Source organism: Castor canadensis, chromosome 2 (genome assembly GCF_047511655.1).
Source record: "Castor canadensis chromosome 2, mCasCan1.hap1v2, whole genome shotgun sequence".
Lineage (NCBI taxonomy): Eukaryota > Metazoa > Chordata > Mammalia > Rodentia > Castoridae > Castor > Castor canadensis.
This window is the reverse complement of record NC_133387.1, coordinates 46,762,354-47,767,625: the sequence shown is the minus strand read 5'-3', so window position 1 is coordinate 47,767,625 and position 1,005,272 is coordinate 46,762,354. Positions and strand designations below refer to the sequence as shown.

General features: G+C 38.3%; 7 protein-coding genes and 4 long non-coding RNA genes across 28 annotated transcripts in view; 4 read left to right on the top strand and 7 right to left on the bottom strand.

Moving 5' to 3' along the window:
- Positions 1-1,913: 1,913 nt before the first annotated feature.
- On the bottom strand, positions 1,914-27,169 carry Pon1 (paraoxonase 1). The gene is made up of 9 exons (XM_020174803.2): positions 26,829-27,169; positions 19,939-20,009; positions 18,132-18,187; positions 17,635-17,803; positions 14,614-14,740; positions 11,492-11,692; positions 10,154-10,235; positions 5,798-5,926; positions 1,914-2,336 (listed from the first exon to the last, which is right to left on the bottom strand). Exons 1-9 carry the CDS (start codon positions 26,900-26,902, stop codon positions 2,178-2,180), a joined length of 1,068 nt encoding a protein of 355 aa, XP_020030392.1. The 5' UTR covers positions 26,903-27,169; the 3' UTR covers positions 1,914-2,177.
- Positions 27,170-43,661: 16,492 nt separating this feature from the next.
- Positions 43,662-68,939, bottom strand: LOC109693470 (serum paraoxonase/lactonase 3-like). Its single transcript, XM_074057819.1, is given in 13 exon segments — positions 43,662-43,820; positions 45,788-45,844; positions 45,846-45,917; positions 46,122-46,203; positions 47,288-47,419; positions 47,421-47,486; positions 49,397-49,523; positions 51,645-51,810; positions 57,763-57,818; positions 64,005-64,090; positions 65,768-65,906; positions 66,560-66,712; positions 68,813-68,939. Coding segments are annotated over 13 exon segments (1,422 nt in total).
- Positions 68,940-71,587: 2,648 nt separating this feature from the next.
- LOC109693469 (serum paraoxonase/arylesterase 2) lies at positions 71,588-104,376 on the bottom strand. 2 transcript variants are annotated; one of them, XM_020174804.2, is made up of 9 exons: positions 104,215-104,376; positions 94,250-94,320; positions 84,205-84,260; positions 79,463-79,628; positions 78,827-78,953; positions 76,146-76,346; positions 73,690-73,771; positions 72,806-72,934; positions 71,588-72,196 (listed from the first exon to the last, which is right to left on the bottom strand). In XM_020174804.2, exons 1-9 carry the CDS (start codon positions 104,286-104,288, stop codon positions 72,038-72,040), a joined length of 1,065 nt encoding a protein of 354 aa, XP_020030393.1. In that variant the 5' UTR covers positions 104,289-104,376; the 3' UTR covers positions 71,588-72,037. The 2 variants fall into 2 exon arrangements, with proteins under 2 accessions (XP_020030393.1, XP_073920821.1); XM_074064720.1 differs by lacking the exon at positions 104,215-104,376 and adding an exon at positions 82,483-82,573 and having other exon boundaries at positions 94,250-94,326.
- Positions 104,377-162,409: 58,033 nt separating this feature from the next.
- Positions 162,410-214,015, top strand: Asb4 (ankyrin repeat and SOCS box containing 4). The gene is made up of 5 exons (XM_020174795.2): positions 162,410-162,983; positions 171,156-171,455; positions 197,333-197,823; positions 210,603-210,716; positions 211,754-214,015. The coding sequence occupies exons 1-5, from the start codon at positions 162,785-162,787 to the stop codon at positions 211,940-211,942; spliced, it is 1,293 nt and encodes a 430-aa protein (XP_020030384.2). The 5' UTR covers positions 162,410-162,784; the 3' UTR covers positions 211,943-214,015.
- Positions 214,016-258,339: 44,324 nt separating this feature from the next.
- Pdk4 (pyruvate dehydrogenase kinase 4) lies at positions 258,340-270,275 on the bottom strand. Its single transcript, XM_020186359.2, has 11 exons — positions 269,900-270,275; positions 268,918-269,059; positions 267,665-267,736; positions 266,779-266,963; positions 266,565-266,651; positions 266,053-266,130; positions 264,222-264,298; positions 262,367-262,465; positions 262,055-262,165; positions 261,630-261,743; positions 258,340-260,498 (listed from the first exon to the last, which is right to left on the bottom strand). Exons 1-11 carry the CDS (start codon positions 270,027-270,029, stop codon positions 260,349-260,351), a joined length of 1,245 nt encoding a protein of 414 aa, XP_020041948.1. The 5' UTR covers positions 270,030-270,275; the 3' UTR covers positions 258,340-260,348.
- Positions 270,276-435,656: 165,381 nt separating this feature from the next.
- On the bottom strand, positions 435,657-457,354 carry LOC141420642 (uncharacterized). The gene is made up of 3 exons (XR_012445146.1): positions 457,233-457,354; positions 453,462-453,539; positions 435,657-435,830 (listed from the first exon to the last, which is right to left on the bottom strand). It is a non-coding gene; the product is annotated as an uncharacterized lncRNA (long non-coding RNA).
- Positions 456,520-769,346, top strand: Dync1i1 (dynein cytoplasmic 1 intermediate chain 1). 11 transcript variants are annotated; one of them, XM_074064709.1, is made up of 17 exons: positions 456,520-456,537; positions 488,249-488,365; positions 494,856-494,970; positions 497,587-497,728; positions 511,820-511,879; positions 545,776-545,891; positions 654,189-654,278; positions 661,217-661,379; positions 663,587-663,686; positions 671,009-671,134; positions 704,872-705,018; positions 709,028-709,141; positions 711,611-711,744; positions 715,237-715,381; positions 747,580-747,720; positions 751,812-751,937; positions 768,397-769,346. In XM_074064709.1, exons 2-17 carry the CDS (start codon positions 488,258-488,260, stop codon positions 768,505-768,507), a joined length of 1,938 nt encoding a protein of 645 aa, XP_073920810.1. In that variant the 5' UTR covers positions 456,520-456,537; positions 488,249-488,257; the 3' UTR covers positions 768,508-769,346. The 11 variants fall into 11 exon arrangements, with proteins under 11 accessions (XP_073920810.1, XP_073920805.1, XP_073920811.1 ...); XM_074064704.1 differs by lacking the exon at positions 456,520-456,537 and adding an exon at positions 456,877-457,010; XM_074064710.1 differs by lacking the exon at positions 456,520-456,537 and adding an exon at positions 456,931-457,010 and having other exon boundaries at positions 488,253-488,365.
- An 11,727-nt stretch (positions 769,347-781,073) lies between these two features.
- Positions 781,074-946,642, bottom strand: Slc25a13 (solute carrier family 25 member 13). 6 transcript variants are annotated; one of them, XM_074064716.1, is made up of 19 exons: positions 946,513-946,593; positions 927,783-927,836; positions 922,524-922,679; positions 916,965-917,107; positions 887,416-887,531; positions 867,863-868,002; positions 850,674-850,820; positions 848,396-848,534; positions 847,490-847,583; positions 847,199-847,283; positions 843,792-843,879; positions 843,169-843,327; positions 830,303-830,355; positions 828,875-828,955; positions 808,388-808,528; positions 792,245-792,383; positions 782,988-783,146; positions 782,811-782,901; positions 781,074-782,206 (listed from the first exon to the last, which is right to left on the bottom strand). In XM_074064716.1, the coding sequence occupies exons 4-19, from the start codon at positions 917,072-917,074 to the stop codon at positions 782,020-782,022; spliced, it is 1,929 nt and encodes a 642-aa protein (XP_073920817.1). In that variant the 5' UTR covers positions 917,075-917,107; positions 922,524-922,679; positions 927,783-927,836; positions 946,513-946,593; the 3' UTR covers positions 781,074-782,019. The 6 variants fall into 6 exon arrangements, with proteins under 6 accessions (XP_073920817.1, XP_073920815.1, XP_073920814.1 ...); XM_074064714.1 differs by lacking the exon at positions 922,524-922,679 and having other exon boundaries at positions 946,513-946,642; XM_074064713.1 differs by lacking the exons at positions 922,524-922,679; positions 946,513-946,593 and adding an exon at positions 929,904-929,971.
- Positions 946,643-951,163: 4,521 nt separating this feature from the next.
- On the bottom strand, positions 951,164-957,512 carry LOC141420640 (uncharacterized). Its single transcript, XR_012445144.1, has 3 exons — positions 957,375-957,512; positions 954,076-954,178; positions 951,164-953,143 (listed from the first exon to the last, which is right to left on the bottom strand). It is a non-coding gene; the product is annotated as an uncharacterized lncRNA (long non-coding RNA).
- Positions 956,312-968,719, top strand: LOC141420641 (uncharacterized). Its single transcript, XR_012445145.1, has 3 exons — positions 956,312-956,521; positions 964,924-965,193; positions 968,626-968,719. It is a non-coding gene; the product is annotated as an uncharacterized lncRNA (long non-coding RNA).
- Positions 968,720-1,000,475: 31,756 nt separating this feature from the next.
- Positions 1,000,476-1,005,272, top strand: part of LOC141420639 (uncharacterized) — a 147,108-nt gene continuing 142,311 nt past the window's right edge. For both annotated transcript variants that reach the window (XR_012445143.1, XR_012445142.1), the window contains exon 1: positions 1,000,476-1,000,589. This is a non-coding gene — a long non-coding RNA (uncharacterized lncRNA). The remainder of the gene's footprint in view (positions 1,000,590-1,005,272) is intronic.

Genomic DNA, 1,005,272 nt, shown 5'->3' with positions numbered 1-1,005,272 from the left:
AGAGCACAGGGTTATTTTGAACGATTTTATTTCTAAGGCATAAGATTCAGAAGACTTGGATGTAATAAATGGAGAATATTAATTTCATTCTATCTCACACACAATCTACAGCTGTGATTAATCTTTGGTCAAGGAAAATGTAGATCGGGGCACTGGAGAATAAATGAGTTAAGCCTGTTTTCCTCTTTGTTGGAGTGTGTATTAAAAAATTCCTTACCAAGGTGTGTTGCTCATTGAGTGATCGTAAATACATGCTATATGAAATTGGATAGATTGCTTTATTTGGCAGAATCTGCTTATTCTGTTAATAACAACAATATGGTCATTTTATTGAAGATGCTATGAAAGATAGCTACTCAGAAAATTCTTCTTAAAGAAAATTAAAGAGTTTTGTTTTTTTGTTTTGTTTTGTTTTTCTTAAATGCCATACTCATTGATAGTTACCAACAGTATTTCAGGGTCCAGCTTCCTGGGTTCTGAGTAGATAGAATCACTGAATAATTAATCACTTCAACAACTTGAAATAACTTGACTAAAATAACTTGAATCCTTAGGAAAGTGTTTTTGTTTATTCCTTTAAATCAGTGGTCTTAAATGGTTGGCAGTTCTCAATTTATCATTTTCCCCAAAAAGCCATACTCATATTGTACAAGTACCTTAGAAACATTATTTCTGAAATGACTGCTTTAATGTCCCTAAGAAACAATCCAGCATTGAGGTCTTATTTTCAAAACACCAAGTAAGCAATGAAAGGTAACATCTTTATGTCAGTTTACATAACCAGGTGATGAAGTCATGTTTTCTTCCTAGTTGTGTCCCTCAGAAGATAACCAAAGGCTGTTGTTGATTTCTTCTATTTAAAAATTTGTTTACTTTTCTATTTTTTTCTTGTCGCCTCCAAAAAGAAGAGAAAACAACCAAACAAACCACCTTGACACCACCTGAACAACAATACAGTCTTCGGGGGACATTTAGCATTACCTGAGTCAGTTATAGGTTTCATTCTGCGTCCCTCATTGGAGTGAGCAAACTTCCTTCTTTATCCAGCTCAATGAAACTAAAATGCACAATTTGTGCGTAGATAATAGAAATCATAATTTTCTTGGGGACAACCTCCCCAAGAATTCTAAGATTTTCCTACATGCCATTGTTACAGGAGGATTGAAATGACCAGAGTAAACAGAACATGGGGATAGTTTCATTTACTATTTCCTAAATAAAGCAGTATTATGAAAAACAGGTCACTCTAAGGGGAGGTCACTAACGGGAGGGTAAAAGAAGGAAATGAAGAAGGTGAATATGGTTGATCTACTCTGCATACATGAATGATGATACAATTTTTCAACGTGTTAAAATCACCATAAGAAGGAGACTAAGGTGGAACAGATGAACCAATTTGGGTTCTAATACATATGCACATGGAAATGTCAAAATGAAACTCCCTAGATAGCTGTCTTAAACAAAAAGACCTTTTTTTTTCAAAAATGGAAAACAGGAAGATAAAACAGGTCCTGTCTGGGAGTTCATAGCAGTGGGAGGGAGGAGGATATAAGGAAAGGGTGAAAGAGGGTGAATATGGTGAAAGTATTAGGTACTTGTGTTTGAAAATGGAAACATGAACTCTTTTTAAACTATCCCAGGAATGGGGGAGGGAGATCAAGGAGAATGATGGAGGGGGTGAATTCAAGTATGATATATTGTAAGAACTGTAAATGTTACATTGTACCCCCAGTACAACAATAATATGATAATAATTTTTAAAATGGCTTCACTAAGGAGGTGTGCCTGAAGCTGAGGGGGACTTTGTGGGACACTTGTAGTTTTCCAGTGCATGACCTGGCGTCCATTATTGAGGACTTTTTGAGGACTGGTGTGGTGACCCTCCTGTTTTCTGAACAAAAAAAGCAAGTGCGTTTCAGGGAAAGCACATACAGCTAAACATTTATTTAAGATCTGACAATTGATATATTTAGCCATTTTAATAAAGTGGGTTTCCCGTTGGTCAATGAGGTTTTCAAATATTCTGAGACAAGTTTGATAGTGTGTTCTCTGTATCTGCTCCCAACAAACAGCACTCTTAGCTGCCTGATGTCCAAACTGAATGTCAGCATTCATTGTGGCCACCTGGAATATGGCAAAGGGCTGAAATGATGGGCCGGCCCTTTCCATGACATGGGTCAGAACTCACAGTAGAGAGCTTTGTGAAACACAGTGCCAATCAACAGCTTCCCTTTGTACACAGATGCAACAGTAGAGCCCTGCAACACTGTGCCATTCTCTGCATAAACCACGGTTACTTTGGGTTCTTCTGTTAGTATGTTCTGGATTCGAAGCACCTATCAAAGAAATAACATGAGGTTGGTATTCTTTTAAAGTCACACAAATCAATGACCTTAGACATGAGGTCATTTCTCTGTAAGAAGCCATTGGAGTGAACTTTATCCAGGTCAATGAAACTAAACTCTGCAATTTGTGCCAAGATAACAGAAATCATAATTTTCAGGTGTGACAAGAGTGTTATATAAATTGTATTTTGTTCCAAAACTACTTTGTTTAAGATAACTAGTTTCCTTATTTGTAAACAGTCAGATTTGATCACATGATCTTGAACAACGGCAGAGGACACACACACCCACAGAGGCTGGCAAGATATATAAACGAGCACCACAGCCTGATGTAAAACCTGGGGAGCGGTGAGGACCACAGGAAATGCGAAATAGTGGGAAGACTGGAATAAGCTAGGAATTTCTTTTTTTTTTTTTTTTTGGTGGCACTGAGGTTTGAACTCAGGGCTTCTAGCTTGCTAGACAGGCACTATACCACTTGAGCCATACCTCTAGTCCTAAGCTAGGAATTTCAATGTTAACACTTAATTTCAAGGGGCGAGGGGACTGGTAATTGTGGTCTCAAACTCATGATCCTCTTTCTTCAGCTTCCCACGTGCTAGGCACTGCTTTTTAAATGCAGGCAATCAAGAAAAAAGAAAATTATGACCCTTCCTGCCCCCACAAAAAACCATGTGTCTGTACCACACTAATCCATTCTTCTGAGTTCAGTTACCTTCTCTAAATGTATAAGATTTCATAAGTTCAATTTCCTTCACTTAGTTGAGTAATTTGATTGCATCATTAGCAACACTGTAGCATTATGTTAAACTCACCATATGAAATAGCTAATATTTGGTCATTCTGGCTGACAAAAATAGCAATTTAATATGACTCAGCCTAAAGGAAGTGACTTACTGAGGCAGGAGACTGGGCATATCTTGAATTCTCTACTTACTACTTATTTCTCATTTACAGAATAAGATGGTAAGACTACATTATTCCTAAATTCCCTCTCAACTTGGGTAGTGACTGAAAGAAAGGATATCAATAATACAAAGTAGCAAATATGGCAGTCTAGGAAGGCCAGTACATGGGTATAAAAATGCCAATGAAAACATTCAAAATGACCTCTTTAACACAGCTAGCTCCAAAGACACATGTTTTAGGAAACTGCTGAAACGGTAACATGTAGTAGTGACTTACAAGGACGTAGTTGATGGTGCACCTTGACTTAACTAAGCCTCTTGTTCATAAAACTAAATCGCTGTACTTTGGAGGAATGCATTACATAATGGGTTATTATTACTTTTTGCTATTCCTTACCAGACACATCATTAGGAAGTTATTGTTTTTTTCCTGAGCAACAAACCAAGTCCTTGCTGTAGCAAATGACCCAAGTTCACTAAATGAACTAACAAGCAAGGACAAATACAAATTAGAATCCAACATTCTGCTCAGTTCTATATAGTGAACATCCCACAGTCTGTATTCTCCAATTCTATTAAATATACAGTTCAGCAATCGTAATAGCTAAAAACTAACAAAAGGCACAAAGGATTTCCATGAAACATGATCATAATTTCTAGTAAAGCTAGATATAGGAGATACGAGAGCCATATATAATTAGAAATGCACACTTGAGCTTTTAATACAAATGACACATTTTTTGGTCCTTTGGGTAGGTGATACTGACTTAAAAGTAAACTTTAAAAACACTCAACAGTAGACATATATGTCAAAACGCTATCATGTGTCTGATGTAAATGACAAGTACAGTTAGTACATATTGCAAACTCAGAATAGAAAAGACCAGATAAGTCATGGTAAATGTTCAAATGCCTATGGCAAAGTGGGCTTCAAATTGTTGTCACTTGTACTGCAAAATTACTTGCTAAAGGAATCTACTCCCATTTCCTGCATGGGGAAGAAAAAATATTTCTCCCTCCCCTCTCCCATTTCTTCCTACATTATCCCACTATACTAAAATAAATCCTTGCTAAAACTTCAAGAATAATTACCTGCTGAATAAAGATCATGACCAAAAAATGAGATCTGAGTGTTATAACAAAGATGAACGAAGAGGTCTTTTCAACCAAAATAACTTCCAGCAAGTGATTTATCTCTCCCTTCCACAGGGATGTCAGAAGAGGATGGCTAGTTCTGCTTCAGCTGGTCCACTGCATTGCTTTGTGCCTACACAGTCATCCCTCTGCATCTGGGGTTCCACATCTGCAAATCCAACCAACCCCAGATGGAAAATGCTTGGGAAAAATAATGTCTGAACTGAATATGTATAGACTTTTCTCTTCCTTATCATTATCATCTAATTAATACAATATAACTATTTAGATAGTATTTATATTGTAGTGAAATTACATATGTAATCTAGAGTGATTTAAAATATATAGGAGGATGTGTGTAGGTTATATGCAAATACACCATTTTATGTAAGGGACTTGAGCATCTACAGATAAGGCTGGTGGAGTGGCTCAAGTGGTAGGGTGCCTCAAGCATGAGACACTGAGATCAAACACCAGTAAGGACAAAAAAAAAAAAGGGAGCATCTATGGCTCTTGCATCCATAGGGATCCTGGAACAAATCCCCCACAGATATGAAGGGAGACTTTACTGACATGAAGGAATAGGAAGCTGAACAGGAAGGTGGGTAATGAATGGTCAAACCATAGCTGTGTGGCACCATTATGTTTTTTAAACTACTGTGACTTCCTAAGTCAGAGAGACTTTCTACTTAAATAAAGCTCTGGACATTGTCCAGAGCTGGGTCTCCTCAACCCAGCTCTGAAGACATGTGCATCACCCACATTTGTACCAAGGCCTTCTCTGAGGGGGATCCTGGGCTCTCTGCCTCTAGCAGCAGCTGTGAGAATAGAAGGACTTAGAGGGAGCCTTCCTTTCTGTGAGGTCACAGCTGGTTGGCTACAATCCCTCAACCAGAGGCCAGGTTATTCTTAGACAACCCTCTCCACACACTGCTCCCTCTTTTTACCCCAGTGTTGGGAATCCAACCCAGGGCCTCATACATGCTGTAAAGTGCTCTTCCACTGAACTGCATCCCCGCCCAACTCATTCTTGTTCTGGCTTTGGTAGCCATTTCCTGCCTACCTTGCTGATGTCCTGACACTATGGCCACATCTTTGTAGAGAGTTATTTTATTAAACTTCGCTTGAATTACCCAGTTTATTTATTTATTTTTGGGGGGTGGTTCTGGGGTTTGAATTCAGAGCCTTTCACTTGTTAGGCAGGTGCTTTACCACTTGAGCCACTCTGCCAGACCTGAATTACCCAGTTTAGATGTACTGTTTCCTGTTTAGACTCCAAACACAAAAGTCCTTCTCATTTCTGACCATTTGGATTATCCATCTGTGTCCCTCTTTCATTTGTAACAAAAGTAAGAACTATGTTTTCAGCTGAAAACAAGGTCACTGATCGGGTACATTTTTCAAACTAACCTCTGAGCCAGGCAGATTCTCTGGGTCATAGTAGAAGATCTTCCAACCATTAGGATGGCAACCAACCCAAAGGTCCCCTGTCACAGGATCCACGGAAATGTTATCCACGAGGGTGTCAAGGTCCAGGGACTTCCAAGATAAAAATGAGAGAACAAAAGGCAGAAAGTAAGGAAAAATTTAGAGTGATGCAGCATTACGTCAGGGAAAACTATCCCCTGTTCTTGGCACTACACTACTGCTTCCAAGGACACAAGAGTGCCTCATTCCCAAAGGAAACTCTGCTGGCCTTTCATTATGCTAGTATTTTGTCAGTTTCCAGGTCAGATGATAGAGGGGAGGAGATTCAGAAAGCAAAGAAAGACTGCTAAATGTTAAATGAACTCATTTGTACCAGCATCTGTGCATGAACCTAAAACTATTAAAAAAAAATTTTTAATTAAGTGCACCATAAAGCTGTCCCTTCTCAAATGGCATTTGTAAATGTTATTTTTACCAGCATTCAGAAAACAACCAGGAAATGTAGATTCGCTTCTGATGAGAATGCCAATGGAATTAGACTCTTTCACGGCTAATCAGGGGCTCTACAGCCAAAGAAGAAATGATCACCTAGCGTCTAATTTTTGCCTTGGAGTTGAGGGAAAGTTTGTTCTTTAGTTTCCTGATGATATTCAGTTCCTTGTTCTTCTGCTGTTTATCCTCTAAATATAAGTTGCAAGCTTGTGACGACTGCTCAGATTGCTGTCGAGGCTTTATACCAGGATCATAAATAACACCAACGATTCTTAATTCCACCATTCATCATCTTGGCTGCCTTCTACTGAAATAAATCCCATCTATTTGTTTACCTCTAACTCTCATCGGAGAAACAATATCTGCGGAATACCTCAGAGTCCAGCAGTCTTCAGTGCCCTGGGACCCTGTAAATAACTGGTCGTGACTCACTTCAAAGGCCAGCGGGTGGGCAGGCAGCTGCAGGGAGCCACTGCTGCCCTCTACTTCCTTCTCAAAATGAGATCTGTCCCCACATGTTCGCAAAGGGATTAGAGGGTTCAAGCAATGTGGAAGAGCCTCATTCTCACCATCACACAGAACCATCATTGCTTAGTCCGGAAACACCCGCATTAGCCACAGGAAGTAGCTGAACTGTGAGCATCCCCTGGTCAAAATCAGCTCCAGGCTTTCTCTGTCTCCCTTACTTTTATCCATGGAGCCAGCATGCTACCCTCATACATTAATTTCCTTTACTGAGGAAAATGTGTGTCCCGGGGCTATGCTACCATCTTTAAAGGGAAATAACCCTTGGTGAATTCCATGGTAGGTAGAGTGGTAGAAGGACACAGAAACCTGGGTCCCATCCATTCAGTATGTAATCACCAAGTTCCTATCATGTGCACCACTAGGAGCTCAGCTCAGCACCAGGAGAGTGCAGAGTACCCAGAAGGTATGGTTCCCACCATGGAAGAGCTCATGGTACAACAGGGAGCTGGTGCTGGGTCTAGAAGTGACCTCTGGCCTTGCAGGTACGTAGTTCTTGGCCATGATAATTTGTAGGCATGGGTGTCACTTCTTACACTCTAACAATGACAAATGAAAGATCTCCCATTCCTTGGTCAAGGAAATTTCATAAATTATTTTTTGCAAGAGAAACTGCATCCTCTGTTGACAAATATACCAATTTTTAGAACATTGAAGCTCACTCAAGTGTGATGAATTAATTGACAAGTCATACAGTCTTTTAAGGAGGAAAGGCAAATTCTTTTTTACTATAGTAACATATATGTATATATTATACATACGTGTGTTTGTATATGTATATATATCATGAAATTTGCCATTTAACTACTTTTCCTTGCATCACTCCATGACATTAAGTACATTCACAGTGTTGTTCATCCATCAACACCATTCACCTCTAGAAATTCTAATGATTGCAGAAATTTCTCTACTGAGTTGACTGTTAGGATGAGAGATGAGTATGGTCCATTACCAAAGTGAAATAAGACTCACTTTCACCTTGCTTTGGGGGGAGCAGAGCCCAGCATTCCAAATGCATATTGAATTTATTTTATTCTAGAATGATTTGACACTCAACTTACAGAAGTATCTATGGTTATAACCACAGCTGGTTTTTATTCTCTCAGCCAGTAAAAGTGTGTAAATTTTCATTTTACTTCAATTAGTACCAAACTAGCTCTGCCAATGATTTTTTTTTCATTTTTCTTTTATTATTCATATGTGCATACAAGGCTTGGTTCATTTCTTCCCCCTGCCCCCACCCCCTCCCTTACCACCCACTCCGCCCCCTCCCTTTCCCCCCCAATACCCAGCAGAAACTATTTTGCCCTTATTTCTAATTTTGTTGTAGAGAGAGTATAAGCAATAATAGGAAGGAACAAGGGTTTTTGCTGGTTGAGATAAGGATAGCTATACAGGGCATTGACTCACATTGATTTCCTGTGCGTGGGTGTTACCTTCTAGGTTAATTCTTTTTGATCTAACCTTTTCTCTAGTACCTGTTCCCCTTTTCCTATTGGCCTCAGTTGCTTTAAGGTATCTGCTTTAGTTTCTCTGCGTTAAGGGCAACAAATGCTAGCTAATTTTTTAGGTGTCTTACCTATCCTCACCCCTCCCTTGTGTGCTCTCGCTTTTATCATGTGCTCATAGTCCAATCCCCTTGTTGTGTTTGCCCTTGATCTAATGTCCACATATGAGGGAGAACATACGATTTTTGGTCTTTTGGGCCAGGCTAACCTCACTCAGAATGATGTTCTCCAATTCCATCCATTTACCAGTGAATGATAACATTTCGTTCTTCTTCATGGCTGCATAAAATTCCATTGTGTATAGATACCACATTTTCTTAATCCATTCGTCAGTGCTGGGGCATCTTGGCTGTTTCCATAACTTGGCTATTGTGAATAGTGCCGCAATAAACATGGATGTGCAGGTGCCTCTGGAGTAACAGTCTTTTGGGTATATCCCCAAGAGTGGTATTGCTGGATCAAATGGTAGATCGATGTCCATCTTTTTAAGTAGCCTCCAAATTTTTTTCCAGAGTGGTTGTACTAGTCTACATTCCCACCAACAGTGTAAGAGGGTTCCTTTTTCCCCACATCCTCGCCAACACCTGTTGTTGGTGGTGTTGCTGATGATGGCTATTCTAACAGAGGTGAGGTGGAATCTTAGTGTGGTTTTAATTTGCATTTCCTTTATTGCTAGAGATGGTGAGCATTTTTTCAGGTGTTTTCTGTCTGCCAATGATTTTTAATGTCAAACATGATGTTAGATTTGATGGTGCTTTGAGGTAATTTTCTCTGAGTGAGGCCCTTCATGACAGTACCTTGGATGTGCTGACGGGAACAGTCGTGCCATTGGCAGTGACAGTGCATCGTGCTGTGGGCGTGAGTGGAAAGAGAGCGGTGTCTTGTGGTTTCCCAGGGGCAGGGGGCTGATTTCATATGCTCCACCTTGCTCTTGGTCTCTCTTTCCTCTCCCTTGGATTTCTATTCTTTTTGACCCAAACTTTCAGCCTGGACCAGAGCTGGTGGGGCAGAAGGTGACCCCGTGATGCACAACTGACTCCATCATATTAGTTTAGTGAGTGGTCATTGAATGCCTACTAGCAGTTGGAAACTATTCTAGGAACAAATAGAAAAAAAAAATCTGTCCTGAGGGAACCTACACTCCAGTGGGGGAGACAGTTAATAAAGAGGACAAGTAAAATATGTAGTATGTTGATAATAAATGCTGAAAGCAAAAGTAAAGCTAGAAAGGAGGTAGGAAACAGGTGGGGTGGAGTAGCAGAACTGCAAGTAGATTGGGATGCAGGAAAGATGGAGCCATGGAGATCTGGAGATCTCCATGAGCAGAGGGAACAGCCTCTGTCCTGAGGCAGAGCCATGCCTGGGGACCTCCAAGAAGACCTGGAGGCAGCAGAGGTAGACTGGCTGGAAAAAAGGGCACACTGTGCGCATGGTGAGCACGTGACCTTTATGTATGTATTGTAGAGAGAGGTTCTATATTAAACACAAGTAGAGACTGGTTCTTGGCTGTTCCATCTACATAAAGGAAAAGGAGGGAGAGACAGAAAGACTCGGGACATAATCCAAACTTAAAATTCACTAGAGCAAAAAGAACCAAAGTTTCCTAGGTGAGAGGTGTTGTTTGCTGTTTCCCACTTTGCAGCTGAGTAAAACTGAACAACAAATACATAACGATACTGATGATCTTAATAAAAGAGTGAAAAATTGGTTTTCACCCACTCCAATTAGACAATCTTTTCGCCTCACTTTTAATTTCACAAATCAATTAGAATGTAATTATCACCTGCAAACTTACAATGTTAATACATCTTACCTTTAATGGAGTTAGAGTCCAATTAGTGTGCTTTTCATATACATGAATCTTATGAGCCAGCAATTCAGCTATATAGACATACCTTCAAAGAAGAAAGAGCTACATCAAAGTGCTTGAAGTAGTGCAATTCAAAAGATTACCGTAGTTGCAATAATTTGTCCTAGAGAGGAACTTTGCTCTGAGACTGGAGAATGGAACCCATCTCAAAGCACACTAAATTCTAAAGAGCTCAATGAGTTTAGAGTGCATAAAGAGGTTGAATCTCTAAGCGTTATTCCTTAAGGTGGTAAGCTGCTTATCCCCAATCAGCAAGTAAGGAATATCCCTCACACCAGCTCTTAATATCCGGGATCAAAATGCAATGCCCTTGATTTGTCAACATAATGACAAACCCCAGGTTCTGCATTTCAGAGGCTTGTGAGTTCTCTCTTGAGGAAGCTTTAGAAAAGCCCCTTGCCAATAGTCCCTTTTTTTAGGCCAGAGAAAATCTGAGAAAAGACGGCTGCTTAGCCTGGATGGAGAGAAGTCTTCCTCCCCTCTCGTCCTGAGCCTGGTCCTGACCCTGTAGATTTAGTATTCTGCCCAGTGTACAATGCCACACACCATAAAGATTCCAAGTTAGGTTAAGCACAGTGTATCCCAGGACAAAAAGATAAATTACGGCTTGATTATCTTCTGTTTTTAAGGACCAGGAGACACTCCAAATAGTTGGAAGATGTCCATGTTGCCTTTTCTAAGCCTATGCTATTAATGTTCTAATATCCTTGATGGTAGAACAGGAAGGTAGAGATGGATGGATGCATAAATCTTGCGTGTACACACATGCTATTCAAAGTGTGGTTCCCCAGACCAATGCTGGTCTCTGAATTGTTTATTACAAGACCACCATGAGATAAATCAACTACGTCATTAAGAACACTGCTGAATTAAACTGACTCTTTTTTTCAAAGTAAGACTTCGTTGATGAAGGAAGCAGTGCTTTGTTTACATTTTGGTGCAAACTCCTTATGGTGTCACAGAACAACACTACATATCACACTATTAATCTCATTATACACTCAGAAATATTCCTTCCAATCAAAGCTATTTTAGTAATACTAAATGTCCTCCCTCTTGAAATGTACTTTTATTTTCTCAAATGAAAACACAGTATTCTTTCACAAAACACGAATTTTTGATTTGATAAATTTTACCTCCTGAAAAATTAGAGAATTTTACATCTTCCCGGATTTCTTCTTGCATGTTAAATTGAAGTCACATTGCTTAAAGAAAGACTACATTCTAAAGTTGTCTAACGAGAACCTGAGTAATCCGCTGCTTTTGAAAGAGTGCACGTACTTGCCGTCAGGTGAAATGCTGATTCCATTACCAAAATCAAATCCTTCTGCCACCACTCGAACTTCATCAGGACTGTAGTAAACAGCATTTGACCATCCTACACCCAAGTACAACTCCCAGGATCGTAAGTACGGGTCAACAAAATAGAGATCGTTTGTAGCATAAAAGTGCTCTGGTCCCACAGCGATAATATCATTCACACTGCAATTCAAACACACAAATGATACATACAAGTGAAGGTGGCACACAGTACAGCACTATGAACCGGCATTCATTAATATCTACTGTTAAAGTCAAGATATGGGGTGGAGACTTCACGTTAGCTCTAATGGCAGGGAATTAATATGAAATCATCCCGCCTATCCAATTCTCAAAGATAAGAAGAGGTGACTATAGCACTGTAACATAAAAATAGCTGTACTTTAAAAGTAGTGGGGTGTGTGTGTGTGTGTGTGTGTGTGTGTGTCTAGGCCTTACATTGGTCCAGGAATCATTATCAGGGCAAGATGAACCTGTGCACACATGGAACTGACTCCTGTCAGACCAAGGCATCAGAAGGCAGTGGAAAAACATTGAACTAGAACCCTGGAGACCTGCATTTTAGTTTAAGCTTTGCTATGAGATCTAGGGGGAAAAAAAATCAATCTTTTCACATTGGGCCTCAGTTTCCTTATCTGTGAAAGGAAGCTCATATACTGGTCTACCTGCTAGCCTGAAAGTTTTGTGCTTCTAAACTGCAAAGATGTGCATGAACAAAAAAGCTCAAAAACATGATGCTTGGCTTTTTTTCCTTTCTGATTAGGATTCTCTCTCTGTTACAGAAAATGTAAGATATATGAGTCTATTTTCCTGCTTTAATAGGTACAATAGCAAACACGTAAGTGAGTCAGTCCTTGTTGATTGAGGTGACGGAAGTTCCCTGGGGCCATGATCGCAGAGAAAATTGTCTTTGCTCTGTTACAGAGTGCATAATGGGCCACGCGTCAGCTCTGACGCAGCCGGGGCTCTAGGGTGAGAGAGACCAGCATGTACAGCCTCAGTTTTCTCATCTGTAAAGAGAGGTTAAATGAGTTTTTTTCCCAAAGTCATACAGCTCATTAGTAGAAGACAATGGGCCAGAATCTTCATCTGTGGAGTCTCAAGGGAATTACAGTGAACTATGCCTATGGTGTACTTTGCAGGGAGCAAATTCAGGAACGCCTCAATCAATGGGAGTAGTATGACTAAGGAAAAGAAAGGGTTGGGGATTTAGCATTAGTCTGTACAGGCTCCAGACAGAAATCTGCAAGCCGATTTTACTCTTTTTTAAAATTCTGAAATTAGTATGCTTTGCTATCATTTTGCCTACTCTTCATAAAAATGTTGCAGAGTGGAATGGTTTAAAATCTAATGGACTCTGTATGAATCCTGACCTTGCTTGCTGTTGTCACAACGTAAGGACACAGCATGTCACTCAACTTTGGGCCCCTTCTGGGAAACTCAGTTTTCTCTCCATTCCTTGGAGTCACTCCTTACCTTGGGGTAAGGCTGAAATGAAATAATGAGTACAAAGGCTTTGGCCCCAGGCCTAGCATGCAGCAAATGACCAAAAATAATAGCTGTATGGTATTAATAAAATGCTTAAATTATGGTAGATTTATAGTAATTGGAATATTAGTGCTCTAAACAGCCACAAAATAGAAAGGAACAAATACATATGTCACTATTTCATGTGGTTTAGTGAAAGGAGTCAAACTATCAGGATGAAAATCCCACCTGCACCATTTATTGGTGTTGTCATTTGGGGCAACTTAACAAATATAGCAGGCCACGAAAAAATGTTAAATCCACAATGGGTATAATAATACCTAATTAAGAAGGTATTTGTAAAAAGTCAATAAAACAATGTTTTGAAATTGGTAAGTGCACCAAAACTCATTATTTCCAAAACCCATTGTGCTGGTGTTACTATTATTATTATCATTATCCCAGCTTCTCCATTTTATGTAAATTCTTCCTATGTTAGATCTTGGTATTCTTCACATTCTTTAAACACTCAGTGACCTCATTCTCTTTCCAAAATATATGTGTTAAATGAACGTTTGAATAAACTTTTCCACCCCAAATCTCTTCTCTGGACTTTCACTCATCCTACAGGCACAGAGGAAGGCCAAGGTTTTGCTACCTACATGGCCACTAATTAGTTGGTCAGCCATCCAATAACTCCACTACTCTTTACTCTGAGTTTCCTCATCTTCAAAATTTCCAAGTAAGAAAGGAGAGGAAGGGGCATAGCTAACACAGAGTGCATTCTAAGCACCAATTACTTTTCTAGGGGCCTGCAAAGGGTACAGATCTAGATTTACAAATAGGAAGGGGGTTGATCATGTACTTAAATTATACAAGCTGAGGTCAGGATTCTAGAAAATCATAATAATTAGGAGGTAAAAATTATTTTGGAGGATAGTGTCAGATTGTTTTCGTAACTCCATCATTAGCCTCATAGACCAATCTTCTTAGGCCAGGGAGAAAGTTCACTGTGTTGGATTGAGCCGGACTGGGGATTCTCAGGTGTTTTCTTTCCTCATCTGTTATATTGTCAAGGAGTCTAGTATGGAGCTGAGGGCTGAGGGTTTCTGCAGATCTGCTTGGGTTGTGGGCACCAGTACAGCAGTACAGGCACCTAAATCTAGTCTTAGGTGCACCAGGTTTGGGATCTTCTCTTCGATATGTGTTATGAATTCACAAGAATATCTCATTCTACTTTTGATATAAATAAAGTAAATAAGCTCCAGATGTGAAATTCATCTCTAAAGCTTGTGTGGATTTGAAATACTAAGCCTGGTCTTGGAAGAGGAGAATTTTTTCTTGGTAAAAGCTTGAATGAGATCCGAGGCCATTAGCCTCAGACCAGCATCCAACCAGCCTGAGAAATGAGAGAGGAAGAGAATGGCCTTCTCTGAGGGACTCAAGTCCTCAAAAGCTTCTGCAGAAGAACATTTGGGATGGGTTGGGGCAGAGCAGGGGTGAAGGGGGAGGTTATGATCATTATGAAGGAAAGTTGAACCTGCCCTGGCCAAAATGAAAAGCAAAATGTGGGTGCCACTGGGGGAAAACAGAAATATATATATATATATCAGTACCTAGGCAGAAGTTTGTGTCTAATGGTTTTCAGATGTAAAAGTGACTTTTCTTCTTCTTGAAATTTAAACACCTCCACCGTGGTCTTGAAATCTGGATGGTTCACCACCAGCAGGTACACCACATTATCTGAGAGGAGATGAAAAACAAAAATTGAAACATTAACAGAGCTTTCAGCTGTCAGCTCTGTCTCCCAAAAACAATTTCAGCCCACCTCCAACTAGTACTTATGATGTCAGGCAGATGGAATATTTTCATGTCTTTTTAGAGAGAAGTACATTTGTGATTGCTCTAAAGAAAAGTGGCAAAAGGAAGAACAAGTGACAGTCTAAAATTCAAAACTCCAAAGGAGGAAAACTTAAGAATGAGTATCACTGACACTAAAACTCCAAAATTGCTTGTGAGCTTTCTAATTCAAGTGTCCTCCACTCCGAGCTGTGATAAAAGGGAGAGGGAGGGGCACTGCTAACAGGTGAAGGTGAGCTCAGGTATAATTTACAGAGTGTAAGATGATAAATCCCATGAGAAGAACATTCAAGAGCTTGTAGAAATGACAGCAGCTTCTGGGAGTCAGTGGGAGTTTGGGACATGAAGGAATCCAGTCTCAGTGGCCAAGAACGTGTGATCCGAGTTAGCAGTCTTTGCCTGAAGAAGCAGTGAGTTTTGGAAATCTCTGACATGACCAAATTGCTGTTTGAAGGAAAATGATGCAATAATGTTTAGCAAGTTGAACTGAAGAGGTTTAAACCGAGAAGCCAACTTCTGATTAACCTTTGCAATCAGTAAGTGTGTGTTTTAGTTGGCATTAAGTACTATAAAGGAAGAATGAAACAGGTAAAAGGGACCAGGAGTAATGAGGTGTTTTCCTTGTGGGAGTCAGGGACGGTCTTTCTAATGAGGCAATGTTAGAGCAATGACCTAAATAAAATGAGAGCAAACCATGTGGATATCTTGGGAAAGAATATTCCAGGCTGAGGGAAGAGAGAGTGCAAAAGCCCCAAGGAGACAGGTGCATCCTTGACACATTCACTTAATGGTGAGGTTGTGATTGGAGCAGAGTGAAAAGAAGAGTGGAGAGTGGGAGGGCTGCGACCACAGAGGCAGATGGCCAGGGTCAGTCTTGTTAGGAAAGGATCTAAGATATATTTGCTAGGGGCTGTGAGCCAAGGAATAGCATGATCGGAGGTCCAGCAGTAATCCAGGCTGGTAGAGAGTAGGGAGTGAGCTAGAACAATGACACCCACAAGAAAAAGATAGGAAAGGACCTGAGAGGCACTTGACTGGAAGTATCAAAAGACCCTGGTGATGGCTGAGGAACGAGGGAGACAGCAACCAAACACAAGTGAGGATTAAAACCAGGATTCATATTTTGTGCAGCAGATTCAACTCCTAGAAACTTATTCTAAGGAAATATTCGGAGAAGATCCATGTACAAGAATGTTTATTTTGTCTCTGTTTGCGATGAGCACAAAAGTGGTAACAACCTCAATAGCTCTTAAGTGGATGAACCGTATGACGGCACTCCCACGCAGCAAAGTAGTTCAAAAGGCTCGGTCATAAAAAGGAGTCCATGATGTAGTGTTTAATACAAAAGCAATTTACAGAAGGGCTTGTGTAATACTACCCCATTTTATTTAAAAACGTATACACATATTGAACACTATATTTTCTTGGCACTCAAAAATATTTTTAAAATACAATCTAATGGTGATGGATGGGTAAGTATGAAGAGACAGTTGAAAGAGATAAATGAATGTGTGTGAGTGTGTATGTAGAAAATCATTTTTTGATATTTTGAGTTTAAACTGGTTATAGGAGAGCAACCCAAAGGGAAGTATCTAGAAATATTTAATAAGCACGTTCAGTAATGGAACTGAAGACCTTAAAAAATACCAATAATAATAATTCATATTTGGGAATATTCTCTTGGGATGTAGGCATAGTGACAGCAGTTTGAAGTTTCTGAAATAGAGAAAATAAAGAGGCAGAAATGATTGAATTGAACCTCTAGAAGAATGCTTGGGGAACCAGCAGGGAGTGACATAACAGTGAGAAAAGTAGAAAAGCCTTGGTAGGGTCAGAACTTGGACAGAAAAGTAGGAATATCACTTCTTCTTGAAGTAAGGAAGTGATCAATAATACAAAATGAGATGCAGGAAGGAAAGAAGGAGGGAGGGAAAACAAAGACGGAAGGAAGAGAGAAAGGGTGTTTGATAATATGGACATCAGCGAAGCTTTTCAAGGCAGCAATTTTATCCACCCACAATGAGGACAGTGGGAAGGAGGACTGAGTGCATCGTTGTCTGATGAGGAAATGGAGACAATGGGAATCAGGAGATGTTTTCATCGCTTGGATTTTTTTTTTTTTTTTTTACAAGTACTGCTAACCAGGTCTCCAACAGGCCAACAAAAGAAAATTCTTTGGGACCAAGTCCAGGGCATTGGGATTTTTTTATTTAACAACCCAGGTGAGGTTGAGAATTATTATAGTGAATAAGGAAATTAACAAGGAAAACAGAGAGGGAAAATGGGGTAAATGCATAAGGATGGGGACAACAAATTAGGTTGAAAGGCATCAAAATGAAGAACAGTTTGAACACAGAACAGAGTAACCAGTAGTCAGGAGAGCCCTGAAGGTAACTGGGCTGAGAGAAAGTTGACTATGTGGTCACCAATGACCTAGTTCAGAAAAACCTGTAAATATCTAGGACTTTCAAATTGTTTAAAATGGAAAGTCTGTAATGATTAGGGCATATTATTATTATTATTATTATTATAGCAATTGTAGCGATAACATGAATGTATGTTTTATAAAATTAGGCGCTGTAAAAATCTTAAATATTTTAGTACTCTCAAGCATTTAAGTGACTTTAATACTATATTTAATTAACATGGAGGTAAGCTCAAAAACTAGGAACATTCATGATCATAATATGGTCATGAGAAGAAATACTCATTCACTGGCATGTTTCTCCTTCTGAAAAATTTAGTTTTGTTGTTTAGTAAATAGTAAACATTGTTACCTTCAGCTGTGAATGTACTAATCCCATGAGGGTTAAATGAAGGCAAATCCAATTTACTTCCTGTAATTTTCAACTCAAGCACTTGTGGGTTTTCTTCATTTAGGTCCATCAGAAGTATTTTTCCAGGCTTATCAGGCTCAAAACTCTTTAGTCCAGGATATTTTAATCCCTTGAATGCATGGAGGACAAAAAGCAGGCTCATTATAAATGTTGCAAACAGATAAAGGTGGTACATGTGCTCTGGTCCAGGCCACGGTCTGGTCACAGGGCCACATGGGCTTGAGTGTTTGCCCAGGGAGAATCTGGAAGCCACAGGCTCCTAACAGACCACCCCCACAAACCCTTCCGTCACCCACAGCAATGTCCTGTGTGACCACAACACAGCTTCCAGGCTGTGTTGAAAGTGGGCATTGGTACATAGAAGACCTAAGTGAACGAGTCAAACTGCTGGTCCTAGAAAATGTTCTAGAAAACAGGAAGGGAAAGTGAACACTCACGGTGCTAAAGAAAGCCAGTCCATTGGGCAGTATATCTATGTCTTCAGAGCCTGCTTCTGCAAACAGAAGGAATATACAGAATGTTTCATATCCATTAATGAAAATCTACTTCTTCATCACTCCTAACTTGAAAATGGGGCTACATATTAGCTCTTCTTTGTTTATTTATTTATTCAAATTACTGAATGTCATTATATGGACATTTAAAAATATTAATATCATTAACAAGTATAATTAAATTTGCACTTAATATATTTGTTTAAAATTGATGGACTAGAGCTTTTTTTCTCAGTGTCTGAAACCTTTATATAAAGTTCATGGAAGGCTTAGCAAGGTGACTCATGACTATAATCCCAGATACTTGGGAGGATCATGGTTCAAGGCCAGCCCAGGCAAAAAAGTAGTAAGACCCTATCTTGCTGAGTGTGGTGGCCCTTGCTTATGGTCCCAGCTACTTGCAAGACCATATACAGGAGGATCACAGTCAATGTCTGGCCTTGGGACAAAAACATGAGCCCCTACCTGAAAAATAAACTAAAGCAAAAAAAAAAGGGCTGGGAGTGTGGCTCAAGTTATAGAGCCAGGCCCTGAGTTCAAACCCTAGTGCTGCAAATAAAGAAAGAAAGAAAGTTCATGGAAATTTACAAAATATTCAAAAGGTGTGATTATTTGGAAAGAATGCACTGTTTTTCTAAAGATTCAGCATATACTCCAAACACATAACAATACCTAATAGTTCCAAATTAATTAAACCCTTTGAAAACCACATTAGAAATATAAGCAAACAACAAATACTTGAGTTAAAACGGGGATATATTTCAAATGATCAATTAAATGTTCCTATCTTCTATTTAGTTATAAATGCATGTAAAATTTTAAATTTTCAATTAATCTAGAGACAAACAAATTATTTGGTTCTGTATTCATACTCTGAAGATGTAAGGTTTTCAAATATCAGGTGATATTTAATACGTATTTTTCTAGGAAACAATATTGTGCCTTAAGACTTCTGGCCAAGTTTAATAACGATAACTGAATGTGTCTTCTGGGCAAGCCTTCTGAATTGAGATAAATAATTCTAAGCATAAAACACAAAAACCACCACCCACCAGAAACATAATAAGAGCATGGATTTCAAACAAATTGTCTGCAAAAGCAAAGTTGGTTAGTTGAAACCAGATGGTGAGTGGAGCCATGGGACACTGCCTGTTGGTTGCCAGCAGTTGCTATTCCTCTGCCTTTTATCTTTGCTCACAGGGCCTGCTTCCCACAATGGAGGCTATAATTACTTTCCCAGCTTCCTTTGCAGCTAGGGCACCAGACTGTCCTCCAGCTCTGACTAATGAGATCTAAGGGGAAATCTGCTGAGAACTTCTAGGAAAATTTTTCCTCTCTAACATTAAGAGAAAGATGCATGAGGCAAAGCCTTGTGGTAAATTGCAAAGGCCTGTGAGAGCATTTATCAAAAAAAAAATATTCTTTACTCACTGCTTTATCTCCCTCTTTCCTCCATCTTTGGCTGTCTTCTCAGTTTATATTACATGAGATAAGGCATTGTTCTGATTGTTTTTGCTTTACTGACCAAACTAAAAAAAAAAAAAAAAAAAAAAAAAAGCTAACATATTGGCAATATGCCAAAAGTCAAAAGTCAAAGGATGTGTTATTTATAATTAACTGCTAACTCAATAATACTCTCCTTGTTCAAAGTTGTGGTTTTGAACAAAATTAAATGGTGTATTCATGAACTACATAGAGAGGTGATATACTAGCGGTTCAAATGAGACACTTCGTCCTCTCACATACGCACCAATTCCTTTAACTAAATTACAGTTAGGAAGTTCCACAGCCGTTACTTCACGGAAAGCATTAAATCTTGTTCTAGGGAAGAGAAAGGAATGAAACATATGTAAAACTACTCCAAAATTAGCAGTAAGTTGCAAAGGTAAGCAACCTACAAAGTTCACCTTAGCTGAACTTTGCCTCCTTTACAACCCCAAAGTTAGTGGTCTCTGGCATTTGCACTTCTACCCGACCAGTGGGGCCTTGGAGTACAACATGGAGTCGTGTGAGGTCTCACATGCAGAGATGGACAGATACACAAGAGAGATAGAGCGCACCCTCCAGGCTCTGCGCACTTTCACAGAACAGGAGCTACTTCATCAGCTTTTTGGGGACTCTTATGTAAAAAGTTAGGTAAGTGACATCATGGCTCCAAGGTACCCATTGATGTTGACAGCTACTGACAGATGGACTTCTTCCCAGTCTGGACTGGGCATCTGATTTCAGGTGTGGAAATTTAAAGACACAGATGTGTTTAAAGGACTTGCAACTTCAAAAAATCATACCTAGTCCATTCTGTAAAAAGGAATCACATTCACTCCACACACCTGCAAGCACATATTCACATACATGCACACATACACAGAAGCAATTTATTAAACATGAGAACATGAAGATCATGGGGAAATTATTTAAGTGAAGGACCCAGGAAAAAAGAACAGATGCAAGAAGGAAGTTCCAGAAAATTACCTGACCAAAGCTATTGATGAAACATTTGAAACAAACAGACTACAACATTAGCATAGCCAAGAGACTTAAAATAAATGTAGACTTTTTAGAAAAACGAGACAACATAGCCATCGTGAGTAATGACAATTGTCCAAGAATCCTTCAGATTCTTATTTGATAAGAATAAGCTTGGACATTCTTTTCTTGCCTGCCTGGCAACTTGGGAATCACAGAAGGGGGATGGATCAAGGGTGATTAAACACTCTGGATAAAACTCTTACTGACATTGTATAAATTATAAACATTTGGGGGCAACTTTCTTTCATTCACTCAGAAAAATTTAGATGTTCTTACTATCATGCCATGATTCTACCCTTTAAGACAGTCTGGCCTAACTGGCTAGGAGTGGGGCCCAGTAACCTGCTTTGTAATAGCACCTCAGTCTGTCCCAATGCACAACCAGAGTAGAAAGCCACCAGTTTGGGGCTAGAGATACAGAGATGAGCAAATAGATGAGGAAGGCCTGGCTTGCAAGAGACTGTGGCCCCCTGGACGATAGGCATGAATTTAGAAAGGAGGCTTCAAAAGAAAGTTGGGATCTGCCCCATCACCTGGGGATCTAGAAGGTATTCAAAAAAGGGTAATCTGACATTGTAATCACAAAAATCTGTAATACAGAAGTAAAAGAAGTGAGAGAGCAGGAGTTTACAAACTTTTTAGCATGACACCATGTGAGGAAAAGCATTTTACATGATGCAGACACCCAGCACACCACATACACACACACACACACAAACACACACGTGCACGCACATACCTGAAACAAAGTTCACAAGTTCACAAAGTAATACTCACTCTAATCCATGTGATGATTTTTTTTTCAGTGCTGGGACTGGAACCCCAAACCTTGTATGTGCATGATAAGCACTTTACCTCTGACCTATATCCCCAGTCCCAAGAGATACATTTGTAACTTTTGTGTTCAATTCTACTTTGTTTATTTAAAAATGTTAGATTGGTTTACTAAAGTGACTTTGTGGCTGACCATTTGGAAGAATACTGGTCTGGGGAAAATGCAGTGAATATTCATAGACTATCCCCAAGGAAGTCAAAGGGACAGGAACAAGATGTTAAGGTGAAGGTCACAACCAACATCAATATAAAGAGTGACATGGGAGAAGGGAGTCAAAGATGTGAAGTCACTGACTGGGCCAAACTTCATGAAAAACTGCCAAGAATAGCCAAATTTGCTTTTTTTAGACTCAAAACCATATGGGAAAAATAAGCGTGCTGCCTAGTTCATGAGGTTCATTAAATGTGATGAGTTCACAGAGGACAGACAAAGGCAGAACTACTCAGCACGTATTTTGACATGGGCTTCTCTCTCATGGAAGATAATCTCTAACCTGGGAATGTTAGAATAATCCAAGTTAATGGAACTCCTGGGTAGGCAAACAGGCATTAAATCTGTACCCAGTTTCTTTGGGTTTCGATTTGTGGCCCAAACCAGTCATATCTGAGCAGAAATCATAGTTCAGATACTGTGCATACCCTCATTTAGCCTTCAAATACCTCCCTAATGTCTTATTTTCTCTCTTTACAGATGACTAAGATTAAGTGGCTTTCCAAGGCCACATAGTTATGAAGTGACTAAGCTGGGATTGGAACTCAAGTATAAGTGCTAATCCACATTCAACCCTCTACCAATGCAAAATTTACACGTAACACTGCTGAGAAGCTGGAAGAAGCACTTGAAGATACCCCCGCTTCTGTTACTATGTCAAGTTCATATTTCTCTAACCTAGTTACAAATTATCAGAAAATATCTTATCAAGGGATTACGTGTGTTCAAATATTTCAGATCTAAGATATGAGGTTCAATGTCTAAGATATGTCTCTAATTAACAAGGTTCTGAACTCTTTCCGGAAATCACACAACCTTTGCTACGAACTGTTCTGTGTGAATACTTGCTGACTCCCTGCCAAAGGAAGTGAAGGGTCAGCTAAATATTCAGAGACCCAACCTGGAACTCTGGGACCCAGTCATTTTTCCGCTGCTACACGATTGTCATTCATTCACTGTTCCTTTCTGAGGCCTCCTGTGTGCCAATCCCTGTGTCAAGGGTTCTCACACATACTTCCACATTTAATCTCCTTACCTACATTCGAAACAAAGATTCATATTTACCTTGTTTTATAGAGGACACACAGAGAAGCCAAATCATTTATATGTGGTTAATAATTTAAAAGGGTAGAGTTGGAATGTGAAATTAGGTGTCACAATACCTAGCGCTCTTGATAACCCTTTCTATTTGCCTATGCTGTTCCCTCTACTTCAAATGCCCTTTGCCACCTTACCCAACTGATAAGGAGACCTTCCCAGCTTTCCAGATCTTCTGTGGTGTGAGTACTCACTCCTTTGTTCATCCTTATTATCTTCTCATACACATCCATCAAGTTCCTTGCCATATTGTTTTAAGGTTATCACTTTGGGCTCTTGTTGCTGTCTATAAACTCTGAGATTGGTGAGTGAATACATCCTAGTAATCCCTACAGCTTCCAGCATGAACACAGCACTTTCAGAGGTGGAGACTTGGCAGATCACTGCTGAATTGTTTTGTGGTATTACTAGGCTAGTGCATCAGAATGAGAAGATGGAATGAGTGTATTGATAGAGAAGACTGGAGGGCTAGAGAGTTATTTGTCCTTAGCCTAGGGTTTTGATGAGTCATGATGATATGCAAGTGCTCTGGTTTGTATACATATATGAAGTGTCTCATGAGAGGTTCATGTGTGGAAGACTTGGTGTCCAGTGCAATGTTCAAAGGTGGGGTTTTGGGCAAGTGACTGGATCATTGGGTGGTTGCTGATCTAGTCAGTGGATCAATCCACTGATGGATTAATAATTTAATAGATTATTGGAAAGAAGTAGAAACTGGAAGGTGAGGCTGAGGAATTGGATCACCACCTCCTGAGGGTGGTGTGGGGAGGGGTGGGAGGGAGCATGTTAGTCCCTGACTTTTCCTCTGGTTGCCTTTCTGCTTGCTCACCATGATGTGAGCAACCTCCTCTATCATGTTTACATCTCCATGATGTCTGGCAATGGAGCCAGCCAGCCATGGACTGAAACCATGAACCAAAATAAATCTTTCCTCCTCCAAGTTGTTTCCTGCAAGTGTTTGTCACAGTGATGAAAAGTCTTAGCACATCAAGTATCATTCATTAGAATACTTAAGTGGAATTTTGAGATCACATATGGCAATTATAAAAGCTAATGATTGTGGAGCACCTATTATATGCCTGTTTTTATATATATCCTACTGTAATCTGTGCTATTATCCCATAATTTTCAGTTGGAGAAACAAGCTGGAACTTTTCTTGGAGTAAAGTGATGAAATGACTTGAAAGTTGCAGAAACCAGGTAGTCAGGAATTTACCACCAGTTTCATTTAGGTATGCTACCTAGATGAGCATGAGGTGACAAAAATCCATTGAGAGACTAAAGCTAGCTTTGCAGCTTCCTTCTAAAGAAGGGAAACAATTGTCTCTGATGTGGACTAAGCAGGGAGTTAGGAAACCAAGAATCACATCCTAGACTGCTGACTTTAACGGAATAGCTTGTAACATACAGAAGGATCTTGCTGGCCTGCAGCCCCTGAAGCCCACAGAAAATAACAGCCCCAATCTGACCATCCAGGACCAAAAACCGCCCCCTGCCTGACAAGTCTCTGAGAGTTAATGACACATTAGCCAGTTTGCCAGGACTGACCATGCTTATCTCTGCAGACCTCAGTGAAAGCTTGAGGTCTTGGAACCCCCAGTACAGTGGTCCCTCTTGAGTCTGTCCACCCACCCTCCTACTGAGGTGCACTTTTGCTGGCTTTTGCTTTGCTCTGCATAAATAAACCTGCCCCACACTCACATTGAAGCAGCAGTAGCAGCAATTCCCTGTGCTCAGCTGTCTGCTGCTGCTCTGTGTCCTAATGAACTTACTTTTCTTGGGAAATACTGTTACCAAACTGAGGCACCAAAAATCCCTAGCAGTCTCACCCATTATGATGGGGGGACCTGCAGGGCCCCCACATTCCAAATGTGCAGCTGACACTGTTTTTATTGTCCTAGGCATTCCTGGGCTTGTGCAGTACGTATGTGCAAGGCTGTATGCAACTGACTACAATGAGGGACCAAAGCTTTCTCAGTTTGTTCCTCTATGCTGCACCCATATCAGAAGCTCAGGAAATCCCTGAAGGCACCCCTTGTATGCTTCTGCAAGACTCCCCCCAGCATGAGCCCATATAACTTCCTGTAAACCTGACCCCATGCACACACATATCTCTGTTTCTTCTCTGGGGGTTTGGCTTGCCGCTGAGGCATGCCACCAGACATCGTTGCTTTCCTTTCCTCCTGTGGGCAGATTCATGATCTTCCTGAGATTGTGGTGTCTTAGTGCCAAGATGGGGATAAAGGTCATTGATTGAGCCTGTAGAATCTCTTGCTCTGGTTCAAATATGGCTGAGTGCAAGATGTGGACGTCCCTTACAGAGCAGCATACAAACTCCCAGAGGAACTTGTTCAGTAATGATCGATTCAATAGAATGTGGGACCTGAGATGCTGTACATGCAGAGAGCTCCTAGGTACCACTCATAGCCAGGCCACAGACCCCTTTGAGTAGTAAGGCTCAACAGCTTCTGGGTAGTGGGTGCAATTTCCTTCCATTGCCCTGTCTGAGCTATTCCAGGAAGCTCTGCACTTATTCTCTATCCATCTATCCGTCCATCTATCTATCCATCTATCTATCTATCTATCCACCCATCCATCCATCTATCTATCTATCTATCTATCTATCTATCTATCTATCTATCTATCTATCTACTATAGCACCAAACAATTTTATGATTAATGAAACTTACAAACTAATTTTTCCCATCATTTAAAAGTCTAAATTGATAATTGTGTTTTTCTAATACTTTTCTGGTATTTTATGATTTCAAAAATAACAACTTGATGGGGGAGGCATGGCTCCAGAGGCCTGCCTAGCAAGTGCAAAGCCCTGAGTTCAAGCACCAGTACTGAAAAAAAAATAATAATAATTTGAAGAAAAAACACAATTATTTGTAAAAACCTAGTCTGAATGTAAGCTTCTAAGTAACCCATATGATCACATAAATTTTTTAAATCCCAATGATCTGTTTTATTAATATTTTACTTCAGAGTAAAAAATTAATATTATTGAGTAAGGCTTTTAGACTAGACTTTTGTCTCTAGACTTTGATCTGCTATAAAAGTTATCATGAAAAGTCTAATACATTTTAAATTCATCCCTTACTCTCCCCCACAGGACCCCTGTATCACTCTAGTGGGGAACAGGGAACTAACATTTACTGACTTTTTACTTTATCGTAAGCCTGGTATTAGTTGCTTCCTATATGAGTATGCATTTCCATTTCCAGTTTACTGAAGCAGCGAAGGTTAGAAATGCAAAGTGATTTGCCCAAGATCCCACACTCAAGAGAAAGCTAAAACCCAGGTGCCAGCACAAGGGTCCTTCCTCTCTGCCCGGCACTCACTGAAGCCCGTAGCCACCTGAGGGAACATTTGTTCCTACTTGCTCTGGTCCACAGGTAGGTATTCTGTCTGCTTGTCGGGATTCCATGACTTGGTCATGATGACTCAGCCTAATCTGGAGGGTCCTCAAACAGATTCTCCAAGCCAGGAAGGTTGTGCCAGTGCAGGGAGCTAAGTCTGGGGGTCTCCTTTCCCTAATTTACAAAAACAATCAGCCCCCTTGCTCTGGGCTGCTATTTGTATGTGGCAGGGAGGGGCTGGGGGGAGCAGCGGGGTGGGGAGGTGGGGGGGTGAGGTGGTTTGTTAGCCAGTTTGAGAAGTGAATCTGCAGTCAAAGCACACACATCTTCCTGACAGGTTAGTTTGTGTACCCTTACTGTATGGCCACTAGCATGGCTGACAAATGACTTCCCCCTCTGGCAGACCACCACAAGTGCATATTTCTGAGTGGTACATGAAAGGTGGACATTTGTGAAGCTCCTGTGAGGTGTATACCCAAGCACAGGCATGTATATTTTCTGTGAAGAGCCTGGACCCTGCTTTGGGAGTGGAGGTGCTCCTGGCTTTAGCAAGAGTGAGGAGGATCAGGGCTGCACTGCAACCCTCACCCCAACCCAACTTACTGGTTGGAAGACCTGTGACTGATGAAGATTGCTAGTGCCAGTCCCACGAGAGTCAGCACCGTCAACTTCTCCATAGCTGGCAGCGATGGCTGGGAACCTCTTCCTGTCTGCAGCAGATCAGCTCCAACAGCCCCAAGACTGGCTGAGAGTTAGCTTGGGTCAGGTCAGTCTGGACAAGAGCTCCACCACTGGTCATCAAGGGCCACCGCCCAGAGCTGTGCACAGATAGCCTGGCACCTCTTTTTGCACTCTCAGGCTTTAAAGAGAGATAATCAAACAGGTGCCTAGACCAGTCAAGAAGAGGAGATCAAACAGGTAGAAGGAAATACAGAACTGTGGGAAAGGAGAGCCAATCTGCTGAGTGTGTGCCAAAAAGGGCTTGCCTAATCCTGGGTTCATAGGGTTTCAATAACCAGATCATGATGACTCAGCCAAGAGAGGCACGGAAGAGAGCTGTGGTTGAAACACCCAAGATGCAACTGTCCTCACTAGGACACCATGTCATCTTCTATCATCTGGATTTCAAACATCTCAGGGCCATTTTTTACCTTACAGTTCACTTAGGTATACCACTCCCCTGTTCATTTATTCCCTTGGTTGGCTAATGTTTATTAAGTATCAGCTATGTGAGAGACAGGAGTCTTCCTTATATTCCAGTGGAGGTAGTTAGTAAAGGCATCAGCCAACCCTATCACTATGGTGTGTGTAATGCCATGGGTGTTACATATATGTTCTATAGATGTGCATATATACTATGGAGAAAGCTGAAGCAGGAAAGAGAGACAGGGAGTGCTATATGTGACAGTTAAGCCTGGGGCAGTCAGAAAGCCCTCACTGATGAGAGGACCCAGCAAACTGAAGCAGGAGCCTGTGCACACCCATGTCGCTCCTCTCCAGTTACTCTGTGAATGAGTGTTTCCTGCTTCAATATATGTCACTCCACCCGACTCCTTCTGTGGCCCTTTCCTCCTTAAGTCTTTTGGTCCTTGTTATACCTTCTGTTTTCTGCAACATCCATTTCTTCCTCTTTTCTGGACCATTCCCATCAGATACCAGTATGCTTTAGTGATTACTCATAGTTTTTTGGGGAAACCCTCTTGATCTCACATTCTAACCACTGCTCCATATCTCTGTTCTTCCTGGAATACTTACTTTTAAATCTTGGACTTCCCTCTGTAATATAGCTGACCACCAGCTAAGTGTCCAAGTGAGAGGCTGAGAATTCATGAAGGGGAAAGTAACCAGCTAAGGTCAGCCTTCTAGCTTTCTCCATCAAGGAAGCAGACATGAATGAAGCCTTCTTGAACCATGCAGACCAGACCACTCATCAACTGGATAGCACTTAGGCTCCCTGGCTGACACCATGCAGAGCAGAAGGATCTACTTGAGACAGCAGGATCACAGAATCCAAGAGAAGACAGTGTTTGAGAAAAGGGAGTGGTGTCCTATGTCTAAGGTGATTATGAGCTAAGTGCAATTCAGACAGAGAAGAAACCACTGAATTTGATAGCATAGATGTAATGGATGATTTACTTCGAGAAAATCCTGTAATCGAGTAAAAGGAACGCAAGCCATATTAGAATGCCCTAAAAAGAGAATGGACAACTGGAGATATTCCTCCCCAAGTCATTTTCTTGTGCTCAGAAACAATAGTTGAGGAAGTTTGGAGGGCTTAGCAAGATGCCTGGTTGACATTGCCACGGGTATATCTAATGGCCTCCTCAAACTATATGTAAAACAGAACCTTTGATCCCCTGTACCAACTAGTCATGTCCCCCCAAATTCTGTTTTCTAGAAGTAAGTACTAACTCCAGTACACTTTCAGAAAGACAAAAATAAAACTCCTCCTCATAAGAGGAAGCATATGGAAGAACTTGTGCCCATATCCTGAAAACCACCACAACTCTGAAATATATCTCTTATCATCCCCACACTCTTCATTACCACTGCCATCCCTGTGGCCCAGGCAGCCATGGTCTCCAAGCTAGAACAACCCCTGTATTGTTCTTTTCCTAATCTTTTATTACACCCACTCCCTTCTCCTCAGCCTAGTCCCAGTAATCTTTTAAAAATGTAAATCAGATTATATCATTTCTCTGCTTAAATTTCTCCCTCCCGTGGCTTCACATTTTTCTTTCTTATCACAGCCTAAAAGGTCCCTTTAAGACATGACCTATACTTAACGACCTGACCTAATTTCTTATCATTCACTTAGCACAATGTTGCAACATCAGCTTTATTGCCATTCTGTGCACAGGCCGAGCTTATTGCACTTTACTGATGTCACCTCTGCTGCTCTTTGGCAAGAACACTCTGACTCTCCTCTCAATTTTTCCCTGTTTGTCCCTTGCATTTCTTTTTCTTTTTATTGAGGTCTTAGCTTAAATAGCACTTCTAAAGTCCCACCATTGGAAACATGTTCTGTATATATACCTATATGTGACAATGCTTATATTTGTATCTACCTTCTACATATGACAGAAAACATGTGACTTTTGTCTTTCTCAACCTGACTTACTTCACTTAACATGATGTTCTCCAGTTCCATCCATTTGCCTGCAAATGACAAAACTTCGTTCTTCTTTATGGCTGAATAATATTCCATGTATGTATGTATTCATCAATTGTGGAGCTTCTGGGCTATTTCCATAGCTTTGCTATTGTGAATAATACTGCAATAAACATGGGCGTTCATGTGTTTTTATTGTTTCCTGATTTAGATTCCTTTGGATATATGCCTAGGAATGGTATTGCTGGATCCTATTTTTAGTTTTTTGTGGAACTGCTTTCCATAGGGTTGTACTAATTTATATTCCCACCAGTAGTGTAAAGAGCTCCTTCTCACGCCCCTAACATCCTCACCAACATTTGTTGTTTTTGTTCTTGATGATAGCCATTCTGACAAGAGTGAGATGGAATTTTAATGTGTTGTTGGGTTTTTTTTTTTTCCAGTGGCATTGGGGTTTGAACTCAGGCTTCATGCTTGCTAAGAAAGTGTTCTTACTCCTTGAGCCACTCTTGGCTTGCATTTCTTTTATGGCCGAGGATGTTGGGCATTTCTTCATGTGTTTTTGGCCATTTGGAATCCTTCCTTTGAAAAAATTCCATTCAGTTCATTGTCCCTTTCTTCATTGATTCTTTGAGAGTTCAGTTTTTTGAGCCCCCTGTAAGTCACTTGGATCTTATTCAAAGCACAACGCCATTGTATAAGTCACCCAGAAATTATACAACATATGAATCTCCTTTCCAATTTATTAGTGCTTCTCTATGAGACCTTATAGCAGTAATTTTTAGCTTTTTCTGAAGGTTCCCAGCTAACTCTGAGACTCTGAAGAATGCAGTTACCCCACTCCTGGGTCCATACATACACACAACACTCCTACTCCAGTGGGGGATTTCCCACACCAAACCCTGAAGCCCATCTCATGACTGACCAGGTCAGCCATTAGGAGTCTTTGTCCAGAAGAAAAGTGAAAATTCTTGAATAATGAGTGATATCCAGGATGCTGCCTATTATTCTGAAATGGTCTGCTCTCTCTGGAACTCTTGCTCTGGGCTTTAGTTCTCACTTGTTCATTTGTCTGAAACACTGTTTCTTCATAACTTTTCTTTTTCCCATTCTTGACGTTACCAACTCTTACGTGCTCCTTTGGAGGAAAGGTGCCACTTTGGCCTATTTCAGAGGAGTTAAAATGTGCAAACAAGAGTATGAGTTCATGGAATATGAAAATTTTAAATGTATGGGAAATTGTGGAGATGTTTTAAACTTAGCATTTCTTTTTATCACCACAAATTTATAACCCAATTATTTTTTGGTGGTATTGGTCTTTGAACTCATGGCCTCACACTTGCTAGGCAGGCACTTTACCACTTCAGCCACTCTGCCAGCTCATAACCCAATATTTTTTAAAAACATATCATCTTCACTTTTATAATATCTCCCTTATTTCTTTTTATCCTTATTTACTTTCCTTTCTCAGTCCATATGTGCTAAGTATTTATTTGTATATATTCAAATGTTAGTCCCCAGACATATTTTAGTAAAAAGCACATGTACTGATTCTTTAATTTTTGCACAAGAAACCTAATTCATTGAGTAGTCAGCAAAACTGTCAGTGAGTAGGTAGACAGCCAGGGCCAAACGTGCCAAATGGAATTCTATATGAAGGCAGAAGGGCTGATTTGCTGGCTCCAGATAGTATTGTCTACAGTGGATGTTGACAGTAGTTGCAATGTTATCAAGTGTCTGAAACTGAAATTCTAATGTCCTAAGAGTCAATAATACCATTCTGCATGTTAACTATAGTAAAAGTAGAATTTAGTAGCTATAGTAAATATAGAATATTATTTAAATAATAGTCTATTAAAAATTGAACTTTAAATATTGAATTCATGGCCATTTCCTGAAATTCTATAGTACTAAAAATCACAACTATAAAATGGAGATAATTCCTGTGGGTTTATTTTATGAAACAAAAGAAAATATTTGTGAAATCAACTTGTGAGAAATAAAGCAACTCAAATGAAAAACATAAAGTTCTGCCAACATCCAGAAGTTAGTTTATAAAGTGCTTTTACCTTACATCTTCCACATCCTAGTAAAGATAGGACCAGAGTTATTATCCTCATTTTACATAAAGTCATCCGGTCAAAAAGTGTAGGAGTTCCAAGTTTTTATGTCAAGACTTGGTGTAAAATATATGCACCTAGCATAGACCCTCAAATTATGTAAAGCAAAAGTAATTTAACTATATCACATCACTTAAGTTATCTAAGTTGATATCTCAAAAAAAAAAAGCAAGAAAATACAAAGAAAGCAGGAGGATGGCAATAATAACGATAACACCAGCAGCCAATGAATAGAATAGAACGCCATTGTACGGAACGTTATTCAGTCATAAAAAGTATAAAATTCTAGTTCATGTCACAACATGGATTCATCTTGAAATCATTATGATAAATGAAAAAATCCAGATGCAAAAAGCAACATATTCTAGGATTCCATTTACATGAAATAGCTAGAATGAGCAAATCAACAGAGACGGTATTACAAGGGGCTGGAGAGAGGAAAATTGGGAGTGACAACTTAAAGATTATGAGTTTCCTTTTGGGGTGATGAAAATATTCTGGCACAAGACTGCACTATGCACATACTAAAATTTATTGAACTGTATACTGTAAAATGGTAAAGTAGGAATTCTTAACTTACCAAAACATACACAAGAAGAAACAAAAAACTCAATATTTTTATATTTACTAAAAAAATTTAATCCCTAATTTAAAACCCTCACTAAAAGAAATCTTCAGTCCCAGGTAGCTTCACTCTAGTAAATTCTTCCAAATATTTAAGGGAGGCAAAATGCTAAATTTTGCATTTACTTTTCCAGAGAATAGAATAAGAAGGAATATCTCTTAACTCTTGCTAGACCAATATAACCTTGACAACAAACCTGACAAGTTGGTTACAAAAAAAGAGAAATGAAGGCCAATCTTTACCATGAGCCTGGACACTAAGATCTTGAGAACCATGTTAGTCAATAGAATCTACAATATAGAACAAGATGAAAGCATCATAACCAAGTGAGGAATAAGCTCAATATTCTAGTTGGTTTCAAGTCTTAAATCAATCATATAATTAACAGAATAAAGGGAAAAAGTAACATGATCATCTCAATACCCTGCAAAAAGGTAGCTTTAAAAAATTGACACTTTTTATAACCAAAATGTTTATTTGTGCACATGTAATTTTCAGCACACATCATTCCTGTGAATATAAATGGCCTTCTCTAGAATTTGTTTCTGAACAGTTTATTTTCCAAGATCTCCAGTTTATAGACAATCTTCAGACTCAGTACAGAAACCACTCTAGTGGTTTTTCTCTAGTGGAAACTGCTGGCAGTCCACAGAATGCTCCATCTGCAGTTAATTTAGGTTCTTCTTCTTCATGAAATCAATGGTATTCTTGGTTTATGTGTCTTAGTTAGTTGTGAGAAACCACAGAGTTCCTCTGGGCTGCAAAGCCTGGAGTTTGTGGAACATGATGCTGTGATAAGTATCATTTCATCATTTCCCAGAGTCATCCCTGATGGACTAGGCCTTTCCTGCTATGTGTGAGATGGTGTATGAGACAGAGCTGGTAAACTTTTCCATTATGGGCTCTGCTCCTACTTAAGAACACTTCTCTTGGCTTTTCTCAGTTGGACAGCTTACCTTTTGAAGAATAATTATGGTATTTTACATCTCCAATCTATCACTTTTTTGAACAATTACATTGCATGGTAAATTTTTTGACAAAAAGTGAGTGATTTGTTTTCCTGCTCTAGACAATTACTGCAGTACTGTAACAAACAACAAATCACAGCACATTACTAACACTGAGGGTGCACACAGGTCTTAATTCTCTGATGCAACATCATTTGTGTGCAGTGTTTTCAAACTCTGCCAATTCATAATAAATGCACATGGAGTTTTATAAAATACTCAAGCCTGAGCTTCAACTGGAGACCCAGTGCTCACTCTTCTAGTTTGTATTCCTGCCCTGCAGAGGCAGAAAGTAGAAGCTGTATTTCCTAGATTCTCCAAGAGGCAGAGTACATGTAAGTTATCAGGGCCTGAGCAAAACTAAAACTTGGAACTAATTTTTAAATTTTTTTTATTATTAGCATCTAATATTTATATAGGGGGGAATACCCTGTGATATTTACATATCATTCTCCCTCCCCCTTCTTAGAAAAATTTCAATAAGTTTCATTATTCTGTTTTCATACAGGGATACATACTACATAATAATTCATATTTGCCCTTCTTCACTCTCTGCGTTTACCACCTCCCATCCCCATCCCAGGACAGACCTGTTTTACTTTCCTGTTCTTCATTTTTTTAAATGTATATTGATTGTTCAAGGAGGTTTCATCTTGGTATTTCACTCTGTTACTTACTCTTTCCCCTCAGTACCCTATTCCCCTGTTATTTAACAGCTAAGGAAAGAGGCAGTGTTCTAAGCATCTGTTTGGCTGGGGTGGACCATGACTGCAAGAGTACCTCTGGAGCCTACAGTTTTTGTGGTTCCTTGATCTTCAGATCTTACCTATCAGGGCTGCAACTATTTATACTCCCTATCCATGATTTATGAGGTTCCCTGTGTTCCCATCTCCCCATTGACATTTAGCAGCATCAAGCCTTTTAATTTTTGCTAGTGTAATAGATATAAAGCAATTCAAAAGTGCTGTTTTAATTGGCACTTCTCTATTACTAAGAAATCTTAGCATCTTTCTTGTGCTCCATTTGTCCCCTTCTGTAAATTGCTTCTCAACATTTGCCTGTTGTTTCTTGGGGTTACTATCCCACTTTGTCATTTCCAAGAGTTTCTAATATATTCCACTTATTAATACCTTGTCATCTTCACATTGCAAATCGTCATCATTCTGATATTCATCTATTCTCTTGGTCTATCAGATTTTTTACTGAATGGAAATCCTTACTTTTGATGATTCAAATTCATCTTTTTTTTGTTTTAGGGTTTATGCTTTTTAAATTTCGACTCACAAGTCTTTTCCAACTCATGGGTCATAAAAACAGTATCCTACATTGTCTTCTATTTACTCTAAGGATTACCTTTCACCTTTAGCAGTTTAACCCATCTGCAGTCCATGATGCTCAGCTAATGTTTGATGGCATGTAGTTTCATTTCCTTCCACAGAGTGAATCCATTCTTCCAATGCTGTCTCCTAAACAAAACACCCTTCCCTACTTATCAGTGTTGCTAACTTTACTTACATTATTGCCCCATGCATAAGCATATCATTTTCTAGGATTTCAATTCTGTTCCATTAGTCTAATTTTTATTGCACAGTAATAAAAAACAGTATATAAAGAAATAAAAGAGTACACTTTTATTACAAGGTCTACCACTGCCCTTTACTTATTTATTTAAAGTCAATTTTGCTCTCCCATGTGCATAAAAATATACTGCAAAATGCATTACATATACCTGAGAGTATGTAATACACACACATATATATTTATGTATTTAATTATATAGTTATAGGAAGATTATATATAAGATTAAGTATAATCTTCACACCATTTGATTGTTATTTGTCTGTTATAATATTAGCATATAGTTATATAGGAAGATTAAAAACAAGCATCAGTGCAAACCATGATCCAGGACAAGAGATAATACTGCCACTGCTAGTGATACAGCTGAGGACTAGAATACTCGCCTAGCGGTCACAAGGCTCTGGGTTAAATTCCCTAGCACTTTCTTCTCCCTGCCTCACAAAAAGAGGGAATGGGAGAGAGAGAGAGAGAGAGAGAGAGAGAGAGAGAGAGAGTGAGAGAAAGAGAGAGAGAGAGAGAGAATGTATTTCCACCAGCCCAGAACCCAGAAGTTCCCCTTATATTTTCCTCTGTGCACAATCTCCACTTCTCCTAGAGGCAACCATCATCCAAATTCTTATGGTAATCATAACTATGTCTAGTTTAACCACTCATGCATGCAACCTCAAACCACACTATTTAATTTTACCTCTTGTGGAATTTTCTCCAAATAAAATCATGTATTCATTTTTCACTTTCTTTAGCTGAACATGATTGGTGAAGTTCATCCACATTCTTGCATGTAGTAAGTGTATACTTATGGTATACACTGTGTACAGTATTTCCTTGTATGGCTTTACTACAAATGATGTATCCATTTCAACACTTATGAATGCTTAGTTGTTTCTAGTTTTTTAGTTTCTAGTTTTTCTTATTACTCTCAAACTCAACTTCCTTGGTGGTTATAGAATTTTAAAGATTTCCAAACACTTTTTGAGTCAGTTTTAGGATATGTGGTAAAAAGAACTAGCTGGCTACCAATATCCAGCTTTCCTGGGCACAAGTTTATGCAGCCAAATTAAATTTTCCAGCCTCTTCCAATTCAGTGTAATCATAAGGCTGTGCTCTTACCAATAGAATGCTAATGGAAGTAGTTTGTGCTATTTCCAGGTAGGGACAGAAGATATTTGATGTGTCTCCTCACACTCTCTCCTTTTCATGCTGGAATCCAGTGCAAAGTTGAGCTAGTTTTGAGCACAAAGATAATGACAATGCCTACAGAATATGCAACTGAATGGAAAGCTCTTTATCCCCTAAAGAACCACAGGATCAGAATTTTCCTACTGAGCTGGAATAGTCGTCTAAGATCTCTTATGTGAAAGATATAACTATTCTTTAAAATTAGACACTGTTCTAGGTTTTTCATACATTAACTCTTTTAATCTCTTACCAACCCTAGATGGTTATTAGCTCAATTTTAAAGATTAAAAATTTGTTATAAACAAAATAGTAGTCATTCTTATTACCTTAAATTTATAGAAATCTGAGGCTCAGAGAAGTCCATAGTTGCACAGTTAGTTAAGTGACAGATCTAGGATCCAAGCCAAGAAAGTTGGTCTTCCCTATCTGCCCTCTTACCTCTTGTGATGTATATCTTTCTTCAAGATAGTATATTTGGAAGTCTCTGTTTCAACCACTTGTTGTAACCTTAAAAAAAAAATAGACATTTGAACCAAGAAGTGGGGTTCTATGAAACCTTAAATATGTGGTTAGACTAGAGTTATGAGAACAGATATGACACATAGGCTGCACAACTGGGGAGTACATTATGGATTACATTATGAAATGTAATCTCAAAAAAATATTTAGTGAAACCATTTCCTGCAGTAACTTGACAGGTTGATCATTTACCCAGAATGTTGGTGTAGACTGGCTATTGCTTGATGTTTTTAGCAAAGTCTAGCAAGAAAGTCATGTGCTCAGGTAAGAACTAGTGTGCATAGAGTAAGAAGCTATAGAGAATGTCTAGAAATTTGGTACTGTATCTCAAGAGCAGAAAGGAAGAGAGTTAGAGCTCATAGCCTCTCCTGATGCCTCCCAATTAGGAAAAGCCAGGGAATGCAGCACTGTAGAAAATTGTGGTTAAGGTGTTTGCTTCCTTGTACTCATTAATTGGGATGGCCTTAAAGGAGACAGCATTTATGTGAGGAAGCAAGAAAAGAATCATAAAAACCAGGATGTAAAGTTAGCTTTAAAATTATGCTCTGAAATGAAATCTGGGTCCCCTTGCTGGCACATGACATTGACTGGAAGCAAACAGATGCAGAAGCCTATTGAATTTCAAAGGTACTTATATTTCAAAAGCAACTAGAAACCTGGCCCAAAATTGTCCTCAGACTCCCAAAACTGACACCTGTAAGAAGAAGGCAATTAAAATTACATAGTCTTTCCAAGACCCAATTCAGGTGTGTCCTTAAGGCATAATGGACTAGGAAGAATTCCCAAGGGCAACATTTGGAATCCTAGAGGACTTGGAAAAGTATACCACTCCAGCACAGGAAACCATTTCAATCCCTCCCCAGTGGAATAATCTCACTGCCATGTACCCATTCTTTCTTTCCTTTACTAGAACTGATTGTCATAGCTATTCTGGTCCCACCTTATCATTGTAATTTGGATTTGTTGGGGTAGTGATTTTATTTTCTAGGTTTCCACAAGCAGCCATATATGGAACTAACATAAAAAAGCATCACTGAGAGGTCTTGTCCTTTGAGTTGGACACAGGAATTACATGGGGCTCTGGGTTCTATCCTCTTACTTCTTGGTGAGGTGAGGGAGTCATGTGTGGGAGAAGGATGTAAGTATATACTTGGTGGGCAAATAGTAGACTGTATTACATATTCACTAAAATTTATTCTCTTTCTCCTTGAACTTGCGTCTCTCGAGTCATATAATATTAACCCAGTTCTCTAGTTAGGTACTGCTATGTGATTAGCTCTGCCCATTGGAAAGAAACAAAAATGATGAGTACCATTTCTGATTCTGACCGTTAAGACATTGGATATTTCCCTTTCTATCCTCTGCCTTATCTCTCCTTGCATTTTGATGGCACACAGACATGAGGGCCTCCTGGCTTTCACCATGTACATAACTGCAATCACCTACAGAATGGTGCAGCAACATGAGGAAGAGTTACTCTAAGTGACTCTCCATTGCTCTGTGTTCTAAGGCTTTATGGACTCCACAGAAAGCTCCCTTGTCTGCTGGCTTCCTGTTGGTAGGGTAGGAGAGTTAAGTGAAGGTATCTATTCTCCCCACTCCCTCTTTTGTGAGGGGTCACATATTGGCTGCATCCTTAACCAATGGTCACAGCATCTATTGGGAGTCTCCACTGAAGTCACTGCTTCCACCCTTGTTCTTTAAAACCCAGGAATGGAAAGAGCTGCTGATCTCACCCTACTTCCTTTCACCCACCCTATTTTTTTTTCCTGTTACTATTCATATGTGCATACAAGGCTTGGATCATTTCTCCCCCCTGCCCCCACCCCCTCCCTTACCACCCACTCCACCCCCTCCCGCTCCCCCCCTCAATACCCAGCAGAAACTATTTTGCCCTTATTTCTAATTTTGTTGTAGAGGGAGTATAAGCAATAATAGGAAGGAACAAGGGGTTTTGCTGGTTGAGATAAGGATAGCTATACAGGGCATTGACTCACATTGATTTCCTGTGTGTGGGTGTTACCTTCTAGGTTAATTCTTCTTGATCTAACCTTTTCTCTAGTTCCTGGTCCCCTTCTCCTATTGCCCTCAGTTGCTTTTAAGGTATCTGCTTTAGTTTCTCTGCATTAAGGGCAACAAATGCTAGGTAATTTTTTAGGTGTCTTACCTATCCTCACCCCTCCCTTGTGTGCTCTCGCTTTTATCATGTGCTCATAGTCCAATCCCCTTGTTGTGTTTGCCCTTGATCTAATGTCCACATATGAGGGAGAACATACGATTTTTGGTCTTTTGGGCCAGGCTAACCTCACTCAGAATGATGTTCTCCAATTCCATCCATTTACCAGCGAATGATAACATTTCGTTCTTCTTCATGGCTACATAAAATTCCATTGTGTATAGATACCACATTTTCTTAATCCATTTGTCAGTGGTGTCACCCACCCTATTACTAGCACTGGAATACTGTACTATGTCTTGTTAGTTACCCCAACAGTCCTACCCTTATGTCAAGAGTCCCTTTCTAGAACTTCCTTCCATGGCCCTTTTGAGTGTGGCTTCTCTCTTCTGCAGTACCTGACAAGTAGAGTTTCTGGCTCCATCTTTGATCTTATCAAGAGGAGTTCCCTGCTAACTCCCTTAAGAACTATTAAGAACTGTTAAATAGCCTGGGTGCTGGTGGTTCATGCCTGTAATCTGAGCTACTTGGGAGGCTGAGATCTGAAAGATTGCAGTTCAAGGACAGCCCAGTGAAATACATCCCAAGACCCCATCTCTAAAATAACCAGAACAAAATGGACTGGAGGTGTGGCTCAGGTGATACAGCACCTGCTTTGCAAGTATGAAGTCCTGAGTTCAAGGCCCAGTCCCACCCAAAAAAAAGAAAGAAAGAAAGAACTATTAAATAAAACAGAAATAAGCATTTATTTATTTATTTATTATTTTTGCAGTACTGGGCAGTGAACCCAGAGCCTGCGCTCTACCACTTGAACCATGTCCCCAGAACTATTGTTTTTATTTTGCTTTTGAGATAGGGTCTTACGAACTTTGCCCAGACTGGCCTTGAACTAATGCCTCTGCCTCCAGAGTAACTGAGATTACAGGCATGTACTACCATACCTGGCTCATCCATGCTTATTTATGGTACTGAATTTTTTGTTCTGTTTGTTATAGTGTTTTAGCCTTACCCTAACTTAATAAAAATTATATTTTTTCTAGCTTGCTCATTTCATAAAACTTTTTAATTTTTGGCATAAAGTGGTTCAACTTCTCTTTCCTTTTATCTCTCTAGTGTTTAGAAATAAAACCTGCATGTTTTATTTCTTCTTTGTGACAGATATTTGAGGCATTCTTTTTCTTGCTCATCTCATCAGAGTTTATTAGTTGTTATTCTTGAGGAATGACCTTTTAGCTATTGTTGAATCTTTCTGTCACATTTTGTTTCAATAGTTGTTCTACTTATCTCTAACAAATAACCAACCCCCAAACAGCATCTTGAAACAATCAAAAGGTTTTATGATGAACAGTTTCTAGGAGCTCAGCTTCAGCTGTCACACATTATCATTTCTAGACTGTTCTCTTTATTACACGGGTTATCCATCTTTGATGTGGGAGGGAATGATACAAGGGTGTGAGCACCAGAGGTTAGAATCAACAGGGACCTCTTGAAGCTGTCTGCCACGTTAGTTTTACTCTTATCTTTAGTATTTTCCTTCTTGAATTTTCTTTGGACTGATTTTGCGGTTCTTTTCTATTAGCAAAAGAATGCATGCTTGACTCTTTAATGTTGGACTTTCTTTTTTTCTAATATATGCAGTTAAAAGCACAAATTTTGTTGGAGTTTAATTTAGCTGCGTCCTGCAAGACTTCATCTGTAGAAAGGCTGGAGTCATGGCTTAAGCAATGGTGCACCTCCCCAGCAAGCGTGAGCCACTGAAAATGCCACGAGGGTCAAAACAATAAAAAAGAAAGGAAAGAAGAAAGACTGCATCTGTAGGAGAATTTTTATTGTTCCATTAAATTCACATTCTAATTTCCATTTTTTCTTTGTTGACTCATGGTTATTTAGAAATGTTACATATTTCCAAGTACATGGGAATTTAATAGAATTTTTAGAGAATTGAGACTAAACTTAATTGCATTGGCATCAGACAATAATACTGTCACCAAGACTTATTTTATGGCTCAGTATAGAGTCAATTTTTATAGATGTTCCTTGTGAGTTTAAAAGAATATATGGCTTCAATTGCTTGGTAAGAGTTTCTATCCATCTGCATTAGATCAAGTTTGCTAATTATGTGTTTTACATTTCTTTCCCTTTATCTTTTTTTTTAATTGCTGATAGTACCAATACACAACAAATACAAGTTAAAATCAGCCATTTTGATAATTTATTTATATTTTTATTCCTATAGTTCTGTAAATTCTTACTTTATGTAAGGTTTTGTATTAGAAACAGGGCTAGGGGCATGGATCAAGTGGCAGAATGCCTGCCTACCAAGCAGGAGACCCTGAGTTTAAACTCCAGTATCACCAAACAAACAAACAAACAAACAAAAAACACCAAAAACCAAACCAAAACAAAACACTGCACACACTTAAAAGTCACTGTATCTTCTGATACAGTGTATCCATGGCAATACTTGTCCTTGTAAGTTTGGCTTCCACATCTCATTTAGATTTTTCCATCTTCAATTTCTCTGTTATGAATGTTTATGTTGAGTATGCACTCCATGAACTAGCTTCCATTTCACCTATTATCGCTTCAGAACTGCCTCATGTCCTGTTAAATTCATCCATTAAGATTTGTTCCTTCCTTCCTCCCTCACTTCCTTCTGTTCTTCCTTCCTCCCTCCCTCCCTCCCTCTTTCCTTCCTTCATTTCCCTTCTTCCCTTCCTCTTTCCTTCTTTCCTTCCTTCCTCCCTCTTTTCCTCCCTCATTCTACCATTGCTTTGTTTTGGGTTTTGTCCTCAGGGCCTTTGATACAATCTCACACTGCTTCCTGAAAATTGACCTCAAAAGCTGGAGAATGAATCCAGGTTGCTTTCCAATAATTCACAATAAGCACCCTCATTTGTGATATCTGACCAAGGTTCTCAATTTTTCACCTTCAAGAGGTACATTAGTAGGCTTTGAGTGACTGTCCTAAGGCATTTGTCTTGAGTCCTCAATGTTTTAGAAGTCAGCCTTTCCAGTGGACAAACATCTTTTGGGTGCTTTTCATGAAAGCAAATAGTGAAAAATATTTCCCTCAGATTGCAAGGGTCTCTGTGGCTATACATTTGAACAATTTTCAAGCCAATGTACCTCAAGACGTTTCTTAATTATCCATTAAGTTTTATGTTTCAATTACTTTAGTCAGTCTGATATTTTCCAAAGCTATCAGGTCAGTTCTTACAGTTTACTGTTCCCTGAATTTAAGCTCATCTTTTATTTCGTTAAACCTTGCTAGTGTAGTTGTCTAAACTCTGCTTTATCATCTCAGTATCTAGCAAGCCTATTTCTGCTGTCATTTGTTTCCTCTGGTTCTTGTTTATGTTACTCTATTTCTTGGTTTATTTTTCATGAGCTCCTGCTCATTTTCCTTGAGAAATTATTTATAGGGGTTTCATAGGACCTAGCACAAAACCCAGGGAGTACATGTGTTTGTTTTTGCCAGGCATATAGATGTAGTATCAACCTGTCATGATTTCACACTAAATTCACAGCTAGACATTTTTTAAATTAGTGTATAAAAACTTAAAAACTGAATACATTTATGTGGTACCATTTAACGTTCAAGTCAGGGTAAAAATACCTTCTCAAACTTCTAACTTCTCAAAATCATTTCTCCTAGCTTTTTGAAATACAATGCAAATTTTGAGCACAAATTTCCACTGATTGGTCAAATAAAAAAAATGAAAACCGACAAACTGTGTGAAGTTGAGAGTAGAGGGATGGCTAGAGGCTGGGAGAGCAGTGGCGAGGGAGGGACATTGAGAGGTGAATCAACGGGTACTAGATGACAGTTCGATAGGAGCAAGAAGTTCCAATGTGCTGTGGCTCAGAAGATAGACTGTAGATCTTCTAAAAAGTGCATCGTATTTCAAAAAGCTAGCAAAACGATTTTGATTCTGCTGTAGTTTGGCAAAGTTCGTCTAATCCCATAGGTGTGAGGGTTAGGGACAAAATTAACTTTATTACATTCTTCAAAATGGGTCATACTGTATATATGCCCTTAATTTTACTCTCTCTCTCTCTCTTTCTCTTTCTCTCCCCCACTCCTTCTCTCTTTGTATGAATCTTCCTGGTGGCTATATTTTTTGAAACTTAAAATATGGTAATTGATTATAATATTCTTCTGGGCCATTCCTTCCTAATGCAACAAAAACTATAAAGTGTTACTGTCTAAATCAGAAAGGGTAACACGGGCTTTAAAAAAGGAGAATTTTCCGTGCTATGAAACTTTTCAGTCAAACTTCCCTTTAACTGAGCAATGTTCTTTAGGATATAAAAATGTTTCTTCAATTCTCCATTCCCAAAAAAAGAAAGGGAGAGAGAAAAAAAAAATCAACCAACCACTCTTTAATAGAAATCACAAAAAGAAGCTTGGGTGCACTGATTCTCATTAATGATTTGCTGAAGATAGTCTTGGCCTTTGACCAAGACTGTTGTTTATTCTTGTCAAACTGAGATTGGGTTGGTCTTTAAGATAGGACTTTAGATCAGAACCATGGTATTCATTTCAGATTTGTTAATGTCAAGTCTATAGGCAGTTGCATAATGAATGTTTGTTGAGTTAACCAGTAGGGAAGTTGAAAATAGTGGAAAATAACTGTCCCCAAACCCTACCTCATAGTGTAGAGGCAAGGAGATTAGCAGTGCTAGATAAAGGTACAGATACAAATAAGTCTGTAGCAAAAGAACACATTAGCTGTGCCCTGCTTCAGAGTAGCTGGCAAGACTTCTCTCTGTCAGATTTCCCAGAACCCAATACCCTGTGTTGTTATGTGCTACACAGTTACCAAGGAGCTTCAGCTGAGCTGGAAACCCCAGTGGCCATAGCCCACTCATTTTACTATAAAAAGAATATTGGGATACTCAAGAAAGAATGAAAGAGTTTGGCTTGGAGTGGGGTGGGCACTAGCTTGACGTAAGATTTGTGGATACTATGTGACTCTCTGCACCTTTGTTTCTAGCCACAAAAAAGCCAGATACAATTATATTTGTATTTATTACTTGCTTGCAGTTCCAGTTATCATACAGTTATAAGTTTACTTTTACAAAACAGGCAGACATTTTGGAATTTGTGATGTCTAGGGCACACAGCACACAGCTGTGTGAAACACGCTGCCTATGAGCCTTTTCTCATGGAACACAGAAGCCACGGTGCTGCCTTGAAGCACAGACCTGCCATTGGCATAGACTGTCCTCACTCTGTGCTTATCAGACAAAACATTTTCAATACGTGTTATCTGCAAAGGAAGGTCACTTGTTAGTGTACTATGTAAGATATCTAGGGATGTTTTCCTTCCCAAGTATTCCAGAGCAAATATCTTTTTTTTAGAAATCAGTTAAGCTAAAATATGTATATTTAAGTCATTTTTCCTGATTTAATTATAAGTGTCTTTATATCTATGCACTAAAATGGGCTGGTTATTAGACATTAGCCAAATTCCTCACTAGAGAGCTTAAATAATTTTGATAGTTCAGGCATCCTCTATCAGGATCCAGAGAACACTCTTGTCTAATTCCTGAGCTGACAGTAGTCCTCATCTATGGGGATGAAACTGCCTTTGATGAGCCTACAGCATGAAGAGGGGATCCCAGGGCAAAATGATGGAGTGGCTCAAGTGGTAGAGGACCTGTCTAGCAAGTGTGAGGTCCTGAGTTCAAACCCCAGTATTGTCAAAAAAAATCAGAGTTACACTTAAATTCACTAGTTTTTTAAAACTTATTCTTAAACTCGATGCCATAGAAAATGCAATGATTTATGCTACTCTTTTTTTTTAATTTTTATTGTTTTATTATTCATATGTGCATACAATGCTTGGGTCATTTCTCCCCCCTGCCCCCACCCCCTCCCTTACCACCCACTCCGTCCCCTCACCCTCCCCCCCAACCCCCTCGATACCCGGCAGAAACTATTTTGCCCTTATCTCTAATTTTGTTGAAGAGAGAGTATAAGCAATAACAGGAAGGAACAAGGGTTTTTGCTAGTTGAGATAAGGATAGCTATACAGGGAGCTGACTCACATTAATTTCCTGTGCATGTGTATTACCTTCTAGGTTAATTCTTCTTGATCTAACCTTTTCTCTAGTTCCTGGTCCCCTTCTCCTATTGGCCTCAGTTGCTTTTAAGGTATCTGCTTTAGTTTCTCTGTGTTGAGGGCAACAAATGCTACCTAATTTTTTTAGATGTCTTACCTATCCTCACCCCTCCCTTGTGTGCTCTTGTTTTTATCATGTGCTGAAAGTCCAATCCCCTTGTTGTGTTTGCCCTTGATAAAATGTCCACATTTGAGGGAGAACATACGATTTTTGGTCTTTTGGGCCAGGCTAACCTCACTCAGAATGATGTTCTCCAATTCCATCCATTTACCAGCAAATGATAACATTTCGTTCTTCTTCATGGCTGCATAAAATTCCATTGTGTATAAATACCACATTTTCTTGATCCATTCATCAGTAGTGGGCATCTTGGCTGTTTCCATAACTTGGCTATTGTGAATAGTGCCGCAATAAACATGGGTGTGTAGGTGCCTCTGGAGTAACCTGTGTCACAGTCTTTTGGGTATATCCCCAAGAGTGGTATTGCTGGATCAAATGGTAGATCAATGTTTAGCTTTTTAAGTATATGCTACTCTTTTTAAAGCCATAGAAAATTCAATGGCTTATGTTATTGTTGTAGAAGATATACTTTCAAATAACACAAATAAAATCTTTAAAGGAAGACATATCCTAACACCATCAGATCTATTAAAACCTGCAGGAAAAAATTCATTTAGTTTTGAGACCATAGTCATTCAAACACTTTTATTTGAGCTTCATGTTAGAGAGGGCAAAAGAAGATGGTTCCATATGTGTCCCTGTCTTTGCATAAACACAGGACTGGCTGAGAGCCCACTTTCTGGGTGGAAATACAGTAAGGTGATCTGAGTCAATATGACTGGTCAAGCTCATGTTTTGCTATTACTCCCAACAGCAAATAAAGTCCTTAAGGCATAGCTTCTGGCACTGATGTTACATTGGCACGTGGTGGCCTAAAATGATTAAAGAAATATATCTCCCTTTCCTACCAAAATCTGTACTATTTTCATATGTAGAATTTGTTCAGTTCTGGAGCATCAGATGTGACCCACCTAAATCCCCTCACGTCATCTCAGCAAATTGTTTATTCTTACAGCTTTGCCTGTGAGCTCAGAGAAGTATAAGCACTCACTTCTGACCCTGGCGGATCCTCAGGATTATAGAACACTAGCTTCATGGCATTAGGATGGGCATCCTGCCAAAATATCTCCTGGGGCAGGATCAACACTCAGGTTATCAGGTGTGGTATTCAACTATATTACCTTCCAACAAAGAGAAAGTAGTGAAGACTTTGTCTCATCAGCATTCCCTATCCTCCCCACCTCCCACCAGCTCTTCCTGCATTTGAAACTGGCATTTTTAGGGGGCTTTGTGACTGTGCTTTAAAACTGTAAGCATAATCTCACCAGTACTGCTATAACATAGTCATAGTCCCTTTATTCAAGGGCAAGCTGGGGTACTTTTACCTTCAGTTGAGTTAAATCCCAGTTATCATGTATTTTCATTATGTGAATGGATGCTTCTGCTACATCAGCTAAATAGACAAACCTTCGAAGTAAGTAACATTTACACATAAGCAAGTAGTAATGAAATATGACACTAACTCTTACTCTGGAAAAGAGCTATAAACATTCATCCTCAGGTTAAGTACCACTGTGATGCCTTTCTAAAATACTATAAAATAAGATATTATAAAAGAATGTAATGGAGTGCTATTTTTAATATTCTTGGAATATTCTGAACATATTTTGAATATGAGACAGGACTACAAAGTAACAAAGTTGATGTTTTCAATGACATACAAGCTCAATCTCATTAGTAGTTAAATTTTTTCTGTGAATTGAATGGTGATAAACACAACCTCTTTGAAGGCTAAAAAAGTGTATACCTCCAAAAATCTAGTGATTGAAAAGAAGTAGCAGGTGACCATGAAGCTTAACCACAATCATTTTTTTTAAAGAGGAAGAATACCTAGAAGTATTTTCCACAAGGATCACCTCTGTTCATTATCTCAGATTTACATGTTAAAAAATTCATGGTACTTCTCTTTTAAAAAAACCTTCAATTCTTAAACATTTATGAGCATTTTCTTATAACTTCATGCTGCTTAAAATAATCTCCTGTCATAAACCAGTTAAGTCTGAAACTTACACAATCCCAATGCTCCATCTAAGGGAGACATCTCTCTCTCTAATGAGAGCTTTTGGATAACTAAACTTAATGTAAATGTTTAAATAATTTCTAGCCCCATAAGAGCAGAAATAATGCACATTGATCATTCTGATTAGTGTATTTTTAGATTCATGTAAAAATTTGGGACAAGGATTTTGTTTTTTGTTTTTGGTGGGACTGGGATTTGAACTCAAGGGCTTGAGATTGCTAAGCAAGCTCTCAACCTCTTGAGCCATTCCACCAGCCCAAGATCTATGTTTTTTGAGTTGAATTCCTTCTCTAATGAATGGAACCTGAAGCACCAGAGAACAAATGGTTTGTTCAAGATCACACTCTGGTGACATCTGATTTCTCTAGTCATATAGTGACTACTTTAGCCTAGGGAAGTAATTATCCTTTAAAGGAAGGGTACAACAAAATGTCAAGGGTAAAGGACAGAAAAAATTACAAAAGAGCATACTTTTGGTCTGGGGAGACTGTGATTTCATTGGCAGAATTAAATCCTTCGACCACTACTTTGACCTCTTTTGGGCTGTAGAAAAGAACGTAAGTCCAGCAACGTTCTAAGAAAGTCAGGAAGTGTCCAGGGGAAGGTGGTAAAATAGTGGTCTCTTGTGGCATAGAGTTGCTCTAGTCCAACAACTACAATGTCATGCAGACTAAAGAAAGAGAGAAAATCCATGGGGTATTTGAATATCCTGAGAATTGTCCAATTCATTAATAGCTACATGGATTAGTACATTCATCAATTTATAAAAGTAGACCTGAATTTCCATGGATTAATGAATCTCACAGAAATTTCATGATTTTACATTGCCCATGATAGATTTTCTTCTAGCCATTATTTATTCTTTTCTCACTCTTCCTTTCTACAGAATTCAGTAAAAAGAAATGAAAATGCAAATAATCCTCAAGCTCCAACATCTTTTGACATGCAAATGTTAATAGTGGTTATCTGTGGTAGTCATAATAATTATGGTTCTTCTCCATTACAAATTAGACTTCTTCCCCCTGAAGTTAGGCACACAGATGTGACTCAATTTGACCAATGAAGTGGAATGTATGTAGCTTCCGGATGGAGGACTTTAATGTTTCCATTGTGGTCCTTCTGGGGACCTAACTGAGAACAATACGATGTATGTGTCTGCCCTCTTATAAGGAAACCAGACATACCCTATGTCCTTAAGACTTCATCTTTAATTATTTCTGCAATGAATTTGTTTCCATGTAAGGTAAGATTCTGAGGTATATGGGGTAGGAATTTCAGCATATCATTTTTTGTAGAATATAACTCAACAAATAACATTCCCCCTTCCCTGTTTCAGGCTGGTTCTGACTTTTGCTTCATGGGATTGAACTCCCTTATAAAGTGGTGACATATCAGGTTTTCTCTTGAGCTGTGCTTTCCAGAAAACTCTTCCTATGAAGAGATATGCTATTGTATTTGATTGTCTCAGTCTACCAGTTAGGTAAGATCAGATCAATGAGAGAATACTCATTTTACTGAGAAAACTGAGGCACAGATTAAGTGACTTCTCCACAGTTTCCAACAACTCTGTGCAAATCCTGGTCCACCATGGTTTTGGAATCCAGTACCACACGTTATGAAAAAGGTTCAATAACTTCAGTGTCTCTTATTTCTTCTGCCCTCAGCTTTGTTGCCCTCAACTTCTATAGGGAGAAATTCACAGGGAATATTGAAAAAGAACAAAGGAGATGAACTTGCTTCCTTTTTTTTCCCTGTTCTTCTAGCCCATGGAAAGTCAACGTCCTGTTTTGAAACCAACCCTTAAATGTTGAGCCTATTTTATAAAAGATCAGTTCTTCGTTGTTTTCCAAAGGCTTGAAATAGGCAGCTATCCACCAAAAGAAAATGTTTTCTGAATGCAGTAAGTAGGATATTCACCATTGCATTTGAGAGCTCAGCTTTGAATTCAGATGGCTCTGTTTACATAATGGTTGTGCCAGGTGCAAATTGTGTGACTTGGGCAAGTTACTTAGCTCAAAACTTCTCTAAGACTGTTTACTCATGCCTATTACTAAAAGCTGTGATAAGAGTCAAGTTAAACTAAGCATTCTGGCACATAGTCAACACTTAATAAATAAATGTAATTTTTGGAAATGCCCATGGGCTTTTATGAAACCCTACTTTAGAGGATTTGATGCAAAAAAAAAAAAATGGCCCATCTGGTGTTTGGTTATAACACCCAGTAGGTGAGGCTCACTGAATACACCTACCAAGACAGGGGAAAGGGAGTGGGTGTTTAAAGAGAGCCCAATAGTAGGTATTGAGTTGCTTTGGTAGAAGGTGGAATTAGAGCTGGGAATCTAATTGAACACCTTTGTGGGATTAAAATGCTTTCAAAAAGTTGGAAAATATAGGGATATTCAATACTGAACACAGCAATTTCTAGTGAGGTGCTGGGTACTGTCACCATAGGAATCTTTAGAAAGCTTTCAAAACAATGCAAACAAAACAAAAGTTAAAGAAAGCCTGCTGAACTAAGAAAACAAAGCACACAGCAGAGGTGCAAAATAAATAGAAGTACACAATACTTTAATTCCATACCTTTCAAAAAGTTCACGTTTTATGGTTTTCAGGTGTACGAGTGAACATTTCTGTTCATCAAATTTAAATATCTCCACAGTGAACTTCATGTGGGGATGATTCACTGCATAAAGATACACAGTATGGTCTAAATGGGAAAAAGGTAGAATTTCTGAGAAGTTTACTTCTCTTACAACCAAATATTACACTGTTTTAAAACTTCATCACCTCCAAGTGTTTTGGTTTGGTTTGGTTTTGAGATAGGGTATCGCCATGTTGCCCAGCTTGGTCTTGGTCCCTGAGTAGCTGGGACTATAGACAAACACCACTGTGCCTAATGCAAGGGTTTTCTTCATACGTATTGCATTTGGCCCTCACAGTTCACCAGCTAGGCAATTCAGAATTACCAAAGCTCAAATGGGGAATGACTAAGCAATGTCATCACTACCAAGGTAGAGCTGCGGCAGGTATTTGCACAGTGAGGTTTGGCCTCACCTGCATATCCTCTCTAACAGAAAGATAGAAATTACGATGTAAACATAGGTGTGCTTTCCCCCAGATAGCCCTTCAGTAAGTGGATATAAGCAAACAAAACTTTGCTGAGAAATTCTGTGCGTGACAATTATTTACATTAAAACATAAGTTTAAGAAATGTCAGGGCAGTGTAAATACCTTAAAAAAGCAACATTTCCCAAATAGATAATGAACTTTTGACACAAATTAAGTACCTGAGGTTGCAATAACAACATTTAGTGAGCCCAATGGACATGGAATGTAAATATGCATGCAAAAGAAAACAAACTAGCTAATTCCAGGTGTTACTAACCACAAGAAAGTTTGCCTGACTGTTTGCGTACTGGCATGGGAACTGCTGTTCCCTACCCATGGAGGGTAGGACCTGGCCTCTACAGAGTACCGTTTCCTGACTGAGCAACAGCTCAGATCTGCTGAGCCCTGGAGTTTTAAAGAGACCTTCTCCATCTTCCCACTGTGGGATTTGCTCTGTGTTCATTGACCCTACACACATCCTGATGTACTTACAAAGCATGTGACAGAACAAGCCCCAGCCCCAGCTTGCAAAGTTTATAATTAGGTCCCTGAGACACACTGGCTATTTTATGCAAATTAAGGGAAGGTGCTCGCTAGAAGGTAACTTCCTTCCTTCCTAACCTCCCTCTCTCCTTCCCTCTTTCCTTTTTTCTTCTCTCTCTCTCTCTCCTTTCCCCCTCCTTTCTTTTTTTTTATTTACACAGCATTTCACTACATAGCCCAGACTGACCTCAAACTCATGATCTTCCTGCCTCAGCCTCCTGAGTGCTGTGATTACAGGTGTATGCCACCACATCTGCCTCTTGTCCACTTTTAAATTAGGTTTCATCTATTTTTAAATTAGTCTTTGTTGTTGAGTTGTAAGAAGTACTCACAAGTACTTCATCACATATATTATTTGGTATATATTCTCTCATTCTTTGGATCTTTTTACTTTCTTGATGGTGTTTTTGAAGGTAAAACTTTGAATTTTCATGAGTCCAATTTACCAATTTTCCCCTTCATGTTAAGATTTACTTTTTATTTTGGTACCTGTGATTGAAGTTGGGGACTTGCACCTGCTAGCCTGGTGCTCTACTACTTGAGGCATGCCATGGTTCCAGCTCTTTTTGCTTTAGCTATTTTTTGGATAGGGTATCACTTTTATGCCCAGGCAGCCTGTACTATTTGTACTTCCTTTTTATTTATTATTATAATTATTTATTATCCTCTTATTTATACTTCCTTCCTAGCTGGGAACACGTGATAGCACCACACCCAACTTTTATTGGTTGAGATGGGGCCAGGGGGTGTCTCACTAACTTTTTGCCCAGGCTGGCCTTGAACTGTAATCCTCCAGATCCCTGCCTCCTGAGTAGCTCGGTCGGATTAAAGATATAAGGTACTGTGTATGGCTAATGTTAAACTTTTTAACAACACAATTATTTTCAAAGGAGCTTTAGTTTACATGTTAGATTTCTGAGAACAGTATTCAAACAGGTTGTGTTAAAAGAAAATGGACAGGAAAAAAAGGAGGAGGCCGTATAGGGCCTCCAATACTAGTCTTCCTTCTCTAATGCAAATTTAAACAATATTTTGTATGAATATTTTTACAAATATTGTACACATTTTCATGGTAAAATAGCATTCGCTCTCTTTCTTTAACATAGACGTTGAGTAGTAGAGATAAATGGTTTCTGTTTCCTTCATTTCCCCTTATCCTTAATCATTGAGGTTTTGCCTTTGCCAGTGAAAGTACTGATTTCATGCGGATTAAATATTTCTTTGTCAAATCCATTACTGAATGTCAGTGCTTGTGGTCTTGGGTTTTGTTCATTCAGATCCATCAAGAAGATTTTTCCTGGCTCACCTGGAGCAAAGTTTGGCAAGCCTGAATATTTTAATCCCTTCAAAAACAGAGAATAAGTATGCATACATATACATATCAAAATAACATTTTCATATGGAAGCTAAAATCTCAATGCCAAACAAAAGTGTTCTGAGTTCAACATTTCATTTAGATTTCTGGGGTTTTCAGTTCTGTTAGCTTTTACCATTATCTGATCTGGTGGGGTGGGGTTACCAATGTCATTAAGCTGTCATTGGCTATGAAAGCTTGATGTTCAACATAAGGAAGCATTTTTTTAAATTAGAAAGAGTTAATCCAAGCCCAGTGTTGTGGTACGCACCTGTAAAGCCAGCTACTCCAGAGGAAGACACAGGAGGAGGTGATATGAGGCCAGTCTGGGCAAAGTTAGCTTGAGACCTATCTTAAAAATAATGGTGTGGTGGAGAGCTTGCTTAGCAAGCTCGAAGCCTCAGTTCAATCCCTAGTATTGAAGAAAAAAAAAAGGAGCTATGCCAAAAATTGTACTACAAAAGACCACATGTGTTACTTTGTGTGCATCTCTTGGCCTACCTGTGCCTTAGGTTTCTCGTCTATAAAATGAAGGTGTTGAAATGTCTGATTGCTAAGATTCTTTCCAGGCCTGAGATCCTATAATTTCCTTTCTTCAAATCATAACAAAGGTGTGTGTGGTTTAATTTTATTGCTCCCGTGCCTATACTGATTATATACTGGCAAATTCTCTGACTCTACTAAGTCAGCTAAGAACTAACATAAAGGTGCCAGTGTCATAGTGAACTATTTCTGATCTGCTTTGCTCGTAAAGGTATATCTAAAACTTCTGGCATGAATACTTTTTTTCCGACTTGCAAAAAGCTCATTCCAATAACTTGGACAATGACCCTTTCTTCTAGTAAGATGAGGCGTGCATCAATCAACAATAGGCATCCTTGATGTATTGGGCCTTTGCTACATCCCAGTTCATCGTCAAACCTTGAGTTTGGCTTATTCTACACCAAGTACAAAATGATCTGTTTCCTTCTCACATCCCTTCCCCACCATTCTGATATGTAGCAGCATTGACAACTTTGTATCTTGTCCTGAACACTTATCTCAATTTAAATTTGCTCCTTCCTACTCTATCCTTTCTCCCTGTCCATCTTCCTGATCTTTCTTATACACACACACACACCACACCACACCCCCTTGGTCCTTTTACTGCCTCCACTCACTTAATAATTTGTGAACATCCTCACCCTACATCTTCAAGCTTTTCTCAAAACAGTTCTCCTATGCTTGAACCTTGTTCCCCAGTGTTGTCTGAGGGTGGCTTTTGAAGCCATCAGAGGAGTGTTGCTTTCTTTTTAATTCCCCTTAGACACCACTCTTGGAGGAGGGATTGGCAGCTCCTAGCCACCAGCTTCTGCTTCTAGACCAAATTCATTCCCACCAAGTGTGGAGCTGTCTGTAAGGAACTCATGCTCTTTGCTTCTTTATTACCCTCTTTGCCCAAATCTATCTCTTCTAAAGGGATGTCTAAAATCTCATGGAAAAACTCTCCTACAAAGACATAATCCCAACTTCAAGCAGACATTCAATACTGTTCCCTGAAATTTTCTTCATTCTCATAGGTAATCTATTCTATTTATCCAAGTATTTATTCTAAATTTATCTTGTCTTGGAGTCCATACCTCGTTCCTCTCCTTTGAGAATGGATAGTTTTATATCCTACCTCTCTGAGAAGCCCATACCATTTAACATACATTTCCTCTGGTTGCTTTCTCTCTGATTAATTCTTCAGTTTTACCCATTCTCCTCCTTTCTCCCTCTTTTCTCAAGGAATAAATACCCCTCTTTTGTTATCACATAAACTTTTTTATCCATTTTTTTCTGGTTCCTTATTCTCTAGGGCCTATCCTTATAAATGACATCCTTTCTTTCTTGCTGTATTACTCATTTTTCACCAATGGCCTCTTCATTTGCCTGACTTTACTTCAAATCTCTCTAACTTCCCTTTACCATTAAACTCGTCAAAAACATCACCTGATCTTGTTACCTGATTTATTCCAGCTCCCAATGCCTTGAAATCAGCATTGCATTTCTACTAGGTCACAGAAACACTTCTACAGAGGTCATGCCAGTGGTCTCCAAAATGTCTTATTTGATAAGCCTTCTGAGGCACTCAACACTACAGTAGGCATCCTTCTTTCATGTCAAAAAGTCCACAGTAGAGTTGCAAGATAGAAGCTCTGTTTCCACTCCTGCCTCTTGGATGTCTTCCTTCTATCCTCATCATTCTCTCTTGCTCAGTAACCTTTCCTTACAGTCCTTATCCGTAAGTCTTCAGGGGTTGCTTCTATACTGATGACTTTCCAATATGCACAGTTACCTTTAACCTATGTCTGGTGATCTAGCTTGCATTGCCAACTTCTTCCTAAGGTCAGCTCAAAATTAATTCGTCAAAACCAAAGTCAACATCCTCCTTTCAAATCATCCCTCTTGTGGATATTTAGTCTTCTCTATTAAGTGCCTGACTATTCTCACAATACCAGGCCAGAAAATTCAGTCTTCAGGTCTACTTTTTCCCTGTAGCCAATCACCAAGTCCAGAAGTTCAAAGAATGACAGCACTGGAAAACAAATTGTGAGGGGCACTAGGTCCCATGCTTCCCTTTCATGTGAGGAAACTGAACTACAGAGAAACAATTTGCCTAGATCATTCATTGTTCAGACACATCATAAAGCAGAGTGCGAAAGTGGAGAGCACTGCACAGGAAGATGACTCAGGGCCGTACATGTCCAAGTACCTTGGTAATGTGGGGATGGATAAAGGCACTGGTAGATAGGTGAAAGATTGGATGCTCTAGAAATGCAAAAGATTTGACAGAGCCAAGGGTGAGGCATTGCAAACAAACTTGGCTTAGATTAAGTGTGCTAATAATGAATGTACCACTTGTGGAAAATGGCCTATGTTCTGCTCAAGGCAGTTAAGTTAAAATTAGTGGTAGTAATCCTGCTGTGTGTCAGTGACAAAAGGCAATTCTCTTCATATCATTCACCAATGAAAAGGGTGGCAATCATACACAAGTGCAGGAATCTTATCTTCTCTAGCAGATTGCAGATATGTTTGAATAATCACTGGCAACATCCACCTTCCTCACCAGCACATACCTTCTGTAAATATTTGATAACCCACATATGCCAAGTATTGTGTTTGCTGGGAATGTTAATGAACACTCCAAAATCCTGCCTTCAAAGAACTTGAGTCCGGTGATGCAACAAGCAAGCACTTCAGTTATATAACAGTCTAACACAGGGGGTGGGGGTGGGGGCCATAGAAGAGGCACATCACCTAGCAAGACTGCTAGGGAGTCTCCTGAGGAAGTGAAGAGCAACCACAGTGAGGCCTTACAGAGAAGTAGGAGTTAGCTGGCAAAGTGTGAGGAAGAATGCAATCTTTTTTTTTTAGTTTCTTTTATTCATATGTGCGTACAATGTTTGGGTCATTTCTCCTCCCTTCCCCCCATCCCCTCCCTTTCCTCCTACCCCCTCTCTCTCCCCCTACCTCCTCGCTACCAGGCAGAAACTTTTTTGCTCTTGTCTCTAATTTTGTTGAAGAGAGAGTATAAGCAATAATAGGAAGGACCAAGGGTTTTTGCTAGTTGAGATAAGGATAGCTATACAAGGAGTTGACTCACATTGCTTTCCTGTGCATGTGTGTTACCTTCGAGGTTAATTCTTCTTGATCTAACCTTTTCTCTAGTTCCTGGTCCCCTTCTCCTATTGGCCTCTGTTGCTTTCAAGTTTCTGCATTAGTTCCTTTGCATTGAGGACATCAGATGCTATCTTGTTTTTTGGGGGGTTTCTTGCCTATCCTCATACCTCCCTGTGTGCTCTTGCCTCATCATGTGATCAAAGTCCAATCCCCTTGTTGTGTTTGCCCTTGATCTAAAGTCCACATATGAGGGAGAACATATGATTTTTGGTCTTCTGGGCCTGGCTAACCTCGCTCAGGATGATGTTCTCCTGTTCCATCCATTTACCTGCAAATGATAAGATTTCATTCTTCTTCATGGCTGAGTAGTATTCCATTTTGTGTAAATACCACATTTTCTTAATCCATTCATCAATAGTGGGGCATGTTGGCTATTTCCATACCTTGGCTATTGTGAATAGTGCTGCAATAAACATGGGTGTGCAAGTGCCTTTGGAGTAACCTGTGTCGCATTCATTTGGGTATATCCCCAAGAGTGGTATTGCTGGATCATATGGCAGATCTATGTTTAGATTTTTAAGAAGCCTCCAAATTTTTTTACAGAGTGGTTGTACTAGTTTACATTCCCACCAGCAGTGGACTAGGGTTCCTTTTTCCCCACATCCTCACCAACACCTGTTGTTGGTGGTGTTTCTAATGATGGCTATTCTAACAGGGGTGAGGTGGAATCTTAGAGTGATTTTGATTTGCATTTCCTTAATGGCTACAGATGGTGAGCATTTTTTCATGTGTTTTTTGGCCATTTGAATTTGGAAGGATGCAATCTTGCCGACAAAAAGAAACCTGCCAACTCCCAAGATGGGAAGAAGATATCCTTTTGGTTCCTCTAAGCAGACTAAAATACCTATTGGACAGAATTATGGTTTAAATCTGCAGTTTCTAAACATCTTCTAGGGTAGCAAGAAAGGCTAACAGGAGAGATCAAGGGGAATAAGGTCTTGAATGTGGAAAGAATAGAAATAAGTAAAGAATATAATCTTTGGCCTGTAAGTCTAAGTTCTTAGTTTACAAAAAGAGACTTATTATTCAGAACTTCATGTTAGCATTTCTCATGCAATATTTGTGATGAAAATGTTTTTTTTTGTTTAAGAATAACTCTGAACTTCTAATGTTTCCAGTGAAAACATACTGTACATATGATAAATATTATTTCCTAACATCAAAGATATTTCCTAACTCTAGTATAATCATTTTTGAAGATCTATTTCATATTAACACTGAAAATCTAACTTGACAGTACAGAATTTAAGTCAACAAAGAAAATGCTTTTATAGACAGGTTTATTTTTATCTTTGATTTTGGAGGAAAAGTAGAGAAATAGAATCCAACTCATATATACTGCTACCAACTGTTTAAATCCAAATGAGACCTTCACTGCTCTACTATGTATACTTAAGAACTTGGAAATTCAGGCCATGGTTAGTATAGCTGCCTTTTTTGGCCCAAAATATTTACATTTAAAGTTCAAGTTCTTTGGTAGTATTTTAATGGCCAAAATGGAATTTTCTAGAAACAAAAATTCATTCACATTATAAATGTAATAAATACACATTTTAAGAATCTTAGACCCTGTTCCAATGTACAACTAATTTAACAAATGCATGCTACTTTCCAGCATTTCACAAATACACATTCTTTTGTTTATTGAATTTTAGTTCCCGGCATAGCTTCATCATCACCTTAAATTTTGTAAAGGTGGTACTGAGAACAACATGCAGGCTCTTTTCTAATTCTCTTTGAAAGACATGGACAGAATGGCAGAAAGCCCAAGATGGAAAGTGATCAGGGTTTTGAATGCAGTAATATGGTTAACATTTGTTCCACTAACATTTGCAGAACTCCAAACACAGGCCTGGCAAGAAGAATACTAGTTAGTGAGAAGATGACTACCAGAAGCTGAGACCCAGTCTAACATGGCAGTGATGGACGTGGATGGCAATAGGACAGATCTGGAGACCACAACCTGGGAGTCAAATGGAAATCAATATACATTTATTGAGACCCTTTGAGTAGGCAGCTGACCACAGGGAGCTGCCCACTATGGGGTAGTCAAGTCTGGGCCTTCCTGTAGTGTTTTAATTAGCCCTTCAGATTCCCATTTGGGCTTTTTTAGTTGACCAGTCTAGCCCAGAGGTGGAAATAAAATGTAGGGGTCCATCTGGCAGCCCTAGTTGGCAACATTAATGCACTGTCTATACAGCTATTGATGTGAGATCAGAGCAGCATGGAAAATACTCACACTGGAGATAAAAGCCAGCCCACTAGGAAGTATATCAATATCTTCAGAGCCAGTTTCTGCAAAACAAAAAATCAGAATGATGCATATGTGGAGGCTTAAAAAATAAATTTAACAGTCCAAACTTTAAACTTCTTTTGGAAATGATGTTGACTTTTTCAACCACTTACTTGGGAAACTCTTTTAATTTTCAGGAATCCCACAGGCCTGCTCCCTTAGAAGAACACCTGAGTCAGACTCCTTAAATACTAAAATCTTTTTTTTAGAACTCCATTTTCAGGAGAAAAAGGCAAATAACTATAAAAATAAATTCATATCTTAGATTTATTCTTTAATAAAAATTTCCAGGGCATGTTCGGAGAGATTAAGCTTTATTCTTCTTAAAAGGCTGTTCTACAGAATGAGTGGTAAAATCAAAGTCTCCTTGTCTCAAGCATTCCCCCTCCTTCAACTTGTTGACTTCTAGAAACCTAGCATTACATAATCATATTGGGAAATTATTGAATAATCATTCTCTTTGATAAAAGCAATCAGTCTTAATTAAGATGGACTATTGAGCATAAATGAATTTGAAAGAGTTGAATCAGATGTCTTCCTCATTGAGAGCTGGCATAGAGTCTTTTTCTGTGGAAAGAGGCATATAAATAAAGTTTGAGAACGAGATGAAAGGGGAGCTGTTGTGGCTTCTAGGAAGCAGACAGATTTCCTTCAGATATGGTCCCAAGCAAGCAAGACTGACATAGAAAGCAATGGTTGTCTAGTGTGGTGAACTATATTCTATAAATATCAGCATCACTAGGTACCATGGCCACATTCTCTTCTTAAAATGTGATGTTCACGGTCCTCCATCAAGAGGTAAGGTCTATATTCTCTCCTTTGAAGCTGAGTGGATTTTTGTAATTGCCTTGACTAACAGAATGTGGTAACTATAATGCCACATGACAGCCAAGGCTAAGTGTCATAGACATAGCTGTCCTTGGTGTACTCTCAATCTTCAGTCTCAATCTCTCTCTCTACCTTCTTCTCCCTCCTCCTCTCATGCCCCTTGGGAGTCCTGAACTGAAATGTGAGTAGTCTAGCTACCCAGCCTACAGAGGAGAGAATGTGGAGGGACCACATGAAGTTGAGAGAGATGCCAAAGGATGCCCAGATGGTTGTAGTTCCCAGCCTTTGAGTACCTTTGCTGATGCAAATGGTACAGATGAACTGTCTCCACTGAGCCTACCAAAATTCCAAAGTCATAAGCAAAATTCTTGGTTTTTTTGTAGTTATTGTTGCTGTTGTTTGTTTGAGACAAGGTATGTCTGCCAGCCCAAGCTGGCCTTGAACTTGGAATCTTTCTGACTCAGCCTTCCAAGTCCTGGGATTATAGGCTGTGCCCCCACACTTGGCCCAGTATTTTAAGTACCTAAATTTGAGGGTGGTTTGTTATACAGCCATAGTAATTTGAACATGTGCGAAAATGGTTACCTGGGGAAATGGGTTACTAGGTTGTCACTAGGCAATTGGGGGAGGATAAGGAAGAATGTAGAAAAGAAAAGTGGGACAAAGACAAAGAAAATGCAAATTTGAGTCATCAGAATGGTGAGCATAGGCACTGAGAACTAGAGAACAGAGAAAGATTTGATTTATTCACTATACTAAAGGCAGAAACCAACTCCCAACTAGAAATGGTGAAAACTAAATTAACCATAACTTTCCATATCCTAAGTATTCTGGTTATTGGGATTTGCCTATATGTGGTACCTTGGTGGGCTGAAAGAATTAGTGCTATTTCCATATGGGATGAAATAGATACTGGGAGAATCCAACAAATGGAATAAAGCAATTTTAAAAATCACAGGTTGCTTAGTTTTCTGGTGTTTTCCCTGTCTTTCCAAACACTATTTGGTTCCCTTTTTTAAACTACATTTCCTCCCTACCACTGATCTGAACAAGGATACTCTCCAGACTCACTCTGTCCTTGGCTATTCTTGTAGCAGAGCATTCTTTCCACCTGTGTGATTCACTCCAGTCCTATAGCTTCAACTTGTTCCCACATGAGCTCTACATCAAGCCCAAACCAAGTTCCACACTTCTATAATCACTGGTGTTTTGAACATTTCTACCTTTTTGTTCCCATTTGTCATATTTGACAGTTCTAAACTGACCTGGACTTTTTCTCCCTTGAATCTGCTCCATTTTGTATATTTCAATGTCAGTGAAATAGAGAAAACATTGGTATCTTCCAGCTGCAAGTACCAAAAGCAGGAAACTTGAGCTATTTTTGATGCTTACCTTTTCCTTAACCCCTAAATTCACTGGCCACCATTCACTCAAGCTCTATAAACTCTTTCTGGGTTTCCTCAGTAGTTTCCCAACAGTACAATTTTTCTCCCCTACACCTATTCTCTGTGCCCTTACAGGCATCTTTAAAAATTGTAACATTGACCTTGGCATTCCCTTGCTAAAAATCTTCCATCAGCCCTCTAGACCTGGTATATAACTCCTGTGCATCTTGGCCTGGATCCAAAACCCTCCCCACCCAAAACTATTCCCACAGTAACAGTTCTTGTGAATCCTACCCTCCACTCTACATTTCAGCCTTTCTGTGGCACCTCTGTGAGTCACTTGTACATTGAGCCAGAGTCATTCACCTGCATGCCTGGGTAAAGGCTGGTCTTTCTTCCTGACACACCTGGCCCTTTCCCACACCACTGACCAAGATCACAGGCTCTTAGAATGAGCATGTGATCGATTCCCTCAGCCTTTCCAAACTCTCCTGGTTTCAGCATTTATTTTATGCATGATTATGGTCATCTGTGGCTACCTCCCCCTTGGCATTTTTCACACAGGGCAGGTGCCCTATTTTCACTTGTTAATTTCCTAGTAGACAGAAGGTTTCCCGGGAAGAGCAAGGATTGGTTTTAATTCAGTGGTATATTCTTGCACTCAATACAATACCTGTGTTTCATTGTGGAAGCTGTCAATAAAAGTTAGTTGGCTCAATAAGTAAAAAACACATTTACTTTTTTGAACTTTGTTTCATTTTGAAGTTAAACTATGATAAGTGAATATTAATTTCTGAGTACAGATGTTTCCTAACTTATGATGGTTCCACTTATGAATTTTTTTAGCTTTACAATGGTCCAAAAGTGATATAAATTCAGTAGAAAGTTGATTCTGAATTTTGAATTCTGATCTGCCTTCTGAAGAGAAGCATGTTTTTTAACCTGTTAACCCTAGCATGACTTGGTCTACCTTCGTCCCTAATCATTTCATCTTTTTCTATAAGCATCCTCCGATAGGGTGACCAGAAGTTTAGTGCCACTTAATTTTTCATTGTTATTTCATATCTTGGAGAGAAGGTTTCTACTTGCCAGTTAAGAAAACAAATGGAATCCATTGTGGAGTAACAGCAAATCTTGGAGACAGGGAAAGTTATAAGAAAGAAAGATGGAAGGGAAGTTAGGTATCTACCAAAAGCAAAGACTGCCGACTTGATAATTTTGCCCACAGAAAGCCCTACTAGTTGCTATTCGTATTTCGAGTGCAACTTTGATTAGATGCCAAGAGCATCTAAAACAATTTTTGGCCTTCACAGCCTTAGAAAGAAGGTAAACTTAACACAAAAAGAACTATGATGTGTGATTTTGGAGAGAAGAATATTTCACCTTTCACTCTTTACTCCAAGAAGGAATATTGAGGAAGAAAAACATAAAAAAGAGTTTCTTCCGCTAACAAAATGAACCTCAAAGGTCTTATCTTGAAGAAAACAGAAAAAGAATTTCCCTCCAATCTGTTCCTGCCTATAACACTCTATTTGAAGTTCTTTTGTGGCCCTCCATTGCTTCAGAAAACCTTCAATCATCAAATAGTTGGGTATTATGAATACTACCTTGTCAGCTGTTTTTATTTAAATTTCTAGCCTGCCTTGGTCTTATCCAACTAAACTATGTGAATATTCTGATTTCTGTTGTCTGCCATAATACAATTCTGGAGCTTCTGTAATTAAAATACATTGTTGGTAAGTAAGACAGACAGTGTTACACAATAGGGAGTGAAAAGGCTCAAAGAAAACCATCCTAGTTCCCAATCTATGCCTGCCACTCTGCACCATCGGGCAATCAACTCCATTCTTCCATGTGTCAATTAGCAAAGCACAGATAGCAGTACCTGCTTTCTGTAGATCGGTGATGAGGATAATGTAGATACTCACAGACACCATGCCTTTGGTAAGGCAGCATTTTAGTTTAGAAATATATTGATATTGTCCTCTTGATAAATGACCTTTGACCGCACTAATGTTAGTTTATTTCTTCAAACATGAACTGTAAATATGCCAAGAGTCATAAGAAGCAACATGGCATTTGTAATTCTGCTCTTAGCCAGTTTCTCTTTAAAATATTTGGATAATCAGAACGTTAATCTATGACTTACCACATTAACTCTAGTTTTTAGCTTCTCAAATTTAGTTGAGTTATACAATTTAAGAGTAAGACTAACCCTTAGCTATCATGAAGTCTAATTACTTGCCATATATCTCATCTCTTGAGAGATATATGTGCAGTAAGTATGGATATTACCCCTCAGGTCAGAAAACAAGTAATGAATATCACATTTCTTTATTTTTTAAATCAAATTAAATCTGACTCTGATCTTCCCTCCATCATGAGGCTGAGGGGAAATTCGAGTCATTACTGTCTCCTTGTTAGGATTGTACAATAATCCTAAGTGCTAAGTCTTAAAATCAAGCAGAATGTTTAATTACTCACTGCCAGACCTATGTACTCCCTTTAATTTTGACAATCCTGCCACCTCCATGTCATATACAAGGTCTCTGCTCAGGCTGGGACACATAGGACCCAAGGCCAGCCTCCCTACAAACATTTTGTAACCTTCCTTCTGAGGTCTTGCTTCTCCCCTAGGATGCTGTCAGGCAGAGGTGCCAGGGTCCCTGCTATTCAAAGGAATTCATGCATTCTCAGCCCTTCCTGTCAAAATCCTTTGATAGCTCAGGGAGAGGGTGAGGATTGTCTTCTGTTCCTTCTGCTTTCAGATGGCAGTCCAAGCCACCTTGAAGTCTATGCAACACTAGGCCCAGGCAACTCTTTTGTACAAGTGGACAGGGGAAGAAAGTAGAAAACTAAAACCAAAAGGGCTCTTTTTTTGTTTTTAAATATATATAGAAAGAAAAACAAAGCATGGATTTCATATCACAAAATAAACTTCCTTGTCACACACCAATAAAAAAGTCACAGTCCTTGACCCTAGGGAATTTACAATCTGACAGTGAAAAAGAGAACATTGCTAGTTTCAAAATAAAGCGTGTGGCGGGCGCTGAGAGTGAGTCAGTGTTTCAGAGCATGGTGAGAGATGGCAGGAAAGATGACTGTATGGCTGACTTCAGTAAACAGAGGTGGAGGAAGAGGTGGAGAGAATTTCATAAGCAAAGCTGAGAAAGTGATAGAATCCATTCCCAGGATGGTGAACAGAATCCAGCCTATTTTTACTTTATTTTCTAATAGCAGTGTCAGAAAGAATTGGAGGCTTGGAGCCCAAGCAAACCCTGTGTCAATGATGAGTAGGTGAGATCAGCTCTGTGGGGGGCACAAAGGAGACGATGCCTTCAAGTCTTTGTGGAGGAAGCAGGAGAGATGAAAGGGAAACAAAGCATCCCTGGATTTTGAACCCTGGAGGATGAAGCACCAAATGCAGAAGCCTAGCAGAGCTGGCTATGGATGAGGGAACGAGGGAGGAAATGACAGAGATAGGAAGCAGACTTCAGCTAAGGCAGAGTCTAAGGCTAAGCGACCTTTTAAATGATGGGAAAGAAGGCCTCAGTTTGAGAGCTTGGGAATCTGACTGTGGATTTTAGGTAATATTTTAAAAACACATCTAAGTTCTGTGATGTTCTTCAGGGTAAGTACAAAGTTAAGTTCCTCTTGATTCTTGCTGACAAATATTGAAGGAAGTAACATTCTTGAGGCCAAGAATGTTAAGGAAAGGGAGCTGAATAAAAGGAAAAGAAGGAGGGAAGGCAACGAGAAAGAAAGGAGAGAGAGAGAGAGAGAGAGAGAGAGAGAGAGAGAGAGAGAGAGAGGGAGAGACAGAACAAAACTCAGGTAACAGAAGACAGGGAAGAGAGTGAACTATCACAGAAAAGGGGAAGGAGGAGAAGTTGGCAAGGAAACAGCCAGAGCACAGCCAGTGACATTCTTCAGGTGATGGGGATAAGTCATTAAGAAATGAGCCTCAGCAATTACCAAAGATGCCAGCCTTTGGGGCCCCCGGGATAACTTCCATGGGTAGCCTGGGTAAAGTGGATGAGGTAGAAGTCATAGTAGAAGGTCTAAAAAGTAACAGAGAATGAAATCATTTGGCACAATCGATTAGGTAGATGGTGACCAAGAAATTGTGCTGGCCCCTCTTGATACTATCACATACATACCGAGTCCCTCAATAAGATGGCAGTTGTAGAGTTCTATGGACACCACTTCTCAAGATACAGAGAATTTAATTTTTTCTCTGTAGAAGACAAAAAGCACAACATCCAAAATCAATGTCTGAACATTGAAGGCTTTAATCATCTTCATAACAGTTAACTCTCTTTATCCTAGTTTATGGATGGCATAAAAAAGTAGGCAACTCCTTTTATTTATATTGATTTATAAATAAATTTATAATGTGGACATTATTTGAGTAATGTGCCTATATCAGCTAACTTCACTGATTTTGCTAAAAGACTAAAACACAATTATGCACGTTGATGTCCCAATAAAAGACACTTCTTGGTTGCATGTGGTGATATATGCCTGAAATCCCAGCTCTTCAGAAAGATGGAGGTGCATCCCGAATCGTGGTCACCCTGGGCAAAGATAATGAGACCCTATCTCACAAAGGGCAGGAAGCGGGCATGGCTCAAGTGGTAGAGCACCTGCCTAGCAAGCATGAGGCTCAAAGTTCAAATTTCAGTAACAAACAAAAACAAAAACAAGAGGTGTGGGACATGGCTCCAGTGGCAAAGCACTTGCTCTTGCTAAACAGCCTACGTTCAATTCCCAAGTACCACACACACACAAAAGACACTATTTAATAGTACGAGTAATTGAGCAACATTATCAATTTAAACACACAGAATAGCATTATTTCATTTCCTATGTCCCTTTCAGCCATCATAGTCTTGTCATTTGACCCTCCCCACAAAACTGAGTTCCCAATTTCACCAGGGTTTCCAAAGAGGTAAACCCTGTATCTTTGTATTAACTTTATAAAGCTTATGCCAATTTACTTTGCAAATATATAAATTCATTAAATTAGCCACCATTTAAACAATTAGCCAAGTTATTTCTAGAACAGCATTCTTATTCCCACAGTGATAAATTCTTCTAAGTATTATATACAATTTTAAATTTTTATTAAATTCTATTCAAAAAAACTCTACATTTTGATTTATATAAAAGAAAAGGAATATGCTTTATTAGCCAGGCACCAGTGGCTCACACCTGTAATCCTAGCTACCTGCAAGGCTAAAATGGGGAGGATGGTGGTTTGAGGTCAGCCCAAGTAAATAGTTTGCAAGACCCCATCTCCAATGTAACCAGAGCAAAATGTACTGGAGGTGTGGCTCAAGTGGGTAGTATGTAAGCATGAAACTGAGTTCAAACCTCAGACGCACAAAAAAAACCCAAAAAACAAAAAAAACCCGTAACTCAGTGGAAATGTGCTTGCGCGCGCACACACACACACACACACACACACACAGAGCCAACTTAAATCTACTTTTTTATCATTTGATGATCGTCACTTGGTTGTACTGGGAGCATACAAATGATACAAACGCAACAATAACACTCTTGAGCTGAACTAGAAAGTGTTGCCTACAGGCATCAGGCAACACATTCTAGACGCGAGTCTCTGGGGAGACCAGCTTCTCCTTAGAGAATCCAACAATCAAAAAGAACCCAGAGACCATGGGAGGTAAGTGGAGTCTTCTGCCCCACTCAGCAGTGGATATCACCCCCCTAACCCAGGGCTGACTTTCCCAGAGATGGGATGGCTGTCACCACTGGAACTTCCACTTCCAAAGGTCAGATCCTTCCAAAAGGCCAGCTCCTGCCTGCTCATTTCCCTGTGGTCCAGCTCCCCTTTTGAGTTGGGGATGGGTCCTGTAACCCAGTGAACCTCAATGTTTAGCCAGGCTTAGACAATATGGGAGTCAGACACAGTCCAGTCCCTTCCTACAGATCCAGCAGTTCCAATGAACTTTTTTCACAGGCATAATGTAGAGGGCTACTGAAAAAAGCAGGATTTTTGACCCTCAGAACATAAATGTGGGTATTTCTTCCCTATGGTCTTGGGAAAGGCAAGCAGCCAGCCTGCTTTCCATGTAAGTGATTCTGCTGGGTGGAATCGAGGGATGAGGCTCCAAAGCTGCTCCTTCCCACCTGCCGGGCTGTTTGCCACTGAACTTGGACCGCAAGAGAAAGATAAGATGCCCCAGTCGAGTTGGCCACTCACCTAAATGCCAGTATCCTCTCCCTGATTAAGGCCAGACTGGCTCCCAGCTGGGCCAGCACCACTAGTTTCCCTATGGTCTCAGGGTGCCCAGGGGTGACCAGCCAGTGCTTTCTACTCCCAGGAGGGTGGCATGCAGGCTGTGGCACTGGTCATTGATCCGGGTCACCCGGCCCTGCCCCCGCCCAGGTGCTGAGGGGCCCAGGATCAAGATCACCACCTTTCTGCACAGAGTTGAAGGAAAACTTTCCTAGTGTAATTCAAGGCTGCCTTTCCACGAAAGATTTCACACCTCCCCACTCACCAAATCTCAACTTACAGAGGGTCCCGGCCCCTGGTTCAGGTCTGCAGTTCTTGGCAGCTTTGGCAGTTGGTGGACAGGTGGAGTGAGATAGCACCTTAAAGCCATGGAATTTAACCTGAGTTGCTGAGGGAGAACTGAAGAGGTGGGGAAGGGCTGGAATATTGGGAACCAAAAGCCACAGTCTGACAAGGTCACTGTGGTTTAGCAGCATTCCGACAAGGTCGGAATCTGCAGGTGCACCATGCCTCTATCATGGTGGGAAGGAACGCTGAATGGTTTCCCTTGACTGAAAAGAAGTGTATACTTAGTCAAGGACACTGGCAGTAAGAATGCCAAAACAGAAAGGTTGTAACTAGGTCAGTGTGATTTTGATGTTTAAGTCTCTTCCTCTTTTGTATGAAGCTTGCTGAGAAACATAAAAATTTGCCAGTTGGTCAACTGCCTTCTGGTCATGTGTCTTGTCATTCCCTTCCTGAGTGAGTCTTTTTTTGTGTCTCCTCTGTTCATTCTTTTCCTGAGCCCTTTTGGGTCAAGGACCTCTGCGATCCTGGCAAGTGGTGCCCCAACCAGGGACCCAAACAGAGGCTTAAGGTAAGTGTGAGGCTCAGTTCAAACCCCAGTACCGCCAAATAATAATAATGATAAAGTGATAATGTGTGAAGTGCTCAGCTCTGAGTTTGATATGTTACAGGAAGTCGATAAAAATTAACTCCTAGGTAAGAACTTCCACTTGAAATTGTAGTCTCCTGATGGGAAACGACCCTCTCCCATAGATCTTGGGAGTCATCTGGGTGAGATATGTCATAGTACTGGACAAATTGTGGGAATTGTTTCCCAAAATCCTTGGCATTGTATGATTTGAGAGAATATTGGCAATTGGTTGGATGTGGGTGGAAGGGTGATGAGGAAGAGGGAGAAATGATAGAAGGTACCCAGGTTTGGAGAAACAGAGAGGGCTGTATTCATGGACTGGGGACTAGAGAGCAGGAGTGTTACTGATTAGAAAAAGGAGGACATTGAAAGTGACTTCCACCTGATATTAGAGTTTTCTTCAAAGTGGAGTGACAAAAGTCATGTTTATCATGAGCATACTTTTAAGACCTAAACGAGGTTCATGCAAAAACATTACATTAGTCCTTTCTCAAGACAGGCCATTACCAAACAAGGCCCAGTTTTCCTGCTGCACACAATTCTAACCACTGAATCAGTTTTGTGTGAGTGTTTATTACAACATAGACAAGCATGAAGTTGGGAGGCAAGCCTGGAATCCACCTCCCCAATGACAGGGTTTAGAGTATTTATGGATAAAGAAGCAGGGTGAATATTTATTAGAAGTGAAGCAATCAGTCTGCACATGTGTAATCAATCTTCATGACTCTTCATGGAAATCACGTTCAAGTAATGGTGGCCTCAGCATAACAAGAGGATGGACTTTTCAGCCCTCTCATGTCAGGTCAGAAGATGATAGTTTCAGCAAAAGTGGCCTTGAAGACCCTGAAAAGTAACCTAGGCAACTGTTACCATGACCCATACATCAAAGGTGTTAACTACAGCAAAGCTAGTGAGAGACAAACAATATATTGCTCAGCTGACCTCCAAAATTGTGATAGTTAAGGTAAATTAAAAGCAAATAACTAAAAGCAAGTGAAGGTAGAGCGTTCATTTAGGGTTTCCCTTAATTTCAGTCTAAGAAATGTCTCTAGCACTCAATACTTTGAAGTTTATAAACGTCCATTTAACTTTTATCTCTAATCAGAAACATGATTTCCTTGTGCTCTGAAGCCCTACCAAGAATTGCAGATCTGGGAGTGTAGCTCAGTGGCAGAGCTCTTGCCTAGCATTCATGAGTCCTGAGTTTGATTCCCAGTACCACCACCTCCCAAAGAATCACTTGACTATTGATGTACAGGTATCAATGGAAAAAGTTCCATCTTTTAATACAAAGAACTCTTAGATAGTCATAACAAAAAGATCAAATCCTTAAAGGAAAAAAAGTCAAGAAAATTCACTGAAAAATAAATACAAATTCTTTAAATATCTAAAAATGTGTTTAAACTCACTTGTAATAAATAAGAGAATGAAAATTAGAACTGGATGTAATCTCAGCCCTTGGAAAGCTGAGGTTACCTAGTGAAAGCCTGTCTCAAAAATAAATAAATAAATAAATAAATAAAATAAAGCACACTGGAACAAAAGCAGGAGCAGAAAACTAAGAGAGTGCTACTGAGATTCTCCCAACCCTCCTCCTCTCACATCCAGAGATCTTTTCATGGAAAGCCTCGTCAATAGTGGAAATACAAGTAGCCAAAGGAACGTCGAAGTGGGTAGTGTGGTGACAGATGCTATTACTTCTCCATTGCTCTGCTGAAAGGACCTTCATCAGCCCAGGTGGGTTATGACCTCAACATAGAGGATTCAAATGGGGCAAATCAAAATCTAGGGAAAGGATCATCCTCAGATTAGTTGTCATGGAAAATTAATCCATGTACAAAATGAAAAAAATACTGTAACTTACATCTAATTTTCCCTATTCCCTGTATTAAGTACTCATGTTTATGTTTAATTGTTATAAGAAGGATGGGGGTTTTGTGAGAAAACAAAAAGATATTTATTATCATTGAACAGGATCTCAAATTAAATAGATAACACACACACACACACACACACACACACACACACACACACCTTATATCCACCTAGTGGTGCCATATCCCAATTGCAGTTTTGGTTGTATTGAATGATGACTTCTTAATGACCAAACTGTTCAATTCATTCAGAAAAGGATCACCATAAATAAATGCACAGTATACTTATAGTTTGTTAAAATAGATCCCTCATGGCCCAGAGTGGCCAAAATTCAGAATTGACTTTTTTTCTAAGATGTGCTTATTTCTGCATGTGCTTATTATAATCTGCCTTTATCCACATAAAATTTCTAATAAATAAAAAACATGTTTAATTTATGCCTCCCGTATTCTGGCACATTTTATGAATATAGCCTTTTTTATTGTTGTACTGGAGGTACACTGTGATATTTACAAAAGTTCTTACAATATGTCATAGTTGAATTCACCCCTCTCATTCTCCTTTATCTCTCCTCCCCCCATTCCTGGAAGTTTCAACACGTCTTATTTTTCTATTTTCATACATGAGTACATAATATTTCTACCTAATTCACCCTCCTACACCTTTTCCCTACTTCTTCCCCCCTTCCACTGGTGCCAACCCCCAGACAGGACCTGTTTTACCTTACTGTTCTCAGTCTTTGAAAAAGACATTTTTGTTTGAGTAAGATAGCTATACCGGAAGTTCCCTTGCGCCATTTCCATGTATCTATGTTATAACCCAGATTGACTCATCTCCTCTATTTTTCTCCTTTCTACCTTAGTTCCCTTCTTATGGTGATTTTAACAGGTTTAACAATTCTATATTCATTCTTGTATAGAAAGTGCGTCACCCATGTTCACCTTCTTAACTTCCTTCCTTTACCCTCCCACTCCCATTAGTGGCCTCCCCTTAGCGTGACCTGTCTTTCATAATACTGCTGTATTTGTTTTGTGTCTGTATTTCTAAATATAGCTTTTTGGACAGTCATTGTCATCATCTCCCAAAATCTAAAACATTGCCTTTGTGGTTTGGGTCCCTGGTTAAATAATACTTAATCTTACTCTATTCATCTAAGACCTAACATTTCCCTTAGATAATAGAAAGAGCAAATAACAGTAATTACTTTAGCCTGAAAGCTATCAAATTTGTTATTCACAGACTAAACTGAAAAACATAAAAATCATAAATAACAGAAATAAATACACAGGTCAAATGAACCTTTGACTTAAAACAGTCGAAGTTTAAGAATACTTCTGCAATTTACACTCAAAAGTCATAAATGATTCATTGAAAAATACTCAAACTTTCAATCTTTAAAACAATACTCTATACATTAGTGAAAATACTAATATCTAAAATGCTCATTAGTACTATGGCAGTACTTTCAGGTAGTGTTAATGGGACAGGCTCTGGTATCAGAAACAGACTGAAGTGGGTGCTTGTGGCTCACCCATGCAATCCTTGCTACTTGGAAGGTTGAGATCAGGAGGATCTCAGTTTTGGGCCAGCCTGAGCAAACAAATTTATGAAACTGCTTCTCCACAGAGAAAAGCTGGGCACGGTGTGCACCTATCATCCCAGGTATGGCAGTGAGCATAAAATAGGATTACAGTTCAGGCCAGCTGGACAAAAAGTGAGACCTATCTCTGAATAACCACAGTAAAAAAGGTGTGGCTCAAGCAGGAAGCCTTGAGTTCAAACTGCCAAAAAAAGAAAAGAATAAAAAGGATTGATACCACCCCTTACTAAGTGTGTAACTTTGAACTTCTAGGAGATGTTAACAGTGATATAAAATCAACTCCTTCTTCCTCAAGGCTACAATTAGGATTAAGTGAAATAATGAATGCAACATTTTCAGTGCAATGCTGGGCACATTGTAATTAACTGACCATATTCTAACGATGATAATGAAGATGGGGAAAAGAATAAGAAAAAAAGGAAAGTGCAGTGATAAGTTACAAGAGAAAGAGAGGCATGAAAGTCTCCAGAGCTTAATTGGTTTTACGGATGTACAGTGAATGAAAAACACTCTCCCCTGCACCCTGAGCCTAGCATGGCTGCTGCTTAACCTTGAGGCTTGGACACCTGACTCCTGGTTTCGGGTCACACTTCTGTTCAATGGGCAGGTCAGATGCCCCGCCAGCTCCAACCTTCTCTCTTCTCTTTGGCTCCCGTTCAGGAAGAGAATTGATGGACACTCCTGAAGAACTGAGAATTTGAGCTGCAGTATTCAGTTACTTAGGTTTCTTTTTTGTTGTTGCTTGTTTGTTTTCTTTCCAAACAAAGAACCCCCCTCACATCAGCTTTCAATGGAAAAATTAACACAGCCATACCTGCCTAACCCAAAGAAACCCCACAGGAAAGGGCTGGTTTCCTAATCCCCCTAAAGCACAGGCCTCATGAATTAAATATAGACGAAACTTGGATTTCAGTTAGTCTTTAATACAATGTCAACTCTTTAAAGTAAACAAAGATGTCAGCACAAAACATGGAAACACGTTATCTATCAGTAGTTCTGGACTCTCACAGTGGTCAGCATGTAGGGACTGAGGTCACGACACTCAAAGGACACACTCTCCTGTTTCAGTGGACTCATTCTGTAATTGGAAGGCAAAAGTGAGGCTTATTTTGTGCAAAGTGATCACTTTATGGAAAAGAAGCTTTCTCTCTCTGGCTTGGCACTTAAAAATAATATCCATTTTCCTTTTATGTTAAAGTGCTATAAGAACTGATGGGGCCTTTCTTTACTGAATTAACTATATATGCCATCCATTTCTGGGTCAGTATTGCTAGTTAAATTCCCTCAGAATGAGCCATTCATGGACAATTAATGGTTAAGAAGTTATTACACTTGCATACTGAAAACACGGTTTAGAGTTCACAGTACAAGGCTCTGTGGTACAGAGTGCCTACGAGCAGCATCCGGTCATACAAGGCTGCCACCGAGCTTCCCTGGAGGATGGATCCATTGTTGGCATAGACTGTGGTCACCGTAGGCTTCTCAGAGAGAATGTTCTGGATGCGAAGAATCTGTTCAGGAGATACAAAGTATTAATATGGAACCACCCTACACCCATGTCACTCAGTCTCTACAATGACACAATGATTAAGAGGATACGCTGCTGGAAACAGCACTTACCAATCTTGTTAATGCTTTAATTAAAGTACTTTCTTAAACTTTCAAAACAAGTGCTTTTTAAAACACCTAGTTGTGCCATGCCAACACAGGATTTAGTGTTATTACAGCAATTCAGCATTAATAGAAATAGGCTCACACTAATGTGCCTACGTTCCCACTATTCCAACATGAACAAAAATCCTGTCATGTGGTGAGTTGACAATAAACCATATATTTAAAAAATTGCCAGTATACTACCCAAGAAGGGCATATGTTTTTATAAAAATGCCTTCTGACTTATTCCCACCTTAATTTAATACATCAAAAGATTACTTTGTTAAAAGCATTTGTACAATGTAACATTCTGCCAATTATTGGCTTAAAGCAATTATAAACCACCACACAAGTTTACTCTATTATTGGTTGAAAAGAACTAAGAAAACATCCCTGTGACAGTTTATTGTATTATTAGCTCAAAAGGAGTTGAATAATTAAGGTTGAAAAACAAAAAATGTAAAAACCTCTGAGGCAGGAGGATTGTTGGGGTCATACACGAAGAGCTTCTGTCCGTTAGGGTGACAGCCTACCCAGATGTCCCCCGAGGAAGGATCAACAGATAAATTATCCACCAGTGTATCCAACTGCAGTACCTTCCAAATTAAAAAAAAAAAAAAAAAAAAGTGCCATAGCTAAATTACATGAGAAACTTGACTAAATAATTTAGAGCTCAACTTTCCTACCTCTGCGCGTGGCGGGGGGAGAGGGGGGACGGGGAGGGAATTACACACTTCTCCCTCCCTCCACCCTTCTAACACCAAGGTTGCTTAAAATAAATTTAATAAACTGGTTTGGAACCACTTTTCATCTTCTCTAAAAGTAAGAAAGTTGAGAGTGATAATCAGTCTCTCAAAAAAAAAAGAATTACTTTCCCCTTAAAAGATGCACAATGATCAGTTAGCTCAAGGAACTCCATCAAAGCAAGACAGGAAATTCGTAATCCACCTGAAATATGTGTTGTCAAACAGCACGAAAATAATAATGGTGTGGGACCCAATTTCTATGTTCATTTATTATTGAAAGGGCTGACGACATGCATAAATCTTCATTTGAGAAGTCATCTATTAGTCTTTTCAATTGTGAAAATTCTTATAGGAATTCATGGAATACCATCAATACTTCATGGAAAGAGCCCTAAATCTGGTGCAAATATCACTCAGCCTGCTTCTGCAAGCAGTTACATTGGATCCTGTGATCACTAGCAACAGATTTCTCATGTTGAAGTGAGGTACTATTTAAAAATTCGGAATAGTTACCCTGGCGCTCACGTGTGGTATTGTTACATGAAACAACTATGTAACGGCTAAGAACAATGGATTAGGAGCTATACATAAAAATACATCTTTACCTTTAATTGAGTTAAGTTCATGTTAGGCTGTTTTTCTAAAACGCGAACTTCATGAGCCAACGTGTCAGCAACATAGATGTACCTTTGCAGAAGGACACACTAATTAGAGCTCTTGCCCACAGAGCCTCACTAACACAGTACAAAGCATCTCCACAACTGCCAAGGAGTTAACCAATGACGCACCCTCAAGGAAGGCCTGATAAAGGTCAATTTTTACTTAAAAAGTAAGCTTGCATAATCAATTCTGTGATGCTACCACCATCATGGACCGTTTAAATTTTTAAAAAGGTTTGTAAGGTAAAATAACATAAGACATCAATTTGCATATAAAGTCCATGACATCTGCCACTGAAATGACATTAAAACAAATGCTTGGTTTCATAAGAAAAGCGTCTACATTCCATAACATAATCTGACATTTCTATCATTTACATATAGAAATATATGGTACAGAGCCTATTTCATTAAAATATTTATAATATGTATTAATGCATAATGGAGAATTTTAGGAGTGAGAGCTAAGCATCTATCCAGAACACTGTAGCTACACTTAAGGAGTGGTGAATTAACAGACTCCATGAAGACAATTTTACTTATGGAGTTGACTGTTCTGAGCAATCATATGTACGGCCTCGAACCCAGCACTGTGGCAGATATAAATGTCAAGGGGAGACAGCCTCTTCCCCACATTAGAATATAATGGTTAAATCTGCAGATAGTGGACCCATCAGGCCTGGGTTCAAATCTAGCTAGGAAACCAGCTGAACAGCATTGTACATCCATCTCTTTTTGCAATAAGAAAGTGGCACAGTAACAAACTGGTCAGTTCAATTCAACAATGACCAAGCATCCCTTTGTACCTGGTGTGCAACTGGCATGCACCACCAAAGATGAAGATAGAATTCTCAGTGCAGAAAGACAACACTGGCAAGCGTGCAAAAGATGCAACCAGGCTGAAAGCAAGTTGCCACAAAGACTCTAGCTAGAGAGCGCGACAACCTAGAGTTGACAAGGTCAGCAGGGAAGGGTAGTGGGGGAGGGGGAGAACCAAGTGATTCGCTCATGGTGGGCTAGGAACAGGGAGAGGAGTTAGAGCTAAATCCTCTAGTCATTATTATGTTTATTTTTCAGGTTGAATGTGTAGAAAGTTTTAGTTTCATGACAGAAATACTGAGAGGTAGGGAAAAAAAACAGATTTGGCTGGAGAGGTTAGATCAGGTTGGTATGTATGCATGTATGTATGTATCATACGTGTGTGCGTGTATTTATAGGCAGTACTGAGATTTGAACTCAGGGCCTTGCACTTGCTAGGCAGGCTACTCTGCTACTTGAGCCATACCTCCAGCCCTTTGTGCTTTTAGTTATTTTTTTTTAAATAGGGTCTCACTTTTATGCCCTGCCTGACTCGGACTACAGTCTTCCTATTTCTGCCTCCCATGCTGCTGGGATGTTAAGTGTGCATTATTATGCCCGGATTTTTATTGGCTGAGTTGGGGTCTTGCAAACTATTTGCCCACGCTGGCCTCAAACCACAATCCTTCTGAGTAACTAGGATTACAGGCATGAGCCACTGTGCCTGGTCTAGACACAATTTAAATTAAATGACTCTATATTTGTTTTCCTTAAACAGAAAGGAGAAATTGCACTGCAAAAATAAAGACATTTAGTTGTCAAGGAATGCCACATTTATTTCTTGTTATATTTGTGTTAGTTTAAATTGTTCAAAGTGCTATGGCAGTGGAAGAGAGAGCTAATAAAGAATTTAATAGCTTTCTAATAGGTTTCTAATAGGCATATACATAAAAATAATGATAGAATTTTTGGAAGATAATTCGGCAATATTTATTAAAGTTAACATCTAAAGCATTCATGCTGAGGAAGTGGCTCTGTTGTTACACAGAGAGTAAAGAGATGGACGTACAATGCCATTCAGTTGGTTTCCTAGATAGATTTGAACTCAGGTTCCATGAGTCCACAATCTGCAAATTTAACCATTATGTTCTAATGTTGTCTTAAGGAGTTTTTCCTTAAAAAATAACTGGTAAGTTTTGGTGGTAAATAAGATGTATAAAATGGTTTTTATGTAGAAAAAAAGTCACATGTCCTTCAACAGAGAAACGATTAAGTCAGTTTAGGATCACCCTTAACACGGACTATTACATAGTCAATAAAAATGACAGTTTCTAAAAGGAAACCTGTACATACATATGTAAATATGATCCCATTTTATGAAACTTATAAATTTAAACTTGGCAATGATACATGTCAAATTTTATACTGTATGTAAATATATACTTTTACATTCTATGTAAATACATGCATTACTATACACATATGAAATGATACAAAAATGTTAAATCTATTTTCAAATTGACAAAAAAAAAAAAAAAAGCAAAGTAAGAGTTTGGCTGGCACCACAATTTAGAAGAAATGAAGACATTCTGTAAAGTTTGTACTTTTTATCAGGTGAAATATTGATCCCATTTGCTGAATCGAATCCTTCTGCTGCCACTTTAACCTCATTTGGACTGTAGTAAATAACATTCGCCCAGTGTAAGTTCAAGTAGGTCTCCAAATACTTTAAGAAAGGGTCAGAAAAGTAGTGGTCGTTGGTGGCATAGAAGTGTGCAGGTCCAACAGCGACAATGTCATTCACGCTGAAAGAGAAACACAGCATGTAAAAGAAAAGAAAAGCCTCCGGTGGTCTGCGTACCATTAGAAGATCAGATCGAGTTGCTCTTACACACATGCTTCAATTTTTTTCCAAGATAAGCTAAAAATCTTATGAGTCTATCATTTGACAGAGAGCACTTTCATATGGTAACCAACCAGGTGACTTGAAGGCAGGTCATTTAGAAGCTCTGGCAGGATCACTGTAAAAGAAAAAAGATCTAGCCAGGAATGGTGACCCACATGTGTAATCCCAGTACTCCAGAGGTCAAAGCAGGGGGATCAAGAGTCTGAGGTCAGCCTGGGCTATATCGAGACACCGTCTCAAAAATAAAGATAAAAATAAATGAATGACTGAAAATTTGGTGTCATCAGGGCTTTTGATGCAAACAAGGTGGGGCTTAGTAACTGTAGGTCAAGCCAGAGCTGTGCACTGTGAAGAGCCCGTCTGGCCGGGGAGCTCCTTAGGCTGGCAGTAACAGTTCCCTGGCCCTGTGTACCACCCGCTGGGTTCTTCTGAGGTCCCTGGCTTAGGCATTCGTCAAACTAAGATTGACTGTTCAATTTCTACCTGCCTCACAGAACCGACATGCTGTGAAGGAGCAGATACTCAGTAAACACTTGCAGAGAGATGAATGATGAAATTGCCAGAATACAAGGCTTCAGGTGAAAGACTGATATGCTAAAAACAATTACATTTTTTACGCCAGTTAGACAAGGGTGTTATGAAATTTAAATTCCAATTATCCTACGCAAAAGTTCTGAAAGAGCCGCTTTCTCCTTTGTCAAATGAAAAATACAGCACTACAAAGAAGGTGGGTCTCCTTGTTTTGTGCAAAAGCTCCATCACAGAGAGGCTGTCTGAATGGTATTTACGCTCCTATTTATTAAGAAGTACATTTGGGGAGAAGAATTATTGGAAGTTACAAGCTTACACTCTACAGAGAGGAGCAGAGATTAAAACTATCCATCAAGTTTAAACTACAAGCAGTAGGCTAACACAAGTTGAGTTGGGAGGAGTCCTCATTTGGCCACCTTACCCACCAGCATCATGTTAGAGTAGGAGTGACCCATTCGAAACTGGAATGCTAGCAGTTCTGTAGGGCATCAGCTTGTGGCTACCATTACCCCTGACAGAGAACTTTGCAGAATTCTCATAGGAAGCACAGCCCCATGTAAAACAGGCCACTCTTCTGGGGACAGAATAGGGAGCTGCGTGCTGGGGCACCTGAGACAGGGGTGCCAAAAGGGAAAAACAGGGTTGTGATGTGTGCTCAAGATGAGCATGACAAGGATTGCTCTATACTTCAGTGTTTCCTGTTTCTTAAGAGAGTCCACAAAAGATGTCAATTATTATAAAGAGGGACATCAACTCCATACACCATGCGTGAGCTTTCTGATCTGTGAGGAAACTGCAAGTGTGTGCACGTGGCTGAGTGTCCCCTACCTAAAATGCTTGTGACCAAAAGTTTCTGATTTTTCTGGGCTTTGGAATATGTCCATGTATATAATGAGGTATCTTTTGGGAACTGGAAACAAGTCTAAATATGAAATTCGTTTAAGTTTCTTTTTTTTTTTTTCAGCAGTCCTGGGGTTGGAACTCAGGGCCTCAAACTTGCTAGCAGGCACTCCACCACCTGAGCCACTCCACCAGCCTCATTTAGGTTTCATATATATCTTATACACATAGTTGGAAGGTAATTTTATTTTTTGCTGTTACTGGGGTTTTGAACTCAGGCCCTGGCATTTGCTAGGCAAGTGTACCACTACCACTGGAGCCAAGCCTCCAGTCTGCCTTGCTTTCATTATTTTTGCATGCAATCTTGCATTTTTTGCCAGGGCCAGGCTTGAACCGTGATCTTCCTACCTTTGCCTCCTGCATGGCTGAGATTACCGGCATGAACCACCACACCCAGTTTATTTTTGAGACAGGGTTTTGCTAACTTTTTATCTGAGTCAGCCTCAAACCCTGATCCTCCTATCTCTGTTTCCTGGGTAGCTGGAATTACAGGTGTCAGCCATGGCACCTGGCTCACTGGAAGGAATTCCATATATTTCCAAAAATTCACAGCATGAAACAACTTCATGCTGTGAAATTTTCCCCTTGAGTCATGTGTTGGCATTCAAACAGTTTCAGATTGTGGAGCCTTTCAGATTTCAAATTTTTGGGTTAAAAATGTTTAACCTATCATTGCTTCTTGGCCTTTTGGCTAAGATAAGGGTAAAAAATGCTTAACCTGTATAAATACACACACACACACACACAAACTCTTGGACTAAGTATAATATATATATGTATATATTAAATTTTATGATTATATAATACATTAGATATTAGCTAATATATAATTATATATGTGTTTCTATGTAAGCATATACCTTCTGTATATGTTTTTACAGAAGGTAAGAGGCCCACCCTCCCTGGGGAATGTCTGAAAACTCCAGAATGGGCAAAAGGAGGAAATACCTTGGAAGAAGCTCATGTTTGATTGTTTTCAGGTGCAACAGAGAATTTTCTTCTTCTTCAAATTTAAAAATTTCCACTGTATTCTTGAATTCAGGATGATTTACAACAAAGAGATAAACTGTGTTATCTAAAGAATCAAAAAGACAGAGTTAATTTACAAGACATAACCCTAGGGCCTCTGGGCAGACGGTGACATTTAAATATCACCGGCAAGGAAAGGTTGAATGTACAAGCCATAGACGACCAGTCTTTGCCATCACTGTCTGTTTGGTGTTATTTCTGATCATTGGTCCCCTTGACCTTTAAAGAAGAGTGTTTCCTACTCCACAATGGAGTTCATGCATAATCTGTTTATAGATTAATTCAGAAGTATAACTCTTTTAATACAATGTTCACAGGTATGTGAAAAGGTTGTGAAATCTAAACATTCTTTTAGGTGTTAACTGAAAGAAATTTCAAAGTAACATCTCAGGTCCTGCTGGCTGAAGATGCAAGAGAGAAAGCTGTACGAAGAACACAGGAATAATTCATGAGTTAATTGTCCCTCTCTTCCTATCAATAAGATCCGAATTTATTTCCACAGTCATTTGTGAACCACTAGATGTTTCTTGACGTTGGTAGCTTGGTGGCTCTTACCCTTGTCTATGAAAGTGCTGATGCCGTGAGGATTAAATGAAGCCAAATCAAACCCTCGGCTGATTCTTAGTTCCAGCGCCCTCGGTTTTTCTTCTTCTAGATCCATCATTAAAATTCCTCCAGGCTTATCTGGGGCAAAGCTGTGGAGTCCTGGAAATTTCAGACCCTTTCCAAAACAGAGAAAAAAGTTAAAGGCTTCAGTATCTTTATGGACTACAGTGGGAACTACACATGAATGACAAGTAGACACTGGTTAAAGGATGTGGCGTAAAGCCACAAACTCAAAGAAAAGGTGGTGGCAGGAAGCCATGAACACAAAGGAAACAGAGACGATAATAGAAACAAATTGTTACTGGGAGCTGGGGAGCTGAATAATACTTGATTCTGTTGAGGTGAATCAGAAGAAGGTTGGTGGCTGAAAGACTCCAGGCAGAGTCGAGAGCAGGGTTAAGTACAAGTTTGCGTAGTAAGCATGGAAACCTTTCCCTCGAGACCAGGCCTGCCTGCACTCTGCTATGTCTCGACCAAAGAAGTCAGTCATGGTTGCCTCCTTGTCTCACACCTTACATCCAATCTACCAATAAACCCTGCTGATTTTTCCTTTATAAGGTGAACACATCCACCGCTTCCAACACGGGTTGTCCTGGTCCACATAGCCATGAGTACGGCGATAGCCTTCTAACTGGCCTTTCTGCTTCTGTCCATCACTCCCCAGTCAGTTCCCACCCCAGCACCCAGATTATGTCAGACCTCTGATCCAAACTTATGAACGGTGTCTCATCTCCCTCCGATTATAAACAAGAATTCTTACAAGGGCCTAAAGGCTGTGTACAATCAGCCCTTCTTGTCCCCCCACCCCAATGCACCCCCCCACCTCTCTTCATCCCTTCTGACCCTCTTCCTCACTTGAGTTACCCTGGTCATCCAGGCTTCCTGATGTTCAACAGGCAAGCATGGTCTCACCTCGCGGCTTTCATGCTCTGTTGTGTCTAACTAGTGATGCTCCCCCACTCCCAGAGGTAGGGATCCTGTCCTTAATTTCTTTCTATCTGTGCCAAATGTCACTTCTCAGTGAGGCCACTCCAAAACAAAATACCCATCTGCCTGGCATGTCCTGACCTCCTTACCCTGGTTTACTTTTCTCCATCACCCTCATTGCCATTTTCCTAAACCACACACACACACACACACACACACACAGGTACATCTTAATACCTGCCTGAATGCTATGCTGTATTTAGTATAGTAAGGATCTAAGACAGACACACACAAGTTGGTGAAGAAGAGGTCACTATTGTCCCTCCGGCACAACTGGTTCACCCTCTTCTCATGACTTGTGTGCTGCTCTTCTTTCTACCTGTGAGTCTCTTCCCACCATATTGGCAAGATTCATGCCTTCTCTTCTACCTGAGCACAGTCACCATCTGACCCGATTCACAACCCCAACTGAATACAAGGTGGGACTCTTGTGCTCACTCTCTACTAGATCCCAGTGCCTGGAAGAGGACTAACAAAGACTCCATCCTTCTCCCCCTTACTCATAAAGTCCTCAATGCCCATTTTCCTATGGGTCTATTAGGCGATTCTCTAGTTTGTTCTTTTGTTGCTTCATGTCTATTTCTGTGCCAATACAGCACTTTAAATTATTAGAGCTTTACAGACACATATGTTAAACACACACGACTCACAGATGTGAGAATTAACTGCTATCTTGAATGAACATTGTCATCATTGCATTTTCTACTTGGTATCTCCCGGTATGTGGGAGGCCATGGCATTTTCTATGCTCATTTTGAATCCAACTCACTGAACTCTCCTCTTTGTTCTAATAGTCGTTGGTTGAATCTCATGGATTGCTTAAAAAAACAGAATCACATTATCTGAAAATAAAGGCAGTTATGTCTTGTTTTCCTTCCTCACATTTCTTTCTTGTTGTATAAGGTTATTAAGAACTCTATTACCTACCGATGGTTGTTGTGATATTGGGCGTTTTCTTCCTGTTGTGAACATTAACAGGAATACAACTAATGTTTCATCATTAAGAATGATGTTTTACTGCTGGTTTCTGGGAATTTTCCTTCCATTTCTAGTTTACTTGGAGCTTTTAATCAGGAACAAGTATTGAATTTTATTTAATGCTCTTTTGGCACGTACTGAGAGGATCTAGGGTTTTTTTCTCTCTTAAATTAGTTACTCAATAAATTGTCCAGCTATCTATAAAACGCTGACTCATCCTTACATTCTTAAGAAAGTCTTATTGATGATAGTACATTTTATTTGAATGTATTATTGTATGCCGTTTCCTAATACAATGAGTTCATACTTTATGCAAATTTAAGGATACCATAAAGAAGACGAGTCACTTTATACACAAAACTGGACAGACTAGGAAATTCTGCTAATTGAAAAAAAGAGCCGGGTGCCTGTAATCCTAGCTACTCAGGAGGCAAAGATCAGGAGGATCGCGGTTCAAAGCTAGCCAGGGCAAATAGTTCTTCAGACCCTATCTCAAAAAACACCTAACACACACACACACACACACACACACACACACACAAAGGGCTGGTGGAGTGGCTCAAGGTTGCCTTGGTACTACCAAAAAAAAAAATTTTTAAAAAGAAAGAAAAAGACTATCTACAATTGCATACTTCCAAGGCTGCCAGGCCAGTAACAGAATAGACTGGAATGATACTATTTCCACATGGCAGTGCCTTCAGCTGCCAATAATCTCCACTCTTTATTAACATCCCCAGAATGACAGTGTAAAGTGATCAGATAATGGTGATAACTATTCACCATTATTTTAACACTTCCTATTATTTTGGATATTTTTTGCTTTTAAAATTTATTTTATTTTTAATTGTGATAAAATAAAAATAACATAAAATTTACCAGCGTTACCAGTAGTGTTAAGTGTTCACCTTGGTGAGCGGGGGAGGGGGGGGGTGACCCAAATAATGTATGCATGTGTAAGTAAATGTAAAAATAATAAAATAAAATTTAAAAAAAAAAGTATTCACCTTGTTGTTTAAATCCTTTTTATGTTCTATTCTGTCATCCAATCCCTCATCAAATATGATGTTAGTGTTGAGGTGTCCCTCAAATCCACATCTATGGAACAGGATGCGTTAGGTGAGCTACAATGCTAAGAAGGCATATCACCCCAGGATACATGGCTCCTCGTTTATACTGGGGGGTGTTTGAGGCAATGCTGAGTAAATGAAAAACAGCAGTAAAGAGGCAATGTTTCTAAATCTGGGAAAAAATAGTCATAACCAAGCACAGATAACAGAAAAAAGCAGAAAAACCTGTTGACATGGCCACAGGGTTATATGGCTATGACAGCCCCTCAGCTAAAATGGCTGTAGATTCTTACGCTTGGAAACCTTGCCCCTACCTGTTCAGATGCATTCCTATGGGGATTCAAAATCTTGAAATAGCTAAATTCTGAATTATAAAAATCTCTAAAACACACACATAGAAAAACCCAATGCAATTTCATTCTACTTTATTCAGGATTTTTGCATTTCAAGTTGTGAATAATCTTGACTAGTTCCAGTGTCTTTCACTAAGCCTTATAGACACATTTCTTAATGATCCCAGAGTCCTATTATAAGTAGGAGTTGATTCACTCTGTGTAGGCAATTAAAACTATAGTCTTTAGATATAAATATTGATGTTTCTCCCTTACTATGCTTCTTCTTTTTCCCTCAGTGGTATATTAATAACCAGCTGCTCACAGTCTTTCATATAAAAACCATCAGTAACCTAAGGAGGGTTCCAAACTTCATTCTCTTCCAAGCTGAGTTCTCTCACCTTTCTTGCAAGTCTGACAACTATTTTATTACTGTTACAGCTCTCCTCAAAAGTATATCCAAGTTTTTCACATCCTTCCTGAGTCTCAGAGTCTGAAAGTAATGGATGTGGAATGGAAGCAGAATAATTAAGAGTTAGCCTTTGGAGTCACACACTTTTTCGAGAAAGGCTGGATCCATGAAAATGCAAGACTCTTACTTCTGCCCAAGCCAGGAAAGTGGGGATCAGAAGTCCCCTCTTGTCAGGATTCCCAACAAGACTGAGCGTGGAGGCCAATATAATATAGACCAATCAGTTTTAAAGTCTTTCTATTGTACCTTCAAAAGGGGTATTATTTTTTAGCTTTCTACTTATGATATGCTATTCAACAGAAAAAAACGAAAGAAAAAGCATCAGTCTTGGTTTGGGAAAATTGGCATATTGTTAGAAATATATAGCAAATATGAATATGGAAAATTGAATATGCTTAAAACTGAGTAACAAGAGGAAGGACAGATGCTGTACTTAAAGTGATATAATGTTAGTATCTAAAATACATACACAATGACGCCTCAATCATAACACATTTTTTTTTTGGCATACAGGGCCTTGACCTTGGGGCCTCACACTTGCTAGTCAGGCACTCTGCCATTTGAGCCACTCTCTGCAGCCCTCAAATACCTTTTTACATGACCCTTTTAAAATACAGATTGTATTGGAATATTCCAGTACTATGTAATAAGGAAACAAAGAACCATAAATAAATTGGCAAAGATTCATCTGTACATTCAGAAAAGCTTAAGGAAGCTTCCAAGATCCAGGTGACCCATGTTTTTTTTCAGAACTTATTTTGGAAAGTGAGGAAATAAGTAAGTTACTGTTTCATGGGCTGAACAAACACCCTTGTGTCTCCTCCACTGCCCATGGGGAAGGAAGACAGTACTCACCACACTAAAGAAAGCCAGGCCACTGGGAAGAATGTCGATATCTTCAGCGCCAGCTTCTGTAAGTTCAAGGGGTGGGTAAATGTCATTTTCAAATTCTGTTATTTGTTACAGATAGCATAAGTTGGACTTTGTTTACCTTATCAGAGCATCTGTATCTTTAGGGACATTTCCAATTTTTTTTCCAAGGCACCATTGTCTTTAATAAGCGTCAGTCGAAAACCTTTCCTAAATTGAACTTCAGACTTTAAGTGTTAGATATTTTGTGTTTACTCAAATCAAAGTCAAGTTATCACTACATTTCCAGCTATGATACAGAAAAAGTTGACGTCTGTACTGTTATGATAAACATCCAGATGTCTGTATAAAAGTAATTGACATCAGGGGAATATTACTTTCAGAAGCAAGGCCTCATAGTTATTTAACCATGCAAATAAATATCCCTGTCCTCCTCTCTGCTCATTCAATCTGAAGCAAAAAGACATTTCTCTCATTAACAGAGATAAAACACCTGGGATTACACATTCCCTCCTTAAAAACAGTGCCTACTTGTTCTCATAAGCAAAAAAGCTATCTAGTCTTCAAATTTAGGCTTTAAATTATAGGAAAAGGAAAAACTAGCAAGAGAAAATTAATGAAGAAACCCATGCACTTAAGTCAGCTGAAGCTCCCAGCTCCAATCTCTGAGGCAGGCTACAATTACTATTGATTGCTTATCGACCATCTGCAGTATACTCCGCATAGCACTGCAAAATAATTAGACATAAGACCTTCCCGCTGGACTCTGTATAAATTCCACAGACAGGTAATAGACCCAAACACAAGAAAAGAGGAATCAAAATGGCTTAGATTAAGCCAAATCATAACACATTCTTTGAGTCTACAAAATCCAATCTTCCTCTATACGACCCCTCCAAAAGATTTCACCAAGGTGATTTCTAGGTTGTCAACACCAAACAGCATCCATCTCGCCTGCCATTTTGGTTTTGATTCATGAGTTTGCATTGAGCCAGCTGCTTTCAGTGCTGCTTGCTCTATCACAGTGCAGAAAAGCAAAACAAAATCATACCAACAACTTCACTTTGTAAAGATGACCCATGTGCCTATTCCTCAGAAGACAGATATAAACCAGCTTAATCACAGTATAGTGGAGTGGGTCAGTGGATCCCCGAAGAGCCACAAGTGGGCTTCAAAGGTTCTGCAGATTCTCTGAAATCCTATGCATTGCAAAATGGTTTTTATTTTAGGGGTGAGTGAGAGAGAGAGAGAGAGAGAGTGTGTGTGTGTGTGTGTGTGTGTGTGTGTGTGTGTGTGTGTGTGTGTGTGTGTGTGTGTGGTGTTACTAGGGTTTGAACTCCAGGCCTCACATTTGCTAAGCAGGTGCTCTTACCACTTGAGCTACTCCACCAGCCCTTATTTATGGTGAGTGTTTTCACAATAGGGTCTCGTAAACTATTTCCCTGTGCTGGATTCAAATCTCGATCCTCCTGATCTCTGCCTCCTAAGTAGTTAGGATTAAAGGCGTAAGTCACCAGTGCCTGGCTGCAAAATGTTTTTGTGTGTACAGTTAAGAAAAGCATATTGATTTATGCTTTCTATGAAAAGCATATTGACTTTTAGCAGCTTCAAAAAACAGTCTGTGATTTCCCCAAAAAGGAAGCACTAGAATCTAGTAAACACACACACACAAATTTCAGTCCACGTTTTGCTTTCCTGGCTCATGTAGTAGAAACTTGATTAAAATTTATTTTTCCTGAAAAGTATTTAGGAAAACACATTTTTTTAAATTGAAAATTAACAACATTTCTTTAGGTGGTAGAATTGAGTGATTTTCTTCTTTTTGTTTAAGCTTTTCTAAAGGCTTGGGAGTGTAGCTCAGTAGAACACATGCTTACCACATGTAAGGCCCTGTTCAATCCCAACTCTCCAAATTAATTAAAATAATATAAAATGATAAATTTTGCATGAATAATAGTGCTGTTTTTAATAATCAAGACAAAGGCAATTTTTAAAAAATATTTTCATTTCAAACTCATTGTGACTTCCTTCTGTTTAATTCCACGGTCTTGTTCCAATGAAGAAAATAAGTTTTTCTTTCTTTTTCGCAGTAGTGGAGTTTGAACTCAGGGCCTACACCTTGAGACATTCCACCAGCCCTCTTTTTTGTGATTTATTTTTTGAGACAGGGTCTCATGAACTATTTGCCCAGGCTGGATTTGAACCATGAGCCTCCTGATCGCTGCCTCCGGAGTAGCTAGGATTATAGGCTAATAAGTTTTATCTCTAGTTTACCATGGAGTATTTTCCAGATATATTCACCCATTTTCACTCTGATAGTCAATATCACAATAGTCTTTCATCATCTTATATCATCTGTTTGGTGTAATTACTCCAGGAGCAGTCACTCCTGGAGAATATTTTTTTCCTTTAATTCGAAAATAATAATTAGTAGTAATAGCTTAGCATACAGTAAGTGCATACCAAACTCTTTCTAAGTACTTTACATACATGACTCATGTAACTTCTTAACACGAAGTTAAGGACAGTGTGACATGAGAATACAAGGTGTAACGACTGGGTAAAATTTTTAAAAATCCACTAAATTTTCTTTCTCTCCCTCTCCACTGAGAAACGGCAACAACTGGAGTCCTAGTTTTGGGCCACGATGGAGGAATATGTTGAATACCGCGGCACTACTTCATCAGCTTCTGTCCCTCAGTTACCACATGGTCCAGTCATCTAACCATCGTGGGCCATTCGTTAATCGGTGGACTGTTATATAAAAGGAAAAATTGGACTGTTTTCTCTAAGCTACTGTAATTTTACAACAGCTAATCAGCCCTCACCAAACCCAACAGACTATGCAATATGTCATGTAGACTGCGGCTTTCCATGTTTTTGACTCACTACTCTGATGTGTGTTTAACTCATCATGGGGAAAGATACTGTACTGGAAAGGAAAAGAATTTCCAAGTTTACTTAACGTTTCTAAACCTCAGGTATATGCTATGAAAAGAAAAAAGGTATCTATTGCATGGTGTTTTAGTAGTGGGGTTTTTGTTTGTTTGTTTTCCTCTTTTTCCATAGGTACCTTATAGAGGACTTGATGACAAGAGTGGTACAAACTTTAATCTTTTTTTTTTTCTCTCAAGCATTAGCTATGGTAAAGATCTTGATTGCCAAGTGCATAAGATGTCAGTTAACTTAGGAGACAATTCAGTCAAAAATGTTGATTTAGTCTAGAACTCTGGATGCCAAACATTTAGAAATAAGATTTTTAAAATAGGGCCATGTGTGGTGGTGCCTGCCTGTAATTCCAAGACACAAGAGGCACAGGCAGGAGGATCACAGTCCCCAAGCAAAACTGTGAGACTCTATCTGAAAATTAAGCTAAAACAAAAAGGGAAAGGGCTAAGGGTGTGGATCAAGGTAGAGCACTTGCCCTTGTAAGCTCAGGCCAAGTTCAATCCCGAGTACTATTTAAAAAAAAAAACATTAAAGCTAACTAGCTCATGTCATTATCATTTTTATTATGTAGACACTGATATTACACTAAACCTTCAGTATGTAAAAGCTTAGCTTTCATTTGGTAGACTGGGAAGAAATTAAAAAAATACAATAATTGGCTGGCAGAGTGGCTCAAGTGGTAGAGCACCTGTGTAGAAAGTGTAAAGCCGAGTTCAAATCTTGGTACCACCAAAAAAAAAAGTAATAAACAGTGAGCTTTTCCTTTCTTTGTGTAGAAGGCACATGTCCTGCATGAATGGTAGTCAATGACTACTATTTATTAAGTAAGAAAGACATGATATGATATATGTAATGTATCTTTACGACCATTTGTGACCAAGACTTGAAAAAGTGTTCATTTCCAGAGTCAGTAAATGTAGCACTGCAGAGTGAGTGTGTGCTGAAGAGAGACAGGAGGCAAAGAAGCAAGGAGGCAAGGAGGAAGGAGTCAGCTCTTGAAGGGACTACCCTCAAGTGCATGCTTTTACTGTTTCTATATAGGAAACAGAAACAAGGTCTGTCCAGCCTTGTTGCCCACCCTAACAAGTTGTTTTGGTCTAAATGGGAATGTATGTCCAGTACACTGTTTTTCCTGTAATCAAAGACCACTAGATAAGCAATTTGTTAAAAGTATATAACACAGGTTATTATTATAACCACTTCGTATCACTAACACGCACTAAACAAATGTTCATATGGTGTGTACTAACTACAGGGCAAAAACAAAAAAGAAAAGAAAAACACAATTCTAATTAGGTCTAAAAATGTCTCTCAAATGTGCTTCTAATCACTCATCTTCTCCGCTCTGTTGCCTTCTGAAGTGCCTCAGAGGCATTACACACTTCAGGAGAGCCACAGGTGACATATTTCCTCCTTCGTTCCAATTCCAGACAGCAGCTCACACGCATCACAACATAAAGGTCACAAACACAGACAGACGCCTGTTCAGAATCCCAATGCTGCTGGGCTTGTTCTTCTCTGAGGCGCTCCATCCCTGTGAGCTGTTACAGGAATACACTTGGCACTTTGTCCTGTAATGTGTCGGCCGTGCCCTGCTGTCTACTCTGAGACTTGAATTCACAGAAGGTGGGCCTCACGGGGCCAAGGACTGTTCACTAATGTGACAATTATTAACTCAGTAGCAAAAGTTATCTGAAAGATCCATGACCCAGCCTCCCATTCTTGTCCAACAGCCCTCACAGGCCCAGTTCTGGCTCTTGATGGACCCATTCTGAGGGGCTCTTCGTGATTACTGCCACGAGGTGGGATGAAGTTACTGGGTGACTTGGGATTCCAGAACAATCTCAATTCTTCTAGAGCTGTCTGTATTGTACAGCATCGATCTAGCCAACCTGGCAATGAATACAGAGTTTGCATCCTTCTGACAAATGTCTGGGCAACTATAAGAAGGCGGAGAAGCCCCAGGACAGTCAACCACCTAAGTGGAGGAGCAAGACTAGGAAAACACAAAAAACAGCAATAAAGAGAAGGAAATAAAAAATGTAGGAAGGAGTCATGCAAAGAATGGGAGGCCAGCCACAGGTGTGTAAAGAAACCTTGAAACAGGAAGGTGATGGTTTCTTTTTGATAAAAGAGTACACCCTATCTGGAGAGGGTGTGCTTACAAATAGTTTGTGTTTTAGTGTTGCCAACTCAACAGCAATTTAGTGATGAACATCAAAATTTCAACATACACACTAATACAGCAATCTCTCTGTTCAGGATTTATTCACAGACATACAAATATAGATTTGTCTGTAGTTGCAAAAAGTCAACAATAGGACTTTATCAAAGGAGGAAGGACTCAATCAGCAAAATGAAGAGAAAACCTGCAAAATGGAAGAAACTATTTGCTAACTATTCATCTGACAAGGGGTTAGTATCCAGAGTATAAAAGGAACTCAAACAACACAATAATAACACTAACCCAATTTAAAAATGGGCACATGGTCAGAATGGACATTCGTCAAAAGTAGACATGCAAATGGCCAAGAGCTACATTTAAAAAACACGCTCAATCAGGGAAATGCAAATCAAAACTAGAGTGAGACATGATTTCTCACGCAGGTAGATTGGCTACAATTAAAAAGAAGAAAAACAAATGCTGACTAGGACACAGAGAAAGGAGCACTCTTACATGCTGTTGGTGGGAATGTAAATTAGTTCAGCAATTATGGGAAATAATATGGAGAATTGTCAAAAAGAAGAAAATGAAACAGTGTATGATCTAGCAATCCCTCTACTGGCTATATATCCAGAGGAAATGAAATTACTATATCAAAGAGACATCTGCATGCTTATTGCAACACTACTTGTAACAGCAAAGATGTAGTATCAACCAACCAAGACGTCTATCAATGGATGAGTGGATGAAAAATGTGGCATCACACCTTTGTGCTCACATTGGAACCTCATGCAGCCAGCCATAAAAAGGGATAAAATCCTGGGCCAGGTGTGGTGGTACCTGCCTGCAACCCCTGCACTCAGGTGGCTAAAGCAGGAGGATCAGGAGTTCCAGGTCAGCCTGGGCTACATAGTGAGACCTGTCTCAAAACAAAACAAACAAAAAACCCTAACAAACCACCACAAAAGTATGAAATCCTCCCATTTGGAGCAGAGAGACATACTGTATGTCCTCACTCATTTGTGGAAGCTAAAAAACTTTCAGAGAAGCTGAGACTAGAAGCGAGGTTATCAGAGGCTAAAAAGGATAGGAAGAAGAGCATGGAGAGTGTAGAAAATCATACCAAAATACAGTTGGGGGAAGTAATTCTAATGTTCTATAGCACAGTGGGATAACTAGAGTGTGTAACAAATCAATACTTTCAGTTAATTAGGGGAGAAAAGTTTGAAGGTTCCCAGAACACAGAATTAATATTTGAGGAAATTAAAATGCTAATTACCTGATGTGATTGTTACACATAGCATTCAAGTATCAAATTATCATACTAAACTCCATAGATAAGTATAAATATATGTCATCAAAAAGATCAAAATTAAAAAAGAAACCTCAAATCTAGCTGTGTGATTCAATCATGAAACAAGGTTTCATTCAATGCTCTTTATATACTGACAAAACTAAAAGAAATTAATTATATTGTGTTAGACCTCGATACTCACTGTGTATTATAAATTAATGTATGTTTTTGTAAAGTGTACAATTAGGCTGCTTTAATTAAAGTACATTGCACCACACTTTCCTTCTGTTAAAAGCATTAATCTTGTTAGTGTAAATAGTTAGGTTTGTGGTATAATTTTTTGGAATGAAGCAGCTCTATAATACCTTTAATTGATTCAGAAGCAACACAAAGGGAAGCCGGTGCAGGACCCCTTGGGACAGCATTTAGGTAGAAGTTCACTTTTTCACTTATATTATAATTTACTTGGGGAGGTTCTGGGCTGTCCCATGGAGATCATAAGAGAGTGAAAGCTCTTGACCTCTGCCCTGGCTGCAGGGTATGTCTAATCCACGGTGAACATTTCTTCATTCAAAAAATACTAGGAACCTCTGGGAGAGTAGTTGCCTAGGGACTATTATTCAGTTGAGAGGCAAGGAAACTTTAATGGATGCTACAATATAGTTGAACCTTCAGGAAACAATGCAAAGTGTAATAAGTCAGTCAAGTCACAAAAAGACAAATATGATTCTACTTCTATGAACTATGCAGAGTAGTCCAATTTATAGAGAAAGAAACAGTAGAATGGTGGTTTGCTGGGAGCCGGGAAGAAAGAATGGGAGTTACTGTCCATTTTTATTGTTTTTTTATTTTGTTTTTGGCAGTACTGGCATTTGAGCACAGGGCCTTGCATTCTACCATTTGAGCCATGTTTCCTGAGGCAGGCCTGGACTGTGTAGCTGGGATCATAGGTTCCCACTGCCACTTGTGAACTTTTTCCCTGGGCTGATCTTTTTTAATTTTTTTTTTTTTTTTTGCAGGTACTGGGGCTTAAACTCAAGGCCTACACCTTGAGCTACTTCACCAGCCCTTTTTTATGTTAGGTATTTTTTTTTTTCATTTTTCTTTTATTATTCATATGTGCATACAAGGCTTGGTTTATTTCTCCCCCCTGCCCCCACCCCCTCCCTTACCACCCACTCCACCCCCTCCCGCTCCCCCCCTCAATACCCAGCAGAAACTATTTTGCCCTTATCTCTAATTTTGTTGTAGAGAGAGTATAAGCAATAATAGGAAGGAACAAGGGGTTTTGCTGGTTGAGATAAGGATAGCTATACAGGGCATTGACTCACATTGATTTCCTGTGCGTGGGTGTTACCTTCTAGGTTAATTCTTTTTAATCTAACCTTTTCTCTAGTTCCTGGTCCCCTTTTCCTATTGGCCTCAGTTGCTTTAAGGTATTTTTGAGATAGGGGCTTGCAGAATTAATTGCCTGGGGCTGGCTTCGAACCATGATCCTCCTGATCACTGCCTCCTGGGTAGCTAGGATTACAGGCATGAGCCACTGGTGCCTGGCTCTGGGCTGACCTTAAACCACAATACCACAATCCTCCCAATCTCTGGATACCCAGCCCAGTCTGGAGTTATTGTTTAATGGGCAAAAGTGTTAGTTTTGGACACTGGAAAAGTTCTGGGTGGATAACAGCAATGGTTGCATAAAAACAAGAATATATGCTACACTACTGAACTATATACTTAAAAGCAGTTAAAATGACAAATTTTGTACATATTTTATTACAAATTTTTTAAGTCAAAGAAACAAGAGGATTATAAATAAAGTTTAAAAATCTTCAGCCTAATCTCAAAACAAAAAAGCTCTGCTATAACCCAGGTCTGCATTAAAAGGGTACTGGTAAAACAAATCATGGAAAGTAGAAGTATTAAAAACAATGAGGTAATCTACATGTGCAATGCATAGCGCTGCTTGCACTGTATTAGCAATAAAAGGAGTAAAGTGGGCTGTGAAGTACTTACACTAAGATGCCAACTGTGGAAAAAGTTGTGCATTTATATAAATACATTTGTTTATATGCACTAAAAATATCAGAGAAGGGGTTTTTACTGTGAGGGAATAGGTAGATTGTGGAGTCTTTTATTTTTCATTTCAGATGTTTCAATACTATTTGGACATATGTTTATATGAACTTTACAAAGAAAATATTGTATTGTTAAAAAAAGGTAACCCGCTGACCTAAGTTTGCAAAGCATAGTATTAAAGTGCAAAAGCTGCTCTGAAGATAGTATGTTTAATTTGACCCCATTCATGTTTTTTTTTAAGTGTGTGAGGGCTGAGGGCACGGCTCAAGTGGTGGATCACCTGCCTGCACCTTCCTACCAAGCACGAGGCCCTGAGTTCAAACCCTAGTACCGCAAAAAAGAAAAAATTGTGAATGAAAGTATTCCTAAAAACACAGAAAAGGCATGGAGCACACTCAAAACTCATTTATCAGTGTTACACACTACAAGGAATAGGATGCTTCTATGCAATCTGGATTTTAATTTTTTGCAAAATTAAACTGTCTCTCACCTGTAGATGTTGTTATGTAAGGCCTAGAAGGGACCAGTGGTAGTGTAGGTATTTGCACACTGTGGGTCTCAAGAGGATTATAAATAAAGTTTAAAAATCTTCAACCTAATCTCAAACTCATCGTTACAAGTGGAAAATATGAGGTCCAGCTTGGCCCATGTTCATACTGCAAATTCGTGGCAGAAACAGAACTAGAAACTAGTGCTTGGACTTCTCTTTGTATTTCTTATCATACCATGAACTATCTCTAAGAAAAGCCAGTATTTTTATTGTTCATTGATAACTCAACAATATTTGTGGAGAGTCTACTATGTCCCACAGACTTTGGTAGGCGGCAAAGTGTAAAAAACAGCAAGACCTGGACTCTGTCCTAGAAGCAATTGCAGAGAAGATGGAGAGGCTCTGGTGCTAGTGAAGAAATGGGACAGGGTCCCTGGTTCCAAGGCAGTGGAACAAGGTCTGTTCTTAGGAGCTCTTCCCAAGACTCAGGTCCTGTGGTACATCCTACATAGAGTCAAAGGGGCAAGGAACTCTAACTGTTCTCCCCTCTGTGGTCACAGCTAAGATAAAAACAAGAGCAAGTAGTTGGGTTTTTTCAATATGCACTAAGAAGCACCGATTTCACATTAGGGATAAGATCAGATGCTGGTTAGAGTAGGTAGCATGATAAACACTATTCCTGCCTATATGGAACGTACCTTCCTTCTGACTTCATGTCACTAGCTGACCACTACAGAACATTTTAGATGTTCTATACTGTTTCAACATAGACATCAGGAGTCATATACAACAAAGAACCCAGACTTCATAAACATAGTTCAGAGAAGTCACTATATAAGCAAGAAATCAAACACGAAACACAGCATTACACAATTAATAAATCACAGCGAGCCTGAGAAAGGAGAAATACAGGATGCATAAGATCAAAAGAGGTTTCTGTTGATTAATGTGATTTAATTGCTGAAACAGTAATTGCATGCCAAAACACTGTTAATGAGTGTTGTGATCCTGGTGGCCACAGATGGAATGTGCCCAACAAGCATTTTCTCATACGTACCAATCCCTTTAATCAGGTGGCAGTTTGGAAGGTCTATGGATTCTACTTCTCTGGAGGCTTTAAGTCGATTTCTGTTAAAGAACAAAACCAAACTGTTTACGTATTCCCGGCTTTGTTTCAGGAAAGGTCTACAGAGGTGTACAGCAATACATAAAGCAGCATAAATCTAAAACAGATGAAAGAGAAGGTAGGAACACAAGTGTAAGAACATAAATCAGGCCGGGCACTGGGCTCACTCCTATAATCCTAGCTGTTCAGGAGGCAGAGATCAGGAATATTGCAGTTCAAAGCCAGCCCAGGAGAGACCCTATCTCAAAAAAACCCATCACAAAAAAGAGCTGGTGGAGTGGTTCAAGGTGTAGGCCCTGAGTTCAAGCCCCAAAACAAACAAACAAAAAAACTCCCATAAAGCAGCACCAAAAATGAAGTTAAAACAAAAATGCAGGCCACAGAGTTCTACGTGTGGATGGGGGTTGTAAAGACAACCAGGAACTCAACAAGTTAAACTTGTATGCAAGTTCCTGTGCACAGACAGAGCAGATCATGTTTCTCACAGCTTTGGTGTGGGAAGAGAGGTCAGATGTGCAACCAGAAGCCCTGCCTTCCTACTAAAGACCAAACAATGAATCATGATGGGAAGAAGCCAAGAGAAAATGGCGTTGCTCAGAGCCTGGCACACCAAAGACACCATTATAGAAAAAGTACCATTCTCTTATTGAGGTTGGAGGTCTGGAGAACATCGACTACTTTAACAAAATCACTTGTTCCATTTTTTAAAGAAAACAAAAAAGTAGAAATAACTTGGGAGTATTGATCTCTAACAGGATAGTCTCCCCTTTCTTCTCCACCCTGGAGAGCCATAAGGAAGACTGGGCCAACACATGTGGAAATGTCTATTTTGAAGGCCACGTTCTCTTGGCTTTCTCTTCTCTTGTGTTCTCACCTTCGTTCTGTTCTCTAGAGCCATAAAGACGGCAATTGTACTTGCAGGAACTTTGTATTTTTTCAAAGTGGTTCCAATACAGCACACATTTAAGAGGCAAATAGCAATTCGCTACCTGTCCCTCTCCTATTCAAATCTCTAACAGCTTCTCACTTCCAGACACTGGCTAATGGATTCTCAGAAAAATGGAAGGCAGTCTGGGCCTCCATAATGCAGAATGACCAGTGAGTTTATGCCACCTGTACATTCTGACAATTCATACCATTTACAAAGTTTCTAAACAGATTGTAATCAGTACACCTTTGGAAACCTGAACTCAAATAGTATTACATTACTTGAAATATAGCAATAATGCAAATAAATAATATGTAAATACAATAAAAATTCAAATAAAGAAACTCAAAAGTAAAGCAATGAAAATACAGTAAATCTTACTCCTACATGTCCTAGGAATAATTTAAAAGGAAATATGTTATATTATACTTTATACATTATATTACATATATTCTATGCAGTGGTAGTAGTAATAGTAATGGTGGTGGGGATGATAAGCACAGGTGATTCAAAGGAAATCAATAATAGCTACTATTTACCACTAGTCTAAATCTGCCTATTTTAAGTGATTTACCTCAATTAAGTCACTCAATTCTTCAACTAGCCCAATGAATTGCATACCATCACCCCCAGCTTAAGAAATGATAGAACCAACTCAGACAATCAGAGGCAACTTTTCCCAAAGTTCAACTCAGTGAGGAAGAGCTGGAACAAGCTAAAACGAGAGGCAGCTGTACCAAGTGCTCTGAATCTTTCTCAGACAGGAGTGAAGTGATCTGTGTTGTTGTCTTTGCAGTAACACTGCCATGATCTTTGGTGGGTCAGTGAATCTCTACAGGTCTCAGTCTTCTTTATGGATACAATAAGGGTGAACCTAGAAGACTGCCAAGGTTGATTGTACTAACATTGTATGACTCCAGAAACACGTAGATACAAATCAATGGGTCATAACTGTGATTTGTACATCAAGTATCATGTGTTGGTTTGGATGTTAATTTTGTATAACTTATTTATTATGCTTACTGGACTATTCAAAAATAGGAATAATTGCAATTACCGTCTACCTTTCTCAAAAATAAGCTATGTGATTAAACACAATCTGTTCAAAGTAACATGTTCAGATGTGTCTGAACAGCTTACTATGGGGTATTTGTTTGTACGATATCATCTTTAGATAAGCAGACTGCCAGCTACTAAAACTGAAGGGTTACATAGGGCTGTGGATGACTTTTAGTTAATCAAATAATTTTCCCTTGGCGTTTCTTTATTTTATATATATATATATATATATACATACACACAATAGGACTTTGCTTCGATCCTTTGCAGCCCATCAAGACTTCCAAATTCCTTCTACAGACAACTGCCAGACCTTTTTTTCTGGCAGAACTATCAGTTCTCTGCTTGTTAACAGAATTCTATATTCTAAGGTGGTAGACCTGTGAGGCTAACAGAACTAAAGCCCACCCCTTTCCATCCCTTTCTCTTTTGCCCTCTCCACTGCAGGGGTGGCTGAGCCATGTGTTTTCAACCTCCTTTGTAGCTAGGTATAATCCTATGACTCAAATTTGGGGAAAAGATATTTTTGTTCCAGATAGAAAGCACAGACACAAGAAGATAGCTAGCTAGAATCGCCATCCTTCCTTCTTCACAAGTTTAACACAAATATAGTGCTGGAGATGACAGCAGCTGTTCTGCATCCTTGGTAAGGATGAGGCTGTAAAGTCAACAGCAAGTGTTAAAGCATGAAAATATAGGCAGAATCTAGTTCCTTTATGTTATCACTGACTGCAAGCAAACCAGAGTGGTCCACCTACAGAGCTTTTGTCATACAATCATACAAGAAAAACAAATCCCTATTTGTGTAAGCTATCACTAATCTGACGAATGTTACTTGCAGCTGAAAGCATTCCCAATGATTTAAGAAGTTTGGGGAAAGACCTGGCCTCACAGCACACTGGCACTGTCAGGTGTTTTCAGTGACATTTCAAAATGGGACATTCAGATCGTAATGCTTAGGGACCAAAGGTTTTATAAAGGTAATCTTTTTAGTTGATTTTCTAATGAGAAAGGAAATACTCACTTTACATTTTAACAACTTTTACATTATAGATACTCAGAACTAATTGACCATGACTATAAGTTATAAATGCTTTCATATTAAGAATGCAATTATTTCCTTACTATGTATTTTAAAATTCTCTTTAAAAGAAGCAGGCAATGAAACAGGATTTTTTTTTTATTAAATATGTTGGTAGTGCCCATTTGAAATGACTGTAAATATATTTTGACTTTCTCAGTGTACATTCTATAAAGAGACTGCAATGAGAATACTAGTTTTCAGCCCATGCCCCATTTTGTAGCATCATGTGAAGCTTCTGCTTCACCGATTGGGTTTTCTGCCATTGTACATGGAGTAGTTCCTGACTGGTGACCTTTGGCATGACTGTTTGTAAATTATTCATAAAACTGCTATGCAGAAAAGGAAAAAAAAAGTTTGGGGAATACAGAAAACTGTACAAACCTCTTTGGACTAGGAGATCAAAGACCTTAAGTATTCATGTGAAAAATGGCATAGACACAAATAAGAATGAGGTGAGAGAAGGAAAATCATTTTCCTTTTCTACAGCCTTTTGCTCCCTAACACTGTATAACCATAGCATATGAACGTTCTGGACCTCAGATGGCATGCCTGAGGCCAGGTTGCCATCAAGAAGGCATCACTAGTCAATCACAGCACTCCTTAGACGCTTGTTCCAACAACCATTACAATTTATTAAAACTGACACTCAAGATGAAACACCTGTGCCTTCTTTGCTCTAGGCTCTTTTTTCTCTTTTTCAGCACAATGCAGTTATTTTCCTTTGAGTTACAAGCCTGTGTAGACATGATATAGGAAAGAACAGACACTGGCTTCCTTTAATGGGGCAGGCATCATGCTCCAGATGATCTTACCGGGAAAAATATCAGGGTTCTTATCTGGGCCCAGTAACCCTCAAGAATTCCATGGGTAGAATTTAGGAATTCAAGAACTTGGGTGGAGAAAAATATAAATCCCTAGTTAAATCTGTAAATGAAGTTAAGTGTTTCCTTTGATGATGCATCTGGGCAAAACTCACAATGCCTACTATTAGTAATACCTGTGACTCTGTTACTAGTAAAAATTACACCTAGTGATACATTACATGTCAGTTGCGGATAACTCAAAATACCATTTATACTCATCATTGCTTTGAAATATCTACTACCAAGTATTTAGCTACCTCCAGATCTATTAAAAAAAAAAGCTCATGCTATTATATCACAAATTTGATTTTAGAATAGTTTGGTAGTGGTATTTAAGTGTGATTAGTTTCTTCTGATTTATAGTTTATGCATTTAAATATGATGCTGGAGCTGGAGATATGGCTCGGTGGTAATATTCTTGCCTAGCATGCAGGAGGCTCTGGTTTTCCATTCCCACCACTGAAAACAAAAGATATTAAGAAAGAGTCAAGGCTATTTCACCAGACTGCAAAAGGATCTATGGCACAAAAAGTTGAAGAAACCTCACTTGAATTCACTACCATAGATAACTTTTGAGCTTACATTACTATGTGCCTGACACTATGCTAAGTGCCTTAAGTGAATGAGGTCATTTATGTCTCAGAATCCCACTGTGGAGCAGGTAGTCACCCATCCTATAGATGAGGACACTGCAACCTAGAAAGGTGAAGTAATCGGTCCAGAGGTAAGGTAAATACAGGTGTGACTGAATCCAGGCTATCTGGCCACAAAGCATGGATTCTCAACAGTAATTAACATGAAATTAATACTACTTCTTTCATTCTGGAAGAAGCAGACTTACTATCTTGCCTCATGGAGAGCAGCCGAAGGACGTACTATGTAAGAGCGCCACTAAGTTTTGAGCACAACGGACACAGAGTTACTATTAGTCCTTAAACTGTGCCATATCTCACCACCTTTGAATTCATAAAACACTGATGTGGTTTTATCTTCTATGTACAAGACATATACAAACAGGCCTTTATCTTTTATATACAGACGTATGAGGCCCTTTGGAACTCACCTCTTGGGCCCTGCTAACTAGGAATGTGTGCTCAGACATGTAAACCTGGCAAGTTTGTTCAATGGCTTGGAGGCTGAGCCCAACTAGGACAAATTGTACTTGGAATCAGAAAACCTGGCTTAGAGCACTTAAGAATTACCTGTTCAATTAATGAGGTCACCTCTCCAAACTTCAGTATTTGCATGTGTAATAGAGAAAGAAAGATACATATATATAGACTGAATGAAGGCATAAAAGGAAAAGGGCATTCTTTTTTCTAAATTCAGAAATGTCCATTTTGGTTTACTGTAAGAACTTTCTACACTGTGGACACAACGACCAGCAAGAAGTAAATGATAAGGAGGATGGTGATTAAAAAGGCTGCCCCTTCTGAAGTGTTCCAAAACAGACCACAGAGCTTGTTGCTGGTGCTGTCATAAAAGATATCAGGCATTGAGCAAAATGTTTAGACAATTGTTTGGGATTTCCTGCCCACTCTGAAGTCTCCAATGCACTCATGTTTCGTGATTCATCCAAGGCTTGATCTTGCAACGAGGAGCAAATAGCCTGGGAATCCTTGCTTATTTTCTACTTTTTCCTTTAGTGCTCAAGGAGGGAGGGGAAAAAAAGGTGGGTGTGGAGCACCATCCTCCCCTTGAGAACCTTAGGCAGTCACAATTCAGAAGGAAAGAAGACAACTTTGATTATATTTATCCATCTGGGACACACTTACACAAAAAAATTATTCCTTGTTTATCTGAAATTCAAGTTGAAGTTGAAATTGAAGTGGATATCCTAAGGGACGGAAATAACTTCACTGCCCAAAGGACCATCTCTAATAATTGAAGAATTAAACAGTAAACACCAGATTAGAGCAAAAAGACAAATAAAAGGCCTCTGTCCTCCCAGTTTCCTCTGAAAAGCCTTTCCCACGGGGAGCTGGGAGCATGGGGCTTTTTAGAAAGACTCTCAAGGTTTGAAAGGCGGAATGTACTGCACTTGGACAGACAGACACATTCCTTATGATCACTGGTTTCCAATTAAATCTGAACTACAGACAGTGAATGATATGTGAGTATAACTAAATACCAAATTCCATGCTTTTATTAAAAATATAAGTATTCCATACCTAAACTAAAAACTAATAATAAGTCGTTGTTTATCTGAAATTCAAACTCAAATGGGTACCTGCATTTTTCTCTGCTAAATCTACCACCTGCCACCTACTCCCAATTCTCACATCAGCCCATTTGGAGGTTCAACTACTCAATAAAGTCTCCATCCTGTACAATCACTGCTGTCAAATCAAGTCTTTGTAAAGAAAGTTGCATCAGATGTGAAGTGCCTATAGGGGTGCATCCTATGTCAATAAGCTTATTTACCTTGCCTTAGGTTTGCAACTGTAACACTTACATTCAAAAGGACTTAAATGTAAGTGGGTAAGTTTAGTAAGAAGAGAGGAAAACTGACTGTTAATTGAGAAAACTTCAACTTTGTGGAAACACTTGTGATTTGAACATTACTGACAACTTAGAGCAAGGGAGTTTTAGTGGTCTTGCTTTTAAAACTGAGAGCTGGACAGATCATACAAAGTCATCCAACTCAAAAGTACAGACAACAAATCCCCAATAGACTAATGAGGCTGTATCAAATGAAGAATCTTCAGAACAACAGAAAGAACAAACAACAGTCAACAGACAACCTATAGAATGGAGGAAAGTGTCATAAATCTGATAAAGGGTTAATATCCTAAATACATAAGTAACTCAAATGACTCATTAGCAAAAAACAAAACAAAGAAAAAGAAAAAGTGATGTCACTGGTGGTTCACGCCTATAATCCTAGCTCCCCAGGAAGCAGAGATCAGGAGGATTGTGGTTTGAAGTCAGCCTGGGCAAATAGTTTTTGTTTAAACTTTCCCTAATTTTATTTTATTTTTATTATGTGCACACATTGTTTGGGTCATTTCTCCACCCTGCCCCCCTCCCCAACCCTCCCAGACCCTATGTCGACAAAACCCTATCACAAAAAATTGGACTGGTGGAGTGGCTCAAGGTGAAGGCCCCGAGTTCAAGCCCCAATACTACAAAAGAAAAGGAAAAGAAAAAACAAGCAGATTTTTAAAAATCCAACAATCCAATTTGAAAACAGGTAAAAGCCCAGAATGGGATTTCTCAAAAGAAGACATGCAAACAGCAATGATTTGGAAACAATAGTCAGCATTACTAGTAACCAGGCAAATGCAAATCCAAACCTCAAAGAGATAATCATCTCCCACTAGGATAACCACCATCATCAGAAAGACAAAAGAACCAGTGCTGGGTGGCTCACACCAGTAATGCTTGCTATTTAGAAGGCTGAGATAGGAAGGATCTTGGTTCAAGGCCAGCCCGAGGGAAATAGCTCACAAGACCCCATCACCAAAAGAACCAGAACAAAATGGACTAGAGTTGTGACTCAAGTGGTAGAGTGCCTACTCTACAAACAGGAAGCCCTGAGTTCTAACTCCAATTCCACTGAAAAAATTAAAAAAAAAAAAAGACAAAAGATAAAGAGCACTGGTGGGCATGTGGAGGAAAAAGAACTTTAAAAGAATTTTTTTTTTTCTGATACTGGGGATCAAATCCACAGCCTCACACATGCTAGGATAGCACCATGAAGTACACCCCAGTCCAGAAAGAGAATCTTTATTGTTGGTGGGAATGTCATTGTGAAAACAAGAACTACTGTATATGATCTAGCAATCCCACTACTGCTAAACATATAAAGGAAATGAAATCAGCATGCTGAAGGGACAGTTGCACTCCCATGTTCAACGGCAGCACCATTCACAATAAATGGATAAAGAAATGTGCTATCTACTGACAATGGAGTACTATTCAGCCATAAAAAGGAGGAAAACCTGTTATTTATTACAACATGAATGAACCTGGAAACGTCAAGTGAAATGATTCAGGCACATCAAGATAAATATTGCATGAGCTCACTCATGTAGAATTGTGAAAAAGTTGACTTTATAGAAGTTAGAGGAAGATAGTGGTCAGCAGAGACTATGGGGGAGGGGAGTAGTGATCAGAAGAGACTGGGCAAGGTGTACAGTGTTAGTTAGAAAAGAGAAGTAAGCTCTAGTGCTCTACTGCACGGTAGGGTGACCATGGTTAATAATAAAGTGTATTTCAAAGCAGGAAGAAGAAAGGATTTTGAATATTTCCACCACAAAAATATGAAAACTGTCCAAGGTGAAGGCCAGGATAATTATCCAGATTGTATCATTACACAATGCACACATGTACGGAAACATAACTTTGCATCCATAACATACACATTTGTTATATGTCAATCAAAGTAAAATTTAAAGACTTCCTATCCAATTCATGAATGTGCTGCAAGGTCATGTTGACGGGTAAGAAGTGGCTCCTACCCATTCTAACCTGCTTCCTCCACACACTAGTATTGTATGTCAGGAGAGGTTTTGTTTTCTTTTGTCCCTGGTGCTGGGGATCAAACCCAGGGCCTCTTGCATGGTAAGCAAGGGATCCACTACTGAGCTACTGCCCCCCTCCCAGACCATCAGGAGAGTTTGTAAAAATAAAATATACTGCCAGGTATGGTGGAGCATACCTGTAATCCCAACACTACAGAGACCAAGACAAGAAAATTTCGACTTCCAGGCCAGCCTGGGCTATTATATGAGTTAGAGGCTACCTAGTGTGACCCTCTAAAAAAAAAAAAAAAAAAGAAAGAAAAAAAATCGAAGTTAATTAATTAAAATAAAAACAAAAAAAAACAAGGGCTAGGTCCACCCAGACCAGCTGAATCAGAATCTCTTGGGGTGCCACTCAGGAGATCCTAAATACAGACAACCATTGCTCTGCCTTCCAGCTTCATCTCTATAATGCCAAACCGGTTATATGAGGTTCTTGTGGCACAACAAATGAAACACATGAATACTTCGCCTTTGCCGATTTTTCAATTTATAGCCTCCCCTTCATCCCTTGTCTTCACATTCCCCTCATCCCGGTCCATGTGCTCTTGTACAAACTTCCCCCACTTAGTCCCTTTGCTCACGCTGCATCTTGCTCCTGGGATGGCCTCCTCCACCCGCATATTTATTGCACTCATGCTTCAAGGCCAACGTCAAAGGACTCTTCCTTCTTCAGAGGTGTAATCTTTCCCGCTGTAAGCTTGTAGGGGAAATTTTCACCTGTCCTGAACGAGCCAATTGGCTTACTGATTTTATTTCCCTCCTTTCCTGTAATAGGGTGAAATCCTTTAGGGTGTGGTCTACAGGTGTGTAGGCGAGCACACCCTACCCAGTAGGTGCTCAGAATTTCTTCGCATAATTGGAATGGGTAATTTAGAAACCACGATGTCCAACCAGCAAGTTTTCATTGTAACTAAATTCCGAGTTGTAATTGTACCCTGGGGTTTTCTGCTCCAGGGATCCCGGGCGCACAGATAATAAGGAAGTGATGTAAGAACAGTAGCTGACTCTCGAGCGCCTTTGATCTGCAGCGCCAAGATTAGAGAGGAAGTTTCGCCACTGTGGAGGGCAGGAGGGGACAGCTACGTCACCGAAGAGGGGCTGGTTCCCGCCACAAAGGGAAGCGCACCGGTGACCAGAAATACGTCTCCATAATCAAAAGTTTCAATGCATGAGTCATCGCTTTGTTTTCAAGTACAGCATCAGGTTTGTCCTTAAGTACTTGCAGAGCACTCGCTTGTCAACCGAAGCAGAAGAAGCAAAGGCCTGCAAACTTTTCAGGAAGCGGCCGGGTGGGGGTGGGGTGGGCTCCCTCGCCGGTTGGACCGGGAGCCAAGAGAAGTTCTGCCCTCCAGCCACAGTCCCTCCGCCCGCCTCTTCCGCGGCCACCTCCACCCTGGGGACCCGCGAGGAGGGGCGCGCAGAGCTCCACCTACCTGAGCGCCAGGAACCGCTCGCCCAGCAGCGCCAGCGCGATGCCCAGCACGCTCACGGACACCAGCCGCCCCATGGCGCGGGAGCCCCCGCAGCGCCACTCGGCTCTGATCCGGCAGCACGGAGGTGGGGCGGTGCCAGCGGTCCCGGTCCTCCGCGCAGGGCCGCGCCCCGCCCTGGCCCCGCCCGCCTTTAGGGCCACGCCCCCAAGCCTGGCCACGCCCCCCAGGGCCGCAGCGGCCGCACCTTTCCTGTCCCCGGACGCGGCTCTCCCAGGCTCTGCTCCAGGCTAAAGTCAAGCTCTGTATCTTCCTGTCCTTTCCACACACCCCGCCTGCCCAAAAAAATCTGGAGCAGTGTGCGTGACTTCTCTTGTCCTTGTCCCGCAAAGACGTTTCTTACTAATCCAGTAAGAAACTTCCCATTCATGTTTTAAAGATTCATTTTTTTTAATTGAAGGAAAGGGTACTGAGATTTACTTTGTCAATATTTCAGGCTGGAATCACTAGTTTTTCTAATAGGAGGCAAAATAAAACATGTAGACTAGAAACCTAAGAACCTACACACTTTTTTATGTTAAAAAATAAGTAGATTCTCTTTTTTCTTTGAAAAATACTTATAACAGGGAGAAATAAAGAAGTATAAAATGGAAACTTAACCATTAAGATTAGGACAGTCACAATAAGTTATTTCATCTGAAATCAGCTTTAATGTTTTCCAGTGTTTTAATTGCCATCCGCCATATGGAGCCGAAGTCAAAAATAGCCAATCTTTAAACAAATGAAAATGTTTATTATTTATTTATTTCGAGACAGGATGACCCTGTGTAGCCTATGCTGGCCTGGAACTGGAGATCCTCCTGCTTCCACACGAAAATGCTGGGATTACAGATGTGCATCACCTCATCAGGCCAAACATCGGTTTTTATAAACAACTATCAAATAAAAGATGTGAATTTCTCACCTGCTCCTCACCTAAAAGAAAAGAAAAAACCCCACTCTGCTTGAGTATATTTCTGATTTAATCCTAAAGGATATGTGATTATACCACAAGGTAGATGGAGCACTAAACAGCTTTCCTTAGAAAAGCCCAGGAAGCTGAGTCTTTTTTAGGTCATATACCCATCTGACCGTTCTGATCCTACAGGAACCCTCTCAGAATAATGTTTATAAATGCATACAATAAAAAGCATTGGATTGACAAGGAAACTGATTACACTGAAATGCAATTGTCAAAGTATTTCAAAAACAGGTGTGTGCTGTAGTAATACAGTAGTATCATGTACTCTACATTATTGAACACATTAAATAACAAGATCTACCAACATTCTTTCAGATGACAATGAATGTAAATGTTATTTCAGGATACCTATAACAGCTGTATAAAATAATGAAGTTGTTACTTTCTTTAGTAACAAGGTTACAAATACTGCTAAAGCTTCTGAGATTTCTTTCCTACTTTTGTAATTGAAGAAAGTGTTAAATTTCATTTGAAATCAAGGCTATTTTTTTTAAATCTCATCCAAAATCATCAATTCCCCTGAAATTTTTGGTTTTGTTTTTTCAGCGTTGGTGATAGAACCCAGGTCCTCATCCATGCAGGCAAGCTCTCTACCACTGAGCTACATCCCCAGATCCCACTAAACAATTTATGACCCACGTGGGTTAAGAAACCTGTGAGTGTAAACATAGACATGGAATCCTCTTGACTGTGCTGTTAATCATGGGAGGCGAAGTGTCTCATAAATGCAGTCAGAACTTAGAAGGATGACCCAATTAGAGGGTCTGGCACTATTACCTAGGCTTTTTGCTTAGGTCTGAATCTTAGTTCAAGGATTCCTGGGTAGTGGGAAGTACATGAGCTATCCCCTGGTCAAAAGCCTGGCTCCAACACTCCCACATATGTCACAAAATGAAGAAATCATAGATCGTAACTAAGATTACCTAGTTGTGTTATTCTCAATGTCTGTGTCCCTTTTGCTCTTTACAAGGTGTTTTTTAAAGTCATATTCATAGCCAAGCCTGGTTTCACCTGAAATAAAAGTGTTAGAGATCTGTGTAGTTTACCTGGACTCAGGATAGCACGAAACCAGCTCTTGTCCTGACTTACCTTTCTCTGCTTGCCCACAGAAGACATCACTAACTAGATCATCACTGTGTTTCTCACCAAGCCCAGACTTGTCCTCATAATCTTGCCTAACAACACAGCGAAATAAGGACCTTGACCTAACCAGGGACAGAGTTCCGTTCAGGATGAAGCTTGTTTTCTGTGTTGGTGCTGGGTGGTCAAGAAGACAGAAGCTCTAGAGTTCAGCATTAGACGCATTTGACACAAAGAACCAGAGCTTTTGAGCCCAGCCAAACCTGCCTGCTCTCACCCAGAGAATCATATAGAAACTGTGCTTTAATTGGGCTAACATGGCCAGGGAGTTCCCCCATTACTGTGTGTGAAGATAACTGCAGCCCATCATCTTTCTGAACGCTTCCATTAAAGCAATTTCTGCTGAAAATGTCACCCCCATCTTCGACACCATGTTCTCAAAGAGAGAAATTTTCTGATTTGGAAGTCAGAAACCTATCTTCTCTGTTATAAGATTGATATATTTGTTATTAAATTTTATGTGTGACTTAGCTATCTTTTCAGATAGCTGGGATTTATAGGCAACACCAAGAGTACAATCCTGGACTCATATTGCTCCATGGGAAAGTAGTTTCAGACTACCAAATAATCAAGTTACTGAATACAAAACAAACTTGTTCTGGAATCTGTTTGTACACTGACAACTCCTATACTTGGTATGGAAAAGTGTTTCAACATAATACCTTTTAACTAGTTTATACTTAGACTAGTTCTTAAGCAAATTTCAAAAATAATAATATCTTTTATCAGTGCTTCTCAAACTGTGTGTAGTGGTTTTATAAGAAAAATAGCTATTCCTGGCTTAATACAAGAGGTGTAGTCCAGTTATGGAACCCAAGTTTAGAATGAATGAATTTTTTCAGTTGTATCAATGTATCTTTATGATGTATGGATAAATGAATTCTGAGATAATATTGAAAGGCAACATTTAAACTTCTTTGTTAACTTGTAGTGTAGAGTTCTCTGAGTCCCTAGGCTGTTTGGACAAAGGAGTGTAGACTTTGTTGCCTCTTCCTTCCAGGCGCCACTGGGCCTGCTGGGGAGAGCAAAGAACGGGTAGAAAACATGAAGAAGACAAGAGGCAGAACCTCCCCAACCTCCATCTGAGGCTGACTTTGGATAACCTGAACTCTATGGAGAAATAAAGATATGGTTCATCTTATTCTAGAAAATATGTATGCCTTTTTGATTATCCAAAAAAAAACATTGTTGGTAGTTATCTGTTCATGAAAAATATATACAACCCCTTTCAGAAGCCCTAATGAAGATGGCAAAATGAAGGGTTCACCTGGACAGTTATATCATTGAGTGTTAGACCTCATTTGACTATCAGAATTAGGAACTATAATTATCTCCTATTTACAAGTGATGAAACAGGCCAGAGATTAAGAATCTTGCCCAGGATTGTATACCTGCAAAACCATGGGACCAAGTTCTAATTAAAGAAAATTTACACTCAGACCCTATTCGCACTCTCGTTATATCTCCTGTTCATTGTCACATAAAGAGTTCTATTCCTTTGCTATCCGTAGTAAGAGCAGAGATGAATGAGCTGGCAGTAAGAGTTGTAGAAAATGATTTAATGTCAATTTACTTGAGGGCTTAAAACTGTGTTGCTTTTAATGCTTTTCTTCTACCTTCTTACATTAATTCAGTAAATATTTATTATGTTCTGTAGCTCCAAGCAGTTACTAGGAACTCAAAGAGAAAGGAGGCAGACATTTCCTGCCTTGGTGGCGGTCAGAGTCTAGTGAGAGAGAGACAGTTGGACAAACATACAACATTATGTGTCAAGGGCTAAGAACTTTGATCTTTGTCCTGTAAAGTAAAGCCACCAGACTTTTTTTTTTTTTTTTTTATAGGTCTGGAGATTGAACTGAGAAACTTGCCTGCTGGGCAAATGCTCTACCCTTGAGCTATGCCCTTGGCCCCTGCCACTAAAGACTGTTAAGGAAGGGAGAAAACTTTGTGTGGGCTGGTGTTCACTTCCCTAGTCAATTTGAGAGAACACAGAGATGTGCACAGGCAGAGGCAATAGGGAGGGAACAGAGAAGCAGATTTAAGGAATTTCTGAAGTTGAATTGGTAGCCAGTGAGACATGGAGGGAAAGGAGGAGTTGGAAGATGAATTGTTGCAAGAAGTAAATGGGGGCACACTAACTGGAATGAGAAAGAAACTGGTTAAGGTGACAGGGATGGGCCCCAGCATATTTGATGTACTTGAAGCCCAAGAGACAATTGCAGACAAGTTTCTGGTGCTCAGGTCTTGTCCAGAGATGGAGACTTAGAAAACATTAGTAGAGAGTGCTGCCAGCTGAGTAGATGATCTTTAGGAGGGTTTAAGGTTGTAACCTGACATGAAGTGGTCTACACAGAAGTCCTAAGAACTTCACAGGTGTCGTGTCTAGGAGGTAATTTGAAACATGGTAAGTGGAACAGACAACTAGAAACTGAATTGAAGCCTAGTGTGCTATTGCACACGTGTAATCCCAGCATGCAAGAAGCTGAGGCAGTAGGACTTAAGTTTGAGGCCAGTGAGACTCTGTGTCAAGAAAATGGGGTGTAGCTCAGTGGTGGAGCTTTTGCTTAGCATAGTGAGGCCCTGGATTCAATTTCCCAATACTGCAGGCCAAAAAGAAGGAAGAAGAGGAGGGGAATAAATTGAATTGAACTGTAAGAATTGTTTTAACAGAAAAAGCTGATATTGGTATAGAAGCAACCCTCTTCCCTTTCCCTTGAAACTGGATAAGTGCCCTAGAAGTTCTTCATACCAGAGTACTCCAGGTAGATACTCTCTGTCCTTGGAAAATGAAACCTATTTGCCATTTGGGGACCATATGGAAGAGGGGGTTGGGGTCAGGGTTTATGAAGAAATCTCCAAAGTCACTTGTTCTTGGCATAAGACATCCCTCTTGTAACCCATCTACTTCCATGAATAGGAGTGATGAGAACCCTGGAGCTTGCTTCTCTCCGACCTCTCTTCTTCAGTGTTTACTGCCCTTCTTGCAATCTCTGGGCAACCTCCTCAGGCCATTTGTCCTTGTCTCTGCAGTCACCAGAAGAAGCTTGGGCTCTAGTAACCCTTACTCTGCGTACTCTCTTCCCCATGTGGCTGGACACTGTCAAAAGACAAACCATAACAATTTAGTTTAAAGATGTTAATTGAGTTAGTTTCAATTCTACAATTGGGCAACTTCTCATTCCATAAAATAGAATAAGTGTTCAACATACCTCAGTGCAATAAAGGCATACCCATATTTCTTCTACGATGTGGAAGAAGACAAGCATGTCCACTCTTGTCGCTATTATTCATAGTGCTGGAATTCTTAGCCAGAGCTATCAGACAAGAGAAAGAAACAAAAGGCATCCAAATAGGGAGTCAAATTCAAATTCTCCCTGCTTGCCAACTACATGATTTTCTGTCTCTCTCTTTCTCAATCTCTCTCTCTCTCTCTTTCTCTCTCCATAGTACTAGGGTTTGAACTCAAGGATTCTCACTTACTAGGCAGGGGCGCCCTACAACTTGAGTTACTCCCCCACCTTTGGTGATGTGATTCTGTATAGGGAAAAATCTAAAGACTTCACTGAAACACTATTAGAACCTATAAATTCAGTAAAGTTGGAGGAAATACAATCAGCATATACAAATCAGTGACACTTTTCTATTCTATAACAAGACTGCTAAGAAAGAAATCATAAAAGAATCATATTGACCATAAGCTACAAAAGCAAAACAAAACAAATAAAATAAACAATTTAACCAAGAAAGTAAAAGACCTCTACAATAGAAGTACAAAACTCTAATGAAAGAAATCAAAGAGAACACAAAAACTTGGAAAGCCCTGCCACGCTCATGGATTAGAAGAATTAATGTTGTTAAAATATTCATGCTATTCAAAGAGATTTATAGATTCAATGTAATCCCCATCAAAATACCAATGGCATTCCTCACAGAATTAGAGAAAACAATTCTGAAATTCACATGGAACCACAAAAAAAGCCCAAATAACCAGAGCAATCTTGAGCAAAAATGACAAAGCCAGACTGGAGATGTCATTCAGTGGTAGAGTGCTTGTCTAGCACGTGTGAGGCCTCGGGTTCAATACCTAGTGCAACAAAAATAGTAATAATAAAAGCTATACTGAGCTACTATTTGCTGGGCATGGGGGAATCTCAGACTGAGGCAGGAGGAACACAAGTTCAAGGACAGCCTGTGCTACATAATGAAGCCCCATTTAAGGAAACAAAACAAAACAAAACATCAACCTAGAGGCATGGGCATGACACTACTTGATCTCAAAATATGGTACAAAGATGATAGTAGTCAAAAACAGTATGGTATTGCATAAAAACAGACACACAGAACAAAGAAAAAGAATTCAGTACCCACAAATAACCCACACATCTGACAGCCAAGTGATTTTCCGGAAAGTTGCTAAGAACATGCATTTTGAAAAGGACAGACTTTTCAACAAATTGTATGTGGCAGAGGGAGCAGAAGAATGAGACTAGATGCCCATCTCTCACAGTTGCAAAACTCAATTCATAATGAGCTAAAAGCATACTAAGATCTGAACCTATGAAACTACTGGAAGAAACATAGAAGAAATGCTTCAGGGCATTGCAATAGGAAAGGATTCTTTGGACAGACCCCCAAAGGCATGGAACACACAAGCAAAAGTAAACTGAAACACTTTTGCACAACAAACAATCATCAGAGCAAACAGACAAACTACAGAATGGGAGAAAGTATTTGTAAACAAAATATTTGACAAGGAGTTAGTGCCCAGAATATGTAAAGGAACACAAAAAACTCAATAGAGAAGACACAAAACAAAATGAAAACCAGAAAACAAAACAAAATAACAACAAACCCAAACCAAATAATTAAATTTAAAAATGGGCAATAGCTAGGCACCTGTACTCCTGTAATTCTAGCTACTGGGGAGACAATTCTAGTCCAGCCCAGGGAAATAGTTCTGGAGACTCTATCTCAAAAATATCCAACACAAAAAAAAGGCTAGTGGTAGAGTACCTGCCTAGCAAGCGTAAGGCCCTGAGTTCGAACTCCAGTACTACTAAAAACAAAAAAGGAGGGGGGCAGGAGATCTAAATTTATGCTTACTCAAAAGAAGACACACAAATAGCCAATAATCATATGAAAAGTGATCAACATCACTGATCTTCAGGAAATGCAAGTCAAACCACAAAGATATGTCACCTCACTCAAGTAAGAATGGCTAGTATCAAATCAGACAAAAGTTAGCAATTACTAGTGAGGATGTGGAGGAAAAAGGGCCCTGACACGCTTTTGATGAGAATGCAAATTAGCACAGTTATTTTGGAGAGCAGTATAAAAATAGAACTTACATATGTTTTATCAATCCTATTGGATATTAAAGGAAATTGTTATATTAAAAGATACATGCACTCCCATGTTCACAAAAGCCAAGAAATGGAAAGGCTTAAGGATGAATAAAGAAAATGTGGTACATATACTCAATGAAATACCATTTAGTGATGTGGCTCAAGTGGTAGAGTGCCTGCCTTGCAAGCACAAAATCCTGAACTCAAACCCCACTACTGCCAGAAAACAAAAAAGGAAAGATAGAAAAGAAAAATCATTTAGCCTCAAAAAAAGAAAAAGAAAAATCCTGTTGTTTGTGATGACATGAATGGAACTGAAGATCACTAAGTCGAGTGAAATAAGCCCGGCACAGAAAGACAAGTTCTGCATGCTCTCACTCATATATGGACTCTAAAATAAAGTTTATCTGCTAGCAGTTGAGAGTAGGATGGTGGTTACTTGAGGCTGGGGACAGTATGAGGGAAGGAAAGATGGGGAAAGATCAATAGGTAAGGTACAATTAGGAGCACAATAAAGTAACTGTAGATAACAATTTTGTGTTATGTATCTCAGGAAGCTTGAAGAAAGGACTTTGAATGTTTTCACCTAAAGTAATGACAGATGTTTGAGGAGATGTACATCTTTAATCTGACCTGACTGTCACACATATATACATGTATCAAAATATCACAGGGTACCCCATTAATATGTACAATTTTTGTTTTTATGTGTTACTTTAAAAATAAATTTAATCAAACAAGAAAAAGAATAATTGTTTTGATGAGCTGAGCAGAGGAGTTTGATTTTATAGACAGAAAAGGGCTAAAGAAAGATAAACAAAAAGATTGGTCATTCAAAGTTACCTTCAAGCTAAACATGGCAGTGCACACCAGTGTTCCCAACACTAGTGAGGTTGAGCTAGGAGGATCCTGAGTTTGACACCAATCTGGACTACATAGCAAGAGCTTGTCTCAAAAAACCAAAAACAGAAAACAAACAAAAAAGATTCTTTTATTGTAGGGTGGGAACAGAGAGACAGAACAATAGAAAAATAATCTGATTAATTAACATCAGGTTACTTTTTTGTGTAAGAATTAAGGCAGGGGACTGGGCATGGTGGCATATATTTATAATCCCAATATTCAAGAAGCTAAGGCAGGAAGATCACAAGGTCAAGGCCAGCCTGGGCTATAAGACTGAAGGAGGAAGAGGAGGAAGAGGAGGAGGAGGAGGAGTAGGAGGAGGAGGAGGAGGAGGAGGAGGAGAGAACTTCACACCAATTCAAACTGGTCTGTTAGGGAAATTTAACTATCCTTCTAATACTGATTTCTCTTGGAAGTTGGATAAACAGCATTGTTTTGGCTTTGGTGACATGGACCTTTGGCATGAGAGACTCCAGTTTTACTTTTAACCTAATCTGTTGGGAATTAGTGGAGAGACTTAGTCTAAAACAATGGCCTTCTGTAATTTTTATTTAACAGCACTGTTTTCTATCTCCCAATTCACCCCCAATTAAAAGAGCATACATCCTCTGAAACTCAGTCAATAATTAAGAAAATCCACTGTCCATTCAACATTTCTAAACATCCCCCTCACTTTTTGTCTTGAACAGGACTTCATCCTTCTGCCCACAAAGAAGAAGTTAGCGATGTCCTGAACCTGGGTGAGTCTTCCTATGGTGGGATTGGGATACTGCACAAGGCAGATTTAGGGTAGAGGCAACAAAACCACGGCAATGTCCCTCAAAGACCACTCAGACAATTAGGTTAATGCAACAACATGTATTCACACTTAAATGCACACTTACAAGGTCCAGGAGGGAGTCACTACAAGCAGTTGTTTGCACAGCAGGTAAGACTTGTGCTCCACAAAGGAGCCCCACCAAGCAGTCAGTTTGTTTGGGCTGAGATTGGCCAGAGGGAGAGCTAATATATGTCAAGAAATCTCTCACTCCAGAGGGAAAGATCTTCTGGCAAGGAGAGGCACATACAGGAGAGAGTCCCTTGATGCTAGCATACGTTTCTCATGAGCATTAGAGAAGGTGCCCTTTTTATATGTCTTCTTCCTTCAGGGTGTTCCCGTCTTATGCCATTTAGTCCTCCACTGATTGGTTACATCCAAGGGAGGGTCCATGACAGGCTGCTCTAGATTTCATCATGTCTTAGCATGAGAGTCGCCATATTGGATGCCATATTAGATGCCATTTTGGGTGTTTTTCGGCAGCTTGCCTTATCAGTCCTGTCCATATAGACGGTGTCTGGTGTTGGTGATAGCTGTTTATGTATGGTCCAGAGGTCTAGTAGCTCACTGATTCTAAACTGCACTATACCCAAAGTTCAGACAAACATTGCAGCTTGTTAAGTAAGATTTTATGTTCTCTACACTTTTGTGTACTCTCCTGACTCCTAATGCCAGGATACTTTCCCAACTCTTCTGGAGGGTGATAGCTTCCTGCTGACAGCCATTCCTTTTTATACCACACTTGCAAACTAGTTGTGATTTTGGCATCTGTATATGGAATTTCTCCATATCTAACTATTCAGTTCCCTTACCTCCTGTTCTCCAGTGACCTTGTCTCGACCTACTTTGCCATCTATCCCTATTGGTGGTATTCATTGTCTTTGCCTTTACCAGTAATCACAACACCTCCAAAATCTCAATTTTAGAGTCTCACTTTCTGATCACATCTCTTATCATTCTTGCTCATTCCATCTATTGTTCCATTGTTGAAAAGCCTTTGACCTTGCTTGGATGTGTGGCTTCTTGGTATAAATTATTGCTTCAATACATAGCACTCCATTTTATATCATGCTGCACAGTGCTGAATCTTTATAATGTGAGTTTGCATTGAAATATTTTATTCTAGTCATCCTGCAGCACCTGGGGAGATTGGTCAAGGACTGCTCCGCCTCCCTGCAGCTTGTAGATACCAAAACTTAAGGTGAGTCCATTTTCTTAGACAAAAAGGCATAGTGTTTTCATATAATCTCTGCATGTCCTCCTATATTCTTTAAATCATTGCTGAATCTTGTATTCATTAAATCATATGTATAGATACATATAATACCTAATATACTATAAATGCTACATAAATAGTTGTTAGGGTGAACAAAAGGAAGCCATGTTAGAACTGGACCCCCTTTCCTTTGACGATGGCTCACTGAAAACCCTCCACCCAGCCTTAAAGAAAAATAGACATCCACTTTTAGCCATTTACTAGAAACTTCCCACCTGGCCTAGAGGACATGACCACACTTAAGCCATTATCTCAGGAGGGTCAGAGGGCTATTGAGGATTATCCCATTCAGTGACTTTCCTGGGGCTTCTCCACCCATAAATACCCCCAGTCTGGAAGCAGCTGGGGCTCCAGATCTCTTGCTGAGGTCCCCCTCCTAAGGGCCGCTTTTCCACAATAAACACTGTGGCTGGCATATGAGCTGTCTTCCTGTCTATCCATTCCACTCCTCTTTCATTTCTAACAGTTGTCATACTGTATTGTTTAGGGAATGATAACAAGGAAAATGTCTGTTCATGTTTAATACTGACAATTTTTTCCAGATATTTTCAATCTGCAGTTGGCTGAATTCATGGATGTAGAATATACAGATATGGAGTGCCAACTGAGTGTTTATGTTAATGGGTGTGTATACGTGTGTGTGTGTGTGTGTGTGTGTGTGTGTGTGTGTGTGTATGTGAGTGTGTGTTCAACAGAGTACACTGGAAGTATATATATTTTTTCTTACATGTACTGTTACCTAGTAAGAACAAATGAAAAACTACTCTGGTAATTTGTTAAAGTAGGTGAGTGCTCCTTTGAGTACTGTTTCCTGCTATCTCTTCTTTGTTCTGGTTAACAGCTTTGACTCATACAGGCTGAGAAAAGGAGTACAAGTGACAGGTAAAGGGCCTGCCACAGAAAACAAAGGAAGAGCAACAAAGTGGCTATCTGGCTTAGAAGAAAGAGTCAAAGTCCATTCAAGAAAGCATCTGAAGAGTAGAGATCAGCAGATTGGGGGTGGGGGGAAGCAAGAGACAGTCCTTGACATTGTCAGGGACCTTCTGAACCTGACTGCAGCCTGGGAAGACAGGCCGGCATTTTAGTGAAAGGAAGTTGGAGTCAGAGAAGGGGCAGCAATGGCCAATGGGAGAGGTCAGGAGCTATCTCTACAGAAAAACTTCTAGAATAGGCCAGGAAAGTGCTCGTTCGGTTAATGCTCCCATTTTCAGGAACCCATTGCCTTTGCTAATGAACTATGTGTATACAGTACAGAGAATCAGGAGGTGTTTAGATGCTATTTTACATGCACTGTTTTAGAAGAACGGACATAAGAGTTTTTAAGAAATTCCATGTCATTTCTGACTTTCATTTATTTTTCTTACAAGCAGTCCTTTGTTATTATTATTTTTTTGTAAGCCTATAATTTTCTCCATTACTTTATACTCACAGAATCCATGGAGCTTGAACTTGCCTGGGTCTTGGGGAAAGGCAAGATCAGTTTTGCCATGGAAGTTAGGTGTGGGCCTATTTCTTATTCCAAACACCCTCTGGTTTATGTTGACATGACACTTTATGATTTCAAAATGTACTGAATTTTTACATGAAATACAATTAATTGCAAGGATTGGGGGACATGAATCCATCCTTCGAGCTCTTCATTTCTCCATGTTATGATGCACATGGCAGCCTCATAGGTGGTACCCAGACCTTGGCTTTGAGGTTCTCCTTTTCTTTAATAAGAGATTTTAAAATTTGCTCAAACAACTTCTCGTGTTTTCAATCTCTCCAAAAATTCCCTAGCATGAGATTCAGGGGCTTATATCCTTCATTCTAGCTTGCATGGAATGTCCCATTTCTGCTGTGTCTTACTTCGTGTGGTTATTCTCTCCACACTATGGCATGCAGCTCCCTTCCCTTTCTTTGATCTATCCACAAAGAACGATTAAACCATTGATGCATATGGCACTCAACATAGGGGTACATAGAGGAGTGAAGGAGTATCATACCATAACACAGTCAAATAAACAACATCAAATTTCCCATTAAATAGACTCCTTCTACCTAGTCTCATCGTATCCTCCAGTCATCTTTGTTACTGGATATTTCTCAATGGTCCTATTTCTTCCTTGCCTCCAGCTGTTCCAACATACTGTTTGGCTACTGATCCATTTCTCCAGTGCCTCTTTCTTCCTTTCTTGGTCTTCAAAGTACAAAACCAACATTCTTTCTATTTTCTTATTGTCCAGGAGAGCACTGGGGGATGTTTCTCACAAATAACTTCCTTTACTCTTATACCTGACATCCTATGTGGGAAAAGAAATTGCTTTTATTGCAGCCATCCTGGACACTGGTTTCTGGTAGGGGAGGAGAAAAAATGATCACCTGCAAGTCCTACAGAGTTCAGTTCTGCCCAGGTGTTGGGTGTCTCAACTGGACAGCCTGGTACTCTTGCTCCTCCAAGACTTAGCATGTGGGAGCAAAGGAAGTTTGGGTCAATCTTTCCATTTCTGTCTGGTTTCCAGGTCTGAGTGAGGCTATCCTGAGCTGGATGAGTTTTTACAGAAATGTCAGCAGAGTTTTGTAATCTTATCAGATGTTACTAAAACCTTATCAGGGAAAACAGTGTGTATCACTGATCTATTTCTTAATAAAAAAATTAAACCTCATAATTTTATACCCTAACAAGATTTTCTAAGCACGTTTTCAATAGATAAGCAGCTGCTTTAATTAAATATCCCTGTTCCCAAAAACTTTGTATGCAAATTCTGTTAGGTCCCTGGCATTCTTGGGGCAGGCGGAAGGTCCCAAGGCTAGCACTGAAACCAAACTCCCTGATTTATGACTGCTTGCCCAACTACCCTGTTCGTTTCTCTGCTTGAAAAACACCTGAGGAACTTCCAGTTATTCAACTAGCCAGGCATGTCGACCTGTTCCATCTGGTAATTGCAGGTAATCAGAGATCAGAGACTCTCTCCCTCTCCCATGGCTTGGCCCTTCCTATAAAGCCCACTACCCAATTCAGCCAAGCCGTTTCACTCTGAACCCAAGAGTGACAGCCCTGCAGTCTGGTTCCAATAAATCTTTCTTTTCCACACGTGGCATGGTCTTTATTACAAATTCCAGTAATGTTATTTTATTTTGTTTATTTCTTCTTCAAAACAGGATCAAAGACAATCATTTTTAAAGGAATTTGACCCAGTAGCACTAACTTTAATATTAGGATCATCCCAGTTTGGCCCAGTTTGGTAAAATCTTCTTACCCTGCATGTCAGCCTTCCCTCTGCCCTGTCTTCTCTTCTAGATTGTACCCACAGCCTACCATTTCATGCCCAATCTAGCTGCATTTCTGCCAGCAAACAAGCAAGCATCTTTTTTTTTCTTTTATTATTCATATGTGCATACAAGGCTTGGGTCATTTCTCTCCCCTGCCCCCACCCCCTCCCTTACCACCCACTCCGTCCCCTCCCTCTCCCCCCTACCCCCTCAATACCCAGCAGAAACCATTTTGCCCTTATCTCTAATTTTGTTGTAGAGAGAGTATAAACTATAATAGGAAGGAACAAGGGTTTTTGCTGGTTGAGATGAGGATAGCTATACAAGGCATTGACTCACATTGATTTTCTGTGCGTGGGTGTTACCTTCTAGGTTAATTCTTTTTGATCTAACCTTTTCTCTAGTACCTGTTCCCCTTTTCCTATTGGCCTCAGTTGCTTTTAAGGTATCTGCTTTAGTTTCTCTGTGTTAAGGGCAACAAATGCTAGCCAATTTTTTAGGTGTCTTACCTATCCTCACCCCTCCCTTGTGTGTTCTCGCTTTATCATGTGCTCAAAGTCCAATCCCATTGTTGTGTTTGCCCTTGATCTAATGTCCACATATGAGGGAGAACATATGATTTTTGGTCTTTTGGGCCAGGCTAACCTCACTCAGAATGATGTTCTCCAATTCCATCCATTTACCAGCAAATGATAACATTTCGTTCTTCTTCATGGCTGCATAAAATTCCATTGTGTATAAACACCACATTTTCTTAATCCATTCGTCAGTGGTGGGGCATCTTGGCTGTTTCCATAACTTGGCTATTGTGAATAGTGCCGCAATAAACATGGGTGTGCAGGTGCCTCTGGAGTAACAGTCTTTTGGGTATATCCCCAAGAGTGGTATTGCTGGATCAAATGGTAGATCAATGTCTAGCTTTTTAAGTAGCCTCCAAATTTTTTTCCAGAGTGGTTGTACTAGTTTACATTCCCACCAACAGTGTAAGAGGGTTCCTTTTTCTCCACATCCTCGCCAGCACCTGTTGGTGGTGGTGTTGCTGATGATGGCTATTCGAACAGGGGTGAGGTGGAATCTTAGTGTGGTTTTAATTTGCATTTCCTTTATTGCTAGAGATGGTGAGCATTTTTTCATGTGTTTTTTGGCCATTTGAATTTCTTCTTTTGAGAAGTTCTGTTTAGTTCACTTGCCCATTTCTTTATTGGTTCATTAGTTTTGGGAGAATTTAGTTTTTTAAGTTCCCTATATATATTCTGGTTATCAGTCCTTTGTCTGATGTGTAGTTGGCAAATATTTTCTCCCACTCTGTGGGTGTTCTCTTTAGTTTAGAGATCATTTCTTTTGATGAACAGAAGCTTTTTAGTTTTATGAGGTCCCATTTATCTATGCTATCTCTTAGCTGCTGTGCTGCTGGGGTTTCGTTGAGAAAGTTCTTACCTATTCCTACTAATTCCAGAGTATTTCCTACTCTTTCCTGTATCAACTTCAGAGTTTGTGGTCTGATATTAAGATCCTTGATCCATTTTGAGTTAATCTTGGTATAGGGTGATATACATGGATCTAGTTTCAGTTTTTTGCAGACTGCTAACCAGTTTTCCCAGTAGTTTTTGTTGAAGAGGCTGCTATTTCTCCATCGTATATTTTTAGCTCCTTTGTCAAAGACAAGTTGGTTATAGTTGTGTGGCTTCATATCTGGGTCCTCTATTCTGTTCCACTGGTCTTCATGTCTGTTTTTGTGCCAGTACCATGCTGTTTTTATTGCTACTGCTTTGCAATATAGTTTGAAGTCAGGTATTGTGATACCTCCTGCATTGTTCTTTTGACTGAGTATTGCCTTGGCTATTCGTGGCTTCCTGTGTTTCCATATAAATTTCACAGTAGATTTTTCAATCTCTTTAATGAATGTCATTGGAATTTTGATGGGAATTGCATTAAACATGTAGATTACTTTTGGGAGTATTGACATTTTTACTATGTTGTTCTACCAATCCATGAGCATGGGAGATCTCTCCACTTTCTATAGTCTTCCTCAATCTCTTTCTTCAGAAGTTTATAGTTTTCCTTGTAGAGGTCTTTCACATCTTTTGTTAGGTTTACACCTAGGTATTTGATTTTTTTTGAGGCTATTATAAATGGCATTGTTTTCATACTTTCATACATTCTTTTTCAGTTTGCTCATTGTTAGTGTATAGAAATGCTGATGATTTTTCTATGCTGATTTTATATCCTGCTACCTTGCTATAGCTATTGATGATGTCTAGAAGCTTCTGAGTAGAGTTTTTTGGGTCTTTAAGGTATAGGATCATGTCATCTGCAAATAGGGATATTTTGACAGTTTCTTTACCTATCTGTATTCCTTTTATTCCTTCTTCTTGCCTAATTGCTCTGGCTAGGAATTCCAGTACTATGTTGAATAGGAGTGGAGATAGTGGGCATCCTTGTCTGGTTCCTGATTTTAGAGGGAATGGTTTCAGTTTTTCTCCATTAAGTATAATGCTGGCAATAGGTTTGTCATATATAGCTTTTATAAAAACAAGCAAGCATCTTAACACTTCAAGAGGAATTCTACCTTTAGGTCTTTGAAAATGAAAAGAAATTTCTCCTGGCTTGCAAAACCTAGTCTTGTCTGGCAATAACTCCCCACTCTAGGGCCCCTTTACAAAAAGGCTTTCTTACTTCTTACATTGATTTTCTGAAATCAATGCAAGAGTTTCATTTTATCCTTTGTCATGGTATTATTATCAAACACAAATAAACTCTCAACATTAATGCCTTAATCACATCCTGTATTTTGTTTGCATCTCTAAGCTTTACCCAATGTGTAAAGCCCTCAGCAGGAAGGTAGTTAGAAGTGGTGGTGCTAGGAGGATGCCTTTCTTTCATAAAAGGACCAAGGTTGACTCCATCTCACACAGACTTGTTTTGAGACAGATAGAATTGGAAGTATGTTGACCCTGATTATTGAACCCAAAATAGGTACACACAACTTCACAAAAGACTTTTTATTTTTACCTACATAAGCAATACACAAATGTGTTAGCATTGCAAAATATGTGAAGGTTGCTGGTAAAATCAAAGATTCCCAGGCTTCTCTAGGGGAGACATTATTTCACTTTCTGTGTATTCTTTTCACATCTATTTTCTTCTCTTTCATCTTACTTATTGTCATTTTACTCTCATTTTCATAGATATTATTTTCTAACTGTAGAAACATGTGGTATTATTGAGGAGACCAGAAAACAGGAAAAAAAAAAAAAAAAGCTACTGAGACAGGTGCCATGTGACTTTTCCTAGTGGCAATTGTAAAATCTTAGCAGTCTCATCAGAGCCCTTTTCAATTGTAAATCCCCAGCAGCTGTTAGAAAGTTTTGAGGCAATGCCAACATGCCCCCTCCCTTTATCTCTCAGGTAAAAGCCCTGTGCTTAAAGCATGAATATTGAACACACCTCATACATGTCATTAAAATAACTAAAGCTAGTTTAAGTGCCCGTGAGTAAATCAAACTTGTCAATCACCCTAGCCCATCCCACAGAGACCCCTCCCAGATTCTTCCCACCCTTTGCCCTTTGAATTGATAAAAAAAAGTCCTTTTAACAAAAGATGGCAGGCCCACTTCTACCCACCTGACCAGGGGCATCACTACTTTCTCTATGATAGCTTTTCCTTACTTTCAATAAATGTTGCCACATCTTCGTGTCTTGCCTGGATTCTTTCCACTCAGGATGTGAGAACTTAGGCATCTTCTAACATGAGTTTCCAGAGACTGCCAGTCTAGTAACATCATGGTGCATGTTTACTAATCAATTTTATCAACTAATTTCTTAGTGCCTTTTAGATGAGATTTTGCCACAAAAAAAAACCACTCTCAGATGTTACCTTTAGTTTAAAGTTTCTAGTTTATTAACATTACAAGCTATGAAATTTTGTTCTTATAGTCAAGGTAGAATTTGCAAATATTATAATTATATTCATAAGACTAACAAATGTTTAACAATTACTACTTGTAAAGGTCTTTGATTCATGTTCAGCCCAAGTTATGAACACAGTTATCTGGACTTCTTTATGTCAAATTGTACTCACAAAACTTATATTTCCTTCTTAAGGTCTACAGTATCTATTTATTGGCAGTACTGGAATTTGAACTCAGGCCTTCCACTGTTATTTTATTTGACAAAATTACATATGTAATTTCAGATTTTCTTGGGGTTTCAGATGCTCACCTGCTAAAGAAAAGTTATGTCATCTCACTTTTTTTTTGTTATTTTGCTATATAATTTTGAAGTTACTTAAATCTTTCTGCCATTTGTACTCTGTTTTTTTTATATCACTTTTCCTTGGTTAGGACTTCTTTTTAAATATTTCTCCATTCATTCAAGTGTTTTTTATGTCTTTCAATAAAGTTTTGTGGTTTCCCCACAAAGGTTTAATAAATTTTAAAATTATTTTATCTCCAAGTGCTTTATGAGTTTGTTGCTTATATGAAAAAGTTGTTTAAACTATTTTTTATTTTAAATTGACACATAATAGTTATACATATTTATGGGGTACAGTGTGACATTTCCATACTTGTATACAATGTATTATGGAAAGCATCCATTTTTATTTTTTTATGTGCTTATTTTTGTTTTTTGAGACAGGGTCTTGTTATGTAGTCAGGCCTGCCTGGAACCTGAGATCCTCCTGCCTCAGACTTTTGAATGTTAGGATTACAGGTATATACCACCATCCCTGACTAAAAACATCCCTATTAAATTTTGCATTTTTTACTTTGTTCTTGCTATCATATAGAAATATTTTTAAAATGGACTTGCATCTTATTGCCTTACTGAATTCCCTTTATACTTCTGAGTTTGTTGGTTTTTGCTTTGAATTTCTGGTGAAAAGCAGTATTTCCTATAAATGAAGAGATCTTTGTCCTTCTTTCTTTAGTATTATATCTTGTCTGTTCCATTTCCTATTTTTTGAGTATTACCTAAGTCCTCCAAGATACACTGAGTAAAAGAGAAGAAATGACTTCTGAAATTCATTAAATATGGTTTAGGTTTTTGATAGTAACTTTTTGCTATCTAAAGTAACTCACTAGTTAGGGCTGGTGACTCACACCCATAATTCTAGCTACTCAGGAGGCAGAGATCAGGAGAATCAAGGTTTGAAGCCAGCTAGGCAAATAGTTCATGAGATCCTATCTTGAAAATAGCAGGGCTGGAGTGACTCAAGCAGTAGTATACCTTCCTAGCAAGCATGAGGGCCTAAGTTCAAACCCCAGTACTGCTAAAAAGAAAAAAAAAAAAAAAAAAAAAAAAAATATATATATATATATATATATATATATATATATATATATACTCACTTATACACTTAATATAGTAAGTCCATTAAAAAGAAAGTATAGGGCATGTAACCTCAGAAGTCACCACTCCTTCTTGACAAGAAGTAAAAATCTGAATGAACTGAAAAATCAACAACTCTCCTTATATCCACCAGAGAAGTAAGGTCACAGGAAAATCTGTCCCCAGAGCTAGAAAGATAGATACAAAGAATCACAATTTACTAGAGTAAAACCCAATGAACATAAATCTGCCTGGGACCCAGTACCAGGGTGGGAGAACCTGAGCTCTAACTGAGATCATCAGAGTCTCAGTGTGGACAAGTCTGACAGTTAAAAACTTCATGGGACCCAATTGTAGGGGGTCCCCACACTTTTCAAATTTTTACCCCACACTTCACGGTGAATACCAGAGGAAAAAAATCCCCTCATGCTTCTGGCAGGGGGAAGGGAAAATAAGCCATTATGAAACACATCTCTTTATAACAAGGCCTGCCCTCAGGAGTACCTACTTAACCAGAGTCCATCAGTAACTGACCTGGAGGAAGGAAATATCCAACTCCAGCCAAGTTCAGCGTTCACGGTTCACGGGCATAGACTCACCAAGAGACTGAGGCTTAGTCATAGAACTGTGAAACTCCCTTCCCTAACATCTTACCATGTGTTACTAAAGAATTATTTACTACAGCTCCTAATACCCAGCAAGGTCCTGTCCACTTTTCAACAACAAAAAATAAAAAGGACTAATAACATGAAATAATAAAAAACCAGAAAACCACACACACACACACACACACACACACAAACAAAACAGAAAAACCACACATAGTGTGTGAAGAGAGTGAGCAAATATCAAAACAGAGTCAGAGTCAGATATGGCAGACATGTTGCAATTATCAGAACAGGTTAACTCTGATGAATATGCTAAAGGCATATGGGAAAAGCAGACAACATGACAGAAAAAAAATGGATAATGTAACAGAGAGATGGGAATTCTAAAAACCAAAAAGAAACACTAGAGATCAAAAATGCTGTGTCAGAAATGAAGAATGCCTTTGATGGACTCATTAGTAGACTAGACATGGCTGGGGAAAAAAGTCAATACTTGAGGCTATAACAGTAGCAGCTATCAAAAATGCAAAAAGCAAAGAGAAAAAAGGGAGGAAGAAATGCATGAGATATCCACGTATGAAAATTGTAATGTAAGCATAATAAGAATATTAGGACTGAGGGTATAGCTCAGTGGTAGAGGGCTTACCTAGCATGCACGAAGCCCTGGGCTTTGTCCCCAGAATTGTTTAAATGACAGAAGTGAACCCAGCAGTATTTGAAACAATAATGACTGAGAATTTCTCCAAATTGGTGTCATCACAAGCTGTAAATTTAGGAAGCTCAGAGTTCACCAAATAGAATTTAAATAACAAAACAAAACATAAAAGTCTAGGCCTATCATTCAAAATTCAGAGAAACCAAAGATTAAGAAAGTAATCTTAAATGAAGCTTGAGGCAATGTGGGGGAGGGAGAAACACCTTAACTACACACGAGCAAAGATAAGAATTGCATCCAGCTTTTCCTCAGAAACCATTCAAGCAAGAAGATGAATATATAAAGTGTTGAGAACAGATCCCACAACCTAGAATTCTGTACCTTATGAAAGTATCCTTCAAAAGTAAAGGAGAAAGGCTAGAGATGCAGCTTAGTGGTAGAATGCTTGCCCCACATCCAAAATGCTATGGTTTTGATCTCCAGCACCTCTGACCCCAATAAATGAGAGGGGAGGGGTAATAGACTTTCTCAGACAATCAAAAATGTGGGAATTTGTTGCCAGTAAAAGTACCTTGCAAGAAACGTTAAAAGTTTTTCAGCAAGAAGGAAATTAACATAGGTCAGACACTCAGGCCTACTTAAAGAAATAGAATTCTTGAGGATGAAGACACCAATAAAATAAATGCTGGACAGAATGATTCTTGTACCTCTAAGAACTTCTGGCTTAACCCTTCTGTGAAAGGCCAAGAGAAATCTCTAGATACAGGCTATGAAATGTCTGGCCACTCATAAGCAGACTCTGGAAATGTACTATCTGTGTCTATCTGCCAATACCTGTCTCAGAAAATCACTGAACTAAAGGACCAGGTAAGCCCAAAGTATGCCCTGTGCAGCTTTGAATCAGCCAGGTCATCTTCTACTGCCATGGCTGCCTGATCTGACTCCAAGGACATGTACTTGTACCCACTGGCAGAAGCAAATACTCTGGATGGTCAGCAACCAGCTGCAGGACTATAAAAGGTATTATTCATTGTAGCAGCAGAATATGAGGGTGCCTGGTCATGAAAGCAGGCAGCATGGGAGGTGTTGATTGTGGTCACATTTTTGTCATGCCAGCTAGATGCCCTTGGGTTTACTTTGTCAGCTCTGTGTGCCCAGCCCCAGCTAAGCATTTGTAGTTAAAGGATGGCATCTGACCTGGCACTAGAGTCAGCTTGCCCTCTCTGTAGAGCCTGCAGCATGAAGTGTTATGGCCCTCGTGACCACCCAAATACCCAACCATTCCCTTGGCCTGAAGCCAGTGACTGGTTTGGGAGACCAAAAGTCCAGCTTCCTTACCTCAAGAAAGGATATGCTCTGAGGAACAATTTAATGGTCTGGATTTTTTCCTTGGATCAGGCTGAGACTAGAATTTCACATGAAATCACACACCCTTGCTCAATTTCTCTTTCCTTGTCCTCCTTCTTCGATTCACTCTTTTTTTAAGAAAGGAGAAATGAACATTGAATTCCAGTTTAAGTTTTACTTACAGCATCTTGCATGGTCATATTGCTTCATATTTAACCTGTTAGCATAGTAAAGTACATACATAATTTTTTAAAATAGTGAACAATTTTAATAGACGGTCATAAGATCTACTAGGTTATCTTTTTGACACAGTACCAATTTCGATTTGCAAATATTTATTTAAGAATCTACCTTTCAGGGCAGGGAGTACAGCTCAGTGGTAGAGCACTTGCCTGGCATGCTCACGGACCTGGGTTCCATCCTCAGCAGAACACAGGCATGCACACGCATACACACACAGGAAAAAAAAAGAAATAAAAAAGAATCCACTTTTATGTCCTTAAATGAGAAGACCTCAATTTTATTTCTTGGGCAGAATTTGCCTTGTTTCTTTTTGGAGCTATTAGCCTTATAAACACCCTATGTATCTTTCCTTCTTTGTAAGTCTGGATATACTTTGTATTGGATGGGAATTTGACCATGGCTTCATTTTCTTTAATGGTCATTGATCTATTTTTGCTTTTGCTTCTTTTTCTGTAAATAATAATAATAAAGTTTTTGAAAAAAAATTCCATTTGGTCAAGATTTTCAAGTTTATTGGCTTGAAATTGCTTATATTATCTTTTAACTTAAAATTTTATATACTTTATTTTTAAAAAACTATCAAGCTGGTGCCAGGGGATTGCACCTGTAATCCTAGCTACTTGGGAGGCTGAGCTCAGGAGGATAACAGTTCAAGGCCAGCCTGGCTAAATAATTCACAAGACCCCCATCTTCAAAATAACCTGAGCAAAATGGGTTGGAGATATGGCTCACATGGTAGAGTACCTGCTTTGCTAGTGTGAAGCTCTGAGTTCAAACCCAGTCCTACCCCTTTCCCCCCCAAAAAAGAAAAAATAATATGGTTTTATTCCATTTTAAAAATTGATGAAATTTACTTTTGTTATTTTTTCTTTACTAGTCTGATCAATGAGTTACTTACTTTGAAAGAATTTTTCAAACAGGTTTTTCCTTGTTGGTTAGGTCATTTTCATAATATAAATCACTACATTTTTCTCTTAGCTTTAAGATTTTTCTTTGGGTTTCTTTTAAAATTTTGTTGGCATATAATAGTTGTACAGGGATACACTGTGGTATTTTTACATGTGCTTACGACATATCTTAGTTAGATTTACCCCATCATTGTTCTCCTTCTCCCTTCCCTGCTTCTTAGAACAATTTCAATAGGTTTCATTCTTCTATTTTCATATATGGATACAAAATTCATTCATCCACCATATATACCCTCATTGTTGGCAATAATGATGCTGATAGGTTTCAGTTCTTATTGCACCCTTAAGCTTCCGTATCCCAGAGTCATGGTCCTGCCTCAAGTCTAGCTTGAATCCTCCTTCTGCCCCAACCTCCAATCAGCATGAACCATAAGATCCTAACCAATCAGATCATGCTGAGTCCCACTGAGAGGTATTTAAGCCCCTTCCTGCTTCTCTCTCTTGGCTCTCTCCCTCTCCCACCCGGCAATAAAGAATCTCTTGGCCAGATCACTCCTCTCCACGTGGTCACTTTTGGAGCCTACATTTCCAACATTTTGGTTCCATGACTCGGATGGGGGCTCCCCACTAATCCTGGTGGGACCCCCATTCCAACTCACCCCACGACCACCCTGAGGACATGACTGGCCAGGACTCATCCTCCCAATCGGCCTGCTTGCATCCAACACCGGACATTCTTTGGTGAGTCCACATACCATTCTCAGGCTCCCTTTGCAGTCTCTCCCTTCAGTGTCTCTGGGGTTTTCAAACACTCCCCCTGTTTGACTATCTCTGGGTGGCTCAGGCAGCAGAGGGATTCCCTCAGTTGTCAGGCTTGGATCCATTTTGTCGTGGGTCTCAGACACCTGTTGTCAAAAAGCCTGGGCCCAGTTGACCCATAGCCCTCTGCCATTTGGCCCAGCATGCCACTAGAACTCAGTGACAACTGATTCTCGTGGGCCTTGTGCTGTTCTCAGGTATTTGTGCTGCGCGAGGATGCTCCACAGTACATAACATCCTCCTCTCCTATTCCGGGACTGGGTCCCTCATAATGGGTGCCTCTACATCTTCTCTGCTGTCTGACTCCCCACTGAGATGCCTCCTCAATAATTTAGACACCTTGGGTTTGACTCCAGACATAAAAAAAAAAAATTTAATCCGCTTTTGCACTCAAATCTGGCCCACTTATTCTTTAGACAACCAAAATCACTGGCCCTTTTTTGGGTCTTTAAATCCCAACCTTTTACGGGACATATAACTACTGTGAGCGATCGGGACAATGGGGAGAGATTTCATTATGTCCAAGCCTTTTCATACCTCCATCTAAATCCAGCTCTCTGACTTCAAATCCTCCCTCTGTAATTTCTGTTCCCCTGCGCAGATTCTGTTAGCCTGTAAACCAGTTTCTAAATCAGCCAATTCCTCTCCAAACCTCCTCCTTCCCCATGTAAGCAGACTTCTTGCACTGCTTACTATACCTATCTCCTCCTATCTTCCTGAAAAACTTTCCCTGTCATGGAGTTAAGCAAGCCACTCCTTGCCAATTCTGGCCTTAAGGCGGTTCCAGCTCTGGGAGAACTCATGCTTTATTCGGTGACTGGAGAGTGGAGGTTTCGTTTCCTGAAAGCCTGCCAATACCAATCAATGGGAGCAACCTGGAGACACAGGTGATGGCTAATCCCTTAAGTGTGTGTCATGCCTCCAGGCTCTGCCTTCCCCTCCCTTACCTAAGACGGCAGCACACCTTTCTGCCTCCTCCATGGTCTCACCACATGTCCTTTGTCTCTGTCTGCCTTCCCCTCCCTGGGCTTACTGGGACCCTGCCTCCCATGAAAAACCTGTAGCATGGTACCTTATGACTTAAGCTATTCCAACTAGTTTGCCAGGCCTCTCAGTCTAACGTAACTTTAAGTCAGCCGCTTTACAAAAGCGCTTACAAAAAACTGCAGCTGCCATGCTCATGCTCTAACTCCACCCCCACAAGGGGAGGAGGGAAAGCAAACAGGCATACCTGTGCACAGGATGCTGTTTTCCGGACACAGCAAAAACACCTGCCATAGCTAAGAAAATCCATAGAGAGGACCCAGCACATCCTGGGCCACCAGCCACATGTGGTGATGGCTGCAGCCCACACCCACTTCCCCTAGAATAAACGCACACAGAGTACACGGGAAGGGGGGAGGGGCGACAGGCCACAGGATCAGGCCTAGGCTGTCAGGGTCACTTGTCCCAGGTGTGTGTGCAGGGAGTGGCACCTTGCACAAGTCCTGCTCCTAGCCCCACCTCACACCTCAGGGCATCAGACCCTTGTAAGTCAATTGTTAGCTCAAGGTTATAGTTCCAGAAATAACAAAATAGACATTACTGTGGTCTCCAAATTTCTCATTTAGAATTTTCTATACCTTTGGACTCAGCATAAATTTTTCCCTCTAAATATTAACACTAGTTGTCCCATATAGCACTGTTATTGGCCTGAAATGCCCTCTGATTGCCCTTCTCTAACTTTACAAATGATTTCTTTGTTGAAAAGGTAGCCTTTATTAAAGAGGCTGCCTGCTGTTAGCTAAAAGACAGGATCCTAACGTTTTGTTCTTTCTACATGGGACCTGGATCTTCCAGTCTTATGGCTGGTAGATGTTGGAAGCTTTGTACTGAGGTCCACCTCAGTATGCCTTGGGTGACCAACAGAAGTGGCCTTCACAGGGTTCCTTAAATTATAATACCATACTCCAATTAGACCTTTTCTGTAAAAGTAGCCAAGTAAACTGAGGTCCCCTATACAAATTTCTAACTTCTAAGCCAAGAAAAACGTAGTTTAACCTAGACCAGATCCCTCATTCTTCAAGCGAGGAAACTGAGGCCCAGAACAGTTCAGAGACTTGCTCTCCGGAGTGTCAGGTGTCAATGTAAAATAACAACTTTAGACAAGGATGCCCACTATCTCCACTCCTATTCAACATAGTACTGGAATTCCTAGCCAGAGCAATTAGGCAAGAAGAAGGAATAAAAGGAATACAAATAGGTAAAGAAACTGTCAAAATATCCCTATTTGCAGATGACATGATCCTATACCTTAAAGACCCAAAAAACTCTACTCAGAAGCTTCTAGACATCATCAATAGCTATAGCAAGGTAGCAGGATATAAAATCAACATAGAAAAATCATTAGCATTTCTATACACTAACAATGAGCAAACGGAAAAAGAATGTATGAAAACAATTCCATTTACAATAGCCTCAAAAAAAATCAAATACCTAGGTGTAAACCTAACAAAAGATGTGAAAGACCTCTACAAGGAAAACTATACACTTCTGAAGAAAGAGATTGAGGAAGACTATAGAAAGTGGAGAGATCTCCCATGCTCATGGATTGGTAGAATCAACATAGTAAAAATGTCTATACTCCCAAAAGTAATCTACATGTTTAATGCAATTCCCATCAAAATTCCAATGACATTCATCAAAGAGATTGAAAAATCTACTGTTAAATTTATATGGAAACACAAGAGGCCACGAATAGCCAAGGCAATACTCAGTCAAAAGAACAATGCAGGAGGTATCACAATACCTGACTTCAAACTATATTACAAAGCAATAATAATAAAAACAGCATGGTACTGGCACAAAAACAGACATGAAGACCAGTGGAACAGAATAGAGGATCCAGATATAAAGCCACACAACTATAAGCAACTTATCTTTGACAAAGGAGCTAAAAATATACGATGGAGAAATAGCAGCCTCTTCAACAAAAACTGCTGGGAAAACTGGTTAGCAGTCTGCAAAAAACTGAAACTAGATCCATGTATATCACCCTATACCAAGATTAACTCAAAATGGATCAAGGATCTTAATATCAGACCACAAACTCTTAAGTTGATAAAAGAAAGAGTAGGAAATACTCTGGAGTTAGTAGGTATAGGTAAGAACTTTCTCAATGAAACCCCAGCAGCACAGCAACTAAGAGATAGCATAGATAAATGGGACCTCATAAAACTAAAAAGCTTCTGTTCATCAAAAGAAATGGTCTCTAAACTGAAGAGAACACCCACAGAGTGGGAGAAAATATTTGCCAACTATACATCAGACAAAGGACTGATAACCAGAATATACAGGGAACTTAAAAAACTAAATTCTCCCAAAACTAATGAACCAATAAAGAAATGGGCAGGTGAACTAAACAGAACTTTCTCAAAAGAAGAAATTCAAATGGCCAGAAAACACATGAAAAAATGCTCACCATCTCTAGCAATAAAGGAAATGCAAATTAAAACCACACTAAGATTCCACCTCACCCCTGTTCGAATAGCCATCATCAGCAACACCACCAACAACAGGTGTTGGCGAGGATGCGGGGAAAAAGGAACCCTCTTACACTGTTGGTGGGAATGTAGACTAGTACAACCACTCTGGAAAAAAATTTGGAGGCTACTTAAAAAGCTGGACATCGATCTACCATTTGATCCAGCAATACCACTCTTGGGGATATACCCAAAAGACTGTTACTCCAGAGGCACCTGCACACCCACGTTTATTGCGGCACTATTCACAATAGCCAAGTTATGGAAACAGCCAAGATGCCCCAGCACTGACGAATGGATTAAGAAAATGTGGTATCTATACACAATGGAATTTTATGCAGCCATGAAGAAGAACGAAATGTTATCATTCGCTGGTAAATGGATGGAATTGGAGAACATCATTCTGAGTGAGGTTAGCCTGGCTCAAAAGACCAAAAATCGTATGTTGTCCCTCATATGTGGACATTAGATCAAGGGCAAACACAACAATGGGATTGGACTTTGAGCACACGATAAAAGCGAGAGCACACAAGGGAGGGGTGAGGATAGGTAAGACACCTAAAAAACTAGATAGCATTTGTTGCCCTCAACGCAGAGAAACTAAAGCAGATACCTTAAAAGCAACTGAGGCCAATAGGAAAAGGGGACCAGGATCTAGAGAAAAGGTGAGATCAAAAAGAATTAACCTAGAAGGTAACACCCACGCACAGGAAATCAATGTGAGTCAATGCCCTGTATAGCTATCCTTATCTCAACCAGCAAAACCCCTTGTTCCTTCCTATTATTGCTTATACTCTCTCTACAACAAAATTAGAGATAAGGGCAAAATAGTTTCTGCTGGGTATTGAGGGGGGGAGCGGGAGGGGGTGGAGTGGGTGGTAAGGGAGGGGGTGGGGGCAGGGGGGAGAAATAAACCAAGCCTTGTATGCACATATGAATAATAAAAGAAAAATGAAAAAAAAAAATAACAACTTTACTTTACAGTAACAACTTAAAAAAAAGAAAAAATACTCTTAACTTTCTACAGCATCTTAAGGAAGCTATCAGAAAACATAACACGGTGGACTCAGAGTCACAGGTGAGAGAGGTTCTCCTCAAAGATAAATTCCTAACAGTCAGCCCCAGATATTTGTAAAAAACTCAGACTGTGGCTGAATGGAAAAGTCATTGAACCAAGTAATACAGCAGCCATGTCTGTATTTATGACTATGTCTGTATGTCCGGGACCTTACTAACAGGAGAGAAAAGGATAAGAGACACCATGGCCTCATTGCTGCTCTCAGAGAGGGCCCTACCTGACTGGGTCCTGTATCATGAACTTGCTACCATGGTGGACAGGAGGGGCACTTCTGCAGAGAATGCTTAAGGGGGGACAGCCCAGGAGACAGCCCTGCCCCCAACCGGGACCCTTCCCTCTGCAAAGGTAACCACTGGAGGTCTAAGTGCCCCCATCACCAGATGGAAGACAAGGTGCCTCCTCCTATGCATTGATGGGTCCAAGCCTCCTGGCCACACTGCACTTCTTGGCATCAATGTTGAGGAGCCATAATGGCAGAAAAACAAAAGGTCATTTTCCTCCTAGACAGTGGAGCCCGTTTCTCTGTTTTACCTTTTTCTCCTGGTCCCCAGTCCAATGACAAAAGTTATCATTTGGGGCAAATCTGGCCAGCCCCTAGAATGCTAGTTTACCTGGCCTCTGGCCTGCTCTTGGGGAGACCTCCTCTTCTGTCACTTTTTCCCCATAGTACCTAAAACTCCAGTGTCCCTGCTGGGATGGGATTTACTATCTCAATTAAAAGCTCAAATTCTCCTCCCCCCAGGCAGCTATCTCTGCTGCCTGCTCCTTCAGGAACAAAGAAGATTCCACAGTGTGGACTAATGAGATAAGTGTAGGGTGAGCCAGGACGGCTCTCCCTATTCAAATAAAACTCAAAAATCCCTCACAGTTTCCACACCCAAGAACAATATCCCCTCAAGCCTGAGGGACCATGAGGCCTATGCCTATTCCTTAAAACAACAAAGGCTACTAATTAGTTGCTCCAGCCACCCCTATAATCAATTTAAAATTCTTATAAAAGTTAATTTTAAGATACAAGTTACAAAGTAAACAATTGGAAAGGATATAGATAAGTAATAAATGTAATTTTTTGAAAAGTTAAAGGAAAAATAAATGTTTTTGGATAAGAAAGGATTTTGTAAAGAAGGATTTGTCCTAAAGATTGTTCAAATAGGAAGGATAAGGACAAACCATCGAAGGGTTTAGTATGTTATATAAAGGTCTAAGTAAGTTTTAAAAGTGTATAATAAAAAACTTCGGTGTGTGATAAAGTTAAAGTTGAATATAATCCAAGAGTTGCCTAAAAGATTTTTAGGGTCATGTCAAACTAAAATCAAATCCTCTATGTCTATGAAATAACAAGGTTATCTTAATATTGTTCTGCTCTGAGTAACATCTACAAAAAACCATTACAGAGAAAGATTTTATCAAAGAAATTATTTGTGTTTTTTGCTGATCTTGTCAAGCTTTAAGTACTACTAAACCAGAGTTCATTTACATATTTGCTTATGTGTCTTAAATGACCACCTTGTAACAGTGTTATATGATACTTTATCTAAATATGGTACAAACATTCAAAAAGTTAAACGTGTCAATTTATATAAAATAATGAGCTAAAGCTCTCTTTTATCCAAGAGTGTTACATTTAAATCCTGACAGTCCCTGCCTCCCACAGGTCACCTACCTAGGTGAGGTCTTAAAGGGACAGACTCACTCCCTGAGTCATAAATGCATCAACCCAATCTTCCATTTCCCAACCCCCATACCATAAGACAGCTTACAGCTTTCCTGGCAGTTACAGGATTTTGCAGAATTTAGATCCCGAGGTATGCAGTCCCTGAACAGACACCTTTTTATGCTCCTCCTAATATTCCTATTTGGGTCTTAGATAATGTATGGCCACTCATTTCTCTCTCTGTAGTTGGAGGACTCTTGAAATTGTCTAGGGAACAACATTTCACAGTGGTTCTCCTGGCCAATGCCCATCCTAATGCCTATATTCTTGCTCTCCTTAAGCTTCCTCCCTTGTATCACACTACATGTCTGCTATTGCTAATCAAAAATTTAACCAGTTGTATCTCCAGGGACACCAACCTCTCCAAAACGCGAGGATAGTTGGCTGATACCCACCATGCAGAGGTCGGAGGATTGGCTGGAGACTCTTTATGACCTATGGCTACAAGGGACTTTCATCAACTTCAGGGAAGAGGAAATCTTCATTTTCGGAGCCTGGGTGTATGCCATCATGAGGCTCAGCACCCCAACATTGTTTGCCAACTAACCCTCCCTTCCTCTACGCCGCCCCCTGCCAGCTCGAAGAAGCCAGAGTGAAAACAATACCCCCCCTTCCTTAACAAACAAAAAAGGGAGGAATGCTGGCAATAATGGCACCAATAGGTTTCGATTCTTACTGCACCCTTAAGCTTCTGTTTTCCAGGGTCACAGTCCTGCCTCAAGTCTAGCTTGAATCCTCCTTCTGCCGCAACCTCCAATCAGCATGAACCATAAGATCCTAACCAACCAGATCATGCTGAGTCCCACTGAGGGGTATTTAAGCCCCTGCCCCTCCTGCTTCTCTCTCTTGGCTCTCTCCCTCTCCCACCTGGCAATAAAGAGTCTCTTGGCCAGATCACTCCTCTCCACGTGGTCACTTTTGGGGCCCACATTTCCAACACTCATCCCCTTTTTCCTTATGCCCATCCCCCTTCTCCCTCTGGTACTCACCTCTGGAAAAGACCTACTTTTCCTTCTTGCCCTTCATTTGTTTTGAAAGTGTTTACTGATAGTACAAGGTTCTCTGGGTTTTTAGTACAAGCCTGGGTCATAGTAATCTTGCCTTCTGACTTACAAATTTGTAGAAGACATAAATTCATAAGTTCTAATTTTATAAATATGGCTTTAGCTTCATTCTCTAAATTTTGATATCTAGTGCTTCAAATGTCTGCTAATTCTAAACATTTTATAATTTCTCTTTTGCTCCCCATTGTACCCTATGAAAATTTATTGTTTTTGTTGCTGGAGGTTGAACCCAGGACCCTGGGCTACCTGTAAAAATTTAGTTATACAAAATGGGTTAAATGTTCTTCAAGACACTTGCTTTTTGCTATTGTTTGTGTGTGTGTGTGTTTTTTTTTCTGTCTAAGGCAAATGGGAGATTGGTAATGGTGGTGTGGCTTAGACACCAACACTGGAGTGCTTGCTTGTAAAGGTAAATTAGCTACTCATTTAATGGCCTTGCAAGGAGCTCATATTGCAAAGTTCTTGTTCTCACCTTCCCCATGTTTAAATAAATTACATATTTGAGATACAACTGAAGTCCCTTATAAACTGTCTCAATTCCATTTTCCCTCCCTTCTCAAGTCAACCACTCTCTTAGTCTGTGTATATCATTCTGTGAATATATTCATAACATGTAGTGTATTGTTTTTCATTTTATCAACTATTTTTCTTAATATACATTTATTTGGTACTGAAAATTAAAACATCAGAAATTCCTTTTATGGCAACCCAAATATTTGAAAATGAGAAAATATAGTTACCTACCTAAATCATTACACTCTAACCAGTCTACCCCATGTTCTCCTCATACCCCTTCAGGTTATATTTCATTTCACAGACTTTAGATTTCTAAAACAAAGATTTGAGACCTATTGGTGCTTCTTGAGTCAAATCAAAATGTACAACTAAAGTATTCAAAATTAGTGGTATATAGCTTTCAACAGCTGCATTAAATTACCAGCAAGAAAACAGCATAAGATTTACACCTAAGTTCAAACTCCCAAGTCCCACCAAAGAGAGAGAGAGAGAGAGAGAGAGAAAATTAAGGCTAAATTGACTCTACTCTCTGTTATAATCACTGCCTATTCTAGCATTCTCAGAAGGATCCCAGCCGTGGTACAGGCAGTAACTGCAGGTGCACCTGCACACTGGATGGTCACTCTGAGCTCCTTTAATCGTGTCTCTTAGCTTCTCTCTTCCAAATCAGGAGATCTGTTGCTCAGGAGAGCTCTCATCTTGGCCAAGCATTCTCTCCTTGAGGGAAAACAAGGTCCGGACCCCTCTCTGCCTGTAGGGAGTTCATCTTGATCTCCTGTAGGATCCTTTTGCCTCTGTCCGGCCCTTGGGCTGGACCTTCTGGTAGAGGGGAATTCCTCTGACTCTCTTGGGGAATTTTCTTTATAGGCCATCTGAAAAGACTCTGGGGTCAAGGATGAGTTAAACATTTGAGAGGGCTCCATTGGCGTTGTGCTGAAGCAAAATTACTACATAATAGGTTAGAAAAAAAATGTAGTCCTGAAAGAGCCTAAAACTCTGAACTCCAACAAGTGGTGGTGAAACAAGGCGATCCATTTTACAAACTCTAAAGTAAATGTTAGTATGTTGTATCTATTTTGTAAGATTCACTCTGTATTTTTGAAGTAATACATGTAGTATAGTATTTCTTTCTATAAAGTTACTACAATGCATTGATCTACTTAGTCACTGACTTATCTTTAAGCAGATTTTATGTTTTGCTATTAGAATATGTTAGTTAATGAGGTTTTTTTTTGGAGGCACTGAGATTTGAACTCAGGACCTCATTCTTGCTAGGTAGGTGCTCTACCACATGAGCCACTCCATCAGTCCTTTTATTGTGTGTCTTTGGGTGTTTTTGAGATAGGGTCTTACTTATTGTTGGGGCTGATCTTGAATTGCTGTCCTCCTGATCTCTGCCTCCTGAGTAGCTAAGATTATAGATGTGAGCCATTACCACCTGGCCAAAATTTTTTTTCCAGGTATGCTTTTACTTTGCCAAATGTATCTAGAATATGTACTAGTATTAGAGTTTAGTTATCTCTAACTCTACTAGTTAGTGTTAAATTGCTCTCTAGAATGCTGTGCCAACTTACATTCCTGTTAGCTTGCATTCAGTTGTGTCGCCCTGCACACTCACTAATACTTAATATAATCATATTTTTCTCTTTCACAGTTCAGTAGGTGTGAAGTGTAACTAATTTTAACTCATAAACTATTTAGAATATATTCTGATTTACAAATTCATGGAGTTTAAAAAAACAATTTAATTGTTTTAAATTTTATTGCAATATGGTTGGAGATCATGATCTGTATCATGGCTAGTCTCTGAGAAAAAAATTTTTCTTTCATGGTGCTGGGGATCAAACCCAGGGCTTTGGACATACAGATCACGGGTACCACTACTCAGCTATGTCTCTAGTCCCTAGTCTCTGTGGCTGTGACACTTCTTTTGTGGGGTAGTGTAGGATCAAGTTTTGTAATGTTCATGGTTATTTGATAAGTATTTATATTTTTATCAGGTGCTGTTTTTGCTGTTTCTTATAAATTAATGATTTTACTGGATTCATTCAAGTATATATTTATATTTACATTATTTTTAATATGGTTGCCTCATCATTTTTCCTAATGGGAGTTTTGTAAAAGTCTTTTTTAACACTTGTGTTAAATAAAATTTGGATCTTCTTTTTTTTTTTGTAAATGCTTTTATTTATTTATTTGTTTGCAGTACTGGGGATCAAACCTATGGCCTCATGCATTTTTGACAAGCACTGTACATAATAAAAAGAGGTAAAGTATGAACAGAAAGAATATTTAAGTGATCTTTCAAATGATTCATGTTTGTGTGCCCTGTATTGGGGTATGGGAGTGTTTTCTGCATCTAACTAATTTGCTCTTTTAAAATTAGCTTTTTTTTTTTTTTTTTGGTAGTACTGGGATTGAACCAGTACTACCAGTTATGTGAACAAGTGCACGTAACTCCCTAATTTTCTTTTTTTATACCCCAACTGGAATTCTGCTTATCCATGGAATGATTTGTTTCAGAGTAAGGCCTTTAGTTTACCTGATTGCTGGCTGATTTACTTAAAAGAATGACTGGCTAAAATACTCTCTTGCATCTCTTGGAACATAGTATATAAATGAAATAGAATAAAATCGAAAGTTCTCATACTGGCCTGGAATGCTGTGTAGGACCAGGCAGTCTCCTGATTCTCTGGACCTTTGCCCCCCACCTCAATTCTGCAACAAAGGTTTTGGTTTTCTTGCTGTTTTCAACCTTCCAAACCTTCCAAACATATTGGTTCCTCCCCCTGCTTGCCCCATTCCTCTGGATGTTCTGTACTTTACTCAGACCCCTGTTCAAAGATCACCTTCTCATCAGAAAGATATTCCTTGTCTAGCCAAAGCTGCACCTAACATCCTCACAGACGTTGCCTTTCCTCTGCCATTTACTTCCCTTGCTTTATTTTTCTCCAAAACTTTTTGCTCTGTGATATTCTGTTTACTTTTGCATTGTCTGCCTCCATAAATTGCAATTTCCATGATAATAGAAACCTTGCCTATTTTTGGTTAACATAGTTTGCCCAGAAGTTGCAGAGTGTCTGCTACATATACGAGAGATTGACGAGATAACTGCTAAATGAAGCAATGTGGCGTTTCTAAAGTTTAGTTCTATTTACTCTATTAACCATTCTGTCGTGTGTGTATTCTTCCAAAACTTAGTGGCCATCTCTCCTGCTTCTGAATTTCCTCAATGGATGGTTGGCTGTGTGTGCATTTTTATATTTGTGATGCTCTGGCATCTATGAAATTTTATCTGTTTATTCTAAATTGCAGATGGAGGAACTGCCTCAAGTGATGCTGGGAGTGGAGTGGCTAGTTGATCCCAGATATATGGGGGAGAGGCAGAATAGGTTGCTGGTTGGGATATATCTATTACTTGGACACTCTTCATTTGTCATGAGTGTGACCATTATTCTAAGGTCCTAGTCCTTTCCAGATAAGGCCTCTATGTGTATAATGTTGACTGAAGATGGGTGCTACTCTTTCCTCCTCCCCATCTCCTTCTTCCTCTCTCTTCTTCCTCCTTCTCCTCCTTCCTCCTACTCCTCTTCCTCTTCTTCTCTTCTTCCTTCTTCTCCTTCTTTTCTCCTCCTCTTCTTCCTCTTTCTCCTCCCCTTCACTTTTCTCTTACTTCCTCCTCTTCCCCTCCCCCTCTGTCTCCTCTTCTACCTTGCTGTTCTGCCTTAGTCTCCTGAAAGCTGGAGTAACAGGCGTGTGGAGCAAGCCCAGCACAGGCTTGTGTCTTGCTTCACACAGAGGGAAGCATGGAATGCCTGACCTACTTGGCTGACCTACAACATTGCCCTAGGGCGTCCTCCTACTTCAGATATCTTTCACCTGTGTTCATGGAACAGCACCTTTTCCTTAAAAATAAAAAAAATTAAAATAGTTTAATTCACAAGATGTCACAAAAATTGTACTACAGAGAATTCCCACAAACTCTTTAGGAAATGCATGTTGGTACAAAACTCTTAACTCATGACAGACCTTATTCAAGGGGATCATGGTTCAAAGCCAGTCTGGACAAATAGTTCACAAGACCCTATTTAAAAAAACACCATCACAAAAAAGGGCTGGTGAAGTAAAATAAAAATAACTGGTACTTATTATCAGTTAGTCTTGATTCTTTCTCAGCCAGCTCTTCACACTTGGAATTTGGCTTTTGTTTGTATAGACTTGCCTAATATTTTCATCCATGGTGTGGCACTGAAGTACTTCATTCCTTTTATTGCCAAATAACACTCTGTTGTACTGACATACTATACTTTGTGCATCCATTCATCAGTTGCTGGATATTTGGGTTGTTTTCCCTTTAGTATCAGCTTTTATTTATTTATTTATTTATTTATCTATTTATTTATTAGTCATTCTGGGTTTGAACTCAAGGCTTCACTTATGTCCACTTTGGGGCTGTTGAGGGATAAGGCTGGAAAAACTTGTATGGAGGAGCAGGTCTATATAGTATTCCACTTAAATTCAAATAGCTGTCATCATGACTAAGATACAGAACTGTTCTGTCACTGCAAATAGAATCCCTCATGTTCCCCTTTCATAGTCACACACTTTACTCCCCTGTGACCCTGACAACCACTGCATCACTAGTTTGTCGCTTTGGAATGTTAGACACAGGAATCAAACAGTGTAATACCCTTAAGAGTCACTTTTTCTCCCTCAGAATAATGGTCTTGAGGTTCATTTAAGAGTGGTTGTATCTGTATTTTCTTTCTATTTACTGCTTAGGGTCCCCATAGTATGGATGCATCACTGTTTATTCACCCAGTGAAGGACATTCAGATAGTTCACAGTTAGGGACAATTGCAAATAAAACTGCTAAGAGCATTCTTTTATAGGTTTTGTGTAGGTATTTAATTTTATTCCTGTAAGACAAATGCCCAGATCACGAGTTTGGGTTTTAGAAACTAGCAAAACTGTTCCCTGTTGCTGTACCATTTCACCTTTGACCATCAATTTATGAAGATCTTGTTTCCTTACATCTTTGGTGCTTGGTACTGCCATAATTTTAACTATTCAAATGGGAATATCGTGATAGCTCATCATGGTTTTACTTACATTTCCATACTGACTAATTGTTTAGTCTTTCTTTTACTGCTGTGACAAATGAAAATGATACAAATTTATTATCTTTTAGTTCTGTAAGTCGGAGGTACAGCCCAGGTCTAAATGGACTAATCTCATGCTGTCATCAGGGCTATGGTTCTTTCTGGAGGACCCAGGGGAAATTGGCTGCCTGGCCTTCTCCAGCTTCTAGAAGCCCCCTTCTATGATCTTCAAAACCAGCAAAGTTGCATCTCTATAACCCTTTTGTTGTCATCTATCTCTGACTGTACCTGTGGAAACTTGTCAACTTTTAAGGGCTTATTTGAATAGACTGGACCCATCTTAATAATCCAGGATAATTTCCCATGTCAAGATCCTTTACCCTAATTACATATGCAGTTTCTTTTCACAAATACAAAAACACATTGATGCGCTTCAGATATTAGTAGGGAGGGAGCATTATCTCCCCCTCCAAACACTGTTGAATATCTTTTATGAACTTATTTGCCATCTACGTGTCTTCCTAGTTAAAGTGAGCATTCAAATCTGTTTTTTGTTCACTGCCAAGTTTAGCATGTCGTTTATTCTGCTTACAAATGTTTACTATATGATTAACAAATATTTTCTCCTAGTTTTTGTTTTGTCTTTTGTCTTCATACAGGAGATTTTACAGAGCAGATATCTTAAGATTTGATGTCCTACAATCAATCATTTCTTTTATGATTATCTTTTATGATTATCATGTTATAGAACTTTTCAGCTCATACCAGGTCACAGATTTTATCCCATGGTTTCTTCTTAGAGTTTTCTAGTTTCACATTTAAGTCTATAATCTATTTGTCCAGATAGTACTATTTTTGTGCTTTTACAGCAAGTGGGATTTCTACAAAACTTCCTGGCAATTTGGGGTAAAGTATAAGCATTTTTTTATAGTAAAGATTCCCTGTGCACTGCTTTGGCTACATCCCACAGAATTATATGCCATGGTAGGAAATAATACAGACTGATCCCCTGTGCACTTTAGTGTGCTGTGTCCTTGAATTGATAACATTTGGTAAATTTATAGTAAAGTATCACAATTAGGATGTTGACATTAATAAAATCCATTGACTTTATTAAATCTCCCCAGTTTTATTTGTAGTCATTTGTGTGTGTGCATGTGTGTTTGCATAAGTACTGAACCGTGATATCACTGGAAGATACACAAACCTACAAGATACTGAACAGTTCCTACATAGCACAAAGATCCCTCGTATTGTTCTCCTATTACCACACCTACCTTTCTCCTACCATCCTTTGCCTGTCCCATGGCAACTACTGATCTGTCTTCTTTTTCTCAAATCATAGCATTTCAAAAATGTCATGTAAGTGGAATAGTACAATATATAATTTTTTTGTTTTTCAACATAATTCCTTGAGGATTCATCCAAGTTGTTACATGTATTGATAGTTCATATAAATAAATAAATATATATACGTATGTGTGTATATATACACATATACATGTGCATACACATGTATATGTATATATAAATATAAATATATATTATACATAAATAATTGGCCAGTACTTTTCTATGGAAGCTATACATCAATTTGTTTAACCATTCCCCTGTTGAAAGGCATCTGGACTTACTTCTCTTTGGTGAATTTATCTACAGGTTTTTATGTGAACTTAAATACCCAATAGTATAATAGCTAGATCACATGATAGTTTCAGGTTCAGGGTTTTTTTTTTTTTTTCATTTATTCATATGTGCATACAATGTTTGGGTCACTTCTACCCCCTATCCCCCCAAGTTTAGTTTTTAAGAAACTGCAAAACTGTTTCTCAACATAGCTCTGTAATTTCCATCAGAACTGAATGAGAGATTGCATCTCTGCATCCTCACCAGCATTTTGTCATTATTTTTTTAAAAACATTTTTAGCCATTCTGACAAGTATGCAGTGATATCTCTTTGCAGGTTTCCAGAGATTTATATGTTATCTTCTCATTTTTTTCTACTTATTTTTAAGAGATTTCCCCTGAAACTACCTCTTTAAATTTGGTTCACTTAGAAACAGATTGCTGGATTTCCAAAAAAATATAATCTTTTTGTTGCCGAATTCTAGTTTGATTCTATTATAATCAGAGAACTTATTTTATATCAATTACTATAATTTGTTGGAGTTTATTTTATGACCCAAGATTTAATCTCTTGTGAATTTTCCATGCACACTTAAAAAGAATGTGCATTTAGCTATCGTTGATTGAAGAGTTCTTATGAATGAGTTAGATTTTGACTGATGACACTTTGTTTAATTTTTAAAATCATTGCTGACACTTTGTTTACTGTTTCTACCAATTTCTAGCAAAAAGAGTATTGAAGTTCTCAACTATGATTGTGGGTGTGCCTATTTTTCTTTTCATTTCTATCAGTTTTTTGCTTTATATTGTTTTTTACAGCTATGTTATCTGGCACAAACACATGTAAGATTGTTATGACCTCTTAGCGAAATTGACCTTTTTTGATCATTATGGCTGTCTCATTTATCCTAATAATTTTTGTTCTGCAGTCTACTTCATCTAATATTAACATAGCCTTTCCAATTTTCTTTTGATACGTCTTTGCATCGATATATGTTTTCCTATCCTTTTACCTTTAACCTACCTATATCATTGCATTCAAGGTGAGGTTGGTATATATTTGGTGAGGTTGGTCATGTTTCTTAAAAATAAAATCTTTTCTGCCAGTTTCTCACTTTTAATTAGTGTGTCTGGACCATTTAGATTTAAGGTAATTATTGATATTTCAGGACTTATGTCTGACACTTTTTTTTATTCCTTCTCTCTGCTTTTTATTCCCATTTCCCCTTTCCTGTCTCCTGTGGGCTCTTGAGCCTCTCTTTTGTTTGTTCTATGTTTATTTATTTAAAATGTGTCCCTTGAGTGTGCCTTTTCATGCAGTTTTTTCTTTTTACCTTCCATAATTCATGCAGTTTTTAATAACAGGTTGTTCTGTGGGCCACAATAAGAATATGTGGCTTATTGTACTCTTATTATCAAGATTTTGCCACTTCAGGGGAGAGCATATATATGGCCACCTTGTAGGTCATGTTATTCTTCATTTTATGGCACAGTTTTCTTAGATAATAATGCCTATGTACATTGAGAACAATATCAGACATGTCATGGTTTATTTGGAACTTTATTTATTTAAAATAAAAAAATTTTAACTCCTGAGGAAAAATAATCCATTGAAATTAACACATATTTTTACTCTGAAGTTTTTCTGTATTTCTGATGCTCTTAATCTTATCATTTTTTTCTGTATGAAGAATTTCCTTTACTTATTCTTTTATTCTTCTGGTACAAATTCTCTTGGCTACTTTTTATATCTTCAGACATACTGACTTTTCTTATTTCTGAGGGATACTTTCACTGGATATAGAATTTTGGGTTGACCTTTTCTTTCATACTTGAAAAATTTTGTACCTCTTCCTCTAACCTACATGATTGTTAATGAGAAAATTGTTACTATTGAATCTTTGTGACCCTTAAGGGTTTTTTCATTTTTTTCTACTTTCAAGACTTTTTCTTTTGTCTTAAATGTTCAGATTTTTTTTGAGAAAGTTTCTTGCTATATAGTCCAGGGTGGCTGCAATCTCATGATCCTCCTGACTCAGCCTTCCAAATATGGGGATTACAGGTGTGAAGGACTGTGCTCAGTTGATTTCTTTGGATTTATTCTGTTTGAGGTTTTCTCAGCTTGTTGAATTTGTTGGTTCACGCCTTTCATAAAATCTGGGAAGTTTTTAGCCATTATTTCTTCACATATCTTTCAGTCCTGCTTTCTTTCTTTCTTTTTTCTTTTTCTGGAACATTGATGACACAAATACTAGATCTTTGTTATTATCCCATTTTTGCCTATGACACAATTTGTTTTAAAATTTTATTTTCTTTCAGTTTCCTTGATTAGATAATTTCCATTAACATATCTTCAAATCGCTTGATTCTTCTTGCTGTCTATATTCTACTTTTGAGTACACTCAGTGAAGTTTTAAAATTTTAGCTAATTGTATTTTTCAGTTCCAGAATTAACATGTTGTTCTTCTTTACATCTTCTAATTTTTTGTTGACATTTTCTTTAGGGGAGGTGTGTTTTGAGATGGGGTCTCCCCATGTAGCCCAGGCTGGCCTTGAATTTGTGATCTTAATTCAGTGAAGGGACAACTCAGTCTGTCACCTAGAATAAGAAGATAGTTTTTTCCCATGAATTTATGTACATGTAAAAGGATTACAAAATATGAAAACTGAATCATTTAAAAATCATGCTTATTGAGAAAAATAAAATCACATGCAACAAAATATTAATTTCATCAAAAATGTATGCATCAGTTAATGTAGTATTTGAATAATTACAGTAGGATTATTCTGGTTTTACATATATAAAGAAATACCACAGACACAAATTGAGCTGTTGGATCGAGTGATTTATGAGAAATCAATACCAATTGATTTTGAAATCCTTGTTATGGTTGATTCCATTACAACAGTTGATATTATACAAAAGGCAGATGAGAAAGGAGAAGGAAAAGAATTTTAGTGAGAGTCCCAAGAGAAGCCCAGAAAAAAAGACAAAGAAGGGCTTCAGGGGGATTTCTAAAAAGATTTGTCAGAATTTTCAGAAGACGTGAAGATCAGAGAGCTCGCTATAACTACTGAGATAGATAAAAATAAGATCAATTTGAAAAAGCAAAGGGTTGATATATATGTTATTTTCAACTTAATCACCCAATTATAATAATTGGTATGCCTTATTATTTTGCCACTGAAATTAATATGGACAGTTTGAGGAACAAAAGTAAATTATGACAGCTGTGGAGATATAAGGATTTTAATTAAAGTGGAAAAGATGCCCTGTCACACTAGATGGTTTAGACAAATTATCCTATCTGATGAGTATGAGTGTCAGACATATGGATAAGAATTTTGTCCCTTAGTTTTAAAAAAAATAATTCTGGCAGATTTTCAACACATTTGTGAGAATCTTATTTATTTATAAGCCAATACATTGCTTATTTTATAGGTGAACTTTAATTACCTTAAACATTCTGAATTATATGTTTTGAACATAAATATGTTCATGCAACTTATAAGCAATTATGATGACTTTAGTAATGCCTAAAACATTGCTGGAGATTCTGCTAGACTTAGGTTAATAAATAAATGAAGTTGACAATTAGTAGCTAGTGAACAAATGATGCTTGAAAATGATTCCTTAACCATCTCATATATTTTGTAATTGTTATTCAGCAAACTACTCTTTCACAGATTAGATCTGTGCTTAATACAATTATCCTAAATTTGAATGCATTATATTCTGTTTCGAAACTAAAAGCTTGATTTACCTTTACAATTTCTAGCAATTATCTTTTCCTGAAACCTTTCCTCAAACCTGACTATTTTCCTAATATTTGACCATTCTCCCTCATGAGACATATCAATTTATGGAATTAAGATTCTGTTCTATTTTTTGAGAATTCATTTAAATGATTGGTACCAGAGTTTTGTGTCAAAGCTTGGAGGATATTTTATGTTACCAGTCTTGGCTTATAATGACTTCAATTTAAATGAACTAGGGAAAGGTAAGACAGTTTATGTTTACTGCCAGTGGTAAGTTATTTTCTCTATTTTAAATCCTATAAAGAACATCTAATAAAATCCTTAGTTCACTTTACAGCTGGATGTGTCTTGCCTTTAGGAATGCTGCTACATTCAAAATTTTCTGGTACAGCAGAAAATTAAATGATACCTTTGAAAAATTAGGAAAAGATTAATACTAGGTAGAAAACGTACTTGAAAGTATAGACTCTTTGCTATTCCTTTTCAAATATAACTTCATGCCTAGTTTTGCAACAGGCAGAATCATTCTTATTATAGCCGTATTTTATTCTGGGCACAGCAAAGCACAACACAGGATGACAGGGAAGACATTTATAAGGAATAACAACATGAACCATGCCCCCCCTGATATCCCTGGCCCCTGTGCTAGTTACTGAGATGTCAAAGGTCAATGTAATGCTCTCAGTCTGGTTAAGGGAAACAAATATATGAAAAAATAATTTTTACAGAATACAAAAGAGCAAAAAATGAAATCTGTCCAAACACTACGGTAGTTTTAAGGTGTCCTCCCAGGCCTGTGGTCACATTCACTTTCATAGAATTGCCAACCGAGCGCAAGTCTTCACAGATAGGATGGTGCAGTTTAATCATTACGGTAATTATTACAATTATTGAACACTTGCTGTGTACCAGGCCTTATGCCAAATATTTAATGTTCTCTGCTTTCTATGTAATTCATACAACCACCTCATGTTATAGGTGTTCTTACATATCCCCATTCAAGGGATTTGAAGTATGGAGTGTAAAAGCCAGCCAAGGCTGCCCGGTTCATCTAAGGGGGGGTACCTGTTGTATTGAGGAGTTAGGTAGAATAGGTAATAAATAACATGCAACCGAGGCCTCTTTTAATATGACAAGGTATGTATGGTGACTGATGTCTATGTAAAGATTGGGTATTTTGGGATCAGATCTAGAATTGTAGATTACTGAAGGGTGTTTTTGGGGAGGTTAAGGACGATGAAAGAAAGAAAATTAACTCCTGAGGACAGCATCCTGTTTTGTGGTAATAGTACAGCCTACTTATCCAGACTTCACCAACACAGCTTGTGTGACCTTGAGAAAGCCATTTTACCTCTCAATTCTTACTCTTCTTCATGAGAAAAATGTGGATTATTTTTTGTTAAAATACAGTAGTAAACCTTAATAAACATTAAAGTGCTTATTACTCACTTCAGGGCATGGGGCAGAGTTGGTTGGGGGATAGAGGTTAGAATTCCTCAGAAACATTGTAAAATTTTGCATGTACATGTGTGTCTATAGAACTATCAAGAAGATGAACTTATACCCATACATAAGTGTGCCAAAACATCAAATAATTTAATAAACTTGAAGTCGAAGTAAACTTGAACTCAAGCCCCCATTTTGCCTTAGATGGCAGGAAATTCAAGCACAATCATTATTGATACTCTCATAAGACCCACCCTTGTTCAATACAAGGTTCCTGAGCTTTTGGGGGGGTGGGTGGAGGGCTATAAATAGATGGGTGGATTGTGCTCTGCACAAACTCAGGGTCACCATTCACATCTCAAGAGTCTTGACCACATTCTTGGAACAGGAGGGAGGAAAAGATAGAGCATGAAACAACCCACCAATTAACATTTCAATAAATTATCTGGCCACATGCATTTTTTTTTGAAGGAAGACGGGTGTTCATATCTTTCATTAGATTTCCAAAGCAGAAGGACCTCTGATTTCATCCAGTAAAAGAGATGGGTGTCAAACGTCTGTGCTTCACAAAGCAGGAAAACATCACATTTGCATTGATTATAGACCCTTTTCATAGTGTTGACACATCTATGAGCTTTGAGTGGCCTCATTTTTTTTTAATAAATTGGGTCAGGGTGGAGTCCCCCATTCAACCTAAATGCAGATGGGGGTCATTGTGAATGAACTGCAATATACACAATAGGTAATAAATTCTGGGAAATGAATTCTGTCATCAAGCCACTATTTCACACAACAAAAACTGAGATGGGGTGTAACATTAGGACTGGAGGCAAAAAAGAGAAAAAAAAAACATCTCCAAGATAAAGAGGCAGAATTGCATTGATTGAACTAGATAGCAATGGGGTTGGGGTGGGGAGCTCTTCCTGGACAGAACAGGAAAGGGGCAGTAGTATTTCAGTAGAAAGTACTGCAACATGCACTTAGCCGAAGGAGCTTGTGGACTGCACAATGGTTTCACAAATAAATGTGATGTACCTGAATGAGATCATCATTATCAGCCTCATCTTCAAATCCAGGGGGAGAAAGAGCTTTCAGAGGAGTCATAGGAAAACACTCAGGTTAATGAAGAAAGCCTGCACTAAGTTATATCTGTCATTTCAAGTGCTCGTTACAATGATTATTTTTAACCAGCATTTAATTTTGTACAAAATTCAATTGATCAGACCTAGAGCCAAGATTAATCACTCAAGTAAGACTAGTTGTAAGTGGGTCATGATGACCAGTTAGTGAATGTCCAAGTCTCAATTTTAGCGTTGTTCTTACAAGCAGCATCCACTTTCTGCATCCTATTGTCTTTGCATGAATCTGGAAATCCTTGCTTGATGACAGTTCAATTTAGTCTTTTGTCACTTTGATTCCAGAGTTCTTTCATAATTAAAAGAAATCAGTGCTTAGAGTTTTGACATGTCACACAATCTTGCTTCCTGTATTGTTATCATTGCAGAATATAATTCATCTGTAAGATGATAGCTGAAGATTCTTCACCAGTGTGTGCACCTCATGGAGTACACAAAGTCTGTTCATGTGGAGTGGACAGCTTTAAGTTATACAATCTGTTTCTTCACTGGAAATAAGGAAGCAGTGCCTCACACAGCGTTATCAGTAATCTAAGTAAAATGTTGGCCATTGTGTTAGGATGTGGTCAGTACTGAAGTCATTTGATTCAAGGAAAAAGTACAAATGACTGATATACAGGCCATTTTATCCTGTGAGTTCCAGAATGATGGACTCAGATGAGGGAACTGAAGGCTTGAGTAGGAGAAAAGGATTGGCCAAGAGCCAATCTCTACTTTCTTCATTAGATATCTTTTGTTGTTGGGCTGACAGAGTGGCTCAAATGGTAGAGGACCTCCCTCGAAAGCATGAGGCTCTGAGTTCAAACCCTAATAGTGCCAAAAAAATTCTATTTGCTGATTGAAGGAATGATAACATTATGCCATCATAAAAAACTAATTTCCTATGTGTCAAGTAGTGATCTGTCTCCTGCAAGAGTGGCCTATGACCTACATGTGACCATATGAAATGTTAAATGTGAAAAGGAGTGAGAAAATTTGGATGAATTCCTTGTATTAAATATATTTTTGTTGGAAAATATGTATTGATTGTACTTCGCACATAACCAATTTAACTAATTAAGTTAAAAATGATATTGACCTATTTTTTCCAATCAATTGTCTATTTATATTTTTATAATTACTATATATTGTACCTTAAAGAAAAGGACTAAATCTCACAGGGCTAATTATGAGAAGTGGTGAGGTATTTCATTGTGGCTTCATTGCTCATTCATAAAAAAGAATCAGAATCATTAGAAGTAGATTCGTCACCATATAATATGTCTCATTTGGCATAAAACTGATGCTTAGAATTCAGTAAGTTTTCTTTTCCATTATATCAGTCTTATCAGATTTATATATGAAAAATACCTAACTGGTATATTTCCATATAAAAGAAGAAGGCATTATGATGTATGAATTTTAAAATAGTGGTTTCTGAGAAATTGCGCTGTGGCAGTCCTGCCTTCCTGGGGTTATTCAACAGCACTTCAGCTTATGCAATTACCACACATGCCTCCCAGACAGAGCCCAGGAGGCTCCCAGGTTGGTCACCATGGCAACAGATTCCGAATGGAGTAGTTCCATCCTAATACTCAGCATAGAGCCTCTTGGAAAAAGTTTTCTTCCTTTTTTTTTAAAAAATTTTAAACACATTCCCCTAAATTACAGATATATAATTTCTGAATATTTGCTCTAGTTTTCTTATAAGTGTAATGTGGCCAGTAACAGTCTGGGCACACATAATTTCTTGAATAACAAAGGAAATATCATGCAAAAATTTAAATAAATATTGCTTTTTCATTGGGGCATCATTTTAAAAAGAAAATAATCTTTCAGAATAAAAAAATACCTGAAGAGCTAGCCACGGGAGAAAATCAGCTTCTTTGATCTTTGTGCTGGTGTAAGAACTTTTATGCTTATTTTTAAAAGACTTAAAAAATCCATAGATATAAGCAAATAAAGTGCATTTTTCCATTAAAAATTTTTAAAGGAGTGAACAAACAAACACTTGTTGAAAAGAATGCATTCATAAATATTGTACAATATAATCTTCTTTTTCATTAATAAAGCAGTCACACAGATCTGATGGAGGTTGCCTGGCCACCCCCACCCCTCCAGGAGGCTCAATAACTGGCTGAGGCTTCGGTGACAGACAGCTCCTTTCTTGACTCCTGTTTGCTATTTGGACAGGCTTGCAGGTGTGGTGACTGACTCTAAGAAAGGCGATACTGCTGGTCCATCACATGACAGGACTTCCCAAGACCCTGCCCCATCTATTAACTCACTAGAAACTAAAGGTAGGGTTCTCGGGTTTCCATTATTAGGAAAGATATTTATATGTCTTATCGAAAATTCTTATAAACCCCACACCAAACAAGAGAGAGAAATTCACGCAATGATTCACAGTGTAATTCCCTGTTTACAATGTAAGATCAACTTTTAGCTTTTTTCTTTCAGAGCCTTTTATTCCTATTTCCATTTGCAGCCATCCTTGATACAATTTGATTTAGATCTTGATGGTTTCCTTGGTACATTTTCCTTTTTCCTGTCCTCTTTGGTTCATTTCTTAGCATTTTCTATCTATACATCCTGCATACATCCTGCTCATCCTGCACAATCACCAGCAGTCCCGTGACCTAGGGAGGACCCACTTTGCTAACACTGTTCTACAGAAAAAGAGGCATGTGGTCCCTCTAACTCCTAAGGCTTCCCCACAGAAGTCAGGGGTGGTGTTTGAGTCAGGCTGATTCCCCAGAACTTGAATGTTAGAGGTTCAGGGTTAACAGTGGTGGCAACAGTAGAGTTGACTGCCATGGGGGTAAAGATGGCAGATTAGTAACAGCTAACACTGTGATGTTCATTCTGTGTCACGGGCAATTCTAGGTATTTAATGCGTGCAAACAAAATGAGCTTTATGAGGCAGGCACTATTGTTATACACATTTCACAGATGAGAAACTGAGACAGAGAAAGATTAAATGAATTACTGTACAAGTTGCAGTAGCATTGAGTCTGTTCTTGAGTACTGTGCTATTCCATCTATTACTCAACACACAGCAGAAAATATCAGGACCAGAGGGGATGTAAGTGCCCTCAGATTTCTGGCAAGGGAAGGTAGAAGAGGGGTGCTGGGGACGGGTTTACAATGTCAACAATAAACGAGGTGTTGCTTAGCAACTCATGCCCTTTTGATTCTCCCACAATCTGTGGGTGTCCCCAGGGCTGAAAGAATCCGATAAACAAGTTTTATACCTGCATTCACATTTTCTTCCCATAGGTCTTATGAGGGTTCCAAATCAAGATGGACGGTGCCATTTTTCAGTGATACATAAAATTGGAGTAGTCACACAGGGCTCTGTACTCAGAATTTTCAAGCAAGTTTAATGATCTGTTGCCGCTATCTTGAAAGTCCTAATAACTTTTGAACAAGGAGCCCTACGTTTTCACTTTGCACTGGATCCCACAAATGATGTAGCCAGTCTGATGCGGGATCCTGGGCAATCCGCAGATACCAGTAGCTCCAATCAATAGGGGGAAAAGGTTCCATTTCCCTGCGATTCCTCTGGAACCCTCAGTGTTATAAATGTGCGGTTGTCTGTTAGTAGGCTTGCATTTTATTGCAATGTAATACTTTTCCTCACAGGAGAAGCAGTCTGTCCTCACTAATAGGGGTTTTAACAATCCTCTCCCAAGGCCCACATATGTAGCCTTAAGCAAAAAGACAAGGACAGGCTCCGAATTCAACAGTGGATTTAACTTCGGAGGGACCCTCTTTGCAGAATGATAAAGCATGGTTAACCTCAGCTGGATTTGCAGCTGGCCCCAGGAACGTTTCTGCAGGACAGGGCTCTATGTATGGAATTTCAGACCTTGGCCTCCTGGAAATGTGTACTTTGTACCTGAAAGTGTTTTCATAACTTAGACATGCTATAGTAAAAGTCAAAGTTTGCCAACAGTTGTAGAGAAAACCAAACTGCCTCAGTACTAGGAAGCCAGACTACAAGGAAGCCAGACTGATAAATCCTCCGGTCCTCTGTTTTCAAGGTCCTTCAATGCTTGAGCAGTTTGACACCAGTGGTGAGTTCCCATGGAATCACTTGCTCCCGATGCCTTTTCTGAAATGAAGGGTAATGAGTGGATTTTCACCACCAGGCAAGTCATGGTACCAGGAAGCAGAAATTCTAGGATGAGGGGGTGGGAGAGAAGCCAATTTCTCAAAGATGACAAAAAGGAAACTTTGTTCAGAGAAGTCAGAGCTTTCACATTCAAGGAGATCTGCCTGGTTATGCTGAATTAATAATAATGATGGCTAACATCTTCTAGCATTTACTATGCCCCAGACACCCTTGTAAGGGCTTTACACATGTCAATTTAGTTAATCCTCACAACAACTTAATGAGGTATGTATTATTATGATCTCCATTTTAAAGGTGAAGGGTGGGAGGCACAGAGAGGGTAAGCAGTTAAAGCCAGGAGAGCAGCTGCCTGGCTGCAGGAGCTACAGGTTTCTGGAGGACAATAACAAGCAGTGATGAGTTCCCGGTGGAGCCTGGCTGGGTGTGCAGCTGCTGAGTCTGCGTCCTGTTTGTCCTCACAATAAGCCCCCATTAATGAGGGAAGCACCATTGGTCTCCCTTGCTTTTGCAACCTGAAAGAGCCTATAGAAAACAGATCCTATTGTGAATGCTTTTGTAATCTGGAGGCTCCTTTTTAAAAAAAAAATAAGTAGAATAATCAGCCTTTTAATGTATCCATAGGGAATTCAGGAAAGAGATGAAGAAGCCGCTCCTGTTTCTGAGGCATTGGCAGTCATTGTTGGAGGGACAGAGCCCAACAGATGGGGAAGAATGGGGAGGGATTCAGGGCCTGGTATAAGCAATGCCCCCGTGGTCTCTGCCTGTAAATGGTGTGGGAAATAAGAGGGTGGGCTATTTACTCACTGCCTATCGGCTAGGTCTGAGCCAGGATGGAAAGAAGAAACTGGGTGGCTTTGGGCACATTTTTAAATCTTCAGACTTCATCTTCCTCAACTGAAAATAAAGCCATAAATTATCTCTAAGACTCTTGCCAGCTGTACCATTCCATGAATCTTGACCTATTCTGTAAAGCTAGATTTTTAAAGCGTGGCTTTTGCTGAAAGCCAGGGCATGCCCATAACTGAAGCGTCCCAGACTACAGATCACACCGTCAGGTCGACACAGTTTTCTTGACTTCAGTTTGCTCCCATGTGCATTGGTGTGGTGGACTTTATAATCTCTTACCTTTCTTGGCAATTCAACTTAATGATTGTCCTGACACTATTATCCATTTACTTATTTCTCTTGACTTTATATTTTCCTTTATTTGGTCAAATATAGGAAAACACTTAATAATATCTGTTTCTATTTTTCAAAGATACAAAATTTACCAAATGGAATAATCAGTCATCTTGCTTGTTGTCAGTAAATCTTTTTTTCTTGTGCCTTTGTTCTGGTATAACAATTGGTTTATGATTGCTGAGTGTGCAATTTAAATTGATGAAGTCTGATGAAGACTAAAGAAAAAATTAAGAAGTTGTTTATGCAGCATTAGGGATGCCATGCTTTTAACAATGAAATGGCTTTATCCCAAACAGGCACATGGTGAAGATACAAAAAAACAACTTTCTGACCATAGAAATATAGACACAATTCTAAAGGAGGTGGGATTCATGAGATACTTGTATTGAATGATTCTTAGAGTGATCTGGCTCTCTAGAACGTGGCAAATGTTCTATAGAGCCTGTAAGTATGGTCCCCAGACCAGCAACGCTGGTATTTAACAAGTTCTAAGTTTCAGGCTTTATTAGGGACGGCTCAGAAGACTGAGTTGTAATAAGCCCTCCAGTACGTGTGGGTACTGATTCTGTAATACCCTAACAGTTAAGAACTGCTACTCCAGGTTCTCAATGGAGCAAAGAAGTGTGGTGTGTTATATTCAGTAAAGTTGCAATGCAGAGTAGACTGTGTGCAGTGACTTCTCCATTGCAGGTTGAACTTAGTGTGAAGTGCTCCAGCTGCATTCAAAGCCTTCTGTATTTACAAACCCAAATCACATCTCCTATGTTCTCTTCTTACGTCTACAGTTGGTTCTTCATGGAAGTTGGATAGCCGTGCTTTCTCATGTCTCCTCTCCCTGCCCTGAGGGATCACTGCATGGCTGTGAAGGCGTAAGAGTCTTGACTAGGGGAAGATTCAAGGCCATGCATTTCTGGATGGCCTCACTGTATAAAGACATCAAGTCACTTAAGCCCTCAAATGTCTATTTATCAAAATCCTCTTAAAATACCACTTCCACTGTGAAAGCAAACCAGACAGTATGATCTCTGCCTTTTCTAGTGTCCTAGCCCCTTGCTCCCTGTGTTTTGGACTTCCCCACTTTGTATAGTCACTATTGTGCAATTTCTTTGATTTGCTTATAAGTTTTTGAGATTGGGACTGAGTCCTACTCATCTTTCGGTCCCTTACCATGCCTATCACAGTGTCCGCCACATTGTAATAAGTCAGTCAATAGTTGTTGAATTGTGCTACACAGAGGCAGGGCTTCCAGCCAAGCCCAGAGAGTCATGGAATAGCTTTTGGCCAAGTTTATTTGCTGTGTGAGCTAGGCATACATTGCATGTTTATTCCAAAATATTCCCTTGCAGGTGACAGACATTCATTCTTTGAAGATTCATAGAGAGCTCACAACCATGTTTAAAAGTGGAAATCCAGGAAAGGAGAATGGAGAAATGCAAAGACTATCTGGAGGACAAGCCCAGATCTTTTATCCCCTGAAGCCATCAAGGGGCAGCTCTAAACACCAGGAAGGGCCCCCAGGGCTGGGGAAAGAGAACAAATCTTTGATTTCACAGTTTTATCCAAGGTCTTGACTGACAGTAGCTGCTGCTGTACCCTCCATCTGTGGCTTCATGCCTTTTTAGAAGGGACTCAGGAAATCTCACTTTGGTCTTATAGGGAACATTTTCAGCCTAAGAGGAAAAGTTTGAGCATGAGAAGCAAACTTGTCTTGCTTTCCCACAGACAAAGACAGAAACTCCTAAGACAATAACGCTCAGGAAAGAATATGAAGACACACAGTCCAAAACATTGGGTTTAGTATTTCCACTGCTCTTTGTAATATCAGCATAGCAAAAACAATAAATGCACAGCCTCCTCCCTCTCCAAACGATGTTTAATTACTTTTCTATATTTGTTAGACACTCACATCTTGAAATTCATTCTGTAAAGTTATAAACCCATAGTGAACTCTTAACAGAGAAATTTACTGAAGAAAAATATGATCAGGAAAGATATGAGAGACGCGGGTTAAAACCAAACTTTTAAAATCCACATTTGTGATTTAATCTAAATCATGTTTTATCTGCACTGGCTCAATTTTCTTTCTACCTTTCCAGGAGATACTGCAGCTGTTCTTCCAGGTTCATTTTTCAAGGAAGACTGCCATCATGCGGTCTGGTGTGTTAAGACAGTGCATAAAAGAAAAATTTTGATTCTCTCTGGAATAATGCTAGGAGCTTTCAAATGTGCTTTGTTGTTTAAAACCGTACCTGTGGATTCCTTTTTGAAATAACATCCCTAAAATCTTTGCCAAAGAATGCGCAAGCTTTTGAATCCTTCAGCATCTAGTCATCACATAAAAAAATTGATCACTGATCATTTCTATCATTAGTCAAGTGTTCACAAATTTGTCCACTTTAAAGTGAGAACATCTTTCCTATGTGCATTTGGGTGCTATCTTTACTCTTATAAATCAGCTTAGGGAGAGAGATACAAAATAAGACCTATGAGAAGGGCAGCTCTGTGTTGTTCAAAAACTAAGGTTGGAATCTCTGCTTTATCAGTAATTAACTATGTCATTCTGAGCAAACACATAAGGGGTCTGGCCCCTGTACTTTCTTTCTTAAATGAGAAGTTTTGATTAACAAGAACTTGTTTTTCAGCTGTAATTCTGTGATTCTACTTGACAAGTAAACAAGTTCTTTAAAAGCAAGATTTTTTTTTTTTTCTCTTTAAGTAGATTACTTTCCTCTGCCTTTCCGGAAAGCATGCCGTCCCCTTCTCTCCATCCCCTCCCCTTCTCTTCATCCCTTCCCCCAGCCCTAACAGCTTTGTCTGCATGACTCATCATGCAAAATTTTCTCAGCAAGAACTCAGAGATTACTGTGTTCAGTTTTGCTTCAGCTCAAATAACTTTCATGCATTAGGTATCTTCACGAATATAAAATAAAGTTGATGAGTCTTGGCAATTGGTAAACAACTTATTGGCTTCTGAGAAGTAGGGATCTGAAAGAACATTCCAGAATGTTAGAAAGGACAATTCAGAGGACAGTCTGATTGTTTTTTACCACCCAAAAGGGAAAAGGCAATTTTCATCCCTAACTATACCGTCTGCTTCATAAATTTGTCAAAAATAAAAAGAGAATGCAAATGCTGTCTGGAGTACAATTGGGGGGAGGTTAATGTTCTGATGAACAAAATTATGGTAAATTGTTCCCTTGCGTTGATTTTGTGGAGGGTGTAGCAGGGGAGGGAGGGAATACAAGCGGGTGTTGATATCTAACGGGTGCAGGAAAGGCTGCGAATGCTGGTCAGTTGCTAGGAGACCTGCTGCTTGGCGCTAACGCCCCTCTGCACGCCTAGGGATGTTTTGTCTCAAGAAACCTGATCTGTCACAGTCAAAGATGTCATTGAATGTATAATCTGTCAAAATTTAGGTGGAGCAGTGCTTGGTTATTGCTGGTGTCAATCCAGCCATCCTAATATTCGCTATCGGTAAAGGGGATTTCTGAAAAGAACTCTATAGCATTGTCCTAGAGACAATATTCTCCAGAAACGCTCAGAGTAATTAGCGACAAATTCAGTTTAAAAACTCTGACACGAAGGACAGCTGGTTTGTTCACTGATACCGGCATTCCAAAGAGAGAGAGGGACACCAGTCCACAAATAGAGTTCCACGCGAAGATGAAGTCGAGTGGGACTTTGGACCCCGCCCGTCACAAAGCAATCAGTTCAGCCATTTGTGGGAAATGGTCTACAAAATTTTTGTGTACAACACGTAAGCTTCCAGTTTATAACTACTACCCAAAGTAGGAATGCAAAGAACTTGAGCGTTGGAAGCGTTTTTATGAGTTCTTCCAGCGCCCCCAACTGGTTGAAGAGAGAATCGGAACCAGTAGGTATCAAGGCAAGGTCTTCTATCTTTGCAAAATAACGTCAAGCTTTGGCAATTTCCAAGATTCTGTGTTCAGCGACGGCTGGAAAAACCCTAAGTGATGAGGAGTGAGTCTAGTAGGTCTCATTTAACTTAGAGGAAACTAAGTTACCGAAAAGTATTTTGAATTATTTGAAACACATAGCTAATTATCATCAGAGGCAGGAATGTGATCCAGGATTCCCAGTCTGATAGTCTGAAAGTTTCACTACCTTGTCTTTCTCAAAATTATGATGTTCTGTTAACCTACTGATGGTATCAATCTAGAAGTCTTTTCTAATGCACTTTGTATACATTCTTACAACCTGGAAATTGTTCTTATGGAATGGTGTGTTTAGAATGCAGAATTAATCTGTGTTGTTATGAATGAAAGTAATTGTACTATTTTGCTAAATTTCTTATGATCTTGTCATACCTCAGAATGAAGGGTGATTTGATGGCCTTTAGGAATAGCTAATCGAAATACTAATGTGGTTTGAAAACTTTAGGTTTGTCACTTTAATATTGAACATTCATAAATAAAAGATGCACTTTATTTGCTTACTTACGGGAAAAACTAAATCATCATCAATTAGTATTTTGAAGAACCTACTGTGTATTAGGCCTGGCACATAGCGGTTTTGAAGATGTTGTTCCAGGCTTAGCTTTGAGAATTAGAACTGGTTCAAGAAGTAGAAGAAATGAAATAAATAAATATCCATCAGTTCCATTCCTAAACTTTATTGAGCTCCAAACATATCTGGAAAGAGATGGAAGCATCTGGATGAAGGTGTCCTCTTGGAATCGTCTCCTCTTCTCCCCATTTTCAGGCCTCCCTTAGCCTAGAAAGCTCTTTCCCTAGATATGACCATTGGTCATTCTCACATTTCCTTTTTCATTCATTCTAGGAGACACCAGCTACCATGTTGGGAGGACGCTCAACAGCCTCATATAGAGGATTTCATGGACAGAAACCCAATAGCCAAGTGATTGAGTCACTTTGAAGGTAAATCAGCTAACTCCCAGCCTTTGAGTCTTTCAGCTGAGGCCTCAAACATTACAGAACAGAGGCAAGCTTATTGACTGTGTTCTGTCTCATCAGAGATTATTAATGATTATTGCTTTTTTAGGCCAATACATTTTGGTGTTACTTGCTATGCAGCAAACATAGTTGTGGTCCACTGCATTCAGTTCATGTATTTTAAAAAACCAAGGAGGCATTTGTGTCTCAGCAGTGATGGCCTACTGGGCAGCTCATGTAGTACACAGACCTCAGGAAAACAAGCGGCTGGGCCTTTGTGCCTGCTGCCTCGGTCATAGGTCCCCAGAGAGTATGAGAGGGGTCATATGGGCCACTTGCCACAGCATCAGTGCCTTGTCAGAAAACTCTTCATACCATTTCAAGAGCAGAGGACATTGTTCTGGACTTGTCTTGGAACACCAATAAAAAACTCATCATACAGAATGGAGACTTTATTTTTAAGAGCCAAGGAGACAGACGTTTCTGACAGGCCTGATAAGACAGTGTGAAACACGGGCCACTGTGTAATGTGGCCTCTTGGGGCTTAGGGGAATGGTGATTTGAAGCCATGCCCTGGACAGTGAGGGCCAGTCTCAAATCTGTTTTATTAGCATTAGGCATGTTATTTCCTATATGCTAAAATGACTTTGATGGGAAATTTAATTAAACTGCTATTTGTTTCTTTATTTGCAAATCATCTCTAAGTTTTTATCTTCTGTTACTAGGATAAATTAGCCAATAATTGACTTTTAGCAGAATAATAGAGATACATTTCTTAATTTGATATATTTCTCCACTGAAATTTGCTATTTTCTCAAATTATTCTGCAAAGTTTAGATTCATTTACTTTTATAGCTATGGAACAGGGTTTTCAGAAAGACAATAATTCTGCAAATCAGGCATTAGGAAAAGGAGGATTTGGATTGAGGTTGTAGCTTCATGGTACCATATGTGAAGTTCTGCATTTGATCCCTAGCACTTCCAAAAAAAAAAAAAAAAAGGGAGAGAGATTTGTTTGAAAAAAAGAAAATGAAAATGAGATTTTTGCTAAAGTACTTAAGTATATCAAGAACCATGCTTGGAAGATGCAAATCGTGGAGTTTCTTCCACAATGCAAGGATGCAAGGATGATAGTTCTTTGACCTGTGGAGCAAAGCCAACAGGTTTGTTGACAGAAAAAGGAAAATTACAGAGAAAGTAAAAAGCCCCAAATTGGATTCTTTTGGTCATGAAGGCTGGAGGGGTTAGTGGATTATAAGAGGAGATATAGTTTGACTCAGGGGTTGACACCCTATTCTCATCCCTTTTCACACTCTTTTTCCAGGGCTTAACTTTGAGGAAGTCCGAGAACACTGAAGTTAGTGGTCCAGGATTAGCGAGAATGTAGACCCCTTAGAGAATTCCAGTCCTCAGTTTAGGTCCATGCCCATTCTAGTCCTAAAAAGATGGCAAGAAGGAGACAATAAAAGGTTCCTGGTTCTTTGTGGTCCAGGATCACATACTCCAGGACCCGTGGGAGTCAGAAATCTGAACACTGTCAAATAGGACCAATTTAGTGAGGAGCCATGCTGCCACTGCCGTGGAGATGAGAAGGTCCAGTAGAAATAAGCCCATCTGAGGACTCCTTTATCTTCCTGATGTGCACTGATCTGACCACACTGGTAATTTATGGCAAAAGTCTGTTCTAATAAATGTGGATTGTTTAATAGTATTAGAGGGCAAGTAAGAACTCTTAAAGAGAGAATTTTATCCAAAGAGACTGACTACCTACCTACAGAGATGGCTAAATATTATTTGGAGTAAAGTAAACATATCAGATTGAACTAAAATTAAATTGTCCTTATCTCTGTACTTTTGCCCCTAAGATGGGGATAACCTATAAGGATTATAGGATCTATTAACTGGATATAAGCCAACTACACTGTTTCTGTATGAAATTCAATGAACTTGCGACTTTGTAACAAACTCCAGTAGACAGGAGATAGAAAAGATGCAGGGACTTCCATCCCAACTTATATCCATGAGTGTGCTAAATTCTACGTGCTCAGGGCATTGTCTCTTCAATACCTTGGATAAGTGTCTGGCATATGGTGGGTACTAACTAGGTATTTATTGAGGAAATGACAACTCCAGGTAGACTCTCAATAGAATTTCAACAAAAGCAGTATGTCACATACTGTTGGGGACCAAGCCCTAGGTTTAAGGAAGCATTTCCTTATATGCCTCTTGCTTACCTTGCTATTTTTTAAAATTATACAACTTAAAAATTTTAACAAACAAAAATTAGACATTAAGATATAAAAATTAATTAAAATAAAAAAACAAGTTAAACTACTCTGCAGTATTAGAAGTCATGATGACGGGTATCCATGGGAGGTAGGTGGGAGTTTTGATTAGATGACGATGTAGGTTGGAGCTATTCTGTGGTTTGCTCTGGATGTTAGTTATATAGGTGTGCTTGCTTGGTAAAAATTTGATGAGCTATATACCTATGACTTCTCACCTCCTTGGATTTATGTTGCACTTCAATATAATAAGTAAACACTATGTTGTAAGTTGCATCCATGCTTATATACTTAGGCAAATTCCAATAATCAAATGGTAATATCATTTTAAAATTTGGAAAATTCATGTTACTAATTATTCTTCAGAAAGTGTATATCAGTTTTGACTCCAACGGAAAATATATATAATATGATTTATTTGCCTTTTAGTTAGTACTTGCTATTGTTTTTTCTAATTTTCAATGATTGTAAAGAATGAGTGTATATTTTCCTCTCCAACTTTTTATATTGCAAGATTTCAATTTTACAGAGAAACTGAAAGAATAATATGATAGATAACCATATTCATTAGATTCACCAGCTTTTATTATTTTGTCACATTTGCTTTCTACACACACGTGTGCGCGCACACACACACACACACACACACACACACATCCTTTGAGGTTAGGAGTATAGTTCAGAGATAAAGTCATGCCTTGCTAGTACCTGGGTTTGATCCCAGCACCCCCACACCCAAGATCCCCACTCAAAAAATATATAAAATAAAATAAAATAAAGTTTTAGACAGTATGACAATTTGTCCTTTAATGCATCATCCTTTTTTTATTTTTATTTTTTTTACCTAAAACATCTCCCCCCACTACCTCAACCTGCTTTTGCACAATATTGAAATTTTTCTTTAAGTCTAGGTCACTGGAAAACCTGTTTGTTTTCAAATGTGAGTAGCCAGGCTTGACTTTGCAGGCTCATATTACAAAATTATTGTAGGTTTTCAGAAGCACGTGTATCAACAACTGAAACAAATTTTCACTTTTGGCCATTGGTTAGTCAGAGCAAGTCACTGGATCTCCAGCCAGGCACCAGATGTTTTTGCTGAGGAGAGAGAGAGAAGAAAAGAAAGCGCATTAAGAGTTTTTAAGTCTTACATTATCACTTTGATCATATAGGAAATAGTAGTGACATTTCATGCTCCTAAGTATATCAAGGGAGCCTTCCTTCATTTCGACACTATATATTACTGAATGGATCAGCTACTCTAGAACCAGTTTAAAGGACCTGAAAATGCAGTGACAGCCAAGAAGGATATTTTGAAGTTTGAAATGATCCTTATATAAATAGAACGGACCAGCATAACTTTGGGATAAAATTAGCCGACAGTTTGTGGACTCTCCAGCCTGTGCTGTTTGCTCGGTGCTGCTCTCCTGATAAATCACAAGCTTCCAGATGGAGCAGAGGATGGACGGCACTACTGCCCCTATCACTAAATCTGGAGCTTCCAAGTTAGTTAAGAGAAATTTCCTTGAGGCTCTAAAGTCAAATGACTTCGGAAAATTGGAGGCTATTTTAATCCAAAGGCAAATAGATGTGGACACAGTTTTTGAAGTTGAAGATGAGAATATGGTTTTGGCATCTTACAAACAAGGTAAAAAAAAAAACAGATAGAGGTGTAACTGTGAAAATGATAGAAAATAGATTTATTTTTTAATGCACAGTGTCTGTTACTTATTCTAAACCAGTAGCACTTATTGTTTAAGTATTTATTTTAAAATTATTTCTAATTTTTATCTTTTATTTCTTTCTAAACTAGAATGCATATGGGCTGATATATATGTCTTATATATTATATATCTATACATCTCTTTTTCTATATACATATATGTTTACTATAGACATTATATCCTTTCCTTTTCTTTCTTCACCCCTATGTTTAGAATTGGGAATCCTGGACAGTCATATTTAGTACTGCACTGTGTGCCTGTAACTTTTCTTCTGACTGTGATGACATAGAATAAAGAAAAATATCTCTAGAATGTGGTTAAACAGACTACTGAGTCCTAATGCAGACAATGTGGCTGGTTATAGATAGGCTGTTATTCTCTGTTAACAGCCACTTGAAGATGTTTCTTCTCTATGTCCATGTGGATGAAAAAGAGGGCTTTCTTCCCCAGTTGGAAGGTTAATGAATGGAGCATGCTGTGCCAAAAGCACCTTGATGGTCTTTTTTATTTTAATGAGTTTCAGGTAAGACACAAAAGCTGAACTCAGAAAACCAAAAAAGTTAACTTCTTTTCTTGGACTAGATTAGCAGATCAAAGTTGCAGAAATGCTAAATGCAGAGTATCTGCTTTAGACAAAATGAAGGGAAACAAAAAGTTATATCAGAGATTTTTTTAAATCAAGGTGTTCTTTCTGGAATCCATGCTTATCAGAAATAAATTAGCATGTTGATTCTAATTTCCCAAATCATGTAGTTAATGGAGGCACTTGAGCAGTTAGACTACAAACAAATACCCTGTTCACCATCACTTCTGTTTAAATAAAATGGGTGAGAAGTTCTTCTGTATTTCATCTAGAGAGAGAGTGTGTAATTATTTTCCATGTTTAAAATGTTTCTGTTCAGTACCACCAATTTCCAGATACAAATGCGAATGTTATTCTACACTAATTCACTCTCCTCTGATTGTCAGTTCTGAAGGGTACACAATAGTTGAGGCCAGTTACTGTGTTCATACGTGAGGGCTTTATAATAAATTGGCTTTGCTATTTTGACTGGAAGATAAAGAAGTGGTCTAGCTTTTAAAATTTGATGGGAACTCTGTTAAAAAGAAAAATGAGATGATATATAATTAGATTGCTTTATCTTATGACTTCATTTGGTGAAAGAATGTCTCAAGGCTAGCTACATTTTAAAGGTATTTTTGAAACTTATATTTGTGTCCAATGAAAAATAACTCGGGTTCAAGCCAGTGGGTAGTTTATTTGACCTGAGTCACAAAGACTGCCTTTTCTCATTTCCTGAGCAGCCAAATTACCCAGATCCTGCAAAGGTTCTGAGGTTATGAGAAAGTAACTTGGAGGTGCAGGCTCTTGGGAAGCAGTGTTTTTTCTGTTGTTTCAAATGGTGTCATCACCCTGAATGAGAAGAGAGTGTATTTTAAATTCTTGTCAAGTGAACAGACTCCGATGATCCTCATAGACCTACACTTTCATTCACGCTAATGGGTGTTTTCATAGTGTTAGGAATATGGGATGTGGCTTTCAATTAGGAGAAAGCAAATTACACAGTATGAAAAAGGAATGAAGCATTTCCAGTCTTATGCATACCAGGTAGGTATCTGCACAGAAATAATAGGGCTTGTGGTCATATCTTCAGGGTTTGTGCAGGAATCATTTGTGTGTCTGTGCCCATGAGCACACCGAAATACACTTACTCTCTGTTTAACATGAATATGAGTGTAAAACTGTCTTCTTTAGTCATAAACCCACTGGCAAGCTTCCTCTTTCTCCAAAGTTGCTGCAATTTTTTTTCACCTGCTTCCAGCTTAATTATCAATCCCCTCAAAATTAAGGTCAGGAATGGAAATAGAATCGTAATTGCTGAATGGGCAAAGTAGCTCTAACTCACAAAGAAGTTCTCAGGGGCAGCGGAGAGCTGAGTAGAATAGAACTGCTTAGTTAATTAGCGAGTTCTTTTTTGAATCATTCTCTAGGATAGGACCTATTTCTGTGTGAGGTTGAAGGATATGTGGTTGACTTATAGTTTTTGATACTTTATTAAATCAAAGCAGAACTTTTGGACATTGAACAGTGTTAAACTGCTATATGCTGCTCTTTGATTTTTTTAAAGCACATTAAAAAACTTGTACGAATAAAAAGTGAATGAGAAAAATGTATAAATTGTAAGTATGAAGCTTGATTAGGTTTCACAAAGGAAACAAGCCTGTGCAACTTGTATCCAGACAAGGAAACATTACTGTTTATTTTTAAAGGATGCAAATTTTCAGCTTTTGGTCATTTTGGGTTTCCTAAGCAAGGCAATGTACGAAACCTGTAATGGATATATTATATTTCTGCATTATATTTATCCATTCTGTAATGGATAATATATTTCTGCATACACCTTGATTAACAGTGGTACAATTAATTACAAACCATTTTTCCCTTTCTTTAAAACATACTGAAGCATTTTTTCATAGGATTTTAAAAAGTGATTAAATTTTATTTCTAGATAGAGTATGTTTAAGTCAATAAGAAAATCATTATCATTTTTGGAAAGGTAGCTCACAACTCTGCTGGGAAGGAAGTCAACTTAGGATCTGCACAGTATTCCCCAAATGCACAATCTAGTAAGTACACCAGTAATTACAATTTGACCTCACGAGCCAGTAGGAATTTTGTCAGGAAGACAGAGCAAAGTTCTTCAGTTAGAGAGTAAGGAAACTGGTTTCTGCTTCTCTCTATGGCATCCAGATCCTCTCATTCAGCAGTTTCTCTTATGGCCCAGCAGAGACAAATTTGAAGCTAACCCCTGCTCTCACCAAAAAAAAAGAGGTTAGACCCCAGAGCCATGCTCTCCCGCTGTCTGGACTTTGCCTGCACTAGCAAGGATTCTTCAGATTTGAGATCTTACTTCATTTTTCCAAGTTATTTTAAGCTTCATAATCAAATCTTCACATAAAGTCATGTTTTATTATTATTATTATTATTTTAAAAAACGCTTCTCTCACTTTGTAAAGCAAATAATAAAAATATGCCTGTTGACATTTGTGAGACTTCCCAGGGAATGGCAGGCAGAACAAGCAAAAACAAGTAAACAAAGTATCATTTACCAGAGGAGCAATTGAAAATAAGAATGACATAGAATAAACATAAATACATGAATGAAATTTTAACTACTGGATGTCTTAAGTAGTTGAGTAGTCAAGGGATGGCATGATATCAAGTTTATTCTGAGACCAGCAGACAGTTTTTAGAGTGAAAGCAAACTGGAAAGAAATCTAAGGAAGCTCAGAGGCCCTTCATGTTGGTTCCCACTGGTGGCCACGGACTGGAAACATGAACGGAAGTCCGTAAAGCCGTTTCCAAGGGCTTTTCCAAGTTCACAGTGTGATTTTTCCTCAGCTGTATGAACGCCAGCTCATGAACGATAGAAGCAAAATATCACACTCATCTTTTTGGTAGGAAATTCCCTACTCAGCAAGGTTAATCAGAGTCCTGTCATTAAGCAGTGCAATACACTTTAAGAATTTCATATATGGCCCACAGTCTCTGGTTCCTTGGTTGGGATTCATATTTTTAATTTAAATAACCAATGAATGATTTCACTTGATAACTTTCTGGCAGTTTTATCATGAAAATATGATGAAAATTTTATTTTCACTTTCCTAATAAATAATGTCTTCATCACCTAATTTTCTTTTTTACCAGAAACTTCCTGTTTTCCTATTATTATCCCAAGGTTATTTCTCCTTCCTAGTTGTTCCATTTCTTTTTCCTTTAAAGTTTTGCATTTCAAGCTAGCTACCTCGCCCATCCCCAGGGGAACTCAGAGAATGATCCTGAAAATATTAGTTATTAAAAAATAGCCAAGAATTGTGCTTCAGTCTATAATCCTTCAGGACTGTGTAAATAGGTGGGCGCAGGCAGAGCAAATGTCTGCTAATCCGGGCACGAGCAGTGTGTGTAATGTTTGGCTGTAATCACAAAGACTTCTCTGCTGTGGGATTCGTTTGACTCAGATAACATTATAGTTGATAACTTGTAGAGCCAGGGCTTTGCTGAAATGTTACTAGATTTATGTATATCTTTCCCTCTTCTACAAAAATGGCCCACACACTTTACTCCTTACCATAGTTCTCCAGCGAGGGGACTTTCCACCCAGTCACACAGTCATATTTCTTTGGTTTCAGATTTAAATTAAACAAGTACAAAGCACACATAAGAGATAAGTCTACATATTTACATAAGGATAAAACTTCTAAAATTCCTGTAAAACTTTTAGCTGCAAGCAGTTCCAACTTGGAAGTGAACTGTGCATCGCTTTCAGATCATAGATGGCTACTTAAAGATTTTTGGGAGGGCTGAGTTTGAGAGTTTGACTTTGGTCACTACCGTTTATATGATACTTTCTACTCCTTAACCTCTATCAGATTAATTATCCTCCTTTGTAAAATGAAGGCTTTGCCAAGACTGTAAGTTCCCTGCATGTTGATAATCTGTTATGTTATTTATGAAAGTGAAATTATCCAAAGCAGATTGTATATCCGGGTCTAGAGAAGGTGAAAGGTGACTGACAATGCTATAAAGTGCACGTGGGCCTGGCTGTATATGCAACTTCCCTGTGGGATTTTTGCATAGGGGAAGACTTTGTATTTTCTGTTCTTGACTTCATCTCAGTTGAGCCTGTCACTGAAGCTGGGTTCTTCTTAAAGTGCCCATCACTGTGGGCAGACTGTACACAAGGGGAGTCCTTTGAAAGACAAATACTAAGAATAAATCACATTCTAGATTTGGGAGCCCTGGGAAAAGGGTGCTGTGAGAAGAAAGGGGAGATTTAAAAAATGAATCTACCTGTTCAACTTTACTGTGCTTCTACATGCTGTGACTACTAGTGGTTGTATTTTGGGGGGCAAGTTCTGTTCTCTTGGCATATCAGTGTCAATACCAGTCTGTTAGTTAGCACAGTCTCGTCTTGGGTGTTGGGAAACCACTTTACCTCATTTTGGTCATCCATAAGGGTTGTTGTACTTATTCTCACACTTCTGCATGGTGATAGTGACCCAGGGCACCAGCCTCATTTTAAGGTGGTGATGGCATGTGGTGGCCCCTTTGCTAAGGGCTGCTCTTTTCTCTACTCAGCATAGCAGGGTTTCCTGTTCTGCTCTTGGTGGAATTATCCAGAACTGCCTCCCTCCCACATGATAACCAAAGTTCTGCAGGACTGTTGTTAGCATACCCTGAGCCATATATAGTCTGTCACCGTCTTCTTTGTCAGCTCCCCAGGAACGGCAGCTAAGGTGCCTTGTTGCCCCTAAACCACATACATGCCCACCTAGGAGAGGTGAGTTGTAGGCACAGATCCATTGTAGTGCTTGACTAAATTCCAGGACCTAGTGGTCTGTGGACCTGTTATCACCTAAGGACTATGATTATAGGACACATCAGTGAAACTGACCTCAGAGGCCAAGGATGACAGATTCATGTAATAAATAGGCAAGAGAAATTCTTTAGGTGCTATGGTGAATTTAGGAGGAAGAAAAAAACCAACAGTAAATGCATTTTCATATCAGAGATGTGACATATTATAGATGAATTCAGAATCGTCTTCCTTTCTCTGTGATCTGCAAAGCAGGCTTGGAGCTAAACCTATTTCGCTTCCACAAAGACAAAGACAGATGGAAAGTCCGTATTGCAGATATGCCGGGTCTGTGAGCTTGGACTGAGGCAGGCGACTTAGGGCTCTAGCAGGCTGAAAAAAGTGGCAGTTTTCTCATCTGGAAAATGAAAGGCTTGGACGGGATCATCTTCCCCCCCAGAGCTAACATTCCATGTTTCTTTGATTTTGTATCAAAATGGTGTTTTCTTAATCAGCTCTCTGCTGCTTCCGTCAGTAGATCGTTTTTCTTCCATTGCAGAAGCACGAGTCAGTTTCCAATCAGTTGTAGCTCAGAGCCACCTAAGCTTTGCTACTAATCAGAAGTAGCAAAATGCACCCTGGGTTTCAGATATGGAACCAGCTTCTTTCCAAGAGAGTTAGAAAAAACTGTCTTCACAGATCGCTTGTGGGGAAAAGATGAGTATTAAGATGACTAAGTATTGGTTTTAATGTGATGTATTCTTTATCAAAAAGCAGGCTGCGTAGTATATAGCAAAGATCTCTGCTTGGAACACAGACTCAATGTACACAACTAAATAGAAATGTCTAAACACAGCACACCCCTACATTGTGTGTTCATGGATCTCACACACACACACACACTATAGTCTGACTAGGATAGGATGGACTCAGGACACGTGGCTCTCTCAGGGAGAACACTTTTCACTAAACACTATCTGCCTTAGGATCTGAACTCTCAGACCAGTACTTAGACCTTTAGTCTACTGGCTGAATGCAGATTCCTACATAAATTCAGAGAATCCAAAGAAGGAATCACACTTTAAACAATCTTCAGTCTCTAACCTTAATATGAAATAAATGGAATTCTTTTGAATGGGCAAATTTGAGTACAGGAAAACATGGAAAGGGGAGAAGGCAAGATAGCCCTAGGTTTCTGAATGGATTACCAAGAGAGAGAGGGAGAGGAGAAGAAAGAGAAGGTTAAAGGGTAAGCTGTAGACCAGAAATGATCATAATATTTTAGATTTATTCTGACCCCATCCAATCAGCAAAGAACACAAATTTTACTTCTCTTGTTCTGGGCACTGCACTTTTATTAAAGTGGGTTAAGATTATGTTAGTTTTGTGGCAGTTCTATCCCACTGTTGGCTCATTTTGAGATTACTGTCAACTCAAATCCTTAGGACTTTTCTCAAATAAATGACCACTAAGCATATTCTGTTTTTACTTGCAAGTAGAATTTTTGTAGCCTAAAAGCAAGCTTTTGATTCATCCATGTTAAAATTTATTTCGTTGTTTTAGTCCTCAAGTCTCCACGAGGCTGTAAAGCTATTGCTACATCTTCATCTTGCCATCAGTATTTCATCTTCCTCTTCCTGTTTTCCATTGCCCACTCATAGTGAGGTTAAGTGCTGTGGCACGTGACTGATATTGATAGAAAGGTTTCTAAAGTCAACAAGCTATAGCTTATCAAGCAAAGCAATTGTTGGAGACTTGCAGACTAAAGGAGTAGCTCAGTATATTAAAAATTTGAGTCAGAGGAGAGGGAGAGAGAGAGACCATTCCAACAACTAATAAGAAAAATTTTCTCTTGCCTGATTATGTATAGTTGTGGGCATAGTTGAGTGTAACACATTGGGGTTTTTTTGTTTGCTTTGACTGCCAGAAAGTCCAAAGGCAAATTTGCAGTGCAATTCTCCTGTACTGGACATAGTTTATATTTTGCATACTTATCTTACTTTTGGCATCTTTTTATTTTCCTTTTTCTTTTCTTTGCCCTTGTTTACTAGATCATTCTAAAAAAGTGTTGTATTGTGTCAAGATTTGTAATTTGCCTTTTTTTCCCTTGGAAAGAGATTATGTATAAACCAGCAGGCAAGCAGATAAAACCTTTAAAAAAACTTTAAAAATACTAAACACATTCACACTTTGGACTGACAACAATAAAATAGAGGGAAAGAATTGAGATGGAATAAAATTACAAGCTTGTAACTAAGGACTTTGGGGTCATTCAAGACAAACTCTCAAGGATTGGGAGTTTAAAAAAATTCTGAAGAGTCTCATGTAACTTGCCATGTAAAATAAAGTGCATTAATACATGGAGTTCTTAAACTAAATACCTTTGAAGGTGGGGCATGGTGGCCACACCTGTTATCTCAGCACTCAAGAGACTGAGGCAGGAGAGTCATGAGTTCAAGGCCAGCTTGGGTTGGCTTCCAATAGCAGCAGCAACAACAGAACATTGGCGATTCAGAAAAATAAAATAAAAAAGGAACAAAAGAACAGGAATATAGATAAAGTAAGAAGTAGAAAATTCCTTACCAATTTAAGTACATCTAAATATGGAGACCATCAGCCCCTAGTCTAAAACCTCTGTGTCATTTCTCCCTCATTTTTGATAAATATAACCACAATCTTCACGTAACAGGGTGAAATCCTAGGCTAAAAAGTTAAACTTGCCTTCCTTTTCTTTCTCAGGTTATTGGTTGCCCAGTTATAAGTTGAAATCTTCCTGGGCAACAGGCCTGCACCTGTCAGTCTTATTTGGTCACGTGGAATGTCTTCTGGTGCTACTGGACCACAACGCCACCATCAACTGTAGGCCCAATGGCAAAACTCCTCTCCACGTTGCTTGTGAAATGGCTAACCTGGACTGCGTGAAGATCCTCTGTGACCGTGGAGCAAAGCTCAATTGCTACTCCCTAAGCGGACACACGGCTTTGCACTTCTGCACCACACCAAGTTCCATTCTCTGTGCCAAGCAACTGGTGTGGAGAGGTAAGCCTTTCCGGGTGGCTGACATTGTCATCTGCTTACATGTTCACAGTTTTGGGACTTAGTTATCTCCCCTTATCTCAGGCATTGTGATAGGAATGCCTGAGCCTTAAGCTTAGTTCAGAAGCCCTAAAATGTAGGGCCCCTGCACACACACACACACACACACACACACACACACGTATTTAACTGAGGTCATTCAGTGATGGTCACATTGGAATCTTACTATTTTTTTTTTTAGTGTAGGACATGCATTAACTTAACACATATTTATTTAGCTCCTAATATGCATCAGATAATGTGGTAAGTAAGTGAAAAAGAGGAAATACTCCTTACCTCAGAGTATATAGTCCAGCAGGAGATATAAAAATGAACAAAATACATTCTTAAATATATAATTTTAAGTGGGATGGTGATACCAAAGGGAAAACGATGAGCTGTGAGAGAGAATGTCAGAGTGAGCTATTTCAACATGTGCAAAGATTTCCCTAAGGATAGGATGAGGACGTGCAGGCTGAAAGCTTAAGAATGAGAAAGAGCTAGGGATTAAAAAGGGAGGAGTAGCTGGGCACTGGTGACTCACCTGTAATCCTAGCTACTCAGGAGGCAGAGATCAGGAGGATCAAGGTTCAGGGTCAGCCCTGGCAAATAGTTCCTAAGACCCTATCTCAAAAATACTCAACTCAAAAAACGGCTGGCAAAATGGCACAAATGGTAGAGTGTCTCCAAGCAAGCATGAGGCCCTGAGTTCAAACCTCAGTACCACCAAAACAAATGAACAAAAATAATAATAATAATAAAAAAGGAGGAGTGTGGGTGGGTCTAGTGCAAAGTGGCCAGGAGAGCTTGGATTATTAAACAAATGGCCCGAGTGGGGTGTCATGGGAGGGGAAGAGGGAAGAGGGGAGTGCCACAAGATGACATTGGATATGTTAAATCATACAGGCTTCTGGAGGCTGAACTGTGGGGTTTGAAAATGCAGATATTGGAAGGTTTTAAGCAAGGCAATGACATGGTTTAACTTTCACTCGAACTCATCATTCTGGAGTTATATAGAGAGGAGGCTGGAGGCAGGTGGACAGCAGGGGAGTTGCTGCCATGGGCTAGGTGGGAGGGGTGGGGCTGGCACTCAGGGGCAAGCTGGGTGGGAAGATTGGAAGATGGGTTTGCAATGTACATTGGATGCAGAATTGATGGGATTTGGAAATGGATTAGATGGGGGAGGGAAGGGTGAAGGAAAGAAAGCTCCAAAGATGGTTGCCAAGTCCCTAGTTTCAGAAAAGGGGCAGATAGATGGTAATGCTGCTTCTAGAAATGGAGAAACTTGAGGAAGAAGTATGTATGTGGGCGTGATTGTTAAATGAGTTTTTTTAAAAAGCCAGGTTAATAGATGTTTAAGTTACATACAGAAAGAGCCTCAGCAAAGTTCACTATTTCTTGAGGAAACATTATTTTCATGACATTTCACCATGATCATCTTAAGAAGTTCCATAATGCCTTTGGTAGTTATTCCTTCCCCCTTGGTCTCCACCAACCACTGATCTGTTTCCTGTCCCTATAGATTTGCCTTTTGCAGAATGTCACATAAATTAAGAATATAATACATAGGCTTTGAGTCTGTCTTCTCCCACTTACCATAATGCCTCTGAGGTTCATACATGTGATTGTAGTTAACCATTCCTTTTCATTGCATAGTACTATTCCATTGCATACATGCAAAGCAGTCCATACACTTCCCAGTTGAAAGGCATTTGGGATATTTCTATTTCTTGTCAATTCTGGGAAAAAAACCCATTGATATAAACATTTGCATACAGGATCTTATGTGGACATGCATTGTTTCTTTAGAATAAAGACCAAGGAGTGAGATAATGGGATATATGGTAAATTCATAAGAGACTGCCATATTGTTTTCCCAGGTGGCTAGACCATGGTATTTTCCACCAGCAATGTGTGAAATTCCAATTGCTCCCTATCCGTGTCAAAACTTGATAATGTGAGATATGAAAAAATGTTTTAGCCACCTAATAAGAATAAACTGGAGTTGCATTGTGGTTTTAATCTGCATTTCCCCAATGATGATGGTGTTGGGAATTTTTCAGGTACTCATTTGCCAGCTGTGTGCTCACTTAGGCGAAATATCTGTTCATGTCTTTTTTGATTCTCTCTCTCTTTTTTAATTGGGTTGTTTATGTTTGGGTTTTCTTATGACTGATTTAAGAGAACGTTTGCATAGTCTGGACACTCAACCTTTATCAGATATGTAGCTTGTATATATTTTTGTTTATTCTTTGGCTTTTCTTTTTCTTTTACCCAATAGTATCTTTTAAAGAGCAGAAGTATTTAATTTTGGTAAATTTGACTTATCAATGTTTTCCTCTTATGGTTTATGTTATTTGTGTCCTATCTAAGAAGTCTTTGACTATATCAGGTAAAAACATTTTCTCCTAGCAATTTTATAATTTTAGGTTTTACATGTAGAACGAAGATTCATTTTGAGTTCGTTTTTGTATACCATGTGAGGTATGTGGTAAAGTTTACCTTGTTAACAAAATATGGATGCTCAACGTTTCAGCACTGTTTGCTGAAAAGACTATTCTCTAACCACTGAACTGCTTTTGTATCTTTAGAAAGAATTGGTTGGCTACATAGGTGTGGGCTTATTTCTGGACTGTTCTATTGATCTATATATGTATTGTTTTTGTTAACGCTCCACTGACTTGACTGCTGTAGTTTTATATAAAGTCAGGTGGAGTAAGTCTTCTAAATTGGTTTTAAACATGAGAAGTTTCAGGTGCCTTTGAGACTTCAAAGTGAGAAGTTGAGAATTCTTTTTATTTAAAAGTATGAATGTCAAAAGAAAGTTCTGGACAAAAACTACAACTTTCAGAATTGTTGATCTATAGCTTGCATTTGAAGCCAATGAAATCATGTGGGTAGAGAATATTTATACCAGGTGTTATCAAACACCCAGCATTCAGGAAGCCAGGGCATGAAGATCTTGAGTTCAAGGCCGCTTTGGGGAACATAAGGATCTCTAGGTCAGCCTGGGTCACTGGGCCACATAGTGATACCCTATATCAAAAAACAAAGCAGAAGAAACCCCCAAAGAATGCACATAGAGAAGAGTGAACCTAGTGCGAAGATCTGAAGGATTCTAACATTTGGACTTTAGAGTGACAGGGAGGGGCCAGAGGAGGCGCATGAGACAGACTGATAGGAGAAGTTAGAGTGGTGCAAGTGATAGAGTGTCTGCCTAGCAACAAAAACCAGTTGGAGAAACCTAAGCATTTTTGCCAAGGAAGAGGTGCGTTCAAGAAGCAGGGAGTGGCCAGCTGTGTGCATAGCTGTCAAGGTTTAATGAGCTATTGCTTCAGTTAGGTGACAGCATTATTGCTGACAAAGAGAGTTTTGGTGAGATGGTGAAGAAGTCAGATTGGAATGGAATGAGGTGTGAACAAATGGATGATTAGAAACTAGAGATGGCATTTGTAAAAGCAGAAGACAATTGTTAAATTTGTTGGGCTGGTGGAGTGGCTCAAGTAGTAGATAGCCTGTTTAGCAAGTGGAAGGCCCTGAGTTCAAACTCCAGTACCACAAAAAAAGGAGAAAGTTTGCTTAGAAAAGTGGCATGAGAATAGCATGGTTATAGAGGAAGCTGTGGGGGCCATTGGTGATGACAGGGACTGCATGTAGGCCCAGGGAAATGATTTGTAGAAAGAAGACAATTGAAGATGCATGTGACAGGGTTATTGCAAGATTCCAATCTTTAGCAAGTTGAGATGAGACGAAATCCAGAGACCCCCAAGACACATCCTCATTTTTAATAAGTGGTCCACAGCTAACGATGGCTTTCAGTGCCAGAGCATTTATGGATTCAGTGATGGTAAGAGGGACTGCATATCTGATGGTTTTCCTCTCAAAAATATTGAGACAAAGTCATACCAAGAAAGGAAGGGGAGCAGAAAAGGGGACTCTTGATTAGAGTACGGGAGGAGTAGAAAGGTTACTGGGACAGATGGGAGAAAATAGTAGGACTGGTGGGCTCACAAAAGGTGCCAAGAGCGTCTCACACTGTGGGAATGAAGGAGAAAACATCAGCTTAGCCCAGTCTCCATCTTGCCAGCCCTAGGAGGAAGAGCCTGGCACAGGTAGGCATCACTTGGTGCTTACCAGGCTTTCTATGTGTGGCCCTCTCCCCTTCGCAATTTACTTCTTATTTTTGGATTAAGTTTTATTTTTTATTAATATTTTAAGTAGTTTAAAATTTTTAGATTAAGAAATTATGTATTTGTTAATTTTTGTTTTAAAAAATTTTTGTGGTGGAAACATTTCAGATCTACCCTCAGCAACTTCCAAGTGTACCATACAATATTATGAAGGCTAGTCTTCCTGCTATGCAGTGGATTTCAGGAACTTATTCATTCTGCATTATGGAAGCTTTACTTGCTTTTTGTACTGCTCCATGTGCCCTCCTGGAGCACAAACTGATAGGTAGCACCATCCCCTAGCCTTTCCTAGCAGGCACAGTTACTTTTCATTTCTTCTCTCTCTCTCTCTCTCTATTTGGCAGTACTGGAGTTTGAACATGCTTATAGGCAGGCACTCTACCACTTGAGCCTCTCTGTTAGTCCCCCATTTCTTTTTGTTTGCTTGTTTTGTTTTTGAGACAAGGTCTTGCAGTATGGCCTTGAACTCATGATTCTCCACCTCAACTTCTTAAGTGCTGGGATTATAGGCATGCTGCTGACTATCCCATCTCTTTTATCCCTGCCAACAGAGTGATAACCTAGAGATGAGAAGGAGTGAGAGGTAGAGGAGGTCACAGACACCCATGGGCCAACACCAATGAATTAAGCTCATTACAAAGAAGGAGAAAGAGTACAGCTCCATGAAAAATTTACTTGTTCTTTGGACACATGGCATCAAAGGCTGAATCAAGGAAGAAAAGAAGGAAAAACTTAGAGAAAGCAAAAATATTCAACTTTTGTGTGGCAAGCACCAAAGAAGTAAGGAGTGTATTTGAGACTATATGAGGAAGGTCTAATATCCTTACTACAGAAAAAAAAGTCTTAAAATTAAAAGGAAAAAAATGGGAAAGATTAAAAAAAAGAGAAAGAAAAGGCATAGGGAAGAAGAGAAGGAAAGAAAGAGAGTGAGTGAGAGAATGAGGTAGGGGAGGGGAGGGGAGGGAAAAGGAGGGGAGGGGAAGAAAGGGAAGGGAAGAGGAGGAGACAATAGGGAACAAAAGCACTAAGCATAGATACAGATATTTTAGAAGACATTGTATAAGCTACAAATACAGATATGACATATGATCTCCTTCCTTGGTAATCAGTAAAATGTCAACTAAACTGGTGGTTTCAAGCTTCCATGGATTATTATGTTAATAAGAATACAAGAGACGCTAAAGCCCATGTTTACAAATACACAGGGATGTGCTGTGACTGCTCTCATGCACTCTTTTTTGTTTTTGGTTTTTATTTTTAGGAGGTACTAGGGATTGAACTCAGCCTCCCAGTACAGCCATGCCTCCAACCCACTCTCCCCCACTCCTAATGGAAAGGAAACGGTTACAAGCTGGAGACCATCTAGATAACACATATCGAAAGCTGAAAATCTCTTCTAGGATTAGGAACTCACTCCAGGCAGGAGGATCTTTTGACCAGGGCTCTTATTTATTCAGGGCCTCAGATTCAGGTTTTAGATATTCCTTCCAAACCTGGTTACACTGAGGGTCAAAGAGGTAACTGAAGAGAGGTAACCGAAGAGAGGTAACTGAGACATTGACCACGAATTTAGGGTTGCATTCAGTCACACAATATGGAGGACACAAGAAATGAAGGGACTTTCTCCTAATTCTATAATCTTGAGAATAATACAGTTATGGCACATTTCATTTGATATTTTTTATTTGGATTTTTGTTCTGTTTTGGTTTTGGTGTTATCTGGGATGGAACTCAGGGTTTTGCCCTTGCCAGGCAATAGCTCTACCATTTAATCTGCACCCTCAGCTGTATTAGAAGTTTTGATTGATTAAGGAAATGATTTAAACATACCACCATTTAAAAACTGCATATTGATACTTTTCATTTTTAAATATATTTAGTTAGAGTCTTTAAAAAGATTTGATTTCTTTTTCTCCCCCTCAGAGTCATTGAGATTACTGAAAAATTGAAAAAGTACTTGCATATCTCATAGAAAATTTAAATCGGGTTACTTCCACACCACGCAGACATTGAAAATGATGTTGGTCTCAAAAGACCAAAAATCGTATGTTCTCCCTCATATGTGGACATTAGATCAAGGGCAAACACAACAAGGGGATTGGACTATGAGCACATGATAAAAGCGAGAGCACACAAGGGAGGGGTGAGGATAGGTAAGACACCTAAAAAACTAGCTAGCATTTGTTGCCCTTAACGCAGAGAAACTAAAGCAGATACCTTAAAGCAACTGAGGCCAATAGGAAAAGGGGACCAGGAACTAGAGAAAAGGTTAGATCAAAAAGAATTAACCTAGAAGGTAACACCCACACACAGGAAATCAATGTGAGTCAATGCCCTGTATAGCTATCCTTATCTCAACCAGCAAAACCCCTTGTTCCTTCCTATTATTGCTTATACTCTCTCTACAACAAAATTAGAGATAAGGGCAAAATAGTTTCTGCTGGGTATTGAGGGGGGGAGCGGGAGGGGGTGGAGTGGGTGGTAAGGGAGGGGGTGGGGGCAGGGGGGAGAAATGAACCAAGCCTTGTATGCACATATGAATAATAAAAGAAAAATGAAAAAAAAAAAAAAGATTAAAAAAAAAAAAAAAAAAAAAAAAAAGAAAATGATGTTGGTAACGAGTGTTTATTGAGGACCAGGCACGGTGGCACAATGCAGTAACCCCGGCTGCCTAGGAGGTAGAGATAGGAGGCCAGCCCAAATTTATGTAAAAAACAATCTAAAAAAGGACTTTTCTGGTTCAAGTGATAGAGGGCATACATGAGGCTCTACCCCCAATACTGACCGAAACAAAAGTTCATTGACACGGGCAACTTTGAAACAGCCTGTTACAGGAGAATATGAACTGCAGAGACTTATTTTTTCTAAAAATTGTATTACTATGCATATCAGAAAATAGTATCTAAATTATCAAACTTGATATCATAGCTAATACTTAACTGTACCTAAGTAATTTCAAAAAGGAAAATCTATGAAGATCCTTAATTCTAGGATAATATATATATATATATATATATATATATATATATATATATATATATATTTTATTGCATGGTACCTGGCAAATAGGAATCAATAGGAAAATAAAATAGTGAATCAGAGAATTGGGGAAACCGTGTCCCATCTTAGGCTGGAGAAATAGAAGGTAAGTTCTTGCAGGTGGGTCTCTAGTGGGAAACTCTAGACAACAGTGCATCTCGTACCCCTTCCCTTGCACCTTTTGTCCTCAGCCTCATGGGCACCTTGGCACATAGAAAGTGCTCAAATACCTGGTTCCTGATTGATTCTGGAGTGGGTCCAGCAGCTCTGAGCACCTGGATAGGACCTTCTGCTGTCTATAAGGGCAACAGCCATGATCAGGGTTAACGAAATGCTGCTCGTGGTCTGTTTTACCTTCAGTCTCTGGTGATATGACTGAGGGGGCTGAATTCTCTCTCTGGGATTATGCTGTAGTCACTTGGGGGAAGATGTCACATACATCACTGTGTGGCTGGACAGAGGGAATGAGACAGCATGCAGACAATAAAGTCAGGCTAACATTCAACTCGGGACCAGAGAAGTCCATTAGAGGACGAACCAGCAGCGTGGCAACTGAAAAGCAATGTAATTTCATTTGCTACTTAATGGGCTCTTTGTGGAAAAGGCTAATTGAGTCCAAAAAATTGCATGCAATTTTCTCTTAAAGGATTTTCCTGTTTTTTTTTTTTCAGTGTTGGCGAGTCTGCTTTGTCCCCATGCTGGATTGTGTCTGCAATTTTTCTGTTTGCCTTTCTACTTAATGCCCCCATCTCCTGGCCTTTGTTTCTTTTGGCGTTAGTATAATGGCATTCATCAGTGGAGAGGGCTTAAACGTCCTCTCCTTGCATTCTGTATTTCCCTAGGAATAAAGAGGTCAGGTTTGGCTGGCCGGTAGGCAGCATATTCTTTCTACCTATTCCCTTTCCTAAGAGCAAAATGAAAGCTGCTTGCTTTACTCTGCACGAAGCAAATCCTTGACAGTAGGGGGAAAATTTGTTACTGCAGGAAAGCCATAAAAATTCAAATGTTTTCCAGCTGAACGTAGCACGAGGGCAAGCTAAAGAAGACTGTGCCTTTTAAAATTGTCCTCTGCGACTTAGTGTGACAGTGACACAAGTCACCCGCATGTTAGGAAATTCCCCATTCAATGCAGAGAAACATAACAAAGCAAGATGTCACTGGGCCTTCATTTTAATAAAGAAATAGATATGCCTGCTGGACTTTTGCTACACGTGTTTTATTATTAGCACCAACTGCACAAATTGAATTTCCCTTTTTCTTTAAGTTGAATTACTTATTAAAATTAATATTAAAGGAAACTATATCACCGTAAAAACTGAAAACAAAAGCCACACATAGAAGGGAACAGTAACAGTAAATTGCGAGCAATGGAATTCTTGACCTCTACCTGCTCAACACATTCTTCTCTCAGATGGCAGAGAATGTCTCTAAAAAGCCTTTGCTTTCTGGTCACTGCTTTTTCTATAAGCCTTGTCTTCCCAGCCCTTCTGCCCTGAATGGAAAAATTTGAAATGAGTTTGCAGGCCGTACCTCGCACCCAGCCAGACAGCAGTTCCTCCAGCCCCACAAAGAACATCCCATGTAAAAAAATTATCCCACATTTTGCAAAACATGGACTTAAGCTGTGCTGGATAAGCCCATTGGGTTTGTGTAGTGGGGAGATTTTCAAAGCATCTCTTTTAGAATCAAGACTGAAACAAGCTTGCTGCTCTCACAATGATTCTTTAGCTCTATCCTGGAGGTCCTCACCTATACAAAGAGAAAGGATAAATAAATAATGTATGAAGAATGGAAAGAAGGAAGCAAAACTGTCTTTATTTTATACAATATGCTTGTGTACATGGAAGACTCAAGAAAATCTACCCTTAAATGTAATTGAATTTAGCAGAGGTACTGTATTTAAGATCAATATAACAAATCAATTCTATTTCTATAGATCAGGAACAAGCAGTTAGAAACTGTAGTGTAAGAAAAAGATATGTTTATTTTATCACATGATATTCAAGGCTCCTAGAAAATGTAGTCAATAAAAGAGGTGGAAGAAATACAAAATTATATGAAAGATGTTAAGAAGCTACTGTATTCATGGTTTATTATAGTACCCTAATATTCCCTCATTAGTTTGCTTCTTTAACCTGATTCATCTGATACTTAGCTACATATTGTCAAGTAAATTCCATTTACTTATGCATAAAATCTGAAAAGACTAAATAGCAGTACAGGCAGTTTTATGATAATGGATTGGTTAGTTGTAATGTAAAGATGAGGACCTAATTCCCTGCACTTGTGATCCACCCCTCAAGACCTGGTCTATCCCCTAACCTCACAATATAGTTACATTCGAGGCTTGCAGCAAGCTAGGATAACTAAGACATAACAAATGCCTTATTTCTTGCCTTTTAAAACTTTATTTCATTATTATTTTTGCTTAGTTTTCTGTGTACTCACTGCTATCTTAATCCTAAAACTTTTGCCAAAAGTTTTAAGCTTTTTTGAACTATTTAAACTCAATGAGCATTTTACCAAGTTCATTTTCTTGAAAAAGTCCTTTCTGGAGTCTTCAATAGGTACTATTGCCAGGGAAAAGCATGATGTCAGGCCAAAGCAATTCTATATTCTCATAAAATCCTGAAAAAAATCATGCTCAATTTTGGATCTATTGCTTCTTTTCAATATGAAGACAGTATGCCAGGAAGGAGGGAAGAAATCCGAAGTGTTCAGTACCACTGAGAGATCCAGTAAGTTGAGAGTTAAAATATTTCCATTAGATTTAGTGGCATGGATAGAGTTGGAGATTGTAGCAATCAGTTGAGTGCTTGCTGCAGAAATCAGAATGGAGGGATTGATAACTAAAGTGAGTTTGTTTGAGAAAGGGAACAAACCTCTAAAAAAGTATTTGTGAAGAGGAGGCAAGAGGGTAGATGAAGAGGGAAAAAGGGTTGAAAATTTTTTTCTTTTATATAATACTAAAAAAAATGGATGGAAAGTTCATTCAGGAGGCAGAGATTGAAGATTGAGGAGAAAGGAGGGTTCTGAGAAGTTTGGGGGATGAGATAGAGTAGAATCTGAAAGTGGAGAGCCCAGAGACAAAAAGGGAAAGAATGAAAGTGGATGGATGAAGTCTCCATTTGAAGGGTGTTTTCTATGTAAAGCACAAAGTGAAAAGATCTGAGAAGGAAAAGGATTAAAGACTTGAAGAAGGAAAGAGGTTTGAAATAATTATTTCAGAACCCAAGCGAATAAGTCAGGAAAAGAAACATTGGTTTGCTGAGCAGTCTAGAGGGACCAGCTGGGTTTTCACATTTGACTTGGTGATGGAGCCAGTCTTGTATACCTGTAGTGTGGTTCGTCACATGTCACCTGGCTGCTTGTGTGTAGGTACTGAGACCTTAGGTAATTGGGTTCCCTCAGGATTAGGATCACTCATGGCATATATATATATATATATATATATATATATATATATATCATGAAGAAATGGAGGGAATTAAAGATTTTGTCTGTAGAGTTACTAAAATGATGGGATGTAGAAGTGAGGGGAGGGGGGAAAGTAAGAAACATCTAATGGACAAAGAGAACACCCAGAGAGATTCTGTGAATGACTTCCCAGTATAGTTATAGTGGACTTTAAGCAAGAAAGAGACCAAGACAGAAGGTTATGGTCAGGGAAACCTATATGGGAATTAGTAGTTTTTGGAGATTGATCAGTTCCAGATAATGACTCAGTCTAGGTATGACTGTGGATGGGAGTCATCCTCAAAGGGGAGGAGAAAGTCACTGAAGAGAATGAGGTCCAGAAACTGAGATACCAGGGCGTGAGGTGGGTCATCCATGTGGCTGTTAAAAGACAGCCAGAAAAATGGCAGGGATTTGTGTACAGAAAAATAATGTGAATCAGTAGCCACAATCTTCAGAAGTTGATGAAGAGATAAATGTATTCAGGAAAGAGGTTAGGTGGTATAGCTGAAAAAGCAGAGTTCTAAAGAAGCGGGGATGTTCTTTTTATTTATTTTTCCAGGGGAATTAGGGAGTAATTGGAAGCAGCAATGGGGAGTCAGATATATGAAAAAGAACACCCAGCTATATACCGCAGGCCAGAGTTAAGCATCCTGCATCCGTTGTTTGAGCTTGGAGCAGAGCAAAGGTAGTTTGGTTGCCATGGTGACCAACGCCATGTCTCCGGGCTCATTAATCCTGTGTTCCAAACTAAGCACTTAGCAATAGCTTCTGAATAAATGCAACAAAGCTCTGCATACTGAAAAGGGCACGTTCGTGTTAAGCAGGAGAAAAAGGTTTTCAATTTCATTCATTAAACTTGAGTAAATAATTTAATATCTTTGTGCACCAGTCCTCCAAGCTAATGAATAAGGATAAATGCTTAATGGAAAATCTACCTTAATAAAGATAATAGCATCAGCTCTACATATAAAGGAAATTGATGTTGCCAGTATATATGCATACAGAGGGGAAAATAACATATATTAAGTATCTACCATGTGGATATGTCAGATACTTTAAAATAAAATGTCTCATTTAATCCTTGCACAACCATGTGATGTACATGTTATTCTCATCATTTTATCGACATGAAATCAGAAACTCAGAGAAGGTAAACATGGCTCCAGTTCACAAAGCTGGTCTCATTCCAGCAGGCTCAGTTCTATTTGGTTAGAGTTCAGGGTGATCCCACAGTGTCCCGCTGGAAATTGTATTCTGTTTACCCTTCTGAGACATTTGGCTGATTAAAACCTTAGAAGAAAAGTTTGTGCTAAGAGAAGCTTAAAAGTTGTATCGGAGTGCCATTAGGTTGAAAAAAATTCATTCCCATGAGATGTTTTTAAAGACTTTTCTTAAAAAAACAATATGAGAAAGCAGCTGAATATAGTAAAAGTGTGGTTAATTAAAGGACATGAAAAGCAGTTGATGCTTCTTTCAAAATATGTCCCTCCAAAGCAATCATTTATCCCCACTCTGTCATTTAGCATGAAGGCGTGAAGTTGTAAAGCCGACTTTCAACATGGGAGCTGCTTACTTCCCTCCCAAGTAGGATAACGCCTGTGTTTGGATTTTCTGGATTTGCTGCAATGAAGCAAATAAGTGGAGATAAGTGATTGAAGAAGACATATTAAAAATCCATTTATTCATTTTCCTTAAAATTAAACTCTTTAATTAGAAGTATTGCTGTGATCAATTCTAATTTCTGCTTCCAATAATGTGACATTGCAAGATGCAAAATGATGGGAGTAACTAGGTGCATGTTAACTATCCCTGGCCCTGAATTTAGCTGGATGAAGTTTTTGTTTTCTTTCTCAATCCACCATTAATTGTCTTGGTCTCACGCATAAGACTCTCCTGGTCGGTTTTCTCACGCTGAAGTTGTATGATGTGGTCACACATACACAGAGCAAGCAGTGATCACGGCTTTCTTTCCCTCCTGTTGGCTTTATAGCATTTCTTCTCCAACTGGCTCTCTTGACTTTAAGTTCTTCTATCAAAAGAAGGCTGAGTTTTCAGCCTTGGTGTATTATCTTGTTTTTATATCTGCCAGCGTCCAAAATCAGAAATTAAAGGGTGACATTTCCTTGGACCTGTACTACTTTATTTTTCCTATCAGCACTTCTCTAATTTTGTCTTGCTTAGAGGAGCATGGATATTACTATCTTCTCAACATTTTAAACACCAGTTAGCAAAAATATGTTAGATTTAGAAATAGAAATGTTTTCTTTGTAATCTTTGTAAGCAATAACAACGCCAGACAATCAAAACAATTTCAGAAGGGGGCTCAAGGGGCCAGATTTGGAAGCAATGATTAAATCAAACAAGAGCCCAAGGCTCTCATCTCAGTTTTCTATTTAACTAACCAAGAAAACACGTGAATCCAGAAAATAGCCAAAGGGTCAGTATGAGAGGCTCAGAAAAAAACCAAGCCTATGCCAGCTTGCTGCAAAATTCTACTAATTAGAAAGCCAGTGGGAACAGAGTAAGAGTGGGCCCTTCACTTTTTGGGGGACAAAAGATCTCCACGGCAGTCAGAAGAGGTATTAGTCAACCCGGACTGAGGGTGGATACTGCTGGAGGACCCAATGCGGAGGGAGGGGTATCCTACTGGAAGCAAATCCCCTGAGCAGAGCATCCTTGCCATTTGTTTAATTTGTGGCCTTAGAAGTCTGGCAGGCCTTGGGAACACTCTTTAATGAAGAGGGCCATAGCAACTGAAGAACTGGGTGGTAGAAGTAGGAAGTCACTTTCTCTAAGCGAAGTTGAATAAAACCTGGGTAAGGTCAGGAGAGCCCAGAGGAAATGTGGGCTGGGCTTCATAAATAATTAGTAACGACTATCAGATAGCGCTAGTGCATGCTTGGCATTTTATCCACGGTCCCATTAATCTCCATCACTATTTATGAGGTTAATACTGCGATCGCACTTGCAGATTAAAACACCCAGCGAGGCAGCTTCATTTAGTGAAACTAGATTTTGACTGTAGATGGATCTCAATGCAGAGTACCGACGTTGTCCACTGGGTGGCGCTGCTCACTTTTGCTCGCTGGAGTCCTGTCTGTAAGGTAATGTAAATTAGTTTCAGGACTGTCCTGGACTTTGCTGTGTCCTACTCAGGGAGTCTTTGTCTGCAGGGTATGCTGCACTTCCTCTGTTTCTTCCAGAACTTTCCACATGAAGGGAAAGCATAGATGCTATGTTCTGTGACACCCCATCCTTCCCTACCATCTCTGATCGGACCAGGTCTGGCCAGTGGGCTCTGTGAAAATGTGAACTCAAGTACGGTGCTTTAGAATGGAGATTCCAGAGTAGGACTTTGTGGGTTCAAATCTCCACTCTCCCGTTCACTAGTTACATAAAACAGGGAAAGATTTAGCTCCCTTGAATCCTTGAATCTCAGCCCTTACCAGCTAAATGGGACCATTGTTAATAACCTGACTTGACTTAGACTCTGGGAAGTCCATCCAGGGTTCATGGGTCATAAATGGCTCTTCTCCCCCTCCCCCCACTGGACCTGTGTAGTTTTTATTTTTGGCTAGAAATGCATTTCCTAAAGTCCACTATACTAAACACTGATTCTGGTCCTGTTAATAGGTATTACAAAGGAGAGTTCCTTGTGCAAATAAGTTTGGGGAAGCTCATGTTAAATTGGATTTTCTCACCAGAGGACTTCTCAGAATCTTGAATATTAATGTGAATTGTAAATGTGCAGGACTGGTGGAGTGGCTCAAGTGGTAGAGCACCTGCTTAGCAAGCAAGAGGCCCTGAGTTCAAGCCCCAGTATCACCAAAAAAAAAAAAAAAGAGAGAACAAAAAAACCCCAACACTGCAAAAGAATTGTAAATGTGCAAAGTTACATAGAATCTACACATTTCTTTAATCATAGAGCTTTTCCTTGAAATGCATCTTGTATATTAATATGTCACAGAGCAGACTTTGGGAAATGCTGGCTTAGGAGAATAAGGTTGGGGCTTATAGCTGGAGGGGAAACCCACATTTGGTATGGCAAGAGTTTCATGAAGCCTTGTGTAAATCAGTCTTTCTTCTAGCTTCTTACTTGAGGGTAGGTAGGCTGGCTGGAGACCCAGGGAACAGTTGCAATCAGCTGGCAGAATTACTTCTTGCTTGTTGGAAGTCAGTCTTTGTTCTCTTAAGGCCTTCAGCTGATTGGATGAGGCCCACCCACATTATGGAAGGCAATTTTTCTTCACTAACAAGCCCCCTGACTCAAAGGTGAACCTTATCCAACAAACACCTTTGCAGAAATAACTAGAAAAAAATTAATGGGTTTTGAACTTTAGATCATATGCTTGCTAGGCAAGCTCTACTGCTTCAACTATGTCCCCAAACCATTTTGCTTTTAGCTTATTTTTCAGATAGAGTCTCATGATTTTTTTCCCTGCTGGCCTTGGCCTTCTATCTCTACCTCCCCTGTAGCTGGGATTGCAGCTATGGACCATACAGCCAGCTTGTTTTTGAGATAGGGTCTCCCTAATTCCCCCCACTCCCAAGCTGGCCTTGAACCACAACCCTTTTATCTCTGCCCTCAGGTAGTTGGATTACAGGCATCATCATGCCTGACACCTAGGAAAATATTTGATCAACTACGTGGGCATGATGACCCAGCCAAGGTGACACATAAAGTTAACTATGACATCCACTGGGACCTGTGTCTCCTGCAGAACTGTAAGGTAATAAATTGGTGTTGTTTTATGCCACCAGTTTGTGGCAGTCTGTTACAGCAGTGGCAGGAGCCTGACAGTCACACTGAACCTTGTCTAGGCATTACCTTCTACTGCAGAGCTAGTCATTTTCTACTGAGGACTTGGCCATCTGTCTTGCTTTTCTCCATTTCTCTAGTTCTGCCATCACCAGAATGGACCTCACTTCAGACACAGATTAACCATCCAGACTCAGCCTCCCAGCTCCTGATCCCCACAGCCTTTACCTCACTTCTGCCACCCACCTCCATGATTGCTTCTTGACCCTATGTATTGCTCCAATATTTTCTGTTTTCATCATTCTCTCAGTTATCACTTACCAGCTGCTCATTGTCATAGTGGCACCAGTTCCTTCCTCCTCCTTTTATCCCGGGCTTTCAGGCCCTCTTAGCGTCATTTCTTTCCCTTTTTAGCCTGAGCTTGTAGTTGACTGTATTACTGTCTTACTGTCCCACCAACATTATGATTTTGCCCCAACATGGTTCCTCTGGGGTTGCCAAACCTTGGCTAAGATATTTCCTTCTACTTGCTTTTAAATTAACTATTAAAAATACACAGAGAAGTACAAAGAGTCTTGCCAGCATCAGCTATATAAACTATATATATGAACAAACTATAAACCAAAGAATAAGCAACAGTTCTAGTATTTACATCATTGAAGGGCCTGTATTGGGATGAACATTTTTCATGAGATGTTGTGTACTGTCCTGTCTTAAACAAACTAGGTAAATGGTGCCCCAAGAGTTGGAGAAAGAGGTTGATTCATGTCAAAGAAGTTTGGTGTTTTCAGGAGGCACCAACTCTCACTCCCCATAACTTCTGCATCAGTGTATATTCTTTTTACCTTCTTTATTTTCTTTTGGTGGTGCTGGGGTTTGAACGCAGGGCCTCATGCTTGCTAGGCAGGTGTCCTATCACTTGAGCTACTCTGCCAGCCCTTTGTCTGTGTTGGGTATTTTTGTGATAGGGTGTCCTGAACTATTTACCTGGGCTGGCTCTGAACTGTGGTCCTCCTGATCTCTGCCTCCTTAGTACCTAGGATTACAAGCATGAGCCAGGGAGCTGGCTCAGTGTGTATTCTTCAAGAATGGAACTCAGCCTGCAAGGTGATGTGAGTTGAGAGTAGAGAAGACAGTATTCTGTACGTTTCTTACAGACATCTCAGAGTTTTTGGAAAGTACTTTGATCCAGCTGAGAGGGAACATTTACCCTGACACGCAGGGAAGATCATTGTAAAAAACTGCCTTTCTGCCAGAAACTGACCAAAAATTTGAAGGCCTCTGCCTGATTTCATCCACAGTTTGAAGGGGACAGGGCCTCAACCAATCCTAAGCAGACAATGGGCCCAGAGGAAGCAGAAAAGCAACAGGGCTGGAGAAGTGATTTCTCTCTTCCATTTGCCGCTGAGACTGTTGTGAGCTGTGTGTAGCTGTACCTCTAGTTTCATCATTGGCAGCTCTCCACGTACTGTATCAGCAGGAAGTCCTTTTCCAAGGTCTGCCTTTCCACTGTGTATCACAACAGAGACTTAAACTGTTTGGTTTTTAAAAAGAGTGTATAGTAATTGTACCAGCGTTTCATAGTGATGTTTCCATACCTGCATGTCATGTTCTTTGATCAAATTCACTACCTCCATTACTCCTTATCCTCCTCCCCCTCCTTTTTCAAAATGATTTTAATGGGGTTTCATTATTTTATTTTCATACATGTATATAAAGTACTTTGGTCATATTCATTCCCCCCATCATCCTCTCCCATTGCCCACCCCTCTGCTGCCTTCCCCTCACAGTCCCCCTTTGCATCCATGTCATTTTAGAATTCTTTTTTTTTTAATAAGAAAAACATGGCATTTTTGCTAGTTTGAGATAAAGATAGCTATATAGGGAGATTGCTTGTGTTGTTATTCTTTCTATAAGTCACTGACATAGGAAGAACCCAGGTGTTCCCTCTGGATTAACGGATTCCTCATTCATGGTTAAGGATACCGGCTCCACCAAAGCTGGTCTTTGTCACTGTGGCTTTAGCTGCTGTTGCCACTGCAAAGGGGAGGCCACTGTTGCTGAACTAATTCCTTCTCCTGCCATTGTTTCTGCCACCTGATGCCCCACTGTTTCTGTCCATTTTGTATCATGTCACCTCCCTGTCTTACTCGTGTCCTGTGTCCATGTAGCCAGGACCATTCGTCTGTGCCTCTGGGGCTAGGCTAGGTCTCCTATAGCTTGGACACAAGAACAAACAAAATTTTGTCTCTGGGAAGAGCAAGAAGTCCTTATTCATCTTCTCCAAATTCATAGCTTTTTTCCCTTTAAACTTCCACAGGTTTGGCCTCTTTTTAGTTGAATGACAATAACAGCATTCAGTTCTTACACCATTCCAATCAGAAGATATGATCTAACTTCATGAGCTCAACAAGATTAGTGTAAAACAGCACAATAATGCTCCATTTTCCAAAGTCGGAGTTATGCAGTCTTATCGAGGATTACTTTGCTAAATTTTAATCAGTGGCTTTTGAAATTCAAAAGATAAAAAAATGAAATAACTCTAAGGTGACTGAACTCAGGGCCTGCAGCTTGTTTTCCAATAGGACATCTACAAAGATATCTTTTCTTTAAGGTTCAGTAACTTTAAAATAAAATGATAAATAAACATGGGCTCTAGGAAAAACAACTGCCTCCCAGGGGATCAGGAGCAATACGATGAGGGGTTGGCAGATAAACTTTGATATAAAAAAGATTTGCTTCAGGAGACAGAAGGAAGTAGTTTGTGACATTTGTTTCCTGTTTTCAGTAGCTTTAGAAAAACTACCGTTGGCCGTAAGTACAGAATTAGTCTGTAACACACAGAAAGTCAACTCAATTCGGCTGTGGTAGAAATCACTGGGGTTCAGCGATAACTTGTCCTCTTCCCCTCCAGCTCGTGGAAGACCACACTTTCTAGTTCCCTTGAACGTCAGCTAATGACATGTTAACAGAAGTTAAGAGTCACTTTCAGGCTTATGCAGTGACAAGCTCACGTGGAATTCTTAAAGTCTTGCTCCCTGTTGTAAAGTCACAAGACCAAGGCAGCTTGGGTTCCCGAGAAAACATATAGAGGACATTTGGTTCTCAGGATTGCCACCTATACCACTGCGTACCAGGTAGGAATGGAAAAGAAACTTCCGTTGCTTTAAGCCTCTGAGGTTTGAATGCTGTTATGACAGCATACTTAGTTTGTCCTGATTAAATCCTAGCCTAAGGAGAAATTAGAATATAATAGCAATTGAGAAAGAGCTGAATGACACAGCTAAGAGTAACACAGAGACCCAACTGGGCATCCAGTAGCTCTGAATCTTACCTAGGGTGGAGATGTGTAAGCTTTAACAGGAAATTCATGTATCAAGGTTCAGTGAGATTTTTGGTAATAGTAATGAAATTTTTTCCAGAAGTTTTAGGAATTGTAAGTGTGAGTACATTTGATGGGATATCCACAAAGGCTTTGCAGGATCATGTCAGGACAGAGTTAAAAGAAAGTCCAAGCCAGATACCTATGCCTTCAGTGAAAATGGGAGAGTCACTGGGAGTTTGTAAGATTACCGATAAGAAAAGATAAAGAATAACCTCATCGGGTGACATAAACTTTAAAGGATGAGGTACACAGGGCAAGGAAGTAATGGTTCTTGTTGATCTAGAAGAAAGTAGTTCTCAACTTCAGACCTTAGAGAATGTGAGAATTAGAGAAATGGGACCTTAAGGAAAATGGTATTTCATTTAAGATTTCATTTAAGACAAGACTATGGAAGATACAAGAAAATATATTTGCTTTAGATTGTAGACTGAAAGGTCAAAATTGAAACAAGAACAAAGCAGCCAACTGAAAATATGCTTTGGTGACAGTTAATAACAAACTTGACACTGTACAAAATTGCATCCTTGACAAAGAAGCCGACTTGAGAAACAATTCCAGAACACACAGAAAATAAAAAGCTCTGAATAGGAAAAAAGAGATCTAACCTTTGAATAGTAGATATCTCAAAAGAATGCTTACTGTTAATAATAAGTGAGACAGTGAATGCAAAACTCTTGGGGAATGCACAAAAACATCAGACTTTATTAATATTTTCATAAAGAAACACTGAAAAAGCATCCTGTCTTTTACCTGCACAAAAGCCAATACTAGCCCTTTGAACTGAGGCAGGAGTAGTTCAAGTTGATAAGACCAAGTGTAAACTCACCAGGTTGAAACTTCTCAGATAAAACAGACAGTTTTAATGAAGATTCTAAACTTCTACTTGAAATTAGTAAATTGAAAAAAATTTCTTCTCAAATCTTTAGTATTCACCCACAGAAATATTTTCTCTTTGTTCTCACACAATGAGACCATGGACTTTTCACCGTGTCTTCTTAACCATTTCTAAAAGTACAATTCTGTTTTAAAAATTTTAAATTTATTTTATTATTATCTTTTATTTCCATATTATTGATGTACTGGGGATACATTGTGACATTTATAAAAATGCTTACAACATATCTTAGTTAGCTTCATCCCTCTATCATTCTCCTTTATCTCCCCTCCCCCATTCTTGGAATAGTTTCAACAGGTCTCATTTTTCCATTTTCATACATGAGTACATAATATTTTTACCATGTTCACCCTCCTACACTCTTTCCTTATATCTTCCCCCCTCCCACTGGTACCAATGCCCAGACAAGACTTGTTTTACCTTCCTGTCCTCCATTTTAAAAAAAAAGACATTCTTGTTTGTTTAAGATGTCTATACAGAGATTTAATTATGACATTTCTGTGTATATATGTAGTATATCCCAAATTGTTCCATCCCCTCCATTTTTCTCCTTTCTACCCTAGTCCTCTTCTTATGGTGGTTTCTATATTTATTCTTGTATACAAAGTACATCAACCATAATCACCTTCTTTACTTCCTACTTTTACCCTCCCCTTCCCAATACTGCCCTCCCTTTAGTGAAATAGCGAATAATAATGAAGTCATCACACCTGTGTAGGAACAAGACACAAGGAAACACACTGAAATACTGACAACACAGGATAGGGAAAAAGGGTGAGGAAGTGCATGGAAGAAAGGAGTTTACAGTCTTAAGCACAATGCATGTACGGTATAATACAAAGGCAAAAATCCCACTGACCAACAAACAGACACTGAGACAACAACGGTCAAGGAAAAAGTATAATTCTTCAAGATTATGTTGAAAAGGAAGTTGTAAGTCGTTCCCATATTTTCATTCATGTACTTGAGAACTGGGGTTAAAAATTTATGAGCAGCTGGGTGGAGTGGCTCAAACTCCCAGATATTTGGGAATTGGAGATTCGGAGGACTGCAGTTCAAAGCCATCCTAAGCAAAAAGTTAGCAAAACCCCTATCTCAGTCAATAAGCCAGGCATCGTGTTGCATTCCTGTGATCCCAGCTATGCAGAAAGTAGTACATAGGAGGATCATGATTCAGCCAAAATGTGAGACCTATCTGAAAAATAACTGAAGAAAAAAAGGGGCTGGAGGGTATGGCTTAAGCGGTAGAGCACCTGCCTAGCAATAGCAAGCACATAGGCCCTAAGTTCAAGTTCAAACCCCAGTATTGCAAAAAAACAAAAACAAAAACAAACAAATGAAAATATACACTTTAAATGCTAGTTTTAATGTATAATGCCAATAGGAAAATAGCCTCAGGTACCTGATTTCTTAGAAAATAATCCCTGCCTAAAAAAACTTATTGGACACATGTAACTGTTAAATAGATCATGCATGATATATGGGATAGAGTCATAAAAAAATCTTGAGTGTTTTTCTAATTAAATGAATAATTATTTTAGAGGTTCTGATTTCTTCCCAGTTGTGGTGTGAAAGTCCAGGTAGGCTCAGTAAGTGTTAGGTGAGAAAAATTTGCATAGTCAGTCCAAGTCTCAAAACTCAGTCTCAATTTAAAAGTTAGATACCCAGGGCTAACTAATAATTCCTTCTCAATTTGAAAGTATGGCTCCTTCTTCCTTTTGCCTGTTGGCTTTTCTGTTTTATTTTTTAATTTTTTAAATTCATTTATTCACATGTGCATACATTGTTTGGGTCATTTCTCCCCCCCGCACCCTCCCCCATCCTCTCCCACATCCCCCTCCTCGCTTCCAGGCAGGTCCTGTTCTGCCCTTATCACTAATTTTGTTGAAGAGAAGACATAAGCACAATAAGGAAGACAAAGTGTTTTTGCTAGTTGAGTTAAGGACAGCTATACAGAGAGATTCCTAGCATTGCTTTCATGTACACATGTGTTACAACCCATGTTGATTCATCTCTAATTGATGTTGACACTGGTTCCTGATCCCCTTCTCATGTTGACTTCTGTTGCTTTAAGGTTTCTGTATTAGTTCCTCTGGAGTGGGGACATCAAATGCTTTCATGTTTTGGATTTTCTACCTATTTTTATATCTCCTGTATGTGCTCTCCCTTTGTCATGTGCTCCAAGTCCAACCACATTGCTGTATTTGATCTAGACTGGAGAAAAAGTGTACTGACTTCCTTCCTCGCCTGACACTTCTCTGTGCTTTGGGAGAGAAAAGAAGACAAGAGTTCTTACTTCTAAAGATCTAGCTTGGTCACCTTCTGCATTTGGTAGTTATCAAAAGCATTGCCACCAGACAAGCCCATAGAAATAAATTAAAATAACTGCAGTTTTGTGTTCACAAAACAAAAGGCAGTCCTTAAAACTGCTTAACAAGCATCAACTTTAGAATCATAGTTGTCTCTGTGGAGAAAGAAAGGGAGGAAATAAAAAAGAGAAGTGAGTTGGGTATTCCTGTAAAATTCTGTCTTAGAGAAAAGAAAACTGAAGTAAATATGGCAAAAATTAATATCTGTCAAATATGACATCTAAGTGTTATAATATTTTCTGTAATTTTTCTACCTGTTTGACTATTTCATAATTTGTGAAAAAACTTAGATTTGATGCTGCTGTAATAATATTTAGATGTATTAACACTATTGAGATCTAGCCTAACTCTATTTTGCATGTAAGCATAAAATACTTTTGAATTTTGTAAATACGGACACGTCTAGGAGTGAAACTATGATAAAGATCAAGGTGATGGTGGGTTTGAGCTATTCGTAGCTTCTCCAGGTTTTTTTTTTTCTCATTTGGGAATACCATTCCTTAGGGTAATGGTGCTTATGGTATTTGAATTACAAGGTGAAAAACACATATCCATCCAAATATGCATCTGTCCCGATTCTACAGAGCGGTTCAAGCAAATCACTACTGCATTACGTCATTTGGATAGCCTTTCCTGAGCAGTAACAATACTGAATTTCATACTACATCATTGGAATTTATATTACTTATAAGTCATAATTTTGCCTATACACATCAGCTAGGGCACTCTATTTATTTTTCAAAATTTATGTGTGAAGGTAGATCATATTATCTATGGATGTCACTGCAGAATAGGAAAGGAAAGGTGTGTCTTGGGGAGTTGGGAAGCACTGACCTGCAGTGCTCCTCCATCCTTCCACAAGCTCCTCCATCCTTCCACAAGCTCTTCATGAGTGGAGTGGAGAGAGAAGCTGGTTTAGGAACATGAAGTGGCGATGTGAATTCTCTGTGTCTAGCAGGTGACAATTTCTGCAGATGTAGAGATTCATTCCTACTTGCCTGCAGCTCTTAGACCTGACAGACTTCGGGGGAAGTGGATGCTTGGGACAGGACAGCACCCAGGACCTGTAGGGAGTAGCAAAGCCCAGCAGAGGGAGCCACAGTAAGGGCCGATGGTGGATGTTCCCCGGACTCTGATACCTGACTAGGGTCTATGAGATTAGCAGTCTGTTGGAGGTAATGAAAGGAGATTGTGGCAGAACAGGCAAGTGTAATATTAATGGCACTGTATTAAAGTCACTCTGTAATCCTGGCTTCAGGACACCTCCCACAACTGTCCTGTCCCTGCTGGCCAGCTTCGGCCTTTTTTCTTCCAATTCTTCTATCTCACCTGTTGGTCCCATATCTCAAAAGATATGTTGATGTCCTAAAGTCCAATACATCATCATGTGAATTTGTTTGGAAATAGGGTTGTTGCAAATCTGACTGCTTGAATAAAGACGAGGTCACACTGGAGTAGGGTGGGTCCCTAATGCAGGATAACTGGTGTTCTTATGAGAAGGTGGAGACACAGGGACAGAGAGAGTGCCATGTGAGGATGGAGGCAGAGATTAGAGTGAGAGAGAAGGAGCCCTCAGAAGGAACCAACTCTGCTGACATCTTGATTTCAGTCTTCTAGTCCCCAGAGCTGTGGGAACATAAGCTTCTATCGTTCTAAGTAATCTAGCGTGTGATACTTTATTACAGCAGCTTTTGAAAACTAATATATTGTATTTTCACATTAAAAAATTTATAAAAATTCCCAGGAATTTATGTTTCTGAGCTCTAATTTCTTGAATAAATCACAAAATCAAAAACAAGAAATAGTCAAAAGCTTTCACATTTTATATTCTATAGCAAAGTTACTTTTGAAGGCACAATTCAAGTATAAAAATAAGGAACAGGCAACCACGCCACATATCTAGTTGTACCAAGAGGTCAAGGATCAATTGTAAATGTCCAAGTCCATTAAAAAATAAAGAATGTGGTTTGTTCCAAGTTGGCCTGTAAAAATTTTATTCTGACCCTTTGATTCTCTTCCTTACTGGAAATTCTCCAGTGTCGGAAGTGACCCTGCACATGGCTTCTGGGAAGACATTCTTATTCATTTCATTTCACTCAGGAGCAAAGACCTGACCTGAAAGGAGACCTTACCCAGAAGAATTCCAGGGCAGACTACTGATGAACACAGAGCCTTTGCTTACAGTCCTGCTTTCTGCAAGTTAGGAGAACAGTCTCAGAGTGGGCAGAGCAAAGCACCCTTGGCAACTTCACTGTTGAGCTGGTTCCATATAGGATATCTGAACTCACTTGCAGGAGTATTGCCTTTCTCAAATATATTTCATATGGCCCGGTGATGCCATACATAAGGACATAAAGGAGTAATCCATGGGTATACATTTCTAAAATTTACAAACTGCAGCAGTATTTCTTTACTATTTTCTGCGTTTCATACACCAAACAAGTAATATACAGAAAAAATTTCCTGCAGAAAAATAATAACGAGGTAGAATAAGATAGTAATAAGAGATATCGAAGCCAGGCTGTCTACTTCTGAATCTTGGTTCTATTGTTAATATATTATATTTTCTCTATATTATATTACATATTTTCACTAGCTTGTTCTATTTTTGGCACATTGTTTATTTAAGTACAAATTTCTTCATCTGTAAAATTAGGATTAAAACCTGCACATCTTGTGGAGTTGCTAGAAAGATTCCATGAAGCAGCACACAAGCACTTAGCTCAGAGTTTTGCACACTGTTAAATGCCAAATAAATGCTCATTACCAAAACAACAACAAAGTCTCTTCACACTTAACTTTGAAGCTGCTATACAATTTCTTGTAGAATTGATTATAGATTTGGCTCCCAGGCCCAAATGGTTTACCCTATTAAAAAAAGAAAGCAGAGAGAGAAAGTTTTCACTTCTCGAATTAACTATTCTAGTACTTAACATTCTTTATCAGAAGAATAAAGTTCACTTTAGGATCCTGATGTGTTAAATAAGTGGGTTGGATTAAATAATTTCTAAGCAGCAAATGCACAAAAATATGTATTTTGAATATCTGTTGTCAACCAAAAATCAAAGATGATATAGTCTCTGAATTATTTTCTTTCTTGCAATAACTATTTCAATTTTATTAGCTATGCCCTTTTCAATGTAAAATATGACCTTTAGGCTAGTTTGGTAGCTACATATTGTGTGTGTGTGTGTGTGTTCACTGCATTCCAAAGAACTAGGTAACCCTAATACTGAGATTTCAGCCTTAGATCAAAGCAATTTCCATATCATTAATATTTTCCTACACAAAACTTTCAGGTTCAACTGCTTTGAAAGCAAAGAAAAACATTATTTTGTGAAACATTCAAACAATTGACTTTTAAAGCTCCTTACACAAGTTTCAAAGCTTTTGGTATAACCTTTATTTTTAATAATTTTTTTATTTTTGCTGATGTTTATTTTATTGATAAAAGCTACTTAATCATAGAAATCACTTGGTATTTCCAAATCTATGTGGAAGTTAAGAGCTGAAATTCAGCAATGCTCCAGCCATCTGCAGAATCCTTTGCTCCTTTCCCCTGAGTGCATTTGCTGGCTGTCCAGGAAGTAGAGTGAACAGAAGTGACTGTGTTGGGGGAGGGGTGGGCATAATGTATGTCAGGCAGAGGTTAAAAAAGAATCGGGGACAAAGTCCTGTGTGATGAACCTTGGGAAGAATGGGAAAAGGGATTTAAATAATTCCCTGCCTCACTTTCCCTTTATAGGTGCAAATGTGAACATGAAGACCAACAACCAGGACGAGGAGACGCCCTTGCACACGGCTGCCCACTTCGGCCTCTCAGAGCTGGTGGCCTTCTACGTGGAGCACGGGGCCATCGTGGACAGCGTGAATGCCCACATGGAGACCCCGCTGGCCATCGCTACCTACTGGGCGCTCCGCTTTAAAGAGCAGGAGTACAGCAGGGAGCACCACCTCATCTGCCGTATGCTGCTGGACCACAAGGCAGAGGTCAATGCCCGCGATGACGACTTCAAATCTCCGCTGCACAAGGCCGCCTGGAACTGTGACCACGTGCTCATGCATATGATGCTGGAAGCTGGTGCTGAAGCCAATCTCATGGATATCAACGGCTGCGCTGCCATCCAGTACGTGCTGAAGGTCACCTCCGTGCGACCTTCTGCCCAGCCTGAGATCTGCTACCAGCTGCTGCTGAACCACGGGGCAGCGCGCATATACCCGCCCCAGTTCCACAAGGTGAGGCTGCGGCCGGCTGAGTGAACGCAGATGGCAGCTTGGTCTCCAATCTCCAGGTGGCTCAAACTTGTTTGAGGCCTGAGTCCTTGCACTCAATACTTCTGATCTCTGTTCCACCTTCCATTACACATTTAACCTTGACATACCTCCTCCAAGTTCACGTCTGTTTGAAATCTGGGTCTGAGAGCTAGGAATGAGTGCAAGAGTGGGAGACAATTTTTCTCACCTTGTATGAGCACAATGACTGGTTCATTGTGTTTCCTGGGGGACGGAAGTGAGTCTTCCAGACAGGTGAAGGGGGTCTGTCAGGCACACTGTCACCTCTTCCTCTCAATCTCTCTCTCTCTCTCTCTCTCTCTAGCGGTACTGGGCATTGAACTCAGGGCATACTTACTAGGCAAAGACTTTACCACTTAAGCCATGCTTCCAGGTTTTTGCTTTTAGTTTCTTTTTCAGATAGAGTCTTGTGCTTTTCCCTGTGGGCCTAGGATGAAAATCTTCCATCTCCACCTCTCAAGCAGCTGGAATTATAAGACTGCACCACCTTGCTGTGTTGCCATCTTTCTTTGAAGCAGAACTCTACCTGCTTTGGAATGAGTTAGCTAGTAGCCACGAAAGAAAAGGCCACCCAATTTTCCAGTTTGATGAAAGCTAACATTTATTAGAGACCAGTAATTCTAGTCATTTTATAGGATGAATTAAGTATACCATAATAAGCATTTTGTGGTTTTAAAATTTATTTAATTGCTATAACAATTCTACAAGAGAAGACACTGATGCATAGAGCCTTGGCTGAGCTCCCACAGTGGTGGTCCTAGGATTCAGCCTTAGATAATTTGGTTCCAACTTTTATTATCATACTATCACACTGCATGACCTCTCCTCTGAACAATGTCGGTTGATAATCCCTATGGGCCGGCAGGGACCAGATACTAACAATAGTGCAATGGTTAAGACAAGAGTCCTACCCTCAAGTAGCTTAGAATCCAGTGGCAAAGACAAACTCACAAAGAGATCATTTTAATATGCTATGGAAATGATGAGATAGAAGACTATAGGATGCAATAGGAACAGAGAAGAGAGTGGGGCTTGCATTAGTTTAATGGTGGAAATGAATTTGGTATCCAAAAATGCATTCCACTTTGAAATAAACAAATCAGGTAACACTACCAAGAATTCCCCTCATTCTAAAAAATTAACAAGCAGAAGAATTGGAAGTGTAGATCAAGTAACTAATGCAGGGCCACAGAAGACAAATCAGCAGACATTTTAGTGAATTCCAGCTAAATTCTCCTTCCTACCTTGGTAAAATGCCAGGGACACATATGAAGTTGTGAAGAGTGGCTGAATGGCAGTGGCTCATGCCTGTAATTCTAGCTATTTGGGAATCAAAGACCAGGAGAACTGTGATTCCAGGACACCCTGGGTAAAACATCTGTGAGACCTCATCTTAATGGAATAAGTGGGTTGTGATGGCACATGCCTGCCATCTCTGTGATGGTGGGGAGATCAAAATAGAAGGAATGCAGTCCAGACCAGGTTGGGCTGAAAATGAGACTCTATCTTCAAAATAACCAGAATAAAAAGGGCTGGAAGTGTTGCTCAAATAGTAGAGTACCTGCTAGCAACCATGAAACCCTGAGTTCAAGCTCCAGTACCACGCCCCACGTCCTGCCCCCCAAGTGAAGGGTTCTCTAATTCGGGGCAAACATCAGACAACAATTAACAGAACCTTCAGGTGAATATTTGTGGGGAGCAGCCATTCCTGTTATCTTAGTAAGGAATTTTCTCTTGCTTGTCAGTATTTTAATGGAAGATTAAGTGATTTTTTTTTTTTGCTCAAAATTATATGTAAAGTTCAGAATGTCCTGGAATTTCCTAAAATTTTTATAGACAACTCCAAACAGTTCATTAATGCTCATGTGTTTGATTCAGATTGCAGTCTGTCTGACTGTAGAGCCTGAGTTTTTAGATTGAGAAGTTTTCGCTGCATTTGCTGATGACATATTACTCATGAAATGTAACTAAACCAAGAGTCTTGAAGTGGTTACATAACTTCAAGATTCCAGGGGAAAATAGTGCTCTTGTCCTATTTGTCAATATCCATAAGGCAGATTCTGTAGCACTCTCCTCCTTAGTCATTTGATTTTGATTAGATGACTTAAAAAGTTATTTAAGTCAATCCTTTGCTTCTAATTAATGACATAGAATAGCCAGCATGATATTTTACCAAAATTTTACATCTTTGTATCAGTGTGTACCTATGGCTTCTCTGTCCTTCCAAATCAAATTTTACATTTTCCCTCAATTTTTAGGTATTAGTTATATTTGCCTCTGGATCTTTGTTAAATATGTTTGGAAAGGCCAAGAGCCATGCAGAGGCTCAAATTTTATTTTCCCTGTAATTTTATAAGAAAATATGCTTCATAGATGACCTGAAATAATACCTTGTGAAATCAGCTGTGGAAAGTTCCTGCCTGGACTCAGTTGTGAATTCTCACTTTCTTTACAATTTTGAATTTTTAAATGCTTTTGGACTTGAATATTTCCATAGGAGAGTCATTGTATATACTGCAGCCTTAGAAATGAGGTTAAACTTGTGTTAAAAGTGCAGTGAGCCACAGCTTTTTAGCTATGATTTATGACTTATCTACTGATTAGGCTCCATCCATTTTCTGAATTATATACTGGCGTTCTGAACTTGGCCAAAACAGCAAATGTTAATAAGCTCTCGTGTGAATGCACAGTCCAGTAGTTTAAGTTGCATGTGAAATTGTTCCTCCTTTTAATTTTTAATCTCTGCTTTGTAATCTGCAACCCATCTGCTCTCAGTTTAGCCATGTATTTGTATGAGGAATGAAGAAGCCTGGACTTTACAGTCAAACTTGGTCCTGCTACTTACCAAAGGGACAACTGAATAATTTACTCAAATTTCCTAAGCTTCTGTTTCTTCCACTTGAAATGTGTATGCCTTGCCTGCATGCCTTGGCGATGGTATGCAAACACAGTCTTTCACCAGAAAGAAGCTAGTCCTATTTGTAGCACATAACAGAGCCCAGATGATGGCACAAAATGTTTCTTTAACTCTATATCTTAGGGTACTTTCAGACTTTGTAGGGTGTCCCTCCCTCCTTCTCCCCCCACCCCCCACCATTTCTCACCTTGACCCCTTCCTTGGTCTATAAACACCTCTCTCTGATCTACTTCCACCTCTTTTTGTCCACTCACATCTCATAATGGAAATTCTAGAAGATAATCAATCTATCTTTCTTATACAGCTTTTTATCCAGGAATAATAATAACTTATCAGGTTGTGTTGAGAATTAGATAATATTTGAGAAGTGCCTGAAGGCCATTAAACAAATGATGGATGTGACTGTTATGATCACGTATCTGCTGAACAATGGCATCAGTAGAATCAGAGTCTATTTGATCCTTAGTACTCTGCTCAGCATTGAGAGAGCTAAGATGTGCTTGAGTCACTGCGTAGAGACCAAATATTGAGTTGCTCCCTGAAGCTCACTGCTGATTGACTGGGTGAAATGAGTCTCTCTGAAAATAACTAAAAGACTTTCTCCTCATTCTCTTTGTGTCGTATTAGTGAAAATGGGCTTTATAGCATTTCTGTTCTCCAGTAAGAAATCCTGTGAGGTGTGTGTGTGGGAGGTTCCTAGGTAGTTTTTGTTGTTGTTTGTTTTTTAACAAAGGCATTCTACTAAGAGGAGGGTGAAGAACAAAGGCTTAGTGACGATGGTCATGAGTCCTACCTTGACCATTTACTCGCTGTGATTTCTGAATAAGTCCCTTCATCTCTCAGACCCCAAATTATTTATCTGAACAGTGCTCTTTAACCAGTGGAGGAGTCTCCCCCACTACCTCTACTTGGTGGCTCTCTGAGCTATAAGACATGCATATAATTATGTGTCCCCAGGAATATTTTATCCACCATTAGCATTTTCCTACTCATTTCTGTTTGCTCCTCCAAGTTCCTCTTGTTTGGACATACACAGAAGAGCTTTAAAGGAGAATTGTCTGCTGGTAGCTGACTGGTATTCTAAACATTTTTGTTGCTAACCGACAGAATGTGTAAGAGGGCTGGCCCATTTCCAAAGAAAGACTAAAGAAAAACTATTCAATTTACTATGTAGATGCTTGAAAGTGATTTAGAACAACTCTACAGCCAGACTTTCCAAAGAGAAAGTCATCTTTAGGACAGGCAAGTGACTGACTCATTTATCCAGAAGATAAAGTGATTTGTTTTTTTGTGGATGGGGAATTCAGTTTCCTTATTTACAAGGAACAAGGTCAGAGCTGAAGATGCTGTCTTCCAAGTACAAAGCAAATTTGTAGAGGGTGTATTTCACTGAAAGCCAATGTATAAATTACATAAGCGGGGGGGAAAAGAGAATTATAGGGTCTGCAATTGCTTTCGAGGGTACAAAAGGACATTTGATTTTTTTTTCTTCAAGCATAATTCAGAAGGAAGTGACACCCTAGGGAGCCAAGACTGGGCTTTTCTGTAGGGCAAGGAAGGCATTTGTTCCGGGAAGGGAACGGTGATGAACACAGGGCTGTGGAGGTAGGGATGATCTCTGCGGCTGAACAGCGCTATGTACGAAGCCCAGGACACAAGCAGTCCCTTTGACCACTAAGTATCTTATTGTACACAAACATATCAATATATCAGGCCAGAAGTAGTCTTAGGATTTCTCTACTAAAGTGGCTTAAAAGTGGCACTTGGAGTGGAAGAGTGGCAGGGAGACTTATCTTGAATTTGCTTTTTAATGTGTGGTATATTCATCTAAGCTTCTAGGGATCTGAGGGGGTGTTAAAATTCTCTCCAGTTGTCACTGCTGTAGAAAGAGCTTCTTTTGGTCCTCTCATTCTTCTGTGATGGGAGGAAAGAGTCATCAGAGACTCACAGAAAGTGAAGCTCCCCAGGTGTTTTCTGTTTTCCAGGCCACCAAAGACAAAGAGGAGGCAGTGTCTGTCCTTCTGGGATCCACAGTGGTCCATTGTTACTTGATGGTCCAGGTTTAGTTTACAGTGATAATTTAGAGTTTGCTACCTCTTAAGGGCCTTTGGTTGCTGTTGCCTGGTGAAATAATTACTGAGGCCTGAGAAGGTGTGTCCAGCTGTCTTAGTTCTAGAAGAATCCTGAAGAGCTAAGAGGCTGTCAGCCTTAGAGTTTTCTGTCAGCACAAACCTTAATAGTTAGAGCGTCAGCAAAAACTAATGACACATTGGAAGCTTTGGACTTTAAAAGACTGCAGAAGATTAAGATTTGGAACCACCTAACTTTTTTTACCTTAATGAAAACTGAGAAGTCATTTTCCTGTGACATACGGGAGGATGTCAGGTGCAAATGGAAGCACCAAGTGTGTGACTTTCGGCTCCTAAACTATGAATACATTATATTCCTGTGTGCAAGACTTGTTTTAACTCTTTCTGACTAGAAGACAGGTATAGGATTACCAGGTAAAACGGGGGTGCTGGTTCAATATGAATTTCAGATAAAGACAAGTAAATTTTAGCATAAATCCTTCTCAGGCAATATTTGGGACATGCCTACACTGAAAATTATTTGAAATTCAAATTTAATAGGGAAGCCTGCATTATTATTATTTACTAAGTCTGGCAACTGTAGCTGAGAAGTAGGTAATGGGTTGCAATGTGAGAATAACAAAGAGTTGCATCTCTTCTGCCTCCATTTTTCTGTTCTCAGAGTTCAAAAAAACTGGCAGCTAAGGAACACCTCAGGCCAGATCCCCTGGGTTGGTATATGGGGATTGCTTATTTGCACATGTTTTCGTCCCATGAAGAGCCAGTGTAGCCTGGGAAATAATGCAGAGGATAGGAGTCAGTTTTCTGAGTGAACAACTAATCTTTGTGCAGAGCCTCATGATAGCTTTCTGGCTTCTTTGTGGCCTTTGTTTTTAAAATTTCCAGAATAAGTATATTCTTGGTACAGGACTTGGACTGTCTCAAGTTTCAACTTCCTCATCTCTAAATTAGGGGGTGGATTATCTTTAGGGTCCCTTGCAACTCTAATCTTCTACGATACTATGATGGTAGTGTATGGCAAGGGTTCAAGCATTAAGGAGGTTTTGGCTTTTCTCTGTCTCTTTTGCATACATCTACTTACCTGCCATTCTCATTAGAGCTATGAAGAAAAGAGCAGCCCTGTTTGCCTCAATTTTCTAAGACCAAGGTGGTGGACAATTCCCTGCCCACCCTGACAGCCAGGAACCTAGATAAAGTCGTTCTAGCTCCCTTTCTGTAGGCTCAGCCATGTTGATCCTTAAGAGATACCAATAGCAATGGGTGAATGGTCCAACTGCCTGCTTGCCCTGCTAAGGGCTGATGCTGTAGGATTTGCTCTTTGTTTGTTTAGAACTAACTGAAAAACTCATGGTCAGCAGCACAACTTTGTGTTCTGTGACCAGAATATGTATGTGAGTGAATCTTCTCAATTAACAAAAAATTATGTTGTCGTCATTTGGAACTAGTCACTGGGCAGGATAATTCTGACGCTTCCAAGAATTTGGAACTTGCATGCATTAAGCTTGTGTTGGCTTGTGTTTTACTTCTTTTTGTTGTTGTTGTTGTTGAATGAAGTTTGTATTGTTTTCACGAGTGAGAAATCATTGTAGGCTTAAAAAAATTTTTTTTATTGTTTTATTATTCATATGTGCATACAAGGCTTGGGTCATTTCTCCCCCCGTCCCCTCCCCCTCCTCTCCCCCCCACCCCCTCGATACCCAGCAGAAACTATTTTACCCTTATTTCTAATTTTGTTGTAGAGAGAGTATAAGCAATAATAGGAAGGAACAGGGTTTTTGCTGGTTGAGATAAGGATAGCTATACAGGGAGTTGACTCACATTGATTTCCTGTGCGTGGGTGTTACCTTCTAGGTTAATTCTTTTTGATCTAACCTTTTCTCTAGTTCCTGGTCCCCTTTTCCTGTTAGCCTCAGTTGCTTTTAAGGTATCTGCTTTAGTTTCTCTGCGTTAAGGGCAACAAATGCTAGCTAATTTTTAGGTGTCTTACCTATCCTCACCCCTCCCTTGTGTGCTCTCGCTTTTATCATGTGCTCAAAGTCCAATCTCATTGTTGTGTTTGCCCTTGACCTAATGTCCACATATGAGGGAGAACATACGATTTTTGGTCTTTTGGGCCAGGCTAACCTCACTCAGAATGATGTTCTCCAATTGTTTTGCTGGGTGGAGTTACATTGTGGCATTTACAAACGTTCTTACAATATATCACATTTATCATAATTGAATTCACTCCTTCCATCATTTTCCTTTATCCCTCCCCTCCCCTCATTCCTGGAACAGTTTCAGTAGGTCTAATTTTTCCATTTACACACCTGTGCACACAGCATTTGTACTATTTGTGCTTCTTTAATGTGGGGACAAATCAAAGCAGTTATGGTCTGGAATTGGCTCAGAGTAGCTCACAAGATCTGATTGTGAAATCACAGAAATTTTGACAACTGATTATTCAATGTAGCCTTTATTAAAAATTAAATCATAAAAACTTATAACAAATAAAATATGCTAAAACCAAAGAGTAAATATTAAAAACACACCTCTAATTCTTTTTTTTTCTACATTTCCTAACTATTTTACTCTACATATCTTTGCTCTTGTTACTTACATCTATCATTTCTGTGTGATGCAAATGCTACATAATACTAAACAGGCCTTGAATTATTGTTTCCTTGGTATTTAGATATAAGAAATTAATGGAGAACATGTTTCTATGCCGATTAAACTTAAAAGTGGCCTGTGTGGTAGTACATGCTAATTTCTGTGGTGTAAACACTCCCAATCATGGAGGATTTCTAGCTACCAAGGTCTGGTTGGTATACAGATATAATAGATGCAGAAAATTCTTAAAAAAACCTTTAAAAAAATCCATTGGTCCTGCTTTATCTCATCAGATCTTGTTTCTCTTGATTCCTGCTGGAGTTTTAATGTGTTATTTAGAGGAGAACTGGCATTTCCTTTATCTCCTGTTTTCATGAGGAAAATTCTGGAAAAATAACCCACCTTCCCCATCTGTGTCTCATTCTGTTTAGCAGACTGATGAGTTGGGGGAGGAACTGAATTTGTTTGCTGAACTTTGGACCTGAGGACATCTGAATTCTTTGTTCTCCTGTGTGGCAAGCTTCTGGGCACTGGCTCTGCTCCTAGGGAGAGGCCTGCAGTTTTGTGGTATAAGATAAATTTGGGGATAGAATGTTGGAAGCTGTATGTGGCCTCATAACACTAACATATTAGATGTAATTAAGATGACAATCTTATCTCCAGTTGTTTGTCATTTTCATTTCATTTTTAAATTGGTTCTTAATTCAGATGGGAGCTTTTAAAGCCTTGCATGCTGTGATATGAAGGGCCTTAAAGACGAAGATGGGTCAGTAACAAGTGTTCCTCCATCCACTATTTGCTCCCACGGTCTGGTCCTTACCCATGTTAGTTTAACCAATCCCCCACGAGGTGGCCTAATTAAATCTGTTAATAGCCAATCTTCTTCATTTCTCTGGTCTTCACAGCCCCTGTAATAACCCAGCTCTGAACATTCTCTCCACATGATGTTTGTCACACTGATGTATCTGGCTTTCTTTTGACTTTGTAGTCCTGGAGACCAGTGTTTGAATCCTGGCTCTCCCATTTACTAGTTAAATGACCTGGAATTTAAATTTTCTTAACCTTTGGTTGGTTTTAAATTTGTGAAATGGGGATGATGATAGAACCATCCTCTTAGAGGTGTTTGAAGATTGAGCAAGTTAAATAAAGTACATAAAGATTTCACATAATCCTTGGCACCTAGTAGTCCTCAAAGAAGGATGGCTATTATTCTTATGATTTTCCCCTTGTCCTCTCTCCCACCTATCAGGATTTCTGAAGCTGGTCCTCTACCTTTTCCATTTATATCCATTTTGAGGATAACCATGCCTCGCAGCCCTAGCAGGTGCATACTTGGGTGGTACACAAATCTCCTACTCATAAATGCTGTCTATTATGCACATTTCTGATTGACGTTCAGACATTACAGATGAACTATCCTCCTGCTCATTTTCCGTCCAATCCCAAATTCATATACCCTTACAATTTCCTTGTACCTACAAGTAGCACCCTGCTTTACCCCAGATCTCAGCCTTCCAAGCTACATTCTTTATTCCCCATATTTGACTAGGATTAAGGCCCACTTACTCCTTCCCAGGACTAAGCTTGACATTGGCAGAGGAGCTGTGGGATATCCACCCCCACCCCCTGCAGTCTCTTGCTGCTCTCTGTCCTTCACGTTCTTGTTTTCTCCTTTGTGCTTTTTGCTCATGGTGCTCAAGGGGCACTTGAGGATCTTTAAGTTAGTCTTTTATTATTTACTGACTTATTTTACTCTCTGACTCTTTGAAATATCTGTGTCTTTTCGTTCAGCTAGCTTGTAAACTCCTTGAAGACAAAAAACAGGTCATAAACTTCTCACAGTTACTGTTATAGTACACAACAGTGCTCAATAAAGGCTTCCTAATGGGACGAATAGGTCGGCTATAACCCTTTCTTGTTAAGAGCGAATTGCAGCTCCTACTGACTGTCATGACCATGCCAAGGTCTTCACATGCACACTGCAGGCACACTGTCAGCCAGCTCCATCTTACTTACTTTTATCTTTAGCTCTGTCCTGACATGAGTCCTCCATTCAGTCTGAGTCTTTACCATCAATACACAGTGCGTGCACACATACACACACACATAGAAAGAGGATAGAGAGAGAGAGAAAGAGAGAACGAACACTGGGTATTAACTTGATAATACCCAGTCACAGTTTTGCCTGAGACACTTAGACATTAGGAACTCATCACCTTACAATGAAAACTGCAAGGCTAGACCACCTGGGAAGAGCTAGGAAAGAAGATGAGAAAACAATGCTATGGTGAGGTAGAGACAGACCGGGTAGTTAGCAAGAACATTTCTTTGCAGAAAATTGTCAAAATGCAAAGGTATGGCTTTCTTTTAATGGCAGGAGTAAGGGGTGGGGGGGCTTCCTCCTTATCTCATACCCCGTTGGGGGCACTTCAGGAGGACTCCTCAGAAACCTTGATGTATGTCCTCTGACTTCCAGTATATGGTACTCCCTGGAGGTGAGGGATGGGGCTGAAAAATTCCAACCCTCTAATTAAGGCTTGTTATTTCTGGTCGAAGAAAGCTTGTTATGAATAATCAAGCACAGTCCTATCATTCTGGAAATTCCAAAGGTTTTAGGAGCTCTGTACCAGGAACACAGGACAAAGACCAAACCATATATTTCACCCACAGAACCTCCTTTTGCTCTGGAGGTGTCTAGCTTTGAGGCAGGTCTGGGTTATAGAACAGAAGAATCTTATTTCAAATAAAATTTGGCGTTCCATTATTCAAATCAGCATGGACATTTTATAGTACTAAAATAACATTGGTCTTGTGTCTAGAATAACTGAAGCCTTTTTATTATTGAAAATGAGATAGAAATAGGATAGGTCCTGCTGAAGTATCATGCCAGAGGTAGAGAAGAAAGGTTCCAGGAGCGGGTTCCAGGAAAGAGAAAGAATAAAGCTGTTTTATTAAAGGTTGTCTTTGATACATACATCACAGTACTTTTCCTTCCATGTTGTTATCACATTCCTGGGTGCCATGTGTGCAGAAAGTTCTCCGTTACTGTGTGTGTGCAGGTATAGGTGTATTTGCACACCACAGCCCTTTCTGCCATCCAGGACTGAAGGTTGAACTCAGTTCCTTCAAGGAATCTTTTCTGACTACCGCAATCCACACGACTTTCCTTTAAAATTTTAAAATTATTATTATTATTATTACTTTTGCAGTACTGGGGCTTGAACTCAGGGCCTGTTACACCTTGAGCCACCCACCAGCCCTTATTTTTGTGAAGGGTTTTTCTAGATAGGGTCTCCTGATCTCTGCCTCCTGAGTAGCTAGGATTTCAGGTGTGAACCACTGGTGCCCGGCTGGTTTTATTTTGAGACAGGGTCTCACTATATAGCCAAAGCTGGCCTTAAATTCGTGATCCTCCTGCCTTAACCGCCCAAATGCTGGGATTGCATTTTCCAGCACACCTGACTGTTTTTTTTTAAACCGTATGATCTAGTACTTAAATATATGGCCCAGCCATTTATCTCCATCATTATGAAAAGCTTGTCAACAGAAACCAGTGCTTTTTACCTTTTGAGTATTTTCTTTTCTTTTTTTTCCCCCTTTGGTGCTACTGAGGGTAGAACTCAGAGCCTTGCTCAGAGCAGGTGTTTTACTGCTTGAGTCACACCCGCAGTCCTTTTTGCTGTGCTTATTTTTGAGAGAGAGTCTTGTTTTGTGCCTGGGCCGGCCTGGATTATAATCCTTCTATTTATGCTTGTAGGTAGCTGAGGTGATAGGTGGATACCCCCATGCCCAGGTTTTATTGGTTGAGATGGGGTCTTGTGAACTCTTTGCCTGGGCAGGCCTCGTGTATCCTCCCGATCTCTGCCTCCCAAGTAGCTTGGCTTGAGTCACAGCATCTGGTCACTTTTGGGTTTCTTGTATCTCTTCACACTTGCAACCTAACAAATGCTATTTGCTTGCTTGGTCAAGTGGGTCCAAACTTTATGGTCACATCCATGGTTGGATAAGTGGACAAATGGCCAACTTTGGTCTAAAATCTAAAATGAAATCTTTTTGTTTCTTGTGGGAAATTGCTTGGCCAATGGATTATGGAACAGAGTATGCTAATGAAATAGCTGAATTTTGTGCCATCTTGTATTTGTTTAGTAAAAGTTAAAATACCACCATAACCAATGCCTGTGGTAAAATACTACAGTAACCAATGCCTCTTCAGGACTGTCTCCTGTTCTCAGAAAATATTTTTGGTCAATTTGCATGTTACTTTGAAGTTTGCTTTACCTCATAGTCACCAGTAGACCTAGTAGGTCCTTGGATTATTAACATTCAACTATGTAGCTTTTTTTTTTTTTAACAGCACTGGGGATCAACCCCAGGGTGTTGTGCACCCCAGGTAAACAAGTGCTCTACCACATGAGCCATGTATATCCCCAAGTCCTTTTGTTTTTATATTATGTTTGAAACAGAGTCCCACTACCTTCATCCAGGCAGGCCTCAAACTTGTGATCTTCTTGCCTTTGCCACCTAAGTAGCCAAGATTACAGGTATGCACCACCACGCCCAGCTATCAAAAGGCTGAAACATTTGGCTTTTGATAAAAAAGTTTTCTGTGGAGCCAGGAGAGTTTTCCAGTCAGCTTGGAGTGCATCCTGAGGCCAGATCTCTCAACATTGCTTTAATTATGAGCAGGCCAAGCAATTCTTCAGATGCCTGCCTTCTTTGTGAGCACCTGGTTTTCATTGCTCATGGATGGTGAAGGAAGTTAGTTTGATTTTATGAATCTACCCATCCACCATTGGACAAGCAATGTGTTTGAGTGCTCAAAAGTGTGAGACTTCTCAAAAGCACTTCAGTGCTCCAGTGAGCCTAATAGATCTGGAAATTCATTTTTAAAATTTTTTTTTTCATTTTTGGAGATGGTGTTGACCTATGTTCCCTGGGCTGGTCTCCAACTCTTAGTCTCAAGGGATCCTCTGACCTCAGCCTCCAGAGTAGCTGAGACTATAGATGCACAGTATTACAGTATCAGGCCCTGCCGTGGTCTACAAGTTGTTGATGACTCTGAGAGCAGCATGCATGAAACATGTGTGTGCACTGAACACGTGAACTCTGTGCTTCCTCTGCAGGTGATACAGGCTTGCCATTCTTGCCCCAAAGCGATTGAGGTCGTCGTCAATGCCTATGAACACATCAGGTGGAACATAAAGTGGAGAAGAGCTATCCCTGATGATGACTTGGAGGTAAACAATCGATTCACTTCCCATGCTTTTCATTACCAAGTACTGCTAGGCTGCCATACAAGCACAGAATTTTCTAATTAAAAATGCCATCTTTGAGATGCTCTTTCAGCTTCCTTAAATATAATGAGACCAAGGGCTATCAAATGCAGGCATGAGAGTATATAGTTCTATCAAATAAATGCCATTAGGAAGTCTCTGGAGGGATTTCTCTATTTAGGGGTAGGTTGAATAAAGGTGGCAGTTTTACATTTTTTCAGTCAATTTAGATAAATGATAACATTTGGGATTGCTCATATAGCTTTTTTCGCCAAGAAATTACATTGTTTTCTGTGGACATTTCACTTACTTTAAATTTTGTGAAGTGATTATTACTAGACAGGAAGTAGAGCCTTACCAACCATTTGACTTAACATGGCAAGTCCTTAGCAGAGCCAAGTCCTTTCTATTTGTGGACTTTCAGACTTTGTCGCCTCTGTACACTTATCCTCCCCTCAAGCATTGTGCCCTTGGGTTTAGAAGCCGAAGGCCGTCTCTGACACATGAAGAGGTACCAGGCACAGAGCACAAAGTTCCCTAGGCTTACAGGTCTATGATGTAGCCATGCAATCTAGTTCTGCTATTAGCTACTTCACCTTTGAAAGTTACTTAATGGGACAACTTCACTAATCCTCTGTTCCCATTAAATATCTGAATATGTGGGGCACCCCAGGTGGATGAAGGGCATACAATAATGTCAGATTAATTGAAAATTGCTATTTTGGTTTAATCTGGTCCAGGCAGTTCATATGAGTACACTTTATCTCATTTCCTGGGTTCGGAGCTGTTCAGGATTCCTTCCCCTTTCTCCATGTGCCACTGTCCCTCCCCCCCTCCCCATCTCAAATTCACGTTTAATTCCATTTCTCTATGAGCGACCCTAGAAAGCTGCTTTTACCTGTGAAGTAGGAACCTAATGCATCATTATCGATTTTTTATTAATGTAAATAGTGTGGGGGTGGGGCTTCCTCACGATTAACCTATCTTGCCTTCCTTTTCAGAGACACTTTGATTTTTACCACTCTCTCTTCACCGTGTGCTGTAACTCTCCAAGGACCCTCATGCATTTATCGAGATGTGCCATTCGGAAAGCATTACACAACAGATGCCACAAAGCAATTCCTTTGCTTTCCCTCCCATTGTCATTGAAAAAGTACTTGCTTTTAGAGCCGGAGGGAATCATTTATTAAGCTTTATGAGACAGCAGTTCCAAATCCTAGATATTTAAGTGGACTCGCTGGGTGGACACAGTTTGCATAAATAAAACGGTCCTTGGGCTGATGATAACACTTCAGGGATTTCAAAACACTTTACAAACACTATGTCATTAATCCTAGAGTATCATGGTTAGGGGAAATAAACAAGAGATGTTAGGAATTTTCAAAGACAAGTATGTATTTAGAAGGTACTGATGTAGCAGTAGTAGCTAATGTGCATAGTGCTCTTATGAGGTGCCTGATATATTTTGTGAAACTTTTCATATATTATCTCATCTGAAATGGGACCCAAGTTTTCCTACAACCTATTTCATTCTCTACCTTATCAATAATAAGTTTACATTACTGTTCAGTTCGTAATCTAGCAGATTTTGTGAGTGACGTCTCCGCCCATGACCAGTTAGCAGTCATTACTGTCACTAGATTGCAGACTCCTATTCCCCAAACCAAGCTCCTCAACTTGTTTAGGGAAGAATGCCCATGAGTGTAGTCAAAAAAGGAGATCCTTGAGTGAAATTAGACATGAGAGAGAAAGACCAGTCCACTTAATAGTCAGGAATGGACGTTTCAGCACACACTCATTGAGCCAGGCACTGGAGATGCACAGGTAAGTCCGACGTGACTCCTGCCCTCCAGGGTCTCACCCTTTAGCCAAGGATCCAGACATACAAGCAGGTGACTGCTGTATAAAGTGACGGGACAAGAGTACAGGTGCAGACTTATTTAGTGCTTACCTTTCAAAGGTGTACTTTTGATGTGACATGTGTGGTTTTTTTCCTTGAAGCATGAACACAAAGAGTAAAGGGATTGTAGAGGTACCTCCTCCTTTTATTAGGGTAAATGCATTTAAGTTTCTTCAAATGTCTAGAAATTGCTTTGTTTTAGTATAGTTTCCAATTAGCCACTTCCCAGACTCTGAGAAAAATACTGCGTACTCAGTGACTCTCTGTACATGACAAGGAAGTCTAGAGAAGTGGGGGAAGGGAAGATTTAGTTGATTATTGTGGTCTTTTTATGTAGCAGAGTAGCATTTAAGCTGAAAGATAAGTAAATAGAAAGACTTTTTGAAAACAGTAAACGTTTGAGAAACTTGGTAAGATAGATGTGCTAATCAGACTCTCTAGTTTGTGTTTTTCAGAAAGAAAAAATGTGGAGAGTTCACCTCTGGGCCTCTGGCTTATAAGGCCAAGTTTGCTTCACGTTTTTGTTCTTGCTAATCACTTTTAGATAAACTCATTGCTCTTGGCATCACTTTTTTAGAGGCTACAGCAGAATTGTTGAAGTGCAAACGAATCTATTTGCCAGTTGTGAGCAGCTTTCTTCTATCTGTGTGGTCCTCCATCTTATTCAGCCTTGGATGCATGAGTGTTGAATAGGGACACCGTCAAATATTCCACTAGATTACCACTAGGGTGTGCTTCTAGACTGGGATTCTCTCACTCCCGGTTCTGTGTAGAGAAAACATGAGTGGATACAATCATCTTTCTAAGTATTGTTTTTACTCAGCTAATTTGGGGAAAATATTTTGTGTGGAAACAGGATCTCTATCATGGAACAGAAAGCCGAACTTGTATGAATTACTCATATAAAGCATGATCCTTCAAAGAGTAGTTTGCTTGAGGGTTGTAGACATGACTCAAGTGTAGAGTGTTTGCCTAGCAAATGGAAGCCTATGAGCTCAAACCCCAGTACTGCCAAAGGAGAAAAATGTATATATATTCACACAAAAAAGTAGTTTGCTTGAGCAAGTGGTATTAGAACATATCCCAGAATATTGGAAGGGTTGCAAGCTTCTCTCCATCTTCAGGAACATTCTGGCAGAAAAAAAAATTGTGATCCAGTGACTTAGGACAAGTAAGGTAATGTTGAGGGCAAGAGAAATTGATGTTCTTCACATGGGGAAATAAATACGTTTTTCTATTGGCTTGCTTGTGTTTAAACATCTGTATTAATCTGGCATAGAATGTGTGGCCACTTGTTTTGAATTGTTTACTTGTGGACTTACCGTGATTGTGATTTTTTTCCTCATATTTGAACTTGTATGGAGAGAACTTAAATAAAGCTCTTTTGTTTCCTTTCTTCTTTGTGAGTTGTTTATTTATCAATAAGACCATTTCCTCACACAGGGTTGACTTTTCAGCGGCGATACTGAAGAACTCTACATAGTGCATTGCTTTCTTCAGCATTTAAAAAGAAAAAGAAAATGAGGAATTGTGCATGTAAATAAGTAGTGTTTACAAAAGGAAGTAAAGGGTAAATGTGGCCAGGACACAAATAAAATGCAGGCCATTGCTACAAGAACAAGAGTGTTTTAATAATAACAAAAATGTGCTGAATCATTCTTGACCACTTCTCACCATCTCTGTCATCCTGGGGTTTTTCATTTTCCTTCATTCTCACCATTCACTCAACTCTGAGCAAAGCAACAGAGGAAATTATATTGTCATGATGGCTTTGTTACTTTCTGGGAGAACTTTTTGTAAACAGACATCTGATGTCCTGAAGAAAAAACAATCTCTTTTCTGTAAGTTACATGAGAAGTAGAAGTTTGAAGTGAGGAAAAGATCACCTGTTCAGTTTTTTCTACCTAGACACACTTGTGCTCTGCTTTTTAATTACCTAGTGTTACATCTCTACTTGTCCTTCCATTCTGAACCCAGTGGGTTCTGAGCAAAACACAGTAGCCAAAAGGTGATGGGAGGGCTGGGAAAAGTAACAAACCATTTGCCGTGAGTTATCCGAGTTGGAAAGAGACAGCTGAGCCTTATATTTTTATTACTCATCTGATTCTGAAGAACTCACAAAGTTCTAAGTTGATATACTTTCAAAACTTTTTTAAAAAGAATCTAATTCTTTGTTCATTTTCTTTGAAATGTAAACACCATAGCTAGTGCTGAAAGGAATTCTTTTTCTCTTTCTATAGGGGAATAAGCCAATACTGTTAGGTGTTCAGAGTTTTGGCTCCAGGATCTGTCTGTCTGGGTTTCTATCCTGACTCCCATCCTCATTTGACTCATAATCTAAGGAAAATGGCACACCTATTCCATGCCTTAGTTTTCTCATTTGTAACATGGGAATAATAGTGGTACCTACCTCTCAGAACTTTTATAGGATTGCTTTGAATTGTTAATATAGTAAAGCAGAACGGCATGACACATAACAGGCATTGTTATACTATTGCTGTCTTCATTACTGTCATAATCATTGTTAATTAGGGATAGGTTTCTACCAGTGGGGTAACATATCCTTAGAGTGAAGCTATGAATGTAGGAAATACCTGGACTACCTCCATTTGCTTTGGAAAGTGAAGCAAGTGAGCTCCTACTATGTGCTGGGTTCTTTGATGACAGCTGGAACTCAATGGGGACAAGACAAACCTGGTCCTCTATCTTCTTGGGCTGTTTTGAGGGGAGGAGTGGGTTTGGGAACATCACTGACGTGAGGATTAGCAAACAAGCAAATTGATTAATTTTTGAAACTGCTCCTTTTGGTAAGTGGGTGTATCAAGGAGGTGTTAATAGTGTTGGTATAGACTGTGATCAGAAGACTTCCAAATTCTTTGTGTCCCTCGGGAAGAATCCATGGCAGGACACGTGGGTGTAAATGGAGTTTATTAAAAGTTAGGAAAGGAAATACAAAGGGGAGCTTGATAGGGCGTGGGTGGAATCTGGAGGCCAGGATAGCATGCTTCTCTTTTCTAGGTGCTTTTAAAACCTGCGCTAATCTAGGAAAAGGGAGGAACCAGGTGATTCCCATCCAATCATCAGTGGTGGGGAGGGGCATGTGTGGATCTCGACCAGGTCAGGGCTGGCTCAGAGAATTTAATCAGGACTGCTATAGCTGTCCATAAACAGAAAATCTAGATTCTTACATGCTACATGGATGAATCCAGGCAGGATATGTAGATGCAGCGAGAGTGATAATAAAAGTTTATTAAAGGTGAGGGAAAAAAGTTACAATAGGCCATTATGAGCCAGGTATGAGGCAGAAGCATAGTTACAAAAGTATTTGTAAAAGGTAAAACCTGAGCAGTTCTTGGTCACTAAAATAATAGATGAGTGGGGAGGGGTCTGGGTGGCTCTCAGGCTAGGATTTGGGCTCCCTTCCGGTAAAGGTGTGAACAATCTGCATATATTTGCAATTAAAAAGAAGACAGGTGAAAGAGAGAGAGAAAGAGAGAGAGAGAGAGAATATGTTCAGTCTGAAATACAGTGTTAAGTTATTTATTTTGTTTTAAAGACCTTTTCTCTGGCCTGGCCTGCCTGAGGACTACTACACATGCAGTTCTGAGTTAAATGTGCAAGGAAGAAGAAGGGGGCTGTGACCAAGTCATTCTAAGAGTTACTTTTAGATCCAAGTACTAAAGGCTCACGCTTGTAATCACAGGTACACAGGTGCTTGGGATCCCAGTTTGAGGCTAACCCCTGGGCAAATAGTTCCCAAGATCCAAAGTCACCAAAATAAAATGGGTTGGAGTTTTGGCTCAAGTAGTAGAGTGCCTGCTTTGCAAACATGAGGCCCTGAGTTCAAACCCTGATTCCACATACACAATTCACTTTTAGTAGCTCAAGAAATCAAGAATAAAAAGGATGCACTTTTTAAAATTAGATACTATCTAATTGAGGTATTTTTCTGTCAGTCTGACATAAAATGGCTGATTAGGAATAATTTTTAAACCCTATATTTCACTTCTAAATTGCCTTATTCACATGCTTGTTCACATCTGCCACCGATGAGAAGACATTGCAAAGACTTTCTCCAAGAAGCGGTTGCTTTTTTGTCTTTTTTCTTCTCTCTCTTTTTTAGCAATACTAAGTGGATTAGCTCTGCTTAAATATCTTCTTTCCTAATTGGTTTTCTCAGATAGAGGTATGCCTCAGTGATAGTGGATAACAAGTATGTAAATACATGCTAATCCAGTCAAGGAAATAAAATAGTGATGGTACTTTGTGTTTTCTAAATTAAAGATGCACCTGGATTAGTTTTTAGTGCTAAACAAGCAGGGAAAAGCTGACAAAACTGAAAGGGGAACTGCCGGGGCCACCCTAAAGGTGGCGATGGGAGAAAGTGCCCACAAAGGAAAAAGCTGTCTTCTTCCCAGAGGACTGTGCATGAAGACGCTATCTTTGTACTCTCCCCCAGTCAATTCCCCCAAGTCCTTTAGCGCCACATCTAACCTGGAGAATCCTGGAGAGAATGCCAGAAAGAGCACCCAGACTCCGGGGAGGGGGAAAAGGGAAAGGTAACAGGACCCATAAAAGGGGAACCCCCTGAGCACTCTAGTGGACCATGAGTTTCTGAGTCCCATTTCTCACTCTCAGAAGCCTTTCCTTTCCCTCACAGTAAAGGCTTTCTCTGTCCTGCTACTTTCTTTCTTTCTTTTTTTTTTTAACTTATTACCAAGTATATTTTATTTTTTTTATATTTTTTTCCTTTTTCTTTTATTATTCATATGTGCATACAAGGCTTGGTTCATTTCTCCCCCCTGCCCCCACCCCCTCCCTTACCACCCACTCCGCCCCCTCCCTATCCCCCCCACTCAATACCCAGCAGAAACTATTTTGCCCTTATTTCTAATTTTGCTGTAGGGAGAGTATAAGCAATAATAGGAAGGAACAAGGGTTTTTGCTGGTTGAGATAAGGATAGCTATACAGGGCATTGACTCACATTGATTTCCTGTGCGTGGGTGTTACCTTCTAGGTTAATTCTTTTTGATCTAACCTTTTTTCTAGTTCCTGTTCCCCTTTTCCTATTGGCCTCAGTTGCTTTTAAGGTATCTGCTTTAATTTCTCTGCGTTGAGGGCAACAAATGCTAATTTTTTAGGTGTCTTACCTATCCTCATCCCTCCCTTGTGTGCTCTCGCTTTTATCATGTGCTCATAGTCCAATCCCCTTGTTGTGTTTACCCTTGATCTAATGTCCACATATGAGGGAAAACATATGATTTTTGGTCTTTTGGGCCAGGCTAACCTCACTCAGAATGATGTTCTCCAATTCCATCCATTTACCAGCAAATGATAACATTTCGTTCTTCTTCATGGCTGCATAGAATTCCATTGTGTATAGATACCACATTTTCTTAATCCATTCCTCAGTGGTGGGGCATCTTGGCTATTTCCATAACTTGGCTATTGTGAATAGTGCTGCAATAAACATGGGTGTGCAGGTGCCTCTGGAGTAACAGTCTTTTGGGTATATCCCCAAGAGTGGTATTACTGGATCAAATGGTAGATCGATGTCTAGCTTTTTAAGTAGCCTCCAAATTTTTTTCCAGAGTGCCTGCTACTTTCTTGTCTCCTGTCTTTTAATTCTTTAAGAGACAGAAGGAAAATGGACCCACGATAGTTGCTAGGCGGCATCAAAACAGAACTAGCATTGTGGGATTGTAAGGCAATCTGAGTTACAGGATGGGTAGACTACCAAGGCCCCAGGCACCATGTCCACAGAGACACAAAGGAACATATTCAAACTCTACCCTTTTCCAGGTTTGCGGGCATCTGAAAGTCGGTTTGGTTAATGAGCAGTTAGTACCCATTGAAATCATAATCTGAGCAGAGAAGCAGGATCTACAACCTGAGCTTTGCTCTCCCTTCTGAGCACCCATTCTCTCTGCCCATGCTCTGGGTTTTGGCAGGATGACTTCCATGCATACATCTATGGATCTCCCAAGCCCTGTGGAGGGCCTCCTCCTTCCCTAGTTAACAGGAGAGCAGCAGGTGATTAGAATCCTGCCTATCTTCTTCTCTGCTGGACCTCTTGCCAGTGACTGAATTCTTTAACAAGGCCACACCTCCAATCAGGAACCTCCCTCCTCAGCTCTGCTCTCCAGGGTAAGAGTAGCTGCCTCCTGCAGTTGATCCCTCAGACCTAGGGGTGTTCAAGGGTCCCGCTGAGTTGCCTTTGTCCCTATTCCAGATGCTGGTGTTTTCTGTGCTATCTGCACTTTGTAAGTAGTCTTTAAGTTCTCTCTGATCCTACTTCCATTTCTAGGGATCCCAACAGACACACAAACACATGTAACACTGGCAAAGCAGTGAGGGCCTGGGTGCTGGCCTAGGTGTAAGTGGAGCTGGAGAGGAAGGCAGGTAGAGGGTGCTGTGCACCAGGGAAGGCAGCCTGCAGGCAGGTGGATCTGGGACCAGATGAAGGGTACAAGAGGGGTATAGGGCAATTCAGGTTAGTAACCCCAATTGCACAAACTTGAAGGAGGCAGAGGATAAACATGTGTTGTAATAGAGAGTAGAGGATGAGGTTGGAAGGGCTGGTTGGGACCAAATGATGAAATGTCTTGAGTCATGGGGACGAAATCTTGGGAACCAGGGAATACTATCACCATCATTGAAATTATGCTATCTCAACCTTACAACTTTATGGCACTAATAACACTTATAGAGTGGCTTATCATTTTGGAGCATTTTCATGGTGCTTACCACCAGGTAAGTGCCTTGACCATTACCCTCAACTATTTTTCCATGCCTAAATAAATAAATAATTCTGAAGCTTTAAAATCGTACCCATGACACTAATTAACCCTCTTCTCATGTAGAACACTCCAACCATGGCGACTGGTTTATTCTTAAATGGAAAAAGAGATGATAACCTTGTATCTTTTAAATCTCAAAAGTTAAATACTTTTTAAAAATTGAATAAAAACAGAAATGTTCTGCAGGGCATCAGAGAGTGACAGAACGAGCAAATGTTGGGCTATAGGACTGCTATTGTTGTGGACCTGGCAGTGCTCAAGTGATGAACTGTTTACAGAAGCACAGATTTAATTGCAGTCCCTTGTGGCCCTGGCAAGTCCCAAGGCTGCTGACGTCAGATGGACAATGAAAGACTCTGAGGTTGATCCATCAGGAAAGTTTAGGCCTCAGCACATTGTTCCGAAGTAATTCTGTGGTAAAGACACAGAGACATGAAAAGTGTCTACTCCCTGGTGTTAGCACCACAGTGAAGCAAGCACAGGGCAAAACAGGACTTTGGGATTCAGTGGTCTGTGTTTTTGCCTTGATCCCACCATTTATTATCTCTGTGAACTTGAGCCAGTTTCTTAGCCAGAGTGCCAGTTCAGTTTCTTTTTTTCTTTGTTTCTTTTTCTTTTTTAGTGCTGGGAATTGAACTCAGTGCAAGCACTCTATCACTGAGCTACGTCCCCAGTCCCCCATCTCTTTTTTTTTTTTTTTTTTTGGATAATCATGATTAAATATCTGACACATAAGAATGTTTGGGGAATGGAATGAAATGACATATGTAAAACATCTCAAACAGTATCCCATATAGGGTAAAGCCCCAATAAATGCTCAGATGGTACCTGCACATCTTGGTGTGGGGTTGTGTAGAACATAATGCTGGAAGACATGAAAGAGTTTCGCAGGCTAATGACCCAACTTTTGTCTTTCATTGCACTTCAACTGTAACAGTTTTCCTCTGTACCAACTCACTCTCTGAAGCCACCTGTTCCAAACTGACTTGTTAACAGTTCTCTGCTTGTGGCAGTGTGAGCTGATGGAGGCACTGTGGAAGAAGTTTCTCCTGCCATGAGTCTGAGCCACCAAATCACTGGCAGCTCTCATTTCTAAAATATAGCAGCCCCGAAGAAAATTAAATGTCAAAGCTCAAGGAAAACAAATATTCTTTAATTTCCTGATTACAGTTTTCAAACAAATCTGCTCTACCCTTCTTTGAATGAGATCTGGGTAAAAATGAAGAAATTTTGGAAGCACAGGTTTGTGCATAGTCTGGAAGGAGCAATAACAATACCAATATTGTAGTTAGCTTCTCTCTGTGTAGTTCTGAAATAGAAAGTTTTGTTAGGAATTTCATTAATTTCTCTTCGTTCTTCCCATCTTTCTTTTTCCCTCTCCCTTCCTTTTCTGCTTCTTTCCTGGGTATTTTTTCTCTGCTTAGGTAGCATTTCTGTACTCTGCCAGAATCTTCCAAGGGACCATGAATAACTAATGAGATCAGTTTCTTCTGCACAATTCAGATGCATTTATTTTATACTTAAGCCAACATATACTAGGAAATTTCCCTCTCTAATTTTTTTGACCCTTTGTTCCCAGTTTAAAAGTTCCAATTGTGAAGAGTTCATTTTCTTTCTAGAAATAGATTACAGGTGAGAGATCAGGGCCAAACTAGAAGCAAAAATACCAGAGAGGCAGCAAAGGAGAGAAGCTTTCAAAAGGAGGCTTTTATGTTTCTACCTGCCCACTGTCATGCCAGGGAAGAGGCCCAAATATCTGACCTGGGTGACAGGTGTCCCATGCTGCTTACAGTCAGACAAGTCCACCATGGAGTTCCAAAGGTGCTTCTTTTAGGAAAAGCACAAAAGAGTTACTTCCTGAAATCTTCCTGAACAGTTGGCCATACAGACTAAAGGAGTCAGAAACAGAATTTCTCTCTACTGCTCAGTCTCTCTGAGGTTGTTTGCACCTTGAGCACAAAGGAAAATAATTTCCTTGTTGCATAGTTGATTGGAAAGTAAGTAAAAAAAAAATACATTGAGCATATTCACTGTATGCTATGGACATGGTTAATTTGTTTTATTTTTTTGTCCTGGGAACGAATCCAGCTCATGCTAGGCAAGAACTCTTCCCTGAGCTACACCCCCAATCTTGTTTTTTATAAATTATAATTATTATTCTAATCCCACCCTACTTGATTTTTCCAGCTGATTTCTAGATTTTCACCAGTGACCAATTTGTGGACCTGACACATACTAGCAAAGACTAGAAACACGTATCTAAGAAATGTGAGAGGAATGGTTGGATGTATCCATTCAGTGATATTTCATTAGTATGTGTCATCACTCACAGAAGGAAACCTGTCCGTTTGTAGATGCTGGTCACATCAAAATAAAACAAGAGAGCCTGCCACATGCTAACATTTAAGTTGGTTTTCAATCATTCTTAAGGTTTTTTGTTTTTTTTTTTCTGTATGGTCACAGGACTGTCAGACTCATTCAACAGTGCTACCTCTGTATGTATAGCTGACCTTTCAAATTTAACTATTCCATGTTGCTGGGCCTGGGGAATGGCTCAAGTGGTAGAGTGCCTGCATAGCAAGTATGAGGCCCTGAGTTCAAACCTCAATATCACCAAAACAAATTCTTCATAAATACTACATGTTGCTTAAATCGAAGTCATTCTGGGATAGCAAAAGTGTGGTGAAATGTTTTCCATATTCATGGCACACAGTATTAACTGATTAGGATAGTATCTCTTCTTGTTGAGGTCAGACCTGGCCTCAGAGTCCTCCCCACCAGTGTCTAGCCTGCCGCTGCCAACTGTGTGGAGCTGATAGGTAAGCTGAAATAAATTTGTCATTTCTTGGCTGTGTTCTCAACACTCTCACAGCATATGGTAAGCACCATGCAATAAAAAGCTGGAAGAAATTAGAAGGCAGGGGATGGTTACTGACACAGATCCTTCCTTCCTTCCTTCCTTCCTTCCTTCCATCCTTCCTTCCTTCCTTCCTTCCTTCCTTCCTTCCTTCCTTCCTTCCTTCCTTCCTTCCTTCCTTCCTTCCTTCCTTCTTTCCTTCCTTCCTTCCTTCCTTCTTTTCTTTCTTTTGAAGCATAGAATTTTAACATTTATTCAACAAATATTTTCTGAACCGGCCCCTGTACCTTATTCAAAGGTGAGTAATGGCAAAGTCCTAGCCTTCCTGGGACCCTGAGCTGAACACCTTGGATGTTCTTAAAAGTACCAGTGCCCAAACTCCACCTCCCTTTTTAAAGCCTTAATCAGCTAATTAGGCTAAGTACCTCACTCATCACATAAGGTGATATATAAATATGTAATTTGATGAATTTAATTTGATGAATTTAACCAAGATAATAATTCTAATATCTAATCAAGGTAATGAGCACATTTATTACTGCTGGCACTTTCCTTTCTGTCCCTTTCAAGGAAATCCTTACTTCCCATAGGCAACCATTGTCTTCGTCATAGGTTAGTTTTAGCCATTGTGAGTGTAGTGATATGGCTTTGAAATTTTAATTTACATTTACCTGTCATAGGTTAGCTGTACTTGAACCTCAAAGAAATTGAATTATGTAGTGTTTCTTCTTTTGTGTCTCAGTTCTTCCTCTTCACAATATTTCTGAGAGGAGGCTGGCCTTCTGCACATATCAGTAGCTTATCCTTTGTTGCATAGTTGAATTCCATTGTATGACTGTTCCATGATGTTATCTTTTTTTTTTTTCAATGTTGGGATTTGAACTGAGGACTTCTCACTTACAAAGCTCTACCATTTGAACCCCTCCTCCAGCCCCCACAACATATCTCTTGATTGTGAAGTTATTTTCAGTTTTGGATAATAGTAGAGCTAATAGCTAATTTTATATGCTATTACATATACACTATTACAGTGTACATATATTTAGTCAAACACCAATCTAGATGCTACTGTGAAACTATTTTTTTTTGGAAATGATTAACATTTACATCAGTAGATTTTTGAGTAAGGCAGATAACAGGTTGTAAAAAGAAGGTGGGCCTTATCTAATCAGTCAATGCCTTAACAGAAAAATATTGAGGTTTCTGGAGGAAGAAGGGCTCTTGACTCCAGACTGTCTTTAGATCAGGACTGAAACATTAACTCTTTCTGGGGTCTTCAGACTGTGATTTTGAGTATGGTAGCCCACGATCACCTCTTTTTCATATATATACATATATGTATATATGTTGTATACACTTATGTATTGGATAACACATGTATACACACGCACATACACAGTAAAGTACTGCATAACAATATTTTGGTCAATAATGGGCTACATATGTGACAGTAATCCCATAAGACTGTTACGGTGACTAATGACAGGTGATGTAACATCGTAGTACCAAGCAGGACTCGTACTGATGGCGTTGTGTACATAAGCCTACAACACTGCCAGCTGTGTCAGAGTAGAGCACGTACTCTGATAAGGGTAATAACAAAGTCTGCTGTACTTTTTAGCATTACTCCACAGTACACTCCTTCTACCTATAAGAAGAATGAAGTTAACATCCCCAGGCAGGTCCTTTGAGAGATGTTCCAGAAGAAGGCATTGCTATCAGAGAAGATGCTAGCTCTTTGCAGGTTATTTGCCGCTGAGGCCCTTCCAGTGGGACAAGATATGGGGGTGGAGGCGGTGACATTGATGGTCCTGCCCTGTATAGGCCTAGGGTAATGAGTGACTTTGTTTCTTAGTTTACAGCAGAAAATTTGAAAAGTAAAAAATTAAAAATTTTTAAAACTAGAGAAAAGCTTGTAGAATAAAGGTATAAAGAAAGAAAATATTCTTGTACTACTGTGCAATATGTTTTTTTATGCACAAAAGTATCTTCAATTTTAATGAGTTTCTTACATATATTATTTCAATTGCCCATCAAGCCAGCTGAGATATGAAATTTCCCTCAAAAGACACGCGGGCAAAATCCATGCATAATTACAAATGCAGTGAAATTGTTGAGGATGCTGGAGGTACAACTTCATGTTGCTAAAAGAGTCCAGCGTGGATAACAGCCCTCTGTTCACAGAAGTTTCGAGAACTGAATTTCAGTACTCAGGAGGAAATGATACACACAGAGCATGCGAGAGCACTGGCATTAGCTCGCTCAATTGCAGCCCAAATTATACTTTCTGGAGCCCAGTCTCTAACCTTTCCTGAGGTTTAACTGGTCTATTACTGCCACTGATGGGTGCAATGTGTTTTAAGATAAGTATTATTATGAAAGAGTCAAAAAAGTTTAAAAGTTTGAGGTAAAATGTTACAGTAAGCTAAGGTTAATTTATTATTGAAGAAAGAAAATTTTATTTTAATAAACTAAGTGTAGCTTAATTGAGTAGTGCGCTAAAGGCCGCAGCACTGTATGATAAGGTCCTTAGCCTTCTCTCCCACTCGCTACTCACTCAGCCAGAGTAACTTTCAGTCCTGCAAGCTGCACTCATGGTAGGTGCCCTATACAAGCTGTGTTAGTTAGCATCCATTACTGTCACAAAACACCTGAGCTGATCAACTTAAAAGGAGAATAGTTTTATTTTGGCTGATGGTTTCAGAGGTTTCAGTTCATGGTCATTTGCTCATTGCTTTGGATCTGTGGTGACACAGTACAATATGGCAGGGATGCATGGTGGAGAGGCCTAATCATCTCATGGTGGCCAGGAAGCAGAGAGAGAGGGAGATAGAGAGAGACAGAGAGAGAGAGAGAGAGAGAGAGAGAGAGAGAGAGAGCAGAAGAGGCTAGGGTTGTTCAAGGCCATGCTCCCAGTGACCTAACTTCCTTCCGGTAGGCCCCACCTCCTCAATGGTCCTCTACCTCCCAGCAACTCCACGCCAAGGCCAACCTTTTGCACATGGGCCTTTAGGGAACATCCACATTCAAGCTATAGCACAGGTGTGCCATTTTCCAAAAACCTTTTATACCATATTTTTACTGTGCTTTTAATATGTTTAGAAATTTGCTTATCGTATTCAGTACAGTAATGTGCTGCTCGAGTCTGTAACATCAGAGCAATGGGCTACATCATATAGGCTTGGTATCTGTCGGCTACACCACTAGGTTTGTATAGTTAGTTGCTGTGATGGTCACACTTGGCTTAAACTGACTGACAACTCGTTTCTCAGATTATACTTTCATTGTTAAGCAACACCCAGTCTGTTTGTCTGGAAAACCTTCACTAACACAGTGAATGATCCTGGTATAAACATTCTGGCTCAAGTCTTTTTCTGGACATGCTTTCATTTTTCTTGGCTAAATTCTCGATGTGGAATCCATAGGTCAGCTAATAGGGATATTAACATCGTAAGAGCCGTCAGACAATTTTCCGAATGTGTACATTTCCTTTTGCTTCCATAAACAATATATGGGGGTTTGGTTGCCAAAGCATTCTTGTCAATGGTGATATTAGTTTTTTAATTTAGTCATTCTGATGAGTGATGTGTTTTAAGTTATAATTTGCATTATGAAAGCTTTTCATTTGCTATGATGGTTAATCTTGGTTGTCAATTTCTTTGGATTGAGAGAAGCTTAGAAACTCAGTAAAAAACCTTTCTGCGTGTGTCTGTGAGGGTATTTGCATAGATGATTGGTGAACTACAGGGAGGACCCTCTCTGAATGTGGGTGGCACTGTCCAATATGCTGGGGGCCTAGTTGGAACAAAAAAGTGAAAAAGAGGAAGCTTGGCCACACTCTTCCTGAGTGGGTGTGGTTTTTTGTTGCTGCCATTGTCCATAGACAAATATCAGGTTCCACATCCTTCAGTCTTTGAAGGTGGACTTATACCAGTGACTCTCCAGGGAGCTCTGGGCCTCGAGCCTTAGACTGGAGCTATGTCATTGGTCCTTCTTGTTCTAAGGCTTCCAACTTCTTGGACTGAGTAGCTTCTGAGTTCCTTGGCTTTCCAGCTTCCAGAGGGACTATCCAGCCTCTGATTGTGTACAAAATAATCTAATAAATCCCTCTTTATAATTATACTTAAATTCTATTGGTTCTGTTCCTCTGGAAACTCTGACTAATACATTTGCTTACTTGTTATTTGTACATGTTTAGTGAACTGCCTGTTCAAATTGTAATCTGTACCCTTTGAATCTCAACTCCTAATATTTAGTATTCATTCAATACACAATTGTTGAATGAATGAATGGCTTACCTTCTCTCATCAATGATTATATTAAAGTGATTATTAAATACTCATAAATTACTCTGACTAATGCTTGACACAGAGTCAATACCCAACAATTAGTAGGTGCCATCTTTATTTTGTATGGGAGAAAATGAGATTGGAAAAGTTACATGACTTTATCAAGGTCACTTAGTAACTAACTGTCAAAACTGCTGGTCAAGTCTGGACCTCTCAAATCCCATAATTTATGTTTTGAGTTTTTATTTGATATTAGCAACTTGACCAATTAAATATTGGATTCACCATTAAGTGTGTTACTTCATTCATTTTCTTAACTATTATGCATTCTCTTAACTATTAATATAACAAATGTAAGGATTCCAATTACATGCTGTAACTCATTAAAGTTCTCTCTAGAACTCTATGAAGAAAGTACTATTATTTTTATTGTTTAGGCAATTTAATCACAGCACAGACAGCTTATGTAATTGCCCAAGTTCCCATCATGTAGCTAATTACAGGTGCAGGAGGGATTCAAACTCAGGTACTTGTGAGTTTCACATGGTTTTAAAGTACTAAACTGTACTGCCTCCTAGGACAAAATTAACTTTGGACATGTTGGATTTGAGGGGCTTCTGGGATAGGACAGAGAAATCTAATGGAGCGCTGACTATGGTACTCCATACCTATAATCCCAGCTACTTAGGAGGCAAAAAATTAGCAAGACCCCATCTCAACAAATAAACCAGGTGTGGTGGCTCACACATTATCCAGGCTACACAGGAGGCATGGGTAGGAGGATCACTATCTGAGATTGGCCAATGCAAAAATTCAAGACTTTGTGAAAATGGACCTAAAGTAAAAGGGCTAGAGGAGTGGTTCAAGTGGTGGAGTCTTGAGTTTCAAACTTCATATTGAGAAAACAACAGAAAAAGAAGAAAAAAAAAAAAGGAAAAGAAAAAGCAATCCAGTAGAGCAATGATATTTAGGAGAGTTACAAGAGATGTGGGCAGGGTGCAGAAAGACAGTGCAGTTGTTAAGTATAGTGCAAGACCATAATCGGAAAGATGTCTTGGGAGCAATTAGACAATGTGCTGGATATATTGTTTGGAATTCAGAAAGTTCTATGGCAGACCCTGCTTTTTATGGAACTGTCTTTTCCAGAAGCACAGGTCTGGAATGATGACGTCTTATGATCTCCAGTAGACTATCCCTAAGACACCCTACAGTACTTTGGCTGCTGTTTACTGTTGGAATCCAAGACAGGGGTCCTAGGTTGTCTGTCTATAGGTCCTAGGACCTCAGTCATTTTAATGACCCTTTAGCTACTTGCTGGAATCTCCAGAAGTCCCAACCTGGGGGCCTCGGGCCAGGCTGACTTACTCCTCCTTCTGCTCAGATTTCAGGCTTCTGATAAGGGAGTGTGAGAAGCAGGGCTGAGTCAGTGCTTCCAAGCTACATCACCAGCACTGGTGTTAATGTGTGTTATCTTAGCTCCCACAGGGTGAGTAATCATGCTGGGAGAGAGGATCTCACTCGGGAAAACAGGTGCAGGTTTCCAAAGGAGGACTCTGTGACCAAAGGTTAGATGAAGTCACATCTCTATTTACTCCTTGCTACAGAGTGTTTCTGCACCATGGTTTATAGGAACATTCAGGGTCCTAAAATTTCTCCCTGATTACATGGGCTTCATGAACATTCCAACAATGTACCTTGTCTGGAACTTGTGACTAGCCAGCTTCTAAGGATTTGCTTCCTCCTGACACTCCAGAGAGGCAGTTTGTGACACGGAGCAACTAAGCCAGGCCCTGCCTACTGACTGCACATACAAACAAACATATTTCTGAAGCCCTTTACACATTCAGCAGGGGACATGCTGTTCTCTCTGGGAAGTTGCCAGAAACTTCTGAGAGAGTCCGATCAGTGCCAAGAATAGACACCCAGGCCTCTTTATGCTCAGATGAGGACATTGTGTGGCGCTGTGTTGCCATGCCTCTCTTTGCTCCTCTGTCCTCCCAAACCAAGCTTGTAGACTGTTTGCCTGCACATCTCACCCCTTGGTTAGTTTTTAAATTGTTGCTAGAGGCCACTAGTCCTCTGGGTGACTGTACTGCTATCTAAAGCCAAATGTCAACATGTTCCTTCTACTTTCAATTATTTTGTGTCTCAGAGACTCAGACCACTTTGAGGTGGAGCCCAAGGAGAATAACCATCAATCTTTCCCATTTCACATAGGTAAGGAAGAATTTGAGTGGCTGATGACCCCTATTAGCTTTTTTGCCCTGGCTTCAGCAAGGAAGGCAAAGGTTACTTGAAATTCATCCAGAGCAGGCAAAGTTGGGAGAAGACTCAACTCTTCTCTAAGAGGCACTAGGTGTTGCTCTACCCCTTTCCAGAGTCTTCTTAGGAAGAAGAAGACTCCTTGATGCCTCCACTTTGGCTCAACTCAGTAAATATTTACTGATGTTTCTTTGTCTATAAAAATACAGGTCAGAATCAAGTACTAGTTTTAAGTAAATATTTTTAAAGTGAGTTTCAAATATTCCTCATGTTTACAGAGGGTATAGTTTCTGGTTTCAAAGGTATGTTGAATAGTTCTTCAGGTTTTGGACTTATGAAAGTATCCTCAACCAACATGCATTCACATCTTGTCAAGTACCTGAAATTCACTCCACCCATACATCCATCTGTCCATTCATCTATCCATCCACACTGGTTTAGTTTAAAGTCTCTACAGGTAACTAACCATCTTTTATATGGCTGAAGTTGAGAACACATAGCAATTGAGAGGTAGAAAATGTTGAGTTGATCCTCATTACTTACTAAACAACTGAAAATAGAAAAGCTCAGAGGAGAATGCTCTTTTTGAATGGTAAAGATTCTGCCATGGAAAAATTACACTATGCAAAGTATAGAAAGCCAAGCCCACACAGGAGAGACTCATTCAATACTGGTTTCTCCTGTGTCAGGTGCCCCGCCCGCCCCCCCCCATCACAGGGCTACATTCCAATGCAGGGAGAGAAATGGGGTATTTAAGTGAATGGTGTATCTGAGTCTGATTGAGCGAGCTGTTACCTGACATGGCTTTGGGTATCATCATCAGTCCTATGAGGATGAAACTTTGGGATGTGTATGCCAGTTCACTGTTCCCTTAGCATGACATTGACGTACGCATTTACATTATTTATTCACTCACTAAATATTTATTGAGCTCTATAATGTGCACTCATGATGTGAAAGGATGGCAATTCCCTGACCTCATGGAGTACCATTAGTTATTATTAACCTCCCACTTTTCCAAGGCATAAAGATACTTCTATTGCAGAATTGTGCACAATAGAATACCAAGTGGGATTTTTTTCCTATTGTCTCAGAATTGGCAACTTGTCTCCAAAGTTGGTACCAAACAGGTGACAATTAAGGAAGAAGTAGATATTTGGGATTTATTGAAAGGCGAATCCACTGTGACTCTAGCTGCTGATCTTGAGGGAACAATTGAACTGGAAATCTTCAGCTTCAGAAGACTTCGGTATCTTTTCCTTCCATACCTATAATTAGCCAATGCGGTACTCCAAGAGGAAGATTTGTAGAGATTAGATTTGCCTGCAAGAAGTCGAGCCTCCAATCTCATTTTTCAGTTGGATGACTATTTGGCAACGGATCTGCTGAACTGGACTTTTTGTCTACTTGAGCAATGAGAAAGAAATTTAAGGAGAGAACTCAGGGCAGAGAAAATGAGCAGTGGAGGATGGAGCATGTTCCCATATCTGGCAGGAGACACTGCACAAGTCTTCTGTAGGGCAAGTGAATATCATGAAATATACCTGGTTGAGCTGTCATGATGAAAGCCCACTCTAAACTGTGAGTCACTAAGAGAAGATACTCCAGCAGCAAAGCCTGTTGGCTAGGCTGTATAGGAATGGGAACTGGAGAGTGATTGCAAGAGGCCCACTGGAACTCATTCCCTAGGAGAGGTAGCATACAGTGAAGAGACTAAGGACTTTCTAAAGAGTCATCAGGTGTTTCTCAAGGGACACAGAGTTGGGATTCCTGCCTAGTCAAGGGTAGAGATCACAACAGCAACAGGTAAGCGAAACATTTCTATTCCCTTTTACAAATCCTCTCCCCCAGTCTCCATGTAGAAAAAAGGACACAGAAGATAAAAGGCTGGAGGAGAATCAAAAGAAGCTTCCTACCGGCTTGGGGTGGGCTATAGACATTTACACTGGAAGAGAAACTGAAGTTCACAGCTCTGGAGTATGTCTTTTACAACCTGAAATGATGAGAAAGTTGTCACCTGCTGGTGATGACATAGAGTCTTGGGACAGGAAATTCAATGAAGCATTGATGAAGCTCAAAACCAGGATGAGAGGAGAATAAAACCTGTGGGGCTTGAACCCTGTGCAGTTCACAGTGTTCAATGTTCAATGCTAACTAATGTAAAGGGCTTAGCAACCAGCCATTGCTCCACACATGCTGGATGTTATTCCTATCATCAAAGGAGAATAAATATTCAGAACACGCTCATGTGTCTCTATCATCGAAGAGCAAATGAGACACTCAAGTTGGAATTTTGGTTTAGGAGGAAGCATAATGTGCTCATTAAGCCTTCAAATTGTTGTTCCCTCCTAAGGGACATTTTTTTGGGTGCTGTTTAACCACATTCCTTTGCTACTGTAGGCATTTGTCTTTTTGACGTTTTTCTGGGCCTCCCTGCCCTCCAGGGATGGAAGAGATCAAAAGGGTCATCAAATCTCACTTCTAATCTGGCTAAGATAAAAAACAACTTAAGTACTAGAAAAATTTATTAAGAACAACATGTCTTATGCAAATGTTCAAACACAGCAATTTCTGCAGGCTTGTGACATAAAAAGGAGACCAAGAATCTTCATGTAGTGATGCAGAAGAGGTAGATCCCGGGCTTGGGAACCAAGAATGCTTTCCTGAAATGTGAAATTTAATGCATTTTTTTCCAACTGCACTTAGCGTCCTTTTGCTCAACTGTAAAATGGGGATTTTGGCAAGAACTGCTGTGAGTTATTGTAACAATTAAATAAGAGATTATGTCAAGTGCATAGCACAGTGCTAGGTACAATAGTTGATGCTCAGGAAATAGCTGTTGCCTCCTTTCCAGGGTCAGAAGACATCCCTGAGCAGAAAAGCTAAGGTGCCGTGGACCAGAAAGAAGGCAAGGGGGACCCACCAGGAATAGTCAACTGAACTTTCATTTGCACATTAGATCAAGGTTGATATTCAATTTTGTGGCATTATTAGAAGATCCATGGGAAATAACGATGACAGTATTGGAACAAAAGGAAAATGCTGTTATTTTCATATTTATTCCATAGTGTATTAATACTCATAGTTCAGTTTGGAAGTAGTAAGTAGCATTTACAACTCAGAAAAATTAAAAGTCATTGAAGCTAAGTATTTGATATATTTCACATACAAATCGTGTAAATATAAAACACTGAATAAATTTAAATTTCAAAACATAAACATGTATTATCATCCTGATCTGAATTATCAGGAGAGAAAAAGCAATAAAAAGTATATAAAATAAATTAAACATAAAGTGTAGAAAATCAATCCTGAGAATTGAAAATGAATTAAATATTTGGATTTTAAGTATTGTCTTAGAAACAAACAACGTGCATCAATGATGTTATTTTCGATGGTGTGGCTAGTTTTGGGGCAAATTCTTCAAACACTAGAAAAGCTTTTTCACATTTTACATAGAGGAATAGTAAAGAGATCAATATGAACTAAATCCTAATATCATCCTTGGAATCTTTTATTTATAAATAGCTCCATCTTTCTGTAATATAATAAAGGTTGTATCTTAGAATTTTTTAAAAATTAAGGTATAATATTTTTATGGACAGCTGTGACTTTTGTTACTTAAGACCCAATAGTCAGTTTGCTAGATGGTGGATTCTTAGCTTCACTATGAAATGGCCCTTTGTTCAAACAAAACAAAACAAATCAAGCAGACAGATGAGTTTCTATCACTAAACTTGGTTTGTCTTTGTAGTCAACGTGATCACACTGGAAGGGAGCCTTGTCTTAAAGCTGAGTCTTTGTTCCTTATAATTCTCTTTTAGGGAAGCTCTACTTCTTACCTATTCAGGGAAAGTAGAACTAGAGCGAATTTGATATGTGAAAATCTAGGTTAGTGTTTCAGTCTTCTTCACTTACCGGCCCAGAGACCTGGAGAGATTCTAAGGCTGCCGTTCTCATGTTGGGTTTAACTCTCTGGGTACTTCTCAAAGTAAAATAACTCAGCAAAAATTCAGATTTCCAGTTTTTAAGATACTGAAATAATGGTATTACACTACGTAAAATATTGGATTTCTAGTTCTTAACGCTTAATACTGTGATACATTGAAGCTCTAGATGCTGAATAATGAGACTGCAACCACTTCCTTTTAGCTCAGGAAGTTCTCCTTCATGAAAGTACTATGGTATTTAAGTACCTTTATAAAGCCTACTTTGGCTTACAATAATTGTTCAAAGGTTATCTTTAAATATGTGAATGTACCTCAAGGTGTTTCCCCTTTAGTAATTAATAACTTGCGTAAGTTCTTTATCAGTCAAGAGGTTAAGAAAAGGACTCTTGGGGTGGGGAAGGGGCTGAGGGGAAAAGATGATGAGGGCACGTAAATAATGTACAATGTAAGTCTAATTGGAATTGTCCCTACAAATCTTCCCCCACTTATAATGTATATATCCTGATAAAAATTTATAATAAAAAAAAGGAAAGGGACTCAGAGCAAGCCTGTATCTTTTTCTGAGGCTGGGCACTGGAAAGAGAACTATTTGTAAGGAGGAGAAAAATTACAGTTGTGTTGCAGGACCTAGGGAACGAGGTGCACAGACGGTATGTAGAATGATCTTGGCTCTATGAGAAAGTGTTGTCTTAGCTTGAGTTCCAGAGAAAAGAATCTGAAGTTAATCTCATGAGCACATGTGTTATTTTGAAGCGAAAGTCCAGGGAAGCAAGAGTGAAGACAAAAGCAAGGATAAGAAACAAACGAAAAGTCCTGTGACTTAGCTGTAGTCACAGGAGGTGCAAGGGCTCACTCAGTTATGAGACCATTCCCAGAGCACTCTACGACAGCCCATTCATGGAAAGAAGGGAGAGTAGCCTCCCTACTGGCCTCCTTCCATCTCCTGTTTCTCGTGCTTGTTTTACCCAATGAAGAAGTATGACCTCTCACATTTTCCTTCCAGACAGCTTCTAGGATCTGTACCTGTTGTGTTTTCTGCCATGATAACAGTGATGGGAGCCTGGCCTTTTTGCCTCAGGCTTTGGGTGGCAGGGTGAGATCACTAAAGTGTAAGATAGCGAGTCTTCAGGGTTTTACAATCATTGGGTTAGCATGAGTCAGTCAACTGACACTAGGCAACTCCTATGGAGTTAGAGCAAGCCAAATTCTGGGGAGGAAGATGAAGCTAAGTGCATTTGAGGAGGTTTAAAACAGAGGTCTGGTACAGAGAGGAAAACAGATGGTAAGAAACTAAGCATGTCTAGAGATAATGAGGTCTAGAAAAATGTGTGATTTAGTTTCATTCTAAGAGGGACTAAAACACTAGGATTTATAGGCTGACTTGATTGCAATTCAAATTTGTGCCTGTTTTGTTGTTATTTTATGGATAATCCTTTAGTTTTTACTTTCACAATAATTATTTCAACCTCCTGCCGAAATGGCACAGACCACAAAGCAAAAAGCAACCAGAGTTGCTGGCGTTCTGGATATGATTTCAGGTTTTCCGAAGATGTTTGGGCATGAAATTTGAACTTAGAACTGAAGGAAGGGGAGAAAGGCCTGTGATGCAATGGTAACAGTGGTAAGGTATATCATTGGGAGCCATTATTCTGCTTCCTGTCACAGCAGGACCAGTGGCTCCCAGGGAGCTGGTTGGCTTTGGAAATTTCTCTCAAATGACTTGTGAGCCTTGTAATGTTCTCTTCCCTCCTCCTCCTCCTCTTCCTCCTTCTTTTACTTCCTTCTCCTTCTTCCTCTTCCTCCTCCTTCTGTTTTTCCTCCCCATCTCCATATAGATATATAAATCCCTTTTGCTTAAAATAGTTGGAATGATTTCAGTTCTGAGGAAATGACATTGATATAATTTTTAAAAAAGATTTGTTGGAGAATTCATGGGGAAGGAGAAATGTATGTGTGTGTGTGTGTGTGTGTGTGTGCACGTTGATGCAGAGACAGTGTCCACAGTTATTAAATCTGATCATCTCCCTCAGCTCATGTTCATATTGACATGATGCATGAATAAACAGAACCTCAAAGGTCCTCAAATACATTTGACCTCTCAGTCATCATCAAACATTAAGAGAACCTCAACAAAGCATGTACAACAAGGACTTCAGCATTCAAAACTAAAGAAAGATGCAGTGTTTGACTTCAGACATCTGTTGGTATTTAGGGAAAATCTCCCTTCTCTCCGTATACTGGAGGGGTAAGGTGTTAGCCTGCTTCCCTATGTGTACTGCATAAGCTCTCTGTCCCTCTGGTAGAACTTGATCCCTTACTGTACCCTGTGACTTTCTGTATCCCAGCTGTGCTCTGCCTAGCAGGTGATTAAAAGCTCACATAACTATAGACAGATGTGTACCTAATTTCACACTGTATTTGGAATGCACACTGAAGGTAATGGGCTCAGATGCCTTAAAACATAGGTCTCCATGTAAAGGGTTTCTGGCCTTAACGTCAGAGACCTATCAAAGTGCTCAATAGAATGAAAGGTGTTGCTGAAGCCATTTAAAGAGTTCTGTCCTTAGAAGATATTTAGGTTTACAATAGAAATTTTTTCCCAATAATATTCAAGAGGAAAAGTCACTTGGAGATGCTATTTGATTGAGACTAAAGCTATGTGAAAAATGCAGGAAGTGATGTCTGTAGCAACCAATAATTAACATTCTAAGGACCAGACTTGATTATTTGTCATGAAAATCAAGGATAATTATTTGCAAAAATCTCGACTCACAGTAACTTCATTTTGGAGGATTTTTTTTTTCTGGGGAGTTTTCAGGAATTAAGCTCAGGGCCTTCCTTGTACATGCTATGCAAGTACCCTACTTTTCGAGCCAATAACTTCATATTGCATGGTGAAATAATTAAAAAGATAGAACTTATTTTCACATCCTTGATAATTCAAGAGTCAGAAGCATTGGAATTACCTGGGATGTTTTAGAAATTCAGGCTCAAGCCCTACCTTCATGTCTCTGTGGCATATATTCAGTTTTCCTTGTTTATAGTTAAGAGTGACAATGTGACTACATCTAACCAAAAAAGAATAAACTAGAGACTTAAAAGACAGTCTTTGTTTCCTAGTAAAAGGAACAGAGATGAAAAGTTAGCTTGCTGGATCCTGAGATTCCTTCTCTCAACCTAAGCAGATAGGATGTGTGGTGTTATGAGAGCCATCTTGAAAACAGGAATTGGTAAAAATATGGACAAAAATTCCACTTGGTGAGAGTGGGCGAGAGGAAAAGTAGGAAAAGCCAATTCTTAGTGACATGACTGAGTCACTACTCATGTCTAGGACTTTTCCCGTATTGCTATGTCCTTGTAAAGGAGGCATAGAAATAGAGGGAGGACATAGAAATAGAGGGAGGACATAGAAATAGAGGGAGGAGATGATGTGAGAGCTTGGGGACAATGCTAGCTAGAAGCAAAGACCACCTGAGACGACTGGAATACAGGAGAGAGGCATGGGATACATTCCTGCTCACAGCCCTGAAAGGATCAACTTTTCAGGCATCTTGCCTTTGGAAGTCAAGCCTTCATAGCTGTGAGACAATACATTCCCGTTATTTAAGCCACTCAGGTTGTTGTATGTTCTTCTGGCAGCTCCTGACAGTAAGACAGTGGGGGAAGACCTTCATGGTTCCGTTAAGTGACAAGTGTTTCAAAGGAGTACATGATGGAAACCAATGCTTACAAGCTTAAGTAGAGTTTAAAAAATATTAATCTTTTAAAAACAGAATCAGTGGGTATCATGAAAACAAATAAATCTGAGTGAAAGAATATATCTGCTACTCAAAATTTCAGAATTGCGTCTTCTCCTTCCTTCAGGTCCTCACCCTTGCACTGGGTTGATCATTAGGGCTTCGTGCTGTGGAACATGTTTCTCTGATGTCTAGCTCATCAGATTGTCCTGGTGAACTTGAATGTCTCTTAAATGGAAAAGTCAAAGGGCATTTTGTAAAAATGATCACACTCCCACAGCAATCTCAGAGCCTATGCAACATCTTTTGAAATTTCACTGACATTTTTCACGAAAATAGAGAAAACCTACCTATCATTTGTATGGAACCACAAAATCTCTGAATATCCAGAACAGTCTTGAATAAAAACAATGTTGGGGGAGTCGCACTACCTAATTTTAAAATGTACTACAAAGCTATAGTCATCAAAACAGCATGATACTAGACACAGTATATACAGATGGACCCTTGGAACTGAATTGAAAGTCCAGAATAAGTTTATTAATTATGGCTAATTGATCTTCAGTGGAATCCCCAAGATCACACAATGGTGAAAGGACAGGATGTTCAATAATAGATGTTTGGAAACCTATATATCCATAGACAGAAGAAATCAATTGGACCCTTATTTTACCACATATAGAAAAATCAACTCAAAATGTGCTGGAGGCTTAAGCATAAGATCTAAAACTATAAAACTACTGTAAGAAAACATACAGAAGAGTCTTTTTGGCATTTGTCTCAGCAAAAATTCTTTGGCTATGATCCAAAAGTATAGACAAAAAAAGCCCAAGGAAAAACAGATGGCATTATAACAACCCAAAAAACCTTCCTCATAGCAAAATACCAGAGTGAAGAGACCACCCAGAAAATGGGAGAAAATATCTGTAAATCATACATCAGATAGAGGTTAATATTAAAAAACATATGAAGAACTCAAGCAACATAATGACAAAAAAACCAAATAATCCAATTAGGAATATGGACAAAAAACCTGCATAGGCATTTCTCAAAATGAGTCATATGAAAGGCCAACAGGTATGTAAAAAAAGGTTCAAGATCACTTATCAAGGCTGGGATATAGCTAGGTGGTACTTCACTTGCCTAGCATGCATGAGGCCCTGGGTTTGATCCCAGCACCAAAAAAAGAAAACACAAAAAAATCACTTATCATGGTAGTGCATGGTAGTGTGGTAGTGCATGCCTGTAATCCCGGCTACTCAGGAGGCAGAGACAAGAGGATCTCTGTAACAGGCAAGCCCCACCAAAGTAGGGTAAGATCCTATCTGAAAATAAAAATAAAAATAAAAGGAGTAGGGGACATGCTCCCCAGTACCACAGAAAAAAATCACTAATCATGAGGAAAATGAAAATTAAAATCACAATAAGACATCACCTCATACCTCTAAGAATGGTTTTTATCAAAAAGATAAATGGGTAAAAGGAACCATTATACAGGTGTTGGTGAAAATGTAAATTAGTGAAGCCATTATGAAAATAGTATGGAGGTTCTCAAAAAATTAAAAACAGAACTATCATATGATCCAGCAATCCCACTTCTGGATACATACGTAAAGGAAATGAAAGCAATATGTTGAAGAGCTATCTGCACCCATATTCATTGCTGCATTTCTCATAGAAGCCAAAGTATGGAATCAAGCTAGGAGTCCATCACTGGATAAATGAATGCAAATGTGGTATGTACCCACAATGGAATACTATTCAGCCCTTAAAAGAAGGAAATCCTATGATTTGCAACACATAGTTGATCTAAAGCATGTTCTACAAAGTGAAAAGAGCCAAGCACAGAAAAACAAATACTGTATGATGTCAAATGTGGAATCCAAAACCTCAAAGAATCAGGGCATAGAATTGTGGTAACCAGGGGCCAGGACGGGCAGAGAAGGGGAGATGTAAGTCAAAGAGCACAGCTTTCTTTAGACGTGAGGAATGAAATCTAGAGCTATCATGGTGACTATCATTAATAATATTGTATTGTATATTTGCAAGTTGCTAAGAGAATAGATTTTAAATGTTCATATCACCAAAAATAATTAGTATGAGAGGTGAAGATTAATTTAATCATTTAAAATATCATGTATACCATTAATGTATACAATTTTGCATTTGCCAATTAAAAAATAAGATAATAATAAAACCCTCATATAACCCAGCTTTTCCTAGACCTCTCCTTCTGCATAAAACATGTTTAAATCTTATGTAAACTCAAATTGGACCTCCATATCTTTAGCAAAAATTTTTTTGGGAAGTGCAATAATAATTTGCAATAATTTGCCCCAAATGTATCATTTACTATAAGAAAATTCTTAGCTGGGCACCTGTCACTCACACTTGTAATCCTAGCTACTTGGAAAGCTGAGATCTGACTAGGCCATGAAAATAGTTCATGAGAACCCAACTTCAAAATAACTAGAGCAAAATGGACTGGAGGTATGACTCAAGTGATAGAGTACCTGCTTTGCAAGCATAAAGCCCTGAGTTCAAACCTCAGTCCCACCAAAATAAATTTTTTTTGTGTGTGTTCCCTTTGAAACACACAAAATGCTAGTCCTCTTAGGGCTAGAGCATTTGGCTGCAATACAAATGTGCTTATTTTCACACTACATAGGGTAGAGGAAACACTTGTGACAAGACAATCCTTAAGACAAATCTGTGTTCACTGGGCAAAATAGTTTTAAGTTGTTCTACTCTCTTCACTAAATAATCCTAGTTTCTCTAATCTTTTTTTTTATTCATATGTGCATTGAATGTTTGGGTCACTTCTCCCCCCTTCCCCCCCTCTCGCTTACCCCCCCCACCCCTTCCAACTCCCTCCCACCCCCTCGCTACCTGGCAGAAACTATTTTGCCCTTATCTCTAATTTTGTTGAAGAGAGTATAAGCAATAATAGGAAGGAACAAGGGTTTTTGCTGGTTGATAAGGATAGCTGTACAGGGCATTGACTCACATTGATTTCCTGTGCATGGGTGTTACCTTCTAGGTTAATTCTTCTTGAACTAACCTTTTCTCTAGTACCTGGTCCCCTTTTCCTATTGGCCTCAGTTGCTTTTAAGGTATCTGCTTTAGTTTCTCTGTGTTGAGGGCAACAAATGCTAGCTAATTTTTTAGGTGTCTTACCTATCCTCATACCTCCCTTGTGTGCTCTCGCTTTTATCATGTGCTCAAAGTCCAATCCCCTTGTTGTGTTTGCCCTTGAAAAAATGTCCACATATGAGGGAGAACATATGATTTTTGGTCTTTTGGGCCAGGCTAACCTCATTCGGAATGATGTTCTCCAATTCAACCATTTACCAGCGAATGATAACATTTCGTTCTTCTTCATGGCTGCATAAAATTCCATTGTGTATAGATACCACATTTTCTTAATCCATTCATCAGTGCTGGGGCATCTTGGCTGTTTCCATAACTTGGCTATTGTGAATAGTGCCGCAATAAACATGGGTGTGCAGGTGCCTCTGGAGTAACCCATCTCACAGTCTTTTGGGTATATCCCTAAGAGTGGTATTGCTGGATCAAATGGTAGATCAATGTTTAGCTTTTTAAGTAGCCTCCAAATTTTTTTCCAGAGTGGTTGTACTAGTCTACATTCCCACCAGCAGTGTAAGAGGGTTGCTTTTTCCCCACATCCTCACCAACACCTGTTGTTAGTGGTGTTGCTAATGATGGCTATTCTAACAGGGGTGAGGTGGAATCTTAGCGTGGTTTTAATTTGCATTTCCTTTATTGCTAGAGATGGTGAGCATTTTGTCATGTGTTTTTTGGCCATTTGAATTTCTCCTTTTGAGAAAGTTCTGTTTAGTTCTCTTGCCCATTTCTTTATTGGTTCATTAATTTTGGAAGAATTTAGTTTTTTAAGTTCCCTACATATTCTGCTTATCAGTCCTTTGTCTGATGTGTAGCTGGCAAATATTTTTCCCACTCTTTGGTTGTTGTCTTCAGTTTAGAGACCATTTCTTTTGTTGAGCAGAAGCTTTTTAGTTTTATGAGGTCCCATTTATCTATGCTATCTCTTAGTTACTGTGCTGCTGGGGTTCCGTTGAGAAAGTTCCTACCTATGCCTACTAATTCAAGAGTATTTCCTACTCTTTCCTGTATCAACTTTAGAGTTTGTGGTCTGATATTAAGATCCCTGATCCATTTTGAGTTAATATTGGTATAGGGTGATATACATGGATCTAGTTTCAGTTTTTTGCAGACTGCTAACCAGTTTTCCTAGCAGTTTTTGTTGAAGAGGCTGCTATTTCTCCATCGTATATTTTTAGCTCCTTTGTCAAAGATAAGTTGCTTATAGTTGTGTGGCTTCATATCTGGGTCCTCTATTCTATTCCATTGGTCTTCATGTCTGTTTTTGTGCCAGTACCATGCTGTTTCTATTGTTATTGCTTTGTAATATAGTTTGAAGTCAGGTATTGTGATACCTCCTGCATTGTTCTTTTGACTGAGTATTGCCTTGGCTATTCGTAGCCTCTTGTGTTTCCATATAAATTTAACGGTAGATTTTTCAGTCTCTTTAATGAATGTCATTGGAATTTTGATGGGAATTGCATTAAACATGTAGATTACTTTTGGGAGTATAGACATTTTTACTATGTTGATTCTACCAATCCATGAGCATGGGAGATCTCTCCACTTTCTATAGTCTTCCTCAATCTCTTTCTTCAGAAGTGTATAGTTTTCCTTGTAGAGGTCTTTCACATCTTTTGTTAAGTTTACACCTAGGTATTTGATTTTTTTTGAGGCTATTGTAAATTGAGTTGTATTCATACATTCTTTTTCGGTTTGTTCATTATTAGTGTATAGAAATGCTAATGATTTTTCTATGTTGATTTTATATCCTGCTACCTTGCTATAGCTATTGATGATGCCTAGAAGCTTTTGAGTAGAGTTTTTTGGGTCTTTAAGGTATAGGATCATGTCTTCTGCAAATAGGGATATTTTGACAGTTTCTTTACCTATTTGTATTCCTTTTATTCCTTCTTCTTGCCTAATTGCTCTGGCTAGGAATTCCAGTACTATGTTGAATAGGAGTGGAGATAGTGGGCATTCTTGAATGGTTCCTGATTTTAGAGGGAATGGTTTCAGTTTTTCTCCATGAAGTATAATGCTGGCTTTAGGTTTGTCATATATAGCTTTTATAATGTTGAGGTACTTTCCTTCTATTCCTAGTTTTCTTAGAGCTTTTATCATAAAATGATGTTGGATCTTATCAAAGGCTTTTCCTGCATCTATTGAGATGATCAAGTGGTTTTTGTCATTGCTTCTGTTAATGTGGTTTATCACGTTTATTGATTTTCGTATGTTGAACCACCCCTGCATCCCTGGGATGAAGCCTACTTGGTCGTGGTGAATGATCTTTTTGATGTGTTGTTGGATTCGGTTTGCCATTATTTTATTAAGGATTTTTGCGTCCATGTTCATTAAGGAGATTGGCCTATAGTCCTTCTTTTTGGAGGTGTCTTTGCCTGGTTTTGGGATAAGTGTAATACTGGCTTCATAAAATGTAGTAGGCAGTTTTCCTTCCCTTTCTATTTTGTGGAACAGTTTAAGGAGGGTTGGTATCAGTTCTTCTTTAAAGGTCTGATAGAATTCAGCAGAGAATCCATCAGGTCCTGGACTTTTCTTTTTGGGGAGACTCTTGATTGCTGCTTCAATTTCATTTTGTATTATAGATCTATTCAGGTGATTAGTATCCTCTTCGTTCAGTTTTGGATGATCATGTGTATCTAGAAATCTGTCCTTTTCTTTTCTTTTTTTTTTTTTTTTACAGTTTATCCATCTACTTATTTTTTTTTTCCTTTTTCTTTCATTATTCATATGTGCATACAAGGCTTGGTTCATTTCTCCCCCCTGCCCCCACCCCCTCCCTTACCACCCACTCTGCCCCCTCCCTATCCCCCCCCCTCAATACCCAGCAGAAACTATTTTGCCCTTATTTCTAATTTTGTTGTAGAGAGAGTATAAGCAATAATAGGAAGGAACAAGGGTTTTTGCTGGTTGAGATAAGGATAGCTGTACAGGGCATTGACTCACATTGATTTCCTGTGCATGGGTGTTACCTTCTAGGTTAATTCTTCTTGAACTAACCTTTTCTCTAGTACCTGGTCCCCTTTTCCTATTGGCCTCAGTTGCTTTTAAGGTATCTGCTTTAGTTTCTCTGTGTTGAGGGCAACAAATGCTAGCTAATTTTTTAGGTGTCTTACCTATCCTCACCCCTCCCTTGGGTGCTCTCGCTTTTATCATGTGCTCATAGTCCAATCCCCTTGTTGTGTTTGCCCTTGATCTAATGTCCACATATGAGGGAGAACATATGATTTTTGGTCTTTTGGGCCAGGCTAACCTCACTCAGAATGATGTTCTCCAATTCCATCCATTTACCAGCGAATGATAACATTTCATTCTTCTTCATGGCTGCATAGAATTCCATTGTGTATAGATACCACATTTTCTTGATCCATTCGTCAGTGGTGGGGCATCTTAGCTGTTTCCATAACTTGGCTATTGTGAATAGTGCCACAATAAACATGGGTGTGCAGGTGCCTCTGGAGTAACAGTCTTTTGGGTATATCCCCAAGAGTGGTATTACTGGATCAAATGGTAGATCAATGTCTAGTTTTAAGTAGCCTCCAAATTTTTTTCCAGAGTGGTCGTACTAGTCTACATTCCTACCAACAGTGTAAGAGGGTTCCTTTTTCCCCACATCCTTGCCAGCACCTGTTGTTGGTGGTGTTGCTGATGATGGCTATTCTAACAGAGGTGAGGTGGAATCTTAGCATGGTTTTAATTTGCATTTCCTTTATTGCTAGAGATGGTGAGCATTTTTTCATGTGTTTTCTGGCCATTTAAATGTCTTCTTTTGAGAAAGTTCTGTTTAGTTCACTTGCCCATTTCTTTATTGGTTCATTAGTTTTGGGAGAATTTAGTTTTTTAAGTTCCCTATATATTCTGGTTATCAGTCCTTTGTCTGATGTGTAGCTGGCAAATATTTTCTCCCACTCTGTGGGTGTCTCTTCAGTTTAGAGACCATTTCTTTTGATGAACAGAAGCTTTTTAGCTTTATGAGGTCTCATTTATCTATGCTATCTCTTAGTTGCTGTGCTTCAGGGGTTTCATTGAGAAAGTTCTTACCTCTACCTACTAACTCCAGAGTATTTCCTACTCTTTCCTGTATCAACTTAAGAGTTTGGGGTCTGATATTAAGATCCTTGATCCATTTTGAGTTAATCTTGGTATAGGGTGATATACATGGATCTAGTTTCAGTTTTTTGCAGACTGCTAACCAGTTTTCCTAGCAGTTTTTGTTGAAGAGGCTGCTATTTCTCCATCGTATATTTTTAGCTCCTTTGTCAAAGATAAGTTGCTTATAGTTGTGTGGCTTCATATCTGGGTCCTCTATTCTGTTCCATTGGTCTTCATGTCTGTTTTTGTGCCAGTACCATGCTGTTTCTATTGTTATTGCTTTGTAATATAGTTTGAAGTCAGGTATTGTGATACCTCCTGCATTGTTCTTTTGACTGAGTATTGCCTTGGCTATTCGTAGCCTCTTGTGTTTCCATATAAATTTAACGGTAGATTTTTCAGTCTCTTTAATGAATGTCATTGGAATTTTGATGGGAATTGCATTAAACATGTAGATTACTTTTGGGAGTATAGACATTTTTACTATGTTGATTCTACCAATCCATGAGCATGGGAGATCTCTCCACTTTCTATAGTCTTCCTCAATCTCTTTCTTCAGAAGTTTATAATTTTCCTTGTAGAGGTCTTTCACATCTTTTGTTAGGTTTACACCTAGGTATTTGATTTTGTTTGAGACTCTTGTAAATGGAATTGTTTTCATACATTCTTTTACCGTTTGCTCATTATTAGTGTATAGAAATGCTAATGATTTTTCTATGTTGATTTTATATCCTGCTACCTTGCTATAGCTATTGATGATGCCTAGAAGCTTTTGAGTAGAATGTTTTGGGTCTTTAAAGTATAGGATCATGTCTTCTGCAAATAGGGATATTTTGACAGTTTCTTTACCTATTTGTATTCCTTTTATTCCTTCTTCTTGCCTAATTGCTCTGGCTAGGAATTCCAGTACTATGTTGAATAGGAGTGGAGATAGTGGGCATCCTTGTCTGGTTCCTGATTTTAGAGGGAATGGTTTCAGTTTTTCTCCGTTAAGTATAATGCTGGCTGTAGGTTTGTCATATATAGCTTTTATAATGTTGAGGAACTTTCCTTCTATTCCTAGTTTTCTTAGAGCTTTTATCATGAAATGATGTTGGATCTTATCAAAGGCTTTTCCTGCATCTATTGAGATGATCAAGTGGTTTTTGTCGTTGCTTCTGTTTATGTGGTTTATTACGTTTATTGATTTTCGTATGTTGAACCACCCCTGCATCCCTGGGATGAAGCCTACTTCGTCGTGGTGAATAATCTTTTTGATGTGTTGCTGAATTCGGTTTGCCATTATTTTGTTGAGGATTTTTGCATCAATGTTCCTTAAGGAGATTGGCCTATAGCTCTCCTTTTTGGAGGTGTCTTTGTCTGGTTTTGGGATAAGTGTAATACTGGCTTCATAAAATGTGTTTGGCAGTTTTCCTTCCCTTTCTATTTCGTGGAACAGTTTAAGGAGGGTTGGTATCAGTTCTTCTTTAAAGGTCTGATAGAATTCAGCAGAGAATCCATCAGGTCCTGGACTTTTCTTTTTGGGGAGACTCTTGATTGCTGCTTCAATTTCATTTTGTGTTATAGGTCTATTCAGGTGATTAATTTCCTCTTGGTTCAGTTTTGGATGATCATATGTATCTAGAAATCTGTCCATTTCTTTTAGATTTTCAAATTTATTTGAATATAGGTTCTCAAAGTAGTCTCTGATGATTTCCTGGTCTTCCATGGTGTTTGTTGTTATCTCCCCTTTTGCATTCCTGATTCTACTGATTTGGGTTTTTTCTCTCCTCATTTCAGTCAGGTTTGCCAGGGGTCTGTTGATCTGTTTATTTTTTCTAAGAACCAACTTTTTGTTTCATTAATTCTTTGTATGTTTTTTTTGGTTTCTATTTCATTAATTTCAGCCCTTATTTTTATTTTTTCTCTCCTTCTATTTGTTTTGGGATTTGCTTGTTCTTGTTTTTCTAGGAGTTTGAGATGTATCCTTAGGTCATTGATTTGGGATCTTTCAGTCTTTTTAATATATGCACTCATGGTTATAAACTTTCCTCTCAGGACTGCCTTAGCTGTGTCCCATAGGTTCTGGTAGGTTTTCTTTTCATTTTTGTTGACTCCAGGAACTTTTTAATTTCCTCTTTTATTTCATCAATGACCCATTGTTCATTAAGCAATGAGTTATTCAGTTTCCAGCTGTTTGCATGTTTTTTGTCTTTACTTTTGTTGTTGAGTTCTAGTTTTATTGTATTGTGATCAGATAGAAAGCATGGTATAATTTCTATTTTCTTATATTTGCTGAGGCTTGCTTTGTGCCCTAGGATATGATCTATTTTGGAGAAGGTTTATGGGCTGTTGAGAAGAATGTATATTGTGTAGAAGTTGGATGAAATGTTCTGTAGACATCAAGTAGGTCCATTTGATCTATTGTATATTTTAGATCTAGGATTTGTTTATTGATTTTTTGTTTGGATGACCTATCTATTGATGATAATGAGGTGTTAAAGTCTTCCACGACCACTGTGTTGGAGATAATATATGCTTTTAGGTCTTTCAGGGTATGTTTGATTAAATTGGGTGCGTTGACATTGGGCACATATAGGTTGATAATTATTATTTCCTTTTGGTCTATTTCCCCTTTTATTAGTATGGAATGTCCTTCTTTATCTCGTTTGATCAATGTAGGTTTGAAGTCTACTTTGTCAGAGATAAGTATTGCTACTCCTGCCTGTTTTTGGGGGCCATTGGCTTGGTAAATCTTCTTCCAGCCTTTCATCCTAAGCCTATGCTTATTTCTGTCGGTGAGATGGGTAAGCAACACATTGTTGGATCTTCCTTTTTAATCCAGTTCGTCTAACGATGTCTTTTGATGGGTGAATTAAGTCCATTAACATTAAGTGTTAGTGCTGATAGGTATGTGGTGATTCCTGTCATTTAGTTGTCTTAGTTGTTTGAAGGTTTGATTGTGTGTACCTAAGTTGAGGTTACTCTACTTTCTTGCTTTTTCTTTTCCTGTAGTTTGGTGCTGCCTGTCCTTTCATGGTTATGTTGGGTTTCACTTTCTGTGTGCAGAATCCCTTGAAGAATCTTTTGTAGTGGTAGCTTTGTGGTCACATATTGTTTTAGTTTCTGCTTATCATGGAAGACTTTTATTGCTCCATCTATTTTGAATGATAGCTTTGCTGGGTAGAGTATCCTGGGGTTGAAGTTATTTTCATTCAATGCCTGGAAGATCTCACCTCATGCTCTTCTTGCTTTTAATGTTTCTGTTGAGAAGTCTTCTGTGATTTTGATGGGTTTACCTTTGTATGTTATTTGTTTTTTCTCTCTTACAGCCTTCAATATTCTTTCTCTAGTTTCTGTACTTGTTGTTTTAATGATGATATGCTGTGGGTAGTTCTATTTTGGTCTGGTCTCTTTGGTGTTCTGGAGGCTTCTTGCATCTGTATGGGAATAGATTTCTCTAAATTTGGGAAAATTTCTGTTATTATTTTGTTGAATATATTACGCATTCCCTTTGCTTGCACCTCTTCTCCTTTTCAATGCCCATGATTCTCAGGTTTGGTCTTTTGATGGAGTCAATGAGTTCTTGCATTTTCTTTTCACAGGTCTTGAGTTGTTTAATTAATAGTTCTTTGGTTTTTCCTTTAATTACCATTTCATCTTTGAGTTCTGAGATTCTGCCTTCTGTTTGTTCTGTTCTGCTGGATTGGCCTTCCGTTTTGTTTTGCAGTTCTTTTTTGTTCTTTTTTCTGAGGTTTTCCATATCCTGGGTTGTTTCGTCTTTAATGTTGTCTATTTTTGTCCTGAGTTCATTTATCTCTTTATTAATCATGTTCTTTGTTTCACTTTGGTGTTTATACAGTGCTTCTATGGTTTCTTTTATTTCTTCTTGTGCTTTTTCAAATTCTCTTTTTTTGTTTTCTTGGAATTACTTGAGTGTCTCCTGTACATTTTGGTTGACCCTATCCAGTATCATCTCTATAAAATTCTCATTGATTTTCTGTAGTATTTCTTCTTTTAGATTGTTCTTGTGGGCTTCATTGGGTTCTTCATTTTGTTGAAGTCTGGATCTGAGTATCTGTTTTCTTCATTTCCCTCTGGTTCCTGTACTAATTTTTTGCTGTGGGGAAACTGGTTTCCCTATTTTTTCTGTCTTCCCTTCATTGCCCTTGGTGTTGTTATTGTCCCTGTTCTGTGTGCAATTAAGTATTTTCTAGCTTGTAATAATAGGAATGGTGATATTTATTTATTTATTTAAAAAAAATTTTATTTTTTTATTATTCATATGTGCATACAATGCTTGGGTCATTTTCATTTCTCCCCCCTGTCCCCACCCCCTCGCTTACCACCCACTCTGTCCCCTCCTTCTCCCCCCCACCCCCTCCATACCTGGCAGAAACTAACAATGGTGATATTTAGAATGGAAGGGTGAGAGGGGATGGAAAGCAAAGAATTTAAAGAAAAAGGGAAAAACAAATAAACAAGTAGAAAAACCAAAACAAACAAACAAAAAAGTTTCAAAGATATTAACAAGAAGAGATAGTGTAGTAATCAACAGTAAGCTGAACAGGCAATAGAGACACAATGAGAGGATTGAAAAAAAATAAAAAATAAATAAATGAAAAAAAATCTCCATGTTCAAATGCAATAAAGTTTCAGTCTTAATAATTTTGGTGTTTGTCCCTCAGCTTCCAATCCTGGACATTGTGTCTCAGAAGTAGTTCTGTTGTTGTCTCATCAATGGGGAAAAAAACAAAACAAAACAACAGAAAACAAAACAAAAAAAAACACCAGAAAGTGTCCCAAGTTTAAATGCAATACAGTTTCAGTTGGTTTTTTAGCATGCAGGTTTATTTTGGTTGTTGTCTCATCAAAGGAAGAGAGAAAAAAAAGAGTCTGGAGACAGTTCTGTGAATGGCTATCTGCGGCTGTGGCTCACCTGCCCACTGCTGTCAGCCTGCTGTTGCTGGAGGCTTTATTTATGCAGATCTCAGGAGTGAGCTTTACACTCACCTGGCCTCCCCCACCACAGGCTTTGTTTACTTAAGAATTCTCATGGGCGTGACCACCACTACTACAAGCTTTCCCCTTTCCAAGCTCACTGGGGGAGGTGACACTGCACCAGCTTTCTGAGGCCTACATGTTTATTTACAGTTCACGTGGGAAGTGGGTCTTCCTCCCTCTCCTGTGGAGTTTTCCTCCCACTGCCACTTTTACAAGCTTTCCCACTCCTGGTTGCTGGGCGTGTGCCACTGCTCCTCCCTTCTCTAACCGGCTTGTTGTGAGGGATTTCCCCTCCCTCCCTCTTTGGCACTCAGGGCACCCCACCGTCTTTGCTACATATCTTTTTTGTTGTTATTGCTTATTATTCAGTTTTTTTTTCTTTTTTCCCTGGGTGGGGGTTGGTCTGTCTAGGGGGCTATGCTGATCTGGCCCAGGGTTGTCTGTGGGAGTACCAAGTGCCGCTTAGCTCACCTTGTGGTCTGCGTCTTCCCAAGCTGTCTGGGCACTGCAGTCTGGCGGCAGTGCGGGAGGCCTCCTGGTTTCTCCATTTAACGTGAAGTGGAGATGCTATGTGCAGGCTGGAGGTGTGGAGGAGTCAAAGTTTTGCCTGTTCTTGGTGGTTTTTCCTGTAAGGTGTGTCTCCAGCATCTCTCCAAGATTTTACTTTAGGAAGCACGCTTTCTGCTTCCTCCCTCTAGCTGCCATCTTGGAATCCCTCAAAGACACTTTACAGAGCTGAAAAACTGGCATCTTCTCTCCAGGCTATAGTGTATAGAAACACAGGTCTAATTTTTATAAAACACTACTTTGATCATTCAGTTCTTTAGTCAAAATCCATAATGATGTCTTACTCTGTGTGATCATGCCTATACTTTTCAAGACCCTCGATAACCTGCACCCTCTTTCTTATCCCAAACTGGATCTCTTTTCCCATAATAAACTTCACCTTACTGCCTTTCTTTCTCTGTGAATCTCAACAGTGTGTTGATGTATAAAAACACACAGGTACATACGGCATGCACATGTGTGCTCCATACATATTCTGGCACTGAAATTTCACTTAACGCTCCCCCCCTCACCCGCTGTTTGCTTATAACTTTTTCTCTTGGAATCTACTCTTTTTTTTTACAAGTTGCTAAAAGATCTGTTCTCTTCTAAGTTTCTCTAATGACTTTACATCAGTGCCCACTTTCTTACCCCTCCTACTTATTCAGTATGGTATTGTCTGGGCCTTGGCTAATGCACATTTTACAGTACTTTCTAATTTCTTATGAACACAAAGCCTGTGTTGTAATTTTTAACCTTCCTTTTCATCTCCCATGGTCCTTCCTGGTACATGAAGAAACATCATAAATAGACATTCAATCTCAATGCCCCTTTTCCACTTCTGTGTGGGGTGTGGCCACAATGACTCCCTTCAAAGGAGGGCTCCTGTATGAGGAGCCCTCGCTGCCAAAATGCCCACCAGCCACCTTCTCCTGGGTACATGCAGGTGACATGGCTCACTGGCAGCCACCACAACCATCACTGCATGTGGATCACCTTTGTATCCACACCCCCTCTCTCCAAGTCTGAATTTTGTGAGGCCAATTCCCAGGCAATGATCAATACTAAAGCAACAATTCTTCATCTCTCTTTCCTGGGTCATCCTTCAATGCAAAACCCTCTCTCATCTCGTGTTCTAGTCTTCATAACTCATCTCCTCTGACAATATCACTCCTTTTCCTTCTTTCCCAAGTTCTTTCACATGTCTTTTGGGACTCAGCCAGACACACTGGCTAAGTGAACAATTCTTTACCTTATAACATTCCTATAAACTTGGATACTTCCAGCTCACTTCTCCTGAAAGTCTCACACACATGTATCTCACATAGGGGTGTGTGGTCCATGTCTTTCTTACCTCTCCATGCCACAGCAACTCCACCCTTTCATAGAAAAGCCCTATAACTTTGCAGCTCATATGCCAAAGTCCACATTTTTTTGCCCCTGTCCACCACTCTCTTAGAAATCCCACTCTGAAGATGTTGTACAAGAGCGTCACCATAAATGCTGGCATTACATGATGCAAAATAGACCTAAAATCTTTATTCCCATTCTCAATCTATCCATTCTCCATTTCTTCCTTCTTCATTGAGCTGGTGTAAAAGCCAGAAACCTGGAAATGGTTCTTGAGACTTGGTTTCTCCTTAGCAATATATTCAGTCATTCACCAAATTATTTCAAAAGACTTTTTTGAGAATAGACACTTTAAAAATAGACATAATACATGGTACATATTTAAAGTACAAATTTAATGTTTATATAAATACCAATATAACCAAGATAATGAATGTTAACATCAGTCTTCCAAATTCCTTGTACTGCTTTGTAATCCCATCTCTTTCACCGCTTCTCCCCAGCATCCTCTCAAACATTGACCGGTGTTCTCCCACTGAAGATTAGCTTTTATTTTATAGAATTTTATGTAGTAGCACCGTAATGTATAACTTTTTTCTCTTCTATTTTTCTTCACTCATTATAAATGAGATTTATTCTTGATGTATCAGTTCTTCATTTCTCTTATTGCAGAGTATATTCTATTATATAGATACCTATTCCAAACCTTGTCTATCTATCTACCAGCTGTGCAATTATGTCAGCAGATTCCTATTCTGGGACCTCATAGGAAAACCTATTAAAAATATTCACATACAATCTTTGTTTAGATATATTGCTTTTTCTTTTCTTGGATGTCTGGGAAAACTGGAACATATGGTGGAAGTATATTTAACTTTCTAAGAAACTGCCAAGCTAGGGCTGGCAAAGGTGCTCAAGTGGTAGAGAGCTTGCCTAGCAAGTACAAAGCCCTGAATTAACCTCCAATACTGCAAAAGTAACAAAAATATTGGCCAAACTATATTTTCTAAGTGCTCATACATTTCTACCAATAGTATATGAGAGTTCCAATTGCTCCACACCCTTGCCAGTAAGTGGTATGGCTAAACCACCCTTTCTGCTTTTAGTTTTTAATTTTTTTAATTTTTAATTTTTAATTCTAAGATATCTGTAATGGAGTCCCATATACTTCATTTGTACTTCCCCAGTGACTGGTGATTTTGAGTAAGTTTTCATGAGAGTATTTGCATCCACAGATCTTCATTAATAAAGTAGCTAATCAAAAGTTTTGCCAACTTTTTTATTGGATGTTTATAATTTTATTAGGCCCAACTTACCATTTTTCTTTTACAATGGATCATGATTTTGTGACATATCTAAGAAAACTTCCCTAATCTAAGGGCGCAAATATTTTTCTTCTAGGTTTCTATAGGTTAGGTTTATATTTAGATCTTTGATCCATTTGGAGGTAATTTTTGTGTTTGTGTGATGGAAGTTTAGTGTTTTGCATGGGATATCCAATTGTACCTGATCATTTGCTGAAGAGACTGTCCCTCCTCCATCAGATTGCTTTTACACCTTTGTCAAAAATCAATTGTCTGTGTATGTGTGGGTTTATTTCTGAACTTTCCATTCTCACAAATTGATTTTTTTTTTATATCATGGTGCCCAAACCACACACTCCTGATTATCATAGCTCCATTATAAGCCTGGAAGACAGATGCTGTTAGTTCTTTGTGTCCCCCTTTTTCAAATTTGCTTTGGAGATTCTAGAACTCTTGCATTTCCTGAGGCATCATAGAATAAGCTGGTCAATTTTCCCTGGGAAGCCTACTGAGATTCTTACTAGGATTGCATTAACTCCAAAGACCAATTTGAAGAGGATTGATTTCATAAAAGATAATGAGTCTTTTGATGAACAAGCATGTTATATCTCAGGGGACTCGATGTCTCAATTATTTTTTTCACAACACTCTAAACTTCTTTGCCACTTTATTTTCCTCTTATGTCCTGGGCAACTCTACAACCACAGACTCTTTCTTTGCTAGTACTAAATCAGGAGTCAGTAAAAAGGAGCCTGGTGAAGGCACTAAGACCAGTTTTTACCTTTTAAAAAAGTTGTTAACGTAGTAAAGAAAAATCTGTGAAAGAGAGCAGATGTGTTCCATAAAGCCCAAAGTACTTCCTATCTGATTTCTTACAGAATAAAGTTTGTTGATCCTGAATCCAGACTATTGAGCACATTTTGAGAAAAGTTACACAACTGAGCAGTTGGCCTACAGCTTCTTCACTTTCCTTACTGAACCTACCATGTTCTCTTACTAGCTCACCTTCATGTATTCTGCCATTATTTCAAAGACATTCTCTGTCTTTGAACTCTCCATCTTCTCTAGAGATAAGCTTCTCAGCCAGGAATATAGTCTACCTCCATCTCATGCTGGTTTTTTCTTTTCTTTTTTATTCAGTGGAGTCACAAGGTGCCACCCACCCAAAGGGCAAGCCCAGGGCAGCTATTTCCTCTTAGTAATGGAGGATAGGTTTCTCCCTGTGCTAAAGAAAATGACCCACCTGTGCTCTGGACCTCCTCTTTTCCTGCTGTAGTGGGTGCATACTTTTGGTCTGCTACCATCCTTCCTTTTAGGGTAATACTGCCATACTATTTTGTAGTTATCTTCTTCAGTTTACATGATCCATGCCTAAGTGCATGTGTTTATAAACTCTCCTTTTTTCTTATTGATATGCTTTTGTCAATCTAATTTGCCAGTGAACCTAAGATAATAGAAAAAGATTTTCCCCCCCTCTACCACATCTACATTGGTTGATTTTGAAGAAGGCCAAAGTTGAACTACTCACTGTCTGGGAAGGTGTTGCTGTGTTTTCCTCTTGAAGGATCTTGCTGAGTTACCAACGATGGGAGGAAGTGAGGAAGATGGATATTTTCATAGTATTTTCTGCCTGGTTAGGACTTTGGGGCAGATTTTACTAGGATCTAGGTTAAAGGACAAGTCTGGAAAGTTACAGGTAACTGAACAGATAATTAATAGGCTTGCCTCCCTTGATGTTTGTGTTTGTATTTCAAGATGTAATGAGAACACTGAGTATGGAGATATTCTAAGGGTGGTGAATTCTGAGACAGCTATCTTGTATTTAGCCTGTACACATTGATTTACATTCTGATCTGTGAGAACATGGGATCCTTCTTATTCTCTCTCCCAAAGAAGAGTTATGTGCATTCTGGAGCACAGGTTTCCCTTTCTGTGTCCCAGTAACTGTCCCTTCTCTTCATGAGCTCACAGATTCTCTTGGAGAAAGTGTAAAGAGCCATCTGGCTCTCACTGTGTTACCTTGAATGGGAAAAGATTGGGTCATTGGAGCTGATGCAGTTATTACTACAAGTAAGTACAAATAGGTTGTCCTTGCCCCAAGAATTTTGTATCCATTCTTAGGATCATATGAGTAAATGTAGCTATTAAAAAAACAGTGTTAATTTCTGTGTTCACAATTAGCCTGTAATGCCTTTGTCATAGGCATCCCCATGGTTTATTATAGTATTCCCACTGTCTGACAGCATGTGGTGCTTAAGAAGTTTTTGGTGATTGCTTGGCAAATAAGTGAGTGAATTTTCTGGGCCCCTGGAGAATAGTTAAGTGCCATCAGTAGACATGAGGACTGGCCTAACAGTCCTGTACTTCTGATGGTTCCACATGTAGGTAGCACTTTCCAGTAATATTTGAAGAACTCCAGAGACCTGCAGCTGTTGGGATTGTCTTGGTGCTGATGAGGCCAATGAAAGTGTTCTTCTCTCCTGAGATTGTTTATGGGTTATTCATTTTCATGACCTCAGACATCACTCTAACTTGGTGTTGCCTTGGGTCCTTTCCTTGAGGGGCTGTTTCTACAAAGCAAAGGCTCTGAAGTATGGAGTGTCTGGGTTCCAATCCCAACTCCGTCTTTGATAGGGCCAACTTACTTCACTCCTATGTGGCTCTGCTATCCTAAGTATAGGATAATTTTACAGTTATTGTGAATATAAAAGGAGTCACTTTATATAAAAAGGTTAATATAAGCTGTGATAAAATGAGTTAATATAAAATACTTAAAAATACCTGACCCATAATAAGTTCTACATTTTTTTGCTTACTTGCTATTTAAGTTAAAAAAGGTTTCAAAGAGAGAAAAAAAAGAAAGTCTAGTAAAACCAATTTCTAGTCTAATACACGAAATAGATATTTGTGACCACTGAAAATATAGTAGAAAAATGAATGCAATGGCATTGTCTTTGGTTCAGAAATTATTTCTTAGGGCTGGTGGTCTGGCTCAAGAGGTAGAGTGCCTGTCTGCCAATCACAAGGTCTCAAGTTCAGCCCCAGGAATGCCAAGAGAAAAAAAAGGAACTGTTTCTTCAGGTTCAATAGTAAATTTCATCCCTAAAATAATTTCACTCAAATTAGTGCATGGATAGAGATCTTTAATGGAACTATATGAATAATGTAAAAATCAGAAAATCATCTGACCTGAGTCTGCACAGAATGCAAGATATATTTTTAGTTACAAAAACCATTGTCAGATATTCTAAGAAAAAAAGTAAGAAAACATTGTCTACTTTCCAACAGGCCAGGGTACTGTTTTCAAGGGCACTTGAGAGCCATGTTTTGCACTTGCTTTTGTTATCATTTGGAGGCCTGCTTTCCCAAGATGAAATATGATATTTAGAAGGCAAAGAAGCTGCTCAGGGAACAACTGAAGCCTAATTGTAACTCTAATGGCTTACACCTCTTCATCCGTTCCACAAACAATTATTAAGAGTGTGCTTTGGGCAAAGTACATGTTTGTTTATAACATGCGGTGAGCTGGCTTCTCCTCTGTGTCCAGGGAGGTGCAGCTTTCTGATGCTTGCAGAGAATCCTAAAAGAGCTAATCGATATCATGAGATAACATGTGGCACCACCATCCACCAAGCTTTTGGTTGGACAACATTACGAAAGAGACCAAGGTCTGGGTCTGGCAATGCCATTTGCCATGCTTTGACCTAAACATCTAAGCCCAGGGTCACAATGGGACAAGAGGGTGTGTCAGAGCAAATTTGTTACATTGCATGCGGGCACTGCATGACTGAAGGAACTTACTTTATTTTTATTGCTGTTAACTTATTAGTATTGGAACTTAACATAAGAATACAGTATTTAATGCTTGGATACAATTTTTGATAAAATAGCTAATATCTATATCATGTTTATTACATACCAAGCACTGGTAAAAATTCTTTACATACAATAACTTATCTTAATTCTCATTAGGAACAGGCTATAATATCATCCCTATTTCACAGTACAGAAACTGAGACAGAGAGGTCATGTAAAGTCCTGTTGCTGTTAAATGGCAGAGCTGGAATGAACACAGGCAATGTGGCTCCAGAGCTCACATGGTTGACAGCTGTGACACTTGGCTGAGGCCGACTGTTTTCATTCATCAATCAACACACACCAAATCCTTTCATTATTTAATCATATTACATTATTGTTCCAGCACATTGTACCAATTTCTGCAGTGTATTTTTCTCTCTTCTTTATTAGCATGTATTAGTTGTACAAAAGGGTTTCGTTGTGGTATTTCCATGCTTTTTGCATTGTATTTTGAACTAAACTGACAGGGGAAACATGTGGTCTTGAGATTTTAGTCAGTAGGACCATTCTGATCCTTTTGCTGTCCTAGAGCATCTCCTTGATGTCTGAGGTACCACATGCAGACATTCAAATTATCTCCAGGTGAGCTCCAACTTTCCTTTCCAACCTTATTCCCAGATCCATTCTTCAATAGCCCTCCCATTTCTCCATGTAAACGTTCTCTTTCCACCTAGACACTTTAGCCTGAAATCACCTTTCCTTCTCTAGATTTTTAAACTAATTGTTAGTACATTTTTCTAGCTACTTATATTGGGAATTTTGGCATCTCCTGTATCATTGACTTGAATTGCTATTAAAACCTTTGGCCATGATTTAACTTGTCATATATTCTTGCCTTTTGCTCTTCAAATTTTTAATAGGATTCTCAGTTCCTTGAGGGCAAAGAGCTAGTATTAAGCCTGAAATAAATGATTTAAGTTAGCTGTATGTATGTATATATTACAGCCGCTGTCCATGTGAAGGTAAATATGAATTATTCCAAGATTGAGAAGAAATGCTGTCATTAAAATAGTAAGATGAATGGCTTTGGTTTTAGAACAACAGAATAAACAGATCAATTAAGAATTGTTCCATTGCTTTTCTCTGTCTTCCCAATTCATCATCCCAGTTAAGAGTCTGTGATGTATGGCTGGCAATATGTCAGAGTCCAAGGAAACAAGAAGGAAGAATGCTCACAAAACCTAAAACTCCAACCCACATGCTTAAGAAATTTCCTTAATTATTAAATTTCTTGTGAAATATGTGGAAATTCCAATAGCCAAATTGTACAGATTTAAATTTAAATGCAGACCTTGAAAGTATAGTGGGAAAATAAAGACATTATCAAAGCTCATGCCCAGGCTACTATAATCTCAGTAATCCCTCTCTCTCTCTCTCTCTCTCTCTCTTTCTCTTTGTCTCTCTCAGCACTGGGGATTGAAAACAAGGCTTTGCACTTTCTAGGAAGCACTCTACCACTTAAGCTATACCTCCATGTCTTTTGTTTGTATTTTGTTTTGAAATAGGATCTCACTAACTTTGCCTGGGCTGATCTTCATTTCATAGCCTTCCTGCCTCTGCCTCCTGAGTAGCTGGGATTCCAGAGGTGTACCACTACCCCATTTATCTCCCTCTTTACACAAGTCATAGTTGTTGAGATCAAATGATCTTGCTATTTATAACCAAATTTGAAATTTGGGTGGAATGGTCTAGAGACAGTTTCCACAGAAATTTCACTCACTTTGTCAGCTTTGAAATTAGTATCCTTTGGGTTGCACACATTGACTTGAGTCAAAAAGATACATAGAGAGAGTTATGGTCCTCTAAGTCTTGTAATTATGGAAACATGGTTGAAGATTCTGAGCTTAGGCAGTGTACTAACTCCACCTGCCAAACCCTTGGAACCAAGGAAACTCTACAACTAACTCTGCATATGTGTGGGAGTGTGCTGGCATACCCAGGCTTTCTTTAGAGACACATGGCACAGTCCGCCCAGACAGAGGCAGAAGAATGAAGGTCATCAGGCAAAGGGATAGTGTCATTGGTGAAGGACCTCAGAACAGGTTCTTTGGGTTCCAAGGCCTTACTTTGATGGTATTTTTACTTCTAACATGGTTATTTTGACAGGATTTTAGACTTTATTTATTGCCGATTCATTCCACTAATTTCACTTTTTCTGCTTTGTTTTTGTCTCCTTTTTGTTCTACTTGCAGAACCTTACCAGTAAGAGCATTATGAAATTGAGCAAGGTTTGGAGTCTAAAGGTAAAGAAGGATTAAATTAGTATGCATTCTCATACTATGTATTAGTGAGTCATCTGCAAACAAGAAAAGGGCAATCTGAAACTTCTGAACTGCTATAAAGTACTTAACTTTTGTTTAAAAATTAAAGTTTTTAAATTGCTTTCAGTACTTTTAAAAGGTTATACCAAATATGTAGCTAGACTGTAACTGAATGTAAAGTGAGCAATCTCTTTAACTCAAATTATTCATTGTACTTTGAGGTAATTCAAGAAAAGAACTTTAAAAGACCATGTCCACTATTATAATAAAAATATTTATTATAAAAATTCTCACAGTTCTCTGTACATAACCTAGAGACAAAACACGACTCACACATTAATAATTTAAGTGGGCCTGAGCATTCAGTACTTTCCACTAGTATCCTAAAAATCTTCCACAGATGGACAAACACCAAGCAAGTCTTTCTATTTCATTCACACGATTGGTGCATTTGAGATACTAACATGTTTTTCTCTAGTATTCTAAAAAAGAGTTCACAGTGTTTGAGCTAATTAATAAATCAACTGTTTTGAATCTTTGGCAAATACAGATATTTACATGCAAAAATGGTGAGCTTAAATTTCAAAAAAAACTGAAACAAGTAACTTTTTTTTTTTTTTTTGCAAATGGTTTTGTATAATCCGTAAATACATCAGTCAAAGATCCGCCATCAAGAAAAGTCACTGTCTAGGATTTCTGATAATAAAATCAGAAAAAAATTAAATTGAAAATCAGAAATCCAAAACAAGTAGTTGAGGCTTCTATTGCCACAAGCAGAGGCACCACACTAGGTCATAACAAAATTAAATACAAATGTTAAGTTCAACATACAAACAGTCTAATTATTTTACAATGCAGAAAATGCTAGATTTTTCCTACATGTAGGTTTAAACATCAATTTCACACAGATGAATTAAATTATCTCATAAAGCCCATTCTTACAAGAGTGAAAGTCACTTAAAGAAGCCATACTGCTTTGAAAGACACCAATTCTTCCTCTTGCCAATAATTTGTACATGAAAATATAGATCTTCCATGGAATAGTTTGTGGGGAAAATAGAAAGATGCCTGCCTTCTGCTTCCTTCCTTTCCTATCTCCTTTCCTTCTTTTGTTTTTTCATTTCTCCTTTTCTAAGAGTAATTTGCATGAATGACTTGTCAACCTCCAAATTGCACCTTAATCCTCTCCAAATACCATATGCATTACCACTTTCATTCATTGGCTTTCAATCTCAATGGTGTTCACATGAAAGCATCCTGGCCTGAGAACTTCTTACTCCAAGAAGTATTTAAACTCCCATGCTCTTGAGGCATTTGATAACTAGAAATTTACTAACAGACATGTTAATATTGGAGTGTAGAGAATATCTTTTTAAGCCTAGAAAATGGATGCCTTTAGATTATCATCAATCAGGTTAGAGAACAGCCCTTCCTACTGAGTTAGGTTCTGAATATATGATTTTTTTCCCCTAACATTGATTTTTCCAATCTACTGTTTCATTTATAAACAAAGCAAGGTAAGATATACTTTTGGGGTCACTTTCGCAATTTCTCTCTAACTCCATCCCTGACTTCCTGAGTTCAGCCCATATTTAGCAATTCATCCAAAATTAGGCACCTGGCAGTAAGCATTCACTTGCTGTGTGAAGAATGAGCCGAAATGCAGCAGAGAAGAAGAGATGCACTGAGCAAAAGAGGCTTTCTTCTGAGATTTTACACAGGTTCCAAAGCCTTGGCTGCAACTTTGAATAAAATGTTTCGACTCATTGCTCTTTAAAGTGAGCAGAGTCACCATCCTTTCCTGCTGAGAGCGTATAAGTAAATGTGAAATATACATTTACTACATTTCTAACCACACAGTGTAAACTAAGTTCTAATCTTTGCCTGGCAGAAACTTGCTGGTATCGTGACAATTGATTTTCATTAAATACCAATATATTTGATGTCAACAAGAGGACTAAAATATCAGTTTGTTGAAACTGCTAACCTCTGCCTTTTCCTTACTTTGTTGAAAAGAGAGGTTTACTTCTTCAGGATTTGGCAAAATCATTACTCTACATTACAAAAAAAAAAAAAGAGCAAGCCATCTGTTAGTTCTTGTAGTTCTGCCCTGTCTTCTTCTGGAGCTCCATTCCTCGTTGGTTGAATGATTTTGTTGCTGTCGTTTGTTTCTGCAGAAACAAGAGTTCACACACAAACATTCAAGAAGCAGCACTGCCATAGGCCCACTTTGATCCCGTAAAGCCTCCCAAGTATCCCTCTTCACAAGGCCACTTTTTTCTTTGCTGCCGCCAGGTTCTTTGGTTCCCTGCTTGGGATACACCAGTCATCAGCCTCAGAACTCATTTGATAATGTTTGAAGGCTGACTTGTTGAAGACAGGGAGTTTTTCTACAGACTCAGAAGATAAAGCCTATAAAAAGAAGAGACAAAACATCAGACCAAAGAAATTATGCATGGTTACACTTGATTATTCAAAACACATATAGAGGTAAATATTTTGAATATTAAATACACTCATTTAACTGACTTGGTAATAAGAGTACACCAATGCCCACAGTGAGCTATGCACTTTATAAAACAAACTAAAACATAAATTTTATCTCCATCTATTAGAAGACGAAATAGTACATTTGCAATTATAAATTAGGGAATAGAAGTTGTGTTCAGTATTTACACAAAACCTTTGTTTGGCTATTACCTATGTCATGGAGTTGAATAGCAAAGCAATTCTTTCCAGGGGAAAAACCTCTGTATCTGTGAGAAAGTTAGAGTCCTACTCTGATACTACTAATCTACTTAGAAGGCTCTTTCTCAATACTTTGAAGACTTTTGCTCACTTCAGAAATGAATACATTAACTATTTCAGACAAAGGCCATTTGACATTTAATTCCAATGCACAAAACAAAAGCCCAGAAGCTTAATGTTTTAGTTGCTACTATCAGTAAATATATTTTCAGCTGAAATAGTTGGCAAATAATTAACACAATCAGGACAGCAATCTTAACAAATAAATCAAGGCTTTACTAGAAATAGAAAAATATGCACCAAGTTTTAAAGTTCAAACAGGAAGTGCCTCGCATCCCACTGACAGCTTGTGAGCAATCAGAGTTCCTTTTCCTGGGTTTCTAATAAGATCAGCTTAAGGCCTTGAATGTCTTGATTTCTGGTTTTTTTTGGACTTAGAACATTATTAGCATATATTACCCACAAGGTTAAATAAAACAAAAGTCCAACTAGTCTCACAGATGCCAAGAGGAGTTGCCTTAAAAATCCACACAAACATGTCCCCATTCTAAAACTTTGATAATCTGCTTCTTGGAAAACAATATTGCTTCACTTGAGGCAGATAGCATGGCCCAGTTTTCTCTTTGAAAATCTGCCATATTACATAATGTGTGTGCACACACCCAAACAGAAAATAAAATGACTTGTGGTCATTATTAACTTAGTCTGAGGAACTGATCTAGACCATAGAATTCATGCCGTAAAAGAAGAAACCATCATTTAAAAAGCAGGATTTTTATTGCAGTCAATGGATACCTTTAAGTAGATGATAGCATCCGTTCCATATCCTGACAAAGAGTAGAGATTCAGATCTCCTTGAAAGTACTTGGCATAGAGACGAGAAATTGGCAAGCCATAACCGAAACCAGCCTGGAGGAGGAAGATCAGTTGTTAGAGAAGAACAAGATGTGATCACTGCAATATGAAATGTAAGAAAGAGTTGTGCTCCTCACTGACACTGATGCCCTAGCATCCAAACAGATATCTTCTGCTTGTAATCAGAGACCGCAGCAGAACTGTTTCTTTAGTTATTTAGTTTGCTTTATGATTTTTTTTCCCTGAATATCCCTCATGCCCAATTTAACTAAACAGATGAAGGTGCCTAAATACTTCCTTATAATCTTTTCTCTACATTTAGAGCTAGGTGGCTGGGATGTACGTAGCCATATTATTGGTCTTACCAAAGGTGCATTCCGGGAGTTATCCATGACAGGTGTTGGTGCAGTGGAATATGTGTAACTAAAGAGGCGGTCGGTAATCCTGAGGGGAACACCACCTCCTCGGTCAGAAATCTGAAACAAGCCGACAGACAGTCATCAGAGGTACACATTAAAAACAATCTGCCTTTGTCTCTACAAAAATGTCTCTCCTTCATTTAAAAGTCACCTGGTCTACATGACCTTGATCAACTGCCCTAAGCAGAGCACCTTATTATTATTGACCCTTTTTAGTTCTCTCAACAGAGAACTAAAAGAAAAATAGAGAATGGTTACCTTAATTGTAAGGTCTTCATTTCCCAAGACGACAATCACCTCAACTGGTGTGAGGGAAGGACAATTTTCTTGGTGTTCAACTGTCGCCCTCATTGCATTCTGAAAACAAAACAAAACAAAAACAAAAACCAAGCATAAAGGACAATAAATAACTGTTTTTTTTTATGTTTAAAATAAAAGCAGCACAGAGGGTAATTCAGTTTCTATTTTTTAAGTGAGTGGTAAAACAGCTCTGTAAATAGCCATTTATGAATGTGTCGTACAAGATATGTAATGAAAAATATTCATTTACAATGTAATATAGCTCCTGGAAGTAATGTCTAATGGAAAAACAGTTCTGCTAGCTGTCAAGTGCTTATTTGTAATCTTAATTTAAATATAGAAATTGGCTTTTATAGTCCATTTCCTAGCTCTCCCTTTTCTCTCTTTCTATTACCTTTTATATCCAAGCACTGAAGACTATGACATAACAAATGAACAGTGAATCACTGAACCAATTTATTGGCTTTTATAAAATTTGCTGGAAAAGGTTGTTACTATTTAAAAGGATGGTCAATAATTCTAAATTAAATTTCAATTTTCATTTGATTATCTTCTTAACTTTTACTGGTAATGGCAAAGTAACTTTGTGTTGGATCATTCAATTTAAAAATAAACCAAAGTCAATGAAAAAGTATCCTTTGTTTCTTAACACAGAACAAACTAAGTTTTCAGTTTACTGGCCAGATGTTCTGCTGATAAAGCATTGGGTTATTTAACCTATTTTCCTCTCTAGCCACCTTCTATATAATACTAAGTTCTAGTCATTAGCTGAAGTGAAATTAAAATAGACCAAATGTTTATAGTTCAATCAACACATTATTGCAGTAATATTAGTATAAGTTAGGAAACAGTAAATTCTGGAGTTATATCAGAATCAGAGGCAGATTTTACTTTTTTAGGCTTTTTCCTCACCACTCCAAGGTACTCTTGGGAAGCATCACAAAGCTTCAGGTGTTTCCTAGTTTTTTTCTGGTTTATGTTCAGAGTTTTAGTATGATATTAAGATGCATGAAAAGATTGATTGATCCTTTGTATCTGGTTACCCTAGACTAGAAGCATCTCAGTTAGTTTGTTAGAAATGCAAATTCTCAGAGCTATCCAATGCAAATCTGTAAGGTGGAGCCCAAACATCTATAAGTTAGACCCTGCAGATGATTCTAGTGTGCACTGAGGGCCGAGAAGCTCTGCCCTTCAGGCTTGTTAAGCAAAATGTGGACTGTGGACCACTGACCAGTTAGCTCATTGGAAATTCACAATCTCAGGCCCAACTCCAGACCTAGTGTATCAGGTTTTACATTTTAACAAAGTCCCTGGGCAACTTGTGTGCACTTTAAAGTAAATCACTGAAGAAACTTGACTGTGCTCTGAGCATATTCTAGAGTCAGAATATGGCTGTACCACCTACGAGACTCTGAACTTGAACCTCTGAGTTTGGAGCTGGACCAGCATGTGGGTGTGGAGGTTACAAGGCCTCATTCTTTGAAACATTCACCCCATGACCTCTCTTAATGAATAAATACATGACTAGTGCTTTGCTGGACACTTGGAAAAATAAAGGGAGAACCCTCTTGACTCTAAAGCACAAGACATCATGAATTGTACCGTGCATCCTCAGACACATGTAGATGCTAGAGTGAGCTGCATGCACTTTTCAGACATTAGCTTTGTAGCTTCTTTTTGTTAGGATCACAGAAATGTTTTTGGATAAGATATTGAGGCCCCTTTTTTAGTAGGGAATGATAAAGGAAATAAAAATATAACCAGTGAATGAATTTTTAAAGACATATTCAAAATTATTATAGAGTTATCATACCTTGAATAGTTCAAACAGCATATGATGAAGGTGAGAAGGAACATACACGATGTGAATTGGTTGGCCTGGAAATTTTCCTAGAAAAATTAAATCCATTTAGAATTGGGAAACAAATATTTTGTTTCCATATCTTTTTGATCAATATTTTAGATTTAAACAGGGTTGGAATAATCCTCACTTTCCCTATTGAAAAATTTTGACCTAGAATTTTCCTACTTAAACTATAAAGAGAACTGACTTATTTTTAAAGTGCTATTGCTGCTTAGTGCTCTAGGATTATTTTTTGCAATTCTCTATAAATGTATAAAGTTGAATGAAGCATGAACCTATAAATTAAGTGTAACCTATAAATTAGATTTGTATTTTCAACACGTTTGAGAATTTCAGATTTAAAAGCATGTGTATTTTGAGATAGGAGAAAGAAATACCCGTGGTTATTGTATAACATTGAAATTAATGTTAGCTATAATTTTCAGATTTTTAATGCATGGCCAAATAACACATTTGATTTTTCCTGATTTTTCTATCATTCAAACATTAAATCTTATATACTAAACATGTTTAAACTTCACCAACAGGCTAAAGAAAATAGAGAAACAAAAACCTCTTATTCTGTGTGGAAAGGAAAATAAAAGTGTTATTCTTTGATGTCCAAGGTCCTGGCAAAGTTTGAATCAGAACACACAAGGTCTGGCACAATCTCGTCTTTATTTTATCAGACAGTTAAAGCAGTCTATCTAAAGGCATTATGCAACCTTGCTTATGTTTAGAGATATTTTTCAATCTTTCTTTTTATTCCTATTTTTAGTTTAGTATTCACTTATACTTGCATATCCCCAATCTATGAACAAGGCTATTCATAATTTGAAGAACTTGATTTTAAGTCTTGCCACTAGAAAAAATAGTTTCTGTATAAATATTGCTTAGAAAAGATGTTTACTTGGAATGGAAAAGAGAAGGCAATTCTAATTTAAGTATACTGTGTTGCTTTGAGAAGCAACTATCTTCCAGAACAGAGGAAGATAAGATAAAAATAGTACCTTGCACTCATTGTGTAATCAGTGTGAGAAGACCTTGTCTTGTCAGATACACTAAAGTTTTTTAACGTATGTTCTTCTTCCAAACAGTGGTAAATAATTATAGTACAATTTTCTTATTGTGATAGGAACATTTAACATAAGACCTACTGTGGACAGATTTTAAGTGCATGGTTTGTTAACTATAGGTAGGATGCTGTACAGCAGAGCTCTAGAATTTAATTATGTTGCATAACTGAAGCTTTATACTCCCCATCCTCACTCCTGGCCCCTGGAAACCACTTTTCTACTCTCTGCTTTTGTGAGTATGACTATCTTGGATATCTGGATATTTCATATGAGTGGAACCATGCAGTATGTGTCTTTCTGTGATTCATTTATTTCTTAAAGCATAATTTGAAGTATTTGAGTTTCCAGGTCTTCTGAACAACCTCTTTAGGATAGCTCCACTAGTTGGTTCTCCTTACTCCTCATCTCCATGTCTTTCGTATTCCATAGTAATCAATCTTTCATTCGGCATCCATCATAAGATACTGAAACCTAGGTAATATTTTAGATCCAAGTGATTTGTTCAAACAATTCTTTATGAATCATCAGTAGCAATTGAGTATACACAATTGGGCCTTTCCAGTTGAGATAGTTAATAAGAACCTTGACTTCAAAAAATTTTGTACAAATTTTAGACAACTTCAGAAGAGAAAAAAAAGAACACATTTCTGTATTTACAAAAAGTAATTATATTGGGAGAATACTGAGTTTTCAATAGATTAAAATATATTATATTTATAGCTTACCATTTACTTGTGTGAGCTTTAGTTCTGGAGATGTTAAGTAATACTGATCACAGAGCATCTTTGAACACTCAAAGGCATCTGGAAGAGAAATTTTTTCATAACAATGAAAGGAATTTATACCAAGTACAGTTCTCAAGTGATCTCAAAGTGTATATTACCATTAATCTAAAATATTCACTAGAGTATGGTTTCATGTATATAAGTGTCATTTAAATATTGTATTCAATTATTTTATTCAAGTTGTAATTATAGCAAGAGGAACATGTGCATTTTAGAGATCAAACACACTACATAAGAATATGGTACATGAGCCAGTTATGTTTAAATTTTTTATCATAATATAAATCAATGTTTACATTATTGACTCTCAAAAGCAAAGGATTTTGATGGCAATACTTATAAAATATAAACAATGTGAACATAAATTCATTCACAGAGTCACCTCAATTATAGATATGTCAATCTTGTAGCACACATTTTCAATAAGGGAAATGCAGAAATCTAGAAATTACCTTGGACCACTGCTGCCACGTCACAATTTGGATCAATGCTTCCAATGTGGCTTGGGTTTCCTCTCTTTGAATCACTGAATATAAGAACTGTTGAAAAATAAAAACAAAAAAGCATGTTGTTATAAAAATCAGGACACTAAGAATGAGTGTGACCCTCTGAGGAGTGTATTCTGCACCCGCGTCTGTATGTCATGATCATGTAGCGCTCACTTACTGTGCTGGTTCATCAGCATCCGGGTAGAAATACGGTTCATGTAAAAGCGATCCAAAAAATACTGAAGGTTTTGATTGGTGTTTGGGTCAACCGTACAGCCATCTTTATACTCTATGATACCTTGTGCCATTGTAGGGATGACGTTATGGTGTCTGTTTCGAACTTTGATGAGTGTATCTACAAAGCTAAGTCATAACATTTAGAGTTAGTGAAGGTTATGTAAGTTTCATCCACTTCTCTGCCTTAGATTGATTCAAAGAAGGCTGAAGCTCTTTTGTGGTACCCATCGAAACACATCAAATCATGATAGTTTTATTAGGGCTCTCACTACTCATTCTTCTACTACAGCAGAGGGGATACTTTCACAAGCAGATTCATCTTGTTTCTAGGTTACATTCACTCTGTGATGATGCATTTATTATAGGTGCTCATTAGCTTTCTGTTTCAAAAATAATGAAACGAAAATGATTCTAGAATGCCATTGTGAAAAAAAATCCTTGAAATTACCAGATTTAGAAAAGATTCTTATTTGGGCAGTTAGGAACTCTAGTTACTCAGAAAGTGTATCACCTCCAATGACACTAAAATCCATAAAGTTCTATAATAGTAAATTCTCCTGCAAATCTAATTGTTGGGTTAAATTTATAGTAAAAACGAATTCACTGAAAAGAACATCAAAGCCTTTATACTTGTCCATACATCAATTTTCAGTGCTATATTTCTTCACTTGTAAAAACTAAACAAGCCAAAATTTGTCACCTGTAAGGGGGTGGTAATTAATTATTCAGGGTTGGAGCTCTTTTAACTTAGGTTTAAAAAATTCTTGGGACTATGTGTGAAAATAATCAAAGTTTAAAAAAAATATATTCTCATGCATAGAGCTTACTCTGATAAAGCTTTCTGGTCATCTGGGCTTTTCTCATGGAATTCCACCAAATCCATCAGACTCTGGATATACCTGTAAAGTGTCATTTTGAAATGAATAGTCAGATGCAAATGGTTGACAATGAAGTGCCTTTTTGAAATAATTTGAAAAAGGAAATTCAACATTGTATTTAAAATTAAAATGGTAACTCCTTCAGGACATTTGAAAAGTATGTTAAAAAAGTTTAAAAGCTACAACTTTTAACCCTCAACTTTATAACTTAAAATGCTTCTTTAACTGTTCTAAGTCATTAATCAGTTTCCTGACTATTATGTTTGGCAAAATGTTTTAAATTTCTTATAGCAAAAACAATTGGGAAAAAGTATTTTTCCCAAGTAAAGAGCTCTTTACTTACTCTTTCCTATTCTATTCCTCTGTATGAGTAGAGATCTTGAATGCAGAAGTAAATACTACAGATATTATGTTTCAGATGGGAATTGAGTTGTCTTACGGGTAGGGGAGGCACATAGTTGTTGAGTCAGTAAACACAATGCTGTGCAGTCAATGGATTCCAGTGAGCTCTGTTACTGCCTGCCACAGTGCATATCTGAACCCTGTTCTCCTAAAACCTGCCTTTTGGGGTTACCTCCTTTCTCTAAACACCAGGATCCTTATTTTTAAATGAGATTATAACTGACATTTACTGAGTGTTGGCTATGTGCTGTTGTAATTATTTTTATGGATTACCTCAGACACCCCTGTGAAGCATATACTTTATTCTCCTCAATAACAGATGGAAGAATTGAAACAGAAAGGGTTGAATACACTTGCCAAGGATTCCACAGTGAGTGACAGAGGAAGAATTTGAAGCAAGAGATCATTCTGTCAGTCACTGATAAGTAACAAAGATTTGGCCCTCCCTAAATAGCAGCCATCTGAATCTATTTCTAAGCATAGGATTTCTTTTGCAATACCAAACTCCAGCTTTTATTATGTAAAGTACTTTTAAATTGCATATATTATTTTTCAAATTTCTTCTAGAAGTCAAAATTATACTGTAAAAGAATCTTCTTTTTCAGGATAAAAATGTCTATTTGTTGTTTTATAACTGCCTTAATGATAAGTTACCCTAAATTAATGTAAAAATTCTTTTCAACTTTCAAAAACATTTTCTGTTCAGATCATCTGTTTTCCAATTATGATGTTACTATGGTATAGAAAGCCATACTCAGGTAACTTAAGAACAAGAGACTTCAAAACAGTACAGTACTTACCAGCTTTTCACCAACTGCACTGAAGAAGTATTTACTAATCGATCAGGAAGGATATCAATTTCCTTCAGGATATTGGCTAGCCTCACAGGCAATTCTTGTCGCAAAAATGCAAAAGAAGTTCTTTCACATGCATTTTCTGAACCTATAATAAATGAAATTCACTTAGTTTTTGGGAAAAAGTGTATCTAAATGATATATTTAAAAATCACTATCAAATATGTATTATAAAATTGTATCTCATTCTCATTCGGGTTGCTGATAGTCGAGAATTCAGGGGCAGGTATCTTTTGTTTGTTTGTCTGTTTTGCTTCCTCCTTCTAAAAAAGGTGACCAAAAAGGAAAGTTATTAGTTTCTTTTTTTGAGGAGCACTCACTCTCAAGAGGTCAGAGCATCTCACAGTTCTTTCTATCACCAAAAGAGGGCAGAGTTAGGCAACACCGCTGTCCAGGCAGGCATGAAATGGAGCTGGAGGAGGAGGACGCGGAGGGAGGCTGCATATCCAGACCACTGGCCAACATCATCACACAGAAGCCTTTGGAACGTTCTCTAGAAAGCTTCCATAGCCAGTGTGTACCTATTTTCCGCAGTAGTGTAAATACATGGCAAACCAATGGAGAGGCAGAGGGTGCTGAAGGGAATAAAACCTATTAAGTGGAGGCTTCTTTACACGATTATGAATCCTTCCCAAGAAGTACTATGTTGTGAACGAGGGGATAAAGTTCCCAATTCATTGTGAAGTGGAGACAAAGCAAAAACTGACTCAAAGCTCTAGGCAGACAGAAGAGGAAAGATGAACTCAAACCGTTAAGCCATTCAACATCAGCAGGGTTGCAGGTGACCTCGACTCAAACTGTCAAAAAAGTAGCCACATGCAGCAAAAGGCAAGGTGGACAGGCGTGGAGGCCCTTCCTGTCCCGCTGGCCCAAAGTTATGCCAGCCCGCAGCCCTCGCGCCCCGGCCTGGACTCCCGTCCCCGCTCACCAAAGTCTAGCAGCTGCTTCATGGACAGGGGGGACGGGCTGTAGCGCGAGAACAGCTCGACCTCTCGGGGAACCAGGTTGGCACTGCTCAGAGAGCTGGCGCCGCGCATCACCAAGCGGGCCGCCTTCATCCTGACGCCCACCGGGATTGGCAGGGGCTGGGCTGGCTCGGGAGGTGAAGGCTGCTGGCAGCAGAATTTGGGACCGAGTCGGGGCCGGCAGGTGCACGGGCGGGCTCGGGGCTCCGGGCTCGGGGTGCGATCGCGGGAGTGGCAGTGAGGCCGAGGTGCAGAGGCTGGAGACTTGCGGCTCGGGACCGCCCGCTGCCTTTTATTTGTCTCCCTACACTCTCACCCCAACCCCTCCCGGGAGGAGGCCCTCGGTCTTGGAGACATGTCCTGAACTTGGGGCCACGCCAATCAGCTCGCAGAAATAACTTTGGACTCCGCCCCCGGCCGCGGTCACCAGAGTGGCCTGGCACGGTGACCGCGGAGTGGCCTGGCACTGGCGCTCGGGCCCAGGAGGGGCAAAGGGTGGGAAAGAGGCCAGCGGAGAGGAAGCTGCAGCGGACCTCAGGGCCAACGTTGACTCCAGATCCGTCTCTTGGGGCCTGGTCCCAGGTCGCGTGGGCCGGGGGCCGGCCGGGACTCGTCCTTGTTTACAATTCCGAAGCTGTCTCAATGTCACACATTCCTAACCAGAAACTGTTTCCAAGAATCGCGGCTCCGGAGAGCTCATTGGTTCTTGCTCAGAGCGGGAGTTTTACAGTAGCCAATCAGCTGCGCAGGAAAGTTTGAGCGGCCGTGCCATTGGACAGTGGAAGAGACGAACAACAGCGTTTTCCCCGCGAGCTGCTCCAACAGCAACAGCACGCCTGAGGAACTGGAAGTTCCTTTTGCTTTGCCTTGAGGAACTGCCTAAACATTTCGTTTTTCCTGTGGTGAAAAAAGCTCTCAACTCTCGTAGCTCCTTCTATTAGATTTCTGTTCATTAAAAACAAAACATAAAGGGGATCAGTAGGTTAGTGTCGCTCACCTTTTTCTCCCATAAGATAATTCATTCCCTCTATTCATCCCACTGTATGAAGTGTCCTTACTTCAATCTTTGCCTGAGGTATTCTGGTTTACTCTCAAGAGTTCCCTCACAAAGTACCTGATGCAAAAGCTCTCCCTTGATTGCTTCTCCCTCCTCCTTCTTCCAACTATGGCCTTTGTCACTAATGGGATTTCAACATATTGGAGCTATTTAGGGTCTTACATTATCCCTCCCTGATACTACTGCCTTAAAAGAGCACAGAGCAGGGACTGTATCTAACACATCTTTGTGATTTCTATCTACCTTGCTTTGCCACTACTCAGTATTTCTTAAATTAATGGCAATTGTTGAAACACATTACCCTGTGATAAAACTCCCATCCCAACGTCCTTCCCCTCTCCACTCTAAGTGGACTGGAGACCAAAACCGCAGTGTTTGGGGGAAGTTGACAATGAAGACTTGGTTACAAATGGAATAGAATGGGAACTAAGACGGTGGTTTGTTACAAAGGATCCCCTTGGCTCTCTACCCCTACATGTAATAAGCAGAATGGGAGTTCTGGAGGCCGGGGTGGTCCTAGACTGCACCATCACTCTTGCCTTCTTTCCTTAGGAGATTTCACTCAGTCACAGGACTGATTTCCAATTTCTACCTTTAGTGCAAACCCTCCCCTCAGAGAGCCAGACTCCTATATTCAATGGCCTATTTGACTTCTCCATTTCGATGTCTAGTAAGCACCAATTTTGCTTCTTTCAAATCCATCACTATTACTGGTCCTGGAAAATTCCCCAACACTTTTGTGACCTGAGTAGAGGTACCATACAAGTATTCTACCACACCCCTTTTGTCTGCCCATTGTTCACAGACCTTCTGGGATTCCTGACCTCCCTTGATGCCCGAATATTTTGCTCAGACCTATGAGAAACAGCCCTGTATGCATTCAACACTCACAATCTCCCAATGATAACAGTGGGGTGTGGTACGTTAAAGAACTTGAGGAATGATTTTAGGGTGAATGGATAGATTTCAGCAATTACACTTGGGTGAGAAAGAAAAACAAAGCAAAATAAAACACTACAATTCAAAACACAACAGCTCAAATGCTTATCTTACTGAAATAGTTGTGCCAACATGTGCAAGTTCCAAACTGCATTTTCACTTCTACATAGGTTTTGATGCCACCTTAATTTATGTTATTGTATTTGGAATCATTTATTTAATATTTGTATAACTCTGAAACAAAGATATGTGTTCAAGAAGTCAAAAGGCTAAATCAGACTCTCTTAGATGAAGCAAGCAAATTTAAAGTGGAAGTCCCCAGTTTTCCCTGGATTTCATCTTAAGAACTATGGAGTTAGAGCTGCTATAAAGGGAAAAGCCAACTTTAATTCTCCTAAACTTCCCTAGGCCAAGGAGGTTAGTGCCATCCTTATAAGGGTCTTAGGAATGTAGGGATGATGACTCTATCATATCATTTAGCTTGAGAATGACTGTAAACTGCTACAAACCAGTGCAGTAGCAGCTCTAACTGATGTTCCTGTGCTGGACATAGTGTTCTCACTAGAGCAGATTAATTGGTGATAATGTAAATTGATACAGCCATTATGGAAAACAGTATCATGGTTCCTCAAAAAATTAGAACAGAACTACATGCTCCAATAACCCCAGTTGTGGAAATATATATGAAGGAAATAAGATCAGTATGTCAAAGAGACATTTGCACTCCCCTGTTCATTGCAGCATAAGAGACAAGAAATGGAAAGAACTTGTGCCCATCAGCTGATGAATGGATAAAGAAAATATAGTACCTATGCACAATGATACTATTCATCCTTAAAAAGGAAGGAAGTCCTCTCATTTGTGACAACATGGATGACCTGAAGGCACAAAACACAAATACTTCATGATCTCACTTGTATGTGGAATCTGAAGAAGTTGAACTCATTGAAACAGTAAAATGGTGGTCACAAGAGGATGGGGCTTGATGGCAGTTGAAAAACTGTTGGCCACAGGACACAACATTTGAATTACACAGGAGGTAAAGTTCAAAAGCTCTTTTGTACAACACGAGACTTGTTATTAACTATGGTGGCTACAGTTAATAGTGTATTGTATATTTGAAAACTTAGAGAGTAGATTTTAGATGTTCTCACTACAAAAATTCATAAGCATGGAAAGTAATGCATATATTAATCACCTCCATTTAGCCATTCCACATGTATAATATTTTTAACTATCACAGGTATACTGTAAGTATATATAATTTTTGTCATTTAAAAATAATACAAAGAGAATAGAGGTTAGTGTTCAACATTTAAAAAGATGGCTCCAGATGCATGTTATAAGGTGCTAGTTTGAGGAATTTATGTTACTATTTCTACCAGCCCCTCAAAAGACTCCTTTAAGTCTCATCTCTGCTTAGCAGAGGAGGCAGACCGATACCATCTATGTGCATTGACTTAGAATGTATCTTGTTACAGGTTCTTTGAAGAACAAGATATCAGACAATTCTACCTACTGCCATTTTGTTTCTGCATTTTTTAGAATGCATGCCTGCTTCCTTACTTGTTTATCAATCTCTTCGTCTTACTCTCTCTCCACAGCCCAACTCAACTCCTTATTTCCATGATCACACCCTAGGATATGTCTTCAAAAATAATACCACCATGTCCAAATGATCAAACACAAGCATCCGACTCCCTGTAGTATCTTACTTAGATCATTGGATTCAACCATTTTCTAAAGTTCACTAACTCAGACTCACTGAGGCTTTCACTTTTCTTCACTCCTTTAAGTCTCCACTTATCCAAAGAAGATCCCATGGTTCAACACTATAATTATACCTTTGGGAAAACCTTTAACTCTCTCCATCTGTTTCACTTACTTGGCAAACCAACCCTAGTTCACTGACTCTAAATATAGAGAGTGGGTACAAATTTCATTCCACAAATGTCAAATGTGCAAGTGCTGATATTTGTTTGCCCTTGCCTTTCAGGTTAATGTCTACTTTAGGGTAAGATTTTACCGTTCTTTTTTCTCAGGGCTATACTTCTATTCCTAGGAGCTTATAAATCTCCAAGGTATTAGGGCAGGTGGCCCATCAAATTTGGTCCCAGATGGTTGAATCAAGCAAACTGCAGTGATGTTTCATTTCCTCCCAAAAGACTCATCTGCATCTGGCTCTCTCTCTCTCTGTCTCTCTGTCTGTCTGTCTGTCTCTCTCTCTCTAGCATTTAATTCTGCTGCTCTTGAAATATACTGAAGTTTAGTCTTATACTCCATCCCTCCTAGTGCTCCTTTGTGGTGACTGACACATTGGCTGCCACAACCTTCATAAGGCTGGCTCAGGCTTATGTGTCTACATCTTCCATGCAGCCATTTCTGTGCCTAATACCTTCCAGGAGTTTTGGTGCAGAGAATGTTTCAGAAGCATAATTTTTTTTTAAGATCAGGAATTGAATCTAGGACCTCACACTTGCTGGGTAGGTGCTCTACCACTTGAGCCCCACCCCTAGCCCTTTTGTATTATTATTATTAATCATCTTGTTTTTGAGATAGGGTCTTTCTAACTTTGCCTGGTCTGGCCTCAAACTCATGATCTTCCTGTCTCTGTGTTTTGAGTAGCTGGGATCACAGTTGTGCCTCTTTATGCATAGCAAAATATAGATCTTGAAGGGATTTGTAGTACAGTAAGTAATACACAACAAATCACATGAAGATTCCCACTATTACTTCTGAACCCAGATGAGGTTTTCTGCTTATAGGGGCACAGGGGGAATAAAAGTTGGAGGACAACTGGCCACAGCTTAGATGAACCCTAAAAAGGAATTAGTGGATAGACCATAGAAAACATACCTAGGAGCAGTCTGCAAAAAACTGAAACTAGATCCATGTATATCACCCTATACCAAGATTAACTCAAAATGGATCAAGGATCTTAATATCAGACCACAAACTCTTAAGTTGATACAGGAAAGAGTAGGAAATACTCTGGAGTTAGTAGGTATAGGTAAGAACTTTCTCAATGAAACCCCAGCAGCACAGTAACTAAGAGATAGCATAGATAAATGGGACCTCATAAAGCTAAAAAGCTTCTGTTCATCAAAAGAAATGGTCTCTAAACTGAAGAGAACACCCACAGAGTGGGAGAAAATATTTGCCAACTATACATCAGACAAAGGACTGATAACCAGAATATATAGGGAACTTAAAAAACTAAATTCTCCCAAAACTAATGAACCAATAAAGAAATGGGCAAGTGAACTAAGCAGAACTTTCTCAAAAGAAGAAATTCAAATGGCCAGAAGACACATGGAAAAATGCTCACCATCCCTAGCAATAAAGGAAAAGCAAATTAAAACCATGCTAAGATTCCACCTCACCCCTGTTAGAATAGCCATCATCAGCAACACCACCAACAACAGGTGTTGGTGAGGATGCGGGGGAAAAAGGAACCCTCTTACACTGTTGGTGGGAATGTAGACTAGTACAACCACTCTGGAAAAATTTTTGGAGGCTACTTAAAAAACTAGACATCGATCTACCATTTGATCCAGTAATACCACTCTTGGGGATATACCCAAAAGACTGTTACTCCAGAGGCACCTGCACACCCATGTTTATTGCAGCACTATTCACAATAGCCAAGTTATGGAAACAGCCAAGATGCCCTACCACTGACGAATGGATTAAGAAAATGTGGTATCTATACACAATGGAATTTTATGCAGCCATGAAGAAGAACGAAATGTTATCATTCGCTGGTAAATGGATGGAATTGGAGAACATCATTCTGAGTGAGGTTAGCCTGGCCCAAAAGACCAAAAATCATATGTTCTCCCTCATATGTGGACATTAGATCAAGGGCAAACACAACAAGGGGATTGGACTATGAGCACATGATAAAAGCGAGAGCACACAAGGGAGGGGTGAGGATAGGTAAGACACCTAAAAAACTAGCTAGCATTTGTTGCCCTTAACGCAGAGAAACTAAAGCAGATACCTTAAAGCAACTGAGGCCAATAGGAAAAGGGGACCAGGTACTAGAGAAAAGGTTAGATCAAAAAGAATTAACCTAGAAGGTAACACCCACGCACAGGAAATCAATGTGAGTCAATGCCCTGTATAGCTATCCTTATCTCAACCAGCAGAACCCCTTGTCCCTTGCTGTTATTGCTTATACTCTTTCTACAACAAAATTAGAAATAAGGGCAAAATAGTTTCTGCTGGGTATTCGGGGGGGGGGTGGGGGGGATAGGGAGGGGGCGGAGTGGGTGGTAAGGGAGGGGGTGGGGGCAAAGAAAAAGGAAAAAAAAATACATGAAAAAAAAAAGAAAACATACCTAGGTTTTGTGGATCTGAGACAAAGGAAAACCTACATCTTAATTCCTCAGTAAAGCAGATCTCTTAAATTCCTCCCTCTCTCCCTCCTTTCCTTCCTTCCCTCCTTTCCTTCCTTCCTTCCTTCCTTCCTTCCTTCCTTCCTTCCTTCCTTCCTTCCTTCCTTCCTTCCTTCCTTCCTTCCTTCCTTTTCTTCCTTCCATCTTACTGCCTCCACCCAAGTGCTGGGATTTCAGGCTTCCACCACCATGCCTGGTCTTAAATTTCTAAGTATTTTTGGTTTTTTCAGTAAGTTGTGGTCCCTCTTTCCAAATGGAGGAGGGGTCATGGGATCATAAGAAATGTTAAAAACATACATAATTAATGTTTTGAATTTTTTTTTTGTGGTACTGGGGTTTGAATTCAGTGCCTTCTGCTTGCTAGGCAAGCACTCTATCATTTGAGCCACTCCACCAGCCTAATATTTTGAATATTTTCTGCACAAATGTACGCATTACAAAAATATACAAGACTGTCCATAGTATTATTTTTAGATGGTAGAATTACTCATATTTACATTTGTTTCCTAAATACTTTTCCAAAAGTTAAACAATAAAGTATGTATTACTTCTTATTTACAGGAAGATAAACATTATTTCAAAAGCTGAAACAAAAATAGATGTAACAAGAGCACAGGAAGGAGAGTTTGGCAGCTGTGTGCTCAAAACAGGCGTTTGAATGAACTGGGAGGCAAATCAGGACAGGGAAATGGGTCAGCAGATCTCCTGCCTTCTATTCCAACCCTCTTAGGTCTACGCAGAGGCCTCAGGATCTGAGGAGCCTGTAATCTGCTCCTGCTCTCCCTGGTCACTCCCCCACGCTGCCTTCTGGGGACTGAAACTGAGCTACTGCTGGCTGAAACTCAGCTTCTCTTTCTCTGGCTTGTTCCTTTCCTTTGTTTGATAATCACTACCTAAATTTCCTGAGATTATCATCCAGCAGAATCTTTCTTCTCTGCTAGCCCTTCCTCATCACAAGACCCATTCAAATAGAGTTCTCTTGCTTGGATAACTGCAAGTTTTGCCTGCTTCCAGACTTGGTAGTCCTGATTGGCCACCTTGGACAATTCTTCTGATGTTCCATATAATAAAAGGGCCAGGGTCAGGCACCAGGTCATCTGGAAGACAAATTTTCAGAAGAGGAAGTATTGTGATTTCTTTGCTTAACCCATGGCAGAATTAAAAAAAAAAAAAAAACTTGTATAACATTGCACTGAATAAGCAATTCATAGTTTATTTATATACATGTCTAGCAATAAAAGGGCAGATACCCAGACCCTAGATATTACACTAAAATTTTCTGAAAATACTGATTTAAGCAGGGACATGTTAGTTAAGCAATGAATCCCTCCCTGCCCAACTGTGGCTGCCCCATAAACACATCCTTTCCTGTTTGGTCGATCTTGACCTTGGGGGTTCTTCTCAACATGTCCTCTAGATGCCCATGAATCAGTGAATTAAGTTTGGGAGACACAGCGCCCTCCTGTTCCTAGGCTTGGGTTCCAAGCAGTCCCCTAATAGGGTGTTGTGGTGTGCAGCACCCCTGTTCCCACTTTCTTCTCCATTTGGAATAGTGAGATCTGTCAATGGCAATATGAGAACGAGCCACTTAACCCATCATTTTTACCTGCAGAGGGAAAAAGGGCGGCAGAGGAGATGTCTTCTAACTCACATAGCTAGTAGGGAGCATGAGCTTTCTAAACCTGAACCTGTTTAAACAGAAATCTTTGCCACTGCTCTCCAAACATTTTTTACATTCATCTTTTTGTCTTGCTCTGTTTTGGGCTTCATGACTGTACTTTAATGTATGTAAGATTGGATTTACTTAAATTAACACAAATATGTGAAAAATAAATAAGCAAACACATATCATCTCTTGCATGAAATTTACATTAGTCTTTAAGTCACTTTAGATCTAAGAATGTCTATGTACCTTCTTGGCCTAAACCAGGTAACAGTGTGAAACTGAGTTCAGAATAAACCAAACAGATGCTGTATATTCATTGATTTGTTTCTTAAATGGCACTGACTTCCTCTCATAGGTAGTGTGGGTTGATCTTTGTCAGGGTGAAAACCATACTGTCTTCTAGTTTAACAATATCCACACAGACATACACTCCTTTCCCCCTTTAGAATTTCTGGCTTGAAGATGAACTTGAGAATCCAGCCATGCTGAGTTTGGCAACATGTTTATGTTCTTGGTTGACAAAGGAGTCCTGGCTGGACTCTTTTTTTTTTTTTTTTTTTTTGTGCTGAGCCCGGAGAGGAAGTACACATAGCAAAGACTCAGAGCTTCCCTCTTTATTCTTTTTTTCACTCTTTTTACACTAAGGGGTCTCTCACTTCTTTTTTCAACATCCAGACTCCTTAAATAAATGCCCTGGGTCTTGGAAAGGGATTGTTTTGCTTTGTTAGGACAATAATTCATAGATCTAATGTATACAAATGTAAGTAAATGCAAAAATGATACCTGTTGAAATAGTTCCAGGATTGGGGGAAGGGGGATGAAAGAGGGCAGTTGAAGGGGTGAATTCAAGTATGATATATTTGAAACATTTAAGAACCTTTATAAATACTCCAATGTACCCCCACCCAGCACAACAATAATAGAAAAAAATGGGCGTTGATTTAAAAAAAGTGAAAATAAAGTTACTTTCTGATCCACACAGTTTTCATCAGTATTGTTTTGGCAGAAAGAAACAGCCTGCTTCACAGAAGCTAAGCAACTGAGCAGCTGCCTGGCCTCTCTCCAGCCAGATTAAGTGGGTGAAAGGTTAGTCCCACACCCACAGCCTGGGCTGGGCAGTCAGCAAGGGGAAGTTTAGTAGGTGAAGGGTCACAGCAATAACTTTCCATGCATCACCTCTCAAGCATTAGTTTCTGTTCATGGAAATAAACAGATCTCAAGGGAAAAGGTCTCACAGAGCAGAGAGAGGCCGACCTATAATAGCCCATGCTTGAGCCCAACTGCGTCCACAACCTGAGATTAAGCTGCTTACCACTCCTGGCCTTTAGGAATTCTGCTGCTCTAGTGGAAAAACAGATTGTACAGTGCCTTACAGGCCACCCTGTCCTGAGTATGGCAAACAAACAGCCTATCTACTGGCCAAGTTTATACTAGGTAAATAATATACAGAATATGAAAAGGAGAAACCCTTCTAAAAAGTATACTTCATGTCACAACAAAACCCCTGTACAACTATTATAAACTAATAAAAATGTTTAAAATATAAATAAAATTCAGAATATAGTTATCATAAAAAAGATTATTAAGCAGGAAAGAGGTGAATACAAACACATGAGGAAAAAGAGAATATTTTGCAGCAATTTTAAAGAGTTTACCTCTGAATGGAGGTATTATGTAATTAATATTTTCTTCTTGTGCATTTGTGCTATATTATAAGGGTTCTAAAATAAGCATATATTTATTTTATTAAAATATATTTCAGTAAAGGAACTTTCATGTTTTTCTATACTAAAACAGTGGATCTTAATCCTCAGATGGGTCTGCATTCTTGCTGTGGACTCTGTAAATCACGGCTTTCTTTTTTCTATTTTTACTTTCTACTTTGCGGTGCTGGGATGGAACTCAGGACCTGTGAAAGCTGAACATTCTACCACTGAGCACATCCGAGCCCCAAAGCATGGCTTTCAATGACTCCAGGCTAGGAGACAGTTTCTCCAGGCTGTGGAGATGCTCTCCGTGCATGTTGTTAGATTGTGGGTTATAATTACTAGGTGGGTTATGGCCTCAGTTTAATAGATCACAAGTGATATTAAAATGAAATAGAATGAAGGAGAAAAGGTATGCTTGTGATAAGTGAGTGGTTTTTTTTTTTTTTTTTGAGTTAAAAGTTTGCTCCAGATTTATCTGTATCATAATATAAGAAGACCACTGTTCTAGATTCTAGGAAAAAAAGCTTGCTGCCTCGAGTCCCCCATAGAAACTGGTTAACTTTCTTTCTTTTTTTAAATAGGCTCTACTAGTTCCACAGGATGTTGAGGCCATGTTTGGAAAATATTCCATGTCATTGTTTTGAAAAGTGCCTTGTAAGCAATGCTTCTCCAGTGATTTCTAGACATAGTTAAATGTGAGCCTTCCCCTTTACATTAAGAAAGTAAAGAAAGGTCACGATCAACATCCCAAGATGAATAAATTCAAATGAGAAAAACATTGGATGCTCACAGGTTGCATGGAAACTTGTCCAGTGTATACTCCACTCAAAGAAAACAGTTACCTAAGAAGGAGACATGATAACCCTTCTTGCTGTGGAATTATGGGGCAAAAGACAAGCTGTCCTTGACAATGACTAGAGTCAGCCAAATGGGAGCACTGCTGCTCTGAAGAAAGGGACATTCTGCTAGAGCTTCTGAACAACAGAGTAGAGAACTGTCTAATAGCTATTAGAGAAAGAACTCAGAAATTGTAAGAGGGTAGGGACAATGGGACAATAACGGTGATGAGAGACTCTACTTGTTGGACAGTCTTTTTCCTTGTCAAATAATGTCCTTTTTCTTCTTTGTCATTTTTCTTTTGATTTTCTTTTATATGAATGCATCTGAGTTATGCTAAGCTTCCCTGGTGCTAATGGATACTATGTTTCAGTATGCAGTTGGAGAATCTATACACATCAATTTGAAAGGAAATAGGAGGCCATAGTTACTAGACATATTTATGACATCTCCAAATGACTGAGGTTTCCACATTTTCTGTCCATATTTTGACACAACCTCTCAGAAAATTCTTATTTTTCTTCTGCCTCTGCATTAAGGGAGGAAAACTAATGTAATATAGTCTGTTCTTCAGAGAAGGGTGTCTAATGGCTTAATCTGCTCATTTCAATATTTTGATTTATGAAAGAATTGCTCAAAACCAGTGAGTAAGGCCATTTGCCCTTCTTTTTTCAAGAAAGAAAGATTTGCTGTGTTCTGGCAACCAAAGAAATAATTAAGCTAATTTTTCCATGGACCTTGGAAAACACGGCAACAAATAATGGGTTTGTCCTTTAAGAAGCATTTCAACCAAACATCTTATCAGCTACAAATCCATTTAAGGCAGTTTCAGCTCAGCCATAGGCTATTTTTCTCATTAAGGTAGTGTTTAAACTATTGTATCCGATGACATAGGAGACATATCAGACAAACAACACCTGCGAGAAGAGTTGGCGAAGTATTGATTTTTCATCAGTCAAAAAGTTTGCTAAGCGGATGAAAAATAATTTGCCTTCACAGTGACATTTTCCTGAGGTCTTGCTAGTGGATGACATCACCTTTCCTTTAGCACCAAAATTTTAATTACCAGAAAAGCCAAGGACTTGTTGGTAAATTAGAGGTCATATCAGAACACGAAATTTCATTTAGGTTGGAATGAATTTTTCATCTTGTCTTCCCTCCTTCCACATGAACACAATTTGCTGTGTTCATTTTAATTCTGTTACAAACAACAGGTAGTTTAGGAGATTTTTATTAAATTTTGTATTTCTATCATGAGGTAAATTTGTTCCTTTGGCAAAAGGAAGTAGTATTTTGTTAGGGGGTAATGATAAGTTGAGGGCATAGATTTTGGGCTCTGTGTTTCTTTTGATACTTGACTGACAACCTTTGAAAAACATCATTTCATCCTTCTGCGTCTCAGTTTCCATGTCAATAAACATCAAGTGTTGTTATAGATAACATCTAAGTTGCATCTCACTTTTACACTCCCCTTGTGTGCTCATTATTAATTTCAAAGTTCTCATGAAGGATCCTGAATGTAAAGACTGCCAATAAGTTCTTTACATGAAGATGTTGACTTACTCCATCTGCTTCATTTTTTTTCTGGTTCTAGCTAGAGAAACTCAAAATGAATCCAACCCCTTAGTTATGGTTTGAATATGAAATATCTTCCACAGAAACATGTGTTGAACCCTTCGTTCCCAGTTAATGGTTATTTTGCTTATTGGTGGAAACTTTGGAAGGTGAGGGTCTACTTCTTGGAGGAAGTAAGTCTCTTGGGGCATGGCTTTGAAGATAATACCTGGTTCCCATCCCTGTCATGATTGTCTGCTTCCTGCCATACACTCCTGCCACCATGATGTTCTGTCCAAGTGTATGGAGCCAAGCAACAATGGACTGAACCCTTGAAACATGAGCCCAAATAAATATTTCCTTCTTCGAGTTGTTTTCTAAGGTATTTGTCAAAAATACCTAAGGAGAGCTTTGCCTCCCATAAAACATACCAGGACCTCTTTCTTTTTTTTTGTCTTCCTTCCTTCTTACAGTCAGGGCCAGGCATTTGATTTGGATCTAGCTCATCGAGCATTCTCTAAAGGGATTGTGAGACTTGAGTGAGTGCTGTAACAGCAAGAACATGGGTCAGGGGCTGGTCATTTATCATTATGGACAGTGGTAGTGGTGTGGGAAGCAGATGGCTCCTGGGGTGGCCCACTTGGCTTCAGACTCCCCAGTCTCAGAGTTCCCTCCATATTTACTGGACCTGATCCCCCTACCAATTGTGGGATTTGTGAACAAATTTCCCTTTTAGTCAGGCTAGTCCTAGTTAGATACCACTAGAGATTTAAAAAACAGGCCTAGAAGCTGGCAGTCAAGATGCCTGAATGAAATCCCACGCAATTTCCCCATATATTTGGAGGCTGATATCATTAAACCTGACTATTCTTTTTCTTGACTTTGCACCACTTCTCTTGGATCTTATTGCCAGACCTTTCACCACCTTGTAGACTTCAAGTAATGTTTTGCGGCAATGTTTTACTTCTCCCTGTTCTTGACACCACTCTCTAAATGGTCTGGGGTAGCTTTGAACTGGCTTTTGATGCAGCGACATTATACTTTTCGTTGAGCTTACAGTCAATTCAAACTCCAGTACTTGGTCTTTCTCCTCCACAAAACATACAGGCTTAACTAGTTGAGTTTTCAAACCCAGTAAGTTTTTTTTTTTTAACCTCATCAATCTTGCCTGTCCAGATTTTAGTGAATTCAAATTCTATCATATGACCCATCTTTAAAACACCCCTAGTTTGTGTTATGAAAACTTGAAAATTTGCTATTCATTCAAAGTTGTTTATAAATGTCAAGGACCAAACTCTTTGGATGATCCCTAAAAACTGCTTTCTGGAAGAAAATGGAATGGAACACCAATTTTGCAAGATCCAGCTAAAAAAAAAAAAAAGAACAGTATTCACAAATACATGTGGAAATGGTACATATTAAATCACCCTTTTGAGATTTGGAATGTGTATATAATAATTAAAAACTTAAGTAGAATTGAGTTAGGAACAGCATCCAGGAGTGTTATACATGAAATAATTCAGCATTTCCCAAGCTGTGCTGTACTAGGTATTCCTCACTCAAGTATATTTTATTTACTGTAGCACTTTCCGAACCATGTTTATGGTGATACCTATAGATAGAATATTCAGTTTTTCTATAATCTACTGGACCACAGAGGCTTTTCTTCCCAGAGCCTCTCTCACATCCTTGGGCATAAAGGAAATGCAAATCAAAACATTAAGATTTTTACCTCACTCAGTCAGAATGGCTATCACTAATAACACACACAACAACAAGTACTGGTGAGGCTACAGGGAGAAAGGAAGACTTATCCATTGTTGGTAGGAATGTAAATTAGCACAACCACTATGGAAAACAATATGGAGGCTCCTCAAAAAACTTAAACTAGAACTACCAGATCCAGCAATCCCACTCCTGAGCATACACACAAAGGAATGTGCACCAGGATACACTAGGGCCACCTGCACACCATGTTTATTGCAGCACTATTCACAATAGCCAAGCTTTGGAAACATGCCCCACAACTGACAAATGGATTAAGAAAATTGTGCTATATTTACACAATGGAGTGTTAGTCAGTTATAAAGAAGAATGAAGTTTGCAGGTAAATGGATGGAACTGGAGAACATCATGTTAAGCAAAGTAAGTCAGGCTCAAAAGGTCAAAGGTAGCATATTTTCCATCATATGTAGAAGCTAAACCTATTAGATAAAGGTACACATAAATACATGTATGATTTTATATACATAAATAAATATGAATATATATATGTAAAGAGAGAGAACATGGTTGCATTAGCGGATCTGTCTGAGGGACTATGGGAGGCAAGAGAATGTTAGAGAGTGAAAAATACTGCGTTCGTGTAGGATGATAATATAATACAATGCACTGTGAGGTGTTAGAAAGAGGGGAGCAGGGCAATAGAGAAAGAGTTAGTAATTGGGGATTAATCTGATTAAAACAAAATATACACCTGTCTGAAATACCAAGGCAACCCCCCCTTGTATTGTCAATATACTCAAAAAATGAAAGATGGGAAGGTAAAACAGTGGTATCAGTGGGAGGGGGAGAGCACAAGGAAAGGGTGAAGGAGGGAGAATATGCAACCTGTTGAAATTGTTTTAAGAAGGGGGAGGAAGGGAATGAGAGAGAACGTTAGAGGGGGTGAATCTAATTTATTGTAAGCACATATGTAAATGTTATAATGTATTCCCCCTATACAACTACTATATGCTAATAAACTTTTTTTTAAAAGATTGGTGGAATAAAATTGTTAAAACTATGGCAGTGACTATTTGGGGCTATGGCCATCACACCAGTTTTCTAATTTCAGATCTTGTGAGTCAATCTAATGAATGGCACACATATACTAGTAATGAGCAAACATTACCACTACTTCTTGGAAGAAATTGGGTTTTAAAAATCAACTTTATTGAGTATAAGTCAATTTTATTATTATTTACACACAATACAATGTACTCCTTTTAGGGATTATATCCTGATAAACCCATCGTAAGTTGAAAATATCATAAGTCAAAAATGCATTTAACCACCTAATCAACCAAACATCATAGCTTAGCAACGGAGTACATTGTAGGGTATTGGTGTTGACTGATCCCCCCTCGTGATTGTGTGGCCAAGAGCTGTGGCTGGTGGCTGCTGCTCAGCATTGAGAGAGAGAATTGCACCACAGATTGCTAGCCAGAGAAAGAATCAAAACTCAAAATTTGAAGTAAAGTTTCTGTTGAATTCATATCACTTTTTCACCATTGCAACATCAGAAAATTGTTAAGGTGAAACATCACAAGCTGGAGATTTTAAACACAAATATACAATACACCCAATTGAGTGTTTTAGATGTATATTATATATTTCTCCTACCTGTGGCTTATCTGTTCATTTCTCAACTGGTATTGTTTTTTGTCTTGCAGTACTAGGGTTTGAACTCAGGAGCTTGCACTTACTAGGGCAGGTACTCTACCACTTGAGCCATGCCTCTGACCCTAAACAGTGTATTTGATGAATGGAAGCTTTGAATTTTGAAGTCCAGTGGTTTCTTCAAGGCTCTTGCTTTTATTTAGCCTCTCTAAGGAATCTTTGCCTACCTTACTGAGACAAAAGAAGAGATGCATTTTCTTCTTGTATTTTTATGTTGGATCAATTCAGCCGTTTTGTTGATATTTTGTTCTCTTCCCTTCCCTCCTTCCCTTCCCTTCCCTCCTTCCCTTCCCTTCCCCTCCTCTCCCCTCCCCTCCCCTCCCCTTCCCCCTTCTCTTTTCCCTTTCCTTTCTTTTCCTTTCCTTTCCTTTCCATGGACTCATGCATTATGAGTTGACTGAAGAGCTTCTAGTTATTAAGAAGCTACCTTAGCTAAAATGACAGGGCAATGGTAAAGCCCAGAAAAGGACACAAAAGACAGTTATAACAGTGAAATCTTACGCCAGAAAAGTGTTCTGAGAGACCTTCCAAAACCACTCTGTTAATAAAGCTTGTCAAGATAACCTTGGCGATTTACAATTATCTTTGATCATCTTGTATCTTGTTTACCTGTTTTCCATGTGACCCTCACATTAGAGGTAAGCTTTTCTGTCTTGTTTGCCCATAATGAATGAAGGAACAAACCAGTAAGAGGCCAGGTTGCCATGTGGCCATACTGACACCAGTTAGGAGTTTTGGTTACCATCGCTTCAGACTCCATTAATATATAGGCAAAGAGGCAAGACCTTTGCATGGAATAGCTAAGCTTACTCCTTTGCAGGGAGTGGGGGCAACCTTTCTCTTGGGCTTCTGTGAAACTTCTATGGTCACAGTTTCTTGGGTGGGGAGGATTTAAGATAAAGGTAATGGGGGAATTATTAAGAAGATTGCTTTTTTCTGTAATTTCCTCTCTAGCTTTTTAGATGGGTAATTAGTAACATAGTATTGGTTCCGTAGATTGTTGCCTAGTAGTGTAAGCTTGATTAAAGTAGTTCTGCTGACATTCTAGAAAAAGGTTTCTTTTGTTGGTGCTTATCATTCAGCTGTTGAAAAACACACTGGGTGAAAATTGGCCTGGCAGTTCTCGGCTTAGTTGCATCTTAGACGAATACAGATTCTGCTTTGCTTAAATTGTTTTCGATTGACTGGGTAAGAATAAATTAAAGGTTCTCCTAGGTAATAGCTTCTGAATTCAATTAAAAATATCATCAGGCAGCTGTTTTCTTTTTTTTCTGTTGAAAGTACAGAAATGATTTTGAGCTACTTAATTGATTTTTTTATGAAGTTTTTTGACTGACAAGATTGAGCCTAATTCTTCCTCAACATTTTTCACTCACACCAATATAAGAATAGAGAATGGGAGTCGGAAGAAAAGTGTAATCACCCTTACGTGGTAAGACTCCCACAGTTATAACCTGAGAGGCTGGTCAATTCATCTCTTTGTCCATTTATTCAAACATTGATTTATTGATCAAACATTTATCTCTTAATTTAAGCAAGGTCACTGCACAGCATTTAATACTTATCACACTTGGGAGCTTTTGTTTACAAATGACCTTAGTTTGCTAGTCTGTAAGTTCCAAGCAGTCAGGGGTCATTGTCTGTTTCATTTAGTGCTGGAGAGTAAGTACCCAGAATGGCGGATGGTGCACAGTGGACTTTCAGTGAACATTTGATGGGAGATTGGAAGGAAGAAAGAGAGAGAACGAGGGAGGGAGTGAAAATGGAAGTTAGCAGAGCAGGAGATTACAGAGAAAGAGGAATGAAATTTCAGGCTGGAGGAAGCTGGAAGGTCACATGTCCAGAGGCCACAGTTATCCAAATGTTACTCGTTTCTCCAGTACAGTTCAAGGGGAGGTTCCATGAAAGGTCTTCCCCTTAGCTATGTAGGCAAGTCATGTTTTCTAAGCAAACGGGGCATCGTTAGGAGTCACACTATGCCATGGCAGATAAGCCTGTTTTCTTTATATCGAGAGGACAGGACCTCGACATGCTCTTCTCTAGCCAGAGTAAAGGGTCTAGACTAAAAGGAGGGGCTAGGATTCTATTCTACCTCTGCTCACATCTAGCTGGGATACTATGGGCAGCTTGCTTAGTCTCCCTGTGCCTCGGGTTCACTACCTCAAAAATGAAGCGATAATGGTGACTAAAATGTGCAACCATGGGAATGCACTTGATGAAAAGTAGATACTTGAAAATAATTTATCCTGATGCCATGAAGAAGAGTTGGGACGATTTTGTATTCTTCAACTCAAAAATGTTTTATCTAATTGACAAAAGAAGACATTGTGAAAAAAGTTAACCTCAAGCTGTACATCTTATATGATTTCATTTTTCTCTATGTCAAAACCAGTAAGCACTGGTTGAAGTAAGTGTATGATGGCTAGAAAGAGAAGTGTGAGGGACTTTGGGTGTGCCTTCAGTTCCATTTCATTATCTAGTTGATTACATGGGTGGTTATGTGTAATAATTGACCTGTATATGCTTGTACTACTTTATAGAATTTAAAATGTTCTAGGTGTGGTGGTGCATTCCTATAATCCCTGCTATGTGGAAGGCAGAGAGTTAGGAGGATAATGGTCCAAAGCTGGCACTTGGCAAAAGCAAGAAAGAAGGAAGGCTGGAGGGGTGTTGCTGATGTAGTAAAGTGCTGAGTTCAGACCCCAGTACCCCCATAATAATGTAATGCAGACAATAATGAAGAAAAAAGTCACCCATAATTCAATCACTTAGATGTAATCATTAGGGATATTTTAGTCTCTGGTTTCCAATTTTTTCTCTTTAATATATAAGTACTTCATACAGACACAAATGATAAAAAAGCACACTTATAATCACATTTCACATGTTTTATATAAAAGCATCTCACTACATAAACCTTATTATTTTATAGTCTGTTTTTAAGAATGAAAATGCCTTTGCCATTTTCCTGATTACTAAAACATGCCCGATAAAATGTAAATAATGGAGGACAAAAGGGCAATTTACCTTTATACTCACCACTCAGAGAACACTGCATCTCACAGTTTTTATGTTTATTTATTTTTTATTTATTTGGTGGCATTGGAGATTGAACTCAGGGCCTTGTACTCAGCCTCACAAATTTTTAAGCTGATATCATTCTAAGACTTGTTCTAAGTAAGTGAACAAAACAGAGGATCTCATTTTGTCCTGCCAATTTGATTCTGCAATTTACTGTAGTAAAGATGCTTTAAAAATTAGAAAGCTTTTTCTGCTCGTCCTAATGTGACTCTGCATTTTTGTTAAGCCAATGAGGCATACACCAACTTGGCTTTGCAGGTTCACCTTCCAAATTGACCAGTAGCTAGGAGTCAGATTGAAAGATTTAAATTCACGAGACACAAGTTCATATCTGGAATGTCACAAGGGCTTCTGATCTTGGAACCCAATGTTCCTTCTGCTTGGACATTTCCTTCTCTGATTACCTGCGTCTTTCCCTCTTGATTCAGGTCTCTGCTGAAAACGTCTCCCCACTGGATGCTCTTCCTCCTTGACCATTCAAAGTGGCACACACACTCCCCTGTTTTATTTTTTTCTCTTGGCACAATCGTTGCCTGGCATTATTTGAAATGTTTAGACTTTAGCTTATTAGACGGGGCCTTCATCTTGCTTTCCTGGGTCTGACACACAGCAGATGCTTAATCAGTTTTGGTTGAAGAAGTGTCTCCTCAAATGTAACACAAGTTATTGGATCACTTTTCTTGTTCCTGGGAAAGTGTGGCCAAGAGAACGAGGTTTTGGGGTCACCTTAATGGTATTACCATGAAAAATGCCCTGGGCAGTGACACATTTTTGTGCTATGGATGAGATTTTGGAGATACCTTGCTCCACCAGTTACCAACTGGAGGCTCAGGAAGCCAGAAAGTTGTTGGAGCTCCTTTTAACACTTCACAAAGCCTGATCAAAGTAGTTCTTATTTTTAATTTTTTTTTATCATTTTAATTTTTCATGATGCTGAGGACCAAACCCAGGACCTTGTGCATGCTAGGCAAGTACTCTCCCACTGAACATCCCCAGCCCACCAATTATCATTCATAGGGACGGACAACTCAAACAGATAATATAGAGTTTGCAGAACTTGTCAGGCACCAATGATTCAGTAATTTTTATCCAAGTTTCTCCTAAAAGAAATTCCTAATGATTCTGTTTATTATTCATTATTTACATCCAAACAACTGAATAACTACAGTTTATATGGTATCTGATAGATGTTGCCATGTTTCCCTGGAAAATTTAAAATATCCTGCGGTGACCTTGTGAATTTGTTGTAATAATCTGGGGTTCCTTCACACACAGTTTTAGAACCATGGAGCAGACCACAGCATCTAAAACTGTGTGGAAGACCAGGTTCTCACAATCTCTATAACTCTCAGGGAATAAGTCAGGTGACAATAGTATTTGATTTGAACTGGTGGGATTGTGCCACCAGGATTTCAGTGTTACCAATATTGTTCCCTACTGTTATTTGAGTTATGTATTCCAAGACACTAGATTCTTACTTGATCTTTTTTAGTAGTAGCTTCACAGTCCTGATATTCATTTATGTGAGTTCATGCTACTGTCATAAACTTCGTTGATAATAAGTCATTTGCAATCTGGATTAACCAGGAAAGAAATAGTGATAATACAAGCAGAACAAATTGTTGCTTGGTCCATGTGCAGAATTTGTTTTTGGTGGACAAAATCTTTTAAAGATCCACTGATATGTGGGGCATAGATGAAGTTAATATTTAAATAGGCTGGGTATAGTGGTACATACCTATAATCCCAGCTACTCAGGAGGATTGGGGTTTGAGGCAAATGCTGGGCAAAAAGTTAGTGAGACCCCATTTCAACAAAAAAGTTGGGTGTGGTGGTACGCATCTATAATCACAGCCACACAGGATGCTTAAGTAGGAGGACTGGTGCCTAGGCCGGCAAAAATCATGAGACTCTATTTCAGAAATAACTAAAGCAAAAAAGACTGCGGATTTGGCTCACGTGGTAAACTAACTACCTAGCAAGCATGATGCCCTGAGTTCAAACTCCAGGACTGCCAAAAAAAAAAATGTTGCATGTGTGGTGAAAAGTCTGTGAATAACTGCTTTAGTCTCTAACTTAAATGTGGTTGCACCTTAGTCTGATTAATGCAGTAGTCACAAACTTACTTTAGGGAGTAAAAAGGAAAAAAGACTACCTGATTTCTTTGTGGAAATTTAATTTTTTGATGAGGAGCTGAGTCAGGAGTGACATTTTGACTCTTACTCCTAGACTTTGGATTCTGGACTCCTAAAAATAAAAAAAAAGAAATCAAAACTTGGTCTTGAAAGCATGAACAAAATTGACAAAATCTAATCTATTTTGAAATCTACAAAGCATTTTGAAAATAGTGAAGACCAAAAAAATAAAAAGACACCCCGTATGTGTGGATTACAAATGGCAATACTCTCTGAATCAATTTGCAGATTCAGTGCAATTTCAATTTCTCACCTGCTTTCTTTGCAAAAGTTGATAAGCATATCTTAAAAATTTATATGGAAATTCAAGGAAACCAAAATAGCCAAAAGAATTTTGAAAAAGAACGAAGTTGGAGGATGCAGGCTTCACAACTTCCTCATAGTATAAAGCTGCAATAATCTTTTTTTTTTTTTTCATTTTTCTTTTATTATTCATATGTGCATACAAGGCTTGGTTCATTTCTCCCCCCTGCCCCCACCCCCTCCCTTACCACCCACTCCACCCCCTCCCGCTCCCCCCCCTCAATACTCAGCAGAAACTATTTTGCCCTTATCTCTAATTTTGTTGTAGAGAGAGTATAAGCAATAATAGGAAGGAACAAGGGGTTTTGCTGGTTGAGATAAGGATAGCTATACAGGGCATTGACTCACATTGATTTCCTGTGCGTGGGTGTTACCTTCTAGGTTAATTCTTTTTGATCTAACCTTTTCTCTAGTACCTGGTCCCCTTTTCCTATTGGCCTCAGTTGCTTTTAAGGTATCTGCTTTAGTTTCTCTGCGTTAAGGGCAACAAATGCTAGCTAGTTTTTTAGGTGTCTTACCTATCCTCACCCCTCCCTTGTGTGCTCTCGCTTTTATCATGTGCTCATAGTCCAATCCCCTTGTTGTGTTTACCCTTGATCTAATGTCCACATATGAGGGAGAACATACGATTTTTGGTCTTTTGGGCCAGGCTAATCTCACTCAGAATGATGTTCTCCAATTCCATCCATTTACCAGCGAATGATAACATTTCGTTCTTCTTCATGGCTGCATAGAATTCCATTGTGTATAGATACCACATTTTCTTAATCCATTCGTCAGTGCTGGGGCATCTTGGCTGTTTCCATAACTTGGCTATTGTGAATAGTGCCGCAATAAACATGGGTGTGCAGGTGCCTCTGGAGTAACAGTCTTTTGGGTATATCCCCAAGAGTGGTATTGCTGGATCAAATGGTAGATCGATGTCCAGCTTTTTAAGTAGCCTCCAAATTTTTTTCCAGAGTGGTTGTACTAGTCTACATTCCCACCAACAGTGTAAGAGGGTTCCTTTTTCCCTGCATCCTCGCCAACACCTGTTGGTGGTGGTGTTGCTGATGATGGCTAGTCTAACAGGGGTGAGGTGGAATCTTAGTATGGTTTTAATTTGCATTTCCTTTATTGCTAGAGATGGTGAGCATTTTTTCATGTGTTTTCTGACCATTTGAATTTCTTCTTTTGAGAAAGTTCTGTTTAGTTCACGTGCCCATTTCTTTATTGGTTCATTAGTTTTGGGAGAATTTAGTTTTTTAAGTTCCCTGTATATTCTGGTTATCAGACCTTTGTCTGATGTATAATTGGCAAATATTATCTCCCACTCTGTGGGTGTTCTCTTCAGTTTAGAGACCATTTCTTTTGATGAACAGAAGCTTTTTAGTTTTATGAGGTCCCATTTATCTATGCTATCTCTTAGTTGCTGTGCTGCTGAGGTTTCATTGAGAAAGTTCTTACCTATACCTACTAACTCCAGAGTATTTCCTACTCTTTCTTGTATCAACTTAAGAGTTTGTGGTCTGATATTAAGATCCTTGATCCATTTTGAGTTAATCTTGGTATAGGGTGATATACATGGATCTAGTTTCAGTTTTTTGCAGACTGCTAACCAGTTTTCCCAGCAGTTTTTGTTGAAGAGGCTGCTATTTCTCCATCGTATATTTTTAGCTCCTTTGTCAAAGATAAGTTGCTCATAGTTGTGTGGCTTCATATCTGGATCCTCTATTCTGTTCCACTGGTCTTCATGTCTGTTTTTGTGCCAGTACCATGCTGTTTTTATTGTTATTGCTTTATAATATAGTTTGAAGTTGGGTATCGTGATACCTCCTGCATTGTTCTTTTGACTGAGTATTGCCTTGGCTATTCATGGCCTCTTGTGTTTCCATATAAATTTCACAGTAGATTTTTCAGTCTCTTTAATGAATGTCATTGGAATTTTGATGGGAATTGCATTAAACATGTAGATTAATTTTGGGAGTATAGACATTTTTACTATGTTGATTCTACCAATCCATGAGCATGGGAGATCTCTCCAATTTCTATAGTCTTCCTCAATCTCTTTCTTCAGAAGTGTATAGTTTTCCTTGTAGAGGTCTTTCACATCTTTTGTTAGGTTTACACCTAGGTATTTGATTTTTTTTGAGTCTATTGTAAATGGAATTTTTTTCATACATTCTTTTTCAGTTTGCTCATTGTTAGTGTATAGAAATGCTAATGATTTTTCTATGTTGATTTTATATCCTGCTACCTTGCTATAGCTATTGATGATGTCTAGAAGCTTCTGAGTAGAGTTTTTTGGGTCTTTAAGGTATAGGATCATGTCATCTGCAAATAGCGATATTTTGACAGTTTCTTTACCTATTTGTATTCCTTTTATTCCTTCTTCTTGCCTAATTGCTCTGGCTAGGAATTCCAGTACTATGTTGAATAGGAGTGGAGATAGTGGGCATCCTTGTCTGGTTCCTGATTTTAGAGGGAATGGTTTTAATTTTTCTCCGTTAAGTATAATGCTGGCTGTAGGTTTGTCATATATAGCTTTTATAATGTTGAGGAACTTTTCTTCTATTCCTAGTTTTCTTAGAGATTTTATCATGAAATGGTGTTGGATCTTATCAAAGGCTTTTCCTGCATCTATTGAGATGATCAAGTGGTTTTTGTCTTTGCTTCTGTTAATGTGGTTTATTACGTTTATTGATTTTCATATGTTGAACCACCCCTGCATCCCTGGGATGAAGCCTACCTGGTCATGGTGAATAATCTTTTTGATGTGTTGCTGAATTCGATTTGCCATTATTTTGTTGAGAATTTTTGCATCAATGTTCATTAAGGAGATTGGCCTATAGTTCTCCTTTTTGGAGGTGTCTTTGCCTGGTTTTGGGATAAGTGTAATACTGGCTTCATAAAATGTGTTTGGCAGTTTTCCTTCCCTTTCTATTTCATGGAACAGTTTAAGGAGGATTGGTATCAGTTCTTCTTTAAAGGTCTGATAGAATTCAGCAGAGAATCCATCAGGTCCTGGACTTTTCTTTTTGGGGAGACTCTTGATTGCTGCTTCAATTTCATTTTGTGTTATAGGTCTATTCAGGTGATTAATTTCCTCTTGGTTCAGTTTTGGATGATCATATGTATCTAGAAATCTGTCCATTTCTTTTAGATTTTCAAATTTATTTGAATATAGGTTCTCAAAGTAGTCTCTGATGATTTCCTGGACTTCCATGGTGTTTGTTGTTATCTCCCCTTTTGCATTCCTAATTCTACTAATTTGGGTTTTTTCTCTCCTCATTTTAGTCAGGTTTGCCAGGGGTCTATCGATCTTGTTTATTTTTTCAAAGAACCAACTTTTTGTTTCATTAATTCTTTGTATGGTTTTTTTGGTTTCTATTTCGTTGATTTCAGCTCTTATTTTTATTATTTCTCTCCTATTTGTTTTGGGATTTGCTTGTTCTTGTTTTTCTAGGAGTTTGAGATGTATCATTAGGTCATTGATTTGGGATCTTTCAATCTTTTTAATATATGCACTCATGGCTATAAACTTTCCTCTCAAGACTGCCTTAGCTGTGTCCCATAGGTTCCGGTAGGTTGTGTTTTCATTTTCATTGACTTCTAGGAACTTTTTAATTTCCTCTTTTATTGCATCGATGATCCATTCTTCATTAAGTAATGAGTTATTTAGTTTCCAGCTGTTTGCATGTTTTTTGTCTTTACTTTTGTTGTTGAGTTCTACTTTTACTGCATTGTGATCAGATAATGACACGGTATAATTTCTATTTTCTTATTTTTGCTGAGGCTTGCTTTGTTCCCTAGGATATGATCTATTTTGTAAAAGGCTCCATGGGCTGCTGAGAAGAATGTATATTGTGTAGAGGTTGGATGAAATGTTCTGTAGACATCTACTAGGTCCATTTGATCTATTGCATATTTTAGATCTTGGATTTCTTTATTGATTTTTTGTTTGGATGACCTATCTATTGATGATAATGGGGTGTTAACGTCTCCCACAACCACTGTGTTGGCATTTTTATATGCTTTTAGGTCTTTCAGGGTATGTTTGATGAAATTGGGTGTGTTGACATTGGGTGCGTACAGATTGATGATTATTATTTCCTTTTGTTCTATTTCCCCTTTTATTAGTATGGAATGTCCTTCTTTATCTCATTTGATCAATGTAGGTTTAAAGTCTACTTTGTCAGAGATAAGTATTGCTACTCCTGCTTGTTTTCGGGGGCCATTGGCTTGGTAAATCTTCTTCCAGTCTTTCATCCTAAGCCTATGCTTATTTCTGTCGGTGAGATGGGTCTCCTGTAAGCAACAAATTGTTGGATCTTCCTTTTTAATCCATTTCATCAAGTGGTGCCTTTTGATGGGTGAATTAAGTCCATTAACATTAAGTGTTAGTACTGATAGGTATGTGGTGATTACTTTCATTTAGTTGTCTTAGTTGTTTGAAGGTTTGATTGTGTGTACCTAAGTTGAGGTTACTCTCTACTGTCTTGCTTTTTCTTTTCCTGTGGTTTGGTGCTGCCTGTCTTTTCATGGTTATGTTGGGTTTCACTTTCTGTGTGCAGAATCCCTTGAAGAATCTTTTGTAGTGGTAGCTTTGTGGTCACATATTGTTTTAGTTTCTGCTTATCATGGAAGACTTTTATTGCTCCATCTATTTTGAATGATAGTTTTGCTGGGTAGAGTATCCTGGGGTTGAAGTTATTTTCATTCAGTGCCCAGAAGATCTCACCCCATGCTCTTCTTGCTTTTAATGCTTCAGTTGAGAAGTCTGCTGTGATTTTGATGGGTTTACCTTTGTATGTTACTTGTTTTTTCTCTCTTACAGCCTTCAATATTCTTTCCTTAGTTTCTGAACTTGTTGTTTTAATGATGATATGTAGTGGAGTAGTTCTATTTTGATCTGGTCTGTTTGGTGTCCTGGAGGCCTCTTGCATTTGTATGGGAATATCTTTCTCTAGATTTGGGAAATTTTCTGTTACTATTTTGTTGAATATATTACGCATTCCCTTCGCTTGCACCTCTTCTCCTTCTTCGATGCCCATGATTCTCAAGTTTGGTCTTTTGATGGAGTCAGTGAGTTCTTGCATTTTCTTTTCACAGGTCTTGAGTTGTTTAATTAATAGTTCTTCAGTTTTTCCTTTAATTACCATTTCATCTTCAAGTTATGAGATTCTGTCTTCTGTTTGTTCTATTCTGCTGGATTGGCCTTCCGTTTTGTTTTGCAGTTCTGTTTTGTTCTTTTTTCTGAGGTTTTCCATATCCTGGCTGTTTTCTTCTTTATTGTTGTCTATTTTTGTCCTGAGTTCATTTATCCATTTATTCATTGTGTTCTCTCTTTCACTTTGGTGTTTATACAGTACTTCTATGGTTTCCTTTATTTCTTCTTTTGCTTTTTCAAATTCTCTATTTTTATTGTCTTGGAATTTCTTGAGTGTCTCCTGTACATTTTGGTTGACCCTATCCAGTATCATCTCTATAAAATTCTCATTGAGTACTTGTAGTATGTCTTCTTTTAAATTATTCTTGTGGGGTTCATTGGGTCCTTTGGCATAGTTTATCTTCATTTTGTTGAAGTCTGGATCTGAGTTTCTGTTCTCTTCATTCCCCTGTGGTTCCTGTACTAATTTTTTGCTGTGGGGAAACTGGTTTCCTTGTTTTTTCTGTCTTCCTGTCATTGTCCTTGGTGTTGTTACTGTCCCTGTACTGTGTGTAATTAAGTATTTTCTAGCTTGTAATAATAACAATGGTAATATTGAGAATGGAAGAGTGAAGCTGCAATAATCTTAAGGGTGATGTCACAAGGAAGGGCATAGAGATCAATGGACTAATTTTAAGACTCCAGTTGGATTCTGGTAGGGGTGCGAATAATTAAATGGGGGAAAGTTTAGTTGTTTCAGTAAATAATATTGGGATGACTAGTGATTTGCCTGCAAAAGAACATAGATGTGTAAGTAAAAATGGATTACAGACCTAATTGTAAGAGCAAAAATCACACCCCTCTTAGAAGGAAACATAGGCCCAAACCTTTGTCACTTGGGGTCAGTAATGGTTTCTTAAATATGGTACCAAAAGCACAAGTAATGAAAGAAAAATTAGAATAATTGGCTTCATCAAAACTGAAACTTTGGGCAGCAAAGGACACCATCATACAATGAAAAGAGAACTCACTGGGTGGGATAAAATATTTTTAAATCATTTATCTACAAAGGGACTTGTATCTGAATATGTAAATGACTCTTACAACTCAATAAGATGAGAAATGGTACAACTAAAAATGGTAGAAGAGCTGAATAGATGGGTATTCCAAGAACATATGCAAAGGGCACCCATTAGGTGGGTGCAGTGAAAAGCTAACAGCAAGTATTGGTGAGGACATGGTGTGGCCATCACAGTCTTCTGGCGGGAATGTAAAGTAGTACAGTCACTTTAGAAAACATCCTGGAAATTCTTCAAAAGGCAAAGCATCCAGTTATTTTATGATAAAGCTGTTCCATTCATAGGAAATGAAAATATATGTCACAAAAAATTTTGTAGGAATCATGCAACAGAGTTATTCACAATAGCCAAAAAATGGAATTGATCCAAACGCTTGTGAACTGATGGAAGGATGAATAATACATGTGACAATGCAATGAAATTCTTCAGCAATAGGAAAGAATGCAGTCTTTTCCGTGCCGCCGCCGAAGGTCTTGCTGTGCGGCGCCAGCCATGCGGTCCGTGTGGCAGCGCCTGCGGCCTGGTAGCCAGGCCCTTGGAGTTTATCCCTGTCATGGCTGGGGACCCCGGTGACCATGGTGTCATAAATCAATACTGCCCCTAGTGAAGGCTATGTTTCGGCTGTTTTTCTTCCTTTGCTAATGATCCCTTTCCAGCTTGGAAAGTTCACTTATGGAATTGTGAGTTGAAGGTACAACAAAATCTGTGTTGTGAAGATGTTGAAACAGTGCTGTCTAAAAATTTGGTAAAGAAGATGATTGAAGAAAACTACAAGAACCACAAAGAAGGTACCAAGAAATGCAGCATGCAGGTAACTGCAGATGAGTGTCTCAACCAAGTCCATTAGCTGTGATGTCTTTCAAAGTCCTTTGTCGCCTCAAGTAATTAGAACTTCTCGAGAAATCACATCTGTTGCTCACTCAGAAGCAATATTATTGTATAATAACTCCAAAGGGTTGGGTCCATTTCTTTTGAAGTTGCCTTTATCTCTTGAGGGGTGTGATATGCAACATTTGGAAGGAAAAAACGAATTGGTCAAGAAAACAGGAGCAGAAGCAAATGATGAAATTTAATATTTCATGTTGATAAACTAAATAAATTATGCTAACAGTAAAAAAAAAAGAAAAGAAAAGAAATGCAGGATGACCACATGTTACACACAACATGGATGAAAACATTGTATTAATTGGGTGAAGTCAGTTACAAAAGACCACACATCGTATGGTTCCATGGACTTGAGACATCTGGAATAGGCTGATCCAGAGACAGGAGTAGTCAGTGGTTACTTCAGCCTGGATTATGAGGGTATTGGCAAGTAGAACATGGTTTCTTTTGGAGTGTTGGGAACATAAAACTGGTTATGCCAATCTTCACAAAACTCTGTGAATACAATAAAATCATCACAAATTTCATAGGAATGAGTGTCATAATACACAAATAATACATTAATACAACTTTTCTTGGGCAGCACTGGGGTTTGGAATTAAGGCCTTGCACTTGCTATGTAGGAGCTCTATGAGTTGAGCCACAACTCCAGTCCTTTTTGCTTTAGTTCTTTTTAGGATAGGGTCTCCTGTTTTTGCCCATGGTCAATCTCTGACCACAATCCTCCTACTTATGCCTCCCGTGTAACTGGAACTACAGAAACATGTCACCATGCCATGGTGTAAGTAGTAAGTAGTGCTTACTGACTAAAATGGTGCTAATTTTTTGCCCTATCTGACCTCAAACAGTGATTCTCTCTATCTCCATCTCCCTAGTGGCTGGTATTATAGGAATGAAGCACTGTGCCCAACCTTATATTAATATAACTTCTATAAAGAGTCAATAATAGAGTAGTAGCTGACTGGAGGCATGACTCAAGTGGTAGAGCACCTGCCCTGCAAGTGTGAGGTCCTGAGTTCAAACCTCAGTCCCATCATTAAAAAAAAAAGGAATAGTATACTGTATTAGAAAAAAGAGGAATTTAGCAACCTGGAAGATAGACCTCAGGAAATTGCTCCATATGAGTACAGAAACATTAAGAAACACAGAAGTTGAGAAAAAATATAGTTTAAGAAGCTCTGTGATGAGTGCAGTGGACTCACACAAAAAAATACAATCAATAGGGAGAAAGAAGATTTTAAGGAGGAGGAATATGGTCAGTGTACTTTACATACGTACATGGAATAGAACAATGAAACTTGCTGTAATTGTTTTAAGAAGGGGGGAAGGACTTGAAGGAGAGAGATGGTGATGGTGAACCTAACTTAGGCACATTGTAAGCACATATGGAAATGTCACAATAAATCCCCCTGTAGAACTAATATATGCCAATAAAAATGTTTTTAAAAGATATTAAAAGAGATCATGATTAAGAATGTTCCATAATTCAACAGAAATCAAAAGCCCCAGACTGGGTGGAGGTACAGTGGCTCAATCCTGTAATCCTAGCTACTCAGGGGGCAGAGATCAGGAGGATTGAGGTTTGAGGCCATTCCTAGCAAAAAGTTCACAAGACCCCCATCTCAACCAATGACTGGGTGTGCTGGCTGACATCTGTCATTCCAGCTACACGGGGAAGCACAAATAGGAATATCACAGTCCAAGCCAGCTCAGGCATAAAAGAGATCCTGTTTCAAAGATAAACAACATAGAAAGGGCTAGTGGAGTATCATGAGTGGTAGAATAACTGCCTTGCAAGCGCAAGACTCTGAGTTCAAACCCCAATACCACACATACACACACACACACATACACAACCCCAGACTGAAGGAGTTCATGCTGAAATTACATAATAAGCAAAAAAAGCAAGCCTTGAGACTAAAAAATCATGTTGCATGTAAAGGAATATTTAGCTGATGAAACAAAGCATTGGTATAAAATAAACTCTGATCTAAAACTTTATACCCATTTCATCTACCATTGAAGAGTTAGAATAGAAACATCTCAGTCACCTAAAAATTTTACTGTTCATAGATCTTTGCTTTAAAGAACTACTAATTGATGCAATTCAACAAGAAGGAAATTGAGTTTGTAAAAAAGCTGTGGACATTAAGAAGCATGGTAAGCAAAGAGATTGTAAATGTTGATTAAAGCTGGAACTCCATGCCCTCTGTTCAGCCATCTTAGATTTCATATCGTGGTACTAAACAATGGGCTCCAACTTGCTATTGAACACATTGGGGAGCTTAGGCTATATTGAGAGTTGTTTTTTGACAAGAAATGATTAAGTTTTTGCAAATGGGACTGAAATACAGTTTGAACAAGGAAAAAAGCTATCCAGAGTATCATTTTGGTAGAATCCATTTTCTGGCTAGCTATATTTAATCTACAGTCACTGACAAATACCAAGGATTTTTTTTTTGCCTCTTTCTTCTTTCTTTTTGCAGCATGTCCAATATAGAACTTGATGCTGAGATGAAATGACCAACTGTTGGCCAGTCTTTGGAGCAGCAAGTCTCCTAAGTTACACAGTGACCCAGTTCAGAAGATACTGAAGTGAGTATGATGCTAAATGCCTCTTCAAACCATCTACCAAATTCTCAAACAAATCTCCTTGGAGAAAACTCACTCTCCTTGGGTTGAAGCAGGGCAGCATGGGATGGTGACTACTATGTACTGAACCCATGGCCTTGTGCATGCTAGGCAAGCATTCTACTACTGAGCAGCATCTCCAGCCCTTTTAAAAAATTATTTTACTTTGAGACAGGGTCTCACAAGGTAGCTTAGGGGCCTCAAACTCACAGTCTTCCTGCTTCAGCCTCCTGAGTAGTTGGGATTAGAGAATCCCACACCACACCAGGTTCATCTTAAACAAAAATAGTTTTAGGTAAGATGACTCCTTTCTTCACTGAATTCACCAAACTGCCAGATTGTTTCAGCCTGGTGTAGACAAAGCTTGTGACAGGAGGTCCGTCAATAGAAAGGCATGGGATCTGAACATGTGGGCACAGACTAGGTGAAATGTGCTAAATCACTGAGCGTGAGTCCCATTAAGTGTTTTGGAGGAAAGTAGATTTCTGTTATCTGGGGCTGATGAGGTGGGAAGGAAGCACTGTCCAGGATCATTAAGCATATTTGATGTCAGAAGAACTGGTGAGTCCCAATGCTGATTTCTTGTTCTTAAGTCCCTTCCTTTCTCCAGAACTGTCTACTCTTGGTCCTTTCTATTCTTTTTTTATTTGTGTGTGGTTATTTTGAGAGTATAAGATGACATAAATAATAGGCTTTAAGAATAATTCCAAGCCAGGATTTGGTGGCTTACACCTGTAATCCTAGCTATTTGGGAGGCTCAGACCAGAAGAATCATGGTTCCAAGTCAGCCTGTGCAGGGAATTCCTGAGACTCCATTTCAACTAATAGCCGGGAGTGGTAGAATTATCTTGTCATTCCAGTGATCCTAGGTAGCATAAAATAGGAGGATCACAGCGTAGGCTGGCCTAGGCAAAAAGCAAGATCTTATCTCTAAAATCAGCAGAACTAAAAGCACTGAAGGCATGGTGTCTGCCTAGCAAGTGTGAAGGCCTGAGTTCAAACCCCAGCACTGCCAAAAAAAAGTATAGTTCCACATTCATATAAAACTCTACCACAATATGATAAATGAGATCTAAAAAGTCAGCTGTGTAAAACATGGAGTCACCTGTTGCATGGTTAATGAAATGCAGGAAGTTCCAGGGACCAAGTGTGCCATCCATATCTCCCCAGGTTCTGCTGACATTGGACACCTGGTTTCTTCCAGTTAGCTGGCCAGATTGAGCCAGAAGAATATTCAGGATTCAAGGAACCATTTTCTCTTCCCGCTTTCCCAAGGGATTTGAGATTATTTGCTGTTCCTCTTTTGGAGTCACTATCTTTTCCTTTACCCATGTTAGCATTCCCTGACTTCGAGTGGTTTTGATCTGTGGCCACTAGCCATTGCCAATCACGTTTTATACAAATGCACTTCACAGGGAGATTTTTAACTGTATTCTTTTAGATAGGTTAAGTTACTCACCACTATATATGGAATGAACTAGAGAAAAGTTTATTCCCAGGGTTGTTTTTAAGAAAATCACTGCATTTACTGGAGGTAATAAGTTGATGCACTGTAATTCATGCTATGCAGGAAGTGGGAAGTGAAAATGACATCGTTGCTGATCGTTGGGTAGAGGGAAAGGGCGGAGAGAACACACGGAAACGAAGTAAGAATAAGAAAAAGTGGGAGAAAGGGGGTTTAGGGGACTGGTAGAATGCTATTCTCAGGCTCCTGATAGTCCTTGGATATACACTGTGTACACAAAGTCTAAATATATACTTATGACCATTGGAATCCCCAGGAAGGAGTTCTGGGTTGTGAATTGCTTATATTCAAGCCAATTAATACACATATAAGAATCTATGTGGAATGGTCTCGATTTAACAGCAACTTTTGCTTGTTTTTTTGTTTGAGATAGGGACTCACCATATGGCTCAGGATGACCCTAAACTCCCAATTCTCCTGCCTTAACCTCCTAAATGCTGGATTACAGGTATGTGCCACAAGACCCAGCAACATCAGCCTTTGAGAACAGGTCCATATAACCAATACAAAGCTTAATTTGTCTTCTAGTTGCTCTAATTCTAGAATATGTTGGAGACCTGAGACTTAAAGCCAGAAAAACCACTTCCTTAAGTCATTTTAGAAGGTAAACGAGTCCAGAATTCATGACTGGATCCTCTACTATACATCAAATAAACAGAACCCTAATGACTACCGACTTAGAACTCTTAGAATTCTTCACATGACATTGGAACTACACAGAATTTCATTTTATGGAAATAAATCCATCCTGTGGCCATTGCATGTAAGTTTTTACTTTGTTCTTAAGTAATAAAAAACATTATTTGCAGCTTTTTATCCACATGTAGTTGATATATAGAGAAAAAGCTAGTTTGAATGGTACATAAAATATTTATTATCTGGATTATTGAAACATTACCAAAGACTAGTGGTTCCTGCCTTTGTTCCAACACGATAGCATATTCTAATCAATAACAGTGGTTTTCCTAGACATGAGACTCCCTTGGGGAGTGGGCAGAGAGGGGAAGAAGAGGGGAGTCTTGTCATCTGTGAGAAGTGTATGAAAATTGTATCAGATACAGTCAACAAAGTGACTAGACACCCTACAGGATGGGAGAAAATATTTATCAACTACTCCTCTGACAGAAGGTTAATATTCAGTATACATAAGGAAAGGGGTTCAAAAGCCTTAACGATAAAAAAGTAATCTAATAGAAAATTGGCAAATGCTCTGAGTAGACACTTCTCAAAAGAAGAAATGCAAATGGCCAATAAAAATAGGAAAATATGCTCAATATCACTGACCATTCAGGGAAAAGCACATGTATGATATATTTGATACATTGTAAGAACCTCTGTAAATGTCACAATGTACCTGCACCCATCACAATGTACCCGCACAAAAATAAGGGGAAAAAACTATAATGAGGAACTATCTAGCCCTAGTTAGAATAGCTATTATCAAAAAGCCAACACAAACCAAAAAACAAATCAAAACAAAAACATAAAACAAAAAGTAACAAATGCTGGTGGGGATGTGGAGAAAAAGGAACTCTTTTTTTTATTGTTTTATTATTCATATGTGCATACAATGCTTGGGTCATTTCTCCCCCCTGCCCTACACCCTCCCTTACCACCCACTCCATCCCCTCCCTCTCCCCCCCCATCCCCTCAACACCCGGCAGAAACTATTTTGCCCTTATCTCTAATTTTGTTGCAGAGAGAGTATAAGCAATAATAGGAAGGAACAAGGGTTTTTGCTAGTTTAGATAAGGATAGCTATACAGGGAGTTGACTCACATTAATTTTCTGTGCGTGTGTGTTACATTCTAGGTTAATTCTTTCTTTAGTTCCTGGTCCTTTTTCCTATTGGCCTCAGTTGCTTTTAAGGTATCTGCTTTAGTTTCTCTGTGTTAAGGGCAACAAATGCTAGCTAGTTTTTTAGGTGTCTTACCTATCCTCACCCCTCCCTTGTGTGCTCTCGCTTTTATCATGTGCTCAAAGTCCAATCCCATTGTTGTGTTTCCCCTTGATCTAATGTCCGCATATGAGGGAGAACATACGATTTTTTGTCTTTTGGGCCAGGCTAACCTCACTCAGAATGATGTTTTCCAATTCTATCCATTTACCAGCGAATGATAACATTTCGTTCTTCTTCATGGCTGCATAAAATTCCATTGTGTATAGATACCACATTTTCTTGATCCATTCGTCAGTAGTGGGGCATCTTGGCTGTTTCCATAACTTGGCTATTGTGAATAGTGCTGCAATAAACATGGGTGTGCAGGTGCCTCTGGAGTCACCTGTGTCACAGTCTTTTGGGTATATCCCCAAGAGTGGTATTGCTGTATCATATGGTAGATCAATGTTTAGCTTTTTAAGTAGCCTCCAAATTTTTTTCCAGAGTGGTTGTACTAGTTTACATTCCCACCAACAGTGTAAAAGGGTTCCGAGAAAAAGGAGCTCTTATTCACTCTTGGTCAGACTGTAAATTAGTATTACCATTATGGAGAATGGTATGGAGGTTCTTTGAAATCTGAAATTAAATCTTATGATCCAGTTATCCTCCTTCTGTGTATATAGCCAAAAGAAATGAAATCAGCATACCAATGAGGTCCCTGTGCACCCGTACTTATTGTAGCACAGTTCACAATAGCTAAGATTTGAAATCAGCCCAGGTGTTCCCAAACAGATGAATGGATAAAGAAAATATGGAATACATAGGCAATGGAATATTATTTAAACAGTAATTAAATCCTGTCATTTGCATTAAAATGTAGAACATAATGTTAAGTGAAATAAGCCAGACTCATGTGTTTCATATGTTTTCACTTACGTGGGAGCTAAGCAAGTTGATCTAAAAGTAGAATAGTGATTGCTAAGAGATTGGAAAGGGGGTGGGGAATTGAGTGGAGTATGGGTGGTTAGGTTTGATCCGTGCACGCTGTATGCATAGATGGAAATATACTAAACTTCATTAATATGTACAACTAATGTGTTAATAAGAAATTAGGAAAGAAAACGAAGAATTTATGTTCATCTTGACATTCTGTTGTGGGTTGAATTGTGCCCCTAAAATTCAAGCACCAAGTCCTAACCTCCCTCAGGACTTCGGAATGTGATCTCAGGAAATAGGGTCTTTACTGACTGAGGTAATCAAGTCAAAATGAGATCATTAAGGTGGGCTCTAATTCAATAGTACCGATAGTCTTTCGTTTTTTTAAAGGGGAAAGTAGAAGACAGAGTGAAGATGGTGTGAAGGTCTAGGGAGAGGCCATGTACACCTAAAGATGGCCATCTGCAAGTCAAAGGGAGAAACAGCACTGCTAGTACCTCCACTTTGGACTTCTAGACTCAAGAATTAGACAATAAATGTCTGCTGTTTAAGGCACCATGTTTGCAATCCTAGCAAACTAACATATTGACCTTCCATCACTGAGAAAGACTGCGGTACAAAGCGAAGCGTGTTTCAGTTTTCGTAACACTATGTGTGGGAAACTGCTAGATGCTAGGTCATGGAATTAGTTCTTAGTGACTCAAGTCCAGGGTGAAGGCTTTACGAGAACTGGATGCAAGAAAATAATTTATTCATTCTTCCTTTAACCAAGCAATCCATTTTTATTATTAAAAGAATATAATTTCAATATTCTCATTCCAATTCTGATGGTTTTACCTACAAATTTTTACTTCTCAAGAATTTATAAGAAAAGAAAATTATACAAAATACCATCATCTTAATAAGTGCTCTGATTTTTGTGTTTCCTTCTGCTTTGGCTCTAAGTGCATCCTAATTTCCCTGGCATGTAATCATAATACAGAGGCAAATTTGAAGTTTGATTCTCTCCTATGACAATGGTTTTCAACCAGCTGCATTCTGCTTATCCCTGGTCTTTGTCAACATCTGGAGATGCTTTTGGTTGTCACATCTGGGGTGGGGGTGATATTGGCATCTTGTGGATCAAGACCAGAGATGTTGCTGAATATCCTAATACACTGGGTGGTGCCCAACCCAAGCATGGTCTGGCCCAAGATGTTAATAGTATCAAATGTAAGAAATTTGGCTTTCTAGTAACATATTATAAATGCTCTCTGTGTTATTAGCACAAGGTCTTTGTATTTTTACTTTTTTGGCTGCATTACATCCACTGAATTGATTATGAGTCACTTAACCAAAAGTATGTGGTGTGTTATTCAGATTGCGTTCAATCTTTACTATTATGAATAGTAGAAATAATGGTGCAAGTCTAGTTATATAGTTCATAAATGAATTTAGTAGTGGGATTTAAATTAAAGTTACAAATAAGTCAAATATCAATTATTTTCCTTATCAGTGAGAAACTTCTATAAGCTTCACTAAGATATACACTTTTCTTTCTAGGGAATCACTTGTATTTTTCTCACTTCTGAATGACGTCAGATTTTTCAGTTGCAGTCCAAGTCTGTTTACTTTTTTCCACAACTAAAAAATGAATAACTATCAAAATTTCCCTGCTTCATAAGGAAATTATTTGCTCATTTCTTCACTTTAGAGGTCACCTTGGCTGACTTTTCATGGCTTCAATCTTGTAATTATCACTGCTTCTTGGACCTGAATAGCCTTTCTCAGAACAGAACCAGGTAACATGCACTTGGTACAAGAACTCATCAAACTCACTCTCACCAAGGAATGAGTTGAGTTATTACAAGTGACCATGGGAGGAAACAAATGTGGGGAGTAAAACATGGTATGAAGAACCTCACCTTCACAGGCCAGATTGGAATATTAAGTATTAATAAATTAAACTTGGAGTGTTACAGACATTTGCAATGCCCTTGTCATGACTGGCTGCTGATGGTGCATCACAATTGCTTACCTTGAACTCTCCATCCAGCTCCTGTTCTCACAAACTCCCAGAAACCAGGTAGCAATAGCAGACAAGAAACCCCAAGTCTTACATTACTGAGGCATTTCAGATCCCTTCCTTCTGTTTTAAAGCATAATAAGACAAGATATGCATCAATAGCCAGAGATTCCAAGAGGGCAGGAAGAACTCTGGGAAATGACCTCAGATTCTCTCAAAATTGTCTCATGGAACTCATCAAAATAATGTCAAGTATAAAAGTAATCAGTATACTTAGTAGAAATAGATGTAAAGCTAGATCAGTTAGTTAAAAGTATGTTTGAAATGTCTGTTTGCATCAGATTTCAGCAGCAAAACCAAGTGCAAATATTTAAAATGTCTATAGGTTATTTTTTAAATGCAACCAATTAATTAGAGATTAAGTTAGTCTACATGACAGTATTTTATCTCAGGAAATGAAGAGTTAGAAGAACAAGTTTCCATGCCATATGTCTGTCTTTTCTGGATTTATTGAGGGATAGAGAATAAAGTAAACAAAAGAAAGTGAAAATCAAACTATTTATGAAATTGAATGTTGCTTCACTAAATACAGTTTTCTTAGCCTGGTTCACCCTCAAAAAAGCAAAGACTTGGTGACTGGGTATGGTGGCTCACACCTGTAATCATAGCTACTCTACAGGCAGAGATTGGGAGGGTTGTAGCTCAAGGCCAGCCATAGTGAAAATTTAATGAGATCTCATCTCAACAAACAAGACAGGTGTGATAGTTCACAACTGTAATCCCAGGTACACAGGAGGCATGGGTAAGAGGATTTTGGTCAAAGGCTGGCCTCAGGCAAAAACACAAGACAACTACCTGAAAAAAACTTAAAGCAAAAAAGAGTTGGGGACATGGCTCAAGTAATAGAACACTTGCCTAGTGTGGGCAAGGCCCTGAGTTCAACCCCTGGCAACCCCCCCCCCCACAAAAACAGCAAAAAACAAAGGCACATGTACAGGAAGTTCTTTGGTGACAGCCAAGAGCATGGGGTGAAGCACAGAAAGAGGCAAAACTGGCAGGAGTGAAGGTGGGAGTTACAGTTCTGACTTGGTCACTGTTATGGGCAACTGGGACTCTCTGTGTAGACAGAGTAACTGGGACTCTCTGATAATCAGTGTAAACAGTTCTCCAGAGTGGACCACCAGGGGATGTGAAAGAAGAGACTTATCTACCTATTCCCATCCCCTACTGGTCAAGAATCACCCTATGGAATTAACTTCCTTTGACTTCCTGGCTGCTTGGCTTGTACGAGTGTGGCAGGTCCTCAAAGGTCCTTCAAGGGAGTAGCAGAAAAGCTGAGAAAAGAAAATGACAGATAAGTGGTGAAAGTAGCATAATATAGGAATATAGTCTTAGCAGAAGAGCTGGAAACAGCAAAGTCTGTAGTGAAAGGTGACTGACTGGGAGGGGAAGAGATGGGCACAGAGGTCACTGTGTCTCATCCAACAGCTCTAGCTGACCATAGTGGACTCCAGGGTCTGGGATCAGACTCAGTGCCAAAAGCCCAGTGTGTGTGAGGTGAGCACTACGGAATCCCCTAAATTCGTCCTTCTATCTCGCCTGGGTATAGAGGGTCTCACCTGGGTAACTGAAGACTGTGACTAATGTAGCAGCCCCACATCAACCTGATTTAGCACTGAATCTTTTCTCTTATGGATTATTAAGAGATAGTAGAAAGAAGTTCTTTTGTCAGTGTTTGAGAATAAAAATCTGCCATGAATTGGATTGGTCGAGAATAACCAGTCTCTTTGGATTGAAAAGAACAAGTCGTAAGAAGCATAGCAATGAGCATTTCCAAAATAAATGTTATCAGAAGGTGAAGTGACACTGATCTTTTAAAGGAGAAAAAGAATTTGTAGATCTACAAAATCTGTAAGTCTCCGAGTCTTCTAGGATTCTGGTATCCATCCACTTCCATTAGGTCCCTGCGCCATGCGACACACTAAGCCAGCGTCTTCTCTCCCGTTGTGAGGCTCTTGGGATGGGGATGAATATATTATCCTGGTTGTTGTTTGTCACCTGTCCTAAGAGCCCCTTCTCCATTAGCTTGCCTGGTTCCCCAGGCCTGTTTTGTCATCACTTCTGTGGACTGCTGTCTCCTTTCTTCACCAGTGCTCCACATGTCACGTATGTGCACAACTGTCCCTTCTTTTACTCCCCAAGACAGCTCTACCAGAGTTGCCATTGTCACAGGATTTTAGAGGCTATTTGGGGGTCATAGAGATGCCGTAACACTGATGAAAACGCTAATAGAGTGGTAGACTCCACTATTTCCGAAGAACTTAGCCAACTTCTACACAGGGAGATTCAGCAGGAGCCATCGTTCTCTTCAGCTCCAAATGCCTCACGTTGCTAGGATCTGCGATTTCCATCTTCTCACTTCCTCATCCTTCCTAGGGGCCTAATGCTTCCATCCCCTCTGGTATTCAGGGGACAAGTCAAGAATCTCTGTTATTTTTTGAAGCAGCACCATTTAGCTTCTGCTTTTTCTCAATCTCCTTCCAGGTCACCCCAGAGGATGTTTTTAAACAGAATAAAGTAAGATATAGAACAAACTTACTCAAAGAGAAGTGGTAAATTCTGCCATTCATCCAGAACGCAGTCCCAGTACACCTGCTTTTCAAAAGGCAATTTTATTTTCTTCATATATAAAGAAAAGTCCAACTCTCCAAAATAGGTTTGGAACTAGTTTAAATTTAAAGCTCAGGCAGGATTCCAGAGAGCTTTCCAGAAGATTCCAGAGATGACCACAGAAACTGAGGCTGGTGGAAAGAAATTTTTTAAATAGGAGAATATTTAAATATATCCCCAAGCCAGAACAGAAGAAGGACATAAAGAATTCCCTCCACCTCCTCCCATAGAGTAATGGAGAGAACCAAGCACCAGAAACTCTGATTCTAATGTCTTTGCTGATCAGTCATGTGACTTAGTTAGAGATGCCATATGCAGTAAAATACATAGAATGGAACGTTTATCCAGGTAAAAAAGGGGGCAGCTAGAAGAAACACTGATTTATTAACTAATATCTCCCATTGAAAACAGAGATATTAAACCTTTTGCATTCAGATTAGAAAATCCAATGATTACCCTAAGAGTTTTCTCCCCTCTCTGACTTAAAATGGAATAAAACTCCTGTCCAGGGAGGTAAAATTTAAGGGGACTTAACTCTTCCTTTGTTGTTACTGCCCTAAAACATCCAGGTGATGTTTTTGAGAGTGCTGATGATTTTAACAAGGTTATGAGTGACAAAAAAAGAACTACCCATCCTACCAAATGTAAAACCTAAGCTCTATTTGTTTAAACCAAATCACAAACTATATCCAAAGTATAATGTAATGCTGAAATTAATTAATTAGAGCTATCGAATAAGCCCTAAGCAACTGGAAACAAATATTTGCTGTCTTTAGATGTTTCAAGTGAGAGGTAAAGTAGAGATGAAACCTGAGTTATTCTGAAACTGGATTACTCTTCCATTCAGAAGTATGATGGATTTCCTTTACAGTGACTTTGCAAGTTGACCATACTTGGAATCCTTTATAGTATGCTGAAATGACTACACACTCTTTATGTATTCAGTTTTTTAAGAAAATTGATTTTTATTCTTTTTGCACCCAGCTTGCAATCAGCATAACTAGAAACTGAGGAGCAGAAATCTCTATGAAGAGCGCGTTGCTGTCATTCTTAGCAACTAGCTAAGAGCAGCCTTGGGCCAAGGAATGTGAGTGAGGAACTGGAGCAACTGAGACTTGATGCCCATACAGCCACAAGAAAAACCTGACTTTGTTCCATCCATATGTTATTTCTTGAGCCCCCACACATCCTATAAAATACCATCTGCCAGTACCTTTGCTATCACAGGTATTTGCCCAGGTTCCAAACCTGCTTTATGTCCTAAGGCCTTAGGTCTCTGACTAGCCTTGGTCTGGACAGTACAATCGGCGGGTCTGTGGCTTCCCTCTGCTGTGCTGTCTCACAGAACTTTTCCCTCTGGTGCGCTGTAGTGCAAGGTTAAGTGATGCTCTACCTCCTCCCTTTGTACTTTGAACTTGGGTCAGCGCAGTGCACTAAATGTTCCTTTCCTAGGGGACAGAATGGTTACTTCAGGTTAGTTAGAACATGAAAGGAGCCAAAACCAACTCTGATTCTGGTCAGCTCTCCTGAAAGTCAATCCCAAAGGAAGTTGAGTAGCACATGGTAATTAAGATCAGGATTCTGAGGCTGGGTATGGTGGCTCTAAGCCTGTAATCTTAGCTTCCCAGGAGGTGCAGATTGGGAAGACTGCAGTTCAAGGCCAACCTGGGCAAAAAGTTTGCAAGACCCCATCTCAACCAATGCTCAGTGTGGTGACAATACTTCTGTTATCCCAGCTATTTGGGAAATCACAAATAGGTATATTGTGGTCCAGGCTGGCCCAGGAATAAAGCGAGACCCTATCTCCAAAGTAACCAACACAAAAAGGGATGGCAGAGTGGCTTCAAGTGGTAGCACTCCTGTGCAGCAAGTACAAGGCCCTGAACTTAACCCCTAATATGAGAGAGAGAGAGAGAGAGAGAGAGAGAGAGAGAAAGAGGGAGAGAGAGAATTCTGAATTCTGATCCAGATGCAGTGACAGATGAGATGGGGGCTTAGATGCTAGAATTTGGGCCTCTTGCTTTGGATATATGGAGATGCCTTGGCTTACAGCACTCAAGTTCCTTTGGACTGGTTGGCAGCTCAGCTTCTTCCTGCCCTCCTTACTCTTGAGTAGAAATCTGTCCTGGGTGGAAATCCCCATTTCTGAGTCACTACTGATCAACCCATTCCCCTCCTGCTTGGCACTTCCTCCTAACTTTACCATGGCCATCCCTATCTCACTATTGACTGTTGTCCCTTCTCTCTGCCCTGTCCTCAGCTCATGCCTATGGTTTGTCACTGTGGGGACACCTTCTCCCTGTCTCCAGAGTCTCTCTGACTCCTGGTCCTAGCCCTCTCTGATCTTAGTTTTTAAATATCCTTATCCAGCAATGATAACATTACATCACATTTTTTGAGAACTTCCTAAGTGTCAGTGTTAGACCCATTACCTCTAAGCCTCACTGCATCTCCAGGTGAGCCTCCTTACTTCATTTTGTAAATGCTGAAAGTCAGTCTCAGATAGACCATACTATTGAAAAGGTAGAGGAGCCAGAATCAGATGGGGTTCTGGCATCAAAACCGAAGCTCTTCCATCTCACCAAACCACCTCTTCTTGAGAACAGATGCACTATGTTATCCTGGTCCAGTACAACTATTGATTTATATTAGGGAGAAAGCCAAAATTTGAAGCAAGATTGATTCTGAAAACTTTGTTTTTTCCACTACATAAGGCTGTTTTCCACTGTGACACTTTATAAACTGTATAGTTTATAAACTGTATAGTTGCTTTGTAAACACTCAAATTTCTGCTGTAACCCGTTGAAGTGCCTCTATAATAAGATCCCTTGATACTGCATCTGAATGTTGAATTGTGGCTTTGGACACCTTCTTCCCTTCTGTTGTTCCTCCTTCTCAGCCTCCCCCTCCACTTGTTCTTGGAATGAGTCATCTTTCCATCTTCTCTTCAGCAGGCTTAGATTGTCTCTAAGGATGCTTATAGAACTGGAAAAATGCAGGCTGTAAATTATAGTGAGGAATGGAGCTATCAAGTTCTCCAGTGACTCATGTGTACTGATCAGCACCCTCTCTCTATGGGCAAATCTATGTGGGCTGTTACATTTATAAGAGAGGGGTTGGCAAAGGAAAAATTGGAACAAGAGAAATTTAATGAGATGACTGCGTGTGACAGGCTATGCTGGTATAATGCATCTATCTTTCCATTTGGAATTTTGTGGCCACCAGCCTTGAGTGTTAAAACCATTGGACCTGGGCGTACACTCCCACATGTGGTGCTATTGTAGAGTGTAGAAAGTTGTCATTGTGCTTGATATGCTTAGACAAATTTTAGGAATTTTTAAGTGACATATTCATTAAATATAAAAGTATTTATGGAAGATGTGCACAGGTAAAAAATAAGCAGAGCGATCATTCTCTTACCCAATGTCAGACAAGAAACGGAATGTTACCAAAAATTTTGACTTCTCCCATTTCTTTCTTTTTATTATTGTTGCATTGAGGATACATTGTGACATTAACAAAAGTGCTTACAATATATCATAGTTGAATTCACCCCCTGTTCTCTTTTAACCTCCTTCCCCCATTCCTGGAATAGTTTCAACAGATCTCATTTTTCCATTTACACACAGGAGTACATAACATTTCTATCACAACAGCCTCCTACATACACCCTTTCCTCATCCCCTCCCCCCTCCCACTAGTACCAACCTCCAGACAGGACCAGTTTTGCCCTCCCATTCTCTGTTTTATTTATTTATTTACTTATTTATTTATTTATATTCGTTTATTCACATGTGCATTCATTGTTTGAGTCATTGCTCTCCCCTACCCTGTTCTCTGTTTTGAAAAAAAAATTTTTTTGCTTGTTTAAGATAGCTATACAGGGTGTTTCATTGTGACATTCCATGTATAAAATAACTATGATCCAGCATGTGTGTTATAATTTCATTTCTTTTCAGAATACCACTAGCTTTCCTTGAATCTTTACACAATATATTGACTTTGGATAAATGGAATCATACTGCACTTTTTAATCAAATTTTAATCCATGCTTTGTGTAACTGAAATTCATTACATTTGAGTAGTGCATAGTAATTCACTGTATTTATCCATTCTTCAGTGGGTATTTGGGTTGTACATTCTTGGGCATTTCTCTTGGTGCCTATATGCATGTATTTCCAGGAGTGGAATTCCTGGGTCGTGAGGTATACACATTTCATTAGAAAATAAGTTATGTTCTGAAGTGGTTGACGCTGATATCATCTGTAATAGAATCCGTCATTTTCCCACATCCTTGCCTGCATGTAATATTGCCAGACTTTAATTTGCATCAGTGCTGTGGGTGTGATATTATCTCATTGTACTTTGAGTTTACATTTCATAATTTCTAATAAAACTGAGCATCTTTTCACATTTATTTCTACTTATGATTATTCTCTGTGAAGTTCTTGTTTGAGATCTTTCTCTTTTTATTGGATTGTTTTTCTTATTAATTGATTTGCAGGAGGTTTTGTTTAGTTTTTTATTTTTCCTGCCTCTATCTTGATGTTAATCTTTTGTCAGTTTCAAATGTTTAAAATCTCTTTTCCCATTTTGTGTTTTATCTTTTAATTATTTTTATATCTTTTAAATGAAATGATAGAATTTTACTTTTTTCTTTATGGATTTTGGGTTAATTTTAAGAAATTCTTCCTTGTATGGAGGCCATACAGATATTCTCTTCTATTGTTAATTTTGCCATTTTCTTGTAAGATTTTAATTTAATGGAACCAGGTTTTAAATATAGTGTATGATATGGATATACTTTTAGTTTTTTACCTGTGAATACATAAATGAGTCTGAATATTTTACTAAAAAGTATATTCTTTCTCGAAGATCTGCTGTATATCTTCTGTCATATCCCAAAGATCCACAGACTGAGAAGGTCTGTGTCTCGGTTTTCTAGTCTGATGTGACCCCTCTGTCTTAATTATTATGGTTTTATAATGCATACAATGAAGGAAGATCTTTCCTTCCCTATCTGAGACATTTTCTCTTTCATTTAAACTCCTAAATCAGATTGTCAAGTACCATAAAGTTCCTGCTTGTATTTTGAAGGGGATATCTTTGAAATTACCAGTTTTTAGAAGAATCTGTTTTTCTATAGTATCAACTCTTTTTATTTATTTATCTATATATATGACAATATATGTGTTTATTTGGATTTTGTTTATCAAGAAAGTTTTATACTTTCTTCACAAAGTTCTTTAAAATTTTGTTATAGTTTCCCCTACATATTTAATAATTTTGATGTTACTATAAGTGTCTTTTAAAGCTAGGTTTTCTGTTTGTTGAATGTTATTTTTGTATATTGAGTTTTATAGTTTGAAACTGTGCAAATTATCTTGTTAATTTAATAATATACTTGGAGCTTCTGTGGGATTCTTATACACAGACTATAACCACAACACACAATGTCACCTTTCTTTATTTTGTTCCCATCCTTATGTCCTTTATTACTTTTTCTTGTCTGATTATTGGCTAAGATCTTCAGTATAGTATTTTGCAAGGGTGCTAGCAGGTGTGCTTGTTTCATTTCTAGTCTCAAAGGAAATGCTTTCAATATTTCACCATTAAATATTATGTTTGTTTTAGGTGTCCTGCAGATACCCTTTTCTGGCTTGTGTTAATATTCTGTTTCAAATTTTTGTGTTTATGTTCATAAGCAAGATTAGTTTGCTATTTATAATTTTGTTCTCAGACTTTGCTTGATTTCATATCAAAGTTATACTATCCTAATAAAATGAACTAGGACTATTCCATTTTTCTATATGCTAAGATAACATGTAAGAGATTGAAGTTATTTTTCTTACACATTTGCAGACTTATTTCTTACTTTATTATAATTTGCTGGAAATTTTTAGCAATACTGGTTGGACTTGTTATTTTCCTGTGAAATTTTTAATTCTGATTGAATTTACATGGTTCTATAAGTGTTTACAATTTCCTATTTCTTCCTAAGTAAATTTCTGTAAGTCACATCTTTTCTAGAGATGTATTCATCTCATCTGAGTTTCCACATGTATCACACCAAGTTGTTCATAATACCATTTTATTATCTTTTTAACCTTTGAAGGATTGTTGATTTTTCTTCTTAATATTGTTTACTGGTGCCTTCACACCTTTTCAAAATCTATCTTCAGAGATGTTTGTCAGTTTTATTAGCTCTGTCAAAAAGTCTTGATATAGTCTTTCAGTCTGCTATTTTTCCAGGAATTTTTTCTACTCTCTTATGAAACCATTTCTTCTGTCAAGCAATGGCATTTGAGATTTAATATTACACTAATACTTGAAAAATCACTTTTTTCCTCATGAGTACTTTCAGTGTTTCATAAGTATAAATTTGTGTTGAATTCCACTAGGAAAAATAATTATGAAGCAGTTTATTTGAGGATTTAAGGTATTAAATGTTCCCTTGTGTATTCTTAAGTAGAAGACATTGGATGCTTATGCAAACCTTTAGTACTTTACCTCCATAAGCTTTTTCAGACAGGTCTGAACAGATTGTTTTTCAGATTCCTGGAGCAACCCCCCAGTATAAAACAGTAGCCACTAGAAAAGGATAAACAGAACTCTGGCCACTTCAACCTCGAGGCAAAGATGAAGGGTAGAATTAAGTCTCAAGTTCATAGAATCTATGTTTCCAACCTTATTTTTCATGACACTCCCTCTCTGTACTCCTGTTAGCTAAATGGAATCATAATATTGCTACTTAGGTAAAACCCAAATTTGCTTGTTTGACTTCAATTCTTTGCTGTGCCTGGAATTCTTTTCTCATATCTCTCTTACCCCAAAATATGGAAAAGTATGAGGGAGATGTATTAGGGTTTCTGCTTAGCTTGTGCTGCTCTGTCTTCAATATCCACCTTTCACTCTGTGCTCACAGTACTGGCTACTGTTGCTTTGTTTGTTATACACAGCCTCTTAGCACTTACCAGTGCTAATCTGACCAAAGCTGAGACACTCAGATCTTGTCTTTGGGTAACTTGGAATTAGAATTCAGAAATTTTAGAGTGTTTCTAATTGTTCCCCTTTGACCTAGATGGTGTAGCTTTTGGGGTGAGGATATCATTCCACTTCAATCTTGTTGGTCCCACCCATCCTTAGAAGCAGCCATTCCATAAATAGAAGTAAACACAAATGCACCAAGAAAAGCAAAGACATAAACCTGTGACTCCGAAGAGCTAAAGAGAGTAACCTCTGTTCCACTTGGCACTACATTCCTGGTTCCATTCCCTCATTAGACTCAGCTGTACTTTCCACTTTAAGTTCTAGGAGCTGCTCTTTTATTACTAATGTCAAAACCTCATTTTTCCTTATGCAAGTCAAGTAAGAGAATTTCTTACAACCAGAAGAAATGTGACAAAGATACGTCCTCCATGAAGCCACTCTCTGTTCTTCCTATTGAAAGAAAAACCTTTCCATAAATGGCTACCCAACTTTATTCTACCATTCACTTACTTAAATGCTTCTATACTGCTAATTTTTACTTTTTAAACATAGATGGTACACACTGTCTTCTTGCAAAGAAGATGAAGACTTAACTCAGTTACTGCCTTCCCCTCTCCTGTCATTCTACTTTGGTTGTATCTTAATTTTGGTTAGATCGTTGCTCAATATTCACTTTAATGTATATGTAAATATTGTAACAGCTGAGCCATGTTGCTATAGTGTGATTACTTTTCTTTTTTCTTTCCCTGAGGTTAATACTTGTCCTTTTTTGGGGAGGGGGCATAGTTTTCTGCCCATTATTAATTCAGCTACAAATTTTCTCTGACAGAACCTTAAGTCCTCTAAATATGGCAAATACATCAGCTGTTCCATAGATTCAATTTTTTTTCTCGGAGTTATTTCAATGAAACTGTTTTCCCCTCTTCCAAGGTGCATGTGTTGCCATCTGCACAATAGTTATCCTGAAACATTCCGTCACACCTTCCTGAATGTTCCTTCCTCTCTCGCCATTGGGTAATTCTTCTGTTTCCTTAGTCTTACATCATCTTTATTCTTGGTTTTCTCTCTGATGAGTTGGAAAATTATTTTCTTTAATCTCAGTATTTTAAAATTTCATGATGATTCGCCTGAATAAGGACTGCTTCATCCATTGTTCGGAATAAGTTCTTATGATCTGACTTTTAGAAGTTTTCATCTTGGGCTGGTGGAGTGGCTTAAGCGCACCTGTTTAGCAAGCGTGAGGCCTTGAGTACCACCAAAAAAAAAAAAAAAAAAAAAGAAGTAAGTAACTTTCTTACTTCTTTGAAAGTTCTTCCTCTCCTTTTTTTCAGTTCTTCCACCTTGGAATTCTGGCAAATGAAGTTTGGACCAGAGAGATTGGTCCTCCATTTCTCTTTTCTCCTTATTTCCTACTTTCTATTATTATTTTTTTCAGTGCCAGGGATTGAACTCAGGGCCTTGTATAGATTTTCTACCTCTATTTTTAAAATTTCACTTTCTGGAAGATAATCACCATGTTTATTCTCCAAGTCTTTTACTGAGTTTTAAAAACCTTTTTTCTTTCCATCTTTTTGAAATTTCCTTGGGTTCTTTGTTATACATTGAGTGTTCCCTTCTGGAGAATTCTGTTCTTATTTCATGGGTTAATATTTTACCTTAGATCTCTACTCATATTAATTATAGGTATATTTTTGTATATAGGTGTGAGGTAAAGTATTTTTTATGGTAAAGGTTTCCCTCAAATGATGATCTTATATTTATGTATTTAGGAGCAAAGCCCTAAAAAGCTTATTCATCTGTGTGAGGGTAGGGTTTGTTTAATAGTGAAGTCTATGTAGAATGGTTAATCAAGAACTCATCAGTTTTGAGGGGAAGTCATCTTAAATTTTCTCTGGGGTTAGTCATTTTTCGTAGGAAGAAATTCTCTAATTTTTCGCTGGGTTTGTGAAGTGTATGAACTTGAGTGTCCATGTTCTGGGAATCTAGTAGGCTTTCTCTGAAGACCCTTGTTTTTTGCCTTACTTACATAACATTTTTACTAATGATGTGCACATACTTTGTACCTTGTTTTCATTTTAAATTAATTTTATTTCACTATCCCAACAAATAGGCACTTTTGTATCTATGTTACAAAGCTTCTATTAATTAGTGTTTTGAGGCTGTGGTCTTCTGCTTACTCTATACTATCCCAGTATGAAAAGCAAGAAGTAATTACTTATTTTATGCCATGAACCTTTTGACAATATGAGATAAACCCCTAACCAGAAAAATATATTAAATTCATAAGGTATAACATATAAGACTATAAGAAAGCTGAATATATTCAAATATGGATATTAAAATGTTAAAACACACAGAATACATGTAATTTTAAATAAGCACACTAAATAATAAGATCTAGTGATAGTTTAATAACTACCATGGTTTTGAGGTAGAAAATAATGCAAACAACATGTTAAGATACTTGCAAAAAGTTAATAAAATCTGAAGATAACTGCAATTGCTGTTGATAAAAAGATACAAATTTTTTGCTCTATTTATAATAGAAGGAAATGCTAACTCTCAGCTAAAGGCTAATAAAAATAATAATGTATTTTCTTTCCTATCTAAGTTTATAAGTCACTGAATTATATCCAAGGATTCTTGTAAAGGATAAAGGAACTTTATTTCATTACAGATAAAACTAAAGAAAATCTTAATTTAGTATTACATTGCTCTGTGTGTGTGTGTGTGTGTGTGTGTGTGTGTTTCAGATTGAGTTTTGAGATTTTGTTCCTACTACCAAGGGCAGTTTGTGCAGCTTGAGAGAAACTGAAATTCCTTTATTTAATTTCAGGCCACATGTGCAATTGTGAGACCAGGATTCTGTCTTAATATGGTACATATTAAGAACTACTCTCAACTATTTGCAACATTATTTTTGTCAACTACCCAGGTATGTCACCCATTACAGAGGCAATTAAAAGACACGAGTGGAAACTTAGAAAATTATCTGTAAGCGTGTCTCATATTATTGGTTAAATTTTAAGGTGACATTGACTTTTTTAATGAAGACAACTTCTGCACTAAATAAATATTATTATTAACTAACACAATACTCAATATTGGCTGAAGATTTCATAATCTGAATACAGGTTTGAAGTCAGGATGGCCTTGAGTATGGTAAAGAAAAGTGGAATGAATAGAAGTGGCTACTAGGGAAGAAACAGAAATAGGTTCTTTTTGAGCGGCCTTTATGGGCAACACTCAAAGGAAAAGCTCAAATTCAGAATAGTTCACGTTTTCCAGGCAAAATTTTAGTTAAAATTGGAATACATTTTAAGTTTGTTTTGTTAAGCCACACTACAATTAATTGTGCTGTTGAGAATATTACAGAGAACGTCTCTGTAGAGTCAGCATTAAAAGCTGCAAGTGACATTAACAGATAAATAACATATTGTGTGTTTAATTTTTGTCTTCCTTTCCTTTAAACGTATGTGTGAATACATCAATTAGGAAGGTACTTTTAAGACTGTTACTTAAGGTAAGTCTTGGGTTGGGCTACCTAGCCCAACACACCAACCCTTCCAGTGGGCCTTCCACGTTTATAATTCTACTTCTTTGGACCTTGAAGGTTTTTTGTTTTGTTTTGTCTTGTTCTTCAATTTTACTATTTTGTCCAAGTTTTAAGAGCCTTAGGGCTTATATAACCATTAGAGGATTAATTACGAAAGAGCTGACCACAAGCTGAAAGAGAAAGATTCAGGATACATATTGAGAGGACTTGAACCAAAATCTCAACTGCACTACTTTCTTCAAGCTTAGTTTACTAATTTTGAGGGAGGGATTGATTATCTTGTAAGCCCTGTCTATTTCAGAGGAATATATAAAATTCTGCTGGAGATAATGTATTCTCCCTTATTCATTAATGCTTCTGTGGGAGTCAAAGAGTCAGGAAAGTGAATACAATTAAAGTGAAAGAGAATGTTAATTTTTGATACTTTTACCCATCACTGGCTCCAGAGACTATTTTGAAGCTTAAAAGTACATGAGAAATTAAAATTGTAAGTTATGTAGGAAATTTGTATCACCTTTAATTTATCTATCCATTTATCCATCTATTAACCAATCATCCAGCAGACAAATACCCAGCACCTGTCCTGTGCCAGATATTAAAAGAGCAGAGCCGACAAAAAACTGGCCATCTCCCCAGTCCAGTTTTGAGAGTTCCTGGCCTATGGATATGTTCTCCTCATTCATTCAGTTTTCTTCCACTTAACATTTCCAAACTTCTGCTTCTTCGAATGCACCAGCCCCTACTTGAAGATGCCAGGTGGTGGAAAGCCTAAGGTTTCCTCAAACCATCTAAGAGAGAATTTTTATGGAAGAATCTAGAGAATGATCTAGATTATAAATTCTTAACACATACCCAGGCATGTGTGGATGTAGTATTATCTATGATAGGTGAGGGCATCATGGAAAACAGCAGGAGTACATGACATGTGAACATGTGGCCATGTCGTGTAGGCAAGCACATCACTTGCAATGGCTGAATGGCTAAAAAACAAGGATTCGATAGTTTCCATGTCAATGCAAGAGGCTGAAGAGGCTGACACAAAGACTATAGGTTTCAAGTAGATAGAGTTGGCTATACCAAAATCAAAACTGTAGCATAATATGTCACAACTTCATACAGTTTGAAGAATGCTTTTATTGTTTTCTTCTTTTACTTCATATTACCTTTGCCTAGTCTTAAACTTCATTTGAGAAGGTAGGAAACAAAATTTAGTAAGGCAACATAGTTAATGGAACATTTTTGTCTGCATTTGCATAGTCAGACATTTTGCAAAGAGAATGATAGTAAGAAAATTTCTGTGATTTTGGGAAGTCACTTACCTCCAAATATCTATAAAATGGCCATATGCATAGCTTGGCTACCTACCTAGTCCCCTAAGTTGGGAAGGTTAAATAAAATAATGTATAAGGAGGCTCTGTGTTTTTTTTTTTAACCAAAAATATGCTATCCAAGTATCAGATATTGTTATTTTATTATTTGTTTGATTCATATTTTATGTGCTTCTCAGTTGGCTATTTAGACACTGTATGTCTTTCTCTTTCCTTTTTAGAAGCTGCTCTGTGGATTGGAAATAGATCTTCTTTTATTGATCACTGTACCTATCTAATGAAAATATAGTGCTATGTATTCTGGAAGCTCTCCCCATTATGCTGAGGACAGAGTGGCATAGCCTTGTTATAGACAGTGTCACTATTCACAGATTACCGGGGACCCAGCCCTGTCTCCTGTGTATGGGATGATTTACAGCACATGCTATAATGGGAGGTTATAATGCTGCAATCAGAGAACAGCGATCCCACTTGCATTACAGAATAGGCCATACATAATTCGGTTCACAGGATGTACCATCCTCCTTTAATGGTCTGAAAAATGTAGTAACAGAACAGCAAAAGAAAGTAATTTGGGGGGAAAAAAACCAACCTGTTAAGTGATGCATAACAATGATAGCTGCCAACTTATTCTTCATTCTCAATATACTTTTATCCTTTCTATGAGAGAAACTAACAACAGCAATATCATGCCCACTATAATGACTTTATAAAGAGATTTTATGAAATATATCTTAATCCTACAATGTCTTAATAAAGTAGAAGGATAGAGTTCCATTATAATTTTATAGACTGAGAGAATAGATTTTTTTTAAAAAAATAGGCTAAAAAGCTTTGATTACACACCTTATTAGCAGTGATTGTGAATCACGCTCAGGTCTTTGAGTCAGTGTTTTTCTATTCACCAGTAAACATCACTTAATGCACATGCAAATTCACAAACCACCTGAGTATCCATGAATTATACATATCAAAGTTCTGTTTGAGATACAGAAGATTCTAGAGTTTTTCCACTGTTGGTACAATAAACAAATAGAATCCTGGGCAAATTAAAGAAAAAATAACCATGAGCCCACACAGAAATAAAAGCATCATCATATTTATTAAAACTTATCTGTCAAATAGACGAGACTTCTGAGATACTCTAGTTGGATGTGTATCAGTTCATTGAATAAAGTATTAAAGTTGCATGCATATCTCCCAGTTGTTGCCTGATAATTCCTATTATGTATGTGGTACAAAATGTACTCATTTTATTTTTATAGGGAAGATTGCAAAAGCTTTGCACTGAACTCAAAGTACAATCTTTGTTTCCCTGGTGATAAGAGCCTCAGGTATAGGACAACTCTGCAGACTGAAGTAAACAGTTGAGCAAAGGGAGGAGAATTTTGCAGACTGAAGTAAACAGTTGAGCAAAGGGAGGAGAATTTTGCCTTCCAGTTTAGTCTTTTACTGCAGTTACTACCAAGCAATCTTGGCAAAGTCCTATTTATATTTATCCAGGAACTTTGTCCTTTGTTCCCTAAGAAATTACTCCGTTACAAGGCACAATGACCACACTCCATTTATGACATTAGAGAAGTCTTTGCAATGGTTTCTGTGCCATGCTTGTGTGATGTAAAGCAGTTCTAACAGTAGAGATATGGTTGAAGTTAAGGCTCAGGCCTTTAAAACAATTGTAAAAGAGGTTGTCATGAAAGAGTGTGTTATGCACCAAGGTACTTTGCTCTTGCTTTCACATTATGCCGAATCCACACAGCATAAGTAAGATGGGGTTTTGGCAGTTATCTAGCTAATGTGATCAATGTTAATGGACAATCTGGTTAATTTGGCTTTTAAAAGTAGATTTCAGCAACAAGAAGTAAGATGCCAAGAGAGCTCTTAAATGAATTTCCTTTAATTTTTAAGTTAAATTGTAGTTCCTGACTTTATTTTGCAATTACCCTATGATATTTCAGTAGTATTGTTATAATAATAACACTTCATTCTTAAAGAGTCCTTTGCATCCAATTAGTTCAAAGTACATTTAGGTATAAAAGTTATAAGTGTTCATTCAGCCTATGAAATGAATTTGAGCTGCAGACATTGATAAGTCTGCTACTTTCAGTGGAGTACTTCTCGCTCTTCTCTGCATTTTAATTATGATTTCTCTCTTTCTTGGCAATTTCATATGTATGAATAATATATATATATACACACATACACATACATTTGTGTATATACATGTACACATACTAGTTTTTTTATACATTTAGATGAATAAAAATTTAATATTATTTTGAAAGTATTGTTAATCTTTCATATTGGACTATGAAATTTATTTTTGTCAAAATTTTCATTCACTCATTTAAGTGTGTATTTTAGACACTACTAATTTTATGCAAAGAATTAGATTTTTAAGTTCATTCAGATGAATTTTCAAATGCACAACCCCTTTTGACCTATTAAAACATCTTATTTTGTATTGCATATATATATGTATTTTTTCAATACTAGGGTTTGAACTCAGGACTTTGCACTTGCTAAGCAGATATTCTACCACCTGAGCTACACTGTTAACCCCAACTTTTTTTTAAAAAGTTAATATTTATTTTTTATTTTTTATTATTGTTGTGTTGGGGATACATTGTGACATTTACAAAAGTTTTTACAATATATCAAATATATCATAGTTGAATTTCTCCCTCCATCATTCTCCTTTATCCTTCTTCCCCCCATTCCTGGAATAGCTTCAGCATGTCTCATTTTTTCATTTACATATATGTGTACACAGTATTTGCACCATATTCACCCTCCCACCCCTTTCCCCACATTCCTCTCCTTCTCACTGGTACCAATCTCCCCTCCAGACAGAACCTGTTCTTCCTCCTGTTCTCTGAATTTGTAAAAAACAAAATGACATTTTTGTTTGTTTAAGACAGCTGTACAGGGAGTTTCTTTTAAACAATACTTGTCCTTAGCTTCCCTCAGGAGCTATATCCACAAACTAGTACTGTGAAGATTTTTAGTCCCCATCTATACACCTAAACAGTTCAAAAATATTAAGCTATTTATTTAGTTGAATTTTAGTTTAAATCAGATCCAGATAGAAACATACATGCAAATGATCTCTAAAAGGAGATTCCTTCATTCAAGGCCTCAGAACTTATACAGTTTCTCTATAAGTGTTCTGAGGACAATTTGCAGCACACAATCAAAAATAACAAAGCTCACAGAGAACAAGGTACTATGAGCAAAAGAAAGTTGAAAATTGGCTGAAATAAAGCACAAGACAACAGAAATGAGCATTATCAGCAAGTATTTTTTGAATAGCTATGTTCTATAAATTTAATAAATAAAGAAAAAGTTTGAAATTATCATTAGCAAATAGGCAACTATAAAAAATAGCACATCAGATTTTATAAAGAAATATACCTTTTAGAAATAGAAAGCACAATAACTATTAACAACTAAAGGTACAAACTCTTAAGCTTATCAATAAAAAATAAAAATGACCAAATTAAATGGGCAAATGATCTAAACAGACACTTCCCCAAAGAAGATATGCTGATGCTGAATAAATATGAAAATACGCAAAATATCATGTGTCATAGGGAATTGAAAATTATAACAATAAGTTATTACTACACAATTATTAAAATGGTTGAATCCATTTCATGCCACAGAATGCTGAAGAGGATGTGAATCAACAGGAGCTCTATTGTTTGTGGGAATACAAAATGATACAACCATTTCAATTTGACAGTTTCTTACAAAGCTTAACATAGTCTTACAAACAACCCATTCACTCTTAAGTATTTACCCAAATGACTTAAAAACTTACACATCCACACAAAAACCTTCACACGATACTTATAGCAGCATTATTTATAATTGCAAAACTTGTAAGTAACCAAAATGTCCTTCCATAAGTGGATGGACAGACTACAGTGCTCAGACTAAAGAATATTATTCAGCAATAAGAAATGGCTGTCAAGATGTGCAAAGACATAAAAGAAGTTTAAATGCATATTGCTAAGTGAAGGAAGCCTATCTAAGAGACTCTACTGTTTGATTCCAACCACATGTCAGTTTGGAAAGGCAAACTTCTAGAGAGAGAAAAAAGATTGGTCTTTGACAGGAGGTTTGAGGTTAGGAGTCTATTGATTCTTTCTCTCTTGGGTTATACTTTTGGTGTTGTATTTTAAAAGCCATTACCATATTCAAGGTAATCTAGCTTTTCTCCTATTATCTTCTAGGAGTTTCTAATATACTTTTTATTGGATAGGAAGATGAGAACAGACTAGAGGCAATAGCTGGAGAGAAAATGACTAAGCCTTTTTCAGAAATGATGCTGAGGAAGAATATACCAGGGGAACAGAACCACTGATGGTGCATCCACTATGTCACAGTTGCAGAAGGAAGTTAGGGTGGGAGAGTGTTTTATTCAATGGTAGGAGCTGCTTTTCTTCGGTCCTTATTGTTCATTGAGAATGAAAGATTTAAAACTTCTGGTGTGCAATCCATTTACTTCCTCTGAGTGAATCTATTTATCTGATACATGGTTCCCTGAAGAATATCATGAATTATACAACTCTTGAATATAAAATGGAAATGTTTGATAACCCAAACACTCTTCCTGCTATATGAAATAAACCTGAAAAGTCTTACCCGAAACCTCGCCTGTTATTCTGGGTCAGACGTGTCTGATATGGGGAGAAAGGACCCATGGAGCTGCCTTTGGTGTCCCACATCATCTGCTTTGCCCATGTCTCTTGATTGCCTGGAATTTTTAATAAGGCTTCTTGGTGCATAAGAATGCTGTGGATCTGATTTGAAAATCTGATCTTATGTATTAACCCAATGAAATCAATAAAGGGAGTTTTAAATTAACAGCTTAGTGCTATAGTGTGCTTTATTCTGTTGAGCCATGGGGGTAACCTGAGGTGTCCTAAAATAGACAACAAATTATTAGCCCTTGGAAGTTACTCTGCAACACTGTGAGATCTGTGAATATTTCTGTGTTAACTGTGATAAAAATCAGTATGCAATACAACACAGAAAATGTCCTAGAGAAAGGCTGTAGGAGCATATGCCAAAATATTCATGTTAGTTATTCGTGGGTAGTAACATATGCAATTATATTCCCTTTTCCTTTTCTTTATCTATTTTTCCAAAATATTTTATAATTTCATGCATACTTCTTTTTTACAAATCATAAAATAAACTTTAAAAACTACAATCAATCTTGAATGGTACAAATTTATCCTAACCATATTTAAAAGTACATAGTAAAAAGACTGAAAGGAAATACACCATATGTTACTCAAGATTTTCTTGAGTGATCTGTTCATACTTTTCAATTTTCCTAAAAATTTTGTGATGAGCATGAATTTTGATGGGAGTGTGTGCCACTTAAAATAGATTTTAAGCAGAGCATTTCTCTCTTCCTCTCTGCCCCTATTTGGCCCATTTATTCCTGTAAAGTGATAGTTAATATTTAATAGTTAAGAAACAGTACAAAGTTTATACACTTTGACATTAGCAGTCAGTGATCCACATATTATTTTGGTAAGGCACCAATTTTTATTGTCTTTTTCAGGATCTCAAAAACTGCTGTTGTACAAATGTTGGTGAGGATGTGGGAATGTAAATTAGCACAACCACTATGGAGAACAATATGGAGACTCCTCAAAAAACTAAAAGCAGATCTGCCATATGATCCAGCAATTCCACTACTAGGGATATACCCGAAGCAACATAAGTCAGGAAACAACAAAGGCACCTGCGCATCCATATTTATTGCAGAATTATTCACAATAGGTGAGCTATGAAAATAGCCAAGATGCCCCAATGCTGATTAAGAAAATGTGGTATTTATATGCAATGGAATTTTATTCAGCCACAAAGAAGAATGAGAGTTTGTAATTTACAGGTAAGTGCATGGAACTGGAGAATATCATCTTAAGTCAAGTTAGCCAGGTTCAGAAAACAAAAAGCTGCATGTTTTCTCTCATCTGTGGGATATAGACCTAATACAAATATAAGCAAATTATGAAAACAGGTCAGGCTAAGGGGAGGTCACACACAAGAGAGGGAAGGTAAAAGAAAGAAGTTAAAGAGATGAATACGGTTGGTTTAATTTCTATACAAGAATGAATACACAATTTTTAAACCTGTTGAAATCTCCATAAGAAGAGGACTGAGGTAGAAAGGAGAAAAATAGAAGAGATGAACCAATTCAGGTTATAACACACATCACAAATGATTGTGCCAAGGAAACTCCCTGTATAGCTATCTTAAACAAACAAAAAAGGGATTCTCTTCTTTTACAAAATTGGAGAACAGGAGGGCAGAACAGGTCCTGTCTGGGGGATTGCTACCAGTAGTGGGGGAGGGTGTAGGAGCGTGAATATGGTGCAAATACTGTGTACACATATATTTAAATAGAAAATGATACCTGTTGAAACTATTCCAGGAACCGGGGGAGGAAGGATAATGAAAAAGATGGAGGGGGTAAATTTGAGTATCATATGTTTGATATATTATAAGAACTTCTGTAAATGCCACAATGTACTCCCAGCACAACAATAAAAAATAAAGATGTATAAATACGTGCTTATTTGCTCTTATCGCCACATATTTTATCTTAGTTGCTGAGGAAATTAGTCTCATAATTTAAGAAATGTGTTCTTCACCATAATCCTAAGACTAGACTTTTTATATACTTTATCATGGCCAGTGTTGAAAAAATATGATATTTCTGGTTTTTAGCTCCCCCAATATAAGTCACAAGCCCACTTCCTTTTCTTTTATCATGCTAAGCATTTTAGTAACTTCCTGAGAATAGCTAGTTCTTAGCTTTTTTTCTTTTTCTAAAAAAATAGCATTATCAGGAAGGGGCTTGAAGTAAGTAGAAGCATTCAGTCTAGTGGCATAGCCAGGACTCTGGACTTGAGCTCATATAAGCATGGTACTTTGCGAGTCCCACGGACATGGGCCAACCTTCATCAGTAACTTCTTGAAAAGACAACTGTGCTGCATAAATCTGTCACCATCTATCATTTAATAAATATTGATGTGTATGGGATGGAACATTCAGGAATATTCAGGAGTGAGCAAGACCAGACAATCCTGTGCTTATTAAATCTTACATTTGAGGAGTAGAAGAAGACATTAAAGAAATAGTCACAAAATTAAGTATTTATAACCTTTGTAATGCTTCAAAGAGTTCTACAGAAAGGATAGTATGGTTTAGGTTGAGAGGCAAGGAGGACCTCCTTGGCATTGGTAATGGAGTTTATTAGCTCTCTTTGATGATGTCATGTTTTCCTGATTCTTTGTTATCCTTGCAGCTTTGTGTTGACATAGATTCAGTTGGAGAAGCAAGCCCTTCTTTCCGTCTTCACAGACCGGTTTTGGTAAGTTGCAGTCTTCTCCTGTTAGGTCTTCAGGCTGATGGATTTGCTTCCAGGGTAGCTGTTGAACGGGCTTAGATCAGGATTACTTCCATGACCTTGATCCATGGAGTTGATGCTGGGATGAAGGTCTGTTTCAGGAATCCAGGCAATACACTGTTACAGGGTGGTGTGCTTCTTCTTGGTCTCTGTTGGACCACTAGGTAGGCAGGTGGGCTGACCCAAGTCTAAGGCTGATAAAGCCTGGAACCATGAAAAGGAAGAAAGACTTCTTTACAAATGACAGTTAATGAAGGCTGGAGATATGAGAGGGAGCAAAAAGAATGCTTAGGTCAGAAGGAAGAAGATAGGAGAAAACCCTGAAGAAGGAACTGTGTGGAGTATTGAAGGAACTATAGAAAGCCAGAATGGTTAAGCCAGAGAAATGGAGGACTTTGAATGGAAGACAATCCAAATGACCTGGAACTCATATACTTTGAGATGTCCATCCATGAGTAATGGAAAGTCATTCAAAGAATTTGAGCAGGGGAATAACTCCGCTAGAGAAATAAGTAAAACCAAAGGCCATCTTCAGCTTCAAAGCAGTCTGTTGACAGGGCTGAGGCCCTACAGTTTGTGTCTTTGGGGACATAACTGTATACAGTCTGTATGAACATCAGACTTAAAGTCTGAGTCTATGGAATCAAGTACTTCCTATAGCAGAGTTAAAGACCAGGCTTTGAAATTAGACTGTCCTGGGTCTGCTACTTCCTCAGTGCGTGACTCTAGGTAAGCTAAATTGGTACCGCGAGGATAATAATTTGTTGTTGTGAGAACTAGATGAATAATACATACAAGAGGTGAACATAGTGTCTGGTACACAGTAAGTGATCAGAAATAATAGCTATTATTTCCCGACTCACTGCCATTGGAATGAATAAAATCATCACACAGTGAACCTTTATGATCCTTACATAAGCTAATGCTGGATGTGTTTTTAGTGAGCTAAATTGTACTCAGTGTTTTCAGAGTAATGAGCCAAGTATATTAACCATTCTGGAAACAGATGAAGCCTGACTATTTTGACTAAATATAGAGATAATTAGAGTCTAGACTCTTTCTGTCGATAGGCTTGGGGAAGCATAATGAGAATAATCATGTCATAATAGAATAATACATAGGGCTAAAATGAGTCAGAAATTTCACAACACAGATGAAAAACAACTAATTTTATTGATGTCAGAAATGCATTATTAGTTGAAACTTCTTACAATCTTACGATGTTTGTTTCATGTTGTAACAGCTCCATAATGGTGTAATCAATTATGCCTTTCTGTTTTGCTACTGAGGCCTTTTCTTTCCTCCAAATGTAGTTTGGTAAAATTATCAAGTGTTGGATAAAACCCGACTCTGTAGTTTTACAATGTGCATTAAAAGCACTCATTCTTTGATGTAGTTGAATATAGAGATGAAAGGTCCTTGCAGAGACTTTTATTTGGAGCCAGAGAACTATTTCCTATAAAAAAAAAGTATTGACTATTTTGCCTGATAACAAGACTAAACTATATCTAAAAATCTGAAATATTCCAAAATCTGAAACTTTTTGAACACCAGAATGTTACCTCAAGTGGAAAAGTGCACACTGAAAAACTTTGCTTCAGGTATATCATTATTAAAATGTTGTGTGTAAGCCAGTCATGGTGACACACATCTATAATCCCAGCACTCAGGAGGTTGGAGCAGGAGGATCAAGAATTTAAGGCCAGCTTGGGCTACATAAAGAGACCCTATAAAATACATAAAAATGTATAAAAATTACTGCTATGGTTTGGATATAAAATGTTTCCCAAAAGGCTCATGTATTGAATGCTTGGTCCCCAGATGGTGGTGTTATTTTAGTAGTTTCTGGAAACATTGGAAGGTAGGACCTAGCTGAAGGAAGTAGACCACTGGGAGCAAACCTTGAGGGTATCTTGCCCTAAGTCTTTATTTCTCTCTGCTTCCTGGCCACCATGATGTGAACTTCTTTGTTCTACTATATCCTTTCGCCATGATGGACTGAAATCTCTAAGGCTGAAATAAAATGTATCCTTCCTCCCTTAAGTTGTTTATGTCAGGTGTTTTGTCACAGGAATGAGAAAGTTAACTAATGCAATTAGACTGTGTGTGTGTATAAGGTATATGAAAAACATTAATACATTTCACGTTTATGCTTGGGTCCCCTTCCCAAGCAATCTTATTATACATATGCAAATATACAAAGATGCAAAAAATTTGAAATCTGAAACACTTCTGACCCCAAACATTTCGGATTAGAGATACTCAACCTATATTTATACACTGTTAGCAGAACAATTCATGTTATCAGGAAAGCTCCAATATTAATGAATAATACTCATGCAAATAAGTCTATAATGCCAAAGTGTTACCTGGGGAGGAGACATGGACAGACTGAATTATCGGACGTTGGGTCAACCTTAGGATGGAGAACCAAATGTGAATGTTCTAATCCGAGGGCTCCTTTTCACATCCAGTGGTGTGGGAGAAGGACACAGCCAATGCCAAACTGTCTTATTTTATGCTTTAGAATCTGGGAAGCCCAGGGTAAAACCAAGCTGTACAGCTAATCAAACAGGTGGGAGCTGTGATCTTCAGTAGGCTAAGCATGGAAACTGATTAGTGTATGGAGCACCAGGAAGGCTTGCAAATACCACTGATCACTGCCAGTCATAGTTAATTTTTCACTAGTCCACAATAAAAATAAGAAAGATAAAGATAACATAGTGTTTTTTTTGCATAGAGTTAGTTGTTTGGGTGTTTTTATTCAGAATTTCTTTCTTTCTACTCTTTTTTTTTTTACATGGAATAGTAAGGGGTAGAAGATTTTTAAAACTTAATATTCACAGTAGTGTAAAAATTTGGTAAGATTATGTCAGCCTGCAAAGTATTTAAATATCTATTTATTTTGAAATTTAATATATTTTTATTTTCAATTGATATGCAATAATTATGCATATTTCATGGGATACAGTGTGATATATATATACATATATATATATACACTGTAATGAGCAGATTGGTGCAATTGGGATATCCATAACCTCAGATATTTCTCATTTCTTTGTAATGGAAACATTTAGAATCTTCTCCACTAGCTATTTAAAAATATTTAATTCATATTGTCAACCCTTATTACCCTATTGTGCTACAGAACATTAGGACTTATTCTCCTATTCAACTGCACACTGAATCTGTTCCCATCCTTTTTCCATCTCTCCTCACTTCTTCTCAGCCTTAAGTAACTGCTAGTTTGCTCTCTATTTCTGTGAGATAAACTTTTTTAAGTCCCACAAATAAGTGAGAACATGTGGTATTTCTCAGACTAAATTTGTAAACTAATAATCTTTACAAGTTTCCAGAGGGAAGTCTGGCTTGAGTTTAAAATAAGTCTTGTTCTGCAGGATACCATGAAGGCCAGTTTGACTTTTAACCCTGGTCTTTGAAAGATTAGCCTAATCATGGTTCTAAACCCCCCATACACCCAAGACACTGCACTTTTTAAATTATGAAGAAAGGTGTCTTAGTTTTCCTAAACTTGTTCTTCTCCAGATGCAAAACTGAAGGTTTTATCTTATGTTTAATAGCAATTTTTTTTTCAACTAATCTTGTTTTTCTTTGTTTCTGGAGAAAAATAAAGGAAGACACTGGAAAAATTTTATCTGTCCCAGAACCACTAGAATACAGCAAGACAATAAAGAGACTCCTGGTTCCTGGCCTCCCAATGTTTACGTCATCTCTGACCAAGGTTTTTTGTATATTTAACTCTTTCTTACTTATTTCTGAATTGTTCACCCTACAGGATACATCTTTGAAACTGGGTATTCGTATTACATAATACATGTTCTGAGCAAAATAGCCTTCTCTACATCAGTAGAAAACAGTCCAGAAATTTTACTTATAATCTTTAAGAAGTGAGTTAATAATATTTAATTTCCAATCAAGTCCCAAATTGCTTTTTTAGTGTTCTATGGTTGCTGGACTGGAAACGTTCATGGTCTCTTTAAGGAAATATAACATTGTTAAAAAATACTTTAATATCCTCAGACAAATGTATTATATCAAGTGATTGTAATTAAAATGCATTATTCGAGAACCTCTATTTGTTTGTGCTATATTTAACATCTTTAATTAGTAATATACTGTTATCTCTAATTGCTCTCTCAGAATTATGGTATGAGTTGAATGAAAATTATACTTGTGTACTTCATCCCTTTTTAATAGAAAAGCAATAGAAATTCAGACTTGTTTAGTTACACCCATCAGAGGTTAAATCAGGTTGTGAGAGACTTCTGATTCTAGGGGAAAAAAACAACACTAGAAAATGATAAACTCTAGACATGCTGCATAGTTGATTCAAAGAAAGCCAAGGAAGTCTCTATATTCCAAACCAGTGAGAACAGAAGACCTGAACACCAAGAGCTTGAGTTGATGCTGCAAAAAGGTCTGAGGTAATGAGTGAGGTCCTTGCTCTTGGTGAACTAGAAGTCTGGCTTTAATACCCACAAGGGGCAATGGATGAGAGATTGAGTGTGTTATGAACTGAATGTGTCTCCTACAAGATTCACATGTTAAATCCCTATCTCCAATGTGATGGTATTTTGAGGTGGATGAGATCTTTGGGAGATAAGTAAGGTGCATGAGGTCATGAGGATGGGGCGCTCGTGATGGGATTAGTGCCCTTACAAAGAATGGACTTCAGTGAGCTTGCTGTCTGCTTCTTTCTCTCACCAAGTGAGGAAACAGTAAGGCGGAAGCTGTCTACAGCTCGGAAGAGAACTCTCACAGAACAGTACTATGCTGGCACCCTTACCTTAGACATTCAATAAAGTCTTCCAGTCTGTGGTATTTTGTTATGATAGACTGAGCAGACTAATACAGGGTCCCAGTGAAGGAAAATGTTGGAACTGTTTCCCATATGGAGCAGGTGCTCTGAAAGGGTTATAGTGGGCTAATTTCAATGGACTAAGAAATAAATTTATTCCCTGGAAAAGAGAGGCAGCAGATACATTTATTTGTTTCTACCTGGGTTCTGGATGATGAAATCAAAACAAAAGATAATTTATTACTGCAGATAATTTATTACTGCAGATCTGTGCCTCAAACAGATTTAGAGCTTGAACTTAGTCTACCCAAATAAGTTAAACTATGCATCCTGAGTTGAGGAATTAATATAAACATTGTCATGTTAATCTCAGGTTCCTGCCAAAAACTAAGCACTCTGGAAAGATATTTCCAAAATGCAGGCTGGAGAGGGTCCGAGTGGGAAAAATAATAGACTAAAAAAGAAAACTCATGGTAAAATTTATTAAATTATGGAAAGAAGGCCTCACCATGAATGACAGTGAATGAAAACAGCAGAATTAAAACCTAAAACCTGAGATAATAGAATGCCGATCTGCAGAAGGTCATAAGTGATGTCTGTTTAAAATCCTTAAGACAGAAAAGAAATAAGAAAGTATATACAGTGGAAAGAAAAAGAATAGGATACAAAATATAGTAGATAAAGTCTTTACAATAGATCAATGGACAGATTAAGCAACTGAAGCAGATTTTCCATCTGAGGTCACAAGATAGAAATACAGCACTGAGAAATTGTGAGATGGAGAACAGGAAGCTAACTAAGAGTTAAGAATGTGGGTTGGTAGAATTGGAAGGTCCCCTATCCCTAAAAGGTATTTTAGAAGAATAGAATGAAAAAATTATAGGCAAAACAGTCTCAAAAGCCTGCTAAAAATGTTCAGAAATGATGAAATACATGAATTTATAGAATCAAGAACCACACAATTTCCAAGAATAAGGAAAAGGAAATCTATACCTAGATATGTTACAGTGACGCTGTAGACCTAAAACCTTAAAAGCAATCACACACAAAAGACATTTATCCAACAGAGCCACTACTACTAGACAGAATTAGAAAAAAAGACAAAACTTCTCAATAGCAAAAGGAGAAACTAGAGATTAGTGGAATGATATGTTCAAAGTGCCCAGGAAAAGAAACTGTCAATCTAGATTCTACTCAACTGAATTATTTGAGGATCCGTTTCTAGCAAAGACTGGAAACTTTCATCACGCAAAGAGCCAGGCTAAAATAAACGACTAAGTGTTGTGCTGCACAAAGACCGAAATGAGTTCCTGAAGGAGTGATAGAGAAGAAGCAGTAAGCAGTTATATTCCTACACATAAGTGTACGAGTCTAGGCATTAACAATGATGATAGTGACAAATTTGAAGATATTAAAACAAGATTTTAAAAGTATTAGAAAGCAATAGAATGTAAAAAAGACAATCACATTTGAAGGTAAAGCATCCTAAGATCCCTTTAATTGTCAAAAAGAAAGTAAAATATTGATTGGTTTAGATGTTGTTTGTCCACAGTTCATGTTAAAAATTTAAAGCTATCACTAAAAGAAGAGGAATAGAATGTATAACTTTTAAATCATGGACAGTGAGGTTGAAGAAAACTGGCAATTAAATAGAATCCTGAAAAGCAGCAGAAAAAAAAGTATGATAAATAGAATACATATGGTATTGGAAAATTAATCTAAATATTTCTGTAATTGCAATAAATGTAGTAAACTAAACTCATCAAAGGATAGAGTATCAGAATAAGATTTTTAAAATAGCCACTTTACAGCTTAAAAGAAACACTCTTTAACTATAACATAGGGAAGCTAAAAATAAAAGGAAAATTATTTTATGAAAATGATAAGCCAAAAAACCTGGTATAGCTATGATACAATAGCCTGCAATTTTAAGTAAAATTTATATATATGTATAAAAGGAAAAAAGTGCACTATATAGTGATGAGGAACAAAACAACCAAAAAGATACAAAAATTCTAAACTTAAAAATAATCTAAAGTAATAAAAAATATGAAACTGACAAATCCATAGTCACAGTATAAAAATTTAATACACTTATTTCTGTAATTAATGAACCAAGAAAATAAAAACAGAAATAGTTGAATATATTTCAGGAAAAAAATTAACAAGTTTGATTTAGTTTACTTATCCCAAATTCTATACCTAAAAGTTAAAGAATACAAATTCTTTTTAAACATATGTACATAATTTACAAAAATTGGCTAAATAATTGTTCCAGAACAAGTCTTAACCAGCACCAGTAGCCCTAGAGTCTACATCAGGTGATGACATTCTGAAACCACAGTGCAATAAACTGAAAAACAAATTGCCAAAAGGTAGTCATCCTTCCATTCAGAAATTTAAAGACATATTCTAAATAATATGTGGGTCAATGAAGAGGTTATTATGTCAAAACTATGATCTGGAGCTCAAATAATCTTTAAGCGCATTAATTACATGTATTGGGAGAAACAAACTGAAAAGGAAGAATCTATTATTCAATTTAGAAAATTAGGAGAAAAAGCGCTCATAAGCAGACAGTGGGGGAAAGATGAGCTTCCTGTACTTTGTACATTCCTATCCTGGACTTACCCCTGATTAACAGCTAGAAGCACTTCCCCGTCCCCACCCATTACGCATTGCTTAGTGGTTATGCATGAAAGCTAGATCTCTGCTTTATTAACTTCAAGACATAGTGCATCATTTGCATTGTTTACATTTTTCTTTAATGGTATTTATATTTTATATTTGTATATTTTTTTCTTTTGGCAGGACTGGGATTTGAACTCAGGGCCTTGTGCTTTGGAATTATGATCCTGTCTGTTAGGAGCTGTGTGATTGGGAACACATTGTTTGATTTCCCTGGTGAGGCCCAAGTTTCTCATTTCTAGACTAGGAACCATAATACGCAGAGTACTTTAACCATTCAAGTACTTACTGCCCAAGTTTTTATAAAGAATTAAAACGATCACAATATGAAAATACTGACTAGAGAGTTTGAGTTGGCCTCTTCATTTGAAACTCCTCCCCACCCTCAACACCTGCCCCTCACTAGCAATTTCTGCTTTGGCCAGAATCTCACTCACCATCTAATACTGAAAACGCCTTGCCACCTGCACATCCATGTTTATTGCGGCACTATTCACAATAGCCAAGTTATGGAAACAGCCAAGATGTCCCAGCACTGACGAATGGATTAAGAAAATGTGGTATCTATACACAATGGAATTTTATGCAGCCATGAAGAAGAACGAAATGTTATCATTCGCTGGTAAATGGATGGAATTGGAGAACATCATTCTGAGTGAGGTTAGCCTGGCTCAAAAAACCAAAAATCGTATGTTCTCCCTCATATGTGGACATTAGATCAAGGGCAAACACAACAAGGGGATTGGACTATGAGCACATGATAAAAGCGAGAGCACACAAGGGAGGGGTGAGGATAGGTAAGACACCTAAAAAACTAGCTAGCATTTGTTGCCCTTAACGCAGAGAAACTAAAGCAGATACCTTAAAGCAACTGAGGCCAATAGGAAAAGGGGACCAGGAACTAGAGAAAAGGTTAGATCAAAAAGAATTAACCTAGAAGGTAACACCCACGCACAGGAAATCAATGTGAGTCAATGCCCTGTATAGCTATCCTTATCTCAACCAGCAAAACCCCTTGTTCCTTCCTATTATTGCTTATACTCTCTCTACAACAAAATTAGAGATAAGGGCAAAATAGTTTCTGCTGGGTATTGAGGGGGGGAGCGGGAGGGAGTGGAGTGGGTGGTAAGGGAGGGGGTGGGGGCAGGGGGAAGAAATGAACCAAGCCTTGTATGCACATATGAATAATAAAAGAAAAATGAAAAAAAAAAAAAAAAAAAAGAAAACGCCTTGCATTTTCAGATAATGATCACTAAGAATATGATGCAGGGCTGGAGGTGTGGCTCAAGAGGCAGAGCACCTACCTAGTAAGTGCAAGGCCCCAAGTTCAAACCCCCATTCTGCCAAAAGAAAAAAATGTACATATATAAAATATAAATGTCTGTAAAGAAAAGATGCAATCAATGCAAATGATGCGTTATGTCTTGAAGTTAATAAAAGCAGGGAACTATTTGAGTCGGCGCAAAGCCATTGACAAATACTCAGCAGAGATGAAAGTGTCAACACTGTGAAAAAATCAGCTAGAGAAATGGCATGGTAAGCATTTCGATGGAGAATAATTTTCATACCAAAGTTCTGAGGAAATTCATGAACAATTCCAAAGAGTTTTTAAAAAGTCATTATTCTTTATGGTCATGTTGAAAATACAAACCCAAAGTGTAGAACATTATATTATCCACTCATGTAGTTTTCTTGGTATGTATGCATCGCTCCAAAAAAACAAACCCCATTCTATCATTCTTTTTTTATTTTAAGAGTTGGTGCAAAATTCTAGTTATAATGTGTGTGTGCTGTTGATGTAGGCTAAAAGAAATGTGTCATGTTAATCGTCTTTAAAGACAATGTTTTAATTAAACTTCCCCCAATCATATCAATTTATCATGAAGTTACTAATGAATGGTTTCCATTTCAAGAAAGACCGTTTAATTGGCCTTCTCTGGCATCAATTGCATTTAGATAGGGAGGACCTCTTGAACCTTGAGGACCTCAAGGTGATTATGAACCTTAATTGAAAGATTTTATGTAATTACCATGCAGCTGTCCCATAGCAGTCACTCAATAAGTATTAGCAGTTAACCATTCTATGAAAAATTACGGATATACAACTTTAAAAGTCCTAATTACACACTTTCAATATAATTTTCCAACATTGTTTCCCAATATTGTCCCTTGTAAATTCTACATCTTATCCAAATTAAACTCTTCTCTACCTTCCACACATCCCAACAGTTTACTTTGTGCTCTTTCTTTGCCCCAAACATCTCTGTCTGAAGGCAGCATGCACAGACTCTTCAAGGTTTAGCTTAAACACAGGTTGTTAAAAAGTCCTTTAATACTCCAAGTGGAAATAATGCCTTATTCCCTTATATTCCTCATTTCCTAGTCAAACATGTACTCTGTGATGGTACCTAAGTGTGTTTCTTTTAGGAACGGTTCTTTATGTCTTGCTTCCTTTACTAGACTGCAATCTCTGTTAAGAGAAGGACCCACATTTGAATTACTCTAATATCCTCATAGAATCTGCCATAATATTCATTCACCTACCCATTCATTCACAACAATTGTGGAAAGACAAAAATAGTTGGTCCTTAGTAATTGCGTATTCCTTGAGTGAATGAATTAGAGCAGTTTATTAAGTAGGTGTAATAGGAAGTTTTCTTTTGGTGTGTCTATTAAGATCCTTTCTGAATCATTTCTAAATGATGAGAACATACAAGATCTTGGATGTGTGCCCTTCTGGAGATGTGCTTGAGGGAGTAGCATGTGTTATTCATTATATCACATATAACCTTTTCAGGTTTACAATCAATCTTGCTTGTAAGGCTGGTGTCATTTAAAAAGTAAAGCAGTGTGCTGGAAAGAGACAATCTGAGCTGGCTACAGTCTGTGAATCCAAATACCCTATTTAAAGGTCCAAACATGAAGAAGGAGGATGTACTAAACACATCATTTTCCTTCCAAGAGATTGAAAAGGGATGGTACACTGAAGTTTGTTGGGTTTCAATGCATTGATTTTTTTGCTACCTATTTTTCTCAGGTTTGTCAGGTACTTAAGAGTCTATTTCAAGTTGCCTGCAGACTTCTTTTCTCATGTTTCTTAAAACTATTTGTGATTAAATCACCTACATTGTCTTCCAGGCTCTAATGATTCTCTTCCTGCTAAACCCTGCTTTTTTCCTTTACTATATTCTGTTTATCATGTCTTTATTTTCCACTATCCTGCTTGCTTTTGGTATCCCCATCAATTTTTCTGTTTCTTGATTCTCTGTGCATTCTCATATTTGTTCACCTCTCTATTCATTCCAGCACATAGTAGTTTTGGTACACCTTTCAGGTCAAACACTGCACTGGTGACAAGGTCCCTCCACAGAGAAATCAAAGCCTAACGGAGTGATAGGGGACTCAAAATTATAAATACATCATGAGACACTATGAGCAAGCACAGAATAACATTATGCATGTCATGTAGGCATCTCTAGTAAAATACCAAAGAGACACATTAATTATGGAGCAAAATTGATAGCTAAAGACTCTTGGAAGACATTAGAATTAAACTGGGACTTAAACAGTGGGTGAAAATAGGAATTCCAGGTATATCAAATAGAACAGCAGAATATTTAATTGAAAGATGCTCGGTGGAGAGCAGCATTTCTTAAAATGCTGTCTACGGTTCAATTGAATCGGGATCATTTAGATGATCTTTTAAACAAAGAACATATTTGGACAACAACTTCAAGCGTATTGAGCTAGAATCTCTGGAAGCAGTTAAAAATCTGTTATTAACAAGTATCCCAAGATTCATTTTAGACATAGCTAAGTTAGAAAACATATAGAGATAGGGAAGCAGTAGTGGGGCAAGAAGCAGATTGACTGGCTGACATGAATTAAAATAAAACCAAAGTAACAAGACAGCTGAGAGGCCCCCAACTACTGTTACTATTGTTTTATATCATGCATGATTTCTATTGGGGAAATGAGTGTTAACATTTAATGTGCTTACCAGGTGTGTGGTGTGGTGTTAGTTATTCTCCAAATGAAATTAAATTTATTTCTCAAAACAGTTAATTTACCTTCTGTGTTTCTGTACCTGGGCTGTTGAATACTGTAAGAGAAAACTATATGACCACACAAATTAGTTTTGAGTGCCAGTACATGGGCTTTACCCTTAAGACCTCAACATTATCTGACCATCTATATTTCTCTAGATGTCTCTTTTCATTCTTTACTACAGCTATTAGGGACTTTCTCCATTCTCAAACCTCCTACTGTACTACCTCTCTCATAATTCTTGGTAGATAAGCTCAATCCTACTTCACTGAGAGAAGTAAACCCTTAAGATAGGACCATCAACTGCCCCCTCCATCCCTACTTCAAAACAACTGTATAGGCAATGAGTTTCATTACCTACTCACTCCCCATCCAACCTGGGATCCAGAATGCTGGCAACATCAGCATCACTTGTTAGAAATGTCAAACTTCAGAGCTATCCAACTTACTGAGTCAGAGTTTGCATTTTAAAGTTTGAGAAACTCTGCTAAAAAAAAAAAAAAAGCACACCCTGTCCCTTCAAGTGCCTGGCTTCATCAAATCTCTTTGATTGTAAACCTTCTTTCTCTGCTGGGCCCTTTCAGCAACATTTGAACATTGATGTTTTTCCCATTCTAAATCAATAAACATTCGAACTATTCTTAAAAGCTTTTACTTATGTAGTCACATATGAAGCCAAATATCTTGACTTTGTTGAATTCTGTTTCTATTTTGTTCCCTTTCTTCTTTCAACTCATCTTTATAGACTATTAGCTGTTCCCCACTATCCAGTTTCCCCATTTTCCATGGCAATAATACCCTAATGTTTAGCTGAGAACTTAGCATCTAAAGTAAGGACTCCATTTTCTAGTTTCCTTTGCAGTTCTATGTGCGCATGTCTAGGACCTAGTATTGGTGGGATGCTAATGGAAGTGTTAGGTAGATCTTCTGATCTTAAAATGATAATGTGTGACTTTCTTGTTTTATTATCTCCTTTCTGCTTTTAGAATGTGAATGAGATAACTCAAATCTCAGCAGCCAACTTGGACCATGAAATGAATTTGGGAATAGAAACCATATAACATGAGAACAAGAGAGAAACCCACCTGGCAATTAAAATAATGGGATGCCATTCCAGACCAAATGGACTTCTTGGAGGACTTGAATGGGAAATATGTTATTCTTATTCAAGCAATGCTATAGCAGGATTTTAATAACAGAATTCTATCTAATAGTCTATAGCAATCTGCCATTCCTCTTCACTTCCACCACTTCTGATGCTGTTCAAGTTATCAGTGATATTTGTTGCAGCTCTTCAAGGCACACAACACTATATTTCTCTATCAATCATCTATCTATCTATATCTATCTATCTATCACCTATCTTTATCTATCTATTTAGCTATACCTATCTACCTATCACCTATCTTTATCTATCTATCTATCTATTTATCTATACCTATCTACCTATCTATCATCTATCAATCACTTATATCTATATCTATCTATCTATCTAATCTATCCCTGGGAATTGGACCAAGGGACTCATGGCATGCTAGACAAGTGTTATAGCACTGAAACACCCTCACCAGCCCTATGATACCATACCATATGGGTTTTTACACAAACTCTGTTTTGCCTCTACTTACTCCTTCAGTCAGAATTCTCAACCAAGATCCCTTTGGAGCTTTGAAAAAATGCTGACACCTGGGCCTCAATATAAGATTCTTATTTCATTGGTCAGGGATGTATTGCTGGCTGATCTAATCTTTATAAACTCCCCAGCAATTCTAAAATGCAGCCAGCATTCACAAACATATCCTTGAGTACTGCTGGGATACAGGCCACTGTAGACTTTAGAGTTCAATGTGCTCTGTACATTCACCTGACCAATGTCATGTGTTTTCAGTTTTAATTACTGTCTACACACTGGTGTCTTTCAGGCTGATGTATCTCAGATCTCTCTTGCTTTTTCATACTCATATAGATAACTGCTAATTGGACAGCTCCAATGAGTATGCCATTAGCATCTCAAGACTATCATAAGCAATTGTTTTCATTGTTTCTTCCCACCCTCCTAAAAATTCTCATTCCTCTTCTGTGCTTACTGTTTGTATGAATAGTACTACTACCCATACAGTTGTAAAGGCTAGAAATTTCAAATTCTTCTCCAATTTCCCTCATTCTCTCAGTCTCCCTGTTAAGTCAATCACTATACTTCAATTCTACATTTTCAATCTCTTCTTTTCATCTCTATTATCATTTCTGAGTTGACACCATCATTATTTCTTGCTGTATTTGTTTCTCTGTAATTTTATTCCCTTCAAATCCTTTATACACACAGCAGCTGAAGTAAACATTTGGAAATGCACATCCAGTTATGACACTCCTTTACCTAGAATCTTTCAGGGGATCCTCTTTGCTTTGGGATGGAATCCAAATGCCTTTGCCTGACCCCCCCAAATGCCTCTGCTTTACCTTGTCAAATTTAGGACTCACTGTTCTTCTCCACCCATATACTTCTGTGTAGGTACAGGGGTATGTTTTTTCTCAAATTCATGTGTCCTCTCCTTTACTCACCCCAAAGTATTTTGGGATGTCTTGCTCTCTTAACTGGTTGACCAAATAATTTGCAACTTGCCTGAGTACAGAGAACTGTGTCTTGATCACCACTGTGCACATAGATTTCTACATGATGTCTGGGGTGAAGATGGCACAACAATAAAAGTTTTTGACCACTATGTAGGTTCCAAATGTCACAGAACTTACCTTATGGTTGGCTCACTATTTATTGAATGAAAGTAGATCTTTTAATTATTTTCTAGGTAAGCTCAGAAAGCTTTCATAATTCTCTAAGCATCATTTAAAAAGTGTAACTGAAGCTGCGCTTGACCTAAGTTTGCTGGCGCAAAACCTCATGCTCTTTCCACACTAACACATCTTAGCCACACAGATGCTTTGTAAGGAGGCAATAATAAAGATGCCATTTAATGCAGGCTCCTCTAATACTTTAAAATATTTTCTAGGCTATCATTGCATTTTCTGGTTTTTTAAATTAGCCTGTGGCTTCTAACAAGTTCATCAAGCAACAGTCTGAAGCTATGTTCATCTAAAAGCAAAATATTTGGTCAATTAAATCAATTTGGTAAATAAAAAGAACTAAACAACTGAATCAATTGGAGGGACACCAATTTTCTGTTGGAATAGTTGTTGGACATCATTGGGCATAGCCTTACATGGCACAATGGTTGTCTGCTTTCCATTTGGATCTAGGATCTGAAAGTGTGACCTTTGCTGTGCTTTGCTTTCTCAAATTACATAAGACATTAGCTCTAGGTCACAAAGATGGGTGCTTATGGAAGCTGAGAAGTAAAGCAATGAATGGAAAAGTTTGTATATGAAGAATACAGTAGCCTACCATGATGATAAATGTACTCTGTGGCAATGCTGAAAAGAAATATAAGAGTTTGGGGGAGGAGAGAAGAGATGAGTATAGAAGAGGTTAACCAAAATTGAAGAGTTAAAGACCAAATTCTGGGTAAGAGAACAAAGAGGGTAGAAGAATTTCAGTGGGGACCCTGCCTCTACTGGGTTCAAGAGGAGAAAAACTGGAATCCCTCTGGTGGGACAAAGTAACTATAGCTGCCACCTTGACCTTAAGTCTGGGAGGAGTTTCTACTATAGGCTGAGGAGATGCAATGGAAAGGGTAGAAAAATCCACTACTCAGAGGAATGACTCTCATAAGTAGCTCATTTCCACATGTACGTATGAGCTGCTTGCTTGAATCACACACAGTAGTGACAATTCAGATCCAAGAAGAACAACAGTCCCAGACCAAGAAGAGTCATTGTCCCTTAGAACATGGGCAAGGAGGAGACGGAATCTAGATGCTACCCAGACAGTTTCTTTACCTAGAGGCAAAACCCTGGAAATCTGGAAGCTAAGTGCTCATAAACTATCTTTATAGCCTTCTAGAAAAATAAATAACCATTTTTTCTTTAAGTTTGATACTATGTGGTTTTCTCATGCCAGCAACTGAGGTTTCTTATAAACATGAAAAGTTGTTTGATCTTACTGAAAACAAAAGAAACAATTTTGAATTGAAAGAGAGACCATTTTACTTGTCAGATTGGCAAAAATCCAAATGTTCAAGTAATTCTGGTCAATCTGTGAAATAAACACCTCATATATTGCTGGGAAAGTATAAGTTGGTTGCAATGTTTATAAAGTGCAATGTGGGAGTATTTATTAAAATAAACAATGTAGGGACTATTGCCCTAGCAATTCCAAGTGTAGAAATGTATTCTGTGAGTGTACTTGCATATGTGAGAGACAACATGGGGATAAAGCTCATTATAGCATGGTTTGTAACAATAAGAAATGAGAATGAACCTAAATGCCCACCAAGGGAGGTTGGTTAAATAAAATAAGATACCTCCATATGGTAGAATACTCTAAAGATGCAAAAACAATCAAAATTGCTTAGTCAGATGTGTTTCATTTCTAAGATATGCTGTTTTCTAAACCAATTTTATGTTATTATTTGTATAGAAAGGAAGCAGACAGGATATGTGTGTACATACAAAAAAATATATATATAGAGAGAGAGAGAGAGGGAGAGAAAGAGAAGGAGAGAGAGAGGAGAGGATGTGCAAGAAAATAATGAGCTGAGTTGTAACATATTCAGGAAGTAGGCATGAACACTTAGTTGACAGGAGATAAGGATGGAAGGGAGCTTTGTGTGTGTGTGTGTGTGTGTGTGTGTGTGTGTGTGTGTGTGTGTGTGTATTTAACTGGATATCACATATTCTCATTTAAGAATCATAGAAATGTATCACTTATTTTAAAAATTCAATAAATCAGTTTTAAAGAAAATAGAGTCTTAACTAATTCATTAGAACTATAAATCCCTAAGCACATGCGTATTCAGCCAACTAATTGTTGCCTGAATATATTCCCCGATAAGACTTCTTCTGCCTTCTAGATTTTCTGATCTATTGAAGCTCTGAAAAATCAGAGTTCTGATGTCCTAAAAAGATATTCTGTGATTGAGGTGGCTCTTACAGGACAGATCGAGTTTTGTTACTTTCTCCCCCCTTTAAAAGCAGAAGAGATTAGAACACAGGACACATGATTGGGGAATATGACTATGGATTTCTCTTTGCTATTGATAAAGGGAAAAGTTTTCATAATTACTGATGTAAACACTACAAACAAAGCTGTTCTATGGAGAGTATGTAGGGATGATAGTGTGCTGAAGAAAGAAATACACTTGGATTTTGGCATTGTCTTCTTTACTCACAACCTTGTGAGTATGGCCAAAGACGCCTATCCTTCCTATGCCTTAGATTCCTCACTTGTAAAGTGTAAATAATATCATCATTCTTGTAAATGTTTGGCTTACTAAAATTGTCTCAGCGCTCCAATAAGACAGTGGTGTTCAACCCTTAAGGCAATCGCAGGTCTCCCAAACTCACTCCAATAGGAAATGAGTCCTCAAAAGCACAGGTAGAAAAAGACCATGGCAAACAAAGGAAAACTTTCTAGAGAACAGAACCAGAATGGCTGAGTTATACTTCTAAATAACTCTACAGTGTGATATGGGCTATGTTCCAGTTACTTCTGTTGTGTTTCCCATTTTCTGCTTTTCTAATGTAGTGTTCACTATATCTTCCTTTATCAATGAATAGTTTGTATATTGGTTGATGATGACTAATGTTATGATTTACTAATATTATGATTGCTGGAACACCCAGAAAGCCAAGCCTAGATATGACAAAAAATGTATAACAGCTAGATGTCACAGATCTGATTTAATGAAGATTAGGTTGCCTTTCCTCTAGAAATAAGGTGAGTGATTTTAATTATTTTCTGTGGAGATGAGCACTTTTGAGTTGTATGTATGGGAAGAAGGATATGCATAAATGTTGGATGTCCACTTTGGTACTCATTCATTTTCCTTATTATACAACGTTCATTTTCTCCATGAAAGTTCTAACCCTAACCTCTGACCTGTAATCTCAACCATCAGTGCACATAGTGTAGGTAAAGTTGACTCTATCCCTGGCTTGAGAAGAAGGATCTGACTCAGAATATTATAAACTCTTATACCCAATAATACAAACACAGAATCCAATTCAGGCCAATGATAAGAGGAGGATACAGTCCAGAGATGTTTTGCTTGACTTGGAGTTGTGAAGTTGCAAATCTGAAATGGCCATGGGTCACCATGTAAAAGATGTCCATGTAGCATGGAGAAAGAGAAAGAGGGAGAAACAGGGAGAGAGAGAGAGAGAGAGAGTCTTGTGATCCAAGAACATGAATGTCCAATTGTATAAATATTCCTTCTTTTTACTTCACTGTTTATTACGTTTCTAACTCTTGACAGTGAAAAAATCTCAACGAAATGAAGAGATGCTTCACCTCACTTAACATTTTGGAAATAGGGCTAGAGGCATGGCTCAAGCAGTTATAGCATCTGCCTAGTAAGCACAAAGTCCTAAATTCAAACCCCAGTACTGAAAAAAAAAAAAAAAAGAAGAAAGGAATAAAAATAAAAACACACTGACATACTAGTTTTCAGCTATCAAATGAGTATTCATTATGTTGATAAAATGTTATATTGTATAACTTTCAGAGAACTAGAAATTATCACACTTTATTGGTAAGAGTGTTAAAATGGTATAATCCAATTAGAAATGTTTGTCAAAATTATAAATGCATTTACCTTTTTCTAAACAATTTCATCTCCAGAATTTATGCTACAGATGAACTTATACATGTGAAATGAAGTTACTTATATTCATTATATCAATGCTTATAATAGCAAAACAGTCAAAATATCAATTCATCAGGACCTGGATAAATGAAAAATTATGACATGTATACAGAGAAATCTGTGAAGCTGTAAAAAAGAATAAACTATTTCTTTTTATGTTAATACAGACAAACTTTCAAGATACATTCATAGGAGAAAAATTTTAAAGTACAAGTATTTTGTGCAAAACATGTATGTAAAAATAAGAGCAGAAAAAGAAAATATCTTTTTACATTTGCTCGTATGTACATGAATATCTTGGACAAGATAGAAAAGAAAATGAGAAAAGCAATTATCCATGGGGTAGAGATGGCACATGAGATTTAGGGAATAAGAGAGGTATTTTTTATCATATATATCATATATATAATATCCTTTATTTTATTGTATTAAATTTTTTGTAACTATATAAACATAAATATTTTCTTTTTTTTTTTTTATCTTTTGCCTGAAAACTTTATTATTTTTTTTTTCATTTTTCTTTTATTATTCATATGTGCAAACAAGGCTTGGTTCATTTCTCCCCCCTGCCCCCACCCCCTCCCTTACCACCCACTCCACCCCCTCCCGCTCCCCCCCCTTCAATACCCAGCAGAAACTATTTTGCCCTTATCTCTAATTTTGTTAACATAAATATTTTCAATGCATTTTTTTTAAAGAAAATTCAATAATAATGGAGTGGGGCTCTAGAATTCTAAGTTATATATGGGGTACCGACACTGAAATGACAGATGCACAAATTGAACAAGGAGGCTTTCTTCCACCTTCTAAAACATCAGCAGAGAGGTGCTACATTTCAGCAAAGAGCTATCCTGTGGCAACAGTGCCATCTGGAGGATGCATTGAGAATCTTCTGTTTACGTTTATTTTTCAAAATCAAAGGTAGGATATGGAGAGGGTGGTAATGATTTTCCCATTGGAGTTGATTTACAAAAATGTTTTGACCATCAGTGTAGATTTATTATCATAGTCACCTGGGTACAAATGCTGTCTTTATCGTTTACTGTCTGTGTAAACAAAGGCAAAGTCAGATATTTTTTGAAAGTCATAGTTTCAAAAAAAAATGTAAAATGTGAATACTATTATCTACCTTATCATACTGTTGCCAGTATGTCAAGTGAATTTTGTCAAGTACAGAATAACAACCCTGCCCCCCATTAATGGTTTGTGATTGTGCAACACCAAGTCCCTATGCCTGCATTAACAGGAAGTGAAATCCTGAACAAGAACAAGTTTGATGGCAATGTTTGAGTTCTTGCATCCAGGCATACTTAAATTTACTATTGGCTTTCTAGTTTAAGGCCCACAAATCTGTTTTCCTAAGGCCCCACTTGTTATTGAAAAACCCCTAAACATTTCATGGTAGAATCTGCTCAACTTCACTCATAACAAAAAGTAGAAGCTAAAAAATGAGAGAGCATTTTGCACCTATTGTTTTGGCAAACAAAGAAAGAAAATGTTGAGGACATATTATGTCAGCCACACTGGGAAGAAGTAGAAATTCTCCTGTCTTATTAGTGAGAGTGTAAATATAAAAAGATCAAAAGAAGGCAAATTAGGCATATTTGTTAAAATTACAAATACATGTAAGCTTTGATCCAGTAATTATTCCTTTTTGTAATTTGTCATATGAATACACACACACATATATGTGTGTGAAAAATGAGGCATGCACAAGGTTATTTGGCACAGAGCTGTTTAAAAGAGCAAACAATAGTGCATCACTGGAATAGTGATTTCATTCGCATGGTGCAGGACTCTAAACCCATTAACAAGAAGAGGTAATTTCTTTAGAAACTGATAATGGAAATTTCCCATAATATATAGCTGTGTAGAAAAAGAAGAAACAGAGGAATATGAACAGCTTTCTATAATTTGTGTTAAAAAGGGTGGGGGAAAGAACGTATGCTCACATTTACTTCCATATACATTAACATTTCTAGAAGAAAGGACAAATCAATTGTCACAGCCAAGGCTATAGGAGAGGAAATTAGTAGGCAGCTGAAAGAGATGAAGAGAAGTCTTTTTCTGTGAAGATTTTTTTGTACATTGAAATCTGTACCTAAATAACCCATTCAAAGCCGAAATAAATTTCAGTTGGAAAAGAGTCTTAACTTGTATGTTGGAGCTATTGAATTGTAAATTCACGTATGTGTGTATGAGGGGGGTGGTCCTTAGATTGAATAATATGTTGACTGGACCCCTTTTTCTAAGATTTCTGACCTTTCCAGCCCTTGAGAGAACAGGCTGCAAATCTGAAAAGAAATATCCCATGATAACAGTGGCACCTAAAGGACAAACTGAGAGTCTTTCAGCTGTTTGTGGGTTCCCCCCCCCACCCCAAGGCAGATAGAGAAGTGGAAGGACTTTTCAGGGCATAGATGAGGAATGATGACTTTTCCCATTAGAGTTGCAAGTTATTGCAAATATATTTTCTTAGAGGCATACTAGAAGCTTAACCCTTGGGATAACTGGATTACAAATATTAGTTTTGTCGCTCATTCTTTCTTACTCTAAGCTGTGTGTCTCTAGGTAAAGGAACTTCACATTTCTGAGCCACAGTGTCTATACTTGTGAAATGTGTAATATGCCATCTGTATTGCATGTTAAAACCTTACTGTGGATTGAGACATATTTTGCTAGAGAAACTCCAAATGTGGTGAACAACAACCCTGCGATATCAAACACTTAAGATTCCAAACCCATTCCATCACTAAGTGATCTGCTGAAGAGATGGAATCTATAGAAAAGGATTTAGCCTTAAGGTGCCCAATTTTAGGGACCATGAAGTAAAAGATAAGGAATCTTTGCAGACAACTGGCCAAATCAGCCAGATTGGCTAAGGAGCTCTCTTGACTTCAGGCCAAGAGGTAATGAGACCTTGCTCTTGCTGTACTGCACATCATGGGGTTTGGTATGGACCAAAGACAACTTTTTGCTGTTTTCCAGTCTCCTTTTTACCAATTGGATGTCTTTTTTTGCAATTATTGTGTTCTTTCTCTGTAGCTTCATATATTGCATTTGTGGTTACACTGGACCCAAGGTTGCTGGGCAAAGAGGAGTCACATCACAATTTGACCAAGACCCAGAAACCCTGAACTTGGAGCAGTTTCTAGGTGAGTCTTTGTGTGAACTTTCTCTGGGAAGAAGGGAATGCAGTTTTCATGGTATCTAATTATGACTTCATTAAGCAGACAGGGGCATTCTTGGAGGGATATATGTGAATAGAAAGGTACAGGTACAGATGTTGAGCTATCAAAGGTGAGAATTATAGCAAAAACCTGTAGTGTAAATTAGTCTTCTTTATTTAATATTACTTTGATCTTTCATGGACAGCTGCAATTTTCATCTCACTAAATCCATGTAGTTTGGGTGATTTTGACTCTACTCTTTGTTCTGGAAGTGTTTTTGTGATTCAGACCTGGCCAATAAAAGACAGTATCTCCTGTTCAATTCAAGTCAGAGCAAGTCAGAACAAAGCCTCTCTACTGCTATGCAGCCATGATCATGAAAGAAAAGGAAGCTGGCTGAAGATAGGGTGAAAACAGAGAAGAGCTGGACTTAGAGTAAAAAGAGAGAATGAGTGAACGAGATACAAAGACAGAGAGAGAGAGGAAGAAGAGAGAAAGAGAGAGAGAGAAGTTGAGAAATGATAGCCAACAAATATCTTCTTGCTTGAGCCAGGACGAGTTGGGATTCTCATTTATACTAAGAAATAAAAAATAAAATTTATGCCATGTTTTTTCAATCTCGGATTTATTAACAGAAATTCCAAACACTCTGCTGGCCAAGCTGTGGGAAAATAGATAATTTCATACATGGCTGATAGGAGGATAAACTGGTGTAAGCCCTGTGAAGGGCAGTTTGGAAATATCTATAAACATGGTAAATGCATTTATATTCAGATACATTTAGATACGATCATATGCATGCAAAATGTACTATGCACAAAGTACTCATTTAATTAGTGTTACTCTTAATAGCAAAAGAATTAACTTACATGTTCATCCATAGAGAACTGAGTAGATAAATTTAGGTGCATCTATGTAGTCAGAATACTGACAGAGAGACAGAGAGACAAAGAGACAAAGAGGGAGGAGGATGGGAGAGAGAGAGGAAGAATTTTTATGTACTGATATAAAGTACAAATTTTGAAGGTATAGTGTTATATAGAATAATTAAGATAGAAATGAAATATATTAGAGTACACTGTTATGCAAAATAAAAGGCCTTTCTAGAATTTTGTATAAGCATAAAATATCTGAAAGTACAAAATAAACTAAAAACATTGCTAACCTTTGGTGTGCTCTTAGCAAAAGGAATTTTGGTGGGTTTTTTTTTTTTGTACTTTTAATTTGTTTTTGAACCATAGAAATGATTATCTATCGAAAAATAAATTAATAAAAATTTTTTAATTTCCTCATTAGTACCCAGAAGCTACACAACAATTCAAAACAGTTTGCAGACCCTGGCACTAAACCACACAGATTGGATTAGATGACTTCTTCCATCTTCTGGAATATCTGGTCTTTTCAGCCCTGAGAGCCCCCACAGAGCTGGAAATAGAAGCTGTATGATGAGGGTGGCACCTGCAGGACCAAGTGAGAATTTTTCTGCTTTTTTGTTATTCCTTTCTGACTGGCAAAGGAAAATTCAGCAGAGCATAGAGTAGGAAGAGGTGAGAATGAATTTCCACTCAGAGTTGCTAAATATGAAAGTTTTGCAAATAATAATGGAGATATTGCAAAGAAAGCTATACTTATATAAGATATACAGGAAAGACGAGTAGAGAGGTATAAGTAGACTGCTTAGGATACAAATACTGACTTTGTGACTTCCTAGCTATGTGGCTTTAGATAGTGCTATATGTAGGTGCTATGGCACCTACACTTATGAAGTGAGGATAATAAAACTTATCTCACAGGTTTGTTGCCTTCTAACTTTTGGAGGGAATTTCATAACCAGAGAAACTCCACACCTGACAGAGTACCCTGCAATTGCTCGGTGTCTGAGGTGATTCCAGGCTCCCAAATCTGCCTCAGGAAATGAAATGCCTAGCAGAAGCAGCCCATGGAAGCAGGGGCATCCTTGCCAAGAGCCTCCATGGGGCCATGGAAGATAAAGGACAAAGAGAACCTTCCAAGTGGCTGAGATTGTGTGAGCACAGAGCTCACTTCACCTCGTTGTCAAGGTTAAGGCCTTGGTGAGATGTTGGAGGCTGGGTACCCCTGTGTACTGGGTGCTGTTCTCTGTTTTTCCATATGAAAAGTTTTATTTCTGCTGTTATCATTGTACCCTATAAGTACAACATGAATTATGGTGTTCATTTAATCATAGTTTGCTGGGTTGTGAGAAGCCACGTTTGGACCTGACTAAGAATATTCATCTCCCAGAGACTCTGGACTTTGAGCAATAAGTGGTTTATTTATGAGTTACGGTTTGCATCTTAGCTCTCTTGAGGACGTGGACGAGCGCAGTTTTTTATTGAGTAGTGTAGCTCCATTACATTGGTAAGGGCATTATAGAAGATGTATGTATGGGTAGAAGGTGTTTTGTACTGCGGCTCAGGCTTGGACGAAGAAAGGTGCTTCCCTTGTTCACAGTGATACCACAAGGATGGACACACGGGTGCAACTGAGGTCACAAGAGCAAGGCTTGGCTGCTGGTCTTCACTGCACATATTGAGGATGAAAGCCTGGTGTGACCGCAGACAGTGAGAGAGACTAAGAAGAACGGAGAGAGAAAGAGACAGGGTGGTAGGGAGAGAGAGAGAGAGAGAGAGAGCTTTGGTGAGATCCTTTGAGTCCTTGCCTTAAGGTGGGTCTACAGTTGTACCCACTGACTTTTCTTTTATGTGAATCATATTTCTTTCTTGCATTAATGAACTGACTTGCATTTTAAACCACCTGTAATTAAATTTATATGAAAGGATTTTAAACCTCCTTAAAAAAAAGAGGAATGTAAAAATGAAACTACTTAAGAGATAATAGTTTTCATTTGTATTGACAGAAATCCAAACATTTGATAGTATATAGTTTGACAAACTGAGGCAGAAGGTATTCACATATAGAGTGGAGGGATTATAAATTGTTACAATAATAGTTTGGGAACTCTGGAAGAGCTACAAATGTATCTACCCTTTGTCCCAACAAGTTCATTTCTATGAATTTAGTGTGTACTGCAGGGTAGTTCCCCCTTATGTATGGTTTCACTTTTCAATGAGGTTGCAAGCAGTCAACCTCAGTCCAAAAACTATAAATGAAAAATTCCATAAATAAATACTTCATAAGTTTTAAATTGTGCATTGTTCTGACCAGCATGATGACATCTCATGTAGTCCTGCTACATCTTGCCCAGAAAGTGAATCATCCTTTTGCCAAGCACATCCACTACCTGCCCTCTAGTCATGTAGTAACCATTTCAGTTGTCAGACCATCTACTGCTTGCACCCAACCACTGGCATCCTCATGGTTTGTCAGTCCTCCTTCTGACCTACCATCGAAAGGCTGGGTAGTTAATGCTATGTCACAGTGACTGCATCATTGACTTCATTGCATCTCATCATGGGCCTTGTAGCATCTCACATCATCACAAGGAAAGGGTGAGTACAAACAAATGTTTTGAGACATAAGAAAGGGAGAGAGAGAGATAAAGGGAGAGAGAGAGAGAAAGGGAGAAAGAGAAAGGGAGAGAAGAAGAATGTTAGTTTTTATTAGAGTATATAGCAATATACTCTAACATATGTTCTTTTTTATTATTAGTTGTTTATTTTTTACTCTACCTAATTTATAAAGTAAACTTTATAGTAGGTATTCCTGTATAAAGAAAACACAGTATATATTGATTACTATCTGCAGTTTCAGGCATCCTCTGGGGGTCTTGGAACTTATCCCCTAAAGATAGTAAGACACTATTATACTTCCACAAGAGAAAGACCAATGTGCTATTTATTCACTCTTTGTGTTACTACCTCATTTCCATTCTCAATCCTCCTCTGTCATACTTTTTGCTCCAGAAGGCTGACCTCTATTGAGTATACCACACTGGATTCTCTACCATATGCCTTATTTTCAGGTTGGATTAATGGAGGGGTGGGACCCCAGAAGGAAATTGAAAGGGAGAGGAAGAGATTCCTGCTTGACAAGAGTGACACTGTAAGAGATTGTGTTTCTCTATGGCCACAGGCAATGTCAGATGGCCTCTTCCAGGACCTTCACCATAACTAGACTCTGATGACATTAATTTATCTCCATTGTCTCTGCAGAAAAAATGCTGTTAACAGATTTCTACTGTAGCTAATCCTTGGGTACAAACCATCCTGTTTGAGTTCAATAACCTGTAACCATTTGTGATGTCTCAGATTCATTAGCATATTTTTCTATGAGTCAACTTAAAATTTAGTATATGTATGTGTATTTACCTATTTAATGTTACATCTACTTAATATGTTAAGTAAATACACTTAATATTCATAAGTTTATGTGCTAGTTTGATTGGCCCACGGAATGCCCAAACATTTGATCAAACACTGTTCTGATCTGGTTTTATGAGAGTGTGTTAGCCAGTCTTATTGTTGCTGTGACCAAATACTTGAGGGAACCTACTTGAAAGAGGAAAGTTTTATTTTGGCTTATGGTTCCAGCAGCTCAGATCCATCGTGGTGGGGAGGGGAATAGCAAAGCATGGTAACTTACACCACAGCAGCCAGGAAGCAGAAAGAGAATGAATGCCTACACTGTGGGTTTTCTCCTCTCCCCTCCTTTTCTTCCACATGGACCCCCAGCCTCTGGAATGGTGCTGCCCTCATTCAAAGATGATCTGTTCCCCTACCCTTAGTTAATCATCACTGTAAACACCTCACAGACACACCAGAGCTGTGCTTTACTAATCTAGGTGCTTTTCAATCCAATCAAGTTGGCAATCAAGATTTGCTACCATAAAGAGTGTTTTGTTGAGATTACCCTTTAAATGAACAGACTAAGTAAAGAAGATTGCTGTTCATAATGTGAGTAGGCCCCATCCATTCAGTTGAAGGCCTGAATAGACAAAAAAAAAGATTGATTTGCCTCTTGGCGAAAGAGAATTCTCCTGCCTAATGGCCTCTGACCTGGGAAATCGGCTCTTTATAGTGCTATAGCATCTTGTCCATTCAGTCCACCATTCCCTTGATTTCCTTCATTGCAATCACTTCAGTTAAACCCCTTGAATATGATATGTGCTTCCTGTCAATTTTTTGACTGATACAGTCATTGGTATCAAGAATGGCCCAAAGAAATAGACTTTCAAATGGGATTCTGGGATTCTCTTATCCATTTATTTGATGAACCAACAGATAGCCTCTGCCTGGCCTAATTACAATACCAGTCATTCATAGTATTTAGCAATATGATTGCTCAATTTATCACTGGTATAAGATGCAGAACAAGTAGATGGCAAAGCATTATCAAATGATGGTGGCTCTTAATTGTTATGGAAACACAATAGTGATTACAATTTGGGGTCTAACTGCCTTAGCTTAGAAAAAAAAAAAAAAAAGGAAAAGAAAGAAGCCAAAAGACTTTAACTCCCAACTTCTGGCTCAAAGAACAAGGAAATAGTAAAAATGCCTACAAAGCAGCCTTAAAAATGCTCTTATCAAGAGTGCAGGTAGGACTGAAAATTAGGTCCAAGCATTGCCTGCAGGTACTATAGAGGAGCAACACTAGTTGAATGTCCAACCTCACCAGGTACCATGCACTCTTGAAGGTATTCATTTGTACATAAGGAGTGGGATTCTGAAACTTGTAACAGGAACATTTGGGTAACATGCCTGAGGCTGACAGTTATGAGCCCTGAAATCCCTTTGGAGATTCCTTGATTAAAAATCCCATTCCTCCCCCTTCTTTTCTAAAGAAGCTTGACTTCCCTTGCATGTAAATTTCCTTTGTTGACTTAATCTCAAGCAGTCACCTCACGAAGGGAGTTAATCAACACACATAGCCCCATAATTCTTTATTTACCTCCAGACCCATGAGCGTTCCATGCCAGTATAGACCAAAGGTTGGCTCTGAGAGGAGGAAAAGCATACTGTGGATAGTTGTGAGCTCTTGTCCTGTGTATTGGCAGGAGTTTGAGGATATGAGATGAAATGAAAGATCATATTGAGCCAAACTATTAGTATGGAGTCACTCACAGAAGATTCTTAGTTTAATGTGGAGTATGCTTAACTAAAGTCTGGGCGATGGTGTCCTACAGTCAATAAGGCTGTGATACTGACATTTTTTGAGCAAATAGTACAGGGCAGAGTTCAAAAACTTAAGGAGATGGGACTATTGACGTGAATCTATTTATACATTGATTGCATAGCCCACCTCCCTATCATAACTACCAAGAAAAATCAAAAGACATCTTAATCACCAAGGCAGTAAAAATTTCCTTAAGAAGCTCTATTTAAAAACTTAGATTTAGTGGATGTGTAACAGTGATGGGATATGCTGCCTTGGAATTGGGCCTGATTTCTAAGGGAATCATAGGATCCTGCAATGGAAGATGCCAAATGGCTCTGCTTGACTGTCAGAGGTAAAATGGGAGTGATTATTTTAATGAACCACAGAGACCCAGTGGTATTCAAGGTGTTCTGACTCATATGTCCATTAAATTGCTGTTATACTAATTGAAGCTGGTAAACAGGAAGTAGAAGGACACCTTGAGTGCATGCTAAGTGCCCAGGATCCTGTCCATTAATGAAATTTCTAGAAGTCATTAGTGTGACCATCTGTGTGAAACACAATTGCTACCCCTGGCCATATCATTACAAAGAAACAGTGACAGTGCATAGTGAGCTTTGGAATGTAGAGCCAGTTATTCCACATTTTGGCTCCATTGCTCCATTCCCTTTATTGGGTAAAACCATAAGGTCACCAGTTTGATGGGAACCTAGATCAAGAGATAATGGAGGACCGTGGCATACTGGTAAATGTTTAGTGGGTGTTATTTAGCAAAGCAAAAAGCCTGATTCGTAGCATTTGCCAAGTTCTATCATGAAAAAACTCCCATCATGGGCAATTTCAAGTCACCATGGTAGCATCAGCTGGCTCAAAAATTTCTAATTATTGAATGACTGGGTCTTGTGAGCCAGTATGAACTGTGTCCAGAATACGATGGGTCCAAGTTAAAGTATAACCCACTCTGACTCTTGGGGCTTATGATCCAGCAGGCAATAAGGATACTTATATGGTATTTTGCAAGTCCTGTCATCCCAGAACAGACACAGAGGGATTAAAATCTCTGTGGTAAATACCTACAGCCTATTTGAAAACCTGAGCACTGGCAGAAACTGAATTGCTGACGGGACTCTAGGATATGATGTGCTCATTCATAACCATTCTCTGTTTATTCAACCATTCTCTATTCTGCTGTGCCCCATTTGATCTCTAGCACATCAGACTCTCAAGAGGACATCATCTAGGATTTCAGCTGAGATTGGCCAAGGCAAGGAGATTGCAAGTCAGGAGGAGAGAGGGTTTACTTTTCTCCACTGCTTCTTGCCTGCTGTGATTTCAGCAATAGCTGCAGTTCTTACAGGTCATAGCTCATAGGACAGGAACCAACTTCTACAGCTCTAGTTCTTGTCAGCATCAGGTAACACAATTGTCTCCTTTTTCAATTTAAGACCATGGCTGGTAAACAGCCTCCTGTGGTTTTTAGCTAATCTAATCCCTGGTTATTCTCCATCTTGTTCATCTCTCTGTAAATAATAGCTTCATTATGCTTTCTTCAGTTAAACTCTTTGGGATCTACCCTCTCCTTTCTGCAGGTCTCTGAGGCAATGACTAATGTACAGAATTACTTATTGCAACTACGTTTCTAAGATACAATAGGGAGGAGTGCTCAAAAGCATATGTTTGGCAACAGAGTGACTCCACCACTCACCAGCTTTATGACCTCAGGCAAGTTACAGTGCCTCATCTGTGAGATGGAAACAACAGACCTCTCTGTACTGTGGAGAGGACTGCGTGAGTTAATGTAAACAAAACACTTAGAAACAAGCCTAGAACATTCCAAGTACAAGAAGGAAGGATTTTGTAACTTCTGGAATCTGTGAACGTGATTGGCTATCACTCCCAGGGATGGTACTGCTTCATATGACATAGTTGATCTTAAAATCTGGAGATTATGTGAGTGAGATTGATCTAATTGGAAGATCCCTAAAAGCAGAATGCTTTCTCCAGTTAATGGCAGAGAGGGAATTCAGAGAGATTTCAAGCCTGAGGAGGGGTTGACCTCCACCATAACCTTGCTGCTTCTAAGAGGGTGGGAGCATCTGAGAGGAATGAGACTACGGAACTAAGTAAATGATTGACTATTCACCTTATGAGAGACTTTGCAGTAGTTTGGAAATATAAGGAAGCTTTTATGCATTGATACAGAAAGCTCTAGTGTATATTTTTATGTGAAAACAAACCAAAGTACTGGCTTTCTTTGTTTTGTACAATAAGATGTATATTTTGGAATAAATAAGAGGCTAATAACTGAGGTAAGCTTATTTTTGGAGTCATGAAAAGAACTGGGCAGACAGGGGCTGTAGAGGAAGGAATATTGTTATATGCCTTTTTATACTTTCTGATTTTGATATCATATGAATATTCTCATTCAAAAAATTAGAAATGTTTCTTAAAAGGAAAAAACATAACCTAAATTACCTGCATATGTAATGTTCTACATACACATTTACATTATATGCACATATATATGCACTACAGAACATGTGCTTAGCTTTACCAATAGGAACTATCAGCCTCACAATTGGCTCTTCATTTCTGGTCTCTTGCAGCCCCTGAGAAACTTGAGCTAAACAGCTAGAAGGAGATATTGTATGGTTATGCTGGCACCTGCAGGACAAACTGAGAAATGTTGCTTGCTGGTTTCAGTTTTTTTCTGAGAGGTGTGCATTAGAGAGGGTGAATACCGAGTCCTCAATGGAATGGTAGGCAGAAAAGTTTAAACACTGACTAATGAATTATTGCAACCAAAGATGTATTCACACAGCCCAGGTTAGGTAGGAAGGGTGGAGTGGTGAGATAAGTAGACTTCAAAATCTTACACATTTGGCTTTGTACTTTCTCTCTGCCACTTTAGGAAAATGAACCACAGGCTCTAGAGCACTGGTTTCTTCATGTGTACATCAGCACAACCCTGACCCTTTTGCAGGCCCAGTGCACTACCTGATTAAGTATGTGTAATGTGCTGAATTTTAGGTCTGGCACACAATTGGTTTCCCTATAGCCTTTGGCCAGTGTGTCGGTGAACTTTAATGTCTCTTTCAGGGTCATTCACTCACAAGATGACAGCCCTATCACCTACTCTGTTTCAACCCAATCCCCAATTATGCATTTCAGTTTCTCTTAACTTTGCTCAAGCAAGCTCATCATCCCACAACAATTTCGTTTTCTTGTATTTCTCAAAATCAAATCAGCATAGCACCATCTTGTCACTCCTCATTGTACTCAGGATCGGGACCATTCTGTGTCTGTTTCTTTCAGGAAAGAAATTTTGTTTATATATTCCTAAAAACACCTAACCGACAATAACATGCATTTATCCATGTAACGTAACGACGTGACATTTTCTCCTCCGGGATCATTATTAAGCTTGAGCCTGACCTTTCTTCACCTTCAGAGTGTAAATGTTCTTCTGAATCTCCGTTGGCCTTGTGTATATATGCACAACACCCCATTTTCAAAGTGACATGCGCCTGTATAAGACTAAAATAAAATAGGACTTAAGTAAAAACAGAAAAAAATTCATTAGTATTCTTACACCATGAATAAATTTTAAAGATTTTGTAATTCAGTGAGAGGAATATGTACAGAATGACAAACTAGGCAAGAATGAATTTAAAAAGTAATACGTGTATTTTAATTATCCAGATATTAGAAAATATAGTTGTCTTTAAATTTAAAAGTGAAGATGAGTTGATTCTCTGTTCCCATGATGTTTAGAACAAAAGAGAGAAGTAAAAATTAGACTAGGATGGGATGATTATGATTTGAAGCAATGGAACGTCTAGAGAGAATTAGAGGAAAAATAAAAGAAAAAGAACCCTCTATTTCCAAGGGCATCGTCTGCATATCATAAATATTGGGTGACAATAATGACCCTGGGGGTTCTGGGCCTGCCAAATGATACTCTAGCAAGAGGTTTCAATAGTCTAGATGGCAGAAGTTGCAGAGAGTGACCCGTCAGGAGACTCAAATGATCTATGCTATACTGGACATATAAGATGGGCTTGACCACAAAATGAAGAATAAATAATATAGTAGTAATACACAATATTGATAATTATAAAATCAATTATAAAATAAAGAATTAAGACACCATGGTGGAGAATTAGAAACTGTATGCATATCATTCCCCTTGCTACTACTAAATTAAAGTTAAAAACAAAGGGAAGGGTGGCATTCAGATAAATAAAAGTCAGAGATAGGAGACAATCATTACTGAAATGGGTATTTATAGGATGCAACGGTAGATTACCCACCCCAAACAGAAGTTAAAGAGCTAAATCATGGAAAGATTATCCAAACATAACACTAATGAAACTAAGAGAGACAGCGTGTGTAATATACACATACAAGGCAAGTTAGTGTTCATGTGAGTATAATTAAGATTAGGACACTTATAAGGCAGAGTCACCCCGGAAAAGAAGTACAATCATGAGCGCTACTAAAAATACAGAGATGTAATGACATCCCATTTGAGATACATGATTAGAAGATCGCTAGAAGACTACTGAAAAATATGGAGCTATTGGGTTGCAGAGTGCACTTGAGAGAAATAAGCCAAAAAAGAAGAAGAAGAAGCATGACATAGCAAGAAATCTGTTAAAACAGGAAGAACTCCCAGTTCTTCTAGGCATGAAGAGAAATAGTTTAAACCCATTTTTAGAACAGGTAAACCCCATGAGACAGAATAACAGACCACAGAGCAATATGGCCTTCATGCATCCCCAAAACATTCCAACAGAGGAAGAACAGAATGGGTTATGACAAACACTACTACCCCTACTAATAACAACAATAATAATAAAATCTCAGGGAAAAGCTGAAGCACAGGTATAAAAAATCAAGAGGCCCAGGTTAGATACTTACTTAGCAATCCTTCACCTTCCCAGGTCAGATTTTTCCTACATTTCTATTAAAATGTAACTTAACAAAAAATTATGATTACATATATCAATAATCTCAGGAAAAATGTTTGAGTATGCATAAGAGATACAGAAATGTAAAATTTTAAGTATTAGGAGGAACCATGTCAACTGGAGTCCTGCCTAAACAGAATTTATGAAGTAATCTTAATTCCCAATTCTGAATGGAAAATTGGAACAGACATGTAAAAGAAAATTACAAAATGCTAGAGAAAATAAAATCAATTTAGCTGTATGTATTTATTTTGGAGAGGTGCAATCACATCAGAGTCATTCCTCACATTGGTTTGTGAAGTGTCTTATTTATTCTTTTTAATGAAGTTTATTCTTAAATGCATAATGGGATTTCTTTGGTGTTTTTAATGTGGGAGATTTATAGCTACCTTCATTTCTTTAATGTGTATAGATGAACTATTTGGATGTTCATTTTCTTCTTTTTTGCTGGTCCTGGGGTTTGAACTCAAGGCTTCACACTGGGGAGGCAGGTGCTCTACCACTTGAGCCATTTCAACAGTCCCTTTCTTTTTCACCTTAAGTCAGTTTTGGTAAGTATGTTTTTGTAGAAATTTGCCCATTTTATGTAGGTGTTCAAATTCATTGACATAAAAATTGGTTAGATGGCAGTAGTTCCTTATTGATAACTTTGTGAAATGATTATAGACTCAGTTGCAGTTGTGAAAATAGTGCAAATGGGCCTCATGTACCCTTCACACAACCTCTCTGCTAACATTTACACATGATCAAAATCAGGAAATTGGTATAATACTACTGACTAACCTACAGACTGTACTTGGATTCTACCAGTCTTTATGTGCACTTATTTTGGGAGTATATGTCCTATGAAATTGTGTCACTTTTATGGACCACAATCGAGATGTGGACCTGTTTCCACCGTTTAGAAGGCCTTCCCTCCATTGCTCTCTCATAATCTTTTCTTCTTTGTGCACTCACCTCCTTACCCGTGATGAACACTGACATGTCTCCCATCTCTGTAAGTCTGTCATTTCAGAATCGCTATATAAATGGAACCATAGCATTGGTCCTGGACACCTCCCCCATCGTGGTTTATGATACTAAACAATAAAAATAAAAGCAATGATTTCATTTGCTATCCATATTCCTTCTTTAGTTAAGTGTCAGTTTCAGTCTTTTATCCTTTTTCTAATTGATTATTTGGTTTTTACTGCTAAACTTAGAGCGTTCTTTATAAACTTTGAGTTTAAATCTATTGTTGACTGTGTGACTGCATTTGGGCTTTCCTACTCTGTAGCTTGTCTTTTTATCCCTTTCTTCATTGAGCAAAAGTTTTTAACTTTGATGAAGTCCTCTTTATGAATATTTTAATGGCTTGTGTTTTTGGTGTCATGTCTAAATAACTCTTTGCCAAGCCCTAGGTGATAAAGATATTTTCCCAAGAAAGTTCTCTTCTATTCATAGTTCTCTGAGAGTTCTATTACAAATAGTTGTTGAATTTTTTTCAATCTTATTTTCGCATGAAAGTTGTGGTTTGTTTTCTTTACCTGTTAATATGTTGAATTAACTTGATTTTTGAATTTTAAACAAGTCTTATATTCAGAAAAAAATCTGCTTAGCTGTGATACATAATTCTTTCTACTGGATATAATTTGCTAATATTTTTGTAGATATTTTTGTCTGTAGTGTTCTTATTTTGTGCTGTCCTTATCTGCTTTTGGTATGGCAGTAATACCAGCTTCATAAAATAATTTGAAATGTGCTTTCTCCTCAATTATTCTCTGAAAAAGAATGTATAGAATTAATGCTAATTTAAAAATATTTGCAAGAATTTTCTATCAATTCTCTATCAAAATAGTATGTAATTATCTTGGTCTTTATCTGGATTTTAAAATTTCTCAGTTAGTTTATTTGGTAATTATGAAACTATTCAGACTGTTTTTTATCTTTGATAAATTTTGTTAGTATGTGGTTTTTCAGGAGTTGATTTGTTTCTTCTAAGTGGTCACATTTATGTGTGTAGTTGATGGCAGTGTTGCTGTGATAATTTGAATATCTGTAGGTTTTGTAGTGCCTCCCTCTTTCATTCCTGATTCGTTTGTGTCTTCTCTCTCTTTCTCAGTTTTATTGGAGGTTTTTCAGTTCCATGATTTTTTTCAAGCAATTAACATTTTTAGTAACTATATGAAGCAATGGATTTTATTATGACCTTTTCATACTTGCATACTATCTACTTTGATCATATTCATGCCATTCTCTCTCTTGTCCTTCTCCCCTCTCCTTCTGATGTTCCTCCTTCCAATAGTTCCCATTCTGTCAAGAATTATGGTATGATTGATTGTCTCTAGGTTTTTCCATTTTATTTTGTTTACTTTTAAAATGTTTTTATTATTATATAAATGGGGTTTTATTATTATAAAATGTTTTATTTATTATATAAATTGGGTTTTATTATTGTTATACAATGGGGTTTTGTTGTGACATTTCCTTATATACATATGTTATACACTAGTTTGTTTCATCCCCTCCATTATTCTCCCTCTTTGCCCTACCCATTATTAAAATGACTTTGACAGGTTTCAGTGTTCCATATTCATACCTGTGCAGAAAGTACATCAACCATATTAAACCTTCCTTTACTCTTCCCCTCCCACTATCTACCTCCTCTTAATATGAACTGTTTCATATTCCTGCCGCTCATTGTGTCTATTCATTGTTCATTGCCTTGGTATTTTACCTGTAAATATATTGTACTTTAATCAGTCTAACAAAATTCCATTGATTTCTGTCTATTTCCTTCCTTTTTTCCTGGCCCCATACAGTCCCTTGAGACTTTGATGATACAAGCATCAGGTTTTGCAGGATTGTCTCACAGTTACTATTTTTCTATTCTCCTGAGGTTCTATTCTTTTTCTCAATTGCCTTTATGCCCATTGTCCAGATAAGATATTTTTATTGATTTATCTTCAAATTCATTGGTATTTTTCCTTTGCATTTCCATTTTCCTGTTAAGCCTATCCAACACATTTTTAATTTGGGTTTTGATTTTTCAGTTCTACATTTCCCACTTGACACTTTTTTATACTTTCTGTTTGTTCATTGGGACTTTATATTTTTCATTTATTTTATGAATTTTTCTAATTTCCTATGAAAGTATTCTTATGACAGTTGATTTAAAATCCTTGTCAGGCAATTCCAACATCCATGTCATCTTGGAGTATCCTTTCTCTTTCAGATTAAGATTTCCCTGGGTAATTTTTTATTGTTCCCTAGATATTTGTTGTAGTATCTTATGAGGCTTGGTTCCTATTTTACCTTTTTTTTTTTTAGCAGGCATCCAAGATATTTAGGACTAGCATAAATTTCCTGGCCTACTTTTGAGAGCATTAGTTCAAATGTCAATTTGCTTTCAAAGCTTACTGCCACATGCTACCCAAAAGCCCATTTGAAATGTGCCTGGTGCACTGCAGTTCAGTTTAGTTCTTTAACCTTTTACCAAGTGGAGCTTGCATGGGTCTTTTCCCCATGACTTGTGTGTACACAAATTTAAAGTGTCCATTTGTCTAGCTCTTTTCTTTCTATGTTTCTTCATTCACTCTAGCTGGGAGGAGGAGTGCTTCTTAGTTACTATAAAGCATGAGCGGACGTCTAGGCTTCCAGCTCTCTCCACACAACCTGAACTAGCTGGGGGTGGAAGGATCACTAACTCCTCACCAGATGGGGATGGAAGTCAGAGCTCTGCCCAGTTTCCGTGTTCCCTGCTGTGTCTGGTGGGCAGGGGTGTGTGGGAGGTACATTTTTTCTTTCTGCACTGTGTTTGTCTGGAATAGGGCAGGTTCTGCCAAAAGAGTGCTAGCTAGTTGGCCTCTCCTTTCCAGGTGCTTTAACTAAAAGAACAGGATTTTCCTGGAGTTTCTTTGGCCTGTGCCTGTTGGCATTTCCAGTGGCCTTCTCCAGTACCCAAGTTAGGAAATCTTAGAGAAAAAAGAAGGACCACACCACTGTATTTCCTCAAGTTCCCAAGTCCCTAGCCAGTACTCCTCCTTTTTTCCCATTTCAGATTCTTCTAATGTTTGTTTTATGTAGTCTATCCAGGGTTTTCATCTGGAATTAGTAGAAGAAACATTAATTGTATTTACTTTTCTTTATTTAGAACTGACAGCTCAGTTCTCTTAGTTATCTCTGGATAGCAGCTATCAAGCCATAATAGCTGCTGACTCCCATCCTTACAACCCTTCTGAAAATTCTGCAAAAATTGATTTATTTTATTGAATCCCTCTCTTCTTAAACTGTCCAGAAGGTTTCTGCGTTTTTCATTGACATTGACTGATATTCAGGAGACTTGGCAGTCAGGAAGTTGGTGACTATATACTAAAATACTGAGCTCAACTACAATTCCGCTGGGCGCTCCTCTCCGTGCATTTCGATGCCAGATAGTATAGTTTCTGGCCATCACAAACAGAGGAAGGTGGTCTGTGCTCCAACTTCACCCTCTACTGCTCACATCACTCCATGTGCCATGTGGAATCTGATTCACATCCAGAAGCTTAGAGTCTAAGAACTGTAGAGGATGGAGTTTGTACTTTTTAGCATTATCATTATAGTGATACCGTAGAAGACTGGGTTGATATGGAGGGATCAATCCACAGTGCCTACCACAGCCCAGCCTATTCCTGTAATGCAAGTCAACATTCATACTTACAAAGCAAAACAAAGAGAAATAGCACAATATGCTATTGTCCTTCTTTAAAAGTCCACTCTCCCTCTACACATAAAAAGCATACCCTATCTCCTAAAGGGGAGGCACAGTATATCACATTATCCATTTCTTAATAATACTTTTTATTTTTTATTTATGTGGCAATTCATTTTCAAGAATAAGGACTAAAAATAAATTGCTTGATATAATATGAAATTCAGAGAAACGAAAGAAAAACATACATGTAACTTTTAATCCTGTGTTGCCCTAGAAATCATAGCAGTTATTTCTACCTTTCTTTAGGTACTGATACCTATCCGACTCCTCTCCTTTGAGGCACGCAGAGCATTATGTCTTCCTGCTTCTTGCAGTTAAGATTACAAAAGGCAACCCAACACGTCGATAACAGTGGCCTGTGCACAGAAGGCACATATGCAAGTCTGGTCCAGAGTGCTGAGTTGCTGGAAGCTATCACTTCCTCTAACAGAGAAATGAAGGGTGCATTGTATTCTGGGTGGTGAAGCAGAGATGAAGGGACTGTGTGACAAAGTGAAGCAAGTTCCTCACTGAGTAATATCATGAATTGGAAGTAAGAAATAAACCTTTGTTGTGCTAAGTCACTGGAATGTTAAAGTTAGTTTAATTTTGGCTAATTTTAATTGATACATAGAAACATAAAATTGTGTCTATTGCTGAGGTCCCGTGTAATGTTCAGTGTATGTACACACTGTGTAATGTTCAAATTGGGTTAAACACTTAATCTCCCCAGACATTTATTACTTCTTGATGTTGAATACTTTCAGAACTTTTCTTCTAGCCTTTCGAAAGTTACAACGCATTCTCTATTCTTTAACTTAGCAGCCAAGATTGATGTTTCCCCTCCTGCCCCCCACCCCGGCCACTGGTAACCACCATTCTATTCTCAACTTCTATGAGATCAACTTTTTAAGATTCTACATGTGATATTATGCAGTTCTCATCTTTTCATCACTACCTTATTTCACTTAACTTGATAGAGTTACATCCATGTTTTTGCAAATGCCAGGATTTCATTCTTTTTATGGCTGAATAGTATTTCATTGTGTGTAAGTAACACGTTTTCTTTATCTGTTCATCAACTGATGAGTGCTTACATTGTTTCTATTTCTTGGCTCTTGTGAATAGTGCTACAATAAATATGGGAAGGCAGAGCTGTCTATTTGACATACTTATTTCATTTCCTTTATATATATATACCCAGTAGCTGCATTGCTGTATCATATGATAATTGTATTTTTAATTTTTGAGTAGTTGCAGTACTGTTTTTATAATGGTTGTTCTAATTTACATTCCCACAAAGTATACATGGGTTTCTTCAAATTCTCACCAGCACTGTTATCTTTAGTCTTTCTCCATTCTTGCTGGAGTGGGGTGATATCTCATTGTGGTTTTGATTTGCATTTCTCTGATAACTAGTAACATTGGGCTTCTTTTTCAGGTATCTATTGGCTATTTATACACCTTCCTTTGAGAAATGTCTGTTTAGATACATTACCCACTTTTATATGAGGTTAATTGTGTCTTTGCTTTTGAGTTTTTAGAATTCCTCATGTTTTCTGGATATTAACTCCTTGTCAGATATACAAATGGCAAGTATTTTTCTTCATTCCCTGTACTCCATCTATTGTTCCCTTGTCATTCCGAAGACTTAGTTTGTATAATCACATTTGTCTATTTTTTGCTTTCATTTCTCTAACAGAGAAATGAAGGTGCATTGTTTTCTGGGTAGTGAAGCAGAGATGAAGGCACTGCACTTTTGGGGTTTCCTTACCAAAATCCTTTCCCATTCTAATGTCCTGAAATATTTCACTGTTTTTTTCTAGTAGCTTCATAGTTCACTACTTAGATTTAATTCCTTAATCCATATTTATTTGATTTTTTATAACTGGTGACAGCTGGATGTCTTGCCTAGTCTTCTAGAAGCATATGGTTATTCAGTTTTTGCAATACCACTTGAAATACATTTTTATTGTCTAGATTCCTCATATGAAACAGAATGTGCAATATTTGTCTTTCTCAGTCTGGGTTATTTCAGTTAACATGATGCTGTCCAGTTCCATCCATTTTTCTGTATATTCACATATATGTGTATATACATATATGCCACATTTTCTTTATCTAACCAACAGTTGATGAGAACCTGGACTGATTCCATAGTTTGGGTATCATGAATAGTGCTGCTATAAATATGGGTGTACAGGCATCTTTATTGCATGCTGATTGACATTCCTTCAGATATATCCCCAGGAGTGGTGTAGCAGGATCATATGGTAGTTCTGCCTTTGGTTTTTGAAGATCTCCATGTTGATTTACACAGCGTTGCACTTTTACTTTCCCACCGACACTGTATAAGGACCCCTTTTCCTACACACTCATCTTTGCCAGCATTTGTTGTTGATTGTTCTCTTGATGATTGCCATTCTGGCTGGAATGAGATGGAATCTCAGAGTACTTTTGATTTGCATTTCCTTTATGGCTAAAGATATCAAACATGTGTATTTCTTCTTTTGAAAACTGTGTGTTCAATTCATTTGCTCACTTATTACTCTCAACTTTTCCCTGTTTAATACATTGTTGCCTATGAGCTTATTATATACAGCATTTACAATGTTGAGATATGTTCCTTTGATTCCTAGTTTCTTCAGCACTTTTGTCAAGAAAGGATGTTGAATTTTGTCAAGGGCTTTCTTCTGCATTTATTGAAATATTCATATTTTGTCTTTTTTCCTGCTTATGTGCTGAATACATTTATTTATTTGCATGTGTTGAACCATTGCTGCATCCTTGGAATAAAACCAACCTGATCATGATAGATGATCTTTCTAATGTGTGGTTGAATTTGGTTTGCAAGTATTTTAAGAATTTTTGCATCTATGTTCATTAGGGAAAATGGTTTATAGTTTAATTTTTTTATTGTTTCCTTATCTGGTTTTGGTATCTGGGCAATATGTTTGGTAGTTCTCTTTTCCTTTCTATTTTATGGAATATTTTGAAGAGGATTGGTGTTAGTTCTTCTTTAAAGGTCTAGTATTCAGCAGTGAACTCATCCAGTTCTGGGCTTTTCTTGTTTGGGAGATTCTTTATTACTGCTTAGATCTGATTTCTCATTATAGACGTTTATGTGGTGTATATCCTCTTAACTCAATTTGGATTCTTTTGTTTTTATTTTGTATTGTGTGCATCTAGAAGTTTAGCCATTTCTTCAAGATTTTCCAATCTATTTGAATACAGGTTTTCAATTATTCCCTAATGAACCTCATTGGTATTTGTTGAGATGTCACTTTTCTCATCTTTAATTCTACTAATTTGAGTCTTCTCCCTCTTTCTTTTGGTTAGTATGGCCAAGAGTTTGTTGATCATGTTTATCTTTTCAAAGATGTTTTGTTTCATTGATTTTCTGTATTTTTTTTAAAGTCTCTATTTCATTAATTTCTGCCCTGAACTTTTTCATTTCTTTCTACCACCACTTTTGGGTTTGGCTTGTTCTTGTGCTGAGTTATATCATTAGGTGCAGATCTCTCTAATTTTTAAGCTTAGGCACTCTTAGCTTTAAACTTTCCCTTAGCACTGCATTTATTGTTCCCCAAAGGTTCTGGTAAGTTTTGTTTTCATATTTTCATTTGATTCTAGGAAGTTTTCTTTTAAGTTCCACATTATTTCTTCAATGACCACTGATCATTCAAAAGTGAATTGCTCAGTTTCCACGTGTTTAAATATTTTCTGTAGTTTCTCTTGTTACTGATTGTTTGTTTTATTCCATGTGGTCTAATAAAATGCAGGAAGTCTGCTTTGTCAGATATCAGTATAGTTGGCTTGCTTTGGAGCTGTGTTTGTATGGAAAATCTTTTTCCATCCTTTCACTTTCAGTCTGTGTTTGTCTTTATCAGTGAAGTGTGTTTCTTATAGGCAAGAAATGGTTGAGGCTTGCTTTTAAGAAAGTCTGCCAGTCTGTGTCTTTTGATTGAAGAATTGAGACCATTGATATTTAGAATTATTATTGAAAGATATAGTAGTCCTTTCCATTTTGTTATTTTTGTAGTGTTTAACTCTAGATGACTTCTCATTTGCTCATCTATTTGTCTGGAGAGATTTATTTTTTCTTTGTGTTTTCATGGTTGTATTTTTTCTCCCTTTCTGTGTGTAGGATTCATTTAAGCATCTTCTGCAGCTCTGTTTTAGTGGTCATGAATTGTTTTGCTTATCATGGAAGGTTTTTATTTCTCCTTCAATTATGAAGGATAGCTTTGCTGGGTAATCTAATTTGCAGTTATTCTCTTTTTTTTTCAGGCTTGAAATACATCATTCCATGCCTTCCTCCTTTTAAAGTTTCTATCAAGAAATTATTCTGATAGGTTTTGCCTTTATAGATGACTTGGCACTTCTGTCTTGCAACTTTCAATAATATTTCTTTTTTCTATATAACTTACTGTTTTAACAGTAATATGCCATGGACAGGTTCTGTTCTGGTCTTACCTGTTTGGAGTCCTAAAAGCCTCCTGTACCTGTTTGGGCATCTCTTTCTCAAGGTTTGGGAAGTTTTCTGCTATTATTTATTTAATAAGTTTCCTATGCCTTCAGCTTAGACTTCTTTCCAATCTTCTATGCCCATGATTCATAGCTTTGGTCTTTTAATGGTGTTTTGGTGGCCTTGCATGTTCCTTCATAATTCTTCATTCTTTTCTCTATATCCTCATCTGAATTTTTTTTTTTTTTGGTGATACTAGGGTTTGAACTTCATGCTTGCTAGGCAGATGCCCTACCACTTAGGCAACTTGGCCAGCCCTCTTCATCTGATTTTTTAAATACATCTACCTTATCTTCAAGCCCTGACATTCTGTTTTCCATTTGTTCCAGTCTACTAGATAGGTTTTCAACTGAAGTTTTTTTTTTAAATTGAATTTATAGAGCTTTTCATTTCCAGAATTTCAATTTGCATTTTGGAGGATTTCGATGTCTATATTGAATTCCATTTCATATTTTGCATTGTATTTCCTTTTTACATTTTTTATACTTTATTTATATTATTATTGTACTAGGGATTCATTGTGACATTTACAAAATTTCTTACAATTTATCATAGTTGAATTCACCATCACCATAATTCTCCTTTATCTCTGGAATAGTTGCAACAGGTCTCATTTTTCCATATGTATACATGTGTACCACCATATTCATCCTCTGACCCCCTTTTCTTATATCTTCCCCTTCTCAGTGGTATCCACCCCCCAGAAGGGACCTGTTTTGCCTTCCTGTCTCTGTTTTTGTAAAAAAAAAAAAAAAAAAAAGGTATTTTTGTTTATTTAAGATAGCTGTACAGGGTGTTTCATTGTGAGATTTCCATGTATACATGTATTATAACCAGAATTGGTTCATCTCTGTTTTTCTCCTTTCTACCTTAAGTTCTGCTCTTAGGGTGATTTCAACAAGTTTAAAAATCTGTGTTCATTCTTGTATAAGAAGTACATCAACCACATTTGCCTTCTCAATTTCCTTCTTTTATCCTCCTTCTTTCATATGTGACCTCTCTTAACATAACCTGTTTTTCATAATATTGCTTGTATTTGTATTGGGTCTATAGTCCATATATGAGAGAAAACATGTGGCCTTTCGTTTTCTCAGCATGGCTAACCTCACTTAAGATAATGGTCTCCAGTTCCACCCATTTACCTGCAAACTACAAAAGTTCATTCTTCTTCATCGCTGAATAAAATTCCATCGTGTATAAATACCACATTTTCTTTCCTTTCATCAGTAGTGGGGCATCTTGGCTGTTTCCATAGCTTAGCTATTTTGAATAGTGCTGCAATAAACATGGGTGTGCAGGTGCCTTTATTGTAACCTGACTTACATTCTTTCAGGTATAATAAAGGCACTTGCATTCTATTTCTTATTTCATTCAGCTGTTTATTTGTATCCTCTTTGAATTCATTTAGCTGCTTATTTGTATACTTTTTTAATTCATTGGGGTGTTTATACATGTGTTCTTTCATTTCATTGATTATTCTTAGCGTATGATCTTTTTAGTTCAATATTTGAAATTTCATGCTCTTCACTATCACTTAAATCCTTTATCGTGATTGTTCACTTTTTTTTTTTTTATTTGCCTCACACTCACTAGGCAGACACTATGTAACTTGAGCCATACCCCCAGCCCTATATTCCCTTTTCTTTTTCTTTTAAGTCAATTTACATAGTTTTTTTTTTTTTTTTTTTCTGGTGGTACTGGAGGTTGAACTCTAGGCCTTGTCAGGCGTTCTACCACTTGAGCCACTCTGCCAGCACTATGTAGTTTTTTTTAATTGGCAAACAATGTACTTATTTCTTGGTACAACATGATATTTTGAAATATGACTACATTGTGCAATGACTAAACTGAGTGAATTAACCTATAAATGATCTCATATATTTATTTTTTGTGGTGAGAACACTGAAAATCTACCCTCTTGGTTATTTTCAATGTAATCCTTGTTGTTAACCACAGTCACCATGTTGTATAATCTATAGTGCTCTTGAACTTATTCCTCCAATTGAAACTTTGTCTTTTGACAAGTCTCTCCTTACTCCCCCCCCGCCCCCGCCTCCACCTCCAGCAGTCACCACTCCTCTCTGCTTCTCTAGCTTCTTTTTTTTTTTTTTTTTTCATTTTTCTTTTATTATTCATATGTGCATACAAGGCTTGGTTTATTTCTCCCCCCTGCCCCCACCCCCTCCCTTACCACCCACTCCACCCCCTCCCGCTCCCCCCCTCAATATCCAGCAGAAACTATTTTGCCCTTATCTCTAATTTTGTTGTAGAGAGAGTATAAGCAATAATAGGAAGGAACAAGGGGTTTTGCTGGTTGAGATAAGGATAGCTATACAGGGCACTGACTCACATTGATTTCCTGTGCGTGGGTGTTACCTTCTAGGTTAATTCTTTCTAATCTAACCTTTTCTCTAGTTCCTGGTCTCCTTTTCCTATTGGCCTCAGTTGCTTTAAGGTATCTGCTTTAGTTTCTCTGCATTAAGGGCAACAAATGCTAGCTAGTTTTTTAGGTGTCTTACCTATCCTCACCCCTCCCTTGTGTGCTCTCGCTTTTATCATGTGCTCATAGTCCAATCCCCTTGTTGTGTTTGCCCTTGATCTAATGTCCACATATGAGGGAGAACATACGATTTTTGGTCTTTTGAGCCAGGCTAACCTCACTCAGAATGATGTTCTCCAATTCCATCCATTTACCAGCGAATGATAACATTTCGTTCTTCTTCATGGCTGCATAAAATTCCATTGTGTATAGATACCACATTTTCTTAATCCATTCGTCAGTGCTGGGGCATCTTGGCTGTTTCCATAACTTGGCTATTGTGAATAGTGCCGCAATAAACATGGATGTGCAGGTGCCTCTGGAGTAACAGTCTTTTGGGTATATCCCCAAGAGTGGTATTGCTGGATCAAATGGTAGATCGATGTCCAGCTTTTTAAGTAGCCTCCAAATTTTTTTCCAGAGTGGTTGTACTAGTCTACATTCCCACCAACAGTGTAAGAGGGTTCCTTTTTCCCCGCATCCTCGCCAACACCTGTTGTTGGTGGTGTTGCTGATGATGGCTATTCTAACAGGGGTGAGGTGGAATCTTAGTGTGGTTTTAATTTGCATTTCCTTTATTGCTAGAGATGGTGAGCATTTTTTCATGTGTTTTCTGGCCATTTGAATTTCTTCTTTTGAGAAAGTTCTGTTTAGTTCACCTGCCCATTTCTTTATTGGTTCATTAGTTTTGGGAGAATTTAGTTTTTTAAGTTCCCTGTATATTCTGGTTATCAGTCCTTTGTCTGATGTATAGTTGGCAAATATTTTCTCCCACTCTGTGGGTGTTCTCTTCAGTTTAGAGACCATTTCTTTTGATGAACAGAAGCTTTTTAGTTTTATGAGGTCCCATTTATCTATGCTATCCCTTAGTTGCTGTGCTGCTGGGGTTTCATTGAGAAAGTTCTTACCTATACCTACTAACTCCAGAGTATTTCCTACTCTTTCTTGTATCAACTTAAGAGTTTGGGGTCTGATATTAAGATCCTTGATCCATTTTGAGTTAATCTTGGTATAGGGTGATATACATGGATCTAGTTTCAGTTTTTTGCAGACTGCTAACCAGTTTTCCCAACAGTTTTTGTTGAAGAGGCTGCTATTTCTCCATCGTATATTTTTAGCTCCTTTGTCAAAGATAAGTTGCTTATAGTTGTGTGGCTTCATATCTGGATCCTCTATTCTGTTCCACTGGTCTTCATGTCTGTTTTTGTGCCAGTACCATGCTGTTTTTATTATTATTGCTTTGTAATATAGTTTGAAGTCAGGTATTGTGATACCTCCTGCATTGTTCTTTTGACTGAGTATTGCCTTGGCTATTCGTGGCCTCTTGTGTTTCCATATAAATTTAACAGTAGATTTTTCAATCTCTTTGATGAATGTCATTGGAATTTTGATGGGAATTGCATTAAACATGTAGATTACTTTTGGGAGTATAGACATTTTTACTATGTTGATTCTACCAATCCATGAGCATGGGAGATCTCTCCACTTTCTATAGTCTTCCTCAATCTCTTTCTTCAGAAGTGTATAGTTTTCCTTGTAGAGGTCTTTCACATCTTTTGTTAGGTTTACACCTAGGTATTTGATTTTTTTTGAGGCTATTGTAAATGGAATTGTTTTCATACATTCTTTTTCTGTTTGCTCACTGTTAGTGTATAGAAATGCTAATGATTTTTCTATGTTGATTTTATATCCTGCTACCTTGCTATAGCTATTGATGATGTCTAGAAGCTTCTGAGTAGAGTTTTTTGGGTCTTTAAGGTATAGGATCATGTCGTCTGCAAATAGGGATATTTTGACAGTTTCTTTACCTATTTGTATTCCTTTTATTCCTTCTTCTTGCCTAATTGCTCTGGCTAGGAATTCCAGTACTATGTTGAATAGGAGTGGAGATAGTGGGCATCCTTGTCTGGTTCCTGATTTTAGAGGGAATGGTTTTAATTTTTCTCCGTTAAGTATAATGCTGGCTGTAGGTTTGTCATATATAGCTTTTATAATGTTGAGGAACTTTCCTTCTATTCCTAGTTTTCTTAGAGCTTTTATCATGAAATGATGTTGGATCTTATGAAAGGCTTTTTCTGCATGTATTGAGATGATCAAGTGGTTTTTGTCTTTGCTTCTGTTAATGTGGTTTATTACGTTTATTGATTTTCGTATGTTGAACCACCCCTGCATCCCTGGGATGAAGCCTACCTGGTCGTGGTGAATAATCTTTTTGATGTGTTGCTGAATTCGATTTGCCATTATTTTGTTGAGGATTTTCGCATCAATGTTCATTAAGGAGATTGGCCTATAGTTCTCCTTTTTGGAGGTGTCTTTGCCTGGTCTTGGGATAAGTGTAATACTGGCTTCATAAAATGTGTTAGGCAGTTTTCCTTCCCTTTCTATTTCGTGGAACAGTTTAAGGAGGGTTGGTATCAGTTCTTCTTTAAAGGTCTGATAGAATTCAGCAGAGAATCCATCAGGTCCTGGACTTTTCTTTTTGGGGAGACTCTTGATTGCTGCTTCAATTTCATTTTGTGTTATAGGTCTATTCAGGTGATTAATTTCCTCTTGGTTCAGTTTTGGATGATCATATGTATCTAGAAATCTGTCCATTTCTTTTAGATTTTCAAATTTATTTGAATATAGGTTCTCAAAGTAGTCTCTGATGATTTCCTGGACTTCCATGGTGTTTGTTGTTATCTCCCCTTTTGCATTCCTGATTCTACTAATTTGGGTTTTTTCTCTCCTCATTTTAGTCAGGTTTGCCAGGGGTCTATCGATCTTGTTTATTTTTTCAAAGAACCAACTTTTTGTTTCATTAATTCTTTGTATGGTTTTTTTGGTTTCTATTTCGTTGATTTCAGCTCTTATTTTTATTATTTCTCTCCTTCTATTTGTTTTGGGATTTGCTTGTTCTTGTTTTTCTAGGAGTTTGAGATGTATCATTAGGTCATTGATTTGGGATCTTTCAATCTTTTTAATATATGCACTCATGGCTATAAACTTTCCTCTCAAGACTGCCTTAGCTGTGTCCCATAGGTTCTGGTAGGTTGTGTTTTCATTTTCATTGACTTCTAGGAACTTTTTAATTTCCTCTTTTATTGCATCGATGATCCATTCTTCATTAAGTAATGAGTTATTTAGTTTCCAGCTGTTTGCATGTTTTTTGTCTTTACTTTTGTTGTTGAGTTCTACTTTTACTGCATTGTGGTCAGATAGTATGCATGGTATTATTTCTATTTTCTTATATTTGCTGAGGCTTGCTTTGTGCCCTAGGATATGATCTATTTTGGAGAAGGTTCCATGGGCTGCTGAGAAGAATGTATATTGTGTAGAGGTTGGATGAAATGTTCTGTAGACATCTACTAGGTCCACTTGATCTATTGCATATTTTAGATCTTGGATTTCTTTATTGAGTTTTTGTTTGGATGACCTATCTATTGATGATAATGGAGTGTTAAAGTCTCCCACAACCACTGTGTTGGCATTTATATATGCTTTTAGGTCTTTCAGGGTATGTTTGATGAAATTGGGTGCGTTGACATTGGGTGCATACAGATTGATGATTATTATTTCCTTTTGGTCTATTTCCCCTTTTATTAGTATGGAATGTCCTTCTTTATCTCGTTTGATCAATGTAGGTTTGAAGTCTACTTTGTCAGAGATAAGTATTGCTACTCCTGCTTGTTTTCGGGGGCCATTGGCTTGGTAAATCTTCTTCCAGCCTTTCATCCTAAGCATATGCTTATTTCTGTCGGTGAGATGAGTCTCCTGTAAGCAACAAATTGTTGGATCTTCTTTTTTAATCCATTTTGTCAAATGGTGTCTTTTGATGGGTGAATTAAGTCCATTAACATTAAGTGTTAGTACTGATAGGTATGTGGTGATTCCTGCCATTTAGGTATCTTAGTTGTTTGAAGGTTTGATTGTGTGTACCTAACTTGATGTTACTCTCTACTGTCTTGCTTTTTCTTATCCTGTGGTTTGGTGCTGCCTGCCTTTTCATGGTTAAGTTGGGTGTCACTTTCTGTGTGCAGGATCCCTTGCAGAATCTTTTGTAATGGTGGCTTTGTGGTCACATATTGTTTTAGTTTCTGCTTATCATGGAAGACTTTTATTGCTCCATCTATTTTGAATGATAGCTTTGCTGGGTAGAGTATCCTGGGGTTGAAGTTATTTTCATTCAGTGCCCGGAAGATCTCACCCCATGCTCTTCTTGCTTTTAATGTTTCTGTTGAGAAGTCTGCTGTGATTTTGATGGGTTTACCTTTGTATGTTACTTGTTTTTTCTCTCTTGCAGCCTTCAATATTCTTTCCTTAGTTTCTGAACTTGTTGTTTTAATGATGATATGTCGTGGAGTAGTTCTATTTTGATCTGGTCTGTTTGGTGTCCTGGAGGCCTCTTGCATTTGTATGGGAATATCTTTCTCTAGATTTGGGAAATTTTCCATTATTATTTTGTTGAATATATTACGCATTCCCTTCGCTTGCACCTCTTCTCCTTCTTCGATGCCCATGATTCTCAAGTTTGGTCTTTTGATGGAGTCGGTGAGTTCTTGCATTTTCTTTTCACAGGTCTTGAGTTGTTTAATTAGTAGTTCTTCAGTTTTTCCTTTAATTACCATTTCATCTTCAAGTTCTGAGATTCTGTCTTCTGTTTGTTCTATTCTGCTGGATTGGCCTTCCGTTTTGTTTTGCAGTTCTGTTTCGTTCTTTTTTCTGAGGTTTTCCATATCCTGGCTGTTTTCTTCTTTATTGTTGTCTATTTTTGTCCTGAGTTCATTTATCCATTTATTCATTGTGTTCTCTCTTTCATTTTGGTGTTTATACAGTGCTTCTATGGTTTCCTTTATTTCTTCTTTTGCTTTTTCAAATTCTCTATTTTTATTGTCTTGGAATTTCTTGAGTGTCTCCTGTACATTTTGGTTGACCCTATCCAGTATCATCTCTATAAAATTCTCATTGAGTACTTGTAGTATGTCTTCTTTTAAATTATTCTTGTAGGCTTCATTGGGTCCTTTGGCATAGTTTATCTTCATTTTGTTGGAGTCTGGCTCTGAGTTTCTGTTCTCTTCATTCCCCTCTGGTTCCTGTACTAATTTTTTGCTGTGGGGAAACTGGTTTCCTTGTTTTTTCTGTCTTCCTGTCATTGTCCTTGGTGTTGTTACTGTCCCTGTACTGTGTGTAATTAAGTATTTTCTAGCTTGTAATAATAACAATGGTAATATTGAGAATGGAAGAGTGAGCTGAGATGGAAAGCAAGAAGTTAAAGAAAAGGGGAAAACAAATATACAGACAAGAGGGAGAAAGCAGAACAAGGTATCAGACAAGAGAGTTTCAAAGGTATAAACAGGGAGTGTTAGTGTACTAATCGACAGTAAGCTGGTCCGCGTCTTCCCAAGCCGTATGGGCGCCGGCCACTGGCGGCCCGGGGGCCTCCTCAGTTCTCCGTTTAACGTGAAGTGGAGATTCTCTGCGCCGGCTGGAGATGTGGAGGAGTCAAAGTTATGCCTTTTCTCGGTGATTATGCCTGCAAAGTGTGTCTCCAGCGTCTCTCCAAGATTTCACTATAGGAGGGTCGCTTTCTGCTTCCTACCTCTAGCCGCCATCTTGGAATTCCCACTTTTTTTTTTTTTGAAGTGTCATGTTTCCTTATTTTTTCATATTTCTTGTGTTTCTGCATGGAAATTTACTCGTTGGAAGTCAAGTCATTGTTTGGAGGTTTTAATCACCTGAAGTCTTTCTCTGGGAGGACTGGTTGATGGCAGGGTATATGCACTGTTTCTCATCACCGACCTAGGGATATAACTTCACAATTACAAATTTTCAATTCAAAACCAAAGCAGGTATTTATATGAAGTAAAAAACAAGTAGCAGTATTATCTACACCACCAATAATGTTATTTATAAAAGTGATTGGCATTGTTATATGATATAGTAAGGGGTTAGGAAAAATATTATTGGTGTAGGATTTTGAAATTATGTAGTAAAAATAAGGGTGGGTGAAGGAAGGAAAAAGGAAGAAGGAAGATGGGGGAAGGGGATGAAGAATGTGGTGTGAATATAAACAAAATAATAGTGTATGAAAATATAGTTTAACTATTGCAGAGAATGATGCTATAGTCAGAGATTTCAAAATAATGGAAAAATTAATAATAATAATAATAATAAAGAGGTAGAATAAACCACCTATAGAAAATTTATAAACAAGAAATGAAAAAACAAAAGTCAGAGTGTATGCAAGCTGAGTTCCATCAGTGCAGTGGAGTTCTCCTTCAGTCTCTGCCCCTCAGTGTTCTGTCTGATTGTCTTGTTGTGTTTACTCATATATCCCCTCTGAGACTGGAATTGCCTGGGAATCCCCTCTGGGTGCAGCCTGGGTGTAGTGTTTCATAGTCAGTTAAGGTTGTGGACTAGGGGCAGCCAACTGGAGTGAGGGAGGCAGGTTCTGTGGAGTAGCAGTGATTCTCAGGGGTTGCGTGCTTTAGGAGTGGAGCAACTATGTTCCACTGCAAAGGTTCTGGTGGGTCTGGAGTTGGGAGAAAGTCAGATGGTTGAAGTAGCAGTTGCTGGTGGGTAGAGGGCTCTCTGAGCACAGTTAGGGAGTCAGAGAGAACTCTGCCAAGTGTTCCCATTCTTGAAGCCCATGCCTTGGCCTGCACAAGGGATTCAGTGGCAGCTTTGCCTTCTCCACAATGAACTTTCCTCTTTTCTACCTAGGTCAAGTTTAATGTTTCCTTTGCAAAGTGATGCACTGGTAGTTATTGTCCCTCATATATATGCTGGGCTGGGGGGTAGCTTTAGGACTGTAGCCGTTTAGCTTACTTCTGTACCCACTCTTTGCCTTTGGTGGGGGCCTGGGTTCTGGTATCTTCCTCCCAAAATAAGCAAGGCTCGATAGCCTCAAGTCAGTCCACCTTGCAGAGACTTACAAACATTTCTAAATTATATATATATATATATATATATATAATTTACATATATATATATATATATATATATATATATATATATATATATATACCTAAACTGTTGTCTTAGGGTTGTACTCAGATAGAGGGAACTTCACCAGGCTTTCTCATTCTTGTATCTACCTTTTGGCCAAGTGGGGAGGGACACAGTCACTGGTTTGCATCTGGCTGACTGGGGTAAGGCTTGCTCACCTGTACTTAGCCCTCTGGGCAGTGTTTTTCTTTTTATGGTACTGTGTGTGGGTAGCTCTTGCCATCAATACACTAGACTGGGATGATCTAGAGATGGAGATGATCAGTTCCAGCTTCTGTGGAACCACTCTGGTCTCCACCTGAGCAAAGTTGTTTGTTTCTTTTATAGATCTAAACTTCAATATTTTTATTTTCTCTAATCACTGCCTAGACTGTTGCCAGTGTCCTCCCTAGCTTACTAACTTGCCTGCCCTTTCTTGTAGCAACATACCATAGGTTGTATTTCTGGTTTGGGGAGACACAGGAATGTGGTTGGTTTTTTGCAATCTTCCATCTTCAAGTTTATTTTGTGATGGGGAAATGTAAATCCCTTTGAGTATTATGGACATTTTAATAAGATAGTTCTTCCAATATATGGATATGGGACTTCTTTCCACTTCTTTGCATTCTCTTTAATTTCCTTCATCAATGTTTTATAATTTTCATTGTAGAGATCTTTCATTTATTTGGTTAAATTTGTCCCTAAATATTGTGTGCATGCATGCATGCATGCTTCTGTGTGCATGTATGTGTATGTGTGTAACTATTGTAAATGGGATTACTGTCTTGATTTCTGTTTCAAATAATTTCCTATTGGCATATAGAAATGCTACTGATTTTGATGGATCAGTAGGATCAACATAATAAAAATGGCTATACTACTGAAAACAATCCATATGTTTAATGTAATTCCCATCAAAATCCCACAGAGATTGAAAAATCTACCCTAAAGTTCATTTGGAAACACAAGAGACCACGAATAGCCAAAGAGCAATGCTGGAGTTATCACAATACCTGACTTCAAACTATATTACAAAGCAATAGCTATAAAAACAGCATGGTAATGGCACAAAAACAGATATGAAGAGCAGTGGAACAGAATAGAGGACCCAGATATGAATCCACACAACTATACTCACCTCATTTTGACAAAAGTGCCAAAAATATACCATGGAGAAAAGACAGCCTCTTCAACAAATGTTGCTGGGAAAAGTGGTTACCTGTCTGCAAGAAACTGAAACTAGATCCATGTCTATCACCTGTACTAGTACTCAAAATGGATCAAGAACATAAATATCAGACCTGAAACTCTGAAATTACTACAGGAAGGAGCAGGAAACACTCTTGATAGGCAAAGACTTCCTCAATAGAACCCCAGCAGCCCAGCAACTAAGAGAAACAATGAATAAATGGGACTTCATAAAATTAAAAAGCTTCTGCACAACAAAAGAAATGGGCTCTAAACTGAAAAGCCACCCACAGAGTGGGAGAAAATATTTGCCAGTTACACATCAGACAAGGGACTGATAACCAGAATATAAGGGGAACTTAAGAAACTAAACTCTCCTAAAATCAATGAACCAATTAAAAAATGGGCAACTGAACTAAACAGAACTTTTTCAAAAGAAGAAATTCAAATGGTCAAAAAACACATGAAAAAATGCTCACCATCTCTGGCCATAAAGGAAATACAAATCAAAACCACACTAAGATTCCACCTCACCCTTGTTAGAATAGCCATCATCAAAAACACCACCAACAAGAGGTGTTGGTGAGGATATGGGGAAAAAGGAACCCTTATACACTGCTGATGAGAATGCAAACTGGTGCAACCACTCTGGAAAAAAAATTGGAGACTTCTTAAAAATCTAAACATAGACCTGTCATGTGATCCAGCAATCCCACTCCTGGGGATATACCCAAAGGAATGCGACATAGGTTACTCCAGAGGCACCTGCACACCCATGTTTATTGCAGCACTATTCACAATAGTTAAGTTATGGAAGCAACCAAGATGCCCCACTATTGATGAATGGACCAAGAAAATGTGGTACTTGTACACAATAGAATTTTACTCAGCCATGAAGAAGAATGAAATGTTATTATTTGCAGGTAAATGGATGGAACTGGAGAACATCATTCTGAGCGAGGTCAGCCAGGCTCAGAAGACCAAAACTTGTATGTTCTCCCTCATATGCAGACTTTAGATCTAGGGCAAATGCAGCAATGTGGTTGAACTTGGATCACATGACAAGGGGAAAGCATATACGGGAGATATAGGAATAGGTAGAAAACCCAAAACATGAAATCATTTGATATCTCCACTCCAGAGGAACTAATACAGAAACCTTAAAGCAACAGAGATTAACATGAGAAGGGGATCAGTAACCAGTGTAAAGATCAGTTAGAGATGAATCAACATGGGTTAAAGCACATGTGTACACGGAAGCAATGGTAGGAATGTTTCTGTATAGCTATCCTTAACCTAACTAGTAAAAATGCTTTGTTTTCCTTGTTATGCTTATGTCTTTTCTTCAACAAAATTAGTGATAAGGGAGGAACAGGATCTGCCTAGAAGTGAGGGGGGAGGGGACAAGGGTGGGGGAGGGGAACAGGGGGCAGAAATGACCCAAACAATGTATGCATATGTGAATAAATGAATAATTTAAAAAATTTTTAAAAGAAATGTTATTGATTTTGTATCTGCAGCTTTGCTGAATTCATTTATTAATTCTAATAATTTTTTGGATCCATATATAAATCATGTCATCTGCAAACAGTGACAACTTGAATTCTTTCCAGGTTTGGATACCTTTTATTTATTTTTTCTTCTGCCTGCTTGCTCTCACTAGTACTTCCAGAGCTGTGTTGAAGACAAATGATGAAAGTACATGCTTGTCTTGTTCAAGATATTAGAGGGAAGGCCTCCAGCTTTTCCCCATTCAGTTTAACATTAGTTGTTGGCTTATGATACATGCTCTTTATCATGTTGAGGCAGATTCCTTGTATGCCTCATTTGTTTTGCATTATTATCATGAAGAGATTTTTTTTTTGGCAGTACTCGATTTTGAACTCAGGGCCTCACATTTCCTAGGCAGGTGCTGTACTAATTGAGCCACTCTGCCAGCTTGAGACTTTTAATTTAATCAAATGACTTTTCTACATTGATTAAGTGACCATATGGTGTTGTCCTTAATTCTGTTGATGTGATGTATCATGCATCATGAAAATCATGTGATTTTCATGCACTGAATTATCCTTGCATCACTGGGATGAAGCCTACTTGATAATCTCTTAATGTGCTGTTTGATTTAGTTTGCTAGTATTTTGCATATACATTAATCATGGATATTGACTTACAGTTTTCTCTTTTTGTTGTGTCCTTGTATGGTTTTGGTATCTGTGTAATATTTACTTAGAATGTATTTGTATTTATCCTTTTCTATGTTTAAGAATAACTTAGGAAAAATGGTTTAAGTTCTTGAAATATTTGATAGAATTCATCTGTGAAGAAACAGGTCCTGGAGTTTTCTTTGGTGGGATACTTTTTATTACTAAGTTAATCTCATTGCTTTTTATTGGTCTGTGTTTTCTATGATTGAGTCTGATAAGGTGTATGTGTCTAGGAGTTTGACATCTTTTTTAGATTATCAAATTTATTGGTAATTAATTGTTCATAATAATCTAATGATCTTTAGTATTTCTGTGGTGTCAGTTGTAATGTCTCCCTTTTTGTTTTTGATTTAGTTAAAGTCTTATCTCTCTTTTTCTTGGTTAGTCTAGGTAAGGAGTTGTCTGTTTTGTTTTGTTTTGCTTGAAGAACTAGTTTTTTTCTTTGATACTTGTATTTTTAGTCTCCACATTATTTATTTCTCTTCTGACCCTTTGTTCTTTCTTTTCTACTAATTTTGGGTTTAGGTTTTTGTTTTTTCTAGTTTCTTGCAATGCAACAAAGTTTATTTTATATCTGTCTGATGGTTTTTTATTTTGAAGAAAGCTTTGCTTTTTAATTTTTATTTTTGAGTTTAGGAGAGAAATATTTTGGACTATGTCACAGAAGGCCTTTTGAGTCTCTCTACTTTTTTGATGTGACCATTGACTGCTGTAAACTTCTCTTAGCACTGATTTTGCTCTGTCCATAAGCTTTGATCTGTTGTATCACCATTTCATTTTAAGAAATGTAAATTTTTCCTTCTTGATTAATTGATTGTTCAAAAGTAATTGGTTGTTTGATTTCCATGTGTTTTTATAGCTTCCAAAGTTGTTCTTATTGATCTCCAGCTTTATTGTATTGTGGCCAGAAAAAATACTTGGTATCATTTCAATTCTTCAAATTTATTGAGACTTGTTTTGTGGCTTGTCACCTGTTCTGTCCTGGAGAATGTTTTATGTGCTGATGAGAAAAGTATATATTTGGCAGTTGTTGGTTGGAATGCTCTGTAGCTGTTGCTAGGCACAATGTTACTCTGATGTTGCATTGTTGACTTTCTGGATAGCTGATTTTTCCATTGATGCAAATAGGGTGCTAAAGTTTCCAACTATTGTGCTGGAAGCTATCTCTCTCTTTAGGTTTATTTATGATTGCTTTATATATTTGGGGGTTTGGATTGGGTACATACACATGTTCATATCCTCTTGGTCAATTAACCTCTATCATCGTGTAATGACTTCTCTTGAAGCTTTTTACTGCTTTTGATTTAAATTTCATTTTATCTGATATCAGTATGGCTTCTGCTGCTTTCTTTTGGATTCCATTTGCGTGGGATATCATATACCATCCCTTCCTTTTCAGTAGATATTTGCTCTTTGAGGTGAAGAAAGTTTTTTGTAACTAAATAGTTGGATCTTATTTTATCTTATCCATTCAGCTACTGTAGGTCTTTTAATTGAAGAATTTAATCCAATTAAATGCATGGTAATTACTGCTAGTTAAGGTACTACAACCATAATATAACTTGTTTTCAAGTTTTGTTATAGTTCATTTCTTTTTCCTCTCTTACAGTTTTCCTTTGTGGTTGAGTGAATTACCCTATTCACATTGTGTTTTGATTCCTTGATTACTGTTTTTGGTTTTCTATTATAGGCTTTGATTTGTAGTTACCACAAAGCTTATAAAAACACATCTTTTAACTACAACAAGCTATTTTGAAATAATAACAACTTAACGTGATTATAAAAACCAAGCTGGATGTTGTGGTGCTTTCTTTAATCCAAGCACTCAGGAGGATGAGGCAGGAGGATTGCAAGTTTGATGCCAGTAAGGGCTAAAAACCAAGGTCTAGGTCAGCCTGGGCTACACAGCAAGATCTTGTTTTCAAAAATAACAACAATAATAAATGAGAAGAGAAAATAAACAAACAAGAAAACTCTATAGCATTATTCTATTTTCCCCACATTTTGATTTTTTATTCCACTTTACATTTTTCTGTATTGCCTATTGCTTAACATATTAATATAGACATTATTATCTTTCAATTATTTGGTTTCTAGTCTTCATACTAAAGATATGAATGATTTATGTACCACACTTAAAATACTAAAAAATTCTGAATATGTTTGTGTAATTACTCTTAAGGATAAGTTTTATACGTTTTTATGTTTTCCTCTTACTCATTAACATCTCTTTTTTTTCAATTTTTATTTTATTCATATGTGCATACAATGTTTGGGTCATTTCTCTCCCCCTCCCCCTTTTCTCCCACTCCCCCTTACCTCCCCCTCCCTCCCTTACACCCCTTACCCATCGCTACCCAGCAGAAACTATTTTGCCCTTATCTCTAATTTTGTTGCCATTAACATCTCTTTGTTTCAATTTGAACAAGTTCTTTTAGCAATCTGGTGCTGGTGGCTCACGCCTATAACCCTAGATACTCAGGAGGCAGAGATCAGAAGGATTGCAGTTGGAAGCCAGCCCCTGGCAAGTAGTTCGGGAGACCCTATCTTGCAAAAACCCAACATATAAAAGGGTTGGTGGAGTGGCTCAAGGGGTAGGCTTTTAGTTCAAACCCCAGTACCACACACACACAAAAAAAGATAAAAACTTCTTTTAGCATGTCTTGTAGGAGAATTTTGGTGGAGTACATTCTCTCAGCTTTTATTTTTCTGCCAATCTTTATTCCTCCTTCCTTTCTAAAGGACAGCCTTGCTGATTATAGTATTCTTGGATGACAAATTTTACCCTCAGTTCTGAAAAGAATCTCATGTCACTCTGTCCTGGAATACAACTTTTCTGCTAAGAATTCTGCTATTGGGTGAATTGGGAGGGCTTTGTTGAAACCTTGGGAATTCTTACCTTTTACCTGTGAGAGCTTGATTATGTCTTGAGTACACTTGGGTCAGTTAAATTTGGTGACTTTTGACCTGCTTTTACCTGGGTATTTGTATCCTCTAGACTTGTAAATTCCTCTATTATTATATACTTGAGATGTTTTCTACCCGTTTGCATTCTCAAGTCCTTCTTGAACCCTAATACCTGAACTTTTGCTCTTTTGACTCTGTCTCAGAGTTCTTATAAGCTTTTTTCATTCCTCTTCATTTTTCTCCTCCAACAGTGATTTTCAAATAGTCTGTCTTTGAGCTCATGAATTCTTTTTTCTGTTTGATCTATCCTGCTACTGATGCTTTCTATAGCGTTTTTAACTTCATTGACTGTATTTTTCACCTAAAAGTTTTTGTTTAATTTTTTAAAATTGCTTCCACCTATTTGTTAGAATATTAAAACATTTCCCTGTGCTTTCTTCACATCCACTGTATTTTCATAAAACAGTCATTGTAAGTCCTCTATCTGAGAGTACTCCTCTACTGATTAGTGTGTGGTCAGTTTTTGGCACCTGAATTTGAGTACTACCTGGGGTCTTGTTTTCTTGAAAACTCTTGATACTTATTGGTGACTGACGGTTGGACATTGAAGGATCAGGTATTTATTCCAGTCTTCCTAACCTGGCTTTGTGCCTATCTTTCCAGAAATTCTTAGCAGACTTCTTGTAATTGCTGAGCCTATAGTTAACTTCCATTCTTTCAATATAAATAGTGTCTAAGTCTAGATATTCCAGGCATATGCTGTTGGAGTGTTGTCACTAGTTAATATTAGAAGGTAATCAAAGCTTGGGTTTGACCACAATGCACTGTTGGTATATTGTTCAGAAAGAAACAAAAGAGTACCTAGCATGAGTAGTCTGTCTCCAGAAGCTTCACCCTATAGCTAGTTTCTGGCCTGTGATCAGGTACTTCAAAATTCTGCCTGGCTGTGGGCAGAGTCACCATGAATAGTGTAGCCTCAGTATTCTATGTTACACACATGGCTTCTAAAGTCACCAAACTATGTGACACCCTGAGCCCACAGTCTGCCAAGGTCAACACCACACGAGGCATGACTAAGGCCCACACTGCTATAAAAGCTTATTGGTGGACTTGTGGCCCAAGACTGCTGTAACCAGCCACAGGTGAATGTTACTGGCATAGAAGTCCAGTAGATGGGGCTGAGAACATAACATTAGTAAACCATGACTGATTGTAAAATACATATAATATACTATTTAAAACAACTTAAAAATTAAAGCAAAAGATATCCTAAAAAATATGATAGATTGATCAAGATATAGTTCCAACAATTATCCAATTAATCCATAGGAAAGCAGGAAGAAAATAGATAAATGAAAACAAAATAAAATGGTAGATTTTAGGCTTAGTATAAATAATTCAAACAAATATACCAAATAAAAGAGAGAGATTGGCAGAGGTGATAATAAAACATGACCCAGTATAATTTATCTGCAGAAAAAAACCAACCTCACTTCAAATGTAACTATATAGACCAGTTGAAGGTAAAAGGATGAAAGCATTAAGCAAGGGAAAACAGGAGTGGCTGCATAAAGTATTCTTCATAGAAAAGAACATTAACACAGACAGAGAGAGGTATTATGATAAAATGTTCAAGTCCCCTGAAGGGGGCATAGCAGTTCTAAATGAAATGCACTGAACTATATGTGAAATAAAAGTGGATAAACTCAAAGAAGAAAGAGACAGCCGAGTGCCAATGGCTCATGCCTGTCATTCTAGCTACTTAGGAGGTAGAGATCAGGAGGATCGCGGTAAAAACTCAGCAGAATATAGACTTCAACACCATCAACTCACTGGATTTAATGGACAGTTAAGGAAAACTGCCCAACGATAGCGGAATATGTATCTTTTTCACATGCCCATAGAACACATAACAAGATAGATACTATTCAGGGTCAACAACCAAACCTTACCAAATTTAGAAGAATATGGTACTCTGCAACCACAATGGAATTAAACTAGAACCTAGAATGGAGAATAGGACAATCTCCAAATGATTATTGCTTGGAACAAACAACACAAATTAAATAGTATACATCTGAATTACCTATAGGTCAAAGAAACAAATCTAGAAGGAAAATAAAATAAAGTACTTTGAAGGAATTAAAATTAAATATACAGCATATGACATTTGTGAGAAACCATAGAAAGTAGTGCTAAAAGGAAAATTTGTAACCTTAAACGGATATAGTAAAAAAGAGAGAAAACAAAAACTTTGATTGATAGTCTAAGCTTTCACATCAAGAACCTAGCTTTTTGAAAAGAAAAGAAAGAGAGGGAGGAAGTGAAACCCAAACAAGCAGAAGGAAAAATAATAAAGATAAGAGCAGAAATCAGTCAAATTGAAAAATAATGGAGAAGACTAAACAACAGTGCTTTGGTTTGGATGTGAGACACCCCCCGCAAAGGTCCCTCTGGTGGCACTATTTTGGAAGGTTCTGGAAACTTTAGGAAGTGGGACCTAGCTGGAGGAAGTAGGTCAGTTGGGTGGGTCCTTGGGAGGTATTTTGTCCCTGGTCTCTCTCTCCCTCCCTCCCACACCCTCTCACTCTCCCTCTCTTTCCTTTCTTTCCATTATGAGGTGAGTGGCCTCTGCCACATGCCGCATGGCCATAATGTTCTGCCTCACCTCAGGCTCAGAAGCAATGTCTGCACCTTTGTAAACATCAGCCAGAATAAATCTTTCTTCCTTTAAGTATTCCTTGCTCATATTTTGTCACAGCAATGAGAAAAGTAACTGATACAAAAAGTAACAACTATTGACACACAAAACAATTTAGATGAATCTTCTGAGAATTATATAGAGTGAAAAAAGTCATCCCAAAAGTTTAAACATGGTATTATTCCACTCATATAGCATTCTTAAAATGACAAAATTTTGGAAATGAATAGCAGAGTAGACGTTAACAAGCATCAACAAGAGAATGCAGGCAGCGGGAAGTGAGTATGGCTATAAAAGGGCCCTATAAATGATCCTTTTGTGGTTGAGGGAAATACTGCATTTTTACCGCATTGGTGTCGATATCTTGATTCTTATATTGTAGCATAGTTTTGAAACCTGTTACAGTTGGAGTAAATTGTTAAATCACTATTATTTTTGTAACTACATGTGAATCAATTTTCTCAAAATAATGTTTCATTAAATATCACAACTCTCACAACTTGATAATAAATAACCTTTGCTGATCAAAAATGATTTCAAAAATTTAGCAAACACTTCAACAAAGAAGACCTATGGATGTGGAAAAATATGTGAGAAGATCTTGAGCATCATTAGTCATTTGGGGTTGGAAGAACTCAATGAAATACCTCTACATGAACACCAAATGGCTAAAATGTGAAAAACTGACAAGTGAAGAGAAGGCTACTTGGACTTTCATCATTACTGATGGGAATGCAAAATGACACTAACAGCCTTCTTTGTAATCATCAAAAACAGCCGAAATGAAAGTGGGTTTTAAGTGGGAGAGTGAATCCCTTGCTTTGGATTTTAAGCAGCAACTCCAACACAGTGACAGTAATTATGGGCAAATGTCCCTATTGGGAGTTAGGGTGAAGTAAAAGCAAAGGGATTGCACTGTTGTGTTTGAATGTCACCAGATCATAATCAGGGAGGGCAAGAAGGGGAACTTGTGACAGAGACCAGCTTTATCACGCTGGTGTACTTGGTCACCTGGATTAAGCTTAGAGCCACTTTGTGGGAATGTTGAGGCATCAGGAAAACATGAAGTTTTAAAAATGTATAGTATACCTTCAGCTTGTGACTGGATAATCAAATCATATTGCATCTATACAATGGATGTTTCTTGGCAATGAGAAAGAATGAATTTTTGTCACACATAACAGCATGAATGATCTCCAGAATGCCAAGTCAGACAAGCCTGAGTGAAAAAGACTGCACTTCTGCATGATTCCATCCAAATTACCTTCTTGGAAAAGGAAAACTCTAGGGACAGAAAAGTCAGGGCAGAGACTGGAGGTGGGAAGAAGGTTTGACCACAAAACTGGCACTAGGGAAATTTGGAGGTGACAGAACTGTTCTACATCTGGATTGAGGTGCTGGTTACCTGAGTGTAGGAATTTTTCAAAAATCCATAGAACTATATACCAAAGCAGTGAATTTTATCTCATAAAAATTACACCTCAATAAAGCAGACTTTAAGAAAATACACATAGACCATTCGCATAGGAGGCATCCCACCCTTCCCCCACATCTGGCACTAGGTTTTAGAAGGACAATGTTGGCTACTGCTCCCATCTGCAGAGTGACTAAGTTCTTAAAAATTCACCTTCTTAATTGAGGGCTTACAATGTACGGGGTCCCAGTTTTGTGCAATGGCCTTCTGTCTGATTTCCTGTCTGTGGAGGTCTGAGGTTTGCCTTCTGTTCTGATGTCCTTCTCTGCTCTCTGCAGATGCCCTGTGAGTGGTGGACAGCCTGAAAGTCCTCAGTTTCTATTTTTTTTTAGCCTTTAGACAAATCTATCTTTATTTGTAAAAAATAATATATAGCTAAAGCTAGTTTGATTTTTAAAATCAAAGTTCATTTAGTGATGGTGTACATTTTATAATAAAATTATAATAAAATACTGACATTTGATAATTTAAAGCATGATTCATGTAAAATTATGTAAAATTTAATTAGAAAATTCATAGTTCACAAAAGTACATATATTATGTTGACAGCTTAAGAACATTGACATAAATTTACTTAAGATACAGAACAAAACTCACAGTTAGGCTTGACATTCAGTGCTATAAAATCGTACACTGGATTAACTGAAATTTGTGTTAATAGGGTGCACTTGAAATAACTGATTCTGATTACCAATGTACTGGTACTTTATTGTATAGCCATGATCTATTGGTTTTACAGTGTCTAATAATCAATTATTTTACCAAAATTTAAACGACAGAGACCTCACTGAAAACACCACGGATGTGTATACTTTACAGGATACTGAAAATAAAAAGCACGAGCAGCTTCAATGCCCACGCTCACCGTACTTTACAGTTAAAATTTGTGCGAAAGTCTAGCCCTGAAGTATTTTTCCCCAAGAGAAATGCTGTAGTGTTAAAACTTTGTAAAATAAGAAAAAGATGGCAGTGAGTAAAAGTATTTTTACTGAAAATGCTGAACCCCTGCTCACTTTACTGTAAACGAGATGAAAGCTTCTACATCTGTAACATCATCTTGCCATTCAAGATTCCCAGAACGTTAAAGCTGGAACGGCATCTCTGAGTAGGGGAACCTGAAAGGACGTTCCCCTAGCAGCACGTGTCACATGATGTGAGTCAGTTAACAGTTTAAGGATGACATGCTTAGTGGCAACACGAAAAAACACAGTAAGAACCCCAAGGCCAATTATCTGCATTCAACCAAGACTTCACTTCTTCCTAGGGTTTACCATATAGAGAAAATATCCCTCAAAATGGAGTCATTTGAATCTTCATTGTTTTAATAACACACAAATGTTAGAAAGGTATACAGAGTAGCCCTACCATAAAATTAATTAATAAAAGTCCTCAGTTTCATGATTAGGCTATTCACTACTTTTTGACTTCTGAAATTTTTTGATACTTTTCTTCTTTTACTTAAACAATTTCCTGCAAATTCAGAAATTAACTTTCCCGAACTTAAAAATGTTTACTGATTTTATGTAGAATTTTCAGGTTCAATTTTTTTCTGTGAAGTAATTTCTTTCTTTTTTTACTACTATGCCATTTAGCTAGAAGCCAGAGTCCTTCCACAGTCTGTTAAATAGTATAATTGAAAAACAAACCAAAACAGGAATGCTAAACTGGTCTCTGTCCTTTACAGGTATGTAGCTCCATAAAACTGGCTCTCATTTCTACATCCAATTTTCCCACTTAGTTAAGAAAGGAAATAAGCTAAATTATCACTAACTCCTCTTCTTTTAACACATGTGCTATTTTGATACAGTAATATATTAGAACAACTGCTGCTGGTCTTGGAGTCTACAGTCATGGTTTGGTTCTGCCACTTTTTAGCTTTCTGCTTTCAGACATTGCACTTTTACTTTCTGATTCTTCACACACACACACACACACACACACACACACACACACACACACACCCCACCCATACAAGTGATAATATTTACTTCACTTGTCAAAATTAAATTAAACATTGTTTATATAATTGCTTGGCATATCAAAAGTGACTACTATGTCTTAGGAGGATCCAAGTATGTAGAATTAAGTTATCAATAACTTTCTTTGCTGTTCCAAATATCTATGATGTCACCTAAAGTCAACTGTTAAGCGGAAAAAAGAAAAAAAAAAAGAGAGAGATAAAAACAAAGGGTTTTGCTGCAATTCTAGCATGAGCTCTCTAGAGGTCTCCATTATCAAACAAATCAGTATAACTTGGGAAATTCCGAAGCTGAATCTGTCCCTCTCTTGTCAAATTCAACATTCTCCAAAAGAGACTTTCGACACTTTGAGGCTACTTTCTGGTCACATTTTCTCTTCTATCATTCAGGTTCGGAAGAGTCTCCTTTCAATACTTGTTAGCAACTTTAAACTGCTAATAAACACTATTTATAGCTATCTTATGAGGGGTTTGTTGTTTTGTTTCTTACAAAAGGTGAATTTAGTTGTTTTTCGCTCACTCCTTTATTTAAAAACCCATTAACCAGCCCCATATATTACCGTATTCTTTTCTGAATTCAGGTTATCTCTCAAAATAAACAATGAAACAAAAATTAGGAAGGGGCAAATTGTGAGGAAGAAAAAAGAAAGAAAAGCATTGAGAGGCAATGTTTTACATAAAATACATATTTCAGGCTGTCCCCACACCACACCCATATGTAATTTAAACAACTGTCTCACAAAGCAGTAGCTCTCCTTACAAAGAGAATGACCCTGTCCTATTCTATTTTATCTTTTTCAATGTGCTTTTGATACATTAATTGATTCCATGCACCACCACAAAATGCCACCCGTGAACTGAAAATGATACCTAGGCCTGGTGCAGTGGCTCAAGCCTGTAATCATAGCTTTACTCAGAAGACAGGTATTTGGAGGATTGTGGTTCAAAGCAAGTCTGAGTAAAAATTAGTGAGACCCCATCTCAACCAATGGCTGGGTGTGGTGGTACATACCTATCATCTCAGCACAAATATGAAAATTGTGGTCCAGGCTGGCCTGCACATAAAGTAAGACTCTATCTGAAATTAACCAAAGAAAAAAAGATTTGGGGTGTGGCTGAAGTGGTAGAGCACCTGCTTAGCATGGATGAGGCCCTAAGAGTGACCCTTAGTATCAAGAAAGAAAGAATGAGAGAGAGAGAGAGAGAGAGAGAGAGAGAGAGAGAGAGAGAGAGAAAGAGAGAGAGAGAGAAAGGAATGAAGGAAGGAAAGAAGGAAGGAAGGAAGGAAGGAAGGAAGAAAGGAAGGAAAGAAAGAGAAAGAAAGAAAATCTAAAGGTGATGCCAAAATCTAAAAGCAGGTAGTATGTTTAATGTGCAATATATACTGACTGGTCTGTAAACTCCATGAAGGTTATGACAAGCAAAAGTGACAAACCAATGTTACAGTGTGATTCCACCTTTTAAAGAATGTGAGTGTATACACAAACTTTAATTCATAGTGGCTGGGCAGGGTGCAGTGCTGAGCTGTGCTTTCTTTTTAGATCCAGGTTAGATCTGGCATAAGGGAACTTGTACAAGATGTGGAAGGAAGAAGCACAATAGCAGCCTTTACTCTTAGAAGATAACTATGGTCTGATGGGGTGATGGACAGTGGGTGAGAGTTCCAGGTCCACGTGATCTTTCTCAGTCTTCTTGCAGTGCTGGGGATCTTGCACATGCTAGACAAACACTCTCCCACTGAGCTACACCCCAGACCTTTCCATGAGATCTTTTTAACATCTGCCCTGATGTTCAAATGCAGCCCCAAACTGATCAAAAGGTATTTGGCTGTGGATCTATAGAGAGGTTGTTATATGGAGGTAATAGCTCCCACAGTTCTTTCCACAAGTGCACCTGACCCTATTGTGTGGGTGGATGTGTCTAGCTTCCTAGATTTTCCCACAAACCCAGGGCTTCATTGTTCCCAGCACTCTGGTTAAGGTCTTTCTCTGGAAACTGACTCCTCTTCCATATTGTTACTGTTTTACCACCTCCCATATTTTTTAAGGCCTAGTCCTACCATACATGTCTTCTTTTCATAATTATCAGCATGATTATGCTTCTCTGACTAAATCCCGAATAATACAGATAAATACAAATCAGTAGATACTAGTTACATCTGAAGAGGGGAATAAAAGTGATAGGAAGCCTTAAAGCTAATACAGACATCTTTTTTTTACAGATTTGAAATCACTTAGTTATTCAATAAGAATGTATTCATATATTACTTATATGACCAAACGAAAGAATGAGAAAAAAAAGAAAAGAAATCTTTTAAAGTACTGAAGTACATTTAGACACAGAAATATGCAAAGTAAACATAAAATCACCACTTTCCAAATATCCTAGAATGGATGTAAGTCACTTTGATATCCAGATAAGTGACTATAAAAGTTCCCTGAGGATCTGGTCCAAAGTTGATTCTGTTTTCAGCAGGCGTGGGGCAGGGCCTGGAACTCTGTATTTGAAACCATTTTGCAGGGGGTTCATGATGCTGACTCATGGATCACACTTTGAGAAGCAAAGCCCAAGGAATCTGAGGAGACAGAAAAACCAAATGCATCGCGGGAGTCCAGATTGTTTCAAAAAGGGAAATAAAGCAATACAAGTCATTTGGAGGACAACTGGAAAGTTAGAATGTGACCTAGATATTAGAAGATATTGTAAAAGCAATATTACTTTTAAGTGGGATAATGTCATTGTGGTTCCATGGAAGAATGTTCTTAGCAAAAGCATCCTGAAGTATTTAAAGTGAAGTGTGTGGTGATGTTTGCAACTTTCTCTAGCAGTAAGTTTTTTTTTAAATATATATTTAACTTAGTAATTATTTCCCTGAATAAAAATAGATGAAGAAACAGTGGCAGAGAGTATGAGTAAATGGTCCCAAATTACCAGCTGTGGAGATATATGGTGACTCTAAGTGCTAGTTTGGCAATGGCAGTTTTGAATTATTCCCAAGTTCTGTACTCCCAGAACACCATGACAGCTAAGGACTCCCTCACCCTGTAGTTCTCCAGGAAAGAATTTAGATAAGACTGTAGGTGACTTCTGTGTTGGTAGGACAAGGCCAGCTTCAGGTCCTCCAAGTTCCCACTCACTATCTTATGAACGATAGACTTGCTGAACTGTTTATTCCCACTGACCTATTTGAATAAAATGCCATTAACTTCACTAGACCAAACTTTTCTCATTCTTCTCTCTTTCCCTCATCTCCTGAACTTTCAGCTCCTGTGGTTAGTAACATTGGTATATAGAACAATTCCTCATAGCAACACAACAAAAGACATTTCCAGCTCCACTCTCCCAGCATGCCATCTGTGCCTCTCAATCCTAGTTCTTTCTAGTCTTGTTTACTCCTGCCTGTAAGTCAAAGTCCAGCCAGGGCACGATTCCAGCATTCATTCTAGAGATGGAGGCAAGAGGATTGAGAATTTGATGCCAGCCTTGGCTACATAGTGAGACTCTGTTTCAAAAATAACAAAAACAAAAACAAAGCCCATTGTGGTTGACCATAGAGATGCCTATGGCTCTTATGTCTCCTCTATCTTTGCAATAACTCCCCTCTTCCTAATGCAATAGCCTTTTAAATTAAACTCTCTGTTTACTTATGTCCAGGTGTACTTTTTATTTGATCAAAGACTAAAGTGGGGGAGAAACATGGCTCCACACAAGTAAGAAGTACACAAGAGAAGGAAGGCACAGGCAAGGTGGATCAGGGAACTTTGAAGCTAGGACACAGGAATCCTAGAAGCTGAGCACTACAAGGGAAGAGAGCCTTGGAAGGGAATGTGATTATGGCTCAGGAGCCCCTTCCGTGTAACTCTACAGTACAACCTCAAAAATTATATTGTGTTTGGTGGGACTTGATTTCATTTATCAAATGGTGATTTGCAGCAAGGTGAGCTTCTGGTTGAAATGGAAACAATGCCCATGAGCTGTGCCAATAACTTCTTAGTTAGTGAATTCTTGGAGTGCACCAGCTGCTAAATGATGAACCTCAGATACTTTATTTTAAATCCATTCATCTCTGGAAACTGGGCCTGTGATGCATATTTTACACCTGAATGAATCTTGTCTTAGAGTCTGTTAAATGATTTCACTAGAAAATGTAACTAGCAAGTGGGAATTGTTTCTCTTGAACACCCTAAGCAAAACACATCTCGATTTGCAGTGTTTCCATCAGTGTCTAGGCAACTTCTTTGTCTAGCAATTCTAACGAGAAATCCATGACCATCCATCTCAAGATAGGTCCCAAGTATAGGGCTCTTCTGCTCAGCAGACAAATAAGCTGAAAATTCTCAGTTTGTCCTGCAGGTGCCACCCTTGCCATGAGATAGAGCTTCTGAGCTCTCAGACAGTTCCTTCTTAGGACCCCAGTTGCCTGATCAGCCTCTTTGTGCAGCCTCTTTGTGCAGTCTGGATTTCAGGGTCATGATTCTCACATACAGATTTAGAGATCCCCAGATCCAATTAATTAGTTAGCATTCTTCCTTTCTTTTATATTTTTATTTTTAAGGTATTTCTTATTTAAAAATACATTTACATGGTTCTCCATAAAAATACAGATAAAACTCTCCTATCACTAACACTTCTGCCAAGTTTTTATGCCTCAAATAGAAAAGCTACTATTACTAGCTTCTTGGGGACTTTCCCTAAGTAACGTATGCATATGCAAATTAAGTATGTATTACTTTGCCATATTGTTTTATGCAGATGTTATATAAGCTGTTCTGTAGTTTCTCCACATTATTAAATCTTCTGAGCTCTTTCATTTCTAACAACTGCATGGCTGTTTAATAATTTCATGGCTGCATCATATTTCACCTAATCAGTTCTTTGTATTTTAGGCTGATTTTAGATTTTTTGCCATTAAATAATAATGATGATAAGTATTTACTATGGATCTAGCACTGTGTCTAGCATATTACATATATTAACCCACTGAATACAAACCATAACCTTAAAAAGTATGTGTTCTTATTATCACCATTTTTTTATTGTTGTATTTCTGTTGTTGTTGTTGTTCATTTATTCACATCTGCAGAAATTGTTTGTGTCATTTCTGTCCCCCTCCCCCACTCTTCCCCCCCCACCCCCGCTCAGTTCCAGGCAGGTCCTGTTCTGCCCTTATCACTGATTTTGTTGAAGAAAAGACATAAGCAAAATAAGGAAGACAAAGCGTTTTTGCTAGTTAAGGATAGCTATTCAGAGAGATTCCTACTATTGCTTTCGTGTACCCATGTGTTATGACCCATGTTGATTTAAATCTAACTGATCTTTATGTTGATTCTTGATCCTCTGCTCATGATAACCTGTAATTGTAAGGTTTCTGTATTAGTTCCTCTGGAGTGGAGATATCAAATGATTTCATGTTTTGGGTTTTCTATCTATTCTTATATCTCCCGTATGTGCTTTCCCCTTGTCTTGTGATCCAAGTCCAAAAACACTGCTCCATTTGCCCAAGATCTAAAGTCCACATATGAGGGAGAACATATGATTTTTGGTCTTCTGAGCCTGGCTGACCTCACTCAGAATGATGTTCTCCAGTTCCATCCATTTACCTGCAAATGATAACATTTCATTTTTCTTCATGGACGAGTAAAATTCCATTGTGTACAAGTACCAAATTTTCTTGATCCATTCCTCAGTAGTGGGGCATCTTGGTTGTTTCCATTACTTGGCTATTGTGAATAGCACTGCAATTCACATGGGTGTACAGGTGCCTCTGGAGTAACCTGTGTCACATTCCTTTGGGTATATCCTCAGGAGGGGGACTGCTGGATCATATGGCAGGTCTATGGTTAGATTTTTAAGTCTTCAAATTTTTTTCAGAGTGGTTGCACCAGCTTGCATTCCCACCAGCAGTGTATAAGGGTTCCTTTTTCCCCACATCCTCGCCAACACATGTTGTTGTTGTTGTTTTTGATGACACAGGTGAGGTGGAATCTTAGTGTGGTTTTAATTTTCATTTCCTTTATGGCCAGAGATGGTGAGCATTTTTTCATGTGTTTCTTGGCCATTTGAATTTCTTCTTTTGAAAAAGTTCTGTTTAGTTCAGTTGCCCATTTCTTAATTGGTTCATTGATTTTAGGAGAGTTTAGTTTCTTAAGTTCCCTGAGTATTCTGGTTATCAGTCCCTTGTTTGATGTATAACTGGCAAATATTTTCTCCCACTCTGTGGGTGGCCTTTTCAGTTTAGAGACCATTTCTTTTGTAGTGCAGAAGCTTTTTAATTTTATGAAGACCCATTTATTCATTGTTTCTCTTAGTTGCTGGGCTGCTGGGGTTCTATTGAGGAAGTCTTTGCCTAGACCTATTTGTTCCAGAGTGTTTCCTGCTCCTTCCTGTAGTAATTTCAGAGTTTCAGGTCTGATATTTATGTCCTTGATCCATTTTAAGTTGATACTAGTACTGGGTGATAGATATGGATCTAGTTTCAGTTTCTTGCAGACAGGTAACCACTTTTCCCAGCAACATTTGTTGAAGAGGCTGTCTTTTCTCCATCGTATATTTTTGGCACCTTTGTCAAAAATGAGGTGGGTGTAGTTGTGTGGGTTCATATCTGGGTCCTCTATTCTGTTCCACTGGTCTTCATGTCTGTTTTTGTGCCAGTACCATGCTGTTTTTATTGCTATTGCTTTGTAATATAGTTTGAAGTCAGGTATTGTGATACCTCCAGCATTGCTCTTTTTGCTGAGTATTGCCTTGGCTATTCGTGGTCTCTTGTGTTTCCAAATGAATTTTAGGGTAGATATTTCAATCTCTGTTATGAAAGTCATTGGGATTTTGATGGGAATTGCATTAAACATGTAGATTGCTTTTTGGCATATAGCCATTTTTTTTCATTTTTCTTTTATTATTCATATGTGCATACAAGGCTTGGTTCATTTCTCCCCCCTGCCCCCACCCCCTCCCTTACCACCCACTCCGCCCCCTCCCTCTCCCCTCCACCCCCTCAATACCCAGCAGAAACTATTTTGCCCTTATTTCTAATTTTGTTGTAGAGAGAGTATAAGCAATAATAGGAAGGAACAAGGGTTTTTGCTGGTTAAGATAAGGATAGCTATACAGGGCATTGACTCACATTGATTTCCTGTGCGTGGGTGTTACCTTCTAGGTTAATTCTTTTTGATCTAACCTTTTCTCTAGTAACTGTTCCCCTTTTCCTATTGGCCTCAGTTGCTTTTAAGGTATCTGCTTTAGTTTCTCTGCGTTAAGGGCAACAAATGCTAGCTAGTTTTTTAGGTGTCTTACCTATCCTCACCCCTCCCTTGTGTGCTCTCGCTTATATCATGTGCTCATAGTCCAATCCCCTTGTTGTGTTTGCCCTTGATCTAATGTCCACATATGAGGGAGAACATATGATTTTTGGTCTTTTGGGCCAGGCTAACCTCACTCAGAATGATGTTCTCCAATTCCATCCATTTACCAGCGAATGATAACATTTCGTTCTTCATGGCTGCATAAAATTCCATTGTGTATAGATACCACATTTTCTTAATCCATTTGTCAGTGCTGGGGCATCTTGGCTGTTTCCATAACTTGGCTATTGTGAATAGTGCCGCAATAAACATGGGTGTGCAGGTGCCTCTGGACTAACAGTCTTTTGGGTATATCCCCAAGAGTGGTATTGCTGGATCAAATGGTAGATCGATGTCCAGCTTTTTAAGTAGCCTCCAAATTTTTTTCCAGAGTGGTTGTACTAGTCTACATTCCCACCAACAGTGTAAGAAGGTTCCTTTTTCCCCGCATCCTTGCCAACACCTGTTGTTGGTGGTGTTGCTGATGATGGCTATTCTAACAGGGGTGAGGTGGAATCTTAGCGTGGTTTTAATTTGCATTTCCTTTATTGTTAGAGATGGTGAGCATGTTTTCATGTGTTTTCTGGCCATTTGAATGGCATATAGCCATTTTTACTATGTTGATTCTACCTCTCCATGGGTACAGTAGGTCTTTCCATCTTTTGTAGTCTTCCTTAATCTCTTTCTTCAGGAGTTTGTAATTCTCTTTGTAGAGGTCATTCACATCCTTTGTTAAATTTACTCCTAGGTATTTGATTTTTTTTGAGGCTATTGTGAGTGGAATTGTTTCCATGTGTTCCTTCTCAGTTTGTTCATTGTTGGTGTATAGAAAGGCTAATGATTTTTGTAGGTTAATTTTGTATCCTGCCACCTTACTGTAGCTCTTTATAATGTCTAAGAATTTTTGGGTAGAGTTTTTTGGGTCTTTAAGGTATAAGAGCATATCATCTGCAAATAAAGATATTTTGACAGTTTCTTTACCTATTTGTATTCCTTTTATTTCTTCTTCTTGCCAATTGATCTGGCTAGAAATTCCAGTACTATGTTGAGTAGGAGTGGGGGTAGTGGGCACCCTTGTCTCATTCCTGATTTTAGGGGGAATGGTTTCAGTTTTTCACCATTAAGTATGATGTTGGCTGTAGGTTTGTCATATATAGCCTTTACAATGTTGAGGTACATTCCTCTATTCCTAGTTTTCTTAGAGCTTTTATCATGAAGTGGTGTTTGATCTTGTCAAAGGCTTTTTCTGCATCTATTGAGATGATCAAGTGGTTTTTGTCTTTGCTTCTACTAATGTGCTGTATTACATTGAAAGATTTGCATATGTTGAACCACCCCTGCATCCCTGGGATGAAGCCAACTTGGTCATGGTGAATGATCTTTCTGATGTATTGTTGGATTCGGTTTGACATTATTTTATTGAGGACTTTTGCATTGATATTCATTAGGGAAATTGGCCTGTAGTTCTCCTTTTTGGAGGTGTCTTTATCTGGTTTGGGGATGAAAGTAATATTGGCTTCATAAAATGAGTTAGGCAGTGTTCCTTCCTGTTCTATTTTGTGGAACAGTTTAAGGAGAGTTGGTATTAGATTGTCTTTAAATGTCTGATAGAATTCAGCAGTGAATCTGTCAGGTTCTGGACTTTTCTTTTTTTGGGAGGCTCTTGATGGCAGCTTCAATTTCTTTTTGTGTTATAGATCTATTCAGGTGATTAATATCTTCTTGGTTGAGTTTTGGGTGGTTGTAAGTTTCTAGAAATCTGTCCATTTCTTCAAGATTTTCAAATTTATTAGAGTATAGACTCTCAAAGTAGTCTCTGATGATTTCCTGAATTTTTGTGGTGTTTGTAGTTATCTCTTCTTTTGAATTTCTGATTTTACTGATTTGGGTTTTTTCTCTCCACATTTTAGTCAGGTTTGCTAGCGGTCTGTCAATCTTATTTATTTTTTCAAAGAACCAGCTTTTTGTTTCATTGATTCTTTGTATGGTTTTTTTCGTTTCTATTTCATTGATTTCAGCCCTTATCTTAATTATTTATTTCCTTCTGTTTGTTTTGTAATTTGTTGTTATTTTTCTAGGAATTTCAGCTGTAGTGTTAGGTCATTGATATGAGATCTTTCTATCCTTTTGATATATGCAGTCATGGCTATAAACTTTCTTCTTAGGACTGCCTTTGCTATGTCCCATAGGTTCCAGTAGGTCATGTTTTCATTTTCATTAACTTCCAGGAACCTTTTAATTTCCTCTTTTATTTCATAAGTGACCCATTCGTCATTGAGTAATGTGTTATTCAGCTTCCAATTGTTTGCGTGTTTTTATTTCTCTTTTTGCTGATTTTTAGTTTTAATGCATTGTGGTCAGAGAGAATGCATGGGATTATTTCTATTTTCTTATATTTGCTGAGACTTACTTTGTGCCCTAAGATATGATCTGCAGATATGGGCTGCTGAGAAGAATGTATATTGTGCAGAAGTTGGATGAAATATTCTGTAGACATCAGCTAGGTCCATTTTATCTATGGTATGATTTAGTTCTAGGATTTCCTTACTGATTTTTTGTTTGAATGACCTATCTGTTGGTGATAGGGGGATATTAAGGTCTCCACTACCACTGTATTGGAATTTATATATGCTTCTAGGTCCTTCAGAGTATGTTTGATGAAATTGGGTGCATTGACGTTGGGTGCATATAGGTTGATAACTGTTATTTCCTTTTGGTCTATTTCCTCTTTTATTAGTATGGAGTGTCCTTCTTTATCTCATTTGATCAAAATAGGTTTGAAGTCTACTTTGTCCAAGATAAGTATTGCTATCTCTGCTTGTTTTCAGGGACCATCGGCTTGGTAAATCTTCTTCTAGCCTTTCACTCTCAGCTAGTGTTTATTTCTGTCGATGAGGTGGGTCTCCTGTAGGCAGCAGATTGTTGGATCTTCCTTTTAATCCAGTTTGCCAATCATTGTCTTTTGATGGGGGAATTTAGTCCATTAACATTCAGTGTTAGTATTTATAAATACATGGTGATCCTTGTCATGTAGTTTCTTTGTTGATTAAGAGTTTGATTATGTGTAGCTGAATCAATGCTACTCTTTGCTTTCTTGCCTTTTCTTCTCCTGTGGTTTGGTATTGCCTGCCCTTTCGTGGTTTTGTTTGCTTTCATTTTCTGTGTGCAGAATTCCTTGGAGTATCTTTTGTAGAGGTGGCTTGGTAGTCACATATTGTTTTAGTTTCTGCTTATCATGGAAGACTTTTATTGTTCTGTCTATTTTGAATGATAGTTTTGCTGGGTAGAGTATCCTAGGATTGAAGTTATTTTCATTCAGTGCTTGGAAGACCTCACTCCATACTGTTCTTGCTTTTAATGTTTCTGTTGAGAAGTCTGCTGTGATTTTGATGGGTTTACCTTTGTATGTTATTTGTTTTTTCTCTCTTACAGACTTCAATATTCTTTCTCTAGTTTCTGTACTTGTTGTTTTAATAATAATATGTTGTGGGGTAGTTCTATTTTAGTCAGGTCTGTTTGGTGTTCTGGAGGCTTCCTTATCTGAATGGGCATAGTTTTCTCTAGATTTGGGAAATTTTCTGTTATTATTTTGTTGAATATATTATGCATTGCTTTTGCTTGCACCTATTCTCTTTCTTCAATGCTCATGATTCTCAGGTTTGGTCTTTTGATGGAGTCAGTGAGTTCTTGCAATTTCTTTGCACAGGTCTTGAGTTGTTTAACTAATAGTTCTTCAGTTTTTCCTTTAATTGCCATTTCATCTTCAAGTTCTAGATTCTGTCTTCTGTTTATTCTATTGTGCTGGAATGGACTTCCATTTTGTTTTGCAGTTCTGTTTCATTCTTTTTTCTGAGGTTTTCCATACCGTGGGTTACTTCCTCTTTAATATTGTCAATTTTTGCCCTTAATTCATTTATCTTTCTGTTTATGGTGGTCTCAGTTTCAGTTTGGCATTTATTTAGGGCTTCTATGATTTCATTTATTTGCTTCTGGGTTTTCTCATATTCTTTGTTTTTGTTGTCTTGGAATTTCTTGAGTGCTTCCTGTATGTTTTGGTTGACAGTGTCTAGTAACATCTGTATGAAATTCTCATTAATTACTTGTAGGATTTCTTCTTTCAGAGTGTTCTTATGGGCTTTGATGGGTTCCTTGGTATAGTTTATCTTTGTTTTGTTGGAGTCTGGATCTGGGTATTTATTTTCTTCATGTTGCTCTAAATCCTGTACTACTTTAGTTTTGGGGGGAGATGGTTTCCTTCTTTTTTTCTTCTTCCCATATTTCCACTAGGTAACGTTTCTATCCCTGGACTATGTGTAATTTAGTATTAGCTGGGTAACAATATTAATACTAACAAAACCAGGAAAGAAGGATAAAAAAGAGAGAGAGATGGGAAAGTAAAAGGAATAGAGAGGAAAAGAGAAAAAAAATGAGAGCGATGGGGGATGATCAAACAGCAAACCAGGCAGCAAATCCCTTAAGGAAGGGAAAAAAAAAATCACCAATTTTGGAACAGTAGAATTGCAGTCTTAGTTGTTCTGCTGTTAGTTCTTTAGCATCCAGGCCTGTCTGTGTGTGTCTCTTAGGTAGGTTTGGAGCCTTCCTGTGGCAAGTGGACAGTGGGTGGGGTCCCACGGGCCTATTGGTGGAGGCCTTTACCTGAGGTGAAATAGAGGCCTTTGGAGTGTGGGCTTGGTGTGCCTGAAGGGCACAGGCTGCTGGAATGCAGATCCTGTGTGTCTGGGGATCCCTGGTTTGAAAGGCCTGGGGTGTGTGGTCCAGCAGAATGGAGATCATGCATGTGTATATCTCAGGCGTGGCAGGCCTTGGGGGCATGGACCAGCAGAGATTGTGAATGTCTGTGGATCCCCAGCCTTAAGGGCTCATCTGAGGGAGATCATGTGGGTCTGAAGGGTGGGAGTTTGGTGTAGCACAGCCCTGGCAGGGCAAAGGAGCAGGGCCGGAGGATCAGAGATCCCCATGGTGGGCTCCGCGGGCCTATGGGGTGAGGCTTTGTGTGCAGTGCCAAAAAAACAAAAAACAAAAAACAAGGGATTAGTCAGGCTGCAAGTGGTGGATCTAGTATGGCAAATAAGAGAAGACAAAATTGGTTAGCATTGCTTGGAGTATGGTTCCTGGTAATTCTTCAAGTGAAGGTGGGACTGGGAAGGAGAAGTTGTGGGGTACCTCCTACCATCACTTAGGAGAGGACAATATTGTTCTCACAGAGTGGGGATTTTCAGATCTCAGAACCCAGGTCATGGGTCTGGACATAGACATGTTAGATTGTGACAAAGAAGAGAAAAGGTAATTCTTAGTTGTAATTAGCATTTAATTCAGGAGAATCCTTAACTAAAGCAGATTGCCCTCCACAATATCATCTTTCAGTTGAAGGCCTTGACTGACCTTCCCTCCAGCAGGTAGCCTTTGGTCTCAAAAATGTAGCAGCAATTCTTACCTGAGATTTTGGACTTGCCAGCCTCCACAATTGGCTGAGTCAATTCCTTGAAATGAATTTCTGTCTATCTATCTATCTATCTATCTATCTATCTATATATATATATATATATATGACATATATGTATGTGTATGTGTATATGTGTATGTGTGTGTGTGTGTGTGTGTGTGTGTGTATGCATGCATTCTCTGGAGAAGCTGACTGGCTACAGGCTATTATTCCCCAGTGGGGGAGAGGAGTGAGATAAGAGATGGGAGTCAATGGATAAATGCTTCCTCCTTTCTTTGCATGGGCAAACAGTCCTGAGTTGCTTTTTAGATGACAATCTATATTTATTTTCTACTATTGCTATAACAAATTTCCTCAAGCCTAGTTACTAAAACAATGTTAATTTGTTATCTCACTTTCTGTACGTCACAAATCCAGGTTAGCCTGATGGGTTTCTCAGCTTTGGGTTTCACAAAACCAAAATCAAGGGTGTATGCCATCCTGCATTTCTCTCTGGATGCTTTGGGGAGAATCCCATTCCAGGTACATTTGGGTTGTTTGAAGATTCCAGTTCCTTGGGCTCTTAGGAGTGAGGTTCACATTCTCTTCTTGGCTGTCAGCTGAAGGGTTATCTTGGTGACTTGGGGCCTCTCTCCAAGTTTTGCTTATGGGCCCCGACATTTCAGAGATAGTAGAAGACTGTTTAGCCCTTCTTAAACTTGGAATCTCTGACTTCCTCTTAATCCACATCTCTCTAACCTCTTCTCTCCACTTTTCTATGTCCGAGAATACCTGTGATTAGATTAGACTCACCTGGAAAATATAAAGCAATCTCCTTATTTTATGGTCAGCTGCTTAATAACCTTAATTATGCCTGTAAAGTTTCTTTGCATTAGTACCTAGATTAGTGATGATCCACTTGCTGACACATTTTTGTATTAATTCTCTATTCTTACCTGCTCTGAAACCTCTTACTTTTGCTTCATGAGTCATGCTCCCTAAGAAAAGTACTGGTGTTTAAGCTTTGTCTCGGACTCCACATGTTGGGGAACCAGTCTACAGTGTTCACAGTGGCCTTGAAAGTGGACCCTCAGAATGAGATTCTGAAACTGTTCAATAACAAGTCAGATGGAGTTGTGCAATATGCAGTAACATGTCCTTTAATCAAGTTCTCATCAGTGGTTAGATAGAGTGAGAATCAGATTGAAAGTAAAATTATGGGTTTTTGATTATGGCACTTAAATGATACTGAAATAATGATAATCATATGAACTATGGAGAAAACGGTTTTCATTTTTAAAAATTGTACATTTTATTTTGAGATAATTGTAGATTCACATGCAGCTGTAAGAAATACAGACAGATCTTGTGTACCTTTATCCCCCAAAGGTAACATTGTCAAAAATTATAGTACAGTATCACAACCAAAATACTGGCATTGATATATGTAAGTTACAGAACACTTCTACCACCATGAGGGTCACTCATGTCGCTTTCTTACACCCACACCTATTTCTCTCCAATCTCCAGACTTCTTATCCCCTGCTACCCATTATTATTCTCTGCATTTTTATAATTTGTCATTTCAATAATATTATATAAATTAAATCATATATCATGCAAAATTTGGGACTGTTGTTCACTGAACAAAAGTATGCAGAGATTCTGCTAAGAATACTTCCTTTCCTTTTATTGAATTCTATGGTATGGAATATACTACATTTAGATTATTTTTATAGTGTGGGCAAACTACAGTTTGTTTAGACATTCACCCATCAAAGGAAATCTGAGATGTTTCTAATTTATTGTTACTGATTTTATAATGTCACTGTGGTCAGATGACATATTTAATTTTTAAGTGAAATTAGATTAAAAAGAAATTTAAAATCTCAGATGATCCCATGGAATTGATCAACCAGTCACACATAAAGGTAACTTACTTTTTTGACTTCCCCTGGTTTATTACCATTGTCTTCCGGGTCACACTCTCCAATAAGATATTGGCACATGAGCTTTTTCACAGGTTCTTCTTTTTGGTAAACCCAGGCTAGCACAGGTGTTATTGAATGTTAATCCTCTTCTGCTTATTACTCCTCAGAACTTGCTCTGTTTACTAGTGTCCATGGTCATATAAAAGCTGAAATAGAAGCTGGGAAGCTGGGGAGGAGGTTTGGACATTAGGTGACTTGTCCAGACATAAAGAACATACAGAATTATTCATGGTAAACTTATAGTCTAGTAGGAAAGGTATATGCATTTATAAAGGAGGTGAACAGCAGGCAAGATGTTTCAGAAAACTCATTCTAAGCATATTTCCAAAAGAGTTGAAATCATTATGTTAAGGAGATGGCTACACTCCCATGTTCACTGAAGCATTATTCAAAGTAGCCAAGATATGGAAACAACCTACAAGCCCATCAACAACTGAATGGATAAAGAAGTGTGGTATATGCACATACTGGAAAACTCTTCAGACCGCAAAAAAATAAAAAGGAATTTCCGTCATTTGCAATAGCCTGGATGGATCTAAAGGACATTATATTGAATGAAATAAGACAGGCACAGAAAGACAAATAGTGCATAATTTCACCTATACATTCAATCTTAAAAAACTAAACTCAGAGAAATAGGATGGTGATTCCCAGAGGCTGGAATGGAGAGTGATGGGGAAAGCAGAGATGTTAGTCACAGGGAGCAAATGTTCAGTAAGGAATAAATTCTAGTGACCCATTGCACAGTATGGTGATTATAGTTCTTAATAATGTAGTTTATATTTCAATATTTTGGAAAGAGGAGATTTTAAATGTTCACACCACAAAAATAATAAGTATTAGAGATGATGGATATATTAAGTAGTCTGATTTAGTCATTCTACATGGTATACATGTTTCATGACATCACATTTTACCCCATAAATATATACATTTATTTGTTAATTAAAAACAAAAATTTAAATATCATCCTGAGATACATGATTTAGCTATATATTAAAATTCTCTTAATTAAAGGCAGTAAAAGCAATGTTTTGAAATCCTTAAGGATAGTTACTCACCATGGTATACAAGAAATTAGGATTTTGTAAATATCATGAACTGGCAACATTTAACCAGTCAGTTGTGCTTTAAATTTAGAACATCCTAGACTTCATGTTAGGACGAGTGGTTTTATATGCTTCTTGTCAAAAACTCATGAAGACAGGAGAGATTCCAAGATGGCGGCTAGAGGGAGGAAGCAGAAAGTGAGCCTCCTACAGTGAAATCTTGGAGAGACACTGGAGACACACTTTGCAGGCATAATCACTGAGAAGAGGCATAACTTTGACCCCTCCACACCTCCAGCCGGCACAGAGAATCTCCACTTCATGTTAAACAGAGAAACCAGGAGGGCCCCCGGGCTGCCACTTGCCCGCGCTCAGATGGCTTGGGAAGACACGGACCAGGTGAGCTTCGCGGTACCACAGTACTCTCACAGACAAGCCTGGGCCAGAGCAGCATAGTCCCCTGGACAGACCGACCCCACCCAGAGAAAAAAAAAGAAACTGACTAATAAGCAATAAGAACAATAAAGACACATGGGAAAGAGGGTGGGGCACACTGAGCGCTGAAGATTGGGGGAAGGGAATCCTTCCCGGAACTATAAGTAAACAAGCCGGGCAGGCCGGAGAGCAACCAGGAGCGGGAAAGCTTGTGAGAGTGGCGGAGGGAGGAAAACACCACAGGAGAGGAGGGAAGACCCACTTCCCACGTGAGCTGTAAATAAACATGGCGGCTGGCAGGAGCAGCAGCGCTGCCCAGTAATCAGGAGCAGGAAAGCTTGTGAAAATGGCAGTGGGAGGAAAACTCCACAGGAGAGGGGGGACTGTAAAAAAACACGCAGGCCTGACAACGTGGGTGCAGTGTCACATTTCCCAGTGTTCTTGGAAAGGGGAAAGCTTGTAGCAGAGGCTCCCACACAGGAGAACTCTGAGCAAACAAAGCCTGTGGGACCAGGTGAGTGCTAAGCTCACCCCAGAGATCTGCATAAATAACTCCTCCAGCAACAGCAGGCTGACAGCAGCAGGCAGGTGAGCAACAGCCGCAGATACCATTCTCAGAACTGTCTCCAGACTCTTTTTTTTCTTTTTCTCCCTACGCATGATGAGAGAACAACAGAATTACACCTGCATGCTGAAAAACTTACTGAAACTATATTGCATTTGAACTTGGGACAGTTGGTGGGGTTTTTGTGTGTGTGTGTGTGTGTGTGTGTGTAGTTTTGTTCTACTTTATGCATCCCCTTTGATAAGACAACTACAGAACATCTGAGGCACCATCTCCAGGATTGGAGACTGAGATGGACTCCCAAATTATTAAGACAGAAACTTCATTGCATTTGAACTTGGAGGTTTTTTGGTTTTTTTGGTTTTTTTTTTTAATTTTCTATTTTTCAACTTATTTTAATTCATTTTTATATATAGTTATGTCTTTCATTTACTTATTTTTTATTTTTATTCTTAACTTTCTTTTTTACTTTTGATTTTCAATCCTTTCTCTGTCTCTCTAATGTCTGTTCAGCTTACTGTCAATTAGTACACTAACGCTCCCTGTTTATACCTTTGAAACTTTCTTGTCTGATACCTTGTTCTGTTTTCTCCTTCTTGTCTGTGTATTTGTTTTCCCCCTTTCTTTAACTTCTTCCTTTCCATCTCAGCTCACCCTTCCATTCTAAATATTACCATTGTTATTATTACAAGCTAGAATATACTTAATTGCGCAGAGTACAGGTACAGTAACAACACCAAAGACAATGACGGGAAGACAGAAAAAACTGGTTTCCCCACAGCAAAAAATTAGTACAGGAACCAGAGGGGAATGAAGAAAACAGATACTCAGATTCAGACTCCAACAAAATTAAGATAAACTATGCCAAAGGACCCAATGAGCCCCACAAGAATAATTTAAAAGAAGACATACTACAGGTACTTAATGAGAATTTTATAGAGATGATACTGGATAGGGTCAACCAAAATGTACAGGAGACACTCAAGAAATTCCAAGACAACAAAAATAGAGAATTTGAAAAAGCAGAAGAAGAAATAAAGGAAACCATAGAAGCACTGTATAAACACCAAAGTGAAACAGAGAACATGATGAATAAATGGATAAATGAACTCAGGACGAAAATAGACAACATTAAAGAGGAAACCACCCAGGATATGGAAAACCTCAGAAAAAAGAACGAAACAGAACTGCAAAACAAAATGGATGGCCAATCCAACAGAATAGAACAAACAAAAGACAGAATCTCAGCATTTGAAGAAGAAATGGTAATTAAGAAAATAGAAATTATACTGTGCATACTATCTGATCACAATGCAGTAAAAGTAGAACTCAACAACAAAAGTAAGACAAAAAACATGCAAACAGCTGGAAACTAAATAACTCATTATTTAATGAAGAATGGATCATCGATGAAATAAAAGAGGAAATTAAAAAGTTCCTGGAAGTCAATGTAAATGAAAACACAACCTACCAGAACCTATCAGACACAGCTAAGGCAGTCCTGAGAGGAAAGTTTATAGCCATGAGTGCATATATTAAAAAGATTGAAAGATCCCAAATCAATGACCTAATGATACATCTCAAACTCCTAGAAAAACAAGAACAAGCAAATCCCAAAACAAATAGAAGGAGAGAAATAATAAAAATAAGAGCTGAAATCAATGAAATAGAAACCAAAAACAACATACAAAGAATTAATGAAACAAAAAGTTGGTTCTTTGAAAAAATAAACAAGATCGATAGACCCCTGGCAAACCTGACTAAAATGAGGAGAGAAAAAACCCAAATTAGTAGAATCAGGAATGAAAAAGGGGAGATAACAACAAACTCCATGAAAGTCCAGGAAATCATCAGAGACTACTTTGAGAACCTATATTCAAATAAATTTGAAAATTTTAAAGAAATGGACAGATTTCTAGATACATATGATCATCCAAAACTGAACCAAGAGGAAATTAATCACCTGAATAGACCTATAACACAAAATGAAATTGAAGCAGCAATCAAGAGTCTCCCCAAAAAGAAAAGTCCAGGACCTGATGGATTCTCTGATGAATGCTATCAGACCTTTAAAGAAGAACTGATACCAATCCTCCTTAAACTGTTCCATGAAATAGAAAGGGAAGGAAAACTGCCAAACACATTTTATGAAGCCAGTATTACACTTATCCCAAAACCAGGCAAAGACACCTCCAAAAAGGAGAACTATAGGCCAATCTCCTTAATGAACATTGATGCAAAAATCCTCAACAAAATAATGGCAAACTGAATCCAACAACACATCAAAAAGATTATTCACCACGACCAAGTAGGCTTCATCCCAGGGATGTAGGGGTGGTTCAACATACAAAAATCAATAAATGTAATAAACCACATTAACAGAAGCAAAGACAAAAACCACTTGATCATCTCAATAGATGCAGAAAAAGCCTTTGATAAGATCCAACACCATTTCATGATAAAAGCTCTAAGAAAACTAGGAATAGAAGGAAAGTACCTCAACATTATAAAAGCTATATATGACAAACCTACAGCCAGCATTATACTTAACGGAGAAAAACTGAAACCATTCCCTCTAAAATCAGGAACCAGACAAGGATGCCCACTATCTCCACTCCTATTCAACATAGTACTGGAATTCCTAGCCAGAGCAATTAGGCAAGGAGAAGGAATAAAAGCATACAAATAGGTAAAGAAACTGTCAAAATGTCCCTATTTGCAGATGACATGATCCTATACCTTAAAGACCCAAAACACTCTACTCAGAGGTTTCTAGACATCATCAATAGCTATAGCAAGGTAGCAGGATATAAAATCAACATAGAAAAATCATTAGCATTTCTATACACTAACAATGAACAAACTGAAAAAGAATATATAAAAACAATTCCATTTACAATAGCCTCAAAAAAAAATCAAATACCTAGGTGTAAACCTAACAAAAGATGTGAAAGACCTCTACAAGGAAAACTATACACTTCTGAAGAAAGAGATTGAGGAAGACTATAGAAAGTGGAGAGATCTCTCATGCTCATGGATTGGTAGAATCAACATAGCAAAAATGTTGATACTCCCTAAAGTAATCTACATGCTTAATGCAATTCCCATCAAAATTCCAATGACATTCATTAAAGAGATTGAAAATCTACTGTGAAATTTATATGGAAACACAGGAAGCCACAAATAACCAAGGCAATACTCAATCAAAAGAACAATGCAAGAGGTATCACAATACCTGACTTCAAACTATATTACAAAGCAGTAGCAATAAAAACAGCATGGTACTGGCACAAAAACAGACATGAAGACCAGTGGAACAGAATAGAGGACCCAGATAGGAAGCCACACAACTATAACCAACTTGTCTTTGACAAAGGAGCTAAAAATATACGATGGAGAAAAGACAGTCTCTTCAACAAAAACTGCTGGGAAAACTTGTTAGCAGTCTGCAAAAAACTGAAACTAGATCCATGTATATCACCCTATACCAATATTAACTCAAAATGGATCAAGGATCTTAATATCAGACCACAAACTCTAAAGATGATACAGGAAAGAGTAGGAAATACTCTGGAATTAGTAGGTATAGGTAAGAACTTTCTCAACGAAACCACAGCAGCACAGCAACTAAGAGATAGCATAGATAAATGGGACCTTATAAAGCTAAAAAGTTTCTGTTCATCAAAAGAATGGTCTCTAAATTGAAGAGAACACCCACAGAGTGGGAGAAAATATTTGCCAACTATACATCAGACACAGGACTGATAACCAGAATATATAGGGAACTTAAAAAACTAAATTCTCCCAAAACTAATGAACCAATAAAGAAATGGGCAAGTGAACTAAACAGAACTTTCTCAAAAGAAGAAATTCAAATGGCCAGAAAACACATGAAAAAATGCTCACCATCTCTAGCAATAAAGTAAATGCAAATTAAAACCATGCTAAGATTCCAGCTCACCCCTGTTAGAATAGCCATCATCAGCAACACCACCAAAAACAGGTGTCAGCGAGGATGCAGGGAAAAAGGAACCCTCTTACACTGTTGGTGGGAATGTAAACTAGTACAACCACTCTGGAAAAAATTTGGAGGTTACTTAAAAAGCTAGACATTGATCTACCATTTAATCCAGCAATACCACTCTTGGGAATATACCCAAAAGACTGTGATACAGATTACTCCAGAGGCAGCTACACACCCATGTTTGTTGCAGTGCTATTCACAATATCCAAGTTATGGAAACAACCAAGATGCCCCAGCACTGACGAATGGATTAAGAAAATGTGGTATCTATACACAATGGAATTTTATGCAGCCATGAAGAAGAACGAAATGTTATCATTCTCTGGTAAATGGATAGAATTGAAGAACATCATTCTGAGTGAGGTTAGCCTGGCCCAAAAGACCAAAAATCATATGTTCTCCCTCATATGATCCCTCATTAGATCAAGGGCAAACACAATAATGGGATTGGGCTTTGAGCACATGATAAAAGTGAGAGCACACAAGGGAGGGGTGAGGATAGGTGAGACACCTAAAAAATTAGTTAGCATTTGTTGCCCTTAATGCAGAGAAACTAAAGCAGATACCTTAAAAGCAACGGAGGCCAATAGGAAAAGAGGACCAGGAACTAGTGAAAAGGTGAGATCAAAAAGAATTAACCTAGAAGGTAACACACACGCACAGGAAATTAATGTGAGTCAATGCCCTGTATAGCTATCCTTATCTTAACCAGCAAAAACCCTTGTTCCTTCCTATTATTGCTTATACTCTCTCTACAACAAAATTAGAGATAAGGGCAAAATAGTTTCTGCTGGGTATTTAGGGTGGTGAGGGGGAGAGGGAGGGAGCAGAGTGGGTGGTAAGGGAGGGGGTGGTGGCAGGGGGGAGAAATAACCCAAGCCTTGTATGCACATATGAATAATAAAAAAAAAACAACTCATGAAGACATGGAATAATGAGAAGGGAGATGACCATGTCTGGTGGATATGCTTCAGTCTTGGAGAGTGACTCTGGCTGTTTCTAAGGTCCAGCCACCTTTCAAGAGCAGAAAGGGAGATGAAATGTTTTGAGGTGCTGGTGTCCTCAGAAGGACTTTGGAGGAGCATGGGTGTACTACTGAAGGAGGCAAAGATGGAACTGACCTTGTAAGGGTTCGTGGTGCTGCAACTGCGTGACATATGTTGTGTCTCAACAGGGGATGAGTCCTGAGGCAGCAAAGACTTCTGACTTCAGTATATTGTGGGCCTCTCTGTCCTTTAGAGAGAGAGGTGGGAAAACACCTTTGAGCAGCCATGCTGAGCACTTGTGTTAGATACTGAACTCTCAACCTAATAATACTTTACATAAATGCCAATGTGGAAGACCTGGCATGGTATTATAACAGGTATACCCTCAAGTAAAGAAACCCACAGAAGGATCTGAAACCCATAGAATTATATGTTTAGGAAGATATGATTAAATTTTAAGGTTTATATGAATTGCAGAATCCTTTGCATTATAGACCAACATAGCACCCCTGCTAGTATTCTTACCAGTGCTAACTCGGGCATGGGTAGACAGCAATGTGTAGCAGCTCTAGAAACTGTTTCCTTGTGCTCACCATTTACTGGAAATGCAAATCCTCCCAGTTGGAGCTGTTGTTGCCAAATTGCCCTGCTAGCTTTTGAGTATGTATTGGTGACTTTGAAGTTCTCAGTTCTTCAAAGATCTCATTGTTTCCCCCTGCTAACTCCTACAATGAAGCCTATTTTATAGGCTTGAAGCTCTGAACATTCTGTTTCCTCACTCATATTTTTGGCTTTATGGGGTATACTGCTAACTAGTGTTTTGGTGTATCTTATCTATTGGTTTGAGCTATTTTAATTATTCTATGATATTATGGGTGCATTCTTAGAGATCAAAGTTTGTCACTTCCACTGTCTTCCAAGAAACTCCTCATATATATATATATATAGAGAGAGAGAGAGTAGCCTCCTTCTCATATATATATGAGAAACTCCTCATATATATATATATATATAGTAGCCTCCTCATATATATATATATAGTAGCCTTTGGAAATGTTGTATAATTCTTTTGTTACTCTATAGAATAAAATTGATTATAAATTTTGACCTTATATTTAGCAACTTTGCTAATTCCATCTATAGTAGTTCTATTAATTTGTTTATCTGTATATTCTTTTAGATAGTTTGTGTAGAAAAGCATGTCATCTATGAATTAGTTGTGTGTGTTCCTTATGCTTTTTGTATTTTCTTAATTTATGGAACTATCTGGGGACTAAAGAATAACATCAAATGGACTGGTGAGAGTGGGCAAACATTTCATGTCATAAAGTCATTTTAAATTTTAGGTGAATGTATTCAACATTCCACTGCTAAATGTAATGTTTATGTAAAACTTTCATAAATACTTCCTGTTAGATAAAAATGTTCTCTTCTATAGCTAGCTCCGTGTAAGTTTTTATCACGAATAATGTTGACTTTTTATCAGATGATTTTTCAGTACTCTTAGATGATTGCATGATTTCATACTTCATTTTTTTATGTGATAATTTACATTGTTATCTAAACATTTTACTGAGGTATTATATATAGTAAAATAAAAGAATTTTAAAAGTACAAATCAATTAGTCACAACAAATGCATAGACAATGTAATCAGCAATCTAATACTGGACCATAGGTGTTAGAGCTCTTACCTGGCAAGCCTGAGGCACTGAGTACTACCAACAACAACAAAAAATTCCATTTAGGCCCCAGAACAATGCCATTATCTAAGTTGTTTCCCCCACACATCTTTTAAAGGCATTTGTTCCCTCCATGTTCAGAACCTTATTTTGATTTCTGTTCCCATAGATAAGTATTGTATGCTCTTGAATATCATGTAAATGGAACCAAACAGAATTTCTGCTGTGTATGATTTATTTTCCCGAACATTATATTTTGAGACTTATTTATGTTGCTGCATGATTCAGTAGTTTGCTCTTTTCAATTGTCAAGTAGCATTCTATTGTATGAATAAGCCATAATTTGTTTATCTGTTCTCCTCTTGATGGGCATTTGGATTATTTCCAATGTTTTACTATTGTATATAAAACTGAAATGAATCTTCTTGTACAGTTCTTTCTGCAAATATGTGTTTTCATGTGGAGGAACAAATGCCTAGAGTGAAATTAGTGGATCATTTAGTAGGGCTATATTTAATTTTATAAAGAAATAATTTAATAGATTTTCAAAGTGATTTTACCATTTTACATTCCTGCCAGCAGTGTATGAGAAACTTGGTTACACAGATGTTATTCTTTACAGTTCTAATTACTTTAATGTATATGTAGTAACATCTCATTGTGGTTTCAATTTCATTTCCTAATGGCCAAAAATATTGAGCAGCTTACTGGATATTCACATTTTCCTTACAATGAAGCATTTGTAAGATATTTTGCCCATTTTATTGGGTTATTTGATTTATCATTGTTAATTTGTAGAACTTCATACAACCTGGAGGTAGGTCCTCTGTGAGATATATGAAGCGTAAATCATTTCTCTCATTCTGTGTCTTTACTTTTCATTATTCCACAGTATTTAGTGATGAAGATACTTTTAATTTTGCCTAAGTTCAGTTGAGAAAGACATTCTTTTGAGCTTAATGTTTTTTTCATTTTGTTAAAGAAATATTTTTTGATCCCAAGAACACAAACTATTACCCTGTAGATTTTTTTTTATTTATTTTATTCATATTTGCATACAATGTTTGGGTCATTTCTCCTGCCTTCCCCCACCCCCTCCCTTTCTCTCTGCCCTCTACCTCTCCCCCCTACCCTCTTGCTACCAGGCAGAAACTATTTTGCCCTTATCTCTAATTTTGTTGAAGAGAGAGTATAAGCAATAATAGAAAGGACCGAGGGTTTTTGCTAGTTGAGATAAGGATAGCTATACAGGGAGTTGACTCGCATTGCTTTCCTGTTCATATGTGTTATATACTAAATTAATTCTTCTCGAACTAAACGTTTCTCTAGTTCCTGGTCCCCTTCTCCTATTGGCTTCTGTTGCTTTAAAGTTTCTGCATTAGTTCCTTTGCATTGAGGACATCAAATGCTATCTTATTTTTCTGGCGTTTCTTGCCTATCCTCATACCTCCCTTGTGTGCTCTCGTCTCATCATGTGATCAAAGTCCAATCCCCTTGTTGTATTTGCCCTTGACCTAAAGTCCACATATGAGGGAGAATGTACAATTTTTGGTCTTCTGGGCCTGGCTAACCTCGCTCAGGATGATATTCTCTAGTTCCATCCATTTACCTGTAAATGATAAGATTTCATTCTTCTTCGTGGCTGAGTAGTATTCCTGTGTATAAATACCACATTTCTTAATCTATTCATCAATAGTGGGGCCTCTTGGCTGTTTCCATAACTTGGCTATTGTGAATAGTGCTGCAATAAACATGGGTGTGCAAGTGCCTTTGTATTAACCTGTGTTGCTTTCCTTTGGGTATATCCCCAGGAGTGGGATTGCTGGATCATATGGCAGGTCTATGTTTAGATTTTTAAAAAGTCTCCAAACTTTTTTCCAGAGTGGTTGTACTAGTTTGCATTCCCACCAGCAGTGTATAAGGGTTCCTTTTTCCCCACATCCTCACCAACACCTCTTGTTGGTGGTGTTTTTGATGATGGCTATTCTGACAGGGGTGAGGTGCAACCTTAGTGTGGTTTTTAATTTGCATTTTCTTAATGGCTAGGGATGGTGAGCATTTTTTCATGTGTTTCTTGGCCATTAGAATTTCTTCTTTTTAGAAAGTTCTGTTTAGTTCACTTGCCCATTTCTTTATTGGTTCATTAATTTTGGGAGAGTTTAGTTTTTTGAGTTCACTATATATTCTGGTTATCAGTCCTTTGTCTGATGTGTAGCTGGCAAATATTTTCTCCCACTCTGTGGGTGTTCTCTTCAGTTTAGAGACCATTTCTTTTGTTGAGCAGAAGCTTTTTAGTTTTATGAAGTCCCATTTATCTATGCTATCCCTTAGTTGCTGTGCTGCTGGGGTTTCATTGAGAAAGTTCTTACCTATACCTACTAACTCCAGAGTATTTCCTACTCTTTCCTGTATCAACTTTAGAGTTTGTGGTCTGATATTAAGATCCTTGATCCATTTTGAGTTAATATTGGTATAGGGTGATAAACATGGATCTAGTTTCAGTTTTTTGCAGACTGCTAACAAGTTTTCCCAGCAGTTTTTGTTGAAGAGACTGTCTTTTCTCCATCGTATATTTTTAGCTCCTTTGTCAAAGACAAGTTGGTTATAGTTGTGTGGCTTCATATCTGGGTCCTCTATTCTGTTCCACTGGTCTTCATGTCTGTTTTTGTGCCAGTACCATGCTGTTTTTATTATTATTGCTTTGTAATATAGTTTGAAGTCAGGTATTGTGATACCTCCTGCATTGTTCTTTTGACTGAGTATTGCCTTGGCTATTCGTGGCCTCTTGTGTTTCCATATAAATTTAGCAGTAGATTTTTTAATCTCTTTGATGAATGTCATTGGGATTTTGATGGGAATTGCATTAAACAAGTAGATTGCTTTTGGGAGTATCGACATTGTTACTATGTTGATTCTACCAATCCATGAGCATGGGAGTTCTCTCCACTTTCTATAGTCTTCCTCAATCTCTTTCTTCAGAAGTTTATAGTTTTCCTTGTAGAGGTCATTCACATCCTCTGTTAAGTTTACTTCTAGGTTTTTGATTTTTTTTAAGGCTTTTGTAAATGGCATTGTTTTCATATAGTCTTTTTCAGTTTGCTCATTATTAGTGTATAGCAATGCTAATGATTTTTCTATATTCACTTTATATAATGTTACCTTGCTATAGCTGGTGATGGTGTCTAGGAGCTTTTGAGTAGAGTTTTTTGGGTCTTTAAGGTATAGGATCATGTCATCTGCAAATAGGGATATTTTGACAGTTTCTTTACCTATTTGTATTCCTTTTATTCTCTCTTCTTGCCTTATTGCTCTGGCTAGGAATTCCAGTACTATGTTGAATAGGAGTGGAGATAATGAGCATCCTTGTCTAGTTCCTGATTTTAGAGGGAATGGTTTTTATTTTTCTCCATTAAGTATAATGCTGGCTGTATGTTTGTCATATATAGCTCTTATAATGTTGAGGTACTTTCCTTCTATTCCTAGTTTTCTTAGAGCTTTTATCAGGAAATGGTGTTGGATCTTATCAAAGGCTTTTTCTGCATCTACTGAGATGATCAAGTGATTTTTGTCTTTGCTTCTGTTAACGTGGTGCATTCCTGGGATGAAGCCTACTTGGTCGTGGTGAATGATCTTTTTGATGTGTTGTTGAATTTTGTTTGCCTTTATTATATTCAGGAATTTTGCATCAATGTTCATTAAGGAGATTGGCCTATAGTTCTCTTTTTTTGAGGTATCTTTGCCTGGTTTTGGAATAAATGTAATACTGGCTTCATAAAATGTGTTTGGCAGTTTTCCTTCCCTTTCTATTTCATGGAACAGTTTAAGGAGGGTTGGTATCAGTTCTTCTTTAAAGGTCTGATAGAATTCAGCAGAGAATCCATCAGGTCCTGGACTTTTCTTTTTGGGGAGACTCTTGATTGCTGCTGCAATTTCATTTTGTGTATAGATCTATTCAGGTGATTAATGTCCTCTTGGTTCAGTTTGGATGATCATAAATATCTAGAAATCTGTCCATTTCTTAAAGATTTTCAAATTTATTTGAATGTAGGTTCTCAAAGTAATCTCTGATGATTTCCTGGACTTCCATGGTGTTTGTTGTTATCTCCCCTTTTGCATTCCTAATTCTACTAATTTGGGTTTTTTCTCTCCTCATTTTAGTCAGGTTTGCCAGGGATTTATTGATTTTGTTTATTTTTTCAAAGAACCAACTTTTTGTTTCATTAATTCCTTGTATGGTTTTTTTTATTTCTATTTCATTGATTTCAGCTCTTATTTTTATTATTTCTCTTCTATTTGCTTTGGGATTTGTTTGTTCTTGTTTTTCTAGGAGTTTGAGATGTATCATTAGATCATTGATTTGAGATGTTTCAGTCTTTTTAATGTATGCACTCATGACTATAAACTTTCCTCTCAGGACTGCCTTAGCTGTGCCCGATAGGTTCTGGTAGGTTGTGTTTTCATTTTCATTGACTTCAGGAACTTTTTAATTTCCTTTCATTTCATCAATGACCCATTGTTCATTAAGCAATGAGTTGTTCAGTTTCCAGCTTTTTGCATATTTTTTGTCTTTATTTTTATTGTTGAGTTCTAGTTTTAATGCATTGTGATCAGATAGAATACATGGTATTATTTCTGTTTTCTTATATTTGCTGAGTCTTGCTTTGTGCCCTAGGATATGATCTATTTTGGAAAAGGTTCTGTGGGCTGCTGAGAAGAATGTATATTGTGTAGAAGTTGGATGAAATGTTCTGTAGACATCAACTAGGTCCATTTGATCTATTGCATATTTTAGATCTTGGATTTCTTTATTGATTTTTTGTTTGGATGACCTATCTATTGATGATAGTGGGGTGTTAAAGTCTCCTACGTCCACCGTGTTGGAGTTAGTATATGCTTTTAGGTCCTTCAGGATATGTTTGATGAAATTGGATGCATTGACATTGGGTGCATATAGGTTGATAATTGTTATTTCCTTTTTGTCTATTTCCCCTTTTGTTAGTATGGAATGTTCTTCCTTATCTTGTTTGATCAATGTAGCTTTGAAGTCTACTTTGTCCAAGATAAGTATTGCTACTCCTGCCTGTTTTGGGTGTCCATTGGCTTATTAAATCTCCTTCCAGCCTTTCATCCTAAGCCTATGCTTATTTCTGTCAATGAGATGTGTCTCCTATAATCAACAAATTGTTGGATCTTCCTTTTTAGTCCAGTTTGTCAAATGGTGCCTTTTGATGGGGGAGTTAAGTCTGTTAACATGAAGTGTTAATACTGATAGGTATGTGGTGATTCCTGTCATTTAGTTGTCTTAGTTATTTGAGGGTATGATTGTGTGTAGCTAAATCGGTATTACTCTCTACTTTCTTGCTTTTTCTTTTCCTGTAGTTTGGTGCTGACTGCCCTTTCATGGTTATGTTGGGTTTCACTTTCTGTGTGCAGAATCCCTTGAAGAATCTTTTGTAGTGGTGGCTTCGTGGTCACATATTGTTTTAGTTTCTGCTTATCATGGAAGACTTTTATTGTTCTGTCTATTTTGAATGATAGTTTTGCTGGGTAAAGTATCCTAGGATTAAAGTTATTTTCATTCAGTGCTCAGAAGACCTCACCCCAAGTTCTTCTTTCTTTTAATGCTTCTTTTGAGAAGTCTGCCGTGATTTTGATGGGTTTACCTTTGCATGTTATTTGTTTTTACTCTCTTACAGCCTTCAATATTCTTTCTTGGGTCTCTGTACTTGTTGTTTTAATGATAATATGCTGTGGGGTAGTTCTATTTTGGTCAGGTCTGTTTGGTGTTCTGGAGGCTTCCTTTACCTGTATGGGCATAGTTTTCTCTAGATTTGGGAAATTTTCTGTTATTATTTTGTTGAATATATTATGTATTCCTTTTGCTTGCACCTCTTCTCCTTCTTCAATGCCCATGATTCTCAAGTTTGGCCTTTTGATGGAGTCGGTAAGTTCTTGCATTTTCTTTTCACAGGTCTTGAGTTGTTTAACTAATAGTTCTTTGGTTTTTCCTTTAATTACCATTTCATCTTCAAGTTCTGAGATTCTGTCTTCTGCTTGTTCTAGTCTGCTGGATTGGCCTTCCATTTGGTTTTGCATTTCTGTTTTGTTCTTTTTTCTGAGATTTTCCATATCCTGAGTCCCTTCCTCTTTAATATTGTCTAATTTTGTCCTGAGTTCATTTATCTCTTTATTTATCGTGTTCTTTGTTTCACTTTGGTATTTATACAGTACTTCTATAGTTTCTTTTATTTGTTCTTGTGCTTTCTCAAATTCTCTGTTTTTGTTGCCTTGTAATTTCTTGAGTGTCTCCTGTACATTTTGGTTGACCATATCCAGTATCATCTCTATAAAATTCTCATTGATTACTTGCAGGATTTCTTCTTTCAGAGTGTTCTTGTGGGCTTCATTGGGTTCTTTGGCATAGTTTATCTTCGTTTTGTTGGAGTCTGGATCTGGGCATCTGTTTTCTTCATTTTCCCCTGGTTCCTGTACTAGTGGTCTCCCAAGCAGGTTAGGAGCTGGCATCTGGTGGTGTGGGAGCCCTCCTGGTTTCGCCATTTAACGTGGTGTGGGGATGCTATGCATGAGCTGGGGGTGTTGAGGTGTCGGAGTTTTGCCTCTTCTTGGTGGTTTTTCCTGCTAGGTGTATCCTCAGTGTCTCTCCAAGAGTTTACTTTAGGAAGCACACTTTCTGCTTCCTCCCTCTAGTCACTATGTTGGAATCTCTTCCCCTGTAGATTTTTATAAGAACTTTTTTTGTTTTTACTTCTACATTTAGAGATCCAAACCATCTTGAGTTAGTTTTTATGTTGTGAGGTATGCATAAAGATTTTTTTTTATCCACACCCATATGTTGTTGACCTAGCACCATTTTTCTTATTAAATTTCATTGATATCTTTTTAAAAATGCCATTGACATGCTTATTATAGATCAAATTCTGAATTTTCTATACTATTCCATTTCTGTGTTTTTCTATCCTCACACTACCATACCTTTTAATGAATGGCTGTTTACTAAGTATGAAAACCAGTACTATGAATCCTCTGCTACTCTTTTTCAATATTGTTTTGGCTATTCTAGGTTCTTCACATTTCCATATATATTTTAGTATCAGATTGTCAACTTCTAGGATTTAAATGGAGTTGAATAGATTAATAAATCTATTTTGAATGAATTGAGATCTTTAAAACATTGAATTTCTAACCTATGAACATGAGCTATTTCTTCTTATGACAAAATCTTCTTTAATAACTGTCACTGAGGTTATGTAGTTTTCTGTACAGAGATTTTTTAAATGTCTTTCATTAACATTATTCTTGACATTTAAATATTTTCAATGTCACTATAAATAGAATGATTTTAATTTCTTTTTCCATTTTTTATTTCTATTGCATAGGAACACAATCTATTTTTTATTTATCCCATGTGTTGAATTCACTTATTTCATATAGTAGATTTCTTTGGGTTTTCTTCATATATAATAATCTCATCTGGGGTCCTAAAAGATTTTTACCCTTTTCAAATTTAATGTCACTTTATCCTTTATTTCATTGCTAGAATATCCAGTATGATCTTGGGGGGAATGTGGGTAGAGCAGATATTCTTACACTATTCTCAATCTTAAGAAACAGTATTCAGTGTTTCACCACTGAATACTATGTAAGTCATATTTTTTTATATATGCCCATTTATCATGTTTGAGAAATTCCTGTATTTTCCCAGTTTAATCTTTTGGTTTTTTGGTACTGGGGATTGAACTCAGGGCCTTGCACTTGCTAAGAAGGTCCCATTTGAGCCACTCTCCCAGCCCTAACCTGTTTTTTAATTATAAAAAGATGCTCATAGTTGGCTTTCCTTCTTCCTTGAATGTTTTGTAGAATTGACCAATTAAATCAGCTGAACTAATATTTTTCCTTCTGAGATCATCAGTTTAATTTAAGACTTATACTAATCATGTTGTCTTGAAATTTTACATTACCTTTTATTTTTAGGTCTATAATCAATTTCTCTTATTTGTTATACATTGTGCAATAAAGTCTGGGATTAATGTTTTTCTTCAGAATAATATCTAATTGATCCAGCACAATTTTCTGTAAGCATTTTTCTTTTTCAATTAAATTACCTTGGCAATGTTGCCAAAATTAAATTGACCATCTATTTCTGGGTTTACTCCTGTTCTTTATTCTGTACCTCTGTTGTAAGGTGTAAATGCAGCAATGGCACATTTTCTTGATTACTTTATTGTCTGTCATGACCTCAAGCAGAATAAAACTCCAACACTGTTTTTTCTCCAAATGTTTTTGGTTTTTCAAGGAACTTTGCAATCTTTACAAAACATTTATTTATTTAGTCCAAGAAAATCTAATTTTTCTCTGCAAGACTTTGAAATTTTCAGTACATTCCTTTAAAATACATTTTGAAATGCATCACTGAGTATTCTAGGTTCATTGAAGCTATTTATGCAGTACCATATTTAATTTTTCTTTATTTTTCCATTATTATATAGAATTGCAGTTGACTTTGTATATTGTTCTTTTACCTGTGACCTCAGTACACTTAATTGTTAGTTGTACTGGCTTTTGCATAGATACATTAGTTGGTGACACATAGGCAGTCATGCTTTCTGTTAATAAATAATTTTTCTTTTCCAGTATCTTTGCCTTTTATTTTGCTCTTCCCTTATTGAACTAGCTAGGATCTCCAGCCTAATGTTAAGTCAGAGTGGTAATGGAAATCATCCTAACATCATGGAGAAAGCATTCATTCTTTCAGTATTGAATCTTATGTTAACTAGAGGAATTTCATACGTACCCTTTATCAGGTTAGAGAAGATTTCTTTCTATTTTTATTTTGAAAGTTTTTCAAATATTATGAATGGATGTTTAATTTTTGTGAAATGCTTTTCTGAATCTATTGTAAAGATCATATGGGATTTCTTTTATAGTCTGTTAATATGATGAATTATAATGGTTTGTTTTAAAAGGTTAAACTAATTTTCCATTTTTAAATTAAATCCTACTTATACATGGTGTATCACTCTTTTATATATTTCTATATGCAAAACTTTAAGGAGTTTTTTCTGCCTTCATAAGGGATTTTAGTTTGCAATGTTTTTTTCCTTTCATTTGGTGTTTATTGAGATAAAAGGAGAAATCAATATTCACAGAAACAGATTTATAACCAACCTTATCATATGGAATCATAATGCAGAGACTGCAGAATATTTATTTATTTAAGTGGTACTAAGGTTTGAACTTGGGGCTTTGCATTTGCTAGGCAGGCACTCTATAATTTACACAAAAACTGCAGCCTTTTTTGTCTGGTAATTTGGAAACTGGGTCTCAATTTTTGTCCAGACCAGCCTGGACTATGATTCTTCTATTTTATGCTTCCCACCACAGCTGGGATGACAGGTGCACACCACTGCATCCAGCTTTTTTCTATTGAGATGGGGTCTTAACAAACCTCTTTTTGCTTTTTCCATCCTCCAGATCTCAGCCTCCAACGTTATCTGGGATTATAGGCATGGGCCACACAGCCTGGCTCTAGTGTTTTAAAATACTACAAGTGTTTCAATCTTATAACGTATAGAGAACATTTTGCTTCTGACAGAGTCACTGCTGAACTCTTTCAGACATTTAAAGAAGAACTAATACCAACCCTCCTTAAACTGTTCCACAAAATAGAACAGAAAGGAATACTGCCTAACTCATTTTATGAAGACAATATTACTCTCATCCCAAAATGAGATAAAGACACCACCAAAAAGGAGAACTACAGGCCAATTTTCCTCATGAACATTGATGCAAAAATACTCAATAAAATGTCAAACTGAATCCAACAACACATCAGCAAGATCATTCACCACGACCAAGTTGGTTGCATCCCAGGGATGCAGGGGTGGTTCAACATACGCAAATCTATAAATGTAATACAGCACATCAATAGAAGCAAAGACAAAAACCACTTGATCATTTAAATAGATTCATAAAAATCCTTCTACAACATCCAACACCACTTCATGATAAAAGCTCTAAGAAAACTAGGAATAGAGGGAATGTACCTCAACATTGTAAAGGCTATATATGACAAACCTACAGCCAACATCATACTTAATGGTGAAAAACTGAAACCATTCCCCCTAAAATCAGAAATGAGACAAGGATGGCCACTATCCCCACTCCTACTTAACATAGTACTGGAATTTCTAGCCAGAGCAATTAGGCAAGAAGAAGAAATTAAAGGAATACAAATAGGTAAAGAAACCACCAAAATATCCTTATCTGCAGACGATGTGATCCTATACCTTAAAGACCCAAAAAACTCTATCCAAAAATTCTTAGACACCATAAACAGCTACAGTAAGGTGGCAGGATGCAAAATCAACCCAAAATCATTAGCTTTTCTATACATCAACATGAACAAACCGAGAAGGAAAACATGGAAACAATTCCATTCACAATAGCCTCAAAAAAAATCAAATACCTAGGAGTAAAGTTAACAAAGGATGTGAGTGATCGCTTCTCGGCCTTTTGGCTAAGATCAAGTGTAGGATGTGAGTGAACTCTGCAAGGAAAATTACAAACTCCTAAAGAAAGAGATCAAGGAAGACTACAGAAGATGGAAAGACCTCCCGTACTCATTGATTGGTAGAATCAACATAATAAAAATGGCTATACTACCGAAAGCAATCTACATGTTTAATGCAATTCCCATCAAAATTCCCATGACTTTCATAACAGAGATTGAAATATCTACCCTAAAATTCATTTGGAAACACAAGAGATCATGAATAGCCAAGGCAATACTCAGCAAAAAGAGCAATGCTGGAAGTATCACAATACCTGACTTCAAACTATATTACAAAGCAATAGCAATAAAAACAGCATGATACTGGCACAAAAACAGACATGAAGACCAGTGGAACAGAATAGAGGACCCAGATATGAACCCACACAACTACACCCACCTCATTTTTGACAAAGGTGCCAAAAATATACGATGGAGAAAAGACAGCCTCTTCAACAAATGTTGCTGGGAAAAGTGGTTACCTGTCTGCAAGAAACTGAAACTAGATCCATGTCTATCACCCTGTACTAGTATCAACTCAAAATGGATCAAGGACATAAATATCAGACCTGAAACTCTGAAGTTACTACAGAAAGGAGCAAGAAACACTCTGGAACAAATAGGTCTAGGCAAAGACTTCCTCAATAGAACCCCAGCAGCCCAGCAACTAAGAGAAACAATGAATAAATGGGACTTCATAAAATTAAAAAGCTTCTACACAACAAAAGAAATGGTCTCTAAACTGAAAAGGCCACCCACAGAGTGGGAGAAAATATTTGCCAGTTATACATTAGACAAGGGACTGATAACCAGAATATACAGGGAACTTAAGAAACTAAACTCTTCTAAAATCAATGAACCAATTAAGAAATGGACAACTGAAGTAAACAGAACTTTTTCAAATGAAGAAATTCAAATGGCCAAGAAACACATGAAAAAATGCTCACCATCCCTAGCAATAAAGGAAATGCAAATTAAAACCACACTAAGATTCCACCTCACCCCTATTAGAGTAGCCATCATCAAAAACACCAACAACAACATGTGTTGGCGAGGATGTGGGAAAAAAGGAACCCTAATCCACTGCTGATGGGAATGCAAGTTGGTGCAACCACTCTGAAAAAAATTTGAAGACTTCTTAAAAATCTAACCATAGACCTGCCATATGATACAGCAAGCCCACTCCTGGGGATATACCTAAAGGAATGCAACACAGGTTACTCCAGAGGCACCTGCACACCCATGCAGCACTATTTACAATAGCCAAGTTATGGAAACAACCAAGATGCCCCACTATTGATGAATGGATCAAGAAAATGTGGTACTTGTACACAATGGACTTTTACTCATCCATGAAGAAAAATAAAATCTTATCATTTGCAGGTAAATGGATGGAACTGGAGAACATCATTCTGAGCGAGGTCAGCCAGGCTCAGAAGACCAAAAATCCTATGTTCTCCCTCATATGTGGACTTTAGATCTAGGGCAAATGCAGCAATGTTGTTGGACTTGGATCACAAGACAAGGGGAGAGCACATATGGGAGATATAGGAATAGGTAGAAAACCCAACACATGAATGTGTTTGATATCCCCACTCCAGAAGAACTAATACAGAAACCTTAAAATGACAGAGGTTATCACGAGCAGAGGATCAGGAATCAACATAAAGATCAGTTAGAGTTGAAACAACATGGATCGTAACACATGAGTACACGAAAGCAATAGTAGGAATCTCTCTGTATAGCTATCCTTAACTCAACTAGCAAAAATGCTTTGTTTTCCTTATTATGCTTATGTTTTTTCTTCAACAAAATCAGTGATAAGGGTAGAACAGGACTTGCCTGAAACTGAGTGGGGTGGAAGGGGGGAAGGGGGGCAGGGTGGCGAAATGACCCGAACAATGTATGCACATAATTAAAAATAAATAAATAGAAAAATTTTAAAGAAAGAGTTTCGATTTAAACTGGAATCATTAATACAATTATTTTTACTAAAATAAGTCCTCTGGACATGTAGGAGATTTAGGTGAACTTCTTAAACATTTCTAAATGTCATAGCTTTGCAACCTCTTTTCAGATTTAGTCATTCTAATTTTTTCATCTATTAGGGCTGTTAATCACTTGCTCGGATAATCAAGCACAGAAATTTACAGATATGAAAGTGGAGTTAGATTTGTAAATGGTCAGTTTAAAATTTGAACCTAAAAGCAAATATACTTTCTTATGAATAAACTATCTTTTTGTTGTTGTGCTGGGGGGGGTACCTTATGGCATTTATAATGCCATAATATATATATATCAAATATACCACATGTATATGATAAATATTTATATTTGTATTACAAATACATTATATATTTATATGTTATATAGGTATGTTAATTAAAATTATTTAAAAATATATTATAAATATTTATATTTGATAAATATATATTAAATAGATCATAGTTGAATTCACCCCCTCTACCATTTGCAATTTTCTTTTCTTATAGAACATCACTTTAAGCCTTTTAAAAGAAAAGGTTAGACAAAGATATATCATGTAAATACTAATCAAAACAAAGCTGATATGGCTATATTAAGACCAAATAAATAATACTTCAAGAACATCTAATACTATCAGGTATAAAAGGGACATTTTGAAAAGATAAAGAAATCAATTCACAGCTGGGCTCTGGTGGCTCACGCCTGTAATCCTAGCTACTCAGGAGGCAGCAATAAGGAGGATTGCAGTTCAAACCACCCTGGGCAAATACTTAATGGGACCCTGTCTCAAAAAAACTCAACCCAAAACAGGGATGGTTAAGTGGTTCAAGTGGTAGAGCGCTTGCCTTGCAAGTGTGAGGCCCTGAGTTCAAACCCCAGTACCACCACCAAAAACAAACAAAAAAAAAAGAAATCAATTCACTAAGAAGTTATAATAATAATAATAATAATAATAATAATAATAGTAATAATGATGAGTAAGCAAGATTAATAGAGAAAGACCCCTCAAAAATTATAGTTGGAGATTACAAAATTTCTTTCTTGATAATTGATAGAACAATTATACAGAAAATCAGTAAAAAATGGAAGGCTTGATCAGCACTAACAACCAACATAACCTAATTGATATTTATATAATACTCCAACCCCAAATAGCAGAAAAGACATTAAGAGTTTATGTGGAATTCTCAAAGATACACTATATAATGGACCACAAAACAATTTTTCAGTACATTTTAAAGCATTTAAATAGTTAAGACCATCTTCTAATTTATGGATTATCCAAAAATTTAGAGCTAGATTTTATTATTCAAAAAGAGCTTCAAAATGCAAAAATGACAGTATCTCTCTGTTGGGAAACACAGAATGATAAGAACAGTGGCACCTAGGAGCTTTTCCTCTAGTATTATTTTTGGTTTTGTACAGTTGCACCAACTTTCCTTCAATCTTTGTTTATGAGAGGAACTACATAATACTTTCATTACCATATATAACTAAATTAAAGATAAAACTCAAATTGGCTTATGGTTTGCCTGCTGCTATAGGGTAACACTGAAAACCAACTACCTAAGAGTCACTCAAGAGCACCAAGTATTCCATTGTGTATGTATGTCACATTTTCGTTATCTATCGTTTTGTTTATTTTTAAATTTCATTTGATTTTTATTGGTTTAAATTTAAACATACACATATAGCTAGTGTTGACATATTAGAGACTGCACATTTAGACTACAGCCACAGTTTTAATATTTTGAAGCCAGAGAGTTTATCCAGGAAGCACCCATCCCTTCACTGGGCACCTTGTAGTCACCTTCCTTGGATCTGTTAGTCTGTTGAGGGTCACAGGTTGCTTCCATATCTTGGCTATTGTGAATAATGTTATAACAAAAGTGAGATTGAAGATATCTCTTCAACATACTGATTCATTTTGTCTGTTTAATACCCAATAATATGTTTTTAAGTCCTTAATTAATTTTGAGTTGATTTTTGCGTGTGACATGGGACTTTATTTCATTCTTCTCCATATGGATATACAGTTTTTCCCACATCATGTGTTGAGTAAACTGTCATTCTCCAACCCTCCCTTACCATGTGTTCTTGACATCCTGGTTGGAAATCGGTTGACTGTGAACACATGGATTTTTCATGGACTCCCTAGTTGTTCCTTGGTCTGTGTTCCTGTTTTTATGCTGGTACCATGCTGTTTTGGTTAACATTGTTTTGTAGTAGACTTTGAAATCAAGTAGTAAGATGCCTGAAGCTTTTTTCTTTTTTGCTTAAGATTGCATAGGCCATTGGGGAGCTTTTGTGATTCCAACATAAATTTTAGTATTATTTTTATGTGTCTCTGAAAAGTATCACTAAAAATTTTAAAGAGATTGCATTGAATCTCTAATATGGAGATTTTGGACAAAGCTAACGTATCTATGAATGGGATGTCTATCTGTTTATTTGTGTCTTCCCAATGCCTTTTTCCTTTTTTGATGAACTCAGGGCCTCATGCTTGCTAGGCAGGTACTCTACCACATGAGCCATGCTCCTCAGCCCTTTTTAACTTTACTCATTTTTCTGGTAGGGTCTTGCCTTTTTGCTAGGACTGGTCTTAGACTGCAATCCTCACACGTAGCTGGGACCACAGGCACATGCCCAGCTTATTTGGTGAAATGGGTTCTCACTAACTTTTTGCCTCATCTAGATTTCAAACTATGATCCTCCCAATCTCTGCCTCCTAAGTAACTAGGCTTACAGGCAAGAGTCATTGCTCCCAGTCTTTAATTTCTTTCATAAAAGTTTTATACCATTCAGAATATAAATCTTACTTATCCATAAGTATTTTGTTTGTTTGTTTGTTTGTTTGTAGCTAATTTAAATTGAATTGTTTTCTCGATTTTTTTTGCATAGCTTGTTGTCAGTGTTTAGAAAGGCTTCTAATTTTTGTGTATTGATTTTGTATGCTGCTTTATTTCATTTATTAATTCTAGCAAGCTGTGTGTGGTGTGTACATTTGTGTGTAATCTTTAGAATTTTCTATGTAAGATTTTGCCATTAACAAAAAGAGACAATTTAACTTCTTTTTTTTCCAATTTGAAAGCTTTTTATTATTTTGTTGCTCTTGCCTAATGGTTTAGACTAACACTTCCAGCATTTTATTAACAAGAAGTGGCAAGAGTGGACCTCCTTATCTTTTTCTTCTTTTTCTACAGAAAGGGGAGACATTACAGTATGCTTATGTATTCATTTTTAATTAAAACATAATATTTATACATCTTTATGAGGTACATTATAGTAATTTAATTCATATATACAAGGTGTGATAATCAAATCAGCATAATAAACATTTGCATCTCTTTAACCATTAATTGGTTTGTGTATTGGAAATTTTGTACTCTTCTAGTCACTTTGAAATCTATCACAGCATTCTTACATGTCATTTGAATTATTCATTAATTAAAGAAAATTTGTTGATAGAGGAGAAAGCAGGAAAATTGCTGGGGACAAGTACCTAAGTCAGCAAGAAGGAATTTCCCTGTTGCCTGTGATGTTGCCTGTGGGCAGTCAGATAAGGCCTCTGTATGTTGAGGTGCACTCCTGCATGTAATTCATTAAGAGTTTTTAATCATGAAAGGATATTGAATTTTGTCAGATGCCTTTTTCTACATCTATTATCATGTAACTTTTTCGTCTTTCATCCTATTAATCCGGTGTATCAGATTTATTGATCTTCATTTGTTAAAGCATTCTTGCACTCCATAGACAAATCTTACTTGCTCATGGTGAACTTTTCTTTTAGTATGCTGCTGCATTCGGTTTACCAGCATTTGGTTAAGAATTTTCACATCTGTGTTCATCTGAGATGTTGGCCAATAATTGTCTTTTTTATAGTGTTCTTATCTGGCTTTGGTAAGGGGGAAATGCTGGCTTCATGAAGTGTATTTGGAAATCATCTTCCTTTTCAGTTTTTCGGAAGAGTTTGAAAGATATTGGTATTACTTTTTCTTTAAATGCTTGTTAGAATTCAGGGTGAAAATTCAGATGATAGCTTTTTCCTTGTTGGAAAATTTCCTTACTCATTATTAGGCTGTTCATGCTTTCTGTTTCTTCATAAATCAGCAAGTTGTATACTTCTCGGAATTTATCTATTTCTTCCAGGTTATTTAACTTATTGGTGTAAAATTGATCTATCTATCTATCTATCTATCTATCTACCTTTGTCTCTTCATTTCTACAGAATACATTATAATATCCTTTTTAATTTCTGATTTTATTTACTTGAGTCTTCTTTCTTAGTCTAGCTAAAGATTATTAATTTTGTTTATCTTTTCAAACAAAATTACTTTAGTTTCATTGATTCTTTCTATTGTTTTTCTAGTCTCTAATTTATTTCTATATTCATCTTTATTATTTACTTCTACTGACCTACTGATTTTGGACTTAATATGCTCTTTTTTTTTTTTTTAGTTCCTCGAGGTATAATGATAACTTGTTTATTTGAGGTTTTTATTATTTTTTTTCTGTATGGGGCTTTGAACTCAGGACCTTATGCTTGCTAGGCAAGCATTCTACCATTTGAGCCAAACCCCAGCCCATTTTGCATTATTTATTTATTTATTGGTGGTACTGGGGTTTGATCTTGGGGCCTCATGCTTCTTAGGCAGGTGCTCCACCACTGGAGCTGCATTACCAGTCCACTTTAGTTATTTTTCAAGTAGGCTCTTGTTTTATGTTTGGACCCATCCTGGACTGTGATCCTACTATTCATGTCTCCCATGTAGCTATGATGACAGGCGTGTGCCAGCATGACTAGCTTTTATTGATTGAGATGGGGTTCCCACTGTTTCCCAGGCTGGCCTCTAACTTCCATCCTCCCAATCTCTGCCTTCTGAGTAGCTAAGTGTCATGAGCCACCACAAGCAGCCCAAGATCATTCTTATTTTTTTATGTAAATATTTATTGCTTAAAACTGCTTTTGGCCAGATTAGAGGGGGTTTGTGGATGATATTAAGGATTGGAGATTTAACCTAGGAGCAAAGGGAAGGTGCTGGGTGGTTTTATGTAGGACCTGTGTAAACTAAGGTTTCAGAATGTCTCTTGTGATTCCTCTTTATAAAAGGAAGGAAACAGTAGTGGGCAAAAAAGTAACCATATAAAAATTTTGTGGTTTTTTTGGTTAAAAAAAGTGAACTGTTTTTGCTGCATTCACATGTTTTGGTGTGCTATGCTTCTATTTTCATTTGTCTCAAGATTTTTAAAATTTCTTTTTTGATGTCTACTTTTACTCAGTGGTTGATCAGGAGCATATTTAATTTCCACAAAGTTGTCAGTTTTCTCAGGTTTTCCCAAGTATTGATTTCTAGTTGCATATTATTGTGGTGGAAGAAGATATTTGATATGATTTCAATGTTCTATTTTTTTGCAGTACTGGGGCTTGAACTCAGGGCCTACATCTTGAGTTACTCTACCTGCCCTTTTTTTGTGATGGGTTTTTTCAAGATAGGGTCTCACAAGCTATTTCCCTGGGCTGGCTTTGAACCATGACCCTCCTGATCTCTGCCTCCTGAGTAGCTAGGATTACAGGTGTGAGCCACTGGCACCCAGCTGATTTCAGTCTTCTTGTACTTGACAAGAACTGTTTTGTGCCCTAAAATTTGATCTACTCTGCAGAATAGTCTATGTGAGCTTGAGAAGAATGTGTGTTCTGCTATTCTCTACATCTGTTAGGTCAATTTGATGTAAAGTACAGTCCATGTACACTGTTACTGATTTTCTGTTCAGATGAGCTCCCCATTGTTGAAAGCAGGTCATTGAAGTCCACTACTATTGTAGTACTGCAGTTTGTTGCAGTATGTCTTCCTTGTCTCTATTAACATTTGCTTTGATTTTTGGGGCCACTGAAGATTGAACTCGGAGTCTTGCAGTTGCTAGAGAAGTGCTCAACCACTTGAACCACACCCTGAGTCTTTTTGCTTTTAGCTTGTTTTTCAGGTAGTGTCTCATGCTTTTGCCTGAGCAGGCCATCTTGGAATGTAATCCTCCTACCTCCACCTCTGGGTTTGCAGGCACATGCCATCATATTAGCTTATTTTTGAGATAGGTCCTACTAACTTTTGCTGGGCTGGCCTCAAATCACAATTCTAGTTCCACTTCCTGAGTAACTGGGATAATAGACATGAACCACCATACACAGCCCTAATATTTGAGAGTGCATACATACTTATAATTATTCCATTCTTTTGATGAATTGACTTATTTACCATTATAGCCATGCATTGATTAACATGAACACATTTTGAGAAATGTGTGATTAGGTGATTTCATCATTGTGCAAACATTATAGAGTGTTCTTATAATTTGTCACTTGTCACATCCTATAGACATGGTAAACACAAGATGTATGAGGCTGCTGTTGGTGTGACACGCATAATGTTTGCAGCAAACTATATTTTTATAAGTAGAAGTACATTCTAAAATAATAATAAAAGTATGGCATAGTAAATATATAAATCAGTCACAGTCACTTATTGTCATTAACAAGTATTTTATGGGAGATTCCAAGATGGCGGCTAGAGGGAGGAAGCAGAAAGCGAGACTCCTATAGTGAAATCTTGGAGAGACACTGGAGACACACTTTGCAGGCATAATCACTGAGAAAAGGCATAACTTTGACCCCTCCACACCTCCAGCCGGCGCAGAGAATCTCCACTTCACATTAAATGGAGAAACAAGGAGGGCCCCCGGGCCGCCAGTTGCTGGCGCCCAGACGGCTTGGGAAGACGCAGACCATGTGAGTTTCACAGTACCTTGGTACTACCACAGACAAGCCTGGGGCAGAGCAGCATAGCCCCCTGGACAGACTGACCTCCACCTGGGGAAAAAAGATAAACTGAATAATAAGCAATAAGATCAATAAAGACACGCTGGAAAGAGGGTGGGGCACCCTGAGCGCTGAAGATTGGGGGAAGGGAACCCTTCCCGGGACTGTAAATAAACAAGCCGGGCGTGCTGGAGAGGCTCTGGTGGGAGCGGGGGCAGGGTGCACGCCCAGCAACCAGGAGCAGGGAAGCTTGTGAGAGTGGCGGAGGGAGGAAAACTCCACAGGAGAGGAGGGAAGACCCACTTCCCACGTGAACTGTAAACAAACATGGCGGCTGGCAGGAGCAGGAGCACCGCCCAGTAATCAGGAGCAGGAAAGCTTGTGAAAGTGGCGGTGGGAGGAGAACTGCACAGGAGAGGGGGAAGACCCACCTCCCACATGAACTGTAAATAAACACACAGGTTTGACAACGCGGGTGCAGTGTCACCTTTCCCAGTGTGCTTGGAAAGGGGAAAGCTTGTAGCAGAGGCTCCCGCACAGGAGAACTCTGAACAAACAAAGCCTGTGGGACCAGGTGAGTGCTAAGCTCACCCCAGAGATCTGCATAAACAATGCCTCCAGCAACAGCAGGCTGACAGCAGCGGGCAGGCAAGCCACAGCTGCAGATACCATTCTCAGAACTGTCTCCAGACTCTTTTTTTTCTTTTTCTCCCTACCTTTGATGAGAGAACAACCGAATTACACCTGCAAGTGGAAAAACTTACTGAAACTGTATTGCATTTGAACTTGGGACACTAGGTGGGTATGTGTGTGTGTGTGTGTGTGTGTGTGTGTGTGTGTGTGTGTGTGTAGTTCTGTTCAACTTTATGCATCCCCTTTGATGAGAAAACTACAGAACAACTTCTGAGGCACCATCTCCAGGATTGGAGACTGAGACAGACACCCAAATTATTAAGACAGAAACTTCATTGCATTTGAACTTGGAGGGTTTTTTGGTTTTTTTTTTACTTTCTATTTTCCATTTTATTTTAATTTATTTTTAATATATAGATATTTCCCTCATTTACTTATTTTTTTATTTTTTTCCTATCTTAATTTTTTGGTTATTTCTGATTTTCAATCCTATCTCTGTCCCTCTAATGTCTGTTCATATTACTGTCAATTAGGACACTAACGCTCCCTGTTTATACCTTTGAAACTTTCTTGTCTGAAACCTTGTTCTGCTTTCTCCCTCTTGTCTGTGTATTTGTTTTCTCCTTTTCTTTAACTTCTTGCTTTCCATCTCAGCTCACCCTTCCATTCTAAATATTACCATTGTTAATATTACAAGCTAGTAAATACCTAATAGCACACAGAACAGGGACAGTAACAACACCAAAGACAATGATGGGAAGATAGAAAAAACACAGAAACCAGTTTCCCCACAGCAAAAAATTAGTACAGGAACCAGAGGGGAATGAAGAAAACAGAAACTCAGATCCAGACTCCAACAAAATGAAGATAAACTATGCCAAAGGACCCAATGAACCCCACAAGAATAATTTAAAAGAAGACATACTACAAGTACTCAATGAGAATTTTATAGAGATGATACTGGATAGGGTCAACCAAAATGTACAGGAGACACTTAAGAAATTCCAAGACAACAAAAATAGAGAATTTGAAAAAGCAGAAGAAGAAATAAAGGAAACCATAGAAGCACTGTATAAACACCAAAGTGAAAGACAGAACACGATGAATAAACGCAAAAATGAACTCAGGACAGAAATAGACAACATTAAAGAGGAAAACAGCCAGGATATGGAAAACCTCAGAAAAAAGAACAAAACATAACTGCAAAACAAAACGGAAGGCCAATCCAGCAGAATAGAACAAACAGAAGACAGAATCTCAGAACCTGAAGATGAAATGGTAATTAAAGGAAAAACTGAAGAACTATTAATTAAACAACTCAAGACCTGTGAAAAGAAAATGCAAGAACTCACTGACTCCATCAAAAGACCAAACTTGAGAATCATGGGCATTGAAGAAGGAGAAGAGGTGCAAGTGAAGGGAATGCATAAACTATTCAACAAAATAATAACGGAAAATTTCCCAAATGTAGAGAAAGAGATTCTCATACAGATGCAAGAGGCCTCCAGGACACCAAACAGACCAGATCAAAATAGAACTACTCCACAACATATCATTATTAAAACAAGAAGTTCAGAAACTAAGGAAAGAATATTGAAGGCTGTAAGAGAGAAAAAACAAGTAACATACAAAGGTAAACCCATCAAAATCACAGCAGACTTCTCAACAGAAACATTAAAAGCAAGAAGAGCATGGGGTGAGATCTTCTGGGCAATGAATGAAAATAACTTCAACCCCAGGATACTCTACCCAGCAAAACTATCATTCAAAATAGATGGAGCAATAAAAGTCTTCCATGATAAGCAGAAACTAAAACAATATGTGACCACAAAGCTACCACTACAAAAGATTCTTCAAGGGATTCTGCACACAGAAAGTGAAACCCAACATAACCATGAAAAGACAGGCAGCACCAAACCACAGGAAAAGAAAAAGCAAGACAGTAGAGAGTAACCTTAACTTAGGTACACACAATCAAACCTTCAAACAACTAAGATAACTAAATGAAATTAATCACCACATACCTATCAGTACTAACACTGAATGTTAATGGACATAATTCACCCATCAAAAGGCACCACTTGATGAAATGGATTAAAAAGGAAGATCCAACAATTTGTTGCTTACAGGAGACCCATCTCACCGACAGAAATAAGCATAGGCTTAGGATGAAAGACTGGAAGAAGATTTACCAAGCCAATGGCCACCGAAAACAAGCAGGAGTAGCAATACTTATCTCTGACAAAGTAGACTTTAAACCTACATTGATCAAATGAGATAAAGAAGGACATTCCATACTAATAAAAGGGGAAATAGAACAAAAGGAAATAATAATCATCAATCTGTATGCACCCAATTTCATCAAACATACCCTGAAAGACCTAAAAGCATATAAAAATGCCAACACAGTGGTTGTGGGAGACGTTAACACCCCATTATCATCAATAGATAGGTCATCCAAACAAAAAATCAATAAAGAAATCCAAGATCTAAAATATGCAATAGATCAAGTGGACCTAGTAGATGTCTACAGAACATTTCATCCAACCTCTACACAATATACATTCTTCTCAGCAGCCCATGGGGCCTTTTACAAAATAGATCATATCCTAGGGAACAAAGCAAACCTCAGCAAAAATAAGAAAATAGAAATTATACCGTGTCATTATCTGATCACAATGCAGTAAAAGTAGAACTCAACAACAAAAGTAAAGACAAAAAACATGCAAACAGCTGGAAACTAAATAACTCATTACTTAATGAAGAATGGATCATCAATGAAATAAATGAGGAAATTAAAAAGTTCCTGGAAGTCAATGAAAATGAAAACACAACCTACCGGAACCTATGGGACACAGCTAAGGCAGTCCTGAGAGGAAAGTTTATAGCCATGAGTGCATATATTAAAAAGACTAAAAGATCCCAAATCAATGACCTAATGATACATCTCAAACTCCTAGAAAAACAAGAACAAGCAAATCCCAAAACAAATAGAAGGAGAGAAATAATAAAAATAAGAGCTGAAATCAACGAAATAGAAACCAGAAAAACCATACAAAGAATTAATGAAACAAAAAGTTGGTTCTTTGAAAAAATAAACAAGATCGACAAACACCTGGCAAACCTGACTAAAATGAGGAGAGAAAGAACCTAAATAAGTAGAATCAGGAATGCAAAAGGGGAGATAACAACAAACACCATGGAAGTCCAGGAAATCATCAGAGACTACTTTGAGAACCTATATTCAAATAAATTAAAAAATCTTAAAGAAATGGACAGATTTCTAGATACATATGATCATCCAAAACTGAACCAAGAGGAAATTAATCACCTGAATAGACCTATAACACAAAATGAAATTGAAGCAGCAATCAAGAGTCTCCCCAAAAAGAAAAGTCCAGGACCTGATGGATTCTCTGATGAATTCTATCAGACCTTTAAAGAAGAACTGATACCAACCCTCCTTAAACTGTTCCACGAAATAGAAAGGGAAGGAAAACTGCCAAACACATTTTATGAAGCCAGTATTACACTTATCCCAAAACCAGGCAAAGACACCTCCAAAAAGGAGAACTATAGGCCAGTCTCCTTAATGAACATTGATGCAAAAATCCTCAACAAAATAATGGCAAACCGAATCCAACAACACATCAAAAAGATTATTCACCACGACCAAGTAGGCTTCATCCCAGGGATGCAGGGGTGGTTTAACATACGAAATCAATAAATGTGATAAAACCACATTAACAGAAGCAAAGACAAAAACCACTTGATCATCTCAATAGATGCAGAAAAAGCCTTTGATAAGATCCAACACCATTTCCTGATAAAAGCTCTAAGAAAACTAGGAATAGAAGGAAAGTACCTCAACATTATAAAAGCTATATATGACAAAGCTACAGCCAACATTATACTTAATGGTGAAAAACTGAAACCATTCCCTCTAAAATCAGGAACCAGACAAGGATGCTCACTATCTCCACTCCTATTCAACATAGTACTGGAATTCCTAGCCAGAGCAATTAGGCAAGAAGAAGGAATAAAAGTAATGCAAATAGGTAAAGAAACTGTCAAAATGTCCCTATTTGCAGACGACATGATCCTATACCTTAAAGACCCAAAACACTCTACTCAAAAGCTTCTAGACATCATCAATAGCTACAGCAAGGTAGCAGGATATAAAATCAATATAGAAAAATCATTAGCATTTCAATATACTAACAATGAACAAACAGAAAAAGAATGTATGAAAACAATTCCATTTACAATAGCCTCAAAAAAATCAAATACCTAGGTGTAAACCTAACAAAAGATGTGAAAGACCTCTACAAGGAAAAGTATACACTTCTGAAGAAAGAGATTGAGGAAGACTATAGAAAGTGGAGAGATCTCTCATGCTCATGGATTGGTAGAATCAACATAGCAAAAATGTTGATACTCACAAAAGTAATCTACATGTTTAATGCAATTCCCATCAAAATTGCAATGACATTCATTAAAGAGATTGAAAAATCTACTGTGAAATTTATATGGAAACAAAAGAGGCCACGAATAGCCAAGGCAATACTCAGTCAAAAGAACAATGCAGGAGGTATCACAATACCTGACTTCAAACTATATTACAAAGCAATAACAATAAAAACAGCATGGTACTGGCACAAAAACAGACATGAAGACCAGTGGAACAGAATAGAGGACCCAGATATGAAGCCACACAACTATAAGCAACTTATCTTTGACAAAGGAGCTAAAAATATATGATGGAGAAATAGCAGCCTCTTCAACAAAAACTGCTGGGAAAACTGGTTAGCAGTCTGCAAAAAACTGAAACTAGATCCATGTATATCACCCTATGCCAAGATTAACTCAAAATGGATCAAGGATCTTAATATCAGACCACAAACTCTAAAGTTGATACAGGAAAGAGTAGGAAATACTCTCGAATTAGTAGGTATAGGTAAGAACTTTCTCAATGAAACCCCAGCAGCACAGCAACTGAGAGATAGCATAGATAAATGGGACCTCATAAAACTAAAAATCTTCTGTTCATCAAAAGAAATGGTCTCCAAACTGAAGAGAACACCCACAGAGTGGGAGAAAATATTTGCCAACTATACATCAGATACAGGACTGATAGCCAGAATATATAGGGAACTTAAGAAACTAAATTCTCCCAAAACTAATGAACCAATAAAGAAATGGGCAAGTGAACTAAACAGAATTTTCTCAAAAGAAGAAATTCAAATGGCCAGAAAACAGATGAAAAAATGCTCACCATCTGTAGCAATAAAGGAAATGCAAATTAAAACCATGCTAAGATTCCACCTCACCCCTGTTAGAATAGCCATCATCAGCAACACCACCAACAACAGGTGTCAGCGAGGATGCAGAGAAAAAGGAATCCTCATACACTGTTGTTGGGAATGTAAACTAGTACAACCCCTCTGGAAAAAAATTTGGAGGCTACTTAAAAAGCTAGACATTGATCTACCATTTGATCCAGCAATACCACTCTTGGGGATATACCCAAAAGACTGTGACACAGGTTACTCCAGAGGCACCTGCACACCCATGTTTATTGCGGCACTATTCACAATAGCCAAGTTATGGAAACAGCCAAGATGCCCCACCACTGACGAATGGATTAAGAAAATGTGGTATCTATACACAATGGAATTTTATGCAGCCATGAAGAAGAACGAAATGTTATCATTCGCTGGTAAATGGATGGAATTGGAGAACATCATTCTGAGTGAGGTTAGCCTGGCCCAAAAGACCAAAAATCGTATGTTCTCCCTCATATGTGGACATCAGATCAAGGGCAAACACAACAATGGGATTGGACTTTGAGTACATGATAAAAGCGAGAGCACACAAGGGAGGGGTGAGGATAGGCAAAACACCTAAAAAATTAGCTAGCATTTGTTGCCCTTAATGCAGAGAAACTAAAGCAGATACCTTAAAAGCAACTGAGGCCAATAGGAAAAGAGGACCAGGAACTAGAGAAAAGGTGAGATCAAAAAGAATTAACATAGAAGGTAACACACACACACAGGAAATCAATGTGAGTCAATGCCCTGTATAGCTATCCTTATCTCAACCAGCAAAAACCCTTATTCCTTCCTATTATTGCTTATACTCTCTCTACAACAAAATTAGAAATAAGGGCAAAATAGTTTCTGCTGGGTATTGAGGGGGTAGGGGGGACAGGGAGGGGACAGAGTAGGTGGTAAGGGAGGAGGTGGGGGCAGGGGGGAGAAATGACCCAAGCCTTGTATGCACATATGAATAATAAAAGAAAAAAAATAAAGACATTAAGAAGAAAAAAAAACAAGTATTTAATGCACTATACATAATTGTATGTGTTGTTTTTCATGACTGTTTTTTCTTCCACCAACATCACTGCAAACATTTTAGCAAGGTGTTGTACTAAAATCTTAGGACAGCTGTTATGTTAATAGCAAAAGAAATTTTCAGCTTCATTGTAATATTCTTGGCCCATCATATTGTATGTGATATATCATTGACTAAAATGGTATGTGGCCCATGTCTATGTATAATTTTTCTCTTTACAGTTAATTTTTTTACTGGAATCCTATTTTATCTGATATAAATATGGCCATGTCTACTCTCTTTTGGCTTCCATATTTATAGGATATCTTTTTCCATCCCTGCAGTTCCAATCTATATATTTCCTTACAGGTGAAGAGGGTTTCTTATAGGTAGCATGTCTTTTTTAAATTTTCCAATAAAACTTTATTTACAAACACAGGCCTGGGGTTAGATTTTGACCTCCAACTGTAGTTTTCTGGCCCCTGGTTTAGATAAGAGTCACAAAAAATTTCATGAAACTAGGAATAAATTAAAATCTATGAACTGGTGTGGATAAGTGGCAGAAGACCTTGGTGGCCTCTTACATGTTAACAAAGAAGTTGAATATGGTTTGTGTATTGACTGGAAGAATCAAATGTTTGATTCTTTGACCAATCTTTCTAGAATAAAATTAAAATACATTTGATTATTAAGATTATAATAATAGTAGGTAGTACTTCATAGTATAACCCTATGAGAAGAATACAATTGCCATCTGTATTTTTTATTTTTGGTTGTACTGGGGTTTTTACTAGGGCCTCATAATGGCTAGGCAGGTGCCCTATCACTTGAACCACAACTCCAACCCCCATCTCTACTTGGTAGCATATCTTTTAATTAAAGAATTTAATCAATTTACATTAAGGTAATTATTAACATGTAAGTATTAACTACTGCCACTTTATGAATTTTTGTCTAATTGCTACATAGACCATTTGTTCATTTCTTTCTCTCCTGCTGTCTCCCTTTATAGTTAAATGACTTTCTGTGATGGTATGCCTCACCTCCTCACTTTTATCTTTTGTATATCAACAGTAGGTTCTGCATTGTGGTTTCTATGATGCCTACCTAAAGTATTTTATAGCATCTGTACCAGTGCACTGTAAGAGAACCTCAACATAACTTCTCTTGCAAAAGCTTTGCATTTTTATTCTCGCCTCCAACAACTGATGCTTTAGATGTCACAATTTGTATCTTTTTTATGTTGTGATCCCTTAACAAATTATTAAAACTATTATTATTTTAATCACTTGTCATTTAACCTTCATACTAAAGATCTGTGATTTATGCATCACCTTCACAGTATTAGAGTTTTGGGTTGGCAAAACAGTATCTGCTTGGAAGCGAGGGGGTGGGGGCGAGAGGGAGGGGGTGGGGGGAAGGGAGGTGTAATGACCCAATCATTGTATGCACATACGAATAAAGGAAATTTTAAAAAATTAAATTAAATTAAAAAAAAAAAAAAGAACTCTGCCTGAGGATGCCAGCCCCAGCCCAGCCTGGCCACAGCCCCTCCCCTTTCTGGCTATGCAGATCTATATGAGCTCACCTCACTGCATGACTTCCACTGCATGATTCTCACCTCTGTTTTCAGGTACTACTGGCACCTAGCCATGGCTTTGTTCCTTCTAGATGCTTGGCCATTATGAAAATAAAGTGCATTTTATAAGTTAAAAAAAAAAGAGTTTTGGGTTGACTGCACATTTACTGTCACCAGTGAGTTTTGTAATTCTATGTTAGCACTTTGCATCCTTTTTCAGCTTAAAGAACACCCTTATTTTTTATAAGGCAGATCTAGTAATGATAAACTTCCGCATTGTACTAGGATTGTCATTAAGTTACTCACCATCCTTATCAAGTGCACTTGAAAGAGCACAAACACACATGCATGCGCACACATCACAGGAAGGGAAGGTCCCCTTATTTAAGACCATTTAAGAGAAAAACCAAAATTTTCCACAACAAAGCTTATCACACAAATGAAAGCTGAAAAAAAAATTAAATTGAAGTGAGAAGAAGCCCTAAGAGGTCACTTTTTCCTTGCAGCAAATATAAGTTAAACAAAATACTAGCATTTTCATACATGTACACAATGTCCTTTGATCATACTTACCACCATTGTTCATTCTTATATCCTACCCTGCTGTTGATTGCCTTCCTTTTCCTAAGTAGTCTCCTTTTTACCTTCTTGTCTTTTTTTTTTTTAAATCTAGATTCTATATATGAGAGAAAACCTGCAACATTTGTCTTCCTGGGTCTGGTTTAATTCATTTCACATGATAATTTTTGGTTCCATCCATTTTCCTCCAAATGACATAATTTCATTCTTCTTTATGTCTAAATAATACACCATTGTGTATACATGTGTATGTATATACATATGTGTATATATATATATGCATCACATTTTCTTTATCCATTCATCCAATAATGGGCACCTAGACTGATTCCATGACTGGGCTATTGTGAATAGTGTCATGCACATAAACATTGGTGTGCAGGTATTTCTATTATGTGCTGAGTTTGATTACTTCAGAATCAAACCCAGGAGTGGTATAGCTGGATTGTATATGGTAATTCTATTTTTAATTTGTGGAGGATCCTCCATACTGATTTCCACAGTGGTTGCACTAATTTACATTTTCACCAGCTGTGTATAAGCCTCCTCCCATCCTTCCCAGCATTTGTTATGTGTTTTCTTGATGATAGCTATTCCAGTTGAGGTGAGAAGGAAACTGAATGTAGATTTGATTTGAATTTCCTTTATGGCTAAGGGTGTTGAACATTGCTTCAGGTATTTATTGCTAATAGGTCACTTTGATGGGTGTGGTTTCCATTGACTAGAGACATTAAAGAGTATAGAGGGTATATCCAGCTTTGTGGTTGTTTATCACTCATAACTGCTTATGCAGCTCCCTGCTAGAATTGATATCCCTCCCTCATTCAAAACAATCTGCAAAAATTGTAAAGCTGGCTATGATTAGCATACATAGAACCTGGCATGATTCTGAACACCACCATTGGTACAAATAACAAGCTTCAACATTGGTGCCTGACTAAAGTGTTAAAGGAGCCAGTGTGTAGCAGAGGCTGGGGGTGGAGTGAGACAGAGGGCGGGCAGCTGCAAAAGGCATATATATACACATGGTGAACGTGAGGCCAGAGACCCAGCCCAACCATAGTGCTGGGTTTAGTTGCATTCAGTAGGTGGTGGGGAAAAACAACTGGAAAGAAGTGCTGGAGAGACCTCTGAGGTGTGACTGCATTGTTAGGTCCTGCTTCTAAAACAGGATACCTGTGCTTAGCATCTTGCTTTACTGTGCTAGGTTTACCATCAAGTCTCCAGAGGTTGATTTCTGTAGAGACAACTATCAGTGTGTGTATGTGTGTGTGTGCGTGTGTGTGTGTGTACACATGTGTTACTCTAAGGTAGCTTTTAAAAATTCTAATATGGAATAATAAACATTCTTTTTTCTTCTTTTCAGTATCTCTTGAAGTGATTATGTCTTCTACCGCCTTCTCAGGCAGCTTTCTTCCTTTACCACTAACAGCTGAACAGTGGCTACTGTTTTGTCTTACTCACCATCCTCCAAAATCAGAAACAGATAATTTAAACATATGCCGTGAAGAACTGAAAAATCTATTAGCACACAATTCTAAGTAATAAATAGTTCCCAAGATTTAATAATAGTGTTCATTATGTGTGTGATATTTGTAAGTGCTTCTGAGATGCTAACTCATTTAATTCTCAGGGCGGCCCAGTGAGGTAGGTGCATTAATATCTCCATTTTACAAAATGAAGAATCTGAGTGACAGCAAAACCAAGCAACTTGACCAAGGTCAAATAAATACAAATCTTGGCACAAATTACAATTCTGAGAAGTGTGTTTGTAAAATCTGCTGCTTTCTGGCTGGAGCAGACCTAATGAAACCTCAAAGTCAATTGCATGTTGACTTGATAGCAACAGAAGGACTGGTGCTCTGGCATGAGATGCGTGAGTTAGGGTCCTGGCTTTACTGCAATTTACTTACCCTCACTGAGCCCAGCTTTCACAATGCATGCAGCATGGAATGGTGAAAATGGTGTCTACACAGGAAGAAGAGTCTTGCAAAGAGAGGGTAGGTGCATCTGTGGTTCCTGGCACCTTATAAGTACTTGGTAAATATTCATTGGATGTCAGTTTTTATCATTGAAGAGTACACATTGACAAGGGTAGCAAAATCATCATTTATTAAAGCCAAGCCCACTGTCTTTGTATTCTTTTGACATCCTCTCATTTCTCCAACATTTGAGGAAACAACCTACTAAATATTTTAAGTGCTGGCATCACCTGATTTAAAGATAAACTAAACTAAACTAAAAATTCAGCATACAGCATATTTGACTTTGGGGAAAAAAAACAAATAAACTTGACTTTTAGCAAGTTTTTCTCTTCTCAGAAAGTCTGTGCCCATTCTTGGGTATAGCTATGGCTGGGTAATATGCATAATGCTGAAAATGATTCATTTATTTCCATGATGATGATAATATAGTCAAATAAAAAGGTTCTTTTGGGGTTTAGTGGTAAAATATGTGCTTAGAATGTGCAAGGTCTAGCACCAATAAATAACGGAATAAGTAAATTAGGACTCTCTTGTTCTCTTCCTGCCACCTTGGCACGCTCATTTGTAGAATTTTTAAACCAATGTTTTAAGGAATAGTTGACAATTTATAAATGATGATTTAACATATTGATTTCCCCATTTTTCCTGGGTTAAACAATGTTTTTTTATATATTGTATCTGTTAGAATGTTTGGAAAAAATCCATATTAGACTTGGAGAAAATAGTTCAAAAATTAGACTCTGATTCTGACTTTAGACACTGTGAAATGAGGTAACCAGGATTTTTCACAGGAAAAAACCTCCAGAAATTCTATTGAAATATGACTGCAAAGGGTCACTAACAGTGCACCATTAGGAGCTGTGTAAATGTATCAACTCAGTTATTCTTTCATGCTAAGATAAAATTCCTGGAATTCCATTAGAAAATAAACCTTTATTCCAATCACAAATCTTGACACCAGGAAATAAAGACAAATCACATGCTTCCTAAAGGAGATGGGAACATGTTAAAATTCTGAGAAAGCCAATTAGCCTTGACCCAAGGTTCAAAACAAGGCTCAAAAGTGATCAAAATATGTGACAGGGGTACTCTGCATCACACTGGACTGATCTCAGCATTTACTATTCCCCTATCTCTTTGTTTGTTTGTTTGTATATTTGTTGTTTTCTTTTTCTGTTTCTTTGGAACCTCTTCCCCAGGACTCTCCTTCCCTCACCCTTCTGTCTGTCTCTACACAGAAACAAAACATGAAACATATACTTATTGGTTTTGTTGAATAAAACTTGGAATTCTATTGATTTGTTGACTTGAAATGTTTCAAAGTTATTTGTCTCAAAATATACAAGATTGTTGGTAGTTCTTTTACTGTAAAGAGAAACAGTGTTTCAGACTCTTGAAGCATAATCCCATTTAACATGATCATATATGTAAGACTTTACTCATATTTGATAAATAAGCATTTAAGAAACTATTTGGACAGATCAACAATGTACCTCCATAATTATGGTCCATAAGTGAGGGGGTCAAGTTTGACATGAAAACAGTAAAGTAATATTAAGGATGCCAAAGTAATGAAAGATATAATAGTTTCAAGCAGCTTATGATTTTAATCTTCTTTTATTTTTTTACTCCATATGTCTTTTTTATGAAGACATATATAAACTCACTCACAAAAGAGGAAAAGTTAAGGGTGAGGTTAAAAATACTCTGAAGAAAAGTTTGTTCACTACTATTATTGAATAGTTCCATGCATGATAAGAAAAGCAAAAAGAGCAAGAAGTAGCCCCAAAGCCCAATGACAAGTGGACAGGGAACTTTGTTCAGTGTGTGTATAATCATCCATTTATCAACATCACACCATTATCCAACATTTGAGTGCACATACATGTATATATGTATTTGCATCAGTGAAGGATTGAAGCTAAAATGTCAATTTGGAGGAGGTGGGCATGATGGTGCCCACTGGTAATCCCAACTATGTGGGAGGCAAAGGTAGGAGGATCACAGTCCAAGGCTATAGGGGGTTGTATGTTCCTATTTAAAAAAAATAACTAAAACAAAAAGGGCTGGGGACATGCCTCAAGTGGTAGAGGGCTTGCTTTGAGTCCAAACCCCAGTACTGCCAATAAATAAATCAATATATAGATAAATGAAATGTAAACCTGGAAATCTTTCACAATTTGGTAGACACATCCAAGAGGCAGAGAAATGGTTCAAGTGGATGTTAAGATTCCATTCTTAAATGAAAACATTGGGACATTAAAGTTTTCCTCATGTGGTAATTGGTCCTGCTGCAAACTAATAAAGCTGATGTGTTACAGTCAGGCCATATTTTTAAAAATCATCTTGTCAATCATGTAACTGTATCAACTTCCATAAAGAATTTCACCTAAATACCTAGCAAATGTAAGGAGCAAGGACTTGGCAATGTGAGGACATCACGGCCACCTGGCCCACCCCATTGCTAGTGTGCAGGGGGCCTTCTCAGAGTACAAACAGGGCAGCACATATTTCCTGTTCCAGAGAAGACCATAGTATATCATCAAAGGGCCCCTGGGAAGGGCCTCTTTTCTGGCTCATTGCAGATCATGGAGGGAGAGTGGCTCAGTAACCAGCTAAGCAGACTGTGCTGGATGGGATGTGACAGAAGAGGTATTCATGGAGCCTGGTGCTTTATTCAGGATGTGAGAGGGTGCAATCATCACTCCCCTGACTCATCTGTGTCTTGACTCTCCTTGTAACAAGGAGATGCCTCTTCACTACTCGCAGCTTACTGTTTCTAATGTTCAAAATGCATACCATGGGCCACTGCCTGCTGGTAAGATTTTCATCTTGAAAAAAAAAGTGTATCAAGGAAATGAAAGAAGGAAGGCAGTGGAGGAAGGAAAAAGAAACATGGAGGCATAGGTGAAGGGGATGGGAAAATGGGTGATTAGAATACAATTATCTCACAAATATATGTAATTATAGTATAATTGGAGTTGCATTTGGAAGTTATCCACAGAGCACTTAGAAAAATCTAAAACCATAGAAGACATCTCTTACTTCATTCTTCCAGAAGTAGAGGTAAATCTTATGTGCATGGGTTTGCATGTGTGTATTTATTTATTGCAGATTCTAGAATTAACAATAAATGAAAAGTGTCCAGAAGACAAAAAGCAAGAGTTGCAGTAAATGATGAAATCACTGATTTTCTTCATAAGTCACTTTTTGATTTTTAATTAATTTTCAATACTAATCATGCAGTTGTTTCTGGACATCTGGCATTGTTTTGGATTTGCACAAACAAACCAACTTCAGTTTTTCAACAAAAATTACAGGAAATATATCTTTCAAGAAATCTTTCCTGCACAAAGTCATATATGACATTGGGAAGTGGTTTAAATTAGCTTCTTCACAGGTGTTTATTCCTAGTGTGATTTAAAAAAAAAAAAACAATATTAGTATCATCCTAACTAGAAAATATTTTCAAACAAATGTTTTCTTCTGTAGACGCCTTATATTTTTAACAGCTGATTCTGATGGCTGATAATTCTTTTCTATGATTTTAGAGCCTTTGAACCACTGAGGTGAATTTTCTTTTTATTTTAACTTCATTGTCTTTTTTTTTTTTTTTTTTGGCAATACTGGGGTTTGAACTCAGGGCCTCATGCTTGCTAGGCAGGAGCTTTACTACTTGAGCCACTCTACCAGCTAGCTTCATTGTCTGTATTAGGATAACTTTAAAATTGATTAGCATAAATTTTACTATACAAAGGGGTTTCATTGTGATATTTACAGCACATCTAATGTACTCTGATCAAAGTCACCCCATCTGTGTTAGTCTCACCACCCTCCCTCTTCCCCGTCCTTTCAAACAGTGATTAGTGGGTTCCACTGTGTGTTTTCATACACATACAGTTTGTTTCTATTATATTCACTCCATATTGCCCTCTAATCCCTCCCAACAAACTCCCCTTTACAATCACATCACATTAATATTACTTTTATGTCTAGATTCCTCGTACTAGCAAAAACATGATAATTATCTTTCTGAGCTTGGTTTAATGTGCATAATATGAAGAATTTTCCATTTTATTTCTTCCAACTAATATAAACAGCAGAAGAACACTTCCAGAATAGATCTGGGAATAGGTGAAGAGTGTGAGTGTCTAAGAGTGTTGTTAAAGCCTGCATGAAATGGAGTTCTAGAAAAGTAAGGAGCAGCTGTGGGGCCATACCTGCATCCAACACTGATGATTGGCAGGTGCACCAAGGCAGAGAAATCTGTCTTGAAGTCTAGTACTGCCTCAAGGTCAGAGTGCTTCTGACATCTGGTAATGGCTCAATTTGGACACTGAATCTGAAGAATATAGTGCTCTACTTTTGTTCTTTTCTTTTAGTCTGGATTAAAAACAGCCAACTGTGGCTAACATTTATTGAATGTTCTTATTTGATAGGGACTGTACCAAGTGTCTCACCTTCATTAAGTCATTGAAATGTCAGAGGAGACAAATATTATTGCTTCCTTCGGAGAAGCCTAGTAACTCACACAAACATTGGTTTTAAAACCAGCAAGTGGTAGATTTAAATGTACAGAATCAGAGAACTTAGCTACATCACTGCTTCCCTGGAAAGCTAAGGCTTTGACTGGCCAGTCAGCAAGTTAGGAATTTGCCCCACCTGCATTGTTATATAATCCTCTTTTTGAGCCCTTTTTTCAACCATTGAAGCCATAACAAGATTAAAAAATTAAGAAATGAAATGAGCTGTATTTAATTTTTAAATGGCCCTTAATATTTCTTTGAAGAAAAAAAAATTACCAAAGTCCTTCTTTATTTTAACCTAAATGTGATCCCTGTCTTTAAGGTCTTCTTGACTCTGGGTAATGGTACATAGATTTTCAGATTTGGCATGCTTTCTTATAGGAATGAGGGCTGATGTTCAAGACACAATTTACAAATCATTTAAAATATACTATAGATTATCAACATTTTAAATAGGTTAGTGTAATCAAAATGTAACTAGATTGAACTTTATAGATAGTTGCAGTGTTAGTTACTTTTTGTGTCATTGTGGCAAAATACCTGACATAAACAATTTAAGGGAAAAGGGAATTTCCCTTAAGAGGTTTTTCCACTATGTTGGGGAGGGTGTGATGGCAGCCAAGAAGGCGAGTGAGAGACAAGAAGGGGCCAGGCAAGATATGCCCTTCAAAGACATGTCCCCAATGACGTACTTCCTCCAATTAGGCCTTACCTTCCACAGCTTCCACCACCTTGAAATAGTCTATTCAACTTTTAAATCCATCAATGGATTAAACCATTCATTAGGTCAGAGACCGCATGATCTAATCATGTCTGGAAATGTTCTCACAGACACACCAGAGATCTGCTTTACTAATCTCTCATGTATCTCAATACAGTCAAGTTGACAATCAAGATTAGCCATTACAGTTGGATAAAGAAAGATCCACTATCTTTAATTTGCTATTCTCTAATCTAGAATAAAGGCCACCTTGGCTGTAAGATGGCAAGTGTGTAGTTGCAAAGAGCTAACTAGGCTGACATCACATAACAGATCTTTCCAGCTGGATACCAAGTCAAAGGAAAACTATGCTTCATATAGCTTTTCAAAGAAATAGTGCTGAAATAATTGGACATCTACCTGCAACCCCCCAAAAATCTAGATAAATATTTTCATAAAAATTAACTCAAAATTGATAATAGACCTACATGTAAAATGCAATGTTGTAAAATGTTAGAAGACGACATCGAAGAAATTCTGTGTATCCTTGGGTTTATGACAGCTTTCACATAGAATACCAAAAACATGGCACATTAAAAAAAAGATATTATTCACTAAAATTAAAAACCTCTGCTCCATTAAAGATATTGTTAGAAGAATAATAAGACTACAGAACAGAGAACTTATTTGCAACACATATCTGACAAAAGATTTATGACTAACATATGCAAAGAACATTTAAAATTCAACAATAGGAAAAATAAATAACTCAATTTGTAAAACAGGCAAAAGATCTGAACAGATACCTCACCAAAGATTTGCAGGTGGCAAACAAGCATATGAAAAGACATTAAACATCATAGTTTATAAGGGATTTGCAAATTAAAATAACAATGAGCTATCACTACATCCATGAGAATGGCTAAAATCCCAAGCACTAAAGGCTGATGTGCACTTGAAGCAACAGGGACTCTCACTTTTTGCTGGTGGGAAAGCAAAGTGGTACAGCCACTTGGAAGGACATTTGACAGTTTCTTACAAAGCTAAACATTAGGCTTATTATATGATTCAATAATCATACTCCTAAGTATTTACCCAAATGAGTCAAAAACTTTAATAACACAAACCCTGTTCATGAATGTTTACAGAAGCTTTATTTAAATTACCAAAAACTATAAGCAACTAAGATGTCCTTCAATAGGTGAATCAGTAAACAACTTGGTATATCCCTAAAATAAAATCTTATTCAGTGATAAGAAGAAATAAGCTATGAAGCCATAAAAAATGTGGAGGAAATTTCAGTGCATGCTGCTCAGTGAAAGAAGCCAGTGTGAAAAGGTAACATACCTTGTGATTCCAACCATATGACATGCTGGGACACGCAAACCTATAGTGACAGTAATCAGATCAGTAGTTGCCAGAGGTCTGGAGAGATGGAAAAAGGGAATGAATAGACGGACATAGAGGGTCTATGACACTATACATTTGTTAAACCTGCAGAAGTGTTCAACACAAAGTGTGAATTCTAATGTAAATTATGGACCTCAGTAAACTATGGACCTTAGGAATAATATTGGCTCATTAATTACAACAAATGTATTGTACAGTTACAAGACGCAAATAATAGGGAAACTGTGAGGAGAGGTTTGGAGGAGGAATTTTTCTGTAAACCTAGAACTGTTCTAAAAAGTAAGGTCTGTCAATTACAGCTGGGTGCTTATGGCTCACACCTGTAATCCTAGCTACTTAGAAGTCTGAGATTGCTAGATCATAGTTTCAAGGCAGACCAGACAATAGTTTTCAAGAGCCATCTCAATCAATAGCTGGGTGCAGTGTTGTGCCCCTGTCACCCCAATCTATGTGGGAGGCCAAGACCAGAAGAATTGCTGGGCAAAAAATGTTTGGAAGATACCATCTCAACAAAAAAAAGTTGGGCATGGTGGTATGGGCCTGCCATCCCAGCTATGGCACGAAGTGTAATATAGAAAGATCGTAGCTGGACAAAAAGCAAGACAGTCTCCAAAAAAAGAGGGGGAGGGAGGCAGAGGTGTGGCTCAAGCAGTTGAGCGGCTGCCTATTAGCATGAAGTCCTGAGTTCAAACTGTAATACCACAAAAATCAATAATAATAAGGTCTATCAATTTTAAAAAGTTGATGCTTCCTTTATGGGGGGGGTGGATCTTTAGCCCCATTCTCAAATACCATCATCCTCTGTTGAGCTTTCCTTTTAACTATATAACTACTCCCAGAACCTCTTCATCAAGACCTTCCAGACTGGAAGAATTTCCAAATGGAATTTATTTTTCTTTTCTTAATCGTTCATGACAAATATCTTCAATTAATATACTTTGCTTGGTAGTAAGTCAGTTGTATCTTTTCATTGCAAAATAGGGACCATTATTTCCTGTTCATTTCCATTTCTACCACATCTGCACCAAACCTGGGTATCTGATGATGAAAATAATTTGTGGCAACTTTTTATTATAAATCACATATAAACTAATAATACTATCTCAACCACTTTAACATATATAGTTCAGTAGTTTAAGTATTTTGACATTGCACAACAGGTCTGTAGTTTTCTTATCTTGCAAAACTGAAACTCCATTACCCACTAGTCACTAGATCTGTAGTCTCAACACTTATTTCTATAATTTTGATGGTTTTAGATACTTCATGTAAGTGGAATCACAAGGTTATTTTTCCTTCTTTGACTTACTTCACTTAGCATAGTATCCTCCAGTTTCATCTAAGCCATGGCATGTAACAGGATTTCTTCTTTTTTGAGTTTGCATAATATTCTATCATATGTATATATGTTTTCTACATCTTTTCACCTATGAATAGACATTGGGTGGCTTTTACCTTTTGGCTATTGTGCACAATACTTAAATGAACACTAGTGTTCAAATATTTCTTCAAGATTCTACTTTGAGTTTTTTGAATAAGTAATCCAAAGTGGGATTGGTTTCATTAATTTTTTAATTGAGAGTTTAATTTGTACTGGGCATATATTACAGGCTATTTGTGATCAGTGCAATTTGACAGATTTAGGCCTCTTTAATCCTAGCCTGGATTCTTATAATGAACTTCAAACCGTTCTCTTCAGCCTTTGCTTGTTCCGGTCCCCTCTTGCAGCTATCCCCAGGGGACACTCTTGCCACATAACTCTGCTCCCACTTTAATCTCCATTGCCTGCTCTCCAGCCTCTAATAAAACCCCCAGTCACATCCTCCAAGATGTTGTCATTCTCTAAGACATTTGCTGAGTACATTTTGCTTTCTCTTCTCTGCTGTTTTGTTTACACCTGGAAATGTTCTCACCTCTTCATTACCATGGCCACAAACAACAGCTATCCATTTCAAATATTATTCACATTTACAATTGCCTTTAATTGTGTTGTTTTTCCTTTTCCTTCACTTTCAGCTGGATTTTAAGTCCCTTGAGAAGAGAGACTGTATTCTCTGCATTTTTGAGTAGTTTGAAGCTGCAAGGCTTTGCAGGGAATGGGACCTTAACAGCCCTGCATTGGAAAGACAGGAATACCACACACTTGGTTATGGTGCCAATTGAGCAGTCAGGTAAGTGAGGATCCAAATCTTAGCTAGGCTACTCTGGGCAAGATAGTTGACTATTTCAAGACTCGAATTCCTTCTGGATGGGCATGGCCTATCTAATACACAAGGTTATGAAGTATTTAAAAGAAAATGTGTGTAGGGTTGCCATGTACTAAGGATGTCTTGTATGTGGCAGTAGTAAGGGTTTATTTCATAGAATTTTCCTTCTGGAATATCTGAATACCTTCTATCTAAAGACATTTCACCCCTCTCTCTGTTTTTAGCCATACTATGGCCATTAAAAAACCAGCCAGGATGGTAAAAATGGAACAAAAATAGATATGACATTGTGTTCATAATTGGATCTTATTTTGAAATTTCTGTAGTATTTGCCAATGGTAAGTAATCAAGCACTTTTAAACATCACACTCTCTTCTAATATTGAGGAAGCGCCAATGATTAAGAGACAGTTCCCGCCTCTGCTAGCTTACATTCTAACGTGTACGATGACCCCCAGAGATGCTCAAGGTCAGTGACAGCAAACCGCCATTGATTAATATCCCATACTCTGCTTCCTCAGCCTTACAACTTAGCTATTGTGACAAACTTCGGGGAGGTCCAAGAATGTGGGCTTAGATTTTTAAAAGCTGGATCGCTAAGAAGCAACATGGTACCAAAGTTACCCGCACCTTCCCTACCACATCTCATTGTTTAGGTGCATTGGCAAAAGGTCTTGTATGTGTGTGTGAGTGTGTGTGTGTGTGTGAGAGAGAGAGATCGAGAGTGTGTGTGTGTGTGTCTGTGTGTGTGTGTGTGTGTGTCCCTTTCTGGGAACACCTGGGATCAAGAGGACCTGCAAGTCACCTGTGAGTAGCGGGGACCTGAGCTTTGCCTATTTCTATTTACATGACCCTAAAGTTTGGCTGTCTAGGAGCGAAGTTGTCCAGTGGTGGCAAGTGAGCAGGCGCTTCCCCAAACCCCGAAACACTTGGGTTTGCAGAACGCAGGTGCCGGTCCTGCGCAGGGACAGGCGGAGGGCGAGCCTAGGTGACCTCCGGATGCCCGCTCCGTGGCCGCGGGCCGGGTGGGGCGCGCGCAGAGGGCGTGGGCCGGGGCGGGGCGAGCGGGCGCGGTGCTCGGGCGCTGTCAGTGTCAGGCTGGGGAGAGGAAGTGACTGCTCCCGGAGGAGCGGAGCCGCGCGGAGCCGAGGCCGGCGCAGCGTGAGACAGCACATCCTGCGCGCGGGCCCGCCGCCCTCGCCCCGCCACCTCCACCACCACCGCCACCGCCGCCGGGGGACCGCCCAGGGACCCGCGCCACCGCCGCGCCGAGCGTCCAGGTAACCCGAGCCGAAGTCGCGCCCCGTGCCGCCGCGCCCCGGCGCGCGCAGTCCCCGCCGTCCTCCGCCCCGGGCGACCGCTGCAGCCACCGCTGGACCCGCCTCCCCCCCACCTCCCCCCCCGCCAGGCTCCTGCCAGAGTCCCCCAGTCGCAGGTCCCGGAGAATCCCGGAGGCACCGGCAGAGGCGGAAGGGTCACGGTGTCATCACCTTGTCGCCCACCTTGGACGCGGAAAGGGGCGACCCAGGGCACCCCTCCTCGGTCTTCTCCCGGGAGCAGAAGGCGAGCATCTGTGAAAGGCGCACCCCAGTGGGCTGCCAGCTGACCGCCCCGGGGAGCCGGGCTGCAGAGGGAGGGAGGGAGGGAGGGAGGGGAAGGGATGCTGTCTGATTACATTTTGGAGCTGTCTGCGAAGCTTTAGGTGCTGTCCCTACTCGCCAAGTCGGAGGGAGGGAATGCACTTCCAGCTGGGCTTTAATTAAAACACTGAACGCAAGACACCAGTTTCTCTGAGAAAAAGTGTGGCTGGGAGATGTGTTTTGGTAAGCACCTTCGCGGCTGTCGGTCTCGCCTTCCCCCATTTCCACTGGGAATCGCTGTGGCCTTGGAAATCTGTGCGTCATCGTCCTAAGGGCAGTGATCCCGCAGCCCTGGTGGGAGCCCAATGTGCGTGAGTCTCATGACTTGTACCTTGCTGAGATGGTTAAACAGAGGCCCGGGAGCAAGACAGGAAATTACTCAGAAAATCAGAGACTCCAAAAAAGGCAGAAATAGAATGTTTGTTATTTGAGCCTCTACCACACCTAAGTGAGGGGCAGGAACAAGTAGCCAGCCATTTTCTTGCCTGGAATTGCCTTTCAAGCGAGCATTGTAGACTTACTGCAGTTGAGAGTTGTGAAAAATTGCTTCCAAACACTCCAGCCTAGCAGAAAGCATAGCAACAGCCAGGCACAGGGACTGCAGTAGGACATCCTTGGCTAACAGCCCAGGTGTGGGTGACTGTAGGTACCGGTGACTGTCTCTGAATGTACTTTTGTGCAGTTGTGGAAACTACAGAGAAGCATGTTACTCAGTGTTAGGCGAGCTGAAATAGGAACACACAGTGCAAATTGCATCCTAGGTACTAGAGAGAATGGGAATAATATTTCCTGATTATTTATAGTGCCAAGTTTACTCCAAAAGGTTTAGTGTAGAAAGAGGGCTTAAACTTTGCTCTTCTGACCATGCTTTTTAATAAAATCTGACACTCCCAGCACAAAGGCACTATGTTCTTTCCTTTGGAACCAGTTCTCCAAGATTTCTTAGGTTCTGGGGATCCAGTATTCCAGAAGAATACTCTAAAAATCCAACACCATCACTGGGATGTGTCTGGAATATGCTAGGGGGCCCTGTGGAGACTTTTCTGGCCTGTTCAGCTTTAGGCCCTGTTTTTTGAACCAGAGCATCTATTGCATCTCTTCCTTGTCTCTGTCCTTAGGTTCCTCTCCTCTTGGACCTTTGGGATGCTGTTTTCTCTAGTGTACTGTCCCTTTGAGGAGGAGAGGGTGCCTTTCCCCATTCCTAGTCTTTCTTCCTAATTTCCTAGGAAAATTTACCTGAGGTTGTTTGGCCATTAAAGGTTTACATCAGTAGGTATATTCACCGTTAGGGATATGAGCAGAGAAGAGAAAAACCTGTAGAGTTCTGATGCTTTTGGCCTGTGCTCCCCAGTTTCTGACTAACTTCTGAGATGGGGAATGGAAGGAACTTGGCATTTCGCCAAGGAAATATCTAGGAGGGGTGCTATGAACTTTCACCCCAGCATGACTTGCTTTCCAAAATACCCACTCCTGGGAATTGTGTTTACAGCCCCAGCAATAAGCTAAGTGTAGTGGCTGCATCTGTGATACCAGCTACACAGGAGGCCATAGGCAGGAGGATTGTGGTCTGAGGCCTGCCCTGGGAAAAATCAACAGATACCCTACCTGACAACTAACTAAAAAGCATAACAAGGGCTAGGGCCATGTCTTAAGTGGTAGCATGCCTGCTTTGCAAGTGTGAGGCTCTGAGTTTAAATCCTAGTAACACTAGAACAAAAACCACAAAACCCTTTCTAAGTCTACATTTAATCAATAAGCCTTTCCCTTGATTCCGAGCTGAGTCGTGCAGCTGTTGGGAATCCTTATGCCCTGTCCACATGCAGAAAGTTGTGTAGAGCAGTAATGTAAATGCACACAAAGCTATTAAACCCTGTCGTACCCAGGCTGTATGCACAGGCTTCACCCCGCTATCCTGTCTATCCCCGCTATCTTCCCCACTTTCTTTCTGACATTTCACCTAGCATCAGATGAAGGGGTCACACACATCTGTGGCAAACAGAAGTATATCCCTCCTTTCTTTGTTCTTCCTACATTTTGTTCCCCCAAATAAAAGGTTGATTTGAGAACAACAGCTAAACTGTATCTAGCACTTTGCCAGGCATTTCATTTTAAAATCTTTTGCATGTACTGATTTATTCATTTCTCACAAAAATCTTACAAAGCAGATAATGTTTGTAATCCTGTTTTATAGATGAAATTATAACGAAAAGATGTCAAGTAACGTCTTGAAGCGTGCTCAAGTTCTAGAGCCAGAATTTGAATGCAGTTCGCCTTTTTCATACTATAAAGTGATACTGTTGGTTTATGTTCTGATACTGAATACCAGGCCTTTTTCTTGTGTTACCTCTTTTTAATCTTTAGATAATCTCCATACTTTTCGTGTGATGAAATTGAGTTAAGTGATATACTAAAACTCATGATTAATACATGGCAGTGTAGGATTCAAATCAGGTCTAATGCACTCTAACACCAGAAAAAAGAATCCATTCCTTCTGGTTCCTGTCCTTTGTGGGAAATGAAAAATGGTAGACATGTCTATTTCTTTCAGGTTGGCTGCCTGATTTTGCTGTGAGTCATTGTTATTTTCTTGAAGCTGCAGGTGTAGCCATATTTTTTTTGCCACCTGATTGGTAACTGTGGGTAATCTGGAAACACATTGTCCCTTGAAATAATATATTCATTGGTTTGAAACTAATTGGCTAATTACATATAATACTTTGTAGATCTCAAAATCCCTGCAAATGGTTTCTCCCTTGATCAGGATCCTGTTTTACTAGAAACTTTTGTGGCTTCTACATCACCTAGAAAATGTAAAAACATGTTCTTTTGGGAACTTTGCTGGAATAGTGAACTTCTAGGGTTGATTATTTTTGAGAATTAACTCAGGTTAATTCAAAGAGAAACTCATTTTTCTTTGCAATGTATAAACTCTTGCCTAGGACCATGTGAAAAATTATCCCTCTTGACTGGGGATTTTTTGTGTACATCCTGGGATTGTTTCCTTTGTTTCTCTGTGCAGGAGGTCTGGCACCAGGTCAGAGTGAAGCTAGCCTTGTAACATAGATGCCACCTCCCAGGTACTAATCCTGAGGAGCCTGCAGGTTCATAGCACCCCTGATTCTTTTTTTGGAGAGGCTTTTTAAAGTCCAAAAGTGCCAGGGAGCTGACACAGGTGCTCTGATAATTTTTAGATGGTCACTGAGTCCACTAAGATTAATGCAAGATTTTATGTATTTGTGTGTAAATGCAGCTTTTTGGAAGAAATAGGGTATTTGTAACTGAAAACATATAAAGCACCACTGGTTTATGTGCATTATTTAAGGAAGGGGAGAGGTCCCGAGAACACTCTGCTGAAATGTGTTAAAGGCCAGGCCAAACTATTGTGTTAAGACTGGTCAAGAAAGAGACTGTTCTTGTTCATCAGGACCTTTCTGGCATCTAGGTGGCAGGAGCCACACACATGTGTGACAACACACACTGCAACCAACTGAGACCTCCAGGAGCAGCAGGCAGACATTCCTTGGAAGGAACTTGCCCTGTGCATAATCACAGCCTTGTTACTGATGTGCCCCAAATGGTCCCAATAGCCGTATAAGGTAGATATCTTTATCTTTGTATGCAAACAGGGACATAATTGGAAGACTCAGTTACTTGGCCAAGGCCACCTGAGGCCAGCTGGTAGAAGCGCTGGGTTGCAAATACAGATCAGCCTCGTTCCAAAGTTGTTTATTCTCTTCTGACTGCATCTCATTGTTTCTCTATCTACGTGGGTTGCTAGAAAGTATTGTTTAGTGTAGTGTTTTATTGTAGCAGCACTGAGTCCCCCAAGAACATGCTCACACACTGATAGGAAAAACTTAAAAGTGTTATCAAAGGGAACAAGAAAATTATACATCTCTCAGTGAGGAATAGGATAAGCAAGCCCTGGTTTCCTTGATGTGAGATGAAACTCCATGCCCGTGACTCTCATGTGTCACCAGACATCTTGCTGAATACTGAATGCATAGCAGCTCTTACCTAACACAACCCAAAGACTATCTGTTAGTCAAAACTTTCATCACTGCAAAGACGTATTACTTGCAGGCTGTTCAGTTGTCTGAGGCATACCTGATATAGTGGCTGTGTTGTGATCTGGAACACTGGGTCCATACTAAATCCTGGGAGGCTTCTACTTACCACTGAACCACTCTGAAGCAGCTGCTCTTGCTTTCAAAATATTACTCAAGGCTTAATATTTTTATACTTCCCTATTTTCTTGCTACAGTAGAATAACCTATTGTTTCATTTTGGAGTACAGAATAGCTAATGCCACCAGGATGGCAAATGCACAAAGCAGAAACTTCTGCTTAGTAACAGTACTGAGTCTCAGGCATGATAGAACATAGTTATCACTGATCAACAGATCAGCCTAGTGACATGTACCAGTGGCTTTCAATATTTTTCTTCTGTCCTATGACCCCTAAAGAATTTTGAAAAATTCTGTTGCTTGGCTGTCACCACAAACTTTAGGTTGACATCTCATGTTTTTTATCATAAATTTAAAGAGTTACAATGAATGCGATTTTCTGTATATTGTAAACTTTGACATTTAGAAAGAAAATGACATCATTCATATAATCCAACTAAAATCTAAACAGTATAGTAATTTCAATGCAAAAAGTACTTGAAGAAGTTCTTTAGCAAAGGGATTTTTTTTGTCAAGCATCACTAAGATTTGGGATTTTCTGGGGTTTTTTGTTTGTTTTTTTTTCAATAGAAGTGTGGAAGAAGGGCCTTTGGAGGTCCTTTGAAGATGGAGGTAGGAAAGGAGCCCTGAATAATTCTGCAACCACAGGCATGTGGTACTCCCACAGTCAGTTTTAGGAAAGAATACAGAAGCTGCAGATCTGGAAATTCATGTCATTAGTTCTTCCCACTTGTGCACTCTCTTTAGAAAGCCTTTGTGGGGCCAGTGGTGTAAAGACCACATATTTAACTAGCAGAGGTGCCATGTGCTATGGTCAGCATGGGATGGTCACTGGCATCAGGCCTACTGCTTTGTTGTCTTTGTGGCTTATGATAGCAATGGGTAAGAAGGGAAGGAACTGCACAGAGCCAGAGTCGGTCCCATTTGCTGCTCTCAAGTGAAGGTGACTGTGCAGCTAGCTCTTTCCTCTCTTTAATGATTTTCAATAAGAGATGGGGCCATTCCAAATGTGTTTTTAGATCAGTATTTCTCAGCTGGGAGCACTTTCCAATGATGGTGAGAACATTTGACAATGACAGGAGACATTTTTGCTCATCACTATTGGGCAGAGGGCCTGTTACTGGCATCCAGTAGGGATAGGTCAGGGCTGCTGCTGAGCACTCTGCAATGCACAGGGTAGCTCCCACAGCAAAGAACTATCTGGCCTAAAATGTCAGTGATGCCAAGGTTAAGATGTTCTGGTTTTCTCACTGAAAATTTCCCTGTGTAATTTAAGTCCATTTCTTTGAACTTTTTATAAGATAATATGAGCATGACATCCAAAAGACATCATAAAGTAATGGGAACAAAAGATGAGATGTCCTGCTTACTACCTATGTGGGCCTAAGTTTACTCATTTCTTAAGTGGGGCTAATGATGCCTGGCTTACAAAATCACTGAGAAGATTACAAACAATGAGGACACCAAGTCTAGTATATGGTGCATATTCAATGTGTGAAGATGCTTTTTATTATCCAACAGTAATTATCATGTTCTAGCCTCCTCTTCTGTGGGATGAATGTGATTTTGCCATTGTTTGAACCAAAGGCAAGCATTTTTTTAAATGATACTTATGTATGTACATACCTCCTTCCCTTCAGACTCTAGGCTCCTTGATACTTCCTTTTATCTTCCAGCAGAGGGTCTTACACATAATACACATAGAACATAACTAAACAAGCTTTAGTTGATCTGAAATATTAATCATAACAAATCTCACTTAATTTTCTTTTTCTTAGGAGACCAAATTCCTCCCCCTTGGACCATTTTAGTGTATTTAGTAGAAACATTCACTTTCTAACAGAGAAGAGGGAACGTGAACAATATCAAAATACATTGTGTCTATATATGAAGATAGGGTATGAGGAACCCATTGAAAGCTGCTGAAAGTTAGACAAAGGGAACAGGGAAAAGAGAGCAATGAAGGGCATTAATCTGATCTAAGTACAATAGATGCATTTGTGAAATACCAGAGCAAAGCCTTTTTGTACAATTAATAAACACTAATTTTTAAAAAGTAGTGTAAAAAAAACCCATTCTCTTCTTAAAATGCAGCACCCTTTGTGTATCTGTTCCCAGTGTGAATGTGGGATTGGCGATGCCTAGAATTCTGGATGCTTTGTCTTCCAGAATCACCATCCACCCTGAGGAGCATTTCTGCTGGGCCAAGGGGAGCCTTGGGAACCTTTTGTTCTGGAAATGATAGGCAGTATGGTTTGGGTCTTGTGTTTTTCTCTATGATCCCTGCAGGCCAATTCTGATCTGACCTTGATCTGACACTTTGCCTTTGAACGGTCCAGTGCTTTGGTTCCATTCTAGTGGGAGGAGGAGGGGAATTTTGATTCATTATCAGATTTACACTTTATTCTAATGTTCAGAGTGAAGCCATGAGATTACTGAGTGTGTTTGAAATAACTCTAATGAACAAATGATGACACATTGTATACCTTTTGCCTGTATCAGTTTCCCTTTTAGGATGTACCCTTGATGTCTGCTTGGACCTGAAATAGCACCCATTTCTTTGTTACAAGATGAAGGTTTTACTGATAGAATTGGAATAAAGTCCCCTCCTTTAGAACATCCAGTAAGATCCTAAAGTGTACCATATGGAAGCGTTTAAATGTTTATCAAGTTGTTGAGTGTCGGACAACAGTCCAGATGACCTGAGAGTCTGTCTCAGAACCAACTTGTGGAAGGCCAGTAGTTGGTGGGTTTGGATGACTGAAAGGGCAGCAGGTCCAGTGGGGAATGTGTTTTGACACAGTGTCCTCTTTTAAAATAATGTGCCTCTCCTGTTTCACCATCTGCCCCATTAGTATCAAAATAGCAAGGACTTATGGGAACTGGTATGTATTTTGTGGAAGAAGAATAACAAAACAACTTCTCTGCTTGCTTCCTTTAAAAGTGTGACTTTGTTCACTTTCAGAAGGTATAGGTTTCCCTGACTTGGAAAGAGGATTTTCCTGTTTGAATGCCTTTGGGCTCAGAGGAGATGGAGAATCTATTTACATTAGTTAAAATGCCAAACTAAATTTCCCACTGCAAACATGGACCTCCCAGGGATAAGGTTTGGGGTTTTGAATACTTTTGGATTTTCTTACTTTCTCTTTTAAGCTTTTTAATATTTTTCAAATACTGCTGAAAAGTAACTGGCATATAACACAAGGGTAAAATTCCATATCTTATGCCATAAAATTCAAACTGGAGGGAGGCGGACTACACTCATTTCCCTTGAAAGACCTTTTCGTAAAATAAGGAGACATGAATACCTAAAATTTGAGGTTTGTAGATTTTAGTTTAAAGTAGATAGGAAAGTCTAGTTATGAAAGCAGTTGTGGGAGAAGAAGACACTCTTCCAATGTCCTCTTTCTCTGGTGTGTTCTGCCCAGGCTGAGTCATGTACCTCCATAACTTGGGCAAAACATTACTTTTGAGGATCCCTCAGGGCACTGGAACCATCACACCAACCCCAGGATTACCTTCCCAAACCCTGGGCAGATAGCTCTCAACAGAACATGGAGAGTGGTTTCTAAAGTCTCTAAGGGAAAATACAGAATGAAAGTTGCTTAAACTAGAGCACATGTTCTGGTGATTGTGGTTAATGAGGACATCTAGTGTTTTCCAGTCCTTTACACCCTCCTCACAGGAAGCTCCACATCTGTGTGTGATGGGGACAATGAAGGGAAGTACTTGGCAGTCCCCAGCAGTAACTCAAGGCCGGTGAAAGTAACTAGAATCTTGGCTTGCTGAGGTAGAGATGGGCCACAGGATTGAACTGTCGGATTAGACTGCATCATGGTCCAATAAGCAGCCCCAAACCTCAGCAGAGTAGCACAGCAAAAGATTTTTCTTACTCAGGTTCCATGCCCGCTGTGAGCTGTGTTTACTGTATTCACTCAGAGACTCATACTGAGAGAGGCAAATTGTGTACTAGATATTACACCTCCTGGTAAAAGTGACATGGAAGAAACTCTACTCACATTTCATTGGCCAAAGCCAGTCATATGGCTTTGCCTGACTTCAAAGGAGACGTTAAATATCTATGGAATCTTTGTGATGAACACAAATGGGGCTTACAGGACATCTGCCTATTCCTGCTGATAACCACAATCTCTAGAAGCACTTCTCAGATTACTGACTGATAGATAGCCACACGTTATCTAACTCTGGTAGCACCTAAAAGAACACCCACTTAGAATACAAAAATGCATTTGAATGATTTTAATATCATGAAGAATAATACTGAGCTTATAAATCTAGACTTTTACTGATAATAAATAGAAAAAATAACTATGGGATAAAAATTGGCTTCCTTTTTCCAGTAGTTGTTCAATTCTAGTCAAAAATACTCATTTGATACTTAAGGAATGCCAGCGATGGGAAAGACTGAGTGCCAGTCCGCATCTGAATATGAAGATGATGTAGATTCTAGAGACTAATGTGAAATCAGAGGAAAATAGAAGAATTTGGTATCTATAACATGTGGGTACGTGTTGTCATGCATATCACATGTTAAACGGTCATCACATATGGCTAAGGGTAATAACACCTAATAGAGGATTCACAAGGTACAATGGAGAGTCAGTGGGGAAGTGATTAATAACTAAGTGAATACTCATGCCTTTGAATTTGAAGGCTAACCAGACACCAGTGTTATCCAGGCAAAAACATTTCCATTGATTCTTTAATCTTCATCTTCTTCTTTTGTTTTCAGATTTGTTTGAATGGGGGTGGGGGAGATGAAGTGATTAAGGTGAAGAGAAGTAGATGAACAGGACTTCTGAGACTGGGATTCAAATCTCAATTTTACCAATTACTAGATATTTAAATTTGACAAGTTATTTTGTCTCCCTTTACCTCATTTTCTTCATCTGTCAAGCAGTATTGATAAGCATATCCACTTCCTAGTGTTGTGGCAAGGTCTGAAAGAAGAAATCCGGGTTAATTTTCCATTTCTTATAGGATTTAGTCTTTTCCCCTTGGACTGTTTTGGTGTGTTTAGTTCAAACACTGATTTCCCGAGATGAAGGAAATGACCTGTTGGGCATCTGGGCTCACAATGATCTTGGGCTTGGTAATTCCTGTCATTCTGAAAACCTGTTCTTCCTCAGTTAGGTCACAGAGAGCATTTCTGTCTTGTTTAGTGGTAGTAGTGCCTGACTCTGGGTAAGTACATTGTAAGGGAGAAATGTTCAGTCATCTTTTATCCTGGCTTGTGAGATGACCTTAGTCTAGAGAACTCTTAAGAATCAAGTTGACTCCTTTCTCGTTTTGTAATTCAGGTCTGTTGAAGGCACACTTCCTAGCTCCCCTACTCTGACACCCATCACTCCAAAGTCATGTTAAATTGAAATCTAATATAGTACAAATTCATTGTGGCTGAGTCATGGAGATATTCTGCTTGTTGGATTCCTAAAGTTAGAAGGTCCATGGCTTGGAGTCAATATTACAGGAGAAGATTTGATAAGCTGGAGTCTGGTCACAATGGAGGGAGGGCTGGGTGGTTCATCTAGAGGATACTCCTAGTAGGAAATACTCTGGAGTTAGTAGGTACAGGCAAGAACTTTCTCAATGGAACCCCAGCAGCACAGCAACTAAGAGATAGCATAGATAAATGGGACCTCATAAAACTAAAAAGCTTCTGTTCATCAAAAGAAGTGGTCTCTAAACTGAAGAGAACACCCACAGAGTGGGAGAAAATATTTGTCAGCTACACATCAGACAAAGGACTGATAACCAGAATATATAGGGAACTTAAAAAACTAAATTCTCCCAAAACTAATGAACCAATAAAGAAATGGGCAAGTGAACTGAACAGAACTTTCTCAAAAGAAGAAATTCAAATGGCCAAAAAACACATGAAAAAAATGCTCACCATCTCTAGCAATAAAGGAAATGCAAATTAAAACCACACTAAGATTCCACCTCACCCCTGTTAGAATAGCCATCATTAGCAACACAACCAACAACAGGTGTTGGTGAGGATGCAGAGAAAAAGAACCCTCTTACACTGTTGGTGGGAACGTAAACTAGTACAACCACTCTGGAAAAAAATTTGGAGGCTACTCAAAAAGCTAAACATTGATGTACCATTTGATCCAGCAATACCACTCTTGGGGATATACCCAAAAGACTGTGACACAGGTTACTCCAGAGGCAGCTACACACCCATGTTTGTTGCAGCGCTATTCACAATAGCCAAGTTATGGAAACAGCCAAGATGCCCCACCACTGATGAATGGATCAAGAAAATGTGGTATCTATACACAATGGAATTTTATGCAGCCATGAAGAACAAAATGTTACCATTCGCTGCCAAATGGATGGAATTGGAGAACATTATTCTGAGTGAGGTTAGCCTGGCCCAAAAGACCAAAAATCATATGTTCTCCCTCATATGTGGACATCAGATCAAGGGCAAACACAACAATGGGATTGGACTTTGAGCACATGATAAAAGCGAGAGCACACAAGGGAGAGGTGAGGATAGGTAAGACACCTAAAAAAATTAGCTAGCATTTGTTGCCCTTAACGCAGAGAAACTAAAGCAGATACCTTAAAAGCAACTGAGGCCAATAGGAAAAGGGAACCAGGAACTAGAGAAAAGGGTAGATCAAAAAGAATTAACCTAGAAGGTAACACACACGCACAGGAAATCAATGTGAGTCAACTCCCTGTATAGCTATCCTTATCTCAACCAGCAAAAACCCTTGTTCCTTCCTATTATTGCTTATACTCTCTCTACAACAAAATTAGGAATAAGGGCAAAATAGTATCTGCTGGGTATTGAGGGGGTGGGGGGGAGAGGGAGGGGGTAGAGTGGGTGGTAAGGGAGGGGGTGGGGGCAGGGGGGAGAAATGACCCAAGCCTTGCATGCACATATGAATAATAAAATTTAAAAAAAATAGTGCAGTAAAAAAAAAAAAAGAAGTGTGGATAATCAAAAAAAAAAAAAAATAGAGGATACTCCTACTCTGTGTCCTCATTCTTTTCTTTGGTTTTCTCTCTCAACCACCACTCATCAAATGCAAAGTGGGAGAAATTAAGGAAACCAGTCCTGAGTTTGTAGGCTATAAACAGGTGAAGGGTTGGGTAGGAGGACTCTATCTTTGGCAAGTAGGTATGAGAAGACATACTAATTGCAACCCAAACTTCTAGTGAGAACCAGAGTTCATATCAACAAAGTAGAGAATGTTTGATTGCTTCAAGCTGCTCAAAAAAGTAGACTGGGTTGCCTAGTGAGCTCCTAATGGTAGAGAGATACAAATATATCACCTTCAGTGAGGATCTTCTGAAGAGACTCACTGATGACAGGTCACACCAGCATTTGGTGATTTTTACATTAATTGTTTTCCAAATATAGGAGTCTGTTCTCCTAAATAGAGACAGAGACAGAGCCTCACGCCATTTTTAGTCCTGGCCAGTTTCTGCCATCCACTTGGGCCAGTGTAAATAGGAGAGTGGGTGTGGAACTGGAAAAATAAATGTAATGATTTATGTCTACTTCTTGTCCCTTGTGACTGTTCAGGTTGGAACTTTTGTTCATTCATTTGTTCATTTAGCAAACACTCCAATATAAATTCCTGTTTGGACCATGGGAATGGTATAGAAGAATCAGATGGGGTTAAAGAAAGTTTCCAGTCTGTTACAACCTTTTTTTTTTTTTTTAAGGTATTCCAAATGTTTTATTTTCTTAACGGCACTGTGGCATGTGAATTGAATTGTATATTTATAAAGATGTGCACTTGCTACCATTTTTATTTTTTTCTATTGTTGTGCTAGGCGGAGGTACATTGTGGCATTTTTGAAAGTTCTTGCAATATATTATACTTGAATTCACCCCTCTTATTCTCCTTTATCTTCCCTTTCCCCCATTTCTGGAATAGCTTCAACATTTATAATTTTTCCACTTTATATACATGTGTACATAGAATTTGCATTATATTCACCCTCCCACACCCTTTCACCACCTCTTTCCCCCCTCCCACTGATACCACCCCCCCCCCAGCAGGACGTATTCTACCCTCCTGTTCTCCAGTTTTGTAAATGAAAAAAAAATGACATTTTTATTTGTTTAAGATAGCTATTCAGGGATTCTTAACAGCAAACCAGAAGTGTTGCAGCTTACCTCATACTTAACTAGCCCCACCGCCATCCAGTTTAGGACTTATCCTCTCACTGATTGCTTCATTTGTTCATTCAGTAATCTTTCAATGTACTTTTTGTAATGTTCAGCATCTCATCTGCTTTCCCTAAAGCAGAGGCTAGACAAATATGTCATTTCAAAGGCATATGACAGACCCGCTCCCCCAAACACCATATTCTTCTTATTTTATGAAAAACAGAAAATTAACATATTACTGGGAAGATAGAGTTCCCATCCTGAATGCTTTTTATTATGCAATGAATGTATTAGACATGCTAGGGTATCTATTTTGAAGCTTAATTTCTCACTTTTTCATTCTATACAGCAAAGGTGTGATATGTAAGAGAAGTGTTAATTTTAGTTGTTGGCATTGATTAACACATTTGAGTAGAATGAATTGGCTTAAGAAGGAGATGCTTGTTTTTTTTTTTCAAGATCCTTATATGTTTGAAAAATAATAATTTTCTTCTGCAGTCAGGCAGTACCAAAATTAAAAACCCAATTGTTCTGGGTCAGTTTTGGCCTGTGAAATATAGTACAAAACAGTCTGTTTTCAGCTTGTCCCCCCACTGCACTGTGCCACCTTGATCCCATTCAACCATATGCTACATCCCATTTAGGGATTGTGGTCCCCTGCTTCTGTCATTTAATTTGCACTGCTGTCCTTCCACAGTTCACATCCTACCCATATGTCACTGTCTGGTTCCTGCAGCTCCTCCTCTAGGAAGTACACCCATATTCCAGATTCTGCGTGCTGTCCTCAGTGCTTTATACTTTATCACATACTTATCCCATTCTCCCTTGCTAGTGCTTTCAGACCTACCACATCACAAGCTTTGTGAGACAGGCTCAATCCTGATCATTCATGTAAGTCCTACAGTTCTTTGTACCTTGAAGGGGCTTAGTAAGTGCTCATGAAATTGAATTGACTTAAAGATAAATTTAGCATCATGAAACTAACTACTTCGGCTTCTTGAATCTTAGCAAGTTAAAATTTTGATTGGTCATTTGTGGGGGCAGGGGTAAGAATTTTTAATTTATAACTGTTTTGCAAATTAGTGTGACTCTCTGTGCTTCACAAAGTCTTGGGGGACCCAGGAATTTTCCTATTTTTTAATATGAGAATAATCATCTGACCTGCTTTCTCCTTGACCCCCACTCTCTTCTTAAAAGGAGTCACTGAGCAGGTGGGATTGGAGCGATGGGGAGAAGTATGCTCTTATCTGCCAGAGGGATTTGGGTTAAGTGATTGTATGTGCAAGTGTATGGGTGCATGCTCCACATTCTGGGAGGATCACCAGAGAATTCTGGTTGGTCACTGCCATTCTTTTTTTTGTTTTGTTTTTATATTTATTCATATGTGTATACATTGTTGGGCCACCTCTCCCCCTGTCCCCTGACTCCCCTCCCCTGACCCCTCCACCTCAACCCCCTCTTACTTCCAGGCAGAGCCTGTTCCGCTTTCTTGTTCTCCAATTTTGTTGAAGAGAAATCATAAAAGATAATAAGAAAGAAATAGCGTTTTTGCTAGTTTGTGGTAAAGATAGCTATACAGAGAGATTCCTAGCATTGCTTCCATGCACATGTGTATTGCAACCCACATTGGTTCATCTCTACCAGACCTCTTCACTACTTCCCAATTTCCCATAGTGACCTCTGTCAGTTTAAGATTACTATATTTGCTCACCTACAGTGGGCACATCAACCACATTCAAGTTTTAAGTTTCCTCCCTCTCCCTATTCCTCCCATGTGCATTCTCCCCTTAGTGTGTGACCCATGTCCAATAATATTACTGCATTTGTTTTAGGTCTATAATCTGCATATGAGAGAGAACATGCGATTTTTGGCCTTCTGAGCCTGGCTAACTTCGCTTAAGATGATCTTCTCCAGTTCCATCCAATTTCATTCTTCTTTGTGGCTTAATAAAATTCCATTGTGTATAAATACCACATTTTCTTAAATTCATTTGTCGGTAATGGGCCATCTTGGCTGTTTCTATAACTTGGCTGTTGTGAATAGTGCTGCAATAAACATGGGCATGCAGGTGCCTTTGGAATAACCTGGGTCGCATTCCTTTTGGTATATCCTTAGGAGTGGTATTGCTGGATCATATGGCAGATCTATGTTTAGTTTATTAAGAATCTTCCATATTGTTTTCCAAAGTGGTTGTAATAGCTTACATTCCCACCAGCAGTGTATGAGGGTTCCTTTTTCCTGCAGCCTCACCAACATTTATTGTTGGTGGTGTTCTTGATGATAGCTATTCTAACAGGAGTGAGGGGGAATCTTAGTGTGGTTTTGATTTGCATTTCCTTTAGGGAATTGTCGTTCTTATCTGAGCTGTCATATTGCCACTATGGAGACAGATGTGGTGATCAGTTAAATATACAAATAGGCAGGATTAAGGCCTGACTCTTAGTTTTGAGAAACTGGATATTAGATTATTCTTATGTTGCTCCAATTCTCTAACAACGTGGTGATGAATAAACACACAACCTAATATAATATGTATTATATATTACTTACTAATTTGTGAGGAGGATTCCAACTTCCCTATGGATGACAGTGTTCTTGCTTATAGGTCAGTAACCTGAACTCTCCTAAGAACTCAGGTTGCTGGACTCTTAATGTCAGAGTTGTGTGCTGGGCATGGTTGGGCTAGAGTGAGGTATTGGGGCAACCCCAAAACCTGAGTCCAGAGGTGGCATGGACACTGAGAAAACAAGCAGATGGTCCTATTATGTAATGATTCAGAAAGGCAGAGAAGGGAGAGAGAATCTAGATGTGGCAATAATATGGCAACTGAGGACATGGGTTTGAAGCCAAAGGGTTGAGAAGGAGGGTAGGGAGATTCTATGCAATCCTCACACCAGTGGAGCTTTGGCCTTCTATAGAAAGGGAATAGTTTACTCAGGAACATTTTTTTAAGCCGAACTTGTTCATTCATTCAACAAATATTTACTGAGGATCTTCCCTATAACAGTCATCCTACATACTAGCAATACATCAGTGAATGTATTACAGACAAAATTTCTGCCTTAATGGGAGATTAAGTTCTAAAAGGAGGTACAAACAAAGAAAAACATTTAAATGTTAGGTCCTGATACACATAATGAAGGAAAATAAGATAATGGAAAAGACAAGAAAGTAGGGACAGTGAAAGGGTAGTTTTCTCTGTTAACTGCAATGGTCAAATAAGGCCTTGCTGAGACGAAGTTTGAACTAGGTCTTGAAAAAGCAAGCTAGTAAGGTATTTAGGAGGAAATGTGTAACAAGCAAAGGGAATAGTAGGTGCAAAGACTGAGGTTGGCATAAATGATGTGTCTGAGAAACAGCAAGGAGGCCAGCATTTATGGAGATGACATACAAAAGTGTGGTGGAATAAAAGGGGTTGAATTGTGTAGGACCATAGAAGCCATTGTAAGGACCTTGGTTTTTGCTCTGATATAGCAACCATTAGAGAGCTTTATGACAAGAAGTGACATGATTTCACTGTGTTTTAATCAATCACTACAGCAGCTGTGTGGAGAATAGACTGTATGGAGAGCCTGGGGTAGAAATGAGATTTTTTAAGGAGGATTTTGCAATAATATGGAGGACTGTTGATGGTGGCTTGAACTGGGTGGTAGCATGGGAAGTAGAGAAGAACATTTCTGGAAATTACTGGAATGAAGAGCTCAAATGAGGTGGGTATGGGGTTCGACAGAAAGGGAAATCAGGGTCACTCCAAGTTTTTTTGGCCTGAATAAACAGAAGATTGAAATTGCCTTACCTAAATTGGAGAACATTAAATATTGGATTCACATGGAACCAGAGCCTGTGTAACAGTCATTACACTGTTGCTTTAAGATGGTGGCTTGGTGGTGTCATTGTGGTAACTCTCCTTACAGATTCAGAAAAAAAGATGACAACAGTCGGTCAGGCCTCCCTTTCCCTGAACACACAGGAGAACAGTTGAAAAATTCAAATTTATGCCAAGAAGTGACATGATGTAACTGTCATTAGGACTGCATTCTCCTTTAATTGTACAGGTTTTACTAATTATGTAGTGGTTTTCCATTTCATTTAGTCAATCCTAGCTTTGTAGGGGGTCCATTTGGCACTATCCTTCATGGTTTTCTTTTTTATTGTTGTTTTGTTGGACTGGGATTTGCACTCAGCTCTCTACTGCTTGACCCATGCCTCCAGTCCACCTTCATGATTTTGACTTGGGAGATTGTCCTGTGTTTTCATATAAGATCTAGTTTAACTCTCAGACAGATATTATTTTCAAATACTTGGGAAGTACCTTACTATTGCCATCTCCCATTCTCCAATGCTAACATTGAAATTGGAGAAGTTACTCTATTGTCTCCATTCTGCTACTTTGCAAGGCTAGGATTTGGTGGGAAAATCTAAGTGCAATGGTGTTCAGTCAAGGAATGGTCTGGAAATAGGCACAGCCCAACAGGGATCAAAGGAGATCAAAGAGTTCATGTCAACTGCTACTTACTTTAAACATTTTGCTATTCCTTAAAATGATTTTGATAATTAAGATATAATTCTTCTTCAATTTTGAAATTCTTTCTGCCAAAATCAGTTTTCTTTAAAAGCTAATATATACAGGCCTACATTCTATTTTTACTCAGGGAGACAGATGGTTGAAACTAACTGTAGCTAAATTAAAAAAATAATACATGTAGTCACAGACAGGTTTAAGCCTTTTAGGACTGGATGAGAAATCTGTTGTGAATGCTGGCTCATACCATGGAATTATCCATTCACATACAGAATGCTGTGTGCTGGGCCAGGCTAGGGAATTTACAGCCTTGCTTTTCAGATGACTGTTTTCTAAAAGAAAGAGAAAGGCTGAACTGATGGGACAAATAGCCCACACCCAAATCCTAGATGCATTTGGCATTTGCGCTGACAGGCTCCATGGGAAACATGCAACATATTGATTTCCTACTCTCATGAGCATGTTACAGCAACTGAAAGAGGGATTAATCTTTGCAAGGCACCTGCCTTGTTGTGTTTGTGCCTTAGAGTATCCAGACACTCATTTCCTGTTTTCTCACTTTCGTTCACTGGTCGATTCAAACAGGTAAATTTTGTTAGCTTTGGTCATTCTGTGATAAATTTCCCACCAGGGATCTAAAAATGAATTACACGTTCGTGTGCACCCAGATAATGATCTCTGTCCACAGGATGGTCGAAGCCTGGTGAGTCTCCTGTGGTAGAACACAGCTTTCTCTCTTCACCCTGACATCCTTTGCTATCTCGTGTTGTACGGGTGTGATGGCATGCAAAATGTTAGCTGAGAAATAACCAAGGTAGCAATAAAATTAGAATTAAAAATTTATCAATTAAAGAATTGATCTAGTCCAACGGATTTCAAGCTTTTAGCCTTAACTAACAATAATTATGCATATGTAACAATGAATGTGCTTGAGTGTGTGAAACAGTATTTGTCCTTAGAATATCTAGGGCTTTCTAATCGTTCGAGTCTGTTCACATAAAAATTGCTGCCTGTGATCACTAACTAACTAGTTTCATAACTCACTAGTGAGCTGCAACCCCTGTTTTAAAAGGCTGATAGCGTGTATTGGATGGTAGTAATAATTTGTCTGGTCTTTTACTTGCTCAAATGTCTTCATGTTTCTCTCCTGCCTAAAGGAAAGTTCAGACCCCTCTAAAGCCTAGCACAACCAACCTTTGGCTGTAGGCGGAGCAGCTCATCCAGGATTTCCTGGAACTTTCTAGGTTTTAGCACTGAAAGACCCTCATCCTGGTTACCCCACCATTCATGTGCAACCTGGCGTGGCTGATCATGCAGCCTTAGGGATCTGATATTTGGCAGCATTTCCATCTTCATCTTCCTCTACCTTCTTTTGTACTCAGTGTTCCAACCATGTCAAATTACTTGTTCCACAAATTGGTCAATCTCTTCCCTACCCATCCCCCTACCTTCGTTCACTTCATTGTCTGCTTGGCATGCACCACTCACCTGTGTGGGTCTGGGCTTTCTCTGTGATGCTTTAATTCACCTACTGTATGGAGCATTGGCTCATTCCCTCTGTGAACAAAGTAATAATCACAGTCCATTGACTGTAGAACAAATATTGGAGGAAAACTGCTGACACAACGCGGGTGACTACAGAATAAAGAAACAATATGAGGAAGGTAGAATAAGGCTAAGAGAGCCAGCAAGGAAAGATGAGAAAAACATAACTGCAGGCATGGCATAGAAGTGGTTAAGACTGTTTGCTATGGGGACTCTTCCATTTGCCTAAGCTTGTTGCTTTGGGTGTCTTCTCTCCATGTCCTTTTTGTACTTGTGTTTCTCCCTTCATCATAATATCAGAAGGGATTGTAGTACTTAATTAGGTAGGTTTAATTAAAAATTCATAAGTATTTTATAGTTGGTTTAGGAAAGTATTGAATGAAGATGTGGGGGTCTCTTAATAGCTTCTATTTTTAGAAGGTGAAAATAAATCGATGTTTTGTGAGTATACATGTTGCTGACTTATATTAGGAAAATCTTCTTTTACTTTTTAATTTAAATGTTAGAATTATTCCTCCCTGATTTTTATTTATGTATTTATTTTTGATGGCACTGGGGTTTGAACGCCAGGCCTCACAATTGCTAGGCAGGCGCTTTTACCACTTGAGCAATTTTGCCAGCCCTCTTTTGTGATGGGTTTTTTTTTTTGAGATAGGGTTTAGCAAACTATTTGCCTGGGACTGGCTTCAAATCGAGATTCTCCTGATCTCTATCTCCTGAAAAGCTAAGATTGTAGGCATGAGCCACAGGCGCCCAGCGCTAATTTTTATTAATGGGTCTTGACTTAATTTTCCTCGTTATGATAGTTTAAACTACAGCTTGTGAGCTTGCAGAAACTTCCTGGCAGCTTGCATCTACCCACATCCTCTACCAGGACAGAGTATGTACGGTAGGCCTGCCTACTGGCCAGTGCTCTCTTGATTTAACTTGACTGCACAGAAAATTTGTCCACTTTAATAAAAGAAGATAGCAGGCCAAGAACTCTGAGTCATAGCTAAAGCTAGTCAAGTCTAAAGATCTGCTTGTTATCGGGTACTTTAAAGATCAGTGCCCCAGGTTACCTGGGAGTATTTTATTTTTAGACATGTTCATTTGTCATCTTAGCAACTCAGAGAAAACAGCTGCAAGTGCAGTAAGAGTGCTCTGTTATAAAGCATAGATTATTTTTGCCTCAGTTTTAAAGGGAAAGCCCAACTCTCAGCATGATGATTTTTTGTCAAGGCATTTTGGGCAATAAATTATACATTGTTGAATTTGTTACTTGAGATAAACAATAGAGTATGGTAATTATAAATTAAATGGATTTTTTGCTAAATAGCACCTTTCGAGTCAGAAAATAGAGATTAAAAATGTAAATCAGGCAAGAAAAATTCTATCAATTGATCTATAGTGGTAGTGATTTAGTCAGATAGTTTAATGTGTTAGGTGATGCTAGGAATGGGTGTTTGTTGCATTATTTGTACTGGTGGGTGAGAAAATGAATTTCCTCCACCATGGTTATAAAGATTTGTTGCAAAACAAGGAAGAATTTATTTGCTTTTGGTCATTGAAAAGCACAATGCACTCATCTAATTTACCAATGATTGGGTATTTCCCAACCATTTTAGTTGGAAGACTTCCCATTTCTATCTGATGTATTTAGTGGTTGAAGAGACATGTGCTGAGCACTCACTGCTAGGCACTAGAGGTACAGAGATATGTGTACATGTCAGATGTGGCCCTGGACTTGGAAATGTTAAGTGTCACAGGAGGGGAAAAATCACATCATCAGGATATAGCCATCCTTGTAGTACATGTTCCAACAGAGTTATGCACAGGGTATGGGAGGGGTTCCAGTGAGGGCTGCTGGGCCCTTGTTTGTGACTGGGTTCAGGACCTCCTACCCCAAAATATAGCACCTTAGCATATTGACTATTTTAAGCTGAAGGAATCTGAAAGATAGCATGGGCAGAAAGGCCCCCTTCCCCTGCCCTTCTCCTACAAAGCAGGTGAAGTCATAAGGCCCTCATTTAAGAGGTACCTCCCACCTATACCCAGAGGAAAGGCACTTACTTATCTTCAACTAGAGACACAGAGGATTCTGAGCAATGAGGTCTTGCTAGTTTTCTCCTCTTTATAACATTTAGGTCCTGCTCTTTTTGCCATATCATATCTTTCCATGACTCTTCATTCTTCATCAAACCTGCTATAAAAACATTTAGGTTTAAGATTTCATCTCACCCCAGTCAGAATGGTTATCGTTAAGAAAACAAACAACAACAAATCTGGCCAGGATTTGTGGGGAGGGGATGAGGGAGAGAAACTATTATAAGCTGTTGTTGGGAATGTAAATCAGTATGGCTACTATAGAAACCAGTATGTAGGTTCCTCAGAAAACTAAAAATAGAAGGACCACAGGATCCTTCTATACTGCTCCTGGACATATATCCAAGGGAATGATTTAGCATACAATCAAGATACCTGCACATCCACATTTGTTGCCATCTATTTTGACCCAAATCTATGTGTTTCCAAAAGATCCTTTTATAAGGTCATGCATCTTTCTTCCCTCTAGTTTTCCATGTGATAATATTCTCCAGAGGATACCAGTCTCCTTTCTTCTAATTCTCCTTTCCAGTTTCTCTTCTGCCCTAATTCTTACAGACCTCAATTCCAAAATACTTCCCTCTAGTTGTCAAAACTGTTCCATCTCTGGTTTTATAGTCTTTCAAGGATTCTACTTGAAATTCTCATTTCCTAAGGACTCTTGATATCATCTGAGTGTTTCCTGAAGGAGAGCTACTGTAACATATGAATGACTGATTCTCTTAATTGGGGAACAATTCCTTTCCCAAACAGAAGCATGTTGAATCTTTAAAATTAGTGGACTGCACTGTAGGGGTCAGAAATAAGACAGTGATTTCCACAACTTTTTGGCAAAAATAGCCATGACTTTCAAGTCCTTTAAGATTTAAGAGCTCTCATCCCTACTCCATTAACTAGATGAGAGGGCAGATACCTATGGATTGATTTTGCTGCCTAGCATGATGGGCCTCTGTGCTAAGTGCTGGAGTCTCTCTTATTTAATGTACTGCAATTGCCACTGCTCAAGTTACTGCTTAAATAGTACAATTTAGGGTGCTCAGAATCATGAAGAATGAAAGTAGGACTAGAGATGGTATGCAAACACATCAATCTTAAACATATCTCAAAAATTCAGCAAAAGCAAAGCAAAAGGATCACCTGTAGAAATATTGCCTGATTTCTTAGGTCAGAATTTAATGTGAATAAAATTGAGAGAAGCATAGAAAATTCACTATAGATATTTAAAACTGTGTGTATAGGGAGATAAGTTTCTCTCAAAAACAGTAATAAATTTATTATTCCCATGAAGCTGAGAGGCTGCAGTGCTTGAGACTGTTCATTGCTTTGGTTATGAGCCTGAAGATTTCCTTGTGGTGCCAGCTGTTCCATGTAATTTACATGTTCTTCCACAAGGGGATGGTAAAGAGCCATAGAAAGACTGGACTGGAAGTAAACTGGTGAGAAGTCAAAATAAAGGCATTTTGTTTAAGAGGTGCTTTCTTTGGATTAAAATGAGTAAAATCTTGAATAATTAAACATTGAAAGGGAAGCATAATTTGATAAAAAAATTATTCAAGAATAAGGATATCTGGTGTGCCCAGTTCTGATTTTTACATTTTATGGTTATGAACTTGGATAACTGCAAAGTTAGTGGATTATATAATCTTTGAAGTTCTTGTTTTGAAATGGATGTGGATAATTGTGATTATTAAAACAATCTACAGCAAAATTCAAAGGACAGAAGAACAATATTACTCACACAAAGAAACATATAGTTTTTTATAACTGTTTCCATTCATTTCACAACCAGGCTAAAGCCCATTAATGTGTGTGTGATGGACAGAAGTAGGGGAAGGGAGTGAGGACAGGTTTCTTTATTTACCTTCCTTGCTTTTTAGCTGGGAACAAGTGAGAAATCTTTCACACAAAGTTCTATGACACCTTCTCCTCACTCTTCTACTCTTCTTCACACAATGTCCTGAGATCTTAGAACTTCCTGGTATTTCTAAATCATTTTGGTTTATAAAACTCTTGAACCCAACCAAGATTTCTGCCCTTAGTAATTTTTACTACTGTGTCTTTCACTTTTTATTTTCCTCAAAAGGAAGAGCTCAGCATCTCTGTTTAGATTATTTATATAAACACTTAACAGCATTTTGTTAAATAAATTTCCCTTTGGGTCTTAAAACCGACTAGTGTTATTAAAAATAGGCTAAGTCACTGTGCAGTTTAAGGAGGTCCCAAGACACGATTGGGATTCATAAGGTCAAAACCATTGTCAATACCGAGGCAAGGAGGATGGTGAGTTTGAGGCCAGCATGGGCTACATAATGAGACCCTGCCTCAAAAACAAAAACAAAATAAACAACCTATTTTCATAATAACACTAAAATATTACCTGCCCTTTTTCACTGTGTTGATATTTGCAGTGATGGTGTACAAGCAATCATGACTAGAATGGTGGTACTTTAGTGTGGCTTGAGGCAGCGGTACCAAACTGCTAGTAGGGGCTGCAAACTTCGCTGCTACATAGTTGGAGTTCAAAGAATAACTTGTTTCACTTAAGTATGTCCTTTATGAAGCAGAACAAATATTAGCTATATTAAATACTTTTGGGTGTAAGTCCTGTTGTGTGACAAACAAAGCACTTCTGCTACCATACCAGAGCCCAGTGGTTGTCTCAAGGAAAAGCTCTTGTGTAATAGTTTGAATGAAGAGTTCAACTAGCTGCTTTTTCTCATAGAACTGTTTTTTTACCTGAAAAAGAACTGGAAAATTGTGGTTATTCGGGCTTTGGTATTTGACAGAATTTTTTCTCAAAAATCAATGACATGAGCTTTTTACTTTAAGAACACAACTGACAATGTTTGTAGCTAGTGATAAAATTTGAGCTTTCAAGCAAAAATTAGAATTTTGGGGAACTTTTTATCTGTCACCGCTACGAACTTGAGAACTTTAAAGTAACTAGAGACTTTTCTGAAGATACTGGTAGTGAGATTACTGAATTTGATTTTTGGATATTGTATAATGTCATGTTTGGAAGATCTGCATAATTCAGTATTTTCCAAATACTGATTTTTTTCCTAAATGGCCATGACATGACATTATAAAATTATATATGGATAAAAGACTAATTCAAAGTTTAAGGTACACAAATGGACTTTAATATAACAGTAAAAAAATTCATTGATTCTTTCATATTCATATTGTAACTAACTTTTAAGAAACTGCTATTTGTTGATTTTTCATGCAAAATCAAAGAAAATCCACAATTACCTGAAGAGGCTATTAAAATACTCCTTTTTTCAGACTCCATATCTGTGTGAGGCTAGATTTTCTTTACATACTTCAACTAAAATAGCATATCACAACAGATTGAATGCAGAAACTGCTAGAGAATCATTGACTTCTGTTAAGCCATGTATTTAAAAAATATGTGAAAATGTAAAAGAACTATACTCTTCTTACTATTTTAGTCTTGGAAGATATGGTTATTTTCATAAAATGTTATATTAATAAGTAATAAGCTTGTTTAAAATTAATTATAAATATATATTTAAATTTTATCAGGTTTAATTGTTAACATGACTAATGTTAACAGATATAGCCCATATAAACAAAGTTCTTGGAGGTCCTTGATAACATTTAAGAGTATAACAAGGTGCTGAAAGCAAGATGTTAGAGAAGTGCTCTTCCACAGTGTAATTACACCAGGCCTAAGCACTCCTACTATGAGAGAGAATTTACATAGAAGAAGGAGGAGAAGGAGAAGAAAAAGGAGGAGGAGAAGAAGAAGAAAAGAAAGAAAAAGGAAGGAAGAAAGGAAGGAAGGAGGAAGGAAGGAAGGAAGGAAGGAGGGAGGGAGAGAGGCAGGGAGGGAGGGAAGGGAGGAAGGAAGGCTGTAAAAATTTAGCAGAACGTGCAGCAGCTAACTCCCTCCTGAGATGTTTGTGTTTATTGACTGTGATTCACATTGGTAAAAGAGACTAATAGTGTGGTTCATAACATCCCTTTGCTTCCCTTCCAAGCGGAAGGGGGTAGTTGCATTTTAGGAGATATCAGGCAGGTGAAATGAGGTTGTGAAAGTTCAGATTTCGTACACATGCCTAGTGGCAAGTGAGAAGGTCAGTGACTAACAGTGAAGAGCTGACAAGAGCAATTGTTTTCAGGCAGGAAAAGAGAAGTTATTTCTGGGTAGTTTTTCACCAAGTCTGGCAGCAGTTGGGTAATGACTTAAACCTATAGGATTCTGAGTTTAAGCTTAGAAATACATTTGCATATGCCAGCTTAAAAATGGAATTTCAAACTGTCGCCAACTTAGACAACCGAAAGGAAACTGAAATCTATATTGTTGAAAAGCTAAGTCTTGGGAGGGGCTGTTACTCAGCAGCTGTGTAAACAGAGAGAACCCCGTTGCTTCTCCTCTGTTACACACTTAGTTCTCAATAGGACCAAACTGTGAGGACATACACAGAAATGAAAACAAAGATGATAGGTCTCTCTATTGGGTTCAAAAACAGCTGGAAATTTTCCTTTCTGCATGGGTACAAGTGGAAGAAAAAATGAGAGGGTGATGCAGGGGGACCTGGGAAGCCATGGGAAGTCATGACCTGACTCATGCTTTGTTTCCTCCCTTCTCATTGTTCACATTTCTCTTTTACTCCTTCGTGTTTTCCCTCTTGTCCCATTCTTTCCTCTATTGAAACTTGCCCCATCTTCTGTCTGGGCCATCCTCTCTCTAGGGCAAGTGAATAGGATAGAGAAGAATGCCTGCCCAGTTTGTTATGTCATTCCTATATTCACAGAAATATTGGGAGAAATTTTATTAATTTCTATAATATTCCATGACTGCATTTAACATTTTAAAATACTCTTTTCCTTTAAGTCACACCTCTTTCCCCCCCATGCCTTCCATTTTGTAACTTCTTATAGATGGAGAAGATTCTTCCAGTTACTATGAAGTGACATAAAATCTCCTGGAGCATGGATTGGCTTTTCTTTCTTTGAGTGCATAAATCAGTAACATACAATACTGTGATATAATCCTCACAGCAGCACCTCAAAGTGATTGCTGGGAACTCTGAGTGTTGTCTTGCTTATAATTGGTGATGTGGGAAAGAGTCTGCAGAGTAAAATAATAGTAATAATAATAGAAAAAGAAGAGGAGGAAAAGTGGGGGAGAAGGAGGAAGAAGAGAAACAACTTTTCTTGGGTGTTTAATATTTGCTAGGTGTAATTCTAAGATCTTTACTTATTTTGACTCATTTATTGCGATAAAAAGGATGGCAGTTTACCTGAATTACAGTCAGGCTGAAGCCAAAGTTATCAGAATGAAGACATTTAGGAGTGACCACATTAGGGGACAAAGGATGAAGGAAAGAACAAAAGAGAAATCAGAAGCAGAGTGTTGAAATTTGAAAAACAAGGGTGTAGGGATGGGTGAATGGAGCCCAGAATAAATAGAGTCGCTAGCTAATGTGAACTTTGAGATATTCTGTTTTGGAATGGGTATAATTTGGTGGACCAAGAAGGACGAAAGGTGAGACCGGATTGTGTTCAGTGACAATAAAGCTAGAGAGTTTGTAGGACAGCAAGAGTTAAGATGTGGGGTGTGGAGGGAGACTGGGTGCATTTGACAATGCAAGCAGGTTCTAAGAGAGTGAGGCAGAGATGTTGACATTGACAAGGAGTTCAGAATATGGGACTCTGCCATGAGTGATGCAAAAGTGCATTAGTGACCCCAGAACAGGTGAAGCTGGGTAACACTGATCTATGATTGTTCCTAAGCCTGGGTAGAGTCAAGCCATGCATTGAGTGTTGGGTGAAAGAACATGTCACTGATTAGACAGGGAGGAGCTGTGTACTCAGAGGTGGGTTTGATTTATCTCCTTGATCTCTTACCATTTGTAAATGAAAGAGATCAGCTTTTATATGTGTGAAGTAAGTGAGCAATAATTAGCAGTAGGTGGCTTGGACTCTTATTTTCTTAGACTGAGAGCATCAGACCTGCCTTTGCCATGACCTACATTAGCCACAGGACTCTCTATAACTCATGTCTCTCAGGCTTTGCTCCATGATTTGCTTTGTTTGATATGCAGGGAGATTTAGTGGGTCAGACTGTCCAGCCCCCTGGGAAAGCCTGTGGAGTTCAGTGCTGACACTGCATTTAATGCTACCAGTTAAGCCACCTCACTGTGAATAAAGACTCATTCATTTACTATAACATGTACTTTCTAAACCCTTCATGAGGCATTCTCTTGAGATTTCTCATTCTTCTAAGAGGTGGTTAGTACTAAGTGTCTATTTGGGAATGGATCCAAAAATCAATAAATGGAAGGCTCTCTAGAGCTTTCACTTTGTAACTCTACTTGTATTTTTTCAAACATTTCTAGCTGTTTATTTTTAAAGTATTTGCTGTGTGGTGAGAATACCAACTTAAATAATTAATATTGTTAGACACAATTATCAGAAGGAAACAAGCCTTTGCTCTTTGGAGAAATGTACTGAGAATAAACCTTATTTCCTCTTGTGATTGAGGCTCTCTGCAAGAAAATCACAGCAGATACAGATGTTCTTAAAGTATGGCTAGCTTCTTATGACCATAATATGTAAGTGAAGTTCTGATGGGCACTTTTGACTTGGGAAAGGGAGATAATTGTTGGGGAAATGTGGAGAAGAGAGAAAGTTGAGTTTTCTAGAAAGATTTCTCTGACTGCTTTCAGCTCAGAATGACACTGTTATTGCTTAGGCAGTGATTTTTCTGATGGCACATTCCACTTTTGATGGCAGAAAAAAATTTAGGCACAACAGTTAGATTCACCCCTATTAGGCAAGAATGTATGTAACTTTTCAGACAGCTTGTAAAATTAGGTTATTTTCTCCTGCCAGGAATGTTACCCATTGGAGTTTAAAATGATTGCCTACCATATTTTACTGGTCAACTTTACTTTTATCAGTTCTGTAGCTTCTTTTGAAAAAAACAAAACAATAAGAAGACTTAACTGCTTGCATTCATGTTCCTCCACTGAGGCCATCAGCTGGACCTAGGTAAGAGTGGCTTGAGGTAGGGCCCTTTTCTACTGGCCTCATCACTGCTCTGCTTCCTTATTTTATCCACCTGGCTTCTGTATGGACCTTGATTTGTGACTTAGATTTTAAGTCCTTAGTAGGTGAATAACTCCTCCAGTCCACAGCTCCATCTCCCTATCAATCTTCTTACCTCATCTGTAATATTCTACCTATGAATTCTGTCCAAAAGTCTCACTGATATTTAAATTATGACATGCTAAAGATTTTTTCACCATTCCCTTCTTTGCTTTATTTTTTTCCAATTTCACCACCAACTTCTTAACTCTCTCAACATTAAGTTGTTACAGATTCTTCCTCTTTTGCTTCCACATCTAAAGGTCACCCATAATGACTGGGTCCTCCTTGACCGTGCTGCCTCCCAGTCCACGTGCTCCAGTCCACTTCCACCTTCCATCTGTAGTTACAGTTGATTTACATAGAGGTTGCTCCATCTCCTAGCAGCTTGTCTTATTCTAGGTTCTGCTCTTCTTTGTTATGCAGGCAGGGACAAGAATATGTTTAATCAAATTTCCATTTTGTCACTTTGCCTTTCAGAAAGGTGTGTGATTGTCCATCACCAATTATGTCAAGTAGAACTCACTTTGTATTTTCAAGGCTTTGCCAGTTGCTCCCACAGAACTAAAGTTCATACTTCTTGATTTGGATTCACTACATTTCTTTTTTTTCTTTGTACATTTTGTTGAGCATTTATCTGAGATCAAATAATCCCTATTGAAATAAGCTTCCAACAGCATGAGCTTCATCAGCAATACATTTTCATATTTTAGTAGTACTAAAAAGCTGAAGAGTAAACTTGTGTGCTCCACATCGTTCCTCCAGATTTTGAGGGACTTAGGATACACACAACTTGTACTCAACCTGCTGTTTACCACCTTCCACAGATCTTTGCACGCCCAAATCTCCATTTGCTTTGCCAATTCCTGACCTCATATGAATCTAGTTCAAATTCCAACCATACCTCAGTGCTCACCCTGGACTACACTCCTTGACCTTGTTTATTCTTTTGCTTGGCATTCCCTTTGAACTTGTACCTTGGGGTTTTGAAGTGTATAGTGGGTCAAAGGATGTGCAAGCTTGAATTTAGTTCTGCCTCATGTTGACTAGGCAGTCTTAGATCTTGCTGAGCCTCCTTTATCTTAACAGTGAAAAAGGCATTAGTTAAACCAGTCTACTTGCATTTTAGATTCAATGTGGTAAGGAATGCAAAGAAGCTGACACTCTCTAAGTAAGCCAATATCTCAGAGGTCATCTCCAGCCATACCATATGGTCACAAATTAAACACTTCTTTTGAGAAGTGTTTAATTTCTGGTTTTGAAACCAGAGTTTTGGACCCAAGGCCCAAACTCCTAAGATTCCATATGCCAGTTCTGGCTACCTGCCAAATAAAGAGGCATGGTGAAGGCAGAGAAAGATTTATTACACAGCTTGGGACATGCCATGGCAAGAGGCAGAGTAAGCACTTAGCTCATCCTCAGCCATCTTCAGGATACAGATATGAGCCATAGGTTTAAATAGATAAAAGAACTGGGGACAGAGGACAAAGGTATGCATAGTTAAACAGTCTCAGTCACAGGTGTAGTCGTGACTGACAGAGCAGTCTTGGTCAAGCAGGTGGTCTGGTGGGTTCGTGACTGGCATACCCTGCAGTCTTGGTCTGGCAGGTGATCTGGTCCAGTTTTGGAAGTTATCACCTGGAGGGAGTAATCTGGTTCCTGTTTGAGAGGGTTCCTGGGATAATTGTCCTCACTGGGAGCATGGCAGCTCCAGGTGGCTTCAGTTCATTGTCATAAAGATATTGCCAGATCTGTCCAAGGTGATTGTAAAGTGACTGCAAAGAGAATTGATTAGAGCAAAGACCGATACAAAATGGAGGCAGGGATGCCAAGCTTCTCCTGGTTTTAGTTAATTCATGGGCCCAAGTATGGAGTCAGAGCTTTTCAGCAAAAGCTGTTTGAGTGCCTCTTATAATTTTGCTTATCTCTGTGTTCCTACACCTTGGCCAGCATAGGTTAACTCTTCAGAAAAATGAAGATCATGACTGAGAGATTGTTATGGTCAGTTTGATTATTTCACAGGCTTCTTGTCTCATACTGTGAGCAGAAACATGTACGGTAGGAACACAGGACACTCGCTGACTATACCTGTCTAAAAATGTGCTAAGAGTGCCTGCAGGTTCATGACTACCTTCAATGGACAATGAAAGGAAGTTTGAGGATTTTTTATCTTTTTTTGGTATTTTTTGCCATCCACTTCATCATCTACTTAAGCCTACACTTATCATAGTTGCATACAAAAAGCATGCAACTCAATACTCACATGACATTTATAATTAGTTACTATTTGTTGTTCCTTTATTTTAGGAATTTAGGTCAGAAGGGGTGCTTCATTTCTCAGAGTTTCCATCTTAATTTGCTTCCAACATATAAGACACAAGTTTATAATCATTGGTAATTGAGGAGTCTTCTCCAAACTTATTTTACATGAAAACATTTCCAATACCATTACCATAAACAATGCCATCACAATTAACATTAAAATTAAATCTCATTTGCATAAATTTCCCCCAAGAACTCGACATGGCGTTATCTCCCATTTCATGTGTACACAAAACACTGTTTACTATGAAAAAGCAAAGTGTCAAAATAAGCAATGTTATTACATTCGGTATGTAAATGAAAGTGGTATAGAAATGGGGTTGTATTGGAGATGAAATTAATTGTGACAGTTCAGGAGGAGTTTTACATAAAAAGAGGATTAACCTGTTAGGTCTTCAGAGGCTGTCTTCTGTGATGCATATAATGTTAGGCAAAATGAAATCTTTATGCGCCCAAGCTCCTGGAAGAATGTTTATTGAGTCCATAGAAATTTGAGCAGGGCACATCTGTAAGGGTTCCTGACAGCCTGTTTCTTTTCTCAGTGTGGGGATGAATTCCATTAGCATCTAAACTGGAAGTCATCATGATGGTGATTCTTTTGTGATTCATTCTCTCTCCCTCTTTTGTTTATTTGTTAAGGAACTTGTACAGAAAATGTATTGCTTATTCAGAAATAAGTTGCTATTCTCTTTCAGACCAGGTGATAATATTGTTATTTCTTCAGTCATTTTTGAATACATAATAGGGATTATATAGTTAAACCAGATCTAACTTAATTTGTTTATTTGATTCTTCAACATAGGTTAAAGAATACAGTCAGTTATTACCCAAAAGTCACATTTTCAAGCTGCATTGCCTTTTGAATGATTTTTGCAATAATAATACAAAAAGATTATTTATATGTAATCACTTTCTTTTCCTCTTTTTCTCCAAGGTAGTCAACATGTCTGACAAAAGCGACTTAAAAGCTGAGCTTGAGCGCAAAAAGCAGCGCTTAGCACAGATAAGAGAAGAGAAGAAACGGAAGGAAGAAGAGAGGAAAAAGAAAGAGGTAAATATTGGATGTTTGGGTGTATGGGGTACAAGAAAAATAACTTGATTGTGAGAGGCTAGTTTTAAGTGGAGAAATGACCCCCTCAAGGTGTTCTTTTACAATATCTAAGCAAAACGAGTGGATATCTACACACTCAGAATAATAAGGTCATTGCCATTGCTAGGTTCTTGTCAGGCATCACCTAATTAGTGGATAGCATTTGATCCAGAGGTCCCCAGAACTCCAGTTCACTCCAGAGTGGAATAGAACTGTGTAGGTGGTTTGTGATCTCTTTACTATTGGATATCTCTTAACCTTCCTGAGCCTCAGTTTCTTATCTTTAATATTGGAACACTAATATATTTTGTGGAGTTGTGAAGATGAAGGAAGCTAATCATATATAGCATTTAGCAGTGCTTAGGCAATAGTTAGTTAGTACTTAAATGTAAGTTTGAAGAAAAAAATTTTTTGCAAAGATTATCATCAAGAATATTGTAGAGGAAAAATAGAAAGTAATGCGAAAGGATTTCCATTGATTCCTAAGTGGAATGTATTTTTCAAGGTAAATAAGAATCCTAGGTCAAAAGGTGGATAGGATAGTGTGGACACGGCATTATTGGGTGTTAGATGTGAAGGGGATTTTAGAGTCCTTCCATCATGACCCCACTTTATGCCAACCAAGCAGCAAGGCTCCAGAAGTAAAATCCAGCTTTCCTGTTGCTAGATCCAGAATTCAAGACTCTTGACTTCCAATTCAAATCCTGGCTGACACATCATGTTTTCTTCCACCACCTCAGTCCAAGAAATAGCTTATTTTTAATTCTCCACTTTGTTGTGGTAGGATAGAAATAACCCTTATCTTATAAGAAAACCAGATGCCAAAGACATTTTTGAATAGTCTACTAAGAAAACTTTGTGTGGCATGATACACTTGAGTATATAGAAATCAGAGCTGCTTCCCTACATACACAGTGTTTTTCTTTAAGGAGAAAGAAAATGCATCGTGATGCCTTCTGGGGTAACAAATGTTGTTTCATACTACCAGAGTGGGAGACCAAAGTAACAGATTTATAACAATTATGATTTTCCAACAAAATAAAACATAATTGCAGTTGCATTTTAGCCTTCTGGTACCTCCCATCCCTCCACACCATTACACTTTGACTGATGTGATAGTTTATTTGTCCTTGACATTGAGCACAATAGTTTTCCCTTGGAGATCTTTGCTGTTATGTATGCACTTTTTGGGTTGAAATAAGAGGTGAGAATTGACAAGGAATGGCTATTCATTTCCATGCAAAGCCAAAAAAGACATTAAGTTATTATGCTTCCTTTCCTTCAAATGTCAACACTTACTGTAGTTTTAAGCACCTGTTATCCTTTACTAATAACCAGTTTCCTTTTAAACTGACATTCTAATATCCAACTTGAATTTCATAGAATTACCACAAAATGTGATGTGATGTGATATAAGAAATACAGCTCCAAATTATGTTGTCTGCTTCATGCTTTTCATTTTACACATTTTGAGGAAATTATAGGCAAATCAGACTGATCAAAGTCAGCTACCCCTTTTGCCACTATACCAAGCAGTTTTGTCTAATGGAGATTTATCCTCTTATACAGTCAGAACCCTGGGACACCAAAGGTGGCAGGTGGTCAGGAGTATAGAACACCTGGACTCCAGGTGTTCATTGGTCTTTACCTGGCTCTATAACTTAAAAATATAGAAGGCCTTAGTTTCCTCATTTCTAACTGAGATGTTCAAGCTTGTGATAACAAAACCCTGCTCCATAGAATCACATGACAACTCAGTCCTACTCTCCCTCCCTAAGTTTCTGATTCAGAAGATTGACAGCAGGGCCAGGTTTTGAGATGCACTGGACTACATTGTATTTAAGGTCTGCCCTGGCTTTAAATCTCCTTTCTCCAGGTAGCCCATCTTCCTTCAAAGAGATCTTTCTTCTGTTCAGTTTAAGTGTCTTTTCCAAACTGTTTTGACTTGGTTTGTTCAGAGCAGCCAATGCCGTCAAACAGAAGACTGTAATGCCTGGTGGTTCCACACAGAGACTTTTGCATTGAGTGTGGCTGGAAACTTGACTCTGTCCTTCACAGGATGACCTTTAGCCTGTTTCCTCTTCTATGAAATGGAGAAGAGTTTGTACAGAGTCAAGAAGATACTGGAGTGTGGCAAATCGACACCAAGGAATGGATTAGTAAGAAACAGTTCATTCTGCTTCGGAGACTAGCAAGCAGTGTAGGTGAAGGGGACCCACAGCATGGATGTGTACATTGATCAGAATTCATCTTATAATTTAAGGCCCCTTATTTCAAGGGATTATAGCATCTTGTAGCAGGAAGAAATCTAGATGAGGAAGAATGATGGTGGGGATCAGTCTAACCAAAGTACATTGCAAGCATATATAGAAATGTTACATTGTAACCCTTCTGTATGACTATTACATGACAATAAAATTTCTTAAAAATAAAAAGAAAAGAAATCTGTAAGTAATCTGTTCTGATCTCTTATTTTCAAATCAGGAAACAAGGTCTAAGCCTTAAAGGTAGTCTTCCTTTTATCTCTAGGACCCCCTCATCCAGCCAGGTGTTCAATCAGAAACTTGGGGACATTCTTTCTATACCTCTCCCCACTTACAGTGATCATCAGGTTCTGCACAGGTATAACAGGACTCTCTTTTCTTGCCCATTTCTTTTCTCACTAAAACCCGTGTACTAGCCAGATTCAGTTACAAGTTGCGCATCCCTTATCTGAAATGTTTCAGATTTTGTATTTTTCAGATTTTAGAAGATTTGCATGTACACAATGAAATATCCTGGAGCGAGGGACCCAAATCAAAATATGAAATTAATTTATATTTCATATATGTCTTATATATAGATAGATATGATTTAAAAGTGATTTTATGCAATATGCTTAATAGTTTTATGCATCAAACAGAACTTCATGGTATAGAGTTCTCCACTTGTGGCACCATGTCGACACTTAAAGATTTGAAATTGTAGAGCATTTTGTTTTTCAGATCTATATATCCTTTATGGACCACACTTACTCTTGATAGAGAGTTTCCTTTCACTGTTCTTCTACTTCTGACTGTTGTCTGTCACTGGCTGTTAACTGCGTGTCTCTCAGTTCTCATCTCACATGTCATGTCCTCTGGAAAGCTGCCTTTTACACCTTTAACTACCCATCACTAAGGCTGCACTCTATCTTTGACCTTATCAAGCTGTTCAGCACAGAGCTTCGTATTTACCTTTTTACTTGTGTTTTTCTCCCAAGAGATTGCAAGTTTTCAAGGCCACAGCTGTATGCTGGTTTTTGGTTTGCTGTGATTTTATTTGAAATCATTGAATCAAGGTCTAGCACAGATTTTTTTTTCCATAAACTTCTAATAAAAGATCATAGAATGACTAATGAGTGAATAATTAAACATATAAGTCACTAGGGTAGGTTTGGAGACACTGGTTGCAGGCATCCATTATAAGCATCTGGAGTGTCACTCTGCAAATTGCTTTGGAAGCTTCTTACCCTGAATCTACGGAATGTTTCAGTCAACTGACCACTGTCATCAATGCCTGAGTTTAAGATGCTCTAATTTTTATGTTGTTTATACAGAGTTAGATATAACTTTGAGGAAATAGGTTTGATTTTTGTGAACTTGCTTTAGGCTTATATTTAAATGAGACAAATAAAAGAAACAAAATGTTTTTTGATGATGAATTGGCTTTTTTTTGGCCAGGAGTCTGAGAACTAGAGTGAATTAGGACCACCCAGGTGGACCATCTCCACAGAACACAGCAAACCATATGCATGTATAAAATTACCACTCTGCACCTTTGGATGTCAATTGCTTTCTTGACTGTGGTATTATGGATGAAATCTGACTTTAAAATAAATATAGTGGCCACCATTTAAGACACAGGCCCAATTTCATGAAAAATTGGCTTAAGGTGAACTTAATGGGGGCCACCCTGAAATTCATTCTGTCCTTGACTGGTCATAAGCCGAATTACTAGAATGTGGGACTGGTTGGGGTTTCCTGGCCTGTCCTCACTTGTTCCTCTAATAGTTATAACGCAGTCTTTGAAAAGTGATGGATAGTTCTCAGCTGGCAAATGTTCTTTCTTTGACTGTCCTCTCTTAGTCTCAGCTGTGATTATGCCTCATAAACAGAAATATCACTTCCGGAAAAGGTATCTTGAAGATTTTTAATTATTAGTATTCCAAAACCACTCCATGGTCAGTCATTAAAAGATGATTCTGATTCTGAGTATTTACCTGGGAATAATGGAAAGTTTCACCACTAGGACCCTTGATATCATTGTCTTGGGTAATGTTTTGTTTAAGGTGCTAGTTGATAACTAGTCATCTGATTTTCAATAAGCCCCTGTTACCTAATTTTGTGTGTTTCAAGGTCAACTTTCAGTGTGGGTAGCTTTCCTATCATAATATCTACATGGACACTTACCTTATTAATACATGCCATTATACTGCCTGCTTCCTTAAAAATTTAAAAGGACAGAGGCAGAGTGAGTTGCAGAGGCACCATTTATTGTTTATTGAAATTTTGGAGATGGAATTCAGAAGTACTGCATTTGCACACATTATTGACATGTAATTTATACTCTAGCTATCTTCCTTGAATGCTGTACTGATTAACATGTAGTTTATACTCTAGCTATGTTCTTTGAATGCTGTACTGATTAAGATGAGAATAAATCTCAAAAACCAAAAACAGATCCTGTGCTTTTCTATACAGGCCATACATGACAGAAAGTTTTGGCTAATACATCCATGTTTGTTCAAAAGGAAACGATTAGGTAAATCTTTATTTATTCTATAAAAACTCCATTAGAACTTTCCAGTTTCATTTCCACTGACAGTGATTGTCCTTCAGTAAATTTTTGTTGGGGAAATTAAAAGTATTTTTCTTGCTAGCATATAGAAATGGTTCTGTTGTTAGTGTTGGGTATATAGATGCCTATATACCTTGTTCTAATGGTAGCATTGTAAAAATAGTTGCTGAATGGAGCATAGTTGATGGAATTTTCCTGAAGGATGTATAGTCCTAAGATCCTATAACTGTAAAACACAGATAGTAATCCATGGTCAGTAAAGATGACTATTTAGTTATGGCTAAGCTGTTGAAATATGATACCATTGCATGTTGGATTCCTGATGGAAATTTCACTTATCTTAGTATTTTCAATTGTATTTCTGTAGCTATTATGATAATTCCCTTTTTTTCCCCCTTCCCATCCTTCTTTTAACTTTATAACAAGTGAATGTGGATACAGAACTTCACTCTGTGGTGGTGTTTTTTTCTCATCATAGCTCTGTTTTTGCCTCTGCTACCCACATAAACTTTGGAACCTGCTTCTGTAGTTTAAGTGTTACAAGTAGAAAAGAATGAGAGCTTTATATATTTATTTGTTTTGCTTAAAACCATTTTTTAAACATTAATATAAAACAAAAAGTAAATTATAACTTCAGTCCCCAAAATGTGAACTTTAATATGTTCATTGATAGAGCTAAAACTCCATTTCAGAATTTAGGGTTATGGGAAAGAGCTGGGATCCTCTAGTAGTCTTTAGCTCTTATTGGCCTCCAAATGAGAGTTTTCTCTTCTGTGAGAAACAGACTTCGAAAGTACGAGTGCATTTTCAGCCCTAAGTGAATAATGACAAAGCCCAGAGCCAGGTGCAAGGATGCACTTGGCTTGGCATCAGGATGTAGGTTACCATCTGAGGGTAAATTGAAAGCTGTGTGAACTCTTTTTGCTTCAGATGCCATGACATCAGTTATGCTTCCCAGGCCCAGTGAAAGTAAAATATACCTACCACGGTGCCCACCTTGTCCTGGAGAAAGAAGGGATGTCCCTGGACACTGGGCTTGTGACAAGCTTTAGGACAGTCCCACTTCTGTAAGTGCACAAAGATTTCTTGTGAGGTAGCCCAGTTTATTTTAAACTGTGATTGCCTTATACTACCAACAGTAATGTACTTTATAGTTGCATTTTTCATAAGTATTTTTACTTTTCAGCCAGACCTCAACAACTCTTTTTCACAATGCCAAATATGGAACATGAATATAATACACACATACACACACACTCTCACATACACACACACTAATTCCTGTCCCAGAAGGGACAGGGAGGTCTGAAGCAACAGACAAAATTCCTTATAAATCATTTATAACCCAGTCAGAAATACTTTGCCATGATGGTTTCTTCCTGAACTGAGTAAAAGAAATTTTCTTACCATGTGATAGAAACAAGAAAAAAAATTCCTTCAACTGAAAGGGAAAGTATGAGGTCAGTAATTATTAAACGGAGTAGTTACAGTGTTTTTTCATCCATCCTATACGATTACATCCCTTTTGGGCTTTTGCCTGGTCTTTACTGCCATGCATTTTCTGTTTCAGTCAGGAAAAGCATACCTTTAGTGATGTTACTAGCTTTTCTTGCTGACATCTACTTTTTTTTAGGCGGATATGCAGCAGAAGAAAGAACCTGTTCAAGATGATTCCGATCTAGATCGCAAACGCAGAGAGACGGAGGCTCTGCTGCAAAGCATTGGTATCTCACCGGAGCCCCCACTAGGTACTCAGAATTGATTTGTGTTACTCATCCTCAAATTGAACTTGCATAGAATATACCATGTCCAGCATTTACTATTCTTTTAAGTCGTTAGCTTTATTATTTTTATTTTAAAAGAAATTCTATGGCTTATGGTTCAGGTTGCATGTATTTTTGGAATTGAGGGGGCTAGAAGGAGCTGGGAAGGAGGTTGTGGAGTTATGAGAATTTTGCTAATGACTTATTAACTGATTCTGTGGTTAAACTTTTCCATTGTGTTACTAGCTGGTTATTTTGCACTTGTTAAGTGAGTTGCCACTTGGTAAATATAAGAAATCATGGAATTTTTAAAATTAAATTTTTCTTCAATTCCATTGCTGAATCCCAGCCTCTCTTGCCTATAAATACTGTGAATCTGGATATAAATTTCATGATCACCAGAGGCAGAATTATTCCATAATGAAAATATAATGCTCAGGGGGAAATTTGTAGGAAACCTTAAAGTGATGGAAGATTAGCAGCTAATCAACAAGTTAAAATTTATTTGAATCTATTGTGTATCTTGATTTCATCACAAATTAGCAAGTTCACTGCAACGCCCCTCCTCCAACTCACTCATTCCTAGTTGATTGTTCATGAATACTTTTTATCACTAAGGTCTGGATGTTGAATTATTTGTTTTATTTATTTTGAAGGTAGCTATGCATGCGCTTATGCAGTCACCTATATATCTCTCATGTGATAAGTTATTTTATTTTTCCTTTGTTCTTTTATTTCCCATCATTCAAGAGTAATCGTAGGGTGTCTGTAAAACTACATGATATCTAACATAGTTAAAAAAAAATAAATAAACCTTCAAAATAATACATAGAAATACATGAAATGTCAGATCAGTTTTAAATGTTTGTCTTCTTTTAATTCTATTGTTAGTTTCCATGTTAAGTAAAACTTCAATTATTTCCATGGTTACTTAAATTAAGAATAAAATTTATCCATATTCAATAAATATTTCTATCACTATTAAGTAAGAAAAAGAATGTATAAGCCTACAAATTTGAACGTGTTGCTGGGTGTAATTTAATGCACGCACAAAAAGCATTTTTTATTCAATCTCACTTTGTAGTAGGTAAAAATCATACATCTAACAATGATATAACAAGACTTAATAATATTAGATTATTTTGTTTAACTTCCTTACATTATGGAAGATGTAACCTATGGGGTATTTGACTGATAACTGGTAGACCTTCTTTAAGAAGCTGGCCCACTTCTCTGTACCTTGCTGACATTTGATGTAAAATAGACACCTTGCCTCAAAATAGTCTTTGAAATGCTGTTGCTATGTCAACACTAGTTAAACACAGTGGTAGCATATCCTATTCTCCTCTACCCTACATAAAGCCAGTAATTAAACTTTCAAAACAAAACACTTAACTATTTCCAATTCATAACTAAGTTCTCAACCCTCCCTGCATCCCTGCCAAAGGGCCCTGAGAAGGATGGACTCATCTTCATTTTTCATCCATCTCTCTGACTTACCCTCTGACTCCATGTGGAGGGTAATCAGGAACAAATTGAAGAGCCACATGAAAATTCCCAGCTTTTTGACAGATCTGCCATTGTTATAGGATTTGGACAAAATAGTTAAGCCCTTTACGCTATTAAATAAATAAAAGGAAATTGCACGTGATTGAAACCAAATGGAAATCTGCACTTAGGTATTGAAGTTCTTTCTGCTCATATGGCTTCTTTGGCATGTGAGATATTAAGAACCCCTTGAATGGTCTGGCCTGGAGCCATCTTGGCTCTTTGGTGCAGCTTCTAGCTGAAGGACAGCTGGCTTGTATCTGAGGGTTAGAGAAGAAAAGTACATTTGCATTTCTTTAGCTTTTTTTCTTTATTATCCTGGCTCTCAGATTTTTAGGTCATGCTGACCTGGATCTTTGAACCTGTCTCCTGTCTTCCGGCTGGCAGTTCACTTCTGTGCCTATGCCAGTGTCTTCAAGGGCTGCCGGAGGCAAAGAAAAACATTTCATTCCATTGTACAATGAGTGAAACCATTAATTAAATGTAAAAATAAAGCAGCCTGGCATTTTCCTTTGTTTTGAAAGAGATTTTTTAATTACCAGGTTCAACATTTACCCTTCCTCTATCTTAGTGTCTCATGGCAAAGTAGTTTATAGTCCATGGACAATGTATTTCCCCCAAATGCAAACATACAACAGATTTTCTCACTTTTTTGACCATTTAAAATTATTCATGGTCACTTAATTTCATATTCTTTGAAAGCTTTATAGACACCCCATTTTATCTTTTTAATAGGTCACATCTGTACTAACAAAATAAAGTGAAGAATTGAAATTATCTGATAATTCATACTAGAGAAATGTTTGACTTGGATTATCTGGATAGCTATTTTGGTTCTCCATTTTACTTTGTTACTTGGACATGGCCTCAGAATCCCTGTTAATTCTGTCTAAATTCATTTCAAATTTTAATTTCTAAAATACAAAAAATTCACTTGACTTTCTTCCTTTTCTTTCCTTTTTTTTTCGTATCCCATCTCAATCTCTCCTGGCCACATGACCACTTTGATTTGGGCCCATTTGTTTTGATTTGTCTGACACTGCTCTTCACCAGTGCAGCCGCTGCATTTTTTAACATGGGATACCTGTTATTTTCATTATTTAGTCCCAACCCCTATGTCTCCCTCCTCGAAATCAGTGAGCACTCCCAGTGAAGCTGGAAGCCAAGACTCAGGTGATCTGGGACCATTAACAAGGTAAGAATTGTCCTTTTAAAAGGTCATGGTGGGATGTCAATAATAAAGACGAACACTGTTATACATACCTGCATCTGCATGTATGCTCAGTCATTTGTGTTTCAATTGATGCTGACCTGCTCTTTGTAGTGGCATGGCAATGATTTTGAACATAAGACATGATAAGCATATAAGCCTTGAATGGGCTAATTTAGGAGCTTGTGTCTTGCTCAACAAATATAAACGTATTGATTAGCTTCAGCCTAAAAGAAACGGGGAAGGACCAAAGATAAATTGAATTTATATACAGCTTTTCTATTTTGGTTTTATTTTCTAACACTAAATGTAATTTCTGTGCAAGTTTACTACTTTGAGAACTCAGTCCCCCAAATGTTATTGTTGTTATTATTCATCAAGGTTGACTGCTTCTACTTAGTGAGTTAGTTTCCAAACTTTTACTTGTATTACACCATCTATATTTATACCTTGTGTAATTTCTGAAATAGTTTATAGATATCCTCTAATTTGATCACTGAAGGGATATCAGAAAAATAAGAATGTGGAAAGAGGAAAGAAGATTCACTAATGTACATGGAGTCATGGTAATTCTTTTAATCTGTTTTTGCCAGGATTCCCAGGCAGGTGATATTTATAATGAGTGTGGAGTGGGAACCTGTAGCAACCAGTTAGCAATCATCCCATTTCTAAAAAGGCCAGATGGCCTCTTTCTGGTTCAAGGTGGTTGAACTCATGTGGGAATATGGATCCAATTTTTCCACCTCTAGAAATTCATATTTATGCAATAATCTCCTAAACAATGAATACTAATGACTTTTGTTAAAAGCAGCCATGGGTCTGATTTGACCTATGGGCTAGAAATTTGTGATCTCTGGGTTTGACTCTTAATTTTTAAAAAGATCATAAAATATCTCAATCAAGCTTCAAATAAAAGAAGAAACAACCATCCTTGGCACTACTCTGCTAACCTATCAGCTTTTTAGTTGTCTATGTTCCTTTCAACCCTTGTCTACCTGAATACATTTCTTGCCACAATATGTACTCATTATTGAGGGATGAGGTACAAAATTTTGGAAATTTTCCATTTTCCACCTAATGCATTATTTTCTAAGCATTTTTTCTGAAAGTACACAGTTTCCATAGAGGCTTAGGCAATTTGGCAAATAAATCTGTGCACATGCCAGGTGTGTTGGCATGTAACTATAATCCCAGCACTCAGGAAGCTGAGAAGGGAGGATTGCAAGTTTGAGGCCAACCTGGACTACATCTTAAGACTCTGTCACAAAAACTCAAACCAACCAACCAACCAAACAAACAAAATCCAAAAAAACCACCTGTGGACATAAGGATTGTCTAGCACAGCATTGGGCTGGAGGCTTCCTTGCTTCCTGGCTTTTAGAAACAACATGTAAGACTAGAATGATCTCACCCATCTCTGCTTGATGATGTGCTTTAGGATTGAGTGCTTTGTTTTGAGAGAGCCTTTTGAAACCAGTGGACATTGCTTTTGAGAAAAATGAAAGTAGAGTTTTTTGCGTGCACAAAGCTGGTTCATTTTAGCAAATCGTCTTTGTGATTTGGGACAGATTATGTCTTCTGTCATGTTTTGCTGGAGTACTTCAAAAGGTCTGGGGGGGGCAAGAAATAATGACACAGTTGTATAAGATCTAACATTTATTCAAGAGCTGGCATAATATAATCACATTCCTTAGGGGGTCCACTGGCCTATCATTGTTAATATATTTGACTGTTTCTATATAATGATGGTGGTGTGTCATTACTACTTAGCTTCAAGGGGTGCACTTGGTAGCATTAAATTCTATTACTGACTTCACAGTTGATGAGCCCTTTTGAAAACTTTCTAGAGACAGCTGGCCTAATTATTCCTTCTCAGAGAACATTACTCTTTTTTCTTTCACCTTGCATGATTGTTCGTTTAACTCAGTGAATCACTTTGGAAGAGGGGCAGTTCATTCCCACCCCACACAAACTTCAAAGGGACTTCATTTCTTTATAGAAAGGTTCTGGTAACAAAGGTAACTAGAAGCAATGAGTAAATCCCTTGCTAAGTGCAGGTTTCATAAGAATGCAAGAAAATTAGCATTGGAAAAAATAATAGTTTCCAAGAAAACTGAGCACAAAGTTTGCTCAAGAAAAATGAATTAAGAGTATCTTAATAAACCCTGCCCTTGATTTGAACTTGGGAGAATTCCACACAAATTTATGTTTTTATTTTAGTAAAGTAGATGTGAGAGCTAAATTGCAGGAGAGTATCATATTTTGGTTTTTGAAATTCCACTTAGAATGCCTTTTTATGTAGAAGCAACATCTTTGAACACAATTACTATTATCTTTAACTCTTCATAAAACTTTAGACTAGGAAAAGAGCTAAGGATCTAACTCTCTAGTCATATAGTTGCCAGTCTTGCAGAATTTGGACTCTTCCAGAAGATAACAGGAATAAAATTAATGTATGTGGTCACACCTATAAGTGCACATAAATTCTGACATTCATTTCCCAATGTTTCAACCACAAACTAAAATTTTCTTTAGAGAGCCAAATTGGCAAACATTTTTATAATCCCTGAACTGGTTAATCTGAAAATTAGCATACTTGATGTACCCTGCTATAGAGAAAAGGTTAAAATAGTGCAAAAAGCACTAATTTTTTAAATAAAATCCCTTTTATTGAGTTTCAGAGAATTGAGTACACGTGTTAGTAGGAATATGTAACAATTTTTCTATTAAAGTAGTATGATTTCATTAATTATTTAAAAAATTTTAAATGTCACAATTTGTTTTGCAATTTCCCCTTCTGTTGCTATAGCCCACTTCTTATTACAACTTATATCTGTGGTATTTTTTTCATCCTCTTGTTTGGTTTTGTTAGAATCAATTAATCATTACTCAGAATGGGCAAAGAACAAACTCTTGGATTTAAAAACTGAATTTTCTTTTTTAAAATTGTTGTGCTGGGTGGGGGCATATTGTGGCATTTACAAAAGTTCTATCAAATATGTCATACTTGAATTCACTCCCTCCACCATTTCTCCTTTATCCCTCCTTCCCCCAATTCCTGGATAAAATCTGAACTTTATTAATAAAACAGTTGAAAGGCTATTAAAGATTTCAAGATCCTTAATATAAAAACAGACCAAAATCTTTAATATACTATATGCATCTGGAATCCAACACAATATAAAGAGGATATTATGCATGATTAATTAGTATTGATTTAAAAGTACAGGGATATTTTAAGAAAGGACAATGTTACCATAACTCAGTATATAAGAAGTCAAAAAGGAAAATGTAACCATTGCAATGTATACTTAAATAACACTAGAGAAACTTAAATGTCTAGTCCTATATTTTAAAACTTAGCAAACTAGGAATAGAAATATATCTTCTCAATATGATAAAGAATATTAATTTGAAACCAACCCCTTTATAAGACTGAAGCATTTATAGCCCTTGAAGAAGGATGGCTTTTGTTTACTTGAATACATGTCTCTTTTCTTCAGGAAACAATAAATTCCTTGCCAACAGAGACTAAGTGACATTTGAGGTTGTGTCCACATAGTAGGCATTTCACAATGTTTATTGAAGAGGTCTCTGAGGCATAGAAAGAACTAGCAATTTTCTCAAGTTAACACAGAACATAGTCACAGTGGGAGGTTTGAACCTAGGCAGATTGATTCAAGTTCCCAGAGTCTGTACTTTTACCTGACATTATGTCCAACAATTAATATAAATGATACATGACCTACTCCATAGGGTTTTTATGAGAGATAACCAAATTAATATCTGTAAAGCACTTGGAAAGAAGTATTACATATAGTAAGCATGTGAGTTTTAGCTGTTACTATTACTAGTAATATGTTTTTCTCATATTTTGATTTAGCTATTTTTCCAGTTAGGAAAAGATCGTTTTAGATTTTCTCATTTAGGTGTCATTTTCAAATTTGATGAGTATACTTATTTCTTCCTCCAAGTAATTGTGTAAAATGCTGGACAACACCAGGCTAAGGACATACTGTAGTCTGTATCTCCAGAGACTTCTTTCCTGGGTTCTCCAACCTTTACTCACAAGGCTTCAGATATTGAACCAGAAATTAATCTATTGTAGTGATGATTGGTCATTCAGCCCACATTTATTGTTTTCACTTATATGGATGGCTTAAAAGACTTTGCACTAGGACTCTTCTCATTTTTGTTGTGGCCCCCTAGGGTTCTCAGTGATGCAGTCAAACTAGAATCTGTACTGGCCTGCAGAAACCTAGGACTGTGTAGTGACCTCATAAAGTTCATCTGAACACGAGAACATAGGCTACACCCTGTCACAAACCAGATTCATGGAAGAAAACTTTCAAAATGATTTCAAAGATAGACATCTCTCAATATAATAATACATTGTGCAGTCTCTTGCATTACACAGTAACATCATCCCGTGGGATCTCAACAAAATAGCTCAAAAGGAAGACTTCTAATGTTTGTTTTCCACAAATGGCATGGACAATGGTAATCTAACTGATTCCTACTTTGGTTTTTTTGACCATCTGTAGCCTTAACACCATCATTAAGTTCTATTTTCCAATTAATAGGGATATTTAAGCCACCTTCCCAACACTTTACTTTTAATAATTTATTATTATAGAAATAATACTTGTGCATTTTATACAATTCAAAAATATAAACATGTTAAAATAAGAACATAAAATATCATATTCCTACTACTAGAGATTAGCATTCTTAACCACTGACTTTATTTTTTCATACAATATGCATATCATCATATATATGATAAATGACATATGGCTGAGCCAACTACTGAATTTGCTTTTCTAATCAAGTATCTTTATTTTATATCTTCATCTTATCTAATATTGACACCATCTTCAGATTTCTCCAGTTGCCTGCAACATAATCCCATAGTACTTACAATTGATACTTTTCTCCCAATTATTAGCCTTTATTAGCCAAAACCCCTTATACCAATAGAATTTCTCTAGGGAGCTGAGACCCTCCCCAGGGAACCCTAAATGCAGCAGATGGAGAAATATCTGCTGAAGCACTTAGCAGGGAACAAAGGTACAAAGGGATGGCATGAGAGGGATTCAGTCTTTCAGTTTCCTGTGTAGAATTCAAGAATAGAAGGATAGATTTCTGCATTAGAACATTAGGCTTCCAAACAGATGATAATTAGTTCCTTGTTGACAGACTACTTTGATAAAGTTCAGATATATGATATTCTCAGCCCTTCCCAGGTCTACAACCTAGTGAACTCTCAAATAAGGATGTTAGACTGGTAGGATAATTTGTTTGTAGGAAGGTTGTGCGGAATACACATGGACACCACTTTCTTTTCTGAGTGACCTCAAGAGAAGAAAATGCTCTGGGGCCACATAGACATAATACCCAGCAGAAAATCCTCAGGACTTTCATCTTTATCCACAATCAGATTCTGCAGGACTCTGACAGTATCTAAGCCTCATTTTGGTAAAAACTTCATCTCCCATGATGATCTGATGAATTGGAAGCTAAAGAGAAGGCATTAAGGAGTTATTAGTAAAGGCAAAAATGTATAATAAAAGTCACAGCTATGGGGAAATGGAATAAGACTATTAAATTTTGCTTACTTAAACAATTTTAAGTTATCATTCTCAAAGGGAGGTTGGCAATCCAGGTCTTTGGACTTCATGAAGACTGAAGGCACTCATTCAAGGCTGATTAAAAATCAGTCTATGTGGAAATTAAAATAAGAGTCACACATAGGATTTTCTCTTAAGGTAGCACATTAACTGGTCAGGTCAAAATTTTTGATTTCTTATCACTCTGTCATTAGGCACAATGTACCATGTGTACCCACACGGTTATACTAACAAAGCAAGCATCTGTTTTAACAAGAGGATGCTGTGCCTTCTTCTAGAGAAACTGCTTACTTGGCAGCAGGTCCCCATGTAGGATTTGTGGAAAACATGTCCTTGTGCTATGATGGAAGTCTTACATTTCTTGATGAATCCAGCTCAGATGGGCTTCCCAGTGTGGCCTGTTCTGGAGCCTAGTGTTAAGGCTCAGGTGTTAGCCAACAGGGGGAAGATTCTCAATCAGTAAATTAAGAAAAAAGGCTTTTCAAAAAGCTTGATATAGGTATGTATTGCACTGTTTCAATTTTATTTCTAACACCAGAAAATCTTTATCAACATTATTGCCAATTCTAAGTAAGGAAATAATTGATGGTGGAAAGTAAAACATTAAATCGTTATTTAAATACCATCCTTACTTACTTAACATCATTTTAATGAATGTGACAGATTGAGTGATATGATGGATTTTTAAATGTCCTAATTATTCAGTGTTTTACTTTTAAAAGTGGCATTTAAGAATTAGATATCTCAGGTGGACATTGATTAGAGATTTCCTGTTTGGCACTATGCTCACACTGCCCCAAACTGTTTTTCTTGTCTGATTAGCAACTAGTGATTTATTTGACAGTGAAGACATGTGGGAAAAGAGTTCAGAGAAAAAGTGACACTCCTGAGAGCCCTGTGTCCTGCCTTAGACCTGTCTTTCCATCTTAGAGGGAAAAGAAAGAACATGGAAAATTGAATTCTAATGCAGTTGCTTCAGGGATTTAACTGAAGCTGCTAAGTCTATTTGGTAGAGAAGAGGCTGGACCTCCTGTGATTCTCAGCCCGAACCAGCAACATAACCAGCATTTTAAAGACAGGCTTTCCTTCTCCAGTGTGCAGGTGAGTCTGGACTCTCTCCTGGTAGCATATGGTGAGATCATGCTATACAACACTAAATTCCTTGTAGGTGCTTTGATGGATATAAAGGAAATCAGGCAGACATGTCTGACTTCATAAATTTTTTTTTTTGGTGCTGGAGTTTGAACTCAGGGCCTACACCATGAGCCACTCCAACAGCCCTTTTTTGTGATGGGTTTTTACGAGACAGAGTCTCACAAACTATTTGCCTGGGGCTGGGTTTGGACATCGATCCTCCTGACCTCTGTCTCCTGAGTAGCTAGGGTTACAGGCGTGAGCCACTGGGTGCCTAGCCATTCTTTCATTTTTTAATGAAGAAAAAACTAGTTCTTTTGGAGTAAACTTGCCCTTATATTTCACACTCATCTACAGAAAAGGTAGATAAAGACAATTCATTAGTGCATTCATTCATGTATTCATTCAATAATTTATTCAAGAATTTATTGTCTATAAAGCATTATGCTCCTTCAAGAAACATAGATAGGGACTTCTTCTTACTTCTAGAGAGCCTCTATCTAATAAGTGGACAAATGTAATTTGTAGTCATCCATGCCCTGTAGTTATGGCTCTCAAATATGTGTAATTAGAGATAATAATGTCAGAAGCTATTATTCCCAAATCACCTATAATTAATTTTTGTCATGTTCATGTGGAACAAGTAATTTCATTTCATTACTACCCTCCACAGAGTCTTGACACATATTAGGTACTTGGTAAATATTTATTGATCAGATTGAGAGAGAGAGAGAGAGCATAGCTTGCAAAACCTTGGTGAGATAGGTGTAGAGATGAGGACATAGATAAAAGCAATGCAGTTTGTGATCCAGAGGGAAGAGCATGCTGGGCAAGGTGCCTGAAGGTGGGCACTACTCCAGAGGAACTCCTGGCAGTTGTTATAGGAACTGAGGTACAAGATGAGGATTTCCTTTCAGAAACAAGACAGAGATCTAGTTAATGGGCTTGGATCAAACAGTCAGAGTAGGAGTTCAGTGTGTTTGGCATGATTCGGAGACCCCTGAGCTTTGTAAAGTGCTTATTAGCTCCTGTAGATTATCTCCACTCTGGGTTTTAAAGCCTGGTGTGGAGCTACCACTGAGGTTAAGAGGATTGTAGACTGGCAAAGAGAACCATGAAATAAGAGGCCTGGGCACTTTTCTAATTCACATCCTATAGAGAGACAAACTGATTTGAATGATGTTATTATTGAGGACAAATACATTTGAAGGAGGCATTTAAATTGGGCCTTAAAGGATCCATGCATTTAGCAAAGGTAGACACTGGAGAAAGGGATTCAGGAAGGCAGAGTGGAGAATGTGTATTAAAGAGAGAAAAAACAGAACAGAGTCTAGGAGACTAGTATGACCACTGAGGTAGTTAAGATCCCTGCTTCCACACTGGCAGTTACTCATTGAGTTCACAGAGAACACACAGTTACCTAGGCCATAACTTTGAAATGAGGTCTGGGCCACTGCATTTTTATAATACTTTCAAGGTCTGAGGACAATTTAGGGAACCCCTGTTCTGATAAGGAGGACTTCAGGTCTAAATTAGGGTTGTGAGAATGAAAAAGGAAGACAGATAAGGAAAGGTAGGTAGATGGACATGTCCAGTGGATGCTTGAAAAAGTGGAGTTTGGAGGTTGATGGTGATGAGGACTTCGGGGTTATCTTTGCAGAAGATATACAGACAGCTATGCAATTGCCTAGGATTAGAGCACAGAAATGAGGGGGAAAACATAACCATGGTTAGAGAATGCCCATCTTTATGGGACACAAAGAGCACTGGGCCTTGTCAAAATTGCAGTAGAAGAAAGAAAAGCAACAGAGTTTCAGTGACAAGAAAACAAAGAATATGCCATAAGGGAGCTAATGGTAGCCAGAATCAGAGAGATCAAGGATGAAGAATAAGAATTTAATTTGAATTTGATGGTATGGAAGTCATCAGCATCATCATAATAACCATTGTCACCATCATTTCTGTTATTATTGTGGCTGATGCAGTTTTGTTTTGACAATCTGAGTTCCTGGTAGTAATAGTAGTCCAGGAGTAATTAGTTAAATTATTATGGTTCTTGCTACACTTTGGCATATTGCTTTCCCCCAAAAGCTGTTCTAATTTAACTGCCACTGGCAGTGTGAAAGAGTGCCTCAGCCACACTGAGTGTTAGATTTCCAAATTAGCTACTGTCTTCCAAATATATATTAGATATCTTATTCTTATTAGCCAAAACCCAGGAATGGTAATAGCAAAGACACTTTTTAGGAAAGGATTTTAAGGCCTTGTTCTCTGAGAGTTAATAGAAGAGGAAGAAGAATAGAATCCACCAAATTGCTGTCAGTAAGATCTGAACATCAAGAAATTACCCACTCACCAGAGGGCAAAGTCTAGACAACCCAGAGAACATGTCTTTCATACCAAGCTATATTTCCAACACATAGTCAAGGATTGTTATTTTTGTTTTGTTTAAAAAATTTTAGACTCTCTCTAATAAACTGAAACTGAGAAAACAAAATTGAGTCAATAAAGAAAGAATTTTATAAGGAGTTATAAATTTTAAAAGGAGTTACCAATTTAATGGTAAATTGGTAAATGATTTAAAATATGAAGTTCTATTATTCTTACTTTTTGTCTCTTAATATTAATTTATTTATTGCTAGTTTGAAGAATTTGGGTGTTTTGTCTATTCTTTTTTTTTTTAAAGAAATATTGAAAAAAAAAAAAGTACCCTCAAATTGTAAACTGTTACATGGCCTTTTGGTTTAGGTACCTGAGGCTACATTATCTGGAATGTTTAGGTCAAATAAGTGAGTATTTACCATGGTGTAGGAAGCTTCTATACTAGTGTTTTGAAACAAAGCTGATAATTGTGCCCTAATTGGTATGTCCATAACTGCCAATCCAAATGTGGGACTGTAGAACCATCATTATTCCCCTTAGTTCAGAGTAGGTAAAGAATTATTTACTTATTCAGCATTTGTGCAAGCAGCAGGTCCCCTTTGAAAGAGATTAGAGTACCTCTCTTAGACCCTCAGAAAGTTAACCTAAGAAATAAACTAAAATTGATCATACAAATAATAAACAAAACCAAGATAGTTTCCTCGCCAGGATAACTAGACAGAAATCTAATTGACATAATTTTAAAAACACACAAAGAATGTATCAATGAAAAAGGACTGGATTGGTAAGTATAGGAATCAGAGGAAAGGAAAATATGGATGTCAGTGAGGGAATGTGTGGTCTTAGTGAATGATGAGGACAGTGGAGGGAAGGCAGGGAGAAGCTACAATAGTTAAAACTCAGCTTCATTGGTTCTTAACTCAAACCTCTTGGCCATCAGACTTCCCAGGAAGCTGGTCTTCAAAGAGAGAAGACTGTCAGACTTGTGTGATAAGTTTGCCTGGAAATTATTCTTCTTATAAATTGGTAAATTGTCACCAAAAGTATAACTGGGTCTAGTAGACTAACTCAGCCACCCAAGTCCAGTCAACCAGGCACTGATGTAAATGAGTGTACGTCCAAATCCTACTCCATACTTCAAGAACCAGATCAAATGGAATCTCTGACATTATGAGAGCTGTGTCTCCTGATCTGGGTCTCAGATGGTGGTAAAAGTATACCCCAGTGCCTGGCTGTCTGATACAGACTTAGTGAAAAGAATGTACAAATGAATTTTTCTTTAATCTTTTATGGCCTTTAGTTATTTTTTCAGCTTATATTTATTGAAATTTTAAATTTTGCCAAGCCCAGCACAACTGATGAGAACAACTTTCTTCCTGATATATGTTAGCAGTATATTATTAGTCATTATTCATGTATCTCATTTTCTTTACTTAAATGTCAAATTCTTAAGTGCAAGTCCCATGTCCCTCAGCACACTTGTGGTGCCACTTATTTGTTTACTTTCTGTCATGTCCTGATAAACCACTTACATATCTCCCCATAGGATCTGTAATTTTCTTTAAATTTTTAAATTCTTTATCTCTATGTTTTATACATGAAGCCTTAATAGATATTTCTTGAGTGACTAAATGAATGTCCTTATAAAAAATATTCTCTCTACTATATGCATTAATTGAGCGATTCCAGAAATGACTGAAAAAACAGAACTAGAAAAAATAGAATCAGTCAGAGAAAATGGATAAATGCTTCTAGGCCTGCTCCTTTATTTTACTGGGGACAGAAGGAGACTTGCCTGGTGACACAGTAGAGCCATACCCAGAACACAAACCTCTCATCCTGAGGCTAGATAGGGTCCTGTCTAAAATGCTACCATTTGCAAAGGAGGTTTTATAAAAGTTTGCACAGAAGGAATTCCTCATACATTAATATATGTTCCTAAGCCATCTTTGGAGACACAAACAAATCTTTGCTCAGGTAATGTATTATCTTTAAGTTCATTTTAAAAACAAAAAACATGTATTCTGTATAAGTCTGACCTTCCCATGGATAATGATAGGAAAACATAAGAAAAAAAAAAAAACCTCGTATACTTGATGCTATCCTTGGCTGTATTACTTACCCCCACACCTTGTTCCTAATACTAATTGAGATTCTTTTACTGGAGTGGGGGACAGGCTGTTGTAAAGTTAGTTATATATATATCACCTCTGTTGTTCTGGCTGAAAATAAAAACTCCAAACTATTAATCAGTGGCTTCTTAGGTGGGTGATTCTGGAAAATCACCATTTTTACTTAAGCCTATAGTGAGTCCAGATGATATGTTCAATCAGTGAGGTAACAGCCAGAACACCTGGGAGCTGCTGCATTCTTCACCTGCCTGGGAGAGGTGGAAAAAGTCAAGGAAGTTTGTCCTATCCGAAACCTGTAGGCACAGGAAGGGCTCAGTACCTGGGTCTCACGCCTTACAAGGCAATGCTCCTCATAGTTAGTAAGAACCTGTGGCTGCTCTTCTGTCTGCAGCAGAAGAAATGCCCTTAAATTTGATCCCCAGAAATATGTGAACAGGAAATACAAATTATTTCAATAGATTTCAATTACTTCTATCATTTGAACTGAAGTGAAGGAATTGGTGTCCAGAACTGTAAGGGCTTCTTTTCTTGAGTATAGAGTAAGTCCAGAGCAGTGATTCTTGTCACTGGCTGAAATCAGAATCACCTGGAGAGCCTTCAAGATTATAAATGCCTGGATCCTGCACAGACATTCTGATTTAATTGGCCTCAAGGTAGCTTAAGCTTTAGAGCAGGCTTTAGCAAATCACAGGTCAATGCAGGTGTAGATAAGCATCACTGAGGCTTTAGTTTGCTAATACCTGAAAGCTATGGATTAGCCTGTCATTCTCTGAACATCACCTGGGACCATGTTAGAAATACAAATTCTCAAACTTTACTCCAGATGTACCAACCAGACTTTTGGGGGTTGGGAATCAACAGTCTATATTTTTCTAAACTTTCAAAGTCAGTTTGAGAACCACTGATCTAGGTCAAAACCTTGATACTCAAAAATGTGGTCCATATACTGGCAGCATCTGCATCAGCAAGAATTTGGGTTGCCCCAGACCACCTCAATCAAAATCTGTACTTTAACAATATTCCCAGGTAGCTGCATGTGCGTTAAGTTTTTGGAAGCACTGGTCTGAGGAAACAGTAGCTGGTTCTTTCCCCCAGGACTTTAATTATCATCTTTGAGAGAATTCAGGTAAGGGGATATCAGTGGAATAATAAGGGAAGTTGTGAAACTCCATCCTGCTCTCCTTGCAGGAGGAACTGGCATAATTATCACATAGGTAGGGCATTGACTCGAAACTACTAGCAGCTAGAGTGGTCATGGAAGCAGTAAGAACAGCTACTGACTATCAAATAATTGCTACATATTTTCTAGGGATAATTGCATTTAATTTCTGTAGAAAACCAGAGAAAGATTCATTCAGTTATTCAGCAGATATTGCACACATGCCAGGCACAGCTCTAGGGATATAACCACTCCTGGCATTGCAAAACTTAAGTCCAGAGTCAAACAATGACAGTAATGAATAAACTGATATATAATAAAATCATAGATAAAGATGAGTACTATGAAGAAAGTAAATCAGGGTGAAGGAAAGAAATGAAGAGTGATAAGGAAGTGCCACTTGAGATCATGTGGTGAAAGGGGGAAGGGTCTCTAAAGAGTAGACATTAGAGCCAAGTGCCTGAGTCACACAGACCTCTGGGAGAAGAATATCAAGGAGGACACTGAGTTTGGCATAAAGTGTGGGAGAAGAGTGGCTAGAGATAAGTTTAAAAGGTAGCTGTAAGCAGGTCATAAATAGTCTTTTAAGACGAGAAAACTGTGCAGGCCTTCTTAACCTTTAATGTGCCCATAGGACACCTGGGGAACTTGTTAAGTTGTAGTGTGAAATCAGCAAGTCTGGGGTGGGACCTCAGTGTCTGCATTTCTGCATACTCCCAAGATAAGCTGATGTCTCCGGTCTGTGGGTCTGAGATCTTCAATAGCATGCCCAGTGTCACACAACTGGTAAGTCACCATGACCAGACTAGAATCACACATGCCTCACTCCAAAGGGTAGGCTGTTCATCAACTGTTTCCTATGTAACCTCATCCCCTTGTAACTGATTTCTGTGAATGAAATTTAAAGAGCCTGCCTGAGAAAGTTCCTGTGTGTATTCTGTTTAGAATAAAAGAGCTATTTGTCTCTTCTTATTTTGAAGAAGAAATAACAAGGGAAATTGGACCTTTGGCAATTATTGATATCCTGTGTTATGTCTTGTGAAATATTTTAAAAGATATAATTAATTCTTGGCATCTTACAGACAAATAACATTGTTGGTGACCATTTGGGTATAATCAATAGCTAAAAAATATGAAAATATCCATGAGTGGTGAAATCTAATATTTGCAATAAGTGACCTGAGGAAGCCAATTATTTACCAGACCCTGCAGTCACACTCCATCTAGCCCAATGTCCCCAGATGCTCCTTGCCCTGATCCATTTGCGTGTAGTTCTCCTTCCTGCATGGAGCTCTAAGAAGTAGATGGACTCGGAGATGTCAGAGGTGCCTCAATTTATAAACTCAACTCAATCAGTCTTCAGTACCAATCCAAACAAAGCAAAGGGTGGATGGATGTGTGTGGAGTTTGAATATTTGGCTCTAGGCTTTCTCCCAATATCAACAGATGTTCAAGGAAAAGATGTCTCCTTCCTATCTCCTGGATGACTACGGGGGGCTGAAGGGGAAGGAGTGGGGATGTGTTCTGTGTCTGTATTGTATATGCCATTGCCTTGATGAATGACACAGTTTGGTTTGGTTTGTTGCCCTCCCCTTTTGTTAATTCTCTGTGTTCTTTTTCCTTTGTGCTGCACGATTAGGACCCTGCAGTGGGACACAGACCCCTCAGTGCTCCAGCTGCAGTCAGACTCAGAACTTGGGTATATGTCTGCTCTTTCGTTATTCCTTTTATTATTCCATTGCTACAGTTGTGTTGAAATGCTGGCACTGTTGCTGCTCCTTTTGTTGAACTTCCAGTTTGATAAGTTTATTTCCTTCTGTTAATTTTCCTTACAAAGCTTTAAAGAAAGTCTCTTTTTGTGGAAAACACCACAAAAAGATGGCTTTTGATCTCCCCTTATTAATTCCTATCATTGGAAAATAACACTGCCCCCCAAACAGAACTATGAACCAGGACCCACACCTGTACTTAAAAGTGGGGCACACAGTTCTGAAATGGAAGACATGTTTGACTTTATCCTAACCATTCTCCCCCATTACTAACAAGTTGCTCTAAGTTAATTTTGTTCAAGATTGTTATTAAAATGTCCTGTTTGTTTCCCTTCCTTTTCGTTCTATGGAGAATTCTCAACAAAATCTTAGTTGAATTAAGGCTTGAATAGATAGATTCCTGTGAAAGAAAAAATTAAATTTAATCTCTCAATCTTATGATAGCACAAATACTTGACGTTAGAAATCCCTCCTAAAGATAATATTTTCAGAGAGAAGTTTATTATCACAGGTTAAAAGGTGGCTTCAGAGTTAAAAATTCATCCACAAAGAATAAAGTATACACATATCCTAGAAACTTAGTTCATTTCTACTGGAGTTAGCTGTAGTCACACAAGGTATTGGAGGGCTCCCACCAGCTCATGGTCAATTATGAAGCCAATTGTGCACTCTCTCCAACCTCACAGTCAGTTGAATGAACTTGAAATCAGCCAAGTGGGGATATGTGCAATATGGAAATTGACACATACTACAAACCAGGACTTGTGCCTTCCCCGCCCCAAGCTGGTGATTAAGAATTTAACAACACACTACTGGATCCTCCAATATGTGAATACCACATTTCATTTCAAAATTTATGGAACTTACTTTTTCTAAATGGAAACAGTTATATCTCTCAGTGGGCATTTATTTATTATTTACTCTGAATTCCTGGACATGTAACTGGATTTCTATGAATTCTGCGTGTCAGGTTCAGTGCCACCTGCCTGTGTCCCTGTGTTGGCTGACTTAAGAATATGAAACCAAATAAATATCTTACCTAACACTTCAGCTTGCTGGCACCCTGGCCTTTTTTAAAATTATTATGCTTTGGACTATTTAATTAGATAGTGTATGATGTCATATTTCAATTTGTATTGTTTAGATAATCAGTAAATATGGTTTAACTCAAGCTAAGAAGCACTGAACAGATAGTAAGTTGTTGTCCAGGGGAACTTTGAATCCCAGTTCTTCCGTATGGAGTCATGTAAAAAAAAAAAAAAATAGAAGAGTTGTTGGCAGACTACCTTATTCACTTCGCAGATTTTTAGACAGATTGAAGCATTGCTGAATTATACTTTCTGATGTGGAATATTTAGAAATTTCCCCATTTGCATCCATTTTCCAAGTGGAAACTCATGTTGACTGTGCAGATTAAAACTTGTGACTTAGTGAAGGGAGATGACATTTCTGTGGCTCCCACCTTGCCTGCTACATTTTACTTCAGAGTGGACAGTCAGGGACAGACAGTGAGATAGGATTCTGTCACTGAGAGTGGCTTATATAGAGTATTTGGAAGACTGTCCAAAAAATACTTGAGACAGAAGATTATTTTAGCCCTGTTACAATTTCAAGTAATGCTTCTATGAAAATTTCCCGTTTTGATAATCCTGATGTTCAGGGCACATGCATAACTTGATGAAATATGCCTCAGGCAACAAGATTTTTCTAGAGATGGATTATATCTCTAGATGTAATGTGGTTTGGGATTGACCATAATCCATAGCTTGCTCTATTTCTTGATTTAATACCTTTATTGAAGTGTAATTTACACAAAACTATACATGCTTAAACTAATCAAATTGATGTTTTAATGTATTCATGAAATTATCAACCACAATCATACTCATCCCCTCCCCAAAAAAGTTTCCTCATGCCTTTTGTAGTACACAATCCTGGGTCTCCCCACACTTTTCCAGCCCCCAGAATAATCAATCTGTTGTTTGTCACTACAAATTAGTTGGCATTTCCTGGAATCTCATAAAATGAAATAATTTAGCAGGGACTCTTTTGACTGATTTCTTTCACACAGAATAATTATTTTGAGATTAACTTATGTTAGGTGCGTATCAATAATGGAGTCTTTTTTACTGCTGAGTGGTATTCCATTGTATGACTGTACCATAGTGTGTTTACCCATTCACTTCCTGATGTGCATTTGGGTAGTCTCAAATTTTTGCCTATTGCAAATAAAACTGCCATAAACATTCATGGATAAATCTTTTCTAGATATATGTTTTCTTTTCTTTTGGGAAAATACCTCAAATTATTATGTTGTATCATATGGCAAATATTTAAATATTTATGAAGTTTTCAAACTGCTTTCAAAGTTGCTTTACTATAATATATTCTTATCAGTAGTGTCTGAGATCCTCAATACCTCTACATTCTTGATAACCTTGCTTTGGACTTAAAATATATATATTAATTTTTAAACAATTATTAAAGAATATAGTGATATCTTATTGTGATTATCTTCTCTGATGAAATGTCTCCAGTGTGTTAGCCAGCTTTCTGTTGCTGTGACAAAATACCTGGGAAATTCAACTTAAGAGGAAGAACAGTTTATTTTGGCCCATGGTTTCAGAGGTTTCAGCCCATGGCTGGCTGGCTCCACTGCTTTTAGGTCTGTGGTGAGGCAAAAACATCATGGTGAAAGGGCATGGCATCTTAACTTCCCCATATCCCTATCTCTGATCATGGGAACCAAGCCGCAACACACGTGCCTGTGGGGTGCATTTCATATTCAGACCTCAGTGCTTGAATTTTGAGTTTTAATTAGGCTCTTTATTTTCTCCTTATTTACATATTCTGGAAAAAATCTTTTATCTGATAGAAAATTTATCAATATTTTTCCCAAACAATGATTTGTCTTTTTCATTTTCATAACAGTGTCATTAAGATAGCAAGCCATTTTTTAAAATAAATTCCAGTTTACAAATTTTTTATGGATCATGCTTTTTATATCGTAATTTCAATTTTTCAATGATTCCTTAAATATTTGGTAGTATAAAATTTACCCAGAAAACATTTGTGTTTGCAATTTTATGTAAATAAAATTTACATAAAATTACAAATTCATTAACTTAACAGTAAAGGTACTATTAAGTTTGTTTCTTTCTGAAGGACCTTTGGTATTTTGTGTCTTTCAAGTAATATGCTGATTTTGTCTTCACTGGCAAATTTATTGACCTAAAATTGTATATAATAACCCTTTATCATCCTTTCAAAATTTTAGAATCACCTCTCCTTTCTGATATTAGTAAATTTTGTATTTTTCTCTTAAGAAGTGTGGCTAGAGGTTTTCAGTTTATTGTCCTTAAAAAATTGTCGATTTTTCCCCTATTTCTTTACCTTCTATCTCACTGATTTCTACTCTGATCTTAATTAATTATTTTCTTCTGTTTATTCAGTTGATTTGTACTTCTTTTTCTAGTTTCATAAAGTAGAAACAGAGGTTGTATTTATATATGTATTTCTCTCCTCTTTGTCTTTTTGCTATTATCATAAATTGTTCTTTTATACATGTTATAAAGTACACATTCATTGTGTTGATTTTTGTGTAGTCAATAATCTTTGAAACAAATTTAAATTATAATTAAAATAGCATATTTTTCCATGTAGTTGATATTTTTTGATATTCTTCATTGTGGTGTGTAGATCCATAGTTCTACCTGGTATATTGTACTTCTGGCTTGTGAAAATCCTTCAGCATTTCTCATAGTGAAGATCTTTTTCTTTGTTTCTTGCAATGTTGAGGATTGACCTTGGAGGGCCTTGTGTTTACTGGGCAAGCTCTTTATCACTGAGCTGAATCTCCAGCCTAATATACATATTTTTTTACATGTTTGTTTTTGAAATATATTTTCACTAAGCATACAATTCTGTTGACAATCATTTTTTTTTTTTGGTATTTTAAAAATTTTGTTGCAATGTGTTTTCATTTGTATTGTCTTTACCAGAATCTTCTGGTATCCCTTAATCCCCTGTATGAAACATGTTCTTCTTTTTCTCTTTTTATCATGTTCTCTTTTTTCACCAATTTTTAGCAACTTAATTTTATTGTTCCTTAGCATAGTTTTTTTTTTTTTCATTTTCTCCATGCTTGAGTCATATTGAGATTCTTGAATCTGTGAGTTTGTAATTTTCATTAAATTTGGGAAAAAAATGATGATCATTTTTTCAAGTATTTTTTTTTCCTTCCTTCTTTCTCTGGGGAATTGAATCACATGTATTTTCAGTAACTTTTAGTTTTTCCACAGTTCAATTTTGCATTTGTTTTTTTCTTTTTGATCAGATTTTTATTTTGGGAAGTTTCTGTTAATATGGATAGTTCCTATTACTGTTTTCATGTTCATTTATTTTTTTATTTGGCTGTTCTGGGCTTTGAACTCAGTACCTCATGCCTGCTAGGCAAGTGCTCTACCACTTGAGCCACTTCACCCATTAATATTTTGCTTTATAATTCCAATCTTCCATGAAGCCTACACAGTGAAATTTTAATTTTATAGATTTTAATTTTTACCTTTAGAAGTTCAATTTGGGTCTTTTGTATCTTCCATGTTTCTACTACTAATATTTTGAACACATGAAATACAGCTTTAATATTCTTGCTTGCTATTCCAGCAACTGTGTTAGATTTACTGTCTTATCTCTTCATGGTAGTTATGTTTTCTTGCTTTTTTAAAAAATTAAATTGAAATTATATATATTTGTTTTATCTCTGATCAGGTCTTCATTCTTTCCTTCATTCTGCTAGCTCTGGGCTTAGTTTGTACTTTTTCTAGTTATTGAGATATAATATTAGACTGAGAACTTTCTTTTTTATGTAGGTTTTTATTGATATAAACTTCATTCCTCTAACAACTTTTTGCTTTATCCCATATTTTTTGTATGTTGGGTTTATATTTTCATTTGTTTCAAAATAGTCTTTAAGTTATCTCTTAATTTTATCTTTGACCCAATCAATGGTTGTTCAATATCATGTAGTTTAAACTTACATGTATTTGAGAATCCCCCAGTCTTCTTTCTATTATTGATTTCTAACTTAATCCTATTGTGTTCATAACATATACTAATATGATTTTGATCTTCTTAGATTTATTAAGACTTGTTTTGTATCATAACGTGAACAATCCTGAAGAATGTTCCATTTACACTGGTGAAGAACATGTATTCTGCTCCTGGGTGGTCCTGTATAGGTTAGTTAAGTCCATTTGGTCTATGGCATTGTTCGTCTTGACTGGTTTTATTTTTAATGGTTTTCTACCTGGACATTCTGTTATTGAAATGACATATTAAAATCTTCTGCTATTATTGAATTGCTTTCAATTTTTTCATTCAGATCTGTTGATACTTACATTATATTTTTAGTTACTCTGGTGTTAAGTGCATGTATATTTATAATTCTTGTATCTTCCTGCTGAATTGACACATCATTGTGTAATACCTGCTTTGTCTCTAGGGACATTTTTTTTACTTCAAGTCTGCTTTATCTGACACAGGTCAAGCCATTTTTGCTTTATTTTGATGGCCAGTTGCCTGAATATCTTTTTACATCTCTTCATTTTTAGCTTGTGTGTGTCCTTAAATTTAAAGTGAGTTTCTTATAGTCACCATGTATTTAGATCTTATTGTTTTAATTCATTCAATCACTGTATCTCTTGGTTGTTGACTTTAATACATCTATACTTAAGTAATTATTGATGAAAAAGAGGTTATTATTCTCAATTTCTTATTTGTTTTCTGCTTGTCTTATAGTTCTGTTTTCTCTTATTTTCTCTATTGCTGTCTTCCTTTGAGTTTCGCTGCTGTATGTATTGATGAGCTCTTTTTCCATTTCTTTTGATTGACTTTTACCATGAGGCTTATGTAAAATATTGTTTATCTGTCTGTTTTAAGCAGATTTTGTATGATATTGAATCTTATTGTCACCACAATTCATATCTATTTATGTTGCATATTAACATAGTTATACTTATTTCTAATGTTTTTGTCTTTTTAGTTTTATCCTTGAATTAAAGACTATTATAGTAAAAACACTCCTTTTGTCTGTATACTTGTCTTTATCAGTGACTTTCATACTCTCTTTTGCTCTTGGGTTGCTGTTTGACATTCCTTTATTTAATCTAAATGCATTCCCTTTAGCATTTTTTTATAAGTCAAATCTAATGGTAGTGAACCTATTCAGTTTTTGTTTTCTGAAAAAGTCTTATCTCTCTTTGTTTTTTAAAGGATGGGTTTTCCAAGTATAGTATTTTGGTCTCCAGATGTTATCATTTTCCTGTTTTGACTATTTGACTATAATGTGTATCAGTGTGGGTCTCTTTCTATTTGTCTCATTTGGTGTTTTCTGAGCGTCCTAGATCTGGATGTCTATTTCCTTCCCTAGGTTTAGGAACTGTTTAGACATTATTATTTTTTTTTTCATTTTTCTTTTATTATTCATATGTGCATACAAGGCTTGGTTCATTTCTCCCCCCTGCCCCCACCCCCTCCCTTACCAACCACTCCACCCCCTCCCGCTCCCCCCCTCAATACCCAGCAGAAACTATTTTGCCCTTATCTCTAATTTTGTTGTAGAGAGAGTATAAGCAATAATAGGAAGGAACAAGGGGTTTTGCTGGTTGAGATAAGGATAGCTATACAGGGCATTGACTCACATTGATTTCCTGTGCGTGGGTGTTACCTTCTAGGTTAATTCTTTTTGATCTAACCTTTTCTCTAGTACCTGTTCCCCTTTTCCTATTGGCCTCAGTTGCTTTAAGGTATCTGCTTTAGTTTCTCTGCATTAAGGGCAACAAATGCTAGCTAGTTTTTTAGGTGTCTTACCTATCCTCACCCCTCCCTTGTGTGCTCTCGCTTTTATCATGTGCTCATAGTCCAATCCCCTTGTTGTGTTTGCCCTTGATCTAATGTCCACATATGAGGGAGAACATACGATTTTTGGTCTTTTGGGCCAGGCTAACCTCACTCAGAATGATGTTCTCCAATTCCATCCATTTACCAGCGAATGATAACATTTCGTTCTTCTTCATGGCTGCATAAAATTCCATTGTGTATAGATACCACATTTTCTTAATCCATTCGTCAGTGCTGGGGCATCTTGGCTGTTTCCATAACTTGGCTATTGTGAATAGTGCCACAATAAACATGGATGTGCAGGTGCCTCTGGAGTAACAGTCTTTTGGGTATATCCCCAAGAGTGGTATTGCTGGATCAAATGGTAGATCGATGTCCAGCTTTTTAAGTAGCCTCCAAATTTTTTTCCAGAGTGGTTGTACTAGTCTACATTCCCACCAACAGTGTAAGAGGGTTCCTTTTTCCCCGCATCCTCGCCAACACCTGTTGTTGGTGGTGTTGCTGATGATGGCTATTCTAACAGGGGTGAGGTGGAATCTTAGCATGGTTTTAATTTGCATTTCCTTTATTGCTAGAGATGGTGAGCATTTTTTCATGTGTTTTCTGGCCATTTGAATTTCTTCTTTTGAGAAAGTTCTGTTTAGTTCACATGCCCATTTCTTTATTGGTTCATTAGTTTTGGGAGAATTTAGTTTTTTAAGTTCCCTGTATATTCTGGTTATCAGTCCTTTGTCTGATGTATAATTGGCAAATATTTTCTCCCACTCTGTGGGTGTTCTCTTCAGTTTAGAGACCATTTCTTTTGATGAACAGAAGCTTTTTAGTTTTATGAGGTCCCATTTATCTATGCTATCTCTTAGTTGCTGTGCTGCTGGGGTTTCATTGAGAAAGTTCTTACCTATACCTACTAACTCCAGAGTATTTCCTACTCTTTCTTGTATCAACTTAAGAGTTTGGGGTCTGATATTAAGATCCTTGATCCATTTTGAGTTAATCTTGGTATAGGGTGATATACATGGATCTAGTTTCAGTTTTTTGCAGACTGCTAACCAGTTTTCCCAGCAGTTTTTGTTGAAGAGGCTGCTATTTCTCCATCGTATATTTTTAGCTCCTTTATCAAAGATAAGTTGCTCATAGTTGTGTGGCTTCATATCTGGATCCTCTATTCTGTTCGACTGGTCTTCATGTCTGTTTTTGTGCCAGTACCATGCTGTTTTTATTGTTATTGCTTTGTAGTATAGTTTGAAGTCAGGTATTGTGATACCTCCTGCATTGTTCTTTTAACTGAATATTGCCTTGGCTATTCGTGGCCTCTTGTGTTTCCATATAAATTTCACAGTAGATTTTTCAATCTCTTTAATGAATGCCATTGGAATTTTGATGGGAATTGCATTAAACATGTAGATTACTTTGGGGAGTATCGACATTTTTACTATGTTGATTCTACCAATCCATGAGCATGGGAGATCTCTCCACTTTCTATAGTCTTCCTCAATCTCTTTCTTCAGAAGTGTATAGTTTTCCTTGTAGAGGTCTTTCACATCTTTTGTTAGGTTTACACCTAGGTATTTGATTTTTTTTGAGGCTATTGTAAATGGAATTGTTTTCATACATTCTTTTTCCGTTTGCTCATTGTTAGTGTATAGAAATGCTAATGATTTTTCTATGTTGATTTTATATCCTGCTACTTTGCTATAGCTATTGATGATGTCTAGAAGCTTCTGAGTAGAGTTTTTTGGGTCTTTAAGGTATAGGATCATGTCGTCTGCAAATAGGGATATTTTGACAGTTTCTTTACCTATTTGTATTCCTTTTATTCCTTCTTCTTGCCTAATTGCTCTGGCTAGGAATTCCAGTACTATGTTGAATAGGAATGGAGATAGTGGGCATCCTTGTCTGGTTCCTGATTTTAGAGGGAATGGTTTTAATTTTTCTCCGTTAAGTATAATGCTGGCTGTAGGTTTGTCATATATAGCTTTTATAATGTTGAGGAACTTTCTTTCTATTCCTAGTTTTCTTAGAGCTTTTATCATGAAATGATGTTGGATCTTATCAAAGGCTTTTTCTGCATCTATTGAGATGATCAAGTGGTTTTTGTCTTTGCTTCTGTTAATGTGGTTTATTACGTTTATTGATTTTCGTATGTTGAACCACCCCTGCATCCCTGGGATGAAGCCTACCTGGTCGTGGTGAATAATCTTTTTGATGTGTTGCTGAATTCGGTTTGCCATTATTTTGTTGAGGATTTTTGCATCAATGTTCATTAAGGAGATTGGCCTATAGTTCTCCTTTTTGGAGGTGTCTTTGCCTGGTTTTGGGATAAGTGTAATACTGGCTTCATAAAATGTGTTTGGCAGTTTTCCTTCCCTTTCTATTTCATGGAACAGTTTAAGGAGGGTTGGTATCAGTTCTTCTTTAAAGGTCTGATAGAATTCAGCAGAGAATCCATCAGGTCCTGGACTTTTCTTTTTGGGGAGACTCTTGATTGCTGCTTCAATTTCATTTTGTTTTATAGGTCTATTCAGGTGATTAATTTCCTCTTGGTTCAGTTTTGGATGATCATATGTATCTAGAAATCTGTCCATTTCTTTTAGATTTTCAAATTTATTTGAATATAGGTTCTCAAAGTAGTCTCTGATGATTTCCTGGACTTCCATGGTGTTTGTTGTTATCTCCCCTTTTGCATTCCTGATTCTACTAATTTGTGTTTTTTCTCTCCTCATTTTAGTCAGGTTTGCCAGGGGTCTATTGATCTTGTTTATTTTTTCAAAGAACCAACTTTTTGTTTCATTAATTCTTTGTATGGTTTTTTTGGTTTCTATTTCGTTGATTTCAGCTCTTATTTTTATTATTTCTCTCCTTCTATTTGTTTTGGGATTTGCTTGTTCTTGTTTTTCTAGGAGTTTGAGATGTATCATTAGGTCATTGATTTGGGATCTTTCAATCTTTTTAATATATGCACTCATGGCTATAAACTTTCCTCTGAAGACTGCCTTAGCTGTGTCCCATAGGTTCCGGTAGGTTGTATTTTCATTTTCATTGACTTCCAGGAACTTTTTAATTTCCTCTTTTATTGCATCGATGATCCATTCTTCATTAAGTAATGAGTTATTTAGTTTCCAGCTGTTTGCATGTTTTTTGTCTTTACTTTTGTTGTTGAGTTCTACTTTTACTGCATTGTGGTCAGATAGTATGCATGGTATTATTTCTATTTTCTTATATTTGCTGAGGCTTGCTTTGTGCCCTAGGATATGATCTATTTTGGAGAAGGTTCCATGGGCTGCTGAGAAGAATGTATATTGTGTAGAGGTTGGATGAAATGTTCTGTAGACATCTACTAGGTCCATTTGATCTATTGCATATTTTAGATCTTGGATTTCTTTATTGAGTTTTTGTTTGGATGACCTATGTATTGATGATAATGGAGTGTTAAAGTCTCCCACAACCACTGTGTTGGCATTTATATATGCTTTTAGGTCTTTCAGGGTATGTTTGATGAAATTGGGTGTGTTGACATTGGGTGCGTACAGATTGATGATTATTATTTCCTTTTGGTCTATTTCCCCTTTTATGAGTATGGAATGTCCTTCTTTATCTCGTTTGATCAATGTAGGTTTGAAGTCTACTTTGTCAGAGATAAGTATTGCTACTCCTGCTTGTTTTCGGGGGCCATAGGCTTGGTAAATCTTCTTCCAGCCTTTCATCCTAAGCATATGCTTATTTCTGTTGGTGAGATGAGTCTCCTGTAAGCAACAAATTGTTGGATCTTCTTTTTTAATCCATTTTGTCAAACGGTGTCTTTTGATGGGTGAATTAAGTCCATTAACATTAAGTGTTAGTACTGATAGGTATGTGGTGATTCCTGCCATTTAGTTATCTTAGTTGTTTGAAGGTTTGATTGTGTGTACCTAACTTGATGTTACTCTCTACTGTCTTGCTTTTTCTTATCCTGTGGTTTGGTGCTGCCTGCCTTTTCATGGTTAAGTTGGGTGTCACTTTCTGTGTGCAGGATCCCTTGCAGAATCTTTTGTAATGGTGGCTTTGTGGTCACATATTGTTTTAGTTTCTGCTTATCATGGAAGACTTTTATTGCTCCATCTATTTTGAATGATAGCTTTGCTGGGTAGAGTATCCTGGGGTTGAAGTTATTTTCATTCAGTGCCCGGAAGATCTCACCACACGCTCTTCTTGCTTTTAATGTTTCTGTTGAGAAGTCTGCTGTGATTTTGATGGGTTTACCTTTGTATGTTACTTGTTTTTTCTCTCTTGCAGCCTTCAATATTCTTTCCTTAGTTTCTGAACTTGTTGTTTTAATGATGATATGTCGTGGAGTAGTTCTATTTTGATCTGGTCTGTTTGGTGTCCTGGAGGCCTCTTGCATTTGTATGGGAATATCTTTCTCTAGATTTGGGAAATTTTCCGTTATTATTTTGTTGAATATATTACGCATTCCCTTCGCTTGCACCTCTTCTCCTTCTTCGATGCCCATGATTCTCAAGTTTGGTCTTTTGATGGAGTCAGTGAGTTCTTGCATTTTCTTTTCACAGGTCTTGAGTTGTTTAATTAATAGTTCTTCAGTTTTTCCTTTAATTACCATTTCATCTTCAAGTTCTGAGATTCTGTCTTCTGTTTGTTCTATTCTGCTGGATTGGCCTTCCGTTTTGTTTTGCAGTTTTGTTTCGTTCTTTTTTCTGAGGTTTTCCATATCCTGGCTGTTTTCTTCTTTATTGTTGTCTATTTTTGTCCTGAGTTCATTTATCCATTTATTCATTGTGTTCTCTCTTTCACTTTGGTGTTTATACAGTGCTTCTATGGTTTCCTTTATTTCTTCTTTTGCTTTTTCAAATTCTCTATTTTTATTGTCTTGGAATTTCTTGAGTGTCTCCTGTACATTTTGGTTGACCCTATCCAGTATCATCTCTATAAAATTCTCATTGAGTACTTGTAGTATGTCTTCTTTTAAATTATTCTTGCAGGCTTCATTATGTCCTTTGGCATAGTTTATCTTCATTTTGTTGGAGTCTGGCTCTGAATTTCTGTTCTCTTCATTCCCCTCTGGTTCCTGTACTAATTTTTTGCTGTGGGGAAACTGGTTTCCTTGTTTTTTCTGTCTTCCTGTCATTGTCCTTGGTGTTGTTACTGTCCCTGTACTGTGTGTAATTAAGTATTTTCTAGCTTGTAATAATAGCAATGGTAATATTGAGAATGGAAGAGTGAGCTGAGATGGAAAGCAAGAAGTTAAAGAAAAGGGGAAAACAAATATACAGACAAGAGGGAGAAAGCAGAACAAGGTATCAGACAAGAGAGTTTCAAAGGTATAAACAGGGAGTGTTAGTGTACTAATTGACAGTAAGCTGAACAGACAATAGAGTGACAGAGAAAGGATTGAAAATCAAAGATAAAAAAAATAAAAAATAAGTATATGAAAGTAATATCTGTTTATAAAAATGAATTAAAATAAAATGGCAAATAGAAAATTAAAAAAAAAAAAAAAAAACCAAAAAACTTCCAAGTTTATATGCAATGCAATTTCAGTCTTAATAATTTGGATGTCCGTCTCAATCTCCAGTCCTGGAGTTGGTGCCTCAGATGTTGTTCTGTAGTTGTCTCATCAAAGGGGATGCATAAAGTAGAACAAAACTACACTCACACACACACAGAAGAAAAAAAAAAAAAAGCCCCACCAAGTGTCCCCAGTTCAAATGCAATACAGTTTCAGTAAGTTTTTCGGCTTGCAGGTGTAATTCGGTTGTTCTCTCATCAAAGGTAGGGAGAAAAAGAAAAAAAAGCGTCTGGAGGCAGTTCTGAGAGTGGTATCTGCAACTGTGGCTTGCCTGCCTGCTGCTCTCCGCCTGTAGCTGGTGGCGTTATTTATGCAGATCTCTGGGGTGAGCTAGCGCTCACCTGGTCCCACAGGCTTTGTTTGCTCAGAGTTCTCCTGTGCGGAGGCCTCTGCTACAGGCTTTCCCCTTTCCAAGCACTGGGAAAGGTGACACTGCCCCCGCGTTGTCAGGCCTGCGTGTTTGTTTACAGTTCACGTGGGAAGTGGGTCTTCCCTCCTCTCACAAGCGTCCCCGCTCCTGGTTGCTGGGCGCGCCCCGCTCCTGCCAGAGCCTCTCCGGCTGCCCGGCTCGTTTATTTCCAGTCCCGGGAAGGAGTCCCTTCCCCCGATCTTCAGCGCTCAGGGCGCCCCACCCTCTTTCCAGAGTGTCTTAACTGTTCTTATTGCTTAGTACTCAGTTTCTCTTTTTTTCCCGGGTGGAGGTCAGTCTGTCCAGGGGGCTATGCTGATCTGGCCCAGGCTTGTCTGTGGGGCTACCGCGGTACCGCAAAGCTCACCTGGTCCGCGTCTTCCCAAGCCGTATGGGCGCCGGCCACTGGCGGCCCCGGGGGCCTCCTCGTTTCTCCGTTTAACGTGAAGTGGAGATTCTCTGCGCCAGCTGGAGATGTGGAGGAGTCAAAGTTATGCCTTTTCTTGGTGATTATGCCTGCAAAGTGTGTCTCCAGCGTCTCTCCAAGATTTCACTATAGGAGGCTCGCTTTCTGCTTCCTACCTCTAGCCGCCATCTTGGAATTCCAAAATAGACATTATTTTTTTTGAAGAAGTGTCTTGATATATTCATTCTCTCTCTCGCTCCTTCCTGTCACTCCCATGGAATATAGATAGATAGATACATAGATAGATAGATAGATGGATAGATCCACTTGGTATCATCCCATTTTTCTCTTAAACCATCTTTTTTCCTTTTCATTCTTTTCATCTTTCTCTTTACTCTTCTCACTGGATGACTTCCAATGAACTGTCTTTAAATTCACTGCTGCTCTTCTGCTTGGTCAAGTGAGCTGTTAAACCACTTTATTGGATTTTTTAGTTCAGTGTGTCCTTTGTCTATACGATTTCTGTTTGGTACTTTTAAAGTTTTTCTATCTCTTGAGATTCTCATTTTGTTTATGCATTGCTCTCCTAACTTTGGTGAACATCTTTATGATTGACATTTTGAATTCTCCTTTGGGTAAATCACATATCTCCATTTCGTTATGGTTGCTTTCTTCAGATTTATCTTGTTCTTGTATTTAGAGCATATTTTCCTGTTTCTTCATTTTCCTTAACTCTTTATATTGGTTTCTGCACATTTGACAAAAACCCAATCTTCACACACTGGTCCTGAATAGAATACAATACTCCAATCATCTTGGTCAGAGATTCTGGATGTTTATTTATTATTAGTTTGGTAAGACTGCAGTTTGAACTCAGGGTTTCACACTTGCAAAGCAGACACTCACAAAATAGATATTCTACCACTGGAGCCACATTGTCAGTTCCTAGATATTTCCTAAACCACTGTGCTCATCCAAAGTTACTTTTTTCAGTGGCTCTCAGGAGACTAGAGAACACTAAGCCCCCTTAGTGCCCTGAGACAGGCAAGATCAGAACCAGTCCCTCAAATAGCAGCTGGAACAATTGGAATACTATCTGCATGATCCAATTCCTTCTCTCCTTAGGAAGAAGCTGGGAGCTAGAGCTTATCACTCTGCACTGATTCAAGAAGGGAAGCTGTGGCAAATGCCTTTATGCAAGTTTAGACTGCATGTTCTTTCAAGTAATTTATTTACTTTGTGTCACCCGGGAGTCTAGCAAACACCGGTCCCCAGGCAAGTCAGAGGCCAGTACCTGGGGTAGCAACCAAAAAAGCTAGGGGTCTAGTTAGGTAGTTAGTTCCTTCTAGGAAGAACCTAGAGGCAAGCTTTTATTGTTGAAGAAGGTTATGGGAGGTACAGGAAGTATCCACATATTTATTTAAGCTCCTCCAACCTAGTATTTGCTTTCCCTGTCCACTCCATTGACAAATGGAAGCCAAATCCTTGGATAGAAGCTGGAAAAGTTAGATGCTATATAGGCAGTGTAACACATTCCAAGAAACTGGAAACTGGACTTTATTGATAAAGCTAGACAGCAGGAGGGATCATGGGAAGAGCCTGCAAAGACATTCAGGACCACTGCTTTATTCTTTGTAGACCTCAGGTAAATAGTAGATACTGAGTCCATCATCTCCTAGAATAGGTAAGTTAGTAGACAGACACTCACACAGTAGCTGGAAAAGTAATCTGTTGTGTGGTTCAACTTCTCCTAGGGAGAAGATGGAGCCTTTTCCTTTTTAAACACTGGAGTAAGCTGGGGGTTTCTTAGGATGTGTTCATACTGCCAGGAGACTGGTGGTTGCCTGCCTGCCTTGTTAACTTCCAGCTGCAGTCTAGTTATAAGCCAGAACCTTGGGTAGCAGCTGGAAATGTCAGAGCTTTTCGTGGTAAAGCTGGGAGCTGATTTATTCCCTACTTGCTCTGGGCTGAACTAGAAGGGAAAGATATGGGAAGAGTTTGATATCTGTTTAAAGCAGCTTGTTTTTCTAAGCAGTCCCAGGGGACTAGTGAATGCTGGACCCCAGCACCTTCCAGAGATAGGCACACTAAGCATCTGTCTCTCTGGCAGCAGCTGTAAAATTTGGGGCACTAGATGTGTGGTTTAAACCCTTCTCAGGGAGAAGCTGAGAGATGAGGGATTCTCTCTGATTGACTGATGCAGTCCCATGAGTAGGACTCAGCTTTTCTTACTGATTTTAAAGTGGGAATTTTCACAGTTGTGCAGTGTACAAGAGTCTCTGAACTTATTTCTGGATTTTTCTTGGAGGGAATTGATTCATGTGTTTATTTGGTGCACCTGTGGATAGACAGGGAGTTCTGATCCTCATATTTTGCCATCTTGCTAATGTTCTCCCATGTATCTGGTAATTTTTTTATTGACATCAGACATCATGAATATTACTTTGCTAGGTATTAGATATACTTGAGTCCCTATAAATCTCTTAAGATATCATCTGAGATATAGTTAATTTACTTAAAAACAGCTTCAACCTTTTCGTCTTTGCTTTTAAGAGTTTTTTCAAAAACTAGCACTTTAGCAGTGTATAGGCCAGGGTTAATTAACTCCTATTACTATGGCAAGATTCATATGTGTATTCTAAATAGTACCCTGTAAATATTGTGGTTTTAAAATCTGATGGGTACAGGCCATATTCTTACTCCTGTAAGAATGCCCAGACAGTTTCCTACAAACCTTTCATATAAATTCTTTTCCTGGTCTCAGGCAGTTTCCTGATTTGTACACTAATCAGCACTGAGCTAAATCCTCAAGGGAAACCCTTTGCAGACCTGAGTTTTCAGTTTTGCAGACCTCAGTTTCCTTCTGCTATTTTCTCTTTTGAATTCTAACTCCCTGGTCCCCCTGGACTCTTTCTCTCCCACTTAGGATGTCTGCTGGATTTTACGTGGTTCTCTCCCTGCACCATGGCCTGGAAACTCTCTCAGTGCAGTAAACTGGAGCAATTGTAGGGTTCATCTTGCTTGTTTCCTATCTCATGTGTCACTCACTGGTTGCCTGATCTCTGCTATCTTGTAAGCTGTTCTTTCATTCAATCTGCTGCCTGTTGTTTGGTTTCAACTGGAATGGTAAATCTGGTCCCCATTACTCTTCTCGGGCCAAAGCACAAATGCTTTGTCACTTGATCCTGGATTTGTATGTTGAGAAATAAAATGATGGGATGAAAAGATCAAGTTACAATATTATAGGAAAGCCAAGTACAGTGGTACATGCTGAAATCCCAGCACTTGGGAGGCTGAAGTAGGCAGATAGAGAATTAGAGGCCAGCTTGAGGAATAGAGAGAGTTTGAGGCCAGCCTGTGCTCTAAAGGAAGACCCTGGCTCAAAAAAAAAAAAAAAAAGGAGAAAAAGAAGAAATGAAAAAAGGAAAGAAAAAACCATAAGAGAGAAAGAACTGGAGGGTGGGAAGTAAATCAATACATCATTTACATCAGGGGTTGCAATGAGACGATTTGAGGGAGAGGTCATATGTAAAATAACTTGGTGTTTTATGAAGAGAACATAAATGCCCATGTCCCCAAGACATCTCCAGTCTTCAGAGAGAATGGGCTGAGTCTGCCTAAGAGGAGTGGGGCTGGGAGGGAGGAAAGGATTCTGTTATTTGTACGCATCAATAAGCAGTGAAGGTATTCTGTGGTTCCTCCAAAGTGTTAAACAGATAACGTAGAGGACATTTAGTGCCCCCCGATTTCATTTAAGCCTCATATTGTATTTTCCTATGTATTAGTATATTAAATTCCTGATAGGGTTGTTGGAATATTTGGAAGTAAAATGAGAATGAGGGAAAACTGAAGCTACAAGCAAGAATTTGTCATGTCTTTCCCTGAGGAAGGAACTGAGACTTTCAGTCTTTAAGAGACACTGTTAGTAGGTGGTGACCTCTTCATTCTCTAAAACTTCTCTGCATTGTATTCCTAGATGAAAGGAAGGACGGCTATTAGTCCCAAATCTACCAGGCACCATCCTAAACTGCTCTAGTGAAATAGAGGGATCCCTCTGTCAAAAATAGAAATAAGCCAGAGGTAGTGGTACATACCTATAATCCCAGCACTCAGGAGGTGGAAACAGGAAGATCACAGTTCAAGGCTAGCCTGGGCTACACACGAGATCTTGTCCAAACCAAAAAAAAGGCAAAACCAGTTCTTAAATGACACTTCAAAAGCATAAAATCTCAAGATGATTTTCAGTATTGGAGAAAATCTAACTGGGTAGTTTTAGAGATCTCAAATTTTAAAGTTACTGCCATTTGCTTAACAGAACAATAATAACTTCAATAGTCTTTGATAGAGAAACCTTCATTTCACTTATTTTTCACATTTTGTCAAGTGTGTTTTCTTGTTCCTCTTTTGTTTGGTCCCTACAACTCAGAGCCTCTTGCAGGCTAAGCAAGCATCCTACCACCAGTTTACATCTCTAGACTTGTTAAATATTCTTAGGTGTTTTAGTTAGATCTCTGCTTTAAATTTGTTTTCAATGTTTCCTTTCAACAATGTCGGTATTTTCTTGAGACTCTATAGGTTGTGCCCTTGAGAAAGTTGATATCTGCCTCTTCAATAATATTCAATCAATCATACTTTCTGAAAAGTTGGAATATGGAACACCATCTTATAATATGTTCATGTAAATCAAAATATAAGAGTAAAATGTATTTCAGAACCCATAAATACGCACAAATTTTGACTCATGAAAAGCATTAATGACTTAGTTTTACAGATCCAATCAGAATTTTGTCACAAGAGTGAAGGAAGCATTTTGCTTACCTCATGTAATAATCATTTATTTGTCCCCAAACATTTCTAGTGAATCTGCTAGTTGTCAGTCTTTATTTGTGCTCTTAAGAATCTTGAGTAAACTAGTATGAGATATTTTCCATTACCAGGGGATTTTCAAAACAGCAATGTTCTTATTTCATTCAATTTCAGAAAATGAAGGCCAGTTATTAAGGAGATGTGCTTTTACTTTGGTACTTGGTGACTTGCAAAAGTCTGCAATTATACAGCTTATGTTACAAATTTTATGGGAACTTGTTTAAAGATATCAAGAAAATAAAAGCTAAAAAACATTTTATCTTATGGTCACTTGTATTGATACTGGAATAAACATAATTATATAGTCTCTGTGCTTATTTTTCTGAACTTTCCATTTCTCAAAGTGGACACCAACAGCAGAACCTCCACCAGTGTTGTCAAGTTCAGTTATTACTGTGACTATCTTCACTCTTCTTTGATCCCAGAAATTTTGCAAGATTTGTGTTGTGAAATTCAAGACAAACCCTTTGGCTGTGATTATTGTCTAAGCCAGACTTGACATTTGCTTCTGTTCAGGAAAAATGTTTTAGCTGCCAAACTAATATCTCAGCACATTTAGAAGTAAATATCATGGAAATGGAATAATTACATCCTAAAATGATTTTTTATGTGAATATAGAAGAACTGAAACTCATCTTTCTTGGGGTAATTAGGAAAGGCAAACTATCAAGCTGTTTGTCAGTAGTTGGAGGAGAGCACTTGGAGGTGCATGATAAACCCATGTGTGCTGCATGGAAGCCACAGCCCAAATACTTCCTGGATTTGCTCCCCCCCAACACCTTTCTTCCCTGTGGTGTTCTATTCCCAACTCTAGACGTCCATCATTGAGTGTCACACCTTGACACCTAATGGCACTAGCGCACAGTATTTAGGAAACAAATTAACTCCTTTCTCAAGTTTTCAGCTTCCTTTATGTTACATAAATTTCTCATATTCTCTTTCTGTGGATGCTGCATCTTCTCTGTTACTCTCAGTAGGTGACCCAAGGGCCACATTTTTAGCTTTGTCTTCTCTGAGCTTTGGTCTTCAATTGGAAAATTCTTTACCACAACATCATACATTAAAGGACTCATTTTTTACTCCTAATCTGGATTGTTCTCTAGATTCTCCTACATCTTCCAGCTACACCATGCATTTTTCTTCTCATAAACCATGAAGCTTTGAAATAATCTCTCTAATCTGCTCCTTTTCCTTCACCCTCCATGTGAAGTTAACTACTGAAGTTTACCCTTCATTATTTTCCAGAGTCTCCAAAATGCGGTGTTTCCTTTCCATTCCCAGTGGTTCGCACTCAGCTTCTAAGTTACTCACTTCCCACACTTGACATCTGAACCCTGATTTTTCAGAAAGGAATTTAGATTTTATTTTTCCCACAGTTGCTAGACTAATATGTTTTAAATGATGCTTCACAGCTATTGGTTTCTTACTCAGTAACTCCTCAATGTCTGCATAAAGTCCACATTCTTTAGCCTGATACTTGGAGCCGTCTGATAATCTAGACCCAATAAACCTCTCTAAATTAATCTCCCATTGTTCCCGACTCCAAATTTCTTCTATTTTGCAAAACTCAACTCTCAGGCATAAAATGTGAATTCAGATTTTTGTATATGCAGGACCACCTTCCTTAGGACACTATCCCTATTCTTTCCAGTTTACCTGAGTCCTACCTATCCTTCAAGAGCTATACCAGACTCTCTGTTCTTAATGAAACCTATTTCATTTGTCCAAACACATGGCAATCTGACTTCTGTAGTCTCCTATCCCACTTATTATGTGACTTGCTCATGTTGGCTCTTACTATTTGCACCTTTCTTACTTGCCTTTGGGTGTATATATTCTATCTCCTCATTCTCTTTGTTGTAAAGATCTGGCATAGTGTTTTGTTCAAATGTAGTTTGTGGCTGCTGATAAATTATGCTGACCAAAGTAGTTCTTTTGTTCAAGACACTATTTCACTAAGGTAAGCTATTGTGTGAGGAAGAAAATGGCCTTATTACCAGCCTCAGTCTGAGGGGGCTCATCTTTTAAAACCTTACCTGAAGAAAGTTTAGAGGCAATAAAAAAAAATTTCTGGCAGCATGTTTAATGTACACTGTGGATTAAATAGCCACATGTCAATATGCAATAATAAAAATCAGTAGAATTGAGTTTGGGCCCAATGAAGATGTTTTTATATCTTGGCCTTGACCTGCTTTGGCATCCAGCCAAATAACTCTTTGTCTGTGAGAACATCTGTTCCTGGTTATATTTGTTTGACTTTCAGGATTTCTCCCTGCTTTAGAAATGTCCTAGTATTGCAACGATTCCTTTAGGCTTCCAAGATTTTGAGTGTTGGACACTGGCTTCTGACCCTACCTTCTGACGATGCCACCTTATCTACCCCCGTTTCTCTCCTGTCATTTGGCCTAACAAATATATTATAGCATTATATTTTCCAGTTATTGAGAACTCTGAAACTGTCATTGAAGACCATTTTTGAAAGCCTTTTCTGATCATAATTCACAAAATTTAGAGTTTCTTAGATGGCTGAGGTACATTTTAATTCTTTCTTTTCTATGTACAGGTTCTAAGTTCTGATTTTTTAAAAGCAGTCCTACTGATGTCAGGCTGTTTCTAACTTGTCATTTTATCTCCCAATATCAATAATGGGTCAGAAAAGGTGTCATCTATTCAGAAATAAGACTTTCTCTGTTTCTCTGCTTAATCTTGCCATTGAATACTTAGAAAAATTAAATCTGAGACAACTGGATGTTCACATGCAAGGAATGAAGCTGGGTCTCTAACCTCTTACCATATATAGAAATTAACTTAAAATAGATTGAAGACCTAAACATAACTAAAATTATAAAACTCACAGAAGAAAACAGACATAACTCTTCAGGACTGTGGATCATGCAGTGACCATTTTGGATATACACCAAAGGTTCAAGAACTCAATGAAAAACTATGTAAGTTGGATATCATTAAAACTGAAAACTTTCACACTTCAAAAACACCATTAAGAGAGTAAAAAGGCAACTCACAGAACAAGAGAAAATATTATAAGTCACATATCTGAGAAGAATCTCTAGTATTCAAAATATATAAAAAGTTCTTACAATCACCAGCAAAGAGTCAACACAATTTTAAAATGGGCAATGAAGAGATTCCAAGATGGCAGCTAGAGTGTGGAAGCAGAAAGCATGCCTCCTAAAGTAAAATCTTGGAGAGCTGCTGGAGATACACCTTACAGGCAAGGCCACCGAGAAGAGGCAAAACTTTGACTCCTCCACACCTCCAGCCTGCGCATAGCATCTCCACTTCACATTAAACGGAGAAACCAGGAGGGCTCCCATGCCGCCACCAGATGGCAGCACCCAGATGGCTTAGGAAGACGTGGACCACAAGGTGAGCTAAGCGGCACTTGGTACTTCCACAGACAATCCTGGGCCAGATCAGCAAAGCCCCCTGGACAGACCGACCTCCACCCAGGAAAAAAAGAAAAAAAACTGAATAATAAGCAATAACAACAAAAAACACACGTAGCAAAGAGGGCGGGATGCCCTGAGCACTGAAGGGTGGGGGAGAATCCCTCACAACAAGCCGGCTGGAGAAGGCAGGAGCAGCGGCACATGCCCAGCAACAAGGAGCAGGAAAGTTTGTAAAAGTGGCGGTGGGAGGAAAACTCCACAGGAGAGGGGGGAAGTTCCCATGTGAACTGTAAATAAACACACAGGCCTGAGAAAGCAGGTGCAGTGTCACTTCCCCCAATGTGGTTGGAAAGGGGAAAGCTTATAGCAGTGGCAGTCACACCCGGGAGAACTCTAAGTAAACAAAGCCTTCAGGGCCAGGTGAGTGCTAAGCTCACTCCTCCTAAGATCTGCATAAATGACGCCTCCAGCAACAGCAGGCTGACAGCAGCAGGCAGGTGAGCCACAGCCTCAGATAGCCATTCACAGAACTGTCTCCAGACTATTTTTTTCTTTTTCTCCCTACCTTTGATGAGACAACAATCAAACTACACGTGCATGCTGAAAAACTTACTGAAACTGTATTGAATTTGAACTTGGGACACTTTGTGGGTTTTTTTTTGTTGTTGTTCTGTGTTGTTTGTTTTGTTTTGTTTTCAGTTTTTTTCCCTTTTGATGAGACAATGACAGAACTACTTCTGAGACACCATCTCTAGGATTGGAAGCTGAGGAGCTAACACCAAAATTATTAAGACTGAAACTTTATTGCATTTGAACTTGGAGATTTTTTTCATTTATTTATTATTTTTACTTTTTTTTATTCTTTATTTTCGATCCTCTCACTATCTCTCTAATGCCTGTTTAGCTTACTGTTGATTAGTACACTATCTCTCCCTGTTTATATCTTTGAAACTCTTTTTATTTGTTTTGTTTTTTTCTACTTGTTTGTTTATATGTTTTTCCCTTTTTCTTTAATTTCTTTGCTTTCCATGTCCTCACCCTTCCATTCTAAATATCATCGTTGTTATCATTACAAGCTAGAAAATACTTAATTGCACACAGGGCAGGGATAGTAACACCACCAAGGGCAATGATGGGAAGACAGAAGGGAAACCAGTTTCCCCACAGCAAAAAATTACTACAGGAACCAGAGGGAAATGAAGAAAACAGATACTCAGATCCAGACTCCAACAAAATGAAGATTAAACTATGCCAAAGAACCCAATGAAGTCCACAAGAACAATCTAAAAGAAGAAATACTACAGGTACTCAATGAGAATTTTATAGAGATGATACTGGATAGGGTAAACCAAAATGTACAGGAGACACTCAAGTAATTCCAAGAAAACAAAAATAGAGAATTTGAAAAAGCACAAGAAGAAATAAAAGAAACCATAGAAGCACTGTATAAACACCAAAGTGAAACAAAAAACACGATTAATAAAGAGATAAATGAACTCAGGACGAAATTACATAATATTAAAGAGGAAGGGACTCAGGATATGGAAAGGCTCAGAAAAAAGAACGAAACAGAATTGCAAAACAAAATGGAAGGCCAATCCAGCAGAATAGAACAAACAGAAGACAGAATCTCAGAACTCAAAGATGAAATGGTAATTAAAGGAAAAACCAAAGAACTATTAGTTAAACAACTCAAGACCTGTGAAAAGAAAATGCAAGAACTCACCGACTCCATCAAAAGACCAAACCTGAGAATCATGGGCATCGAAGAAGGAGAAGAGGTGCAAGCGAAAGGAATGCATAATATGTTCAACAAAATAATAACAGAAATTTTCCCAAATTTAGAGAAATCTATTCCCATACAGACGCAAGAGTCCTACAGAACACCAAACAGACCAGACCAAAATAGAACTACCCCACAGCATATCATCATTAAAACAACAAGTACAGAAACTAGAGAAAGAATATTGAAGGCTGTAAGAGAGAAAAAACAAATAACATACAAAGGTAAACCCATCAAAACCACAGCAGACTTCTCAACAGAAACATTAAAAGCAAGAAGAGCTTGGGGTGAAATCTTCCAGGCACTGAATGAAAATAACTTCACCTCAGGATACTCTACCCAGAAAAACTATCATTCAAAATAGATGGAGCAATAAAAGTCTTCCATGACAAGCAGAAACTAAAACAATATGTGACCACAAAGCCTCCACTACAAAAGATTCTTCAAGGGATTCTGCACACAGAAAGTGAAACCCAACATAACCATGAAAGGGCAGGCAGCACCAAACTACAGGAAAACAAAAAGCAAGAAAGTAGAGAGTAATCTCAATTTAGGTACACACACTCAAACCTTCAAACAACTAAGACAACTAAATGAAAGTAATCACCACATACCTATCAGTACTAACACTTAATGTTAATAGACTTAATCCCCCCATTGAAAGGCACCATTTGACAAACTGGATTAAAAAGGAAGATCCAACAATTTGTTGCTTACAGGAGACCCATCTCACCAACAGAAATTAGCACAGGTTTAGGATGAAAGACTGGAAGAAGATTTACCAAGCCAATAGCCCCCGAAAACAGGATTAGCAAAGTAGACAAAGTAGACTTTAAACCTACATTGATCAAATGAGATAAAGAAGGACATTCCATACTAATAAAAGAGCTGAAATCAATGAAATAGAAACAAAAAATACCATTCACAGAATTAATGAAACAAAAAGTTGGTTCTTTGAAAAAATAAGATCAACAGACCCCTGGCAAACTTGACTAAAATGAGGAGAGAAAAAATCCAAATTAGTAGAATCAGGAATGCAAAAGGAGAGATAACCACAAACACCATAGAAGTCCAGGAAATCATCAGAGACTACTTTGAGAACCTATATTCAAATAAATTCATAAATCTTAAAGAAATGGACAGATTTATACATACATATGATCATCCAAAACTGAACCAAGGGGATATTAATCACCTGAATAGATCTATAACACAAAATGAAATTGAAGCAGCAATCAAGAGTCTCCCCAAAAAGAAAAGTCCAGGACCTGATGGATGCTCTGCTGAATTCTATCAGACCTTTAAAGAAGAACTGATATCAACCCTCCTTAAACTGTTCCACAAAATAGAAAGGGAAGGAAAACTGCCAAACACATTTTATGAAGCCAGTATTACACTTATCCCAAAACCAGGCAAAGACACCTCCAAAAAGGAGAACTATAGGCCAATCTCCTTAATGAACATTGATGCAAAAATCCTCAACAAAATAATGGCAAACCGAATTCAGCAACACATCAAAAAGATTATTCACCACGACCAGGTAGGCTTCATCCCAGGGATGCAGGGGTGGTTCAACATACGAAAATCAATAAACGTAATAAACCACATTAACAGAAGCAAAGACAAAAACCACTTGATCATCTCAATAGATGCAGGAAAAGCCTTTGATAAGATCCAACATCATTTCATGATAAAAGCTCTAAGAAAACTAGGAATAGAAGGAAAGTTCCTCAACATTATAAAAGCTATATATGACAAACCTACAGCCAGCATTATACTTAATGGTGAAAAACTGAAACCATTCCCTCTAAAATCAGGAACTAGACAAGGATGCCCACTATCTCCACTCCTATTCAACATAGTACTGGAATTCCTAGCCAGAGCAATTAGGCAAGAAGAAGGAATAAAAGAATACAAATAGGTAAAGAAATTGTCAAAATATCCCTATTTGCAGATGACATGCTCCTATATCTTAAAGACCCAAAAAACTCTATTCAGAAGCTCCTAGACAACATCAATAGCTATAGCAAGGTAGCAGGATATAAAATCAATATAGAAAAATCATTAGCATTTCTATACACTAATAATGAACAAACTGAGAAAGAATATATGAAAACAATTCCATTTACAATAGCCTCAAAAAAAATCAAATACCTAGGTGTAAACATAACAAAGGATGTGACAACCTCTACAAGGAAAACTATACACTTCTGAAGAAAGAGATTGAGGAAGACTATAGAAAGTGGAGAGATCTCCCATGCTCATGGATTGGTAGAATCAACATAGTAACAATGTCTATACTCCCAAAATTAATCTACATGTTTAATGCAATTCCCATCAAAATTCCAATGGCATTCATTAAAGAGATTGAAAAATCTGTTAAATTTATATGGAAACACAAGAGGCCACGAATAGCCAAGGCAATACTCAGTCAAAAGAACAATGCAGGAGGTATCACAATACCTGACTTCAAACTATATTACAAAGCAATAACAATAGAAACAGCATGGTACTGGCACAAAAACAGACATGAAGACCAGTGGAACAGAATAGAGGACCCAGATATGAAGCCACACAACTATAACCAACTTATCTTTGACAAAGGAGCTAAAAATATACGATGGAGAAATAGCAGCCTCTTCAACAAAAACTGCTAGGAAAACTGGTTAGCAGTCTGCAAAAAACTGAAACTAGATCCATGTATATCACCCTATACCAATATTAACTCAAAATGGTTCAGGGATCTTAATATCAGACCACAAACTCTAAAGTTGATACAGGAAAGAGTAAGAAATACTCTGGAATTAATAGGTATAGGTAAGAACTTTCTCAATGGAACCCCAGCAGCACAGCAACTAAGAGATAGCATAGATAAATGGGACTTCATAAAACTAAAAAGCTTCTGCTCAACAAAAGAAATGGTCTCTAAACTGAAGAGACCCCCCCACAGAGTGGGAGAAAATATTTGCCAGCTACACGTCAGACAAAGGACTGATAACCAGAATACATAAGGAACTTAAAAAACTAAATTCTCCAAAACTAATGAACCAATAAAGAAATGGGCAAGTGAACTAAACAGAACTTTCTCAAAAGAAGAAATTCAAATGGTCAAGAAACACATGAAAAAATGCTCACCCTCTCTAGCAATAAAGGAAATGCAAATTAAAACCACGCTAAGATTCCACCTCACCCCTGTTAGAATAGCCATCATTAGCAACACCACTAACAACAGGTGTTGGTGAGGATGTGGAGAAAAAGGAACCCTCTTACACCGTTGGTAGGAATGTAAACTAGTACAACCGCTCTGGAAAAAAATTTGGAGGCTACTTAAAAAGCTAAACATTGATCTACCATATGATCCAGCAATACCACTCTTGGGGATATACCCAAAAGACTGTGACACAGGTAACTCCAGAGGCACCTGCACACTCATGTTTATTGCAGCACTATTCACAATAGCCAAGTTATGGAAAGAGCCAAGATGCCCCACTACTGATGAATGGATCAAGAAAATGTGGTATTTATACACAATGGAATTTTATGCAGCCATGAAGAAGAATGAAATATTATTTGCTGGTAAATGGATGGAATTGGAGAACTTCATTTTGAGTGAGGTTAGCCTGGCCCAAAAGACCAAAATTCATATGTTCTCCCTCATATGCGGACATTAGATCAAGGGCAAACACAGCAAGGGGATTGGACTTTGATCACATGATAAAGCGAGAGCACACAAGGGAGGTATGAGGATAGGGGACACCTAAAAACCTAGATAGCATTTGTTGTCCTCAACTCAGAGAAACTAAAGCAGATACCTTAAAGCAACTGAGGCCAATAGGAGAAGGGGACCAGGAAGTAGAGAAAAGGGTAGTTCAAGAAGAATTAACCTAGACGATAACACACATGCACAGGAAATCAATGTGAGTCAACTCCCTGTATAGCTATCCTTATCTCAACTAGCAAAAACCCTTGGTCCTTCCTATTATTGCTTATACTCTCTCTTCAACAAAATTAGAGATAAGAGCAAAATAGTTTCTGCCAGTTAGCAAGGGGTTGGGGGGGAAGAAGGAGGGAGCAGGGGGGAAGGGAAGGGAGGGGGTAGGGGAAGGGTGGAGAAATGACCCAAACATTGTATGCACAAATGAGTAAAAAAAAAAAAAAAAAATAAAATGAATTTGAATAAGCATTTATCTAAGGAAGATATCAGTGATCAATAAGCACCTGAAAAAATGGTGGACACCATTAGCCATCAGAGATATTTAAATGGAAACCACAATGCGGAATCACTTCATGCTCACTAGGATGCTATGATAAAAAAGACAAATACTAATAAGAGTTGAGGAGGATGTAGATAAAGTAAAATCCGCATACACTGCTAATGGGGCGGTAAAAATGGTGCAGCACCTTGAAAAATAGTTTGGCAGTACCTGAAAAGTTCAACATGGAATTACCATGAGACCTAGTAATTCTACTCCGAGGTACATACCTAAGGAAATTGAGAGCATATGTACATACAAAAATTTGTACACAAATATTCATAGCAGCATCATTCATAATAGCCAGGAATGGAAACAACCCAAAATTCTACCAGCTGATGAATGGATTAAAAATAATATGTGTCCATACAATGGAATCTTAATTATCAATAAACAGAAATTATATGTTGATTCCTTATATACCCAGGACACTTGAAAACATTTAATTAAGTGAAATAAGTCAGACACAAAAGACCACATATTTTCATTTGTATGAAAATAAACAGAAAATAAAACAGTAGCTACCATGAGTTAGGGAAAGGGGGAATGGAATTTGACTAAGAATGGGTATAAAATAACTTTTTAGGAAAGATAAAAGTTTGTAAGTAGACAGTGGTGATGATTGGACATCTTTGTGAATATCCTTTAAAAATCCATTAAGCTGTACACTTTTAAAAGGAGGAATTTTATAATATGCAAATTTTATTTCAGTAAGAGAAAATTAAGGCAGTCTTCTGACCAAAGAGCTGTTTCCCCTACCTTCCTCAGACAGTGCCCCCCCACTACTTAAATTCTTTACATGACAAAATTATTTTTCCATTTAAATGCTTACTTTGGTTCTTAAAAGAACTAGGCATTGTATTTTCCTTGATATATAGTGAGTTTTCATTAGTATTCCACCTGTCAGCATGAACCATTGCTTCTCTGTCATATTTTAGGATGCAGAAGCAGTGGCTTCACAAGCTGAAGTTCTGTTGTCCATGGTTTTGCAAGAAATAGAAGTCTTTTCAAAAAAGTAGGGATGAGATAGGCATGGTGACTCACACCTGTAATCCACTTAGGAGATAGAGGGAGAGGAGGACCATAAGTTTGAGGCCAGCCTGGACTGCATTGCAACACCTTGTCTCAAGAAAGAAAAAAAAAAGTAGGGTCAAAGCCAGAGTGTCCCACCTTTGTGAACAATTCTGTTTTGCCAGGACTTATTCCCCCTTTGTATTTAAAATAGTGTTTAAATGTTAATACCTTTAAATATCAGTAAGATTTTTGTTGAAATTTCTTTCATCTTTGAAATGATAGAAAGTGACATTCATTAGATTCCAATGACAATGTACATGTTTCTCATGCTGTTAATGACAGGAAAGAATCAGCTGTCAGTATTTGGGAGTAAGTTTAGGTAACTTACTATCAGCTTTGCTACATATCTTAGACCATTGTTAAGTCATATTTTAGGCTTCATTTCTTCAAATAGTGAAACTTTATAAGCAGCTAGCACAGCCATGCTAACCTTATTGTGGGTAGAAAGACAAACTCTCAATTGAACCAAAAACAGAAATGGGAATGGGGCAGTGACTCATGAAAAAAATAAATTTTCTTCCTGAGAGCCATAAATTTCTATTCAAGGACAAATGAACAGAACCTGTGTGGATTGGATTTTGCTAATGGTAAACTAGATATATTGGGACTCTGAGTGGTGCCAAATAACCTTCTCAAACTTCAGATAGTTCCTTTCAGAAGAAATATTTCACCCTTGACGCAACGGGACCTAACTGTGCCAGCTTACTCAGCAAGTTTACAAGACTAGGTAGAGAGGAAGCTTTCAGGACTTTTAGGAGTCCAGCCCCAGTCCTGAGGAGATGTGGGACCTGTATCATTGTCCCTTTAAGATAATGCCAAGTTAGCTTTTAAAGGAGCCATGGTTCCATTGCCCAGGGTAACTGGGATTCCTTTTCCAAGCTTTTAGTTTCTTAGCTGTTTGTACTTTTCACACTGCAGTTGACTTTATTCAACACTCATCTTGTCGCCCTCTCACTCATCTTTGTACCTGGCCTGCCTCATAGAGCTTCATAACTTGGTCCTTCAGTGGCACAAAGCTATGTCTTCCAGAATTTGGCTGCAGGGTGGGGAATCCAAAGTGATTCTGGTTAAAAACTGAAGTCTCTGTCTTACCACTATCGAATGGTGCTAAACCTTTGCTAGGCATCAGAATTCCTGGGGCTGGGGGCGGATTACTGTGCCTCATCCCCTGAAGCTTTTGGTACAGTACATTTGGAGTGAAGACTGTGAATTTGCATTTTAACCTCTTCCCAAGTGCTATGGATGCTGCTGGCCAGGTATGCCACTCTCGGAACTCCGTTGCAAGATTTCTCCCATTCAAGTTTTCTCTGCATCTATTAGCTATTGCCACAATGAATCCAAATATATGCGGTTTTACTGTACTTCCTAGTTGACACTGAATTATGTGTTTTCTTATGCATAGGACCCTATATAAATTTGATTTAGTACTTTAAATATTTCATTAAATGTTTTGGAATGCATTACCGACATAGAAATGCATAGTATGATTTAATAATAACACCACAGCTGCCAGGGCATAGATCACTTAAATCTCAATTTATATTTTTATAGCATCTCTGCTGCATTTTCCTCCTTCTCTTCTCTCTCCCCCTTCTTTCCTCAAACACTTACTTCATACCTGCTCTTTAGGTGACCCTGGGAGACACCGAGATGAGATAAATAAATAGGTTTCCAGTCCTTTGAATGAAAGGTAGGGCTTTCGGCAAAAATAAGACACATGATACTGAATGCTCAGACTTTTAAAGAAAATAACTACTATATGCTGCTAGTCATAATTATATAAAATTTTCAGCTGACAAAACTTTATAATTTTCTAGGGAAATTGAAGAAGGTCTGTATCGCAAGGTTGCATGAATGTATGTGTTCCTGACATCTTGCAAATCCCTGGACTGCTGTGGGAGAATCCCAGCAATAAAGACTGGGTTGGAGGCAAAGATTTCACAGTGAAAGGCGCCACCTTCTGGCCACCCTTCTAGACCAGCTGGGGCTGAGAGCAATTGTGTAGCACAGATCCATTATGCACTAATAATTTAAGGCAGGCCACTTGTAAAGAATCTTTTTAGGCTTATAAAATGAGCACATGTGCCTGGATGTCTATATATTAGGCTGTACAAATTGTGCCTCAATGAGTGGATGGCTATAAAGCACTTTTTAAAAGCAGGAGAACAAGCTCTAATGCAGCAGCATATTCAAGTATAGACTGTACTGTTGAATAGAGCTAAGGCCTGGCTATCACTTACAACCCTTGTAATTGTGGGAAAAATTTTCTCAGCATCATTGAGTTCAGTTTTCTCATCTGTAAAACTGGAATATAATATGAAACATTAATGAAGATAAAATAAGGTCATGTGTGAAAGTGTTTAGCATATTGTAAGTATGTGGTTGCTAAAACAACAGCAGAATAGCCACAAAGACAAAAGCATTTCATATAAATTCAGCTTTATCAATCCAGAGGTTATATGAAAAGATAGAGCAACCTACCAGTATGTTAAAGAAATATTTCAAGTGGTTAATTTAAAATTGTCAATCATTTGATAGATACTTATTCTCAAGCCTGAGAATGACAGTTTTTCAATGTGTCAGCCAGTCGGTATACTGGGAAATACACATGATGACAACACTGCTTTCATTGTTTTTGATGGCTTGGATTGAGTTAAGTCCCTGTATTCACAAATGCAGCATCAGGGAGAAAACAGTTGAAATTTTTCAAGAATTATTGAAACAAGAAAACATTTTGCTTTATTTGGATAAACTCATTTATCCAAGCTAGGTGTTGAAAACTGGGAAGTTTCACAGTGATATTTTTAATTAAAGCAAAAGCAAATAGACTCTCTCTAGAAGCCAAAACCAATACATGTGCTTATACAAAAGGAAAAAAAATAGGAATATGTTTTTTATGTTTCATTGGCAGACATATTCTTCAATTCTACTGCCTTAAATAATTTTGAATTCAGAGTACTCGTAAATCTGCCTTCTCTGATTTTTTACAAGCTAACCATTATCAGACAAAAAGATACACTAAAAGTAGAGCTTCGTGAGTCAAGAGCCACTTGTTATGCACGCCGAGCACCAAACTCAGTGTTTTACAGGTATTGGCTTCATCTAATCCTCCCAACTCAATGAGAAGTACTCATTTTATACACCAGAAACTTGAGACTTGGAGGGATTTGTTATTTGTCCAGACCTTTCACCTACCATCCATTCATCTAGTGACTGACAAATCAGGGAGTTTCTGTAGGAGTTCTTTATGCTGTACTGCCTCTCCTATTGGTTTCCATTTGCCACGATGGATTATCAAAGTGTAGATACTGTCCAGTGCCTGTTTCTGGAATCCCTGCCTGCAGGCATGGGTATCACTTAATTAGAGCCTGAAGCTCTCTAGGTCTCACACAGACATCTGCTCATGGGAGTTTAGGAACAAGGGTGATCTTCCTTATGCAAGGGTGGCCCTATTAGAAGTAGTCAGGGTGCATTCCTGGGCCTTGTGGTGAAGACCGACGTAGGCTGTGTTCCACAGTGGAGTATGGAGCCTCAGGAAGATGTGTTGTACTACTGGACAGTGGGAGAGGCTTAGCCTCGAACAGTTCTGGGGTGTCCATTTGTATTTTCTTCTACAGATGCATCGAGAATGACCCATTTCAGACAGGAAAACATTCTCTTCTGACCCAAGAAGCTTTTAAAATAATGCCTTGGGTTTCCTCCTTTGAGACTTTGAGTCTTTTACCTGTTTTGGTAATTTTGTTGCTGGTACATTTTGTAAGTGTAAGGAACTATATGGGAGCACAGGGAATCCAGCCCACACTCCTGTGCACTCTGTGGTCCAGAGTGCCAAGTGTTGTGCCCATGGGCCCAAGTCCAGGTAGAGCTGGGGCTACAGTCAGGTTTCCTGTATTTGGCTGCAGAGACAGCCAGCCAGGCTTGTTCTCTAAAGCAGTGCTTGTTTTGTTTGTTTGTGCACATCTTAGATCTCACCTCAGTTGTTTTACTAACAGAGAAAAATTTTTGTTTACCTAGAATACTTGGGAAATTTTCATGGAAATCCCTAACCTTGCTACACATTCTCGCCTATGTTGTTACTATTAATAATAATTTAAAGAAAAAGAAATGAGGCTATGTCCTCCACTAGTAATAATGAAGCAGAAAAAATATATTTCTGCTGATCTTAGAGTGCTAGTGAATGTGGAATTTGGGTTACATAGTTTCTCTTCTTTTATCTCTCAGAGACACATCCATGTTTCTATACCTGGAAATTTTGAAGAAATATAGTAGGATATGTCCAATACTAATACTAAATCTGTGTGCTAAAAATAATGTTCTGTAAACTGTTTTAAGGTACATATGTGTGAGCTATGTAAGTGTATATGTGGTACGTGCATAATACATAGGTGGCCTCTATACATCACTCCTAACAATGATATTATCAAGTGCTGTCGCCATTCACAAATGAGGAAGCTGAGGCACAGAAAGCTGAGTAACTTATGCAGAATAAATATCACACACAGCTAAGGAACAGGTGAGGGAGAGGAAGGTGTAAAGACTCTGTGTCCATCCAGAGGTGATGCCACCTTCATGGCAGCTGTTTCTTGGGTGACGTGGGAGAACTTCAAATTTTTGGGATAACTCAGAACTCAACATTAAGAACCTTAGGTAGGAGTATGGCTTGGTGGAAAAACATTGAACCAAAACTCAGGTCAATAACTATGTATGTTTGTAAGTCAATAGTATGTTAAGTCTAGTTCTACCATTTATGTACTTGAACACATTCTTTGCACTGGATCTCATTTTCCTCCTCATCAAATGGGGATTTAATATGTGTCCCCACACTTCACAACAGTGTTCTGAAGACTAATGACAGGACAGATGTAAAGGCATCTGGAATCATGTGCAGTGGTACATAAATAGTCAGAAATTAGTTTTGCATGGCCTTAGTTAGCTTGGCTTTGGAAAGCTAAGCTGAAACTTGACTAGTTGGCCAACATGGGCCAAGAACCCAAGTGTCCTTATGTCCAACCTAAGGCCAGTTCCTTTTTGTGATCCTGTCCCCTGCAACTGAGAAGCTGAAGGCGTTTGGGCTTGCTTGTTTTAGTGCTTTGTATTGTTCTTGATAACTCTTCTGAAATGAATACTTTCCCTCCTCAGTGTTTGTCATTTGTCACTTACAGAAGAAGACTGCATAAGCTGGGCGTATCGAAGGTTACCCAGGTGGATTTCCTGCCGAGGGAAGTGGTATCTTACTCCAAGGAGACCCAGACTCCTCTTGCTACGCATCAGTCTGAAGGTGAACTATGTCTTTTGTTTACTTTTCATGTTCTTGCCACAGACACAGCCAGGGAGTAACAACCTTTTTGTTGATATCGCATCTTACCATAAGAGATCTGCCTAGGATAAAAATGTCATGGCATACAGAAAGGTAAAGATGCTTTTGGTTCTGATTTTGAAAACCCTGGAGAGAGAACTCAGTGATACTCCTCCAAAAGACCCTCAGACTTTAAAACAGTGAAAACACACTATGTCAAAATCATCTGAGGAGGGTGGAAATGATCAAAGTGTACTGTATAATAGACACTTTTAGGAATGTTGTCAATAACAAGCATGAATACATGAAGAACCATCATTTACAGCAGTCAGCCCATACAGTCCACCACTGTTTCTAGAAATAAGGCATTACTGGGACACAAGTACTTCTAACCATTTACGGGTATGGCTACTTTCTTGATATAATGGTTAGGTTGAGAAGCCATGAAAAAGACCTTAGCTAGCTCAAAAGCCTAAAATCTTTAATTTAGTTCTTTACAGAAAATCTTTGTGGAACCTTGGTTTGCTTGGCCAATTCAGATGACTGATGAGTGTTTCTGATCTCAATTTTAGAATATTTTCCATACAAGCCCCACAAAGATGAATGAGAATTGAAATCCATACCTCCTTTGTACACTACAGAAAGTATCAACTGAAAACTCACATGCAAATCTCAGCATATTGTAAAAGGACATTAATAAGAGAAATCGTAGCTGATAAATCAGAATACTTCCTAGAAGTAAGAAATTATGCCAAAGCAAAATTGTGTGAAAGTAGAAGAGGGAGATATGTGTGCTGAAGACAGGAAAGTGTTAGAGAGTAATATTGTAGATAGAGCAAAGCAAATTCTCTTTTTACTTCTTTATGTTATTGCTTGGTGTGACAAAGAGGACATTGGCATTCTGGGTTCATTGTTGTTATGTAAATATGACCAAAAGCCACAAGAATGAGTAATAATTAGCATGTCTCTGCTTGCTTGTAGCAGATGCATAAATCAGTGCTGTTTGGCTTGTGCAAGTTACAGAGATTTTCAAGTTTGATTCTAAATACATAATGTCAAAAGCAAAATGAAATCTGAGTGCTGCCTGCAGGCCTTCTGAAAACCTTCCCTCAGCAATGTCTGGGGAAAATTCTTTGGTTACAGGGCCTCCATTGCTCAAGCCCTGTGATAAAATACGAACTTCTGAGGTAGGCAAGTAGCACCCTCTTGTGGTGAAATTTTAAACCAGCCAATCAACAACTTGAGGCCTGTGGTGTTAACATGGCAGAAAATAGAAAGTTAGAGAAGCCTGTGAGAGTCCTATCCTTGAACCTCCAGACAAGAACAGGAAGATCATTAAAAAACAACCTCACCACCCAACCAAAACATTTGCTTGAGTTAATTTGCTGCCAGAGGTATTTGCAGAACTGTAGCCAGAGGTATGTTTATTTAGCCCAAAATTTGGCCCATAGCATAAATTTATACAGCTGAAATAAGAGAAGGAGTGAATTATTTTTTTAAATGTGTATACTTAAGATATTGGAAATGGTACAGAATATTTACAAGGGGAGATAAATTAAGGATGAAAAGGCATCAGCTCTAAACTTTTAAACTGGAACACATCAAAAGGAAAAGCCGTACATTTCATTTTATTACTGCAAAGAGAGCTGGGGAGCCCTCATTATGCTGTGGTCCAAGCAGCAGGAAGGGAGGAATTTATTTCTTTGCTCTTGGTAGAAGTTCTTTCTGTTTTGCTAACAGACCTATAGAGCTTTCTTGTGGCGATGGGTATTTAGATGGTTTAAATTCCATAAAGCTTTCTTGAACCTAAAACTAGCTTTCTTAGTCTGCCATGCCTCTTGACAATAAAGCAATCCCTGAAGGGTTCAGACAAAAAAAAAAAAAAAAACCTCTAGATTTGGGTTCTCCTTATTGCCCTCTCACCACAGCATGCGTGACCTTTAGCTGCCTGCAGTCACCCAGCCTCTTGGCTGCAGAGTGTCCCAGTGTGAAGGGAGTCAGCAGAAGGCATGCCAAAAGTGAAGTGGGCAGTAGAATCTTAGCCAGGGACAGATCTGAGCTGGCTCCCAAATTGGGCTTTAACCACAGGCAACGTCTTCATGACAGGTGCAGCCTTGCAGAGGCAGGAAACAACGACTACTGAATTTTATGACACCATGAGGCTCTGGATGATATTTGAAACTGTTATATTTACACAACCCACATTAGATCCTTATTACTTTAAACATATAAAGGCATGGTGATTATTGTTTAAGTCACTGTTTGACTTTGGAAAATTGAATGATATTCAAACTGGTGATCTGAGCACAATGATTTCTCCTACCTCGAGTAGAATTCTTGTGCATTCTTTTTCCAACATGCTCCCATTTTACTTTTTAAAATAAAAGAGTGGTACTTGGGATGTGCCTAAGCTTAACCTTCCTTCCTCTGCTGTGCATTGTAAAGAACATTCTCTTCTCTTCATAGTGCTATTATCTTGTGATATAATGATCTGCTATGAGAAATACTCCAAAAATGATTTAAACTTGGAAGATTTAGGAATAAAGTCTCCATGAATACCGTTTTTTTTTTTTTTTCTTCTTCAAATGCCTTAGCCCTTGTCTGCTTAGGTCATTAGTTGCAAGGAAAGAAGGCTGAGAATATGGAACACTGATTGGGAGCAGAATATTCTCCTCCCCAAAACACTTTAGACACATGCTTTTTATTTCCAAATAGTAAGCAAGGGAAAAAATTATGGTTCCCTGCCGAACTGCCTCTGCTTTGCCTATTATTAATATTTGTTTGGGCGTTCCATGAGGTCTTGAGGTCAAGGAGCCAGTCTTCAGCATGTTTATTACAGTGAGTAAGTGATTGGCTCATAATAGGCACCCAGTAAATGCTGCTAAATATCAAAGATACGCCAGAAAGCTCTAGAAACTACAGATTTTCTCTGGCCCCTAGGGTGATGAGAATTTCTTTACCTGCTGGAAAAATGTCAGATAATTTGGAGGAAGGAACAGGAAACTTGTACAACTTGTTGATAGTTTTGAAGAGTTCTCTGACCTTCCTCCCTTCTTCATGGTGTCTTATAAATGGGAACTTTGTGGCTTCGTTTTTTTTCATTATAAAATTTTTATTAGGATATATTAATTATACGAGGGGGGTTCATAGTGACAATTCCAATTAGCCATATATTGTACAGTGGTTAGATCATGCCTATCCTCTCTCCCCCTAAACCACCCCCCTGCGCCAATTAAAGCAATTGCAAGAGGTGTCTTTGTTCTATTTCATGTGAGAATATGAAATCCATCAACCATATACCCTCACCTAAATCTCCTTCATTCGTCCTCCCCCTCCCACAAGTACCCCCCCCCGACACTCTGTACCTATTTTACAGTCCTGTCTTTCATTATTAATATTTAAGTTAATGTTCAAAGGAATTTCTCCATATATCCCCCCTGTAGGCACACTTCATTTTGATCCATTCAACCCTTTCCATTGCTCTCCCTTACCTCTTTACCACCCACCCCACCTTTTCAATAGCTTTCAGTACACATCCTTACATCCTCTACTTTCACAGATGTTATGTTTTACAGTATTACTGATGCCCTATCATTCTCTTTTCCTTTGTCTCTGTTCCTGATGTCCATAGAGTAGTTCTACTGTTACTAACATGTTCTACATATGAGTTTGCATATGATCATGCTTGTTCTTGTGTACATGTTTATTTTTCAGGTCTCTCTTCCATGTATGAGAGAAAACATGCAGTCTTTGTCTTTCTAACTCTAGTTTACTTCACTTAACATGATGTCCTCCAATTGCATCTATCTACCTTTAAAGCTTATGGCTGAGTAAAACTCCATTGTGTGTATATACCACAATTTCTTGATCCATTCATCAGCTGTAGGGCATCTGGGTTGTTCCCATAGCTTAGCTGTGATGAACACTGGTGTACAGGTGTCTCTATTGTGTGTTGACTTATGTTCCTTTGGGTAGCTGCCCAGGAACAGTATCACTGGATCATATGGCAATTTTATCTTTAGCTTTTTGAGGAATCTCCATACTGTTTTCCATAGTGATTGTACTAATTTGCATTCCCACAAACAGTGTATAAGGCTTCCTTTTTCACTGCATCCTTGCCACCATTTGTTGTTGTTATTGCCCTTCAATATGGTCATTCTAACTGGGGTGAGATGAAAGCTGAGTATAGTTTTGATTTACATCTCTTCTTGGTCACATAATTACTGTTAAAAAGAAGTTTCAAACAGACATAAAGGAAGAGACACTTGACTTGCATCTCTTTTGTAACCAGGAAAGTTGAACATTTCTTCATGTACTTACTAGTCATTTGTACCTCTTCCTTTAAGAATTCCCTGTTTAATTCATGTGTGTGGCTTCATCTTGGCCTCCCCTTTCCCTCCATTTCTTCCCATGCCTTATTTTTTATGTCAAACAAATTTGAACTACCTAATTTTGCATGGTGCCCTACAAGCTCATGTCTCCATATTGCACATGCTGTGTTCCATGCCTGGAATGCCAGCTCTCCACTGTGCCTTCCTTCAGGGATATGAACAAGGGTCAGCAGCTTGATAATTCTCTTCTAGCTGACATTCTTCCTCATACTGTGGGTATAGGCTGGTTTTCCCTTATCATACTATACTTGATTATTATTTGCATGTCTGTTTCTTAGATTGCAACCTCCTCAAGGGAAGGATCTGTGTTCTTTACTTATGTGCTGTACATAGTGCCTGGTTCAAAGAAGGTGGTAAATAGACATCAATGCAAGAAAAGAAGAATGAGATGATACTAGAGTAATAAGAAAGAAGAGGAGGGCTTGGGGCTGGGGAAATCCCAGCACTGGCAAGGAAAGAGAAGAGAAGGGGAGAGAAGAGGAAAGGAGAGGAGAGGAGAGGATGGAAGGAAGAAAGGAAGAGAGAGAGAGAGAGAGAGAGAGGGACAGAGGAAGGAAGGAAGGAAATAAGGAAGGAAGGAAAGAAGAAAAGAAGGAAGGAAAGAAAGAAGGTGGGAAGGAAGGGGAGCACATTCTGTTTCAGGGAATATGGAGTGCCATTTGTGCATCAAGGCTGCATTGGTTTTAAGAGGTTTTTAGGAAGAAGTTGTGACGTGCAATTCTATTTGGAGAGGAGGGGAGGTTATGTTTCTCTTTCAGTCATGCTCCTGTTTCCATCCCCAGACTGGTGCAGACATTAGCTGCCTATGAACATGACAGGAGAACAGTAGAAAGAAATCAATGAAGAAACTTGGGTTGGGCCGGGATAGAGCAAAGCGGCGTGTAAGTTTTTCCTGTGCATGGGCACTATTTAAAGGAAACAAAGAAGAGATGTGCAGGAAGGCAGCCACAGACTGCTCCTATTTCACCATTGTACTCCTTTAAAGATACTTTCTCGGTAGGTAGAAGAGAATTTCTACCTTGGCTTCCCCCATCCTCTCCAGTATGCACTCACTACAGAAGCTTCAAAACAGAAAGATGGCTGCTGTCAGGGAATTAAAATAGTCTAGCCAGCTACTGTCCAATACAGACAGAAGGTGCCATTGTTAATTTTAATAATCTATTTTGTTTAATTCAATAGGTTCAAAATATGAATATCTCAACATGCAATATGTATAAAATTATCAATGAGATATAGTACATCTTTTCTTATATTACATCTTCAGAAATCTGGCTTATAGTTTACACTTGAGGCATATCCAAATTCAGACTCTACCTTTTTTGTCAGAAATACTTGAGGTAGAATTGGCTTTCATAAGCTTTACGATTGAAAAAGTAAATTCATATACCATTGTTTTTCTAAACATGTTAAAAGATTTTCCAATAATTGAATCTCATGTCAGTTTTTAAGCTTAAATTAACTACAGTTAAATAAAAGTAGCTACAGTTCCTTAGATACATTAGTCACCACTCAAGAGCTCAGTCTTAGCATGGCTGCTGTGTTGGGCATTTCATTTTTCTCAGGACTCATCATTTCACAAACTAAGAAGCTGAGACCCAGAAAGCCAGCTGAGCTTCACTTCACCATGGCTTGGGAGGGGCCCAGTGAGAGAGATTCCTAATCTTTGGGGGCTCCCCTTTGAGAATGATGCCACTGTGGAGTCTTTTTCATGAGATCAGTCATATCCAAGTATGCATTGCATTGTTGAACCAAAGCAAACTTGTAGCCTAAGCAGGGCAGCTCAAGTAAGCTTCAAATAAGCCTCATCCTGCAATCACAGGGGTAAGGGTGGGAAACCTCAGGGTTCTCCCTTTCACAGTCCTGGGTGGAGACATTGGGATGTCCTTCCCTTTCACTGTGTCTTCACTCTGTCAAAAAGACCATCAGAGCCCATGCTGACCTCCTTGTGGGTTATCTTCACCTCTGCTGCTTTCTCTCCTCTTTCTTTCATCATTAAGATGGAGTTTCAAATTGCTGACAGTTATGTACTGTATCTTCTCACGCCTGTTGGCCTCATGAGTATAATTCTTTAATTAAAAGACTGCCAAGTGGAATGATTTTCCAGAGAATACAAAGACAAATATTTCTTTGGGATCTGACATCTGAAATCAAGCAGTTGTATAATTCCCTCATGAAAGGCAGTCCTGAAACACCTAATGATTACTTGGGGGAAAATAAGCTGTGGTGTGATAACTTAGACCTAAGCTTTTCAGTTGGCTTCCAGTGCCCTGAACTGTGTCTCTGAACTTATTTAAAAGAACAGGCACATATTTGATGACAAGCCATGGTTGGCATCTGAATGCAAATTAAAAATCTCTAGTAAGAGGACACATGCAAATCTTATTTTCAGTTTCTGTTCCTTAGATATGAATGGACTGCTCAGGAAAGTTATTGACATCTGCCTTATTTATTTTGTTTTCTTGAAATATGGTATTTCCCCTTTGACACTTGCTTAAAGTATTAATCCTCTTTCAGAACAAATTGCAGTGCTCACAGGCACATTGTTAACAGAGGTCAGGGACTGGAGAGGCCTCTCTTGAGATGTTAATTTTCTTAAAAATGTTAATCTCATATCATTTTGGCAAGTCTCCTGGAACTCAGAAAGCAGATGGACTATCTAAGGAACATAGATATTTTAGGCATTTTAAAACTTATTTATAGCAAACAAAATTTTTTAGCTTAAAAAAATTATTTTCCCTATCTCTGAACTACCATTTTATGTGGGGTCGAGAGAGAGATGTTTTAGGTTGGTCCCTGGTTGGGAACTAGCCAGGGCCACCTTGATCGATGCAATTGAGTCCTTGTGGAGCCTCCATTCTTCCTACCGCGGACTCCAAGGAGCAGGCACTTGTGCATGTGGACACAAGAGGATTACTGACATAGGACAGATCAACTCTTCCATCTAATTACTCAGAGCCTCTTTCACAATGCAAAACTTGATTATACATGAACACTATGTCACTCCAAATCTGCTCAAAGGTCCATATACTTTTTTTTTTTTGTAACCAAATCTTTTGTCATCTGAATCCTCTAATCATGACCTTCTAGTTAACATATTGATCATTGCTCAGGGGTTGTTGTTGAGCCTTTTTTCACACAATCTAGTCTTCCAAGCAAAAGGGCTTTGAGAAATGGTAGTTTTTGACTTTTACACTAAACTTTGGACCTGCACCTAAATGAGTGTACTTACAGTGCTTGACTTCTGGCTTATACCAGCATATTGCTTCAACTCTCCTAGAGACTAGACCCAACTGTTTTCTCTTTATATAGGTAGTCAGAGGTCATTTTTCTGCAGGCTGACAGTATGGCAGGAATAAGAACATTGCAGAGGATGAGCAGCTGACTCATGTGTGGTTTGCTGCAGCCAGGTTTAGAACAGCTTGCCTGTGGTGAACAGAGAATAGTGGACTCTCTGACTTAGAGGCCAGGTGCATTAGATAGCACTCTAATTTGTTATGCATTATTTGTTTTCCTACTTACCTCATATGCCTCATGGTCAGTTTACTACCTCCTCAGGCCCAGTAGCAAACTGAGACCTATCTCTCAAAAGGAGAGTAGTAATACAATGGAGAGACAACACTAGTGTTCTAAAAACTAGTGGTCTAAAAACTGAGGACTCTTCTGTGATTGATTCCCCTCTTAGGGACAGTTTGATTTTCCATAGATGCTCGAGGCACCACTGACTGGATCAGTGGACCATTCATATATCTTAGTAGTATAGCCAATTTAAAGTAGAATTTTTTTTTAATTACCTGGTAAATGGGTCGAATATATATACATGAATGTCAACTATGTTACTAGCAAAAGCCAAAATGGTCCACCAAGCATTTTGACTTTTAGCATTAAAAAAAACAAGTTATTTATCTGGAGTTTTAACAGACCATTAGATCCATGGAAACTTTCCTAAAGAAACAGGTTGCTATATTTTCAAAGATCTTTTCCCATCCTGGCCTGCATATGCCTTAACTAGGTATTGAAGGAGTGAGCTAAAGCCTCCTGAAGGCCTGGCGCCCTGTGTTCAGGGCGAGATGCACAAGATCCATGGACAGAGCCAGAGAGTTGGCTCTACCCTGATGTTGGATGAAAATACAAAGGGATACAGGTTTGCTTTGGCTGTCAAGAAAAGCTCAGTGTGGAATGTGGCTTGGGGCACTCCCAGGCCTACAGATTCTCACCTGCATCTAGTGTTCTATTATGTTCTGGTTTTTTTGCTCTTACTTTTATTTAAGTCACCTGGTGACATTGGCAATTTGACAGATTTTATATAGGAACCTACAGAATTTAAACTTTGCAATTGTTTTTAGGAAAGATGCTTTGTAGATATTTGTCAAAACCAGAGAAAAAGTCCCTGAATCTGTGCCTTGAGCTAAAATATAACAGATTGAGCTTGTCATCTACTTTTTTTTGGTGATAGTGGGGTTTGAATTCAGGGCCTTGCACTTACTAAGCAAGCACTCCACCACTTGAGCCATGACCTCAGCCCTTTTAAGTTTTATGTTATTTTTTAGAAAGGTTCTCATGTTTTTGCCCAGGACTGGACGATTACTCACCTGCCTACAGCCTCTCACATAGCTATACCACAGACAGCTTATACACCACCATGTCCAGCTTATTTGGTAAGATAAGATCTCACTAACTTTTTGCCTGGGCTTGCCTTGAATTATGATCCTCCTGATCTCTGCCTCCCAAGTAGCTGGAATTGCAGGGGTGAACCATAGCACCTGACTATCCTCTTCTTTAAGTTGTCTAGTCTCATTAGAAATAGCCACTTCACCATGTGTCTTTAAATTCTTCATACCATTCACACTATTCCATAGCAGTGACAATTTGATCTCCTAATAGCCTTCTTTCCAATGGAAACTTCATTAAAGATCTCTACAGAATAAAATTACCTTACTAAATTTTCATTTTTTTAACAAAAAGCTAGGACAGATAACCAACACCAATTCCCCATGTGATTGTCTTCTGATACCAGTTTCTTCACCATCTAGGTTCATGATTGCCCAAAATAGAAACTTACTTCTAGTTAACTTGAACAGAAAATAAGTTTTGGGGGAAGATATGAGATACTTGGTAGGACTGATGAAAAAAATCAGAGAATTAGGTCAGAAATAGAAAGGAAATCAGGCAGCTGCTCTGGACCCCAAACCCCAAAAGATTGTATATACGGTTTTTAGATTGGAATTAAGGTTAAAGAAACTCATAGGCATGGGTCCTTAATCTGATAGGATTGGTGGCCTTACAAAAAGAGGAAGAGGGGAGGTGTCCCTGTCTTTCTCCATGTGCACACATCAAGGAAAGGTCATTTAAGATCATAGTGAGAAGGTAGACTTCTGCAAGCCTTCTGTTGAAGGAGAAATCCTCCACCAGGATTTGAGCTGGCCACACCTTGATCTTGGACTTCCCACTCTCTAGAACTGTAACCAAATCAACTTCTGTTGCTTAAGCTATCTAGTCTATGTTATTTTGTTATGGCAGCCTGAGCAGATGAAGACGGCAGCTAACACAACCAAGTCTCCCTCTCAGGTGCCTAACGAGAAGATGTGAACCTCTTGAACATCCTGTCACTGGATAGTCACCTTTGTGCTCATAATTTAAACTCTGTAATCACTGATTTTTTTAAAACCTCCAGCCTCCAACTCACCCTGCCCTTGGACTGCTCCCTCAAGACTTCAAGAGCTGTCTAGACGCCCATTAGCTAGGCCTAAGTTATGATGCCCTGAGTTAGTGGTGTGGCAAGGCAGAGTACCCCCCACACCTTCCCATTCAGCTTCCGTGATGTCAAGTCTCTCTACTAGTATATAAATTACCTAAGTAGACTAGAGCGAAGATCGTTACATTCAGAAAGACAAACAGAAAGCAAATTAATAATCTTCAAATATGATGTCCTCTACACAGCAAGCCTCTGAGGAGGCTATGACTCTGTTTTGATCTATTTTGATATATTCCCCTCCAAAATAGGGTGTTTGGATGCTGGGTGGCTAAAAATATAGATTGGAAAAAACTTTGGTAAAAAGGGAGGCAAAGAGAAAAACAATATTTATTATGTGCCCAGCACACTCAAAGACATTATTGAACTTGTGTTGCCGCAGAATTTACTCACCCTGTAAATCAGAAGTGCAGAGAGAATTCAGCTCCTTTACTTTGCCTGCAGCTGTCTGTAACACAACTGGTTGTCAGGGAAATCTGTATGAAATAAACAATCTTAGTCTATGCTTTTCTTTTAAATAGTCTCTTTTAGTATGTTCCATTAATCTTGGGTGGTAATACTCAAACTCTCATAAAACCTCACTCTCCTCTGCCTCTCTGTAAGATGATGGCCAAGTGCAGGGGGAGAGAGAGGTAAGGTTTACATGATCTTATGGCCTTGGTGAAAGTAGGGGGTAAGAGGGACGCTGGCCTGTGCCAGTCTTTTGTAGCATGCTTGCTGACATCTGCTGCTTTCTGACATGATGTCCTTTGTTCACCTGGGCACTGGCACCCGGTGCTACAGCCTACAGCTGGTGAGCTTGTTTTTTTTTTTTTTTGGTTTGGCAGAATTTCTAGGGAGCATTGACCATCTCCCTTTTGGTGACTTGGTCTCCTTTTGTTGTCTCCCAGACCTTTGAATCAATGTCCTGTTTTCTACCCAACCATGGTCTAGAAGTCCACCTCCAGCCCATGTCAGTTTTTTTAACAGCCCTTTCCAATGAATATACAGACCTGTCTGTCTATCTATCTATCTATCTATCTATCTATCTATTTATCTATCTATATGTAAAACTGTCTCTTCTTCTCCCTAAATGCTATTTTGTTTCTTATTCTACTATGGAGTCTCAGTGATTTACTGTCGTAGATAAGAGGAGTGATCTTTATAGTTATTGATATGCTAAATAATAAAGAAAAGAAAATTAGAGTGTCACTTCCCACTCAGTTAAGCCTAGCTTTTCACCTACTCTGGGGTCCCAAATCCAATTGTTTTGAGACAAGAGCTGAATCTTATTTTAGCATTCTATTTTTCACTATTCTTTATCAAATTCTAATCTCTACTGGCATATGAATAACCTCAACAGACTAGGGTAATGATCATTACGTTCAGAGAGAAAAATGAAGAAGGACATTAATCATTTTCAAGTATAGCCTCCACTGTACACTCAAATCAAGAGAATGTTGTTTCTGTTTATCGATGGCACACTCAAGAAATACCAGGACCATATGGAATACAGGGTATAGCAAATCTTTTGTTTCCCCTAAGAATAACAATTCATATTTTGCTTAACTCAAGAAGTTGATAAAGATTACACTTTTAACATGGTAACATGAGATGTTCCATAGATCTGTTTCCCAGTAAAACTGGTAAAAATTATAACACACACACACAGACACACACGACACACACACACACTCACTCACTCACTCACAAAAACATTCATCAAATTAAAAAAAAATCTATTCAAGAAAATTTACCAAAAATTTAAAGAATACAATAAATCTATAATCCACTCTCTTCATCTCCCATCCCAGTTCAGGTTTAAGGAAACTGCAATTTACACGGATGCAGCAAAGAACAAAGGGCCACCTCTCCCTCCAGCTCTCTGTGGGAGGACTGTGGTGTCTTCCTGGGTGAAGCAGGGCATTAGCATTTCATATTCTGCCCCCTGCTACCTGTTGCAAAGTCTACATCGAGGCATGTATGGCTGTGAGGTGGAAGCTTTCTTCTGAAGCCCTGTCCTGACTTGGGGGATAGAGGCTTTTCCTTGGGTTCAGCATACTGAGCATGTTGGGAACCCAATTGGTTTTACCTTTGCTTGTGTGGAAAGCAGAGTCCATGCTGGGAGAGGCAAGTTGAGTAGACCAGAGATACTGTAGCATTATACTTTGCCACATGCCCTGCTCTTAATGCAAAAGTGCCATTGCCTTAGGAAGGGATGTGTCATGATCCCCTCTCCAAGCTCCAAAATCTTGGCTCAGAGATTGTTCTGAAAGAAGGACAAGCCATAAAATGAAAGCCACAAAATCTCTGCCAAGGGAACTGACTTTATTTACAACAGAATGCACCAATGTTCAAGCCCAATGACACTCTCAAGGTTGTGGTGTGATGTAGTTAAGAGGAAACTGGAAGCTGTGTTAGAGATATAAGCAAAAACATAAATCATCTCACCCGGAAGAACTAGGGAAGGAGTCAGCTAAGAGGAGCCTTCCTGAGATCATGACAAACCTTAAAAATTGACCTCAAAAATTATTTCTGTAAATAATTTTTAATTATTTAAATAATTTCTGCCTGAATTTTTTTGGATCAATCTGTAGAAAAATTCATACCCAAGGGTGCTGTTGAAAACAGTAGAGCAACTAGCCAGAAATTAGTAGAAATTCACAGTTGATGCAGTTTGGGAAGGGGACTGTTATAGGGATTGCAAAAACCTGTTATTCCAGAATGACTCTTCATGTGCCCAAGGCTGCACCTTCCAAGCAAGGAACAATAGCCGAACAATATCAATGCATTATGAGAGGAGATGGGAAAATACATGTCACCAAAGTAATCTACCCAGTCACTAAACAAATAATTAAGCAAAGAACAACAACCCTGAGGATAGGAATGACCAGTACATGTAGTTACTACAATATATTATCTAAACAAGTTTCAACAAAAAATTATGGAACATGCAAAGAGACCCAAAATTCTGACCCATACATAAAGGGAAAAGCAAGCAACAGAAATTGTCTATAAAAGCAACTAGATGGATCTAACAAAGACTTCAAAGGAACATGTGTATGTGTGTATACATGCTTGTGTGTGTGTGTGTGTGTGCACATGCAAATATTTCTTCACAGAACTGAAGGAAACTATTCTTAAATAAGTAAATAAAGATATGATTGACAATATCTGATCAAATAGAGAATATAAAAAAGAGTTATAATGGTATATATATATATACCAAATGTAAATTCTGGAGTTTAGTACAGAAGCTGAAGTGAAAAATTATTAGAGGAACATAACAGTACATTCAACTGACAGAAGAAAAACTTAACAAACTTAAAAACAGATTAATAGAGAACACACAATATGAAGATCAGAGAGAAGATAGAATGAAGAAAAACAAAGAGTTCTTCAGAGAAATGTAGGATACAATCAATCAAATCAGTATACATATAATGGAAGTGCCGAAAGGATATGTGAGAGAAAAGGAACAGAAAAAAATATCCAAAGAAATAATAGATGAAAACATTTTGAATTTGATGAAAACCTTTACTCTCCAAACCATTAGGCTCACCAAGTTTCAAATAGGATAAATGCAGAGTGTGATAGACATGCCACACTATGCCACACTTTGTCTTTGAAAGTCAAAGACAAGTGCAATATCCTGAAAGCAAAAAGAATATGTATTTTCACTTACAAAGGAACTCCCCAATATGATGAACTGCTGATTTCTCATCTGAAACAATTATGACCAGAAGACAGTGGGCTCAAAGAAATAACTTGTCAGCCAAAAATTCTGACTTTGAAAAACTATCTTTCAAAGGTGAAGGTGAAATAAAGATATTCCAGTAAACAATCATTGAGATAATTCATTGTTGCAGACCCACCCTACAAGAAATACTAAAGGAGAGGGAAGAGAGTATCACTCAATAGTAGAGGGCTTGCCATGTACACATGAGACCTTGGATTCAATCTGCAACATCAGACACATACAGAAAAATACTAAAAACATTCTTCAGGCTGAAAGTAAGTGACCCCAGAGAATAATTCAAATACACACACACACACATACAAAAAGAACACACATAGAGATAAATATGTAACTAGAAAAGACAGTGTAAGACAGGGTAAATATCTTTTTTTCTTTTCTGTACATTTAACTGATTTAAAAATCAGCAGTATAAAACATTATGCCTATAATTATGTTGTTGGAAATATAATATGTAGAAATGTAATATACTTTCTATTAACAGCACAAAGAAGTAGGGTAGGAGCAAAGCTGCAATTGGGCTAAGGAAATGACTCTAAATGGTAATTTGAATCCACAGGAGCTAATGAAGAGAACTAGAAATGGGAACTATGAAGCTTAAGTAACAAAAGCTATAAGTATATAATTGCTTTCCTTTCTTCCCTCAGCTTCTTTAAAATACATAGAATTATAGAAAGTAATAATTATAAATACAACCTTGAGGTTGTAACATATAGATACACTTTATATAACAATAATAGCATTAAAAGGGAGAGAGGGAACAAAAATATATAGGTATAGCATTCCCATATTTCATTAGAATTAAATCAGGATAAATCTGAAGCAGAATTTTTTAAGATACAATGTACATGGTAAGCCTTAGAGCAAAACCACTATGATAATAACTCAAAATAATAATGAAATGATCATTAAGGATTAAGATATTATCTTAGAAATATTCTTTGTGAAAGAATGCAAAGAGGAAGAAAGGGAAAAACATCATGAAACATAGGAACACAAAACTAAATTGGCAGGCATAAATCCAGCTGTAATATATAAGTGAGTGGTGAGATATATTCATAGAAGTAGCACCTCAATAAAACCTGATCTGCTAGATCTAGATCCACAGGGCTCCACCTATAAAAGATACAGACATGTGTGAGCAAGGTGAATATGATAACAATACAAGCAAGTGAACAATAACTGGATGAGATAATGCAATAATCTACAAAGAGATGTCAAAGGAGAACACACTACAGGAGAATAATGTAGTTTTCAGTGGAAAAGGATATTGAGAAAACAATGGAGAAAAAGAAAATACAGTATGTGAAGGTAACATAATGTCAAAGAACATTAAAAATGATAACATGAGGTTCTCCCAACTAAAAAGATACTTTGAAGGTCCACTGAAAGGTATTGTTAGTGGCTGTCGGGACTGCTGTGTTGAGAAAGATTCTGAAGGTTCAATCCACCTCATCTGGGTTAAGGATGTCTTCCATGCAAATGAACTGATAAATAAGCATGTCTTTTGTTAGAAAACACTGTTTTAAACCAATTATTTTGCATTATTTTATTATTAGCTAAATGAGTAAATATTTTTTGAGTATTTTGTTATTTAAAGAAAATTGGCAATTTCATTATTTTTCTTTGCTGACATTTTTATCTGTAGCAACTACCATTAAAACTCTTAAATGAAAAGGAATGTTATATTTGGGGATATTAAAGAAGTGAAGAAGTAGAATAAGTGATGACTACCCAGAAGTAGAAAGGGAGTGTAGTGAGCAAGCCATGTCAACTTTGCATCAGTTTTGTTGGCATTAACTCACCTTGTACTACTGATACCACTTGATAGCCATGAGCCAAGTGGCAAACAGGTTGATTAACAAGATTGATAAACCCTTAGCCAAACTCACCAAAAGTAAGAGGGACAATACTCAGATTAATAGTATTAGAGTGAAAAAGAGAACATTAAAACAGATACCAATGAAATCTAGAGAATCATTAGAGTTCAAAGAGGCCTTGCTGAAGGCAAGGGCAGGGAGCTGACACGGATCCAGATTCACAGAGTTAGATAAGATATTAGTGTAAGGAACCCTGTCAGAGCTATTGAGCAGCAGAGCTGCAGGAAGGCACGATGCTGGTTCCAGCAGAGAACTGGATCCAAGCTTACTGGGTCTGGACTTCTGCAATTCATGTCAAGCAGAGGATCAAGCTGACAGAGTCAGGAGTTTATCGCCTGTCCCTTTGTAACACAGGCACCGGACGGTCTGTGACAAGTTGGTGTGTGCCACCATACCCAAGTTTTAGGTGTCCCTCTTTTTATATGATCCAGATGAGAGAGTTGTGTCACTCCTTGGTCTAGTGGGTTCAATAAGTTCACAGGCCTGGTTTTCCTAATATGGGTTGATTATGCCATGTGTTCCTGATTTAGTTTTTAGTTTGATAAGTTCATATTTAATTTTTATTTACATAAATATTTATTAGTCTGCCTCATGGTTCATGTTGGACAGATGGTGGTTGTTTACTTGCACAAACAAGATGCAGAGTCATTCTGCCTTAGCTTTTGCACTTAAAATGGAGCAAATTTCTGTTTTATAAAATGGAGTCACTTTCAGTTGAAAGCTACTCTTCTTTACAATCTAAAGGGACTTTGGAGCAGGGAACTATTTGATCTCCATGGAGAGGCATGATTAGCTCTTATGACATAAATTAAGAAAGTTTTAACAAATAATTAAACAAGGACATGGAAGTAGAGGCAAAAGAGCTTTGTGTGGTCTTCATGTGCTTTAGGCAGTCAGGATTTGAATCAGCAGCATCGAGCTGAAGGCTCTGGAAATTCATCCATAGGACCTGGGCTTCATGGGAATATTTCAAGATAAGACGTCTACCTCCCCTCTTCTGGTTTCCAGGAAGAAAGAGCTTTCCTCAAAATGCTTGAATTTTGTGTCATTCTTTTTTTTTCCTAATAGAGATAGACTTGTAGAAAGGTTGGTGAACAAAAATTATTGACCAACATTTCCTCATTGGATGAAACTAATTTATTGGTGACCCTAGGTATGGGGAATTTGGTATTTTTGTACTGACATTATCTTCAGACCAGGTAAAGGTAGCAACATGGATTAAAGTGTTTGCTCTGCCACATGTGAGCTGTTCCAAAGTATAGAATCTGAGTCCAAGTTTGCTTTCACTGTAACTTAAAATTGCCAATCTATGTACATAATGGTACATGCCTGTAATCTCAACTACTCCTTGGGCAGAGGTAGAAAGATTGCAAGTTTGAGGTCAACCAGAGCAAAGTTAGCAAGAATCCATCTCAAAAACAAAAATATGTAGACAAAAGGTCTGGAGGCATAGCTCAAGAGGTAGAGCACTTGCCTAGCATGTGGGTGGCCCTGGGTTTAATCCCCTGTACTGCAGTTGTCAACCTATCCCTTACTAGTAGTTTGGTCTTTACTTGTTTTCCTCCTGATCTTACTTCTCAGTTAACTTAGGCAAGAGTCAGTGGTGCTATTAATTTTATCCTTTATAACTCCAATATCTTGTTACGTTGTCTGGAAATCTAATTCTAACTTCTCACATGGTGAGAAAGAACCCACCAACTGAACACACTTCCTGTCCACATCTGCTGCTTCTTTTGATGTGAAGTTCAATTAATAAGACCCTGGCCTCTTTACCCTCTCTTCCCTATCTGCAGCCTCGACCACCAGGGAGGTACAATGACTTATCTGATTGGTAGGTTTGGAAAAATAATCTGGGAAGTTTCAGATCACTTCCAATATTTTCTTGGGAGAGCCAGCATATCTGTAAGGGATATAAATTACCTTCTTCTCCCCTGTACCATGACTCATACTCAAGTCACACCCAAAAGGGGAGGTCTGTCTAGTCTAGGCTCTGCCAGTGCCTATTTCAGGAAATCAACTAACCGTTATGGATCTCAGTAAAGCTGTGTTCTCATTCAGTCTTTGTCAATAATGGAAGCGTTAATGTTGGCCACCCTCCATTTTTATCTTTGTCTTACTTCTCATTTAGATGTAATTTATTTGGTCCTCTTAAGAATATCAACAATTAAGGTGAATATGGTTAATGTACTTTTTATACAAAAATGAAAATAGATTTTTTTTTTCAATACTAGGGTTTTAACTCAGTGCCTACACCCTGAGCCACTCCACCAGCCCTTTTTTTTGTGGTGAGTTTTTTTGAAATAGGGGCTCCCAAACTATTTGCCTGGGCTGACTTCAAACCATGAACCTTCTGATCTCTGTCTCCTGAGTAACTAAGATTACAGGCTTGAGCCACCTCACCCGGCTTGAAAATATAATTTTTAAACTTGTTGAAATCACCATCAGAAGGGTACTAAAGTAGAAAGGAGAAAAATAGAGGGGATGAACTCTCTATTGGGTTATAGTACATATGTTCATGGACATGTCACAGTGAAACTCCTTGTATAGCTATCTTAAACAAACAAAAATGTCTTTTTTCAAAAATGGAGAACAGGATTGTAAACCAGGTCCTATTGGGGGTTTATACCAGTGGGAGGGGGGAGGTTATAAGGAAAAGGTGTAGGAGGGTCAACGTAGTGAAAATATTATGTACTCAAATATAAAAATGGAAAAATGAGACCTATTGAAACTATTCCAGGAATGGGAGGAGGGAGGATAAATGCTGGAGGGGGTGAATTCAACTACAATATATGATATTTTGTGAATGTCACAAGGGGCTCTCAGTACAACAATAATATGATAATAAAAGTAAATAAAATATAAATCTCCTTGAAAAAAAAAGAGTATCACCAGTACTGATATCACTTCTGGAGAAATGAAAGTACTGAAGATAATATTAATGACCCTAGGTAATTAGACAAAAAAAAAAAAAAAAAGAGCAACTGCGGCTGAAGGAGAGGTTTATATTCTAGGAACAGGAAAAGCATGCACTTACAGAAATGGATCTCAAGGTCAGTGCTGGGTCGGTGAGTGGAAGGATGAACTATACAAATTAAAAAGTGGCTGGTTAGGGCATAGAGCCAAGGAGGTTGTTCTACTTGATATGTTTAAAAAGAAAGAAACAAAAATAAAAACCTAAGCATTGTTATCATAGAGCCAGAGCATGGAGTCAGATTTCTTATAAAATTGTTGGCACAGGATTCCAGTTTTGGTAACAATTAAGATGATTTTGTGACAGAGAAACACATGCCTGACTAGGAAACCTTTTAATAAGTAAGATAGTTTTTGGACTTTAGGAGAATAACCGATGCCTTTCCACAGTCCAGTTTTGTAGTGTGAAATTTATTTCCTTGTAGTTAACAGAGCCAGTGGTCATTTTCACCATCAATGGGGCATACTGAAGGCTAGGCTAATTCACTTTTTGGTAATGGGAAATAAGATGGAGCTGATGGCTTAAAGAAAGTGAGACTAACCCATAATTCCCTGTGCTTGGTTATTCCCATGTCATATGGCAGCCTCTGGTGGCCTGTGTACATTTCCTTCTTAGGTAAACGGTTTGAGTCAGACACATGACCATGAGTGGCATAGTACTCTGGATAATATCACTTTCAAGGTAAGAAGAAAAATACCATGAGATGTGGATGAGTTTTTAATTTATTAGTTGTTAACAAGGAGTAAGGTTTGCTTTGTACATTGCTAATTGCATAATTCTCAGTGGTTCAATGCATACTATGACAAGGATACCACATTCATGAATATTTTCCTGTTTTCAGGAGAGCCATTAAAAATATTCTCCCCTTCCTATTTTCTGTCCATAGAGCAACCACTTCAATTTGTTTACCTATCACAAAATTCATGTCTCCTGTCAACTCTTTCATTAAGAGGATATTGGGAAGATAAAATGAGAAAATCCTTTCCTTAAACTTATTTCAATGATAGACATTGTTTGGCTGCTTGGAAGACTGAAGAAATACATATGTATATTAACGTCCCCTCATGAAATGGATCAAGAGAGTGTTCTTACCAAATCAGGGGGTTCTTCATAATGGTATGTGTTATTTTGGGATGTGTTATTTTTCCAAGAAAAACAGCACAGAGAGGCATACCATATTTTCCCAAGTACCTGGATAGAGCATTTGAGCAGCTGTTTCCTTCTTTCCATAGTTTAAGCACAGGGATAGCCTCAGTAGTCATCCAGCAGAAGTAAATAGTGTCCCATCATCTTCAGGTGCTCCAAACAAGCAGTGATTTGTGCTGCTGTAGTGTGGAAATCCTTGGGTGGGCTGGCAGTGATGTATCTTCCTGTAACCATTGCTAGAAGTGTCAGCTTAGGTAAATTCGTACTCATCTGGGACCAGTTTTTCTTACTTTGTTTTAATGTAACCCAGATCTTGAGATCCAAGTGTTATGTTGAACATTAGTTTAGTGTGGTATGGTGAAATTTGAAGAGGTGGGAAAAAATTTTCCTTTCCACCCTGACAGAGACAACACACTGAGGAAACAGGACTCCCCACTCTCCTCTGTTTAGGTAATCCTTGGCTTCACATATTTGGGTAAGAAAATGAAAGGTTTGCCTACATAGTTGAAATCTCTCATCACATTATATCATCTGAAGCCTATTTGTATGTTGGGATCATTTTATTTGGTTTTGGTTAGGCATAAAAGTGTTCTGTGGTCTCCTCTTTTTTCAAGGTCTTCTGGCTTTTGGAAAATTGAGTGATTTCATCCCTGTCAGGGTTTCCTAGTGAAACCTTGTATTTTTACTCAAATTACTTGATCAATTAGTTATGTCAGCTGCCAAAAATGTACCATTTTATTAATAACACTTTTTATCAATTCATTGGAATTAGACATTCCAACCATGGTCTGAGGCTGGTAACATCTTGCAATAATTTATAAATATTATTTTAAAAAGGCACCACAAATGTTCATTTGTGAACTTTTTGGATGTGTCCCTATGTGAGAAATTCCATTTGTATTGTTATTAGTTCTGACAAACTGGATTAGGTCTTGACCATTGTTAAGTGGTTCTATCTGTCCTCAAATCTACTAAGAGACACAGCATTTTTAATGAATTTAATTAAAACTGTGTGTGGTTTACAAAGGCCCCTCTAGTCATGATGCCATTCTTCTTGATGGAGTGGAGTTTCTGCTAATGTGTAATAATGTGAAAGGTGTTTGAAACTCCATAGTACCCCCAAGGTAGTTTCCTTGGAATGACGTAGTGGTGAAACACTAAAATTCTAAAAAATCCTTTATATTTAAGTGAGTCATGTTTACACTAACTAATATATGCATAAATGTGTTAAATGTGTTTGTTGAAGCCATGAGAGACATGGATTGTATTTCAACACCAGCAATATGTTGGCAGTGAAAGGTTTTATGAAATTCAAACCTGGCAGCAGTTTGGAAGATCTGGTATATGTATTATTCTTTGAAGTATGAAAAAAAAATAGACCATTGTGGAATTTTCTCTTAAAATTTAGTTCACCTTGTCAACTACTTTCAATGATTCTCTCTTAACAAATAAGAATTATACACAAAGATAGTTCTCAGCATCAATTTCAAACAGAGCTTTAAAAGATATCAATGGCAGAATATTATGGCTTATTCTTTTTTTGAAATGACATCTGCTGCATTTCTTAAGTAGTTTTAAAGAATGCCGTGCTTAATAAAACTTTATTGATAAAGGTAATGAAATCCTCTAACTAGCTAAAATTAACTTCTGATTCTGGAAATTGATCTTGGATCGTAATGACAGGAGAATGGCAGGGAAATAACGCTCGCCCTATCCCACTTGCACTCCGCATTTGGTCTTTTAAAATAAAAAAAGAAAAGAAAAAACAATACCAAAAAATACACTCCTTAATGTCATGTCTATTAAGTACATGACACAATGTCCAACAAGTTCATAAAAGCCCCCAGAGCAGCATCAGGTGGCTTTATCTGATTAAAGAGACATGGTTCAGTGGAAAGTGGAAGTATCCAGGCAAACATTCAACACAAGTGGAAGTTTCTTCCAGGAGGCAGAAACTACCTGGTAAGGGATAAGCTCAGACTGGAGGAGTCCAGTGGGCAAGGAGGGAACTACCAATGTTTTGTGGGAAGAAAGTTGAAATAAGAGCAAGTTCTTGAGAGGACAACAGGCATGGTCAATGGTTAGAGGTTAATAGGATCCTGCAGGCAGAACTGGATTACATGCATCCACAAAGTATTCTCTATTACTTCTCTAAGCCTCAATAAAGGCTCACCTACTTCACAGAGTTGAAGGAGAGCAAATGTATTCAACATAAAAAAAATTGTGGAAGATACTTGCTTGGTACATTATAAATGTTAAAAAATTTTAGCATAAAAATTACCATTTTAACAATATTCTAATTAGATGTCTTAATGTTTCCATAAAAGATTTTCCTGTATTAATTCAAAATGACCAAATATCCTTTCACTAGAAGTAGACTATTTCTTTATGTCTGAAAGGCATGTTATTTTAGAATTCTGATTGTAAGATGTACACTGATCTCAGCTCCTTAAAGCCAAAGTAATAATAGGTAGTTATAGCTCTTCCAAAAATGTTATCAAATACTTTTAAGCTTTATTTATTTATTTATTGACAGTGCTGGGGTTTGAAATCAGGGCCCTGACTTGCTAAACAAGCACTCTACCACTTTAGCCATGTCCCCAACCCTAAATACTTTTAAATGAAAGAAAAATTAGAGATTGTTATTAATTCAGAAAAGGAACAAACTCACAGCTTGATTAGGTAATAAAAGTATAGCTGTCTTCTGATAGTTCTGAAAAAAATTATTCCTGCTCTTCATTTTTTGTCCCCAGAATTTGGGAGATAAAAATAATCACTCTGAAGAAAAAAAAGCTATCAAATGTCATATTATCAATCCTACTTTTAAGATTTGAGTGATAGTAATCAATAATTGCAACTACCTTTTATTGATTTGAATTGTCCAGTGTCTATCCAAATAGGTTCCTTCACTCCTAGGCTAGACAGATGAGTATCCCACATTTACAAAGAAACTAAGACTCAGAGAATTTATGCTGCTGGCAAATAGCCAAGCCAGGATTCACAGCAGTACCTCCTTGTCTTAAGTTTCTTCCCATGACTCTACACTGCTTCAAACCAGACAGCCAATCTCTTTTAGAAGGCAATAGCTTTTTCTCAAAGAATTTTGACATTGGTGAATTGACTAGTTATGTCTGACTGTGCATACCTTTTTCAAGGAGACAAAGTGGGAAAAAAGTTGGGAAATGGAGACACAGTAGGCACAAAAATGCTTCAGTTTTATTCAAAGAACATATAAAGGGAGCAGCACTAATCACAAAGAACAGATTGGAAACATGCCCTTTCTGAGTGATGGCATTCTGTTCCCATGGTAACGAGGCATGAACAAGAGAGTCAAAGCTCCATTTCTATTTACTCAATCTGTATGTGTTCAGTATATATGACAGAGTGCCTTTCAACAAGGAATAATTCAAAAAGACTGTTCTGATCATGTCACCCCTGCTTAAAAATTTTCCAGGATGTCTGGCTAAGTTCAGAATGCCTTATAGCACTTGGGGCCCTCCTTGTATGACATCACCTGCCAGCCAGTCTAGTAACTGTCTCTCTGTACTTCAGTCTGTATGCTCCAGTCCAGTCGGTACTTCCCACCCCTCACTGTGTGCTACAAACATTTGGGGAGCTTAAAAAATATACAAATGTCTGGGTCTCACCCTCAGAGATTCTGATTTAATTAATCTGGGGTGGGGTAGGAAAAATCTCTCCAGGTAATCAAAATGCACAGCCAAGATTGAGGAGCACTGCTCCAATCAAAGAGATTGTAAAAATGACTTAATTCTCTTGTCTCTTTGCCTTATGCAAAGATTCATCCTCTTGAAATACTTTTTCTCTCCTCCCTTTCCACATCCTCTTGACAACTTTAATTTTTAAATTCTTTCCATCTTGTAAGGCCCCTCTCCTATGTCCTGAAGGTTTTCTTACATATAGTATCTCTCTTATTTAAACCATACCAGTGTTTTTATGCCCCTGTTATCACCACTCTCTATTATCTTTCCATATAAGCAGGGATAGGCATTTTTATTGATTTCTTTATATAGAAGAGGTTCAATAAAAGTTAAATAAATACATTTCAAGTATTTAAAAAATCTTTACACAGATCTCTAGGGAAAAGAGTTGACATCCTCCATTTCTGATGATGTCTGAATTGAGTTCAGGACTGGGCCCCATGGCTATTCCATAGAAGTTAAAACTCTTGTTTTAGGATCTGGAAGTCCCCAATGTATTAATTGGTGTATGTTCTGGGCACATCATTCTCAGAAGTTCCATAGTGTTGACTTTTCATAGCTACTCATCTATGACCTATTGACATGTTAAAGCTACCATCCTTCAAGATAAATCTCCATACCTCAGCATTCAGTGATAACAGTGTCTTGATTTGACCCTATTTGTTTGGCACCAGTCCTCCATTTCTCACTGTGCCATGCTGGCCTGACTATAGAATACCCACTACCATTTAAGTTGAATGCCTTCAGAAAATATCATTATTCTGGGGATTAATCAAATATAATATCTATCATGTGGATCATTAAATATTTTTTAAATAAAAAATAATATTAGAGTAAAGGTCCTTATGTTGTTGACTCAGAAAAAGTATAAATTCCCAGCTTGATTAGATCTTAAAAGTACAGTGGTCCTGCCATTGACTTTCAATAATTCATAAGAGAAAACTACTGAGGTGCCTGTGTGAGTGTGAATGTGTATGTGTTTTACCAAAAGGCAGTTTTTCTTAGACCAAAAAAAGTGCCGAAGATCCAGTTGTCTGCAAAGGTAATACACTTCATTTGGGCAAGCTACCTCTGAGTTTCTTGTGTTTCTTTATTTGCTGCTGAAATATTTGGGGCAAAACCAATAATAATCAAAACATGACTTAGTAGCTGTTAGGCGTAATTTTTCTATTCTTAGGCACAAAATTGCCATAAAAGCATCTGTCTTCTCAATTGAACTTATTCGCAATTCTAGAATGTAAAATGAAAAAACTGGAAGGACCTCCACTTAAATCTGTAATTTTGGTAATTCTGAAGTAACGTGACACAGGAATTTTGATTGGGGCTCAGTTCAGCATGGTAGATCTCCTTTCAAGGAAAGGAAATACTTGGAAGAAGTAGTTGGAGGGAGTTGCAGTTGGGGTTTGACCTGAATAAATTGAAATAAAAAATAGAAGACAATACCTCTTGGACCTAGTATAATTAGTAAGGCAAAGATATGGATTAGCAATGTATAAATTCACATATTGATGTACCTGTATTTTTACTTCAAAACAATTGCCAGAAATGAATATCATATTTAATCAAGAGAAAATACTGATATGACTTTCAACAATGACAAAAAGATGAACTGTAAAATTCAGAATTTTCAAAATGCAAATGTTAAGGGGTGATTAGTCTCATTTTTAAAGGATTCTTTGCTTTATTTAAAAAAATATACCATAATATTCCATTCAAAATACCTCTTAATGTGTTAGAATTGCCACTTGGTAAGTTTCAGTAGTTCTCAAACTTTAGCATGCCTTGGAATCATCTGAAGGTTATGTTAAAACATAAACAAATTGCATAACCCCATCCCTTAGAATTTCTGACTCACAAAATTTGGGCTGGATTCTAAAAGTTTTTGCTTTTGTAAAGTTCTTTGATGAAGTGCTGCTGCTCTGGAAATGATAGTTTGAGAGCCACTGGGATATTAAAATTATATCTGAACATAGCTTTTGGCAACAAATCTATGATGTAACACAAAATACACCTGTAAGTGATTTTTAGAGGGTGTTATGGTCTGATTTATACCCTTCCCACTCATGTGTGAAAGTTCTAATCCCCTGTATCTCAAGTCATTGTATTTAAAAAAAAAAGATATTTAAAGAAGTAATTAAGTTAAAATGAAGTCACTAGGGTAGACCCTAATTCTTTGTGACTAGTGTTCTTCTAAGAAGAAGAAAGGTAGATACTGCCTCCCAAACAGTAGGAAGAATGAAAATACAGGGGGCAGGTGGCCCTCTGCAAGCCAAGAAGAGAGGCCTCAGAAAACAACCCTACCAACACCTTGACTTGGATTTCTAATCTCCAGAACTGTAAGCAAATAATTTTCTGATTCTTAAGCCACCCATGGTATGACACTCTGTTATGATTATGGGCTTCAAAAGGAAATCGCTATTTAGAAAAGCTTACTATTCTGTTTTGTATTTGGTCTAAGTGTAAAAATCAAAAACAGTTGTAAAGGAAGAGAAGCAAATAGAGAGAAATACAGTCTTTTTATTTTTGGAGAAATAGAGTCTTAACCACTGCTTTCTGCTCACTTTTGATTTTGTAGATGTCTCTGAGCATTTGAGCCTGGAGGAGATATCTGAACTCCTATATTTGAACTCTTAGGTTGATTCAACATGTGAGAGAATAAGGAGGAGGCCATAGGACCAAAATGAAGAGGACTGGGAGGAATTTTTGTGTTCTTGCATATTTAAACTCTTTGACAATGATGCCATGAATGTGCATAATAAACAGGGGAGAGGGGACTAGATGCAGAGATGGGGTGGAGAGTGTCTTTATTTGTTCCGTTCCCTCTTTTTAAAACTTAAATAACTTGGAATGTGTACTCTCACCCTGCCTCTCATTGATCACATATCTAGTTTCTTCAGATGTCCTTCCTGGTCATGGCTTTCAGCAAGTGTCATTCTAAATTAGAATATCACTTATAGTGGTAACTGTCCTTCTAGATGTTACACCTTAGTCATAGGTTCTGGTAAAGCTTTTGTTTGATTTTGTTTTTGTTTTTTTGGTGGCACTGGGGTTTGAACTCAGGATCTCATGATTGCTAGGCAAACACTTACCACTTGAGCCACTCCACCAGTCCTAAAGTTCATTTTTTGTAACTATTTTTATTTAAGAGTTTCCTCCTAGCAGGAGTAATATTAATGATACAAATCTTATCTTGTGGATGAAGAAGGGGTCTATAGCATTTTCATGAGTGAGTCATGAAGTGAAGTTTAAAATCACTTGCTTTTAATTTCTTTGCTCAGGCTTTGTGGCTTCTCAGGAAAATACCATCTTTTTATTAGACAGTAATAAATATAATGTATATCATAAACTCCTTCATAACTTTTCTTAAATCAGTTTCATGTTTTGTTAGTGTCTTTATAACTCTTTTTATATTTTGGTGCAGTGAGCTTTGAAAAGGGATGGGTTGAAAAAAAACTTACTGATTTTTGCTGCAAAACACATGCATATTTGAGCACGCATGCAAACAAGCTAATTTCCAAAGAAATACACATTTATTTATCCTGTGGGGCTGTGATATTTAGAAGTTAGAGGAAGAAGTTCAACTATGTAAATTATGTGAATCAAATTTGAGAAACATAAATAAGTAACTTCTTTCATTAGCACTAGCAGTATGGACTTGTGATTCAAGAAAGTCTTGTTCATATATTCCTAGATTCTTTTCTCTGGGATTTTATAATCAGAGAAAGGAAAGGTAGGAAGTTTATCTTGAGTATATGGCTTAAGTTTCAATGATCCTATATGAAACAGGCCCTTTGAGTGTCATACAGTTTGGTTTGCAAATTTCTAGATCTTTTTTAGAATTTAAAAATGACAAATACAACATATCACCACCAATACCTCCTTTAAAGGTCAATGTAACAAGAAATGTCACCTAGGTGTCATAGTCTCATAAATTGCTTGGCTGAGAACATGTTCCTTACTCTCTGTTTTTATCCAGAGTCTATCATATTGAGGGCATACCATGAGTGTCAACTACCAAATGTACAGAATTAGATACTAAAGATTGCTGATGGTGCAAAACCCAGAGCTGGAGGAAGTGCTGAGGAATAGTGCAGCCAGGCTCAAAGGATTTGTTTCTTTGAGCTGTCAAAGCTAGTAACGTAAATGGGGAATATAGTTAATATAGACAGATGTCAAACAAAGCCAAGTGGAAAGAACAGGAAACAAAGATATTAAATAAAACAGCAGTGTGCTGACTGGGTTGAGACTTGGAGGGTTGAGTTTGGAATCTCTTAAAGTAGTTTGCCCTGTGAAATAGACATTTCAAAATGAAATGAAAATTTATTTGGTTCTTCAGTGGATAACCATTTCCCAAACAATACAGAATTTCTGGTGGAGCCTGTATTTTTGTCTTCTGCTATTACAGATGAAGAAATTTGCTAACTATTTAATATGTTGGCATTGTGCCAGTATCATGTGATATTGTAGATACCTGTCTTTCCCTCACCGATCCAGGGCCAGCATCTGTGGAGATCCAAAATTATTTGCTGCATTAGTCTATCCAGGCTGCTATAACAAAATATCATAAACTGGTTGCACAGAAGCCACAGAAATTTATTTCTCACAGTTTTTCAGTCTGGGAAGTCCAAGATGAAGGTGTTGGCAAATTAATTGTCCACTGAGGTTGTACTTTTCTGGTTAATAAGCAATGCCTTCTGGCTGTTGAAGGGGCATGGAATCTCTCTGGGGTCTTTTATAAGGGCACCAATCCCATTAATGAGGTCTCCACCCTCATGAATGAATCACCTACCAAAAGCCTGACCTTCTAATACCATCACCTTGGGGAACAGGATTTCAACATATGAATTTGGGGAAGGAGAGACATAAACATTCAGTCCATTGGACTAGCACTGCAGATACAAGGTATAAGGGGGTGTGACTTCTTTCTAAACTGAGGTAGTGACCCATTTCTTCAGAGATTCTTCTGGTTAACAGTAGTATAAGAGTCCTATGTTATGCCAGTTATCACCTGCAAGATGAGTGAGTGAAAAATCAGTGTCATTTTAAGAGGGAAGTGGTGAGGAACCATTTTCTCCACCTACTGGGAAAGTTATTTGAGAGGAGCCAGCAGAAGGCCATCTTTGCCACAGCCTCCACAGTATGTACTCTTGGTGCCAGGCTAACTATAGCAGAAGCAGGACTGCTCAGAAAAATGAGGGCTGGCAATGGCTTGCTTACTGGAGGTGATTGCTTCCTTAAGCAGTTCAGACACAGTAGATAGATAGCATTTGCTGAGACTGGAACATCCCTGCAGCCCAGCTACTAAGACTTGTCTGGTGGGGAAGACCTGGGATTTCTGAACCCCAAGACAGTGTCACTTAAGCTAAAAGGAAGGTGATCTTTACGGAGAAATGTGCCAAGCTTGACAGAGTCATAAACACCATGGCACGATATGAGGCAAAAGCATAAGCTGGTAAGAATGATTTACATCAGCACTCATTGTAATAAGTATGCCTGTGCTATCTAATGTTTCAGATGTATTTAGTGTACATCAAGTTTTATACCTTAAATCCAGTGTTTCCTTTATCCGCTGGGCAACCTTGTGAGTTAAGTCCTATTATGCTCATTTTCAGACAACATAACTGGCAAAGAGAGAGTAGGAAATTGGCCTGAAGTTCCACAGCCCATTTCACCTGCAGCTCAGTCTGACTCAGAGTCCCACTAAACCATGCTGAATGTAAACACACACAGGAAAGCTAACGAGAAATCAGAAATCAAGTTGCTTATTATTTTATCATCCTGCTGTGTGTTGTGGGAATTATAAGTGGCATTAAAATATTATTCCTACTCTCCAGAAGCCTAGAATGTCAATCCACGATCTTTCCCATCAATTCTGTTTACGTTCTCTTTACGCTATATTCAATTGAAGAACTTATTTTTAATTTTCTAAAATCCTACACATGTCAAATAAATGTAAATACTGTTAAACTTACTGACTATACTATCATGAGATACTGAAAGGGTGAAAATTATTGAGAAATTGGACTTTTAAATACTTGCTCAATGTCATTGCCTCTAACTTCTAAGGTCAACATGGAAAATCTGTCTCTAGTTTATTCATGAAAGTTGATAAACTGGGACTTTATTGGTTAAAAAGGGAGGAATATACTAGAGCCCATGGAATTTTAGGAAAAAGGGAAATCTTTAATTGGGTGAAGAAAAGGAGAATTTGAGTTATAACTTCTTCCATGGGCCGTTTATGAGTACACGGTCATTAACATCTATCCCCAGTTTCCTAAGCAGGAAGCAGGAAAGGCAACAAACCAGAGAAAGTTCTGAGCCCCTTTGAACTTTATAGAAAGGCACTTTATAAATCCTAGGAAAGTGAATTTATGTTATAATTTGGCTAGAGTGGCTCTCAGTTAAAGCTCTTTTGAAAAGAGGGCCTATACTATGAACGTCGTAGAGACTCACCCCCTACCCTCCCCCCAACAAGGCAACCCATTCTGTGTTGACTTGTTCTCTGTCAGCCAGGATTTCTTTTAGGTATCCTTTCCTGTAGAGTCAGATTAAAAGTATTAAGACACACGCCATAAAGGGAAAGAGCCTCTTCAACAGGAGGCCTAGAGGGCAGGAAAGAAGAATCTAGCCCTTTGTCATGAGGTGGAATAAGGAGTCATCTCCCAGTGTTGATTAAACAAGATTTTCATCAGCCATGGATGGTGGTGATTAATTGTCAGGCAGGTCTGCTTTCTGTGCACAGGAGTATATATGTATGTGCTTTTTTTTTTTAAATGCATTCCAAACCTTCACAGTTGAGTTGATTTTTTTTATAATAATGATATGCTTTCAGTAGTATGTCATTTTCTTTGCCCTTGTAGAGAGATAACATGCAATTATGGAGTGATGTCAGGCTATAACATTTTGGTGTAAAATTTTGGTCACACCAAAATACCAGGCTCCTTAACAAAGCTGGCAGACACATCTTTTGGCAGCAGCTGCTCGCCATGTGATTTAAAACTTCCTGTCACTATAATTGATGTGTTTTTATTCTTTCCATTTCCTGAAGCCTGATCAGAATTAAAATTGCTGTTGGAATTTCCTGTCAAAGCAACTCATTTATTCGCTGAGCTCTGCACTTTGATTGGACATTGCCTTCAGCAAGAATCAGGTGGAGATTGCTGGGAATTACCCTTTCCACACAGGTTTGATGGCCACGTACAGCACATCTGCAAATATACACAGATTGTCCATCTTGTGGTAAATGTGTTCTAATGAAAACTCCACATGCAAAATGTTAATGATTTGAATATCAGACTTGACCACCTGCTGGGGGCTCTGGGGTTTGTGTTCATTTAGGAAGTCCCACAGAGTTTTCAACTGATTGTCTCACCATGGAATTGAGATTCCTTATCCCAGAACTCTACTGTACGATCTTAGAACAGGAGTCCGACCTGTCCTCTGGTTTAGATAACATGGCTAAATTTTTTATTTTCCTAAGCCCATTTTCTTATCTTTTCTTTCCTCATATGCTGTTTAGAAGCACCATCTTGAAGAAGTTGGATGTAGAGGACAAATGATTCTGAAATAAGCCCTGGTAAAGCATTTGTTCGTGACTCTGTGGACTAAGGAAACTATAAAAAGTCAGGTTGTGGGTAAAATAGCAGGAAGTAGAAGGATCTAAATTCTATATTGGTTGTTTTCTTTTGTTTGTACACCCATAAGGAAAATCCACAAAATTACTTCTCCGGCAACAAAAGAATCACTGGCTTTCTTCAACCTTCCTAAGAGTTGTACAGAGGGATCATCTCCGCTTTTAGATTGTGACTTTGTCTTCTTTCTTATTATTTTTTTAAGAATATGAGGCCCAGGTTGGCCTCAAATTCAAGATCCTCCTGCCTTAGCCTCACAAGTGTTGAGATTATAGTGAGTGAGCACCACCACACTTGCTTTCTTCTTTTAAACAAGACTGCTTTCAGGTTGAAACAGGAAAAGAAAAAAACTTTTGTGGGCTTGAGAATGAAGTTGATTAAATTCATCTTTTAAAAATAAAAATAAAAACAACACAACAAACTTTCTTTTAAAAAAAAACAATACAGAGATTGGCAAAAAAAATGCACAACTCTATTAAAATCTTTTTCTGAGATTTAATATGCATTTTTTGTCTCCAAGTAAAAGTTGGCTTTTTGGCTTGAGATTCTCCAGGAATTTTTGAAACGTTGTTTTATCCTTCAAGAATATAAACTTCAATGAGTTTGGAATTTTGTTTTATTCATTGCTTACTCACACCAGCTGGTGGTTTACAAATTGTAGATTAATCAATTGATGTTCACTAAATGCATGAAGGAACCCTTCTAGACATCTAAAATGTCAAAGCAATGGAGAGGGGACTGTGTTATATCTGGAGACAGAGAGTCTCTGAATAAGGGATTCCAATTCTGCCTTATACCAGAATCACCAAAGAAACTTTAAAAAATAATTTTATAAAAACAGATGCCTGGGATCTTTTCCTGGGACACTTAAGTTGAATCTTCTGCTGGTTATTCTTGAGCTTAATGATGTCAAAGCTGGAGGCTAGCCTTTGCAGAAGAAGCCCTGGACATTGAGTCACACTTTTCCTACTTTGGACTGCTGGGTCTGATCTGTTGGCTTCACCAAGTCACAATCATTTGGGGCATTTTTGATTTGTTAACTTGAAATTCTCAATAAATCCTTAAAAAATGGATATAGGGAAGAGTAGTGGGTGAGGAGATCAAAACCACTTCTCAGGCACATTGTGGGATGAACCAATAAACCTATTTAAAATCACAGTAAGGATAATCCTACGTGTGGAGTGTGTTAGAAGCCACCAGTTTCTCTGAGTGTTTCCAGCATGTGAGGATATTCAGAGCAGGGAAAGACAAATTACATCACTAGACTTTTTTCCCCTGATATTAGGGTAAGTTTTGAATATTTGATTTTTTTCTACACATATTCTCCTGGTACTTCTAACATCACACTATTATCTGACCTTTATTCTTCTATATCTGTTTCACCTTATTCCTCAAGCCCATGATTTTAGAGCAGCTTACAGTAAGCTCAATATAAATAGCATGCTTATTATCATGATGGGAGCCTCTCTGTGTACTGTGCATATAAGGAAGTATCTGTTCCACAAGGCACATGATTTTGCCTTGATGACGACATGGAAAGTTTGCATAAGTATTTCTGCTGCCTTCTATGGCCATGAGCTTGGAGAATTCGTCTGTAGAGGGCGCCCAAGGCTAAAGGGATTAGGAAGTCCATCCTTCATTTCAAGCCCGGCTCCATAGCCTATGCTTAGCCTGCAACTGGAAAGGAATCCTCGTTTGTATTTTTCTTCAAATTTCCCTTCCCCTTTAATTCTTGTTTCCTTCTTATGACATTCTGCTGTTCTTTGCCACAAACCATTGCAAAACAACCCATGCAAGAATTTTGCCTTCTCTTTGGCTAGGGTAGAAGACTCTTTGGAAACCACAAAGCCACATCTCCAGGGAACAGTAGCTTTATTAATATAATAATTACCATCATCATGGCCTGGTTACAATACACACATTGCTTTAGAAAGCAAAGTAAGGACAACCTGGGGTTTGCTGGAGAAGCTGTACTTGAGGTTAGATGTGTACAGTTAAATTTGGAGTCAAGCTGAGGTCATTGCTAAGGAGATTTAGAATTGGAAATCCATGTGGAAAATGGTTGCCCATGGAAGCCATCCACTCACCATTAAAACTCATTTTGAATAATATCAGATCAGGAAAATATGAAGGCTTGATCCTATAACAAACTTGGGCTTTTCTTGACTTCTTGGTTTGTTTGTAAAAGACGTTTTATGGCATTTAATTTTTGCCATCCATCCTCCATTTCTCAAAGAAATTCTAGTAAAAATTGAAAGTTTTTCTCGGAAGATACATACTATATATCTTCCATGAGATCTTTATTCTCAATAACATATAGGGAACAAGTTATACAGTATTAAATAGTTCATTCTTCATTCTTTCCAAAAAAGCTGAATGTATTTAATATTTTCCCTCTTTGAAATTGGTATAAAAAGAAAACATTAAATATTAAAATAGCATTTAGTTTCTCTTTGGTTGTCTGTTGGATGTTGAGGAGGAAAGGAAAATAAGATGTAACAAACAAACAAAGTTAGCATCTTTTTTTTTAAGCAATGATGTCAGCCAGGATGCAAATAACTGGTGACAGAGAAACCAAACTCAGTGTGTTGGAGCCTTGGGGAAGGCAGCCTGCTGACATGGCAGCAGCTATGTCTCCAGCTGATTTTAGGTCCAGATAACTATCCCTTTCAGCTTAAATGATGCTCTGCCCTAACTGACCAGTGCCCTGTTGGGTTGGAACAGAGTTCTTTTGGAACCTGTTCAGACCAACTTTGAGTGCCTGCAAATGCTAGGCCAAGATCAGACTGGTTTCTGGAGCCTGAGGTATAATTCAGACTGAAGTCTAAGGGGACCATGTTCTCTGAGTGTTTAATAGAGTGTAACGTTGGGTATGTTTTCTACCATTACCATATTGAAGAATAATTAATACCAAGTAAATGAGAGCTATTCTATAATCTTCAGACTGAAATAAGGTCTACACATCATTTCTAATAGTCTTGAAGTTTAACAGTTCATTTTGTTTTTCTTTTAAGAATTAGATGGGCCAGGTGCTAGTGGCTCACATCTGTAATCCCAGCTACTCAGGAGGCAGAGATCAGGTGGATCATGGTTTGAAACCAGCCCAGGCAAATAGTTCAAAAAAATCCTATCTCAAAAATACCATCACAAAAAAAGGGCTGGCAGACTGGCTCAAGTACTGGAGCACCTGCCTAGCAAGCAAGGGGCCCTGAGAACAAGCCCCAGTACTGCAAAAAAAATTTAAAAAGATAGGGTTCATTTGGTCAAAGTACATTCTATGCATATTGTAATTATCACAATTAAATCCCTTTGTAAAATTAACTTATGCTAATAATATTTTTTATAAAAAAAAATAGCTTGTACTCACCGTCCTCTCCCCCATACCCCCCAAATAGTTGTTTTTAAACTTTTTTCTATATGCTTATTTTTGGATCCCAAATGTTCCTTTTAATATGAAGTTTGCTTTAACTAACCAAAAATACCATTTTCGAGATGCTCAGTCCTCTACAGAAGAGTTGCTTACTGACAGTGCTTACTGATGGAGGCTGTGCAATCTGGAGGGCATGTGTAGATGATTGAGGCCTAGCATGGGTACAGCAGGGCTGCCGTTGGCTTCAGGCATGCCCGAACACCTGGATAACCTGGGTGAAAAGCAAGCCAGTCTTCCTTCTGCATCTATACTAGAAATCACTGATACGTAGGTTTGTTATTAACAAGAAGACAGGTTTCCCTGGTGATGCCAATGTCTAGAACAAGAAGTGAGGCCCCAAACTGACCTCCAGCTTCCATGAACCAGTGTCTAAAAATGATCCAAATTCCATCAATCTGCAAAAGCTGCCTGCCAGGTGATTTGTTTAGAATAAGCACTGCCATCTATTGTTTTTTTAGTTGCTGCCTACCAATATTGATTCTTGAGAATGGCTTTAACATGACCAAAGAAATTTGGTGGCTTTCAGGTGGCTCTGTCCCCCCCGCCCCCAAATAGGTGTGTATAGTACATGAGCCCAGAAGATAATTGCATGCTGACTTCTTGTTCTCTAACACAATATTTTTTCCTGCTGTTGAGCAGAACTGAAATGGTTAGCATGCAGAAAAATACATGGAATATTAAAGTAAAATATGACTGTCTAGGGATCCATTTACTTCCCCCCAAATAGCTCCTTTCTTTGTAAATGCCAGTATGTTTATATATATTTAAATGCCCCATTTGCTACACTGGTTTTAGCTTCTTGTTAGCATCACTTCTTGTTAACATGATGTTCTACAGCACAAGGCAGCTGGAGAACTGAAACATGTGTTGAAGAATTTATGCAGTGTCCTTGGTTTCTTTCATTAAGGGAACCAAGAATAAGAAGTGTGTATTATAAGCTTGCTGTGTTAAGCAATATGTTATACCTGTGCTTGACAGACATCTTGTTTACATTCATGTTATATATTGGGGAAAACAAAACATTTTTTAAAGTAATATTTATATCATGCCTCCACGCATAGGAAACACTCCTCTAAAAATATGATATGTTTTAAATCCACTTGTCTCCTCCTCCTAATGAAATATTCCAAGTCCTTCTCCCCCTTCCCCCAAAGCAGGGAGCTCGTTATTCAGGCCATTATAATTTCCGCAGCCTCATGCCCTCAGATCACTAAAACAGTGACCAATCTTATTTCAGCTTAGTTTGACTCACATTTGAAAAACTTTACTCCCTGCCCTTTTCCCTTCATGAAGAACAGTATAAAAAATGTCTTTCAAGATGGTTTAAGTGTTTTTGTTTTTTAAAGAAAATTGGAGATTTCCAGGCTGATTTGGGACCTTCTTTCATCTGTGTGAGCAATGGGATATATATGGACATTAGCTATGCTAGTGAGGCAACCCCACAATATTGAAGTATTCTGTACCAAGAATTTTTTGCTACTTTCCCTGTAGAGAAATGTAAGTGTGGGACAATTTAATGTGGTTAGTGTTTTCATAGTAAAGCACAATGATAGAGATAAGAACATATCTGTCTTTTCCCACTTTTCACATGTTTTGAACTGAGATCAAACTTTGTTTCTCCAAATGCTTTGCTCTATTTTACCCACATGTTTCATACTTATCAGGAAAAAATGTTCCTTTTAAAAAGAATAACACTGAAAGTTTTGTGAAGTGTTCTTATCAAACTCCAGTGAAAAGTGACAAGTCTAGTCACAATTGGTCCCAGATGGGCAATAACCCACCCCAAGAACTGTAATTCAGATGAAGTAAAGATGCAGGAAATTATAGAGATGTGGTAAAGATGCACCATGCACAAGGAGGCAGACCAGAGTGGAAACATAGCTTGAAGTGTTTTGCAGACCAGGGAAAAGCTGGCTTTCTAAGTGCTTTGGATCCCTTATTTAGTCTTATCCTTAAAACAACACTATGAAGCAAGTGTAACCATTCCTCTTTAACAGATAAGAAAACTGAAGCTTATATTTGTTGCAGTGCTAAGGCAAGGAGAGCACAGCTAGTAGCTAGTAGAGGCAGAATTGGAATCACTGTTTGACTCAAAAATGAGAATTTGCATCATTGGCAGGGTGAAGGTAGTTGAATGCCAGAATCCTAGGAAATAGCAGCTGCTCCTATGAGAGAACTCGGCTCAAGATAGAAAGCAACTCCCCAAAGAGCCTGGAGACAAAGGCAGGTGGAGAACAGCAGCCATTGTTTATGACTGGAGGTGTGGACACTACATCTGGCAACTGCTCATGGGTAGGACTTTATTTTAAGGGGTTTATGTACAGACTTAGACTGCTCCAAATATGGCAGCTGCCTTATGGCACATGGTCACCAGTATTACAGAATCCACACATCACTTCCAGAGTATTGTTAAGTGGGACCTAGACTGTACTCAAATGTCTAGCTCGGATCCTGGTTCCTCTTTCCCTGGTCATCCAAGAAAGATGGAGGTAGCAGACTTTCAGAACAACTTCTGGATGGGCTTCTGGACAGAGTAGGAAGACTTACTTCCTAAAATGTGTCTTGCTTGGGGAGTTCTGCCAAGGAATAGTAACAAATATTCAGCACTGAGAACTAGTTCAGATTATTTTTTAGCAAAAATGAGAAGCTTGGAGATGAAGAAAAACATTACAGCCAATGATAGAGGACACACCAGAAGGGCATTTTTTTTGGATTTACAAGATGATTAGTATATATACATGCACTAATTATAAATATATATGCTTATATTTCTATTGCTTACAAATTATAATTATATATATGCAAGTGATATACATATGCTTATATGTATGTATGCTTATATATTTATACTGCTTGTAAGCAGAAAAATGGAATCTGATCTTGAATTCTTTGAAAATTCTTTTTCTGAAATTCCAAATACCTGAAAGTCTTTTTCAGTTAAATTATATGCTATAAAAATTGTTTTAGCTCCTTCTTGGACTATCTGCTTACCACATGAATATTTACTCTCTAACACATTGGCATAATATTTTCATATTGATTTTCTCAACATTTTTTGTCACATCAGTGTTCCATGTGTTTTATCAATGGCCTTGATAACCCTGAAACTATAAAAAAAGTAAAAATTCCTTATTATTGTAATCAGTATTTTTCACAAACTAGTTCCTTCCTTCCTTCCTCCCTTCCTTCCTTCCTCCCTCCCTCCCTCCCTCCCTCCCTCCCTCCCTCCCTTCCTTCCTTCCTTCCTTCCTTCCCTTCCTTCCTTCCTTCCTTTCTTTCTTCTTTGCAGTACTGGGGTTTTGAACTCAGGGCCTTATGCTTGCTAGCAGGCACTCTACCACTTCACAAGCTAATTTTAACCTATATTTGCAGGTTCATTTCTTCAGTTTTCTTACAGAAGTTATGCAGTTTAAGCTAACAGGCACTTATTGTTTCTGGCTTTTGTTTACCTATAATGCCTCTAGTATTTCTTTTACCTATTAGAATACCCATTGGGTGCCAAATTGACAGCTTAGAATTATAAACTGTGATAGCCAACAAACAAGGTATATGTTGGCTTTGAATGTAATTGAGGTCATAAATAACAGTAACTTCAGAGTGACTGAAGGAAAGAGGTCTATGTGTTACATGTACACAAACAAGGCAGGGTCCACTGGGTCACAGAGACTGTGACACAATCCATCAGTACCCTGGATAGCTCCCAGGAATACAAATCTGGGTGCTGACAGGGTTCCATACTTTGAGTTGTAGACCTATTAACTACAGACTCCATCTCTCTGCAGCCTTTTTTCTTAAAGAGGTTACTTTCTCTCCCAAACCAAGCAACTATAGCTTCAGAAGCTTCTTCAATTACTGGTCCTTCTGGACTGACTTGCATCTCACTCACATGGCGGGGGGCAGTCTCTGATCATGCTGAAAGACTTGCACTTTGTTGCATGAGTCATTTTCTAGGGACTTTGTTTCTTGGGGGTAGAGATAGGTACTAGACTTCTGATTACACTCTATTGTGTTTGAACCTTTTCTTTCTTTGTAGATGACATTTCATTGTCCTACGTACTGTGTGAAGGTTAAAGTTTTGTCCATCCTAAAGGTTAAGACCCAGTCTCATCCTTGCATTGATCTCTCCACTGACCAGCCCAATGTAAAGGGAACTCTCACCCAAGTCAGAAAATTTTTATTCTTTACAGTCATTCATTTCAATATTGATGATACACTGTTCTTATATCTCTCAGTTTCTTACTCTCCAATTGACTTTTATGTTTCTTGGGGACATTCTTCCTATCAATGGGAGTTTCCAATGGTAGGCATTCACTAAGGATGTACTGCAGATTATCACACAAAATACATTTTTTTCTGTGAAAGATCTAAAGAACTGTTTTAAGTTTTCTGAAAGACATGTTCAGTTAGTAGCCCTTTTCAATTGTGTGTCAAATATATTACTTGAAGTCCTTATTATTTCCAGAAACCTTCTCCTTGATGTGATGTAATGAACACCGCATGGACTACAACCTGGGTTTGCATTCTTGTTTCACCACTTATAACTGTGACCTTGAGCAAGTTATTTAATTTCCTTGAGTTGTGGTTTCTACATCTCTTAATGAGAAAACAGCACCTACTGCATAGGATGTTCATGAAAATTAATGAGATATTATACTTAAAAGGCCTTGATCACTTGACACACAGTGAAGGGCTCAATTCTTATTGATGTTTTTCCTGACTTTCATATGTATGTGACTTTTTATTATAAATCAAACTTATCTGATAGTTTTAAGACACTGCTTTCATTATAAGCACTGTTTTTACCATGTGCTTATAATGAGACCCTGATCATGGTAGGGATTTGTCTTCTATTTATCTCTACAAATGGTCTTTTTCTTCAGTATAAAATTGAGACTTAGTTTCTCTAACATATAAAAAACATATAAAATACAGACCTTTAAGCTTTATGCTTGTATTTCTTGAGGTAGGGATAAGCTTTACCTTTGTGGAAATGAAGGGAAAGTGAACTTTCTCTTGTTTTATTTATAGAAAGCCACATTATCAAGCAACCTGAGTGAGTACAGTCCACTAGATCTCCAAGAAAATGATCTGGCATGTGACAGAGTCCTCCTGATGCACAGTGAGCAACCCAGTCTTCATTGCTTACAAGTGGCTAATTCTTAGAGACTACTCAGGAAAAAAGTCTCAGTAGAATAAACCTGAATATTTATGAAAGCAAACCAAAGCATTTTAGCTGGGATTCTATCTCTTTAAACAATACCAGTCACAGAAATGTGGTTTCATAGTCATTTAAAATACAGTTTACAGAGGAATTAAGCTAAATCACTTAAGCTCTCTTAGCAGCTGTGCTTTTCCAGCTTCCTTACTGAGATCTGTGAACAGACATCCCCTTTGAAATCTGCAACTCAGTCAAAGACAGGGCTGTTGATCTCTGAGCTACTTGCTTTTTCTTGCCCTACACTTCTCAGTTAGTGCCAAGCAGTGGAAAATATTTGTATAAGAGCACAGATTCTTGCCCCGTATTTTAGTGTTTTAAGTGGCATTACTCTCACAGGTTTAAATTAAGTGCATGCCTAAAAATGAGTTAAGGTCTTTTAGTGAATGCTTTTGAAGCTGCCATATTGTTTCCAGAATGACTCTGTACATTTGTGAGAGAAATATCAAGGCTTCTGTCTTGCAAGCGAGTAACATGGCACTAAAATCTGTCCAGTCAGCCTACCTAACTTCTTCTCACTTCCACATGGAAGCCCTTGGTTCCCTTCAGTTGGGTTTCTTCATTTTTCACTAAAGTCAGCACACATTCTGGTCCCTTTTTCTGTGTGCTTACTCTTCCCTACTCTTCAAAATGCTAGTCCCTCTGTAGTTTAGCTATCCCTACCCCACCCGTTGCTCAAAACCCATCTCTTCACAGAGACTTCCTATACCCTTCCCCGCCAAGTTTATGTCCTCATTCTCTGACTTTCACCATGACTGTATCAATCAGTTTGATTCTTGCACTGTGAATTCTTAACTACAATGCAGTCTACTTGAAGGAAAATGTGTCCTATTCAACTTTTTTTTGGTCCCAGAAAATGTTTTGTATTTACTCAAAATTCAGTATTACTTAACAGAATTATCTGTTAATAAAAGCATAAGCAAGTTTGAGCTCAATTTTCTACAAATAAAATATGCAAAATATGTGGAATATGAACTAAAAAGAATGAAAACAACATTAGGAAATTATGCAAGTAAAAATTCAAAGTAATATTACACATGGAAGCTTTTGTAATTATTGAATATGTTTTATTTACCTTTTCTAATTTGTTTTAATGATTATAAAATGGTGTTTGAGTGTTGGTAAATTCAGTTAAGCAATCTATCAGTATTTTATTTAAGGAAGAAAATTATGAAATGTTCTTTTTAGCCTTGGTAAAGCAGGTAAATGGTGTTTTTTGAACACTTCTGATATTTTACAAAATGCATACATTTTATATATAGTCTCATAAAATATTTGTCTATGGAACTATCAAAGAGATCTCTAGTATAGCAAGTTAGCTCTTTTTCCACATTTTAGTCTATCAGCAAGCTTTCAGTTCTTTTACTATGTTGTACCTTAAAATTTATATTTTGAAGCCCTCATAGGCAGCATTGACAAAATAATTAAAAGTGTTTTGTAGAAACTAATGCAGCCTCTTATACAAGAAATCAATTAAAATATGATTCATGGTATTCCTTCAAAAAGAAGTAATATGTCAAATAGTTAAATATTACTGGTTGAACAGTTCTTCAAATTTCTAAATTCCCTGGCAATTTTCTTGTTAACTTGTAGGATTTAGGATTTAGGCAAGTAGTCTGGCCTCTTTGGGGAATGAAATGTTTTCTTCCATAGACAGATATTGGAGAGTATCTTTGATTGCTCACAAGCAGCCTTGGAATCTCAGACTTCCTATGATTCTCTCCAGCATCTGGTTTAGAGTCTGCCAGGCTTAAATGCACAGGGAGCAGAGCTTTCTGCAGGGTGTTCTCAGCCAACTAGTACTGAAAAGCTAGCACACCCAAATTATCCTATCAACAGTCAGTGGTAAAATGTACATTGTTAAATATGGCCTTGATCGGTGAAGAAACAAAAGAATACTTTGAGGACAATATATAAGCTGCATCACAAGCCAGAGAGTAGGAAGTGACAGAAGGACCAAGGGACTGCAAGGGGAAAAATTAAAGAGTTGGGCATAGCTTTCTCAGTGTTTGAAGAATAAAAGACTGTGGTCTGTTACTGGGACAGAGAAAAAAGGAAGGATGTGAAGAGTGATGAAATACCAGTGAAGACTTGGGATGATGGCAATTCTAAATGAGAGAGAAAAAAATGGTAGGACATAAGTTCATGGGAGAAAAGGGGCCCAGAAATGAAACAGTAAAATATGTACAGCTCTGAAGGAGCTTGGGGAAAACACAAAACACAACTGGGATATTTTTAGAGCTACAATGGCAATGAGGATGTTTTCTAACCACATCCTTGGCTGTGAGAACCTTGTTGTTGTGGATTACAAGTAAAACAAAGATCTGTTCTGAATCAGTGCTTCAGTTATTCATGTTTTAAGATACATTTCTTGAGCATTTTCCACAGAACCAGGTTGTTCTGGAGCTGGGGTGCAAGGTGAGTAGCACTGGTAAACTCACACAGTCCTCTCTCTGAAGATATAAAGGAATGTCGAGCCTGGACCATGAAAGAAAAAATGAAGGAAGAAAACAGGGGCCTGACAAAAGGAAGGAGGGTGGAAGCTGGAGGGATTTTTTATGAATATCATTAACTCTTGTCACTTTCTTGCTTGAGCCCCTCCATGACTTCTGGCTGCTCTTGAAATCAAACTCCTCGCCACGACACTTGAGACCTGAATTATCTGGTCTGGCCTTGCTCTCTATTCTCTCTCCCCACCTTCACTGGTCTCCTCTGTGTTCATTTTGAATGCACTGATTTCTTTCCTAAATCTCAGCCTAACTCTCAGGCTGTTTCACATCCTCAGAATCAGTCCCTTGATTTTCATCCTCCAATTCTCAGTTCATTTGTGGATCTCTTCCATCATGTCTTCTCAACCTGACACCACACTGCCCTCCTCTTATCTCCCAACCACTAAAGACTTCTAGTTACATTACCCACTTAGGTCTTCAAGCTGCTTATCAGGCATAATTGTCTTATCACAGATTGTGAATTTGATTATTCACCCGGAGGCCTTGTAAACTCAGGGGATCAGTCTGTCTTGCCAGCACGGTGCCTGCCATTCAGCAGGTGCTCAGTAAATACTTGTCATAAAGAATATATGTTTCCCCTTCTAATGGGGCATGCTTTGGTATCCTCAAATAGGAGCCTACCTGCCTCCTAATGGTCCTGAACATAGAAGACTCTTGCTGAATCTGTACATGACCCAACGATGTCATTTCCTCCTCACAATGAAAACCAAGCTGCATGAACCAGCACAACAACTTCCTTAGCTCACCTGATAAAACCTTGAGTCCTCAACAGTGCCCTGGATAGTACCCTCCTCTGGCATTGCAACTGCTATGCAAATGTTGGTGCCCACCACCTCTCTGTTAACTCCATTGTCACACCCCTGAAATGCAACTCAGTTTCTAGGTTTATTAAGTGAGCAATCATCTGACCTGAAAGCCTTACAGACAGACAGCAGTGGAGTTGACTTCCCCTCCATCCTACTGCTGTCATTTTGGAAAAGCAGCCCCAGTACACACACACACACACACACACACACACACACACACACACACACACACAAACACACACACACACACACACACACACACACACACACACACAGAGTGACTGGTCTTTGTTGGCACAAGAAGTACAAGATAGTGTCTGTGAGAGTTGCTCCTGGGCCATACTGAATACTGCACTCCATACCCCTTCCTACATGACCCCAGAGTCCTGACCACTTGCCTTTATACTGAATAACAGCCTGGTTTCCATACACATGGCTTGCATTTACCAACCAAGGGCTACAAATGAAGGATTGCTTCTGCCTGGATTCTTCCTTTCCTGGCTCCTGTCTCTTCCTGGCTCTAAGTCTCCCCTTGTTTACCTTCAGCCCCCATGCATCTGCACACCCCAGGCTTGGGTGCATTTGGGTCAAGTGCACTTTGGGAGGGAAATCCAGATCAGATGACTGGTATCAGGGCTATCTGTCCCTCTATTGTTCTTTCTTATTACCCTCCCTCATTTTAAAAACAAATTTAATCGGCTTCATTATTCTATTTTCACACCCAATGAAGTATTTTGATCATATCCCCTTTTCCCCTCCTCACTCCCACTGGTTCCCACCCCAAACAGTTCTTTCATTTTATTTTATTTTTTCTCTTTTTTAAATTTTTGTGCTGGGTGGGGGTACACTGTAGCATTTACAAAGGTTCTTAAAATTTACCAAATATATAGTATTTGAATTTGCCCCCTCCATTGCTCTGTTTCATTCCCACTCCCCTGATTCCTGGAACAGTTTCAACTGGTACTTAGTTGTGTCATTCTTTTTTCTTTTTAGGTCATATATATATATTCCATGTATGTGAGAGAACATGCAATATTTGTCTTTCTGGGTCTGATTTATTTCACATAACATGATGATATTCAGTTCTGCCCATTTTCCTGCAAATGACATAATTTCATTCTTTATAACTAAATAATACACCATTGAGGATATGCAGTACATTTTCTTTATCTATTCATTGGGTGTTGGACACGTGGGCTGATTCCATAGTTTGGCTATTGTAAATAGCACTGCTATAAAAATGGGTGTGTGCTGACTTACATTCCTTCGGATATGTGCCCAGGAGAGGTATAGCTAGCTCACATGGCAGTTTCATTTTTAGTTTTTGAAGGAACCTCCATACTGATTTCCATAGTGGCTGCCCTCACCTCTTTTCTTGCTTCATCTCTACCTTGTCACCCTGGCAGGGATGCTATAAGGAAGAAGGCTTTGCTCCTTGCTTTTTTGGTCTTGTCAGAAAACGGAATTCTTCCCTTTCTTTTTGTTGCCACGCTATTGAATCCGTCTTAGGGCCTGCAAATTCTTTCTTCGTGGTTTTTGGTTCCTGTCTCCTCTTGTCAGAACTGAAATATTAACTATAGTCATTATTACATCACACCTGCAATAGTAAAATGGCTTCCTAAACTGATTCTTGCTCTCTTGCTACCCCATCTGTTTCCACCTCCCACTCAGATTAACAGGCATTCAGACCTTCTGTGTCCAATAGCAGATATGTTTGGTTTTTTGTTATATTTTCTGACAGCCCCAGACCTTCACCAAAGCATGTACAGTCCAGATAAATGAGACACTTATCCCTGGAACTGGTAAGCCTTGAGCTGGTGTCTAAGGCATGGCTTAAGGAATAGAGAAACTCAAGAAAAGGACAGGACCTCTGACAAAAGACTCAGGATTAGTAAGGACTTGAAGCAGGTGAGTGGGGTTAACAGTAGAACAGAGTGCTCCAGAATCAGAAGGAGGCTGGGTGGGGTCGGCCTTTGGATGCCTTATCAAGGCATTTGGAACAGTAAAGCTCAGTATTACATATGGCACTTGAGGGAGGAGGGAAAAGGAAAAGGGAATGAAAGCGAGTCAACAATATCAAAATGCATTACAACAATACAAAATGTGCAGACAGAGGGCATAACGATATGTACTGAAAACTGTTAAATAATGGAAGGGGTGAGAGGGAAGGGGTAAGAAAGTAACAATGAAAAAAAATTCAAATAAAAAATAAAGAGGATGCATTTGTATATGGAAAAATAAATCATGGTACTAGTGAGGGCTAAAAAATAAAAAGATCAGAATTAAGATTATGGATATTTACCAAGTACAGACCTGGGCTCAAGTTCTTCTTCTATCACTAGCTACATGAACATGGGAAAACACCAGACTTTTCACCAGTAACATCGAGGTAATAATAGCACCTGTTCACTGGATTGTTTTGGAAATTAAATTAGTTCATACATGTAACCCATTGCTGCACATGACTGGCACATACATGTTGACATGATGTTGGCCCTCGTCATCTTCATTATCATCACCATCTTTCTTGTGATCACTATTCTTTTGGATGGGGCAAATGTTAAACATTTGTAGTCATTTATTTTTTGGCAGTGCTAGAGTTTTGAACTCAGTCTTATGCTTACTAGGCAGGTACTCTACCATCTTAGACATGCCCCCAGCCCTATTTTGCTTTATTTATTTATTTATTTATTTTACATAGCATCTCATGCTTTTTGACCCTAATCTTCTAGATCTCCACCTCCAAAGTAGCTGGGATTACCAGTGTATACCACCATATCTGCTCAAATTTATAGGTCTTGGGGATGGAAGGTGAGAAAGGTTAGTATGATAAAAGGGTATATTCAAGGTGTGACTTTTGGAGGGGGTTAGCTTGGAAGAGTTCAGGAAAGGTGATCTCCAAATGTGGACACAGCTGGGCTGGAGTCTTAGCCAACAGCAGGAATCATGGGTGCTGTAAGAAGTGGGCAAAGAAGACTTAATAAACCCAAAGGTGTCAAAAATGAAGACAGAGCAAGGGTTGAAGTCAAGGAAACTTCACAGGTTTGAATTTGTCAATGACTCAAGCAAAGTAATCTGGAGCCAGGAAGTAGCAGCAATAGCAAGAAATCTGACCACAGTGAGAAAGGAACAGCCTGAAGATGGGGCATCTCAGTGGGGGCAAAGTAGGGATCCCTTCCATAGTTTGGATGTGGCTTCAGCCCCAAGGGTTCATGTGTTAGAGACTTGGTCCTCAGAGTGACAGTGTTGAAGTGGTGGGACCTTTAAGAGGTAGGGCATAGTCGCAGGTCAGTAAGGTCTTGACTTCAAAAGGATTAAGGAATTCTCCTGGGACCCCTGAAGTAGTTATCATGGAGGGTGTTGCAAAAGAACAAGCCTGGCCACACCCTGCTCTGACTTCCTGTCCCACCATGAGATCTTTCCCTCTTGCCACTGTAATGCCATCTGCCTTCTCCACAGCCAAGTGGATGTCAGCCCCATACCCTTGAACCTGCAGAACTGTGAGCCAGATAAAACTCATTTCTTTATAAAGTTATTCAGATCACCTTGAGGGAAGAGACCAGCGGAGGACAGGCAAACTTGAACTTGCTGTGCATGAGTGTTGTGGCAATGAGTTGGTTTCATGCATTCCTGTAAATAGCTATGCCCTCATGCTTCCAAATAAGTGTAAGTTGTCAGGAAAGAAAGCTAGTTAAATATCTTTAATTGTCCAGTTCCATTGACAAAGGTGGTCTCTTAAGTCTAGTAATGTTTTCCTGTAGGCTTTTTTCTTTGGTTCATTCACTTAAGGCCAATTACTGTCTCTTTCATGATTAGGACCCAGAGCCTAGTTGAGAAATACAGCAATTAATATGGTTGGTTGAATCTTCAGATTCATAGATAGATATTACTTACAAGCTTTCTTGGGGTGGAGTTGAACCTTACTCCGTAACCTGATCCTTGCTTGTAAGTAAGGTGGTCATGATGTGAAAAGTTGAAAGGGAGTGAATTCAAGTAATGACACACTGTTTCATAGGTGATGCCAAACATCTGAAAAAGGGAGAGACTTGGGCAACACAGAAATTAAGGAAATGGTATCCTCTTTAATCTTTTGTGTTATGAAGTTCATTTTTAGGCTATTCACTTATAAGCTATGGGGTTATTAATTCAGTTGACTAGAGTTGGGCTTCCTGATCTTTTCTTGCATCAAAATTATAATATTTTTGTGGAACACAGGAGTAAATGGAGAAGGTATCCCCATCTTCATCCCAGGGCTGGAAGAGTTGCTTACAACACACTGTCATCCTTTGGTGGTAAAGCAGTTGAGAAACTCTGATCAAGGCAGAACTACACTTTTGGTCTACTTGCAAGCCTTTTTATCTTTGACTTTTTTTGTGGTCAGTGCTATATATAGTCAACCTTCTGTATCTTGTGGAACTTGTTGCAGAGCCCCCCACCCCATGGACACCAAAATCTGAGCATGCTCAAGTCCCTTACATAAAATGGTGTCTTTTTAACCTACATGCATCCTCCCACATGCTTTAAATCATCTCTAGCTTGTTTACAATACACAATACAATGTAAATGCCATGTAAATAGATGTTGTATAGTTTAGGGAATGTGACAAGAAAAAAAAAAATCTGCAATTTAAAAAAAAAATTCTATCTGTGGTTGGTTAAATCCCCAGACATAGAACACTTAGCTATCAAGGGCATTTTGTGGCCAACTATACATTCGTCAAGGAGGCTTTGAGTTGATAGGTTTACTGGATGTACCAGACAACAAGCCTGAATGGAGCACCTGACTTATCACTCCTGGAAAATGAACTCATGTACGTTTCATCTTATGGATGCCATAATTATAAATTCATTTCCTTTATGCACTAGGAAGCTTTGAGCCTCTTCCAATGGCTGAATAAGAGGGGGCTGCTTTTCTTTTCCATGGCTCTACTATTTTCCTTCAACAGAATTTTCTCAATTATGCATCGTATTCTTTCATATTATGGTTATATTTATAAGCTGCTTGAAATTCTTCTTGTGGGTTGCAGATTAAGGAAGAGAGCAAATCGGTTTTTTTTTTTAAAGAACTTTTAAAATACATGCCTTACCCACATTGGGTCAGTCATGGCATTTTTATATGCAGACAGAATATTTTCACCCTTTAATAAGATTGGTAACTGAATATGATATTCGTCATAATATGAAATAATGTTCCTTTTTAACTGTGATGATCATTCAGCTTTATTTCCCCATCTGCAAGATGAGAATGATAATTATCCCTTTGAAAATATCATATGGTCAAATTAGTTAATGTTGGACAAGCATTTCAAAATGAAGATACCTAATAATTTATTAGTGGCTCCACTGGTGTGCAATTTGAGAATGAAGTCTGCCTTTGAGGAATTGACTTTGCATTGATTCATGTTTTCCTTAAATTCCTGACAGAGTTCTTGTCCATATTCTCCCTCCTGGGTGCCAGCCGTGCCCAACCATGGCACATGGTCTTATGGCCTTTGCCCATAGCAGACTTTCTTTAGCAGTCAGAATCTGGTAATCATTTCCTAAAAGGGAAAGTGAGCAAATTAAATGATCCATGCATTTCTTTTAAATTGACTCACTATCCTTTCTAATTAAAAGGGATTTTTATCTTTGAGTAAAGCAGAAATCTTGCAGTGTTTTATTTTCCACTCTATTCCTTTTAAGATCCATTGATTGATTCAAGATCCTGACAAGGATAATCTCAGGTGTGTCTTAAACAAGACAAGTAAATGAGCTCTATTTCACATGCCATCATTTCCTTCTGTGTCAGTTTGATAATAAAGTTCTTTAAAACTTAGAAAGCATGATTTTTTTATAGTCACAAAGAGATCCATAGAGGACAAATATATAATAACAATTAATAATTATTATTAATAATAAATACAGTGATGATTATCATTCATTGAACACTAGGGTCCAGAAGCTTCACCCATCTCATCTCTACATAACACTGTCTGATCAGAAAGGTCTAACTAACATGCACAAAGTCACATGGCTTAGAAAGATGAAATGCTGGGATTTGAGTACACATTTATCTTCAAAGCTTTTCTCTTTCTATTTAATTTGTATTTTAGGAACCCAAGTAACTGATATCTCATTTCTATATACCTCTAGAAAAGCTATGTTTTAGAATAATCCATTGGATACTATACTAAGAGGAGCCATATTCTGATGGAGCTAGAGTGAACCAAATGATCTCCTGGTTTTCTTATAAAAATGTAGGAACCAGGATGTATGAGACACTTTCAAAATATTCAACGTATTTTTTCAGTGCTGCTGTCTCTAGGCCTCTGTGGCAATCAAGTAAAGACCATAAATTCATAGAATGGAATCCTCTTTGTCAATGAAATTAGAAAACATCACTTTTCATGCTAAGGGGCTCTAAGTTTGTACATAAAACCCCCATGTTAGCAATGTCAGGGTGCTTCCCTTGCCAACTTTTCAGTTAGGTTAGAGTGTGTCTTCTGTTTCAGTGGTGTACATCAATAGAAAGATTCCCCACACTGCTCAGGAAGGAGCCTGAGGACGAAGTGAAAGGGGAGGGGAAGGCAAAGTGGTTGGGAGGATGGATGCTATCAAAGATTATATGTGAATGCAAGGAAATTTCACAGGGGGGCTCATTAATATGTGCAATTAGCATGCGTTATTCATAACACTGATGATACTAAATAAAATTAACAAAGAAAGGATTCCCCATTCCAGATCACAGGAAGGAAAACTGGAGCTTCCTGCTAGCCTGCTCACTGGGATTGTTTCAACAACAAAAAGGAGCTCCCCTCCATGAAAATAGGTTGACTGCCAGAAAGTAAATAACTGCTCTCGCTCCTTCAGGACCCTGTGGACTCTCAAAGTTCGAGATTTGGTTTGTCTCTGAGAATGCATACCCACTGTTATACCATTACATCCAAACTGCCGAACATTTAAAAGTCATACTGGTACTCGTATTTAAAATATTTATTTAAAAGAAACTAGCCACAGATGGAAATGTTTCTAACTAAAAATGATCTTTCTTGAATGTAAAAGCATTTCTCAAAATCAAATATTTCCCATATAAAGTCAGTTCGTTGTGGGCTTTGGGACTTCATTTTCCATAAAAGCCTTTGATTGGGGGAGCTTTTCTTGCCTTAAATTTGAAACTGAAGTATGTAAGCAGAGCTTTGGGTATGAGTGGAAAAACTGGCTTACATTATGTGAATTTCAGAAATATCACTGTGTGTTTATTTGTAGAGTTCCCACTAAAGGGGAAATTTTTGTTTAATATTTGAATGTGTTTATTTATTTTAAAAAGATAGAATAATCAGTAGACATTTGTATGCTATTAGTCCTAAATTATTCTCCATTTTCTTTTCGTATTTGCCATCTAAGGGCCTAATTTTCTTGTGACAGAGTCCTTACCTTAACATTTAGGAACAACTAAAGTTTCACATTTAATCTTTAATGTGTGAGTATCGATAATTTCCCTGGTATAGGTTGCCTTCTCTTGGAACCAGCTTTGTGTATATTAAATCCTGCAAGTACAGAAAATAGTCAGTAGGAGACGCTGCTGGCTTACATTTTGGAAAATGTACACAGCTTGATTTCAGCATTTAAAAACATGGAAATTGTTTTGATTTAGTCAAGGCAATCAGAATGAGAAAATTTAAATTCTTCAAAGTTGTTTCTTCACGTTTGCTACCTTGCCTTCCAAGAAGCATCAATAAAACTAGGCAACTGCTTCATCTTCATGTATCAGCAAGGCACTCAGAGCACAGAAAGGATGACTATGGGAGGTTAGGGTAACCGGTTATGATTATCTTATTTTTCCATCAACTTGAGGTTCTTATGTGAAGTTCTTTTCATGGAGAGCCAGAAGGAGGGAAAAATAAAAACCTGTTTACACTCTCACTTTCCAACTGACTTTGCCAGTTATCCCCTGACCTGGTGCAACGACGATGAGAAAATTTCTGTGTGACCTTCACCTCCTGGGTGGTGGGCTGGGAGGAGCCGCGGGGAGCTTTGGGTGTAAGAAGCCAGAGGCAGGCATGATTTTGTTTCTCCAAACACACAGTGGCAATGCTAAGAGATGATCTGAGGAGAACTTTTACATCCTTACCAGCACCTCCATTCTTTGAGATGATCGATTGGCAGTCTCTCGGTGTTATAAACTGCCATGTAAGTTCTGTGTCAAATTGAATTGTTAGCCAATGCTCACCCTTGTCCCCTTCCAAAGAAAATGTTCTACCTACACACTTCTTCCTAAGAAACTCTGGACCTCCACCACTCCTATAATCAGATTCTCCAGAATCTTCCCACCCTCTGCACACTCAGACAAAGGTACAAGTTGTTTAAGATGTTATGTTGAAATAGAAAATATGCAAAATGCCATGGTGATGGCCCTTGATACTCATCTTCTTGTGGTGTCAGTTTGTACCAAAAGCATCCTGATAAAATTCCTGTGCATCTGTGCTTTGGTTCATATGGTTTTTCTGCATCCTGTGGGCATTGGGCACTCGTCATCCTTCGTTGCTGGTAGGTGCCACTTTTGGCTGGCCCTGTAGCTGGCTGCAGCCGTCTGTCTTTCCACAGGATGAAAAATGTCTTCCATTAGCTAATGGCTGTGTGCTCCGTGGAACATTCTGCCCCTTGGCCTGGGGCTGCAGGAGAGCATCAATCAAGTCTCTTAGATGAGGCCTCAGAGGACCAAGGGAAATTTGCACAATCCTGAACTGTAAACATGGGACCAGTGGTTGAGGTTTGGGATTTGAACATTTAAAAATGTCTATTTGAGTATCTAAAGTAAACCTTTATATTAAAGAGAAGCTGGAGCCCTAGAGGCTCTCTGGGTGGCCTTCAGGTCAGTTCACCCTTCTGCCTTCATTTCCCTTTCTTCAAATTGTGGGGGGAAGGGGAAAGAAGAAAACAACAAACCTTACTTATTTTTTGTTTCACAGGCAAATCAGTTTGATTTTGACTTTCAGTCGAAGGTCATCCAACTCACTTAATTTTTATCAGCCAGGTTTTCTTTCTGCCTCTCCATACCTACGAGCTGTATTGTCATGCATCACCCCTCAGTGTAAATGTCCACTAGTGACTCCACCCTGCTGTGATTTCTTTGTTGTGAGTTTGTAGTTTTCCTTTGGGTTATTTCCTTTCTGTTCTAATTCTTCTTTTCCCTCCTGACTGAGGAAGAAGAGCTGAGATGCTCCCACCCTTCCTGGTTAAGGAAAATAGCTTACAGAGGTGTGGCTGTGGAAAGGGGAGAAGGTGTGTGTGTGTGTGTATGTGTGATTTAGCAGTTGGCTTTCTTTGTCATGGTTTGTTGCTGTTGGCACCTCTGAAAGCAGTCAGGCTGAAGCAATTGCTTAGGAAAGAAAATGAACTAACTTCCTGGAGGTGAAAGGAAGGTTGCTGAGGTCTTGAGGGGAAATTTTAGATGGGAATGATGTTTCTCCTTCTCCTTTGTATTGCTTGTTTTCAATTCTTCACTGTGAGGACATATTTTTTTGTCCCCCCACTCACCTATCTTCCCATACTTTTCCCCTCTAAGCAATACCATGAGTATTTTCATTTGAGGAACAGCTTGGGTTTCCCTGAATTCATACCTTTTCCATTTTAGTAGAAAACAAGGTTTTAGAATGTGAATCTCATGAGATCTTCTTAAGCACACTGCTCAACAGTTTTAGAAACTTCTCATTAGGTTGGAGGCATGCAGAAGAAGCTGTTGCCTCTGCACAGAGCAGGTGACCCAAATATAATCATGAGTGACAATTTCATTGTGCCATACTGGTTTCTCCTTAATAGTAAACTCAGAGGTTTTGCTATGTGTTCTAATATATTTATATAAGGCTACGACCCTTGCAAATTAGCAATTCATTTTACTGAAATGTTTAATAAGCTTCTGTAAGTTACACTATCCCAAAGAAGTAAAACAAAATCTATACATGGGTTTTGATTGCTGACCCAGTGTTACTAACGCACAGGTTTCCTCAAAGAGTGAGAGAAAGGCTACCTCTGGGCTGACTTATTAGAAATATACTAATAAGCTAATTTCAACTCTAAATGCCGTGTGATTTGCAGTCTATTTTCATAAATATAGGTTAATTTCACAAGCATAGAGTTAATTAGGTTTGATGTTTGTAAAATTTAAAAATTATTCTCTTTTCACAGAGCAGAACATCATAGGAAAACATGTAAATCAAAGTAAAAGAAAAATGTATGACAGCATGAGTAAAGCTATAGCAACCCATTGCTCTGATTAAGAGCAGTCCGACTCCAGACATGCATTTGATTGTCCACTGACAAAGGAAGGAACTCAGCCCGGTGTCTTCTGCATGAGAAATCACATAACAAATTTGAGAATCTGGCTTTGACATTTAAAACAGTACAAAATCAACATGAAAATTGCTATATTCTTCTCATATACAATTTTGGGGAAAATATGAAGTAGGAACAAAAAAAGATGTAGTATCTTTTTTAAAAAATAACATTGAGGAACAAGCTGGAAGTGTCTCCAGTGGTGAAAACTAAAACCATTTGAGCAATGAAACAAATAGTATATTATTGGGTTGTAGTCAAAGTATAAGACACATATCCATGAGTCCATATGATGTAAATAAACGATGGAATAAATAAAAGGAAGAATGGAAAATCTCCCATGTAGAAGAATCTCAAGTAATTTATGTGGCTTCTGTGTCTTCAAGGAGGGGGAGCACAACATAGGTGTGGGTTAAACATAGTAACTCCCTCCTGGGGAGCAGTCTGGAAAGTAGGAGAAAGAGTAACTTTCTGGTGGGGGAGCTAGATGACACAGCCTGAGCCAGGAGATCAAGGTCAACATCCACAGCAGTCAATCCTATTGATAGTAATATGACAGCATGAGAATGACATTTCACTTCTGTGGTCTCCCTGCTCCAAACCCACGACCCCTGTTTAATCATCAGGAAAATTTCACACAAATTCCACTAGCAGGGGATTATCCAAAACACCCACACATATGCCTCAAAACTCTCAGGGTTATCAAAAATAAGGAACTGTCACTGTCTAACGGCACCTATGGAGACATGAGGACTAAATGTAGTGTGGGATCCTGGGATGTTAAGAAGAATACTAGGTAAAAACTAAAGAAATATGAATAAAGTATGGACTTTAGATGATAATATATTGATATAAACGGGATCAAATGACATGGTAATGTAAGTTTTGTGAACAATGGGGGAATTGAGTGGGGGGTATACAGAGAGACTATATTAGCTTTGCAACTTGTCTGTAAAGGTAAAATTACTATAAAATGAAAAGTTCACTTAAAAAGTAGTCTTTGTCATATATTAGCCACACATCTCAATGTAATTATTTTCCTACCATTCAATTAATTTTTAAAATGTGCTTTAGCTCAGTCCCTGCTAATATGATAGTTACTCTTATACAATTAAGTTTACCAGAGACTTATCAAAACAGCCTTATTTTTTTACATTAGTAAATACAGTGCTTTTTAAAGAAGCAAAACAATTTCCTTTGTGATGACTTTTTCATCCAAAAAATTCTAGTTGTTCATACAAGATCTCAGATTTATCATAGCTATTGATAAACCTACCAAGATTTTTTAAACTTCGTTACTTCACAGTTATAAACACTATGCTATGATGATTGTGAAAGTTTTAAATGTTACAAAAGCGTAAATGATGCCTCACTTCTACAGAATGAAGAGGCCTTTTCTGGGAGAGCCCTTTGTGTGAGGCCCAAGGCTCCCCTTTCTCATTTATTGTTTTCTTTGTGTTCATTGCAAGGTTAAATCCTTTCATTGTTTCCATGTTCATGTTCAGCTATAGTCTGGGACAGATTTTTCTGCCTACAGTAAGAAACACATGGTATGGGGTTTGCCATCAAAAATCTTCATGTGAACTCGGGATCTTTGATGAGTTAGTGGGTTCCCCCAATTGTTCTCTCATCTCCAAACACCCGGGTCATTTTCCAAAATGAAATCCTGGGAGTCAAATGTACACCACATTTATGAGTGTGTTGACTAACCAGTGACTCTTGGGACTATCACACCATGACTGATGATGAATTTGTCATTTTCTTCTCTAAAGTGACTCCTGTCACAATATGGTTGTGAGCAGTATGGTCCTACAGCTTTCTTTTAACTCGGAAAATACTTGCTGTCTTATTCTTTGAAGAAATATTATAGTCATTTTGAAAGTGCTGAGAGTGAGTGAGTGCCTTGTGCAATTACTGAGTATTGTATCTAGTCTTGAGATAAAATAATATTCCAGTAGATTCTACTTCATCTTTTAAACACACAATAATTTAAATTCTTAACTAGAATACACTTGAATTTTCCCATGTTTAATCATTAAAAAGGCAAAACTTAATTTCATCAAGTGCAATCAAAGAATTCATACTAGCAATTAAAACATGAAACTGGAATTTCAATGACATAAAATTAAACAGCTGTTATGTTATATTTTTAATCTTCATTCAAATCAAATGGCAAATTAATTTTACTTCAGAATTTTTTCTTTTCTTCTTTAACATTAGTGGGTTGAAAAATGGTTTCAGTAATTCAAAAGCCTCCTTAACATGCTCTGCTATATTTTGAAAAATATTTCAAATGTTACTCCAAGTCAATAACCTTTGTATTTCAGTAAGACACAGAAGGCAAACCTCTTTGGAGAAGGACAGTTGGTTAGCTTGCTTTGGCATGAGGGGACTTCCAATTATATTGAGCTGTTGAACTTAGGAAACCAAACCTATTTTGCTCAGTTTGCCATTCGTACTGTACTCCATGTGTGGCACTTAAAATAAGAGAAAGTAAAAACCACACATAAAGTTCGGGCCCTTCTTTTCATTCCATCTTATTCCCATGCTGGGTGAAAAAGGCTGTTTTTGTGATATCCAGACTTCCTTGTCCTTTTATGTGTAAGACAGTGAGCTATGACATATGTAACTAATATGTAATTAGCCAAATGGTGTATTTTTTACTCCATGCATAAACATGTTCCTTCTGACTTTCCTCCTTGACTTTGAGGGGTAGAAGCTGAGGGAAATCAGTACCCAGAGAAGCCAAGATTCCAAGATTTGAAAAATGTTTGAATACTCTTCAAAGGTGGAGCTGTTCAATTAAATATTTTATGATTTTAAAAGCTTTCTATATTTCCCTGTTTCTTTTTTCCTAAAAATAGGTCTTGACTCTGGTCTTAAGTAATCTTACTTCTAAAATCTTCTGTTTTAGTTCATGGTTTCTTCTTATGGAACTCTCCCTGCCCTATGCTCACTGCAGATTCCTCTATCATTCTAAAATCAATCTTTTGATCTCAGAGTTCTAATTTTTTTCAGGAGCCTTTTGTCTTCAAACCTTTTAGCTTGTTGAAGGCTTACCTGTATTCATGCCATCCAGAACTACATAAAAAGTCATTTAAATGGTAAATCAGTTATGAGGTAAAGATTTCAGTCCACCATTTTATAAAATTAAACTTTTCTGGACAATACCGAAAATGCTTTGGCTAATCAAATTTATTTGACCAGGATTGTATAGGACAAGAATTTTGACTTTTTCAAACCAACTGACTATAATTAACCAAGAAATCTGAAAGTCATTGATAGTAATTTTTTTTTAAATTTAAGACCAAAAAAGCAAGAGAGACTCCCTGCAATGACCTCATGTATGGCTAGTGTGTCTGAAGGAAGCAAAATGTTGGAAGAAAGCCAGTGACTAAGAACTTGTATTTTGCTTATTTTACCATCTATGCCTCCCAAGGTTTCTTGTGAAGTGTAATGAGACAGTGCTTTGTAAACAGTAGAGTATTATCCACATGCAAAGTATTAATATTATTACTAAATTATAGGTTGTATGCATGAAGGAAGACTGAACTCGAAGAATCATTTTTGTGGGATAACAACATTTTATAGTTTATTTGTAAAAGTTCTCTACACAGTTAAAACAATTGTATGTCATCATGGGGAAGCAATTAAGCTCTCCCATACTATCTGCTTAACATTCTTTTAATTGCATTGAAGAAGATGCACACATTTGGAAATTATATAACTTTATCGTGCAAATGACATTTGATGAAGAGGAAGATTGTAATGCCGTGTTGCTAGCAACACATTTTCTTAACATTGAGTTCCCACATGACAGTTGCTTGTAGAAAGTCAATGTTGGTAGACTGGCATGGGGATAATTTTGTATGTCCTTTACTTTGTGAACCTTTTTTATAGTTACATTGTTTGCCAAGGGACAATAAGAGAGATTCTTATTGCAGAATGCTTTGCATTTTCCCTACTGGAATTTGAAGCCATCAAGTTTGTTGGAAAGTACATGTGGACATTCAATGGATGATTTATAGAGCATCTCCCCAAAGTTTTTTTTTTTTTTATTGCTGGGTTTATGAAACATAGTGGCCATGAGTTGTACTCTTCTGTAGTTTGAATATCAAATTTCTTAGATCATCCTGACTTATAATCTGTAGGTGGTGTTCCCTCCAACATAAGTAGCCACTGGTCACTTGAGGTTATTACCACTTGAAATGTGGCAGTGCAAATTGATATGCACTGTAAGTCTTAAATACATATTGGGTTTTGAATACTTGGTGTGCAAAAAAAATTTGTAATCCTAATAGTTTCATATTGGTTATATGTTGAAATTATGATATGTTGTATTATTTAATAGAATATATTATTGAAATTAATTTTCATCTTTTCTTTTTCCTTTTAAATATGGCTGCTAGAAAATACTATGTTACAGATGTGACTTGTGTTCTATTTCCATTCAGTAGCACAGGGCTATGTGGTATATGGTGTTTTTCTGCTTCTGATGAGAGTGGGTAATGAGAAGACACACTAGGAAAAACATTTTGAGAGTTACTACATTATGATAGGAGACTAGGTTTAGATCCAGTTCTGTTGATCCAAAGACAAAGACATACAAATCTAGCATGGTACAGTGGTCTGGCTTGTAGCTGCAGAAGTCAAAGTATCTAGTCTATTCTGATTTGTGGCAGGCAAAAGCAACCTAATTTGAACAGGCAAGGGCAATGCTTACGCCTTTGACCTGTCCTAAAGTGAGCACTCCCATAAAGTCACTCAGTGGCCATAGCCAAGCCTATGTAATCACCACAGATCATACGCATCACCAAAGAACAACCCTCTAATTTTGGAACGAGAATGCAGTGCAGCATCAACTTTGGCAACTGAAAACCTCAAACTCAGTCCTTAGCAACTTAAGGGTTCTGATGGTATTCATAAAAATGCCTTTTGATTGTCAAAATATGGATTGCAGTATTTGCTTTTGTGTCTTTTCACCATCCTTTTCCCTCTCTCGAAGCTCGTCCATTACCATGAGGTATTCTGGGCAGCTGGATGGTTTGTGTAAGTGGGGACAAGACTTGCCAATATGTTATCAATGTCTTGAGCTTAAAAATACATGTTTGGATGTTCACCAGAGTGAAGATTTGTGTCTAATCACCCCCTTTCCACCTCCCTTTTGATGAAAATCATCAAAATGTGAGATGAAAGGACCTAATGGGTTGTCTGAATGTTTTTCCCAGCCCTGTTGGAAATGATTGAGGCATTGGCTCTTCAGCATTTCCTCTGAGAAAGCAATTCCAAAGGTTGGTGTCAACTTACAGCTTAGTAATGGACTAATACACATTATCCTGTATGCAACTCTAAATTATAGCCTGCCAGCTGTGATTCTGGAAGTTTGGAATAGGTTCCTTCCCAAGACTCTAAACAGAAATGACTCTGAACGTTGCAGGCATGAGTCTGTCTAACCCTTCGAACGACAGCGTGAATGTGGCAACATTTCTATTGATTTTTAACATTTAGCTCCCTAGAAAATAGAAAATAGCCAAAATTTGACAGGCACTTTACAAAATGATCTGAGCCCTCGTAGATGCAGGGTAAAAGCTTTGTTTGTCACTGACATTTCTACTTAAACTTGGAACAAACCTGCCTTGTTTTTCTCTTATGCCTGTTTTATTATATGGAATGGAATTACATTTTACTGGATTTGAAATAGTACTTTAAATGGTGTTTTATCTTCTTTAGTTTTTTGTTTTATCATTTAAATACTTATAGCTCAAAAACTCATAAAAGGAGAGTACAAACTTCCAATAAAGTTATTTAGTGTTTAGGTCAATATATAAATTTTAAAAATCCAAATTAAAGCAAGAGCAATGTTGCACATATTAAACTGTCAAAGGAAATACCCAGGGCTGGAATGGGTATGAGTGAAGTGACTCCCTCTGTCATTGCTGTATGGACTTAAAATTGTCACCATATTGCTGAAAAGCAGCCTGGTAATAGTTATCATCATAAACTTTCAATCAGTGTACCTACTGAGCAATTCAATTTGTAGAAATTATTTCTGCGAGAAGGAATTGAGGAGACAAAAGATTTAACTAGACTCCAAGTATGCTTGTTGCAACATTGTTTATTATACCACAAAATTAAAACATGAAAAAATACTACTATTAGGGGACTAGTTATATAAATTAAAATGCATCCATCAAATGAAATACTATTTTGAGCTCCAGTGGCGCAATCGGTTAGCGCGCGGTACTTATATGAAATACTATTTAACCATTTAAAATGATAGCCACTTAAATATTTTAAAGGAAAAAATAAGATAGGTTACAAAACAAATAGGTTAAAATGTACACGAATGTCATTTGATACTGATAAAACAATATCTGGTTTAAACATATAGACTAAATGACTAAAATGACTGCATCAAATTACTAATGATTATTTCTGGAAGTTAAAAGTATAAGCGTTTTGGGTTTTGTTCTTGAATCTATCCACACTTGCTTTTTGAGAAGGTACAACAGTTTTGGCTTAATGAATGAATTTCTGAAACTCTTTTTGAGGATGTTCACATTTTCCTCATTCTGTATGTGTGTAGATCAATAAAGGTTCACACTCTTGTACTAAGGCTAAAACACAAGTAAAGAGTTGGTTATGATTCAAACCAACTCTTTTGTCTGCCCAGAAATTGCCTTGCTAGCTACACTGTTTTCCTCATTCTTTTATAATCATAATGACCTACCCCCCTCTCCCGAGACTCTTCTTCAAAATAGGCACTACTCGTCATCATTACCATCTCACGATATCTTTAATTTGATGATCAATACATAGCTAGGATGGAGATGGGCTGTACTTCTTTCATTTGTTAAGGTGCTTTGAAATTGTGATCCAAATTTTGAGTAATCATATATATCTCCAAAATATATGGCCATACCATGAAACTTTTGTAATAATACTTCAACAAACTGACCTCATGAACAAAGACTGTTGTAGTTCTGTTTCAAAGTCATTTTTTATTAGGTGAATCTTGCCCAAAAGGAAAAAATAATATTTACTTTTTAAAATGACATCATCATGGAAGTCGCAAAAATATATGAATTAACTTGGTGGCCATTTGTAATAGTATATTTATGTTATTTTACATATATATATATATATATATATATATATATATATGGAAATTCACCCAACTGACACCATCCCAGACTTCAAGCCCTATAATCTAGTAGGATATCCAAATCCCATATAATGATGACAAGAAATGCTATTAATCATAAGAGAGACAATTCTGCGCATTGAAGAAGTGTCACAAAGGGTAAGAGAAATGGCAAGGATGGGATCATGGTAGACATGGCATTTGTACTGGGCCTGAAGGATATCAATGGGTTAATGACAAAGTGAATATGATTGGTAGATTAGTTAATAATGTTAAATCAATGTTACGCTTATTAAAGACAGTAGCTGTTCTCTGGTTATACATAGTCTCTCCCCTTAGTTAGGAAGTATTTGGGGCCCTGGGCAGAATGAAAGCCAGAGCACGAGAGCACAAATGATAAATGAGATAAAATATTAACACTGGGAGAAACTGGGTAAAGGGCATGCAGGTGTTCTTTGCAACTTGACTGATGGCTAATAAGATCCTTTCCCAACAAAAGGATTCATTTTAAATCCAGCTCTCAGATAAGAATGCTAGAGAATAGCTGTCCTATTTACTACCTTCTGAAGAGCAGAACTGATGCCAGCTGCTTTTTCATTTCCCCCAAATGTGGATCACTCTAGTCATTTGTTGACTTCACCAAACCACCACATAATTTTGCACAAGCCAGGATGGAGGGCAGCGGCGTCTATGTTATAGACCCAAGGCCCAAAATAGCAGGGAAGCTGTCTTGTGGTGAGGGGAGCAACCGTGGGCCAGGCCCAGCCACACTGGACCTTGTTTCAGTGCTCAGATATCAGACCCTGCACTGTGAAATAAAACAGCCATCATACATACAACAGAGAGCTGACTTACACAGCAAAACTGTCTGCCTTCCATCTGAATTTTGCCTTGCCTCTTGCCTTGGGATAGCACGTGTGCCTTTAGACATCATGAGGGTAGAATTTCAGTTCTTCTGTTGTATTGCTAAATTATATCTCTAGCTAGGAGATGCTGAGTCCTCTTTTCTGGTATTCAGATAACCTCCTCTGGATATTTTCCAAGATGGCTCTGGCCTGAGCTCTTTCATTTACTATACTTCTTAAAGCCACCTCTATTCCAACAACCCAGTCTCCAGAGTGGTATGAGTACTAAGGATCCCTCAGCAATGGAAGAGCTGAGTGAGGTTGCAGCTGGAGAAAAGATCAGCTCCCATGTGAGCTTGAGAAGTCCTGGGGCTCCAGAAGCTTCAGTCCAGACTGGGGGTGGGACTCTCTTGAGCCTGGCCTCTACACGACTGTTGCCCAGGCTGCAAGGAGAGTGTTGACACCTTGTCCCAAACCCATAGTCCCCAAAGGCACACAGAGTGTGGGCAGGCCTCACAGTTAGGCCACCAAGCTCCTGCCACAGCTCTCCTGCTTCTTGGTTATATGACATGGGTACTGAGAAAGCCCACTATGCCTCAGTTTTGGCATCTTCCAAATAGAGATAATAATTGTCCTCTGCTCCTAGAATGGTTTTGAGGATTAAGTGCAGGAAATGAGGTACATAAGGCACGAAGCCATTATGAGCGTTAGTGTGGCATGTTGTGCTGTTTATAAGTGTTGGCCTAAGCAGCTGGGCCTCTCTCCTTTCTTCCGCCTATCTTCCCCAAACTTACCAATGTTGTATAGCTGGCTCAGTACCACTGAAATGGCCTTACAACTGAATGTGAGTAAAGCTGTCTTTGAAAAGCTGGGAAGTGTGCAACAGATGTAGAAAGATGATAGACACTTTTTAATGGTGTAGGCCCTCCTACAAGCCTGATTTTCATTTTCCATCCCTATGTGTACTCTGCTCTTCCATCCTGCTGCACCCTAACCTCTTGGGTGTCCAAATTTGGAGAGTCTTTCTCCTTACCCTGCTCTTCTCGAACTCATGACTCAAGGCCTGGTTCAATGTTACCTTCTGTTGTTTTCTCTCAGACAATAGCAGAAGAAATTGCTCCTGGGACACCCTTTACCTAACACTTGAATAGTCCTAACTACATGAAAAAATAAGGTTTTATTTTGTGAACTCATCGTATCTACTTGGGTACAAATCTGTGAAGGATAAAGATTGTCCTAGTTATCTTAGTTCCTGCATGGAAACTGGAGGGTGTGCTGCTCAGTGAACTGTATGATGCCATTTGTTGTTGTTTGCAAATTTTTTGAAAGAATAATAAGCTTGCAAGTAAGTACTCCAATCAGCTTGATATTTTTTTCAGCATGAACACACCCTTGCAACTAACCTCAGATCAAGAATTCAGAGCAATATTAGAATATCAGGAGAAACCCAGAAGGGCACCTTTAGTCCCTCTTTCCCCTAAGGGTACCCATCACCCTGTCTTCTAAGATTAGTTTAGCCTGTTATTAACCTGTCTACAATGTAATCATTTCATACATGCTCTTTCAAGGCTGGCGTCTTTCATTTAACATTATGTGTGAGATTCATTCATGCTCTTGTATGTAGTTGTATTTCACCCATGCTTATGGCTAGAAGGATTCTGCTGTGTGAATATGCCATTATTTACTGATCCATTCTATTGTTGTAGAATTGGGAAGTAACTATTTGGTTAGCTTAATTGAATACTGATACCTGGCTCTTAAGAAACAGTTTTCCCAAAAAGCTAACAAAGAAGGCTGAGTTCACGTACACTAGAAAGGCAACCCTGCTTTCTCACACCTTGGAAAATGCAGTGTCTGATGGCTTCCTGAATCCACAGCCAGTAAATCTTCCAGAATCAGGGCAGTCTGGCTTCCCAGGCTATGAGTTCTTTATTCTGCTATAGCCTGGCTATTTGCTAAATTGGTAAAAATCAGATAGAGATCTTTTGGACATGCTGGTTTTCTTAGGTTTTGTTTTGCTATTAAATATTGGCATACAAATATGTGGCTAAATGTGTTTTACTAACAATCATGGTAGCAGTCATTGAAATTACTTGTCAATCTACCTTGAGGCTTGTGTCTTAATTTCTAACATGTCTGGAAAGGTTTTTAAAGGATTTCACTCACAGTCTTGTAAGTCATTTGTCAATAAATGATGAAAAGGTTTGGCTGTTTATATTTTGATGTTATCATTTTAATGGGCCACTGTCTCCATGCCACCTACCACAGAAATGCTTTTTTCCTCTCCTTTTTTGAAGAAGGTGTCTAAGGTGGAGGGAGGTCGGTTGCTATGGATATCTGAAATTTCATGTTTACATTTTAAGAGGTAAGCCGAACCCTCACTATTTGGTCTCCACCTGAGGGGCATTCACATTTAGAAATTACAAGATTGTTATTGGCTATCTGGGGCTTGAGGATGTGGCTGAATCCTGGCAGTTAATTAAAACTAGGCTGCCTTTCAATATCAGAGTTATACAGCCTGTTTTTGTAGGATGTCCCTGAAGTCTTCACTACCCTGCAATGTGTTTTTGATGTAAAAAAAATATTTAAAAAGGAAACATAACACAGGGAGGTTTGTCCTCATTTACCAGGGAGGTTGGTTACTCCGTGAGCATTTCAGAGTGGGATTGTGTCCCAGTGTTCTTTGTCCTTTAGCTTTGCAGGCTCTGGGCTGCAATATTTTAATGTAGCCAGAAGGGTTCATGAGAGAACAAAGCTCTGGCATTGTCCTGGCAGGAAGGCGCCTTCAGGGATGCCTACTTGGGAGATCTTAGAAAAGCTCGTCAAATCAGAATATTGCTAGTTTATATGGCAAGTAAAATAGTCTTCCATTATTATTTCAATTACTTTTTGAAATATGCTTTTAATTATACAAGTAATTCATGAATTCATTTTTACTGGAAAACAAATCTAATAATATAAATATAAGAAAATTCCCCTTGACTATTCTTCATCAGTTCTGTTCTCCTCCTCATAGATAACCATTTCATCAGGCTAGTATGTATTATTTGAGATCAGGAGTCAGCAAACTTACCCAGTGGCCAATCTGGCCCCTCTACCTGTTTTGTAAATAAAGTTTTATTGAAATACAGCCATGTTCATTTGTTTACACAGTGTCCTTGGCTACTCTCACTACAACAACTGAGTTGTATAGCTGCAAAAGAGACTACATGGCCCACAGCATTTAAAATAATATCAATTGGCCCTTCACAGAAAAAGTTTGCTAACTTCTGCCTTAGATCTTTTTTCTTTGCAATTTTATATATTTAAACTAATATGTAATTTTATGAGTAAAGTATATATGTGTAATGTTTAATTTCACATAAGTGGTGTCAGTATTGTGTTGTTCAGTACTTTGTTATTTTTTCATTTGATCTGTCACCATTATTATGTTTGACTGCTGTATACATACATAGTAAATGGAGTTAAATTTATTTTATAATCCCCTATTGATGAACATGTATAGAGTATTTTCACCTTTTATTTATTTATTTTGCGGAACTGGGGTTTGAAGTCAGGGCTTCCTGCTTTGCTAAGCAGGTGCACTACCATTTGAGCCATTCCGCCAGCCTTCAGCTTTTATTTTAAAAAAGAATGCAGCAAGAAAAACTTGCAGAAATATCTATTTCTCATTATCAGTATTAGAAAAATCACATGTACAATATGGTGGCATATTTCACTGCAGAGAAATTAATATGACAATTATGGCTAATTTGAAGGAAAGAGATTTAATTAACTTGGTTGGTGAGCATTACCCAGGGTAGACATTTTGTTTCCAATTGTCAGGCAGTCCCTCTTCTAGGAAAAGGCCTGAATGGAATTGTAATTCTCTCTACCTAGGTAATATATGAGGGACTAGAAGTCCTTGGAAAGGGCATTTCTTTGAGAAAAATCACAAGATTATAGTATGTGTAAAAACAAACTATGGAACGTCATGTTTCTAGGAACTTCTACAAGTTGAGCCTGGTCAGTTTTCAGATGAGGACACTCAGCCTCACAGTGTTCAGTGATTTATTCGAGACCAGAGTGGTGTGTTCTGATCATGACTTAGCCTGTCAACTGATTCCAGCTCCAGCTGCCTAGAGTTGAAATACCTGTTCTTTGCAATTGAGGAGGAACAAGATTTACCATGACATATTATTTAAAAGTGTTATGCTCTATCAGAGTATTGTATTTGTAGACTTTTTTCAAATCATGATTTAAGTGTGAAAATTCAGTATTAGTTTCACTTCTGAAAAAATATTGGTTATTACCTCCCCAGAAATCACAGCAAAACAGAGTCCAATCTGATCAACGTCCTAAGCAGTTTGGAAATCCATGCAACCAACAGTGCTAGGGTATTTGTTCATGTACCTTACAGCATCATTGCAATGGATAGAGACAGCCCCAGCCGAAGTCATTGTAGCACACTGATGTGACTTGCTATGGTTTAGATATGAAGTGGACCCCCAAAGGGCTCATGTTTTGAAGGCTTGGTCCCCAGTGCATTGTTCAGAGACTGGACTGTTGGGGAGTGATTGGATCATGATGGCTCTCATCTAATTGGTGGTTTAATTAATTCATTGATGGTTTTATCACTTAATGACCTTATTCAGAGGTGATGGAAACTAGGAAGTGGGGCCTGTTAGGAGGAAGTAAGTCACTGGCAACATGCCTTGTCCCTGGCCCCTTCTCTCTCTCTCTTTCTCTCATTTTTCCTGAATACCATGATGTGTGGAGCTTTGATCTGCTCATCCTTTCACTGTGATTACTCTGCCTCATCACAGGCACAGAAATCAGGAAGCCAACAGGCCATGGACTGGAGCCTCTGAAACTGCGATTTCATATAAATCTTTCTTCTCTTAAGTTGTTTTCCTTAGAAATTTTGTCACAATGACTAACATATGACTCAAAAGGTTAATCTGATACAGAAACACAATTATTTTCTAGAACTGCTTTTTTTTTTCTAGAAAAGCAAAAATAATAATAGTCAGGTGAATTAACATCTTTGGTGGCTTAGAAATGACACCATCTGCTGCTGAAACCTGTTTTTTCACAAAGTGGCTTTTAAACATTACAGGACTTTTGTTATTGAGAGGTATACTATTTGGATCCGAAGTCTTGCAGAGGTGACTTGAAATCATACTAAAGGGCAGATACTTGATGGTTTTTTTATTTAAACATCACCTTAAATATGAAAACACTTTATGTTAATGAAACTCCCACACTTAGGTTGCTCCTGTTAAGCCTTCCACAGCTTTTTCTCCTTCCCTGTTCTCAGCTAGATTTATTTGCAGCCTGGAGGTGGTAAAAGAAGAAGCATTAAATGAAACCCAACACTCAGAACTACCTAGTCTTAATTCATAAATTCAGTCTGGGGTCATTCATTGGTCCCAAGGAAAGATTCTCCTAGAAAACAATCATAGTCCATATTCTTTATGGTTGGAGATTTTTCCAGTGATAACTGTCTGTATATAAGTGCCAGCAATAATTGCCTAGTGGTCTTATAACAGTGAAAGAAAGGAAAATGACAAGAGCAAACTCTGCTGTTCAGTTTCTTGGCCTAGAAACCTTGTGTAGTCAGAGGAAAACAGTCACCCATGGCCAGTCTCAATATGAAACAGTGTTGGATATTTTATTAAAGTAATAGAGGGGTACTGGTATTTTTGAAATTCTGTAAGATGCACAGGTACATTTCAAGGGTCCATAATAAATTACAGACAAGGCCTTTGTTTCCCAAATTATGGGCTTTTTTTTTTTTTGTAAAAGCAAGATAAACAAACCATAATCAACCTCCAAGTAGGAATTTCTTCTTCATAGTTCTAGGACTAAGACTCTTAAAGCTTCCATTATTGAAAACTGTGTCTGAACATATAAAATACTGCCACAGCTTATTACAAATCAGTCATATATATATATATATATATATATATATATAAAATGGTATGATAAATAGTTCTTTCTTATAAGAACAATTGTGTTGTTGTTTGGGTTTCATAAAGACAGGCAATGAAGACAAGTCCATATAAACAGTGTAATCATACAATGAAGGGCTGCCAGAACTGGAAGGGCTTTATCAAATGTCAATATGCTCATATCTCTATGTAAGTTCTACAAAGGGTTTCATTGCAATATTTACGTACATGCATGTCATGCACTCTGACCAAATTCACCCTGTCTGTGTTACTCTTCCTTAACCTCCCTTTCTCCTCCCCCATCCTATTTAACAGTTTTTAGTGGGTTTCATTATGCTGTTTTCACACACATATACAGAATGTTAACATTAGTGTAAGAAAAAGTATAATTTAGAAAAAAACACTTGAAAGCATCTCAAAGTTGAAAAACACAAACTTTGTTGGATTTTTGTATTTCAGTGTTTGCTTGTATTGCATTGCATTGTGCTGTGTTGTCTTGTGTTGTGAGCACCTAACATCAGATCTACCCTCCAAACACATTTCTAGGTGTACAGTGCATTACTGCTGACTACTGGGCCAATGCTATACATTGGATCTCTGGAGCTTAGTCTTGTTTGCTTGAACCATTATGCCAGGTGACTAGTAGCACCCCACCTCTCCCTCTTCCCAGCCTCCGGGGACTGACATTCCACTCTTTGATTCTGTGGATTTACCTTATTAGACACCTCTTATAAGCAGTACCTTGTAGTGTTTGTCTTTCTGTAACTGTTTTATTTCACTAAGCATAAAGTCCTTAGGGTTCATTATATTGTTACATGGTGCAGAATTTCTTTCTTTTAAGGATAAATGTTCAACAGATGAACAAATAAAGAAAAGATTGTATGTACTTAATGGAATACTATTCATCTTTCGAAAAGAAGGAAGTCCTGCTCTTCATATCAACATGAATAAGCCTTGAGGGCATTGTGCTAAGTGAGATAAGTTAGACAGAAAAAGACAAAGAGTATCTTATCTCGCTTATATGAGAATTTTTAAAAAGTCACATTCATGAAAGCAAATTATAAAATGGTGATTTAGGAGCCAGGCAGTGGGATAAAGAAGGGGAGGTCAAAAAGTATGAAGTTTCAGTTATGTAGAAGGAATAAGTTCTAGAGAACTGTGGTACAGCATGATGACAGTTGTTAAAGTGTATTGTATACTCAACACTTGCTAGGAGAGTTGATCTGAAGTATCTTTACTCCCCACCAAAAAGAGAAACTACATGAGATGATGGATATGTTAATTAACTAGATGTAATCATTTCATGGTGCAGATGCATTATCAAAATGTCACATTGTATATCTTAAATATCTATAATTTTTATTCAAGAAATGTAAAAAGAGACTTAACTAATTCTGTAGGTGACCTTTCATTGGATTCTGGTTTCCAAAGAAAAGCAGCTACAAAAGTTATTTGGGGGTCACTAAAGATAAGTGTACATAGTGTGAATAGTTGAAAATATTGGGATAACATCTTGGTGTGATAATAGTGTAGACTTATTTTATGAAACTTGCTGAAGTAATTAGGAATGTCATGCCACATTGTCTGGAACATTCTCAAAAGGTCAGCAAAACATTAAAGCAAAAAAAAAAATACAAAAATGTCATTACATTTCCCTTTTTCTGTTTCAATAACAATACATTTTCATTGTAGAAGAAATAAAACATGTAGAAAAACAAAAGCAAAAAGGTTTAAAACAACCATAAATACAACTTATCTCCAACACAGTTAACATCTTGGTGTCTTGACTGTATAGTATTTATAACATATTATATACTCATATATTTATTATATTTTCATATATACACAATGCATATAATGTATATATATGTTCAAACATGATACATAATTTTTACTAGTATAAAGATAATATTTTCATGTTAAAAATGTATGGGGGAAAACTGAAAACATTTCCTCTAAAATAAGGAGTAAGACAGAATGTCCACTCTTATTCAGATTAGTGCTTGAATCCTTTGCCAGAGCAATAGCCAAGTAAAAGAAAGAAAAAGGATACAAATAGGCAAAAAAGAAGCCAAGTCATCCCTATTTGCAGGTGATATGATCCCATACTTAAAAGACACTGAAGACTCCACCAAAAAACTCCTAGATCTGATAAACACTTTCAACAAAGTAGCAGGACACAAAATTAACATACAAAAATCAGTAGCATTTCTATACACTAATAACAAAAATGATGAGAAAAAAATCAGGAAAACAATCCCATTCACAATAGCTTCAAAAAGAAAAAAAAAACCTAGTAATAAACATAACCAAAGAGGTGAAAGACCTTTACAGTAAAAACTATGAAATACTGAAGGAAGACACTATTGTATGAAGGACCTCCCATGTTTACCTATAGGCAGAATTAATAGTGTGAAATTGGTCATATTACCAAAAGCAATCTATCGATTCTATGCCATCCTCACCAAAATTTCAATGACATTCTTTATAGAACTAGAAAAACCAATCCTAAAATTCATGTCAATGTAAAAAAAAAAATCCAAATGGCCAATGCACTCCTGAGTAAAAAGATACTGCTGGAGAATCAAAATATCTGATTTCAAATTATACAGCAGAGCCATAGTAACAAAAAAACAGAAACAGCATGGTACTGGCATAAAAACAGACATACAGATCGATGAAATAAAATAGAAGACCCAGAAATAAAACCACACAGCTACAGCCAACTGATTCTTGACAAAGGCGGCAAAAACATATGTTGACAGCTCCTTTAACAAGATAATGCTAGGAAAACTGGATGTCCATATAGAAGTCTAAGACTACATTCCTATCTGTCACCCTGTATGAAAATGTTAATTGTATCCTATCATTTTAATGGTTGAACAGTAGTATCATGTTGTATGCATGAGCCTTAATTTATTGTGCCCATCTCCTCTACCTAGTGAGAGTTTATTACTTAGCTACTTCTCTCTCTCTTCTTGCACCCAAGGCATTCCCTCTAAGAGCATAACATGGTGGGCTTCTGAATTCCCTCCTGATGAGACCTTTGCAGTCTGTTATGTTTTCTTATCACTCATCTATAAATGAGATTTTCCTCTAATTTGCATTAGCCCAGAAGGGCACAGAACATTCTTATCTAGAGGATATACCTTACATCTAACATATTGGTTGCATTCTTTGCTCACTGATTTAGTAGGTTAATCTGATAAACTGCCTATTTTTCAAGTTATAGTAGTATTCATGATAGTGGTAGCGTAGCCTTGTTAAAGTTTCCAGGTCTCCAGTGACAGCAACCAGTTGCTTGCAGATACACTGCATTGTAGCTAATACAATAAAAAAATTGTTTTTCATATTGATAAGATAGATATTGTTCTGCAAGGAGGGGCAAGTGTTTGTCTGTCTGGGAAATGCAGAATAATCACATATGTCAATGTATGGCTTTGGAATGGCATTCTTTTTATTGTAATTCTCTCATTTTCTATAAGGTTACTTGCATCAGCAAGAGCCAGCTTTAAATAATAGCTCTGCCACTTTGTGACTTGGGCCAAGTTATTGATTCTCTCTGACCAGTTTTGTCATCTCTCATATAGACTGTGAAGTGTGTCTAAAAATCTTATAGGTCTTTTAGAAGAGTTTTATGAGATCTTGTATTGAAAAATTGTTTGTAAACTATAAAGTACTACTATGGGGATGTAGGTGGGGGTGCAGGGGTGGTGTTAGTAGCAAGAACTAGTAGCAATAGATTGGGGGCATGGCTCAAGTGGTAGAGCACCTGCCAAGCAAGCATCAGGCTCTGAGTTCAAACCCAGTGCTATCCCCTTGCAAAAGAATTAGTAGTAGTAGCAGAAATAGTAATAGAAACAAGAAATATTAGTAATGGAACCCTACTGAGATATTCATTTTTATAACAAATTTCCTGAGGATAGTCTGGTCTCGATCGGATGCATTTACCATAGTGTAGTTTCATGTACTCAAAAACAACTGTAAAACAAATATTTTGTATGTATTTGGAAGTAGAGGAGTAGAAAAGAGGTATTACTTGCCCCTAAAATTCTATAATGAAAATTGATGTTTATGTTTCATTCTCTCAGAAAAGGTCTTATTTTATTATAAATCATAATATTGTTTTAATAATAATACAGTCTTCTAAATCAAGTTATTTCTATTAAATTTATAACATCTCAGTCTCTGTTCAGTAGTCCTAATTTTGTGTAAGTATTCCTTTGATTTAGATTCATATTTGCTGTCATTCTTGTCTTGATTATAAAAGTAATAGAGTACTCTTTTATAAATGAGTGATGTGACATAGTTCTATGGAAGATTTGCCATCTCATATAGCAATTCATTTCGGAGTACCATTTTGGTTTTTTCTTTGTTTTAAAAATACTCTTGAGAAATGGACAAGTTTCTAAACCATTAAGTTAGTATTAGGTATTTTGTGACCCAAAAGACTTCTAATACAGGTGAAATGAACATAAGTCATTTTATAGTGGAGGATTAATGGAGTGGATGCTTGTTTTGTTATTGTTAAAGAAGGAATAGTAGAGTGTTTATTTTTTAGAGCACCAATACATCAAAATATAGAATGATATTTAAGGCAAAGAAAGATGTTCCTTCTAGTAACATCTAGGTTTCTTCTACCTAGAAGGAACATCTTAAATTAGAGTGTTTGAGAAAGCACATTGGTGTGATGATATGAAGTAATAAAATAAACATACAGATAATTATAACTAAACTCTCAAAATCCCACCTCTTCCACAAAATCTTCCCCAGCAACCTAGAAGAAATTGGTTCTTTTTTCTTGTAATCCACTGCATACATAGGCAACTAAGCAATACACACCTAAGTACTGAGTTCATTCAGAGAATGAAGGCCTCATTTGAAAATAAATTGAGGTGGAACAGAAAGTATCCTGGTCCATGTTACTTAACATTTCATTCATTGATTCATTGAAGAAATATTCAATTGGTGTCTAGCCTGAGCCAGCAGATGTGATACAAAGGCCCTGGGGCAGGTAGCCATTTCAGTATGTTTAAGGAGCTAAGTTAGCTAGCTTCTCTGATGTGTAGTTCCCTTGGTTGTAAAAATGGGGACAATGATAGTACTATGGAAGATAGTTTATAGGGATCTAGTTAAATGCTAGGTGAATAAATGACTAGCAGAGTGGGTGCTCTGGAAATCTTGAGTGCATTTTTTCTGTGAATATCTATTCATGTTGGTATATGTATTTGCCTGTGTCATTATGGTCTCTCTTCACTGAACATGAAGGTTAAAGTATTACCAAAACACTCTCCTACATGTGCTGCTTGTTTCTCCCCTGGGAAACTCCTGTACTCAGAAAGAGGGGTGGCCCTGACAGAAGGAGAAAGGAGAAAAGAGGAGAAAACTACTTAAGGTAGTGTGACTGGGAAGCTTCAAAAATAAGGATTTTCCAAGGGCTTTGCTCCTCTGCCGTGCTAATTCTCTCCATCACTTCCAACTTTAAATAAAGTCTCCTACAAAAACAGTATGTGACATTTTTTTAGAGCAGCAGAGGAAAAGCAGTGAGTTCCATTTTGGAGTAAACATCAAGAGACAAGCCCAACGAAAGCCCTGTGACCAAGAGCAGGCAACAAGAATTCAGTAGGCACAGGAAGTGGGGCCATGATGACCATCCCTCCCCTCCTACTTATTCTCCAAGTTATCTCAAGGGTATTGAGCGTTTTAAGCCTACAGTATATTGATCTTACTAAGAAAGATTACTTTGGTAGACATGTGCATCTTTCTGACATTTGCTTCTGGTAACATCTCAAGCAAACACTGGCTCTTAGCTCTCTGAGAAGGCAATGTGAAAAAGTTGGAAGCCACAGATCTGAGAGGGACTGACAACTTCTGGAAAATGGATATGACAGGCAGGGCATATCTGCATTTGGCAATGTCTTTGAATGGACCAGTATTCATGTTAGTGTAGACTCAAGCTGCACTGTTGAGCTCTCAAGACCACACTGGGTATTGAGCACAGTGGGAAATGACCCCATCAATCTTACGGTTCACAAGTGTCAAGTATGGTCTTCGTTGGAGACCTTTAGTGCCTTGGATCAGAGAGGAAGTAGGTTTGGGGTAGCTGCATTGGGCTGTACACAGGTAGAAATAATATTCAAGCTAGCATTTACTGAGTACCATGTGACAGAATGATCGTTCTGGATTTTTACATGTGTGCACTCATCTCGTTTCCCAACACCTCTCTGAGATAAGTACTGGTAATATTATTCCTAAATGAGGTGTACTTTGAGCCGAATGTTGGCTTTAGAAAGCTGAAGCATGTGGAATAAATCAGAATGCTAGGGGAGAATTTTGCGAAAAGTACAAGTTCACAAAGCAAGTAGTTTGGCCATTTTTTTTGTAGGGGGGGCAGGGTCTCTCCATGTGGTCCAATCTAGTAGTCAAGTTATTCCTGCTTCCTCCACCTGCCAAAGCTGAGATTACAGGTGCGAGTTGACAAACCTGGCTCAGCAATTCTTTTTTTTTTTTTTTTCAGTACTGGGTATTAAACACAGGGCCTTATGTTTTGTGTTTTCTAGGCAAGAGTCTACTACTTGAGCCCCACTCCCAGTCCTTTTGCTTGTTTTTTGTTTTTGAGATAGAGTCTCACTACCTTTGCTGGGGGCTGACCCTGTACTGGGATCTTTCTGCCTCCACCTCCTGAGTAGCTGGGATTATAGCAGGGCCTACCACAGCAAGTCCAGCTAACAATTTTTTAATAGTAGATGGACAGTCTTTGTCAGGCATATGGGATGACGAACTCAGTTCAATTCCTCTTTTCTGTGGTTCTCTTTCAGACCAGAAAATCTCTCAGGTAGATTTTCCTTGGTCCCAAGACTTCCTCTGTCTTTGCAACTTTACTCTGCATGGGAGAATTTGTGACCCATGGCAGACCAGAGAGGATGACAATGATGATAATGTTGGGAAAAACTTGGAGTTTGTGGAGGTCATACAGAGGTCAAATTGACATGAGCAAGAAGAAGAGTGCAAGCAAGGCAAGAGTGTGTGTGCTGCTCCTGCTGTGTGTGTGTGTGTGTGTGTGTGTGTGTGTGTGTGTGTGTGTGTGTGTGCTTAGTCAGAAACTCTAACTCTGGGAGGCATCTCAAGATCTGGTCTTGTGCACACAAGTTTGCTTGGAATCAACATTTACCTCTGCAAGTGGTAAATCCTTGGAGCACTGAGATACCTGCTATTGCCCTGGGTGAGGCCAGTCAGAGATGGGAGGAAGTGATGCATAATTCTTCTGGAAACCCCACTTTTGGGGAAAAGTGAATTTACTTCACATTTGAGTGTTTGCCTTTCAGTGGCCATTAATTGAAGCCTAACTGGTCAGAGTACTTGGCTTTTAGTGAAGAGTTGCTTTTCTGCAAGAAAAATTCTTGAGATTGTTGAAAAAGGAAAACATAAATCCTGGGGGATTGTTAGAACCGGTAGATGAGGCCTGTTCTCTAGCCTGGCTGGATTTCCTCTAAATGCTTAGATGAAAGTCATTTGGCAAGGAGCTCTCACCAGTGAGGGTTTAATAGGTTTTCATTCTTGTTCTATTCTGCTGCCAGGAACTGTAATTAACAAGTAAGGGTAAGAGATGGAGATGAATTTTCAACTGATTCAAATACTCCTCCTCCTCTAAAAGCTAGCATCCATTATAACTAATGTGGATTTGAAAGTGGAGGTCCAGAAGGATGGAGGTCTTCTACAAATCCACCAAAATACTACATCCATTAGTTTTTCTTTTGGCCTCAGCATTAACAAAGAGCCTCGAACTAGTTCCTCACTAATCTCTAATCTTTCTGTGATTTTCTTTCAGTAATCTTATCTATAAAATTCTTTCAATGAAGCCAGATGAGATGGCTCAAGCCTATAATCCTAGCTACTTGGGAGGCTGAGATTGGGAGAATCTCAGTTTGAGGCTATCCCAGGCAAAATATATTTCTCGGGACTCCCATCTTAACAGAAAAAGCTGGGCACAGTGGAGCATGCCTGTCGTCCCAGTTATGGCAGGAAATGTAAATTAAAATCAAAGTCCAGGCCAGCCCAGGCAAAAATAATCAGAGCAAAAAGGGCTGGAGCAATAGAGCATCTGCCTTGCAAGCATCAAGCCCTGACTTCAAACCCCAGTACTGAAAGGAAAAAAAAAAAAAGACTTTCAATGTTGCATTAGCAATGTTTGGTTTTTAGGTGCATTAGTTTTTTTTAATTCTTTCCTTCCCTTCCCCTTTTATAAATGTTTATCACATTGTTAGGTAACTTGATATTTCTTTTATAGAAAGAAGTACTCATAAAAGCAATGTGAAAATGGCTGCTGAGAAAACATAAGAGCCCTGGGAGACTTTCATACTTCCAAAGGGCTTGCACTGAACGAGCCCTTGGGATATGTAATTAAACACTTAATAAGAAGATGTCAGAATTCATCATTCTCCATGTATATTTTTAAAATTTTGTTTTGCTTTGGTTCCTTTGGCGATGTTTTTGTTTGTTTGGGTTTTTTGTGTTTGATTTTGTTTCTTTGTTGGGGGGGGTGTTTGATTTTGTTCATTTGCTTTTTCTATGAACTTTTTATTTTGGCAGTTCTGGGGTTTGAACTCAGGACCCCTTGCTTGTTAGGTAGGCGCTCTACCACTTAAGTCACATCTCCAGCTGTTCTATGAGCATAAACGGATTTGTATTGACAATCCACACCTACTGCTTCCTCTTTTAAACAAAAATGTGCTTCAATATAGGATAGTCAGTGAAGACGGCTGTTCATGAGTCTGTTCAATACCACTGAGTCTTATATAAACAGGTAGCTTATATCACCAGTGAGGAAGGCTGGACCTTGAGTCTCCTTTATCATTGCCCTGTTTGGACAACTGCAACCCCCATGACTGAACTTGGCAAACACGAATTGAAAATCATGACCAGAGACTCAGTGGGTCAGATTCAGTTCAAAACCAAGGGAAGGACTGTGAAGCAGTGCCATGGACCATTGGGAAGGTAAAATTATATCTGCACTCATGAAAATCCAGACCAAGATCAGCTTAGAAACACCGTCAGAAGTACACTGATAATGCCAGCCATGAAGACTGTAAAAATGATCACAACACAAGATTCTAAATACCTGTCTTTGTGCTATGTGAGAAATTCGTGGCCTTTTACAATGCATCCCTTTGTTTTCTTCAGTCTTTCCACCCCTAGACAAGTCTCATAACTTGTCAAAATAAAGTGATCTGCTGAGCCAAGAATGAACAAAGTTGAATAAAATAGACTGGTGTATTTTGGTGACAATGATTATACCTTTTAAAGTTTTTATAAATACCTCTTTACTCTTATCATTATTTTCTGCTCAATAGCACCAATTCTAGAAGTTTTGTGATATAATTGAAATTGATTTCTTTTCCTAAGCAGCATATGTGACGTTTCTTCCTGTCCTCCCCAGGTCTGTTCCCAAATCTGTGGTAAAGAAAACTTTTCACTACATTTCATCCTTGACACACCCTTTGGTCTTCCTCTACACATCCCCTCAGGACTTCAAAGTCGTGTGCTGGATTTATGAAGGCTGAGTTGTGCTATGGAGAAACACTCGTGCTTACACTCCCACAGTTGAGATAAGACATGGGCTGGTCCCACTGAGGAACAGTGTGGGGTAATCTCTAGATTTGGTTTTTTGGAAGTTTGCCTGGGATCTTTTCTTCATTGCCAATAGTTGTCAGTGACAGCTTTTAAACAATGCATCCAATGTAGCCTTTTTATTAGAGATTACGTGAAAACATTTTTTTCTTGAGGCACAATCCTAGATTGTGCTTTACCTATGTTTCAGATACCTCCAGCTCACAAAAGGAGAAAGAACCTGTGTGATACAATGGTATCATATCTCCTTCAAGAGAGAGGACTGTCCACGTCTGTGCTGGACTGTGTTGCAGGGAGCTGCTCTTCAGAAGGGCTTCTTGGGCAAGCACATTCATGCTTCTTGCTCTGGAGAATTCCTGGCCAAGTTGAGGTCAGGAAGCCCCATCCTGACTCTTCTCTGTGGATGTTTCTCTGTGGTTTTCCACAACCTCCCAGAACATATTCCTTTCAGTTTCTCTCAGCATCATTTTTGTTTCATTATTTGCAGATGGATAAAGAAAAAAAATTGACAAAGGAAGAATCTTTTCTTAAATAAGCTTTTGGTTGCCTGCTTTTTAAGTGTGTGTTCTGAACTCCAGTGGATTGATTCTGAAAAAAGAGCACGAGACTCACTCTTCCTGTTTCCTCCCTTCTGTTCTTCTTCCTTTCCTCTCTCCTTCTCTTTCTTTTTCTCCTCCCTTCTGTTCCTCCTTCTTTTTCTCCTCCTTCCTTTCTCATCCTAATTATTTTAATGGGTGTTTTTCCCAGACCCTCCTCTTATCCCATAATGGTATCTTTCTGTACTTCTGCCTTCTGCCTCTCAGATTTGTTCCAAGTCACTGTTAATGCATTTACCACTTCTGACATAGGTGGCAGGGTTTTTTTTATTTTTATTTTTTAAGCTTGTATTTCCCTCCCCTTTGCAACTCCCTTCACTAATGGCAGAGAGTGACAACTAGTGATTACAGAAATCTTGAAAATGCCAATGGGAACTCAATTCAAAGAAGAGCCTCAGCAAGACCAAGAGGCACATTCAAATAGGATCCCCAGAGGCTCCTCCCAGGCCTTTTATCCTGGCTTTACTAGCAAAACCTAAGTCACCTTGCTCTATTTAATGACCTAGAGGTTCTAGCTGAAATCTTTCACAAACCCAAGGGGACATGTGGGCTTGCCCAGAGCTTTTACAGTACCCTCCCACATGCAGTCTGTTTTGAAGCAAGTGCTGTGTTATTTCTGTTCGAGGCAAAAAAACTTTTTGTGTAAATGGAGACATAAAATTTGTAGGTGCTACATAATACACTTAAAGAAAAACCAAGTGTATTTCCACTCTTTTCTCTTTCTCGTCCTTCCTGATTTTTTCTTTCTCTTTTCGTTTTTAATGCATCCCATTGACTCATATTTGGGTTTGCCTCAGTGTGTGGCTGAGTTCAGAATGGAGCTTAGGGAATGACAGACAGGTCATGTCAAGGCCCCAGAGGCTCCATGGAGCAGAGATATGCTGGCCAAAGCAGCGAATGGCCTTCCTTCCACACGGCAACAAATCACAGCAGCAGGCAGCCATGCTTAACGAGCTCATGTATCCATCCAGCAATGGATGCGCCTGGCTGTTCCAACTCTGAGGATCCCATAGAAAACAAAACAGAAAAATGTCTCTTCACGTGTCTTCACACATGAGAAAATGCACTTTTATAATTCGTAGGTAATAGCAGATTTTGCAAGTGACTAGCATTTTTTGGAACTAAAACACCAAAAGTTTTGATGACTGTAAACATCTTATTCAGCTATATAAATCTTTTTGTTCTTGAAAGAAATACCTCCTACAAAATCAAAATGTTGTCCGTTTTTACAAGAGTGGACTAACTAGCCTTTTGCAGAACATTTTACTTTCTCTTCCCCAGCTCACTTTCACCTATCAAAAGAAAGAAAGTCAGAGAGAGAGAAAGAAAGAGGGAGAGGGGGAGGAAGAGAGAAGAGAGAGAGAGAAGAAACGTTTGGATTTTCACCACCTGGTTATGGTTAGTTCTTTATTTTAAAATCACTCTCAAAACAGATGAGACATTACACTGTTAAAAACAATTTTCACTGTAGGTATTGAATATCATACTGTGCTTGTAGTAATAACTGATAGATATCTAGAATAATCTTCACTGTGGACTGAGACTTTAAAGCACTGTCAATCACTGACTTTAACTTTAAACACAGATGATTTGAATTCATGTTAGCAGCATGAGGAAGCCAAGAAGATGGAATAGTGCTGGTTGGATAGAAGATGATAGGATTACCTCTGCAGTTTGCCTTTCTTGCTGGTTGTTGGAGTCACTAAATCAAGGCAAAGTTTATGAAAAGCCTGTGGCTGGGGTCTCCAACTCTTCGTTCCTGCTGAGATTTTCCTATTATAAATCTGCTGTCAGAAATAAGTGCTTTACTTGCAACTTAATTCTATGCAGGCACAAACACCTTGGTTCAACACTTTGGCCACACGGCCTTGACTGTCGTGAGAGCAAAAGAGATCTCATTAACTTGGGCTGTTACAAAGAAAAGGGGTTTGCATGCTCTCTGGTCATCATTCACTCACTGCACTGGCAACAGCCCTGTAGACACTGAAAGAAAACATGAGCCTGAGGCAGCTGTAGGGGCAGGATGTGGAGGGCTACCAGGGTTCAGTAGATTAGGGACGAGGGAGTAATTCTGCTTTTTAATGTTTTGCGTGCCACCTCTTTTAAAATCAATTGTTTAAACATCTTTCTGTTGCTCTCGTAAGTAGCTAGACCTGAGTGGTTCAATAAGGGAGCCACCAGTCACATAAGACTAATTAGATGTAAATTTTCAACTCCACTTTCTTAGTTGGCACTGCCTCATCTCAAGTGTTGAGGAACTTCATCTGTGTTGGGTGGCACCAAAAGACCATTTCTATGATCACAGAAAGTTCTATTGAACAAGACTGGTGGAAACAGCGTTCATAGACTATTGCTTGAGCTTTGGTCACTCAACACTTTCATGTTGTTTAGACATTTAAAGGCTTTGAGCATGAGAAGTGAATGCAAAAGTTTAATTATATATCCATCAAGTAGTCTGACATTACATTAGTTGTCTTCCTATTAAAGATGCGTGGATGAGTATTTTCTTTGTCTTCTTTTAATATGTCTTTGAATATCATAAATATCAGTGCCATGTAATATGTGGACTGAGTCCAGTCCACAAACTGTTAGTTATCAGTCTATAAGGAGGTGAGTAAAGAAACTGACAGTGAGCATTCAGAAATTTTACAGGTATTCAGCATTAGTCGTTCATACTGATTGTGGTGAGTATGTGAGGTGATAGATACGTTAATTAGGTTTAATTATTCCACTATGTATACATTACATGGTATCACTATAAAACACACAATTTGTCATTTGTTGATTACAAAGTCAATTAATTGAAAAATCAATTTGTTACAGATTAGAAACCCAAAAGAAAGAAACTTCTCCTTCACCTCAGAAAGTTAAAAAACAAAGACAGATGAAAAGGTTCACCATTGGAAAGACATTAACCAGATCTGGTTAGAAAAAAAAAAATCAGACAGGACCAGCTTATGTGAAGGAAACCCAATTCAGTAACAAATGATATTAAATTTGTAACTATTTGACATGACTGTGCACATGGCCTACAGTAGCTCTCTTATTCACTCTGAATGTGTGACATGCTAAAGGTGATAAGGCCAGGGGTCTTGTCTATAAATCTACCTCCATTTCTGTGTCACACTCTCTATCTCTAGACTATCAGACTAGAGCAGGAGGAAGGAGCATGTATTATTGAGTCACGTGGTACCTGTTTATTTCACTTGGCCAAGGTTGGAAGAATTGTGCTTTATCTAATAAAAGTAGCTACCATTTGAAGAGTATTCCAGTATTTGAATGGAAAAATGATATGCTTTCCTGTCTCTCATCACAAAAGAGGGATTTCCCTGGGATGTGACAGACAGTCTATACCAGAGGTACCCTCAGCCTCGTTCCAGTTCTAACCCTGGGTAATAGCCATGTTTCCATGTGCTCAGTCCCCAGGGACCAAAGTCTACATGGCATAGGCATGTTGAGTTGCTAAGGAAATGATACGTAGTATGAAGTACTCATTTGCTACATTCCCTAACTAAACTCAGCTCTCCAGGGAACAGGCTATCTTTACCCACCTTTGTTATCTACCTGGACTTGCACAGTAGATACTCAATAAGACTCTTCATTTAATTGGCTGTTGGAGCTACAAGAAACAGTTTTTTAAAAAGTCTTTTAAAAATTGAGTCAACCATTTAGTTCATGCAATACCATACCCAATCACTACTTTGACAAAATCCTTTTGCTTCTGTTGATTGTTGTATAATCTTGAATATGTTGAGTTGAAATTCCAGCTTAGTCAGTGACTCGTTGCATAACCAGAAAATGCTTATTCCAAGTTATTACTATTCCTTAACCATAAAAAGATACTTCTGGTTTGCATTTGAGGCAACATAATGAACAAACAATTGTAAAACACTTTACTGTGAAATAAGGCTAAAATACTCATTACGTGAACTAATAAAATTAGTCAAGATTCACTGGAATGTTTTGTAATACCTCTGTGAATCAGAGGAAGTTGTGTGTTGCTGCTTAGATTTCAGAACTTGTGGCATCCTTGTAAAGCCTGGCATTCTGAAAATAGGCAATCTTCTTACCCTGCCCTCTACCCCCGTATCGTTGCATCACATCACTGCCCCTGAAGTCAACACCCCTCCCCTCAAATCAAGAAGTTGTTCAAGTCTTTTACCTCCAGTTGCTGCCACTGCTTTCCTCTGACTTATGATTTCAGTTGCTAACCCCCCTCCCCATGGTGAGTTCATCCATCTAAGGAAGGGTGGTGGGCATTGCCCTGCAGACACATGAGTGTTCTATTTGCCTGTTGTCTCATCTGAGCTGGTGATGTCCCAGTTGGGAAGATGACTCCTACAGCCTGAAGCCTTTGTCAGGAGGCAGCAGCCAGGAGCCATGAGGCTCATCTGGAACAGTGAGATATTTTACTGATGTGTGGGATTTACAAGAAAGGACACATGCAGAAACAGGCTCTGAAAGGGGTCAGCTCTATGTACTCAGAGCCATAGCACATATACTGGTCTTGGTCTTGAAGCCAGTTTGACACCTTCAGGAAATACCGCCACTCGTGAGAGCCTTCACTGGAGTAAAGTTTATCACCATTGCAGACACATCTGCAATCTTCAGAGAATGAGTGAATCTGATATACCATAGGCCAGAGCTTCTCATCCTTATCACTGTGGGCATTTTGTGTCTTTGTTGTGGGAGACTGTCCTGTGCTTTGTAGGATGCTCAGCAGCATCTCTGGCCTTTACCAACTGATCACCCCCAGATGCGACAGGCCAAGACATCTCCAGATATTATCAAATATCACCAGATATTTGGCTAGTGAGCAAAATCTCTCTGGGTTGAGAACCTGTGCCATAGGGAGACTCTCAAAGGATTACAAATGTGTTACCATTTCTTAACAATGATATTGACTCTGTCCTAAAATGTGCCTTCAAGAACTTGTTGGTTAATTCAATGTAAAGAAATAGCTATTTAGTATTTCCTGTGTTCCATGCATTTGATCAAGTGTTGGCCTGAGAAACAAGTAAAACATGGTGACAGCCCTTTAGGAATTTAGAGCCTAGTGGAAACAGATAGTCTTCGATTAATCACAAATGACAAATACCTGATTGGCTCTGCACAGAGGAGGAACAGCTAAAGTGTCAGGGAAAGGGCTCCAGGGGAGGTAAAATTGAGTTATAAAACTGTATTCTCAAGGACGGATGAGTTAGCCAGATAAAGAAGTGAGCAAGAACACTCCAGGCAGAGAGAGCAAAGTGTATGAAAACTCAGAGATGAAGTAGTACAGTGTAGAGAACTCTTTGGAGAGCTCTGGATATTGAAGTGAACGAACCACATGGGGTGGCATATAAAATGAGGTGAGCTTTTGGTGCTCATCCTGAAGCCAGAGTGGAGACACATGGGCTGAATTCCATCCCGGTCAAGACAGGGTCTTTTGGCAACTCCTTCAGGCAGATTTGAAGGGCTTAAACCAGCAACAGAAGGTTCAGTTTAGGAGCAGAAGTAGTAATTCTGGTGCAAATTCATAAAGACCTAAATCAGTGGGCTAAAGAAGAAGGGAAAGGAGATCTTTTAGAGGTTCAGAAGGTCAAATCTAAGCGCATGCGGGATTCTTGACACAGAGGGGACATTTGTGATGGATCCTACAGTTTTAGCTTAGGTGATTCTGTGGCTGATCCTCATTTCCCAAAACAAAAGAATCCAGGAAGCAGACCAGTTTGGAAGCGAGAGCAGTGAGGGGTACAGTTAAACTTTGAGTTCTGAAATCAAATTAGACTTAGATTTACATCCCAGTTCTGTTATTTACCAACTACATGAATGTTCTAGAACTCACTTAATTTTTTCCAAGCCTTGATCTCCTCACCTTCTAATGGGTGATAACAGTACTTTTTGATAGATTACTAGAAGGGTTTAATGAAATCACCATAGTGCTCAGTGAATGGTAGCCAAGCACGAAGACTACCCCTGTGGAGTTTGGGAGTATAGCAACCCTGAACCCTGGCAGCCCACCTTCAGAGCCAGTACTGCTAAGTGTGTCAGCACACTGTCTTCTTGAGGCAGTCCGTGTAGATTACATGGTTGAACTACAGCATGCACTAAAGGGTGTGGCACAGTATAAGGATAATAAGCCAGGCAAATTTTACATTACTGGAGAGCTTACATGACAGACTAGGGAGTCTGCCTCTTATCCTGTGTGACAAATGACAAAATGCTGGGGTTCATGCAGAGAGATGGAATATCCCAGTTTTCGTTTTGGAATGAGCACTTCAACAGAAAGGATGACTTAACACCACAGGAAGGGGATGGAGGAAAAGACCCACCTGTTTTCCTTTTGCTCATTTCCCTCCTAATGTATAGGAATTTCAGTTAGCCAATTTAGTTTGCTTCCAAGTAAAAAAAAGAGTAAAATAGTGACAGAAACTTGAGATTCTTCAAGTGTATAGTGTGCGATATTCTTCTGCTTGGTCCGTCCTCACAGCTCAGATAATGTGGATCCAGAAGGGTTTACTTCTCCTTCAAAGGTCAATAGTACTGAGCAGAGACGACAGATCCTTTGCTGAAAGAGCAGCCAGGCCTGCAGGCCCACCGTCGGCTCTGATCTAGATGCTAAGCCCTGTTCAGCATCGTCTAGACCTGTTTAAGTGATTTGGTCTAATTAGCCTGTCCAAAAAAGAACCTTTGAGTTTTAATGGTGCATAGTTATGCTTGCAAACTTCTCTCTGCCAAGTGTGGTCTCTACAAGGGAGGATTTGATGGCCCACAATGGCTTGGCTAGAAGCCACAGGGGTGCTTTAATATATGTAATCTAATGACTTAGTTCAATCAGAAAAGTTTGCATTAGAACAGGGGAGTAAATAAATGAGCTGTCTTGACAGGTGCTGCTTGCTGAGAGTGGGTCATATAACCCTGCCAGGATGCATTTCTACTGCCATCTTAATGAGAATTGGGTTTTTCCTTGTCCCTATGACAGTCTTGCTGCCACAACAGGAGTAGTAGAGGGAGCATGGGGGAAGGGATCAGCAGGTCTGAGCTCTAATCCAACCTCTGCTTTTGGCCGGCTATGTGACCTCAGAGCCCTTTCAACTCTGTGGATGGTAGCAACTCATCCATTCAGTGGAAGGCCTAACCTAGGTACTGAAAAAGGTAAAGAGGAGGGAAAGAACAAATTAGTAATAATAATTTCCACTTAACTAGTTTTTTATAGAATATCCTGAGCATTGCATTTTGTGGTTTATACACTTTACTCTAAAACCTCACCAAACTTTCATAGCTGTCTCTGGATTTTTTTCAGTTTATGTTTTCTGCATTTAGATGAAAGCAGTACGAATAATATGGAATAGCAGAAAACCAACACAATGCCTCCCTGTTAGTAGGACGCAATATTTTGAAACGTGGAGACTCTCAGCAGTAACCAGAAGCAGAGATGGAGGTTGAAGCATGTGATAGAAAATAATCTATTTCACTTGTGGGACCTGAGATCAAATCATGGTGGTGGTAGTTTTCTTTCTTTCTCCCTTGTTGGTCCACCCAAAGAGTATATTGTAACTAGGGCTGAAGCTGTAGCCTGTTCGCTATGTGGCTTCCAGATAATTATTTTAAATCTAGTTTTCCTTGCCTGCTCTGCTCCATCAAAATCCAAGGCTTGCCAGGCACTGGTGGCTCACACCTGTAATCCTAGCTACTCAGCAGGCAGAGATCAGGAGAATCGCAGTTCTAAGCCAGTCTAGGCAAATAGATTGCGAGACCCTATCTTGAAAAATATCCTTCACAAAAAAGGGCTGGTGGAGTAGCTGAAGCTGTAGACCTGGAGTTCAAACCCCAGTATCACAAAAAGAAAAAAGGGCTTGGCCGTGTGTGGTGATTCATGCCTGTAATACCGGCTACTCTTGAGGCTGAGATGGGAGGACACTGAGTTTAAGGTCATCCCTAGGACCCTATATCAAAACCACAATACAAACAAAAGGATGTGGCTCAGGGCTTGCTTAGCATGTATAAGGCCCTAGGTTCAATCCTCAGTATTATAAACAAAAAAGTTTTAGCCTACCTTCCAAGCTATCTATCACATAGCTTCCTACCTTTCCACCATTCTCCCTTCTTCTTCCTCCTCATGTGGCATTTCCCCTTGATCTTGAACAGGTACGCATTTCTCCTTGCTTCACCCCTACCTACATTATTGGTTTAACACCTAAATGGCCCCTTTTTGGATCAGATATTGTTTTGTGAGCTAGAAATACAGAGAAAAGTCAATACAGAATTTCCTCAACTTACAATGGGCTTCAATCTCAATAAACCCGTCAAACTGAAAATATGGTTACGTTGAAAATGCATTTCTTCCACCTAATTACCCAACACTGTGCCTTAGTGGTATAGCACACCATAGAGTTATCAGTTGTTTCCCCTCGTGATCACATGGTGAACTGGGAGCCGCAGGTCACTGCATATTGTTTTTGTACCATCATAAAGTTGAAAAGTCAAGTTCAACTGTTGTAAACCAGAGACTGTCTATATTTAATTTAATTCCCACATTTATGTGCCTTTATGGAGAGAAGCATAGGGTGGGAGTACAGTGCATTTAACTAAGATGATGTGGTTAGTTTGGTAACAGCCTTTCCTCTGTTGTTACCATCCTTCTCTCCCCTCGCTCCTGCCTACTGTAAACCCTGCTCCATCTGAATGCCCCACACTGGTGACCCATAGTGTACATGCTTATCTACAGGCTTAACAAGATTTAGAATCTGTCTCACACAACTTGACACCTTATTTCAGATTCTGTTGTTCAAACGGTACTTGGTACTTTATATTCCTCATCCCCAAATCCTACTGCAACCCAACAATGACTAAGTCTGGGGGAGGGGGACTCTCTCCAGCTCTTTGTTTCTGTGGTGATTAGGTCTTTCTTGACAAAAAAAAATTTACATAACTTTTTCCCAACTGTGTACATTTTTGTGGCTGGGTGGTCCATTGGACACTAAGAAGCTGTAATTATTATTACAATGATCTCACCTTAATAAATAGCACCTTGTAGCCCTTTGCCACTGACAAAGCACTTCTATATTATCTCATTGTTTCATGGAACAACTCTGTTATTTAAGCAGCACAAAAATTAGCATCCTTGATTTCTAGATGAGAAAAATAGATCTTGAAGAAGCTAAGGAACTTATCTTTTGTATATCATATAACAAAAGGTAGTAATAAAACTGTGTTTCCCTTATGCTATCTCTGGAGGAAAAATATGTAGATAATATAACTTTACAGAATACCTAGTGGGAAAACTGTCCTCTCAGGTCATGACAGTGCTGATTAACTAGAGAACCTTTAAGCCTTCTTTTGACATCAGTTGAAACACTGTCGCTCTGCAGTGCTTCTTCTCAACAGAGAGGAGAAGAATCAAATAGCAAGTGAGTGTGACCACAGTACCCTAGTGCTTATGGTATTGCAGACCATCCCTTACTTGCTCTACTGATCTCCCTGCCATGGGCCATTTACATCTTTCCATTGCTGTGTATTTGTGCATGCTCTTTTCTCTTCCTGGAGTCTTACTCTGCATCCCCATCTCTACATCCTTCTTTAGACTCCATCATTCCTCAAGATCCAATTCAGATTAAACTCTAAAAAATTCCACTTCCATTTTTTTCTGTCCCTGCGTGAACTCTTTCTACCAGAAGTTAACCTCAGCCCTGTTGAATTAGTATAGCACATTTCCCAGCAGTCTCTCTTCTGAGGTAGATATTTGCATACAATTATACTTTCCCTGCCCAAATGCCAACTGTTGGGGTTCAAGTTTCTTTCTCAATTGGTTTCTATAGGCTCATGAGGCTTAGCCTCTACCTTTAATAAACCAGGTTATCAAGAACATGTGTCCAATTATAATGCATAGAAGAATTCTTGTTAAAGGGGGAAATTTAGGTTGGGTGAGGACACCCAGCAAGAAACTAAAATATCTGAGAACAGGCGAGTTTTTCATAATTGTGTGCTCTAACCACTAGACTATTTTTCCATTCCTAGTGCAAATAGTGGTCATTATTTTTGACACAGTTTCATGCTCACACTCACATTGACCCTTTGAAGTGAACTTTTTCCTAGCACCATTGAGGTTGTTCATCTATTTGGAGGAACATTTAATAGAGTTATGAAGTCTTTGGTGAAGTGTTTCTTCATTTGTTCTCTACAGATTTGATTCTTTTGACCCAGCCTGGTGGTTCAACAGCTTGAAAAATGAAAGAAAGAACATGTCTGTCTAGACTGACCAGAAAGTAAAAACAAGGGGTACTTTGAGATCTATGAATCTGACCACAACTGAGAGTTGTACTTAGTCCAAATAACTGGAAAATCTGTTTCTTGGATTAAACAAATACTTCCCTTAAGACTCCCAAACTGCTAGCTTTCTTCTTTTATAATTAATAGAAAATTATTACATTGACAGACAGGGACTTCATATTTGAGCCAATAGGAAAACATGACGTTAAAACCAGGGGAAATAATTTAGCCCCAAATAGAGTTGTTAATGCCAGGATAAAAGCAAACAAATGTGTTAATGATCTTCTCCCAGAATTGGACTGTGATGAATTTTGATGTATTCTCAGGTGGAAAATATATCAATTCTCTTTGGTCTGGGGATTGTCAAAAGAGGAAAAACTGAAAAGGAAATCAGCAAAAAACACTGAGAAGATTTTATTTCCATTTTCTGGAGAAGGAGAATGGCAAACAGATAGATAAGTTCCATTTTAGGGGAGTTACAGCATCCGTAATGAGGGAGAGGGAAAAGGTGGGGATCCTAATTTCTGCCACGGAATCTGGCTTCACTCTGCTGGCTTACAGAACTGTGTCTTAGGATGGGGCAGGAAGGAGTAGATGGCTTAAAGATGTAGTGGCTGCCTGGATGTTCCCTTTTGCATTCCACCATCTGATCATCCACCCACCACACACTCAGCTCTTCTCTGTCTTTGAATGTATAAAAAAGAGGTGCAGTCCCTGCTATTGGGTGATTCATATTCTAGTATAAGAGGCAATAAATACATACCTAAGTAAGTATATAAAATCAGGTAAGTGCTAAGTGCTATGAAATTGAAAAGAAAATCAGGATGAGGAGAAAACAAGTGCTATGTTCTAGGGGAGAATAAAGTGAGGTATATTGCTATCTTGTGTAGATTAAGTTCTCACTGATGGTATGACATTTGAATAAAGACCCTAAAGCAGTCATGGAGACAAGTACATGAATATTTGGACAAGGAGTGTTTCAGGAAGAGGGAATGGTCCACGTCTAACCAGAATATTCACACAGTCCAAGGGAAAAGAATAGCCAACTTCCCTGATCTAAGGGGTAACACATCTCGAATTTCCCAGGGTTGTTGCCTACTCTAAAGGAGAAAGGGAGTTCACTTTACTGATGGATGGGATGATCATGGATCCTGGTTTAATCAGACAGTCTTCATTCATACCTGTCAGTCTAGCTTAATTACTAATTGCCCCTGTATGCGTTCATGGAACTATCCCAATTTACGGTAGGTTGTATGGTCACAGCACTGATAGTACAAAGACAAGTGCTGAGATTTAGTCTCATTGGCCATTGCCTCAGGTGCAGAGTCTTCCCCTCACATCTTAAGAGGGTTTACTTGGCTGTGAGTGGGAGGGATGTATCCACCAAAGAAGAAAAGAAAGGCTATCCCAAGAAGTGGGGTGGTGGATTCTGGCTGACCAAAACCACAAATGTTAATTACAACTTCCCTTTCTTCTTTATACTGTTCGGCACAATTTCCTAAATTGGAGGAGTCTTGGAGTTGGGAAAATATGGATTTCAATCTTGGCTCTATTTTTTCATCTAACTTGTTCACCTTAGTTGCATCATCTTGCCTTTCTAAGCCTTGGTTTCTTATATAGAGAGAAATTTAATCACATCTGTTTCTGTGAGTTATGGTAAGATTAAATAGGCTGATGGAAATAAACCATTTACCACAAAACTTGGCATATTTGTTTCAATGTGTTGATATCTATTGTTTTTCCATGGTGACTGGGACAGTTCTGAGCACACAGTACTTGTCAGGAAATACCTAGTAACCAGTGACTAAGATAGGAAACAAACCAAAAGAACCATGAATTTCACAGCAAGTATAAGGAGTCTATGGATGAGTTTAGATAAGAGTTGATGGTGAGGCCTAGTAATCAAGGAAAGGACCTTAAAATTTTGAAACTGAGTAAGGTGATTTGTCATCCACTTGAAATCTAGGGGGAAACCACTGAGAAAATGTCCTTTTTTGGAAAAACTGAGGAAATGAGAGGTTATTGAGATATGTGTCAAAATATTTATTAAACACTGGATTGGAGTATGCAGATATAAATAGTTAATGGATCCTATTCCAGGAAATTTAGAATCTGAGGGAGAATAAACCTTACAAATATACAAAGGCATGTTCAACTTACAATTTATATATAATAGATAAGTTTAGAGTTCTATTGCTGTGGACAAATATGTGAAAAAAATCAATTTAAAAGAAGGCCTGGTTTATTTTGGCGCATGATTTCACAAGTTTCAATCCGTGGTCTCTTAGCCTGTTGCTTTGGGTCTGTGATAGCACAGTACCATAAGGCAGGAGTGTATGGTGGAAGAGACCTGTTCACCTCATGATAGCTGGAAAGCAGAACGACAATAGAGACTAGGGTCCTATCCTGCGAGGGCATACTCCCAAAGACCTAACTTATACTAGGCCCTATCTCCTAAAGATACCATCTTCTCCCCATAGCACCACAGGCTGTGATCAAAACTTTATCACATGGGCCTTTGGGGGGATGTTCCAGATCCACAATTGTGAAAGATAAATGTCAGAATTCCAAACATAATAGTTCTTTGATTGAATGAAAAAGGTTGTAAGAGATACCCAACTGAAGTTCTCTGAGTGGCTGAAGGAAGAAGAAAGCTCTTCCAGCAAGGTACAGCATGAAAATCAGGTGTTAAGCTGGTCTGTACATGTGGAGAAGATAAGAAAGTATTGGAGGCCTGCGTACTCAAATCTAATCCTACCCTGTGCTTTTGTTTCCTCTGCCCAGGATCTTCCCCAGATCTCTAGGAAATTTGGTCCCTCACGTCCTTGAATCTTTTTTCAAATGCCATCTCTGAGTAAGGATGTCTATTGCTCCCTGTGTAAAACTATGTCCACCATTTCCCACTCTATTATCTGCTTTGTTTTGCCTTTAGCACTTGCAACTTTCTAATCTTCTATATACTTTAACTTTTTATCATTTTTTCCTTTTGGTGGCACTAGGGTTTGAACTCAGGGCTTCACACTTGCTAGGCAGGGACTTTTACCACTTGAGCCACTCTGCCAACACTACTTGTTTATCTTGTTTATTGTCTATCATCCCATTAAAAAGCCAGTTCTATGAGGGCAGAACTTTTTGCCTATTTTGTTCACTGCTGTTAACTCTAGCACCTAAAAGAGTTCCTGGTACTTAGTAGGTGTTCAAATTTTATAAAAGGAAGAGAGGGGACAATCTGGCTAAGGGGAACTCATGAACCAAAGGACAGGACAGACAGAATGTGGAAATTTGTACATCTGACATAGTGTTAGTATTAGTGCTGATGGACTGGAATGTGTATGTGTGTACTGTGTATGTGCAGTGATGAACATAGGAGAAAACTTTTAGATAAGAAGCATATGTTGGGATCAGACCTTAGACTTGAAGCTTTGTCCAAGGAACTTACTTTTTGTGTGTGTATGGCTTGAACTCAGAACCTTGTACTTGCTAAGCAAGGACTCTATCACTTGAGTCATTCCCCCAGGCCTTTTTGCTTAGTTATTTTTTAGATAGTGTCTCACGGCCTCAACCATAAACCTCTGGTTTATACCTCCTGCATAACTAGGATGACAGGAGCATGCCACCATACACAGCTTGTTGGTTGAGATGGAGGTCTCACTAGCTTGGCTGGTCTCAAACTTCAATCATCCCGATTTCTGCTTCCAGAGTAGCTGGGATTACAGATATAAGCTATCATCCCTGGAAAACTCAGCTTTGATTCTGCATGTTATAGAAACTATCAGAGTTCCCCTAGAAAAATTGGTATAAATAGAATTCTGTTTCAAGAACATTGGCCTGACAATGATTTTTATAGTAAGGGCAGGAATAGAGAAAGGCTGAAGGTAGAAGGTATAAAATGGAGAAGATTAAAGGTGCTACACAAGAGAAAGGTATACAAAGAGATAGCATTAGCAAGAGGTGAAACTTTTAGTAAAAGGAAGGCTAAAAACCATAATAATGGGATGACTTATGTGTGCAGTACTTGATGTGACAACTTCTCTGACATTGACAATCAGAGTTGATGGTTCTTCAAAACAGAAGGTACTTCTTTCTCCTTTATAGGGAAACAACCATTTCTTTACAGGGAAAATTAAATTATGTTTTCAAAGGATTTCTATTTATCCTATTCTTTTTTCATAAATTAACATGACATAATATATATTTTAGTATCTGGAGACCTTGACATCTACCTTTCTTTGAGACTTACCTACAATGACTATTAAATATAATGACATCTGTGCCCCTGTTCCTCTAGCTTACTTTTTCTTTATCAGCAAGTCTCCTACTAAGAGGAAATACAAATTTGCATATTTGGAAGATACAGTAGAGGAAGCAAAGAGCAAAGAGTAGGGTATGGAATCATCCAATGGGAGAACTAAGTAGCAAAAGAGATTTAAGTCTGGAAATAGAAAGAGGAGCCCCTCTTCCTGCCCAAGCAACCAAGAATTTTATTTTCAAGTGCTCTGAATCTCTCTCTGTGTGTGTGTGTGTGTGTGTGTGTGTGTGTGTGTGCGCACATCTATGCAAATAGGGCTGCCAAGGATAGCTAGAGAGATGACTCATTCATCTCAAGGAGGCCATCCTCACATTGAATGTGATAGCAATTTTTGTTTTTCCTGCCTTCAAGAATGCAGAGAAGAGGACTGCCTAGCTCTGTTCCTTCAAATTATCTTACCCTCCTAGCTACCCCTAAACTGCAGCTTGCTATTGGAGGTGAATTTCTTGAGTTTACCATTATCCAATCTACCAATGTGAAATAGTTCACGCAATAGTTCTTTCCTGTGGCTGGAGGATGCAGAGTATTCTGAGAAAGCTTGGGAGACAGACTTAAAAAATGTAAAACTAAAGATAGGGAAGATGGAGTCGGTGACAACAAACTTGGCCTATTTCATGCACAATTGAGTGAGGACTGCTCTGATCTCCTCTGAGTGATACTGGAGAGTTAGGTTGAGGTCTAAGAGTAGTGGGCCTTCAATGCTAAGCTAATCTAGGAACTAGAGAGCCATTAAATATGTTTAAAGGTGATCAGTTGATCTTTCCTATTTCCAAACATCAAATATAGACATTACCCACGCACTCCTGCCTGAATATCTTTGAGAAGGGCTTTGCTCTCTTTCTCATCTCTTTTCTTTCATGCAAGCTGACTGATCCACATCAGCTCAATTCACAGAGTATTTACTGCATACTATTATATATCAGCACAGTTACAACTTTCAGAAACATCTGCTAAAAGTACTATTTTCTGGCTTGCTTCTAATTTTGAATATTTTCTTTCATTTCCTCCCATTTGCAATGCCTTGGGTGACATTCCATCAGGAAGTAAACTTTCCAAGTACTGTCATGTTAGAGCCTTAGGAGAGAACTGATGTGGCCTAGAGTGTTAACAGGAGCGCTCTGTACGATGAGAAATGTATGTTTTCTTTCCTCTGGCCAAATTTTTCTAGACCAGAAACTGAAGGTTTTTAAAATATTACCATGTAGTATATTTAACAAAGTGCTTACTGAAAATCCCACAAAATATGTCTTTCCTGCATATTTTTAAAGCACACAGGCGCTCACCTTGATTTGTGTAAGCATTCAGTGGTGCATGTTATACTTTATTTTGGCCGATGTGATACATATTGGAAGGGTGGCTCTCTTCAGGCTCCTGGTAGAGTTGGCAAGCTGTATTCAAAGTTGGTCCAAGGATAGGGCGACTTGAGTGAGCTCCGTACAAGAGCCTCCACTGTCTGCTCTATAAATACATGGCTGAATTCACAGTCCAACTTATCACACCCATTTGCCACTGAACCAGTTGAGGTCGGGATCTCATCATCTGTAGCTTAGGCTTTAGCTGTCACCTACTTCTTTCTGACTTTCCCCTTCTCCAGGCCTGCCCACTCTTCTCCAGACTTCATATTGCCTCCATATTCTTATACAAAATCAGAAGTTGTCTCTTGTGTTTTTAAAACCTCCAGTTGTTCTGCAGGGCTGATTGGGAACAATTCTTTTCATGGAGAGATATATCAGAATCAGCCCAAAGAGCAGAAATGAGTGTGGCTTCAAAAACCATATTTAGCATCAGGTGCCTTGTTAAATAATATTTATGAATTAGATGTGATTTATGTCTGCTTAAGGAGGGATTCTGATCTCCAGAAAAAGTCCAGACTTCTTGTTCTGTCATTCAAAGTCCTATATGGTATAGTGCATTACGGACCTACAGAATAATTTCCCATTTTGATTATTATTACTTTCATTAATTGACACTGATTATACTCACAAGAATAGATCTTTGATAGACTCAGTATGGTTGTAGACACAGATTCATAAACCTCCACTTGGAGTGGTGTGAAGGTAGGTGGTAGAATAATAGAGGGAATCGACAGATCTTCCTTGGCAGAAGTGCTAAAGTTGCTAGAGCTGAATCATGAAGAGCAGTAAACACAAATATAGATTCAAGTCAAATTTTGGAAGTGAAATGTATAGGGCTTAGAGGCTCTCTCTTTTAAGTCTTAATGGAAAAGAGAAATTCAAGGTGGTTCTTGGGTCCCCAGCTGAGATCCAGTGTGACTATTGACACCATTAGGCAGGATAGAGAACCCAGTCCAAGGAGCAGGACTCAGCATATGGGAGATCTGCTTTGAGCATGGCAAGCTTGAGATGCCTGTGGACCATTCATGTTGGAATATCCATTAACATCTGAATGCTACAGATACCGTGTCCTGAGATGGCAGTTTGTGACTGATTAGTGAAAGACATTCAAGTAAATATTATCCAGAATGAACATATAATAGAAGAGAAAACATGAGGCCTAAAATAGAACTACAAAGAATATCATCAAGTAAATGTTTTTAAATTTAAAATAAAGTTGGAGAGTTTAAGTCTTTGTCTTTCTATTGAAAGATTTTACATATAAGAAGAATCACCACCTGAAATACCCAGACGTGGAATTATATAACAATAGCTAGGGCATTTGCACCTAAGTTGAGAACGTGTCAAAATGAACAAAAACAAAAGCGAAAAAACCCCAAAAAACTGCCTTTCTATATGTCCCAGTCCATTTGCTGACAATGGTGCAGTAGGAATTAGAATTGCCTGGTCAGAATTGCCTTAGTGTCCCTGTCATCTCTTTTACCTCTTAGATGCAAGTTTCTATTTACTGCATGAGCTACAGATTCATTCATTAATTCCAGTACTCACAATTTTGCACATTAGAACAGATGATGCAATAGGGTTTAATTAGCAGCAGTCTTCTTTGTGAGTGGTATGTGAAGTCATGTGGTGATTGCTTTGTGCCTCCTCCTGTTGGCAGCAGCAGGATGCCCTCTGGAGTCCATCAGAATGGCATGGCATTGTCCATTTTCCACCTGACCCAGACTTCATTGTCACTCCAAGGTGGCAGATGGTGGAGTCATAGCCCTCTCATGAAAAGCCAGCAGTGGAGCAGCAAAAGATCTGGCCTGGAACTCAGTCCTTCACAGCCTGAGGATTTGCAGGCCCCATGAGGTCTGGGAAAGAAAAATCCAGTGACCCTATAAAACACAAGCCTCTCCCTTCACAGAGGCCCCCCTGTATGCTGAGGGATCCAGTTGCAAGCAGCAAGCACCAAACCTAGTGGGAGTTACTGAAAGGAAATCTGGTGCTAACACCACCTATAGAGGAATTTATTGGAAGGAAATCTGGTACTTACAGAATCAACAGGAGATAGAAGGAATAGGCTTGAAAAAGGGCGAGGACCAAGGGAACCCAGATGTGGGACCTCAAGAGCAATCCAGCCAGTGTGTTGGGCATCACTGCTCCTACTCCATGTTGCTTCAAATGAATCTTAAATGTCCCATAGGTTTTGTCTTCCAAAGGATCCAAAGACAAAGCAGTCTGAATGCTCAGATCCTGCCTGTGTCCCTGCTCACCAGGAGAAGAAAGCAGGAAAATGTCTCCCCTTGAGATTTGGGGGAGGAAAGGAGGATCTAGCATGTCACCAGTACAGAATTATTGTAAAGGGGACTGTCCTTCAGATAGAAAGGGATTTTGATATAGTATTGCCAAAAAGTGACAAATGATCCACCGCATTCACTTTCAAATGTGTCAGATTTGTAAGACCATCAGAGCAAGTCACCAATTAGGTGCCTGTGGTGTATTAAACCTGTCCACATTGGTTTTATCTGTATCACAGACCAGTAGAGGAAACTAACTGTTCTGGAACTTGTGCAAAGGGTCAGGCCTGAGCTAAGGGTGTTACATGTGATTGCTGAATAACAGACAATTATTCATTCTTGCTCCTTCAGAAAGTCTTAAGGAAAGAGGATAGCAGTTACCAAAGGTTTTTCTAATCAAGGGGAGTTGGCAGAACATGGGTGCTAAATAAAATAATGTCCCTAAAAGATGCCATTGTTTGAAATTAGCCCCTTGGACCGACAGGTAATTAACTTCTGCCACTAGTTTAATTTCTTGTGTGGACCTGGCTACAAGAAACCATATATGGGTGGTAAGTTCTTTTCCCCCCTCCAATCTCAGAGGAAATGTAGCCGGGAATAAGCTAGTGGCACAAGTCGTATATCAGTAGTCTATAGAAGGGCCACATAAATCCTTTAAAGTTATTTAACTGTTTTGAAAATGGTCTCAACAGAAGTAATTCCAATTGCACCAGAAAGGAAACCAGAGTCTTAAAGAAAAATATACTCTCTTTGCTGAGCCAGGCAAACATAGCAGTATGCAGAGAAACAAACCAGTCTCTTGTGTTTTATTTCCTTAACAAATCCACTGAAATGCTTACTTTATGTCTTTAAAAGGCTGATAGACAAAGAATTTCATGGCCACTAAAAATTAATACCTACAACTGGTTTGTAACCATTTTAAAAAGGCAGGTGCTTTTTAAAATTTCTTTTATTTACAGTATCTTATTATGGGACTTTTCACATATTATAAACACAATAGATGTATTTGTACTTTTGGGGAAAAAAACAGATTGAAAACATTTTCTCTGGGGAAGGATTTTTCTGTTTGAGGAATTAGATAACCTACTATTTTCCTGCATGCGTCTATGTATAAACTAACACTGTATATTCCAAACCTAGTCCTGTCTATAGCTAAGCCCTTCATAGCTCATAAAAAACTTGATGCTATTTAAAGATGACTAATTCAAAGTCGTTTGGTAAAATTGCCTTCAGTTTTTAGAACTAGAAAAGGTGAATGTACAAACTACATGGCTCTATTGAAAGCCTGATTATTCTCTGCAGTTGAACTGATAAGAAATGAATTGGGGTCGGGGGCGGGGGGGAGGAAATGACCCAAACAATGTATGCACATGTGAATAAATGAATAATGAAAAAAAAAAAGAAATGAATTTAGACCTTGACCCCCAGGGACCACTGAATGAGAAGAGCTATCTGGTTGTCCTTAATCTTACTTCCCCCAGATCTTCACACAACTCACTCCCTTAGCAACTCCCTTGGGGTTTTGCTTGATGGTCACATCAGCATGGCCTTTCCTGATGACTGTATTTAGTTGAGATTCTTCTTCTCTTGAATAGAGTCTCCATCCTCATCTCCTACATTGTATGTCAACAAATACTGATTTTGAGCACTTGCCATGAGGCTGGTGCTGGACAGGTAACAGGAGACAGACAAAAACAATCTCTGTGCTCATAGAACTTCCATTTGAGTTAGAGAAGAGAAAATACAAACAAATAAGCAAAATGTATACAAGTGAAGGCAACGTTTGTTTGAAGAGTTCTAGTTATAAATATTTCCAATTATCTTGTGGTTTAAAAAGTAATTTCACATCAATTATCTTACTTGGTAATTGTGACAAGATTGTGTTTTAAGACAAGATTTTTATCACGATTCAGGTGATGAATACATGATGACTCAAAAAGTTTCTGTCTAGCAAATAGAAGATTTCGGCAGGACGCTGACATCAGTTACTTCCCTTGAAGGGCTGCTTATGCTCAATTGATGGATCTTTCTGGACATGGAAATTAATGCTTCGTGTTAAGCATTGATGGTCAAATCTCAGAACAGTGGATTGCAGAATGAAAATGAGAACAGAATTTGGATGTAGTATAAGCATTTTTGATAAAATAATCCACTATGGATAACTCTCAAGGGTATGAAACCTAACTTCTCTCCTGAAGCTGCCATTTGTTTACCTCCTGAAAGTGGAATAGTGATCCAGGTTGAGGCCAGGCAATGCCTATCTCAAAGAGCCTCATACTTTAGTTCTTTGTCTCTGGCATTTCTAGTTCTTGTCATGCTGTAGCTAGGGAAGCACTTTCCATAGTGATTAAAGATCACAGACCATAGGTGATGAGTGGCACATCCCTATAATTCCAGCTCTAATGCTGCCCAGGCAAAAGTTTATTTGAAAAGCAAACTAAAGCAAAAGGGCTAAGGGTGTGGATAAAGCGGTAGAGCACTTTCCTAACAAGTGAGAGGGCCTAAGTTCAAACCCCAGTACTACCAAAATAAATAAATAAATAAATAACAGACCTCTCCAAAACAGGCAGAACTTGAAACGTGGTGTTGTTGAGAATTTCTTTGGGAAAAATTGCTCTGTTTCCTTATCTATAAAACTAGGCTAATGGTCTAAGTTCTGATAAATATATCAATTATACAAGTAAAACACTCACTGTTTGGGTATTATTATCCCCTCTGCTAGATCATAAGATCACAGAAGCTAATGCACTTGACTGGGTTTAGTAGTTTCCTTCCTTCCCTCCCTCCTTTCTTTCACCCTTCTCCCTCCCTCTCTCTTTCTTTCTTTTTCTTTTTTTGATGGCACTGGGGTTTGAACTCAGGGCCTCGTGCTTGCTAGGCAGATGCTCTACCACTTGAGCCACTCCACCAGCCCCCAAATTTACTGTTTATAAAGACACAGGTCATGCTGGATTATATGTCCATCCTACTCTACTCTGACCTCACTTGAACTAAATACGTCTGAAATGATCCGATTTTCAAAAAAGTCACATTCTAAGGTACTGGGTGGGAGGGAGGGGGCGATGGTGGAGGGTGCAATATACAAGTGCATGGAAGCAATGCTAGGATTCTCTCTGTATAGCTATCATTATCTCAAACTGGCAAAAACACAGTGTCTTTCTTATTATCTCCTATGTTTTCTTGTCAACAAAATCGGAGAAGAAGAGGGTGGAACAGGTTCTTCCCAGAACAGGGGGATGGGGGAAGGTGTCCCAAACAACGTATACACATGTAAATAAATGTAAAAGTGATGAAAGAAATGGAGAAAAGAAAAAATTATTTGTATATTCACCTACTTATCTGATGATATACATTCACGTAATTTAATCGAAGCTAATAGATTTCTATAAATAAATACATATTTGTATTTGACTAAAAAAAATAAGGTACTGGGGGTTAGTACTCCTAATATGAAACACAATTCAACCCTTAACACTGGCTTTGCCACCTTTGCATTTACGGTATTTACCCTGCCCTTAAGAAGTGTCAGGACATGGGAGCCAAATCTACCAGATTTGAAGAAATTTCTCTAGAAGTTTCAGCAAGAGCCCCTCTAGCAGATGAGTGGCCTTTTGAACACTGCCTCTCCATCCTAGATTCACCAAAAGAGGAAACTGCCTTGTAGCTAGTGCCTCACTGTGCTCTGCCTAAAGTCCTTGGGTAGAATGACACATCATGTCAAGGTGGATATTTTATTTAGAACTTTCCAAGCAGGATTTTGGGAGATCGATAGCAGTAATATCTTTACATGAATAGAGACTTAGAAATGACATTTACATCAGTGTTTTAAAGATTTATTGGTCTAAAACTCTGGTAACTCAGTATTCTTTCAAGATTTTAGGAGCAACTTTTAATCTATTAAGTGTTGTTAGTGGTAAGTTAATAATGAATAACAAAATAAAACTGTTTTACATTCTTTCTGCTCTGTGTATAGTATGTTCATAAAGTAATGAAGTTGGTTCCACATTCTACAGTATTGCAAGGAAAATTCACACTTAAGAATGTTCACATCCAAGGGCTGGCAGAATGGCTCAAGTGGAAGAGCACCTGCTTTTGCCAGTACAAGACCCTGAGTTCAAACCCCAGTACTGCCCCACCAATTTTAATATCTAAATTGCAATATTACAATTTATACATCCATATTTTTAAATTGATGTGTATTCCAAATTCTTTTTTTTTCCTTTTTCTTTTATTATTCATATGTGCATACAAGGATTGGTTCATTTCTCCCCCCTGCCCCCACCCCCTCCCTTACCACCCACTCCACCCCCTCCCTCTCCCCCCTCATCAATACCCAGCAGAAACTATTTTGCGCTTATTTCTAATTTTGTTGTAGAGAGAGTATAAGCAATAATAGGAAGGAACAAGGGTTTTTGCTGGTTGAGATAAGGATAGCTATACAGGGCATTGACTCACATTGATTTCCTGTGCGTGGGTGTGACCTTCTAGGTTAATTCTTTTTGATCTAACCTTTTCTCTAGTACCTGTTCCCCTTTTCCTATTGGCCTCAGTTGCTTTAAGGTATCTGCTTTAGTTTCTCTGCATTAAGGGCAACAAATGCTAGCTAGTTTTTTAGGTGTCTTACCTATCCTCACCCCTCCCTTGTGTGCTCTCGCTTTTATCATGTGCTCATACTCCAATCCCCTTGTTGTGTTTACCCTTGATCTAATGTCCACATATGAGGGAGAACATACGATTTTTGGTCTTTTGGGCCAGGCTAACCTCACTCAAAATGATGTTCTCCAATTCCATCCATTTACCAGCGAATGATAACATTTAGTTCTTCTTCATGGCTTCATAGAATTCCATTGTGTATAGATACCACATTTTCTTAATCCATTCGTCAGTGCTGGGGCATCTTGGCTGTTTCCATAACTTGGCTATTGTGAATAGTGCCGCAATAAACATGGATGTGCAGGTGCCTCTGGAGTAACAGTCTTTTGGGTATATCCCCAAGAGTGGTATTGCTGGATCAAATGGTAGATCGATGTCCAGCTTTTTAAGTAGCCTCCAAATTTTTTTCCAGAGTGGTTGTACTAGTCTACATTCCCACCAACAGTGTAAGAGGGTTCCTTTTTCCCCGCATCCTTGCCAACACCTGTTGTTGGTGGTGTTGCTGATGATGGCTATTCTAACAGGGGTGAGGTGGAATCTTAGTGTGGTTTTAATTTGCATTTCCTTTATTGCTAGAGATGGTGAGCATTTTTCATGTGTTTTCTGGCCATTTGAATTTCTTCTTTTGAGAAAGTTCTGTTTAGTTCACATGCCCATTTCTTTATTGGTTCATTAGTTTTGGGAGAATTTAGTTTTTTAAGTTCCCTGTATAATCTGGTTATCAGTCCTTTGTCTGATGTATAATTGGCAAATATTTTCTCCCACTCTGTGGGTGTTCTCTTCAGTTTAGAGACCATTTCTTTTGATGAACAGAAGCTTTTTAGTTTTATGAGGTCCCATTTATCTATGCTATCTCTTAGTTGCTGTGCTGCTGGGGTTTCATTGAGAAAGTTCTTACCTATACCTACTAACTCCAGAGTATTTCCTACTTTTTCCTGTATCAACTTAAGAGTTTGGGGTCTAATATTAAGATCCTTGATCCATTTTGAGTTAATCTTGGTATAGGGTGATATACATGGATCTAGTTTCATTTTTTTGCAGACTGCTAACCAGTTTTCCCAGCAGTTTTTGTTGAAGAGGCTGCTATTTCTCCATCATATATTTTTAGCTCCTTTGTCAAAGACAAGTTGCTTATAGTTGTGTGGCTTCATATCTGGGTCCCCTATTCTGTTCCACTGGTCTTCATGTCTGTTTTTGTGCCAGTACCATGCTGTTTTTATTATTATTGCTTTGTAATATAGTTTGAGGTCAGGTATTGTGATACCTCCTGCATTGTTCTTTTGACTGAGTATTGCCTTGGCTATTCGTGGCCTCTTGTGTTTCCATATAAATTTCACAGTAGATTTTTCAATCTCTTTAATGAATGTCATTGGAATTTTGATGGGAATTGCATTGAACATGTAGATTACTTTTGGGATTATCAACATTTTTACTATGTTGATTCTACCAATCCATGAGCATGGGAGATCTCTCCACTTTCTATAGTCTTCCTCAATCTCTTTCTTCAGAAGTGTATAGTTTTCCTTGTAGAGGTCTTTCACATCTTTTGTTAGGTTTACACCTAGGTATTTGATTTTGTTTGAGGCTATTGTAAATGGAATTGTTTTCATACATTCTTTTTCCGTTTGCTCATTGTTAGTGTATAGAAATGCTAATGATTTTTCTATGTTGATTTTATATCCTGCTACCTTGCTATAGCTATTGATGATGTCTAGAAGCTTCTGAGTAGAGTTTTTTGGGTCTTTAAGGTATAGGATCATGTCATCTGCAAATAGGGATATTTTGACAGTTTCTTTACCTATTTGTATTCCTTTTATTCCTTCTTCTTGCCTAATTGCTCTGGGTAGGAATTCCAGTACTATGTTGAATAGGAGTGGAGATAGTGGGCATCCTTGTCTGGTTCCTGATTTTAGAGGGAATGGTTTCAGTTTTTCTCCATTAAATATAATGCTGGCTGTAGGTTTGTCATATATAGCTTTTATAATGTTGAGGAACTTTCCTTCTAATCCTAGTTTTCTTAGAGCTTTTATCATGAAATGATGTTGGATCTTATCAAAGGCTTTTTCTGCATCTATTGAGATGATCAAGTGGTTTTTGTCTTTGCTTCTGTTAATGTGGTTTATTACGTTTATTGATTTTCGTATGTTGAACCACCCCTGCATCCCTGGGATGAAGCCTACTTGGTCGTGGTGAATAATCTTTTTGATGTGTTGCTGAATTCGGTTTGCCATTATTTTGTTGAGGATTTTTGCATCAATGTTCATTAAGGAGATTGGCCTATAGTTCTCCTTTTTGGAGGTGTCTTTGCCTGGTTTTGGGATAGGTGTAATATTGGCTTCATAAAATGTGTTAAGCAGTTTTCCTTCCCTTTCTATTTCGTGCAACAGTTTAAGGAGGGTTGGTATCAGTTCTTCTTTAAAGGTCTGGTAGAATTCAACAGAGAATCCATCAGGTCCTGGGCTTTTCTTTTTGGGGAGACTCTTGATTGCTGCTTCAATTTCATTTTGTGTTATAGGTCTATTCAGGTGATTAATTTCCTCTTGGTTCAGTTTTGGATGATCATATGTATCTAGAAATCTGTCCATTTCTTTTAGATTTTCAGATTTATTTGAATATAGGTTCTCAAAGTAGTCTCTGATGATTTCCTGGACTTCCATGGTATTTGTTGTTATCTCCCCTTTTGCATTCCTAATTCTACTAATTTGGGTTTTTTCTCTCCTCATTTTAGTCAGGTTTGCCAGGGGTCTATCGATCTTGTTTATTTTTTCAAAGAACCAACTTTTTGTTTCATTAATTCTTTGTATGGTTTTTTTGGTTTCTATTTCATTGATTTCAGCTCTTATTTTTATTATTTCTCTCCTTCTATTTGTTTTGGGATTTGCTTGTTCTTGTTTTTCTAGGAGTTTGAGATGTATCATTAGGTCATTGATTTGGGATCTTTCAAACTTTTTAATATATGCACTCATGGCTATAAACTTTCCTCTCAAGACTGCCTTAGCTGTGTCCCATAGGTTCCGGTAGGTTGTGTTTTCATTTTCATTGACTTCCAGGAACTTTTTAATTTCCTCTTTTATTTCATTGATGATCCATTCTTCATTAAGTAATGAGTTATTTAGTTTCCAGCTGTTTGCATGTTTTTTGTCTTTACTTTTGTTGTTGAGTTCTACTTTTACTGCATTGTGGTCAGATAGTATGCACGGTATTATTTCTATTTTCTTATATTTGCTGAGGCTTGCTTTGTGCCCTAGGATATGATCTATTTTGGAGAAGGTTCCATGGGCTGCTGAGAAGAATGTATATTGTGTAGAGGTTGGATGAAAAGTTCTGTAGACATCTACTAGGTCCATTTGATCTATTGCATATTTTAGATCTTGGATTTCTTTATTGATTTTTTGTTTGGATGACCTATCTATTGATGATAATGGGGTGTTGAAGTCTCCCACAACCACTGTGTTGGCATTTATATATGCTTTTAGGTCTTTCAGGGTATGTTTGATGAAATTGGGTGCGTTGACATTGGGTGCATACAGATTGATGATTATTATTTCCTTTTGGTCTATTTCCCCTTTTATTAGTATGGAATGTCCTTCTTTATCTCGTTTGATCAATGTAGGTTTGAAGTCTACTTTGTCAGAGATAAGTATTGCTACTCCTGCCTGTTTTGGGGGGCCATTGGCTTGGTAAATCTTCTTCCAGCCTTTCATCCTAAGCATATGCTTATTTCTGTCGGTGAGATGAGTCTTCTGTAAGCAACAAATTGTTGGATCTTCTTTTTTAATCCATTTTGTCAAATGGTGTCTTTTGATGGGTGAATTAAGTCCATTAACATTAAGCGTTAGTACTGATAGGTATGTGGTGATTCCTGCCATTTAGTTGTCTTAGTTGTTTGTAGGTTTGATTGTGTGTACCTAAGTTGATGTTACTCTCTACTGTCTTGCTTTTCTTTTCCTGTGGTTTGGTGCTGCCTGCCTTTTCATGGTTAAGTTGGGTGTCACTTTCTGTGTGCAGAATCCCTTGCAGAATCTTTTGTAATGGTGGCTTTGTGGTCACATATTGTTTTAGTTTCTGCTTATCATGGAAGACTTTTATTGCTCCATCTATTTTGAATGATAGCTTTGCTGGGTAGAGTATCCTGGGATTGAAGTTATTTTCATTCAGTGCCTGGAAGATCTCACCCCACACTCTTCTTGCTTTTAATTTCTGTTGAGAAGTCTGCTGTGATTTTGATGGGTTTACCTTTGTATGTTACTTGTTTTTTCTCTCTTACAGCCTTCAATATTCTTTCCTTAGTTTCTGAACTTGTTGTTTTAATGATGATATGTCGTGGAGTAGTTCTATTTTGATCTGGTCTGTTTGGTGTCCTGGAGGCCTCTTGCATGTGTATGGGAATATCTTTCTCTAGATTTGGGAAATTTTCCGTTATTATTTTGTTGAATATATTACGCATTCCCTTCGCTTGCACCTCTTCTCCTTCTTCAATGCCCATGATTCTCAAGTTTGGTCTTTTGATGGAGTCAGTGAGTTCTTGCATTTTCTCTTCACAGGTCTTGAGTTGTTTAATTAATAGTTCTTCGGTTTTTCCTTTAATTACCATTTCATCTTCAAGTTCTGAGATTCTGTCTTCTGTTTGTTCTATTCTGCTGGATTGGCCTTCCGTTTTGTTTTGCAGTTCTGTTTCGTTCTTTTTTCTGAGGTTTTCCATATCCTGGCAGTTTTCCTCTTTAATGTTGTCTATTTTTGTCCTGAGTTCATTTATCCGTTTATTCATTGTGTTCTCTCTTTCACTTTGGTGTTTATACAATGCTTCTATGGTTTCCTTTATTTCTTCTTTTGCTTTTTCAAATTCTCTATTTTTGTTGTCTTGGAATTTCTTGAGTGTCTCCTATACATTTTGGTTGACCCTATCCAGTATCATCTCTATAAAGTTCTCATTTGGTACTTGTAGTATGTCTTCTTTTAAATTATTCTTGTGGGCTTCATTGGGTCCTTTGGCATAGTTTATCTTCATTTTGTTGGAGTCTGGATCTGAGTTTCTGTTCTCTTCATTCCCCTCTGGTTCCTGTACTAATTTTTTGCTGTGGGGAAACTGGTTTCCCTGTTTTTTCTGTCTTCCCATCATTGTCTTTGGTGTTGTTACTGTCCCTGTACTGTGTGCAATTAAGTATTTTCTAGCTTGTAATAATAACAATGGTAATATTTAGAATGGAAGGGTGAGCTGAGATGGAAAGCAAGAAGTTAAAGAAAAGGGGAAAACAAATATACAGAGAAGAGCGAGAAAGCAGAACAAGGTATCAGACTAGAAAATTTCAAAGGTATAAACAGGGAGTGTTAGTGTACTAATTGACAGTAAGCTGAACAGACATTAGAGAGACAGACAGAGGATTGAAAATCAAAGATAAAAAAAAATAAGTAAATGAAAGAAATTTCTATATATAAAAATGAATTAAAATAAAATGGGAAATAGAAAGTTAAAAAAAAAAACTTCCAAGTTTATATGCAATGCAGTTTCAGTCTTAATAATATGGGTGTCCGTCTCAATCTCCAGTCCTGGAGTTGGTGCCTCAGATGTTGTTCTGTAGTTGTCTCATCAAAGGGGATGCATAAAGTAGAACAAAACTACACACTCACACACACACACACCAAAAAAAAAAGAAAAAAAAGCCCACCAAGTGTCCCAAGTTCAAATGCAATACAGTTTCAGTAAGTTTTTCAGCTTGCAGGTGTAATTCGATTGTTTTCTCATCAAAGGTAGGGAGAAAAAGAAAAAAAAGAGTCTGGAGACAGCTCTGAGAGTGGTATCTGCAACTGTGGCTTGCCTGCCTGCTGCTCTCAGCCTGCTGTAGCTGGCGGCGTTATTTATGCAGGTCTCTGAGGTGAACTTAGCACTCACCTGGTCCCACAGGCTTTGTTTGTTCAGAGTTCTCCTGTGCGGGAGCCTCTGCTACAGGCTTTCCCTTTTCCAAGCACTGGGAAAAGTGACACTGCACCCGCATTGTCAGGCCTGTGTGTTTATTTACAGTTCATGTGGGAGGTGGGTCTTCCCCCCTCTTCTGTGCAGTTTTCCTCCCACTGCCACTTTCACAATCTTTCCTGCTCCTGATTACTGGGCGGTGCTGCTGCTCCTGCCGGCTGCCATGTTTATTTACAGCTCACATGGGAAGTGGGTCTTCCCTCCTCTCCTGTGGAGTTTTTCTCCCTCCGCCACTCTCACAAGCTTCCCCGCTCCTGGTTGCTGTACGCACGCCCGCTCCCACCAGAGGCTCTCTGGCCTGCCTGGCTTGTTTATTTACAATCCCGGGGAGGGTTCCCTTCCCCCAATCTTCAGCGCTCAGAGCGCCCCACCCTCTTTCCAGTGTGTCTTAATTGTTCTTATTGCTTATTACTCAGTTTCTCTTTTTTTTTTCCCCGGGTGGAGGTCAGTCTGTCCAGGGGGCTATGCTGCTGTGCCCCAGGCTTGTCTGTGGGGGTACCGCAGTATGGCGAAGCTCACCTGGTCCATGTCTTCCCAAGCCATATGGGCGCCGGCCACTGGCGGCCCCAGGGGCCCTCCTCATTTCTCCGTTTAACGTGAAGTGGAGATTCTCTGCGCCGGCTGGAGGTGTGGAGGGGTCAAAGTTATGCCTTTTCTCGGTGATTATGCCTGCAAAGTGTCCCAAATTCTTAATAGCATCTGAACACTTGAAGTTGCTTTTCAAGTTATATAAAATCTATCTGATCATTTTAATATACATTTATTACATATTCTTTAAGTGGTTCATGCTGAAATTTTGAGCTGATACAGTTTAGTGTTTGTTGTAATGGAAGTAGAACTATCTGAGTGAGATTTTGTACAAAATCTATAAATATTTGTTGGATGAATGAATGAATATTTGGGGGTAAGTAAAGTCATTTCTTCTAAACTTTATTTGAACCAATGAAATCAATTGCCTACCATACATGTAATATTATATTCAAAATTTGTGAAAACAGGTTTAATTTTTATATCATTTTGTTTTTAATTAGTTCAATTTTTCTTGTGACACCTTGACTGTCTCCTAAATTTCCTATCTTATGGTCAATGATTTCAAGCACTCTGTATTAAAAGACACACAGGTGAGGAGAAAAAGGAGATTGAGCATATTTGCATAGGGCAGGAAGGGCACTATAACATCTGGCTGTGGCAGTTAACTGGACCCATTTGTTAGTGCTCATTAAATTCACATTAATGCATGAACTATTCTGAATGTGTAAGTGCCCTTTGGGGTGGATTGCTTTCTCCCAGACCAATGGCATTGACTTTGGAGGTCTATCCTTGGTTGTTTACTTGCCAATGGCATTTGACCTGGGGTCAGACCTGTATTTAACCCTTTCCTGTAGGTCAAAAACAAATTAATTTGGTGAGCATTAAATTGGAAATGAGTCATCTGCTCAGCAGGTGTCCCCCATATAGAAAGAGTCCCAGGTGGAAACATTTTAAGATCTGTTCCTGGGCCATCTCCAAAGAAGCTTCAGAGGTCAGGGAGGCAATTCCAAGACATCCCACGTGGTGAGGGCCCGCCAAGGAATGTAGCAGGTGCCCACTTGGGGCGGTTTTCTCAGCAGCTTGGGGAGACTTTCAAAGAAGCCCATTGGGAAGATAAATTATTCATATATTCATAAGCATTTGTCTTGGGCATTCTTTGTGGACTGATTTACTTAGAAGTTGCCCTAAATGATTAGAACTTTACCCTTTACCCCTACCTCCCACCATCAACCAAAGACTTTGATTTGAAGAAGAAAAATGATGCATTTTTCTCTTTCATTTTTTGTAGAGGATGAGGAAGATGAGGAAATGGTGGAACCCAAAGTTGGCCATGATTCAGAACTGGAAAACCAAGACAAAAAGCAGGAGGTGAAGGAAGGTATGATGTAGGAGATACATGGAGTAATTATTTTATTGTTTTTCTTTTACCAACAAAAGGTCTGAGAAAGGTAAATAAAAATTAATTTCTTCTATATGTAGGTTTCTATATGTAGGGTTTTCTATGATTATTAGATACATTACATTTATCAAGACAAACTATAATTCCAGAGCAAGTCATTTTATTTCTTGACTGATAGAAGCAAATAAAATAGAACCCCCCTAAAATTCCAGTAAAACTGCTAAGTAGTGATAAAAATAGATACAATATCAACTCACATTATAGAATTCACTCCACCAAATATTCTTAATGATAACAATAAAGAAATATGGCAGATATAATTATCTTATTAGTAAATCCTGATGTTTTTCATATGTCCTACACAGAAACATTAACAGTGATCATTACTACTAACTATACTGTTAAAAGTTTTCTTCCAAAATTTGGCCTATATGAGGAGAAAAAACCTCTTACATATTCCAGTGATAATAGTAACTGACATTTACCAAGGGCTTACAATATATTTGGGTCTCTCCTATGCTTTCTACAAATATTATGTACTCCTCAAAACATCCATTTGAAGCATATACTATTATTCCTATTCTATAGATAGAAAACTTGGAAAAGAGAGTTTCAAAACCTTACTCAAGGATATATAATTTATAAGTGATGAGCCAACATTTATGGTTGACTCTGGAGCTAGTACATTCTACCAAATGCCAACTGCATGACATTTCCTTACACATCTAATTTTTTATTACATTGAGATAAAAAAAAATTTGAATTGTCATTCTTACTGACAAATAGAGAATGGTATCTGAGACCTGGGTATAGATTTAAAAGGTTGTTCTATATTTCCGATTGAGTTTCCTAAAAACAGATTAACATAACTTTAATTAGAAGCTCATTTGACTTATAAATTTAAAAGATTGCCATGACTCTGACACAGGGCATGGCAAATAGTTGTCACTAGGAACTTTTGTAGGCATATGCATATTTATCCTATATAGTTATTTCAATCCCTTTGTGCTCTTGTAAGAAAAAATTGTGTAGCTTAAATATCTATTACTGGTCATATCCACTTAGACATAGATTTTTTAATTGTTAAAAATTGCCTTGTGTTAAGAACCATTTGAAGTTGTGAATCATTTGAAGAGCATATATGTTTAGTTTGTTTTGGTTAGTTATAAGTAATCTATGTTATCTAAAAGCCAGGCCAAGGTAGGGATGAAAATACACAGGCTCTGGCGCCAGACTACCTAGACCCAAATCCTGGCTCTGCCATTTATGAACTGTGTGACCACTACCAACTTAGTCTACCTTTTCTTGGCCTCAGTTTCCCCATCTGGCAAGCAGAGATAATGTTGACCTAAAGATTTTTTTTTTCAAAACTCAGGGGGCTATTATGGAACAATGTGGTACAAAGTAATTACTGTATAAAAGTTTGCCAAATTATTGCGAGCAGTCTTGCCTTACAGTGCCTGGGTCTATAACTGGCCCTACCCCTGATCGATGCCTTTGTGTGCCCCAGTTCTATGAGTTCAGCATTGCCATACCTAAAGCTTTGATATGGCAGCCCAACTTTTTGAACCCCAGTAAATCAAATACAAGAAAAGTCTTTGCAACTCTTTGGAGAGCTGTCATTAAGGCTCCTGCTCTTGTCAGTGTGCCTTGTCTCAGGCATTGAAGAGGTCAAGTTCTGGGGGATGACGGAGAGCAGAAAGAGGATTCAGCATCTTTGACAATGGCAGCCACAGAGAGTACCAGAGCCATTTTTTCTGAGAGAGTCTAAATGCATTTGATGAAAGACATTTCACAGTTAAACTTCTATTAAAAACATTTTTAAGTGAACGAATAGAGTATTATTATCACAAGTACAGCAAGAGACAAAATAAGTCAGTTATCTATTAAAATGCTTTCTTTTTCCTATTGCTTAGAACATACCGGCTGATAAGGAGCCAGGGTAGTTTTTATGGGTCTTTGCCTGAATTCCCATTACCACCCTCCAATCCTAATCTCCAAACCATCTTCCTTGGCAAAGCAAAGCAATCTCCTTCTTAAGTTCCAAGCCAAAAAAAAAAAAAAAAATCCTTTATTTTTAACCTTTCCTCATACTTCATGGAATTGATTAAAGTCATGGTAAAAGTCAAAAAGAAGTTTGAAAGAACATTTCCTGTTACTGCTGCAGGGTGTGCCTTGTTCTCCATTAATGGCTTTTCTGCAAATTAGCACATAATGGGTTAAAAGCATGTTTATGTTGGCATCAAGCTGTCTGACTTTTTTTTTTAAGCAAGACAGTATTTTGCAAACTTTTAAAAGAATCTCTAGCAGATATAATCGTGGCGCCATTCACACGACTGCATAGTAGTTAGGGCTATGTCAGCACTTCCATTATGAACCCTGAGTTTCAGGATTTATTACTCAGCCATAAAAATTTGCTCTGGGCTGAAACTTGACATACAAGGTTTCAAACTATTGAACACATTTTTGAGAAATCTGGCTTCTTTTTTTTTCCCTTTTTTGGGGGAGGATGAAGAAAAAAATTAGTGAGGGACACATAGGGAAAAACGTCAGGGCTCCCTAGCTTTTGACATTTTTGCTTGTGTGACACCAAAGTGCATTAAACAGTAAAGAAATATAACTTTGGCTTATTATTATTTTCACTTTTTCTGCAATAGAGTAGGTACATTTTATTACTTTTTAATAAAAACTTAGGAATTTTCTATTTGTCAGTATCTTAGTTTCTTCGTGTTTAGAGACTCAGAACAGGATTGGAATCCTGACTCTTGTAGATACAAATTACCCAATAAATCTCACAATAACTTCAGAGAAAAAGGTCTTTCTGCATTAGTTTCCTTGTTGTTCTTTATGGACTTTCCTGTAAAATTCCCATTAGAGCCACCATCCCTATTAATCTGGTGTTTTCCCTGTCCATGTGGCTTATTTATTTTAGTTATTTTTGCAAATTATCTTTATTTATGTATTTATTTTATTTGGGTTTTTTGAAACGGGATCTCACTATGGAGCCCAGGATAGCCTCAAAGTCATAATCTTCCTATCTCTGCCTCCCCCATACTGGGATTGCAGGCATGTATCACCATGTCAGTGCAAAATGTCTTTTTCTTTTTTTTTTTTTTTTTTGGCACTACTGGGGTTTGAACTAAGGATGTTGAGAAGTGCTCTACCATGCTTGAGTCATGCCTCCAGCCCATAAAATATTTTTTAAACATAATGTTTTGAGCCTGGTTGTGTCATTCAAGTGGTACAGCACTTGCCTCTCAAGCTTGAGGTCCTAGATTTGATACCCAGTACTGCAAAATAGTTAAGAAATGTAATGTTTTTGTATTGAAATTTAATGCTACATCATTGAAACAAGGCAAGACATTTCTGAATAGAAACCAAAAGATATAGAGCATAGTAAATAGGGTGGTTTAAAGACAAACTGATTAATTACACATTCAGTCAATAAGAAAAGACAAGAAAACATAGCAACAAGATAGAATCAGCTTGAAAGATACATTAAAAATATTCTCATATGTAAAATTAGGAGAAATGGACATTCATACAATAAGTAGAATAAAAATAGACCCTATGTTAAATTTATGTTAAATTTTCATTTTGTAGGCCACAAGGTCATAGAATTAGTTTTCTAAATTTTTAATTTCATGAATGTGGTACATTTCTTTCATGCATGTTATTAGAGCTAAATATAACTGTTTGGGTAAATTTGAAAGCTAACTTGTCATTTGGAGTATATGTAAGTCATGTCCACGTGTTCCACTTATCATACAGAATCTTTTTTTTAAAGGGTGCTTCAAATGCATGAGGTATTGTTAACTGTCAGCCCCTGAAAGAATTATTCCCCATGTTGTGTTGAGAAACCAACCAAACAAAACTGTTATAACAACATTTTCTGCTTAATTTGTAAGAAAAATAAAATATCCCTTTCCACATTCTATTCTGGTTTGCTTTTTGAAGTTGTTAAAAAATAATTCATTAGGTTCAAGAGATAGGAAAAAGCCACAGAAACAGAAATTTTGGGGAGAATTTGGGGTCCATCCTAGAATAAAACAATTCCAATCCTATTTTTTGATCCTGTGTTTTAAACTTTGTGGATACCATTAATCAAGTGTTTTTAATGTCTGGAGAGGTTTTATTTCTGAATGCACCTTTTGGTTATGGTTCCTAGATGCTCCATTATGTTTTCATTACATTATAACAGCACTTAGCAATTTAAAGATTTTTAAGTAATATGAGATTGTTTTATCAAGATAACTATGACCCTATTTAATTTGTAAGTTGAATATTGTTTATCGCTTTTAGAAAGTACTCATTTGCACATGAATGTTATTATTTTATGCAAACAAATCATGTCATTTGATCCCTGTTAGACATCAAAGCCTAATGTAAAGTATGTCCTTTGTTTTGCTTCAGTAGCAATTTAATTTCAGGCTAAATATTGTATTGTCAAACATAATATCTGGAGAGACTACTGCTTCACCTACCTGAACTTGGCCTCTGCAAGTACACTTTGATCAGCCATTTATGTTTCTCTTGGAGAAAAGGTTGTGTGTCTTGAAAGCTGAGATCAAAGTGACAATAAGCTACAGGGAAGAAAAATTACAGAAAATTACAGAGATACAATTTTTTATTCACAGTAATGGGCCTGTAAGAAAAGATACAGGTGAAATAGAAACGGCTCAAAAAAATAAACAGAGTAGAGATTTTCATGTATCATAAAAATAAAGAGGAAAAGCTCCTACTCCCTTGCTTAATTTTAAGTGTCTCAAGTCACCTCTGATGGCGGCCAAGCCAAGGCCCAGTGAGTCTTCTTAAAGAAGACATTCTGCTTGGGCCATACTATCCTTCTTTAGTGATCTCTTTTTATTTGTGTAGCAGTATTAACCAAAACAAAATGGAGCTAGCATTGTGTAGACTTTTTCCTTCTGCCTACTTATATTTAGTAGTTTTTCTATATTTTTGAGTGAGATAATTTGTATGTTTCAAAGGAGTTCTTGAAAATAGACTAATAAATTTCTACTTAATTGCTAATTATTGAAAGATGAACTATTTTCTCAGTATATTTATCTTTAACCCATAAACCACATTTGAAGTTTAGGTACCAGTATCCCCATTTTGTAGATAAAAGTGCTGCTCAAAGAGTGTCCAATAATTGGTAAAAGAAGCAAAGCTAATAAATGGCAATGTCAAGGTCTGATTCTAGGTTGGTTTTTTGGAGTTCTTCATGTTAAGTGTGACCTCCACCTGTTCTCCCAATACCTAGCCAAAAGATGAGTGCCCATCACCGCTTTACCATTTCTCACATTGGTGTCTGGACAGCACCGCACACAGTAGAAGTAGGTGAAGTTTTTGGAGAATCCTAATGAACACTGGGAATTTTAGTGTTCTGGAGCCTTAGCCAGCATGTAAATATTTCTAACTCTGTTTCAGACTACTAGACACAGGGGGGTGGCTGTGTTCAGAGGTCGTCTGCTGTAGTTGATGTATTATGTTTTGCCACAATATTACCTGGATAGCATTTCTTAACATGTGAACCAACTACCTTAAAATCATTTCAATTCCTTGAACAAGCACAGTTCCTCAACTCCTTCCAGACCCCCGGTATCATGGTTTTAGGAAGGAAAGGAGAACCAAAAGAGGAGAGATGACGTTATAAACATTAAAAGTTTGAGATCCCTTGCCATGACTCTGCAGAAGGGCTTCTTTACAGTTCTGACTTAAATGGTGGCTTTGACATACCATTAATAGAATCAAATAATACTCTATAAAATATTGTGCTGCATATAACTACAACTAAAAGATTCTCAGATCACATAGCCAGGTCAAAACTGGTCCTGTTTATAAGAATGGTTGTGGAAGTGCTTGGGAAACTCTGAGTGAGTGATTCTACCAGGGACCCCAACAGTGATTTTAATGCATGATCCTCCTCCTGTTGGTTAAACTGCAGGAACTTCTATACTAGTCAAAGAGTAATTGATCAGTGGGAGAGTTGGGGGTGAGGGTGCACTGTAGCTCAAGCCTAAACCCTAGCTACTCAGAGACAAAACAGGGAGGATTAAGGTTGGAGGCCAGCCCAGGCAAAAACATTCACGAGACACCATCGCAACAGAAAAAAAGTTGGATGTGGTGGTGTGCACCTATCATCCTGCTACCATGTGAAGCATAAAATAAGAAGATTGTGGTTCAGGCCAGCCTCAGCAAAAAGCAGGACTCGATCTCCAAAATAACTACCAAAAAAGGACTGGAGGCGTGGCTCAAATGGTAGAGTGCCTGCCTACAAGGTGAAACCCTGAGTTCAAGCCCCAGTACCACCAAAAAAGAAAAAAGATTAATCTTGCTTAAAAAAATAAGGCATAAAAACAATTGTGGGATGGTTTATAGAAGCATTTATTAGTTCCATGTGTTTGTTTAAAGACAGAAGATACTTGGGCAAGAGCAGGTGTGGAAGGACAAGTTTCAGCTTTTGAATAGAACCTTATAAACAATGTCAGCCCTCCCATCTAGCTATCCAAAATAAAATGAATTTACCCAATAGAAAGTGGGAAGGTACTGTCTGAGTCATAATACACACAGTTTTATAAATTCACCTATTGTGCCCTATTTGAGCTGTTTTTCAAGTTCCTTTCTAAGGAAAATAACATTTAGAACTGATTGCTAAGAACATACCAGTCTACTTTGATTTGTAATCATTTTTACTTCTTCAAAATAGAAATTAAGCCAGATATAAATCCTTTTATGAAATATCTGCAAAAGCTTTTTGTGTGAATTTTGAATAATTTAGACTCCATATTAGCAATGCTTTACTTCATTGTGTCTTCTCACTCTCTCGATAAGCACTCTTTCAAGAGTTGGAGTTCTCTGGAAAAATTTTTCATTGTTCCTTCTTTCTTTCCTAACAATCTCTTTTACATAAAAAGCTCCTCCAAGAGAGCTGACAGAAGAAGAAAAACAACAGATCCTTCATTCAGAGGAATTCCTCATCTTTTTTGACCGAACAATACGGGTAATTGAAAGAGCACTGGCTGAAGACTCCGACATCTTTTTTGACTACAGTGGCCGAGAGTTAGAGGAAAAAGATGGGTTAGTCTTTTGTGTGCACTTAAAAATACATAGTATGACAAGTTATCAGTTGTGTTATTTTGTGGGTCTCTCTATGTTGTCCAGCTGGTCTGAACTCCTGGCTCAAGAGATCCTCCAGCCTTAGCCTGCTTAGTCACAGGTGTGTGTCACCCTGATGGCCTCATCTGTTGATTCTAAATATGTTTATATATTGAATAGGCAAACCCCAAATGTGAAAAATCAGAGGAGAATGAAATTCTGGGCTTACTCTTGTCAAACAGCTTTGACTTTGGGCTTTGGTTATAAATTCTGGCTTAAAATTTCCCTGTAACTATGCCTTCATGAAATGCTTTTGAGCTTGATATCTGGAATATACTCCAGGTGATAGAAAATGACAAAGTCACATATATTGTCCTTTTTAATTTTTTTATGTTTTTCCATTATTGTTGTGCTGGGTGGGGATACATTGTGACACTTACAAAGGTTCTTACAAACATACATTATCCTTTGAGAAAACATCCTTATAAGCAGCAAAAGGAGATTTGTATTATATCCACAAGACCTATTCTTAATGTCTAAGCAAACAGGAAGCTGGAGAAAATAAACATGAGATATAAGATAACCGATGTGAGACAGAACAGAGACCAGAAAATCTTTCCTATTATTGGTCTTGTAAGATTATGAATGCATGTGCATATTTCAGGAAAAACATAGGATTGGGGGATATTTAGAGATAAAACAAATCAATAAACAAGCAAAACAACAAGGCAATTGCCACAAGGGCCCCTGAATCATTTTCTCTCAGACTGCAGCATATGCGTTGGAAATGGTTATGGCTGTTAACCATCTTCATGGAATAACAAGAGGCCCTTTTAAGCCTCTTGTTTTTAACTACAGATATCTTTTGTCCAAGAACAATATATGAAAGTGGATCACTTTCCTTTTTTTTAATCAGACCTAGGTTTTTATTATTTCTAAAATTAAAAGTTATTCTTACAGGACAATGAGATGTCATTGTTGAGGATGTTCAAAGGAACAGAGGCTCTGAAAACAAGGAGACTGTTCTTGACAGTTGGAAGCAGCTTTAGACTACTTTGAAGATTCAACATTATTTTGAATATATGTGTTCTGCAATGTTGTTTTGTTTTTAAAAGTCGTTACTTATGGCTCAGTTGATTTTGTTGGTACAATTTTCTTTTAAGTGTCTGACCAAGCATTATATTAGGCTCCTATAAGGATCTGAGTTTATGTATCTCTTGGTAGAGCTGATAAAGGATTAGAAGGAGGAAAAAAAGTCATAATAGGTCAACTCATTAGAGCCCAAATAAGCAATCTGAAGCTAGGTCACACAGTCTGATCAAGAGCTATTCAGGATAAGTAAGGTAGGGTGCAACACAATGGGGAATAAAATAAATGAACAGGGGAAAGTGAATGAAGAGAACTTCTTGAACTGAAACTCAAGTAATTTAGGCAGGTTTTGGTTTTTTTTTTCAGATACAAGAACTGCTGGCACAGAACAAGCATTACTCAATTTAAGCACTTAGTCCCTTGGAACGACTGCATGACCAGTGCAGAATTCTTTGAAGGCAGTATTGAGCCAGTTGAATATTAGCCAAGTAAACACTAGCCAAAGTGTAATCTTCCTAGATCTAAATCTATTTTGGCCAATGGTAGGAGTAGCAAGTACCCAGAACATATCTGATGAATCCCTTGCTCTCTACCATGCCTGTCTTCTGGTGGAAATCATCACTAACTATTGAGCAAGGTGTCAATCACTGGAACCTACTATAATTATAGGTAGATAGAAACATGCATATCACTTCCAATGACACAAAAGGTAGTACTGATGTCAAAGAATTCCCTTTTTCCCTATGCCCTTTTGATAGCAGGGAAATTTCTAATAAACCCTGCTTGAAGCCATAACCAATTAGGGGAGGAGAATGCCTCAGGACTGGCCAAGATGGGAGCCTGAAACAAACTCGACATTTCGTATCAGGCTTAGAACAATATGTGGAAAACTTTTCTGGGCCAGCAGAAGGAACTTTTCATAAAGGAGACCATCTTTAGTTCATTTATTTATGACCAGAGTTTGTAGTCTAGATTGACATTTTGGCTTCAGAAAGTGTTATGTGCTATGCTTTTGCTATTTCATTGTTCCATTGTGAGCTATAGAGACAAATCTCCATTCTGAAGCATCCTGTTTATGTCTGTTGTTCAAACTCTCCTAGGGATGTTCAGGCTGGAGCCAATCTTTCTTTCAATCGTCAGTTCTACGATGAGCATTGGTCCAAGCATCGAGTGGTCACTTGTATGGACTGGTCTCTCCAGGTAAGAATTACTGCTATCATGGGACAAATTGGGCTTGTATAAAAAAGAAGAGATGTTTTTTCCTTCATTTCACTTAATTTTACTAACTTACAATTTTTTTCTTTATGCTGTTGGTTTTCTTTCTCATTTTGCTAAGGTTTCAGTTTTAATTCTCTACTCGGTTATTTGTATTTATTGAGTAACTTCTATGTACTAGGTACCAAACAAGAAACCACATCATTCTGTCTATGAAACTTCTCTAGTTAAAGTCACCATTGATTTCCTGCTTTTCAAATCCTGTGGGTATTTTTTAAGCCTTCAACTACTCTGACCTTTTTGTCAATCAGCTTAGTTGACATTGCTATACTTTTAGAAACAGCCTCCTCCCATTGAATTCTCTTTGTTCAACTCTATTATCTTCTGTTTCTCTGACTTTTCAAGACTTCCTTGGTCATGCTCTCAACCTCAACCTTTTATCTTAACATGCTGTCTAGGGACAATTACATCCATGGCCATGGAGTCAACTACAGCATGGACAGCCTGCTGTCCAATCTTCTTTCTGAACTCCACTTTGTATATCAGACAGATCCATACAGGGTCCCATAGAATTTCAGACTAATCATTAACTCATTATTCCATATGTCCCAAATCCTTTACCCCCACCATGTTATCTATGTTAATATACCCAAGTATATAGTAGAACTTTCACCATCAACATTGCCAACTTCCTCCCTCTCATCTTTCAGACCAAGTCTGTCATCAAAACAGTCCATTTTAAGCAAAGCAAAAAGGGCTGGAGGCATGGCTCAAGTGGTTAGACCACCTGCCTAGCAAGCATAAAGCCATGAGTTCAAACCCTAGTACCAGCAAAAAGAAGTGTACAAAGCAAACCGGTTACATAAATATATAGTAAAATATTTTAAAAGCATGTAAAATATTTTTAAAAGCCTTCCACAAGAGACAATAGGATTATATAGCCCAAAATCATACCAAGGTTGAAAAACATATTCTAAAATTTTCTTTTCTGATGGTAACCATCATAGACTAGACAGCTTCCAGAGAGGATCCTTACCTGTTTGCATAAGGCTAACGTGATTTGTTAGAGTACAATATTTATTGTTTATATTTTGTGCTGTGGTTGCTGAAGGGATAGAATAAGAGAGGTTGGTGGTTATGAAGTAAAGAACCCTTAGGAATAACTGCTAAAAAAAAAAGTCCATTTTCCACTTCTTCATCATCTTTTTACCCCTGTACTGTTTTAAACCTTCTAACTTTCTGTCCTATCTCTATGTGTGTCCACTTAGAGTTTTCCCTCAGGACATCTAATCAATCTCATCACTTCATTCCTTGGACTAAAACTTCCCCTGCCTATAGGACAAAAGTCTAAATTACTGCTGTGGCATTTGAAGTAAAAGCAAGCAAATGTACCAAAATTCACTTGATGAATATAAAACTTGGCCATGTACTACGCCCAGCAGTGAGCATTTAAGCAATGTGCACGAAAGCAGGTAACTCACTTGTATTGAGGTCAGAATTTTAATAAAGCTGCTCTGATCCCTGCACCCATTCTCATTTTGTTTTAATTTGTGTGTCTTACATGCTAAACACTACAACTGCTCTAAAGGCTTTCTTATTTCACCCTCATAACAATCATATGAAACAACCACTATTAATATTTTTGTGTTATTGTTGAAGAAACTGAGGTTCAATAGAAGCAAAGTAACTTGCTAACAGCTACTATGCTATGATGTGGCATTGTTGAACCCATGCCTGTCAGCATTCAAGGCATGTGTTTTAACCACTGCCTCCCACAAAGGGCTTCTTTTATGTCTGAAACCAGTAGAGTTTGAAGATGCTAGACAAAATGGGACATATAGCACATGCTCTCAGAGCTCAGTCAGGATTTCTCTTCAGTCAGACAAGACTTCTCAGAAGGCTGGGATTTAGGAAAATGGAGGCAAGAAGAGAGTTTCTAGGCAGGGCAGTAAAGGAGATAAGAAGAGTCCCATTCAATCCTGCAGGAGAATTGAAGGAATATAATTCTCCACACTGGACCATCATCAGCCAACAAGTGTTTGGGGGTTTTCTCCTCTTGATTCCCCTTTTACATCCAAACAGCAAAGCACACAGAGCATGATCGTGCAAAGAATAAGAAACAGGGTTTTCCTAGTCTCTTTCTGCCAGTATGTGGGTGGTCTATAAGCATGCTTGGGTGTACACAGAGAAATCAGATCCAAGCCTGGGGAAACACTTAGTTCAGCATGTTCACTTGTTCAGGGCCTGGAAATTACACCGGAACTTTATCTGACACATCCTTCAACAAAGGCAACTGCTAGCATGTTCCTGGTTCCTCTGAGAGCACTCCCTGAGGAGGCTGCTGGACCAGCAGCAGTGGGTCTGGTCCTGCCTCAGTTCAGTGTGTGTGAATGTGATTTAGCTCTTATTGACCCTGGATTTATTTTACACAGGGTCCTGTGTGATGTTTGTGCTGCAGGAAGTGGAACTGAAAAGGGCAAAAACTCTACCATGGAGAGATTAAATTTATTTTGCCTCATTTTGTGTGTAACCTGTCCATCTTCACTGTGGGAAGGAGGTTTGCAATTCTGCAAAATGCATTTTATAGGGAGTATTAAAAAATTGGAAATCCTGGCTCCTGTGTCACAATGCTTTTGTCAAGGTCACATGCTTGTGGGATAAAGAGGCTTTCTGAATTAACCCAGATGCAACCCAGTGATATTAAAAAAAGAAGAGCAGGATGAGGGCTGTATGGAGTGTAACCACCATAGCAGCTGTGCCTAGGAGGATTTCCTGAGTGGAACAGAATGGAACTGAGGAAGGAAAAAAAAAGGAACATAAGGTTTCTTCATGGCTTTACTTTGATCTCCTGGGCTTCTTAAACAACAAGACTCTACCTTTGCAATATTTGAAAAATACCATTCAGACATTATCCCCTGGAAGAAATTCAGGAATTGGGGAATTATGTCAACTCTATAATTTCATTGAAAAGTGTTTGGTGCAGTGGGTTAATAATACCACATGACAGATCTTCCAGATGTGCACAATATCATTCTTGTGATCTTGCTGCCACGATATATAGTCCTCCTACATGTAAATTGTATCTTCCAACCCCATAGTCCTCTAAAGCTCATACCTGAGTAATCTTCCATAGCTCACTTAGTTGCTAAATCCAGTCAAATTTACAGAAGCAAAATGATTCCCACTGGCATTAATTCAAATCCATTAATACATGGATTTGACAAGTACTTTCTGTTATGCTCTCCACTTGCTTATATTAGAATACAGCTTCCTTTATGGTCTCCCTACTTCTAGTATCTGCACACTAGAGTCATTATAAGTACTTTATCAGATTAATCTTTGCAAAAATTACTTATATGTTTTCTATATCTTCTTGTGCAAGTTGCCTAACTTCTCTTACTTAAACATCCATGAGATGCCGATAATGATAATGCTAAATCATTTGTTTATTGTAATATTAAATGAGTTAATGTCTAAAGGAATGAGGCTTTTTAAAGTGCCTGGTATATAAGACACACTCAATAAATGTGACATAGTAGTGAGGGTCATAGTAGCAGTGGTGTTAGTTGTAGAAAGTGACTCCTACTCCCCACTCCCCAAAATGAAATCAAATATCACTCACCCATTCTATATTTCTAGCCCTTGTACATTTCTAGCCTTTTCTTCTTTCCCTCCTCTTCACAAAACCAATGTCTTCTCAACACTTTCTTCTCCAGTTTATTGGTAAAAACGAAACAAGAACAAAAACTACCTCTGCAACTCAGGAATAGTAAAATACCTGGCAGCTTGAGAGACCTCATCAATAGGATGCTGTCATTAACCTGAATCATTTGCCAGCCTATGGGTTTTGTGTCTCAGTTCAAAACTTACATGTAGGTTAGAGAATGTGGTTAAGTTGGCTTGATCAATTATCAACCCTGCAATTAATTAATGATCACTGGGAAATTAGACACCTATGATTTGGGTAATTCCCAAGAGGGTAATCATGTGAGCCAGGCAGATTCTCCAAGAAGAATCTCCTGAGCCTTCCTCCCACTTTTCTCCTAGTAACTCATCCAGTCAGCAAAGTTCAACTGAAGATTCATTTCTTCTCAGAAGTTCCTTCCAGCTCTCTTCCTGCCACATCACACCCCAACTAGAGTGGTTATTACCCACCCAACCCTACTCCTGTGCTTCTGTACCTCCCTTTTAGCACATGTAGCTCTGCTGTGGTGTTTCACTTATCATTATTTCTACCTGAGGTGGAGCTCCTGTAGAACACAGCATGTTATTGTGGACGTTCTTGTCCCCGTTTTCTCTGGCATGTGTGGGCAGCACTTACACATGCCACAGTGGTCAGGAAGGGATGTAGCCTCGGGCTGCCAACAGACTTCAAGAGTGATTCTCACTTCATCACTTATTAGCAATATGACTTGGGAGAAATTACTTATTCAGCAACCCACTTTAGAACATTTTAAGGAGCAAATGAGTTAACATACTGCCCAACCCAGTGTCTGGCATATGATGGGCACTTACAATATGTTGGTTCCTTCTTTTCAGGAAATGTTAGATTTCATTCCTACTTCAGAACAAATGGCTGGAGAGCACAGCTGGTACTTCCTGGGCGAAATTCTCCTCTAAGTTAAATATTGACTAGTCTGGCATTATTAAATGACCATAAATTTTATAACTGGTCAAAATCATAATTTTAAACATTTAAATTTAATAATTGCCCAAAGACTTTTTATTGGAACATAAAGAAAGAAAAAGAAAATATTGCTAGTAATGCTCAGTGGAAAAGAAGTTACTAGAGGACCTTTGAAATCATAAAAGTTTGCACACAACAAGGTTTAAATCACTTACTCTAGGCCTTTTAATCCCAGTTGTAGAAATTATGCCAAAGGCACTTCTTTAGTATTTTACTAAAGCACTGCCTGTTTGCTAAAGGAGTTTGAAAGCCAAATAAGTTAAAATATTCTTAAATGGAAAAAAGAAAAGCTGCAAGTGGGTGCCAACGATGAGACCCAGATGTGAAGCTGTGGCATATGATTCCAGACACATCCTGCTGCTCCCTGGGCCCTCTGGTAGTGGTATTGGTGTTTATAGAGTTGACTTTTCACATGCGATATAGTTAAACTTCAGATGGACAGTCTGGAGACTTCTGTGTTTATCTGAATGTCATTTTCATTGAATGGACTTTGAGTCAAAAGCTTTGCTTAATAGGCTTTGATTCATCTGCTGAAGAGCGTGTTCTAATGAAGAAGGATTACTTCCTTTGGTGGCCACATATATGTGCATTATTATATGCTTATACCTTCTCTGTAGCACCTATCGAGTTATAATTCTCTACTTCTATAAAACCACATAGAAGATTTAGATTTAGTTATGTTCCATAGAGAGAAAATCCTCAATGTTCAAATTTATATAAGTAATCTTCAGTTTAAATATATACACAGCACAGTGAGAAGGAAAAATAAAATTATCTATGAGAAAAGAGTGGTATGATCTGTAATAATACTGGTAACAAGCATAATGGGGCTGCCTCATGAGAATCCCAGGTAGGAGTGGTATTTTCACAAACTAAAATATTATAAATATTTACTGTGAGACTTATCCTCAGTTTATTCATAGTAATATGAATATATAATATTAATATAATATTAATATTAATATTATAAATATTTCCTGTGAGACTTATCCTCAGTTTATTCATAGTATATATACTGTGTGTATATAGTGTGTGTGTATACATATATATATATATATATATATATAGTGAGTAGGTGTTTTCAACACCAACATCACTGTAGAGCCTGCCTTGTTATTTTATAGGTTATGTTTCTTTCACTTAAGCCTTTAGTTATTGGTATTATTTGACAACAAAGGACTCTACTGATCACAGAATTAAATTAAAAATGATTCATCAGATTTTGGCCTTATCAGATGAGAGGATTTGTTACACCATGGATTCAGAGACCAATAAAAACCAGTCCTTACACTCAAAGAGCTTACAATCTAGTGAAAGATATAGGTGGGGAAAACAATACAATTGTCAAAGACATATAGTACTTCCTTGCTAAGAGGTAAGAAAGTGGATAGTGATTAGTTAGGATGGTCTGGATGGCCTATTGTCTACATTGAGTCTTGTAGAATGAGTTTGTGATGTAAATAACACAGAAGAGGTCTTCCAATGAGAGTGAGGTCAGAATATTGGTAGAGGCTGTATCTATGTTCGAGGGTGGGGAGGGAAGGTTGTAAGAGATTGAGCAGGGGAGGTAGAAAAGATAGATCATGAAGGGTTCTACATGATTTCAATTTTCCTTGAAAGTAATGATGAACCACTAAAGTATTTTAAGGTAAGGGTAACTTAGCCAAATACATATTTTGTAAAGTCATCCTAACAAAGGATAGAATGTGAAGTAGGTGAAGGTAGGACCTGGCAAGCCCAAACATGGGAAGCCATTTGGGAAGCTAATGCCTTTGCCAAACAAGAAGTTACTTAGGAAGCTTTGACCTTAAGAATGGAAAGAAAACATGAATTTGGAAGGTGTGGAGGAAGTACTGACACAGTATGTGGGGATGAGAGAGAGGAGGAGTGAAAATCAAAATAGAACATCTGACCTGATCAGCCAGACGAACGTTACTACAACTCACTAACAGTGAATGTTAGAAGAGCAATAGGTTTTGTGTGGAAGTTAATGGGCTTATTTTTCTGTGTTGCAGCTGATGTGTTTCTGGACACATTGCCTACTAAGGATTCTGAATAATCCTTAGTAGGCAATCAGATGTTAGGATCTCAAGCTTGGAGAGATATCAAGCCTAAGGAGAGATTTGAATATTAACAGTGTAGTAAGTTTTTAAAGGACATTGGAGTAGATAAGGTCATCAGGAGAGAATATGTTGAAAGAAGAAAAAAAAAAATAGGGCAGAAAATAGCCTCACCTCCTTGGAATTTATGTAGCAAAAGGAAAACCTGTGAGGACTTTAAAAAATGGTCAAAGAAGAAAACTAAGAAAGTTCTAATGGAAGCCAATATAGGAAAAAAAAGGGGAGTATTCTCATATGTCAGATATGACAGAGAAATCAAGTAGTATTTGCCCCCTATTTGCAGTTTAATAGTTATTGGTGACCATGCAAACCCATGGAGTATTGGGGACAGAAAACAGATTGCCATATGTTGGGACAATAGGTTGATATTAAAATTGCCACAGTATTTTTTTAAAAGCACTATACAAAGTATGTAATACAACATGTATATGCAGGAATGAGAACGTTTTGCTTCCATTGTCTTCTTGGCATAATGCATCTTTGTGACTTCTTCCATTTAGTACCCAGAGCTGATGGTTGCTTCTTACAACAACAATGAAGATGCTCCCCATGAACCAGATGGAGTGGCCCTAGTTTGGAACATGAAGTTTAAGAAAACCACACCAGAATACGTCTTCCACTGTCAGGTAGGAGTCAACATAGTAAAAATAGCTTGCATCTCCTACTAGACTAAATATAGTTCATGCTGCATTGCATCTGTCCTAGGTTGGGAGGAAGAAGTGAGTTTAAAAATGGAATTGTTGACAATTTTGGAAAATTCCCCCACAGTAACCTAATGTTTTGGGAAAGTGGCAACCCTCCCCAAACAGTTAGGAAGGCTGGTTGGGGACTGTGTGTCATTTTCTTTCTATTTAAAACAGCCCCCATGAGGATGAGTTTAGAAAGACCTCTCACTTATGAAGAAATTGTGGTGTACCACTTCCTCTGCTTAGCAACAACATATGCTTGCCCACCCACGTGGACATCCTCAGAGTACTACCATTTCAAGTTCCCTTCGCTCTCTGAAGTATAGTTCAATGGATTTTGCCAATTCTAAGTTTATAGGCACCATATTGGTTTACAGATAATACTACTTCTGGACTTGGGTTATGGGGAAGATTTACCATCAATATTTCTTGAATTACTGAAAATTTTAGATGCTGTTCCTAGTTTACAAGTACAGATAATATCAAATAGTTTGGGATGTTTTACTCCTGTATCTACTAACATGTGTCTTCTCTTCTGTTTGACAAACTACAGGCTGAAATTATGCTACACTTGCACACACTCAGTTTTGCTCTGTTTCCATAACTCTGCCTAAATAACAGGTTTTAGCATTGACCAATGCATCAACCTCTTTCTTAATGCTCCTATCCTGTGATTATGCACAGGAAAATGGAAAGCAAACATTCCAGCTCAAAGTTTCAGTTCCTCAAATATTACAAATCAGAGGACTGAGAAGCAGATCATTCTGAATACAAATGCTTTTGAGGAGGGTAGATAAACCTGTTGATTTGGGAGTGCTTTGTGCCATTTTATATCTAAGAGCTAAGTATCTTTTTGAACTAAAATATGTTTAGACTTTAGAACATTATCAGATACAATTTGAGGAATAGGAGCTGCTGGAAGAAAAGTCCCAGCTTCAATGTGATTGAGTAGCCTCTAACTCTGGCCATGTTTTTCTAATTTGCTATCTCAAAAACAACTTAACAAGAAGTTGAGGTCTGCGTAGTAAATATCCTTTATTTTCTGAACCTTTGAAATAAGAACAGCTTTTTCTTTTCTTTTTTTTTTAAAGATTATCAAGTTTGTCAGTCTGATATGCTCTTTCTGTAAACATAGAAGCACAAAATCCTAATTTTGTTCAGTTTTAAGAGGTTTGCTGAATTGCCAGGAAAATACTATAAGGATTATGGGTTAAGGAGAAGCACATTTGGTACCTTTTAAACTATTTTGATATTACAGAAAGCATATCTTTAATTGAAAAAAATCTAAGAAGTACTACATATTGTTTGAGTCAATGTATATGATGTTTATCATAATTTAAAATTGTATTAACTGACTACTAGGAGCCTATGGCAATATATATCATGCATTTAATATTCATAGCACTACATTGTAAACAAGCCAATAGGAGCATGATAATGTTGAGTGAGAAAAAGTTACAAAGGTCTTTGGAATTGACTAGAATTGTTTAATAACTAATTTTATCATGTGATAATAAATAATGCCAGTATTGATTAAAGAGGGCATCCTTTCTTCCTTCTCCTGGTAGTTTTGGGATCATTTCACCAACAAGAATTAAATTTTATTTTTAGTTTCTCACTTAAATGAGTATATATACATATATATATGTAGTATACGGACATACATATACTATGTGTACAGATGTGTGAATATATATATATAATATATATATACTAGAAAAGAAAATACACTCCAGATTTAAAAAAAAAAAAAGAAACAACCAGAAATCCCTGAATGTACCAACAAGGTAGTCACACAAGAGTTACAAAAGAAGTTGAGTAAAATCTCTGTGTCTTCCAAATTCTTCCTACTATCTATAATTCATCCTGTGACCAGAAACAGATGGGGATTCTAAACTCAGTATTCTCACTGGGAAAACTGAGACAAGTGAGAATGCTTTTAAACTTTCAGCTTCATCACTTGACATGTGCAAAAGACCATGAAGACTCCAAGACTGTAGGTATCGAATAAAAGCTATTCAATTTAACCACTCATACATTTAAACATATTTAAAATCATAATTATGCTACTTAGATATAAAGCAAGATAGAACCTAAGTAGTTCATATAAGTAACCCATAATATTCATAAAGGACACATTTAGAAAAATCACAAATGTTCAAATGGCTGAATGTCACTGTAGAACCTAACTTCATCCATTAAGTTGTCTTTAAGTGATCTAATGGTAGGAACTGTATGGGACAAATATAAGACCAGAGGGTGAACAGGAATGAGTTCTGTTCCCTCTCAGGAAAAAAGGAAAGGGAAGAAGTGAACAGTGCAAAAGTAATTGCAATCCATGGATTCTGCATCCATGGAGTCAGCCAACTGCAGCCTGAAGTATTTGGGAAAAAAATGTGTCTGTATTGAATATGTACAGACTTTTTTCTTGCCATTATTCCCTGAATAATGCAGTATATCAGTAATTTACATTATATTACATATTTTAAATAATTTTTTTCTTTTATTCATATGTGCATACAATGCTTGGGTCATTTCTCCCCCCTTCCCCCACCTCCTCCCTTACCTACCCCACCCCCCCCCACCCCCTCGCTACCAGGCAGAAACTATTTTGCCCTTATCTCTAATTTTGTTGAAGAGAGAGTATAAGCAATAATAGGAAGGACCAAGGGTTTTTGCTAGTTGAGATAAGGATAGCTATACAGGGAGTTGACTCCATTGCTTTCCTGTACATGTGTGTTGCCTTCTAATTAATTCTTAGAGATGATTTTAAGTATACAGGAAGATATGTGTAAGTTATATGAAACTCCTGTATTATTTTACATAAGAGATTTGAGGATTGGCAGATTTTGATATCAAAGATGGTACTAAAACATATCCCCCAAGGATACCGAGGGTCAGCTATATAAAGTCCTTCTGAGAATCCCTAGCATATCAGCCAGGGTGTCCAGAAAAACAGAATCAATAAGAGATATGTATGTGTATGAAATATTCATAAGATTTCCTAAATATATATCCTACATACACATATATACCAAGTGTGATTATATGTGTAAGGAGAGAGAGATTGATAGTTAAGGATTGTGGGTGCTAGCAAGTCCAGAATCAGTGAGAAAGGTCATCAAGGTGGAGATCTAGGTAGAGGTAGATGATGTAGTGTTTAGTCTGAAATCTATAAGGTGGGCCAGCAAAGCAGAATTTCTGTGTTGGAGACAGAATTGGTTCTTCTTTGGAAAACCCCAGCTTTTGCTCTAAGGCCTTCAGTTGATTAGATGCGACCAACTCTCATTACTGAGAATAATTTACTCAAAGTCTACTGATATAAAATACCTTTACACCAACATCTAGACTATTTCATCAATAAACTGGGCATTGCAACCTAGCCAACTTGACATATAAAATTAGCACCTTGATTTCACCCCAGAGCAATCCAGGAAACCAGTATCTTTCACAACTCCTAAAATCCTCCTACTAATTCCAGATCACTTTGGGCTTATAAGCAAATACACCTGGAGAGATTAACTTCAGAAGGGAAATTATTAGACATCAAGATACTGTGAGCTTTCCTAAGAGGTAAGAACACACATTAATTTAAAGTTACAGGGAATGTCTCCGTGACATTGAATCTCTAAAATTTTCTTTTGAGGATATACACATGTACAGAGCACCTACTCTCTACTTTCATTGCCATAAACTTTCAGTGGCCCCAGATGAGAAACTGGCTCAGAGGAGTCAGAAACAAGACAAGTACTTGAAAATGCACAGCTAGGTTTGAAGTCAGCTGGTTTTTTTATTCTGAAGTCCATGTCCTGCATCACTCTGCAGTAGTAAGGGATGCAGCCAGGTAACAGCGTGCAGGTGTGAGGCATGGGGGAGGATGCTGAATAGAGAAGAATTAGAACAAACTGGATTCTCCATCTTAGCTAATACCTTCAGTCATTTGAGTTACTTTAAGAATGACTGATGCCTGGGTTTTACCTACAGAGATTCTGATTTAATTTTTCTGGGCTATAGATGGATAAATATAGGAAGTGATAGCAAACTATGTGCATCTCATTCAAGGTTTATTTATTTATAAGACATTGGCTCGACCGTGGTTTTAGATATCATTATTTTTCCTGTCTTCTAATCCTAAAACGAACCCATAGAATTCAAATATGTATGAGAAAACAATCACCTTCATTTCTGACCTATAATTTTTCTCCTAAATCCTTTCCAATTTGGGCTAAGTCTTAATTATTACAACTGGTAGTTTCTGGACAACTAACAGTGAAATCAGATCAGTTGAATCCACATTCTTCCATGATATTCCAGTAATTTCAAAATTAGATGAATAGTTTGCTTGGTAGGAAAGAAAACTGAGGATAGGATGAAGTAAGCGTGCCTTATGATGGTTGTACTTTCATAATTTTGGAATAATTGCATTAGTAACCTATTTCTTGCTGATCTCCACTGACTCTTCATGTTTTCCAAGCAATATAATTGCAAACAAATCCAATGGCTTACAAGAGCATTGTTTCAGGCACTAGAAAGCAAACATACAAGAAACAGTCATCAACTCAGTCTTCCTTTTGCAAAGGCTGACATGTTTTTAGCCTAATCACAAAATGATTTCATTTTGAAGGTTCATTTCTGTTATGACTGGCAAAGCCAAATATCCTCTCCTTTCATGGGCAGTTTCATGTCTTTACCAAACTGAATTTTTAGTGTGGGCACTGGCCCTACATTTTGTATTTTCATTTCAATAAAGCTGTCTATACTTGGAAAATATTGGTGGACTCTGCATAGAAATCAGCCAGTTGGCCCCATCACACAATCTGGCAGTGCTCCTACTGTGTTCTGTAGTGGCTTCACACACTGTCATTAGATTATGTGTCTGGCCACCCTGCATTGCTTACCCTGGTGTGGTCTTTCTCTTTTAAATGGAATGAATAAAATCAGAAAAATATATCTTAGAATTATCTGCATTGAGGTAAGCAGAAAAGCTATCTTTAGAGGCTCACTGTGGTCAGAGATTTTTATTTTTATTTTTCTGATTTGGTTTCTTTGTTCTTGGCATTCTCTCTTCAAGGATGATCTGGCAATAACCTGAAACTAACCATGACCTGAAACCTTCGCTGTTTCAGGGGAAAAGCTGAATGTGAAATGGGGTAATGTCAGCTAACCTTAGCTATATTGGTGTTTAAAACCCTCCGTTGTATTTTTTCCTACGTGTGGCTTCATTTCTCATTAAGATTCTATAAAGGTTACAGATGAGATTGCAACTCATGGCCTCAGCTGCCCAGCTTTTGGTTCTGCATGAGGTTCCTGCTAACCTCAAAGAGTTCCGCCTGTGAGGAGTGAGGGTGACCCAGGAGGGAACGTGGGCTGGTGGTTAGAACAGGGACATAATGTCGGGACTTGCAGCTCCATTCCTGGCTGACCACGCTGCTGGGTGACCCTAAGTGAGTTGTGGAGGCTTTGTTGTACTTCCTGGTCCCATACAAAGAAGTTTTCCTCCAGTCTGTGGTGGAATTATAAGGTTTATTTCAATAAGTTTCATCTCCAACCAATTTTTCTCCCTCTCCCAAACCATATAGTGGTTCATAATCCAAATCCATGAAACTTTAGATATAAAGTTGCTGGACACAAAGATAAAGATTAATTTAAATAGTTTTCTAAATCATGTTATCATCAGAGAAGTGTTAGAATCTGCCTCAAAGATTTTATTTATTTATTAACATATTTATTAACATTTATTAACTTTCTTATGGCCTACTTGATAAAAAGGAAAGGGCATTTTCCAAATTCTCTTGGATGTGCTAAGAAGTGGTTATTAAAGTTCAAAAAAGGGATCAAAGAATAGAAGGCTCTTTGACAACTAGTGCTTCACATTCAATATGAATTTCTGGCATTCAAAATGAAAGCACATAATAGATGCTTTGTAATTGGCAAATAAACTCCCTGGTCAAGAACATGCAAACCAACGGAAGACCCAAACAGTTTTCAAATGTAATGTTCAGTGTATCTCAGGATGGGAAAACAGAAGAGGAAACCTCAACCAGTGTTGTACAGATTATGATACGCATTTCAAAGTACAAAATTATGGAAAATTAAAGATTACATATGACATAAAGGTAAAATTAAGCTCTTACAAAAAAAGATAAAAATTGCATGGATCAGACAAGAACAGCAGTACAGCATCATTATTTTGTGCCTTCAGGAAAAGGCATAAGGGACTTTAAATGTGCGTGCTGAAATGTAACCCAGACATTCGGAAACACTTCTTTTATGCCAATTGAATATGACTGGTCTAAGGATAGAGGCTGGAGCTAGACACTGATTCTTATTAAATCAAACAGCGGGAACTTCATTTTTTGTTTTGGCCCAGGAGGCTGGAAGTAGAAAAACTGCCTTGCCTGCTTTCATTCTTTATCTACCCTCTTCTGGAATCTTCCCCAAAAAGTAGCACAAGAAGAAGCAGAATTAGTTATTGAGATACAGCTAGGGAAATCAGAACTATCAGCTGGATTATAGCAAAGAGATTGTATACAAGGTGGTTTGTCATCTGCCTTGGGCAGTGAAGTAGAGTGCGTACCTCACTGAGTGTGCTGGTGAACGAGTGAGCTATGCCATGCCAGGGATGTCACAACCACACACCTTTGAGTGAACTCTTTCAAATTGTTTTCTGTCTCTTGCCATGTCATGCTACAAATAATTAAGTTTTCCATCATTAGAAAAACCAACAGCACTCCATGTGCACATATACTCTAGATGAACTGCAGATTGCATTCAGCTCCTAACGTCCTTCCCTCCTCTTCCCATGCCCCGTGCTCCAACCATCTGAACCAGGCTTTCTCCAGGGGTGCTTCTTCAGGGAATTGCCCCAGGAATTGCTGCTGCTCGGCAGTGAGAACCGAAGGGCAAAATGAACACATTCTCCAACCTATCAGTCTGTGCAATTTTTTCTCACATTTCTGAATGCTGAAATCCAAGATCTACATGCTGACTGGTTCGGTTTCTTATTAATGCTCTCCTTCTGGCTTTCAGGTGGCCTCCTTCCTGCTGTGTGTGCACATGATGGAGGGAGAGAGAAGACATAAGTCCTATTAGGGTCCTGACCTTATGATCTAATAACCTTAATTACCTCCTTCTATGCCTTATTTCCAAATGTCATTACATTGGTTGTTAGAGCGTCAACATAATGAATTTGGAGGACATGAGATACAATTCAGTTCCTAGTAATAGGTGACATTGCTTTGGAAAGATAAAGTCTTACATTTGGATGGTTCACTGTTACTGCATATAACCTGTAGAAACGAGCTGAATCTTGGCATTCTTCTCATCTGGCTGTATTTCTGAAGAAGCTTTATAACTTTTACACTTATTTATTTATTAATTCAATAAACATTTATGGAATACCCACTATGGCCAGGCTTGCACAGCAATGATTGGCTGGAGTTGAGAAGTGGTTATTCCCTTTCTGTAAGAACCCTTCAACTTCCCCAGGGCCTACCAGGCTTAATTTTTATCACCTGGCCAGTTTCCCTCAGTTGTGTTAGTTGTGTAACCCTTCTTCCCATTGGTCAGAGCCAATATGTGTTCTTTATATTCAAATGCCAATGAACGAAGAAACCTGACACCATTGCAAAGTTCTCTGTTCCAGTCATTTAACCATCTGTGTTCTGACTAAATGATGGTAAGATAGTGGCTGAGGCCTAGGAAGCAGTGAAGTGCTTCATGGCTAAGAGTGGGCTATAGAGCCACACAGCCTTGTTTCAGTCTACCAGTTAGAAGCTGTGACCTTTAGCAAATCAACGGGTTTTTAGGAAATTAAAATATATGAATGTATATAAAGCACTTAGTATCAGTAAGTACTTAGTGAATATCAACAATTATTACTTAATATGCAAGAATGAAATTCAAAATATGTAATAATCTCTCTGTAGTGTCCAAATAGCATGAACATAGGTCCCCTCTGTGCCAGGCATGGCATCTTTACTTGCTGAATGAGGGGATTGTGACTGAGTGGTTCTGGAAGGAAGGACCAGAGCAGGCAGGTGGCTGGGGAACACCAAGTGTACTTGGGGACAGGCAGTTTACAATGGGTACAAAATGAACTGAGTATTCTAATTACTGACAAAATTATACATGTACCCTAGTACATGGCTTGACTCTTGTCCCTACTACCATGCCTCTGCCTCATGCTGTGTATGCATGTGCCGGATTTTTTGGCTTAGCTACTTACACCAATGGCCTCCATAAAGGAACCCTCTGGTACCTGCATCGCTCCCATGGCTACACTGCATTCTGCGCAGGCTGCCTGACCATTTGCTCTCCTCCTAGAGACCCCACTGAGGGGCCTTCCTTTCACAGGAATATCATACTGTGCCTTCTTTCTTTTTTCTTTTGTTATTGTTTTTGAACTCTTTATTACTGTGAATCCAAAAGCCACTAATAGTTAGCACAGTCCAGCAAAGCAGAAGAAGCAGCAGCTTTATCTTGCAGCATTATTCATTTAGGCAGGAGAGGGTTTAAAAGACTACAACATGATCAGAAAGGAAAGAGAAGTCCCAGGAGGACAGTGGTCTCCCTCAGAGGTATATGTAGGAGGACCTTATTCCTGGAGAGGAATCTGAGTGAAACAGGGATTAACTGTGGTGTTACTCCCAGGCCATAGTAGTACACACAAGGGGTATGGTAAGGCTACTACCACCTTCAAGAGGGATGGCTGTACATTGCTGTACATTGCTTTGTATTCAAGAAACAGAGTTACTTCTAGACTTTAGAACATCTGTTTCTAAAAACAAAACAAACAAACAAAAAAACCTTTTTTCCCCTCTCTGAACTAGATCAAAAATTTCTGATGTGTATGTGAGTGCTTAAGTTGCCTAGTATCACCACATAAATAAAGCTACTTGAACACATCACGATATTGACAAATTCAGACTCATGTTTCCTCAGTCACATTGATATTTTTAGTTCATTTTAGGCAATTTCTGCACAACCTAATTCTTGAAATTATTTGAAAGCATTAATAATCAAAGAGTATATGTGGAAATAGAACTGTTATCTTCACTTCAAGAAGAAGTTTTCCCAGTCTTTGTTATAACAAATAGTTTATACTTTGCTTTTTTCATGTTTATATCCAATTACTCATTTTTAAATGGCATGTTCATTCTTAACCAAAAAATTAAACAATGTGCCATTTTTCTCTTAGGTAAAAGATGTGGCTTAGTTTTTTTTTTCTTAAACTAACTCAAAAATGTATTGAGTTTATGTTTTATATGCTGCTCATCATTGCAACCATATCATTTTATGACTTTGTTATCCTCTACTGCTGATGTGTTTTCTACCCTGGAACTGTTTAAAAAGTACTCTTAGAACCTATGTACAATAAGTTATATCACTTAATAGCGTTTCTTTACTTCTCTGATGACTTTGTGTAATATTATGTTGAGTAGTTGAAATTAAGTTTAAGTGTGCCTCTGTACAACAAAACCCTATTTCTTTAAAATAAGCTTACTACAAATATAGTCTTCAGAAAAACAAAGAAAATGGGAGCAAAAATTGTACACAAGTGCCCATATTCATATAAATGCATGCACACACATATACACACACACGACTCTAAAATCCTACTCAAAAACTATATTTCATAAAAGAGAATTATAGTAATGTTGATAGTTTGCCAAAACCTCAAGCAGTGACAAAATCCACAGAGTGTCCTGAAAGGGATGCCTTTGCAAAACCATGCCCTTCCAGATGGTTTAAATTAGAGATGTTTAAAAACACATGGCAGCATTAGTTTGGTTTAGAATTCATAGTTAATTCAGTAGATAAAATAATGCAAATTTGAAACTCTATTCTGTGTATCAGAAAAATCATCAAATCTTATGATTGCTCTTAGGGGAGGTTGGTATGTGATGTGTTGATTTTTAAATGATCTAATTGAAATAATAAAATTAACCAAAAAGAGGTAAAAAAGGATTAAAATGTAAGAATATAAATAAAGCCTTTCATCTCTGCAGAAGATTTATTCCTTTAAGCTGTCATATCCAATCAATTTGTATGGGACACGACAGCCAATTGTCATTTCCTGAGATATACTATGTAAAGAGGTCATGTTACAGAGACAGCATGAAAAAATGGAAAAAATAATTTCAGAGTATGATGCCAAGAGAAGCCAAAATGTCCTTAGAGACCACAATGTGTTGCCCAGTTCCCCTCACCTTGCTAATAATAGCAGAGAAGCAGCTTACACACAAGATTTTCCTTGGGCTTATTCAGCTTTTCTTCCTGCTTTTAAGAGAGAGTGGTCTTAGTCTACATTTTAGTAAATTATCTTGCCTTATCCATGATTTTTAATCTTCACAGAAGCACTGTGTGAACAGTAATGTCATATGTTGTGTTCTCTGGCACAAGGCGTATAGCCAGTTATCTCAGAATCCCAAAAGATCCCTCTGTCCCTTTCCTTGTGACTAAAGTCCACTGTATCCAACCCTCTGATCATACAATTGGATAGCCAACAAACTCCTCCTGGAAAAGAACTTCTCTATGGGAACATATTAGTGTGAGGATATATGTTGCCCTGTGTACTACCAGAAACACAAATAAAACCATTCAGCTGACAAGTTAATGCATGAACTAGAACATGCATGAACTGAACTTTGTTCATGCAAAGACTCAAAGTCTTTCAAAAGCAATAGAAGGAAAATATGAGGCAAAGATTCTATGAAAATAGAATCAGAGTTTTCAAACAACTACTGCTGGGCTTTGATGGTCTTGACTCTCAAAGTAGCACAATATTTAGATGCCCCCCCCCAAAAAAAGTAGTACATTTTTAGCACTTTCTAAGCACAAAAATTGGAATTGTGAAGTTTCTTATGGGTAAAGCAAGCTTTCCAACAAAGCAAATGTGTTATGGAGAGAGTTGAGATAGCCTGGTGCAGAGGATTTGTGTGAAACTCATGAGAATTTCTTTTTTAATTTTGTTTTTAATTAGCACATAATTATACTTATTTATGGGGTACAGTACCAGGCTTTGTTATATGTATGTGTTGTCTAGTGATCAAGTCAGAGTAATTAGCACATCCTTTACCCCATACATTTATGATTTTTTATAGTGTGAATATTCAAAATCCTCTCTTTTACTATTTCAAAATATTCAGCACAATATTGTTAACCATAGTCTCTCTACTGTGCAATGTTAACACCAGAACTTAACTTTGTACTCGTTGTTGACTAGCCTCTTCCTATTTACCATCTCTATTACAAGTTTTATTTTATCTTACCTACAGAGACATTTTATTAGTCAATTTTAACTTCCTATTATTTTGCTAACTTTTTGTAACTAGAAATTGCATTTTGTTGTTTTATCTTCTAATCATTTTTTTAAATAAATGGGAATGCTTGATAACTTGATGGGAAGGTGCAATCATTTGAGAGAGTTAAGGCTCTTCCTTCATGGTATAACAACAATTAAAATTGTTGAAAAGTCTCTGCTTTCGAGACAGGTACTCATAGAAGGAAATGCCTGTCCCTTTAACAGTTCTCAAGACACACTTCTGAGCACAACCCCTATCTGTCTGGTGCATTTCCTTCAGTGAGGACTTGGCTAATTTTCCGGACTAAATTTTACTGGATGATCCCTCGGTATATTGAAAGATGCTGAGACAGGCTAAACACAAACATCCTGCCTTTCAAACATTATAATGTATTTTGTTCTCTGTAAAAAATATCATTTGAGCCAGATTCTATAAAACATAACAAATTTGGATAACAGGAAAAAGGCAGCCAGTTCTCAAATCAGATAAAGATAAGAAGACAAGGATAATTAGATGATTTTTTAAATAAAAAGAATCACACTCCAAGAGTCCTTTGTGTAAATGAGAATTTTCATCATATCAGTTTCCCTTGTATGATATCTGCTGATTGGCACATTGGTGCAGAAATGAAATGTAACACCAAGCCTATGTGATAAACTTGGTAAACATTGGGGCTCTGCCTGCTTTAATCAAGAGTTAAGAACTTGGTTGTTTATATATTATATGTCATAACTGGTGGTTATAAAATGCTTGCAAGACTAAGAAACTATTTCTCCACACTATTTATTTAATTAGCAAGTATTCTTTTTTGCACAGAGAATATAAAAGGAAGCCAGATAGCCTTTGTTATTATGCTATAACTTCACAACTAGTTAGACAGTACTTGTTTTTCTAGACTAATGTCAAAATAAATAGAAAAGGAGACCTGTGAGTTTCTCAGACATATATTATTCTAACATTAAATTTTAAAATATTTTCCATAAGTAATATCAAAAAAAATCTTCTTTTACTTTATTCATTTATTTATATGTGCATACATTGTTTGGGCCATTTCTTCCTTCTCCCCCACACAAAAAATCTTTATAGGTTTATTAAATTTCCATATGACTAATACCTTGTGGGATCCAAGATTACTGAATCTTACCTGTAGTTGGAATAAATAGTCAAGCCATGAATATATTACATTATTGTTATCTACCTCAAAACTCTCCTAAAGCAAGAAAGGAAGTAAATAAGCAAATAAACAATATATTGCTATTCTACACACTGTAGTTCCTCATGAAAACCCTTAGTGAGCTATAGTTGTGACTGATTCCTGTCAATAATATTTGGATGCAAAAGTCTGAAACAGCAAAGAGGTACAAACTGTGATACGTTGGGAAGAATGAAAGTGCAGAAATAAAGCAGACCTTTACATTACTATCCAAGGAACACAATTTGCCAAAAAATAGAACCATAAGTTTTCAAACAAAAAAATAAAGAAGATTTCAAACAAGTATTGCTGGACTTTCAGAACTTGACTCTCTGAGTGGTGCAGCATTTTGCTCCTGGTATTTGGCGCATTTTCAAGCATAGAACATTAACTCCACCATGAAAGCAAATGTGCTTCTTCGGCAGTAAGGACACGCACACACACACAGATAAACATGGGAGAGCGTCAACAAACCCAAACATTAGGTTGTGGCAAGATTGACCTAAGGAAAACATCCTAAGCCTCCATTTGATATTTTTATTTTAAAAAGACCAATGTCTTTTTATTGCCTAGTTTAGATCTAGCAAGGTAAGAAAGATGATGCCTTGGAAAATGGGCAGTATTAGTTCAAATAAAATATGGCAAAGATGGCAAGGCCTAGAGAACAATTTCTGTATGTCCAAAGCTCCGTTCCTGGAGCCTGAATTCTCTTCACTCCTGGTCAGCCTGATGACCCACGATCCATTTCACTAGTTTAGCTAGGTCAGTACCACCTGTGTTCTAATGGTAAGGACAGACCAAGAGAAACAGAAGCCTGCTGAGCTGCTCAGATTCACATACACATAAGCCATTGTGTTTATCATTCCACTAGGGAATGCCCTGCCCGTGAAGGCTGATCCGACCAGGGTGGGTTCACAGGCCGCAGGTATGCCATGAACAACAAACCCAGATTCTTAACATATGTTTAATTTGAGTAACTCTCCTCCTTTAAAATACCTCCTGATTCTAAATCCACATCCTGATTTGCCCACTCTTGTTACCCTTTTCTGCTGCCTGTTCTGAATTAATCCTTTGAGGTGGTCATTCCCCCGGAAAGAAAAAAGGAAAATGAGAAGAAAGATGCAAAGTTGGGAATGTGAATGAAAGAAAATGAGAGAAAGCAGAGAGAAGGAATCACTAGATAGAGTCTACTTTCATGAACTGGCTTGTCTTTGAGCTGTGGCAAAAAGGAGAGGTAGAGGAAGAAGAGAAACACAAGCAAGAGGCCCTCCAATGTTATCCACTAATATTCCTACTGAAGAATAAAAATCATTTTTTGTACTGAGCTCAATTTACAGATTATTTTCATTCTCCATTGTACTTCATCTCAAAGAATTGGTATAATCTAAAAAGTGGTTAAAATTATTAAAACAGTTTCCACAGTAGAAAATTAAATGATTTTACTAACTGTCAAAGTCAGTGTTTAAACTGAGATAATTTGAATTATATTTCATATAGTGATCATGTCACTGGGATGTCTAAACATTCTTTGTAAAAGTAGTAATCCCTGATTCTGATTTCTCATCAACAGAAAACTGACTATAAAGGTTAGAATATTAGCCACTAATCACTGTTATTTGTATAATCTAAACAGAAGTCTGGTTTTCTTGAGAAATTTTTCATTTAAATATATCCTCCATCTTGGAGAAATTAACCCTTTGGGAGACTTTCCAGATTTTTCTTAGTTAAATTTCAGCTCAGGGACCATAAAACTACTTCAGATACTTGATTGAAAATATGTTTAAATCTAATAACATAAGATATTGTTATTATATAAAATATTTAATAACTTAATAAATATTAAGATAATTAAAAATTGTATTGCTTCATATCATGCCATGAAATTCATTTTCTAGTATCTATTTATCTATCTACCTATTTATCTAATGCAGGATCCCTAGGCCCCAGAAGAGTTTTTGGGTTTGTTTTGTTTTTCAAAGCAGTCTGTCTCGTGATACTGCTCAGGCAGGCCTCAGTCTCCTGAGTGGTAGGATTACAGGTATGCATTGCCACACTGGCAAGAGTGCTTTTAAAATGAAGTCATATCAATAGTGTAAACTGAATTACTTTGCAATTTAGGCCTTCTTGGAACTTCAAATTCTTCTACTTTTTTTCCTGGGAGCTCCCAGAGGAGTTTGTAATTATGCTGTGTGCATGAATAAGGTTCCAGTGACTACCTGAGAAGGTGAAGGCAGTTTGCAAGGACTCCAGTGTCCAAGCCCCATGGCCTTGCTCTCTGTTCTATCCCCATCAACACCACTTCAGAGACTTATTATTATGTGTTTGTTTCAATTTCCATAACACCATTGTTGCTGAAGATGCCTTGTAATCCTGAGCAGTCCAGTGACTTCTAGAATTTATCAATAATCAAGTCAGGGAATATCTCACAAGAAAAAGGGACAGAATGATTCTGTCTCTCTAGGTGTATTCTGTGTCTCACGGAAGCCTAAGCAGTGCAAGTTGGCAGTCCACTATCTCCCAGATTTCATAATAAATAGTCTTTTATATTTTACCAGTAGCACCCTTACCCAAATGGAGTTCTGACTGATCTCTCTCACTCGTCTGCTAGTTGTGTCCATCCAAATTGTGAACACTGCTTTTGCCCAAACTTGACTGTTCAGTTTTCTTTTGAGTTTGACATGTAATGGTGTTATATTCAAGTTGACTATTTAATTTTCTTTCCATTTTGACATGTGATGGTCTTTACTTCAACACTGGAGCAGGTTATATTTTATACAGAATACTTCAACAGGTATTTATTGTGCCTTTAGCCAGTATGCTTGGTACTAAGGCCTCAGTGATAAATCCACCCTATTCCCTGCCCTCCTCCACTATACCAAAAGCAAAAATGAGTGATTTGAGAAAGAGTACGCCTTATGAAACTGAAATAGCCAGTGTGTTTTACCAAGAATAGCCAGCCATGGTGTCACCTGACTTAAGGCAGTGTGAAAGGTTGACAGTGAACTAGACATGGAGATGGTTACGTTGGTTGGTAGAAAAGGCCTCTGGAAGTTTGAGCTAGCTCACATTAGAGGCGACCTCACATGAAGAATACCTTACCGCCTACCTCAGGATCCTGCAAATGGTCTGGGGATGGTTGGTGAACCACAGGTATTCTTAAGGCTGGTTCCTATTAGGCACAGAAAACTAGAAGTCTGGCTTTTCCTCATCCTTGCTGTGAAATGAAACCAATGAAGTCAGTTATTATTTAGACAAGTGAGTGAGTGCTGTTCATTTGGGAGATACTGGTCTTGGGGAGGAACTGACCAACAGAGACCATGGAAGGACTTCTGGGGCAGAGGGAAGCACAGCTTGAGGGTCATTCAAGTAGTTCAGGAATGAGGGGCAACTCCATTAGCATCATTATGTTAAATCCAACTAATGAAAATCATAAGGACAACCTTACCTTTGCATATCGTATTTTGTTATCCCACAAATAAAATATGTAGCTCGGATCTGGCTGTCTACACAAGGCTGAATATCTGTAGAAGAAAAATACCTATGAGAATTTCACATTGCCAGATGCTTGGCATCATGTAGTCAAAACATTTTGAATGTGTTTTTAAAATAGTCTTCCAGATGTGTGACAACTCATAGCTAGCCATAGCCCTTGTCAACATTTTGGAAGGAGAGTGAAAAACTGAGGTAGTTACTCAAATTATACAGGAAAATAGAACTCTTATTGCCTTCCTGGTCTGATTGCCTTAGGAAAAGTACTTTAATTTTAATTTTTTTTTTGGCCTTCACAATTTCTTCAACATTGCTTTTGACTTGACAAATAGAGACAGTAGAACTTTCTGCAGTTCCTTGCATTTGCCATATGAAAAGTATCATTGCCACCAAATTTATGACATTTTTTACTTTGGAAGTATTTGAGATATTTAGAATTCAATTCAATTTCATGCTTATTTTCTCTATTTCTTGCTATTAAATACTGTTAATTACCATACATGTCAACTTCCCAGTTTCTTTTCACTTGTAAGCCTTGTGTTTGAAAACATGGAATTAAATAAGGAAAAATAACTAAAGTGTAGTATAGTTTTGTTTATCCTTGAGCAAGATTTTCCCATAGCAATTCATATTCTTTAGTGAGAATTATGCCCTATCTTAAAACTACTGTGAGATGGTTATATGTGTACACAGTGAGTGCTAAACATTCAGTGGTCTAGTAGAACTGCAGGAAAAATTGCTTAGGAGAATTTGTACCTTGTGAGTTTTGCACAGTTATTTCCTCTAGTCCAAGAGATATTCTATGTGTACTTCAGTTCCTCAGTAAGTAAATTTGTGGGTTTTATTGTTGATATTGCATCATTGTCAAGTTTAAAAGAAGAAAATGCCTGGGGTAGTAAATTCTGAAGTGGTGGTATGTGCCTGTGCCTATCTGTTTCTCAAAAAATATGTTTCTGTCAACATCCTTAAGTACAGTGCTCAATTAATTTCCAATTATTCCTAATTTTTCTGTGACAACAGTTCTTTATGATACATCAGTAGAAATAGCATTGGGTAAGTAAGTGTAATATGTTGTAATCCCTTTCTAAATTCTACCATTAAGTTAAAAATAAGTCAGGATTCTTGCAATTATTTTGATAGAGAATTTTACCTAAGTGACACAGAATAATAGATGTACAATGCCAACTGCTTCAAAGCAATTGAAAAACGTAAAATGAAAACATGTCCTTTTAAGTTGTCTGCTCAAACCACCCTGAAACTTTATCTACATTGGTGGGAGAAGGCTCAGGTGGCAGTGATAGGTAGCTTATTATTGTATTTTTTTAATGCCATGAAGACAAATGTGAACAGTTTTGACAGAAGGCATACGGACTTTGATTGAAGTGATGGATGGCAGCTAAGAGAGTCATTCAGTGAATGTGACTCAGATTTGACGAATTTATTTGGATGGAGAAGGTATGTGACTCAGAGGTTTTAATAATGGCAGAGCTTGGGTGTTTGCTAGTAGAATTCCAAAATACTATATGCATCTTCACTCCTACATGAGGATTACCATCTTCTTTCTGGTTAGTTGAACTGTCTGAAAATGTAAATGGAGAAAGGAGTTCAGTGTGATATAGAATACAAGGGGTGTAAAAAGGAGTTTTGAATCTCTGGTCTGGCTTGTCATTATCTTAAAGTGACATTAGGTAATTCACATACCTGGTTAGGGAAATCTCTCACATAGATTACATTCTATCAGCAGAAAGAAAATAGAAGAGAACTAGAATGCAGGTTTTGAACCAAAATGTAAGGTCAGCAGGACATGAGCTTGAGGTAGCCTGTCCAGAAGGACTCAGAAGTGCACAGTATATATGCAGCCATGACCATGAGTAGTGATGAACCAGGGGAAATAGCTAACTCTGCCCATAATTGAAAATATTTAATTTACCATTTTCTCAAAATATTTATAAGCTTATCAAATATTTGTTGAATACTATGGTAGACAGAATAATGACCATCCAAAGATGTCCAGGTCCTAATACCAGATCCAGAAAATGTTACCTCACATTACAAAAGGGATTTTGCAAGAGTAATTAAATTAAATATCTTGAAATGGGGAGTTTATCCTGGGTTAGCTGGGTGGGCCAGTAATCACAAGGAGGTTTATAAGTGAAAATGGGTCCCCTTTAAATAAGGAGAATAATGATGATGAGAGAAGCAGTCAGAAGCCTGAAAACTGGACCAGCTGTGGCTGGCTTTGACAACGGAAGATGAACATAAGCCAAGAAATAAGGGTGGCCTCTAGAAGCTGAACGGACAGCATAGAAACTGATTCTCCTGGGACTCTAGGCAGGAATGCAGCTCTGACTATCCCTGAATTTCAGTTCTTCTTACTTCCAGAAGTGAAAGGTAATAAATTTGCATTGTTTTAAACTGCTAAGTGTGTGCTAGTTTATTACAGCAGCAGTATGAAACTAATACCAACACCTGCTGATTTTCAGGAACTGTTGTAGGCACAAAGACCAACACTGAGGAAAAGAAGCCTAGTTCCTACTTCTGCAACATTGTACAAGTCCAACAGGCACGTTTGATTTTGCCTATGAAGAAATCATGTCTGATAAAATTAATGTGACTTTCCCTGGAAAATCAGTCTTGATTACCAGTCATGGACCTTTCCACCTTCCCCACATTTTATGGATTGGGTGGGGGGAGGCGGGAATCATATACTCCCACACAATCTGCTATCCTAAAGGCTGTGCTGCTGTCCTCTGATCACAGCAGGAAACAAACAGCTAATACCAACCTAATCATTTTTACTTATGAAGGAGTTCCTATAGAGTATAGTCCTACTGTTGCTTCATGAAGAGCTAGAACTAGCTAGGCCTTTACCTGAAAGGAAGGCAGGCTTTTATCTGAGGCAGTTGCTCCTAAGTGAAGAATCTATATCCTAGCAGATCTAGTTGGCAGCTGGCACGGCTGTAGTAAGAGAACCATTCTAGAATTGGAGTTTCTGAGTTTTTCAGTCTCTGCCCCTTTTCCAAACAGACTCTAGAGTGCCCTGGTTCCAGCTGCTTGTTCAGAATCTGAAACAGGGGAGTGCTTTCAACCAACCTACTTCCCAGCATACAGTGTAGATTACCAAGGGATGTTAATGTGAAGAAACCCTTTGAAAACTGCCATGTTCCTTCTCTTGCTATATTATTTGGCTGGTCTTATTGTTGGTGTCATTTTCAAGTATGGTACTTGGTTTAATAGAGACAGCCAACAACTGTGGATCTCATCAAATGGGGCTTGAAGCATATAACTTTCAGTGTGGGAAGCTGTAAGAAATGTTTTCAAGGTTTGGAGTGGTCTGACCAAGAATAAGGCAAGATGTATTCAAACAGAACTGGAGAATCAAGCTTGGGGATCTTGTTTTTCAGAGCTTTTATAGACACTTTATGAAGTATTGCAGACAATTCATTATAATTTATCACACTGATACTCTTAGGTTGGATGAAGCCCAAACACAACTGAGTTTTGTACATATTAAATTACCTCTTACTTGAAAGGAGGGTGGTCTCACCAGGGCAGGATGGAGTTCATTAGCAGGCTGAGAAGGTTTTCTTAACTCTTCATTATCTGGTTTCATATTGTTCCTAGTTCCCCAGGATCACTGAACATCTTTCAGCTCTTGAAGAACACAGGGCCCTTAGTGGATTACATCAGTTACCAATTCCAATCACAAGCCTATGAACCAAACACAAAGAACTATGAAAACTCCTCCTATTCTTTTTGTAAAATCAGTTGTTTTTCTTTTCCAGGGAAAAGGAGAAAAGATATCACCCTGTGTATTTTTATTTAGAGTTGCATGAAACAAAACATTCCACTCTATTATAATTGACTGATATTCATATTGGATATACTGTTAACATATGCCTTTAGGAATTTATGATCATATTTCTTCCAGTTGAGCTACATGGTCACCTCCATCTTTCAATGAAACACATGGTTCAGGACACAACTGACTCACTGATGGTCTTTAATGCACCTCCGGGCTCTCTTTCCAGAACTTAAACTCTATATAAACACCCTTTAATTTCTGCATCCTAAATCTTATGATTAGAGATAGTTTTTCCGCTGTGGACTAAGAAAAATCCCTGAAGTGCTGTAAATTTAATCATTTGATCCTAAAGGGATTTTTATTCACTTATTTTCCTTTATCTCTTGGTTGTTTATTATTTTGTCCTTTCTTTTAAAACTAGCTCAGATTGAACTCTGGGGAATTTGATTCCCATTTATATGTTGGCCTTCCAAGTATATTTACTTCGGCTTAGAAAGGAGCCCTCCAGGACAGATTTTTATCCCTCTCCCCTCTCAAATCGCTCCACAGTCTTTGGATCTCTTGGGAAACATGGAAGATTCTTCAGTGTAACTAAGTGACGGGTAGAAGTGGGAGGCTGAGTGAAACTTAGGGCTGGGTTACAATCATAGCTATCAGTTTACCCTGTCCCTTGCATGAATCTTGCAGCAAGCACTTAAACCCAGTTTTTCTCTAGTCCTTTCCCATGCTTCAAAGTAGCAGTTTATCATTAGAATAACCAAAGTAAACACAGTTCTTAGAGGTCACCTGATTCCACTCCATGCCTTAGACATAAGCAAATCTGAATAATTCCGGAAAAGAAAAAAGAGAAACCTTCCCTTAGACTGCTTCTGCCTCAGTGTTGTGTTGGGTACAGGACTTATTTCCTGTTTGCTTCCCCAAAATCTGTATTAAACACAGAGTTTTGAGGTGAGGAACAATCTATTTGTTCTTGCTGAATTCTTTTTGATTCTGATTCCACGGGCTGTCATGGTTGGCAAAGCCACCACAGAAACTCAGACAAGCCACGTGAAGAGGTTATGCATAGTGGATTTTGGTTCTTTCTTTTTAATGGTTCCCCTATAATTTCTGACCCTAAGTGGCTTTGTAATGACATAATATGTCATATTCCATGATTCTTTGGGTGGCTCCTCCAAATGTAGATTTATTTTACCAGTAGGGGGTTGTTTGGTACATATGGAGACTACATTTTCTTCCTCGTTTTTCAATCTCCTTAAGGGCAAAAATCTGAATCCTACAAACACTGGAAAAAATGCCCCAAACAGGACACAGATCTATCAAGCAGTTATTTCAGACATTCTCACCAGTTCCAAATCTGATGAACATATTTGCTATTTTGCTTATCAAAAAAAAAACCAAAAACCTGAATTCGTTTTTTGGATTCTGAAACTAAAGACCAAGGAAGGAATCATAGAATGAAATGGCTCTTTTTTTTTTTTTTTACATACTTATTCTATCAAGTGTGAGGGAGTAGTGCCATATTTCTGAGTTCTGTGTTTGCCCCTTTGCAAGGACTTAGTACTTTTTCAATAAATATAAATTTAATTTGTGGCTGCACTTCAAGGAGGATGGTTTGATGGTAAAAGTGGAGCAGGCCCCATCCTGGATTAGAGAAGTCGTGTGGCTGAATCCCTTAGTGTCACTTTCATGTGGTTGGGTGAGCCATTCTCCAAAACCCCAAGCGTTTTTGAAGATACCAAACTGGAGACATTCAAAATTCTTCCCTCTTTTTTGCTATTAATCTTTCGTGTTTTAACAAGCACTGAAGTTAATGCTGCCTACACTCTTTCCTGTTGACTGGAACTCTTTTTCTTCTTTCTCAAATAATGTCTCTCTGGCTCATACTTACATAAATCAAAGGGGTGGATGTCAACACATACTGTATCCAAATATCAGCTTCCTTTTTGTTTTAATTAAGCAGGATATAGACATTTGATTTGAAGAAAGCTGGTGGTTTAAAACATATAAAAATAATCCATGTAGTGATCTCTTTCTACTCTTTCTTTGTCCCATCAAGCAGAACGTAGCTGTCAGCTTGCACCACAGATTTTTTCCAGCCTAGGCATAGCGACTTAGGTATTATATGGTTTAAAGGGCAATAAAGTTTATACTGAAGTCTATACTGAACAAAATCTTGAGCTGAGAGTATCTCTGTGATCATTATTGTCAGATGTGTTGGTATATCCTTACCTACTTTTATCCTTAGTAAATCTTACGAATAAGAAATTTATATAAATTGAACATATCGTGTCAGCATGAATAAACAAATATCATAACACTACTGTGCTATAATCTTCTTTCACCAACTGAATTTTCAACTTGAATTTTTGGTATGTGGCTTACATTTTAAGACTGTAAAGGTTGCCCAGATAACAAGTGAAGACAGACTGAACATCAAAATTTGGTTTATATTTTTTAACTGTTTAAAAGATATAGCCACTCTTTTCTTTAATTTCCAGAATGTGACCATTTTGTCCAAGATGATGCTATCTTATAATGAACCTATTTTTTAAAAAAGTGATGTATAAGCTGAGGGAGTGGCTCAAGTGGTAGAGCACCTAACTAGCAAGTGTGAGTCCTTGAGTTCACTCCCCAGTAGCACTTAAAAAAAAAAAAAGACATATGCATAATAATTTATATTTCTTTAACTCAGAATGTTTCCCCAGGTTCTGTGTCTATGTCTCTAAAAAGGAAGTCGCTTTTGTTGGCTAAAGTACACAGGGGCACTATTTCACAATAGTGACAATTCACACAATTGCTTGGGGGGACTCATTCATCCAAAAAGAATTTGTTGGGTTGTAATGGCATTTTCAGTTTGGTTGCATAGTAACAAGATGAAAACAAAGTATTTTCTCCCAAAACAGTGGCAATAAACACAGAGCTTGTCGGGAGTGACCCAAGTGGTATCCCAGCTGTTGGCTGCTCAGTAGACTCTCAGGCAATGATTAATTGGCCTCAATCAGTTCTCAGCAGGAATACCAACCTCATGGTAAATATCACCACAATTGTTACTAATTAGCTCTGTTGTCACCTGTCACAACTGATAGGCTGGGAGCTGAGTGAAGGGAGTGATCTCCATACCAGCAGCAGAAGCCCCCCTGGAAAGGGAAGAGAGACTCACTGCCAGGCCACTGTAGCTAGCAGGGAGCCCACAAGCCCTCTCTGCTCTACATGGCGGTGCATGAGGTCCAGTCTGTGACTATCAATCCCATGGATGTGAGGAAGTCAAGTGTGTGTTCAGAAGAGGGGGGACTGTGGATCTTAAAGAGAAAATGCACCTGCATTCAACTAATACAAATTTTCCCAGTATATTGACTTTAAAGTCAGCCAGGCTGTAGTTCAAATCTGGGTTTTGTCACTTTTCTAATCATTTGATCAAAGCCAATGGCTTTATTGCTCTGAGCCTAGGTTTCCTAATCTGAAAAAAAAAAACATGGAGGCACTATTAAGCACTTAATAGGACTGATATGTATGACATGCTTGAAACTTAGCAGTGCTCAAAAAACTTAAGACTGTACTACAACTAAATAGTCATGCAACTTGTGGCAACAGTGATAATATTTATTAGCCCTCCAAACAGTAAGAAACTCCAAGGTTCAGCGTCCCCATGGATAGTGATGCTGACAGAGGCTGGGAACTAACACTTCACTATTATTTTCATTTATTATTGTCTTAGAGTCTAATCAGTTCAGTGAAGAGGGGAAGCAGAGAGAGACATAAAAGTTAACAGATAACTTAGAAGGAAATTGAACAAGGGCATACTAGCAGAGGAACATATCATATATCTCTCAGTTGGTATACTTGTGAAAATGGTATGTGATCCCATAAAGTAAATATCCCAGGCATAGCACTACTTCAGTGCAATAAGAAACTTGTTCCACAGTCATACTGGGTCATAACCTGCTAAGTAATTGCTTTAAAATTGGGTTTTTCACATTTCTTCATGATACAAAGTGCCTGGGTTCTTGTATACACAGGTCACCAGGTCTTTTTTTTTTCTTTTATTCATATGTGCATACAATGTTTGGGTCATTTCTCCCCACTTCCCCCTGTTCCCTCCCTTTCCCCCACCCCCTCCCTCTCTCTCACTACCCCCTTGCTACCAGGCAGAAACTATTTTGCACTTATCTCTAATTTTGTTGAGAGAGTATAAGCAATAATAGGAAGGAACAAAGGTTTTTGCTAGTTGAGATAAGGATAGCTATACAGGGAGTTGATTCGCATTGATTTCCTGTGCATGTGTGCTACCTTCTAAATTAATTCTTCTCGAACTAACCTTTTCTCTAGTTCCTGGTCCCCTTCTCCTATTGGCCTCTGTCACTTTAAAGTTTCTGCATTAGTTCCTTTGCATTGAGGATATCAAATGCTATCTTGGTTTTTTTTTTTTTTGGTGGGGGGGTTCTTGCCTATCCTAATACCTCCCTTGTGTGCTCCAGCCTCATCATGGGTCACCAGGTCTTTTCCCTGGAAGTACAGATTTAGTAGATCCAAGCTAGAACCCAAGAATATTTGTCTTTTTTGTTTTAATTGCAAATAAAAATTGTATCTATGTATGGTGTGAGACATGTTTTGATATATGTATACATTGTGGAATGACAGGGTCAAGTTACTTAACACATGTAATCCCTGGTATACTTGTGTGTGTATGTGTGGTGAGAACACTTAAACTATGCTCTTTTAGCAATTTTCAAGTGTATAAATATTATTTACTGTAATCACCATGATGTACAATAGATTTCTTAAACTTTTTTCTCCTGTCTGAAATTTTTCCTAACCCTTAGAAACAAATCTGTGTTTTTAAGAGATTCTCCAAGTACTCATAGTCCAATGAATTTGAGAAACATTTATTTAAAGTAGTACTCTTTATACTTGACTGAACATGGGAATTATTACAAATGTTGATGCCTGAGTCTCACCCCCAGAAATTCGGATTTGATTGGGGTGGGATGTGACCTGAGTATCAGGGTTCTTTTTTTAAGCCCTCAGTTGATGCTAAGGTACAGGAAAATTTGGAGTGACACTGACTTAGAAAATAGGAGGGTAACTGTAAATGATGAATAAGAAATAATCAGATGTTAGGTTCTATCACAGATCAATAGATTCTAGCTCTAATTTAAGGTCTGAAAGGATTGCCAGCAGTAAGGACTCAAAGGAGTTAAGCCACATACAAGTACTTTAGTAACATGAGTAGGAAACTGTTTTCCAGCCTACATCATAAGGATGGGACCAAGGATTGCTGTCAGATATATCCGACAAAGATTTGTTGACTACAATGAGGAGTCCTCTTGATCTTTGTTGTCTCTAGAGATGTTTCTTCAAATTAGGAATCAAATCATTCCTAGCTCTTTATGGGACATACTGACTATCAAAGTCTTTGAGCCACATTACTACGTTCAAATTTTCCAATTGCCCCAGGGAAGAAAAACAAAGAAAACACACTGTTTTGCAGGCAGGCTAAGAACTATCATACTCCTATTATGAATTTAAAAATAAGGCTTAGATTTTTAAAAAAGCAAAAAAAAAAAAAGAAAAGAAAATAACAAATGTTGACAAGGATATAAAAATATTGGAACCCTTGTGATAGAATGTGAAATGGCACAACCACTATAAAAAACAGAAAGTAGAATAATGGTTACCAGGGGTAAACAGGGGCGGAGAATGAAGTATTAGTGTTTAGTGGGAACAAGCTTTCTTTTTTTTTTTTTCATTTTTCTTTTATTATTCATATGTGCATACAAAGCTTGGTTCATTTCTCCCCCCTGCCACCACCCCCTCCCTTACCACCCACTCCGCCCCCTCCCTCAATACCCAGCAGAAACTATTTTGCCCTTATTTCTAATTTTGTTGTAGAGAGAGTATAAGCAATAATAGGAAGGAACAAGGGTTTTTGCTGGTTGAGATAAGGATAGCTATTCAGGGCATTGACTCACACTGATTTCCTGTGCGTGGGTATTACCTTCTAGGTTAATTCTTTTTGATCTAACCTTTTCTCTAGTACCTGTTCCCCTTTTCCTATTGGCCTCAGTTGCTTTAAGGTATCTGCTTTAGTTTCTCTGCGTTAAGGGCAACAAATGCTAGCTAGTTTTTTAGGTGTCTTACCTATCCTCACCCCTCCCTTGTGTGCTCTCGCTTTTATCATGTGCTCATAGTCCAATCCCCTTGTTGTGTTTGCCCTTGATCTAATGTCCACATATGAGGGAGAACATATGATTTTTGGTCTTTTGGGCCAGGCTAACCTCACTCAGAATGATGTTCTCCAATTCCATCCATTTACCAGCGAATGATAACATTTCGTTCTTCTTCATGGCTGCATAAAATTCCATTGTGTATAGATACCACATTTTCTTAATCCATTCATCAGTGGAGGGGCATCTTGGCTGTTTCCATAACTTGGCTATTGTGAATAGTGCCGCAATAAATATGGATGTGCAGGTGCCTCTGGAGTAACAGTCTTTTGGGTATATCCCCAAGAGTGGTATTGCTGGATCAAATGGTAGATCGATGTCCAGCTTTTTAAGTAGCCTCCAGATTTTTTTCCACAGTGGTTGTACTAGTCTACATTCCCACCAACAGTGTAAGAGGGTTCCTTTTTCCCCGCATCCTCGCCAACACCTGTTGTTGGTGGTGTTGCTGATGATGGCTATTCTAACAGGGGTGAGGTGGAATCTTAGCGTGGTTTTAATTTGCATTTCCTTTATTGCTAGAGATGGTGAGCATTTTTTCATGTGTTTTCTGGCCATTTGAATTTCTTCTTTTGAGAAAGTTCTGTTTAGTTCACATACCCATTTCTTTATTGGTTCATTAGTTTTGGGAGAATTTAGTTTTTTAAGTTCCCTGTATATTCTGGTTATCAGTCCTTTGTCTGATGTATAGTTGGCAAATATTTTCTCCCACTCTGTGGGTGTTCTTTTCAGTTTAGAGACCATTTCTTTTGATGAGCAGAAGCTTTTTAGTTTTATGAGGTCCCATTTATCTATGCTATCTCTTAGTTGCTGTGCTGCTGGGGTTTCATTGAGAAACTTCTTACCTATACCTACTAACTCCAGAGTATTTCCTACTCTTTCTGGGAACAAGCTTTCAAGTGGGAAAAATGAAAAAGGTGTGGAGATGGGTGACAATCATGACTGCAAGAATAATGGGAATACACTTAATGCCATTCATCTGAATACTTAAAAATAGTTAGAATGGTGAATTTTATATTACGAATATATCACCATTTTAAAAAATAAATTATTTTTAAAAGTGGCAAAGATAAGCAAACAAACAAAAACAAGTTAAGCCTCAAAGAATTCACACAGCTAGTACATGTCAGAGCAGAAAATCAGTTCTTGGGACTTGAGGTCTCTTCTGACCTCAGTACTTCTCTGAGCATAGAAGTAGATGATGCTCAGAAAGAAGGAAAGGGTGTTGATGAATCAGTTCAAAGAAGAGTGATCAGTGTAGTGCAGATGATTGTCCTGAAGTTGAGAAGTTAGGTTGGTAAGCTCCACGACACTAGAAACGGGTCCTCACGCTAACCTTTTAAATTGATGTTTCATATACCATAAATTCACCCTTGAAAGTCTGCAATTCTGTGTTTTTAGCATTTTCACAAAGGTTTACAATTACAACTTACTCTTTCATGACTTGCTTCATTCAGCACAATGTTTTTTAGATTCATCCATGTCATAGCCTGAATCCATACTTCATTCCTTTTTGCTCCCAGGCAACATTCACATGTATTTATCATTTTGTGTATCCTTTCCTCAGCCAATAGACATGAGTCATTTCAACTTTTTGACTATTATAAATAATAATACTGCCATCATGAGCATTAGTATACAAGTTTTTGTGGAAACCTATGGGTTCAGTGATCCTAGATATTTACCTATGAACAGAATTTCTGGGTCATAGGACAACTCTATGTTTACTTTTTGCAGAACTGCCAGACCATTTTCCAAAGTGGCTACATCATTTTATATTTCCACTAGCGTTCTAATAAGCATTCCATTTCTCTCCACATCCTCATCAACACATCATTACTTTTTTTAAAAAATTACAACCTCCTGGTATGAAGTTGTGTTTCATTGTAATATGCATCTTACCCTTTGAATTCTCAGTGTAGACCCCAGAATTGGGCACATGATAGGGTCTCAATAATAAAATGTATGACAATTCCAAAGGATTCTAAGAAAGGTCACCAGAAAGACTGGCTTCTAAATTTTGGGAAAGAAAACCATAGAATCAGCAACTTTTAAATTTTTTTTTAGCATGAACTGAGTCAAGAAGTAGCAGGCAAGCTAACTCCATCTTTGTTCCTAGGCATCCCAGCACTAATGAAATGGGGTAATAATTTTTGGTAGATGGTCACTTCTCTTTGCATTTAGAAGAATGGAGTATACATCCCAGATGGACTCATAGAGAGAGGAAGGGAAAACTCTGAAGGATAAAAGATCCTTTCCCTCTATCTCCAAATTAAATGCCAACTCTTGACTCTCCTTGGCTTTAACCACCTTCACACCTTTCACACTGTCAGATGCCTGGTGATGCATGATGGCCTAATAAGAAGAGCTTTCGACAGCAATGTTCTCCAATTACATGTGTTTCCATTAACAAAAGAAATATCTCTGTGGGTTTCTTATGTACTTGCGGAAATATATACTAGCTCACTAGTAGCCAGAAGGATCTGATCTGTCTTCCTCACAGCCTCTGACAGTTAAGCATTTGCCTTTACGCAATAAGATGTCAGCCACCATTAAACAACATATGGCAACAATATGACTGTTCCCTCCCTGGGGACCAACCTCTCCCTAAAAGAGATGGTACTTGAAATAAGAGATGCTTTTGAATGCAGGGCCCCCGTTCTCTGCCCCCCCATGCATGATGGTTGGGGAGTGGGATGAATACCACCCACGGAAGGACACGGGCAGCAAGATCAAATGTGAACCTTCGGGGCTAGCTTCCCAGCCAGCAATGACCAAAGGCTGTTCACCCTGGGCATATGGCTCTGTGGTTAAGGGGAAGTACGATCTCTAAACTGGCCTGGATTAGCTCTACAAAATGGAAAACAGCCTCCATAGCCACTTAAGGAAGGGTTTGGGCCCACTTTGAATTGAATGCAGTGGTGTGCTGTGACTGAAGGGAGATGTTCAAAGAGGAATCTCCACCCTGCTCAACTCTGTGGAATTCTCGCCATGAATGGGCTAAAATAAACTGACTTATCTTGAAATAGAGAATGAAGATATGGAACACTGTCTAGAAGATTAGCTTGGAGACGTGATAGTATGGATAGGAAGGAGACTGCTTTGCAGAGAAGGCCATAACTGAGTAGCCTGCTCAAGATTGAAAAATATACCAAGATTCTTCAGGAGTCTCTGGGCTAATACATTGGTTAAAAACACGAAAAATTGTCAATAGAGCTGGTTTAGTTCTCAAAACATAGTCTCAAAACATAGCTTGCTCTGATTAGGGGGAAACTGTACTATACAAAAAATCAAAATGTGATGCCTTTTCTCTTGGAAATAGTGGTTCCTTATGTAACACTGTCTGTGTGTTAAGTGTGTTGGAATGTCGTCCGTCAGGCTCACCAGATTCACATCAAGCTTTAAACATATAGGCTTATCATATTTCTAGGCCCCTGATTTGACCAACAACATGGCCACATCAGTGAAATCACTAGCTTTGTAAAAACAGAGTTTAACCGTAGTGTCAGGAACACATATTTTGATGAATCAGCTAACATTGTCCAAATACTCTCACAAACATTTTCCACTCACATAAACTATTTGATTAGAATTTTTGAAGACCATACATAGTTTTTCAAAATAATTCTAAACCCCTAACACTTTCAAAGAATAAAATAAAATAAGTAAAATTTAAAGCTATAAAAATGTCTATACACACATGTAATTCTTATAGAGTTCAGAATATTAAGACAAAGAAACTTCTTATTTCCAATTAATTTGTTTATCTAAATTTTATTCATCATAATTAACTAGTGCCTTATTATAATACTGACTGACTGAGTTAATATAAAATTTTGAATGCTTAGGAATGTAATGAAATATTTAAACTAACATTAATGTTATTAAATAATTTTTCTCACAGAATTTGTCTTCAGAAAATGTACTGTTAAATTTTGAATTATATATGAAAATAGAAAAATGAAATCTGTTGAAATTGCTCTAAGGAGAGGAGAGGGGATGAGGAAGAACAATGGAGGAGGTAAATCTAATTAAGTTATATTGTAGGCACATATGTAAACACTACAATGTATCCCCCTGTACAACTATTGATATGCTAATAAAATTATTTTAAAAAGAGAATGTACTGTTAAAAATGAAAATAACAAAACACATTTTTAGAAGTGCCAACCAATATCTCTGAAATGCTTTTCTACTTTTTACGGTCAGATGTAACTGACAAAATGATGTCAGCATTTGCACTCTTTACTGACAGTCAGTAAATGCCATGACAGTCGTTATAACACCAATGACTATACCAGTAGCTGTATAAACAGCAAAAGAGTACTGAGGTTCCAAGGCCAGGCTCTAACAAGTGTTGATGAAGACTTCCCTAACTGGAAGAGGGCTCTGTGTCAAGGCTACAGATGGAGCTGAGTTCCAAGAGGTGCAAGGGACCCCAAGCAATTACATGAAAAGCAAAAGCTTAAGTCAATCATCCAATGTTTCCCACCATTGCACCAAACATCAGGGTACTAAAAAACATCTCAAGAGATGATTGAATTCTAAACTTTACTTTTAGGTAATTGAGGTCATACTGCTCTTAGTGTTTGCATATCAGTGATGATGTAGACAGTGGCATGCCTTGGACATCTGTGTTGAACTTTCATAGATATAGATATGTCAGTATATATTTACATATATGTGATAAAATATTTATATAATATATAGATATATTCATCACACATAATACATATATGTTATGTTGAGCTTAAAATATAAGTAAAATTGCTGGACGTCGTGGTCCACACTTGTAATCCCAGTACTCAGAAGGTTGAGGCAAGAGAATCACAAGTTCAAAACCAGCCTAGGGTACATAGAAAGAGACCATGTCTCAAAAAAACAGTGAAATTGAGTTCATCTTCCAAATATAAGATGAAAATCAATATATCTACTCTAATTCCTCATGGAGATACTGTAGAAATTGATTTTCAGCAAAACAAAGTAGATTCTGGTAGAAGAACTCTAGTGCCCCAAGGTATTATTACTCTTTTTCAGTATTAATTTGACTATCAAATTCTGAATTCTAGGTGGTTGTGACACCAAAAAACCATTTTTTGTGGTACTAGAGTTTGAACTCAGGACCTTGCACTTGCTAGGCAGACACTCTACCACTTGAACCATACTCTAGTCCTTGAAATTTTTTGAAATGGTTTAGTAATCCTTAGCGTTAAGTGTTTGGTAAATGAATGAATGAATGAAAATAGAACAAATGAATAAATGAATAAATAGTATTACAGTTCTTACCCTGTGGGGTTGTAGTCTGATTGTCAACTATGTGTTTCCACTTCTTAGAAATACCTCCACAGTTTGTTTTACTCTGGTTTAGTGTCTCAACAAACTACAAAATTTAGAGGAGTATTTTCTGGGATTTAATGGGAACACAGAAGCAATCAAGTGATTGAATTCTGGATTTTTCCAATTGAAGGGCATTCCTTTATCCATAGTGATTTGAGCTTTGGCAAATTCAATTGTTGATACCACCTGGATAATTTTAAGTCTTTCTGAAGCTTTAGGGGAAAAAAAAGCAACATATGAATCTCATCAATTGAAAACTAAGAATCGTTTCAGTGGGGTGTGTAAAACAAGAAGCTGACCAGCATCGTTTTCTCTTTCTTTAATTCAGTATCGTTAGTGAAAGTTATTCTTGAATTTATGAAAACCAGATTGGGGCATAAGCATGTTCTCCATCGAATCGTGTTCAAGGAATTGGAACTGAAAATCATTCAAAGTAGGAAAATATGACATTGAAAAATAGTCTACATTCTTTATTCTACCTCAGGGTATCTGTAACTGTTTCTGTCTAGGAGCCCTAAGGGTTTTTTGGTTTTTTTAAAAGTGGACATTTAGCTTACCAGTCAGAAAGATGTCATGATTTTTTTTCTTTGATCACTATTTTGCTGACTTATCATCTTGAGCCTTTGATCTTCATACTTATTTACAAAAAATCTGTGATTTCTCATCATTGCTTACAGAAAAATATTCCAAAAAGTACCATTCAAGGCCTCCTCTTGTCAGCCCAAGACATTTCAGCCACATTTCCTGCCTCTTCCATGACTCTTCCCGAGCCAAACCAGACTGTGAACACTTCACACATCTCTTATGCTTCTGCTTCAAGCCCTTTCTTCTTATTAATCTCATCTCTCAGAAATGCCCTCTTCTCCTCTCTTCTTGCTGAGTTTCCCACATAGACTTTAAGATGCAATACATCTCCTTCTATGAGATCTTTCTTACCATCCTGCCCTTCCCACCCCCTCTCCCTCTACCTAAAATAAATCTCTCCCCACCTTCACCCCCTGCCACACACATACAGAGAAACTCACATACACATGTGTCTATGATTCAGTCCTGAATTACATTCAAGCTGCTACTTATGTGTACAAGTCATGCCCTGCACAAGGATGTCAAACTCAAGGGACTGATGGGGATGAAAATCCATCTTCCTCTCTACTTACCAATGTGTGTGCCATCCCACGTAACCATGACCTTGCCAAAGGGCACCAAAGAGGCACCTTTTTCTATTTCCACAAAGGCACCATATCTAGCAGCAGCTTTGCTCATCTGAATGCTTTTTTTTTTCATTCCCTTCACATGAACTCAAGTTTGTTGAGCGCAATAGCTGCTTTTTTAAGCATACCATTTTTGGTATCATTACATCAAAATCATTATATCTTTCTTACACATAGTAAGTTCTCAATCACTGTTCATTGAATTAAATTGAAGGAATGAAATGTGTTTATTAAAAACTAGTACTTCCACCTACAAATGCAAATATGGAAAGTGTGACAAGAATCAAAAGGGACTTAGCGACAAGAATCAAAAGGGACTTAGCAGATGTGGAATAGTAACTTGTCTGATTTTAAGTGCACTAGCTAAATAATTTCATACAAATGGTAGTGCTCAGTAGTCTTTTGTGGAATTTCAGAAACCACATTTGTGATATTATGACAGACCATGGCAAAGTTGGACTAAAATCCATTTCTGTCTGTTTGTTAAAATAGGCAAAGGATAACATTAAAAATTGTCTGAAGTGGGCAAGATAAAGGTTAGGGAGAATACCCATGGGAGGTGAGGGAATTTTGGGAGGAGCCTACTGAATCAGTATGAGATCAGTTTACTTTCTAGAAGTCTACATTAAGCCAAAAACAAAAATGGGAAAAAACCCCCTTCAAGCTACATTACTCTGCCTTTTCCAACACCACAGTAGTGTAACTTACTGTGGCTGTGCCTAGGAGTAAAGGATTGCTTTGTAAGGGTCTCAGTGGAGAATTAATATTGGTTCTGGAGCAATTTCACTTGGGAGGTAGGAACTGTACATGAAACATGCTTTTCAGACCACAGAACAATGATGTACTTAAGATAGGTTTTATGCCTATTTAATGACATAGCCAAGACTTCAAATTTCACAATTCAAGGGGTAAACCATTGGCCGACCTCTCAAGAGGAAGTCCGGTGTCAATGTACTACTAACTATGGCTTTCATACTCCCAAGCTTTAATCTGCTTTATGTTTTGTAAGATGTACCGGGTTCATGTGATGAACTGTTTTCCCTTCAGGAAGAAACAAGAGATAATGGTCTGTTCTACAACCATTTCACAGTGTGCCTCTCTCCGTTTCCTTCATAGTCCTCTGTGATGTCAGTCTGCTTTGCCCGTTTCCATCCTAATTTGGTGGTTGGTGGGACTTACTCAGGCCAGATTGTCCTCTGGGATAATCGCAGTCATCGAAGGACACCTGTCCAGAGGACCCCCTTGTCAGCTGCTGCACACACAGTAAGTCAAATTTTTGTCACACTTCTCTCTATTACTCATCCTTGAAAGAGGAAAGAGCCCAAATGTATGGCATTCAAAAATTCACAACAGTATGGATGTTGTCAGTAACGCCAAATTTGATGCATTTAATCTGTGGTGATTGTACTCTGACTAAATAAAGCTGAATGAAAAGTGAGAGAAGACTTTCAAGAAATCTCTTAATATACAAGTTCTAACACAGAAAACACCTCCTGTGATGTCCCAAAGGTCATGGGTGACAAGGATTAAAACTGAAATAGGACACAGAGAGAAACTTTAGATTGTTGAAATTATTTGCCTAAAGAAGGCCTTCACTTTTATATTACAAGGTGAAAAGCCTATTTTCAAACAGATTGTGTAAGCAGTTCATGCTTGGGGATGGTGCATGGGACATTTGCCAATAGGCCTTTTCCTTTCTTGTGATTTGCATGAGTACTGTGACTTTAAATTCTGGAATGTGTGGTATAAGCCTCAACATAAAGTCTATAGTGACAATTTAATCCCTAGGGTTAAAAGTCAACATCTCAAAACCATTACCCATAATTTAGCAGAAGGGGTTCAGTATAGTGCTCATAAGACAACTGCTCTGTCATTTCCTCTAAGAGAATGACAGGTGTGTTAGGAGGAATGAGAAGACAGGCATGTCTCCATCAATCCTTCCTACCTTGACATTCAGGGTAGCTGATGGTCTTTCTCTGAAATGCCCAAATTATGCCCAAATATACAGATCTACTATTGTTTTCAATTTCCTTAATGTGGTTGCTTCATTTGTTTCATCTGTTGGCCTCAGAACCATTCTGGCTTGAAAAAGGACTGCTAGGCTGCTTTAGTTAATACCACAAGGAGAAAAATTCTTCCGCTCTTATAAGGTTGACAATGGAAAATGACAAATACCAAGTCAGTCCTAATTTTGATTGATGGGGGACAAAGACATATGCAGGTGAAACTAGTTCTTGGGAATCTTGGGAAATTACTCTTGCCTGCACTATTTCTCCAAACTAATAACAGAAAATTGTGGCCCAGGAGAAGTTGGACTTGATGCAGGTGTTTTCTCAAGTAGTGAAAAACCATTTATTGGCTTTATGTGGATGTCTAGTGCACTTGTGAACATACCTTCCAAAATTTCAAAAATTATAAATCCAAATGTGCAGAGCATTTGGAAATAAGCTTGTGAGGGAACATCCAATTCCAGGAGTTCTTCTAGAAGAGTTAACAGTTCTTTTTCATGTAACATAGAGTGTGACCATCACAACTAAAACACTATAATCAAGCCAAGTGGCATTATTTCTGTTAGAAAATAAAAACAGGTTTCTTTTCTCTTTTACTGTGTTTTGTCTAATCCTTAACTAAAAGTGTACAGTTAATTATGTGTTTGTCTTTCAACTTCCATTATTGCCTGGCTGATTGGTACCAGGATCAAAAAGGGAAAAGAGGTCCACCACAGATTACTCCCTAATTCCCTTTTACACCCACCACACATATGCATTTGGGACAACAGGAAATCATAATTAAAACATAATCCTTCTGCCACACAGTAAGTTTATTCCTAAAATAAATAAAAACAATCTGGCATTTATACTGGAAAAATGAGCTATATTGTTTCTTTTTCTTTCCATTAAGTAGAAAGTAGAAGTGTGTGTGTGTGTGTGTGTGTGTGTGTGTGTGTGTGTGTGTGTGTAGCAGTGAAATTGTGTAAGTATGCCCCAGGGTTGTCAGTACAGGTTTCTCTCTCTCTCTCTCTGTCTCTCTCTCTCTCTTTCTGTCTTTCTCTGACAAAGTTTTATTACCCATGAACACACAGGCCAGTAGTACTGGTTAAATAAAGGGACTCCCATACCTACTTCTTGTCTGGGCCTTTGGCTCTATGATTCTTCCAGACTTGTTTTCTCTACCTAATGCATCCTTAGGTGTTTGGATCTATTAGCATTTTGGTGATGTGTGTTGATATTCTCGGTGGTTAACAGAGAAGCCCCTTTGGATTCTTATTGAAAATACTAGATGGATTTCAAGTTCATAACAATGTCTAGGCCATGCTTTCCAGTCATGAGGCTACAGAAGGATCAGTTCAGAGCAGAGCCCTCTGGGATCAGCCAGATCAGGTGAAAACATGGCAGCTTTTTGAATGTTCATTCATTACTTAGTCTGCTATTTTTAGGTGAGAACCTGTTATATCCATACTTTCATTTTATTTCCACACAAGGCTTTGAATGCTGGGTGACTTGGAGGTTGACTTTGACTGCGTAGGAAAGATCACTGTCTGCAGTTGCACACTGATCAGTCCCTTTGATACACAGAGATCTAGTCAGGATAGCATTTAGTTTCACATCTCTGCTGTGCTTACCGCTGTACAGACTGAATTAGGCTGACTCGTTTAAAGGTCTCAGGAGGCACGTGGCATCATGCTGTCTGTCAGCATAGGTGAAAGAGGTAACACTGTTGTCATAAAAGCAGATGTAATCTCAGGATACATTAATACAGGCATATTTTTATCAAATAAGAAGTGCCAATTCAGTGCTAGCCACAGTTCCATATTTGGTGGTCATGACATGGTAGACAATTCTGTTTTATTCCCGGAACTTCACTGTTAGAAGAACTCAGATGAAAGACAGTGCACGGAAGAGAATGACTAGGATGAGAAATGCTTTGATAATCAGGTACCCAAGGAGGAGCAGAAGGAATGGATGATGTTTAGTCTAAGGCAAGACTTAGAGGATGGGAGTGGGGAATATAAAACAACCATTTATACATATTCAAATAGTTGTATTGCTTTGACCCTTTCTACTTCATTCCAGACAGCCTTGCAGTGAAAGTGTCTCTGTGAACTTTCCTTATCCCCATTAGTAGAAGGAAACACTCCCCAGGAGTTAGCACTAAAATTGGCTACCCTTTATGCAAGGTGTTTAAGTGGAGTTTGGACCACTTCTTGGTTGAGGCAGATGAGCAGCTTCACTGAATGATTTTGGCTGCTCCTTCTGACCAGGAGTTTATATGATAATAACAGTCTGGGAACCATCCTCTATATAATATCAGCTTCTAATATTAATGGTTGCTTCATTATAGTTGTGGCTAGGTATTATGACAGTAACTCATCAAGAGTAAGACTTAGACCATCAGCTATTTGCACAGAGAAGCATCTAGTAAGTTGTGGTTTGGCCATTCGTGGCTAATCTGCCTGAAATCTAAGCCAAACTGCTGCTCATTTCTGCTTATGCTAACCTTCCATTTGGTGTTTAGCATGCAGCTGCAAATGGTTTTAGCCTACTGTGTAGAATTCTGCAGAATGGGATAGCTGACAAGAGTTACAACAGAAGGTTGCTTAGCATACCCAGGATGTATAAATGACCTTTCTCAAGGCCCTGGTCAAATCTAAGCCTCCATACTATGCCAAATGGTATTTTAAAAAATATATCCATCATTAGCCTAGATTTTGCAATAACAAAAGAACCTAATTTTATCTCACTAAGTACATTGTGACACCACCATCTCTCCCTCAAATTAAAAAGGCTGATGAATATTAACCACTTTTTAAAAAAGAATGCTACAAATGTTTGGTACTGTGACTACACTGCATTGCACTCCAGATTTAGTAACACACATTTCTTCCAAAAGTCAATAGTGCTACTCTTTTGAAGACTGTCTTTTCTCATCACTCACATTATGCTTAAAAGCTAAACTGGGTGATGGGGACTTATTCAAGTAATCCAAATTTACCTCCCTCTGTTGCTTCTGCCCCATCAGTCCTCATTTGCCCTCATTCCTTTCAGTTCTGTTGCAGTGCATAGACTGAGCAAGGTGTGGTTTGTCTGTGTTTCCACTACAGTGTGTTGCTGCCAGAGCTTTTAGAAAGAAATCAAGTTGAAATCAAAAGTGGCAAATGACCTGAAGATTATGTCATTCTTTGACCCTCATTTTAGAGTAACAGCTTTGACACTCAAATGTAATCATTTCCTCTCGTTTTGGCACCTGATCCTCCACGTTGATGTTTTTGCAGCATCCTGTGTACTGTGTAAATGTAGTTGGGACCCAGAATGCTCATAACCTCATCACTGTCTCCACCGATGGGAAAATGTGTTCCTGGAGCCTGGACATGCTCTCAACTCCACAGGTGGGTCCCTTTTACCCTGCACATAAAGGCATCCTGGTTAAGAGAGAGCCCTACTTAATGGGACATAGTTCCCAAATGCCAAACCCTCACGTCCTATAGGAGGTAAAACCAATGGATGCACTTGAAAGAGGGGCCCTTGTTTCAGCAGTCTCCTCTTGAAGCCAAAACCCATTTCCTTTACCACAAATCATGTAATTATTGTAATACGTTAATCCCTAGGTCAGTTTCAAGTGAAAATGAAATAATCCATTTTAAAGCTTGGTAATTATGGATGTTGCCTGTGGTAAAAAGTTGTACTTACCCTCCAGCATTGTGAAACAAATGCAAATGAGGCTGGAGCTGCAAAGCTATCCCTTCTGGGTTCTAGCCTTGAAGGAAAGGTATCCCAGCAAAACAGAAACCCAAGCCCTTGCTTGTTTCTGTACCCTAGACAACCGCCTGTGTGTCTGAAGAATTTGTCAAACCATCTGTTTTCCGCTCTGGAATGTTTGTTAGTATGGCTCCTGCCATTCCTAGCTCAACAAATGAGAAGTTGAAAATGAAAAAGTTCCAATGTTTCCAAACCACTACTGATTGCGGTAATGGAAACCAAACAAAGGGGCAGGAGTGGAGGAGAATGCTGGAGGCAGGCGTCTAAATGCAACTTTCAGAACATATGTATGTATACAAGCAAATACAGAGACACATACATGCATGCAAAAATGCACACACACACACACTTTTTCCATGCTTCTTTTTGTGAAAGAAAAAGAACTTCACTATCCTCCAACTTAAAGCCAGGAAGAGTTCCTTGTTACAACTTTTGACAAAAGTATGAGAAAACATAAAGAAAATTGTAAGATATCTAGATGATAATTCTCAGTTTTAACATTCCTCTTTCCTGTCCCGGAATAACAACTCTAGAATGTCTCTGAACTCAATTTTGAAAGACATAAAAATTTCAAAATACATAAAGAAATATGGAAAGTGTGAAGAACCTCTTGAAGTCTCTCATATGTACAGAATACTAAAAGAAGTAAGTTCTTCGTATAATTTTAGAGGGAAAAGAGAGTGCTAATAAGCTGCTTATACTCTAAGTTCCTGTTTTTGCTGATCTTTAACATTATACAGGCCTGGAGTTGTATGCAGATATTTTATGGTTTTTGTCTTGAAGTCCCTAGCAATGTGTAGGTTTCTTTTAAAAGCATGGAGATTATAAACAGATATGAGCAAACCCTCTATTTAGGAATTTTTAATTACCCATTTTACTGATTAAACATGTGTTTGTTTAGTTTAAACCAGTGGTGCAGAGGCTCCAAGACCTTTTTTATTAGTGTTAGATGCCCACAGACGCCTGTCTCTTCACAGAGATTGAGAGATTCGTGGCATGGTCTCTGTGCATGGCAGGGAAGAGCGGAGACATCCCATAGTTGCCCTGGTCTCTTTCTCCCCCAAGTGGGTGACCAAGAGTCATTACTTCCTTGCTGCCAACTTTAGGGATGGAGCAGACCATTGGATGTCCAGTTTTCTGTACTGTGTTGTCACAGCTTCCTCCCCTTCAGCCTGGATACTGATGTGCCGTCTACGTGTTGATTCGTGAATGGTGAGCAGGTCACAGTGTGGCTGCCCATCCTCAGCCTCCGTTTCAGATTCATGGACTCCATGGCTGAAATGGCCTAGTTTGTTTGCACTGGAAAGACCAAGCTCCCATAAAACTACAGTGCTACCCCAGAATGATTTTCTAATTAATTTCAGATATGAAGATATTACTTGATGTAATCAGTAATACTTAAGGACATTGTTATACTAATTATTCTTCACTGTCATTAAACTTACTTCAGCAGTATGACTTTTGAAATACTCTCTAATTCCCAACTTAACAATTCATTTTCTATAAAATAAAGACTTTCATTTATGACTTTAAGCACTTATTTAAACACCATTCTTTGCAGGCAGTCCATACACCCACCAGCTGCCCTTCGTGAAGTTTAGTTCCTGTCGAAATCTGGTTTTTATGACCTGAGTGACAATTTTCTGGTTTCAGTCCATGAAGGACCCACAGTCCTGCTTTGACAAATGTGTTTAGTACATCTGATATTAATACATGCGTATTCTCACGAACAATTGATTTTGAAAATGTTTGTAAATACAAGGGTATTGTGTGTTTTATTAAAGCCTGGGGCTGACAAGCGTAATCATTACAGTATTATCTTTAGTTTCTGCACCATTAGTTTCAAAATTCTCACCTGTCATCTCTGCCTGACTTAGGAAGCTGCAGCACAAGCTGATGAAATCCAGCCGGCCTGAAACCAGAGATACACAGCAGCCTCAATGTCAGGGGCAGTAAAGCGTGGTTTCTGGCACAGCCGGGGTCTTTTGTAACGCTGTGTGAAAAGCAAACAGACAATTTAGCCAAATGATTTTTCCGTGCTATCTTTGGCATGGCAAGGAGTTGACAGATGGAAATGTAACCACACCATGTTTTGGTAGGAGAGCATGGAGCTGGTGTACAATAAGTCCAAGCCTGTTGCTGTTACTGGAATGGCTTTCCCAACGGGAGATGTCAATAACTTCGTGGTTGGCAGTGAGGAGGGTACAGTCTACACAGCTTGTCGTCATGGAAGGTGATTTTCTGTTTTCTTACCCATGGCCTGTTCCACATTTCCGAAAGTCTGCTATCACATTCTGGATTATAACCACCTTGCATAATGAGAAATGTATTTCAGAAGAAATGCAGAGCACAACTTCAGGTCTTCGTGAACTTAAAGCACACGTGTGTTTTGGTCTTTAGCCATTTATAAGTCTTTGAGGGTTCCCACCGTCTGGAGGAAAAATGTTCAAGGTAATAGACTGTCATGTAAGACTGCCTGCCCCTTCAGCCTCATCTCCTTCACATATGTTTCCGTTTCAGTCACCTACTCATCAACAATCCCCAAATGTTGCCTATCCATCCATGCTTCCATGACTTTTTAACTTCACTTTCTGCCATTTGGTCTAGCGTTTCTCTCTTCTTTGCCTGATTAATTCCTTCTCATCATTAAAGAGCCAGCCCAAAGATCATTCCATGTTCAAACCTTTCTGACTCTCTTGAGCAAAGAAAAACATTCTCTCCTTTATAACCTGGAGAATTTTCATCTATTTTGTTCATTCTTTCAAGGAATAGTTGCTAAAAATCTACTCTGCACCAGACACCACAATAGGAACACAGTAAGGAATATGACAAACGTAGAGTTCATGCTTTAGCTGAAGATAACTAATAAGATAGTAAATAAATAATTTACCATGATAAGTGCTATCAAGAAATTAGAGTAAAATATCAGGGTAGGAATATAGGTTGTCAAGTTTATTTTTTCACTTATTATTTTCTTTTTTTGCAGTACTGGAGATTGAACTCAGGGCCACTGCATGCTAGGCAAATGCTCTACCACTTAAGCTATGTCCCCAGCCTTATTTAATTTATTCTTCTATGTACTTCTACAATAACATTAATCACATTTTATTTCAATTATTTGTTCATCTGAAAATTTTCTCTTACTAACCTATTCCCATTTCATCTTTGATTTCCTGCCCAATGTCTGGCAACATAGTAAGTAAAGAGCTAAAAGTCTGTAGAGCAAATAAAGAAATGACAATATGCAAGTAGTAAAGTGCCTTAAGACCCTTCCTCCCAGTTAGAGGAGCTGAAACAGTAAGAGAGACACAAACCACTGTGTAGTTTCCAGGTGAAGGACCCTCCTTTGATGGAGAGAGTGGCAGATGTCCCTAAAAAACAGAACTGTGAGAGTGAAGTGGATTCCAATAATTTGGCTAGATGGCAAAATTGCGTGAAAAACTAAACAGGTGGCCTTCCATCTTTTGAAAGGATCACTGTGTTCACATCAATGTTTAATTTCTCTTTTACTCTCACAGTTCATATTCAATTGATTTTTTTCATTCTTTCACTCTTCCCAACCTATTTAGATTTAATGGGGAGACATAAGTTGTTTGAAGTTCATTGTCCCACCGTTTTTATGATTTGTAGAAGTAACAGATATCCATGGCTTAGCTACTTGATTTTTTCCATTCAAATGGGACATGCTGTGATGTTTCTACTGTTCTTGTTTGTAAACAAGCAGTATTTACCCTGCTTACATGACTCAAAGATGACTTAGAAAGACGTACCTCACAGTTCCATGTCCTACATTCCTGCTACAGAAAATCATGCAGATGTCTTTTAAACCTGGTTCCTGTCTTCAGGAAACTGATGACAGTAGGAGAGACAAATGTACAAATATCTGTAACACAAGTAGAATGCCACGAATAGCACATGAGACACATAGTGGAGCAGGCCAACCAGTCACAACTTTATCTGCGTGTGTATTAGAACTGACTTACTCCGGGGTATCACCTGTGAAAGGAATAGAACACATTTGTTGACATTTTTCAACTTTTTAAAGTTTCTGTATTGTGAATAACCTTCTGCATGGTGAATATTTTCATTCTGTGGTTGCTGTCCTTTTCAAACACAACCAGAATGCAATTGTTTTTCAAAAGGGGCATCCCCATGGCACACAACAAAAATCTCTTTACAAGGAACTTGATTTTGCCTTTTACATGGGTCCATCAATCTAAAATATAAAATACAAATCTTAGAAAAGTAGCAAGCATTGACTTGGTAGTAATTTTAAATGGGTCATACAGGGATACAGGGGGAAAGTAGGGATTTCTATTTTCCACCTAACATAGAGAAGGTGCAAATCTACTTCCATAAATTAAACAAGGTCCTTATTTTGCACCCTATAAACTCTTTCAGGATGCTGTTAAGAGCAAGTGGAGTCTCAGCAGGGGCCACTTCAAAGATCAGTTTCTTGTGTTCATTAGAACCAATTTAAATGATCATATATGAGACTACTGTTAGCAGTTTCACTGGGTGTAACACACTCCGTAGCATTTTGCTCAGCACATTGGTATTTATCGGTGCTCTAGGGGCTCAAATGTTTTAATAACTGGATTCATTTTCACTCTTAGTGACATAATATTGAAATCCCACAATCCTCATATTTTTGTCATATTTATAGCTTCATGCTCATGAATTTTCTTAATGGCATTTTTTTCAGATTTTCCCAATTGCATTTGATTATATGCAGACTATTATGTGATAATCCAGGACTGGATATAATCCCAGTTTGGTTCAATAAGTGGAATATGTCTGAGAGTAACATTTAAAATGTGTATCACTGTTTTTCCAGTGTGCTTTTGTTTTTTAAGGTGGCATTCATTTGTCTCTCTTGCTTTGCTATTTCATTCAACAAATATTTATTGAACACTTTTACTGTGTACTAGACACTTGGTAATAAGACAAGATATCTTCCTTTATGGAATTTACATGGACTTGTAAATCTCTCTTCTGTTTTCAGTGAACTGAAAATATAATTTTCTCCACATTGTATTTAAACTATGTGCATTAGTTTGTGGTAACAAAGATTTCTACAAACTGTTAGGTTTTTAGGCATGTCAACCTAATTTAAGAAACTTCCTTGGAAGAATAAAACATTATTCTTCCAAAGATGTATGGAGTTTTGCACCAACCAGCTCCCCAAAAGGAGTTAAAATGGCACATGTGCAAAATGCCTTCTCAAGAATAGAAATCTCAGGCTGGAGGAGTGGCTCAAGTGGTAGAATAACTGCCTAGTGAGCACTAGGCCCTGAGTTCAAACCCCAGATCAGCCAAGGGAAAAAAAAAAAAAACAAAAACACGAAGAAGAAGAAAAGAAAGAAGTCTCATTGTAAACAAATATGAAGGCTTCTGAGCCAAGTATGCCTCCATCAAAATAGCTGCATCAACCTCACAAGAATTGTGAAACTCCTGAATAGGAATTAAATAAATTATATTATTAAATTCTGCAGATTTAAAAGGTTATGGTGCCCTCAAACTGTTTCTTAATCAGCAACAGGAGTATAATATGCTTGCAGCCAATTTTGTTTTCTCAAGATAGCTGTGAAAATGGTTCATTTTGGGGGATGCATGGTAGTTTTCTAAATTATGAAAAGATAATCATACAGATATCAGAGGTTTTTAATCAATTCCTGTGTTGCACAGGTCACTGAAATTCTGCTCATATGTGTTCTTTCTACAGCAAAGCAGGAATTGGTGAGGTCTTTGAAGGTCACCAAGGGCCAGTGACAGGAATTAACTGCCACATGGCAGTGGGTCCAATTGATTTTTCTCACCTGTTTGTAACATCATCATTTGACTGGACTGTCAAGCTGTGGACCACAAAGGTAAGAATAGCCTGATTGAAATTCTCAGGTACAATAGAGGGAAAGAGGATGGTTTTTGTATTCTGTTGTAGAGTTGTAGGGAACAGCTATATCTGAAGCTACATCTAGGTGACATGGCACTGGAGTTTCATACAATCCCCTTGTGAGTTGCATCTGCTCCAGAGCTAGTTAAGGCCTACTTTCTCAGTTCATCCTAGTTGTTTTAGATATCTGATAAATACTTGAATCTAGTTGTAAAATATTTACGTGATTAGAGTACTTGAAAAACCAAGCCTTCCTTTACCAGCACTAACCCCACACACACCAGTTCAGTGTTAATCTTCCGGAGTTTTGTGGCATCTACTTATTTACACACAGGCCTGTGGAAATACATGCTTTGGGTATTGAGTTGTTTGTTTTATTATTTGGTTGTTTGGTTTGTTTTTGTGTTTGTTTCTTGAACCTTGTGAGGAGACTGAAAGAAACCAGCCATTCTCTTACATTGCTTTTGAAAATGCAAAATGGCACATTATGGATCTGGCAGTACCTAAAAGTACTACATGTCTTGACGAAGCAATCCCACTTCTGGGAATCTACGCCAAAGGCACTAGCCAAAATAAGAAAAGGATGTGTGCAGAAGAATATTCCTTGAAAGATGAACTAAATAACAAAAGGCGAGAAACAACCCAAAAGTCTACATTGATCAGATACTGTGAATCAAAGTAGAAAAAAAAAAATGAAGAAGACTTATCCAAACTATTTTGGGGTGACCTCTAAGAAATATCTTTAAATTAGAAAATCCAGATGGAGAGAAATACAAATAATATTTTTCAGTATTTACAATTACATTTACATATTTTAAAAAATTGAATGGGTAAACCACACATACACCTATTACCTAACAGGGAGGCAAGGGGGTAAAAGAAACAAAGACAACAATCAGACTTCTTTGGATATGCCTTGTTTATACACTTGATATTGGAATCATAAATATTTTATGTAGTTACAAAATTAAATAAGCTTTACAATTATTCCTAAAAAATTTAGAGTAACATGAAATGAATTACTATTGAGTGGTTCAAATTGGTAGTAAAACCTTATAGTAAGGAATGGTTTGAAGTGACTTTAAAACCCTGAATTTTGAATATACATTTCTAAGGAAATGTGTTTCAAGGAAAAATATACCAAAATAGTCTTAAACTAGTTGTAGTACTGTTATTTCTGATGGCCATATTATTATTGTTATTCTGACTGCTGTATTTGTACCATGAGATAAACAACTATGTTGGTATCATTGAGAACTGAGATTGTTAGCTTGTCTTAAAGGAAATACAAATTCATAAAGTTAATTAACAATTCTGTAGCAAGCCTGACTGTGAGTTGGAAGTACCAGTGAGAATTTGTGGTATATATTGTCTTTAAATCCAAAAGACTACCATTCACTGTTCTATCTGCCAAAAAGCTCTAGAAACAACTGCGAATTTAGTAGAAAAGATTCCAGAGCCCAGAGTATGCTCCCTAATATAAGTTCCACTGAAGGAAACCAGGGATTCCAGAAGTAATTACTGACTGATTTTATATCCAAAACAAGAAAAGTATGAAAGTCTGTCATAACAGAAAGCTAACAAACACTACAAAGTTTTTGTCAAAGGACTTGGAAACCAAGTTGAGTAAAATTCTGATGGGTAGTAGGTTTATGAATTTATAATAACACTGAAAAATAAAGAAAACCTTATTGGCTACCTTAATAAAATAGTAGGCAAACCAACTCATTATTTTTAAAACCAGTAAGTAAAGAGCACAACATTTATTCTGTCTCTTTCATAGTATTTACTTTCAGAGTTACAAAACAGTTGAAAGTTTTTCTTTATAGAAAAATTCTGGCCAATATAAGAATAAGTTTATAGTATTTGAATATCATTTTGCAGTCCCTAGTATCAGATATAGGCAATAATTATGGCTGATAAGGTTATAAAAATAGAAGCAACCTTCATAATTATGGAAGCAGACATATAACATTTAAAGCAGGCTTGTCCATAAGAACAATTCTGAAACTTATCAATCCTCTAGACCCCCTGACTTTAAAGGCAATAAGAAATGCAGATTACAAATGTTAATAACACTTCAGGTATGCAATTGGTCAAGTCCAGACTGTGGGAAATGTACAGGCAACTGATTTCATTTCTGCAATAAAACTAAAGAAAAAATATAGACTGATGCCAGTGATTTGATCAAAATAAGCAGTTTGGGAAGGGGAGAGCTTAGATATAGATGAGTAAGATTGGCTATTATTGTTAATTGTTGAAGCTGGGTGATTGGTATTACCTATCTCTGAATATGTTTGAAATCTTCCGTAATAAACTAAACAAACAAAAAAAAAGAAGATTGAGTAACAATGACAAATGTTTCAGAAATGAAATGTGTTCATTGTATTTATCAACTCAGAAGCCACTGGTACTCATGACAAATACAATTTCTCTGGAGTGTATTAAGGATGTGACACAACTTATAATGGGTCAAGGACTAAGTGGAAAGTGAGAAGGCACTGAACAAAAATCGAGACCTTTTTTTTTTTTTTGAAAGATTGTAGAGACTCTTGAGAATGTTGCTGTTGTAGAAGAGCCAGTAAAAAAGAAGAGCAGAAAATCTGTAAGTGGAAACTTGAGAAAGGGCCATTAAAATGTTGACATAAATGGGATCCATCAAGTGAATTTTAAATTTGAACAGTGATATCTCTTCTGATGTAACAGAAGAGCAGGAAAGGATGAGGTGAAATAGGTATGTATAGGTTTAGTGAATGAAAGCAGAGCAAACTGATGCTGGCTATTTTCTTAACAAGGTAAGGCATTCTATATTCTGCTGAGTGGTAAGTGGAGTACTAAAGGGAGCAGATTTTGGCTGGTACAGAGGAGAATAAGAGGAGATGATTAGGGAACAAAGATGGGCTCTGGGCAGTGTCATGGACCTAGTGGCAGTAGGAGGACAGTGTGTTTTAGTGGCATCATTCTTCAGGGCTGATTTCCTCCTAGAGAGGTCACAAGTACAAAGATGACATGGATGAGGGTGACAGGAGCCTTACCAAACGGTGAGGGAAGGACAATAGAGCATGGGATTTGAAACTATGGACAACAAAACACTTGATGTTATAAGCTGAAGCAGAAAGGAAGGACAATGACACACATGGAAAAAAGTAAAGGGAACAAGGGGTTAGAACCCTTATAAGATCAGGGAACAGATGTGAAGAGAATAATTGAGTTAGAGAATTAGTAAAATAAGAGACTGTTGACAGAAAGTGAAACATTTGGATTTAATGTAGCACAACCAGAGTAGTTCTGAGTGATTTTTAAAGGCGGGGGAAAGAGGGCCAGGGTCGTGGCTCAAGTGGTAGAGCACCTACCTAGTATGTGTGAAGCTCTGAGTTCAATCCCCAGTACCACCAAAAAAAGAAAGAAGAGGAGGAATAGAAATCAAGAATGTGCTCACTGTGTTTGTTAGTTGAAATGCAGTAAAGATGAAATTCACTAGATAGATGCCATAAAGACAAAGGCCAAGGTGCTGTGCAGCCTTGGAGAAAACAAGAATAACAGCTACATCAGGTGTGATGGGTAACCTTGACTGGATTGAAAAGCACCTAAGACTAGTAAAGTAACCTTCTGGGTGTGTATGCAAGGGCATTTCTATAGAGGATTAACTAAGAGGGGAAGACTTTACCTGAATGGGCAGAGACATCCCACAGGCTGGGAGCCCAGAAGGCATGAAGGAAGCACAGGAGAAAGCTCAGAAGCACAAACATTCTCTCTCTCTCTCTCTCTCTCTCTCTCTCTCTCTTTGTCCTCTCAATGGTGTGAGCTGCTCTACTCCACACCCTCCCCATTAAAATCTCTGAAACCATGGACCAAAAATAAATTTTTTCTCCTTTAAGCCATTTCTTTTGCATATTTGTTATAGTAACATGAAAACACAGTATGATGGAAAAAGGGGCAGTGATTGCAGTGCTGAAGTGCCCAGTGAAGCAGGGGAGATCAAAAGAGGTAAAGGTTGATGAAGTCAGATGGCTGAGTTTAAAAGAAGCAGGACTTTTTCCTGGAGCTGGGGAAAACTGAAGTAGTCCCAGAGAGCAAGTAAGAAGTTGGTCACTTTCTGTGTTAAGACAATGCATGATGATGAATAGCTTCAACTTGAGGATTAGCTTCACAGCTGAGACAGGAGAGGAAGTGGAGAGTTTATGGTAAGTCTAGAAGTCCACTGAGGCAGGCAGTAGAGAGAGCTACTAATGAGAAGGCTTAGTATTTACTATGGAATGAGAGACCCAGTGTAGTCAGAGAGCATAGTAGAAACATCTTAAAATGAGGGAGCTGAGTGGTTGGTCCAAGTAACATAATGACTAGTAGATACGTCTAGAAAATTCTGAGACCCCCCCACCAAGAAAAGGGAGGAGTGGATGAAAAAAAAAAAAAAGGAGGGAGTCTGGAGTTCTGAACAGGAATTCTAGCAAATTAAGGACAGCAGGAAGGGAGAGAGAATTAAAATACATTGCAGAATACATATCCACCCCCATCCCACCCCTGACCACACCAAGTTTCATCATGAAACCGCTGTCAGGGAGGACTTCGCTTTGAAGCAGAAACTTTGTTGGAGTGGTTTTCCTTGCAAACAGAGAGCCAGGCTGCATTCCAGGCAGCTGAGTCAACAAATGCATAAGCAGCCGTTTTCATCCAAATGGCTAGAAGGTAGGGATCCAGTTAGGGAAGGAGCCTGGAAAGGTAGGTCTATAGTTGATTATGTAAATGGATTTTTATTTCACAGGTGATGGAAAGTCATTTTAGGAAAATATTAGTCAAACTTTAAGTTTAAGGAATTTGCTTTGCGATACTATGGAAGGTGAATTTGCAGGCAGCCTATACCAACATGTATTAAGCTCATAATGTATAGTAGGATTATGCTAAATATTTTAAGTATATTAGTCCATTAAATCACCACAATAAACCTATGAGTACATATTAGTGTCTCATTTTATGGAACAGGAAATAGGCATAAGAAGGCTTCAATAACTTCTCCTATGCTTGGTGAATAAGTGTGGAAACTGGGATTATATTCAGTTTGCGTAAACTCAAGGTCTGTGTTCTTAGAACTGGGAGTTTAGTTCAGTAGTAGAGCAGTTGCCTAGCATGCACAAGCCTCTGGGTTGAATTGGATCAATGTACACTATGTGCATGTATGAAAATACCACACAGAACCCCATTAATATGTAATGTGTGTTAATTAAAAAAAAAAAAAACTTTTAAAGCCTATGTTCTTTTCTATACCAGCATGCTATGTATGGGACAAGAGTTCCAGTAATAACCGTAGTTTTGTCATCCAGATTAGAACTAGAATGTAGACAATGAGCTTGTGGACAAGAACACAAATCTGAGAGATGAAATTAACCAGACACAGTGATGGGTTGACTTGATTTGAGAGGAAGTGAATGCTGATTCTGATATTTCTACCTTAGGCATCTGAATAAATGATGGTCACGTGACAGAGACAGGGCAGACAGGAACTTGGGTTAGAGGGTGAAAATTAACAGTATCAGCATGCTTGAACTGAAGTGCCCAGAAATTCCTGGAAGGTAATCGAAGATTCTTGTATGTGTCCATTCAGGATGCTATAATAAAATACCTGAGACTCTGTAATTTGCAAATACAACTTATTCCTCACAGTTCCCAAAGGCTGTAAAGTCTAAGAACAAGGTACCAGTGATTCAGTCAGGCCAGGGATCTCTGCTTCACAGATGGCTCCTTGCTGTGTCCTTCTATGAGCAAAGGGGCAAGCTGACCCGCTGAAGCTTTTTCTTAAGGGCACAAAGCCCGTTCATAAGAATTCTCTGCCCCCATAACCTAATCACTTCCTAAGGCCTTTTAATACCACTGTGTTGAGGATTAAGTTTTGAGATGTAGATTTGGGGAGGTAACAAACATTCAGAGCACAGTAATACTGAAGTTCAGAGGCAAGAGGTGAGTTAAAAATATAGATCAGCAAACAGTGATCAGTACATGGTTATTCATTCATTCCCAAGGGGAAAACTACTAATAGAATGTGAATTAAAGAGGACATGAGTGCAATGCTGGAGGCACTGATGCCCAGACGCTGAGGCATGAGACTGTAGTAAAAAGTGCCAAACACTGCGATGTCAAGAAATATTCAGATGCAAATGGCAAGAAAAGGGTCATAGTGACCTCTGTGAGAGCAAGTTCAGTGGAGCAGTGAGTACAGATTGTGTGGTTGAAGAGGAAGGATGGAAGACAGTAAATGCAGAAAATATAGACTACTCTTTGGAACAGGAAAGGCACCTAGACCATGGAAGGATTTGGTCATTACACTATTGGAGAAGCCGGAGTATTTTTGTGACCCAAACAGAAAAACCAAAGAAAAAAAAATGTGGCTTATAGGGCATGGTGGCTCACATCTGTAATCTCAGCTACTAGGGAGGAATATGTAGGAGGATCAAGGTCCAAAGCCAGCCTAAGACAAAATATGTGAGACTAAATTTAACAAGTAACTAAGGCAAAAAGGGTTGGGAGCATGGCTCAAGTGGTAGAGTGCTTGCCTAGTGAGGTCCTGAATGCAAACCTCACTACTGCCCCAGAAAGAATGAGAGAAATAAAGGGGGGGAAATGTGGATTAATAGTGTGTGATTTAAAAAATGGGTGAAAATGGTTTCAGGTACCTTTGTGGAAGAGCTACATGGAGGATGGCAGGGAGTGGAGGGTTGGAAGAGAAGAGACAGGGCATGGACAAGACTGGGGAAAGGGTTATAGGTACAATTAGTTAAGTGGCATTGGCAGTGCTAGCAGGAATGAGAAATCTCTGTTTTCTCAGAGATGCAGTTGTCTGTGAACAGTGGTAAGAACTGGGATGTGGTAGGGAGAGGAAGGGGGGTTGCATAGATTCTACAAGAGGTGATATATAGATAGAAGTCTGGACTGTGCAGATTTGAGGGCCAGCTGAGGCAGTTACCACACACATACTTCATAAATGATGTCTAGCTTAAATTCTACAAAGTGATAAGAAGAGAGTCTAGAATTGCTGTTGGTGAGTCTCTTAAGTCTTCAGAAACTTCCTGAATCTGACATTCAAAGCTCTCTACAACCTAGACCCTCTTAAGGCAGCAGGTAGACAGGTTCCACTATGGGAGATATATCATGTCTCCATAGTTCTTCTAACCCAGAGTGTCTCAAAGTGTGACCCCTGATCAGTAGCATTACTGGGGACTTAGAAACACTCCATCTCCAAGGCCCACTCCAGACTTTTATTATCAAAAACCCTGGGCTGCCCTGCAGGAAATTCTAATCCTGCTAAGACTAGAAGAGTTCTGTTCTAGCTCCTGCGAAGCTGTAGCTTGAATTTCCCTTGCTACATAGTCCATGGGATTGTTCTGTCATTTTGAGGAACCCCACTTTTCTCACAGAACTGAGTGAGGGAAGTGGGGAGCCAGTTTAGATTTCAGGCAGGAGAATGAAAATTAATGTCCTATACCGAACTGGGTTTCCTGGTATAATTAATACACAATTTGTTCTGGTCAAGGGTTTGGACTATGAATGTATTTGAAACCACAAATTAATTCTAACCTTTTGTGGTGAGCTGGGAACAATGTTTATTCTTGGCTTTCTGGGTGGCATGGGCTAGTATCTTTCTCCTCTTCTTCATCTGAACAAGTATAAGATTTGAAAGAAACAGTAGCAACATCTCTTAAAATTGCTAATCATTTTCACAAGACTATGATTGAAAATAATCAAAATAAATGGGCAAAAAGAAAAAAATATTGTTTTGAAAATACAACAAGGTTGTGATCAAGGATTCTGGGCTTTTTTAAGTCTTTTTGAGAGGTGTATGGCAGAGAAAGAAACAAAACAGGCAATTATTTTAGTCCCTCTAACAACAATTACCTTAAGAATATGTATTCTAAACTCACATTTATCAAACAAAATCAGGAGTTAAGGTGGAATCTCACTCTACAACCAGATTAGTGAACCCCTTGCAGTGATGCTTCAAAATGAAATAACATAAAGAAGAATCCTCCAAATTGTAGAAGGAGTTGATGCTAAGGAACAAATCTTTGTATTAGCTAGAAGTCAAATTTTAAAAGAGGCTACACTGTAATATTTTGCTCATGAAAATAAGTGTAGCTCAAAAGGATAACCAAAAAAAGTTCAAAGACAAACCAAACAACAGGAAAGTTTGGGAACACAGATGCCCCTTTGTACCCTCCATTGACCAAAAATTCCTATTTCTAACACAAATATCAAGTATTTGAAATCTGTTTTCCAGGGGAGAATGTAATGCAAGAATTAGGACACTGAGTCAAATGAACCTAATCTTGAAGTTCAGAATTTTCTCTCCTTTTAAAAGTATCAGAAGTGCTATTGTCTCCTGTGGAGAGAGGAATAGAAGAAGCCTATGAGGACATGAGTACAGCTGTACTCAATGTTCTGTAGGCTGAGTTTGGCACAGCTCCAGCCACAGAAGAGAGTGAGAAGGTGAGATGCAGCTCAGCTGCTTTTCCTAAGTTGTTTAGAAGCAGGAACTCAGGTTCCTCTTGTTACAATGTCATGCCCCTCTCCAAGAACTGCTGCTCCACCTCCTTGTTTACCACTAGGTATAAAAGACTTGCTGAAGGAGGACATGAAGCTTTTGGATGAAGGGAGACTTTTGGGTAAAAGGAGGCTTTTTGGATATGGGAGGCTTTTGAATGGGGGAGGTTTTTTGATGGGGGTTTTGGTGGAAGGGAAATTGCCAGAGGGAAAATTGCTGAAGGGGGGATTGCTGAAGGGAAATGAATTGCTGAAGGAAAATGAATTGCTGAAGGGAAAAGAATTGCTAAGAAAGCTAAAGAGAGAATGTGGGACAGTGCAAGTCCGAAGGGACAGTGCAAGTCTGAGGGCAAAGACTTTAAGAGAGATTATGCTAAAGAAAAGCTAAGAGAAAACATGGGATAGTGAGTCTAAGGAAACAGACTTTAAAGAATAGAAAAGAAGACTTTTAGAAGCAAGGTTTTAAAGAACTGTAAAGGAGTAAGGCCTTAAAAATTAAAGTTAGGAGAAAAGAAGCAATGAGGCTGTTGTGCGTGTCCACCTGAGCACCCAACACACCTGGCCCCAGCTTTCTGTCTGTCTGTCTATCCTGTGTCCTTTCTGCATCTCCCTCTGCCCTCGGTTAGGCCCAGTTAGGTTCAGTAGTAATAGGAGTGAGAAAAAGCTCTCTCCAATCTCCTTGGCAATCATGTTAAAAAGAGAGAAGCTCTGATTTTAAAGATCTTGATTTTTTAAATGCTACCTGTCTACATGGAGTTTGTAAATATTACAGTTAAGTGAAAAAGTATCTTTGGAGAAAATGCAATCATTTCCAGTTCTCTTTGTGATTTGAACGATTGATATTCCTAGTAATTTTACATGTGGCTTTATTTACATTTTCCATGAATATTGGGCAGGTTGAAAAGCTAAAGAATGAACATAATATTGTATATTTTGGAGAACTTGTGGTTCTCAATCTCCAAAAAAGTAGTGTAGTTTATGAACACTAAAAATCCACATTGATTATAGTTGGAAATTTTGCCTATGTAGTGTTGGAGAATCTTGAAACTTGAAAACTATTCTTTGTGGTTTCTTTAGCTAAGTTGACTTAATAAGAAAAAAAAAAATAAGTAGCTATACATTATTGACAGAAGCAGCTTCCTTTTGAAGACCAGAAACTTAAGGCAATGTAATTAAGGGCAGCTGCAGTCTTTTTATTTATTTTTATTTTTATTATTTATTTATTTACTTGTTTGTTTATTGCAGTGCTGGGGATTTAACTCAGGTCCTCACATATTCTAGGCAAGCACTCTACCACTGAGTTCCACCCCAGCCCAGTTTTTATCTTTAAACATAGTAATGCAACCATTTTTAATGAGTTTCATTTATCACTTTAGTTACCAACATATTTTCTCTTAACTCCATGCAAGGCACTCAATTAAAGGAAGTAAACTTACATGGCCCTTGCCCCAGTAGATAAAGAGGTAAAATTTAACTATCTGTAGAACATACTGTTGTTATAGTTGGTCACCATTTAGATAGTGTATGGAAGTTTTCAAATGAATAGTAGAGCTGTCAGTCAGCTATGTCCTGCTGGGGACTAGAGGACAAGTGTATGGAAGATACAGGATGGGTTCTCTACCTATCTACATGGAAGAGTTTTCACATTTTGACCTTATCTCTCTGTTTTTTCTATATGTCTGATTTCCATGTCCCTCCAATTTATTGAAAACAATACAAAAATTAAAAATGCAAACGCCTAACCTTGACCTTGCTTCCCCTTTCCCACTCTGTTTATTTTCTACCTTTATCCACCAAACTGTAGTTTCAACCCCTACCATTTCTCTTTATTCCCCATGTTCCCCACTAGACCTGCTCCTTCAAAAGTTGCCCTGACCTCCTTCTTGCCTGTTCCAGGGGTCATTTTGCCATTTTCATTTCTTTTGATGATTTTTCTGCTTTAATAATGTTGATTGTCCCTTGGAACATCTTACCTTAAATGCATCAATGAGACAGCTCTTAGAGTACAGTGAAATGATGCATACCTAAATCTATCCTTCATGATCCTTTTAAACATAAAATGTATTGCCTGAATAAATTCTGTTGAGTACCAATTCTTACCTTTTACTGTTTCTTAAATTTCCCATCCATCAAAAAAAGCTGGAGTTGATGCTTAGAAATAAAGTATGTCCTCTTGGCTAGATTAAAGCATTCATTATTCCACTCAGCTTCTCTGTTTGCTGAGGTTTTGGATAATTTTTTCCTGTGCTGCAGTTTAGTTTAGTGGCTAGACAAGTTATGAGTCTTTGGACATTTTATCATTGCATCTAGTTTGGAAAGTTTCAGTGGATTCCAATTAAACACTGGGTTAATATTTATTTTGGTCTTGGTACAGCTTCACAAGGATTTAGGTTCCTGATACTGCTCATGTATTTGCCTAGTCAGTCCCTTTCTTTAGAGTTAAAAGGGTTTGTGACACTATCTTCTCTATCCTTTCTGCATTAGACTCTAGTATCTAAAATTTAGCTTCTTTATGTTGACTGGTCAAGTACATGGCCTGACAACCTCTGTGGTGATATTTGATTTGGATCTTGGATCCTACCCTTGGGTGCTGTCATGAAAAAACCTCTCACGATACACATTTGATTGATGAAAATCACTGACTTCCTCCCAGTAATTTCTTGACATTGTATAATCTGTCTTAGCAGTTAACATGTACCTTGATCTGCTAATCTTTTAACAGAACAGTGATTCTAAGAATGAAATTTTCTAAGTGACTTTGTAAAAATTAGATAATCTTCCATTTTCAAGCAGCCACTGTGAAATCCATAAATAGCATTACTATTCCATGTGTGTTCTCTATTAGAATTAAAATAAAAGATGACTATCCTAATGATTGTGCTCACACCTAGCTACTAGAAAACAATGATAATTTTGCATTAGTATGCATGAAAGAGATTGGAAAATTTTTTCTTTAAAGAAAAACAATAGTTATTTCTTTTCAACTGTGTTCATTAAAAATGATTATTTATTAGAATAAGTGTTAAAATGACCACATTATATATGGCAATGTTAAAAATATTTTTGTCTTGTCTACTGAATCAGTAATTATGTAACTGACAGAATTACCACCCTTCTGTGTGAGAATGTGAGGTCCTTGACTCTAGGTCTGTATCTTTGTGTGTGTGTGTGTGTGTGTGTGTGTGTGTGTGTGCGCGCGTGTGAGAGAGAGAGGGAGAGGATGTGTAAGTGGTATGTGTATAGTACCTGGCACAATGCTTAGCACCTGGTAAGCACTTAATAAATCATCAGTTAATACATGGACAAATAAAGCCTGAGTTTTTTGGATGTGCATTGAAGGTGTACTATAACAAATGAATAGTAAGCAGTGTTTTTGAGCAGTAATATTCATAGCCAAAATTTAGGCATGTACTTAGAAAACAGAGATTAAGCTTTAAAAGTTTTATTAGGAAATATTTAAGAAAGTATAATATTGCAGAGGCGGAGGAGGGAACCTTGGGCAACCATCCAGTAGAATGTTGTCCTAACTATATCCTTACAGAGGAGGTAAGTAGAATTCCAGTTCACTTTTGAGGCTTGTCTGAAGAGCTGGGAAACCAAAGTATGTCCCCAACTACCACCTGCTCCAGGGAGACATATGCCCAGGGAGCATGAAAGAGGCCTACAGTGGGCCTGCTCAGAGACACGAGGATCCTGGACAATCACTTCTTGCTGTGCTGTAGCCCTGTTATTTGCAGGAATGCTCTTCCTAACAGCCCTGGGAAAGTATCTCATGGAATCCATCCAATCAGGCCATATTCCTCTCTAAATCATAGTTTATAAGAGGAAGTCCCATGTCATACTAAGAAGAGATGGGAGAGAAGTATTCTAGAGAAGCTTCTCAAAGCCAGTGACAGTGAAGTTTGAAGTATTAAATCGGTAGGTAAAACTGGAAAAGGAAGGGCATTTAAGCAGAGTGAACAGAGTATGCAAAAACACAGAAGTGTGGAATGGTGAATTTAGACAAGTTACTTAACCTCTCTGTGCTGCAGTTTATTCATCTATAAAATGAGGATTCACATATCATCTATTTTATGCAATTCTTGGGAAAACTAAATGAGTTAATATATGTAAAGCTCTTAGAACAGTCTTAATTAAGCAGAGTTAGCATCACAAAAGTAGCAATAATAATAGCTACTGTTATTATTAGTAAATGTTGTTGTTATTGCTATTTGGATGTTAAAGTGGTTTAGTAGGTGTTGTACTTTTGATCTTGAATGCCTGCCCCCAAAATACCATATATTAAAGGCTTGATCACTAAGGTGGCACCATTGGAAGGTGGCAGACTCTTTGAAAAATGGGACCCTAGTTGGAGACCCTTAGGTCATTAGGTGAGGAGAATTATAGGACCCTGGCTTGTCCTTATTCTTTTTTTTTCTTTTTTTGTTCCCTGACTTGTGATATAAACTGGTTTTGCTCCATGACACAGTCCTGGTCATAATAAAATGCCTCACTGTAGGCCCAAAACAACAGTCCAACTAATCATGACTGGAACCTCCAAAATTGTGAGCCAAAATAAACCTTTTTTCTTTAAAAGTTGACTATCTCAGGTATATTGTTTTAGCAATGAAAAACTGACTAACACGGTAAGACTGGAACAGTAGATACAGGTGATCCAGAGGGGACTATTGGAAGGAAAACTCTGGGGGACAAAAAGAGACCAGATGACAAAAGGCAGTCTGTGATGTCATGCAATTGAGTATAGACTTTCTTCTGAAGATGACAAGAGTGATAGCTTATGTTAAAATGGGACCTCATTGTCTCCTGTTTGATGTCACACAGAGTGAGAGTGGACACAAAGGATGTCTCACCTTCCCCTCATTATTCTGTTCACCATGTTAGTATAATGTTTTCCATCTGCCAATTGTGTTACCAAATCACAGCAGTACTTGTCTTTAACATTAACTCCATGACACATCCATAGGTCCTTTTATCTCAATACTGATTGGGTTGTAAGTACACATTCTCACAATTCTACCACATTCAGTGGTAGGGACTTGATCCACTAGAGTCTTCACTTTTGCAACCCTTCTAGAGACTTTTCTTCCTATTTACTACTGCACCTAAAGTTTCAGATGAAGCTGGGTTATAAGGACAACCCATCATCATCATCACCAAAACTACATCTAGCTGAAAGCTTACATATGACTGTGATTGTGCCAATGGTGCCACTAATTTTAAGTATATTTTTATAATTATACTGCCACATAACCTTATCATGAACGGTTCATTGCAGAATTGTCTAATCTCCCTGCAGGCTTTATACTTACTGCATCTACATTGTATCTTCAGTCAAACTTCTCTTTTTTATCAACTTATAATTAACTGCTTTTTAGTTTTGGACCCAAATGCATAGTCCCTTCCTCATCCTTCTTAGTTCCAACAAACCTCTATTACTAGTACTTCAGATTCTCACCGAGCTCCATTAGTCTTTTCATACCCACTCTCCCCACCAAGTTCCGACTTCTGAAAGAAAATTTAAATATGGTAAGACAAGAAGTTAAAGTAGTTTCATTTGTTTTAAGTCTCTGAAAAGTGCACTTAGGATTTTTATTCTTAATAAACTTGATATCAATTACTTTTACAATATCTCTACATATTCACTTAACTTTTTTCAGAACAGGATATTGCTTTGTTCATCTTTGTCTTGTATCTAATACATGCTAGTTTGCCAATATTACATATGACATAGAATGACCAGCATTGCCTATTAGGAGAAATTATGACTTTATCAACTTGAGACAATAAATATTGGGAGATTATTTTCATTTTTCTAGGACTTTTTAAAGAATAAATAAGAATTTTGTAGTGGAAAAATAAATATGATTAGTCTTTGAAAACTCTCCTTTTTCCTTCCAAAGTATAGTAACCAGCCTTCCCATAAATCCTGGGGAACCAGTCCTCAGTGTTTACTACTGGAAGTTTACCAGCTCTGTGGAAGTTTCTGGAAAGGAATGTTGTGGAATTGGCTATAGAGTGAAATAGCTTTCTCTCCTGTCCCCTGGTTCATTGGCTTGAACAAAGCCCAAGTCAAAAGTAAGAAAAGGTCTGTCATAAATTGTCAGTTTTCTTCTCACGTAGGACCTTCCTTAATGATTAAAAATGTGACTTTTATACCAAAATTCCCCTTTACCTCTCAACCAGGTCCAGCTGCAGTACAGAGTGCCATGGATCACCAATCCAGGAGGGTTATGATTGAGACACTTGGCTTCTACCCATCTATGGAACTGAATTTATCCTAATTGATTTGACTCCTCTCTCCCTCACTTGTCCTGCTTTCACAAAGGCCCGTGAATGAGCTGAATTTTGCTATTCTTTTGCCATTAGAACCATTTCCTTACTACAGCAATCCATGGACCATCAATATGAACTGTGTATTTATGAGCGTGTATGTGTGTATGATCTTGTTTCTTCTCCTTCTAGTGTTTCATGTTAATCTAGATCTATAATAAGTTAGAATGACTATACTTTCCTCCAAGAATGCCTTCCCTTTCCCCTAACCCCATAAGTCTATTCATTGGGAAAATAGTTTCTTAAAAGCAGAAAATGATTACATTTTCTTTGTCCAGTTTGTGACAAAATTATTACCAATTTCTCTGATGTGGATCTCTGATCATACTTTCTTTCTACCTAATCCTCTACATAATGAAAGAATATGTTTGTCATTGTGCCATTTCCTTCCACTGCAACATTCAACAGTGTTTGTATTCTGTGGACTTCTTTAAAGTGAGAAGGAATTCCATTATTTAAGAAAACAGCAAGAGAAAAAAACAGTAAAGGTTAAACAAAGTTAACTAGGATCTTTTTCAGGAAAGTCTTTATTCTTCAAGAATGGCATAGTTAGGCAGCGTGTAGAGATCCACAGACTCACCTGAATGCGGGATTCATTTTTACCCAAGGGTGCTGTGAGAGAATAGTACTCCTTGGGCCATAGCCCTGGAAACTTATAAACTGCTCTACTTGCTTTCTTAGTCATTTAAAACACCTCAGTCTTCATTTCCTGGTTCTGCACACTTTGTGGAAAGTGTCTAACCATTAGTCACAAATTCAAATACAACCTTTCCAATTTGCACTTCAGTAATAATGTCAAGTAAATTTCAAAAACCAGTCAAGATAGAGATTGCTTGAACAGCACCATTAATGATCTTGAATGTATCAAGAGAGAAAGTAAAGAGAGAGGGGTAAATGTATGATCAGAATAGTGTTTCAAAATAGAAGCAGTAATTAAAACTACACTAAGATTCCACCTCACCCCTGTTAGAATAGCCATCATTAGCAACACCACCAACAACAGGTGTTGGCGAGGATGTGGGGAAAAAGGAACCCTCTTACACTGCTGGTGGGAATGTAAACTAGTACGACCGCTCTGGAAAAAAACTTGGAGGCTTCTTAAAAAGCTAAACATTGATCTACCATATGATCCAGCAATACCACTCTTGGGGATATACCCAAAAGACTGTGACACAGGTTACTCCAGAGGCACCTGCACACCCATGTTTACTGCAGCACTATTCACAATAGCCAAGTTATGGAAACAGCCAAGATGCCCCTCCACTGATGAATGGATTAAGAAAATGTGGTATCTATACACAATGGAATTTTATGCAGCCATGAAGAAGAATGAAATGTTATCATTCGCTGGTAAATAGTTGGAATTGGAGAACATCATTCTGAGTGAGGTTAGCCTGGCCCAAAAGACCAAAAATCGTATGTTTTCCCTCATATGCGGACATTAGATCAAGGGCAAACACAACAAGGGGATTGGACTTTGATCACATGAAAAAGCAAGAGCACACAAGGGAGGTATGAGGATAGGTAAGACACCTAAAAAACTAGATAGCATTTGTTGCCCTCAACGCAGAGAAACTAAAGCAGATACTTTAAAGCAACCAAGGCCAATAGGAGAAGGGGACCAGGAACTAGAGAAAAGGTTAGATCAAGAAGAATTAACCTAGAAAGGAACACACATGCACAGGAAAGCAATGCAAGTCAACTCCCTGTATAGCTATCCTTATCTCAACTAGCAAAAACCCTTGGTCCTTCCTGTTATTGCTTATACTCTCTCTTCAACTAAATTAGAGATAAAGGCAAAATAGTTTCTGCTGGGTAGTGAGGGGGTGGGTGGGAGAGGGAGGAGGCGGGGGGTGGGTAAGGGAGAGGGTGGGAGAAGGGGGGAGAAATGACCCAAACATTGTATGCTCATATGAATAAGAAAAAAATAGAAGCAGTGACAGGAATGTTGTGTGAAGACATGGATGGTGCCACACCATTTGGAATACCGATTAAATAAGTGTATCACTTATTCTTTATAAACACTCCTTTTGTCCTTTATAAAACCCAAGTCCATCTATGGAATTTTGATAAAAAGACAACAAGAAAATCTGGTACTGTCATAGGAATCAAACCTGGGGAGTATTTTGCATATCGCCTCTGAGTTTCCCTAATCTTGCAGAAAGGAAAACTGATGTCTAGAGAGGAGACATTAAGATTTCTTTCTAGCCCCTTATATTTTCCATCTCAAGTTTATTGTAATTGAGTAGTTAGAAATCAGTGTGCTAAAACAGTGGGGTAGTACTTTGAACTGTTCACCTATTCTTATAGTGGTGGACTTAAGTTGAATAACTTACCAGATTTTATCTGTTTTAATAGTTTCAAAATTATTCTTATAACAATTTTAATCAACAACTCAAAATTACAGCACTTAAATAGAATGCAAATATATTTTATTGTATTTGTGTTACATTTAGCTACCTTTTAGGATACTAAGTGGTTAATTTTTAAAATAGGTTCATTGGCTTATTGACTTTCAATTCAATGATTTGTTGCTAGCAATTATATTCCTGGTGAATAATAGGATAAAATCAGAGGCTTTATATTTGCTACAAATTTATTTCAACCCTCCTTCAGGCACCCTAAAAACTGAAACATAGCTGCACCCCAATGAATTGCCAAAGATATCTGTGATTCCCATCTGTGATTATCACCTTGTTCTGCTCCATTCATCCTTTTTCCCTTCTGCCCAATCATTTATTCATATGAATGTTCACATATTAACACAATGTTTATCTACAATGCTGTCATTGCAAAATATGCAAGAGGATCGCAACAGTGCAAATTTAATAAGGATCTTACCACAGAGCAAAAGCAAACGTGTTTTCCTTATCTACTCAAAAGAGGAGTAGATTTGGTCAGTTACTCATTTCTGAAATCAGTATTCAAGGAGAACTCAGTGTGGTTTTAGCCTTATGCCAAGGACTTTGACAAGGATAGAAATGAGCCCCCGTCTCTGGTGCCAACAGGCTCATAGTGTACATTTTATTACTCAAACTTGAGTAATATAGAACTTCTTTAAAGGGAAAAAGTTCTTGTTAACTGCCAGCATTGCCTTAAGTTATTTTCACTAGAATGTAATTTAAATACATATGGATAGTGAACAAAGTACATAGTCCTTATTCATTCACTCAATACCTAACTATTTATGACAAACTTACTGTGGAATCATAGTGACAAAGGTACACAAAATCATTGACTTTGCAGATCGCTCATTCTGATGGTAAGAAAAAAAATGTGTGAACCAAAGAAACAAACAGTTAGTCCTTGTTATTTACCACAGCTATAGTCTGAAACACTGAAAAGGCAAAGACTGAACCATTACTTGTCGGGGGAATACAGGGTAAGGATTTACAAGCCTTGGTGACATTTTCATCAACCAGTCAATATCTGATCTTATTTTATGTGTGTTTCTGTTGAATGACACCTTATTTAATATGTATCGTTGGTTTGTTGGATTCCAACCAACAGCACCTATCTGAAGAAATCTTCTCTAGAAGATTTCTAGAGAAGATTTCTCTAGAAGACATCCCACAGTCTCCTTGAATTTAGGAAGACTAGACAGACAGTGCTTCAGAACTAGGGTTGGGGACTGTTCTAAACAGTAAAAGCACTAAAAAGAAACACAAAAACACCAAAATCATGGCACCAGACAGACCACAAAGAAGACATTGCTTTTCAGATCCAAGGAGAGCTGTAACAAGAAGGCAGAGTCCCACATGGAAAACTGACTGCTTCAATGAGGAAGTAAGATTGTATTTACATAGAACCTCCAAAAAGACAGACAGCTAGGCAGCCCCAAGACAAAGTTCCTAAAAAGAAAGTAGCCCACAATGGCTGAGGCGGAGGAGAACAGTGTCTGAGGGCAGTCTGTAGGCGTCTGAGGGCAGATGAGGGAATTGGAGGACTTGATTGAGATAGCAGGATGGTGACAGTTTGCCAGCAGGCAAGAAAGCAATACATTCTCAGTAGAAAGCAAGATGAACGAAGATTTAGAGACCAGAGGGGAGTCAGTGTGCAGAGGAGGTTGTGTCTGGCTGGAGCAGAGGGTTTCAGTTAACAGTGGGAAACCCTTGGACCACCTTGCCCTGCTTGTCAGCGCGACCCTGCCCCAGTAGAATCAGATGGTAGCGTGTATAGCCCTGGCCTGTCTTGTTGCAGCACTGCCCATGGGATCTGTGGTGTGGAGACACTTTCCTGATGTAGCTATTTGTACTGAGCCTGTCACTAGCTCTGCAGGAGGTAAAAATTACTTAACAGTGTCTCCTGGCTCTCACCCATCCACAGTGTGAGAGCGAGTAGGGGTGTCAGAGTAGGTGGGCACAGGACACAATGAGTCCTTAAGAGCTGGAGCTGTCGATGAAGGAAGATGAAAGGCACCAAGAGGGAGGATTGCCCACACTTGGGGGGTACCTGTGCCAGGCAAGCAGGCCCCCACAACAGAGTCCCCTCCCATCCTTCTATCCTCCCTATAGTGAGCTCATCACTTGACATTGAGTCTCTCTCTCTCTCTCTCTTTCCCTCTCTCTCACACACACACACACACACACCTCACTTTGGATTTTAAAATTTCAGCTAATGACCCTTATCAGACTCAGAAAGCTACGTTTCAGCCCTGTTCCCTCAGTTCCCTCTGAAACTGCACATATGGACCACGCTCCCTGTGCAGCACACTCATTCAAAGCCATTTGACTCCTAAAACAGGCTGATAACATTTTGGATTTCATTTTTGTTTGTCCTACAAGAGTCTTGAATTTTGGCCAAAAACCCAGGCCCTGGATGAATTTGCCTTAGACCTCACTTTCTGTCATTGGGCCAGGTGGACGTGGGAGAGAGGGTGGAGCTGCCTGTTGAGACATGATTTTTTTAGTTTTGCCCTCTGCCTCTGGAGCCAGAGCCCTGGCCCACTTCCAGCCTTGAGAAGAGAAGATTACGGTATTTTCTAGGTAATTTTAAGGAGCACAAACCCAAAGTAAAGTCAGGTGGTTTCAAGTCTGCACTGAGTTTTTCATGTTAAGGATTTGTCATGATTTGGGTTTTCGGCAGAGCTGTATTTTAACTGATGAAGGGAGTTGTATTCTTACAGAGACAGGCATGTTTTGGTTGTTTGCTAATGACCTCTGGTTTTGCTTATGGGGAGTTTTGTTAACAAATGGAAATGTAGCAAAATAAAACAGTCTCTTTCTTTCATACTTTCTTTTTTTTTTCTTTTTCTTCTTTTCTAAACAATGAAAACCATTGCAGTAAACTGTCAAAACCAGGCTATAGATATTGGTTATTGTGGCATCATTAATACTGAATAAAAATAAATTAGTCACTTTGGCAATCAAACACATTCTTCAGATCTGTCGGTGCTTTTAAACAGAGCCTTCTCCTTGCTGTTGATAGATCCTATTGTTAAGAGAACAGAACTGTAGAAATGTATTCAAAAATTCTTTGAAATTCTTCCAATTTCAGGATCCTACTCAGCAGTAATTAGCCTTCAAGGCTGCAGATAAGAAGAACTCGGTAGGGGGCCTCTCTTGAGTCTAAAGGTGACCCCCATCCATGCATAAGAGGTTGTCAGCCTTAGGATAATTGCCCGCTCTGCTTACCCTTCCTCTGGCTCCTTTTCTAAAAGAAAGTGAAGTTAAGTCTGAGTATGCAGAAGGTGACCAAATTAAACCAAAATAAACTCTAAATTCAAGCGCAGAAAACTTCTCTGCGGGGAAAGGAATGAGAGAAATGACTTTACCTTTAGGGAAGTGACTCAATTGAACAGAGTTATCAGTTCTGGTTCAGGGATAGTTGGATCCCTGGCACACTTTGACCTACTTGTATCGAGATCACATTGGCTTCCACTCCATCCTAACTTATTCCACTTGTCACAAGGTTATTTTGAAACTATGGGTATGATTTAAAGCTAAGTTGACATGTTTATAGAAGTCTCTGCTGTCTCCAGAAAGGGGCATATGTTTTATATTCATTACAGGCAACTTGCTCTTTCAGTGCAAAGTGTAGTAAAGCCAGTGCTAGAGCCACTATCACACCAGTCACAAAAGGAACAAGTTAGCAGCTCAGACACAGCATTGTCTGGTCCTCTCAGGACCATTCCAAATGCAGAAGTGTCAGTAAACGTACTCATGTGTGTATGCGGTAGAAGCCAAGAAGAAAAATGGGGTCTTCTTCCTTCTCCTCTCTTTGAGAGCTGTACTACTTTGCCAGGGCTTCCAGTTAAAAAGTACCACAGATTGGGTGGCTTAATCAACAGAAATTTATTTTCTTGTACTTCTAAAAGTTGATGTCTGTGATCAAGCTGTCACCAGAGCTAGTTTCTTCTGAGACAATTTCTGCTTGGCTTGTAAATAGCAGTCTTCTTGTGTCTTCAAGTGGTCTTCCCTGTGCATTTGTCTGTGTCCTGATCTCTTCTTCTAAGGACACCAGTCATACTGGATTACAGCTCACTCATAAGGGCTCACTTAAACCCTTTAAAGTATCTCTTTAAAGGTTTTACTTCCAAATATACTAGTCACATTTTAAGGTACTAGGGATGAGAACTTGAATGTGTGAATTTTGGATGGGACACTATGCTGCCCATAATGAGAACTAAAGTTACTTCATTAAGGCAGTTGACCTTTGCTTATTGATAAAAAAAGAAAATGTTAGTAACCATGTGATTCCCATGAGCTCTTTCACCATGACCACCTCCTCATCTTACTACCTGAAGTACTCCAGTCCCTCCAAGGCTGACTCCCAAGGTCAGCAGAACCTTGAGGGACCCCCCCCAGATGTTGAGGAAAAATACAGTCAAAGCAAAATGACTAATGTGACAGGTGGCCGCTGATGCTGAATTTAAAGCATTTCATCATGACTGCCATCTTACCCCACTTGGTAACTGCTACAAGATGTCCAGTTTGTCTGTGGTGCTGATGTGGACTCAAGCATTTTTTTTTTGTGGGACTGGGATTTGAACTCAAGGCTTTATGTTCACATAGCAGGCAATCTACCACTTGAGACATAACTCCAGTCCATTTTGTCCTGCTTATCTTGGAGATGGGATCTCGCAAACTATTTGCCAGGCTGGCCTCAAACCATGAGTCTCCTGATCTCAGCCTCCCAAGTAGCTAGGATTATAGGCATGAGCCACGGCCACTCAGCTGGATTCAGGCTTCTTTATAGTTGTGCAACATTATCCTGTTTTTATGTGCTAAGAAGAATCTCCAAGTTTATATTGATGCTCTAAGGCAGAGGGTAAGCTTTCTTTGTTTGGTTGGTTTTTTTCCTTTGTTTTTAATGAGATAAAATTTACCAGTCATTTAATTACCATTATTTTGTTCTAATGGTACAAAGAAAATTCCTGGCTGGATTTTCTACTGTCCAACTCATTGTTGAGCTATTTTTTATTACTATTTTTCATGTAACTTCCCTGTTTAAGAACAGTCCTCTGATCCTGATTCCTTCCCCACAGTGTACAAATATGCTGAAAGCCTTGCCATTACTGGCAGTAACTATCTTCAGCAGAGGTTAAAGTCTTAAGGTACCAGAGTTAGGGGGAAAGTTCTGAGCCAAAGAGGCTTGCTAAAGGCCAACCAAAAGAGGTTCAGAATTCATCATGAAAAGTAGGGGTTCAGCCCTCAATGCCTAAAGAAGGAATCCCAAGCCCAGAGAAAGGACTGGGGCTCTATTGACAGCCTCAAAGATTTCCTGCTGCACCTCCACTTTCAGTACATCGTCTCTGCCTTCCACTTGCCAGGCTCCATCCCAAGTGCTTGATATCTAAATCTGCATTAAAAAGGGTCTAAATATCAAGGATGTTATATCTCAATGGAGAGTGAGTGGTCTTAAGCAAAAACAAAAGAAGGCTCTGGGGTCAGGATCCTTCTGGAGATTGGTGATTGGAGCTTGGATGGATTAGCTTAAAGTATCACCAGCATGTCCTGACATTCATGTTAGCTTGCTAGACCACTTGAAGAACCAATGTGTACCCGCCTGGCTACTGCCATACTTTCCAATGTCTCCTTGACCAGCCTGATTAGTCTTTGACCCTTCTCTCTCCAAGACCATCAGTGAACCCTGAACTGATAAGGGAAAGGGTTCTCAGCATTCATATCATATTGGCCACTGCTTATTCTTGTAGCTGTCCCCATCCCAGGGTATGTTCTTCATGATTTACCTAGGCATCTTCACTGGTTCATTCTTCTTCATTCTCTTGGCCCACTTTTTGAAATTTTTCAAAATTTCTGCCACTGTCTTTCTTTTTCCCCTTCTTGACACTTTGCCACTCCCTCAGTGCCTCTGTTAGTGGTTCCTTAGCCTGGATTTCAAACCTGTCCTCTTTTTCAATTCCACACGTGTATTTCTAATGTCAGTTAAAGCCGAGTATCACTTTGAGAGACCCAAATGCACCATGTTTAAAATATCAATCAGATCTTCCTTCTCTACTCTCTTTCTGCTTCTATTTTCTACTCAGTTAATCATATCCATCATTTAGTCACCCATACTGGAAAAGCTGAGAACAGTATTCATGAATGTTGAGCATCTCTGAAACTGTTTACTACAGCAAATTTCTTAATTCACATTTAATAAATTAGTAGTTTGTTGCATCAAAAAGTCTTGTAACCAGATTGTTTCTTCAAGATCTTTCATAACATGCCCTACCTCTTAACCAAAATTATTATTATGTCATCCCTTAGGACAAATCCTCTGAAAATATCAGGGATGTTCCTTGCTCTTGCCTTGGCATCTATTTGGAAATACCATCCTGACTTGTGCAGTCAAGTTTTAGCATGTTTTGCTTTCCCCTCCTTGATTGTCTCCCTTCCCATCTATCAGTCTATGCATCTTTCAAGGCAGGTCTTCTCACCTGTCAGAAGTAATACCTTCCTTGACCACATCAGACCATGACAACCACCAACACACCACCACTTCCTCCAATCTTTGAATTCCTCTGGCATCTAACAGCTATGCCACAGAAGTTAGCACCTGCCTACATACTTGCTCTCTTTCTTTGGTATAAACAAGGCAGAGACCCCGTCTATTTTCCAGGGATTCGCAGACAAGGTAAATTCCTCCTTGAGTTTTGCTCAGGAATGTGTCTTTGAGGAGGAATTTATTTTCCTCTACATTACCTCCCTGTGATACAATGTATCTTCCCATTTGTTTTAGTTATCAGGAAATTTAGAGCTGTTTCAGTACCAGATTGTAATAATCAGCTTATTTCAGGATCCCTGTAATAGCCTACCTGCCTTCTTTAGAAATCTTTGTTGTTGTGTGTTTGTTCTTAATTTTGCAGTATATTTAATTTGGCAGATGCTGTGAATCCTTTTGGAATAAAATAAGAAACAGATCCCCAATAAGCCATCTTCTTCTCTTATTATTTCATAATTCAAAATTTCCAACCTAGATTTTTAGTGCCTGAGACAAAGTCAAAGCTTATCTTTTTAGCAGTTTCCCAAAGGAGAAAACATATGTTAGGTCCTCAATAAGTCATCATTGATGGATTAATGCTCTTGGATATCCTATCTGAAATATATGTTTATATTGATGCTCTAAAGCAGAGGATAAGCTTTCTTTGTTTTTAATGAGATAAAATTCATTATCTTAAACCAAGGTGGAGACATCTATAAAATGACATAGTTCTAACAAAAGACACTTAGCATGCCTATTTCTGCTAGCATGTTGTAAAATATTCAAAATATCACAAGGAAAATACAATAAAAATTAACTTAAAGTTTTACCTATTACAGTACCAAAGTGTAATGCTTAAAACAGGTAAGAAGATTAACATAGTCAACAGTTCACCTCAGTGACAGGATGATGGAGAGCATTTCCCCACAATTCCAAAGCCCTGTTGTCTGCTTTTCTGACAAGCATGATATTCAAATGGTGTCTGACTTATTTTTTTCTCTTATCCCTATTTCCACTTTCCCTCTCCCCCCTTCTTACCATAAGATGGCAAACATTAAAATTGGCTTTTGATAAAACTACCTGTACTAGTCATCCAATTCCACCGCCCCACACACGCTCACCCCCTTTGTTTTTTCAGTATTCCTCTTTTAAGCTCACCCAGGGAGAATTCTTTAACTGTGAAAGAAACCACAAGAATGTAATCATAAAATCACACTTCCTGTCCTTACCTCCACCCCTACCCCACTCCCCTCCTCAACATTCACCACCAACACACTCCTTTGGCTGTTGAATATTTATGCAGACATGTGTGAATAATTCATAGAACTACAAACACTTTTGAGGCTGAAAATCCACCCAGCTGACCGTGCTTTCCCATTGTGCAAGAAGCGAGGGCTTGCCTTCCTTGTGCTCCTTTAGCCAAGGTGGAAATGTTTGCCTTTGTATTTTAATGATATATTACATGTACTGCCTTCCCTTCCCCAGCCTTCTTCTTTCATGCAATAATGTTGGTGGGTGGGAAAGGGAGAAGGAGAGAGGAGAGAGAGAGACAGAAAGAGAGAGAGAACTACAGATGCATTATCTACCTAATCATAAGATTTAAAAATACTCCTCTCCTTTTTTGCTTAGCCTCATTTCATGTCTAATGTTAGAACATAAACTAAAACTCATCTTTACCCCAAAGGATCTGGTTTTGGACCAAACCAATGTGTGCCCTTCTTGACCAGCCTTCTATGACCTTTTAACTTTGTAAATTGCTAGGACACAAAATAATTCTAGGCTGTTTTCCCAAGGCCACTTCCAAGGTTCTGAATCACCTCACCTCACATTTAGCTCATGCTTCCTTTCTTAAATAGAAATGAATTCCAGTTTGGCTTAGGTGATACAGAATACAGTAAGGCAAATCTGTTGCAAAGCAGAGAACATATGAGATATATTCTACATTTGAACAGAATATTTTGAACTTCTGTTATTTGGGACTTTCCATGCTAGTTCTTCCCACTATTAAAATAAATGCAAGTATCAACTACAGTAATATTAGATATAATATAAAAGACATGTTGTATTAACATACCAGGAGACACAAAAGTACAGAGATGGTAAAAACTTGCCTTCACTCTTTGAAAATATTCCCTTTGTATACACATACACAGACACACAATTTGTCTAAATGTTATATTTACTTATTATATTTAAATTCAGTGAGATCATTAGTGTTAGATTAGCTGTAGTGACAAATACTAACCCAGGCATTTTAGAAATAAGGGGGGAATCAAAGTATGAGCTATGGGTATGGATTGTAGTTTGATATTTTTAACCCTTTAAGAATTATGTATGTATGCATTTTGAAAATTTATATCTCTGAGATAGTCTGTAATCCCAATGCAACAGTGGGGATTGGCAGTTTAAATGTTTTAAGATATTAAAGTAGAAATATTTTACTAGGTAACATACCCACTAGCAAAATGCAGTGGTACAATTTGACATTACAGTAGTGAAAATCAACAGAACTTGGGGCTACAAATACCATTTGGCTTGCTTGTCCTTCTAACTATTCAAGACATTAAGGCGCAGATACAATCATATGTCTGGCTGCTCCTAGGGCCAGTCCATTCTCACCCCCTATCCCTCCTAATCCTTAATACCAAAATTCACCTCTTCCTCCCAGCCTCCTACCAATCTCTCACCAGCCTGAGCATTGTGGCTGTACAGAATGCTTCTTTGTCTAGCTAGATTAGTGTTGGATGTGAAACCACTTGGGCATGGTAGTAATAGAGTTGGGGCAGATGCAACCAAAGAGGAACTCTTTTAAAAACCTGCCTGCCTCCTTCTGTCACATTATCTTTCCAAGACAGATTAGCAATTCAGAAATAGAATGTTAGTTGAGAGAACATCCACCTCAATTATAAGAATGAGCCAACTCAGGTAACCGTGGTTTGGGAGCCATAATGACCCTCTCTGCCTTGCCTCAACTCAAACAAACTAGAAAGGCAGAACACAGCAGAAAAAAAGCCATAACCAATGAGATGAATCCAAGAGGTCTTTAAAGAACATTTCCACTTGCCTGTGGTTTTCACAATGGTTCTGTACAAGTGTGTGCTGTTAAAATGCCATTTTTAAAGGTGAAACTTTAGGTGAAGCTAATATTCATAAAAGCCATGCCAGTGGGGGAAGGGGTGAGCAGGGGAGCAGTGGGGGAAGTCCTTTTATAAATTAAGAAAAGCTTGTAGCCTTTTCCATAGCTTTAAACACTCACATACTAGTCAAAACCTGTGACTATGTATACATTCTTTTATATGGATAATGAGCCTCTTTATTGGTGGCGCCTCCTGGATTAGGAGGATTCTTCCATGCAAATAAACTGTAGAGGAAGGCAGTGCAACAAAGAACACCTTTCATGTGGCTTCTGATCTTGTGTAGCAAAACTCCTACATTTATCTAGATACAAAGGCCAAGTTCCTGGATTTCCATAACCTTCTTTAAATTGTTTCAGTTTAACAACATCAAATTACAGTCCTTACATATTTTGGTTAATGCACACAAACAACAAATAGACCCACTCATCATATTCTGTTGAGAATAGATTACCTAAAGTGTTGACATCTAATTTTCAACTTCTGACTCTAACAGAAAGTACAAATATCACGTAGGTATCAAACGTATTGTTTAACAATAGGCCACATGAATAATAAAAGAAAAAAAAAACAATAGGCCACAGAAATTAAATACAGGATACTTTATGCTTTAGAAGGATCTCAAATTAAGTTGTCAATAAAGTTTTCCTGCCATTGTACCAAATTTGCAACACCTCTCTAGCCAAGAGAGTTGGTTTTTTGGTTTGAATTGGTTTGGTTTGGTTTGAGTTTTGGTTTATCCATTTGCTTAACCACTTTCTTTTTATGGTAGAAGCATGTATTTTGTGTGAGGCTAAAGTTTTGGGGGCCTCTGGTGGTTTTTTTAAAGTGATACTGTGGTCTTCCATTTTGATGATTCCTGGAAGAACTGGCTGACTATTTATTTTAATTACTTCACAGGAACCCATATGACAATTTTTGAAGGACATTTTCATATTATTCACTGTTTATTGTTTTGATCATCATTTTTTTTTTCCATCAGGGTATAACTGTCAAGGTAACATTCCATTTGTTTTCCTTTTGTTCCAGAATTAAAAGTCAGATATTTTACTATTAATTTTCTGCCCCTTCCCCAACTTATCAACATAGTACCCCCAACACACTGCCCCTCCCTCCAAAAGAAAATTGCAAGGCTTGGATAAATATTTCTACCAAATCTTCTTCGAAAGCTGTTCATTTAGAAGCAAATACAACCTTAAGAACCATGATGTATGAGAGTGTTAGAAAATATTTTAACCCAAATCTTTTTGTTACACCAGCCTTCCAAAAACACTAAACATCCTGTTGGGATTTCTGAAGGTGCCTGATAAGAGGAAGATAAATAACATAGATATGACTTTACACATACCTGATGTAAAAAATAGGATGTCACCTCTTGTGAGGTTATTTTTGAGCTAACTGATTGGGAAAGTGTGCAGGCCTATTAATTTTCAGAAGTAAGCTTATAAAACCAAGCTCAGTTCTAGAGATCAAGTCTTTATTATAAAATGCTATTGAATGTTAGAAAGTTTCATTTTTTAAACAGATTTTACTACCTGCCTCTCTAATGTAAATGTAATGCTCCTTATTCCTTCTCTAATTTGTCAAAGAAGAAACTATTACTACTTTCATCATTTCAAATTTTCCATGAAAAACTATTCTGGTGCATTATTATATTATTATTTTAATTAAATACAAAGTAAATAACTAAAATTACTTCAGTGTTTTATGGAATCATGATATGAATTCTCAAACCATCAAGGAAGATGGATTTAATTGGCACTTTGGAAGAAAAAAAAAAAAACCTTCACATATTGTTTTCCATTGTAGCCTTGCTGTGGAGTAGCAAAGCATGTTAACAGAACAGTCATAGATTCATAAAGTTAATACAAACCATGGAGGTCGGTGGCTCCAGCTTTCCATCTGACAGATCCCAAAACTAAGATCCAAGGATGCTAAGTGAACGTTGCCAAGGGCTGTAGTAGTTCTTCTTCTCCCATTGCCTTTCTGCCCAATGATACCTTTGTCATTCCACTTTTCATTGGACAAATGTCATTGTAGCCAGATCTTTGCCTTCTAGCTCATCTTACCTGATTGGCTAAAGGGCCACTCCCAGCCTATTAGAAATGACTTCTGTCCCTCTCAAAAGGCAATGAAGGCTCCTGCAAAAACCAGTGTAACATCCTCAGACTCACTAGTAACATGCGCAAGAAAGGAAATAAACCTTTTGACTACGGGTCACTTAGTGTGTAAATATTAGTTGGACTGAATGGGAAAGAAGAGAAGAGAGGTGAGAAATCTACTGGTTTCTGTGTGAGCAATGCAGGACCTTGGCTCCTGTGACTAGACAATGTGCTTAACAACTAGAAAACCTGAGAACCAAATCCAACCCCACCTCCGAGTAACAATCTTCATGGCCTTGGGAAAGTTACTAACTGTCCTGAACTACGATTTTCTTTTCTGTAAACACCATCTACCTTACAGAGATTTTATGCGGATTAAATTAGACAATGTGTGTAAAGAGTCAGGCACACAACAACCCAGCCCTTTGCGTCTGTCTGGTAGGTGGCTGGTGACCTGCTTTTCTGCTTTGATTGAAAGTCGATCATTAAAACCAAGCTGGGCTGTGTCTAGAGACTTTAGCACTGTTGGCACAGCCCTGGAGACTTGACTAAAACACAGGGTGTCGCAGCTTCCTTTCATTGACATTTGCCACACGTGCAGTAGCTTGTGAATGGTGAAGTTTTGCTTTTCCTTTTTCCTTGAACACTCTGTTGAGGCTAAACATGGCATCGGAAAAGGAAACACACAGGTGAAGGTGTTTGTGTCTAGTGAAATTTGATTGCTTTGAAAAACACTTTCTACAGTAACATGTGAAACAATATTTAGTTAACTAAAAGACCTTTGAGTATTTGGCAGAGTAAATATTTAAAACCATGAAGCGTCTGTGGCTTTAATATAGACAAGTGACAGGATAGGAGTCCTCCTCAAAATCACTTGTCAAATCCGTCCCCACGCTATCTTCTCAAAACTCATAGTTTTCTTAATTCAGTGGTCATGCACTAGTAAGCTATAACAAGTTTGTGGGTCTAGAAATTTATCTTTCCTGAATTCAAAAACAGAATCTTCAGGACCTGACACTTTTGATTTAAAGGAAATTGAAAATATTAATATTTTATGATACATGTGCTTACCATAACATTTTATGTACTAAGTATTTGAGGCAGATTTTTACTCAGGTGTTCACATTATCCTTGGAGCCCAAATAAAACAGAATGTTAAAATCCCTTTATTGAACAAAATATATTTAATATTCAAAATAGCACTGTTGTAAAAGAGACATTTGCCTAGGCTTATAGCTTATCGCTGTGCTAGACTTGGGAACTAGTTGGTCATAGATGCAAACCCAGTTGTTGGTACACTGTAATTACTAAGAGTTAGAACTTAAAATTCACAAGTGATCAGTGAAATCGGCTACTCCACACTGCTTTCTTTTTAAATATAAACAAGGAAAAATGAAACGATCATGCTATTTTCTGGAATCATGTGATATTCAGATTTTGTAGAAAAAGTACAGTGAATTACCTCGTCCAAACAGTGAAACAAAAAAAAGGAGCTACAGAAGAAACCAATAAGCAAATAATTTGAGCTTCAAATCACTCTGCAAACAGGACATACACCATATAGTATGGCACAAAAATTATACAGTAATAAAACACAAAACTATAAGGCTAATGTCTAATTAATTCTTTTTGATATCACAATGTTATATATTCTTTTTCAAATTACTCCCCAACAGATAATTTTGGAGTTAAAAATAAGATGCATTTCTCACACCCACAGGAACCCACACAAATGGCCCATCTAAAATCTTCTGTGTTGCTCTAATGTATTAAAATTTTATTTACTTCACAGTGGTGAGTTTTAAATACCAATGCAATATAAATGTTGGAAAAGGAAATCACATGTAGTTATGCCTTAAGAAATTTTTGTATTATGTTTAGGTTAAAGAACTTTTATTGTTTTATCACTTCAATTTCAGCACAGGTACTGTGTGCTTTTTACTTTCACCAACAGTCCACTTCAGGAGTTTGCTCTGATGTTTCTTAAAGGGTGCATCCTTTAAAATCTGATGCAGAATGCATTTGACTGTTACATTGTAAATTCTTTTCTTGATCCTATCACTCTGGCCCATTTAGGCATTCAGTAGAACCCATGAAGAGAGTACAGACATCTGACTGGATGAAGAAGACATTGGGAAAAAAAAAACTCCCATTGTTTAGATTTCTGTCAGAGGGTATAAGAATATTTAATTTCTTTTATCTCTGGGGCTTTCATTATCATTTAAATTTCATTTTACATTAATTGATCAGGGATTAGTAAAGTCATTATGCAGAAATTAGAATAAGACAAGCCAGATGGAATGAATAATTCATAAAGTCCAATTACGTTTTATTTCTGGTGTACTTTCAAACTTGCCTCTGACTTCTGTGCTATTTTGATGTGACAATATTCACTGGAAATCAAGAGTGCCATTTTAATTTATTGTATCCCTCTGGAGTGGAGGCATTTGTATGCAATGGGAGTAGATTAACACATTTCCCCTCCAAGCACCAATTTTAGGGTTCTTGGAAATACCCAGTGATCTAGAAACGGTGGTTTATTTTCCATGCATGTTCCAGACCACCGGGATGGGGTGATGTAATCCGGTAGGGAGAGACAAGGGTCTTTAGATGGCGAGTTTTTCACTTCCTTGGAGAGCTATGATCCCTTTTGAAGTATTTGCCTCAAAGGAACAGTTAAAGTAGGAATTTGGCCTAGAGTTGGGCTGGAAGCGACAGCAGCCGCTGCAGTGACAGACGAGGACCACGAGGTGGCAGGCGTCGCCTTCAGTGCCGCAGGGGACTGCCTGGCTCTGAGCATTCGCGTGGCCCCGACCCGCAGGCCACTCGCGAAGCGTGGCGGGCGCGGATGCCGAGCTAATGGCAGTGCTGTCCACCTGTCTGGAATGTCCCTTACAACGGGACCTGGATCGCCCCTCTCCAGCCCTTCCAGCCCCCAAGCCCCTTCGCTGTGCCCCCCCCTCCGGCCCCCCGGTATTTATTTATGCCACTGGACAGTTGCAGTCACATGAAAGCTCTGGTTCACCTTCCCGGGGACTTTCATCTCTGGAAGTTTTATGACACTTTGTGAATGTGCAAAGTTTTTAATTAGGCTCTGTAGACAGCCCGAGGCGGCGGCAGCGCCACAAAGTCTTCACGGTCTCTCTGCTTTACAGCACAACAAGCCGCTCTACTCCTTTGAAGACAATGCAGACTATGTGTACGATGTCATGTGGTCGCCCGTGCACCCCGCGCTCTTTGCCTGCGTGGACGGGATGGGGCGCCTGGACCTCTGGAACCTCAACAATGACACGGAGGTGAGCGGCGGGCGGGCGGGGCGCCGGCGGCAGCGGTCCCTGCCCTTCCCACCAGGGGCCTTTTGGGGACAGACCCTCCAACTGCGGCGGGGACGCCGGGCCCCTTGCCTGGCTACCAAGAAGCGAAGTGACAGATGCACTGGCCCCAAATACCACTTCATTTCCCTTCATCCCTGGACAGTTATCAATGCTTTTTGTTTTTGTTTGTTTGTTTGTTCAGAGAGCAAAATGATATGTGTTTCTCGCCTTTCCCTTTGGAAAAGACACCCAGGCATTTTTCAGAGCAGTGTTAAAATAACTTTCTTGCAAACACTTGGAAAAGTAAGCTTTTTTAGATGGGGCCCATTTTTGTCAATGAGTACTATTCGTACAATTTCCACTTTGAATCCATCTAGGATGATTCTGTGGACTATTTCATGTTTAGATTTACCCACCCTTTAATTTTTTTTACCAAGGTAAATATTCCTGGTCTAAGATACTGAATTCAAAGGTAGGCTTTTATGACATTGTCTAAGTTTGAGCATGTCTATCAGACTCAGTATCTCCTCTTTACAAAGTGGGATTTTAACATGGTCATACTTAAAGTTACTCACAGGTTTAAACGCCTTTTCCTTTTTTTTTTTTTTTTAAGCAGTTGATAATAAAGAATTTATTGCTTTAAAGCGTGCTGTATATATTTATTTGTCTTAAAATTTATGCCAATGAAGGATCCTGTATGATCCTTCTAAATTTATGTTTCTTTTCTCAGTCTAGGGGAGTTTTTTGTTTTTTTTCTTACATGAGTATTAAATGTCTTTCAATTTTTTTAATGATTTGTGCATCATTTCCTGATTTCTAATTCAGGGAGCTCTCTATAAATACAAATGGGCAGGTAAGAGGAAGGAGGGTTGCAAACTATATGCCAAGTAGAGAACAGGAGAAAGGTCTTTTGAAGTGTTTTGAGCAGGAAACAGGTCAGTCTTTTTAATTAGGAAGGCTACAGCTGGAAGAGATGAAGGAGGAGCAGACTCCCCTGGAATTTTTTTGTGGGAGGCATAGGGAAATATTCTTCAGGTAGTGTTATTGAGTCATTTTATCTTCAAGGATGTGTATACCTATAACTGCTGCTGAACAGAACCTTTAAAAAATATTTCCATTGAAGATTCTTTTTCCTTTTACCTCCAAAAGCTTTGCGACAAGGAAAAGTTGTCATGAGGCATCTTTGAAAATAATCAAAAGGCACAGTGTGTGAGATGAGCATCATTTTAGAGGCTGAAATGTTTATAACATGGCTTTTAATAGGAAGATGTTATTACCTTACATTGTAAGGGTTTCCCGAAGTCTTCATCACCGTTGATTAAAATCATATTGCTTCTATTTGCTAGAGGAAACACACTTACAGCGACCAAAAAACAAACACTTTCCACATTGATTTAGGAGACTGCTATATCAGAAACGAGGCTGCGCTAAGGATGTGCAGTGATACCCAGAACATGAAGGGTCTGAGTTTTCTACAAACTCCTCGATAATTCCCACGTAACTTAAAAAAAAAAAAAGTTTTTGTTCAATCTGGATTTTTAGGGAAGAGGAAAGTAATGTTTCAACACTGCCAAATGTCAATTTTTTCCCTTCTCTTTCTCTAGGTATCAAGAGACAAGCACATAAGTTTTATAGCTAAACATTTTTTTAAAAATCATTACTACTTATGCAAATGGTTTTGCTCTGCGGTAAACATAATTCTGCTTTCACAATAATAGTGGAAATTTATTGAGTCTGACTCAAATCCAGTAATGAACTTAACATTTTCTAAAACCCTCTAATCTTTTTCACTTTCTAGCAAGTTGAGCAAGATTTTTCAAATGTGTCAGATTAGGAAATAGACTTGTTAACAAAAAAGAAAGAAAGAAAAACTGAAATCCCAGTGCATCAGTCTGTTTTGCTGTTGTTGTTGTTCAAAGTGTTGCGCCTTTAACCCAAGTTATCTCAGCTGCTCCTGTGCAAGGATAGTTCAAATTTACCCTCTCAGTAGTGCTAATTTCTACTGCATAGAAATGTATGCTACATATGTCTTGTATTTGCAATTAAATTAATTGAGCCATAAAAATGGGAAAACATTTATGAAATTAAGACAGACACATAAAGAGAACATATGGATTATTTTTATTATAAATTCATCCACTTTTGAAGGTCATTACTATTCCAATTAATATAAATATACTTTGTCACTTCCTTCATGCATTCATTAAATTTTTAGCTTATCCTATAGACTATGATCGCTATTTTTTTTACAATTATGCTAGCTATGAAAAGAAAGTATTTTAAATGTTTCAGAAAACACTTTCAGTTTGGGTATGATTGCTTATATTCCAAACACAAAATTCTTAAAAATTTATTAGGCGTTATTTTAACTGTATCAAAATGTCAGTTTTTTGAGTGATTAATTTTTTATCATGTTCATATTAAGATTAAACATTTAATAATTTTTTAAAGTATTCAAGAGAAATCTAATATTAAATAGAATTAGGTAAGAATCCTGTATGATCCTTCTAAATTATAGTGTTAAAAATGAACTCTGAAGATTCTATAGCCAAATAATGGATTTGTTTTCTGGCTAGCACACTAATAATAAAGTGTTTTGACAGAACTATAGTACATCTAAATTCACGTATTTTTAGCCTTTGCAAGGTTTGGTTAAAAATTCAGACTCTAGCCTGCACAGCAGGTACTTTATTGTAGAAATTGTGTATTTAAAAAAAAAAAGAAACATGAGCCAGGGATTTTTGTTTTACATTTTTGCTATAGTTGACATGCAATGATTTAAGCATGTGAAAAGCATTTTTATTGATTTCAAGATTAAGTTTAAACATAGATTCTTACATGTGATGGAGTTTTTATTGCTATTTTAAAGATAAGTATTGGGTCAATAATTTCATATAAACAGATGGTTTCAATTCTGTGAATAACAGAATGCCAGGAGTTCCAAGTCACAGTACATGTCATGTTTCCATCTTAGTGGGACATGTTTATTAGACACAGGTCTCCAATAGTGGCAGGAGATGCTCTCAGTGGCTCTCTTTTCACCATTTTTTTTTTTTTTTTTTGGTTTTAACATTTACCATTTTCTTTCTTAATAGATTTCCTATTCAACATTCTTGTAGGAGGCTCAGGAGATCTGATCTTTATGTCAGTTATAAACTTCCAACCTTGAAAACAAGAGTTTCCACAACTGAAGATAGAAAAGGAGGAAACTCACTAAAAATCCTCAATCCAAACACCAAGGTTCTTGTAAAAAAAAAAAAAAATGCTTGTTTCAGCACCTCCAGTTCACTTTAAAAATGACTATTGGAATGTTTAATGTGTTCGGATTTTCAGTGTTTATTAAAGGAGACATGAGGCACTTTCCACAGGTATATGGCCAGGTTTTAGCAGGACATCACCCTATGGACATTACCAATCTAATGGATCGCTTTTCAAACCTTGGACCTGCCAGGGGAAGGGAAAATGAGAGAGAGAGAGAAGGCAAGAGAAGAGAATTTGAGGTCTTTTACGTTTTTTATCTGCATTCTTTCTTTTATTCAGATCATTCCCTCCCTGACAAGATTTTGAGTATCAATACATATGTTTAGTTTTTCCATGAAAATTCAAATTAATGTGACTTTAATTCTATCATAGAACCCCTCTTGCCTTTTATAGACCTTTAATCTTGGTAAATCCTGAATCTCCTCATTGATCAGTAGCTCATGACCTGATGGTAAAATATCACATTTAGTTGCTGTTCTTGCATGTTGGATGTACACCCATCATAAAATCCACAGGAATACTTATGTCACTTCCTACCCATTGACTGCAGAAAAGACTCTCTTTTCTTCTCTCTCTCTCTCCCTTTTCTTTTTTTGTTAAAATGTCTCTCCTCTCTACCCTTTCCCTTAATTCAGTGAAGCATATGATTTACAAACAATGAATGAGTCCCTTTCACCCCAGCACAAGGATGGTATATTACTTCATGCACATGAAGGCAGTGATGACTCATTGAATTAAACGTATCATTGTAGATTCATACATTTAAATTCATATTCATAAATGCTTTTTTTATATTGTAACCTCTTCGGTAGGTTCCAACAGCGAGTGTGGCCATTGAGGGGGCATCCGCCCTAAACCGTGTTCGTTGGGCTCAAGCTGGCAAAGAAGTTGCTGTTGGAGACTCAGAAGGACGTATCTGGATCTATGATGTGGGAGAGGTACATGTTTGTTTGGGTGTCTGGGTTTTGGTTTTGGGGGACAGTTATTGCTTGTGTATCTATGTTAAAGACTTACTGAAATTATTGACACAACCTTCTGGGCCACGAGAACCCTCTTGAGTGCATTCGCAAGTTCCCATTGGCTTCAGTGGGAGTTTGGCAAGACCTCCTTGAGGCCTAATTTGGTCTCTGTCTCCATGCACAGGACACTTTAGTTAATGATCCAGACTCCTTTTAGAGTGTTATAGAGTTCCCAGCTCCCTGTGACCAAACATGGCGCTCCCTACCAATTTCAAGAGAATACAAAGCTTGCCAAATTCATCATGCTGTCATTGAACTGGAAGTTGTTGTTTACCCAGAAAAGTTTTAGTTGGTTTGCTTAATTAAGATGTATATTATTTCTCTTCAATTAAAGTATAGCCAACTAAGAAGACTGAGATTAATCAGAATTTTGTACCATTTTTTGACATTCATAATAATTATATGCAATAGATGCTTCTCTGGTATGCCCTTATGTGATATGTAAAGTATCATGAATTCTATGGCATGTGTCAAAAGAAAAAAACACTACTTTTTTTTTATGGTACTGAAGATGGAACTCAGGGTCTTACACTTGCTAGGCAAGTACTCTACCATGTAAGCCCCAAATTGCATTTTTTTTATTTTCAGGAAAATCTCCTTGAATTTGTATATTTATTCAATGTTACATTATCAATCAATTGTTCTTAGACGTCTCTGTTTATTTTTCCTCTATGAGAAAGCGTTGACAAGAACCTTTATTTCTGGTGAGGTTAAAGAATTGTTTCCTTAAAGACAAAAAAAATACTGAACTTTTAAGCAAAACAAAATAAGAGTGGTTATGTGAAGTTATTTTGCTATAATTTGAATCTAACATTTGGATTCCAGAGGGAAAATATACCACGTTTTGTATTCACAGTGTCCTAGGCCTAGAAAATGCTCTGTGAGTATGTGGTGGACAAGCTTAGCTGATCTCGCTGAGAAGGGTTCCTTATTGTTTCATCAGTCACCATCCTATAAATTTACCAGTTCCAGATGGTTTGTCCTACCGTGGGGCTTTTGATGATATATTATATAGAGCTATATGCTACAGTTGATTTTATACACACATACATACACACACACACACACACACATATTTTTTAAATACCAGTTTCAACTGGGCACAGAAACTGATTTTATAGATGGGGGCTTTCTATTCCAGGATATATAACTTTAAGTAAAACAACTAGAAGTTTCTCTTGGTTTCACTGCACGCACATACACACACACACACACACACACACACACACGCACACACTCCGACTACACCTGACACCACAAGCTAAGTCATGCAACAGTGACAACGACTCTGTTAATATTGGCCCTCAATGGGGAAGATGCACATGGTCTGGTGACTTTTGACATATTTGGAGTCTAGAAAAGAGAATGCCCTTTGAGTTGGAAATATTGCCAATAGTTTAGCAGCAATATTTTCTGCAATGAGTGCTCTTTATATTTAGTGTATCTTTTTAATGGTCATCAAAATAACACTAAAAGACAACAAAATAAATACTCTACTGAGTCATTTCCTAAACTATAAAAAAGAGAGCAAAAGAGAATGTAAAGAAACAAGACAAGGTTTCATTCTTTTTCTCTCTATCTCATTCTATTTGTTTCTCTCTTTCTTTATTTCCTTTATTTTTAACAAGTATTATTGTGGGAGAAAATAAACATGGAGACATGCTCACAGATAAAATAGCAGAAAATAAATAAAATTTTAAAATTCTTTTCTCCACCTCCCTTGTATATTCATAATGTCTCTTAATTATCTTAAGATTATCTGCAATATTAGATGTTTTATCCTTTTTTGTTGTATCTCAAGAGGACTAAAAAATGAAATAGTTTAACAATTTAGTTATTTTTTAAAAAGGCCACCTGAAAAATCTTTGTGTCGACTTAAATGTTATATTTACATACAAATAGACAGATATATACACATACATACACACCATCTCTATCCACTAAGAAAACACAGCATGATATATATCCAGAATTTTTGTAATAAAGTAGCTTTATAACTTATGGGTAGAATTACTTGAATATGACTCATTTTGGGAGTATATATGATTTTACAAAAGTCTCTGGCTGATATGTGGCTGCTAAAACTTCTTTCTAAGGTGCTATCATCATTTCTAAATTGTAAAGTGTTGTTATACTCATATTTCTACTATCGTACTGGCAGGTCAGGCTGGTTTTCATTTTTGTATTATTGCCCTTGCTTTTCTAAGTGATATTACAGACTGTCGAAACGTCTCCAACTATAGGCCAGTCTCGCCTATTGTCTGGAGTCTAGACAGGCTATAGAAAAATCTCTGTGACATATAATAGGCCAAACAATTTGTAGGGTTGTTTATCCCTGCAAATTCACTACCAAGAAAGAGAAAAAGGATATACTATTTTATAGAGCGTAGGTAATATTACAATCTTGTAGCCCTTCGCTGAATGACCAAGAATCAGGATAGGCTCGTACACTTGGACAATTCTTTCTGTATTGTTTGATCATACACAAAGCAATGTATAGCTCAGAAAGATTCAGACTTAACAAAGTCATTGCGTCTTTAACTATAGTTTTTTTCCTAAGTAGCCTTATAAAATAGCTTATATTTATTTCGAGGTACAGAGAGGTATTTCTGTTTCTTCTTGCTTACTTCTGGGTCTGATTCTAAAGCTCTGAAGACCATGACTGTCATAGCACCATGTACAAAAGGGAAAGATGACTTCCTATAGCTGAGGTTTCTGAGAAATGGTAGCTCCCTTCATGGGCAAATGCTGCCATTACTGTAATTACTATTGTATCGTACACCAGCCTAGAACGGACAGAGTATAGCTGTACTTAGAAGAAAAGGGCACCCCCTAAACAGTACCTTCCCAGCTAACCAAATCACCTAAACTGCAGAAAACCTGATAGAGTGCCTTCACGGCAGGCTGGTCCATCAAGAATTAGAGGTCAAGTCTAAGGCTGGTGCATGGCTGATGAGAGGGAAGGACTTCCAGCAGGAAGCAATTTAAAAAGAAAAAATATAGAGGAAGAGAAAAATGGTATTGAAGACCAAATTGTCAGTAGGCTGTGCTACCACTATCAGTATTCAAAATTGGTCCTCTGGTCCCTATTAAAGCTGAACTCCTCACTAGGGTCATCCTGGCCTTTGAATGGAAAGCCTTGCTTTGTGGAACTCTCTAGAAAGACGATGAAATGTGTTTAGATAACTCTGACAATGTGGTTGTATAAGAAAGCAATGGTGGTTTTAAAGAACACATTGTTGATCTGTTTTCCATGGGACCTCAGCATATTGAATAGATGTCTGTGTGGGGGAAGACATCACACATTCATTTGATTGGCCTGAAACCTCTGTGAGGCTGGAATGAAAAAAGAAGGCAGCAGCTATCTTGTGCCAAGGTCCTAATGTACAAGTAAAGCCTGCCTCGTAGGCGGGGGCTGTACCATTGCACAGGGCCTGTGCGGAAGGGGGGCCCTGGCTTAGTTAATGCGTTGCTATCATTGTCTGGCAATTGTCATGTTTTTTTCAGTGAGGGACTCCACATTTTCATTTTGCACTGGGCTCTGCAGCTTATGCATCCATTCATGCCCACAAGAATATTGACCATGAGACAAATCAGAAACAAAACATTTGGGCTTTCACCTAGATCCTTAGAAAGAAGCAGAAATATCTAGAAATGTGGTTTAAGTATAGCATATGCTATATAATTTTCTTATTACCTCTCTCTCTCTCTCTTTCTTCTTTTCTTTCATTCTGTCTCTATATTTTTGTGGTACTGGGGAATGAACCCAGGGCCTCACACTTGCTAGGCAAGTGCTCTACCACTTGAGCTAAACCTCCAGTCCTTATTACCTATTTCTTAAAATGAATTAAAGAGTTTTAAATAGTTAATGAATGAGAAAAACAATGATTCTATATTTTAAATATCATTGGGTGCATAGAGGTAGAGTGGAAACCAAACAGGAATTTCTAATTCATCTTCCCATCACCCCTTTTCAAACACATCATAAGTTTAACTGAAAGTATAATTTTTGGAAAAGATCTTGGTGTTGCCTGCTACATCAGATGAAGTGGGGGAGAATAGCCTTTCTCTGTCCCCATCCTTGTTAAGAGCTCTCTGATAAGAGAGACTTCTGTGACCACCAGTGCAGACATTGCCATTCCTGTGAGACCTGGCACTCAAGGATGAGGGCACTGCAGAGAGGGACTGGTGTCACCAGTCACTAACAATTGTCTGGCTCATCTCCTGTCCCAGCTGAGGCTGCAGCTGCTGTGGGGAGTCCCAGCACAGCGCCCCTCTGATCATGTCCTCCTCTATTATGTACAATTATCCCGCGTGACTTTTAAGATGATGGCAGAGAGCAGTGGCTTGAATCCAGATTTACTGACGCAATTTGTTATGAACCTCCAAGGGGGTAAACAGGGGGTTGTATATGTGCTCACTGAAGTCACCACATTGAAGTTGTCCGTCTCCCCCTTCTTTTTCTTTTTGTTCCATTCAAATGGCAAAGGTCTGAGTAATATCTCCAAGCCTATGACTCAGGAGTTAAAATATAAAACAGCCATGTTTTCAGGTATAAACATGATGTTATGTTTATATAGTACACATTTTTGCTTGTTTGATTTCAGCATTATATCTGGAAAATATACTGTACACATTTATTTTCACAGATAGGGGTCTATTTTCTTTGCAGAACAGGTGCTTAGCTCCCATTAGCATAAATGGAATTTAAGTGAATCCAAGGAAAGACAGAAGACACCCCTTTTATTATTTGGCTGTAATTTTTATTCTATTTGTGCTTTTAAAAGTTACTTAAATAGACAGTGGTTGCATATGCCATTCAAATTTTCTGAGACCTAAAATAAAAAATGAACCTGGCCTTTGAATAGTTTTTGAGAAATCTCCAGACTACAGGATGTGATCTCTTTGGGTACTCTAAGATCCCATTCAATTAACTGCAACACTGGTAAGATAACAAGTCATAAATTAACTCTGAATGTAACCCAAAAGTGTTGAGGTACATGTTAATATGAGTGTGTTAGAATATACTTGCAGAGGGCCATTAATCTTGGTTGAATTTTTTTTTCAAATGATGTGTGAACACACATTCTTTAATAATTAAAAATAAAAATTACTCAGTGCTGTAGCTCTTTTGCTGAATAGCAAGCGTGTCTGTATATATGGAACTGATTTTAACAGTGCAGGGCCAGAGCATATAGAATTATTCACGTGTCTCAGTGATTGATAGTCGGCCTATCTACCTGTCTTTCTTGCAGATGTGTTTTATAGAAAGCCCGCTCCTATTGTTAATGCTTCAGTTCTGTCACACAGATGCGGCTGTCACAAATATCCCCTAACAACTATGTTTGCTGCTTATCTGAATTAGTTAGAACGCTGTTTGCAGCTCCAGTTTTGAAAGAAGCAGTTTATCTTCTACCTCCTGTTATTTCTTTTTCCATTAACCTCTTCCAGGGAAGATTTTGTTTTCAGTTGTGATTAAAAAAACACATAGCTTTCAAATCCCTGACTATATTTCTACCCTAGTCAAATGATAAGATTTCTAAATTATTTTCAGCTTAAAGTGGGATTTAAAAAATGAAATGATAACTTAAAAACTGTGATTTGTGTGATGGATACATCTTATCCCGCAAGCTTTGCTTGGTCTTCCATTGACTAATTATCAAATAAAGTGTGCATAAATTTTAACGTTTAAGCCCTTTACTTTGGTGACATTACAAACAGCTTGTTTGATATGTCTATTTGTGGGCAAAAAGAATAGTAGTTATTTCGATACAAATTTCAGTAAATACAGTACATTTGACTTCATTAACATATTGAAATACCTTGGAAAAGAAAAATGAATGTGATCAAATGTTTCTGCTAAAAGAGGGAAGTGTGATTTAAAATGTCTCTTTGAATATATTTTAAAGCTTAAATGAAAAATTAGAATCAAAAGTCTATTTGGAATCCCAACAGGAAAAAAAAAACCCTATGTAATATACTTTAGAATGGGGATCAAGGTGTTTCCTATAAGGATTATTAAAAAGTGCTTCTAACATTGTAAGTAGCCTGCAAGAGTAAGAATAAAAAGAAAGAAATTCCATGAGCTGTTTCTCTTGCACTTAGCAGTTCTGTATGATAGCATCTAAAAAACTGAAAGTGCTGGAAGTTAAAAAAAAAAAAAGGATTGAGTGATATAAAATAAATACATTTATGGAGTTTAAGTGGATTACGCTTAAGCAGTAATTGTTTGCTTTATAGAATGACTTCATGGTTTCCAGTAGAACAGGAGTTGCATCAATTCTTATGAGAAGCCTGGGCCTTTGTATACTCTGTCCTTAAGAAGAGAGTGTGCAGAACATAAAATGCCAAGTTAAACTGAGATTTGGGGATTAATTCAAATGAGAGTTCCTTTAATGACAAAGGACTGTATTTGAAGTCAGCCAGTTTGATTACTGTGCTTTCTGGAGGCTGCAGTCCCCTACTCAGGATGAACCTGGATGCGTGGCTCAGCTGTGGCAGCCTCCAGAAGGACAGGGTGTTGCAGGTCTCCACTTAGAGCAGGGCAGAGCAATCATCCCAAATGCAGGGGTTCACCGAAACTTGCTAGATTCTCAAAGGTACTGGCAAGTATTGGCTTATTCTTTAGTGGAAAAACAAGACCCATTTCTTTAACTGCTGTTCAACACTCCTTTTGGTTTTTCCTCCATGGAAAAGGAAACACAAGCCTAAAATCTGCCATGATGCCAAACATCCAGGCAAAAGACGAAAATCCAAATACCTAGTTCTGTCAATGACATCTAGGCGTTCAATAACAGAAACAAAACCTCGAGATTTGCAACTGGGCTCTTTAGGTTTGTGCCTGAAATTTTAGTGTTATGTCTGTAATGCTAATACATTAAGTCAAAGAGCACAAAAGCATATTTGTATGGAAAATTTAACAAACAGCTATATAAAAGCAGTCACTTTGAAATACTATATTAGTTCATTTCTTTGTCATAATAAATTGCATGTATTTAAAAAATAGAGTGGGTAAAATGTATGATTATAATTTTAAAATTAACTCAATTTTTTTCTGGGAACGTGCTTAATTTAAAAAAGAAAAAACACTATTAATTCAAATTAATGTTATAATTATTCATTGTATAGTGAATGTAGTAGCAGTGACTTCCATTTTGATAATTATATATGTAAAAGACTATGATTAGACTAATTATTATATAAATAATGCATACATTTATGAAAATGGACTTATAGGATTAATATCTCTTTGAGTAACTTTTTTCTGAATTGATAGAAAAATACTTGTGGCTTTTATGCATCATGAGGTGGTTGATTGGATGAAAAGAAAGCCCTAATATCTAATTTTATAAAACCAAATTAATGTGCATGCAGTAATTTGCAATATTCAGTGAAATTCATATATTCTCATTTTGGTGGTAAATGGTCTATGAATATAAACCTAAGAACCAGTTTGTATAATTAATCATCTTTATGATTCTTCTGTGCTTTCAGACTGTCATCTTCAATAGCAGTTTGGATTCTGGAGTAGTCATTAATTATAGTGTTAATTTTTTTTCATGGACGACAAAATTGTATTTAGTTTTAGAATCTCAAAACTGCTCAATTTTACCTTTAAAAATTGCTGATTGGAACAGTAGCCTCAATTCACAGAGAAAGCCCACTGTGAAGCAGCTTCATTTATCTGAGAATCTAGATTAAAACTGGTCTGGATAGAAATGAAGAGTTACGTGTTTATTACATGAGTATGTGTGATCCTGTTGGTGAATCTACATTATAATATGAAATCAAATATCTGCTTTATACACGTTTATGTGATAATAAATTCCATGTAGATTGGACTTGCAGAGTGAGGAAGAAAATGAATCATTAAATTTCACTTTCAAGAAAAGCTTACATGAATTTTTGAGACTGTCAGCTCTCAGAGCAGCTTTAAAAAATTTTAAAAACATGAATGATTTAACATTTAAATTATTTACTACCTGAACTATAGTAGAAATTTTATAGTTTACCTTTAAGTTAAACTGGTCAATGGCCCATTCCTCAGCTCTTTCTCCTAAGGATACCAGTTGTCTCCAAATACTTAGATTAAATCTTTTATTTTATTTTTTTTTATCAATCTCGACATTAAGTTCCTTTCCACAGAAAGGGTACAACTTCTCATATCATAAAGACTAGCCACTCTTTTGATTTACAAAAATAATTTATGTTGGTAACTCTCTTTTGGCTATCCCATTAATCAGTAGAATTTTTGTGACCTTCTGAGTATCATGTCCACAGAAACAAGGCAAGCGGATCCTTGAAAATTGTTCATTACAACAGGCTAACCCAGCCTAACACAGCGTTCAGCACATAATAGGCATTCCGTAAAATATTGGACAGGTGAATGAATGATTCATACGTGGAAATGAACCACAAGCCATGTATTCTTCCTCTCCAATCTTTATCCCAGTCTCCCTCCCCTCCTGTGCTTTTAAAAGTGAGCAACTGGCCACTAGTACAGTGGAATCAGTTGTCGAGCCACGAGAAAAATGCTTCTTTTCATTGTGCTTTTTTTTGGACCCTATAGATATGGTAAGTCATGAACTGCATTATAAAAATACCTCTTTTATGCCCAAACATTCAGTAGGAGGGAATGACATTTCTTTTATCACCTTGGTAAATGTTTTTCAGCTGTTTAGCAATAAGTCTTCTTTTTGTCAAAACTGCTTAGATGCAGTGGTTGCTAGGAATTTACTAGAAAACCTATAGTCAATAATATCAGGAAAAGAAGGGATATATGGTTAGCTAGCTAAAAGGACAGATCAGCTTGAATAGTATATACTTTTTCTTTTCCCTGCCATTTTCTTGATCTTTTGTGTTTCTGAAAAAGAGGTAATTGGAGTTTAGAAAGTTTATTTTCCATCACTGCCCATCAGCCATTGTTTCCAGCATTTTCTCCATCTTTTGGATGATACGATTTCAGTGCAAATGTGAACAAGGATATCTTTAGGTCTTAGTAGATTAGCTTTTTCTTCTTCACATTCCCCCCACACACCCCTACCCCAGGTAAAATCTTCAGAATTTTGGCTTGCTTCCTAGAATACAGAATTCTAACATGAATATATTATTAATTTCTCAAGCTAATTGTTTAAAATAAATTGCTTCCTTTGACATTTACTGGGTTATTGAAACTGACATAGACTCATATTTGCTTCTGTTTACTGCCTTTTATGTCCTACTTATATTTCTTACCTTAATTGGGTGGTAATGGAATTTTTTTAAAGTGTTGTTCCAAGAAACATGCAGTAAAAAATAAACCACTCATTTAAAGGGGTAAGGAAGGAACCTTTGGCAGAGAGATCTCAAGCTTCACAGGTGGATGAGGGTTCTCTGAGATGGGATTCTCAGATGAAAATAACTCAAAAATAGTCACTTATCATGAGGGTGTCATAGGTTAGAATGCTACTAAATTTTCACAGCAATTTTAGTGCTTTACAGAGCAGAGAGAGACTTGAGGGACTCCTAGTTGCCTGACTTCTCTGGAGCTGCTCTGAAGACTGTTACCACACAGCCCATCTTCTTGTGGGCAAGCTCTGCAGAGCATTTACACCTTCTGTGTACTGCGTGCTGGCTGGGACTTCTGGGCCGTGGTTTCCTCCATTGTTAGGAGTGACGCTGGCCTCACCGAGGAGCTGTGTTTCTGTGAAGCGGGTCTGCTCGCTTTCCAGTGGCTGTGTCACCGCCTGTTACCTCCCACTTCGCTCTCAGCTTGTGTGTGTGGCAGAGGGAATTGTCCTAAAAAATATAGGCTGCCTCTCAACCCAGACGTGTATTTGTATGCCAGTGAGTCAACAATGTCCTGAATTTGGGTGCCATTAATAACTGTACTTTCAAGAAAGCTTTTACAGCTTGGAGGGCTTTAGCTGTCGTCTGTGGAGACTGACATACCCTCCACAGTTTTTGTAAATGCATTGAAAATAATGTGTATTTGAAGGAAGCAGTAATTTCTTTGGTGTCTTTTGAACAGAAAAGTTTAATGTTTGTGTTAATACAGAAGATGAATCTGTAGTGTCTCTGGTTCAGGAGCAATGGTTAACATAATAGTTCCACAGCCTTTTTTTTTTTTAACAATTCCATTTAATTGAAAGATTATAAAGATGGTGAGGAACCACACACCCATGGAATATTTATCTAGAAACCCAGAGTCCTACCCACTTAATTTGTTAGCCGTGATTAATGTATCTGAGAAACCAAACAAAATTACTGAATACTTTTCTAATGTCTTAATTATCCAAGATTTTAAAAATTAACCTACTTTTAAACTAAGCAGTGCCCGAGACAGATATTTTTACCGTTAAAATATTCATAGGGCTGGAAGGAGTTGCTGTAGATGGTTTAAAATCAGTTGCTACGTACCATAAACACTTAAAATTTATGAAAAGCTCAGGGAGGTTTGAGCGAGGACTGTTCAAAATGGTTAGGCATGTGCTTATAAGAAGGGACACATGAATGATAGTTGTGTGTTTAACCCCAGTTATAAAAAGTCACTTGATTTTTATAACAGAGCTCAGCGGTTACCAAGTCTTACAACTTGAGGTAAAAATGTAGAATCCTGCTGTAGAAAGTATCATAACAAGGAAATTGCTGAATTGGGATGTATTAGTGATATGTGAAAAATAAGAACTAAGCCTCTGTGTGAGTATATTATGTCTGTATATACTCACAAGGAAAACTTGATTTTAAACTGAATTGTAATGCACAATTCATTGTAACTCCAACAGAATTTCTCTTAGGATCTGAAAAAACTCTTTGCACCTACCTCATGAAAGTTAGCTATTATTAAAAGAATGACTATTTAGGAAATCATTTGTGTGAGTTTCTAAGAAATAAAGTGTGATAAAACATAAGGTAACTGTAAACTAGATGAAGAGAAGACAAGAGAAAGAAAGCAGGAAAGGAAGCAAGGAAATAAAAAATAGGAAGATAGGAACAACCATTAAGCAGGAAAAATAAGTGAAAACATCGCTTATTCAGTGTTTGGAACGGGCCAGCTACTGTGCTAAGCTCGTTATGTTTTTTTGTCTTATTTAATATTCATAACAGCCCTAGAAGTTAGGCCTTACAATTATTTTCACACAAGTGAGGAATATCAGAGACATTTCTTCAGGACACACAGCAAATAAATGACAAAATTGGCTAAAAAGTCAGTTCTCAAATCCAGTTACTCTGCAGTCTGTGTGTCTCACTAGGTACCCAAGACACCCAGTGGTGAGATGGGGGTGGGAGGAGCAGTCCAGAGGCAGCCACTGGTCCACTTAGCTAGAGAAGAGGAGACACATCCATGACACAGCCTCAGAAGTAGGAGAGGAATGGGAGAGACTAAAATGATCCATTTTCATGATTTTTTCTACGATTAGTATATTTCTGCTTTTTAAAATTATATTATTGTGATATTTACAGAAGTTCTTACAATATATCATAGCTAAATTCACCCCCTCCATCATTCTCCTTTATCTCCCCTCACTTTTGCTTTTTATTTTTGACCTTTTTGTCTCCCCAAAATCATAGAAAATTAAATACAATCTTTAGAATCTTTTTCTAGCAGGTGATTCAAAGTTCGTTACCTCCCTGCCTTTCTGCTGTGGAATGCTGGCATTTTTTAAGGGTGAGGCTCTTGATTGTTTGTGTATTTGTTTCGCAGTACTGGGGTACCACTTGGGGCTTGTGCTTTCTAGGCAGGCACTCTACCACTTGAACCATGCTCTCAGCCTTGTTTGCTTTAGTTATTTTTCAGATAGGGTCTCGCATTCTTGCCCAGGCCTAGCCTAGGACCACAATCCTCCTACCTACATCTCTGACTTAGCTGGTATTACATGTGTGTACCACCACACCTGGCAAAAGTTGCGCGGTCTTTAGCAAATCACTTAACAACCTGTGTTTCCCTTTCCTACCTGCTGAAGTCAGGTCTATACTCTGTTCTTTAACATTCTCATGACAATCAAAGTTAATTTTTAAAGAAAAAAATTAATTTAAACCAGAAGAAAAAATATTGCAGTGTGCCCGCATGCATATTGTTTCTTTTCTTTTCTTTTTTTTTTTTTTAGGAACCTGTTTCATCTGTGTGATAACTTACAGAAAACGAGGGTATGGCTATTGCCTGCTGGACTCAGCATTCTTCACCTAGATTACCTTTCTCATCCTCTCCACATTTCTGTTGATAAATGGTCAGACGTCATCATCCCATTTTACAATTGAGGCAATGAGAGGTTAAGTGCCTGGCCATTGCTAGCAACAGAGATGAGAGCAGGACTTGAGTCTCCTGTCTAACTCTGAGGTTCATTTACCCTGTTCCTTATGGCCAAATTGCTACCTCAGTAACTACCTTTGGCCTTCAATCCTTCAGCTGTAAAAATAGGGTCATACCATATCTATAAAGGTTGGTCACTCTTAGAGCTAAGATTTTATTATCTCAGACATCATAGCACTGAGTGCTTTTGGCATTAAAATGCTTTATACATTTAGCACAAAAAAAAAATTAGAAAAGTCATCTATTGGGAGGTGGACTGGCTATTGTTGAACTCTGTTCCAAGAAGCAGTGGAAAAATATGAGTCATCCCTGACCTCTGATGTGACTTCAGTAGGGAATCTGAAGGCCGAAAACATTTCCAGATTCACTTCGATTTAGAACAATGTAGGACAATCTTTACAAGTTCTTTATGGCATTGCTTTAACTATGGATTATTTTCTTCCTTATTTCTTTCTTTCTTATGTTTTCTTATAATTGATAAAATTATTCATCACCATGAGAAATGTGAATATTTTTCCTATCACAAGTATAAATTGTTTAGAAATTATTCTAGACTGCTATTGTAAGGGGGAAAGTCCATAATGATGCTCTGATGTCCAAGTTTTAGCCTTTCGTGCTTTGAAAGAAGCTTGGAGAGAGGCTGAGACAATGTTACGAGCATGCCATTTGTCTCTTGCTATTGCCTGACACTCAACAGATATGTGCTCACTGTACTAAGGCACATTTTAGGCTATTCATTTTCTGAATGTCAGTGAAGTTTAAAAAATGTATGGGAAAATCACACATTTTGACCTATAAAAACATTTTACCTGTGTTTCACAGTCATCAGATCCCAAAGGACTCACCAGTGTATCATGAATTCTAATGCAATACCTGCACATATAAATGCTGCTTGATCAGTGTTGATTGAGTGTTGGATACATTTATATGCTAGTTAGGACAAAGAGCTTTCTCATTCTTCAACATGAACAAAGATTTTTCTTATTTAATGATTAAGGTATGATTAGATTAAGAGTCTCTGAGGGAAAGCCTCAAGTGCATTTATGCCCTCAAGCCTCCTTTCCAGCTTGCTCTAATCAGAATACCAGGCAAAAGAATCAGGAACTGCCAACGGTGAGAAGGATAGTTCTGTCCAAACAGATTTTCGTTTACAGCCAGAAATGTACAAGAGTTGCCTTCTTGTTTGTTAGGACACCTGTTTGCTCTTACCTACAAGTAATTCAGATGCCAAAAATTATTGCTTTGAGTGTGGAAACAGCCTGTAAATACACATTCACACATTCGAGATTATATTTAAGGTGCTTCCTGATGGTGATATTTAATTCTAAAAGTGGAGTAGTCTGCAGTTCGCCTTCTAAATCTACCATTACAATCATATTGGGTTATTTTTATAGTCAAGAAGATGAAAAATATAATAGGCTGAGGTACACAAATTTATTTCAAGTTTCTAGAGCACTTGTGTTTTCATCATGTTCTGCTCTAGAGTTTCGTTGCATGAACAAAGCAAACTAATATTTCTGTGAAATCTGTGGTGTTCTAGAGAGGATAAGACTTGGCAGAACAAATTTGCTTCAAAAACAGGCTTCCAATATTTTGCCAAGCTCTGTGAAACTTCAGAAGATGAGAAAGAGGGCAAGATATGTTCAAATACTGTGCAAGCTTGTGTGAGGATGAATCTGTTTTTAAGAACTTGTATTAATATCACAGTGATGTTAGCCCCAGCTCAATTGAAGAGGTCAGCTGCAGCTCGATTGCCAGTTTACTTTTGTTTAGTGGGAACATTTAAGTTTGATAAAAATTCACTTTTGAGAAGTTAGATGTGCAATTTTATAGCACATAAGTGATATTCAATTCTTTCTCAAACTGTGTGTGGGCACATATTCCAATCACAGTGTTCCACAATCTTTACTAGGGTCAATTTTAACAGTCTTGCCCTTACTAGTACATGAAACTATTTAAACATATTTACCTATTTTCTTATTTTAGTATGCAATTTCTATACATTGCTATCAATAAATGTTGCATAAAAGCATCTTTAAATTTTATTGTGTTAATCAATAACACAGTTTTAAGTTTGAGAGCCATAGTAAGCTCCTTATGAGCAATATGCTATGTGTAGTGATTAAGTCCTGCTTTTCCCCCATAGGTAAAGTTATATGACAATATGAGGTATGTTAGCTTTATTCTCACCTTACATGAGAAAAAGTTATAGATGTGTTATCATGGCTGGGTCTTTGTCTCTCCTTGGACTTTAGTTTTGTGGTTCTTAGGACATGGTCAGGCACTGGAAAAGGAAAAAGAAGTATTGGATCTATTCTTTCATTTAAAATACACCAACCTGTGACTGATTGGGCTGTTGGTTAGTTCTTTTTTGTCTTTTATTTTGGGGTCCTCAGTACCCCAGTGCAATATCATCTAAAATTGAAGACAAAAATGAACACTGAAATATAAGCAAAGAGCTCAAAGTAAGGAAAATTTTCTGAGCAAAGGGGTAACAGTGTTATTGTGAACTTGTGTCATTGCTGAAAAGGAAATTTAGGTTCATTTTAATAACTAGAAAGTATTTAACCGTTCAAAAATGCACTTATATGGCTAACTGAAAACTCTTGCTGGTATGGCATTTTTCAAAATCAGTAGAATTTACCTGCCTCACCTGTATCTCATTTCCAGAATTATGTTCTTGAAACATTTACCTGAATACTAGGACACTAATTGAAGTGCATACTTTTGAGAATGACATTGTCACTCTTGAATAAGTTTTCTTTGGCAGACACTATCAGAGAATATCATTCCTTGTAATAAAAACTTAAAGTTTTAATCATCTAGTTTTGTGTAGTAGGTAATTTTTCTAGCTATAGAAGTGATCTAAATGCTTAGATTAATTTTCTTCCTCTTTTTATTTTTTAAAAATGTATAGTTTGGTATGCATATGTATTCTTAATGTTTTGTGTGTGTTCTTAATGCTTAGGAATTATATGGCTAGCGTGTATTGTTACCAGCATGTAGATGGATTGACCGTACTGCCTTGTAGGGTAAAAGTCCAAGAAAAGGACCATAATGTCTAAATCAATTTTATTGCATATGAAATCCTTCAGATTTCTACTCAATCCTATTTTTCATCTTCAAATAATTTTCTTTTCTATTTCAAACACTTGCCTGATATCTTTCAGCAATTCATTTTTAGATACTATGTGGAGAGATCATTATCTTTTAAACCAGCTAACAAGAATTCATGTGTACAAGCTCCATGGGGGGAGAATTAATTCCTCTTCGCTGAATTGTACATAGTAAAAGATATTATTTAGGAAATTTTATGAATCCTTTTTGGCAAATCAGTATGGCATACTAAGGATCCAGACTCTGGAATTGGTGAAGATATGTGCTGGTTATACGATCTCAGTAGAATTACTTTACCTTTCTGTGTCTCAATTTATTTTTCTTCTATAAATTGGAACATTTTACTCCACACAGGTAGGATAAAAGTACCCTACATAGGATTCTTGTGAGGAGTGAGTTAATGTACATATTGAACGTATACCAGGACTTCTGCTAAATGCTAGTAAGCATGACTCATAGTTATTATACTATATGTCTTGCTGGAAAAGATCAAGCATTCCTTCATAATAGGAAATTTTCTGTGCATATGTAAGCTGTTCTTTTGTCATATATATCAACACATTAATGACACTTTAGTAAAAGGATCAATAGCATAAACTAGAAAGAAAATACCACAGTTATTTTGAAATTTTAGTTAATACTGCAGCTTTTATTTGCTGGGTTCACTGTAAGTCTAACATTCTTACCAAGAATTTTCATTACTAAAAGTGCTTTAATGTGGCTGCCGTAACTGTATAGTTAGTAGAAGTTTTTAAAGTTTTATAAATTCCATGAGTGATTTTGTTTCTGAGAGTGACATTATTCTTTCAGATGGTTATATTATAGAGCAACACTTCAGGTCCTACTTGATTCAAAGAAGAATATTTGGTTTCCTTTACATTCCAGGGGAAATGTCTGCTTTGGGAGGAGACACCATTGGGGTGTCGAGACTGGCAATGTAAAAGATGTCTTCTCTGTTGATTTGCTTTGCAGCTTGCAGTCCCCCACAACGATGAGTGGACACGATTTGCCAGGACCCTGGTGGAGATTCGTGCCAACAGAGCTGACAGCGAGGAGGAAGGCACCGTTGAGTTATCTGCCTAGTGGAATTGAGCTGCCCATCCACCCCCACCCTCACGTGCTAGAGCTGAGTTGGCAGTCAAGCCCATCATACTGTGCGCAGTGTCTGTTCAGTATCAGTATTGCTGTGACATTTTGGGTGCCATATTGTGCCAGCTTTGTTCCAAATATTCCAAATGTATCCCACCATGCATTTCATAGATCTGAAATTGACCAGTGCATTTCTGCACTTCTGTCTCTATATTTCTGTCTCAAAAATGAAGGGGAGGGAATCTTTATGGGTTTAGTTGTTGCCTTTTAACTACTTAGTAGCTGTATTTAATAGCTGGAAACCTCTGGTTAAATTTGTGCTTACATGTACTTCTGGCATAGTCCTATTAAATCCATATGAGGCCAGATATGATTGGGTGCAGCTGTGGTATGCCCCATGATATGGTGCAGGGCCAAAGACTTGAGATGTGGTGTTTTACACGGTGACTCACATTATGAATGGATTTACTAGAAGAACATTGCTGCTCCTATTTATTGTAGTGTGCTGCATGGAACATATTTATTTGAAAGCATTAAAATAAACGATCCTAAAGCATGTGCATAATGAGAGGACTGTATTCTCTCCACTGCTGTTGAGGTTACATTAAGTTCCAAATAACAATTACAGTATGCCAGTTCCACTGAGAACATGAAGTCTTTAGAGGTTTGTTGCAGTGAATGGAATGAATTTTAATGCTTATTATTTCTAGGTACTTTAACACTATTTCAAATACAGTTGACCATTGAAACTTGTCGTTCAAGCTAATACAGTCCAACAAAAGGCTGCAGTTCCTAAATATGACATTGTATTGCCAATAAAATAGTTCAAAACAGGTCTGCACTGCAATGGGTTAATCCTTTGCTGGGGAAAGCCTGACTTGATTCTGCTTTGACAAGGGGTGGGAGAGATACCTTAGGGCCATGTTCAACATCGATCATGAATTTATAGGCAGCCAACCTGACCAACCTAAACCAAGACTTCAAGTTTTATTTTTATGAGGGAATGTGTGTGGTTTGGGGAGACGTCTCCCCTGCTTCTGTCACCAAGGCCACTGAGCCTAAAAGACAATTTCAAAAGTAGAACAAGAAAGATGGGCTAAATGAACAAATACCAAATGCTCTTCACATTTCTGTTTCTCACGTTCACACTAGAAATGATGTTTATTACGATGTACTGGGAAACATGCCTATAAACAAGTTTAATAAGGTTTCATTTCATGCCTAGAGAGAAAAAAAATAAATAGTGGTTAAATCATGAAAAACAGTGAAAGAAAGGCTTTTTTCAGCATTTTTAGGAAAAAATTTCATTGGCATTTTGTTTGTAGGCATTACTTGAGCTAAGATTTTATTTATTTATTATTTACTTATTTATTTATTTTGTGGTATTGGGGATCAAACCCAGGGCCTTACACATGCTGGGTAAGCCCTCTACTTCTGAGCTATGTCCCAGCTCTTCTTTGTCTTAAAAATAATGACATACTTTTCCCCAAGTACCCTACCATATTTGCATAGTGAAATTATTTATAAACAAATTAAAATTTTACAGATTAAAAATGAGTCTCTGAAAGTCTTTCAAAGCAATCTAATGAAAAGTGCTGGGGAAAATTTTCTTAAACATATACTAAAGTATATAAGAATAAGACAAAAGCCCATGAATTGTTAGTGTAGACCAAAATCTGAATGATTTGAGGAGCTAAGCCTGTGAAAACCACAAAGGCCAGAGTCACTTGTAGGAGTCACATGCACTATCTGCTTGCTCATCCCACTTGGGTAGCTAGTCTCCAAGACTAGCTATCCCTCAGATATCATGTTGAATATGACTGCCTTCTTGTAACTGATTGAATGTAGGCAAGGAGGTAATTCTATGTGGTTTCTAGGATGTCTTAGACGGTTTGGGCTATTATAACACAATACCATAGACTGAGTGGCTTAAACCACTTAAATTTCTTTCTTATAGTTCTGGAAACTAGGAAGTCCAAGATAGAGATCAACTCTCTTATATCTTTTCTGAAAAGAGTGCTAATCTAATTCATGAAGGCTCTACCTCCATGACCTAATTGCCTCCCAAAGGCCCCATCTCCAAAACCCATTACTATGGAGATGTGGGTTTCAATTTATGAATTGGAGGGAGGGTGGGAAACCATTCAGTCCATAGCCTAGGACAAGGTTGTAAAAAGATTTATAGCTAGGCCAGACACCAGTGGCTCATGCTTATAATTCTAGCTACTCGGGAGGCAGAGATCAGGTGGCTTTTCTCTGAGCCAAGGCTGACAGTAGGTGAGGCACACAGAACGAATACTGTGGCAATCTGGAGTGACAGTGGCTAGGTGATGGTAGTTAGCTACCAAACGTAAGGAAGCCACAATCACCACAGTGACCAGCTAGATCAGATTAGCAGCCAGGAAGGCTTTCCCATGGGAAGTCATGGAGTAATTGATAGAACATGTTGTGCCTCCAGGCAAAGTAGATATGCTGCCAATGTCTATAGTCAAAACCATAAAGAAAAGAATGAAGGAGCAGGAGTTAGAAAGTAGTTATCTCAACAAAAAGTCCATCTCTGCTTATTACCCAGACCTGAGTCAATTTTTTAAGTTCAGAATCTACTGACTGAAGAGGTGCTAGGTTGCTGGGAGGAAGGACACATTGCAGATATATATGATGATTATGCCACTCCCCCCCATCCCTCCAATGAGATCAACAGCCATTTATTCAAGTGAACATACAATGCAGAAAGAGAAAATCCCATATATCAGAAGACCACTGAATCCAGGATTGGAGTTCACATTGAAACTGTATTGAAGTAATGTATTATGTTGACCAGGTAATATAAGTGTTTACTAACATGTGTCACAGTGGGCTCATTGGGTCTTAGACCCACTAAATGGTTATCTCCCCAATCCCCAATGGTTCAATTGAAAGCATTATAACTGCATTTGGTCTCTGGCCTGTGGAGTAAGCCCTCACAGAAGGAAAGGTCAGGCCACATGAACATCAATGCAACTGCCACACTCCCACCTCCTCTGGCCATGATTGTAAAACAAATGTATTTACCATATCAGGATATGGGTAGGAGGATGGCAGAGGTCAGTGTCATTCTTAAAAGCCAAAATACATAGAGTGGTGGTTCCCAAGATATGTGCATCTATTCACCAGTCTGATCCTTTATAAACTACATCAATCTTAGAGAATAACCAATAGCTACTGCAAGCTCAACCAAGCAAGTTGTTGTGTTGGATGTACTATCATTCCTAAAATATATAACCTGCAGATTAAGGTACCTCTGGCATATTGTATGTGGCCGTTGATTGATGACTGCATTCGTTTCCATTCCAACTGTATAAGAAGGTTAGATAGAGTTTACCGTCACACAGGAGGAACAATGTTGTTTTGTGCCAAGACTATGCTAATCTGTCTACCTCTCCACACTTAAAGAAGTCAGGCTCCACACACACCCACACTACATTACACTCACCCATTACATCAATGGCATCACATTGAGTAAGTATGATAAGCAAGAGCTAATGAATGCACCAGAAGTCTTGGTAAGATGTATGTACTCCATGTGTGTATGGGAGACAAATTCAAGGAAGATTTAGGGACCTGCTATGTCAGTGAAATGTTTTGGACTCCTCCACCCTGTCAATGATTAAGAGCATGCTGGCTAGTCCCTCCAAAATAAAAGACAAACTGCTGAAGTTTAGAACTCTCGACACTTATGCTTTTTTGGGTCCTGAAGTTAAAACATCCCACATCTAAGAATATAGCTCTAGTCCATATGTCAAGTGGCATGCAAAACATTGAATGGGGCTCAGAGTGGAAAAGGACTCCAAACTGTAGTGCAAGGGGATCCACTGCTTGGTCAATATAGGTAGCAGATGCTGTAATATTGCAAGTGTCAATGGTGAGTAATGATATAGTGTGGAACTAATTGACAGTCCCCGTAGAGAAATTACAACAGTGGCACATGAAATTCTAGAAGAAGGTCAGACCCTTTGCAGTAAAAATAACACCTATCATGTTACTAGGTCTTGGTGGAAATGGTCCTTTGCGCTAGGATATGAACACCGTGCATCCAAATAGATCATCATTAAGTTGAGCTCTGTCAGACCCACCAGGTTATAAAGTCAGAAATTGTGCACTGGGAGATACATCTGAGTAGAACCAGAAAGCATATAACCCAGAAGCTCAATGTCACCCAGCAGGATTTTATCAGCAACCCTCTACTAGGTTTGTATACACAGTCCTATTTGCAGAGGTACTGTATGTCAAGAGGAAGGTTTACAAATGAGTTGGCTCAGTTTCAGGGGGAAGGCTGAACAAGGATGACAGCAACATTATAGCCACATTTAGGAGTCACCTGGATAGTACAGAGGGAAAATCTTTCCAATGAAAGAGCTTTGAGTTGTGCACCTAGTCATCTACTTTATGTGGAAGGAGGGATGGTCAGAGTGAGTTCACGTGCATATTACCAGCCTAGCCAGGTTATCATCACCTCTGTCATAGTCCTGGCAATAGCCCCCTAACTGTTCTTCCTGTCTCCTCCTTTCACCAATTCAGTCTCTTCTCAGTATAGCCACCTGAGTGATGTTATTAGAAACTGAACTCCTTAGCCCAAAAGCCAATGGCTTCCACATCGCTTGGAGGCAAAGTCAAAATCCACTTAGTGGACCACTCTCCTTATAAGATTTGGCCTTAACCCCTTCTAATCTTATACCCTAGCACTCACAGCTTTACTTATCTACTCAAACTGCTCTGGTCTCCTCTCTCTTCAATCACAAGGCCTCAGACTAATTCTTGTGTCTGGAATGCTAAAAGCATTGATTTTATAAATCCTCGTGCAAGTATTTCAAAATGTCATCCTTTAATGACGGATTTTTCAGTTAGCTTCTCCATTAACTTTTAAATCTGTGAAAGTAGCAAACTCCCTGAAGACCTAAGTTCAATGTCAATATGAAAAAGCTGTAGTATAAAACAGCAACAAAACAACACAAACGACAATCTGAAAAGCATCTGGTATTCTCCATCAAAGAGCACTGAGGTAAATGTAGGTAAAATTGAAATGAGAAGAAGCCTAAGTTTTATATTTTACTGGGGAATGATTTACATACTTTACATGCGTAAATACTGTTTGTTCATCAAGTTTTAGAAATTTTGTACACTCATGCAAAAAACACTGAACATTTTAGCTCAAAAAATTCTCTCGTGACCCTTTCAAGCAGCTGTTGTTCTGATTGCTATTAACATAGATTGGTTTTGCCAGTTCTTAAACTTTGTGAGCGAAATCATACTACTTGTCCTATGTCTGGATTATTTTGCTCAGCATTTTTTTTCTTTGAGACAGGGTCTTGTTATGTTGCCAGGCTGCTGTAGAACTCGCAATCCTTCTGCCTCAACCTGCCAAATGCTTGGAATGCAGGTGTGCAGCACCATGGCTTTTTTTGTTATAAGAATTTTAACTAAGAATTCAGTTATTTAAATAAGTCTATTCACATTCTTTTTCTTCTTCAGTGACTTTGTAGCACTTATCTTTCAAGGGATCTATTTTAAATATATTGTTTCATTTGTTGTCATAAATTTGTTCATAACATTTTCATGTAATTACTTTAATTAATTAATTTGCCCGTTTAAATTCCTAACATGGATGATGTGTGTTTTTTGTTGTTTTGTCTGATTAGTTTTCCTGGAAGATTTTCTACTTCATTGATCTTTTCAAAGAACCAGATTTTGGTTTCATTGTTTGTCTTGACTTTTTCTATTTCATTGATTTCTGCTTCATTTTCTTCTTTTTTTGCTTTGTTTTGTAGAATTTTCTTTGCTGTGCCTGCAAGTTTGGTAATGTTCACATCTTTCCTATCTAATACATTTCCAGCTTATTATTAATCTCAGATGTTTTGTCATTTTAAATTTTTTTATGTCTTTCCTTCCTCTACATATTATCCCCCCACCCCCTTTTTTTTTTCTTTGCAGTGCTAGGCATTAAACTTTTCCATGCTAGGACAAATATTCTACCTCCAGCTTTCCCTACCTTCTGTTTATAAGCATTATTTATAATAGCTGTCCTGATACCCTTGTTGCTGGTTTTTTCAACTGTCATCTTTTGATCTGTTTCTATTGATTGATTTTTTTATTCTGTCGTGTTTTATATTTTTCATCTTCTATGATTGGTAGTGTTTGTTTTAAATCCAGGACATTGTGAATTTTACTATACATGTTAAGAGATTTTGTTGTATTCTTTTAAATAGTATGGAAGTTTGCTCTGACAGTTAAGTTGCTTGGGATCAGTTGGGTCCTTGTGAGACTTGCTCTTAAGCTTTGTTAAGGACTCCTTAGCCTTTATTGTAGGATTAATTTAGCTTTATTCACAATATGACAGATGACAGTAGGATTCTACTTGGTGTTCTATGTATTAAGAGTAGTTTCCTCTCTGGCTAACTCCAACACAAACTATTTCTGGGAAATTTGTTCTTACAATTGAGCAGATCAGTATTTGGCCCAAAATTTGAGAACTGTTTGCAAAATTCCAGGGCCTTCTCTTGGGCCAGCATCCTCCTGACTGAACTTTGTCTTACAGTTTCTAGCTGTCTTGGTCTGCTTGATCTCTATCTCTTTAATTTGAAAAGACTACTATGGGCTCTGTTTGGGTCCTCCTTCCCTGCACAGCAAGTGGAAACTGCCTTCAGGTAGCAAGCTGATCAATGGTAGATCTCTCTTTTCTCCCTAAACTTACAGTCCTACTTTTGCCCCATATCCAATGTTTCAAAACCATTTTACCATATACTGCCATCATTTTCTAGTTTTCCCTATTATTCCATCATGGCCAGAAGCAGGTATTTCCCCTCAAGATAGAGGGTAAAAAAAAAAAGTAAACTAGAGTTCGATGTCCACAGAGGCCAAAGCATTTATTAATATTGACATTGGGACATTGCTAATTCACTGTAATTTTTTAAAATCAAGCACATTTAAAACAAAAGATAGCTGCTATCCTCCCAAGTTCAATTTATGCCAAATGCCACTATTGACAAAATTTTTATGACTTAGATACGTGTGTAGTTAGAATTCTGGATTAGTTACTAAAATAAGACACATTCTAAATTGAGTGAAAGGAAAGAATAGCATGCTTAACTTCAAGAATCAAGAATAGAGTTGATGACTTCTCTATATTCACTCACACAGGCAAACTTAAGGAAAAAGAAAAAATCACAAACTTCCTATGTAGTGGTACAAGGGTAAGTTGAAGTTTCAGGTTCAGCATGACCTGATTCTGCAGTTAGGGAGAATGAGACACACATCCAGCATGGTGGGCATGACAAAAATTGAGACTGAAAACAGGAAGAATTTCTACTTTCCGTAACAATAAAATCCAATAAATAATGGCTGTATTTCTATCTTCAGAAGAAAAAAGAATGCCTGTTTTGATTTACTTCATTCTTCTATTTTTTCATTTTTCTGATTTTACTATAACAGAATGTAAATCTTTTAGGACTTTTTGGAGCTATTCCAAGTGAGTTTATCATAAAAAAAAAAGCAGTCTCTAATATACAGCAGCTAATTGTTGGGAGATAAATATTCTTAGATTGATGAAGAATATCACCATAATTAGAACTTACGTGGGCAAATTCTGCTTCAAAAAAGAAATTCGGACTTTGAAATATACCACCCTTTTGAGAACAGAGTAAGAACATGACATTTTAATGCTTTAAATTTTTTTTCTTTATCCAGCAAGAAAATGTTGCAAACTTTTGGTGTGGGTCATTCAGTAATCTGCTTTCATTTCAGTAAGGATTAGGAGACAAATGCAATGGTAGGTATCTTGTATCCTCTTCTTTAACCTCAGGGGTAGCAGGAAACCTGTTGGGAATACAGTAAGACTTTTCTACCATTAGTGGTGATGGAGATTTCATGTCCAAAAGTAATTCCTGAAAATCCCACATTCTGTAAACTGTCTCCATTCCTTCCAGACACACTTTCAGGCCAAGTACTCATCAATATTTACTTTTAAGTTAGTTTTCCATTATTTCCAAGTCTTGTTGAAGAATGACATTTTCTAATAATAGCAGAGATTTTTAAGATGATCCAATTCAGTTTAAATCATATCATGTTGCACTGTAACAGTTTGTAAATTTACCTCTGCTTTTTCCACATTACCTTCCAATTTTATACCCATGGGCAAATGCTTCAAGTTTACATTAATTCTCCCTTTACTGACTTTAATAGGCTGTAAAATAGTTTAAGAGGAACCTCAAAAGGTTTGTCAGGATTCACCTGGTCCTTAAGCCCTGGAATTCTTTGAGGTGGCAAATGTGTTTACCACAATAAATAATCAGAACTCATCCTTCCCTTCTTTTCTACAGTAGGAACAATAACATCGGATACCCAGAACTGACAAGAAATCTTGGGCAAAGACTATTGGAAGAACTTTTGTTATGGTTTGAATATGGAATGTCACCCACAGGCTCATGTTTGGAATGCCTGGTCCCCAGGTAGCAGTACTGTTTTATGGAGGGTCTGGAAACTTTAGGAGGTGGGGCCCAGTTGGCAGAAGTAGGTCACTGTGGGCATGCCTTTGATGGCTATACCTGGTCCTTGGATCCTTTCTTTCTCTCTGTTTTCCGTCCACAATGAGGCAAATGGCCTGCTCCTCCACATGCTCCTGCCTTCATGATGCTGTTCCCTACCATGAACCCAGAAACATGGAGCCAAATGACCATGGACTGAACCCTCTAAAACTGTGAGCCAAAATACAATCCTTGCTGCATTAAGTTGTTTATGCCAGGTACTTTGTCACAGTGATGCAACAAACACAACTTTCTACACAGTGTTTTATTGAGATACCCTCATAGGGAGGGCAGGCTGTCAGGAGACTTCGATTCAAATTCGAACTTCATCACTGGCTAGCTCAAAGACTGTGGGCACAAAACTGAATTCAATTCTTGGTGTCTTCATTTTTAACATGGGGGAAAGAATAGTACCTACCTCAAAGGTGGTAGGGGGATTAAATGAGATCATGCAAGACATGTGAGTCCATATTTAATGAATCCTGACAGGTCAAAGAGCTCTAGAGTCAGGACAGGATTACCTACTTCTCTCTAGTTTGAAAACAGCCCAATAAGAGATTACTAGAGCAGGCTGGAAGCTGACTCAAGTGTATAGCACCTGCCTAACAAGTTCAAGGGAGGGAGAGAAAAGAGAGAACAGGAAGAGCTAAGAGGTGGGATAAATAGCTCAGGATGGTGGAGTGGAGGAGTGATGGGAGATAAGGAAGGATGTTTCAGTATCTTTTTCTCATGAAGCTGTATTTCCTTTTCTCACACCTTATTGTACAAATCTGTTGGGCTTGCATGCATTTTAAGTCATCTCCAGAACTGCTCTGTTGAAAATGTAGCATCCTTGGAAGGACTGGAGCTCTGTCCAAAGCAGAGTTAGGCAAAGCCCTGGTAGCCAGACTCGTATGTTTGAGGTATGTCTGTGACAGAGTGAGCCTCAGACAAGCACAATTACTGTGTCTTCTTAATTTTCCTGCTAAAGTTATTTGAGGGGACTGTGGCTTTGCCTTGAGCAAAACCCCCTTCACAGCCTGAAATCTCAAAGCAAACATTATTTTATTGGGCTCTCCAGCAGATGAAAGCAGAGTACTCCATTTGGATTCTTTGTAGAGTCAGTTAATGCATTAGCTAAAAACAAACCCTTCTGAGAGTCCCTGTTGTCCTCAGAAAGCTGGAGGAACAGAGAATGAGCAGTAAACACAAATTTATTTATAATCACCAATTAGAAAAACTACTGTTTTTCTCCAACCAATGGAACAGTCACCTCAGAGGATATGATTTTTTTTAAAGCTTTATTTTCATAATGACCAGATAATTTCAATTTTTCTTAGCGTTTATGTGACAGCTCCTGATTCATAATAACTAGCCAATTATTATTTATTATTTTAAATAGCTATAAGATTTACTTATGATTTCTAGTCAGTGATCAATACATTGGACTGATTATTTTCTGTTATGGCTTTACTCGAGCAGCAGAAAAGGCCTGTAATGGACATAGTAGGGGAAAAAAGTACATTTCTCAAAAATTCATCCATCCATCTGTTCATCCATTCTTCAAGATAATAACAGAGTCTACACAGAGAACCAAAACTGAAGACTGCCACTGTTTGGTAACAGGGGTGCCCATGCTGGTTGATGCCTCAGACATGAAAATGAAGTGGTGAGTTCTTTGCACACCACATACCTATGGGCTTCCTGACTATAAGCATAACTCTTTGGCCAGGATTGTTCCCCAAAGGTAAAACAAAAGCACACAACCCTTTGTGGGAGAACCATTTGGGGAAAGAACATTTCACTGCTCTGACCAAGGAACATGTCATTTAGAAATCTTTGGAAAAACCCACATCCTGAAAGCATCAAATTCCCCTGAATTTAAAAATGGGATTCTGCTCAGTGGAAAGGATACAAATGCATCCCCACAAGTATGGCTTCTGTGGGAAAAGGCACAGAGTGATATGAGGGAGTTTATCTCGAAGGTTGGGGGCCTTATGACAGGATCCATCTCTGGAGAGGGAGGGAGCTCCCTTTACCTGACCTGAAGGATTCCAAAGAGACTTGCATTCTGAAAACGTAGTGGAGGAGGTTACAAACAGTTTCAAGCACAATTTGTTCCCGTTTTTACTCCCTGCTCACTGAGTTATGTGCTGTTAAACATTTCCAGAAGACTGTCAAAACGTAAGCATCTCGAGGTTTACATAGGCCACACCATTAAATAACATATAAGCACAAAATTTTAAACATTGTTTTCCAGCAATGGTAAATATTTTAGCTAAGTAAAAACTGAAGCTTGAAATGCAATAAGCATTTCAATGACTCTTTTCTGTGCCAGAATTCTTACTTTCCCCTTGCGACCCTGGCTGCTGGGATTAAGATGACCCCAGGGAGCTCAGCAAATGGTTGTGGGTTATGAGGTGCAACAGGGGCTTGGCGACAGCGTGCCACCCAGCCTCAAGAAACCCAGCCACGACTGGAACCCAAGAATCAGTGTGTTCACTTTGTGGTCAGCTTCACATTTTTTCCCCTCCTTGAAAAATAAAAAAAGCTGCTACGAAAGTCAGGCCTGTCTCTCCCCCCCCGCCACCGAGTAATCATGAGGTAGACCAAGAGCAGAGCTGAAAGACTCCAGGGCTGGCAGAACAGGGGAGGCTGGTCCCCGTGGGTGGGCACATAAGCACGCGTGAGGGGCCTGCCTTCAGCTCCTCAGTCTTAACAGGGACACGACCCAGGCACTGACAGCCGCCTCACCACTGCCGACGTGTTGTGCTGTCACTTCAGGGAGAAGGGAAACCCAGAACAAATTTCACATGGTTTTCACCACACGGTTATTGCAGTCCTGTTCAAGGCCTGTCACAGTCGTGCCACCCACTGAGCAGAACTCATGGAAACCAGGCTGCCTTCAAAGTCTCTCAAGTCACTGCCTCTCCTCAAACAGAACAAGCCAAGGATTTTAAAGATACATAGACAATGCGGCCCTATCTCCACTGGCTTCCTGTGCCTGTGGCTTCTTTTTTATTTGAGAGTCATCCTCAGCCCTGGGTGAGTCCAAGTGAAGCCAAGACACTCTGCAATCCACTGCAATAGCTTGTAAAAAAGTAGGCAGGGCAGTGCACTGCACCGTTTATGAGATTTGGGTCAGTGTTTTGCCATGAAAATTTGATCTGTAAAATTTCAAGCAAGTGAAGAAAAGGAAAGCAGGGGACTTTTCTCCACACTGGAAAGACCAAAGCTGGAGTGCTGTGTTTTGGTAACACCATCCACATTTCTGAGACATATTTGGAGCTGTGTAACTGGTGTTTGAAATGAAAATAGTGGAATTTATCATTTATCACATGGAGCTGGCACTTTCCCTTTTGGCTTTGTGAACCCAATGTGGAAGGATCTTAGTGAAGATCATGAATCTCTTCTCTTATACACACACAGCCCTTCCACCTCCACACACTAATCAAAGACTTATGGATGATGGTGATGCTTCCCAACTGTAATCGCTGTCAATTTCAACCTTTAGGCCTGCAGGAACAGAAACTGAAAACTGCACAGACTTACAGTGTTCAGAGGAACCACCAGTAGATTCATCAACAGCATTTTTGGGAGCTTGACCAGTGGTTGAGGATGGGTCCTACATTTTGTTCAAGATGGAATGCTAGGCAAATTCTAGCAAAGTGAGATATGGTGATACAGGGTTCTGGCAGGATCCAGAGTCAGAAGATAGCATCAAAATACCATTTCAAACCAGTTATTATGTCCAACTTACACTGGAACTTTGTATTACTTTAATCATAATAAAAATTGCCAAAAGTGCTTGAGATGACTACAATAACAGGGTCAGTCCACTAGCTCTTTGCTTTTCTAGGGTCAAATGTAGTTTCTCTTATTCACCCTGAATCACAAAAATAAGGGTACCCATTACTTGGAAAGATCACATCGAGTATATTCCCCTCAAAACATGGCATGTTCATTCACTAGTGACAGTTACTGCAGTCATTGATCAAGCAACACAGCCAAGAGCAAACGATTCAGTAGCTTTAAAAATAGTTTATTTTCACCATGATAAACACATAACCTCTGACCATTATGTAAGGCACCACAATTAAATAAAATCTTACATTAGAGTATATTTGTCTTCCATGATTCAAGATACAGTGGATTTTAAAAGCAAATTGGTGCCAATTATGAGGGTAGTGGGTTGGGGAGGGATATGGGCTGGTACCAATAACACATTTTTCTACAGTGTTTGTTGAAATCAGCAGTAATCAGCATGTGTGCATCCTGAAAGCAGCTATCCAAAATTAGCACATCCAGGAGAGGGGCTGTGTCTTAGTTTGTGTCTATATAATAAAAAATGCCAAAAGCACTTCCTTAAAGCTCAAAAACTTTTCCCTAGTAGTCTTGGTACCAGTAACAGAATATGATTACTAAACATCTCCAATGTGGTTTCCATTACAAAAAAACATGTTTCACATAAAAGCATCATAATATAATCCAGAGACAAAATCTGTGTATATCTCAAATGTGAATCCAGGCTGGCTATTTTTGATAGATTTTTTTTTTTCATTTACCCCAGTGTTTCTCATTTTTATAAATACATACCTGGTTTCCTATCAGTTTAAACATACCTGGAACTCTTTGCTCAGAGAACCACCATGGCCTCTTTGGGACCATCATCTTAGTCCCAGAAGGGGAGCCCTAATTTCTATTCAGACTTGCCCCTTCTCCAATCGTGTGAGAGCTGACCGAATCCTAGCACATGTCAGATAAGAACATAGGTTTGTAGGCAGAGTTCCAAAAAGTTATTAGGAATAATTCCATAGTGATCTGGTTAAGAAAACACACAGAAAATGAAGGATTTCACCTTATAAAAAGCCCTGACCTGCATTTCAACAAGGGACTTAAAGGAAGGAAGACTCCCTTCAATCCAATTGGGCACTCTTACTGCGGTACCATGACTGGACAGCGGGTCAGTCGTCTAAGGGCCTCCACTGGTCACTTCTGAGGTAGATGCTGATGGCTTGAAGAGAGGTAGGGAAAGTCCAAATTTATTTTCGATGCCTGCGAATGTCGCAACAGCTAGTTTATAACCCCCAACGTGATCAGGATTAGGAGCAGGCAGTGTGATCCTGGATTTAGGAACAGGCTCAGATACCACAGATTTCCTAAAAGATGAGGAAACTGAGTAAGAAACCAAGGATTTTTATCATCATCATCATCATCATTATTGTTTTAAAACATTATAACTGTTATGCTGGGTGTTGTGGCGTATAATCCCAGTTACTCAGGAAGTAGAGATGAGGAGGATCACAATTTGAGGCCAGCTTCATCAAAAAGTTAGTGAGACCTCCCCCCTCAATCTCAACAAATAAGGTGGAAATGCTGGTCATGCTTGTAATTCTAGCCATGCAGGAGGCATACATAGGAGGATTGTTTTCTAGGCTGGTCTGGGCAAAATTTGAGCCTGTGTTTGAAAAGTAACTAAAGCACAAGTGGGGCATGGCTACAGAGATAGAATGCCTTCCTAGTAAGTGTGAGACCCTGAGTTCAAACCCCAGTACCAACAACAGCAAAAACGCAGCACCACCACCCCACCCCCAACAAAAAAAACCCATAAAGGAGTTGTATGGTTATGTTCCCCTTTGAAATGACCTTGTGAGCATTTTCATTCCTAACTCCCCGTAGGGCCTACACCCATGAACTCTTCTTAATGTGGCCGGAGTTTCAGAAGCAGCCCAAGTTTATCAGGAGGTTTAGTTTGATACTTACACTCCCCCAAAATCAATGTAAAACCACTGCTGCAGCAATTCATACGTCAGCAAGGTGACACCAAACTGGGGTGAGGACCGGAATACACGAGCTTTCAAAGAAATGGGGAAATAACAGAAATCAGATTTTTAAAAAATTTACCTGATACCAAAGGGTTAGTTAAGAACCAATTTGTACCTCCAGCTCCTTTCCACAAAGCTTTTGGGCCCTCTTCCCTCAATATCTTCCTGAAGCAGTCGATCACTCCGCTGTATGTAGTTTGGCCAGCCCGGGCAGCCACCTGTAATCTAGTCTTGATAACATCAGCGGGGGTCACTAAAGATGCAGCAGGCATACCTGTGAGAGAGACATGGCACCATCAGTCTGCTCACATGCTCACTATATAAAAATAACTGTGCTTTGAAATGCTGGGGAGCCATGGAGAGAAAGTTAAGAAGCCAGTGAAATAAAGTGCCCGTTTTGCTATTCTCTCTGTGAAACACAGCCTGATAGCCCTGTCTGCAGCACCCCTCACCTCTCTTAGCCTCAGCCCAACCTTCTATGTTCCGTTTCTGTTCTTATATATGTATGCAATTTTAAGCAACTATTTTTCAGTAACACTACTTCAAGTGGTTGAGAACAAATACAGAAAGTGGTTTTTAAATTTTTTTTTTTCTTTCCTGTTGAAATCAGAACATCACAACGTTATTAGGTCTGGATTTTTTAGAGGTGAAGCTTGTTATGTGTTTCCTCTTCATTGTTTTCTGAATGCTGGCAGACGCAGGAGGTGCCTTCTCTCACACACCCTACCCTCCAAACCCTAACCTCTGTCACACCAGAGGAAGACTGTGCTCAGAGTAAAGGCACACCTCGGGCATGCATGACACTCCCACAGATAACACTTTAGGATTCCTTTTTCCAAAGACTGATATACCCTGAAAAATACTTGACAGAAGGCTTAAAATTTACACTGGCTGATAATCAATGAAAAATGAAAAACAATAAAAATCCCTCCCAATACTGCCAATGGGAAATTTTTCTTGTCATTTTATCCAAAATGGGGCAGCCCATGTTTAGATTTTTCAAAGTGAGGCTGTGCTCCGAAGACACTGTCTCTTATGGTTTTATTACTTTTCCATTACGAACCTATTCCAAACCAAACTGGTCAAATGCAGATGCATAAATCTCCTTTGCTTTTTTTAAGGCTTAATAATTCTGTAAGAATTTCTGTCCAAACCAACATGGTCTGGCTCATACTGCCATCTCATCCTCCTAACAGACAGTATTAAAGTTGCAGTGTGAGAGCTGTGTGTGTGCAAATCTGCATATTCCGTGCTCCCTGGTCCATCGCTATGGCAGTCTCTCTTCCATCTTTCCTCAGCTCTTCAAACACTAATTTTAGGTAACGGCTGTTACAAAATGCTCTGCAATTTTGCATGTGAAAAGCTCGATTTATTAATGCTTCGCTGGGTAAGTCACACTGAGTTTCCTATTAGCTTGGAGGAATTATTTTTAACTCTGAGCCAGGAATTTATCCTCCACTATAATGGAAGGAAACATGAAAAATGTTCAGGAACCCACTGTGTTCACACCACCAATTTTGTTTTACTTCCTGGTTTAGGAAGAGTTACACAGGCAATAAAATCTTCCTCACAATGGCGGGCAGGCTGTGACAGACCTGAGTAACAAAATGGGTAAGACGTTCCCCTCCCATTGTGGTAGTTTTCATGAACAGTTCTTGTCATGAAAAGAGCAGCATTGAGGAAGTGGGAGCAGGAAGAAAAGATACGATTACTGGACTAAAAGTGCCACCTGCATTCTCGGCTCCATCTCTCCTGAGTGGACGTTTGCTAGGGCTTGGGAGCAACTGTGGAGATCTCAGAGGCGAGGACATTTCTGTTGTTGGGATTTGCTAGATGACCTTGGAGAATGACATAGGCTGTCCCAAAGTGAGGCCAGGAGAGCAGAAGGTACTGGAAAAGAGCTTGCTCACCAGAGAACTGCTGCTGGGCCAAGGTTGGCAAAGATTCTGAGACAATGTGACTGGCTTTTCCTGACCTGCAAAAAAGTCTGAGGCCACAATGATGGCATGGCCACTCCTGATGATGCAGGGTGGAAAAGGGCAAGAGGAGACAGGGAAGTGTCTTCCAGGCCCTCACCAGGAAGAGCACTCGTAGTGGCCTGCCTGATTCTTCAACAGTGAGACTAAGGTGCATCCCTGGCAGCCACCACAACCTCCGTGACAGGAACAATGCAGTACTCCTCAGCAAGTCTCCCAGAGGCCAGCAACTAGATAGTCGATCTTTTACAGTAAAAAGAAAATACAACTGGCAAACACAGCTTTGGGCCTGAGAAATTCTTAATTTTCATAAATATTCCACTGGTGTTTATAAAGAATGTGTTTCTCTATTTATAGTTTAAAGGTTAACATATTTATTTTAGGTCAAGGCTAGAAGTTTCCCAATTTCCCTTTGCATTCTTATCGACATGATCTACCTGATAGGTCAGCTTCTAGGAGCAGTGTGATAAAATTCCCACCAGGACTGAGACAAGCTCATGTTCCCTTCAAACTTTTAAGCTGAGATCTTCTAAGACAGCATTACCCTGATAACACACAAAGGTTGACGATAATATCCTGGTAGTGAATTTTATCTTTTGTAAATATAAAATGAACCTCTGTCCTTCTGGATGCTATTTTAACTCAATTCCATGTAGTCTGATACTAATATTCCTATGCTTACTTACTGCCTGTATACATCTTTCAATCCATTCTATTTTAATCTTTTTATGTCACTGTTTTCTCAAATGTCTAGATTTTTTTTCAGAACTCATCTGAAAGTGTTTTTTTTTACTAGAGGCACTGAAACCATTTCATTTATTGTGGCTTTTGGGTTTATTTCTGATATTTTACATAAGACTTTTACTTTCTAGTTACTTCCCTTCGACCTCTCCACTTTCTCAACTAAAGAAACATGTTTCAATATTTCACGTACAGGTCACACCAGTGTGCAGTCCATCAACATCTGCACCTCATCCAGCAAGGTGAGATGACAGTGAGGACATCAGTGCTTCCATGCCTGTGCTTTCTTTCCCTTGTCTGTCTCCCAACAACCCTTCTTGTATAATAAATATATGGACCAATGTCAGCAGTCATTTGGATCTACTCACAGCTCAACTTTTGCTTGTTTCAAATACCTCATATTGTTCTCCTTAAATCCACTCCTCATTTTGCTGCAGAGAAGGTCTGTGAAGGGGAACCTTTGAGTCCTTGTACATGGGAAATAGTTTGTCCTCCCTTCTGAATGCTACAGTGCCTGGAAATATAATCTCAGTTCTGCATCTCTTCCTTGGCATTTGGTGGATACCTATATTACAGATGAGAAGAAGAGAAGCCCATCTTCCTTACTAACTTGTTTTCTGGCCCTGCTGCCTTATTTCTTCTTCCCAAGGAGCTCCTATTAAACAGATGCTACACCTCATAAATTAATCCTTCAAGTTTTTAAAATGTTGTCTTATTTTCCTTCTGTGTATGTCTGTATTACATTCTAGAGTTTTTTCTGTCTTATTTTCCAGATTGCTGTGTAGCACAGGTTGGTCTTGAACTCAGGATCTTCCTGCCCCAGCCTTCCAAGTGCTGGGATTATAGATAAGAATCACCACATCAGGCCTACCTTGGTCTTTATTACAACCATTTTATCATTCAGAACCTGTTCCAGATTTTTAATTTTGTCAATCCTTTCATTAACTTTCAAAAGAGTGTCTCATAATTTCTTTCAAATCTCTCTGAGGACCCTAATAATTACAGTTCTTTAAAGTTCCCTTCTGTTCCCTGAAGTGCCTTTTTCTCTGTAATTCTTCAGTCCACTCACGTTATTGCTTGTTCCTGTCTGAAGACCTCTGGCTCTTTATAAATATTTAAGTTCAAAGGACAGGCTAACTAGTATATCACACTGCTGCAGTAGCATCTACCATACTGCAGCCCTGCTTCCCCCACAGGTCTCTCTCCTGAATGTGAGGGTCCCCAATGTGCAAGGGGTAAGGCAAGCTGCTGGTATGTGGAGTTTCACTCTGCATGTAGAGTTTATTCTACTCCTTTGAGAAAGAGCTGTCTTTAGTTTGTTTCCTGCACCTGTGGTAAGGATAAAACATTGCCTGAAGCCTGCTCTGCTTTCTTTCAGTTCCTACACTTGACTTCTCCAAGTCCACTGCCCCTTTCTTTAAACTACAGCTCTGAGCTTTTAACCTGCAGATAAGTGTTGCCTGAAGCTCCAGATGAAGCAGAAGTATGCAGTTCTCTTAACTCACTCAAGGTTTACCCTAATACCTCCACCTCCAACACCAGGGACTCATCCATCAGAGGTTAAAATCCTCCGGTTTAGCTTCTACGTTAGAAGTAGTTTTCCCTGCCTGTGTTTTGGGCTGTGGCACTGTCCAGTTCAGTTTCAGAGTCTATTTGGCTGTTTCCTGTGTGTGAGGGCAGATGGTACCATTTTCTCGGTCCAATAAGGCATTTCTAAAATGTATTTGCTGACATTTTAGGGTGATTTGGAGAAGAGAGAGATGGGGTAAGTATGCTCAGTCCATTACCTCAATCCAGTGTCTGTACTACCTTTTATTTTTAAGAATGTAAGAACTGCATTAAAATTATCTTAAGTATTATGTCTGCATAATTAACATGTTTATGCCCATAGTACTTCTCTCCTGTTTCTTTGTTCTCACTTCACAAACTCAACTGTTCTGTTATCACCCAGTAGAAGCTGAGACCAAGTAAGATTTGTGAATTCCCTAGTGAGACCAAATAGGTCTATTTATGATGATGATGGAGGTGACATCGGTGCCCTAAATTTTAGTCAAGCTCTCAAAATGGAGAGGGTGACCAAAAGGGGAGAACTGTTAAATCAAACTAAACTGGGGCTTCAGAAGACTCACAGGGACAGCAGCTCGACCCGGTATGTAAACAAAACAAACTGAAAACCTAACAAGAATTTTCTGTTGTAATAAAGAGCCAAATCTAAGCCAACCAAAGCAGTCAAGTGGGCAACTAGCTATCTCTGTCCCTCACTTCCCTTTTCTGTCCATAAGTGTTCTCCAGTCACAGGGCAGACTCTGAACCCATCCTGGTTCTGAGGTCTGCACAACTGTTTGTTTAATCTGATGAAACTTCTCTTTTTACATCCTTCTAATGTTTGCAAAAGCACTGTGATCAATACACACACAACAAGTCTTCCATATCTATATATACCATGAACAGCTTTTAAAAATAATCCTAAATTAAGATTTAGTTTCAGCTAATTAATTCAAAGGCAAGACCATCAATGCAACTTGACGTGTCACTGTATCTTCTCACTCTGACAACAGAAGTCATCTGGTAGAGTGACAGATCACAGTACAAAATTTAAGAAGCATTAGATGGCTTTTATTTGGTATCACCCACAAACATGTTGCAATAAACTTCATTAATTAAAAAATAACAAGATAATTACAGGGAATTAGAATTTGGTTTCTTAATTTCAGGCTCTTTGATTCAGCCCTGACTTTCTGACATGCTGAAGTATTTTGGCCAATGAACATAAGTTCACAGAGCAATTGACCTTGCTCTGCCTTGTGAAATAATGGAGTAGATGGTCTTAATATTTAAAGATATTACCAATACAAAAATCTTAAAACAAATATTCTCCAGATTCTAAAATACCCAACAACCACCTTTGTTAAAAAGATGTGTGTTATTAAAGAAATCTAACTTCAAAATTAATTGAATTTTATTGAGCATGTGAAATAGTACATACTTAAAAAAGTAAAATTGCTACCAAAACACAGAAAGCTTGATATGAAGTCACTAACAAATCCACCCTATAACAGGGCTGTTCAACAGCAACAAAATACATCTTCTGTATAAGAGATCATTTTCAACATGGTACATATCAAAATGTTCATGAGACACTTCTGTTTCATAATAAATAAGTTAGTGGCCAACAACTACTCACTGTAGCTGCCTGAACTGCCATATGAATAAGAGAATTTTATGTTTTGAGATAAACTTTCTCCTTAAAGGCAATGAAGATTGCTTCTGCCTCGGATGGCCTCGTGGGATGCTCTGCATACACTTCATATCCTCACCTGGGAAATACCTTTCCTCTGACTGGTATCCACAAAGGGAACACGGACCAGAACATATGAGCTACAGGGTAGCCCTGGACACACTTCTGAACAAGTAAGTCACCAGTCTGACTCGGGCTCCCTGGGCAGTGAGGATCTACACTCAGCAGCCCACTATCCGGTCTGCTCCATGGTATCACCTAACTGCTAATCACTATAAATAGATTTTCATGTTTATTTTACAACAAAATAGATTACTGATTAAGTCAAATACATTTTTCAAAGCAGCTTAGTTTGGATTTTCAGGTAAATATTCCTTTGTAAATAATGGTAGCTTAATTTCTTCTTTTCTAATATTTATCCTCTACTTTTTTTCTTTTTTACCAAAAGGACTAGAACCTCCAAAATAAGGCTGAATAACAAAGATGAGAGAGAAATACTTGTCTTATATGTAATTTTAATGAGAATGGTAGTTATGACATTTGTCATTGGCTTCTGATATGTTACTAAATTAAGAAAATTGTGTAATTCTTATTACATAGTTTTGGAAGACTTGTAGAATATACAGGACTGTCAAATTTGTAGCTACTCCATTCTTTGAGACTAAAAAAACACTGTGTCTTATGTTTTCCTATCACACAGGGAAGGGTAAGATTAGTGGAAGACAGACAGATAACAATATGACAGTACATGTTCTGTAGTAAGTGTGGCAGCTAGCTCCCAGATGGCCCTTGAAGACCTTCCCCTCTTGGCATTCACACCTGTGCTTCTGTTTGTCTCAAGGCTAAGTCTTAAGGCTACTTACCCCTAGCTTCTTTCTCTCTCCCATTCTGTTCGGGGGAAGCCAGCCACTGTGTTGTGGAGAGGCCCTGGGGCAAGGGACTGAGGCCTCCAGTCAGTAGCCATGTGACTGTGCCAACATGAAAGTGGATCCCAACTCAGTGAAGCCTGTTTGAGCTCTGGCTGCCACCTTGAACCTCTGTAACTGTAACTTCATGATAGATCTTGAGCTAGAGGTACCCTTAGGTAACCTGTTCCAGACCCACAAAATGGAAATGGTGGGGTAAGAGTGTTTGTTGTTTAAAACTAAGTTTTGGGGTAATAGATTTGTATCAATTAGTATCTAATCCAGGTGTCTGGAAAGACAACAAGACAACTGTAAGGTTAATTTAGTAGCACAGGGATGTCAACTACTCCAAACATTCAAAATGTTATATAGCAATTATCTTAGAGTAGTAGAATACTATTACCCTAAGGGCAATATTTTATTTATCCTTTCTAGTTCTTTCCAATTATTTTGCAGTGAGCAATATTACTTTCATAATCATAAAAAGTAGAAGGAAGAAAAAAATCATAAAAGAGAAAAAAGGGGCCAGACACAGTGGTTCACACCTGTAATCTTAGGAGAAGGCAGAGATTGGGAGGATCTCGGTCCAAGGTCAGCCAGGGCAAACAGTTAGTGAGCCTCCACTCCTCAATCAATAGCTGGTTGTGGTGGTGCATGCCTGTCCTCTCAGCTATGTGGGAAGCATAAATAGGAGAAGTGCAGTCCAGGCCAGCCTGGGCAATAAGGGGGAGGTCCTATCCCAAAAAATAACTAAAGCAAAAAGGGCTGGAAGAATGGCTCAAGTGGTAGAGCATCTTCTTAGCAAAGCTCAAGGCCCTGAGTGCAAACTCCAATACCACCAAAATAAAGAATAAAATAAAATAAAATAGAAAGAGGAGACAGAGAGAGTGAGCGAGAGAGAGAGAGAGAGAGACAGACAGACAGAGAGAATATATCCACTAGTAATTTCTATATAGCTCTGGAAGCATGGATTAACTTGCAAATTCCTACCCAGTATCTATCTTTCCCAAGAGAATAGTTAAACAGTTTTGTGCTGTGAAGAAAACAAAACTCAGGAAAGAGCCCAAGACCTTGATCTGGGCTCTACTAATCATCTTTAATTTCACAATGGCTACTTGGAATGACTTACAGACAGATTCTTTTAGATTCAGTATTAATATTGGCTAACATTAATTGAACACATACTACATGTGAGGCACTACACTAAATCCTTTATATGGATGCTCCCATCTAAGACAGAGAATCCCACTCCAAAATACATACAAGCATGATCTCCATTAATAGCTGAGGAAAGCAAGGCTTAGGGGAAGTTAAGTAACTTGCCCAAGGTCACATATTAATTTTCATTCGGTCCTACTTAATTTCAAGTAAAGTAATTTGAAAAAAAATATATTTGATACTTTGTTTCAAAATATTTTCTCATTATGCATATGTAAATGACTTATACAAGGCACAGTGAATCAATGGCTAGGTTAGATGTAAAACTGTGAATTTTATATTCCAGACTTGAGATCATGCTTTCTTAATATGCACTTAACAGTGGTCTCATAGCTACTCATTTAGCTAGCCAGGAAAGAACAAACCTGCTTCATATGCTAGAATCAATGCCTGTGAAAACCAGTTTTACTAAGTATAAAGGAGGAGCTATCATCTTCCTGCCTGCAGGGGACACCTGAAGCTGGGGCTTGTTCTCAGGCTGTCTTTGCGAGCAGCTCTAGCTTCTTATCTGATGAGAACAACACCTGTATCAAAAATGTTTGGAGCTAGGCTTCCCATAACTGCCTCAGGGTTTGTGAACTCATTAAATGTTTGTCACCACCTGGAGAGCTAATCCAGCTTGTTCCAACCTTTAGGGTCTCAGGACAAGGAGGTTTACAAGAGCAGAACTGAATCCGACTGTGCCTATAATCAATATCTATTTCTTCTATTGATACTTTCATCATAGAACTGAAAAACAGAAGACAGTTATTTCTGTGATTTAATTAACACATACCTCATCCCTTTAACTTCACACAGCTGGGAGGAAAGGTGTTGCTAATCAGACTAGGTAATTTCTGGTTCCATTAATTTCTTTTATCTAAATGACAATAACTATTGCTTAAGTTCCTGACAAGCTTGTATGGCAGGATTTTGTTTTGTTTTGTTTTGGACACCTTTCAGGCACAAGTATTCAATTTTTTGAGAACTTCTTACTGAACTATTATCATTCTTATGCTATGAAATGAAATTATGGAATATGGAAGCTGGTTAGAATCTATCAAGACCACAAAGTGAACCAGTATTTAATGAGTCCTGTTTACAGTTAAGAAAAATTAAGCCTGCCTAATAATCTAATCTGCCAAAATAAAGATTACTTTTTCATCCTTACTTTTCAGTTACTATTCAAAGCAATCTATAGCCAACTCATATGTAGTCATATGTGAAAAATTCCAGTACTGTGGGTTGGGTGGGCATCAAGGGGATTTGGGGGTGGGTTATGGGGAAGTAACAGAACTACATTCAGGACACTCACCAGCGATGGCACCAGCCAACAGCAGGCTCCCAGGGCTAATCTGCCCATCTTCATTTGCAAAGGAAGCTTTCACATGAGCATAACATGGGAAGTAGATGGCTGAGAAAGGAATGTCCCGGAGAAAGCATGCTTTGGCACCCTGTACATTTGCAAAGGAAGAAAAACCACATGAAACACATATCCCATTGAGAAGATCAAGCTTCTTTGGAACTCACCTCAGAACAAAATATTCCTGGAGAAGACCAAATTTGTCCTCACAAGTTAAAAGGGGAGCAATAAAAAATAACCTAAATTCTTCAAGTAACAAGTCTGAGTCTTGCTTTTAAAAATAAAACTAGTTTTGTTATATGGTGTGAAGCAGAGGGAAAGGGTAGGTCTCACTCCAATGCTAAGATTTTTATTAAAACAATTTTGGAACTCTGCCTGTGACATCCTTTCAAATTTCTACTGGTAGTGGGTCACTGGCAATTCAAGGAAGATATGTTTGCTGCTCTCAACATAAGATGGGAGGACACAGTCAAGATGCCCCTTTGTTTACACACTAGCAAGAAGACAAATTATAGAGGTGGAGAGGGGAGGGATCCAATTTTTGTATTTGAGAATCTGATGAAAGTGTTGGATTCTTTCCCAGAAAAAAAAATTATGTATCTTTTCATGGAGTCATGTATACCATTAATTTATTCACATACTTATCCACCATCTGGACTTTATGAAGCATTGATGAACACCCGTTGTAAAGCCTTAAAATATTTACAAGAATTCTTATGCATTTAAGAGTTCTGTGTAATGCAATCAGCTCCTAAAGCAAAGTCTTCACCAAATAATTTCTTGTGCCAAGATAATGCCATGTGGAGACCCCAGGAATTAATGAGTGCCAAGAAATATGATATAATGTTATAGAGAAAACCACAACACATATATTGTATTTTGGGTAGGCTGAGTGGGAAGGAAATCACCCTTTTTCAACATTTAATGATTTAATGCTGTTTCTTTCACAGATTTCTAATAGCCCCAAATTTTCACCAAATAGAGATTCTGAAAAGAAAATAATGAATCCATCCAGATTCAACAGATCCGGCCTCATCCAGTGACATTTACTGATGCCTAGTAATGTTGAACCTTGGTATTTCTGCCTGATGCTGGCTCTAATCTGTCAAAGTTCCTTTACACCACACATCTATTACTGTAGCTTTGATTTTTCTGACAAACACATTTTGTTCCTGATGGAAATTAAGACTTCTGAGTTATAAAACTCCTAGTCTTTTTCATAGAAACTGCTATTGACTGAGTTGTTTAAAACAACTTAATTAGTTGTTTTAAACAAGTAACATAAGTAGGACTTTATAGTTAATCCTATTAAATTTAATCCCAGTTTGGTTCATCCTTCCAACCAGAACAAATGCTTGGAATCTGGACTCTGTCCAGGTTTGGCTGGACATGTGGCCATTTCTCAGTCAGTTCACGCATGGATGCTAAGTGTGCCTCCATTCACTGTGCATACAGGTAGTTACACAATGGCTGGTCCATCTCACATACTACCAACCAGCCCATGCATCTGTGCTTCTCTACCTCCAAACTGTTACCTGTCTAATGGAAATTAAGATCCACAATATGCACCACACCTAAGCTCCTCAATTTACACATGAGCAAACCTATGCTCAGGACGGTTAATCTATCAACTGCACATTTATTAGGACCATGTCCTGAGCTGGTTCGAAGGACACTGTAGAGGGAGCTCCAGAGACAGGTCCAAAAAAAGTCAGAATTCTATGTTTTTTGTATCTGTCCGTCCCAGTTTTTGTTTGTTTGTTTGAGGGGAAACAGTTATAGCACATCAATATTTAGAAAATAGCACTCAATCCTTTATAATTAGGTTTTAAAAAGTTGTATTTAGGTAGTGTGTGGAAGTAGCACTATGACCTTCTTGCCTTCAAGCCTTTCTATAAATTCTCCTAGCTATTTGTTCACATGTAGACTCTGTCCAGATGACAATCAAATTTGATACCAATTTGATAACCAATTCAGATAAAGATCAGTTAAAGCTTCATGTCTGGCTCCTCCCTGAATATAGTAAAAGAGAAAAAAAAAAAAAAAAAGAAAAGAAAATCAGCATCTTACTGGCTTTTTAAACAAATCATTTGGAATGATTTTTTAGGCAGGTATAATTCTTCAAACAAAATTTGCTTATTACTCTATCTATTACTTTTTACCTTTAACCACACCTCCCAGTATTTGAGTATTATAGTCAGACTTCAATCTGTGCTCTCTGCTGGTAATATTTTCTCTTTTACGTTTTTTCCCCCTCTGATTATAAAATATTAAGTGTTTATCACAGAAAATACAGAAAAGTATTAGACATTTAATTGCTCACAGTTTTCCCCAGTTAGAGATAACCACTACAAGTACCATAAATGTTTTAGAGCATTCTGTCAACAGCAATGTTAGCAATCATCCCACTGCTGAGACCATGTGGGCTCAGGGTGGGTTATTCCTTTTATTCATGATGTATGGCTTTTGTTTTTGCCGGGTTTGATCTAATATTGCCTTTATTCTTTTGATATGTTGCCTACATTTCTTTTCTACTTCTTGTTTCAAAAAACTCTACAACCAAATTTGGTTTGGGGCTGTTCTAGGAATTGGGCCCAATATTCTCACTCCTGTCAAAGCTTTGCAACAACTTCACTTTCCTGGTTTCCTCTTGCTAGTAAGCCTGACTCCTTTCAGGCAAAGCTTTCAATGCCCAACTCATCTGATCAATCAAGGTATACCTATCACTCTATATCTTCTTTGATGATTGCTAAGCTGGGAACACCAACCTCTTAAATACTACCTTTTCATTCATTTAAACTACAAACACCACCCTTTCCACAGAGCATCTTTTAAGTAGCAGACAGCGATGGATTCCAAAAGGCTCCACATCGTCTATACCTTCTCAATACTGTTCTGAGTTTTCTTCATGCCCTAGGTCACTGTTGCCTATTCAGATTATAAGCAACCAGGGGCCAGAAACTATTATCTGATTTGATTAATTTATGAAACTGTTATTAGCCAAATTTCTGGCTGTCAGCTGGAGCCTAAGACATGTTCCTGATAACAGTGATTTTTCTGCTTTGCCAATTTCCACGGTGGTGGTGGAGGGTGGGGAGGTAAAACAACTAAAAAGAGGTAAAAGGCTTTAGAACAGATAGGTAGATATTAGCCAATCTTATATGCTTTGTGGCTTCATTATGATCAGAAGGCCAGGCATGGGAACACAGGACCAGAAGTTACAAACAAGAGAGTAAGGGCACAAGCTGGGTTCCCCAAGAAGGAGCCCAGGTGTGTCACCATCACACCCTCTCCTTCCTTTACTGAAATCATGCCAGTCAGGTATCCCTGTGAGAAGTGCCCAGGGTGTGATGGATGTTTGAAAACAACTGTAGATGGCTGAGAAGAAAAATGGCTGGATAAAAAAATCAAACACACAAACAAATAAAAAAGAACAAACCCAGGGAAAGGCAGAGCTGAACAGGCAACATCACAGGGATACGTTATATTTTTTCCCACCAGGAATCAAGCGGTGTGGTGAAATTACTTATGCAAACAAGAGCAAATGTAGGCTATGTAAGCAGTCTTAGGTTTCTCATTTACTGAAAAGAAAGGAAGATATGGAAAAGTCTGGGAAGTAGAACTTGTTGATCAGCCACCACCATTGCTCTAAAGATAGGATGGTTTTGCCAGCAAGTGAAAACCCTTTATCCCCTTAGCAAATTTCCATCTACTGAGCTATGAAAACAACTGGTAAGATCATCTATCTCCCCACTCCCTCAGTCACTAGGTAGCCCTGTGATGAGCACAGGGAACAACTGGTAAAACCATTTATCTCCCTCCCTCCTAGGTCACTAGGTAGCTATACAGATGAGCCATGGGAACCTTTCTCACCTGTCAAAAACAAACACCAAAGGGGAGTAGGGGGACTGGTGCTTTGGGAACAAATGAGGTCATAACTGTAAAAGTCCATGTAAAGTACCCTCTATAGTACAAACGCAGAGATAAATGTGACCAGGAGGGCTGTCTCTGCCTGTCTGGATACCTTTATTGTTTTCCAGTCCAGCACCAGCTCAGGTGTCTCCCTGCAGCAAATACTTCTTGTGGCTAAATCAGAGGTGGGCTTTACTTCTCTCACCTCAGGCATCAAAGCCCAATCTCCACTGAGAGCTAACTTTGCAAAAGGCTAGAGAAAAAGGTACAGACTTATTAAATTTCCCTGGCCTCTTTTTCCCCACCACTTCCTCCAGGTCTTAGGCACAAAGGCAGGTGCCAATTTGCAAGGCTGCCTTAGGCAATCCCTGACCTGTTGCTCCCACACAATGAAAAGGGAAGCAGGATGTTGAAAAGGCTTTCAAAGTTCCAGGGTGAAAATGTTTCTCTCCCAGCTTCCTTGATAAATCCTTCACTTGGTGGTGAACACCCATCCTCCATTCCTACAGCAAAACTTATAAACCTGTTTGACTTGAATTCTATTTGCCCCATGTATAATTTTTACTAAGTGACCAGCCATTCTGAACAAGCAACTTTGTAATAAAAGGAAACATTCCATGCTGTCCATGCCTGCGTCACCAACACCGAAATAATTACTTTCGCCATTAAAAAATTAATAAATTACAAAATGTACGCCACTTAAAACAAATCTTTAAATATTCCTGCCCTAGCTTCACTTTCTAGCTTTTGGTCTATTTTATTGGTTCTCTTTCTAGATTTTGGTCTATTTTATTGGTTCTCTAGGCAAATCTGCCCTTAGACATTGTCTAGTTGGCCCTGAGTTTACTTTGTACATAATAAAATCACTTAGGGAAAATTAATAGATGCAAAATACAGTCCTCTAATCTCTTAGCATTCATTAAAGTACTGTCTCTCCAAAGAAGGAAAATTTTGTTTTCTTTTTAAATGAAAGGCTCGCTAATATACAGAGGAACAATAAAAAGCATCTTCGAGTAAACTCTATGTAAATAACCTTCAGTGGATTCTGGCTCCACTGCATTCTGTATGGTTATAGCACTCTTCATCATCACTCTACTTAAGGTCTAAGAAAGCTGCTTTAAGTGTCGGCCACACTTCAATTTCATAGTCCACAATTGACATGGGTCAATTAGTCAGGCTTAAAGATGCTGGCCACAGTATCATCACGAGAGAAGAATCATTTATTTGCTTCTCCTGCCTTTTTGATGCAGACACTGAGGTGAGCTTTCACTGCTCAGGCAGCTGAGCTATGCCTAGCATGGAAATTGTCAAGACAGACAGACAGACACACACACACACACACACACACACACACACACACACACTTCCCCTTCTTCTAAAGCTCTTCATTTAGGATAGTATCACACCTGCCCAACCAACTCAAAGTAGGAAAAAGCCAATCCCTAAGGATGGGTGCTGATAAAGGAGTCAGGGCCAGGGTAGGTCTTTTCACATGCTAATTTCTGCTTATTCTGGCCCTACCTGCAAACACAGCTCTAAACAGACTATTTCTAATACAGGGGAAGGTAATTACACTCACAAAGGCACCTCTGTGTCAGCCGGGCACTAGGAGCCAGCAGGTCTGGGAGAAGGAGGCTTAACAGAGACTCCAGCAGTGAATGCACATTGTCTGGCATAGGGGAGAATGCCAGACTGGGGGACCCTGCAGCCTGCAAGACAACAGTGGTGCACCTTGTCTGAGACGGTTATTTAATGCTCTGGCACCTGTCGTCAGAGCCACCCCTCTTTCCAACCTTACAGGTTTAGAATTTATTTGGCATGTATAATTGTATATTTTGATCCTGGAGCTACACACAATGGGCAGCATGTCATGTCTTGATCCCTTAGCATTCCTCCTGGTTTCCTGCAAGCAAATTAACCCTTAGATAACAGCATGGCAGCACGTCTCCTGCACAATCAAGAAATGGTTACACCTCAAGTGCCTGGGACTTGGAACGGGGTGAGTTTTAGCATCTTGCTGAGAAACAACTCCAATGCCAGACCTTTGAAGTGACTGTTACAGGTGTTAAAGCCAAATAAGCTGGACAATAACTGAGTTGATATCAGCAAACATTAAAATGGTTTCAATTTGAATATAAAATATGAATGACTACTATTTAGTCTCTAGTTCAGGGAATTTAGAACACTAGTTTTCTTTAATTTCACTTATAATTCTTAACACATCACCCTGACAACCCTAGTGTATTGTTCTTGTTGCTGTTGTATTGGTGGAGAAACACTCAGTCAGTCCTCGGGGTCTGTTATTTTGTATGCTGCTTTGCATCTAGGATGTTTGCCACCCTATAGGTGGAGCAGAGTTTTTTTCACATGGAATTTTAAAAATCTCCAAGCTGCCAGTCGTGTCACCATCACCAAGTTAATCTGTAAAATGTGTGCCATCTTTCTGATTTTTGTTTTCTTTCCTTCCTCCCCCACTCACCTCTACCATTACCTACAAATGTCTATTTCTAGTCTGGAAATTTTAATATGCTTATTAAACATATGCCTATGTTCACCTGGAAATTTTAATATGCTTATTATAGTCTTCGTTATTTTTACCTTCCTTCCATATAACATATGTTTTTTACACTCTTTAAAAGCAACCTCCATTTTATGATTATGAATTTTAAATTTACTTTAAAATACATTTATGATTAGTATTATATGTTATACGCATTATATATGCTACACACACACATATATACATATAAACTAGTTAAGGCAATGAAATTTTGACTAAACATTTACCACTCTCTTTGCTGTTCATTCCTCTTACATCTCCAACTGGAATCAATTTTCTTCTACCAGAAATACATACTATAATTTCCTTTATTAAGGTTTTACTGGCAATGTGCTATCTGAGTTTTGTCAGTCCAAAAAAAAATGTTTTATTCTAACTTTGCTTTAATATACATTTCTACAGGGTACAGAATTCTAGGTTGAAAATTTTTTTTCCTCTATACTCTGAAGACATTATTTAACTGTCTTTTGGCTTTTACTATTTCTCTCCTCTCTCTTTTTTTTCTTTGAGATAAGGTCTTGCTATATAGCCCAGGCTGGCCTGGAACATACAATTTTTTCTGCCTCTATCTCTCAAGAACTGGGTGCTGGAATTACAGCTGTGAACTACCACAGCTGGCTCCAATTATTCTTAAGTTAGCTATCAGTTATTGATCTTCCAGTTCATTAATTCTCTTTTCAGCCATGTTCAATCCCATATTAAAGTCATTTGTTGAATTTAAGATTTTAATCACCGCAAGTATCTTCACACTTTTTAATTTTTAAAATAAAAACATCCACTTTATATTTCTGATAATTTATAATTTAAAAATTTTCCTAAGTTTAAAAATCCTTTACTTTTGTTAAAAAAGTTAAAGTGACTTTTTGCTTTGTGTGACTTGAGATTTCTCATGGTAATTTTTCATTTGCTTTGGAACATCATCTGTGAAAATTCTTTGCGGTCTGGGTTGAAGGTGGGTTGCTCTAGAGAGGATTTGTGTTTGCTTCTGTCAGACATAAAGGACTATGTAAAATCAATTCCAGCTTGACATTTTTCTTATCATCAAAGAAAGATACATTCAGCTGCGAGCTGGTGGCTCAACACCTGTAATCCTAGCTACTCAGGAGGCAGAGATCAGGAGGATTGTGGTTTGAAGCCAGCCTGGGTAAACAGTTCCCGAGAGACCTTATCTCGAAAAATACCCATCACAAAAAGGGCTGGCAGAGTGGCTCAAGATACATACAGTATTGAAAACCCATGTGAGACTAGCTTGGAGTTTCTGATTCTTAGGGGATGATTTTCTTGCAACCCACTTTTTTCTCTCTCCACCAAGAAGCAAGATTTTCCTTGCAACCTAGGGTAGAAGTGAACATTGCTATTTTCTCCATCCACTGAGAGGTTAGCTCTTTGATGTTCCAATTTTATGGGGGAAGATTTTTAGGACCAGGAATAGGGTCAGACAAGAATGGTGCTAGGAGGTATTTTAAGGAAACTTTAAGGAAGCACTCACTATCCATACTTGTAGGATTGGCATCTGACAGTAAATACTTCTTTAAATTTGTGACCTAGGTACCTTGTTTGACTCATTTTAGTCCTAGGTCTATTCTTCTAAGCTGAATAATCTTTCAGCCTAGCTCCACTCCAAGCCCTCTGCCCCGCTGTTTTAAACTCAGCACTTTAGGCAAGACCTAATTGTTTCCTGTAGCTTCAAAAATTAATGCTCAAGTTCAAATTCATGTGTTTGGCAAATGCTTTCAAAGCAAAAGCCAGTTTTAGAGTTCTGCTGAATTCACTAATTTTAGGGTTCAATATTCCTTATTTTGTTGCTAACAGACATTTACAAAATATTTTAACCAATGTTTTTAGTTGTTTTAATTGGATGATCAGTTCAAATAGCTGACCTGCCAATGGCTGTAAACCCTACAGAAAGAACTTATGCCTTATGGAAAAGATGCTCAAGTTATTTGCTTCTTGACACGGTCTCTTGATAAGCTTCCTTCAAAACATGCAAAGACTTTGCAGACAGAGACCCCTGATAATTATGTGTATACAAATGTTATCTCCCCTTGATGTACATCACTAGTCCAGGGGGAAAAGAATAAAGCTCTTTTAGGCTGGGGCCATGGCTGAGTGGTAGAGCATTTGCCTAGCAACCATAAGACTCTGAGTTCATTCTCCAGTACTGCCAAAAAGAAAAAGACAAAAGTTCTTTTACCAACTCCCTTCCTCACACTGAATGAGGCCATTTCTCTATAAAATCAGCGATCGTGGCTAATCAACTAGCTGAGTTGGGATTTCTTTTGCACTTCACCACTGTATGTGCAACCCTTCTGAATGCTTCCTCTTTGAAGAGGATGGCTTCTCAGATAAAGAAGTATACTTCATTAAAAGAAATACATATTCAAATTGTCAACTTAAATATGAATCTGTATCTGAATTTTGCCTTTCCATAACAAAAACAGCACATTGTAGGAGCAAGAATACAGGCTTTGCAATCAGAGACCTGGTATATCATCTCTCTGCCCCTTAACAGTCTTCTGATGTTGGGTAATACTCTTAGAATCTCGGTACTTCAACTTTCTCATCCATAAAATGTGAGTAACATTTTTACAGATCCACTAAACTTAAATTCAACGATTCATATAAACTTCTTTGTATAGTAGTACCCAGCACCAAGGATCTTCAATAAATAGTAGTAGTAATTACTATTGTCAGTGAAAAGTACATTGTCCTGCTGCAGCAGAAAATGGTCATAGCCAATATATTCTTTTAACAACTGACAGCTGGAAAATGATTCCTACGTGGTTTTATACCTGAATCACAGTAAACTGCAACATCTATCAGGCTAAGAGCCAATCTTTTCTTTCATCAAAGTCCTAATCCTACTAAGTTTACACAAGTTTACTAAATTGATCATACCTCACATGGGCTTCTTTGGCTGCTACAAGTCTCTTTAATGTTATAGTCAATTAATATTTCTTAAGCTAGCTATCTTTTAAGTGCATACCTTGGTCACAATTAGAAACAAGAGAATGTAAGAATGGCTTAGTATAAATAGAAATATAACCATTTCTTCTGGAAAACATACTCAGGGTGCCCTATGAACACTGGACTAGCAATATCATTTTATATACTTTTTAACATTAAGGACAGCATATTATTATCTAAAAGTTTTAGGATTAAAAAAAAAAACTTGTCCTAAGACTAATCCTGTGAGCACTTAGGAAAAAATAACAAAATAAAACAAACCACAACAACAGAACAAAAATTAACTTGGTAAAAATATTTGCCTTTGGAAAGATAAGGCTGTCGGAAGCTTGGGGCTGGGAATGTAACATTTTATTGTTAGATTACCTTTAATATTGGAATATTCTATACTGACCCTTAAGAGTAAAAATGTAAAAGACGTTTATAGCAATAGAATTATATGTTTTTATTTTTCATGCCCTTAACACTGACCACTTTGAAGGCAATGATACTATATATATATATATATATATTTTTAACTGCAGCACCAATGGAGTGCGTGCACACAACAAATATTTGGCAAATGAACGCAAGAATGGTAAATCAGTAATCATTTGCTAATATTTTTAAGAATTCTTTTTCCCCCCGAGTTTAACATTCTCAACTCCTTTGGTTACTGTTTTACAAAAATAGTAATTTTTCAAGTACTGCCTTGTCATTTGCTATTCCAAAGCCCAAAGCAGAATGCCTAGTCTAGAAGGGGTTGCTAACCACACAGCATCAGAATTTATCCATGCCTGGGAGACAGTGGAAGAAGCTAGATTGGGATTTTTGCAACTATCCCTTAGATGACAACCTATAATGAAGAATTAATAATATCTAGGATATCAAGTACACTCTATGATAAGCTCTAGCCTATGTGTTTTTATGCATTATTGTAGTAAGTTCTCACAATAACGCTATGTGCATTTCCCTGGAAATATGTTATCATACATGTATTCTCTCTTCCATGACTCAACATATCTTTATGTGAAAGGTCAGGTTTTAAAGAGAAATGGGATTGAGTTTGAAATCCAGCCTTGCCACTTAATTTATAACGATGCCACCTTGGACAAATTACCTAAACCCATCAAGCTTTCCTGTCCTTAGCTGTAACTTGGAGCTTAAAAAAATAGCATCTGTCTCACAGACTATAGTGAGGCTTAGCATGAGGTGTGGCAGAGCAAGCACTCAATAATCATCAGTTTAATGACCTTGTCACTGCACACACACTATCTAAGCCTGTACCTCTGGGTGTCTCTTGTAAGTTCTAGCACCATATTTGATCTTGTCACCTCCAGATGCTTCAAATCCTTTAGTAACTCTATTTCCTCTCTGTCCATAGACAGGCGTGACTCTGGGATTAGATCCTCACCTGCTAAATTAAAACAGTAATTGTCCAATGACTTTTTCCCACCCCCAAACAGCATCTCTTGCCTCTACTTTTTTCATCTAGTTGATGTTTATGGTAAAACTTTTAGGTTGGCTGGTTTGGATCTGTTTGCATTTTCTCATGTAAGCTTCTGCTTCTATCATTCTACTTAAATGACTTCTTGGCTCTTGAGCCATCTTGTCAGAATCCATGGTTCTCCTGTGGTGTATCTTCTTGCCTTCACTTTTCAATAAAACTTTGCTGCTGCTTTGTAAAACAAACAAATAAATAAATGACTTTTAAGATAGCCACTGGTCTCCATATTTAAGTTCAAAGACCCTTTCTTGCCCTTCATCCCCCTTGGTCTCTGTACCACTCAGCATTACTGCTCTGCTCATTCCAGTTCTCAGCCTGACAGCTGCTTCTGCTATCTTCCCCACTCATACATATTTCTGCCACTAAATATGGGTGACTCCAAGCTCCACCACTGGTCTCCCATAGTCTGGAGATTTCACTCACTGCCATCCATGGCTTCATTCATGCAGGTGACTCTCATAGAGCATCCTTCTTACCCACCCTCTGCAAGGCTCTAGTCTTCATACAGTACCTTCACATAAAGAAGGAAGGGGGTGAGGGAATAGTCTATCTTAGCCCTGTCCCTGCCTAATTAGGTCACCTAACTAAGCCTCATTAGATTGCTGGGCTTTGTCCCTCGATTATGGAGATCATAGTAGACAGAAGATCTTTTAAAGGTTTCTTGCAGCATGTCAAAAAATTTGAAATTCTAAAGTTTATATGAATGAGTAAGTAGGCTAGGCAGTTAGCTAAAAATAGACAGTATAGCTAGGACAGAAGGTCCCCTGGAAACCCCCATTTTGACCTCCCTGTGACCTCAAATGGTGGAAAGGAAAAGCAGGATAGATCAGAATGAGGACACTAGGAGGACTAGGACATGACCAGTCAGAATGTTGCAGGCACAGCCAACCAGAATGCTGCTTTCTGCATACCTAATTAGCATAGAGATCTACCAATGCCCTGGAGATAATGGATAAAAACCTCAGACCATGTTACTTTTCTGGCACCCTCTCTTGGGACCCGTCCCAGCTCTGGTACCTTTATTCCTTGCTACTTTTCTGTAAACTCTCTTACTTTACTCTTGTTATCCATGAAGTTCATTGTTTGGCTTCATGAGACAAGAACCCAGAACGCCAACCCTCCCTCTGGCTAAACACCTAAGCCAGCAAGGTTGAATGGAGGTTTTCCGGCACACAAAAATCTTTTGTAACATTACTACCATTTATCCATCTCTGAATCTGTAAGTCTGGGGATGATCTTTTAATCTCCCTTCACTTTCTACCTTTTATCACTTTGTGACTCACTCTCAAACACCCTTCAAATATATCCCCCTCCCAATCCCCACTGCTGTTGCCTCCCTGCATCCCTTTGAACACCCCTGAGAGTTCATCTCCACTGGGTATACTACATTCTGCTGATCTGAGTAGTTGGTTAATTGCCTCATGAGATGGTAAAATCCATGTTTAACCACCCCTTACTGATTTATTTTTGTTTACCCAGCAGCACTAGGGTAGAGCTTGCTGGTAGAAACTGGAAAGGGATCTCTTACACAACCAGCACCTTTTTACATTTGACTTCCCCAATACCAAGGTCTTTTTTTTGGCCATTATTGATCAATTCACTCATTTTCTCTGCTCCAATGTCCTTGTTTTTAATAGAAACACCTGGCTTTTACTTGCCATTCCTTTGTTCAACAGATATTTATCAGGTCAATCTATGTGCCAAAATTATTACAAAGAAGTTTACGTCGCTGCTATCAGATAAGAGAGACACAGATGTACAGAGAAAAGCATCAAATGGTGACACGTGTGACCAGAGAACCGGAATGGGGACTATGACAGGACATGGGGTGGCTGTCTTTCTGAAGAGGCATCAGTTGAACCAAGATTTGAGGGTAAGAGCCTTTAACAGACAGAAGAGCAAGAAATAATAACTGAAAACAAGACTGGAGTATCCAAAACAAAAAAGGAAAACAGCCAATGTACACGGCACATAGGATGGAGGGTAGAGAGGACCTCTTTCTTTTGCACACACACACAGCATTTCTTTTTTTTTCCCCCCAGTGGAGAGGATTGAACCTAATGCCTTACGTACACAAGGCAGTGCTCTACAAGTAAGCTACAATCCCCAACCCTTGCATTCTCATATATTTTTAGGAAAAGCAATACATATGAAAGGTTTTTTCTACACTATTTTACATTCAAGTATTTCTTTCAAAAGTAATTAATTATTCTGTATTTACCTATTTCTTGTATGTTCAATTAAATCTCTCAAAATGTTACCATTATGGGGGGCTTTGTTTATAGTTCACTATATTTGCACTGAACTATTTCTAAATTCAGGAATGTGAAATGTTTACCATAGCCACTTTCTTTCAGTTGCAAATGTGTTTCTAAAGCAAGCATTCTAATTGCCCTTTACTGGGAAGTCACAGAAAAGTTAGGTATTTTGCAAGTGAATTCAGGAGAAAAACAGAAAGCTTGGGTAAGTTCACTTTAGGTAAGGTTAAGCTCAGCAGGACTAAACATACAGACAGAGCCAACCACCATCCCTCCTGCATTCTGGCATTGTCATGTTAACAGAGCAAAGAAAGGGATCTAGAGGAGGAGAAATATCACCCATCCCAACTAAAACTAGGACACTGGTTCTCTTTTTAAAGACTCATCTGGAGGGACACCGACCAGGCTTAAAAGTATTAGTCACTCCTGGCCACTTGCATTTTTCTACCCAATCAGAACTACCAGAAAGAATTGCTTTATTACTAAAAAGCACTATCCTGAAACAAAAATACATGGAAGTACATGGCAAAGTGAAAGGATGGATCTTAACTGCTAAAGTGATTCCTGACCCTGGAAGGGTGAGGTAGGGTGGGCCTGGAGATCAGATTCATAAGATTGAGCTGGAAACTGGGATGTCATAAATGAGGATCACCTAGGGTGGCAATGTGAGAGCCCATACCATTTAACTCTCAGGTCTCTGCTAATTTAGTTGATCCAGATGGTCAGCAGGAAGGTGGGAATTGCCTGAGTACTTTCTTGTAATGAAACCAAGTTTCCAGTGCAAAGGGCTAGTGACTTCACTTGGTAATTACCAATACACCAAAACCAGAGTTTTGTAAGGCAGTGCCAAGCCCCATGGAATGCTTCTGAACTAGCTTAAACCACTAGACTAGTAATTAAACTAACTTTATATGGGAGAGCTCTCTTGCTCAAACTTGAGCAATCCTGCTCATTTCAGGAAAGCAATTTTCGCACAAAAGTGGAAATAAGCAACTTCTGAGACTCAACTTCAACTCAAATACCATGGCTGGCAGCCTCTACTCACCCAGCTACAAAATTGGGATACCAACTACTTTCAAGGAGCATTAGTGGGTATTAAGCTTATGAAATAATGTGAAGATGAAAAGCACTAAGTCCCAGTCTTATATCACCTGCAGGTGATATATGCAGATATATCACCTACAGTATGTTTCTGTATCAGCACACAAGTTTCTACCATTTTATTCATCTAGACATTTGGGCAGTCACCTCCATAGTATACAAGTGTTTTTTACCAGACAGCCTTTGGAAAGACTGTGTGGCGTCCTGTCAAAATGACAAGCTGCTACATCATGTTATAGACGGCAGAGCCTGAAAATTTAGAAAAGATGATTTCTTTTCAAATTGATCCCTCCTATGCCTCATGACAATATGGTTCATTTTTTACAGCTGGTAATAAATTGGTAAACAATATGGCTATAGAACAATGTGTTCACACACAATTACAGAATGAGCACCTTTAAGTGTAATTTAAAAAATCAGTATGTTTATTCCTAAATACTACATACACCTAAATAAATAAGTTTCCTCCCACTAAGATCACTCCCATTAAAGAGGGCACCATATTATATCTGATACTTACAAAGGCTCAGATCATGGGGTACTATTCCAATCACTTGACCCTGAGACACACAGAGTACCATTTGGGGAAGGCAGATTTGCCTGGAGCAACTTCAATTATTACTAATTCTGGATATTTACTGAGGTCACCTGAAGAACCCAGGTTATGGGGAAAAGAAAGCATAGAAAAACCTTCCTAAGATCTCAAATGCTGACCAGAATGTCAAAACAAGTCATTTAAAGGTTCTCTGAAAACCAATATGGTAAGTCATTAAACCATTACAGCTTGGGGTAAAAATGAAGACCACGTGTTCTGCAAAACCATGTTTGCAGAATGTTTCCAAAAAGTACATGAAGTAGTAATCAAGATGTTAGCTTAAAATGCACAGAAATAATTTGAATAAAACGTTTTTTTCTTGACATATATGTATAGAAACATTAATTTCATACATTTCTGTGTAAATACATGAAACTACTTTAAGTAGACATTTGACTTTTCCGCTTATATACCTAAAGATTTACTTATTCAAGTTAGTATAAAGCATTTCTTACTTTGGAAACTTCTCACTGTAAAATGATGAGCACCTTATGCTTGATAAAGCCTTAGAGCTTATGCAGATGATTTCAGTATATTTTATTACGACCACAGAAAAGTATAAATAACAAATTTCAAGAATTCTCTAAAAGTTTGTTTTGCAATCATTCTGAAAGACTTTTTTAAATGAAAAATGTTTAAGATTTATAATAATTAAGATGGTGCACAGAAACAGAAAACATAGATAGGACCAGAATGTATAGGATCAGAAAATAAATTCTTGACCTGTTATGGGCTTCTCCTTCTTTTTATGGTACTGGGGATGGAACATAGGGCCTTGAACATGTTATACAAGTACTCTACCACTGAGTTACATCCTTGCCCTGTCTTCCTTAAATTGAATTCAGCATATCTCCTGAAAGATGGGTACTATGATCTTTGCATCTGTCCCTTATAGAGGATACCACTGAGAATTAGGTTTTTGCATCAGTAACAAATCCAAATAAAGCTCTAGCCAATCTTCTTGTAAAGAGATGTTGTTGAACAACTTTAGTGGGCAGCATTCACATCATACATATCGTGGAATTCTGCATAAAGAGAAGGTTTTTGCAAATGGCAGGAAAGGATGGGTTCTAATTGGCATGAAGGTATCCTATGGGTTCAAGCAGAGTGTCTTCTCTAGGTATAGAAATGGGAGAAATCAATTTCATGGGTGAAGAATGGCTGCTAGTTTAGGAGATGAGAAAATAATCAAATAAGTGACTAAAAGTAAAGTTACCTTGTAGATGCCAAAGAAACCCAGGTCTCGCACCACAGAGAGAGCACTCACTCGGGGACCAGTGGTGATTTCTCCAGCCACTTGCAATCGGATTTTGACAATTTCTAAAGGATTTGTGAAAATCACCTGGGAGCCTCCTGCCTAAAGAGAAAAAGAAAAGATTTAGGGTCAAAGCTGAGAAATGTTAAGGTGGGTTATGAAGGGATGAACAAGCATTCTCAATAAAGCTCAGAACAGTCTATCCTCAAGAGACTATACTTTCAATCTGTGTCCCATCGATTCAAACAGCAGGTGGTTGCAAATTTGAATCAAAATACAGTTACTGCTTAGGAAGCCTTGTGTAAAGAGCCCCTTGCTTCCTTAACATGGATGTTGAATGAGGGCAAAGTTTAGAGGGAGACTTCTATTGACCTACTAGAGTCCTCATAACTAAACGAAAAAGATTCCATGGGGGCTGGAACTGTAGCTCAGAGGCAGAGCACTTGCTTAGCATGTGCAAGACCCTAGGTTCCATCTCCAGGAGAAAAAAATTCCTTGCAGTACAAGCTACTGTCACCACAGGGCTCAAAGCAAGGATATAAAAGCAGCAATAAAATAAAAAGTGAATACTATCAAAATAAACAGCCAAAGACCTGCCTGTCAGGATAGGGGTATGGGGGGCAAGCATTATTCAGTGCTTTTGAATAGTGGATTTCATGATTCTGGCAATAATTTGAAAATTCCCAGAGAACATGTAAACTTAGACGAGAAATATCTTTAAAAAATCAAGTGGATCATTAAATACCACTTTATGGGATTTTTCTTACAATTTTATTTATGTACTACCTGTGTATAGAATTATTCCTTTCATATGAGATAAATGATATGTCAAAGTAGCAAAAATATGCATTAAACCAATTATGGCTCAAATGTTAAATAGTGTATGTTACGTCATTCCAGCAATGGCTGGATGCCATACCTCCAAGAATACCAGTGAAATCTTCAGAGTACATCATACAGGAAATTTTAAGCTAGCTATTTTGAAGCTAAGCCTGTATTTATTATAAGCAATTATATTCTTTTTTAGTGTACTTCAGCTTGTTTTTCCTTGTCACAAATAATTTTTATCTCATCCAAACTAAGATTCATATGCAGCACAATTCAGAATATTCATATGCGGTGGTATCTCCAAAGTCGGACTGAAGACCAGGTGCTTGCATTTCACAGCTTAGAAGATGCTATCATGCTAACATATATAATTTGGGACAAGATCACACAAAACTACCTCTTAGTAGGTTCTCTACTCCTAGCACCCAATGCATGCACACTCACAAAATAGGCTATAATAATTAAAACTAGCTACAAGGCTGGTCTTTGAAGTACTGTTTATAATAGCTGGGGATAAGAGTTAGAAACAACATAAATAACCAAGGTAAGGGATGGATTAAGTGAATTTGAATATATCCATGCCTTGAGATACTATGTAGCCAATAAAAATATTGTGGAAAAATGCTCAACATATACTGCTAAGAAAAAACTCTCTCATATTCAAAATGCATGTTCATCTTTCTCCAATCTACTTTACCAGCACAGAGAAGGTACACCAAATCAGTGTTTTCAAGGTGATGAGATTATAAATAGTATCTTTTCTTTTGGTTATACTTTGTTTTTTCTTTATAGATAATATAAAGAAAAATACTCCTCTAAAGAAAAATACTTGAGTATGACATATATATAATAATTAAAAACTCAAAGAGAAATGTTCATTCACTAACTCTGAATCAAAATGTTCTTCCATTTTACCAATGTGATACAACGTTTTCCTTTTTCTTTTTCATTTTTTGGCCTTTCTGGGGATTGAACCCACAGCCATAGCCTTGCACATGCTAGGAAAGCATGTGCTTTCAGCCATGCCCCCAACCCTTTTACTTGTATTTTGCTTTTGACATAGGGTGTCCCTAACTTTGCCAGGGCTGGACTAGAACTCCTCCTGCCTCCACTTTCCAAATTGCTGGGAGTACAGGTGCATGCCAGCTACCAACCTGATAGCTTAGTCAAGACTTACGTGTTTTTAAAAATAGATCATGATTTCCCTCACCCCACATTTAGAGGGCAATAGTATTCTCCTGCTGATGGCCACAGATTCCCTCTCCTTGTCTACTCCTATAATGTTTTGCCCATCAATTTTATCTATAACAAGGTAGGCCAAATGAGCTCAGTAGGAACAACTAGGGCTGGATTTACAGGAGGCACAAGAAGTGGGCTCACAAAGTAGGAAGCAGAGTGTGAGATAATACAACACCCAGAGGGTCTGAATAGTTGTGCTTTGTGCATACCTGCAGGGGCCCAAAAAGAGCAGCTCCTGCCTATCTGTGGCCCTTTGGTGTTCTGTGGGTTTACATCTGTTTTTTTATGCAGCATGGGGGTGTTGTTGAAGGTTAGCAGAATAAAGAGATGAAATAGTCTTAGCCTAATAACCATGTTAAGGGTATAGTAAGGTTTTTCTTATGCTTTCTGGACCACAGATGTCTTCACATGAAAATGAAAATGGTGTCAAGTGACCGACAAAAACAAACAAATTTTAAATGGAAAAACCGTTTTATAAGGCAGAACAGCTGAGTGATCCACTGGAATGGAATTAGCATGAGAGCTGATTTCTCAAAGCACAAAAGAGGGTGAAACCATCACTACTAGGGTACAGTGCAAAGTGACCAGAGAACTCTGATGTACCTGAAGAACAGAAGAGGAATGCAGTGTATCCTCATCCCACTACCACCAAGGGCAGGTAGGAAGGCAGCAGAAAATCTCCTGTGAAGACCTAGCTTTAGGCCCCTGTATGTCCAATGACCTTGCTTACTATGAAGAGCAAGGAGCCGGCCAACATCCAGCAGCCAGCGTGGTTCTGCATGTGTGGGTTCCTTTCCCTCTTTCTCCTAAGGTAGAGGTTCTTGTCCCTGGCTGCATGTCACAATCACTTGCAGAGCTTATAAAATGTAGTTACTTCTGGACCCCACTCCGGACAAACTAAGTAAGAACCTCTGAATTTACTTTTGTTAAAAATTTCCTATGTAATTATTATGAGTACAGAAGGCTGAGAATGCCTTCACTATGCCATCCTTAGGATCCCTGAGGCTTGGTTTACCAGGCTTCCTGAAAGCTAGGATTTCTAATCCTCATCTTCCATATTTCAGAGAGTAACTTTTATATTTTACTTCTAATCTCTTAACCAAGTGATACCATTATTAAAGGTACACTTTTTACATATACAATTTTTGTCTTATTGTCATATATGCTTACTAACACTCAAAAAAGTTGTTCACAATGTATCCAATAAAATGAGTTATACTCAATTCTTCAGCTCCAAGCCAATCAACAGATACCAATTCTTTGAGAACTGCAAAATAAGTTCTCATCACTAAGGATGATCTAAGAGATAAATGTACTTCAGAGAACCGTAGGAAACAGATCATCAGGAAGAAAGGGTGTAGCGACACAGGAAAAAGTTAATGACCAATCCATAACATCTGGTGGACAAGAAAGAACCTAGAGGCTCAAAGTGGCACATTGTACAGGTGTCAAAGATGAAACAACAGGTCCTTTGGAGGCAGACTGGAAGGAAGTGTGAGACTCCAAGGCACCAAGAAGAGATGCTTATCAGACGCACAGTCTGTGTATCACGACCATGGCTCGACCACTGAACAGCACACTATCTGCTGCTCTTCCAGCTCCTGGTCTATTATCTATTCACAGTACCTCAGCCACGTTTCTCCTTCGCAGATCAAAGATAGATGAATAGGCAGACAACGAACAGGAACACCTATTGTGCACAAAGTCTTTGTGTCCCTCATCACTTGAGAGCTCTGGCTGTGTGAGGATACTGGTGTTTTTGTGTGTGCAATTTCATCACAAATCATTTTTCTATGATTTTCTAGATTCTGTGGCAAGTAGGATGGAGGAGATTTCCCATACTGAAGTCAGTATAGCATTTTGTATTCACAGTGATAACACTGACTTCTCTAGGTCTTTCCTGCTATAGCTTTTGTTAGTGAATACATCTAAAAAGAAACACATATACCTATTACAGTCTCACTTCTACTAATTCATCATTCATTCACAAAGTTGTTCTTCAAATATTTATAAGCAATAACATTCAAAGTTTGTTTTCAGAACTGTTGGGGCACAAGATGAGTGAGAAAGTCGTCCTGTTCACAGGGAACTTAAGGTAAGCGTGGATACCTGCTAAGCATCCATTATGGGCTACTTTGGATATTGCTTTGCATATAATATGAATCTTCAGTCCACTGAAGAGGTGCTTTTTTCTGATTTCACATAAGAGTAAACTGAGGCACAGAAAGATTAAAGCAATTATTGTAGGATGAACTGTGTCCTACCAAAAGTCATAGCTTCCTATGACTAACCTCCCTGGGGCACCTAACCTCCAGTGCTTCAGAAAGTGGGGCCTTCAAAAGAGATTAAGTAAAAATGAATCTAAAGGTGGGCCTTAATCCAGTAACAGAGGAATAAATACGGACATGTAAGAAAAAGACCAGGTGAGGACACAGGGAGAAGGCAGCCATCTATAAGCCAAGGAGGGAGGTCTCAAAAACCAACCCTGCCAACATCTTGATCTTGGACTTCCAGCCTCCAAAAATTTAAGAAAACAAATTTCTGTTGTTTAAGCCACTCTGTAGTGCTTTATTTTGGCAGCACCTGAAAACTAATACAGCAGCTTATCCACGGCTACACAGCAGTAGGCAGGGGAAAGGATTTTCGAAGGAGATCAATAACTACAGAACTCATGAATACAGGAAATGGCATGTGAGAAAGGATAATTACCACTCTGTAGAAAGTTAAGGTCCATACAAACTGAGATAATAGCTCAAAGGAGGGCAATACTTCTCCTGGCTAGGATGTTCTCGGAGGTGGTAAAGCACGTAAGAAGTGGAGGCCACTTCACTTGCCTGTGGTCACACAGCTAGGAAGGTAGGTGTGCATTCCAAGCTAAAGATGCTGGATACCAGAGCCTGAGCACCTACTAACATTTCTTATCATGGTAGCATGAAGGAACTGACCAGTACTCTTCCTTCCAGATGGCATGGAAGGGGGTGGCTGGAAATGAGATTGCTGGGTTAAATGATGGATAGTCATTCAGGCCACCATCCTGAAGAGCAGCGTTATACACTGCATGTGGTGCAAGTGAGCTTGATGAGCAGGGCTGGTCAACATCCCATCTGCAGAGGGGAAGTGTGCTAAGTGGTTATTCCAGAAGGAAAGGCCTGAGGCAGAGATAATAATTAGGGTTTTAGCAGAGTAGGTGAGATATACAAGGCCACAATCAGAATAATTACATCTGTAGTGAACTTCAGGGTAGAATGGATAGGTTGATGTGATAGAGACCAACAGTGTTAGGGATGAGGTCAAAGAGTTTTTGCATCTATTTAACAGGAACAAAGAGTTATACTGAGAAATAAGACAAAGAAGGTATTGAAGGGCAGTTGGGAGATAAGAACTGAGACACTGATGATGGCATATCCTACATATGACTGAAAGCAGGAGCTTATGTGGAGTAAGAGGAAGAAAAACCAAGTATGGCGAGGGATCCTAAGAAGTGTTGAGAAACCTCTGCTATACAGTGGAGTTGAGATTAAATGGACACAGAAATCAAGAAAGGGGCATGCAGAAGGGAGAAGGTAAAATGGCCACAATATCCACTGCTGACACAGGGAGGCAAGGCGAATGCATGAGGTGACCTTACATGGAAAATTGGATGCAGAGGAATTAGAACTGTAGAATTTATCCTTTCAGAGGAAGGGAAAGTGAGAAAATGATTGTCTTTTATGAGAGTAAGGGACAATGAAAGTTTATTTAGGGTAATTAAGAAGAAAAGATCTAAGAGAAGATAGAGGGAGGAGATAAAACAGCTAGAGATAACTATTTTTTGTTTAAACAAAACACGTAAGTTCCAAATGGAAGAGGGAAAGGAGTAAAGTGTTTGCTTTCGTGACACACATGGAATGGGGGATAATCTTATCACAGGACAGAATTAGTTTTCCTTACTACTTGTGCTTCAAGGATAAAGAAAAATGAATCAAACGGAGTAAGATTTAGCACAGGAGACATAACTAAAATTTTGATACATAAACTAAAACAATAAACTCCTTGGAATTGATGGCAAAATGACATTCTGGCTCTGTATAAGAAGTTATGATGAAGTTAGTCTGACCTGAGGAGATAAGAGTAGCTAAAGTTGTCTGAATATGAGTCCACAGACAAGGGCTCAGGTACTCTGTTGCTCAACTCAACACAAGCACATTGGAAGACACAGCAGGCAGCTGAGTGTTGAAACACAGCTTGGGGTTGTATCTCCACAGGGGCCCAGGGGACCCATGATCACAGGCAATGACAATGGGCACCCTATTGAGAGACTACCATATGTACAAAGGACTGTAGATGAGGAATGATTAAGTTCACAGCCATGTGGACTCTCATCCAGGCTGTCTCAGGTGCTGAACAAGAACATCTGATCCCCCACACATGTACTGCATATTAGCACTGCATTCTAAAGAAACTGGAACCTGACATTCAGAAACACGATTATCTTTAAAGGAGAAAGATGGGACCAGTACACCAAAAACAAATAATCAACCCTAAAATGTACACATTAACTTTTTTTTTTAACACAAGTGACATTAGTAAGGAATAACATGAAAAGTTTAAGACCAAAATGAAGAAAACTTCCTTCCCTCCTTTCTTCATTCCCTCTCCCCTTCCTCCTATCCCCCTCCCCCCTTCCCTTCCTTCTCTCCCTCCCTCCCTCCTTCCTTCCTTCCCTTCCTTCCACCCTTTTTTTTTTTTTGGGCAAGGTAAGACCTCCAGCTTGCCAGGCAAGCATTCTACCTTTTGAGATGTACCACCCCAGTCCTTTTGCTTTTAGTTTGTTTTTCAGAAAGTGTCTTGCACTTTTCCTGGGGCTGGCCTCAGACTCCTATAACTCTTTGAACGACTATGGCACTTATGAGTAGCTGGGATTAGAGGTGTCTAACACTACTTTTGGCTCGCGATAGGGTCTTGCTAACTTTTGTCCAAGCTGGCCTATTATCCTTTTCTCTTCATGTCCCTTTTTTTTTTAAAGTGTTACAAAGAATTCACTAAAGAAACAAGTATTATTGTTAAGAAGGTTCAATGTTGTAGGGATCTCAATTTGCCTTTAAGTTAACTTAAAATGTAAATGTTGTAATAATGTCAATTTACTATGAATGAATATAACAACCAATTATAAAGGTGTCATTTTTTCCAAAAATTATTTTCACATTCAAAGCAATTTTCCTAAAGAAAATCCCAATATGGTTTTCTGAATATGTTCAAAGATAGAAATATTTGTTCATATTACATGAACAAAAACATGGAGAATTTTCTGTCAGTACACAAATACATTTATAATGTCAAAAATTTTAAATTAGAGCATAAAAATGGACAAATGAAAAGATCCAAATATGGAGAGACACTAAGTACACTGAAAAGGTATGTAAGAAGTGCTATTGGACAACACAGTCAATGTAGAGTAGAGTCTCTTCCATGAGTATCCAGCAATTTCTCTCTGCCCAACACATGTATGTGACAGTATCCTAATGAGTCACAGCCTAGGGGGCTGGTTTTGATGCATTTCAGCATATATTCCACACTGTGAAGAGGAACAAAATTCATCAGTCTTTCCTAGACAGCCTCAGCTTCTCCTGACTGTTGCCTCCCTCCCAGAATTCTCATCTTTTTTCTCTTTATAGAGTCCATTGTTAACTAAGAGGTCCTGTGTGCTAGAGGAGCTCAAGAGACTGACAGTACACTAGTGCAAGGAGGTTAATATTTTCTTGCACAATATTCACTGGTTGGTGTGGGAATTCTCTCTCACTAGTTGAGAAAGGATTTTTTTTTTTGTAAAGTATAAGTTTTTCAAATTATAGTCCACTGTGTATGAAGGCCCTTCAGGCAGAGGGAAACACAACCCATTAGTGGACTTCAACTGCTTCTTCTTACAAGCTACCCCTATCCTTCTGACCACAATGATACTGGAGACTATAGTCTTTCCTCTGGTATTTGACTCTCCGCCCTGTGATCTGTGCATGAATTATATCCAGTCAGCTTTCTGACAATGTTCAGTGTCTGTCCTCCAGGTTTCCTTCTGGAAGATGTGGTTTTCCAACAACAATGTGGAGGAAGTCATCTTGAGACTCACTTTCAAGAACAACTGTCTACCAGTGTTATCAGAATCAAGAAAAGGTATAACATTTTGAATGACTATGTCCTATAAACCCTTTTTCTTCCTCCTTTCTCTCCTAATGAAGCCAGAGACAGACACCTGCAGAGCACTTTCAATGTGGCAGATGCCATGCTAAACTCCTTAGAGACATCATCCCTCATCCCTCCCATTCACGTTGACACAGACTGTATTATTCCTACATTTCTAGAGATGAGGAAACAAATTCTGTCCACAGCAGAGGCAAAATTTGAACCCAGACAGGCCTGATTTCAACCTCAGACCTGGAAATTTTATGCTGACTTGCTGACTGGCAAAGATACTGAGCCTTAAAACATGTTTATCTTCAGTTTTTCTTTCTTGTTTGAACAGAGTACCTGCCTGCATCTTTGGTCAATCTGATCCTGTAGAGAATTCCAATGACTTGATGAGCCTCTGTCAAGAGACAGAGACATTAAATTTGCATGTAATGCAGAGACATTAAAAGTACATGAAGAAATATGAAGGTGATTTTGATTGTAGTCTGAAGCCTGTGATCTTCATAAATTTACTTTTGCATACAAGAGAGGAGGGCTGAGAGCAACCGGAATGGGAAATGGGCCTATGGAAACTATGACTATGTCAGCACGGAGGACAAGCACTGAGCTTTGCGAAGGGTTGGGACTCCATCCACACAGAACATCACCACTTCCGAATGCTCTGACTTTAAACATATATGGTTCTCATGGCTCAAAGTAAAATACAGGTTTTTCCTTTTAAAACCTCCTCTCTGGTACGGGCTAGAGAGAGATTTTGCAAATAGCCTAAATCATGGTTTCTAACACAGCTTCTTTCAGTCATTGCTCACATGCTTCTATAAGCTTGCTTTCCTTTTTGGTTCTTTGCTACATTTTTGCAACCCAAATTTCTCTTGTTGTGTTAAGTAACAATTTACTTCACTACTGACACTTCTGAACTCAACATGGGGAACTCTGTATTGGGAAATGTTACAGCTAGTTCTTTGTTAAAAAGTGAATTTGAAAATTCAAATATTTTGAAAGGCAACATAATTCTAAAGAACCATATTCTCTAAGTATTCCAAGAACAGTGACCCTCACTAAATGGTGACTACTCTAGGTCCAATAGGTATAGGTAAGTACACGTATCTTATAAATAACCTCCATTCTTTCTCGGGATCTGAGAAATCAAGTCAAAAGAACTCAAGAGATTTTCATGCATGTGTCTTTACACATTCCTTCTTTATGACCCCTTCTTCAACCCATTCCAATCAACAATCTTGAGAATACATGGGGGACACTACACTTGCATTAAAAACAATCAAAACTGCCTGCTGTCCACAGGAAACACAGCAGTCTACCTTAACATTACCCAATTTCTGCTGCTTTAAACTAAAAGCATTAAATATAACCCTAATTTAATCACCTTCCTTTAATTTGAATTCACATGGTAGATACTTATAGCTACTTTAAAAATTAAGTGGCAAAATGTATATGAAGAATATGTATCTTGATATTTTAATTATGCTCAATTGAATGTACTTAGATTTAAAGTGCTTTTCACAAATGACATGTGCTAAGAATATCTAATTGCATACTGACATTCTAAAATATGTGCTTACATGTGTCAAAAATAGATTAATATGAAGTTATAGAATATTACCTTTTTTTTAACTAAAACCCAAATACATTATTTTGAGTATCTGGATGCAAACAAAATTATAACTACAAATAAAGTCTACAATAGCAAATGCCTAATGATTTATGTTACACTACGATGAATATATGTGATGACTGTATTTAATACTGAATAAATTAGAAAAATAAAGATTCCTTAAGAAATCTAAGCTTCAATGTTTTTTCCATTTACTTTTACCAACTCAGTGTTAAAGGATACATTAAAATAATTTGTATGTATCACAAGTACCGCTATTGTATATAAAGATCACAAGTACAAAACAGATATTTGGCACACAGAAGTGGATAGATTAAATTAACCTGCATTGCCCTGCAGCAGTCCAATGGTATTATACCCACTGAAGAAGTCAGCAACTTTCCAGGGGAGCTGGCAAACATGAGCCAGCATAAGGTCAAAGGCCATTCAATCTATCCAGCTCTAGTGGGAAATTGTTCTGGGCCTGGTGGTCTCACAAGAAATGTCATCACCTTCCTATTATCAGGAACATAAGTCCTCATTCCAAGTGGAGAAAAGTATCTTTTCGTAAACCAAATTTCTTATAGGCGGAGTTGTATCCCTACGAAATTTGAACATGTAAGTCCTAACTCCAAGTACTTAAGAGTAAGACGGTATTTTAGATAGGGTCTTTCAAGAGGAAATTAAAATACAACAAGGTCATTAGAGTTAGCACTACTCCTCTATGGTTGCTGTCCTTATAAGAAGAGAAAATTAAGACACAGACAACACATAGACTGAGGGGTGACAATGTGAGGACATGGAAGATGGCCATGTACAATCAAAGGAGAGGACTCAGGAGAAAATAAATCCCCTCAGTTGTAGACGTCTAGTCTCCAGAGCTGAGAGAAAACAAACTTCTGCTGTTTAAGCCACCCTATTTGTAGTATTTTGTTATGGCAGCCCAACAAACTAAATATCGAGACTGTCTGACTAAATGCACATCTCTAAACAGTAAGCAATATAGGATTTTTCTTTGACTTGGTATGTAATTAAGTTCTTACACAGAAAAAATCTGAAACTGATTTTCACAACTTTTAAAAAAGAATAAAATAGATTCTTACTATGTAATTGTTTTTGAGACAGACACTAAAGTGCAATGTCCTAGTCTTAATTTTCAACCATATAGTAGGCAGGAAAAGGCTATTTTGTTTACACATTTTACAAACATTAAGTTCATATTTTCAGCTCCATGGGGTTTTAATAGACCTATAGAAACTTGGCCAAGAGACCAAAGTAGAATATATTTGACTAACATTAAAAAGCAATTAAGTTACAGGCCTGTCAAACATGTTAACATTCAGGGTCTGCCTGAATGTTAACATGTCTATTTTGACTACTACCACCAGGATCATTTAATGTTTTACAGACCTTCAATGTCTAAAGACCCTTAGCTGTATGAAAGCTATGGTCCAAACTTTCTTCAAATTCTCATATCATAACAAGCCCCTCTCCTATTTATTAGAAATCCAGACTGATGGCCCAGTGTTTGAAGTGTACTAAATCAAATACTCTGAGACTTTACCAAAGAGAGAAAAGGGAAGAAAAGAGGTATTTGGCCGGCTCAAGTGTCTATCATGAGAGTTGGACTTTCCCCTACTAAGATGGTGTTTCTGAGCTTCTACAGGCAGCTCTTAGCTAGGGTATCCCCAAATGTCTTCGTTTGTTCAAGCTGCTAAAACAAAGTGTCACAGACTGGGTGGGATTTAAGCAACATAGATTCACACTGGGTGTTAAGTTACAACATGTGGATTGTGTGGGGAAGTAAACATTAAATCTTTGGGCTCCATAAATCCTTCATATCATCAGATATTTCTTTTATTTTGTCTTCAGTTCAAGAAGGAGTCATCTGGAGAAAGAGTTTTTAACTGGCAGACAGGCAGTGGAACTCTGTTCCAGGCCAAAACCTTAGTCCCATCCCTCAGAAAACTGTGACGGACCCGCCTCCTTGGTTTCTCAGAAATCTCCAAATTTGGGTACTGCCATAGCTAGCATTTTTTTCTGTTCATCAGCCTCTTTTTTACATGATTCCATCATGGTTTTGCCATGATAATTTCTTAAGTTAACCATTCAATAAAATCTTTTTGACTTAAAACATAAACCACAATAAATAAACTATACCTATTTGGAGATTACTTACGTGCCATCTTTAGAAATGAAGTAAAAAGGTTGGTTCTATTACTGAGTGCTCACTGAATATTTTCTAGGGAAGCATTCTAGGTAAACAGATATGTAGGCATGATTACAGCTACTTACTAAAGTCCATCAATTCCTTCATCTGCCATCTCCAGATACTGCTCTTAACTGGCCATCTGCATCTGAGTAAACAGGACATGGTATATGAAGTAACTACCTTTCCTTTCCAATTCCATGGTCTCCCTCATCACCAACACCTTCTCGTCAAACATTCAGTCACGCAATAGATAATCTTTACGCTTCTTCCAAAATGTCAGACATAATGCCAGGCACAGAACTGTAACAGTGAGACGTGGGCCCTTCCCTCAGTGTTTAGTTGTCCAAGTTCTGTCAGTATTTTCCCAATGTTCAAAGGATGCAATTAGTTGTCAACACAGTTATAAAAGGAAGATTTTCTCTGATATACACAGTTATAAAGGAAGATCTTCTCAAGTGTCAAGCAATGACTATGTTTGACAAAGATGGCAGATCATACATAACACCTGATATCACTAAGGCTTCAAGTCAATAGGAGTTGGTGGATAGGCGTTGATGGAAAGTGTGACTAGAACATATGAATGTCTGTAATATGGTCTTCTATTTTGGGGAATAGTCCAAATAATAACACAAATACATTTTAAAATAATGTGAGCAAGTATTCAATTTTCATTTAACTATAAGTGGATTTTAAAGATGTAAGTATTAAAAATAATAAACTTAATTCCATACTATCACTTTTGTTATTTGACATATCACACAGGAGCAACTTCATAGAAATTCAACTTAAGGACTGAGCCTCACATCAGCCTATATTTATAAGTAGGATATACACAGAGACTTAGACAATAGAATTAAGATTTTGCCTTAAGAAAACTATACTGTGAGGATGCATGTCCACAGGAAACCCTGGGAAAAGAAAGATCACAAAAGTAGAATTAAAATCCACTTCAAGTAATCTGCCTCACCAGCTCTGATTGCCAGAGCCTATGTATTCATTATACAAGGGAATTCTCCATGGTTCGATATGATTGGTTCTGAAATCTCAAGGGATTTCAAGCTCAATCCATAGGTGATAGGGTTTGGGGTATATTTTATGATAGAAGTACCCACACCACTATTCACAGTATGCTTACAGAATTCAGAGCTAAAAACAAAAGAGTACAGGAAGGGTTTGAAGACATTTAGATATGGTGGGAAAAAATGAACTGTTAAGCTGCTGGGTGTGGTCATGATTCAAAGTGGTCATTGGCCTTTTATCCAAAATAAGGTTTGCCAATCAAATTTCCTCTCTCAATAATTATATGAAAAATAAAACACAATCAGCAACTTCAGCTAATTACCTGGGGCTGCAGCAGGGAATGAAAAGAGGTTGAAAGGTCATACTGTAGAGAGGCGAGGTGGCTAACAAGAACATGAAGGGCATTCTCGAGAAAGTCAACACTATGAAGAGAAGTGGACCACAACAGTAAAAAGATGTGTGGAGAGATGAAAAGTCACTGTGAGAAAGACTGAGAAGTCCAAGTACAGAATATGGATAATAGCCAGTTCCCAGAATTGCCTCAATTCTCAAGAGCCTCCACTTTCATTTCATGATACCCTAAGCTTAATCTTCATTTGTTTTAGCTACTTTAGTAAGTTTCTGCTCCCTTTCACCACACACAATCTGAAGCAGGTTATGGGTTCAGAATTAGCAACAGACTGACAGAGAAGACATGGGACTGGCTCTGAAGCCTTCACAAATATTATAGCAATGATGATATTCTCACCTTACAATATTGCTTTCTGAATCCAGTGGTTGAAAGATTCTTTGGTGTTTTCTTATTAAGAAGTAGAGCTACTTCCTTTCTGGGCTGTCCTAACTGGCTTGCTAGACCCACAAAATGCAATGGAAGGATGGGCCATAAGAAGTCTTGCAGCATCTGCCCAGGAAGACAGCTGCTCCTGGGAGACTACCTTTCAGAATCAAACTGTGAAGGTTTGAAGGGTCCAAAGAAAAGCCACAGGAGGTGCTATGGACAACAACCCTAGCTCCTGGCAGCTGACAGCAAGCATTTCACCCACCCACAAGAGTGATCACCTTGGGTATCCATCTCAGGTGAATCTTCAGATGACTCCAGCTCCAGCATCCCTTAACCTATAACCAAGTGAGGATCTAGTCAACTCAGAGAACCATGAGAGATGTGAACCAAAAGTAAACCTTTCCTCTGTTCAATTGTTATTATCAGGTGTTTTGTTATAGCAACAAAAAGTGGCTGACATACCCAGCACTGCAAAAGAGAAAATATGAAAGATTTCTAGAGCCCTCAAGGTAGTTTGAGATCCTCACTAAGTCACACCAAACTCCAGTGAACTCTCCTTTTGCTGAATATAACTGAGTGTAGTTACATTCTTTTCCATCCAGAAGGCCTAAATGAATCATCTGCTTTCATAAAATCCAAAACACATGTATCACAAGTTGAAAAGCAGATACTGGAAGAGGAGGAAGATTAGCACTTAAGTCATGTTTTAATTATTTCAAATACACTCACTTAGTAAATCTTTACTATAACCATGGAAGGTTAAGAGTGGTAGGTTAAAGATGGCAGCAATACCTTTGCCACTTCTTCCACTCAAAGATAAAGTGTATTTTCCTTGCCACTGAATTTCACTGCTTAACAAACTTAATGTGGCTAAATTGATGCTGGGTACCTTCAAAGGGTAGGCCTGAGACACTGAAAGTCTCACTGTGCCCTCAGAATTCCTCTTCTAAGGCAAGCATGAGAAAGCCCACCCAGTCATGCTGTGTGGGGAGGCCTGGCTGGAGGAGAACCGGGACCCCCCAGACATCAGCCCGGCCATGTGTGAGTTCATGATGGACCTTCCAGCAGCCCCAGCACTCATGAAACATGCATATGAACTATCCAGGCGCCAAGAGGAAGAAAAAATAATTGGTTTAAGTCACTAAGTCTTAAGAGTGGCTTGTCATACAGCAATAGATAACTGAAAGGAAGTTGTTATCTTCATTTTGCAGACAAGAAAACCAAGGCCCATTCAAAGCAAGTAAGTTGTCTATTCCCTGACTCACATCTGGTGAAGACTTTGGGACCCCAAAACTGACTTAAAGTCCAGGTTCTTCATAGCCTAAGGGATTGCCTACTGTTTGAAGGGATTACTTTTATAATTAAATGACTACCATCTTAAAAAAGATTAATTTTACAAATAAAAGCATACCTATTATGCAGATTCTCAAAAACTGTAAAACACTGAAGAGTATCTTTTGCCAGATGCCAGTGGTTCATGCCTGTAGTCCTAGCTAATTGGGAGGCTGCGACTGAGACCATCACGGTTCAAGCCCAGCCCAGACAAAAGTTTGTGAATCCTCATCTCCAAAATAATCACTGAAAAACGGACTGCAGGTGCTCAAGAGGTAGAGCACCTGCTTTGCAATTGTGACGTCCTGAGTCAAACCCTAGTCCCACCAAAAAAGAAAAAAAGAACACCTTTATTTTTGTAAAATGATAACCATCTGTATGCTTTCTACGCTACGTGATTTGGGAATCATGGTAAGTATGGCTTGGAGATAAAGGTGATAAATTTTATTAAGGATGGGAAGGGGTATAACCAACATAAAAGAAAAGATAAATAAGCCCATTACCAAAGCTGTCACTGACAAACTGAGGATTTAACAAAGCTGTTTTGACTTTAAAATTATTTAATTTAACAAATATTTACAAAGAAACTGCTGGTTATCATGTACTACTAAGGTTCTTAGGCTATGTAATGAATAAAAAGATCCTAATGAAACTCCCCATACAGCTATGTTAAACAAACAATAATGTCTTTTTTCAAAAACAGAACAGGAAGGTAAAACAGGTCTTGTCTGGGGGTTTGTTTCAGTGGGAGGGAGGAGAATATGAAGAAGGCATGAAGAAGGGTGATGTGGTGGAAATATGTACTCATGTATGTAAATGGAAAAATGAGGCCAGTTGAAACTATTCCAGGAATGGGGGGATGGGGATAAAGGAGAATGATGGAGGGGGTCATATGTTTAAGGCCATTCTTGGCTACACAGTGAGTTCTAGGCCAGCTTGGGCTGCATAGCAAGACTGGTCTTGCTATGACCAAAACAAAAATGTTAAAAAAAAAAGACATCTGATGCACAACTATACAAACAGGCAGGGTATGGTGGTTCATGCATAATCCTAGGTACTTAGGAGGCAGAGATGAGGAGGTCCGAGGTTCAAGGCCAGCCTGGGCAAAAAGTTAAACAGATCTCATTTCAATCAATAAGCCAGGCGTGGTGGTGCCTGCCTGATCCCAGCTATGCAGGAGCCCACAGGTAGGAGGAGAATGGTTAAACGCCAGTCCTCACAAAAACAAGAGACCCTATTAAAAAAATAACTAAAGTAAAATAAGGGCTGAAGGTGTGGCTCAAGTGATAGAGGGCCACTTAGCAAGTTCAAGGCCCTTGATGTCAAGTCCCAGTACCACCAAAGAAAGGAAAAAAAAGCATTTCTTGTACACGGGAATGAGCATGGCAGGCAACACACAGGCAGATGACAGCAGCAGGGTCCTACCTATTTTCAGGGGGAGCAATTCATTGTATGCTTCCCAATGGTGACATTACCACCATCGCTATTATTAGTAGTAGTATTCTTTGGTGGTACTGAGGTTTGAACTCAGGGTCTTAAACTTGCTAAGCCCATGCTCTACCTCTTGAGCCATATACCTCAAGTCCTATTATGCTTTAGTTATTTTTTCCACAGGGTCTCGTGTTTTTACCCAGTGCCATCTTCAGACTTCAAACCTCCTACCTATGGCCAGCATACCTGACTTACTGATTGAGATGGGAGGAATCTCACTAACTTTTCCCGGGCTGGCTGCAAATCTGGATCCTCTTGAACTCCACCTGAGTAGCTGGGATTAGATAGATGTAAGCCACAGTGTCTGGCCTCATGGTGACAGTCTTACCAACTCCTTTCAGAACTAGTGACATGAGCACATCAATGAGTTTTCCCACTCAAAATGAATATAAACTCCCAGGAACAACAGATCTAGTCACACACACATACGAGCACGTGCATTACATGGAAAAGTACAGGAACACATTATCAAAGAGGAATGTAGTTCAAATGCATGCTCAGTTGTTTTTCCAAAAATTATTACAGAACTCTATCTTCTACTGGCATTTAAAGAATTTTTACTAAATATGATGAGCTTTACAAGACAGAGATTCATACATTGTCAACATACCTTTCCTGATGAATATTAGATTTATTTTCATACCAGGCAAGTTAACCATCATATTTGTACACCTTTCTTAAATAATGGCACTACTTGTCTTTTCTTACTTGGTTCTTATCCCCAAAATCCCCAAAGCCCCCTTCCCCCAGGGTTTAACCCTCTATTCCACTAGGTACATGGAAGATGAGAGGACTTTAACCTAAAGATTATATGGCATTATACACGGTTTGGCATTTTTTAAAGGTAGCAGTAAGAAAGCAATAACATACTCCGAGACTGTATATCAGTTTTTAAAGTCATTAGGAACCTAACTGGGAATGAACAATGGGTCCTCTCTGTCCTCTGTCATGTTTGCTGAGACATTCTACTGTCATTAAAAGACTGTCAATCACAACTTCTTACAGGGGCTGAGCTTCTGACCCAAGAAGGAGAAGGGGGAAAGAAAGAGAAGGTGTATATGTTTTGCACAGGGAAGCCTGAGGGCCCAGGTCTCTGTCAGAACTCCTGTAACTGCAAAATGCTGAGCTTCCTCCCTGAGAGAAAATGCAACCACAGGAACTCTTGCAGACTGAGGGTTTACACACCCCAATCAGAGCATCTAGGTCAGGCTTGAATTATGCTGAATAGATCACTACTATTAAGTGTGAGTCTCTAAAAATGCAAGGAAAACTTAAGTCAAATTCTAGCCAGGGCTCTAAGTGAAAACCAATCTCAATGTGAAAAATGAGCTTATATGTGTCAGGTATTATTATATGAAAAATAACAAGGAATGGGTTAAAATTTACTCCATTACTACATTTAAGTGCCAATGACTTTTCCTCCAAATATACTATCACTTCTAGTTTTCTAAAAAAATAAATAAATAAAACAGACCATTTGGCTAAGGACTGTGAAGTTATGAGGTCACAAGACAATGAGCTCCCTGCATATTTTCCATTTTTTATAGAAATTGGATTACAAAAACAGAAAAGGCCTTGTTCAAAGAAATGAACAGCTTTGGTTATGAGTGCAAAAGTCAGCCATGTGTACTAACTCTCGGTAATAATGAAGAAAGATAAGCTCCCCAGGGACTTAAAAGTCAACACCTAGCAATGCTTGGCTGACCTAAGGCAGGGAACTGCTCCTGTGACACAGATGCACAAAACCCTTTGTATTTCCAATCGGACAGACCAGGCTGTAGAACTGACACTGGTTCTGCTTAGGAGAAAACATTGCCAAAGCCTGGCCTCTAGGAGAGATGCTGCTGCGGTTGCTGCTATACATACTCTGAAGATGGAATCTTCTACCCTTCTATTGAAAGATCTAAAGATGCCTGAGTAGTCTGCTCCCTACAGGCCTGCTTACCTAAAAGTAAACTCTTACTTCTTAAAACAATGGTTGGGAGAAGGAGGCAGCAAAAAAAGGAGACTTGAAACGCTAAGGACTACTGTCTACCCACCTTTGAGATGAAGGGTGGCAAACCTCATTTTACAGATATTTTAAGCAGCTGTAATGCCTAGTGGCTCCAATTTTAAGCCTGTGTTTGGAGCAGGTTTCAAAAAGTGCTGCACCTCTTTACAATAACTAGGCACCACTTCTGACGCCAATCTGCACTCTGCATTTGAAGACAAGACCACCTACAGAGGGCACCTCAATACGTGCCACAGCCCATCTCCTTGGCACCTGATGCATGTGTAGGTACAATGCTTTCAGTAAGAAGAAAATATACCTCCAGGCACCATGCCACGATGACTGCCAGAATCTTGAGTAGCATCACAAAATTAACTTTACATTTAATTTCTTAAAGAGGTCTACAATCATGTCTTCGTAGCAGGTCTAAAAGTCTAACTTAAAAACAAAAAAAAAACAAAACACTTCCACCTGACCTATTGAAAAATCTCTGCTACTTCATATCACTTGAACAGCCTGAAGGACTGGTCCAGATTTGACCTATGGAAACACCTATTTATAAATTGGAAAATCTAGTTATTCAAATGGAAACTGTACGGTTGTTTGAAATATGGAGCACTTATGAGGGAGAGTGGTTTCTTCAACTCCTGCTATTCTGTGTGATTATTATTGTATGCCCCTTTTATTGAGGACATTAAAGGCTCTCTTTTTCTATCCTGAATGCTCCTAAAGTTACAGAACAAGGGGATCCTACCTGGCCATCTCTGACAGGTCAGTGATCAAACAGAAAGTAGGCAGTAGCCAAATTCCATCCACCTCTTAAAAATTACCAGGAGCTAGCACTCCTTTGCTCCTTTTCCTTCAAGGAGCCACCATTCAATGTTAGACAGGACAATAAACCCTTTTCACACAAGCATTTAATATTCTCAGGTATCTGTTCAACTTCCAAACTAAATGATTAAAACAAAAATGTTTTGTGAAAAACATTTCCTTCCCAGAACAGGCCAATTAAGAAAGAAAAAGAAAGAAAGAAAATAAAAGTGACCTCATCTTTCTTATGAGATATATAAGGGTAAATGGAAAATATACCAAGATTCTATTGCTCCAGTGATCAAAGCCTGTTTATTTACCCAACCTTATCTTTAAATAGCACTGGTCTTTGTATGAGTTAATTTACTTGAAGTATTTGCATTCACATGGACAAATCCATACATGAAGATAGAGTGAGACACAATGTTTTGCTGAGATTCAGAGCAAGATGTGGTTTGTTCAGCTATATCCATAAGCAATCACTCCACACATTTTGACAATGCAGAGCCCCTCAGCCAGCTGCTTCCTACCATCTTTTCCCAGAAGCACTAGAAGCTGGAATGGTTGCTTCCACTTGTATGGAAAAGCAAAGCAGGGCACTATGGCTGTTGACTTCAAGCTACAAATTATAGTTCCTAACCCAGCAGAGGGTGCCATGAGGAAAGAATGTACTGCAAATTAACTTTAGAAAGGGTTAGTAAAGATTTTTCAAAGGCCAAACACTTCTGCCTCAAATGACTTCTACTGTAGACCCAACCGCAAGCAATGATGAATTTACCAGGCATGACTTAACAGGCAGTAAGATCAGAAACATTTACCCTTCACCTCAGGAATGGCCGCCTGTCTAGGAAACTCTGCCATGGTACAGGATCTGTGGTTAAATAGAAGCCTTAGTCCACACTTGCTGACCAGGGCAGTGATGCGAGTGTGAGACAAGTTTTCCAACATATAGATCTACAAAAGGTACTTACACAGCCTCCAGCAAGAATTTCTGCTGCAAGTGGGACCGAACCGTCTTTGTGCATAAACTTATCCCTCACAAAATCATTCACCTTGAAGAAAAATATTTATAGAAGCTGATGAAAAATATAAAGAAAGTCATTAAACACATATAAATGTGCATTTGTTGATACATGTTATTTTTTGTCAGTCTGTTGCACAAATTAACAGATCTTAAAATAGTGAGAAAATACTCTCAATAGCATACATGCAGCTTTTAAAAGATAAACTATACATGCATCCCTGATGTTACAGGGAAAAAAATTGAAAGACAAATGGTTTATAAGCCAAAAACTAAAACATGTTCTACAATTACAATAGCATGAAAAGGGAGACATAGGGCTAATTCAGACAAAATAAAATATACACTTTATAATTTAAAAATGGTCTTATGGGGTGTGATTAAAAAGCATTTTCAAGTTTGCTAGCAAGATTTAATCTAAAACAGAGCTCTCACCGAGACCAATTTTCACCAATTTTTCAGCTTAGTAGAAATTCAGTATCTAAAGTCTCCTGAAGGATTCTCAAAGAATATCAATTGCATTAATTAATTAAGTACAGTATTCTCAAAATGATATGTACTACAGCAATTCTAAGAAACAATTATATGTCCTTGACAGATACAGGCTAGAGAAGATTAGCTACTCAAGGTCACAGCATAAAATGGTGTAAGAGACATTTCAGGAACCTAGACTACACAGCCTAATCTAAAACTAGAGTTTAACTTTCTGGGGCTTTGAGGCCTTATTGATTCACATGCAGTATCTATCCATTCCACAAACACTTGAACTGAGTACCAACCACCTGTCAACATAAGCCAGGCACCGGGCAAACAGTCTGATGATGGGTCAACCTCAACTGAAACACAGAGTCCCCAATATCTGGCTTTGGCATACACTTGTGCAACACACTCTAAACACACATTTCATAAACAGCAGGTGTAACTGAAAGAGTACATGCTTTCAAGTCAGAAAATATGACTTACAATTCTGTTTCTCTTGCTTGTGAATTATGTGACCACAGGTAGGCTGCTTAAACCCTGTGGGCCTCACTTTCCTTCTCTGTACATGGTGGATCACACTTCACTTGAGATTAAAACAATAAGATTACATGTCAGGTGCTTAATGTGGGAGGAAATGAAGGAGATTTCACTGCTGCTGTGATGATGAAAAGATGATGGCAGCAACCATCAACAATCTTCTCTAAATTCATTATCACATTTTTGGAGGTTCAGCGTTGAATGGGGAATAACAAAAAGTTGTGTGTGGTGAGTGCTCAACCTTCAAATCAGTTAGCACCTCTGAGGAGCCACAGACATGCTGATTCACAGAAGAATACCTGGTAGATCCTTCAGAGTGTACAAATTCCCTTAGCAAGAAGCACCAATTCAAAAGACTTACTGTAAGTTTTATGGCCTTCTCTGGGGCGACTCCCAATAACTGTGGCAGCAAACCTAAAAATCAACAAGAAGCAGAAGTATATTAAATAAATTAGCATTAACTAAACAAATCAACAGCTCTGCAGAGGGGATCACCACTTAAAAAATGGGGCAATCTTTGCTGCAATTTTCTGCTATTACCTTTAATGAGAATACTTGAAATGGAATGTTGAAGCACTAACTTCTAACAGCCACATCAGCCCCAAGTAAATTCCCTTTCATATCCTCGATCATTTGCACATTGGGTAAATCAACAGCATTAGTGATATAGGAAATCACATTATTCCGGGAAAGTTTGTTCCTTTCTCCCGCCTCCTAGATCAGTAGACTTTATTTCTAACACCTTTCTCACCTCCCCCCAAATACCCATAGCTCAGGTACTCATTCATTGAATGACTATGAGTTGGCAATGAGTACCAGACAAGTAAGATCATGCTCTTACACACCTCAGATGAAGGGAAAGACATTTCTGGGGAAGTGACAATGGGAGAAAGATGCATTATGAGAAGGGGAACAAACAACGCAAAGAAAGCAGAGGAGAAACAAGCCTGGGGTGCTCAAGAATGAGAGAGAACATCAGCTTGACACACTCAGAGGCAGTATAGGGAGAAATGCCCATGTGGGCAGGTGCCAGATATAGCCCTCACAGGCCAGGATCCTGAGTAAGTAGAGGATTTTAAGCAGGGATGTGATATACTAATTCATATTTTTTAAGAAGCTACTCCAGCTGCTGTGTGAGAAAGAGACAGGACATATTGACAGTGTGTACGTACGTGTGTTTCAGGAGGGGAGACTGAGGAAGAGAACGATGGGGCATAATTGAGTCTGCTCAGTTTTTGCATAAACTGGGTAGAGCTGAGAAAGCCTATGGAAAGTAACAGGTTTGGGATGACACATGGAGAGCTCTGTTGTGAACACTTTCTGCTGAGTGGGAGTCAAGTAAGAGACATAAGACAAAGGGGAAGAGTGGCCTTTGACAGGAAACGTATTTAAAACAGCAGTGGTCTATATATCTGAGCTGAAAATGCTATTTTCATATGTTCTGTCAGATAAAGAAATAAATGAAAATCAAAGTCAAATGGTTTTTCTTGTAAACACACACTGAGCTGGCTAACACTGAGGATAGGAATACATCATAGCCTGTGCCATCCCGTTATGCTTAAGAAGGGCTTCATGGTGCTATCCTTTGTCAGCATTGCAACTTCTAATTCATCTACACAAGGTCCACTTATAGCATCTCCTGAGGCATGAGCAGTCTGAGGCCAGAGATCAGTAGCTCAAGGGCTATATGTCTCCAACCCATAGGTATGTTTGGTTGGTAGCACTAGCTCTCAATCATAATCTAAGCTCCTTGCAGAGACAGACAGATGGACAGCCCTGGGCTTCTTTATGACATCACAGTAATCTGCTCCAGGTAGGGTGAGGCTCTGTCCTTTAGACAAGATTTGTTTATCTAATGTCTCCACCCTGCCCTAATGCTAACACCTCAGTGAGGACAAATTCCATTTTTCATTTTCATTGCTCTGTTGATACCCTCATTAATAGATAAGTATTTCTTTTTACTCCTAGCTATACAAAAGGGGGAAACAAAATAGACCAAGACAGCTCTATGTTTTAGGGAAACTAACGAAAGTCCGTTTTACTGTGCAACTAAATGATAATAAGATACTATGCTAGTGAAAATTTAAATGATAATAAGATACTATGCTAGTGAAAATTTAAAAACAGCTACATAATGCTTATTATTTGCTAAGTACAACTTTAAGTATTTTGTTAACTCATGTTATCCCCAGATCCACCCTAAAAAGGAAAAGTAAGGAACAGAGATTAAGTAATTTGTTCTAAGTTACTCAGTTGATAAATGGCCAGACCAGGATTCCAAACCTAAGTCCTCCTTCTATTCAAGAGTTAATACCCTTGGTCACCATTCAACTATATCATATGATTAATATGCATTTCCTACCCAGTCTCAATTATTCACTCAGACAACCTGCCTGGATTTACAAACATTTAAGTTTGCAACCTCATCCTCTATGTGACTGTATTTTCAACGCCCACTTTGTCCCTGGAGTTATCACTGATTGGACAATGTGAAGACACTGGAAAGTTATGTAGCCAATACCTTAGCAAACTGAGTCCTATAGCCAGGAACCCAAAGTAGAACTCGCCAATCAGGATCCCTCTCCAGAAGCATGAGTGAGAGCCCTTGGAGGGGATGAAGCCAGTTAACACAGGCACAATGAAAACATGTCATGGGTGGAGCAGGAAAACCAGCCAGCTGGAAGCCATGCATGTGCTAATGTCATAAGGAGACAGAAACCATGAATAAGAAAAGGAAGTAGGTTGAAAGAGGGAAGAGAATATGGAGCATAAAGAATGGGAACACCAAAGAGAGAAAATGTCAAGAAATAACCCATGAAAGGCACAAAGCCATCTTGACCAGATTCTGGCCCCACTGAGGCCAGGCTTTAGGGTAACTATTGACCTTGGATCCCCATAAGATTTCTGCTTTCTTTCTCTCTTGCATACACTCTTACCAAAAGCCTCCCTATGGACTTGCTACCTGGAGGGTGTGTGTGAGTGCTCTTAGTAATCTAAGTGAGCCACAGCACCACATGAGAGAATGAGGGAATAGGGTAAAGCAAACATTCTGACCTCCTAAAATGCACTAACTTATCAGCCTTTTAAGAATTATCTACAATGAGAAAAGGGCTTAGTTATTACCCACTGAAAATACAACAATAATTTCTACTAAGAAAATGTGGGCAAAAGCTGTGTAAACTACATCTTAATATCTAAAATCTCTACTTTAATCTCTATACTCAGGTCAAAAACCAAAGTGTTTAAATATTTACTTGCTAGATGTATTTTTCTCATCACAAAATTGTAGACTAAAACTGAAAGGATGAAAGCACTGTGATTTAAACGATGATCTCTTCTCTCCATAACTACCCTGTGACAGTCTTTTAAATGACTAATAAAAAAACAGCACATAGAGCCAAATGACTCCAGCATTAAATACAATCACTTCAGCCAGCCTGTAGCTAACTGAAATTTGTCTTCACTATAAACTTCGTGATGCATTGTGAACAGAAAAAAAAAAAAAAGAAGAGAAAACCCTGTTTAGGTATTTTTAAGACTAAAAAGAGAGCAACGAATATTTATTCATGGAGCAAAGACTTACCAAATGGTTTCTATGTGTGTGACTGGTATTTGGAAAAAAAAAGGGGGGGAGGGAGGGATACACAATTACATTGGTGCCTCCTTCTAAGAATATTCTCAGTATAAAGGGAAAGAAACCTAGCTGTCTCCTGGTACCTGCAAGGAGATAAAACACCTGAAAACAGTTTGGTGAGTACCACAGCCAAGGAGTATCAACATACTAGAAGAACAGTGGAAAGAACCAGTTCTTCTGCTGCAGGTGGGAGAAAAGCATCAAAGAATAGGAGCTATTTGCCCTGAGGCCTTAAGAGTCAGCAGAGGTTTCCATGGAAGAGATATGAGTAAAGAGGGCAGGTGTTCCAGGCTGAGGGAATAGTGTATGCAAAGGCACCAAAATCTCAACATCATGATACGGAGTCAAGAAAATCTCAACATCATGATTCGGAGTCAAGAAAGCTCACTGGAGGCAGTGGCTGAACCACAAATCTAACACACAATAACGGTGTTATTTGGGGTGTTTACTACATACCAGGTACTACTTCTATGAGCTTTATGCGAATTAATGCGTTTAATGCATTTAATCCATATGACAACTTCACTCAGTTGTCATATGAGTGAAGTGTAAAAAACACTCTATTTTTATCTCCATCAACCAATGAAGAAACAGGCCAACTTCAAAGAAGCTGCCCATAATCACTTGATGGTTAGGTGGGTAGCAGGGTTCAACTCAGGCAATCTGGCTCTGGCATCTGTACTCACCTGTATACTACACTGCTTTTCTCTCACTCAAGCCATACTAAGGAGTATATACCAAATTCTGTAGAGATATGAGATAACTTTTAAAGTAAAAAGGTTAAAAATGTAAAAAATTCTGGAGGCAGAAGAAAGGCACTTGGTAAGAACAGAGAGTAGAGGCAGAAAGAAAAATTAGGTAAATAACATAACTAGAGGGCAAGGGTTTCCTTATATTAAATGAAGAACTTCTACTCAGTAAGAATAAAACCAAAGTACAGTTCCGTTCCTAAGACCTGGGCCGGATGTTAGAAATCAGAGAATAGAATAAGAAGTTGTTCTTATTTTATTTATGGGTAACTAGGAAAACACAGGTAGCTGTGTGTTATAATTTGAAGCCCACTACAGATGTGGCCTTGACATATTCAGTCTTAGGTAAAGGTTTTTCAGAAGACATCATGATCAGTGGGACAGTAAAAAGTTGCAGAGGTGGGAATTCCAATAACCCCCCTTCTACCTGGGCCTCGGAGTGGTAGTGGAGAGGAGGGTAACACAGCTCAATAGTAAGGTCTAAAACCACCACTGCAGTTAAGGCACTTCATCACAGTCACACTTAAAGTCAAGTGTATATATGCTTAACATCTGGGTAACTGCAGAAAAATCAGGTTTCTAATATAAGATGCTTCTGTTGGGACCTGGAAATTCATTTTAACCATTTGAAATAGAGATTGGACTGGTGTGTTGTTTCTGACTTGTCAAAACAACAGTCCATTTTCCAACTGCTCAAATGAGATTTATTAGTGTGGTTAGTTTTCTAATCTTCTCTTTTTAGTTTGGCTTCATCAGCACATATGGCAATGCTTCCTTGGCAAACTTTACCAGAAGGCTGCTAATGCGAGAAAAGATTTACAGGGTACAGTATTAATACAGTACTTTGTCTTCAAGTTTCATGGGCTGGAGATATAAATCACACTGTCTGTTGTGATTCCAGTTTCTCATGCAATCCGGCTCAGATGAGAACTGAGCTGGAGGTGTGGGGCCTGAACCCACATCAGGAGCTTAGGCTTCACACAGCATCTCAAAAAGAGGTTGCTATGAGCATGTGCTAGATTAGAGGGTTACTCTACCATTCTTTACCTAAGAACGTGTGAAAAATAGAATCCTAGCACTTCAGAGTTGGTAGGGCTGGGAAAGAAACTCATAAATAATGCTAGCCCAATTAAAGTTATTTATTTCCAATGGCCTGGCAGCCAAATGAATGGCTTGGGCACAGGTTTTGAAGACAGACAGGACAGACCTGGATTGGAATCCTAGGTTTTCTCCTCGTTCTTGTTGAGTGATCTTGGCTAAATTATTCTTTGAACTCTAGGTTCGTAGTTGTTAAAACAAGGATGTTAATGATTATCTGTTGGTTTATTTTGACAGTTACATGAGTAAATTTATATGAAGAGTCAGATAGTCTTCATCACCTATTTTATATATTCAAAAAATATAACACTTGTTTCTATCTTTTCAAGACCCAGTCTTGTCTCTTTTCTTGTTTACAAGAGACAATTCATCCTAAATAGCCCAGGATTAGGTGAGGAATATAAAGTTGTCTCTATGATATTATTCCTATTCTTGGAAGAGCTGTCCCTAAGCAGTGAGGGCACATCTAGTCTGGGAGTGTCTAGGGGCCCTACTTCACTGCATACAAAGATAAGGAAGTAGCAAAGACATAACAACATATCCTCAACTTTTTAAAGCTGAAATAAAGTCTATTTTAGCGAAGAATTTAAATAGGTCTAAACCTCTGCTAATAAACAACTTTTTACAAAGTATTTCCTACTGAGTGGCAGAAGAGTCAAAATGATGAGAGCATGGGTCTGGAGCCCACCTGCTGGGTTTGATTTCGGATTCTGTTGATTATTTGCTGTTTAACTGTCTGCAAGTTACCTAGTCTTTTTGTACCTTAGTTTCCACACCAGTAAAATGGGAATAATCATGGTACCACCTTCTTCGGGGTAATTCTGAAGATAAAATGAGTTCATTTAGGTAACTCAGAACAGTCAGGCACACAGTAAGTACTACAGAAACAGATTTTGCTGTTCATTTTTTTGTCATCGTCATTATCATCATTACTATTGTTTATTCCTTCTTCTCCTTCATAGGGGATATTGGAATCTAGGGAGGCTAGGTAGGGTGTTCCAAGCTACTCACTAGCTATTCAGTGACTCTACTAGAACTCACAGTCGAGTTCAGGTCCAACAATACTCTCATACCAAGCTCTCTGACCCTCATTTAGCCTTTCCCTCTAGTGAACTTACAGCTCTCCTAACTTCCTGTGTGTTTTAGAAAGGTATTTCTTCTAGCCCAGACGGTTCTGAAAATTTTCTTTGAATCCCTAACTCATGCTGCTGGCACCCTGCACTGGCTGGGCCTTTCATATAATAACAGGAAGGTGGCCATGGGGCGGACATCAACATCACGCTTCCCCTGGCTGTCTCTAGGTCATGAACACCAGGGAAAGCAGTAATCAAAAGCCAGGTTGATGGTCCACAGCAACTGCAGCTGCGTGCAGCCACTGCTTCAATGGACTACAGAGGTTGAGTTTCTTCCTCAACAAGGAAGAAACTGAAAAAACTAAAGCAGCATTGCTGTGTTTGTTCAGACAAAATCAAGTCCAGGAGTAGTAGCCAGTCCACCCTGAGAATGGTAGTATAGAGCATATAAAATAAGGCAGAAGGTGTTCAGGGTGAACAAGCAATAGAATTTGGTGAGACAAGTGAATCCACAAGAAGACACAGAGAACACTCTGTTGTGTTATTTAGTTTCAACCCAGGGGCAACCTCCCTGTGTTAAATTCTTACCCTCCTGACCTCACTGTGGAAGCCACTACACTTGCCCCTGGCTCTCTTAAGAGGCCCCCTGGCTTTCAACATCAGATTAAGCTTCATTCTGGAGCCATCAGCACTCTGTGTGCCTTCCTTACAGCTTTTATTCTTGCTCTCGTTTCTATGCCCTTCTCTCCTCACTTGTTCAAGCATTCTTTCCTCCTCCCTCCTCCTCCCGTTTGTCTGTCTACTTCTGAATCATATTGCCCTAGGCATGAGGCACTTCCACGTTCCAAAGCACACTATCCCCTTTCAAAGCCCTCATTACAACACAGTTCTCCTTGGGCTCCTTGGGCTCCCTGGGCTGCTCCCCAAAGTGTCTGGACAGCGGGGCTGGGAAAGAGAAGAGGATAAGGGCTGTGATTGCGATTTCGATGCTTGATTATGAGGGTTCAATGCTTTACTCAAACTTTCAGGCACGATCTGTTTAAGCTACAGCTCAGGATGCCTAAGTATTTTAAAAGAAGGATACTGATTAAGGTTTAGAAAAGTCAGTTCCTCTGGCTCCTCTATTTTGGGGCTTTCTAGAAGTGAAGACCAATGGAAAAAAATCATACTTTCCATCGGTTTTTCATTCTAATGACAACTTCCTGGATCCAGGCTATCTTTTCTTCTATCTAAGCTATGAGGCTTACTTTAATTCCCTTGTTTCAGTCTCAGTAGGGGAATAGCTGGTTATACCATTCTGGGGGCCTGAAACTAATTCATTCCCTCATCTTTCCTGCTACAAGCTATGTTTAATTTTGTTTCTGTTACCTTTACCAATTTTCTAAGTGCAACACTGTTCTCCATTTGGCCCTCTCAAGCCTTTAACAACTCTCCCACCCACCTTAGTTCTGTCACCTTAGTGTCAGCTGATAATCCCTATGCTTCAATGCAGTTGGCTTACTACAGATTTCTGGAGATTTAATAACATAATGTATAGCTGTCCAAGTCTTTTGCTTGTGCTTGTTTGGCTTCTTTTGTCTTTTGATCTTTTTGCTTTAACACCCTAACTGAAAGTGTGCAGAATCTGGCCAAGAAAAAGACTCAATCTACCCATTTGGCACTGATTAAAAGTTTTTTGGACAAGAGTGAACCCATGGCTCAGGGGAAGTTCGCAGATTGTGTTTTCTTTTTTCCCCAAGATGTACATATTTTTAAGTAATGCAAAACATCTTATTTTGATGCTAGGATTTTAAAATTTATTTTTATCTACAAGAATGATGCAAGAAAAAGGAATCTCACTGTAAGTCCACAGAATTTTAGTGCCATCAACCACAAGGAGAGACCTGGCTTAAACTAGCTGTCTAACAACTTCCTTTTAGAATTTACACAGATCAATGACTTCCTGAGATATCACTACAACATCCTCTAGATGTCACCTTGAGAACATTTCAGGATGGAGGGTGAATGCTTCGCACTGCACAAACATCTTGAAATATGCATATTTAAAACTTTGCAAGCCTGGATCAATGAGCTGATTGATTTTTTTTTTGCCAATTACTTCAAAAATTAAGTGCTGCTCCAAATTATTTAATTCATAAAATGATCTACTTTCTCTTTCTGGAAAATTTTCTTTAGACATTCTCCCACCAACAGAACTAAAAACCTTCCTCTAAGAATTTTTCTAATGGACCCTGACTTCTCTTGAATACGTTTTTCCCCAAAGGTCCTCCCCCAACATTCCAATATCTGAGGTTGCTCATTTCACTACCTGAATGTCTGGGGGTGTTATAAAGTTCAAAAGCAGAAATTAGTTATTCCTGAAACATTAAGAGCCTTTAATTATGGATAATTATCCAATCAACTGTTTTTCTTAAATATGCCCAGTCCATGGCAAGCCAATGACTAACTCATTTGGCCATGAAGTTCATTCAAACCAAGGAAGCTGTCTCGAATTCATTAAGAATTACGAACACACCTTTAATCCTAGCTACTCAGGAGGCAGTGATCAGGAGGCTGTGGTTTGAAGCTAGCCTGGAGCAAATAGTTTGCAGACCCTATCTCAAAAACACCCATCAAAAAATGGGCTGGTAAAGTGGTTCAAGGTGTAAGCCATGAGTTCAAGCCCTAGCACCACAAAAAAAGAAAAAGAAAAAAAGAAGAATTACAATGACTTGATAGTTAAATCAGTCTTAGAGACTAGGAAGTAAACAGAGGAAGATTTTCTACAAATGACTTCAGGTGTCCTGGATTATCTCAGGTATTATTTTCCTTAATATCAAAGATTTAGCCTGTAGATAAGTTTTTCAAAAATTACAAAAACAAAAACAAAAACCCCACAAAAGCTTGTCGTTTTTTTGTAAAGAAAGTAGCCTGCAATATAAAGAAGATTTGTGGAGCTTCTGTCTTAGGACTCATGTGGGGATCTTTTCCAGCAACCAAAACACTATGCCAAAAATGAGTCTCCTGGAGATAAAGAAACAAGGACCTACAAAGAGACACAAAATTGAAGTTTCTAGTGACTCTGAGGAACAGTCTACTGATGACCAGTGCTGGCTGTCCCTAGAGCTGTGAGATCAGTGTCCTGGGGACAACACGCAGTGATTGAGATGTGCTCTCTGATTCTGCTGGAGAGCATCAAGGACCATGTAGATGTTAGCAGCTGCCAGAGAAAGGAAAAGCAAACTACTCATCCTGAAGTGCTAAAAGAATTCTTTAACAACAGCCTTCACTCTAGTTCCCTAGGGAACTACTTAAAATACAAAAACAGATTCCTGGATTTTCATGATAAGAGAGACAATGTAACACAGTGATAGTTATTAACCTTACAATAAAAACATACAATGCAAAGCTTTTTTCAAAGCCATTTCTGTTAAAAAGAAAGTATACATGGAGGTAATTTTAAAATAGAGAAGAGACCTCATTTAAGCAAATTCCTAAATTATCCTATTCAGGAAATATGATCAATTATATATGTTTTGATGGTGAAATATATTATACGCTATGCAAGATTATAAAATATTTAAAAGTGCTCAATATTTTGAAACATGTTTATAAATTAGAGATGTACTCCAACATCATCTCAAAAACTGCCAGGTAAAAATACTATCAGAAGCAAGTTTATATTCTCAAGATTGTAATTTAACTGTTTTTCCCTACAATGATAAAATTTTAAAAGAATTTAATTATGTTTTATGAGAAATGTAAAAAGAATCACATGCAGTTATTTTATATCTTAGCTTTGCACATAAAGGTTATAATACCAAGTCCAATACTTGAGGTCTTTTTTAACCTCTGTTATTATTTATTTTAATAACAACAGCTTCCCATGAGTTACCTACATATTCATCTAATTTCTCTCTTGTCCACTGGTAAGCATTTACAAACAAGTGGTGACATACAATTAAGGATTATGTGCAAAGAACTAAAAGGAATTGGTCCCTGACCAATCCAAACTAGGAAAAAGTAATTTTCATGGCAAGATTATGAATCATTCTTACTTTCTTTAATCCGAACTGTCTTTCTTTGATCTCAAGATACAAATTTTTGATTGGAACTAAACAAGAATTTTACAGTAACTCTTTTGTTTTAAAATCCACTAGAAAAGATAAGAACTCAGAAAGCAATGGACATAGGTGACACCCAGAGCTAATCGTACATTCATGCTCTACTTGTCATCTTGACAGACAACTCTGGCCCTTGCCATGAGGATATAGGTACCCAAAGGAGGTTAAATAAATGACTATTTATAAACCTGGAAAAGGGTGAAGAGCTGCCTCTTTGGTGTTCAGAGTGAGCCTCATCTCTATATGCCAGCTTAGTTCTGCTTTCCTAAGAAGTTAAAAGCAGTCGCTCCCATCTTATACATGCAATAACTGAACCTGTAAGAGGCACACACCTCTCATCCCAGTCCACATTAGCTCATCACTAAGTGCTCAAACACTCTTTGGCATATGGGGTCAAAAGGACAGGTCACAGAAGAGAAATCTAGGTATAAGCAAGATTGAGGATCTGCCAGGTGTGGTCACAGAGGAAAGTTAAAAACAAACCAAGTCAATACAAGCAAACTGGACACTCAGTAGTGCTGGGCAGGGTTCTCACAATTATAAAGGCACCTTTGACATTTATTCCAACACTCACAAAAGAAAAGCCTATAAAAGTTGTTAGTGAAGCAAGGCCAAGGCTCAGACATCTGTCCAGACAAGAGGTTTAAAGTTTTCCTTTCAAAGACCCACCCATATGAATAGGTAAGGGGGTCATTTTGCCTGACTCACTGCAAAGCAGGAATTGTGACATTAACCTTGTACTACTTGGGAGCCATTTCACTTGCAAGGTTGTTGTCACCAAGGGGAAAAAGTATTTCAAATGGAAGGCGGTGACCCTACAGGGGTCATCATCAATCACCTGGGGTCAAAAACCTTCCAAATTGCAAGAAGGGGGGGAGGGGCAAGGAAAAAAGGGAAGAGAAAAGATCAAAAGGCCTTTGAAGAGGGTTATCTACGTATCTAATAGGCCTTGCAAAATGGAACTTCTCTGCAGTTGGAAACCTCCCAGCTTCTAAGGTGAGAGGGTTTTTGTTTTTTAACTTGGGAGCTTACTTTGGAGACTAGAGTCAGCAGATGGCAGAAGAGGCCTAGAGGCCCAGGTTTGCACAGCTGCCAGTTTCATCCACCTCGGCAGAGCGCTAAACACTATTTTCTTCTTTTAGAGCAAGCACTAGTAGGGAGAGGAGGGAAGACCTGCAGTTGGACAAATGGCAAAGCAGCAGGGCATGAACCGCCTTGCAATTCTGTATTTTACCTGATGCAAATACACTTCTTACCTCTTTGCAGAAGGCAGGCATAAAAAGGGAAGTTGGGAAGGAGATAAGTCAAGGCTTATCTCTTTAGGCTGATACTAACAAAAACGCCAGAAAGGTCTGTGGGATTCTTTGTATTGGTGATGACACTTTCTGCTCCTGTGACCACTGTTGAATGAACCTTCATTGACTAAAGCAGCAGGTGGAAACAGAGGCTGACTGGGCTAGAGTGGAGTATGAATCAATTCCATTGCATACAGTCAGCAAGGGAAGGGAAAACTTTAATTTGGAAAGAGGTAGGAAGGGAGAGCTCCACTGAACACTGCTTAACAGACTCTCTATGGTCCCATACCATCCATCTGTGGCAGGTTCCTTCCAAGACTCTCTGGCAAATGCATGAAACTTTGGACAGTCCAAACATTATATATAGTATTCTTTCCTATGTGAACATACCCATGATAAAGTTTAATTTATAAATTTGGGGGATGTAGCTCAGTGGTAGAGCACTTGCCTAGCATATGCGAGGTTCTGGGTTTGATCCCCATCACCACAAAAGTAAATAAATAAATAAATAAATAAATAATCAAATAATTTTTTTTTTAAGAAATTGGCACAGCCAAGTAATAAAACATCTTAACCATGTAGCATAAAGGTATGTGAATGTCTTTCTCAAAATATCTCAGTGTTCTGTACTCATACTTCCTGTGATGATGTGAGATGATCCAATGCCTATGTGATGAGATGAAGGAGGTGCATGATGTTGTACTGGGATGTGGTATGGGACTGATGGTACAGTAGGAAGGGGATCATCTCTTTCATTTTGGAGCAGGAAGCTGCGAGATTTCATCATACTTCTCAAACTAGTGCACAATTTGCAATTTATGAATTGCTTATTTCTGGAATTTTCTAATTAGCACTGCTAGAACATGGCTGACCATGAGTAAGTGAAACCATAGAAAGCAATAACGTGGATAAGGGGGACCACTGCATATTCCATGAGAATACTGAATTCTGAGCAGGCCTTTCCCCATTAACTAGTGAGTGGACTACTTCAAGAACACAATGAACCTTTTAAAAAACCCACTGAAGATGTTTTTAAAAATAACTTATTTAAAAAATAAAACATACAAGAGAGCAATATAAATGGCTTTCAGATTATGGGCTGTTTTGATTAGCCATGCCCAGATGCCTCCCGCCCACACCCATTAGCATGGATAATTGAGAATCCCACGTATTCCATTTTGACACAGTCTCTCTAATTCATTTCAGGCACTGAGATGGGAAGCCAAACCTTTGGCTGTTATTCTACCTTACATGATTACAGCACATGGCACTAACCTCTATATAGTCCAAAGAAGCCTTCATAGCGTAGCACCTTCTTAAAGCAGTCAAAGCTGTTTTTATACATGAGCTCTCCCACAAAAGAGCCAGTTGATCGTTGGTTCTGCATTCGAGTTTTTACAAGATCAATAGGATACACAGCAGTGGCTCCAACAGCTAAAATTAAATAATACCACTATTTCAGAGGAAATTAAGGTCAATCAGAGGGAAGAACGAAGTGAATAAAAATCGAAGAAAAGAAGTAAATTTTACATATACATATTTTAAAACTCTACTACCTTTCTATCATTAATAAACCACTGTGAATTTTCATTCAGGTATCCCCTGGTAAAAGGATGCCACGGAGTTTAAACTAAAAGCACATAGCTACAGCCTAACCTCATTATTAACCTATCTTTAGAAAGCCTGTCTGAAGATAAGTAACAGACAAATGTCACTTGTAAGGCCTTGATTGTGTATAGGTATGGAAAAAAGTCCCCTTTGTTCTGGTCCCATGTCATAGATAGAGACTGGTAATGGACTTGGGGAACCACCAGAGAGAAGGCTGTGTAAGGTAGAAAATCAGAGAAAAGTCAGAAGGAAAAATAAAAGTACAAATTTCACACTCATCGGTGACTAACCTCCAGCAACAGAACCCAGACCAAACCTGTAGGCCGACTCTGCAACTTGTAGGAGAACTGGCCGGGCTGGACTGCCTGAGGCCTTCTGCTTTGTAGACAGCACACAGACAGCAGACAGGCAGGAGATGAAAAAGGGTACAGAACACAAATGAGCACACAGTTCTTAAAAAACTACTCTTTGGAGTCTAAATCCATGATACAACCAAAATATCAAAGACGACTAGATTCCATATTACTTACTAGTCATTAGTAAAAAGCTGTTTTACTGCTATTAATGTTCAAAATCACATTTGGACATAATTGAAGCCATTATTTACCAAAAATAATATTATGAATCAATTTTTAAATCTTTAATTCTCATTAGTGATCATAAGAATGCACATTTAATAATATCAGTAAGACATAACTCTTTATTACTCGAACTGCCTGATTTTTTACTTATTGGAATTTTGTTTTGTTTGAAATGGCAATATCCAGACTGGCAAGAGCTGACAGAAACAGACCTTATCAAACTTGTCATGAAACCAAGAAAACACTGAGGGAAATTTGATAATTTGCATCCAAACACTTAAAATTCTACTTATAAAATGTTAGGCTAGAAAATAAGCCTGTGAACAAGAACGTAGTGCTCTTTTTAAGAGCAAAAATTCTGGGAACAACCTAAATCAAGAGGACTGTTTAAAATATACTATACCATTAAGACAGAAGTGTAAAATGGTATTGTTAAATAATATCTGATGTTAGCAAAAATGTTTATAAAGTACCATAAAAATAAAACATAAACTCAAGAGAACACTGTGGGTAGACAGATATTTGTCATATGATTCTCTTTGCCTTTTAAATGTTTAAAATATTTCATGGCAATTTTTTTTAAAAAACTTGAAAGAGTGAAATATGGAATCATTTTATTAACATTATCATGGATATATGTGCATATAAAATTAACAGCAGGGATGGAGGAGTAGTTCAAGTGGTAGAGAGTCTGCCCAACAAGTGTGAGGCCCTGAGTTCAAACCCCAGTACCACTAAAACGAAACAACAAAAAAAATTAATACTAATATTTTGGCATCCCCAACACCCAGAGATCCTCAGAATGTTTATGGTGGCACTAACTAGGAGGTGGAGTTACAGGTGATTATTACTTTTCCTCTTTTTTGCCCATCTTTCTTAAATTCACACTGCAGGCTAGCCAGTTTTGTTGCTGCTTTTTTGACTCATGATCTTTAGTATTTCTAAGACCAGAACACTTTAGACTATGGCCCTTCTCTGGCTGCATAAATAAAGCAGTAATTTTATGTCACACAGAGTCGTCAAATGAGGATGACATATAGTCAGTGCCTAATAAATACCTGTTGAATGAATAAATACATTCAATAAAATTTTGGTTTTTCAAAAGCTATGATAATTAAAATCAGCAAACAATGAAAATAATCACCAACCCAACCTATCATCCCACTGAGTTTTAGCTGCTGTCAATACAACACAATTCTAATACAATGAAGTTATTTGGAATCTCCTTCAAAGTCATTTAACTGAAAATAGCTTTATATAGAAATATCATCTCTACAAATGTAAAACACTTCAGTAAATTCCAGGGGTTATTTCCAACTCTATCCCTGTACAAATGGAGCTTAACAGTACCTTCATTTTGACAGATGGATTCAAAAGAGAAGCACTGTTTTAATTACACAGATAAAAATATCCAATACTTAGAAATGCTCTGGCATCAAAATAATGAATGAAAATAATAAAGGTGGGGAATCTACCATTACCAGTAATTCTTCACCTAAAAGACAAATGAAATTCCAGACTTTCATTTCACTTTTCAGATGCTAGAAATGTAACATGCTCTTAAAACGACATAAGAAAGACTCCACCATCCCATTCCCCTGTCTAGGACACACATCCCAGGGGCTACATAGTGCTGGGACAGGTACACCTGCCCACAGGTGGATGACCTCCCTTGCTTGAATCTGTGAGGCCCAGTGGGGTTCAATGCATGCTGCATTCTAGGCAAGGTGGGCTATGAATTGCTCTAAGCAGTAGATAATCATTTCCTGCTGTAAATCTCATCAAACTAGTCTAACCCTTTCATGGCCAGTATCAACCATCACCCATTACAAACTTTGAAAAGCTGCAAAGGGCATAAGAGGAAAATGATGGGGTACCACTGCCAGCTGGGGAGCAGGAGAGATAAAAAAAGTCTCTGTTTTTCTTAATCCCCAAATTTCTAAAATGGTTGGTGGCATACAGACAAGAAGATTATCATCTCATATGCAGTATTTAAAATCAAAGGCAAGAGAAAGCAACACTGCTTCCACCTCTGCACGTGATTATACAGTTCTTTCTCCTTCACCCAGGGACATCAGCTTCCTCTTTTAACCACAGCCAGCTGGTTTTCCAGAGGTGGCGAGTTAGGATTTACTGAGCCACACCCACTACTTTGACATACATACATGCTGCACACAGAATTCCTCATTGCCTTTGGGTGGGAAGGAGCTAAAAGGAGGGGGTCCTGGCTCAAGGCCTGACAGTCCTAAAAATGTAGCCCGCATCAACCCATTGTGGTCAAACTGGCGTCGCTGTACAGACCCAGAGCTCCAAGCCAAAAACAGTTAAGTCTCACAGGATTCAGAGATGGCTTTGCCTTAAAGGAGGTCTTTTTTCTAAAATCGTCGCTCTGTCTGTGAGTAGATTTATTCTACAAATGCCAGGCAAGCACAGTACACACTAGGAAAGGCTTTTTCTTCCTAAGCTTGATCTATAAAGAGTTGAACAAGAGTTAAGAAAGGAGATCCCATGTCTTAAGTTTGAGTCCCCTAACTTCAAGAGATTGGGTTTCTGTTAACCATAAAATAAAATTTAGCATTCCTAAAATTGTTTCCACATAACTTATGAATCCTTTCACAGAGAAAATAGGTCTAAAAGCCTTCGAACTATGACTCCAGACTAAACAAAATTATCTCATTTTGATACTCGGCAAAACGGAAGGCATGGCAGTTAGACAATGCGTTGATGAAGTGCCTCTCTGAACAGCAAAGACAGCTTTCGTTTAGCAGCATGCAGCTGCTGATGGGGACAGTGACACCACCCCAATGCTCCTTCCCCACATCCCCATGTATAATTTAAAGAAGAAAATATCTTCTACATGTTTTGGGAGAGCTGAGCTTTCAGTGCAACCAAGAATCACCCCATCTTTGAAAGAAAGGTACCAATGCCACTATGGGTTCTTCAGAAGGTCTCTAAGTAACTTCTCTTTCCAGCTTTCTAAAAACTGCTGAGTTTGGGAGGCAAAATGAAAAAATGGTAAGTCAGAAACCAATGCCAGAAAGGCAGCACAAGTGAAAGGGGCTGGGGTATCTCACTAAGGAAACCCCAAGGAAGCAAACTTGTTCCTCTTCACTCACCTGCCTCTGGGCCTCAGCCAAGTTGAAGGGCAAAGTTCCCTCTTCCAGAGGAGCGATACGCTCAATGTCTGCTAAAGTCATACGTCTGGAGTGAAAACCACCATAGAAAACAACACATATTTCAATTTATTCAATTTACATTATAAATTTTAAAGTGTTCCTTTTATCACTTCCCATATTTCAGTGTTACCTTCCATTTGGCTTCTTTCTCTCGCAACTGTTGCCCTCCTCCTGCCCCAACCTCCTAACCTCCTTTTATTAAACTAATTAAAAAGAAAAAAGCCAACTTACCCCCTTGGCTCATATAAATCTGCTAACTGAAACAAGATGTCAACTTCCATGGGTGTAACCTGACCAAATTTCTGGGCTGCCCGAGCAAACTCCTCTGTATGGAAAAAAAGTTAAAAGGGAAAGATTCAAGAAAGAATAGCACTAAATTCAACATTAACTCAAGGCACCAGAATGAGTGGCCATCACGACACTTATTATCATCAGTTGTAGAATTTGAGTCCACTCAAACAGGGCAAGAATTTTTGCAGTCTTTCAGTTACTTGGAAAAAGTATGCAGAATATTTTCCCCAACATTGTGATTAAAAAACTTGGTGCTATCTGAATGCTTTGAAAAAATGATACAGGATGTTATTCAAATTGAAGGTCAAGGAAAATGAGGATGAGTATATGAAATTTAATATGCACAGGTCCCAAGAGGTTTTATTAGTGCCACTGTGGAATTGCTAAGGGAATTCTACGTTTTTTAAAAATAGCTTTAAAATGTTGATAGTATCTTGTTCAAGTTTACAAATCATCTTACATTGTCACCAATACGAGTTTGTGGAATTCCTTATGTACTTTTGAAGACCACTTTAGAGGCTGCTGATTTAGTTCAAATTCTAGCAAGATTTGAATTTTTTTTTTCTTTTTCTTCTTTTTTATTGTTGTGCTGGGTAAGATTTGAAAATATTTAAGAAACTTTACATGTTCTCCTCATTCAAAGGTTATCTTCAGCTTATTTAAAATGATGAAGATTGTTTTCTTTGTTGCTGCTTGTCTGATTAAAGGATGGAGGACATTCATGTGCCATATGGTAATATGTATGAATGGCATAAAAAAATGTACAACATAAATGGTTGCCTTCTTTGTGTAATAGTAACTTCCCAAGACATTTGCAGGCAAGACTTCAGATACATTCTCACTCACCTTTAGTCACCTCCACATCTTTTCTATTGCCAGCCAGAGTGCTGTAGATTTTTCTAATGAGCTCCATGTTGTTAAGGAGAGAATTAAATCCATTAAAATAGGAGAAACTAACTTGATGGGATGTGGTTCCTCCGGCAGCCTTGGTAAGTTGAAAATGAAGAGAAAGAAAAAAAAAATCAAACGGCTTATAAGTGAAGAAGATCCATTAATACACACACACACACACACACACACACACACACACACACAAATATAAAATGTTAGTTTAGAAGTAATCAGGAATGCATGTGAGAAGAAATAACCATATTTCTCTTTCACATTAAAAAAAAAAAGCTACAAGTAAATTTTAGACATAACTGCAACTAATCATGGCCAGAACTTGTACTTTCCATGCATAAACCCCTAGAAAACTAAATAAATACATGTGTAGGATTATAACAACAGGACCAGTAGTAATTTACTGAGTTCAAATTTCAATTGGAAATGTTTTACAAGTTGTTTTATTTCATCTAATGAGCAAATCTTAAAGGTTTAAACATGCAAAGCTATATTATACACATGCATGTGTTTGTACATGCAAAACTGTACAACATCAATGCAAACCTACTATGAAAAGTGGCCAATCTAACATTAATATCAAGACTTGCCCGGTTACTTTTAACAAGCAATAAATAATCATTCAGATACAAACTTTACACTGGTGGGATTTCTAACAAACAAGTGTATTATGGTAAAATTATGAGATGTCATATGCTTGGATGGGGGTTAAGACTGGTCAGAATTCTGATAATCAAAATTTTTAAGGACCCATTTTTCTTCACATTGGATAAGGAAAACAGACAGCATGTCCATTGTGAATGGAACTTCAATTTGGGGTTTTGAAATCTATGCTTTCCAAACAAGGCAAATATTTTTATTAGGAAGGTACTTCTTTATAAGGTAACAACCACATAAATCTTCATTTAGTAATCATTTAAAATAGCTGACATGAGAGTTGAGTATGGAGTAGGAAAGGGGGTGGGAATAAAAGGAGTTAGATTAACATAGTGCCAGAGTGGGAAAGGCCTTGTCTAAAGGCTACATCTCCAGAATGAGGCACCAAGAAAACAATGAAAACTACAGGGTTTGCTGAACTCCAGTCCATGGAAAGTACTGTGGGAAACACAGTGAGTGATAACACTCACTGCCTTCTCCAGGGATTAGTGAAAGAAGAGTGAGTTACCACTGAGAAGTGGCTCCCAGGTCAGAGTGATTATCAGAATCATCTATAAGCTTTACAAATTAGATTCTAAGACCTCACCGGCTACGGTCTAGTTCTAGACTAGATTGTGTTTTTAATACTCATCCCTACTGATTCTATAGTTCTGTGATTAAGACTTTAGAAACACAGCCCCATTACAGTGTAGGAAACTACAAGGTCCATGAGGTAAAAACAGCAGCTGGACATCCTCTGGGATGGGAGCTCATGACACATGATGGCAGGGCTCAGCCTGTCACATGTGTCACTGCAGCCTACACATACACACACACACACACACACACACACATATGAATCATGAGTGATATAAGATTTAGCTTTTCTGGTCTGCCCACAATTCTACCAAGCAATAAATGTGTTTTGTTTTATTTTGTTTCTGCCTCAAAGAAGAAATACAATCAACATATGAAATACCTCAAAGCAAAATTAACATGTGATCACAAATTTTTGTTTTTTTGTTTTTTTTTTTTTAACCAATTAACATAGACAGCCCTCTGGGCCCAGGGCTTCCATATCTATGGATTCAAACAATCACAAAATGAAAAGATTTGGGGGAAAAATGTATTTGTTCTGAACATATATAGCCTTTTTTTACCTTGGCATTATTCCCTAAACAATACTTCTGACCACAATTTACATAAAATTTGCATTGTTTTAGGTATTAAGAGTAATCTAGGATTTTTAAAGTATTGAGAAGATGTGCGCAGGTTATGCCATTTTCTATAAATGACTTGAGCATCCAGAGTTCTGAATGTGGGTGGGTCTAGTTCCCCATGGATACCAAGGGACAACCATTTTTTTCTCTAAAATTTCATATAATTCGGACAACAAATTAACCTACCTACCAGAACTAGCCAAAACATACCTTTTCTTTGAGTTTGGTAAAGTATAGAATCAGATTAAGAAAATGTGTTTTAAACAGAAAAAAATAATTTGTATCAATTATTATTTATAATTCCTTATTTACTAAGCTTAAAGTAGGTGGATTAAGTTACTTCATTAGGGCAAATTACCACTTACAGCTACTAGACATTCTTCCACAAATGGTGTCAAGACATGGGGGCGAATGGTGACCATGATGTCTCGGAAGTCAATGGCCGTGACTCTTCCAGTCCTGGCATTGTCCCGTTGCACAAAGGCTTGCTTTGCATGTTCCAGCTGTATTTCCTACAAACACAGAGGTGACATATTTTATATTTCCTACTTTGTCACTACAAATGACTACTCATTTTCAAATCAGGCTAAAGAAATGTAGACCACACCTTGATTTAACAAGCCCCCACCTGCCTGTTTAGTAGCATCCCCAAGCTAGTATCTTTTTTGAGAGAGGACATTGTTGAGATCAATGAATACTTTCTGAGAAAATACAGTTCATCTCAGATCTTGAACCCAAAAAACCAAATCACTTCTCTACTGTGCTAGAGTCTGAGACACAAAGAAAATGAAAACAGGAATGAAGTTTAGTGGGTTCAAACCAAACCTAGTTTAGGTGATGCAGATGAAAGGAAAAATCTTTCTTCAAAGACCCATAATTCTTAACCACACAGTAGTATCCAAACACATGACGTAACAACAGTTCTTTGCTGTAAAATGCTATTTCTCTAACACAGGGATTTTCCTCAGGTTGGCGTGACTGGCGTTTTGGGCAGATTAAGTCACTATTATGTGAGGCTTCCCTGTGCATCCCTCCTCTCTTCCCACTAGGTGCTAGTAGCTCCAACCAGCAAGGGTTATGACAATCAAAAATGCTTCAAAAACATCCCTATGTCCTGGGTGAGGACCACTGCTTTAAATAAGGAAGTGCTGCTCTAGATAAGGGTGCGGCTCAGAGGAGGCAAAACCGTGGTAGTGTCTGTAGATATGAATTTAACTCATATGAACTAAAGTGAGCAAGTCAGTCACAGGTCTCCACTACTACTCTCAGGGCAAGTGTATACACAAAATACAACCTAGCTTCCCATTGAAACTCAGTGCATACCACATGGCAGAAGCAGTCCTGCAAAGAACATCTTAGCGTTCTCAGGACACAGCCTGCCTCCCAACAGGTCCTTCAAGAGAAAGCTAATCTCCATGAAGTTAAAAGGCATCACTGAAGTGGCTCTCAAGGACTTCAAAGGAAATTAGGTTTTATTAGATGATATTAAGGAATTGATAATGACCTATAGTTGTGTAAAAATTAATTGTCCTTATGCATTAGTGTGAACTAAAGCATAGGAGAAATGGCGCACACCTGATCTGACACTGTTTCCCAGCATTCTGTCCTTGCTGTGTCCCAGACGCACTGGGAGATGGAGGAAGGCTGGCCAGATGCTTGAGAGGAGAGCACGGTGAGTCACTACCCTTTCCCCTACTTTTCTCTAGGGTCCAAATGTGTACACTAGAGGAATCATAGAGATAAAATAATATGCAAGGATCAAGTTCTTATCTATTTAAAGCCTCTTTGCAGGTATGGCAATTGTCAGCTTTGATGCAGTTTGAGTTTCTGTCCCTGCTGAAACTCTCCCAGGACCCAAAGTCCTTCTAGATCCACGCCCCCCAACCCCGCCCCACCTGCTCCTCACACAGAGGCATTAGTTGGTCCTCCAGCTTCAGGTCTTGTCACTCTACTGTCAAGGCAAAGTGGTTCCTTAATCCGTCAAGGATTTCATAAATGCTAAAGCTTAACTTCCACATCCAAATTTCCCACTCCTACGTGCTGGACCAGAATTTCTAACTGCTTAGAGTATCTTATAAAGGCCATAAAATTGCACATCACTAACCTCACTATGACATGTCTTCAACACAGCACTCAAACCAGGTCCCTCTTCTATGTTCAAAGCTTAATTATTGGCGTGTTGGTTTTCTGGTCACCTCACCTAGAAAAATGCCTTTCTTCAAGCTTCCTTTCCATCAAGAGAAACCAGTACCAAATTATGGCCCTTAGGCCTTTGAAAGTTGCTCAGATGCACCTTCCCCATCCCCAAAAACTAGTGGTTCAGGGCCTTTTCAGTCCTTGCCTAAGCTACCAGCATGGCCCAGCGGGGAGCCTCACTCTGATCTCTGCATGTCCACCTTGCATGCGTCAAGCCACCTTTTGGAATCACAGCTCTGACCTCTGCCTCCCTCTGCTGAAAGCTCTGATAGCCCCTTGTCATAGTGTTTCATATCCAAGGCACATCCAAGAACTACTCTCAGTCTCTTCTCCCACTACCCATTCCCAGCCCTGCCAGACACTTCACACAGCAGGTAAATTCAGCTATGTGTCCTAACTGAAAATCAGTGCCCTGAATTCATGTGACTCTGCCTGACCTTTAATTATGGAACCTGTGTTATTTCACTTTACAACAGACTCAGTGCTGACATTCCTGCCTTCTTACCTACCATGTCCTGTTTATGTTTATCCCACTTACGCTGCTGTATAGAATGCTTCGGGTATAAGTCGGCACTCAGAACAGATATTATCACCCATGACAGGCAGCCTGTAAAACCAACTGCATGAACAAATCACAATCCATTGAACAAAACAGGGTTCTCTGTATGAGTGCCTCCAACTCAAGAGAAAGGAAGGAACGAACTGTTTAACAGCCTGTCAGGAAAAATGACCACAGTCTGCATTAAATTCAAAGTAAATGAACACAGTCTCCTTTGACTTGCCAGACCCACTGCTAAAGCTATCGTAAGCCAATATGACTCAACAACAGCTGAAGTTATTCAGTTATTTCAGTTAGTTACCATTCCCCTAGTTAAAACTCAGAATCTAAGGGATCCTCAGACCATTATACCAAAATGGCAGCATATTCCTTGGCCATCCTGTCTCTTCAGAGAGAAGGAAGCTGGAACACTAAGACTAGCCTGTCTGGAATGCCAAGTTGAAAAACAGATGCTGGAAGGGGAAGCTATGCTCACACAAGGGATGTGTCTGGGATGGGGACACATCTCTCATGGGAACAGTGGCACTATTCATTCCTGTACCAATGCTTTCTACATTAAATATTTACTAGTAGGGGGCAGGCAAAGTAGTTAATACCTGTAATCCCAGATAAGTGGAAGGACTGTGGTCTGAGGCAAAAAGAATGAGACCCTATCTGAAAGAAGAAAATTTTAAAAAAACAAAAAAAGGGCTGGGGGCTGGAGGTGTGGCTCAAGTAGTAGAGCGCTTGCCTAGCAAGAGCAAGGCCCTGAGCTCAAATCCCAGTACCACCACCACAAAAACAAAACAAAGAGTCTTACTAGCAGGAATCTCTTTTTTTTTTTTTTTTCATTTTCTTTTATTATTCATATGTGCATACAAGGCTTGGTTCATTTCTCCCCCCTGCCCCCACCCCCTCCTTTACCACCCACTCCACCCCCTCCCTCTCTCCCCCACCCCATCAATACCCAGCAGAAACTATTTTGCCCTTATTTCTAATTTTGTTGTAGAGAGAGTATAAGCAATAATAGGAAGGAACAAGGGTTTTTGCTGGTTGAGATAAGGATAGCTATACAGGGCATTGACTCACGTTGATTTCCTGTGTGTGGGTATTACCTTCTAGGTTAATTCTTTTTGATCTAACCTTTTCCCTAGTACCTGTTCCCCTTTTCCTATTGGCCTCAGTTGCTTTAAGGTATCTGCTTTAGTTTCTCTGCGTTAAGGGCAACAAATGTTAGCTAGTTTTTTAGGTGTCTTACCTATCCTCACCCCTCCCTTGTGTGCTCTTGCTTTTATCATGTGCTCATAGTCCAATCCCCTTGTTGTGTTTGCCCTTGATCTAATGTCCACATATGAGGGAGAACATATGATTTTTGGTCTTTTGAGCCAGGCTAACTTCACTCAGAATGATATTCTCCAATTCCATCCATTTACCAGCGAATGATAACATTTCGTTCTTCTTCATGGCTGCATAAAATTCCATTGTGTATAGATACCACATTTTCTTAATCCATTCGTCAGTGCTGGGGCATCTTGGCTGTTTCCATAACTTGGCTATTGTGAATAGTGCCGCAATAAACATGGATGTGCAGGTGCCTCTGGAGTAACAGTCTTTTGGGTATATCCCCAAGAGTGGTATTGCTGGATCAAATGGTAGATCGATGTCCAGCTTTTTAAGTAGCCTCCAAATTTTTTTCCAGAGTGGTTGTACTAGCCTACATTCCCACCAACAGTGTAAGAGGGTTCCTTTTTCCCTGCATCCTCGCCAACACCTGTTGTTGGTGGTGTTGCTGATGATGGCTATTCTAACAGGGGTGAGGTGGAATCTTAGCGTGCTTTTAATTTGCATTTCCTTTATTGCTAGAGATGGTGAGCATTTTTTCATGTGTTTTCTGGCCATTTGAATTTCTTCTTTTGAGAAAGTTCTGTTTAGTTCACCTGCCCATTTCTTTATTGGTTCATTAGTTTTGGGAGAATTTAGTTTTTTAAGTTCCCTGTATATTCTGGTTATCAGTCCTTTGTCTGATGTATAGTTGGCAAATATTTTCTCCCACTCTGTGGGTGTTCTCTTCAGTTTAGAGACCATTTCTTTTGATGAACAGAAGCTTTTTAGTTTTATGAGGTCCCATTTATCTATGCTATCTCTTAGTTGCTGTGCTGCTGGGGTTTCATTGAGAAAGTTCTTACCTATACCTACTAACTCCAGAGTATTTCCTACTCTTTCTTGTATCAACTTAAGAGTTTGGGGTCTGATACTAAGATCCTTGATCCATTTTGAGTTAATCTTGGTATAGGGTGATATACATGGATCTAGTTTCAGTTTTTTGCAGACTGCTAACCAGTTTTCCCAGCAGTTTTTGTTGAAGAGGCTGCTATTTCTCCATCGTATATTTTTAGCTCCTTTGTCAAAGATAAGTTGCTTATAGTTGTGTGGCTTCATATCTGGATCCTCTATTCTGTTCCACTGGTCTTCATGTCTGTTTTTGTGCCAGTACCATGCTGTTTTTATTGTTATTGCTTTGTAATATAGTTTGAAGTCAGGTATTGTGATACCTCCTGCATTGTTCTTTTGACTGAGTATTGCCTTGGCTATTCGTGGCCTCTTGTGTTTCCATATAAATTTAACAGTAGATTTTTCAATCTCTTTAATGAATGTCATTGGAATTTTGATGGGAATTGCATTAAACATGTAGATTACTTTGGGGAGTATTGACATTTTTACTATGTTGATTCTACCAATCCATGAGCATGGGAGATCTCTCCACTTTCTATAGTCTTCCTCAATCTCTTTCTTCAGAAGTGTATAGTTTTCCTTGTAGAGGTCTTTCACATCTTTTGTTAGGTTTACACCTAGGTATTTGATTTTGTTTGAGGCTATTGTAAATGGAATTGTTTTCATACATTCTTTTTCCGTTTGCTCATTGTTAGCGTATAGAAATGCTAATGATTTTTCTATGTTGATTTTATATCCTGCTACCTTGCTATAGCTATTGATGATGTCTAGAAGCTTCTGAGTAGAGTTTTTTGGGTCTTTAAGGTATAGGATCATGTCGTCTGCAAATAGGGATATTTTGACAGTTTCTTTACCTATTTGTATTCCTTTTATTTCTTCTTCTTGCCAAATTGCTCTGGCTAGGAATTCCAGTACTATGTTGAATAGGAGTGGAGATAGTGGGCATCCTTGTCTGGTTCCTGATTTTAGAGGGAATGGTTTTAGTTTTTCTCCATTAAGTATAATGCTGGCTGTAGGTTTGTCATATATAGCTTTTATAATGTTGAGGAACTTTCCTTCTATTCCTAGTTTTCTTAGAGCTTTTATCATGAAATGATGTTGGATCTTATCAAAGGCTTTTTCTGCATCTATTGAGATGATCAAGTGGTTTTTGTCTTTGCTTCTGTTAATGTGGTTTATTACGTTTATTGATTTTCGTATGTTGAACCACCCCTAGCAGGAATCTCTTAATCAGGCAATACAAAAGCTTTGTTCATCCTAATCATGAACAACTTGAGAGTACACTTTCAACACTCTTAAGACTGGAGACCTTAAAATTCTCTGTGAATAAGGAGCTGGCTCGATGGAGGTTTTCTCAATAGTAGGAAAAAGTGAAACACTTAGATGTTTCTCCCACTTTATAGTGTATTACTAAAGATGGGTTTTGTCACCTCTGTAGCATGCTATTTGCCTATGTCGTGGCTGTTTCTTCCTCTGGGCAAAGAATGAAACTGTAACCTCCACCCAAATATCCACCACGGTTACCAGGACTGCCTTACGCTTTACTGAAATGAAGGCGTGTCGTGCTCACAGCAGCCCTGGACAGCAGGTGCGATCATCCCCTCACTACACCTAGTGAGGGACGTAATGAGGCAGCAAAGCTGGAGCTCATCCCTAAATGTGTACACCACTGCTGAGCTCCTGCTGCTTCACCACCTGAGTGGGGAGCCCGAGAATGCTGTCGGGAATTTGGCGCCTAGCTCTGTAGAGCTGTTGCAAAGTCAAAACCTCAATTTGCTTTTAAGTTATTCATGATGCTCTAGCTTTCACTCCTGATGATTTTCATGGGGAAAGAGTCAAATTCCTAAGTTTCCATTAAGGCAAAAGCCCCAAACACCAGAGCACTGGGGTCATTTCACCAACAGTCCCACACGGAGGAGAAACTACACGGAAAAGACTCTGCCCTCACTATTTTGTCTCTTTCTCTCAGTCCCAAGAGACTGAGGAGATGAGTAAGTAGAGGCCTATGGAAGCAAACACATTGGTAACTCCATAAATATTTAATTCGAGAATGTGTCATCTTTGAAATAAATGACACAGCTCACTACTCATGGCACAGTAATGTACAATCCTAGGTACCTCTACAGCTATTTAAGAAAAACCTAATGCACATGTAGGGCCACCAAGAGACTGAGGCTCATAGATGTAAACCAGAAAGGATAAAGCAAAGGGGACCAGAATGGGTAAGCAAGCTGTCTGTGGAGGGGAGAGAACAATATATAAAGGTTAGAAGACATCAGGCCAGCTTTCTGGGTTTCTTAAAAAAAAAAAAAAAAGAAAACCAATGGATAGGTTTGGCATAATGTGCTGGAGTGCTTCACCTATAAAGAGACCGGCTGATGCTCCTTGCAAAGCAGCAGTTCCCTGCCCACACATGGGCTAAGGCACGAATGCCAAGGATTTAACTCTGCTTTACTGAAGTGGGCATGTGAGCCCTGTGGGGGATGCAACAGTAGGAAGCTTGGAACAGGAATGGAGGGCAGCCATAGCACTGTGACCTGGGAGATTTCATGTGACCTGTTTGCATCTTAGGCCCTAGGTCTTCCTCCATGAACCGTGCATAGCAATGTCCAATGCGCAGTCTTAAGGTAAGAAGTGACAGGCATTCACTAAGTGGCAGCTTTGATTTTTATCAAGGTGAAAGGCTGACAATGTCTAAAGTCCCTGCGGTATGGAACAGTGGCTCTGCTGACTCATTCTGAACTAGCCACAGGCACAGAAACATGAACACCAAACAGGATGGAGAATAACATTAAGAGCTGAATGCCTGAATATTTTCTGCAGGCCAGAGGCCATGCCAAAAATTTCAAAGACAGTATTTCATTTAAGCCTTGCAATAACTCTGTGATGTAATAATCATTATCCTCACTTTGCAGAGACACTCGAAGCTCAGAATGGGTAAGTAACTAGTACAACATCACATAGCTCAGAAGAAGCTGAGCTGAGGTCCATACCAAGGAAAGGCTGACTTGAAAACTGAGATTCTTAACTGCCGACTTATGCTGCTTTGGGTAAAATCGTAAAGGGATCTGGATATTCTTGATGATGAATGGAGAAAGGGGTATCTCAAAGAATCTTCACTGTGGATGACAGGGGAGACAGCAGTGGAGAATCTACCATGAAGAATGACACACTTCAGAAGAAAGAGATAAGGTGACTGATCACAATGAGAAACTTGTCATGAGGTAAGTTTAAGTTTGAAACAAAAGTTAACCAAAAGCAAGCTGGTGATACAGGTAGAAATGCAACTCTGGGTAATTTGGATGACAGGATTTTAGGAAAAACAAAAGGCAAACCCTTTCTAGGTGTTGAGTGCATGTTATATACCATGGACTGTGGTGATTTCCTGCTTCATCTCTAAATCCTCCCCACACCTTATGAGGTGGGCCTCAGGGAGGCTTTCCTTTTGTAGATGGAAAAACAAAGTGAACAGACTGAGGGTCACATTAGGCTAAGGACAAAACTGGACATGCACCCAGGAGGACTGACTCTGGAGCCACAATTTTAACCTACACAGAGTGCCTGCTCTTTTTGGAAGGAAGCCTACTCAAAACCAGAAGACAACAGTTAAGTTGCAAGAAGAGATGAGATCATCCCACAGTGCATATGAAGAACAGGTGTCAAAAACCAAATTGATACCTAAATAAGTGAGGACAGAAAATAAAAGCAATGTCTGAGAGCCTGCGGAAACCCCAAGAACTGAGCAGACGGTATGCCTCTATGTTAACAGTGCTGGGCAAGGGGGGCTGGCTAAATGCAGCTAGTGGGGACAGTACCCAGGGGCCAGAAGGCCACAGTGCAAGGAGCTTTCCAGCTATCTCAGACCTTTCTGCTCAAGCACATGAAAAGAGGACAAATTTCTCTGCACTATTTGCCAGTGAACTGTTTTCTGTTCCTTCTTTTCTGCTGCATGATGATTAATGGAATAGGCTTTTATTGTAGCAGTTTCGAACTACTTCAACACACCCATTCAGATTGCTGTAGGGAAAAAAAATCAAACTCTACAAAATTGCTAGCTGTACAGAAATAAACATATCTAGGGGTTACACTGCTTCGGGTCTCACATTCATGCTTCTAATAGTTCCAGACCTGTCATTTCCTTAATAATCTCCAATTTTCAAGTGTGTATATTTTGAATGCAAAAAAAATTCTTTCCACCTCTATTCAGACATGCAAGTTTGTGCTTTAGCCAGAGAACAATTTATCAGGAAAAAAAAAAAAAGACCCTCGAAACAAGCAGCAGATATACAGGATTTATAACATAAAGCTAAGAATATTAACAAAAAATAAAACCTCCTGGCTAATTTGCATTTTTGTTGTATGTGTTGAAATTCTAAAAAAAATGTGTAAAATTTGAATAAAGGAAGAAGTTTAAGGAACTGATTCAAAAGAATTCTTTTTGGGGTTGGTCATATTAGAATAATTCTGGGCAAAATGGGAGTAACTGTTTACCAAAACAAAGAATAAAAATGTATAAAGAAGGTCTGTTAGTAATATGGTATTACATTTAGTCCTATTTCAAACAAATTCTGTATTACATCAAGTATAAGAACCTATATACTATTTGATATATAAGTATCCACTTTGTTTTCAAAATCCAGTGCTGATTTGGGAGAAAAAAACTGAATTACGATAGAGATGCACATATTTTTAAATGCAGTAAAAAGGGAAACAAGCAGTGAAATAGGTAGAGAGGTAAGTACTTCCCATTCTTCAGTTTCCTGTGTTCCCCACATACTCCCATGCAGCCAGATTTTCAGAGTTCAGGGTGAAATTTCACCCCTAATTCCCTGGGTGGGGCCTTTCATGAAGAGTTGTCAGAAGCAATGTCACATGTGACTCTGCCTTACAGCTACACTTCAGCCAAAAGGAAATCCAGCGCTTTTCCATCGCAATTTCCTTGCTCTTCTGATTTAGCGTTAAACTTCACAGTGGGTAACAGCCGGGGACAGGCTGTATGGAGTGATCATTTTTTCATGGGATGTTACTGTAAAAGTCTGCACAACAGGCTGCTCAACAAAACAGCAAGCTCAGGAGTGCCATGGACACAACAGCACAACGAATCCTGATTTCCTTTGCCCTGAGTAGAAAGTGTGCAATATAAATGGAAGGCATCCTGCATCTAATTGTCCAAGTGACCAGGGTCACAGCTCTGGTCACCTATGGTCAAACTAGCAATGGCCTTCATTTGAAAGCCAAAACAGATTCTGATCTACTGAAAGAGCTGGGGCAAACAGCACAGCCATCTTCACTTGTTCTTCTTTTCAGGACACCAAGTAGCACTGAATTTACGAAACAGCACCAAAAACATACTCCAGCTGGTCCAAGTTAGAGTCAACATTAAAGACATTCACATGTTGAAAATGCAAATACAGTTGTGGTCCCTGGCTATATGGCCTAGATATTTTCACTCCTACAAATGACAAGCTGGAGGACAAAGGGGAAATACAAATGGCTTATATTACTCAATCCTAAGAAAGGGCATGTTAATTGTCCACCAACCTGATTAAACAGTTGTGGTTTCATGGAATTCCACAAGTGGTTATTTCTGTTAACACCTAAAATCCCTTATTAATACCAAAGCTTGAGAATTGGATGTTGCCATGGTTCTTTAGTTTGCTGGTGGTGATGGAGAACATGCTTTGTTTCGTTTTTTAAAAAACACATGTAACCTTTTGTGTAGAAATTTTTCCCTCATACCAGGATGCCATGACACAGTAGCAAGCTCTAAGCAATGATCACTGTAGAGCGAAGACCACAGCTGACCTGCAATAGCCTTCCACAGGGATGCATGGCAACTGCCAGCACCGGGGAGTGGCAGACTTCGAGCACTCTACTTCTAGCACCCAGAACCTGAAAAACTGAAAAGGGTCATTTTACACAAAGAAGACTTGGGCTGATCGATATGCCAGGTCAGATCTGTATAGACCCCCAGGTCAAGATAATCGTCAATCTGATTTAGCAAAGAAAACTAAGTGGGCTAGCATGAGTATGTTTTGGCATCCACCAGGGTTGTTAACAAGGTTGTTATCATGTGAGCTAAGGTCAGGGCTCCCTTCCAAAATGAATGACCAGTCTGGGACACTAGCCCTAGACTAAAACCCAAAGGCCAAACTTGAGTTCTGCAAATCCTTCCCGTTAAATCACCAAGCCTTGTCAAGACTAACCTCTAGCTTCTGTTGAATCCATTTACTTCGGCCCATCACTACTGCCATCCAACATGGGCATTAGGTGTTTCACTATTGGATTAGAAAGTGAACAACTGGTTCCCTCTCTTTGGCCATGCCTCTTCCCACTTGATTTCCCACATAACAGACAGAATGATCCTTCTGAAACACAAATCTGACCATATCTGCCTCCAGAGACTTCTCATTAGCCTTTGGAATGAAGACCTGGAGTCAGGTGCTATGATTTTATACATTCAGGGTCATGTAGTCTAGACGAAAGTTTCTCAAAGTGGGGGTCCCTCACCATCAGGAGCATCACAATTCAGGCAACTTATTGGAAGAGCATTTTCTTAGGCTCTATCCAAAAATACTTAATCAGTATCTTGGGGACAGAGAGGTCCAGGACTGCATTTAAAAGTAGCATCTCAGATCATTTTTACACTGAAACTTGAAAAACACTGCTAGAGATGTAGGAAAATTAAATTCGCTTCCCATCCCACCTGTCTGATCTTGAACAAATCCAGAAAATGTCTCTAAGCTTCTATGGCTCCTCTTTCATGCAGAAACAATACTAACTGCCTTACTCAGCTTAAAACCTACAGTAACTATAGGGACAAATACACTTTCTAAGCTGGAAAATGCTATATAAGAAGCAGCTACTAGGAATGTTGTTCTAGTTAAGAGGAATATTGGATTTGGTAGTAATCCTAGACTTTACTCTGAAGTTGGAGCCACTGGAAACTCCCTATATGTAGATTATATTTAAATGCTAGTATTTATGTGTAAAATATATACCCATTTACAAAACAGTATCAGAAAATAATTGGAAATGACAGTAACATATCCCTCCCCACCACTAAAGATCATATCTGTCAATTAATGTGTAGGGCTCAGGAATGCTAGGTGTCCAGCGATGCATGGGTATCCCTATGCAGAATATGAAATATCTTATCCATAGCCTTGGCCCTAGACAAGTGTAGCAGAGTGTAATGGCATCAGGTTTTCAGGTCCCTCACATGCCTGTGATCTCATGGAGAAAGCTAAGCTCTAGAGCAGCTGCTCTCTACTGTTTTAGAATACTCCTTTGGGAACCTAATGAAAACTATGGGTCATTTCCCCAGAAAATTACCTATAAATGCAGAATTTTACCCTAGAGTCTGTTTATTCTTTTGCAAATAACATAATGATAATTACCGTAAAGGGTATTAGGAGGACATTAATGTCAGAAAAATATTGAAAATTACTTTGTAAATTACAAAAATCCTTTACATATTAGTTACTATTATCACTTCTTTTTAAAAAGTTTCTCTTAGAATTGACTCTACAGAATAATTTGGCAGAAAAGTTTGACACCTTCCAACTTTGTGCCCCTAAGTACCCTATGCTATGCACTCAATAAAAAATGGACAAAAGAATGGACATTTCTCCAAAGAAGATACATGTAAGTAGCCAATGAGTGCTTGAAAAGATGTTTGACAGCTTTAGTTATTAGAGAAATGTGAACCAAACTACAAAAAATATAACTCAAAGAGCTGAAAGTGAAGAGTCACTCTCATCTGTGAAATGGGACAGTTAACTAGATGATCTTTTCCTCATACCTGGTTCTCTGTGGGTTTGTACTCTGGATGGCTGCTGAACCCACACTTGGAATGCAGATTTTAGATTTATATCTCCATTTGAGTTTATGCTACAAACCCTCTTAAGGGTTTTTGGTACAAATGAGCAAACTCACAGAGTATACATTCTAAATCTACTTGTAATTTCCTCCTTCTGCACTATCTACTGGCTATAAGCAGGAACAAATTCCCATATCTGTACATTATGAATATCTCCAAAAATGTCTTTGCAATACTCAGTCCTTTGTACAAGGTCTCTCAACAAACTCTGTATGCTCATCAAACACTTGTTCAAGTGAATGGTTTATATCATGAGTAATTATTACAGTACCAAAAATGCTTCCAAACAGGGAAGAAAGTTTGAGGTTAGAATCATTTAAGAACTAGAATTCCACCAGGTAGAGAAAATGAAAATTCTTCCAGATTGTTTTCTAAAATCTCAGTTGATACTAAAATCCTTTTTAAAAATTAGCAACCATAAAATCAGGGGTTTGCTTTATAAGCTGAGAATAGAGATACATGGAGAATTTTACAGAATATTTTAAAGTATCCAAACTATTCATATCACACATACACATCATCACTCATGAAGTGGAGATCAAAGACCTAGGCATAAGAAGTAGCAGTCATCAGAGTGAGGATGGAGTTCAGTGGCTAGCATGTGCAAGACCCTAGGTTTGCAAAAAAAAAAAAAAAAAAATGGAGTTGATGCAAAAGTATGATCATATGAATGAAGGGGTAACAGAAATGTGGCACTACTGCCTTGTATAATTCTCGCATACCAACAAGGAACAAAGACTACATGGGGGAAGCCTATTGGGGAAGGAGGCTGTATCCCCAATACTTGCTTCGGCATTATTAGTTAGAAGCACAGTACAAATAAGTTTAGCTTAAAGAGTATCAAATTCACTCACTACTTTGTGAATTCTATAAAATATAGAGAAGGACATACTAGCTCACCATTTAAATACTGCCCATGACTGCCACCACCTTAGTTAATGGGTGAGGCACTTACCCAGACCACAGATGTCAAAAATGAACACATGAACCAAGTAAGATTCTCCAGCATGTGGTGCTTTGTACCAAACCACATTTGCTTAGCTATAGCAAAGAATTTATTAAATAAAGAAACAATTGGAACTTGCAGAAAGTGGCAGTACCCATGAATCACACACATGGGAATAGACACAAGCAAGGGTTAACATGCCTGTCCATTTGAACCAACTGTTCTATTTCTAGGGACTCCCTGTGTCTCTGTATCACACTTAGGCTCCCAGAAACCACAAACTCTTCACAGCTTGTCCCTATAGATGGTTCTCTTCCTCATCAGTGACAGGTAGCAGCAGGCATGGTGGCAGTTCTTTCATATCTCAAAGAGTCAAACATTGACTTTTACAACCATATGCCTGTGTTTCTGAGTCCTGCCCTACAGCAGAAAGGCAGTACATGTCTAGCAAAGCACAAGCCTGAAGCACAGGAGATTAAATTCACTTCTGCCTTTCAGAAGCTATCTGCATCCAGAAAAGATTTCAAAGGAAAGAAACAAAACATTTAAAATGAAGGGAAGTGGCCCAAGGTAGACATCAAACTGCATCCACTAAAGCCTATCATGATACAGCTACTAATTCCTTTAAATTTGGTTCTGGAGTTGGGCACACTAACTTGGCCCAAGTCAAAATCATGAACCACAGCATTTTAAATCTAGTAAAAGTTTGAGGCTTCTATTGTGACTCCAAAGTCAAAATCATCTCATGCAAGACACTGGGGCGTGTTTCCATTTACCACCACAGAATGGAATCAAATGTAAGTGAATGTTCTACAAGCTGTGGCTGGAAATGGAACCAGAAATCCCAGAGTCACCTAATCCTTGACTCTGGTTTTCCTTTATCCTGAAGAAGGCCTAGAAGCTGCTGGGAGTGGTTTACAATTGACTCAGTTCAACATAATTGATACTTGCTCACAGGGGAAAATGCGATCATCCTTACTATTGCTAACATCCCATTAAGACTAAAAGTTAATTAGGCTGTGTTTCATAAAGTCAATTTGAGATATTTGTCTCAATAGCATTATTGTAATTATTCCTCATCAAAATGAATACTGCCTCCTACGGCGTGCCAACGTCCTATGTAAACAACTGTAAAACTCCAACAACTCAGATTCCATTTTCTACCTGAGTTATTTAAGTAGGTTTATGATTATATAGAACTGAAAATGGGGATTCACAGATATTAGCATGTTTAATAAACACAAGATTAAGGCATTTTAAGTTTTGAAAGGCAAGGAAAATAAAACCAAGTTAAAAAGCATGACAAAAGCTGGGTGCAGGTGTCTCACACCTTAATCCTAGCTACTCGGGAGGCTGAGATCAGGAGAATCACTCTTCAAGGCCAGTGTGGGCAACTAGTCCACCAGAGCCCCACCTCCAAAATAACCAGAGCAAAACCGACTGGCGGTATGACTAAAATGGTAGAACACCTGCTTTGTAAGCGTGAAGGTTTAAGTTTAAATTCCAGATCCCCCACACAAAAAAAGAATGACAAATTCTATGTATTGTAACAATACTACTAAAAGTCAAAGAGGGAAGCACCTTATATGCTAGTGCCTAAGAATGGATGCCACAAATGAGCATCATGGCCTAGTGCACATGTGCATCTGTATCCTCCAACTCCATTCCAATTGTGCATTCAATCTCTGTTCAGAGGCGCTGGCAAGGTCTGTGGCATGCCAGAGGTACCAAGATACCCACTGACAACATTTCTAGTAACAAAGAACTGAGGGAGATTTCCCTGGCAAAATTCTCCTCAAGGTTCAGAATTTAAACATATCAATAGAAAGAATATCCTAAATGAGTCTTTTTAAGTATTAAATCTAATCTAATAAAATACAAATATTTTTGTCGGAGAAATAAAACAAATCCATAAAAATCCAAAAGAAAGGGTGAATTTATTATGGAGGCCTATATACCAATAGATATACTGACCTCCAGTAATTAATTGTTAATAAAGGAATTAAGGGTTGGCAGAGTGGCTCAAGTGGTAGAGCACCTGCCTAGCAAGCGTGAAGCCTTGAGTTCAAACCTCAGACCTGATCAAATGAAAAAAAATTCAAACATTTTTTTTCTTCCCCTCCAATATCGGGAACTGAACCCAGTGCTACATGCTTACTGGGCAAGTCCTCTACCTTTAGGTGGTGATCCTCCCCCCCAGCCTTTTTTATACTTTGTTTTTGAGATAGGGTCTCACTAACTTTACCCTGCTAGCCTGGAACTTGCAATCCTCCTGCCTTTGCCAGGTATATTACATCTGGCTAAAACATTTTTTAAGATGATGCTTTAGGAGGAAAGCTAAACTGTAACTACATTTCTAAAAATACTCTTCCACTAGGATCATCAGTGGCCCAATGATATGATCATGATGGAGAAGAGAGGTAAAGAAAAAAGGGTAGGAGGTACTGGGCTGGGAAAGGTGCACCCCAGAAATGTACCCAACTCCTTCAGAGTTGCCCATGAGTGAGTACCCTGAGCACACTGACTTTCTTTCTTTCTTTTTTTTTTTTCATTTTTCTTTTATTATTCATATGTGCATACAAGGCTTGGTTCATTTCTCCCCCCTGCCCCCGCCCCCTCCCTTACCACCCACTCCACCCCCTCCCGCTTCCCCCCTCAATACCCAGCAGAAACTATTTTGCCCTTATCTCTAATTTTGTTGAAGAGAGAGTATAAGCAATAATAGGAAGGAACAAGGGGTTTTGCTGGTTGAGATAAGGATAGCTATACAGGGCATTGACTCACATTGATTTCCTGTGCGTGGGTGTTACCTTCTAGGTTAATTCTTTTTGATCTAACCTTTTCTCTAGTTCCTGGTCCTCTTTTCCTATTGGCCTCAGTTGCTTTAAGGTATCTGCTTTAGTTTCTCTGCATTAAGGGCAACAAATGCTAGCTAGTTTTTTAGGTGTCTTACCTATCCTCACCCCTCCCTTGTGTGCTCTAGCTTTTATCATGTGCTCATAGTCCAATCCCCTTGTTGTGTTTGCCCTTGATCTAATGTCCACCTATGAGGGAGAACATACAATTTTTGGTCTTTTGAGCCAAGCTAACCTCACTCAGAATGATGTTCTCCAATTCCATCCATTTACCAGCGAATGATAACATTTCGTTCTTCCTGGCTGCATAAAATTCCATTGTGTATAGATACCACATTTTCTTAATCCATTCGTCAGGCACACTGACTTTCTAATCAGGCAGCAATCCCTAAAGACACACTTCAAGAAACAGGATTTCAACACTATCCAAGTGATTTCATATGCAACCAAGTTTGAGACCCAGTGGTTTAATTATAAAAGACCTCAGATGATACGATTTCACAGTTAGATGCAGATGACCACATATGCTCATTTCTCAAGGAAAAACAAAATATAAATAGTATATATTCTACCTAGAGCCAGTCACAAGTCCTATGTTCAATTTCCAATTTTGTCCCCCTAACCTAAGCGATCTTGAGGAAATCATTTGATTTTGTGGGGTGTAAATCTGTATTCCTTTCAAACAGGAAGGGTTTTATACCATTTTCTAAGAGCCCATTTAATTCTATGATTTTAACATACTAATAAAGAAACACTTCTATGTAGGGTAGTCTTGCCAGCATTACACAGCTTGCAGTAAATCAGAGTTCAGGGCTCAAGTCAAAGCAAGTATCTTCTTACACAAAATTTTACTCTAGGTTTTAATAATTAGGTTTTTTAAAAAACATTTTTACAGCTAGACCCACCAGCAAAAACTGAGTGAACTCTGCATATGTCAGGTGTCTTTTTCTTTCTTTTCCAAAATGTAGTTGCACAAATTCGGATTCCCAATTAAATGGAATATGTTGATGAATTGTGGTCTGTCCAAAAACTTGCTTAACATCCTCTGAAAAGAGAAAAGAAATGATGATTAAGACAAAGCACTCAGGTTCTTTCTTATAAAGACTTAAATGGGCATTGCTATTTCTTCTTATCAAAAAGTAACTTACTTTCAAATACACAGAGATTATAAATCCATGGCAGAAATAAAGTCAGAATCCACACAGAACCCATGAAGACATCAAAATTAATAATTCCACTAAACAAAATAATGGGGAAAAAATAAAGTCATACACACATACACTAAAGGAAATAGGAAACCAAGGTAAAAAGCTAAAACTATTATTACCTTATTTGTTCTGTATCAACGTATATTAACTATTTTCTAGGTACACAGGTTAGAATTCAACCTTGAGTGGCAGGAAAAACATACCCAACAGACACATATATACATATACAAGTTTTAAGTATACTCTTTATCATCAAAAACAGTCAAGATGCCCCACTACTGACGAATGGATGAAGAAAATGTGGTATTTACATACAAGGGAATTTTGCTCAGCCATGAAGAAGAATGAAATCTTATCATTCGCAAGTAAATGGATGGAACTGGAGAACATCAGCCTAAGCCAAGTTAGCCAGGCTCAGAAAGCCAAAACTCATATGTTCTCCCTCATATGTGGACTTTAGACCTAAAACAAATGCAGTAATATTATTGGACATGGGTCACACGCTAAGGGGAGAATACATTTAGGAGAACTAGGGAAAGGTAGGAAACCCAAAACTTGAAAGTGTTTAATGTGCCCACTGTAGAGGAGTTAATATAGTAACCTTAAAACAACAGAGGTCACTATGGGAAGATGACCAGGAAGTAGTGAAGAGATCTGGCAGAAATGAACCAATCTGGGTTTTAATACACATATGAATGGAAGCAATGCTAGGAATCTCTCTGTGTAGCTATCCTTATCTCAAACTAGCAAAAATCCTATGTCTTTCTTATCATTGCTTATGTCTTCTCTTCAACAAAATTGGAGAAGAGGGCAGAACAGGTTCTGCCTGGAAGTGAAGGCTGAGGGTGGGGGAGAAAAAGGGAGCAGGGAGTAGGGGGGAAAAATGAGTGAATGAATGTAAAATGGATTTCATTTTAGCCATTATTGTTATTTTTCTTATAGTTAAAGTAACTACCATTTACTGCTTACTTGGGGTCACACTTGAATCCAAACTTCTAGCCTTTTAATCAGTATATAGCTTTTTCTACTCTTCCATGAAGTTTGTCTCTTATACCCAAAGTACTGAGACTGAGTCACTGAAGCTTAAAGCTATTCTTTACCCCTAAGGTATCTCTCAACTCTAAAATCTAACAATCCAACTTGCTTTTTTAAAAGCTATCTTTATATGGCATGCATATTCATGTACATACATAAATGTGTTTGCACAAATTTATTGTATGTCTTTTATTTCCAAATAGATTATTCGCCCCTTGACAGCAAAGGCCTGTTTTTCACAGTTGATTCTCCCATGAGACACAGTGGTGGGCATGAAGCAAGTGCTCCCTAAGCAGTCTTTGAATTGAAATGAGTCAGATAGGGTTTACCATAAGCAGTGCAACAGGTTAAAGAGAAGGTATTAATCCTTTAAAGCACCATGGTTTCCCTTATTAAAAAGTCATTTCAACAATCATTTCCCAATACTTCAGTCTTGCTTATTATAGCCCCCAGCCCTCTCTTAGGCTGACTTTTAAGTCTACTGAAGAGCTGAATAATCTGCATTTTAACCAGCACCCCAGGCTTCTCTGAAGACAGGGCTCAAGACCTCATTTTGCAGAAATGATCTTACAGAATCATGGAAGGGTTAGATTCACTCCTAATTTTTAACCTCCCACCAAAACAGACAAAAATATGAAATGGAAAAGGTAGAGGAGTCTCCAGACCAACCAGTACAATGCAATAGTGTGTAGGCCTCCAGGGCCACCTTGTTGAACTCCAGGGGACAGCATTCATTTCATGGTTCATGTGACTAGCATGAGCTGGGCAGTGTACAAACTACAAAACCTAGAGAATGTGGCCCAATTACTGTTTCTTGGCTGTTTTATTGTAGGAACAAATGCAGTCATTGGCCAGCTACATTTCTTGAGTAGCAGAGCTCAGGAGTCCTGTACCTCTGTGGGTGGAAAAAGGATGATAAGTGGTTAAAGGGCTGTATCCAAGTGTAACCCATAAGAAAATCCAAAAACAGATGCAAACAGCCAACTGTAGTAGTACTAAACTGCAAGTGTTCCCATGGGAAGGAAAATGAATTTTTAAAAGCAAGGCACAACTAGGCACTGGTGGCTCACATCTGTAATCCTTGCTACTCCGAAGGCAGAGATCAGAAGGATCATAGTTCAAGGCCAGCCATGGCAAATAGTATGCAAGAAGCTACCTTAAAAACACCCAACACAAAAACGGGCTGGCAGAGTGACTGCAATGGTAGAGTGCCTGCCTAACAAGCATGAGACCCTGAGTTCAAAATCCCAGTACTGCCAATAAATAAATATAAATAAAAATAAACAAATGAAAGGTAGGCACAGAAGTAGAAGACAAAGGCTTTTTAAAGGAGATAAAACTGGACCTGGGCTCTGAAGACTAGTGAGAATTTACTGAAATGGAGCTCCATGGGAGTTTTTAATAGAAAACAGCAGCATGAAGAAAGGTTTAATTCTTATGAAATAAATCAAGAGTTCAGTCACAGTGCTTTGGCCCAAAGCCATGTGGGTCCCTGAGACATGACAGATCCTGCTCCAGGTAGCCACAGACACTGGCATCACCTACCAGCAGCAAATATTTTTATTTTTAAATCCCCAGTACTTGATGCTACATTTATGATGAAGAAAAGTTTGCTCTGGGAAGAACAGCTGGCCATGGGACTCCACAGTGGGGAAAAAAGAGACCCAGAGCTGTTGTTTATCACTTGGCACAAGTTCCATGAACTTATCTTTCACTCCTCTGACCTTAAAAGGAAGACTGCCAAGCCATTCTGACTAGATAAACCAAATGATGTGCAAAAGATGAAAGGAGGATTTTTGGTAGAGAAAAACTACCAGTATTTCTATTCATTTTCACAACTAGTAAACTTCTTAAAAATTAAAATATTGAATCTTGCCACTCTGGAAAACTCACACATTTTCTCCAAAAATATCTTATAGGCTCATAAGAGTCTGACTATTTCATCCTATCCTAATAAGTCATTCTGGGACATTCACTTTCTTAAATATTTGCCTGCATGATCTTAAATAGAAACAACATCTATAAACCAAATAAATAATCACAATGGGATCCTGGCATTCCCTGTTCACTTTGGAAGGCATTAAAAAGCCACCTCAGGTTAATACTCTTTTTTCTCCCTAGGAGGCACAAATAGCTTTTGCACTTAACATGTGATTGTTTAAGAGTTCTCCATGCCTTGTCAGGCAAGGAGAGGTAAGAGTATGCCTCTCCTAGCTAGAAAATCAGAAATTAAGTCCAATTCAACCATATCTGTATCCCCTGGGCAGTTCCATGAGCTTTACTATAAAGGGCTCCAAGAGTCAAACTTATCGTCCTAATTAAGTGCTCACCATTTTTAGACATTTCCAAACCTAATTTGCTATCCCAGAGAGGAAAGAGAAAATCCAAAATGTTTTAGCCTTTTTGGTTGCTTACTTTGTCCAGAATAACCCATAACTCACCAGATTAGAGATTCCAAATTCCAAATGAACACCCTTTGACAGACCTATCACTATCTGAAAAAGAATTATAAGGAGGTTTCTCTTGGTCTGAAACTAAGACCTTAAAATCTTATCCCTGGATTGAGGTCACATAGGCAAGGATGCAAAACTGAATTATCACTACAATGTCAACGTAGCACTAGGTATATATTTCAGACTCATAAACTCATGCTTCCTCGTAGCTCAGCTACTTCTGAAAGTGAAAACAAATTAGAATGCTTACCTCTAAAGTATAATCCTCTGCTATTTCACTTTAGGAAGACCTTTTGGTCTCCTAAAATCACCAAGAAATGGCAATATTATTAAACAAAAGACTTCACCAAATAAACTCAAGGTTCCTTCTAAGTTTATTCTTGGGACTTTGCTTTCTCCACAAATATTTCAGCTCAAAAATCTGAATTTTTTATGCACTAAAACACAATTACAAAGTGGTTACTGTTTCTTTCCTAAAGGTAACCTATTTTTCCCAAGTTAATAAATTTCCCAAGCTACAGAGTATGGTTGCAGTGGAAAGAGTTGGGACTTTTATAAACTGGATCACAGATGAAATGCTCTTATGCATAGGAAGTCCTAAGGAATCTACTAAAAAACATTAGAGTAAATGAGTGCATCAAGGTCTAGAGATTCAAAATAGTTACATGAAAATTAATTCTAATTCTACATATTCTAAATAAGCAATCTAAAGTGAAATTGGGATACAATTTGATTCCCAATAGTCTCAAAAAGAATGAAAGAAATACTTAAGAAAAAATTTAACAAAGATACATGAAATCTATTCTCTAAATACTACAAAAACACCATTGGTTAGAAGAGTTAATATTAAGATGGCAAAGTCAATGATAATACTCCCCAAAGTGACATAAGATTCACTATAATCCATACCAAAATCCCAGATAGCTTTTTTGCAGAAACTGACAAACTGATCCCAAAATTCATACAAAAATTCAAGGAATTCAGAGAAGCAAAAATAGTCTTGAACAACAAAAGTGGATTTCAAAGTCACTACTAAGCTATAGAAAATCAAACTGTAGTTTGGCATAGCACAGACCCATAGACCAATGATAAAATTAAAGTTAGAGTAGAGTCCATAAGTAAACCCTTAAATTTTTGGTCAACTGATTTTTAACAAAAATCCTAAAATAATGCAACATGAAAAGACTAGTTATTTTGAAAAACTGGTGCTGGGACAAATGGATATCTACATGTCAAAGAATGAAGTTGAGCCCTAATCTCATACAGTATGCAAAAATTAACTGAAGATGGATCAAACAACTAAATGTAAGAGCTAAAAAAAAAAAAAGCCTATTTTCAAGAAAATTATAAAGAAAATACAGATTCGATTTTTGTAGCCTTGGATTAGAAAATGGCTGATTAGATATGACATCAAAAACAGAAGCAACAACAACAAAAATAGGCAAACTGGACTTCCTCAAAATGTTTTGTACTTCAAAGAACACTATTAAGAAAGTAAAAAAGACAGCCTACAGGCTATGAGAAAAATTTCACAATCACATATCTGATAAGATGCTCTAGAATACATACAAACAATTCTCACAGCTCGGTAATAGATAATCCAATTTTGAAATGAGTGAAGGATACGTGAGACATTTTTCCAAAGGTACAAAAATGACAAATAAGTTGATGAAACGATGCTTAATATCACTAGTCATCAGGAAGATGAAAATAAAAACCACAATAAGTTAACACTTTACCCAACTAGAATGGCTACAGCAAAAGATAATAACAAGTGTTGGTGAGGATGGGAAGCAATTACTTCCCATCACTTACTGCTGGGAACATAAAATGGTAGAGCCACTTTGGAAAACAGTCAGTCACGTCTTCAAAAAGCTAAACGCAGACGAGATCGGGTGCATTCAGAGTGGTCCGGCCATAGACAAAGTTAAATGCAGAGAAAGATGGAGGGATGAATCTAACTAAGATATAGCGTAAGCATATACGTAAATGTTATAATGTCTCCCTCTGTACAACTATAATATGCTAATAAAAAAGAGTTATCATATGACCTATTAATTTTATTCTCAAGTATATATTCATGAAAATGAAAAAACATCCATATAAAAATGCGCACAGGAATGATCATAGCAACATTATCCATAATAACCAAAGGTGAAACAACCAATACACTCATTAATTGATGGATGTATTAAGCAAAACATGTTAAACTCAAGTCATCCATCAATAAGAAACCAGTAACAATAAGAAAGGAATAACAAGAATGCTAATACATGGATGAACTGTAAAATATTACATTAAAATATCTGTCACAATACACCACATATCCTATGATTCATATGCAATGCTGAGAATGGACAAATTCACACAGACAGAAAGTAGACTAGTGGTTGCCTCGTACTGGAGGGACAAGGCAAAGTGGGGAGTGTGATGTTAAGGGAAGTGTGATTGTTAAGGTATGGAGCGTTCATTGCCAGACTGATGAAGATGTTCTAAAATCAAAAGTGGTGCATAAATCTGTGAATGTACTAAAAATCTCCGGACCACACAGTTTTAATAAGTAAATAGTGGAATTGTATCTCAATAAAGCTGGCTCCAAAAAAAACCCGGGTAAATGAGAGATTTACCTCTTACTAATGAGTTAAGCACTAGGCAAATTATTTACTATGACTCAGTGTTCTCAATCTTTCAATTGGAATGAACTAGCTATCTCAGAGGGTTATTCTGGAGTCTAAGTATGCCTAGTACAATGTTCAATGTGTGGTAGGTGAGCAGTAAGATGGTAAAACTCTAAAATCTAAAGTCTTAATTATATCAAAAATTATTATTTAGGCACCAAATATTTACAAATGATGCAAAAAAATCAGGCACAGTATGATTTGGAAATATCAGAGTTTATACATCTTCCAAATGACAGTAATTTTCCTCAAATATTTAAAATCTACCCTTCACTGTGCTCATATACTAAATTTCTGAATGAAAGTGATCAAAAACTAAGTAATTTTCTATTATGTTTCTTAAAGTATGAAATTAGGAAAGATTAAGAACATCCACTCTTTACTTTGAAGATCTTTCGGATAGTAGAAATATTTAATTGGCAAATTACTTGCACATGCCATTAAGTGGTTAGACTGAATTTGTTTTTACAAATTCTATGGGCTCTTATTCCTTAACCTCCACCACACTATAATCTGAAATCATCAAGGTCTTCACTTATGCAAATTCTAACTTTCTACATTTTTGTTCCCATACAGAATAACTAAATTAATGCACTTTAATGTTTAAAAGATTCACTTTTCGAAGCTGCAAATCAATGAAAACGAGTTCCCATTAAAATAAAAAAGATTCATCAAGCTATATTATTTCAAACACTGAACCATAATATCTCTCTCATGGATTCTAAAACTTCTATTAATACAATAAACACAAAAAGGATGATTCTGTTAAACACAAAAGTAACCCCTCTGGGAGGCAAGGAGAGAACTGCTGAATGGCTCCACTTTATCTCTGAACAGCTTCTGTGCTTTTTCTAAGCTAAATCCTCAAAGAAAGTTGTGTTTTTGCCCTAAAAGACATAATATTCTACCCTGCTGGTATGGTTAACAACAGCTTATATGGCCATGTCTTTTAAGCAGGGAGCAAAAGACAAATTGTTGAATTCGCAAGTTAAATAACATAATGGAGTAAGTGGATGCAGACCTATCTACTGCCACATGCTCCAATATCAAGGTTGCCATTTCAAACCCTTTTGACAAGTGCCTTTTTATATTAATCACAGTTAAGGGTCTGAAGAGGAAAGAAGTATTCTGGCTTCAATTCAGACTTGCTCAAGGAAGTTCTAGGAAGAAAATGGGTGCCATTAAAACGAGTAAGCGCAGCATAAGTACTTCACATTAAAATTGAGTTCTCTATAAGGCCCTGTAAACTTTTTTATTATTATTCTGAACATGTAGGTGCAATGGTGATAAGTATATTTCAAGAAGTAAGTACACACACAGTCAAGCTGAGAAGTGTATTATACTGAAGTCATATGTGATGTTGGTGTATTAAGAATTAAGGCTAATCTGCGACTCTTACAGATCTATACTTAGGGAGGGATGGAGTTACCCAGATTGACGGTCACGTGGCATCCTAGAAAGAACACTACCCTTCTAGTGCCCTAAAGACAAAGTTGTGATTTCTATGAAACCAGTCACCTATCCCCCTCTGGACCTGTTCCCCTGTGCATGAAAAAAAGCAATAAACTACAGCAGCCATCATTCAAATGGAGTATATTCAACTTGGGAAGCTTATTTAAAACATACTTTCCAAGCCCATGCACAAAGATTCTGAATTAGCAAATTTAAGATGGAGCCAGAGAGTCCACAGTTACAACCAACACCCCCATGCTATTACAATGACAATCTATGGTCTGCCTCATTGATAAGAATCTTCATTTTAGGATTCTAAAATCCTATGAATCTACAGATCTCAATACATCACCTAAGTCATCAGAGTGAAGGTTGGTTTTCAAGAAGAAAAAAGTTAACGGCCAGGACATACTTAGTTAGCATAAGATATTAATCACCTATCACATGCACTAACTAAATCAACAGCAGAAAGGCTGAGAGGTTTTCAATCTGTTTGATAAAAAAAGTATTTTTAATTGAGTAGAATGAATCATTAGCAGCCTTTCATCACATCAAAAGCATGTCAGTAAAAATGGTGTTTGGAGGCCTAGAGCAGACTGTGGTCACTTTCCAGATGGACTTGCTTTAATCATCTGTTGCGTTGATTATTGTTAACTTTCATCACCACTGAGGATACAACCCAAAAACTCCAAAGCTTTGAAATTCTTAAAGCAGTACGAAGAATCCTAATTCATCCTGTAAATGCAAGCATAATATCTATATTGTTTAAAAAAGCAATTTCCTAAGCTAGTTTCCTTAGACGGATGTTATCAAAAATAATTTTCTTACAAAAGCATTAACATACATTTAACCCTACTTAAATGCTTCAAGAGCAGATGTACTACAAATGTACACCCACAGCGATCCCATATTAGTATGAAACTGTTTTATTTCAATTAAAATGTCTAACTATCCACCCCCAACATATACCTAAACTGTAATTTTCTCTGAGAACTTCCAATATGTTCTTGATTTTGTTTCCTTTATCAACCTATCAGAGCAAAAACTGCCTTGCAACTGTTGGAAGAAATCAGTCATTAGTAGCAAGATTACAGCAAATTTTCCAATTTAGAAAAACTGTATTTTTATCTCTCTCTCATACTGAAAGAATAATGGTATAATTTTACTATTTTTAAATGAGCTGTACAGTTTAAAATAGTCAAATTTTCCCAGGGCTTCAAGTTTCAGGATTTAATGTTAGCAGCTTTCTGTTCTCTACACCTTCTTCCTTATGAACAACTATCCTTGCCCTTCATTCGGCTCACACATGTGCACACATACACAGGGCAGAAGCCCCCAGGCCAGACTCTCTACACCATGACAGCCTTCTAGAGAACGGTTAACCTTCAGTCAGTAGTTAACTAAGGAGTGCTTTCACATGGCTATTGTAATTTACTCTCCGATTGACATTCTTCCACCTTCTCAACAGGCCTGCCTTTTTTTTTTTTCTCCCTATTTTTAAAATGGGGTGATGAAGTAGCAAAAAGTACAATATTTTAGCCGTTTGAGCATGGACAATTCTCAAATTATCCCACCAACTGGAAGTGCTCTTTGATACCACTATCTTTCAAAATTGAAGCCATTATGGTCAATCGTGCAAATCCGTATTTAGCTTTTCGTAAATAGTGGATTTTTGACCCAATGAACTGGAACAGCTTCTGAACAGTATCTAGGATCTCCGACAAGACACTCAGTACTCAAGCACAATTGTTATCAATGTTGAGGAACTGACTTTCAAAACTCACACTGTTCCCATTTGGACTTCTTCTAAGAAAACATACTTAGATATTCTGCTTTAAAATAAAATCTACTGAACGGCAATAAGTTTCTTTAATCAAAGTGACTCATAACTTATGTGAAATTACAAATTAAATCACTATTAGCAAAGAACTTTCTCCAAATAATGTTCCTTCTAACTCAATCATTTTTCCCCTGGGCTATAATTTAAATTATTTTGTTTTCCAATTGTCTTTAAAAGATAATAATGAATGCTCTTTCTTTGCAGGAAGCTTGAAAAATTATGGCTAAAGTTTGCTGTTCTCTATTCCAATACTGACAATCCTCTAGCCTTTTATATTCAATATTAAATCTAAATGCTTACCTTCAAAACTCGTTTCCATACTGTTAGCTCTCATCACTTTCTACAAGTGGAATGTAAGTGACTAAAGTGGGCGGTTTCCACATATTTCCTCATGTCATCTAGCCTGCCTGTTTTCCCAAAGCACACCAATTTCACTTTCATCACAGCAGGTAGTCATGGACAGAATCTACCGTGAACCCAGAAGGCATCCTTCCAACACAACAGCATCCATGTTAGAGAATCAACTAGCTGAAAAGAAACAGCTTAGAGTTCAGAATTAACTAGTTTAGAAATCACTTTAGTTCTGTGAGACTTGCATAGTGTGACACAAACACAGAGAGACCTTGTTCAAAATAAGATTGCTAAATGCTAGTTTAAACAAAGTTAAATATTTTTTTTCTGCAGGACTTCTCAGACAAAAAGTTTTAGGCTTTAAGATTTTCTAATAGGAGAGCCCTTTTCACACTACACTTATTAACACAAATAGGAAACACTTCTCTAAAGTAACTAAATAATACCTTTCAATGCAAAAATAACAGGGCAAACAGTCACAATTATTTCCAATAGAAGGGCAAGAACAGATTAGTTTCTTTTGGACTCCAGGCAAACTGACAGAACCTGGACAGAAGGTGCAGAGCAGATCTTCCATTCCAGATGCATGGAAATCAGAACCAGAGGTTCTACTACTTCCAGAGCCAGCCAAATGGATGTATTCCTTATAACGCATTAACTTTTCTACATTGAAAAATGCCTTTTCAAATCTGTTTATGTTACAAACATTTTACTTTATATATCTCAAATCAAAAAGCATCCAAATACTGGCAGTCATTTAATTTTTGAGCCATACATAAACTGTTCTACAAGCAATGTTTTTAATGGCAATGCTAAAAATGTCTTAAATGTTTGTTCACTAGCTCAAGTGGCCCTCTATAAAAAGTAGTAGAGCACTTGCCTTGCAAGACCAAGGCCATGAGTTCAATCCCCAGTACCACCAAGAAAAAAAAAGTACTTATCTTTGGCAGGTCACTGACCCTTTTGAGATTTGCTTTTTAAAAAATGCTCATTTAGACAAACTATTACTGACAATTGTGACCATTGATGGACTCTCTGACATGTATCCAGACCCTCATCATTGAAACCTCCCATACTGAGCATTCAATTGAAAAGTACAGACATCCTCCCCAACACACACCATCACTACTACCAGGACTTGGATAATGAACCTGGGTTACAGTCAGAACTAAGAATAACTTTAAAATTGGACATAAAACATGCTGCATGAAATTTTGCTCAGTGTAATGAAAAGGGTAAGTTAAAGGAAAAGAAAAACATGTAATAGCCTATGCATATAAAAATTTTAGATTTTAACCCAAGGAATTGCTGTGGCATAGAAAACATTGAATTTTCAAGTGCTCCACTAGACAAAAGTATGATTCAAATCCACCATGGCTACTGAGCTAGGCTGCTAGTATGGCTAAATGCAGATACAACAACTGATGAAGTATCAGTAAATAGGAATAGGTACTGTCTTAAATTAGCTGACCACTAGTGCCCATGTCAAACCTCAGAAAACAGTTTTATTAAATACACATACCTTCCCCCCCCACACACACAAGTACATCCCCCCTCTCCCTTTCTCTCTCTTTCTAAAAGTCCACAAAGGAGCTTTTAGATGTAGCACAACAGTAAAGCACTTGCATAACATTGCAAATGTGAGGACCTGGGTTTGATCCCCCCCCCAAAAAAAAAAAAACCACAATAAATGCTTTGCTCCCTCAACATCATGAAATAAAATTAAAATCTCTGGGAAATTATCACTTAAAAATATCTGCCTCAACCCACTAACACCAAGTAAGTCCTTTCAAAGGATGACTTTTAGTTCCTCCACTCACAAAATGAGATGATTATCTTGCAACAAAGAAACCATGAAACCAACAATGGTCACATGCTTGTGTGCCTCTGGCTTTGCCCCAATCCAATCTACTCAACAATCTGCCAAGCACTGTCCTGATCCTGTCTTGTCTTCCAAAGAACCTGCATTGGCTCCCAATTGCCTCCCCTATGAAATAAGAACTCTTGCTCAGTGCCTTCAGGTTGGTGCTCCTCCTTCCCCAAGAGCTCACTCACATCTCTAGAGCAGCACCCCTCAGTCAAAGGCCTCCTCAACCTCCATCTTTGCCAAGACCATTTCCTCACCTTTCTCACCTAACCTGTGGTTATACCTGCCACTAGAATTCTGTTCCCACTAAAAACATATAGCTTTTCTTGGCCCAGCCCACATCACATACTTCTAACAAATGATCTACACATCCCTGTGACCAAGGGTATTTTCTATGGATGCTGAGAACTCTAATTCTTACTTGTAATCACTTCCTCCTTATAATCACTTCCCACCACAGTGAAACAAAATCTTAATTAATGCATTTACTTACTGTTCCTCTTCATGAAAAAATATTAAATCCTGCTAATATCTGGAACAGACTGAAACCGTTGTAGGCCAGCTACCTAGACTATGAAAGGACTGCCACATCAGACACAGTGTGACCACTACCACAGTAACACAGCATCACACAGTGACAGCCCCAGAGCAGGAGGTTTCCTTGGCTGTATTACAGGGATGGTGATGAGGCCAAGGTACTTTTCCTCCTCGTGCCCACTTTCTTTTGAGAAAAACAAGAACTATGATGCACCTCCTAGGAGAATAATAAATTACATATAAAACATTTAGCTCAGGACTATTAAGTAGCAAATGGTCAATAAATTTAAAGCTAAAAAATGTGGCCCTTGTGAGATTATGTGAAATCACATCTTGAGAGCAGAACAAAACCAGGAGTTACCGCCTGGACCTTCTTTGTTTCTTCTGCTCCCTCTCTCATCCCCGAGGAGCCGGGCCATATTGATTCATTCTCTAGAATGGTTCTGTTAGGGTCCTTTCGCATGACTCCTGTCCAGGTCTCCAATGCTGTTGCAGCATGTTTCATGAGGCCAAAAGCCAACCCTTCCTGAAGCACACAACCCAGAGCATAGCAGATGATGCCTCTCCATCTTCTCAGAGAGTCTCCATTCCTTCCACACACCCTCAGATGGAATAACCTGACATGGTATTATATACTTTTCACCCCTTTACTGCCTTTCTCTCTAAAAGGCAAGCTCCTTAAGGAGAAAATGTTTCTACTCTTATTCCTTGCTCTACCTCTAGTCCTATGACTCAGTAAACATTCAGGATTTACCTATAACTCATGCATTTGTCTCATCTAGTTCAATGGTGTTAAAGACTATGTATTCACCGAAACCTCCTGTTATGGTTTGAATAGGAAATGTTCCCACAGGCTGATGTGTTGAACATCTGGTGGCACTATCTGGGGAAGTTCTGGAAACTTTAGGAGGTAGGGCCTAGTTGGAGGAAGTAGATTGCTGGGGGTGTGCCTTTGGAGGTCATACCTGGTCCCCCGTCCCCTCCTCTTTCTCTCTCTGCTTCCTGTCTGCTATCAGGTAAACAACCTCCTAAACCACACACTCTGCCTCCATGATGTTCTGCCAAGCAACCATGAACTAAACCCTCTGAAACCATGAGTCAAAATAAAACCTCCCTTAAGTGGCTCACGTCAGGTATTTTGTCACAGAGATGCAAAAGTAACTAATATACATCCCAATATCTATCTCCCAAGCCCCACACTCAGGTACCTAAGTGCCTCTATCTTCACTAGCTATTCAATAGGCAACAAACTATCCAATGAGAGTCCTTATTCTTCTCATCCTACCCATCCTCCTGCAAGCCTCAGTCTTCTCTCTCTCACCTGAGAACTCTACCCTTCCAGTGAATTTGGCTAAACTTTAGTCATTTTTGGCTCTTTCCTCTCTTCTTTGTACCTTTTCCTTTTCCTTTTCTCAGCTGTCCTCTTCTTCCCCACCCTCCGTCTCTCTTTCTCCCTTTTTCCTCCCCCCACCAGGCCCTGTCTCTCTCACATACAACACATCCAACCCATCAGTGAACCTTAGTGATTCTCTCTTTAAAATATATCCAGAAACTGACTACTCGTACCCCATTGCCACCACTACCTCTAACCCACCCTGGTCCCAGTCACCACCATTTCTAACCTGGATTAAAGCAACAGCCTCCTCACTCTTCTATCTTTTTACCCTGCCCCTCTATTCGCAACACAATAGTCAGAATGATCCTGTTAAAACATAAGCCAGATCATGTCACTCCTCTGTAGGCAATCCTACAACAGTTTTCCAACACACTTACTGTCAAAGTCCAAGTCCTTGCTGTTTCTCAAATATGCCAAGCACACTACATTCTTAGAACCTGAGCCATGACTTTCGTTCTTCCTGGAAAAGTCTCTTCCTCTTCTACCCCAAATCCATATGATCAATTTCCTCATCTTTTTCAAAAATTTTTTGATTGGAATAAGGACACTAAACATGAGACCTATGCAATAGATTTGTAAATGTACATATAGCATCATTAACTACAGGTACAATGTTGTGCAACAGATCTCTGGAACTTATACATCTCCTTTAGCTGAAACTTTCTGTGCATTAGTAACTCCCCATTTCTCCTATCCCTGGTAGCTACCACTCTTCAGTTTTATGACTTGAGATAATACATGTAAGTAGAATTATGCAGTATTTGTCCTTCTGTGTTTGGCTTATTTCACTTAGTATAATGTCCTTGTGGTTCATCCAAATTGTGTAAAGGAGGATTTCTTTTGATAAACAAAAAATATTCCATTGTATATGTATGCACATTTTGTTTATCTGCTCATTCATTCAGATCATTTCCATATTTTGACTACTGTGAATGTTAGTGCAATGAATATGAGAATGTTAATATCTCTTTGAGACCATAATTTCAATGTTTTGGATAAATCCCTAGAAATGAATACAGCATATGGTAGGTTTTCTTGTTTGTTTTTAGGAACTTCTGCTTTCCATACTGGCTGCACAATTTGTATTCCCACTAACAGTGTACAAGAGTTCCAGTTTCTCCACATCTTTACCAACATTTTTGGTCTTTTATTTCACTTGTTTAAAATATATGCTCAAAAGCTACTTGCTGAATGAAGTCAATTCTGAACACCCTAGCCAAGAGAGAATCCCATCCAGTACTCTTGAGCCTTCTTACAATGTTCTAACTATGTTTTTCTCATAGACCTTTATCTCCTAGCATCAAAACACTATAACTTACTTATTAATTACATCTGTTTATTTTGTCTCACCTGCTAGAATCTATCTATGTTACATGAGAAAGGAAAAAAATTGTTTACTCAAGTATTTCAAGTGACTAGAACAGACTTGCACACAACAGTTACTCAATATATGTGCTGAATTAATTTATTGCATTATTGAATACATTTATTAAACAAATGGAAGAATTAGGTAATGAAGGTCTTTCCCTACATCTTCAAGTCATCATCAATAGAAGCCTCAATTTTTTGCAATAGCAATTGTACAGTTACAATTTTTCTTGCCCTCTTCCCTAAGTTCCCATCAAATGAACTTCTATGAGGCCCTGAAATAATCCTCTTTCCCCTACCTCCATACCTTCTCCACCTTAACTAATCCTCTACTCACATGGTCTGTTATAATTCAAACCCTCTTCTAGCCCCACACCCAAGCCCATTCTGAATATTACACTTATGTATGAGTCTTGCCATATTTCATTAACTTCCTTTATGTCCCACAAAGATGTTTACCTCCCTCAAAGACTAGCCTGGGTCTTCCTTACCTTTGGATATTGGCAAATTCTAGCATAGGACCTTATACAGAATAGGTATTTGGTAAAGGTGTCAAAAAACATCAAAACTCAGCTGAGAGATGGAGGGTCAATCCAATGGTATGTTCACTGTTCATTGACCTAGACAGAGACTGGGTCCCAAGTTCTCTTTCCATGACATCACTCATTGACCTGACCCCATACCCACACAACAAATGACATAATTTCATTCCCCTTGATGGCAAAATAAAACTTCCATTTATTCTTTACCATTCAACCACTAATGGGCACCTATGCTGATTCCATAATTTGGTTGTAACCCCAGCAGTGCCAAATAAAATTTAAAAAAGAGAAGAGAAAGAAAAGAAAAAAAGGAAACATGGTGAGAGCAAGTACATTGGAGTTAAGTTTTCCCTCAGAAGAAATGGGAGTATAATGAACTGGAAATCAAAGGGACAAAATTGGCTTAATCAAGATCTTTTCACTGTAGCAAACACAGAGAAAGATCCAGACATGAAAATATGTAAATGTAAACAAGGCCTCTGAGAAACAAGGCAAAGTTTCACGGATATGTAACACTTGGTTATCTGCCTCTCTTGCATCTGATTTTTGTTTAGAATATATCAGCATCACTGTTAGTGGGAACGGGAACACTGCTGGCTTGTTGACCAACACTGGTGCACATCGAGATTGGCTATGAAGCCCTGTTTCAAAAAAACTCTTCCATGGAAATCCAATAAGTAAGCAAATAAAGAGTGTAATTGTTCCCAGCCTGGATGAAATGCAAGGTTGAAGGGACAAAGGGGATCTAAGGCCACTGGCCAGCATTCCCTACAACCCAGGGGAAGGCCCCTCAACACAGTGTGACCATCAGTCCAGCATGAAAACAATGCTTGCCCCGTTATCACCACAGTTGGCTGAGCCCATCTGGAAGAAAAAGGGGAGTCCCTCCTCTCTTGCCACTCCATGCTTACATGGAGTGTACAAAAAGCCATTCTTGAACACAGAACTTACAAGACCCTTTTTCTCAAAATAGCCTCAAATGTGCAGACAGCCAGTTTATAGATGTAAATTTTCAATCTGAACAGTTAGGGTTTATGAGTCTAGTAGTGACTCTGACTAGTTAAGTCTTCTTTTACTATCCAATGCTACTTTTGCTGTTATTATTTGATTTTTGATTTCTTTTACTCTTAGATGAGTTTCCTGGAAAGCATGACTAGCTTCTTCTAAAGGTACCTGCTGCCAAAAGACTTCAGGCTGCCACAGCCCCTGTGTAATTTTGTTTCCTTGGGCAAAACTGTTACATTCACTATATTTGATGATTTACCTTACTGTACGAAAAAATGTTAGAAGTCAGCTGTAAAATTTGCAACTCAACGGTCATTTGGGTAGTATACATTTCTCTTTCAGTTTAATCCTAAACAGAATACTGAGATGATCTTTTAAAACATCCAGAGGGTGAAGGTCCTGTGTGGCTATCACAATATATGCAGACATACATACAGTAAAACCCTACAATAAATTACCAATGGAAGACAGAGTACTGATGAGAGGCTGAGCACTCTTCTACAATGGTCACACACAACTGGTAACATAACCAGAACATCGGATCTTTAAAACTAGGGCTTCCAAGCTCTTATGCTTTGAGATGGAACAGTGTTCAACATAGAGCAGATGGTTAGCAAACTACTGGTGAACAAGCCAGAGGCTAACCTGCAAGTTGAGAGGGCTTATCGAAGAACAAAAAAAAAAATGACTAAAGAAAACAAATAAATAAGGGGAATTCTTTCTTTTCTCAGGCTGTTTCTTTCAGAGTTAATACTTTTGTAAAGGCCTTTCTTTCCCAGACAGTACCTTTGTATGTAGTAAATCTGTGAACATAGCTGTCCTGTAAGGTAGATACTATGTCAACTTTACAGATGAAGGAATTATGTTTGGAAAGTTAAAATAATCTGTCCTTCAATAAACAGCTTGTAAGCAAATGAGAGAAGCTTCTCATGCCACTGTGTGTTGTAAATTTACACACAACTCGTCTCCTACAGCCTGCTTCTCCACCTGTCCTTTGTATCACACTAACATACACATCATACCTTTCCCTGCACTGCTAAAGGTCTGCATCCTTCCTCCACCAGGGCACCACAGTATGGCTGGTGCCACCAATATCCCTTGACACTTTGTCCCCATGAAGGGAAAATGGATCAGTATCCAGGAAAACATGTGAAGTCCTTTCATCCCCAGCTCAACTTCCTCCCGCTCCTCCTATCCAGACTTGTGGAAAAAGCAAGATAAGAGGCTAAGAAGCAGCATCCTTGTGCTGATAGGTAACACTATCATATCTTCTTCATCAAACTGGCTTCCACGCCACCATGAGCTAGTTGCTCACTGATTACTTAAACTTTTAGCGAGAATTTTTTTTTTCAGTACTAGGGATAAATGTAGGGTCTTGTCATGCTAGGCAAGTCCACCACTGAGCTACATCCCTAACCCATTAATGGGACATTTTTTTAATTGTAGGTGATAGAAATAAACTACAGTTAATCTAAAGAGCTTTCAATATTAAAAAAAAAATCCTTGTGAAGTGTAAATGAAAAGTATCTGAGCTTCTAGAAACAAGCACAAAATTTTCTGCCCTTGTCCTAGCTGATCTCACCTGGAATAACTCCATCATGTCAAATGAGCATGGAAGAATGGGGTTAAGAGACAAGGCTGATACAATGAATCTATTATACTATCCTACATATGCTTTATGTAGTTACTGTCTTCATTTTTGATAAGGAAATGAGTCTTAGAGTGATAATTAACTTGGCTCACAAACAAAAGTGGCAGAGCTGGAAGCTGCTGAGTCTATGATTTCAGAACCTATGCTCTGTTTTACCATTTGTATTTGTCCCACATCTGTGTATTTCCCATAATACTTCAAATAGGATAAGTCTAAGAGGTCTGTCTGAACAAATTGGAAACTATGAATGAAGACATTTAAAATGGGCCATTAGCTGTTTCCCCCAACAGCATAATCTAGATGTGCAAAGGGTTCCAGAATTCTTCAAGGGAAACAGTATCTTAGGTTCAGGTACAGAGACACTTTGTGCTGAGCACCACTAGTCCAAGGGAAACACGGTACTTTCTGACACATCTATGTTCATTAGCCAGCTTCTTTTCAAGAGGAACCCACCACTGCCCCACCACTTCCCAGTCTTCCCTTTCTTAGAAGAAAGTACTTAAAAGACTTCAGGGTTTTCTGAAGTTTTCCAGCTAATATCATGAAGGTAGTTCTGTCTTTCAAAATATAGACAGTGACACAGGTACTGCCCTCCAGTGACAGGAGGACAAACTGTTTTGAAGAATGAGGTCCTTCCTGTGTCACTCTGTACCATCATGTGCTGTCTCTCTAACAGCAAACTGAGTACAAGCGAGGACAGGAAGTGCTAGGTACATGTGTAAGTGCTGATGGTGGGCAGTTTAGGAACTTCCTCCATCTCTCAATGGAAATCACTACTGATACCAGAGGAAGGAACAGAAGTGCTATCTGGCTGTCACATTCTGTGACTCTGTAAAGAGCCATGGTATATTGTCACCCACCTTGAAACTAAACCAGAGTAACAAAACTACTAAGACAGGTACTTATTTTTTAGAGGAAAACACTTGAACCAGAGTCCCAAACACCACCTTGTCTTTGTTAAAAAGAATATGTTAACTTCTTAAAAGAATGTCCACATACTTCATTTCAATCCTGAAAGAGAAATGCTCACACCAGTCCACCCTTACACAGATGTGCACACGTGCACACTTCTTACCAAAAGTAACTTCTCCTTTGCCAGCTTTGTCAAACAGCTGAAAGGCCACCATAAACAAAGCATCAGGGGCACACAGGACAGATTCAAACGCTACAAATTCTTGAAAGGATATTAATCTGCAACATAAAATAAGCACAAAGCACAAAGTCAGTGGCTCAGGGAAAATAAAAGCATACACAAATAGACGCAAAGGGGAAAAATACAATGTCACTGTCAAAAAAAGTAAAATTCAACATTAAACACATTTATGAACACTTAGCATTTCCTTTTAGATATAGTGGACTGAAATAACAATATACATAATCTAAAAGACATGACAGGTTTGAGCATATGGTGAAATACGCTAAACACATTATAATTTCAAACGCAACTGTTCTCTTCAACATCATTCAATGTTTCAGACCTCAATCTTCCCTTGGGCACATTGTTAGATTCCATGATTAAAGCTCAGACACTTGAGATTAAGAAGCGACTGCGTAACAGCAAGATAGGGCAGCTGCATTACTCATTGATACCTCTATACATTATGTAAGACTGATTCACAGAAATTCATTCATTACTGGTGTCTATGGACTACATGTGAATTGAACTAGAGAAATTACAGGGAGTTTCAGATAGATCAGACACAAAATGTCACAGACACAAAATGTCACCCCTAGGAACATCTAGTCAGGTAAAGCAGATAGCACGAGAACTAAAAATAGCACACAGAAAAGACAAATCTGAAGATAAGGACTGAAGACAGCAGATTTGTGGCAGAAAGAAATGTAAGAAGGCTTAGTGGCAGATATGGAATTGGAACTGGACCTTAAAGAATGAGTAAAATTCAGCTCGCTGTGGTTGTTCATACCTGTAATTCCAGCATTCAGAAGGCTGAGGCAGAAGAATCCAGAGTTCTAGACCAGCCTGAGCTATACAGCAAGACCCTGTCTCAAAAAAAAGTATGAGTAAAATTAAGTGTGCAATAATGTGCTAGACAGGAAAGCACTTCAGGCAGAAGGCAGTACAAGAGAGCTATGGAATGCAAGGAAATGATGAGGAACTGATTCTGTCTGGATAACAGAGTACATAAAAGAGGACATTGTGAAATGAAAATAGAAATAAAGCACCAGAGATGGCTATGAGGGCAAGAAAAGAATTTTATCATTCTTCTCTAGGAAAAGGAGAAGTTACTGAGGAAGGTCCTCACATGAGCAAATCCATCCTTTAGGAAGAGCATGGAAGATCATCAGGAATGCTTTCACTTCCAAAGAGGAAACAGTCCAGAAAAAAAGATTTCATATATATATATATATTCATATATATTCATATATATTCTATATATATATATATATATATATTCATATATATTCATATATATTCTATATATATGAATATATATATATAGAAACTACTCACTATCTTGTATCTTAAAGGCCCAAATATCTCAATTAAGACATGAGACAGCTCAAGTCTCTGGGGGATGTTAATGGAGGAAGAAAATAGTAACGATTATGTTTCACAGACCACCTAATTACTTCCAAACATCTTATAGAGAGAACACATATTTTATAGTGTTACATGTTAACAGAATGCCACCTGGCTACAACAATCACACACACACACACACACACACACACACACACACACACACACACACAAATATCATGCGTTCAATCCATCATCTCATTCTCCATGGACAGTATGTCTTCCACAATGCATGGACCATACAGACACAGCATTTCAGGAGAATACTTGCCCAGGGTGCTCCATCCTCTATTCCACACTGTCACGGAGCACCTTTTTGTAAGCGAGGCTAGGGGAAGGTGGGGTGGGAGAGAAGCAGATCTGAGTCAAACATTCTTGGCTGAACTCAAGGAGCTTCCTCCCTATTAGAGGAAGGGGAGATCGTGGTAAGCGTACATAACCACTACGATGTAAGAAGTAAGCGTGAAAATTAAAACAAATAAGGCACTGAGGGGCACAAAGGAAGGAAATATTTATTCTCCTAGAAGAGTTGGGGAGGCTTCATGAAGGCATGGCATTTAAAGGATAAAATTTAAAGGTGAAGAAATCTTAGAGATCATTTACTTCAAGCTCCTCATTTCACCCTTGAGGAAACTGAAGCAGAAAGAATTTAAGGCAAAAATAACTGGCTTCTGATATTCTGACCTGGTTTTCCATCTGACCTGGGTAGAAGAGATGGTGACAGGAGGGAAGAGCAGAGACAGAAAGAACATTGCACACTGGGTAAACAGCAGATCTCTAAACAGAGGGGAAACAGAAGGGATGCACAGAGGATGCATGGACCACTGCACCTGTATCTAGGAGATCACAAGGAGAAATGAGCTAGAATGACAGCCACCTGTGGAGCACCTCAAGCACCAGGCTATAGATTTTCCACCTTTTTCAGGCAGCAAAAAATCACTCCAGGTTTTTAGGTTAATAAAAGTTAGGATCAAATCTCTGTTTTAGAAAAAGAACTGGTGTAGAAGATGAATTCAAAGGAGGACAGATGAGATGAGAGATGGTGTAAATAACTAGGGAAGCAGAGCTCTAAGCCACAGTAGGAGCCCTAAGAATTAAAAACAGAGGAAAGGACAGGTTAGAAAAATACAGGCGAGGCCAGAATGACAACACTGGTAAGGAGAGCATCAGAGGCTGAGAACAATGACAGAGACCAGGATGCTCCCAAGTCTTCTAACTTGGATAATCCCACCACCAAAGAAAAAGAATAAGGAAGAAAATCAGGGAAAATGTGGAAAGAAGGGATTTGTGGGAGAATGTGACCAATTCTGATCATGTTAAATTAAAAGTCCAACAGGGACACTTAAGGTTGGTATCCCCTGAATGGAATTCAGGAGAAGTGGTGGTATCAGCTGAATTGTGACAACCCCCCCTAAAAAAAACCACTCTCATTCCCTTAGAAGATGATCTTTTTGGAAACCAGGTTGTGGGAAATGTAATTATCTATGCTGAAGACTGACTGGAACAGGGTGGTTACATGAATAGTCCTTATAAATGGGGACAATTTAGACATGGACACTCATATGTGGGTAACAGTATATGAAGACAGAGGCAGAGATCAGACTGAGGCTCTTTTTTTTTTTTCCAGTGGTGCTGGGTTTTGAATTCAGGACCACCACTTGAACAATGCCCCAAGCCCTCTTTACTTTATTTTATTTTTAGATAGTCTCATGCTTTTCCCTGGACTGACCTCCAACTGCTATCCTCATAGCTCCACTTCCCAAGTAGCTTGGATTACAGCTGAACACCATGTCTAGACCTCAGGGCAAGGTTTCTAAAAGCCATGAGCATCAAAAATTGCCAGTACATGGCCAGAAGCTAAATGAGAGAGGCATGGGGCAGATTCTCTTTCATGGTCCTCAGAAGAAATAATTCTGCCAATACCTTCATCTTGGAAAAAACACTTCTGTTTTTTAAGCCACCAAGTCTGTGATACTTTGTTACAGCACCTAACAAAACTTAATACAGAGATCAAGATAAGAAGCAAAGATCCAGAAGTTTTGAAAAACTTAAAGCTGTGATGAAACTGTCTATGAGCATTTCACTTAGAAATACTTCACCTCCTTCCTAAGAAGTGCCCAAATAAAGGACTGCCTGGAGGAACTTGCCTGCACACCTGCCACACCTAATCCACTGGAGGGAACAGAAGGAAACAGGGTTTCTGACCATTTGCTTCCATGTTGCCTCTACTCCTTACCCCATCCCCACCCTGATGGACAGGCCAAGAACCATGCAGCCAAACCAGGCTGCCCACCAGGGAGTGTGTAGGTGATGAGACAGCAGACTCTCATTTTTGCTCAACTACCCCTGCACAGACATTAGGTTAGTTAAAAGAGAACCACAAAGTGCATAATCTAGAAAAGCAATCTTTTTTATCTTATGGTCTGAGTAAAGGTTTAAAATACAATAAAAAGAGCATCTTAGCTCTCTAAAAATGGTGTGAAAAACCTGAAGACTACATATGTTTTTGAACAAATTCTCCTCTGGCAATCTTATGGTTGCATAACCGTAACTGGGCAGTGAAGATGCTGGTATTTTAGGCATGTTACTGATACCAAAAAGGTATATAATTTGGTAATCCTGCTAGATACGAGTATTATGCATCTATGTAGGAGGTATACAGATGAACCATGAAATCATAATGTATTACTGTTCATCAAGATCATTTTGGATTTTGGAGGTAATCTGACTAGAAGGCTATGAGAATAATTACATAGTACTATATTCACTTACAGCATGACATCTAAAAACATCTATATTTTCATATAAACAGTACTTCAGTCTTACTTTACAGATTTAATAGGTATTAGCATAAGTTACAATGAAGAATACAAGCTTAAGCAAGTTCAGACCTGGCTAGTGAGCTCGCTTAACTCCTTTTCCACTCCCAACTCCCAAAATTTCTTTGACAACGTTAGAGCTACCCTTTAAAAATAATCACACAATTCTGATTAATTCCACAACTGGTGTATAAGGAAAGTATTTGACACAACATTCACCTGCAGCCACTGACAGTAGGACACGAAGCAAATCCACAACTCACATTTTGTAGGCCTACGCAGCCCACAGATTAGGACACAGTGGGTTTCTAAACTACTAGAAGTTTTTTTCAAGCAAGTCATTTTGGTGTTTCAAAGCACTACAGCTACTTTTCTCCTTCTGGAAGCCATTTATAACAGGAGTAACTTAATGATGCCTTTAAAGTCCAAGTAAAACAACCCAAACACTGCATACTACTATAAAATACGGAGCCAAAGAGAAAAGGGATTAAAAGTGAATTACATTTGTCCAATATATTTATAGCAATGTAAAGATAACGTATTTATTGTATACACAGAGAGACGCTAAAAGGATATATACCCAAATGTGGGTGATAATTCTTTATCTTTAGGCCCTTCTACCCAATTCTCAACTTAGCAAGGGCTAAAGAAGATACTTAAAATATACCAGAGAATGCAGACTGAAAACTACACTGTTGTGGGAAAAGCAGTAAATAGCAAATCAAAGAAGTGGAGATAAGTTAATGAATTCAGAGTGAAAGAGTACTGTTATACTGACAGAAAGGAGATGGAGCAATTCTAACTGAATTAGGAACACACGACATCCAAGAAGAGTTGTGATCAAGTGAACATGAGATTGGCACTGGCATAGAGGAAGATGCACACAAGTGAATAAATAACTCCAGTCCTACAGACATGGTCAGGTACAAATGGAAAGGGATGGAAGGAAGCCTACCAACCTCACTTTAGCTTCAGTGCCTTCTCTGCGTACTAGGCAGAAACCAGTGCTATACAGAAGAAAACTATAATCTTTGCTCCCCAAAACTGGTGGGCAGAGGGGCAGGAAGTAAACCAGGAACCAAAGAAGGAAGACTAGAGATGAAGAGCCACAAGAAGTGATTTATTGGAGGGCAAGGGTGATGGGAAATGGGGTGCTCACGTCTTTATCATGGGGCCTATAATGGCAGGCAAAAGTCTCAAATTTTTAATGACATGATCAATTGGTTATTCAGAATACTTAATCTGGCAGAGGATGTTTAAAATGAATTAGAAAGGGAAAAGACATGCTTGTAGGATCCAAAGAGAGCCAGGAAGGCCTAAGTGAGAAAGAAGGGCCTCTTATACCAAGGAGATGGGAGTATACAGTATACATCTCTGGAAGACAATTTGACAACTTGGCACCAGTCTTAAAAACATCTTTATTCTTTGTCACCATAATCCCAGGAACTTATTCTAATAAAAATGTAATAAATGAGTGAAAATTCTTATCTATAGGGATGTTCATGTAACACTGTTGATAACAGTGAAAAAACAAAACATAATATACGACAATATGCAACTGAATAAAGGAACATTCATAAATAGAATCTTCCCCAACCACTAAAAATTGTTGTAAACAACCTCATAAGACTAAGTTAAAAAATCAATTACACAAATTATGTAGAAAATGATTCCATTTTGTTAAAAATGGACAAAAACATTATTGTATATATACACCAAGTCTGAAGTATGCACACCAATGTGTTAGCAGTGGCTATCTCTAGGTGGTTAAACTATTCGAAATTTACTCTTGATTTTTTCTCTTTTTGCTTGCCCATGTTTTGCTTTCTTTCAGTAATACACATGCTGTATTATTCTTATAGTAAGAAAAAATTCATACAAAACAAAACAGTAAGAACTTAAATCTGGGTAGTGGCAGAAGGGGTAAGATCTGCAGCAAGGGGTGAGAAGGCAAAACTAAAAAGAAACAAGCACTCAGAAAAGCATCACAAGAACTTGTGGTCACCCAAGACGGATAACTTTGGTTCTTTTCTTCCAGTGCTCAGTCCCACTCCACAGAGGCTGAGACCTCATGTGGTCCTTTCACCTCACTGGCTCCTATGAGAATTTAAGCAACTGCACATAAGAATTTGATCTGTTCAGAACTCAGGAAGTTTGGATGTAGACAATGCAGCATATCAAAATCCAATCACCACTTTTACTTAAGGCTCCTAACCACAGACTGCTTCACAAAAATAACTTCTTATTACCCTCTTCCGTGTGTTACAACAGAAGCCAAGCAATTGTCCAGGATTAATGGTAGAGATAAAAGTAAAATCTAACTCCAGAAACAAGAGTTCCAAGACCACCCAGGTTCAAGTATCTATGGGTGTTAACAAAAAAAACCAAAAAAAAAAAAACCAAATCCAGAACTGGACTCCATAGTCACCAGTTTTTTCAACAGATCTTTGGTCTCCAAGATTTTAACATCTTATAATAGCTTTTGGCTTTTCCAGCTCATTTCTTTTGCAAATGCCTTACAAATACTCATTGTTCAGACAGCCAAGCAAAGAAGTAGCTTGTGCCTACTCTATGCCAGCTGCTGCACAGGGCATTAAGGATATGCTGAAAATGAGTAAGACTGAGAGAATCCATGTCCTAAAGGAATCACATTCTAATGGGGGTGGGGCAAGGAATGAGCGAAATTCCAGAATCAGACAACTGTGTGCAAAGAACAAAGTAAAGCAATGCATTATAGCAGTGCACTCAGCCCAGAGGTTCTATTTAACTGGTCTGAGGGGGTCCTAAACACTCCATTATTTTTCCAAACTTCCCAAATGATTCTACTATGCTGCCAGTATTGAGAAAAAACAGAGAACCATGGATAATAGGAGATGGAACTGCTTTGCTTCAGCAGTCAGGGAAAGTCAGAACGATCTGAATGATGAAAAAGCAGAAGCGCTGGGAAGAACCAGAGGATGGGTCTTTTGAAAAGAAACCTCCATGCAAGGGACCTAACACAGACTAGCTTTAGCAAGTTCCATGGGGCAGAGAGGGCAGAAAAGTGGGTGCATGGATTTTATCCCAGTATATATGGACATAGCACTATTGGGGGGTTTTAAGCTGGGCAGTGATGCAGTTCCCTCAGGGTTGAAAAGGATACTCAGGAAAGTAGAATGGGGCCTGCAGAGCCAAGCTCATTCTCAACTGTAGCAGGAGAGAGAGAAAAAGGAGAAATGGTCGCATCCAATAAATGTTTGCTAGACAGCTGTTAAGGCTTAATCATGTAGGATCTGGAGGAGCCCATCTAAGAAGTCACAGCATGGAGTTTTTAAAAGCCCAGGAGCCCATCAGGCCCTGCAGGAGAATGTCCATAGATCTGTGGCTACAGGTGCTGTGGCAGCCAGAAGCACAGATCCTGAGGCCCTGAGGTCACCCGTTAGGCAGATGATGGGGGAGCTCATAAATAAAGATTTTTATATATTTAATATGAAGAACCATCTGGAATAAGGCAGAAAGGAGCCTGAGTTGTAGTCTCCCCTGTGCTTAGTTGCCTGAGTAACCTCCTCTTCTACTCCATGAAGTACTCTCTCACATGCCTTACACTGTAATCCTGCTTTCTTCCACTTTGGGTCAGAGTCATCCCATGCCCACCAGGGCGTCAGCGTGGGCTTGGCGGCCCCTACACTGCATCTGTTCAGAGACCTGTGTGGCTCTCAGCTCCTCTATGCTCTGCTTCAAATCTCACTGCAGAATTTGCTTAGTGCCTATTTAAATTCATGGGCTCCAATGAAACCTGGCATATTGAGTATTTCAGACAAGTAGGCTACTACCTGGCTTTAAAAACCTATTAAGGATTTTATTAGCAATTTTACTGTAATGTTATCATGAATTTGGTCTATAAATACCACCTCAGCATATATCACTGTTTTCATGTTGACAAAAGAAGATAAATATATAGGCTCTCATAATTATGAGTTTAACTCAGTAACTGATGTGTCCATACTGCCACCCCTTCATGTCTGTCCATGGCCTTGCAGCCACTCCAATCCTTGTAATCCCTGTAAGACAGGCCCAAGCTGCCTGTCCAGGGGGACTTACAAGAAGCATGCCTAGACCCACCATTCTCTTCCTAGCAGAGGGATGAAGCACACTGAAGAAGGATTACTCATCCCCTTTCTGGTTCTCCTTTGCTAGTGATTTATTTAATTAACACTAAAATGCCCTTTCATCATGCACCCATCCTTTTATAGCCCATCTATTCTTCCCTTCCCTGTTAAATGACTGCTGCACAATGATCTGAGGAAAATCTGTCCCGTGTCTTTGTCACCTCCCCCAAGCTCACATCTTTTAAACTTTGAGTTATAAAAAAGTGCTAATTGTGGCCAGTTCCGAATAATATTGGACCAAGGGAAAGAACCCCTCCAAGTTTTTTTAAAACTAGAGACAAACCAAATGCTCTATCACCACAAGCCTCCAGATAAACAAAGGATATATCTTAAATATTAGTAAATTTCGACTACAAAACCTGAAAAGTTACCATACCATATTAAATGCTCCTATTTCATATAGTTATCAATGCTGAGAGCAGAATTATAAATATGCATCACAAATATATTACATCATGGATATTTTAAGTTCTACCCAAAAACTTTCTTTTTTCTTCCTTTTGGCAATACTGGAGTTTGAACTCAGGGCATTGCGCTGGCTAGGCAAGCACACTATCACTTCTGTAACGTCCCCCATCTCTTTTTGCTTTAGTTACTTTTCAGATAGGGTCTCGTATTTTTTGCCTGGGACTGGCCTACCTCTGCTTCCTGAGGTAGCTGTGATTACAGTGTGTAGCACAGCACCTGGCCCCAAAGACTTTTTTTTTAAAAGGAAAAATGTACTAAGTTTAAAAAGAAAATACCCACCATATACAACTCGTTTTGTGTATTGTCTTTAAAGTGGGAGGAAAAAAAGGAGGATGGTAAGAAAGACCACTGAGGGGGAGAAAGGAAAAAGTAATTGTAAAGCGTGTTGGAAAATTGATTTAGGTAAACATAGCAGATATTTTTTTAAAAATCTAAGTTTTCTACATCTTTTCTTGTTCTACTTAAGGCTGGATGAGAAGGCTTCAACTTTATCAAAATGGTAAATGAAGAAAAGAAATCACTCATTGCCAGCAGGTGAACAAATCTGTCAGTTTTTTTTTTAAGTGATCACTGTATACAGGCCTAAGACTGCACAGAGTCGTGGGGTAGTTTCTCTAACCAACACTGGATAACTCATTACTTTATGTTCACTCAGGAACACAGGGACAGGCAGCACAAGGACACACAGCACCAAAACCTTTGCTTAGTGGACTGCAGACTCCAGTTTGTTCTCTTGGTTAAGAGCTCAAAAGTACCCTCGGCATAGGAGACTGTGAGTGTCCAAGGCCCACCCCTAAGGAACCCAAGCTGTCCATGCAGATATTCTATTAAAGACGCCCTTATTCCCTGCTTGCTCTCTGCACAAATAGCATTCTAAATACAAAAATCAACTGAGTTAAATGACTTTTTATTGGAACACAGTGCCTTTCTCAATGTGTTTTTCTGAGTCCCTACAGCCAAGCAATGATAAGTAAAACAATATTCTACACCAAATTACAGGCGCCTAAGCACAGATGCACAAAAAATAAAGAGCAAACATGTATGTTTTTGCATTTTCCAACAATGAGTTCCCAGTTAGTTGCTTTACTTAAAAGAAAAAAGAAGAAAAATAAGCAGCAGATTGAGATTTTAAAAAATACATGAAATCAAATTATACTGATTCCTTTTTGAGGAACATTACCAATTAGGAATATTTTACCATTTTCTTTCATTCCATTATAATTCTTAGGTTTTGGAGAAAGTATACAAAAACCTCTCTTGATGTGCTCGTAATATAAACCCCCGACAAAGCAAAATTTCGACTGAAACAGTTCTTATCATTTAAAAAAATAAAGTTATTCATGATGTGGGCAAGGAGAAATAAAAGTGCACAGGCTTGAGCCAGAATATGACCAAAAAGCAGCCAACATTCATATCTGCTGTGCCAGCTGAATTCAAATTAACCCAATTTTTACATGTTAATTAAACCAGCTATTTTCTTCTTATTGTATTTTTGCTTCTTAAATAGTAGAGTCTACAAGTGATTCCCAACAGACTTGTCCCAACAACAATGACGTATTCATTTACTTCTATTATGACCATACAATACAGTAACTGAGCAGTAATTTTTCACAGTCAATTACATGTGTGGTTCTTTATGCTTAAAGATGCTGAAATAATGTGTACTATAGAGCCATATGCCTGAATCTCTAGTCTGCCAGAAGCAGTTGCCGGGGTAACACATTTTCTCTCCAGTTTAGCATAACCCTTCATTGAATATCATTAGGTGTCATTAAATAGCAAACATTAACATGAACTTCAATATACTACTTACGTAGAGTCATTTTACCCACGTAAACAAGTGCTCTATCATTTATAATAAGCTTAAAATACATTATGATTTTCTGTATTTAAGAATATAAAAAAGAGACAGGGCCCACGTGTTGATTCCAAACTGAATTTGAAGAAATTTCTGATATCGTATGAGAACTCACACTGAGTTTCAGTGGTAATACTTCTCATCTGTATGGTCATAATACTCAATATAAACAAAGAAAGATGAGTTTTTTTTTCAAATTTACTCAGTGTTGTAAATAATTCCATCCATTACATCTCAGACCAAAGATTGTTTTACCTTCTTTACTGATTGGGGAGAGGGTGAGTATGCACTTGAATTCTGTAACCAAATGAACTTAAAGAATAAGGTACTTAAAAATCAAGGTACAGAGAAATACACAGAAAGCATAGGATAGTTCATACATTATCTAAAATTGTTTCCAGCTTTACTGATGTACAAATGACCAAAAATATTGCATGTATTGAAAGTGTATACATATTTTCACATACACTGTGAAATACCTATCAAAATCAAGCTAGTTTACATACCCATTATCTTACACAGTTATCTCACATAGTTAAAATATTTTAAATATTCCAAATTTAATGAAGGACTGCATATTTTAGATTATGGCAATATATGGTTTATACAGCATGTTCTAGAGGAATGCCTCCATTAATAGTAGCAGCCACCCCAAACAAGCATCTATGTCTAAAAATACAATTTGGGGCAGTGATGGAGCATTTACCTACAATGCACAGGGCTCTGAGTCAATCCCCATCACTGAGTGCGCACACACACACACACACACACACACACACTGTGCAAGTGAATATCGAACAAATATGGTCATATATGTAAATATGCAGTGAAATGCTTTTATAAATAAATAAAACAATATTCTTTTTCTATAAATAGTCTCAATAGTTAACACATCCCTTTCTCAATTGGATCACATCTTCCTATTCATGGAATGATGCTGTTTCTGAAACGCATCATAATTCCATATAAACCTAAACTCTTTTATGCCTCAATAATCTGCATTACAAAGGGGTTCCAAATGTTTAATGTCAATTTTAAAGGCCACACATCAAAAGAAAATGAGTCATCAAATGTACTCTACCCCACTGTATTTTCTTACCTTTTTCAGTACAGAAGAAAGGAAGGCTCTAAGGTCCTGGAAGTGAGTAGGGGTGGTGGGGGGGGAATGGGGGATGGGGGATGGGGGACAGGGTGGGGGCGGGGGACAACTAACAAAGGTTCAGAAGGCAGCACCAGCACCTTCTAGTGAACCCAAGAGTAACTGAACAGAACGTTCTACCAAGAATAAAGGAGTTCTTTCTCAGCATCAACTTAGCTGTATTATGCAAGTGTAGGACTTTAAAATTTTTTTATTTGCAATTTCTTGGGTTTTTAATTTATTTTTATTTTCTTGACTGTGCTTGGTCAAAACCACATGAAACAAATCCGCAAATAATATGGGATTACTGTATATTCCATTTTGGCTTTAGCAATTTCCTTTGAATGCATGTTTCTATGAGACAAATCATAATAAATAAACTGATAGCGAGAATAAATAAATCTTTAAGCAAAACAAGGTATACTGGCATCAACAGAGGTTCACTCATCACTGGCACCTCCGTGACAATTCACATTCTGAAAGATTACCTAAGACACACTACCATTTCAAATAAAATTTTTAAAAATAAAGCAATTTTATGAATTGTAATGACTACCAAAAGTAGCCTAATAACCTAAGACAAATGAAAACTGAAATAAAATTAAATAAAAAGGGATTTCTGTTTATAATATTCTGATTAAGTAGTGTTCCTAGATTTTACCTTTAATCATAAAAGACAATCCTATTCCTACTCTTACCTTTAATACACATTAATTTTTTCTTTTTTATTATGTCTTACTATACAAATAATAACAACAAAATACAATTCACCTATTAACACAAGCAACACATAAATACAGATTTTCATTAAAACAACCAAAAGAATTTATATGAACAAGCCTAGTTCTTGAGGTTTACATTTTATTTTACGCTATGGAATAATCTACATAAGTGTTGAAAAACAGGTAAAAGAAGGAAACTCTGTCCCAACTGAGTGGCATGTTTCCTCATCCCACTTCATATTAGCTCTGCATTTGTTTGCAAGTCTTATTTCTAAAGGTCTCATAATTCTGAGCTTTTTAAAAAGCAGATGATTACAACACAGAATAGCAATTGTAAGGATAATCAGAATTAGAAACTGTTGGGAGTACTTTACATTTTTGCAAAAGCAAATTAAGCTATCAGACTTCTGAAACTCTATTGCTTTTTCTAGATACAATTATTGTGGAAAAGCAACATCAGCAATTTAATGCTTTTTCCTTCAGGGAAGCTGGTGACTTTTATTTCCTGACTTAAAAAAAAAAAAACCATAAACAAACAAACAAACGAAAAAAAAACCTTAACAGGCAGGCCCTGAATCAGGAAATCATAAAGTAATAGAAAGGGGGTTTCAATATGAATTACATGTTCAGCCACTCTTCCCTCGGGTTTTTCTGATGTAGAAACATACCTTTACTCAATCTAAAAATCATACTCTAGCAATTTGAAGAAATGCACAAAAAGAGAAGAGATATCGTTATATTTACTTAACTCTACTGTAGGACGCCGTACTCAGCAAACCATAAGCCACAAAGGAACAAAGAGGAAATGCAATCAAGTCCACAAAGACCTTGGCATGTACTTCCAAGGTCTATCCCTTGTAAGGGTGCTAGAGGTATCACAGGGTTCTCCAAAAAAATTAAGAATCTAATCGTGTAGGTGGTTTTCTCAACACAAAATCCCTGGGAATTATTTTATAAAAACCAGAACAACTCCAAACTATTACAGAATTAGCCAATTTGGAGAAGAAGAAAGTAAAGATAAGAGGAGAAAAAAAATGGCAAGAGGACTGCATGAAATATTTCAGTTATCTTAAGAGAGAAATGGCAATCAGATATTTTAACATGTAGAAATTCAACATGGAACCAGAGTATAAAGACACTCTCACTCTTTGTCATCTTGGTAACAATATCGCACATGTGCATGGGACTTCATGTGTTCAATCCATTTAGCAAGTATTTAAGGAGTACTACTATATCCCAGCAATGTTCTAGGACCTGCATACTCGGTACTGAATAAATCAGACAAAATCCTTTCACAGAGTTTACAGTCAAGTAAGTGTGTGGAGGGGTACAGAGGAAGACAATAAAACCCATATGTCCAAGATAACCACTATGAGATATACCTAAAAGAAGTAAATGCACTTCTTTGGGGAAGAGACTTTCAGGAAAAAGAGGAAACATAAACCTCCTGATGGAACCAAGTGTGGTGTGTTTGAGATGCAGCAAGAAGACCAATGGAGCTGGAACAAAGTAATGAAGGGAAAGAATATTAGGAAATGAAGTAAGGGAATGGGTAAAGTAAGGCAGAGAGGGTGGGCACTGTAGGGCCTTGTTGGCCACTATAAGGCTTCAGCTTTAACTATGAATAACCAGGAAGCCATAAAGAATTGTGAACCAGAGAGTGACAGGATACAACTTAGGTTTACAGAATCACTCTGGCTGCTGTACCGAATATACTACAAGGAAGCAAGAACCGCAATAGGGACACTTGGTAATGCAGATGAGAGATGGTCATCCCTAGGACCAGGAAAGCAGCAGCAAAGCTGGTAAGAAGTGGTCAAATTCTAAATATAATGTACCATCACTCCATAAAGCTATGAGTAGGATAAAAACATGAAATCAAGGAAAATTCAGGGCCACATTACTCAGCAGGAATGTATCTAAACACCCAGTCAACAGAAGCCATCTGCCAATAACCAGTTGCATGCACCTAAATTTGCAGTGATACCATGAGCTAGTAAGAGAATATTACTTTTTTCTTATGTATGTTTTATTTCTGAAACTGAGTAACTAGATGAATTTGCAAAGAAGATAAAAATGAAGCAGAGCTACAGTGGTATACCCATTGTAAGCATCTTTACCAGCTGCTGCATCACCATATTTGCTACTTCCGGAATAGACTGCACATGGGTTCTATGTTACTAAGCACATCCTAAAGAAATGACCTGATCAGAAGACTGAAAACGCCAGTCCTTAGAAATAATCACAGCATTTATGAACTTAGAGTTGGAAACTTCTTTAAGTTTTTCCTGTATGACTTTATGAAACAAGACAAGTAATAGAGCTGGTTCTAGAGTTTGCCTTTGGACCTTTTCTAATTTCAAGGTTTGTCCCCAGACAATTTTATCATATCTCTGCCTTTCTTAGTCAACTTCCCAGGATCTTCCTTATTGGTATTGTCCTTGCTGGTATCATGAAACCTAAAAAGCAGCTGCTACTACTGAAACCTTGTAAAGAAAGCAAACAAAGGAAATTTTACTATATTTTGATGGTAGAGCCAATTAAATTTGGAACTGAGTTGTGAGAGGAAGCAAGGATGTCTCCAGGGTTTGGGACCTCACAGCTACAAGATAGAATGTCCCGAACAGCAAATAGGAAAAGAGAAGGCTCAGGAGCCTAGCTTAGGACCCTCTTATAATAGGCAAATGACAGATCTCTTGTATTTTATGTATATGAGTAAAATATATAATCTTATAAACCAAGAAAGATGAATGGTGGAGCTAGAACAGTTTGACCTAGGCCATTAGTAGTAGAGAGAGAGTCAGTAGTATGAGGTGAACGAACACTTGTGACTAAATTCAAGTTCAATCAAGGCTAGCCTGGGGTACATGGTGAGCTCACGGCTAGCCTGTCCAAAAAAAAAAAAAGAAAAGTCTGAAAGAAACACCCAAATATACGTATATCTCTGGAGTTCAATGGGGAGAAGAGGGCTGGAAACATAAAAGTAAAACATATTAAGTATTTAGAGGCATAACACAGGATGAGGTCACCCACGAAGTAGTCTGGAAAAACTAGAGGTATGGAAGAACCAGAAAAGGAGCCTGAGATAGGCAATGAAGTGTAAGGAAAGCAAGAGTACACGGTGTCCTGCGAGTGAAGAGAGTATTTCAAGGACAGGTGAGGAAGAATTGTGTCAACCTGAGGACTAATATTATCATTGGATTCCATGGTGTGGACCTTAGCAAAGGCAAACTCAGAACAGCAGTAAGGGAAAACCTGGGGAGCAGACTGAAGAATGAATGAGCAGAGAGGAACCAGACAGAGGAACATTGCAGAAAAAGGAGCACAGAGGCAGTGGCTAAGGGGGAGCTGGGCTCATAAGAAGTTTCTCTTAATATGGGAGAGAAGCGGAAAGTGACAATTCCAATGCAGAAGACAGGGAAGAAAGGAGAGGGAAAGAATACTGGAACATCACCTATGAGTAAAGTAAGAGGCGAAAGCTAACTACATCCTTTCACATAGGTTATTTCACTCGATAACAACATACAAGTATTCTCAGAGCAAGTACTAACACCCTTTACTCAGATGAGAAAACAGGCTCAGAGAGGTTAGGTCACTTGTCTATGGTCTTCCAGCTTTTAGCAGACCTAGCAAGATGTTTTTCAACCACTATCAGTGCTCCTTCAACTGTGCAATGCCTTTCTCAGGAGAAAGCTCCTTTGTGTCTGAGGGCGGCAGTCAGCAGAAGGAATAAAGGTGAGTGACCTAACAACAAAGGAAATAAACGGCCTAGGAAGTGTCTGCTAGATGAAATGGGGGAATATAGAGGCAGACAGAATGACACTCTGAGAGTAAAGTTCATCTGTTTATTATGGCGTGTCCAGTTCTATTTGAAGGAAGTCAGGGAAAAGATCCTTATAACTCAAATAATGTAAACCCCAAAAGCACTGGTCTGAGAGCTTTCACAGGTACTAGAATAAACTGGGGAAGTGATTAAAATGTATACTTTTATACTATAAAGCTATTAAAAAGGAACGAGAAAGATTGTGTATTGATAGAATGATCTTCAGGACAAATGGCTAGGAGATAAAACCAAGCACATGTGTATGCCCTAGGGACAAATATTACCCACACCCAGTGATGGTGAATATTATAAGCCAACTTGACTGGGTCACAGGGTGCCCAGATTGAGCACTGCTTCTGGATTTAGCCTGGAGGGCATTTCAGGATGAGATTAGCTTTTGTGTAGATGGACTGGGTAGAGTAGACGGCCCTCCCCAGTGTGGTGGCCATCATTCAATTCATTAAGAACTTGAATGAGACTGGATGTTTGGCTGAAGTGGTAGAGTGCCTGCCTAGCCAGAGTAGCCCTGTACCTCCAAAGAGCTCAAATAGAACAAGGTGGAGAAAGAGAGAAGATGGTCTCTCTAGCAGAGTACTTGACTGGAACATCAATCTACCAGCAGATTAAGAACTATACTATCTGCCTTTGGACTCAGATAGGACACCACTACTGATTTTCCTGGGTCTTTAGCTTTCATATGGCAGACAGTGGGACTTCTCAGCTTCCATGATCATAAGCCAATTCCTTACAATGAATTTATTTATATATAGAAAGATATATAGATATGTATTTATACATATATATATGTATATATCTCATTGGTTCTCTTTCTTTGAAGAAAGTGATTAACACACTTGGACACCTGCATATACTCTCACTCTGCCCCCATCCCGTGTATATGTGAGTCTCCATATCTCTCAGTGTATATATATATACATATTTGTATGTATATACATATATGTATTATATTGATCTTATATAGCTGTCTTTTGAACATAAATAGGGAGTTAATATGAACAAGAATATTCATACCAACTTACTTACATTTGCAGGAGAAATACTCTGTCGAAGGAAAAACCAAAAAAAAAAGAAACTCTAAAGGGGAGGGAAGAGACAGGGTGAAAGGGACGGGCCTAAGTCAGACTTCCCTGGGTATACCACCTTTTGTTATATGGTTTTCACTTTGGAAAAATGTTTTACATGTTCAAAAATTCAATTAAGTCTAAAGGGGAAAAAAGCAATCCCTAAAAATTGAAAACAAACTGAAACGAATGAACCAAGTTGGTGACAAAACCACACAGAGAAATGGATTATTTAAAATAACCTTCACACACAGTATTTTAACAGTATATATTTCATGGAATACAGTCAAAGCACAGAGCTAAAAAGAAATCTTAAACTTCATTCAGTATTTAGAAGCCACACAGGTGCTACTATTTTGAATACATCCAATATACAAAAATGTAATTATGTCAATGTCTCTGGTAACCAGGATGTTTGATGAAAGAATAAAGTCAAAGAAAACAACTTTAAATTTAATTTTATCAATTTAATTTATCTTTGAATTAGAAATACCATTATGAACTGAAAGGCTCCCCACCACTGAAAGTGTTTTATTTGTTGAAAAGGACTCAAACTTAATGACAACCCAAAAGTAAGAAGTATACCTAATTCCCAGACTGTAGTCTTTATTTAACTGCTATTATTATGGGGCCTCGCATACAGACACCCTATAATCCCAGCACTCAGGAGGCTGAGGCAGGAAGTTAGAGAGTCCAAGGCCATTCAAAGCTACAATGCAAAACTCTTGTCTCAAAAAATAAAAATAAAACCAGTAATAATAAGGGCTCCAAGGAAGAGCAACTGATTCCAGGTCTGCAGAAGGAAATACATAAAATAACATCCTACTTTGCTAGATATCAAGAAAGCTATCAACACATCAGAAAGGACAAAGGAAAGCTGGGTGTGGTGAGGCACTTTTATAGTGTTTTATAACACTAATGAGTGTTCCGGCACTCCTCAGGCTCAAGGAGGAGGATCTTGAGCTCAAGACCAACCTAGACTACACAGGAAGATCCTGTCTCGAAAAAAAAAAAAAAAAAATCACACACACACACACACACACACACACACACACACACACACAGGACAGAGGAGAAAATGCAAAAGGAACTCTATTGAACAAAAATGAGATAAATGCAATTAATCAAAATACATCAAATGAGTTCATAATATCTAAAAAATGCCCCATTCTAACAAAAAACAACCCCCACCCCAGCTCACAAGTTATTACAGCAGTATCAACTCTTTACTCTCCTTAATGCTGAAATTGGATCATACCAAGGAAGTAATCTGGTTAACTCCCATCTCTAACCCAGGCTTTTCCCCTAAACTACAGATTCATTCACCTAACAATTCACCTCTCCAACTTCATGTTTAACAGGTATTTCAATATGAACATGTCCTAAAGAACTTTGAATTTACTACTGAAGCTACTATTCCCCCAAAAGTCCCTATCTCAGTTGAGAAATCCCTCCCCCATATTTCATATCCAGCACATAAAAAAAAATCTAAAATCTAACCACATCTTCCCATTCCATAAGCAGCCCTATCACCATTTACATAGATTACCTCAGTGTCCCTCCCTCAGGAGACCTCCTTGTCTCTCACTTTGCCCATTTCATTCTATCCTCTACAAGTTATCCGGGAATATCCTTTCAGACTTTAGCGCAGACAAATTGTTCCCATGCTCAAAACTGTCCAATGACTTCTACTGCTCTTGGAGTATGATTACAGAATCTACATAATTTGGCCCCAGAAACCTTTTTGACATCCACTCTCTTGCTTGTTACCATTGTCTACCCAAACTCATCTCTTTGCTGTCTCTCAACCTGCCAAGTACTCTCCTGTCAGGCTCCTTGCACCTGTTACTCCATTTCCCTTGAAGAGCCCATCCTAAAGTCCCCCATGGTTCCCTCTCATTCAAGTCTCTGCCCAAATGTTACTTTTCAGAGAGATCTTCCCTGACACTCTTTCAACCATTAGCATTTTCCACACAGTTACTTGCCCCTTTATCATATATACGTTTGCATCATCTGTTTACCATGTAAGACCACAATGTTTGCATTTTGTTTAGCACAGTTGGTATCAATAAATGCTCATAATGTGAAAGAAGCCTGTATTTTTGATTATCAAGGTAGTCTCAGATTTGTAATTGTCAGCCAGTTCAATTCAGCATATTAAGTAACTTCTGTAACCTCTGAGAGCTAAACCCTTTCACCAGTTATCTTCTTTTGCCTCTAGTGTTTTTTAGACCTAAGATCTCAAAAACTTTTACATCAAATTGCAATTGAAGTCTTACTCTTAAACCCTTCATTAAAATCTGAGGCTCTCAGTGTATTTTAGACAGTGACTCATCGACAAGTATGCCACAATCAATGGGAAAGTTAACAGGCGCTCAATCTCCTGAGGTTTTCATCTTAGTTTTGTGCAGTTCTAACAAAATTACCTCTCTGAGTGACCCATAAACAACAGAACCATTGTTTCCTCACAGTTCTGGAGGATGGGACGTACAAACTCAACATGGTGGCATATGGGGAGGGACTTCTTGCTCCATCCTAACATGTAGAATGCATCTTGGGTGGAAGGGAAGAGGCCAATCTCATCCTTTGGTAAGGAACCCATTCCCAGATGGCAGAACTAAACCATTCTCTAGAGCTCACCTCTTAAAGGTCCCACCTGTCAGCTGTTCCATTGGGGATTAAGTTTCCAACACATCAACATTAGAGGACACACTCATACCACAGCAGTTTTGCTTCAGGAATACCTCACAGATTTAGTGCAAGATTTTTGTAAATTTTTTTGTTTTTTTATGGTACTGGGGTCTGAACTCAAGGTCTTGTGATTGCTAAGCAAACACTCTACCACTGGAGCCATGTCCCCAGCCCTTCTTGCTTTGCTTATTTTTCAAATAGGTTCTCACATTTTTAACACAGGCTGGCCTAGAGCTTCAATCCTCCTGTGTCTCCTCCCATGTAGATGGGATTACAGGCATGTGCCACCATGTTCAGCACAAATTTGTTATAATTAAAGCAACTGTCACATCCCATGCCTCTGACAAAGGCATTGGTAAAGAAACAAATTTGCAAGTAAGCTAGGATAAAGAGGTTATATTTGGTTTTCTTCCTTTAAATAATTTGTGTTTGAATTTTCAACACATATGGCCCAGATAAAGACAGGGCAATCAGTGCAATCTGTCTCCCCACACTAACAACCGAACAAGGAAGGAGGGAGAGAACAATCTTTCTCTTTCAAATATGTACTTAGCACCATGATATGCTAGGTACAATACAAAAGAAGGGTTGGTATTTTAAGTTGGCCCAATAAAGATAAATGTTCAGAGAATATGGTATGCAGTGGTAGCTCAAGATTCAGTAAAAGAATAGTAAAAGGGGAAAAAAGTGTTCCATATATATATACATTGTGAAACACAGTCAGCCCACCATATTCCTTATTCACAGATTTATTACACATGGTTTTGACTAAGTATGGTCAAAAAAATAAATTTAAAAAAAATCAAAAGAAATTTCAAAAACAAAAATTTTAAATTCTTGTGTACACATGCTACAGTTCAGTGGATGCAGACGCTCCAGTCAGTTGTATGCTATCTTCACTTGTGTTTAAATCACTGCATCATCTTCTGAGTGTTTCTCTGCCCTTAATTTTGTGAAAATCTACTTCCCAAAAAGCAAGATAAAAAAGTTAGTGTGCTTACTTTAAGTGTTAAGAGTGAAATTCTAGATTTGTTGAAAGGCCACTTGTCTTTAGTGGAGGTTACAAGAAAAAGGAATCAGGCATGTGCAGTATGCATCCTCAGCATGTGGGTTTTTCCTCAACAGCCATGCACAGACACACATACGTGTGGGAGTGTCCTCTCCCAGACACTCTTCCCTTTGCCCTCTAGAATGCACAGAGCATAAAGGGCAAAATCTCCTCAATTCCCTCCATAAGGTGATTCCTTTCAGAGGGACCCTCTAAACATCCCATCACTTTCCTGTTCTGATTCTCAGCCACGCTTCCTCTTGTAGTCCTGGGCTACACCAGGTGAGTAAGCAGGTGCACTTCCTCCTCATTGCCTTTTCCAAACCATTCTTCTCCCTCTGATTCCTAAGCTGCCAGTTTGAATACTCACATCACACTGAATACCCCTCCTTGTTTATATCATCTGGTAACTCCTGACTCCCCCTCCCACACCCTTTTTAGCTCCAGGTTAACAGGCACTCACCCAACTTCACTCCTACATAAATTCTCAATATTTTCAATATACTTACCCTTCAAACTGAAATATTTTCAATATACCTCTCCTTTAATATTCTGCTTCTTCAAACACCCAGGCCTCTCAATTACATTAGCTCCTAGCTAACAGATCTTTTCTCCACCCTTTCTCAGCTACTCACTTCCACAGTGAAACCCTAGACATTTGTCATTACCAGTAACTCCTTATTCTCAAGTCCATGTATCTCACTTCCTTACTATTGTCTGTCAGTCTTACTGCTCAGTTCCTTTTACACCACAACTTCAACAACCTTCAACCCCAATGAATCCCACAATTCATTAAGCCTACCCCCTTACACCAGTTCTCATTGCTCCTACTACAATGTGTTTTCTTTGCCCCTCACCCAAACTAAATCTATAATCCATCACTATAATTGCTCCCTTGCATGCTCCATACCTCCCTAGAACCTTAATTACGCTAGAAATGACCAAGACCAACCCTCCTACTCCATGCCTGGACCTGAGCAGCTGAACTGAGAAAGACTTAAACACACAGCCACACTAACTTGTCTCAAGTTAAATTTTATGACCATAAACCCTCACATGGACCCTCATGAGAGGCCTGCCAGCAGTCATGCTTTTCCCTTATCCATCCAACTTCCAAACTCTAGATGACTACTAGATGTAGTATTCTCTCTCCACAAACTGCCAATATCTCAAATGGCATCTCCCTTTCATCTATTTCCTGGAAAAAAGACCAAAAGAAATAAGAAGAAAACTTATCCCCAAATCCTACCACCACATCTATACTACATCTCCCTCCTTCCATTTTCCTAGCTACTATGCATCAAAATTTTAGGTTTGAGGACCCTTTATAGTTTATAAACTATTGTTTATAAACTATTATAGTTTATTAACTATTGAAGACCCCAAAGACCATTTATTTATATGAGTTTTTAATCTATCATCTTACTATGTTAGAAATTAAAACTAGTAATTTTTTAAAATATGAATTTATTAAAAATGAATAAATTTATTACATGGCAATATAACTATTTGTATAAAAAATAACTATTTTAGAACAAAACATTTAGCGAGAAAAGCACTTTTAAATATGCAAATCTACTTAATGTCTTACTCAGTGGAAGACAATTGTATACAATCTGTTGTAATATGTTGTTTGGGTTGAAAGAGTCCATTTTAACACAGATTCATAGTAAGAAAAGGAAGGAGTAGTTTAATAATCTTTTTAGATAATTACCAAAGATAATTTTTCTATGATAATACACCAAACTCCAACAAGTAATAGCTTCTTTTGTATGTGTGTGGTGGGGAGAGACTAAGGTTTGAACTCAGGGCTTCACATTTGCAAAGCAGATACTCTCCCTCTTGTGCCATACCCCGGTCCATTTTACTATGGTTATTTTGGAGATATAGTCTCACAAACTATTTGCCTGGGCAGGCTTCCTCTTGATCTCACCCTCTAAAGATCTGGGATTACAGGCATGAGCCACTGGGCACCTGGCTAGAAAAAGCTTCTTAATGATTAGTTGCAATATGGAAGCTGAAACTGTATTGAACTTCTACCTACTTTGTTACTTTAAAATTCATGGGTCTGTTGTATACCTTGAATAGAGTTTTATCCATGCATGATTCTATTACCTCATGTACTGGTCAGCTGGAGAATACTGTTTCTCAAAGTTACAAAGTTCTTCCAAACTTTGCAACATTTCATTACACCATATTTAAAAACCACATTCATTAATATTACCACAAATGACATCAGTAAAGTCTTTAAGCATTAAGAAGCTGTCATGTGAAAATTTTATTTCTTTGTAATAAAAACAGTATTCCATAAAAAAAAGACTAGCTCAAGTGCTTTTCCTCCGACAAACATCACAGTACAATAAGCAGTTCTTATGTGTTTTCTTTTCTATTTAGTCTCTCAATTTTAAAATGATGTAGACTCAAAAGCAAGATTTAATAAAAATCAATAACTTTTACTGTTTCTTCAGGAACATTCTGAAACATAAATAGCATTTTTATTATTAATATATGATAGAGAATACAATGACTGCACTTACTGTCTGGCTTGGCATGTGTCTTATTCCATGTAAGGTGCTAATAACAAAATACCTTAGGACTGGTTAATTTATAAACAACAGAAATTTCTTGCATCAATTCTGAAAGATGGGAAGTCCTAGACCAAGATGCTAGCAGATTTAGTATTTGGTGAGGTCTGTCCCTCATAGATTGCAGCTTCTATGTGTCCTCACATACTTAGAAGGGGTGAACAGACTCTCTCAAGCCTCTTTTATAAGGTTACTAATCTCATCCAAGAGCACATAGCCCTCAGGACCTACTCATCTCTCCACAGATAAGCCTCCACTTGGTATCACTTTTCAGCCTGAGTTTAGGGAACTCTGACATCCATTATTGCTTTTAGAAACATCAGTTCAAGTATCAATCAAGTGAGAAGGGCCAACTGAACTTTAGCATTATTACATAAACAGTTCTGAGCTTCCTGAAAAGGTCTTTGCAATGTCCAGAGGTCCACTGACCACACTCTGAGGACAACTATACCAGATGAACTCTTCCATGGTCACACAAGAGCCCATGGACAGGACACCAAAACGTCTTTCCTTTCCCTCTGACACTATCAATTTCTGGCACTCTCTACTGAGTCTTGCCTTTCAACATGCATTATTTTATCTATCCACCTACAAAGACCCTTCTATGACCTCCCTTTCCCCTCTGGTTGTGCCCCCCCTACTCTTCACCTTCCTTTTCAGCAATATTCTCCAAAAGAGGGCTTGGACTGGTAAGTAGGGGTAGGGGGAGAGGAGGAGGGCTATAGGTACATATGAATGAGATGTGAAATCAGTACCTAGTCATTAATCAACCCTTCCTGGAATTAAAAAGAAAAATGAAGCCCAGGCATCTGACGCTCCTGAAGATCTGCTAATACATCAGCAACATAACACCAACCTTTTAAAAATTCTTTTTAATTTACTCCTTGTAGACAGTGTCTAGCCACCACATTGCACGCACCCCCCTATGATTTCAGACATCAAATATTAACACGAAGTGAGTAATGCAAAAAGAAAGGGGGTTAATCAGACATCTTGAGAGAAAGAAAAAGAAAATAACACTGATTCAATGAGAGCTGTTAATGAGGCTTTTTGTTTTGGTAGATTAATTTGGGAGTCTGATGACTACGATGAACATTTAAGCTTCTCAGGTGACTGCTGTTGATTATTATGGAGTTTTTTTTTTTAATTAAAGAGATTCCTTTACATAATCCTATACTTTATGAATTTCAGGTGTTTACCTAGAATCTGTGTCCACCCTAATAGCGCAGGAAACTTTCCTCATTAGCAAATTGAAAGCCCTCCTCTTACTGATTCCGGATTGTACCTGACAGATGATGAGCGTTTCAGGCTGTGAATGGCTGATGTTTAAATACATTACCCTAATACTCTTTAAGCACTGCCAACTGTAAACCTCATTAACTCCCAGCGTGTGGCCAAGGCCTGGATTTCTTCACTACAGCCTCACAAAGTGAAAACAGGTATATAAAAATGATTTTATCATCAACATTATTATATCCTCCTTCACCTTGTGAAGTATTTAAAAGGCTTTTTCCCCCCTCAGAAGGAGAAACAGCAAATGTGGGAAAAGTAGAAAATGCACTTTACTTATACAGGGCACACATTTTCAAACTCTAGATTTCTGTGTTACTTTTTCGTTTTTGGCACCCTTATTCCTCAGACATCAAGACAAGAACTGTCCCAGGGCTGACTCAATGCACTCCGAACAGAAAGGAATTATTTCTGGATGCTGATTATATTGCTATTATTTGGATTCAACAAAATGGGGGGCTGACAAGGCAGTAAATTGGACCTGTCAGTCTAACAAATCAGGACATCTGACATTCCCTTTTATAAGAGCCAACTTTTGGTCTCATAGAATGCATGCTCTCACAGGGCACAAAGGGATTCCACACCAGAGATAGAAAACAGACAGTTGGCCTTCTGTATCCATGATTCAACCAGCCACAGATAGAAAATATTCAGAAAAAACATTCCATCTCTACTAAACATGCACTTTTTTTCTTGTCATTACTCCCTAAACAATACAGCATAACAACTATTTACACAGCATTTCCATTATACTAAGTATTATTAGGCAATGTAAAGATGATGTGAAGAACAGTGGAAGATATGCATAGCCTACATGCAAATACTACAGCATTTTACATAAGGGACTTGAGCATGGGAAGATTTTGGCATTAGCAGGAGCCTGTGGGGTTGGGAATCAGTTCCCCAAGGGTACATGGTAAATGCAGATGTGTTCTTAGAACCCAAGTAGATTCTTCAGCCACCCCATACTCCCAGACAGACCAAACACTCAACATCTCCAGCCGATTCTCAGCCCACTTCTTCTTCCCAGGAAATTGGACACTAGTAAAAACAGGATTTTAGCCCTAGCTCCTTATGAGATGAGTTACTAACAATAACCAAAGAATGTTTGCAAAGCTCAAAGGTCCTTACATAAATTTTTTCACCTTGCGCTTCATCTATAAGATGTGTGAACAATGTATAAAAGTTACACTTGGATGATACACAAAGCTTCATTCCCACTTTACATGAAAACCAGAGTCATGACCAAATCTAAAAGACATTTCAAAACTTACACAACAAATCATATAGCAAGCAGAAAGTTCATACCATTTAGTTACATGGTTCCCTGTCACAAGACGGTCTGAGCCCTAAAAGCCCTTGGCAACCCACCTCCTGCTGCTCCTAAGCTGCCAAGTCAAGGCCTCCCCACTCAAGTACCCACCAAACAAAAGGCTTGCAGCCCTGGACATGCAAAATCTCTCCTGGTCTCCTCAAAGAACTTCACAAAATGATTGCACTCATCACTAAATCACCTAAGACAATGCAATGCAGGGAAGTCTAAACACAACAAAGAATGCTAACAGGATCGCACTGTCACAGGCAAATCATGCCAATGCCCACATTCAAATTAGCCTTTGCTGGCTCTCCTCTGCTTTAAGATAAACACTCCCAATCCTTACCATGCCACACAGCCCTTATGTGGTCTGGCCATGGCCCACCTCACACCACCACACCCTGGCCCTCACACTCCAGGCGTGCCAGCCTCTGCCTTTCACAAAGCAACACTTCTGTGACCGCTATTTCTTCTGCCTGGGTTGTGCTGTCCTCTGAATTCCCCCTCCACTCCTACAGCTCAAATTTCAACCAAAGTTTCCCCTGACCTCTCAATGTAAATGATACCCTACTTATTTTTTCGTATGTCTTTCTTTGTGTGTTCACATGGCCTCATGCTCCTCCCGGTGTCTTTTCAAGTACCCCTTTAATAATGATAATCTAGGGTAATCTCTTCGTCACCACATTCATTCACATTCATTTGTGGTTCTCTGATAAACACCTGTCTGCTCCAAATTAGAAGCTCCAAGAGGGCAAACACTGTGCTTTCTCCACTTGCCATGTTATCCTTAATATTCACAATGGTGCCAGGCACAGAGACAAGGCTCTCAAACAGCAGATGAATGACTGCTGGACAGTACCAAGCAAGAAGCTCCCAGCATGAAAGGCTAAACAAGTCACTACCATATGAATCATTAAAGTAGCAACAAGAGGACTCCAGAAAACAGGATACTTTGACCAACAAGCTGGAAATGTTAAGGCTGAGTTTATGCAGTGTATAGGCACTTAACTTTCCTGCCCATAGTTCAGCTGAAACCTTCAAATACATGAATTTTTCAGGAAAGACCATGTCCTCATGGAGACAGTTTACAGGCTGGAAAATGTCAGATTGGGTCAAAAGTTACCACTGATAAAAGGTTTTTTTGCATCAAAATGGTCCTTGACCAAAGAAAACTTCTTTCTAATTCCCTCCAAAAATTAACTCCATGTTTGCATTTGTTTTCTACAACTGCTATAATAAATTATAACAAGGAAATAAAATCAGCATATCAAAGAGATGTCTGCACACCCACTTTCACTTCCTTATTCACATTATCCAAGATATGAAATCAACCTAAGTGCCCATCAACACAAAAAGTGTATTTTTTTTTCAAAGTGGTATATATACATAATAGAATACTATCCAGCCATAAAAAAGATGGAAATTTTGTTATTTGTGACAACATGGATGAACCCAGAAGATGTGATGTTCATCTAAATAAACTAGGCACAGAAAGACAAATATGCTCTCACTTGCACATGAAATCTTAAAAAGTCAAACTCAGATTCTGCAATCTCAGCACTCAGGAGGCTGAGGCAGGAAGACAGTGAGTTTGAGGCTAGCCTACATTGCAAGACCCTGTCAAACTCACAGCAGCAGAAAATGGTGGTTACAGGGCCTGGCATGGGGGAAGGGAGTATTAAAAAGATATTGGTCAGAGAACACAAAAATTCAGACAGAAAGAATAGGCTGGGGAGATTTTTTTTTTTTTTTTGTGCAACATAGTGACTATAGTAATAACATTGCATTGTATACTTGAAAATTCCCAGCACACATAAAAAAGTTTGTAAGGTAATGAATATGTTTATTAGTCTGAGCAGGGCACTGGCAGTTCACACCTGCAATCCTAGGAGGTAGAGATTGGAAGAATCATAGTTCAAAGCCATCCTAGGGAAATAGTTTGAGAGGTCCTATCTCAAAAATACCTAATACAAAAAAAGGCTGGGGGAGTGACTCACATGGTAACTTGCCTGCCTAATAAGTCCTAATAAGGACTTGAGTTCAAACCCCATACCACCATAAAAAGAATATGTTGATTAGTTTGAATTAAGCCATTCCACAATGTATACATATCTCAAAATATGTTGCATAGCATAGTATATACAATTTTTATCAAAAAAAATAATAAATTAACACAAATTTGGTGCCTTAACACAGCAAGAATATATTCTAGCACAGCTCTGGAAACCAGAAGTTACACGCCAAGGCGTCAGCAAAGCCAGAGACTCCCTCCAAGGCTCTGTGTTTCTTCCAGATCCTGGTGGCTCCAGGCACTCCTTAGCTTGTGGCCACATCAGTCCAGTCTCCACCTCTGTGGTCACATTGCCTCCTCCTATCCCTCCCCTGTGTCTGAGTCAAATTCCCCCCTGCTTTTACCTGATAATGGAACTTGTGATGGAATTTAGGGCCCACCCAGATAAGACAGGGTAATCTTTTCATCCCAAAATTCTTAATATCATTTTCAAAGATTCTTCTTTCAAATAAGGCAAGATTTATGACTTCTGGGGAGGGGAGGAGGGCTTAGGCAGAGAAAATCCAATGGTATTTTACAAAGTGTCTATGCAGTGTAGTCTCTCTCCTCCACACTGTAGAATGCCTTTCATGGTGGTTTGGAATCACCACATTATCCTGTCTTCTAAATCTAATCCCTCAATCTTTTGTGGAATTTTAAAGGTGACTGGGACAGAGGAAAGGATTATTAAAAAGCTCCATCCACATAGCTATGCTTAAATTTACTCGCAATTTTACAGCTACCTTGAAAAATACCAACATAACATTCAAATCTTCACAGCACCGATTATACAAGCTTTATCACACTATAAAGAGGCCTTTACACTAGTCAAAAAATAAACATAGTATGAAATCCAACTGTGAAATGACCACTGAAAGGAAATATTAAGGGTACTATTTCTAAAATAATGTCTTCATAGTAACAGGTAGAGAAAAATGCTTTGAGGAGACAGGAAGATTTATATTTAATGACTTCTGATCACTGAGCCAAAGAAGATGGTTTGGAATAAAAAAAAATCAAATAAGATAACTAAAAGTGAACATACCCATCTTTGGTCTGATCCACCACGCCACTTAAAAGTTCCACAGTCTTTGGATTGGGTTGGCTTTCTCCAAAGATATTCAAATATCGAGTGACAAAGTCATTGGGAGACATAAAAAATTCGCCATTTCTTTCAATGCTTGCATACTGTTAAAAAAAGGTGGGGGGAGAAATGTTATTTTATATATTTGACTCTCAAAAGTATATAATCATAGGATCGGTATGTGAAAAAGCTGAAAATATTCAAAGGATAAAATATCAGATATGGTAATGCATTTTTCACAAACAGCAGCTCCCATCACTTCAAGGAAAAAACAAAACCATATTAAGCCTGTCAAATCTTATGCTTATAATCGTTCTCAACAATGGGCAATTTTTCCCCACAGGGGACATTCAGAAACGTCTGATGACAATTTTGCTTGTGTAAGTTGGGGGAATGGGATGCCACAGGCATGAATGGATGACCCCTTACAACAGAGCTATCAAACCCAAATGTGAAGTTGGGAAACCCTGGTTTGCAGAAATTTAGGAAGGCAAACTTTTTTTTTTTTCTGAGACAGGGTCTCATTATTTAGTCCCAACTGGCCTTGAATTTACTGTGTAACCCTGATTGGCCTGGAACTCTTGCTCCTCTTACCCCAGCCTCACAAATCCTGGGATTACAGACATGCATCACTATGCTCAGCAACATATACCATCTCTAAAAGGTGAAATTTTGAAGCATTAAGTAAACTATGTGGGAGGCAGTAGGATGACAAGGTTTAAGTACCTTGGCTTCCTAAAAAAGCAAACCCAAGCCCAACTCAAATGTAAATAGTGAAACAAAAATTAAGTTTAAACAACCTAGAACCGTCAAACTTACCTCTAACTAGGGAATTTCCACTTTAACAATTCAAATATATTTCCTTATCTTGATTCACCAAATACTTCATAAAAATTTGCTCACATGTGTTCCTCCTCCCACTCCCCCACAATACTACTGATTAAACTCAGAGTCTCATGCTTGCTCTACCACTTAGGCCGTGCCCTCCCACCTCCAGCCTTTTGGTTTTTATCTGTTTTTCAGGTAGGGTTTGGAGCTATTACCCAGGCAGGTCTCAGGCAGTGATTTTCCTATCTCCACCTCTGTGGGAAGTGGAGTATGAGAAGCCTATGAGGACATAAGCACAGTTGTACTCAATATTGTGCAGGCTGAGTTTGGCACAGCCCCAGCCACAGAAAAGGGTGAGAGTAAGATGCAGAGCAGCTGCTTTTCCTAAGATGTTTATGTCAAATAATCTGGAGGCTGAGATTTGGCACAGCCCAACTGTAGAAGAGAGAGAGAAAGCGAGATGCAGCTCAGCTGCTTTTCCTAAGTTGTTTTAACGCAGGTTTCTCCTGTTACAATCTCACACCCCTCCCCGAGAACCATTGCTCCACCTCCTTGTTTACCACTGGATATAAAAGACTCCTTGAAGGAGGACATGAGGCTTTTGGATGGGGGAGGCTTTTTGATGGGGGGTTTTGGCTGAAGGAAATTGCTGGAAGGAGAATTGCTGGAAGGAGGATTGCTGAAGGGAAAAGAATTGCTAAGAAATCTAAAGAGAGAACATGGGACAGTGCAAGTCTGCACCGAGAACTTTATACACAGGCTTTAGAAAAGCTAAGCTAAAAAAAAGCTAAAGACAACATGGGACAGTGCAAGTCTGATGGGACAGTGCAAGTCTGAGGGCAAAGACTTTAAGAGAGATTATGCTAAAGAAAACATGGGACAGAGCGAGTCTAAGGAAAGAGACTTTAAAGAACAGAAAAGAAGACTTTTAGGTTTTAAAGAACTGTAAAGGAGCAAGGCCTTAAAGAATAATGATAGAGAAAGGAAGCAGAGTAAAGTGAAGTAAAAAAGCAATGAGTCTGTTGTGCATCTCCATCCCGGAACCCAACACACCTGGTCCCAAGTTTATGCATGTCTGTCAGTCTATCCTGTGTCCTTTCTGCATTTCCCATAGCCTCCAGTCAGGCCCAGTTAGGTTCAGTAGTAACAGGAGTGAGAAAAAGCTTGCTCCATACCTCCTGACTGGCTGGGATTGCAGATGTGAGCCACTGCACCCAGCACCTCCTCACATGCTTTTGATGGAGCCTTTAACCAATTCATGAATGGCTGAATGTTCAAATAACTCACTAAAATTTTTATGTGGCTAGGTTTATCTTTTAACAGAAGTCATAGAGGTTTAAGAGAAAAGGTAATAAACTAAGCTGGAAAGCAAACTCTGAGTCACATGGCATCTTGGAGTGTGGACTCCTGCCCTAGTCAATATCCTCTTAACTCTAAAGCATTACAGAGATGGACATTAAAAGTGAGGTGCCCCCTCACAGCACCTTTAGAGGACACATTCCAGCTTGGATAAGAGAGAACAGGCTGAGTCCCATTCTATGGGATCCTAAGGGCTGTGGGAAATAACTGAGAACGGCATGGAGATCATGTGACATCTTTATGGATTGGGAGCAGGAAACAGTGAGGGAAGGGGAGGACAAAACAGATACAAGAACAGGGCAAGCTGTGTGACAGGAACCACATGACAGCCAGATTGATGAGGGTAACACAATGAAGTGACGTGCAAGGACAGCAATTCTCCATCCTCTGTAACCCTAGAGTTAAAACTAGGGTTTTCCAAAGTCACTTGCACTTTAATTCCAACACAGACAAAGCCCCTGCTTTGGGGTCTCTTGAGCCTGGGCTGTGCCTCTTACCACCTGAATGGCCTTGGGTGAGTAACTAAAGTTTTCTTGACCTCTGATTCTTCTCCTGCAAAATGGGCATAACATGAGCAGCTCCATTAGGCTAATGCTTGAAATAAATGAGACAGCAATAAGACACACTTAACACAATGCCCTACATACAATAAGCAGTTCCTAAAGTTCTATATTATGGTGGGCTTTCTCCTCTGTCCCACTGCATGAAGCTGCCATTGGTACAGTACCAGGCCAAGGGTGCAATCAAGAGTTTTCTTGGCACCTGCTATCAATCCTGTCCCCACCATCTAGAGGAAGCCCTGTGGAAATACTAGGGTATAACTGCATTCAGTTAATGTTTTAGCATAGTCCAAGAAAGAGATGGCTCAGTAATTCCACCATTCTTCATTTGGCATTTAATTTAATTTGGAGGGCATACAGAAGAAAGAACATATTTTGATTTTCCTAATGAGGCAAAACAAACTTGAAATGTAAAGGCTATGTCAACATTAGGTACAGCCATCCTATAATTTAGAGTCACACTTATGTTTCCTTATGATAATTATTAATTTATTTTAAAGTGCAATTTAACTTCTTCCTACCAGTAGACGTTTGGATTGTATCCAGCTTCAGGTATTTTAACTAAACCTAAAGTAACCATTTTTGTATACAATATTTATTCAAATTCCTAGCAATTTTCAAAGACTAGACTCCCAAAAAAGGAACTGTTGAGTCAAAGGAGAGGAATTTTTAAGGCTGCTGGTACTTATTATCACACTGCTCTCTAGAAAAGACTGTACCAATTTCCACTCCCACCAGCGGTGTAAGAACATTCCTCTGCCTTTCCTTTGTCTATCATATTTGTTGCAAATATTTTTCCAGTTTGATATTTTTATATAATTGAGTCTGTAGATATTTTTCCTTTGTAATTTCTTCCATTACTTTTCTAAGCTTATAAAACAGTCCTTCTTCATCTTAAGACTAAATAGTCACACCCTGCCCTTCTTAGCTTTTTAAAGTGGGTCGATCTTTAAGTTTTAGTGCATCAGTCCTTTATTTCTGTGTGGTCTGAGGTAAGGATCCTCCAACTTTAGTTTTTCCACTTAATCTATTGATTCTTCAAGGATCACAGGTTAAATCATTCTTCCTTCCTTAACCTTTAGAATGCATTTAATTTCATTAAACTATCATACGGTCACCAAGAAAAACCTTGCCAAAGAAGTTCTACCCTCAGTACCAGATCTTATGAGCTGGCAATGGTCTCCTAGGGTCAACATGTATAAGACTACTTGAAACTGCATAGGAGAATGCTGGGATGGACTGACATCACCACACTGGGAAATGTTTCAGAACTAACCTTTCCAATTGACCTGTCTACTATTTGAAGATTACTTGCATCTTACTTGCTATGATTAGAGAAGGCTCTGTCAGGACAGGATTTTTTTCCTTGTAACTTTCACTGCTGTGTCCTCAGATTCCAAGACTAGTGCCTGGCAGATGGTGCAGCATATTCAATAAGTATTATTCAAATTAATGAAAGTTTCAAAAAAATGCTGTATTACTTTACTCTTGGAAGTTTTGCTGGCCTGATGTTCACCTTTTGATTTTTCCCAAATGACCTATAGAATCACTGTCAAGTTGCAGCCCTCTTTAAAAAATTCCATTGAAAATGTAAAATAAAACTATAATGAAATACCACTACTCACCCACAAGATAATGAAGAAAAACAAATGCTGGTGAAAACATGGAACAAATACTCTCACACACTAGTGGTATAAGAATAAACTGGTAAACCATTTTAGAAAACTGCAAGACAACATCTATTGTAACTGAACGCAATACACATACCCACAGTCTCAGAAATTCCAATCATAAGTAAACCAAAAAAATGTGTGGTATGAGTATGTGTGTATAACACCAAAACATATGCTATGGTATCCACAGCAGCATTATCTGTAATAGCAAAAGTACTAAAAATAACTACCAACCAACAGCAGGACACATAAATGGATTATAGTGTAGTCACACAATACAGTACAACACAGAAACAAGAATAAACTAACTCCAACTGCACATGACAACATAGATGAAGTTGACATATAACAGTGAAAGTAAGAGAAACGAGACAGAGCTGGGGGTGTAGCTCAGAGGTAGAGTATTTACCTAGTATGAGTGTGGCCCTGCGTTTGATCCTTAGCAATGCCAAGGGGGGAGAAAAACACAAAAGAATATAACTGTATAATTACATTTTAAAAAGTCGAATAACAGGCAGAAGAACTAAGGTACAGAGAGAGGAGTCAGACAACTAGTTACCCTTGGGAAGTGTGGGTACTGACTGGAAGAGAAGCCAGAGTCCTTCTGGGGTGCTGGTTTCATGAGCATGTTCACTTTGTAACCATCCCTGGACCGGTGTGTTTGTGATCTGCGCATTTGATTTATACCTTAATAATTTACATTTTAAAATAATTAAGGTATGTTAACAGCTTCACTTATTCAGAAGAAGTCACCTCTTAAATACAGAACATGATAATTTGGACCCAGAGAAACAAGTTTTTTTCAGTTTGCAAAACCAGCTCATCACAAGCAGGGTGTTCTGCTTTGTAGCTTAAGTAAGTGAGTGGAAGAACGTTCCTTAGACTGATGATCACAGGCAGACCATAATAAGAATATGTACTACAGCACTGACAAAGGCAGCTCTGCTGTCCCTGAAGCCACTAACAGAGTCCCTATTGGGGGAATGCACCATTTCTTAGAATGTCATTCAATCCTTCTTTGGAATCAGGTATCGAAAGTGACCTGAAGTCTCCCTTTCTTACATTTTTGGAAATTTTAACATGATTAAACATATGCTTACCAACTGGGAAGGCTTCTACAACCCTGGAGAATAATAAGTGTCACCACACCAATGAAGATAGGAGAAAGGGACTCAGGAAAACGAAACGTTGCTACCATATATGCTCCATGAGGCCAGGAGTCCTGCTCACCACAAGCCGCTTAGTAAGTCTGTGAGCTGTGAACGAGCCAGATCAGAACCATAATCATCCAGCTGCCCATTCTTGTTAGGGCTCATTCACATTCTAGGACTGAAAGGCAAATTCTCCTTGACTGCTTTCCAGCTGCTGAGAATCCCTGTGCACACCAGGTCACTTCATCTGACCACTCTCTAACTTGCTTCCCTAATATAGGGATCAGATAAAACATACAATATAATTACAACTGTGAATATAGGGTGGGTACTTTTTGTTATTAGAAAATTAGTTTATTTTATTATGTGCACAATGTTATGATCATGGAAGAAACTGTGCTTATTAACTGAAGTTATATGGTGAAACATTTAAGGTGAATTAGAGTGAAGTCTAATTTACATTGAAATAAACACACATGTAATGTTACAAATATTAATTTAAATTAAGGGGTGATTATGTAGGTGTTTACTGCACTATTCCTTGTATTTTCTGTACATTTGAAAATTGTCTCAATAAAAAGTTAAAAATGTAAGACTCACAAAGGCTACGTAATATATTGTTATTTGTTAAAATGCAAATTTAAAATAAGGTACAATTTTTCAACTAATTGACTGGCAGAAAGGTTTTTTGCTTTTGCTGCCGTACTGTTTAATAAGTCTGAATTTATAAATGTGGGAAATGTACACTTCCACATTCTTACCCAAAATATACATGCATACAACTTTCATGAAACACATTCTGCCAAGAACAATCAAAAGTTTAATCTATTGTAAACCCACTCTTTAACCCAATGATGCCACCTCTAGGCATTACTCATAGGAAAATAATACAAGCTAGCCATACGCAAAAAAGTGGCTAGCTGAAAGAAAGTTTGCCTCATGTAAGTGAGGCCTGGGTTTGATCCCCAGCACCACAAAATTAAGGGGTAGTTTTCATTACTGAGTTGCTATGATAGCACAGCAGAGGTGACAAGTAAATATACAATCCTGGAAAATGGTTAGATGAATTATGGTAAAACAGTCAAACACTGGAGTATCACACAGCATAAAAATTTTAAAAACACAGTTATAGAAAAAGGTATTAATAATATATTAGGTAAGGGGAAAAATGGATACAAAACAGTGCTTTTTCTCCTATTAAGGAAAAATAATTACATCCATACAAAAAGACAAAAAGAGAGAGACCTTTATGTATCTACACTAAGAGCAAAGCTTTTTTTTTTTAAATATTTGCCTTTTAAATCTTCAACAATGATATAAATTGATTAGCTGCAAGAAAAAAGTTTTTTGAATAAGGAATTCCTACAAAAAATTTTAAAGTGTTTATCATGCTTCTGTTGACAGACTAATTCTAAACATCCAAGTACAACTCACTTGGTTTGAATATGTAGTGTGCCTCCACAGGCTCATGTGTTGGAGTATTTGGTCCCAAGCCGGTGTTACTTTGGGAAGTTCTGGACACTTTAGAGGGTAGGGCCTAGTTGGAAGAAGCAGGTCACTAGAAGCAGGCATAACTTCACAGGTTATACCTGGTCCCCACTCCTCCATCGTTAGAACAGCTTCCTCCTCCACCCATTCCTGCTGCCTTGATATCCTGCCTAAGCATAGGGACCAAGCAACCATAAACCTCTGAAACCATGAGCCAAAATAAGTCTTTCCTCCCTTAAGAAGTTTATGTCAGGTACCTTGTCATAATGCCACTAAATAATTAATATACACAGTTACTCTGTGATAGGTCTTACTGCTCATGCCCCATCCCTTCCTTCCCTTAGTTTTCCCATCTTCCAGAAATATCAGATTGTATACTTCTACATATCACCTCCTTTTCGCCCTCTTGAGCCACTGGTTCCCTCTTTCACTTCTTTGTTCTTCTTACTGGCACCTCTCTGCACTAGTGAATGGTGGCCACATTCGCTCCCTGCTCTCTCTCTCTCACACTTGCTAGAGAGGCGCTCTTACCGCTTAAGCCCCACCACCAGCCCTTTTTTGTGTTAGGTATTTCTGAGATAGGGCTGGCTTCAAAGCACGATCCTCCTGATCTCTGGCCCCAAGTAGTTAGGATTATAGGCTTGAGCCACTCGTTCCTGGCTCAACCATAGCATGGATTTTATTTTCTAATACATGGTGAAGTATTTAAGGGCAGGAGTGATGATTTATGCATCTTTAAATGCCCAACACTTAATACTGTATACCTAATGTCAAGTGGCAACCTCAGTATATATATATATATATATATATATATATATATATATATATATATATATATGTGTGTGTGTGTGTATATATATATATATATACATATATATATGAACCAATTTCAACTCTTCTCAAAAACATACACTAAAAAAGCGAGAAGCACACCCATTTCAGTTCTCCAGAAGCCTTCTGCCATCTTTCCTCACCTGCTCAGGTCCACTGGCTCACTGTGATCTCCAGAGCTGCCAACTCCCCTAGTACCCATACATCTGGTGTGAAGGACACAATGAAGCTCTTTTCCACCTCCCCCAAGCTACAGCAGAATCCCCTAGTTTAGCAGAAGAAACAGTTGAGCTATTTCACACTTAATTTTTTATTAGGAAGAAAATCAAGTCAGGAAAAATTCATACACAGAAATTCAGCAAAGTAGACAGGTTTACAAAGCACTTACTGCTGATCCGTACTTAACTAGAAGGCCCAGCCTGGCAGCCCCACAGTGCCTCATTCTGCTTTTTCCCTTTCACCACAACACCATTTGCGGTAGATGGTAAACAAGAGATCCTTGGCATGCTGAGCCAAGATGGATTTGCGTTGGTCCCACACTATCCAAACCTGGTGAAGTCACCAGAACCTTTGCCAGACCCACAATCCCTTCTACAAGCTGCTGATGCTGTTTTCTTCAGGTAGCCTCTGCCCCCTCATCTCCTCAGACTCCAAGTCTCACTCAGAAGTTAAGTAGTTCTCTACCTGGTCTCAAAGTTTCTACCTTCAGCCTTGTACACATAAACCCAATAGAGCTATTTAGAGTTCTGCATAGAATTCCTGTCCTCCCGAGGTCTGCCTTGGCCAATCAGACTCACCTCCAGGATAGTTGCCCATCTGGGAACAGATGTAGCTAGCAGCTGGCAAAGACATGTGATTCTAAACTAAGATCTTCATAAGCCTCACAACTGCCACATGGCCTCAAAAGGTGAACATAGCCTTAACTAGTCTTTTCAAATGCATCAAGTTAACAGTCCCATGAACATCAAAGTCTTACCATCCACTGAAACACCCTCTAAGCTGTTCTCATTTTCTGTCAGAATGATGCTTACAATTCTGATTTAGAAAACTTAAGTAACACCTCCTAAATTCAAAGAACGATTTGATGACTTAAGTCTGTGAGCTTTTATCCATTTCTCTAGGCTCCATGGAATCCTACTTAAGTGCTCTTCCTTAAATATCTTTCAAAATTCTATCATTAAAATTTTACAATAATGCTAGTAATGGTGTCTGTAAAGATACCATATTAAAACTTCTATGGGTCCTTCCTATATCTAATCCCAGTCAAGGTGGGCTCAACATACTCAGCAATAGGCACTAGTTATGGAAGAAAGAGATGTCTTTCTGGACATTCATCACTCAAAATCCTTTTCCATCTTAGAATCACTTTCTGTGTCGACTCTTCTGGGCTAAAACCAAATTTACAAGGAATCCTGCATTTTTAGCTATAATCCAAACCTCCTTACAAAGATATACTTTCCTCCTCTGCAAACTATTCCAGTATTTAATCATTTTCCTTTGCAATCTTTATCTTTCCTGTATTTGAATTATTTGATTTCAAGCATTTATTGAACCACTATCTAAAGCATATCAGGTCCTGGGCACTTTCACTTAAGTTTTCTAACTTTTTATACTGAAAATGTTCAAAAACATACAAAGTAAAGAGAACAGCATTAATAACCCTTTTCTATTTTCCAGTTTCAAAACATATCGTACTATCCTGCCCCTACCACAACAAAACTGAATTATTTTAAAGTAAATCTCAGATATCATAATCTCATCTACAAATTCTTCAGTGTATATCTCTAAAAGATAGACTGTACATATTCATCATAATCGGAATACCATTATCCAGCCTAAAAATCAACTCATTACAAATATCCTGTCAGTTCAAAATTTGCTATTGTCTCAATTTTTGCTTGTTTGTTTATTTGGTTTTGGTTTTTTTTTTCATAGTGCTGAGGGGTCAAACCCAGGGCTTCTTGTATGCTATGCAAGCATTCTACCATTAAGACAAATCCTGAGCCCTCAACTTTTTTAATACTAACACATTTTGATGAAGAAAGTGAGGCCTGAACAATGAAAAACTTTCTACATCATAGGATACATCCAGTTCCCCATGTGATTCCTTGATGTCTCTTTCCATTCAGCACAGCTCCCTTTCAGAATTTTTAAAGAAGGCCCACAGATTTGTTTTCATTGTCTCTACAAAAGCAGTCTTTTCTTTTGAGGGTACTTTAATTTCTGCTGGATAACAACAGAGGGGCTTCAGTGCTTGAAACCTATAGACTTTTATTGTATCAGTCATTCACTGCCCAATATTGAGCAGTGAATACACCAAGGGAATAAGCTCCATATCATGTCTGCTCCGTGTCGTGCTCTGGCATCTGTGATTCACACTGAGGCCTCCTCACAGGCACTACAGCTGTAATAAAATGTTGCTGACTGTGATAACAACAACAGTGGGTGTGTGGATGAGACAAGACAGTCTCCTCTGAAAGAACAGAGATGTCCAGGATGTTTACACAATGCTTTAAACTTCTTAGGAAAAAAACCAGCATTATCATCACCCTGTACAGGTCAACCCTGAAGAGGTAAAGGAGGTAGTTGTACGACTTAGTCCCTCAGCAACTCCTTTTCAGTACCTGACACTATGTGATATGTAAATTAAAATACAAACCATGTTGCCATCACAGATGATTGTCTACATGTTTTCTGTACATTTTAAAAAACAGAACTGCCAAAAAAAAAAAATAGAATTGCCAAGGATCCCTTTCACAAGTTCCACACAAAGGTGCTTCTGGGGATTTTTTAAAAATTGAACAATGAAGTAAAGAGTTGTTTGAAATAATCTTTCAAAGTTACAGAACACAAACCAAATAAGAAACAAAATAGATTCTTTATACTGACCTTCAAAAATATTGTTCTAAGCTCAGCAGGATCTGCTCTCTTGGTTAAAGCCACCTATAAATAAACATAAAAATGTTTATATTTTTAGAACAAAGCTGAGAAATCAAGCTAGCAGACTAAAGGAAAATAAACTTCAGGTTAGAAATTAGTGGATCTCATTTTTGCACTTAAAGCACCAAATGTCCCCAGTGCATAAACTATTCCCCAGATTTTAAGTTAGACTCCATATGTAGCTTCTAGAATGACAACATTCTGTGCAAGAACCAGTGAGTAGTTAACACTCTTAAGAGCTACTGTACATCATCTAAAAAAGAAGAAAAAACAACAAAGAAAAGTTGAAACATTTGTAAATACCTGGCATTTTTAAACTATACAACTCCAGTGCCCTTTCACAGGGAAATATGAAAAATTAAAGTACAATCTGTTTGCTAACTACACAAGAATACATATTTCTTAAAGATGTCAGTGAGCTAAGCAAATCACATTAAGGAACTGAAGGAAATTACTTCCTACAGGTCCACCATGAACATACATGCATACCTAGTTACCAGGGCATTCCAAGGAACTTCTCCTCTCTCAACCTTTTAATTTAATAAATCAGAAATCACCAAAGGAGTATCTCCTATTCCTCATATTCTAGAAATAAAAGGGACTGTGGTTACCTTCCATGAGTAAAATTTGACAGATTAGCTCAGAATAGGTGTTGTGCTTAATTCTCCAGGCCACAAAGTCCAAAAACATCACTGGGGAAAAAGCAAGACAAACTTGAACATGACTGCCCCTGGCCAACACAAAAGAGCCCTTATGTGGAACCAAACAGCAGGCTCATTCAGAGACCCATCACCCAATCCTGCTGGCAAAAACCATCATGAGACTGAATTCTCACCAAGCACAGAGTCGCCTCATGATACAGCCAAGGAGGAGTTCCTGGAACCACCACAACACTGGTGCCATGTTGCTATCCACGGGGAGATTTATGCAAATTGTTGTAAATCCCTTCTGTGTGCTTGCAAAGGCTCTTCTGAAATCTTTGGACAATGGGTTCTCTGTCTCTAAATATGGAACTGCCAGAGCTCCTTGGCCAGCCACTGTCAGGAATAATTTTATTAACTAATCACTGGAATGGGAAGGTAGTCCTTCTGAAACCAGTTGGTTGTTCACTTTGTTCACAAAGACTGATAGCTCTTTCCACTTCAGCTGAGAACCTGTAACTAACTGTATGACTTTTTTGGTGCTTAGCATTTTATGTAATTATCTCATATCACCTTCAAACCACCCAGGACTTCCTGTTTTATGGATGAGGAAAATTTCATATGGTTAAAGCACTTAAAAAAGTGGTATCTAAATGATAATTTGTATTACTTGTATGGTATTTATATTATACCACGCTTACTCTTTTTAAAAAAATCTAAAAGTAACTTGCTTCCTAGCTTAGAGGGAAGAAATTAGGAGGAGAGAAGGGAAGGGAACTAACGGTCCTCAAAAACACTCACAAACCCCTATGTAAACACTGAGGCCCTTCTATTTTTTTTTCTTTTATTATTCATATGTGCATACAAGGCTTGGGTCATTTCTCCCCCCTGCCCCCACGCCCTCCCTTACCACCCACTCCGCCTCCTCCCTCTCCCCCCCACCCCCTCAATACCCAGCAGAAACTATTTTGCTCTTATTTCTAATTTTGTTGTAGAGAGAGTATAAGCAATATTAGGAAGGAACAAGGGTTTTTGCTGGTTGAGATAAGGATAGCTATACAGGGCATTGACTCACATTGATTTCCTGTGCGTGGGTGTTACCTTCTAGGTTAATTCTTTTTGATCTAACCTTTTCTCTAGTTCCTGGTCCCCTTTTCCTACTGGCCACTGAGGCCCTTCTAAATCATCAACCTCTCTGCTCTCCTGCTTTATATATTTCTACTTCTTGAAAATGACCCAACATTTTAGGTACAGTAAATGGTGAATGACCACTATGGAATTTCCTGGAGGCCCCCTGAAATTTGTATTCATTCCTGGGCACATTCTATTTGAGCATAGATAACTACGGCTTAGTAAGAGATGGATTCTAAAGCTATGCCCAGCCTCCTGGACACCATCTCTGTACTAACTCCATCCATTACCCACTCACCAAATGCTGCATGGCCATGTGGAATTCTCACTTCCACCTCCCACACTTATTTCCTTGTTAGGTGTCACCTGCAGTGAAGAAGGAACACTTTAACAACTTCCTCAATGACAACATAAAGTTGCAATGAGAAGTGCCGGTGTTCTAAATGTGAACCATCCACCGAAATAGATTCTACCTGGTGAACAATCCAATACCCATGAAGTTCTAAGAGCTGGAAAAAGGGAGCACAGAAAGGAAGCTGCTCTTTTTAAGTCAATTCATAATATAGCTGCTCAGCATACGCAATGACACACACAAGCCTGAAATTAGTAGACTTTGTTTATTCTTAGGCTTCAGAAGATTCATCAAACTTTAGATTATTTCCAGAAGGCTGATTTTCACTGTTACATATTTATTTTAGCATATATATACTATATACACATATATATACTAACAGCATGCAATTATGTACAACTACTATTCTTTTAATGTAATTACCTAATTTTCTTTATTATTTATAAGAATAGATTACAACCTTAAAATTATTCTCTTAAATAAGGTAACTGGCTCTCAAACTTGAGAATTAAATCACTAAAAAGGAAAAGAATTCTTCATAGATGTTGATAAAATATGATTTGGTATTTAAATCAACACGAAAGAGAATTTTATATTCAGAAAACCAATTCCAAACTTAAGAGAAAAAGAGATGAAGGTAAAAATAGGAAAAAACTTTATGCATTAATGTTTCTTCTATATACTGGGAAAAGTCTACCATTATTTACTAGGATGAAAATTTCAGATCAATTTTATGAATCTATATTCCATAATGACAAAACTTGAGGATCACTAAATATGTAGTTTTTTGACAAGATAAACATTAGCAATATCCATGTGAATAGGGCATCAATAGCATTTGTAAAACATAAACTAGGTATGGCTAAGAAATAATAATTTTTTTAAAATTCACTAACACAACTATTTTTTTAAAAGATGAGGGAAAGGGGTAAAGGAGAAGGAAAACATAACAAGAAGAACCAGAAAGACATCTTTCAGGGCAAATAAATTTACAATCATTCTAATACATGTTGGAGCAGCCAAAAATAGGGTCTTTCTGGGAAAGATAATTCTGTATTTAGGAATATTTTTAAATTGGCTTTCTTACCCTGGAATCAACCCACAAGAAGCAAACTCATTACTTTAACACAGTTCAGTGGCACAGAACTGTGGACTTAAAATAGTTGTTAGGTGTAACAAGGCTAGTGGGGCAGAATATACAAAAGTCTACATAAAACAAGGGACCCTCATTTGAAGATACCTTTCATACTGGGAAGTCCTAGAGATGTGAGGGCATCTGTTCCTCAGATCATCCCAGCCCTTGCACAGAACAGAAATCACAGTAGATGCTCCTTAAACATTGATTCTATTGTCTTCCAGGAAGTTTAAAAAATGCACATTTACAATCAAAACAGTGAGCTCCCTTTGGATCCATACTTTTTAAAGTACAGTGCCTCATATCACCTGAGAACTTTTAAAAAATGCAAATTTTCATGCCCCAGCCCAGACCTATACAAGCAAAAACTGAGGAAGTGGGGCCCAGAAGGTCTACGTTTAACAAGCCCTGCAGTTGGCCTTGACACAGCTGAAGTATCAGGAGCAAAGCTTTATACAATGTCCAGTTCTAAAACACTGATAAGGAATTGGGCTTTCACCCCAGCTGCACATTCAGGTCACCTAAAGGGCTTTCAGGTTGTCTCTGAGCCCAAGCTATGCAAAAGGTCCATGGATTCAAAATCTTTGGAATGAGTATCTTTAAAGTTCCCCACAAGACACATCACGTGAATGAGTGGAGAACCACTGGCTTGGAACCCAAGGTCCCAACCTCCACTGCTACATCACCAACTATACAGCACAGCACAGCTCTCCTTCCCAAACCTGAAAATTCTGCAAGTCAAGACAAGCACAGGCTTACCTGGGAAATTCTATGTCATGTTTATTTACCATAGATATAAGATTAAAACTAGAAGAGGCAGCTCATCAAAAGAAGAACACCATGTGTATGTGCATAAGCAACCATACAGTGACAGGAAAAGAGGAGGAACAGGGGAAAAACATTCTTTTATAGTCTCCTGTGCTTGAGGAGCCAAAAACAGGAAGACCTGAATCCCAGTGAGAGGTGATCTTGGTGTAGGCCCAACAATTCAGTAGCTGGGGCCTACCCTCCTTCTCTTCCATCTTCCTGTGCTATAGACATTGGACAACTAAAACAACACTTCCCAGACTCCCTTGCAGCTATGTGGCTAGATGCTGTCAATCAGATGAAGAAAGATGGGAACTGGAAGCTGAGACCCCACTTCTGCTGCTTTTCTTGTTGAAGTATATGGTTTTCTTGTGGCACCTTCCAGCTACATCAGTGGCAGCTTAGCCCTGAAACATACTCCACTTGGCAGGCAGCATCCTGACTGCACAGGAGGCCACCATTCCATGGCCTGCTCTGCTGTGAGGCTCTGGAAGTCATTCTTAAGAGCTCAACCTCAAGTCTGTTCTTCACCTCCTCAACAAATTCTGTAAGCCATTTAATACCCTGTAATAAATCTCCCTCTGCTTAAACCAGCTAGAGTGGATTCTGTTCTCTGCAAATGAACCTTGACTGATAGAATCAGTAACTGCAAAAGAAAGTTTGGAATTCCCTAAAACCACACACTTACCATAACTTGAGGGAAGAAAGAAAGAGGTGTCTCATCAAATTTAAGAAAATCATTTGTTATCGAAACCACTGAGTCACTCATCCATTATGCTGGTTTCCCTAGATTCTAACAAGTGAAAAGCACTAATTATGCAAAAAGTTACTGAACTATAAATTAGTATACAGACAAGATGCAATGTTAAGCATTCTTTAAACCACAACATTTCTCTGTAATCAACCCTCAAAAGTTCATATCACTCAACAGTTGACTTATAAAGCATCAGACGCCACAAATGTTAACCCACTGGGTAATTACACCAGCAGGTCATTTCAGGGGTGCTGGAGATGTTTATCAGAACAATTCAGTAAGTTGTGACGTATGTAGATTTTAACTGTACTCTGTTGTAGACAAACATTAAACAACTGTAAAACCTTCATCATTAAAAAAAAGTCTAATATCAAGAAGCAGAGTATAACAGTGAAAAAATGAATGGTAGTGTTTTAGCTGGGCTTCTGTTACGCCAAAAAAGCTTTGAATACACTAGTTTTTTATCCTGGAGTACTGTCATTAAGCTAAACATTCCAGGAAATGTTCCCAAGAGTAAAACTAACAAGAGACACTATGACTCTTTTCTAAAATAGATATTTTTCTGTTCATATTCTCAACTCCTTACAATCACTAGAAGATGCTTGCTCACACTTACATCAGCAAACAGCTGCAGCTTTATAGGAAGGACCTGGGGTCCAGCTATGCATGGCTACCTTGCGCAAGTCAGTTAATATCTCTCAGTTTTAGATTCTTCATTCAACTGGGCAAAACTATAATAAAACCTACTTTACCTATTTCAGAAGGTTATCCAACAGCCAATTAGAATGAAGAAAAAGTACCCCTGTAAATTGTGAACTGATAATGTTGGTAACGATTTTTAAAGCGTAGTTACTCTTTATTAAAAAAAAAAAGGTAAGCTCATAACAAGACTACATGACATTTCTAATAACAGATGTGAATGGAAGGTGAAGAGGTCCAACACAGACTGAACTTAGAACTAGGCAATCAAAGATGACCATTGTCTCATTAGAAAAGCTAAAGAATCAGCCAAGGTCAAGGTGCTAGCAGTGATGCCCCAAATTACCCCAGAGTGGCTTGGTAAGAAACCAACACCATGGCTGCCTACCAGGTAAACTAAAATGAAAACTTTCACATATATCCTCATGTTGCTCTCTTTCTAATCAATAGCTCACATGTGAACATCTGATTGGCAGAGACAAGGTCACTTGCTTATGTCCTGCCTTTAAGAAAAGATGGTAATTGAGTTCTGACTCTTACATTGGGGGAGACAAGCCTGCTAATGCACAGATCTCCTCCAATACAGAAAAGCTAAGCAAAGGATGATGGGTCACTGGAACCATCAAAATGAACCTGACTGGATAGTTGGTAGGCACATACCTGCATAATCTCCCTGTCTTTCCAAACAACTCTGAAGCAGGTGGCATTTTTTCACCACTGAGAAAACTGCAGGTCAAACAAGGTCCCTGTCTTCTCCACAGGGTCACAGCCCACATGGGCAGACTGCCTTAGAACAGGTTTCTCAACCTTTTGCTGGAGGGTCTGGTGATCATTCTTTGTTGCAATGTCCAGTGCACCACAGGATTTTTAGCAGCATCCTTACTCTACCCACTAGTTGCCAGTAGCAACCTACCCCCCATCAAGCTGTGACAACCCTACCAGGCATTGACAAATATCCCCTAGGGAAAAAAAGTCTACCCCACCCCCAAGTAACAACCACTGCATTAGCGAGTGACGCTTACTCATGTTACACCATCACCTATGGGTAATGCTCCAGGCCCTCTTCCAGCCACTGAGGAAGATAACACCAAATAAACCCGAGACCCTGCCCCAAGAGGAAATGACAGAGTTACCAATGAGTGTTGGTATGAAGTACATAACGATACATGCTATCACAGGTACAGTGGAGGCAGAACTAAGATTATAACTCTGCTAGAGTTAAAGGTCACAGAGGTGAAGTCTTGAAGCTGAAGTATTTATTATTGGCTTCAGCAACAACAGCCAGTTAACGCTTACCCTGGACCCTGAACTCTGTGTCAGACCTGGTGCTAAAGGCTTTGTATCATATCTCAATTAAACATCACTTAAAGTCTTTAAGGTGATGAGTCATTGACATCCACTTTTCAGATGAGGAAGCTAAGGCATTTCAGAGAGTCTTAAATGAGTACATGTAAATCACAGAGCCAGAAAGGACCCCAGAGCCCACGTCATTTTTATTATAATACCTAGAAGGTGTGCCCAGAATTTGGCAAAGACAGTGTATACCTCTCCTGATGAATCATGCCACTGGACATTGTGACTCAGACCATTTAAAACAGTGTTTTTTGACACTGCATTATAATTCATAAATTCCCATACTTTGGTAGAAGGCAGACCTGCCTAATACAGAACACTACTTTCTAGTATTATATGCTGAACTTAGTCTCATTTTTTTAAAGCATCAAGGTTACAGTATAATTAAGAACCAGCTACAATTGTAATTACTGCTCCCAATATAATTTGTTACATATTAGCAAGTGTCAAATTACTACTGCTCCTTAAATGAATAAAAATTGATTGTGCTATTCTGCAGACTGGGATGTATGTTCCTGGTGGGGAACAAAGGAATACAAAAAGTACATGACATATTTATAAAGTGATGAAAGGCTCTACTTAGGTGATCACAAGTTGCTGGAGCCCAGATAATGCCATAAAAAGTTAAAATGGCTCTGAGAAAGAATAGCTAACTTAATAAATACAGAGGAAGAGAAAGCTAGAAGTGAAAGGACAATAAAGAAGTTGCTTCCACTAAATAACACCTTCCCTGTTCAAAATTCTGCTAGGCATCAACCTCATCTAACTGAGGCACAGTCAAGAACCCAGAAAGAAGCCAAAAGGGAGCCCTCTGCACAGCTAGCAGCCCTATCCCAAGGACTGTACACTTTTCCTTGCCTGAGGCCTCCTGCATCCTCCCACAGCTCTGGACTTTTAGAAAAATTTTTTTCCATCTTATTAGCATATATTCATTGTACAAGGGGGAGTCACTATGCCAATTCTGATCAGCCTTACATTGAACATTGGTTAGATCACGACCACCATCTCCCAAGCAATTACAAGGGGTTTCATTGTTCTATTTCATACATATATATGAAGCCCATCAACCATATTCCCTCACCTTCATCTCCTCTATTCACTTCCCCTTCCCACAAGTACCCCCCCACCCACACACACTGTACCTATTTTACCTGTCTTTCATTTTCAACACCAAGTCAGTGTTCAAAGGGGTAACTCAATGCATCCCAGCTTGACGAGACTCTTAAGCAGTATCTCTGACTCTGGACTGCATTTCCACATCACAGACCTGTACCACTTACCATGCCCCAGGTTCTGTTCCAAGCTTTGCAAACACTGACACACTGACCCTCCCAACAGCCCCCAAAAGTAGGTGCAACTACACCCCTTTGATAAATGAGGAGATTGAGGCACTGACAGGTTGAGGAACTTGCTCAAGTCACACAGCAAGTAAGTGGCAAAGCCATAATATGAACACAAACCCACGACTTCAACCATTATGTTACACTACCTTTCAGGGGGAAAGAGAAGAACAAGCATTAACTTGAGATTGAGAGAATAAGAGGAAAAAAAAAAAAAAGAAAAAAAGAGAATAAGAGGTCAAAAAAAGTCAAGATACATCAACCAATTATAAAGCATTGGCCTCATTTACATAATTCAAAAAGCTATTAAAAATTATAACACATAAGGGAAATGGGCAAAATGCATACAATATAGGTGTTTAAAGATACTGAAGAATTGTTAAAAATTTTGAGGTTTGAGATAGGCGCTGTGGCTCACAGCTATAATCCCAGCTACTCAGAAGGCAGAGATGAGAAGTATCATTGTTCAAGGCCAACTCAGGCAAGACGCTATCCCAAAAACACCTAGCACAAAAAAGGGCTGGTAGAGTGGTCAGGTGATAGAGTGCCTGTGCAGCCTGAGTTCAAACCCCAGTACTAAAAAAAAAAAAAAAAAAAAAAGCTTAGTGGTAGAGTGCCACAGGGCCTGGGTTCAATCCCCAGCACTGGGAAAAAAAGAAAGGAAAAAAGAAAGAGAGAGAGAAAGAAAGAAAGAGAAAACTTGTTTAGAGATACATACTAAATAAAATATTTTACAGATACAATGGAATGATGTCTGAGGTTTGCTTTTTACAAACAGGAGATAGAAGGAGGACAGTGTGGTATTAATGAATCGATATTGGCCACAAACTGATAATTTCTACTGGCTAGTTAGTAAAGTAGGGGTTCACTGTACTATTTTACATTTGCACATTATGGGGAATTTCCATAGTGCCAATGTTCCTTCAGGAACCTCTGGAGTCAAAGACTTCTTCCTCCACAAAGATTTTCTAGATTCTGCAACCAGATTCTCATCCTAGTTCATTATTTATACCTATTTTATGGGCTTTTGCAATGAGAAATTTAAACTGTGACTCTATTGCTAACTAGTAATTTGACCTCTTGTATTCTCATCGATTGAAAAAAAAAGACAGAGTCACATGGATAACATAATGCATGTCCGTCATCCACACTCGGGAGGCTCAAGCAGAGGGATCTTGAGTTTGAGGCCAGTAGCCCTGGGCTACATAGTGAGTTCAAAGTCAGAGTGGACTAAATAGCAAAAACCTGTCTCAAAAGATAGAAGAGTGAGTAAGTCAGGGGGCAGAGAGAGAGAGAGAGAGAATCAGAGAAAGAACTGAAAGGAAATGCATACTCTGGGACAGACTCTAGCAGTGCCTTGCTTGGCAGACACTAGTATCCGTTTTACAGTCAAGCAGCCCAGCTGAATGAGTCAGCAGAAGAGCCCTGGGTGCTAGGGAAGGCTAGTTTGGGCCTTCCAAACTAATAAGCCAGCAGATTCAATCTGAATGGCACTAGGGAAGGCCAGTAAACTCCCAGGATTGAACAACAAAAATTAAACTGGTTTCCTACCTTTCAAGCAAGATATTCTTATGTAATATTCAGTTGAGACGATGATTTTAAATGACATACAACCCAGAAGCCATAAAGAAAACGATTGATAAAAAGATTAGAACTCAGTTAAACATCAAACAACTGAGGAAAAAAACAATACACGAACAGATAGGACAAAGGGGCAAGGTTCTTTATTTAAAAGTCCTCTTAAAACAAATCAATGTGAAAAGGCAAATAACCCATAGAAAATCAGGCAAAGGTCATAACCAGATTCTATTGAAGCTGCTGGTGGGCTAACAGAAATCCATGAACCACCCAGAAAAGATACAACCTAGGGCTGAGCTTTTTACTTTTGGAAATGAGATGGGGGACAAAGGAAAGAAGATGGAATCCTCCAACTCAGTTAACATCAACTAGCAAGATAATAAGTGTATGAGTGCTTAGAAGAGAAGGCAACCTTTTGTCAGTCAAATAGACTTGGTCTCCCCAGTCTGCTTTCAAGTCACCTGGTGACTCAGTGTGTTTTTGATACTATAGCTGGGATGAAAACCCTGTAATGCATGCACTGTTTGGACTTGCTGGGGACTGTGTCCTACAATGCAGCTGAGATTTCATAATCAAAAGGGAGTGCTTCTTAAGACACCTTCTTTTGAAGTAGCCTTTCTAGACTCATAGAAACTCATCTACCTTGGGACAGTCCAACCCCTACCAAGGTCTGATCAGCAGCTGACTCTCCCTCAAGCCTTCACTTGAAGATTATGCATGTCCAACTCCTCAAGTATTTCCAATGATTATTTATTTTGGTGGGGGATGGAAGGGTTTGGGTAAACGGTTTATTAGAACAAGAAAATGGTTTCCAACAAACCATACCATGTAATAAAATGTCTTCCCCCTAATCATTTTGCTATGGGTTGGCATGCCAAATTAATGAACAATTCAATGAGCAATGTCTCTAGATGCTATGCAACAGGTACTTTGGGGGATATCTGGATCTAGAGGGTCTCTGCCCACAGTAGTTCAAAATCTAGTAAGAAACAAAAGAAACAGCCAGGACCACTCTCCTTTAGAACCGTATCATTTTCTCACCCAACACAATTTTGAAATGATGCAATATTTGTTATGAAATGAATTGTGCCTGCCCCCCACCAAATTCATGTTGAAATCCTAACCCCAGAAACTCAGAACCTGACTTACTGTATATGAAGGAAGGTCCTAAGAATTGGAAATTAGGAACCACATGAAGATACAGGAAGAAGACAGACAGATACGAGCCAAGGGAAGAAGTCTCAGGAGAAACCAACCTTGTTGGGACCCTGATGAGACTTTTAGTCTCCAGAATTATGAAAAAATAAATTTCTGCTGTTTAAGCAGAAAGTCTTTGGCACTTTGTTAAGAAACCCCTTGCAAACTAATACAGTATCATTTTATATGCAGTTGCTCCAACTATGCCAATTCTTTTTATTATTATTCATTCATTCATTTATTTCGTATCCAGGTTCAAGCACTGCATTTGGTCATCATGTCTCTTTGGGAGTTGCCTTTATTTTTCATTCACAACATTGACATTTTTTAAAGTCAGGCCAGAGGTCTTATAGAATGTCCTACTTTCTGAATTATTGAATAATTTCCTCATGATTAGGTTCAGATTAAGTACTTTTGGCAAGTATTCTCCTAAGGTCATACTGTACAACTCCTGTTGCATCACCTCAGTAGGTGTATAATGCCAGGTTGTCCAATGTATCGATAATCACTTGTTTGAAATAAATCTCTCACAAAAACACAGGCTGAAGCTCAAAGAGCTACACAGGCTGAGGAGTGAACATCACCCTTTACAAGGCCAGTGAGGCTACAGGAGCTGGAGGGAAGAGAAGAGCAGAGCCCTGGAGGACACCAGCGTTCCATGGGACACACAGGATAAAGAGAAGCCTACAGAGGAGAACAGGGAGTACATGAGAGGCAAGAGGCCAAGCATGACAGGGCTCAGCATGAACACTGATGGCAGAAGTCCCAGGAAAGAAGAGATGACACACATGTTTGTGTGAGGCCAGAAATAGGGACAGGCTCGCTGATGACCTTTGGGGCACAGTGACCAAAAAAGAAAGTATGGACAGAAGTTCATTTTCAGGAACGCTAAGTATGGAAGAGTAGTAAAGAAATAGAGAAAAGTACAATCCTTATATAATTCCCTTAAATAATAATTCAGAAATGTGCTCCGAATAACACCTGGGCCCAAGTGGAGAATCAAAACAACCCCTAAGAAACCTAAAATTTATACTGGATTTTGTCACTATGTATTTAATTCTGCAAAAAGCTGGACTAACTTACAATGAATCTAAAAGGTGCCGCTACATTTAATTACATGGTAATGAAAGTTCTAGATCAGTACTATCCAAATTGTAATATGCACAGGATTTCCTGAGGATCTAGTTAAAGTCCAGACACTAATGCAGCAGCCTGGGGTGAGGCTCCATACGCTGCATTTCTAACAAGCTCCCAATGCTTCTAGTTCACGACCAGAAACATCCAACAACAAGGCTCCCAGCAGACCACTCGGAGAATGAGGCTATTGAAGCAGCATGCTAGCTAGCCATGATGGTAAATATTTAGTGGATTATGAGCGTCAGTAAAGCAAACCATGTTTTGTACAAGAAGGTCAAATACTTGTTCCATAGTTTGAAGTTAAATGGAAATATTCCACCAACTCTTACAGACATCTTTGACATTCCTATTGCACTTCGTGATTCCCAAAATACTGTCACATATTGTCTTTCATGTGATCATCACAGATATCACAAATGGTCCCCTATTCTCCCTAGGAAGATTCTGAGAACCCAAAAGTCAGTGCCTCATCCAATTTCTCAACACCAGTGGCAGCAGTAGGCTAGGACACAGGTTCTCCTACCTTCCATTGCTCTTTCACAAACAAAGCTATTAACTGGGGGGCACAGAGAGTCTGACAGTCTCTTCCCACATGAGAAAGTAGAGCAGAGATAGACAGGGTATCCTCTGCAGCTCTGCCACAGAAGTGACCAGTGCTCAAACCTAGACATCTGCAAATCATGTCTCATTCTGAAAAATCATTAAATATGCACCTAGGGATGCAAGAGTTGGTTTAAATCAGGCTTACTTGTACAATTTTCTTACAAATTGTACTGCACACATCTTATGCAAAAGATTCTTCCCATAAACAGTAAGTGCATTATGAGATACCTGACTTTCCTATCAAGTCAACAGTTTTCATGGAGAACATGTGGAAACTGTGACTACATGTGGAAATCAAGACAAAGCTACCAGCCTAATAACAGTCATTAAATAGAGTGGTTTACTTAGGTTAAATTGCTAAGAATTTCAATACTGCCAACTGTGTTATGTTGTCAACACCAAAAGTCAAAAAGAAACCATCCAGGTCTTTTCTTCACTTGTGCAATTGTATGGCAGATTTCTGAAAGTACAAATGAGTTAAACATTTCAAGTCAGCAAGTTGGACCACTGTCACTCTGCAAATCAACCACTTAGGAATAATTTTGAGCTAGTAGAATTGTGAGACCAGAACCAGCATTTAAATGAGTTGATTAGATCCAATAGAGGGTCTGGTTAAACAGGCCCTGAGCACAGGCTTGCTCTGCAGCTGGTGCTACTTTGCTTAAGGAACAGTACCACTGCAACATGGTACATCCTCCCCAGGAGAACCAACACAGAACTCCAGAGTCATGCATTCCTCTGTTCTAAGACCTGCCCTACAGCAACCAAGGATACCAGAAGTGCTTATGAGGCAGCAAAAGCCAGGCAGCAGGGAGAGGAGGAAACAATGCTCAGCAGGCCTAATCCTCATAGATACTGGAGGACAAAAGAAAGAATGGTTCATGTAAGGACTCATCAAAAAGCAGAGGCTGGTCACAGGGGAAAAGGTCAAAGAGGCAGAAGCACTGGGAAAGTAATAGCTCTTCTGGCACTCTTCTGAGAGAACTCAATATTCAAAAAAAAAAAAATACTTAATTTTCTTGCGTTACATATTGCCTTTCATTCCTCCCCATCCACCCACCAGTCCTCTACTTGCTGACTAAAACCCGTAAAGTCCTGTGACCCAAGTCAGGAACATTGGCACCCAAGGCACTAGATAAGGAATCAGGGAAAGCGCTATAAAACCAAGCTCATGCTGCAATATTTTCTTTCAGCACCTTCTCTGAATGCAGGAAACCAATGAGACTTCATAGGAAACAAAAAGAGCTTCCAATCAACTTTGATGACAAACCTATATTCTAGGATAATTACAAAACTGTACATCTTTGATGCCTAAGCACCAAGGGGACATAGGCATGACTGGGAAGAAGTTTCCAAGAAAGAAAACTTAAGGTGCTCTATAATGTCCCTTCTCTGAATTAGCTCACCAGACAATTATTTTATTGTCTTATCTATTTCACTACATTCCTTTCTTATCACTCAGAGCCAGCCAAGGATCACTGGGGGCAAATAGTTTGGAACACTGGTTGTCAAACCTCTAAAAATCCTGAGGCTCAGGCTACACCAGATTCCAATTCAATTAGAAGCAATGCAGTGAGACCCCAGCATCAGCATATTTTACACCTGTCCAGATGATTACAATGGCTGGGAATCACTGGCCTAAAATAGTGAGAAAAGCAAAGGAGTTCAAAGAGATTGGACTAATCACAAATCTTCCTGGGATTCTTCTTCTTCAGAGGACAGGACTGAGGAGAAATAAGAGTGAAGATCATTGTGTTAGGAAAATTGCAAGGATCATCCAACTCTAACAATTTAAGAAACCTTGAAATCCAAACATGAACATTATCACAGTAACTTACTCTTTTAACAACTATCATGGTAGCATAAAACAACTCAAGACATTTTTTTTTCCTTTATTTCTGGCACAAAAATTGGCCTGCTTTATTGTATCACTAAACACTCAGCAGGGTTTGTTGTACTATAAGGAAGAGAAAACCCACCACATGAAGAACATCCTTATTCACCTCTTTATCCTCATAACAAACCTCAGGAGGTTTTTATATAGGTGAGCTCCTTGAAAAACATGGAGGCTAAATAGTCTAAGTCCTACAATCATAGAAACTAAAGTAAAATTTTACAAAGGTATGTAGTAGTGGCAACAGTTGCACAACTCTGTGGGTACACTGTCAATGAACTGTATTCTTTAAGTTGTGAATCCTATGGTATATGAATTATGTCTCAATAAAGCAGTTAATGAAAAAAAAAGGTGTACAACAATTCCTGCCCTGTTGAATTTACAATCTGATTGGAGAGATAGGAAAAATATACCTAACAAATAAATACTGCAAGGAAGCCACTACCAAGTGACAAAGTGATAAAAACTTCTGATCAGAAGACATGTATGTCCATAATCGATAGCTTGTGAATTCTCACGAGTGTGCCTCTACACATGGACGGAATCCTCTTAAGGCCTAGAAGAGCAGGAAAGCCAGGAGGGGGTGAAGACAGCAGTCTGAAGACATACTGGCAGGGTTCAAACCTAGACTGGATCCCTAAACTGAATGGCCAACATTTAGAAATTACTGAACCTCCCTGAACCTAAATGTTTTCCTCTGTAACACAAAGCAATACTTCTCAATATTATGCAAATTAATTGAGTTATTTGGAAAGCTCTTGGAAAGGTGTCCAGCACCTAGTAAGCACTATGCAAGCAATCCTTAAATAAAGTCATCCAAACATGGAAAATCGAATGTGTACTAGACCTCCAGACCGAGTTTTCACTATGAATGCTTCAGCTTGTCCCCAAATTTCTTTATTTCTAGGCCAGTTTCAACCAATTATTGGTCCATGTCAAGTTTTACACCTGAACATCTTGCACTTCCGAAGCCTGAACACAACTGATCATTTCCTAACTTTTAACAGCTTCACATGGCTTAATATCATCATCCTTAATGACACAAACTTAAGCAATGATACAAAGAGGATGTCCACTACAGTAAAAGGGGGCAGAGTGGGATTTGCTAGTTTTTAGCAACACCATTTTTTTTTTTTGGTGGAGATTTGTGAAATATAACTTTTAAAAAAATCTCATTTACACAGATAAAAATCTCATTTACATTTTAAAACATGCTATATAGTTTTTGGAAGTTTTTCAAGGAAATATTCTAAACAATACAATAGGAAAGGTAGATGTAACAAGGAAACATTTAAGAATTATTCCTATAAAAGAATGAAAGGTTTTTGAGTTAATCTCAAAAATACTAAGACTTGCAGATTAATGTTACTTCATGAAAAACCAGTACTTCTTGCAATGGTAAGCAGTAATTTTCATGGCAGAAATCAAAATAAAAAGCAGACCAAAGACTAGATTTTCAGTCTTCCATTTAACCAATTTAAAGAAGGAAATGAATGATTAGTTATATGTGAATAAGTACAAAGACCAAGAAAATTAAAACAAGATTAGGAAATGGCAGTGTGGCCACATCTATGGAGAAAACATCAAGTCTGCATAAATATTGCAAATTCACCACAGTGAGAGTATAGTGGGTGCTGGAATTCACCTACAATTGTTGAGTCCCCAGGTTCACAGCCCAGTTTCTTGACACTCCTTTGAGGTAGGCCTCTCTCTCTCAGGATCCTTGATTCTTTACACAGACTGTCAATCCTACCTACAGATGAGATTCTTAAGGCTCTGTGTTCAACTGACAGCACACAGTAACTAAGCTCCACCATAAAAGCAAGGAGCATTAACTCAGGATGCCCAGAACTGATCAGTACCTGACAGAAGCCAATCTATAAGGATGGTGCCCAAAGGGACATTATTCTTGGACTAAGTATACTGACTTAACTATACTGCCCTTGAGCTACAATGAGGGCCATTATAAGAAATGGCCTTACGAAACCACAGACATACATTCACGGTCCTGAGATAGTTTTGAATGCAATTCATCCCCAGCCCATGTAAAGGCACAGAGAAACTGCCCTCAGATAGCAGCACAAGGAGCCTTCTCTCCCCAGTAACTGACCTCTCTGATTATTTCTTTGCTTTGGCTGCTGGAGATATAGTTGCCTCTAACAAGCACATACTTCTTTCCTACTAACCTTACTCGTGGCTTCATCTCACTTTCTCTTTATTCTGGCTTTCTCATCAACTCAGATTTGATTTTGATATGTCCTGTTGGATTATAAATTTATGTATATAGGATGCCAGCCATCAGAAATCCTGGAAAGAGGTGAGTTTAAATAAATAAACAAAAACACAGGTTCCCAAACAGTGAATGTTTCATTTTCCCTGACTCTAACTACTTGGCTAAAAACCAATTGCCCTTGCTAGTGTGTGACATTTTACTAAAAAACACACCAAAATGTTAAACCTGCTTCTATGTCACTTATGTTACTTCCTGCTAATTAAGTCTTATGATACATCGCTAAGCACAATTCAGATTCAATTTAGGCTCCTCAATTACTTATCTCCAAATAAAGTAAAATTACTTAATTCATCAGGAGACATAAAAATGACAGTAAATAATGGATATTTACTTCCACTTACTCCACGGAACTTATTCATACCAACCTTGGACTCACAGCTTCATGAAAATTTAATGCAAAGAAAAAGTCAAGGGCTATTGGCTGGAAAGAGTCAACTTAGCTTCCTAAATACACACACACACACACACATATGCACCTGTGTGCTTACTCATACACATGTGCACACACACCAAGAGCAAGTTCCTGATGATGAAACTCAGAGTAATTACAGAAAAGAGAAAGGCCGCTTGGGCCATCCAGTCTAGGAACATGAAGAAGCTGGCAGATTTGGGGAGCCTGGGGAGACTTAAGTCACAGAACAGCATTTAAATATATTTGTCTGCTTACAATTTCCATTGCAAATGTGATTAGTTTGCTTGAATAAATAGGAATATGATGTGTTGGCCATGTTTTCCTCTTGAGGGTTATCACAGAGTTTTGATTAAGGACAAATGTTTGAAATGTTGGGTATATTTAAGTTCACTGCACTTAAAATGAGCTAAGAAGTTGTATAGTCTTGATTAAAGGGCTGCCTTCGTGAACTTAAAATTAAAAGCAATAAATTCCAATGATTCAAGTGATTGGGACTAAATATGGTATTCTGCCAGGAAAGTTGAAATGCAGTCCAAAGAGAATGAAATGGTGTCCAGGTTTCAAGAAATGGTGAAAGAGGAAAGGTCAACCTGTCAGAGTTGCCTTTCCTCTGGGATAGTGAATGATTCACATTACACAGAATTCCTTTTAAGTAGAACTTCATAGGAGTGACAGGCTCCCAGGACAATCTGTTTTGTCATTTCCAAAAGGAAGCCTCTCAAACGCTCCGAGGCTGGTTTGTAAGTGTTGTCAGATGGGAAGAGGGAGGAGAAAGATGGAAGGGGGAGGGGCAGGGTCCCTGGCCTTGCTAAGCACACACGCGCAGTCCAAGTCTCCCAGGCAGCTTCCAAGACCAAAGTCAAGGTGACTTCCCTACACACAGGAGGGCGGAGCCACTTAAACGTAATAGGATCAGCCTTCAGCGCCGGCTTTACCCCCTAGAAGACGCCTGGGTCAACGACCACACACCGTTAGAAGCAGGGGAGCCCTGGGGTCGCCGGGGGGTCCTGCTGATCTGACCCAGACCTTTTCCCCACCCAGGGACACCTGGCCCCAGTTGCGCCCGCTCCTCCACGTCGGCCATGGCTTGGCCCGGATCCCGCCAGAGCTGGGCCAAGTGGGAGTGTCCAGCTGGTAAAGTTTCTTCTGCCAATGCGGGCCTCGGTCCTCACACAGCCGCACGTGCGGTCCAAGACGAGCAGTCCCCTCGGTCCTCCCGCAGCTGCAAGGTGGAGCAACTACCCCGGCAGGCCCATTTTCCGCCCCCAGTTGCATCCACCTAGGGACGTGAGCGCGCGGGCCTCGGGCGCAGCCGACTGCTCCCGCGCGCCCCCGGCCCCGGCCCCCACTCACCTTGGCGGCCGCCATGCTTCGGGCCGGGCGCACGCTGCGGCGGGACCGCTCCCTGGCTTGCTGGCGCGCACTGGGGGCCCGGCGGCTCACTTCCCGTCCCGGCGGCGTGCGCGCCCGGCCTGCCTCCCCACGCCCTCCCGCCCGCGCGGGTCATGCGGGTGCCGCCAGCCCATTGGCTGGGCCCGGCCCGGGCCGCCTGGGCGCGCGTGATCCGACGGCCTCTGCCCTGCGGCGGGGAGGGCCCAGGTCTGGGGGCTGCGGAGGGGCGGGGACACGTGACCCCGCTGCTCTGTCCAGCCCCGCGGCCTCTGCAGCTGGGGTTCAGGCCAAGTGCAAGCCGGTCACCTGAGGACAGGTGAGCAGTGAGGGAAGCCGCTGGCTTCTGCTGGTACCAGGGGCTAGTCCTGGGTCCATTGACAGGGGCAAGTAAAGGTAGTTGGTACACAGCCCGGGGAAGGTGAGAACTACACGAGGGTACATGTTTAGGCCCTGATTCAAAGGGACTCCTCTCTGCACTCTCATAGAATTGATCCCAGAAGTCTTTCATCTGAAAACATTGACTGATGGCGGGGGAGACAGTATTGCTGGCACGTCTACTTTTAAGATCAAATCTGGTAAACTCTAAAGTACCCAACAGGTGAATAATGGTACAGAAAATATATTTGTGAGACTACTCCGTTTCAGCCCTTGTCGATTAGTACAAAAAAAGGTCAAAAGTACCCCCTTCGGAAAAACAGGTCCTCCTAAAGTAAATATGCCAAATTTTAATTGAAAAAAAAATTGAATGTATGACTGCCAGTTCTTTTATTCCTCTTCATCATCGGATTTCACTCATTTGTCGCTGTCATCAAAATTTGCAAGACAGTACTGGTTCACGCGGAAGGTCCTGGACTGTATTGAGTATCATGAATATAATATATAAGCAAAAGCAGTCACCAATCAGTTTAATTAATCAACATTGACTGAGTGTCTACTATGTGTCAGGCCTATATTCAGTGCTGGAAATCCCCAAAATATATGAGAGCTGGTGACAGCCCTTAAAGAGCCTAAGGCAGACATCAGTGTTAACTTCCATGTAATTTACTAAGGCAACAACCTATTCCCTAGCACACTACTGGAATGAGGGAGACTGAGAAAGCCTCTTAGAAGTGACATCTGAGCTGAATATAGGAAAGCGACTGTGTATCAGTCCATTGAGAGGATAGCAAAAGGGTGTTCCATCCACAGAAAATAAGGAGAGGCAGGAAGTCCAGAAATTGCTGAGGAACCCAGAAACTTGGTCATAGAAGACAATGTAAGCTGTGGGTGGGGTGGAGGAGGAGTCTGGGCGGCAGGAAGGGGCCATGTCCTGGAGGGTGTTGGGTTCTATGAAGAAAGCATGTCCACACTAACTGAGGGACTTTCAGGCTGGAAGCAGCATGGCTAGGTTTCCAATACAAATGGATCTCTCTGTGCTGTGATTTGAATGTGTCTCCAACATTCACATGTTGGGAACTAAATCACCAGTGTAACAATGTTGGGAGGTGGGGCCATTTGGGGAATATTAGGGTTATGCCCTAATGAATGGATTAATACCACTATAAAAGGGGTTTGTAGCACCTGTAATCCCAGCACTCAGGAGGTGGACACAGGAACAGTTCAAGTTCCAGGCCAGCTGGATACATATTGAGATCCTGTCTAAAAATAAATAAATAAAAGTAAATAAGAAAAGAGAAAGGCTTGCAGAAGTCAGTTTGCTTTCTTTCTCTTCTACCTTTCTGCCATGTGAGTACATAGCCATCCTCTCACTGGAGGACTCAAAGCACAGGGAGCCATTTGGGAAACAGAGACTAGGCCCTGACTTGCTGGCATCTCGACCTTGGGCTTCTCAGCCACTAGAACTGGGAGAAATAAATTTCTGGTTCTTACAAATTACTTAGTCTAAGCTATTTAATAGGCTAAGCCACCCTGCTTAGGGTAAGCTACTGGAATATCCAAATAAGACAGCTTGGGGGATGCGATAGGAGTAAAGGAATATATAAAATGTAAAATTAGTTGGCCAAAGTGACTAATTACATGTAGGAATTCTATGTGGGGAGACATTGTATAGTGCACGTAGACCTGTGGTATCTGTGTTGGAAAGACACCTGAGATCAGTAATACAAGAGGGGTGTTTTGGAGGCATGTATGTTTATCTGTAAGGTATATGTGCAACCTACAAATTATCGTGTAGAAGCCAAAGAAGCATTCAAAAAAGGAGCCACTAGTTAACACACTCCAAAATGTCCAACAGAGCTCAGAAGGTTGGAACACATTCATAGTCCAGAAGAAAGACCAGCAAAGACTGAAGGAGTAAAAACATAAGCATAAGCCAAGCATGGTGGCATGTGCCTGTAATCCCAGCATTCAGGAGGCAGAGGCAGGAGGATCTGAAGTTTGAGGCCAGCCTGGGATACACATGAAAACTCTTTTCTCAAACAAACAAAAGACAAACAAACATTGAAAAAAAGAAAGAAAAGCAAACCAGAAGAGTTGATAGAGAAAAGAAAGGATGGCAAGTCCAAAGCCACTTTGAAGGAGAGGCACCTGCCTGATAAAAGGCACTATAAAGGTGAAAAGAAAATACAACCTCATGTAAATAAAACCACATCTTGTGCTGCATATTTATTTTTACACTATCACTAACACCCTCCTTTTATAACAAATGAAACTTTTTTAAAATTTTAAAAGTTTGATAAAATATGCATAACAAAAATTATCACATTGTGCAATCCATCCCCAGAACTCCACATCTTGCAAAACTTTGAAACTTTTCACCCATTATACCACCATTTCTATCCTCCACTCCAACCCTTGACAACCACCATTCTACTTTCTGTCCCTATATATCAGACTTCTCTAGGTACCTCATTTAAGTGGAATCATACTGTATTTGTCTTTTTGTGGTTGGCTTATTTCACTTAGCACAATATCCTCAAGCTCCATCCGTGCTATAGCATATGTCAGAATTACTTTCTCTCAAAGGCTGAATAATATTCCATTAACTTTTTTAATAGAAAATGAACCAAGAGTGCATTTTTTTCTTGAAATTTTGGAAATTTGGAATTCAAGAAATCATAGTAATGACCAAATAAATCAGGATATTCCTACCATTGGAGCTAAGCACTAGGACATGTCACGGTTCTTTCTTCAACTATTGCTGTGGTTATTATGTGTAGAATCATATTTTTAATTTAAATACAATGAATCATCCTGTGTATTAGTTTCCTGTGGCTGCCACAAAGTTGCCACAAACTTGGGAGCATAAACAACAGAAATGTATTCCCTCACCATCTGGAGGGCAGGGTTGAAACCAGTCTTATGAAGTCAAAATCAAGATGTCAGCAGGCCTGTTCTCCCTCCAGAGGATCTAAGGAGAATCAGTTTCTCTGCATTTCCAACCGCTCACGGCCCACCTTCAAAGCCAATGAGCACAGCCTCTTTTCTCCCTCTAATGCTGCCTCCCTCATGCAGCCTCTTTTCTGCCTCCTTCTGCCTCCCATTTTACAGGAACACTTTTAGCTGGGTGTGCTAGTACACATCTGTAGTTCCAGCACTCAGGAGCTGAGGCAGGAGAATTGCCAACTGGAGGCCAGCCTTAGCTACATAACAAGTTTGAGGCCAGCCTGGACTAATAGTAAGACCTTGCCTCAAAAACAACAACAAAAGGGACACTTTTGTTTGCATATAGAGCCCACCCAGATAAACCAGAACATCTTCCCACCTCCAGACCCTGAATCACATCTACAAGGTCTCTGCCATACAAGGTAACATCCTCAGAGATTACAATTAGGATTTGGATACTTTTGGAAAGCAATAATTCACCCTACCAAACCTACCACACAGTTTGTAAAAGTGCAATTCTATTTACATTTAGGATCATGTTCACTTAACTTTACTCTTCATTCTAGAAGTTCCAAAAGATGAAATTTCTAAAAAGATAAATAGTAATGAGCCTCAGAATAAGAAAAAGATAATGGTTGGTTTCCACTTCACCAGTGAACAATGAAATGATGTGAGATATCATTTGACATGACAAAGTACAGGTGGGCAAGGAACCTGACACTGTGCCTTTTGCCACATTGTTTTATGATTTATTTATTGACTTAAATGCCCCCTGGTCTAAATAGCATGTCATATTTGTCTCTGGACCATAGTTCCTTTATTTCCTTTATTTTACAGATAAGTGAATTTTGGTAGAAGAGGCCCCGTTTCAGGTTAAACTATGCCCTCTAAAATATCTAACCCCTTGTGCCTCTAACTAGGACTTTACTTGAAAATCGAAGATGCAATTAGCTAAGATGAAGTTATACTACAGAAGGAAAGAAAGGCCCCTATCATGTCTGGTATTCTTAAAAGGCACAGAGACACATTGGGTGAACCTTTATTCACAACAAAGGAAGAGATTAGAGTGATGCAGCAACAAGCCAAGGAACACCAAGGATCAGCAGCCACCATCTCGTTAGTCCTCCTTGCCTAGCAAGAGCAAGAAAGGACTCTACCCAGTCTCACAGGAAGCATGGTTCGACTGATTCCTCGGTTTGGGACTTATATCCACTAGAAATGTGAAACAGTGAATTTCTGTTGCTTGGAACCACCCATTTTGTGGTATTTTGTTATGACAGCCCTCGGAAACTAATATACATCCCCAAACCACCTGTGTTTTATAGCACATTTTGCCGACCTTGCTGACTGGGAAAACTGCCAACCCAAATCATGGGGAAAGCTTGTGGGCTAAAAGGTACACAGTATGAGCATGAACTTAGGCTCACTCAAGTTAAGAAGAGGGAGCAATGTGGCCTTCTCTGATCTTTCACCTTTCCCAGAGCGCCTATGCCTTCTAGATGCCCTTTGACCATGCTCCGAAACAATCTGATCTTCCTCTTCTCAGTTACTAACAAAGAAGCAAACAAAAGACTCTACTACCACTGCCAGCATGCTCCCAGATTAGGTTGCTAGAAAGGGGATCCAGCCAGAATGCTTGCAAAGCATATCATCTACAGGAAATTTTAGGCATGTAACTACAAATTGCAGTAATAATCCTCTATATGGATTGCATTTTGCAAAAGTACAGAAGGTAAAGGACATGGTGTGGCAGAGTAACAGGAACACCATGTAAATAAGAAGCTCCCAGGTTCTGGCTTTATAATTGGGGCAGGGCTGCTCAGGAACACAAAGAGACCCCTCTGTTACAGTCATTTGGTTTTATAATTCTAACAGACATCTGATCATGTATGGCAAGCCTCCTCTAAGAATGGTCTAAAGGTAGATCAGAAATAACCTCGCTTCTTAGTAGTTCTTAATGAGAAAGCTGTGTCAACATTTTTAGAGCTCAGGAGGAAGGAAGCAGAGGGAGGAAGTGAGTCAGGAGGAGGAAACATAAGACACCTTGGGAAAGTGTGGTTGAAAACAAATCCCCAAAGCTTTGAGATATGCTCTGTGAACAAGACCTTAAAGTTAGTTTCTGAGAGCAGAGCAGGGCTGTTGCTTTTTGGAGGCTCCAGGAAAGAATCCATTTCATTACCCAAAGCTTGTACAGTCCACCCACATTCCTTGGCTCCTGGTTCACCTTCTTCCTCTTCAAAGTCAACAGCAGAGGGTCCAGTTCTATATTACATCACCCTGATCTCATCTTCTGCTTCCCTCTTCCTCATTTCAGGAACCCTATGGTTAATCCAAGATAGCCTACCAATGTCAAGGTCAATTAACTATATTATATTAGTTTGCTAAGCTGCCATAACAAAATACCAGAGACTAGACAGCTTAAGCTGAAATTCTCAGAATTTCAAAATCAAGTTGTTGGCAGGATTGGTTCTTTCTGAGGGTGTCTCTCTCCTTGGCTTGTGATAGCCATCTTCTCTCTGTGTCTTCCCTCTGTGAGTGTCTGTTTCTTATTCTTTTTATATAGGGACACTAGTCATATTGTATTGGGGTCCACCCTAAAGATATCATTTTAAATTAATTGCCATTGTATTTTCTTTCTTTATTTTTTTAGTGGTACTGAGCTGCTGAGGTACCTCCTGGTAAAAGTTTCACACTTGCTAAGTGGGCAGTCTACACTTGAGCAGCTATGACAGCCTAAATTAATTACCATTTTAAAGACCCTGTCTCCAGTCTACAGAGTTGACTTCTAAGGTGATTGGGGTTAGAACTTCAAGACAGGAATGGAAGAAGGGACAAATTCAGCCCATAACAATTAGCAACTTTAATTGCTAACTTAATCCTTTGTGCCATGTAGTATAATACATTCACAGCTTCCAAGGGTTGGGACATGAACAAGATTGAGGAGCCATGATATCGCCTAATGCAACTTGTTCTGAAAATATTATCACAAGGTAACAAATTTACAAAGGTGCTAGTTCTTAGAGTAGACATAGCTTTTAGCCTAAGCAAAAGTGACTGTTCAGGGTAATTATATCAAAAGCCTTTAGAGGTTAAGCTTAGTTTATAGGACCCAGAATCAGAGATCCCCCTTGGTCTTTTACCAAGCTTGTGTTTATAAATCCAATAAGGTACTCGACAATGCAGTGACAAATCCATCTTAGGCCATCCTAGTCCCCTGGTGACTCACAGGCACATACCAGAACCAGCAGGTACCTCTGCAAACCAGCATCTGAGAAGGAGCAAGAAGGAGATGCAGCAGTGATGTACACAGTGAGGTCCCAGGCCCTGGCCATCCCACATCTGGAACATTTCCTCTAAGAACAGCAGGTTCGTTGGCAAGAATTCCTAAAACTCTATCAAGAGCTTTACAATATTTTAAGTAATTAGATGCTGGATAAAACAATTCTACTAAAGGCAGTTTTTGTCTTATTTTATTTTGTTTGCAAAGGAAAAAGTTTATTCATGAAGCGGCCAATCCTGTGCAGACTGCAGTGCTAGCCTCAAATCCACCTCTCAGAGTGTAGGGTTTAGGGATATTTATGGGATAAAGAAGAGGGTGGTCTGATGCATGGCGAAAGGTTACGGGAGGTAAGGAAAATTGATAGGTCTTCTGATTTTTGTAAGAGAGTTAAAAACACTCATTTTGCAAAGTTTCCATAAGAATTCAATGTATATAAATCTTGGACACATAGAAATACATTGATAATAACATTGACACCAGAGTACTAGAAAGAGAGGGTCAAAGCAGCAGTTCTGAGACTACTCCAAGCCTAACCTGTTATTTTGTTAAACAGATGTGGACTATTTATGCCTAAGAAACTCGTGGGAGTGAGAAGAGCAAAGGAAGAAGTGGAAAATCTCTTTTTTTTGGCGTGGGGCAGGGGGCGGGGTTCTGGGGCTCAAACACAGGACCTCACACATGTGATCCAGTAAGCTACACTTCTAGCCCCAAAATCTACATTTGAAGCTGGAAATTTAAACTCAGATAAGGTAGAGAACAGGAAAGCACTTCAGTATTTAAGGGCAACCTATTAGTGTTAGCTGTGGGTTTCTAATTTGATGATTCTGGAGGAGACTGCGCCTGTCTGAACTTGTCAGGTGAATACAATCACAGCTCCCACCTTAGGGCCAGCAGCCTTAAAAAGCAGGGCTCTAACTTACTTCCTGCTGCTATTGCCTGAGTCCATTAGGATCCACTGCTAGAAACAGGCAGCACATCCAGCCTCCAAGGATCCTGCAGGTGGCACAGCTAATTCCCTTGAGGCTGTAAAACAACAAAGATCTTTAAACAGCAAAATATGTGGCTAAAATGAAACTCACGTAGATCAAGGGACACTGGGGAAACCAAATTCTAGCTGAATGTCTTGTTGTTCTCTGTATGACATTAGGTAACCCAGCTACCTTGCCAGTACCCCCATCCATTAGCCACAGGTGGCCTCCAGTTCCTGTATGCACCAAGCTCATCTTGACCCCCAGGCGTCCACATTTGCTGTCCTCTCTGCCTGGAGCTCTGCCATTCCTTTTCTTGTCCTTCAGGTTTACAAGACTTCCCTGAATTTCATTTTGAAAACTGGTAGCTCCTTATCACTCTCTATCTCTGCGTTCTACTTTGCCCTTTTTAACACTTACAGTGAGTGAATATTTTTGGTCTTTTGATTTTTTAGCTTGCTGTCTGTCAGGAGATGACATTGAAGAGCAAGACTGGGGCTCTGTGGGGCAGGAAAATGGCCTATCCTTCTTGGGCAGATCATGGGACTTTCTGTTAGTAAGTGACCTGACTCATTAACATCATCACTGGTGTCAACATTGACCTGGATTATAATTCCAATCCACTTCTGTCACTTAGCAGCTATCTAGCTGTGGGAAAACCATGTCTCCTTTCCAGGACTCAGTTTCTCCATCACTGAAATTAAGTGAGGTTGATTTTGAAGAGGTAAAATCAAATACTAACATTTTCTTTTTCTGTATTTGCCTGGATAGCCAGCCAACTTCAAATATGAGGTAGGAAGGCATTCACTTCTGCTATGTATTAAGGACAGAGTGACTCCTGAACTTAAGATGCAAATTGTTCTTCAACAAGAGGCAGACCTCCACTTGATCCCATCACTTTCCCTGGCTGAATTCAAAGGTTAGATAGGTACTACTTACTCCCTGTGACAGAACACAAAATTTACTTATCTCCCCCAATCTGGGTGTCACACTCTGTTGCAAGCAATTTCCCACAAAGCCACCTGTTCAAAGTAGGTAGCTTTCCTAGTAAAGTTAAACTACAAAGCTGCTAGTAGGCATTTGCCTTTTTGTTTTGTTTTGTTTTTTTGGTGGCACTGGGGTTTGAACTCAGGGCCTCACACTTACTAGGCAGGAGCTCTTAACACTTAAGTCACTCCACAAGTTCACATTTGCCTTTTTAGAAGCCCTAAGCTATGTGGACGTAGAACAGAAGTGATGGAGAAAGGGCCAGACATGGTAGTGTATATCTGTAATCTCAGCTACTTGAGAGACAGAGGTAAAAGGATCCCATGGTCCAGGCCTGGCTGGAGCAAAAGTGAAAGAACATATCTGAAAAATAAATCAAAAAGGTCTTGGGGGCTTAGTTCAAGTGGTAAGAGCTCTTTCCTATCAAGTACAAGGCCCTGAGTTCAAATCCTAGTACAACCACAAAAAAAAAAAGTGGAGAAAAAATTCTCTCCACTGTAAAATACTATAGCCACTGACCACAGGTGGCTACTGAGTACTTGAACTGTGGCTAATGTGTATTGAGGTATACTGAAAATATATTTTAAAAAACAATGAATTTCCAAGATTAATATGAAAAATTAGATGTAAACTATCTCATTAAACACTTTTTATATTGATTTCATTTTGAAATAGCATTATTTTATATATGTTGGGTTAAATAGTATATACCTTAAGATTAGTTTTATCTGTTTCTTTTAGCATTTCTGAGTTTGCTACTAGAAAATTTTAAATTACTTAAAGGCTCATGAATTTTTCTTTTGGGTAGTGCTGATCTAGAACTAGAGTTGTGTGTGTATGTGTATGTGGGGGTGGGGTAGAGTGGAGGAGTTGATACAGCAAAAGGAAAGATTGATGGAAAAGTGGAGATGTGAGTGCTTGAAGAAGACATTCTGCGTAATGTGTCCCTAGTTTGGACTTGATTATACCATTAGGCACCAGGCTTAAAAAAAAAAAAAAAAGTTCCACAATGCCAGGGAACGGGAGTTACTGGAGGTAAAAATTCTAGGGGTTTTCACAATATGTGACTCCATATGAAGCTGCATGGGACAGGAGGGCCGGGATGCAGGAGAGGCTTCTATAACTGGAAACTACATTGCAGAGTGCATTTTCTCACCGGCGGGGAAGAGACTTGCAAATGGGAAAGAGAAAGGCTGAATGAGGCACATAATGGATCCAAAACAGATCGAAACTTCTCACCTGGGTGTAAGTTATTTATTTAGGAATTGGACTTTTATTCTATTGCATAAGGAATAATCTTTTTAAAATTTGATTGTAAGGAATTTTTAAAACCCAGAAAAAAGAAAATCAAGGAGGAAAATAAAAATCACCCAGATGCTTTTAACCCGGTTACACCTACTCTTAACACTTTGTAAGTAAGTGTCTTCTAATTCTGGTCTCTATGTACGTGAATGTGTATGGTAATGAATGGTAGCTATGTGTTCTATTACTAGGGTAAGCAATTCTTGGATCATGCTATTTCATAAGAGTTTTTACCACATCACCAAGTATTCTTGGAGAACACAATTATGAACTGTTCTCTAATATACCATAAGGCTTTGCCATACTTCAACCATTTTTCAATAGGTGGGCTTTTAAGTCATTTATCATTTTTATCTATCATAAGTAAAATGCGATTAGTGCCTTTGTGCATCAAATTTGTTCTGAATTTCTAGGTAAAGTAGGAGTTGATAAAAGTCATTGTGGAGAATGCAAAGGAAGTCAATAGAGTTAGTCCTCAGGTGAGTTTTTTTTTTTTTTAAATGGAGGAAGTCAGTCAATGAACTCTTATTTAAAAGTTTTCTTCCTACTATGAAATTTTATGTCTGACTTTTAGGAAAAGATTAGTGTATTTTTTATTCTTTTTTAATCATTAAAATGTAAATAAGTATTTTCTAATTTTCTATACTATGGATAATTTGCACATAACTGCTTGACTTTCAACATCAACATCACTTTCATAAATATATTTTCTTTTATGGACAGTAGATCTACTCTATCCTAAATTTCATTTTAGAAAGAATGGAAGCACAAAAGCAAAATTTTAAGCTAAAGAACATTAAAACTTAAAGTAAATTATAATAAATATTACATATACTGAAATCTAACCATAAGAACTGTGAAAGGCCTGAGATTTTACCCTACCTGTAAGCTAACAAGATATATGGGTGCTGACAAAAGGCATGAGAATCCTGGTCAGAGGAGAAAGACAGTTTATTACTCACAGTTATGTCAATATCAACAACTAGAATCATGGAGAAGCACAAGGAGGTCTACGTGATGCCTGCGCTTGCAGGGAGTGCAATACAAGAGAGGAACTCTGAGCTGGGGGAAGCTGGCTCTGTGTACTGTTCAGTAAGCATGCTCTCCTGTGTTTAGGAGCTTCAGAGGTGTTTGTTATGCAAACATCCTGATAAGATAACTTGGAGCAAAGGCCATCAGAGTCTCTACTCATAGGATGGAAAAAAAAAAAAAGCAAGGAGTCTGTGGAGAATTATCGAATTATCTTTAATACAAGAACAAATACTGTATTAGGAAACAGAGTATATTGTATAGTTCATTCATTGGACTGATGCTGTTTTCCTCATATTCAACCTGAGGCCTGTTTTTGCCTGGCATAGTCCGCTTTCTTTCCTGATTCCCAAGCCATAGAGATTTATCAGCAGCACTGTTTGCTCCCATGTGGGCTGTGTCAGGTCCACTTCCATGAGTGCAATCAGGACAAACCATGTCTGCTCTGCCAACAAGATTGCAAATGTGCATGAAAGAGTAAGAGGATCACTCTGTCCCTCTTGGAGATTAAGTGGAAGAACCCCCAGAAACCCCAGTTACTACCTCAATAACCTACATCCACTGGATATAGTTGAAATGTCACTAATTACCAGGAACAGTCTAAAAAGAGATCATATCAAAAAGAAGATTTTGTTCCCTAAGGGAGAAGTCTTCCTAACATTGGCATGAATAAGTTATGAAAAGCCTTCACAACTGAAAGAGACATAATCACCATTCATGTATAACAGATTTGTTTATTCTGTAAAGATTCATTTCAGTTGATTAATTATCAGTATCGGCTGATGGTGGGGGTAACGAGGCTGCTCTGATGAGAGAATTATTGAAGTACATGCTTAGAATATTTATCACTGAGCACATATTGTATAAACTTAGCATAGTTATCAGTTCTTTCTGTATGGGATCTTTCTTCTCCAGAATAGATTATACAGTGTTACTGTAGACAATTTTCCTTCCAGATATGGTACTTTACTCTTTATAGAGAAGTTTACTGCTTTTATAGATAATATCAGTATCACCAAACGTAAACAAGTGTGACTTTGTAAGTGGCCCTCACGCCTTCTTCAGCCATAGGCAGAGCTACTCTAAAATAGAACACAAATCGTTATCGCTGGCCACATCAATTTAATCTTTGTCCTGTTCCCAATACTATCACTACTGTTTAAAAAACAAGTGATAATTTGTGTAAATTAGTGTTAAATATTTTAATGAGAACTGAATGTGACAATTTGACTAAGTTTAAATTAAGATGTAATGTATGTCATGATCGAAGAAAGTTGTGCCTTTGACTTACTGAACACAATAAGAACTCCCATTTATGGATTCATTGCTATATTATATATCAGACCCAAAGCTGGAAGCTTTAGAAATACTTTCTTATTTAATCTCTATGACCCCCTTGAGGGTGATATTATTACTATCTTCTTACCATACAATGAGAAAACAGGTCATTTACCTAATACCACTTGGCTCTCTTATCTTTTCCTTGAATCAGGGCTCTCAACTATCATGCTGGGATTTTCCCTTCAGGTTCTTAGGTAAGACTGTATTAAGAGTTAGAAGACTTGGGTTATGATCCCAGCTCAAATAATACTATTTCTGTGATGTTTTTATTCTCTCTGGGTTCTAGTCTTGCCATATTCTCATCTTACCTAGCTCATGGCTACAAGGTCATGACTCCAAAGTATTTACTTACCTCTTTCCTTATCTCTCTTTCTGAGCATTAGACTCACAATACTTTTGCATGCATTTGCCTTCAGAACATCTATACTTTAGTGTGTCCAAATTGAACACCACCTCTGCCACCTCCTCCTATATTGATCTCTTTCTCATTGAACAGTTCCACCAGCCATCTAGTGTCATTCCACCACACCTCTCTTTTCTCCATCTCTACCCCAATGGTGGTGTGAGCATGCCCACATCTCCAGAGGTTCTGCTTTCCTCACTTCTAGCTTTACTCTCCTCCACAGAATTCTGCACTCTGCACCAAAGTGAGTCTTGGACAACACAAACTGCATCAGGTTACCCCTCTGCCCAGAATCTTCCAGCAGCTTCCTGTTGTCCTCAGATAAATTCCCAAGACTTTAACAATGCTTACTGGCTCCTGTCTACCACTTCAGTCTCATCTTTGGCTACTAACCTTCCTGCAATCTCTGCTTAGTCAATCTGAACTAATTTCTGCTCCTTTAACTCTTATTTTACTCTTTCCTTGACTGTTCTCAAATTTTGTTCATTACAATCTGGAAAACACCTTTCTCTCTAACTTCTAATTTCTAATTCTACTCTGAGTCTGAAGCCCACCTCCCACTTAACTGCCTTTACTAAGTGCTGTCATCATTCTCTGGGCATCTTCTATTACCTCTTCATGTAACTTTCCACTCCTTATTGTTACTGCTTGTTTCTCTTTACAGGAAGATTGTGAGGACTGAAGTTAAGGATCTTGGCCTTGTTTACTGCTGATCAGCTGCTCTCAGACATCATATAGATTTCATTTATAAAGTGGAAATTGTACCTGCCCTGCCTGCATCCTCAGAGTTTTTAAAGATATTTGAGAAAACATTTAGCTATCTACAAATGATAAACACAAGTTATTTTATGATTACATTTAGCTTTACTCCCAAATTTAAGGCAGTAATGATAAAACTGAATTAATGTCTGAGATCTAGATATGTTAGAACCAATTTGGAGTATTTTTTGATTCAATTATGACTAAGGTTAGGGGTAGGGGAGTTGTAGTCTTTTCAAATTCTTTAGATGACTCAGAAGCACAGACAAATTTGGATAGTGGTGACTTATACCATTTTTCTTGATCTAAAAGGTCATTGTCCACATGAGTCAGTATAGAGAAAAATATGGGTAATTTCCTTGGTTAGATTAATCCTACAGAGATGGATGAAGCATATTGTTCTAGAAGAGAGTCTATTGAAAGCCAATAATATAATGACAATTGACCAATCCAGCAAGTAGGTCATACTTAACTTGTGAAGGTCAGAAACTAGTTACCAGGAAGCAAAACTTTCCAGAAAAATGACTCACAAAAGAGAAAGGTGAAGTAATCACCTGTAGCTTTAAAAATAGAGAGATTTTGGCCCAAGATGGCAAGAAGTGAAGGGGATCTGACTGTGCACCCCATGGGGAGGGATGCACTGTGTGCAGGAAAGACACTGTATAAAGTAACAGTTCCCAAATTGGGTCATTTGGACCATTGTCTGGATAAATGTTAAAAGGGCTGTCTTGAGAAAGAGTTACAATGCAAAATGAGTATATACACTATATCCCTTTTTGCACACTAAGATATAACAGACTAAGTTTTTTTGCAGTAAAATTTAAATATTGTTTTCCTAAACATATTTGAGAATACATGAATTGCCTTATGAAATAGTGTTTTAGACTAAGCATTATGAAATATAGAGTGTTATGAAACTAGAATGTTTTAAACTAAGCATTAAGGTACTTACCTGAAGTGAAAAAGGAAATTGGGAATCAGCCTATCAAAGCTTCTTTGAATCATCATTATCATTACAAAATATGATCTGCAAAGACCATAGAGCTTAGAAGCAAAGTCATTCACTTATTTAATTTTGTATTTTCAGCATCTAATTTAGAGCTGGACATAACGAAAATATATATGAAACTGAAATGTCTTCTATATCACTTGAATGAATAATGATACTTAAATCTTCAAAGCAGAGCTCAATTATTTAGGCACATTCTCTTATTCATCAAATATATCTTTAAGGCCTTATATGGACTGTAGATAATTGTCACTGGTTGGGGTTGAAAAACTATATAGCAAAAAAGATAATATAGCCTTGCAGATTTACTATACCCAATTATTTATTTCTTTTCTATGTGCTAACTTTCAAAGAGTATTAACAAACTGAAGGCTATAAAAAACTGTAGGGCATCAGGTATAATTCAAATTATAAATGAAAGAAAATTATCTTTTAAGATGTTTTGAAATATTTCTGACTAATTTTTATTCTCAGTGGACATTAATTCTTTCTCTTCCTCTCATTAGCCTCTCCACCTCCCTGTTACAAGCCACCATCATCTCTATCTAGACTAGTACAGTTGGCTCATACATGATGTTAAGTGATCACCACAGTTCCATTTTTAATTCAGTCTTTATTCGCCACATAACTGCCAGAGTTCTGTATTAGTCAGTTATTTATCACTGTGCCAAATACTTGAGAGAAACTATTTAAAGGAAAAAAGATTGATTTTGATGGTTTGTTTTAGAGATTTCAGTCCATGATGGGCTAAGCTCCATCGCTTTGGGCCTGAGGCAATTCACAAACATCATGGTAGCAGGTCACATGGAAGAGAATGCTCACCTCATGGTAGCTAAAAAGCAGAAAGAGAATGCCTGTGTGCATGGGTTTCCTCCTTCTTTCCCTTTTGTTCCATTGGGGCCCCCAGCCTATTGAGGCATGTCTTCCCCCCTCAGTTAATTGTCTCTGAAAATAACCTCACAGAAATACTCAAAAGTGCTCTATACTAATCTCCTACACATCTCTCAATTCAGTCAAGTTGACAATCAATATTAACCATCAAGTTCTCTTTTGAAACATAAATTAAGTCATGTCACAATGCTTGCTTAAAACCTTCCAATGGGTTCCTTTGGCATACTTCTTGATATAGCATACAGCACCCTAATTCTCCATTCTTATCTCCTGGCTCTCCCCCTTTTCTCACTGTGATTCTATCATAAGAATGAACTTTTTGTTTCTGTAAATGCCAATCAGTTCCCCATCATCAAGCTTTGTTGTGAGTGTACCCTCCAGCATAAATGCTCTCTTCCAGCTCTGGGTTTGGCTCCATCCTTCCAATCATTCTGGCCTCAATATTTCCTGATTCTTCTCTCAAAATGATCATTCTTCCTTCCCTTGCTTCTCCTTCCTGTCACTCCATTTTACTTGTTTTCATGAGATGCCTCACTATCAGAATTTCTCAGGCTCATGTAAAGCTTTCTTTATCTATTATACGTCCTCCATTAAGCTCTGTAAGACCTTTTCCTTTTTGACTACCATCTGGAACAGTGCCTAGCATGTAGTAAGTCTTCAGTAATTATTTACTGAAGTAATAAAGAAAGAAATTAATTATAATCTAGAATTTTAAAGCAGTTAACTACTTCCTCCTCCCAGTAGAATCAAAATGCCCAAAACTGACTAATCTTATTTCTTTAGAACTTAAGATCACAGAGCAGGTTAAAACAGGACAACTGGGCATAAAAAGGTTGATATCTAGTATTTGTACTGATCTCCTTGTGATCCGATTATTATGTTTGTCTTTTTTATTGTAGTAAACTATAAACAACATAAAATTTAACATTTAACCATTTAAAGTGTATAATTCAGTGACCTGACATGCATTCACAATATAGCACAACTATCACAACTAGAGCCATTTCCAGAATTTCTCAATCATCCCAACAGAAACACTGTGTCCATTAAGCAATAACTCCCTATTCCTCCTTCCTGCCTCTAGTAACCACATTCTATTTTCTGCCTCTCTGGTCTGTCTATTCTAGATACTTCTTATAAGTGGAATCATGCAATATTTATCCTTTTTTTTTAGCTTATTTAACTTAGCATGACATTTTCAAGGTTCATTTATGTTATAGTGTATTTTGGAGTTTCCTTCCTTTCTAAGAATGAGTAATATTTCATTATATGTATACACTCATTTTATTTATCCACTCATGTAACAGATAGGCACTTAGGTTGTTTCTATATTGTTTATTGTGAGTAATACTGCTGTATACATTGGTTTGCAAGTGTCTGTTGGGTCCCATCTTCCAGTTCTTCTGAGTCCATACCTAGAGTGACATTGCTGGATCATGTAGAAATTCTGTGTTTAACTTTTTGAAGACCCAGCCAACCTTTTTTTACTGCTCATTCAGGACTTACTGTCCTTCCAAAATGGTTGCGTTCTGATGTCTAATGCTACACAGCAAAAAGGTAACAGAGTTTCAGCATCTAGTTCCATTTGGGAACATCCTGGGGCTTTTTGCCATCTATCAGGATATTTCTTGGTACCGACAACACCTGCCCTGTTCAGTAGAACCAAATCTTTTTATTTTCTTCTCTACTGAACCTCTCAAATATTTGAAAACATACTTGGATCATAACCAACACAGAAAATATCTCTGAACATTTAAACCATCAGTTTCTCCATGGGAAAATTGATCCCTGATTGGTTGGGAGGACTGATGGTTTACTTTTCAGTTGCTATTCAGCCCAGGCAGCACAGAACTCATGGTATTGTATGCTGCCACACTGCTGGCACCCATGGGCATATTAGATCAAAGGCTACTATTTTCTTTATTGTCGTTAGGCCTAGAAATTTATCATGCTCCTAAAACTTGTCAGTGATTCTCAGGCATCATGAGGTTTGATGTAGCCACATGGAGTTATATGAAGCCCCATTGTTTATGGATCACTTTCTTTTCCATTTTCTTCCTCTTGTGACTTTTTCCAGTATTTTTTCAGCACCAGAAAAATGCATTTAAAGGATTATAAACAGCAGTAGGTAATCAGTGTGTAACAGCTTTCTGTGTATAATACAATCATTAGGTGTACATTAGACATTTGGCATAATAAGAATACTGCCGTTGTAATAGAACTCTGTCAAAGTACCAATGCCTCCTGCTTTGAAAATACACAGATCAATTTTGTATCACCCTATGGATGGGGAGAAGTATAACAGCAGCTTGGCATTACTCTGACAAAGTTCAACTGATTTTGCTTATCAAGTTCTGAAGAAAGACATGTAAATGTGTTAATACCAGGTTTCTCTTATGTGCTATTTAATGTCCTTATTGAAGCTGTATTCTTGATGCTTTTAGGCTATGTTTGAGCGTGATTTTAAATTGTATCCATATCTGATACTAGATCATTAGTGGAAAAAATTTATGATGTTGAGTACGAGTCATATCCCAATTAAAACTAAAATGCAGGTTGGATGTGGTGGCACATACCTGTAATCCCAGGACTCTGGCATCTGAAGCAGGAAAAGTGTGAGTTTGGGCCAGCCTGGGCTACAAAGGGAGACTCTGTCTCAAAAAAAATAATCAAATAACAACAAACCCACTAAAATGCATTCCTGGATATTAAGAAATATTGAGGAAAGACAAATCTGTAGGTACAAAATTATGCTAGTGGTTGCCTAGGGGGAGGGTATGAATAGGCAATTACTTCATATAGGAATGGAAGGAAATGTCCTAAAATTGGATTTTTGCTAATAGTTGTATGGTTTTAAATTTACTGATTTGTATACTGAAAATGAACAATTTTTATGATTACATAAATTAAATTTTAATAAAGCTGCTTAAAAATAACACAACTAAATAGAAGTGAATAGCCTCATACTCATATCTTTGTGATCTGCATAAGTATATCACAGAATTAATTCTGAGATGTGGAATTCTGAATCAAAGGAGTGCTTATTTAAAACTTTATTTTATTTTATTTTTTGAGACAGGGTCTGGCTATGTAGCCCAGACTGTCCTCAAACCTGAGATCCTCATTCTTCTTTCAACCAAGTGCTGAGAAGTTGATTTCGATTGCCTTCTGAAACCTCAGGAATTATTGAAATCCTTTACTGAGTGGGAAAGTTCCTTTGTACAGTGGACAGGTTGGAGTTTCTGAAAGATTCCAGCATATGAGGAGATTACAGAAGACAACTCCATTCCACAGCTCCATCTTCATGGATGGGATTGCTATCTGATTTCTTTATATTTGGGAAACAAAGGTGAGAAGACATATTTGCCCCATATTGTAAAAACACACCACTTAAGCCTCCAAAGAATCAGGGGACTTGATCATTCTTAATTATTTCCCCCATCAGCCAGTGAGAATTTAGAATATGAGACTGAGTGTTAGCATGTTGTTACATGGAAGAGAGATAAGGCAAAACATGTTTATGTGTCAATAAAGAGGAAATCTGACTATGTGTATAACTTCACAAGGTAACCTGTGAGAAATAGAACCATTGCCTTTCCAATCTGCATGGCATGAGATATTGGAAATAAAGCAGCAAAAATAATATTGAGAAAATCTAGTAGACTATGAATAATAAGGGATTTTATGCTGATGGATATAGTGTTTAAAAAAAAAAAAAGAACACAGGCAAACAAAATTGCCCTAACAAATGTAGCTGATCCATCTTGACCACAAAGAAAGAATCATTTTGTCCTTATATTTCTGCTTTCTTACCATACTCCCAAAACCACACTTGTGTTTTTAGTTGGAATGGCTCCTAACTAACCTCCAAAATCCTTGTATTGGCTGAGGCCCATCCTTTGATGGAAAGTAGGCAAAGGGAAACCCTAGCTGACAGAATCTGGTTTGGCAAATCATTTCAGCACTGAGCAGAAATTATGGATTTGGGAGTGGGGAAATGTGGGAATTGAGGCTCTTCAAAATAAGATAACTCAGCTCCAGTGGTTCCTGATGAGGGAAAGTTGGGAAGCCATCTAGTTTCATAAAAACTGCCTCTGCATACTGAGAAATGAACCAGTCTCTAAGTTACCATTTATTGAGCTATTATTTTGTGCCAGGTATTATGCTAGTCTCTCCTATACATTTTTGCATTGAATTATCACAACTTTGAGGCATGGATCTCATTATCTCCATTTTACTGATGAGCAAATAATATCAAGGGTATTGAGTAATTACCCAAGGTCATCATAAGGCAAAGTATTCTGACTCTTCAGTCTATAGTTGCTACTCGTAACCCATGATGCCCACAGTACCTCTCTCCTAAAATGCTTTCAAAATACTTCTATTCAATTTATATTTTAGTTGCTCAAATGAAATTTTACATTTAATAAAATCTCAGAAATTCAATCAGTATTATCTTGTTGCTCTGGATTGAGATCCTTTGGATTTCAGGACCTGTATTTATTCCTCTCTTGATCTCCAACACCTACATGTTGCCTGTGCACAGTGGGTTTATAAGAACACATCAGAATGAATGTTGTGTTCCTGATATCTAGCACCAGTGACTAATGTTAAAAAAATTCAAATACATTATTAGTAATTCATGCACTCACATAAGCACACAAAAATTCATGTATTTGGGAAGTGTCTAAAGTCAGAATGGGTTCAGTGTGACGATGCATCTCATCTTATGGATCTTATATTCCTGGAGGATGGAAGGAATGGTAAGAAGAGAGTGAGCAAATAAGTAATGAAGTTTTTAACTACTGATAAGTATGAGAAGAAAATTGCATGGATGACTTGGTATATTAGTTTCCTCCTGCTGCTGAAATAAATTGTCACAAATTTACTAGATTAAAATGACACATATTTATTACCTTTCAAGCTCTGGAGGTCCAAAAGAGTCCAAACTGAATCATACTTGGTTAAAATAAAAGTGTTGGTGGAGTTGTGTTCCTTCTGCCTCTAAAGTATAGGAAAACAGGTCTTCAGATGAACTTGGCTGAACCAGCTCTTCCACTCTTGCTTGAAGTTCTTGTGCAGACTGTACCAAGAATGTAACACCCTGAGACCAGGAGGAAATGTCAGGAACAACCTGGGCTGTGTTGTCATTCCTCCTAGAACAAGATGTTCTGTAATGTTTGAGCTCAGTGAGCCGAATGGTGCCCAGGGAATATAAAATCAAGGTGGAATGGGTATGTATAAAGACACAACTCTATTTGCTTTAACTAGTGTACTGAGTCTAGTTTGCCATGGATCCTAAACTTCTGTTTATCCTTGCTGCCTATATGTAAGAAATAGGTTTTTCCTGACTTGTGCAGAGTGCACTATCTCAACCAACTTACACAATAAGAAGAAAGACTTTGCATTGGGGAGAGTCCGTTTCCTTGCCCTTCCAGCTTCTGAAGGCCTCCTATGCTCCTTGGCTTGCTTAATGCTCCTTCTTCCATCTCTAAAACCATCAGCACAGCATTTTTAAAACCCTCTGACTCCTACAATTGGGCCACCTGGATTATCTAGGGATAATCTCTCAATCTCAGTATCATTAATTTATTCATGCTTACCAAATTCTTTTTGCCTTACAAAGTAACATATTTAAAAGTTTAGGGGTTGGAGGAGTATGTCTTTGGGAAGACATTATTCTGCTCACCACACTTGCTGAGGAGTGCTAGCTACAAGCCCCCTACTGAGATTTGTCTTTAAAAAATCTCTCACGACCTTTTTTCTTGTTAAGTGAGAAGCATACAAATGTTTTGGTTGACAGCTTTAACTGGGAAAAAGAATGAAAAAATGGTATGGAATACTTAAGAATGAGAAATAAGGGCAGCAATTTATTGGAAAACAAATTTTTTTGGCAGCACTGGAGTTTGAACTCATGGCCTCATGCTTGCTAGGTAGGCGCTCTTACTGCTTGAGCCACTCCACCAACCTGGAAAATAGAAATTCTTGTCAACTTCCCTCACGTGCCTATATCTCCTCATTTGTCTGAGAATAGAGTGATTCTCCAAAATCCTCAAAGCAATATCTATAACTCTCTTTCTCCTCTTCTAAGTCCAACAAATTTCTAGGACATAGAACTAACTATAAAGCAGGAGATCCAGGACTGAACACTGACAGTTGAGCTCTACAGTCTGTATCTCTAACCACTGTTACTTATTACTGTTGTTATTCTGTTCTTCAGAGACCCTTCACCTGCTTCACTTACCTTGAGTGATTCCAATTAACATAAGTTTCTAAAGATGATCAGCTTGGAGAGTTACAAAAAGTTTCCATGAGAAAGTGCCTCCAGATCTGCTTCTTAAAAAATGAGGAGTATGGTGGTACACACTTATAATCTCAACTACTTGAGAGGCAGAGGTGGGAGAATCGCTTGAGCCTGGGTGTTTCAGACCAGCATGGTCAAAAAAGAAAAAAAAAAATGCTGGCTATGGTGGCATACACCTGTCTTTCCACCTGGAAGGGGCAGGCAGGAGGATCATGAGTTCAAGGCCAGCCTGGGTTACATAGCAGCACCCAATCTTAAGAAAAATAAAATAGAGGGATGAGTATAGAGGGTAAAAAGAGTATAATGTTATGGTATAATGTTTTGATAACTCAGATCTACTGGCTTCCATGAAGAGTCAGTTCCACTTTTTGCCACAACTGTACTTGAATATTTCATTTACAAATGATAACCATGTGTCTGACCCAATGTGTTATGATCAAATGATTAAAACTTATGAGCACTTTTTATTTTTATCAGAACTTAAAGGCAAGTTGGGCAAGGAGGTTAACCTGGTCCGCTGGTCCAATGAAGAGAAAAATTGCAGGAGGAATTTGACTGTTTCTGAAGGTATGTGTATGGCTGTAGGATCACAGGTAGAGCATGTAATTGTGGATGGCAGTAGAATGTGAAGGAAACAGAAAGCAGAGACTTGACAAGTATTTCCTTAAATTATTCAATTCAAAGCCACGAGTGTGCTGACATTCCTTGTGAAAAGCAGCAAAATGACTCTAGACAGGAGTGATGTGGCCCTTGATGATGGAGAAACAAACAAAAAAGACAAAAAACAAAGAAAGAAACAAACAAACAAAAACAAAAACAAAAACCCCAGGATCCTGAGGTCAGACATTAGGAAAAGTCACAGGGAAGCTCTGATTGTAGGTCAGGAAATGGGAGTTTCAGAATAATTTACCTAATTATGCAAAGTTCAGTGAGGCCCTAAATTACAGTTGCATCCTTCTATGCTTAGTCATAATTTTGCTTCTTGCACAGTGAAGTCATTGATGATGAAGATTTGCAGAATTCCACTTTTTCTTATCTATATTTGCAGCAGGAGGAACTCATCAAACCCACTTCCTCATTATTGGCTCACAAATTTTGACAGTGTCATTTGGCTCTTAGATTCTAACAGCATCATTTATTATCTACTGTGCAATGTATTTAAATTAGAAAAGCAATCATCATTAAAAAAATTTAAACGAAAACAAAAGTAACAGGAGAAAATGACAATTGAAGTGCCCAGAGGTAATCACTGCTTACATCACTGGTTACATTAACCAAATAGGGTACCAAATGTATCATATATGTACATGTATGTATGTGTGCTATGTGTGCATGTGCTATGTTTCTTTAACCAAAAGAAACCCACAATTTCAAAGCCTGCAACTTCTTTTTATTTGTAGCAACAAATTTCCATAGGAATACAGACATAAACATTTCTTACTGTTTCTGTTTAATTTTTTGTCATGAAATGTATCATACATATAAAAGAATATGTAAAATGTATGGGAAAATGAAGTTACCCAAAACTTGGTCTGAGAGAGAGGCTTTCTGCGTAAAGTCATTAACTACATACTCCAGGGAAAAATGTTTGTCAATGTTTATTTTAAAAACATTTCAAACTGATAGCAAAGTCACAAGAATGATACAGAGATACTATGTATACCCTCTATCAGATTAGCATTTTTAACATTTTATTACATTAATGTGTTTCTTTCTCTGTAATATATAGTTACTTTCAGTGAATTGTTACTCTATAATGCCTTAGTGTTTATTTTATAAATCAAGGATATTCTCTGAGACATTCATGTAGTTATCTAATTCAGTACATTTAACATGCTAACTGCATATGCAGTTAATATGCAGTTCATATTATTATGTAGCTCATATCAAGTTTGTCAGTTATCCCTCTTATGAACTTATGGTATCCTCCCTCCTTCTATAGCAATGTAGAATTCAGTCCAGGATCACATATTGTTCTTATTGTCAGGTCATTTTATTCTACTTTAATTTTTAAATTTTATTTATTTTTATTTTTTGAGAAGAGGTTTCACTTTGTTGACCAAACTGGCCTCAAACTCCTGGATTCAAGTGATCCTCCCACCTTAGCCCCAAGAGTGCTGGAGCTACAGGTGCTGGCCACCATGACTGACTCTTAGTCTACTTTCTTATAGAACGGTTCCTAAGCTTTTCTTGACATTAAAAATTTGGAGACAGGAGGTGTGGTGTTGCGCACCTATAATTCTGTAATACTTCAGGAGGCTGAAGTATGAGGATCAAAAGTGTGAGGTGAGCCTGGGTTGCATACTAAGACCCTATCTCAAAACAAAACACCAGCAAAAATGAATTTGGAGGACATGGACCAGTTAGTTCATAAATATTCCCCAGTTTGAGATTTTTTGGTTCGAGAAGCTGAGTTAAAAGTTTAGTAAGGAGCATGTATTTGGCCCCTGAGTAATTAGAAAGAAGGAAAAATGAGGAATTGAGTTATCAAAGACAAACTTCATAGAGATCTTCGAGACTTCCCATACCTATATTCATTACTTAACCCAGTAACTATCCCATCTAATAAAACAGAGAAAGTCAACATTCATTGAGTGTCTATTGTTTGTTAGGAGCAATGGTAAGGATTTCATTCCCATCACTCCACAGAGCAGCAGAATAAGAAGTCTGGTACAGTGTCTGTCTCACAGATGTGGAAGCTAAGAGTGAAGTGGTTAAATGACTCCTCAGATCACACAGCTAGTACATGGTGGAGCTGTCCTTAAACGCACACTTTCAACTGTCATTTTTCTGTTAGACCATGGTCTCTAAAATATTTTTCCTCTAGTTATGGGTAGTTATACCCAGGAACAAACCCTATGCAGAACTATCTGAGAAATAATTGGTCTTTAGCACACTCCTAGTGCACATGACTTATCTTCAACTGATCATGTCTTTGTTGAAACATGTTCTTCACTTGCCCTTCAGGACACTGTCATGTACTTATCCTTATTTCCCTGATAGGTAGCCGTAGATGAGTTTCTGCTCTTATGTATCTAATTCTCACTTGGTCTTTGCTGCTCCCATATGGTCTCATGGATTTCCATGTCATCTCCATGCTTACAAGTCCTCTCTTTATATCTCTAGTTTAAATCACTCCCTTGAATTCCCAGTGAGTATCAAACTAACGTTTCTACTTTGACAGAGGACAAGCATCTCAAATTTAGCATATCTAAAAATGAGCTCCCGAGTGGCCGGCGCCCATACGGCTTGGGAAGACGCGGACCAGGTGAGCTTCGCGGTACCGCGGTAGCCCCACAGACAAGCCTGGGCCAGAGCAGCATAGCCCCCTGGACAGACTGACCTCCACCCGGGAAAAAAAGAGAAACGGAGTACTAAGCAATAAGAACAGTTAAGACACGCTGGAAAGAGGGTGGGGCGCCCTGAGCGCTGAAGATTGGGGGAAGGGAACCCTTCCCGGGACTGTAAATAAACGAGCCGGGCGGGCTGGAGAGGCTCTGGCGGGAGCGGGGCGCGCCCAGCAACCAGGAGCGGGGACGCTTGTGAGAGGAGGGAAGACCCACTTCCCACGTGAACTGTAAACAAACACGCAGGCCTGACAACGCGGGGCAGTGTCGCCTTTCCCAGTGCTTGGAAAGGGGAAAGCCTGTAGCAGAGGCCCCCCTCCCCCGCACAGGAGAACTCTGAGCAAACAAAGCCTGTGGGACCAGGTGAGTGCTAGCTCACCCCAGAGATCTGCATAAATAACGCCGCCAGCTACAGGCTGAGAGCAGCAGGCAGGCAAGCCACAGTTGCAGATACCACTCTCAGAACTGCCTCCAGACGCTTTTTTTTTTTCTTTTTCTCCCTACCTTTGATGAGAGAACAACCGAATTACACCTGCAAGCCGAAAAACTTACTGAAACTGTATTGCATTTGAACTGGGGACACTTGGTGGGGCTTTTTTTTTTTTCTTCTGTGTGTGTGTGAGTGTAGTTTTGTTCTACTATATGCATCCCCTTTGATGAGACAACTACAGAACAACATCTGAGGCACCAACTCCAGGACTGGAGATTGAGACGGACATCCAAATTATTAAGACTGAAATTGCATTGCATATAAACTTGGAAGTTTTTTGGTTTTTTGGTTTTTTTTGTTTTTTTTAATTTTCTATTTTCCATTTTATTTTAATTCATTTTTATAAATAGATATTACTTTCATATACTTATTTTTTATTTTTTTTATCTTTGATTTTCAATCCTCTCTCTGTCTCTCTATTGTCTGTTCAGCTTACTGTCGATTAGTACACTAACACTCCCTGTTTATACCTTTGAAACTCTCTTGTCTGATACCTTGTTCTGCTTTCTCCCTCTTGTCTGTATATTTGTTTTCCCCTTTTCTTTAACTTCTTGCTTTCCATCTCAGCTCACTCTTCCATTCTCAATATTACCATTGTTATTATTACAAGCTAGAAAATACTTAATTACACACAGTACAGGGACAGTAACAACACCAAGGACAATGACAGGAAGACAGAAAAAACAAGGAAACCAGTTTCCCCACAGCAAAAAATTAGTACAGGAACCAGAGGGGAATGAAGAGAACAGAAACTCAGAGCCAGACTCCAACAAAATGAAGATAAACTATGCCAAAGGACCCAATGAAGCCTACAAGAATAATTTAAAAGAAGACATACTACAAGTACTCAATGAGAATTTTATAGAGATGATACTGGATAGGGTCAACCAAAATGTACAGGAGACACTCAAGAAATTCCAAGACAATAAAAATAGAGAATTTGAAAAAGCAAAAGAAGAAATAAAGGAAACCATAGAAGCACTGTATAAACACCAAAATGAAAGAGAAAACACAATGAATAAATGGATAAATGAACTCAGGACAAAAATAGACAACAATAAAGAAGAAAACAGCCAGGATATGAAAACCTCAGAAAAAAGAACGAAACAGAACTGCAAAACAAAACGGAAGGCCAATCCAGCAGAATAGAACAAACAGAAGACAGAATCTCAGAACTTGAAGATGAAATGGTAATTAAAGGAAAAACTGAAGAACTACTAATTAAACAACTCAAGACCTGTGAAAAGAAAATGCAAGAACTCACCGACTCCATCAAAAGACCAAACTTGAGAATCATGGGCATCAAAGAAGGAGAAGAGGTGCAAGCGAAGGGAATGCGTAATATATTCAACAAAATAATAACGGAAAATTTCCCAAATCTAGAGAAAGATATTCCCATACAAATGCAAGAGGCCTCCAGGACACCAAACAGACCAGATCAAAATAGAACTACTCCACGACATATCATCATTAAAACAACAAGTTCAGAAACTAAGGAAAGAATATTGAAGGCTGCAAGAGAGAAAAAACAAGTAACATACAAAGGTAAACCCATCAAAATCACAGCAGACTTCTCAACAGAAACATTAAAAGCAAGAAGAGCGTGGGGTGAGATCTTCCGGGCACTGAATGAAAATAACTTCAACCCCAGGATACTCTACCCAGCAAAGCTATCATTCAAAATAGATGGAGCAATAAAAGTCTTCCATGATAAGCAGAAACTAAAACAATATGTGACCACAAAGCCACCATTACAAAAGATTCTGCAAGGGATCCTGCACACAGAAAGTGACACCCAACTTAACCATGAAAAGGCAGGCAGCACCAAACCACAGGATAAGAAAAAGCAAGACAGTAGAGAGTAACATCAAGTTAGGTACACACAATCAAACCTTCAAACAACTAAGATAACTAAATGGCAGGAATCACCACATACCTATCAGTACTAACACTTAATGTTAATGGACTTAATTCACCCATCAAAAGACACCGTTTGACAAAATGGATTAAAAAAGAAGATCCAACAATTTGTTGCTTACAGGAGACTCATCTCACTGACAGAAATAAGCATATGCTTAGGATGAAAGGCTGGAAGAAGATTTACCAAGCCAATGGCCCCCGAAAACAAGCAGGAGTAGCAATACTTATCTCTGACAAAGTAGACTTCAAACCTACATTGATCAAACGAGATAAAGAAGGACATTCCATACTAATAAAAGGGGAAATAGACCAAAAGGAAATAATAATCATCAATCTGTACGCACCCAATGTCAACGCACCCAATTTCATCAAACATACCCTGAAAGACCTAAAAGCATATATAAATGCCAACACAGTGGTTGTGGGAGACTTTAACACTCCATTATCATCAATAGATAGGTCATCCAAACAAAAACTCAATAAAGAAATCCAAGATCTAAAATATGCAATAGATCAAGTGGACCTAGTAGATGTCTACAGAACATTTCATCCAACCTCTACACAATATACATTCTTCTCAGCAGCCCATGGAACCTTCTCCAAAATAGATCATATCCTAGGGCACAAAGCAAGCCTCAGCAAATATAAGAAAATAGAAATAATACCATGCATACTATCTGACCACAATGCAGTAAAAGTAGAACTCAACAACAAAAGTAAAGACAAAAAACATGCAAACAGCTGGAAACTAAATAACTCATTACTTAATGAAGAATGGATCATCGATGCAATAAAAGAGGAAATTAAAAAGTTCCTAGAAGTCAATGAAAATGAAAACACAACCTACCAGAACCTATGGGACACAGCTAAGGCAGTCTTGAGAGGAAAGTTTATAGCCATGAGTGCATATATTAAAAAGATTGAAAGATCCCAAATCAATGACCCAATGATACATCTCAAACTCCTAGAAAAACAAGAACAAGCAAATCCCAAAACAAATAGAAGGAGAGAAATAATAAAAATAAGAGCTGAAATCAACGAAATAGAAACCAAAAAAACCATACAAAGAATTAATGAAACAAAAAGTTGGTTCTTTGAAAAAATAAACAAGATCGATAGACCCCTGGCAAACCTGACTAAAATGAGGAGAGAAAAAACCCAAATTAGTAGAATCAGGAATGCAAAAGGGGAGATAACAACAAACACCATGGAAGTCCAGGAAATCATCAGAGACTACTTTGAGAACCTATATTCAAATAAATTTGAAAATCTTAAAGAAATGGACAGATTTCTAGATACATATGATCATCCAAAACTGAACCAAGAGGAAATTAATCACCTGAATAGACCTATAACACAAAATGAAATTGAAGCAGCAATCAAGAGTCTCCCCAAAAAGAAAAGTCCAGGACCTGATGGATTCTCTGCTGAATTCTATCAGACCTTTAAAGAAGAACTGATACCAACCCTCCTTAAACTGTTCCATGAAATAGAAAGGGAAGGAAAACTGCCAAACACATTTTATGAAGCCAGTATTACACTTATCCCAAAACCAGGCAAAGACACCTCCAAAAAGGAGAACTATAGGCCAATCTCCTTAATGAACATTGATGCAAAAATCCTCAACAAAATAATGGTAAACCGAATTCAGCAACACATCAAAAAGATTATTCACCACGACCAGGTAGGCTTCATCCCAGGGATGCAGGGGTGGTTCAACATACGAAAATCAATAAACGTAATAAACCACATTAACAGAAGCAAAGACAAAAACCACTTGATCATCTCAATAGATGCAGAAAAAGCCTTTGATAAGATCCAACATCATTTCATGATAAAAGCTCTAAGAAAACTAGGAATAGAAGGAAAGTTCCTCAACATTATAAAAGCTATATATGACAAACCTACAGCCAGCATTATACTTAACGGAGAAAAATTAAAACCATTCCCTCTAAAATCAGGAACCAGACAAGGATGCCCACTATCTCCACTCCTATTCAACATAGTACTGGAATTCCTAGCCAGAGCAATTAGGCAAGAAGAAGGAATAAAAGGAATACAAATAGGTAAAGAAACTGTCAAAATATCCCTATTTGCAGACGACATGATCCTATACCTTAAAGACCCAAAAAACTCTACTCAGAAGCTTCTAGACATCATCAATAGCTATAGCAAGGTAGCAGGATATAAAATCAACATAGAAAAATCATTAGCATTTCTATACACTAACAATGAGCAAACGGAAAAAGAATGTATGAAAACAATTCCATTTACAATAGCCTCAAAAAAAATCAAATACCTAGGTGTAAACCTAACAAAAGATGTGAAAGACCTCTACAAGGAAAACTATACACTTCTGAAGAAAGAGATTGAGGAAGACTATAGAAAGTGGAGAGATCTCCCATGCTCATGGATTGGTAGAATCAACATAGTAAAAATGTCTATACTCCCAAAAGTAATCTACATGTTTAATGCAATTCCCATCAAAATTCCAATGACATTCATCAAAGAGATTGAAAAATCTACTGTTAAATTTATATGGAAACACAAGAGGCCACGAATAGCCAAGGCAATACTCAGTCAAAAGAACAATGCAGGAGGTATCACAATACCTGACTTCAAACTATATTACAAAGCAATAATAATAAAAACAGCATGGTACTGGCACAAAAACAGACATGAAGACCAGTGGAACAGAATAGAGGATCCAGATATGAAGCCACACAACTATAAGCAACTTATCTTTGACAAAGGAGCTAAAAATATACGATGGAGAAATAGCAGCCTCTTCAACAAAAACTGCTGGGAAAACTGGGTAGCAGTCTGCAAAAAACTGAAACTAGATCCATGTATATCATCCTATACCAAGATTAACTCAAAATGGATCAAGGATCTTAATATCAGACCCCAAACTCTTAAGTTGATACAAGAAAGAGTAGGAAATACTCTGGAGTTAGTAGGTATAGGTAAGAACTTTCTCAATGAAACCCCAGCAGCACAGCAACTAAGAGATAGCATAGATAAATGGGACCTCATAAAACTAAAAAGCTCTGTTCATCAAAAGAAATGGTCTCTAAACTGAAGAGAACACCCACAGAGTGGGAGAAAATATTTGCCAACTATACATCAGACAAAGGACTGATAACCAGAATATACAGGGAACTTAAAAAACTAAATTCTCCCAAAACTAATGAACCAATAAAGAAATGGGCATGTGAACTAAACAGAACTTTCTCAAAAGAAGAAATTCAAATGGCCAGAAAACACATGAAAAAATGCTCACCATCTCTAGCAATAAAGGAAATGCAAATTAAAACCACACTAAGATTCCACCTCACCCCTGTTAGAATAGCCATCATCAGCAACACCACCAACAACAGGTGTTGGCGAGGATGCGGGGAAAAAGGAACCCTCTTACACTGTTGGTGGGAATGTAGACTAGTACAACCACTGTGGAAAAAAATTTGGAGGCTACTTAAAAAGCTGGACATCGATCTACCATTTGATCCAGTAATACCACTCTTGGGGATATACCCAAAAGACTGTTACTCCAGAGGCACCTGCACATCCATGTTTATTGCGGCACTATTCACAATAGCCAAGTTATGGAAACAGCCAAGATGCCCCAGCACTGACGAATGGATTAAGAAAATGTGGTATCTATACACAATGGAATTTTATGCAGCCATGAAGAAGAATGAAATGTTATCATTCGCTGGTAAATGGATGGAATTGGAGAACATCATTCTGAGTGAGGTTAGCCTGGCTCAAAAGACCAAAAATCGTATGTTCTCCCTCATATGTGGACATTAGATCAAGGGCAAACACAACAAGGGGATTGGACTATGAGCACATGATAAAAGCGAGAACACACAAGGGAGGGGTGAGGATAGGTAAGACACCTAAAAAACTAGCTAGCATTTGTTGCCCTTAATGCAGAGAAACTAAAGCAGATACCTTAAAGCAACTGAGGCCAATAGGAAAAGGAGACCAGGAACTAGAGAAAAGGTTAGATCAAAAAGAATTAACCTAGAAGGTAACACCCACGCACAGGAAATCAATGTGAGTCAATGCCCTGTATAGCTATCCTTATCTCAACCAGCAAAACCCCTTGTTCCTTCCTATTATTGCTTATACTCTCTCTACAACAAAATTAGAGATAAGGGCAAAATAGTCTCTGTTGGGTATTGAGGGGGGGAGCGGGAGGGGGTAGAGTGGGTGGTAAGGGAGGGGGGGTGGGGGCAGGGGGGAGAAATAAACCAAGCCTTGTATGCACATATGAATAATAAAAGAAAAATGAAAAAAAAATAAATAAAATAAAATAAAAATGAGCTCCCACTTATGTCCACCTCAAATCTGCTTTTCTCACAGTCTACCTTGTTTTAGAAAATAACATCTCCAAATTTTAGTTGCTCAGCCATAGACTTTTGAATCAATGTTTACAGTCTTTTTGCAACACTCACTCAACCCATAAGCAAATCCTGTTGATCTCACCTTCAAAGCATATCTAGATGTCTACATTTTATCCCCTCCTCAGTGAGGCCTTACCTGAATACCTGATCCAAAATGCTGTCCCTGCAAGTACTTTATTCCTCTTCTTTGTTTTGTTTTTTTCTAATAATTTAACACAGCATTTATAATTGTGATTCTTAATTTTGTTTGTATGATCTATTTCCTCTAAGATCAAAGGCCCATGAATGGATGAATTTTTGTCTGTTCTGTTCAGTCCTATATGCCTATACCTCAAACTGTCTGGCACATAGTTGGTATTTAATATATACCTGTTAAAAGAATGGAAATATGCCTAAATCAATTTTTTTTTTGGCAGCACTGGGATTTGAACTCAGAGACTCACACTTGTTAGGAAGGAAAATGCTCTTACCACTGAGCCACTCTACCTGCTCCCCAAATCAACTCTTTAGCTACTCATAGATTGATATTTTAAAAAGAATGTTCATTTGTCAGAGGAGTTTCCAAGTTTCTGTACATCTCAGTATATAGGTTAAGAGAGTTTGGATTTCTTTCCTTCTCTAATAGTTTGGGAACTATGTACAGATAAATAAATTATGTAATTTCTGATAATCAGAATAAAGTAATTATTGTAGGAAGTGTATAATATGAAAACAAAGTAAATAAAATTAGCTTAGTAACCCAACCACCCAGAGACTGTTAATATTTTGGTATCCTTCTTTCCAAACATATTTAATTTCAGTGAATTTTTATTTTCAAGTTTCCTTATCCCCATGACAAGAAATGAAACAAACAAACTGAGGAACCCAAAACTGACTGTGGTTTCCTTCTTCTAGCAAAGTGCCATCCTTACAGTTCCCCAACAGCCACAAGCACTTCCATGGAATTTTTAGGCGCTACTATTTTCCTTTTCCAAGGAAGCATGTTATAATTTGGATATTTAAATTATTCAACTTTCCACTGAAGGATCTCCCTTCTAAAGTGATCTCAGAATTTCCAGAAAATATAAATATTTGAAATTTGGGAAATTCAGATTAATATTATGGCCAAAGCATTGGACTAAAGGCAAGAAGCCTGGGGTTCTAATGCTAGTTCTATAGTTTTCTGACTATGAAGCTTTGACTAAGTCACTCTTTCTGAGCTGTGGGTTTCTCAGTTGGGAAATGGAGATGATACCTGCCTCACAAGTTATTATGGGGATCAGAAACAGTAATGGATACATGTTTTATAGTTTTCTTCTTGGTGGTACTGGGGTTGTAATTCAGGACCTTATGCTTGCTAGGCAAGCACTCTACCACTTAAATCACTTCACCAGCCCCAGATACGTGTTTTAAAACTTATGAAGAACAATGTAAATGTAAAAATGATAATTGTAACTAAAGCATGGCAGATTTTGGGATGGCCATGACATATATGGGACAGGCATACCACCATCCTAATAAGCCCAGAGGAAACAGCCTAATCAATCCTAGCAAGAGTTCCCATTCTTTCCCCCAGAACATTTTCTTTTCTTTTTTTTTATTTCTTCTAGGGAAATTAAAAAAAAAATTTTTAAATTATTCATTTATTCACATGTGCATACATTTTTTGGGTCATTTCTCCCTCCTGCCTCCCTCCCCCACCCTCTTCTCTCCTCCCCCACTCACTTCCAGGCAGAACCTGTTCTGCCCTTATCACTAATTTTGTTGAAGAAAAGACATAAGCATCATAAGGAAGACAAAGTGTTTTGCCAGTTGAGTTAAGGATAGCTATACAGAAATATACAGAACATTTTCTAATCATGGGTGGGGTCTTCTCACCAGAGTATGGGATCCAGAATGAGAGAAACTTTTTCCCCTCCAGTGTGTCCATATGACATATCACAAGGATTCTTATCATGAAAGATTTTTTTTGTGTGTCAAAATATGCCATGGTAAACTTGTTAGATAGTCTTGTTAGTGCTTTTACTTCTACATATGTTAATAAAGATAAAGCAAAATGTAGTAGGAAGTAATTCAGCTTGAGAGGCAAGACAACTGTGTCCTAGTTCAAATTTGTTGGTCATCAAGTATGACATTAGCCAAGTCAGTGTCCTAAGGTCCCTCTCAGTTCCAAAACTGCATGAACTTTGGCCAGGCACAGATAGATGCCATATTTGGTGAAACTATTTTTAGGAATTGAGTAAATCATTAGCTTAATATACATTTTCCTTAAAAAATAAGCTTTGGTCCTCTGTACACTCAGATAATATTTGGAATCTGTTAAATAATTAACAGTCAGTTGTTTATAGTTTCAAATGTAACAATACTCTTTGATGTTCCCTAATTACCATGCATGTTTTAAAATGAGTTCTGAACCATTTCTCTGCCTAATTAAACCTCATTGAAAATTTGTTGAATTTTAAAGATACATTTGCTTTGCAAAAATAAGTCATATATTCACTAACCTTCTTCAGTATTTCACAAAGGACCCATAAAACATTTTTAAAACACAGTAAGGTAATGTAAATGAGAAATGTTCTGAACCAAACAGGAAAATTTGGAAAGCATCATTTTTCAAACTACTTTCTTTTGCTCATAAATTCCTGCTGATAATATTTATTCTGTTGTTTTTAAAGGCCATTTACTTGCTGATTTTAAAGTCTATAAAATATGTGTAAACCCTAAAAATTAATTAAGTTGCCTAGGAGATCATGAATAAACCATTTTGTGGTAATGTTAACAGGTTGAACTCATAAGGAAAAAAAGGTGAAATAAAGACAGAGATGTGTTTCCATACAGGATAGGGTATTTCAGCATTTATCTCATCTTATTAGTCAATTAAATGTTTTTAATGACATTCATTTCAGAATAGACACTCTGGATTAATGTCTTAAAAATGCCAAGCCTGACTCTTATACACTGTTGGTATGTAAACTGGTAGAAACACAAATACAGAAGTGTGCAAAAATACATGCTTGTTTAAATTTCATTGATGCTTTCAAAAGACTGGAAATAATTTCTGTACATATAAATGGGGACAAGAATGAACAGATTAAATTAAGGTACAGCCATACAAAATAATACAACATAAATGTTAAAAGGACTTATGTACTAATGGGGAACAATCTCTATGTAAACAAATGGCATATACCTATGTACAAATATTGTTCCTATAAAAATACATAGGAAATAAGTAGTAACAGTTGCCTCAGTAAAATATATATATATTTTTTCTTTTATTATTCATATGTGCATACAAGGCTTGGGTCATTTCTCCCCCCGCCCCCACCCCCTCCCTTACCACCCACTCTGCCCCCTCCCTCTCCCCCCCACCCCCTCAATACCCAGCAGATACTATTTTGCCCTTATTTCTAATTTTGTTGTAGAGAGAGTATAAGCAATAATAGGAAGGAACAAGGGTTTTTGCTGGTTGAGATAAGGATAGCTATACAGGGCATTGACTCACATTGATTTCCTGTGCGTGGGTGTTACCTTCTAGGTTAGTTCTTTTTGATCTAACCTTTTCTCTAGTTCCTGGTCCCCTTTTCCTATTGGCCTCTGTTGCTTTTAAGGTATCTGCTTTAGTTTCCCTGCGTTGAGGGCAACAAATGCTAGCTAATTTTTTAGGTGTCTTACCTATCCTCACCCCTCCCTTGTGTGCTCTCGCTTTTATCATGTGCTCATAGTCCAATCCCATGTAGTAAAATATATTTTTTGCCTATATATTTTAACATGGTAAATGCCTTATTTTTAAATAAATACTATTTGAATATGTGAAAACTTTAGTTTTAGAGCAGTTTTAGGTTAACAGCAAAAACAAGAGGAGGATATAAAGATCCCCCATATATCCTCTGCCCTACACATATATATATCCTCTCCCATTATGACTCTTTCCCACTAGAGTAGCACATTTGCTGTACTAGATGAACCTATGTAGATATATCATTGTCACTCAAAGCCCATAGTTTACATTAGGGCTCACTCTTGATGTTGTACATTGTAAGAACTTCAATAAACCTATAATGAAATGTGTTCACCACTATCATATCATATAGAATATTTGGGCTTCCCTAAAAATCCTCTGTGTAGTGGTCATGGTAGCCCAGACCTATAATCCCAGGATTCAGGAACTTGAGACAGGAGGATCACAAGTTTGAGGCCAGTCTGGGTTAATAATAAGACCTTGTCAAAAAAAAAATTCCTGTGTGCCACCTGTCCATCACTCTCTCTCTGTTTTCCTCCTCTAATTCCTGATCCTTTACTTCATACCTTTTCCTTTTCTACAACGTCCTATAGTTAAACATACACTATGTAGTCTTATCATATTGGCTTCTTTTACTTAGTAATATGCATTTAAGTTTCCCCCATGCATTTTTTGGAAGGTATTATTATTACTACTATTATTATTAATTGTACAAAATAATTTGTTCATCATGGTATTTTCATACTTTCATAATATGTACTTCAATTATAGTCACTCTTCCTTTCTCTTCCCTTGTCCTCCTCTCTCTTAGTAATCCTCCCTCATATTCCCCCTTCTACTTTCATGTTTTTTTTTTTAAATCTAGATTCCACATGAGAGAAAGCATGCAATATTTGGCTTTGTGAGTCTGGCTTAGTTCACATAACAAACATGATGGTTTTACACTTCCATTTTCCTGCAAATGACATAATTTTGTTTTTTCTTTTTGGCTGAATAATACTCCATTATCAATCAATCAATCATCTATCACCTATCTAGAGCCCACATTTTCATTATGCAGTCATCTGTTGATGAGTGCCCAGGCTGATTCCATGACTTGGCATTGTGAATAGTGCCTCAGTATGTATGCCTCCATGTTTTTTCTTGTTTGATAACTGATTTGTCTTAAGCAATGAATAAGATTCTATTCTGTGGATGTATTATAGTTTGTTTATAAATTTCTCTGCTAAAGAATATCTTTGTTACTTTTGTTTTTGGACTTATAAATACAACTGCTAAAAAACATCTGTGTGAAGGTTTTTGTGTGGACACAAGTTCCCACCTCCTTTAGGTAACTATATAGGAGCACAGTTGCTAGATTTAGGATAAATAAGAGTATGTTTAGTTTTGTAAGATATTGACACACTGTCTTCCAAAATGGTTGCATCATTTTGCATTCCCACTATCAATGAATGAGACTCCTTGTTGTTCCATATCCTTGCCAGCATTGGTTTCATTTTTTGTTTTGTTTCATTTTTGAGACAGGGTCTTGCTATATAACCCAGGCTGGCTTTGAACTCTCAATCCTCTGGCCTCAGCCTATCAACTGCTGGAATTATAGGCATAGAACCTGGGAGGTGGAAGCAGGAGGATTTCGAGTTTAAGGACATCCTGGGCCACATAGTGAGTTTGAGGCTAGCCTGGGCTACATAGTGAGACCCTGCCTCAAAAAATAAAATAATGTTTTCTTTCTGTGGTAGGTTTTAATCGAGGTTATCTGCTATTCATGAAATCATTGAGTTTGGCATCTCAGTTAATCAGCTTTCTGATTCTGTAACAAATGCTTGAAATAATAACCTTCAAAGAGAAAAGGTTTATTTTGGCTTACAGTTTTGGAGGTTTCAGTCCATGGTCAGTTGACCCCATTGTTTTTGGGCATCTGGCAGGGGTGGAGATACAATAATGTGGGGAGTGTGTGGCAGAGCAAAGCCTCTTGTCTCATGACCTAGAAACATTCCCAAATGACCTGAAGACCTCCCAGTGGTCCTCACCTCTTAAAGTTACAATCACCTCCCGATGGTACCAAGCTGGGGATTGAACTCAGGACACACCACACACACACACACACACACACACACACACACACACACACACACACATACCCCATACCACACACACATCATACACCCCACATACACACATACCACACACGTACACACATACCACAATACATACACACATACACGCACACCACACACATACCACACACACATACCATATGCCACACACACCCACCACACACATACCGCACACACACACCACACACCGCACACAAACACACATGCATCTCGAAAATTTTACCCTGAACATAGAATATGTATCTTTTCAGTTACTTCTGAATATTCACCAGAATCATCTCTATGTTAAGTAAGTTAAAAGAAAAACTCAATAAACTGAAAATATAGAAATGTTACAATCAACATTATGTGATACAATGATATGAATTATAAATTGCAAAGTAATTCATGGGGAAAATTTCTTTCATGTAGAATTTTAAAAGTTCCCTTTAAAACAACTTCTGAGTCAAAAAACAAAGTTAAATCATAAAATTAATACAAAAGAACAATACTGAGAATACCAAATATCCAGACATATGAGATAGAGACCAAAGCAACCTCTAAAGAACATACTTGGTAGTTTTAAAAATTATTTTATTAGGCGAACCCAAAGACTGAAAAACTAATAGTTTGGGCATTTGGCTGAAAAAAAAAATGAAGCAAAGCAAATGGAAGAATTTAATAACAAAGTGACTAGTGATCTAGAATATAGGAAATATAGTTTCAATATTAAATTAAAAGTTCTTTAGAGCAGCAATAAATAGGTAAGACAGTAGGTAAGCTAATTAAAAGTAGGGACAAAAATCTAATAGAAGAAATGATAGTAGAGAAATAAAAATTAACAGGAAATTAAAAGAATCATAAGAAAACTTCACTTAGCTCTGTGAAAATATATTTAAAAACCTGGAAGAAAAAATAACTTTTATGTAGAAAAGTATACTACATTCAACCTGACATCAGAAGACAGCAAACCTAAACAAAATAATCTCCTTAGAAGAAATAGAAAAAACAACAAAGAAAAGTTTCAGGCCTATTGGTTTCTGCAGAGTTATGCTAAACCTTTCAGGGGAAGATAATGCTAGCACTGTTTAGACAGCCCATGGAATATAAAAAAGTACTATCCAAATCATTTTTATGATGTGACTATGACATTGATTCCAAAATCTGACAAATTTTAATAAAAGGTGGGGGTGGCTGTAGGCCAATTTGACTTGCAAATACTGATGCCAAACTCCTAAATAAACTCTAGCAATAAATTGTAAGGTTAAAGAATCATTTGGAGCTTTTCCCATGAATCAATCACAGTAATATATTTTAAAATTATTAAACTGAAGGAGCTGATTAGAAAAATCATACCATCATCTCCATAAATGATGAACAGGCACCTGCCAAAATTCTGCAATGATTTTGACAAAAACACTCAATTAAATAGGAATCTATGAATATTTCCTTAATAGGATATAGATGTATATTTCAGTCTGGGAGGCAGCACTGTAACTAATGACAAACATTTGAGGTATTCCACTTGAGTCAGGAAGAACCGACTCAAAAAAGCCAACTCTCCCTCACTATTCTGCTAATCACTAAACAGCAGGATTTGATTTGGAAAGGAAGAGGTAAAACATGAATCAACATAAGAACTGGTAAACCTTGTAATATATGTACAGGGGAATACTATACAGCTCAAAAGTGCTGATGTTTATGTGGTGGAATCTCAAAAACACAATGTGAAACAACAACAATAACTAATACACAGAAGAACACTTATGATATGATTCTATTATACAGACCTCCAAACAGATAAAGCTACAGTGTTAGGCAGTAAAACCATATAACATTGCAAAGGAATAGTAGGTACAGAATTCAGCAGAGTGGTTTTTTTCAGCAGGGAAAGGGGGAGTGATGTAGATGCACATAGAGATCTTCCTGGGTACTGACAATGATCAACTTCTTAGGCCAGGTGGTTTTTATTTTGTCATTATCTTTAAGCTATACACTCATTGTGTAGTCTTCATAGGTGATATTTTTGCAATTAAATCAAACTATTTTTGATATCTTTGTTTGCAATTAAAAGAGAACTTATATTGAATATGAGTGTATTTGATTTTAGTATTTTGACATTTAGGATGTGAAATAATGGATTCAGGAGAGACTTTTGTTGGCACCAACACAGAGTTTAACTATGCAAAGAGTTAGAAAAGCCTCCTCAGAGTTCCAAGGACTGAGTCAACAGCTGAGGAAAAGAAGATTATAAAACAAAGTAGAACCAGACAGGAATGTCCAAGATAAAACAAATGAAGATTAAAAAATATTCTTGCTGGAGAATAAAAATCAATGAATCCATTAAAAATTATAGGCTTATCTTTATTTTTATGTAATTTTCTTTTGCCTTCTAATTTTTAATCCATAAATATTTTAATATGTTCATCTAATAGGTAAGAACTCTTTAAAAAATATCACTGATGCACTTAAAAAGTCAACAGTTCATCTAGTCAGGAAACACTAAACAAAAACAAAGTCACCAAAGAAGAATTTCAGTACAGGGCCCTGGGCATGGCTCAAGTGGGAGGCCCTGAGTTCAAACCTAGTATTGCCAAAAAAGAAGAATTCAAGTATAATTTTACATGCTGTAATTGATTGGTATATCTTGTAACTCTATATGTTCTTCTTTCATCCTTATTTAAAATGTAATGTATTCATTTAAGAAGCAAAGACACTTTATTTTTCTTTTCTTTTCCTTTAGATTTATCCAAAGTCTTGTTTTGTTGATAGCATCCCCATGATATTATAAAATATTTCTCTCTTCCTATAAATTAGTGGGTTGATCTAAAGAACTTGTTCTCAAAGGTGGTCTTGGACCAGAGACTCACCGTTAGCACCTGCTAGAAATGAAAACAAATGAGCCTCATCTCTAGCCTGATTCATTTAGAAGCAATGGGCTTGTGGTGCAACCATCTGTGACTTCACAGGCTTTCAGGTGATCCGGATTCTGCTGGTATTTGAGAATGATTGACCCAGAGATTTGGTCTGTTTAAGGTTTGGTGGTTTTTGGTAAGACTAATTCCAGGTGGTATGTTTAAAAAGCACATAGCATCTGATTATTTTCCTTTTATGGCCACTGATGCTCAGTGCTTGGATATTAGAGATTGCAAAATGGAGGTTGTCTATTATTCTTCATTCAATATGCAGCACCTCCATAAGGAGAAATTGAGCCTATCTACTTTTTTAACAAATTATTTTATCATTAGTAGTACATTGTGAAATTAATAATGTAGCATTGTGAAAATGTCATTGATGCATTTGGTGGGCTTTGAACAAGTTTATCCCTCCTTATATTTCCTTAGCCCTTGCTTATCTACTCTTTAGTAATACAGTGTCCCTAAACAATTTCAAACCTCCTGAGAAGTTGAAAGAATGAAATGAAAACTATAGGCTTGCTCAGATTCACCAATTCTTAACACTGTGCAGCATTTGCCAATGCCTCTCCATACACACGTACACTATCTGGCTGTAATGTACACAGTCCTACTCGGGTTTTTTTTTTTCCCAAAGCATCACAAAACTTACTCAGGAGACCTTTTCTTCGAAAAAAAATTAAAATTTAAATTTTAATTAAAATTAAAATTTTATTCTGTTAAAATTTTTATCCTGGTTTTCTTTTTTGATGGTACTGAGGTTTGAACTCAGGGCCTCCTGCATGCTAGGCAGGTACTCTACCACTTCCCCTAGTCCTTTTGCTTTGAAGAATTTTTCAAATAGGGTCTTATATTTATGTCCAGGCCAGCCTGGACCGTGATCCTCCTATTTATGCTTCCAGAATAGCTGGGATGACAGGTATTTGCCACTGCACCCAGCTTTTATTGATTGACATGGGGTCTCAAGAACTTTTTTGCCTGGGCTGGCCTTGAGCCTCAATCCTTCTGATCCCTGTCTTCCATGTAGCTAGGATTATAGGTTTAAGCCATCTTTCTTGGCTAAAATTTCTGTTGTTGAGATGGGTGTGGTAGTTTACACCTGTAATCCTAGCACTCAGGAGACTGAGGAAGAAGGATTGTGGTTTCAAAGCCATATTGAGTTGGAGGCCAGCCTGATGAGACCCTGTCTCAAAAAGACAACATAAGATATCTGTTCTTGTTATTTTTGTTTTCATTAAATCCAAGCCTAATCATGTGAACACTTATACTCTTTCTTTGTTTTGTTTTGCCGTTCTGAGAGTGGAACCCAGGGCTTTGGACATGCTAAGCAAGTATTCTACCACTGAGCTACATCACCAGCCCTTACAGTCTCTCTTCTAAAAAATTTGCAAGTTTTAAATGCTACAGTATACCCCCACCCTGCACAATAAAAAATTTAAAAATTGCAAGAAGATTAAATTATTATAGGTTCTTGATATAAAAGAGAAAAAATAATTTTATATAGTCACAGAAGATGTCAACATATGTATATATAGATGGATTGATTTTCAGCCTTCAGAGGAAATAACCTCTCTCCTTGAGTTCTCAATATTCAAAACCAAAATTTTTTGCTTTGCTCTGTATATGTTTTAAGTAATTTTTGTTATGACTAGAAAGGGAGACTAGTTTTGTGTATATTGTTGTAGTTGGTAGACTGAAATGATTCCCTTATTCTACATTGGAGCTTTGGAAAAGCTCCCTGTTCTTGCATTGCTTTGATGTCTGAGGACCATTCCTTGGCTACTTTATTAATCACATAATTTCTTGTGAGTTTATTTTGATTTCCAGTTGTGCTGCACTTTTTCCTCAGTTTTCCTTACTCATCTTTCTCTTTTCAGGCCTTCCTCAGTGCTCTGTGTGTGTATGTGTGTGTGTGTGTGTGTGTGTGTGTGTGTGTGTGTGTGTGTGTTAGTGCACATGTGTACACATGAAAGAAAAGAAGAAAATGACTACCATCCAGTTGAATTGCTTGCCAAGAATGTTTTGAATTAGTAATACATTCAAATATTTGATAACCTAGTTTGCAAGTGCTTTGCTATTATCTACTATACTAACAAGATGTAAGACTGATTCTGATTCCTAACTATGCTTAGTAATACAAACTAGTTATTAACTGATATAATTATTCTTATAGGCTTAATATAAGCAGAGACTCTGTGTGTAATAACCTCATGTTTTGTGCCATGGTGAGGTTTAGCTATAGCTGACTACCTTCAAAGTAGAACATCAAACCTACAGCTTCTAATTAAGGATTCTTTCTTCCCAGGTATTTTTGATGTCTCCTCTGTTTTGTTCTGCACTGGAGTCTGAACCACCCCATCCTGTGGTCTTTTGGGGTATTTTGCAAGTTTGTAGCCTGATATTTGAAATTACAAGCCAAATTATTTTTTACTGAAGGATGTTTGAACAGTCTTCTCAAATAGAGTGTATTATTTGGCTCATGATACTACTTTTCATGCCCCATCACAATTTTCAACATGGCAATGGAGAAAGGAAATGTAGCAGGAAATGATTTGGGCCAAAACTACTGGGAGACAGCCATAGAGGCCTGAGAAGCAGTTCTCTGGGATTTTGCTCCCAGTGTCAAGTGTCTTGAGAGTGAGGCGTCTGGATCCTTGCAGATCTGGGATTCTCAGCGCCAACCACTGGGCTCATCAGCAGGTTGAAGGTGGACATGCATAGCCAGGCTTCTGACCCCTGAGATCATCAAATTCTCCCATGGCCCTTGCCTACTCCAGAGTGTTTGCTCAGTGCCATGGTCTCCTTGCCCAAGATATCTAGCTCAAGAAGGAACCACGTGACAAGTTGTAACCAATAGAATATCTTGGTTCTCCATGGCAGTCAATAAGTTTTTATTCCATAAATGTGAAGAACATAGCTTTTTTTCTGGATAGGTAAATATGCTCATATGTAAGCATTTTCTTGACTTTTTATGTATTCCTCAGAGACGAATGCTGTTCAGTCTACACGTCATATTTTTTAAAAGAGGCATAAGCTTTAAAAGTATTTTGTTCTTAGCAGTTTCAATTTTTTTTAATGTCTTTTACCATGCACAGTAAAAATAAAAAGTCATTACTGCCTCCTGGGTTGTATTGACACATTGCTGTCTTTTTGTTTCCTTTTTGGTCCAGTCACTATTTATGCAAAAAAGCCTTTTTGTTGTTGTTGTTGTTGTTGTTCAGGACAAAAATCTGATGTTGACAAAAACAGAATACAAAAGAACACATTTCCTTTGTATTTTAAAGTTTGTGTTCCTTTCTAGAAATAATAGTCTGACATTGGTATACCAACATGTTTGCAAATAAGACATTAAAAATGGACCTTTATTATCAATTTTTCACATTTTTATCGAACAGAGAAATTGTATATGCAAGGGATAAGCCTTCAAATTAATGTGTTTCCTTGAGAGAGCTTACAAACTGGGTGCCAGTGGTTCACGGCAGTAACTGTAGCTACTAGGGATGCTGAGATTAGAAGGATCTCAGTTCAAGGCCAGCACAGGGAAAAGTTCCTGAGATCCCATCTCAACCAATAGCAGGATGGTGGTGTGTGCCTGTCATCCCAGCTACAGTGGGAAGTATAAAATAGGAGGATCAAGGTCCAGGCCTGCCTAGGCAAAAAGTAAGACCCTGTCTCCAAACAAACTAGAGCAAAAAGGGCTGAAGGTATAGCTCAAGCAGTAGAACACCTGCCTAGCAAGCAAGAAGCACTGAGTTCAAACCCCAACACTGCCCCCCCACAAAAAGAGAAATACATTCTTTTAATCAACAATTTGCTAGCTACCCATGAAGGTATAAAAATAACTACCATCCCACGATTTAAAGGAAAACAAAGGGTAGATTTATAGGGAGAAGAGATAAGATGACTTATAGAACATGTTTTAAAAACTACAAAGTGATAAACTACCAGCTTGTGGTTGTTTTAAAGCTCATAAGTGTAATTTGGGTTATTATTAGGGGGAAAATATTGAAGATAGCTGAATGGTATACCCGGAGCCTGGACTCCTGAATTATCACCTTGCCACAGGGTTACCCCCTGGCAACACTCACCTTAGACTGCAACATGATCAAGAAGTCAATTTATTTGCTTCTTAAAGCCACTAAGCTCTGTGGGGACTTGTCTTTGGCACAGTAGTTTGACCTTGCTCTAAGTACCAAATGTGCACGTGAGCACATTCGTGGGGCACAAAGTGACTGAATAACTGCATTACAATCCCATCCTCTGACAGTGACTTAATGTGAAGTACAGTGCTGTCCTGCTTCTGTGCATTGGAAGATTCTCAAATAAAAAGTAATTTCTCCACACACACACACACAAAGGGAATTTAGGCCTCCTTTTTTATTATTATTATTTTTTAATGAAGACAATAATGCGGATGAGGCTGAAAACTAAGCTTAGGCTAGACATACTGAAACCTGTCACAGAACTGTGTGACCTAAGAAGTGACCTGAAGAATCATTGTAAGTGTCACAAGAGCCTAAGAATGCAGAACTAAAATCAGTTATCGGAATACACCACGTAGTATAAAGCATGTTTATAGTTCAGCAAGATTTAAGTAGTATTCTTTGTGGAATGTGAGTTTGATCATTCTTCAAAAATCACATTCTTCCTTTCATAAAGCCTATCTATCATATCACACATACAACACACACACACACACACACACACAAAGACACACACACGTTACACCTTTTGGTTCCTAGAGTACTCAATTATTAAGATTGTGATATTAAGTGTGAGTGAGAAGGTCAGAGGCATCTCTTATAGATTTCTCTTTTCACCTGTTTATTTCATGTGAAATGTACTGTAGAAAACCCCAGAACTACTAGATTGCCTCCAGCACTCCACTCCTCTTTCTTCAGTTTATAGGTGAAGAGACTTAGGTGGAGCCCAGAAGTGACAAAGGCCTCACATTTGATCCTGGGGCAGCAATTATGCACACCTAAAGTAGGTAGCTGGTGACATGGTACAACTTGGAAGGGCTGATGTTCCCTGCCATTTTGCCAGGATGGCTGAAGTAGCTGCTTCTAATAAGATACATACACTTAGCAAGAAAGACACATGGAAGTAATATGCTGATAACTGCCGCATACGTAAAGCTTTTCAGTTGCTTTTGTAATGCAGAGAAAGGCTATGTATAACATAGGAAAGGAACGTTTTGACTGTAGACAGGCAATACTAAGATGTCCAGTGTCTAGAGTACAGATGGGAGAATCCACAAAACTAATTATGTAAAATGCACTGCAGGAGATTTTGTGAGAGTGCTTGGGCCCCTGGAAGTTGGGATCCCCTCAAATAGGGAATTATTGATAAAAGGAAGAATGAATAGCAACAAGTACAAAATGTATCAAGTGCACGTGTTGCTTAGAAACAGATTTTTATACAACCAAAGTATATTAGAGCTGGTATAAGTGTGTTTCTGCACTTTCTATTGGACATAGCATGAAGACACTGGTGAAGGCAACCATGGTTTATTCACTTAGATGAGACTTAGAATTTAAGGCTGTTTTTAGATATGGTATCTCTAATAATCATTTCAATTAGCTTTTTCTTTTGTTTTTGTTTTTTGAGACAGGGTCTCATTATGTAGCCCAGGCTGGTCTCAAACTCATGATCCTCTTTTCTCAGCCTCCTGTGTGCTAGGATTACAGCTGTGCACCACCATGCCTGGCTCCTTTCAATTATCTTTCAAATAAGAATTTTAACTGGAATTACTCACATTGAATTAATTCATTTATTAAATCAATATTTTTCAACACTTGTCATGTGCCAGGATAGAGATACCACTATGACAAAAGAAATAAATCTTTGTGTCTTTGGGGACCATAGAGAAGAAAGGGACATGTGTATACACAAGGAGTTTTCAGCTACTTGGAACTTAAAAAGTATCAGGGCACAAGGAAAAAGATGGGAGGAGTGACTTCCTTTTAGAGGATCATCTGAACACAAGTTGGGAACATGTATCATTTAAGTACATATCTGGAAAGCTTCATATTTAGAAGTGGATGTGGGAAATGCCAGCAAGACTGAGGTCTTGATTTCAATTCTGTCCAAACTAAGATTAATACCCTTGAAACAGATTTGTTGCAACCTGGCTTAATTCATATGCCTATGCTAATAATCTTTGATAGTTTCCTATTTCTGCTTTATTATTATTACCAAATTTATGTTACCATTCAGGAGCTAATGTTACACCATAGAATTATTTGTAAATCCACACTGAAGGTTTTTCAGACACACAAGACCTCGGAATGTGGAAAGCCAACCCCAGTCTCCTGGAACTAAATAAACCCACAACTGAGCTCAGATTTTCACAATCCAGCATGCAGAGCAGGCAGCCCTGATGGGGACCAGGCCAAGCACATTTCCCAAACCTGCAAAGTAAGCAGTGATCATCCACCAGCGGAGAGAGGCTTTAGTTAACTGGAATGGGGGGAAAGCCAGCAGCAACTCCACAGCCCAGCAAGACCTCAAACCAAAGAGCTGCATCTCTAACTAAGCAGCTTAAGTTCCAGCATGACCTATTTACTAAGCAGAATGTGGTTCTTAGGGTAGCCAACTTGAATGATAGAGTTTGACAAGAGCAGTCAGTTTTCACCCAGATGCAATAACTCCTTGTTGTGATATTAGACTTCACCAGAGTGCCTGAGAGGCCTAATGGAGATAATGAGAGTGCCTCAGTGATAGCTGGTGACTGACAAGTGCTACATGGCCACACCCAAACATTTTTATCAAAAACTTTTGGAGTAGTTTTTTTTTCCCCTACACTTTTAGCTATTCCACCAGCTCTTTTTGTGATGGGGTTTTTCAAGGTAGGATCTCGTGAACAGTTTGCCTGGGCTGACCTCAAACTGCGATCCTCCTGATCTCTAGTTAAGATTGTAGGTGTGAGCCACCAGCACCCTGGGATGGAGTAATCTTTGGTCTTGACTTCTTCATTCTTTCTTTCCATTTGGTTCAGAAGCTTTCTCTCTCTCTCTCTCTCTAATGCATGCCATAATATGTATAATGGACCCCTTTGCAGTCTGGTGAGGCATATAGAGCCCTTCTTGAAATAATCTTTCTAAACTCATTAAATGAAATAGCATTACAAATGTAATCAAATATACTTATAAAATATTAATAGTAAATTCATGAAATGGTGTTATATGTGCTTCTTTTTTAATATATTAAATAAGATCTTGGGTGGATATGCAAATTGCATCATTTCAGTGTTGTCTTAAGCATAGAAGATATTTGGAGATGCTGCAATGTGGTAATGTGATGTGAAATATTTGTGATTTCTATAGGTGATGTTTACAGTTCTCCCCAATACTTCTTGGTGTGTATCTGATGGCCAGAAATAAGATGTTAAATTTCTATTACTGGTTAGTAAAAGTAAAATATTGTGTAAGTCAGCTTTCTGTTACTGTGACAAAACACTTGTGATTAATAACTTGTAAGAAGGAAGGGTTTATTTTGGCTGGCAGTTTCAGAGGTTTCAGTCCATGATTGTTTGTCTCTGTTGCCTTTGGGCCTGTGGCAACACAGTACATCATGGCAGAAGCATGAGTCAGAGGAGCCGCTCACCTCATTGCAACTGGGAAGCAAAGAGAAAGGAGAGGGAGGGGCTAGGATACTAATATCCTCTTCAAGGGCACACTCTCAATGACCTAACTTCCTCCCACTAGACTCTGCCTCCTAAAGGTTCTACCAATTCCCAATAGCATCATGGTTTGGGGGAGATATTTAAGAGCCAAATTATAACAAGTATACAATTTATTTTATGTTTTTAAATATAAGAATGTATAAAGATATATATGAACTATGTTATACAAGTAAAAATAGTTTTCCTCACATGCTGGTCCACAGACCCTGAATTTTATCTTGGGCTCTAGGATATGAATTGTGGATTAATTAACCCAAGTAATTTCTTAGAGTATAGGATACAAACTAGTAGACAATGGGCCAAATATGGCCCACAGATGTGTCTGATAGGAGTTTGCAGTATCAAAATTTTGATGCTTTATATATAAATATACAGTTTGAACTTCCTTTGAAATGACAACACTGGGCTAAATACTACATGGAAAACATTAACTGGAAATAAATAGCAGCTGTTCTGAATACACTGGAAATGAACCCTCAGGCCATTGGGTCCCTCTGGCTCACTTCCCCTACATGTACCACCTATGAGACCATTGTAGGTATTCAGGCTTGTGACCTACTGCATTGATTGAATCCATAGTGGATATGAGTGGTGGAAACCATCTCACTTATTTATGTGTTACATAATATACAGTTCAGTGCCAGGCAGTGGGTAGGTGTTCAATTGTAGTTTTATAAGAAATGTATTTGAAATTGCTAGTAGTAGGAGCTGAGGTGTAGCTTGGTGGTAGAGTGTGTGTCTAGCATGTACAAGGCCCTGGATTGGTCCACAGCACCTCAAGAATGCTAGTAATAATAATTTATTTATTGTGTATTTATGATACATAAGAAGCTGTTTTAATCCCATTTAGTTTTTGAACTTGACAATAATCTTATAAATTAGAAACTGTTATTATCCCATTTTGTAGATGAGGAGAAAGAGGTTCTTACTCTTGTCTAAGTTCTCCTCATTTCATCTTTAAAATATAACATTTCCATTTAATTTGTTTCCCACATCCTCAGAGAGATGCTTTTGCCTGAAGAAGAAGATTTCTTCTATTATGTTAGCTGGTGTTTGTTACCTTTTCCTCCTACCACAGGCAGTACTACCCCACACTAGACCAAGGGTAGGAACAGAGCAAGGTGTTTAACCCCTTAAGCCTTAATTTTTAAATTTGCAATTTGAGCATTTGACTAAATGATGCTTAATATTTTCCCCTACTCTTTTCCTGCTTAATATTTTATTTGTCCAGAATTTTCTTCTACAAATCTTACCTTGGGACATGAAGTTGGACTGAGAGTTTCCTCTGAGCTTTTCTATGAATATTCCTGCTTTATCATTCATTTATTTAACAAACATTTCTTAAGTTTTGTGTTAAATGAAAGTAGCCCCTAAAAATATCCATGTCCTAATCCCTGGAAACTGGGAATATGTTAGGTTACATGGCTATTATGGATTGAATTGTGTTCCCCTCCAAACTCTGATATTCAAGTCCTCACTACAGTGTGACTGTATTTGGGAATATGACCTTTAAGAAGATAATTAAGGTTATATGAAATCATAACAGATGGTCCCTAATCCAACAGAACTATTGTCCTTATAAGAGGTTGTGGCACCGGGAGTATAGTCACAGGCACAGAGGGAAGGCTTTGTGAGGGCACAGTGAGAAGGCAGCCATCTGCAAACCAGAAAGATAGACCTCACCAGAAACAAACCCAGCCAGCACCTTGAAAAATAAAATGTGTTGCTGTTGTTGTTTAAGTCATGACTTGTCATGCTAGCCCCAGTTGACTAATTTTCCAGTTGCACAGGGACTGAGGTTGCAGGTGGAACTGAGATTACTACCCAGCTGATCTTGCAGTGGGGAAGATTATTTTGGATTATCTGTGTAAGCCCAACATAATCACAAGTGTCCATAAGTGTGAAAGAGAGAGGCAGAAAATAGAGGACTACAGAGATGGCAGTGTATAATGGTCTATGCCTCACACTGCTGGCTTTGAAGTTGGAGGAATGGAGCAATAAAACAATAAATGACTTCTAGAACCTGGGGAAGCCAAGGAGATTGACTTTTCCCCTAGAGCCAGAAGAAACCACCAAGAGGACATTTAGTTTTAATTTACCAAGAGCTAATTTAATATATTTTGGATTTGTGATCTGAACTTTAAGATACTAAACTTTTCTTGTTTTAAGGATAGAAATGTGGGGACTGAGGGTGTAGCTCAGTGGTTGAGGATGTTCTTAGCATGCACAAGGTCCTAGGTTTAAACCCAACACCAAAAAAACCCCTAAATTTTGATAACTTGTTACAGCAGCAACTTGAAACTAATATAAGTACTACAATGTGCAAGCAATCATAGGAAATATTAAAATTATTTATTCAGGTCATTTTCTAACACAAGACGATAAAATCCTGTGGTCAAGTATTATGTTTTATTCAGTTATAAATGTGCTTGGGTGCAACATTGTAGGAGCCATGTGGTGGAAGAGAGCTAGTCACCACTTGGCAGACAGGAAGCAGAAAGAAAGAAAGAAAGAAAGAAAGCAAGGGCCCAGGAACAAGATATACCTAAGGACTCATCCCAGCTAGGTCCTACCTCCTAAAGTCTTCATCTAAAGTCATCATCTGGGGATCAAGCTCTTAACTCATGAGCTTTATTAGGGGACACTTTACATCCAAACCATGACATTCTGTCTCTAGCCCCAAAAGGCTCATGTCCATCTCATAATGCAAAATGGATCCAGTACATCTCCATGGGTCTCCAGAGTGTTAATAGTTCTAATAGTGCTCAAAAGCCCAAGTTCAAAGTCTCCCCAGAGACTCAAGCAAACTCTTAGCTAAGAACCCCTGTAAAATCAAACAGTTACATAGTTCCAAGATAAAATAGCACGAATAAACATTCCCATTCTGAAAGGGCAAAATGGGGGCATACAAAGGATTAATGGGATGATAGCAAGACTGAAATGCAGTATGACAAACATTAAATCTTGTAATTCCATGTCTGGCATCCAGGGCATATGCTGTGATATGATGTCCACTGTGTTTGAGCAGCTCCACCCCTATAGCCTTGCCCCACATAGCTCCTTACTTGGGCTGGCTCTGTAAGACGTGATCAAACTGTTTTTGCTGAAAAGCATGTACTCTTTATTCAGGTCCATGAATTAAATAAAAGCAGGAGAAAAGCATGACCCCATCCTCCATTTTGTATCTGTCTTTGCTCTGAGCCATTCTTTCTGCAGTCACCTTGCAACCACCTTGAAATCAAGAAAGGACAGGAATGATTCATAACATCTTCAAAACAAGGGACTAAAACTGCCCTCAACAATAGACTCTTCTTTGGATGGATCACCTGCCTGGCTACAGATAACAACTCTGGAACCTCTCCTAGAACAAGAACAAAGATAATGGCCAATCCAACCATACCTGTGACTGAACTGTTTAACTATGCATACTTTTTATCTCCTACCCCCAGTTCTTTGTCTATTTAAATCTATAACTCATGTCTGTACCCTTGAAGATGACTGAAGATGAACTGAGTGCTTACTCTGCCTCTTCCCATGGCATGTATGGAGAAATGTCTTTATTTGACTTTTAGAGGAAGTAGCAGGACCTGGCATATGGAATCTCAGGACTTTGGGCCTTGGATTCAGAACTCCCATTTTAGCTCCTCTTATTTCCTGCAACTTCCCTCAGCATAGGTTACATGTTCCTATCATTTTCAACATTCTGGGGTCTCCATAATAGCTTAGGCTTTTCCCTCACAGCTTTACACACTGTTCTCTCAAGGTCTGACTGCAGAGATCCTTACTCTACCACACATTGTTTGGCTTTCCAGAACTTCCACTGAAATCTGTAACACCTTCATTCTGTATGCCTGCAAAGTCAGCATCAAGTGGTCAGATGCCAAGGTGTGCAACCATCTTGAGTTGTATCCAGGTTCCAGGGGGTCCTGACTGCTGCAGCCTCTGCGTGCCTAGGAAAACATTTTCCTGGGCGGCTCTGTGTGAGTAAGGTGTCCCAGTGGCTGTGCCTTTTCAAAATAAAGTCTTTCAAGTGAGTTGAAATTTTTACACACTTGATCCTGTGCTGGGTAGCATTTGGTCAATTCCTGAGATGTCCTCAAGGCATCTTTCCTGTTGTCCCAGTGAAAAGTACTTGATTTATTTTTAATGGTGCTAATCTCTTAATAACCATACCTTCCTTGTCTACAGCTTTAAACATGCTCCCTTTTCTGGACAAACTTCACATTTTTTCAAATCTCTCCACTCTGATTTTTGCTCCCAATTCTCACTATAAACCTGATTAAAAGCAGCCAGCAATACCTATGTAATATCCCAAATGCTGCGCTGACTTGAGATTACCTCTGCCAAATTCATTAGTCTATTACTTTTAAAGTCAACCTCACTCAAAAAGCTCAGGACACAGAATATAGACACATTTCCTTTCCAAAATATAACACGAATGGCTTCTAGCCCAATTCCAAAGAGTCCTTTCTTCCATGTGAAGCCTCATGAGCCTGACCTTCACTGTTCACATTCCTGTATTCTGGTCTTCTGAGAGCTACCAGAATTGCTGATTAAGCTGATATTACAAGCATTCTAGAGTTTCTCTACCCCATATCTTTTCCATATTCTTCCTGCAAATTATCTCCAAAGGCTTAGTAACCACACGATCAGGTTTGACTAAACCTGATCCCACTTCTCTGCTACTAATTTTCTGTTTAGGAGCTTTCCTCGGTACCGTGAGGATATAACCAACTTAAAGGAGGAAAGATTTATTTTGGCTCACAATTTCAGAGGGTTCAGTCCATGGTTGCATGAACTGAACCATGGTTGCAGAAGCATATGGGGTTAGCTCAGCAAGAGCATGTGGTGGAGAAGAGCTGCTTGCCTCATGGCAGAGGGAGGAGAGGAAAGATCCAGGGCAAGATACCCCCAAGGACCCATCCACATAACCTACTTCATCCAGCGAGGTCTTTTCTCCTAAAGTTTCCAGAAGCTCTCCAAATAGTGCCATTAGCTGGGGACCATGCCCCTAATACAGGAGACTTTTGGGCGGACATTTCATACAGAAACCATAACATTCAACATTTATTGAGCAATTGCTAAATGTCTTAAATTGGGTCATCTGCAGAATTACTATCATGTGTCTATTTTAGTGACTACAAATTTGATGATCAAGACAGGGTTAAAATTTGAGTGTTTCCTATAAAATGTGGGCAAAATCCATTAATCAACACTTTCTGGGTATTGTCACATTTGAAGTATTCTAGCCATAAAAACTTACCCAGTCCTCATTTCTTCACCCTGTTTCTTGTCCAGAAACTTTGCCAAATACCTTTTTGAAATCCAAATGCACTTTACTGCTATTATTTAATATATGGTGTCATATGTTTTAGCAAGGAAATGAGCTTAGATTCAGTACCGTGTGCCTTGTAGTACCTCATCCTGAGCAACATATATTACATAAAAATGTATGCTTTCTCCCCCCCTCTCTGCATCTTCCCTTGTTAGGTTTTCAAACAAATGATAGCAAAGGAGTCAGAAAATAAATTCTAATTGGACTGGAAATCCTGTGTTCCTTTTTAAAGAAGAGAGAGTTTAGGCTGATGAAATGGGTAATGGAAATAAAATGGATGATTGAAAGGGACATCAAAATGGAATTTCTGGAAAAGATAAGGGAAGAAGCAGTATTCATAGCTTGAGTTTGCAATTTTCCAAGCAATCTCAGAGGGTTTAGACTGAGAGCACAGCAGAGGGCAGCGCAGTGTGGAGGCCTAGGATGGAGTTGTCTTAGCAACGAAGGCCTTTCCTGCCTAACTGAGCCAGGCAGGGAAGTGAGAGCAGCTTTGAGGAATGTGCTGAACTCTGCAAGAGGTGAGTTTCCAGCTCTCAGGCAAGTTAAATTAAAATTTCCTCAATGTATGTGATATTCTTATTCTTAAGCCTTATGGTTTAAAGAATTGGCTGAAGTAATGGGGAAGTGAGACAAACGGGTGGTGAGAGACCTTAATGATAGAAGCAGGCAGCTCAAACACAGATTCTTTCTCCAGCTCTGTAACATGCCTTGGTTACCCCCACTGTGCTTTGGCTGTGGACTGCAGGCGGACATTGACTAGTCTCTCTGTCTTCCTATACTACCACTTATCTTTTTCTTTCAGTTGCTAGAGTGATTTTTCTAAAGTGCTCCTGTTTAAAATGGTTTGGTGATTCCCATTGTTTGTAGAACAGGAATGTTGTCTATAAGGTCTTAAAAGATGGGGCTTATACCTCATTTTGGTCCCTTCTCTCCTTTAGTCTTCTATACTTCAGTCCTTCAGAACCACTGGCATTTCTTGGTTGCATCGCCCCTGCTTTCTCCACTTGCCATGCATTCTCTGTATTTTCCATTCTGCCTTTTAGAGCTCAAGGGGGTCACACACTTCTCCCAAAAGCCTTCTCCAACATCTTACTCTCTTTTTCACATTGCAGGGCTGGTAGTCACATATGTTACAAATAATAATGCTTTTTAAATCTAAAGAAAGGCCTTATTTGAATGCCTAGAAAATTTCCCAAGGTTCATAGATTATTTTTCCACTACTCATAACAATTTGTGCTTGCTAAATAAAATTTATAGAAAGCAAAATTTTTTGATCTAAGTCTCAAAAGACTAGCTTAAAATAAAAATAAAGTCACTCATACTAAAGTTATGCATCACCAAATTAAAACTAAATTGCTACCTGATCTTAACAGAAATCAGGAGAGACAGGTAACAGCCAAGTTTCAACTGGCATGATAATGAATTTCCTTCTGCTTTAATCCTTACCAAAAAGGTAAACCAATGTTTACCAATCAGTTGTTTTTCTATTGTTATGCCTGCCTGTCCTTGCCTTACAAGGAAAGTAACTTTGAAATGACTTATTTGCTTTTCATTCTTTGTTTCTGCTTTCTTCAGCCTTTTTCTGGTTATAAAACCAACCTCTTCTGTGCAGCCCATGACAACACTTACTCTATTTCATAAAATGAAGGGTGTCTGATTCTAAAATCCCAAATATAGCCAGTTGAGATTGTTACAGCTAATTTGTTGTAATTTTTGTCCTTTGATATGCTAATTAAAAGTTCATTTAAAACCATAGTTAATTGGCTAGGTCAGATTGCTTCCTGAAGGACAAGTGACACCAGAAACACCAATGTCCCCATAAGCTCCTGCTAGTCCTCCCTGAGCTTGGCAAATAGAGGGGGAGCTTGACCTTCTCACTTCCATCTTTTCCAGCCCCAGTCTCACCATTCAAAACCTTGTCTAAAAGGAAACTCCCTGTGTAGCTATCTTAAACAAACAAAAATGTAATTTTTTTTTTCATTTACAAAATCAGAGAACAGGAGGGCAGAACAGGTCCTGCCTGGGGGGTTGGGAAGAGGGAAGAGATGGGAAAAGGGTGTAGGAGAGTAAATATAGTATAAGTACTGTGTACACATGTATGGAAATGGAAAAATGATAACTGTTGAAACTATTCCAGGAATGAAGGGAGGGGAGGGAGTGAATTCCAATATGATACATTTGATATTTGCAAGAACTTTTGTAAATGCCACAATGTACCCCTACCCAGGACAATAATAAAAAAAAAGACTTGTCTAAATGTGCATTTTTATCAAGCTTTTCATGTTCCTCTCAACCAGACCTAACTCTGTAGTCATCGTATTTTGTGGGCATTTTTGCTTTCTCTAATCCGTTCATTGAAAACAAGACTCCTTAAAGAAAGGGTTCATCTTAGCACTTTGCATTGACTTAAAGAGTTTGTTTTGAGTATTATAGCTTCTACTGGCTATTGGTTAGAGTTGTAATTTGTTTTTTTTTTCATTTTTCTTTTATTATTCATATGTGCATACAAGGATTGGTTCATTTCTCCCCACTGCCCCCACCCCCTCCTGTACCACCCACTCCGCCCCCTCCCTCTCCCCCCACCTCAATACCCAGCAGAAACTATTTTGCCCTTATCTCTAATTTTGTTGTAGAGAGAGTATAAACAATAATAGGAAGGAACAAGGGTTTTTGCTGGTTGAGATAAGGATAGCTATACAGGGCATTGACTCACATTGATTTCCTGTGCGTGGGTGTTACCTTCTAGGTTAATTCTTTTTGATCTAACCTTTTCTCTAGTTCCTGTTCCCCTTTTCCTATTGGCCTCAGTTGCTTTAAGGTATCTGCTTTAGTTTCTCTGCATTAAGGGCAACAAATGCTAGCTAGTTTTTTAGGTGTCTTACCTATCCTCACCCCTCCCTTGTGTGCTCTCGCTTTTATCATGTACTCAAAGTCCAATCCCCTTGTTGTGTTTGCCCTTGATCTAATGTCCACATATGAGGGAGAACATACGATTTTTGGTCTTTTGAGCCAGGCTAACCTCACTCAGAATGATGTTCTCCAATTCCATCCATTTACCAGGGAATGATAACATTTCATTCTTCTTCATGGCTGCATAAAATTCCATTGTGTATAGATACCACATTTTCTTAATCCATTCGTCAGTGCTGGGGCATCTTGGCTGTTTCCATAACTTGGCTATTGTGAATAGTGCCGCAATAAACATGGATGTGCAGGTGCCTCTGGAGTAACAGTCTTTTGGGTATATCCCCAAGAGTGATATTGCTGGATCAAATGGTAGATCGATGTCCAGCTTTTTAAGTAGCCTCCAGATTTTTTTCCAGAGTGGTTGTACTAGTCTACATTCCCACCAACAGTGTAAGAGGGTTCCTTTTTCCCCGCATCCTCGCCAACACCTGTTGTTGGTGGTGTTGCTGATGATGGCTATTCTAACAGGGGTGAGGTGGAATCTTAGCGTGGTTTTAATTTGCATTTCCTTTATTGCTAGAGATGGTGAGCATTTTTTCATGTGTTTTCTGGCCATTTGAATTTCTTCTTTTGAGAAAGTTCTATTTAGTTCACATGCCCATTTCTTTATTGGTTCATTAGTTTTGGGAGAATTTAGTTTTTTAAGTTCCCTGTATATTCTGGTTATCAGTCCTTTGTCTGATGTATAGTTGGCAAATATTTTCTCCCACTCTGTGGGTGTTCTCTTCAGTTTAGAGACCATTTCTTTTGATGAACAGAAGCTTTTTAGTTTTATGAGGTCCCATTTATCTATGCTATCTCTTAGTTGCTGTGCTGCTGGGGTTTCATTGAGAAAGTTCTTACCTATACCTACTAACTCCAGAGTATTTCCTACTCTTTCTTGTATCAACTTAAGAGTTTGGGGTCTGATATTAAGATCCTTGATCCATTTTGAGTTAATCTTGGTATAGGATGATATACATGGATCTAGTTTCAGTTTTTTGCAGACTGCTACCCAGTTTTCCCAGCAGTTTTTGTTGAAGAGGCTGCTATTTCTCCATCGTATATTTTTAGCTCCTTTGTCAAAGATAAGTTGCTTATAGTTGTGTGGCTTCATATCTGGATCCTCTATTCTGTTCCACTGGTCTTCATGTCTGTTTTTGTGCCAGTACCATGCTGTTTTTATTATTATTGCTTTGTAATATAGTTTGAAGTCAGGTATTGTGATACCTCCTGCATTGTTCTTTTGACTGAGTATTGCCTTGGCTATTCGTGGCCTCTTGTGTTTCCATATAAATTTAACAGTAGATTTTTCAATCTCTTTGATGAATGTCATTGGAATTTTGATGGGAATTGCATTAAACATGTAGATTACTTTTGGGAGTATAGACATTTTTACTATGTTGATTCTACCAATCCATGAGCATGGGAGATCTCTCCACTTTCTATAGTCTTCCTCAATCTCTTTCTTCAGAAGTGTATAGTTTTCCTTGTAGAGGTCTTTCACATCTTTTGTTAGGTTTACACCTAGGTATTTGATTTTTTTTTGAGGCTATTGTAAATGGAATTGTTTTCATACATTCTTTTTCCGTTTGCTCATTGTTAGTGTATAGAAATGCTAATGATTTTTCTATGTTGATTTTATATCCTGCTACCTTGCTATAGCTATTGATGATGTCTAGAAGCTTCTGAGTAGAGTTTTTTGGGTCTTTAAGGTATAGGATCATGTCGTCTGCAAATAGGAATATTTTGACAGTTTCTTTACCTATTTGTATTCCTTTTATTCCTTCTTCTTGCCTAATTGCTCTGGCTAGGAATTCCAGTACTTTGTTGAATAGGAGTGGAGATAGTGGGCATCCTTGTCTGGTTCCTGATTTTAGAGGGAATGGTTTTAATTTTTCTCCGTTAAGTATAATGCTGGCTGTAGGTTTGTCATATATAACTTTTCTAATGTTGAGGAACTTTCCTTCTATTCCTAGTTTTCTTAGAGCTTTTATCATGAAATGATGTTGGATCTTATCAAAGGCTTTTTCTGCATCTATTGAGATGATCAAGTGGTTTTTGTCTTTGCTTCTGTTAATGTGGTTTGTTACATTTATTGATTTTCGTATGTTGAACCACCCCTGCATCCCTGGGATGAAGCCTACTTGGTCCTGGTGAATAATCTTTTTGATGTGTTGCTGAATTCGATTTGCCATTATTTTGTTGAGGATTTTTGCATCAATGTTCATTAAGGAGATTGGCCTATAGTTCTC

Coding starts and splice junctions, on each gene's coding strand:
- Pon1 (XM_020174803.2), bottom strand. CDS start 26,902: ATGGAGAAGTTGACGGTGCTGACTCTCGTGGGACTGGCACTAGCAATC. Junction 18,188..19,938: donor TAATTTAGTTAAAGGAATTG/GTGCGTATGTGA, acceptor TTCTGTTTGCAG/AAGCAGGCTCTGAAGACATA. Junction 14,741..17,634: donor TAGTACATTCACAGCTGAAG/GTAACAATGTTT, acceptor ATCTCCTCTCAG/ATAATGTGGTGTACCTGCTG.
- LOC109693469 (XM_020174804.2), bottom strand. CDS start 104,288: ATGGGGCGGCTGGTGTCCGTGAGCGTGCTGGGCATCGCGCTGGCGCTG. Junction 84,261..94,249: donor CCACCTGATTAAAGGGATTG/GTACGTATGAGA, acceptor TTGAACTTACAG/AAGCTGGCGCTGAAGATATC. Junction 78,954..79,462: donor CAGCACTTTCATAGACAAGG/GTAAGAGCCACC, acceptor TTGATTCTTTAG/ATAACACAGTTTATCTCTTT.
- Asb4 (XM_020174795.2), top strand. CDS start 162,785: ATGGAGCAGAGGATGGACGGCACTACTGCCCCTATCACTAAATCTGGA. Junction 197,824..210,602: donor ACCCGCCCCAGTTCCACAAG/GTGAGGCTGCGG, acceptor CTTCCTCTGCAG/GTGATACAGGCTTGCCATTC. Junction 210,717..211,753: donor TCCCTGATGATGACTTGGAG/GTAAACAATCGA, acceptor CTTCCTTTTCAG/AGACACTTTGATTTTTACCA.
- Pdk4 (XM_020186359.2), bottom strand. CDS start 270,029: ATGAAGGCGGCCCGCTTGGTGATGCGCGGCGCCAGCTCTCTGAGCAGT. Junction 267,737..268,917: donor GTGCAGTTGGTGAAAAGCTG/GTAAGTACTGTA, acceptor GACACTTTACAG/GTATATCCAGAGTCTGATGG. Junction 260,499..261,629: donor ATGCTATCATCTACTTAAAG/GTATCCATTGAC, acceptor TTCTTTTTATAG/GCTTTATCTTCTGAGTCTGT.
- Dync1i1 (XM_074064709.1), top strand. CDS start 488,258: ATGTCTGACAAAAGCGACTTAAAAGCTGAGCTTGAGCGCAAAAAGCAG. Junction 671,135..704,871: donor AATACGTCTTCCACTGTCAG/GTAGGAGTCAAC, acceptor TTTCCTTCATAG/TCCTCTGTGATGTCAGTCTG. Junction 709,142..711,610: donor ACATGCTCTCAACTCCACAG/GTGGGTCCCTTT, acceptor ATGTTTTGGTAG/GAGAGCATGGAGCTGGTGTA.
- Slc25a13 (XM_074064713.1), bottom strand. Junction 868,003..887,415: donor CAAAGGAGAAGTTACTTTTG/GTAAGAAGTGTG, acceptor TTCTCTTTTCAG/AGGATGTTAAGCAAGTTTTT. Junction 843,328..843,791: donor TCTGGGTTCTGTTGCTGGAG/GTTAGTCACCGA, acceptor ATTTAATTTTAG/CTGTTGGAGCCACTGCTGTG.